The 848368-nt window shown below is 42.7% G+C and overlaps 1 protein-coding gene and 1 non-coding gene across 17 annotated transcripts; one reads left to right on the top strand and one right to left on the bottom strand.

The window, feature by feature from the left end:
- The first annotated feature begins 90275 nt into the window (after positions 1 to 90275).
- On the top strand, positions 90276 to 90348 carry TRNAK-UUU (transfer RNA lysine (anticodon UUU)). The gene has a single exon. It is a non-coding gene; the product is annotated as a tRNA-Lys (tRNA).
- A 24981-nt stretch (positions 90349 to 115329) lies between these two features.
- PCDH15 (protocadherin related 15) lies at positions 115330 to 714558 on the bottom strand. 16 transcript variants are annotated; one of them, XM_062580818.1, is made up of 43 exons: positions 714513 to 714552; positions 669041 to 669193; positions 612295 to 612524; positions 554170 to 554247; positions 496834 to 496943; positions 442405 to 442452; positions 420549 to 420611; positions 343227 to 343340; positions 322261 to 322326; positions 278490 to 278650; positions 274951 to 275106; positions 266304 to 266423; positions 262766 to 262876; positions 260473 to 260643; positions 251036 to 251144; positions 246712 to 246824; positions 232790 to 232996; positions 224345 to 224479; positions 223448 to 223597; positions 219647 to 219840; positions 218571 to 218703; positions 216489 to 216568; positions 214299 to 214392; positions 202282 to 202410; positions 193081 to 193386; positions 191573 to 191797; positions 182134 to 182250; positions 170007 to 170147; positions 169010 to 169122; positions 163977 to 164086; positions 162914 to 163057; positions 159644 to 159771; positions 148362 to 148577; positions 144636 to 144724; positions 140259 to 140435; positions 134671 to 134889; positions 131847 to 131957; positions 123683 to 123704; positions 122974 to 123012; positions 122485 to 122558; positions 121554 to 121686; positions 119306 to 120766; positions 115330 to 116207 (listed from the first exon to the last, which is right to left on the bottom strand). In XM_062580818.1, exons 8-43 carry the CDS (start codon positions 343309 to 343311, stop codon positions 115653 to 115655), a joined length of 6594 nt encoding a protein of 2197 aa, XP_062436802.1. In that variant the 5' UTR covers positions 343312 to 343340; positions 420549 to 420611; positions 442405 to 442452; positions 496834 to 496943; positions 554170 to 554247; positions 612295 to 612524; positions 669041 to 669193; positions 714513 to 714552; the 3' UTR covers positions 115330 to 115652. The 16 variants fall into 16 exon arrangements, with proteins under 16 accessions (XP_062436802.1, XP_062436794.1, XP_062436786.1 ...); XM_062580810.1 differs by lacking the exons at positions 119306 to 120766; positions 554170 to 554247 and adding an exon at positions 578060 to 578135; XM_062580802.1 differs by lacking the exon at positions 119306 to 120766.
- Positions 714559 to 848368: the final 133810 nt, after the last annotated feature.

Raw genomic sequence — 848368 nt, 5'->3', positions numbered from 1 at the left:
ATTACAAGAAATATTAAAATATTTTGTCCAGTCTCATGTGCTTCCAGCTTGCCCTTTGCAAACTGTGCATGGCAGATGTGGAAGCAGCTATTATTCCTTCTACCCCATGCAAGCTGACCATCCTCATTTGGGTGATCTCTACTGTAATTTCTACTTCTAGCAGAGCAATAGAGGGCTAATCCCATTCATGATTTGGATGCCTTTTGTCCCAGACGTCTAATAATATTTCCATTAGACAGCAAGGCAGCACGTGTCAGTAAAAGCTGCTGTCAGCCTGTTTTTCTGACCAACCGAAAAACAATAAGAGTGTGAAAGGGAAGCCCTTGCAACCTGACTTAATTGTGTGTTTTAATCCTTGTCATGGAATTTTTTATCATCTTTCTTTGTTATTCAAAGAGAGGAAGTCCTCTGGAGCTAGAAAGGTAACATGACAAATCCTCAATCAGTTGAAAAAATATTTTGTTTCTGCAGTGTTAAAGGCAGCTGAATACAGTGTTTGTAAGGAGACACCTGTCAAACAAAACAGATTTTGTTTTTTCTCCCCCTTCTTGTGGCCTCCAGAGAGGCCGTATTCACATTTGCCTTTCATCTCTGGGAGTGCAGGCTCCAGTTCGGGTGTGAGGCAGTTTGGAAGCGGAGAGCAGCGTGGGTTCAGCGGCAGCAATGGTCCTTCTACATGAAGCGGAGGGAACTGGTAAGGAAGGAAAGGTGCGACAGGTTCCCAGAGGAACCAAATTACTATTTCTGGGAGGGATGTATCTCTCAATCTTTGCTAAAACATTGTTTTGGGGAAAGAGAGCTCCAGCTATTGTCTAGCCTGCAAAGCTTGTTTGCATCTCCTTTTAAGAGCATCATGATTTCTGGACAACCTGAGACAAGGAATCCTCTCGGCACGTAACTCTTGTAGCACACTGCTGCTGACTGGCAGGTTCTTTATTATCCAGTAAAAGCTCCTGTCTTCTGGCTCTGCAGACTGACTTGTCTCAAGGGTGTTATAAATGCCTATTGCCACAGGAGTGCTAGTGGTACCACAGCTATTTTATAAATGCCTCAGCTGGCAGCAAGCAACCGGACAAAAGAATATTGTCTTTTTTTCCTCTGGCAGATGCTCCAGATTTCCTTTTTTCTTTCTTTTATTTTGAAAAGTTTAGTGACATGTTGAATTCTGAGTTGTGTGCTACCCTCTGGGCTGCTCCTTGACCTTTTATTCTTTAAGTTCATAAAAGAAAAGTTGGTAAACTAGCAGCAAACACTTCTAACAGTTTAAGGCTGTCTAGTTCCCAAATTTCTCGCTGTTGAGTAACCATAGCTATTAGCTGCCTCCCCAGGGTCTGTGTTTTTCCCATACCTGTCTGCTATTTAACAGATCATCTGTTTAAATTGCTAAACTTTGCTTCTGAATTTGGTGGAAGTCCAGGTTTTCTTATGTCAGAGTCCTGCCTGCAGGTCCCACAAGCGGTGCTCAGTTCCTGGGCTGAACCAACAACTGGAGCAGCTCGACTTTCTCCTGTCCTAAATCCACATTTGGAATTCAGCTAAGGGTGTTAATGTGCAGCAGTGCCCTGGGAAGTCCCCATCCCCTCTTCCTCTGGGATAGCTCTTCCCTTTGGGAAATCATCAGCTGGCCTATTTTAAGGCTGCTTCTTGGCGATGGTGGTAAAGGAAATGCATGACCCATGTCCATCTCCTTCAGCACCTACCTCTGTTGATCTCCCCCAAGGGTCTTGCTGTCCCCGCCCCCCCCACACACATACACTCATGGCGCATATCCCCAGGAGGACTCAGCTGGCACAGCTCAGTGGGGTTGGCTAATAATATCCCTAGCCTACCTGTGTTGAGGTGCTCCTAGCTGTAGCAACCCAAGCACCATCCTTAGGGAGGAGGAACCTTGTTCAGTGAGTATGTAAATACTCCCTGGGTTTGGGATTGGAGTGGAGGTCTTGTTCCTGCGGAAGCTTTTCAACTTTGTTTTAGCTAATTCTTCCATTGTGCTGGAGAGCAATAGTGGCTTAGGAAGTCTTTTGTTCTTTAGGTGTCTTGATCCCTTTTCTAAATCTGACTCTGCCTTAAGCTGTTCAAAGAGTGGGGAAACAGTACTTGTGGTTTTAAATAATGTTGCCCTATTCATTAGCAAGATGCTTTCAAAGCCAGAGGTTTTTTTTGTTGTCATAGCATCTTAGTCCTGAAAACTTTTCACTACTAAACAGCCTTTTACTATTAAATATCTTCACTGTTGTTGAAAGTTGAAGACCAGCCTCTGCCTGTTATAGAGGTAAGCGTAATCTCTAGAAGGGTTTGACCAGCTCCGCAACGTGTGTGCTTGCAAACGTGTGCTGCTCCACAGAGCTGTTGGGGCTCCAGGGTGCAGTGGGATTTGGGGTTTCCAACGCTGCGCACAAGCGAGGTGGGCTCGTTCACGCCAGCGGGGCAGAAGCAATGTTAGCTCCATACTCAGGGCAATAGGTCTGGGGTGTTATCTGATCTTCTCAGGGGTCTGGGCCACCCGCTTAGGCACAGAGAGTGACTTAAACTGAGTCTTTTTTTATGTGCTAGACTATTGCATTAAAAAGCAAAATGCCCAAGCATGCCGAGGCTGAGCCACGGATGATCTGGCCCAGCAGCCCAGCTCTGACAGCAGCCAGTTGCGACTGCCTGGGGACACATACAGCCACAAAGCAGGTACACAGCGGTGCGTTGCCAATCGTGCTTTCCTAGTTGTGAGTGGTCTGGGGCTTCTGGTCCAAAACAGCCCTGATGAGGTGAGCAAAAGTCCAGCCACTTCTCAAAGCACGCAACGGTTTGGAAACACAAGATCTGGTCTCTTTCTTTCCCCCCTGCAGTCACCCAAATGCAGCAGTGATGACCACGACCAGTCTATGACCATCAAGGACCTGGGCTGTGAGTGTTTCAGGTCAGGCAGCTGCAGGACTCCAGACACCAGAGGTTTCGAGGTACAAATGTGGGCTCCTGAGCTGGAGAATCACGCTTTTCCACCCCTCTCTTAAGCTACGTCTAGCCTGGATGACCTCCTTAAGGTCATCTAGGAAGAAAATTGAAGCCTCAGATTAGTTATGAGATCACCAGATTATCCTTGTTGGCTGCACAGCTCCTCCTTCGCAGTGACACACAGCTTCCTGGTGCAGGAAACAACCCCTCGAAACATTGGTTTGTACATATTAGGCGTTATTTTCTCCTTGTAAACATCTTTTTGATAACTTTTAAACTGGTTTATGGAAAAGATTCCATCTAAGGATTTAACGTTGTTCTAAAACAAGATAAGGAGAGAGGGCTTTTTCTTCTTGATTTAGGACAACGTTCTGGGACTTACCACTTAGCACTGTATTTTAGAAAGGGTGCTGGGCACTATTTAGCATTGGCTTTATATTTTGCAAAGCCACTGAGATGGGGTAATTGGATGTGGAGATTTTTTTGAAGAAAATGTACGTCTTCCTGCTGCAACAAACTGAAAGTCCTTTGTGGCAAGAAAGAGAAATATAGGCAAAATTTGCCCCCAAAACACTATTTTCCTCCCAGTATGTGTGACCTGGCAGACCCACGTTCAACAGGCATATATAAAATAGGCAGAGAGGAATAGGAAAAAGCAGATGTTACAGAGAATAATGCTGAATTTTGCTAAGGGGTTTTTGTTTACTTTCTTGGGGTGCTTTAAGGAAACAAGCTGATTAGGTCATGACCAGCAGCCACAGTACATGCAGTCTAATGAAATAGCTGTCTCATCTGATTTCCGAGCTTTGTAAGGCACGAGCTGGCCTCGCTATCTCTGTTCTTATCGTTCCTAAAGCTAAGATGACTGATGTGGTATTTCAGCAGATCCAGAGCTCCCATTGTAACCTCTGGCTAAAAAACTTCTTAAGGCTCTTAAGCTCTCCCTCCCTCGCCATTCAGTCTGTGCTTTGCTTTAGATTATGCTCATCTCTGCTCCAGTTTTCAGCATGGGTCCCGCATTGTTTTGTCTTATCCCCTGTTCTTCTTCTCTAGCTCTAGTTCAATGCTGGTTGTCTCATTCACAGTATGACTTCAAATGCCACATGTCTGTTGACCCTCTGATTTTCTTTGAGGTGTTTGACTCTCTTACCTTGAGCTGTTGCTGCTCAACACTTTACTTCCACTCCTGCTTATATCCACTTAAAAAGTTGCTGTGGCAATACTTTTCTTGTCCTGTTTTGGCTGGATTTGGTCCCCTTGCCCTTCTGTTTTCTTTTCTTTCCATCATCCCCAGATGATGGATTTCTTTCCATCTTTACTCATTGTATCAAGAGTAGACCAAACCATCGTCACTTTTGAGACAGCTGATTTGACATCGAGACCAGTTCCCCAGAGCCCCCGACCTTCTTTCACAGCCTAGAAATTGAAAACTTCCAGCAAATAACCATTTCCTATGCCTCTCCTTTTTGGAAGCTGCCCAGAAACTCCAACAAGATCACCTGGCTCTCATCCGCCAAATTACTCCTTCCTCACAGCTACCCAAAAATATCCTCAGCCCCCACCTCTGAAAGGGGAGACTGACTTGTGTGCTGTGACGACTGCTTGGGAGACTGAGCCCTACTGCCTTGTGGCCCCCTTTGGCTTATTAAGCTCTTTATTTTCCAAATCAGTTTGATAATAAGTGGTTCAACCCACCTATTTGCTATAACTCTACACAAGGGAATCAGGATTCTCTTGTTAGTGCTCCAAGGTAAATAGAAAAGGATCCGGAAACGACAGTAGTAGATGACCATAAAGGAACGGGGGAAAATGAGCTTTGCATTAAAGCACGCGTGTGCAGGTATTGCAGGCACATTCTTAAGTGATGAAGGCAGAAAGGATGTACGTTCAACACGATATGGCATAAAACAAGAGAAAAAGCAAATTCTAGACCCAAAGTGTGCCACCCGTCCATGTATATTTGGTAAAACCATTCTGCCTGCTGGATTTTATTTTTCTCACTGAGGTACACGTTGCTCTTAAATAAACATGATTATACCCTACGTGGAGCTAGAGCCCGGTCCAAATACTAAAAATAACACTCAGAATGTAGAGACTTCAATTAGATGCATACTGCTCAACAATTTAACTTCTAATTGGCTTGTGGTTATTCCACAACTAGGAACCAACCCTGTTGTGTTTAAAGGATTGACAGTCTAGCAAAACAGGGTCCCGAAACACTTTTTTTCTTTTTTTAAAAAAAAAGCAAAACAACCAAAAATGAGATCTGTTTGCTGCATGTCGAGGAATCCAACGGTTTGTGTCACACTCACCCTTAACTCAGAGCTCTCCTGCAGCTATTCTGAACAGGTTCAGCTCCTCATCTGCTCATTGGCTCTATTTCTACAGTCTCAGTAATTTTCCTAACCTAATTTGGGGCCTCAGAGTGGTGACTTGCTTCAGGTTCAGCTCATGTCACAGGCCTGGCAGACAGGTATATGAAAAGCATCTGTTTTTCTGCTCTCTGCTGCTGCAGAGGTCCATTTTCAGCCAGCAGCAATGGAGCTTGGATCATCTTTATTTCCTTTTTACTTCTATTTAATTCTTCTAATTCCCAGTATATGCAGTATTAGCCAACTACGCTGGTGGCAAAGTGGGGATGCTGTCTGCCCTGGAGAAGGCTGGGAGCTGTGCTATCTCTTAGTGACAAGCTGCCTTCATCTTAGCTCTGCTCCCAGTTTCCTCGCTCAGTTTGCGTCACGCTCTAAGGCTGCGGGGAATAGGATGGGACATGTCACGGCTCAGCCTAATGGCAGCCGTAAAGCTCGGACTGCAGGTTTGTCACAGCGTCAAGAAAAGTGAAAAAGCTCATGCCTGGTAGAACTTGGGCTGTGTTTCACCTGGGACGTAAAGCGACCTTCAGCATCCCAAGAATCATTCCTCAGGCACTGTCAGGAATGGTGATTCCTCAAAGACTGTCAAGCAGGAGCAAGATTAGTGGTGGGAGGCAGTAAGACTCAATATGATTTTGGACAGCAAGGCAAAATTATGTTGCTGTCCGCAACACAGTTTAGCAGAGATTTAAGCTTGAGTCAACCATGGCTTGCAGACAAATCTTTTCCAAGGCTCTGGTGTGACAGAAGGCTGTATTTCCAGATTAACTCTTCTGGATACACCAGGAAAATTTTGTGGAGTGGCCCATGTGCCTAGCAAGAATACGTGAGGCTGCAGAGCTTTGCATCTGACTGACCATGGTATCACTCTTTTTTTTTTCCCAGCACACGCAAGAGTAGTTCTTCCTTCATTTCCTTCCTCTCCTACATTTCCAAGCCACTTTTTCCCCCAACTGAACACCCAAAGAAAATTTGTTTACTCTAATCCTGTGGCCACCAAGTCCCTGTCTTGTATATGTGATTGTGACTTAACCAAAGGAAAGCATGAAAATTTAAGGAAAAAAAAACAACTCTGAGCAAAAGCAGCATGTGCATTACCATGTATATTCTATATGTAGTCAGAAAATAACTCTTGAGCTTATCTCCTTAGCATGTTGTTTGTGAAAGTGTGTCATTTGTGCTTTTCAGGCAGCTTTAAAGCCTGCAGCGCTTTGTGCAGCCAAGTGCAGCAGGTGCATTCAAACTTGGCAGGTCACCCACCCCAAACACACGGACGTATCGGTGCCCGTGGACGCTGAGCCGTGGACGCTGAATAAGATTTCCTGCAAGCTGCAGTCTTGAAGGGTTTAGAGAGCTTTATCCTTCAGGTCCTGAAGGCCCGACCACATTCTAGAAGATGCAATTACGCCTCGTGGTGTATCTAAGAAAGTGTTTACTCCGTTGTACCAGGGAAGAGAGCGCACAACTAGAGCTGTGTTTGGTCTGGTTAAGACGAAATTAAACTCAATGCTCTTGCCCAAAAGCATGTCACGGCGGGAGCAGCAGCCAGCCCTTTCTCATGTGAGTAGCTTTCACTCAAGCAAGAAGTAGCCCAGAAACCGCTGGAGCCTGAATGGTTTCAATTTTGCATTATTCGGTGTAATTCAGTCCTATAATTATCTGACTCTGTTCCAGCCTTGTCCAGCTACCCGACGATCTCACATAGGGCAGGATAACAAAGATGTTACGTTTCTTTTGGCCCTTTTCTTACACCGAAAGTAAAACTATACAGTGTGTCACCGTGGTTGATGGGAAGCAAAGGCAAGTGTCTAGCTGCCCTTCAATTGCTCCTGAATTAAGCCGTAATGTAAAACAAAGCTATTGTAAGAAGCCACATATAGCGCTGAGACAGTTCTTGCATGTAATGCAGGTAACCCTGCAGGGCAGCTCTGCATGTACAGCCAAAAGGCAGTGAAGTTAGTCAAGACAGCCTTTGGTCCTCATAAAGAGCTGTATCTTTCTGAAGTAGGACTTACTTCTTTTGCCGGTAGGCATTTCTCTTAAGTTGCTGGATCGGATGTTTCATTACAATTAAAAAAATAAAAAATAAAAAGGAAAAAGCCAAGATTATAAGATTTTTTTTTGCTTGTTTTTTTGGAAATAGTAGGGGATTAATATGTTCTGCAAGTGGTGGACTGAATTAAAGCACAAAATCAAAATGATGAGGCTATGTACAGCTTGATGAGTAGCCTAGGAATGCTTTTAGTTGTAGAAGATGAGACTGTCCCATATGAGCACTGTGCTGCTGTGACACTCCTGCTGTGTGCCAACCACCCTGGGAGGCTTTTCTGAGTTGCTTTCTTGCCAGGTGTTGCACATGGAGCTGCTGGTTTTGTCTTTTTCTTTTTTTTAAGCTCCAATAATTTAGGGAAGAAAATTGAATATGAGTAAGAATGCATGAAGGTCCACTCTCTGACCTCGTAAAGTGTCTGCATGAATTGCTTATGAAAATTGATATCACACCATCATGCACTCCGTCACTGTACAACTTTATTAACCGAAGTTATTCTGCAGCGTTACAGCAGAATAGTATCTAGACAGCTCATCCACTACTGAAATCTCATTGCACAAATTCCTCCCTGCATCAAAGTGTTTTGAGGCAAGCTGGAAAAAATGGAAATGATTTAGTGGTGCCTGATGTGCCAAGATTAAAGCCCAAATTTTAGGTGTTTAAACCGAGAACGTATATACTTTTTCAGGACCAAGGTCTTGTTAGACAAGGTTTTGGCTACCTCTAATAGGATTTATTTGCCTGAGGGCCTCCCAATGCAGAATCCAGCGCTATGAATCAGACTTAAAGAGCCTTCATCCCACTCATTGCCTTCATCACACTCGTCATCATCACCACGAACCCCTCTTCCTCTTGTGGTTTCAAGCAGCAACAGGGCTGATGATTGCCACAGTTCGCAGAAGGGTGGCATTACACTGCTCTCTTATAGATCTTCCTGCGTAAATAGCACAGGAGATGTCTGCTGCTAAAAGCCTACTACATTAGCTACAACAAATGTAGAAGTAGCTAAATAACAGGAACAGGAAATAACTACCCAAGGTTTGCCAGCTGTCAGCAAAATTCTAACCTGCTTGAATAATTTTCGAGCCCAATTTACTAAAAATTGTGATCTGGAGTTAAATATAGCAAGATGCAAATAACATAGGGTAAGAGTTGGCTCGGGTTGGATCCTTGCTTTGGTTTGCAGCTCTTGGAATAACTCTCCCTGTTTATTTGGGGCCTGATACTGCAAAGCGCTGAGTGACTTCTGGAAGCGCCTGAGCACCTTCAGTTCCCCGGGAGTTAAGGATACTCAGCACCTCCCAGAAATTGCTCAACGTTTTGCAGTACCAGGCCCTTGATAGTAGGTTACCAGTTCACCAAGGCGCACACAGTATACTTAGGAATGCATTGAAATGAGAGACTGCAGATGAACAGATTTGACCGAGGATCCTTTCATTAAACCCTGGACGTAAACACACACAAACTGAATTCCATCAACAGCCACCTTGGGACATGAAATAGCTGTTTCCAAACCATGCTATTGGAGCTACTAATGTATAAAGACTTGCTGGTATGCCATGCCTGTTTCGGTCTGGTCCAGATGGTCTTTCCTCATGGCCAAAGAACTGCTTAAAAGGTCTCCAATTTTAGGAGTTCCAAACTCCTTGCTTCTTGTTAGATCAAGTCAGAGCAATGAGGAAGAGCTACAGGGAGGAAGGCTTGGGTTCTTCTCTGCCTGCTATCAACCATGCTCCCTCTTGATCAATCACTCGCACTCAAAGCTCATCCCAAGGATAGGCAACCTTTCTTCTTCACCCAATATACAATTTGAAGGCACCTCTTCTGCCTCCCAACCCCACACGCTGACCAGCGGACCACTGCATGGCACGCTTTGATTTTCTTCAAGAGATGACATGCAAACTCGGTGCAGTTTGGGACCTCGGATGCGGGAAGGGGAGGACACATTCAGAGGCAGGGCACTGGGCATCTGGGGAAAGGGTATGGTAGCCGTATACCTAGGGAGTTCGTAGACTTTCAAAATCAAGGATCAGAGGAAAGGGCTTTAAAGGAAATAATATTGAATGTGGTAGTTAGAGAAGGTGATAGCTATGGGTATCCAAGCGTCCTGGGACAGTTAGCCCTCACTCTCATCAAACTGAAATATCGCAAGCGTGAGCCCCACAGGTTGCCTATCTCACATTCTTATAAAGGTAGAGAAATACGACCCATTTGGAGGAGAGAAATACTGTTCTAAAATGTTATCTGGACTAACACACAGATCATCATCTCTCCAGCAGGCCCTTCCTAATCAGTCGCAGGCAACTCTTATTTCTAAAAGCTGGGTTTTAGAAATAAGAAAAGAAATATTAAATGGTATTAAATGGTCTTTCCCAAGACATGGTGCAGCTACTGAACAGCTTCTTAGGGCAAAATCCAGGCCAGGCTGCCTGAGAAATGCAATTGAATTTCTGATGCAGAGAAGGCAGTAAAACCACATATCACTTCAAATTTCCTGTTATTTATAGTTAGGAATTTAAATGCCACACAACGAGCACTGAAGGCATCATACTCCACCAGACACCGAGGAGTTTTGCTGGACTACAGTGCTGTCTCTAGGTCAGCTGAGAGCTTTCATTTCTAGCCCACTTTGTCAGGTATAATATTTATTGCTTATTTTGAGGTGAAAAGAGTCAGTGTCAGTCTTTCATGGGCATCCAGTGCCTGCATCTCTCTCTCCTCCACTGAGCCCAAGAGAGTGCTGAATTGCATCTGCACGTACGTGAATGGCCAAGAAAGCCAGCTCGCTCAGCCAAGAAGACTCCCACCACACACTTGGGTAAATATTTTCTATGGAAATGCAAAGCAACTCATTTTCTCTTCTTCTACAGCCTTACTCAGACCAAACATCTTGCTGCCTTCACAGGCACCCTCCGGTTTCTTGGTAACTCTGTGGCACCCTGAAGCAAAGCACTGCACGTTGCTAGTTTAATTTCTAAAAGTAATCCATTCCTACCTAAGAACTTCATAAGCTTACTTACATCTTTCCTACCTGTCCCCTAGATTTCCCTAGGGGTGGCAACCCAGAAAGCTACGTTTGCTGTCAGAATGGGTAATTCATGGTCTTTTTTTGTCTCTCTCTCTTTTTTTTTTTTTTTTTTTTTTGGTGGGGGGGTAGAGGGTGAGTGCTAGAATAATAAAACGGGTCTGTTTGTAACTAATTGCTTCATGATACTTTTCAGCCTGGTGTCCTTAGCACAGGGCAGATATGATGGGGCAAATCAGGCCATCACAGCAATGTGACAGTTCCCAAAGCGAAACGACTTGGAGCAAGGAATTTTCTTTTCACTGTGACGAGGTAAGCCCTTAGATGTGCCAGCCTGTCTAATGTGCTGGTTATCAGCTGCCATTTCAATAGCTTGAGAAGCACCTGTGTCCAAGTAACAGGGGGAACAAGCAGAAGTTCCTCACTTAAGCACTGGAGTTTTCCATGCTGGCCGTTCCAACTTTTCTAACTCTTCTTATCAGCAGCACAAAGTCAGCCCAAGGAAAGATGACGGTGCAGAGTAATTCCCGAGGTAGATATGGTATCTACTAGATAGGGAATAGGGAAGCTTCAAGAGGCACAATAATACTAATGATGCTTCATCCTCTTTATAAGTGTGTATATATATATATATATATATATATATATGTAAATATATATATATCCTCATTCAGTCTCTTTCAGTGATATAGATTAGCCTGGGTATACCATGACTTAGAGGTGCCTCAGCAATAATAAAAGCTGGTTTTGCTGAGTACCACCTAACAGCAGCGGTGGCCAGTGCCTTTGGTCCCATGCCAGAGTACATGGAATTTTGGCACGGCTTATGGTCAAGCACATGCACTAGTTCAAAGACATCATTTCTCTCTTGGCGTTTGATGAGTTACCACAGGCTGCAGTGAAGGCAATCCACCTGGCCTGCCTCAGCGCGGGGCCGATGTGGTTTTAGAGGATGTGACACTCATGTGTTAAGCGCTGTGCTCTGTTGTCCCTCTCCTGAGCCCTCTTCCAGGACTAAGCGTGCCATCAGCTTGTTTTGGTAATGGAAAATAGACTGTCATAGCAGTGATGGTGCTGAACAGGTGCCAGCTAGACTTAGAACTCAGGATTGTTTCTTAAATTTGGATTTAACTGGACCTGATCCCTAGCAAACCAGCAGCAGGAAGCAGATCTCAAGGCCCTGACCCATATAGTTTTACCCAGTTCTTCTGCACCAACCCCCACCTCACTCTGGATATACCTGTGATACCTCCCCACTTCCCTGAAGGTCTGGCAGCTGCTGAATCTCCTTACAGTATTTTCGTAGTGTCCTTCGTCATTAAATGAAGTCTCTCCTTTCTTTGGACTCTCCTCAGTGCTTCTTCCAAGGCGAAACAGAAAAGGTAGCCTCAAAATGTGGTTGAGAAAGTAGTTCAGGGAGCATGCACACTTTCCAGGGGTAAAAGTCTATCTTTCAGCAAGAGGTAGGAAACAAGCTGGTGGGCTCGTATGGTAAGTAACAAAGAGCAAGCTCCATGACTATGTCTCATTTAAATCAACTGCAAAAAACAAGCAAACAAAAAAAAGCACTGAAGTATCTTGTGCAGCTCTAAACAAATCCTTGAGGATGTGGCCATGTGTGCTAGTAAAACTATGGTTTAGACACCATCAATAGTTACTCCAGGGAGCAAGTAGCCTAGGAAGACCAGCCCCAGTCAGCTCAATGCTGGCTGAAGCACACCCAGTGACAGTGAGGATGAGTACGCTTCAGTGTCTGTGCAGAAGCAAAATACTTCCCCCAAATCTGGTATTGCAGACTTTGCACCCTGATACCAATTTTGCACTGTTTTGCTCAAATGCAAATCAAAATGAGTAAACAAAAATAATATTTATAGGGGGATGGGAAAGCATAGGCTCAACATGAAGTTGTACCTGCCTGTCGAAGCTGACAGACTCGCTCTTCCCCTCCTCTCCACCAAACAGCTAGCAAAGCTAATACTGATGGAAAGCAGACCATCAGAGGTAAGAAGCAGTCTTCAGATTGCCAACGTGTTGGCCCACTGAGGAAAATTATAAACTTTTGCGCACATGTGAGTTCAGGAGTGCAAGGAAGCTCCCACAGCAGAACCTCCCACTTCCCCCAGGTCCATGGAGCAGAAAGACTAGATTTGCTTGCACTATGGTGTATCTACTCACCTAAAACTGCCTGGGTATCAGGAGAACAAATGGGATACAACCCTGGGGGAGGTGCTGGGAGAGGATTTTAGGGGTATGCAGCCAAGCCAAAGTACTAGAAAGTGGATTGCTACTGGAGATCAATCGGTCATTGTCATGCATAGTCCAGAAACTAGGAAGGGGCATCACACAGACGTGGAAGATTCAAACCATGAGCCAAGTCTGCCCACAAAGTGAAGGTAACCTATGGGCTGCATTGCTAAAGGAGGTTGTGGATGCTAAACATCTACATAAGGGTCAAAAAGTAATGGATACACTCATGGAAGTGCGTGTGGGGGAGGCGAGGGGGAAGCTAATCTAGGATCCAGGGCTATTCAAGGCCAAGAAAGATGATCTCTGGTTCAGGAAGTCTTAGCACTGCTGTTTGCTGCGAGGTGGTTGCAGATCTACCACAGCCCAGTTCCTGAACAAATGCCTTTGCTCTCCTAGGTCTTTCTGAGCCATTTTGGGCCAAAACTGGCCCTTTGGGCTGAGCCACTGCTGCCTTGCAAACTATCTGAAAAGACATCTTCTTAAAAGACCCTATGTTTCCCAGGACGTTTTCTACACCCCATCAGCTACAACAGGGGCCTCTGCAGTACCCAACATACTGTGACTTTGGTACCTTTGCACCTCTTTGCTTTCAATGTGAGCTCCACCTTAGAGACCATGCTACTGTCTACCCTTTCTGCCCTTCCTCTGCTCATATCTGAAGCCCTTTGGGCTTTGCCTGTTACCCGCTACGGTACTGAAAGCCCTGGAGACTCTCATTTAAATCCATTGCTCTCCCAATCCTTGTTTCAAGGAAGTCCTTCTGCTGTGCTTTTCGTTAAATATTGCAGATGATTTTCTTTTTAAGACCTCCAGATTGAGAGGTGGCATCAGCTTCTCAACAGAGGTTCAATCATGGCAGCCTGTGGTACTGGTGAGACCTCCATGAAGGCAGCGAGAGTGTGGGGCCCTTGGGAAAATAATAGCTGCAAGAAGAAAAGGGAGAAAGGGCAGATCAGTGCTGTCAGTGTTTGTCCATACTTTCCTAACCAGTCTGTAAAATTTGCATTTGAGCCTGAATTTGCATTGTAACTATTGCACTTTGTTTGTTCCCATGCAGCATGCAATTTAAATAAGTTCTGTGGAACGCAGCTGCAAATGTGCTGCATGGCTCATCTAAAGATAAAAAATAAAATAAAAAGTGCATGCAATTTGATCATTATAATGTAGTCATACATCAGCGACCAGCAAAAATAAAACAGTTATGTTGTTGGTAACTGAAATTGTACTTTGGCAGCCAAAGAATAATCGGCTTTAAGTGTTTGATCAAGTGGATCAGGATAGTGTGGGGTTCTGTATATATAAATAAAGTGGTACTTTTAATAGTAAACAGCTCCACTGCTCTTTTAAAAGGCCTATTTCTTCAACACATGAAGAAAGTTAAAGTTACAACTCTGTGAAATTTCAGTGTGCTCACTCATCTGTTTATCATTTACTCTTTGGATGCTTGTGCTAAGAATTTAGCCTTTCAGAATAATGTTTATGGTAGGTGGTCCCTTCAAAGCTGTTTTGTTTCATTGAAACATTTTGATTTGCTGGGGAAGACTCATGCAAACTTTTCCTTTAACTGCATCCAACCCCATTATGAGCCAGTGCAAGAAAAACTACTGTTACAGTGTTTCCTGTCTCAGTGCAATGAGATACTTTGAAGTATAATTTATCATCGAATTTTAGGGCCAAAGAACTTGTTTGGTTGTTTTTCTTTCCCCCTGCTTTGTTCCTAAGTGGAGGAAAAAAAACTGTTTGCATGCAAAATGCTATTCTATCTATAATCTAAATATCGTATCAATGGTTTTATCTACACACACAATAATATAGCAATAACTGTCATTTACAGGAGCATCAGGCTCACCAGCAGGCACCAGGTCGGGCTCTCCCAGCCAGCTGGAGCCAGCTCCATCTGATGCAGTGCAAAAGGGTGGTGACTTGTCAGAGATTCATAGCCCCTTTTCCCATTTCCCTTCACGTGACAACTGTTTTGGGGGTCACGTACTGCCCCACGCTGCTGGCCAGCAACCGAGGTAGAAAATCCCTCGTGCTCCTCTACCCCTGGAAGTGGTGCGTGGGCAGCCCTCATCCAAAGCTGCAATCTGGGCAATAGTCATCGCTGCCTTAAACCTATTATATCTGTTACAAGAGAAAATATCAAATAGAGTTTGCTCCATTTTTTTTTGTTTTTTGAACAGAGCTTGTGTTAGGAATCGTTAAAATCCAACCTGCTTGCACACCCTTCCATGTTGTAAAGCATTTCTGTGAAATTTGCAGACTTGCAAGATCACGATATGAATGTTGAGCAAGGTGCTGCGTGAATGCAGCTCTGTTGAACCACGTTATTTATTTAACAGAAAAAAAAAAAGACTTTTCAAGCTTAAAAATGTGTTGAGCTTTTGAGGAAATACATCTTTGCTGCTTTAAAGGAATATGCTATCTGATTTAAAACTTTACAGGAAAATTGTGCTTTCAAAAGAGAGTGCTACAAATTTTATTGTAAGAACAGGGGAAAGCAATACAAAAAATTAAAACGCTTTTTATCTGCCTGCCCATCTAAAGAAAAGGACATTATATTCTCTGTAACAAGCCTGGAAAGCACTTTCCATCAGGGTGTTTAAAATATATACGAAAAGGAGGCTGCAGAACAAGAACAGTCCTTACAAGGCACAAATATAATGGGAGTCCTGCTTCATGGGAGCCAGACTCTATATGTGAAGGGTAGCAGAGCACGAGCTGAACGTAGTCGCTGTGCAAGTGCTGAGTATAAACACAAAACATCAGCAAAACAAAACATGAGCTTCTTTTTGTGCCCCAGCCAAGTCAAAATTTCAAAAAGAGAGAGAGAGAAGAAAAAAGTGGGTTTGGTCAGATTAGCATTACGTTGCTCTCTAAGTTATGTGCTAACCCACAAGTAAAACCCCTCCCGGACACATGCACCAGCTGCTGCATTATTTAGCTTTTGCAAATCCCACAGGAGGTCGGGACTCAGACTTCAGACACGTGCAGCAAGCGGTCAAAAACCCAAGGCTCAAAATTGCAGGATGCTTGTCCCTTAACTCAGCTCCCACTGTCTTTAAAAGGACTGGTGCAACTTTCCGTTGACTCCGTTCTACGAGGACATATAGCCTCGCCACTGCGTAAACCACTTGTGGTGAAGGGTAGCAAAACACGTGGAGGAGAAGTAGGACCTGAAGATGGGTAGCAAACATGAAAAGCAGAAACTGAAAGCCCTCGCAGGCTGATCCTGGCTTCCCTGGCCCCAGAAAGCCCATAAATCACCCCGCTCACGCTGCGCGACCTTCTCGTGCGTCCAGCAGCCAGGCAGATCGGGAGCACGAATGACAACGCCGCTCAGCAGGCGGCTGCCGACCGTTCGGCCGTAATTTAAACAGCTGAAAAGGACACGTCGAAATGTCGCCCGCAGAAAATTATCGGCATTTAGCTCGCCCTGGTGCTCTGCCCTCGGCCGGCCGAGGAGGCGAGGAAGCACTGGCGGTGGGGTTTTTTTAATGGCAAAGGTTTTCGTGCTACGCAGCACCACACATGACGCTCCCTTCGTCGGGATGCCAGGTGTAGTTCCCATTCATTTCCTCGTCCTCTGACCATCAGGAGATGGGGAATCCTTATATAACTGAGAACGACCCCCCCCAAAAAGAGTAGGAATTTGGGTGGTCCTGCCCTCCTTCTGCATATTGCTGGCCTTGTTGCCTTAAACCTGTTATGTAAGGATTTATACAACTTCCCGGTGGGGAAGGGTAGGTTGCTTTCAGCTGAATCACATGCAGAGACTTTCATGTTCAAGCTGTTCAGAAAAAATAGACCTCAGTTTCTTATAGACGACTTGAATTTTCCCGATTATGCACTATTTCCTCTGGCAATCATGCGGAAAAGAGAAAGCTGCTTTGAAAAGCGAGAAAGGGCCCTGACTTTTGAAACTAGTTTTGACCTACACCTGGGAAGACGATCACTGCTGGTAGCTGCAGGGCTCAGATGAACTCCTTGGGATACATTCAGCTCCTATTTCCAGGAAAACCTCTGTGGGCGGATCACTTGTCCATTTTATCCAGGGGAAACTCTGCTGACTGAGGCCAGTTTCCACCTCTGAGATGGACCTCGGGGTATATGCAGTGATGGAGCCCAGCAGCCTGTGCTGGTGAGTGCTGTTGAAGCTCACAAGCAGGAGGATCAGACCAGTAGGACTTGCCTCACACTGGGGTTTCACCCCTCTGGCCTTGGGAGATATCACCCACAACCCTCCTTTCCTAGGGAAACTTAAAATGACCTAGCTGCAAACAACCTTTTGTGCCACCCTGGGTCTATTTATCTATCCAGGTCTAGTGCAGGTGAGAGGAGACCATGAAAGACTGGGGATGTAGCACTTGCTCTTCTTGCACTACTTAGCCAGCAGATTTGAGAGGAAAAGGAAGAAAACAAATCCAGCGAAAACAAATAGACCAATTTTAACAAGAAAATACTAGAACTTGCTCCTCTGTGTATGTTCTGAGGGCATAAGAGAGGACCTGAAGATGGAGGAGCAGGCTGAAGCTAATAAGGAAAAGATGGGACTAGATTTTGCAAAATGGGGAGTAGAATAGGACAGGTGGTGACTAGACTGACTTCCTGACCAGTAAGTGAGGAAGGCAGTGGTGAGTGTGTGTGTGTTGGATGCACCCAGAGAGCATGCCTGCACGTACCTAACTGGACGCGCACATGCTTGGCAGCTACCCCGGCAGCGTGCAAAGCACACAGTGCACCTGCACCATGCCACACACCACCAGCCTCTCCAGAAAGGTTAAAAATGAGGCATCTCCACTTTCTCCAAATGGGATCAAGCTGCAGATGAGGAAACATTTGCCAGAGCCCAGGCAGGTTGGGGGTGGGGGGTGAGGGCTGCCCGCAAAAGGCTTAGCACTACAACTTGAGAGAAGCTATGCAAAAAGCTAAGCAAAGGAAAAGATTGTCAAGAAGGAAGGAAATTTCAGAGGGTAAGGAGAAACTGGGGGAGGTGGGTTCTCCTTATGCCTTTGCCTCCATTGCAGAAGGACAAAGAAAGGCAGGGATCAAACTGGAGATGGGGCAGAGGGCTAAAAATGGCACAAAATCACTCAGGATTTGGGCTGTGATTGCAGCTCTTGGTTCCCCGGAAGTAGAGGCAGAGGCACCAGAGGTGATAGAAGGACAGGAGGATGCAAAGGATATCCTGGGCTGCATGAGGAAAAGCACCATGGCAGTTGAGGAAGGTGAACCTTCTTTTCTTGGAAGCATGAGTGCAGGAGGGGCCACATCCTGAGTGTTGGGTCCAGGTCTGGGCTCCCCAGCACAAGGGAGATATGGACCTGTTGGATTGCGTCCTGCAAAGGACCATAGAAATGATGAAGGGACTGTAGCATCTCTCGATGCGAAGAGAAGCTGGGACTGCTCAGCCTGGAGAAGAGAAGGCTCAGGAGGATCTTAGGAATGTATAAAACTATCTGACAGGAAGGTGTTAAGAAGATGGGGCCAGACTCTTCTCAGGGGTGTCCAGAGAAATGACGAGATGCAACAGACACTGAAATACAGGAAATTCCATTTAAACATAAGAAAAAGTGTTTTTTATGGTGAAAGTGGTCAAACACCGGAAGAGGCTGCTTGGAGAGATTGTGGGGTCTCCATTCTTGGAGATATTCACAACCCAACTGGATATGGTCTGGGCAACCTGCTGTAGCTGGAGTTGAACCAGATGTCTCTAGAGGTTCCTGACAATCCCACCTATGCTATGATTACGTGAAGGACAGTTGTGCTATCCCTTTCACAGGGCAAATAAGTAGGTTACTACTAGAGCCTCCTGACACATGCAGGCTGCTTAATAAAATTAAGACCCATGCAGATTGAGGCAATGCTCCGACAGAATCAGAAATCCTCAGCTCTGCTGAGGAGGTAGGACACAGAGTGGTTGAACGTAGTGTTGGCAGAAGCCAAGTACCTGCATATGAGGGAGCAATCCCCCATGTTTTCAGCCGCAGAAATGGCTTCCCTGAAGAGGCTAACTCTCTGGTGGGAGCAGAAGGCAAGCACAGCTGCCTGAATTAAAATAGCAGTGGGAGAAGTAATGTTCTTAGCAGCCTCGGTAGTGTGGCTGGAAATGTTAATCCCTGGAGATCCCCTTTCTCTCCTGCTGGATACAAGTGTTTGGCCCTACTAGTAAGAGGTCTTGGCCTGTGGCCTCTCTGCTAACAGGGCATGGGCTTCCTTTGAGGAAGCTGGGCTGTTGTGCAAGAAGAGCTATGAAGCCCACCAACGCTGACTTAGAGCACTTACTGGCAATCATTTTCCTGATCCTGGTCCCACCTGGCAGGACTCCCTGTCCAGACACATCACTATGGCTCACTGGGTTTCAAATCAAGCAGCTGTGTGTCCGGCCACCTTAGAATGTGGACAGAGTCCCCTCAAACATCTGGCTATGCCGTCCTGCTTTGCTCAGCCCTGTGATTCACTGGTCCAAGGCCACACAGTGTAACTTTGAAGGGCAGTGGTGCAGGGAACTGCTCCTTCTGGATCTGGCCCACACCAAGCACATGTGGTGGGAGCTCTCACTAGAAGGTTGAAAACAAATCAGAAAAGAAAAACATTCAAGCTGACCCCCAACACAAGAAGCTTTTGACACTGGAACAGGGCACCCGCTGTGTGAGTGGCAAGTTGGACTGTATCTTTGGCATGTCCAGCAATGCCTGAAGACTTTGGCAGCATCTGCCAAGGGAACTTTGCCATGGAAATCAAAGTGAACAATCACAAATCTGAAGTCTAAAGGAGAACCCAGCACTCTGAGAGGATCAAGGCTCTGTAAACTGCCTTGGCAGAGAAGCTGGGGCCACAGCTCCACAGCTCTAAAAGCAACAGCCAAGCCCAGAGCAGGGCCAGGGATCACTCTTCACGCTGGATGCAAGGAGCTCCTATGTGGTCTGGTCTCTCCTGCAGGTCCAGGTGTCTACTACAGGGACAGCAAAAATTATGCTTACAGGAGAAATAGAGAAACTTACTTTGTAGTCACTGAGTTTGGCTAGGTCAACGTCTTTGCCTAAATGTTCAGTCTTTCTTCTGTTCCCTTTTCTTGCAACCTCTTCTTAATCTACAGATTAAGAATCCATGTCCCCATCACAGCCTCCAGGCAATGCCTGAGGACCGCTGTCGGAGGCAGAGAGCCCTCTCCCCGAATCAGCGGTCATTGCTTACCTTTCTCACCCAAATGTTAATGGGATAATGTTAGGCAAGTGCTTTGAAGATGAAAAAGAAAGACTAGACAAACACTGGCAGATAAACAGAACACTTCATCTTCTAAGGGAGCAGCATCAACGTCACTTGGGAAAGAGTGGTTCCAATTATTTTTCTCAGTGTTTCCCTGTATTGCAGAAGACACAGGTCACAGCTGAACTCTCTTTCCCTAACAATTCAAAACATAACATTTGATCCAGGCCCGGCAGGATGCTGCTGCGAAGGATACACTGATGCATCGGCTAAGTTGTCAGTTAATTCAACAGCTATTAACCTAAGTAAAACTATAACCTGCTGAGTAAACATTTTCCTATTGTTTCTAGAGATTACTGTGCTGGGAAGTCATTAATAATCTAGAAGTACATTCAATTTGTCTTTGTTTATTAGCTGCTTTTGTCAGACACGAGTATCATCCTCCTGCTATTGAAGTATCACACTATGACATTAGCCCTGACTACAGCCTCTGTAAAGTCAACAATCTGATATGGTCATTAATCTTACACTTCAAAAGAGGAGGCAGGAGATTAAATAGGAAGATCTCACATCTGGTGTTCCACTTGCTGATCGCAATGGCCCGAAATCAGATAATGGATTGTTCTAGGATCATCCTCACATGCTAGACGCTGCAAAATGCCTCGGAAGCCCATTATGAACTTTTAACTTAATGATTTCTTAGGAACTTCAATCAACAATGTTTCTCTTAGCTTGATCCCACAGGGAACTATCTGTTTATCTTACATCTGGCCTGAATTGATTTTTTCTCTCTATCCACTCTAGTCTAACTTTTAAAGGTGGGGCTAATGTAAAGTACAGGAAATTCTGATAAGCTCATCAGGCCGAGATGCTCTTTAGCTTGGACAGATTCAGATTTCACACCTGGCAACACATAGAAATGTTCATCTAGTGTATACCTAGAGAAGGGTTCAGTTGCCTAATCTTAGACATCCGGTGCCATTTGGGATGTCCTGGGGTAGCCATCACAGCCAAAGCGGACTGGCAGTTGTGATACAGCACAAGCAATCCAAGTCCAAGCAATCTGTGTCTTTTGGAGGAAGAGCTGGAAAACCCCACAGCACCTAAAATGTCTGCGTTTAGGTGGCTGAATCCCATCACTAGTTTCTAAATTTAAAACTAGGCAGGTGCTCCCACAGATTCAATATGCAGCAGCTCATTTTTGAGATAAAGCAACCTGATAAACAGGTGCACTGCACCAAATTTGTTTGGTGAAATGGGCCCTGGTGTGTCCACAGCACATCATCACAGCTGCATGCTCAGAGAAAGCTGCAGCTCATGGCAAACCTCCCACCAGCTGCAGAACAGGGGAGATCTTCTGAGAAGCTCCGTGACCACAAAGGTGTAATTACACGTAAGCATTGACTCCTTGGACTTAATAAGAAGCCATTTCTCTTTCATTATCCAGCCTTTTGAACAAAATAGAGCTAGAAAATCAGTGAAATTGCGGTAGGTACAATCTGCCATACCAGAACTGGGTCAATGTAATATTTAACAGCCACAGATACCATCTGGACATCTTTCCACTCACTCTGATAACCTAATCTGCTGGGCAAGTGAAAAACACAGATGTCACCTGAAGAAAAGAGTTAAAAATCTTTAATCTCTGGCTACAATGAATATTGTGATTCCCTTGCCAACGGCATCACATGGCTATGTAAATGAAGGTACATACACACGTACATGCACATGACAACACAGATTAAATTCAAGCCTTATTTATTCTGGAAGGAATGACTTAAAAAACCTGTCGAAATAATATAGGCTTTACTAATAAGACTTTACATATACTAAGTGCTTTCACTGCTGCTAGTGCTGCCACATGCCCAGTGCAGTAGTTACTGGAATGCCTTGTTATGGAGCATGGGAAGGCGATGTATAAAGTATCCTCTGCGGTTAAAACAGTGGTACGTACAAGCCATCGCAGCCAAACCAAACTCAGCATCATTTTTCTGGCCAGTGCTTACTGAGTGTGCTATGAATGTTTGCTTTCTGAATAATTCCTTTCTTACCCTCCCATAACGAAGGAAACTGGCTTGTAGCACAAACCGCAGATGATAAAGCTTTGCCCGCCACACACAGAAACCGCTCTTCACTTCTGGAAAAATCACTGGTGGCTCTTTCAAGGGTAGAAAGAGTTATTTGCTGGCATAAATGAGAAACTTCATTCCAAATACTCAAACTTTGCTTCTCTTCCAGTTTCAATCATTTTGAGATATGGCACCTTACCACCACAACACTATCGTTGGTCATCAGATAATGGGAAACATGTCTCTTTTCTTTCTCTCTGCACCTACTTGAAAACAGTATTGGAAAGATTTGCCACTAGCGAAAATACAGCATCTCCCAGGCTTACTGCACTTGTTCGACACTATTGATTTATTTATTTTTTCCTTTTGGAATATTGCAGAGTGTATTCTTTTTTAAGCACTTTTCTCATTTGTCATGACATGGGTTGTAATAGAGCCAGAAAAGCAAGCCAGAGGATTCACAATTCCTAGAAGTCTCTAACATTCTTGAGTAGGAAATGTTGTAAGACTTCCAGCAGCCGTGTATCTTTCTGAGGTCATTTGTTAGCAAACGCAATGGCACTCCTTTTTCCCCCAAGACAGTATATTTTTTTCCAAAATCTACTTTATTCAGTATCTTCCTGGGCATTTCCATATTAACATTATTCTTAGTGTAAACTGTGCTGTGTTACTGCAGAAGATACAGCAACGCGAGAACTTTGTGTGTGTGTGTGTGTCTATGCACACGAACGTGTTCACACGCGAGCGTATATAACATACAGCCCATGTTTCTTCCTTTGTTAAGAGTATGTGACCTGCCTTTGGTGACGCTGTAAAGTGAAGTCTGTGTTTGATGTATCCGACCTATTGCTTCCGAAGCAACCTCACCTAATACTTCTCTTGAGTCTTTCTTTTGAGGTATGAAATGGTGTTAAGAGCCGCCGCTACTAATGCTGATTGAGGAAGGAATTAAAATCTCCGGACTGTTGCAGAGATGCTCTTGCCAAGATGCTGCTTTTACTAATATATAAGCAAATGTCGCTCCAAGATTTAGCCCAGGCCAACAGAAAACGTACACATTCCTAGGCCAAAGTCAACAGAAGCACAGTTTGGTTTTTCATCAGCATATCATTTTTCTGCATTATCTTTTTTAGCTCTGGATGGGAAAAAGAAAGATACCAACTCTCCCCTGACAAGTGCAACGTATTTGACCTACAGAATACTGATTTGCTGTTCTTTTTTCTTTTCTTTTTTTTTTTTAAGAAACAATGTTTTTTCTGTTCTACTTAAATTCTATTTAACCTTCTAAGAGCTAAGTTGCTGGGTTGGAAGAGGGCTGGCATGAGATCTCCCCTCCTCCCTCTCTGCAATAGCCTAGCCCTTTGGATACTTTCTAGTAACATAGGAGATTAGGTTCAAATCCCTCCAGGCAAGGAGGAACTTGAATGTGAATCTCTCACATCCTAAATGAATGCTTTAATCACTGAGATATTGCATAAAGAGAGGGAGGGGACCTTCTGCAAAAAAAGGACTTTTGGTGGAGGGGCAGTTGAAAACAAGTATTAGACCAAAAACCAGTGGAGACCTCAAGACATCCTGAAACCTCCTGAGTGATGAATCTTGCCTGAAATACCAAATTTTCTGAGGAGAACACAGCTTACCTAATCTTATCATTTTATCACTTTCCACTAGTTGGTTTATATGAATCTTAATCTGCTCTAGGTGAATCTTAATCCTCTCTAGGTGACCCAAATTCAGACCTGGTTGCCAGCTGAGGTGACTGCAAATGGAGTACGTAATCCCCCTCATCTACAGCTTGTGTGTGCAGCCCGTAATATCCCTCTTTTACTTTAAACATGCTGGCACTTTTTTGATTACAGACATCTCTATATAAAACACACTACCTACTACGTATGATTTGAACTGCGTGGTGAGAGCTGCAGCATGGGTGATCCGACTGGTGCCAGTATTTACTTTTACTGCAGGCTTTACCATGTGATGAACACATCGTATATAAGGTTAAAGACGGCAGTATTTATCCATACCTGCTACTTATGTGAATGCATGGTGTTCAAAAACAAGCCAAAGGACAGTCCTCTGATGAAAAACACCATATCTTCCACCGATCATTCCTTTGCAAGGTCTTCCTGCAGCAGGAAGAGCATCGTATTCAGAAAAAACACAAGTCCTCTGTTCCTTTTTTTAGAGGAAGGCTGTGTTGCTCTCTGCAATTTGTAATCATAAAGCTTGAGCAGTTATTTACCTCTTTCATCATGAGTTCACACAGAAAAAGTGAAAATTGCTGTGTCAGCTGCATCCTGTAAGACAAACCATTTCACCTCCCAGCTGGACCCTTCAGCATTGCAATCAGCCATGGCCATCCAGCCCTTCACTTACCCACGTGGAGGACACAAGGGCAAAGGACTTGGGGCTGGAAAAGCTGAAGTTAGGTCATGCTGTTTATCAGATGAAATCTGTTGAGCTAGGAGTACTAATTCAGAAATTAAAGGCTTTGGAAGACTGCCTGTCTGCATATAGTGATGCCACTGCCATTTGCGGAGACAGCAGAGATTTGTTATTAAGAGCAATTGCAGAACTTTTCATCCTGCTCGTGATTGAAATGGGAAGGAGGGAGGCTGACATTTAAGAGGGCTCCCTGGCGGTTTTTATGGAACATCTAGCAGAAAACCTTTGCATCCCTCCTTGCTGAACTGCGGATGCAACTTAACCGTTTGTTGTCTAAGTCATGGAAGGTAGGAGCAGGCCAGAGGGGTCTCATCCGCCCAGCCCTGCAAGTAGGTAAGCACCGAAAAGAAAGAAAAGCAAAATCTTTGATCTCAGCGAGGTGCTAATTTGTAAGATTTGGGGGTGGTTAGGGCCTTAGGAAGCAAGGGCCAGTACATAAACAATGGCACTTATCTGGCAGGCTATTAATGACACATTACTATCTCCACACTTACTCATTTACACAAGTGTTTGAAGACAAGACTACGTGTCAATAAAGGAATTAGACCAGACACCTTGAGTCCATCAGGTTTATCTCGGTTTGCTGACAGCAACAGTAGGTGACACCAAGCGAGGGGGAAAACTTCAAAGTTTCGTGGGCCTGGGTTTTCCACCAAAGACAAACAACCTTTACGGCTTTGGGAGCCACAAACAATGAGCGGGGGGAAGGCAGCTGGGAGATGAAAGGCTCGTCCAGCCAGCAAGCACAGCTCTTTCCCAGCCCTGCGCCTCTAGCTGCTCTTAATTCAGTTGTGGGGGTTTGATTCCCATTTCAGTGCTCCACAACTTCCATCTCGACCCTCCTGAAAGAAAAGAATCAGGAGAAAAGGGAGGATGGAAAGTGCAGAAGGCTGAAGGTTGTCACCTGCAGCATGGTTAGGCCAAGGGGGCCAGGGCTGGTCCTCCGCATGGGAACTCGCTAATGGCTCCAGCCAGCAACCATTCCCTCCAACCTCATTCCCTGCATGTGTTTTATACTGCCAGGATGAGGCAAAATAAACTGCATTTATGTGTGGTGGAGAGCCTGGATTTGTTTCTTATGATTGTGTAAATGTTCTTACCTTGAAATCTTCTGACCTTATCGGTTGCTCTATTGCCTCTGCTACAAACCTCACCTCTCTTATTTCTGCAGGTCTTCTTGGTTACAGTGACCACCATGAAACCTGGAAAGCCAGCAGAAAGTTTCACAGAATCTAAAAAAATTGTGTTAGCTTTCGAATTTTGCACTTTTGAACAAATGAAGAGCTGAGTATTATTCTCACAGTCAGGTAAACTGTTGACCCTTGGTGCTAAGGACGAATGATTTAATCAGCAGCTTTTACACCTTAGTTTTGTGTCTTTGATGTGTTTAAAAATAGGTGTTTTGAATGAAATGTTAAAAATGGATGCTTAAATGAAAAGAAAGTAAACAAAAAACCTTTAAAAATCATTATGAAACTTGTATTTCACCTTCGCCTATCTGTAGTGGACATTATTAAGGACAAATACACAAGGACCAATGGAGCTGCTCCTGGCTGCTCTGAATAATATCACTGAACAATATTGGTCTGAATAAATGAGGATTAAAACAGCACTGCTAACATCCCTAGCTGTAAGGTGGGGTTTCCTTTGAAACATCACCATTAAAGAGCTGCTTTGCACACTGCTGCCATCATTGTATTGCGACAGATTTGCATGGTGGCCCAGCCGTAAACTTCAGTGTTAAGCAATTCCTGTGATTTCTGCTGACGGCTTCTATTTTATTTTTTTTCCTCTCCCCAAAATGTCTTTCGTTCATGCCATTCACACCCGGAGAAAAGGAGAAGCACTGTGACAAATTTCCCACTTGCAAAAGCCATCAGAGAAGCGCAGTCGGGTGTGGGGTCTATGGACCAGGGCCGGCAGGTGCTGCAGGAGCTCCCTGAAGCTACCTCAACACCAAGCTAGTTTGGAAGGAGCACCTCTGCCCTCTTCTGGGACAGCCCCATTTGGCCTCCAGAGTAATTCAAGCTCCTTCGATATGGTTGGCCCAGCCCTTTCTGGCACCTGACTTCTTTTGGCCATGAGATAGCAGCTCTGCATTGGTGATTGCAACTCCCGCATGAAGTCCAAAGGGCTTAAGGACTTGGTGCCTTCCTGCCACGACTCGCCAAGAGGGTGAACGTGGACAACCGGCCCGTTGCAACTGGGAAGCAGCTCCAAATCAAACGCAGCAGTCTGCGTGGCTACAGGCGCGTACAAACCAGCTCCCTGCTTTGGTCTGTGCACCGGCATGTGCGCGGATCACACTCCACTTGTGGACCACGCTTTGCTTTGCTTTTTCTTTTTTTCTTTTTTTTTTTTTTTTCACTGCCTTTAATTTGTGGCCATTCAGTAACCACTAGTTGCAGGCCTGCTGGGATCAGTCCCCTTTACAGAAGCTGTTCTCTGCGACCACAACCATCTCAGAAAAATCAGGACGTAATGGAATATTTACTCTTTGATTGTTTAACAACATCAGAGAATTCGAGCAATTCTCGTAAGACCCCGAGGAATGCAAATCCAGAGAAGGCAAAGCCATGCCAGAGTCAACCTCTGAAAATAATGCGCGAGACACTGTTTTATTTGTTTTGGACTGTGCAAAGCAAAAGCCAAAGAATAGTTGGGATAACGATGTGTACAGTGAATTGTGTTTTTAATCAGTCATAAGCCAGTGCTTCTCTGGAATGTGGCGACTGATTGTATTTATTTAGTAATAAATGAATATGGAATGGGGGGTGTGCGTGTGTATCTATGTATATAAAATAGTAAATACTAGAAAATAATATGTAGTACTATAACATATATAAGAAATTGCTCATATGAGGTCACAAGGAGGGACTTAGTGACACCCTGACCTTCTGCTTGTCCTCTTGCCCAGGACATGAGATGCCAGGACAGAGGCTAAGGAGGAAACCTGTGGGTAGATCCTGGAAAGATTTGGGCAATAGCCCTGACTGGGGCCACCTGCGTTTCTTGGAGGAGAGATGGGAAGGCTGCTTCGTAGCAGATGGGAGCCAGGAGCATGCAAGCTCTGGTGAATTTGTCTGGCAAGCTTGGTGCTCTCACTCCAAAGTGCATTTACAAGGTGCACAGAATACAGCTCCTCTCCCACACGCCATGCTCATCCCTAGGGAAGTCTCTATGCAAAGGATTTGAGGTGGGCTTTTTGCTTTTATTTTAAATTTGCAAGTGAAGGAGCTTTTTATTTTGAAATTTAATATGCCTATTGCTGTGCATTTATACAAGAGAGAAAAGCAAGGGGCTGCAAATCACACTTGGAATAATAAGCAAGTGTTTTTTTGCTGCATTTCTATGGACACCAGCTAAATTCTCTCTTTTTCCAGAGTTACAACACATGGCCATGGATACTTATTTTCTACAACTGATGAAAAAAAAAAATCTGTAAAGTGAAATTGTGTGGTAGAGCTTGATAGTGGCTGCTTAAATTGGAAAGCAGAGTAGACCGTTTGGTGACTTTGACTAATAGGAAGGCCTATGTATTCACTGGCACAGGCACAGGAGCAGAGGAAAGTCCCTCCAGGAGAACTAGCCCTCATGATCCCAAGCAAAGGAATTGTCCAGATCCCTTTGTCCAGATAACATCCACCCCACATACCCTAAACACTTCCTGCTGTTCAGTAACGAATTTAAGGTTTTTAACACAAAAAACTAAAAGCCGCAAAAATTCAAGGGCATTTTCAAAGCTTGACTCTGCGCCCCAGCAAGAGAGAGACAATTTACCTGTTAATGGCATGTATCAGGTGACCTTAGGAAGGGGACTGTGCCCCATTTAACACCCAAACCCAGCCATCCCCACCAACATGGCCTGGGGAAATATGACCTGGATTCCCAAATTAATGATCGCTTAAATCCAGTACGTGTGAGCAGGACACAGCCGCCAGGTCAAACATCTTGCCAACAGCTCTTGTTGTCCTCCAGCACTTCAGAGGAGGGCAAAAAACCCCACCAAGCAAGCTGAGAAGTAAAGGATGGGAAAAAGTTCTTCCTGGGTTCTGCAGATGGCTGGCAGTCTTAGACATCTGGGACTAATACAGTGCACACACACATATATACGTATAGTGTAATAAACAATAATTAGATTTTTTTTTCCAGCTTTACTGGGGCTTATCGCAAATCACATCCCCAAAAAGACATGCTTTAATTTCTATGTCCATCCATGTGACACCTCTCATGGTAAGCACCATAACAGGTTACGTTCCTTGTCCCCAGCCTCCTTGCATGAAAAGCCATTGGAGAAGGCCAGCCTAAGGCCCCTGTAATTGCTTAACAAAGATGCCTTAGAGCTGTGATTATATTCTATCATATTTTTCAATTATACTGGCAACAACTGTTGCTTTCTCTGTGATTGCATTGCATTTAATATCCAACTTGATCAAGAAGAAAATACACCTGAGCCTGAATCTTGCACCCAAGGATTTCGATACAAGCACAAATGGGTGCTTTGCTGACTCGGCCTTCCTCTCTCCCATTGATTTTGTCTTGACATTACAGGTCTGGCTGAGCAATCTGGATGTACAAAGCTGAATGCATCTTCGGAGGCCTAATTTTGCACGCTTAGCTTGTGAGCCGCTTCTTAATATTCCTGCCATTTCTTGGTTTGCTGATGTGACTTCCGGCGTGATAATCACAACGCTGAAAGTGCAGCGCCGTGAAAGCAAGCCATGGTGAGATGCTGGAAAGCTGGTTATATTGGAGCAGAAATGCAAGAGCACATTGAGCTCTTGTTCAATGCACAGTATTCATACAATAGATGAAGTGGCCCTTCTCGCAGTTCATCTTCACCTCGAATTGAGGTCCCAGATCTCTCAAGGAATGTATCAGCCAGACTAGTACCTGAAGCATCATTCTCCTCTCTCTGTATCACTCATAGGAAGAAATTCCCAGCTCGCATTCCCGGCCGTGGTGAGATTTCCTTTATTATCCTTTTCCTTTCTGCCGCAACAGCCAAGAGCAAGGCAGGGTTTAGCCCAGGGTTACCAGTCTCCTGCGAAACTGCAGCATCTGGCTTTGCATCTTGTGGTCTCCTTTCAAGCAAGCAGCAGGCAGATGCAGAGCACATGTACGAAGGGAAAGCGCTGCGGATTACTTGAAGCGCCGCTATAATAAGGCCGTTCGCTCTCAACGGTGCTGGCGTCTACTTCCTGGCCTCGCCGAGCGGCGCGAATTGCTCTGTGGTTTCAATGCAACGTAAAGCGCCCACCACGCAAACGGTGAACTTTAGGTCGAGTGTGTGGGGACCGCTTTGCTCCTTGTACAAAGTCAGCGAGAAGTAAAGACTTCTCAGACTGGAGGGTTGTGCGTGACACAAACCTCAAAATTTTTTCACTATAGATTGATGCATCTCTTCTTGGGTCAGCTTAGGTAATGCATGCAGCGTAAGCAAAAGCTTGCTTTGCTCTCTCCTGTATTTTCTCCCTATGGCTTTGGACCTTTTTTAGTACCTGAATATTCCAGTTTGGGTCTCTGAAAATGATGTGCCATTTGGTGTTAGGATTTAAAATGTTGACCTCTTTGAATTTCCACGCAATCAGCTTGCTTTGGGGTTTTGTTCATCAGAGTTCAACAGAAAAGCAGCAAGAAGATGTTTTATCATCCTTCTCCATTTTACTTACATAAACAGAGAACTGCCATGAAATTTTGCACATTGCTCTGTAACTTTGGCTCTAGTGAAGTCCATGGCAAAACCCCTCATCTTCCTCTTTCCCTGCTTGATTTCCCCCCTGACAGAAAAGGGGAGAATACTGAGAAATCATTCCTACTGGAGGAGATCCTTCAGCCCGGCTGCAAGAGCACAGCACAAAAATCATCTCCTGTCGTTGCTGCTACGAGATCGGGCGTAAATATTAATCTTAAGAGACTGCAAACATGTTTGAGATTAGCAAGTTCTTGAATGGCAACGCTCTGACATAACAACGTGGTAGGTGTTGAAGATCTCTGCTTCCAGTTCAAGCAGAGCTTGACAGCAAGATCCTCTTTTGTAATGCCATATATTGTGCTAAGCCTCTTTAAAACAAATTAATGCATAATCACAAGCTCTTATCTGCCGGGTGGGTCCTTGCTCCAGCAGGGTTTTAGGAAACTTGGCAGTAATGCAAGGTGGGCTTCAGGATGAAGCTTATATTTGCTGAGACCTTGAGCTTTCTGGTGGCGTCTAGGTAGTCCGATGAGTTTCTAGCTGGGTTTCAGAGCTGCAAAAGAATGCAGTGCCCTCAGTCAGATTGCTGCGGGGCAAAGGAGAAAGCTTTGCCCTTGGCTATCAGTCCTGCAAAGGCTTGGACGTGCACATGTTACGCTACGGTGCAGCTGCCCATGTGATTTATGTCCCAAAACAGAACGTTTCACCTACAGAAGGACAAAACACGATAGCAGCTGAATGTTTTTCCTGTCCTTTTTGCTTTCTCCCGTGCAGGAAAAAAAAAAAAAAAAAAAAAAAAAGCTACTAGTTTGCAAACGTTTAGCCCTCCAACCCAGCGGAGTTTAGCATAAGTGCTAGAACTAATGTAAACAGAGAATTACACTATTACAGCTGCATGTGGTGTTATAATTACACAAGAATGCAGCTCAGCCACTGGTGCATCATATGCGCCACACTGTCGCCAAATTTGCAGATGTTCAGTCTTACTTCTATTAAGCATGACAATGCCCAGCAGGATCTATTTTCTCTGATTATACTCAAATGGAGAGGAATATTAAAAGGCAGGATAATTAAAAATATATGCCCAAACAAAGGATGTGTCTACAATTCTTTTCCTAGCGCTTTGAAATAGTTCAAATTTCTCGGCTGGCTCGTGTATATAGAGAACCAAAAGGATGTCTTAAATTCAGACATATGTCTTCATTCTGTTTAATGTGCCAGAACAAAAACATAGCTCGAGACCACCATGAACTGATTTTCTAACAATGGCTTGGTGGAGAATGCTCCTAATTCCACTGTGTGGATTCCAGGACAGATTTTGCAGATAGGCTTGATCTTTTTTCTGTAGAAAACCACTATATTCCACATATCTGCTAAATATTGCAGTGAGGGTGTTTCATAGCAGAGGTATTTTGTGCCTGAGTGTCTTAAAAACTAAGGCATTAACTCTGCATTATTAAGAATTATTATTTTTTTCAGTCTCAGAGGAATACACATGAAGGGATACTGAGCAGCAAAAAGTCTTTGTGAGTAGCAAATATTTCATTAAATTGTCTCAAACACTTATGACAGGCCCTGAAATAATCATCAGGCTTCAAGGTTTCAAAGGATAAGGACGTGAGGAAAGCAAACAGCTTTATTAGGACGACGGACAACCAGTGAAGGGCAGAAGGCAGGAAAACGCAGCCACTCGTTTAGCGTGGGACAACTGGAAACGATAATAATGACGGAAGAAGTCAAGGAGATGGCACCAAGGTGAGGGGAAAGCAGGCGTTACAAATTCAGGAACGGCGTGAGATGGGTTGGAAAGGGAAATTCAGCCCAGGATGGTGCAAGGGCTAGGGCAACTATAGCCTTGTTAAAAAAAAAAAAAAAAAAAAAAGGAAAAAAAAAAAAAAAAAAGGGGCACAAGTTTACTTTCCAAAACTGTATATTGCAGGAAGCAGTAATGAGAGAAGCAGGATTGAGAGGTAACGAGAGAGACAAGGCAGCTAGCAAGACTGTTGCTGCTGCCTCCAAACCAGAAGATAGTGGCACGCGTGGCTTGAAGGATCAGGAAAGACATGCAGAAGCCCCCAAATACACTATTTATGAAGAAGGGGATTTAAAATAGCTGTTGCGTAGTGGGTGGTGCCATTTGCTGCTTGCAGGGGAAGACGCAAGACTCTGGCTTGCAATTATTCCTCCCTGACTCCCACCCAAACAACACGCGAGCCAGCAACAAGTTCATCCTTTGCTCAACCTAGATGCATTTGCAAACATCTTAGCACCACGCGGGAAGGAAAGGGAAAGGTGAGCGGTCTGCGAGGTGGGAACTGGGCTACAGGGCCGAATTCCCATATATTTTGGATAATATAGCAGCTTGCACATCATGCAATATACGGGCTGTGCCTCAGCAGAGCGTCAGAGTTGCAAAAGGAGCGGCAGCGGGAGCAGTGTGAATTTTTTTTCTTCCAACCTGCCCTATAACAGTGTGCAAAACTGGCCCGATGTTTCCACATCCTTGCTCTTCTCCTTCAAGTTTTGGGCTCTCTTTTGACAAATCTCAGCAGCCTGCAAGCGAAGTCGGCTGCGGTCTCCCACCGCGAGAGAAGCTGGTGGGGCGCAGCATCCGCTGCGAGGCGAGAAAAAACATTGCAACCAGATCTAAAAAGCGCAGAATTTAAAATAAAAATTTGAAATAAAAAGTGGAACTTGGACAGAATTTATGCTCTTCAACCCAAACGGGTGATCTGGAAAATGCCCAGCCTCCTGTCTTATCTCAGGGGGCCTAAAATCTGTGAACACCTCGGTCTTGATCTTAAAGCTCCCCAGACACCTAATACTTGGTCAGAAGTGCTTTGAGAGCGACAGAGCTAAGTGGCAAGGTGTCTGCATTTTATCCAAAAAGTCTTTAGTGTCAAACATCTAAGGAGGCCTTGGAGCAGGACCTGGGACTTCCTTCTCCTCCATCCCCCTGCTCCCTGAGCACTGTACTGCCCAAGTTGCTGCTTCTCTGTGTTTTCTGTAGGGCCGAAATCAGAAAATGACTCCTCCCACCAAGTGGTTTCTGCCGTTTGGTTAAAACAAGAGTGATTTTTTTTATGTGGATGGTAAATGCAGTAGGATAGGGATAGTTTTTTTCTCTTGCTAATGCTTCTCCCAGCGCAGTGCTGATCATGCCCGAAGCTCCCAAATGCTCCTGCAGTGCATGCGGACGAGGGCATTTGTAAACCCTGTGCCTGTACTTTTCCATTCTTCCATCAAAAATGAAGGCAATGCAACCGAGTCGCAGCAAAAGCCTGGAAGAAATAGGTCTTCTTCACTCAAATTGCGCTGCTGTTTTGAATGTCCCGTCGTGCACACCTCCCGTCGTGAGCTCCAAATTCATGCTTTCTGCTTGAGGGAGAAAAACTGCAAGTGGACAGACACCAAGAGAGCAAGCCATGCTGGTGCACGCATCCCATCCTGGGGTGCCCTACCTACCCCACAAGCAAATTGCTTTAGAGATTTGAACAGAGCTATTCCACAGGGCTAAAGCTTTGCAAAGCAGTCGCCGTGCATTCAGCCCTTGCGTGCAAAATAAATTCCACGCAGTGCTGGCACAGAGCGGCCCAAGCCCCGGTGCACTGAGCAGGATGCAAACAGAGTGGAGCTGTCTGCTGCGCTACAGAGCTCACACCACCTGGGCGAAATTTTGGCGTAGGGCCCTCCAATTCAGGCTTCAAGGGGAGTCTCATGCTCTAAACAACTACTTTTGCCTTTTGGAAGTACTTAGAGCTATTGACACTGCAGATGGCCAGTTTGGGGGACCATATTTCCTGGTAGTTATTTAACACAGAATATTAGAGCATCTTCCATTGCTCCCTCCCGGAATTAGACCCCTCTGGGCTGAGAGCTGCAAAAACAATGTGGCATTCACAGACAACTTCCCCTGGCCTCCATATTAATCTAAGTTTGTGATTTTCAACATTTTCAATATTTAAACTCCTACAAGTATTCCAGGCCTCTCATTAATGACTCTACTAACGAGGCTGTGGCCTCACTTAATTACTTTTTGCAGAGTCTTTGGGCCATGGATCAGCAGAATTGAACTTCTGAATGGCATCTAGTATTTGCTCTGTCCCTTCTACCCATATAAAAATAATCATTGCTCAGCATTGCCTCCACTTTCAAGGAAGACTGTGTATTATGCAACTGAAGGATTAAATAATAACAGTAGCAGAGGTTTGGGGAAACTGTGAAACGTCCGGAAAGGTAAGTTGTTTTTTTTTTGGTTTTTTTTTTTTTGGTTTTTTTTGCCTTTTTTCAGATCTAGATCCAGAGAGGCTGGAAGCTGGTCTGATACACAGCAGCAACAGCTGGAACTACTCTTGCATCTCTGCTGGCGAAAGCTGTGTAGGAGACGGAGTGCTCCCCCCGTCCGAGCAACAAAGGAAGTGAGGAGAACAACGGCAAGCGAAAAATGGGTTATGCCAGGAGGAAGTCCGGATTAAGCAGCCTGATTTCCTCTACATAAATCTCGCTGTGAACTGACTCATTAAAACATAAGTTCTTCCCCCTCGCTTCTGAACATGTCTCTAAACTCACAGAGATTCCCCAAGATGATGCGCTCGGCCTGAATTTTCATGAGTTCTCCTGGATCTCGCTCTTGCAGTTTGCAAAATGACTCCGGCGAGTCGGTCCTTGCTGTTGCCCTCACCCTAGCATCTCTGGCACGCGGCGGGACAGGCTCAGCCTGGTGGCCAGACCAACAGTTGAAGCTGCAGACCAGAAAGTTGTTGTGGATCTTCTGGGACCTCTTTGGGGGACACCTTGATTTGAAAGGTAACAGCCCATTGGCTCCAGGAAAGGGCTGCCATGGAGAGCCAGTTGCAAGTCAAAGACATTTTCACCCTAATCTCTCTAAAGTTGTAAGATCTTTACTTCCCAGTCCTGAATTTTCAGATTTATTTTTAGGAGCTTTGACATCTCATTATAAAAGCTGGGTATATATATATATATATATATATATATTTAAACTTCTGCTTCTTGGAAGCAATTTGGAAATAATTTGGGCAAAACAAGCTCATTTCAGTCTTCCTGACATGAAGCAAAGTCATGTCTCCCATAGCACACAGCACACTTCTCACCAGGGTTAACAGTGGGGCTACCCCCATCCTTGAAGGATCAAGCTAACCTGAATACGTGCCAATAATTGTCTTGGCAAACACACGTAAATTCATATATGGATTTTCTATACTGTATTTAGGACATATTTGTTTGTACACACTAGATAGAAGAGATCAAGAGGAAAAAAAAAAAACCCCACAGCCCTTCATGCTTTGTTTTCTCCCACAATCGTTAAGTGTTAAATTAACATCTGGAGGCTCTATAAAAGTGTTATTTAAGGAGAGAGAGTTCCCCAGAAGTGTTTATTTGCAATGTCTTCGTCCCTGTGGCAGAGCGGCTTTTGGACGTGAAGCTCATTGGCAGCGCGTTGCATTGAAGTGCTTCTTTTGTAGTCTCGCTGTCTGTACAATTGCCAGAGCCAGAAGATTACCACATTAAAAATACACGTCAGTCTCATTAAGGAGCAGTGTCTAGCAACATCCGGTTGGGAGCTCTCGGGTGGAAAGCTGGATTTAACGGCAGAATTGAGTCAGTCAGACGGGAGGGAGCTGGTGGGATCCCGCTCCTTTTTTTTTTTTTTTTTTTAAGTGGTTCAGATATGGGTTTATTTGGGAAGGCGAGAGAAGGAGAGAGGGATGCTTAAGGCATCTTTAGCTTCACCATTAGCTTGTGTCTCTGTCCCCTGGCAAGACTTGCAAAGTTTATGCCGGTGCAGGGCCTGATTCAAGGAGTCCCTCCTGCCTCGCGCTGCCATCTTGTCCCATGAGATGATGGGTATGGTGGGTGGAATGCCAGGTGAGAAGGCCATGTCTGCCTCCAAAGCTTCTCGCATACCTCACATCGCAGTTTCAAGCTTTCTGTCACCTCTAGCGAGTGACCATGACAGCAGCTCAATACCCTTGGTGTGTTGGGGAGCTGGATGAATATCCCAGTGTGGGAGTGTGGCCCAGCAGGATGGCCATCACCTAATGGGGGGTGGCTGTGGGGTATGGAGGGAGGTGAGGCTCCCCACGGGCATGATATCGCACCTCAAGCAGAGACCAATGGGTGCTGCAACCTGCAGGGGTGCAGGAAACCTCTAGCACCATGGAAGGTGGAGGCCATCATCTGGAAAGCCAGATCCACAGAATCCCACAGAATGATTGAGATAGTAGGGACCTCAGGAGATCATCTAGTCCAACTCCCCTTATAAAGCAGGGTTACCTAGACCATGTTGCCCAGGATCCTGTGTAGAGCCTGCATCACTCAGGGAAGGTCCTGATGGCCCTAGATTGGGATGCAGGTAAATTTTAGCCACTTCTCTCCAGTAAAATGATCCAGAAAAATCTGTTCTCCAGCTCTGATTGGTGCCTAACATCTGTCAGACTTCTCAGCCCAATCTCAACATGACCAGGCACCCTTGGACGATCTCCAAAGCCAAAACTCAGTGACAGGCTCCAGTTGTGCATTGCAATAGTGTTACATGACACAAGGAGGAACCAGCCCTTCCATGTCCTCCTCCAGTTGTTTCACCATCTTATGGTAGAGGAGAGGAGAGGAGCAACACCTAGCCGGGAAATGTCAATGGTGCCTGCAATGAGCATGGAGGGAGATGAAGCACCGGGGACTTGCAAGACAATAATTGTTCTAGATATAGCATAAAACAGATCGACAAGCTAAAGAAAATACTGTAAATACGTTGCGTTCATCCTTGCCTGTTGAAGCAACACTGGAGTTCATGTAGTGGCAGGACAAATTGCTTGGAAAAAGTAAATGAATCACATGGAAAAAAAAATAAGCAAATCACATTGCTGTGAGCATGATTCCGGCTTGAATTTTACACTTAACTTGAAATATATGGCCATACTTTGCAATGCAGAGATTAACTGAAAACACGTCAGCTTCATTAAAGCTGAACAGCAAGGGAAAATATGACATGTTCAGTGGAAATACTGCTGCTTCTTTCTAGAGCATGAAACGTCATCGCTTTCATCTGTGGACAATATTTTTTCGCAAACAGCAGAAGCAAAGCATGGAACAAACTGCAAACCTTGACAAAGGAGTTTTAAAACAAGCTCAAGCACCCGATTTCCTGAGTGCTGAGATGTTAATGTTTTTTTTTTTTTTAGCATGTCCTTGCTGTGCACCATCATGGGGTGAGAGCTGCTCTGGGTTTGCCATGTTCCAGGCAAGATCTGCAACCTGCTGCTCGCTGGCTTGCTCGACGTTGTCGATAGAAGAGGAGGAAACAGCTCTTCCATCCGCTGTAGTTTTTCAGGAAAAGGTGCAGTTTGAACAACAGGCATGGCTTGTTTTGTAAATAATAATAATAAAAAATAACCCCTCTACAATCAGCCAAGCCGAGGGCAGAAGCTGAACAGCTTTGGAGCTCGTGCAGAATGTGCTTTTAATTATTGACCTTGCAGACCATCTCCAAGCTCCACTGAGAAACTAAAGGAGGGAGGAATTTTGTACGGTAGGATTTTTCTGTTTGTTTGCTTGCTTTTTATTTCAAAGCATATGGGAAAGCGCAACATTTTGCAATACCGCTATCGTATTTTATTAAGCAGTCTAGCTGCAACCAGATGTGCTGCGGGGAAAGGCTCCTGTCATCGTTTCTTCTTGGCATTGACTGTAGAGGGAATGGAGGAAGATTGGCCTTACTGAGCTAATGCCGACCTTTGTGAATACCCACCGCTATTTTTTGCTGAAGTCCTTCACCAAATTACTTTCCTATTAACTTTCCAGGACATGCTGACTTTGGATTACATTTGCATGCAGCACCCAACTGGAGGAGCTTTATAAAGTGGCCCTTCATATTTGGTTAACATATTTCTTCTGTTTCGAGATTTGGGCAAAGCCAGAAGACGATTAATACGCACTTTCACTTGTCTGGTTTTGTTCGGTTTTTAGTGGGATGCCGCTTAAGATCTGTCTGTGTTGTTCTGAAGGGAAAACCCTCAGCAAAATTTAGTAACTTTTTTTTCCATAGGGAACGGGCATTATTTCCCTTCTAGATTATAATGATGATCTAACAACCCTACTTCATGCATGTAAGTAGGTGTAGCAAGGAGAAATTCATTCCACCTTCCTAATGACTTATCCCTAAAACATCTCTAGTATAGTTATCAACCCAGAAACCATTAATTCACTGGATATCCTGGTATTTATTAAATCTGCATCAAGCCATTTATGGGAAATCAGTCCACTGTCTACCTTTCCTTCAAAGGCATCAGAAATATGTGTGTTCACTGTTTTGCCCTCATCTTCTGGAATTGACTCATTTCAATAGGATGATATGTGTATATCAAAATTGCAGTAAAAGATTCGGAAAAAAATAATACAGTCCCATACTTTGGCTGTGATATCACTACCTAATTTATATAAACGGCATGTTTTATTTTTCTCCTGGAAACAGTGATGCAAAAAGATTCAACTCAGGCCGTTGACTTGTCTTTACTAGTGGTGATAAAACAAGTCGGTGAGCCTGTAGCTATGGAGTAACCTATTTCACGGCTGCAAGAAGCAACTTACGTGAAAGTGGAGCCACGTTTATTAAATTCCTCCTATGCTCATTCACATTAACTGTTATATCACAGCTGGCGACTCTCCACTGCGGAGCCATTATTAATGTGAGCCATTATTTTGGCAACATACTCACTAAGATCTGGCAAGTTACACTAATTCATGGCGCTCTCCTTTTCTCCCCGCCTCCACCTTTCTCCTCCTGAGTGCAAAGTCCTCCAGGTGGTCCCTGATCCTCTGTGGCATCTCAAACTGCAGCATTTAAATAGTCTCACATCTTTGAAGACTGCATCTCCTAAGTGGATCCTACATATATATATATTTTTTTGCCTTATTGGCATAAAGATAAAACTTGCCAGGGTTTCGAGCGCTGTGATTTTGCAGCTCTGTAATCAAATGGCTTTGATGGGGACAACAGAAGCTGAACTACAGGTAAATTTGAATGCAACATGATTTGTGAGATGGGACAAAACATACAATGCTCAGAACAATATCAGCTTTTTTCATGGGTTTAATTTCCATTGCCTATCATGATTACACCCATTTTTAAGTGAACATAAAAAAATGTTAACTTTGGAGCAAATTTTTAACCATTCAGAGCCTACTATGGTTTGGAAAGAATTTGAAAGCAAACAGCAACTTCTTCTTGGCAGAATCACATTTAAATGCACAGGGAGTTGTTCAAGAAACTCTTGAAGGATTGGCTCAGCCCTTGCATGTCTTCAGGGAACCATGCCTCCAATTTCAAAGCTTGGCTGCGGCAATTTATTTATTACAAGTGCTATCTTTGATTGACTTTTAAATTGAAAAAAAAAAAAAAAAAACAACAACATAGATTAGCTTCTGCCAAACTGCCATAACTCTTTTACTAGCGATTCTCAGTTGACAAAAGCATAGTTTCTGCTTTGATTAACCTCAAATATAGCTTCAGTGGAGCCAAAGACATGAGATAGTGTCTTTATAAGATTTCTGAGCACTCCAAATGAAACTGTTAACCAGTAGTTTCTGTAATTGTCTCGATTAGCTTAGTGCACGGTTCGACTGATTTTGCAGGTGTACAGCTGCGATTTCCTTAAACAGGAGCTTTCTCATGTGCAGGGTCAGACTTAAACTCTGCCATATGCTCATACCTAAGGAGCTGCTAAGATTTCCGTGCTTCCAGAGCCCGCAAACTCTGCTGAAGCTCTCTTCTGTCACTGGGGCAGCGCTCAAGTAACATTTTGGGGGGATTTTTTTTTGGAAAAGTTCAAAGCTAAGTCACATCTAAGGGAGGACGCCAAATGCAAAGGTTTCACCGATTATTTCTCTTTTACCTACTCTGTAAACATTCCTGCTCCTAATACCCTGCCCAGATCCCTGGCTTGCCCTGCAGCATTCAAAGAGCCCCGTCACACGGTGCTAGAGTTCAAATTCGAGGCGGGCAAACTCTGCGGCGCTTGAGGTTTTGTGAATTTGGCCAACTGCGTTTTAGGTTCACAGGGTTTGCTTGCTAATTTAGGGTAGAAAAGTTTATTTCACCGCCGTTTCAAATCATATTGTTTGTGTCCAAGGTACTCGGTTTACAAAACAACAAGCGTATTTTTCTGCCTCGGGGAGAGCAGAACACCTCTCAAAGTGCACGGCAGCACAAATAGGTGCTCTATTTATTGACTTATGTATATATAGTTTCCCTCCACACTTTCTAAAGTATCTCTCTGCATGTTTTTCACTTCACCCATTCTCTAGGGGTTTTTTTTCCTCCTTTTTTTTTTTTACCCCTTGTTTTTCATCTTTTTTTTAAGCAAAACACAAAGCTGACACTATTTTTGTTTCGGTGAATAGAAATGACTGAGTGGATGGTAGCGATGGGGTACATCCACTATCCTGTCAATGCTTCATCCCCAAAATATTCCAAAAGAATTAAATGAAAATAAGCTAACGAACCTGAGAGTTACATCTCACAAAGACAAAAAAGTTGAAAACAAACATGTTTACTAAGCCTTTAGGGGAATATATTTTACTCAACCCATCTATTGGAAAAGGAAAAAACATCAAGCCTGGTTCAGTCAGGTCTGGCTCAATTAATAAGGATATGTGGTTTTTCCTTCAAGTATTTCTTCTGGTTTGAGAGTCACAAGCCCTGAAGGCAACTAGAGTGACCACAAAACCTATTACTAATCAGATCAACAAAAGAAGTCACTTTCGGCATCAACCATCAACCAAGGCGAATGTCACATGCAATTTCTTTTTTATTTCCCCCCTCAGAAAATTATCAGCCATTTCCAGATCTGGAAGGCATCAGAATTGGACCGAGGACCAAAACATACTTTCAGTATAACTAGGTTGTGGAGGTGGTCCCATCCGGCACCCCGTCCACCCCGATGGATTGGACTCACCTACACGCTGTCAAAAGAGTTGCCAGACTTGACATATTCCTTTGCGACGTTTGCAGTCAAAGGGATCGGCACATTTTTTTCATGAAGGAAAGCTACTCCAGTGGAAATACTTCAAGACAGTGGGATGATTCACAGCTTTATTTAGGCGCCGTAGTTTTTACAGTTCGTTCTGCATGCAATATATCATGTTCTGGCTGAGATGGGGCTACGTCTTCCAGCATGAAGCTTCTCACTTTGCCTCGCTTCGTGTTTTGCATGCCAAATGCAGGCCTGTTTGATGGGAGCAGAAAGTAATTAAAGCAGAGGATGGGAGCTTTTTGCTCCTTTTCCTCTTCAAGTCAATTTGTCTTTCCATACTGACCAGTTGCATCACGCACTGTGATCTCAGGGCTGATAGGAGTTGCTTGCCGAAACCTGTGCCCTTTCTTCAGACGATAATAAGTAACAGACCCCTAAGTGTTGGCTGAAAAGAGGTGAAAAGCGGCTGTCTGCCTCCCCGTGTGCACTGGGCATCCACCAGCGACCGGAGCCCCGACAGCCACGAGTGACTGCTGAGCACCTTGGGACCCACCACCCAGCGGAGGTGGAGCAGTGCCTACCCTTGCTGTTAGTGCTGCGGGAAATGAGTAAATGCCTCAGATTTGCCATCCAAGCATAACTGGCTAAACCGAGCACAGCTACGCTCTCTTTTATCATCTTAGTTGTTGTTCCATGGACGCAACTGGTATGTGCTGGCTCACATTCCCAGTGATTTCAGCATTGCTGCTGCAAATCAGCAAACAGCTCCTGTTTACTGTTAGGAGAAAAGAGAGAGAAAAAAAATCCGTGATTACCACTTGCCCTTGGAGCTGACAGCAGGGTTTTCCATTTCGTTGTGCAGGGGACACTGTGGAGAGACGCCGGACAACTGCTCTCTCCTGGTCCTTGCTATGGGCCTTCACCGTGGGCGACCACCAATACAGGCGCCGTGGGTTTCTTCGAGACACGGTGTCCACTTCTGCACGCATTCAAAACACACCCTGTGCAACCGCTCTCAACAGTTGTTAGCGTGCTAACGGCTTCCAAAAATGCTTAGCTTTAATTAAATGCTAATTTCATGCCAGGAGGAAAGGTTCCTTTGGAACAAGAAATGAAACATTTTTTTAAAAAGGTGAAAATTCTTACTATTCTGGCTTTTCATTTGCCATAAATTGTTTGGATGGACTGAAGAAAACATTCTGGGTGGAAAAACAGGTTCTGACTACAATAATTTTTTTAACTTTCTCATGATGCTTTCACAAATATCACACTACCCCAGCTTCTTAGGGGATGTTTCTGGCTGAGCCCTCAGCTCTGAAAACACCCGAAATGTTCTTCTTTCTTCCAGGGTTCAGAACAAGTGGGCTGAGCTAGAGCTGACGAATGGAAAAAGCACCTATTGCTTGATGTCTCCCCACTTCTTCCCCCACATGTCTTTTTTTTTCTGCTCTTTCCATTGGTCTTCACTTTCGCACGTCTTACCTATGTGTGAATTGGAGTTGAGGGACCTCTTACCAGGACATTCTCTCATCATTTCCCAAGATCTATGTTTCTGAAGATAGATTCTGTTTGTCCAGAAATACCTCTTGGGACAACAGCGTTAGGTCAGAGCTATTACTAATGCTGCAGCTGATAAAATCACACACGTGGAGGCTGGAGAAGACAGGAGGGAAATGAACTGCAGTCAAAGGCATGTAAAACTCTGACTTTAACAGAAGTAAAATCAGACATTGTTTTTTCCCGCTTCAGGACAATTTAAAGTTGGTTCATTAATGTCTGCCTGGTACATGATGCAATTAACATAATTACAGCTCAAGACCTTATCCCGTATCATTAGCAGGAACTTTTGCATTTAATGCTCAGAAAGATTCAAGTGAAGAATTGCTTTCTATGACCTGTCATGAACAAAGGACCCTTCTAATCAAAAACCTAGGCTTGATTTATACAAGCTGTTTTTTCAGACTGCCAGGATTGAGGCTTTTAATACCAATTGTTGCCGAGGGATTTTTTGTGGAAGTTGATGTAGTTTAATCACACATTTACTGCTTCTAGTAAGTATTAGAAAAGTAGCAGAAAACAAAAACTCCCATCTGAATAGATTTCTCCTACTCTTCATGTTTTCTCCAGTCTTGGATTATTAATTGCGATGACTATGATATGCTTTGATTTATTTAAATCAAAGCATGCCTCTTTGGCTTCAGTTGCTCTCAGTTGAACTTTAAATAGACATTGATCCAAGACATAGTGATATAAAGAACATCTGTTTTTGATAAACGACATCCGGAGATGCATGGGACTACTGAATGCAGAAAATCCCAAAATATCTGCAGGTTACTTTGCATTACAATACACACATTTGTTTTGCTTTGAACACTAATGACAAAACAAAATATTTTTTGAGGAGGTGCACATGAGCACCTGGACATCCTAAAAAATGGAAGAAAATCTGCTATAAAGGTTATTAAAGCAAAGGCCTGAGAGGCTGAGTTACACACAGATGAAAGGCCCCAGATACTGCTCTGAGCCTGTGAAGGTCCTTCAAGTATCTATAATTATGGCTATATTGACAACAGAATTGTTGATATGCAGCTACTTCCTCCTCACGGGGCTACTGCAAAATGCAAATTCCCAACCCCACAAAATAACCCGCAATACTTTGAAAAATGATTCGGATTAAGCAGGCACCCTGGGCAGGCAGCAATATTTTCCTTTGCTGGGTCTGCAGCAGGCAGCCAAGCCCTGGTGAAGTCAGGACACATTCCCCACCGTGTCTGCTGGTAATAGCAAACTGGGCTGCTTTGAGCAGTCGAGGGGGCACATTTTCCCTCTTCTAAATGTCCCTGAATGACATCCTATTTATTAAAATGTGAGAGTGGCTATGGACGGAGACAGAGGGCTCATGCCAAGGTGTCTCCTGGCCTTGAGTGATCCCCTACTTGTTCTTGGCTTCCTCAACACATGCTGACGGACTTCACTGCCCAGCTACACCTGAAAAGGCTCAGGATCTTATGTCAGCTCCAGAGCTTCAGCTAAAACTTCCAGGACTTTGAACCGTGATGGACAGTGGTAGCAGTGGTAGCAGGAGGCTGAAGTAAGCGTTTTGAAGCCAGAACTAGAGATAAGGTTTCACTTCTGCTGATGCCACTTAACCTGCAGTGTTGTAACAAGCTTCTTTCTTGATAATGATACAGGAGGGAAGGCTGGTATCATGGCAATGCAACTCTATTTTTGGTTCTGCTTTTAATATTTTTCTTATCCTTGCATGTTGCAAGCTGTTAACTGGACACACAAGCCTTTGGTGAAATAAAGAAGAAAAAGTGATGCTTAACACACGTGAAGTTCCTCTCAGTCCCATCAGTTCTTTGCTTTGCTTTATAACAGGCAACTGGCTCAGAAGAAAATCTATCCAAAGAGCCTAAATGGCCAGTGTTTCCTTGATTTTAAGAGAAGTCTGAGCACAAAGGGTCGGCTCACAAAAGGTTATCAGAGTGGAATTTCTAACCCATAGCGTTATTTCCTCGTTCTGGGATCTCATGGGTGCAGGCTAGTCACTGTGCATGACGTAATCCAAATGCCTTCCTGCTACCGAAGGCAGAGGAGAGGTGCAGAAAGTGGGACACTCTGCAGAAATGCTCCCATATGTCACTGACCAAGAATGACTTTTGTTTGCTAAACAGCAAAAAAAAAAAAAAAAAAAAAAAAAAAAAAAAAAAAAAAAACCCAACTCCTTTAATCTACAGGACACAATCAATAAATGATAAGGATTCCAGCAGCAGGACAGGAAAGTCCCGCAAGATAACGCCGGCACTTCACAAAGGCAAATACCTCAAGGAGAATTAAAACATGATGCAGGGTTTGCCACCAATCACCCAATCCTCTCCCAAGTCATGAAGCCTCCGTGTAATCAGAGAGGTTAAATTAGGAGCTGGAAAAGGTAGAATTAATTTTGCTGAAATGCATGGCAATACATCCTTCTTCATCCACATCTGGATAGGGTATCCTATTTGCAGACAATGTAAAATGCAACAGTGTGTTACACTTTCCAACAGCAGGTGGAAACTATGATGGTCCTTGTGGTGCTTTATTGGCCATGCTCTATAGCTTGCTCCAGCGCACTTTCTAATCCAGCAAATACTAATTCTTTTCAACAGGAAGGGGGAAAGGAGGATGAGACAGTGAAACCGTCTCGGAGAACACGTCTATTATGTAAAACTACTCTTCCTAAGAAATGGGGCCACATGTGATCTTCTGCTTACCAAAAGCAACTCTAATTTATTGGGAGTCTAGATTGCTTCAGATAGATGCAGTATAAACTCCAGGCAACATGGGACTGATCTAAACATAAGTCCTTACAGACACCTGATGTTGGTCCTGATCACATTTAGGTCTAAGACTGTCTTCTTTGGGCAGGTGGAGGAACAGGACATGAGGAACTTCCATATCCTAGGACACTGGCAGGAATTAGGCTCCTGCAGGCTCAAGCTGCGTCAGGGTTTTGGGGATAGCAGCTGGGAGGCTCTACACTCCAGCCACACTTCAGGGGTCTACATTCTAGGCACCAGATCCTTTAGCTATGGTCCAGCTGGTTTGCACAGTCTTATAGGATATTAATATTCATTTTTTCCCCAGGAAAATACAGTTAAAATACTGGAAGCAATCTATAGCCTTTTTGATACATCTCTAGTCTAAAGATAATTAAAAAAAAGGGTAGCTATATTGATATAATCAAAATGAACATGTAAATCCACTGTCTGACTGTTATTGCTACATATATATGACCAGAGGTCTTCAAAATCATTTCTTGAGAGAGGCAAGCCAAACCGACTCATGCATACTTTAATTCAGTTTATGTTCTCACATTTTAATTCTGAATAAACTCTCGGAGATGACAAGAAAGGCAACTTTGAATATTTGAGTCAAGTGTTCAGAATTAGAATCTATTTCTTATAAATGTGGATACTCTGTGTGTGTGTCTGTGTGTATATATGTCTAAATATTGTGTATACATAAAAATGTTAACACCAAGCTTTAGTTCTCTGGACCATCCTGTAAAGGACAGATCTGACACACTGCTGCCAGGCTCTTCCCGTAGCACAGTTGTTCTGTTCTTTTGGAACAGAAATTTCTATATTTATGCAAAAAACTTTTGCAACAATGAATTTATGCAGTTTTAGGAGCAAACATAAATCACAGCTTTTTACAGCCCGAGAGCAGGAAACAAGGGCTTAGAATGGATTTCTTCCTGAAGATGTTAATCTAAAGAAACAGAGGAAAAATAGGATTTTCTTAAGGTAGAACCTGCTAAAACATGTTGTTCCAGAACATGTGAGCATCATCTGGTGTCAGAGCAGGGGGAGAGGCAGCAGAGCGAGTTCGGTGGCTAGAGTGTCCCCATCTCCAGTGTCAACTGCAGCACAGTAATGACCTCGAACGAGAAGAACAGACCCGTGAAAAATATTTCCAGTACTATTGAAAATAAACAAACAAACAAAGGATCAGTCCTGGATTTGTGTGAGACAGAGGGGACTGATCCCTGAGAGCGTGGACCTAACTGAGAATCCTTGCAGCTCTCTGCATGGAGTGAGTGCCAGAGCCCCAAGAACATCCTCCTTCTTGGAGGTCGGGCTGCCCAGGCTCAGGGCCACCCTGGGACTAACGCTGTGGAGGGCTACCCCCTTCATTGGGTGACCTTGCAAGCGGCTCCCAGACCTGTGAGAAGGTCTCCACCAGGACCGAGCCCCCTTCCCTTGGGAGCTACTTTGAAGTTGTGGCTGCAGAGCTTGGCTTGTGCTTGGGCTCTAGCTCTATCACAGCTTATCCCACCATGGACACTTTGATCCCAACCCATTTAGTTTGTTCTACAAGTAAAGTTTAGCTGAGATGGGTGGACATCGACAGAGCATTTTGATGCTGCATTTTATTTGATCTTTTTCTTGATTTCCTTTTTGCATGACATTTTTCTTAAAAAAAAACCTAGGAGTTATTCCCCCTCCCTCACACACTGAACTTTAAGGATCTGGTCTATCACTCTGACCAGGTGTCAGGCAGGTGCTGTTCAAATTCATAACAGGTTTGCAGTCCTGGCACACCACAGCTCAATCTTAGTGTAGCGTATATATCCTATACAGATGCATACAGTTCACAGAGAAAGAAATTCAGGAAAAAGGTGGGGACTAGCACCTGTGTTTGTATTGATTAGCCTGAGGCATTGCTTGTTATTAGCCAGGCAAGTGTCTGAAAGATGCTAAGCGAGCTGAGATAGCTTGGCAGTGTCTGTAGCCTCATCTGCTCTTTTCAAGGCAATATGAAAGCCATGTGGTGGAAGACAAGTTGATGGGAGAGAAGATAGTTATGTATTTAAGTCAACTCCATCTCGCCCTTTGCTCTCAGTAATGCTGGCCTCAAGAGCTCAGATGCATGAAGCGTGCACAAGCACCATAAAATTGACGGTCACCCCTTCAGCCTGCAACCTAAGGCCACTGAGGCATGCATGCGTGCCTTGTCTTCTCCCATGCACATGTTTATAGGTTTGTCTCAGCTAAGCCAGATTTTATTTTGTTGCCTGGGACTGCCCGGGAGGGACCTTGTAACAGGAGAGATCATACCAAACAAATTCGGAACTCACATGTTCTGAAGAACATGAAAGGAACATGATCAAGAAAGGAAACAGTACCACAAGAAATATCCTGAAAAGGCTGTTCCAAAATCAGGAAGCCCAAAAGCAACATGGAAGCTGCTCAAAAATTACTGTTATAAGCCCAGCTAAAGCATGTGCTACACCACAAGAAAAGAAAGTGATCTAAGATGGCCCTGTATTGCGCAGCAGGGAAGGGAAGGAAATGTCATGGGGCAGATCAGCATCTAACCATGGGAAGCTCCCTGTGGAGGAGAATAGGAAAGCACTAACTGAATCAGGTCAGGGTGTAGAAAGAAATTGTGAAAAAAAATTGCAGAACACCTTGAAAAGGATGCTCAAGCTGATAGTAAGTATTCTTATATGCTTGAAAAGTAGAAAGGCACCTGGGGAATTGGTAGGACCACTCAATGCCAAAGATGTAAAAGGGCATTCAGGGACAATAAGGCCATAGTAGAGAAGATAACAACCTGTGTCAGCCGTTCCTGCTGAGAGTCCTGGAGAGATGACATGTGTTGCATATAGCAGACTGGTCAGAGGCCAGTCTGAAGTAAATATATGGGACCAAGTCCCCAGGACTCAATGGCATCACCCAGAAGTCCTGAAGGAATTTAACTGTGAACCTGCAAGCTGCCAGGCAAGATGGGCAACCTGTCATTGCGAGCTGCCGCTCTGCTGGAGAACTGGCAGATTAGCAATGCAATGCTCATCTCTCTAAAAAAGGGGGATCCTGGGAAACGCAAACTGGTGAACTCATCATAAAGACTACAGAGCCCTGAGGATGTGTGTATAAACCAGGTCTGCTGGGAAAGAGGACGTCCGCGCTCCAGGGGGCTGAGTTCCTGGTGTCACAGGGAATGTGAATAAGGTCATGGGAATATGATATTTTTGAAGAGCCTTTAAAAAGGCTTCACTCCAGAGGGAGAAGAAGCTAAGGTGCTGTAGGACTGGAGGAAAAAATGTCTTACGAACTGAAAGTTCATTGAAAATCAGGAAGAGAATGGTCACTTTGCAGACCCGAGAAGGCCTCCTGGAAGCTGCTGAGTAAGTGAAACCTCCAGGTTAGCAGATTACCCAGCTCTTCTGGGTAATCACGTGCCTTGCTGATGATGAGTAACTCCAGCAGGACCTCCCAAATCTGAGTGAGGAGAGAAAAGGTGGCAGATGTGAGTGAGTGTAGCTAAATATGAGCAATATATCGAAGGCAAAACAGTCCAGAGCCTATCATATGGTGCTGAGCTCTGAACTGGCAATTACAGCTCGGGAAAGATCCTGGGGTCATTGCTGACAGTTTCTGAAACTGCAGCTCTGTTTATAGTGCCAGCCGGGTACCAGATTTCCAGGTCTAGCTGCTTCAGGAGCTGGAGACAGTATCAGTAGGTTCAAAAAGGGATTAGACAGATCTCCGGACAATGAATGCATATTCCCTGTTTTTGTGGATGGTCCTCACATGTTTGCCATAAATAGGATCTCCAGTATCCATGGCATGGCCAATGACAGCAGATGTTCATAGACATCAGTTAAAATACAGAAATCTAATTGTGCTGTTACAAGAGCTGGGTGACTGGACCAAGATCTAATTTCAAACGGGGCAGCAGACTTAGAGAAGGGCTCCGGTGCCAGCATATACAGACCCAAAAGCATCACTGACTTGAATTGACGCTAAAAACGAGGAGCTTTCATTAAAGAGTTGTCACTGCTTGTCTGTTCTCTGGGATATGACCTCTACAGTGACTACAGTGACTATTATTTTTTCTTTTAGATAGCACTTCTAAACAAAAAGGATGGGGCTTGCTTATGTGCTGTGAAGTTCATGAGTTCTGGGGAATGATTTCCTTCCCCAGTCCTCCAGTTCCTTTTTGTTTATTTATAATATATGCATAATAACATGAGACCCATAATGTGCCATGGCATTTTAACGTAAAGTAACTCTCACATCACTTCTCAGCTATTTGCTTATATTAATAATAATAATGATAGTAATAGTGGCAGCTATAATTCATATAATTGCTTTAGCTGCTGTGGAATCAGCCCATGAATTATAACTATCGGTTCTCAGGACGGGACAGCCTTGAGGAACAAGGAGATAAAATACACAGCATATGAAATACTTGGACATGTCTTAACATTTCCTTGCAGATGTTATGGAACCTTTATGTTTCTTTAATGTTAATTTGCATACACATAACAATCATAACTTTTTTTTATTTAATATGAAAAGACTCCCTGGGCTTCAGCTGAGACAGATTTTCATTTCATTTCTTTTTGTATAAGTTTAACCTATTTTCAGTGAGATCATAGATCGTTATATGACCTTCCCGTGCTATTTTTGGCAACTGTACTGACACGTCACCGTAGAACTGTTATGCAATGTAATAGCCATGTCTTTGCCCTTTCCACTGATGCTCCTCAATTGGGTGTGATAGTGTGGAGCACAGTATGGGCTGACATGCTGCCAAAGGTCCCATGGGCAGATGGGACAGTCCTCTGTAGGTCTGCAAAGCCAGCTGCTGCTCATTCTGCACTTTTCATGGCCTTGGGTCCACTTCTAAGGCAGGCTCTTGGTGCTAGAGAAAGGACATCCTTAACCTAGACAATATCTAGGGACGCAGGTGTGCTCTGTAGTGACAGTTTCATTGATAATATCATGCTGCTTTTATCAATTAAAATAGTTTCATATCCACAATAAATGCAAGTGTACATATTACAGCAAGAAAAGGAGATGATCTCTGACAAACACAAGTAACATTAAAAAGTAAGTATAAAAAGTCTTCCCACTCTCTCTTTTCCTGTATTGCTAATCTTTATACTTCTGATATGTATTTTTTGCAACAGGCCCCCAAACTAAATTGAAGGACAGTCTTTTTGCAATAGGCGTAGACTGCTGGGTGAAACATCCATCATTCATTTGCAGGGTCCAAACTCTTTTTTAAATCAAAGTTGCATACGACAGCAATATCAGTTTCTTATTGTACATGGCCCTTAAACACATCCAACTCAAGATACTGCCTAGGGCTTGGAGTATGTTTTAACTTGCAGAGAACAAGTGAGGGATAATACTGAAAACATGCTAATATCAGAGTCAAACGATCATGCAACGCTCTGTATGTGTGTATATATATAAATAGCTGTGCAAGTCATTCACTTTGAGTGTAAGGTTTCTCAAATTTTATGGCTTGAGATTTATATGTTCACAAACAAATACTAAGGAGCAAATCAAACGCTTGGCACAAGAAGAACCTGTTCTTTTGTTTAGTAGCCGATCAGCAGCGGGTCATATGTTGTCTACTCAACAGAATCAACTCAGGCTCCAAAGACAAGTAAGGACGGATTTCTACTTCCATTTCGCATCAGGAGCAAAGAGTTCCCCAGTTTCAGAGGGAGCAAAGGTGGGCTTTGGAAATGGGTGCCTGCGATGGACATCAGGCCCCTGAAGCAGCATGTTCCTCCGAGGGCTTTACTGCTCAGGGCTGAGGGGGGAAGGATGCGAGGAGCACTGAATTTCCCCACTCTCCTCCCCATCTCCAAGTTAATTCAGAGCGGGCTTTTGCTGATCAAAGTTCCTACTCCACAGTATATTGTAATTTATGTGTGTTGGAAGCGTACGATAATGCTGAGCTAATGTGGTTTTGTACTTAAGTAAACATGTTTTCAGAGTTGCTAATGCATGACAGAGTGCTGAGTAGAAGTCTCCCCTGAATTGGGAGAAGAAAAGAAAACAGCTATATACAAGGAGCAATATGCTGGGCTACCACTGCAGCAGAAACCCTACAAATCCATATTTTAGTCTTTGATAAAGAATGATTTTTTCTAATTACAGGGCTGAGGATCAAGCATCCCATTGTATCTGGCCTATTCGGCAGAGCAGACACCTACTGCTTTGGAAATTTTTATCAAGTTTCTTGGGGCAGTAAAAAGGTATACTTTATTTTGAGTCTTAGGACTGTAAGACACAAATATTCCAAACAGGGTTTAAACGAAGAAAAATAACCTCAAAAAGATTACCTTAGTTGCCCATGAAAGAAAAGAGTGTTGCTGCCATTAGTGGGATGTAAATTAAATAATATTTTTTTTGATATAGTCTCTTTTTTTTTTTTAATCTGACTGCCACACATCTGAGATGAGTAAAACATCATTTAAACTAAAAAGCCATGCTCTTTCTTGTTATAAAAGACTCCTTTGGAAAGCTATTTGGGTTTGAGGGAGATTATTTGCATACATGGCAGCACAAACTCAAGGTTCATGTGCTTACCACTGGTGGTGAGCCCCTACTCTTCAAATGAGATAGTGAAATAAAATGCTGATCTTGTTTGATGTATTTTTAATGTATGTTCTAAAGGATCTCGTCTGATAAATTATCATGAGAAATGGACCTTCCATTGCATTTCCTAATGCAGCATATGGATTTGATTTATAAAGTAAACCACAATAAGAAAACCACGTGTTAACAGCGTGGGAACACTAAGAAGAGAGACCTTTCTTACAGTGTTTTGAACATGGTGAGATTTCTAGATAGCTTTGCACCACTGATGTCTCTTTCATTAGCGAGATAGATCCCAGAGCTTGGTCAGGATAACAAAAGCAATTTAAAATGGCAAAATTGGAAAACAGAGTGAAAGGAAGGGGGGAAATATGGAAACTCATCTGAGATAAGCCGGTAAGCTCTCTAGATATTTTGTGGTTTTATGTCAGAGGGCACTATAATGATGGAGCAGTCTGAGATTGAAATGCTTATCCCACAAGTCCCAGAGCAGAAACCCAAATGGCAGGACCTTTACCCTCTAGAGTTACAAAAACCACGAGGTTACATGCTAAGCATCCAAATAGCCAGAACCAGGCAGCAATGCTCGCTAGACACCGTATCAAAAGAAAGTATCACTCTTTGGTCATGAGTAAAGCTGTGGCCCTGCTGGGACTTACTCATCTTCCCTGGTGCCAGCAGAAACACCCAGGTGAGAAAGTTTCCCTTAGGAAGAAGGACTCTTGCTAACAAAAAGAAATAAGTGGGAGGGACAGGAGATATGACTCCTCTGTGACAGCCTGGGAAGCATGAAGAAGAGGAAAAGGGAACAGTAAGCTGCCGCCTCATGCCTCAAGAGCTGGGCAGTGTTGCACAGAACCAGCAGTCAGGAGGTCCAAAACAAGCCCAGGAGATGCTTCATCACACAGCATACAGCTGCACTGTGAAACTCCCCACTGCGGGACAACATGGGTGCTTGGACTTGGCATGCAAAAACATTTGACCATTTCAGTTACGAAAAGCTTATCCACTGCAAAAATAGCACCACTGGCTTAGGAAGTCCTCCAACTTCCATATTATGGGAGAGAGGGGTAGTATTGGGGAAAAATATCACTGTACACTTGGCCTGATTTTAAATGCTTCCCTAGGCATCCACTGTTGGCTGCAGGAGAAAAGGACTTGATAGACCTCCTGGATGATTTGGAAAGTCTGTTTTTATATTATATTCTCCCATAAATGTCATTGTGAAAACAAACAGAGCTCACAATTTGCAGATAGTAGAGAAAGAGGGATGTAAAGGAAATAAAGCAGAAGAACTGCCTTCTTAACTGCACTCCTGATGCCAGTTGACAGGTAAACAATCTTGCGTTAATCTAAAACCTCATCACCACAGGAAGGGTAAAAGCACTTCTTAAATACACATCCACTAAACATGATCACATTCTGCAAGTAGCTGAAAGGGCGACAGCATTTTTTGTTGCTGTTGAAGTGAATGAGTTCAGTAGGTAGTTTCACTACAAGAAATAAGAGCATCTCAGTTTAAACGTGTGCTTATGTTTATTAATGCACTTAAAGCTACGTGAGTGCTTAAGAGCTGTTGTCTTGAATGAGAAGCTAGTTTAAGCATTTTAGTGAGCTGGGATTTTGCTGCATTGATAGTCAGCTATGCAACTGGAGAAAAGAGGGATAAAACCTAAAATAGATACACGCACACACAAAAATGCAAAAAGAGTGTTTCTTTTTATGTCTGTCTGCTATGCTTAGTGGGCTTTCTTGGCTAAGTCTGAGCTAAATATTACTGAAAATAGCATAGTACTGTAGTTATTTCAAAGCACTGTCTGTATTTGTTCTGTGCACTGGGTGGGCAGGAAGCTTCATTTCATAAATCACTTTCCACGAGACAGTAGGCTATAAAAAGGGAGGGTTTTTTTCTTCCTTTTAGTGTTTTTAGTTCTGAAAGTTCTGAAGTGGCACAGCCTACATACTGGGAAAAGTTCAAAAAACACGCTCTTCGCTGCTCTGCAGCCCTTCGCTCGCACACAGGAACCCCGGGGAGGCATCGGCAGGCGCCCCGTGCTCGTAGGTCCCAGGTCCCGCTGCTCGGAGGCAGGACATTCGTCAGCAAAACCACCCAAGCATCTGCTCATTCCCTGCAAAGTTTGCTGCAAGCAGCACAGCAGCACGCTGGAGCAGTGAGCCCATCCGGTCAATTAGTTGCCCAGGAGAAGAAGACCAGCTGGTTTTCGGTAGAGTCTCCTCGCACAGTTTTGGGTACGATCGCGCAGGGATGTGGGGCAGGAATGAGGGAAAGGGGAGGAGTAAGCAGGCAGATGAGGCTACTTGATCCTGTGATTCTGTTTCAAAGCCATTTATTAAAACTTTATTGTCAGGTGGAGGTTTATACTCAAAAAGGAGCAGTTGCAGGTAAGGTTGCTGTCTGTGGCATGTACTGGGAATAGAGGGTCCTCTGCCCACAGCAAGGAGAAAGGTGCTGTCTTCAGCTAATTGAATCCTGACTTTCCCAGAAAGACTGGTAGTGCTCTGCCCACCAGCACCTAAAACGTGCTCTGGAATTTTGGCACTGGCTAGATATGGGCTTCTAAAATATTACAGAGAAGTAAATATTGTTGGGTGAGGGGATTTTATCCAGGTTTGCTATTTCTTCCAAGAACTTCCAAGAATGAGGTTTAGAAAGCTGAGGAAGCTCACTTCTGTTAAATGTCACACACTGAACGTAATATAGGGACATCTACTTTGAGTCAGCAGCCCAAATCATCCCCTCCTAGCTCTGTTTGACACTCCCCAGTACTGACAGCCTCAACAAAATAAAACCAGAATTTTAAAATCCCCTGTTTCCCTACCCTCCCAAGGTACTCCACAGTTTTGTAGTGTCCTGAGCTTAAATAACACATAACTCACATGTAGGCTCCAAACAAAATTCACACTCCCCTGTAGAAGAGCTCACATCTCATCCACTTGCAACGAATCTCTGTGATGGTCAGTCTGGTCCACAGTCTGGCATTGGATGCATGAGAACCACTGCAGATCTGCAGTGCACTGTCCACTGGACTCCAGGCTCCAAATAATAGTTTGGAAACATGTTCCTCAGCTACCTTATGCCACAACAGCTTCTTTCTCTGCTCTTGCAGTTCAGGGTGGGGAGATGGTTGCAAAGGCTGTCCTCTGATCAGTGTTAACCTCTTGTTCCATGTTCTCCAGCCTCAAGGTATCTTTATCTAACTTCCTTGAAAAATAATAGCTCTTTCTAGTTTTGGCAGAAAAAGGTGTGCTAAGAGATTCAGGAAAATAGCAGCAAATATTAAATGATTTGTATTAAAAGGAGATATTATTCTTTTTATGCTACAAAGACAACCTATGAAAGGGTAGAGTATGGTCACTTAAAATAGCTATAAACATGCAGCTGAGACCAACCAAATGGACTGCATATCTATGAAAAGTGCTAATTATGCTACCTGCATCTGAGAAGAAAAGCTAATTAAAATTCATATCTGAGGTTATTTCCAATTTACTCTGTGGATTACATTTAGGACTGCATTTTAAAAACCCTGTCAGGTTGAGAGATTTGTTTTAATCCAAATACCGCTTTTTAGAATAGTTTTGGAGCTTTTGAACTGACAAAGAAATAGAGACAATCTTATTGTTGTCCATGGAAAAATGTTTTCCTCTCTTGCATATGGGAACCGTCTGAATTTGAAGGTAGGTATTTGTATCTACCATTTTGTGGACATCGAAACAGGAGCAGTAGCCAAACTTTCGAACTAAACTATTTTCGGTGGGGCTGACGTAAGTATGCATTTTGCCAGCTGATGCTATTTGAACGAGCAAGATAACTTGCAGAGGGTTTATGATGAGGGCGTTCATGGCAGATCCACGTTTGGATGCACCAAGGGAATAATTAAAAACAACTCCCATCGATATCAGCAGCTCTCAAAGTCATAAGTCTTCCTCAGTATGACTGCAACGCGACTATAAAGTTTTTCCTGGTCCACAGCTGTATTCTGACCTGAGCCGGAGTTTCAGCAGTCCTCCACTGTGGCTGAGGTTTCACTCCGCTGTCCTAACGGATATTGCTTCAAAGGAGGGCATCAAATGCCGAGAAGGCGCCTTCTATAGCCAGACTAAATCTTTTAATTTTCCATGGGAATTATTAAGATGAATCATTAAACGGAGGCTGCCAGCTGCGTTCCGTTACCCTGCAGCCTCCCATGTTTGACGTTCTTGAGCGGGTTTGTCATTAGATTTCCATGAATCTACTGAGTGTTGAAGTTTGTTTTTAAATTCTCCTGCAATCATGCAAACCATACAATAAGGCTAACCATTGTAATGAGATTTACAGAAAATGAAAATGAGCTATCGGGAAACTAGTTTTAGTGCTGATATGTTGACTGAGTTCAGTGAGCCTCATTTTGTATCACTTTGATGAGAAAAATTAAAGCCAGAAAAAGCTTGCTTTAAACCGAGACTCTTAAATGTAGAAGTATTGGTTCAAACTGAGTGATAAATAGCAGAAGTTCTCTATTTTCCACAACGGTGCAAACAGTTAGGTCAAGAGCCGTGTTGCTATTGATACATATTTAAAGTTGAAATCCACTATATATCGCATTTCAAAAAAAAGAGCTCTGTATGCCAGACAGCAACACTTCAGCTCTTATATCTGTTGGATGTGGATCTCAGGCCCCAAAAGGATATACACAAGACTGTAGATGCTTCAGGTAATAAATAAATGGCATAATCTTGATGAGCTGGGTGTGAGCTATTTTTTTTCCACTAATCTCCCCAGCAGTCTAGAATAATGAATTTACGTCTTGAATTTTCATGCTTTCATAAAGTCAGAGATGCATGATACCGCACAAAACTGCCATAATTCAAGATATGGATATGCCACACAGTACATTCTCTTCTGAATTTAGCTTGGTGTTAACCCTTTTGCTAAAACAGAACTACCTGAGAAGTGTTGCAGTCTGGATCATGCATGTATTTTATTTTTGACACGTTTTATAGGACTTCATCAGAATTAGTTTGAATTGCACAAACCCCACTCAAAGGCTTTTAAAATAAGACTAGTGAAAGTCATCTGCGGAGCCAGTCACACGAGACAGGTTGACTGGTGGTGTTGTTTCACGGATGTCCTAGAGCAGTGACTTTTGCTGGCCAAATTATTTCCATTTCAAAAATAGAGCTGACCAAAGAGCTGAGGGAGCTGTAAATCCCCTCCTGTTCCTGGTTCACCAGCCACAGTAGTACCTATAACATGTATATTTTTAGTAGGAGAGCCTCTAGGCAAGGATGTTGTCTTGATCCACTGGGACACATTGATTAAGACTAAAGACAAACAAGCAAAGCAGCAGATCAAGCAAAGAACCTAGGCCAAAGTCTTGCAAAGACCTAGTGTGCCAGGCAAAGCTAGGGAAGTGACTGAGGGATGCGGTGGGATTGAGGAGTGGCAGGTGCCAGGAGAAACCAGTTGTGGATGCTGAGGTGGGTGGTGTAGGTGAATCCCTCTTTGGAAACACAACAGGAAAAAACATCTTCTGGCAGCCAAAGATCAAGAGGATTACAGCTTTTCTCACATGTTCTCCATCCAGGAAGGCCATAAGGAAGCACTGTTCCTTTTCCATGAAACACTGCTACAGAAGCAATTTAAGCAGAGAAGTTCCTGGGAAGTGACTTTAAGAAAAAAAAAGAGAGAAGAAATGTGTTAGTCTCCATAGTGCATTAAGGTTGGGCGGATTAGATGAGGTCAACCGTTTGTAGCTGACTAGGGTGTCTTGGTCACCTTTATATCAGTGTTTTACAACCAGTATTTCCAGTGCCGTAGGACTTTTTTTGAACTCTTTGTATGCTTGACACAATTTTCCCACAGAAAGTGCACATGTTGAAAAAAATGCAACAGAAAGAGTTATAACGTCTTATATCATCTAAATAATTCATCGTGCAAATGCAGGCCTCATCTATAAACTTTGTGTGTTGAAAGTCCATTACTCTTATTCCTTGATTTAGAGCCTCTGGAGCCAGCGTCTTGCTCCTGAGCCTTGGCCAAGCGTTTCATACATCTCAGGAAGATTTTGGCACTGTGCAATCTAAAATCACCCTGTTTTAATTTCAACTCAGTTTAAGCAACCAAATAGTTAGATAATATTAACTAAATCATGCCTTTCTCCTTAAAACGATGACATCCTTCAGCAGCTCCAATCAGACAGGTCTTCCTAACAAATGGGTCCTAGTCCCCAGTACGTATTTGCAAGTCAACACACATCTCTAGTCGGCTTCGCAAAACCTCTTCTGGGGCTTGGAGCTCAGTTCTAATTTCTGATATGACCCCGGAACCAAATCATTCAGATGATAATTAAAAAAAAAATTATCTTCACCTGAATGAAGGTGTTCGTTCCTCTTTCTTTTCTTTTTTCTTTTTTTATATATCCCGCTGAACTGAATAACCAGCAAGCTTAATGCATGCTTCATGACTTAGTGTGATGGTGGTGCTCATCTTCTGATGGGCTAGAGAAACACCACTTCTGCTCCTTCTTAGGTTCTTGGTAGGGCGAAGTGCTCACCAGGCTGAGCATATGATAACCTAGAGATCTGCTTACATTTTCTTGCAATGCCAAACAACCCGGTAGCAACCTATGTGCTGCATCTCCTGCTTAAACACGGGGACCCTTTTGGGGAAAGAGTTAACGTGAATTTTAAAGTCGCCAGTGCTCTGGGCCCTGACAGCTTATGAAAAGAGGACGATGGGGACGAGAACGGAAAAGAAAGGGAAAGGACGGGGAGGCAAGGGAGAGACGGAGGAGCTGTGAGGCAATTCGTTCTGCAAACTGCTTCCTTCGGCTCCTTGCGGGAAGGTATAATCAGTCATCTGCTGCTCGTTTTTGCCTGCATGGTGTGTGCATGTGTATGTGTGTGTGCGTGTTTTTAACTTCCATTGCAATCCCCAAAGCCCAGCCTCCTGGCTTGGCTTTTTTTGGTGGTGATAGTGTATGTTTGTGTAAGGGGTGTCAGGGGACTGAAATTGTGATACCAACTAGCAATTTGGGTGTGTGGGTGAAAATTAACTGTTGTAGTTGGTTATTTTATGGGCCCAAAATATGGCTGTTAAAAACCCCAACATTCACCATATGAGCTTTCTGTATCCAGACCGTAAAATGTCTGGGATACATAGACAGGATCCAAGCCGACTTCCTGCCATGAAATTGTGCTTCGCTAATGAACACTCCAGCCTGTTTTCTAAACTTGGAGACCTCTTGTTTTCCCCAGAGGATATTACATTGTTTGTCTTCGGGAAAATTGTTTGTGCGCTACAATTATGAAGTTTATAGAACCTAAAAATCCACCTGAAAAGGGACTACTGCTTTACACACAGTTCAGTTTAGGCACCAAAAGAAAAAAAAAAAAAAAAAAAAACAACAACCCCAAACCCCTACACTCAAAATCTGCAAAAAAATACAATTATTACAATTACAGTTATAATTGGTCATTCTAAAAGCTAGCAAACTTTCAGTAACTATACTTAAATTAAATGTTAGCAGTCTTTTTCTAGGTGGGGTTTTCTTTCACCCCCCCCACTCTATTCCTTTCTCGAGCACACTATTTCCATAGCATCACTCAATACCTTTTTCCTGACCACATTTTTAGATAGAAATATGTGCCGTATTTTCATATTAGGACAGGTCTGGATACTCCCCCTCCTGCGCTGGACAACATCTCTATTGCGAAGCTTCTCAAAGTGTCTCTCTCCCGTCTGACGACTTGCGACACCAACGTCCCCATGCAGAGTACTCCTGCAAGGTGTAAAAATACTGCACATAAAATAACACATTTGATTAGACTGGAAATGCACATTCTTCCCCTGGCATCTCAAAATGCAATAAGAACAGGGTCTTTAGGTCTGGCACTGGTTAAGATAAGTTTCTCTGAGCCACCTTTGAAGGAGCAGAGAGTCATTTTTTTTAAGCCTGGGTGACTCTGGAAGGCTAATAAAAATAGATACGAGCAAAGATAGATTAGCCTCATCACCAGAGACATAAACAGGTACATCAAAGTGTCATTATCAATGTTTTAGCAATATTACCTAAAACTTGCCAATGTTTTCATCAGATGCATTAGTCAGATCTAATTTCCTGACATAGAAGGAGAAGTAAACATGCCTCGCATTTGAATTTCAGCTGAGTTAAGGTTTCGAAGCTGAAAGCTGCGATTTTGCATTGCTTTTAAATGGAAAGGCAGCGCGATTAGTGCGACGCACGCTTGTACGCCGCGTACTGAATATTGCAACACAGTGCGAAGAGCGGGGGCGAAGGAGCAGCGGTGCATGGACCGCGGGAAGCAAAGCCAGCCCTTAATCCTGGCGCAGTGACACTGTCCGAATTGCGTTGCCTGCCACGTGGGACGGTGCCTGCCCATTTCACACACAAAAAATTACGTTATCCTATGTTAAACACAGTCCGGTTTAAGTTCCCAGGCTGCATATACTCAGGGAAGTAAAAATGCTTAGCAGCAGCAATACAATTCAAAGGTAGCGTAGATGGGATTTTTAATTTTTTCACTCCCTCTACTGGAGACTTTCTGCCTAGGCTTTATTTAGGTGGTAATAATATTGCCAATAAATCAGTCCTCGAAGAGGTTTTTTTAATATTTCCTTTTAAAAAGGGCTGAAACAAATGTGCATTAAACTTTTTTTTAGCTTATAGAGTGCGAGCTGTGCAGAGCTGGCAGAGCTGTGAGTACGTTCAGTGAAACACAGTGTAATTCTGTGCAGCCTGTCCGGACATTGTCCTAATATATAGTCACCCAGGGAGGCAGCGACCAATGGGAAGAGCAGTTTGATGGCATCTTTTTTTCTTATACAGGAGCCTTTAAAGCTGTGTCTTATTTTCACCTTCTTAGCTCCCTTTTCTGGGTCACGCACTGCCAGGATGCTAATCTAGTTTATTAACAGGCTATTTTAAAACTCCCATAGCTTTACACATACATTTTCTTAAGGATCACAAAACCAAGGAAAGGGTATTAGAGGATAGATTCCCAACAGAGTCCAGCTTAAGAAGTGGAGGTGATGGGATTGCAATGAGTTTCTGCAGCCTATTTAACTTTCATTGCATATACAAAGTGCCCATGTAATATTAAGCCTGGACACAGCTCTGTGTAAATGCTAAAAACCTAGACAAAGGGTAAGCAAATGTAATTCCAGCATATTTTTCCAAGGAAGATTAATAAAATGCTGCAATAACAGAAAAGCCTGATTAACGGCCAGTGTGTACCCTAGTAAATATGAAGAATTAATTCTTAAAATCACTAATGGTAATCTCAGAAGCAATGCTAGATCAGTGCAGGAACATTTGCTGCCTTAATCTACCATCAAAATGGAAAGGCAGAGTGTAAATCCTGAGAAGTCTTGATGGGAAATGTTTTATTTCTCTAAATTCAAATCCTTTTCAACAACAAAACTCCCCAGTCAAAACACGGCGTTACCGCTGTTGCGATGTATTTAAATGTTTGTTTGTTTGGTAGTTCTGACTACAACACTGGCCGTGCTTAGAAATTGCCTCTCTCGAGCACCACAAGCTTTTCTTAGCTAGATTTGCTGAAGCAAGGACTGTGTTTAAGGCAGAGGCCAGGCGCTGTTTAACACGGGCGTGCATTCCAGGCTCCCGCGTTTTAAAATTGCTGGTGGAAATTTTCATCTGGTCTATGTGAGGTTCTGCAGGTTTTCTTATTTACTTATTTTTTCTCCTGAGCTGCCTATCGCTGATGTTAGGGTCATGACATTATCCTAAGACAGACCAATTTTTGAGAGGCCTATGAAATTCTCTTTGGTTTTGCTCTACCTCTCTCTATTTTTTTTTTATTGTTACGCTGCCGTTCACTCTTTGATCTGGTGATGTCCTTACCTGGGAGAGGTTTGAACACCACCAACAAAAAAAACCCAGCTCATCTAACCAGATTGCAACACACACTGGCTCTGTTTAATCTCCTCTGGGCTCTGTGTGAAGGGACCGTTTCTCGGTGAAGATGCCCTGGGACCCACTGCTCTTTTGAGATGCTTGAGTTTAGCATCATTTTGGAATGCCACCTTCTCAGAGGGGCTGAAAGTCAGGGCATTAAGTGTCTCACATAAGAATCAGGATGTTAAATTTAATGCAGATAGTCTGAAAGTAACATTTCTAAGGTTGGAAACCAACAAGAATTAAAGAGCTAGCCTTAATTGTTCACTAACATCAGGGCAGGCTCCAGAAACCCACAGTCTGTGGAGCTTACATTGAGTCATAGGCTGAGAGGAGGCAGCAATAATCAAAGTTTCAGAAGAAATAGGGGTTTCTCACAAGCTCTTCACTTATTTAATGCAGTTCTTATCTTGGTAAGGAAAAACTGGGAGTAAAATGTAAATCTGAGCCCAGCTCCCATTATCTCCGAGAACAGAAAACTTCATAAAATAACATGGGATGAACACCTCTAAATCAACTAAGCAAGTACAGGAAATCTGATGTTCAAATGCAAACTTCCCAAGCTGAACATGGAGATGTTTGGAATACTCACAAAGAGAAGGCTGGGACAAAGAAAGACTGAAAGTGTTGAAAAATAAGCAACTAAACACGAAGGCAGCATTGCTGTTTTAAATAATGTCTAGTCAAAAGGTGATAGCTTTTAAAAAGTCGTAGTATCGAACAACCCAGAAGTTCTGAAAGTTTCTGAGCAAGAATTAGAGCCTGCTAAAGTCTTCTTGATAGCAAGGGGAAGCTTTGGCCCTGGCATGCTGTCCTTAGAGACAGTTGAAGATACAGGACTAGGTGGTTAAAGCTGATCAAACAGCAGAAGGTTTTCTACATACCTACCCTCTGATTTTAGGAACATTGCAGCCCAGTAGCCCCATGAAGAGTCAATATGAAAACCTCCAACATCGAGCCAGGTGAAGCCCGGCTGCCTGCTTACATCAAGCAGGAGCGTGGCTGCTTAACGGGCTGGTTTGCTGCACGTTGAATAGCTGCAAAATACATATGACTTTAATGCTGTGACACTTGAAAACTCCACCTGTATTATTTCACACTAACTACTGGAACTTTTTTTTTTTTTTTTTTTTTTTTAAAAAAAAGGCTTTGGATGAACAGAAGTCCCAGATAGCAATGTGAAAAAGCGCACAAGGCATAGTAGCATAGGAGTACCTCCAAACGAGGTTGATAACTAGCAGTCTGTGAGAACCTCAGGTGACCATCGGTCAAATCAAGGCGATCTACAGAAGTGGCATAAGGAGCCTGCAAACATCTCTTTGGAGCCAAACACTGACTCCTGCACCAGTATGGGTGTGAAATGCTATGAGGTTTCACTGCCAGGGTCAAAGAATATTTGTAGAGAGCCCGTGATGTGTTCAAACATACTTCTCCCCTTGCTCATCACTGAAATCATATCCTGTTTTAATATATAAATAAGCAACCCAAGGGCTCTGCCATGTTAATAAAAGGTCAAGAGCAAATTTTCTAGGATCTCCCAGCTTTTATGACCTAGCCCTACATGCTGTTAGCAAAAATTAAAGTAGAAGACAGCCCTTCTTAACGTGTTTCTGCCTCCAGGTCATCCACCCTCTCAGCTTACAGCCTCCAGATCAGACAGAGATATAAAGCACATCTCCTGACAATATTGCCAGTAACCTGCAATCTTTCAGAAGTCCAAACAGCAAAAGAATAAAGACATTTCAGGTCTTTATTCTCCAAATTGCTGAGAGCCTCCGAATGAAAATGTAGCCAAGAAGAGTCATCAAGCCTGAACTCATCTGTAAATCCTGGTGAAACGAATCACACAGACAGCTATTTCTCAGCGCATGGATCTCTGCAGCCTGCTACAGGTTTTCATATGTGCTTCCTCAATTATGAGAAATTTCAGGCTGCCTCATCTGTTCCCAGCGACATCCTGTAGCTGCCAGTCCTGCCTGCAGTACTCCCAATCTGGTCAGCACAACTTGCAAGCACTTATCAGTGACTCATCCCCGTATGCGGAGATCTTAAGAAGGAGTCACAGCTCCATGTTTGCCCAATTCCTTTCGCTGCCTGCAAAGGAAGGCTCACACCGCCGGCGGGCTGCGGAGCAGAGCTCAAGACGGGAGAAGCTTTGATGTTACAGGACCGTGTGGGCTCTCTCAAGGTGGATTTCAGTCGGTGCTTGCTTCGTCACCAAGCTCAGGTGGTCGCACCTTAACAAAGCTTTTTTTAATTTTTTTCTTCAGGCAATAACTGAATGCAAGATGCAATTTGAAAGTTCGTTTTTTAAAATCCAGCATTTAAACTGTGCTGCTGTTGGCATAGCTTGCTGCCGAACGAGTTCGGAGGAGGAAGCGTCAGTCTACGCATAGAAATTGTCTTAAAACTTCTCTTTTGAATGTCAGCGGACAAAGCAAGATGAGAATAGGTTATGCAGCCAAAATATCAGTTGTACATTAAAGACTTAACGTAGGGCTCCTGTCTGCTAAAGTCTGCGAGCTCCAAATGCAGAGAAGCCACACAGAGTTAATGATAATTGATATCATATGTCCTTTATCAAAGCTTCCTCAAGAAAAGCAGCTTAAGGGAAAATCCATAAATATGCGTGTTGACCACAGTCTGCCAATCTTCTTCCGCATTTGAGCCTTTAACTAATTTGTTGGTTTAATTAATGAGGCACAGGAAAGTTTGCAAGAGTGATAATTGCATATTCTTTGATTACTGATCATTACATCAAGCGGTCTTTATGGATTAAAAATAAACCCCGAGTGCAATATATGAACCTGGGAGATCAGCCTGTGCCTAAATCTGGAAGTATAAGTCTCCTGCTATTGGCTGACAAACCAAAGCAAAAACAAAAACAAAAACAACCCAGTAAAGCTGCAAAATCTATGACTGCTGTGGCAGATAGTTAACTACAGCTTAGGAAAATTTGAGATTAAAGGTGGCTGCAGCAAGATCAATGACATTGCAGGCTCTTAGTCGAGGGCAGTTTAGAGGCTTGTTAGGTAGCTCCTAAAGTGCCACTTACTTGCATCTCTAATTGGATAGGATAGGATAGACTACTGGGACGCTCCGCTCTGCTCCGAGCCAGCGCCGGAGGAATTGCCAGAAGGCCAAACGGAAGAGCAAAGCAGGGGGAGGAGGAAGTGGTAATTGCAGAGACGAGAGATGATTGCGAATGGCCTTGGAGGAGTCTGTGTGTCTGGCAAGACGCAACGGGCCAAGCAACAAACAGGAGGCGAGCGGCTCGCGCGACAACCTCCTTCCCGGCCTCGCTCCCGGCGTGGGGTGACGCCGTCCCGTCGGTAGCTGTCCCCGGCAGCTGCTGAAGGAACCAAGCACGGTAACAGCTCATTAATTGCAGCACCAACCCCAGCGTCACGGCCAGAAGTGATAGCTGTATGTATGCTCGAGCAGCAATCAAGCGGGTAACTACCGATGCCTCTGCTGAAACACCTCCTTTTTTGAGAGCTATTAGCTGAAATGGAAGGATGAAGGCAAAAAGACAGAGCTGATAACTGAACAGCCTTCTTTCTGTTGCACCTCTGCTTCAAGCAGATCTTCTCTCTCCTGCCCAGCGTTTATAAAAATGGAGCATCTTACAAATATATGCATGATTTTGCAGTCAAATTCAGTGTTCACATAGAGACCAGCCATTACACATCAGCCAAGCTTTCCAAGTCTGAGGAAAACCAAACGTGGCTTAAAAGGAGAAATTTGGAGGAAATACTCCAAGCAAATTTATCTACATTGTTTTTATCCTATGAAGAGGTTCAGAAGGTGACGGATGGCCCTGAAGGACCCTATGATATATTGGAGGTGTTTGAAGGAGCACCTGAAAAGTGTACGGGAAAGAGGGACTTGGAGCACATGAGCCAGGGCCTTATGCCACAGGCGACTGAAAGTGCAAAATCCTCAAAGGTTAGAAAAGATTTCCCTGGAAATCGGGGGCGGCAGCGGAAGAATTTGAGCAGTAATGCTACAGACACCAGCCACTGTTTACTAGCATTATGTTACAGCTGATTCTTTTCAAACACCCGCACCCCAAAGTCATATTTTTTAAATTATCGCCACCTCCAAGTCATGTTGTTAAAACCCTTGATTTACTCTTCACAATCTCTTCTCTAGCTTTTTCCTCAGACTGCCCACACACCACCTTGTCCTTACATATACACACACCTGAAGAGGCTGTTCTGATATTCAGCAGTAAATCTGAGGTGCAAAAGCTACAGAGGAAGAGGAATAATGCAGAGGGCCCCACAGGGCACACCAAAATTTGATCGGAATTCAGTTATTTGAAAGCACCAAGCATTTAACCGTATTACAGCTAGAGCCCCTATTCTCTTTTACTATTTGGATTTTTTTTCTATAGATATGGAAGATTAAATATGCAATCACAAAAGGGTTTATTACTCAGACTTTTTTGATAGGTGCTTTAAGAATAATTATTTCAGTTTTCAAGAAGAACATGCATTTAGAGTTACTACAACATCTGTTTTTTGATGAGCTTTTTTTCTTTATTCTTTTTTTTGTCTAACAGGTACCTTCAGCACAGCTATGGTGTACCTTTATAATGTGCACTATTTGCCAAGACAGACATTATAATAATAAAGAAAGTATCCTGAAGCACTTGTCTAGCATTTTTGGAGTGCTATTGGAAAATGCAAAGCCACAACAATATGATCATTCTAGTTGAAGTTTAAAGGCAAGAAAATTAAATATTAAGAATGTTCTTCTGTAACTACTCTGAGACTGCTACATTGACATTCTGCTACAGAGAAGTACAGACCGTTTCAGCTAATGAGTTTTTAAAGTATGCACTGAACAAGCTTACAAATATAACAGCTTTTTACCTGCGATCCATTCCGCTCTTTGCGGTGGTATCACTCACAGGCAAAAGATACTGGTGGAGTGAGGCCAAACTCAGTAGAGACCTTGGTCAGAACTTGGAAATCTCCTAATTACAAAGAAAAAAGATTACTTTAGGATAGAAGTGGCATTGAGCAGTTGGTCTGAGGTCAGCCTCTTCATGACGCTCCTTAATTCATAAAATTCCATCACATCCTCCCCTCAGTGTTATTTCCAGGATGGTGAGTCCTCGTCTCTTTAGTCGTTCCTCACATGGAAGTCATTCCAGATCTTTGATTAGCCCATCATCCTTCTCTGGACTTTTTCCAGTTGCCTACATCCTCTTGGGGATGAGGGATCAGAAGCGCCCAGGCTCTTCTACATGTTGGTCTGCAATGGATTTATAGGGCTGAAGTGACGTTCTCTGATTGATTTGTTCTCCCACCGACATTGGCTTTGCTCCTTCGACAGCTATTGTGCTCTGCCAATATTTTCATGGTTCTATTAGTTGAAACTAAAGTGGAAAAAGTGAGCTTAGCATCCAGCTTCATGTGGGTAAGGCAAAGCCCTCCCGGGTATCGTTGCTTGACCTGCTTTGTACATTTTGTCGCCCAAGTGTCAGTGTCCTTTCTCAGCCTTTCATAGTTCCTCAACCCTATTCCTTTTGTTCCTCAACCCTATTCCCCCAAACAGCTTATTATCATCACCTGATGGTCACCCCTTCATCCCACTCGTTTCTAAATATGCTGAAAATCACAAATCCCTGTGTAATGTGCTGGTGACCTCCCTTTTCTGAAAGCAGACCACTTACCAGCTTTTTTTCCTCTCTTTTCCTATGCAGCTGGAGGAAGATAAAGCTAAATACCTTTTCTTTTTTTTTTTTTTTTTTTTAATTCAGCTCTCTTTTTGAAATGGAGTGCAATACTGGCAGCTATGAGGGGACATTTGTTGCTCATGCTGGAAAACAGAATTAATTTACATTCTATTTGCTGCTCAGCAGTCTGGTACTTCCCTAATATCATTCAAAGCATCTAATTTTGGAAAGTTTCTCAAATTTCATAAAGCAGTACCCTTCCACTTTTCGAAAACTCTCCCGCTCTGCTGCCATCTGTGGGTATCCAGCTAGATGAGCTTTCCCGGTCGTCTTCTCACTGGTTCCAGGAGTCATGCAATTATAAAACGGCAAATACTATCTTCTCCCTTTTTTTTCTGTTCGCTTTAAAAGCACCATCTTTCTCTTTTCCCTCCCCTCCCACCCTCCCTTCCCCAGCAATTTGCTAAAGATCCTGGTTAGACCTTTGTTGTTTCACTGTGAAGCAGCCTATCAATACCATCTGTTGATAACAGGACATGGGCTGGAAGCACTTTGTTTTGTCATTTTTGATGTTCAAGTTGAGTCTCGCGGGCTCCTGGCAAAGAAAGATCTGGATGTCGGCTTCCCGTCTTGTCAATGCACAGCCCAGGAACATCTCAGAGAGACTGGTTCCCCCCAAAACCACCCGAGCCCATCGCTCTCAACACGATCGCAGCTCATGGAGACGGTTCATAAGGCCTTGCAGTTTCATGCTGCATCCATAACTCTTTCAAATATAATGTTGGGTAATAATCTCAGTAGTATTAAGGGAGCCAAACAGTACTTACATCAAGTAAGTACCAAACGGTACTTACGTAAACTTGCCCTGGTGATATTTGAATAGTTAAACATATTCAATACATTCATAAAATGGTCTGAGCAGAGAAATGAGAAAGTCTGCTAATAACGCTCAGTCGTTGAAGGTAATAAGGGCTGATGGAAGAGCTGTACAAGGACCTCATGAGACTGAAAGGTTGGGTAATAAAGCGGAAGATGAAGTTCAAGTTTGGTAAGGGTAAAACAACGCACAAGGTGGGGGGGGGAAGTACAGAAATTCTGCATATACAGAAATGCAATTTAAGCTGACCATTACCAAAATGTCATAGTCAAGAGGTCCATAAAAACAGCATCTCAGTATTCAGTGTTCATCTGAGGTAAAAAAGCAAATCAAATGTTAGGAATTATTAGGAAAGGAATATGGGGGAAAAAAAAAAAACAAAAACAGAACAACATTACACTGCTGTCTAAATCTATGGTTTACCTCCAGCCTGACTGCTCTGTGCAGTTCTGGTCTCTTCATCTCAAGAAAGGCTACAACAGAAGCGTGAGAGGAGAATTAGAGCAGCCTCATCAAATGGTACAAAACGGCCACCGGATGAGGAACTACAGCACTGGCTTCAGTTTGGAAAAGCAACTCTGAGAGGTAGGACAGAGGTCTATGGAATCATACACTGCAGGAAAATGTAAGTATGAGCTGAAAGTTCACTGTCTTTTCCAAGAGAAGGGCCAGGGGTCATGAAATAAAGCTGGGAGAATGGAGTTTAAAGCAAAAAAAAAAAAAAAAAAAAAAAAAAAGTTGTTCTTTACATGACTTGTGGAACTCCCAGCCAAAGGATGGAGCAGATGCTATGTTTACCCAAGATAAGATTTATCATACTAGATGAGTTTGTGGAAGAGAAATTAAACAAGGGCAACCACCTACGCGCAAGAGTACAGCCTGATTTAAGAAGTTTCCTGGCTGAAAATTAGGTGGTGTCTCATTGGCTACTCAGGAGAAGTATCATATATGTTTGATTTGTCCTTATCTTTCCTGAAATACTGAGCTAGCCCAAAGATGTGACTCAGTAAAGCAAATCTCATGTAACCTGGGCCAACTAAAAAAAAAAAAGTGTCTTGTGGTAGCTCAGTAAAGATTAGCCCTTCTTCTGGTATTGACAGAGCAAGAAGGAAAAAAGCCATGTCTTAGGGTTTAGGGAAAGTTTGCTTTGCAGGTAGTCAAGGCGAGGTAGCAGGGAGAAGCTGTGCAGTGACACGTTGTGGAGGATCCACTTAAGCTCAGCAAATACGCTGCTTCCGGACACAACTTTGCAGCCATGCAGGGGTAGGCGCCAGCGGTCCTGGAGGGACTCTGCTGTTCAGCCTGAAAGAGCCCATCAAAAGCACTATGGCAAGAGGAAGATGGGTTTGCAACAGTTAGATAGGATGCACTTAAGCCTTAATCCGTGCTGCAGCAAAGTATGCACAGTTATACATTGGTTTAAGCCAGCTGACATTTCCAGATTTTAATTTTTTTTAATATGCTGCTCAATTTCTTAGTGATTGACCCAGAGCAGATTAGACTTCACCCCTGCCATATTCACGCCTGTTAAGAGACAGACCAAAATCATGATAATCCACTAATTTAACCATCCAAAGAGCAAATGTTCTCCTAATACCGCCACCGTTTTCTGCAAGAGGCATGCGCTCTCCGTCACGGGTAGGAGGAATGCGATAGACTGGATTACAAGTACGTTCGGCTAGATAAAGGCTAAATAAATAAAAAATAATAAATTAAAAAATAGATAAAAGTTAGGTACCTTGCGGACAGTTAGAACTTGAACCCACAGAGGTGACCAAACTGAAACAATATATAGCAAGAAATTTTTTTTTCCTGAAGTGTTTAAAAAAAAAAGCCACAACAAATACGTGCATGTTTGAGTTTTATCTTGCTGCCCCTCAAAAAATCAAAAAATAGTCACCAAAATTCAGGGTCTCTCCCCACCACCACCTCCCAAACGTTTCATACTGAATCAAATATACGCTATAAACGCTATAAATGAACCCAAAAAGCTATATGACTTTATATCTGGAGAGAAACAGTCCCGTCTGTCTTCTCCATTAAGCTGATTAACTGTTTCTCCATTTGTATGCTTTATGATGTTCCTCCAAAACACTCCACAAATTATCTGCCCCTTAGAAAGCCAGAAGTCATTTGCCTTTTTTTTTTTTTTTTTTGGTTTGCTTTTTTTTTTTTCCACCTTCCTTTCTTCCTCCTCTCCGTCCTCTTTAAACTTAAATGCAGCTTGAGAGACTTAAGAGCTCGCGTTAGGTTTAAGGGCAGCGCTGTAGACCTGCTGGCACCACGGACAGAAGGGGAGGGCTGCGCCGCGGCGAAGATGCGCACCGTTTCCCCGGGCCTGCAGCGAGCCCAAGGCGACCCCCTATCATTAGCGCCGGCGCGACGAGATTTACCGTATGATTAATCGATCGCTCAAGGCGGCCTCAGCGCGCAGCCCGGCTTGCGCTCGCTCCACGGCACCAGGAGCTCGAGCACAGAGCTCATTAGCTGCATCGGGCTTCTCATTTCATCCCTTCTCAAAGAACCTTATTCTTCCCTAATTTTTTCTTTTCTTTTTTTTTTTTTTTTTTTGGGGGGGGGGGGAAATGAAATACAGGCAGTTTTTCCTCTCGCTTGCCAATGGAAACGGCAGGAGTGTTTTTGCTCCTCAGGGGGACAGCGAGGACCGCGGCAAGGAAGGACAGCGGGAACGTCTCCGCGCCGGCGTCACGCAGTCCCCCGGCAGCGCACGGGCAATTTAAATTATTACAAGGCAACTTTAGCGATACGAAGGCCGGCACAAAATAAAGTAATTACGTTTCATTAGGCAGCCAAAAGTTAATAAATAAATAAATAAATAAATAAATAAATAAAGCGATGGCCTGAGACTCACTGCCTTAGATGTAGCCTTTTGTTGTCTTAACACAGGACAGGTAATGAGTGCAACTTCAAAGCGCAAGCGGCTAAATTGCTGCTTAATTAGTGGAGCCCTAGCTGAAAACGCAGCGAAACAAAGCAAAACAACAACAACAAAAAATCCCCTCAATTTTCTTTCGCCCAAAGGAATGCAAAGATTTCACGACTCATGGGAGCCCTGAAATTAAGGAGCCTTCTTTTAAGCACCCGTTCGTGTTCAAAAGAGAGCTCCGGGTTTTGCTAACGTAGAGCCTGTGAGAGGTGGTAGATGGGCAGTGCTGGAGCCTGACGCTGCCCGAAAGGGGATTCAGGGCGAGCAAGTTACTGCCCTGCAAATCCCACTCGCCTGCTCAGCATCAACTATGGATATTTAATCTTTTGAGTGCTCTGATCTGATGGTGCTTTTGCACCAGGCAGCCGGCCACAGAGCCACAGATTTCAGGAGCTCAAAAATGATATATAGGAAAAAAAAAAGAGAGAGAGAGAGAAGCAGATATTATCATGCTGGGTTTTTCTGCACAATCTTGCTCAGTTTTACTATTTTATATCCATGATTGTATACTTTGTGAGAGCTCATCTCTGGAATCCTCTTAGGGGGGAGCACACATCTTGCTGTTTTATCATTCAATAGAAAAGTTAAAAAAAAAAGAGGGGAAAAAAAAGTGAGTCTGAATAATGAATTACGCTAGGCTTTCATCTTGGGGCCAGCATTTTAGCCAAACGTCAGTCAGAGATGGAAAAAAAATGCTATTTATTGTCCTCATCCCCTTCCTTACATGCTTATATCAAACAATTTGAAATCCGACTGCAAATTTCCGCTGCAGAGAGGTGCTCAGGATGGATCGACGGGAGCCTTAGCAGCTGAGGGAGCCTTTATTACCTCTGTCAGCCTGCAACCACTTTGGCTACTGAGAGCAGCTGAGGGGTAGAAGAAGCACCGCAGAAGTGCTGGAGTTTGCTCAGGAAGCTCGCTTTTATTTTGCAGGGACCAGCAGACAACCCCAATGCAGTAAAACTATTCCATGCATCATCACAAGTTGGGGGCTTTCCTGTTTTGCAAAGGGACTTGGGGGCTCAGGGCAAGCACTCGCTCTCTTTAGACAAAACTCAAGTCCCTCTGTTAGCTGGACACGCAAGAGAGCAGTGTTGCGCTGTGCAGAGGTGCCTGCGGTCAAGCGGGTCACTGCAATCCGAAAAAGCAGTGGTGTTTGGCTACCAATATCATCTCCAAGCACACGGCAGGACAGTCCCATCCACCCATAGATTAGCAATATGAGAAGCAATGGCAGACCAGCCAGGCAACCAGCATCCAGAAGGCAGGACCCAACCTTCAATTGATGGGATGCCAAGCAGTATTTTCTACTTGCAAGTGAGGCAGGCCTTTAGACTAGGAAGGCGAAAAATCTTGGACCCAGAGGACCAGAGCTGCTAAAGACTCAAGATTTCATGTCCCACCACCAGCAGGAGCAACCCAGGGTGCCTCTAGCCAATATTCAGTGGTCCCTGCTGTGGAAAGGGATGATGAAGTCCAGGAGGGATCCAAACCCCCAAGCAAGTTGAACCCCCATACCTCTATTCCCACGGCCACACTTGACTGATTAAGACTCTAGTATTAAGAATAGAGCTGCTGCTCTCAAATTCATGAGTTTTGGTGATTTTAATAGTTTTTTTAGAGAATTGTGGGCTCTGAATCCTGAGATGTCCAATGTGCAATCTCAGAAAAAATACCCAAAAGCACATGGGATGAGCCAGAGCTTATACACACTCTGCGTGGCCCATGGCGAACAACTGCCCGTACAGCACGCTGCAGTGGCCCACTCCCCACTGGCTGTACTGGGAGCTGAGACTTCATGTTTTTAACACCCCAAATCGCTATGTTGAGGCCCAGGGCCTAATTCTGAACAGGTAGAGGCCTCAGCGTTGTATGGGGGGAGGACAATCCATCACTGGGTTTGGGGTCCTGCAAATATGGTCCAGTCAAAGAGATCTGGACACCTGAACACATCTTTTATTCAGTTGCTTCATCAGCTGTTTATTGCCACGACCACAAGCCATTTGGATTTCCTCTCTGCAAACCAACTTTGCTTGCTTGGCAAACAGCTCCAGAGAGCTTTATTCCAATCACCCTTCAAGCAGGGACTACCAAAGAACACACAAGTTGTGGGACATCATCGTGATATAGCACAAAGCATGTGCACCACCCCTTGCATCAAATTTGCCTAGTGCTCTTTATCTCATGACTTAAGTTTAAACATAAGAAATACAGCCAGTGGCTGCACTGGATCTGTTTTACAAAGATATAAAGTGAATATCTACAGCAAACAGCAGTTATCTTCACCATTTTTCTTTTTTTTCAACCCCCTGTCACCAAGAACAGCAGTTCAGAGTATGTTGGATTAACAGCTTTATCTATTAGTATATCTTTTTGCCAATACAAGCTGGACTTCTAACATATGTAACTCAAGTGTTTTTTCATTCAAGTCTATAACTTGTAATAATATGTTGTTCCTTTTTATGATAGAGGCAGATTAAGACTCAAATGTAAAATAAAGAGAGAGGAAGAAAAGATGCAATTCATCGGAGTGTAACAGATAAGGCAAGCATGAGAGCTACATCAAAAGCAAGCATGGGCCAGCTGAAATCAGATTTAAATTAGATTCCATGTGTCTTTCACCAACATGTAGAAATGACTTTTTTTTTTTTTTTTTGAACATAAAGATAGATTCTGAAGTGCTGTTTGAATTCTTGTTTTCCAGATAGGAAGGAAATGCAAACGAGGTGGTGGTGGGGGAGAACACACATATGCTTCTGCTGCTACAAATCTGTGCTCACTGAGGAGCATTTTCCTTGCAAAAGAGATAGGAGATTGGAAAGACTGAGCCTTTTTCCCCCTGAGAAACCTAGACGACTGAGAACACTAGGGAAGCAATAAAAACTTGTCCGTTTGGAGAGCACACGTTAATGCACAGGCAGAGTTGCTCTGTGTTAAAGATTAAGAAAAATCCGAAGAATACAACAAAGAACGCCATAGATGACTTGTGCTTTTTAGCAGTCAGCTAGTGGGAAAACAAGTAAGGCTTTGGGAAATCTGTGTTTCACCACCTCACTGTCTTTCCAAGGGCACGCAGCCATATGCACTTCTTCAAGCTGTTGATTGACTGCATTTACAATTGCGTTCACAAATAATTGCAGATTGGCTGCCTAATTATAGCTTTAATTTGCAAAAAAAAAAAGAAAAAGAAAAAAAAGAAAAAAGAAAAAAAATGAAAAAAGAAAAAAACGAAAAAGAAATATTAATGGCAACGTATCAGGAATCTGTAGTAAAAGAAAGGAGACATGCATAAGTTAACAATTCTCTTCCAAATCCTCTGTCAAATCCATGTGTAGAGCTATGGAAGCATTTCCTATGTCTAATCAGTGATAAGTCACAGACACAGACTGTTGACTGGAAGACAGGCAGGCTCATTGAAATTGCTATCAGGACATGTATTTGATTAAACACAAAGTAGCAGCTAGAAATTGCTGAAAAGAAGTTCTTACTTCACTTTGCCTTCTAATCCAAGTTGCTATCTACCGTTGCTGGAACAGACTTCAAGAGGAAAATTCAGCAGAAAGGAAGGTCATACGGAGATGGAAAGAACAAGCATTATAAAATTGCTTATGGCACAGCTCATATTGAGTGACAGCCTGACATCTCATGGGCACTTTCACACAAAGGACTGCTTTATCATGGCCTCAGCCACACATTTGAGGCTTAGCTCATTCCTCCAGGACACTCCTTTTCCACAGGTAGGGTAATTTGCCAAAAGCCTTTCTTCGTGGCAGAACATAACAGTCAAAGCAATAGGTCCTGTTCACACAAATGCAAGTGATTCAGAGCTTTAACCATCGCTGCACCCTCTGGGGCTTGCTAAGTGAGTAGACACCTTGTAATCCAGCCTTATCGTTCTTCCAGAGAGTATCTCTCCTTAAGCTACTGTGAAGTCAAAGTATTTCTAATGGTGCACCCATTATAACTCTTGATAAAAATCCTGTTCTGCAGGACAACACTTTCTGGAGCTAGATCATACAAACATTATCCTCCTGGTTCTCCCCCAAGAGTCCTCCAGCTCCCATGCCATTCACCTGAAGATCTTCAGAGCTAGAAGAGCTCATTTGTCCCTCAGAACAGTAAATTTATCTAATAAAAAAGCAGGTATTTCTGGAGCCCTTTCAATAGAGCTGGTCCAGAGTTTTCTGATAATACGTGGGAAAACCTGACTTTTGCTGCCTCAGGAAGGAGCACCCAGGGACATGTTCCGCCTGCCCTGGGAAGGGCATCATGGAACAAAAAGTTGAGAGAGGACTGGAAAAATATGTGGGACTTTGCTTTGGCCTACTGTGAAGTCTTCAGATTCCTTTCATATTAATAAGTTTTCATCATGAGTCAGCCACTGAGGTTGAGAGTATAGTTTTACCTGCTTGGAGGCATCTATTACATTAGAGGAAATAGATGTCTAATTGCTCCTTGCTAAATAACATAAAGAAAACTAAGCTCAGGACAAGACCAAACTAATTCCCCTGTTCAGATATCCCAGTTTACACTTCCTCTTCACCCCATTGCATTCACGGGGCAGAGGATCCTTGTTTCTGTACAAGTCCAGCGTTCCTCTGCGTAGCTCATGGCTCGTCTTCTGAACAACTGTGATTTTACAGCTCAGCTTCCTCTTCCCATGGAGAAAAGGCTGCTCTCTCTTGCCCAAGCCTTTTTGACATTCATCTCAAACTTTTCACGCGGTTCCACATTTGATACTCATCATATCAGCCTCTTGACCTCTTTTTTTTTCCCCTCCCCTCCCAGAGGTATACATTACTGTACATTACTTCTTCTCTGCCAACAAGCCTGGTCCGACTGGTTTTCAGATTTGAGCTGGCTTGTCAAGGGGCTTACGCTTTGACAGCCTGCCACCACCAGCCTCTCTTCCTGGTGTACACAGGGCAGAAAACTTAACACAGTGGATACAAGTGCACAAAAGCCATTAAACACGCACAGCAATTTCATGCCTAGAACGTAGCATGCAGAAGTCATTTGCAATCTGATCCCCACTCAGTTGCAATCGAGAGCTATGTATTTTTAAACCGCAAGCTACCTTCCTTCCATAATACCAGGTCTTTGGCTTAAAGGAAGCTATGACTTACCAGAAAAATATTATAACATAAGTGAAATCATAGCTCCTGAAGGACATCATAAACAGTTATTCTAGAGCACAGCAAGTTATTCCATTCATTGTCCTGTAAAAACCATGATTAAGTGGTTAAGTTGAGCAATTATATGAGCATTTTTACAAGCAAGCAGCTGAGCATGCACACTTCCAGCAGCCAGGCAGTACATTTCTACCTTGCTGCTTACAAATATTTTGATAAAATAAGTTTGAAATCTTCATTTTTTAAGAGAGCGAATATTCTTGTTGGTTGCTATAGAAGAACATTAACAACAACATGCTTGCTCTTTGTTGTTTTATAAGAAAGAGTGTTATAGGTTGGGAATAACTCTAATATTAGTCTTTAATTGCCACTGTTATAAAAAGGCCTGCAGCTATAGTGTCTTGTGTAAAAAACACATGGTGCAGTTAGAAAAACTATTTTTGGAGTTTCCCTTTCAGCAAGAAGAGTTTACGTGCTACCAAGTGCCTTCACTTCATATCAGTAGGGTCTCTGCCAGAGCATTGTATCCTATATTGCACAACCTGCTTCCCAGAGGATAAGAATAAGCTGGAGAGTCCAGAGAGTTGCTCCTGCTGCATCTCTTAGGAATAACTAGACTAGTCCACTCAAGTGTACTCCGAGAAGGGCTAGGCAGAGAACACGCATATGATGATAACCATTTTGAAACAGGTCAAAATCTGCTGCAGGCCACAAAGGAACGGACTGCTCGTGCTTTGGGGCTGCTGGGGATAGGATAAGAAGGAAGGTTACAAAATTTCTCCAACGGAGATTTGTAACATGAACAACAGAAGAACCTCACAGGAATGGCTTAAATGCAGTCATTCTTGATCTTAGGCAAGAGGCTAGTCTTGCCCACCTCTGGAGCTCCCTTCCATCTCTGCTTCTTACATTTTCTATACTCCTAGTGCTTTAGATTTCTCAGGATGTAGGCACATGCTTACACATATGCAGAGTCCCACCTCAGCCAGAGACTCTCAGTGGGCACAGTATTAGCACAAAATGGAGTCACAGCCAACTTGTGAGGGTGCAGCATGGGGCAGTCAAGTGCTCAGAGCTGTACCATAGCAGCAGAGCCTGCTGAAGGCATCTCCGCCCCAGAGACATAGTTGGGTTTTGCCTTGGCAGCAGTAGAACATGTCCTCAAGGATGCAGAGCAGGTAAGGAGGAGGGCACTGGGGTTTAAGAAGAGAAGGAGGAAAACTGCCTTTTCCACCACTCATTCCCATCTGCATCCCCACGTGCTCGTATTCCCCCATACTCCCTCTGCAAAAACACATCTCTCCCTCCTGAGCACCCTTACGATCAAGGAGTGGGCAGAAAGAGGAGATGAAAGCCCTCCTCCTCCTCCTTGTGTAAAAAATCAAGCATAGAGGCTGGGAGGAGAAGACAGAAGAGGTCTCAGAGAGAAGCAACTCCTCCTTGTCTTCTCCTACCACTGCCGCTAAGGTAGGAAACAGAAACTGATGCTGTAGGGAGGGGCCTCCTTTGGCCGTGGGCTCTATCTCCCTTCTCACCTGAGCTCTAGCCAGACAAGCAGGATGGTCTTCTGCAGGGGCAGCCCAGGCAATACAAGCCACTGGCTCAGGAGAGAGCAGGCGTCCCCTTGGGCTTGGATTGCAAGCTCGAGGTATTTACACCTGGCTTTCTTCTTGTAGGCTGCGAATAGGAGAGTTGAAATGAGTGTTGTCAGGAGGTGCAACGGATGTGCTGCACTCCAGGCTTGCTGACAGTTTAGCAGTTTCATGCTATTACCATGTTTTCAAAGCAATTTAAAACCTTGGCTTGTAAAGCCTTGAGAATAAAAAGGGCGAATGTCCAAATTTAAAGGTACTTTCCTTCCTGAAACTGAGTCACCCAGTCTTATGCATGCAGCGTATGAGCAGTAAAAGGCATGCGTATGGGGACCTGGCCTCCAGTTATTTGACAGTCTGGTTTTGCTCTCCCTCTTCTGAATATTTCTACACATATAAAAGGAAATACAAGATCTAGTTGAAATAGTGAATGCCTTTGTAGGTTAAGAAAGCCAGCGCTACACCAGAGATGAGCAGATGTTTCCAAAATAATGTGGTCGCTTGCCAAGAGAGGTGCAGATATTGCACAGGAAAAGAAGCAGGGAGGTGCAGTGAACAACTTGCACGGCAGAAGTATTGACCGAAGAGTGCTGTGAAGCTATGCTAAAGCACATCTTCACAGAAGAATATGTCCCTGCTCTGGGAAAGGTTTGCTTCTCCAGTCCACCTAACACTGCCTTTACCTACCTCCTCAGTACATCCTAATCCAAACTGCTAAATGTGAGACACCCCCGAGGCAGGGCTGTTTGCAAAGCAAGAACATGAGATCAGTGGTTTCCAATGAATCAGTCCACCCCAGAGCCAGCCCAAGGCATCTTAGCATAGGCCTATGCAAGTAAGAGGCGGGGATTAGCAGCTCAGCCTACCCCCAGAGGAATGAGCTCATCCCTTCACCCGTAGGCAAAAGCAGCATCTTCCTACCTCTCTTTGCTGATGCCAGCCCTGAGCCTGCTCTCAAAAAATCAGATTTTGCCTTTGCAAGGAATATAAAAGGATATTTAACTCTGAAGCATAGCAAAAATTTGGTTTGCTGGGAAGGAGCCCTGTGCAGGGATAGAGGAAAGGGTGCTTGGGCAGGCAGCGTGACATTCCCATATAATTACTCATTATTTCCTTATTCTGAGGCAGGCACACAGACCACGCAGCAAGGCACCTTCTAGGTATGATTTCAGAAGGTGTTTCCCCAAGCTGCTTGTTCTAATCACATAAGCATCCTTCCAGTAATACCTGCTACAGTAAAGAAATGGTTTTGAATCCCTGACAGCTTAACCATTTTGCCACATTTCTCTCTCTCTTAGGGAGGAATATACCTCTGCCTAAAAGAATCAAGGTACTAATAACCCCCTCAGTGAAACTTAGAGATACTAATGCAGACTATCTCTTTGGTCACTACAACATGGAAAGCCTTGAAGACTAATTTAAAGAGGTGAATCTATAAATACTTCCTCATTCAGGAAAAAGCAAGAGGTATAAAACGGGTCTCAGGAAATATAAAGTATGTAGGAGACAATTATTTTCAAACTAGTGCGAGGGGAAGCAGTCCAAATTGTGCCCTTTCGAAGTGGCTTATTGCACTTATTGTGTGCCAAATTAGAACATTGCTTTAAAAGCAAAAAAAAAAAAAAAAAAAAAAAAAAAAAAAAAAAAAGCATAAGGTGTCAAAGAGGTATAGGAGAAAAGTGAGTAGTTAAGTAAGTGGAGGGCCAGACACCACAAACCCTTTTACATCGCAGACAGGCTATGAAAATCACTTAAATGCAATCCAGCATGGCAGAAGGTGGTACTGGTAAGAGAGAGAGAGAAAAGGAAGAGAGCTTTTTCCAAGCTACAAAATCCAGAATAGCTCCTGTTCTCTCCACCACAAAATTTAAAGCCATGCATGAAGATTCTTCATAGATGGAGGGCAATGAGGTCTTTACTTCAAATCAGGTGGCTCCTTTTTCGTGCGTTTTAATTTGACATTAGATTACATTAAGTGATAACTGCCTATCAAGCATTTCTGCAGATTATGTGGTTTTAGATGGCTTAAAAGAATGATTTGTTGAATTCTGAGTATTCCATAGCTTTCAGTGCACAGCTGGCCTACAGCTGCCAGCAAAAGTATTTTGAAATAACTAGCCTGAAACACACCTGGGACTTGCCAACTGAAATGCAAAATAGTTGTTACTGAGTTGAGCTGTACCTAGCTCTACTTCCCCATTCTTAATATCAACTTAAGAACTTGAGAGCTAACCTTTGTTCTTCAAAATATGCATAGTTTTATAGCTACTCAATATTCCTGTTAAGAAATAGCTCATATTGTAGTATTGCTACAATAGCCATGAAGACACAAGAAATGCTCGTGCTGTATCAGCACAAAGGGAGCTTGTCTGATCCTGACCAGAATTAGCCAAGTGAACAGTCTCCACTGAGAGAAGACTTTAATCAAGTTTCCACTTTATTATCCTAAAGACCTTCCGCAAGCGTCCATCAAGCAGCAAAGGTGCTCAGTTGTGTCAAAGATTGTTCTGAAGTCTACCAAAACAGGCAGCCTGCCTCAGCTACTTAGGAACAAAATCTCACCCACTGCATAGTATTCCTGGATGCTTGTAATGGTCGAAGGTGACAATAACAAAGAAACAAAACACCTGAAACATCAATACTTTTTTTTTTTCTATATAGACACTGCTACAGAAACTTCTGAAGCACGGATTTGGCTTTTACTAGCCAGCATTGTGCCATACACATTAAATATTCATTTTAATTTGTTTTACTTCTGTGTAAACAACTGCATGCAGGAAACATTAAGAACGAAAACCCTAAGGTCAAAATTCAGCTTCTCCAGCTGATATTTTTGCACTGTAAGGCAGCACTCACTTAAGCACAGAAAAGTGTCTGTCATACACTTCTCAATCAATCCTGCTCTCCAGCTTTCCTCAGACACAGCCTCGTTCTTCCAGATTAAATGAAGATGTTCTTGCCTGACCCACAAGTCATTTGGGCAGCTCAGGTGACTCTCACTACCACCCACACAAGTCCAAAGAGCCCAAGACAACCTGCAGGTTGACACGAGACAGGAGAGCAATGCAGGATAGCTGAACACCAGTAACTAATGTCCACAGGCCACTGACCTGAGATGTGCTGCTCTTGATAGAGAAATGCATGCTAGGCTCTTGGCAGCAACGTCACTGCAGGCCAAACACCCCAAACCAGAAAAGTCTCCTACTGCCCAGACCACTAAGAATTGAGGAGTCTAGAGGAAGCTGCTGAGGACTGACACAATCCGTTCTGTATAGGGCCATTTTGTTCCTTCAGCAACACCTTCCTCAGGACCTGGGAACCTTATTTTTCTAGTCAGCTGTGCTAGCTGTGGCTACCTGTGTTGCAGGTCTGATCTGAAATCCAACCTTTACTTGCAAAAAAAAAAAAAAAAAAAAAAAGAGTAGGCATTTAAGGACAAACAGTGACCCAACCATGGTGCTGGTTAGCACCACTGAAGATTGAGCACAGAGCATTCGAGTCAAGTTTGCATGAGGCTGGCACATCTAAGGAAGATACTGCTTCAAAGCAAAGACCTGCAGTTTAGGCAAGGTCTGGTGCAAGGATGTGTTACAGACTGCTAAAGTTGGCCTAATGTAATATTAGATCAATCTGCCTTAATAAAGGATCTCATTCACAGCCCCAAGCATTTTTGGCCTCATGACTGCCCCATAAGAGCTACAAAGACATTTCTGAAAGGCCGATGTTTCACTCTGATATGTTATAGCGCATTAAATCGGTGATTTATATTAAATTAGATCATCAAACCATGGCGCTTTTACTATGGCAGCTGGAAAGCATAAACATGCACACCTCTGGATCCTATTCCAACCACAGGACCTCAAGTAGCTGTTGAAACTCACAGTTCATCTGAAAAATAGCGGGGGAAAAATCAGACTGGAGATTTATATATTATAATAGATTATCAGAAACAGGGCTGGCATTTCTGTGTCAGCAGGAAACCCATTGCCATTGGTACCTGCTACTTGCATTTCTTCTGCCGAAGCTGCTGCCTCTTTGCACTCACTAGTGCTCTCCATGGAAAGCAAAGCATCACTGTGCATAGCAAAGCCACAGGGATTATTTTCCTCTCCACCAGTATGAGGGTCAAGCGCACAGTGAATACGGCACTCTTTTTTCTGAGTTCCCCTCCCTGTAGGTAACGTGAAGCAGGAGGCACAAGTGAGGGTGGCCTTCCTGGGCCTGGTGAGGTCGATGTAGCTCCATACCCTGGCTCTGCCCACAAGGCAGGGAAAGGTGACCATGTAATGAGAAGGAAACAGGTAGCCTTCTTCCAGGAGCACATTATGCTAGTGAAGATATGCTCTACCTCGTGACAAGCAAAAGCTGAACGAAACAAGTATGTATTTTAGCCTCACTTTTGTCAGCTCTGTAAGTTCCTCCGGAGAGGATATGACTTCTGCAAGTTACCTGAAATGCCTGCATGCACACACAGAGTGCTGAGCTCCATCTCATGTGTTTACAGCAACCAAAACACTTGTTTCTTTTCAACAGAGTTCCAGAGTCCATTATACCTAAGTCTCTTCTTTTAAAAGATTGTCTGAAGAAATAAAACTCAACTGAACTGAAGCAGTGGGTTGTTTTATCTAAAGTTTTATTTTCTGAGAGCTCTCTGTCCTGTACAACTCCCAGCGTAAGCAATGAAAGCTTTGCAGTTGCTCTCTGCACTCCCCCCTGAGCTCCACTTCAGGGAAACACAACTGCATCCTCAAGCTACCTAAAATGTCACATACTACAAGCTTACACATCATAGATCTTCCACCTTCAACATCATGCCTCAAAAGTTCTGTTTCACCTTTTGCTTTGGTAACACTAGTTGAAATCTTCTGAACAATATTTCTGTCCAGAAGGCTTCAAAGAGTTCACAGAGCTGGCGTGTGAATCTCAGTTCCTGGGACCTGGTTTTGGATTCTTCACAGACTCAGACATCTCTGTGCTGATTGGATTTGCCTTATGTTTTTCAAGGTTGCCTTAGACCAAAGCTTGTTTTCAAAAGAATGATAAAGAAAGAAAACCAGCTCTCTAGAGAGCACCATGCATTTATGAGGCTTGTGAACAAACCCTGGAGTCCTACTTATCCTTCCTGCAGCAGATCGCCTGTATCTTGAGGGACCATTGACCTACGTTCCACAGAAAACTAACTGAGAAGAATCACAGAATCACATTTAATTTAATGATAGGCTTATTGGATTTTTTTTTCTAAAAGAGGAAAACACCTTCTTTCTCATCTTGTGGTAAGGAACAAGGGATTTGCTCAAGACCCTTAAGCATAGCTGCGAAGACCACTTCATACAGCTTCATTGCTCCTGTCTTGTAGTTGAGTAAAGCAACTACAGGTATCCAGTCCGATGAGATGTCACCATTTTCACTGGGACATGGTTGCAAGTATTACATCAGATAAGTCTCTAGCATTGCTTCCTGGAAGAACCTTGCTGTTAAGAGCTGTAATATCATATATGATACTCTAACCACATCCTGCTATTGTGATTTCACGGAAAATACTGCAGTTGGAGGCAAATGGAACAAAATAACTTCCTTTTGGGAATACAGGGTAAAAGACTCTTACTATCTTGGCACTAGACAGAATTGGTAGGTGCTAACAGCTATGCTTTTTTAGAATTTAGATCAAATATTTTTAACAGCAGTTAAATTCATATCAAGCATTTATATGCAAGCTGACCAAAGTTATCCAAATGTGTCTTCACAGCCCAACTGCTCATCTCTTACCATAAAGCTATTTTTAGTAAGTCTATTAAACCTTCTATTTCTTTCTTGCCAGCTAAGACAGACAGACTCTACAAATCACTTTTAACTAAAATTGCAGTTTTAGCTTCCTATTATATTAGAGTGGGAGCAGGCCAGTCAAAAAGTCTCATTCCCTTCTTTGAAAGGTAGTACAGCAGAATGCTACAGCAAGTGACTTCTTTGCAGAACTGACTGCCAGCTCAAATTCAACCTCAGGATAAGTAAAGTATACAAAATTCAAGTCAGGCAATACAATGCAGTTACAGGCCTGCTTCTTGTGGTTTTTTTTTTTTCCTGTGCTGCTTTGATGCCATAGTTTTCTCTAAGAATATATATGTATATATATATTCTCAAAATATATATATATATTGAGAAATTTGTACTTCACAGATATAGTATTTTAAAGTGTTGCTACAGGATAATTGCAAGCAGCACAAATATTCTTTGTCAAGATGCCAAGACAAATCCAACTATCTCAATTCTAGTCCATCGTTCGGTCTTTTATATGTTCTTAATTTTTAGTTCTATGCTTGTTAAAATGGGCTTCCTAAATTGCTGTTCTCCCTGTGCTTCACATATCAAGGGCCAGCACAATGCAGGAACATTTTAGAACTCCTCTAAAACAAGAAATACATGGCTTAGTAACCAATGAAGTATGAGCTTCTGCATGTAGTGAAAGCAAGCAAGTGGTTGTTCAAGGAACATTTTAACCAGAACTGAACACAATTTTCAGCCTAAAATAATCAAACATGTAAACCTACTCATCTGCTAGAAGAAAAGAAAAAAAGAAGGAAAAAAAATCTAATTTAAACATTAATGTTGCCACTTGAGTGATAATCAAAGAGTTGGATCTTTGTCCAGTCCCTGCAGCGGGGGGCGTAGTGAGGGAAACCGCTGCAGAAGCAATTCCGATGCACAGGCACAAAAGCAACCAAAATGGGAGGAGGTGCTAAGTTTTACTCCTTATTTCATTGCAAATTAAATTCTTTTCAGTAATTCTGCATAAAGTAGCCTGATGGCTGAGAAACTCTACACTGGCGCTGGGAATCGTGGAAACTAATTAGGCAGCAATCCTTTAAAGCACCCTGGTATTATGCGCTGATCTGAGTAAAATCAAGAAAAACTATTCCCTTAAAATCTTAAATGAAGAGCTGAAGTTGCAAATACTGACTTCAAACTAGTTTGCAGGGATGCTCTCCAGTGACCAAGGTTTTTAAATTTCTATGCAGAAAAATAAAAAGACATAGCTGGCACTTTGAATTGTCCATCAGTGGATGGAGGTCTCATGAGTGACCAGTGTGGTGTCTCCTACTGCCCCCTCCAGCTGATAACTATGTGCTAACGAGAGCTAGGAGCATGACTTCCAGTGCTGCTTTCAGCTACAGTTTTGCCCTGCTTAAGATTTTACCTCTTTTTATTCTTCTGCTACTTCTCCAACACTCTCTGGAGCACGTTACCAGTTCCAATTTGTTATGCAACACTTACTTTGGCAAGCTAGATCTGAATTAGTCAGCTTAACCACATTGCCACGGTCACAGCTTTGATCTCTGGAAGTCTACTCTGTTTCAAAATATTCTTGAATTTTCTGCCCTGCCACAAGCCCACATTCCTAGTTGCACAGAAGTTTGGTATTGCTCCGAACACCTCTAGTTTAACCTGAAGTTCAACGCATGATTACTCCCAAATGCCTTGTGATATTGCCCAAATGAGGCATTGACTTTGTTCCTGTGATAAACAAGTTGGCTGCTCAAGACACTATCCTTAGATTTGCAGTATGTAACTGCACACATTTGTAAGTCCGGTCTGTTTTTGCACGAATCCACAAGACACCAAGTTCAGAGCAGCTGCAGGACCAGAGAAGGAACAGACTTTGTAGCAAGGGTAGATGGACTTTGGCCTTGCACTGCCCACACCATGCTCTGCCGCCAAAGCTACAATTACCCCTCTTAACAGCAGGTTCTCGAGTGTTCATAGCTGTTGGCTTTGCTGCCTAAGCTAGCTGGGGTACTGCTATGTAACACCACATTATGTGGTCCAGCCATATCCAGTGTATGCACTGGATCCTGGTGAAGAAAGGGGAAATTTGTTGTGGGGACTGAGACAGAGCCACTGCCAATGTTTCTCAACCTAAAGCAGCTGCATCAAGAACGTCCATGCACACAAAGGTTGCTGTTAACCTCACTGAGACTGTATAGGTGAAAATGCTTTAACATAAGGGTAGGTCCCAGCATTAGGCCCCAAGAAAATCAGTCATTTGCCTACCAAGTTATCTAGCAGAAGATAGACTTCCAATGCTCATTCAAAATTGCTTTACAAAATAAATAGGCTACAGGTTCATTCAAAGACAAACCTATTCTATGTTCACCAGGTTTGCTATCGGTTACCAGGAATAGAGGAAATGGAGGTTTGGCTTTCTAACAAAGAAATCTCCTTTGGGACCTGAAGAGAAAAAAAAAAAAGTTTCCTGTCTACCAGTTAAACTGATAATACAGAGTTGGTCTTGAAAAACAAACCATATCCTTTCCCTCAAAAAAAAGAAAATTACTCTGCTATACTTATTCAGTCTTCCTTGAAAAATTACGTCTTTCTTTATTCAATTTTCATAGTTTCTGACTGTAGACAGCTCTGCTGAAATTACTGTAATTGAAAACAATACAAAAGGAAACAGAGCAGAATTGCATGAAAATGGTGTTGTCAGTCAAAAATTCTTAAGATCTGTAAGTACCTCAGAGATGTGTATGAGCCTCATGGAAGCCATGTGAGTTAGATGCATCAGGACTCATTTTCCTTAACAATAGGGAACCCACCGAAGACAAAAAGAGCAACTGCAGCGATAAGCTGAACCTATTCCTATGCGCACTGAATTCAATAACCCTATCCCTTTTTCTTCACTGTCAGCAGAATGAAAATTCAGCACTGAACAAATTAAAATACAGTGCCAAAACACTGATTCCACTAAAGTCACTGAGAAGACTTCCGCAGTTTAAATGAGCAAGGATTTCATCGCATATCACCTATTCCTATTGTCCAGTTCTTATTATATTTGCCAATAGGGAGATTTTTGGTAAAAGCTGAAAGAGATCCTAAGGCCTGCTTTGGTAGGAGCAAAGAGGATTTTTGGCCCTGGCTTTTGTGGAAGAAAGATTATGCTCTTACAAAGAAAGAGCAGGGAGGTTGGACTAGATGATCTCCAGAGGTCCCTTCCAACCTTATAGATTCTATGCCCAAGCTTTGAGATCCACCAGAAATGTAGCAATAGTGGCTATTAAAAGAAAAAAATCTTTATTGCCAAGCATATCCTGCAACATTCAACATCCTGTGATTCTTCGGGAGGCATCATCTTTTCCAGTGGATGTCTGAGGACTTGAGATGTTCTGATAACCTTGAAGAAGAGCCACTAGAGCTAACCAGTGTCAGATGAGTCATCTGCACAGTTGTGTATGTCCCCACAGCACGTGTACTCACCTGCCATACAACATCCGCTGCCCACATGGTACACAGGCAGTCTGTGCCTCTAAACCCAGGACAGCCAGGATGAATCAGTTTTGCACATAAGGATTTTTGCCCAGCTGTGCAGCATACGGGCAATACGTCCAGCATGGCCCACAGGATCCAGGAGCCAGCACCAACTGACTGCTATACAGAGTTAACGTACGCGTGTGCACCTTTCTGCCTCGGAAATCTCAAGCAAACCTTTCAAAACTACCTCCACATGTAGACCCAGGCCTGCCTGGCAAACATTGAGCAGAAGCTTATCCAGGAGGGTCTGCTGGAATTTCTTTGGGACTGATTAAAAGCCAAGGAGGGTGAATAAGAGAATTAGCAAAATTAGTTAATTAATTAATTAAAAAGGAAAAAATCAAAGAAAGCAGGGCCAGTTGTCAGCAGCTCTCTGCCGAGAAACAGTGACAGGGTCTTCGTGTATGTATTCCCTGGAAAGGTGGGCCTGGAGGTTACAGGAAAGGGAACGAACAGCACACTGGATCCTGTAAGAGCAGCCCCTATCTCACTGCTCTTGATGAGATAGCAGACCTGAGGTAATGGCCAGAAGGTCCAAAGCCAACAATAATAGCCCAGTGAACGCACTCTCAACACAGTCACACATTTAAATCAGAATCAGTTGCATCACGCTTAGGCAATTACAGCTTTTCTAGGTCAAACCAACCAGTGGTGGTTGGTGGAAATCACTAGTCACATTGCAGTATATGTGGTATATGTTTGTGGAAAACAAATGGAAAAGGGGATAAAGAGTAGTCCAGAAAGTCCAATAATAGTAAGTTATTCAAGACAGTAAAGAGAAGGACAGATTGTGGAGAACTACAGAAGGACCTACAGAACTGGGTAATGGGATCTCAAAACGCCAGATTGATGAAGTGACACGTGAAAAAAACAACTATAACTTCACAGATAAAATGAGGGGCTCTATGCAGCCCATTTCAATCCAGGAATGAGATCTTAGGGTCAGGCTATATAGCTAATGACCACATCAGCTCAGTGCACGGTCACGATAAAATAGGAAATATTAAGTGTTCTTAAAAAGAAATAGAGATCATCATCATGCTGCTGCATAAATCTATGTTTTATCCAGTGCTTGGATACCACATGTGGTTCTGGTCCTTCTCACCCCCTCCACAAACAGGTAGGGTGATACTGGCACAAGTTCAAGGAAGGACAGCAAGGATGACTGGTGGTCTCAAAAGGTACATTCCTTCATGCACAGAATGGTTGCATATGTTAGGACTTTCTCATGCAGAAGAGATGATGCGGGAGAGCAGTAAATATCTCTAAAATCGTAAGTGGCAGGGAGAGGCTGAATAGGAGCTAAGTGCTCCCTGACTTTTCCTGCACAAGTGCTGGGGACTGTCAAATGAAACTGCCAAGTGACAGGTTCAAGAATAAATATGGAGATGTATTTTTTTTTTCCATATAGAGCTTATTTAAGCTTTGGAACTCCTTGCCAAAGGACATTGCAGCTACTAATAGCTCACATATATTCAAGGGGGACCCATGGAAGAGTTCACTAAGCTTCCAATCACTTAAACTGTACGAGACTTGAGATGTTCTTCAAGTTGAAAGGAACAACACTCTCCCAGCATCCAGTTATTGCTCTCTATTACCCCTCTTATATACCACTCTCAGGAAAGAAGCACCATGAGATCACAAAACTTCCTGTGAGAATCAGCATCCATGATGCATAAGTGAAGTCACTTCTTTATAGAGCACGTCCGTAGGTACTTCAGCTTCCAAGCTCTTCAGCAGATACCAAGCCAAAGCATGATTAATTAATGCAATAAATTCTTGAAGATTTGTATTGGAAATAATATTTTATTTTTGTCCTCTTCTGGGACCTCTGAGAATAAGCTATTATTTTTGTCCTTTCACCTAGAAAATTATTTCATGTGAAATCATAGCATATATCCAGCCACTAGATAATTAGTTCAGGATGGAAGATGTTATAGCAAGAAAAAAAAATTCTCATTGCAATACATTTCAGTCCTCTAATTTGCATTTTAAAGGTGTCATATGAGCACAAGACATCCTAGTATAGATCAGGAATTAAGCTGATATGCTGGAAAATCGTACCAAAGAAGAAACGTGAACCTATTTCAAAGCTCTGTTGCTTGGCTAGAGAGCAATATTGTAATATAGTTTTTATATTGTATGAAGTTAATAAACTGCTCCAGCAAGCAAAATTTATGACATTCACCAAAATAATAATTGAATCTCCTTTGAGGCAGGGCTTTTTCACCTTACTTATAAGGTTTTAAGCTGCTCATTTACAATTTTCAGGAATGGTAAACTTATTAAAGCTTAGCACATTAACCCTAGCCATCTATTGTGTTATTAGTCAACAAATAACTGCTATATACTTTAAAACTCTATATATCTTGCTAGCAGAATGTTTCCGTAGACAACAGGGGATGTCCAAATGTAACCCAGTGAGGAAGGGACACTCTTGCACCAGGTTCCTTTCAGGTGCATGCATTCACCTGGCATATTTTGCTGGATCAGCGCTCTGTACTATGGAGATTTTCAGCTCAGAAGCAGTTGCTTAAAACCAATCCACACCTGAATTTAAACTTCTCCCAAGGACCTTTATATATCCCTCACAAAATAACAACACTGGTGAAGAGAGACCAGCTTTTCACACAAGCACGTGGATTTTCTGTGCTCGCCTGAACGTATCTGATGATCTGAACATCCCTGTGCTCACACATCTGATGGGGATCCAGGTTTTTAATAAACTTAGTTCACATTGTGTTAACACAGCTAACTCTTTCCTGCATAGAGGGTAACAGGGAGGCACTGCTCAGGAAATTCAGTATCTCTTTCTTTGCAGAGTTTGAAGCAGTTGAGGGATTATCCACAGGAGCCTGGATAGCTCAGTTGGGAGAGCATCAGACTTTTAATCTGAGGGTCCAGGGTTCAAGCCCCTGTTCAGGCAACAGTCTTGTTCTTTAATTGATGTCTTTGCCTTTGTTTAGCAGGTGGCACCCCCAAACCTGGGCAATGGCAGGTGGATCCTTAGAGCCATAAAGAGACTCTTGTGTCAAGGAGATGTGGCTAAACTCTTTTCAGTTGTCCCATGCGAAAGGACTAGAGGCAATGGGCAAAAACTGAACCACAAGCAGTTCCACCTGAATATGAGGAGGAATTTCTTCACTGTGAGAGTGACAGAGCCCTGGACCAGGTTGCCCAGAGAGGTTGTGGAGTCTTCTTCTCTGGAGATATTCAAAACCTACCTGGATGCAACCCTGTCTAATGTGCTCTAGGTGACCCTGCTGAGCAGGGGTTTGGACTAGATGGTCTCCAGAGGTCCCTTCCAACCTTACCCATTCTGTGATTCTGTATTTTCAGTCTCACCCGCAAAGTAGGTTTTTGTGGAGCTGTTCTACTGCTCACTTGTAGATCATGCCCCGACCCATTTTCTCTTGTGCTCTCCACAGAGAACGCAATCAACTGTATTAAGGTGGACTCCTATTTTTAACTAAATAACTATTTACCACTAGAAATGCACATGTCCTCATATGGGAGCTGATGGCATAGCCCACTGGGACATCAGGCTTCTGGGGGAACCTCTTTACAGATTTGACTGGACGTTTCCCTTAAGTGAGCTTAAGTTCAGGGGCGCATGGGGAAAAAAAACTGTGTGTGTTTGGGCTGCTTATTTGCATTGCCTTCGTGGTTCTGCTTTCTTTTTAGCATAAAGGAGTCACGGTTTCTAGGACCAAACCCACACATGTCACACCCTGTATCATGAGAACATGGATCAGTGGTCAACAGAGAAGAGTGCTGGTGGTACAGGGTTTCATGAGATGCTTATCAGACACCTGCTGCCCATTTGGCTCTGGGAGATGCACGTATAGAAGCGTGTTCAGCAGCTGATGAGCAATTCTGATTAATGTTAGCTAAGGCCGTTTACCTACTGGAAAACAAGCAGCATTTGTTTTCCTAATAGGGGAAAAAACATAAAAACCCCTCAATATTTGCATTCCAGCATCTGACTGTAGGCCAGCCAGCTAAAATATTTGCGTATTATTATTTACACATTGAAGTTTGTGTCTGTTCCTTGCAGAGTTGTTTGTTTGATCAGTTTGGATGCTTTATTAATAACGATGTAAGCAGCCCCAGTGTTAACCTCGGAAAATGAGCTGTTCAGATACATGAAGATTAATTTCTACATAATTACGTACAGGGGACAGTTGCCAAGGACTTAGAAGGCTATTGCTGTACATAAGCCAGCAAAGATGAGGGGCAATTTGAGACAACTCCTGAAGGAATTTGTTGCAAAAGATGTACCACTAATGAGATATTCTTATTTGTAAGCACTGTAGTTCAGTACCCTTCTAGTGCATCTCCCTATTAATCATACCAAGCCGAGGTACAAAATTCAGATATTAGGTGACACATCTGGTATCTCTTGGCCCAACTGAAACTGGGAGTTGCCTGCTAGGACCTAAAATAGTGCACCCCAAAGTGTAAGACTGCTGTGATGATTGTAAAAATCTGGGTTGACCGCTAGAGGCCATGAGCTGGAGATGCTTTGGAGTAGTGTTCTGTACATATCAGATAAAAAAAATGACCGATAACAGTATTCATTTAAAAGTCAGGTAGACAAAAGCACAGTTCAAAACCTATGGCAAGATGGAGCAACAGCTCATTTTTTTTCCAGCTATAATCCCCATGCAGTTTTTGATTTTTTTTTAACTGTCTCTCCCCCTCATTAGATTTAATAGACTTTATAGACTTTAGACCTTTATAGACTGACCTCTACTCCGGCAGCCAGCATCTGTGGCTTGCAGCAGCTCAGTGACTGAAAAAGATTTGTGCTGGCTCCAACCCTCACATAAAACACCTGGCATAAGACAAAAGCTCAGGTTTTTGTGTAGAAAATACAGTGATTTGTAAAGTCGTTGCAACAAACATTGAAGAAATTCAGTGCTTTCCTCAAAGTTCTCTTCCAGTGGGAAAGCTTACGGTTTGCCATTAACACATTTGACTTTCATATCCCGTTTATTCAAGAAATACCGTAATACACTTCTTTTACTTTACTTCTTATTCCTCCATGCCCCAAAGCAAGAGAATTTGCAGCTTGCTTACACTTGACACAGATAGCTATATTGACAGGGTTAAATATCTGAGTTTGGGTTGAGTCCTTTTCTTTCACAGAAAGTGCTTAAATGCTGGCTTACTCCTTAAAAGGAGTAAAAGAGAAAAGAAAGAAAGAAGAGATGACATGATTTTGCCTTTGTTTGATATTTAAGATCTTGGAAGTCCTGGGAACTTAAAGAAAGTCTTTAAAATTTAGACTCACGTGTCGGATTCTGGCAGCTCTGTACTAGTCCAGATTTGGCTTTGCAAGTTCCTTGGGGAATTTTGCTGCCTGTAAAACACCTCAGCTGCTTCCCTCTTTAACATAGGCCACAAGATCAAAGCGAAGGGAACAAATGGAACAATCTCATGGCAACTTCAGGGTAAACCTAATTTGCAGAAAAGTTGGAAAAAAAAAAAAGCCAACAAGAACCTGTCCACTTGGTTTCTGCAGCAGGTAAAGCTCAGGAGATGCAAGGAATGCAAGGATATACTCTCAGGTCTGAGTGACTGCCCAGAGCAACAGAGGGCTGAGAGGAGGTGTACAGGAGCTCAGCAGCTTTCTACCAAACCTTGTGTCAGATCCAGCCTGCAAGCTAAGTCTCGATGCTTGGGTGTTTGCGCTTCTGGGCTTCCGCTAATCTCCAGCTGTTAGTGACAGGATGAAACTCAGTATGAAGTAACAAAACATCCCTAGTCCATCTAATTCCAGGTTTTCACTCGGAGCCAGCCACAGGAGCGGACAGATCTGAAGTCAGCCCCAATAATTGCAGTTCCTGTAGTCTGTTCCTGTACTGACACATTAAGGAAAGGTGCAAGCAGATTTCTTACATCTTTGGGACTTGGTGTTCCAGAAGGAAAGCAAAAGCCACAGGTGAGGCCCTGACTGGCAAGTATAAAAGATACACATGAGCTGAGCTGTGAAGAGACCGGATAAAGTGGAAAGAAAATGGAAAAACAGGTAATTAGGTAAGTTAATGAGTATGAAAGCCATTGGATGAGGAGGAGGCTGAAGTAAATGACAAGTGCCAGTGTTTGCTTTTCTTCAGCTGCCAATGCATGGTCAGGACCCCCCCCGGACTCTGCCCCTGCCCTCACATCCGTTGTTCATGTCACGTCCTTCTGCCAATAAAATACAACCCCCAAATCTCAACAGATCAATAAGGAACCAAAACACGCAGAACACCATGGCAGAAGATATTGCTGGACCATGAAAGAGAACGAGAAGGGGAACAGCCAGCAGTAAATAATATGCCTCAAAGCTCAATTAGTATTTGGGAATCTGTAGACTTCTCTTCATATATTTTAGGGGCATATACGGCCTGAAAGAGATGGTGTAGCTTTCTGGTGCGGTTGAGCCCTCCTATATACACATATTCCTACTCATTCTGCTATAAAAAGCTCTCTTACAATAGCGTAATCTTCCTGTCAAAGGTTTAGTGAAGTATATTTAATCTTACAGCACATGGCCAAGCAAAGAACTAAAGCTTTTTGTTTTGATTTATTTTTTACTGCTGTTTTAGCTACAGGTACTTTGGCTGACAGCGTATTCATTAGTTAACTGAATAAAATGCGTATTCTCAATCAGGTGCTTTTATTAACAGGCTAATTATGTCTTTTTAACACATTTTCACAGTGCCCACTCTGCTTCAGACGCACATACGCGGGGTGGGATCGTAGCCCTTTGCATGGAGAAAGTCACGCTCTTCAGTTGTTTTACTGGGAGAGTTTTGTACTCAGATATCAACTAAATATAGTTATCAGTCAGTGTTTGTAGGAGCCTTTTCAAGACAGAACATTTCAGCAAAGGCTCTATTCTGCAAAAGTCCATTTTCAATCCTTAAATTTATGGGGAGGTGGGGAGGTGTTCAGCACCTTGTATTTGAGGTTTACTAGAGGACATGAGGCCAAAACCCATATGAATTCAATTACCTGGGGAAAAGGGGAAAGAAGAAACCAAAATAAAGAAAACAAAAGACTCTCCAGCAGCGCTTTGGTTATTATGTCACTGCTATTATGAAACAGAAAAGAGGAACGAAATACATACGGCTTAGGACCACGTCTCTACGCGTGAGTACTGACCAAGGTTCAATATGATGCCAGTAATAGAAATCAAAGTTTGTTCTTGGCAGCAGTTAAGTCATTTAGAAGCTGGCATGCAGAATACCAAATAAGTCTCAATAAGAAAAAACTGAAAAAAAGAAAAAAAAACACACCCTGTTCACCTTTCTAATCAGTTCAACAGCACAGTAAACACAGCGATTAAGTACATATTTAGTCATTCTTGTATTACCTCCTACCGTTTGCAATACTTTGCAACGTCAGTAGTATTTTCCCTCTGTTCACATGCAACATGACAATCCTGTGATACCGCAGTGTCGTGGGCACACTAGGAGGCCATGCACTGGAATAGGGCAACTTGTAGCTTGTAAAGCATTTATTCTGGGTGTTGAAAGTGTAGATGGACAACGCTGCTTTACACATAACGCCCCCTCGGCTTACTATAGCAGGCTTACTCTTTTGACTCTAGTATTTGCAGTACGCTTTTATTACCAACAACAAAGACGTCGTGAAACATTTTCTGACACGTTAAGCACAGAAACGTGGAAGAAACAACCTGGAAACATTGCAAAATAATGAGTTGATTCCCTAAGATATATTAATACATATAATAATAATAATATATATATTATATAATATATATAATAATAGTTTCTCATTCAAAAAAGCTACATGCAAGCTCCACAGCAAATGACTGTATGAGTGTGTGTGTGTCACACTATACTATTCAACCTAAACACTAAACATAGCCCCAGAGTAGCTTGCTTGGGTGCCGTAGGTGACCCTCAGCTCGCGAGTCCGCGGACAGCGGTGCAGCATCTGCCTGGAGTGCAATTGCAGCATCTGCCTCTAACCCCAGCAGCTAAATCGTGGAGAAATCGAGTATTTTTCCTGGGAATACCAGCAAAACAACACGCATTTCACGAGCCCCCTCTACTGTCTTTTGGAGGGAAATACAACTGTGGTCAAAACAGCTTTCGAGGAAATATTACTGGGCAACTCTGGCTCCGCACACATGTTTTGACTCTTACACCTCCTGGAAATGGAAGCAGAGAGGTACCAGCAGAGCCTTTCTTACTTGTTTGGCACAGGGATTGTATCTGAGCGTTTTGCATCCGAGCCATTCGCTGATGCTTTTCCCTGCAGCCATTTCCCAGTGCACGTATCTGCTCCTTAACCCTGCCAGTTAAAAGGGAAGCTCAGCCCCCAACGAGATTTTATTCCCGCGTCCCAAGCCCTTTGCTCGCCTCCAGTGCGTTTCAGCTTAGCCTTTGCAAGTCACTTTGGGGACCAAAGCGCCGCAGCGGTATGCTGCTCCTGACCTAATTTCTCATGCAGGCTTCAAACTTGTCGTACTCCCGGGAGAAGGAGTTAGCGCTGAGCAAACCAGCACGAGAATTAAGCTTGAACCTTTAAGCTCTAGCTTTGCCCAGGACAGAGAGCTGTGTCCTCCTGTCTTCATAGGTAAGCTAGCTGTACATCCCAACTCCCAAAATAGCCTGAGCAGGTGGGAATTGAGATAGGCACCTCGCACCACAAGAGAGCCAAACTCACAATCAATACCTGACTCTGCTTGGGAGAAGGATTTTATTCTACTTTCTCTGCTTTTTCTTTTCCCCTTCTGCTCCAGACCTTCAATTTACTAGATGGCTTTAAGCTTGCCAACCACCTCCACTTTATTGAAGATACCAAAATCCTGCACAAGCACAAAAACATGTGCCAGCAATATTATTATCCTCAGCGATAGTATTTTTGTAATGAGAAACAACAGCAGGTCTCGAAAAGTATCCTTCCTTCATCTTAAAGAGTCATATAGGTACCTGTAACAGAGGTGACGCTTGAGCCCGTGAGTCTACGCGCGACCTTCCCGACCTCACACCGAGAGATTTTGCAGTTGCATTTGAATCACTGACTATCAATTCGATTCCCATGGTAGAATTTCACTTTTCTTAAAAAAAAGCTAATGTACTGTACAGATTCTCCCAGCATCCACTTCTAACTGAGGGCAATCCCCAGTGCCTCCGAAATACACTGTACAAAACACAGCCAGAAAGGGAGCGGCCGTCACTGGTACTCATTTTTGCTATAGTGTGGGTTAATCGACATTTCCAAGGCATCTCCCTCAGGGAGCCCTGCCTTTTCTGACCTTGCTAATTCCCGTTCAAACTCTTTCAATCCACTGCTGGATTGCAAGCAGCAGGGATGCTTTGAAACTCTGTAGATAAGTGCAAAGTTTTAAAATAGGGCCTTTCCTTCCCTTTTGGGGAAGGAATCAGAACCAGAAGATTTTTGTCTGTGATCCCACAGTTTGTTTTACCACACTAAGAATATATCTGAGTACAAAAAGGTGTGACATCCTGCTTTTTTGGGGGACATTTTATTGTAGATTCCAGCTGAAAATTTGAAATGGCATATGCAAACTGTAAGTTCACGTACATAAGCCACAAGCCAAAAATTATTCTCAGCTATAACACTATAGGGAAAAAGCAAGTCTCATGGAAAGCTTGGTTTTCAACAGAGATCTGCTTTTGTTACAGGATGACATTATACATATTATCAAAAGCTTAACTCAGAGCAAGGCTGCACAAACCCAGCTATAAGCCTGTGCTGTATTAGAGTACGTCGTCCGGGTGCGTAATCTTCCTACTGCATCCCGGGGTGCTGAACTGCATCACTGGAAATAGAGGCAAAATAGGGCATCTGATGTCACATCCCGAGCCTTTTCCATGCCCTCCTCCTGGGCCGCAGATCCAGCCCTGCGGTGGAGCCGGATCCAAACTCAACACTGATGCCAAGACCGTGCGAACAGCGGCCAGCCAACAATCCGGACATTTCTATCCTCGTTCACGTAACATTCGAAACGTATCACCAACCATATCAGCAACCATAACGTTCTTTATGGCAACTTCTTCCAAGCAGGAGATGAAATTTGCAGCATCAACCCGCAACAACCCCGCAGCTATCCAAGGTGCACGGAGGAGGCTTATCAAAACCAGCAGTATTTCTGGCTGCCAACTGCTCTCTCCGACGTCTTTCAAGTGCCAGCTTGCGAGTCCCTGTTAACATGCAGTTGCTGTCAGAGGGTCTCTCCAGCAGAGATGTCTTCAGCCGTTCAAGGTCAACTGCAAAAATATTTAGCCCCTGGAAGAGACTTTCTTCCTCTGGCACTGAAGTTATTATACTCCATAAATAATCATCAATCCCATTTGAGAGAGCACAAATTTACCTCATTTCAGTTTTAAATAACTTCCATGGGGAAAACGATGTCCTGATTATCTTCTGGGAAGAGAGAAGAAAAAAAAAGAAAGTAATTCTGGCTCGATTATGTTAGTTCCTTCAAAAATGCATTTTCAATATCAATTTACCAATACTGAGTACAATTTATACATGTTATTCTTCGTATGTACAAAAGAGAAGGAACAAGAGATTTAAAGCGTCCAAGAAATGCTCAGTTCTTTGCAGGATTAGCCGCTGTTTCAAAATAACCAAATCGTTTATCATATAAGTTAATATTGGACGTAACGATGGTTCGGCTAGGAGAAGAGCCAGAGAAATAACAACCTACAAAATACAGTTAGACCTTTCATTATCTTTGATGATTCCTTGTAAAAATAAATAAATAAAATTTCTTTGGCAAGACTTATTTCTCACAAAATGCCTTGACTGGTGTTAAATATGTTGTCCTCAGTCTCCTGCACTGATGGCATCGGTCTACATCTTTCCAACCAGCCTCAGACTCACTGTCTGGCCAGCTAATCAAAGTTGCTTTATATCCGCCTGCTCACCTTCTTAAATACTAGTTCTTCTTTAGTCCTCTGAAACTTCTCCAGCATGATAAAGTTTAGGAAAAAAGTAGTTTTTGTGATCTAAAGAGTTCCTTTAAGCTTGCAGGCAGCTTCATAGCCCTAACAGATACTGTTAAATCTGCCCCTTCTTTGAAATATTTCCTCCCCCTCCCAAAAAATACTAAAGTCTTCCTTCCAAAAAAATCTATTTAATCAATAAAGTGTTCTATGTAAATATGGAATGGATGAGTTTAAAATATAAGAAGAAGCTAGGTAAGCAGGGAAAAACCAAGAATATCTAGCTCACACTAGCTATTAACAGCAGCATGGCCAAGAACAGGTCAAATTATAACATCAGTGTTCACAGTGTAAACATAATTCTGTTTGCGTAGCTCTCGGTTCTATATATAATCTTCTGAATTCCCACATTAAGTAAACGAAGTACATTTCCTTAAGAAAACACAGACTTTAAGGGTAACTGAGAATGCTTTGGTAAGGTTTAAGACCGGTCCCCCAAAGCCAATAGAAAAAGTCTCAATAAAAAAAAAAATAGAAGTAAGTTAAGATCTTGACAAAAGTTAGCAAGATTTGGAGAGAAAAATCTGCTTCTTTTTTCTTCAAAACAGATGGCTAATTCTAGAATAGCTTGCAAAACACCTCTAACCTTGGGCAGATAAGCTGCCTAACCCGTGGGAATTTCATTTTTTTGCTGTAATGGGAGGACCAGGAAACCAGCAGTGTATCCACAGCATTTTCATTTCAGTGTTTGAAACTCAACTACTTTATCCACGAGGACATTCCTAAAAGGTTGATTTTGAGATTTAGAGGGGTGCAAGAGCCCCTCGCGTGTCCTTACCTTTGGAGGAGACAGCGCAGTGCAGCAGAGCCCCATGAGGGCTGGTCGCACTGGCGCGTTGCACAACCACAGACACCAGAGCCAGATACGCAGTTGCCATTAATGAGAAAAATAAACTCCTGAGCTTGGCATCCAGGTCTCGTGCTCACCAAGCTTTTTTTTGCATGGGACGTCATTGCTAACTTTAAGAACTGCTGGGGAAAAAAGCATGTGGCTTTTGGGAGACAGCCCACGCATTCAGTGAATGATGCGGGGACCAGGCCTTCAGAGAGCAGTCAAGATGATGAACCAAGAGGTGGAAGAGCATTCTGCAGTTTGTACACTACAATCTGCAGAAGTTGTTATACTATCCTGTGCATCCTTAGACTTTTTTTCTTTTACAAGGGCTGCACCTCAGTAGCCCATCAGAAGAGAAACCCACACAGTGCCGAGCGCTGGCACACACCCAAGCCCACTCGCCTTGTCCTTGGAGATACATCCAGCCATCCAAACCCCCAGGACACCAACAGCACAAACCGATGGAGGTTGATGCAGAAGAGAAGTCCAGGACTTGCATTCATTTCAAGTTCCTTTCCTTTTCACCCACACCCCAGCCGCAGCAAGCTCACTTTGGCCTTACAGAGAGGTCATTCAGCTTTTAAATAGAGGCCACCTGCAGCAAGGAAGTCTTCCCCCACTGTGCTCGAGCGGCATTTACTCTGTGCTCTCTATTTTCTCACAGCCAGCCCTCCTTAACGTGCTGCAGCAGGAGCGGCCAAGAGGAGCTTTCCCAGGCAGCGCCAGCTGGTATCTCCAGCTGCTGGTGCTCAAGGCTGATGTGCTGCAAGGGGAGCGAAAGGAGCCCGCCGTGCTCCCAAGAAGTGACACGCCGGGGCGGCAAAGCCGAGGGATGCCGGGGAGACGTCTCCAAACGTCTCTCCAGGATAAAGAACGAGAGAGGCATTTGGGCGTTGTGTGGGGGTCTGCTCTGGGGGAGAAGTGGAAGATGTTTTACAGATCTAACTAAAATCGATCTGTGGGCTAAAGTCGCCGTACTCACACACGCACATGACTATGAATATGATCACAAAGTCTGATCCATTTTCCACTGAGATCAACACATCGTGAAGTGCACAACATTTCCAAGCTTCACTTTTATGGTATTCCTTCCATTAAGGGCTGAACTAAGCAAGCGATTCGTAGACCTCTAACAGATAAAGACTTTTTTCTTTCTCCTTTTTCCTAAAATACTTATTTTTGGATTTGTATCTACATGGTTCAATTAGAAAACAAAATAAAGAATGAAGCCAGCACACATTCAAGGCAAGGCTCAAAGGGGAACTATGAAAACGATGCACCCAAAAGAAATAATATTGCAACTGCACTCTACCGCTGCAGTATTGGACACCACTATTCAATTTTTAAGGTAGCGTGTTCCATTGCTTCGCTAACAAAAATAAACTATTTAAAACCTTGGGCGAGCTCTTTTACATGAAACACTGTGACCTTATTTTTTTCAGCTCTGATTCCTGTAGCCAATATAATACGTATATATTTTTTAAAATAAAGGGGAGGGAGTCATACATCTCTGATAACATTCAGTTCTGTAGTCCTTGATGCTTTAGCCTGTCTTGCTTCTTCACAGACGTTGTTGCCATCTAGTGTGATGATGATGTGACTGCACTGATTTTCGATATGGGGGGGGGGAAATAGGAAGCAAATGCGGTATCAAAACCTATGAGGCAAGACTGCGGTAAAGCCGGACTGAACTTGGTAGCGAGCACAATTATCGGAGAAGCATTTCAAAAGTTAGGTGGGTCTAAGGACTGATTTGGTGGGCCTACATACAAGACGGGTTTTAATCACGTGGTTGTGTTACCATACTTTTACTCATTGCTTTAATACTCTCTGTGCTCTTCCTTTTTCCTTATTTCAGTTTGTGCTAGCAAAAGTCTAAAAAAAAACCCAAAAATGAAAAAAGACAAGCATTTGCAAAGATACGCTTGCTGCATTGATTCTGGTTTCAATGTAAATGTAAAAGGAAAATGTACATTCTTTAAAGCAATTAATCATATGGGAAAAATTTGAAGTACAATGCAACACATAACCTTTAAAAAATATGAACATTACTACATAATAACAAACATTTTTGCATCAAGAGCTGGATTATGGGGCATCAGTTCTCACGACTGTGTATTGAAGTGCCCAGATCAGTCATCTGAACCAAAGGTCAGTTAATTTGAGATATGGAAGGAAAAAAATGTCTGCAAATCCAGGTGTATTTATCCCATTCCTTAAGACCAGTTTGCAATTTAAAGGACCTACATCTCAATGACATCTCATTTCAGGGATTAAGGCTTGATTGGCATATTTTTGACTGTTTTTTTTTTCCACCAAGTAGTATGTTGGCCAGTCGTACTGGAAGAGGCCACAGGAGGCAGACACCATCCCAAGTACAGATGTGGTGGGACAGCCACGCATTTCTGGAGAGACGATGGGCCAATTCGGGCAGGGTAAATGTCTCAAGACGATAGATACCGATGTGCCCTTCATGGGAACATGGTGAGATCGGATAGCTGAGCCTGAAATTTCCCCTATTGCGGCAGAGTGAAGACTTCAGTCATCAGGGTATAAAGTGGGATAGAAATTGCCTTCTTCTAATCAACAACATACAGAAAAGTGGAGATGATAATCTCCAAAAGTTGGTTTATTTATATTCTTGCTGGCAACCAGATGGAGAGGAAAAAAATATATATATTTCTTCGAATCTTTGAGATACAGCATGCATTTTTTGGTATTTTCAGTGCATGAAAAGAAATTGGGTTGATTTCCTACGCATCGGTACACAGTTAACAGGAGAAAATAGTAACATAATATATTGGACTTCTGTGCAATGCATGTGAACAAGAATTATGGCTGAAGAGCTAAATTAAGCTCTGCAGCAATTTATCTCCTGAATCCTTGGCTTAACAGCATTCCTATTCTTTGAGCAGATTTTCTTCGCCCACCAGAATTATTTGGGTTGTCCTCTGAACTGGTTTCCATTTTGAGGTTTATATTTTAAGGAAACTTCCCTTTGCAGCCCAAGCTTTTCTTTGCTGGTGACTCTTAAAACTATTAGCTATAGGGAAAATTGCCAGCGATGAGCTATGGCTATCCATGGGAGAAGATTTTATTTGTAGAAGTTGGCCATTTTTAGCCTTTATTGACCTCTTTCACAGCCTTTTTTATCTGCTGAAAGTTTGTGTGCTGGCATACAACCCCGATGAATTAAAAATCAAGGAAATTATTATTTCTAGTGTTTGTGGGGGTAGGAATGCGCACGCGCATGCATGCACAGCTAGGACTGTGGCACACACACTTACCTCTCAGACTGTCACGATCCACTTTTCTAAACCCACGTGCACCACCAGACCGATACTGCGCCTCTCTGCTCCTTATTTGCCCTGTACGCATGGCGTTATTAGCCCCGGCGGGATGCTCCTGACGTTCCCACAGAGGCTGTGCACAGCCTGGGGCCACCAAGGTGGCTAATGAGGATGCCTGGTCCAAGTGTGGCCTCAGGCTTAAATTAGAGCGGCCACAGTCAGTCGTTACTTTGGCAGGCTCCCCAAACCCTGCTGACAATGCAAGCCACAAAACAGGAATAGCAGTTTTTCAGAGGCATGAGTCTCAAGCCTAAACACAGGAAGGGAAAAAGCTCTTCTTTCCCCTTGGGACTCTCTCCCTGCTGCATTTCTAAGGCTTGCTAGAAGAATAAATAAATAAATAAATAAATAAATAAAAGTGACTCTGATACTGCCTAAAAGTAAATAAACAAAGGACTTCTTTAAAATTTGAACTTAAAGCAAAAACTCTCAACTGTGCCCCTCTATAAATCTTATGTTCTTAAATAACTGCCCCTGCTGCTCATCAGTATGAACTGAAGCCTAGGGGACAATTTGTTTGACATACACAGATTTAGAAATTACCAAAAAAAGTATTTTTTTTTGGAGCTGTCCTATATTGAGCTACTTCTCTTGAGACATGTTCAAATAGCACAAGCAAAGGGAATACATTTCAGGATTCAGGCCGTGTTACAGTGTGACCTACAGGATTGGGGGGTGGCCCAGAGGAGTGAGCTGGAGAAGCAGGCAGCAGCCAGGAGAGCCCAACTCATCCAGGACACAAATGCATTGCTTCTCTGATGGCCTGCAAAGTGGGGATGTGTTATGCTGAAGGCAGCCTTTGAAGGCTAGCTTGCCTAGATCTAAATCTTTTCTGCTGTAACTGTAGTGTTGCTGTCCTGGTAACAAAATAGTGTTGTGATCTGCAAACTCAAAAAACCCCAAGAAGTTATATATGTAGCATTAAAAACAGTGGTGTGCAACGTACCCCTCTCTTTTAGCACCTGGCATAGCATATAGATCTCTTCCCTTCCTGTATTCAAAGCCATATTTCTCCTGGGACATAAGAATGCAACTGGCTTGGAAAATGTCATTGAGATGGAGCTTTTCTACAGAAACAAGCAGCCAATGCTGATCGAAACTACCACATATATACACGGCTTTGCAATTTTTTTGCAAAGCTCTGAGTTTTACACTCTGCTCTCCCAGCAGAACAGAACAGGGACTCAAGAGTTAAGTAAGTGCAAACAACTGAAATACATCTGATCTAAAAATTCATCATGCAGCTGCAGATCTTATAAAGCCTTTGTGGATTCCTCGGTCAGATCCAAGCTGGATGCTTTAATGCACCAGGGGACATAGTCATTTGCTGCATTTTTTTTTATATGCTGACTTTGCAAATGAAAAATGTTGCTTTATTTATTTGTACGGCATTATTAGGGTAACAAAAATTGACCCTTTAACTTCCTGGCAAAAACGAAAAACTTTTATACTTAAGGCCGGAAGGAGGAAATGCAGGGGAATAGCTCCAGAACAACGCAAAAACAAGAGTAGAATGCTGTTTGTTTTTAATAAGCCCACTCATTTGACCATCTGACCACTCCTTTTATGGACAAAAATGAGGTTTTTTCCCATGACTGCTTTTCTGACTGTGCAAAAATAATCTTCAGTTTTGCCTTGTAAGTCACTTAGAAATATCCACTCCAGAGTGCAAATAATCCCTGAAAAGCACTCCCAGAGGGCAAGTGTTCTGACTACTTCCACATTTTTTAGTTCTTCTCTTACCATAATTGCTTTGATGTTCATCTATCTACTATAAAATATGTTCTTCTAAATATAAATCTGACAAAGGAAGGCCTAGAGGTCACCTGGGCTGGTTTTTCCATGGATCCAGCGCTCTCCTCCTTATTTTAGCAGTCCTTGAGGCATTCGTCCGTGTTCCTGCTGTCCTGTGGTGACATCTTCTGGGCTCTACTCAAACTGCACAAAATCAGCTCCTGTAATATTGGTGGAAGGCAGCCCAAAACCCTCCAGATTCTGGGCATTAAGGGACTTGAGAGCTGAACCAAAACCTGTCTTTGTGGAGAAAGCTACTTTGCACAAAGGCTTCTTTAACTTCCAAAATGACCATGTCCCCAAATAATAAAGCTTTTGTTCAGGCAGAAGTGTAACGTCCTGGCTACGCATTTTCATCACGGAACTGTCCATAGGGGAACCTAAGGCAAAGACCACAAGCTTTCCTCTGTGCGGGGTTTTAACGCTGTCCATGTGGCATGGAGGTCTTCTGCTCCCAGTGCAGTCACTGCATATCTAGGAGGAAGAGGCTGACGCACCCGTATCACCTGATGTTTTGATGTGATCCAAAGATGTCCTTGGTCCTCACATGGACAAGTTGTTTTACAGCTAAGTACTGAACAATGACCTGGCAGCAGGAATGGACTTGGTGGTAGGGCGCGATTCACCACGGCACAAACCGGTGCCCCACAAGGAAAGTCTCTAGACATGCCAGGCCCCATTACTACTCCCTGAATGCCTAAGCCACGCTAGAAAAATAGCACTTCTCCACCTTCATCTTCAAAGACTCTAACACCCCAGAGGAAGGAGCTCAGACCTTTAAAGCAATCATCAAATAGGGTTTGCCTTTGGGCTCAGCCTCAAGGCACTCACTCCAGGGTAATCCTTGTGCTCATGCAAGGCTGTAGCCAAGGACCCTTGCTGAAGTACAAGGAAACTGTTTACTAATGCTAACCACCTCTGGGATCAAGCAGTCACAGAGTAGGAGGTTTTGCAATGTAATTTTAGAGTTAAGCCTCTCATTTTCACCGTTTTAGTTGAAAGAAACTCATAAAGAAAGAGCCTCAGCTTTAGGAGAGCTAATCAGTAACTATTCACCCAGCTCTAATCCATTGCAGCCTCATGGATAATAAACTGGAACAATGCAAACATTGAGGTGAAGAGGCCAGTGTATTTAACAAGCAAATACACACAACTCTTTCAGCACCTTCTCATTCAATTAAATAAACCTACAACACGGGAAATAATAGTCTTGGTACATAGAAAAGTCAATGATGATTTAAAAAGTGGTGCTAAGTAGTGCCAGTTTGAGTAAAAGTCTCACTGCGCATGAAAATGATGTTATGCAGCTGCATGGCAAATTAGATGTTTCCCAGAGAAGGGAGCATTAGCACAGATTGATCTGGTATTCTGTCTACTGTAGGTCACTAATTTAATCCCAATTTCTCCATATAAATCAAGCTGAAAAACTTGGGCTGAAAGAAGTTCTTGGTCATTTTGAGACTGAATTATGTCTCAAAGAAAGGAATAGAGTAATGGTCAAACAGGATTTGCCCAGGAATGCCTGCTGAAGCAAAATCACAGGGTATCAAGCTTGTAAGCTAATGAATTCCCCCTTTGCTGAGCTGAGATAACTCACGGAGAAAGGAGCAGCAGCAGCTGCTGCCATTGAAAATGGAAAGAAAAACAAAACAAAATGAAAAGTAAGGAGTGATCCCGCCAACGGGCAGGAAGTACTTCTCATCAGCAGGTAAGACAGCCTGAATTCTAACTCAGCGATCTGCCTTGTATGTACGTCAGTGAAAAACAAAAATTTTTTTTGAATATAGTAGAAACAAGAAGGAAAGTGGCAGAGGCCAAAAGAAGAGAAGATGCCACAACTTCTCCCAGATGCTGTCAGAAGACCAAAGCGTGCGTTAAATGCTATTATATTTGGCCCCAAGTGCTGCCGCGCTGATGAACTCCTGGCAAGGGGAATGTGGAAGCCTCTCCACCGTAGAAAGCCTGGTTTTGGTACTGTACAGTATGAGTCTAGAGGAGAGGAGGTGCAAGAGCCTCAGTGAACGGCTCTCGTCTTTTCCAGCATGCCCAGGACTTTTGGAAGTGCAGATTTGTATTCGCCCCTCTTCATAGCTTTCTCACCATCGCCACGTGCCCCTCCAGTATATTTTGCAGAAGCTGTGATGAAGCTCCTAGTTCACAAGCTATGAATTAAGAGCTGTGATGAGGGAACTTGACCGTAGTGCTTTTACTTGCTGGTGTTCTAATGCCAATTGCAAAATGCCCCGGGAGGAAGTTAGGGCACACTGTGATTTATTAAAGCTTCTGATTGAACAGAGAACTGTTCATTTAACTTACAGGCCAAGGGCGAAAAATTAGACCAGACGAAACCATGGTCAGTCCTGCCTGTAGCTTTACGGAATATATCACAAGAGGACCTCCTCTTCAGTTATATAGGGCAAAAAGAAGAGGGTGAAGGAAGGGATGAATCAATTGGTTCTGCAGCTGGGTATGCAGAGACCATTTTAGACCATGAGTTTTAAAACCTGCAGACACTGTTAATCTGAAAAATTTGTTAAACAAACAAATCTAGGCATTTATATTCATGTCCAACTGCTGTTCTGTTTTTATACTGTGATTAATTTTTACTAATGGACATTGATTTGAGAGACTTTGCTGAATCACAGATGGAAAACTGGACCATCTAGAGAAACCTCCAATTATGATCCAGTGCTGGGAGAGCCTGCTGCGGTGCCAAGGCTGAAAAATGCGGGGAGGTGTGCGCTGGGGAGTGAGGTTTGGGCCGTAGAGCAGGAGACCGGAGCTATGCACTGGAAGAGTGCCAGAAGGAGGACGTGCACGGCCTGGTGCTGATGCACTTGGGCCATTCCCGGAGTCTCCCCTGCCTTGGAGCAATGCATTATAACGTGGCAGAAGAAAATGAAAGTACAGTTTAAGGGGACTGCTACCATGAGCATGTATCACTGTGCTTTGCTGTACTGCTTGCTAACGTGCTGCTACAAGGAAAGCTCGATACTGCCCAGCTACGTACATCCCTTTCCACCCTTAGGTACAGCACACCCTGCAAGGCTTAGCAGCATCTAGAGTTCGCTCCGGATGATATCTCCTGAAAAAAAAAAAAAATCAACATTCAAGTGCACAAGCTGTGCTTCCTTTCACTTTTAGAAAGCGAACATAACCGAGATATTATCACACTAATTTGTCTGCACTGTGCCTTTCTAGCTACCATGCAGAAAAAAAAAAAAAAAAAACAACTCTTCAGTATCTTGTTAACTGAAATAATGTTATTGTGAAGCTACATTTAGCAGGAGGATGTGGGTTTATAGGCAAAAAGTCACAAAAGATAGTTGCTAAAATAAAATTGGGAATTAACTAGGTATTCAAACAAAGTTGTAGGTGACCTTGCAGTTGCTTTAAAAGCCTTCCCAAAGAAGAGACATTATCATTGTAATTAGAACTTCATTTTTGTGGAAAAATTTGTATTACATAGCTGCCACAATTCTCATTATAAGTGAGCAAATAACTGTCCTTACTCATCGCATTAAATTTCTATTATATCTTCAAAGCATCAATGAAAAGCGAGGGTCCTCACTTTCCAAGGCTGTGCTAGAGGACAACACTTGAAATAATAGTCTGTTAATCAAAATACAACTATGACCGCTCTGAGTGCATTCATATCTCATGGTAGACGTACCCATCTCCAGCCAATGACTGGCTCCTTAAAGGTTTCTAAGATCTCAGCCACGTACCTAAGTAGGGAAGAAAGTAATTAAAACCATGAGTGACAGAGCTGGAGACACCTCCTTCTATTTGGATTTCTCTTCTCCATCCCTCTGCTATCTATCTGCAGTGCTAGAGTCACATCAAGTCGCGAGTCCACCAGGACACCCTCAGCGGTTGTGAAACGGCCGTGTATATCCTGGCCGGCCATCTGGCTGCTGCCAAATGAATGGCTGGTGGCTGGATTTGTGTCTTCTTCTGGACTGGATGGAAGCCTTCACTTCATTCTCGCTTTCCTCTACCCACCTGTCAATTTTCATGACGCTTCCAGGAACTTAATTACCTTTGAGCCTGCCAACCCTCCATCAGATTTGGAGGAAATTAGTCAACAGGTTCAGAAATTCTCCAGAGCAGGAGTGACGAGTGTGTGAACAGTGCAGGAAATCCAACCCAAAACAAGCTGTTAACAACAACATGAGAAAAAAGCAGAGGCTCTCGAATCTTCAGAGAGCTAATTAGTACCTTGCACCTGCCGATGGACTAATTTTGACCAGGCATCTGTGAAGCACTGGGTTGCTATATGTGCCTTTGCATAGCGAAATGGAAGTGCTCGGATTTAGCACTTCCCACAAAATATGTGCGTGACTCTGGCCAACGGGGCTCTTTTTGCCAGGTATAAAGGCCACTGTCAAATCTGCAGATAAGACAGTAGCTTGGAAATGCACTTGAATTCCTGGAAATCGGGGCAATACACCAGCAATAAGCTAAAACACTGACCGACCTTAAGGTGCTTGTGCCATGTCAGAAATCCAGATTATTATTATTAATTTTTTTTCAATGCAGACAAACAAGTCTATGGACAAGGAAAACTTGATGTGCAATATAGTATAGGGTGATGGCACCTCAAAGGCCTGAGGTCCTTTGGGTCGACCTCTGGCATCCCTAGCAAAGAGCTTAGAAACAATGAAGCAGGAAGTCAGTAAATACAATCATCTTCCTTAAAATGAAAGTCTGAACTTATTTATCAGCAAAAATGATGATACAAAGAACAGCTTGGGTGCTGAAGGAGAAGTAGCCGTAGCGATGATGAGGATATAAGAAGTTTTTATTTATTTATTTGTTTTTGATCAGCCTTGGGAACTTAAGATGAATGAGAGATTCTTCCGTGAGGGATCATCTCTTTTTTCTTTGATTCTGGAGTTTTTTGGTGGTCTTTTCTTTTCTCTGGATTCAGCTAGAAGAACTCTGGAAACATATTACTAGGCAGATGTCTGTAAAACATGACAGACATCCCTCTTTTGTCCTTTTTTTAAAATGGTAAGTCAAGTCTGAAACATTTATTATAATGTAGAAAAGGCATCCACTCCCTCTGGGTTTCAAAGGCTAATTTAAAGGCTAAAAATTTAAAGGCTAAAACCTAATAACATTAAGACAACAGCCTATGCAAAAGCAGAAGAGTCATCAGTATTTCCCAGCCAGATTGCAGACTTTTAACGTAAACAAAACCTTCCTTAGAAGCTGGAGAGGGCTTAAAGACCAGCTAAGCTCTCAAATAATTGCTAGGCTGCTAGGAACATCCCATTCCTATTGCACTGTTCAAACATACAAATAAGCTCTACTGCCAGCAGCAGCAGCAACACAGAGTACATAACCACCAAATGCTATTTCACTCCATGTTATTGAACGTATTAAAAAAAAAAAAAAAAAGGCAAAGCAAATAAAACCATTGACCTGAAATCAGTGTGATGCTCAACATGCAGCTGTAGCCAAAAATAGCCAACACAACGTTGCGCACCACCCGGCAGAGGACTGAGCTCGTGACAGAGAGGTTTTTTTGGTTTTTGTTTTTTTTTTTTTTTTGCCTTCATGTTTGTATGAAATGAGAAAGTGACCAATAAAAAGCCAACCAATATTTGTGCATCCACATGTGCATGGGGGGAACTCGCAGCACCCACTGCCCCACCGGCAGTGTGCGCAGAGTGGGAGCTGCCGGTGGCACCAGAACACCCCAGGCAGTGGCCACCCACTTTGTGTGCAATGGCTGCACCCCCAAGCCTGCTGCCCCAGGCAGCCGTGCCCGGGAGCGTGGGGTTGGATCTGCAACTGCCACGCGAAGAAATAACCCAGGAACCAGAGAGCCATCATCTTGTGAGCATGGAGTTGACCATCAATGAACCTCAGTGGCATTACGATCACGTGACAAGGATGTTGAGCTCTCCAGGGAGGTAGACAGCATTGCAGGTGTCACTGACTCAGACTAGCTTGAGGAGGTGAAGGTGATGCTCCATCACACCTGATCCCAATCCTGGAGGTGTACACAGGGAGACCAAATAGCCCAACCAACTTGTGAGCAGACAGGAGTTCCCACTGTCCAGGAAGGAGATTCCTTATGGTCCACCCAGCAGCTAGGCAGTTCTAGGTCTACAGGGCATGCTCTGTGGGTGTATGGTCCAGCTAAACCCAAGCAGTCAGAAGGAGAAATCATTGCTGATGGGCCAGGAGACACCCAGCTGGTACTAATCAAAGGGTTTGCTTGGATGTCCCAATCTATGTCCCCGTTAGGCGACTTTTGCCCAGAGAACCGTGACCTGGCGGCTATGCCGAGTGAAGCGCATAGCTGCGGAGCGGAGCGGCTCTCCATCCTAACCCTGCACACTGATGGCGGCCGGGACACTGACGTAGCTACGGTGAGTACATCGGACTCGAAATCCACAAGATGACAGATAAAAAGTGTCTACGTCAAGGACTACCTGATGTAAAGTCCCAAGAGTCAGTGTGGGACAACCCCTGACACTGACTGTACTGTCATCATGGCTGTCAAATTCAGGACTTTGGGGAAAAATGCTTTATGCTCTTGCTCTTCTGTGCTGATGATCTGTGCATAAATGTTATAATTTACTACGTATTTATGTCTCTCTTTCTTTGCTGGCATCATCTGACCCTCTCTTGCCTGCCTTGCAGTCACATTTTGTGTAGTCGGCAGGATCCCGGTGAGGAGAAGCTTCTCTGGGGGCGAGAGGCCAAGGGGGAGGCAGGGAGCCACGTTCCTGGGTGGCTGCTGCAGGTTGGTGGGCACCCGTGGCTTGCACTCTGGTGGGGTGCCTCCCCACCCACCCCCCCACAGCACGGCCAGAGCTGGAGAGCAAGCCAGGGGGATGCCCAGAGGAACGGCTTGTGGAGCTGCTCTCCAAGCTCCAGCTGGAAAAGCCGGGCTGGCGGCACAAACACCAGCGGGGGATCTGGGGCGGTTCCTCCTTACCGCGCTCTGCATCTTGGATAAGAACCAGTCAGCAAACCGGGCAGTGGGAAAGCAACCCCAACAGCCACTACGGAGGCTCACCAGTTGACCCAGGAGGTTGCAACTGCAACCGCAGGTTGAGCTGCGAAGCTGCAGCACCAGCGTGAGGTTGTGGCCGCCCACCTTGCAAACTGCCCGCGGTCTCGCCCGCCTTGCGGTGGCCCTACAGATCTTCTCGAAGTCACTTTGGTGCATTCACGCAGATAGGCTCCTTTTATAACTCCATGCAGTGCTTCCTTGCTTGAATAAAGGGCAAGGAAAACATTCCTATCATCAGTAATAACTGCTGAGGTGACAATCATCTCATGCAATGGCCTCACACAGGCCATTTTGCTCTTACTACAACAACAAAGATTTGCTAAGGTTGCGCAAGCAAATGGTTTGTCACTGGCTGAGCTATTCTTCTGCTTTTCCAATTTCTCCTTTCTAATGCGATTATAAACCTGCCATTTCAGTAGCTGCACCAACAAAAAGACTCAGCAGAACACCCCTCTTCTTGGACGACGCCTTCCTGTAATGAGCTTGCCTTCGACCAAACGCCACGGTCCAGAAGTGCAGCAAGCTCTCCGATACGGAGGCACGGTCGGTGTAGTTGGCCATTGAGCGGCATTTGCTTTTAACGTAGTTGTGCTGAGAAACCGCAGTGTTAGGACCGCTACGCTCAAAGCGAACAGGGTGTTTGCAAGAGATGCCTCTGCTAGCAAGGTACTGCATCCCGCAGATGGGATCACTGAGAACATGCTGTGGGATGCAGGGCAAGAGCCTTTCGTGCTTGTGCAAAGCTTCTTATGGGCTGTTTTGGGGAGCAACGAAAGGTGGAGAAAGGGAGGGATATAGTTGACATATAGAGGAATAAATATAGCAAAACAGAGGCATATGGGGATCAAAAGGGCCTGGTCGGGTATAAACGGGGCTGGCCAGTATGCTTGTTGGGCCATATCCCACGCCTCACCAGCGCAGTCTGTTCCATCTTCTTACTAACTCCCTTCCAAAGTGGGTTCCTGGGTGAGGTGAGAAACGGAGGTGACACGTCCAGCAGCAGCGCCAGGTGCTGGCTGCCCTTGTAGCCTCTTACCTTGCTTCTAAGCCCCAGAAGCTTTGTCGCCTGCTCTTTCCACACTTCATTTTTGCTTTGGCAGTTGCATCTGGAGTAGCATGAGGACGTGCAGGTTACGAGGAAGGAGGGAAAGCAGCGTCGGGACCACGGCGCAGCAGCTGCTGCCGGCGGTGTGCCTTTGCTGGCTGCTGTTTCGGAGACTACAACTTAAGCCTTATGCACAGGGCAGGGCTGTGATGGGAAACCCAAGCTCACTCAGAAGGAGGGATTTAGGAGCTATTTAGCAATTTTTCTTAAGCTACGTTCAACCGAATTAACAGATGCTTTTCACTGGCAGTGGTCTTTCCTTAGCCGCTGATGTGTTTCAATAGGAAAACCTATTTTAGCTAATAGGCCACGTCTTAAGCTATGCATTTATGGATGTCAGTGGCCGGATGGCCGCGTGGGAGAAGACGTGTGTCCAGACGCCTACGCAAAGAGAACATGCACACGAAGGGAGAGCAAACGCCCTCGGAGCAAGCAAGGGCACGGCAACGCCGCGAGTCCAGCGAGAAGGGACGCCAAGTCGTCATCTCGGCAGGATGATTGGCAACGCGGCCGCAGGCTGGTCCTCGTATCCACACGCTGGGCAAAGTCCTGCCCATCCCATCCTTGCTCAACCTCCCCCCCCCTTTTTTTTAAGGGGATGAAAAAGCAGCCTGCTGCCGTGAGCCCCAGCTCCATTCGCTTCCCGTGCTTCTGATTCGCTTAAAAGCCTATCCAAAAAAGCAGTTACTGCCCCAAACTGTTTAACCCTGCTCTGCTGGGCTTAGCATGCCGTGGGAGCTTTTGGCAATCACGGCACACCCCGCTTTTAACATTTTATAAATTTAGAAAGCGCCTCTCTCATTAAAGCAGCCTCTTCCACGAGCATTTCTGGGATAACAAGTCAGAATGAAATAGCTCCCTGTGAATGCTGCTGGAGAGGTGCCATCTAGATCCAATTTCTAAGATGTAATGCATTAAAACCCGCTAATCTTCCTACCTGTGAAAAATTAATCAGATTCAATACCGAAGCTAATACAATTTCCCTCGGTGACCTTCAGCAAGAAAGGAAGAACTTCGTTGCACGCCAGAAGTGACAGGGCCAAAGCGCAGGTTTTCTGGACTCTCGTGTCGGCTTTGCAGCATTCAGGAGAATCAAAAGGGTTAAAGAGCAGCGGCTGAAGCGCAGTGGTGCTGAATGCCACCGTTTTGCTGTGTTCTTCCCCCCCCACCCCCCAAAAAAAAAAGCAATCACCACTGGGCAACCACAAAGCAATCGCGGAGGAGCGTGCGGATCGACCCGACGGCAGCAGCAACGGGCACGACCTCGGCTGCTCAGCTGCGAAGTAGCTTGCACGAGCGGTCAATGCCTTGCATGAGTTTTGCAAATTTTGCAAATTTTAGCGGTTAATTTGTATCCCAAGATCCAGCTACATTTTTTTTCCATTTACGGTCTCCACTAAAGCAAGGCTAACGCAGAGCTTTTCAAAGGCAAGGAGAAGCTGCAGTATCAGTCCCTACCACTATTGCACTCGTTTCTGATGCCCACTGCCTACTTACAAGCTCAATTCCATATTTATTTACAGCATTACATTCACAGAGAAAAAAAAAAAAAAAGAAAGAAAAAAAAAAATCATTCCCCACTCCCCACCCCACCCCTGGGTGCCAAACCTTCTGCACCAGTGAAACCAATTTCCCAAAGCCCTCCCTCCTGCAATGTTGCTCAGGTAAGTTTGGTTACCAGCTAGTTGACCTTATCAATGTATCTAGTAAGAACCCAACTGATAGATTTTGCAATAAAAATGGTGCAGCGAAATAATAACAGTACCTTGCACAGGATTAAAATATAACATTTTACTAGTTATTTCAAAGAATATTTTTTTCCTTCTTCCACCATTCTGATCTGCGTGTTCAGGCTCTATCTAATAGCTCCAAACAGCTATTTTTAGTTAGGTACCAAGTGCAAATATGCCAAGAGAGTTAGCGAAATAAATACCAAGTCTTTTTTTTTTTTTTTTTCCCCATAGTAGGCTACATTGCATTTCTCATATGCCTGAAGACGAGCACTGTCACTCAATGTATTTGCTCGGAAACCTCAGGTTGAAAGGCGGGGTGGGGGGGGGTGTCTGACCCAAACGTTGCAATTACATCAGCTTGTCTAACCGACAGCTCTTGGCATCCACACCTCGCCGTTAATCTTAGTTAAGGCATCAGGAAAAGAACGGTGATGCCTGTCGTTTACTGATAATCGCACGCGTTTCTCCGCTGCCTCTTCCTCCCTTAGCCTGATTTAATCTCATCCTGAGAAAAAGAACAACCTGCGTAACGCAACGGGACGCTCTTCTCACGTGAATATTTATGCAATCCTGGACTGGAATAAAAACTGGAGCTAAGGACCATGCAAGCAAGAAAACAGGACTGACGTGGGGAGAGACGAAAAATCGACTGGAGAAGAAAACGGGAACAAGACAACTTGCAAAGGAAAAAGCACGGCCAGGTAACTCTGAATAAGATTGATTGCTCCACATTTTCCTCCTCTTTGCAATTTCTCATCATCTGTAATGTTCTGCTCCACGTTACGTTCTCACGCACGCTCAGGTCACTCTTAGACATGTTTGCTCTCTTTGCATAAACTGGTACCTCGCTGTCGCCTGCGGCACTGTCGCTCAAATTTAAACCAGCCGAGGACTTGCTCCATTGACTTCCATGGATTTATTTTTAATTTATTACTCTTGAGTTCAGAATCAAGTGCTCTGGATATAAATCTAGAACATAAATAGACAATTTCCAAATCTGAACAGTAGAGCCACAAGTACCACACAGAAAACCGAGCTAGGCATGTAGAGAGCTGTCTGAAAAGTTAACCAAATGTTGCTGTGCGTTTATTAGTAGTTTGCTGTTTATTAAACGATAACCAAGATCCAAAAGAACTAATAAACTCAAAACGAAGGCTTATTTAGTGAAATGGGAGCCTGTCAAAATAGTTTTGGGGGAGGACAATTAATTGGTACAAATATGAGTGCAAATTTTTTTTCTTTTTCACCTTTAAAGCATGTTGTCTGTAGTATACAACGTAAGTGCACAATACAAATTTCATACATTTTCCTCGGTGACAATAAAAAGCGCAGTTTATTATAAACTGAAGTAAAAATTAAAATCGAAATTAAAAAAAAAAATCACAGTTTCGTCATTGGTATGTGAAGGTTATTCCAGGGGCCCATCCAGAGCTCCTCTTCGTCGGACTGCGTGTGTTCACTGTGCGACTCCAAGGGCTCTTTGACATCCTCGTTGTCAACGACCGACTCCTGCTCTTCTGTGCTTTTCATTTTGGTGCCCCCCGGCTTCGTTACCGCGTTTTCGGCCCCTATAGTAGAGGACGCAAACGAGACGCTACAAGGTCTTGTGTTCATTTTGTCGCTCGCAGCCGGTCCCATCGACAAGGTGTTCAGCGGGACGTTCTCCTCGTGTGTCACCGCGAGCTTGTCCAGTTTCTTGAAGTGTTTCCCCAGCCTCACTGGAGACGTGACTTTTAAATTATTAGCAAGGCAAACGCGGCGCGTTCTGACAACGGAGCCGTTCTGTGCAATGTAGATGTTACCGTTGATGTTGGTTTGGATATTGGGGTTATTCAGACGATTCCTTTGACTGGAGTCCGGAGCGCTGTCTTCTCCGGTGGAGCTGGTCTCGTATTCGGGGTCGACTATCAACTTGATCCTTTTCTTCCTGGCCCACTGTTTGACAATAAATAGAAAAGTCATTAAATGTATTTCTTACATTTTCTTGTCCTTCCTCCACCGTGTCCGTATCTACCATTTATCTAGGTGCTTCACCTGATTTTTCATAACTTTGTCTTTTTTCATCCTTTTAGATCATACACTATGTCCTAACCGTTCTAATTACGACTCGGAGACAACAGCATATATACTTAATGCCAGAACACACAAACTGAAAAGTTGTAAAATGGAAATGGCATCGTGTCATTTAGATGGAGTGTGTATGTATATATAAAAAAAAGATGTTTTTCCTTCATGCTTGGAACACAGTGACAAGTTTGAGGGTCCCCCCCCTTTTTTTTGTTTTTGTTGTTGTTGTTGTTGTTGCTAAAGATGCATTCAGTTGTGCTCCCGGTAAACCAAAGTGCATCTTACTGGAACAATTTCTGGAAACAGGGGCCTTACGTTTGGAAAGTAAACTTAATAAAAGTGGTCATCTGCAAATAGCATTAGTGGTGAAGTAGTCACGTTTTCACAATACAATGTCCCAGCCTGTCTTACAAAAAGACCTGCGCAAACCAGCTGGACTAATATCCCTTCTAACAGCAATTAGAACGCATTGATGGCAAGGAAATGGATATTTCGAAGATATTACTCTACTTTTGGGTAAATGCTTAGGCAAGCATTGGAAGATTTCTTCCGGAGTGCTACTAAACCGTAACGTCAGTGCAGAAACGGCATCGAGCAGATCTGTTTTACGTGCAGAACGCATCAAGGAGAAACTATCCCAGGATCCGCACAAGGGAAATTCTCAGGCACTGTGTCGGCAAAACCGAGCGGTGAAAAAATAAAGAAATGAATTCTTGCTAAAAAGCTTTGTGCCAGTTGAAATCTAGCGGAATTGCTGGAGATGCTTTGTTACTAAATGCAATTAAGACAATGGAGAAAGAATGACTTAGAGTTTTATAGAATTTGAATACATTTTCCAAAGAGTTAATGCGAACTTAATTTCTGCGTTGCTGTGACTTTGTACTACTAGTGATTACACAAAACTCATTTCTTTTTTTTAAGTTATAATTGATCTTTTTTAAAAAACCTGCTGTCTTGCAACACACTGCTACCAGCTCCCATCATTCTTCGATTAATAATGGAAACACCGTTATTTCACTAAGGCACTCAAGCATGCACATAAGAAAAGCTGATCATCAGAGAAAGAAAATCATGCAAGGTACAAACGAGTGATAGTAATTCTTACACTTTTGAAAAGTTACACTCTGTACAGCTTACTTACAGGCCTTATTCGACCTTTCGCTCTTGATAAAGGCATGAATTTTCTTCACGCTGATATATTTAGGTGGATGAATGAATAGTCTGACAATTTAAGATAGGCTCTACATTAAATGGCTGTGTGCAGCTGCACCGTAAGTGCTGCATGGGAATGCAAAAAAGTGGTTAACTAACCATAAACCTAGCTTACACTTCAGCCGGAATTAAAGTCAACGGTTGAAAATTTGTGATTGCCTGGGCACTTTGCAGCAAATTGGTGACAGAAACACAACCTCTGCAGGAACGCAAGCTGGGGGCAGCTTGCAAAATGCCGCGGTACTGTGTGTGTGCTGCTGTGCTTTCTGCATCTCCAGGATACACCAGAATTTGTACTACCTCTGGAGTCCTCAGCCACAAGAATAATCCATTACGGGCTCACCAAAATTTGTATTTTATTTAGGCTTTTTTTAATGTATCTGGAAAAAACCAATAGTGTTTGCCAAACAGCTCCGCGGCTTTTGAGACAAGGTAAATAAAGTGCAGCTTGTGCGCTCACAAAGCTTTAATGCCGCGAGTGCTGGCAGCACGGACAAAAGCTCTGTGAGGCCGTACATCATGCAGAGGTTGTTTCCCATATAGAAACACAAAGGCCACTTGAGTTATAAATAACAGAAACGCTCCCTACGCTGCCACGCTCATTTTGAGCAGAACCGTGCTAATGAAAATGCTGTACTATTCCCCTGCTGCCTGACACCAGCTATTCCAGGTCGCCGAATTTTGAAAGGCCAATAACCAAAATACAGACCACGGGGTGATGGTTCCCTTCAGCAACTCTTTTGCAGTTACGCCTCTCGAACTCTAAAATACCACTAATGTACGTGCGGGTGCGAAGGGGAGAGGTCGGAAGACGTAACCCATTTCTCTTCCGTGGGCTAGCTCACTTCGTACGCCCACCTCTGCATCTCTGCCTTGCTCTTCACCGCTATCGGAAACCGGAATCCCACGAGCAGGGAACGGTTTAATCCCAGCTCTGCTAGTAACACCCTGCAGTTTGAGGCGTGTTGCTTTAATGCTATTTCCATTTCCCTCCCTGTGAACAGGGCTAATATTTACTTCGGAGAACTCTTTGGAAGATTAGCAAATTATATGTGGTAGGGGAGCGTGCAGTGGAACAGCACATGACTGCTAAGGCTTTTCATCCTCCTCCTCCTCCTGAACTCTTCAGTGAACTCCGTACATTTTGCTCCTTTTCCTTCCTACAGCGTGCCACTTTGTGACAAGACACATGAACGTGAATGAGCCCGTGATGGATTTGTGCCCTCAAGTTCCTTAAGCCATCCACCACGGCTAATGCGAAACGCCACCTTACTGCGCACCGCGACTTCCAGAGTGCAAAAAGGCTTAAATCTAAGCATTAACACACTGCCTTTTCTTGTTAAAATTAGCAGAGGAAAAAATATGTGCTCCTTCCTGCCCCTGTGGGATGAAAATTAATCTTTCTACAGCCACCATTAAGTACACCTGAGCAGGACTTAACATTTGTTTGGTTTTCTCTAATACCTCCTTTCTTAAGACAGCTTTTGAGATTTAAAGGCTGACGCAACACACTTTGACCTTTTCTTTTTGGCCATCTCCAGGCAAGCGTGTACTGCTTAGGAAAGACCACACAGAAGGCACAGCAAACAAGACCACTCCTTACTGCGAAACCTCCACCTGCCGTTCTGCCTTTTCTAAAAGGCTGTGGAATCACCAGTGGTCTCGGACTCGGTAGCGGCAGTGTCCAGGGTCTCGTCTGACCGCGACTCACTGTTTTCCAGGGATGCTTTCTTTCTCGTTTTCCTTTTTTTCATGTTGGTGTCAGAACTCTGATTCTCAGTATCACGGGAGGCATCGGTTTTGCTAGAGGTGCCACTGGTTGTGCTTTTTGTCCCTTTGGTGCTTTTGGAAGTGGTGCTGATTTCGCTTTCCAGGCAACTAGATTCATTCTTACTGATGGTCTCCTCTCTGTCACTAGCATCCGTGCTTTCGTCCACACGATCGCCATCATTAACACCCAATTTTCCTGTCTTGTTTTCTTTAGCAGTATCAGTTCTTGCATTGGCAGAAGATGTTTCTGGAGCGGCCTTATCATCTACGTTGTCTGCTGTCTCATCGGGGCTTGCATCGACTTGCTCCCCGTCTGTTTGCTCATCTTCTTCTGACACCTCTTCTATCGTGTCTTCTATTTCAAGGCTGGCTGAGGACGTTTTGCTCTTATAGCTGGATCCTGAAGTCTTCCTGTGGCTGGTGTCCCTCTTACTCTCAGTAGCATCAGAACTAGCTGCTGACTTCTGGCTGGAGCGCCTCGCTCCTCCCCGAGAACTACCTCTCCTACTTTTTACACTTGACCTTTCAGAACTTCTTCTGCTGCTGGACTCGCTAGGCCCTGATCTGCTGAATGAACTTTGCGTTGAAGAGCTCCTTGATTGGCTATCTTCATCGCTTTCAGATTCCTCCTCATCATCTTCATCTTCAGATGAGTCCTCCTCAGAGTCACTGCTAGAGCTGGATCCAGAGTCGTCATCTTCAGAATCCCCAAAATCGTGCTCATCTTCTTCATCAGAGTCCACAGTGCTTTCAGTTGCTTCATCTTGGTCCAGTGTTACTTTCAAATAGTCTTTATCTTCTGACCCCGAGGCAGAGCTGCTACTCTTCATTGATGATTCATCGTCTGAAGCGTATTTTCTCTTCTTTTTCTTCTTCTCATGATCACTCTCCTCATGTTCGCTTTCTGCTGTGATATTTATTGAAACTCCTGGTTTTGTTTCATCTCCCTCATATTCTTCCTCCCCTTTTTGTCTTGCACGGACTGATTCTTTGCTAGTAGGCTCTTGGATTTTTTTAGTAACGCTAATACCTTTCAACACGTGATTTAGTTTTCTCATGGAAGGTCTGTCGTCTGTTGATTTCTGGAAGTAATTTCCCTTGATAATCATGCTGTCCTCACCATCCACTTGGCGAGCTGACATGAGTTTGGCGTAACTGGAATCCATCCTACTGCCTTTTACTTTCTGCAGAATCATTGGGAATATCTTTGCTTTCTTCCACGGAGAACGAGCAGACTCAGCTCTTCGTACTGGCTTGTGAGCGCTTACTGCTATGCGACTTAAATGCATTACTGCTTTTAGTTTCCTTTTTCCCTGGCTGGTCCTATATGCTCTTGCAGGACCAGGTCTTAGATCCATCCCACCACCTACAGGTCTACCTTCCATTTGAGCCCCTGCTCTCTGGCTTATACCTCTGCTTGGAAGACCTCTGCCTTGAATCATTCCCTGCAAATTATGAAAATGGAACTTCATTACGATTTGAAAGAGCACTATTAGGAAAGCTTGTACCTTAAAATAAGACAGAAGGAACAAATGCAACATTTTTTCCAGCACCAAAACTAACTTACCTGTTTCAGGGTAGCTTTATACCAAAGTTATGGGGAATATTTTACTTTTAGAATAGGCAGCTAGCGCACAACTCCCTTACTCTCCAACAGTGAAAAACACTGGCTCATAATAAACGTTATCTCTTCTCAATTAACATCTATGTGACGGATTAACAGTCTAGTATTTCTGAACATTAAATAAAAAATGAACTTTTACATCAACTGCTGTCACTGACATTTTAAAATTGCTTTACGTTCAGTTATGAGCTCTACGATAAATTAATTTAGGTGACTGCTTTTCTCACTGCAAGATCACCAGTTATAGGCTGAATATTAGTAATACTCCACTTGGTTGAGAATATAAAATGAAATTACCTAAGGCTATGTGCACTTTCCATTTAACTAGAAATCCCCGTTGAGAGAAAACCGGAGGTGCATATTAAAAGCAGCTTGGCAATTCCTTCTTATTTCTAGAAAAGGGAACAGAGGGGCTGACATATAGACTTTACCAGTCAGCAGAACAGCAGACTACGATTAGCATGGGAAGAGCTCCTGCTTTGATCTCTGCACAACCGAATATTCTCCTCAATTACAAACAAAAAAAAAAAAGGGAAAAAAATTTGGCAAGGTTTAACGATGCTTCACCTTGTTACAAAGACCGAATCAGGACGCCGAGGTGCACTTACGTCTTCCGCTGTCGACCCGTGAGGACTGTAGTAATAGCCGCCATCGTTCTCCACCACCACTTCCCCGTACTCGTCGTACATTCCCGAAGGAGACAGCAACCGGCGGCGACTCCCGTACTGAGGCAGCTCGTACCTGGCCGAAACAGGCACCGACGTACGCGTGGGTGTCTCCACGCATGGCAATAAATGCACATTCACGTCCCTAAAGGACAGCGATGGCTTTGCTCTTTCTCTCTACCTTTGAGAAGGTCTTCAGTGTTTTACATCAGCAATGTGTGTGTGTATATATACACACACACACACACGTATATACGTATGTACATATATATACATACACATGTGCATGTGTATGCATATACGTATACACACACGCACACAGAGGCATGCTTATTGCACTTAGTCCTCTGACAACTGGAAGGATGTAAGTGGGCCAGAGTTTCTTCTGAGATACCTGAAATCCTTCTCTGTTTTTCTTTTATACCATTATATATTTTTTTTTTATTATTATTATTATTATTAGGGAAGCCAGGAAGCCAAAGAACAGATTCCCTGGGATCAGTGCTGGAGGACCCCTGCAAACTTGTAAGAAAACCAATGATCCCTAAGCACTGGTACGCATAACAGACCTCATCAGATTTCCCAGTCAGCCAATAAAGGCAAATAAAAAGTGACTATAAAAGCAGCACGATAAAGGGGGCAACCTCTCCGCAATGTAATAATTAGATTCCTAAAGAAGCAAGGAGTTACGCATTAGCCCTTTCACTTTTAAAAAGAGTTTTGTTGTCAGCACATGCATTCATGGACCAAAAAATTAAAGTAACCAAAAAGCGAGGAAAAAGGGAAGTCTCCAGATCGGACGCTGTAATAACAAACATCACCAGTTTTGAAAAGCAGCATTTTCAGAAATACGTAGGAATAAATTAATATATACCCGTGCTCGTAACTGTAGTAGTCTTGCCCATAGTATTCCTGACCCGGGTCAATTCCAGACTCCATGCTTAATTCCTGCCAAAAGAGAAACGCTGATTGAACACGTGCCCACAGCAAGACTCATGTAAAAATGCAAAGAACAGTATCCTGAAGTGCAAACTAAGCAGAGAAAAATAAAAGGATCATCATTCAAGCAACGCTGATAACTGACAAGAACCATAATGGGACGTCGAGAGGAGCATTAAATGCCTGGAAACTTTTCAACCAATGTGACCAACTGAAAGATGCTCGAGGGGAAAACATCAAAATGCAGTAAGTTTCAGGTATTTAATGAGAATCAATTAAATGGGGGCAACAACACCATGAATTTCTTTTTTTTTTTAATAAAAGGGGAAAAAATCCCACTCGGGAAAAGTGAGTTTTCATTAGAAAATACTGTAAAGGTCATTTAAAAGTTACAGAATAATTAAGAAATAAAAAATAACAATACCTCTGGTCTGAGAAGAGAAGGTCTCAGCAACTGCTGTTGCTACCAAAAAAAAAATAGAGAAGGATTAATTAGGCAGGAACAATTAAAGCGCAGGTCGTTTTTGTCTGAGTTAAGATCAGAAGAAAATCCTTAAAGCACAGGTGGGTCCAAGCTCTTCACATGGCGACGACCCAGCACGCCACGATCCTTGGGGAAGCCCTAGATCTGACTACGCGAGACACGTAACCTCTGCAAAGGGAGAGAAGACCTCTCTCAACTCAAACTTTCCAATTATTAAATGAGCCTACGCAGGCTTCGGATGAAAACCCCGCGTTACGCGTGCCCGGAGAAAAAAGCGCTGGGAGAACAACGAGCTGCGCTGGGTTGGAGAAAAGGTCTCCGTAGCCCAGCAACAGGCCACCTTGACAGTGGTTAGATCTGCCATCGGAAAAGATACCAAGTGTGGAGGAAAGTCTTTGGGAAGCTACTTTTTGGCGGTCTATAACGCAGCCCTCTCCTAATCCAGAGGCTGCGTCTGCACCACTAGGCTTACTAGCCGCCCGTGAATCTGCACCTCGGGAACGCGCCTAACCTTTTGGAAACATTTTACATTTCTGGCCTCTAAAACATCCTGCAGCAATGAGTTTCATAATTTATCTACGGGTTGTCTGGAAAAAGTACGTCAGCGTAGTCGATATATTTTTACAGTGTAGTTGGAGAGCAGCCTTACCTCTTGCTGTGCATATCCTCGCCTAGAAGTCGGAAAAAGAAAAAGATAGCGTTAGTATACTCCTGTTAAGACTGTACAGAGATGCATACCTCCTCTAAGTCTGGAGAGAGGTGGAAAGATAACGCGATGAGAAATAATTCTAGCAAGAAAAGAAATACGTATCTACCACACAAAGCACGTGTTTCTCGGACAGCCACCGAGAGCGCCTACAACGAGCCTCGGGAGGCTCCCGAAGCAGGGAAATGCCTTCTCTTCTACTCCTGGGCTTCCTGAATCCGTGCAAGGTCTTGCTAGAAACTGGCCCGGGGCATCTATTAGTAATTTCTTCTAACAATATTATTATTATTCAAATCACCCGTTTCCTACTAATCGCTCAATGGGGCGGGGTGGGAAGGGAGTCGCATTATTTTTGCTTATTTGCGGTTATTTTGCCACAGGCTTTTGCGCTCCGGATCTCCCTGGAAATTTTTCTGCTGCCGTTTTAATTCATTTTGCTCGGCGTTGATCATACACACGACAAACGCACTTACGCCTATCGAGTTCTGCATTTTTCCCGTTTTGTGCCGAGAAATTAAAATGTGCCGCCAAACTAGCGAGCAGCAACTTAGGTCTTAGCGTTGCTATTAAGGATGAGCTTGGGAATTTATTTATTTAATTCTTTTTTCAAGAAGGAGAGGGCAAGTGCTCAAAATTGTGCTGTGCTTAGCCTAGCATATAAGAGAGTAGGCTAGGGAAATTCTTTAATTACACTTGAGAAAAATAATAAAGAACAGCGTAGAAGTTTTTTAATTCTTTAATATCACCACCATCTGCAAAGTTCTCATTTGCGATGCAGCACATGGAATTGATTACCAGCATTAAATTAATGCGGTTGCCCACATAATATGAAAGTAATGAATAACTGAAATGAAGCTGGATCCTCAAAAGATGATCCGTGACTTTGCAGAGCCCGCTGTATTGAGTTTCCCTGTCGCCTACAGCTTCGGAAACAGGAGGTCTTGTGTTGCACAGAGGGTAAGCGAGCCCACTAATCTTCATTGCTTTTGAGTAGACGCTACGCTGTGCATTAAGCTTTGTAACACAAGTAACTCTGAATTTAAATTTGGAATTGAACTTTATTAAAAAATAGCACCGCGCTGTGATTTAAGAGAGAGGCTCCTTTGGTTAGAAGGAAAAAAAATTAAACAAATAAAAGCAAAAAAGCCCCCCCCCCCCAAAAAAAAAAATTAATTCACTCAACACAGCACAAGGATCCCTTCTTATAAAAATAAAAATCAAGGCTCAAAAATAACAGGATTTGTTTCCAGGAGGGGATTTGAAAACTCTCCACCAAAGGGGGAATTGCTCCTGGATAAAAACGATCAGCCAAGGCTTCACGGCTGTCGATCAGAGGGAAACCTTCCCCTCCAAATTGGAAAGCAAGGACTCGGCGCCCGCGAGGACGGGGGTTAGGACGGCAGCTAGTATTCACCGTCGGTACGCAGCAACAAAAAAAAGGGCAGCAAGCGCGCATTTACACGCGCATCCTGCGCCGACCGTCCACAGGGCTGCACCGCTAACGCCAACGAAAGGAACTGCGACTTGCCCAGCGTGGCAGCTCTCCCAGCTAATGGCATATGATATATCCGGCTTTATATGTGGTTTCACATGAGAAGCCAAAGACTCAGAAACCCCAAGTTTAACCTCACCTGGGGAGCAAATACCTGCTTATCGGCATAGCTTCTTTCCCAGTCTAATGAAATGATTTTTTTTTTTAAATAAAGGCTATTAAAAAAAAAAAAAATCCAGCAGGAGAATAAAAGGTTGTATAAATTGCAGACAAAATTAAACTAGATTGCATAAACTTTCCCGCTTAATAAGGGTTTGGAGAAGGAGGTAGGTGTTCTCCATTAGAAAGAAAAAAAACGCCAAGCGCTGTGGAAATAATGATTATCTCTCGACAGACCGATAAATAATCCATTACCTTTTTGCTCAGAATCGTAACGTTCGATACTGAACTGTTTTTTTTTTTTTAGTTTTTTTTTTTTTTTTACTTATGGTTGCCCATAAGTAAATCCATATTACATGGATTCTTTTTTTTTTTCACAAGCTCTTGAGAAACCTCCACTTCTCGGCGACGCGAGTCAGAGGGACTTTATTACGTTTCAAGAGAAGCAAAAGGGTTGAGCCGTAAAGCTCGTGGCAAAGGAGCTGAAGAGGAACGTCAACAACGTGAACATGCAAAATAATGATGATAATAAAAAAAAAGACAAACGTATGGGTTTTGTGGGTTTTTTTTACATTAAATCATTTACAAAATAAAAACTCTTAACATGCAGTTACAATATATATAAATATATATATACAAAAAAAAATGCAATGGAAGGCATAACACAGGTAGGAGGAAGGAAGACAGCCGGGTTTGATAGCAAGATTCCTCCCGGGCAAAGCAAGGGGGTCCCAAAATCGCTCCCGAATGAGCACCGATGGCAAGGGCTGCTCAACGGGAAGCACTAGCGACCGCTCTGGTCCCCTCCGACGGAGCCTTGCCTCAAAACGGACGCTTTTCCCCTCAAAAAAAGGTGGGGCGGGCAGACTAAGAAGCCGCGGCGCGGCAGGAGGCGGCGCCCACAGCGCAGCTCGTAAAATGGCGCCGAGTTACGGACCTCTCGGGCGACAGCTAAAGGGGTTTTGGTACCGGGGGCGCCGCACGGCAGAGGGGGGTGGGGGGGAAGGGGAGAAGAAGTCCCGGTTTCTGGCTTGCCACCCGGCTCGACAGGTCGCGCGCCGCCAGCGCCCGGCGGCCCGCGTCACAGGGCCGTCGACTGGGACGGGAAGCGCTTCTCGAGCTCCTCGGCGGCGCGGCTCGGGCCGCCGTTCTGCCGGCCGCGCTCGGCCGCCGGCGGCTCCGGCGCGGCGCCCGCCCGGAGCTTCGCGATGGGCTCGGGCAGAACGTGGTTTTTGTCTATTTGACTGTACATGTTGGCCACGGACTTCTCGATGGCTGCTAAGTTCTGAATGTTTTTAAGGATCCCTTTGAGCTCCCTACGAGGCGCTGGCTCGGGCGCCGCGGCCGCTGGCGGCGCGGCCGGCTGTTTGGCAGGGGAGTTTGAGCGCTTTGCAGGGGAGAGGTGCTGGGCGCTAAGAGGACGCGGAGAAGAAGAAGAAGAAAGAGAAACCTTGGGAGGAGACGGAGGAGGTGGTGGCGGTGGTGGTGGCAGCAGAGGAGGGGATGGAGGTGGCGGTGGCAGGAGTGGCGGTGGGGGTGGGGGGATTTTAGGTGGGTCTGGAATGCTTTCTGTAGCTTCTCCTTGGGTCTGAGGAGCTAGGAAGCTTTGGCAAACTGATTTCTTTATCCTAAAAGACGGAGGAGTCGGTTTGCGAGTTGGCGGAGGAGAAAGTTCGTCAGGACAGCCGTGGAGAGTGACGATCACGGAGGGGACCGCGGATGGCTCCGGCTCAACTGCTCGAGGGCAAGGCGCTGGCGAGGCCAGAGGAGAGCGAAGGCAAGGAGAAGCCACCATGCTTTTAGGAGCCTGCTCTAGCACGTTCTCTCCTTCTTGGTAACAGCTACCGTGGCTTGGCGACCGGAAAGATTTTGCATCGGGAGATTTCACTTGCTTCATCTCCTGCAAAGCCTCAAACTGCCTTGCCTTCTCCTTTACCGTTAAGCTGGGGCTAATTATATCTTGGAAAACCGGGCTGCTAATGTCAGCCCTGCTAGGCTGATTCGCAGTCCCTGCGTTCTCCGCCTGGAGTCTTTCCTGTTGCCACTGAACGGGATCCATAATAACCGGCCTGCTTAGAGAACCGGGCACGTGTCTCTGGTTAACGTGAGTCGGTAAGGTCCACGCGCGGTGACCGCCTCCCAAAGAGGCATCTTTCAAGACTAATCTTCTAGGAGAAAGAGTATCTAGCATATCGCTTCTTCTCCGCAGCACCCCAGCAGCAGCGGGACTCGGCGCGACACCTTCGACGTACAACGGGTTCTGAGTAGTTAACGGGTTCTCATCGGATAAAAAAGTAATGTTACTTGAAGATTTGGGGAGATTATTGTTCAGTGATCCATTGATATTAGATTGCTTGTGAGCCTCAATAGCACGGGAAGCAAAGCTGCTTATAACTCTCTGACGGTCTCCTTCTTCTAAGACTGATTTTTTTCCCCTGCTTTGTTGGAAATGGTAGAGAAGAAAAAGACTTGAAAGAAAAGAAGATAATCACGTGTAAGGAAACATGCATGGACACAGATTTTTATGAGAGAGAGAGAGAAAAAAAAAGAAGAACTTATGGTATGAATCAGCGCCATAACATCACTTCTAGCAAGCTACTACTAGCCAACAGAAGACCACGTTTACTAGACTACTGGGCAAGACATTTACTTTCGTATCTTCTTTAGGGCAGAAGGACAGGAGGAGGATGAGAAGCTGAAGCGGGTTTTCGGCTACTCGGAAAGTTCAAAAATTTTTCCTCTCTCCTTAAAAACTAACCTTAAATTTCAGAAGCAGCAGTGAATCCTGTCTCTTGTCCCTCCGGCGGCACAGTTACGCTACGGAGTTTTTCGGTGAGCTAATGAGGACGTGTATAATCGCTTTTCCGCCATTCAAATGGCAGCGGCGCTATGCAATACTGCGCACAGCATATTCGCAAGGATTTTTAACTTAAGGAGTCTCTTGCATCTTAGAATAATTACGCATCGTTACGCAACCTTTAATTGCGCCTTGCCTTGCGTTTTAAGGACCAGCTCTAGGTCGCTCCCCAAATCAGAACTGCGATCCGAGCAGGCGAGGAGCCCGGTATCACGGCCCCGGGAGAAGCCCAAGGTGCTGCCAGGCACGATTTTTAAAGCGTTGCCAAGCAAGGCATTCCCCCCCCCCCTTTTTTTTTACATATACGATACTTATATTCATGCAAAATACGCAAGTATCAGTACATGTACGAATTCCGTCTGTGCACCGCATTACTCCAAACGGTAATTGGGTAATTGGGTAATTACCCAAGCCGAAGCAGCTGGGTTATGCTGAAATGCAACTCAAAAAGCAGGATGTCCCACTGTGAGCTGGAATTTCCCTCGCACCTTTGCGTGCCTTCCTAGCCTATCTTCCTCAAACCCTTTTAAATACCACAAACCTCTGAGCAGATTTTAAAATAAGCGCTATTTTAAAATCAACACCCCCACACTGCCTGCTAGAAAAGCGTGCCCTCGACCCTTATTCTAAGTAATGCTCCCCTGCAGCTGAAAATAAAATCATTACCTCCATCTGTGACAAGTTTAAGATGCTGGCCAAGTCTGGCCACACCTGATTGCATTGCCACTTTTGTGCAATTCACTTAAAATTATTCACTATCTGCACCTAATGCTGGCACACCGCATTTTGAATACCACACTTCAAACCTTCCTATCTATTTTCTACAGTTAAGCAACGGCAGCTAAAGCACCGGATGGGTAGTAACGACACCTATGCAAAAAACCAACAAAATGCCACTAAACCTACTTTGAGCAGCTTATAGCGGTCGAGGGGTTTCACGTATTTAAGTAGCTAGATACTAAAGAGGACTTCTCGATTTTAGAGCAGCATCCTTTGAGCTTGGTCAGGCTTCCTCAGGCTGTGGAAGGGTCGTATTTAGAGGCGAGAGAAATGAATGATACTGAACTTGAAGGAAACCCTCCAGTAGAAAGCTCATGCAAGACGACATAACCTTTGCGCTACTGGAACGGATTATTTCGAAAGCTTGGGCGGCAGGAAGCTAATTATTTCCTCGCTCTTCATGCGAGGGATGAAGTTATCCTGGCACATTTTTCCTCTGTTTACATACAGGCGTTTTAACCAAGGAAAAATAATCACTCATCAATCTGAAGCCGCGCATCTGCAAATCGAAAGACGACCACCTGCCTTATGAAGAGCAGACAAGGAGGTTTTGCTCGCACTAACTTTAGTTCAACGAACGGAAAGCAAACCTCAGCGTACGCAGGCACCGCTGAGCTGCTTTCTAGGCACTGGAGTTACGGGGCCTTAGAAATAATACCGTTCAAGTTCAGCAATCATACCGCATCTCTCCTTTCTGCCAAAGGGATAAAGAGGCGTACGAATATTGAAAACTTCACAGTAAATGTCTTTCCTGTACTGGATCAATGGAGAAATAAAAGATGAGTTTCAGATGGCAAGGTGTTGAACGGGACGTAAAGGAAGGAAAATTAGCTAGCGTTTCTATTAGCTACAGGTATTAAGACAATGAAATGAGCTTACTTACTGATGCCTATGTATCCAAAGACAGAGAGAAACGAAAATTATGAGACAAGGTAGATTTAAAACAAAGGAGCTTCGTTCCATTTCATTTGCTATAAACACCAAATTAAGAAAACAAGACACAAGGCAGCACTGCAAATGAAAGATGACCCTCTTTAGGACAACTCAAGACAGGTAACAGTCTACTAAAATTCACAACGTTAAAAAAAAGGCATTTCCCAAAGAATTATTTTGTCAGGTATACTAATGCCTTATAATCAAATAATTGTCAGAAAAACTTCGACAATTTGTAACTATTTTTAACGCAGCTATTGTTCTTCATTGTTCTCCTAAAGTATATTCATTTATTTTTAAAGGATTTTTACTGATAGGTGTTTGATCAGTGATGGGTAACAGCCATAAGCAACAACATCTGGGAGAACACATTCCAAGTATGGCATCTTTTTTGGTGGGTAAAAACTGTATCTCCAATCAAAATAGTCGCAGACCTAAGCGCTCATTCTTCAAAGTCAATGCTGAAAATATGTGAATTTGCACCTACAGCTTGCAGTACTAAAACAAAAGTATCTTTGCAGCTACAAACCCAGCAAAATGAAGCTTGTTCTGGGTTTAGTAGAAGGCATTCATCAGTGTAGAGAATGCAGATTCGTCCAACAGGATATCTGCTTCCCACTGATAATCAGCTTTATATAACTTCTAACAAAATTAGAAGTCATTCATTAACTTCAGTAGTAATTTAGTTCAATGCAAAAAAAATCAGAACTTTACCCAGCCAGATATTTCACTGTATTTGCAAGCGCACCCATGTGATCCCCTGCGGTTCACAACTAGAAGCGCTCGCATCCAAAACGCTACCATACATTCCTGGGAAACACGCCGTTTTCCTCCCTTGCCGCCCAACCAGTATCATTTCCAAAGGCACGGGAGGAAAACGAGGAGCTGGAAGGTATTCGTGCTCCAGCGATGAACGCAGAGCTTCCCCCGTGTAGGAAAACTCGAAGCAAATGATTGCAATGCAGAGACTGCGTTCAGAAGGCTCAGAGTTAGAGCGGCGGGCGCGGGCTTTGCCGTGCCTCCTGAACATCTTGGAAACTCAGTCTGCAAAACTTCAGCTCCCTGAGCAAAATAAATAATAACTGAGCAGAAGTCGGGCAATCCCCAGTAACACCAGGACATCTCTCTCTCTCCCTCACCTCCAAACCTATTACGAATGTTATGCTCCTCAGCGTTGCTTGGTTTTTAACATAAACATACACAAGTGTTGCGTGCTTATAAGCAAAAAAAAACTCAGCATGGTATAAATTAATTGGCTATTCTCCACTGCAATAGGCTCATACTGAGAGCTAGATTGCTGTCGGAGTCCGTAAACTTCAGATTCACAGAAGCATGAACAGGTAGGCAGCTTGGCAATATTCGTATTTTATGAGCGTGTAATAGGTAAAATATGTATTCATTGAACTACCAGTGCTTTTCCGGGTTTTTGAGTTCATGTTTAATTGCAATATTCAAACAATTTCAAATTTAGAATAAAACACCTCAACCCGGAGAGCGTTTCATACTATAGCAAATGGGGCTTTGAGAACAGCTCGTCCTGGCAGCAGCAGCCTGCTACAGGCTGCTGCTCTAGAGAAGGTATCAAAGCAGAGCATAACCCACCACATCCTGGTCATGCCAGGATTTTTCGGCCACCTGAAAACCCGCTAAAGATTTGCCTGTGCGCTAAGAGAAAACCCTGGTAGCAAGTTATTTCTTTTTCCACCCCGTTTGCTTTTGCTGCAACGGGGCTCAAGCCGGAGCGAGAAGCTCGAACGGCTGCCGAAACATCCCGCCACGAAGAAAAGCCTTTCCGAGTCGCACCGGACGGAGCGTCGCCGCCCCGGAAAGCGGACCGCGGCGCGGGCCGCGGACGTTTCGGCTCCGCTGGCGCGAAGCGTACTTACATGGTGCTGTCGCCGAGCTCTTCGTAGAGGTTGTTCGGGGCAGCGCTCGCCGGTTTGCCCGCTGGCAAGGCCATCTGGATCCGCGCCGTCTTCGCGCACTCGGCCTGGCGCCTTCGGGGAGGAGGAGGAGAAAGATGCGTTAGAAATGGTCTGTGGCCAGCAAACGCTTTATTTTTATTTATTCTTCTTTTATTCTTTCATGCAGTTTTCAAAACATTCCTGTCTTTTGCCTTCTTCAAGAGAAAAGTTAAGAACATGAGGATTTTTTTCTGGCTTTTCCTTCTTTGCTGACTCCCAGCACTCTACACCGGGCAGAAACCCCCTGGACCAGCCGTACACCGCTGCCACGGGCTGCATTTCCCAGGAAAAAACGCATGTGCTAGCAGCTAGGCTGCACTGATCAGCAGTTTGAGTTTCAGGGAAAATTTCCGCCTCAAAGAACAATTTTCCAACGGAAAGGAGTTTTCTTTCTTTCTTTTTTTTTTTTTTTTTTAACGGAAATCTTTTTTCTGCATGTGCAAATTCAGCATCACGAAAAAATTTCTCTTTTCTAGCTAGAAAACAAAACCGAGGCGACATGACAGCTCAGTCCACCTGCGTTCATTTGTGTTCGCGGTCAATACCATCCGCCCTAAACCATTCCTTTCCTTCCTCTGCGGGGAACGGGCTACATCCTGCGTCCCGAGACCCTTCTCGCGTGTTAGCGTACACTAATAAACCGCACAAAGCGGTCCTAAGAGTGACTTGGAAAAACCAAGCTGTACAAGGCTACAGGAAAAAGCTGGAGTGTTGGAAGTAACTTCTTATTGCATTTCAAGCACCCTTAAAAAGAAAAGACTGGTCAGCTGCCAGTATTGCCGTGCAAGAAATAAAGCTGGAAGTTCATACTTACTCTTTGAATCTGTTTTGTTATGCAAAAGAAAAAAAAAGAGAGATAAAAAGGAAGGTTAAACGCATTCCAGTTACAACAACGATCCTCAGCGCTGAACCTAATCGCAGTCATAAAGTAATAAACCAGAGGCTGCTTAATTATTGCGTACATAAAATTACAGAATTAATGGCATGCTTAAAGAGCCGTAATTTCCAGGACTGAACAGTATTTAGCTGCTGCTTGTGATACTCTCGCATCGATTTTGTAGCCGATATCAGCACGAATGACAGCGGGGAAAACTGCTCCGGCCTTGCAGAAAACCCCACCACCCCCTGCCACCCACATGCAATAGAATAAGGCATGAAAATGCAAATATGCCTAGAAATATTTAACAGGTAGAGTAGCAGGGGCGTACTTCTCTGTTTTCTCATTTTAACACACTCGGAGAACGCTATAGAAAATGTCTTTCGCAGCGAAGGTGAATTACGTTTGGTTCCTATTTAGAAGACGCCAGTTTTCTGTGCTTAACAAATCACATATTATTCACACTTAGCTTCTAGGGTTGCGGTGGACAGTGTATTTCAAAGGTGCTGTTTAGGGGAAAAGAATAACAAATGTTTCTGAGTTGTTTACGTGCCGTAAGTGTAGGCTCTGAGCTGCACTTGACAGTGATAATTTTATACTGAAAAGAAAGCTCATTTAATTTAACTACCATTTTTACAAAGAGTAATAAGTTAAATTAACTCACTGGATCTTAACCTGATCAGCGGTCTGGAAAGCCTTCAAAAAAAGGACCTTAGTCCACATAAAAAGTTTTAAGAGCGCGAAAATCGCAGCAGTTCCACTGCGAGTGCAGCGCGTGCGACAATTACATTTATTCGCCTATAATCTCTGCCACACAGGGCAAACTCGAGCACCTAGCTTGTCAAGCTTGGTGTGGGGGAAAAATACTGAAGCTCCTTGTGAAAAGGAGCACAAGACCGTAAGCAAAAGCAGACCAATTTCCCATCCGGCTCACGACAGCTTTTGGTGTTTATTAATGCTGAAATTCCTTTTGCTTTCTTTGGTCCATTTTGCCGAGATTTTTTTTTTTCCCCACGAAAGTGTGGTTTATACACAGTGGTCTGCTATAAACCCCACTCCAAGCGATACTTCTCGACAACGAAAACGTGACTTTTGCTGGAACGAAGCTGGGCAGATCCCTGAAAACTCTTAAAAGAGATGGGTGATACTTCTTGACCTAAGGGTGCGCCAACAGAGGTGAGGAGGTGTTTGGAGAAGTTGGAATTTGGAGTTTGAGTGAACCTCAAATGGCCTCCTTCAGAGGAGCTTGTTAGTGGTGTTGGTCCTTTAATTAGCCCATGAGCACCATTGCTTAAGCCTCTTGAGTCTATGTAAAGTGACCGGAAATATCAAGCAGGTTCGTTCTGCTTCATCTGCGTAGCCTGTTTTGGATAGACCTAAGCTGGCTAAATGGCCAAAATCTTTGTGAAATCCTTATGAAATGCTTAGAATCAAGAAGCGTACAGACGGGGAAGAAATGTAACTGAATATTTCAGGACTTCAACAACAACAACAAAAAAGTTGAGTCCTCTTACTCTGTCAGAGCTACGCAATGTGACTTCTGATTTTTCTACTGAACCAGCAAATCTTTTTTTTCTGCAGTGAACTTCATACCCAAATCTATACTTGCATTTCAAACATCTTGCTTTGGACCTTGCATTCTAGCATGTAACCCAGACCAGTCAATGCCTCGTAAATTTGGAAAATGCCAAAAGACGCCCCTCCTGTGCATTTTCATGTGCACAGCCCCAATAACTACTGACTATATATAGCAATGAGATGGACGTTAAAGGCATTTCCCTGCACGTAAACCGGCAATACAAGAACACTTTCCAATTATAGCATCTCTACAGCAATGTTGGTATCACGAAAATGAGCAGGGGTACTTACTGTCTGTAGCTGACCATAACTATTAAAATAGCTGGCATACAGCAAAGGATGATTATGACAGCCAGAGCAAGTAATGCACCTTCCGTGTAGCCTACGGCTTGCGCCTGCTTCTTGACATTTGCTACCACGTCTGGGGTGCGGATCTCCAGGATGCGGCCCCCTTGGCCCAGGTATGGCTGAAACTCTTTGTTGATATCGAGCAGTTTGCCGTCCAGGAACCTTCAATGTTGCAAAAAGAGAACGATTACAGCCAAGTTCATTAGCTCTGCTTGAATTACTGTACGGACGGTTAATAGCTATACTCTGATACCTCTTCTTCAAGTGCTTGAGAACATTAGAAATTCCTCATGCTCTCTATGTCAAGGATCACTCTCATTTATTTAATACTAGCACGTGGTTGAAACTCTAAAAAGGAGCGGTGAACTCAGGTTTATTCTCACTTCTGCAAAAAGCACTCCATACCATGGAAAATGCTGCGCTACGGGTAGGCCAGCCCACTTCCACGAGGAACACCAAAGGAAGAGCAGTGTGGCAAGCTGGCTTTTGCCGTGCGTTTGCCTTTGGTGCTCTGCTGCGGAGGATTGACCAACCCTCCCGCACACATTGCTAAATGCTGCTGTAACCTAAACACCAGCTGGATGCTAATCTAAAAAGGAGTAATTCTTAGAGGGCTTTTCTCAACTTCTTCTCAGCTGCAGAGGTGATCTACAGTTTGTCCCCTGATGACATTCCTTTCAACATTAGAAAGAAAGGGACTTGGGAAAATTATGCTTTTAATCCCCCACCCTCCAACTGCATCAATTCCAAACCTTGCTCTTGCTCCTGCTCCGTTTAGTTAGCCTCCCTGTCTCTACTGATTTAACAGATCGCAACGCTGGTACTACCTATTGAATTATTTAAATAAGACTTCTTTCTGCTGGGTAAGAGGAAAACACAGCGGGCCAGTGATCAGATGGAAAAAAAACTCCAAACTACCCTAACCAAATGATCTCATCTCCTATACAATCCAAGTGACTGAAAACTTTCTGTTGGACTACTTTTTGGTAAAAAGCAGTGTTTTTGAGAATATTTAATTTTCCTGACAAAATATTTTGGCCCAAGTTTTTATTTCCAAAGGAGGAAAAACGTTCCTGGATCAGTTTTAATGTGAGGGCTGTCCATGTTGTAGTGCCAAGTAACAGACTCTAGCTGCAAAGAGCAAAGGCAGAGGCACCGGTTGGGATGCAAAAGGGTCCTGCTGGTTCTTTGCTATAGCAGAAGATCCCCTCCCAGGTATTTTCTCTCCTGCATTACTATGCTCTACGAATACTCACAAGTTAGATTTTGGTTTCTTCCGCAGAACATTTTCCGGGTAATTGAGCAAAAATCTCTTTTTGCAACTTAAAGATCTGCAATGACGGCTTGCAGAACAGAAGTAGCGTACAAACAAAGCTCCGTTGCTTTTGTCGCACGCTAGATGTCACTGGTGCATGTTGGATGTCCTTTGAGTTGGCGTTAGAGCTTTCAGCTAGGACAGCATTCAATCTCTGCAAGACTTTAACACTCTCTCAGTTAAAATTCTGCTAGCATTTTCTTGACAAACCCTATTTTAACAGGTTCACAACTCAACTATGCACATTTCCTCCATGACGCAACATGACACATTGTGCAAAAGACTCAGACTGCATACGCATTTTTTTTTTTAATGGAAGAAGCTTTCCACTTAATATCTGCAAGAGAAATTTTCTGGATGCAACTGCTTTTTATGCTCCAATAAACCAAACCTTCTTTCACATAAAAGATAAAAAAAGGAAGGCTGATCTTTTTCGCCTATAATATTATCTAAGTAGCTTCAATATTTTTTATTTTATTTTTTAAATGTTTCTTAGAGATTGGAGTAGCAGGAGGAACTAACACAGTTACTATTTGGACACATTTGTTGTGTAATCAGATAGATCCTGTTTAATAAAGATGTCACATGAACAGTCATAAACGTGCTAAAGAAAAGTATGAGCCTCTGACCGCATATCAGTCTTAAAAAGAACAAGATCTCTTTCCAGTATGAGGACAATTGTTACTGGTGTCTCTTGTGACCGGGGCAGCAAGAGGATCGAGCCAGTCCTCTAAAGATCAAAACTCCAGGAAAGAAGGCTGCAGGAGGAATTTCTTTTTCTTTTCTTTTCTTTTTTCTTCTTGTTTTTTTTCTTTTTGATTTGGGTAAGCACCTGAGCAGAGCTGAGTCTCTTGAGGTTCACCCGCTCGCGAGCTTGAACTTGACAACTTCAGATTTCAAGTTACGAAAATCTGGCTGCGTTTCTCCCCTTTTAAGCTGACGCTTACCCACCTCTACCCCAAAGCCAGGAGAGCATTCCCCAGGATTCTGCTGATTTAAATATTTAAAAGCTCTTGAAGAAGGTGGTGGGGGGGGGGAAGCTGAGCATGCAGGCACATGGAGCATCCTAATGAGGTTGCTTCTATGCTAATATTACCTTGTACTTTTTCAGACCTGGAAAATGAATAACCTTCCCTTCACATTTGAAAAACAAACTGCTTTTTAACCAACTCTCTTCTTTCCTGTGTATTTTACAAACCCCCCTGAAAAGACATTCTTGCATTTGCAAAGGGTCGTGATATGAAGTGGGCCTCATCTTCTGCCCACAAAGAGAGTTTACATCAGAAAAAGATCCTTGTTGGGGGTCTAAAAGAGCTGATTGCCCCCCATGCACAGATACTAGCTCATTTTCATATCCTAAGGGTAATAGATTTGCAAAGTGCTTTCCAAAGCAAGGAGCAAAAGGGCATCGGGCTTTTCGACTGTAATCGTGGTCACTTGAGTTTCCTGAAGCTGGACGCCCCTCCTGATAACATCCTTTTGATCTTGCCAGCGCTAACAACTTCAAGACCAATCATAGTAGATGAAAAAAGCCACAGAAAGCAGAGGTGAATAATTCAGTGATATTTAAGGCTTCCCTGTCTTGGCCTGCATTTTCTCCGGGTAGATTACACAAGCATTTTCCGCACGCTGCTCGTGCAGTGAGCGTGGCAGATCCAGGATGCCTTAGATCCCACCGGTGCGCTCCACGCACTCATGCTACGAGGCTCCTCTCTCCCGGGCAGATCAGCTGTGTTGCACATACCGTAGAGTTGTACTTACAAAGACTATTTATCTTTCATTTCTGCTCCTCCAGCAACACCACTGGAATAGCAAAGCAGTCAAAACCTGTATTTTTTTTCCAGGTAGAAAGCTCACGTAGATGCCCACAAGCCAACAAGGATGTGCAGCTGTCCCTTCCTCGATAGCTGCAGTCTACCCTGAGTACAAACCCCTCGTGCTCTCTGATCCACAGGACAGTGCAGGAAGGGCAATTTTGCAGGACTATTTCTGTGGCTGTAACTGGACGTGGGGTTCTTCTAAAGAAAACTGAAATGCTGTAACTCAAACTTTCTGCGCTTCCCCAGCAGGCCTACATCAACTGCAGAAGAAGTACAGAGGGATGCAAAAACTTCCTATGTTGTCTTTTTAGATTGTTTGCCTCTGCCAGTATGCAGTGTTTGCACACACAATATATAATTTTTGAAATGAATTTTTCAGTCTTACCCAGTCACTATATGTAAACCAGCTGCTTCAAAGCTGTTCACTGCCTTCTACTTTCCTCTGACTACTTCGGCATCTATTAACTGGACCACAGAGCTAGCTCACTGCTAGGAGCTGCAAGTGGTGAACAAGATCTGAGCAGACTGTTTCTAATGGGATCCCACCTTGGCCGTACTCTCCGCTCCTACGCACGATGAAGAAAATGCAGACTTCAATGAATTTACAAGCTGCAGAAGTGGAAAAGTAACAGATAGGACAAATTGCTACCAAAAATCAAGAGGCGGTTCAGACTGAGAAAAACATAGGTGATTAAGAGACTTAAAATAACGTATCTCAGAAGTGAAAACCTGGGGCAGTTCTCAAGAAAAAATTTAAGAGGATGGTTTAAGCGCAAGTTTAGGCCTTGTTGGGAACCAGAAATTCAATGCATTAATTGAGTGCCCTTGAATCTTGCCCCCAAAATTACAGTAAGACTCAGTGATGGAATCTGGACAAATTGAAGAAAGTAAGGCTAATTTTCAACAGAAATAATAAATTACCACTGGAATAACTATGCAAAGATTGTAGTTTGTCTGTCGTTGGATTTTCTTGAACACTTATTTTGTTGAAAGACATGCTCGAAGCAGAATTAATTCGGGGAATCCCTGTGGTCTTTATTAGGCCAAGGCAGACTGACCACAGCGATCTCGTCCAACCCATAAACTCTCGATATATGCAGAGCCGTACTCTGCTATAATTCATCCGTACTGAATTAAGAGCTCTGGAGAACAAGCCCTTTTTCAATCACAGTCCAATGCGATGGCTCACAGCCATTTGCTTTTCAGGCTGTGGACCGACATGCTGCTTTCTGCCTTCGTTGAACAGCCTGGTCTAGCTTTCATAGAGACAAAAAGCAACCACGAAGGTGAGATACATGCAGAAAACCAACAGATAGCGACTGCCTTAGAAGAGTCTGATTAGCATTCTCCCTGTTTTGATACACACGCAGGACGTCAAAAGCCAGAAGTACAGTTTCTGACAAAATGATTCTACGATCGTGTTGACGCACTAACAGCCAAATGCGTTGAAATCCTAATTTTGTCTCACAACCTGCTCTCCACTAGTGATGACTAATTGCTAATTTGGAAGTAGACTGACAGGACTAAACAGTGTCATATTGTGAATGTAAGTGGTCCACCTACTACTGCTCCTCATCTCTAACAGCTGGTGGGATGTCCTTACACATAGTTGTCTCCTCAGCCCACTGAGGTTATGCCTAGACTATGGGACCTGTGAGCACGACTGATTTCCTGCGTGTGGTTGTACACCCTGGTCATGCCCAATGCCTGTGCTTCAGACCAAGAGCTAAGCTCCTCTTTGCTCTGATTTTCATCGGAAAAGGACAAAGACTTATGCCCCAAGCAGAAAGTGCAGAAAGTCTGAAGGTCCATGACTGGAGCACCAGAGCCAGCGCCCAGCACACTCCAACAGCTAAATACAGTCACAGAATTAGAGGTCTGTCTTTGCACTGCAAGACTCGCCTGCAAGGCCTCACATTTTCCACTTTAATAATGGTGTACTGAGGTGGGACAGTGGGTTATGAAGATAATCGAAGCAAAGCGAACAGTCCACGGTTACGTCTACAAAAGCATTCTGCTTGGAAGCAGAAATGTGGTTTTGAAACTAAGCCTGCTGTCAGCTCCCCTAACTGTGAGTTGATCACAAAGCCATCTTAGCATGCCGAAAATAAATTATTTCAGAGCAATCTCCAGCACGTGGAAAATGTATTGCAACCCTCTCAAAAGGGGACAAGGTCTGAACCACGTATGTACTGGGGCCATTCAGTTCAAGGGATGGGACCGAAACTAGGAAGGAGTAATGACCGCAACTGCACGTAACTAGACCTAGCGGTCACATGCCAACTGCTTCAATAGATCTATCTTTTCCTGTTGTCTCAAATCACTTGCTAACAGGAACAAACAAGCTTTCAAACATTCATTAGAAGCACAGAAAGAGTGGTAAATAAGATACTTACTTAAAAAGTTCATTCCTCATTATAGCTCTGTTTGTTTGAGGGTCAATGGCGTAGACCATCAAGTCAGACTTGGTATAATCCTCCTCAGAGTAGCCATCCCCGAACCTCCGCGCGCCAATCGATTCTACCACTACCGTTGCACCAGGAATCTGGTCTTGGACGTAGCGTTCCAAAATCCTAAAAATGAGACAGAGTTAGAGAGCTACAGTGATTTATTTCTACTAATCGAGACTGACAATGGTCTGAACTAGATGCTATTAGATAGAAACTCAGGTTTAGAAGGTAACCTTCAGAGCACTTTTTATGAAATTTCCAGCCTAATGTAATGTTTTAAACGCTCAGCTCTTGGGAAAAGCTTGGCAATGTTAGAGGAGGTCATCAGAAATGGTGTCCTTAAGTCTAACTCTTTGTATTTATGACATGAGTTGAGTTTTAAGTGGCTCTTGGGAAATACCAACTATATTTTACGAATAAAAACTGTCACCCTCTTATATAAGTTATACGACTTCAGAAAGCTTCAGTTCCAGCTTTACACAGGATGCATATAATAAATTCTCACATACAGAAACAACAACTTCAACCCTTTTCCACGGGCTATTTCATCTGGGCCTCTAATAAAGCTCAACATATCAGGTGCAGAACACCCGCTACTCCGAAAGGCACGAGCAAGTTTTACAGCCCTAAGAAAGCTGGAATATCGAACCGACAGGTTTACTCCAGAAAAAAAATATAATAAATTGCACAAGTTATACAAGCAGAAGAAAGATAGGTTAATAGAATTTACGGGAAGCTACGCTTGAGATAACAAGGGTGTAATAACAGTAGACCAAAACAAGTCTGTTCTTTTTCCAAAGAGAAGTGGGAACGCGCATGTGCAGAACAGCCCTCCAAACACAGAAGCGAAATACTTGCACCTATGCCAGGTTGAAATGTCTACAGCACGACTGCTTAAGCAACACATCAACAGGGGGAAGGTCTTCACTGGGCACCTGAGAAGTTCCTGCAGACTGCAAGCAGGCCTGACACTGAGGTATAGCGGATTTATGGAGAATTATAAGCATGACTCACTTTGCCAGTTGAGCAGCTTTAGAAAGGACAATAACTTGAGAGAGTTAAAAAATGTAGTATTATTATTCTTCCCTGCCTGATTTGCAACTGTAATGGTGCCCATTAAACTTGCTGATCTTCTGTAGCATGCTACAAACTCAAACCACTCGTAAGTCCTGACTACTTCTACGCATCTGCAGCACTGTGTAACCAAGGAGAAAGAGATTTAGAAGTACTATCGCTCAACTCTATGAACTTGAAGTCCTGTATGCAACAGGGAGAACTGCTGTTCCCATCAAGACCGCACCTGGGAGAGACAGCACAGATGGTTGGGGAGCAAATGCAGGTAAGAACAGTTGGAGTCAGAAGGAAAATGGAAAGATGTGTAGACATCAGAAGAGTGTCAACCACTGCTTTTGGGCAGGGGCAATAATACACCTCATAGGATACAAAAGGAAGAGAGTGAGAGGGAACGTGCTAATTGATGTATTAAGGATTTAAGCACGAGGTGCTGAGAAAGACAAAATCTCCTAAAAAAGAAGAGGAGCACAGATGACTTCAAGAACTCACTTGGTGTCTTTAACAAAATATTTTGCAGCTGCTGAGGTTACATTTTGCTGTTGCTTTCCCCTCCCCTCAATGTGTGATTTCCAAAGCAAAGCACTGCTGACAAAGCAGTATTGCCAACTTGTAATTTTTCAAGGCCACCGATGCCCATTTATCTACTCAGCTCCTCTTCTCTCTGCGTGAAAATCTAGTATGCCCTTAAAACAGAAGCATTCCCAAGAGTTTGAAAAATCCAGGTCTGTCAGAAATAGGTCCTAATCTAGCAGCAGATAGATACGCTCAGCACAGAGCGCTGTTTGTAATCAAAATAAAAAAAGTAGCGAGTAGCCTGGGCGATATGTCGCTGCCTCACCGGCCTTGTCTAAACAAGCGCTCCCGTTATTTGCCAAAACGGTAAACTCTGCTCATCTCTGCCTCGGATGCACAGGCATTCAGCGGGTGGATGCTACCCTGCCACCGATATCTGAAGAGCAATAAATCTGCCAAGCAGCGTCTGATAGAGCAACTCCAAGATATGCTGACTACTATAAAAAAAAAAATCCAAAACATCAAGAGCACTGCAGTTATTTTTCTCTTTTTTTTAACCTTTCCACTCCCTGGTGATTAGCGATGTTGGGTTTGGTTGGGAGTTTTGTTATTTTTCCAAATCCTGCAAGGCTGGAAGATTAAAACGTCACAGAACTTGGTAACAACAGGCTCTTTTCTCCAAAATTCAGGGCATGACTTCTGCTGGAAGCCACTGCTGTTGACCATATCTCTGTCTAAAACATCATTAAAACAGAAGAATAAATAACAGACTGGTTTCCGACCACAAGAAGTTGTGACCTTGCAAGCCATTGCCTTTGGCATTGCAACACATGCAACAAAGTAGGGTTGAATGACCACAGCGTTTCATCTGACCTATACAGATTGTATGTCTAGACTGAAGTAATATATAGCATGTGGGAAATGAAATACATATATATAATATTTAAAAAATTGCCCTGAAGACTGAAAAGTAGCAGTTAAAGAATTCACTTAATAACGGAGCAGTTCCCCACAGAGTTATTTTAAAAGCTACTCAATTGAACGTGCTAGTCACAAGAACCAAGTTTTAAACACTCTGAGTAACAACTCTGCAGGCAGTCCTGACATACTTATCAGCAGAAGTTAGCTTAAAATTCACCTGTCCCTTGTTAATGCAATCAGTGCAATTAGCACATTCCCAACACCGGTGTAACAGGAGGTGGACCTGGCCATTTATTGGGTAACGAGATGTACCTGCTGCTCTAACTCTCTTTTAGCTCTGCAGATGCCACATAACCAACACAAGTTCCTCCTGGGGGTATCTTCATCACTACTACTTTCCAAATCCCAAGCAGTAATACCAACTGAAACAGAGGACAAGAGCATTTTCATCATTGCTGAGGGCAGAATGTGGCCTTAAAAATGCCCTGGCAGCCCAGAGGCGATTTCTTTTCATCCTCAGATACTCTTGGAAGAGAACCAACGCAAGCGTCCGCACGAGCGACTTAATCCACCTCAAAATACGAGTTGCGGAGTCGGCGGCACGAGAGCCCGGCAGCAAAGGCACCCATCCAAGCATATACGGCTGATAACCGTTGTGCGAGACTTGGTAAGTCAGCAGCAAGGTCTAATGACCCTCTATCGTCCCTGGTGGAGATGATGCGTGGTGTGGCTCTAGAAAGCGCTGCCACCTACCCATAGTTTTAGGCCCTTGGGCAGAATTCCTATATTTTATGCATTCCTATATTTTACGCAAACAAAAGAAACTAGTCAAACCACTCGGTGTTTTGAGTCTTTCACCCAAACCCGAATGTAATTATTCCACAATTTTCACAGCGGGGAAATTCTACGGTGGGGAAAAAACGGTTCGGTTTTCTTGTGTTTTTTGACAGCCTGATGCGTTTCTGGAGTTTCCAGAGCACACACAAATTATTTAAGAGCAAATGAGCTGTTCTTTCTTGCAAGATGCTGAAATGATTGTTTATGCCTTGAGCTACAGGCATTGCAGACTTGGTATCCTGTGCAACTTTGGGCTCCTCTGCTGAAAACTCTAGCTCCCTAGAGTAACTCAGCAATAATAATTAGATGCTCAGATTCGAGTTATTTGAAAACGTAAGCTTATTTAGCAGCAATGCAGAGTAAAGAGCATGGAGCTTTGCTGGTATACCTCAATACAGATTTCTCAATTTTTTTTTTTTTTTGAGTATATGCTCCCAATTTCGCTCGACTTCAGCCAAGTTGTGCTGGGACATAATGGTTTTAATGGCTGACAACTGAACTGCCAGATTTTCAGTGGTACTTCCTTATGTAGGTAAGGATAAGTATATAAAAAAGGATAAATATAGCCATCTGTCTTTACAAAAAGAAACTAAAAATGAATAGGATGTTATTGGCATTAATTGGACCGGCACAAGTTTCCTAAATGCTGCTCTCGCTCGCGGCCACGACACCCAAAGAGGCCCATAATGAAGTGACACGCTGAACTGGGATGCACTGCCCCAACCTTCTAGACACTTTTTTTATCTCCTTTTTTTTTCTGTCTTTTTTGCATTCACATACATTCTTCTTACAATTTGATGGCTGCACGTTTGGTGCCTGGTTTTCCTCTGCTTCAAAATGCTTGCTTGCAAAAAAAAAAAAAGCAAACCAAAAAAAAAAAAACCCTACATAGTAGCATAAAGGATTCAGCACTCCTTGCTGAATCCAAACACAAGAGCAGCGAGTGTCTGACAGTCGTAGAGTAAATAAATTTATTACCCTATGAGCTGATCCTTGTTTTGCTCCACAAGGGTGGGAGGAACATTAGAGACGATGACTTGCATGTCCAACTGATTGACCACAGAGACCTGGAAACAAAAAGAGCAAAATTCAATCGGCGCGTCCGTGCGTGACGTCCTCCAGCCCCGTATCGAGCGCGCGGAGTAATTCCTTCCCCGCCTTTGCAGGCGGGCCCTCATGCACTGATTTCCCTTCTTAATTCAAAAATAAGAGCGCTGGGAAATCGCACTTTGCTTGGCAGCCAAAAGCAATAACCAGCAGGCAAAGATTTAACTAGAATTATAATTGTTGGATGGCATCAGAATACCTCTTTATTATTATTATTTTTCTTTGGGGGGGAGGGGAGGGTGGCTGTTTTCTGCTTTCCTTAGGTACTTCTGTAAGCAAAGGCTCAAACCATCTCCCTCATGCCTCACTCAAAACCATTTATTGGCAGTTCAGTCTTTTTGAGGACTCGACAGGAAAATCCAGCCCTGGCAATACGCCATTTGTGCTAATGCAAATGCTAGATTAATTCAACTAAGTTAACAATACCTTGTTAGAAAATTACAAAAACCCATATTATTTAACAATTTTCAATGAGATCATCAGTCCAAGTTCTTATTTTAGCCTGTAATTCTGTTTGGTACCTCCTTCTCCCTCTATAGGGCACAGAACTGTATGCAGCAGCACAATTTTTGACATCATTTTTTTTTTGCAAAACTTTTCTTTAAGCTCGGTTCGCTCCCATACGGGCATTGCAGGCTTATGTTACGCCCCACCCCATACCACCTCCCTACAGAGCAGCAGCTAAATTTAGAAAAGTAGCACAACTTTAAGCATGATAAAGCTTAAAAAAAATCAGACTTAGTAGTCAATTTAATTCTAAAAAGGGGGGAAAATAAAACCCAATCCTTGATATTCAAGAGAGAGGTCTGAGCCCTGTTCTTCAGCAGATGGGCCGTAATATTCTTTCACATCTGATTCACTGGCTCTGCAGCCTAATTCAACTTAAAATATTTAAATGTTCCTGAAATGTCATCAGATGCACCGATCAGCATCTGCGGACGCCTGCGCAAGAAAAACAGAATTACAGTGAGCTCAAAGTAAGTTTTAGATGATGCTCATCAAAGGGGACTCGAAAGCCAGGGACAGCTTATTAGAATTAACTACATTTAGTCAACTCAAGCACTTCACTGCTCACCTATTTACCAAGCACCGTGTAAGTGTGGTGCTTAAATTAAAAAAATACTTTTTTTAAAAAAAAAAAAAAAAGGGGGGGGGCAATCGTTCTCTCGATACTCAACGGATCACAAAATTAGGAGTGCTTGTTCATATACAGAAATATGAGCGAACAGCTCTGGTGAAATAAGGGTGTGAAGCCAAAGTAAAGCAAGCATGAAGGTTTCCATAGGAACATTAACATGCTTGCCATATGTGTTTGTAAAGGTTATTTTTTTTTTCCCTCCTTTTCAGTTATTAAAATTAGCGTTAAGCGGAAGTCCTAACTACAGTCTGACTACAGAGCTGTCAAAAAAGCCGGGGCCCTTCCCGCACCAGGGTCTTTTCTGGGGCACAGCCCAGGGCCCGTCCTACCACCACCTCCTTGGAAAGCTTTTGCTGTTGCCAGTCTACAGCATTAGCGTTATCCGTGTGGCACACGACTGGCTCAAGAACAGGGACCAGGGACGGAGCTATCGGCAATACTCACGTGAGTGAGGGAAAGGGTTTTTACTCCATGTCAAACGTGGGAAAAGAAGTACCGAATAAATAATCCTATCAACAGTCATCAGCTCCCAAGATGAAGACCTTACAGCTTGATTTTTCTTTTCCCCCAAAATACTTGGTGTTTTTGAAGTTTTCCCTTTCGGTAATGGCTTTTGGTTCTGTTTATGCACTCAACAATTCTGCAATCCAGCCTGCAGGCAGCTGAAGAATACGCTGCTGAAAATTAGCAAAACGTGGGGCTGAATTACTTAACGAGCACTACAAGTGAGAAGTTTGCAGCAGAAGCAGCCAGAGCGTACGGTCGCTCGTAACCGCGCGGTGACGAGTGACCAGCCTTTGATTGCCTGCTTCGTTCACTAAGAAGTGCTCCCCTTTCTGATTTTATTTTTTAAAAAAATCAGCAAGGCACAGCCCCCAACAGCAGCTTTGGCTCTTGGGGAAGGGAGAGAAAAAAAATAAACAAGAGTCCTACCCTTCGGAATCACTTGCTTAGAGATTATATCATAACACGTATTTACCATCAACCTTCGCTGCCAGGTGCCTGACACTGCAATGACTCGGCACCAGGATAATCTCTGTTCAGGCCACAAAGCCCGGGAGCAGCCTAGCCTGGTTAGGAAGGAGCGATGCGTGGATCGTGCTGGCTGCTAACCCAAGCTTTCACGTTCAGAGGGTGTCACTAGAGCTACAGCTACTCTGAGCTTTCACACCTTCTCGACAACTTGCTGCGTGAGAGCGTCTATGACTCATTAGAACAACCTACATATGCCTCTATAAATTAATCAGACATACCAACGCACTCTAATTTTAATGCTGATAACTTCTGGCTACATTTTAATATAGTACTACATCGTAAATGGCATGAGAACGCCCTATCGTTTTGGGAGGTCAAGCATGCAGACATCATATATTATGTTTACTTGCTGAATTCCTGCGTAACTCAATATACCAAGTACTATGGTTATCATCTGTATCATTGAGTGTTGGCATGAACAAGATAATGCACCCTATAACATTATGCTAATATTAATTCAATCCCTCAGGTTATATAGGCTTGAAAGCAATTAAGCACTGAGGCTGTCTGTGACCGCACTCAGTCAATGTCCTGCACCCAGCGCAAAAAAGGAGCTCGAGGCTGGAAGCTGGCGCCAAGACGACCGACTTCTCCGGAAACCTAAAGTATACTCTCAGCCCCCCAAATTCCTCCTGGGCTCTTCCCTTCCAGAGGCAAACAACCGCGACGTGGCGACCTTGGCCTTCCCCAAGCCCGATTTCTAATTTTCAGAGCCTGTTTGCTCAGCTATTCATACGCCCTGAAAAACTGCAGAACAAACTGGAGTATGTCTGCAGGGAAGAGCGCGGACAACCATGCCGCTGCTACGCCTGCCCTGCAAGCCAGGTGGACCAGATCCAGAAGCTTCATAGCCACATCAACACAGAGTAGAGCTCAAGTTGTCAAGCTTTCAACCTGAGTTATTAGCTTGGGGCTTCCTGCCACGCTAACCCTGCTTCACAGCTTCAAAATGGGAGCTGGCTGCACCTTGCTGGCTTAAAAAAATAGATGGAGTAGAACTGTAAATGGTTGCGTCCCACCACGGAGACGTGACCTGCTTTCTACTCGTAATGCACAAAAACAGCACATTTTTTTGCTACCAGTTGGGTTAAGAACACCCAGAATGTAATTTATGCAATGTTTAATGCAAACAATTAGACTCTAAATTGAACCATTAGCAATGGTTCATGGCGTAAATAAAATACTGAATGTCATGCCCAGAGTGGTAACTGAGATCAGATCAGATCTGCCATGAAACATGAATGCATTTTTCAGATATTCAGAGCGCCTTTGGGCTTGAAAAAGGCAACATTTCAGCGACTCAAAAAAGACCAAGTACACACAGTTTATGATCATGCTATACGTCTCCTCGGAATGAAACTTTATTTTGTGTATAAATTTCCTCAGAAATTATTCCAAAAAGGTAATGTCTGGCTCATACTCACAAGTATATCTGATTTGCTGCTCAGTCCTTTCCCATAATTGTCAGTTGCAATGACCTGAAACTTGAAATAGGATCTTCTCATATTTTTGAACAGCATAGCAGTTTTTATTAGCCCTGTATAAGCTTCAATCACAAAACCTTCTTTACCATCCTTGATTGGAGGAATGATGAGTCTGTATTGCATGGCACTGTAATTCCCAGTGTCTTTATCATCAGCCTAATAGGAAAAAAGAAAACAAGCAGAGGCAAATTGAGTAAATAGGCATGCAAAGAAGCATTAACCTTGTCCTTTAAATAAAGTTGCGCACTGGTCCACTGAAGTTCTTCCACGCCAAAGTTTAAAACATTAGATCCTGGAGAGAGATATCGCTATTACTTTAGACGGTTCATTTAACTTTGCTGCATGCAGGTTTTGCTTTTCCAACAGTTCCTTTCTCCTTTCTTTGCGTTAAACTGCTCCAAAAGGCGGGGAGCAGAAACTTTTACCTACTCCTTTTCTCTCTATTCTCAGTTAATTCCTGGGGAACGGTGGCGAGGAGCGAGAAGCAGCAGATCCCCGCAGCGCAGCGCCATCAGCAGACATCCGTGCCAGATGAAGGATCCAGGTACTCAAAGCTGTATGCACGCTCCAAACTACTCCAGCTACTATCAGACCAGATGGAATAGATATAACCATAGGCCGCTTAAATTGCAATGTCTGGGCCGGCCTAGCTGGAGGTAGCAGGGGTGTTTTCACACGGCGTGAACGTGGGCTGTAGAGCTGCCCAGCAGAGGAAGAGCTCCCACCACGGCGCCGGCTGCTGGGCCGCGGTTAAAGAGAGAAAAGCGTTTACAAAGGACGCGAGGACCATTTTAAATATTTTGTTTTCCTCTAAATTGACAAAGCTTTATCTAGTCTGGCTGGGAGAAGCACAAATGTAAAATGTGTTAAAGTGCTTTTGCTACTTAGTTCCCTTTCCTATTTCATGCTTTCTAAGAGCAAGATTACTACCTCAAGGGTGATCTCAACGCCCTTTATTAACGCTTTTCGAAAAAAGATGGGGAAGGGTCAAGGCTTTCTGGAATTCACCCCCTTTCTGGAATTACCCGCGTCAGCCAACAGGTAAAGATAACGGTGAGCTCCTTCCCTCTGGCTACCCAACCGGCACGGGTAAATATGACCCCAAAACACCAACGCTTGACCGCAGATCTTCAGAAGTAGGCTGATTTTTAGTTTCCTCTTGAGAACCTACTTGCTGACAAAACACCTACACGTGAAGTCGTGCCACAAGGCGCAAATAAGCTGGGAAGTGGCTGTATCAAAAAATCAGGTTCATACTCAAGTGCTAACAGTCCTCAGTATCCGCGAGCTGGATGTCCGAGCTCAGCACCGCGTTCGCTTTGGTGCTTTTAACGAGAAGTGCACAAGTGCCTGCACGACAAGTTAAATTAACTCCTCCAGAACCGTGATCTTACCAAACCTTTATTCCCACTAAACTGTGGGCGGTAGCAGGGCAAACTTAAATATTCGCAAAGTAACAGTCACTCCTAGAGAAGAGCATGTACGAGCGGTCCAAGAAGTAAAAAATACCTCTTTTGAAAAGATTCTGTGGCCATGCCGAGCAGCTAACTTTGTTAAAATAATCATCTAATTGCCTCACATTAAAAAAAAAAAAAAAAAATCACTTTGTGGATGTATCTAACACCAGCCAAGTACAGCTCGTACAACACAGCTCATTTTAAAGCAATGAGCACTATGCACAAGACCCGTTTGGCATAAAACGCTATCTGCACGTAACTTTGCATGATAGTTATAGAGCTTAAAAAAATAAAATAAAATAAAACACAACCACCTTAATTCTTCTCAACCCCTACAGCATGTATTTTGGCACCCGAGGCATGGTCATAGCTCTGCGCGCAGCAACGGGGAGCACGCTGCCATCTAATCCGAGCTCTCATTTGGCTCCTACGGGGTCTTCAACCCGGCGAGACCGGATTTACAGCGGCTCTCTTGCTAATGATGCCCTGGAGGTGCCCTGCGAGATGCGCATTACGCCCTTCCAATAAAAAGCCAATTTCTTTGTTCAAAGGGATTTATTGGCTTGGTTTAGTCGGGCCGAAAGCCTGCCATTTCTCCGTGCCAGCAAATTCCACCTTGCCCGACAGATAGGATTTTTAATAGCAGTTGGTTTTAATGACAACAGAAATCAATTCCATCTCAATTTTACGCTCAAAAGTATGCTAATTAGGGTCAAAAAGAAAAAGTCTGGATCCAAATTAGGGTGGCACACAAGACCTAAATTACCCAAACCAGGCAATTCTGAAAAAGCAAGGAAGAACACATGTACAGCACCAGCGTTACAGCCACAGACGTTAAATAACTTCAGTCTTTCCGAGCCAAATGTCACAGCACCAGTCTAATTGCTTAGCGGGAACTGTCTGATATGTCCTGCGGCTGAGTTTAATGAACGAAACTTCAGTGAAACAGGCGCTTTCAGATCTTGGGCGTACAACCTCTACAATCCTGCAGTTCAGATGTCCAAAGCTGGCCAATAGGTCACGAGTCGATTTTCAGAGGTTCAGAGACTTGCTGGTACCCCACAGAGACAGACGGTCCCAGCAGCGTTAAAATTCAGGCTAGTCTCATCTCAACCACCACCTGGACCCACATGAGCAAAGCCAAGTGCAAAAGCAAGACTTGGGCAATTCAGAGACCAATTTCAAATATTTTAGGTTTGCTGGTTCCGTTCTCCCCTTTTTTACCGCTACTTGTACTTTGATCAAACTCAACGATGCTCGATGCAACATTCGCCTTGACGGGGCCACCAGAGAGAGCTTGTGAGCTGTTGACACAAGGTGCCAACTTCCTTCAGCCCAGACTAAGGCTGTTTGCTATTCTTGCAATTTGTCCTGAAGGTAAATATTTTTGATGCTTCATTAGGAAGAGACAGACAGCGTCTCAAGAGTTGTGTTATGACTGTCAAAGAAGAGAAAGAGCTATACTTAATCTTGCGGCAGTATATCTTTCTTTTGTTGCGTGCAAAAAATACACAGGTGGATGTCTCCTAAATCCTTTTACGATTGAGTACTGATAAATATGTATGATTTTAAGAGTTGCCGGGCCAAATCCAGCCGACGTGCAGCTAAGCGGCTCTGCCGCCACGCGGATGGGGTTTCGCTGGAGCCACCCCTCACCCATTCGCTCTTCTTCCTCCCGCGGAGGAAGAGGAGGTGGTGGTGGGCTATCCCTTGCCTCTTCTCCAAAGGACACCAGCCAGACGTCAGCTGAAATATGCTGCTCCAGGCCCTCACATTAAGAGCTTTTAACAAAAAGTCATTACTGGAGATATATACATTACATATATATCCTTCAGCACAACAGCATATATATCTAATTAATGGCACATATATATATACACACACATACATACATATATATATATATATATATATACACACACACATACATACATATACATATATATATATATATATAAAACCACCAGCACAACTCACGATGACTCACTGGAAAAGTCCAGATATATGGCAGCCGAGGAGTTTTGAGGGGAGATGGCCGTAAAGCAGGGTAAGTTTGGGCAAGAAATGCCCGGAGACGCAGAGCTACAGATTTCCGCGGCAGCCCGCTGCAAAAATCAAGCCAATGAGCACAAGTTCAGAGGTGCTAGAGATGGGCAGCAAACGAGAAGAGTATTGCAGCAAAGAAATGAGGGGCGGGGGAATAAGAAAAGAGAAGAAAGCGGAAAGAGCTGCAACAAACCTGCTGCCCCGGCATGCGGTAAATCACAAAGTAGTTACGGTCTGGGCGACGTTTCTCGTGCTCATCGCATACAAGCCACCACCGGACCTCTCGTCCGACCGGTAATTTTACAAAGAATATTAAAAGAGCTATTGCCAGGTGGCCTTGCTTTTACAGATCGCTCCAGGTCAGGGGGGGTAAGTGCTGGGCGGCCACATCGTCGTGCCTCACGCTGCATTTCTCCTGGTGGAAATCTGGCTACTACGCTGAATTATTCCGCGGAATCCTCTAAAGAGCTAACGCATCTTCTCTTGCGGGCACAACCAACAACCATCTATGCACAAAGAACTGCACTGCAAGGAACAAGCACTGCTTCTCCTAGTAAAAAAGTTTAGCAAGCCAGGGTATTACCTAGAGATGTGTTCTTAAAAAGAAGTTACCCGCATGCTTGAAATTATTATAATATTACAGAGGCCAGATGTTATAGGAGATGTGCACGTTTGAGGGCATGTTGCTGTCACCGTGAGTATGCTTCAGAGTTGATTTTTACCTCTATTAGGCGTGCTTTCCCTCTACAGATTACCCTCTATGATTCATAAATCACATTTTGACGAATAAAAGATAGCGACTGGCAAAGCGGTTCCTCTGTGAGCGGAGTAAAGTTCTCCTGTGCACGGGCAAAAGGAACACTGGAAAAGAGAAATCTCTGTGTTTCACAGCAGAAAGCTCTTCTCTGGGTTCCTGCGGTTCAGTCGTACGATACTTCTACCGAGTTGGGCACTGCGAAGACTTAACGTGTCGTCCCGAGGAAAACGGGAACGCCAAAAAGCAATCCAGAGGCTACAGACACGAGTTGAAAATAACTGGAGGCTTCATATGGATAAACGTGTCTGGGCAAAAAAATAATCCCAGTATACTCTCTGTACGTAACGTTTGCGTATCTACACCCAGGAATTTTACGCATTTGTTTTCCAAATTGCTTTAGATACAGCATATTGTGCAACAGCTTGGATAAAGTCCTTCCAAGGGTTATGGTTAAGCAAACAGTAATTTGTGTTCTCTTACGTGTCATTAGGGAAAAGAAGCTATAGGATCAAATGACTGCGTTTTTTTGCTGGTGAATATTAAGAAATTCAAAGAATAAGCAAGGAACAGGTTGGATATCAGGACGCATATCAGGATGGGACACAAAATACAAAAAAAATAAAGGTCAGAAATGAAAAAAATGAGATGCCACCGCTTCTGTCACCTTCAACCTTAACTGGCTTCATACTAGAGTCACTTATATCAAATTCAGGTGAGTGACTGAGGGGCTTCAATTCACAGGCATTTATTCTGGGACCGGCTTCCTTTTCTGCAAACATGTTCAGTACAAAAACATCTCATAAACTCAGGAGCAATCCAGAGGGGGGAAAAAAAAGCCTCAACTGCTTTATGAGAATTAGGACCGCTGATATTTGGTTACTTAAATGCACTTCAGCAAACAAAAGCAGACAGATTAATACTGTAAAAGAATATGTTTAAAAAGAAAGGGCTAATAACACCATTAGAGTGAAAAGTGAATTCCCTCCAGTAATTTCCCTAAAGATAACGGGGACACTCACTTTAAAAGCCATCAGATTCATTTAGAGTAACTCGCATCGCTAACCAAAATTAATTGTAATCAAACGTGACTTTATTTAATACTGAGCTTCAGTAGTCTGCGTTCAAAAAAAACTTTATGACAGTTGTATTTATAGCAATTGTTCTGACAACCTACAGAGAACATCATTTTACCCTATTCTCCAAAAAAAGGTGTTATCTTCCAATGAATACATGTAAGAGAATGCTGTCTGCTCCCAACAGAATCACTGCAACCCGTAGAGCGGGGAGATCTACGGCATTTGCCTTGGTCTACATAAACACATCTCTCATCAGCCAGTTATCTGACGTTTGATTGGCCTTTTTATCTCCAAATTCAATTTTTTGTCAGATTACGTACTCAGTACTGGTTTTCTGCTTTCCTTGCAATTTTTTTGGTTGTGTTTGACCTAGGGCAGTTGGTTTATTTTTTATCCCTAGCGTTTCCCCCTAGGTTCTCTCTGTCAGAATTCCTGCCGAGACCATGGAGGGGAGTCATAAAATATTTCTGAGACAAAAAAAAAAAAAAAAAAAAAAAAAAAAAAAAAAAGTGCTTTGATGGAAAAGAAAGCAGAATTTTGTTCAAATGACTTACGCTACTGAACTTCAACACACAAACGTTCAATAATTGCACACTGGTGATAGATTTAATCTGAAAATGATTTGCATCAATTGCTACATTAAAAGTTAATGACTATGGCAAATCATTGAGCACTGTTAAAAAGGAACGAATTGTGTTGTTTTTTTCACTTGAGAGGTGGCACTGTTTGTGCGGGGCAATAAGGCTTGTCTTCTTAATTTTATATAAATTGCACACATGGAGAATGAGACATTCCTATGGGTTGGTAACATTGCGAATAATTAATTAAATGCCAAAACTAGACAGAAACCGGACCGCAATTATTTTTCTTCTTCAATTTTTGCAAAACTACAGACATTTTTAGAAAACACACAGCACTATTCCCCTCTTGCTTGGTGTAACCTGCGACACGTCTAAAATAAAGACCTCAAATTTCTATCATGACGGTAAAATACTTTTCGAAACTCCTCACTGACTGCACTGAAAACCACCTGCAAGTCCGTGTTTGCCAGCCATCCGTCAACATCTTCTTGCAGTCGTCTTCAGATGCAAAAGGCCAGAATATTTACAGGTATCCAGACTATAAGTTGGATACTACCTAAACTATGATGCAATTCAATCCTCCTCGCTTTCAGGATAAATAAACCAACAATTAGCATCATCTTGCGGTAAATCTGACCCTTATTTTCAAGGCAATGACGTGAACAGCAGCATTAAACACCTCTCTACAGCTGCCTACTCCAGCTATCACCCATTACTTTACAGCCCACTGCGGCTGTCAAAACTGTAGGGACTTCCAAAGAAACCTGGAAGATGCATAAAAATCAAAGTATTCTGAATTACTGAGGGGACGTTGGTGATGGCAATCACTGAACGCTCTCGAGTTCTCCAAAGTAACATACTTCCACGCAGATTTCTGGCACATGCTGGGCTGTAACAGAACTCCAGGAAGGTCCCCAAAATCGCAGATGACCTATGCAAAACCCGGCTGTGAGTGAGGACTACACTGAGGCATCATTTGCTGAATTCAGGCTTCATAAATTATACCATCCAGTTGATCCTCGGTACCTACCACATCATTACATATGCAGCAGGAGAAATTTAAGGGTCTGGAAACAACCATGTAGTAACAAATGTTCACAGAAGGACGAGTCATTCCATTTTCAATTGCTATTCTCCATCTTCCTGCTAACAAATTCACTGCGGATGACCCAACTCGCCTTTCCTCTTTCCCCTAGCCGAAGACAGGCTTGCTAGCCTGTTCCCATCCCTGCTCCACGTCCCGCTGTCGGGTCACAGGTGGCTGAGGTGTCTTAATACATCACTGACCAGCCAAAAAAGGAAGCAGAGGGAGCGGGAGCCCTGCTCGGAAACTGAGAACTTTTTTGGAGGAGGTCCAAGGGACATCTTCTGCCAGGCCAGAGAAAAGCCCTTCTCACTAAAGGAGCCAGGACTAGTGTTTTCAATATCAGGGCTTCTAAATCCTACACCAGCCTGCCAGAAGACCCTTCATCGTGACAAACATGGGACTTGTGCTGAAAATGGTATATTGCCCACCTGCATCACCGCTAATTTTCGACCTTTGGTTTCATTCAGTTAATGACTCCACTTTGGAAGAGCTCCTGAATTTCCAGTCATCCTTTCTCCACATTGATCCTTGCTTCTCAATGTCCTCCTCCGCTTTCTATGTCCGCAGCCATTGCATGTATGAAAATTGCATTTCATCCTCTCTTCCCCCCCCCCCCCATTCTACTTCTTCATTTCACATCAAAGACAAGCAGGCAAGCAAAAGCACTTCTCTGTGGCCTCAGTCTGTCGAAGAGTCAACTGCCCACAGAAAACCTCTGTCAGTTTTTCCAGGGCTCCCAGCAGAGGTTTTGGTTGCAACACCGCACTCGTTTCTTCTTGTCCCTTCCTATGGATGTAGTCACCAACAGTTTTACTATCGCTTTTAAAATCTCATCATCGCTGGATCAGATACGATGGGTACAGAATACTCTCAGATGCTTCCCCCGGGCTTTCACAAAGTGTTTTTCCTAGAAATCCAGAAATCCCTGGAACTTGGTTCCTTCACAAAAGGCCTCCTCCACTTTACCAGCTTTACTTTGTTGCCCTCTTCATCAGTCTCTTCCCACTTTTCACTCAGTGCTGCCGCCGTGATTCGGCATGCTTGGCAGTCCAAGAGCAGCCCAAGAGCTGGCTTGGCAGTACAAGAGTTTCCGGGACTCAGCTGGCTCCCCAAATCCCTTCCAGTGATAGTACAATGGATTTCACTCGTTCTGATTGATTTTTCAGGCCCCAAGGTCATCAGTTACGTTCATGTTTTCCCTCGTCTCTCCAGTAATTTCTAGCTTCCCCTGCTTTATGCGCTGTAAAAATCTGATCATTTAATTATTAATAGTGCTAGGTTTTACAGCTTCCTAATTTAGAGCATTTTGGAGCTACCTCCAGCTCCACGTGAGAAAAAACGCAAGTCTCCTTCCTCATCTTCATTTCTCCACCTAGGTGCCTCTGGCAGCATAACCGATTGTCCATTCCTTCTCGCGAGACGAAATCCGCACTTGGCAAAGCGTCCAGCGCCCACGTTGCGGATGAATTCCCGGAATCATGTGCCTTCGCTGTTTTATGAGGCGCATTATGTCAAACTTGCCACCTTTTTCCACTTGAGAAAATTACTGCTTCTTGCAAAACAAAATTTGCTTTTGGGCAAATAAGCTGAGAGCCGGTCTGAAGATAAGCAATGCTTTTACTGAGATTAAAGGAGAGCTTTCAGAGTTTGGCAGCAGCTCTGCTAAAACTAACTGCAGCTTTCACTAATGATTCGACAGAAACTTTTTCAAAGGCAGATCAAATGCTGTCAGATGATCCCAGAAAAAAATTCTATGATAAAAGCAACATTACTATTAGCTTCCTCTTAGACAGTTTCTTACCCACACTTAGCTGTACATTTATCTAAAGAGATATCGATGATTCAAATATAAAATTCAGAAGTCGCAGCTGTTATCAGGACACTGTTGTGTTTTACAACTCTTTTGGCTACTGCACGAACGCAACCAAATGCTAGAGTGCCAAGTGGCTGCCACCCTTGTTACAGTTTCCAACATTTGGACAAGTTGGTCACTTCAAAAAAAAAGAGAACTTTGTCCAAAGTTGTTATTTTTCACTCAATAAAGTAAATCTAGGTGTTCACTGAACGTGAAATATCTTCACTCGTCACTACAACGTTTCCTTCTGGGATCTACTGCATCTTCATGGTTGCCCAACTGAGGACACAACAGTCTTGACAAATATATCGCAGTTAACATGAATTGCCTTCTTATGGTATCAAAGCAGAAGATGGATCCACATCTCATCTGTGAAAAAGTGCAACTTTTCCCTTATTTTCTTTTCACTGAATTGAGTTGTCCTACTTCCTCTCTTAATACATCCTGCTCTTTTACAGACTTTGGTTTATCCCCTCTGCCTTGCCATTTCTGAAGCATCCCATCTCGCCTGGAGAACCAAGCCTCAAGAGTCACCTCTACAATACGGACAGCACAATAAATGCCTTTACTATGACCTACTACATAAATCCTCCTCCACTATGGAACTACTAGAAATAGCAGTCTTCACCTTTCAGGTTTTTGAACAGAATCTACCATTTAGTGATAAAAAGAAAAAAAAAAAAAGTAGTCAAGAGTTAATTAACAGAGTCATCGCCGTATCTCATGCATGCTTGGTTTTAACACAAAGAAAACACTGGCTCAAATCAGAGTCCTTTATTTTTTTTTTTCGATAAACACAATTTTAAACTTTAAAAGAAACACTCTCCCCTTCCTCACGGTACGCTGAGAACATGCAAAGAATCAGTGTTTTCTCAAACTTACTGAGATTTCATTTAAGAAATTTAGCAACTATTGATGAGTGCAGAAGGTGAAAGCAAGTGTTTACAACTCTTACTAAGACCCTAGTCTCCCCACTAGAATGGAAATTTAAATATTGCCTATAATGCAAGTTATGGGCAGACTCCATTAATGCTCTTAAAAATTTTAACTTGGAAAAAACTACTCATTAAATTCTTTTCACCTGAACTCTTCAAAAGACATTAATTTTATTAATTGAACACTAATTGAAATGGATATTGCATTTAACGGAAGAATTCCTTTTTATTCTGAAGGACAGTAAAAAACAACAAAGTTAGTAGCACTGCCGGTTGAAAAAGCTGGAACAATAAACTACAGTCTGATTTTCTGCAACAAGCACTTAAATGTTTCCTATTTTATTTATTTAAATGCACAGTATGCTTGATGAGCTGCATAAGAAACAACTTCTGTCTTGCACCTTGCTCTATTTTGGCTGCCAGCGAAGTCGGGGAGAAGGCTGGCCCAGGTTTTAACACGGGCAAGTTGGAGTCGTAACACTGTAATTTCTTTCGTGGCTTCCTCGGATACTCCTCATCTCTCCTCGGATCACCTTTTCTGAATCAAATGTTTCTGAAGGGTAACTGTGCATTCCCCCTAACTTCACCCCAAATATCCCTTACTTGTACGCTTGCTCTTCTCTTTAGACTTTTTTAGCAACTTGACTAAACACTCGTGAGCATCTGTGCTGAAAAAAAATCAGGTGTCCACAAAATACAGGAATGATTTCACAGCCGGTCCAATTTTTTTGTGACCAATTCATACCGTAATTTTGTATTTTCTTTTTTTGAACAGAAATATTATCTGTGCCTTCCAAACTCAGCTCATCTGATCTCAGATCATCTCAACATAAACAGTGCCACCATCTCACTAATTTGTGCATCTGCAATTTCCTTTTCATTCGATCAGGCGGATACGTGATCGTGCACGCTGATTGTAGGGGGAAGGACAACTTTGTGTTGCTGGTATAAAAATCCAGTGTCCCTTAAAAAAGAAAAGGATTAAAAACAGAAATTTGGCCAATGTTTTTCTGAAGGTATTACTTCCAACATACAACGCTACTTAAGAATTCACTTTGCAATTTCTTCATTTGCGCAGAAATAAATCTTTAGTATAAGCGCACAAGCACTGCACATTCTACGTGTGACCCTTTTGGGGGGCTTGGCTTACATTGAACTGAGTCTGCATAGTTCATACAGTGTTAGTAAGCAAACATGCCTTTTCAGTGAGCCTTCTGGGCTACTGTTACAACACCTCTTTCCAGCTACCAGTGCGTATCTTTTGTCCCTGAGCGTCTCTGGGCTTATTTTAGGAACGACTACCTAGCACAACAGACCACCTCATCGAGTACTTCATATAAAACAAAGAGCTTTTATTCTAATCCATAAAAAAAAAAAAAAAGGTATTTCCACAGCTTGCAAATGGTATTTCAAAAATGTCAGTCTCACCTTAACCTTAAGCACAGAAGAAAACATTTTCGCATCTTCAGACACTCCTCCAATGTACAGGTTTTTCGTAAAGACAGGGGCATGGTCATTCTCGTCCTGTACTTCAATGAACACCTTGGCTGTATTACCTGAAACGGAGAAATGAAAGTATGGGTGCATCACGGGGCCGGGAGTCTTCAGTGCCTACTGCGTATAGTTTGCCATGTTTTACACATAAACCATCACCTGAAACAAGTGCATTAGTAACGTCACAAAAAATACCTTCAAAATAATGGTACACCTGGCAAGAAAAGCAGGAACTTGATATAAATCAGTGGATTTTGTGTATATTTACTACGCCTCTGGGTTTTGCATTTCCCTTTTTTTGTTTTTTGTTTTTTTTTGACTGAACTCTGATTTAATTTTGAGCGCAAATTTGCTTTCCATAGGATATCCCCATCATCCGTACACAAGGAATTAGGGCCATCTCAACGGGCACGCAAGCAAACGGGCTGCCATTGCTTGCTTTAGGAAAAAAGCTCTTTGGGGGGAAATACAACGAAGACATGCAAGTTATTTTTCAAGCAAATAAAAAGGCACAGATAGGAACGGTGTGCTTCCGTAACACAGATTTTTGGCTGTACCAAGTTCTCACCGGTATTACAAAGAGATAACAAACAGGCGGGTGAATCCTAGTAGTTAAGCTGTGTACAGTAGCTTGCTTTTCCCACTGCACGTGCTTATTTTACATATTTTGATTACTCCCAGTCCCACACAAATGCTTCCCAGGCTCTGCCACAGAGCCTGTAAACTCATCTGAGCAGATACAACAGGGCAGCACAAAAATACCTTCTAGACAACGCAAAACTTTACATCGCAGACCCATGCAACCTTTGCTGTACCTGCTTGCTGCCCCAAGGCACAAGTATCGGATGAGTTGGCCGCGCACGCGCTAGGTGGTCTCAATGCTTCGGGATTAACTGCGTTAACCTAGCGCGAGGCTTGCCAAAGTCGCCAAAGATATTATGTCTACCTGGTGATCCAGCTCAAGGGAAACCAGTGAGGACCTCAGAAGTAAAGCAAATCTGGGGAAAACTATCATAGTTTACAGAGAAAAAAAAACATTCCAAATACCGTGCTTTTAAAATGTATGAGTACAAGAAAAGAAGGGAGGGGGGTGGAAAAAAAAAAGAAAAAGAGAAATGACATTTCCTCAAAGGAATAATCCATTATTTGCTTTTCACACTGATCTGTGCAGATAAACTGAACAACATGAAAAATTACCGAAAATTACTTTTACGCATGTGAGAAGCAGCTATAATCTGACAGAGCGACTTAAGCATCTGAATAACGTGAAACGTGGACATCTGCAGTTTCTGCAGTAGACTGTGCAGTCTTCTCCAGCTGCCTTACATATATTTTAAATGACCACCTCTTGTCTTGACTATGTAATTTAATACAGCAAAAGAAAATTTCAATCAAAGAGGAGGCTCTGCGAATAGTCACTTCTCTCTCTTGTTACACGAGATTCCTAATAGTTTTGGCTGCAATACTAAATACAGCGAGAAACCGCAGTCCCATTGAGAGAAAAAAAAAAACGTCTCCCAAGACCAGAAGACGAAGCTTTGGGATCTTTCAACCTCTGTTGAGAGCAGAAGCATCCAGCAAGCTGCTCCGTAGGAAACCTGAGGATCCTCCGAAACAGGTAAAACTACCGACTGCGAACGCAAGCATATTCCCACCTCAGATGTGTTAGATTACCCAAGAGATACATTTGCTTGCCGAATTGTATTTCTAAGTTGATTTAAATAAAAAAAAAAATCATGCTTGTTTCTTTTTTTAGCTCTGCAGTTCCCATAGCAAAGCCACCAAAACCGCTCCCCCTCTGGAGTACTGACTGGGAGAAGAAAAGCGAGACAGATCTATCATCGCAGGGCAGCTCCTTCTTTTTGGAGAACACACCCCATCTCCTACGGGTTTGTGAAGTTCCCTTTTTCCAGCGGTTTTTCATCTTAGCCAGTGAAAGAGAACTGAAAGAACTGGAAGCTGATCGTTACGATCCTGATTTGTCCTACAGCAGCCCAAAACACAGATTAGGGCTCCACTGTGCAAGACAACCCAAGACGCAAATAGAAGACACAAAAAAGGTCTGACTTGAACTGAATTAGAAAAAGCTGTTAAAACTTAAGGTCTTTCAGGGTTCAGCATTGCAAGGTGCTGATTCCTCTAGCCAGTATTCCAGCCCTTTAGACTCGGCATCATCAGAAAACCGAATGCACCTATCGCCAGTGCCGCAGAAAATAGAATTTCAGTGTCACCAAAGCCTACGGCAGGGCCTTAGTTCTGCCTCATTTGCTTCCACCACGGTTCATCCATTCAACGCTGCCAGGCTCTGAAGTAGTGGAGAAACTTAATTAAAACTCATCAAGGAAGGAAAAGGTGACGAGAAAATAAAAAAGCATACATCAAATGCAGGAATCATACCTAGACGTTTTCTTCCAGTTAAAGAGCTCTGCTTTGTAAATGGGAATCTCAAACCCAGAAGAAATTTAGGAGGAGCAGTCTGTAACTCTTGAAAAATCCCCATGTCTTACGTCACGCACACACAAACACACTTTTTTTCCCTTAAAGAATAGGAAATATCCATGATGATACACACTCAATTTCCTAAAATCTTCCCTGGATTACACAGGCAGCAGAGGAAAGCCTGAGGAATTCAGGTGGGCTGCAATCCATCGTACAGTCTCTCTAGTTATAGCCTATTCCCCAATTTCATGGTATGCTCCCCCATATATATATAGCTAGATAGACAGGTACAAAAATAAATAAATAAAAAGAGGAGATAAATACAGAGCAAAAACACAGGAGAAAATTCAAGACGGCAACACTGTGCAAAAAGCCTGTAATACGAAACTACCTTTCTTTCTGCACACAGTCTGTTTTTTTTTGCCCCCGCCCCAGTTAGGCTTGGATGGGGATTAAGTCAGAGGTCCTGCAAGATGGGTTGGGGCTTTAACTAAGCCAGAGAAGACCAGACTGCCCAGACCATCGTGATAAAATCAGCAAAAAAGCCTCCCAAAGCGAAGGCTAGATCTTACTAGGACGAAGACACCACTAAGACGGAGGAAAAATCCCTTACAATGAGACAGAACCAAAATAAAAGAATCTGTACACACAACTTTTCTGCCTGGAAGTCTTGCAAAAAAGGAAAAAAAAAAAAAAAAAAAAAAAAAAAAGAAAGGAAAAAGAAAGAAAGAAAAGAAAAAGAAAAAAGAAAGCTATTAAACTTACTTTTGGAAGGGACCCGCAGATTGGAGGACCGGACCACTTGTAACGAGTCTGCTTGAACTCGAAGCTCGTAACTGTTCACGCTTTCATAGTCCAGAGGCTTTTTAACAGAGATCACGCCCGTTCTGTTGTTAATAGCAAAGACATCTGAAATTCAGCAAAAACAGAAGTAACTTTCTAAAACCTGTAAATGTTCCCCCTCCCTTTCCCCCCCTTTTTTTTCATGCATCAAGTTCTTATTTTGGTGAGGGCACTAAGGATGCCTTCAGGAACTCGTGCCATTGCTCCCTGAGGACTCTAAAACCCATCTAACGCCTCTTTGATGTTGCCTTCAAGTGATCCCAGCAGCTGAGTCCGAGCCTGGCAGTGGAAAAAACAGCCTGGAGAGATCCCAGCGAGACGCGCAGCCCGCTGCCCCAGGGACACGCGTGGGCTGCCGCGTCCCACCTCCCTCCGAACCACCCAGCGCAGCTTCGTTGAGATGTTTCAAGGTGCGTCACGGCAAACGCCCGAGAAAGACGCCAACAGCAGGAGAGACGCTTCCTTTTTGAAGACATCCACACCTGAACCACCAGCCACTGCGATACAACACTCGTGGCCACCGTGCGGCAGGAGCCTCGAATGACTTGGACCAGGTTTCTCGGCGACTAGTCCGACGTCAAAGCCGTCTATAGACTCGTTTCAACACTTTAGCTTTTAACAGCCCTCAACCTTTCAACTTTAAGGACAGGAAGAGCAGGAGCTGGAGACCAACCAACACATCCGTGACCCCGCGCCAACAGAAAATCTCACAGGTTTTACCCCCCGCTGGAAGCGTAGCTATGGGAATCGCCGCCCCTTTCCAAGCAGCAAAGTCTTCCCGCGTCGCTCAGCTGTACGGGCTGCCTCCGCGGTTTTGCAGGGAGCTGATCTCTAAAGGCTTGGTAACGGCACGAAGAAAGTCCTCCCTGCCCCGGGCGCGGGACGGATCAGGCGGGATTTCATCTCGGAAGCTTTATTTCGCGTTGGCGCTTCTTGAAAAACTCCCGAACGCGCGCGTCGCGAAGGCCGAAACGCCGCTACTCACCCTCTTCGTTTCCCGAAACGATCGAGTAGACGATGGTCTGGTTCAGGGCCGCCGCAACGACCGCCGCGACCGCGGTCCCCCTGGGAGCGCTCTCGCTCACCGGCGGCGGTCTGCAGAAGCGAACAGAAGGGTCGGCGTTACCGCCCGCTCGCCCCCGCCGATCCGGAGAAGGACGGACGGACGGAAGGACGGAAGGATGAGGAAAAGCACGGCAGCACCGACGGATCTGTACCTCACGCTCTTTGTACCCTCCAAACCCCTAAAACGGAGCATCTCGTATTCAGGCATGATTTCCATCATGGTAAATAAATGATTTTTCTCCCGAAACACAGCAATGGGGTCGTTCAGCAGCCGAAGAAAGGGGATAAGCGGCACATGCCGTATTTTTAGTCAAGGAATCTGTCCTAATGTACTTAAAAGCGCAATCTTATTAAAACCAGCGTGATGGGGGGGGGGGGGAACCCACTTTTGCAAGCTAAGCCATGCAGGAAAGTTGCTTTTATTTGAACGGGATCCGGCTCGTAACGCGCTCTTCCGCTCACGTACCGCCAACCTCGCGGCCCCGAGCCCTTCGACCGCTTCGCGTCCCTAGTTCTTGTTTTTTAAATCGTAGCCAGGTAGATATGCTTCTACCCAAGCACTCATTTGCACCGGATTTTTCTACAGCAGTTGCGGCAACGAGGGATTTAAGCTAGGCGCCCTTTTCTTTAAGGCTTTCACCGAAATAGCACAGCTATTTTCACCTCACCAGCATCCAGGACTCAGGCCCTGGAAAGAAGCAGCTCTAAAAATCAGATTAGCTGCTCAACGTGTCTTCTCTCCTACTCTTCTGCCTTAGTTACCCATGAACAAGCTTAAGATGTGCCTGTATTTCTCCCTGTGATGCATCTATTTCACAGCGTAGCGCTGAAGAATTAAAAGATGCTGCTGTAAAACTAGAAGAAAAACAGCAGTAAAACAAAGTCAGCGACTCCATAAAGATAAGAGGCTGAAAAAGGAGCACAAATTGCAAAAGGTTATTATCTTTTAATTTGCCCTATCTGGATTATTCTTATCTCGATCAGAGGGGCCCACAGAGGCAGAACACGCATCAAATGCTCCGTAAGGCGTAACTATTTTTAATCGCCAAAGTCAAATTTTAACTTTTCCTTTTTTCTTTCCTGCCTTTTCCCCCCCGTGCTACAGTCTAAGGCTCTCATCCATTTTTCAAGTTGTCTTTTATCCAATTTGCTCTAAATTCACCATGAAATTTTTCTAATCGCCAAAAGTACGAACATGAGATTTAATCAAAAATTAAATTTGAAACCAGCAAAAGCAGTAATAAATTGGAAAACTGGTTTCATGATGTGATGTGTATGTATTACACATTCTAGTCTACTATAGAGTAATGAAAAATTTTTTTTTTGATTTGGGTGTTTTTTAATTACATTACTGAGATTCTTTAGCTAGACTTGGGTAAAATGTTATTTAAGCCCTCTCCTCGTAAAATCATCTCTTCTCTCACATTGCAGTTTCCTGAATTTTTTTGGCCTTAGCTACTTTTAACCCTTAACGGCACGCGACCTTAGGCTACTCCATCTTGACATGAAATAGGATTACGAGCACCATTTCTATTTCTGTACGTACTCTTTTCACCCTGCTCCTCACGGGAAGCAGTTTCTCCTGGCTAAAAAAAAAATTATGTAAATCACACACAAAAAAAAAAGGGGGGGGGGGGGAAATTTACGTATTTTCCTGGAAAAAGGTCAGGTCATAAACTGCACACTGGAGCTTCTCCGAGGAGTCAAGTAGAGCAAAGTGACACAGGAACCAAAGTTGCTAGAAGCTCTACAAACACAAACACTTAACCTGGCTTGACTCTCCAGCTGAGTTTTTGCGATCAGGAAAAGATGTCCAAGTTTCTAAAAGTTGTGGCAACACAAAAACTACAGAAACCAGAGAGTAAATATCATGACAACAGCTGTTGAACTTTTTTTCCTCTACATTTAGACTACCTTGGCTTCCTGTGCTTGCTCTCAACACTTTGTTCTAAATTAAACAGGTATTTTTCAAGCAGTTGGTCCACAAAGACAGATGAGAAGCATCATGTCTTCCTTCCTACACTTACACCTCTCTGGGCCTCTCTGGGCAACCTGTTCCAGTGCTCTGTTAACTCTCCCAAGAAAGATATTTTTCCTCACGTTCAGGTGGAACTGCCTGTGTTTCAGTTTGTGCCTGTTGCCTCTTGTCGTATCGCAGGGGACCACTGAAAAGAGTCCGGCCCCGTCCTCTTGACACCCTCCCTTCAGGTATTTGGAGGCATTGATAAGATCCCCTCTTGGTCCTCTCCTCTCCAGGCTAAACAGGCCCAAACAAATTATGAATTACATCTTTTCAAAGCATCATTTCAAATAAGTAAATCAGCAAGAGGATGGCTTTTGAAAATGTCACTGTCGCTCCAAATCCCCGAAAACGTTCCCTCTCCTCCAAATCCCCGGTGTGCATACCCTACTTGTGGCTTTTTCCCCTCTCTATCCTGTTTTTGATTTTAACAAGGAACGTTGGCTGCTGCTGTCCTCATTTCTGATGAAACCATCAATCCTGGTCTGTTAAAAGTGTGGAGAGACTAACTGGTTCCCCTACCAGGAATAACTCATCTTTCCTTAACAATTCTATTTTCCTCTCGCTCGTTTTAAAGGAGGGTAAATTATAGCAGGACACTCGCGACGAGAGTAAAACCATTCCCTTCTGCTGGGCCTCCTCCGGCCTGCGCAACGCTGCGGACGCCGTTCTCTGCCGAACGGCACTTTCTGACCGAAACACCGAATAAGGGCGATTTCCTAGGTGGAAAGCTTCCCCTGCCCCGAACGCCTCGGCGTCGGATATCCCGGTACCTCTGCCACATTTTGAATAACTGTTTGACTAAACAACAGATTGAAAAAAAAGCTGCTCGGAGTAACGCTTCCGATTGACTCCCGATACACCTCTGTAATTTTGCTTTGTGAAGCCTTACGATACACAGCAATTTGCTCGGGTGACAGCCGCCTACGGTGTTGAGAGATTTAATTAAGTGGAAAACATTCCAATGTTATCGCAATGGAGAGAGAGAGACTCACATGTCCCAAAATCTTTTACGTGGAACACAGCCACGTTGCAGAGCGTTGTCCCTACTATAGACATAAGCTGCCATACTACATTTATATCACGTATTATGTGAACTAAGAAAATTTGAGGCTATTTCCTCCTGAATTGGAACCAAACTTTAGATTACTGTACAAGTGGGCGCAGAATTTCTAACTGGACTAGGGACCTATAATGAAATGCTAACAGGAGCTATAAGTTTCCAGTATTCCTCCCCCCTTTTTTTTTCCACCATGAAATATCTGAACACCTGTTTAATGTGCCCACGGGCAATAATTAGGAAGCAACGATGCCGCTTTCAGTTAACATTTAATTTCCTGCTGCTGCAGCACATCGCTATTAGCAATGACCTTCTGGTTGCAAAGAGAATGTGATATTTATTAATTAACAAAACACAAAAAAAGTCCCAAGCCCCTTTGAACTTCTACTTTCTTTAAAAAAAGAGAGAAAGCACTCATACGAGGATAGGCTTGCTTAAAAAAAAAAAAAAAAAAAGTAGTAAGAAGAAAAATCTTCTTTTTATTCACCGGAGGTTCACTTCACGGTCTTCACTGTCCCATTGTGCTACTAATTGCGCTCTGTTAATTAAGAAATGACAGTGCTGCTGTTCCCTGCGTAGAAGGAGCAGAAACTTTTAGATCAATGACTTGATCTGGAGGTCGACGGAGAGGCGTTTTGAGGAGAACCGGCGGACAAGAAAAACAACAAGTTGGGAACAGAGCGCTCAAACCACGTAGCCGATTTGATTTTCCCCAGGAAGCGATTTATTGATTGTATTTATTTGATCCTTTGGGGTTTTTTTTTTTGTTTGTTTTTTGGGGGTGGTTTTTTTGCCTCGCTGTGCTTTGTGCTTTTGCAGGACAAGCGAACGACGCTCGGTTTAGAAAACGCTTAATTTTGCAAGCTCAGACTCCTCTGTAATATTCGAGACCCAGAGCCCCACAGAGGGCACCCACATCCTTAATGAAGTTAAACCCCATCTAGGAGCACAGGACCAACCTGCAGCACCCACTGATGGCCGCACCTAAAGACGCGTGCACTAGAGAGAGATTTGCGTGATAAGATGGGAATAAAAGAAACAAAGGAATTTGCCCCAAATTACGCAGCACTGCAGTGGGAGAGCCAAGGGATACCACGCAAATCTCCAATTTCTCCTTTGCTCGACTCTGTTGCCACCTGCAAGACTGCTCCACTACGACTTTTTTTTTTTTTTTTTTTTTTTTTTTTTAACATACAGGAATAAAGTTTGCAAAAGAGCATAAAAACACAACACTGGCACTATTCAAACCAGAAAAATTACGCAAGCCAAGATCACTACCAACCCACCACCGAGTCACTCATTCTGGATACTCCAGAAGGTCTGCGGCCCACATTCAAAGATTTACCATTTCGCAGGCAGCACCGCTGAGCTGAGCTTTACCCTCAAGACACACTGTGCCAACTAAAACAAAAAAGTAAAAGTCTGTATGAAACCTGGCAGTTTCAATTTGCAGCACTGCCTCCCAGCAGAGGCATCCTGTTTAACGTATTCTTTCCAAACATTAACACTCTGATCACGAGGAAGATCACATTTTCCTCTTACCACGAGCAGAAAGGGTCTACTTCACTGTGTCACGTCCAATTCCCATCTTTAATTTTCGCATTAAGATTTTTAAAACGTGACATTATAACGCGCACCTAATCCTTCTTGTAACCAAATGGCAACTGAGTAATCAAATTTAAAGGAAATAAGATACTGTTAGGTTCCCGTATCAGGAAAAATTACTGCAACGTAACAAATGCCTAAACATAACAATAATTCAGGACTCACTGACAGTATGGTAGCTTAATAACCAAAATACACCAGACTGGCATTCAAATGTATTTCGACTGATAAAAATAACAGTTGTAACCTGAAAGCAAAACCACTTTACCTGTATTCATCCTGGGTAAACCGGGGAATTACCGACGGTTGTAGCACAACGATTTCCACAGTAGTGGTGTCAAACTTCATGGGATCCCCATCATCATAGGCAATGACGACTAACTACAAACGACACAGAAAATCACTCTCTCAGTATAGGCAAGAGCATCTGTATGTTGACTTGCAACATACTTCTTCTACATTTGTCCTGATTTCGGGAGGTGACCAGACGGAGAAGGTCTGCGCCTCGTTCTAGCAAGGGGAATTCATCTCGTTGCTGCAAGAGTCCAAGCTGTTCTCAAACAGCCTAAAACAAGAGCAGGGGGGCAGTTTTCTCCACCAGTGCATGGTTTTTATTATGTATTAATTAAAACCTGAAAAAGGCTTAGACGAGCAATGTCTCAAGCTCCTAAAGCAACGACAGCATGCAATACTAGTCATGCTCAGAGTACGGCTTGATAGGACTCTCCGAAGTGGAAAATAGTGACGTGGACACTTCTCTATCTTTATAGATGCACAAGTAAGCCTCTCCTTAATTCTAATTTCAAAAATAAACCACTAAGAGGCAAGAAGAAACAAAACAGCTTAACAGCTATATAGAAGGTTGGTAGTTTCCAGATAAGAAAATCATACGTATACATACATATATATATATATACATATATATATATATACACAAATAAGATATTTTGCTTGCTAGCACTTCCCTTTTCAATTAACCTTCTTTGCACAGACTGAAAAAGGAAGAACTGTCCCAACAATTTTGATGAAAATCATAACAATCGTATCCATCAAAAGTCATTGTCTTGACTTCCCCCCCTTCAAGACCTTTCTAAATTTAAAGAGGCTGTGAAGACGTGTATTAGGAAGATAGAGTCTTGCTTTGCTGTCAAAACCAGCATCTCCCAGCTTTGCAATCTGTCCCGTCTCATCGCTGCTGCCACAGACACCAATAAAAAATAAGGGTGAAAAGAACAACGCGCAGCCGTGATAACGCTTATACATACCTTAAACACTGTACTTGGCTCTTCGTTGAGGTTCACCCGGGTCACTACGCGGCCCGAGTTTTCCTCCACATCAAAAATGCTGGCGCTGTAAGGGAATTGCACGACGTCCACTTTGTACCGGACTCGGCTCGCCGGTGTGCCCTGCAAGGCAAAAAAAAAACCCGTCGGCGCATGTCGTCTTTGCCTATCTCGCCAAGTCAACCACGGCTTAAAATGAAATGCTGATAACACCGGCCATCACGAAGAAAACTCGCCGCCTGCCCCCAAAAAGAAGGGTGCTTTTCGGGGAGCCTTCTCAAAAAGAAGTATCTCGTGGCGACCTCCGAGAGGTCCAGCAAGGAAAAGGATCAGAGATTTGGAAAGATTTCACTATGGAGATGACTGGGAAAAAGAAACGTTTAGGTTGTAGAAAACACATAAAAATTAAATAGACTGCTGCTTGCATTTTTAACTCCTGAACTTCTTAAACAGCAGAACAAGGACAGTGCTTAAGGTTGGCTAACCGAGCTTTGAACAGGATTTAACATGTAAGCCCAGTTACCTGCTTTACCTATTTCAACATTAACCTGCTAAACAAATAATGTTTCTTTTGAAGAAGTTAGTTTCTGCACGTATCCACCATATTCCTATCATCTCACGGCAGCAGTTACCAGCTAAGGTCCTTCAAAGGCTGTGAAGCAACTGTGCCTCCAACACAGTCCAAGAGGTAGCTGCTCCCGAATCAGAGTAACAGGCTAGTGAGCCAGCAAAGCTGGTATGAATTTAAATTACATGCTAAAGGACTATAAGAAAAAAAGGCAGCAAAAAAGAAGAGGGAGCACAGCATTAAAGCAAAGGGGTTTTACACACCCATACCTCACCGACTATTTTTCTGGGCACCGAAGCGTGCATCACCCACGTTTCACAAACTCAAAAGGTTATTTGCTAGATTCAAAGAAGCATGTAGTGAAATCAGTACATTTCTAGTTTCTAAACATCTCTGTGAGCCTGGACCCCAGATTCAGTTGTGATCTCTACCTTGTGTTTAAACAGGCAAAGCATCCAAAAAACCAAGTTTCATTAATAGGGAATTGGCAGCGTCCTCTTGTGTTCAATAACGTGGTACAAAACAGCTTTGCTGTTTCTGAGCATCTATCCAATGCGCGGCATCAACTCATCTAACTATAACGAAACGGGGAATTTGCAGCTTCCCACAGTACCTGAAACACTGCAAAAGTGGTTTAAACTCACTAAATCTCACGTGGTATTTGAGAACGCTCTCTCGATGCAATAAAACCGCACCAAAGTGCTTGTACAAAATATATAGACTGAATTAAGAGCTTTAATGAAATAGACTCAGGGTAGATATTTTATATCGTGGTAATGAATACGACCAAGACTGTAGGAACTCCATAAGAATTTCATCGGTGGTATCAGTTTTAGAGAGGTTAAAAAAGCAAAAATACTCAAGTCTCATTCCTGCATAGTCCTTATTAAGGGCACAGTAAGAGAAGGGGTAACTGGGCTGCAAACTCATCTGCTCAGCGTGCAAAAAGACCTCTCCCTTTAACCGTCCTTACTCTTCTTAAGCCGTACTAACAGAATAAGACAGGAAGAGGAAGAGGCAGCCCGGCCATGTCGGCCTTCCTCCCTCTCCAAAAAACCTATGCTAATACGTCGCGCGTAACGAAAAGCGAGACTGGGCTGGATGCAACCAAGGTATTCCTCGCCTTTCAGGGGAAGCCTTGCGCAGCTGCTCCTCCGTCGCATCCGCCGGGGCATCTGCAACGGGCAAGGCAGCACCTCTGATAATGCAGAACCGCGTCTGCCACGTACGCTTCCGTGTTTGGTGAAGCAATATATGAAAAACCACCGTAGGAGTTAAACTTACTTTGCTAGGATGTGCACATTAAAAATGTGCAAACGGTGATTATACAACTTTCCCCCATCGTTCTGTGATTTAGCTCTTCAACGTTGCAATTAAGAGGAAATTACCTGCTGAAATCCACTCTGTTTTGTTATCGAGACACGGCCCTAACATTTGCTGGGGAGACTAAAAGCTATCATCATTAAACATCCACACTCAAGGTAATTTGTTTTTAAAATAAACAAAAATCTCATCATGTTATTCTTCCTGATAGGGCCACCAAGTTTGCTTTCCTCCTGTCATTTCTGAAAATAACAAAACCGAGACTTATTTTTATTTACTGCATTTTGGCACCAGTGTAACCCTAACAGCTCCAGAGAGATTTACTAGGGAAATCTACTTACAAGTAAGTTTTAATTATCTCAAATATTAATAATCTTTTGCTTCTGTTTTGATTTAATTTAGATTCTATGTCTATGGCATTCGTATGTCAATAGCAAAACGCCAAAACACTAGGTAAAATTCTCAAATAAACCAACACAGCAAGAAGTTTTACGTGGCAGGACCCATGTCAAAAGCATCCTCCCCTGCCCCAGTTTTTCTCTCATTATTTGGACATTATGCTAGAATTCCCTAGTCACAATTTCTAAACATTTTGTTTGTTTAAAATGTGCACCACCATTTCTAACACGCATCTTGACTTGGAGGCAAAAGTCTTGCTATTTTAACAGGAATTTTATCCCAACGACGAGTTCAGGGATGAAATCAGCTGCACTGCATGCAAAATGCCCAAAGTGCAAATTTCAAAAATATCCAAACATATAATCATTAGCGATTTGAACCCAGAAACTCTCCTGCGAGTTCCAGACTAATAGGAGAACTTGTTCTAAAGCTCGTCCTCCTTCAGCCGTTTCTTCTACGGCTGCGTAATTCCTTAAGTTTCCATTTGGTCTGGGGAAAATGCTATTGGCTTGCATTGTATCCGATGGGTAGGAAAATGCCCCCAACCCTTAGGTTAGAAGATGCACATGGAGGCCAGGAGACTCCAAGCCACAAAAAACGGTGAGAACCGTAACACGACGACGCTTACATCATGCACGATAAAGCAGGTTTTCGCATACATTTCTGAAAGCACTTTTAAAAGCGAAGCTGAGAATCATTATTCCCGCTATCCAGACGCGCAGAGGTGCAACGACTTGGAATGATTTTGTCCGGGCATCACAGAGACAAAGTGCATCTCAACTTCATTTGGCTTCTACTCCTAGTCACAATCCCAGATGCACACCTATACAAATAGACTGGATTTTACACCTATGTGGTAGTATGAATAGTGAATGAATAGTGTATGTATATCATAATGAATAAAGATTTCTTTATTCTCCTTATAAAGATTTATAAATATATTCATTATAAACGTGCCTTTTGGGTGAATACCACTTTGTGGCTCAAGTCAGAAACCTCCTTAGGTGTACTACAGTAAAAATGTGAAACCTGTGAGAAGTTTATTAAATTATCGCCATCTATAGATTCCCACTGACATCAGTAGTGCTTTACGTCGGAAAACGTTCACCGAGGCCAACTTTGTCGAGTTATTTCAATGAAAAATACTGAGGAGGTGCTAAAAGCAAAAATTTACAGATGGCTGCATGTGCTCTTTATAACATGCTCAAAGTAAAGCAACCATTAGAAATGGTCAAAATTAACTAATGAATAGGTTATTGATTTTTTGTAAAACAGAACTCATCACTCCTTAAATGACAGCAAATATCCGTATTAAAAATGTGTTCCACAAGATTAGGGGAAAAAAACACCATACAAGTGCTGCGGCATCTAGCCGCCAGTTTGGGCAGAGGACAGAAGACCTTGCGGGGACTATGGGGAGGTACAACATTTCCCAAAGCTGCTGCTGCAGCACCAAGATTTCCACCCCTCTAGAGCAGCAGGACCCTCTCCTTGGTTTAGGCTACTTGGCTCTGCAGCAACAGAGGCAAGGAGGAGAAGAGGCATGAACTCCTCTTGGATCTGCTGCTTCTGGGTACTAGAGGTTCCCCAGTGTCCCCCAAGGCTTGGGCACACACATTTGGCTGGTTCAGCTGTGAAATGCCCACAGGAAAGATGCTGCGAGCAGGCTAGTTTTTGGATGAGGTCCTGCTGTCTCTTCTCAGAGGACGTCTGCCCTTTACAGGGCAGGAAAAGTCAGGTGCTCCCCAGGAAAGACTGAAGTTGGGACCTGGCTGCTAGTGCAATAGTTCGTCTAGCCTGTAGCTCAGTCCCACGTATGAGGAAGAAACTCCCAGCAAAGACAGCAGCGGACCACGGACTAGGTGAACGATTTTGGTGGGCTTCACACCAGCTGTGGGCTGGGAACTGAGCACTCTCTCTCTATATAAACCCTAAACTCATTTTTATGTAAACTCTAAAATTTGTATTAGTTTATTGTGCGCTATGCAACTCCATGAGTCTGATCCAGCAAACGCTGAATTAGTAATTATAACATGCCACACACAAAAATAACATAAACTTTTAAAACCGTAAGATGAAACGGCTTTAAGAGCTCGTTACGTTGACAGGATGCTTCCCTTAAACAAATCTGCAACGGGCACTAAGAAATCCATCAGGAACAGGTTTTAAAAGACGGAGCCCTGGCTGTCTGAAAACGCTTTTATCTCTACTCAAATATCTGCCAAATCCCTAATTAAATATCTTTGCGCATCCTAACTTTACGGGGCGTCTGCGAAACAGTAAGGACGACTGCTCTCAATTTCACAAAAGGGCTTCGCTGAACAACAACGTTACAAGATGTTACCAGACGAGAGAAACTATTAAATGAGATGTTCTGGAGCTCCGGAGGCAGGCTGCTCGTAAAAATCGGTGTTCTGCATCTGTTTCTATCGGCGTTTCAAATCAACAAAACAAGACTATGCAGGGGAACAGCCCATGGAAGAAACAGCCCAGCTTTTACAGGGACAACCCGTACCAAAAAAAAAAAAAAAAAAAAAAAAAAAAAAAGGCACGCATCAGTCCCAGGAATGTTGTCACAAGCAAACTAAGCATCTATCAAACAGCTTGAGTCCCTCTCCTTTCTTCCTTTCCGAGTGCTTGGAGGGTGAAGCACTCAGAGAAGATGGTCATAATTAGCTGGCACCTTTCATCACCCTGCCGCTTCAATAAGGCATAGGCTGATCGCAGCGAAGAAAACACTTCTTTTCCTCCAGGGATGATCACTGGCGTCCTTGAGTAGCTTGTCACATATGCACAGGCAGCAAATTTAAAAAAAAAGGGGGGGGGGGAGGAGGAAATGAGCTTAAGTCCGCAACTGTTCAAGTCCCTCCACACTTGACTCTCTCGTTTAAAACGCACACTTGGAAACTTTGGTATGTATTTTACATATTTAGTTTTGGTTTAAGTCAAATCAGCCTCCCCCTTGCCCAAAATTCAGAGGATTCATCCTGTTACGTCAAACCAAAACAACAGGGATAGAAGGGACAGAGGGCAGTCGTGAAGAGCCTCTCCGCGTCTGATGGACGTAGGATTGCGGGATCTGCGCACCTCTATCGACCCCTCTCATCAAGCACCGGCTAAAAAGGGTCAGTTGTTTGCCCAAGGAAGAGAGGTCTGCTACCTGCGGATGCGAAACACTGGGCTGACAGGACTCAGAACTGCTTGAGAGCTTCAGACAGTGACTTGTCCAAACACAGAGTCAAGGTGTCTCATGCTATGGGGACTAGAAGATAACCCTGGAAGAAGCCACAGCAGAGACTGTTTGCGTCAGCCAAAGCGAAGCAGCACACACTAACTAATCAACGCTCTACGTTTTAGTAAACGTAATTGCAGCTATGTGTGGGAAGCTAAGAAACACCAGTAGTCCAGCATCCTACACTCTCACCATCCCTCAACCCCAATGCGCTAACACGCCCAAAAGTAAACGCCTCATTTTCCTCTGAACGGGTATTCGCTTCCTCCCTTCTCTGCCTCTCTTGGCAGCGCTTTCCTTACTGGCCTGCAATCCTGTAATCTTTGACATTTCTTTCTCTGTTATCCCAGGCTTACGCCTACAACTCCAAGCTTCTTGTCTCGCTGTTCTCAGATCTTGCTTTTATTCTCATCCCTCATCTTAAAAGTAGGCATTTCTGTAGAGCATTTTCTCACACACCTACCTTGCCGGCTACAAACACTTCTTCAGCGTCCTCAGTAGAGATGCAACGTATCTGGGTTTTCCTAACGACGCCAAACTCGGGTACAGTCACGCACTTCACAGAACACCCTGCTTGCAACCCTTCCTCACTTTCGACTATGCCTTTTGGTTGGGTCACGCTCTGGAGCAAAAGGGAGTCCACGGGAACTCCAGGCAAACTCAACTAGAAGAGAGTCAACAGAGTTCTTCCAGCAAAATAAAGCAATTTAACAACGCAAAAATCAGGTCGCTCAGTTCCGGCCTATTTCCACCTGGGCTTGCTCAGGCACCTGGTACACCGTGTATACACCAAGCCCATCCTCCCCGGAGCCACTCACACGGGGGCTGCACAGATACAGCAAGTCCCGTTGCGTCAGCCTAAGCTTGGAGGCCACCAAGTGCTGGGCGCGCCCCCCACCCGCCCCGAGGCGCTGCTTCCCCGCCGCGAAGCAAGCGTCGGGCTTTTCTCGGTCGCTCTGAAAAAGGCTACTCGTCCTCCAGATCTCTATGCAACAAAATATTTCAAACGCTCGAGCGCGTACGCCTCCGAGGGATTATGCAAATACTTCACGCAGAACGTGCTTACCTCTCTCCTGGGATGGGATCAGGATGACTTATCTCTTCCTAAGATTAACCTCTCTTGCAATGCTTTTACAAGAAGTTGATGATTTCTACTTTAGTAAGATGTATCAGTTATTTAGCAAGAATTGAGGAGCTACTCAAGCTTTTCCTCAATAGCCATATAAATATGGTCAGAGTCTATTACCCTAATCCCCTTTGCTCTCCCCTCTTCCCTTTTCTGCTCCTTCTTTCTCAGTATTTTGTTATCCCTTACAGCAGTGTCTGGAATTAGATGTAAGCTCTTCTACAAAAGACAGGGTGAGCAACCATCACGTGAATGAAGTAATTAAAAAAAAAAAAAAGAGAGAGAGATAATAAACTTCTAAACTGTCGAAAAATAGAATATGGACAGTACCGATAAACCAAATACGTTAGTTCATATGACATATATTAGAATATGCAAATCTAATTTATTGCATTTCAATGACCAGAATGGTATTTCAGATTACAGTTTTTCTTAAAAAAAAAATTAAAAGTAACTTTGTAAAAATAGCTTGTTAACAGTAATTCCCAGTTACTGCAAAAGAAGTGAAATGAAACTGGAAAATAAAAGAAATAAAAAACTGGTAAGAATTAAAAGTGACATTTGCTCAAGACAAGCCTTCAAATCCTACTCTAGCCCTTAGCAAAAAGCACTGCTTTCTAACTTTTAATTGACATTTCACTAAGGAGTTGAAGGAGTAACTATCAGAGATCTCTCATGCCTTCAGGCCAAGATTTTATGACTGCTTTGAAATCCACAGGTTAAAATAAAAACATAATAAAATCCCCACTTGGGAGCATCTGAATTCAGCACAGATAATTTTTAACAATTACAAATCCACGGTTATTGCAACGGAAACAATCCTGTCTTCTACATTTGCATTCTGATGATGGTTTAACTTTTTAAGCATCAGGTTCATACGCTTCAATTAACAAAACCCACACATTCAGATCCCAGCTCGGATGTTCCTTCATTCACGCACGCACACATACACCCACATTCATAGCTGTACGATATACTGAGTAACAAATAATTTACTGCATGGAGGTTGTGGGGGAGAAGTTCTTAAAAAAATAAAATAAATAAATGAAGGTCATCCTCTAACCTATGTCTCCAATAAATTAATCAATGGTACTTCATATAAAAGTTCATCCTTACCTTCTGTGACCCACATACAGGAGCTCCTCTTCATACTCCCACCCCTATGAGCTGTAACTTTCTGGATCACTTAGGAAATGCTACGCTACCATAATCCACACAACTCTCTGCCCCAAGTCAGTCTCTTCCCACCTCTCATCTTTCACCTATGTTGTTGTTTGTAGGACATTGTCTGTGCTCTCCCCAGCGAACGCTTAATGCTCGCGCCGACGTACGCGACTTGTCCTTCAGAAGCCGTCGGCCACAGGTAAAACGGGATCGTTTCTCAGGAACGTCACCGAACGAGCGCTTCCGTAGTCAAGAGAGGAACAGAGCAGGTTACACAATCTGCGTGCTTTGCTCGAGGTGATGATTCATGAAGGTTGACTTTGGTGGCACGAACCTTTCTTCTACCACCTACGTGCCCGTCGCTGCTGCCGTCAAGGGACTAGGAGGAACTGTTGGGCTTAGGTAGGGGCTTCTGAAGAGCTGAAAGAGCTGCAGCCCTTCCATCCCCACGGCCGGAGGAGACCGAGGCCCTACTTTTGGGTCATCTTCTCCAGGTCTTCCTTTTGAACTCATCTTTCCCCACTGCAAGACACCAAACTCAACTGCAGCCCCACTCCGGCAGCCCCAGGGAGGAATGGGCTGAAGACGGTGTCCTCGGGAGGAAAGGGAGAGCCAAATCCAGCGACGCCAGCCAACCCCTCACGCCTGTCTCCAGACCTGCTCTTCTGCTGTTGGAAAATTCAACTTTGCCTTCTTTGCACCAAAATCTCCTGCAGGCTCTGAGCATTTCAGTTTGGATTTTCATACCGCGCACATTAATGCGACACCGCAGCGCAAAGCAAGGATTTGCTGAAGACAGCGGGCTGATTAGGTCTGCAAAGCTTTTACCATGGTGATGAAAAAAGATCTTCCTTACATTTACTCTGGGCTTAGTTTAAAGTTGACAGGGGCATACTCTACATTACTTGTAAAATGGCAACAGAAAATTTCAAGCTTAGATACTTCAGATTAGTTAGGCTTCTTTTAGAACTGTCCCAATAATCAAGCATATTTTAAAGCCAAACTGTTTTCAGAACAGAAGTATATTTTTTTCTCCTGAACTGATGAAACTGATGTATTAGCATGGTCTAAATAATATCCCACCAGGTTAAAAAAGCGCTCCAGTGCTGATGACGATAACTAATAACATTCCTTCCCTCAAGGCAAGTTTAAAGGAACGGATTCTTGCTGAACAGACAAAAGGTTATTTTTTTTCTAGGAATTTGTGGTGAATTCGTACCAAATCCCTTGTGACACCACTGAAATGTCAAAGCCGGCTTGAAATAAATACAGATTTGCCAGTAGCGCAAAACATCTAAACAGGCTTAATTCAGTCAAAAAAAGACATAAAACCACTTGATGTTTTTTTCTGTCCATCTCTCTCTCTCTATTTTTAAGCAACTTTTTAAAAACTATTCTATGTTTAAAACTACATAAAAAAAATCTTTTCCATAGCTAGCCTTTATGGCTACAGGATTTTATCCCTTTTATGCCTAACAATCTCATTCACGTCCAATCTCTACATTTATCCACCTACGTGATAGTGATAGCTGTTAGAAATGGAAAGAGTCCAGAAGGCAAAAGGGCATTACGCGCATCTAAATAAAAACTCTGCTGACAGCTTGATAGGCTATCATAATTGTTTTTTTTTAATGAAAAAGCAAAATAACTTTGCATTAAACACTGCTAATTGCAGAGGATTAAAACATTTTTACAAGCACATGCCAATTCAATTAATCGTCTAAGTACTTTGTTTCGTGCAGCGTTTCATTGATATCTTACTCTGCAAAGGGTTAGACCTAGTATTTTTAAAGTATTAACCCAAGGGTGACAAAAAGAGGGTTGATATCAGAATGGACAAATATTTTATCAAGGCCAAAATACTGCGTTACAACACAACCAAGAATATAAAATGAATATTGGTGTAAAAATCAAGCTAAAATGATTCTCTGGCATTGAAATTAAATATTCTGCTATACTTCATTAAAAAAAAAATCTCAATAACCTCCTTGTGCAGAAATTTCAATTATTTCTAGGGAATAGAAATTCAGCTTCTTGTCCAGTTTTATTGATCCTAAACATCCTTTTCTCCAGGTTTACTACCTACTATTGCAAGGAAGAAATGCAGGGCGAAACGAGTTAGCATCTCTGTGGAATAGACAGCGGGAACGTAACCCTGGCAGGCTTCTAACGCCCCCGAGAGACGCTGCCCTCTCTGCTCACGATACCCATTTTGTAGTCCCCAGGTTATTGCACCTGATATTTTAGAAGAATAAGATATTCAAGAAACACAGGGCAGTACAAAGCATTCAGACTGGAATCAAAAGTTTGATCTGACCGTATAGCTACCGGTTGTCGTGTTAAACTAATTTAAAATTTGTTTGTCAGCAAAACACTCCAAGATTGCAGCAAGCAAGGCTATTTTCCTCTGCAAATCACTGTGGGTTTTAAGCAGCGACGGTGGTGGGAACCCGGGCCAGGCATGCCCCAAGGAAGGGAGAGGGAATTCAGACAGTTATTAGATGTTCACAGAGCAAAAAGGCAGCGAGAGCACAAGCGTACGTGGGCTGCCAAAACGTGAACGCGTCCCGAGCCCTGTGAAAGGGGACTTCTCCACCGTAGCTCTCCACCATGCTACTAGAGATATTTCCTTTTGCTTAAGTGTAAATGTTAAACTCCAAAACAAAAAGACTAAGTGAAGGGGGTACAGCTGGTGCCTAAAAGCAAGACGAAGATCTTCAAAACCCCGGGTTAATCCTGCGTGTCCCTCATCTTCACAGGTGCTGCAGTTTGTTCCCTCAATAGCAGCATCGAAGCCTGGCAGCTCTCTCCTGCTGCATGCCAAAAGACACAAGCACACCCAGATTTCTCTTTGGAAGAGATCCAGGATGCAGGTCTGCCACAAAGAAAGCGTTCGAGGTTATGAAACTATTTCTGAAGTGGCCCCTTCTACCCTGAAAAAAGGTGCCGGAAACTCCCGCTCGCAGACTAGCCTGATCCATACGCGCCTGATGACTACTCTGCTTTAACTTAAGTAGCTTTGGGGTGAACACGTTGGCTGGTTGGGAGCCTCTTCCAGCACGCCCATGCTCTACGGAGCAGACCTCGGGATCCGTTCTGTGAGCACAGCACCGGAAAACCAGGCACCTAGGTCTAGTCCTTGCCTGAAACTGTCCCAGACCAGTTGCGCAGACACAGCGCTCGGTGTCCGTGTCCTCTGTCACATTCCTCAAATACTTGTAACACTGTTAAACTACCGCTACCCATTACCTATATGTTGAGGTCGCTCTTTTTTTTTTTTTAATATGCATTTTCAGCTGATGATTGTTACCCTAATGCCTCCAAGTCCAGCAATGCCGCGCTGATGCCCACCGTGCGCAGGGAGCTTGCTTACCTTTGTGCAGTTGGGACTTTGCACAAGAGGGTAGAAGGACTGCATTTACACAAGCCCTTCTTTATCATTTCAGTCCTTCGGGGGTAAATAAACCAGCAGGTAGCACGTTCAGCTAAGCTGCTGCCTGTTTGTGTCCTTCAGCGTGCACGGCACACGCCCTCTGAACACTCTCCATGAGATTATTTTCCTTAATACACCAAATGTTAACAACTAAAAATTAAGCCTGCCTGGCAGAACACCTTTGGCTTTTACCGTCCTCCGCGTAGCATCGGGCCACCAGCGTTCATCAACCTCTGATCACAAAAAATTGATGTTACCCTTCAGAACAGCTACCAAGGCAAAACCACATGCTCAGCTCTGCCAGTCAGGTGCCCCACTAGGAACTGGCGATCAAAGCCAGTGGCAAAAATTAACTTTATCCCTAAGTCAACCACGCTCGGCTCATATGCCGCGCGCCCACGAAGGCCCACCGATGACCTGCTCGGTTCCAGACGCCCCTGCGACGTCTCCGACTACAAACCATGACTGCAAATGACCAAAAACAACAACAACAACAAAACGCAAATCAAGAAAACGATCTTGTAAAGTTGCCTTTTGCTTCCTTTCTTAAGCTGAGGGAAGGCACGGCTTCTCGGCCAGCTCTCCGCCTGCGCTGCCGAGTCCAGGAAGGAGCTTTCCAAAAAGTTTCCTGGCAAAAAAAGGAGCCGTGTCATTGATTTGCCAGCTGCAGGAGCCATCATTTTAAATGCAGCCTACGTCCGCAACGGCAGAGGACGGGTTGGCATAAGAAATTCATGAGACGCCACTCTGTGAGACTCATGATAATCACCTTTGGTGTTGAGAGAGTTAGGTCACATATGAGGGTTAAAGATTTTTTTTTTTCCCCTCTGGGGTGCAGAGTATTAATACAGCTTTTTTGCTTACCGGAGGATCTTGATCCTCAGCTGAAACGGTGGCGATAACAGTGCCCTTGACTGCATCAGGAGCAACCATTCCCCTGTAGAGCTTTTTGCTGAACACTGGAGAGTAATCATTCATATCCTGCAAAACACAATTAAGAGTTTAGTTCTCAAGGTCCAACAAAATAATACATGTATTTGCAATTGCAGGGGATTTTTTTTTAATTACCTTTTTTTCCAAACTCTACCCAATCACTCCTTCCTATTTGCCAGCTGCAATCTCTCCCTGCTCTCTCGCTGCCACACTAAGCCAGCGCACGCAAGGGTAAGGGACGAGAAGAAAATGCGATGGCAGATGGCTGCCAACACTATATGAGAGTCCAAGATTGCGTTCTTTGGTCAAAGGGGGTTTTTTAAAGGCTCGGGTTAAGCCCAGTCTCATTGAGGAACTCACGTGTGCACACATACACATACACGCATATACTTCTATATGCAAAAAAGTCACTCTCACAAATCTACGTATTGTAGGCCTGAATAATTAATACATTAATTAATTATTAATTAATTATTAATTAATACATTATCCTGCACAAAAAAGGTCTGCAATTCAAATCTTCAGGGCACCGGAATTGCTTTCTCTCCGCTTTTCAGGTTTTAAAAAGAGACAATCAGATCATCAAATTAAAATAAACCAAGCTCAGCAATTCAAATCAGAATAGCATTCAAACAAATATCGTTCAGAAAAAAAAATCAAATAGATTAGCATTTCTGCACAGAATTACAGGCGTTGAATGCTCTCTATTCCCTATTTCTTGACCTGTTAGCGAGAAGTTAATTTACTTCATCTGACAATTTAAAATCAAGGACTGTTTTACATAAACCAGCTTGTTTCTTGCAACGCTTCAAAGCGACGTGGTGCGTTTGAAATAAGTCACCCTCCATCCCTCTTTGCCCCCCCAGAAACTCCACTCGGGAGCAACGCAGCCCCGTGCGTCAGAGCACCTGACTTAATCAATTATTTTTTTGAGGAGGGATTCGTGAATCCCTGGAAGATATTCAGAGATGCAGAACCTTTTTAGGAACAACGCGCGTGCGCAGACAAGACACCTTCGGCTCCCTCCACGGGCAGCCTCCGCGTAGGGTAGGGACCCGACAGCGCAGTTGCAACACTTAAGCATGAAGGAAAAACAATATTGGAGGGATGCTCAAATATTATCATTCCTCAGAATCCATATTAGCATCCTTAAAAGCAAATAAAGACACGGTTAAGAGATTTCTTGATGCCAACTTGTTTGCTAACTCAGACATCACCCTTAGCCCGTGAACGATCCGATGGCTGCCACCTCCCCTACGCTCCGGACAATACACATCCCATTTACTGGATTTAAAGGGGTGTTGTTTAGCAAAAGATTTGTAGGAAACTGATATTGATTTGCCTGCACAGACTATGAAGATGCCGAACAAAAATGCTGGTGAACCAACACACTCATCTAGGAATGCCAATGAGGAGAAACAAAGCACGGGGGAGGAAAGGCATTAAGAAGCAAATCAATATGTAATTTAAAAATCATTAAGATAGTCGCTAGTGGTAATGCACTAATGCTGAACTAGGTGCTTCCAGACAGGTGGTGACCACGGAGTGGGAGGCAAATACATGACAAGCGCAGAAGAAAAATAGCTGCGGTGCTGCATTCCCAGCAGAAAATGAACCTGTAAACTTCAACGGACTATGGAGACGAATATCTTTTTGATTTATGGGGACACCAAGAGACCTTTAACGTTTTTGCTTCACGCAGAGTTAGAAACATCAGCATTTAACGCTTGGGTGAAACGATCTGTTCTTCCTCCTCATTCTCTAATAACAGGAAATTCTCTAATTGGGAAATACGCAATTTGAGTCCAAATGATGACCTCGTTCCCTGCACTGTCACCACCTCTTAACTTCATGTTAAGTGTGTTCAGCCCGGGGTGTCCTTTCTGCCCGGCACAGCACAGATCCACACCTCCGCTCCAGCTCGCAGTGGGGGATGCAGAGGAGGACGGTTGGCGTCCATCAGCTACTCGGGCAGCTCCTGCCGAAAGTTAACGTTTCCCTCGGCTATCTCCATGCGAACGGAATCAACTCCAGATGATGCTAATATTTATCTCTCTATAGATACTGCGCACGCAATCATGTGGGCAAACCCCAAATTTATCCTGCAAAGCATTTGCTGCACCAAGACAAATCGCTGCCCTTCCACTACAGGGTCGGAGAGGGCAGCTCTGCCAAACGGGAGCGAGCCACCTCCTCCTCCAACAAGCCACAAGGCCCCAACATCTCCTACCCTCTCCCAATTTCCTTCTCAATAAAATAAAATAAATTTATATATTTTTTCTTGAAAATTTCCATATATATATATATATATACATATATATATATATATATATTTTTTTTTTTTTCCATCTAGCAGTCATCTAGTTCTGTGTACCTTACAAGCGCCTCCTGATCTTCTAATTCCTGGGTTTTGTAGTATGCAACCTGAACAACCAAGTACTTGTTAAAATAGCTGTGATTCTGTGACAGTAACAGCTCATCGTTAACCTGGTGAACAGCTCCAAGGGGACAAATTCCTGGAAAATGCACACAAGCATCGCTTATTCTCTTGATCTATCTAAAAGAGCCACGACATTTAGAAGATTTTTTTTTACCATTTACTAGAAGAGCATCTCTCTTTCTTTCTTTTTCCTTTTTCACTTAAACATCTCCTGGGCCATGTACGCAGCTATAGCAAAATGCAACTTCAGAGCTTTACTTTGAGCCAAACCCTTGACCCACACGCATCATACCACCTTAACTTAATTAGCAGAAGTCTCATGTATGATGGAAAACCCACTGCGATTATTTCCACTTCAAATTCCATCTCTAAAAGAGTTCCTTCAAAGTTTGCAGACTCATGACAAAACGCACCTTTCAGGAAAAAAGTGAAATCGTTACATGGCATAATCTAAAAAAAAAAACGACTTAAAATCATCACATCCTGAAATATTAAAAGCTCTTACATCCCTTCCCATTCTTTAGGGGCACATTTCTGTCCTTTGATGAAACGCATGCCTTCAAGGTTACACATACCCCTTAAAGGTTCACGTCTCACCTGTCCCTTCGTCCCCCAAGAGGCATACCAACGTACGTGAGCAAACCGCTCTCCGCGCTCCTACGTTTCGGTTGGCCAACGTGTTATTTCCATTTTATACCTCTATTCAGTCCATTAAAGTAAGCCAGGAGTAGAACATTACTGCTAGCTCCGACACAAGTATTTGCGATCTCTTCTTAACGCATGTATCGAGCACACCAACTCATTTACACGGACCGAGATTGGAAAATCAAACTACAGCGAGTCACTTGGGGCGGTAAGTTCAGGATCTTTGGGACGATGCTAACGGACAACCCAACAGCAGAACCGACACATTGAAATTTGTCTACAGTTGGATCCAGTGCTGCCTTGCACACGGTTTTTCCTTGAAGTTTTACAAAACCCAGAGGCTTGTTCATGTGGTGTCACTGCCACTTTTTCATATTTAATGCTCCGCGAGCCCTCAGATAGTTCATGATTTGAATCAAGCGATGCAGTTCATGGTGGAAGATACAGGGCAATAAATGACTCCAGCACACGGTTGAACAGAGAGGCTGAGTTTTATAAAAGATAAATCTGTTCATTGGCACCACAGTCTAACACCATACCCACTATCCCAGCAATGTCACTAGAGAAGAGAAGAAGAAGCAGTTGCATTTTGGAGGCAATGCAGAAGATGACTGAGCTCTTCCAACAAAGGGAAGATGTAGCATGCTGATGGGGACAGATTCAAACTTGCTCTCACAAAAAGATCAATCAGTGCATATAATCCATATTCTAGTGCATTTAATGACTTGTAATTTTTCATTTGACCTACTATTCAGCACAATTCAGGCAAGATCTGATGAACCAGCAGGTAACTTCAACAGGACTTCCTGATTCAAGTCCTACTCAATACTTAGTCCTATTAAATGAGGGGCAGGGCCAGTTTCTTTTTCTTTTTTCTTTTCTTAAATTGGGCAATTTTAAGCCACCTACCTGCTTCCAGAACCAGGCCTGGCAAATATTTCCTTAAGAGTACTAGCATGAGTCATTTTTGTTTCCAGTTTATGCCCACTGCAGAAGTCACTGAGAAATCACTGCAATTTGTAAGACTTTGTTGTTTCATGAGGCTATGTTTTTATCTGAACATAAAAACACTGTGCCCTTGCTAACAGGAAGACCTTGGTCAGTTAAAAAAAAAAAAAAAGAACAAAAAGAAAGGAAAAAAGATTATATATAATCCCAGATAACACACTTGGTGTAGTCATGTTGTTAGGACAGCACTGAGAGCAACAAAAATGTCCCCATCAAGCATCAATACAAAAGTTGCTGTATCATCTGACAGCAGTCTAAAAAAATTCGCCCATCAGTAAAGCAGCAGAAGTATTTCAGCTGGTGTATCTTTCCGGTGTCACACTTGTCATGGAAAATTAATTTAACCACCACGGTTTGGGTACTCTCCATACCTTTGGACAGATTGGTGATAGCAATATGTTTACTGACGTTCATTGGACCAGTCAGTTTTTACTAAACCTGGAAATTCGTTCGAATTCAAGTTTACAACAGTCCCACTACTGCAATTAAGGCATGGTAAAGAGTTTCAGTAAACATTTGGTTGTCAGACTTGCAACATGGCATTGCTAGAAATGTATAGATTTGTCAGGCATCTTTTTTTAATATTATTTTTGTTGCTCTATCACTTCAAATCATCAGCTACAGATAACAGTCCCATTACGCTCTACACTCTAGTTTAAAAACTAAACAGTAATCCAATCCCAGGCTATAAAAAAAAAGGGAAAAAAGCAATTATAACAAAAAAAGGAAGAGACAAAGGAATACAAAATAACGCCGGTAATAATAATAATAGAAGGTCACAGCATAAAATATGGTGCAGGTCTCACAGCACAGAGATTTTATAATATGTATTTAGGAATATATTCTGCATTTAACAGTATTAGAAACTGGAAAAAGGTTTAAGTCTTGTTTCTCTTAGGAAGCTCTATTACCACGGTAATTGCTTCCAAATGCTAAATCCTAAAACGGAGGCGTACCAGTCGAAGGGCAACGACTTCACTCCTTCCAGTGCAAGGAAACCTTTATACTGCGAGAGGATACTTAAATTTGCGACGCGCACTACAGATGCTTGTACGAAACAACTCACCCCTCCCAAGCATTTATAAATTTGTATTTATAAATAAATAAAAGTCCGAACTGTTTCCTGGAGTTGGTAAGATTTTCATCCCTTAAACTGCCTGTTGAAGATGGATAAAGCCTGCTGTGCATAATTAGATGTACGACGGATAAAATAAAAAAGTCCGTGTTCTTGATTACCAAGATCGCGGTGGCCGGTTCACCTGGAAGGCAACCTGTGCAATCTCCCCTGCCGTCCCAAGGAAAGAGGGCTCGTTAGGGCTCTTTAATTCAGGTGAAAAGCCATGAAAGCAGTGAGGGGAATCTGAAAAACTGAAGGAGCAGAAGAAGAAAACTCAGTCTGTTTGAGGCTACGGACAAAATTTTCTTCGCATCTCAAGGAGAACTTGCTGCTGCTGCTTCTATTTCCTCCATGGTAATGCCAGCAAGGAGGCAACAGCATCTCATTTACGAAACAGGAAAGCAGAGAAAGAAAGTAAGATGAAATTTTGTTTTAAGGAAGCTAAAAACCAATATTACCTCCTGGTTAAATAAAACTTCTTTTTTTTTTTAAGGCACATGTAGATGCAAGATGCATTTCCTTATTAAATATAGCATTAATTCATTAATTTATCTTTCAGTTTCCTCCCAAGAAGGGCTCTTAAGTCATCTACACAATAGAAAAAAGAAAAACGTGAGCTGTTTGCTTGCGGCAGCAGCCAAGGACGTATTTCAACACCGACACAACGGTAAGAGCTGAAGTTGTTTTTTCTGCCATAGCGAGTATTCTGCTATATTCTACATTTTCATCAAATTAATACAAACTCTTTGCAGCCCGTCATGCCAAAGGCTGAAAGCAACTGCCCAAAGAAAGCCGCCGCGTGCACCCACCCTCCGCCCGGCCGCAAAGAGCGATCCGACTACGCGCAGACTGCGCTACTGCTCTTTCAATTCGATATCCCATAAATGATACATGGCACCATCAGACCTTGCCCGCATTTGGTTCACGGGCTCGCATTATCAAGTAAAACTTGCAACGCTTTCAGTTAAGAGTGAAAAAAACACCAAACGTTAACGAAGAAGCGCAAGACCAGGAGCGGAGACCTCTATAATATAAATAACACTCTGAGGTTATAGGACCTGAATCCCTAATGGTTACATAAATTCCCTGCTGGGTCCTAGGAACATTATTGCCTTGATGCTTGCTTTTGTTTTTGCTAGCTCGGCTTTGAGTTATTCCAGCCTGCCGGCTTTACGCTGGTTACATTAGGCACGTCAGTGCGCTCGGGCTTGCTGTATTTCCTTTTTGCAACCTTGTATTAAAATAATTGCTCTAAAACCATCTCCTAAGCAAAGGGAAAATACAGTTACTAAGAGGAAAAAGTCACATCTGCTTCCAGCCTACGGCGGTGCTTCTCCAGAGTCGCGGTAGAGCACGGGCACTGCGGGACGATGCACGAACGGGCGCGCGGGGACGTATGGATGCTGCAAGGACGCGTCTACACGCAGAACCGCTTTCTGAATCGGTAGAAAGTCTGGCAGAAATTGCCCCCCCTCCTTTTTTAAAAACAACAGATTTGTTTCCTTGGGATGCTGCAGATGTGAAGCTGCTCCGCAGCAGCTGCGAGTGGTGCCCTTACGCAGGATATCCTTGGCTGCGGGCAGCTTTGGTCGCGCTTCAAAGCTTACACACCAACGCAGGGTGACAGAAGCCTGGAAAATTCCCCGCGAGAAGGTTACAAATTCTGTATTCAAACGTACTTCCACTTTTCTGTGGCACTGGAAGGAGCTCCCAAGGTGGTTACGTACACCGACGGGGAAGGGGCTGTGCAAGCCATCCTCTACTTTATCTGTAGAGCTTCACCTCCAGAACAACAGATATTAGTCTTGTCCACTAAGAATAAACACAAACTGCCTTGCCACGTGCTTTGCCACCTCTCTATCCCTTTCCACCCCAGAGGTCTGCACCTCTCCTGGCTCTTCCCTCCTCTTGCTGCTCTCTTCCTTTCTCCATCTCTCGCATCCCCCTTTCGGGACGTCTGCTGGTGGATCCCTTCTCACCTCACATAGAGGAAGCGCAAGGCTCGGATTTTGGTCTTCGCCCTTTCTTCCCCCTCTAAGTTTTATCTCTAGAAAGCTCAGCTGTAAGCTCAAATTTAACCGTTACTTCTACTCTAGACCTGATGACCAAAACGCTAAATCAGTACCATCTCCTTCGTGCATACCCACGATGGACATCCACCTAAGAAAACAAAATTTGTACCTTCACGCATGTTCTCCCTTGGCCGTCGCTGATAATGCCATCTCATTTGTGGATGGAAACCGTCATCTTAACCTCAGCCTTTATTTAATTATATCCACTGATGCTGCAAAAAGATCAGCCTGCCACTGAGTCTGACCACACTCACTTTCAATCCTTTCTTTGGTTTTCTTTTCTTCCTCGCACAAAGTATAGCCCGCTTATCTTCAGTTTCTGGCCCTGTTCTGCACCTCACTTACCCATTTTTTACTGTTGAAACTGTGATTCCTGGCTTCAGCCCCATGTCCCAGCCTCTCACTTGCTGCCTTTTCAAACAGGCATCATCATGATCCCCTTCTGTTGCTCATGTGTGGGAAGAGTTTCGGGGGGGGGGGGGGAACAAAACAAAAAACAATCAAAAACCCCCAAACCGACCCAAAACCTCCTCTTTTTTCATCCCATTAATTCCTTCTTGAACTCCCTTCTCCCACAGTGCTTCCTTGACAGTGAAAACTCTACAAATTCACAGTCACACAACTGGGTCATCTGTACAATACCACTAGGCCTTTTCTACGAATACATTCCTATTTGAAGACAAATGCCTTTAAAAAAATTATTTCAGAAATCCACTGCATTAGGAGTAAGTTGCTTTTCCAGAAAAAGCAAGCTTGAGCAACTACTTCCTTAAGAGTATAAACAGAAGAGGCTCAAGGAATGATGTCAAAAGTTATTTTTCTCTTGCATTGGCTTCAAAACTGCTGGGGAAGACAACAGGCTAGTAGGAAATCTTGGTGTCGTATCTCAATCCGAGAAATTTTGCTGAGACAGAAAAGCATCGCAGAAACCTTCTTGCACCTTTGTGGTCAGAGCTAATAAGCCGAGATGCTTCCTCTCCCTGGGATAATTCGGGGCTGAGCAGAAGCTGAGGAACAGGATTACTCAAAATCCGGTCGCAATCCACAGCGCCTGCAGATGCACGCTAAGCCGAACCCAAACGACCGATTCATTTATGCAAAATGATTGCAGCGGACTCGCGTTTAAGCTGAAGCTGCCGGATCCCAGGCTCACATTTGGGAGCTGCGCCTTTGCTCACGTTACAGCTTTTGCTTCTCAGCTCAAATGCTGATAACTAAAGTCTCTTCTCTCCCGCTGCTCTGTTCTTCACTGACAAAGACAACAAAAATGAAGCAACCAGGCAAAAGTATTTCACTGACTGGCTCAAGAACTGCACCTTTGGAAACGCACCGAAGCATGCCTTGAAACAGCTAAAATACCTTCCCCTCTTGAGCAAGAACTACATCAGCCCAACTAAGACAGGTAGTACAAGGGCTAACGTTACAGCTACAAATGCTTGCATTCGTGGATGCCTACAAAAACAGAATACCATCTTCCCAACGTTATCGGCACGATAACTGAAAGACGGAAGCGGCGCTGTAACTCAGTGTATGGAAATACTTCGCTGTGCAAAAAGCACTAAATAAGCACTTCTCTTTTGCCGCTCTGCATTTTCATGCAGCGGAACCCGAAATCTAAGATGCAGGATGCCACATCAGCACTCAATACACCCGAACGGTTCATAAAATTACAATTTATGAGAGCTTTAACTGAAACATGATGGCATCACTTTGGCAAACAATCCCATCAGGCACTTACTCCAGTCTTCCAGAGATGCTAAAGGGCTAAATGTTTATGTCTGTCAGGTATTCACAAATCTATCCCTGCGCTTCATAAATCCACGAACCAGGATTTAACTACGTAATTCCATATAGCAGAATAATTACAGCTGCTATAAACTGTACAATTAACTGCGCAAGTCACTGTCAGGGAGCGGCGGTAGCTTCTTCTTCTTCGTACAAATGCAAAAGGAAGAAAGCAGACGCAGCGCTGTCACTGTCACGTTGCCGGGTTTCATCAGGACACCTGTAAGGGCTGCCGAGATATTTTGTGTTGGACAGGAGAGTTTCTGACAAGTTTCTGAAAAACTGACAAGTTTTTCCGCTTACCTTTACTCTCACGGTGACAGTAGCAAGACCCGGAGGCATGGTGCCCCTGCTGTCGAAGGCTTCCACCAGAAAGGTGAAGGTTGCTTCCGTATCAGAGAATGATTCATAATCCAAGGACTTCAAAAGCGATAGCTCTCCTGTATACTTGTTCAGTGCAAAATACTGTAGCGCTTCCTGCGTTCGTATCCGATAGGTAATGTTAGAACCAAGATCCACATCTTTAGCCTGGAGAAGGCAATATAGAGGAAAAAAATATTTGCTTAAAAGCTAACAAAATCCATTTTCACGCAGACACAAAAACATCCCCCGTAATTTCTTTAAAGAACACAAAAAAGCATATAACCGGAAATACATGCAATTTCATCGTATTATTCTAATAGTACTGGATATACTTACTACTCTGCATAAACAGAAGGAAGAAAAACTTGCCTGAGGTTATTAAATCCAGAGTTACTGATTCCAGAAGCCACCTAGCATGTGATGCCAGCACTATATGCTGAGCAAGAGTCAGCAGAAACTCATTCTCGTTTCGTATTCTTCCCCAGAGGGGAGGACGCTGGGCTAAACACAGCCTGGGTCTCATCCAGGATGGCAGCACGGACATTTTTACTTGATATCTATATAAACCAACCTATTTTCATCAGCATGATGAGCATTCTACTGATGATTACTTTAACTGTTAATTTGTCCTAAGATTTATCTGCCGCCAGCTTCAGAGAAAACCGTTCTTCTCGAAACTATCTCAGGATGGATTCTGCTTATCAGAGGACGCTGACCGAAACATCAGCACAATACACAGACTCCTTGCAGGAAGAGAATCTCAGCTGTCTACCTTAGTCTTGAGCAATTAGCTCTCTAATGTCTGAATATCTTTAATAGTCGACGAAGAGAAGATGACATTCCCAGGAACCTACTTCATTTCAACTACCTTAAACGATGATCTAAGCATGGGATGAATTGCTTCCAGAGGCAACTTATCTCCATTGACTATAACGTGAGTGAAGACATTTCAGTTGTCTAAATTAGTTGAGTAAAGTCATATCATGAGTAAAGTCACATCAGAGAATGGTTGAGTTTGGAAGGGACCTCTGGAGATCATCTAGTCCAACCTCCCTGCTCAAGCAGGGTCACCTAGAGCATGTTAGACAGGATTGCTACAAATGTAAATCGGTAAGAGTAACACGATGAGCTCCTATGAATGGAAAAAAAAAAGCATTCTGGAAAATAAAACACTTTTCCAAGAAACTGCAACAGTAGCGTGGTTCAATTTTTCAAAAGAAAAGAAATTGCATAAGTAGCTCCCTCCGAATAGTAGCTCACTTCACCATCTCACTATTTTTATGTAGCTGTCTAAAGACCAAGCATTTCCCAGGCTGTTAGGTATGATAACCACCCCCCCTCCCCCCCAGCTCCAATTTACAATCTTTTACTTTGGTCTCACTGAAAAGTTAAATAAGAATGTGCTTAGTGCCCCAAGATACTTCCTTTGCTCCGTGACATTTTCTTACCTCTATTTGTAGGAAGACGGTACCAGGCGGTAGGTTTTCCGGCACGCAGACCGTGTAGGAAGAATTAGTGAAAACAGGGCTGTTGTCATCAATATCCAGCACCTTGATTGCTACTGTTAAGGTTGAACGGCGGGGGTCCACAGCTCCATCTGTTGCTTCCACAATAAGTTCATAATAGTCCCTTACTTCCCTGTTCAGTTTAACCGCTGTATAAATGCTGCCGTTTGACGTGATACGGAAAAGATTGTTGAAGTTTACCAGGCTGTAATGAACTTGACCGTTTACTCCGGCGTCTGGGTCCGTTGCCTGAAAAAACAGAAGAAAACACCTTAGTTTAAGGCTTATTTTAAATGCAAGGGTCGTACCTACATGGAAGTAACAAGATAAGCGGAGGAAATACCCTACAGTGCAGGCTTGGCCCAAGCCAAGAGGGCCTTGGTGGCTACTCAGCAGTCCTGGGTTAGAGCAGCTTGCTTCTCACTGATACACAGCAAAGATAAAATAGCCCAGAAGGAAGAAAAAAAATATATTGGCAGTGACAGAAATATCTGTTTTCTGGATCCCAAGCAGACTTCAGGGGAAAACGCACATTTAGTTGCTCAGCCTTGGACATCTGAGCACAAAAGCAGAAGCCAGACTAGATGCTTGTAAAGTCAAAACACTTAGATGCACATGATGCTGAGGTATCACCAGGGCTAGGTGGCATCCGAGGTGATTTTTTTTTTATGCTGTTTGATTTAGGTGTTTCATCGCTCTCCAAGTCATTACTGAATCTATGCTTAGATGGATGTGGTCAGCAAACAGTAAGGAAGGAGATACTAGTTGGAAATTTTCATTTCTTTTCACTTGTGCTGGGGTTTTAATCATCGCTCTCTGAAGAGCTACTGAACTTCTTATATTTCTTGTTTATCATGTTCTTCAAAACCAAACGCTGTCATGTTTGGTTTCGTGACTGTTCCTCAAGTCTCAGAAAAGGAAAAACGCATTCAAACCGGAAAAGATAAATGCTACTCAATTTTTGAAGCTTTTGGGGAGAGACGGTCGCGATTTTGTTTGGTTGGTATCTTTGTACTCACATACTGAACTAAGACTCGCGTTCAAGCAGCAGTAAATAGATCTTAATATTGCATACCTGCCTTTCTAGGGATGGACAAAATTCAGATTATTTTTCTTCCTAGAGCTAGTAGGACCTCAACATAATTTGCATGCCCATCCATTATTTTTTCCTCCTCCTTAATTAAATCAGGGCATGATTAATTAGGTCGCGTGAATTAAACAAAGGGCACTGCGTGAGCAAGGCATTTGCTTCACTTTATAAGTGAGGCTACAAACCTCTGGGAAGATCGTAAGAGATCTTTACATTTTGTTATCAGAGCGGCTGTCAGGAAATTTCCCTGAATGTTTAATACCAGCAAAGGTGTTCATTATGAGACTTTATAATGAAACCATTTATCTTCCTAGAAATCAATTAAAAGTTAATTAAGATTGTTAATAGGAAAATTTTCACTCTTCTTTCCTCCTGCCCTGCATCAATACAATAAGCAGTAATAGCTACAACTTCATAATGACCAGTCTATAGATAACACATCTTTTTAATCAACGTATGGCTGATTTACTTAGTTTCCAACTGATCCTACTTGTCCCATGGAAACAACCAATTTTGTACACAGAGACCTTGTAGATGACATGCTGGAAAACCATGAGAAAGCTAGTCACCAAAATTTTAGAATTATTTTAGAATAGAGACATTTACATTTTAGGGAATTAAATTAAAACAACTTCCAAATAAACGGAAGGCTTTGCAATCTGCTCCCTAAAAAGGGGCCGATGTATATTTTAAACTCACGCATGTACCATCCCTGGGCATAAAACCATTTTCCATGTTATGCTGGACTAATTTCGATCCCACTTACAGTAGCAGGCAGTAAAATTTCTACCGCATGGAGTCTTTAATTATCTGTCGGATATAAAAATCAGTGTCACCGCTTGACTGACACTGGAAAAAGGGACCGGCACTGCCCCACCGTATACTAATAACTAGCAGAAGCGCAATTTCCAAATAAACATCTACTTCTAGTTGAAGCGTTTATTTTCAAAAAATCAAAACCTATTCTAATACGATAAAGCTTTATGAAAACACTATTATTTTACCAAACCAGATAGTTTCTTCCAGTTTAAGACCTTCATTAGTGAACACTTTATCTCTACAAACTTTAAAAGAGATAATGTGCCCTTTCTAGAGACGAAAGAAAAAAAAAGTTTAATCCACTTTCCAAGGGAATCATCTATCTGCCGGGTATATAAAACGAAATGAACTCTTCTTATGTGGAAATTATTCCACGGGGTCTAAGAACAGTTTGGGGAATCGGAACTTCTCGTGCAGCAGCTCTCCAGAGATGCCTACGAAGGACTTGCAGACAACACGGGGCTAGTAGGCTGCTCCTGCTTGCAGTTACTACGCTACATTCAAATGGGTGACTTAATCAAATCACCCTGATTTCATACCCACGACTGACCCCAGGGAAAAGTTCTCTGACACGTAAAAACCGATGTATGTATCAAATCTAGATCAAAAGAGAAGAGAGGAGGAGGTCTGCATGCCAAGGAGCTGGGCTTTCAGAAAGTCTGAGAAGTTTGGTTTTATGAACCAGCCCTGCTTGAACTTGCCGTTACCCTTAAAAGCAAAAGCTAGCAACACCCCAATAGCTCGAATTTCTTCCCTGAGCTGAATTACCGCAATGAATACCCCAAAGACTGAAATCAAGGAGACTATCTGAGGACTGAGGAGGAGATGAGAGGACATTCCTACATCCAGTGCATCAAGCAAGGCTTTTATAGTAGCTTTCACCGACAAGCGATCCTCGGCACATAAAAAGAATGGCAAAAGTCTTAAAGTTTTAGCTCGGTAAGACCCACAGTAATATGATGGCCAGCTAAGAGGAGCTACAGCTGTATTCCACCAACAGAAATCTGCCCAAAGCCCTCCCCATGTTGCTCATAGCAGAAACACAAGCTTCTCAGAGGCAGCAGATGCTGGGCTACCGCTAAACTCTCGATGGCTGCAACGCCCCAGGTACGTCCTTTCTATCGGACACCGTAAGGGAAGTTGGAGCCGAGCTCCCCGTGCCGCACTGGCCTAAGAAGGTCTCGAAGACCCATTTAAACTCATCAATCTTTACAAGCTTGGGGCCAGCTACGTGTAGGAAACATTTTCTCCCCGTGCTAAACTAAAGCAGTCAGCGTTGCAGGCAGCTAAAATAGACACAGTGGTGATTCATTAATACAAATGAGAGTAAGCAGCTAGACAGGACTAGGTGCCATCTCTCACAGGGTTAGCTTATAAAGTGCCAGAGGACAAAGCAAACCTGCAGACTTAGGAATACAACTGAATCATTACTTCATTCCCCAGAAAATACATCCTGCATTTACTGGAGACAGCATGGTCTACAAGATTATAGCCTTTATCTATTGCAGGAAGTCTCAATTTGCATCATCAACTATACTTCAGTATTAAGGAAATCTCATGAATACAAACAAACAGTGTTCCCAAGTAATATGTTATGTTCTCAAACAGCTTAAAAATACAATTCTGGCAGACAAAAATTACCAAAGTCTCTCTTAAAGGATCATTAATTCTGAAATTTAATGACAAGTTCTAAAATGTCAACAATATTAATTATATCATTATCATTTGTTTTAGAAAAAACCTCCCACTAATATCCACAACTCTTGCTCACAGTGGCTAACAACAGGATGTAAGCAGGTTAATTGAGTTTGTTTTCAGCCTGCTGGAGCTGGAAAACTGCAGTATAATGCAATACCTTGTTCTCCATACTTGCCTGTACAGGAGAAGTAAGCACAACAGGTAGCCCTTCATCAAGGCCAAAAGCTGAAATGCTCTGCCTCCAGCTGCACCTCCCTATAATTAAATTTTCCCTCCGGCCTTCTTTGGGGACTAAAGTTTTCCGTGTCCATTACTTACCCAACCAACACCTTCTGCTCTCCAAGAGCTTCCATGGTACGCCACCAGCAAATGCTGCAGCTCAGGGCAAGGACAGAAATCATGCTGAAGGCTGCGAAGCATCCTCCTGGATGGGACTGCATTATTGTTTCCATGGATGACAAGAGGATTTATTATTATTATTATGGCATGAGAAGATTTGCAAGCCCCTCACCCATGTCAAGGCCAAAGCATTTGGGTGGTGTGGCTCTGACAGCAGACACAGGAGCAGTCATCCAGAAAAACAGGCATTTTCCTTCTCCTTTTCTTTCAGAATAAGGCTTTTCCTCATCTCTGTTTCTTTTTGCCTGAGGTTACACTTTCATTTCCCCAATCCCTTCATTCAGTGTTCTGAGCCAAGGAAAATTTGGGAAGGTACCAGCAAGTTTGAAAGACTACCCTTCGCTGAACTCAAAATAACATCAGAAATGGTACAGAAACAAGGAAACACTTTTGCCCTTCCAGTGTCATCAGTAATTCTCATACTTTTTTTTTTCTTGCATCAGGCAATTAGGCTAATAAAACATGTTCCTAAACCGACATGGCTCCACTGTATGCCCATTAAAAGGCAACTGTGATACTCCTTTGCAGTCCAAAAACCTACCAAAGTTCCCATCTGTAGAACTTTCTATAAAACCAACAATTACATTATTTTTATATAAATCAGAAAAAAAAATCATCTTACTTTTTACAGAATTGTAGGATTAGAGGACTGCAGCTTTTGTACAAGTCTGGGATAAGAAATAAAACGTCTTTATTGTCTGTTCACACTCAACCAAAAACACACACAAGGGTTTTTAATGGATTTGATTCTGCTCTATAATTCCTGACATGTCTCAAAACTTAGCGCTGTATTGCAAGGACGGGCAGTGGCTTTGTTACAGCATGCAATAAGTTTTAACTGCACTGAATTATTGCACAAAATAATTCTGCAGAATAGACAATAAAAGCGGATGTTGTAATAACAGGGATGCAGGCAGTGATATATCGCTGGCTGCGGCAGTCCGGTTCACGTAGCCGGTCTAAATAATCCAGGGAGGCAAGTTGGAAATTAAAGGCAATATCCTCAATATTTTGGCTACTTGGAAATTTCAAAGCGACTCCTACTTCTTGAATGGTATAATGCCTTACACTAAAAAGTCATATATAATCTCCACGAACATTTTAACAGATGATAAAATTGCCTTATCGAACAACAATTATTATTATTATTATTATTTTTAAGTAATTTGTTGGGGAAATGTGGCACATGGTACATGTTCAAATACTGCAATATTTTGGCAGTTACACGAGCTGGGACTTCACTGAATGCTTTACTATTCAATGCTAATTCTCGTGCATCTTGAGGGTTAGTTCTGAAACCAATTAAACGCGACTCTAAATAAATCTGACTAAATGAAACCGCACCGAAACGACAGTTGAACGCTACAGGCAAATATAAATTAAAGCAAATGAAAATCCGGAAGCCCGTGGCTGTGAAAACATGATTTAACGGACTCGTGAGCCTCCTGCCAAAGTTAATCACATTGCAACACTTAAAAATAGTCAAGCTTTCTTTAGTTGGGTATGCAACCAACTCCTAAAGTCAGACTCGTGCTGGCTGTTTTCATGTGAAAAACAATTAGAAATTTTGCCTGCATGATGTTTTGGGGCAATCTAGAGGTTAAACCAATGAATAAACACACACACACAAAAATAAAACACACAAACACAAAAATAAAAACAAACAGCTTTCTAGCGAGCAGACAAAACACATTATTTTAAAATTCCCACATTTAGCCAGGGCCTAAAAAGAGTTCTTCAATACGTTGATTCGTTTTTAAAATTATTTTTTTCATTCTCAACACTGCTGAGTCTTTTTTTTTTTTTTTGAGATCGCCTTAACTAAAGAGCACTGGACCTGAGCTGGAAAGGTGGTAGCCAACATCTCCCTGGGAAGCTACTTATCTCAGTAGGCAAACTCTGAAGATGCTTCCAGTTGTGTTTTGTTGTCTTCTGTAGTTCAGAACTTTAAAGAGAGCAATTTTCCTACGCAGCAATAGCAACACCACAAAGTTTGATTATTTAAAAATGAAAATAAACCTCCCCTCTGAAAGCGAGACACCTAAAATATTCTGCAAGAAAACTCCCTAATGTTATCTTTTCACCAGCAAGTCTTCAAGAGTGGAAACGCTGATCTAGACAACCGTCCAAGCCACAAAAAACCCCCCATAATTAGACATTATGGTCAAAAGTCAGCAGGTATAATTTAAACCCTTCTAACCTGTGAGCTCAGGAAAACCTTCATTTCTTATTTCAGTGGCAGAAATCTCACCAGCCAAATTCAAAATAGACAGAATTGTCCATCAAAATCTGAACGTTACCTATAATAAGGAGAAAGGTGGGGGAGAAGGAGGGTATGGATTTGATCGGTTGCTTGTTTAGAAGCCCAGGTGAACAGACAAGAAACATGAAATTTTGTAGCCTCAGGAAAGTAAAGAAATAGAAAGTCTCATGCAGAAAACCAAGGATGGAAGAAAACAAAATTCCAACAGCCTCATGCACACTGTCAAGCCGTCAAGACTGTTATTAATGTTTTAATCTAGATGCTGGTAAATTTTCTACAGCTTTACCCTTCTGCTGATTGACATCATAGAGTATGTTCCTAAATGTATCAGAATTACTATGATAATGTCACTTTTGAAGCCCAGTGACAGTGTCCTGAGGGCACCAATAGGTTTCAGTGGTCCTGCCCAGACCCCCTGCACCCCCCAATCCTGCCCTAGGGCCCAGGACCCCAGTGCAGCTCAGCCCAGGGCCAACAGGTCCTGCCCTGCAATGCCTTAGCGGTGCCCAGTCTCCAGCCTTGTCTCTGGCATCATCCCTTTTTGCTCCTGGTTGGACCGCTAGGATGGATCCCAAATCTGGTTCATCCCCTCATCGGGCCTGGGAGAGTTGATGGAGCCCGTTATCTGCACCCACCTCTGCCCGATCGGCTCAGACGCTGCGGGGCTGCGCGTCGTCAGTGAGGGCACTGCCCGCGCTGTGGTCACTCGTGGCTCCCAGCTCGTCCTCCCTCGTGGAGCAGTCCTGCTCATGTTGCTCCTGACCCCAGCACGGCCACTCAACTTTCCATCCCCGCTGCACTCCACCTGGCCAGTCCTTATCTCGCCAAGGCGGCAGTAAGGATGCTATGTGAGATAAACAACATCTACTGCTCTCCCATCATCCCCAGAGCCAGTCATCTCACCCCAGAAAGCTATCAGGCATGATTTGCCCATGGTAAATCCACCTTGACTCATCCCAATCACTTTCTTACCCTTTATGTGCTTGGAAATGGCTTCTGGGAACATTTGATCTCTCCCTGGAGACCAAGGTCTAGCTGACCAGCTTGTAGTCACCTGAATCCTCCTTCCTGCCATTGTTGGGGACGAGTGCAACAGTTGCCTTTTTCCAGTCAGGAGGAACCACTCCTGATCACCAGGAACTTTCAAAGACAACGGAGAGCATCCTCGCAGCGGTATCAGCCCCGTGATGCACCTCATTGCCTCCCATGGCCATCTGCAGGTTCAACTTCTTTAAGAGGTCCCTAACTCGATCTTTCCCTACCGCGAGTAATGCTTCCCTCCAGACTCTGACGCTAGGCTCAGGCCACTGAGAGTCCAGACAGCAGATCTTGCCAGTTAAAATTAAATTAAATCAAATTTAGAAAGGACTATCTTCTTTACCAGGTCGTTTTTATTTAAAAGAGACCTTTAACTGTATTACAGCGTCTCTCCGCAACGTACTACTCCAGAAAAATCTCCCACACCTACTGTGGTTTACATGTGCTGAGGAGCAAATGAAAGTAACACAAGTTTATTCTGGTTTTCAAGAGGAACAGTCTCCCCAAACAACGTAAGTACACCTAAATGCTAATGAGCCTTATTGCAATACCCTCTCTGAAGCCAGAAAATAATTTCAAATGCCCAAGTCACTCTTTTCTACGCTATCTATTTGCATTTGTGAATATGAAATGTTGGAAAGTATAACCAAACATTTGCACTATAAAGAGAAAGCTTTTTTCCATCCAGAGACTGAGAATTAGGACTGGTGATAAACATGACGATCAACGATATAACCAGTTTCTATCATTCCACACCTGGGCACGAACTATCAAAAGGCTTTATTAAATGCTTTCAACACAACACAACTTAGAAAATATGCTAATTTTTAAGATACAGAGGATCTGTTGCAATGATGTATTTCATTTTATAGTTTTATCTAAGCTAAAAATAGACGCGATCTAGTGTTTTGAGAACATTATTGTATCTTGAGGGCACCCAGCAGAACACAAAACGGATTCTGAAAATACTTAGTACTGATTTGAAATACCGCGTCCATATATTTTAAGATGTATAACGAAAAACGGCCACATAAAATCAACAGCGTGACAGGAATTTATAAATTTATGATAGTAGAGCTAATTGCAGGAATCCTAATTTCTGCATGCGCAGGGGTCCAAACAAACAAACAAACAAAAAAAAAAGGGCACCCACCTTTACTGATACCAGGTTATACAACAAGCACAGTATAGACATAGACAGCACCACTTGAGTGAGTGGAGGCTTTAAGTGACTCAGATCGTGACCTTTAAGTGACTCAGACCCAAGTATGTTGTGAAAATTCACACAGCTTCAAATCACTCACATTAACAGCGCCCAATCCAATTTTATGGCACCAAATCCATTATCTCTGTGTTTAACCAGTTTTGCCCCTTGGTAATTTTAAAATTTAAATTTGTGACTGTTCTAACGTACGTAAACGTGCATCGCTTGCTTGGTGTGTTAGGAAAATATGTAAAAAGGAAGCAGTAAGAGCATAAAGATCTGGTGGCAACATCGTAACAACGTCAATCTGTCACGAACAGCTCTTATGGGGTTGTGTGCATTAAAAAAAAAAAAAAAAAAAAGCTTTTTTACTACGCTATTTCTAAATGAAAACCTCTTTTCAGCTACTAGGCATCAAGAAGAAAATCTCAAGTATTTCAGAGCCCAAAGACAGAGTTGAAAGACTGCTTCAATAATTGCTAACGTAAACACAACTGAAAAAAAGACGGCTTAAATGCCAAACGACTCAAAGTCCGTTTGTCCAAGGTACAATTATTTTGTGCTCTCCCCCAACAGCCTGGGCTGCCCGCGTAATAAAATTAACAGTTTAATCCTGCAGAGCGAATAACTTACCCTCACTTGACCGACAAAGGCGTTGGCTTCCTCCTCCTGCACAGACAGGTTTTTAGGTAGAAACATGTCAAAAACTGGTCCGTTATCATTTACGTCAGTCACCACGATATTGACGGTGGCTGTTGAGGTCTGCCGAGAAAGACAAAATTATGAATAAACACCCCTTGTTTTACAGTTTTCCAGGTGGCAACTCAGCAGCAGCTTTACTACTCCCTATGATTAGATCCATCCGGTATAAAAATCACAGCTAAACATTTCACAAATGTTTTTGTGAAAAAAAGCAAGTGTTATTAGCATTATTAAAAATGCTGGGTTTTTTGGTTTTTTTTTTTTGCCCCACTTTCTTTTCTCGTAAGGGAAAGAGGGTTTCAGCCTGAAAATCTGTTAGAGTTGCAAATAAAGCAAAACTTTCTTGAACACGGCCTTGCTTCAAACAGCTCTTTTCCTAGACGGAGAGCGAAGCCGGTCGGCAGCCGAAGTCCCTAGGAGAGACACAACCGTTTCCACGGTCTTTGCAGGAACCCTGACGGCCGTAAAGCTTAACGGCCGCCTCGGGAACCTGCTTTTTCCGCAGCCTCTTCTGGTTCGCAGCGCCTCCCACGCGCCCAACCTCGAGGACATTTGCAGGGAGGTCCTCTGCACTAACAGCCCGGGCCAAACGCAGTTGCGTTGAGGGGCAAGCTCCTCGCGCTTGCCGTGCAGGGAAAGCGTGGACGTCGGAGCTCGGAAAAAGTCATGTACTCTAGACCCGCTCCCTACCTTACTTAACGGTATTTCGTCGTGCCGCCGCTGCCGCGTCAGCCAGTTCGATCTGATAATTTACTCGCCGCAGGACAGACCCTGCGGCAGGTCAAGCTCCCTCGCCTTCTAGTCCTCCGGTTTGGCAAGCAGCCCAGGCGCTCGCACCGGAGTCGGCTACCGCTTTTCACGGCTATAAATCCGGCGAGCGCGCTTGCGCGGCGCCCTGCGTGCTTCGCTAAGCTGCTACCTGCGCCGGCAGGCTCCCTTAGCAATGCCTCTCCGTTACAGGGCAAAGAGCGTGGCACGGCAAATACGTCCGTGCATCCCACCACTCCTCGAGAGCGAGAGTTTTCCCACGAGTTCTCGTAGAGAGGCAAATGCAGAAAGCTTTGAGAGACCTGTTCCCCGATAAGCACCATCCAACAGCCACTTAATCCTTAAAAAGTAACTAATGGAGGAAAAATTTTAAACAACAACAACAACAAGATGCTTTTAGGCTAGCTTGTTACATCCGATTACGCTCCGTTGCTGGCTAATCGTTTCTGAAGCCATCATCCCCATGTCCAATTTATATAAAGAAAACCTACTTTACAATTCATACATCATTGTCAACACAAAACACACTCCAAAACGTTCATTTCTGACGATGTGCAACACATGCGGAATTTAAATCAATCTCCCTAAGCTAACTTGATTCCGCAGAATATGGAGTAATAAAAACTCACTTAGTAAAACTGAGAGGAAACATGGCATGGCAAATAGCGGCTAAAAAAGCGAGCACTTGCCGTTTCGAAAAAGGTTTCTGTGCCATTCAAGGGAACCTTAATGGAACGTTTCCATCGACGCTGCATCAACCTACAGCAGCTCCTAAAACAGCAACCAAAACATGCGTTTGTCTACGGACTTCCAAATCAAGGCTGAAAGTAAAGCGCTGTGATTCTGCTTATAGCTCTACTTCTGTACATAAGCGCGTTGCAATAGGCCTGTGTGGGCTCACATGCCTATTTTGGATATAAAGTTCAAAATAAGTCAGGAGGAACTCAAGCGTCATAAGCGCTTCTTCTAAAGGACGACGTTTGTCTAAATCCACTCTGGAAGCATGCTAGTAGCAACATGACCCTAGCAGGATTATTTTGTGCTTTGAATGAAAAAGAAGAGATGACCCCAAATTAGTGGGAGCAGTCCGTACGCTGGAGGTCAAAGCTGCTGTTCAGAAGGACCTCAACGGGCTGGAGGAATGGGCCGGCAGGAACCCCGCGCCACTCTGCAAGGAGCAATAGCAATTCCCACCGAGGGGAAGGAAAAGCCCCTTGCAGTGATACGGGATGGGGTCTGACCGCGTGGGGACAGCTCTGCAGAAGAGGCCCTGGGGGGCCTTAGTAGGCAGAGGGACACCACCAGCCAGTGGTGTGCCCTGACGACAGCCAGGGCCAGCAGCGTTGTAGGCTGTACGAACTGGCACAGGCAGGAGATGGAGGGAAGGGATTATTCCCCTCTACTCAGCACTCATCAGACCGCATTGAGATACTGGGTCCAGTTTTGTTCCCCCAGCACATATAGGAAAGATATGGACAAACTGGAACCAGTTCAGCAGAGGCCACCAAGATGGCCAGGGCTGGAGCACTTGCCCTTTGAGGAGAGGCCGAGGGAGCTGGGCTTGTTCAGTCTGAAGAGGACATCTTTGTCCTTTGCAGGGTGGAGGAGGGGGGCAAAACAGCTGTTCCCCAGTATTATGAGAAGGTTGTTGAGAAGACGGAGCCAGGAGTTTCACAGTGGTGCGTGGTGGGAGGAGGAGAGACAGCGGGCATAAGCTGCAACAAGACAGGTTCAGACTGGGTATAAGGAATAACGTTTTCCCTGTGAGGACAGGCAGGGAGCGGGGCAGGATGCCCAGAGAGGTTGTGGCGCAAGCATTTCTGAGACAACACGTAACAACCTCTTGGTAAGAAGTGCAAAGAAGAGGTACGAAGGATTCTGAATGAAAAGAAGTTAAAGGAGAAATTGTTGAGAAAGCAGTGAAATGCTCTCCAAAATACACCAGGATGGAGAAAAAACATTTTCTATATGGCAGTGTGAGAGCGGAAGCAAACGCTTTGCTCTTTCAAAACACAGACAGATACTGAGAACTCGGCCTCGACATTCCCCAGTCCAAAAAAAAAAATTAAAAATGAAGATTCTGAAGCCTTCATAGTCTAAATAGGGTTTACCCAAGAAACGAAAGGAATCAATTTCCAGCCTGACTTTTGCGTACGAAGGATGAAAGCTTTCCTGAGGTATTCTGCAAGTTACTCTATACCGCAGGGTATGACATCTCTTTGGAACGGAGGGATACCAGGTCACAGAAGAGCCCCCGACTAACGAAGAGTGGGAAGACTAAAGGCTTTTGCTTAGCCTAGTTGCACAAAAAAGAAAATCTGCAGTCGCGGGTTCGTCGCAGTAACAGTGGCGTAGCGCCTCCTTCCTTTGCATCCGGAACAAAGCGCTCCGGCGTATTTATACTTCTCAACTTCAGAAACCTTCTTGCTATTAAATCCGAATCCAGGCACCATTTCTCATCCTACTGAAGAAAAAATGCCGTTTCCACGAAGTGCTGGCCAGTTAGCTCCCCATTTCTCCAAGATGCATGGACCGGCAGTTCTGCCGTTAACATAGGAAGCTCCTATAATCAAAGATCAACCTTAAAAAAAAAAAAAATTCTTTTTTTTAAATGTCCAACAGAGGGCTCCAAACATTTCCTTAAGCTCTCTGCAAGTCGCGGCGTAGGACTGACACGCTCTCCTAAAATAGCCTTTATTAACCGACCAGAATAAATGACGGAGGCTCACTCAGAACTGCAGCACAGAGCACTATTGGTAACGTGACCATCGTCCGTCCTGCAGGTAACGTAAAAAGTCAGCAGCGCCGCTAAAATCACATTGACGAAATAATCGCTGCTTGCGAGCGATGAGCCGGGCTAGCTGTAACCTCTTTCCAGGCTCGTGCTGGGATGCAACATAAGCAAGCAAGCCGACCGTGGGTCCTACCTCTCTTGCACGCCGAAAAACCGTGCAAGGAGCTGAGCTCGGCTCCTTGCGAAGTTAGAGGAGCTTAGTGTTTCTTCTTATTCCCTGCTTCTCATATGTCAGGTTCCAGATACGGGGCCAGAACCTTTTTTCCGCCTCCCTATAACGTTACTATCCGTCCTCATCTTTTGCCTCTAGTCTCCTACCATCACAAGGTGACCTGCATAGGGCAGACTAAAACCAAGGTAAAGCTTAGAAGAGCACCAGCAGCACGAAGCAGATTTTTCCTTGAGACATTTGGGGTGTGTGGGTTTTTTTTGGGCGGGGGGGTGGAAGGGAGGGAGGGGGAAACCTAGCAGAAAATCTGAAGGACAACGTGAACAATTTTTACAGATGAGCCGAACGGCTCGTCGTCGTGCTCTTCGTCGTGCGTACGCCAAGATAGAGCAGGAAGAATCCCCAACCAGCTGCCTCGACTGCTTTCCAAGCTCGGCGCTCCTGCCGAAGACCGGTCAAGCGCGGCTCCGAAGGCAGCGTTGAAACCGTTACCGGAGGCTCGCGTGGGAAAACGTAGTACAGCCACGGAGCACGCACCTCCCTGTTTATTGCTGGAGCAAGCCATGGTTACTTCTCTTTTATAATACACAGAAGTCAAACAAGAGACCAGCAACTACAATTTATAGCTTTCTCAGGGCCACTGAAGTAGTTCTTATATATATAATTCTTCCCTAAGCAATAAACGTAACATTAACATAGACTCTACAAATATCTTTTGCCCCAAGCGCGCCAGGCCCTGATAAATGTTACAGAAGGTAAATTGGAAGGAAATTTTGCTTGTGACTTATTTTATTTGAAGCCTGCCATTTACATCGAAGCAGGAAATTGATGGAAGCATTCCTCGCTGTGGAGAGGAAACTTCCTTAGCTCGGACGTCAAACAAGTTTATTAGTTTAGACAAACTATATAGAAAACGCTATCAGCTCCAGATATAACTAGTTTGCAAATAATGAGATCTGAGGCAAAGCTCAGGGTCCTACTGCATCAAAAAAGAAACCGTAAATAACGCTTCTGTTCTACATATCAGAACTTATCTATATTAAATCCAAAAAAAACAAGGCTTAAGTTGTGATAGCCAAAAGAATAGCTATTCTTTACCAAACAGAGAAACAGCTGCTCAAACACCAAGATAATGGCAGTGCTAAGGACCGGAATAAAATATGTATGAATCGTATAATAGGAAAAATAAATTGCCGTGCTGAGTTAGGAGCTCCAGGGGAGCGAGAGCCTGAAGAGCGGCACTGCTAATGAGAACCTAATAACGATCGGCAACGGAGGGTGAAACCGGAGCGTCCAAGTCGGAAAAAGCAACGGGAAAATACGCACAACCGGGGACGGACTTGTTCGCTGCCCTCCTCCTGTGCCCAGGAGCTGCATAACCACAACAAGCAACGTCCACCGGACCACAGGGAAGGGGGAGCACGTTACTCTTTTGCCCGCGTGATGCTACCAGCAAGGCTGCGAGCCTCGGGGATTTTGCGACCTGGCTTCCTTCCAGTGTAGGGTATGGGAACTTTAAGAGCAGCATCTACCAACCCTCTACACCTCTCCAAGAAGTAAAGCAGAAATGGCCAGCTGGACTGCAAAGAAATTCAGGAGAGAGAAGAGATTGAGCCTGAAGGGAAAGACAAGGCTGGAGCTTGTCAATAATTACGCTAATGAAAACAGACCAGGAGAAGTCTGGGGAGCAGACGCAGAGAAATGCTGTCAAACGCACAGAAATGAATCGCTAGCGCGACCCTTCCCCCTGCACCCCCAAAAAGAAAACACGGAAGATGAGAATTTCGGAGGGCGAGGAAGAGAAAACGGCACGTGTTCCAGAGCCCTTGACAAGCGCGTGGGATTGATGGGACAGGTCTCTCCCGTTACGCCAGTCCCCGGCCGTGTAACAGCCACCGCCCGTCTACTTGGGAAACAGGGAGAGTGTTGACCTGCTGTCCAAGAAGCTAAAAAGCATCTCAATATCACAGGAATGAAACATTGCCACCGGATGAGCCAGCTGCAGCCGGGCGCTTCCACCCCAAACTATACGTATTCAGGCTAAACAACCCAAATCTAGAGGACACCGTGCGCTACACGTCACCTAACCTAGCAGGAGGCTAACATGCAAAGCTGGCTACGTTTGCAATAGAGCCTGGAAGCGACAAAGCCTTGGACAACCGGGGCCGCACCAGAACTAAAAGCTCGGGATGTTGCATCTCGATCGCAAACGGATAAAACCGCGGCGGCTTTACCGAGAGCTTTACGTGCCGAGGCACAACCCAAGAGCTTCCAAGCAGGCTAGGAAAGCGGGCTGCCCTAGCTTGCAGCTGCAATGCTCCCAAAACCCTCGCACGGGGCTCATTTTTAACTTGGAACTGGAGACTTCACCGCTGTTATAAAAAGAATGGAAGAGGTTTGCGTGCCGCCGGCAGAAAAATAGAGCGCCCAACTTATTCTTTCCCATCTTAAGCAGTACTCCTGACCGGGGTAGAATACATTACTGCCTCTGTGAACTCTGCTGCAGGTTCTACTTTACTGTAGTCCTACTCAGACATATTCTATTTTGAGTCACACAACACATCGATAACCCTCGGTGCAAAACTGTTTCTCACCGCAAAACAATTAAAAGCATCTTTCAGAACGGAGTTACAAGCTGTATAAAATCTTTGGTGGAAACCACTGCTCCATCTCTTTAAGAGGAGTGCTTAAACCGTCTTTTCCCTGCTAACGTTCAGAACGAAAGCTTTTATGAAGGGTGTTACATGCATAACGCCAGCAGACAAGTTGCACAGACACGGGAGACTGCTACGGGCTTCCGCGAAGCCTCCTGAAGACATAGCTGTTGCTCTATCAAACCAAGCAGCTGCTCAGAGAAGACCTGCCCTCATAGGATGAAATCTGAGCCCACAAAAGCTTCACTTACTGATCTGCAGGAATTTGTGTGGCTTCCTCATATCCAGCCCGTAACTTGATGGGAAAATAATAAGAGAGCTTGCTTTTCTTTAGTTACGGTTTGTATTGCTAAGAATAAAATCGTTTGAGGAGGAGTTCTTTATAGGAGGAAATACAGAATCATTTTTTTCTGTTTACACTGTTCCTTTTCACGCATTTAATGACTACTCAGTTCCACAGCACCAACAGATCAAAATAAATGTGCTGTATTAACGTAGTATTAAATGCTGTATTAATGCATAACTTCCACAGTATGAACCGAGTCCATCGACTTTTCTTTTTAAAACCTCGTTTAACCGATTGCACAAAGGTAAGCTGACGCCTTTTTAAGCAGAAGCCCTTGCGTACGCAAAATCTTTATTTGTCGAGTGTTTACCGAAAGCCCCGCTTGTTCTTTCATCTTAACAGAACTTTACTTTTAATGGAACTTAATGGAACCGCTACAAAGCAGATGTAGATAATACCTACAGCAGCAACAGAAAATTTACTGTAAGTAATTAACTCTCTGCACACTATTCGAGAAGTAAATCTTTGACTGAATTGATGTAGCTCTACCTGCTTGTTCTAAGGAGCGCAGTTAATCCCAGTGCCACGAGAGAAGGATGCTCTCAATTATTAACGCTCTTCTAAGATGACCGAAGCACCCGGGTAGCACCTTGTATCGCGAGGTGAGCAAACGCTAGCTCTCGCTGCTGGGGCAAAAAGACTGTCGTGACCTTCTACGCACACTGCAGCCTCCCATGCTCCAGCCAGGAATATGTTTCTCAGGGTTTCTAAATTTTAAACCTCTCTCTTTTACGCTCCTGCACCGAGCGCAAACCCATGAATGTTTTTGCCCCACTTAGAAGTTGAATATTGCAGCAGCAAATTCTGATGCATCAGACATCCAAGTGGAATCTGGAAACCGGTTCAAGATTCCTAGGAACATACAGAAAGCACAAAAAGGCTTAAAAGCGTCTTCTAAAGTGCCAGCCGGGTGGTATTTTCTGGGCATCACAAAGCGATAGTGTGACAAGAGGCACCAATGCTATCACCTTCCTTCACCTGCATTGAAGAGGCAGGCAGGGATGCGTGGGATGTTGGCAACACCGTTAGGATGACTGCCAATTTTTAAGGAAACCCAATTACTAGCTGCTGACCAGCTTTGCAAATTAGCTACTAGGATGCTTGACTTCTCCAAAACGTGGGCAGTTCCTCGTGCGAACGAAACAGCAACTACGGGCACATTTAAAATTGAGCAGAAAGGTTTTTCCAAAGCGTAGGGGGCTGTTAAGTGACTATTTTCAGAACCGGACAATCATATTCGGTGGTCTTAAATCTTAAATTCTGCTCCGAACACTGCAGGAACCTAGGTCGACCTCTAAATTATCTAAAGGGGCCACTTGAAATTCCTCTTCCTCCCTGCATTCTTCAGGTATGAAGTTAATACCATGGAGCTTCTTGGTTTTTTTTATATAAATGAGCAGACATATACACACTTGTGAAATTAAAGAATAAATAGCAGAGAATGCTTTTCTTCCTTGTAACAAAAGACTCGAGTATTTTTTTTATTCCCAATCTCTACCTCCGAAATGAGAAATCTGGCACTGAAATCCCATCTGAAAGCACCAGAATCTGTGAAAATGATTTGAGCTTGCCATATCTTTTCATTTGCCTGTCATCCTTCCTGTTCATCTACAGCGAAGCCTTGTTACTAGGGAAATAATGATATTTTCCTGAATGCTTAATGAGCGTGTGCTTAATTGTTTATTGTATTGCCTTGTTGACAGGCAGAGGTGGTAGGTCCACCACTATTTCAAGGTCAGATTAAAAAAAAAAAAAAAAAAAGAAAAGAAAAGAAAAGAAATGTGGGCCATTAATGCCCTAGGTCATAAATCAGAACAACTGTATCTTAGGAAGCACAGTCAAGCATTTTAAACAGTCACAAGCTTTTTAAGGCACGTGAAAGGGATAAAACAGTGTCAGCCAGGCCACGCGGCTAAATGGGGGAGTTGTGTTGCTTGGTGGAAGCCTAGAGTAGCTCTGCATTAATTTTGATGGAATAAGCAGTCCCCAAAGGTCAGAAGACATTAACATGACTGTCACCACACAGCATCAAGTAGCTAAATAAGCTTTGGGGCTTAGAATACAGAAACCTCAGCTCCTCAGTGCCACTGCAACACGGTTCAAAAAAAAATCTTTTAGACTTCTTTTATTAAAAAGGAGGAAAAATATCATTAAAACCCTGCAAATCTAAGGTGTAGAGAGCAGGGACATTTCAAATGCAAAACACACTGTTCAGCAGACGTTACAGATGATGGGAACGGCTAGTTTGGCCTAAAGAACATGGTGGGGGAAAAGAAAAGGAGGTCCAATGCTACGCTACAGACTGGTCAGCTATCCCACGGAGTTTAGTCCGGTGTATCTACACCATCTCCTTCTAGAGCCGCAAGGGCAGGGCACACAGTGCTAGCCTGGGTTGCTTGTAGCTGCAGAGAAAGAGTTTGGGGCCTGAGAAGATTAAGGAACCAGTAACTTCTGGCTTTGAAAAGCTCATGTTTCCTACCACCATGACCACAGGAATAACCACATCTTCTGAGAGAAAGGCACCTGGAGCTGCTCTCACAGCTCTGCGGCATTAAGGGTAGCGTTGAGTGACCGGCGCTGGGGCTGCTGAGTCCAAGGAGAAGCGTGATCCTGTATGTGAAGTGTCCTAGTGCCTGACCGGACCGACCTCAAAGCCTCTGGAGATACCAGGAGCGGCAACAAAGATCCACCTTGGCAGATCTCTCAGTGCCAAAGACTACCCTGGAGAGGGCTGGAGAGGAAAACAAACATCAGACTGGTGTTCAAGTTAGGAAAGATGAATCACTCTGGTGCTCCTTCCCCCTTGCTTCATTGGGTGAGCTCATCCCAGAGATGGCTGGTCGAAGAGTGAAATATGAGCTTCGTAACAAAAAAACAAAGTAGAAAAGGTTGTATAAAACACAAAAGCTTGCTTTCTGGGCATGTCTGAAAGCATTTAATTTATAGTTTCAAGCAGCCTACTTGGTGGATGAGGAAAAAAACAACTTTGGATCTCAGTTTTTGGAACAGTTTAACTTAGCTAAAATACGTAAATGTCATTTAAAGGAAGCTGAATCTGCCTTCTGAATTACCTTTGTGATTTTAGAGAAATGGAAACACGTTCTTCAATCAGATAACCATTTCTCCCCAGGCCTTAAAAGGCATTTTTCAGTAAAGAACATCTTGAAACCATGCAGTAGGCGAATTATTTGGGGAAGAGTAGCTTTGTAATTGCAGTACCAGTTCTCCATCCTAAAGAGACCACTGCCTTCCAATTTAAGCTATTTACAATGAACAGGTCTCCCACAAAATTTTACTGACTTGTTGAAACGAGGCATCCATGTCCTCGATGAGAAGATTTCGCCATATTATCAGCTGGAGACTAAATGAGCCCATGCCTAGAGAAGAAGCCTGCTAAATAGCAGGAAACATATCAGAAGGAGCTGGAAACTGAAAGGTCATCCGAAGGAACCTTTGCAAATTAGTTGAAAACGCTATTGCCTGACACGGAGAGGACAGGAAGATTTAACGAGGACTTAATGACCATCGAAATGATTCTTATTTATACAATAAAAGCCAAAAGATTTTCACAACGTCATCTGCGATACTCATCATCCTGCCCTCGCAGGATGGCAAGGCCAGCCAACTCCCCACCCACTTGGGAGAGATTCTTTCCTTTAAAGTATACGCTGATATTAAAACAACTGACTCCATCCACCAAAACATTTCAGTTATCTTTCAGTATCTATTTACCTGTCCACTGACTGTTCTACCAGTAAAAATTTTTAAGCCTATTGATAAATGATAGTTTTTATCCCAGCGTTGAGAAACCACAAATACCTGTTACAACAGTTCCTTCAGCTCTAGTTATTTGATTCCCTTGTAGGACTCTCTTGATATTTTCTCTTAAAAACACTAAACCCCCAAACTCTTAAAATGTGCATATCATATCGTTACAGTTACTTTGGGGAACTCTACCATTATGCATTATTTGTATTGCCACATTCCTAGGTGCTCTAGTCCTTCATTGTGCTAGGAGATTTCTAATTCATTTATAACATCCTTCAGAGTGTTATAATGGGACAGACATACAGTTAAGTCCTAAGACAAAGGGAATGAATCTCTAGGTGAAAGAGAGCACAGTATCTTTTCAGTAACCTACGTGCCAGATAGTATTTCAGCAGTGCAATATACTGGAAGACACGTTTTACTTTAATATCCAAATTTCACAGCTGAAAGTTAGAGAGGAAAGCAACCACATGGCTGCAAGAATGCACAGTAGTTCACGAGTGACCAAAATAAAACATTAGAAATGAGGAGCCCCAATAATGCAAAAATAGTATGCGAGGACAGATGCAGAACGTTATTTTAAGCTCATATACCTACGAGACTTCTCCACCCAGACTATTATTCCATGACAGAGCACTGCTGCGTTCCCAGGTGTCTTGCACAACCCAACTACAGCATGCTCCTCTCTCTTGGCATTGCTGCAGGCTTTTGGAAAATCCCATTTCCGCTGCCTCTGCTTGATAACTAAATATGTATCTTTATATTAGCTGTCCACTGTTTAATCTGAACCTTGGAAATGATGGTTTTGCCATATTAAACACAAACGGGAGCATTAGTTTCGTGATTCAGCTCTGGGGTCACTACATGCCTGATCAACGCCAGCAGAACACAGAGGGGGGAAAAGAGCGGGGGGTAGAGGGGAAGAATCGTACAGCATATCTTCAAAAAATTTAACTAAATTTCTTAAAAGAAAAAAAAAAGCAAGCTTTTACTTTTAACAAAAGCCTTTTCTTGAGCGCTTAAGAAAACTGAATCTGGACAAAGCTTTCATGGGCAAATTCTGAAAGAGGTTTAACGCGCTTGACTAGATAAAGCGCAAATCCAGGACATGGCTGCCCATCTAACCGATCTTCAGGAGCAGGTAAGTGGGAAGACTGGCTATCAGCAGCAGAGAAACGAAAGGCTAAGAAGATGCACGTATTTGCGTATCACAAACCCTTGGCTGCACTGGTTCTTGCTGAAAAGCAACAAAAGGGCAGGCGTAGCGGCAAGGTCGTTCAGCTTCAGGATCAACGGACTTCATCCAGTGGTGCATAGGAAGCACTTAGAAAAAGCTTTCTGAGATAAAGCAAAACTGTTGCAGATTATAAATGTACCAAGACTTCTAGACTATCTCGGGTCTGCATACCGTAAAAGCACATTTTCTTAAAACTTTTGCAGGAAACTCACCCCATCCGGTCTGCCATCCGAAGCTGTAACGATGAGAATATAGCGGTCAGTGCTCTCTCTGTCCAAAGGCTTTCCTAGGGCTAGCAGTCCAGAACTAATAATAAAACAAAAACAGAATGTGTTATCGCAACAGTAGTTTTAAAATATCCAAAAGCACTTTTGTCCCACTGCTTTGCCTTACGTGGACATTTCCCTTTTCTACAAGTTAATAAGCTCTGAGGCTTTATTACAACTCAAAGAATGCTTTGCACAGGTATAAGCTATTAAAAACGACGAGCCAATTTCTAATGCTTTCTGGCTCAATACACATGTAATTTAGGAACAAAATAAAGACCTGGCGATATATACAGAATTACTGAACGCAAGGCAATAGTAAGTGACAAGAGTCACAAGCAGGCCACGAGCCACGGAGTAGTCCCGATAGCCCTGAAAAGCTAGATTTTGTCTCGAAGATGATCTACTTTCCTCATGTAGAGGTCTGAAAGCCATGTGGAGGTGGTGGTTTCGGAGCAACACCAAAATAAGATCCCACAGCACGCTGTTACGTGAGGAATCATCAGGAAGGGATCATCGGCTAACGCTAGTGTCTAAGCAAGCTAACCCCTGCTTAACCGGCCCAACAGGTCCTTCTGCAAACAGCTCTAAAGCTCTACATTTCCGGATGGTTTCACCACGTTTCTGGTGTCTCCTAGACGTCATAGTCAAGCTTGCAATAAAATGACACGTCTCTTAAATGCCACCCAGGCCACAGCCTATTCAACAGAGATGTGCCAGCTTCTAAATACGGATCCAGGATTAGACGCCTCCTCTTGTCATCTGGCTACACAGCTTCTGCCATGAAACACCACCAGATGTGGTGGTCTAACAACAGGCAGCTTGCAACATGTTAAGAAAACTGCAACACGTGATTCTGCAGTGAAAAATCCACACTGGCTGGGACCTTGGCATGCCGCAATTCCCCCTTTTTAGTGAGTTTATCAACCAGACACAAGCATTTGCCAGGCATGGGGATCTTTTAGTGGTTGAACTCGTATGTATAAGCTAAAACAACCTAAATGGCTAATTGCTCAGATAGAGGTTTTATTCAAACAAAAATAGTGAAACCCAAACCAAGCAAAAAAATGAAAAAAAACCCAAAAGCGTGTTGTCATTAGCTATCCTGCTTCAGAAGCCTTGGGTGTATGTGCTCCGTACTTGCTGGTGTTTTTCCCTTGAGATCATCAATTCCTCCAGAATTTCAGATGCAACTTCTTACTCTCAGAGAAGACCTCGAATTTTTCTACTTCCAAAATACCGATGCCCAGCCAAGACTTTTACAGACATTGCTCTCAGCAAAAACAGATAACCAACACTTGCCGGGCAAGCTGCTCCAGCAAGCAGTCTCTTTAAATAAATACTACAAAAGCAAGGGGAACCAGGATGGGGGAATGCGACCCTTCCCTAGGATTAAAAGCTTGGAAGTATTTTTAAACATTTGTTCAAGAACCACTGTGCTAAAATAAAAACAGAAAAAATGATAGGGAGAGGAACAGAGCTGCTTTAACAATTGCAATAAACTGTCTCCACTTAAATAGATGGATATCAAGCAAGAAACAGGCTAATTTAAGTGCTGTGTTTTACTCAAGGATTTAGACGTGCTTTCATTCATTTAGCCCCCTGGTTTTTAATCTTTGCTCTCCCTGGGGAACATAATGAGGCACCTAACTACTGCAGACTGAGCTCAGGCTGTGTCTACCAAAGGAGAACCATCAAAACCATCTCACCACTCTCGGCTGGCGAGCGCTAGCCAAAATAGACCTAGGAGATGGATCTGAAGCAGGCAGTATGTCCCACCCTGTCTGGGAATTATGCAGGGATTAACTGGCATGCTCCAAGATGCAAGCAAATAGCTCAGGTGGGAAAGATGGTCCATCTGAGATATTTAAAACCTACCCAAGAGCAGCAGCACACAAGTCTCGGGGTACTTGTGTCCCATCCTCCACCCTCACTTTTCCTACCTACTAAAATACTTAAAATAAACAAAGAGGCCCCCGCAAAAAACACGGTGGCCTCCACAGGCTTGTTAATGCCTAAAAGGCAATCTGAGGAAGCGCTGAATCTGCCCGCCTCGGAGCCTTTTGCTTTGCTCACGAGCCACAAATCCACTCGGCTGAAAAGTTTCCAGGCTTTTTCTAGGTGTTTTCCACTTACCTTTGAGAGAGGTTAAAAACTTGCTGAGGATCTCCATTCTGAATGAGGTATCTTATAGGGTCTCCCTCCCTATCAATAGCCTTTAAAGGGGGAAACAAAAAAAAAAAAAAAAAAAAAGGGATAAGATGATGTCGGTCACAAAGCTTTTTGGTTTCTTTTTTGTTTCTTTCTTTCTTACAATTTACATATTGGAAAATTACCCACAGAAGTACCATTAAAGTTAAAATCCAAAGCGATTAAGTGTTTTGCCCCAGGATAAAAGCAATAAAACACGCGAACACATAGAGCGCCAGGTAGGATCCGGTGGGAGATGAGTCTCAATGAAGAAAAGAGCTACGGAGATAGACGGCCATACATGTGCCACCCAAATTCCAGCAACCATCCCGTTTCTTATCCCCTTGCCTTAGGCATTTCTTGGAGATGGGTAACAGCAAGGCTAAGCTGCTCGAAATGCCAAGCCAATCTGATTTCCTTTCATAGGAGGACAACGGGTCCCGTTAAGGAGGGGAAAACCGGGGAGGTTGAGGACATCCTGCAGAGGTGTCTACCCCGGTCCTTGTGCGGGAAGCATCAGCGCCGCAATAAATACTCTATTTTTGCTTCTCAGGCTCCCGGAAAAAAATCAGACTCTTTGCATGCTTTAATTAACGATGGCTGGCGGAAGGCAAAGCAAGGAACGCCTCCCAGGCATGCAATAAACTTGGAGGCTTATTTACAAATGAATACAGTGGAGATCATTAAATATTGCATTACTTAAGCTCAGATGCAGCTGGGCATGTTTTAAAATGCGTAATATTATAAAAATAATAACCATCTTTTTTAAAAAGACCTAACAGAAAAGGAGACGGTCAATTTATTTGACTGGAGTCAGTTATTTTGGGGGCAACGTGTTTTGAAGTGCCCTAGCCAGATTTTAAACGCCTGCATCTGCATCGCTATTTACACCGACGAAAAGTGTCCCAGCGCTTTGCAGATCTTTCGACTTGCTAACTCAGGACTATTGAGGTAACTTGCTTCATCTCTCACAGGTTTTGTAACCCTTATACTGCATGCAGCACTTAAAAAAAATAATTTTTTTAAAGGGAGGAATAAAATTGTAACCTCTTAACCCTACTGCACAAAGCAAAATTTAATTCATAATTCTTATTATATTGATAAGACTATTCCAGAAAGCAAAGGTCAGCATGAAAATATACATGTGAAACTAGCTGTAAAATATTTGAGGGCTGCTATTTTCCAGATTACCTACTTGCAGGCATTATCTTAAACTACTACTGAAATTACAGACGCTCCCCTGAAAAAAAAAGAAAAAATCCAAGATGACTAACAGATAACTTTGTTTTTGCACAGAAAAGACAGCGCAAAATTTAACAAGCTCCAACACCCATCAGGTTATGAATGTTTAAAACGTCCTGGCCAATTTTATGTGGGGAATTAAAAAAAAAAAAAAAGGAAGACAGAAATATAGTGAAATATAGTGCGCACAGTAAAAGCCCTTTAATACAGATGGGCTATTAATGCAGAATGAGGCAGCTGAACCAGGGCTGTGAAGGCGATGCCTCTGCACCTTACGTTGAGAACCGCCAGCCTTTCGCGAGAAGCAGCCTTCGACTAAGCCGTGGCAGACGAAGCCGCGCGTATTTGCGATTCGAGAACTACACATTTCTCACGGGCAGCGCTTAGGTATCTGAATTCAGCTCGTACATAACGTATCGGTAATGCAAGGCAGATCTCCGCTGCGGTAGTAATAACTAGAAGGCAGTGTTTTCTAAGCGTTTCCAAGGCCCTCAGAAGTAACGGACGCTCGGTGTCCTGCGGCAGGGCCGTCTGAACAGGGAAGCAGAACCCAGGCTGCCGAGAGAGGCGGCGCGGCGCCGAAAACGCGCCGGCGCAGCGCTGTTTACGGGCTGCGCCGTCCTAACGCGCTCTCGCCGCTTCCCCTCGCGGGGCTGCCTCGGGTGGCCGCTTAGTTCGGACACTACAGAACGGGCTGTTTGACTTACAAACCGCTTTTAAACCCTAGAAGCGGCCGCACGCCCCTTCCTGGGGCTCTGCGAAGGCTTACAGGGAAGCTCGCCGTACCTGCAGGTTTAACAGAACGGCTCCGACCCTCATGGCCTCACTGACTTCCAGGCTGTACATCAGCTGGGGGAAGCGCGGAGGGCTCTGGTTGTTCGGCGGAAGGACCTCGATGTAAACGGTGGTAATGGAGCTCCTGCAAGGAGAGGGAAAAAAATATGAATTAAAAAAAAAAAAAAAAATCAAAGCCCATCGAAATCAATAGAGCGTATGGCAAAGCAACCAGCAATATCTGTTTTATATGTTCTCCAGGTCTACTAATCTCTCTTTGCTCTCTTAAAAGCTTCAGGACATATTTTTTTGCCCTGCACCAAAAATGCACCATGTTCACAGAGCAGGAAGCTCTTCTATTTATTTATTTATTAATAAAAAGTAGCCCAAGCATCCTTTGAAAACAAAACATATATACACACACACACTAATATATAATGCGTAACAAACGTATTTACGCGTGCAGGGCCTGACATGTATCAGACCAAACACTATCGCTGCGCCTGCAAGCCACAGAGCAAGGATGTCTATTTGCACTCTGCGTTTCAAGAATATAATTTTTTTTTTTTTAATTGGACTCGAGCTGGCTCATCACCGTCCTCCCCAACTGCAGCGATTCCCCCACATAGGCAGCGTCCAAGGAAGCTGCTGAAAAGACCGACGTCTGAATTAAAGCAGCCTACACAAATGCTTTTATTTCCCCCTTTTCTCAATAATAGGAATTGCTCATCGTTACATGCTTAACCGTAACTTCTGAAAAAAAAAAAATGAACTTCAAATTTAAACTTTTATACTCCGTGTAAACTTAAATGTACCTAAGTGCTTAAACGTGCCTAAACATAGCTCAATAACTTACGACATATTAATGACATTTGTTACAGAAACTTTAATAACACTCAGCAAAATACCTTGGCTCACGCACACTTAGTCACCTGCCCAGAACTGAATGTGCCGTGCTATGTGGAACGCATTTCCATTTAAATTTGCCGTCGCAAATGCTACAAATCTACCGCTCCTGAGCTGTAGGAAGAAGCGCGCCCGGGCGACGCGCCCGTTACGGAGACGACGGTCGCTTGAAGACAAATTACCTTCTCTGCGCAGGAGGAGCGTTATCGGCCGCCTTGACGGTGAGAGCGTAGGAGCGTCCCACCGACAAGGCGACTCCCGGAGCAACGGCGATAAGGCCTGTTCGGTCGTCGATGACGAAGTCTCCCTGAGCCCCGGCCAAAATTTCATACGCTATCTGTCCGTTGGGTCCCTCGTCGGCGTCTACGGCGGTGAGCTGCAACGCAAAACCGGAGCGTCAGCGGGCACGGTTCAACGTCGCGGTTTAATCGCTTTTAACAGGGCAGCTTGGGAAGGGGGAGGGAAAGCGGAGACGGGGGGGGGGGGGACCGGAGCACGCTTGTCACGTGGCGATTTCTGGACGCTGCACGACGAGGGCGCGCGGGAGGCGTGATAGGTGGGGCAAAACCACGGAGCAGAGCGGAAAACCGACTACTGAAGCTCGCAAGCAAACTATTTTAAGGTACGAGTTGCAAAAGCGAAGACCAACTTTGCTCTCCTTTGATTGCAATTTACAACACTTCAGAAACAAAAATGCAAATAAATTACTTTGTTGCAAGTTGAACCACCGGGATCGCATTTAGTCACTGAAACTTCCCATCCCTCTCTACCTTCTTTGCAGGGACCACGCTGCTGCTGCCGTAAATTCCAACGTCTCGCGTTACAAGCTCTCCTGGCGCGCTGGGCACGCGTAGGCAACGTAGGAAACGCAACCCTGCACGTCACCAACGCGCGCGACCCGGGCCAAGGGGACCCCCCCTTACACCCCATCCCGCTACGTCACTCTACTAACTTTAACCCTCAAGCGTCCCGATCGATCGAGAGCTTCTACGCGCAACGGCGCTGAACAACATTTTGAGGGCAAAAACGGGAATAAAAAGATAACAGAATTAAAGTTTAAGAGCTGCCGTAATTGCTGATCCTAAAAACTTAGTCTCCGGATGTCCCAGAGCTTCACAGTTAATGAGATTTTAGAAATACAGCATGTGTAAAATACACAAAGTACCAAACAGGATTTATTTTACTTTCTTAAGATACTTTTTTATATCCAGCAGCCTCTAGTCCATTACCTTAAAATTTGACATATCGAATAGGCACGTATCTTACGGCAGCAAGAAGCTGTTTTCTCGGATGGCAGTGAGAACGCACAAAAAATGCCTATTTTTGCCCTTCTAGCTTTTCGCGTTATATTCTTGGCGATGGCAGCGGCTCTGCTCAAACTCACTCGCTTTATAGTTGGAGGAAAATGGACTTCAGCGCTTGACCTGCAACCTTTTTGCAGCAAAAGCGAAGTTTTAGTGAACTCGTTCTGAACTGATGTAGCAATTTGCAACCTTTCCAGGCACCCTACGTTTTTCTCCCATTTGCTTTGTCCCTAATCATGTCCCCCAACAGTCGTCCTCGAAATGAGCCTCTCAGTCAAGCAAGTGCCCAATTTGGGCTAGAAACATATGATACGAGCGCCGAGTTCTTGCTTCGGCCACTTTATTAAATCTCTGCCCATTATATTTTTACTTGGGTATATCGCTGCATTTACTGAGAAATGCAAAGATAACCTGATTTTATTTTACATTGCTTTTAATAACATTTACTTTGCAGGTGGAATTTAATGTGGCGATGGACTGAAGACAAAAGGTTCCAAATAACCGTGCAAATAAATCCTTCGAGGTGGTTTGGAGATGACCTTTACAAAACATTTCCTCCAAACTGTTTGCTGGGCTTCTACCAAGCTGCACGCAAAGAGCTGGAAACTAGGAACGTATCCCAAGCCGCAAGCGCACCAACACATCCCTAACACGTAAGGCGGTACACGGCGGCACGCGAGGATGGATCGATTGGTGTCGGCGTACGTGGGGGGAATGAAACTGTTTAAATGAGATGGATCTAATAGCAAGGTCACATTTGAGGTAGACCCAGTGTGGGCATTTATTTCAAGGCTGTAAATAAAATTAGTCCCAACGTACCAGTGAAATTGGTATTACCGCTCAGGACTAATCCTGCCATGAGCAAGAGGTAAGTGATAGAAAAGGCCAGCAAAGACACGTTTTTTTTCTTTTCTTTATTTTTCTTTTCCCCTTCTTTTTCTTTCTTTCTTTTTTGGCCTATGGCACAACGGCGGTGGGTGCCAAGACACGTGAAGTTAAGTGCTCTGCACAACAGACCTCGGGGCAGCGCCTCCAAATCAAACTGCCGGCATCACCCCGGGCCCAATTATTTCAACGCTCGCAAGCTGAACAGCTTATGCTCTAATTCACCCCGTAACTTGCTGTTCCCCTGGCAGCCAAAGAGTCACTGGTTTTCCTAAGATCTAGGTGGATTATGGTTCTTGCTACCCTCTGCCCCTTCTCAGCTTTTTCACGCTCTTGCTTAATATTCTCTGGGCCCTGCCTCCTTTAGGTTGCCTACAGAAACGAGAGGTGTCTAAAGAAAATTTTAAAAAAAGATGGTAATAGAGTGAATTTAAAAGACCTGTGTGAAAGGTATTATCGCATTATAGCTACATCCTCCACTTAAATTTTGATACTGATTTAAATAGCTGAAACACCAGGAGCACAAACTGCTAATAGCAAACCGAAAAACAGGACAGCTAAGAATGTAAAAAAGCTGGAATTAAGCATTTTAACGGGTTTAGCGTTACGCCGTCTTTCTAGTGGTAACGGTCAAAACGCTTTCCACATGCTTAACTGCTCCGAACGCCAGATTTCTCCAGCAGCTATTGTCCATTCTGTGAAATGCAATAAAATACCTATAAAAGCAGAAGGGAAAAATTGCCTACGAAATTCTCCAGCTGAAGAGGACGGTACGCACAGGCATTTAAACCATCACCGATAAAATATTTGCCTTGGCTAAGGCCTCAAACCCTCTCACGAGGGCTCCAAGAAGGCAATTTAAATACAAACTATCCAAACCAACACCATCTGCAACAGCCCAACCGCACAGCCAGTGCTCGTGTGAAAATTATTATCTGATTATACAGATTCACTGAGGTCACTGTTCATTTTCTAACCTACTTTCTGTGATTACAAGAAGCGGTTTTATGGACTAATCGTATCCGCCCCGGGCCATTTTCCCTTTAGAATGACCCTAGCTGTCATCTCACAGGACATAAACTGAAATATTTCTTAAACCTATGATGAGGTAGGGTTCTGGACTGAAAGAGTTTGTGCCATGTATAGAGAACAAGCCAATTTAATTTTAGTTCAGGCAAGGCTGAGGCCTTAATGCCCCCCCAAAATTTCCAACTGCAAACCCTCGCTTTAGAAGGCAGCTCTCGCAGGTGTCATCCAGTGTCCCACCACGTGGGAACAGACCCCACACTCTCTCCTAACGTTGTTAAATCACTGCTGCCCTCAAACACTTGGCTGCTGATTAGAGAGGAAGAAAGTTTTTAATTACTGAGGGCAGCTGATGAATTCTTCCTGACTATTCCTACAGACCCCACTTCTCCTCAAAAGCTGCCCTCCACTAACATCTTCGTGTCTTCTCATCCATCTACCTGCAAATGGTCAGGAGATCTTACACCCTGGGATCTTAGGACAATTACTCCCATATAGAAGCATTTTTGTATTAACTTCAGTGCAACCACGGTTCACCTTCCACATGCAACTCACTGCATGCAAACATTTCTCCCCCACCACCACATTTTTTTTTTTTTTTTGGAGGGGGGCTAGTGTTGATCTTTTTTGGCTGCTCAGTGGCTCTACAAACAAACGGCTTGGGCTTCTATAAAAACCTGAAAGGTTTGATCACACGATGAAACATTTCTGCGTATGTTCTACTGAACTGTTTACACAATCTCACGCTCTACTTTAAATTAATATTACCTTTATAACGCCTTCTCCGGGCCCCATGTCTGTATAGATCTTGACACTGTATGATATATTGGAGAAAGTTGGGGTATTATCATTTGCATCAATCACCACGATGTTGACTGTCACTGGGGCGCTCTCCTGTACGCCATCAGAAGCGGTCATCTTCCGGAAAAGAAAGCAGAACAGGAACACATTTCAACAACGTGTCCTTAAGGCAATTACAACCATGAGAAAATACAGTTTAACAAAAAAAAAAAATATATTTATTTGTTCTCTTTTTGTTTACATTTGCTAGTAAATTCCATCCCCAGAAAGGTGCAGTGAGGTCTGAATTAAAAAATTAGCTGCTAAACGATGAGCATAAAATTAGATACCGTAAGCGACTACTATTACATGAACAAAATACGCTCAATAAAACGTAACTGTAAATCATTGCAAAAATAATAATCATATGCAACTGCTTTGCCTGTGAGGTTTGTATTTCAGAGGGACTATTCCCCTTATAAAAAGGTCTGCAACCGGCAGCTTGGAAGAAACCCTCGGTTATCATTGCAGAAGAAATACATCTCGGACAGCAAAACCGCAAAGCCGGTCGTACTGCACCGGTGTCGGATTCCTTCGCCAAACGTGGCCACAACTTCTTGTGCTAAAAAAGAGCTGAGACAGCGTTCAATAAGCCAGGAAAAAAAAGAAAAGAAAAGAAAAGGTGGTTAGCAGAGAGCAGGGTCAGCCCGTGTCGCTGCAGAACGGCTCAGGGCAGGGGGCCAAGACTGGGACCCCGGAGACTACGCCGAAAACGCCGCTGTCAAACCGGGCCGTTTCAGCGAGCTGCAGCGCTGCCCTGTTCGGGATTTTGTCCGCGCTGGCGGCGAGCAAAGCCGCCCACGGCTCCGAGCGCCGCTCGCTTACCGAGAACGTGTACAGCTGCTGGGCTTCCCTGTCCACGGGCTGCAGCAGGGTGAGGTAGCGGGTTACGCCGGCCTGAGTCACAGTGAAAAACGCGGTGTAATCGTTGAGGAAGAGATGGAGCTGAGGATCCTTCGTCTTCGAAGGACGGAAAGAAAAAATAAAAGGAGCGTATTTTATTATAAATTCGTTTTTTTAAAAAATTAGTTACACATGCCTTTAAATATATATACACAGTTCATGCAAGTATTTGTTTTAGCTGCAAACTAAATTAGCAGAAAGTTCAATGACGTGACTGATGGCCAGGAAAGGAGGGAAAATCCAAAAAAAAAACCCACCACCTGATTTTCTAACGGAGAGAGAAAAAGGCACCAAAAATATTCTTTCCAGGTTAAAGAAACTCAAACAGTAAGTAAATACTTATATCTGCCAGGGTAACAAGGTGGTTTTGTTTAGTTCTGTTTTTTGTGTTAAAAAGATACCTTAAAGCCAAGGGTCAGTTATCCCTAAGTAGGAAGTAGATACAACCATTTATCATAAAGCATATTAAAAACAATTTAAAAAAGTAACCTATCTGGGCGAATGCAGCAATAAAGCAGTTGAGCCGACGCAACGAAGCTAACTGCACACGTTGCAGCACGTGGCTAAACAGACACTTCTCAGAGATTTCGTTTATGTCTACGCGGAAAGCAACTTTGCAGAAAGACTTTCAAAGTAACTAGACCAATGAAGCGTTCACAAATCCTGGTGACACGGCAGGCATAAACACTCGAACTACCTGAACGCGCTAAGTGCAAAAAACAAACAGCTCTGAGGCTAGATAAGGCCAATAAAAGGAGAGACAGAAATTCATTTTAGCAATCCAAAATACTCTCAAAAGCAGGTTTGGGAAGCCCAAGATTACACTATTTAAATGAGAAAGCATTTTAGTTGCTCAAAGCTACGTGAAAAAAATATCGAAGTATTCCAAAGGCAAGGTTTCCCGCTGCCTAAAGCTGCGCTGCATCTAGGCCAACTCCCAGCAAAATTAAAATGCAGTTTACAACTAGCAATGCAAAAGGTAATCTTTTCTTCCCATAAAAAATTATGGCTGGGAACTGCCAGTAACTGTTCGCTTTGCAGATGTTACAAAGCTGGTCTAAAATTCTAGTTTACAAAAGCCCAGTTCTGCTTGTTATGCCAGTCTGAACACAAAGAAACACTACTTTTTTCCTAGTAATTTGACCAACGATGGAAACGCCAGGCCCTGCTCCAGGCAATTTGCCCTATTGCCTCGCGATCCCTCTATTCGACACTTTATCCCAATGTTTTAGCTAAGTGGCCTTTGCTGCAATCGATGCCCGTTTCCACTTCTTCTGTGCATCCTGGCTCCGCAAAACAATTTTTTCCCCTTAACCTTTGCGTTGCCATGTTTTTACGTTGCAATTACAGTTGCTGCTGAAAACGCTGCGATTCCTGACTGCTCTGCCGGGCAGTCGAGCTCATCGCTGGTAAATTGCTAAGCAGATTTGAAGCACAGAAGTATCCAAATCCACACGACAGAGGAGCACACATGCAACCTGCAAGGACTGTTTCAAGCACAAAAAAGCCTCACCACCTAATTTCGGGGAAAAAAAAAAAAAAAAAGAAAGAAAGAAAGAAAGAAAGAAACCACACACACACACACAGAGAGAGAGAGAAACCCACACTTCTAAAGAAAAATAAAACATTCTGCAAGCGTAATACCCAATACCTACAGGAACAGCACCTGGTGCAAGCTACAAAGCAAAAATACATGACACAAAACGATTACAAGTAAAGAAACGTAAAGCTATCGTAAATGGATATTATAAAGCAGTACATTTGAAGAAAACGTTAAAAACAAAAATACAATAACCTGAGATGCAGAAAGTGTTCCAAAACCCTGGTAAAAATAATAACAATAATAAAATAATAAAAAAAAACACACACAAAGCCTGGGACTGAGTTTGTTCTGCTTGAAACAATCTCTAGAAAAGTTCCTGAAAGTTTGCAAACCTATTGCCGTCTTGGCTTAGGCATCTAAGCCACTTGGCTTAGTCATCTCCCAACCTGGAGAGGGATGAAGCACAGGCCAACATTAGCCGGACTGACCAAAACGTCCCGACATCCAACCTGATAAACCCACAGACCCCGAGGAAATCAGAGACTCCCGGCGGGTGGCCAGACAGATACGGAAAAAGAGAGAAGCCACAAACGAGAAGCTCATGGTTTAGTTCAGATGTAACAAAGAACAAATATTTTTTTTTCTGGGATTTTGAGCTTTCTCATCTTGGAATAGAGCGTGAAGTTAGCAAGCCAACCAGCAGGCAGCGGTCGTGTTCCCGTAAGGATGTCAGACTTCCTGGGCTAAACGATGTCAGCACCAAGCCCAGGTCTTTTCTCTTAACTCGCGCAAGGTTAGTTTTGCAGAGCCTGATGGAGAAGCCGCAGAGGGTCCTCCAGGTTCACAATACCTCGGACGGATGAGTCAAGGCACACATAGCAATCTCCCACCTGGGGTCATTTTTCTACAACTGTGCTATTACCATTAATATTGCAAAAATAATCCGAAGCACAGCCTCCCGATCTTCGCTGGGCCTTAGCCGTAAAACTCCTTAAATCAACAGAGCCCAAGAAGAAGAAGTAGAAATCAGAATGAAAAGCTGGGGGAGGCAAGCCAGTCTGAGATGATGTCGTCCATGGTACACTATGAATAAGCCTTCCTCCTTAAACATTTTTATTTAGTCATTTAAATAATATTTAGTTATTTAGTTAATAATAAAGATAAAAGGAAGAGCGGAGATACAAGTGTTGCTATAAAGAAAAGTTGCATCGCTTTTCAGACTTTTTCAAGTTCGGGGGCAAAGGGACGTGACCCTCCCTGAGAGAAGAGCCAAAGGAAAAGTTTTGAAAGATCATCTTCTGTTCCTCATCCAAGTGAGCTGCTCCTGGGAGAGGGCAAGGGAAAAAAATGCCAGTATCTTCTGTGTTCCCTCTAATTAGCACAGCATTTCTGTAAAACAGGGCAGATGCACAAAGGACAAATTCCTTGAGGCCTCCAAGGATCTCTGAAAGACTGGAAGAATAGCTTCAGAAGTGAAAAATATTAGATGTTCACCCTATGTGAATCAGGGAAGGAATAAAATGTTACAATGGTAAGAAAAAAAAAGATGACCTGTCTTTATAAATCCTAGAGAAAGCATTTATCTACTATAAATCCTAGAGAAAGCTGACCGTTTGCCTTTCCTCTTCTGTTTGTTTTAGTATGATATTAATGGATTGTTACATTTAGAAAGAATGATTCTTCAATTAAAATTTTGTAACGTGACTATTAGAGTGCCAACAAAGTGCTATACTGGGATATTCTTATTTTAAGAGCTCTCCTCTTAAGAGGATACCTGCCTCGAAACAAGTTCGAACAGTAACAGCGAAAGATACGAGCAAGTAGGTAAACAGCGAACGATAAAATATACTAGTTTTTCTGAATACACAATTCATTGTTATTCCTTATCTGGATATTTCATTGAAAATCCACGGATCGAATTCGTAGTTACAGCCTAAACTTACTTTATCCGTTCATCCATTCTTTGCTCTGTCCTCTCGGTTTGCAGTCAAGATACCTTTACGGAAAGCAATTGCTCCTTTAAAGTTCTCCTAAGCTCTTCAGACATCTGGATATTGAGCAGCCATCCAGTTTGACTTATCTTTTCCAGACAACTGAAGTACAGAACAAGAAAAGAGCCTAGCGGGAAAGTACGTACAGGGGAAACCCGAAGCAGTAACCGAACCGGGGCATATTCTGCCGCGCTGGGATCGTTGCGTTGGTCTGCAGGCATCTGCAGAAGCATCGGGGTTAGCGCACGGATGCTTTTACGAGCACTTCAATGCTTTATGAGCCTGTGTGTGTGCATATATACACATACATATATATATATTTAATATATATTTTAAAGAGCCCCAGCAAACCAGAGCATCAGACATCAGCATTCTCCCGCGGAAACACAAGACGAAGCAAGCGAGTAGTTTGGGGAGCTCTCCGTGAGCGGCTATCAGATCGTACCCTTTAAATTCCTCATCTCAGCTTCAGTTTACTCAGGTCTTAAGGCACTCCTGTGGCTTAATTTAATTTATGCCATTTAAGCAGACTACTTAATTATATCAGCACTTGGCAGCGCGGCTCTAGTTAAAGGTCTGTTTGCAATGTCACTTCTGTAAATTAATTTTTGGAAGGCTGATAATAGGACCGTATTAAAATTCTCACAGGGCTTAAACTGAGAATGTGAGGGCTTTTTTAAGCGTACAGTTAAGATGACCACTTTCTCCATCCACTTATCAGACAACAGGGAGTTATTTTCACAGGAAATATAAATCTAAATCGATTTGTCGATCAGAAGGCTGGATACAATTGCATTATTTGGCCACTGTCGTGGCATCGCTATTGGAAAACCACGTTCAGAAGCATCGACAAGCTAGAGTTTTTTTTTTTTTTTTTTTTTTTTTAATCAGTGATCTGTATTTAGTGAATGCCTTAGTTCACCAAGCTACAAAGGAACAACGGAGCCACCAGAACTTCCAGAGCCACGGTTATCGGCGCTCACCAACCCGCCGCGAGCTGCTCTTTGGCTTGCTCGGGCCATTGGTGCTCTCGCAGCCTCCTGTGCCACGCCAGTGCCCAGCTCATGCCGCCGGGCTCCCGGGGGCGGTAGGAGTAGGTCAGCTTGCCATTGAGCATCAACGAAAAGTGCAGTTATGAAGGACAGAAGATCAATAAACTTGCTGAACGAGGCACCAAACTCCTCGAGGGGTCCGGGCTGCTGAGAGAGAGCAAACCCTTTCCTATATCTTCCAAGCTTAGTGATGTGCAGTTGTGGCCCTGCCTTTATCCCCGACTCACGGGAAGAGGTCTTGCAGGTATAGAGCCCCTCCTAGCAGCAAGGAGAAGGACAAAACTCCACTTCATGCCATCTCCCCTGGTGCATTTCATCCTCATTTTGGGGTGTCACAATTCAATTTTGCACACGGTGCTGAGAGGTCTTGACTTGAACACGGGACCGAGCCTGAGCAATGCGCGCTCCCGTGCTTCTGACCGTGTTTCTACGTAGGAAGATGTTTCTACAACCAGGCTGAGCAGGCACCAGAACAAGAACAGTCCCATAGGACTGCCTGAAGCTCCAGCAGAGGAGCTAAAGGTAGGAAAAAAACCACCCTGTCATACAGATAAATCTCAGCTTCGCCGGCTTGGTCAGACCTCCTTTTAAAAGGTACATGTATCCTAAACGCTGCCAAGTCATGAGGATAACACACGGGATATTGAGCGAGGATGTCTTCCAGCTTCAAACGATTCTGTGACGGGGCTGGGGAACTGCACGACTATTAATCGCCAGCTGAAGACCATCCTCTAAGTTCTTCTGTGAGATATAAATCAACTTGCCACATCTCTGCAAGCCGTTGCAAGGATAATTGGCAGAGAGTCCACTTTCTTATCTCCCACTCTGAAATGAATGAAGGTATCTTGTCACGGTTTCGAGAAATGTATTTTTTATGACTGCAGATTTCCTCTTTTGAGGCTTTCACTGTACTTCAGAACTTATATCAAGTTGGCCTTTCATTTATCGTAATTTATTTTATTTTATTCTATTTAAAGCGATGTATATTTTTTTTTCTTTTAAAATAAGTAAGAGGTTGGGGAAAATCAACCAGAATGTAGTACTGGTTAACTAACTAATATTTTGCTTTGTGATATTGAAACCTTCCCAAATAATTCCAGTGGCAAATCAGACTACGAGTCCACCACAGCCAACAAAGCGGTTTCTTCTCCCGGTCAGCATCCCTCAAATCTTCCCCAACAAAAATCTGCTTTCCTTAGGGCGTTTTTTGTGTTTTGTTTTTAGTTCTCTGCTACTCAAAAACCATAAACTGAGAAAAATTTCATTTTTGAGGAAAACAGAAAATCTTTCAGTTTGAAAGGGGACGGAACAGGGAACTAAACCAGGCGAATAAACAGAAGCAAGAGATCTGGCGAACTTTGGGTCTTGCCACTTACATCTCCCAGTGTTACTTTTGCCATGCTACGGGAAAGCGCACAGGCTGAACGGAAGCCCTTGCTCCACTTCAAATTGGGTCTGTAATCCAAATTTCACTTGAAATACTCCAGTAGATTATTCCAGTTGTAGTGAACCCGGAAGAACCAGCAATTTATTATGCAATACACCTTGAAAATTGTTCCCAACGTCCACTGCGCTGAAGGAAACCGGAATAAGCACTTCACGCCAGTTCATTTCCCAGGCCAAAAACCCTTGTTAGTTATGCATGCTACAAACATTAAGCATCTGATTTAATACATGAAATATGGAACCTTTTCAATAATAAACAAAAATGTTCAGCGAAATACTTCTGGCTGTATCCCAATCTTGTGCAGTGCAAATGAACCAGATTTTCAGTGATTCAGTTCAAACTACAGTTATTTATTACCTAATCAAAATATTCAAAAAAAGCGAAACAAGTTAAGTTCATTGAGAGCAATTTTTTTAGGCCCCCAAATGGTTGCTTCCTATAGATTACAAATTTAAGGCCTATTTGTATTGACCTGTGGAAATATTTGGGGTGCTTATGTTGAAATTTAAAATGCTTGCAAAAATAAGCTTATTAACGAACTGCCTTACCCAATATCCAAATACTGACATAACTGTGTGGGAACACACTGATGTGCTCTGGAGAGGGCATGCCCTCTCCAAAAAACCAGTGAGCTTTAAAGTAATCTTAGCTTTCAGTCTTGCGCCCGGTGTAATATGTAGTTACACCACCAAAGGGCCTTATAAGACTTCAAAGTATCAAATCTGCCTTTGACATCTGGTGTTAGAGCTGTGCAGCTGCCAGAGAAAGGTTAATCAGAGTGCTGTTAACTATTAGCCTGAAAAAGCACAGAAGGTTAATGCAGTCTCAAGCATTTCTCCCATTCCTTCGAAATTATTAGGCTATTAGGAAACTAGGAAAGAGGGGAAGAGTCCAAAAAAAAAAAAAGGGGGGGGGGGGGAATGGTTAAAACAGTTGTTCTGAATCACTTAAGCACGACTGACCCAGCTCCTCCACCCCAGCCACGCTGCACAACTTCACTTACACCGCTGCAGACATCCCACAAGCAACAGGACTTTCTTTCCTAGGCCTCTGCTGCCGGAGAGCCTTGGGCGTACGCAGCTCACAGCACCTCAAGCAGCAGTGGCCTTGCAGCTACAGAAACGCCATTTTTTTTGCATTTTCTTTGTTGATCTGACATGGGATCACGGCTCTAAGAAAAGCCTTCAGAGAATAGTTATTGACCTAGTGGCTCAGAGGGACTCAAGAGTTGCGATCAAGGACGCTACCTCCTGAGTTGCGATTTCTGTTGGGTTCAGGGAAACTGGACTTCGCACACGACACAAATAATGTGCCTTACGCAAATCTAAATCACACAGCACACGCTGCAAAAATAAACACGCACCTGATGCCAGCACCTTTCTTCTTCTCAGTTCAGCAGCCTACAGGGTCCCCTTACAACTAATTAGGTCAAGCAAGACAACTGCTTTAACACAGGCAATGCTGAGGAAGAGCATTCGGCTTGTGAATGAGAAGTACGGTTGCTGATGCCTGTCACCTGCATTTGTTCCATATCTGTTACCTAGGCCCTAAGCAAGCTGTCTCCAACTATTTCCAAGCATCTATCCAACTCTTTATTTTGAATGCCAGCAAGTTGCCTGAGATTTTTTAATGACTAGGTGAGAGAAATACTAGATGAGCTCGGGCTTTAGAAGAGCTCCTTGGGACATTAAATCACTCTACCGCAGGCAAGGCTGTAGGAAGCGTCGTTCAGTGCCAACGGTCCCTCACGTTTCTCTAAAGCAAGAAAATTGCAATGGCGGAAACGAAGCTCGTACAAACAGAAGATGGTTTTCAGAGTATCAGGACACCAGCTTTATCAGAAAATATCGTTGTACGCTATAGATGTTGGTGCAAAACATATGCCTACAGCTTCCTCAGGTACCCAAAGACAACAAGAGAAAAGAAAAAGAACCAGTGAGAACAGACACAAGAAAGAAGAGCAAAGGGACAACCTGGAGAGATGATGGTAATTAGAGGAGAGAAACCTCAACAGAAACACAGCGAAACCAGCCTCAGGGAAAACAGAAGACTTAATCTGAGAGGCTTGCTGTGGTTTAGGCTACTGCTCTTTTAAAGATGTTCAGTAAGAGATGTTAATACCAAAATCTGGGCAGAGCAAAGAATGGACTAAGCTTTTTTGCCTCTAGCTCTCCTGTTCCTCTTCCTCCAGGTGTGTCCAGATTTCCTTCCTCTTTGACCTCTTCCTTCCCATCTTCCCCACCCCCCATCAGAGACTCATCCTTCCCACAAAATCCCATTTTCTTCCCCATCATGCTAAGCATTCACCAACGACGCGAAGAGAGAGAAACGTACCTCCTCTACATCATTGTCCAACACTACAATTTGCAATGGCGAGGTCAAGTTGCGGTTCTCGGAGACGGTGGTACCCACCGGGGAGGATTCGAGGATAAAGCCCTCGTACGTCGGTCTCGTGAAGTAAGGCTTCTGATTATTCTCATCGAGGACTTCAATGTGTAAATTGGCAAAGGCAGGAAGAGGATGGCCGTTGTCCTGTTCAGCCTGAAAAAGAAAATGAAGGAAAAAAAAATAATTTACCTAAGGCTTTCAGACACTGCAATAGCTATGCAGCAGAAATCCTGCCTTAACGTATCAAGATCATGAGTTTGGAAAAATCTCTTGTACCTGAAAAGATAAAAGAAAACTGGAAACCCCTGTATGTACAACGTAACCACCACCTACGCTGATACCACCACCCACAGAGAGTTGGTCAAAAGATGATTACAGTGGCTATGGACAGAGGGCACTTGCTACAGATTACTGGGATACTTTGGTTCTACTGAAAATGATACTTTTTCTTTTTTTTTTTTTTTAATCCCACGTGTTCATCCTTCTAATGTTGGAGGAATAGAATTTGAATTTTATTTTGCCTACTTTGGAATTTTAAGCAAAATTCTTTATTTCAATGAACAACCCTCACTCTGCCATGGCAGTGCCTCATCCTACCGAGTTCTGCTTGCTCATACAGCTTCACCCGATCGCTTCTTTGCAAAACTGCAAAACATAAAAACACTAATTGCTCATTAGATGACAGGCTGATTCGCTCCAAATCTACGATTTTGCCTTTTTTTTTTTTTAATGATTGCTTAAATGCTAATTAAAATGAATTTTAAAAAAGGAAAATAAGGTACAACAAGCAGTTTGCTTTTTAATTTATAAAGGGTAACCAGCTTTAATTGTAATACAGCTCGGGTTCTGGCAGCAAGGCAATAGTATGGAGCCGTCAGATGGTCTCTGATACTTTGGCTCCGTTGCCAAAACCTGGAAGCACAGCGATCCCGAGGCTGCCTGCGGGTCCCGCACTACTACCTCTCTGCGGAGACGGGGGCAGTGCTGTGTGCAACACAATTCCCAGGAGTAAAAATATTTCAGCGGAAAGAGGGAACGGTACGAAAACTACTGCTAACGGTACTTTTTTAACTCCCGAGGATAAAGTCAGCTCTTCCTGCAGATGTTAATGGCAAAGCACTTCAAAACCAACAGAGAAGTAGCTGGTGATGTTATGAGAGATTAGATAGGGGACTCCTAAGCCTGAACATATCCCATAATTAACAGACGTGAGATTTGTTTTGAAATTTTTACATTTGAAATTTATTTTCATTCAGCAGAGCACCAACAGTTTAACAGGGAAACCGCACCAAAATTAATCGAAGATGCTCTAGTTACCAACCTGCTAGAGCATAAACCTTGAAGTATGTCCTGATATACCCAGTTTTTGGCCCAAAATAATACACTTAATGTATACATGGAAATAAACCCAGCAAACGTTTCCTTTAGTAGATGAGCCAAAGATGAATACTGATCCGATTCTATTCCATAAGCAGCTATATTGCTGAGCATCAAATACTCTCTACCACTTCAAGAAAAGTCTCTTCACAATAAAAAGTCTTAACTGCCACATGTTCCCTTAAAACAGATCTGCATGTCCCTTGCAACTGCTGCTTTCCTTTTTTTAGTTGTCTTTTTGCAAAGAACAGATGATCCAAAAATTACAATAAAAATATTTTTTTCGTTCCTCTGTTGGCACCGCAACTCCAAAGCCCTTGATTTTTTTTTTCTTTTTTCTAATTAATTTATTTTTAAATCGCTCGAAATGCAGGAGGACAGTGCAAACCGCCCGAGGGTCACGGTGCTTCTCACAGGCTCAGCACCTCTTGCAGCACCGGGACGTGGCGTCAACGCAAAGTCCCGCCTGCCCCGGTCCTGGATAAAAGCCTGGAAATATCGTTTTAATAGAAATTAGTAAAATGCAAGTACAGATATTTACTTTTTAGTACAGACTTAAAGAAATCTTTGCCTCAAAGTCTCTTCATTTTCTTTTCTTCAATACAAAGGACTTTTTAATAAAAAAACATGAAAAACTGCCCTGCCCTCGTATGTTATGTAAACATATTCAAAGGAGCAATACTGGGAACAGTTTGTGCATCTTTGATGCATGCTGTTTATAATTTTCCAAAAAATATGACAGTCATAAATTGTACTTCTCTTTTTTTTTCCTGATTTGTTTTTATGAGATGCATACCTATGTAGGGCAATTTGTTTCAGATATTCGGTGCTGGAAGTGAAAGCAGTTATTTCTCGCTCCCCGTTAATGCTCTTGCTTGGCTTCCTGGCCTCACGTTGAGCACCTCTGCTTCTTAAAATCCGTTTTCCTGGACAATTTACATTTCTTTCAAAAAGAAAGCCACTGATACTTAAGACAGCCTAATTTATTTACTTTTTTAAAAATTAACAACAATAGAAAATCTTCACTGTTAGCTCTATTCAACCTTGCCACATGTAACGTCAATGAAAATGGTTAAGATATAAGTGACCACTGGACTTGGGCAGAAGACCTGGGTGGTTCTTAAGATGAACGAATGCACCTCACTGGCAACCTGCAAACCTACCAGAGGTTGCTGATATTATATGGACTTGGACAACCTCCACAGTTCCTCCGTGGAGGGAGCAGGCTGCCACGAACCTGGCTAGGCTGCTTAGTACAGAGAAAAATAAAGATATACAGCCAAGAGGAAGCTTTAATAAAAAACCAAGCAAAAAAAAATGCTACTAATAATAAGCGTACATTGAAGACTTCTTTAATGGTGAGACACATACCAAGATGGAAACATTAGATTTCTCACACGGTTATGAAAGCTATTATACAAAACCAGCAGGTCCCTTCACGCTACCCACACGACGCACAAAGAGCGGAGCAGAACATTGTGGACATCTGCTACTTTAGATGAGTGAACCTGAGAAAGGAAGGAAGGGCAAAACAATGTGAAAATCGCTAAATAATTCTCAAATCAAGTACATTCAGCTACATTTAAGAATATGCCGCGAAGCAGTGTATGCAATCTGCCGGTTGAGCGCTTTGAATGCAGGGTTGAACTTGGGAGAAGAATTCTGCAAACTGCAGGTATCTGTGGCAGCCAACACGTAATTTTATCCTTAAGGAAGGCAACTAGAGATGAGATGAAATGAAAGCAGTCTCGCCAAAGAGACTCTACAAGGAGTAAAAGAGCAACTCAGTGGGTTAACAGCTTCAAAAAATGTTCAATATGAAAAACATCATTAAACTCACATAATCAAAGCATAAGATGGAACAGTTTCCAAGAAGAAAGGCGCAATGAAAGTGAGGTGAAAAACTCCCCGTATCCACAGGAAAAAGAAAAAAAAAAAAGAAAAAACCCACCAAGCGTTCTCTTCTCATAAGCTGGCAGGGGTCTGTTGGGTGAAGAAAACCAGCTCCAGATGGACACCTTGAGATCGGCAAGCTTCCCCAGTGCTCCAGGTGCACCCTCTCCATTCCCCATACCCGTTCCCATGGGAGGAGGGAGAAGCGCTGGAAGCCCAGCGAGCTTCTGGGGACGCGAGCAATCCTCATTTTGCAGAGCTCCAGCTACCTGTCCTACCTAAAAAAGTGGCAGCAGCAGAGAGGAAATCCTATCCCATCTCTCCATCCCAGGCTTTGTTCTTCTAACTCTTCTGACTTTGAAGAGTTATATTCACTGTAGGATTCTCTAAATCGGGACTCCATCAAACTAAGATTACTTTAACACTGGGGTCAACACATACTCGATATTCAGTCGCTGCTGAACATATAGAACATGTTTGCTATATTGCTGCAGTGCAATAAAAGGGCTGGTTGCATGCACAGACTCAAAAAGCCTGGTAAGTCCATGCATGGCAACCAAATATTACTTTCACAAACTTAGATTATAGGAAGATGTAATTAGATTTGCTATCTGGCAGTCAAATAATGAAATAGCTTTGCTTCCTTTCCTGATTTTTATGATCCTGGTATTTGTACAGGCATCTCGCTCCACAGAGCCGGTAAAGGGGAACGGATGTCAGGTAGACCTCCAGAAATAACTCTGGGGTAAAGAGTTGTCTGCAGCTGAAATACTCTAACTTGAAGAAAAAATACACCGGCAAAAGAGAAGACACCCATATTATAAGCATCAACACCAAACCTTCTCATATCCCTTTGCTGTTCTGTGTTTTTCCTCTCCTCGGTTTGCTAAGGGAATCTAGCACCACACAACAGCACGTTTCTGGCAGTTCTTCAAAGTCACAAAGCGCTTTCCTGATATCCCGTTGAAAAGGACCCGCTCCGTTCGCTGCCACGATGAAGGGTTAAATGAAGGAAGGCACGTTATCATCATCCAATACAAAACTGAACACAAAGCTAATACTGTCTGAAATAAGAAAGTGCAAAAATAAACGAATGAATATGAATAGAAATCAAAAGTGTAAACCAGACTCTTTTTATGTGGCTGTTTTTTTCTTTAACACAGCATCATCGAAACATCAACCCTGAGAGCTTTTCTCAGAAAAACCAACCTGCTCCATCAAAATAAGCTTCTTCCACGCACTCTAAGACCAAAAGGTTTGCTGAAATTAGTGCAGCCGCAGTCATCTTTTCCGCCTCAAAACCAAAGCTTTGTTGATGGCAGTCAGGTCTCAAAGTCATTTGTTCTGTGCTATCAAAATCCTCTTAATTCCCTGCACAACTTCACTCTTTTATTCAACTAAATAGCTTTTAGACATTGCTCTCCTTGGGCTTCTGAACAGTCATTAGCCTAAACCTATTACATCTACGCCTACCAGGTTAGCTTCTGGACAGCGTTTCTTTTAAAATGTGACCAGATCACTGCTGCTGTTCCCTGCAGGGCCCGGCATGGGAAACAACTAAATAATTCACAGCCAGCAACATCCTTGCCCTTTGTTTTGTTCCCGCTCACGAAATACCCACAAGTAGATTGAAAATTATTATTATACATCAAAGAACATTTTAATTATTTTTTATTCTTAAGGCTAGACCAGTTCATCGACGTTCAAAAGACCGATTCATCGACAGGCAAAAAATATAGCTTTCCTAGAAAGAGATGCACGCAATAACGCTGTGTTTTTTATTTCTTCAAATACAGCGATAATAACTGTACCCCAGCAAAGAACTGTTTTAAGACAGGCTGCACTATCGAGTCTACAATTCCATGTAAAAAATCGGGCAAAGACTCCTAGGTACTTCGGTGTCCATGTAAAGCAGTCACAGAAGACAGAAGGGTATCTGAAGAAGATTCACAATATATCTGTAATTTAATGTAATTTGATCACCGGCTTTTTGGAAAAGTAACTTTTTTTTTTTTTTTTTTTGCCATTGGAAGTTTTGCTATTGGAGTTGATGCACCTGTTTCAGTACCGCTGAAAAAGAAACACAGTAAAACTATACCACTAGACAAGCTAGACGATAAAGGGAGCCTCTAATAGACTATAACAACGGTCCGGTCAGGTTAGGTCGTTTTTGTGCTCCCGTTACGTGCCTTTTTTTCCGCAAGCATCCCAGAGAGAACCATTAACGCCGTCAATTCAGCTGCTGCTATCGCTTCCAGTCTGCGCGCTCCTCTCCTTTCGCTACGACCACCGATATCCCCTGTGCTCCCTGCCACCGATTACAGCCTAGCGTTTCAAGATCCACAGCAAAAGAAGGCAGGAAAAGCCTCTGGCAACTACGTTTGAGAGCTCACTAAAAAAGCGCAGGACTAGAGACTCGCAGCCAGGCTGGTCCAGGTCTTCTACCTAACACAAGAACAAAGTGCAGGAGCTTCAGACGCTCCAGCTTGACTTCAGCCGTGAAGGACATGGGAACATCATATAGCATTTATACCCACGCAATTCAAAAAGAGGGAGCAGCCAGCACAGATCGAGAAAGGGAAGGTCAGGCCTGGCGACGCCGCTCCTGTTTGCCGAGCTCGTGGCTGAATTGGGAGACGAAGGTGAAAGTAGGGACGTAACTCATCTAGACTTAGGGAAAGCGCCTAGGGTCGGGTATCACACACTGGATTAATTTACAAGGTCAGAAAGTACAGTATAAGGCAAGAACTATGGAAACGGATTAAAAATTGGCTTAAGGACAAGCAGGAGAGAGTATCTTTAGACGGAGAAGAAATCTGACTCTACGCTCAGCGGAGCCTGTGATGTGGCACTGAAATGATATTGGCACATAATTCATCTAGACAGCAGGCTGAAAAGAAAAAACCCCAAAACATGTACTTTTCCTTCACGTGTCAAGGATAAGTGACTTCGGTCTCGCTAAGGCGTGATGCTGTAGTGCAACGAACAGTAATCCTTATGAGCGACCACCTTTTTAAATAATAAAACTCCCCTTCCTTCTTCCCTTCGGTTAAAGAAGATGCCAACTCTGAAGTCATTATATGCCATCTTAAGTGAGGAACAGAACAAAAAAAAAACCGTCTGTTTTACTGCGGAAAGAAAATGCAGATATTTCTGCAAATATAAATTGTTATGGAGCTTACCATCTATGGATTTTAATCTTTCTGTGGCTCTGTGACTAATAACACAATTTAGGGCCAGTCTTAACTCATATTTGCTAGTCTTATTTAATGCATAGCTGTGATTTAACGTTCTAAATGCAAGGAAAACATTTGCCATTCCGAGATGCTGTCAAACACGGGGGAAAAAAATTGGTATTTTCAATATGTACTGGGAAAAGAGCGACTTTTTAGTGATAAGAGTAGCATTTGATGTATGCATCAGAAAGGTTTTTAAATAGCGTCTTCCTGCACCGTTTTTTCCCCTGTTCTCGTACACTAAACCTCACTCTGCACTCAGATTTTCATTTCTGCCTCGGAGCTCACCACCACATTATGCTTAACAAAGATAAAAAGGCTACCTCGAAGGGAACAGAAATTTCTGGACTACTTGGATTGGCTATGCTTTTTTTTTTTTTTTTTTTTGATAGCGATAAGTCAAAGGAAGTAACTGAATATAACTGAGTTCACGTACAGGGAGACCGTGTGAAAAGCCAAGTTAAAATGCAGTTATCGTACTTACACCTACTGCAGTTCCGCCAAGCTAACGATTCTGAAGATTTCTTCATCGGCAGAAAGCGGACCGAGCGACTGCTCGATGAAAATAAGTTTCATCTTCTCTCGGTTCTACTCTTCTGCCGCGAGCACAACAGCGCTCTCGTCGGCTCAGCTCGCGATCTGTTCGAAGGCGCAGCGACCGCCCGATGCTTCCCGTTCGCATCCGTACCCTTGCACCAGAACCTCAAAGGAGACCACCTCCATGGATATCTCTAGGAAGCCTTGACACTGCAGTCCGCACACGTAGCTCAGGTAAATGTTTTGATATTTGCATTATATACTCCAACGACAACAGATTTGTCACGTTGATTACACCAAAGCAAAAGAGGCATTACTCTTCTTGCTGAAATCCTTACTTGTAACCACTGAAAAACTTAGAAGACCAAAGAATAGGCATAAATCCTCTTAAATGGAGGAAAATATATTTTTTTGAGAAACATTGGAAGATGGAGGAAAATCACAGCTAACCTGAACAAAAGTGACAAATAAGGGTCAATGGTACATGGAGGCCAAGAGACAGAAATGGCATGAAAGGAGCTGGAGGGTGACACATAAAACTTTTTAAAAACCCTGCATATATGAAGTTTCTGATGTGATGAAAAAAGGCAGATAATTAAGGACTTTTTCAGTTACAAAATCATGGACTTGGCACAATTTCTGTAGCAGCAGTGCATGGCTCTCTAGTCTAGTGAGCCTCAACTCCTGCATGTCTTCTCCCAGGCTGCTACCATACCAAACCCGTAAGAAAAGAGGATCACACGAACAACTAAACAAGGTCAAACCAATAATCCGGCTAGTGCAAAATCCTGTTTACAACTGCAGCCCAAGATAGCAGCCAGAGAAGAAGGTAAGTACAGAGGCAGCTTACAGCAATGCTTCTTGGGACAACCTCCTGGCTGCTGACAACTTGCAGCTCCGAGATTTCCTGAGCCACAGGTACTCTGGATTTCTCCTTATACCAAGGACTTTTCTATGATGAACTTGCCCAGCCTCCCCTTTGTCACATGAGAGCTTTCAGCACCTCCACCAGTGCCTGTCAAAGCACCCCACAGATAAACTACACTAGAAGAACAACCCTCTGCTGTTTGCTTTGAACTTGCCACCTGCCTGCTGCATTTGGTAACTCCTATTTCAAGCATCGTAAGAGACAGTGAACTACCGACTCCTCTTCACTCTCATAATCATGTCATTCTATCATATATTCATCCTTCCTTCCCTGATCTGAACCTACTTTCATCCTCTACCTTTTTTGAGATAGAGCTAGCAATGCACCCCTGGGGCAAAGGCAGCCAACAGCATCCAAGAGACACATGGACAGACTGGAGTGAGACTGCAGTAGGGCCATAAAAATGATCAAGGGATTGGAGCAGCTCACATGAAAAGCTGACAGAGCTGAGACTGCTCACCATGGAGAAGAGAAGGCTTGGGAGATCTTATTGAGGTGTATAAACACCTGACGGGAAGGTGTAAAGAAGAGAGAACCAGACTCTTCTCAGGAGTGCCCAGTCACAGGGCAAGAGGCAATGGGCACAAAATGAAATACATGAAATCCTATTTAAACATAAGAAAAAGCTTTCTCACAATGCTGGTGGTCAAACAGTGGAGCAGGGCTGCCCAGAGAAGTTCTGCAATTTCCAACTCTGGAGTTGCTCAAAACCCAACCAGGCATAGCCCTGAGCAACCTGCTCCAGCTGACCTTGCTTTGAGCAGGGTGGTGGAACTAGGATCTCCAGAGGTGCCTTCCAATCTCAGGCATTCTGTGATTCTGTAAGAAGTCAGGATCAAACTTTGCTATTTCAGCATTTCAACTCCCTTTGAAATCACTCCCAAGTTCAGAAAAGCACAGGGTCCCCACAGAGCGCTGTGCTTGATGATCTACCTCCGTTGTAGAAAAATAAAAAATAAAAAAGTGCCCTCTGCACTTGCCATTGACTGCTAAAACATGCTCAATGCTCTGTCTCCCTGTATCTCCACTCAGAACAGGAAAAAAAAAGCTTTGTTCAATGAACGTAGCATAAAAAAAACCTATGGCATACATCCAATTTACTTTTTGCCTCTCAAGGGGACATTTATCCACATTTTCATCTTACGACAGTTGCTGAAACTATGCCCAGTTCTTTCCATGTCATTCAGGAAAGTTCTCAATAGCCCAGAGAGCAAGGGCCAGAACAGATCAATGAAATTCCCAACAAGAACAGAGAAACCAATTAACCTCCAGGGAGTGCGATAGCAGAGTATCGCTTTCTGTCTTCTCCGCTGAGATCCATCACCAGTGAAAATCATGCACGTTGCAAACTCTGACGGCTCAACTACAGCCGGGGACATCTCCCTCTGATCCATCAGAGCGTTCTCCATCAGAACGGAGTAGTGGCCAGCTCTCGGGGTGGGCAAGTAACAGGCGTACAAGATCAGGCTCACCCAAAATTGTTCAGGTATACTTTCGCCAGGCGCATCCTATAGCAATGCCACAACTAACTGGGGGGAAAAAAAGATAAAAAAAAAAAAAGATAAAAAAAAAAAAAAAGGCCGTCTAAAAATTGAAAGTCCCACTCCATTCAAAGCTGCAAGGCAGGAGAGTAAACAAAGTAGATGGTGCTGCTGGGAAGTTCAACATCACTTCTTGCAGAATTGGACCCCAAACCAATTTTCTTGCAGTGCTGGGATTTCTAAGAGTTTTTTGAACTCCTGACACCATGCGTTGACCTTCTGCTACCACCTACACAACATGGAAGTGGAACACCGCTATAGGACTGTTTCTGCGCTGTCGCCTGCCAGGAGGTTAATGCCAGTCTGACTATCACCTGGGGGTAACAGACTCTTGAGAAAAACAATTTGTAACCACATTTTTGAAAATATTCAGCAATACTACTGCCCAGCGTTGAAGCATGCTTCTGCTACCAACAGTGTTAAGAAGACACCAAAAAACCTAAGTGACCGTGACACAAAGCAATTCTATTCTGTAAGAAGCTATTCCACGAGAGTTGCAAAACGCTCAGATGCAAGGAAAATTCTTATTACAACTCAGGCTACAAATGTCATTTGAGGCTAGGAAGCCTATTTCCCCCTCTTTTTTTTCTTTAATATAATTGGAGATTTTAATGAGTTTATATGAATCCGGCACAACTGCAAATGTAACAGTGCTTTAAGAATTAACTGAAGAGACCGTACAAAAACATACTTTAAAACTAAGTTATTAATTGATTTTTCCCAGTATGTATGTGTCTACCTGAGACTAAAAACTTCCCTCTGTTTTTCCAATCTCAGGTTACACTACTCAACAAGTTTTTTTAACCATTAATGCAAGTAACCCCATGCCGTTAAATCTGGAAGATGAATTCTTGCAAGAGAAATAAAATTCCTACTCTGATTTTCAACCTGATATGCATACATTTTCCTCATGCTGCAGAAATTTGGGAGCACTGTTTTTTCCAGGTAGCGCAGAGAGATATCACTGAAAAGTGAAAAGCTATACTTGTATTTCTGTCGCCTCAAAATATTTCCAGTCTTTTTTTTTTCTCCGTTAAAACTTCTATAGCTTCTGTAACAACATTGAATGCACATAAACCTGGATTCTTTCTTAATTTTTGGATGCCAACCCACCGCAACATTTGCGTGCTGGAGAACCAGAGGTGACATGCGGCGTGTATTACGAGGTTGCTATGTAACAGCTGCTAAGAAAACAGCTGCTGTAGGATCTCCAGCCTACCACGACACAGAGTTCCTCGACCACGCAATTACAGATTATTCCGGTTTAAGCTTCTTTCGTTCTTACCGTGGCGCGATCGAGGGACAAACCCGTATCGCTTTTCCATCACGGTCCCTGGCTCAAAGACTAATCAATTTGCTCTCAGCACGTAAAATCAGAAGGGGAGAGATTTTAGTCCAGAGAATTCGATGGAATTAAAATGCCACTTAAAACACGGACAAGCTCCAAAAGTTGTATGTTTTTTAATAGACCTTGCTTGCAACATACCTGTTACAAACCTGTTCGTAACAGATCCAATGCCATTTTCTCACAGCATCTTAGTTAATCCCTCTTCTCCATGTCTTAATTTGTTTTGTTGTTAGAGAGAAAACATCTACCTGACATACAGAATTACAACGATTCATAAAATCTTTAAGTACTTGCATAAACACGCACACAGAAGTACGTGCTCGGTCTTTATGGGAAGACCTGTGTTTAATGTACTCTTTTTTGCAGCAGTTTGACAGAAATAGTCTAAGCACTTCTCTAGTTAGTCCTTTAAAAAAAATGATTTGACTCAGCCTTAGTCTTTGCTTATCCCCTGAGCCCCTGTATATCCATTTCCAGAGGCAGTAATGTTTACAGCACCAAAAGCTTGTGTGATTAATTCTCTACCAAGAAATAAAATATCCCAACACTACGCTACGAATTTTACTCTGCATTACTGTCAGTGTCTTTAGTAGGACCTTTTGGGGTCTTAACAGTGATGCAGAAATTCCTATGCTTGCAGTAGACAACATTATTTACATACACACATACTCGCTTTTTGGTCTACAAGACACTGAAATAATCTAAGAAACCAGGATGGTTTTAAATTAAGTGGTGTTTTTTTTTTTTTTTTTGGTAATTGAGCAAAAATTATGCACGATTTCCTAGCGATAATTTCCCCCCCAACTCTCTGCATGCAACAGAGCAACATGCAGTCTTTGGGCTGGACTAGCAGTCCTCGTGGCGAGGTCTAATCCCTTTGCCACAGACCCTTCGGAAAGCACGTGAGCACCTAGGGAATGAATTAACGCTCAGTACGAGTAATTTTCTCGCAATCTGGCCTTTTACAGATGTGTCGAATCCTCTGTAGCGCAGTGTTTCCAGTCATTAATACTTTGTTGGCTCTCTAAGCACATTTAGTCTTCGGCATAATGCAACTGGTATTAGACAGAATATGATTACCTACAGAAAGCACTTCTTACCCGCAGGAATATTAACGCAAATTATAACTAACACTCAGCATGCAAATACCAATGAAAAGTTTGACGTTGTCCCTCTTTGCTTCCTGCTCGTTGACTTTGCCCCTTTTTTTGCTGTTCAACCCCATTAAAATGCAAAAGCTCCTTTTTTCTTCTTCCACTGCCAACTATTGCATGTGGCTTTGCTTTGCTCTGCTCTGCTCTCCCCTCGGCACGCTTTTGCCCGCAGAAGCGGCATTTCGCAGGCCAAAGCGGCAGTTGTGGAAGCAGCCCGCACCCAAGTCTTGTTTGCATTCCCCTTCTTATCCCTCCTCATCCCAAGACCCAAAAGGCAGGTCATCACTCCCCCCACCCCCTCCAGATGATTGAAAGAAATACTTTTGGCTTCCACATTGAAGGAGGAAGGATAAACCCCTAATCAGATTATTTCTGAGAGATGATGGCAAGCCTCTTGCTGCCCAAGCATATCGCTTCAGGCAAGCCTTAACCTTTTCCCAGCTGTATGCACAGTTATTGCATGTACTGCAGGAGACTAGAAAAAAAAGCTCGTGCCCAGGTTTATGATAGCGTGTGATGATATAAATACAAATATATAAATAGATACAGATACATACACACACAGAGAGAGCCATTCCTTTGTTAAAGTACACTGCAGCTAGGAATATCCACTTTTCAGTCTGGTTAAAACGTGCTGGAAAACGCACAAGTGATTCACTACTTTGGACTATTGCATTCCTTACTCTCCTCCTTGCTCCTCTGCCTACCAATAAATATGTCAAACCCTATACAATCTTCTGTGGCATTAGAAAACAGCTGTAGGGACAACTCCAGACAGCCTCCAAAAGGTGCAAATGTAATTCTACCCTAGTGTCATTAGAAATCCATCTTTGCTGAACTGATTTTTGCAGTCCCTTCACGCAAATTCCACCTGCAGCAAACCTAACCTCTTCAAAGGATTTTACTCCAAGTAAAATTAATAGCTTACTAGACTGAACATGCTCAACATGTTTAGTAATTACGCATGGATATTATCACCCATTCTTAATCCTCAAATTGGCAAAGAACACAGCGAACACTGAAATTATTTCAAGCTTGCAAAACTGCGACTCAGTAACGAGATGAAGATATGTTTTGAGATTTTGCTATAAAGACACTCTTCAAAACTGACTGATACATGCTTTGATTGCATGGCTCAGTTAAGAGCTGCAGATTGGTATCAAGTTACAACTGCGGAATTAAGGGGAGAATAGTATTTATGAAACAGAAAGGAAATTAGACTCTTTATCGATAGGAGATTTAGGGAAGGCCAACTCCACAGCGCTGGTTTACGCCTCTTCCCATCAATAGGAGCTGAAGGCGCCAAGCGCTCTGCATTTTTCAGGAGGGTTTTTTTTTTATTATTTATTTGGAAGCAGAGTTCTGGAGCCAGCTGCTCCGTTTTGAATCAACCTTCAATCAAAGAATTACTACGAGGTGTGGGATGAGCTTTTATTTCCCGTCTCCTCCTTGCTCCCATACTCAGGGCTCCGGTAATTATCCGCATCCCTGTGATTCTTCAGCATGGGAAGCGAACTGGAGGAAACACATGAAATATAAAACAAGTGCTTTCTCAAGTCAACAGAATTAATAAAAAGCAAACGCACAAGCGGCACCATACAGTTTGTTTGTATGATATTAATACAATCTGAAATGTAACAAATCATGCTTCATTCCCTTTTCAGAAACACTTCAACATCCTTCTCCCACAGGACTACATTTTTCTGTTAATTGATGCCTGACAGTTAAAAAAACAAACAAACAAAAAACCCCCAAATGGGCCCATCCCCCCTTTTCTGTAGAGTTTTTTGTTGTTGTTGTTGTTACTAAACGGTTTGCACAAGTATGTGGAAAGGAAAACTCCGTCAAAATTACCTTAATCACCAGGTCAAACTTCTGGTGCAGATCCCTGTTGATTGGCTTCAGGAGCGTTAGCACAGCCGTGGTAAGATTCATGTGGAAGTACCGGGGATAGTCTTCAGGAGTACCTGCAAAAAGGCATCGAGGTTTCAACCGAAAGAAAGGTAACATTTCCAAAAGATTCAGGTAAACAGTCTACCAATTTCATTCAGTAGTCATCGCAAACCTAATCCTATTATCTTGGAGATACTACGCAATGCATACACGTAACGTAGTATTATTACAAATATTATGTGCTTACTATCATCGTTATTACCTTACTCCCTCCAAACCTGAAGATTCTTCTCAGCTGGGAACACCCAGCTAACAACAGAAGCCCAAACACACTGACAAACGGTTGCAGTTCTGCCTCCCAGGTTCCAGGAGGTGATGCGGTAAGTGATGAGGACACGTGGAGAAAAGATCTTCCGCTTCTGGCCTCCCTATTCGTGAAACCCAACTTCCTAAATGTATACCACTGAGATTTTTTTCTCTTTAGCTTCTCAAAATATTTCACCTGAAGAATCACTGGACGTACGTGGAAGCATCAGTCAAAGCAAAGAACACTAAGAACAATTTTTTTCTTTTTTGCATCCATATACTTAAACAAAGAAAATAAAGTGAGGTGACGTGATATAAATTTTTACCATCGGGTTCAACAGAGCCATACCATTGCTCATAGGTGGCGAGACACATAGTTTACAAACATTGCTTTAAAGTGCTGGAAAAAAACAGCCAGTTGAGCTTTTTAGATTGTACATTCCTCCTCTGAAAAATATTTTAAATTGCAAATGTCTGGGCAGTTAGAAATACGCAGATAAAATACGTTCTATCTTGCTACCACTATGGGCAAGCTCTTGAATACATTTTTAATAATGTATCTGGTAAAAGCATACATTGTCTTAGAAAAGTCTCCAAGAAGTTCCTCATCGAGGAGGAGGCACCAGATGAAACGAGTATTTGTCTAACGGCTTCCATGTACTGTCAGCAGTCAACAGTGCCTTCATGGCACTGTGTTTCCAGGATACTCTCCAAACCGGTTAAAACAGAAGCGACCAGAGGCAAAGGCCATGTGTAAACTCAACGAGATCCAGGTGGACCACAGGAGGATGGGGGTGGCAGTGTCCTTGCTCAAGCTGACAGGCTCTAGCATCACAAATACAGGAGGAGAGAGCTAAGCTACAGTGATTTAAAGCCAGCTGATGCTCAAAGAAAGCATACAAAAGCATAGCAACGGTGGAGCATGAATTGCCAAGGCTGGATGAAGCCATAAGCATGGGGGATACCACTCAGCAACACGATCTCTCGCCTACCAGGGACAGAGACCACATCATAGTTCTCTAAAAATCATAGTACGTCCTCTCTTCATTTGTGCATCAGGTTGCTCTAGCAGAAAACTGCCTCAGCCTTGTTTAGGCTAATCGCCACGTCTCACCCCAAGTCATTTCAGTCTACCTGCCTGACTTTTCCTGAGCTAGGCTGCTCCTCAGCTAGGGAGGTGTGAGAGCACAAATCTGAGCAGAGCTCAGAAAGCAGAAGTGTTTAGAAACAGCGTGAACTCTGACATCTCGCAGCTTATCAGTATTATTAAAAGCATCAGAAAACCCAAAATACGGATTCAAGGTCTAAGATCTCGGAGTCATTTTGGGTCTAGGCGTCATCCCATGCAGCAGCTGAGAGGCAGAAAACACTCTTTCTGGATGGTATAAAAGCCCCAGCAAGTCCTCTGAGCCCACGAGTTTCTAGATCTTAAAGCTGCCGTGAGAGCAAGACAAATATTGCTGTGCCAAATCCTCAATCCAATATAAACAGGGCAGAAAGCCCCACGCTTTTCTGGTAAACAGTGCTGTGGTTGTTCGTCTTTGAAGAGGAATGATTAGAAACTACTTTTAGAAACTCATGAGCTCTCTCAGAGTTACTGCCCAAACTTACGTGCAGTAATTAAAACCGAAACATACTTATGTTCCTCAAAAGTCAATGAGTGGAAAACAAAGAGCATGAGGGAGGAAGAAAAATTCCAAACATCAAGCTTGTGAACATGAAAATGCCCCAACTCCAGTTGCTCCTGAACTCTTCCCTGGTGACATACTTGACTGTACTTTGCAAGGTACTTCTTTTGGAGGGTGACTGAGCAGGTTGTCTGAGCAGGTTGCCCAGGGTGGTTGTGGAGTCTCCATCCCTGAAGATGTTTAAAACCCACCCGGATACGATCCTGTGCAATGTGCTCTAAGTGACCCTGCTTGAGCAGGGGGGTTGAACTAGATGATCTCCAGAGGTCCCTTCCAACCTCAACCACTCTGTGAAAAGAACTTTCATCCGGTCCATTAACTAATACTTCAAGCAGAAGACAACAATCTTAGGAGTACTCTAGTCTCTAATCTTTAGGATGACCCTCAAGAATGTGCAGGCCTAATCTTCCATCATTTTATCCATGCCAGTGCATTAATACCTGAACAGGCACGTTTAGGCACCTTGATACACCGCCTCTCAGATTTGAGAAGACCGCACTCAGAAGCAGCGAGCAAGCAGAAAACAACGCACCGGTAACGTGCTTCAGCAACTTCTTCTTTTCTGGAGCGCCCTACCCTCAAGTCGCTTCTGCCTTCAGCAGTGCCACGCTCACGCCAATGCGCAACGAGACTTCCACGGGTGTCCTGCTTCGTCACGCGGAGCCAGTCCAATTCCTTGTCAACAAATTGCTGGAGAACCAGGGTCGTTCTTGCAACTCAAGAGGGTCCCTGTAGCCTCCTCCCTGGAAAGGCCACTAGCTCGGGTGAAAGCCGCGCCGAAGCACGTGCCTGAACGCTTCAAGGGCTAGTTAGCTCGAAAGCTTGCCAAGCAGAGACCTTACTCTGCAGTTAAGGGTTAGGTTAGCAAGCCACATCAAGAAGTGCGGGTTATCACCGCAGCGATGCCGGGCTTTGTTAAAAGGAAGGCTTCTCTACTGCAGATTTTGAAGACGCTGAGAAAGACATGCCAACTTATCATCACAGGAGGCATTCACAGGGCCCTAGACATACGCCAGCTCTTGCCTTGGTGCAGAGATGTGAAGGTGAAAGAAAGGTGAGCAGAGAGGAAGAACCACCAAATTAACACTCAGTCAAGGCAAATAAAATTCAAAATCAATCTCTCATTCAGTTAAGCAGCTTATTCTCTCTTAGTTCAGACCTTCCAGCATTTTTTTTTTTTTTTAAAAAAGGACATATATGAAGGTATAAGGAAGAACTACGTTCAGATCTAAAGTAAAGGAAAATCCCTATAGCAAGAAATATCTGCAAAGGCTATTTCCTGTGAAACTATTTAACATATTCCGTGATAAAGACTCTAATATAAATAGTATCGTGTGCTGGCAAAAATGAAGATGGATTTTAAATCTAAAAAGGAATCCTTTGGAAGACCATGGCAAAAATGGCCTTTCTAATGAACAATTCAAGAAATAAAAAATAAAACTGCTCCTATAATAAAACTTTCTGAATTATTTCCCTCAAGACAATGATGTAAACATTAAAAATAACAAAGATTTACGAAACACTTTTTTTTTTTTTATACAAAGTTAACTCATAATGAACATTGCAAGTCACACAAAGAACTTAAAAAAAAAAAGGGGGGGGGGCGACTACATGCTGTACTTGGGGCGCATAGCTGAAGAGCTGCACTTATAAATAACCATCAAACCTAATAAAAACATTGCTTAAGGCCTTTCCACTATTGAATCACACAAGTTCGTCAACCGGAAATAAATGCAAAAGGGGGGGAAATAAATAGCTGAATGTCAGACATCCCACTGCAAGGCGGATACCTTCAAACTTTTTCCAGAACTGCATTCCTCAGTGGCCAGAAAATGCTGCAGACAGCGACACAAATGCTAAAATACAAGGGGAAAGCATGCAAGATCACAGGCAGCAAAGTGAAAGGCAGATGCGGTGAGACGCTTGAAATTGCTCTGTGCCAAAAGGAGGAAATTTGCTCTAATTGCCTTTCTATGGCATCTCTCAGGGCGCCTTTGCACCTGCGAGTGAAAAAGGCATCACAGTAAAGCCAGGAGCACAGAGAGGCATCTCGTTTTACTTGCTGTGCCGCTCCCTTGGCCATAGCAGGTAATTCTGAATCTAACCTGAATAAATAATAATAAATAATGCAGCCATCTGAAAATTGCAATTAAGCGTAAACAGGTAGAACAATGATTTCAAACATCCCACTAACCCCAGTGTGAATTTTTATTAGGTTTCCACTCTCCCAGTTAATCTTTCTCGGGCCGGTCATAATAAAGTGAGTGATAGCAAGAGGAGCAGACACCAACCAACTAGGATGGAATAGAGGATGCCCGGTCGGTCCGAAGGAGGCTGGATGTTTCGGTCCTGATCTATGGCTTGTATCGGTGGAGTGACATTGATAGGATTCACACGTGCCTGAAATGGGAGGGGAAAAAAATAATAATAAATTAAAAAAAAAAGAATTAGACTCGAAACACAGATTTACAAAGCCGCTACATGCAGGTCTTCAGATTTAATAAAAAAACATCCTGCCGAAAAGGGTATTCACTGAAATTGCTGGAGAAAAAGCACTCGTAAGTGTGTAATTACCATACACGTCCCTTTTGAAATCAAGTAGGCAACACGCTTGCTTCTGCTGCGATCTTTTTCTTTTAGATACATTTTATATTAAAATGGCAGCTCCACGGGAAGGTCCTAAGCTTGAAAACGTTTAAGCAAGTGCTCAACCATGCTACTGTGAAAAAAAACACGAATGTAAATTCCACGTGAAAAATCATCAGAACCTAAAATGGCAGAAATACCAGAAATACCTACCGCAAGAGAAAGCAAGCCCAAGCACAGGTACCGCAAAGGCCACTACCTTTGAAAACCCCCCAGGGCCGTCGCAAACGTTCGGGTTATCAGCTGGAAGCGGAGCGATCTCGCCCACTGACCAGGCAACCGGAAAGCGAGACCAGAATTTCCGTGCCAACCCACAGATTTCCACGTCGTACCGTTTGTACGCCGGCTCCTTCACCTCGCACGTCAACGGCGTTTAGCCCTCGCCGTTGCTTTGAGCGCTTTCGGAAAGTCTCCTAGTTCAGTAACCTTGGCCGCGTCATCAGCCAGAGACACTGCGTGGATGCTCTTCCTCCTCCTCCTCCTCCTCCTCCCACGGCTTCAACCCGCACGGCCGAAGCGTTCAGCCCTCTCGCCGAAGCACGACTGCCTTTCCGCCGGTTCACCCGCTCCCTCGCACTGGGTTCGGGACCCGCGCGCAGCTCCTCCCTGCTCCGGGTCTTTTCTCACGGCTCCCGATAACCCACCCAGGTCCTTTATCACCCGCCCGTCGCTGCTTCTGAGTCTTTAAAAAAAAAATTAAGCTCTTAAAATCGTAATGAGGAAGAAGAGCTCAAAATAGGCATACAGAGAGAGAAAAAGATATATTTGACATAGAGTTGAATTTTTAAAATGCTGTAGGAGTGCATACAAGTTCCATGCTGAGAGCTAAGATTATGCATAAAAGTGTCCAAGGGGTGAGATGGGAGGGGGGGGAAAAAAGGCAATTTTAAATTGACTGTAACAGTTGAAGCAGTCGCAGACAAACCCAGACGACAGTTCAAAACATACCCCCGAACAAACGCTGTCATTGGAAAAGGCAGCCTAAATCCTCAACTTCGACAGAAGCAAGGAAAAAGAGAGAATGAAGAGCGAAATCCGTTAGATTTTTATCCCATAACTTTTCCCACGTGCTGTACGCGCCCAGAAACGGGACGATCGGAAACCGGAAGGTACCAGGCAACAAGATTAACTGCAATTGCGCAAGTAACTTTTGCATTTAAAGCTTAAATTGGAACTACAAAAGCATCACCACACCCACGAGGTGGCCGTTATATTCATTAATATGGAAGAGCCTAAGCTCTTTCCAGCCAGGGAATAGATGATTTTTAATAATCATTTTAAAACTCTGCCGTCAAAACACGCTTTGAGACTAACAGAAATCACTGTGAAGATGACTGCATAGGGAAGTAGCGATATCCTTTTCTCAGGGGTTACGTGGCTTTGCAGTAGAAATATTTCATGTCCGACCAAACGACCGTTTTCACACGAGCGTGCAAACAATCTGGCGCTACAAGTGCAAAATGAGGTTCCGTATTACTTTATTTTTGCGGGCTTCACCGAAGCGTTCTGCTCTACCGCGTCGCCAGCGTTCGCTCGTTGTTTCAAGCCATCCCTTGCAGACCAAGGCGGGTGCGTCCTTGCAGAAAGGCAAAGGAATCGATCGACAAAAAATAAAATACTTTTGTTTTGTTTGTTCCCCCCCCCCCCCCCCCCCATTTTGCGAGAGGTCTCTCAATTGCTGGTTTTGGTCTTAATAGGCTTTGAGGTGTTTAAACACAGCAGAACACACAGGACACCCAAAAGAACTGAAAACCCAAGTTGCAAACGATATCCCAAGTAATAAAGAAAAGAAATCCTTCTGCGAACAGAGCTGTCACGGGGAACCTGCTAGAGAGTCCGCAGGGCCAAGGGATTAAAAAAAAAAATAAAAAAAAAAAAATAAAAGAGAGAGAGAGAGCTCAGTAGTAGCTGTAGTATTTTGAAAGAATAGCAAGGACATTATAAGGAGTCTCCGAGCAAAGGGGAAAACAGCAGCTCTGTTTTTATCAACGACGCCCAGCATTTTACCAACGATTCCAGCAACAGCGGGGCCAAAACGGAACCGAATTTCGTTGGTATCTGATCGCAGCGCTTGCTAAATTGCTTTTCCCGTATCATCTGACAAGCTCTACGAGAGACGTCTCCAGACCAAGCCAAACGCACCGCGCTGGGGGGCCCTGGGCTCAGCGGGCAGCTATCACCTCGGGCGCACCCCAGGCGGAAGCGGCAGTGCAATCGGAGGCCTCTGTTTGCTGCGATTTGGTGATTAAGGAACAATAAACGCTTCCTTTTTGACATTTTGCTTCCACCCTCGCGCACAGCTACGAAGTCTGCTTCCCTGATTATCTTGCAAATTCTGCACAGGAGTTTTTATTTTTTTTTTAATTATTATTTATTAGGATCGTTACTGTTGTTCAACAAGCAGGAGGCAGCAACGGGCTGTTTGCAGGGAAAAAAAGTTATAAAATCCATCTACTTCCGCTTGGAAGGCACGGATTCACATAATAATGGAAGGCATTTTTTTAAAAAAAAACAAAAACAATCCAATACAATTAATTTTTTTTTTTTTTTTAGTCATTATGGTCAAGTAAGAGTAACTTGGTGCCAATAAAAATAACGATGAAACATTTGCCCCATTCATTTTTCCTTTGCAATGCGTGTTTATCTCAAATGGGAAAAGGGAAAACAGTTTCCAGTGGCACCAACAGCTGCTAATTTCAGAGTTTGCAAACGCTTAATCTTGCTTGCTAGTATCAAGCAGAAGCAGCTGATGGCTTCCCTTTTTCTTCGGGGAAATTAGCCGTAATACAATAAATGAGAAAAGCCATAAAGAGGGAGGTTTGGAGGCATGATCCGCTTTCCTTATTGACTTTTTTTTCCGCCGCGCTCGCGGCTAACAGGCGTTGCTGTAGTTCAGGCACGGGAAGGCCAGGCGAAACCCCCGGGCTTCGTTCAAACTGCGCCCGCCGCGCTCCTCCTCTCATTAGCGCTTCTCATCCGAGACGCGGCGCCCAGATCCGGTTACAAATTCTCTATCGCTCTTGTTACAACCGCTTTTCTCCACCGCGCGTCTCTGCGTCGCCCTCCTGGGCTTCCAGCGGAGACGACGACGTTCACCCTCGCTTCAAGGTTCAGCGAAGCTTCGCTCTTACGTCCAAATGCTGCTTTCCTCAAACCCAGGTAACTCTTGCTGAAGGAAAACCAGGGATTTGTTTCAAAAGCCCTTAGCCGCGTAGCTCGAGCCGCCGTCGAACCGGCCGGCACGCAGGCCGCCGCCTTCCTGGTGGCGCCGAGGCGGAGGCAGCCTCGCCGCGAGGTTTCCTCCCTCGGGGCGCCAGGGTCCCGGCGACTCCCTCACGCTCTTGAGGATAGCGCACCTCCGCGGCAAGCAAGAGCCGTACGGTAACGTGTTCACTGAAAAATTAATACCGCCGACCGCTCTCCTCCACTCCAGAGGAGTCTTCTTCACCGCCCTTAACGAACAGCTAGTTTGCAGTTTAATAGGGCAACCCAGCACTACTGAACTTGTAATTACCTCCACGAGGAGCCGCGTTACGGCACGGGCGAGAGCTTTTCTGAAGCGATAAGGCGCCGCTGCAGGGGCGGTTTGTCTAAACGTCAGCCTTCGAACCCTTTAAACGCTCCCGAACGACATCTGAGGATCAAAGGAAGCAATACGTGTGCGTCGCCTCGGACGAGAGCTCCGCTTCGCGCCCTAACAAGCCCGCTTTCTCAGAAACAACAACAAAAAAACCCCCCCGAAGCGCACGGTACAAAAGCGGCCTTGACACCCAAGACGGCAATTAAACCCCGCAAGCGGCTGACCGCGTCTGCCGGGCACGGGGCCGCGCTCCGACCGAGGCCGAGAGGAGACTTCTCGGGCACCCCTTCCCTTCCCCGAGCTCCGGTTCTCGAGGTGAGAAAACGCTCGGTTACGTCGTGTCTGAAATCTCCTGGTGGCTTCACAGGAATCGGGACGGCTTCAAACCCTCTGTAAGCTTTCCTGTTCTGTCGTACAGTGAAAATAGTTCCTGGCAGTCTCACCAACAATTCTTTTTGGTTAGCCGTGCCATCTTAGCATAGTCCCAAATACATAAAAATTAATTACCTGTAACAGCACATCTTTATAATTTTAACCTTTCCTCGCTTCACTGCTTTTCAGTGACGTTTCCTTGAAAGAAAAAAAAAAACACTATTTATCAAACGATTGCACGTGCGAGACGGACGATCCATCGCAAAAAAGGAAAGAATCGGGGATGAGGAGAAAAATAATCACAGCAGAAGACTTAAAATTCCTTTTATGAACCCTTATCACGCACTAGCAGATAATCAATAGCTTATCAAAGCCTTTCGTTTTGACATTGCTGGCAAGAGGCATTTCCACAGAGTTAATTTAAAACCACTGGTATCAAGTTATAAAAAACCCACCCTAGAAAGTCTACTGTGAACGCCACTGCCTATTAACCCTGTCCATTACCTTGAACTTAATATCAGTCGGGTAACCCATTTATGGCTGAAATTAGAGTGAAAAGAGCCAAAGAGGTAAATGAAAAGTTTATCTATAACCCTTTAAAGGGAAACTGCAGCCAAGCTAGGATTTTATCATTGCTTTTCAATTGCTTTCCAACTTCCAAAGCAATTCAAGATCGCCTATCAGTTCATCGTGCATCTATGCTTAAATTTAATTAGAAAATTTGCTGTCTGCTGCCCAACTAGACTGCAAGTAACAATTTACCATTTTCTATCAAAAAGATAATTGACAAATGCACACCTATCACTGAAATCAATCTTCACGTTCCCTTTTCTGATCTTATAGTCTCAGGTTTTACCTAAATTGCTGATGCAAAATTAATACCTGAAAAAATGGGTCAATTTGCTCATCTTTCAGCCAGCGGCAATGGGACTGCTCACAAAGCCTGAAGATGTAAGACAGATTCTTCCCTAATTTACCGCACAAGAAACAACCCAAGAACGCAGAGCTGCATGTCCGTTCTTAATACACTTTCTCTCGTCGGTTCACGCAGCGTGGCCCAAGCGACACCACGGACCTCGCCTACAAAACAGTTTTTGGCTTGTAAATACATGGGAACTGCATCATCTTACGGTTCAACATTTCCCGCGCTACCTCTCATGAGGCATTCCAGTCGATACCAAGAATTGCTATTAAAATATATATATATATATATATATATATATATATATATATTTTCCTAAGAATATGCAATAAGTATGCATACAAGCATACGATTTTTGGGGGGTAGAAAATAATTTTTCTGATGCTTAAAAAAAAAACAAAAAAAACAAATTTTTGCTCAGAAACAGAAGTATTTACAAAACAAAGGCAAAATGATCACTGTATTGAATATGAGCTTGGGTTCATACGGCAGCCTGGACAGCACGCAAATGTGATAAAACCAGAAAGTTAAAAGTCTATCCAGTAATTTTCCATGTTCTGGAGCTATAAAACGTATTAAGAGAATGGCTGCAGAACTGTTAATCGAAACATAAGCTTTTGTCTTTAATCATTTGCCGTCAAACCGATCGCAAAAAAGAACTCTGAAGTAACAGGTTGCAGAAGTTGCTCTTCTCAACTAAATATTTATTAAAAACCTAAGCACGCTTGTGCTTATTTCTCATTCCCAAAAGCCGGAGACGCACGGACTCCTTAATGGTAAACGTGAAGTAGATCTTCAGGCAACCTCAAGGCAGCAAAAGTTAAGGACGAACGTGGTACGTTTATTACAGACTTTGCTGCGTGCAAGTGAGCTCACTGCTGGGAAACGCACATCAGAAATCAGAGCTGAGATTATAATGTAGAAAAAGATAAATAAATGGACAGGGAAAGGCAAGCACCCAACAATTTCTAAGCAAGGGCGCATATTTACCGCGTTAGGCGGCAAGGCCCGAACAGGTAAAACTGCTTTTCTAGGGCGCCCCAGCATCCCCGCGACTCCAGCCCGCATCTCCGATGCCATGTAGGGCTGCAGAGCTGCGTGCTGCCGGTTCAAACTGCAAAGTCATTTCTTCCCCTGGCAAAAACATCACGAGACACCTGCAGTTCTCCACTGGTGGTGGAAGCGCCGTTATCTCTGGAAGCCACCAGCCCCAGCCGTCCTTTGCGCATCTCTTTATATCAGCGGGCATAATTGCGCTCCACCATAGTTTATTTTCAAGATGAAATGCAAATATTGCGCCCTATGACAGCACGCGTACTACCAAACACCGCGAGCGCGTGTTTCGACACAGCCCTCTGCTTAGGCACCTAAATGCACCAAGACAGATAGTCTCAAAAACATCTCCCCATCTCAGTTAAAGCAGCAACCACCAGTCAAAGAACAAAGTTCATCAAAAAAACCACAGGTTTATATTACAAGCTACATTTTATGCTTGCAAAACTATGATGGAGAAATAGCGGGTTGCATGGAGCTGTAGCCTTAGTCCGATGGTCTCCACAAATCCCACGAGAGGTGCGTACTCAGGACTACGACTCCATTTGAAGAGGTAACACAACAGATTTGCATGAGAACAATCACAGGCTCAAAATGAAATAAAAAATGGAAGAGCAAACGTGAAGGGTTTCCTTCGCAGAAAAACAATTTTCTAATGTCTCAAGTGAAAAACCCCTACCAACTTCAGACACCCAAACTGCTCCTAACCCTTCAGGGAATGAACTCGTCGTGTGATTCTGAATGCCAAAACCTTCCACCCAGATACCTTGAGGATTTACTTAATTTACTGTATAGCTGTAAATCTTTATGTTAGAAATCAAGAGAGCATGCTTTGTCATGCTTTGCACACGTGAGAGTCAAGAAACTTGTCTGTCCCTTGCATAAAGGATTCATTATGCTTCTCTTCTTGGAGGGGGGAGGGAAAAAGAAAGAAAAAAGAAAATGCTTGTTGATGTGATCACAAAAGACTCTGCTCAGTTTTAAATACAGAACATATAATGACCTCTTTCTGCAGCGCAATAGATAACGTGTGACTCTTGATTTCTGCGACAGCAGAGCTAAACTGTTCATTTTGCCTTGGCATCAGAAGTCTGCAGTTTCCATAGTTTCAAAACCAAGGCTTCCCGGGCACGCGCCACGCTCTCCGGAGGGGACTCGCGAGCCAGCTGATCGAGCAAGGCTTTCACCCTGCGCGGGTTACAATCCTGCGCCTGAAAACCTTCCGTTTTCCTCCTCTGAATCCAAACAGTTCAAGCACCTTTGGACCAGCTATAGGACACAGCGGGTTCATACATGCCTCCTTTCATCCACACGCAGAGAATTACATGTATCTGCATGCAAATATCTACATCATTTTCACTGGGTAGATGAAAGGATGCATTTAGATATATACAATAAATACGTGTGTGTATATATATGTATGTGTGTGTATATATATATACACATACACACACACACACATTTTTTTTTTAAGACAATATATTCAGCTTGTGGAACTTAAAACACTGAAAAGATGCCTGCTAGCTCGTTGAAGCTGTATTTTCCATTCCCTGAAGAGAAAGTCAAAGGATCTGCCTGCATGTTTTGAGGCAAAACTTTAAACACTGATGTGGAGCAGCCTTTGCTGTCCATTTTTGTACCGATTACTAGAGGACTCAAAGCTCAGTGGATGTTTTTTTCCCCCCTCCTGCTGCTCACTCACCGCAGGGCGAAGCGCTCCAAGCGGCTAACATGCTATAAGCACACCTCCAGTTTTGACCATGCTTTTCTTACGCTTAAGTTGCATTAAGTTATGCTAGTTGCATTAAATTCTGCATTTATAAACGCTTGACTTTACAGGTCAGCTTAGCTGGCGTCTTTCCTTTTAATGCAGGACTTCTTTTCCAGCTTACTGCTTCTGAATAATTTGTGCTTCAAAAACTCTTTGTTCTAGATTCGTTAATAATCCTTCTAACGTTCACTGCAAAATAAATAAATAAATGACGATACTAGACTAAAAATAGTCCTTTAGTCTATGTAATGGCTACTATTAAACCCCACCATCAATTATCATTCCGTCCTGTTTGTTACACTAGCTGGAAGACTCGAACATTACAGTGTGTTAAATTACGATTTTCTAAAAAAACCAAAATAATAATAAAAAAAGTATTAGCGTTTAAGAGTCAAGTAAATATCTGAGGTACTGTGTTCAAATTTAGAGTTCAAATAATCTTATGTTCATCAAAACTGTTGCGACACTACACAAACGGATAACATCAAGTCGCAGGTAGTTTATCAACAGAGCTGTTTTCTTGTCTCATCTATCAGGCTAGCTAAAGTGCTGTCTGACACAAAAAAAACCCTGCCAAAAAGCAACTAAAACATGCTGGCAGCTTATCAGATGGCAGCTTGCAAAGTTCAGCGACGCCGTTTTGCAGCTCGGCACCCGGTCACGGGTCAGGCTGCTCCGTATCAGCACCGACGGATCGATAAAAGCCGCATCGAACGAGCTGCTCGAGGGCACGCCGTTTCACCGAGCGGCACCTGCGGGGAGGCAGCGGAGCGAGCGAGCACCTTCTCGCATCCAGGAGGGATGAAGCTCGCTCTCCCCGCCTCCTTTTGCGATTCGCGTGGAACGTCGCTGACCGTCAACCCCTGTGCTAAGGGGCATCTTAACCAGCATACTCAGCACAAGCATCTCCGTGCGATAAACGCGTGTTGCCCTCTTGCCTCTTGACCGAAACCAGGCAAAACGGCATCTCATCTTTTCCGAGACGAGCCGCTAGCTCCTCAACCCCCAGAAATCCTTCTCTGAGGTCTGTGGCAATCCTGACGGAAGCAACATGGGAAGTCTCTTCTCAACATCTCTTAAGGATATCTCAAGAGCAGAAGGCGGAGAAGATCAGGAAAAGCAATTCTGCTTTTCCTCGATGTCGTAAGCGGGTAGTTTGCCATCGCAGCAACAAAGCTGCAATTTCACCGCCTATTCCTACATATATCTTACTGTGGTTTTGTTTTATTTAGAGCAAATCCTTGCAGAAAGCCCATGAGACCGTGCTAGCTATAGCTCTCAATCACGTCCGCACAAAAAGACGAGACACCAGCTTGGAAACAAGTGAGAGAGGGAAAAAAAAACAAATAAACAAAACAAAAAACACACCACTGGGACAACTTACAGGCTCAGTCAGTTCTGGCAAGCTCGCTTGATAGGTGAGTGGTCTGCAGTCCCGGGTATTATTCACCAAGACGCAAGGCAGAAACATCGGGCCCAAGTCGTCCCCGTCGAGCACGTCCACCGTGAGCGTGGTGGTACTTGTTCTTCGCTCGTGAAGGTTCTGGGCTCGGTCCTGTGGGGAGAATGAGATGCTTGGACGTAGCCGCAGGAATTCAGGACATACAAACAAATCTGAAGTTAAAGCTACGGGCAAAATGTATAGCCAACAATCATGAAAATTATGGGGGAAAAAAACTAATACACTTGGGAAATTAGCTTTCAGGAAATATGCCAAATGAAGATAAAATTTATAAAAATTTTAAAGATGCAGCAGATTCACACAAAAGAAAAAGCCTCTTGTACCTTGTTTACGATCCGGAATACACTTCTACGCTATCTCCTAAAGGTCTAGCGACTCCTGCTCCAGGGCAGCAGGATGCCAGGGGTCCAGAGCACCATTCAGTAAGATTTAAAGGGAGAGATATTACAGGACTTCCACTTCCTTAAAAAACTACGTAGTAATCTTTTATAATATCAATCCAGCTCTTTGCACCACAATTTAAGAAGGATTTAGCCCAAACTGAAAAATTCAAGAGGACAGCAGCGAGAGATCCAAAATCTCCAATTATGATTTGTCTAGAGGAGGAGTTATATTGTTTGTGTATTAAAAAGTGAAAAATGCTTCGATCCCCAGGAAAGCAGCTAAGATGCTCCAACCCAGAAAAATCTTCATGCTGCATCACAGGCTTCCCCCTCCCCTGCTTCCTTTTCAGTGTATTATGCTTTGGTTTTTTTTTTCTGTTTTCTTTCTTTTTTCTTTTTGGGGGAGGCAGGGAGGTCTTTTTTTTCTTTTTCTTTTTTTTTTTTTTTAAAAAAAAAAAAAAAAACTTTGGCTAAAAGACATACTACTGAATACTGCAACTTCTGTTTCCCCTTCTTCTTTCCAGACATTAGAGAATAAAGCTCCTCTATGCAAATCCTGTGGATACGGATCATCCTTACGCACTGACCAGCGAACACACCAGCAACAAGTTTATCTTCTCTTTCTTCTTTTGTTATTCGAGTGAAATAACAGCGGGAGTCTCCAACATTTATTTCAAAACAGTCAAAAATATTTCAACAGCAGAACCGACTGCTATACATTACAAAAACAAAACCCTCTGGAAGGAATATGGGAAATCAGCAGAAGTCTTGTTCCTACAGGATAACATTTTAAAAAAATCATTTTTTCTTTTCTATCAATTTTCTAAATCAGATTTTTTTTTCTTTCTTTCTTTTCTTTTTTCTTTTTCTTTCTTTCTTTTTTTTTAAGGAACTGTATTTTTTCCCCCTATTTTGCATTCCACTTGGAATGTATTTACAGTCAGTAAACAGGGCACTTTCTGAATTTGGCTTTCTTCACGGTCACTGATAAGGAGGAAACGACGGCAGCTCCTACGAGAAGCGAAGCAGCTTGCATCACCAGCGACTCTGGTCCGATCGGTGTTCACCCACGAGGGGCCTCTGAGTAACACTGGGTCAAAGCCCCGATGCGGGATAATTAATCTCAGGTAATATCTTCAGGATGCAAGAACAGTAAACGATCCCCACAACCGAAGCAGTGCCACAACAGCCGTAAACAACAGAAAAATTATTTTCATCTCACCTATCGTTAGCAACACCAAGAAAGAAAAAAGCTTTCACGGCTTTTCAAGGGAGCCAAAAAAACTTCCCTGGTGACAGATATATTAGATAGAGTTTAAACATCGCTTTTATCCTTGGCATGCATTACGCACTGCTACCCGCTCTGTAAAAGCCTTTAAACGCACGTACAGCGGGACTTGAAAGAAAAATCACCTTGTTACAGAAAACCGCGTTTCCGACCTGAAGGATACGAACAAATTGTATCCATTAAACTCATCTGAGGACAAATTAGCATCACTAGATGCGTTTGAAAATGAACACTTGGTGACACCAAAATGCACTTTTCCGCATGGGTTATACTTAAAACATACAACTCATTTCTTGCGCTGAAAAGATTGTCCTGTTACACACCCCGGGCAAGCGTTTTTAGCCAGCAATAGTATGTCTAAGCTTTCAAAGAGAGTAAGTACGTGGAGAGATCTTAATAAGACTTTGACGGCGGCAACTTCAGGAGAGGAGCGTATCAGACCTGGTGCTTGAGCGAGGCTTTTCTTTTCCCTGGGTAAAAGCTCAGGGACCAAAGCTGCGAGGGACGAACGGCGTAAACGGCCCCTTATTCCACCTATACTTACGTTTGCTTGAACGATCACAAAGTAACGAGTCTTTTCTTCGTAATTGAGCCTTTCCCGTAAAACCACCGCTCCGGACAAAGTCAGAGGAATGTCAAAGGTCCTGTTGGAGGTCTGCAAAAGTTAACATGGTAAGAAGAGACTGAACACAGTCAAAACCACGGGGCTCACAACCCAACACCTAACTACCCCGGACATCTTCCGTACTGCCACCCTGACTCAGCAGCGGCCCGTACGGAAAAGCTGCTCCTGTTCGCCAACGGGCAGTTCAGGTCTTCGGTTCCTACGGCTCCCCTTGCCTTCCCTCTTCTTTTCCAAACTACAGTAGAAAATATCAAGTATTAGAGGCCATGACATCCACGTCGTTGCACTTATTACCGCCTCTCTGAAATGATTTGCTTCGATTAATAACCTGTTAATAACCTCTACCAAGGAGGGTGAGATCTGGTTCCAGTTCTAGCAAACAGTTAATCACATTGGACATCTTTCCCTGCTTCAGTTTATCACCATAAAGCAAAGCTAACTTAAAAGTATATTGTAAGGGTGGCAGCTATCAAATATTCTAAATTTCTCAACATAAACCACAGTAAAGATGCAAGGTACTATTCTTTCCTTAAAAACATATCAAAAGATTTTTTTTTCCTCCAACGATTTGAAGTTGAAATAATCTGCTTCAGTTGCAATTTGCTTTTCAGGATATGAGTGATAAGAGGCGTTAAATTAGCCGTGTTGCACTACGCAGGAAAATAGCGTTGGAAAAGACATCGCAAACTCCCGTGCCAATTAGCCGGAGGTGCTGTTTGCTGGTGTCTGAATTTGGTGCTCACATCTTTTAAGATAAAAGTTAATATATAAATAATGTGGTAAAAGCTGAAAAAAAAATAATCTATGCAAACTATTTCTACTGAGACAAAACGGGAAATTAAGGTAGAGCTTGCTGTTGAAGGAAGATAGTAGAAGCCAAGCAGGGGAACTTAAAGTACCCCTGAGGCAAGAAACATTTTAGTGTTGTCCCAAAAAAGTTACATTTTGCTTGCGTAACCTCGGTGTGCCCTACTAGACAGAAGGCAACAACAGGCATCAAATAAGAGGAGCGGAGGAGTTTCTGTGCGGTGAGAATGAGTGCATTACATGTTTCAGCCCTCTTCTATCCTACGAAAAGGGGGTTTCATACCCCCATTTTGCTTCGCCGGGGCAAAGCGAGCCCTGAAAACCCGGACTCTCGAGGGCTCCTTCACGCTCACCGGCAGGAAGGCGATGCTGCGTAGGCCAGGAGAAGGAAAGCGTGTATATACATACACACACACACACACACAAATGCCCTAAGCGTATATTAGGTTTACCACTGTTTTTTTTTTTTTTTTTTTAACGTCCAACTTGTTCTCCAGTGAAACTTATGAGCAATAACTCATCCACCTTTTCTAGGGCAGCAAATTAAGCCATTGCTGCAAAACATCATTTCGAAGTCAGGTTTAATTGTTTACCAGATCAAGGAAGAAATATTCCCCAACAGCAGATACTACACAGTATCCTTCTGGCAAGGTGCCTACTATGGCGAAGCAGCTTGCAACGGTGAGAAGTCTCTGTCACATGCACACGCGATATGCGTTGCAAGGTAAAGCAGTATCATATGCATAAAGGTTATCTGGACTCAAAGCTATGGGGCTTGTGGGAGATGCTTACACCGAGTTCCTGAGATACCTTGCAGCGTTACAATGTTCTGACTCAGTAGGAAACTACGTACAAATCAGGTCTTCTCTGTCCCTGTGGTGCAGTGTATTGTAACAGCAGTGTTTAATAAATTGGTTTTGCTTGTATCACTTGTTGGGATGCGTGCATCTTCATGCATCCACACCCATCTTCAATATAACAGTTTTTTTTTTTAAAAAAAAACATTTTAAGAGTGATTTTCTGGAGTTATCTTTAAGACATACCCTCTTAAACTTCAGCATCAAACACTTTTCAGTTTTTATTGCCAAAAAAATGACGACCAGAAAACCACAACTATTTGAGCTGCTGCTCTTAAGTACTGTAAGCAAAGATAAGACTGGAAAAAGAAAAACCTGAAGGTTTTTGTCCTTTTTTTTTTCCTTTTCTCCAAACTTGTGTCACTTACTCTAATCCTTACCACTTTCCTAGAAAGCACTTGCCTGTGTTTAGGAGGTTTAGAAGACGATCTTCAGCAATACTGAAGAGGATCTGCAAACATGACATGATGAATTCTCAGATCCCGCGCTAGTAATTTATCCTTTTAAGTCGTCCCACCGAAGGCAACGGCAGAACTCAAGCTACTGTTGAAGTCTGCACGTCAGCTTCATTGCTAAGGAACGACATCCTATGTTGGGTATATTTGGCATCACGTCCTTTTTAAATTATTACTTTAAATTGTTACCGATACCAGTATCCCAATTCCACCTTTGGCAAAAAGGAGTTACCTGTTTGCTAAACAGCGCTTTCCAGAAAAGATGTTGGCTTAGCGCTTTGCAAAACCTCTCAAGCAACCATCTTTGGCCTCCAGACATGCAGAAATATGTATTTGGGTAAATATTATTCCTCCGTGTGTAATCGTACAAGATTAAAAATTACCCTGTTGAACAGTAAACAAGGTGAGCTTTTCAACCATTAATGCACATCAACGTATTCCCTAACACTGTCACTGTTATATACAGTTCTACTTGCTAACAAATATAAGCATTAAGTCTAATTCAGAAGCTGCTTAAACTCTTGTTGACCTCAGCAGAGATAGGACTAAACCATTTATGTGGTGTACAGCTCAAACAACGTAAATTAAATAAGTGGTACCTCTATACTTCAAACAGAAAACGGATTCCCTGCCCCACAAAACTATTTCTTCTCAAGTAAGGAATTTTAGTGAAAGACTGCTAATCATACGCTGCTTTTTTTTTCTCCATTTGAGCTCACACATCTTTTTTTAGGATGACTACATAATACATAACTCTTTTAACATATTATTACACCTGCTGATCCACACTAAGTATCTGTGCGCTTTTAGCCCATGGCAAAAGATAGCTCAGTTTAAAAAAAACAGGATGGCTAAAATTGAATTTGCTAAGAAAATGCACATGGCCACTTAACACACATCCTCTACGTGCAATAACTTGTTATAACAGAAAAAAATCATGCATTTGAACCTAATGAGCATTTAGTTCACTACTTCAAGCTATCTTTCTCTAAAGGTATGTGTCGGCTTGCACAGATAGTACCTACGCATCACTGCTGTTTCACTAAAATACTACATATCCCTCTACAAAGGGCTGGTTTTTAAGACGGAAGCGGTACTACCCAAAAGGAAAAGTCATGTCCTTTTAGAGAGTACTTTGCTATGACTATGAATAATAAACGCGTAAGAGTAAACACAGCTTCTTATCACGGATGGCAAACGCGTGCCCAAACCAAAGCAGCGCGTGAATAACGCTGGAGAAGGCGGTGGGTTATTAACGACCGAACATCCTACGCTGGGCGGGCAGGGAGCCGTCACGGTCCGAAATCCTCGATGAGGCCCGCGCGAGCCCGCACTTGCCTTGTCGCCGGGGTTGTACTGGATGACGTACTCGATCTGCCCGTTGGGACCGTCGTCGATGTCCGTGGCGCCGCTGGGTCCGGAGAACCCCGTGAAGATGGTCGTTCCCACCGGAGTTAGCTGCGAGAACGGGGAAAGGTTAAATAGCCTTGAAAACGCGACGGGTCCGCAGGAATCGAGAAAAGCAGCATCCGCAAATCTCTAAAGCAAGGCTGGTAGCCTCGGCTCCCCTTTACCTGGCCTGCAAACTCCGGAAAAAACAAGTATTTAGACACAAAATGCTCATCGCCTCCATCAGCTGACACTATGGGTCATATTATAACGCACGAGGGAAATTCCCAGTTCAACTTCAAGGCTTCTCTGTACCGGGACGGCATCTCATTTGATTGTTTTAAAAAAAGGGGTGACGACGAGAAAAGCCTTTGAACTCAAAGTATTTAAGCAACAAATAACACAAAAGGTAAACTACAAATAAATGAAAGCTATTTTTTCAGACTAAGGCAGGAGGAATAAAGATGATCTGCAAAAGTAAACTGAACTTATTCAACAACGTCTTCGTGAGGATGTCAATGCGGCCAGATAAATATTATTACGTGCAAATGCAGGCGCGCAGAGAGTTTTTCTTTTTTTAACTTTAAATACAGACAAGAAAGAGGTGGTTTTCCCAGTATCTTCTTGTCAGCAATTGGACACTTAGGAAATTACACTTGGAAACGGTGTTAATTCACAGTTTAGGTGAACAGCATGAAATCCAGGGCTGCTGAGACCAAGCACAGAAGTCCAGCAGACTTCTCGGCAGACCTGATTACAAAATTTTGATATTTAAGCCTGAAAAACAAGCGGAGAGAGCGCGCCGTGTACTCAGGGCGGGCGTTGGCAGCACACGCGGGCAATGCCGCCCCGCTGCCCTTCCCTCCTGTTAATACCCTTCCGTCCTCTCCTCCCAATTTCACAACAACCTACTGCGCCTAGACGGTCCAACAAGACCTGGAGTTGGTTAACAGCCTCGCTGGATTAAGCTAGCTGCAACGTAATACTCATTTCTTACTGCTTACGCTACAGGAGTGCCCTTTGCTGCGCACCTGGAGCTGGCGGCAAGAGCAGCGCGCTCGTCGGAAAGGAGTAAGGAGGTCATCAGATGAGAATAAATGACACATCTCCGCTTAAACTAACAAACAAAAAAAAAAAAAAGAAGAAGAAAATCCTCGTGGTGTTTGGCCAGCTGCCGTTGTAGGAGGAGAGTACAACGCAGAGGAGCGGGACGCTGGGGGAAGAGCGTGGGCAGCCCAGCACCCAGAGCGCCGTCCGGGCGCCTTCTCCGAAGCGCGCGCGCGCTCGCTTTCCACCGGGTTCAGCCGATACAGCTGACCGCGGATGCACCCACCTGCCTGAATCTAACGTACAGGCTTCTAGCCACGGCCAAGATTTTCTTTGATGCAACACAAATGATATCAAGAACAAGACCGAATCAATCCCCTACGACTAACTGCTCCTGAAAGGCAGGAGAAACGAACGCTCAATTTTCCAGGCTGCCCGAGATCTCTCTTTAGAGATTGCTGCAGCTTTCGGAAAAATCCCGTTGAGATCTTAACTAAATGCCTCAGACTCCATTTATAATCGTTAGCGAGAGGCACTTGGCATACCAAGCTAAGCAATATTTTCACACGGAGATCTCGCATCGGGATAATTTACCCTTAGCCAGCAACATCACTCTTACCCATATTTGCGAGGGGTTTCTGGCAGAGTGCTGCCAGCGCCCGCTTTATTTTTGGAACAATAAGGAGGAACGGTGCAGAGTAAAGCAATTTCCAGCCGGCTACGAGGACCGGGGGCAGTTTCCCCCGCTGTTAATGAAAGCGAGGTCTGAGCCGGAGTGAGGCAGCTTTGCCAGGCAGCCCCGCCGGGAGGCCTGGAAGTATGGAGACGTTTTCTGCAGTCAGTGAAACGCTCTTTTTCTTCTTTAATCCCCCCAAAAAGAAAAGCCCGCATCGCAGCCACCCAGATGATGCAGGAGCCAGCCTCGTTATCTGCACCTAACCTGCAAGCCACGCATTTGAGAAATATGCTTTCTTGAACCTCTCATCATCTGAGTATCTAGCTGTCAGCCTGCCAAGTAAGACCACAAAAATAAACATATTTAAAATTTAATGCCCAAACTGTGCTAGAGCAAAAAGCAGAAAACAAGTTGCAAGTATCGTTTCACCAAGAAGCTGTTTCACGCCACACACCATGACATTCAAAATCCAAAACCAAATGCAAACAAATTCTGTAAGGTGGCTGACCAGCAATTTGATGCAGCTTTGAGAAAGTATGCTCTGCGCTGGATATGTACTACGTTGGGAAAGCTAGAGGGGAAATCTTCCCAGAATCACACAGATTACTACTATTTATCCAAAAAAAAAAAAAAAAAAAAAAAAAAAAAAGGGTATTTTAGACATAAAAGTACCAGTACATCAATTATTTCACACTTCACTGTGGGTTACAAGGAACAATTAATATGCAGGTTATATATAGGAAGTTCTTAGATTTCTATCAGATAAATTCCCCTCCTGCCACTAGTTTTCTTTGGATGCAACACAGCTTATGAACTACCAATTTTGCCCCGATTGCAAGTATTAAGCAAGCTGCAAACTTTCTCTACTTTTCCACTTTTGCTCTGGAGGGGAGAAGGGGGAACTCAGTTCAGCTTATAAAATGTGATTTAATATTTACACGCCAAACATTTATTCATTCTTTAGAAGACGGATGCACGCTCTCTAGATAGTGAAGACTTCTGTAGGGCTCAGACCAGTCCGTGCCATCGCTACATCAACTTGCAGCAGAGAACCTTTATCGCTCCCCTTTTACTCCGCTTCAGCTTCCACCTCAGTTCATTCTCCAAACTTCAACCTTCACATAGACTTTTCTCTAAATAGGGATTCTTACCCCAACCCTTCTCTTCTATTTGGGTGAGAAATTCCCTCCTTGACCCAAGAAACCTTCCTAACTATACCACTTGGTTTGTATGAACAAACACAGTCTACGTTAGCTTCCATGAACCACTAACCTCTAGTGAAGACTGCTTCAGCCAAATGGCTCCATTGACATTATCTTAATATAAAAATCCTGGTAGATATAAGGTCTCACGTAGTTATTCAAAGATCCTACTTGAACCAAGGCTCATTTGATGTACCTCAACTAACTACCCTGAGGTGAAGAAGGTGAAGTTCTCCACAAGTTAAAGACACCAAGATTGGGTGGAAAAGTCTTCCAACATCAAATCTTCTGGAGACTGGGAACGTGGAAATATTTCTACAGAGGAGTTTCCAGCTTTTCTGCCTTGCTGCCTTTGAGAAAGCTCCAAAACTGGCTCCAGAAAGCGTCGCTTAGCCATCCCCGGAGCCCCAGCGGTCTCCTTCCTCTTAGACGCGTCTACCTTCAAGACTACCTTGGAGAGAAGCTTTGTTTCTCGCAATTCAACTTTTGTATCTCCTACCAGGAGAGGCTGAAGTTACACCACAAACTAACCTTGGACCAGCCTGAGCACCTGACCTCACGGAGGACACGCTCCAAGGGTTTGTGACAGTCTGCGGACAACGCCTGCGTGAACTCAGGGCAGTGAAAAAGCACTGCAGCGCCAAGGAGCAAGGAAGACTTCAAAGGAAGGTAACGAAACAATTAGAGAGGAAATGCATGCAATAAATCTTACTCTTCCACAGTGAACTGCTTTAAGGCTTAAAAATTTTCTCCAATGTGATTTATGTCTGTTAGAAATCGAGATACAGACAGGCATGCTCAACACGCTCATAAAAACATTTTGGAGAATAAATTTTCCCATTATTGCCTATTTACAAAGTTAAAAAAGAGTGATTTTTCACAGTGGCCCTAAACAGCAAAGTAAGATTTACAGTTAATCACTCTGAACTAATATACTTTTGATGATGTCTACCTGCAGAGATTAATTATTTCAATACCATAAGGAAAAAGACATGAATAATTACACTAGAAGCAATAAAAATTCAGCACAGGTTACAATTTTCAGCAGTGTAAAGCCGAAGTTTTAGGACAGCTGAACTTCAATAGAAAATTAACCCTACAATTTTGGTTTATAAGCGAAAATTCTTGCCATGTATAAAGGCGTGCCTGTTCAATAATGCAGCACCGACTTCAAATGGTCTTCTAGTACCTTCTCAAATTATTTCCAAACAAAAGCTTCCATAAAACGCTACCAAGTTTATCAAAAAAATTTGTAATATTCAGGTAAGGTCCACGTGAGAAGCGACTACGAAAAGGCTTATAACACCCACCCAGGGCAAAGTTCAGATTGCATTTACAAGAGACCAGATTCGTTAACATAAGTTACGCTTAATTAAAACACCCAAGCCACCACAACTGGGTCTAACAGCCATTACCTGCTGTATACCAGTACAAGATTGCTGTTTCTCAGCCTCTAGTAGGTTTAACGTTTCCAAAACGCGCTTCCCTTTGGTCAACACCGCATCGCGCGTCTCTCTCGAGCTGAAGCTTCACTGTACGTTTTGCAGACTTTCAGGACTTTAACAAAGTTCAGGACAAAACGCGTGCCAACAGGCAGCCGGGGCGCTTGCGAAGCCTTCGCCCGGGTGGCTCTGCGGCAGCCTGCGGGCGCAGATGAGCTTCGGTCTTGAGGTGTCAAGAGAGCGCTCCTGAAGAGCTATCTCCCACGCCTGCCTTACAACCCGGGCAATTATAAATAGTCAAAAGTTTAATTGAAAGCTCATTTTCTCGACCACAGCTTATGCACAAAATGTCAATTAATTTTAAGCACATGAGTATTTTGAGTCTGCAGTAGCCACCTGCTGAGACTACTTGCGACCAGAGAGGACTGGTATGTGTAATACATATGAATATATACATATACGGAGCGTGTATATAAAATACAGTGTGCGTGTGTATGTATATGTATATATATGCATAAACACACGTTTCTTTCTCCTATTAACGCATACTAACCGATCGGTAAATTGTACTAGCCAAATTTGTAAATGCTCATATAATCACGCTTTGCTCAAAAAGAAGGTAAAATTATTTTGAGGAGGAGACATTTGACTCGAAACAAATCAGTTGAACGGGAAAAATGATTTTAATTGTAATTTAATTACAAATACCAGCACTGCCACTCAAAGCTCCTCCAAGTCAAGCAAAGTCCATCAGCCTTGACCAGTACATTAGAAGAGCAATTGTGCTGAAACTACATATGGAGAGTCTGCACTTTTAATAGAATATTTAAGAGCCTCTTGAAAAAGAAATATCCTCAATAAACACGTAACGATCATTTTTAAATTAGATGCAAAAGCCATTTTCGAACCAAGCATGCACTGGAAGGGAACATTAACTTCTCTACACATATTAATTCTTTGTTTTCTTTCGCAAAGGTCCTGTATACATGCAAGCATCTAAATGAGGGAAGAAAGTTTCCTAAGGGTGATTTGACAACTTGTAGAATAGACCCAAATCCCACCACAGACCGTTATTTTAGATTCCCCTAAAAGCACAGTCTTTTTCCTCGTCTATCACACAGAAAAATCTTTTCTTTACATCTAAACAAGACAGTGGAAGCAACTCCTATTCTACATAGCAGAACATAGTATAGCAAGCTATGAAGAATCTTGTGTAAGGAAGGAAGGGATCGTGAGTTTTTCATAGAAGATATTACACAATTAAAGCATTAGTAAATGCATTTTCCCAAGGATTTGGGATATTTGCCCTACAGTTTTACCAGGAAAGCACCGCTTCACGTCTCCTCATCTTCAGGCTCCTCCTTGAGCATCTGCAGCAGGCCACTAAGAAACCCAGAGGGACACCATCTACCAAGCCAACATCATCAAGGCTTTCTAGAAAAGTATGAGCTTAATTTTAAAGCTGTGTTATAATGTGAAAATGGAGAAGAGATTAGTGAAACTGAAATTTATATTGATATCACAATTATCCTCTGCTTCGCCTACAAATTAGTTTTAATACGTTGTGAACAATTCAACTACAGAAAGATTTTACATAAAAAGCGTTCTACTTCTTTAAACTATAATTTCCCCCTTAACATATGTGATATTGAAGAACTGTCTAATCAAATCAAGTCCCACTGCAATTATTTTGCTTGTAGCACAGGCTGCCGATAATTATAGAATAGATTTGGCTATTGGAAACATCTTTGTCCTAGACTTTATTCCCTGCAAAATCAACTGCAAAGCTGACGTGGTTTTTGTCCGGGATTTCCCGAGACGAGCCGGGCCGTACGGGCATACGGCACACGTCCGGGAAGGCCGATGCTTTCGGCAAAGCCCGCGCTGGCAGGAGACGCTGCCGAGCAGAACACGGCAAAACATCTCGGCACGAAGCAGCCCTCACAAATGCGCGCGGGCAAAAGACCCCAGCTAGAAAAAAACAGAGGTTTTTGTGATGCTCAGTTGCACGGCAGCTGTAAATAATAAAATTTTTTTTTTTATATTATGTACATACAAGTTTGTGTACTTTTTTGTTTACAAGGAGACTAAAAGCAGAAGACTAGAGGCAATCAAAAAACTGAGAACTCGTTTCAGTACATTCCTCCCGTTAAATTCACTGGAGGCACTGCCAATTAGGAGCAAAATAAGCTATCGTTAACCCACCGGGTCCTGCTGAAGGGCACAGTGGCGCCCTGTCAGAAGTTGTAAGTGTAACAACGATAAAACGAAACAAAGGAGCTAATTAAATCAGGATTGCAGCTGGTGGGAAGAACAACATCGCATCTTTGCCCAGCAGTAATGCAAATAAATGACCGCAAACACAGGACTCATTTTGCTAAAATTCTCGATGCAAATTTTTTTAAATGGTGCATTTTTCCCTCTGCCTTTTTTGGACTCCTTGCTAAGTAGGGCAGCTTCTCGTGGAGCAGCCTCATCGAGACAGCATTTTGTGACCTCCAAGTTCAAACACCGGTGGAGACGGTTGAAAACGCTGGCCTGTAGAAGCGATTAAAAAGCTCTGGGCAGATGAAACCAGCTGTGAGCCCAGGTATCGGTGGTACACTCTGCTCCCGTTTGTCCCCTGGCACCTGGTTAGAAGCAGTACTTCAAAAAAAGCTCCAGCGCTGCGGTCGCCGCCAACTGCGAGAGCTGTCTGAAACGCGAGAGAGGTTCAACCAGCTCCTACCTTCTGCCACCCTTCAGACATGGCACAAACCCAAGACTTTTGTCTTCCCTCCCCACGCACAAAGCTTCAGTGTCAGAAAATAAGTATGCTTAATTACTCTTGCTTTCTGACATAAGCTAGTAGAGTTTACATTTATTTTAACAATGAAAGTGTTTTTTTTTTTTCAGGTGCCAAACACCTTAGGTAAAACCACATGTCTTGACTGATAAGTCAAATTTACAGGCAAGGGGAACCTGAAAGTTTTTTTTTTTTTCTTCTTTGAAAGTTCAGTGTTCATGTCCCTTAAAACAGTGAAAGTCATCACTGGATAATGACGACCCTCAAACAATAACATTTTTTTGTAAAAATGAAATTGTTTTTAAATTTACTCTGAAATGGGAGTTGCAGAAAAAGCTTAGCATCTGGGTTACTTAAAGCATTGCAGTAACAGATCGCAGACAGGTTAAAAAGTTACCCCTCCTGAAGGCATACAGCTGTGATACATTTTCCAAAACAACAACTCAATTCTACTAAAACTAAATGCCAAACTGACCATGATCTTTGACTACCCAAAGAAAGAAAAAAGGGGACTCAACACATACAGCAGATACAGCAGCTTTGATTTCTTAAATTCACTGATCATTCTCCCCATCTTTATCTGAGGGCAAAAAAAAAAAAAAGGATCCATCTGCGCATCCTCCTCTCAGTTGCGGTCTTGACGCTTCCACTTCTGCACCTAAGTTCTCATTTTCACTTCTTATTACTAAAACTCAAACAACTTAAACATACTAGCTAGAAACACAGATCATTTCTACTGGTTATTAGTAGATTATTAAATTCTCAGCAGAATCAAAAAAAATAACTATCAAGAAAAGGGATGCTATACCACCTCAAGAGAGAAAGAAATTTTTTCCATCAGATACTATCAAGTCCAATCCACAGCTTCTCCAGCCTCAGGACTTGCTCCTGCCGAGCTGAGTTCGCCCCTCCAACCATTCTATCCCACAAAGAGAGAGAACAAAAGACGTTGCCACAGTTTAACATTGTTAACAAAAAACCTCTTAGCTATTTGCTCTGAATTTCTTTTCATAAATGCATTTGTTTTACTTTCAGTTTTGTTGCTACAACTGCCTAATGCAGGAAAACATCCTGTAAACTAACACAAATCAATGCTTTACTTGCTGGGACACAGCTTCAGGGTCTAGTTTCTTCCGTGATAATGACAATTACATGCTGGGACACAGCTTCAGGGTCTAGTTTCTTCCGTGATAATGACAAGCATCCTGAAGAAAAGTGTGTTTGTCTTCATATTTGTTAAGAAAAAGAATGATTTACGTGCTAAAACTGTAAGGTGTGTTGACTGCTCTGTGCATCTCCAGGGCAGCACCAATGGAAGGGTGCTTGAAAGGAATGAATTTGCTTGGATTTAAAATAAAAAGCGAACCAAAAATAAAAAGCATTTGGCAATGAATCTATGCTACAGAAACAGAGAAAAAGGAACTAAAACTCAGGCGCTTCTCACCTCATTTACTGCCGCATAGTATTGCTGCTGCTGGAACCGAGGCGAGTTATCGTTCCTGTCTCTCACCACGATCCGCACTTCGTGGTTGATGATGGTGCCAACTTTTTTGTTCACGCACTGCACTTGTACCACAATGGACTGGATGGACATGGGCGGCTGCAAGCGAAAACACATTTATTCGTATTATTCGTAGCCAAAATTTTAGTCACGTGCTTCAACCTTTGTTTTGTGAATTTTTGGATTGAAAGGTCAAGGCGGAGACGAACTCAATAAGCTACCGTTTACGTTCACCAAGTCATTCAGAAACAGCTTGGTCACCTTCCAGGGTAGGTCAAGTCTAGTCCTGTAGACCATGACAGCATCATTCAGGTACAAATATATCCCACATATGATAAACAAGTACGGAAGATACAAATTTTTACCATATCCAATACGCACAACGTAATCTCTCACTAGCACAGACTCATTTCTTCTGTATAAAAAACCCTAGAGAATAAGGACATTTGTATAAGGTCCTAGAGAACCTAAAAGACCTAAATATTAGCAGAAAGACAGCCAGACAGATTGGTGAGGGTTTAGTGGCTCCAAAACACTCGCAAATGGACTTCACTAAAGGGCAAGACTGAAGCTGCAGGTCTGTAAATTAACTGCCTTATGTCCTTGATGACATTTAATTTTGCTAATAAGCTGGAAGAAATAATTACTGTGGTTGCGTTACAAGGCTAAATTTACATCTCTGACAAGAATCAGTACCGGACCTCACGCAGAGAGGCCAACAGGTTTGTTTTTGGTTTTTATTTATTTATTTATTTTTTATTTTCTCTGCAATTAAGTACAGCACAAGCTTTTAACTAAAAGCCCCCCCCCCCTTCCGCTGTACGAGCCACAGCTGACTGATGCTGGTCTACTTCTATCAGTAGAACTTCTAACATATGTAGCAATATATCAAATAATTTCTTTAAGTTAAGGTTACAATGTTATAATCTTTGTTTATGTTTCAAGCCGGCATTCTTTGCAAGCAACTTTCAGCAGTTTGGTACCTACAGTTCTGATTTATTTCTACTCATCCTTCCCACCTTCCGCAGTTTTGGAGGAGAACATTGGAATTTTGTCTCATCTGGTTTTACTTGGAAAAACATACTGCCATTCTTGGGGGGGGGGGGGGGGAGGAGGGAGGAATATCAATGGAATCAAAAGAGATTTTCATCCAGAAATCTAACAAAAAAGAGCAAGATTAGGGTAGCTGGATCAGGGGAGTTGATAGGAAAGCACATCAGAGAGAAGACTCACGCAGTATTCTGAGAAGGACTATACAGACATTTTATGTGATCATATTTATACCATTTGCAAATCAGAGTCTCCAATTTCAGCTTCATAATCAAAAATTGGATTTTAAATTTCAAGTTGAAAGAAACCCCCAAGCCCGAATTCTATTGGTGCTAGTAAGCTTCACATAGCTTTAGCTTGAAGCATGAGAAAAATGATTTATTTTCTTGCTTAAAAAAAAAAACAAGCAAACAAAAAAAAATCCTCAATGATTTTGAGCATGAAGGGTTTGCACAGGTCTGGCTCTGAAGGCTAGAAGCAGCCTTTAGGTAAGACTGTATTAATACAGGCCGTGACACAAGCTTCACATTTTCACTTGGTCTGCGGGTCAAGTTTCGCCAGGATGTTTTCATCTTCTTTGGATGCCAACTAATTGCAACCACGCGCAGCATTTGCCCATATATAAAATCAGCAGAATATAGGTGCAGCTGGGCTCACACTCAACTTTCTCAACTACTTTGAATCTCTATTTTGCTCTTCATATTCCAGTAAATATAAAAAAAAAAAAAAAAAGGAAGAAAAATAGGCAATTCTACCCAGCTCTGTAGTCACAGAGATAAAAAATGTATTTAATACATCTGCGGCAAACATTAATCTTTTTTCCAGTCCTACAATTCATAGTAAAAACAAGATGATAATCCCTTCATCACCAGTGTAAACACATCGATAATATTACCTATAAGTAATAAAGAAAATGCATACCATCCGCTCATTTCCTTGTGACTTGAGTCTACTTCTTGCAAAGAACACTTACACAGCAATACACACTCATAATTAAGTGATGTATTTGGGAGTTTAATTAGTTACTAATTTGGGAAATCAAATCACCTGACAAGGTTGCTTCAGTAAAGCACCTAGGTCACTTCAAGCAAAAATGGACGATCCTGAACAGAGAGCGGTGTCGCTGAAAGAGGCTTTGAAAAAGAATTAACTCCGATCTAAGAGGGATTTCTTGTTTTCTAAAGACAAGTGGATGCACAGACGCGGGGAGCGAGGGTGATGGAAATTTTGCTGTGCACTGCTTAGGGTGGTCCTGAAACCTCACCTCCTCTTGTAGCCTCTTCCTTTTCGCTCCAAGTTAAAATAAATAAATAAAATAAATCAAACCAAAAAGCCACCACGGGGCTGCTCCAGCACCTGCCTGTCTTCTCCATGGTGGTTGGGCACCTAGCCCTTGGGGCAAGGCCCTCTCTTTGCTGCGGCACCAAGGTCTCCCTTGCAACCACGTCCATCCTGCTCTGGTTTGTGCTGCATAGCTTTGCTCTACAGATGAAAACACTTTGCAAATACAAACTAAATTAAGAACAGCTGAATTCAATTAGCTGATTTTCTGTACTGAAAAATGGAAATGGGGATACATTTGCATGTTGCTGCTGCTATTAATGAATACATCTCAAAACACAGAGAAGACAAACTCATCCATAAAGAGCAGCTAGGAAGCTTCCCCCCACCCCAAGGAGGACTCCTGGCCCTAATGTCACTCTTCTCCATGTTGCTTATGGGTGATTTTGAGTCAACTTTCTTTTCAGAATCAGTTGTACCAGAGCAACTGTGCAATGTTGTGAGAAATTCCCTCCTGAAGGAAATTAGCACAGATGAGAAGACTCATATTTGTTTTCTATTTCTTAACCTTTTAACAAAAAAACTTGACAATACTTCTCATGAGCCTACCACACAAATGTTAAGTTGCTTTATAAAAGTAATTAAAAAAACCTGGAATACCACATTATCCTTCGACCAGTTTTATAGGCTAATTTAAAGTGTAGATTTTTTTTTTGTTTTAATCTCTTATGTCTCATAAACCAATACATAAAGCCAGAGCAAGCTCTCCGGTAGCAAGTGTCACAGGACACGAGCTAAGCAGCACTTCTCCTTTGAGATAAAGGCAGAAAAACATAATACAGAAGCACTGAATTCAATAAACAAGTCAAGTTTGGTTCAATATATTTTTCTGCCAGTCCACGCATCTATTTGTTTGGTCTTTATCGTTGTGTTTATCCACATAGAATTGTTGTGTGCAACTGCACATTAACAAGTTACTGCATGCTCCCAGTAAGCCCAAACACAGGATTAAATTAACTCTGCCAGCATTCATCTAGGGATAGAAGATAGATGCAGCTATTACATTCCAGCAGTCCCCGTGCTCACAATCGCTCTGCGAGTGCCCATAAGTTCAGAAAAGAAGCCTATGGATGGGGAAACCCCAAACTCACATCTCTGTCCAGAATTCGGCCAGTGCTATTTAGGTATAGCCTCTGGCTGATGGGATCCAGGATCACCCAGTAGTCTACGTTGTCTTTCAAAGAGAGTTCGATGGTGGGGTCAGGGCCTCCTGCCGTCCCTTTAATCAGCATACTGTCAACCAGGATCGTGCCTGCAAAACAATAAATGTAAAACAGAGACGTTCATATGGCTGTGTGCGTTTTTATGCAATTTGACAAGAAGCTTAACACTTGAACACCATTTTCAAACTAGGGTTTCCAGTGTTTTGTTGGAGTTATTTTTAAGAAGGCTGAACGAGGCTGAACCTTTGACGCCGAAGCTATTTCCAACAGTATGAGAGGAAGTGCTTACAATACACAATGCTTTCAACACTGAAGATCATACGTATAAAAATATCTATTTATATTGTGAGTAACCCTATCATACCTCCAAGAAAGGCAAGTGCTGAAAGAACAACCAAAACTGAAATAAATATTCCAGATAAAGAGCGACTCATCAAGGTGAGGAGAAAAAAAGAACAGTCAGAGAGGTTTCTCCAAAAAGAAATGGGGCATGTACGGTATTAATAAACACTATATATATGTATTTATATATGTGTGTGTATATATATATATATATATATATATATATATATATATATATATATATATCAATCAAATAATCATGACAGAGTGCATTAACTTAAAAACTTGAGGGGATGAGGCATTTTGTGCATTTCTAGCAAACCACTGCTACTTAACTAACCTCACTGGTTTGAATTCTGCACCAGATCGGACTTCCCTCCACTGCAGCCTAGAACAGCACTCTGCTTGTTTTAAAAAAGCACTTCTGTTTGGTTTATTTTGATACAGCAGCTCCTTTGTGCTTAAAAGCAGCCCTGGTTTTCTTCAGATATTCATGAGGCACTGCTCTCCCAGCAAGAGACAGCAGTTTGCAGAGAAGCCTTTTAATAGCTGTTCATACAGTGTTATTTCTGTATTTCATACTGTACTTCATATACAGTCTAACAGTGGGGCTTTTGGTTTTTTTTTTCTCCTTTCCACATTAGATATCAGATCATTCGGATGCCTCCATCCTACCTCTGCCCTTAGCCTCAAACGCCAGGAAGGTCACCTAGTAAATGCACCTGAACACGCACAAGAGTTGGAAGCCACCGCACGGACCTTTTGTGCACTAACTCGCCATACCTTCGAGTGCAAAGGTAAACGTATTCCTCAATGTTTGCAGCGCGCTAATACAACACCCCAGATGATTTGCTTTTAGAATTGATGCTGTACAAAGTAGAAAAACGCCCTAGCTGAAATGAAGTCTTTACCCTTGTTACGGGAAGTTACATACCATCTCGTACAAGCGTACTGGAAGGTCAAGTGTTAGTACCTGAATTTTAGCAACACATTGCTAATTTGATTAAGTATCTCATTATGACTAAAGAAAAAAAAATGTAAAATTCAAAACCTGTTTCACACTCTCAGGGGGAAACTTGCTTGTTTCTAATCGAAGTCCACAGCTGAAGTGCACTTGCTTGGAAACATCTGACTTGCACCACTGAGGCTCATCTTCCCACTCCCAACTCCAGCAGTTGATCCAACAACTCCTAGCTACTCCCCAGCACCTATGCAACCTCTGGAGAAGTTCCCCCTTCTCCACCAATTTTATTGGTTATCTAGACCTACAAGGCAAATGCCTCAAGCAAGGCAAACGTAAACCCTTCCACAGCTCTCAAGAACTGCAAAAACATCTTGTGCAAGGCAGCATAGTTCCCGTATGCTTGCACCGAGGGCCAAGGGTTTCCGCACAGAATGCTGAAAGCCACAGGGAGGAGGGTGGGGAACGTCCTTCCCTGCAGACACGTGCTTCACGTGTCTGATTGCAGCTTCCCAGAAACCAAATACGCACAGGACATGCCGTGCTTTCAACAGACCTTCAGACAGACACCTGGGATATAATTAGTGATATTTTTCCCAGCTATTTTTGCTGGTAGAGAAAGGGAGAGAAAGAAGCCTTACCCTCACTGAGGTCTTCATATCAATTCAAGCAGAATATAAGTAGAGCTATTTTTAGAAGAGTCTTTCATCTCGTATGAAGCCAAAATCTGGCCACTCCTGCACCTCCGCTAAAGCCTAATGATGACTGAGATGCCAGATAAAAAGATCTTAAATTCTCAAAGGATTAGCATAGACTAGACAGGCTGGAAGGGCAGCCTTAAGGAAAGAAAGTCAAGATGGGTGTTAAATAAAAACCAATTAAAAAAATAGGGACTAAGGGAACATATATATTTATGAAAGAGAAAGAGCAGTATTTCTAGGTGAAATACTTTTCTGAATGTAATAGTGTACATCTACTCATTTATTTTATCTGAGCTTGTTAGGAATTATTCAACAGGTAGCTACAAAACAAGAAAACAAAAACAGCAGTGCTGTTGTAAATATTATAGTGCTGGTTTCACATTACACTATTCCTTTGAGAGGAAACCAAAAGCTGAAAATCTTCATTAGACTGAAATATGGAAATGTTTTTATGTATGAGTCGGAGTAAGCGTTCTCTCTATGTGAAGGGCATTACAAGGGGCTCAATCAGCTGTAAAAGCCAAGAAAGATGGAATTTGCAGTCCATGCTCTGCTTAAGACAGCAGACCACTAGTGCTCAACAAGGAGTCACTTATTAAATGATTTAGACGTATTTTTGGATTATTTTAGTTCAATGTTTCAGCACAACCCTTTCTAAGGAGTCAGTGAGTTATGATTGCTCTGGGAATTATCTTGGTGTCGGTATATGAATCAGAAAATGGGACGTAATAAAACGAAAGCTGCAGCCCGTCTATTTTTAGCAGTGAAAAGGCCTTGGCATCAATTTCCCAAATTCAGAAATTGTGAAAAAAAAAAAAAGGCTTGTATACACTCGACAGGACTAAAAATAGAGACATTTGCAGCTCTGGCAGAGCATCATATTCCTTCTACTTGAGGTAAGCAGAAGGAGGAAGCATGAAGCCGGGAGCAGGTCGCTCTTCTCGCTCTTCCCAGGCTCAGGGCTGCAGAGTCCAAGCTTCACGTCTCTGCCCTCCAAGGGCACGTGCACGCCCAAAAAGGGGCTGTAACTTCTGAGACATCTGAAAAGGTACCTGAGAATTCACAAACTGCAGAAATATCAAGAGAAGGGTATCCAAAGCCAAGGCCGAGATGCAACCAAGCCCCATCCTGAGCGGGGTTTCACAGCCTTTGCTCCGGATGCACTCTCAAAAGCCGCAGTAGTGTATAGCAAAGGGGTGGGTGGGGTTGTCTTTCCCGCATTTATATTTTTCCCCCAAATTTCTACCATCTAAACATACTTATCCTCGCACCTAGGACAATCTAAAACTTGTCAGTCTCTGCCAACAGGTGAACTACGCTCCTGTATACCTTTCCTACTTGCACCTTCTGATGGCCACGTTAGAGTGCGCAAAACAGGCAAGAGGAGATCGGAGACGTGCAGGAAGGTCTCCAGGTGCCACCTCCTCCTCTTCATGCCCTTAAAACCCCTGCTGCCAAAGCCACCCGTGGCGGCTTTGTCACATCTGGCACGCGACGAGCGGCTTCTTCTCCTGTCAGTCCTGAGCAATGGTTTTCTCTTAGACAGAGCAAGTATGTGTTGAAGAGGAAACAAAAAAAAAGAAGGAAAAAAGAAAAAAAACCCAACCCACAAACCTGTACTGCTTTTTCACAAGTCCTGCTGCTTATAAATCTATTTGAAAATGAGGATTACTTTCTTACAGAAAGGAGTTAGATGGATCAGTTGAAACGTTAGTTCCTTGCTTTGCTATTCTGTAGAGTTTTCATGGCTAAACCTGGACCACATACTGATTCGTCCAAATTTGAAGGTATATATGTCTGCACTATAGGATGGATTAAATAGCAATAAATCGGAAGGCAACGGAGAATGAAAATCTTACTGCTGCAGTAAATTCTGACCGTGATCCTGATTCACGCCCAAAGAGGGTAATTTGATAAAGCCAGCCCCGAGATTACGCCCTGCGGCCTCACGCCACCCGTGCGGATCCCGGAGAGGGCTCCAAGTTTGCTTCCAGGTGGTCTCCCTGCCGACCTCCCTTCTCGTTCTCAGTGCGACCACAGCCTCCGAGCTATTGCCCAGCGTAGCTAAAAAGCAGCCCGCTCCTTTGGCCACGCTAAATCAAGGAGTCGCACAAATTCAGATTTAAGGCTTCTATTTTTATTCCTCCCCCAGGGCCCTTAATGCCTTCCCAGACTATTAAATTCACTAACCATCCAGCACTCGTCATTCTAGGTGTGCCATTTTACTTCAGCAAATTTTTGCTGTGTTTTTCCCATCTCCTTTTTGGTAAGAGGCCAACGGGTATAAAGTGACAGTGCTGAAAGACATCAGAGCCCAGGAGAGAGCAGAGAGGAAAAAGTTCAGCAGAGAGTTAGGGTCATATAGCAGCCCTGGGGGGAGCAGAGATTAAGGAAATTGGAGAGTAGAGTGGGCTAGAGAGAAAAAGAAGAAGCTGTAGAAGCCATCCTGCACCGGCATAAATCGGCTAAGGGCCGTGGAGCCCGGGCATCTGGCCGGGGACAAAGTCACCAAGCTGCAAGCTCACCCAAAGCCCCAAGATATAGGTACTCTGCACAAAACTGCAGCCTGCAAAATTATGTCAGCAAAGGAGGATCTTATTTATCTGGTAGAAAAAACAAGCATCTACTCTATCCAGCACAGTTACATCTGACAGCCCTCTCTCTCCAGGCTGAGGAACTGAAGTTAGGTAGGTAAAGCATGCCAAAATCCAAGGGAACGCCTATTTTTTTTTATTTTTTGTTTAGCAAACGAGACCAAAACCAGATTACTACAGGTTGACAGGAGATTCTCCGTTATCTACGGAAAGGCTGGCAACTCTTGAAAAAATATATACATATTCCCACGGCAAGGCTCTCATCCGAGATGGCAAGCACGAGCACAAAGAAAATTACCATTAACAAAAATGTTACCTTATAAAATTCTCGCAGATACAACAGAAAAGCTATCATAAAAAAAAAAAAAAAAATCGAAAAACAACAAAAAACCACCCCCACAGGCTGAAATGTCTGGGAACATTACGAAAAAAAAAAAAAAACATCCTTCTTCTTACCAGATAGCCAAGAAATAACGCAAATGCACACACTACAGTCAGCAGCAAGATAAAAAGTCTTCGGGCTATTCCCGCAAACACTTTGTTGCTTGTCTCACTTCCCCGAAGGCCCCGGCAGCAGCAGATCTTGAAGGTGATTTAGATCGTAAGACAGAGCACAGGACGACGACAGGGAGACGTCCGCGCGGGCACGAGGCAGTCGCGTCGGGTCAGGCCGTGCAGGGCTTCGACGGGGAGACGCCGGAGGAGTCTGCCAGCGACCGCTTCTCGCGATAGCGGAAGCTGCGTTAGCCCCACGCGTTTCCCCAAAGTTTCTACCGTATGCAAAAAAAAAAAAAAAAAACAGAAAAACAACAAAAAAAACCCCATGCATTTTGTCGCAGTCCGGAGATGAGGGAAAGCTCTTTATGAAATGACTAAAGGCAACGTAAATAGGGAAAATAATACAACGTAGATGTTCGTGCCCTCCTGGTTGAAAGGAAACTTCTCTTTCTTCAACATCACGCCCCCAGGGGTGGTGGCTAAGCCTCCTGCACCATCGTTCGGCTGCTGAGTCCCTCGAAGGCTTTCATTTCTCCTGCTGGAGAGGGAAAGTCTCCCCGCACCGGAGACTCTGTGCTGGGAAGGCTGTTTTGCACAGAGGAGTTGGATCTCCGGGGTCACCACCCCACTCCAGTGGACGTAATCGCGGAGAGAGGTCACCAGACATCAGAGGGGTTCACCTCTCTGGGTCAAAAACCTCCATTTTAATTTTTGCTCTTTTGAGGGAAAAAAAAACACGCACGCTAACAAAGTTTAAGTGTATCCTAGCCAGACCTGAGCCTGCGGGAACATATATTGTCTGATTACATGCATAGATTATGATGTTAGATACCTGCAAACAAAATGATTTGCATTTAAAACGGGAGCAATGTTCCCAGGGATATCCACGACTTCACATTTAAATATATTATCACAAAACCAATCTCATTCCTATTTCAGACCTGCCTCATTTTGTTTAGTCTCTATTAATGAACATTAATCCAGGACGCACATGCGAGCTCTTCTGCAGCACGACACGTCTCGGATTGAGAACTGTGTCTGTGCAACGCGGGCACTTCCCTGTGATTAAAGACGACCCGTGCATCTCAGACACGGCAAAGTCACCGATGCACACGACAGTCCTTACTCCGTGCCACTTGTCTGGGAAGTCCCAGCATCTAGCAGTCCAGTCACAGGTCCTACCAGGACAATCTTTCTGGTTGGAAATAGAAGTTTTGGGCATGCCTCTTGGCCTCTTTTGCTGTACAAACACCAGAAAGACGCTGTTTTCTGATAACCATTGATTAGGGCTGCAAAGACGACCTGCTAACCACTCCTCTTGGGCACCTTCCTTCTCAAAAGCTACGAAGAACAGACACCACCACCTCAAAAGGACACTTTGCAGTTTCCAGGACCCAGTTTCTATCTTATCTACCCCAAATCTGAGATGTACGCATGTACAGACTAAGGAAAAAAAAATATATATATATATATATAAAAACTTCCAAAAAATATTCCTGCTGAAAACTAAGAGCGGTCCTGAATTAACTTAGCGCAATCTGCAATTACAACATTTTTAGGCAACTGTAGAACATGCCTCATGCCGTTTACATTCGTGGCTCTTTCAGTTCTCTCTCAAGAAATGTGATTGATAATTTGCTGATATTCTTAAGTTTCTGGAAATATTCTGTAACTGTCAGTTTTGACAAATGCTGCTGAACTACAAACAGGTTTTCATCAGCGACGTGTCTCATTTTTCCTTGCCTTTCCCGGGGGCCTGCTGGGAGCAGAGGGCAAAGCCCCTGGGGCCCACATGCACCAGGTACGCTTGGAACGCAGAGGAGCGTGAGCTCCCAAAGGCTGCGAGCTCCCCTGCTATCCGCACTGCTTCGGAGCTGGCACGTACGGCCACAGCCTCCGAGGACCAGCCCCAACGCAGCACTTGGGCCAGAAACTGCTCCGGGAGCGGGGAGACCTCCGGAGAGAGCTGTGCTCCCTTAGATGCTCCAGCTTCACGGTAGGACGGACTATGGCCAGGGCTCTCTCCATAGAGGTAAGTGTTGCTCAAGGCTTGTGAAGCAAGGGTCCACCAGGTCTTCCTACTCGGCCAATACCCGCCTGCTGGCCATCAGCTCCCTCGCATGGTGCACAGGAACCAGAGGGACTGCCTGTTCTGTTTCACTTACCTTGTCCTGCAATGATGCCATGTTTCTGTTTCCAGTCTATGGAAAACAAACGTCTCATTTTCATTCTGATTCTAGGAAAAAAACAATACCTATCTGGAAACAGAGACCTTGCATCCAAGCTTCGACTAGGTGTGCCTCTCAAAACACAAGCCCGTATTTCAAAACTACAAAATATATTTCCGGGATTGTGCAACTAGGGGGAAACTTGAGCTTTCAAAACAGATAAGCAAGACTGCTAAAAACAGAGGCAGTGGAGAGGTGTGGGGAGGTGTCTTTGACCAGTGAAATTCTATTGCAAACTATTTTATCAAAACGAACGTTTCAGCACGCAGCCAACAGAGATGGAGCGCAGGGCAACTACCCGTTCATCACGTTTCCTCGGGAAAACTGCATATTCAGGCAATCTTTTTCAGAGTTCTCAGGCACATTTCAGAGTATGTCAGACTGCGACCATATATTAAAAACAGATTTCGTAAATCTTGTTTGCTTTCCAATTCCTTCAGCCATTACTCAAGCAAATTAACATCAGGGCTTATTGGTTCTCTGTTTAGAGCAAGTCTAATTTACACTTTAAACACTCAAGAACTTCTAAATAATGAAGGAGACCAAGCATTCATTTGGGAACACTGTGATCAAGCAGTGGCCACTGAAGGTGTGAATTAAATGACTAGAATGTTTTTTGCTTAATTGGGAACCATCTTACTGCCTGTTTGCATACCATTTGGAGAGGAGCAGCATGAGGCTGTATCGCCGGGTCCTGAAGTTGAATTATTAACATTGTAAAAAAGCCTACCTAAACATTGCTCGTGGCTATTTGCAGAATTTGTTATTCAATATTTTATAGGCATCTACTGTGCACTGTAATAACCCCGCATATTGGTTTACACCTTACAAGGAAGGGAAAAAAGGGCAATTCGCTGAGGCTTACAGAACTTCTCCATCTGCCCATGCTATTTTGTGCGAAGAAACAACCTGGAAGAGAAATGAACATTGCGGGAAAGCTTAGATCTTCTTGGTGCACCATTTCAGTAATGGAGGCAGAGCAATTAATGCCGTGTTCTCAAAAATCCTGCCCCAACTTAACTGTTTTGCCTGGGTTTTTATTCCAGCCAAGCTCTTCCCTGCTGCAAAGTTTGGAAATCCAACGACACAACACCCTCATCCTGGAGAAAAAGGAAGATGGGGGATGCAGGAAAGATCCACAGTTGAATGTCATGTGGATAGCAGACCTACACGTGTGTATCCACAGCTAGCTTTGGATACAATTCTTGTTAAACAGTAATTCAGTCTCTTCGCACGCTCTTGCTACGACGTCTCTCCTACTTCCAGGGGTAAAAAGAACCCTCAAGTGTGAGTGGAGCACTGAAAATCAAGGGCACGCTGGACTTGAGTAAGGAGGAAAACCCAAAACCTGCTGAAAAATCCTACTTATTTAGATTTACAAACCTAGGAGATGCAATTTTCCAACAAACTGACTTTATTTGAGGAAGAGACTTCTTGCAATGCCTCCATTGAGGTTGCTCCAGATGAGGAGCAACCACCAACTGACAGGAGAACTCGACACCAGAAAAGGGACTTCTGCCTCTGAAATGCATTCGTTGCTGGTCTGTAAGAGCCTGCTTTTGGAAGAGGGGTGCACAGTTCTGTTGCTTACATCACTGCCTAACATTCCCTTTCTGGGGAGCAGGGAATGCTTTGCTCTCTTTCATGGGAGAAGAGAAATCCCCCTCTTTCTCTACTGATTTCTTTGTGACAAAAACCAAAAGCATAGGAAAAATGCTTTATTATTCATTTGTGACTTAAAATTTTGCATAAACTGAACCGAGCTTATGTCGAGTAATAAGGATTCCAAAGAACCAACAACAGTGTGTAGGGGGGAGAAACATTAAAGTAAGTAAAAATAATCGTAACGTCTGTTCTTTAGATTGTGCTGTTCATTGCATCAATCGCATTTCAATCTTTAATCCGTAATGCTGCCCACTACAGCACTGACAGAGTTAAAATTCAAGTCTTGATCATTGAACGACTTACTGGCGTAGCCTGGTAAGCAGTCAAATTTTAAGAAAAAAACAGTTTAAAAGGGTCTCTTACTACTTATTTAAGATTTTTAGCAAGTCCTATTTTTGTGGAAGAACACAGAGCCAGGCAAATTGGCTAGTAAGCATAGAAGATGATCAGTTATAACAAGGTAGAAGATGTAAACATTGCTCTAACCTCCTTTGGTACTCTTCTGCTCTTGTTGCATTAAAACACACAAACTAGCTGACTTGGGTCATTGCTACCAAAATGCAAGCGTGTTTGCAAGCACACCAGCAGAACAACTGAGAAGAAAGCCAAAAAAAAATATATATTAAAAAAAGTATAATATCCATCTCAGATTTTTTTCCCTGAGGACACTGAGGAAATAAGCTGTTTGTCACCTCTACAACCTCAAGACTCGAGTCCTTCAAGTCACTAAAGTGTTCTATCCCATAAACATTTTTAAGCACCCCTAGTGCAGTCTTAAAAAAAAAAAATGGTAAAGCCACATTAATCTTCAAAAACCATTAACTACTTCAGACTTCCCGGAAGAATGAGATGGGATTTCCCTAGGAATAAAAACCAGACAGAAGTGGGATGCAGTTTAGTAGACCAAGTCCAGCAGGAGAAATCTAGACTTATTCGCATGCAATAGCCTCGTCCCAGCACAATAACCCGTGTCTCGCTGTTTCTCTGCTGCCAGGATGTTCCTGTGAAACCCACCTAAGAAAACCTTCACCTCAAGCCTTCCACTGAAGGGCTGTCAACTACTTCCACACTACAGCTGGTGGTTGCCCGTTCAGTAGATCTATGTCCTACCTGGATAAAGAGCCATCGCAGCTATGGTGACAATGCCGCAAGATGCAGATGCAAGTATTTTTCCAGCACAAAAGAGAAATTATGAAATACTCTCACACAATAGAAACCTTTTTCCACAGAATTTTTTTTTTTGGTAATTAACATCTGAGGCACTTGCATGCTCTCCTGAGGGATTCGGTTAACACAACTGCTGAAGCTGAGCCTGACACTCGGACAAACAACTGCGCAAGGTCGCGGCGTTATTAAAGCTTTTGTCGCAACTTAAACTTTGTGCAATGGAAGTCAAAAATCGAGTTTTGGGAAGAAGATGCTTTAATTTTTTTTTGAAAGAAAGCAAGCACAACGTGATCCAGACTTTTTCCCACCGGAACGCCGTTTTAGCGCCAGCCTGGACGCTCGCTCAGCCAGAAAGTACTGTTTGGTAGACGAGGGGGAGAAGGATTTAACTGCTTTCTTTATGTGAGTTCAAAACACAGAAAGCTACGCAAGTACAAAATGTTTAAGTTGACTTCAGATTCTTTCCATTTTACTATGGAAAAGCCACGGCCTCACTGCAGCTACCTCGCAGGAGCAGCTTGCGGTCTCTTTTATAAAAACTCCCGGCCACGCCACCGCGAGAGCGCAAACCGCTCCTTTGACGGGTAAGGGTGAACGCTATCGGTACTAACCCCGCAACGCTCATCGTGCACAGCTACTTGATAATTGCTATAGTTTCATTCCACTTCTCTTTGCGTGTCTTTCTCTAGGGTCCAAAGTCATGGTGGACAAGTGGTTCTGGACTATCTCATTTGGCAACTATTAAAATTTCCCCAAAGTATGCCTTTTACAAAATCTGGGCATTTAATACCAGAAAATAGCTTTTTTTGTTTTTTTGGTTTTTGTTTTTTTGGCATGCAATTATTAGCCAGAGGAGCATTTTATGCCTCTGGATGAGAAGGAAAAGGTGCTATGTGATGGTCTTTCTAAAAGATGAACTTTTTAGAAGGAAGCTGCACATCTCCTTAAGAGTCATGGTACCACGAAAAGAGCCCGTTCCAAAATAAGGCATTTTAGCCTTTAAGAAATAAGCAACAGCAGAGCAAAAGCACTGAAACACCGCCAACTGCACAAAGCAAAGGAAAGGTTTCAATTCCCAGAAAATATTTCCCATTGCTCCCGGCCATTCCCCAACCCTGCACGGGACCCTCTGGGAAAGAACCAGCACAAGGGACCTCAGCTGGCAGACTGGCTCAAGAAGCACCTAAAGCAAGTGCAGCATTATGAATAAGCAACTTGATATATTCTTTTATAGAAGTGCATGTATATATGTGTATATATAAATATAATAATAAAGCAAAAGAAAAAAAACACACTAGTCTGCATTAGCTGAGCACATACATGCTGCAAAGCCCTTGCAAAGCACTCAGCTCAGGGACAGTAATTGCCAGATGGGAGGGCTAACTGCTTAAAATAAACTAACAGCATTCCCTTATCCTGCGTAGGGCCAGCACGACTTGGGGGCTTGGAGACCCTGCAGCAATTTTTTAAATTACATCACGGGGCGGGTGGCAAGAAGAAAGGGCCTTTTGTGCATCCCAAGCCCTCCGAGCATCTCTTTTCTCCAGTAAATCCACAAGGGCTGCATAATCCAGGATTACACGCGTGTTGTAATTAAACGTACGTTAACCGCAACGACGTTCGCCCACGCGGATGCCGGCTTTACGAAACCCTCGCAGTGAGCAAAGCGGTCCTCCGATGCTGCTACTTCTCCCGCCCCTCCGAGACTGCCTTTGATACGCTCTTACGGTTACTTCTAACCTCTCTTCTCCGGAGGAAGATGATTGCAGCTCTCAAGGCTCCTCGCTTTACCCAGACAACGCGGCACACCGCAGCGCCGGTGGGCGAAGCTTGGCCACGGGGTCAACCATGCCGCTTGGCTCACATTCAGGAGAAACCCCTCATCGAGAACATCACCCGCACGTTAACAACCAGGACCGGCTTTGTAGACTGTTTGACCAGAGTGACACTCACCTTACAGCTCACACAACCTCACAGCAGTACGAGAAAATATTTAGAGTGACATCCCACATGCAGTGAAGGATTCTCACCCAAAATAGGAGCATTTTTCCCTCTTCTTGCAAAACTTCCTAAAATTTAATAGTCCAGAATAAGTGCTTCTATGACTATCTGTATAGTTGCGATACCATTTTGAAGGAAAACACGTGCTTCAGAGCAAGCCAAACATCGCTCGTGCTTTGAGTGCAAATACTGCTAGGGCTGCCAAAAATACAGGTTTCTGAGACGCTAGCAAATCGTATGCGGAAGGTTTAGCTTGACTTCCGAGATTGATATTCTCAGATTGTAGCCTTATTTATGAACAGAACAGAACCAAAGCAGTATTTTGCCCAAAGAACAATTCACCTTAGGTTCCCGTGCTCAGGTTTTTCCCAGCCCTTACCGTTACGTGTCCTTCCCCAGGGTCCCCCTCGGGCATACGCACTTCCGACAGAATAAATAGAGCAAAAGGCGAAGATCTGGAAAGCATCCCACTTTTCCATATGCTAACCTGCAGTTGGGTTCTTGGCCAGCTCTTCAGTGGAAATCAGACACACGAAAACTGCTCATTCTGCGATCAGATCCCCCATAATAATTTTGGAATTTATGGGTCTTTTCCAACCGGATGGAAAACACAACTGAAAAAAAAATGCTATAAAAAGGTGGGGTTTGGGTCAAGAAAGCTTGGAGCTCGCCCACTGCGCCCCTCTGTCGCAAGCAGCGCAGAAAAAAGACAGATTAATGACAAAAAGCAAGGGTGCGCAGTCCTGTCTCATGCGGGTAATAATCTGTCAAAAAAGGAGGAATATGGCTTAAGTGGCTAACACAAACTTAATAACTGTTTTTGTTGTTTTAGAAAGCCTACATAAAAAAAAAGACAGTGGTTTTTAACGTTTCCTTAAAGTAAAAACAAACTTAAGTGTGAAAAGCCAATACCCACAGAGGCCATCAAAATTACAGTGTTTTAATAGCAATTGGCCCCTGTTAAGGATTTTATGCAATTGTCATTTTTTAATCCAATCTAATTACAATCACAGTTTCCTGGCTACACTTGCTAAGAGTGTTACCCCCCATCTCTGTGATAACTGGGGGGTTGGCGTCCTTCAAGATCTCCAACCGCCCCCGCCTCCCCAACAAGTTTAGCAGCGGATTGTTTGCATCTCTTTTTGATGCTCAAGTTCTCTGTTTGCGCGGGAAAAGCTGAATGGATGCTAACATAGTAAACGGCTGGGACCCAATACGGATGAAAAGAAACATCTCAAACGCTAATTAAGAGGCATCGATACTTATTGTTAAGCAAATAATTTATGTAAGTTAGACCGCTCCTGAAAAGCAACCCAGTCTAACAGCAGCAAGAGGGAGCGACACCAGCTGACCCACCATCCCACCTTCTCCTACAAGCTTTTTTTGCTATGCATCTATCTATCTATACCTACATACCTATACAGGAGTGCCATAGCACAGACCGGAGCACGGGAGACCAAGAGTCAGCACGAGCACAAGGTTACTGCGGCCCGTGGCCGGACACAGCCTGGGAGGTAGCGCTACCCACATGCGGACGTGGGCACCTCCTGGGGCCAAGAGCGGATAGATACGGTCAGACCCTGTCAGCTGCCTTTGGGGCCACAAAAAAAGGCCCCGGCGTTGTCTCGTTCTGTAGCGTGGATGTACCCACAGGGGCTCGAAACGACTCTCGCTCCAAGTGCGAGCAGCTAATTCAAACCTTGGCATCTTTACTCCCATTGCTTCCAGACCACATCACTCCCCATCGCTGGTGACCAAAGCAAACACCCAGCACTGGGCAGTAGAATCGGTGTCAATGTGATTCTCCTTTCCCTTTTCTCCAGCTTTGAAAGGTAAGATTTGGAGCAACACATGAGAGAGGAATTCAAGGTTACGTTAAGCTCCGGTGTGGCTTTACTCCCACTCTGACCCAACCATACCCACATCGGCATATAGAGTTCCAGCCCAAGGGAGCCCCAGAGATGGCGTCAAGTAGGCACGGAATGGACTTTTCCGTCCCACCCATCTGGAACAGCATTTTTGCTGTTCCAACAAACCCAGCAAACTCCTAACTAGGGCAGGAACTGCTCCAAAATCAGATTTTCCTGCAAGCGAGAGCCCAGGAGCCCGAATCCCGTGCTTGCCTAGGAACTTCACTGCAATTGCAGCGCACTTCAACATGAAGTTTCCTACTCAACTCCCTTTATAATTGCTGCTATTTTATGCATGACATTAATATTTCTTAAATTGCTTTCTTTACCTCCTTGAGTCAGAAAAATCGCGCACCAGGCAACTTGGCCACACTGCTAACCTCTGAGTTTTAGTTTGGACAGCTCTGCCCATTTCACCACCGTTTTACCCTTTCATTACAGTAGCAGAGTCACTGCCCTACCAGTGTTTGGTTTCCCCTTTTGTCCTCAAGATTTAAGTAAGACGGACGTGGCTGCGCCTGCTTAAAGAAGCCAAACAAAACAAATTCCTTCGCCCCCTTGTTCAGCTCCAGCTCAAGCCACGGTTATAAATACGGAGGGATACTCATCAGTCTGGTCACCGGGACCACCGGAATTATTTGCAATTCACTGCCGCGCTGTAAAAGCAAACTTTGATGCAAATTGTAATTAATAAGCCCTTTGAAACAAGGTCAGTTCGGGTGACAATAAACCCACTGTTCCTGCAAGAAAGCTTCTGCTCATCCATAAAGGAGAACACCAGAACCTATTAAACATCTAGCCTGCTGGGCCACACACAGATTCAGTCCGACACTTTTATATTATCTTCACATACACGATGAAGATAACTTGATAAACTCAACCAGCACTTCTAAAGCGTGAGCCATCTAAGCATCCAAGAAACAACGTGTGGTTACTCCCACGTATTAGACTTCCAGTTTTTTTTCCACTAGCAGCACAGCAGAAGCACTCAGAGACTGTTTTTAACACAGCCAAAAAGTCACGCCGCTGACCACAAGCGATTTGGTCCACAGGTGCAAAATGAGATGCTCTTTCGGAAGCAGAAGTAGTACTGCACAAAAACGTATTGCAAGTGTGCGCAGGACGACCACGTGGACGTGCGCTGGGCACGCGGGCGGCGTACCTGAAGCCAATCTACACGTTTACTCCCCCTGAGCCGTAAACATCGCATTTTGAGTTCCTCCTTTTGGGGCGCACGGGGAGTTTTCGCCAGGCGCAGGCGGCCTCCGCGGCAGTCACGCCGCGACGGTAAAGTCGCCCCAAATTCAACTGCAGGAAGCGCAGAGAACTTGGGAGATTTGCCCCCCCCCCAAAACAAACAAACAAACAAAAAAACGGTGCAGCGAAGAGGTAGTAGCAACCTGGACTGGTTTCCAATTAAAAATGATATGCTGGCCGAGCATGGCACTGAGGACATTTACTACAGTAACAGTATCATAAATCTCCAGTCCTTTCTCTCAACCAGCTCCACGGGGTACACCACACGCTCCATAAATTACACTCCTCCCCCTCTTGCTCACCTCCCAAGTGCATAAAATAACGCAAACATCTACCAACAGAAATAACTTAGGAAACAAAGCACTCCACCTGTTCTGACCGAGAGGAAAAAGACAGTAATATATTTGAGCATAAAGTTATTTTATCTTATTTATTTCACAAGACTGCCCCCGCCAGCCCCGTTTTCCTTTCCTGCGGGATCATCAGCACGTACGTGGGGGCAAACTCGCCTCTCCCCGAGCGGCCAGCCTCGAACGGGCACCCGCGGGTTTTTACCGCAACGCGGCGTTACCAAAGCAGCAACGCTATCGCTTCCCCCGCTCCCTCTTCCCTCCCTCGCTTTGCAGGTGGCTCTCCTTGAAGAGGTCAGAGCATCCCGAGGGAAAGCCAGGGCCGTTCGGCAAGCACGGCAGCAGAGGAACGCCGAGGCAAATAAACCACGTCAGTGGTGATTCTTCACGGACAGTCAAGCTTCCTCCCACCTTTAATTTTACAGGCTATTGTCTTTTTTAGCACATCATTGTACAATCTAACTGGCATTGCGTTCAGATGAATAGCAGCTGGGTTTTCTACACTCAAATATAGGAAATTAAGAACTGTGCAAACCTTTCAAGCCATTCGGTTGCGTGCATTCAATTAAGACTTTTTAATAGCGTTTCCAGTTCAGATCATAAGGGACCAACAGGATAGCAGCAGCTGCAAGTAAAGACAGCGTTCCCGTTTAATTCCTCGTGACGGGCACTTGCCGCATCCAAACCGGGCTACGAATTTCTTCCCAAACTGGGGACAAATTTCATTCCACAGAAGTTGCCTCAACACATGGACTTCAATGCATTTTAGCACTGGTGGAAGGCAATCGTGCCTCCAGCTTGGGAGGACGTGAAATCGTTCCAAACAATACGCTCGGCTTTATCTTCGGGAAAGAAAGAGAGCAACGGGAGGTGATAAAAACTTGTCAAAAACACCCCAGCAGATTTCTCAGCGCAGAATACACTAGATGAAACACGTCAAGAAAAAAAAATCAAGTAAATAATGAAAATATCCTAGCAGTTGGGTAGAACTTGCACTGCGTGCGAAAAGCTATTCACCCAATGGGCAAAGGCTGCCATCGGTGGGGACGAGCGGGCACGAGGCCAGATGATTCCTCCAAGGGGAAGTTCAGCTTTTGCAAGCACTACGAGATCTTGCAAAGATGATAAAGAAAAAAAGATTAATGAAATTTCAAGCTGTGTACATAGACTGTCATTCTTCAAGCCCCGACAGGGCTCAGTTCAAAATACGAGTCACTGGTGCTTAGCAGCTACGTAAGGGTCATTTGCAGCATCAATATACTGAAAACAAATGAAGGTATCTTTAGATACCGAGACACTGAAAAAAATGCATAGCACGACGACACGATGTATGACAGCACCACCGTCGCTTGGGCTGTGGCTGCCGTACCAGTGCCAAAAACCCAAGCGGCCACGAAATGGCAACTCTGAACTTTAAGATTAGTTTTTAACCAAACAACCCCAAACCCTACCCTACAGGGAATCCAGTGAGAAGCACCTCTGCTGCTGTTACGATTATTCGCTGTTGACAGCTATTTTCACCTGAAGCTCAGGGGGAGAGTTTATAGATCTTTTAGCAGGCTCTTACAAGACCGTAAAAGAAGGTCTTCCCACGGGAACTGTCCCGGGCACTTAGCCGAAGCCCGCGAGGAGCTCAGAGATGCCTCACGACACCACAACCCATCTCTTCCAACCCACTGCGCCTGTGTCTTGTTTTCAAGTAACACATCTAAAAATTAATCCCAAAGAATTACCCGAAGGGACAGACACAAGAATTTTAGTTAACTATTCACCAACAAGTCAAGCCAGCAACTGGTACTGCAACCCCACTTCTAAGGGCGCTGCTATAAGCACCTTATTATAAATAAATTGTCTCTAGGACTGTTTCTTTCACTGAAATAGAGTGGAACCGTTTTGCATTTAAGCATTACCTTGCTCAATTTTATATAATTAAAGAAATCATAAGAATACATTAAACCAATGTAATTCTTGTCCCCTGAGGACATGAGTTGAAGCTGCAGCTCTATGAGCTCTAGCCTTAAGAACACATACCCACCCCAAGGATACATACTTGAAATGGTTAACAGTAAAGCTCAGAGTTAAAAATAAAATAAAATAAAAATCCACACTTAAAACTATGAAGTTATTTTCCAAACCTTATTTTTGTTCATGTGTAAAAGTACTCATCTTGCAAGAGGCAAAATATCTATTGGTAGGAATTCTCTTAGGGCTTGCGTAGTCCTAGCACAACATTGTTGAACAAAATCAACCACACCAAGAGTTCATTCTCCTCATATTTAGCAGGGATGTCAGCTAGTCCACTCGGTTCCCTGTCCAGCTGCTTGTTATTATTTCTCTTCAACTTCAAATCTTTTCCCTTTTACTACTGTTCCCCTTTAAAAATATCAAAAAAAAAAAAAAAAAAAAAAAAAAAAACTCAGAAGTGTCCAACTTCCACATCTCCTCCTTCCTCCCATCAGGGCAGAGTCCCTTCTGTTTCTTCCCAGCTTCCTGCTTCTCCACCTCTTTCTAAAGCGGAGTATTTTGGGCCTTTTCAATGGAAATAACTGAGCAGTCAGCTTCTACGCAGACTCCAGGACTGCTTGGATTCTCCTCGACGGTTCTTGCTGGTGGCAACAAGGACCGCACGCTACTCTGCTGCCTAAAACATGCGCCTTCAAGTTTTCTGCCTCGATGGGACGGTCTCTAAGTTGGCACAGGTCAAGGGTGGACATCCAGGCCACCAGTCCCTGAATCAGATTAAGGCCAGGTCAAAAGCTAAAACCTTTGCTGCCACTCGTTACCTAACAAACCTAAACGACTATTTGCTTTTATGAGGATGCCACGCTTGGTTTCACTGAAGTCACCATTCTCATGGGCTTTACTGACGGTCACCTCCCAAGCCAGGTCCATGCCCCGCTCGGGTGGCGCACAAGGACCGCTTCTGCGGGATGCCGGCCCGCACGGTGCCCACGACTTAACTCCCCGTATCGTGCCACACCTGGACACTTACCCACTCAACACGGTGGCATTTCTTTCTCCGTAACCTTCCTACAATCGCAACATTTTTTGCCTCCTCAGCCTCCCCTGTCACACAGCTGGCAGTTATGGCATAAATATTAAACTTGTCTTACTCAGGCACAACACTGTAGTCTATGGAGATGCTATTGTATTTGTTGCCTTATAAATTACCTTTAATAAATCTACGCTTTCTTTAGAGCTCCAGTGGAAACAACCCACCTTGTTACTCCTGTGTCATTTGTTCTCGCTGTAAGAATCCCATCAATTCTCTGCCTTCCAGCAAGCTTCTGACATGCCTATTACAACAGTAATTTTAGATGGCCATAGCACATAGATTTTTGGTACACTGCTGTAGTTTTTAAGACTTCAAGCAACAGCATAAAAGATTTCATGCATTCAGTCTGGTCTGGTCGCTGGGCTTCTCTAATTAGAATAAAACCTGAACTTCTTAAGGCACGTCTTTCATTGTTTTCCACCTAAAGTTAATCAAATCTATCGTCTCTTTTTTATAAGGATGGAGAGTTTGCATAATTTCCTCCACAAAAAAAAAAAAAAAAAAAAAAAAAAATCCCTTAAACTGCTTGTTTCTCAAAACTATTCATTTCCCTTGAACTGTCTCACAACTTCTAACTCCAAGTGGCATTTTGGCACTATGCAGAGGTGCCATGAAATGCCACGAAAAGCTGAAGGTATTACTAAGCGTATTGTTTGCCTATGGTCACTTACCTTATTCTATTTATGAAAATGGACTTAAAACAGAAGCGTAGCACATAGTCTTTACCCTGTATCAACCCAGCAAGCAGTACACCACAGTAAACGCATAAAATTGCAGTGGACATTCATCTGAAAAGGAAAGGTGGGGTTTCACCCAGCCGCCCACCCTCCAGCAGCTTGCAACTTCTGAAAGGAACCACCACGCGTCTGCTCAGTTTGGTCACCTCCTTTTCAGGCATTTTCCACTAGAGCAGAGGAATGCAGAGCCTGGAGCCCTTCGTATTGCCTCAGGCCCTTCATCCTCCCCTACGAGGATAATACTTGGATAGGGTTGCTCCAGGACAGCGCACAAAGGAGTACTGGAGCTGGCTTCTCCTTTCACTGCTGTCCTCTGCTAGAAGAGTATTTAGCTGATGGATCTTGGACGATGCGCTACGGCTTCAAAGAAAGTAAGTCATAGTTCTCCTCCCGCCTACAACGATGTGTAGGTCACACAGGAGACTAATGCTTCTCAGGCTTGAACCTAAATCCTCCGCGCGGCAACTAGCCCCCTCCATTTTCTTTAACAACAGGAGGTGAGCAAAGCAGCTTATAAATCAAAAACTAATCATGAAACGGGGCCAGCTTTTGGAGCAACATTAAAGGGCGAGCATTCTCCCACACGGCGCGAAACCCGAGCTCCGGGTGCCCTTTCGCCTTGCAACTCTATAATGCCTCTAAGCTAAATACAGCCACTTAAGGGAGAAGTTTGGCTGCCGCCCTAAGCGGTGCAGACAGGAACTCGGAAGATATCCTTCTCGACCACAACTTTAAATGATACGCCACAGATGGAGAACATTCTCAATCTTTCCTTTTAACACTCCCATGCTCCAGCTGAGGAAAAAAAAAAAAAAATATTTCGTAATGGATGCAATTGAGATGCAATCAATTTTAACTAGATATGTTCTGAGGAGGCATAAATATTTCTCATAAAGGAAATTAGCAAATTTGATAGCTATAGATTAATACAGAGAAGCTGAATTATATTATGAACAGCTGGAAAATTAACTTGATCCTTGCAAGCATGAGATATTAGAAAAGGTCTCCTTGCTTTCAAACGCATATAAATCAAAGAGGAGAAGGACATTCTAAAAGTGGGGAGAAGTTCCACTTAGCATAGTAGGAATTTAAATGCTGGGATGCTAACAGTTTGCTATATTTCCATACTAATGACCTGTCAACTTTAAGTTTCAAAATACAGCACTTGATTTAAGCTGAAAAATGTCCTGCTCACTATTTAAATTCTTCTTTCACTCTTCAGTCCGAGTCTACTAATCATTTTAGTCCCCCATTACTTTTTAAAAAAGTTAAAAAAAAAAAATTTTTTTGTGATGCATTTTTTTCTTTCTTCAGCAGTATTTTTTCCTCTGCTTTGAAGTTCTCTCTCTGTTTGTTCTGGCTACTGGCAACAGCCGTGCGCCTGGCCAGTGAGCGAGACCTCAATGAAGCCATTGCTAACCCAGATCAGGGGTTCTTACTCCGCTCAAGCTGGAAATTACTGAATGAACAGGAGAAAGCAGAGTTTCATCCCGCTAAGGGATGACTCAATATCTAGGCCGCAGACTTTTGGAAAGGAGCAGCGCCCTGAGCTGTTTCTAGAGTCCGGCGGGCTCCAGTAGAAACGTGCTCTAGCCATCACCGGGGTTTGCCTTCGTCATTCCCCGACAAGTTTTGGCAGAGCTGGAAGAAAGAAACTCGTCTCTTCTGACGCTTCAGTTGACACCGCGCCGAAGAGGAACTTCGCTTCCATCAGCAACGGAACGAGGCAGCAAAAGAAAAGGCAGGAGAGTCCCCTGCAGAATACAGCAGAGTCAGCTGTCTAGTCAGCAAAGGCAAATACAGAGTGATATATATATTAGAAAAAGAAATATATATTATATATATTACATAGATCCTAACTTAATAGAAAAATGCTGGCTCCAAGCAAGTCAGTTCCACTCAGGCATCAAACCTGGGACCTGCAATCAAATTCCCTGAAAGCATCGCTTCAGCATTCAACCGGGGTCCAACAAAAAGCAGAAATCATACGGAAATAAAAAAGCCCAAGCATTTTGTCATTATTCTACCTGCAACGGGCGTTCAACACTAACATAACTGCAGAGGCAAACCTTTCCGCGTTCATCCTCTGGACGGAACAGTTTTCGTCCGCTCCTGGAGACGGGATGTCCTGCCGGATGGACCTGTGGCACGATCCACCGCGGCCGTCACGGTCTCTCCTTGCCCTTAACGATAAAGGCGCTACAGATTCTTGGTTTCAATTAGTTCTTTATGTAGATATCGATAAGCAAGATGGAGCAAGGCTTCACAACAGCTGGACGAGGAAAGCCCAGCTGTACCTTGCTCCTGCCAACAGGGCAGCCCGAGCCACCCCCCTCTCGACCCTGCACTCATGCCTTTACCTCAGGGAAGAAGCATCTTGCCTGATTTTTTACGGGCAGCAACGATGTAGATATCTACACTCGAGCAGGATGCCCCGAGCTGCTTTCACAGTCATTGGACATCTAACCACGGTCAGCGGTGTCCATGGCCCCATGCAGCTATTTACCTTTCCCGTTAGCTTTTCACATTACTATTGATCTTATCTCCTGTTTCCAACAATTTCCATCAGTCTTTTCTATTTCTGCTGTGTCTTCCACTGACACCGGGTGACCAGGAAGACTAGAGGCTTGCTGCTATTACTCAGTGATGGTTTTTTCTTCTCTGGCTGCCTCCCTTTTGGTGTCTCATGGGATGCTTTCAGCTCCCTGGAAGAACAGCCCAATTCTCCAAACTGTCAAACTCCCGCTAGCTTTCTGCTGTATCAGTCGTGATACAGCTCACAAAAAAGTGCAAGGAGGGCAAATTTAAGTTACTTAAAAAGATAAGACTGGTCTAATAGGCAGCGTACATTCACTGACACAAAATTCTGAGGCTGAACTTCTCTAAGGGACCATAATTTTTAAGTACATGCCACCTTAATCCAAGCGTAAATGTCGTAGCGATGGGAAAGTATCTGCCCTGACCATGCACCTCAGCAGCTGCCTCCAACAAAGGAGCAGTTGGATATTTGGAGAATATTCGGGGAAGAACCCCTTGCCCCTTTTGGGCAGCACGCGAGCCCTAACGCGCTGCCACGCTCTTGCTAGCGAGATAAGACACGTTTGATCACAGTGAGCTTTGACTTGCAAACTTGTGCCAACGCACGTGGACCAGCCTTTAATAACTTCCACTACGAAAGCGGCAGCAGCCTTCCCCCAGATATCTGCAAGCAGCAGAGAACAAGAACCAGACGCTTCTCATCAAAACAATACGTTGGATTTTCAACCTAAAATTAAGGGGTTGCCTAGGCACCTAACCCTTTAGCTCAATACGCTCACCTAACAACCACCCTAAACTTGATCTGAACAGAAAAAGCAAAGGAAAGACACTACAGCAACAGGAAGTCACTGAAAGCTAATGGAAATCAAGAAACTGATGCAAAACTAAGTGACCACTTCAGAAAGCACAAGACCCTGGAGCACAGTATGACTAACCAAGCCTAGAGAGGGTGCAAAATCCCAACATCAAGGTTGCTTATTCTTCATCTACTAGACCAAAAAAAGATGTCAGAAGCACTCGCTAAATATACATCCTCTTTTCAGGGAGAAAAGAAAAACAAACAAACAAAAAAAAAAAGATGACACAGTCAGGTACAGAATGCTGGAAAAACACGTACTATTCACACTGTAAGAAAGGATGAAGTTAAACGGAAGCCTTAAGTAGTAGGTATTTTTCCATCTCCGGTCCCGGAGCTAGCCTGGAGTCCACCTCCGCTGGCAAACAGGCACAGGGACAGCAAACGCCACAGCACTCTCCAAAACCAGTAAAATCTTGGTCCCATTGAATCTGAATCCCAGGAAAAATAGAGGCGGCAGAGACACACCACTCACTACGTGCTACAGGCGTATAACACGATCCCACCTATTATTAGAGCTTCGGCGCCCTTCAGAGGAGCGTTCATTTTGATGAAACCAGTCGGAAACGAGGAGCGTGCTCAGGGTAAGCATCACGCAGGCTGGTCCCGTGCTCCCTTCTCCTGGGACACCCATGCCCACAGCCGCTGCCGGAGACGGGGCGCTGTCTCTCGGGGCTAGTGCCACGCACCGTTCGGCAGCCAAGGCGACACCGAGGAAGAGGAGCCGAGGTCCCGCTACTTATTTTGTATGCCCCCCAGCAGCAATATGGGGCCCGTAGTCCCCACGGTGCCCAGCTCGCAGAACGAGGGCCCACAGAGAAGACGAGACCAAAGACAACACTGGAAAACATTTCTTATTGCAAGAGATGCTTTCAATTCCTTCTATTTATTGCATCCAACAGATTGAAGGACAACTTGATCAGTCTCTGCACTGCCTTTAAGCACCAGGAGAGAATTTTATTGACGAGCTTTATGCCGCACAGAAAGGCAGTTTGGCAAGACTGCGCTTCGACAACAGGAAGAAGGAAGGAATATATTTTTAGAAGCAGCACAATTAACCTTTCAGCTATTTATCAGGAATAGCAAAAGGACTGTTCCTCAAGGAGTGTTCATCACCAGGAATTGGCTTAAAGGCTGTTTGGAAAAATAAAAGCAAACAAGCTCTCTGTTAGGGTATTCATATACTCTGACAGACTAGAAGGCTACAACAGCTTTATAATCTGTTTGGTCAGCCAGATTTAGAAATTTCTGATTTTTTCTGTTCTCAGTCTCATCTTCACACTCATCTAAAAGCAAGGTTTCTATTTTGCCATGAGCTGGGCGAACGTTCACCCTGCCTAATACCCCCAGGTCTTTGACGGGATGAAGCGGGAGAGGCAGAGAGGCTTATCTCGACTCATAGCTTTTCCTTCCTTCCTTTGCGCTCCTGTGGATTTGACCTAACCAAAGTCATTTACAAAAAAACAAAACAAAAGAACAAACCACCAAACCTGGACTGACACGCAGAATTCATAAAACTCCAAGCGATGCCACAGTTGTCACGGTGCTCACCTTGCTTAAACGCTCGCGAGGATGAGCTCAAACGGTGCACAAGTGAGAAGCGCCAGGGTTACGTCCGGCAGCCGAATGGAGAGGACAGTCAAAGCCGACCCTGAAGTGAAAGTTAAGCCTGTGCTTTCAGTCCAATGTAGCGTTTACCAATCCAGCCTGTTCTGGATAGGAGAAATAACTAGAGCTTCACAAGGGAGAGGACAACCACAGCCTTTTTTTTATTATTATTATTTTTATTTATTTTTTTTAATAAAGGAAAGCACCAAACCACATTAGGAAGTCAAATGCGCAAGGGAAGCATCATTGCAGTTACGTCAACCCAGGTAGCCGGCGTCTTTCCTTCGTACCACTGGGCACCAGCAAGGATACCAGCTCTGCTCACTGCCATGCACAACGTGCAACCCTCTTCTCCTTATGCAATACCAGCACACGAGCCTGAATCTTACTTGGAAAATTCCTGACTGTTACAGTCCCTCTATCAAATAAAAACCGTGGTATTTTGAGCGAGTCTTCGTGCACTCTAAGGACACCGAGACAAACTATACCCACATGTCGGCATACCCTGCTTAAGCAGCTCAAACAGAGCTTACTTACTTTTTGGTTCACTTGCTTGTTATACAGATACTTGTTGAAGGACTGACAACGATTTCAGCATTTCCCTCCGCCCCCGACGGCTCAAAACCACAACAGGACATATCACGATTTTTTCTTAACTGCAGCTGTTTGAGTTGAATGCCATTTAATTTTCAGGCTGTAATCTCAAGTAGCTATTTCCCCGCAATAAAATCCGACAGGAACAAGCTCTTTGAAGAAGCTGCCTCAGGAGACGGGCTCGCAAGCGTGAGATAGCGGAAGCGATCGCCACGCTGCTGAGCGGGGCGCTGACGCCCAGGTTTCGGCAGGCGACGAAGCTCGGCCCGGTCGCAGCTATTTCACAGCTCGCCTCGATTGCTTCTGCAGCCCTGCCTTTATTTAAATGATTCTCAGCTCTTCAACTGCAATATACATTTATTAACTGCTATTAAAAAAATACATATTGAAGCGTTATATCCAATTCCACACGGTCACACGTGATGCCCGTTCCCTTTAACGGGACTGCCCACCTTCCAGAGGGCAACTACGGCCAGTCGTAAGTGTATCAGAACCGAGAAACTTGCCTCAAGTTTTGCTTTAAAATCTCCAACTGGCTGGATTTTCAGAAGGAAATAAACCTCAGACATAACTGTGTGGGCTTCTCCCCCCCTTAATTATACAGTATTTTCCAAGAAAATACATCAGTGAACAATACACCAATGATTTCCTCTGTGCAGCTGAGTTGAATACTATTTAATTTCCAAGCTGACAAAGCATGATCTTAAACAACAGTTCTCATTAAAAAAAAGAAAATCTGACTGAATCAGATGGAACTATCCTGTATTTTGAACACAAATGCAGAGTATTTCCTGAGTAAGATATCAAGAAAAATTTAAGCAAGTATTGCAGAGAGTAAACCTAATACAGCTTTACAAACTTGGTATTTTGACCGCGAACCTAATCATCTTCAATTCCTGCATTTGGAAAGGCACCTGCCAAGTTTTTAAACCTATACTACACAATATTTCAGTGTTAAAAAAAAAAAATCACTGTACTACCAAGTTGGATAAAATTTCCTTTGAGCAAAACACTAAGCCTGTGTCAGGTCCGTGGGTGGCCAAGGAAGGCCTCTGCACGAAGATGCCGGCTACCAAGCCCACCAGCCGCACCAAAAAGGTTGCAAAGCCCGCAGAAGGCATCCTCAACCCTGCTAGCTCATACCCAAAGCCTTACATTCAGTGTGGTTCAAACAAGGATGGTTAAAAAAAATCTAAGCAGGCAAAACCTTGGGCGATGCCATTCATGCGCAATTGTGTTATCTCCGTTTCCTCTCTATCACTCAGCGTGGACTGACTGCAGCTCGATAAAGCATATGTATTTTGAATTAACTGCGAAAGCCACGGGAACGTGCCACCTCCCATGCTGGCATTTACTGATGCTCGGGAATCATTTGCAATCTTGTATCCTCACTGTTACCAATTACCATACAAAGAGCCAAAATCTTCACCTACTGTTTTATAAATAATGCATGAAAGCCTTCAACACAAGGATTTATCCTTTGAAGATCCTCGACACTAAACGTATCACCAGCAGCAGCCTGCAGGGAGCGGAACAAGACACCCTCCACGGTCTGCAGAGGCCAGTCCAAGGAAAGTGTTCTTTAAAGGCCTTCTGCAGACTTCACTGCTAGCCTAGTTGATAAAAAAAAAGTTTTAAAAACATTAAAGGAACTACTGGAATGACTTTAGACTTAGTATTGCGATATTCTAAAGAAAAAAAAAACAACGCATCAACATGCTGAAAGCAGAGTACGGCTAGCTACTCAGTACTGCTTAAATGAAAACCTGGAGAGTCTTCTCCAAGCTCATCTGATAAACTCAAAAATAAGATCTTAAACATGCTATGTAGGGAATTCTCCATAACTCTCTTGCGGAAGGGACTGCAAAGGGCACTCTCCACGGACAGACAGAGGCAAGGAAGCGATGGCTACAGAGTCTCTTCCCACGACATGCACGACCAGTGTCATCCTACTCAGCTGTAAGGTCTTAGTGAGCAACACAGCCTTGCAATTTCGCAAACAGTCTTAAGAAACCTAAATAGGCCAAGGAAAAAAAAAACAAAAACAGAACTCCTGCCAAATGGATTTCCGCTCCCCCCTACACGTTTTTTCCATTCTTGCAGGAAAGAGGCTTAAGTGGGAGCCCATACTGCGTGCAACGCTACACCCTAAACATCAGCTATTTTGCCATATGTTTTTTTTATTCTCTCAGTGGACAATTTCTTACTATTTGACAAGATATAATTAACAGAAGGCTCAGTCAAGCCTAACTCTGAAAAACAGCCAGTACCGAGGCTGAGAAAGGGAGGGAGCCTTATATACACATTTCTGATTTTGCCTCAAGTGCATTGATAAAAAGGTCTGGAAACAGGGTCTGGATTCTTGGTGTCCGCATAGAGTTGTGGAAGGTCTGATACCGCTCAACTACGGCTCTTGTAGCAACGACAAATGCCATTTTACTTAGAGGATTCCTGGAGCCAAAACTGAAGACGGATACATCAGTTTTCCCGATCACAGGATCCAAATCGCCCAACACCGGTGCTGGAGAACGACAAGCTCTGGAGGAGGAGATCTATGCTTCTTGGAGCCCATTCAATCAAACCCTGGTTATTCCCAGGCTGGAAATACGTTCCTAACACAATCATACTCTACTCAATCTAGAAAGCGAAGTTACTTGAACCATCCAACAAAGCGGTCAAAAAACCTGCAGAGCGCGCTGCCAGAGGACGAACCTGCTCTCAATGATCGCTCTTCTGCGTAGACAGGACTTTACACCTATTTGCTCACAGCTGTAAAATACGTTTGCTGTTGCCCAAATTCTTTGCCCTCCAGTACAGAGAAGAAACACATACCAAGCATAATTCACTGTCTTTGGTAGAAATACATTGATACAATGGCTACACGCTTCTAGAGATAACGGAGCTTTGGCTTCCAAATCTCAAAATAGGGAAAACTACCTGGAATGAGGTAAAACAACAGTGTGAACACCTGAAACGGAATCCCTAACAACATTGTCCAGATCCCAGGCATAGACAAAGAGGTGAAGAGAGGCCAAAGTGCAGACAATATAATTCACAGAGGTAAGGAAAATAAATCCAGCAGAGGTAAGTCTTCCTCTTGTTCTTGTGTAAGATCTTACGACACCACATGGCCAAACAAGCCCAACGTCTTACCGCCACAGTACACTGAACTGTTAGCTCCACTGAGAGGTCCACCCTGACACATTTGCCTGTCGCACAGAAATGCTTTGACCACGACAGCACAAAAGCCCTCCTATGAACTTCAGTTCTTACGTAGACTCTGGAGAAGGCTTCTGCCAGTTCATTTTAAGGGCTAAAAAATTTAAAGCATTTAGAGCAAGACTGATCAAGTCCCCAAGGGACAAAATCTTTCAGAAATAATTGTTTTGACATTATATGGCCCTTTCTTCCAATATAAGTAATGATCTGGGATGATGTTTATATTTATATACATCTCAGATACAGTGAAACCCCAAAAGGGCAAGAATCTAAGTACACGTAGTTTTGATCTGCCACATAGCAAGGACACTTCAGACACTTCCACGTCTTGATGAGATCTGAGCATGTCTTGCAAATCACAAGATACGATCCTTCCCACATCACTGAAGCTCCAGGCAAGAAGGTCCAAACCGTAGACACGGATTACTGGATAAAGGCATGCGGATCCTTACGATCAAATACCAGTTTCTGACTTTCTCCTTTTCATAACTGACAAACAAGGCTGTGAAAATCTCTTCCAGGGGTAAACTTGAACCAACCCATTGCTCTTGGACACTGCAACACCGCTTTTCTGTTCAAACAGTCTCTGGGCACAGTCAAACTCATTTATCAGCTATCACAGACTGGCTCGAAATACGTTAAAACATTATTTTCCCAAAGGCATGTAGAGCTGGGTAACTGTGGACAAAAGCAAGACAGACAGGGCCGCTTCCTCCCTTCTCGGGTGCCCTGCAAACCTGAGGGCTGCCAGGCCAATCCAGACTGGCACCTTCTAACAAGAAAATTGCATGCTGAAGTATCAGCAAAAGGAGGGAGATGATACTGCTCGAAGGAACCTCTCTAACGCCCAAGGATGCAAAAGTCTCTACTAGAAAGAAATATGCTCTCCAGAGAAGTCCTCTCCCAGATTATTATCCTTCCTGCCAAAACTAGCTGTTCTCTTCCAAAAACTAACCAAAAAGGCCTCGAAATCAGCAACAGTGCAGTAAGCGATGTAGCCACCGCATTGGATGGATGAAGCGAGGCTTGTCCAGAGACAGATGATTTCTGGCCGCCAGGACATCAGAATCTCTTAAAATGCCGTGGTTAAAAAAAGCTGAAGAATGATTCAGTTCTGCAGTTTATAAATATGTCCTATAAATAAAGCCACGCTGTCTGATACTCTAATTGCAAAGTAGCAGAAGAGTGAACTGGCACACCCAGGGATTTCCCGCAGGTGCATGGCTGGTGTAAAGGGAATGCTCTATTTCAACCAGTAACCTGGTTTTGGTTTGTTTTCTTTTTCCTCCAGAAACAAATCAGACGAAATTTCGTCTTTGCACTAAAGCAGGAAAAGAGCAGACTAGACGAACACAATTCTCACTGCAAGACTCTCTGACACCAATAGCGATCCACTATGGATAAATTACATCGTATTAGAAAAAAAAAATAAAAAACCCAGCAACAATGCACTGAAAAACATGCTAATCTTCCTAGCACAGACAGAAACTCTCAGGATCACACTTAAGCATCTGTCTCCTCATCCCCATTTCATCTGTGAGGCGGCTTTCCCACAGTGGGGCCAAAATACATTAGTAAATAGATTCATACTTATGTGCTCTTCCATCACTACATATTTAAAAAGGAGCAGGAGGCAGTTTATTTCCTATGAAGGTAATGGACAGTGTTACTAAATAAGACTAGCCCCGAAACAGATCGCTAAAAAAAAAAAAAAAAAAATTCTTTGGTCTGATACTTTCCTCTTAAACGTTAACTGCAGGTGCCAATTCTTAACACGTTTCTGACTCACTTGCAATTGTGCACAATTTCTTTTTTCTCCAGATTAAGTAATTTCCAATCAATTTCCCCATAGTAACTTGCCTTTTTTTTTCTTTTTTTTAATGTCAGTTTTAGTATACCATGATATGTTCATTTTTACCTGTTTTGTGTTGCACACCTTTACTTTTTCCTCCCAGGCTCCCAGATAAGTAGCATATTGTCAGTCTTCAGACAATACGTGTGTTAATACATTTTTTTCAACCACATATTACGGCCTTTCCAAGCTCGAAAGACTTGCAGAAATCCTCACCGCGTCATCCGTGATGTCCTGCGCCCTGCTCCTTCAATACGGAGGGATGAGAGTTACCTGCTTCCCCTCCCGCTTCTCCGCGTTCGGGCAGAGCGCGCTCACGGCTTTTCACGTGCATTCGTTCCCGCATCAGCTTCCGCAGCACCACTCCTGCCTTTGCCCTCAATTTCAACGTGATCCTCTCCCGAAGGAGTGCCCAGAAACAGTGTTTATTCAGGTCCGAGGCAATACACAGACCATCTTTAGCCTTCGCTCCTTCCCCAACGCACAGCTGCCCCACCTCGGCGCTCCCTTTTCTTCTCTAGGCTGAAAATTACTTTTATTTTCAATATAATTTTTCTACATCTAGATCTTGGATTTCGATGGTTTTGACTTCCTGACATCTTCGACAAAGCCTTCTTTCTTGACTTTTTCTGTTTCCTGCCTATATCCCACATCTCATTCAAGAATCCCATTTACTTCGCTGACCCACTATTAGCATCTTGACTCCTTCTAAGAGAGCATCTACTGAAAAACATCCAAGATACCTTAACAATTAAATTTCAATCTCTGAATTCAAATGCGGGTGAAGATACATACTGACACTGCTAACTCAGACCCTCGCGAATACCAGATCTCCACTGCGACGAAGGCCGTTCCGCCCGCTAAACTCTGCTTGTCCCATCTCCTCCGACACTGCAGTTTACTCTCCGTTGTAAATAAGAGTCCTGAATTTATGAGGATATTTGCCTTCAGTCTACTGGTCCCAGTTACATATAGAACATATTGTTCCATATCTGGTATAAATGCACTGCATTAGCATCGCAACACCTGGAAAAGCATTTGGAAAGATATGCGTATACTGCTCAAGTTCTTGACTGATTCCCCGTAGCTGTTCGGAGCAGCATCGAATGCATAAATAAGAACACGTAGAAGGTGTTGCAATGCTACAGAAAATGGTTTCTCAGGGGAGTTAAGATTAAAGAGACTGACATCTTTATTAGCCAACCTGGGGAACGGCGAGGCTTCCCACCTTCTGCAGCACTCGCCTGGAGAGCGGCCATCAGTCCTAGCTCTGCAACTGTCTTTAACACAAATTCTTTCAGCGCCAACGATCTTCCTCCTCCTCTTTTCCATTCGCTGCTGCTTCGATTCTCTCCCACCCCAGGAGTGAAAAACGATGCACTCTGATTCCTAACGCTGAGCAAAGGACCACCATTTCTTCCATGTGTCCTCTGCAATCAAGAGCGCAAAAATCTGTGGGGGATCCAGAAAAGCGTAACGGCCACAAAGCGATTAATACTCACAAAAATACCACGGAAAAGCTTCCCTGCGCATTGAACCCACCAGAGCTTGTCTCGCCAAATATGATCTCGATCCACAGATTGCAAAACCAGCTCAACTAAAACAAGAGCTACCCTGTTCAGAGGTATTTCCAGAAATTAAATTTTAATATTTCACAGCATTACATCATTTTCAACCTTAACAAATCAGGGAAGATGATGCAGAAGATGAGGGGGGAAAAAAAGGTATCTGACTGCTTTACAGCCACCTCTACCGCTCACAGAAAGTAAACAGCGAGCAGACAACAAGCACACTCTTATTTCATTCATTTTTCTTTTCCTTAATGGTCAAAACAGCAGGCTGCAGAATATTATACCTCTGAAACATATAAACACCACAAATAATCTCGCATTACAAACAAACCATCTCGTGTGCTAAAGGAGGTTTTTAATGTACACAGAGAGTAAGCGGAAGGGACTGCTGGAAATCACCTAGTCCAATCCCCCGGTCAAAACAGGGCCAGCTTCAGCAAGTAAGGACAACTTCAACACTTTCAGCTTCCGAATTTCATAGCTTTCTCCAGGTTTTCCTTCAGCTTCTCTCTCAGTCTAACACAACTATGGTTAAGGGCTTTTATTTTTTTGTTTTGTTTTAATCCTGGTCTGGAGAGCTAATCCCTAGAAGCACATCCATAAGGTTCATATTCTACCAAGAGCCACTACTACTAAACAAAGTTTCCAAGCCTCACACTCCAAAAGAGGTCCCGTGAGAACAGGGTAACAAGTATTCTTAATAATGCCGGGCATAAGAACACTGCTCATCTCCTAAAATGCTGCAGCCACAGAAGTCCCTAAGGAAAGGGATGAAACGTTCTTGGGTGCTTCCTCTCACAGGGATGAGCCATTCTGGGAAAGGGCAGAAAAGCAGCGTTCTAGAAAGTAGGATTTAATGACCCACTCAATCTTTAAATAATAAATGCTGCTCTTGTATCAATTACATAGCCACATCATTATATGTTCACCAACATCTTGGCTCCATAAAGACATTTCTCAGAAAGCCTACGCAGTTGGGGCACAGCTTTGGTTCATGTTGGCTAGGAATGTGTTATCAATATCCCAGAATCACAGAGTGGCTGAGGTCAGAAGGGACCTCTGGAGATCAGCTAGTCCAACCCCCCTGCTCAAGCATGGTCACCTAGAGCATGTTAGACAGGGTTGCATCCAGGCGGGCCTTGAAGATCTCCAGAGAAGGAGACTCCGCAACCTCTCTGGGCAGCCTCTTCCAGTGTTCAGTCACCCTCACAGGGAACAGGTTTTTCATAAAGTTTTTATCAGAAGTATTTTTCATAGCCTGAAGGTAACTCTATAAAATGACAACCCTCTCTCTGGCTTATGTGCCTAGGACTCTTGAAAAGAAGACGGCACCCAAGCGGCCAGATCCTCGCAGCACACCCAGCTGCGTTCAACCGCTGATCTCCCACGACTTTCCATGCTTTCCCACTCTTAAGGGGAATGCAGAGTTGTGGCATGAACAGGGTGTTGTACAAGGCTGCACTCACAACTCACTACGGAAAGGTATCTAAGTAATTATGAAAAATAACAGAATACTTAGAGAAACCAAAATACTATGCAGTCTAATTTTTCTTTTAATCTATACATTTAAACATATATTTAAACTTTTTTGCAGAAATTGTGTACTTATTGAGTAAGAATCAGAAATTTCCAATTCCGTAACATCAATATTACACACAACTGTATCTAAATTACCAGAACGACGTGCTTCACAAACCCAAGATTTCAGCTTTTCTGCTCTACAATCCTCCTGTTTTAACACACAGGAAAGCAACAAAGAATCACTGAAGTCGCATAGCACCCACTAAAAGGTTCATAAAAAACATAGCATGCTTCATCTATGAAGCGATATAATTAGAACAACCAAAAAACAAAAAACTGGGAGCTACTTTTCCAGGAATCAACAAATGGAAGAAGAGAATCAAAGCAGTAGATTGCCATCTCTGGTAAATCAAATGAGGACGAGAATGATTAAATAAAGCTAGAACCAAGTCCTCCGGAGTGGTCGGGTTTGTGTGCTTAAGCAGTTCTGGCGCAGAAGTTGACCTTTGATGATGAATGATTAAAAAAAATAATGCTACAAAGACAGATACAGAGAGCAACCTCCAAGTTGCAAGGTTCAGAAACTAGGAAACCCCACAGCTGGTTGCACAGAGCACACAGTCTGCTGAGGGATCTTAGGGAGAGGGAGCTAATAAGATTTGTTTTTAATTGGAAATAGATACAAGAGTCATCAGTAGAAAGGAAAAAAAAAAAAAAAAAAAAAAGGTAAACAGCAATCAGTCAGCCTAGGATTAGGATATGGGAAACAAATGGAAATCTGTGTCCAGAAAGCGAGAAGTCTCAACAAAATTCAAGGCAGCGAATAAAAAGAGATATCTGAAGCTATGGCACACAGAGCCGTGGAAAAATAAACGGGGAAAGATACTCGCCTCGGGACATCACGAGGCACGCGCTAACCATCTCGAGCGTTTCCGACGCGTTTTCTCCTGCAACGCGCCAGCTTTGAGCCACGACGGCGATGCAGTAGCGAGCAACCTACCTCGCAGCCCGCTGCGTCTGCCGGCGCTGCGGAGACGAGCCCGGCTTGGGAGCTCGACACGGGACCCGGCCTCTGCGCCGAGGCGCGAGAGGGGACCCGCGTCCCCGGGGGGAAGGCACGGAAAGACTCGACCGCGTGAATTTGAGGGCGGGGAGCCGAACGCAAAGGGTGACAGCGCGAGTAATCAAAGAAGAAAAAGCAGCACAGCAACGCAGAAGAGCTGTCGAAACACCCAGGCGCACGCTCGATGAGCTGGGCGTCCCTCCCGGGATGCCCCTTTGGGCAGGGTGCCCTTTTCAAAGCTCTGAATTCACGGCACGGAAGATCGTTTATCATGGATTTACTCTTCCACGCATCCCCTCGTTATGACGGGGACAAAATAACGGGCCCGACAAACGCTCTGCAGTGCCTTTCGGAAGCGGTATTTGCCAGATTCTTCGCTGATCTCAAACCACCCTGAAAAACAAAACTTAACGCTAATTATTCTCTTCAAAAGAACTAATACGCATTTGGGCTGATTTAGAACTTGGCATAAAATAATTAAGCCAAGAGAAGAATTGATGTTTAACCGCCCTTGTACCGTGTACCAGCTTGGAGCTGTTTGCATTGCAAACGTATCCAGCGGCACGCTTCGTCCTGCACCACGCTTCCTGCGCCACCGCTACCTTAGGATAAAGGGAAATAAAACACCTGGTTTTATACCCAAGCGAGCTCTGTCCCAAGGGACAGCAAAGCAAGCCAGGTCTTCCAAGCTTGCGCTGAAAACCAGCATAAAACCATCAGCGTTAACTACCGAGGGCAGCCTCCCTCTCCCAGCAAGGACTTCATAAAAACCTTGCCCGTGCAGACCGCACTGTCGACCAACGCTCCTCAAAACAGCTGCAGAAGGAGGGATGGACATCACAAGATCATCAGTAGGACAGTACTAATGGCATAGATTAGAGGCAGGCAGCAGAAAGTTGGGACCTGATTATTCATCTTTATTGGGCTAACATGGAACACCGCACTAACGATGCAAAAAGGCAAGGGGTGGGGAGGCAAGAGCTGCGGAAGATAACATTTGGCTTGATTAACGTGACTTTGAAAAACTAAAAGAGTGCAGCGAGTTTGCACATGGGAGTCTATAACAAAATAAGCCAACAAATGCAATTTACGTCTGAGCCACGCAACACTTTGAAATCCATCATTTATTCAATCATTTTACTGTTACAAGCATTCTGCTGTTCAAAACAAGCAATAACTCCAGCGTTATCCTTATGAGTGTTTCAAAGTGGAAATAAAGCTAAAACCTCCTGATGCTTTCAGAGCAGCCTGCTTAAAAACACAGGGAACCTGGGGGGGCAAAAATTAACCCCGAGTTCTTATACAGTGACCTGCTTTTTCAACATCAAAGCAAAACAAATGTAATTAAAGGAACCTGGGACCTGACTGTAGCATTGCACTTTTTTTTTTTAAGCTACTAATGCTTATGAAGGCACTGAGGACAGTTCATTACTCACATGGTCCACAGCTTCATGCTAGCAGTAGCTCTTTCAGGCATGTGTTGAAGAATGAGCGATGCAAAGCATATCTTCTTGCTCAAGCGTGAAACCCCCCCTCCTTTTTTTTTTTTTTTTTTTAATTAAAATCTACTTGAGGTTTCCTAGGAGCAGGAAAATTTTCAAAAGCCTGTCTGGTTCACAGATCTCTCAGAAAATTGACGGGATTCTGGTTCTAGGGCAATGGGCATTCAAAGGTCATTACGCACCTTGTGATGGTGACAGAGCAGCTCAGTTTCTCACTTACTGTTTTTTTTTTTTTTTTCCTATAGATTCAGTATATTCTGCTCTGCTGAAGAGCAAGCAAGCCAAGAAGGGTACAGCTACCCTGCCCCGGACCCCGTCCTCTGGATCACACTGTATCTTTCAGAGAGGATGCAGAAAGCGGACTATGACCACAACCGAACCGGCACAGCTTTACAGAGCTTTCCACAGAGCAGGCAGCAAGACAAAATCATGCAGACTGGGGGCCCCTGCAAGAAGCAAGAGCACCATGCCGGCAAGCTCTCCAGCAGGAAGCCCTACGGGCAATTATGAGATCTCTGGATGACTCAGAAGGGCCTGGGGGCAACCTGCTTTTATCCGGGATGCCAGCTGAAGATGAACACCGCTGGAAAGGCCAAACCACACTCACTGGAAGGCGATTTGCTTGTAAACCTTTCTTCTTCTCTTTCAGTACCTCCACTGTCCCGCTTAATAAGCCACCATTTTTATTTTTGTGCATTTTAATATATTAAAAAGCTTTGTTTTCCAATAGAGGTCAAGCAAGGAATTTGTTTGACACAAAAGAGAAAGAGGGGAGACCTCAGCTGATCTGGGATCCCATCGCTCTATTAAGTAGATCAACAGGTGTCTAATAGCACTTTGAAAAGTAGTAGAGTGGCTCATCAGAACACCAGCTGCCACTGAGCCCAAGCGGACTTAACCTAAGGCGCTTAATCTGTCAGAAAAGCTCCTCAGATACCTACCCACAAATGTCGTTTCCACTAGACAGCCTTGGCTATCTGCATCTAGGTATTCTGGGATACGTCCAAGTTACACGTGGTAACGAGATATCCTCGAGCTAAGATTAAACTGCAAATCCACCTGCGCAGATGCACCGCTTCAGCCCAGGAGCGTTGCCAGCTTGGCTTTGCAGGCCTTATTAGAGCCTTTCAGCTGCAGCTTTTGAGTCTGAACACGACACTCGCACATGGCAACACTACCTCCAAACCTGTGCTGTAGACAGTATTTCCTGGTATCTGGCTCCACAGCGGTTCCTGGACCAGACCAGAGCCAGCCTCTAGGAAGACGTATAGCAGAAGCTCCTAAAAAATAAGAGTTAGCCAAAGAGCGTAAAAAACAAGCTGCTGAACATCTCAGTGTTATCTTTACAATCATGGAAACAGGATTTAAGAGCAACTATTAGGATTTTTTTAAGCATACTTTCTCTTACACACTACCAAAATACATATTTTCACAGATTACAGAGGGACCTTGGATCTGCTTCATCACCTCACCGGGCCTGGGGCCAACGACTGACCCCTGGTACCGTCATCCCTGCTCAGGTCAACGGGGACACTGCCCTCAGCTCCCAGCTCACCCCCCGACACACACACACAGAGCAGCCCCGCGTCACGAACATTAACAGCCAACACTTATTAACGAGCTTTTGAAGAGGACGCTCCTTCAGACCCAACAGAGCCAAAATTACAGTTTTAGAGAGTTAATCAGCTTAGACTGAAATGCCTGTAACCTAGTAACAGCAGCAAAGACGCACTTGAAGGATGGGGGGCACTCAGAGCTACGAGGAGCAGAGCACTTGTACAACTGCCGGCAGCGCACAGTGCCGGTTAGCGAGGCACAAACCAAGGACAACAGGATGCAGTAAAATCCTGCCACCGCCGAGACACACGATTCTTTCTCGAGGTTTTCCTCTGGCCACTACCGCTCTCCGGTATTCGCGATCAAACGCCATGTCACGAACCACAAAAATTCGAGCATGTCAATCATTCCATATCCCGCAAACCCATAAACACTTTGAATGGAGTGGAAAATATCCTGACATTATTAGTGAAAAGATAACACGGCAGCTGCAGCGCCTTTGGTGAGTCCAAATTCATCTTAGTTTACACTGATAGAAAAATAAACAAACAAAATTATGCTTTACCCTAGACTAGCTTTAAATATCACAAACTGAAAGCACACAGAAATTCTTAACATGTCACTACCCTACAGAGAACTGTGTTGACCAAAGAACCTTGAGATATGAATCCAGTGTGAGCTGCTGAGTTGGTCCAATTCAACAGCCAAGAACAGGTAATTCTGGGACCGGACCGCTCAAGAACATGGGGATCTGTAAACCTAAGGCTTTTAAAGGTCTGCTAAGAGCTAAATGAAGAAGAACAGATCCTGCTTTGATCCTTCCTAGAAGGTGGCCGAGACGGGCTCACCCGCACCCTACGAACCCTGCATTCCCGCACTGGACTCCGTTTCACACTTCTTTGGTAGAACTGAGCCAAAAAAAATATTCCCTCCCTCCCTTTGCTACCAGATGCTTAGATCTGTTCTTGGCTCTGTCACTCACTTGTCCTGGCAGTCACCTAAGGGCCACCAATTCCCCCATCGGTGCCAGAGAGATGCTTATAGGAACAGGCAGCAGAGCACAGAAAACAAGGACGGCTGACTTGTTGGCGGGCAGCGTAACAGCAATAGATACCCGTTACAGCGGCATGCTCCGGGGAGGAGATTTTATTCCAGATGAACACTGCAAATGTTAATCACAGTTCCACAAGAGGAAAGTTTTCACAAAAGGAGAACTCGTCAAGAATTAATTTTTAAGTCGTGCCAGTAAAGCCAGTATCGCTCAGTGATAAATATTTAAATATTTATCTGCCTTATTATCACCTGATTTCTTGGGTTGACTTATACATGCTTCTCTTGCTTCTAAGAAATGTTTACAGTGCTCACTTTTCGCAATGACAAATCCTATGAGTAGTTTGGGGGAAACTCTACTCTTTAGTCAAAAACTTGCTTTGGAAAGCAATTTTCCCTGTTTTTTTCTTTTCTTTTTTGAATGCACTGTAAACAGATTTTGAAACAGATTTCTCATGAAGATCACCAAGATGCATGGCCCCTTATTAGGGATAGAAAAATAAAGCACTGTATGTTAACCCCCCCCCAAGTGGATATACGTTAATATATAGTTAATAAACAACTACTCTAAAAATAAAAAGATACCAAAAAACTTATAAACCATGACAGTAAATGGTTCTGGCAGTTACTACTGGAGGATTGATCACAACTTCTTTCTCCTCCCCAGAGTAAAGTTGATTTTAAGCAGGCATAAAAGGTATTAAACACTCCTATCTTTGCACAGCTTTGCTGGAACGGTAAAGTAAATAATCAAAGAATATTGCTGCTAACTTTACATTCAGTGTTTCAAAACGGTATGAAAGAAAAACAAAACTTTTGAACCGTACATTTCCTTTGCAGAAGAACCACCCGAGAATATGAGTGTATCGAGTATCAGCGTTTAATACAAATCATGTATTCTGAACGTTCAGATTGTCAAAGATGAGCTGCTCAGAAACGCTCAGCCATTCTAAGGAGAATTTCCACCTTAAAAAAAACAAAATAAAACAAAACAAATCTCTAACGCATTTTGAAAAGGATTTTGCATTAGAAAGCATAAACATCATTCACAAAAATATATAAAAAAATATACACACACACACACACACACTCCAAAATGACAAATTCCTGACTTTTGTTATTTTATATTTCAAGGCTAGAAAAGATATGTGGTCTTGCCCGATCTCCTAATTATTTTTTATTCAGTATTTAGTGAGCATAGCTCAATAGCTTGCCACTGAATTAGGGCCTGCAGGGATGCCGAGACAGCTGCAGGTAGTCAGCACGAGAAAAGTGCACCCGGCTGCGACCGGGGCCAAGATATAACAGCTGACTGCGTGCAGAGGCAATTGCAAAAAGACCTAGTTCATGATGAAGACGAGAGGGCAAAAATAAAAGAACACTGCTCTGAAGGTAGCTTAAGGTAATCTCCTTCGCTTCATCTAAGAGCGCCCGGGCCAAGTTCGGGTATTTTCTAGAGAGCACAAAAACCATTCTAACTATTTCCAACTCTATCACTTATTAACTAACTGCATTTCCTATCCTTAAGGATGACTTAAAAGTCAAAGAGCTTATAAAAGACTTTTCCCTAAAAATACCCTCTGCTTTTCCATATTTTCATTTGACTTAGAAGACATCAAAAAATCCAAACCTCTAGCGGGGAAAAAGAAAAAAGAGTTATTATCTAAATGGACAATCCTAGAGACCTTTAATAAAAGTTGTGCTCCAAGCCTGGCAATTACTGATGTCCGTGCTCGTGAATAAGAGTGGAGTAATAAGCTCATTCATTTCACAGCTCCTTCGGTCTTCGCCCATTTGTCCTCTACGAAGAAACCATACTGCAAACTGCAATCTGTGGTGCAAGAACGGCATTAAACACTGAAGCGCTTCAGGACTTTTCAATCAAATTGTTACAACCAAAAACCCTAAGAAGGTGTTGTTTTGGAATGAAAATGGAGAAACGGGCCTGAAGGAAACAAAAAAAAAAAAAAAATAAAATAAACCTCTGAGGTTCAGGCCTCCAACTGAAGCATCTGACTGCTCCGAGTATTTTGCCATCTGCAGTGGGCTCAGAAACACTTGCCCTCCTTGGTCGGATTTACTGAACCCTGAGCTCCTGCTTAGATGAGAGTAACAGCAGACCTCAGGCACATGCCGAGCTGAAGAAGAACGTGGTTTTTTCAAAGGACTCACGTAGAAGGACGAGAAGAACGAAGACTGCAAGGTGGAGTTAGTCACACGTTCTCCAAAAACGTCAAAAAGCCAGTTCAAATCGCTACCTAAAGAGCCCGCCGCTGATTTTCACTTGCCTCTTGCCCACCTTGCCGTCGCTCAAGACCTCGCGGAGGCCCGACTGCAAATGCTGACAGGAGCCCAAAGCCAAGAGCGCCACCTTCCCCCACGGATGAAGGCACGTCGGAGCGATTCCAACAGCTTTCCCCGTCGCCCTACTGAAGTCGCGCAGAGGAGCGCCGCTGCCAAGCATCTCCGCCGCTTTCCGCCTGCGATCCCGCGGTCCCGGGCCGGACCGTGCTCGCTTACCGCTTCCCCCCACCCCACAACTCGGCGATGGTTTCTCGGTGTGAATTCTTAGCTCAGTTTTAGCTTTAGAGACGTTCAAAGGGTTGCGCGTTTCATTTGCGCTACGATAGCGAAATCACAGGCATGGATGTTCAACTTTTTATAAACAAACTCCTAAAAGGAAAAAAAAAAAAAAAAAAGTATCTTAAACAACTCAGTGCAGCTTTTCTCTGCAACACTAGGGAGACTTCATGGCTACTTTAAGCTTGGTGCATAATACACCTTAAAAATAAAAAAATAAAATAAAACGAAAGGCCATGCAGTAGTTGGCAGTTTCTAAAACAAAAGTTAAGTTCAAATTTCAGAAATTCAGAGCAGGGGAGAAAAAAGATGGAAGCGATTTAAGAAATCTCTGTGCATAAGAAATCCACAGGGCATCACAGAAGAAATTAAGTTGTGCTGTTAATGCTATCATCACAGATTCATTTTTTTAAAAGAGAGAGGGAAGAAAAGCAAGAAAGAACTCGTTCACCACTTAGGAAACTCATCACTCGTAGGACTCTTACGCCACTATAATCTAATTCAGGAATAAATGAAACTTCAAGGTCTTCTTTTTTGAGTGGTTCTTTAAAAAAAGCCGCTTCAGATTGTTCACAGAGCGTCTGAAGTTGGACAAGCAACTTCAAAGTAGAATTTAATGCATTTATTCATATCAGAGATAACAGCAGACAACTGTCTGCAGAATTTCCAATTGCTGTAGTGACAGTGCCAGCAGCCTTGTATCTGGAAGCAGCATCCAGGTAGCCACAATCTTTCCAGAAGAGGGAAAAAGCTAACGAGCTGGTCCAAAAGAATTTGTTATCTTGTATTGCTTGCTTTTAAGCTATTCTTGCAAGAAAAAAAAAAAAAAGCTGCTGTTGCATTACTCGACGTAAATATATACTAACTCAACAGCGGGAAACTGTTAAAACAAAAACTTCCTGCTGCAGTGAATTCGCGTGAACGTTAAACGCGCTCACCACCCTGCAGCTCCTGACACTAAAATCCACGATTTTTGCTTTCTAGCCGTGTGCCTTATTATAAGGCAACAGCAAATCCTTGTACCGAAACCCCCAACGTAGCCAAAATTTCCCTTAAATCGCTTCCCTGTCGGGGCGCGCGGCTTCGATCGACGGTCCTGGAAGGAAGCACACGGAGGCAGAAAGCAAAACCGCCACGGGGTCGCGGGCGCCTCGGCTCCAGCGCCGCCTCCCCACCGGACCCGTCCGCTTAACGCGCGCTGCCGCTCCTCCCCTTCGCTGCAACGCGAGCTCCCTTTCTACTTGCGATTTGACCTGTTTAATGAGGAATAAAGGTTCACAAGAACGCATGGTTAAATAGACAAATCGCTGCAGGCACGTGCAAAGGTTTTAGGGAAAAAAAAAAAAAAAACAACAAAGAGCAAAAAAATCCCCCGCACCTTTCCCCATTATATTCAATTTAACCGTCTCTCTACTGGGACCAGTTAATACGAACGTAACTTAATTTTCTAATTAGCAGCTAACACTGAATCAAACGTTACAGAGCTGAGAAAGTTCACTACACCGCTCAGCCAGCAGGACGCAGGCTTTTTATTCCTCTTCGATTCTTTTTTGTATGTATTTCATGCAATTCTGTACACTCAGCGTCTTGGCTCTTTTGGGGCTATTCTTCCCCCCACATTCCCTGGAGAGGTAACTCAAGTGCTTCTAACGTGCGAGAAAAGGCCGATACGTCCCGCCAACACCTGCTACGTGTATCTAGGCTGCCTGGCAAGGTGATGTAGATGCGGCAGTCGCACGCATCATGCACGCTGTGGTCACACGTCACCCAATGCTGCCAAACAGGAAAAAAAACAAACAAAAAAGATTACGGGCTTTTCTCTTTTGATACAAGCATGATATGACATGATACAGCCATCTGCTCCAAAACTAATGCTGCACTGCAAAAATGCATTTATTGGCATTCAGATATCATTAAAAATATACACTCACACACATATATATAAATGCCCCCCCTTCTGTCGCAGCTGCTATAGTAAATAGATGTACTAACAAGGTTGACATCAGTTTTCTCTGCTCTCTCACCAGTAAAACCTGCAAACTTCTCCATCCGACCTCGAGCAACCGTGCTTGCCAGCGCCTCTCCCGGAGGGTTATGAAGGGAAGCAGGGAGGCGCCCCCAGACCAAGACTCTGCTCTGCGCCTCCTTGCCCCAACGGACGATGAAACACAACCCCAGGCAGCGCGCTGAGCTGCGCCGAGCTGAACGGGCGAAAAAGACTTGCAGAATGACCCCTAAATAAAAATCGGAAAAGAGCAGAAATCCGTTCGGGCCAGCGGTAACCATCCCGTGCGCAGCACGTGCAATTCAACCGGGGCAGCCAGCCCTTCACCGCGTGCCATCACGCTGCGGCAATCCAATGCCAAAGCTAAAGAGCAACAAGTTGGCAGTTGTTATGGCTCAGCAAGAGGATAAAAAAACTCAAATCAATCAAATTCCTTCTTCTTTTAAAATTCCCACAACATACACGCAAGCAAGCTCTGCCGTTTCCGAGGTACCCGCACGCTCGTGTATTTTTTTCACAAAGTAAGGCGATCTTTCCGAGCTTTGGATCGTTTTCGTCTTTCCAGCCGACACGAGCAGCGTTTGCCGAGACCGCTCCTCGGCGGCGGAGCGCGAGGGGGCACCCGCCGCTGCCGAGTGGGCCGCCCCGCTCGCGCGGGAGCTCCTGACCGCGGGGCGCCTCGCGGCCGTCGTTTCAAACAGAGGTTTTCCAACTCACCGTTCGGACTTTCTTCGTCGATAGGGACTATTGTGGCTGGAGGACCTGTCCTGGCCAACTTGCAATCTACAAAGATGAAAACAGAAGTTATTCCTCGTTCCAGGGAAGGGCTTTGCATGTTTTTCTTTTTAAACAAGGACATACTGAGGACAAGCGTCACTTAAATACGCTGCAGGTACAGGCTGCGACCCTTAGCTACTCTGCACTCGCAGAGGGTCAACGTCTGAGCTGCTCCCTTACCCTCTGCTCGGCTAAAACTTCCTAAAGCCGCCGAGAACGCGATCCGGAAGGGCTGCAGGTCTCGGGTGCCGATCCGTATTTTAAATAAACGCTCTAACAGCGTGATCTAAATACGGTGCGCTGCGTGCTCTCTTAGGCGAGCTTTGCTTCCCGTGCCGCGAACGCACGGCCCGGGAGCGCTCGGTGCCTCCGCTGTCACCCTCCTCACGCCTGGCTCTAGAGATGCCACCAGAGACCGCAGCGAAGCAGGAGTCCTTCAGGGCAGAGGTAACGTGATGGTAATTTAACCCAAAGAAATAAGGGAGGGATGACTAAAAGGTGCAACTCAATTAAAAGCGTCACAACAGAAACGAACGTGGCTCAAAGCTAATTGCAACAGAAGGGTCTAACTCAAGAGCGCGAACAGAATTTTAACAGTGATCTAGGGCAAAATAAAATAAAAAAAATTAAAACCAGACGAGCAATGTTCAGGAAGTTACGTTTTGCCATCTTACCCTCATATTGCCAGTCTGCAGCCAAATGTTTAGAGTCATCAATGGAAGCAGAGCAGAATAACGAAAGAAAATAAGAAAGTTTTTTGTTGTTTAGCTTAAAAGATAGCTTCAAAGACATAAAAAAAAAGCAGTACAGGCAGAGCTAGCACAATCCTAAGCCTAGTCTTGAGAAGCACGTATAGCAGGCGTGCTGTTTGGTGAACGATTTGGCTTTCTCCCGCTTTTAAAGCCATCCGGATGCCCCTGCTCCCCCTTAGAGGGCAGGAGTGCCTGGGGATGGGGGCACACCTCATTTATAAGGAGCAACCCTGGGTTTAATTGGTTTTGATAACACTCCAGACTGTGGCTGTGTTTCCTTAGAGGTCTAAGGCTCGCCGCAAGATCCCCGGAGCAATAACTGCATCCCCCAGCAGCTCGCCAGCTTCCATCCGCAGGACTGCTTGCGCCGCTTCACGCTCCTGCTGGGTTTGCCGCCCTCAGGACGTTCAGAATTATAATGAAAACAACATTTTTTTAAAAAAATATATGAATGTTGAGCATTGAAGTCTGGATGAGGACAGTCCTAGAGGAAAAGAAACCACGCAGCCTATTTCAGCAGTTTGCAGAGGATCGGCTGCAAGAGCGAGGGGAGAAGCAATGGAATTTATCCGGAGATAAATTCCCAACCAAAGCAAATATCAGAGCAATAACAATGATTTCTACAGTGGGGGGAGAAAGGAGGCAAATAGGACCTGCAGTAGCAGTCTAGCCTAAAGATTAGCCCCACGGCACCAAACAAATTAAGAAAAACAACCCTCCCCACCCTGCCCCTAAATCCTGCCCATAGATAAACAGATTTTCCAGCCTAAATTCCTTTACTTTTTAAAGTGGTGGAGAAGTTAAATTTTGGAACAGCCTTCCAGCGGAAACAGAGAAGCGCAACACTTCTGCTACTTACCTTTCTTTGCTTACGAAGGGGATTACGTAAAAGCCTTCTCTGCAACCCTTGGAGACAGAGCTCAGTTTTGCTTTCGGCTTGTATCCGTACCGCTCCTCAGCGGAAATCCCGGCAGCGCTTACGGATTTATTCGAGGGAAGCAAGCACAGCAAAACGCGGCACCAAAGCCGGCTCGCAAAGGAAACGCTCGTAGAAGACTTCACCGAGGGCCAACGCGCGAGGCCTCCCCCCGGCGCCCGAAGGACCCGCTGCGGAGCGTCGTCCGTTCGGGACAACAACGAAACCGAGCGGCCCCTCGAAAGCCCCGGGCGCAGCCGCCCGAGGCGAGTCATGCAGAAGTCAAACGCGGCGCTAAGGAGGGCAGAAAATGCCCTGCGTAAACGGAGGAAAAGCAAACGAAAAAAGAACAACCACACCAAAACTCTACCAAAAGTAGAATCTACTCTAGTGACAGCCTCCTCCTTTTCGCGCCGCGTAGCCATCTGTGTCCCGGAGACCCACGTTTTTCACAGCCTCCTCTTCTGCTTCAGCGTGCGCTAAAGGACCTACCCCCAACGGCTGGACCTGCAGCACCAGCACAAGAGAGCGAGGATGGAAGTAACAGCCTACGAGCTGCTCGGGTTGTCCGAGGCTTTTCAGACAGACTAAGCGTTGGCTGCATAACTCTAGGAGGTTCAATCTTGGACGCTGTGAAGGAGAACAGATTTCCACAAAGCTGAACGTCTACTTAAACACCGTGCGAGGTAGACCGAGGGAAGCAGGAGCTACCAGTTAACCCGAAGCATCATTAAAGGTCTTGTCTTCTCGGGAGCAAAGTGAAATATCTAGCAAACATGGAAGGGTTACTTGGCTCAGATCCGCTTGTTTTCTGATGGCTAGTTTCCATTATTTTCATTTCTAGTTATTTTCAATGAGATGGCTCAGAGGAAATCCTCCGCTGTGTTCCAGGTAAGATACTCATCAGCAAGGGCTCAATATAGCCTGAGTAATACTGCATTTTGCAAATAGCTAGCTGCCTAACAAGTCATTGCTTGCTTTCTCTCCTTGCCCTTTCAGACTGCCTTCCCACCCTCTGGTTGCACTAACTTAGAGGATTTCTACCTATTTCAACCATCTCAGAGCTAAAGGAAAGGTCTTTAAAAATGAAGACGTGCATTTTCCAGACTAGTAAATAAGAAACGCCAATTCTGGAAGCCAGTAGCCAAATCACTGGAGATGCACCTCTTGTCCACTAGCTATACCTGAAGCTTACCGGGCTACAAGAACCCTTGCAAATACCTCCTGAATGATGCTCCCTACAAACCCTCGCGCATCTGCAAAGGCAACTGCAGGCTCGCCCGCGCTCGGAAACCGTCCTGCAGTGAAGACGTGAAAGCCTGCAGCTGAAATAAGAATCAGTTGCAGTGGTCAGGAACTGCCTTATACATTTTAACAGCCCTCTAGTGAAACCCCAAATACCCATTCATACATCTCTAAATTCCAAAAAGTAAAATGTAAAAAGCCCCACAGAACCTTTCTGTGGCCATATCCTGCAGAAAACCTGCCATCTCCTTTTAACTGCATTTCAAATTGAAACAGAAGAGCCCCGATGTGCTGACCACCAACTTTTCCCAGCTGCTTCAGACCCCATTATTAGTCTACACTAAGTGATTTTACATTTTACCCTGTTTTTTGTTTTTGTTTTTGTTTTTGTTTTTTATCATGCAGTTACAAGTAGATTAACTGATCCTTTATAAACAAAGGCAGTTATTCAGAATACAACAATTGGTAAGCCCCAGAAATTCGGTCCATACCAGATACACAGCCCGGTCTGAAAGGGTTTTTGTTGAATAAAATTCTACTCTAACTATTCACTGGAAGTTTTTTTTTTTTTGGTGGTAAAATAAAAGGTTGTATTTTTTTTTTTTTTATTCTTCAGTCTTGTCAGAAAACGAACACATGCTGAACATCAGTAACTCTACAAGGCTATGTTACTCTTTAGCATCAATCCATTAGGTACCTAAGACTCCTGTCCCAGGCAGGAAATTGCTCTATCCAATTACTATTACTATTTCATTGACTTTTATGGTACTAATGAAGTTCAGAATGTTAAACTAATTGTTCAGCATCAGCACGCACATTTAATCCAAGTGGAAAATCCTTTGAAAGGTGACGTGCATCACGCTACTAGGAGCTCCCCCGTAAAGCTGCGACTCAGAGGACGGGATTCAGGCCTGACAGCAGCGATGCATCCAACGCGGGCGTATTCTTTCACGAGGAAAGACTCAAACCTACCTTCAAGTGCAGCCTGTAGGCAGTATTTCAAAATATGGTATTAACTCCTGATGGTTCTGAACGTGAGGGGGAATTTCTTCCCTGTGAGAGGGACGGAGCACTGGGACAGGTTGCCCAGAGAGGTTGTGGAGTCTCCTTCCATGGAGATCTTCAAGGCCCGCCTGGACGCAGCCCTGTCTAACATGCTCTAGGTGACCCTGCTGAGCAAGGGGGTTGGACTAGATGATCTCCAGAGGTCCCTTCCAGCCTTACTGATTCTGTGACCCTCCCCCCAGCTAATTTGTCCAAACTGATCCTGATTGCATGCAAATGTTTAGCATCCACATTACCCTAGAGCAAGCCTGCTTTGAACCTAGTCGCCGCTGGTTCACACGACACCACCTTGCGTAGGAAGCCCCGGCAGCCAACCATCCCCTATCAGCCCTCCTCACTCCACCCGCAACTTGGACACACCATTTCGCCCCTGAACATTACCACAGACATCGTAATTTTAATTGACTTCAACATTCTGAGCCAGTCCAGTGGCCATGTGCTATGAATCCAAAAAATAGAACATTTAAGCTATAATATTAGAGTTGGCTCCCATCTTTGAAGACAAAGTCATTGACAACCATGAATCTTGCAAATACTAGACCTATCTCACATACATTCTGTATAACGCATCGCCATCCTTCCTCCCCCAGGACTTGCCAGCAACGGCCCAGGTGGAAAAGAGAGAAAACACAAACACTGCACCTTCGCACTCTGGCCTGGCAGCGGGGAACACGCCGACGCTTCCGCTCCGCCGGCTCCTCCTGCGCTGACACCCAGGAGGCGACCGCGCGCGGTCTCCTCCTTCGGCTTTGCCGTTGAGTAACAACGGCTGAGAGAGAAACGATAACAAGCTGCTGCCAAGGGGGACGGGAGGCTTTGGTGTCTTAATCCACTGCAGCAGTTTCTGAAGTAACCGTCTGACCTTCACCTACTCCACAGAGCTCGCCGAATGCGGGAATTACAGGCCCAGCTGTCTACCTGTACTCTGCACACGAGGAGACACCAAAGCCACTTCATCTGGTGTAAATATACGTGTATATATATGGGATTATGGGAAAAATCTCAGTGCTGAACCACCCAAGGAACAGCCTCGCAGCTTTATAAAACTCCCTTTATCTCAATGAGTCTCCTACAAGTCAAGGATAGAGCTAAAGCTTTTTGGTAGCTACTACTAGCTTCAAGTTAGCAGGCATCTGCCCAGGCATCATACTAGCTACTAAGCTTCCTGTCCCAGGTCAAGGCAGGCTGCCACAGATATCAAAAACTGGCTTCTTTCTCTTTTCCCCCTCCAGTTGCCACGACCGGAGCCAGGCAGCTGCAGCCCTGATGAACCCCAGACGGCCCGGCTTCGTTCTGGGCACAGAAGGACGAGAAGACTAAGTTACAGTTGCTCAGGCCCTTCTCCCCTATGGATCGCCTTAATCCAGGATGAGCCATCTAAAAATCCACGCAATTTATTTACGCAAATACAAAGAACAAAACCAGAGAAGATGGTTAAGGCCAGAAAAGGCTGGCTTGTCTCTAAGTTTTCCATGGCCTACTACTTCTCTTCAAACACAGCTGAACTTAGTCACGGCAAGACCGGTTTAGGAGACGGTAACTCACGCGTGCTCTGTTGACATCTAGGACAAGGAGGACAAATCATCCTAGGACCGCCAAGAGTCACCAGGATCTTGCCACAAGTTTCAGACAGCTAAAGGCAAGGACAGCAGCAGCCCGGCAGGAGCTGCCTAAAAGCTCCCTCAACCGTTTTGAGGAAGTATGGAGTCCTGGATCCTGCTCCAACACCTAACCACCTGAGCAACTGTGTCACTGCAATCCCATAGCTGCCTCTTGACGTACCTACAGCCCAGAAGCCTCCCTTGAGCTGCTGATGAGCTCGAGGCTTGGCGGACCGCGGCCTTCCCCGCCCTGCTCTGGGCACCGTGGGTACGAAAGCCGCTTCTCATTTTGCCGGCGCCGTTCCCACGTGGAATCCTTCCATCCCTCCTTCGCTTCCCCTCCCACATCAAGTTTCTCACTTTCGGTTCAAACATCATTGTACTTCTACCACTTTGAAATGCGTCGGCCTTCTCTCCCTCATTTCCTTCTCGACTACAAAGCTGTGCAAAGCTGTCGCGTGCTTTCATCACGCCCCACGTTAGAGTCCTGCAGCTACCCGATGACAACGGTTCAAAAGAACTGCAGCTTAAGATTGGTATTTATCGCCCAAAAGCTTCTGAACCCGCTACTCCTCCCTACGGGTAATACCTGTCATTTTGAAATCACGATTGAAGGAGATGCTGTCTCGCTTTCACCTCCACAGACGTTGAACTTTTCAGATAGGCTGCCTTAGACAGAATCGGCCTGGTATTTCACCTGCAACAGCAAAACCTAAAAAGTGATGAAAATAGCGACGCCAATGCTTTAGGGTTCAAAAAGCATCTTTTGCACCACCTAACTCAGGATTTTTCCTTACACTTTATTGCACTGTTAGAGATGATTGCTAACATACAGAAGTTCAAAAAAGTTAAGGAAAAAAAAAAAACGCTCCTAACATTATTTTTTCTTTGAAAAAAAAAAGATTAACATCCCTTTGAAATATCGTATCTTTACCTCCCTGCGTTGTACTTCCACAATTTATGCAAAAAGTGCTCAAAGAAACCTCCTGTGAAAGAGTCTCTCTAAACGTGGTCCTTTACAGAACAGGGCTCCTAATAGAGAGCTACATAGAGAGCTACATAGAGCCATACATTTAAGCTATCTGAGTAACTAAGCAACCCAGTTTAAGGGAAAAATGTCCTATCCTGTTTCCTGTGCTAGTTAAATTCAGAGCTACAGCTGTGCAACCTAGGATAAGCTTGGCATAACCTTTACATTAGTCAACTTGTACTAAACAATTGCTCTGCACTGAAAAAAAAAAAAAAAAGCATAAAAAGGGCTTTCATAGGCTATTTTGAGCTCTTCCCGACAGACTTCTCCACTTACAGAAACCAGGCAGGAACGACAGCAAACTCGGGCGCGATTCAGACGCGTTTGCGCTGCTTTTAAAACTAAGCAGGATCGCTGTGCTCGCATTCAGCCTGCAGGTTCAGCGCACAGCTCGGCGCCGCTCTAAAATCCACAGCCTCGGGAGTCGGGCTGAAGGACTCCCTTTGACCTAACGGCAAAACAACAAAATAAAACTAAATATCCCGACTTCCACTAGTTTGAATTCGGTTTTGTTTTTAAACTGCACTAGGAAAAAAAAAAAAAAAAAGAAAAGAAAAAAGGAGGCTGATGGACAATCAGGCACAAACTAAATACTTGTATTTTTATAAACTCTTCTTCACATAGCTGCAGAAAACGTAAGCTCAGACAGAGCATGCAACCTAAACAACAGATTTACTCCAACCTTTTATTTCTCCTTTAACTTTTCTGGACAGATATAATACCTATCAAGGGCTTGGCACGGGAAAATTGCTCTGCAAGTGCTACGCAATGCTATTTTACTTTTACTGCTTTACAAAAACGCAGTCCCATCTGTCTTGCGGGCAATATTCTTTTAGATTGAAACAACCTCCCATTTTACCAGCAGTTTTGGAGTTGACAAGGTCTTTTTAAAATCATACTTGTGCCTGAAAACACTGTAAAATGTATGAAAATATGACACAATGCCAAATAGCACCTAAAAATGCTATTACCAGAAGTAATTTTTAAGACTATGAAAATGTATTGGCTGAATCAGGAAGAGCCATAATATCTTCAGAAGTGCTTATATTTTTTAAAGTTGACTATACCCAATTTTAACAATTGCTATGCATTAAGCATTGAAATTTCATAGTGCTTTTAATAGCTCTAAAATTCCACTTTCCCTGCTCTACCCGCATGACATGTTTAAGACAAAAAGATCTCAGTCAACAGGGCGAATAAGTATTTACCATTTGGAACTAAACCGAATCCAGATACAACAAGCAAATAAGAAATTCACAGCTGTTTTAACTATATAAAGGCAGATATTTATATCAAAGAATGAGCAACTCAGAAAAGGCAGCTAGAAATACCTATAACATTGCTGATCTTCTCTCTGTGCAAATGAAATAGTAGTTAACACTTACTAACCAAAACGTGGGAGAGGGGATCGCCGAGTTGCTTCGAGATGAACCACGAGTATTTAGCCTTCCCATCTTCCCAATGGGAAAATTTGTGGCTTTTAGACTCTGCACCATCTCAAGCGCTGAGCCTAAAGACTGCGAGTTGTCTTCCTCCTCTTAAGTCACTTCTGCTGCTTTAAATACTTAAATAGCCCAAGACGTTTCCACCTGTGGGCCAGCAGCGTAGAGCCTACCGCAAGCGCCCGGCGCTCATCGCCCCCAAAAGCGCGAGGCACCGACTCACCCGCCGGGCCGAGGCTCGTTTGCGTTGCAGGTAATTAACTGGCAATTTTGCAAACATTTACGTACTGCGCCTATAAATACCTTTCCTCGTGACATCTAAAATGAGGTCAATGTTGATCAACACCTTCCTGTAATTTAATCAAGACGTCAAGCAGCAGCGACAGTTGCTTGCAAAACTCTGCTGTGCCCTTCCCAGGAAGGAAGGAAAAGCAAGACCTTGCCTTACCCTGCAAGACATCCTTCTCTTTCAGTTCCTCGAGCTCTTGCTACTGCTAAGATTAGCCAGGAGCAGAGACTCCTGTAATTGCATTTAAAATAGAGATAGCGCGATACATATTTTCTGCTTTTTTTCCCCCCCTCTCTGTTAAATCACAGCAAATGCAACCCTCCTTTGGGCAGATGAGCTGCCGCTCCCCAGAGTCACAGGAGGCTGCGGGGCTGCCAAGCGTGCGGCATCACCGGGGCAGAAATGGCTTCTGAACGCCCGAGGACCGACCTGGAGGCTCCCGCGTTCAAAACACGGGCCCTGAAGATGCGTCCCAGCTCAGCTGTAGTTGAGCACTGTTTTGAGATGAGATGGCTGCTGCTGGGGTTTTGAAAACAGAGAAATTCCAGACATTTTGAGCAGAATGCACCATTTCCAGCATCACTGGCAAAAAAAAAAAAAAAAAAAAAAAAAAGCCATAAAAAGGGACAAGAATGCTTTTTAAGAGCATTTCCAAGCAGCTCTGCGACAGCAAAACCACCAGCACGAAATGAACTTAGGATGTACAACCACATTCCCACGGCTTCCCGAAGCCTGCCTGCGTTGCGCACCGAGTGCCGAGGCGACGCAGAGATTTATTAGCGCCCGAGGCGCCGGGAAAGGCTGCCCGGGCGGCTCCGGCGGCGCAGGGAGGATACATCCCTCGCGCGATACAAAAATAGGGCCCCGAAGACACCGGGCAACGCTCACGGGCCAACCGACAGCACGTCCGAGTCCATGAAAAAGGCAGAGCGATGAGACTTTGCGGAAAGCGTCGTCCTCTGACGCAGCTGTTTAATAACTTACGGTCCAATGAATCCCAGTTATTGCAGTACGAGCTGCTTCCTGCCCATCATAGACATAGCCCGGGTCCAAACAGCCTGAACCTGAGTCAATTATAAAAGGAAAAAAGGCTTAAATGTTGAATAGATAATCTTACTTGTTTTGCTTTCAGTTAGATGCAGACCTTTGATACCATTTTTGCTAAGCAAAACATGATGCAATCTTATTTTGTAATTAAAATTCTCCCTATCTGCAGCGACAGCAGTAATCATACTTGGTCTTATGGAAGTTGTGCTTCATCCTTCCGGTGCGGCAGTTTTTTCGTGCATTTCCAGGTAAATTAAAAAAAAAAAAAAAAAAAGAAAATCACATTTCAAAATTGTTTGTCTAAAGAAAAAACAGGGGTGGTGGGAAGAGATATAAAGCCTATAGGCAAAGTTAGCTGTTCCTTCAATAGTTGGTGGCATATTAGCTTTAAGCATTTGGCAGAAATTCATCATTTTTTTTAATCCATCAAATTGATCAAAACTGATCTAAAGTTTAATTTGCCATTTATTACCATGCATCTCCATTAATTTCCATTTAACTCTACCATATCGCTAAAACTGATAGATATTTTAGAAAATGATTTATAAAAAGTAACAGTTTAAGTCTCTTTCCCAAAACATCCGTTTCATAAGCAAACTACAACCCAAGAGCTAAAAACCTGCTACCAGCATCATCATCCGTCCCTTCTGCTAGATTTTTCCTTGTCTTTATGTTTAGGAAGCTTGGGCCCTGATTAACTATAGAACGGGTCCTGTAATTCAGCACAGTTCCACCAGGTGAGAGCAGACGTTGGGGCTGAGACTCTCTGACCCAAGTACCCTTAAAGAAAAAAAAAAAGAAAGAAAAAGAAAAAGAAAGAAAAAAGTTACAAAATAAACACTTTATAGGATGTACCAGTGACCACCAAAAAATGTAACTTCCATCAGTCACTGGGGAGGTGAAGGGGGGGGGGGGGCAGAAGAAAAAGAGGTCTCAAAGCAAACGTCAGTAACTTTGTGCTTTCCAAGATACCAAATACCAAAGAAATGCCATAAAACCAGATAGCAAGTGACAGCCGCCACTGCTGCTAATAACGTGTAGGTAAATTAACTAACCGTAAAACATGCAAATTAAGCTCATTTCAAAGGTGATTAAAATTAAAAAAAAAAAAAAGGAACAAAATAGGATTTTTTGATTGCCGCACGGAAACTAAGATTGATCTTACGTTCCTGTACAAATGCAGCTTGTCTCAGTGTTTCTGCTCCTGTGACGAACTCCAAGCACCAAAGGAATATCAGCCTGCTCAGTTATTCCTCTTTCCTCTGCCAAATACATAAATACCCACCTACCAACACAAGCACACGCAGGTTTTGACTAAAAGGACAAATAATATTTGAATGTGACGTACAACTGGCTTAACAAGTACTGCATATTTGGAGTAGTTCTACATCAGCAGAGAAGGGCAAGGAAGAGAAAATGGCTTTCCCTAAATTATTAATAATAATAAATGATAATAATTTGAATATATAGGCCACAGCAAAGCCACCAGCTGGAAGATAGAAGTGATATTAGTGTTATTAGCCAAGCAGAGACCCTCACTGCCCATTAATCAGTATCTCATTAGCAGAATAAACTCAAGTCTTACAAACAAACCAAATAAAAACGTGAAGCCCCTGGAGCTGTAAAAATCACTGGCGCATGCTACTAAACCCACTGGTGTTAGTAATTAAACAGATAAAATTGCAGATACAGGGAGTAACTGCCTGCAACAGGACCCCCAAGACAAGCTTCTGGGCCTTCCCGATTAGCTCCGTTCAATTACGCCTTCCTAATTGCTTGTGTGCTAAAGCTCGTTAAATGAAAAAATATTACTGCTTTCCGGCAGGACAAGCACTTGAGGTTGGAAGGACGGGCACCGCCAGCGCACCTCCGAGGCGCTGCCCGACGGACGCGGAGGAGCTGCCAGAGCGGATCCAAGCCACAGCAGCCTGCTCTGCTTGGTGGCTGCAGGATCCTCACTCTCCTCGTGAGCTCAGCGGTTCTGGTTTTCAAACCTGCGGCTAACGCAGCCCCGAAAGCCCATCAACCGCAGTAAGAGTGGGGCAAATCTTGCCCCAAATTTGAAGACAGCCGTCCTAACAACCCAGAGCGATTCTCACCACCTTCTAAGTGTCATTAGCAGCTCTTCTACATGGAGGAAAAACACTCTGCTCTTCCCTGATGCGTTTCCGAACTTCTTTTAAACCTTCAAAACAGCTGTTCCAGACGCTCTGTTTAGAAGTAAGGCGTGCAAGTAAGTCTCACGCAAGAGCCGCACAGAGGCGACAGGATTACCTCCTGCCCCCTTCGTGTTACCTAGAAATCAGGAAACCGTTTGGCATTAACCAAACAATATGTAGCTGCTAAAACCAAGGACTTGCAAAAATGATACCAATACTACCGCTAAAAAACCCTTTTTTTTTTTGTCAGTGCAACAGTAAATGCAAACGGCTTACTGACTTGCAAAAGTGATACCAACACTACCAATAAAAACCCTTTTTTGTTGGTGTAACAGTACATGCAAACAGCTTATTCCAACAGCTGAACATGATAAGCAATGATTTCAGGGATATTTTGCTTTCTCTCAGCAAATTATAGGACTCAATCTAACTTTAAAAGACCAATAAGTATCTAATATAGCACAAGTATTGCAGGCAAAATAATCAGTAGTTGAAAAAGGTCAATAACTATAAACTACGGCACTACGCTACAGGATCAAGCGAACCACAAGCTAACTGAAGTATCTACTGCTCTGCAGGAACATATTTTAAAGGGCTCGAGTCTGTAATGCTTCAGATAGAAACCATATGCAGGTGTTTCTAAAATGAAAAGTGATAACCTCCACTGCTATTTTATTTGGAAAAAGGAAACTGAAATGGCTTTGCGGTAATAACCACTCGGAGTATTTTTCCTTTCAACCGCCGTCTTCCTAAGACGACGGGTTACTGAGGATAACGGGGATTAGGCCTGTTTAGCCTCCAATTGCAGAGAAGCCCCATTCATCTACAAATTCACTTCTAGAACACAATTTCTCGCCCTTAATTCCCTTTTCAACTCTCCAGCCCATCACTCCGCAATCAGGTTTAACCAGGTGCATCACGATAATCTGCTGCTCTTCAACTATTTGATTTCTGTTCATTGCAGCCTACGTAAAGAAACTGTTCATCCCAGTACCGACGCGAGGCTCCCTGTGCCTCAATACTCTAATAAATGCTGCAGAAAAGCATGAACTTTGATTTAGGAAGAAAGAAAAAAAAAGGGGAAGGAAAAACAGTAAGACATTAAGAGTTTTTTTTTTAAATCTACCTATTGTTTTCTTCAGTCTTCCCAGTAGTTCTCCTTCTGAACAGATTAGTTGCCCTAATCTGAAAATGATCACTCTGAAACAAATGCATTAGGAGGAGCTTTAAAAAAAAAAAAAAAAAAAAAAAAAAAATTCATTCTTCGCAATTACTGCCCAGACTTATCTGCTCCACGCTCTGCACTGGCAACACTCTCAACCGGAGCCTGAAGAAGGCTGAAGGTGGCTACGGGGGATGTAGCCTTCTTCTGGTAGGGCTGAAGCATCTGAACTCCTACACAATGCATGCTTCAATGTGAATTAAAATACGTATGTTAAGTAATCAGCAAAAGAAAGTCAATGCCTCCTCTGGCAAAAAAGGTTTCACACCTAAATGCCCCGCTGCATCGCTCTGCGACTCTGCAGCCCTCGCTGCACAGGCACGCCCTGCAACGCGCACCATGCCGACCCAGCTCGAGCAAAGAAACCAAAGCTGCCTTCACCATCTCCTCCTCCCAGGTCAACCCATGTCTTCTCCTGCTCCTTTTCAGCAGCATTTGGCAACTTAAAGCCTTGGAGTTCCAGGTTTTAGTTGCTCGTTGTGTTTTTTCTCTGAGGCCGGTAGGACACCCTAGCCAAGGGCAACACAGAGCTGGCAAGATTGGTCTTCCAAAGACTAGCTCCACGCTCACGTTACAGAAACGATGTTTTGGGAGTTCCTTCTTCCCCCACTTGCAGACCCGCGCTCTGGCTCGGGACAGAGCGGATCGCGAATCGGGCAGCTCGGCACAGAGCCGGCGGGGAGTTCCACTGGCCACGCTGGCGCTTGGGGCAATTGCATTATTCGACTGCAACTTTTTAAGAACCCAAAGCTGATCCCAGGTAAAACCTAGCCAAGCTCTTAACAAAGCACTTCTCTTGTTACACTGTCGCTGTTTTAACTAATTTAGACAACAGAAGGCCATATGGTCAGATCCTAAATGAAAGACAACAGACACTTCCACAACGGCTGGAAGACCTCTTCCTTGCTCCGAAGCTCTCCTGATTAATATTAAGCATGAAAATAGCCTCCGTTTAAGAAAACTGCAGAGCAAACGTGAGTGATCTCCACTTCCAGCTTGAATGAGGAATGCATTCACCCCTTACTTGAAAGGGTAGTTTGTGTATCTTGCAGAAGTAATCTTTAAGCAACACCAGTTTCAGTGTTCCACCTCCCCCATGTATTTATTTCTAGACTGTCAACTATTAGATTCCTGAAACTAAATGGGGAGCTAAGGCTGTAGTTCAGAACATCTTTCTGCTACTTAGGAGGTGCAGAATTTGCATGGTTACACACACTTTACATTTTAATGCATGCATGTTTACATTAGGTTTGCAACATTCTTGACTGAAGAGCTTTACTAGAAAGCAAATATACTAAGAGCAGTTACAATATAAACCCCGCATCCCCACGCACCAGTCCTATCCCTACCCCCAAAATTAGGGGCAAGCCTATCGCACGCGAGAAAGCAGCGGCTTAGTCACGCTGTACCGCTGCGCTGTCTCTAATACTTACAGTGAAGTTGGTAAATTTGTTCTGGGAAGTTTGGGCACGAGACGGAAATCACAAAAGTATTCGGTAATACTCAAGAAAACTCTACTCTTCCTCGCTCCGATTTGGAGGTGCCGGAACGCAAGTTAAATAGTGTCATAAATAAAGTCACACAGCTGATTAAGAAGAGGTGAAGGCACCTCAGTAACTTTCAAACGTTAGCACTAAAGCACAAAGACCAACGCACCACCGAGAGCAGGCACAGGGCCAGCTCCGCTCAGCTTACGCTCTTCGAGGCCATAAACCAACCTCCGAGTTGCGACTCTCACGTTGTCGGGAAGGGGCCCTGGGTCCTCAGAGGATTAAAGGTGATTCACGTTTCCCCTACCACGTGATGGCTCAGCTTGGCCACGTGCCAGGAGACTTTCAGGACACCAATGCTTGCTACTGTACAATCTAGGAACTAAAAACACAGTATTGCGCATTGCAAAGAACAAGGCTGAGAAAAGGCACGAACCTGGTAGGCCGGGGGCTGGAAGAGGCTCCTTCCCAGCTAGAAACGAGGCATGACGCTACCGCTTACCAAAGGGTAGGGAATTTTCTTGTCCTGGCAAGCAGCTTCCTCCTCCTGGCATCGGCAGAGGGAGCACACAGGGGCCTCATCCCTTCTCTCAGGGGACCAAGGGCTGAACCTTGGAGGTTTTAAGAGCAAACCTGTCTCACGTGACCACGTTTCAGCAGTTTAACTCACCTCTCGCCTGCGGAAAATCCAACCGCTGCAGACCCAAAAGGTTGCCAGCGGCACCCCAAGACGCCCCATCGCTTATGTTCTGAAGAACAAAGCCCATCAGATAACTAACAGCTGGAGTCCAAATACCAGGAGAGCAGCTTCTTTCCGAAACCCTTCCCGCGAAAGGGATCATCGCTACGCTGCGGAGCAAAGCGGCAGAGCTCTCAGCCAAATACGGAGACCGCATAACCAAACCACCCACCGCTTTCCTGAGTTCTCCTCCTTTCCCAGGCAGCGCTTGGGCAAGCGCCCGTCTGCATTCCTCCTCTCCCCCCGTACGAGCGACGTACAGAGCTCGGGGAACGACAGACTGGCTGCACAGATTCAAATGTGCGTTTTCCCAAGGTAATTCCCTGCCCAACAGTAACGCATCAAGTTTTGGAACTTGATTCATTGTTGAAATCATAAAAATGATTTCATTTTTAAAGTAGCTCTTAAAGTGATTTGTGAAACCTTTAGTTATTCAGTTTTTGTACTGTAAGACTATACTACACTGAATTAAAGACAGTAGCTAATGGAAGGGGGCCCCGTACAAACAGCTGAAGGTGCTTACGTCCATATAATCCTGGTAGCACAAGCTACAGCTAAGATACAGCTGTAAATTAGGCCCAGCTTTGAAGCTGCTGCTAAGGCCTTCCAGGCTTCGGAGCACCCTCCCTTGCTTCAGATCTGGCAGCAGTGCAGCTACTGGGCCAGTACCGAACCAACGAAAAGCCACCCCCAAAAGCTCCTAGCGCCAAGCATTCCGCGTGCAGGAGGAGCCAGGGGTGCCGAGCGAGGAGCTGGAGGAGCACGGCCACCCCTTTGGGCACCCAGCCAGGACCCAGAGCAGCTAAGTGCTACGCGAAGTCACAGCCTGGAGTCGCAGCACTGGGCTGTCCCGCGCCACAGTCCCATTTATCCCTACGATATATCCTTCGACTCCTAATAAGCCATCCAGCAAAGTAAGGATTTAGAGATTCATATGGGGTGCGCTTTTTTTCCTCTCTCTTTTTTTTTTTTTTTTTTTTTTTTTTGTTTTAATAACTCTTTCTCTAAACAGAACACGAAGTATATAGCTAGGTTTGGCTCAGTCACAGCTCCTAAGCACTTGGCTCCCTTGGGAGCCTTTGGAAATTGATGCTCAAATAAATCACTTGCCTTCCTGACACAGCCCACCTATGAAAATGTTCTTTCAAGACATTCAGTTGCTATATTCTGTTTAATTTGCTCAGCCAGGCTAATACATGCGATTCCATGAATAAGTACATGAATCCCTTCAAGTTTCTGAAGGGCTGTTTTGACATCTTGCTCACCAGGAAAACCTGGATCCCTACCACTCATGCTTCAATCACAAAAAACGTATGTATTTACGGCAGTTTCCTCTCTGCGACTCCTGTTACAGTTCTGACAGCATTAAGAGTCTGATCAAAAAAGCAGCAAAGTCGCTCGTTCCACCAGCTCCACTTTTCAATGACGTTTCCAAGCACGTGGGAAAAGCCACCCCCTAGTCTGGCCAGTGCTGCAGCATCTCCGCCGGTGGTGGACCATCATTTGCTTTCAGCTGGATTGCAGGACCGACTTACCGACAGCAGGATGAGCTCAAGGAAATCTCTTAATTACAATCGAAGGATCCTGTAAGGGTTTCTGTGCTTTTGACATAAAGGCCAAAGACCTTCACGTTGAGGCAAGCGAGGTCTGCCTTTAGCTTCAGTCTGCTTTCAAGCAAGCCTCCTCCTTAGACCGAGTCTTCTCTCGGTGGCAGCAGCTTTAACAGAAAAACATTCAAAACTCAAAGCTTACCAGAAGGTACCATCACGCTGTTTTGGTGTCTAGCCCAATTTCACCCATATCTTCGAGAAACACTTAAAAATAAAATCAGGTAATTCCTACTTTAGCATATATGACAATGTAAGCCTTGGTCGTATACCAAAAGCAGCTGCAATTCAAATATTAACATTTTCTAGAGAAGAGGTAACCGAGTTGTATAATAATCGCCTGGCAAATGCACAGCCTTTACACGTCCAGCTTTCTTCTCCCTCCCTTCCAGAACCCCATGAAGTACAGTCTAAGTCTGGACCCCTATTGCAGATAGCACAGGGACCAAGACAGTCTTATCTGCAAGCGTATGCCAGTTCAAGACTTCTTCGTTTGGCCTGAAAACTTGTATACATAAAGCAAGAATAGTGACAGCTTTTATTCTTGCATAGAGCAGCCTTCTCTACTGACCAAAAACATCGCTGCTAAGACACTCCTTCTACACGCGTCCCTTGGATTTTCAACAAGGCACGGCACCCGGCCTCCCTCCTCGCTTCTTTAACTTGAAGTTTGCTTTTGAATTTACTGAAGTAGCACTCAAGAAATAACAGAAGTTGTGGCTGACCTAATTTCACACGTTGCACGGCTATAACTGACATTTCTACTTTTATGTAAGCTAAAATATTAGCGAGGAAAGCGTGTGTGACATTTATCCTACTTGGAAAAGCAAACCAGAGGCAGTCACACTGGAAGAGAAAACAGTTGTGCGGGTGTGTGTTTTTTAAACACATTACCCATCCATGCACAGCCTTATATTTGTTCTGGCATACCATATGATTGAGGGAAAGAATAATGCAGGCAAGCAAATTGAGAGAGGAAAACGCTGTATGGGTTTATCAATAGCGCATTGAGACTGCAATGCAATTTAATGCATCTCTAACAAGAAAACTATTATTTATTTATGGCAGGAGGACTGCAGCAGATGTAAAGTAGCTGCATTTCATTAATAGACTTCGTATCTGCCCCACTGGAAATTAAGTTGCAAAAGATAAATGAGCACGGTAAGCGTACGCAGTACCTGGGACAGGCATTTCGTCCCGAAACGGGGCAGCATTCCCCCCAAAAAACAATAGTAACACATCACCGAAATCGCGTCCAGGCGAAACCTCGGAGCGAGGAATGCGGCACAGGTCCTTCGCCGGCACACGTCAAACCCAAGACGCCAACAGGCCAAAGTCGAGATCCTTTTGCGGGGCACTTGGGCACCACCGGCACGTTAACTAGCTGTGAATACACTGAGACTAGATGTAGTCAAAGATGTTGGGCCAAAAGCGTAAGAGCCAGACAACCTTTCCAGTAGGAAAGGAAGAAAGTGGGAAGAGAGAAGCCTGAAAGCTTTCAGCATAGTCCCTGATAACATTTTCAAGACTGCTTTGTAGCGCCGGCAGTTGCTGGGGCTGCGGGCGGGTTCGATGACGTCGGAGGACAAGTAAAACATCCGAGACGGAGAAAGGACGAGCAAAAGGCAGTAATGCACACGTGCAACTCGTGAAAGCCCAGACACAAGCGTGAAACCAGATCCTCTACGCACCAGGCATCAAGACACAGATCCTCACCCCTGCAGGAACTGATTTCTTGTGTTTGGCTTCAGGACTGTCTCGCTGTTAAAAGAGCAACACTGGTTGTGGTTGTTACTGCTGGAAGATTATATCTTCTGCGTGTTCATTTATGATTTTTCTAACTGCAAATTAAAGCAACTCGCCTGGTCCTAGGTGTAATGAAGTCATTTTCTGCAGTGACAAGCATGGAGTGTGGCTTTACGCTTAGCTAGGAGAAATATATCTCAAATTTATACACGTTGACTCATTACGTGGGTGACGTGTGCTGAGTAACCAGATCCATGACACCGTTCAAAATAATTTCCACTTAATTTTCCTCTATTATAACATTATGACATTTATACTCATTACTTGGAAGATATTAAACATTTTGTTTTGGCTAATTTTACACATTCCTGAGCGGGCAAAACTCGATCCCTTCTCGAGTTCGTGTCAAGGGAGGCTCACTGCAGGACATTACTCGAGCGAGCACATTCCTGAACTTCTTCCCCAGCAAACAACCAACCCTCTCGGCTATCCAAGTCCAACTTGTATTAACTGAAAAGCAACACTCCCTTGATGCAACTTATTTAACAACAGGCGCAGTAAAGTAGCGCACCTTCAAGAGTAAAAACACGTTCTAGCTTGCGCCATTTCCTCTAGCCAGGTCCAGAAAAAGAGCCCGGTACGAGCATCTCAATGCAGCCACACTAGCATGGGCTACAGCAAACTTCAAGCTAAATGCTAAACCGCAGGAGTAAGTTAATGGACTAAAAGGAAGTGTGGAAAACATGGACCCGAGTCTGGAGACTGTCCTGGAATAGGTTGATATTTGGATTAGACAGACATAACTTACTGAGAGTGTCAACCACATCAATAGATTCCACGTTTTTAAGATCTCCTACGTTTCATAGTGACACGAGTGAAAGTTTTCTTGGCAAGCTCTCATACGATTGTTCTAAACTTTCAATAAAAGCAGCTGAGGAAGAAGTCAAAACAGTGCAAGGCAATCTTTTATAGGAATTAAAAGAATACTAGTCAGCTGAGCTTCGGCTGTGACTGCTACCCGTCAAGGTGACGCCACGTTCGCTCGTTCCGTTAACATCTGGAATGCAGCAAAAAGCTGCCCCGGTGCTCTCTTGCCCCATCAGGCAAATGGCTAGAGGAGCAACAGGCCACCAGCTCCTCAGGTATCTCCTTTACCGGCTTTCAAATAAGCAAGCCAGTAAACCAGTGTGGATTAACGAATAATAGCTTTACCTGTCACTAAAAGCAAGTCCTTTCCTCTTCTTCTGCAGCAAATATGATGAAAAGGTATAGCGTGCATTTGTTTTAGACAGGGTCATTAACAAACACGGAGAACTCATGTAATAAATAGGAAGGAACACCAAATTAAAAGCCAGAAGAATCTGTTTTCCTACTTTAAAATGCCAGATTTTCTGGTGCCTGCGCAAACGTTCTGCACCAAGGTCCGGCACATCCGTGCCACGCGTTTTGCGTGCGCTATCCCCCTGCACGCTGTCAACATCACGTTGATTAGCATTGGCTACACCTTGAGGGTTAAAACCCAGACTACCAGAAGACACATGGCTTTGCATTTCCAGCCACCCTCCTCCCCCGGGAGCCCGGAGCAGATACGGCGCGGCACTATCCCATCGTCCTGCCCTCCTCCCCTTCACCTTCCTCCCGTTGCTCTCCGGCACCCAGCTCCTCGCGCCACCAGGTAATAGAGCGGGGAGGAACACTGTCTACTGGACACAGGAAAAAGAACAACTCCAGTATGCCGACGTGTTTCTCATAAAAGCAAAACCATTCTAATGCATAACCGTTCTAACGCATCTGCCAACACATACCTGTGAGAAAACTACGTTGCAAGAACAAACCATAAAAGTCAATGTATTATTACAACTTACCTATGTGAAACACACCCCACAAATAACGTACAATTTCACTACAGATATTACAAACCCGTATTCAAACCTTTTTCTTCACCCTTTCATTATCCTTGAGATTATTTAAAAATCAGCATCTGTCAAACTCGAGGTCTTCAATTTAGACTTGTTCCAAAAACATCAAGTATCTGCATCCGTATTTTTTAAAAAGTTATCATAGGTAATTAGCAGAATGCATTGCTGACTTCTTAATTAAATTCAAAGACACTGTGAGGATGAACACGGGGCTATCGCCACCACATCATTTTAGGACTTCTTAACAATTATTTTCCTAAAGGACCCTCATTCGGGGTCTTAAGTTTCCGGCCAGTCAGATGTGCAGCTCGCTCAATTTTCTCTCCAGCGACCGCTCCAAGGGCTCCAACTCTATCTCCAAACAGAACAAGGTGAGGGACATTTTTTTGAAGAACAACAAAGCAAGTTGTAATGCTGGATTTCAATATTGCATAATTACAGCTTATACTTTTCTTCATCTTGTCTGCTAAGTTCACAGCTTTGTAAACAGAGTCAAAGTGGTGACAAGGTGCCCAGACCTGTCTTTGATGCTCAGTAGGAAGAGAGGCAACAATAAGTCACTTCTCCAAGCGGTAAGTCCGGGGAAAATCCAGCCCTCCCTCCCCGCCAAACTGCGCCCCCGCTCCGAAGCCCTTACCTTCGTCATTCTGGGCCAAACAAGCCGCTAAGACGGCGGCGATCCCTACAGCTAGCCGCTTCCAGAGACAAAACCGCTGTGACATCTTCTCGTCAGACTTCACTCAAGGCAGTCCTGAAATGAAAAAGCAGAATCTGATAAATGTATTGGTCAAAAATCCTGCACAGAATGGCTGGTTACAAATTATTTCATAGGTAACTATGCATCTCGCATGTCCATAGTAGCACACCACTTAAAACAAGCAATATTAAACACCATTAATACATACATACGCACATATTAACTCAATTATCGCGTACGTACGGCCTCCAAAACAACCAACCTGCGTTTGCTTCGTTAAGCCAGCCAGCACTTTCAGCAAATAAATATTTCATTATTACTGCTCAAAGCACTTTGAAGAACTGACTATATCCGAGAAGTTCTGCTTATTAAAACCGATCTCAAATGCAAGTCAGCAGGTGCCCCGGATTCAAAGATATCGCCCAACAGAGCCTCTCCCAGCAAAAGCACGAGCGAACTAAGCAGATAACCTTGTCCAGTAACACAGACTGCTGGTCCACCTCCAGCAAAGGAAAAAAAATAAATAAATAACAAATAAAAATCAGCAGAGTAAACTTGCCAAGACAGGCCTGGGTGAACTCCAAAGCACGTTTAGAGCAAGTAAAATTACAAAGTTGCACAAAGCTCTATTTTATCGCTCCAGTAAAGAGAATTAACATACTTCTGTGGCCCAGAACTGATTTAAAATATTTCTTCACATAAAAAAAAAAAAAAGAAAACCACACCCACCCACATTGTGGCAAATGCTCTGGAAGTTCATTGTAACACAAGCACGCAGCTGAGAGAGACTTAGAGCACTGCAGAAAGAAAACACAACCCAATCCCCCCTCGGTGGGGCAAAACTGAAGGCGCGCCATCCTTTTCCTTCCGTAAACTCAGTCTGCAAATCGACTGCATAGTACTGTTCAAAGGGAGTGGGGGGGAAACAGATTTTACAAAAGGATAAGAAAAGCAAGGCGTAGAGTTCAATAGACCAGACTGGAGAGCATTTCAACTCACAGGGAGGCAGGGAGAAAGGAGTTTTTACCAAGATCACATTTGACTTTTTGCATGCCGGTGGATTTTAATACCGAAGCTGTTACTATCATGGCAGGCAGCGCTGACTGTCCACAAGTTTTCACACGTCTGGAGAATGAAACAAGCCATTTAAGAGATCGTATTAGTTTCTCCGGATCAATCTCAGCAAGATCACATCTACACACAACTACACACACAAGTCTTAGAAAAACCAAACGCGCTTATTCCCTTCAGAGGCCCCAGAGACTTCATCTTGCAACTCCAAAAACTTTTATTTCAAGTGGTGCAACCTTGTTTTAGAAAGCTATTCCGAGCTCAGCTGACATCCTCGAGCTGAGCCCGCTCCAGAGAGTTTTTAGGACAAAGTCAACCACAAGGAGAGCAGTGCTGCTGCTCCAAGAAGCATCTCTATACACAACTGGATTAGAGTAGGGTAAAAACTGACCCCCTTTTCTCCCCATCCACATCATACCAGAAAAAAAATGGCATGAAATGTAGAAAGCAAGAATATCCTTACCAAAGTTAAGCGAACTCTGTTAAATAAGCATAGCACAAAACCATCCCGAAGCTGTTACAAAGTACCGGAGAGCAGAACAGTCCTAGAGGAAACACAACGCTGAGCTTCACATGCCCAATCTGACATGATGGACCGAGGGTGCTTACAGACCCCCCAAAACCTTTTAAAAATTCTATTAAAAAAGTCACTCAGACCCCTCAAATACAAGCTCTCATATCCAAATGCCACGAACACTGAAGGCCCAACGATATTACAACACCCTTGGACATGTTTACTCTACTATCCAGCATTTCAGATGCCACAGTCAGTGCAGAATTGACCTATGTGCACCTAAAATTTAATTTTAGGCGCAGCCTATAGTAGCATCATACTACATAAACCTAAATGTAAACAAGCATTTGGTACGTAATAAATATAACCATCAAAATACAATAGCTCCTGAGAAACCGCCGTGGTTGGATGAATAATACAGGGGTTTTAAAAACGGTTAAATACCTGTTTACATGGACACTGCTTACTTGCACAGCCAGCCAGAACACCTCTGAGGAGGAAGTTAAATGCTTTTTCTAGTGCTGATGTTTACATGGGCCGACTGACTCCGTACAACCAAGAATTGATAACATCGCGGCTTGCATCCGCACTAGCTCAAAATTAATGTAAATTATCAGTGAGGGCACTTCAAGCTCACCGAGAGCCAGCCTGACCGGTTACACTGCTCCTAGGCTTGAAGGGCAATTTAAAAATAAAGAATTAAAGGGCGGCGGGTTATTTCAAGGAGGAAATTCCTCCGTTCGCTTCAAGAGTCCACGTCCCAAACCAAAGCGGCTGCTCCATCTCTACTAGAAGGGCTCCGTTTCCCTCCTAGATGGTGGCAGTAGCTAACGTGCACACGGCCCGATTCGCAGGAGGTGACATCTTGAAAGCACTTTAAAAAATCCCCGTGCCAGCAGAAGGTAATAAAAATGGGACTATATTAACACATCACGTAGCAATTTCCACAGCAGAGAGAGATTGCTAAGTATATGCAGGTTTGCTCAGAAAAATACCAACCAGGCTACCAAAACCAGGAAGAAAAGAAATAATAGTAAAATAAAGCTTTTATGAATAATTGAGGTAGAGGTGGAGAAGGATTTTGTTTTCCACTTCCATCATTAGTTGCAATTGCTGGACTTGTTTTCTGCATTTTTGAAGCACAACCCAGCTGCGAGGGGGATTAGCGGTATTACATCCTCTTAATCACGGGTGGACAAGCAGCGTAGCCGATTTATCCTGCAAAAAAAATTTTTTTTAATGCAGACGTATTATATTGAGGCTCTCAACCCTCTGCATGTCCTTAACATGTAAAACTTTGTTTTCACAGGAGGCTTCAACCACTTAACTCGCAGAAGTTTAAGGTCTGCATCATGCTGTACTGCCGCTTTGGGGAGAGCGGGCTGTAGGAAGAGAACGGGGGGGGGGGGGGGGAGGAAACATCCTAAAACATGCTTGTACTACTCCTAGAAGGAAAAAGAAATAAAAATAGAAAAAGAAGAGTACAGGATGATATGCCTGAAACCTCTCCCTGCTTCCCCTCGATCAGGGCTGGTTCCCCCCAAGGCTCGCTCTCGGGGCTTGCTTCGGAGACAGGAGTACATCCGCGGTTTCCTCAAAGCGGTAACTAGGCAGGACTGTCCTATCAACCCAACGGGCAGGGCGCAGTATTTCCCAAGCCTCAGGACGTTTAACATGCAGCTTTCCCCCAGCTCCCAGCCAAGCTCTCACCAGCTAAGAGATTCTCACAGGAGTGAGACGCATTAATTGCGAGCTGGAAAAGAAAAAAGTCCCAAACTAACATGCACGCACACGCAATTTTTTTGCTTCGGAGCCCCACAAGCTAAGCGCATTTTATTCCTGCCCAAAACCGTATCCCTTACCCAGGGCTGTTGCTATTTGCGACACCAGCAATAGCAGAAGTGGCAAAGCGGGCAGCCAGCTCAGGGCTCCCGCCTCAGCCGGCAGGAATATCCGTAGTTTCTCTTCTCTCAGCAAATTTGTATAAAGATCTTGCAAAATAAATACATCCATCTCGTCTCTGCCAACTCTGCCTTTCCAGGAAAGGCCTGTTTCTACTCGCCTGTTAGCTAGCACGTGTCAAAAGCAGCGCTGAATACATCTTGGAGGAGTAAGAGCTTTTTGCTAGCTCCGGTAAAATAGTCCAAAATAAAGTAGTTTCAGAATTAAGATGCATATGTAGAGATGTATGCGTAGCAGAAATCACATTCAACTACTTGAACACAAAGTTGAAGATTACACTGTTGCATGTTACTGAGTTAGAAGCTTAAAAATATTCCTAGCTTTTGATGCTACTTAATTATATATACAAACAGTAAGGCTCATAAAAATCAAACAGTTATCAGAATTTTTGCACGTTCGCGCTCCAAGTTACAGACTAAGTAAACACAAAGAAAGTCTAAAAGCTTCAGAGCTGACTGCTTTCACATTTAGTTTCTCTAGCAACGGTTTTTCATTTACCCTGTAAAGCAGACTTTTTTTCTACGCTACCTGGAAGCGCTATTCATAATGAATCCTCACGAAGAATCCCACCAAGACGCAAAAAACGGTTATTTTAACCGCACACCCGTCCAAACCCCAAGCCCCCTCTCCAGCCCTGCGGAGCGCTGCTTTAGCCCATGGTGGCCACAGCTGCCCTTCACCTTCTTCCTGCTCCCGTTTAACTGCGGTCCAAGGCCAAGGGAGTCCCGTCTTTCTCTGCCCCGGTCCTTCCGACCGCTGGGGCCGGCGCAGCACGAACCTGGTTTTCGTCGTCAGTCCTACACGACCTTTCCCAAGCCTCCAGCGCTCCTCTATTCTTCACACTTCTCCTTATTTGAGATCACATCTACTACTCTTTGAGTCTGCCTCTCTCTTCCCCTCCCTAATCTCCCCCCAATATTTTTTTCTAGGATCTTATATCTGAAATGCCCTCTTACTACTCATTAATATGCAATGAGAATGTAATTAGACACGATTACGTGTTTTGATTACAGTTTGATCACTTTCTCAGCTTGTTGGCCATGACGGAAAGGAGAGAGTTAACGGTTTGCTCAGGTTTTCACACATTTATTGCTTTCTTTTCAACACACTTCACAGAAGGTGCCTTCACTCGCCTCTTACACGTCTCTCTCAAACTGCTTTTTAAACCACCCCATCACTCATCTTTTATCCCTTTCGAAGCATGAAGCTGCTGCGGGAAAACGGAAGAGCCCTGCGCTTCTGCGGAAGAAACCCGACCCAGTCCATCGGCGGCTCCGCTTCACCGCGGCGTTTCGAGCGACTCCAGGAGCACCCAGGTCGGGAGCACACGGCACTGCACCGAACAAGAGGCTCCAGCAGTTCATTCAGAAACTCAGCTCATAGTTGCTGCGGGAATTATTTCCAAAAGTTAATCAGATTTAGCCAGTACATGTTTCCAAGCACACTTAACCAACCACCAAAATCATTAAGCCAAAGTAAGATCTAAAAAATAAAATAAAAACCCCAAAGCACTAGGCCAGCTTTCACAGTCTCTATTTTAATGCCCAGCCAGTCATGCGCCACACAGGCCAACGCTTAAAAGTGCAAAACTTTGTTATTCTAAAGTTTCTCAGCATGTCAAAGTTCAGTAAATAAGATTGATTCAACAGCTTCTGGTAATCTCTTTCAAAGGAGAAAACAACATTGTTGCCTGACAGTCTTTAAAGTAACATTATCCTAACACCCACCCAGGGCCATGGAGCCCGGCAGCTCCTCTCTGCCCGTAGCCAGCTGGGGGAAAGCAAACAAGCACGTCCGTTCCGGGATGCGGACGCCGTTCGAGACGGGGACACCCCACGCGTTTCAACCGGGCCACGGTAACGTTCCGCCCCTCTCCTACTCGGTCCTAACATCCCACTGGGAATTCTGATTCTCGGCGAGCCGACATTTCTGCAAATCCCATTAAAAAAGGGGGGGGAGGGTTGAAGTCATTCAACTGAGCTGCTGAACGCATCTCACTCGACTCCAACACTAACTGACAACCAACAGAGGCAAATGAATGAGCCAGCAAGCACCTAGCAAGAAACAATCATGGATTCACTAACGAGATAAGACAGTAGAGTAAGCTACAGAAAGCAGGATTGAAAGCACTCGCTTTACCTGGAATGATTTACTCTGACAAGACTCTGCAGCAGCTGATCTAAGAACCGCTTGATGCAAAGACATGCGAGCAGACCGGTGCTAAATCGTTCCAGCGGAAGAAAATAAAACGTGCAGACTTGTGATGGACAGCTCTTCAACGGCTCATTCATTTAAGGAAGAGCAAGTAACATCTCTTCAACTTGGAAGCTGACCTGAGCACAACAGCTACTAAAGAAAATCTCACTATTTAGGAAGCTGGCAAAGGTGAACTAGAAGGTAGCAACCCAACCACTGAAGTTGCCAAGTAGCAGATGGCTTAGAGCTGGTAATGCAAAGCATGGAGTCCTCCTTCCTACCCAAATCAGCTGATGAGAAAGGTGTGCTTGAAGAAAAGGGAAATGGAATTAGAAGTCATGATTCTCGGTACAGTCAGGAGAGGCAGGGTTCTGGACGTGGTCCTGAGACCAGTTACTCCGGAGCAGCAGGACCAGGTACGTGCAGAGTCTGCGCTGAAAGCGTGACCTGTACCAGAAACAGAGCTGAAAAGGGACAAAGTAGAGGATATGGGTCTTGCTCCTCCATGCACAGCACCTCGAGGCAGTCAGGATAGTAAGGCACAAAAAAAGGCCAGGGCAGCGAGAACGTCAACGAAGCATTTCAGAAAATACTCAGCTTTAAGATAAGAGGACAGTCTTCACAAAGTCCTAGGAAATACATACATTCCAGTGCTGGCGTAATGCCGACATCTGAAGGGATCAGGTGCTGCTGACAGCACTCCTGAGATTGAGGGATACTTCCAGGCTATTCCCTCGCCTTCTTCGGGTGATTCTGCATCAAGCACGTAAAGAATCAAGACTCGGGGACATCACACAGGAAAGCAGCCATGGCATAACAGATCACCTGTCAAAGCTGAAAGTTAAACCGTAGGAAACAAGGTATTAATCAGATAACTTGAGTGGCAAAGACAGAAGGAAATTGAAGGACAACAGACCTGATGAACTGGCCCACCTGCTTTCCCAACACACTAACATTGGCAGGAGGAGGCAGAGATGTCAGCGCTGGGGTCGGCGTGGCGGCACGCCAGCGCCAACCGCGAAAGCGTCCTGCCACCAGAGAAGCGTGCTCTAGTCACCAAGGTCTCCAGAGGATCGCAAGAAGCTCCAGGAGGATTTAAACGCACTTTGTACCTGAGCAATAGCTTGGGAGATGAATTTTGGTCTGGATAAAAACGCACATTAGGACAAACAGCATATGGAAATAGGAATTTTGAATTTGTCAGCTTTTTAGGCATTTTCCACTCAGAGGGGGTGGTGTAGATAGCTGCCAGAGCGTAACGGGTACTGAGCTAAAGTAAACAAAATGCTCGAGACCATTAGAAGAGATAAAAAAGGACCTAAATTATAATGACATTATAAAGCACAATAAACAAACCCTAGAGCATTATATGCTGTTTCTGCTGCCGTAATTTCAGAGAAACATTAGTGATTATAAAGGTCTTCAGAAGGACAGTTGAACTGCTTTTAAGATGTGGTGGGACCAAAGCCTGTTCTCAAATTGCAGAGGAAACCCCCCCCAAAATCCTCACCTTTAAGAAAACAAGCCTAAGGATTGTTTACCATGCCAAGGCAGTTACAGAAAATGACTGAAATCCCGGTTAGAAGGAAATGCTGTAGCACCTACCATTTCCGTTGCTCATGCCAAATTTCTGTATTTAAAAAATGTGAAGCTTTTTTTCATACAAACTAAACATTTAGGTTTCTTCCCAAGGTCATCAGGACAGGGCAGGCGGCTCATTGCACGCTCAGTTCACTTCAGTCACCTCTCTGAACGGGAACGTTTTTGACTGCGCAAGTCAAACCAAGGATATCATGTGCTTCAGGGCTTTTGCAAACCGCCTGCAGGAGCCAGGAGAGAATATCTGCCTGGTATTACACAGCTCACCGCAGGCCACGGTGCAGGCTTAGTTCTGTAGCTCATTCTTACGTTTGACCGCTTTATATGTTTTAGCAAATTCGTACCAGCTCATGAATTTGCTCATGCTTTGCTGCACTTGTTGCAATGTAAAGGAAGTGCCTGGAGTAAGGAAATTTCTGTACTCTGTTCCCCCGTTTTGCTTTCCCCGCCTGCTATTTAAACGGGCATTTGACATTATTGACGCAAATTAGCAGACACGTACAAATGTAGTAAAGCAGCAATTATTTCACCAGTTGCACTGCTCGTTCGCGTTCTCCCCTCTGCCCGAGGCTAAATAAAGGAGCAACGGGCTGCTGCAACGCAGCGGGACTAAGGAGCTGAGCTTTGCAGGCTTTCTGCATGGGCGACCAGGCAAGGGAGCATCGCTTGGGCCTTCAGGAGCCACCCCGAGCATACGGGCAGCTGTTTGCAGGGCCGGGGTGGTGGGGTGGCGGTGGGGATTTGGTTTAGACCAGCTTTAGGCATCAGTACGACTAGAAGCGAGAACGCGTCCCAGAGAGCGGCTCTTGGAGGCCTCCTCCTCCCTTGCACATTCCTTCAGGGTAGCACAGTCCCAAAGCACAGCTTTTATTCACTAAAATTTAGTGAAATTCGGATCCGACTAGCCTGCTCTGTTTCCATTCAAAGAAACAACTTCCATTTTTGAGTCTGTTGCTGTAATGCAATACCGCAAAGCTGGAGGACGAATGAGCTTCCAGTCAAAGAAAGGAGGAGTTTAAAACCACTAAATAAAGGCAGAGTAAGTTAACAGAAACAATCTATGCTTTCACTTATTCAGTTCTTAACCAGTGAAGGCACTACTATAAGCAACAAGGCTATATATTTTTTTTTTGAAGTTATGATTCAATTGTAAGCCATTTCCCATTGGCAAGTAACCCATGTTTCGCAGTCCACGCTGATGACAGAAATCCAATACCTCTAGACGTTAAAATGAGAGCTTATGTCACGTTCCCGTGACAAATCTGTCTCTCCTAAAAAAGAGACCTCTAAACCTGCACAAGTCACAAGCATCAAAGGAGAATGAAAGATTATAGAGATGGAAGGTCCCAGGTAACAGAGCTGAGGGACAAAAGTCTGCGGTCCAGGCACAAACCACTCTCCCGCACGGACACGTATCAACCCTCAAGGCACTTTTTCAGTGGGAGGCTCCAACTCCACGACGAGCACAAGGTCATTTTTCTCGCCCAGACGCCTTGGATCAGGCAGGTAAAGTTTTCGTCTGCTCTTGTCCTTCGAGGTAGATTTTCTTTTCCGTTCTATCACCACCGCAAATCCTCCTCTAGCAGCCTCCGGCACCGAGTCTAACTACTTCTACCAAGGAAGACCACACTATAACAGCAACGCCTCTGCGGTTCTGAGCTGTTGCATTTAAAAAAGTTGTATGTATCTTTAAGATCAACCCAAAGTCAAGAGTAGCTACGGAGCTATTTGTAGCACAGAGGCTAGCACTTCAACACATATTCAAGGATAGCCTTGAAAAATCATCGGGAAGCCCTTTCTTGGCTAACAAATAGCTATGCAGATTAGCGACAACATTAGTTCCAAGACCCAGACTGCCTTCCACCAAATCTGACATTCCTGCTTCGGTACCGGCACTCGTTTGACTAGAAAGCCATGTGTTTTGCTCAGAAAACACACGTGCGTTACTGCAGAGACATGAACTTTTTCCCAAAGCGAGCTCCTAATTCGCACAACTGCGATGGGAGGCGTTCCTCACGTACGGGAAATAGCTCCTCCAAGACAAGATGCTGCTACGACACTAAGTTCTGTCTAAGAGGCGAGTCATCAAACGCAAGGCAAAAACCTGTATGATGTACTATCAGTACAGGCCTTTGAGAAATTAGACACACTAGGATCCATGGCAGAAGCACAGCAAAATATCCTGAGGATACAGTCAATCTTAGGTGGCACAGCTAAGTACAGGACCTCACAGTCATGACATGAATGCTGCTTTACAGCCTTATCCCATCTTTGAAGTTATCAGTACTCTCTCAAATTCCCTCTCAAAGGCATCGGATGGTTTTAAACTTGCTGAGATTTTTTTTTAAATAAAGAAATGGTTTCAATAATGTAATTGGATCGACTTTGATAAATCACTGTGCCACTACATGCCTAGACTCCCTCTTTGCAGTTCTCCTTTGAAACGCAGAGGGGGGAAGAAACAAAAAACAAACCTAAGAGCAATAATGATTTGAACTTTACTCTGAAAAAAAGAACTCGCAAAGATCCAGCTTTTGGCTAACCTGCTCACAGGCCATTTACATGGGGAACCTGCTCAGAAGAGATTGCAGCAACTACTCCAGAATACCCACTGGTTCCAGCCGGCTTATCCCAAAACAACTCACGTGCTTCCACGTACGCAGCCAGCATAGCTGGCTGTGACCCATTCCAGAAGTGGCCGTCACGAGTGCAGAAAATACTAACCTTTAATGGAAAAGTATCTCTCAGGCGCTCCTTATGGAGAGCCTTCTACAGTTCTGAAGCTTTCAGATGTTTTCACAGTTCTGTCAAATACCTCCTCAACTTTTTCTATGCTTGTGTCATTCAACCAGAACCGGTTCTATTGCCATTGACAGTTTTCTTACAGACAGACCAAACTAGATAGAGGCAGAAATTCAAAAGATATTTTCAGGTTTCATTTAGCATGTAATCACAAACACCACACGCCCCTGAAGATGTGTCTGACTGGTGCACACAGATGTTCCCATCAGGATGGCTTCCTAGGCTTGAAGACTTGCACAAGTCTAAGCCGATACTTCATTAGTTGGACACCATTTTTTCCATCCTTTGTATGTAAGCCTTCAATCACCAAGTTCAGAACTGACCTTACCTGAGGAACTACGAGCATCGTCCCACAAGCACATCGGGTGACTCGTAGCCCCCGCTCCTACGTGTCGCTCCCATCCGTTCTTCATTTTTAAGGGAGAGGGAGGCAGGTCTTTCCTAAATTGCACTAGCCGCTCCACAAGAGTGCCTTGAAGCCCTGCATCTTCAACTTCAGCATCTAAACCGGTCAATTCCAAGAGGCAAAGATATTTCCTTTAAAACACCAGGTATTTTACTTCTATACTTTACTACTATAAGTCTTCCAAAGATGTTGAAAGAACCACAGATGGACAGTTCTCAACTCCGCGACACCTCAGCTTCAGGAAAAGGTGATGGCTGCAAACATCATGTCTTTTTTTCCCCTCCTCTCTCTCAAGCATATTCAATTTTGCATGGATATTTGAGCTGACTCAACCAACCGCAGAAAACTCACGGGCGCCTAGTATTACCCGGAGAAATTTAAACCAGTTCGTTTGCACAGAGAATAAAGTCTTCAGCAACAAGCAGCACCACATGCAATTGTGAGTGATGGACAACTGTACACCACATCAGGAAAAACGCAGCATCACTAAAACAACTCATATTCAGAAGTTAGGAAAATATTGTTAAATATTGTATTTTAACGCTTTAACTACAAGCTTCATTTTACAGATAGAATCTTTTACATTAAAAAAGTTTCTAATGAAAAATTACTGGTTCTACAGCTTTTTGAATATTGTTGACCTTACAAATGTTTGAATCCTCAGTCCCCGACGCTCCAACAGCGTGATCCTATAAACCTCTCCATACATCTTCATCTTGTCCACCTGCAAGTCCACTGAGGTCCGAAGAGACCTTGGAATAAGCAGTTAGCTGAGATCAGGCTCCACCAAAAACTCCACAGAAATGGACCAATTGCCACCAGTGCACCCAAGGCAATGAACTCCAAAGATGCTCATTACTGGCTCTTCAGAGTTGCTTTTGAACTGTGGGCACCATGTAAAGCATCTGCAGGCAGAGATGCACCACGCACCCAAAGGCGCAATACACCCCGCAGAGCGCACGCTGCAAGGATCCTGTGCCACCTTCTACTCTAGTTTAAGAGCATGCTACCAGAGACCCCAGAGCAGGTCCTTTTGGGTTAGGTTCTCAATCAAGGTCTTTCACCAAGGATTTAAAGTCGCCCACTTTATAACAGTGGTCAAAAATCCAGTGAGAGTTACTCTCCCTTTCAAGCTTCTTCTCGCTTGTTTGTTGGGAAGAAAGACAGCCCCATCCAATATCTTGCTCTCACCCCAAATAAAAAAAAAATAATAAAAAAAAATAAACAAAGGCAGAGAATCCTGAGCACAAGGCAGTCAGGCCAAACACTATGAAGAATCATGCAGACAACCATCATTCATTTTGTTTTTAAAGAAAACTTTACAGTACAAATCACACACTAGGATATTTATTTTCTTCCATTCCCAACAGAATGAGCTTTGATCCTCGTGACATAAACAAACACAAGAAGAACAAAAAAAAAAAAAAAAAAAAAAAAAAAGCCTCTTCAATAAGCAGGAATTAAAAGTACCCACCAGAAGGGCTTATGCTGTTATAAAGAGAGAGCATCATTTAGCCAAAGCTCTGATCTCTGGCATTGCTGTGTTTTCTTCAAAGAAAAAGACCAGAAAAAGATGCTTCAGGAAGGCAAGAAAAAAAAAAATAAATCAGGAGAAAGGAAAACCCTTAACAACTACTTGCATTTCCCGTCTCCATCAGGAGGATGTAGGAGCAATTGGCCCTCGCTTGCACCCACGTCCCAACGTCTCTCTTCCATGCTGGAGGTTACTCCTGACAAAGAAGTCGGTCATTTATGCGGCCAAAATTACATCTTTGCTTGATTTTCCACTGAACCCTCCCTGGTCTGGATTTCATGGATCCAGGGGGAGGGGAAAAGGATGGAGGAGGCCACTAATTTCAAGGGAAAATGAGCAAAGTGTTTTTCTACCTCCTTAGTTTCAGTACAGAAAAAGCTTTTTTTCTTATAAAAAAAAAAAAAAGACCCTTTAGGTAGACATTCAAAAAGGAAAAAAAAAAAAAAAAAAACAAAAAAAAACAAGAAACACTCTGAAAACACACAGAGGAAAACTATCATCATGCCTCCGAGGAAAAAACCACCTCATTTCCAGGAGCTGCTCTAGCCGTTGAACGTTTGTATTTTAACTACGGCCACTTCTCAGTCTTGCCTACTGCACCGATGTGCCAAGCGCTAATCGGGAGACCCCTTCCAAGGGCTCTACCCAGGCGTGGAAAACACGCCAGGATTTTTTGCTCCTTGTAGGCTTCCTGCGCTTAGGCCAGCGCGGGCTCCGCTCGCGGCGGCCGCCGGATCCAACCTTTGCAAGCGGAAAGCCTCTCGCAGCTTCGCACGCCCCATCTGCTGACGGCTTCTTCCTCCAGGCCGGCGTGCAGCGGACAGCAGGCAGGGAGCCCCTCGCCAAAAATTAGAGGGGTTTTCAAGGCTTCCCTCGCCGCCGCAAAGCGGCACGAGATTATAGGTATATTGCTGGAGGTGCAAAAAAATAGGAAAAAGTTTTCCGTAGAAAAAAAATTACAACTTTTAGCGTGCCTTGTAATAGGAAGAGGCCATCGGGGCGTTACTAAGCAGCTACTAGCCACCACTCTCTCAGCAAACGCCGAACCGTAACGCTCGCACGCCCAAAGCGCCGGCAGGAAAGCACCAGGACTAGGACTGCACGCAAGCACCCCCGAGACTGGCTTTGGGAGCACTAAAAACCAGGCAAAACGCAGAGGAAAAAAAAAAGCAGAAAACCAAACCTGCGCCTCCTCAGTCGGGCTGCGGTTTAGCTTCTGTCCCTAGCGTTAGTCCTGCTTCTGGCAACAGCTCGTTCTCAGGGACCGGCGTACGCGAAAGCGGCGCCTCTCCTCTTTTACCTTGTACCGCCTCTTCAGAGGTCTTTTGCTTTTGTGAGAGACGACGGCCGCAAGCACCACGCGGAAGGTCTGGGAGAGAGCGATGCTCTCGAGACAGAAGTGTATTTATACTCACTGAACAACAACAACAAAAAAAAAAACACTTAAAGAAAAGCACAAATAAATCATCATTTATTAAATGAGAACAGCTGCATTTCATAAAACAAATTAAAGTTTGGCTCTACAGGCATACGGCACATAACAAAATGGAAAGTGGTCAGAGCTGCTGAAATATCATAGCATAAATGAAATTATTCTCCAACAGCACAGTTACCGGCTGGGAACATTTCCTGCCTTTATACACCAATTACTGGTTAATCACTGTCAGGCCGCCCCGCTTCCCACCCCTGCACCAGGAGGTGATTTACAGCACGGGCAAGCGAAGCGCCCATTACGGCAACGGGCAGCCGCGTCAGCCTTCGTTAGAAACGCGCTCTTAATTCAATAGATGCGCCCGGGAAGAGGACGCGACTGATACCGTTAGTTACTGAACTGATCGATCATCTGGCATGATCTAGTAATAGTTAACAGCAACAGGATGATTTAATTCGTATGGGTGAGTAGAGGACTAGGAGAAAAATGCCTCTCGTCGAGTACAGAGCTCCAGGAGAGCGGCGGGTTATAGCACCAGTAGCTGCTTCGCTGCGTATTTGCTGCCAGGCAGACGAACGGTCAACAGGCAGAGGCTTTAAAAGCACAGGCATCCCAAGAACTCTTTTTTTTTTTTTTTTTCCCTTCTTCCCTGGCTCATTTAACTGCAATCACAGCGATGTGCAGAAGAACAGTGTTGCTACAACCCAGCGCTTTTCAACGATTTGACTCCCCCTTCTCCCCAAACAGGCTGAAGTTCCCCCATAAATCAGGATTTGCATCAGTTTCTGTTTCAGAATAATTTTGCAACGTGGAAATATCTCATTCCCTAGGGACAACTAAAGCTAATAAACTTTAGAATTCCAGCATTTCTATAAGCACGCTTGCTTTCCAAATACATTTTGAATACTTAAGTAGCTCAAAAATTGATCCCAAAATGCTTTTCAGAACTATTTGCTCTGGTTCTGCTACTCTCTCTTCCCCCTCATAGCAGGATATGCCCCATTTCCCATCTGAACCAAAAGAAAATTAGAATTTGCTGGAAGTTATTGCAGATATCGAGATCAACTCCTCATCTATGTCTCCTCAGAGAGCAGCCCACCTACGGCAAAACCCCAGGCTTCAAGGACACTTTACCATTTAAGGAGAGAATATCTTCATTGTGGTCCTCAGAGGATTTTAAACATGTGAAAGAAATCTGGAGAGCAGTTTGGCACTTACATATACTCAGAAGGGAGAAAAAGCACGGCACAAGAGGAACAAGCTTAAATAAAAAGAGGAATTACTTTCAAATCAGAGCTTCTGTGACAAGAGCCAAAGGAGAGAGTCCTCTCCCTGCAGCCCGGTCCCAAGAGCCAAAACCCCATCCCTGTGAGAGCACCTTGATGCAAAGCTCTTCATACGTTAGTATTTCACCCAAATCCTGTAATGAGACAGAATAAACCCCAAAATAACAGTACAAAAAAGAAAAAAGAAAAACCCTAAAGCACGAGCCTGCTGCCGTCGGTGAGAACGCGGTCAGCTCTGACGCATGCACACGACCTTCTCACGCGTACAGAGCTCCCCAAAGTTTGCATCACGGGCACCTACCGTGCATCGCTACGTTCCTTCGCAGTATCCTGAGAACTGTTTCAAAGGTCTCACTCGATGGTGTGGTCTACATTTCAAAAAGATATCCAAACCTATAACATGATACCGACCTGCTCAAAAGTGTTTCGGCTCTTCGGACCTATTAAGTCGAAGTGACAATAAAGTATTACAGCACTGTGCAAACTCCAATTCTCTAAGGACAAGTATAAGCGTTTCCAAAACATCTTTTATGATATAATTTTACTGGCTTAGTTGTCAGAATTCCTTCAAATTCCCCATTCAGGAGGCTTTGCTACTTCAAAAGTTTAAAATTATTTTAATGCTAGTGGAAAACAGGGTATTTATTATAGCCTGTGCCTCCTGAAATTTTAATAGGCCAGTACCTAAACCTCACTATTTTATTTTCAACGTGCGTGTACATGTGCTTGATAAAAATCATTTCACTCAAAACAGTTTAAGCCTTGCAGTTTTGCCCGGCTATACAAGACAGCACTGAAATACCCAAAGTGGAAGGTGTTGGGCAATCGAGCTTTCAATTAATCTAAATTGGGAACTAAAATTATGACATGCAGTCTAATTTAATGTTTTAATGAGTCTATTCATACAGCACTGCCATCTCCAGCAGCGTGCCCTTGCATTTGCAGGAGTGCAACATGGGGCTCATCTAAGCCCCAAAATTATGTGAAACAAAACCAGAAATTAAACCCTTGGTCATGGTGAACACTTCTTAACCCTAAGCAATGAACAAGGGGGGACGGAGGGAGGGAAGAATGAAATAAGAGTTGCAGCCTCCTGGGATGTCTGTTTCCCATGAGAAATTCCACGTCAGCAGTAAGTCCTAATGAATTATCTTCAGTTGTCACAAGCCAGTATCTAATCTAAAAGAGAAAAATCGGATGCAAACATGCATACAGTTATAAGGAATAAAAATAGTGAGAACCGGGGAGCGCAATACTCCGGCCTTGTTATCGGGCTGCCCGTGCTCTCTACTTTCCCTGTGCAAGACTTCTGCTGCTGAGCACATCCGCTCCTCTCGCGCAGCCGACTGTCACGACTGACGTGCTGGGGGTGGGGGGTAGGTTGCTGGCCAAGACGCTAAAAATACAGTCTTTATTCAAAATCGTAGAAAAGCAAAGTTGACTTACTTGCATTCCCACCCAACAAGAACCCAACTTTTGCCACCAGCAGTACCTTCTGTCTCCCATTAAAGCACGTGCTTGGGCTGAATGCTTTGAGAGCTTTACTGCGCTGCATCAAACACGTTTCTACTTCAGGAGAGCTTTTAAACGCGGAAAACAAGTTTTTCTACTTAGGTCGTCGGCAGAAAATAAAAGTCTCTTTCAAGTTCTAGTCAAGATGATTTTTTAAAAAGTTTTATTTCAGAGTTAATTTGCCAGGATTCCCAACTGCTGGCCACAGAGCAATACAAACACTACCTCTAATACTGCACTGTGGGCCACAACGCACCAAAGCTCCTCTCTTCAAAAACCTCAAGGCAAGTTCAGATCTACACTATTTGTTAGTAATCAACTTGCAGGAGAGAAAACCCAGCAGGGCCTTTTCATTTAGCAAATCCAAATGCAAATGGTCTTCGCATGCATACGTTCGTACAGAGCGGTATCTTTGGCAAGACGCAAAAGTGGTCGACAGCGGCAGACAGTTTGGGCACAGAGTAAATAAAACATCAAAATAAGAAAAATGAATAGTGATAATGCTCCTTTTTCTTCCTCTCCTCTCCAGCTGAACTTGACTTGTGTATCAACTCAGCCTCCAGGGCAGGCTAAAATTACTCGGTTTTTATAATCCCAGAACATACAAATCGCTGCACTCTGGTCCATTTACTGCAACGATGCCGCTTCGAATCTTTGCGGACACAACGGAGGAGGACAAGAGCACCGTTCAGCCGGGGCCCCCAGCGGCCGCCCGGCTCTCTCCTCGTCTTCCAAACGAGGCGGAGATAAAGGCTCTCAACTCCATCTCAGGTCCCGCATGCCACTGAGGCGCTGACACACTGCAAACAAGGCAGAAGAGGTTTGCCTTGCCCAACAAGGGGGTAGGGGAACTGAAAAGAGGGTCTATTAGATCCAGCAATTCAAGTTTACAATCCCGGCAATAATTAAGGGAACAACTGCCCCTTTCGGGAAGACCCTCTCAAAACTGAGCTGCGGATCAGCAGAACGGAAAGGATGAAGAGAAGCATCTATTTCAGCTGAGCAGAAATCCAGGAATCTCGGAAAGAGCTTTACGTCCCACCATCCCACCAATTGCTCTTGCCCCCTGATGCCGCTTACAAGTTTTCAAACTGACACGCATCCATTTGAAAAGTAGAAGAAAACAGTAACAGTCCAGAGTAGCAACAGTAAATAATTCAGAGAAATATTACTTAGTCTAAACTAGAAACATGCATTTCTACAGTTTGAAACTGCTAGGAACTTCTCAGGTGACTTTCAGGCTCAAGCAATAACGCTGGAGCAGGCAAGATGCACGGCTGGAAGATAAAGACAGCTCAATTTTTTCACTTGCAAATCCATCTCTGAAATACTGAAATAAGTAGATGACGAATAATGGAAGTTAGAGAAAATGTGAAATCTAAATATGGACAGATATTTCCCTCTGGACATTTACCAGTAATTTCTCCAATTTAGTCATGAGCAATAAAGTATTCACAGCTTCCTTCAGTCAACAGGGATGAATTTTAATAATCCCATAGGCAGTGGTTCTTAAATTAAAGCACAATCTTGCCCTTATGCAAGTTCTATTTCTAATGCAGTGCCTCTCAAGATCAAGAGACCCTTCACCTTCCCCATACAACTCTCGTTCCATATCTGTAGTCACCATTTCACCCAGCTAAGAGAGTTTAATTTTGCCATTTTTCATCCTCCCTTCCGGTCTCTCTACCATCCACCAGAAATGTCAGCACTCAACACAACGCTAACTTTCAGTGCACTGAATTTTACTCCATCTCTAACTCATTCAACAAAACATTGAAAACTACTCAAAGAATTAAAAATCAAGCCTTTGTGCTGCAAGTCACAGATTCAGTATTACTTCAACAAACAATAAATACAGTCTTAGGGAACAGCCACCACAAAGGTATTTATAAAATCTTAACCATGGAACATCTTGGGGGGTGGGGGGGGGGGAGATTGGACAGATGGATTTTCAATGAAATATAGCTGTATTACAGCTGCAAAAAGATCTGTTAACATCATAAAAAAAGAGAAATCGTCTAAATTTAAAGCCAGTTCCACTGATGAATAGGTGGGGAAGGAGGTGTCCTCTCAGCGTGGAACAAGAACGTACGAAAGAACCGTATAGGTAAACATTCGGATGACGCCTCAAGCATCTAATGCCCGAGCAGCAACAGCCGGATCCAAATACATGGTACAGGCTGCTCATACCTCTTCCCAAGGAGTCACCAGCAGGCTCAAAACCAGGAAGCTGTCCAAAATATTACTACTCTGAAAAAGGACTTGGAAAACTAATGCCCCGCTTCTAACCCTCTCTCCTTGGGATCAGTACGTGGTCAGAGTTCAAATTCAGCATGGGGGTGGGGTGGGGAAGAGGGTTAGTAGTTCAGGCCCATCTCTATCAAACCTCAAAGATATGGCAATACAAGTGACAACTGTCACACTTACAGATGATTAACTGCAAGAGTTGGGAATTTGCACAACTCTTACTACTGCTTTTAGAAGGTGATGATTCAGAAAGAACTGGCGTGAAAAAGCGGACGCTCGGCAAATGTGGCTTTGCTTATTTTCATCACAAAGATTGCTGGCAATCATATTTATAATATACGACCAGCTCCTTTCCCAGCAATGGGCCATATTGCCCTCCTCAGCCATGCTCTGTAACATTCAATATTTACTCAACTGCTCGGCACAGAATTGTGGAACAGTACAACGGTACAGTCAGCTCCACTCACTTCCCTTGTCACCCTGGTTGAACTAGACACATAGCTTGTCGCACGTACTTATGTAAAGCTCAAGCAAATGAAGTGTGGACAATGGAGAACCACCTGAGTAACTTCACCTGAGGAATCGCCTGCCCTGTTCTCCTTCTTTCAGTTATTAAAACTCCAGCCAGAAGTTAATCCAGGCCATGAAGCTGTGGTCACAGTGACCTGCACGGCCTTCAAACTTGATTCCTACAGCAAACTGCAGTTGTGAATTAAGATGAAGACCACGAAGCCCAGCAATCTTCAGGTGAGCCACGAATAGGACAGCAACAACCTAATGCCATGCTCATTTAATGTTGATTGCCACAACCTTCAGTGACCAGAGCAGGTCGCACTCAGCCTCTCTCCACTCAGACCATCTACCAAAAAAAAAAACAGCAAAGAAGTGCCAGGACTCCAGGAGACTGCGTGGCAGCTGGAGCTACTGGATTAGGCTTTCTTGGAAGGTTTCTCCTATTTGGAGTATCCCTTCGGTGGAGAGAGAAGGGCAGAGGAAGGGCTGTAGCCCTTCCAGTGAAGCACAGGTCTCCTCTCCGCCCTCCACCAGGAGCACTAATCCTGTAACACTCCAAAGCTTTTCCTTACAGGGAACTACCGTTAGGCCAGGCGACCCCTTTGCTCTTCACCACAAATAGTTACTTCTTAGGTTCTGCAGCGATTTTAAGAGTACAGAGCTGAGGGCTGGCAACATGACATACAGCCAGCCAGTCTTTTAACAACCCGTAAGAACTTGAGAGAGGCTTCTACTTTATTTAATGCACTCATGGGGAACCTCCTTAGTATTAAGGGACTCCACATTACAGATGTCGTGGTTTGTTACGAATGTTTATCTGCAGATGTCAAAGAGTAAGATGAGCGTGTCGTGTCTCTGCGTTAAAACGTAAGCGTAACGAGCCTGGCATTGGTTTGCCTGTAGACACGTAGGGGAAGAGTCCACCTGTAGTCGGCAACTATCTGAAAAGCATGACAAGTAGCCTAAAAATAATTTAGTCCAACAAAATCCTCCCATTTAAGATATTTTGGGGAAATTATGGAAAAAATACTGAGTTAATATGTTTGCAACCTTGTCATAATTTACGTCTAAACATACATAAGATAACTGAACAAAAAAGAAAGCTTAGCTAACCAACATTTACAAGTGAAAACGCTGTTTGTGACACAGTATCATCAAAACTGGGTGTTACTTTACTCTTCTAAATCAAAAGATTCATTTTGCACTTCCATCTGGATTCAGATTTATCGCTTCCCTAGCATCCCAGGTGAAGAACAAAGCAGGAGCAGATCATCGCTGACAACATAAATATCCAAACCGCATCACCTTTTAAAACTCGCATACTCTGCGCTCTTCTACGTGCGAAAAAGAGGACCCCTCTCGAAAGGAAAGGCGGGGAGAAGTCGTTCGCAGGCACGGCTACGGGGTCAGCAACGATCCTCCTGAACGACCGTCCAGATCTTCGACGCATGGGTTGTGTGCAAGGGTACTGCTGTAGAAACTAAATCCTCCTACAAATCGCTGCGGAGAACCAAGCTAGCAGCTTTAGTTAACCGAACAGTGCCCGCAGCACGTCCAATAAGCTGCGGCTCAAGAAAGTCATGTTTTAAAAGACTCCTAATTACGAATAAAGGTTCAAAGTGACAGGAAATTTACAGCCCTTGTTAATTAATTTCAACGGTTAATTACTCTGTGAAATATTTACAGCTTGTTTACAATTTGAACTTTACCAAGTTCGACTTCCAGCCCTGGTATTTTGGTACACGTTAGACTGCTATAATAAAGCCCCTCTAGCATTAAAAAGCCTTTCCAAATTAAAAAAAATAATAATTTTTAACCACCACCTTTACTGGAAGTATTAGCATCAGAAGGGAATTTATTCCAGTGTAGGAGATAACGTTTGCATTTTTTTTTAGTGTGCCAGTTACTCTTCTGTTACAGAAGCTGCCTCTGTATTTTTCCCCTCTCACAGTTTCTGTATTTCTGCATGCAGAATCAGCAACTTGTCCCCGATGACGTAAAAGCCCCCTCAAAGCACAGCGGTGAGAGGGTGCCTTCGACACCGGGCGCTCCGCTCCGCTCGGCCCTACCGAGCGCGGCAGGGAGGGACCCTGAGCTGCCCAGGCTGGACAACACATTACTCTCCCTATTACTGATTTTCTCTTTCCACGTGCAAAGCATGCTGGTGCCCCACAACATTTATTTTACAAACTTAAGTATTATTATTTTTTAATCTCACTTTTAAACTAAAGATGCTCTGTGGATGGACAGCTCCGCTGTGCAAGTTGATTGAGCTGGAAAGATGGAATTTGCCCATTCTGCCTGCTTCCTCACCCTTTTTCATGTACGCAGGCCGTGCAATTTAAGTGGCCAAATTACCACTGTCTCCTCATCGCGGGAGATGGAGGATGATTTTGGCAAACAAGGGTTGCAGCAAAATCAATCGTTTTCAAAATTACTTGGATTTTACAATATATTGGCCTGGAGGACATTTAACACATCCTGAATTAGTTCAGCCATTGCCACTAGCACCACTTGAAGCTAGGTCCAATTAAATAATATAACCTAATCCACTGGTGGTGGATTATATACAAAGAACAGCATGAACACATTCAAAGCAATTTGAAGCGTGCATCTTGAAGCACGATACTAGAGAAAAAAAAACAAGGGGAAAGCTAAGCCTCCTCGGTCATATTTAGTGTAAATCCAAAAGCTGGATTCCTGATGGACGGAAGGACCAAAACAACTTTTGTTTCAGGAAACAAAGACAATTCTGAGCATCCAGGGGCCTGCAGTAGAAGCGGACCGCTTGCTGTGTCTCCTCGAAAAGCCACAACGCGAAGAAACCCCAAGCGAGAGGTGCAAGGAGGCAGGGGCGAGGCTCAGGCACGTCCCAAGGCCGCATTTTCTCCGTTCGCGTTTCGCAGTTCTGCAACCCAGCCCATAGCTCTCGGCGTTCGCCTCGCTACGGGCCCCGGTGAAGCTCGGCGAATCTGGACCGAATGAACCCCTGCGCCGATATCCCGCGCTCCTCGTCACAGGGCGACGTCCCCGCCGAGGGCAGGAGCCTGTTGGGAAAGGTGGGACAGAGGGGAAAAAGGGAAAGCAACTTCCCCCGGCAGGAATTAACCCAGGCAGACAGCCAAAGAGAGGGGTTATAACTCTGGAGAAACCATCACGCTATGCACAGGGCCTTGTAGATAGGCTTAGATGGCCTGTCTCATAGCTAAGCAACCTACTAACACAAAGTGTTGTCCTAAAACTCCCAAACCGAGCCCAAAGGCTGCAAGAAGAGTGACACAAACAGCTGAAATGAATATTCTTGTTTCCAGGAGTCTCTCCCTCAAAATAGTCATACATATTAAGAATCATACAGTATATTTTGCACTTCAAAGACGCAAAAATGACATGATTTTCCAGACCAGAAGTGTTCTTATGCTTTCATCAGGCAAACTACTCAGTAACTTTTTCCCCCCTTGATTTCTTGACACAAGGTGAGTGAACATCTGCACGTATCACACCCAGGCCCAGAGACACAACACCCACCGGAGGGCAATCCCTTCCGCTTCCAGAGCTCACGCTTCGTCTACGTTCAACGCCTCTCTCCCCCTCTGCTCGTCCTCTGCATTTCCCCACGCTTTGCGGTCACGAGAACAGGAGTAGCTGAGGGGGAACTCCCCGAAAACACATCACCCCAAGAGGTTACTCACGTTGCATCTCAGACCTGGGGCAAAACACACCCTTGTGAAATGGTGGCAAACACCTGTGTATTTTGGTATTTCAGGTGAAAGCCTGCATCTGAAGAGCTCTCCTAAGTAAACCAAGACTACTGAACCTCGTTGTTGGTCATGTTTTCCCCGTCTTCGACAAGAATCATTTCAGAAGCATGAATTCCTCCTCGCCTTTTTTTTGTGAGCGACACCGCACGCAACACGTAACGCATTACGAGGACATGCGGTCAGAAAATCGACTCGTGCTTTACATTTTCGAGTTAACCTCAAGGTACACACTTGTATCAGTCGCTCGCAACAAGTCACGAACGGAGAGGTAAAATGGGAAAGCAGAGACCGTACCCCTTCGCACAAGCAGCTGCCCGTTCCCTGTGCAAACTGCTGTCCTGGAGAACACCATCGCTGCTCCCGGCCTTCCTCCTGGCCGAGGTTTAGCACATTGCAACGAGCACACTGTGCACACGCTTCGCTTCAAGCATCATCGCTAACTGCTCTTCCACCTGCAGACGCAAGCAAGCAAACCCCCAGGACCACCTCTGAGCAGTGTGAGTTATGTACTTATTCTCATAAAGGAAAATGCAGCAACAGCTTGGATTTCTTCAGCTACCTGTGCTCTTTGCTTTGCTCAGTGAGCAAAACTAGATAGGCACGCTCAAGAATACACTTGGTCTTCTTGTTGTGTATACGTTGTCACCTATGATAAATGGAAGTGTTTAGGTTAATGCACACAGTGCAGCGACGGACAGATGCTTCTCCAGGGGAAGGGATGTCTCCCAAAAGCTGTCTCCCAAAATGTTTTCTTCTCTTCCTCTACTCCCCCCAAGACACCCTGGTGGGAGAGTTCAGCCAAAAACCTTCCAGGAGAGGGGTAAGCTCTCTGCACCAGGGAAGAAAGCTTCACATGACCAAGGACAAAACCAATCTTATTCCCATAGGAAAGATGATTTGACCAACAAATCCTAACTGGCAACAACCCTCCCCAGTTTCCAGTATGGCTCTCATTACTTCAGCAGAGTTGCATGAGATTTAAGTTAGCAGATCCAACGAGGGTTGTGGAAAATAAAATTCAAGGCAACTATCATACGGGTATTTCCTATTCATAATGTGTTACACTGAGTAAAACAGGAATCACGCCCAGCCTGCTCGGAGAGAGCAACGACTAGCAGAGCCTGGAAGCCGCACGCCAAAGGCTCGAGGTGCGTCTCGGCTCGAGAGAAGCAGCAGAGGATTTCTACCTTTGGGGAGGCTTTTGCACCCAGAAACGAGTCCTGGACGCTGGGTTATAAAAGCACTGGAGCAATTTTCAGGCTCTCTACACAGCTTACACAACTTACTCCATGATGTTCCACATGCAGGAAGCGAGAACAGCAGCCGGCAGAGCCGCCTGCTTTTCCTCCAGCCCTCTGGGGCAAAAAGCCACCCGAGCTGCAAAGGAAGGAGCCTCGCGATGACCAAGAGCCAACCATGCCTCCCCTCCCTTCCGCCAGTGCAGGGCTAGGGAAAGAGATAAAACTGGTCTCGGCCCCTGTTCCAACCCCCGCTTAGAGGCAATGGTGCAAACAGGAGTGGGGAAAAGCCCAGACACCTACAGAGGTATTAGGCAACGGGGGGAAAAAGAAAAAGGAAAAACAATACTGAAAAAATGCAAGAGCCAAATGTCCACATGTGTGTCCACAGAGTGATCAACACAATGATTCCTCAGCTCCAGCTGCTCTGACTTTATGCAAAGGTTGCCCTTCAGCAGTCAGAAATTGCGCTCACCTGCAGCTCCATGAGGGGATGAAAGAACACTTTCCAGAACATTTTTTAAATACATGCGTGTATTACAGAATCAGTAAGGTTGGAAGGGACCTCTGGAGATCATCTAGTCCAACCTCCCTGCTCAGCAGGGTCACTTAGAGCATGTTAGACAGGGCTGCATCCAGGCGAACCTTGAGTATCTCCAGAAGAGGAGACTCCACAACCTCTCTGGGCAACCTCTTCCAGTGCTCTGTCGCTCTCAAATCTATAAAATTAACAACACTACCCAACCTACCTACCACATCTCAGTAAGCTATTTAAAAACAATGCTCCGAAGGAAAGGACCAGAGGGTTTGAGGTTTATTCCTTAACATTCAGCATACGAGGAAGCTCAGATAGCCAAAGCCTCATCTATCTGAAGCCAAAGATTAAGTACATCAGGATACCGGTCCGCTGACATTTGCAATACTGACCCTAATGAATAAATATTAAATAAAAGGAAAACTAATAAAAATGCATGGAAGACAATACCTTTAGAATATAACTAAAGAAAACAGGAAAAACAGCTCAATAAATTTCATGTCCTTCTCAAAACCTTTTGCTTATTAAGGTGACTAATACAGCTTGGCTAGAATACAGAAATAGTTGGTGCATGAAAAATGAAAAGAATAAACACAGTTATTGTTCGGGGAAATAAGGGTGAACACACATTATTATGAAGCCCAAGAGAGCAAAATAAAGCCCCGCTCACAGCAAGAATATTAATTCTGAATTGATTTTTCCATATGCATGGCAACTTTAGGCTAACACTCACGGCATGCTTGGTTTTATCTTCAGGTACCAACCGCTCAAGACTGCGTATTCACAGTCTGCGTCGTACACAAATTAGCCCTTTGGTAAGTGAGGATAAACCAGCAAAGAGCAGTGTGGAGCAGCAGTGAAGTCAAACCCCGTCCAGCTGCCTCTGTGCGCGCAGGTAGGCAGGCGTGCACACACATGCGTGCCGGCATTCGCGCTACATTTCATCCACAAAAAGCTGGGCCTTCCGAAGGTTTAACGTGCATTCAGTTGATTTTTGTGTCTGCAACAGTGTTAAATGCACTAACAGAGATTTTAAACACAGAAGCCAGTAACTTTTTTCACTGCATACTGTTACCATGTCTAGTTAACTAGAGAAAAAATTCATTCTTCCAGCTTATTCTCCCCTTTTCTATCGATGCCAAAAAACCCAATCACCCTCCCAACCTCTAAGGGCAACACCTTGAAAAAAGAAAATATCCAAGGCTAAGTGTGAAAACAGTGCTAAGCACAGCTGAATCTTTTCCACCTTAAGAAAAGGCTGCTACTTACCCTAGTCTATCCTTAGCAATTGCTCTTTTTGCTTGGAGAAAGGAGATGAGTTAGTTTTAACCACTGCTGGTACGACAAACCTCCACCACGCACCAGCATTATCACCGCGTTCCCGTTACCGGGGCACCGAGGAACCCTAAGCAACATTCACTTACACGCAAGAGGCCAAACACCGGCTATTCGCAGGTAACTGCGGCTACGAGCAACATCCAAGCAGACACTGCAGTCGAGAAGGTCTCCGCTACTGATCCAGGCCTGAGCGATCACAAACCCAAAACAAGCTACTTTTTCTCGGGAACACCTCAAGGCCAGGCACAAACCCCAAGGATTACGTTTTCAAGAAGCCAGTGGCTTCATTCAACTATGTCGCAACTTGATCTATGTTTTTCCTTATCCAGAAGAGCTTGATGAATTTGTCTGGTCTTACACACCCAAGAACCCAGCTCTACCTAGATAGATCAAGATTTACATAGGAGAAAAGATAATACTGCTCTGGAGGAGTATTTTCCAAGTACATATTTCAGTTCATCTACACTGCTAGCCAACACCACGTGGTGCCTCAGAGAAAAATGATAGATCTGATGCACCTGCTCCCGAGACAGTTCAAATCCTCAAATATTATTTTACAAACTGTATCTTGACAGGGGCATTTACCAAAACTGAATAAAAACACGACATGGACTTTGCTGTCACAGCAACTTGTTTTTCCCCAAGAACAATACGTGTTTTCCAAGAAAGCAAAGAAACTCTACCCAGGTGTAACTGCACAGCAAGAAAAACAGTGTTTTAATGCCTATAAAATTACAACCGAGTGCTTCGCTAGTAGCAACGCGAGTCTTAGGTTAGGGCTTTAGCGTTCCTACGAAGATGAGGACCACAACGCACGTTGAAAGCGGCAAAAACCACGACCAAGCCAACCTGAACGGCACTGTTCCCAGCAGGCACTGAATTAGGGCTTCAAAAACACGCACGTTAAGGAACGAAGAAAAGGCATCTTTAAACATTCTTCCTTGTGCTGGAGAACTACAGGAATAATGAAAACAGGAACGCACGTAGAAGAAAAAAAAAACCCCACAAGCGCTCAGATGCTATTTTGTTTTTGCTTAATAAAAGCTGAATTCATAGTATTTTAAAATCTAAGATTTATGAAATAGCATGACAGCTTGGGAGGGGAGGGGGAGTTGAAAAGCATTTGCTGTTTCACTTTTAAGTTGCCAAAGCCACGTTTTGAACTTGTAACAGCCTAGCTGAATTTAGTTAAATCTTCCATGGGTTTCCACACAGAAGGCAGCCCACCAGAGACCACAATAACCATGAACACAGGAAATCTCCGGAAAGAAAAAAAAATTAGTTTGCACGCAGCTTGCAAGTAGCCTGCGGCCAGAAATCTTAGTCTTCTGCTTACGACAAGCCAACCAAGCATCCCAAATCTCTTTTTGAAGGCTACCAGATCTTCCTCTGCTGCAGCCACCAGCACCCGCGCTAGCAGAAACCACATCCATTAGAGCCATAGGGATCCTTACCTTTCCCAGAGCAGCCAAAACCACCAGCTTTCGTGCCCGGCTTCAGCACCTCCTCTGGGGTGAGCCCCCACCTCCACAGCCCCGTTTACTCTTACGGGCCGCACATGGAAGTCATTTGTTTTAGCTGTCACAGGTGCTGGGAAGTAACAAGCTCTAAGGCTTGCAAAATGAAACAAGGATTTTGATAAATCATGCAAGCTTTAAAAAAAAAAAAAAAAAGTTAAAAGCCTGTAGCAAGCGAGCAAAGAAGTTTGAGTAGAAGCTGGAAGAAGCAGCTCTCAGACTAAAGCACATAGACAACTCTGCAGTCTGAAAAAGGAGGCAGCTCTGTGAAATGCCGAGCAGAGGAGCAGCACGGGCAGAGCACCACTTCACCAGCGTTAGCGGGCAACGTTTAAATATTCCAGAGTTGATTTGCTCACAAGCCTGTCACCTCTCCACCACTTCAGGTCCTAAGGAGCTGCATTTTCCACACACACCTACGTAACATCCAGGCAGCATCTATTTTATTGATTTTATTTTTTTCTGCCTGGGACCAAAGCTTTCATGTAAATGAGGCCCTTTCTCTGAAAGCAACAAGTCTGGGAATTTTTAAACTCGCATGAAAACTCTGGTATTTGCTTTCAGGGTATTTCTAAGCGACCGAGCGTTAGAAATGCTCAGAAGCAGCTGGTGGACCTTGGGAGCTCCGAAACCAAAAGCAACAGCGAAAGAGTCCTTACCAGGGCACGACTTGCAATCATTCAGTTTCCTGAAGGTTAAAACTTCTGCAAAAAATACAGTCATACAGAGCAGGACGCACACCGATTTTAAATGCCAAAATTATACATCTTTAAAATCCTCAGTTTATTTCTTCCTCGCATTTGACACTTAGCGGGACAATTAAGCGTGGCGTATCATGAAGGAGCGCTCTAATTCCAAGCTTTATCACCAGAACGGAGATTATAAAATCCGGTATCCCAGGGTAAGTGCAGGCGTTATCACCACCTCCTTGGCAATGGCCAACGGGGGCCAATGAAAAAACTCAAAGGTGGCATTTGTGACGCAGAACCTGGCAAGCTCGGAGTTAAGATGATGGATCACCGTGAGCAACTTACACCACTACCATCAACCAAAAGCCATACAGGAGCACGGTCTGAAACACAGGGTATTTTGAACAGGTCGTGTCAGAGGAGTGAAACCAAGGGCAGTCCCGTGATCTGGCTCGTTACCAGCTCCAAAGCACCTTGCAGCAGCCAAAGCAATGATGCGACTGGAAGCACCTGGAGCTGCGTGCTGCCCCCCCCCCCCCAGACCGCATCTCGCCCAGCTGGGGAAGTCTGAAGAGTCACCTTTTCTCAGGAGCCACCCCATGGCGTCAGTAATTTCTTTCCAGAAAGAACATACACAATCACAAAATAGCCCTGGCCAAGGAAAACTTTACGGAGACATCCCCCGGGTACTGCGGCTGCCTTCGCTATCAACAGCGAGAAAGGACTGAAACAAGAAGGGAACCAACCTCCTCGCCTGTAGCGCATTAGTGAAGCGCTAAAAAGCTCTGAAGGACCCTGTGGACAAGGAAAATCAAGGATTTACAAGTCATCTATTAAAAACACTAATGGGAATGGGCAGTGATCCCTCAGAGCATGTTCATCGCTCATGACAAGAGAGAGATCTTTGAGTGCCTTTGAAAATATTCTGTCCAAAAATAGGAGGCGTTCAGCTGAGCAGTGATCTGAGAAACCCCCAAATAAATGCAGATCTTTCACAAAAATTACTGACTGACTTAACAGGCTTTATTAGAAAACCTGTTACTTATGAGGCATCAGCACCTGACAAAAATCAAACCAGTGACAGAAGCTCAGGAAAAAAAAAGTCCCATTTGCTGGCAATAGGTTGGGTGAAATATGTGCAAGTTTCCTTGATTTAAAAATAAGAATGTCTACAAAGAGTTTTCTGTCTTTTTTTTTCCTCCTCGTTTGCTTTTAAACGCAAAGCAAGCTGCCTTTCGTGACCTCGGTGGGCAGAGCGGGGGGGATCCCGGCTTCTCGTGGCTCTGTTTGAATACTAATCCCAATTAGGGGAAGATGAGTGCATCTTCACCCAGCGGGAGGACTCGCAACATCTGCAGGCAGGGTATGTGATTAGCAACCGTGATGTACCGCGCTCACCACAGCGCTCGTTTTGGGAAATAAAAGGTAGAATTGTGTTGGATGCAAATTTGAATTAGAGTAAGCAAAGGAAGGAGCTGCCAAGCTGCAATTTAAGCATTGGCGAAACTCGGAGGTAAGACGGCAGCTGCACCGCGTGAAAATTCAACGGCAGTCTCGGAGCGCAGGAACAGAGACTACAGAACATCCCATTTCTTTATTACGGCAGGAGAATAAAACCGTATTTGAAAGGAACCACAGAGCTGTAAGACAAAGTGATTTCTGATCTAATTTACAGGATTATCTAAAAATCCAATGATCTCCTATTGTAATTAGATAAATGGCATACTCGGATCAATTAAGCATGTCGTTTACAACGAGAGTATATATTCCTGCCCTCCCTAAGAAAGCTGGAAGAAAAGTGCTCTATGGGAACATTCTGCCATTAGGAACTACCAGCTAGGCTGAAAATCCTCCGACAAAATCTCCGTACAAACATCGCAGATACACAAAAACTGTCACCCCTCTAGTTGAAAATTCACACGCAGAACTCAAGCTCGAGAAATGTTGAGCACCAAAGAGTTCCAGTTCCTTAAGTATGGGATATATAGTTGCATCTCAGAAGCCTTAAAGAATCTTAAAAAAGGGGAGGGGGGAGCGGGTATCGCACAGAAAATGCTAAGATGCAAGAAGAAGAAGAATCCCTGAGCTGTATTAGCGCTAATCCAAATTTGGATGGGACAAGAGAGTGCACTAGTACTTAGGCCAGGAAGACTGAAAACCTGTGCTAGCGTTTGCAGAGCGCAAGACGCCTTACTCCCACTGATAGGGGAGAGGCTCTATGAAACGCTGGGATCGGGCATCTGTGCTCAGCTGCCTCTCGGCAAATTTTCGATTTACTGATGCGGAAAACAACTGTCCGGGACTCTTTACAAACCAAAGGACGCTTCCACTCACCTGTGCCCTGGATGAGCATAATTCTTCACTTTACTTGTCCATGTTGGACAATAGCTGCAATAATAACAAAAAGTTGCTTTGGGAGCGATGCCTCGTCTTTCGGGTACCGTCAGTGCAGTGATTCACACTAGCCTAATAGCTTGGAAACGCTCACGGGGCCAGTCGCTTATCCCAGGCTTACCCTTTAAACCGAAAAAAAGCCAGGACCCCCCAGCCTCTCCCCCTGCAAAGACAAACAAGATGGAAAAAAGAAAGCCCCTACACCGACGTGTAGGTGTGAAGTTGTCAGCTCTTAAGCATAGTGTATTGCTAAAAAATGCAGTAATCAGCGTGCAAGAGTGCTTAACACACAACAAACTACGTTTCAAGGTAAATATTAAAATATGTTGATTACTTTTCATTCACAATTATTAAAATATGTGGATAATCTCTGTGAAAATTGTAAAACATCAGAGCAAAATATTCTGCATCCCTTTTCCTCCGACATTAATTAGGAAATTCTACTACTATCCTCATCATGGGAAGAGAGCTTTTTTTGTTGTTGTTCTTATTTAGCCTCTCCAAAACGTGCTGAAGCAGATTTCCTACATTTGTTTTATAAAATATTAATCAATGAATATGATTAATAACTGTGAACAATAAATTTATACCAAGTGTTTGGCCACGTAACAAAACATCTCCAACTCTCTTGGCTTTTCCTTTCCATATAGCTCACACTTACTGCTAGGTGTTCTCCAACCTGTAGTATCCTTATGTTTTATTCACAAAAATCATTGTGTTTTATTTCACAGAATTTATGCCTACTTAATGGTTAATTCAAAAATAATAACTGAGCAGAACAGGAATCATTCTTAAGAAATAGCATGACTAGCTTCAAAATCCTATTCTGGAGAGTAAAGGATGCTATTTTGCTTCTTGTAACCCACATTTTGGAAGAAACACCCTTCTTCTGGAACTTTATTAGACTTACCAGTACCATAAGAGAGAGTAGGTAGGGCAGAAGCTCCATGCATCACATGAAGAAATAGTTGTATGGACTAAGAAAAATTGTACCTTTTTTAAATTCCCTGGAGAAGCTATTCTCACTTTATGTCAGGAAGGAACTCAAATGTTTTGTGTAGCTTCTTACATATTTTAGCCAGTGTATACATAAGGGAAAACGTACAATATTCATCCATACTTCGCAAAAGTTTCGCTATTTCCAAAAAATTGTGCCTAATATTTTAACTGTAATACCTAGATGTCACTAGAATACTCAAGAAAATTGTGTGATTTGGGTCAACAGCATAGATGTATTTCAAATCTCTTTAAGCATAAAAAACGGTCTTTTAGTTATCCATAAACACGTATTATGCATATTAGAAACCAAACATTGAATTCTTCCCCCAATTTCTCATATTAATACAATCAATACATTCAAAAAAACCTGCATAAAAAAAAGAGAACCTATTGCTCAGACGGGTGATGGCGAGCACGGAGTGCAAAAGAATTGTAACCAAAAAAAAAAAAAAAAAATCCACACAATCCCTGGTGAGAAATATCTATTTTCAGGGCAAACCAGGCAAACAACTTTATTCCTTCACTGCTGAAGAGAACAAACCCATTGCACTCAGTGCAGCGACAGTCTGCGTATCCAAGTGCACTTCAACGCTCTGAAAACTCTTATTAACTCCTTAGAAGTAAAAAGACACACATGCATCCCATAGTAGTCTGAACAGCATGACAACGTGCTGGGGGAATATTCTTGTAACAGCTACTGCCCAGCTCTATGAACAGGGAGTTAATAGAGATTACCGAGGTTTTGGCAGGCCGACGTGCATCGTGCAAGTCTTAACTAGTTCAGAAACTCCTCCTATTACACAAATCACTGCCTTTTTAAAAGTGTTATTGGAAATAGTATTACACTGCTTTGAAAAAATCTTCTTTGGACTTCTCCTGAGTTGAAACAGAAACGTTTTCGTAAAGACACTTTCTTTCTACTGATAGCTCAGAGGACGTACTCTTAGCCTGCTTGGAATCCAAGGATGTCCTGCTATACAGCCCAACTATAAAATCCAAGTATAAAATATAGGGTATGGCATAAAATTTCCCTCCAAATATTAAAACAAAAGGAAGCTGCTCTCACAGAATTTCCGCTTCCATATGGATTCAGTGATCCCGAATCAGAAGAGCGTCGCTCAGCCACCTCTCTAAACTAACAGGGAGAGCATTCATTAGCCAGACTTACCAGTAGACCAACGCGGTTCATTAAGTATGCTGCTCTCTCGGTGCGTACAGGAAACTGTTTATAATTCTGCTGGACGTGCTCAAGCTTCCCTTTCACTAGGGCTGGAAATGAAAGAAACTTCCAGATAATGAAAGCTAAACATCTGGCACATTCAGAGAACACTGGCATCCTAACGGCGGTGGGAGAAGTAATATCGCTCCTCAGCTCATTTCATAAGAAGCACGTAGGTTGTGCGGTGAGACAGTAAGCACACCAATCTTTACTCTTTCTCCTCCATCAGGCACTCACAGTTGTCTTGGTTTCTGCAAATATCTGCTGGCAGCCTGGATGTTCCTGAGTTAGAAACCAAAGACTACATCGACACTGCGCTGCTACGACCAACTAATTTTATATTCCTGCAAGAGTCTGCTCAAGTTTAAGTCACATTTTTCAGGGGATGTATGTAAAGTTTTGGCTTAAAACGGAAACCAAGAGTCTGATTCCCCATTCCAGGAGCCATTTCCAGCCATGCAAAGCAAGCATTAGGTACTTGCTTGTGCTACCGACGATGCTAAAGCTTCACACACACACACACACACACACACACACACACACACACACACACACACACACACACACACACACACCAACCAACCAACCAACCAACCAACCAACCAACCAAACAAACAAACAAACAAACAAACAAACAACCTCCGAGTCTGGACACCCGCACAACCCCTGGCAGAGATTTTTGCACTACCTGGCCCTCAAAAAGCACTCTGTGACCTTCTAGGTGCAGCCGGTAATGCTGTGAAAGCTGTTTAAGGGTCGGTACCTGTTGTTTGGGAGAAGCACGACAGAGAAATGAGGCAGAAACAAGGGCTGGAGCTGTCCTGTCCCTCTGTGCTCTCCGTGACTGTCCCCAGGGCTTTGGAAGGCAGCCAAAGGCAGACAGGTTCTCCTTCAGCTCTGCTAAAAGCTGCATGGCCAAGCCAGGGCTTGTGACAACACAGCCTGGGCTAGGCAAGCTTGCTCTTTGGGGCTGAAGGTCCTCATGGTCATCCCATATCAAGGAGCCAAGGTCTAAAATAGGGAAAACAAGCTGCCCCAAGCATCTCTCAGTCTAAGGAGCAGCAACAGACACCGCAGTTCCCAAACTAACCCAAACTAACTTTGGTGTGAGCTTGTGTATGTGCTGATAGAAAGCCAAAGTCAAAAGCCTTCTCCTCCACGAGGAGAAAGGAATGTGAGGACCTGTCCTCATTTCCGGCCTTGCAGAGAGGAGGAAGAGCTCCAGCGACTGGACCTGGCATGGTTCACCTGAACTCATGCATGTCCCTCTGAGGCCCCATTACTGCCTTCTTGCACACGTGGTAGTGCTTGGAAATAGCCATAGCTGACCCAGCTCCCATGGCAGTGCGATGTGACTCTTGTGAAGGCCTGTAGTTCTTCTCGTGACATGGCCTAGATGCTGAACTGGAGGAAAATTCAGGCTTAACAGTGGCTGGGATGACTATTCAACAAACAAGCTAGACAAAATTCGCGTTTGCAGAGAGCCTCAGTGACTGCTGTTGTGCAAACCCCAGGTAAGAGTGGTCTTCTAACAGCAAAAAATCCACACAGCCAGCACTTCAGGTTATTGCAGCACAGCTCTAACTGGCTGTATAAGATACTTCACAGTGGGTCTATACACCGCCTGCTAGTAACAGCAGAACAGCTTCATGTAGGATGACGGGGGGAAACTCAGCCTTGATATGGTGGATGGGAAAAAAAAAGTGAGACCAAGGATATAAAAGCAGCAATGCCACAACAAGCAAGGAACAAGAACATGGACAAGAACTACAACTCCAATTCAACTATCTGAACAGAGACAGCTCCAAGGAATACCACATGGGCATGTTTTACCTACTCATACTGACTTAGCTTATGCAAAAGTAAGATGTTATACCAAAAGATAAGCAATGGTCCATCTGCAGGATTGCCCATGCTGCACTCTCAAGTCTCTGGCGCTGAGCTGAGGCCTAAAAAAAAAAGCTAGGCAAACAAAGGTCAGTGAATCATCTGTCCTCTGGACAGCTCTGTGAACAACAGCACCAGCCTTCAGCTATGCCTAGTGTGCAACTCATCAGCTGAAGCAAGTGTAGTAATAACCGGAGCCTACCACGGCTCATAAATTGCAATGCGGATTCCACTTTCCAGTTGATGCTGGGAAACCAGGGAGAATTTAAGCTATTAAATTTTAAATTATAGAGACAGAATTTCTTGCCCTGCTCCCCACCTCCAAGGAAAGCAACGGTCTGTTCTGTAACCTATTCAACAGTCGGGTAATTCAGAACCATATTGCCTGAAATAACAGGAGTCAAGTTTAACAGAGAAAACACATTTTCTCTGCTTGTTTGCAGGTATGCTTAGGTCAAGTGAGTATACTAGACTTTTGGCTATATTTCAAGCAGTGTGTGTAGCACTAAAATTCACTTGCAGAGGCAAAACCAGTGCCATCTTAGCTATTCAGAAATCAAACTGGACACTGTGCGGGGTTGATGCGGTCACGTTAGTACGAGTTAAATGAGGCTCTAAGTTTCCAGAGGTAGACCGAGGCATTTATATCTCACTTCCACCAAGCTCCATCAGGCAGTTCATATCAAGCTAGCAAAAACTCCACAAGGGCTGAAAAAAGAGTGTTGGTCAATGCCAGCAACCCCATCCCTTCATTGGCACACCACCTCACACACTGTAGCGTGAAGTGTATTATTACACCAAGCACCTGACTTGCAACGCTCACCGTTCGGGCAAGCAGCAGCTCTTAGACTTTGTCAAGATAGACGAATCTTCCGGATCCATGCACAGATATTCTGGCAAGGATCAATCAAGTCAGCATGGCACAGGAGGTCTATTAGCTCTACTCCAGACCCAGAAGGGTCTCTACCACAGTTCCTGGTTTACGATAAGCCATCCGACATGCTGTTTATTCAGCAAGAATAACCCTAAACAGTTTTCTACCTGATTTCAAAAGAATTTAGGCCAACATGGTGTGGTGAGCTGATCTGATTGGCAATGATTACAAAGGAGTAACACTACACTTTCTGGTAAGGAGGCACCAAAGCATGCAGAAACCTGAATGTAAGACACAAAAGTAGTGGTAGCTATAGATTTTTTCTCAATACACACTACTATTATTACAAATTCTCTGTAAGCAGAGCAGGTAACTTACAGAAAAGCGTCCCTAAAGGACAAAGTTTGTTGGAATCCCGTTACAGAACTGTTATGGGCGGGATGCAGGGTGAAACTACATCATCACAGCAAAATAAATATCATTTATTTATGAATCAAGGTTGAAAATTTATGGACCAAGACCAGCTCTGTATCTCATTTTCAGCTTCTGACCTGTTGTGACAAGCAGCATCTGTTTTATTTGGCTATTCCTGGTCTGTAGAGTTGCTATTAGAAAGGGAAACTGTGTGAGGTAGCATCCTCCAGCAGGTGAGGGGGATTGCTCCTTGCCTGCGGGAGCAGGTGAGCCATGAGGAGAAGGTGGCTTTGGATGGTAGAGTAGGATGAGAGAGAGGGACAGTAAGAAGCCAAGAACCAGCCAAAGCTGGGAACCTGGGGATCTGCTGAAAGGGAAGCAGTGCACAGACGCAATCTGGCACAAGCCAGATCATCATTTTTAAGGAAAGAGAAATTTCCTTGGGTCCTGAGGGAACCTCAGTTTGCCACAGCCTAGAAAGCCACTGAAGGGATTGAAAATATCCTAGACACAAGGGTAGTAGGAGAGTTGCATATATACCCCTTTATTTCTCCCCCTCCTCCCCTGTTCTTACATAGCTTTACTTAAAAAGCCGAATGTTCCAGTTTAGATTCCAATAAAACCCGGCTTTAAAAGTCTTTCTGGTCTTTTAGGGATTTTCATGATTAAAAGAAACCGCATCTGCTTTACTCTTCTGTGAACAAGGCTTGCTCCTTAGCCCATCTTCAAGCGAACACTGCACACTCACTTGAGTCCTTGCACACCGCAACCCAATTCAAACCGGCGCCGAGCATTTCACAGAATCACAAAATAGCTGAGGTTGGAAGGGACCCCTGGAGGTCATGCAGTCCTACCCCTCTGCTCAGAGCAAGGTCAGCTACAGCAGGTTGTTGAGCATCGTGTTCACTTGGGTTTTAAATACCTCCACACACCCACGGAAATGTAGAGTCTTCTACGAGAACGCAGAAGAAATCATACAGCCGAGCTTCTGCAGATAGACGCAGTCTAGGGACTTTATCTAGGTCAGGAACTGTCATTCAAGGAACCCAAATTGTCCTTGCATGACTTAGAAACATCCTGACACAGTATGTCCAGAGATAAATTGTAACGAACCATACTTGTCCCAGTGAATCATCAGAAATTACATCTCAGGATCCTGATGTGGGGTTTAATTGTCACAACTCTGCTCTACTCCTCCTCCATTCATTTAACGTAAAACAGTGTAGAAGGCTTGAAAACAACAATATTTACCTGATTTGTAATCTAATGGGTGTTGGTATGCTGGGAAGAAAAGGAACATTACCAAGCAACTGTAATTTTTCGGAAATGCAAAAGGTGTTTTTAGCAACTGAAAAGTCACATGGTAAGTAGATTCAACTTACACTACAAGCTTCCTACCAGCTCCAAAGCTAAAGCATCAGTGACATTCAAATGTGCAAACAATTTTAGGAAAAAGGCATATCAGAACATCACTTTACAGAAGGTATGTGATACTAAAAACTGCCACAAAACCTTAGAGGCATTTAGTGTGGTAATAGAGCTTAAAATTCCTTCTGTATATTGTGATACAAAGGTTTTTTTCCTGAATTTCATTCTGGATTTCAGCATTAAAACCTTGCAGCTATATCTTTTGTTAAACCAACAGTTAATATCTATCCATGCGTGATCTTGCTGGCAATTTAGCTGAAGGCTACTGCTTGGGGAAGACAAGGTCTATTCAGCTGAGCAGAACTTGCATTGAAACGAATGAGGTGCCGTCAAAACGAGGACGGGTACACGGACACAGAAATACGTACACCAATAACCTGAAGATTTTACAATAGTTGCCATACATATACACACACAAATATTCACACACAATTATATATATATAGAAAGAGAGAGAGAGGGGGAAAGAGAGAGAGAGAGAGATTTTGAGAGAAACACTCAATTAGTTGCAAGCACAACAACATGGATGCAAAACTGTGCTATCTGAGAGCACCAAAACAAAATCTGAACATCAGCATACTGTCTTCAATAGACTTCAGATCAGGTTCTGAATTAGTACAAGAAACAAGCTTCAGATGTGGTTATGTCTGCTATTTTTCTGTCATCACCTCACCAGAGCTGCAAATGCCCCTGCTGCGTATCCAGGTTGTGACCGGCATACGTTGGGGCAAAGCCAGAGAAATCTAAAATACCTTCTCTGCGGATACAGACGAGAGCATCAGCAGCATCTGGAGACACGCGTTACGGGGCATGCTTCTGCACCATCAGGATACAGCTAGCAGCTTCCAAATTCACGGTGGTCTCTTTCTGGATGCAGATACCCTTTAGTTATGGAGCCTGTTGCAACAAGGCGAGAACATGGGAGGCACCGGTAACGGCAGGGTTGAAACGCTGATGTTGTTACCATGCTTCTTTGTAGACAGTTCTTCCATTAACTGTGGCTGCTTCTTTGGGGTGCCAAGAACTGCCAGCAGAAAATAATGGTTTGCATGCACATGCCAGCAGCCTGAGGGACAGAAGAGAGGAACCACCGGTGCAACCAGCTGACCTGACCTTATTACTTTTCCCGACATGACTGGTGAAGACAGTCGCTAAAGGATTTGCTATCTGAGAATGATATAAAGCCAAAAGAGTACCACGCGTTAAACTTCAGTGCTGGTTTTGATCAAAATCACTTTGGGCAGAGATGATCTAGTCAAATTGCATTTGACTGCAGTAATGCCATAAAACCCTTGGAGCAACATGTAGATTGCTGTCGTGCTCTTTGGGGAGTAAGGACTACTAAGAACTCGGCAACTATTGGGGAATGTAATTTCCACATACAAAGAGTAAGGAATACTAACAGCAATGTAATTTGTATACTCTCATGTGATGGATTCAGTGGATAACCTTCATATCTGCAAGAAATTAGCTTAATTTATACTTGCTTTTGAGAGAGTTTGCTCACAGAAGGTAAACTTGCTCTGAATGGCAATAAGCTGATTAAATAAGATGGAAGAACAAAAGAAAACAGATTTGTAATGAAGGGTTATCAGCATTTGTTTTGGAAAAAAGAAAATGAATTAAGGTAACTAACCAAAAAAAAAAATACCAATTGAAGTGAGGAGCTCAGTTATCTGAATATGAAGGAAATCTGGAAATCATCAAATTAAAGGTACCAAAACCCTTAGTATTGCAAGGGAGAAAAGAGGAGAGAAAGACTTTCAGGAGGAAGGAGACTCGTCATTTTTTCTGGATGAATACATAAGCTCTAATAACTACCTCTGTAGGAGAAGGCTAGAAATGAAAACATAAGGAAACGGGGAAGGGAAGAAAGAAAAGCCTAACGATATAGACAACTGAGAGGTCAAGAAGAAAACCGAGAGAGAGAGAGAACTGTGATAAGACAACCGGAGGAAGCCAAAAGTCCAAGTACAGTATTTTGCTGCTTTTGATATCTTCATAAAGATTTTTTGGTGCTGCAAGTAGGGAAGGAGCAGGAAAACAACTAATTGAGTTGCCTTGCAGTGAGAAGGGTTAACCATGAAGGATAATCTAGGTACCAAAACGTGTTCGACTTTATTTTTGGTAGGTGCATCAAAGCTGACTTGGGTATGAGAGGCAGCGGATGAACGGTGAAGGGGAAACCCGTGAGATATACAAGGGTGCAAAAGTGGAAATCACCTTGAAGTGAAATAAAACCTTTAGGTGACATTGAACAGTCAAACCCACAGCTCTGAAATGAAGGGCATACAAAAGCCAACACTGTCAAGGCATTTATTTATTTATTTATTTTTAAACGGGGATGATGGCAGGCAATTAAAGAGTAGGAAATAAACTATTTAAAGAAAAGAGAATAATTTCCTACAGGCCTATGAAACTTACTTCCGCAGCAGGCAGACCAAGCTTTATTCTGTTCCGATTTCTTTCTGAAGGTAGGAAGGCACCAGAAAATACCAAACTGCCTGCGGGCGTAACGAAAGGCGGGCTGCGACAGGCTAACCTCAGGGATTACCTCTTCGGATCGCGTTCGCCAAACGCCGTACATCTCCCCAGGGTGGATTTTAGCCGAGCGTTCAGCGCCACGTCACGTGGGGAGGCGCTCGCCAAGCTGCGCCCCCGGCCCGGCGATCCGGCGACGGGCGAGCGTCTGCTTCGAGGGGAGCCCGTGGCGCAGGTCCCGAAACCGTGAGCGAGGGAGCGTTAGGCGTTCCTACGAGTCAGCCTGGGACTGATCTTACCAAACGTTTCCCTTAATAGCTCCGTCGCAAATATCCGGCACAGGCTGAGGGCACTTAATACAGAGTCGGAAGAAATTACACCGAAATAACTAGATGTGCTCAACAGCTGAACTAACAGAAACGGCAAAATTCAGGCCCACGGACCCAGGCTTAATTACACCACAATTATGAACCTTGACTGTGTTGCTGGCACAACAAGGCAAGCGTGAACCTGGGATGTGGAACAGACATATTCCCAGTCGAAGCGCGAAAGCAATGGTGTCGCTGGACAAAATACTGGGAAGCTGTAAAAACGAATGCCACGTACGCTTTTGATCCCCCCGCGCTGAAAGGAAGACGAAGCTGAGATGAAAGCGGAACTCAAAAAGACAGCGAGGGCCCTGGAGAGAAAGGCAAGTTTTTTAAAAGCAAAGGACCATTTTGGCACAACATGGTCAAGACTGTATTTCTTTGAGGAAATCAGGAGAGGGCTGCAACTCTAAGGAGCTCCTGATTTCTATGGGAGTACCAGGGAGGAGCGAACAAAATCTACTCGTACGTTTATTTTTCAGGAAGTACGCCGAAGATGGTACGACATTACGGCCGCAGTAGCAAGACCCACGGGTAGAGACATGGATGGTCCTTTCCCACCTTAAGCTCCCAATACGTTTTCTAAATACTGAACTTGGATCAAACTGTTTCAAACATGGCTACAAATGCCAGTATTACCGCATTTCAGCACTGACAGTTTAATATCAGTATTGAACTACCCAAATGGCCTTCACATGCCCCCCTCTTTTTTAAAGTTACTGCTTGTAGCTAATGCATGAAAAATTGTGATAAAAATACACATTTTAGAAAGCATAAACGGTGAAACTTAAAACTTGACACATCCAAGCAAAGCATGCAGTGCACAAGAATCAATTCTCACTTAACTCCTTTAACCCTTACAGCAATCTAGCTACAGAATCAAGCCACTAGCTGCTGCCACTTCATCGCGGTTTTAAGCTTAACAGCTTCAAGTGCACTCCTACTGTCATTTAAAAGTATCAGCGAGTAACTACTTGCTCAGCCTAAGGGACGGGCTACTCTTCCCAGCAAAGATAGTTTCCTCAGAGAATCCTATACACCAGCAAATCAATAAGCTCGTACCAAGAAAAAAAAAAAAAAACCAAAGGTAAAGAGCAAAACAAAACACTCTCCAATAACCCTCCACCTCTTTCCAAAGGATATTAGAAACTTTGAACCACAATTTTACAGGCGACTGCCTTTCTGGCAAAGCTATTACACCCGAGCAAATATGACACAGGGTGACAATACAATTATTCCAACCAGTGATTTAGCACGAGCAGGTAACTATAAAGAAGATAGCGAGCTCCCAAACATCTTTACAGCCTGCATACTCACGGTCCAAGGGTAAGGTGCGAAACGCAGCGGTTGGGGCTAGCATCCTTGCCTCGGCAGCTCATTACAGCAGCTGGCAGAGGGGCACTTCATCCTTAAGCGGAACAGCACTCTCATTAAACTGCGGTCTCATTTCATGGGGCTGTAACCGCAAAGCCATGCGGATTACGTTCCCGAAACCCGAGCACCAGCACAGAGAGATAAAATGCATCAAATAACCGCTTGCGAGCCATCCTTCAGCCTCCCCAGGAAGCGAAACCCAAAAGCAGTAGTTGCATTTGGACAAGAGCAACTCAGACTCCTACATACACAAACTCTCAAACTCCCTAATACAGTCCTGTAAAAGTCCCCGATACACTAACGTTAACAATATATCATTAATTATTTAGTCTCTCCTCTATCCTATTAGCTTACCAGCTCCAAGAGCTGGCCGCCTTTAAGAGAAGCAGTGAGATGTGGACCTAGAGTTAACCTTACACGGGAACGTGTTATTCCCTTGCAATAATAAGGCACTTGGAATACAGGCTTCGCTCTGGGATGTGCCTGTATTTACACACACATTCATCCACTTCGCCTTGGAATGAGATCTAAAGCACTGGAAAACTATTTATCATTTTCTGTATTAAATAGGATGCCACAATCAATAAAATTCACCAGTTTCTTAAACTAAAAGATCGTCCTTAGACTGAGAGGCAGATTGCAGTGAGGACTGCAAGGAGAACAGAGAAATTCAAGAGAAGTAATTACTTCGGCTATTTACTATTACTTCAATAGCACTATTACTTTAAGAGCACTCAGAAAAAAAAGCGAGGCAGTAGAATCATGGACTGGTAAGGTTGGAAGGGACCTCTGGAGATCATCTAGTCCAGCCCTCAGCATAGCCCCGTACGGGGACCGAACCCGCGACCTTGGCATTAGCAGCACCACGCTCTAACCAGCTGAGCTCATAAGAAGGGTTAAATATGAAGGATAACCTAAGCATAACCAAAAACATCTGAACCCTCCCTTAAAAAAAAAAATAAGGTTGCTTATGTTGGTACGAAAAACAGGATGAACAAGAGAAAGAGTAACAAAGTACAAACAAAAAAAAAGAGGAAAAAATAGCCAAAAAAAAGAAAAAAAAAAGGAGTGTGGGGGGGAAGCTAGTTGGTGGCATGTTAGCATCCTGAAAACAAATCCCTGGGAGGACGAGAACCGCTGCGAAATCCATCCTTTGCACCAAACGGGAAAATCCCTGAGAAACAAATGCAGAGGGAACCAGTGCGGAGCAACAAGCCGGAGCTGCCGCGGCCCCGCCGCCGCCGCCGGGCGAGCCGCGCCGCGCCGCAGCCGTGCCGCCCCGGCGAGCCCCCCGCGCCGCCCCCTGCCCTCTCCCGCGCCGCTCGCCAGCCCGCCGGCCCGGAGCGAGGCAGGCGGCTGCTCGCGCTGCCCCTCGGCGGGGAAGCAGCGAGCTTGCCGCAGCCCTTCCCGGCGCGCCGGTGCCGCCGGCCGAGCCTCCGCTCGCCCGGCTGCGCCTGCCCGCTCCTCTTGGGCGCAGCGGGGAACGGGAGCGGCTTCGGAGAAACCGTGCGCTCCTGCATTCACCCTTTATCAAAAGCTCTCAGCAAAACTCCCGTTTGCAAAAAGCAGGCGCGCTATGGGAATGCAAACGGTGGGAGACGGCGCGGAAACCTCACCCAGTTCAAAGTCGCATGCTGAGCAAGAGGCGGGATGCTCCAAGAGCAGCTCCGGCGCGCACGTGTGCGAGGAGGCCGGCGAGCCCCGCGCGGGCTCCTGCTCGCCTCTGAACGGCAGCGGCTCCGGCTGCCCGTGAAGGCTCAGAGTTGCAATTCTCAGCCCGGCGAATCGGCATTACCGGAGGGGCTGCGGAAGGGATGAACTGCGGCGCCCGGCTGGGGAGCGGGCTGCTCCGCGACGGCGCCTCCCGAAGGCGATCAGCCTGCCAACGCCAGCGGCTGGGCGCCTGCCAGAAGGCTCCTGGGCCAAAACTCAGGAGGTTCGGGGCCCATTCCTCACCGTGCTGCCGCCCCCAGCACAAACAAGCGCCAGATTTTCGGACTGGAAGTAATTTTTCTTAGGGTATGGGGAGAGACTAAATAAGGACTCACAGCAAAACAGATTTATACGGAGAAGAAGTAACTTGTATGAAATAATAACACAGCACAGCAGCTATTTAAAGATCTCTGCTGGGACTAAAAGTTTGCACGAGCTCTTTAGAAGAAAACTCAGAATCCTCTTGCAAAACTGCCAAGTCCTATCAGTTCTCATACATAAACCCTGCTAAAAGAATATTATGCAACAAAACTTAAGATCTTAATTTCCTTCAGAAGATGCTCAGAAAACTTTATAAATGAGATGCAGCAGGATGAGCATTTTCTTTGTCCTGTGAGGCCAAGATTACTTTTGGTACCTATGCACTGAAAGCTTTTAAAAATCATTTAGAATATATAGAGAGAGTGTCTTAGTATCTGAAGATGCTAAGAACAGCTCCCCTTAAATCACACTACAAGATCTTCAAGGCAGGATTTCGCTTTACTCAACAGCAAAATAAGTCCTAGGAATACTGAAGAGAAACTGCCACAGAAGGAGAGCAAAGAATCCTTGCTTCAGCACGGATGTCTACGTTAAATACTGAATGCACTACAACAACGCTGTTGTCCCCCCATTTCACACGTTCTTGGAACGTTATCCGAAGTTCCCAAGTCACCTTATGGTCCGTAACACTTAAGTGCTTTTCATAAGCAAGTTTTTTGGAAGTGTGAAAATCTGACAGAAGTAATGATGGTTTATTTAAGAGGTACTTCTTAATTTCTTTACCTTCTGGAGAGCCGTATCTATCATCAATGAAGATATTCAAAACAAGCCCAGGGACGCCATTTTCAGAGGATTTCCCGGTAATCGATCGGTCCGCATGCCAACGTCTTCTTGAAATGTATTCACACAGTTATACTGCGGCATGGAGAAGACAAAAAATACATCGTTGTCATACTCAGAAGTATATTCTGTTTGCACTCAGGGATAAGCTGTCTGAGAAATAAACTCTGCTTTGGAAAAATTAAAAAAGCAGGAACTAAGGTCCCATCCATTAGAGCCCGAGAGGCTTCTTTGCTCCTCACTGACTGTCACCCATCACCTATCGTTTCCAACAGACTGTACTTGGCCTAGGAAAGAAAGCTTAATTCCAGAGGATGACAGATCTTCTGACAGTACAGTACTGTTTTACGGCTTGGTATCTGTTCACACTTGGATGTGGAGATAATGCATGTCCATAACCTAACAAGTTTTTCAGTTTAGCATTTTAAAATACTTATAAAGTTACTTTCTTTCTCCTCTCAAAAATATTTTATATGACCTTAAGTTCATCAGAACACATGGAGTGAGTTCTTTCAGAACACATTTCTGGATGTTAGAAGAAGGTGATTGGGAACAGTCTGCACCGACTCACCGAAGATAAATCATGCCTGACCAGCCTGATTGCTTTCCGTAATAAACTGACTGGAGCTGTGGATGAAGGCAGAGAGTGATGACAATATTCTGGGATCTGTCCAGTTTATCAGTGACCTGTGGGAGGTGACAGAGGGCTTGATCATAAAGTCTTTAGGTGACACTGAACTGGGGGAGACCTGTCGAAACGCTCGAGGGCAGAGCTGCCACTCAGGCAGAGGGGTGGCTTGACAGGCTGGAAGAACGGGCTGACAGAGCAAAGAGCAACGCCAAGTCCTGCCCAGGGAAGGAAGAGCCCCTTGGAGCAATATAGGACCTGACCATCTGGGAAGCAGCTCTGTGGAGAAGGCTCAGGGGGTCTTGGTAGGCAGCGAGCCAAACAGGAGCTAGTGGTGTGTCCCGGCGGCAACCAGGGCCAGCAGCGTCCTAGGCTGCATGAAGTGACAGAGCCCGAAGATGGACGGAAGGGGTTATCCCCCTCTACTCAACACCCATCAGACCACTCTGAAATACTTCCAGTGGAGGAAGGACACGGACAAAGTGGAGCCGGTTCAGTGGAGGCCACCAAGACAGCCCAGGCTGGAGCATCTGCCCTGTGAAGAGGCTGAGGGAGCTGGGCTTGTTCAGTCTGAAGAGGAGACAGCTTTTGGGGGGACCTAACAGTAGCCCCTCCAATGCCTACAGGGGGGTCATGGAGAAAACGGAGCCAGGCTTTTCACAGTGGTGCATGGTGGGAGGAGAGGAGAGTGGGCGTAAGTGGAAACAAGTGAGGTTCAAATTGGGTACAAGAAATAATTTTCCCTGTAAGAAGAGGCAGGGAGTGGAGCACGATGCCTGGAGAGGCTGTGCGGTCTCTGTCCTTGGAGGTTTTCAGGACTCAGCCAGCTAAAGCCCAGCGCAACCTGGTCTGACTCCAGAGCTGGCTCTGCTTTGAGCAGGAGGTCGGACTAGAGACCTCCTGAGGTCCCCTTCGACCTAAATTTTCAGTAATTCCTAACATTAAGTTACATACTCGTATTATATAAGCAAGAACTAACGTTTGTCATTACTGAACTGAGTAGTTACCAGACGCAATTCGGGAAATAGCAGCTACAACCTAAGAAAAGAAAGAAGTGTAATGTTGGATCAAGTCCTAAAGAGACCAGCATGTGTACTTCCAGTTAAAAGTAAGACCACACAACCACACAAACTAGTTTAAAATACTCATGAGTTCAAGTATTTGAGTAGTTTAGTCGAGGCAAGTGAAACTACTTGCAGCTTTCCACCATATAGACGTCCATATGTTGCGCAAGACAGCAGCTTAGGGAGGCTGTTGTAATTACACTAGACAAAACACAGAATCATTTTATCTAGAACCTGTTGCAACATTTTCACTATCTTCTGGAAATGATGTAAACTTGCTGCTCCAGAAGGCAAAAAAAAAAAAAAAAAAAAAAAAAATGCAGTCAGAAACTCAGTAACTGACTAAACTGACTTTTGGGAAGGGAAAAGAAATTAAAAATTGCTCTTGGCTTCATTCTTGATTTTCAATTTAGCTGGTTTGAACTTGAAGTAAAAAATTCAGCTGAGTTATAAATCCCTGCAAATCCCTCCTGTTTATAATAAAACGCTGACAGACTTTAAACACCGTAATATTAGTAGGGCCATTATAATACACCACTGGGCATCCAAAAAAAACCTAATCCCCCTTTGTGACCAATTCCATGCGAAGAGGTTTTAAGTACCAAACTGCAAAAACCAAACAGAATTTGCACAGAGGCAGGTCACAAAGACACACATCTGAACTGGTTCTGCTCGGGATTGGTCGTGTCCCCCCACCCCGTTATTTTTGTTGCCAACAGGCAAGGTGTAAAGAAACACGATTACAGTGCACTCTGGAAGGAATTGGGAACACTGGAACGTATTCTGCAGAGACCTGCAATCTGCCCATCTGTTCACAGCGAGGGATTAAATTAAATCCCATTGAGCTTTCATATTCACAAGTCCAGCAGGAGCAGTAATTGGTTTATTAAAGTTTGTTAGACTCATAATTTTACCACAAATTCCTCTCAAGGCAAGTTCATTCACAGCATTAATTTTTCTTCCCTTTCAACGGCCCATTTGCTGCGTAGTTCTATAAATATTATGTGAATGAAAATCACAGGAAATGACTATCCTGTACTCCAGTGCTTTATTAAAAAATATCTGTTTCTCAGGAAAATCATAAAGCTAACTGTATCGCATTTACATAGCTCCTTTCAGAAAATGCATCCGAGACTCTTTATAGAGCACCAAATCACGAATCCACAGCATTAACCATATGCAAACAATCCGATACATTCCACGTGCAGCTGTGAAGACTGCCATAAACATTTATATTCGTGCCGGCTCATCTGTGCTAGGATTAACTGAGTGAGGAAAGCTGGCCAAGGACACCTATTTAAAGAACCAGCAGGTTTAAGTACATGGAACCAGCGCAGTAACTTCTCATCTAAAATGCAGCACAGCTAACGACTACGTAACCTGCAATTCCTACAGCAAAGGCGATGTTTTAAGCGCAGTCCCACCTTGACGTGTCAAGGAAACTGCATTTGAGGTACAAGGAGCCCTTTCGGTACAGGTCCTCAGAATACCTTACCAGGGAAAACAGGTGAGGCTTTGCATAGACTGGGGTTTGGCCAACGTACACGTGCGTAGAGCCTGTAGATGAGACACCTTCTCAGCAGATGTGACTCGCTGCTTGCTCAGGCACAGCAGAAGGAAGAGTCCCCAGTGCAGCACATCAGAGCGCGGCCAAGCTGGCATGCCCGAACTGAAATGAGATTCCAGCAAAATAGGCGGCATTTTCAATGCCTAAATGAAAAACATAGAATTGAAATCCTAGTCTTGCACGTAAAACTCTAGGTTGTCTAAAGGCAAAAGGTGCTTCTACACTTTGACTTTAAAATCTCCTAGATATTTAGAGCTCCGTCTTCGTGCAGATTCCAAACTGTCTTGGTCCTGTCATGACCGAGAAAGTTGACGTTCTCCACCTTAAGCCGAATGAAATCCGGAGAATAAGGCCCAGATGTATGGGCTTTCCTATACATTGCCTCCCGCGTCCCTAATCGGATTGAGCCCTTCACAAAGAGCCGCAGCTTGCTTTGAAAACTCAGCCAAAGGAGGGATGGAAGAGCTATCATTCTCCAAAGTCCTTCAGGCCCAGAAGAAAAGTAAGAACATATAACCTCTGGTTTGCAAAAAAATGATTTTAGCACCAGAATATCAACTATCCCGGCAGAGATGCTCCCCCCTCTGCTGCTGCACCCCTGCCAGCAGGGCAGGTTTTACTGGGCTACAAAGGCAGATTAAGAGCTAACAGCGCTGTAGCCTGGGGATCAGGCTGGTTAATGGAAAACACAGAGAAAGTGCTGGCACTCTGCTGGCGTGTGTTAGACAGCACGGGAGCTCTTCTTACCCTGGAAGAAAGAGGGCACGTCTCCACGGGCAAGGTGCCAGGCCAGGTGTGGGTCCGAAGGTCCCTTCCAGCAGCCCTGATGGAGGGCAGGCAGATGCCAGGCAGCCGGGTGGTAGCACCTGATGCCACGCTTGCGTCTCGCATAGCAGAGACATCTCTGCACCGGTGGCAAGCACGGCTGTGCGGTGTATGAAACCAGCGCCACACAGCGCAGCCATGTATTTTTAGGAGTGGCTTTTTGCATAAAACTCTTCTGCATAGGTACTGTCCTAGTCACTGGTGCATCCTCAAGCACGTTGTAACCAGCCTGGCTGCTCACGTAGGATTCGGATTAGGTTCTGGGGACTGAGAAGGGAGTTGTGAGGGCCCCACCTCTTCTATGCTCAAGAGCTTTTCCAAGTCTAGTCAGAAGGAGCTGGTGGGTTGTTAAAATTCACTTAGTATTTGAAAGGGGCAGAGGAATGTAGCAGCTATAGCCAAAATATGTATTATATATGGATACATACGTATGGATGCACATATATAATACTGCCTAGTAAATGTGTACATTTTACTCAGAGGTTTAACAACTTAACAGCTGTTGTTCATAAGTCTTCTCTAAGCTTAGAAACATTGTTTTTGAGCATCTTAAGCCTACCAAAGTTCAGGACACCGCATAATGTCCAAGTAGTTAAACCACAAGAAGGAGCAAAATTACTGAAATCATACTCAAAAAATATGTAAGAATTATAATTCTCTCTCTTTCTGAGTTTAAAGCCTGTGACAGGTTCTGAAGAGCTCTCCTTGGTAACACAACAGTGACAACCCACCGTAACATCCAGTTGCCGCGGTCTTGCCTAAGAGGAAACATTTCAGCAGTTAAGAGCAGAGTTTAGTGCAGACGCCTATGACCTTCAGTTACTTCGCCAACGAGAAGGCGAAAAAGTACCGCTTGTGGCAGCAGTCTTCTTGCGCGCCCAACTGCTGGCCAGCATCAAAGCCTGGACCCGCCACCTTCACACACGGCGACGGCCTGCTTTCTGCTCACGGCCACCGCTAGCAGGGCGCGAGCCGCTGAGGTACAGCCAAAGGCGGTTTCGCTCGGGCCCCGCTCAGAGCCCCTTGCTCGGGGCTGCGTCCCGCTTTCCTCTCGCTACGTGGGCTGACGGCGGACGGCCGCGGAAACAAGGAAACGCCTACACGAGCCGGTCGTCCTTGAGCAACAAATAGGGAAAAGCGTAACGCAAAATGAAATGCCCCTTGCAGTGCGAAGGGGTAGTTTGTATCTAAATGCTACTTTTTGTAAAAGATCCATCTCCTTAGCCAGCAATTTTTGAAAAACTGTAATCCTGCCCAAAAGGTTTCCCTGGGTAATTCCTCCAACATTAACAAAAAGATCCCGTTCGAGCTCCTGGCACATCGGTTTATCCCTCTGGTGTCTTCTCCTATACTCTGCTCACTATTTCCAACTGCCACGCTCGAGGCATTTCGTTAATCCGTTGCTTTTCACTGCCTGAAAATTCATTTTCAAAAACATTCTTCTACATATTTATTCTTTATATATCATCACCCAGCCAAAATTTTTGCATCGTGACAGAGTCTCTTTGCAGAGACCGCTTTACAACCTTATTAGAACATCGCAGTGCACTATTACATAACGGACTATATCGTAGGGTATTATACAGTAAAAGATCCAGTGAATTTCAGTGAACTACTACAGAAAGAATTTCTTATATTATTCTTGTTTTCACAGTTCACCACATACAATCACCCAATCAATAATTACTACCAAAAAAAAAAGAAAAAAAAAAAAGTAATACGTTTTGCTCTCCAACCTGGATTATTTTTCCCGCAGGAAACAGTGGCAACCGCAGTCCAGGCATTGACACTTCTGGGTGGATCCTCCTACGAATTCCACTTCCAGCAAGAAGAGCTTTAACGTGGCAGTCCTATATACCATATACACGCAACTTAACTGAGGACTGCAAGTCAACTGCACATTAGCTACTTTCCGCTCAAGCTAATTCCCACAGATTAGAGAAGGAAATCCTTATGTTCTCCTGGGTCCTAAACCCTGCCGCTAGAGAAAAGCGCTGTGTCCTCTTAAATAACCTTTTATAGAAATCCAGAAGAGGTCATTCGTTATTATCATCACCACCGAAAGTATCAGAAGAGAGAAACTAAAGCAACCAGTCTCAGAGCACCTACCACGAAGGCCACCTACGTTGGCCTCGATTAACCTGCTGATTATGTGGGTAGTGGTTAGCAGTGACAAACCTACAAATTCCAATTTCCCCCCTCCGTTTTTCTGCTGTCAATATGCAACTGCTTTCCCAGGCATTGTATCTCCTCACTTTCTTCCTAAAAAAAAAATGGCCAGAGACATAAAATCCAGATGATTCTTTTATTCTTCACTCCTACACAAAGACTTTCCCTAAATTCAGCAGAGTATTCCCCTCCTTGATGTCTCTAGATGAAGGTTTGCTCCCAAAGTCTGTGGATACCACTGGCAGCAGTGCCCACTTGGAGATTCAGAGAGAAGCCTGAGCTCCCCCTCTCCATCCCTTCCCCAGCTCTTTAACCACTTCAGTCTCTTCCCTCTTTCCCTTCCTCCCTGAGAGCTTCCAAGAGGAAGATGTCAAAGGAAGATGTCACACATACCCAAACTGCAAGCAACCCAGCAAACACACGTCAGCAAAGCAGAGGCGGAAGTGAATGATCTGCCTTGCTCCAATACAACCGGGAGTTCACAGCTGTATAATTATTAATACTAGATCTCTGAGGAAAGATAAAACGACTGAAGAGGAAAGTTCCCCTTGAGTTCAACACAGTGGCGGCACTGCCACCTTCTACCACGCCGAGGCCTCCGCACTAAATAAGCAGAGAACAGGTTAACTGCTGAGTGCCCACGGCGGACGCGGAGCGACTGGAGCTAAGCTAGGCAGAAAGGATACAGGCATCCTGGCTCAGCCACGCCGCCCGTGGTGGCACATCGCAGGACGCTCGATTTCCAATTCTTCTTATTCTTTTCTAATGTTGTCAGCACTATCTGCTTCTTAAAATGTTCTGCATAGCCAGTATTTATTGTGTGTTGAAAGTTTTTGATTGTTTGGACATGTTTCATGCAGGAGAAAAAATACAGAAGTGCATATAAAATATTTCTCTTCATTTTTCTTACCCAATTGAGGAAGGAAGATTGTAGCCACTTAATGCTTTCTCTTCATCTCTTGGAATCATTTCTATGTTAATGTACTAACACATGATAGACTTTGGGCAAGGGTCAAGTCACTCTTAGAAGAAGGGACATTGTGCAGGATTGTGAAAGTTAATGGAAATATCTTTAAAGTATATTGAAAAGAACAAAGATTAGATTAAGAATACCTTTAAGTATTCCCCAAATTCCTTTTTATGTTGATTCAAGTCTTACAGGAATTAAGGCAAAAGATTTCAGCTAGCACAGGAGGCAGTCTGGGAACTTTCTCCTTTTTTTCTACAGAGAAGACAGTCATGATTACCATACCGGTATAAAATCTTTTGTGGATGCCTCTCCAGCCCGCTCTTCCGTTCCCTTCCATGAACTGCTCTCCTCTTCATTCCTACTTTTTATTCCTAATTATTTCTGAGCTGGACAAAGCAGTCCCAGACAAAGAGCACGGCAGGAAGCAACATCAGTGTTAGACTGGAACAGCCCCCTACTACATTTAAGATAAATTCACCTCCAGGTATACGCTGAGCCTAGTAAAGGTATTCAGTTTCTCCTTACACTTTAGTGCTTTTCTGACCAAGACCCCCCCCCATAACTACCACCATTACACAGGTTCTCCTAACCAAGAGTAACAGCAGTTCAGAAACACCCTTGTCAGGTCCTCTCGGATGAGATGATAATACAGAAGAACGTGCGACGATGCTCTACCAGTAGTGCTAGTTTCCAGCATCCACTTGCCCATTTTTTTGCTTTCTCTCATTTCACCGTATGTATGAAATGACTTCTACAAATTGACTTGCAGAATGGCTGTGCTGTCCCCCTCAAAGCTCTCCTTCACACTTGCTATAATTGCCAAATGCAACCCGTTGGATGGACAGTCCTGAGTCCTTCCCCTCACTGCCTCCTTTGAGGCCTCCTGAGACCCTTCTTTCAGCTGCTAAGGAAAAACAAAAACCACAGCACTGAGCAATGCTAGGTGTATCCGTCAGGGTTCGATGGTATCCAGCTTTTTCACTGCCTGAGATCTGATCGTGCCGCTTGAATGGTGCAAAGAAAGGAGGAGACTGGATGCTTCATGCCTGCAGCTGGTTCATGAAACCCTCTGTCCCACCTTCTTTCTCTCCAACTGAAAAATTAATGGGAAGGGTGAGGAACAACCTGGAGACAGGCTGAGCCCTGAACAGAACATGACTCAAGGCTGAAAACAACATTGCTGAGCTGCGGAAACCAAGAATTTTGCTTGTGAAGGCATGGGCATAGGAAGACGACGTCGGGAAGGCTCATGGCGCCAGAACCTCCCACTCAGCCAATCTGAGTATATGCCCCCAATAAATCCAGCGAACATCTTGGAACTGAGTGAGCCCAAGGCACTATGGCAATCATTTTAATCCCCTACCATGCTGCAATGTGCAGCTCTCAACCACAAGAAAGGAATTTATCTAAAGAACGTGCTTGCTAGACTTGGTTCTATCTATGTTGTCTACGGTATCAACAGTTCAACATCAAACACATAACAGTAAAACGAGCTCAGATACAAAAGAATACAGACAAAGCTGTGAATTTCCTGCTGTACTGCTCATCTAGTACATGCTGTGTCTGATAGAAGATTAAGAATAATGACAAATCATATTTGATAAAATGCGAAACACTTGAATTAGTTTGCATTCCTGTTAATAATTATAACTGAGTATCAGAATGTTACTAATCTTCATATAATGAGACAGCAGCTAACTAACACAGAAAAACTGAAATTTTGTTTGCATTCTATCAAAATGTAATTACCTAGAAACAAGCACTTTGACTACTGTTATACATTCAGAAGCAAATCATAATTTGGATGCAAAGTCGACATCTTAAACCCCATTTCACACTTCTTGCCTTTTTCGCTAGAAATGACACATCTTTTGAATCATAGAGCTATATTTAATTGTCAGATAGAATCACTGGTATCCATGTCCATTTTTTCAAATGAGAACATTCTGTAAACCTACATCAAACCAGCATCTTCGAGGGAGAACAGCACTTCTTTTTAGGATTTAAGCAAGCTGTATATAAAAGATTTAGAGCGAGTATGACTAAACATTATCATTTTTAAACCACAATACTACTAGAAAATTAAGAATTTGCTGAGTGTAGCCCAATACAAATAAGGAGTCCTACAATCTGTATGGGTAAGTATGGACATCAGTCTGCTCAGGATCAGAGCGCTCTTCTCTGAATATTGATCCACCTTTTGTTAGGTAGAGAGAAGGAATACTTTCCTTTCTTCAAAACCAACAAGAACACACACGACTCTAAATGGCATACGACCATTTTCTTTGCTAAGAAGCAGTATGTTCAAGTTCAACTGTTTTTTCACAGGGGGATTTATTTATACGAGGAATATAAACCAATAAAATACTTGGGTAATTCAGAAAAAAAAAATCTCTCTAACCAAACTCACTTTTGGGTTAAGGTAAATAATGAGAAACTTCAGCCAAAGGTGAGAAGGTGAATTAGCAGAATCATAAGCACCGAAACACTACATTGCACTGAAGCTTCCCGCATGATTTTGACCATAGCAGAACTCGCTTTACGTCAGCTGAGATTTTGAGCTGTTATAGGTAATCAAATGCCGTTTTTTTTTTTCTATTAAGTGCCATGTTCCCATTCCAGAATACGACGTGGCACGATTGACAGGGTTTTTCTCCGCTGTTCCGTTCTCCATGTAGAAGTTGACGTTGTAATACTGGCACCATATTGTAAACTTTCTCCTTTCACAGACGAGGAAGTGCATCTGCAACATTTGCTGTCATTACAGGTAGCTAATTTTTATTCAGCACAGAAGAAGGAAAGAGGAAGTGTTTTCTTTCCCTCGCAAGAGCAATCAGCCTCGCCAGGTGGTTGTTCTGGCTGCATGATTTATATTACCTATTGCAGGTTAACTTGCTCATTGCTTCGTTGTCCATTACTCGGAACCCATCAAATTTTCTTCCACAGTGAACAGCAGTGAGAATATTGTATAATATTTATGTTGTTTTCTTCCTTTTTTCAACTTTCAGTATACCATCTATAAGAGGAGAGCTGGTGTCACTCTCCTGTCTTGGCTTGAGAGCCTGGGTATGGACACTTTTAACTCTGATCTAGCAGGAACACATGCTTTTCCGATTTACAATTGCTGCTCCTCACTTGAAAACTTGTGGTTTTGAAGGCTTTGCAAAGGCGCACACAAAGGAAATAGGAGAAAAACAGTGTATCGTTATTTACGCTATTTGTTTACTCACAGAAGTAATAAATTCTGTCTACCTTGAGTAGAAGAGCCAAAAAAAGCACAGTGACACTTCTGTGCGAACAAAAACCCAATTACAGTGTTTTTCTATTCATCTCTAAGCTAAAACCAACTCGCCACCCACCCCATTGCTTTTAGGGCATCATCCTCTGTACAAGAGCTCTCTCTCCATCCCAGATTGCCCGGCTCCTCCAGCATCGTCCAGAAGCAGACAGAACGGCTTGGGGACCTAATCGCCCGATGCCACCACAGAGCCAATTACAATTAATTGACAGCTCTAGAGGAGATGCTTCTAAATCACACCATGTGTTTCGTGAGCCACTTAGCCCAAAGATAACATTAGAACAAAGATACATTTTAATAAATCTAAGCATCAATTTGGAATATTTTGGAGGTGTTTAAGATCACTGAGTTCTTTACACTAAGACATTTTTTCTGATTTTTTTCCCCAAAATTTCAGAATCTCTTTCTTTGAAAAATACAGTCCTGAAGAGCACACCACAGCCACCAAACCCCTCTACATGGACCTTCTGCCCCAACTCATTTGCTAATGTCTCCCATTAACTGATCTAAACCTGGCCTCAATCTTCTTTTAATGAAAGAGAAGGAAGAGGATACTTTAACAGCTATTATTAGCTCTTAGTACCTGTCCAGAGAATAAAAACAACAAAAAAAAAAAAAAAAAAAAAGAAAAAAAAGAAAAAGAAAAAAGAAAGAAAGAAAGAAAGGAAAAAAGACTTTCAATTCCCCAGGCTTTCTTATAGCTCTAGCTCCCACGAGACATTTTTCAAGAAAAGTAGCTTATGAACAAATGCCTAACAATGTTTGCAAAATTATGTGGTGTATGGCCACTTCTTCAGTTCAGTATCTGCATTTGGGATGAGCCTTAGACCAATACAAAAAGGAAAAAAAAAACTTAATTAGTCTTTTACAGTTAGAAAAGAGAATTTTAATTCCTATACCTTTCTAGGGGGCTCTGGGACCGCTACCTGTTTTTTTGCCACTGCAGGGTTTTTTTTGCAACAGCTTGACACGCAACGTGAACAAATCCCATGTTTTGTCCCCACTTCCCTCAGCCACAGCACGAGGCCACTTGGAAGATTCCCCCCCCCCCCCCCTCCAGCCCCCCCCCCCGGTCCACAACAGCCCAGAGATCCCACCGGCGCTCTCCCGCGCCCGGCTCAAACGCTGCGCTCCCCTCCCGAGGCCGAGCTTCCCAGCGACGAAGCCCCGCGAGGCAGATCCGATGTTGATGCTGGCAGCCTGTGCCCTATCGCAGTCGTTTTTTTAGTTCAACTATAAGCTAAAAGCTGTGCTAAAATACTTGATTCCTGAGAAAAACAATGACATATGTGATTGCTTCCTTAGCTGGATAGCTTTATAATTAACTGTTATACTGTAAGTGATAGACATATAAATGGATTATGCACTTAAAAGTTCAAGTTGTGCCGGTTAGATAAGCTAGTTACACATACTTCGAGAGCAGCACAGATTGTGGTTTCGTTCTCATATTTATAATGCAGCCTCCATAAGCAATCCGGAATGATTCACAGCTAAATTCACAAAGAATTCTGAAAGACGCAGCAACACATTTTAAGATCTGAAGACCGAGAAGGAAAAAAAAATATCTGCAGCACTTTTGCACATTTTTCATTTAATTTTACTTTTCTCCGCTTCACCTGAAAAAAGGTACAAACTCCCTTTCTTTCACATTTGCCTTATTAAGTACAGGCAAATGAGAAACAGGAAATGAGTTTTCCACAAGCAATCCTTTCTAAAGGGATTTTTTTTTTCTAGAAAGTAATTAACTCCTGGCAGGAAAGCAAGTTTTCTTAATACAGAAATACCTGCTGATTAACTTAATAAACACATCGTAAATTGTAAACCTCAACAATTTTCACCTAGCTGGTTTTTAGCAAAATACTAATTAAACCCAGAATTTGGATATTGTTGTCCTGAGCCTCGAGTCAGGGGGGAAGGCCTCACAGTTTTCAAGGTTTGTTATATTTTAGTTCATCCAAATCACTGGGGGGAGGACTGTAATCATTTTCTACAAGAAAATTAAAAAAAAAAAAAAGTTTTAGGAACAAATATCGAAACCTTACTTCAAGCAAGTCATCTCAACTTTCCTCATTTCCACATCCAAAACCACGGAGGAAGCAGTCCACGCCGTTAAAGACGTACATACTGGGATTTTTGCCTCATATTTGTTTTCTAAATTCCCCTCCTGATACAGCACTGCATACGCATTCATATGTGTTTCTCAGTAATACAATATAAATGCTAAAGGTTTTTGTTACTGACAATAAATTATAAGAAACTTACTTCTCACTTTTTTACTAGAGTAATTACAGATATTTTTTCTACTGGCGCTGTCAATACCATTAATTCTGAATGTTCAGCAGTTAATTTGCTTAATTAAAATCGGTCAAAGCAGCCCAACATGCACAGCAGATAACTTCATTTCACTGCCTTGGATATTTAGAATCACTTGTTTCATGTGTTGATTCACAGTCAGAGTTATGTTTGCAGCTGAAGTTGCTTTAAAACCAATTCAAAATGCAAAAACTTGGAAAAACACAAGATAAAATCCGAGGTGTATTCAGTTTGCACATTTTCCTTGACGTCAAATAAAACGATTTTTAAAGCAAACCCCCATCTACCCAAGCAAAGTTGCATACAGGCTCTCCCTCTGCTATCTGGGAGGGACGACAAACTTTGCAGCGTGGCGAGAAAGTCAAAAAGCCTCATTCTGCCTGAGGAGGAAACGCTTCTCGAATTCAGAGAAACACTGCAAAATGCCGTGTCTGTAGGCCTGGTTGTTTAAAGAACACGAACTTTTACTTGCCTGGGTCTCCGCGAACCGCAGCGCCCCCGGGGTGTGGGCAGGCCTCTGCGCAGGCGGGTGCTTGCCTTCGTGGGTACGTGGCTGCACCCTGCAACATTGGGATTAGGAGCACGGGGTAACGTGCAAACATTAAGAGCTGCTTCGGGGCCCATTTAGCCCAACACCATCAGCTACCTTACAGGGAAAAATTTTAAAGCGTTCCTTAAATGCATGTAATATGCATACTTGTATTTTCAGATATTTATGAAGGTTAATTTAACTACAGGTTTACATGGCACATGCTGGCCAAAAAAGACAACTGAGCATCTGTAATGAACTGAGTTAAAACCTGAACGTTTTCTGTGACTCGTAAGTTATTTATGGGCGACGGCGTCTGCTGCCGGCGAGTTAAATGTAAAGCGCTCGGTAACACGCGCCTGCGACCTGCAGAACTGAAGAGGTGACAAGCAACAGCTGTAAGCTCGAGAAAGGCGGAAAGCAAATACATAAAGCAAACGTCAGGCAATTAGGCAACAGGATAAACCCCAGGTAACAGGCGGCAAATTGCCTCGAACGCTTCCTTACTCGAGCCAAAGCAGAGCTCTCTGCCACCTATTTAAGGATGCGGGGTGTGCAGCACGCATCCCCGGAGAATCCCTTCCGCACGGGAGCGCCTCGACCAACCGCTCTAAATAAAACGTGTCCTGCCCTCTCTGTGCGCCGTTTACTTTCATAGACTCCGGGGAACAGGACACGAGCAGAGTCACCCTGCCAGGTGGCAGCCTGGCGGCGACAATAACCGGCGCGGGGCGCTGAGGTCCGCGGCGCTGCGTGCTGCCCTGGAAGGGGAGCCGAGCCGCCCAGCCCGCCCAGCGCTGTCACACCTCCAGGTTAAAACGCTACCGCTGCCACTGACCCAGTGCACCCGGAGCGCGACGCCAAGCAACACGTTCATGGTGACAAAATGTGTTTGTATTGTCACTGCTGGCATGCACCAAACAGGCTCACGCTCGGTGCGAGCTTTCAGGCTTAAGTCATGCAGAGGGCTCACAAACGGAGTAAAAAGATTTAACTCTTTAAATAAGAGGGTTTGCGTTTTTTCCCAAACATGCAGCAGTTCACACTTTATTCTTCTTATATTCTGCAGGGAGCAATTTCAGACGCAAGGGTGGAAGAGCTGTAATAAGAGCCACCAGCGGCGTGGGGCTAGACTGTTCACGTGGCAGCAAGACACGCCACCTCGTGCACAATACTTCCGAATTTCCGCTTGTCGACAGCTTCACGGAACAGCAGTGCATCTGCAAGGAATGACTTTCCTTCCAAACCGGCTGAGCGGGGGGACCGCCTCAAGCATTGATACGGCGGCACTGTGCTCATTTAGGCTTCCGGTCCTGGCCTCACCTGCTGGGATTGCTCCTTCATACCTCTATCAATAACCGGTCCTACAAACTCTGCGGCCATCCATCACATCTGAAAAAGAATCTGTTACTTCTCATGGCTTCTTCAAATTGTTCTTCCTTTCCCCCTCCACTTTTTTTTCCTAGCATGGCTCACTGTTTTAATCTGCCAGATATTGATCTTCTGTACTTTCTTCACTTGGCAGCAACCCTTGCTTTCTGAAGGACCTCCTCTACTTGAAGCAACTCCTTCTTCCCTGCATTTAGCCATGAAAGCTAAGCTTTCCTTCTGATTTTCTCAATCCTTTTTTGCTAGTATGCATTTCTTCAGAACGTCTCATATGACGCCTTCAAATCGGCTCCATGTCATCTGCAAGAATTTAACTTCAGGCTTGCTTTTAACAAGGTTCATTGTAAAGTAAGCAAAACAGTAACAGATACACAGATTTTTTTTGGCTTTGTTTTTTCCATGAGCAACTTTTCTTGTTTCATCTATGCATGCACCCCTGCATTTTTCTGTTACTACACGTACTTAGTCAAGCTGTTGTTTCTTCTCAAAAATAGATAGTTCAGCTTTTATTTCTTCTAAGTATCTGTCTGAAAGAAACAACCTTCATCAATGAATCACTGCATTTATGCATTCTGCTACTGATTTGAAAGACTTCTAAGATGACTGAGATCTTGGAAAAAACCATTGATATTTTAAATGCTATGTAAGAAAAAAAAAAGCATTCAGAGTATCTAGAGTATTTCTAGTGAACTGTACTAGTCCTGTTGAAGATGCCTTTTTTCAAAGTCCAGACTCCGCAGTCTAGCATTTGCAATGAAAAAATGTTACGGAGAAAGTAAAAATAATGCATTTAGGTCGCTATCTTAGTAAGTGAGAAATAAGAAAACTATGTTTGTCTTACGTTTTCTTTTAGTAATGAATTTACATTTGCTGACCTTGGTTCTTTTGACGGACTATTATGTACGAACACAAATAGAAGATAAGTAAGAGCTAAGAAAGCTGCTTTTTAGCCTGCTATCAGTAATTGGAGTTTAAATAACCAGATTCAAATAGCAAAGATTAACATCTCCTTCAACAGGTAGATTTTATAAGATCTTGGATTTTATCAATCTTACAATTCTTGGGAAATCCCATTAATACTTCATTTCAGACCTACTGCATAATCCCATTTCTATTTACCCACACCTCTCTTGCTCTTGTGCACACCAGCTGGGTAAGAGAAACGATCGTGCTCTCCCCGTCTATTTAACTCTTGGCCTCACAGCTGCTCTCATCTGCACGACTGCCCGCTACGATGCAGGCAGGATCCCAGGTAGGAACAAGAGAAATGCATCTCATTTTTCATAATTATCTGAATTGCTAAACAAAGATAATACCTTCTCACCATCGTAAAGATCTGAATGACTCCAAGCAGCAAAGTAGAAATTCCACATCCATTTATTAAGAAAATATTTTCTGCTCGTTAAAAAGTATTTTCTGCTCTTTGTGAAGCAAAATTAATATTGTATAACCATTTAGACAGAGATATCTCATTAATGAACTATGAGGGTTTTTTTGTAGTGAAAGTTATGAAATTAAAGTCAATGCACAACGCAAAGGCAAGGAATTAGCTAAAATAACCTCAGCTCTTCATTGAGAAGTTAAAAGAAGTGTTATTTGGTCAAAGACAACATTAAATAACAGAGCCATCTTGCACCTTATTCTCAATGATCAGCACCATCCACGAGAGACAAATCTCGGTATCATTAACTACTTCTGTAGAAATGAATGAAAACGCTTGAAATGCGAGAAGGCAACGGATTCTGCCTTTACAGGATTACTGAACTTAGTAAAAGTCCCGGGTCAAGTGGCAAGGAACAGTTTTGAGGCTACTGATGCAGACCCTTCCCTAGAAAATTGCTCTGCTCTTTCTCCACAGAACAGCACTGCAATGGTCCATCTACACCGAGCTGCTTTCCACTCTGAGTCTTTTACTGGTCTGGGGGATTTTTTTTTTCTTTTCCCATTCAGTGAAGCAATGTTGTATTCTCTGTAAGGCCTGATTAAGCGTCCTGCTGAGAGAATGACTATTATTTCAATCAACTGGTATTTAAATTGAGCCAAGCAGTCCCTCCGCAGCACACCAGCGGTGCGATGGAAGACACAGGGAGCCCTGGCCAGAGGGGGTGGAAGGGCAGCACTGTGCCAGCGGTGCATATTGAAATGCTCAGAGCACTAATATACACATATATATATATATATGTATGTATATATACACACTTTTTTTTTTTGAAACTACCTTGCACAACTTCACTCTTCCTGTGAGCAAATTTGACACTTAGTTCCATCACTACTGTACTTACAAAGGATTTATTCTGCAACTACTCAGAAAGATTTTTTTTTGTGTGTGTGTGTGCTTATGTATTTTTAAGTCCCCTTAAAACAGGATGGTGCAATGCTGTAAACACAGACGCTCAGATTAGTCGAAGAAAGCAAGGAAATATGGCGCTCGGCTGCCACGGGGTGTTTTGGCTCTCTTGTCGTCCTGCACTTTCTTAGCAGGGCTTAAGGAATGGGCTAACCCTGCTCCTTGTACTTTTATAACCCTTTTCCTATTTGTAACCGCTTAGTCTAAATTAAGAGCACGGCTGACTAAACGGAGTATTTTAACACAAAGACTAGGTAGGTTCTCAGCCGTTCGTGTCACACCAGACCAGCCCCTCTCAGGCAGTACGTTAGCCGACGAAGAGCGAGACTTCCTGGATGATCTGCTCATCATGCCCTCATCAACGCCCTCCAGACGAGCAGAGGTATTTCTTAACCACAGCAAGTGCCGCAGGGGCCGAAGATCAGACTCTACACCTGCGTGACACAGGCACGTTAGAAAGGACAGGCCCAGAAAATTCCATAAAATCGGCAAAGAGGTGTCAAGCAATACGACTCACCTACCACCCGGCGCATTAATCCCCATCTCCTACTACAGTCTTTCGCTTCACGCTTGAAGGTCTTTCAATAATAAAGGTTCGCCTCCCACGCTGACTGCACGTATTACTTACTTCAGGCCCCAACTCCAGCGGCTTATCTCACCGCTCCCATCGCCAAACTGGTTTCCACGCTTAAAACACAAGCCCACACAGGGCTGCTCCTCCTCAGCTTAGCCCAGCGCTTGTCACCTTCCTTGCTCCGAGTGCTAAGGCAACTAGCGTGCATCAACCCACCTCTCTCTTCCCAGGAGCTTCCTTTCTGGAGCAGGTCTGATCCCCCGCAGCGCGTTTTAAGAAGATTTAGGCCAGCCGGGGCCAAGTTTCTCACAATCGGTGTTCCCCCAAACCTGGACCAATTTATTCACGGTGCAGTGCCCTGGGGAGCCGCATGGACCCCACCGGTGGTCCCGCAACATGTTCTCCACTGCCAGAGGAGCGCTCCATCACCTTCTGCCTTATCTCGCGGTGTACATCTCGTTTTATCCCTGCTGAAGAACACCGCACGGATAGCTCTAGCTGGGTTCTTCCGTTATCCCAAGTGGATTTTTATCTTTTGAGCCGCAGCATTCTCTCCTGTCCTGCAGGATTTTTGATGATTAAACCCCCCTAGACAGACCAGTAAAAACTTGGCCTGATTATCTGAATCATTCTAAACTTGCTAGTTCTGCTACTTTCTATTTTGTACCACTGTCAATTAAGTATCAGCAGAAAGTTTATGGTACTTTGCAACAAGGCATGGTAAGAAGTCCGTCAGCAGAGTCATCCCTGGTGAGAGGGTGTTCTACCATGGTTAAGCATGTCCCAGTTCAACCAAAAGCAGTCCTTCGTTTCAGTCTTGTACTTTCTATCTTGCACTGCTTCATACTGACCAGCCCTTGATACTTTCCCGAACGTACCTCTCATCACTGTCACAGCTTTCTCTCCTATCCCACCAAACTGTTTTCAAGTTTTGAGTTACTGTATTGAACCGTTCCTTATTTTAATCCTGAACATCCATGGAATAAATCCTTTTGCTCTTTTCAAATTACAGTTATCTCATAAATTTTACTGCTAGCAACGTATCAACAAGAAAAAAGGTAGATGAAAGCTATAAATTAGAGGCTTAGTAAAGATTTTGAACTTGTATATACTGTATTTACCTCAATTGTTTTATTAGGCCATAAACTTAGGAATGGCCATACCAGCTTTATCTTCACCCTGCCATCTTCCAGGTTCTTCGGACGCTCCTTAGTTCTTGCATTCAGGATTTTACGCACATCTATCGTACATCATTCCGTTTTCACTTTTCTGGACTCAGGGATGCCAAGGCTACGCTCTCGTTCTTTATAAAGCCTTCTGCACCTTTCATCATCCATATTGCCCTGCTCTCTGTCTTCAGCAGGGCTTCAGCAACTCCCTTTGAGTTCAGTGATCACAACGGTGCAGAATACACAGTTTATCATCATTTTACTTTCTGTTTTGCTTTCTGTTCCTATCCAACATCAGATTTTTTCCTTGAATGCTGAAGGACACTTAGCTTGTATTTTCCATTAAAAAATACCTGCCTTAATCCTAGTTTAGTATTTCAGAACAGCAGCAGTTCGTTGTTTTATCTGCACAGAATACCATGGTATTCAGCACTTCAGCGTATTCGTTATTCACATCTACTAACTTAAAAGATTTAGCATCAACGGCAAACTTCTGAAGAGCACAAGGTGCCACTGGAACCCACTGATAATCATCCTCCGCACAGAAAACTATTATTCCTACCTTCCCTTTCTGTTTTAACAACCTATTTGTCCACTCAAGAGCCTCCCGCCTTTACCCCATGGCAGCTTACTACACTGCAGGAAATCCCAAATTCTGGTCTCCTTTTTCTAGTTGTGGTCCTACTTCCTGAGGCTCTCCTCTCTACATTGTAAACAATTTCTCTTACACTTTAGGCTAAAAAAACAACCATTATTCAATTAAATCACTCATGTGCAACCATGCATTCCTGACAGGCTCCATTCCCCATCATTCCTCTAGCTCCCATTTTCTCCTGCAATGTTTTCATCTCTAGCTTAATCAGTTGCATGTTCTTTGTATAACACTTTAATCATCTTTCAACATACTGCAGCGTTTTTTCCTTTCAGAATAAAAATTCTTTTTCATGGAAAATCCTGCTTAATCTCCTTTACTCACCTCTTTTCTCCAGGACCCGGCACTTCTTTGGTGGCAAGAGCCAAGCTCACACTTTGGAGGGCAGCAGGACCAGTCAGTATTAATGGGTAGGGATGCCACTGCTCACCATAATGAGCTTCATGAGCTGTTACCATTGCCTTTTACTGCCTTCTAGCTAGATTTTAATTAACTGTTGCAAAATGTATTTTCATCTTATGCTGCCTCCTGTTTCCTTTGCTAAACTTTTTCCATTTGTACAGGAATCTGACTGCCCCTCATTTATCTTTTTGTCTTCCTTCCAAATTAATATTCATAAATCAGAAATCAAATCTGTAATAACTCATTTCCATTACAATGGATACAGCGCTTTCAAATTTGTCCTTCTCATCCTCATGCCTACATATCTTACTTTCTCTTTTCTTTGTATACTTGATTTTGTCCCTTGAAACACAATTTTAAAACTTCCTTGGAAGACTGCTTGCCCTCTGACATGTTCTTTCAAATGTAATCCAACTCACTGTGGTGCAGGTCTTCCCTTCAAATCCGTCCCAGGCTCCCAGGAAGGCAGCCCTCTCCTCCTGCCGCACGCTGCCTCCCAGATGAGCATTACCCTTCACAGCCTGTTTTCCTCCTCTCCCCTCTCCCTTTTCCCCCGGAGGAGCACCGGTCTTCTAGCACCACTTCACTTCCTCCTGCTCTGAAACCAGCTGGTAGCAAAAACCCCTCTGGCAAATTTAAGCTAGAGTGCACAGAGAGCACCAGGCAGCTGAACAGAGGCGGAAAATCAGGTGATTTCCTCTATAGCCGATGGCAAGCCCAGGTTTCATTTGCTGGATATGCCCTCCGTCTGCAGCGAGCTCCTAAGCGGACACTGGTTTTCTTTCCCTATGAGGATGCAAGGGTCTCCTACTAGGAAGACCGTAGAACAAAAAACAAACAACTGACTGTGTAGCCCTCAGTAAGTCTATTGGAAAACTATAGGTATTCGGCAAATAAATAAATAAAAATCATATAAATAAGATGAACAAAATGTTTTTTAAAAATGCAACAACCTCCTAAAAATAGAAGTTCTTCTGTGACTCTTCTTAAAGACTCACAGAACATATATTACTCCTGCTATTATTTTACCGCTAAGTGTTTCCATCACATTCCTATCAAGACATCCTCTCCCGAGGAAACAGCTACCTCCAAAGCTTCAAGAAAAGGACAAATACATTTGAGAAAAAAAATCCAAGGTCACCTGTCTGAAATACTCCTCTAGTATATGCATCCCTTCACCTTCTACCAAAGCATAAGATGTGTAAGGACTATTTGCCTCTCTAGCCAAAGTGAAAGTGTGTATAGCTCTAATGGGTCTATCACCAGCACTACATAATGGTCTTAAAAGGCCTGTCCAGAATGTTTTTGCTTTACCAAATAGCAAAGATTCAACAAAGAAGAAATCAAGGGTTCTACTGAAATAAAAATTAGGTCTCCTTTATAAGATGCATCAGCTGGGTAAGAGTTTGTCATCAAACATCTTCCTATGAACCGACACAGTACAAGAGTGCACCCTATTCTGCAGATAATTGTGCCTCTGCTGTTAAATCATGATTTACTGAAGTGATGCATTTTCTGTTAATTATAACAAAATTACAAAAATGAACCCTTCTCTCTGATATCCCAAGTGATTTAATCACCCAAAAAAAGAAACTCGAATACTGTAATTAGTTGCTCTTGGTGGGGTCACAAGTCCAAAAATGGATGTAGAAGCGAGGAAAAACCTGAGAGAACAGCTGTGAGATTCGAAGTTGTATTTGTCAGGCTTCATCGAGCCTTCAGCAGAGCACCAGGAAAGCAGGGCGGCAGTAGTGGTAAACGCTATACTTGGGCCAAACGCAACGCCTTCTAATGCTAGGGAGCTCTAGCCGGCTATCAGCAAGCCTCCAGTCGTGTCTGTGCTTTGATTCCAGCAACCGAGAACCTCAGGTGCAGCAGAACTATAAAGTCTAAGGCAAAAATTCCAGCATAAAACCCATCCAGGCAGTAAGTAACACGCAGTAAGACACCTAAAATCCACCGGGACCCTAAAGCAACAGGAATCCAGTGCAGTCTCAGAGTAAACAGCCAACTGAAAAATATGGCTGAGTTCACAATTCCCCCTAGGCTTTCACATCTGGAAAATCACACAGCGTATGTATTGCTGAAGTAAATATTTCTACAAGTCTTAAATTCTGTTACTCACTCTTTTTTTTGCATTTGTTTGTTAAGGAAGATGTGTTAGAATGGATTCTATCTTTATTTAATCTACTTGAATTTCCTTTGCAAGATAAGCACAGAAATCCATTAATTGAGGAAATCTGACCTGTCAGGAACTGGTTTTAAAAAAAGGTTTTTAAACAGATGAAAATCTCAAGAAATGAAAGTAAGTGTTTATAAATATGTACATGTTAATGCCAAAATTCAGATTTTAATTAAGTGCAGAATACCTGTCTTTCCTGTTTCTCAAATGAGTTGCAGGATCTCTACCTTTGATTACAGCTTCAAAGAGAAATTTGGTATTTATTCTCTTAGAAAGCAAAAGTGTATCACACCTCTGATGTCTTAGTGCATAACTAAAAATCCCAACTTTATGGGAGTAAAATTAAGTAACGTTAGTAGCAAAAATCTCCTTTACAGAAAGAAATGATTTCGTTAGCAGCCAGTGACGCTTGAGCTGTGCTGAATATGAAAGAGGTAAGCCCTGTTAAAGTGTTTTGCATATAAAATTAAAACACCAAAGAACTCGGTTACCGTTTTTCCTCTGAGAAACGGTTTAGCAGGAATGACCTCCCCCACAATTTCTTTTAGCAATACTGAGTTCCGTAACGCGGATCCTTCTTACTGTAGGCCCAAACTTTTGTCTTAGATGGCTGTCTTAGGTGCTCAAAAAGATTGCTGGAAAAGCTACACATATGTAAAACGGAGAAATGACATAAATGATGTCTTGGCATGTTAGAATGTGAAAAAAAAGTACCAAATACTGAGCTCTTCTTGTGGACTGTGTAAGGTTAGTGGTTAAGTGATGACAGCTTATGCTTCCTCAGGTATTTTACAAACATAACTAACAAGGTTGATAGGTGAGCAAGAAGGTGGCTGAAGGGTTGCCCACTAGAAAATAAATGAATAATTCAAAAATGAAAAATTCAGATAGAAATTTTTGGCTTTTACTGAACTGCAACAAGAAGGAGCATCTAAGAAAGAAATCCCTAAATCTAACCTTCATTTTAACAGAGTAGTTGCTGCACGGTCTCTCTTGGAACTGAAAGGTTTGTACCTGTAGCCCTACAGAAGGGTAGTTGCTGGCACCAGTATTCAAAATAAAAACTGTAAATAAGGAAGATATGCATATGAAATACATTATGGTTATCAATTCTAGCTAGACCTTTAATATATCCCAGGAGGAGGCAGCTTGCTTTCTCAGAGACAACACAGGTTAACGCATTGGATCTAGTAACGGCCGAGGTTTCAAACACAAAACACGCAAGCAGATCAGACCCGTGAGAACATTCCCCGCCGTTCGATGGAGCTCACTGCAGCATGGGGCGGCGGTGCAGAAACAGCATCATCATTGCAGGAGCACACAGCGAACGTGACGGTAAGAGATGGTCATTGGGAGCTACCCAGGAAATCGGATACGGTTTGGGTCTAGGCCCCTAAAGAAGGATCGTAACTTCTCCTGAGATCTACAGGGTTGTTTTCGACAGTCTTTCAGAGGCAAAGTTAGGAGCAGCAGCACACCGTCTAGGGCAGTGGACAGCCCGAGCAGCCAACAGGCATCTGTAGGGCAAGGGCGAAGCACTTTATGTTCACATAAACAAAAACTTTCCACACAGCTCTGCAACATGTGCTTCCTTACTCAGCTGCTGGCAAGGCACAGGGAGAGGGAAAACACAGCCTGGAAAAGGCCTGCAAAGTCTCCACCGCATCCCATATCCCCAAGCTCTGGAGTCCTCTTCCCAGTAGAGGGGAAGACTGGAGAAGAGACCTGTATTCTGATCTCTGCTCAGAGCTGTGGGAACACTGTCCTTCCAGGAGGGACTTGGCAAAATACAGAATTAGACATTTAATGACATATACCAAGCCTAAACCCAAAGTGGATGTCTTTTAGGTTACATAATCTTTATACAGCCTTTTGATTTCTCTTCCTTTACACCAAATCTTTAGTTCTGGATCTTGAGAAGATTGTTCCATCAATGGGGTAAACTGGTGATCACGGCAAGAGAGGCAGAGCGAAGTACTTCAAGCCCAGAAGGGAAGAGTGCGCTGGCTGAGTGCCATAAAAGGTAGCAGCACTCCCCTTGAGCAGTCCTTCAAAAGGTGGCAACTGCTGCTGGAAGGGAGCATGAGGCTATAAATCCCCATTACACGTGCTCAAGACCAGAAACAACTGCTCATGAGAGAACTGTGGATGAAGGACACCTAATTTGGGGATCTGGTATCAGTCCAGCATCACACTACATTTTCTTCTGTCGAGAAGGAAATGCTTTTAGGAATGTGCAGTGATGGCCTTCAGCATCCTGGAGAGCTGCAGGCTTGAAGAGTTTCCAATAAATGCTGAAAGCTGACAGCCAAGCACGACTGCAATTTGGAGCTCTCTACCTAGCCTGTCTCATTCCCAGCATCAGACACCCAGAGGTCTCTGCCCATCCCATGGACATTGTCAGTTCACTAATCTCTTCTGCGTCTGGATGAGCAGCAGCCCATGCGCAGGCACGCAGGAGGGTACCGCTTTTCAGGGCTTGTGCCGTACCTTCCTCTGTAACACCAGTCGAGAGGGGAATCACTGGACAGGGCAGTGATCAGCGTCTGAGGGACAAGCCTGGCGCGTTTTGCTCTCTAGGGTATTGTCAAATACACTCACCTCTCCACACTACCTTGGTTTCATGACTTTTATTACCTTATGCATGGCAGAACCGCATGCTAATCCCATCTGGTTCCCCCAGCATCACAAGCACAGGGTAGTTACTGCACGCAGAAAAAGCACTTCGTTATTTTAAAAGCAACCCCCTGCCTTTCTCCTGCTTGAGACTGCTCGGCGTGGCTTGTCTTTTAAACAAAGCAGGCCTCCCAGTTGTCTCTTGATTTCCCGAAGACGGTAACAATCCTTAAAGTTTGGACAGATTCAGCCTGAATGAAACAGAAACTTCAAGACAGGCAGGAGAGGAACCTTCTGTAATTTAATTCTTATTCTAATCTGGTCTCAGGCACTCAATGTGAAAAATTAGAATAAAATACTCACCAACAACACTAAATTAGAGAAGTTAATGTTACCCTACAGGAAACTGTTCCTTGTAATTTCTACTAAAGAATTACTAGGTAAACTAAATGTTAACATCGAGAAACAATTTTCTTGATTTACAGAAACCATAAAGTTGTCTACATGTAGTTCAAAGTGTTTCTGCCTTCCACCATCACCCCCTTTCCTTAACCTGCAGAGTAAAATAATGGTTCATTAGTAGGTCTTTATGGATTAGAGCAGCAAATAGTGGGTCTGAAACAGTTTTATGAATTAAAACTCAGCTTTTTGTTTGAGACTTTAAATTTTCATTTCATCTTGGAGTTCCTAGACAGAATTACATGCAATGAACTTAACAAACATTGGGGGAAGAGAATACAGTAGTGAGGGAAGCAATGAAGAAAAGAGGGGCTTATATAATCCAGTCCTCTTGTTGCATTAACAAAGCTGGGGACTAAGTTAAATATTTATCTGCAGGACAGGTGTATGAAGAGCAAAATTACACTGTGCTTGTGTCTTAAGCCACAGAGCAAAAGACAAGTTCATTTCCGTGCTTATTTAGATACTGGCCTTACGGCTAAGACTTGCAGCAAAGATACTACTTGCAACAGGAATACCTGGTAAGCAGGACATAGTTTTCATGTAAACACTAAAATCTTAAAACATCTGGATTTTAGTGAGCTGTCAAGACACAAATGTTGCGACCATTGTTAGTAATGCTTTATCTTTACATAGCATTTTTCAAACAACAGCAATATAATTTGACTCTGCAGAAACCGAGGTCCAGAGAAATGAAGCTGTTTGTACCCACTGCCTGCAGCGGGCCAGTGCTGGCTGAGCTGGGAACCGAGAGCAGTCCAAAGCCCTGTCTAGCAGCTCCTGCTGCGCCATCCATTAATAATCACCTGCAATAATTCATTCGCTTGGCACTTCTTAAGGCCTCGCGGTCTAAAGCAACAATGGCTTTGTAATTCAAGATGCAACTTGATAAGAAGAAGGTTCTCCCCTACTCCCAAAATAAATATTCACCCTCAAGAAAGAATGTTTAAAGAATACAGCTCCTGAACCATATTTTACAGTATAGACAGTTGGAATGAGAAAAACACTCAGAAAAGGAATAAAACAGGCATAAGACATTTCATTACATCTCCCATAACTGATCAGGCAGCATCCAGCTGCTTTTCGTAACTAATTGAGATTATTTTTGCATTATTTTAAAACTAAAAAAAAACTAAAAAAAAAAAAATAGAATCTGGCACTCTAAAAACAAGACATCCTTGCAGAATGCCTCCGGAACTGCTGAAATGCATGTTCTGCTGTGAAGGAACACAGATTTTCTTCCATATCCATCAAAGAACATACTTTGTTGTTCACAGGTGCAAAAACTAAGTAGACTGAATACATGTTAAATTCTAATGCCAATGAATTGTGCAGTACAGAATAAGAGTCACAGTGTTCTGAACCTTTCATCAGGTCAAAGGAGTCGGAAGCTTCGCTCCAAAGACTGCGTTGCATGTGTTTGCCGTTTGTCGGCAGCACTACAAGCTCCTTCCCCCCTGCTCATGCACAAAGCAAGTCAAGCAACTTACTTAAAATCGTTACTCTGTTCAAACCGCTGCGATCGCTCTGGGGCTGGAAGTCAGGCTGCTGCTTCTCCTAGTTTATTGGCATGGTATGTATCTGCACAAGTAAGGAGGAAGACAAAGCAATGGCGTGGAGATTTTAACGGCCCAAAATGCTCAAGCAAACCAACCAGAACAGGAGGATGCTGCGTGTGAGGTAAGTGGGGTGGGCTGAAATACCCCCAACTGCCCGCAATCAACCCCAAGGGCTTGTTAAGACGTGGTCATAGCAGTCCACAAGAGGATCAGACTCCCCAACACACCTTCCCCCCTCGATTTCCTGCTGGTACGTACGTGCCTAATTGCGATGCTGCTGCCTCATTCCATTATGAGCTCTGCCAAAGACTGTTTCATAATCAACAGGAATAGCAACAATGTTATAAGCTCCATAACACTGCAAATCTGACCTGTAATTTTGTAAGCCCCTCCTTAAAAAACAGGTTTTGCTATTTCTCTGCTCATACCAGAGAATCCAAAATTCTTTAAAAAGTAATGAAAAAAAACCCAGCTTAATTCCATTTCTCTCCTCCTCCGATCCTTGCAATCTGTCACTGCCCTAAGTCACCTGATTCTTCACTGCATAACTATCGATAAAACAATATTTGAGAAATGTCTTACCCTTTTGTGCAGTCTTCTCTTTGCCATACCATGGCAAACTGAATCTGTGATAACTTTAAAATGCGTAGCAGCACCACCAAACACGTGTCACTGAACTTCAGTGAAGACATGATGACATCTTTCCTTTTCCATTCAATACCGAATGGTTTTAAACAGTGGCTGTTTAGCACTGCAAATGCTTTCCCTGTTATCTAAGTAAACAATTACACATCTGATTTACACCTTGAAACTATGTGCTTTCATAAATTCATGAGTACTTCACATTGCCTCTGTGATACATTTTTTTTTTTTTATGTAGCTATTACTAAAAACACTTGAACTGACCAGGTTCCACTGCACTGTACTAGCAAAATACCCTTTGTGGCTATATTACACTCAGCGTTTTCAAATTCACGCTGCCTGAGGACAAGCAGGTGTTACTATTGTTTCCTGCAGTTAATTTTCTTGCTGCAAGAGACCTTAAAACTAAGACAAAGGAAGAAAGGCGGTAGCAGATGGCTGCATCCTTTCCGAGCTACTTCCTTCGCCTAACAGTCAGTTAGTGTGAGAAATAACTTTGAGGAGTTACAAAAAGATCTGGGCCAAAGCTATTAGACCATGAAGAAATAATCTGTCCAACTTCATGATTCGGTAAATTAAAGACAGTAACATGCACGCAAAAGGAGAGCTCCCGTAACAGGTCTGCGGAAATGATGAGCATCTGCAGCTCCGGGCAACGTGGGATTTCCGAGCACTTCCACACTGAAGCAAAGTTACGGAGTGAATTGTCCAAGTAAATTATGAATCTGGAAATATCTGTCTTATTTTCATCGTAAAGATATTGCTAGCTCTGTTGGATTCAGAATCTGAAAAGACCGCAGAGGTTTCTGACAGCTCTCCCTCGCTCTCCCTGAGCCTGTGGCCCGGAGAGTCCCCGTGGCCGGGGCTGCTGAGAACGCACAGGAGCAAGGCGAGCGTGCAGCTGGACCCAAGCCTCAAAAGCTTGCGGTGCTTCGACCGGCCAAGCTCCAGGATTTGTTCCTGAACTTAGCAGGAGCGAGGACCTCTCTCCTTGCTGCCTCTGCTACAAGCAGCTTGCCTCTCTGCGGAGAACAACTCTTCCCTTCAGGTCCTGACGGCGACAGGGCCACTGCCAAGTTCAGCTGGGGGCCAGCGAGTTGGTAACAGGCCCCCAAAGCTACCAGCGTTGCTACGTGGTGATTTCACTGGCAATTACAGGGCAGGCTTCGAACATAGGAGAGAGAAACCATCGACTGCTGCACTGCGAATACACCGGAGTGACACAAAAAGCAGGACTAAATCAGGGAGTAGAAAAGCTGACTTGCAAGAAAATCAACCTTGCTCGAATGCTGCACCCATTTAAGTGAAAAATTAAGCCCTATTTGATTCCAGACAAATCAATTCAGCCAATACTCAGCTCTGAGAAGTTGCTTCCAAAATACTCGAGTCATTCAAGTAGTCTAAAGATTATCTCAGTCTCCATCAAGGTAAACAACCCAGTAGCCTTTTTAAATACCAATCATAGAGGAGAACCGATAGAAAGCTAGACACTTAAAAATGGCAGGGAGAGAGAACGGAGTCACTCGGGTATAATCCCGTTAGATTTGCACTCCAGCGCTGGGAGAATTCCTGTTTCTGGCTCTACGGCGGCTGTGAATAAACACAAGCGACTTTACGGACGCCCGCAGTGGCTCTGCAGCCCACATCACTGTGGGCTACATGGGTATATCATGGGCACGTGCGTACTTCCTAGATCTAGGCGCTTGATCTCCTACTTCGGTAAAAATTATTCCTGTGCTCCAGCTTCGAATGGTGCTACCTAGTGTATTTGTGAATTAAGACTGTTAGGGTAACGGAGTTTGCCCTTCTAGTATGTCTTCATTTGTTTCAGCCATCTTTGGGAGGGTAAAGAGCACGTATCACTAATTTTCACAGAATAAAGTTAAGCTGAATTTCCCCATGTGAGAATTGATGAATCCCTGCATACTTACAGGGAAAAACAACAACAATAACAAAAAACAATCAAATACTTTTGAAAATTAGTAACAAAGAAATTCCCGATTACTCTCTTGACAGCGCTACTATACTTTTAAAGTAATTGAAAAGCCTTCTTTTATAAAGTCCTGGAAGTCAAGAAGCCCTTAAGCAGAGACATACACATGGTGCATAATTCTGAGATACCTACTTCCCTAGGACAAGGCACAGAGCACTAACTTTTCCTCTACTACATGCACTTGCATAGGAGCATCTCTGCGCGCGTGCGATGCTGTGACAATACCGACGAGACGCCTGTCTGTTCCAGCTACAGCGACAGTGTTGTAACGCGCCCACCCGCTTAGAGACAGCGGGCCACGAACAGCCGCTCAACTCCTCTGCAGTTGCGCGGTGAAGATGCTCTTCACGTTCTGCACGCTCAACAGGCAAGTGCTTTCAGGCTACAGCAGTTCAATCTTCTCATGAAAACATTAGGTGTTATACTGCCCTATTACTACACACAGGCACACAGAGATACAGCTGTAATGGAATGCTGTTCGTGGGTATAAATTAATGTTAAGACCAATATTTCTATGGGACAAGTATCTCCACTGCGAGAATTACCGGGGGAAGACAAAAATGAGATTAGAGCTTGGACTGCTGACTGCAAAAAGAAGTTCTGATCCAAGAATCAAAATAGGCTACAACTAGCAGATACTACTTGTTTTGTCTTGCCATGGCTTCAAGTTGATGCACTAGGGGTAGACCTTCTCAGGCCGATGCTAACACGTAACAAAACACAGAGGAGCAAGCGAGAAGCTGAGAAGTCTGTACAACACTAATGTCTCTTCCAAGAGCAGCTGCTAAAGGAGTGAGCTGGCATACAGGAGTACACTGAAAAAAGGAAGGAAAATTCTTTTCCCAGCTCTCCCAAAGAGCCTACGTCTTCCTGAGCACTAACCCCTCCCCTGCATTTACCTACACCCCAAATAAAACCATCTGGCCTTTGTATCTTTTGATGCTATTATTACATACAGTTCTTTGGAGTAATTCTTCCTAGGTATGTTATACTTTCTTTACAGTAACTTTTGTGACCATAAGCACCTGTAAGAAGGCAAAAGTTTCATAGCTCCTCCCTTGTTTAAATCTCAAACACCAGTAATAAAACATTCTGATACAAGTGAAAGTTTGCAGTGACTTACTTGCACTTCAAGATTTGATGCCAAGTAATAGAAATTATTCTATGATACGTCAAATCCCCTCTCAACCAAAAAATTAAGAAGAGTAATACAAAGCTGCAGATCTGGGTAAATTCATTTTCCATATCCCTCATTTATAGCTAAGTTTCAAAAAGTGCCAGCTGATCCAGGTGCCCACTCAGGCGGCAAACGCTTGTGAGCAGAGCCCGCCCTGGTTCCCTGTGCCGTTACCCGTGCCACCATACAGCTGTGAAAGCTGCAAGAGTTCTCTCCTCCAGGGAATATAATTTAGGAACAAATTCACTTTGGGGTGGAAACGCGCAGCGCCGAGATACAGCTCAACCAGAGCTTAAGCTGCAGTGCCGCGGGCGGCGTCCCAGCTGCCCTTTGCGGGAGCTGCCCGAAACGCCCCAGGAGGCGCTGGGCCTGCGTCGGGCCCCTGCACATCAAAGTAATCAGGATGCTGCAACATCACGAAAGCAGGCAGCCAGACAGGGGAGAGCGATCGCCCCGGAGGACGACGGGCTGTCGGTCCCGCTTCGTGTTTCCTCAAGGTGAGGAGGCTGCCTCGGAGGCGGCCCCGGCTCGCCAGGAGCAGAGGGAGGCACCGCAGCTGGCGCCAGGTGACCCAGAGCCCAGCCGGGAGACACGAGGCCGTAAGGAAACGGGGCCTCGCTCCTTCCGCTACCGGAGCGCCATCGAAAGGTCCAGCCGCGTTTCTGCAGTTCGGCTATAAAGTCGATCTTGCCTCCGGAAAGCATCTTTAACTCGACCATATTAACAAGCGATAAACAGACAAACATCTGACGCGCTGATAACTCTATGCCATAAATCTCACCTGTACTAAAACAGGCAGGATTTTAGAGAGAAAAGTCACACAGTTGGTTTTGCGCTCAAACTGACATTTACATTGCCACTACATTAACACTCACAGAGTAAATGCTTTTTCCCCTCCCTGGTGAGTGTGGGAAGCAGCATCTAGCTCCAGGAGCACCTATGGAACTATTTTAAAACGTGTTGCACAAGCTAGTGCATAGCAGCACCAGCCACTCATTCCCACAGTCATATCTTCCCTTCTTCTGATTTCATTTGCAAGACCTCTAGAGGGCACTGAATAAAAGAAAACAAAGTAAAGAAACAGATATAAATGTTAAATAGAGTTTAAAAACGGGGATCTCCTCTATTTATTTTTTCATATTGAAAACCTTTGAGGTAATCGTATAGATTAATGCAATGGGATTTTTCTTACCCCAAATCCCACGCTTTCTTGCGGACCCTTTTTGTTAGAAATACGAAATGCATTACCAGACCTCTCCTCCCTCCCCCAGCAGAAACCACTTTCTTGCATATCTGCTAAAATATGCTGCAGGTCATCTTATTTCCAAGGCGCTCACAGGCAAACAAAAGCCCCCCACGCCAGCAGAAAGTCCCACTAAGCTAAGAAGAAAGGAAAATACAGTTGAGTAAAGTTGACCTTTCTACCAATACATGATGGCATTATATGAATGTGGAAGTTAATGTCAAAACAGACGGGAACCGTTGCAGAAACCAGCCACTCAGACAATCCCTTTTTTGATTTTTTATGCATTTACTGAACATGGGATCAGGCATACTGCTAGTAACTTCATTACACATTTGATCAAGACATATGCAACTAACCCATTACCAATGGAATATGCAAAATCCAGGATAAGACTTGTATTAGGCCCAGCTCCCGAACAGGCAGAAGATAAAATACATTACAGTAGATACAGCATACTTTGTTTTATCTTGTGTCATAAGAATGTCAATCAATAGGGCATAAGCCCGTTATGTAAAATTTCAGCTATGGTTTAGTAACTTTTTATGGCTTTCTAAACCCCGTGCAACTCTGAAATTGGCTATGCGATTACCAGGGCACAGCTGTCCTCACTTTAGCTTAATGCCCTGTTTATCTCTGGAGTGCAGAGTAGATCTGTAAGTGTAACTAAAACATTAAGAACTGAATACAACTAAGTAATGCACGAAAATTTCTCTGTTCAACTTGATGTCAGGGCACCAAGTGCACCTGAGGGCACCAAGAGACCTCTCGATGGCCCTGACCAGCCTCCCCTGGAGCCTCCCCTGCTCAGGGACTCTGCTCAGCTCAGCCCAGGGCCGTGAGCCCCTGCCCTGAGCGCCGTTGTAAGCACACACGCAGCAGAGCCCCTGCCCTGCCACGTGCCCCTTGGTCTGGGCTCCTTTTTTTTTTCTTAACCTTGTTTGCAAATCCTTACCTTTTCCTGCCCCTGCAATCGTGCGTGCGTAAGCCCCTTTCCATCAGTTTTTCCTAGTATATGAATTTCCTTATATTTTAAGCAGCTAGACAACCAACAGCTGCTTTTGTGACTCATACGTTCGAAGATACAGACTTACATGAACTTCTGAGGCTTTCTTCATACTCCAGTAGAGCTTGCCGCAATGCCACGAAGCGTCACCCTACAGGAATGGAAAATCGGGAAGACGTTATTCTTGCTCATGCAGAACACAACTGTATGATTTTTTGATTCATTCCCTACTGTCCTGTTCTGAATGCCATCCCCGCTGGGTCTGTTTACATATACTCCCTCACCTTCTTTTCAGGCTACAGACAAGGTGTGCCAGCCTGTTCACTTAATTTCATTTGTGTGATGGGAGAAAAAAAGAGTATTGGCAGCCCAGAGCTTAAGCTCAGAAAAAGCGCACAAGGGGCAAAAGATAGAGACTCTGCAAGAAGACTTTCATCACGGACTTCTCATCAGACAGGCCCTGCAAAACCCAAACTCTCAACCTCGGATCACATCAATTTTTGAAGATCAGTGCTTTTTGTCTTCCTAATCTTCTAAAAATGTCAGATATGAAAAGCAGCAGCAACTTAGGCTATTTTCTCTTGTCACAGAACTTTCTTGCATATAATAAGTTCAGGTGTCATTATCTGATGCATATAATCAAGATGCTTTTTCAGAAATGTCATTAATTTAGTGATATAAAACAGACAATAAAAGAAAAATATGCACTGGAGGAGCACCACACGAGGGAAACAACTGTTTTGGTTGATTATGTTACTTTCCAAAATTTCAGGTATTCAGGTCAAGGATCTGCTTAAAAAGCAGAGAAAATTGGATTCCACCATTTTAGTTTCAAAACCATCTAAATTATGTTTTTCCTCAAGCTTCCTAGTAATAAAACCTGCAGACCTGCACACATCCTCAAAAGCAGAGGATATGCGTAAGCCCCGTTAGCAACTGTCTGGGAAAAAATTTGAGGCCTAAAGCTGAATGTCAGTTTAAGGTAATTGAAAAAGTGGCTAGGAAATAATACATTTGTGCAACCCTAGAGCAGAAATTAAGTGTATCACAACTAAAGCAATAAAACAGTCACGCGTAAGTGTAACTTCTCAAATCAAGTGCTTTGAGACATACCCTTATTGATTATTTTAACTGATGATCCTCTAGAAGGGATTCTGCAACTTACCGATGGCACTATTAGAAAGTGCCAAGCATCAGGCTGAATGGGAGAAGTTTGGCAACATTTTCACCATCAAAAATGATCATCATGGGCCACAATGAGAAGCACACAGTTAAGTTTATAAAGATGGACCATTGTAGCTACTCGGACCCAGAAGGAACTGTTGTTCCTGTAGTTTACGTCAAGTAGAGTACAAAAAACCCCCAAACTGCCAGCAACAAAACCGCAGCAGTGCTCTGCTTCAGTGTATCAATCCCTACAGCCCAAGAACAGAATCTCTGAACTTTGCTTGGATTCTCATCTCATCTGATACATAACAAATATAAACAACTTGCACACAAACAGCTATCATTCGCCAGCACATATCACGTATGTGATGAGTATGATACACATTTGCAATTATAGATGGCATACAGTGTTACATAGATTATTTAGGTTTTTTTCCCCTTTTTTCCCTCTCAAGTACAAGGCTCTGGCCAGGAAGGCCATGCTGCCCAGGAGCAGGAAGGGGGAATTTAATGGATTGCCTAAACATTCAGAGCACTATTTCTGTTCTTTAAAGAGTCGCAAGAACCTTTCTCCAAGGAGAAAGTCACTTTTGGTGACTGCGCTCTACTTGGAGACTTCTTTCTGTTCAAGGAAATGGGTAAGTCAGAGTACAAAAGGGTCGAAAAGACCCCAGGCAGATCACAAGCACTACTACAGCTTCCTCAGTCAGTAAAGCCGTCTACAGCTGAACCCACCTGCAGAACGACGTGGCGTACACACTCACTCATAATTAAGGAGTGTACCTCAGGTGTTTTGAGGATGAAAGTGCTGCTAGTTCAGGACCTTTCAGCAGCTGCATTTTGCTCTTGAAAGCTACAATAGGTTGCATGGCACTCTTCACAGGAGTGGAATTACACTTCCATCCTGCAGGAGGTTGCTCCTGTTTTACTAGGCAGCCTTTATACTCACTTCTCAGTTGCAGGTAGGTGTTCTTCAAAAAGATTAAATCGAAGTCCATCTTTCAAACAGCTTGAGAAATTCTTCCCTCCCACCCACAAAGAATAAAAAAAAAGGGATGAGAAGCCAAATTCCCCATTTAAGCCGGAAGACCAACGCAGTCCTGGTTAATGAATCATGATCAGGTTTCCCCACTGCAGACATAGTCGGTATCAAACGCAATCTAAATCACATATGGGTTGAGTTCTTAAAACAAGCGCAGCGCTGTGAGTGAGATGAAAGAGGAGATCTAAACTTGAAATCAGGAAGAGGTGCCGGGGTAGCACCCAGCAATGAAGACGCAGGGTTACTGCAAAAAGCAAGAGCAGAGGGAAGTATTAGAGGGGCAATTAAAGAGTGCTTCTGCTGGTGCATAATCTAAATTACCTCCTTGCTTACAAAAACCTTTTGCTACTACCTCCCTTGGGCTTTCAGGCTGCTGCAAGGTGTCTAGGTGGTATCAAAGCGCCCCCTGCAAGCACACTGAAGGAAGCAGCCCTAAAAGCAGCAGAGAGAACTGCCCGACTGTCCTCCTTTCCCAGTGGAAACCAGCTATGTAATTGGATGCAAACTAAGAGAAGCTGAAATCTTTAAAGAAATGTTCTGCTTTGGGGTTGCTCCTCTGAGAATAATCCAAGTGCTGGGCTGAAATTCATGCCGGAATTAATGTTACAAAGACTTTCATTGCAACAAAACAAGTAAATATAAAAGGCCATGTCTCAAACAAAGACGTAATTCTGCACAAGAACACAAACAGACTAAATTATGGCTCATTACAAAACATTATTACTGTAAGTGCTTCCAGCTGAAAGCACTGGGAGCTCACAAGTTTTGCTTCATCTGCCTTCCACCTCTCAGCCATTCTTATTAGACTATTTATCTTGTGAATGCAGAATTTGGAAAGAGAAGAAGGGAAAAGGTCTGTTAGCAAGAGTGAATATATAAGCAGCTATACATCTGCATAGAAATAAGTATCGAAAATCTTTCATATCATTCAAAATAAAAACGTTCATACAATTCAAGATTAAAGTATTTAACCCAAAACTTTCCCAAAACAATCCCAAATCTATTGTCCATTTTCCTCTCATTCATTAGCAAGCTCTTTTAGAAACTCCTGGCTAGAGGACCGCAGCTATGCTCACTAAAAATAAAAAATTCTGGAAAATATGACCCAATTTTATAGTAAGAGGGTAAAGCATAATTCGCTCCCTACTACCAGTGCTACTGTCTTAAAAGTTTAATTAGAGCGAGCTGAATGTCTGTCTTCAAACACTATGGTTTATGGCCAAAAGCAAAAACCTGGTACACTATCCTTCAAAATTCTGCAGGCCACTGCATACTACTGAGCAACTTGGTGATGGCTCCTACGTCATCACTGGGATAAAGCAGTAAGAATATCTGAACTTATCTACGTTTTGGCCTACTGGCCTCCCTTTGTCAGTCCACCTTCCACTTCAGCCGTTCTTCTGGGCAGCATCGGCCTGGAAGCATCTCTGCCACTCAGATACTCTTCCACTTCTTATGCTCAGTGCTAGTTTGGATACCTTAAGATAAATGCAAGGTCAGAACTTCTGTTCAATGAGCTCAAAGCAGAGGAACCACCAGGTTGCCAGGGACTTCAAGAGGTCACCACGAGCACTTCCTCTCCTGAGACACAACCATCCCATAGATGTCTGCCTAACATCTCCAGAGAGACCCTTAACTTGGGCTGTTTTGCAATGGTCCCCAGCAACCTGTTTGTCACCCCAACTGTTGATCCCTCCCTACATTGACGCCTTGTGAGACCATTTCTTGTTGCAGTTTACACCCATGAATTCCACACTATCCATTTTGGACAAGAAGAATGATTTCTCCTCGCCTTTGAAACAGTTTTCCAATCCCCACTCTTGTTTTCTTCACAATAACTAATCTCACTTTGACTTGCTTCTAGACCTCTGGCTGTTTTTACTGCTCTCTTTTGACTCCCTCCCAGCTGGCTCAGGGCTTTCTTGAAATGCTCTGCCTACATGAGGATGCGGTCTCCAGCTAAGCTCCTACTGCCTCTGCATAAAGAAGAACAATCACGTTGTACTTCTTGCAGGTTATGCTTGGTACATATATCAGATGCCTGTGTTTGCTTTTATATTTGGCCCCCCATCACACTGGCACTGTTGATTCATATTCAACTTTTTTCCTTCAGTAACCCCTCGTTTCTCTTCCAGCATAATTCTTACCTGCACTTCAACTTGCATTCCTCTAAGGGTAGGGTTTTTACTGAACAACACGCACCTCAACCATTCTCGCAATTAGTAGACATAGTTTCTGAAGGAGAAAGTGGAATAGAAAGCACCTCTCTCTCTCATCACAAGTGCTACAAATATACAGAACCGGCATTGTTACAGTCAGCCCTACTTTGTTTTTGGAAAAGTTTTCTCATATCAATCCCAGAAGAGAAGCAAGGTAACACGATCGCTGCCTGACTGTAGATTTCCCCTGGCCCTGGCTACACACACACACTGCCCTTGGACAGAAATGATTTCCTCTCCCCAAACCAGCACCTGGCATGGCCCAATGCCTTTCCTAAGCTACTCAGGCTTTAACAAGGCAGAGAGGCATTAAAGCACTGCTGCTCAAGGAGATGGGCTTTTTAGAATGAGCTTCTATCCTTCCCCTGTTTTTCTTCAACAAGGGAAGAGGGAATAATTAAAATAAAACATTATTGTAAAGCAACAGAAAGGAAGAGAACAGATCTGGCACCCAATTTAAGGCATTTCACATTTTTAAAATACATGAATTGAAATCAGTCACATTCAGCTTTCTGTTCTTATTTTGTCCTAAGTTAGATATTGTTTCTGCACCAGAAACCACGTGGGAGAGCCTGTGGGCCAGATGGTAAGCAGAGAAGAACAAGCATGAAGTACTGCATGTAGGAACAAGAAGTCAAACGTACAGCTACAGTACGAGGACTAGCTTGCTAAGCACTCTACAGAAAGACTGGGGTGGTGGCGGGAGACTACCTTGGATCACAACTAAATACTGCAACGTGATCCACAAACAGCTGGGAAGAATACCATTGACACAGCAGGGGAGGAAAGTCTGGCTTGGCTCAGGACTGGTGTCTCCCAGCTAGACAGCCTGTCCACTTTGGACACTGCACTTCCGTACACAGGCCAAGGGGAGCATGGAGTAACAAGAACAGGAAGAACGTTGAGATTTCTAAAATACAATCTGTAAGTAAAGCCTGCAAGAATAGCAAGTAAAGATGAAATGACAACCATCACATTCATTAAAATGTGCTATAAAGAATTACTTGTAAGGGAGTTCAGTGCTACTAGCACAATATCCAGGATGTCAACCTTCTAAATACAGGAGAACCTGCAAGCATGTTAAGCAAGTAAAGATGAATTTATCTATCAGAATTACCAAAAACCACAGCCTATCTACAGTGTGCTATAAAACTCTAATACCCACTTCAAATGAAATACTCATTTCTGTCAAAATCACAGAATGGTGAGGTTGGAAGGGACCTCTGGAGATCACCTAGTCCAACCCTCAGTGAGCCCACACGGGGACTGAACTCACGATCTTGGCATTAGCAGCACCATGCTCTACCCAACTGAGCTAAACCTGCCCCCTAATCAAGATGAATACACAGAACAACTTTCCTGTTCCATCCATTCCTGCTCTATCTATCCAAGCAGGTATCCTGTATAGATAAACTCATTTTAGCTCCTAGTTACGGTCTGATTTTTTTTTTATTGGTCCAACAGAGCTCGGTTGCCACTTCCCCTGCCTTTACAAGAGAAAGTCAACTCCTAGGGGCCTTTCTTGGCCCAAGACATGTAGATAACCATGCACCTGGCTCTCAAACCTCTCCTAAGAAGGGGGACCTTCACCTGAAACAAACTGGCTGAGGGCAAGAAAGCCCAACCCTGCTGTTGCAGCTTTCTAGATAAGCCTGTGACGCCTACAAAAATATGCATAAATCTGTGAAGAAAGAAGCAGGAAATATAAATTGAACTCAAACTGGAATTATGATTAGCACAGTTCTGCTACGTAGCTTTAACTCAATATGTACAGTACTCCTTGATTTAGGTGAAATGAAGATATAGGTATACAGATACATATAAAATATATACACACACATAAACATACACCAGTAAAAACACAAGAGTAAACTAACACATTTTTAACTCTATTTCAAGCAAGCTAATTTCCTCCCTTTTTCAACAGTCTTCATGTAAACTTTGGCTTATTTGGTGCTCTCAGCGGTCCTGCTGAAGCTGATGGCAGACGAGTAAGGGAGAACCAGGAACCTGGCAGAGTGGCAGGAAGCCAGCAGGGGCATTGGGATGATGGCAGCCACGTTGCTGGCCCTAAAATATAGTTAGGAAAAAACACGCAAGAGCCTGATGTGTGAGATAATCTTTATGCATTTGAGTTTGGGTCGTGTCTTATTGAGCAGTAGTGAGATTCTGCTTTTCTTTATCCCAAGTGTGTAAGAAAACTGATGAATATAATTGATGCAGATTTTAATGCTTTGTTCAGCTATATTTGTAAAATTACTGTCTATCATAAAAATCAGTGTTATGTATCACAGCCTTCCAATAAGGCTAGCACAAATATGGAAAACAGCGTTTTCTAACTGCTTTTTGTCTTCAATGGCAACGATACCTTTACTTTTTAAAAAAGTTATTTTGTGCAAGAAACGCCTCTTTAACAGAGTCTTTCATAGGCCTATACTAATATCTTTTACCATTTCAAAAGCTTCTCGGAAATCTGAAAGGGAAAAGAAAGGGCGGGGGGAACAGGGATATGCTGCATGAGATGTTAAATCAAGAATGGACATATTCGGTGCAGCTCCGCACCGGAATGCTCGCTAACGTGTGCCTACTTAGAAAGGACCTGATGTTGGGGCCTGCATCATCATGGGGATTTTTATTCTCGTGTAAATTGCTTGTAATGACTTCCTTCCCTTTAAAGCTCGGCCTCCCAAGGCTAACAGCCTAGCTGAATCCTAGTTCCAGGCCTACTGGAATACATGCAGCATAGCTTTAGAAGCTGTGGACAGCAGCAAGCAGTTACACGTTTTAAATTGGTGTTTTAAGTTCTTTGGTACCATTTTTTTATTGACAATAATTTAGAAGGTGAGGACACTTGTACAACCGTTAGATGCAGAAAGCCTTGAGAGATGATCTGAAATCATGAGTGCAGTTTTTGTTCACAGACAGTAACACTGAATGTTTTCATAGCCTGAGTAGTTTTTGAGCTAATGTCAATGCAGAAGAAAGCGGAACTTGTAGAGTGGAGCCCCTCCATGGCTTTATATTCAGGGAATATTATATTAATATTCAGAGAATATTATACTACCAGTATATATTTTTATTATATATATACATACACATACTATATATACATATATATATATATATATATACACGCACACATTATTATACTAGCTAGAAACCTCTAGCTCTGTTAACTTAGTTTCATATTGCTACTGATTGATGTCTGATAGATCCATAACACAGCTGTAAGAAGGAACTTGACGATCTATTTAGTATAGATCCACAGGGAAACAATAAAATACATTTTTTTAAAAAAAGAAAATTTAGCATTGCTATAATTATTAGTCTTTTTCTTCCCTTCTGTGTTATCTGCCTGTATATGAATCTTCCTAGTTTCGAGGTCATTCCATAAACACATTATCTATTTAGCAAATGAGAATCGTCTACTTACCATTCTGTGAATGCTAAATTTGCTTCTCTCCTGTTTTACACCTTGTGCCATTACTCACACCAGGGCAAAGCGAGCAAACGCTCTGACGCGCATTCATCGCCTCCCAGGAACAGCCTCTCCTCCCAGCAAGGCTCCCACACCTCACCGCGAGGTCTGTTTCAAATCCCCTTCGTTCTCACGACTTTCACAGCTGAGTTTCCCAGTAAGTCACTCACCTCGAGCCCTCAATTCCTGATTTTTCTCTTGAATACTCAGCAACCTCTGCTTCCCTGCAGCTAGAGCAACCCAGCAGACACTCACCAAGCTGGAAGGCGCAGGGGGGAGCAGAACAACCTCCCCCTTCTCTTCTCAGCTGCTCCCAGGCCATAGACATTTATAGCCCTGCCCCTGTTAGTCAATGCTTAAAATATTTCCATTGCTGCATTTTACCCTCTAGTTATATTCATTTATTTATTTATTCAAAGGCAGAAGATAAGCTATTTTTTACTTGGATATACTGAAAGACTGCCAGCAGACTTTAATGTCCTTTGAGAGGTGTTGCTTTGATCCTGAAAGTCACTGTAAACTACCAAAAAGGAGAGTGGAAATTATAACTTCCTAAAATCAATTGCATACTCCTAGCATGTTTGAACTCCAAACTCTCCATATAGCTGACACTAAAATTCAAATTTAAAGCTTTTCTCAGATGTTCAAAATCTTTTTTCTTCAAATTTTTCCTTACAGGAAAAACAAGTAGTAGTATATGGAAATTATCACCAGGAGAACAATTCCTGATGCAATGCATCTCACACATTTGCAGCTCAAAGGATATCTGTACTCTCAGATTCACCTCTGGATGCTGGCTGGACCACAATAAGGATGCACTATTGAAAGTGCTCCGATTAGGAAGCCTCATGCCACAATCTGATCACTGAAGGTTGATCTGAGCTTAGAACTTGAAGGCAATGTAGTCCCGCGTACACCAGCTTATTCTTGCAAAATGTATGTTGGTAGAGCAGAACTGTTTCTACGCAGAAAACACGGAGGCAGCAGCTCCAGGGGTCTCAATACAGTTTACCTAGCAAAAGCTAAATTAAGACACATTTTTATCTGATTTCCCCCCCAAAATTCAGCTGCTAAAGCAGGTCTTTGATAGCTGCTTTCCTCTAATCTCTATGTAATTCTTTGAGCTTTACTTGCTTTTAAAGGGCTACACGTTAGTCCAGCCTCCATGCAGCACAGGAGAGTAAGATACTCACTCCACAGCACTGTCTCTGTACCCAGAATGTAAGTGGTTTCCCCAGATCACTAAGTGCTGGAAGGACGGAGGTGGAGAACGCGGGCACGCACTGCCCCTATACACCAGCGTGGAATGCGGGGCGGTGGTGGGGAGGGGCGACTGCTCACACTTTAAGGTAATTAATGGCTGCTCATACTGAGGACTGCTTAAATAAAACGGGGGGAGGGAACAAGTGCTTAAGGCAGCAAATCTTAGAACCACAGTGAAGTAATTAGGTATATTTTACTTGCTTTGACGCAAACTTTCCCACCAAAAGTTGCACGAAAATGTCTGCTTTAAAATCAGTCTTCCCTTCAATTTTTGATGAGATGTCTTTATCATAACACACACGGCAACCTCACATCAGGGTGTGGGGACAGTACGGATACGGACCCTCATTTTCTTCCCATTTCCTAAGCCATATTGTTGAAGACTCTGGAAAATCAGAGAAAAAAATCAGAGATAGAGTGGTATGGGACCCCAAAACTGCCCCATGACCCTGAAGAACCAGTGAGATCCCAAGAAAGGACCTTCGGCTTGAAGATGCAGCAGCGAGGACAGGAACGACTCATTCGGTGGAAGCTCCGCCTGACCGTGAGGGGGAATTTCTTCACTGTGAGACTGGAACAGGTTGCCCAGAGAGGTTGTGGAGCCTCCTTCTCTGGAGATATTTAAGGCCCGCCTAGATGCAACCCTGGCTAACATGCTCTAGGTGACCCTGCTTGAGCATGGGGGGTTGGACTAGATGATCTCCAGAGGTCCCTTCCAACCTAACTGATTCTATGATTCTATTACCTGATCAAGAAATGAATTCCTGCTCTCCTGAACTCGGCATTTGACTTCGCTGTCATGTCAAGTGCACGGCATTTATTAAAAGCCAGTGGGCTGTTTCACTGTGCTGACTTGCAGGTCTCAGACTGAAGGATATGATTTTGGCTTTGCCTTGATATTTAGGATAAAGGCTTGCCAATCATTTTAAAGTAGATGAATCTATTATTCTATTTATTTAGTAAAAAGTTTTGAGATGGAGGTGTGGGGACAGAGACCGGATATATAAAAGCAGAGGATGTCCCAGGAAGACCTATCACATATCTAGCAGACGTACTAAGTTTCTTCTTTTCTGTCATTAAAAGCTGTTCGAAGACAATGGTCTATAAAGAAGGGACAAGTTCCAGTGAAAGTTCAGGGCTACCTTTGGAATTAATTTGGGGTGCGATCTCCTCAACACCTGCCCTTATGGAAAGATCTACAAGGTGGCTTTGCCACCAGAGCCTGGAGTCACTCACTGTGTGAAGAGACAGGACCCAGGACACAGCATTTCTGGTACCAAAAGGGCTGTACACGTTTCGAGCGCATGTAATGCTAACAACAAAATATTTTGTCAGAGCTCTATCCATGTAAGTATTAAACTTCTGCCAAATAGTCCAATGAAGGCAAACTCTGGTTGAAAAAATAAGGTTTGCAGCGACCATAAAAAACTCAGAAGCAGTGAATTTTATATGGTAAGTATGACTTTGCTCAGTGACATTTAATGAAATACCCCCTGTGAGTGTCAGAAGCATGGGATAAGCTGGGAAGCCTCTAAATAAGTGTTATCTGCCCAGAATAGCAGTAGTGGGCACAGCAATTTGTCCAGTAATACCAAAATGAGATCCGATAATGGCAAGATGAGGAGTAAGACAGTACCCAGCTTGTTCAGCAGGGTCATACTGCCACAAAACGTGAATCTTGTGAGATGAATCCAGGTCAGAAGTGTCGCTCCCTGAAGGCATTTTAAGTCTTGGTGCTGAAGGCTCTCATGTGACTGTGAAGCTTTAAGTGTCATTCTTATGCATGCACATTTTCAATAGTGATGGCTATGCAAGTGCTGTTGGAGGTCTCAGTACAAAGGATGGATCTGTTCCTCAGGGACCCAGCAGTGTCAGGAAGGTCAGGATCTTGCATTTCTCTCCTCATCTCCATGTCATGCCAGACACTGAAACTTTCCTCTAGGGCTTCTGCTGCGTCTGCCTGCACAGAAGAACACAGAGCTCCTCACAAATCTCTCTCTCCTCTGGATCCGCTGCTGCCACACTGCTTTGTTAAAAATACCATTAAATTGAAGCCATGATCAGTGTGTGCCAGAGCACTCAGCAAGCCTGGTTATGCCAGTAATAAAATTCTAAAGATTGGTGGAAGATTGGAAACAGGCTAAACTAGGAACAGGGAGGGCAGGCAGCTGGCTTGCTGCTGCGGCTGGCACAGGGAACCGCTTACCCTTCCGGCTGTCAGAAGAAGGTGTGAAAGACACAAGGTCTTCAAAGGACAGTACCAATAAAGAAAAAAAAATACCTTCATTTTTCTCAATTTTATGTATCAAATACTGGCACATCTTCATTAGAATTCATCATGACTCATGTTCAAAGAGCTATTTCTAACCTCTAAAACACTATCAGTGTAGATAGTTGGTTGCAAAGATGTTTTAAATCATAGTTGGCAAACTCACTGATAGACATTTTTTCTCTTATTAAATAGAGCAGATTTTTCAATGTTTTAACAACCTCTTTCTTTTCACACCTCCACACTGCTACTTAATAGCACCCATCATTTAAATTATGCATTAATGATGAATTTATGTGGTATATTATCTATCACTTAAACAGAAAATAGGTAGACTGTGCTATCATGATTGGTGAGATGACAGTATTTTCCTTCCACGATGATTTACATCCAAATAAGCAACTTATCAACCTTGCAAATGTCAGCCTGCATTGAGGCAAGAAGCTGTGAGGATCTTAAGTAGACACTCTCCTTGGGACTGAAAGGTCAATGTTTGTGTTATTTATTTTTCCTGTGGAAATATTTTACTTTATGAAGGACTTTCTAACTGTCCATGAAAACAAACATTCAAGAATGCAATAAGAGAAGTCAGTGCCCCAGACTAAATCGAATAAAAATAATCAAAAGAATTATTTTGTTAAAATATATCAATCTATAAACAGGAAACAGGCTTAATAACACAATAATATCAAAATGAAAGGAGGAGTGCCTACTTATTCAGGCAGCCAGCAGCTCAGGCAGGAAGGCCAAATTTGATTACGCACTCCACTCAGAAAAGTCAAAACTTCAAAATCCACTAAGGCAGATCCTAACTTCTACGTAGGAATTATCTTATTGGTATCTAGTTTGCACTAACTTTAAATATCCTTAAAAACACACTTTCCTTAATCCTTCTCTGTCTCACTTCTCTGCTTGGAAGCCCCCAATAATTACTGTCCTGTCTCATACAGATATCTTATAAATACAAGACATTACGGTAGAGGCAACCATAAAAGCAGAGGTTGAGGCTAACCGACTGCAGCAGCTACCTAGCAGAACTGGCAGGAATGGTCCGGGTTACGTGGAAGGGCCTTACATCTCTTTAGGCTCCGAACAGAATCTGAGCGATGCTGATGGGATGCTACCCAAAGCGTGAGACTTGCACTTCGACTATTCAAACTAGACCTCCAGTTCTTAACTGAATACAGCTGTAGATGAGATTAGCTCCAAATAACAATCCCATTTATGTGACCAAAAGCATTGGTTTGTAGCGTAACTACTGGTGTGCAGGAGTGTGGAACTTTTCAGTACGATATGGGGTCTACCAGCAAACTCATGGTATCATGTAAAAGAATATATACGGGCTGGCTCCCATTGTGTTGCTATTTGATCAACAATGTAACCAGCATTTTGCTCCTTAGAGCATAGTTTTAGTAAAGAAAACACGGCAGATGCTGTGGAAATGAGTAAATTTGTGGCTGGAGATGTCAAGGTCCCTGGCTATTTGGAGAGACAAAAACCAACAGTAAGATGACAGCACTTCAAGAACACACCACTTCCGCTGTGCAAGAAGAGCTGCCTTGAATGAAGGGCCAGTAGCAATCCAGCTACTAATGCCAACTTAACAAAACATTCCTAGTTACCTCCTGAGCACTAAAGCCTCTGTCGCGGGAGCAAAGGACAGTCTTGCCCTTCAGCTTTCTCGGGCTTACCAGCCTGGCTAACATTATTGAAACGGATGGATGGTATAAAGGCAGACCTGGACATACTGCCCTACTCATGCAAGCAAGCTGTGTTGCCTAGGATTTGCCATGACTAACAGGGCAATTGTGATGATGAGCATCATATTAAAAACAACTCCCCCCCCCAAAAAAAAACTAGCAGTGCGATAAGCACTCCTAGTCTGAACTTTGTTTGCTAAAGGAATAGTATTATCTTAACAAGAATGTTAAAGTTTTGGGGAGAACCTTACAGCACAGGATACGCTATTATCACCCAAACAAATCGTCAGGAACCAGAAATCAAGAGGAGAGGCTCTTTTATGAAATCAAATTAGTCTAATTATGCATGGTATTTCTATTCACAGTAATATGGAAACCTTTTTAAAACATTTCCTTCAAACTAACTCACTAGATACCAAGCTTTACAAACAAGCTGCATGTTTTCTAAAATAATTTCTTCATTTCACACTGGTTTTCAGCTGGTATACTGACATCCTTGTTTGCATACAGAAACAAGTCAACCTTTGAAAAATCCGTATGGAAATGCTAAGTCTGCTCTCTGTTAATTAATATGAATGCTTTGGTTTATGATATACTTTTGCCAGCAACTTCCCTCTTATGTCAAAAACCTATCAGAGTGTTAACCAGTATACACTTATTTAATAACAAGGGTTTTTAAATTAGTTTCTCTAATTTCAGTACTTTACCCTTGGAATAATATGTGAGAGCTGAAAAGTAACAAATATAGACATCTTCTCAGTAACACAGAACTGCAGAGCTGTGGAGCAAGAAGCAAACTAGGTATTAAGGGAATGGAGAGTAGTACAGAAATATCACAGTGCTATTACATAAATCACTTTTATGCCCTCCTGCTGCAACACTGCTCAGGGTAACTGGAAAGATTTTGATCAAGGAAGGACTCCTTTATGAAGGTAGCCTTTCTGACCATGTCTAGGTGGAGAGGCGAGAGAAGTCACCAAGTTATACTGTGATTAGCGTTGAAGGTTTTGTCAAGCCTCACCACCTGGCTACATCTGAAGAATCTGGTAGGGCCTAAGTTCTCACATGCTCAAAAAAGCAAAGTTCTGGACCCACCACAGCATTACTGGGCCTCCAAAGGCCACAGGGACTGCTGTAGGGCTACCGCTTCCACAGTGAAACACAAGACCTAGGGTTCAGGTTGAATTCAGTCCAGACAAGGAAAAGAAATTAGGTTTACTACTGAACCCCAAAGTTGCTTCTGGGTTAGGGTTAAGCTGATTAATTAAGCTGGGGTTATCAGGTTTTGCTAATGGAGAACGTTACTACCTTGAGTATGAGCTGAAGAATTCACGTTGTTACAGGACTAGATTTTCAGCTAGTGGTGGCAGTAGAGATGTCCCTGGCCCAAGATAAAGAGACTGTTTTTCTGCTATTGAAATAGTCTATAATTTCACCATAAAAACCATTATCTTTTTTTGTGTGTGTGCAAAAATATTACATAAAACTGAGAATTTGCATTAATGTCCAAAAAAGTTGCATCACATTGAAAAAATGTCATATTTGCTGGGGAAAAACACAATTATTTTTTGTGCTCACAAAGGCTTCCAGTCCTTGGTGTCCAATGCTAAATTGTTTCACTTCATAAAACAGAACAGCAGAAACAATTTTGATACACTAAGCTTCTGCTAATGAGTTTACAGTTTTCTATCTCATAATCAGCCCAATTAAATCAACTCTAGTCGCTAGTGTGTGCCTGCTTTCTAAGGGAAAACTGAAGCGGTTGCTGCCTTGATACTAATATTCTCCTGAGCTTCGGTGTTTGCTTCTCAGAATCCTCCAAACTATTTGATACGTGTGACTTCCCTCGGCAAAGCACTCACCCTGTTTTCCGTGGCCGACGCCGTTATCTGTGAGTGAGCGGCCTGTTGTTCGGGCCACACTTGGAAGGAGACGGTTCTGTCTTTGCTCATATTCCTCAGCCCAAGAAACTTGGTAAGAAACATGTCATGGCTGAAAGTAGTGGGCAGCCAGGCTAGCGTTGCATGTGCCTGGTGTGCTTGGCACTAAGCTGATAACAGAATGTACAAAACCCTTCTTAAAAAGTGCATCTTCAGGATGATTCTGTGCTATTCCCTCGCTGCGGCTGCTTCTGGATGACTCTTTTTACTTTTACCCTTATCACTTCACATAAGCCCTCATACATGCAAATGTTCTCTCACATCCTCTCTCTCTCCCTCTTCTGTATTTATCTGCAAAATTAGCTGAAGGTTTCATCTAGGATGAAACATCCCCAAATTAGTTCATGCTGCAGTACCTGAGAAGAATACAGCGTCTCTCCGAAAAAAGAACTCTGCAAATTAAAGTCTGTACTCTTCACTGGAGTCCTAATGTAACTTTTGCAAGCACCCAGGAGGCTGGCTGGCTCTAATTCCTTGTCTGCAAACTGCATTGCAAAGCCACTCCATCAGCTGCAAATTGCTCATAATGCAGCAGCATGTTTGTTTTCTGGTTTCAACAATCACAAACATATTATGCATTCCCTGCATTATTTATATCCGTTACTCATAAGCTGATTTTTATTTATTTATTTAAAGTTTCCATCTGTAGGTTCTGGCTACATTTCAAACTCTCCCCCTTCAATCACATACTAATGGATATCCGTTCTTCCATAACATCTGTCCTTTAGGGTCCTATCATGATATGCAAGCTAAATGTGCCAGGACATTAGCAGTTCATCCATCTCTCACAATTTTTCATCTTATCACGTGCACATGTTCTGATTTTTTTTAAATCCCCCAAATCAACTCATAATACTAGAGCTTCTTTCCATCAAAAACAGAAGAAATTAGTTTTTAGCCCTCACAACTTTCCAGTTCTGATAAAAACGTAACACTATTTGCACTGACAGATCACAGGAGAGAAAAATATTTTCTAGTCTTTTAAATCTCATAAAGAAAACAAGCCTACGAAAATATGTTTGTTCACATGACTAGGGCTTTCATATTCATAACTGCTTTTTAATTTACCTTTCCATTCTTTCACCTGACACTCCTACTCTTGATCCCCACAAAATTATTTAATCATACTCAAAATGCTTTAAAATGGCGCAATAAAATATACTTTTAGACTTCTAGCATCTATGCTGCCAACGGCTCCAAATGGTGTAGATCCTAACGTATCTAACATTACCTGAATTCAGCCTCAGTCCCGCTTTACCAAAACGTCATGAGCCACCTTCCTGTTGGAAGGATTCCTCCACCTGGGGGAAGATTTCGGCAGATCGTGGCTGAGCGATGGTACCCAGCTCTACCTTCTGCAGCTTGCAAGTCAGCGTAAAAACGGCAACAGGAGTTCCCGCAAAACCAAGCCCGAAGACTGGCAGCCCAAAGCCGAAACGCACACTACTATGTACTTAGCACTGCTGTACTCCGTATTAGGCAAAAGCAAGCACAGTTATGGCTCAAGCGTCTCTTACGCTCCACTTGCTTTCAAGTTCTGTAGTTTAACAGTAGCTACAGAGACACTGTCATCTGTACACCACGCATGAATACACACACGGAACTGCCTGAATTATTCTCTTGTCCTTATTAAGGTGGCATCAGCTTCACTGCTGGCGTTACAGTTCAGCTTCTGCATTGCCATCTCATGTAGCATGTGCCCGGGAGCTCCACAACCAGTTGTGTGCTTCCCGAGTTCGCAGGAGTGAAAGCACAGTGGCAAGAGATTTTATCCTCTGAGAGAAGACAACTCTTCAGATACTTTCAGATTAATGCTAAGCACGTAGGCTGCGAATCCAGCTAGTGAATTCAGCGGGTGCACCAGAGCAGAGGCCTGCAAAGGACCAGTTGGGTCACCAATCCCCACTAACAACAAACAACCACATAGGAAATGCTAAGAGCCAAGTGGCCTGAAGAAGGTCACAGTCTGCCCTCCCCATTTACTGTGTGTCATATAGTACCAGCTTTTTAAAAACCACACACCTTTTAGCAAATTATTATCATTAGTAGATGAATTCCAAAGTCTCAAAAACTACAGTATGTGACAGGAAAAGTGGAGGAGGTAAGGAGATGCTTGACTGACTCCCTGGTAGTCTGAGGTGGCTGAGTATTTGTTACTTGAAAACACCAGAAGATCCTAGGAGAACAGTCAAACATGGGAGGAAGGGAAAGACTTCCCAGGCATAAAGTAAGCATCACGGTAAAAAAGGTCCTCCTGGACTCCTGCACAGCCAGGGGACATCAGCAAATGGAGCACCCAGCTGCTGGTGAATCCAAGCTGTAAGTGAGACCTGCAGGTGAACTCCCATCCAGAAAAGCAATTCCTCCCATAAACTTTACCCTGCAAAAGCAAAGTGCTATTCTGTCCCAGCTAACTGTTTGGAAAACTGTTCTAGATTTCCATTCATCTACTCTGTTACATGTCTTCTGCTTTCCAGTCCAAATGTACTCAAGACAGTTACGTTCACATGATTTTTAATCACCCTCACTCATATTTGCCCCTGAATGAATTTTTACATACCTTCATTTTGTTAGAAAAGCACGTCGATCTAAATCAGTCCTGTAATACTGTGGAATAAAGACACCCCATCCCTTTGCTCAGCCTTTCCCACAGCTCTTCAAGTTCAAATGCCTTTTTTTCTGATGGCAGGTGCCTTGTGCTGCTGTGCGAGCACCTCCCTGCTCCCACTTGCCAATGCAGCCTGAAGTCACTTTCAGCCTTTTTTATTTATTTTTTTTAATAGTTACATCACTGGTGGCTCTTCGGTCCTCTCTTCTGCAACTTGTGTATCAGCGTATGAGCAGCACTTCAAACAAAGCTCTGTCAAGCCGCTCACTGCCTCCGGGATGGCAGCAGACCTCCAGGGAAGAACAGAGCTATCACAGAGTGGTGTTTCCCAGAACTCTATCCCAGCTTTCAAGCACTTGCAGCTCAGTTCCCTCCTGAGTAAAAAGTAAAGCCTTCAGACTTACCAGGCCCTGTTACATTTTGCTTTCATAAATGTATCTCGTTGCTGCTTGCCCCTATGCAAAAAAAAAATAGCTCTGTCCCCATGCCGCAGCTTGGAAATGGCAATGAGCAGTGCCTGGTGCAAAGAGCCCTCCCGTGTATGAGTCCTGCACCCGCCGCCCTCTAATATTATTTGACACCTCCTTCCTTTTGCATTGGAAATAAAATTGATCAGTGTGTCCCTAGTCACTCTTGGCAGTTCTCAGACTGTCTTTTTTCCACATCAATAAATGCTACGTTGTTTAACTGTTCCTTGGAAGAAATCTGCTCATCGCTTTCCACACTACTCAGGCTATAGTAAGAAATAGAGGCTTATAAAGCAGCAGGGTGACATTTTCAGGGTATTTTGGCTCCTCTCCTGATATACTATTTGCCTTTTTCACTGCTACTGAGCATAAAGTTAACATTTTCATAGAAATATCTTTTTAGTTTTCCATCTACATTTATGTCCAACATTTTATTAGGGCACTGAAGGGCAATGGTCAGCTCAGCATCCATTACCGTATCTGTGGGATATTTTTCCTCCCCATATGCTTTGCTTTCCGTTCATCTACATTGAATCCCCCCTGCCGTTGCCTTACTCAGGCGCTTAGTTTTGCAAAACTCCTCTATTGTTTCTCACAGTCAGCACTCATCTTTACTGCTCTGAATAACAGCATCATCAGCAAACTCTGTCATCTTTTCCAGATCATTTATCAGTTGAATATCACAGGTTCAAGCACAGATTCTTTTGAGACACCGCCAGTGTTGCCCTCTCACTCTGCAAATTGATCAGTTATTCCTGCCCTCTGTTTCTTGTCTTCTGGCCAGGTATTTATTCATGTGAAGAGTTTTCCTTTCATCTGGGGAAAGCATAGATTCTTAAGTGCATGATAATAAAGTACAGTTTTCTCATCCTTTCCCTTTAAACTCTAATTCCTGTTCATCTCTCACTGGAAAGGGCCTATTACTAGGCTCGTCTCCCCTTTCATCAGCCTGGTATCATTTTGGCATGAAAGCAGGGTGGCTAATTTGGAGGTGGGATCGCTCTAAGATGTCCCTCTCCTCTGCAATTTTAGGGTCATTCAGCTGGAGGCAGGATTGTTCAGAGATGACCCTGAAGGCAGTGTGCCAGTGAACCTTTCCGTGTTCCTCCAAGAAACTTCACCCTTGAGGACACAGAGCTTATCCACATAGTCAGCACACATCTCTACCAGCGGTGTGTGAGGCAAGCACTCAACGTACAGGAGACCCAACACAATAATCTGGACCCGCACACATACCCTGGGCTGGCTTTATCTGCAATTCTTCCATAAATCAGGGCTCGCAGGCTTTTGAATTTGCTTCCCGTTGTATTGGGTTGCTCTGACCTCTCCTGAACGTGTGTCCTGCTACAGTCCTCCCATCTGCAGCCAGAATCGTTAAAATCTGAACAGCTAACAGCTTCCTAGGTCTCTCCTGGCTGCTTTAAGGTTCTTGCTCTGCTTCCAGTTTTGTATTTGTGGCTGCTCTTCCACTACAGTTACATCCATGCTAGATGAGGGTTGTTGCCTTGAAGACACGTGACTGCTCACCTAGTGCCTGCGATCTGCACTGGTTCGTCTCCTAGTTTTTGGGGCTGTCTGCAGGTTATCACAAGGGAGGGGGCAGATGGGTAGGATATGTGAAGGTCAGGTCCTCAGCTGCCAACGAAGCTACTTCTCGTAGCCTTGCAACCTCCTGCTTGAACATCATGGGGCAAGGTCAGGATTCGTACCTGCAGCCCCTTCAAGCTTTACAGCATCAGGTTTGGAACCTGATATTCTAAATCCAAGGCTTTATTTCATTATAATTTAGAAAATTTAAGTATCTAGGCTCTAATTATTTATATTAAAATTGCCATTCTTTAGTAACCAGGTCTTAAAGACAACTATCTAGATTATAAAAGCCTTTTTTTTTCCTGTTTAGCTATGTGCTGCAACCAAACACATTTTTCACAAAAAAAGCTAAACTTGCATATACTGAGTATCTTGCTTGTAGTAAAATATACTGTTATTAGTCCCTAAGGGAATGACAGTCTACTTATTAACATTAAATTTTATTCTGTCTTCATTACACTAATCCACAAAGTCATAATAATTCTGTCTTCCATGGTACTACAGTAGCTTAAAAAAAAATGGTATGAAGACCTTGTACCAAGGATACTGAAGGAAATACTGAACAGGACTGGTCACAAGACCCATCCCTAATGAATACTTCTACTAACTCCTGCAGTCTGGTAACTTGCCTCTCAGCACATCCCGTCATAGTCCCCTCTTTACCCAGCTCCTTATCTGCCTAAGCCAGCTTCTTATAATTCCTGTATTAATCTATACCATCTCCGCTTTAAATAATACATTCCTCTCAGAACGGCACTTGAATGCTTCCTTTAAATCTAGATAGCTTAAGCCCATCACATAACTGTAGTCCAACATGTTCTCAGCAGAAAGAAACATTAAGTTGGTCTGACAAAATCTACAGATGAAACTTCTCTGCATTTTCTCAGTTATGATAATGCTCTCGATTACTCTTTGTTCAAAATCTGTCCTAAGACATTACACAGCATTAAAACAACCTAACCTACGTGTTCTTTTCAGAATTTCCTTGTTGCGCCTTTTGCATGCATGTTTATATCCGCCAGTCAGAGGGCATTATCCCTCTTCTGAAATATCTATTAAGAATTTTGCAGCTCCAGGACTTGGGGTGGTCAGAGGCAAAATCAAAAAGTAATGTATTCAGTTCCTACAAAGGAAGTAACTAACAAAAATGAGAGTTTGCCTATCCTTACTCTTTCTCAAATAAATTACACAGCCGCAACGATTCTGTTTGTTGGATGCAACAACTTAACTGGTCATTCGGTATTTCAGCATGCTTTTACAGTTTACTACTTCAATGGCAATATCAAACCGATAGTGAAGCATTTAGAAGTGGAACAGGAATACTGCCAAGCTAAATACACTGGCAAGAATTAGCTGAAGTCATTTTAGGAAAACAATGTTCAATGCTGTTCAGTAGCTTTTTAATTTGATGGCACTGCTGTGCTACTTTGTTCATTCGTGTTTATTTTCCATGGGAAAGCAAATGTTCTTTTCACTGAAGCTTACAGTGCCACCAAAGTTCAGTACAACTTGTCAGGGAAAAGGAACCTGAAATAACTCCACATTCTCCTATCTGGCTACTCTTCATCTGAAATTGCAGCTAGAAATTTGCAAGTGAGAACATGCCTTGAAGAGAGATAGCTCGGGTCACGATACACAGTTCCAGCAAAAACAACCATCTTTTCCCTGCGGTATAGCAGTGTTGCTGAGCCGATTTCCATCTTGTGATTCAAATCAACAATTAAATTCGCAGTGCTATGAAGCATGCAGCAGACATCATTCCAAAAGCCTCCCCTGGATAGATTTTCGAGCATTGCCCCACAACATTTTCTGAGTTAATCTTTAAAGGACACGACCTTCAGGCACAAGTATTATTCTCAACATATAACTCTGTACATACATCTTAAGATATTCTTACTAACACTAAAAACAGAGAACTAAAAGATACGGATTACCTATAGAATAGATTTAATAGAGACAAGACAGACATCTTTACCCCGCTAATGCTAGTGCTCAACCTGAGAAGAGGGGAGTGAAAGGAAAAAATTAACTAGCTTTCACAAGAGGCAGCGGACCAAGTGGTAAATGAATAAATAAATCAGCCAGTCCAGATGTGAACTGAACTTCAAGGAATGCAGGTTATTAAATGGCTTATTAGAGAGCATATTTTGGAGAACGTTTTTGCCAAAGGCATGCCCAGACTAAAAGGGAAGTTACGGTACCTTAATCGTACTTCTCAGCCATGGCTGATGAGATCATAGGTTGATTACCTGGAAAACAGGAAACTGAAGGTTAATAATATTGTTCCTATTTCGATCACTAATTAAGAACAGTGTCTAATATCATATGATTATAAGCCTTCCAAACAATTAAAGCAGAATACATACTTCTGATATTTGTTATTTTATTTCGCATAGAGGCAGCTTCAAATTAGAAAAACAACAAGAAAAGAATGCCTGAGGTTTTCATTAAATTAGTTTATATATTTTCAAGTCTGTCCACACAGAAGCTAAGCAAAAATTCACAACGACCTTCATTCTTCTAGAAAATCTACCATAAAATATATCTATCAGGCATTTATCTGTTATTTTTTTCTACTGCTAGATACAGTCTCTGCCCTTTCCCAATCTAAAACATTTCCCAGTAAAATCTCCTACTAGAGTTTCAGAGTTCTTCGCTATGTATGCGGGAAGGGGCACATTACCTGAGCTGTTCTGTTCAGTGAGTACTTCCCTGGGGTGGAGGATATAACTGATGGGGAGGAGAGTATTTTGGGGGCCGTTCCTCCAGTCTCAGGTGAGACTGGGCCGAAGGGAAATTTGGTCTGTCCAGAAAAGTGTAAGAGATTAAAGAAGCATTTGGGCCTCAAAGCACGGACTCTCACAGCTGAGGTTTCTTCTTTTCCCACCACTCCAAGGCAGAATGTTCAAGGACCTCTAGGAAGGGTTGCCTTTTGGTGGGCAGTGGGCAGAGACTCTCCAGTGTGAGACCCGGGACACGGGGTCCTCCTGGTTTTGTGCTGGTTTGGGCAGTGCAGGCAGGCAGTCGTCACTGGGCCTGCCTGTTTTTCCCCCGAGCAATGCCAATGGGCAAACTGGGTAGATGAATAGGCCTCAGTAGATCTGTAGACCCTCTCTTGCCTCAGGTTGTCCTGAGCCTCTTGAACCAGGCTTCTGCAACTGTGCATGCTTACTAGCTAGTAGCATATTGCTACCTATTTTGAGGAACAAAAGTTTTTGGACAGCACATTGAGTCATGTAGAAAATGTGACTGTTAGCCATTTTTGGTAGAATTAAACCTAAATTGAGTCTGCAGCTCTGAATGTTTCCATACTCCAAGGGTATACACAGGCTGAAAAAGTAATCTGAAGCCAAAAATTGTACAAGGTCTTATTTTCAGACTAGGCATGCAGAACATGTCGAACCCAAACTTACTTCAGACAATTCCAAACCCGTCAGGCTCACCACGCGTGCTGCAAAACTGCCTTTTGCAGCTCGAGCTGAGTTCTGCTCGCTGTACACAACAGGAATCTCCAGAGAGGAGACTGACTCATGGCATCTGAACAGGATCTTTATTTGGGGGAGGTTGTAAATAGTTACTGGTTGGCTTTAAAAACGAGTTGTAAAGTTACTGGGCTCATTTCACCTCCCTTATTCTGCAAAACGCAGATCTTTCCTGAGAGAGCATTTGTCAGCATTATCGTTGGACAATTTCACACGAAGCAAAGATGTTTTGCAGGCTGCAGACTTCTCTTTTACTCCAGTGCTTGTTATCTAAGTAACAGTACTCAGTTGTCTGGAACACACTAAGAGCTATGGCTCTTCCACACACCAATAAAACAGCAAAACTCATTCTAAAGGCTATTAATTGACAGCACAGAAGCTATTCACCGTTGAGTGTATTTTAGTCAGTCCTCCATGCTCCTGAAGCAGAAATCAGGCACATTGAGGGATACACGGTTTGCTTTGCATTAACTGAAACTGCTGTTTTGTTCTGAAGTGGAATAAGCACATGGCAGGTTGGGCTGTCAGATTTACACAACAACCCAAGGCTTTTATGGTTGATGGAAGTTTGCGAAGATGCATTTGAAAACATGTTATGCTGACTTCACACAAAGTACCACCTGAGGGGAAATAGAATGGTATTTGATTAACCTTCAAAATACGTATTTCAATAAATACTGGTAAGCTATGTTAAGAAGGAACCTTATGAGTTTGGAAATACACAGCCTTTTTTCTCAGAACAGGTCAGCTTGACCAAATCCTTTCTCTCACCATACACACACAAAAACAGAACCTCAACCAGCGTATCAGGACAAAAATAAGTGTATCGGGACAAAAATAAACAACATGCAGTTAATTTCTGAGGCCGCAGAACTAACAGCAAATGGCTGCTTGTACGCCCGAAAAAATCAGACAATTTGACATTTTTTTTCATGAAAAAAACCAGCTTTCAGTAGATAAATGTATTTACTGCAGAGAGAATTCATACTCTGTCATATAAATGGATTTAGTATATAATAATGGGGAGGGGAGGATAAGTTGTTCCTCCAGTGTGTGCACTGGTCTGTAGCAAATACAGGCACATCTCATCACTGTCAAAGCTGCTGCTAACTTGATATTCTACCAGGATAATTATGTATTTCACCCACCAAAATCTACAGCATTAAGTCTCCAATTAGTCCCAGAGACTGTCCAATCTTCCATGCCTGTAGCTGAGGCAGAGGAACAGAACGAACTGTATTGCCATGGGAACGATGTTTACTACTTGCTTTACTAAGAGATTAATGCCTATTGTTGGTAATCTTATGATAAATGATCATCACTTTGCATTTTTGTAATGAAGACGCATCATTCTGCGTGTTGCTCACACACTATAGAACGCTCTTCCTCGCAATCATCAACGGCTTTTAGTTATGCATATTAGTTTCCAAAAAATAATCTGTTCAGATTGTGAATGCTTTGGATTTTAATATTAAAAAAAAAAAAAAAGACACTCCATCTCTGCATTTTCCACTGCGCTAGAGGATAACGCCACAGCTCCAGACTGTGGCTGTTAGATCAGTGAGTGATCTGGTGCAAGGGCAGTGCATCAGAAGATGAAAGCAGGCAGCACTGCACCCATTTCATCTCTATGTAATTTGGGTTTTACTTTGGGCTTTATAACCCTGCCATACGTGTGGTTCAAAGCTGCCTGAAGGACCAGTTATTCATTTGGACTCTCATATTGCCCCCGGACTGAAGCTTCTAGTTTAGTTTCCTCTGAAGGGAACCTAACTTACAAGGGCCAAGACACATTCATATGCCCCAAAATGTGGTGAGCAGGAATAGCTGGAAGACTCACTTGCAAACCACACCACTCCTCCAAACAAATTATTACCTGTTTTCAGTCCCAGGGGAAACCAGTCCCAGGGGAACCCAGAGAAAGCACGGAGAAAAGAACTCTAGCATGGCAGAGTAAAATGAGACTGCGCCTTTAGAGATTTTCTCTGTTTGGAGGCATCACGGATCACCTGAAGTCATCCTTCACCGGCGAGAGCTGGGGATCCTTCAGATAAGCAGTAAACAGCCTTCCAGCCCAGATGCCAAATTCACTACTGTAGACTGTACGTTTGGCTGTTCACATGCTCTGCTATCCTCTCGGCGACGGAAGAGTCAACGGAAGACCTTACGAAACGCTGCTGCCATGCTTCCTTGCAACAGTAAATGTATACATTTCTTTTAATTACATAGGAAGCGCAAGTGGCATGTTTGTATAATTATTTCATAAAGCTTTGCTGACTAAATACATTTTTGAGGCAGTAATTCTGGATGAGTTTAATTTCTACAAGTGATGACTGGCTGAAAAACAACTCCTGCCATTAAATCTGAGACATAGCTTTTCAGTATATTTCAAAGACCATGTTTTCTTTGAAGGACAGCATTTTTATTCTTGCTTAGTACTACAGAAAAAAGAAGTGTAAAATATTTCACCTAAAGGAGAGGAAAAGGACAAGCGTGAGAAAGAGAAAGGTGAAGAGAACGCTGATCCTGGGAACACCCCCAAGCAATGTCAAAATCCTGAGGGACAGGTTCGAACCACAGTTGCACGCAGGCACTTGTTTTTCATTTTTCTGAAGACTGAGAGAGTAGATGGGAAAGTATAAATGGTCCTAGCATATGAAGGAGTTGTTTCTCAGGTTTCCTGAAATGGGCTCCTGACCTTTTGTAACAGACACAGGGGACATTTACAGCCTCTTTTGGTACGCTGACATTATGAGTTTGGCACGGTCAAGACCTGGGACTTTGACCTAGGAAAGCTGCAGTTATATTGTAGCTCGTGTCTGAAGACTGACTGCCTCTGTGTGAGCGTCTATGTTCGCTCGGTTTTAACCGTCACATCTGGCAAGTGCTGATGTAGGTTCTGCACAAAAGCTGGTAATTCTTTTCCAGACTTTGTTTACCGAACGCGGACAAGGCGCAGACAGAAGTAGCTGCTGGTTAAGACCGAGCTGGGACCAGGTTTGGGGGTGGGAAGTATCCTAAATCTCTCAGGCATCTTGGAAAATTTCCATCCTCATTTTCATTAAGCAATCACTGGCGAGAATGATTCCTACAGTACGTACATTGCCCAGCATCGTTCTCTCGCCACTGCTCTCAGGGTGCATCGGATCTTGGCTTCTTTGGCAGCTGAGATTCCTACTCATGTTGACGCTCAGTAAGGCAACAAAACCTAAGAAATGGTAAGTGTTTTACAACTCTGCCTGAAGAGCACATTTAAGTTTTTACCAGAAAAACACAAAATTAATTATGTATAATTATGTCCACTACAAATACTAATATTGATCTAATCCAAGCCTGTAAATCATTATTTACTACACAAAACTCAGAGTTAAGTCTTCTTCCTAAAATCTTTTAAAAACTGCCACCTTCTCAAAGTCTCAATCATCCACCAATAACATAATAAAATTGGCATTAAAATTATAGGTTTGGTTGTTGAACTTGATTATCCTCTTCTGGAAAATAACTCAGGAATATCTTTCTTGACAATATAAAGTAAACTCGAATCAAGTGGTTTGTTTTGGTGTTACGTCTTGCTCTCTGGAATACACTTTGTATCACATATTTGTTTGCTGCCTCTGCTGAAAGTGCCTTAAGTGAGTGAGGGTTGCAGATAGCTGCTGGAATCGGGGTGATTGAACGCAGCAGGAAATCTCAAAGTTAAAAGCTCGCCTCTGATATTTTTTTTTTTTTTTTTTTTTTTGTCTCAAAACTCACTATATAACTCAAACCGCATCCAAACTACATCTGGTGAATTCACTGGTGGTAATAAAATACAACCCCCTGAAATATATATTTTTAAATTCTGACGGTCTCCATGGACTTTTTTCCTATATCCAGACCTCTGAAAATTTCACAGCGCATCAGAAAAAAGTTCACTTACGGATCAACAAGCACATGTTTGACCCATCTATGGAATAAATGAACAAAACTCCTCCGTGTTTGCTCTGCGTTTTTCCTATGTCATTGTACCATTTTACACTACCTCACATTTAAATTGCTTTGGCAATGCTTTGGCTGATCAGCTGCCTCACTGTATAACGTAACACATTTTACAAGATCATGCAAATAAAATAACTTTGAAAACCAACGGCAATACTCCACCATACCTAGCACTGTGGTAGAAACTGCTAGGGACGCCACTACAAATAATAATACAGGATGGAAAGACAGAGACTGTCAAACAGCTCTTCTTTCCCTGAAAGACAAGGCATTTCCACGCATGCTCAATCTTAAAATTGGCTGGCGATACAAAGCTGGCAATGGGAAAAGATAGCCAATGTGGCAGCGCTGAGCTCGGGCTGTCTTCCTGCTAACACAAGGCAGGGACACAGCCTTGCTCCTCCGGTTTCATCAGGGCTCAAAGAAATCTTGTTCTATCCAGAGGATGCATGAAAAAGATGGATCTTTCAAAATGTGAGCCAATCCCACTAATCTGATCTGACCTGAAAGAGGAGAAATGCGGAAAAGCTGGAAAATACCTTGCACTACTCTGCCTTATTCACAGTTGTCCTGCCAGGACCCACTCCCACAGCAGCACAGGGCACCTGCTGGCTCTCGGTCTGCTTCAGGCAAAGAGGAACCTGGACGAGCTGAAGCGGTAGGTGCTGCTTCACCTGGCATTAAATGGTTTCCAAAAACCTCCTAGCAGCAGCCGAGACATGAGGGCTGCTGAGGTGGGGGCGGTGGGGGCCAGCAGGGCAGCCTTCCCAGCAAGCATGGCCAAGCAGTCCAGCCATTCCCGCTCGGTGAAGACTCTGGGTCCACTTTGGAAAGTCTTAGTCCAAAAGTTAAATATGCACCGGAGTCCAAATGGATCCATGTACATCATATTTACAATTGTCTAACTAGGAACCAACAGCAAGAGATGCCAAGTGCAAATTCTGCATGAGATGGGAAAGGATTTAAGGTTTTGTTTAAGCACACACAGAACAAAACTCACTGCTGCAGCTGCTCCTCGGCTGTAAAGTAACACTGTGCTTCCAACTACTTGCTCCACACAATCACAGAATCAGTAAGGTTGGAAGGGACCTCTGGAGATCATCGAGTCCAACCTCCCTGCTCAGCACGGTCACCTACAGCACGTTAGACAGGGCTGCATGCAGGCGGGCCTTGAAGATCTCCAGAGAAGGGGACTCCACAACTTCTCTGGGCAACCTGCGCCAGTGCTCCGTCCCTCTCACGGGGAAGAAATTCCCCCTCACGTCCAGGCTGAACTTCCTGTGCTTCAATTTCTGCCCGTTGCCTCTTGTCCACTCTCCTGAGGTCCAGGGTTGCAATCCTGCTTCTTACCTTACTTCTTTCCTACAGGATCCTGAACTCTACTGTTTTATGGTCACTGCAGTCAAGGCTGCCCCCAACCTTCACATCTCTAACCAGTCCCTCTTTGTTGGTTAGGACAAAGTCCAGCAGGACACCCTTCCTTGTAGGCTCCTCCACCACCTGTGACAAGAAGTTATCATTGATGCACTGCAGGAGCCTCCAGGACTGTTTGATTCCAGAGCTTGAACTTCAGCAGAACCAGACATTCTCCATTGTAGTCCCTGACATGATCCCTCGCTCAGGCTCTGTGCCATCTCCCAGCATCACCACTGCTGTTCATCAATGACAGAAACCTGTGTGACACAATTAGACTGAGCTTCAAACAAGTGATTGCTCTCCGTATTTATGTATCCTCATCACTCTCCTGAATTGCCCTTCTTGATCTTCAAGAGGTTCAGGAAGGTTTGGACAGGCTATTCTGAAATAAATGCTTCCACAATTTTTCATTCCTCAGACTGCAAAGTACTTTCATTCACCCATTTTAGGCTCTGTCTGGTTAACATTTATTCAATCTACATGGACGTATACAAGGAAACCTGCAGCAATGTATTTCAAAGGAGTCACAGATTTATGGTCCCAGAAACCTGTAGTCTTAGCTCAATTCCCTCCATCATCCCTTTGTCTAATAATAAATGCAATTAAAAACCAAACCATAAACTGATGTCCTCTATAGTTCAGAGCAACATACACCTGCAAAAAGTTTAGTACCTGGAAGCAAACGGCATCTACAAGCATATTAAGAATCACAAACTCATACTCTCGTTATGAGTATGAATTTCCACAAGGACCTGTGTATGCTCTGCAGCAATGTGTCTGCACATTCCCACTTACACACTCTGAGTTTACATAGCAGGAAACAGAAACCGTAGCACATCACAGATTTGTCAAGCCGCTCTGTTAAAACTCATAAAAAGGACAACATTTTGTCCCAATCATTGAAAGCAGAAGGCTACTATGTTTTGTTGTTCGTAACAAATGTTTCTAGTAGTCTGCTGACTTATACTTACAGAAGATCTGTTTATATCATCTTAGCACTTGAAGTGTCATTCAATACCAAGTTACAGATAGAATCACTTTAGGCGTTAGAGTAAATTCACATAATTTATTTCTGAAAAACTCCAGGTTTTAGTACCTTTTTAGAGCTTCTGTTTGTGAGAAAATGGAAAAATTATTTTAATTTTCATAGATTCCAAAGCGAAATGTTTTTGAAAATTCCAGTAAATATTAAAAACGATGTATTTGCAGAAGTATGAACATTGCCTCATATAGAACAAAATCACCCTCCCAGAGGAGTATTTTAAACTTAGCAATCTTGCCGCTAGGTGTTCTCAGACACTTCTAAAACTTGATTTCAGATTACTGTTACACATTTGGTCTTAATTAGAATCGACCCCAGGTTTCAAGAAATTCAAACTTTTTTTTTCATCTCGTACTGCCACTGGCCCTGAGCCCTGCATTTTATTAACACTTGTTTTCTATTTCTCTACTTAATGTACAATGACGAATGAACACCTGCAGGATTTCCAGAACTTGTGAACCATTGATTCCAGCAAACCATTTAAGCATGCAAACTCGCGCTTCGTGACAGCCAAGACCCTCCAAATGAGGACAGTCTGAGCTGCAGTATTAATACATCACAGCCAAATTAAAGGTTAGCAGTGCATGAATTGTTCGGATTTGTATTCTAGAAAAACAAACAAGTGTCAAAAACAGATCAAGCCTCAAGAAGACATTAAGCTTATTTGTCAGATTCTTCCCTGAAAACTCTAAGTTTGCGCTTGAGAATCTTGCTTCAATGCTCATTTAAGAACACCTGGCTGCGTATTGGTCTTTCAAATGGAAAAATTATAAGGAATGTTCTTCTTGCCCCACTTCCACTTTTACAATCATCTTACTATATAAGCATTGGTTTCTGCAAATTCTTTAAAAAATGTTTTATATATATTTTTTTTGCAGTGCACTATTTTTTTTAAAAACATGTGGCTTGTTTTTGTCGCTTTGTTCATTTTATTGTAATTTAGCATTAATTAATAGCTCCACAGTTATAAACTGTTTATTTACTTATAACTCTTAATTCTGCCATAGCATTGCTTAATAAAACAATACATTAATGGGATTGAACCGCATTAATTAAATCAGTATGCTAACCTTCTTTTTGGGTTAATTTATTGCATGGATAAAAGTAGTCATTAATTTATTTTCATGGCAACTAGCCAAAAAAGGTATGTAATTACTCTACATGCATTCTGTCTTGCTTTAAACATATAGAAAAACTGACACTGATGGACACTGACTGACACTTAGGCCAAGCCACTCCATCCCGTTGCCCTTCTTGAGGCCTTTCTTAGTCCTATTAGCTATGCAGAGCCAGTAATTTTCTGTTCGGTACTGCCTAGCACTTGTCATGACTAAATTAAATCTTAATTACTTCAAATCATTACTTCACGTGTCAACATCATTTGAAATTACAATTCTGTCCTTGTCAAAGTGCTTTCAAACCGTTCCGAAGCTGGTATCATCTACAACTTTGCAATTCTAGTCTTTAGCATACTGCCTAAGCCAATGAAGAAAAAAATTAAACATGACAGGCTCATGTTTAATACTTGTCATGGGCTCACGACAAATGACTTGAAGACGCTTCCCTGTCTGACAGCACATACGTAAGATAACGTCTTACCGCTTCAGCCATGACCTGCAGGGATGTAGCTTCACTGAGTAGTGAAATTGCCACCAACCATGCACTTTCAAACTAGGTGTTGCAAAGCTTTTCTCCTCTTTGTCCCAGTACAGACTGGTCAGTAGTTTTTGGATTTGTTATCCCCTCCTGTCATCCGGCAGTCTCAAGCACAGGTTCTGGATAAGGGTTCAGGGATTGCTCTGGCCAGTTCTGTAAGGCTTCTGGATGGATTTCATTAGGACTGATGATTTGAATATACATCATCTCTGTAATTATTTTTCTAACTTTATCTATTCCTCCTTGCACCCTTGCATTATACTCCTTAAATTAGCGAAGAAACTCTGATTATATTCCCAACGCTTCTTATGATGGGAAGAAGCATTTAATTAACTATTTGTAAAATAAAATACTCAGTATTTCACTTCTGAAAAAGAGTGGAGTGTGTTTTTTCTTCCCAGGAAGAAAACTAAACTTAAAAATACCTTAAGACAGATATTTTACCCCATGGAGTGTGAAAATATTCACACTCCAAATCCCAAAGGTTGGCTCAACTCTTCTAGCTCAGATCTTTTCATGCTAGATGGATGGGTATCTTCACATATCAGAGCCCTCTGACAGACTGGCAGAGATGGTGCAAAACTACTGCATTTTTGGAGAAAAAATATTAGAAAAAGGAACAGTTCAGCTATAATGCCCAGGAAAAGAATTTGAGATGGTTGAGCTGGTATGACTTCTCAGCACTATCGCACATGTTTTATTTAATAGTTGGCAATGTCATACCTTTGTCCTAATCGTAATTTTAAACTATTCTACTTTTATAAAATATTTGTACAGATGAAGCTTTATGCATAAATATAACCACCTCTATACAATTTTTCCCTTTACTAATTTAAATTCACTGCAGTGACACCTTATAAGAATTTGCACACTTCTGAAAAATTAAAAGTTGAAGATCGCTCAACAAAAACAAGGTTGTGACTGGCTTTATATACAAATACACACACACACACACACACACACACACACACACACACACACACACACACTTTTTCTGGACTCTTCCTCCTCCTAAACCTGTTTTTTTTTTTAGAAAGTTTTGTTTCTGCTTAAGCAATAGGCTGGCACCTGAGAGGGCAGGAAGGGTAGCACTGAAGAAGTAGTGATGCAATTGTACCAATGTACCAGAATTTCTGCAGGTCTTCTGCAGCAACAAAGTTATATGCTTCCTTAATCTCTTTTTGAATAAATGAAAGGTCCGTGCAGACTGAGAGGGAGCTGGCTGCTCCTCCTCGATTCTCATTGCTCCTCAGCTCAGGTTGGGTTTCCTCCTAACTCCTCCATCTATGCCTTCAGAGACCACCCAATATACTTGCTGGGGATTTTCAAAGGTGAGTATGTTCCAGCCGTTCTGTGCTTTCCATATCATAGCATGGGTCAACACACAAGTGAATATATGCCTCAACTGCAGAACTAGTGCAGATGCCACAAGGATGCTGTGTGGTCGCTAGTTTAGAGGGAGGAACGCAGATGGGAACCGGGCTGGTTCCCACTGCCTTGGAAGCACAAGAGACGGAGGAATGCCCACTTCTGCAGAAAAGCAAAGACAGCAGACTTGAGTGTCAAAGGGGACCTCCCTGGTGACTCTCAGCAGCGTAGAAAGAAATTCCCTAAATGCCTCAGGCGAGCAGGTACCTGCTTTTCCACCAAAGTTCCTGAAAAGAGTATGCTCTTCAAACAGCAGCTCTACCTAGTGCCTGCGGGGCAGTTCGGGGCAGACACACACACACTTGTACCGTTCAGGCGCGAACTCCCATCTTGCTCCAGGACATCTTCCGGGGCTTTAAGCACAGGCTCAGTCTGGATTTTACAAACTCATAGTATCAAAAAAACATAATGCAAGCACTCCACTGTCCACTACAATTTTTCTACTATTACACTGCTCATGAATACACACGCTGGCATGACATTCTAACCTCCTAAGTACCAAAGCTGTAAGACTTTTAACTATGGCTCTAAGAGATTTTAACTTATTTACTAAATACTAAAAATACTAAAATACTAAAGATTTATGCACACTTTGACAAAAAGCCCATCTTTTCTGTTTGGGGAATACATGCAAATCGCAATAGCTTGCTTGTGAAGCTGTTCAGCCTAGGTGCTCCCCATCATCACAAGCATGCCCACAAAGCGCTGTCTTCAGCACAGGCATGCACTGGTGGCCAAAGTGCTGATGAGGACATGGCTATTAGCCTGTCCTCCCTTCCTTCCCAGGCAGGTCAGGAGTGGCATGACCCTCCTCCTCCTCGCACTAGGTAGAGCTCATGGGGTTAAGGCTCACCTCCTTTCCTCTTTGCGGGAAAAGGGCAAGCCAGGAGCCATGCAGCTCAGCCAAGGGGGCGAAAGGTGCTCCAATGCCTCCCTCAGAGTGGACCCAGATGGATAGATACATCAAAAAAAAACAATTAAAAGAGTACACAGAGGTAACATGTAAAGGCAGAGGGAGGCAAAAGAGAAAAAGTTCAAACAGAAGAACAGAAGTGCAGTAAGGAGAAAAGACAAGAAAAATGAGAACAAGGCAGATAGCAGGGAGGAGAACTCCATGCAATGTGTTGTTTCCAAAGAACAGTTTGACACTACATTCAAACGGGGTCACCCATTAATAGACCATTTATCTCCATCATGGCAGTGATTCAGGAGCATTTCAGACCTTGGCACCACCAGGAACAGCTACTCAAACTTGGGATGTGCAGCAGAACGTGCCCTGTCGCTCAGCTGACCAGTGCAGCACCGTAAAAGGACAAATAAAGCAGAGGGTGGTTTAGGCTTCATTTTCTAGAGCTGTATTGTTATGCTGAAGTATTTACGCCTATTATAGGTCCACAACCACCCACACCTCCTCCGATACAGGCAACGTGTCACACTGTCTTTCAGAGACGGTTGCGTAAAGGCTGTCAAAACACAGAAAGGATAATTGCAAGGGTAATTTCCAGAAAACTGTATTCAAAAAGCTTTAAGGCATTCTTACACCAAAAAAAGGAGGCCCCAAGAGGCTGGGAAATGTCCCTCCTGTACCCTGAGCAGGAAGCAGCTGAAACGCCTCTGCCAGTGCAAACTGTCACCAGAGCCGCAACCAGCCCTTGCCCCAAAGCTTCCTCCCTAAGCCAGCCCCAGGGGCCGGCTGCGTACCCCTCGACCACATTCACGAACTAAACATCTCTCAGCCTGCAGCAACAACATGGACTTGAAGCAGCTGTAGAGCGAGAGGATGGCTAGGTGGAAGCCAATAAGAATTTAACACTTAACAGATACTATCTGACCGCTGCCAAAAGGCAGCTCAGACTAACAACCTACTTTACACCTTGTACGCGTAAACAGCTTGCATGTTCCTCTCGCCATTTCCAGCAGGTCAGCAGCCGCTTGTGCTTGCAGCCTATCAGTCTGAAACGTTACCTACCTAGCCAAATGCTTCCGACAAAACCAGTTTTATCTTACAGTCCTCAAAAGTGCCAACCTGATCCAACGAGTTTATTTATTTATTTAAACCCAGCTAATAAGGAAGGGGACATCTCACAGGGTCGCACTCAGGACAGAGTTACCGGGAGCATCAGCAGAGACCCCGCATCTAGCACACAGTTTTAGAGAACGAGTGAATCGATCGTGTTATATCAGCTCTGAAACCGCCTTCTGAGGATGCCACAGAGAGCTTGCCCTTCAGGCAGGTTTCCATGGGCTCTCACAGCTTTACTTTGATTGCTGTTGTAGCCAAAATACATAGCTTTAGTCTGAAGGGATTATCTACTATCCTACCCTTTGGGAGAACCTCATACTGTTACAAAGACTCTTCTCTGCTTAATCCCTTAAATTTCAAAAAGTTAAGAAAGGTAGAGTGCATTTAGCATCAAAAACTCTTTTCTAGCATCTCTTCAGCTAGCAGGGTGCCAGCCAACCAGTGAATGGCATTTGAAATCACACACGCAATTCTTCATGTACCGATGAACTGAAATTTGATGACTTTTTGGATTCATAATCTGAACTGTCTAGCATCGCACTGCTTGACGCGGCTTTTCTACTGCATTTAATTTCAGGGTAAAGAACAAAGTTAGAAAGCGTTAGATCATGACCTGGGAAATAAAGAACATTCTGTGCTTGAGGATCAATTGATTCTGGTATCCTCTTTCAAGCCTTATCCACACGGATTACCCTTTGGTGTCACCACAACTTTTTAATCCCTCACTGTGATTCTCTATACTCTCCTCTGCCTCACACAAATCTTCACCAGCAGCAACTCCTTCCTGAGAGAATCCGACAGTGAAACGGCAGTGGTTCGTTTGCACGCAGATTATACAAAGTAGAGTTCATTACAGAAGGGGAGCAGTAAGGAAGGCAGAGGATGTCCTGGACAGTCCAATGCATTTAAGAGATAGGGGCTTAGGGGTGTTCTGCTTGCACCTAAGAAGCAGCAACTGCTGCCATCGAGAATTTATTTACTTTAAAGACGAGGACAACTGAAGACTTCAAGGTCACAATATTGCATAATTTTGGCAGGATACATTAAATACATTTCCAGAAGTAAAAGCAGACAGACAGACCTCTTCTCCTTCAGTTCCCTTGTTCTTGGATTCAAATATGTATACAAAGACACATACAGGAGATTATATCATTTATCTATCTGTGTCCTCTGACTACACGAATATGCTAAAATTCATGAGAATCACTCATTCTGAGCAGTCACCGCTAAGTCTTCCCTTCCACGGCAGCACTCCCGGAAAGAGAAGTATGACTGCATGAACAGAAGGCAACTTCTTCATATGCTCTCAGCAAGGCTAGCTCCCACGGAAGCAACCATATGCGCTAATAACAACTCGAGGGAGTGGAATTCACTCCTAAGGACACGTAACATTTTGTGCCATGTGTTTTCTTCTGAACACAATGTTTCTGCAAGTGCAAAGGTGATATAAAAATCTGCTTTAAAACTGAGAAGCGAGGCGAGCGAGCCAATACAATATTATATAACGTAACATCTGTAAGATCACTTTACTGTGTTAATTGACTCATTAAGTAACAGATTTCTACTGAACAAAACTTGTAAGGTCCACGAAGGACTTGGTGAAATTCTACAGCCAGGGTTAAACAAAAGGAAAAGCAATGTCACAGCAGTCCCAGCTACCCGTAAAATCCTCAAATGTAACCATCCTAAAGGCATAAATTCCATGCACACAAGGTATAAATTCTCACATGCACATAACTCTACACCAAAGACAGAATTCAGATCAACAGAAAATACTGGGCAGCGTGCAAGAAGAGCAGCAAAGATCAGCTTTATCTTCTATGCATGCTTTGACTCACATCCATACATATTCACCTTCTGACTTTTATTTTGCTTTTATTTCTAGTGGATAAAAAGACCAAAGAACAGTATCTTGCCAATATCCCTTCTAACCCAGCACACTCTTCAGATGAAACAAAACCTGCTGGTGCCACTGCAGAAGGACGAAAGCTCATGTTGCCGCATCTGCAAAGATTGTTAAAATCAAAGAGGTGGCAGCCGACCACCCAGAGGACATGGCATAAACCAGGAGCCTGAACGCACCCGGAGCTCTTGACAGCACAAAGAAGGACGGGCTGTTGTGCTGGAGGAGTCAGAGCTCCTGCGTCCGCTACCAAGCCGATGAGGATCCTGTTTAATCGTGCTGTGACTCAGATCTCAGCCCTTGATCTCAGCAGAGCTCCCCTCCGGCACAGCTCGCGCTTCCTTTCCTCTGATCAGGCCCTCCACAAGAATAGTGAACCGGGAGCTGTGAATCAGAAGAGCTTCCAGATAAACTGGGAAAGATTTAGATCCACTCAGCTAGTACCCCAGTGCGCTGAAGGACAGAGGGACAATTCATAGAAACTGTATGTTGACTTGGAAAGACAGGATTTAAGAAAGTTATTATGCTTTTTCCGCTTCTTTTGTTGTATACTACAAGGTTAGTTGAACATTTAAAGGAAACGTTTTTGTTTCAAGGCATTTTCTAATTAATTTCCAGTATTTGCATGCCAAGCAGAGAAGCATTATAAACCACTAGGCAAAAGAGGTCCAGTGGCTACTCATCTCCCATGCTGGAGAAACAGACTGATGCAGCCAGCCAGATAGCAAAGTCTAGCATACGACAAATACTTCTTTGGAGGTTTAGTTCAGAGTAATAGTAACGGGGGAGAGACTTTTAAAAAAAGTTCCTTTCTTCCCATTGTTATTATTCCGGTGGGTACGTCATCTGACCATTAAGGGCTCTGAGCTTCCCCACTATCAGAATGCTAAAAATTAAGATTTTTGTCTTGGCACTAGATAACCGGGAGGAGAAATAACTTTTCCACTGATTAGCTGGTGGGCATCACTTTAACGCTGCTGAATTTTGTCCTTCTTGTTGATGCCAGTAGCATCCTCAAAATCTTAAAGCACTCATAAAGGCCAGTATTGCAGTTCATCCATAAGAGGAGAAACATGCTTCAATGTATGGCGAAGGACTAAGGAAGTCTACAAGAAAGTTGTAGGATACATTTTTCTCCCTTCTTTCTCCCCAATTGTTACACAATGTCATGGAGAAAAAGTAACTCTGTTCATTGCTAATAAGCCTGTTACTTTATTCTGTAAATAACAGAAGCAGGAATACTTGTAAGGAAGAAAATGGGACCTCCTCGTGGAGAAAACGATGAACAAAGAGGAATTTTAATGAGAAAACTCTATGGGGAAATTTTGATTTTTTTAAAAAAATCAGAGTGATATACATTTGAGGCATAATAGAAACCGAATGTTTGCCTGATTGCAAAGCAAAAACAATCATGGAAAGCAATCATGTAGAAAACAGTGCATTGCAATGGTAATATAACACTATTCCAAACATGCAGCCAATGCATGTTAGACTTGTGCAAGTTAAGAGTTTGTCTCAACGTTATCATTTGCTCTCATCCAAAAAGACAACTGCTGCTGCAATGAAATAACCAAATTGCATACGCCTCCATCTTGGAAACCTAACTGAACAAGGAGGTGGGAATTATTTCATAAAAATGAGACTGGAGAAAATAAAAATATCTGTGAAAAACATAGGGAGAGTTTGGTGAGAGAATGGAGATGGGGGCTGCAGTTTTTGCCTCCGTGACCAGCACACGCGTCCAGAGCCTGTGTCTGGCTTCAGAACAGCCTGTGCGAACAGAAGGTTCTTGCTCTTTCGGTACGTGCGAGTCAGACGGTCAGCACAGCATAGTCTTCTACCGAGTCCTTTCCTTTCATGCTTCTGCCTTTAATTATCGCAGTTGTTCTGAGCTCTGCACGGCGTAACCTTTTTGGTATCCACAAGACATGCAATTTCTTCTTATGCCACAGTGGGGAAATTGTTTTATGACCCAAGTGTGCTAAGTAATTTTCTTACAGTGAATTCTTTCTTGTTAGCAAACACAATGCTTGCAGTATTTGAAAGATAAATAATGCCCCATTTGAATAGCACAGTTTTCATATTTATCTCAAAACAAAGATCCTCTGATACAATACCAATCTAAATTAGAAAATGGAATACCGTGCCCCTTGTGCAGACCTTCTTCTTCTGCTCAAAACTAAAAAAATTAATAATTGAATTATATGCAGAGAAATATATTTCATTAGATGCACCAGAGATTGTTTCCAGAGAAAGACTAGATGTTGGTAATAAAAAGGCTAAGCTTCCTCTTGTTTAAATCACTCATTAAGTTTGGCAATAGCCTTTCAAAACTCATTATCCTTTGCAAGATAAGTAGCAGCAGTAAGACAAAATAAGAAATACACACCTTTTGCTAGCTACACATGCATGCCTACTTGCCTACCTTGGCCAAAAACAACCAAACATCCAGAATCCCTAGTACGTTAGAAATGAGATTTTCAAGAATGCCCAACTCAGATGGCCAGTCTCAAATGTTTCTATTAGTTTCATTTTTTCCTTCCTTATTACAACACTAAACTATGAAATACTGCTCTTCAGAAGGTTAAAACACAATAATTTAGGAAATTCTCTATCATTTAAAAAAACATGGCTTTGACTGATGTAACAAAAAGCAGCATAGTCACCAAGGAGGACTTTTTTTCTGTGAAGTTTCTTGTTTTTTCTTGTTTCTTTTTTTTTTTTTTAACCCAATCACAGTCTAACTCTAAGCCTTTGCTATTGGCAAAGAATAATTAGCTGCTGAGGTTTTGTAACAGTATTAATTTTCATGGACACTTGAGTGTCATGTAGACACATTTAATTAAAAAATTATAATGGAAATTACTTAAACTTTAGATAATTTCAGTGTTCTCATTCTAGAGACCACAGTTAAACTTTCTTACTCACTTCAGAATGGGGAAATGCATTTTTCTCCCTTAACTTGGTATTTCTGGAGGGCCCCCAAGGAGTTCAGCTCCATCTTCGGTCCCTGCAACGCTCCTGTCTCGAAGCCTTACCCAAGCCATTTGCAGCTACTGCTTTCCAAGCTCTTCTCCCCAAAAGTTTCCAAAAGACCCAAACTGTGCTTCGCGCCAGCAGAACAAGTAGTTCTTCTGGCATTTGCAAGTGGGTCTCACTGGTGCAAGCACAGATCCTTGTGGGACTTCACTGCTTCCCTGCTGCGCTGTGCAAACTGACCACGTTCCCTTCTCCACGCTGCGGATGTACCTCGCTGGCGCGACTCACAGCGGTCTCTTACGATCACCAAGTGATCTTCGTTCCATCTATCCGCAGGCTGCTCAAACTGGCAATTTGAAATCATGTTAATTAATAGTTTTAATTAAACCATGCAAAAATACAACCCCATTAGTACGCTGATACACCAAAGCTGGAAACAGAGACGGATCCATACCTAAAATGCTGCAAGGTATGATTACTTACTATGGTGATTAAAATTACAAATCAGTTACAACTATAAAACCACCTCAGAGAATAATTACTACTATCTCTGTATTTCATGCTTAAAACAAACAAGTCGTTTCATTCTCACATCATGAAAGCTTCTATATCAACCTGTGCTTTTTATTACGACAAACTTAAGTTAAAGAGATCACAGCCCCTAAAAATCTAAAAATACAGGTTTTCTTTTAAAACCCAAACCCAAAAGGACCTAAACATATCTTCAACAGCACTGAAGGTCTACCTCTCTTTTTTCAAGCAGTAACAGGATGGAGAAAAGGTGCAACGGAAAACCCTTCAGAACCACAAATGCAAACCATGAAAATCCCGAACAAGTGGAAGCGTCACTGTAGCTGTAAGGCCAAACGCTGGGAGAACAAATCCTAACAGTCCACAGCCGATAGCGCAGCTATCAAATCATGAAAATGGGTAACCTTTGACACTGAAAAATATTATTCCTACAAGTGCCTTTTATGGACAAAAATGTATGTTATTAAATTGTTCCCTCTCTGGCCACTGCATTCATTTTAGCACAAGCCCACCCAGCTATCAAACTCCGACGCGCTCACTTGCGCTTTCCGTGGCAGACAGGAAAATGGTGTCCCATGCTCATCCCCGCCAGACAGCGACTGTTTCGTGCACACAGCGCTGAGCATTTTTCCATATCTCTTCAAATGATGAGCTGGTTTGAAACATAGGTTCCGCGCTGCATCTGAAGATGCTACTTGTTCTTAAGGTGGAGATGCGGAGCAAAAGCCCTCAAATGACAATCAAAGCATAGGAGTGGAATAAAAACAAACTCCTCGCACCAAATTACAACTTTCAAGTACCTTCACGCATGAACAGCATGAGCCTTGAAAAGGGAAAAATTGCCGTGCAAATTATACTAGCTGGCAGGATGTGCTCTTTCTAAAGGTGTAACCCTGTGATATACAAATATCGCAATGTTCTCATGGAAAAAAAATCATTATTCTACAGCAGTGTAAGCCTGATCAGTCAAATTAGATTTCAGTTTTAAAACATTTGACATAGGTATAACACAAACAACAGTGTCATCATAAACTTACAGATGCAATTTCATATCCCTCTTCCTCTGCACAATCACACAGGATTAGATTTAATATCATTGACTCGTAGTGATGCAGGGCAGCTTGCGTGGGAGAATATTACAGAGGTAAAAAGAAAAAAGTAATTCGCATTCAGGCAAATGGAACAAATTTACACTTCTGACTGCTGCTGTCTTTTATGCTTTACATGGTGCTGTCTGAAGTACCAGAGTACCAGGTACTACCTACTACCACTGCTCTCATTGCTGTTTTTGAGACAAGTATTAGATGGGGGCAGGTTCCCGTCCTCTGGAGCTGCTCCTGCCCTTAGGTCCAGCTCACGGTGCTGCCACCACCGCCAGCAGCACCGCTGCGACCACGCTGCTCGCATTTCCAGGGAAAACCTGAAACCGCGCTTCAGCACAGGTCTTCTGTTGCACCCCCTCCATGCAAAGAGACTGCTTCCTGCAAATGCAATACAACTTCTGTTGGAAAGATGCAGCTTCTAATAAATTTTCCTTCCCAATTGGGGAAATTTTCCTGCACTTGTTTTTAAGCTGACATGCTGTATTTGAGCCTGTTGAAATGCAATAGCATTCTATACTCCAAATACAGACTTATTTTAAAGGCTCAGTAGTTCAAAAAAACCATCTTTGCTTCTGACTGAATTCACAAGTATGTTTTCAAAGGAACACGTGGGAGGTAAGCACACCAAATGGTTAATACCACATCATTTCTCTATGGGTGTAACATGGTTTGGGCAGGAAGAAATTTCACCTGACCTCCAGGGCTGATAGTGTGGAAATAATAATAACGTGATTTAAACTTAAATAATTCCTATACAATTACATATTTACAGAACACAATCATTTGCCCAGGGAAATGATCGACAACACACAAACACATTACAAAAAAAACAAAACCTGTGAAACACTATTTTGCAGTGGTGCTATGTAGTTAGTTCATTTTTAAAAATACGTGAGACTAATACATTGACCAAAGTATCCATGACTAGTAAAAAAAAATGTGAAAGAGGTTATTAGTTTAAGGATTCAGCTTAGCACCAGTATTTTTGTATATTTTAATGAAGGATACTGGTGCATAAAGAATGCTTTATAAGCAAGAGTCTTTATCAACCTGAACTGAAAATCAGATATCCTAAGAGCTAAGGTAAAAACATGAGGAAGATAAAAGGCGAGGACACCAAGATGCAAAGTAAGTATACTAGTTGCTTATCACTATGTCAGGAGAGAGATACATTTACAGACATTCGTTTTCACAAAGGTAGATTATAAAATGCCATTTGAATAGTTTCTCATCTGCTTCAAAGATTTGTACAGAAGAAACTTCAAAAAGATAAGGACACATCATCATTCTGAAAATGAAACTGCTATCCAAAGTCACATTAATGCTGTTCATTCTCCTCTGCAGAAATGAGCACATAACTCACCCACAGTGGTTGACTCTTAGAGAGGAAACACCATAAAATTTTCGATATCCTCCAGGGCTCCAGGGCAAATGTCTGCATGGGCAAGACAGTGAAGAACTGTGCTATACATGAACCTTCAGCAACTTTCCCACTGATGATATTTAATTACCTGCCACATAACTATGGCAGTCCCAGCCATAAAAATTCACTGATCCACCGAACTTCGAGTGGGCAGAGGTCAGTTAAGATCTTTGCCGAGGTATGAAGGACAAGCCTCTTCAGACAGCAAATGTTTTACAGCCAGCAAAAACATTAAATATATTTAATGATTACAACTGAATAGTTATGAACCAATGGGTTTTCAACCAGTTCATGCATTCAATCATTCCTCCTTCAATGATCCCAGCTTTGGACAGCAACTATTATTAGGTACTGTTTCAGCAAGGATGAATGCATATGCACAAAAATCTTAACACTGAAAACAGGATTTCACAGCTGACTCTTCATACGGCAGTCAGGAGGTAATTACTTTGAAAAGACGATGTCTTCGATAATATTTGCTTGTACATTTTCAGCCTTATTGTTTTATAGCAAGGCCAGTGCCAGGAAGGATGTGAGGTGAATGAAAACCAGGGCTGATGCTGAGCCCCCTTCACCCTTTGGCCTTCCCTGGCTGAAGATTCAAGGGCGGGCGGAAGAGGTGACTGCTGTGCTCCCAAGCTCTCGGCACAGCTCTGCTGACACAGTCCCTAAGCCCTTCGGGGATCTTTACTATAAACTCTTTTATCGAAAAAGAAAAGAAGGAATTGCTGCAGTTATGATCTACTGCATCATTCCAGCCAAACTGAGGAGAAACCAGGTGGCACGGATGATTAAATGAGTGCCTGCTGCATCAGCTGGGAGGAATCTCTACTTCTGATTTTAAAGAAAAACAGAAAAGTCAGTATTAAGGTCATAAGACCATTCTTAACCAACTCTATCATGCTGAGCTGCTGCAACCACCTCTAGAGAAGAGAGATAATCTGATGGGGATTATTAAAAGGGTTTACATTTTACTGTATCTCTCAAGGCAAGTTTTTCCAAGAGCCTAAAGGCAAAGCTTTTGAAGTGTAAAAGTTTTTTTGTTGTTGTTGGTTTTTTTTTGTTTTTTTCTATGGGGGGGAGGAGTGTTGAGGAAGGAAGAGGAAAGAGAAAAAGGGAAGCTTGGCCTACAAAGAGTAATAAAGTGGAGAACATGTTTTTATTTTTATCCAGGGAACATCAAAATTACTCTAAGTTACAAATAAATGCAAAGTAAGCAGAGAACATTGATAGAAATTCTTGTTCAAAAACCCACAGGAGATCACAAGATCGCTGCAAATTTGTTTTTGAAAAAAGAACGTCCTTAGGTGCATTGTTCTAGAAGCTGCATATGGGAAAAGACTACACTTAAATGGAAGACAACTTTGTGAAGGAGTAGAAGAAATGGTAAATTTGATATGGAAAGAAAAACATTGACTCTCAGAAAGAAACAGGGAGCCCTCAGTTAAAAAAAAAAAAAAAAAAAAAAAACTAAAAAGAAAGAGGAAATTCCAGAGGCTACAAATACACACATGATGCACTAGAGGGAGAAGTGTCCTTAACTTTATAGTGCTATCTGTTTAGTGTTCTTAAAATGCTAGAGAACTTAAGAATACATCCATAAAGAAATCAAAGGACCAAAAGAGCGTTTACGTACAGTGATACAGAGGGGCTATAGCTACTCTGGAAACAACCCGCACTGAGCAGAAGGCGTGGGTAATTACCAGTTAATGCAATGCTGTCACACATTTTTTGGCTGGCAGTAAGGAAGAGCCACTGGACACCAGCATTACATCCTAAAGCCCTTCCTCTGCCACCTCAGTCACTGCAGCAGCATGTTCCTTTGCCTTAGGTCAGAAAAAGAGAAAGCAGAAGATTGATAATGGCGTTCATCACCTTGCTGTGATTAGGAATCTTCTTCTTCGACCTCAGTAGAGGACAGCAGGCAGCTCTGAGTCAAGGACTTACTCAGACAGGTTACCTTTGTGATTCTTCTCAGTTCATGAAAATAAATGAGTCTGTATTTTATTTTCTTCTCCAGCAGACACAGGAATTTCTTGAAATTCTGATATCATCCTTGTCATCTCTAACAGACAAGCATTTCTCTGAGCTTGTGCAAGCCAAAAACATCAAATGTTCAAGCCTCTTTGTGTTTCAACCAACTGTCCAGTAGTTTAACTAACTTCTAAGGTTATGACATAGCATACAAAATGTATGGAATTAGCTGCAAGGCATGCTAACTGCTACCTGGGCATACTCCCATTTTCTCGTGGTTGGAGTAAGGAAGTTAGAGAAGTGATCAGCAGAGTACATGACCAAGCGAACGGTCTCTCTGACACGTGTTCCCCTGCGTACTGCCACAGACTCGTTGGAGAGGCTGAGGGACCATCGCTACCTCGCTGCCGCAGCTCTGATGCGGTTCCTCTGGCTCCACTGCTTCGTGAAGGCATGGCTCTTCCCAGCGTGCAAAGCATACGGGCCACTATGCATTACCAGTGCCAATTCTGCTCCCCTACGGGACCATAAGAATGACGGGGCCAGTTATCTTACCCTGTGGTTCGAAAGTTAGTAGTAAACCGCTTTTTTTCCACCTTTAAATTGACCTGGATTATACTCCTTAGAGAAATGCAGAAGTATGGCGCTTTTTTTCCCAAAGCAGGATTTGCTAGTAATCTGCCATCTGCATCTAGAAAGAGCCTGAAATCTTAACATGTCATTTGGGAGAAAGAAGAATCACCTCCCTGTTCCCCCTTGCTCTCCAGCTTATTTTCCGTTTCCAAGCACGTTAAGCTTGTATCTCCACAGTAAGCCCATCGAGTCAGCAGGGGAGTTCTGGCAGCAGCAACTGCAGTGAAGCCGGCTGACAACGCTGCTACTTTCCTCGGACTAAGCAGTCCATATTGCCTCCCTAGCCATGACAGTCCATCAGCTTTTGCTAACCATCTCAGCCTGTTCAGTTCTGTGGATGTTCCAACGAGACATTTGCAATGTGAACCTCTCCCTGCTATTCCTTGTTGCAGTCCCTGCATTGTTTTTAAGTGTTCTCGGAACTCACTGGCACCGCTGTGCTTCCCGGCAGCTGCTCCAGGAAGGTTGCAAGGGCACCAAGCTGCCAGCTTCTCCAGTTACTCCCCGCACCGTCACGTGGGGTAGCAACGAGCATCAGCAATAGGACAGCACTGGGGAGCTTTATGGGGTTACCTGTGCACGGAAGGGTTCAAAAGTAGGTTCTTCTGCATTTTGGGTTCCTCACTGAACAGGCAGAAGATCAGAAGGTAACTATCAAACAGATGCAAAATTACACAGAAATACAAATTTGGAAAACATCTGAATGAGGACACTCCATGTAAGGCTGAGAAACACAAGTGTGTGGTCAGGTGATGAAGATACTGATATTGTTCATAGATACTGTTCAATCATAGTTGTTTGATTTTTAAATCTAAACTCTGCTATTCTTAAATATAGAGATACCATTACTGCCAAATGGAAGTGCTTAGTCTTTGACCATCATTAATCTTGGTCTTATTTAATAGTATTAATACAGCACATTAAAATGATTGACTAGGCTATACTGAAAGAAATGGCAAATAGGCACTAATGTTCCCAGCTGACCTATAATGCTGCAGGGTCACAGTTCCAACATAATTGAACACGGAGCCACACCACCTATTTAAATACATCAATGATTACTATGAAAGTAGGATTAATCATACAAACTATTAATTTCTAACATTGTAAAATCATGCTCTTAAAATACAGTCTTAATTTTGGAGGGAATGTAGTAATCTTGTGAGAGTCGCTTAGTGAACAATATGTTCAATCAAGATCATATTTTTACAACGTACAGAACCACAGGTCAAGCTAGGTTTGAGACTCTGATAAATGCCAGTGCTTTGGGGGATAGTCTAGTCACAGTGAACACAGTTCTACAGGAACTTTTAACTTCTCACATTTTATTAAAAAAAATACCTAGCACAGAACTTTCCACTGAAGGCTATAATAAAAGTGGTACAATAATAAGTAAAAGCACTTATATAAAAAGACTACGTGATTCATTTTTATTGAGGTCCACTTAGCCAGAAGTAGTTCTCTGGCTCTACCTCCGAAAGACCAGCCAGATACCACGTGCTGTCTTCAGAGCTGCAAAGAAACACTGAGTTTCCGATGGTACTGGTGTACACCAACATCTCTCTAGACCCTGGGTGATAATTGCACAAAGTTTGTTCGCAGCCCAGATCCTGACCAGAAGTTACCGTTTCGACAGCCCCGCTCCATAACATCAGGACTGGCACCTCAGTGACAAGGAAACCCAGGGGATTTTGCTTACAGCGTTGGTTCAGGCATTGCTGCATGTATTGTATACAAAGAAGAAATTCTAGCAGGTCCAACACAGATGAAGAGAATAGATCGCCAGAGAAGCAGCCTGCCATTACATCCCTTGGCCATAAACATTGAAGTGTCACAGACATTTAACATGGTGCAGACTTCCGCTAAGGTCAGGATACTCACTGCACGTGTTCATGACACGACAGCGGCTCTTCAGGCCTTAAGGCAGGCTGGTCACACCTTCTAAAGCTGCTGCGGCCGCATGAACGGGCAGAGCAAAGGGATTTACGGAATAGCACAGGCCCTCAGTGTTGGAATTGTTTTACAGTGTAGCGAAGTAACACCAGACATCCTCATTGGAGATCTAAGTACGCCCTGAGAGAGGAGATGGTTTCTTCTGGCCCCACAGCACTTCTGTACTACAGTGCCCACAAGCCAGACAGCACCTTTTAACTCAACGGTGCCTCAGCAGGCGCCAATCTCCTGAATGTACGTATGAAAGACATTCCATAACCTAGTGGTGCCAAAGAGCTTTCTGAATTTGACTGTTTGGCTTTCTTCAACATGTATTTAACAGTTCTGACACTTTCCAAAGAACCATTAGATTGCAAATATCCTGGCTGCTATATAATGTGTCTAAAATTACACTCTTCAGCAAAACACACACTAAACTGTCTTATTATGTGTCATTACCATAGTCAGTACGCCATCTCCAGCTGTACAGATGTTATCTGAGAGATCACATGTAAACTGGTCACATTCCACAGTACCATTATTTCTGGATAGTTCAAATAATAACCAAGAAACTGTACTTAATTTTTTTATAGTATACACAGACCTACACCAAGCACAGATTGTTCATGTAACATTGCTGGAATTCGAACCACAGACGGTTTTGTTTGTCAGTCTCAGAATGTTTTACGTGTATTTGCTGAAGAAAACATCAAACGACGTTTATTTAAGTTGCTGTCCATGCAAAATACTATCTTTCTCAAGCACTGAATGTGGGGAGCCAAAAGGCGTTCCCCAGCTCCCAAGCGCACACTCAGTCTGTTTTCAGGCTACATGACACGATTCAGTTCTCTTCACAATCTTGCTCCCTTTAGAAGGGAAATAAAGACCATGCAGGGAGCTACAAGGTGCTCAGATATGTTAGGTTGTCTGCACCAGCTCATTAAGGGACCAGGAGAGTGCAGCATACCATGAAGTTTAGACTGTCTCACCATCAACAAGTACTCCTTGTCTGAAAAGATCTTACTACTGTCTTACTCTTGCTCACTAGATGCAACATAAATATAAATCCTCTGAAGCAGCAGTATGAAAAATAAGGAGTTACTTTCTGCACTTGGTCCTTCCTGCCAGTCCCATCTACCTTCCCAAAGGGACAAAACTGTCACCTACAGCTTTCCAAATGCTTGTCTCTCCATACACTTCTGCAGTGCTCTAGGTGTAAAACAGTCCCTAGTTCCCTGCCCCATATCCCTCCTTCCTACTCCATCTCTGTTCACACTTCTGCTGTTTATTCTGCTGGTCCTGGTCTCATGCAGTGTACTCGTGGCGACCTTCAACAACTCAAAACTGGGAGCAGATACACAAAACCCCGATCTGATAAGTGAGGGCAGTGGGTCTGAATTCTCCCTTAAGTGGGATGACAAATGCCAAAAGCCAACTGGATTATAATCTCAGCTCAGCAGCACAGCTTAAGTGCTGCAGCACTGAAGAACAGCTTCATGCTTCTGCTGCAGTAAGTGCTGAGAAGGGCAGGAAGGGCAACCGCTGTTGCAACGACAGTGGTTTCTGCCACAACCCATCCATCTTCCCCCTTTGTCAGCCAAGTGCTTCAAGATGTGTTCCCATGCTCCATTAAGCCAGATGGAATCAGCCTGGAATTGACCCACTAATACAAAGAAATCGTATTACTCTAAAAGAGACAATTCGTTACAGGACGGTGCGTAGGCCTGCAAACTGTCCGATATGAGAAGACTCATAGCCCAGCTAATCAACTGTGCCCGCCTGCTGAACGAGCTGCACCTAGGATGCGCAACAGAGAGCACAGGAGAATAAAATGCTGCCGCAAGACACCAGCACCTCTTGGTGACATTTATATACGCAGTAATTTGAGGGCCTATGGTGGGCAAAGAATAGTGGCAATTGTGAACACCAACAAGCGTCAGATAACTGCATATGTGCGTAGGGGAGGCGGCTAACGTGCAAAACTGAGCTTTCAAACACTGAAGCACAAGCCTGCTATGTGTTAGCCACAACCAGTTTGGGCTGTCTGTAAGTTCTGAAAACACCTGGACAGAACAAAAGTGATGTGTCCTGAATCCTCTAGTTAACAGAGAGACGTGAGACCAAACCATGAATTAGGGTGCTGACCACGTGCTGGGCTTCTGCACATGGGGACAGGGGAAGAAAAGGGGGGTCTGGGGCAGCAATCTCCCTGATGGGACTGGAAGTCGAGACTTGTCGACCCTGACCTTGGGATGGGGGAGGGGTGGGGGACAGGGGCAAGTCAGTGCTTGGAACAGGGCAAAACCTCTAATCTTGGTTTTTAAATAAACCCCAGCAGAGAGGTACGCTACAGGGTGTTGTTCACCCCTGACACATCCAAACGAGGATTTGTTCCTCCTGCAACTGCAGCTCCACACTACTACTGCATCACAAGCCTGACTACTCTCCCAGATGCTAGAGAAGGGATTATTGAGCCCTGGGCAGCACGGAGGAACCATCCGCTCAGATCGACCCTCATTCCAGCCCTGGCTACAAGCAATGCCTCTCCTGGGGACACACGGGGGGTGGCCACGCTCCCGACGAACATGACTTCAGTGTGCGGAGATGACGTACTAAAAGCAAGAGCACTGAGTACCAACATCACTGTTCAGGAGCCAGGAGCAAGGAGTGGTCCTTTCTAAAATAACTTTTAAGGAGCAACGGCAGCTTTGCTTTGCTTCTAAGAGCAATGGCGACTGCAGCAGCTCTGTGAACCTGCTGCTCGGTGCCTGCTGCGACAACGTGAGGCTATGTGCACCACCTCTGGCTTCTTCAGACATCCCAGCGCAGCCAAAAATGCTGTCCTTCACGCAGCTGTGACTATGCTGCCTCTCAGGAACGGAGCAGCATCGCCAGAGCAAAGAGCAGCTACTAGTGCGAGTCAGCTAGGTTGACACAGTGTAGGACATACTAGGTCTCTATTGCACTTACATGCTTTGCTATTTGCATGCTGTTAAACACAGTCACTGCTCTCTCTCGCTTTTGTCTACCTTTAGGTTTCCATTAGTTTTCTCCCTACAGCATGGAAATGAGTCTGAAGCAAAGACTGCCCATGGATGCTGCAGCTCAACGCTGTCCGAAACACCTACTCATTTGACCAACTCTGCGTCATTAGAAAAAAACCTCCCCAGCAACTACAGTATTTAGCTACTGGATAGGGAGACAGATACACTTGCACGTAGGTTTTTGCCCGAGTAACTACAAAGGAGGACGCTGCTGGGCAACTGATCAAGAATGCAGGTCATGGCTGTAGTCACTTCTACATAAAACTTTAAAACTAATTATTACACATTACCGGGGAAAGAGACAAATTGAGAGTTGCTTCATAAAAAATTGAAGACACGCAAAAAAATTTTATTGAACACAAGATGATGACCGACTATTATAATTTGCCGCCGGTTCAGCACTACAGAAAACCAAACATCATTATTTATAAACTAATGCTTTGCTTAGCAAAGATATATATGATGCAGTAAATGATTATAATCTTTCTTAAACTATGATTTCCCCTCTTACTTAAGAGGGGAAATTATACCTAAGAGTACATTGTAGTAAGAAATAATTACACTGTCCAGATAATGCTTATCTAGCTTTTAAAGAACAATTAAAACAGACCAAAGAAACACATGAGTTTAATTCAAAGTTAACTGTTACAGCTTCTACCAAGACTTGTCGGAATCAGCAGCTCTTCCAAATGAAGGACAAGTAATAACTGAGCTTAGCAATCAAAGAAAAAATGCACTGGCAATGCCCATTTCAACTTGAAGGCAGCAAAGTTTAAACTGAAGTGGCAGAAAAGATCAATAAACAAATTCATAACCGTAAGTTACAGCCATTTCAGCCTCACTACTCATTTAGAGAACATTCATCTTCAGCAAGCCATACCAGACAGACTCTATTTCCCACTCCACTCCACACTAATTCTCACAGCTTATCTTTCCTTGGATGTACTGGGATAGACAGATGTAAATATGGAAAGGCTGATCTATAGGAACATGAGCATTTTTTCTATCTATGAAGTTCAGTACTGGCTATTAGTTTCAAAAAATAGCATCTCTATAGAAAGCACTAGCCACAGGAAAAATAAACATTTACATAAACTGTCTAAAATGCAGATTTGTCTTTTACTATCCCCACTTTACATTTGCCTACTTTATTTATCACTTGTGATTTTCCATAGTCCACTGGCAGGTTGTTGTTTTCCTTGTTCAGGAAGCTGGCTGGCTTTTTTTTTTTTTTTTTTTGGGGGGGGGGTGGATAGAGGAAGCACAGGGACACTAACAAGATTCACGTCTGTCTAGTATAAGGTATTACTTCACAAAAGACTGAGACAAAGCCACCTGCTGCAAGAGGAACACAAAAACATGAGTGCTTTTGTGAAATATGTATATGTATGCAAACAAAATGTGAAGTGCTCCAAAAGCTCTCCTGATCCCTGATAACACTGTAAAGTGGTATTCAACAGGATCTTCGGGAATGTAGTTTTACACCTGATCCCATTTTACCTGGGCTGATAAGGTTGGAATATTTTATATTTGGCTAATGACAACCTAAGAAATAAGTGGGCAGAAGACTAAAAGCATTACTGCCCAACCTTAAAAATAACATGAAGGATAAGTTTCTCTTAAACTGATTATAGATGCTAAATAAACATCAAAGCTAGAAATAAACTCTCCTCCTTTATTCGTTTTGTAGACTTTACCATTCAAATCTAGCCTTCCTTGGAAAGATGCTTACTGCCTCACTTACAGCATTCTATTGCAATCTGACATTTTTTTTCTTTTATTTGAATTGCTCTACATTCAAAAAACCCTATTTTTTCTTACAGTGGTGCATACTTTTCATTAAATAAGGTGGTAAGCAGTTTTGATATGTGGAACAAACACAGGCATCGCTTTATTTCCTCCCCTCAGAAGGCCACGTGAACTTTTACCGCTCTACGCAAGGGCCCAAAATCCTGTTGTTCATTCGTGCTGCTTGCAGCGAGCCCTATTCAGACTCCGAGCAGGAGCAGCAGCTTCTGCATTTCTGCGTGCAGAATGGGGCACAACAGGAGCCCGGGCTGACGGCGCCCACAGCCCCCCACCTTCAGGGCACGCGAGAAATCCCACAGCCCTCCTCCGCGTTGCCACTTGGGAACGAGTTACCATCCGTACGGAGTTCCCAGCTCCGCTGTTGCTCCACAGGCCAAGCTCTTTCTCTCCTCGGACCTCGCTAGCACGTTTTCCTATCCGAAGGCTCTGTGCGACCTCGCTCGCAGCCGTGCCGGGGCAGCGAACGGCTCCTGTCAGGATGAGCGATGTGCTCCCTGCAGGATTTCATCGCCTGCTGAGAACGGGGCAGAAGCAAAACCCAGCCACACATTCCTAATACCACCAGCTGCTGCTTAAGAAAAGGTTGGAAGTATTTGCTGCCCTCGCAGCCCACAGGAACAGCAAGTATATCCCCCTTAGCATGGCCCAAGTCCAAGGGTAAAGAGTCATCCCTTAATAGCACACAGCTATTTGCTGGAAAGGGTGTCAGCAGCAGATCTCTGATGAAAACACTGAGAATTACAGGTGCTGCATTTGCATTTATAAGGATGAGCTCCAAAAGAGGTTTTCTCCAAAATGAAAGAGAAACAAGTTATTAGCTCCAAATCCATTCCAATACGAAGTATAGAAGCAAATGGGATTGCACAGGCCTAGATTTCCAGAAACACCTGATCCAGTATTTCATTGCCCATCTATCACAGCAGTAAGGTGACCAGGGAGCAAACTAAGCAAGGACCGCACTAACAACTGCATTCAAATATAACCATTAAGGAACTGCGGGCAGAAAGGACCGAGAGGTAAAACTGGACTTTCAGAACGAGTAACAAAATCAAATTTTATACAGCCTTTAAAGGTAATGTTAGTGCTATTTTACAATGCTACACAGCACTTCAGAACCAATCGCGATAGTTGCAGTGTCTGTCAGCAGCTGTATTCACATGCCTGTGGGCCCCCCAAATGCAGTGCTGAGGCCAAAGTGATTAAAAATGATAAAGGTCAATAAAACAGCACTTAAAAAAAAAAGTTCTCTGGAATTAGAACACAGATATGCATCTTTGCATTAGGAATGGTGTTTTGGGGGTGCAGCTGTTTTTCATTTTAATTTCTATTTGGATGGTACTTTCTGAGCATTGCTATTATCACTGTTGCTATGAAACACCAATTCCATATGAGAAAACGTCCAAAGAGACTGATACTCCTCTTTAGCAAGCACTTTGTTAACTGGGAGCTACGTCTGCCTTTGGCACATGTGCCTCTACCGCGAACCAAATACTGAACAAGGCATCTATCTGGAAATCTGGAAAGAAGTGTGACACTTCTGTACTGATGTGACAGTAAAAGGAATACATCTCTAAATACAAACTCACAGATCAAGTTTTCACACATCACATACAAACATATCTCTAAATTCAGAATCTGAAATGTGCTACTGCTTGGGACCAGACACTTGCCAAAGTACATTCCAAAATTAAGCTACGGTGAAAAAAATCTTTTTAAGGCTGGTGGGAAGAGATGGACAGGAAACAACTGCACCTGTAAATCTGGGTTCCTGGCCAACTCTGAAACGTTCTGCTTGCCCACACGATGAAACCAAGCTGCTGAAGCTCCAGCAAGCTTCCAAAAGCAGCATCACACCTATCAGTGACATTTCCTTTCCTCTCTACAAAATTATTTGATGTGCTTACTTAATCTCACATGAACATATTGAAAGTACGTCACTAATTTGATCTCTCTAGAGAAGCAAACATTTTGTTTATTAAAGAAAAAGCCCTGTGTAAACTTGTGACACCAGGTTAACTTGTATAATTATGAAGTAATACATGGCAGTATTATCAGCATTGCACGACCAGCTCATTCTTATATGTGAAAGCGAGTGAGATGAAGACTAAGGAACAATAAACAAACCCAGTCCAAGGGGGACTCCCGCGTAGGGTCTAAACGGGCGCTCAGTTATATCAGCTAAGGAAAACAGACTGAATCAAATGCTGTCACTTTTACAGCCCTAAAATACCTACACCAGAATGCACCAGCAAATTCTTCAAATGGTTTGAGATCCTTCATTTTTACGCAGCCTTTTCAAAGCTTCCTTAGAGCTTCCCCCCCACCCCCCAAACACATCAGATATGCTAGTCACGGATAAAAACTTCTTCCTCAAATAATTTCTGTTATAAGGAAGTATCGAAGGTCAATTGCAACTAAAGCTGTTTCTTCTAACAAAAACGACTTAAAGCTCAACTGATGATTGATCATGTAATCCCAGAACTCAGGGACAGGTTAGGAATAGAATTAATTGCATTTAATCAAGTCCTTCTCCAAGAAAGCAGATCACAGCAGCTAATGCTAGTGTAGACATGTATGAGGCACGATCTAGTGTCTGCATCCGGTGACCGTTCCTACTGGCCGCTGTAACTTCTGAATCACCTTCAGCAAACCTGCTATGAAAATCTCTGAGAATTTATAGCTGGGTTTCGTTGGTACTTCTACAAAAGTAGTCACTATATTAAAAGGCCATAAAGGTGACACTCTGCAGAACATAAGCCTTCATCACGAGGCTGCTTTTGAAAGATAGGTTGGTAACTCAGCATAAACACATAATATAATCAACTTTGCAGAGCAGAAGAAGAGTAAAATGCACAAATAGAACAAGATTTTTTTCTCTGTAAGCTTCTCTTCCCTTCCCCCAAGCATCTCAGTATAACTAAGGCAATACGTTCATAGGGCAAATACTACCTGAGAAAGGTGAAAAGTAATTTCAAATCAGCAACTCCGCAATCCTCCTTAGAGTAGCTGTGATATCTAGTTAGTTCAATGGGTCTGGTTTTCAACACGCAGTATTAGGTTCAGAGAATCCAACAGCTGGGGTCTGGTCTGCATTAATAGGAACAGCCTGTACCACAGACTGCCATCATAGCCCACCTGATTGATTCATTCCCCAGGAGACAAAATTAGAGATGATAGACAGAATAAAAAACAAAAGACAAGAAATAAATTGGCCCTGTGTTTTTTGAAATGTTTTTTTTTTTTCTTCCAAATGCATCACATATAGATCAGTTATGGAGAACTTCATCTCCAAGTAATTTACATGTTAAGAGAGCCATTGTTTACAGATGTAATTTGTGTTTTAAGAAAGGTCAGAGCAAGTTTCTTGCAGCAGTACAGCTTGGAACAGCACAGATTCAGGGATCCACAGACTTCATATTAACTCAGAAATCCTAGAATCAGATTATCCTTTTGCTCATACCGATACCAAAGCCTCTATTACAGGCTTAAAGTTGCGTGACCTGGATATTATCCCTTTTCATTATAAAGCTTTTGCTCTCCAGGAGAATACTCACACAGGGAGATCTTTGCCCTGTGCGATATTCTCCACTTGGAATTCATTCCAGTAGTGCAGGTGGGAGATGTGAAAGGAAAAAACAAAACAAAACCAAAAAACAGAACTTTCCCAGCCAGAGGAGATTAGGAAAATACCCCCAACGAACTCCAAATTTTATCACATCTAAGAGTTAGTCACTGAAAAAGGGCTAGAAACTTAACTATTCTCCAAATATCGCTAAGGATTGTTGAGTCTACACGGTGTGGCCGCTCATGTGGCTTTCCCTCCTGCTTCATGGAGGACAGAGTCAGAAAATGTCAAGGACAGCGAGCAAAACTATTAGATCCTCTGCCTCGTGCTTGTCTTTCAAAATACACTGTCCTTTGAATTTCCAGCCTTGAGCAGCCAGATAAAAGGAAAGGACGATTCTGGTCATGCTCTTCAAGGCTGCTGCCAGACATCTTGGCTAGTCCAGCAACATAGGAACTTAAAAACCCTAAGTCTAACTGCAAGGTCTGTATTTTATAGCTACCACCAAGCTAGCTAGAAGCAAGAGGGGACTTTCCATGCCTTTATCAGGTTGTGCATAAAGGTTTGCGTGGAGAACTCTGAAAATTTTATTATTTATAGCAGAGTTTTAATTCCTGATCTATTAATGAAATAAGTGGTAATTAAAAGTGTATATCAAATATTTTTATATTTCTAATATTGGCATACTTCCCATGAACAACGGAATACCATAAAAAAGAAAATGACAAAAATACACAAATCTATTCTATCTTTCTCAGCTAGGTGAACGATATTATTGTTCTGTAGCCAACAAAGTAATATGCAATTTTATTTAATCATATGGGAATTATTTAACACTCTATAGCACAATTCAGATAATTACTTCTGTTAATGTATCATCAGCTATTTAAGAAAACTATTCTCAGTCCTTCTACCTCAAGCATGCCTCAAATCAGTTTATGGGACTTCACCACCTTCCTCTCATATCCTGTTATAAGCTCTTCTGGAAATGGCTTGTTCTCCTGCCGTCCTACAGGACCCAGCCTCCTCCCTGAGCGAGGTTCTCCGTGGGATACGTTTACCCAAGCCCACTTTCTATCAGCAGTCCGATGGAGTAAGATCCTGCCCCGACGACGTCCATTCACTAAGCTGCAATAACTTGGACCGCATCCTTCTGCTGGAACTGACCCGCCTGGTGCAAGGAAGGTGACTTACCTGCCTCACCTTCAACAGCGAGGTGTTCAGCGGCTCAGCAAGCACGTCTCCCCAGTTAAAACACAAAACCAGTATAATGGCTGCAGCAGGATGGAACTTGAGGTCGTGGTTTTAAATGGAGGGCTGAGAGGATAGAGAAATGCCTATTTAATATGGGAAAGGACTCTAACGTTAAAGAGAGTAGTGAGCTTCTCCCCCTGTTTTCTTCAGACAAAGTCCATCCTGTGCAGTTTCTGGGTTTTAATTTTCAAAGAGAAAAACAGTTCTTTTATTAGCATAGGGCATTTACACTCCCTTCTTTCAGACGAGCACACGTTACAGAGACAAATAAAAATACATGCTGATGACCGTAGTACAACTAATTTGTTTTCTACAGAGTCCTACCACAAACCTAAGAAATCAAAGAGAAACTGGGGGAGGACATGATTAATTACAACTATAAAATCATTTTACTACAGAAATATAAAAAATGTGTATGTTCTAATTAAAATGATAAACTCTTACCCCGAGCTAACCACTAAATATACTATGAAACCAGTGAATCAGCATTTACTTCTGGCAAATTCTCCAACAAATCTAATGAGGTGAGAACTTAAAATACAATTAAATTCCCCTTATTTTCATAAAGGCTCTTAGCTCAGCATATTATCATTCTGCAGCTGCTGAATTCAGTATTTGCTGAAATCAAGAACTGAGTTTACTGAGACTTAACTAGGCTTGTGGCTAAGTGCGCTCACCAGGAGCTGAAAGGGAAAACAAATTTCATCTCATCAGCAACTAAGAAATGCTTCAAATTTAATTTATCAGAAAATAAACTTCTAGCTTTAAAAACCGCCATGGGGAAACTCATATATTTCAAGGAAAGTAAACAAGTATGTCGAAAACATCGCAAGACATTGCACTGCCTCTGACCTCTTAAAATTTCAGTTCTTCTTTTTACTTCTTATTCATCTTCAAGCCTTGATACATCTAACAGGCTGTGCCCATCTGCTTTTTAGCGGATAACACCAAACCTAACCCCCATGCAAGTCAGGCTCCCACTCTGCAGAAGGCTCTACAAGATCTTACTCCCTCCACTGGAAACACAGGAAGCGTGGGAGGACCGGGCCCCTGCCTCGCGACCGAGGGGGAGCGCCTGCAGTTCAGGGTGTGCAGCCCGACCCCCCCCGCGCAGAGCAAGCCCCGGCGTGCCCTAGGCAAAGAAAGACTGAGGGATTTACTTGGTGTATGCAAAGCATCTAGCCACAGATTTCTCCAGTCATTAAAAATTATAAGCCTGTGCTCAATTATGAAATTATTATATAAATGATGTTTATTCTACATCTTTATTCTTTTGTGTTCTTGCTTCTAAACACTTAGGGCTTGTGTTTTCATGGGTTTAATTTCTAGTTTTTCAAAAAAAATACATTTTATTGACAATTTAAAGTGAAAATATGTTGTTATACATTATATTTTGTATAACTGTAGTGTATGTGTTTTCAATGATGTAAACAAAGATGAATTTAATTTTTAGTTTAAGCACATGCCAATTAGATAAGAAGAAAAGGCAGCCTGTAAGATAAACGAGTGGGACAACTCACTGAAAAGTGCATCCATTACTTTTTAGAAATATTTAAATCCAGACAAAAAGGATTCTGAGATTGCTTGAAGTAATCCTATGGTCAGCTGAAGCAAAACTGGCTTTATTACAGCTTTGGAAACATGCTGGAAATAATCATAGGGCTGTTGAACGACAGTAGAAATGAAGTTCGACTCCAAGTAAGGAATCATCACTCCATGGCTATGTGGCTGGATCCAAGCCTATTCAGAGACCAAGAGTTAGGGTCCAGTCTTACTGTTATTCTAGGATGTCTGCACTAAAATCTGTAATGCATGGAGACACTGAACTGGGTGTAAATTTGCTACCGTTGACCCTAAGGCCAATGCAGCGGTAACAGGAGTCTTGAGGTTCAGCCTGCCTGAACTTCTCACTGCTGCAGGTTATTCTGCAACTAGCGAAGCGTATGGCTGAGCAAGCTGTATGTAATCACGCATCTCGGCAACATAATCTAGAGGTACGCTCAGTGAGGATCAGAAACGATTTCACGAGATTACGGCGTGGTAAAGCCAGCTTAATGAACTTCAGAACAGGGAGCTCTGGGAACTATCTGATCATACATGTGGCTTTTTGCTCTTCTTTCAAACAAGCTATTTCCTTGACAGTAAGGAAGTCATATGGGATAACAGACTTTCAGACTTTAACGATCTCTTGGGGTTTTTTTTGTATTTGCTAGAAGAGCTTAAGCTAATCACATATGCAAGTATGACACACCCAAACAAAACACCTTTTCCTGCGTGGAGGGAAGAGTGCCACGCTCGCTGAGCGCCTGCACGAGCGAAACAATACACTCTTCGTTGAAGTCTGCGCCGCCAAGGAAACCACAGAAGGCAAGAAACACCCAAGGATCTGACTAACAAAAGTGCAGGGCAACATTTACACGTTACACAAGGCCATTCACTCTCAGGGCTGAACACTGCCTAAAGCTGCTTCCATTGCTAGAGGTCTCTACGGAGAGTGCATTTGTTTTGCTGCTGCTGTTGTGAGACTGGCTTCATACCAAGGTTTTCCTGAATAAAGTGGCATCATCTATTTCTGCAGAGATGTAAATATTGAAAGTATTATCTACCAAAGATGAATATTGTCTCTGAGAAGCAGAAAGTTATTCCCTAAGCTGTCTCTCTGCCTAACACGTGCCATAAGTCAAATTATGGAAACTAAAGATCTTTATCATTCTTTATCATAAAGTACGTGAAGTATTAGTACGGACTTAACAGTACCAAAGCAGAAACAATGATTTTAAATGAACTCAAGTTTTATGAAAGCTTCTGACTGGCAGATCTTAAAACTGAAGAGCTCTCTAACTGACAAATAAATACATATCTGAACAATTTGGCAATATAAGCTTGTTCACAGTGACATTTAGTATAGACTCTGCAAGGGTGTTTGAGCACTGAAAGCTGAAACTGTAATATTTTTAATTGCACAGAACAAGTCTAAAAACGAGGAACTTCTGAAACTTAATGTTTCCCAACGTTGCTTAAGGAATTAGTGACTCTGCTCTGCACCTCAACAGCCATGACCAAAACCAGGCACGGAGACCTGGCATAAGGGGACAGTTAAACCGCAAGGAGAAAACTCTGCCGCGCTGAAAGTCACTGCAGGAATTCTGCACAGCCTTCTCTAAAGCATGTCGGCCTAAAAAGTGTTATTTTAGGAATGAGATCAGTTTAGTGCCCTCTGGGGCTAATTCCATTTTCTACAAACTATAGAGAACTTGCCTATCTGTATTTTAGTGCATATGCTTCCTATACAAATTAAGTCTCAGTGCTGCAGTTCAGACATTTTAATAAACAGCTTCGTTGTCTCAAACTAATGTAATTTCAAAATATATTATGTACCAGTGAATACTAATTTCCAAAATTCAGGGAGGTGCAAAAAAGAGATATACTTATTTTCCTACAGTTTGTAGAGCAAAACCCTCTTAAAATTTTTCATCATCAGGGAGTCTACCAATATCCCGAGGCACGTGTCCACTGCCAAGACCACCGGCTGTCGCAGCAATGAGCATCATCTGGTGATTTCTTGACTCGTTTCTTGCCTCTAGACTTAGAATAAAGCCTCGTGAGCCTCTCAGCCCTGTGCACCAGTGATCCTAGTCTGAGGAGTGGTGATGGATAACAAACAGTAGAAAACAGCAGATAACCTCTCTTGCTCTGTGCCACAGTAGGTTAACCCTACTCTAATACAGTACCTTTTAAGCAAGTTAGCTAATACAGTAGCTTTACAGCCACTGATTATAGCCTACCTCGTGTATTTAAAACACAGCATTGCTTCAGAAACAGATTACTATAAAAAGAAGAGTCACAACCAGTATCTGAAGAAAGATCAACAAAGCTGGACTGAGCTCAGGGCCTTTTAGGTGACAGCAAGCAGCTGAACACGCAGCTACTCCATTTCAAATTCAAAGCACTTTGAAATCTGACAAATTTGGAGCAGAGGGATCAGTGTTTTCCCAAATACACAGTCCAGACACACTCAAGATCTCAAGATTTCTGCCCCTCGCCTTTTTTTTTTGACAGCAAGAACCAGTTGATCTTGCTATCTGCAGACATTTAGCATTCCTGCTTTTTTTTTTTTTTTTTCCCCCCCAAATGTAATCAGAGATGCTTCTCCTGGAGAACTCAGCCATGCTATGTAAACCATCACCTTCAGTTTAAAGAAGTGAAGCAGCATTTCAAAATCCTTCTTCCACTGGCAGCTGTAATATCTTCAACAACCACCCCTATACAGGTAAGCTTTCTAAGCAGGCTATTCAACAATCTTCTTAACTTGCTATAGCATCAAAGATTTGCAGTTCACTTCTTTGCATGTAAGCTCAAGAGACTCTCACTTAATCATTTGGATTTTTTTTTTTTTTTTTTTTAACAGAAAACTGGATGAAAATTGGAATTCATGCTGAAGAGCATGCTTGCTTGTTTTTAAACAATTAAGCCAAGGTATGCCTCACTGACCAGCAGCTCACTCCCACTGTGATGCCTCCTAACCAAAAGTTTGTAAGGAGGAAAGCTGTGTTGTTAGTAAATGTCTAAGTCTGAAAAGCACAGGCAACACTGACCAGCTTCATCCCTCCGTCTGAATTACATACGCTATTTAGACATAAAAATGCTGTGCCTCAGTAGTCAGATTCAACCAAGAGGTAAGAAAGAAAATGTACACGCTGGCTTGGGGTATGGGGAGACAAGACTCCCCCACCTTGTTTTTTATTCTTTCTTGCTGCATGTTTCTCTAAATTAACAAAGAACTAATGGCAAAAGCTTTCCCCTCTGCCAATAAAATGAAAGAATAAGACTTGTTCTCAAAATCGCTATTGGCTTTCTAGAAGTATAAAAATTTAATGAAATGATAGAGTATGCATGATGGAAAATTTTGGAAAGCACTGCAAGGATGTAAACCGTTCAAGCAAATTTTGGACTGCACTGTCAATAATTCAAGTATTTTGGCAAATTCTAAGGCCAATTAGCATTTATACAGTTTGTACATGCAAGCCTCTACAACAACAACAAAAAAATGATTTACCCTGATCTGGCGCTTATAAAATAAAGGAAAACGAAACAATTCCTAAATTTGGTTACGTGGCAAGAGAATCAGTTTGAGAACTCTCATACAGCCCCCTGATTGAGCTCACAAGCTTCCAACTCAACTGACGGACAACACTGACTTGTCCCGACTAACTATGTGCACCTCACATCCTCCTCCTGTTACGTCCTTGAATGTTGTGTTAACTCAGTTAGGTTTTGAGTTTTGTTAAAACCAACAGAAAACAGCTAGCCAGAGACTGCTTTATTAGATAGCACAGACTACCTTATTTTTCTCTTCTTGTCCAAAAGCTATCTTATTTGCTCTTTCTAGTTTGGAAATTTGCCACAGCTCTTTCTGCGTTTCTACTTTCTTCATCTTCCAACAGAGTGCTCTTTGCATCACAAACTGCCTTTCCTCCCTGCTTTTACACAACTTACTGATTTTTATCCCTGAACAGTTATACTGAGAGTTTGGTTGAGCCCTTGTATATGCTCAAATTTCCTCCAAAGTACCTATTATGAAAATGGATATTCCCTGTTTTATAAATTAACCCTGCAATCATGTAAGTTGTGCAAAGAATGTAAAATTGTGTCTCAGCATGGAATACATATATAAGCAGCACTGCATACAGCTTTGCACTGGTACAAAGGCACAGATATTTAATCACAGCTGTGCATTTGCACTTCCTCTGGAATTCTTATTTTCTCTGTACTTCCTAATTTTGTGAGAAATTTCATGCGTACACGTACACATCCATGCTTGACTGTAAATACGGCTTTCTTAAAAACAGCGACTGCCAAGATGCATTGGTAGTTGCACCCTTTGCTTGCATTCATACTCCACCACAATCTATCATACATAGGCAAACCTTTCTCTTTTTCTTTCTTTTTTTAAAGCAATTTGATAGAAATGTCATGTTCAGAACTTCGGGGTAACAGTCACTGGCTGTTCTTGAGAAGTCTCTCTGAGACAAGAAAACACCTGCAGATTTCAATTTTTGTTATTATGGCTACATATGTATGGAATAAAAAAGCCCCCAAAAATGTGAAACATAATTGTAAGTCATAAAATGTAATGAGGTATTAAAAATGCAAATGTTGGAGCATTTTACAAATTCGCCCTCTGCAGAACTCAGTATTAGGAATATCAGGATGATCAAATGTCACAGATTTTTTTTTTTTCTTAAAGAAAACACATGCCATTAATTTTAGTGGAAGTGATAGTGACTGCAGGTTGCCTGTACGTTTCTAATCCAACCTCTCAGAGCGTTTCTCAGAGCATTACCGAGCTAATACTTTGTTATCGCTGCCTATGGCTTTCTCCTCACCTACATCACCTTGAAACTGGTTCAGGCATTTTTTTATGAAGGTAGAAACCCATACGCATCCCGCCCCGAATGCAAGTGCACGGGCACACCAGTTGCGCCTTCGGCCCTGCCCTAGGTCAGGTCTGTATTTTGCCCCTCTCCCCCTGGAATTGGTTCACTGTCCACAACCACAGGCACTCAGGAAGGAAGCCTGGCTTTCGGGTATCTGCAACACCAGGTCGTCCCACCAGCGCTGCCCGCTCCGCAGGCAGGGAATCCTGAGGAGGCTTTGGGGCATGCTTTGCTGGCCGATGCCTTCCAACCGACGACAGCAGGGGCTCAGCCGGCTGCAGAGGCCTGCTTTTTCCTGGCCATGGAATCTGTCTGTCTAAAAAGGTACCTAAAATATTTACTCAAGCAAAAGTACACCCTTCTATTACAAGGCTGTTCCCAGCCATTCTGGTTGCTGTAAAGGACGGGCACGGCCTTCCGACCGACATGCATGCCGGTGACACCGAGGGCTGATCCGCAGAGGTGCCGAGCGTCCAAACCTCCTTACAAGATGACTGGGAGCTCTGCATGACCACCAACTCCGAAACAGAAATCCCGTGCACCTCAGCAGAGTTAAACAAGTATTAGGACACCCCAATTACTGACTACTTCGGAAAAGCAGATCCTCAGGGTGTTGCTGACCACAGACAGATTCAGACATCTGCAGCTAGGTACTAGTGGTTATAAGAAACTCTTCTCTAACTTTGGCATAAAAACTAGTATTAGGGAAAAGGAAGCTCAGAATGAATGTACTTTTACCATTAAGTGTCGCAATTAGGAAGCAATCAACGCTCAGCAGACGGTGGCGAGGGCACTCCTCTGACAGAGCACTGGCACTTATTTAGGAATACGCTATGTATAAACCACGTTCTAGTTGATGTAAGGGATGCTTTGGACAGCAATAAAACAGTTAAACACGTGTAGTAGACTCGCTCGCCAGTGCTCTCGGTTATTGTGACTCAGGCCTTATCTTTTCAGCCGGACAGATCATTAATTTTCCTAGGTGTTTATTATCCACATGAAGTGTCCTATTCCTCTGGTATCGAGTGTTTTATATCTGTAGCTTCGCCTGTGTGAAATCAGTAAGATGACCAAAGACCTTGATATTATCCTGATGTTATTATTCAATATGACATCTCTATGCCTTGGTCTCCTGAGCATAGTAAAAGTAGTTTTATAGTCAATTTTGTTGCCAAATAAATCAAGTCATAATCCTTTCATCCCTCCAAAATCCTAATTTTTTCCCCCACTCCTAAGAAAGTCTAGGTACCAAAAGACATACTATACAACTCCCTACTAAACTTCAGGCTTCCAAGGTAGATGATGAATAGCTACAGTTTATTAGATAACTCAACTTGCTATATATGCCAAATCACATAAAATCTTGGGATTTTATTCTTAGATGGCCTGCAATTCGTGAGAGTATGCTCTTTTTCTGAAGATTGTGCTTTTAATGTTAAAAGCCAAGGATGACAGTTCTATCCGTTAACTAAAATGTAAATTTTCAGAGAAGTGGCAGGTGGCCATATGGCATGTTAAATCAGTAGTAAATCTCGCTTTTTTCCTGGTGCACTCTGTAAGCTTTGTTAGATACATGTAACTTTGGAAGAGCAAGTGTAACAGAAAAGCAGTTGTATACTTCATCCATACAGTGCAGTTTTTCTTTTTCTTTTTTTTTTTTAAACACATACTCATAACTTCTTCTTTCCCTGCAGTGACATGTCAATCTCTGTCACTTCAAATAGTTTGGCTTCAGTTACAGCTTAATTTCACACTCTTCCTCCACGTTACTCTTAGCGTAACTGGGACCTACCTTTGTTAGTACCTTGCTTTTAGCCTTCTATCAGTTGCAACTATTTCAAGGACAATTAAGACTTTTACAACATACAGGACATTCACACTTAGTTTCTTTCTCCCCTCTTCTATTTGCATTAACTATAAAGACCGGCCTCAGTTTGGAGGCGCTGTTCAAAGAGAAATAAACGAAAGCATCCAGTCAGTTTGGGAGCAAACCTTTGCTCTTCTCTGTGCTGATGACATTTTTCATCTCTTGGGTGATCCTTGTAAATTGAACAACTTTGTAAGAAGGCTCAGGGTCTGCCTCTAACACAAAGATGGAGAACAAGGCTCTGTTTACGAACTAAACGGCCTCTTATCTCCTCCCAGAATACAGCATCTGGGAAGCAAATGCCATCTGAACGTAGTATGAGAATGATTTAAGCCCCACAATCAGATACACGTTCAATGCTCCAGATCTGGGGGGAGAGTAACAGTACTTGTGTTCATCACTGAACCTGTGTACCTGCTCAGTCTCCTCTGGGAATCAGCCTGTGCCCATTTCCTCACCTCTTAACAGCCTCACTCTGCAGGGCCTATGGCCTCTTCCCCGACCTTTCCCGCACGGTGCAGTATGGCAAGGCCAAGCAGATTCCTTTCTCCTGCACCCAAGACAGGATCTGCGCTGCCTTCAAAGAAAAAGTCCATTTTCCTTCGGAAAGACCATCCAAAATTGCTTATAGCTTAACCAAATGAAGAGAAGAGAAAGGATGTAGAATAAAACACCAGAGATATATAGTGTGCAGAAACACACTTAAAACTATTAATTGACAGGATATGTCAATTAATAATTAATATGCCAGGCTTCTTTCCCATTGCTAAACTTTCTCCAATAGAACATCCTAATAGGACATCAAAAACATCACTATTTCCGTGAATTCACTCAGCAGCTACACATCGCTATCATCTCTACGTGCACTACTGCACGGAACAGCGCTACAGCTGGCAGAAGCAGCTCAAATCCAGCCCATTTCATCCTCAGACACAGTAGCATCTCTAGTGAAAACCAACATTGTAACTGCAACTGTTAAACAGCTATTCCATCCCCCCCCCCCCCCCCCTTTGGAGGCGCTGTTCAAAGAGAAATAAACGAAAGCATCCGGTCAAGTTTGGGAGCAAACCTTTGCTCTTCTCTGTGCTAATGACATTTTTCATCTCTTGGGCGATCCTTGTAAACTGAGCAACTTTGTAAGCTTTTCTTTTTCTACAAAAATGCTTCAAAAAGCCAAAGGCAAATAACTTAGCTGATACTGAAGTAGTGCTGCACTTATTCTCAGATCAAACTTTTGAAAACAAGGGAACTAAAAGGAAAGAAATATGCAAATTGAGCCTTATCTCTACACCCATATGCTTACGAGGCACACGCTCATTTGCCTTACCATTATCTGCAGATGTCCTCAAGTAAAGCTTTAAGCTGATGCCACACAATTAAAATCACATCTGTTAAATTTTATAAACTTTGTCCTTGATAACATCTTCACGTCTTCATCTTCTCTGCACTTTTTTTTCTTTTACCATTTTTAAGTTCAGAGACCCAATCTATCTGCCACTTAACTACCATCAGTCGGGAGAAGATCCATAGTCCTAAAAATACCCAGTTTGCGCTGTGAGGAGTTCAAGAGAGGTGTATTGGGTTTCTCTAAGCTTGTATTCTGATCATACAGATAGAAGTGACGCCGGAAAGTCCTTATCTGACCCTTCTCTTACAGCCCTCCAATATCTCCCAAATATAAGATATCTCTGTCAAGATATCATAGCTAATCCCAGGGTAATTCAACACACCTAGTATCAAGAGTGTAGCTGGAAGATCCAAAGATAAAAAAGTTGTTTTCGGTCAACAGTATATAGAACCACAATTGTAGTGTTTTACTGAGAAGAAATTAAGTTAAACGAGTCTAAATTAAAAACAATTGCAACACAGAAAAATGCAGCTGTGTGTGATAAGAACGAGGCGACAGCTAAGCTTGTTCACAAACCCAGTATTAATGACTGTTAATTGAAAGTATCATATATTCTACACATCATCTAAAAATTAACTATTTCTGATGATGCATTAGAAAATCATGAGATTAATCGATCTTTTTTTAAAATCTCCTATTTTGTGATGGAGAGATAAAATGTCTAGGAAAAAAAATGCTCATTTCGGAAAAATTACAGGACTTCATTTAATGTGATAATTGCTGAAGCTCATAGCAAAACCGCCTTCTTCACAGAGCACTTGCTTTTTGTAAAAAGAGTGATTTTCTGAAATCCACCTAAATATGTTTGTCCTTGATTTATTATACATCTTTACATGAATACTTGCACACAAGAGTCTTCAATGAGGATTCACAAGCTTCAATGTCAACCAATACAACACAGGCTTTCATGTACCTCAGCCTTATCCTAATGAGCCAGTTCAAATATCTTTTCTAAAATGAATTTCCTATTTGTTTCCCTCTCCTACAACAGTGAATCACAATGCTGGAAACTGCTTACCTGCCTCTTCTTAAAAAGTAAAACACCAAATAACCTTAGCCACATGAAAACATTCACTGCAGATAAGGAAGAAGAGAAGATGGCTTTGGTCTAGCCATTTTCCAACAGCATCCTGGAAGGGAATACTCACAGAAGGCATGCAAAGTGAATGCCGGCAGGACGAAGTTGTTTATTTAACTAGCTCTAAAAATATCAAGCATGGGGGTAAAAGAAAGGTCCCAAGAGGAGGCAAAGAATAAACAGCAGTTAAGATTATTTTTCAGTTGTCATTTTCTCAATATGTATGTTTTAAATTATTTGATGTATTTCATAGCCTCTATAATCTTTAGACATGTGAAATTTAAAAAACCAGCTTTTCGGATTTTGTAAAGATATGTTACTGTTTGAGCAATTGATCAAAGTCAGTCACTCATACAGATGCAGATAGATGAAGGCATAGCAACCCTTACCTAGCTTGCAGTGCTTTTAACTAAACATAGCATATGTTCTTCAAAAATTGTATCACGTAAGGACCATTTCTGACTGTCTTCAGGAATTTTTGAGTTATATTTCCTGACACATAAAACTTACTGACTAGCCATAAGTGTACAACAAATGTATGAGGGCATAAAGGCAACTCGCGCGGTTTAGTCAGTCCGCCCGTTAACAGCCTGCCAGGGACACCTCAGTGTTAGCTCACACTGCTCCTCCCTCGCTTGACTCCTCGTTGGAGATTTACCAGCAACACGTGTCCCTCCAAAAGTAGTATTCAATTATATCAAACCCTGCTAATCTGTAACAACCTTGGCAGAAGACACTAAAAACTGAGTGTCCTGACCCACGAACACAAGTCTCAGTTGTCCATTCTGGTTTTAATTGTAGACATTCAACAAGAAAAGGACATAACTCCCATGGATGAGGAAAGCAAGCTGAGTAGAGCTGTTGTACCCATCACTTCCAAGGACACTGATTTTGGAAAGTAATTTTCACTTCTTGCAAGAAGTATGTGATTAAAGGAGACAATCATAAAAAAAAAAAAAATCAGAGGGAGTTCTGTTAACTTAACTGATCTCTAACATAAATAAAAAAGCATACCAAATAACCAGAACTCAAAAACTTTATAAACTGACCAAAATCTAGACCAAATATTTCTTCCTTAAGGTAAAAGACTGTCATTGCTCGTGTAAATAATGAAGAAATAAAAGGCACAATACAACACGTTAAAGCTTTTCCCTTCAGAGAAAATCACCATTGTATTACAGTGCTTCTCCAACTCCTATAAATCCAGAAAAAGATGACTTTTTAACGTATGAAAGTAAGTACATATAAACATACTCTTGATATATACTATTTTAAATTATATAGTGTGAAAGTTAGTGAACACGGCAGCCTAAGCCAGTCAGCTAATCCTCTATGTTGGGAACCTATGCCTTACTGAATATATCCATCTTTCACACGCGAAATGAAAAAATCATCTGAAAGCCTAGTGTCACAAGAATTTCAGAAGTTTAAATACATATAAAGCAAGGTTATAACACTTGGTGACCTGCAAAAACCATTCCTCACAAGAAGATCTACCGAGGAGCATAAGTACCTAACCCCCGAAGCACAGGAAGGGGTAAAGGTTATGACCAGAAAACAAGACCACTTACACAAACAGGACCTCTCTAAGAATCTCAGCAACAATAAAAGCAAGTGATCTTTGCAGGCAGTAGGAAAATGATCACCCCAAAGAATAAATAAAAGACACAGACTGGAAAACCACAGCAACGATAACATAAGGCATGAATGAGAGCAACTGAGCAAGGGAAAAGTGCCTTTTAAATCTTCTCAGAGCCGTTAGCAACGGAGAGACGAGAGAAAATCCTTCTCCAATTTAACTTTACAGCAGAAGCAGGAACAAAATCTCCATTATAAATTTAGTGTCAAGTGGCAAAGGAAAACAAAGGAAAAACACTGTCTCAGTGCATATACCTAACCAGCTGCAGTCACTAGCTTACCCAAACAAGCAGCACGTTTGACTTCTCCCAGCAGGAGCACACACACCAGTAACACGTTCTAGGCTGCTAAAAACTCTCATGAACAGATGAACCTCACGAAGACTCTAGAGGTGCAGCAAAGGCAACCAAAAGCGTTCAGAGGCTTGTCAAGAGTCATATAACGAAGATTCAGAGATGGCTCCCAGAAAGGCAAAACACAGAGATGATGTGGAAATCTTATTTACATGAACTAAATCCTAAAGGAGGAGGGTCAGATTCATGCTAATGCTTTCAGAAAAAGCAACTGACTAAAAAGCAAGAGGTCATGTCTTGAGGTTTTGAAAGGAACTAGCCTACAAGCAATTACATATTTTTCACCGAATGGATGGTTGAAAACAGGAACATTTTTCCCAGCTGCAGAAGAAAGCCATGCCCAGCCCTTCTGTGCCTCAATGTGCATCTTCACAGAGAACATCAGCAGAAGGGACAGACCGTAGCTCACCGTTTTCTGAGCAGGACAAAAGACAAATAGAAGACAAAGCTTCTCAGTCCTCCCTGCCCTAAGCTCCAGCTCTCACCTCGGTGCATGACGAACGACCTTTTGATGTGAAGAGATACTGGTATGCAGTGCCTATACTGACCGAAAAATGTTAGTGAGAAAATACGTATGTCCTCTGATGACACCTATCTGTCACACACAGGGAGCATGCAACATAATTCCGCTATCGCAGCCTGACAAAATGTTTCAGTACATAGGCAAAATATTTGAATATGTCACTTCTCTATTCCCTGTGTTTGTAGAGAGGGAAAGAATAACCCATGAGTCATTTTTCTTAAAATGGAATACATATGCATTTTCTGAACCACACCAATAGCTGCAGGAAGCTCTTGATCTTCCCCAGTAGCCCAATATGAGGATGATATTTGACTATTATGTATGACACCAAGAGAGAAGTATGCAGTGCATTTCATAAAACAAATATAACTGAAAAGGAGTGCACTTGTCTTTACAGAGATGATGATCTTTCTCCAGTGGGGTTGTTGAGTCATGTTGTTTTACCATTTCTATTTTTCTAGGCTCTGAAAAAACATTCCTTTATTTTTTTTTCATTAATTTCCACAGAAAATGAGTTGAGTACATTGCCTTATTTGGAAGTTGTGTTTTCTTTGAATCCAATTATCTCCAAGGTGAACAAAGGCCTATCTGGATACAGAAAAAGCTGTATTCTGAAGGTAACAGCTTTTTTCTTCTTTTTTAACAAAAGACTTGTCATCTTCTGTATTCTATATTGTTCACCATATCAAGAATATCATCTTTGCTCTCTGCACCTAAATTTTCACTTAGCTTTAATATTGAACCAATCAGCAGTATTCCAGTAGCCCAATCTAACTATTAGCAGAGATAAAGCACACGTTCCCCATTTTTTCCTGTTGGTTGCAGGCTAAGGTAGTGTACACGACAGAGAAGACTGCCAAGTACCTACAACAGGGACAGCCAGTGAATCCTGTCAGTGGCTGGGTAAGGAATATTGGATTGAACTCCCGATACAGTCCTCTCAGGACCTTATTCAGTAAGAGTTCCCCGCCACTACTCCCCATTCATCTCTTAAACACTATCTAATTTTACCAAGTCACATATTAAAAATAATGATAATTAAAAAAAAAGTACGTTTTTTATTCTCATGCTTCTCCCTCAGTCCCTCCTGGAAGGCTGCTTGTAAAATGGGATTTCTGTGATTATCAGAAACAGGTACAAAGTTAACACCCTAAATGGACTATTTTCTCCCAGTAATTCTCGTGCCAGCCTTGGTCTTTGGATCAAATAATCTTTCACCTCTGAAGTTTGCTCCCCAGCATGCCTATCTGTTGTCACTGCTTCAGCCGGTTTCCTACTCACTCACTCTTTACTTAATCGTTATCTTTTCTAACTTTATCAGTAATTCCTCATGGGAGAACATATCAAATGCTTTACTGGAGTCCAGCCAGATTAGATCTACAGATACCTACAGATCTCAAATCCTTCACACTGCTGAAGTCAAAACCAAGCATCTGTTGTCTAAGTTGTTTAATTTCTTATCCCCAAACAGCCATACCAAATTTACACTTCTCCAGTAAGACGATACTAATTCTGACTTCAGAGAGCTATTATTATTTTTTTAATACTAGAAGGCAAAAAGCTGTAAACTTCCAGAATTCCAAGATCAAAATTATATGACCACTCTGTATGAAATAGTTGAGCTTTGGGCATTTCCAGTTATATTCACTTCCACCCTGCTCTGGCTTCCCCAACTGTCCCCTTGTTCTCTTTGAATTTACAGGGCTGAAGTTTGATTCTATTTCATTTGCTTTGGAGAGTAACATCTCTGAACACCAAAATACCACTTTTCTAAAAAAAAGAAAAAAAAATAGATCTCCTCTTCAATTCCTTGAAGGCTTTCCTTGCACACAGTATGTTTCTGAGACGGTGGTTTACACAGATGCCAGGAATCTTTCTTTCCTGAGCTTTGAATGCAAGTTACAAACACATTTTCTTTTTTTTATCGCTGACCTAAAGAAATTACAGCCCTCTCCACTTATTCAATTTAATTTGACCCCTTCAGCAGACGTCCAAATTAACTGAGGTTCTCAGTTTCTCTGGGTACAAACCACAGGAGAGAAGGATACTCTATTTCTATCTTCTATATATTTGTAGATGAAAGTAATACAAAACAAAGAGAGAAGAAACATGAAAGCCAGGAACTGTGTGTTTTCTCTCCACCAATCTTCTTCCTTTATTTTGCTTTCTCTAGTCTAACAGAAGCAATAGAAGAGCTATTATGTTACTTCCATTCTTCTCACGCAAAGTGGCTAAGAATATACACTGACAAAGAAATTTACCCAAAATAATGATCTCAACAGTAAAAAAAGGAAAGATATCATCAATGATTATTTAAAGAGAAAATATAAAGCATGCTCATAGCAGATACAGAGCTAAAGAGCAAATCATTTCTGTCAAAAAAAAATTTTTTTTTTGAGAGACCTTGCTGGCAAACCAGACTGTCATTTGGTTCAGAATCAAAATCCTCAGAGAAAAGTAACTGGACAATGGAGGAAAAAAACCCAACTCTGGTTAAGTTTATTAGCCAAAAAGAAAGGCACACAGCTCTCAAACTCATGGAGAGTGCTCAAACATGCTTACTGAAGAGAACTCAAAATCGTAGGATGGAAAGGCAAAAGACCTGAAGCAGTACAGCAGGTAGAGATCCACATGAGCCTCCATGAGAAAACAGAACTGGTAGCTACACACAGAAGAGAAAGCATCACAAATATGCTCAATACCTGGGATGTGTCCAGGCAGGCAAGAGGTGTGCAGCTTCGTTTAAAGAAAGTCACTTTTCAAAGACACACATTTTATTGCTGTTGGTCCATCCCATATCAAATACTGTTCTCCTCCATCACGGCTAACGCAAACCCAGGAAACAACAGACGCTCTAGGTACGACGAAGGCTCACCACGTTACTTAGGAACTAAAAAAAGTGTAGAGAGGGGCACGGAAGGCCTGACATGGGGCCCCCGGGGACTTCCCGGCTGGCACCGCACACATTTGCAAAACACCACTTGCAAGCTGCTGCAGCAGTACTAGGCAGGGTCCCACCATCCCACCATTACCAACTGGAGTCATATTGCAGAAAATAAGAACTGTAACATAAAAGTTCCAGATAAGAGGGAATAGAGTAGCACCAATTTGAGCATCTCATATCAAAAGGCAGGTATGATCCACAGCACACTATGATAGCTAAGTCCCAAGACACATCACACCACAAATTACTGTTGTAAAAGCAACTGCAGTGCCCGGAGGAAACCTGCTGGTCCACACAACAGCTGATTACACCTCAGAAGCTAGCTACACACTGCTTGTTGTCAGGCCATTTATTTGACATTTATATTCTGTTCTGTGTTTGAGGCGCAAGATGTCTCAGAACAAAGACTTTTTGTTTTTAATCTGTTTTTTTCCCAAAGTCAAAGTGAGTATTTGCAAGGATTATGCTAGCATTAACAGCTGGCTCTTCTCTGCTGTCTGTTTTGTTTTGATACGCAAGCTGATTATTTAGAGTAGTCTGTTTGGAGCCTTTGCTGGAGTTACTTATATGCTATGGATAGAAAACCTGAGAGCATGTGGAGGTAAAGTTGATTAAAGATTTGAGATAAGGTATCTGTAACCTGTCAGGGAGCAGCAAGGCCCAGATGCTACTTGATGGAAGTTGAGCCGGAGCAAGGGGTGACCCCAGCACAGGCAGTGGCCTCACCGATGGCGCGCAGTCTCGCAACGTCCAAGCCGGGCAGGCAGAGCCGGGTGCAAGTAACGGGCTCCATCGACTGTCCCAGACGCTGCAAGGAGATGAACCAGATCTGGGGTCTGTCCAGTGAGCCCAACCAGGAGCAAAAGAGATAGGGCCAGAGACAAGCTACAATGTAGGTCTGCAAGGTCCATCTAGGAGACCAGCTACCCGCAGCGCAGGTCCAGGGTCCACCCAGGAGATGGGGCGGGGGGCTCCCAGCTGAGCTGAAATGCAGCCCTGGGCAGTGGTGGGGGGTTCAAGGAAAGTCTGCTCAGGCCCTTTAATGACTATTGGGGGCCTTTGAAGAGATAAACAAGTTGCTTTTGAGAAAAAGGCCTAAGCTAAGGTCCATCATGTACTGTCATCCACGGAGGGTGCACGTACACATAGCTCCCTGGAAGGCTTGCCAATGCCAACGGATTCTAACAGTGCTGCACTATAGTCCTGGAACACAGCGGGCTACAGTGCTGGGCACATTTCTCAAGAAATGCATGATGGAGGCTCCAGGCTTAAGATGCTTCTTATGAACACTAAATACAGAACCACAGTTCATTATGACTTTCATAGTAATTATTATGAACAGTGGTACGCTCCCCCCTGCAATCTTTTCTTGAAATCACTTCGATATATTTTTCCCCATTTCCAGGTTGTGTTTCCCATTCATTCACTTTTTATCTTCTGTTTCAATATAGATATTCCTCGTTTATTCATATGAAATCAAGGTTCTGAAGTTATTCAGAAATGTTTATTGGACATTTTTATTGGAAAAAAATTTATCTGGCCTTAAACACAGGTGGAGTGTTTATGTCTTCTGCTAACCATAAATGAAATACTGAAAGAAAGAAAATGGGAAAGGAAACTCCTTGCTGAGCTCCACATGTTTATTTGCATTCATACAAAAATCAGTGATATCTTCAGTCTCAATAACTTGAATATCCTAAATATCAATTTTCAACTTCTTTTTACCATTTAAATAAAGTACAGTTACTGCAAGTATTATCTCTGAACAAGTGCAACATGATGAATTACACATAAAATGAGTACTGAGTAGGGTCTGAAATAGTAAGTTTACTTCACCAGTTTGAAGTCTACCTTCATTCATTTTGAATTATGAGAATTCAAGATATTTTTAATCTACTTTGTATGGAAGAAAAGAGTGTGTCTGAGACACTTGATTCACAAGAATTGATTCACAAGAAAAATTACCTTAGGTGTTCTTCTCGCAATTGATGAGTATACTTTCTTTCTCAATCCTTGCCTTCCACACTATTTCCCTTAACATAATAAAAGGTTTGGGAATTCATGATATTTTTGTTAAGTATCTGACCTAAAATTGTTTTGCTACAACAGCTGCTTGCAACCATTTTTGTCTTCACAAGTTTTCAGGGCAGATCTGGGTTACAGACTATGCACTGGTAACAGTGCATCAATTCTATATAGCAGAGTTATAAATAAGTCTTAGAATTAAATTGAAAATTATAGTATTGTTAAAAGGATCATTTTTCCCCCCTCTGTACACTAGACTAAAGAAGTTACTACCAGTTTAAAGGAGGTCTTCGAAGCAGTTTCCTTTTAAAATATACAAACAACCAAACTTAAATACAGAAAAATGTAATAGAGCAACTTTGTAACATTATAGGGTAGGAAATGCTATAGCACATGAAACTTTCTTTTTGCTACAGCTAAAGAAAAACCAGCAATGTCTCTGTTCTCTCTGGCTATAAACTCAGACTGCAGGAAAAGTACTGCTGTGAAAAGTATGTCTACTTGTAAGAAGTAAACTGTCTATGTATTTGAACAGATACTATTTTAAAAAAGCTTCATGACAAGACACATTACATTCACTGAAAATAATGAAGTGACACAGAATCATAGCAATGTTGGTTGGAGGGACATCTCCAGCCCAGATTCCTGCTTAAAACAGCACTATTCCGCCACCAGCAAGCCAGCTCAACCAAGGCTTTTGTCTAGAGAAGCCTTGAAAACCTCTAAGAACAACGATGCCACGACCCTTCTGAGCAACTTGAACCAGTGCTGCACCACCCTTGGAGTGAAATTTTTAAAGTTCAACCTGAATATCCCAAGCTGCAATTTGTCTCTTTTCATTTTGCCCGATGCTCCCAAAACCAGTTTGCTCCTACCATCTTTTTTTTCATCATCCAGTACTTGAAGGCTGCCACTGGATCCACCCTAAGAGCCCTCCTTGCCAGCATTAACATGCCCAGCTCCCTCAAGCTCTCTTCACAGGACATGTGTTCTAGGCCCTTGACTATTTTGACAGCTGAGCCCTCTCCAGTTTCTCCACAGCCCTCTTGAAGTGGGGGCCCCAAACTGTAATCTGTACTGCTGCTGCAGCCTCATCAGTGTCCAGCAGAACAGAATAATAAGGTCCCTTCGCCTGCTGGGCCCCATCTCTCCTAATGCACCCTACTATTGGGGTTAACTTACTCATGATACGAGCGTGCCGTGCCAGCTGGAGGCTGCACCATGGATCACTACCCACCGAGGACAGCAGTCCAGTCAAGTTCCAGCCCACTCAACAGTCCATTCGTGAAGTCCTGCAAAAAAAGAGAGGCATGAAGTACTTCAGCTTCTTCCATGAGCTCTCTCACTGCATTGCCTCCCCAACCAACAGCAGACCCACATCTTCCCTTTCCGCTCCACTCCTACAGCTTCCTCAGAGGTTTAAGCTTCATGAACATTTCTCTTTTTTAAAGGAAATGAAAAATCAGTTCCTTCAGATTAAATTATAGGGCTTGATCACAGAAAAGGTATGCATCTTGCCATAAAGGGATATGAAATCTGATCACACTGTTTTTCCCCCGAACTAATCACACTACTGAGTATTTCTATATATCTTATCTTGGCAGAAGAGGCCAGGCCTGAAAGCTTCTCAAAAATTCACAACAGGTTCATACAAAATGCTATGTAGTTCATGTTAGATATAAGAAGAGTATGCAGTCTCAGCATATACGATTAGGATACTCGTAAAAACATGGGGCTTGAAGAAAAACCTACTTAATGAAAATAGCTTAGAAGACTAACTTCTTTTACTCCCTGTGATTTTTCCTCCTGTAAACATCTCCTCTCAGGCTGTGTCTGTTCCACTCTAGGAACACCTGAGCTAATAGATCCAAGCTAAATCCAAACATGTTTTCTCCTGACTAATTCAAGCACAGTGCAGACCTAATGTAGCTGGATTATATTCAGATTCACAGCACCAGAGTCTATGGCAGTGCACGGGGGTACATAAGCTTAGAGATCAAGGATCCCTTAACTCTAAACTACACCTCCTTTCGCAGCACGAACAAACTACAACAGTAATGAGGAAAACACAGTGCTGTGCTGTTCAGATTTCTATTTTATTGTGTATTCTGAATTCATACCCCTCTACGTTCCCTTGTGGTATATTTTCCCCATCAAATCAGTTATTTCTTTGGGTTCAACTACCAGTCCTAAAACCAATAGTAGTCTATCGTATTACAGAATGGAAGAGGCACTGGGACATCATCCAGTTCATCCCTCTGCTGAGAGAAGATGCATCTAAACCACATGAAGTTTGTGCAAGATGGTACAAAACACAAGTCAACAGTAATTGAGTCTCTTCAAAGCAGCAACTCTACATTTACAGCACATTCAATGAATCTTATCTGAAATATGACTAGTATTTCTTCCTAATAATGGAAATCAGAGTTCTTTCCTCTGATCCCCCCACCTCTTCTCATGCTCTTTCCAGCTGTTAACTGCAATCCCTTTTTTCGTAGTTGCACATGTACAAAGATCTCACCGAAAGGAACAAGCATGAAAAACAAACACTATCTATTACATTGCTATGTTTCTGCAAGCTCAGAGTTTAGTTTCTAGAGTCACAATATCTAAAACTTCCACCAGATTTCTTGTATCAGTTCTACAAAGGGATCTAAAAAATAAACCTGCTACTTTTCTAAAGATTTTTGAGGGGCTTCCTTGGTGAAACTCACTGGATTTTCTAATTAGTGCACCACTTGCTCTGTCATGCTCATCTGAAAAGCCAATCACCTCTTCTTAGAGTATCCTGGCTTTCGATTTAGTACACTTCAACCTAAATTTGAACTCTGCAAGCAATAGCAGTAATAAGGTTACAAAAAGACACAGAATGGTTAAGGCATTTCGAGCATCTGGTGGCAACCGTTGATGGAACGGAACAATACTTGCCTAGACATGTTTCACAACAGATTGGATCTGGACATTTTCACTTATTTTCTGCAGTGCATAGAGTTATTCATGTAATTCTGACTACTTAAATCTATTATTCCAATTTCATCCCATCATGCTCAAAATCTGCCTTATTAGCTAAAAACCATGCACATATTTTGTACACCTTTCTCTCTGCATCAGCCTAACAAAGCTTCTATTTCGTACTCCTCTGGAGTAGTTGTCCATGCATTGTCAAACTGAATTGTAAGTTTAAATATGATTTAACTTCTTCTGAGGCTGCTTTTTTGTTTGTTTGTTTGCTTTTGTCAGTCAGATACCTCTCTATTTCCCACATAGTTCTTCTGTCACCATGTAACACACAGCCAGCTTCTAGAAGAAAAACCTGAAGGTTGAATCTAACTATCACAAAACAAGATGCTAACACCACTGCAGGATTGTTAGCTTTTTTGTTTGTTTGTTTTGTTTTCTCTAGTACCTTGAAGGTAATCTTTCTTCAAAACTGAGCACGTGACATTTGATAGGACTAAAGCTGCCAAAATTCCTCTTTTTTGTGATTCCATGTAATTTTTAGAGATTTATATATATATATATATACACACATACATATAACATACACGCAGAGGAGCCTGAAACAAACACTGACCACTTCATAAACTAAAAAGCAAAGGCAGAAATAACAGTACAGTCCCCCGAGCACTTTCAGCAGAATCTCACTGTAACAAACTGTAAATTTCTCTCTTCTTCAAGAATTCAATGCCAATCTGATTTTTAAAGTATTACTAGTTTCTCCTTAAAGGAAGGAAAAAAATGTGTCGTTGAGTTCCCCATCAGATAAAATCCACATATGCATGTGTACACACACAGAGCCCTTTCCAGAACCCCCCGATTATTAGACAGAACGTAAACAGTTATGCCCCACTCTTGTTTACACGGATTTTGCAACCTCCTATTCCTCCAGTTTTTCAGGTCTGTAAGAAATGAAATTGTATTCAAGTAATTAAAATTGTACTTTTTTTCAAGTTTCAAACTTACAAACTCCTGCTATGAAATGGAGGGTAGAAAAACAACAGCCTGTGAAATATTAGCATAAAAAAAATCTTATCAAAAAGACTACTGAGCAACTCTGTCTTGCATAACCCCACTACTGGGATTCGCCCTGTGTCTCTTTGCCCTGCTGACACCTCCCAACCCCTTTCACTCCCAGCATCTTTTCTCCTGGCTCTGCCCTTCCTGCAGAGATGGAGACTGTGGAAAACAGAGGCAGGCAGTAACGTTTCATATCGACTACAGCAGCGTTCTGAACGTCCCCGGTCAGTGATCGTATGTAAGAAAAACGTTCAGTCGACAAAATACGAAAGTCTAGGCAGGACAGGTTTCCACTTCCAGAAAGGTTGACAGGGCAGCAGCAAAGGCAGCGGCGGCAAACGCAAATGTAACTTGCCCTTACGGATCCAACGCAGGCTGCGCTGGAGACCATTCAGAGTCACTTTTAGTATTTCTCACCTAGGCTCCACGCTTCAGTGCGGCAATACCGCATAAATATCACGTTCATTACAATCAGTACAAATCTGATGACCTGTTTTATAATTTTAGACACAAACTTACTTAAAAACATAATACTTGGAAGATGCTCTGCATTTGTCAGGCAAACATACAAACGTGTTCCAATTGCCACATTTTCCTCATGAAGTAGGTACATACAATGCTACCTCAATGGCACACATTGAACCTGAAATCTCCCGAGTCTGAATGCATTAAAGGAAGAAATTCAAGGAATTAAACATATCTTTGTATTAATCAGATTCTGAAAATCAGTCACCATGTTTTCTAAATAATTTTGTTTTCCAAGTGCAGTAATGAAAACACCTCAGAAAGACAACCAAGGGAGTGGAGTAGCCACAAGCATCCAGCAAACCCACAAAATTACACATGCAAGAAGTATTTTTCATTCATTTCCAAACAATACACAGTCTAATTTTAAGATACGTTTACAGAGATAAGATAGAGAAGCTTTTTTTTTTTTTTTAAGTAATGTTGCCCCACTAAATAAATGACACACACATTCTGATATCAATCTACTTCTAAAATCCCAGTCCACAGTCACTTTTTTCTCCCAAGCTGGTTATAATTAGACATATTCTATTTCTTCCAAGTTCCTGTACATTTGGTGATTTAGCTTTGCCTTGCCAAATTTCAGTAATGACCTGCTGAACCTTTAAGTTCTGAAGCCAGGAAATGTGCTCTTAACATCAGCTGCTCATCTGATCGATGCTCTGATCAGTAGTGTCGGTTCTGTCTTGTCACCTCAACAGGTTGCAGGATTTTTTTCAGTGAGGATCGGTTTAACACCTGGTTTCAGCTGTGCTTTCAAATCATCAATAAAATTTATATGGATACCTGCCAGTGCAGGAAGCTGTACTTGCACGCACTTGGGGAAAGTTTTTATTTTGTAGTTTATTTGTCCTTAACAAAAACAAACACACAAACCAAGAACCTGAATGGCTGTCACTGAGTATCGCCAGGGATCTGAACAAGGAAGGCTAAATAATTCAACTCTGGAAACTCTTCTCCCCCTAGTTTTTAGATACATCACTTACAAGGTTATTCCCTCTGTTCTTATGATACAGCTGTAAATTTACAATGACTTTCTCCATAAAGCTTATGATCATGAAGGCTTCATCTGATCATGGAAAAAAATTCTGTTGAAGTAGTTCATTGTTCATTTATTCTTGTAATACTAGACCAGCTTATTTCCTTATTTCAGGTAAATATGTTTTCATGGTCAGTCAAAATGAGGTGGCTGCATTTCTTTTCTACTTACAGTAACCAGGGTGTCACTTTCCAAATTTATGTTAACTGCAGCTTTATGTTTCTGTGCATACACAGCAAGGCATATGAAATATAACTTTTCTGCTATGGATGATGATCAGAAGTTTAGGGGCTGCTACTTGAGGCAAAAAAACAAAAACAGAACACCTTATTATAGGAAAGCAACTGGAAAATGACTGACCTCAGCCATGTAAAATACATTCTTTTTCCCCCTAACTTCATAACATTTACAATTTTTTTCCTGGGATACTACTGGTAATTAAAGCTATAAAAAATTAACCACGTTCATTAGGGCACACTGAGAAGGTGGTTTCACATGACAGGCCAACAGGTAGGCAGGACTGAAGGTTCACCTTTCAAAGGCAGCAGCTGCTCTGCGCTCCAGCAACTTATCCGCGAGTAGATTTCACACTGGGGAAACAGCTGGCAGAAATTCCCTGTTTGCAATCTTTCCTGTAAAAAGCCTGTCTACAAACAGACCAGAAATGCATCTAAAGCTACCTATATTGCAAGTGTTAATTGTTTACATACAGCAAAAAAGACCTTCAAACAGATGCACACATTTGAAGGAAAAATAAACAGAAATCAATGCTTAGTACTACCACTTAAAAGCCTCTCTTCATTTCAGAGCAAACCAAATCAAGTTGTGTTATGATCAAAAGATTAAGGCCGGGGAGGGCACTCTGAAGAATACTATTTTCAACAAGTACCATTATACAGCTAACACGACCATGGAAGTTAAATAACAGTGTAACAGTAAACCGATAAAACCAAAATTCAAAATAGCCTTTAAATTATGGTAAATTATACACGCAATTTTTCCCCTCCTTCACTAGGAGAGGAGGAGGGCTTGTTAAGAGAACCAATTGCCTGAACATACCAGTATACACTAGCAGTCACTACTACATTAGAGGGACCTACAGTATTCCCCTGGACTGAAAACAGTAGGTGTTATGACTGTGTCAGATTTTGTGGTATGTAACTTGTTTAATCTTTAACAGAGTTTCCATAAATTACAAAATTTCTAAAGTACCTTAAGCTGTGGACTAGGCATCCAGGTTTTGGGTAGATTTTTATGTTCAGTAATGACACCCAGACTCATATGATTATATTTAGGAATAGGATATGGAATAGGAATTCCAATAGGAATTGGAAATATTCGTTCTTATAAAGGTTTTATTCTATATTGGAATGAAAAAACAAAGTTCAATGAAGTGTTTAATTTACCATACAAGTAAATTAAAAGACTACGTAGTTAAAGAAGCGACCAGTGGCCCGGACTGAAAAGCAAGATCCCTGGAGTCTGTTCCTAACTCAGCAGAGGTAAGGCTTCAAAAGCACATCTGTTATTTCACCTCTGATGGGTGTCAAAATGTCCCACTGTCAAATTTAGGGAATTTTATTTATATTTGGTAACACAATGGTGCTATCTACGCTAGAAAAGTGTAAGCAGAGCAGACCAAAGGCCTGCCCGGAAGGTGCTGTAGAGGTACGGTGTTTCGAGGTACGCTAGAGGCGAGGCAGACAAAAGCCCCGACAAGCAGCGCATCCGAACACACTTCAGGACGGGTCAGGTTCACAGAAGTACTCAGGCAGTTAAACCCACAACCAGCTTCCTGCAGACTCCTGACGAGTGCTGGCAAGAGCCACACATGCCTGTACTTCACAAGCACATTACTGTATTTTAAGCTTCCTTCAAGTTCCTTCCTCAAACATCGATGCCACTTCACGTGTGTTGGGATGCGCCAGCAGTGACTGAGCTAGACAGTTCGCACTCAACTTGCATATAAACCCTAGTGGGAGCAAAAACTGAAATACCTGTGTGTGTGTTTCCATTTGAGAGGATCAGGCTAGTCTTCAGCAAGTTTACTGTGCACCAGTCGAATCAAGATCTGCAGAAAATGCACTAGTATCTGACCCTTTCTTTTACAACACTGCTGCTCCTGGGCTTTGTGGTAGTGCAGAAGTCAAAAGATTAGAGCGCTCACCCAGCAAGTGGAAGACTTGGGTTTAGCTCCCTGTTTTTCCTGATGGGACTCAAAGGCATCTCACTCATATTCCCTTTGTCTGTAAAATTGCCTCAGATGTTTCAGCTTGAAGTACTTTGAATTTAAAACAAACAAAATGCACTCTTGAACTTTAAAAATTACACTTAAAAAAAAAAAAAAAAAAAAAAACCCAGTAACTAAGCAGCTCAATTAATTATAAAAAGTTGAAACAAAGCTTTTCTCTTTCATAATATTTTAGGGATTTTCCAACGTAGAAAAAAATAACAGCTTCATTGGTAATAACTTGTTAAATGCTTTAGATTCAAGAGATCTGCACACTTAAAAAAAAAAAAAAACAACAGGTTTTGACAGAAAATACAACTTTGCTTTAGTTGTAATCACATCCCCTTTGGTTATATTACAGCTTGGAGATGCTTCAAGTCTAAGACAAACAGTGATTTGGCTTAGAATTTGCCTCTAGTAAAAAAGCTGCCTCCTAATAATAACTCCAATCCTTTTAAGAGCCATTTCATTCCCCAAGCGATGTGTTAGCCTTTTAGAGAAGCACAGGAACGTTGTTGCCAACGCCCGCTTTCCTCAGTCTTCGTGGCACCTTTTAATCTTTTTTAATCTAACCTATTTTCAACACTGCCCAAGGAGAAGTTATGCTTTTTTGGCTATGGAATTCACGACGTCTGTGCCAACTATAAAGCGAAATCACTTCCTCTGGAGAGAGCAAGGGAATGGGAGAGGGAATACAGGTTTGAAGTAAATGTACAAAACCAGCTCGCCCTCATTTTGGCTGAAGGCAGGTTTCAGGATCCAAGTATTTGGTTACCACAGTTGCTGCTTCAAAAGCGATCTTTTTTACTGCTCTATATGGGCAAACCCACTGGAAAACAGATGAGTGCTCAATCTTAAAGAAAGATCGGAAATTTTAAGACAGTGATTCAAATAGTCAAAGCTGGATTGTCCTTCAGATGTCTGTTCCAAATTTTCCCAAAGGCTCTTTCCTCACAATATTTAAGATGAATTAAATGAAACAAATTATTCTTATAATGACAGGGAAAGAAAAAGCATCCTGAGAAAAAGCATCCCTCAATAATGAAGTAGGGGCTCCCTGATCTCCTGGTATTTTCCATTTCTTGCAATATAGCTACATGGGGAGGTGGAGGGAGAGAGAGCCTTCTTTCTTGGCTAGAAAGATGTTTTATGGCAGAACAGTATCCAAAACAAAAACAGGAAGAGGGATGGAATATCATGCCATAGTCCATTTCTTCTAAGCTAACCACCAAAAATATCTGCAAGCTCAATGTGAAAACTGCATGCTTTACAGAGATTACGGCTTTCCGAATACAGATATGCTAATAAATGCAGGTATTCCAAAGAGAATCAAGCAAGGACAGCAATTAGAAGTCACCAGCGGACAACAGATCCAAGATTCCCTAAAACGGTTTTGCAGACCTGTTTTAAGGACAGCCCATATCTAATTTGCAGAAGGAAAGAAATACAACTCCATAGAAATACCAACTATTTACTAAGCGTTATTACGGCAACATTCCAGTAATGTACCTCAATATCATTTTTACTGGCTACTCAATAGAAACCCAATTCAAAGAACTTAAAATATATATATATATATATACATATATATATATAGTAAATTGTATTGCGGGTCCTGACACAAGTCTGCATAGAGGAATTCCTCCTAAACACATCATCTTTTTTTTTTTTTTTTTTTTTCCCTCATCAGTCTCCCATATATTCCTATTTATTTCCCAGGTCAATTTTTAAGACTCTGACATTCATCTGAATGCAGCAGTCCCGCACTGTAAAGATTTAGCTGTGCGTGAAATATTATGCTACTTTTTCCAGCAACAACTGCAGGCCTGAACACTGCACGATTTTATCAGACACCGTCAGCTTTTATCTAATTTTACCCTGGACAAAGCTTGTTACTCAACAGATTTAAAATAACATACATGTTAAAGATGAAATCCTCACTGGACTTCAAGTTTGCTGCTTGTGTGAGTGGAAGCTTCTAGGGTTATGGAACTGAAGTGGCTGATCACAGGCGCATAAGAAACCAACCTCCCCCCATTCTGTGGATATTCATAAAAGGGTATTCAAGATCTCCCTGAAGTATTTAAGTATCCTTATGTTGCACAATGCTATTGCAAGGCAACTACTTAGTTCTCTCTCTTATCTACAGAAAAATCAATGAAGGTGTCCTTTAGGGAAATGCTGCAAGGAAACGGCTTATTTTTTATTTTTTTTTTTATGAACCATTCTTAAAGCTAGCTGTGTTTCTACTGGAAATTTCTTATGAGTAAAAGGGAGAAAAGTATTATTTCTCCCTAACTGAAAAGGCAACAATTATGTCTTAAGAAGGTGTTCCGTGAAGGAGCAGCACTGAGCACGGGCCCTGCAGAGCACCCCCGTGCCTCTACGTGCCAACTCCAGACTGCCACTGCACATCCTGCTTCAAACCCTACTAAAAAATCCTTGATGACTGTTGAGGGGCTACACTGTAAATAAAAATGAAAGATAGCATGGTAATAAGAGCTACGTCACCATGTAGACAAGAAAATGCTGTCTCCAACACAACTGTCTACTCACAGTCAGAGAAAGGATGGTACCCTCTATCCACTAAGAATGACCATCTTTGATTAAAAAAAAAAGAAAGAAAGAAAGAAAGAAAGAAAAAAAGGTAACTTTCATAGTTCTGCAGGTAGCTTCCACTATGCTATTCTTTAGCACAAGTACTAGCGCATTTTTCTTCATTTTCTCCTTCACTTACGATGTCCCTCTTCTGATCCTTTGGGAATACAGGTCTACTAGTACATTTTCCTTTACTGAGCTGAGGTCAAAGACTGCCAAAACAAATGTATTTTGTCCGAGAGCATTACTCCATTTGCCAGTGCTGAAAGGTCAAGCACACAGAACATACACACGTTTAGCTTTTGAAGGGACCCCAGCTTCCTGAACATCAATATTACTGTCTGAGAAAGCTACACTTGCTGCAATCCCAAGAACCAACACTGAAAGATGCAGTATTTTTCCCTCACGAGTATAACTTGCACTTTTGACAGCACACTACCTAGAATTGGCATTAGGATTACCCTGTACAGTCCGTTAGGCTCTGATCGCACAATTACAGCCATGCGTGGGCTCTGCTACACCCCAGCTGAGCCCTCTAGGAAAAGGAAAACCCTCTGAGGCTCTTCCCTGCTCTAGTAAAGCCAGCTCCAATTTATCGTCGTCAGGCTGTGCTGAGAGAGGAGAGGTGACAGCTCGCACCGGTTGTTGGTTGAGCTGCAGCCACTGCCGTGCCCCAAGCCCCCGCTACGAAACCTTCACCTTCTTGTGTCGCATCCTGAGAAGCGCGAAAAGCGACGCAGGGCTGACAGATGATGCTGGACCCTTCAGGCCCAGCTCTCTGTTGGTCTTCACCCTACTGAGCACAAAGAGAGAGAGAGAGGATTGCTCTTTCACAGAGGGATTTCTACCAGCGCTCCCCAGGCTAGTGTTTCAGTTCACAGCTACGGAAGCACTGTCTGCAAGAGAGCCTTGAAAGCCAGAAAACGCCTGCAGTTCAGAGGAACCTACTGCCATCCTGGACCACACATGACAGAAGACACTCCTGAGCAGGCCAACATACCTCAGGATCCATGGGGAAGCCTTCTGCAGTTCATCTGATGCCCACCAACCACGGAAGCAACAGACTCCTGCTACAAGCAGGCCAAGCCACCATCTCTACCACCTACTCTCCGTAGCAGCTACCCTGTAAACCAGTGTGTCGTTTCTTCATCTAAATCTTTTTATCTTCTTATGCATTCAACGAAAAACAGGCCTCAGAGGCGCCTGAGCAACTTCAGACAAAACATTCTGGGGACAGCAGGAGGGTAGGAGATTTTTATTAGTAATGTTTGTAACCTGGGGGAGAGGGGGGGAAAAAAAGGAAAAAAAAAAAAAAAAAAAAGGGCCTTTTTTCCAGTTGCGGTGTCAGTCTGCTCATTCCCCAGTGCAAAGATTCACACACAAAGAAAACGCACAGAATGAGACAAACATTAAAAACGGAGTGGCAGGGCATATTTCCCTCCTCCTCAGCCCTAATTAACAAGATTAGTCTGGCCTCCTGCATGTGCACGCTACTCCCATCCCCAATGAGTGTGTGATCAAACTTTTATGTTTGTACAGCCATCGCTTCTGCTGGCCACAAATTCTGAAAACAGAACTCAGCCCACTGCCAAATTAATTGCACAACAGTGAGGCAGTGTGTCAAAACAAACGGACAAGCAAGCAAAAACACAGATCTAATTAAAAACAATGCAGAGAACTTCAAAGTCACATGGACTCCATCCAAAATACATGAAGAAATTAGCTATTAGATACACACAGAAAATACAGAAAAGTTTTACCTAAGCACTATTAAGGGAACTCGAGTTCAGCTTTATTAGCATGTCTAATGATCATACAATAATATATCTGTGTTAATTACATTATTGTCAAAACTCTTACTCGTATTTTCTTTATGCAGTACTTTGCTAGTCAATCCTCAAATTCTTAACATACAGAAATACAGCTTAGATGACATTTTTGTGTTATGGGGCTTTTTAAAAAAAATAATAATTTTTCCTTTATAACAACAAAAAGACAGCAGGACAGAGAAAGCAACAAATCCCCTCAAGGGCATTCAAAAGTACCAGGTGAGAGTAGGGGGAAAAAAATGACATATTGTCATTACTAATTGGGGTCAGCTCTGAATGAAGACCAACTCTCACATTTTAGAGTGCTGTTCTTCCCTGATCCAGCTGTACTGCTTCAAAGTCAAGATTACATAGCCAAGACTCTTCACATTCGTTAAATCATAGTGTCAGGATGCTGGGGGAAGACTGCACCCCACATGGTGAAATACTAAAATTAATGTATGCAGCGGTTCTTGACATTATCCTCAGTTAAAACCCATCACTGATGTCAAACCAGAAGATGCTTCAAACATCCTTGATTGACTTTCAAAAAGTCATCATGCTGGTATCTTATGAGCCACTTACTGTGATACCCAGCTAAAAGTCTAGCTCTGCAGTGCCTTGCAGACCTGGCCTGTTTAGTACGGAATATTTGCTGTGCTTCACATAAAAGTGGTGCGGGCTTTCCAGCTCATTAGCAAACTGGATTTTTGTAAATATCTTTAATTGTAAGCATTTCTCTATCCCCTGTGAATTACATATTCCCTCACAACCAACTCAGTCACGCTTGTCAGGCCTGCTGACATAAATGAGAACGCGTAACTATTAATGTCTACGATTATCTGTTATAGGCACTGTACCAAGACAGCAGCAATCGTAAGTCTCTAAAAGGTTATGAAAAAAACAAGCAGATAAAAAAAAAAAAAAACCACCACCACCAACAACAAAACAAACCAAGAATGACAGATTCTTAGCAGAGGAAAAGGAGAATCAACAATTGTCCTTTTTGGCTTCAACTGCAGAAAAGAGAAGAGCACTCAAAGTCTCGGAGCTGTATGGAACGTGCTCTAAATGTCCAGACGATCAAAACGTCATTGTTACCAGGTGTCTCACCACAGCCCATTTTAGCCAACCTGTCCATCTAGAAACATCAAGAGGTGAGGACCATGATGGTGCTATGCCCAGGGGACAACAGGGAAGTAGTTGCCTTGTATAATTACGAAGGCTTGGTAGAAAATAGAGCACTGTGGAGGACTCTGCACAGGCTACGAGAACAAGCAGGGTGTGAGTATACAAACTCTGCACCCTCTGAGAGCTTAAAGCAAAATCCTCCAGCCAACTATACGGTTTGTCTTTAAAGAAAGAGACAAATTTGAACGGGTCATTTCAGGATGCATTCAAACAGGGGAGGGAAGTCACACTCAGGACAGGTTCCTTTTCATTTCTCACATAAACGCTGCATCATCCTCTTCCCCAATGGAGCAAGCCAGCCAAATCCTTAGCAGGCTGATTCCCTGGGACTCTGCAGCCCTGGGATGCCAACAAGCCTTCACAGCAGAGCTGTCACTTTCTCTGTATAATGTGGAGACCAAAAGAGGGTGAAATCAAAAAAACTACCGGCTAAAGTCATCCACGTATGCTAAAAGTGTCCTTTCAACAAGTTTTCCAAGAGTAAGTGAAGGGAGCTATGGAAGTATGCTCATGCATACGATCTTCTCATCCAAAATGTTTTCCTATCAAAAAAATGAAGAAAAAAATCTTAAAGGGAAATCTCAATTCTGATGTGGGAAACAGGTTTTTGCAAGAAATCTGAATAATACTTTAGGTCAAAAGCAAACAAGTTAATGGATAAACGAGGGGAAAAATAAAGGAGCTGCTCTTCCTTCCACGTGGCACGCAGGGCTCTTTAGCCGGGCTCTGCCAGCAGTCCCGACAAAGAGCAGTAACTAGCACCCACAGATTCCTTTGTGTACTACCAAAAAAACATTTTGCTGTTTTGCATTGGTTTTGTGGTGAGTAGCTTTTTGCCCAGTCTTCCCAAAAAGCATTTGTTATTGACAGTGACAACAAAACGCTGGAAGTCCACAATTAGTTTTCATGAGAAACTGTCATCAGAGGGAATTTAATTTCTTTGTATAATGGACCCTCGCTTAAGAGCGGTCAAAGAACCATCTCCAAACTCTCAAACTCTTCCTGATGCAAGAGAGTGGATGCAGGTTGTTTCACTTGCATTGGTGAAACCTGAAAAGCTGCTGCAAATGTGTATTCTGCTTTTGTACAAGGAACAAAGGAGGGAAGCAATCTAAAGAGACAAGTATAAAAATATTGCCGAATTGAATGTGACTTATTTCAAGGTTCAGTCAAATCTCTTTTCACTTAGGTGTAAAAAAAAAAAGAACATAGAGAAATTCTCATAATCTCAGAAGGAAAAAGTCAGTGTTAATCATGTCCTAGATCATCCGTGACATTCAAAATCGCTGTGCATTTGAGATCCCATCAAAAGTTCCCTTAGTCCACACTCTTTGTAAAGTGTTTTAGCATTTAGTGGCAGCTTTATGTATCTGAAGGTTTTATCTGTTTTACTAAGCCAGGCATTTTAAAATACAAATTCCAAGCACACTTAGGGGATAAATTCAAATATGGATAATGAGCTTAATTTTATGAAGCAAACCTTATTTATTTTTCCCCTTAGGAAATTGTAATTTACCAAAACCCTACTTTAACCAGAATCATACGAGTTAGTATTTACAAAGATGGTCATTAATTTTTTATATTGTGTGCCAACAGATTGTGCACTGATCACTGACGAATTTGAGAGTAAATTTAACAGGCTTTCAGTTGGAGCAGAGAACCGCATTCATTAACACCCAACACTGCCATAGTTACAATCCTTATTTTCTGTAGTTTAAAATGAATGCACCGCTCAGAACGGCACAAGGAAACATCATTACTCAGCACCTCATCCATGATTCGTGTCTGCCACGGAGCGCGCTCTCACATAACACCCTAATAAATCAAGTTTCTTCAGGAAGGATTTTTCCATGATTCACCTCTGGGAAGAACTGGGGCAGACTCGTATTTTTGTGGAAATGGAAATGCCAAGGCCACGCAAAAACAAACACAAGCATTTCACAGTCATGCTGAATATGAGAGGCTGAAATCCACAATACCTCTTCATCTGACAGTTTGGAGCTTTTCTACACAAAGGTCAACTCCAAATGAACCAATTTTATTATGCTGGCACAAAATGTGCCTCTGTAATTCAACAAACTTTTGGGGGTTTTTTTAACTAGGAAACAGTCCCTTATTACTTTTGGATTTTTTTTTTTTTTTATATAAACACTTTCTGAAGGAATGAAAATGTAATAAATACCCTAAACTGTGGAATTTTAAATGTAATTGCCTTTGGTATTTGGAAAGAGAAATACTTTATTTTAAAAAACATATTATTCTCTTAAATAGAGAAGACCTAAGACACAATTTGGAGATTGAGAAACTTTCACCTAGAGATACAGCAATATTCAGTGATGCCTGTGGCAAGAAATACACACGAAGGCTCTTACTCACGTATTTTTAACCTGAAATAAACTACCTTACAGTGCCCTTAACAGACAGTATGGTGTTTCAGAAGGAATGGCCATCACATTGAAGTGGCAGCCTCAGCTTTAAGGCAGTGTGTACAAGTGAGACCAACCAAACTCTGTCTCCTATAAAACCACTGTATCTTGCCATGAATACAGGGGATATACTGGACTATTGAGGACAATATAATGGAAAGACTGTTAAGAGAAAAGGAGGTTGAAAAGCAGAAATAGAGAATATATCTTCAGCCTCAGAGTGAGTATCTTAGGTCTTTCAAAGGAGGTTTCTCCTCCTTTGCATTTTATCATTGCTTTAAGAAGCAGTGCTCAACTTTCTTGGCAAAGAAAACCCTATCAGTCTCCAGTAGTAAATACACCACAGGTTTAACTGTTTCTGGAAGTTCATCCAAGTGAGGTCTTCAGGAATAAAATACTTCAGTTGAAGTTTAGCAGTTTTAAAAGAGCAATGTCACTATACACAAGACATTGTGCATGTGTTGATGTATCAGGTTTTGCTCCCAAACCTTACTCCACTTAGTTTATCTTCTGTAAGGGGAAGTATTTTTGCACCCGCAGGAAGTTAATATCTAAGATTCAAACATAGTGTTAAACTAGCACAAAAATTTGCAGAAAAAAAGATGCCTTCCAATAACTCATTTTTTAGTTATTGGTACCGCTTCTTAAAAGTGCTGATAAACTCACACTTTTCCAAAACAAGGGCTGCATTAGCATGCACCAGAATGCTACAGCACAGCTCTGTATTTACATATTTAAGCTACTGAATTTAAAATTCAAGTATCAAACAGCTCATAACACACAAAAAATCCCTCTTTATTGACACACATACACAATGTCAAGTGATCGAAGCACCTACTTGAAAATGCTCCTTTAAGAAAAAAGCAACTGTAAAAAAAAAGTTACATCTGTGCTTCAGCCAACTGTAAGTCACAGGTATCTTCAGAAAACAGCTGTGATGCACAATTATTTCTCCATCTTACTTAGGGTTCCTACACAAGCCAATTAAATGCCTTTGAATCCTGTTAATCTAGGAGAGGATTAAAGCCCTCCAGCAGCCAAACACAGGACCAGGAATGCTGCTATTACCCCTAATGGGAACTGCCTTACTGCACCAAGGCAGCTGCGACTGTCCCCAGCTGCTCAGGACCAAATCTGTGCTGCCTCTGCAGCAGCGCAAGGTCACTCTTCCACAGTACTGCACTGCACTTCGTTACAAGAATAACTGAAATGAGTGACTTTTAAGCAATACTGTTTTTTTAAAATCTAATTGGCTTCAGAAAAGTAGTGTGCATTTCCAATTAAACTGAAAGGCCTCCACATTTTTAACTTCAACATCGCAAGTTTGCTCTTGTTTCCATTTAAAGTCAATTTTACAACTCCCATTGACTTCAGCAAGAATGAAATTAGATCCTAACATATTTGCATGACAAATCTTTTTTCTTGCGGTTACAGTGTTTTCATCCATGACATCTGCAATTTAATGGCACATTTTCTATGAAAAAGCAATGCTACATTTCTTCAAAATGCAGTAGCAACGTAGTAACATTGGTCAAAACAGGGGAGATTTATATATAAAAAATGCTTGCAATACAGAAACTCTCCAAGGCTTTCACTGATAAGTAAAAAGGGGGGAGGGGGGGAGGTCTCCATACGCCTTTTTTCACAATTTCAAATAAATAAGAGACTCCAAAGCCCACTGGAGAAAGGTTTGGAACAGGATGCAGGCAAAAAAACGTAGACATATGTACACAAAGGAAAACTCATGAGTGGCTTTCAGCTTTAAACTTGCATTATAATCCCAAAGCAAGCCAACCATAGAGAAAATACTGCTATTGTTACAGTTCAACAGACTATGAAATATCCAGCAGCTAACCAGGTTCACTGCAAGAAGCAAGCAGGTAGATGCCATTGAATTTGATGGTATCACCAAGACAGAAATTTATAGGACGTTGCAAGCAAATATGAAGTTAATTTGGTCACTTCATCCACAGGTTGAAAAAAAACAAAAACAAAATAAACACCCCCCCCAACACACACACACACACAGTACTACTAAAAACATGTGTAGCCAACAAGGAGATAGAAGCAGCCTTCCTTCCTCAAAGACAGAGAAATCAAAACACTTGGTACTAAACTGGATTTCATAACACTCCTGCCCTATCTGTTTTGTTGTCAGAAACTTGGTCTGATCATATAAATTCACACTTATCGTACAAGGAGCCCTTGAGGCATGCCTGAAGGTGGATAAAAACAGCAGATCAAATGAGAGCAAAGGGTCACTATCACTGCCAGTGCATTGGAAGATGTAATTTATTTAAGACTAGTAATAAAAATGTATCATCTGTTGTTTAAATGTCTCTAAAAAGAACATTTAAAAAGTTATGCTTTCTTATTAAATGCCAGTGCATTCATTACTAGAAATCAAACCTTTGAATGGCCTCTGTTTATACACCAAATCCACCTCCCCATATTCCAGAATTTAAGACTGAATTTAATTCAGTCAGGTGTGGGATTACCTGAAAATTTTTTTTAATTTTACCCATAATTTTCTTCTGTCATTGAAAAGCAGATTTGTCTGTGTTTCTCTCCTCTGCCTTTCCTGCTTTGCCCAGTCACCGTCGATTCCCTCCTGGGTTGCCAGACTCTAGGCTGGAATTGTAGAGGCACCACAGAATGTCTCCCGAACCAATCCTGCTGTGCAGCTACATTCATATCAACCATTTGCAAAATTAAAAATAAAGTATGAGGCATTTCTGGATCAAATATTGATCATTTAATTACTTTCCATTTTAACTGCATGCTTTTTTTGGCAGAGAATATTTGTGCTGGCTGAACATCACAATTCATCTTCTGAAATAGCTGTATGTATAAAGTCAATTATTCAGGTGACAGCATTAATGTTTAGATTCTTTGTTAACAATGATTAACTTTTGAGGTTCTGGTTTTAAAAGATATCTGAAAGCAATAATATAGTCTTATTCAGTAGAGCAATTTCCATCTTAATGTCTACAGGCTGTGTTTTAAACCACTTCAAGGTAATAAATGAACATTGCCATGCTGTTTATGAAGTTACAGTCATAATATGCAGAGAGTTTCACACCATCAGTGCTGATATACCAAGCGCACTTTAAAAGATTTGAAATGTTCTTCTATTATTTTCTTCCAAATTTTTCTTCTCTTTTTTTCTCCTGACCTTATTGTACAGGGTAGGGTGTCTCACAAGCAGTTAAAACATCACTCTGGGTCATTCTGCTCATTTCTACAAGATTCACATCTTTGCAATGGAAGAGCCTCAGAAAAACAATCTATTTTTTTTTCTTTCATTAATTTTCCAGAAGATGCAGATGCATTTACCTAATTTTTAGATATGCATAATGTGTTATCTAAACTACACTACCTTTCCTCTGAATTCTGGAAACTTATCACTCTATTATCACTATTCAATAATTCCTTTAATTCCAATCAATCCACGGTGATTTGTTTTCCCTACGATTATGGCACGAAAACATCTCCACACATTGTGTGAACTACCTGAAATAAACTATAATTACTTTCCCAGGCAGAGCGAGCTACTGTGCCCGATCAACTTGCTTTGCACAACATCGAAAGCATAAAGGCAGTTTGTGCTATCAGTTAGTTTGTTCAGCTGGCAAGGGTATGAGCAGACGGCGCGCAGGGCGCAGCGGGCGAAAAAGGATCCTGCTGCGGCACTACCAGGCTCTAACAGCTGCTGGATCTCTGACAGCCAGTAGGTGATACCACATCCGGGTGCTTAAGAGGACTTCGGAGGCACAGGAATGCCTGAGCAACCTCAGGAAAAGCAATAATTCATAGCAGCATCTCTGCTGAATCCCAACCCAAGCTCTCCAGCTGCAAGTAGCCCGGTCATACCGTGAGGCTCGTGTCCGGGCTGCAAAGCTCATGCTCACGCGATACCAATGCCTTTATGGGAAAAAGGAGCAGACCTGCCACCTTTTGTCAAAGTAGCCTTTCTTTCATATACTCATAAACAAAATAGTACTAGAAATGCAACAGAAATTACGTGAGACAGTGGAATTTTTGAAAGCCAAATAATTTGATGCAAAAGGAGAAAAGTGAAGAATTAGTGTCAAGAGAAAGTGGTTTCTTTCATTTTTCTTCCAAAACAAAAGGATAGATCAAGGAGAGAACGCAGGGAGAGTCACTGCCTGAACATGATCAGCTAAATCTTAGAGACAACATTGAGAAATTACAAAAATCCTATGTAGATTTTGAATTCCCTAATATTAGGATACCATACTATCATCTTCTTGTCTCACTATACTTTAAACAACCAACTATAGAAGCCTGATTCAGACTCTGAGCTCTGACAATCCTCTAAGAACAGAAAAAATGAGTTCTTATTCTACAAGAATTTAGCAAATAAATATATCAAACCATCAGTGTGTATGGTTTGTTTTGTTTCTTTCATTACGGTTTAAAATATTTGTGCCATTACAGCTAATTGACATGTTTTCTTAGCACAGCAAATAGATGTCTGGAAAACTCATCAATCAGAGTAGCAGTGTTTGTAAGCAACATTTCTGCATCAGACATTTTCTACTTTTACACAGAAAATCATGTTGGTGAAATATCCAAACTACAACTGCATACCACCATGGTGAGACACTGCTCAGGATAAAAAAAATGGTATCACTTTTCCAAAATAGAAGCTGAGTAATAGCTAAACACATCTCAAATTCAGCTGTGTAACTAAAAATCAAGGGGAACATTTTATAAGGTAGAAAGGGCAGTCAGACCTAAAAAATCATTTCTCTGTGAGCATTCTGTTTCTCCATCCATTTTGAGTATTTCCTTGAAGTCAAAAAACAACACAGCATTTACTGGGGGAAAGTCTAACAAAGTGTTCGTTATAAACATACACCAATAAGGTTAACCATAGTGCAGGACCTAGGTAAGGAAGGACAGCCCTCTGCCAGGGAGGAGGGGCTCAGACAGCAGCCACCAGAGGAGAGCAGCAAAACAGGTTAATCTTCTCTAAGACTGAGCTGTGGACAGTGCAAGGATAGTAGAGATGAAAGCAGAGAAAACGTGACTTTGAATTCCCCAGTAGGGATGGATATGGCACCATCTCAGCCTTTGAGACTTAATTCTCACCTGTAAAACGCTTCGGTTTCTTAGTGAAATCTAGCGGATACTGACGGCAACTACTCCTAGTGTGTCTAAAGAAGAGTTTGGGCCTTTTTTTTTTTTCTCATTTTGAGATATCAGCGCCAACCTAATGGGGAGAGTGTTCCAAACAGAGAATCAGGCACAGAAATGAGGCACACATCTCTATTCTAGACCATTCTGCCCCTTGATTTTGTTTGACTGTGTATTTCAGTAAATTTCATGGTGAATACGGCTGCTAAATACCTTCCTTTCTTACCTATACAAATATATGCTCTCTAGCAACAACTGACCCACAATAACATATGGGATTTTACCTGCTGTATAATGACAGAAGTTGGAATTCTTAGTAGAATATTAATGAAAATATTTTTTTAAAGTTTTAGTTTCAGTAACTACCCACGCCTGCAAAAACAAAAGGTAATTTCTAAGCTCAAGCCTGGAAACACCAGGTTACATCCACAACTGAGCAAGAGGATTCTCCTATGCACACAGGATAGCAGCTGACTTCTGTGTTTGCAAGTTTGCCCACGCGGAGGCTGCCAGGGCTGGAAATCTGGCTTTACAGTCTCAGTGCTGTGCCTAGATACTGCAGCTCAGTGTGCTGCATTTATCACATACTTTCTACGTGCAGTCTAGGAAAAACAGTACTGAAGCCCAATGCTACAGTGACCAAAGTAATAGGCATAGACACAAAATGAAATGAAAATAAACATTATAAAGTTGATTCCTATTTGGTTCCGGTTCTCCACTGATGTGGATGAGGCTATAATTCAATACCAACGACACATTTAATCAAGAACTGTTTACATTAACAAAAAATTCAAATAGGTGATGTGCCTGTTAAAACGTCACAATACTGTGAATTCTCACCATATTAGCTTAGAAAATGCAATGTCACTGATAACATACTAAAAAAAACCCTTCTCCTTAAGGAGTCCAACGAAAAATATTTGCAAAAATAAAAGGATCGTTCATTCCATTGAAAATCTGCATTTTATTTTCCTTGTGTTCCTTAGAAAGATACTTTGTGTGTTTCTCAGTATCTAGATCAACTGAATTCCAATATTAATATTCAAAACTGCATTCTTTCCTTGAAATAGTCATTTAGACACTGACGTAGTGAATTAGTTTCTCTTCCTCAGTCTTAAGAGATGAAGGCATACCTGCATTAAAATGAAGAGTGCATTGGAAGCTGAGACCTAATGCTGAGCCCTGCAGGTCAAGGGTACTTGGAGATAAGATTCTGGCTTGCAGCTCTCTAATACACACATATGGGAAATACAATGAGCATTCATTCCCATTTAATAGATTAATAGCTTTTGTGCCAGAAGGTTATACTTGGATCCTTTAATCCTCTGTTATGCATTAAATTCGCCAATAATTCCTAGCATCAAATTCAATAGGTTGTAATCAAATTTAAAAGTAAATAGTCACCTGTTTCTAGAACAAAAGTCATAGGTATATTTAGCGAGATTCATACGTCCTAATAAATAAGACTCCCAGCTTCCATATCATATCCATATTCAATATAGTTACCAACTGCAACACCTATCTATTAAATGCTACTTTACAGAATCTGGCTCTAGTTATCAAAATTTCAGCCTAGCCAAGTTTAACTCTTTTTCTTAAGGACAAGTAGTGAAAACACTTGAAGAAACAAAGATACATAGAACAATAGCAAGTACTACAGCAGTTAAAGCATTCATACTTCTCAAATTTTATCTACACAGATGGGTCATACATATATATTTTTTTTTTACATATATACACACACATACACAAATTTATGTAACATACATATATACATATACATATATACACACACACACACACAAAAGAACATTACTTGAAATTTAGGAAACACTTCCCTGCCCTATCTATCAGTCATCAGGGTACTCTAGGTGAGGGCATTTTCTACCACGTGTACTGAAGTTACCCCAAGTGAGATTACACAGCCTAGTGTTGGAGTGCTTCTCTGGATCGGTAAAATCTGGGGGCTGGAAGACCTATTGCTTTATCTGACAACTGAGTGGCTTTGGGAATTTTGATACTGTACTATCATTGCAAGGCAATTAGGAAGTTGAAATCATTTATTATACTACATCTGCAGAGTACAAGGACAGATTGTTTGTCTAAGAAAGGAAACATCCTTCCTTCCATCTCTGCATGCAAAATGTTACCCATTACGTAGAGTGACTGTATGTCTTGATAATTACAGTAGTCCTGGATACACATAAGCCACACAAATCTAAAGCATGTCTACACTAAAACATTACCTTGTTAACCACCATTAATGATTGAAGTACAGATCTCTTCTATTCCAGTATGCCACAACTCCTTCCAATGGGAGGGGGAGGATGGGGGGGGGGGGGGGGAAGAGGAGGGGAAGAGAAGAGAGAGGAAGAGAGAAAAGCTGCAAGTCTAGCTGAGCTCCACGAGGAAGAGGCATCTGACCACCAGGGGACACTGTCACGTCATTTCAAACGCATGAAGAACCAGAAAGTTTTGCTTGAATATCAGTAAGTCAAATTCAGATGAATAAATGAAGTCTTAATGTATTAGCTGTATGCTCTCTTACAGCAGAACCAGTAAACACTACAAACGCTTGGCCAAAACAGTATCTGAGGATTGTCTTGGAGGCCACACATCACACACACCTGCGCATCTCCTGGCCTCAACAGTAATGTAAATAAGGACTTCACTACCTTCCTCCGTAAAGCACTACCATAGCATACACAGTTCTGCATACATAAGCCAACACTGCTCCAGCCCTGTTGCTGCCAAAGTACCGGACTTCCTAAAATCTAAATTGCAGCACCCCCAGAGGAACAAACCCCGCAGCTCTTCTCAAACTGGGCCGCACGACATGTCTCAGGTCATCGCACTACACTCAACGGAACTTACTGAAAAGACAACACTGAACTCGAGCACAGGCAGTAAAATCTAACTAATTCTGTACGCTGAGCGTTGGCAAGAGCCTGTCCACACTTCCTCCATTCACTGGATGTGACAGGACAATGAGCGCACCTTTACTAGGCTAATAAAAAATTAATGCAAAAGTAGGTATCATATAACCAGAGACAGCTGTCACCCAGCCTCTGGAACATCAGGGTTCATTCAAACCTGTTACAATCAAGATAGTCAAAGAAATCAATTAACACTGGTTTTATCCGTTGCTGCTAGTAGTCCTTGAAAATATCCAGATTGAGATTTAATAGATTACTATTTTAGATACATTTACTTTTATATTAATTCATACTGTGTGACTACGACTGTCAAGAACAAACAATTGCAACAGCGAACGCAACGAAAACTGCATATCCAATACAATACTATAAAACAGGAAGTATAGTTTCAAATGTTAAAAATGCAGAAAAAGATGAGACAGAAAAGATGAAAACATAAGCGTAGGGAATGGGGATTTTTGAGTTTGTTTCACCTGAATCATCTTGCTTCATAAATTAACACATTGATTCTATAGGCACTAAAAAGGGTAAACACCACTTAAATGTTGTCTTGAAACCTATACACTAGTACAACATCCAAGATGTGGACATCTTTATTTAGTGAGATGAAAACCCCTCTGACAGGTAGAGGGCTCCATGTTTTAGTCAGTGATTTAGTTTATTGTAGTGACTTATCCTTCCGCAGAAGACCCTCTAAGACAGAAGGTTATTTAATTCTTCATTCTTCTTTGTAATTCTGGTTTACATTACTTGTTTCAATGTAGTGAGGGCATATGTTAATTAAATGATCCAGACTATATGAAATCATTAAGTGAAAACTCTGAGCAACATTTTACTCATCATCTTGAGTGGCCCAGGTGGCAGATTGAAAATTTCTCTTTTGTCAGGCTTAAAAGGGCGCTTCAGTTGTTGAATACAAATGAAACTGTACTTAGGTTCCACTACAAAATCCAGGGTTACTGTTCTCTAGCCCCGAACAATCCATGTTGGAGAATTTCACTGAAAAATACATACTAGTTCTGTAGAATTTCAGTATCTGAGCTGTCAATATAGACTGAATCACTCCTCACAACAGGTTAAAACCCATTGTTTTCCTCAGCTTATCCTGTATCTCTGCCTAAATGTAGAATCACCTTCCTAAATTCCACCAGGAACCATGACCTACACTGTGCCTAATTCAGCCGTCAGTCTCCCCAGGAAAAGTGATCAGTCAGAGCTTCCTTTACCAGATCTTTTCCCCCAACATTCCTCTCACTTTAACCTCAACAGAAATTCTACCAAAGGCAAATGCAGCAATCATCCCAAAACATAAGCAAAGATTAAGGGTGGAAACTTTCAAGATAAAAGACTGGAAAGCAGAGATTTCAGCAGGAAATTGTTGCGAGACAGCAAGTCACATGGATCGGTGTTGGTCGACAGTTGTTGCTGTGCAGGCGCCGAAGCCTTTCCAGAGCTCATAAAGCACGTCCTCTCCCAGGGCAGCTGCAGTGAGGGGACCCACCGCCATCCCCAGGTGCGCCCCAGCACTTCTCAGCTGTGAGCTAGAACTCCTACACTTCTGCCCATAGAAATTTGGGCATTTCCATACTCGCTGCAAGAAAAACCAGCTTAGCTCAAGCCCTCTTGGAAGTATTTAAGACTCAGCTGGGCAAGCCCCGAAGCAAGCTGATCTAATTAGACCTAGACTGAGCAGGAGGCTGGGCTAGGTGACTCCTGAGGTCCCTTCCAAGCTCAGCTATGCTCAGAGTCTGTGACCGATCACTAATTGTGCAAGAGACCTGAGTGGCCAGAAGAAATTTGTGAGTGTGCTCTTGAAGACGGTACCTCCAGCAGACACACGTAAATGTCTTAAATTGACATAACTGCTGAAGAAGGGAAGGTCTGTGCATAGCCTTGGCTATTCTTTTCCCATGTAATGAGAATCCCATTTATAAAATGTTTCTATAATGTTATCATACCATTTACATGACACTTCCATCTAAAATTCTCTACTTAACGTGAACACAGACACAAAAAATAATATACATTAAGATGTTACCTAAACAGAGGAGAAAAATACTGTAGGCATAGATGTGTCCTTTGCCCTGAGAGCTCCAAACACTCAGGTGAATACCACGGTTTTACTTTACTAATAATCTACTGGTAACAGCTGCTGCTGTTAATTTTGGTCAGATAAGTTTCTGTGGAACTGGAAAACAGAAAATCATTCCCCGTAAGATTTGAAAGTAATTTTGCTTTACTAATGTACAAATATTAGAGGATTATTGTTTTCTTTTGAAGCGTATGTAGAGATCAGACAAGCCTACTTAACTTTTTTATATTCTTAAGACTAGAGGACAGAGAAAATGGATTTCTGACCCATGTCTTTTCTTTCTGCAGGCCGTGAGCACTAAAAATTGGATCTCTTGCCTTGCAACCCCGATACTAACAAATATTTTCACTTTTGACATTTTTGTGACACTTCATGCAACTGTCAGTGAGCCTTATTCAACATTTCAAATACCTTCACAAGCTGATGAATCCATGAGATGACATTGAACAGTTACAGACTTCTTTCATATAAATCAGCAACAGTGCCTTTTTCAGCCCCTTTTCTGTGTGCATTTTACTGAAAGGGGTTGATTAAACGTTAAAGACTGATTAGCCCATTTTGCAATTATAAAGAATTGCACTTGACAAGATACGACAGTATCTTAAGTTAATCTCAGACTTCCACAATGTTTGTGAAGCTCAACACACTCCTCAAAAATTTGTTATTTGAAATTCATTCAAATTAACAATTTTGTTAAAGCGTAAGGAATAGAAGCTGAAATTCGGGCTTATATCAGAGAAGTCACCGTTTAATACACATCCTGCATAAGTGGATGAGTGCCCAATATCCTTCAGAGTGCCCAGAATGCCTAATGTCTACATTAAAAAGAATGAGGGAAAAAAAAATCCCCTAATGCATCCATGTGATTATGAAAGGCATTCACAAAGCAGGAAATTTGTTCTTTCCTTGAGGAAGGAACAAATCCTATAGGATTTGTTCTGTCCTACAGATGATCAGATGTGTCCAAACAAACACAAACAGTATATTGCACTCACCTTAAGAATATGTGCATGTATATACAGTGATTAAATGACAGAAGACAGATATCTCTTTATGTTTATTACATTTATCATTTAAGCAATTAATGCCATTGTTACATTCGTAAAATGCTGTTGTATAGCGCTAAACATGTTTAAAAGCAGGCTGGGTAGAGAATATCAGGGAAAGAACAAAAATTGTGCTCTTAGATCTTCCACCTGAAGTCACTAATGGGTTTAATGCAGTAAACAGGCTTACAGAGCCCTTTGATTATAAGCAGTACAATACTACACCCAAGTTGTTCTCCCTATAATTTGAAATGGTTTGGAACAGTGTTATCAGCAAAGAGAAACAAAAGAAATCTTAGCAAATTAAAATCTTTCTCATTGTTACATTACTACGAATTTCAGAGTTGAGAGCATTTCAAATTTCTGTACCTCTAAACGTACTTAATGTAATTGTTCTTATGCATCTTAACAAAATACCTTGTTATGCAAGAACAAGAGGCAATGGGCACAAACTGAAATACAGGAAAGTTCATACAAGCCTAAGGTGCCGGGGAACCCTAACGTAAGGGTGACTGAACATCAGAACAGGTCTCCCAGTTGTGGCGACTCCATCCTTGGAGATGCTCAAAACCCAACATGATGTAGCCCTGGGCAACCTGTTCTAGTTGACTTTGAGCAGGGGCTCAGATAATCTCCAAATCTCCCTTCTAACCTGAACGACTGTGATTCTGCAAGTAAATCCGTTGTATTAACATCAACGTTTGTCAGAGCAACTCTATTAAGTAATCACGGGAGGAACTCTAGTTAAACGCAGCAACTGCAGGAACTCATGCTCTGTGATAAAGGCTATCATAGAGCAATCCTTTTCTTTCATGCACCTATGAAATCTCCCCTTTATTTTGGGAAGTATCACTGGTTGCTTGGTAGCTGCAGCATCATGTGCCCAGTCAGCTCCATGCAAGCAAGAGCACGTGTGAGAGCAGTACATACTCCCCAAGGTAGGCAGACTCCCACTTTAGAACCGTAAGCAGTGGCTATCTACATTGCTAACATAAATTTGGTCTGATACAACAAAAAACGCATCCAAAAGCAGGCCCAGAACAAACATCAGTACATTTTTTATTATTTAAGTATGCAGATAGTCTCAAGGGGACCCATTACATCCTACAATTTTAACACCTCTAAGCTTTTTGTTGAAACACGACTATGGAAGATACTCTGCTGAAAGTTTTCTTCAGAAGACCAAATACTTCAGAATTCTACATCAAACAGAGACATCTAATAAACTCAGCAAAACATTTCTAACTTTTCATATAACAGTTTTAGGTTTGTACAGTGACACTAAATCCTTTATTCTTCTAGAACGACTAGAACAGCCCAGACATATTTCCTCTGTATTCACTGAATTTCGAACAAATCAGATCAGAATAAGAACAAAATTCAAAGTAAAATCTCTCATCTAAAGTCAGAATCTATGCTTGAGATGGTCCAGGTTTTCTTAGGTGAATCAGCGTACGCCAGAAAAAAAGCCCTGCAGATACTATCATCTATACAAAAGCCTGACTTTTTCACATATTAAGTCACTAAAACGAGAACTGACAGAACATACTTGTCAGCCTCGTTTAACCAGATGCTACCTGACAATTTCCACGTGGAATTGGGGATCTGCATCTCAAAGGGGAGGTACAACCACAAAAAACGAGGAGGAACTTGTCAAGTCAGATAATACAGGCACAGACCTCATAAAGGAAAATGGGTAAACACATTAAATCAACTTTAACTTCCACAGTAACCGAGTCAATCACTCCAGCCACTGACCCTGTCAGTTTTACAGCAGTGCCATATCCATATGGGAAAATATGCCTCAGTGCTTTTTGAAATACTTACTAATGTTGGGTACTGTTTATATATGTATGTATATATATATATATATATATATATATACACATATATATATACATACACACACACACACACATCAAACCTTTTCCTTAAAATCTTCTCCTTCCACATAGTTTGGGCATTAAGAAAAGGAAATATCTTTCAAAAGTATGAAAGATGAAATCAATATTTTCAGTTGAGATATATCCTCTTGAAGTATATCCGGGTCTGTTCCTCATTTGAACTTGGAGAAAAAAGGGGGGAATATCAATAATTTCTCAAAAGCCTAGGAGAAAAAAAGTATAGCTTCAATAGGAATAATTTAAATTTAATCTCTCTCTCTCTATATATATATAGATAGATAGATATAGATACAAATATTAGAACTAGAATTTTCCCCTACTCCTAGCATAAAAGGCTTCAGATTTTCTCACAGAAAAAGCAAAGTAGTGAGAGATTTCCAAGAAAAAATAATCTCTATCGCTCACTAGTCCTCTCCAGGCATCAATTTCTTGCCTAACCACCACTTAATCATATGAAGACACACCTTGTTGATACAGAAAGAAGAGATCTCAAGAGATTATCTACTACATCCTCTTTTCCAGAGTTCAATTACCTTTCATGAAAGATGAGTAACTAAACCTGTTCTAATAGAGTCCCAAACTATCAGCAGAAATCCACTCTGATTTTTTTTTTCCTGTTTCTCCTGTTAAAAGTTTCATCACTCCATCTGACATGAATCTTTCTTCCTGCAGTTCCATTTTTCGTCCTATTTCGTCCTTTTCCCCAAGGACATGGGGAAGAAATTTCTGTTTGTAACAATATTTTATGTATTTGTAGATTATGTTACCCCCCAGCCCTCCATCCTCTCTGGTTTATAGATGTCCTGAAAAGTGAGATTCGGCTTACATACATAAGAAAATCTGCAATCAGCATTGCAAATATGTCTAAAAATTGCCCTGAGAGCCATTATGCAGTTAGTTACCTGGACCCAAGGACAAAAACACAGACACCTGTGATGTGTCCCAGCAGGTATCTCCTGCCCCAACACAGCTGATGAATCCAAGGGGCTTTCTCCAGCTTCTCCTAACATGACCTTTCTCTGATAAGCTTCAGTTGGCTCCACACACAAGCAGCAGCTAGAGAGAACCTAGAGAAGCCTCCTACTAATGCAAACTTCCCCCACATGATCAAAGCCTGCTGCTGAGCACATCCAGCCATATTTCCTTTAAGTGTGCCTGGACTTTGCGAGTAAATACACTGCTTTAAAAAAGTCCCTCCTCCAAACACATACACTGCTTTTCTCTGATTTAAACTCAAAAATAAACTCAAACTGCTGCAATATCAGTATAAGTATTACACCGGAACCTGCTAAAGACATCTGGCACCAACCAGTCGTGGTAATCTGTGTGTGAGCCAGTTTTTTAACTTTTCTCAGCACATTTGGCATTGCAGCTCTGTTACTGTGAATCACTGCTGCATTCTAGTGCTCCACAGATTGATCCTACTGTATTTTCCAAAGCACTAGCTGGAAAACCAAGCCAAAATTCTTATGACCTTCATGTTCAGGGGAGTTTTCTGCATGTTTGAAATGTATGTGCCAAATGAATGGCATTCGCACAAAAACAAATGACGGATGAAAAGGTATCTTTCTACGTCAAATACATAAGCCACCAAAATAGGACTGGAAGATGAAAAATAGCAGCTCAATCTTCCTTTTAGTATGCTTCAAAGGCCTCCAAACCGCAACCTCCCGCTCCAAGCGCTGTCCAATATTGTTTACTTGGTGCTAGCTTGGCACCATGCTTACTGAAGACAAAGCAATACAACAGAAAACATCCAGGTATAGACCAACTAGGTCCAAGACAGAAAGAATATTAACAGTAATGAGATTGTGATGTAGTCTCTTTCTCTTGCTCAAAACCAACAATCAAATCTGCTGATAAAATAAAATAGTAAGAATATTGCTGCTTGCTGTTAAATAGATAACAGATCATAACTAGCCTTCCCAAGAAATATCTGCTGTAAGATAACATATACTACAAAGTACACTGTTTTTTAAATATACGCTATATACACACACGTGTGTGTAGGTGTGTGTCTATCTATCTATGCGTGTGTATATATATATGTGAACATAGAGCCTGTTTAGTATTAGAGGCTATGGTTACAAGTATGAAATTCTAGGAATTCATCAGGAAATGCATTTTCCTAAATTTTTTCCCCCTTTTTTCTTCTAAGAAGATGGCTCCTGACATTCTCACAGACAGACTTCATTGCTTCTGCCCATTTTCCGCTCACTTTCCCTAACTCTGCTCTCATCTTCTACTTGGTATCCCAGAATTTTTAGCTTGTGTTACACCCTGGAACATAGCTCACCTTCCCTTTGGGATCAGCTCCACCACACCAACAGGGAACTAAGGCTCTCTGGTACTTCTGAATCTACAGTTACCAAAATGTTAACATAGTCCATGCTTTTCTATTTAGAAAAGGATATAAATCCTGGTTTCTTAATCATTTTATTGTATTAAGATATGTGCCAATCTCTGGCCTTGAAACCGACCTGTTCATCTTTATAAATTCTACTAGTTTTCTTTATATATATATATTTTTTTAAAAAAAAAAAAAAAGAAAGAAAGAAAAAGGATAATGCAACTGTGAACACTTCACTTCTTACTTTGGAATTGCAAAAGATCTGTGATACTATACTAATATTTGATCATCATTTTCACATTCTCAGTAACTCCTTTAAAACTCAGTTCTTCACAATTGGCCCTTGATACTATTTTGTTAACGTAACTGTATTCAAATTAAATGTTTAATAATCTTGTTTAAACCTGCAAAGTTTTAAGAAAAATCTGATAAAATGAAGCTATCTTAGGCTAGCATCAATCTCAAAACATTATGAGCTTTGTTTTGCATTTTATTTTGACACCTTAAACGCTATTTGCATGGACTAAGCAATTAAACAACCTTTTGAGGTTCAAAGCTTACAGCGCAGGGGTCTGTAAGGATCCCAGAGTATCAAAGTCAGAGCAGTATCTGCTCTTGAGTTAGTTTATTGAGGACCAGATGACTCCCACTGATTTCATCATTTCTTCTGCATTAAATACATCTGGACTTTGTACAAGATAATCAGCAGAAAGATGACAATAAAACCTCTTTTTCCCCCCTACTGAGGTTGTAGGAATAAACTGCATAATATTTTTAAAAAATCCTAACTATCTAGCTGTCTGTGAAGTCTCGCGAATTAACACACTGGCCCAGTTGTCAACAAATACAGATGGTTTCTAAAGGAAGGTCTTTCATTTCATTTTAAAGGTGATGAAAAATAAACTGATATCATACTGTATGTAGCCACAAATGATATCACACAAATCACATAATATTGTTAGCACTGTCATCATGCTCCCTGATTATTCACAAATTACCAAATTGCTTTGTTGCTGAACTTTTTCTACTACCTTTTTTTAAAATCTTATACCCAAGGACCAGACAGCTGTACACACAAAACACCTACTAAATTAAAGTGAAATCCACACTGAACAGGAAGGCCATTCCTAGCTGTAAGCTCCATCCCAGGTCTGGAAAAAGATCTGAGGGTAAACTAGCCACCAGTTTATAAGTTCATTTCCTACATATTGTGGAATCACACTAAGTTTTGGTGCCATTAAAAATTATTACTGAATATATTTATTTGCAAAGACAATTAAAAACAGACCTTTATTCATCAGAGTAACAAGTCTGTGGAACAGTGTCTCAAAAAAACAGGCAGCTAAAAATACTAACTGCTTCTCAGATGGAGCTTGATTTTCTGAAGGGAAATACAGAGCATGCTTACAGTGAAGGTGGATGGAAATTCATGGTCTTGGAGACTCCTGAGGTTCCCACATTCTTTTCAAAGGAACAATACACAACCTGTGATAATTACTCAAGTACTTCTGAATACCAGTACCATTAAAATGAAGATATCTGCAGCATAAATGGGAGCTTCAATTCAACAGCAGAGGGGGAAAAAAAATCACTTTGAAGGATAAATCCAACTCAAGTTAAAGAATACTTGAAATAGCTGAAAAAAAAAATGTAACATAAAGCGGTGTTAACTTTATACAAAGTACAGGATTTTTTTGAAGCCTTGAAAGTCCTAACTATTCACAAGTAGCCAAAGAACATGTTTCAATTGTAAGCTACAGACTGCTCCTAGGTGACTACACAATTCTGCTACTTCACTGCCTCTTCCCTGTTACTACATTGCTCTTTCAAGTCCCACAAAGTCCTTGCCTCATAAATCAGCAATATGCTTCCAATATATTATATCCATCATAATTTGCTTATAAATCTTTATGATCCATGCTCATTAATAAACAGTTTTCCTACTTGCTCATATAGGCAAGGAACAAATTTTGCTGCAGCTTCTTTACCGCAGGTTTATTCAGCACTCGGTCTCATTGGGAACCTCACGCTACTATCCAACATTATTATTCATAATGAACATTTGAATTTGCTTGAAGAGTTTCTGTTCCATTCATTTAAATCTTAAAATTACATAGATTGCCTTTCTTGTGCATATGGTCTTAAAACTCTGTAGAACTACACAGACAAAACAGACCTCAGAGAATACTTGAAAAGTCAACTCATTTTTCTCTTACTTTAGAAACACTTAATGCCCCTCAACAGAGCATTTTAGAGCTAATCATTCAGCTTTTTCTTCAGCAGACATTATTCTCTTACTTCTCCTTACACATTCAAATACCAACCTATGCAGACATTTCATTGCAAAGAAGCATCTTCTGACATCATTGTGAAAACTTACAGCAATGCATTACATTTTTCTTCCTGTTCCTCTTTTGCTCATATTAAGGGAAGAAAAAAAAAGTTCTCTTGATTTTTCATGATTCAGTTCAATAAATATTTCTTGGTTCATAGTGCTAAAAAAATTGCCAAAGAACAGTAAATTTGCTGATAATACAAGTGGACAAACCAAAACTACTTCCTAAAAGTCAGGCCCAATTTAGGTTTAAAAAAAATTTATGAAATGTTTTATGAAATAATCGAATTCATTTTGTTTCATATCTGTTAAAGGAAACTGTTTTGTATTAACTAAAAAGTACTGATATGAAAAGTATTGCTTTTCATTTCCAAATGGACCTACATATTTAGACTAGACAATGATTCTCAGAAGATTTGAAATACTTAATTTTGGAATCAAAAACATGTTTGGTTTGAGCCACCATGAAAGTTTCCCGGGATCTCACTTTGTGGAAACAAATCTCCTCTATTCAGTTGAAGCTGAAAAGGTTTCATCCTGATTTTTCATACTGCTAGCAAACAGAAACTTTACTTATGTGCCCATGTTTGGCCTATCAGAGAAAATTTACAAGTCTAAGCTTTTACTGAAACAACCTTTGAGAATGCATGTATTTTACACTCTGCTTTGTACGTGATCTTGCATAACGATCTTTAATACTGGGCATCGTACAACTAAACGCCTCGAACAAACCGAGGTCTTTAACGTTCTTCCTGCTTCCACAGCAAAGGGCAATATAAGCCAGACACGGCAAGGTAGAGTGAGCGAAAGCACGGCCTAGCAGGATGCTTTATCCAGCCTTTTTCTCCTGTGAGCAAAAGCCCTTTTTAGGTACACCATTAATTTGCCTTCTAAAAAAAAGGGAAAGGAATATTCAGCCACTCTCCAGACTTCTACTTTCCTGGGCCTTTAGTAGTTATTATTTATTCTTTCCTTTGCACATGATCTGAGACATACACCACGTGTTTGTGCAGAAATACCTGCAGCAGTGTGACTTTTCAGAAAGGCATGCACCAAGAAATCAAAGTTACAAAGGAAGGGGGGGAAAAAAAGTATCACAAATCATTTCCCTTGAGAGAAGAACATAATAGAAAGTCTACAAATATTTATGGTGGGCGCTATCATTAAACGAGGGGGAATCATGTACCAAAAAGGTAGATATTTCAGTTTCCTGTTGAGTATGTTAAAATACACAATTGCGATAATTTTCTTTTCTGGAATAGCAATCTGCTCTGTCTTCCTAATTGCTCTTTAAACAAAAGAAATAAAATTTGCAATGTATGGAAGAACAAAACTGAATAGATGGAGAATGCCATTATCAAACATATGAACTAGATGAATTAGCCTTAATTAACAGTAAAACAAGAGGGGAAAAAAGGAAAAAACTGTTAGGATAATTACAGAAGAAGTTAACCTGCAGCACACCAGACCCTTCTCCCGAGAGCTATTAAATGCCAATCCTGAGAATTTCCAATGACAAGAAACAATTTCTGCAGTGGCTTCACTGAAAAGGAAAGCACTGTCCAGCAACCTCCAACCCCCTTAAAGAGCCTATTACTAATTCATTACACACAAACACCTTTAGACTTAGAATCAGCTGCAAAATTTTCAGGTATTGCTATTACTAGCTAACTGCAGATTACTGAACTTCTACTCCCTTTCCCTCAAAGAATAAAGAAAATAATACTGTCTGAACTTGGAAAATCATCTGCTTCAAAACAGGATCTGGGTATGTTCACCTCATCTTGCAAAATTAGGAAGCTGTCAAATAGTAGATTTCCTAGAGGAAATTAGGAATTACACAAAGGTCTAGATTTATTATCTGCTCCTCCAAGACTAATTCAAATAAAGAGTTAACCCAAAAGCTGTCACAGAAACACTTTTTCGGACTCATCTCTCTATCTTTCTCACTTTGTTACCTGTCACTACATTTACAGGTGTTGCTTCATTTTGTTTAATTACAGAAGACTGCGTTATGCAATTTCAATGGGAGTTTCTACTTCTCTTGCAACCACTACAGCATGCACCTGCTTACAGTACTACCCACCTTCAAAACATTCCGGGAATGCAACTCAAATCCTCAGCAGGACTGATTTGCTGGCTTATCTACCATCTTTAAGAATGTTTCTCACAATTTCTCCTAAATTGCCTAGACTGTGCAGTAGAAGAATAATGACTTTCTGCTCAACTTAAAATACTTAGGCATAATGAAACCTCAGCATGCCTGTCAGCAGACAGTTTAATGGAAGATAGAAAGAATAATGATGGAGAGGGCCCCTGGGATGCAGCACTGGAGCATGGAATATATATCAGCTACAAAACAAGAAACAGGGAGCAAGAACAAGAAACAGGGAGCAAGAAATCCTGGTGAAATCCACAGAAAGGGACAAGTACTCAAAAAAAAAAAGATGGAAAGAAACAGCTAGTTAAACTGGGAGGCAAATGGAAAACAGCAACACGTAAAGAGAGGAGAGAGAGAGGAATGATTTTGTAATCCTTCTATCTGCCTTTCTAAAATGGCATGTACTTACAGATTTAGGAGCTTTTTACTAAAGGAAAGAGAAAAGACACAAATTCTCCCCAAGACAAGAACACGATCTTTCAGTTCACTGGAATGTGTCACAGCACATGAAGATATGAGAAGTGCTAGCACTCACTATTCTAATGCAGAACATCTTTTTTTTCCTGCTGTTACATTCAGAGGCATGCAACTACAAGGTAAATTTTCACACTTAACAGAAACTACAGGTGCAAAGAGAGAAAGAGAGGTGCAGATATTACCAGGGAAGTGGACCTGAACAAAAAGTAGGCAGAAGAACCTGAGCTGGAGACACTAGTCTTTTTTCAAGGACTGGGTAGGATGCCTAATGCTAAGATTCAGAGGTGCTTTTCTACCTTCTGACACCTGGATTCTCTTCTGGGTAAATTTTGCAGGATGGAGAAATGGCACAGAGCAGAGAGACATTCAGTTACCTGAGTTCATTGTACCATGAAGAAATGCAATTTTGTATTTATCTTTTATTCATGTTACTCAAATAGAAAGGAGAATTAATAAACACAGCACGATTTTTAATTTCCTATTCTAAGCTGGAATGATTATCCATTATCCCTGGATATAGGTGGGTAAAGGAGCCTACTAGTCTTCATACAAGATGACAACCTCCCTGGTATTCCCACACAACCACAGAAGCCACATACACACAGAACAGACAGTATTATCTGAAATACCAAAGAATACAACCACAAAACTCATAGCTAAAGCCTAGTTCCACTTCCATGTGGAAAGTGGTATGTTGGAATAGCTGTTAAATATTTTTATATCAGTAAATATTTATATACCAGTGTTGAGGTTCAGTAGCTGCTGCTCTTTCCTTACTTCAGGATAATAGTTTTTAAAGAGACACACACCCTGCTGCAAGGGGCACTTGCAGCTGAAACACCAGACCGGAACCTGACTAGCAATCCCTCCAGAAAAGTAGGGACAGTACGTTTTTTACCCCATAGTACACAGAATAGTAAGGAAACTGGCTCCTGGACAGTATTATTTAAGGATCAGAAAGCCTCAGCTTCTGAAATCATCTGGACGTTCTTGTACAAGTATTAGAATACAATTTGCCCTGTAGTCTCCTCAGGAATAACAGTTAATGACATTTCAGAAACACAGAATAATGCAGGCTGGAAGGGACCTCAGGAGCTCTCTGATCCTATGCCACCCACCCACCCCTAAATCAGAGATGACTTCAGCTGCTCAGGGCCTTGCCACTCAAGGTCTGGAACCTGAGATGGAGACTCCCCAAGCCTCTGAACAACCTGGTATCAGTGTCCGACCACCTTCGTTACGATCTTTTCCCTCAATATCTAATCAGAATTTCCCTTGATACAATTTGCAGTTTCTGCAAATATCGTGAACAAACATAAGGATTTAGACTGTTTCCTCCTTATTTAAAACAAAGTAAAACAAATAGGTGTTCCTTCTATATTAGTGGCTAAAAGCACTATGATGATTTCAAACTCCAGCATCCCTAAAGTAACGCTAATTTCAAAGAATCTAACTACAGTCAGACTGAATATAGCCTTGGTTATGACAGGACATTTCTCAAGTTAACTATCGGTTTAAATTTTTTATGCCTAGCTATGCATTTGTATTACATAATGCTTACTAAAAAAAGGCAAAAAAGTGAAAAGAATAAGAAATTAGTGCACATTGGAGGAAATGGAAAGGATTGTAAACTCCACTGGTTACAAGTAAAAATACAGTAACGCAAGACAAACAAAAGTTTAAAAAAGTATTTGCAGAGAAGTGTAGTTAAATCTTTTTCAAACATATCAGGAGCAAAAAGCCTGCTGAGCCCATAGGCAACCAAAACATAGAACAGAAATGGTTTTTTTTTTTTGTTTTTGTTTTGTTTTTTTTTTTTTTTTTTTTTTGGGGGGGGGGGGAAGTAACATACATTTGACATGGAGAAGTTTTGGAAAGTTAAAATCCTTTTTTTATGGGAGATTTCCTCAGAGGATCTGTCAGCCACCGCTGGCAGAAGAGGCTGTGGGATAAATACAAAACATTTAGACGATAACAAGTCACCAGAACTAGACAGTATGCAGTATTTTTCTGAAAGGTCTCACCAGTGAAACAACAGCTAACCACAGTTTTTTATTTCTTGCTTTAAAATGCTTCTGCATTAAAGAACTGAAAGATGGCAGATACATTAACTCCTTTTTAAAGGCTCCAAGGGAGAGCAAGAGAACTACAGAACAGTAAGTTCACCCAACTGTTGCAGGTGAACGGGTAGGAGTAAGAGTGGGGAACAGAATCAGTGAACACAGGGACAGAGATGCAGGGAAGGCCGGCAGACGTTGCTCAAAAGCGAGCATGGGCCACGGCTCTGCTACCTGGAAAAGGAGCAACTTGAGGGGAAAACCAGGAGAGGTCTATAAATAAGGAGGCCCCCACAAAAATGATTAGGGCACGATTGTTGCCTGCCTTCTCCAACTGACATCAACTGCTGTGAAATAGGACCCTTTTCTTCTGTTTGGACAGACATACACAGAACACACGTTTTGGTAGTATTTTAGGATTTTCAGTTATTAAAAAAAATCCACATGCCATCAAATGAAATTACGTAGTAGGAGGTTCAGAATAAGCAGAAATCGACAGTTCTTCACCCACTTGGTCATTAAGTTGTAGCTTTTTTTTGATGTAGATTTTTGTGGATACTAGATAGTTCATGCAGTTCAAGAAATAATTTGTCAAATTTATGGCAATTAGTCTTTTTGGTCTCCTAATAAGCTGGCTCTGCCTCTGAATCAGAAAGTCCCCAAGTCAAAAATTGCTGAAGGCCTGGAGAAGGATCCTTCTGGAGAAGGATCATAATACATTTCCTTGGTACTGTCTCAAGGCAATTAGTATTGGCTGCTGTTGGAGATGGAATTCAAGTATTACACAAACATTTGCTCTGACCTGGTAGTTTGTATGCTGCAGGTAATTAATACCTTGTCTTTCCTGACAATTATAGCCAAGGTAATGATACAAAAGTTAAGGATTACTTTTGTGGTAAAATTGGTCCCGCTATAAATCATGAAGGCACCAAGTCTGCTGATTTCCAAGTTTTAGATGAGTGCATATAGAATGACAGAATTTAGAATAGAATATAGAATTTAGATGAGTGCATATAGAATGACAAAAACCAGTAGAACTCCACAGTTCCACAGTCTGAAATGAACATTTTCATTTTTTGAATAAAAGGTAAAAATCAGAGTTTTCTAAGAGTTTCTTGACCTTGAAATTTGTGAACGAGGGCTAAGAGAAGTTAAAGTACACAGAAAGGCCCTTAAACCCTATTACAACAGATTCACATCAGATGTGTAAATAATGCTTGCCTAATTATGCACCAAATTCCTAGTTCAAAACTCAGGATGGAGCTTACACAACCTGGTGTTTTCTTTCTTTCTATTTTTTCATAATAATCCTTCAATTCAACTTGATTTCTGAATCACCTAAGAGAAAAAAGTTCTTGCAGTATTTCAGGCTTTCACTTAGAAAATCCAAGGCCTACATGGACTAACAATAATAATAATAATTTAAAAAAAAAAAAAAAAAAAAAAAACAGAAACAGAGTTTGTGGGTTTCATGATTGCACATCTGATTTGTTTTAGTTTTTCTGGAACTTGTTCTTTGAGCTTCTGTTTTGCAAATTTTAATACAAACTTTTAATTTTAATACAAACTTTATCTTTTAAGAAAAGTTTGAATAAACTGAGGGCGGGGGGGAAGACACTGGGCGTAAATGTAACCAACTCCAACAGAATAAAAAGGCTTTTTCACTCAGAAGATCACAAGAAAAAGCGTTATCAGAAGAACTAACAAAGAATAAGAGCTGTAGCAATAAAAAAAAACTATCTGCATTCCTCTTCCTCGGAGCTTTGAGAAAAGAGAGTTAACAGTTCATAAGAATAATAAAAACCTGGCCAAGAGCCCAGGCTTTACTGCTACAGGCCACGAGAGCTACCTAAGGCTACATAAAACAATAGCAGGAATTACAGATTAGGAAACTTTAGACTGACCAGTCATGACCTCCAACACCAAACAGACACTAAGGAACAGCTGAGAAATATCTGTAGCACTACCCGAGACGCAAATCATGCCAGTTCAGTAGGTGCCTCACAGAGTAAGCCCACATAAAGAGTGGTTCTCCACAGTTTTTTTCTCAGATGTCCAATAAGAAGGCTAAAAACACCAAATACTGATTGACAACACAACCGCTAGGACAGCGTACAACTTTCAATCCAGTTTATTCTTTTCAGGATTTAACTTAGATTACATATTTATTGATTGTCGAAACATCATGACATCCTTATCTCCAATAATGACAAAGTCATTCTTTGATGCTAATAGAAAAGAGGATTCTTGACAGACCTCCATTACGGACCCTGACGCATAAAAGCGGCATGGAATTAACTACACAATGGATGGGGTGGTGGGTCGATTCACCATGCAGCCTCAGACTAACTGAGCTCCCTTCTGATGTAATTGGGTAAACCAGGACATCAATGCCAGAGCACACACATTACAGCATTGTATGAGACCCTGAGGAAACTATCACAGCTTTGCCAATAGGTTATTAAGTTCAGGGAGGAGAAGGTCCCAAGCACAGACTGGCACCAGAAAAGCTTTAAAGCTCTTGTAGCCAGGCCAGTACTGGACAGACTATTGCTGTGTAGTTATTTGCATAATAGTCTGTCACTACACCATCACACTTGCCTTGGGGCTGGGAAGTTGCCCCTTCCCTACACGAAGGCCATGTGGATGATTTCTCTCCCTTTGTTTTGTCATTTGTTTAATAATTAAAATTCAACTACTCCTATTAACTAATTTATTATAAGTCTTACTTGAGGAATTCCCTCAACGTGAAGTCCCTGGAGAACAGGGCTATGCTCCACAGATGTACATCAGAATAAGACCAAATCCCTCTGAGAGCATCTGTTTGTTGAAGCCTCCTGTTCCAAATCCGTGTGACTTTGACAACTTCCTTGAATGCCAAATGGAAGAGGATTAGTCTTAGTTTGGAAGAGGTCCTGGTAATGAAACAAAAATAAGGGCATTCAAACCGTACGTGTCCAATTAGAACAAGAAGAGGACAACTGGCAGCAGAGAAATGGCATGGAGTGACCCATCACTCATGCGTTCTGTGGGTTCGACTCTTGGCATGCTTTGATTTTTCTCCTGTTGCTTGTATTGCTTTCTACCTAGCTAAGAAGCAGGAAAGCACACTGTGAGGAGCAATATTTTTTTAATCTGATAAAGACCTTCTGACACAGGCAAACAAATCTAGCAGCAAACAACACTCCGTTGAACAAAAACGCTCTCAGAGAACACTTAATCTGCTTTCTCAGTTTCTCTAGTGATTAAGGATTGAGGTTTGTGTGGCCTCTCTTTAATACACACCATTGCCAGTCACGTGAGTAAACAGTGAGCTCCCAAGCTGGACCTCTTGAGAAAGCCGCTTTGGGTTTTAATAACATCAGCACAGCTTTTTGCAGTGATAGAAGCCTTGATATGACTTTCCAGCCCATCTTTATGCCACGTGAATGACAGAAACATCTAAAGGTTAGTTATCTCACATTATGAATTTATCACAGGAGATTATGAAAGTCTACCTCTCAGGGTTAACATTCAACTGTAATTTGTAATGTAGTTTGTGCTATCAAATTTCACTGACCCGCAGGAGCAAGGAATTGAATAAGAAGAGAGAATCCCTTAAGATGAGATTGGGATGTGTTAAATACTAACCTAAGCATTCTAATTGCAATTTAGGTAGCACCTGCTTCACCAGATTCAATGAATACAAGGTGTTTATAGCTTGTTACCTAACCACCAAAGAGAAGTGGACAAAGGTTACAACAGGATATATTTGACCTATGGTTTAAAATAGCTACCATTTAAATAATAAAGTGACAAAGAATTTAAACATATTTATAGTTCTCTAGTATTTTCTCTCTTTATGAAGGGGTGGTAAAAGTACACATGTAGGGGGTGAGCAATTAAAATATTATTGGAAAAACTTTTAAAATGTCTTTACAAATAAGTCTTCATGCTACATTCTGATCTTCCTACAAATTAATGATGTCGCACAAATAACAATGTCCTAATACTGCTCAAAACTTTCATTCACTGCTAGCATGAATGGATCCTCCCACTCGTGAGAGGATATTACTAGGTCCTGCTGCAGTTTAGTGTCTGCTCTGAATGAAAGGGAACACCAAGCACTGATTCCATTATTTACAACCTCTTCATGTTAACATCTTCTACGCTCACTCGAGGGCCTACCAAAGATAACATTGCTGAGAAAGAGTAAAGTGCTAGTTTCTATTTACCGAGCCACAGACTTGAAACAATTCTTTGAGACTAATAAAATGATTTGGGGAAAAACACTAACTGATGATTCCAACAAATACCAGCACAAAATCATGCTATTTAACAAGGTAATAAGTTCACTGGAGAAAACTATCCCAGTCTTTTATTCATCCCTGCCACCAACTTATCAAGAAGGCACTAGGAAACAAAATAACTTAATCCTTAAATGACCTTTCTCCCAGAGATCATATTAGCAGTGTGGTCAGCGTTGCAAAAAACAACCTTCAAAAGTCCTGTTGGACTATCAACAGTTCTATAAACTTTTTATGAGCATCATGCTGTTCAGTATTCAGAAAAATGCTCATTGTTTAAGAGGTCATTAACGAAGATCACACAAGCAAGTTTCTCCTAAAAGACACCACTTAACTGTGTGGGGGAGGCGCAGAGGTGGAGGAGCAAACTAAACACAACAGAACAGTTTCATGTTTTACCTGAAGATAATTATCCAAGCGCAGATTTCTTTCTCCTGTCTAAGTGCCAATAGTTTCCATACAGTGACATGACCAAGATGAAATGAAAGCCAGAAAGGGCCTTTTTTGGTTGGGACCATCACACTGGTTTCCTGGCAGGCCGGAGACCGATTCAAACATGAGACCAACTGCTTACAGAGCATTCCTCCCCTTGCCAGCTCAATCAGTATTTACACATCCAGAGCCAAAAGTACATTGCATAAGGACATCTGACAGCACAGCATTCACGTACTTTCAGTGAGAAATGGTTCGTAACTTCTCGGCCGGAAAGTAGCCAAAACCTTGGTCTGATATACCCTTGGTGAGAGCCCAAGTCACTATGTTGTCGGACAAAAAAAAAACAAGTGAGAAGAAAAGAAGGACGGAAAGTCAGAAAAACTCTGGGTCCAGGAACTAGTCAGTACTTTTTGGACTATATCTTAGAGTCATTTGAAATTCCTCATACCCAGCATTAACACATACAAAGACAACATATCCAAACTGTGCACTCTGCAGTTGTATCATAGCACAATTTTATGTGTAAAATTCAGCATAAAGTTTAAGCGAGGATTATTGAGATGAGACTCCTGAACTAATCAAGGGTTACAATAAGCAAAAAAACAAGAGCAGTCTTAAAAGCGCATGCTCACTTTAAGTGCTCCTAACTTTAGAACTACTGAATTATTTTTTCTCACATTTTACTTTTACAGATCCCACCAAGTTTTACAGAATATGAACAGGATTAGATACATCTATATTCAAGTCTGACATTGCCAACAATTTTAAGTTATATTCCCATCAGATGAACGTAACGCTTAGAACATGCAATCCATCTGAGTTGCTAGGATACTCTAAAAGGTATTAACCTATCAGATTCATAAAATGTTTGGAAGAGTAATGGATCAAAACTGTATTTAAAGCTGAAAAAAATCATACTAATCCATATTTCAGAAAATATATACTCTGGTCAGCATTTCCATTAATCTCCTATTATTCACACACAATTGGCAGTTTATCTTCCTAATGTGTGACCAAGTAATCTCATCTATGGCACCACTAAATAATACCAAGACCTTAACACCACCGACACATAAAATCAGCTCTCTTTGCACCACATGCTGAAGTAGCACATTGTGAGGATTTGAGAGTTTAAACTAGCATCTTCACAAATGGATTCCCTGGGAAAGAGAACATTTAATATAAACCCTGATGGTAAGAAATAAGGTTATGACACGACTCTCAACTGCCAAGAAACTCTGAGTATGGTTCACACACCAGCTGATCCTCAGCAAATCAGCCCGGCTTCAAGGGAATTATTTGAATTTACATTAGCTGAAAATGTCGTCCCTCTAACCTTAACTCCAGCGTGCAAAATAAGAGAACAGAGCTCTAACTTAAGAATTAAGTGGCCGTTTTAATGCTGAATTTCCTATCTTCTCAATGGGTCGAAATCTTAATATAATTGAAACTACTGTCCTTTACCTAATTCACTGGAGTCCTTCTGAAGTGTTAGTCTGTATATAGCGACAGCCCACTTCTGAAGTGAGCAGTTCAGACTCATACTGCTGATTTACGTCACACAAACACTTTTCATCATACACTCTAGAGTGCTTCTCAACGTAAGAGGCTGTCAGCTGCTGCTATTGTAACCTTAACCTTACAAGTTTCTCTTGCCTGCAGAAGCACTGCTTTCCCTAAGACACTTGTATTTGATCTCATTCTGGTGCCTGCCACTGGCTCCTTGCATCTAAAAGTTCAAAAGAGCTTCACCAAATTAAGCGCTGTCTTTAAGAGGTCTCGAAAGTGCTTTCCTGGAAAAAGATGTTCTTTCTTCTCAGGCTTTCATTCATCATACAGGAACTGCTCAAGCATTTATACCCTTGAACTGGGTGTCCAGACCACCACAATGACATGTATCAGTGCTTCAGTGGATATGCAATCAACACATGGAAGTCTCTGAATGCGGTTATCTGTTCTTAACACCTCAGGGAGAGTCAAGCAAGGAAGCGGTAAAAGCAATTCTCCAGCAGAGAAACATACCTGTGCGTGACAGGCAAATCCCACCACCATCTAGCAGCATCAAAAGCACAGTAGCTTTATACCCCTAATAGTACCCCTGCCAGATGCTATGGTAACTTTCCAGAACCACCAGACTATTTCTTTATTCGTATTGGTTCGATCACTCAAAACACTTCCAAAGAAAAGGACAGCACGTTCTCTTCCAAAGTTCACCTGACAGAGAACTCTGACTGTCCTCAGAGTCGCTCGAGCGGCGGTTCCCAAAGCAGCAAAGTGTAAGGACAGGTAAGGACAAGTTAGATTGGAAAAAGTACTCACGGAGTCACCAGCCTACAGGTGTCCTTCTACGGTCTACCTGACATCAGGCCCTGCACACAGTATAACCTCTCCAGACAGCCTTCTGGAAATCTGAAAATAAATTACAGTACCTCCTTTAAAAGCCACCTGCCTTGTCCAAGAGTGCTGTATAAAACTGTTCATGTGCCTTCAGATGCTTGCTACTTTGATACTACTTGTCACAGCAAATGCCACTTTAATGCTACCTGTCACAATAAATTGCTTGATTAAAAAACAGTATGAGTAGGATTCTAAACTTATTTTTTCTTTTATTTATTTATTTATTTATTTTTACTGATCACTACTTCTACTTTGTACTTTGCAGTGCAGAGATTCCTTAAACCCAGAGACTAATTGTGTAGCAAAGTCTTTTTCTAATGGATCACATTAGGATCCATTTGGCGCACTTCTGGTGCTGGAACGCTTATCAGAGGAGTTAAACATTTCCCAAGGCATATAAACGCCTAAGCCAAAGAAATTCATAGGTCTAATAACTCTAATATTAATTCAGGTATAGTTCAGCAGTATACATACTATTGTTATTTTTTGGGGGGAGGGGGGGTTATACCTCTGATCTAAGATCAAAATTTACTGCTTAAACAAGTCCCATAGTCTTGATTGCAAGCTTTACACTGTCTTTACAAATTATTTTTTTCAGTATTACACTCATTTCTGTTCCTCTATCTATTCTGCTATTTATCTACTGGTTTTTCTTATTTACCAAATTGTTTCATGTGTAAACCTTCTCTTAGTGTAGCCATAAGTGAAAGACTAGGTCCGTTTTTCAGTTAGTATTTTTCCTACTATTCATGTGAGCCACAATCTGACCCCAGCTCAGAGAAGAGTCAGAGGAGAGTTCTTTCAATGAAACATTATTCTGTTAGAAAATTCTACTTCTCTTAAACAGCCTCAAGAGTTTGCAGCTCAGGGAGTTCTTAGGCCAGGGACAGGTTCTGTGTATGTAACTTCTAATAATCTTCTTCCTCCATAAACACATTCCATTTTCCCCCACACCCCCATAAAGACAAGCCAGCAACACCACAGTTCAAGAATCACCCCCAAGGGCTGCTTATAATTTCTGACCTCCACACCACGCACAATGCCCACCAAATCATCGCTTGTCCAGACTAAAGAGCCCAAATCTTACTCATTCTGTACACAAGAGCCACTCAGCGGTTTTTATTATCCCCACTGCCATTCTCTGAACCTTTTCTAATCCTATTGTCTCTGAAGAAAAACCTGGATTTCAACCATTATTCAAAACACAGGCACAATGCAGATGGATACAGTGGCATAAAGATGCACTCTGATTTTGTTCTCCATCCTCCCAAATAATTCCTGACATTCTTTACATTTTTGATAGCCACTCAACACTGAGCTGACATTTTTTATCTACCATCTACAATAATCCCAAGATCTTCCATTTCCTTCTAACACTGGTCTCAAAAAGCTTTGTCTAACCTGCTTAACACTTATTAAAATGTATGCCTCCACCACTACTTTTACTGTTCTTTTGCGTAAGGAGGCATGCTTGAACACTTTTTTGTTCTTGTTCCCAGAAACAACTTGGGTCATAAATCTGAGCCCTCAGTGATGACATCTGATAACATTTCAAACTTAAAGGAGACAATTTTTAATTACAAGGTTCCATCTGACAAACCTATTACATTGCTTCCATTTACCTCCCCCCTCCAAAATGTTTGTTTTAAAGAAAGTTTAAATAAACCTATAAAAACACATTTTGCTTATCACTTCAAACTATTTCTGTATATTGTCACCTTTTCAAAAAAACTAATCTGCAGTTTGTGATTCAAAACACGGTGCCAATAACTGCAGTTCTCTGTTCCATTTCTGATTTTGACGACTGCTACACTTTAAATGACTACATGAAGTCTTTCCAGCTCTGCTCAGAAGTCTCTGCATGTTTCAGGATCACTGGTATCCGAAACAGTCGGTTGGTTGTGCATCAACCGTTCGTATTTTTAACTTTTTCCTGATTGTAACCAGTATTATTTTTTAATCATATATTCTGATTTTACCTCCTCCCTTGCTTTTGCATATTCCCCATATGCATATTCTATTTTAGAAGGCCTGAAATAATCTTGACCTTCTAATCATCAAAGCAGCCCCCCAGTCAGCCTCCCAGATTAGTGTTTATTGTATTTCATGATGCCCAAAATTGCTTTCCGAATAATACTGTCTCTTACGAACAATATTATACAGACCTTAAAGGTCACCCCATAACTGAGCATGCATTATCAAAATACAAGTATTTTGAACAAAGTTATGGATATGTATTTATATATATATATATATATATACATATATATGTATATATGGATATGCATGCTCATCTTGTATGGTCATTGCTTAGCACAAATTATTTTAGTTACTGAAGAAACAGCAAAAGTGATACTTAAAGGTTTGGAAGGCTTTCAGTATAACCACCCATCTTCTCCTGTTCACTACTTTCTAAAGATTTTCTTTGTGCATGGAATTTCCTAATCTTGCTTCCAGTCATTGTATCAGTATTTAAAAATCTGAAAATCCTGCTCATTCATATCACAAAGCTAGTTTATCAGAAACATTTTTTGTGGGTTCAGGAAACCTATGGGAAATTAGCTTACAGTTGGAAGTCAGCTTTAGCCTAAACATTTTTAAATGCTTTAGTAGAGATGGAGATGTACAAAACATCTCCGATTACTTGTAATGAGTAATTTGTGATATCCTGAAACTTTCAAACAATCTCTCCCAGTGAAGAGATCAGCAGAAAAACACACATCTTGGTTCATGCCACTGTGCACTGCTCTGGAGATACCAGGTTGTCCTTTTATTTTCCTGAACAGTAAACTAAGAGTTTCTCAGATTTGGGCAATGCCTGGTATGACACAGAGCAGCCACATCTAGACCTACCCCTCACTCATCTGACATCGAGACACTGAGTTGTCATGACTGCATTATATAGTAGAGCAGAGCTTCCTTCATCGGAGGAGAAAGGACATGTTTCTGTAGGCTTAAGGTTCAGAACAGAGCTAGAATTAGAACATCACTTTCTCTCGTTCAGAATATAACATTCCTGTTTTAAAGATGTATTTTTTGTAGAAATGATTTTGTTTTACTGGCATACGTATACAAACCTTAACACGTGGCTTTGTATGTATGCATTAAATACCTGTGTAGGATTTAATAAAATAATGATCTTGTTAACAATACTAAATACCAAATGAATTCTATAATTAAGCCTGCCTTCTTATTTAGAACATTTTTTCTATCAGTGAGCGCAGTTTATGCTCTCTGCAAGGGGAAAAAATAGCAGCAACTTAGAAGTCATCCAAGGAAATGAGACAATCAGATAAGAAAGATTAAACGTGGAGAAGAAGAATCCAATTGGCAAAGAATTATAGGCTCAGAATAAGACATTAGAATTACAATGTAACAGGATATAAGTTTTGAAAAAAATAAAGCAAGACTAAGCAGTCAACTAATAAAATAAATAATTTGTTTACATGGTACAGCTGTATACTACCCACAGTCCTTCTTGATGCTGAAATAATAAAATTCAGAAATCAAAAGTCAGATAACCAAACCAAGAGCCCTAACGAAGTCCCAGAGAAAAACATCATATGATAAAAAGAAATACAAGGAAAAAGAAGGGAAGGGAGAGAGAATGCATGCCTGAGCAGAAACTAGACTTGTAAGTATTGTATTTTTAAATTACCAAACCAACCTCTTATTTTTTCAGACAGTATCTTTAAAACAACATCTCCAAGATTTGCAAGTTTTGATGTTGTTTTACTACGTTTATCATGCAAGACAAAATTCAAAATGGATATATACTCACACATTGATACTGTAAAAATATGGAGAAAAATATATTCCTCAGCCCCTTTTCTGTACGTGTTTTTACAAAGCTCTTACCCTCTGCCCCTACCCCCCTAAAGAAAAGACCACGGTTTAATGATGCTGTGTATCTGCAATCTACAGTAAAGGACTAATTTTAAAATGTTGGCAGAATAACCATAATATCTGCATTGCAGATCTAAAAATACAGCAAATATTTTACTAGCAACAAATTAAATATTTAAATATCAAATAGTTATGTTTGAAAGGAAGCAGCAAATTCAAAGATATTACTGCTGTAAATTGTTCTATAAGCTCCATTTACTCCTTTGTACACAAATTAGGTGGAAAATGATACATTTATGCTGGTTTTTGACTTAGTTTTGTGTCTGTGATACAACACAAGTAAATAAATGCAAACAGAAAACATGACCAATGCAAAATTACATAAAGTACAATCATACTCACATGCAGTTTAGCCATAAATATGAAACAAGTTGCTCAGATAGAAACAAAATTTATTTAGGGACCAAATTAAAAAAAAAAAAAAGTATGACTTACTGGCATAAAAAGCTCAAGCACCATATTATCATTGAATGTACTGACAACCAGATCTCTGAAAACATTATCTAATTTTAAATACATAACACTAATTCATAAATAAGTGGTTTTAGTATTACAGCCTATATCCTTTCTTGCTCACGATACAGCATAGAGTAACTAGAGCCTTCATGAAATGATGCTTCTAAAAGCATAGCTTTGATAGGCACATTAGTTGATAACACCAGTAACTACAGCAAATGCTTGTTCACAAAATGAACAATTCCAGTAGCTTGCTCACTAGCAATCACTTGGGAGTTGTACAGATTGAGTATCCGTTAAAATTTAGCCCACTACTTATAATTTATGCTTCTTGAACTATGACAATGTACTCCTAGCAGAAATCCATTTTGTAGTGGAACAGCGCAGTCATCCCAACCACTTGTGATTGCCCTCATCACAGCTTCTCTCTTTACAGGAGAGGTGGCGCACAGCAGAGCCCTCACACATGCCCCCAGTCCTCCCAAGAGCCCACTGCCATGGGGCTTTACACTAGCTATGAGGATGAAATTAAGATGCCAGAGGATGAATTAGAACAGCTTGTGTGCACGCAGTTCGTTTCAGCAAAGGATAGCCATGGGTGACAACATTTTACACCCTCACAGCCAAATGTGAGACTTCTTAATACATTTTTAAAACAGATTTTATATATATATATATATATGTATATGTATGTGTATATATATATATTCTAAATATCTATTTATTTTTAACATTCGATCTTAGATGCATAAAAGGAGACAAAGAAGTTTACCTACTACACTGGGCAGCCAGTCTACAATCACGCTAACAATGCTGCATACGAAGGAAGGCCCCAAAAAATCCAAGCAAGCTAGGGACCCTGCTCATACCACTGGGGATGTGTAAAGGAGAGAGCAAGTCATTTTACAGAGAGATGGAGTTGTGAGAAACTAAAAGAACATTCCTGGGCATGTTTTAAGGGCAAATCATTACAGAATGCCATACTGAACGTTTGCCAATGTGTAAATCCAGTTGTGAGCCAATCTTTGTTCCACCTGCCTTTCCCTGGCAAGACTGAACACCAATTTAAGGAAAACTTGAGCAAAATTAAGATATGACTGACATATAAAGCTGACAAGACCCCAAAAGCTGGGTGTCTTCTTATTTTAAAGGAACTGGAAAAAACCCTTTAGGATTTTACTATTCGTTACATGTATGAAACCTTTTTTTGCAGAAAAAATTAGATGTTTTCAGTTCTGAATACCAAAGTTACCATCATCATTAGTCGTTGCTGCTAACGCACATTGTTTCTCCAATCCGCTGTCATACTCAAATTTGCATTGAGACCAGGCTAATAACTCTGTGAGGCTTTTGGATGGTAATAGGCATCAATCCTTTCTGTCCTGAAACACAACTGATGGAAACGGAAAATACTCCCTCCCCAGCTCTATTTTTCCTTGGAAACCTAAGCAGCCACGTGGAACCAAAACCATTCCATGAGCACAGATCTAAGAGGATTATGGCAGTACTGTCGCAAAAACATTGTTCTGAGTAAGGCAATCAAACTAAAAGATAGTGGCTGGCAACAGTCGGGCAGATCATTCCACCCTGTCTGCAACTGACTGCAAAATCCAAGGCAGAGCTGCAAGGGTGCAGTGCTGGCCCACACAATCAGCGTACTACTCTCCTACCTGAACTTCAAGGAGGAAGCAGCATCACCCTAGAACTAACAACTGGTCTACACTACACATTTCTGCCAGCCAATCTATGTCAATACAAGATGTGAAAACATCCTCTATTCGCACTCCTCAAGGCACACAGGCACATACATTGACAGAAGAATATCTCTTGCTTATGCTTCTGTTTCCAAAGAGCTGGTATAATCACACTGACACCATATATTATGTTTTTCGGTTTGTCACAGTATGCTCAGTAGTAACATGAAAACAAATTTGGTTTCATTAACAAAGTTGAACACACATGAATAATGAAATTAAATGAGTAAGAATAATCAAAGTAATTTTAACAAAGATAAAAAGGTTTTGGATTTGTTCCTAAAGAGTGATTATAGGCATACTTAGGAAGGGAGGGGTAGAGGTTATCATTTTGAAGAGAAAAATAGCATAAATGTTATTTTTAGTTTATATCCTGCGTATAACTAATAGGATTGAGGCACTGGGGAAGAGCAAATGCACACTGATGGATTCACCTATAGGTCTGTCCTCTAAACTAGAAAGCTTACCACGAAGGTAAGTGCTAATCAATAAGTCAATTTGAGGACCACCCCTGGTTACTTCCACATGAAAGAAACTTGATAAGCAAATCTCTCTGATGCCACCCTGCTTACACTCCATGAAGGAATACAAATTCTGCTCCACTGAACATAAAACAAGTAGAGAGGAGCTGTCAGCTTGCTCACAATTTCCAAGGCTGCTTCCCAGGAAGCACCTGAGAACTCTCACGGACTTCTGCCAACCTCACCATCATCCTCTGCCAGAATTTTCTGGATCTATTTCTGACACGCTCTTAAATCTGCAACTAAACAATGTCCTAGTTCCTACTGGCAATAAACCCTCAGAGGAAAGCCGCATTATTATTAATATGGCAGTTGTTCTCAGTCTACTGCATTGGTTGGATGTTTCTATTACTCAGCCAGCTTGTTGCTGAAACCGTTCTATTCTTGTCTCCATTCAGCAAGAATACATGTATGCATCAAGCTAGCTGGCATTGAAGTCTGCCCTGTCATCAAAGTGCTCTCACTTAGAGCTATTAGTACCTTCCAACTTAAAATAATTACATTCTACTAGTTTAAGAAATGACCAGGAGGGCGGCATTCCTGAAACATTAACATTTCGTGTTCAATTGAGTAAATTCAAAATGAGTAACATTGAACTAATGATAAAAAATCTCAACTCCCTTTCCCTAGCAAAGCAACACAGAAACCAAATAGGGAAAATAACAGCACACTCCATGTTTTTTCTCTTTCTTATCCAAGATAAGGGTTTGAGGACCACAGATTCAGCACACAGGCAAAAGTATTTGTTACTGACAGTGGTTCTACCTGCTTTAACTACTACTGCTTCCTGGTTTGAGACTAACATTTCTTCTTCAAACCAAGAGGTATGATCACAAACTCAAAATACTGCAAGCATTAAATCCCACAATGCACAGTCTCCTAAACTTTTCCAAAAGGAAAAGTGATGTTCAAACCATTACTCTTAGTTTACTAATGCAAACAAAAGCTGAAATTGACTTTCAGCATCATTATTTTAGTTTTGGTGTCAAAATGAATAGCAGATATGGAATAGGTTTACACATTTACTCATGTGCATGTTAAATACACATTCTTAATAGCAGCCTCTTTTGAGCTTGATAATTACGATGTAGTAATTTGAGCAGAGGTTTCATGGTGTAGACTGCAGTCAGGGACCTTTAGTTTTGCAATAACTATACAAATGACACATTGGACTGATGTGGAACGCAAACGTGAGTAAAACATGAAAGCGTGACCAGCTACTGCTCTTAAAAGCAAGAGCATTTCTTCATGCATCAACACGGAACAAGGCTTTAACGGAATTAGTCACTGCAAGAGATTTCTGTAGGATTAGGTGTAAACTCATTTACACTGGGGTTCGAGGTGGAACAGCAGACCTGGCTAAATAGACAGATTGGGAAAAAGTACACTTGATTATCAATTCTCTAGTCAGCCCTACTGCTTGCTCTTAAAGGATGCAGCATCTGGAAAGCATGTTTCCTGTGTCGCCTAGTCTTTACTCCTGTTTTCATCTGTGATGGACAGTAACTGTGTTTTTTCTGGCACTGTTTCACTTTTGCTCGCTTCCTTGTTCATAGTTGCATAATGTCTCTTTAAAACATTCATATTGGGTGGAAGCCACTACAGAACACAGAACTAATCTTATCTTGGGAAAAACTGTGGTGCTGAGGGAGACAAGTTACAGGCCAAGGAGCTGAGAACCTGTTGCTTAGAGACAACAGGAAGTTGCCAAGGGGAGCAAAGGGCAGACAGGCTGGCCTTGAAGGCAACGGCACAGAACTTCCCAGCAACCTGTTCCCCTCAGAACACAGCTGCTCTATCTCCCGCAAGTCACTGTACTGGCTGAAACAAAGGACAGACCTGAAGATCACACTCAGTAGGATTACAGGCATTTAGAAACCCTTTGTATTTCTGTTCTATCACTTTGAATCTTTTTTAAGGAGAAAAGTCAAGTATTTTAGACTTTTTTCTACTAAAACATGGCTTCATTTGGTCTTTAAAAGCCTTTCAGGCATGCTTGAGGAACTCGCAATAAAGTCCCAAGCAGATCCCTTCAAAGGTCTGGTTGACTTGGGATCTCATCCTAGCAGTACATAGCATCTCAAGTGCATTACATAACCAGGCAACCACAGCACCCAAGTCCACCTCTCTCAGTACCAAGAAGGCTGAAGCATCAGAGACCACACAAAAGGTATGAATATCAATAATTCTGATGTTGGCCTTGCAATACGTGAAGACTAGTTCTGACTTCAACACCCAGGCAAACTATACGATTTCAACAGGCAGTACTTTTGTCTCAAAACATGCCTCGGTCTAACAGCTGACCTGGGCTTATGTGCGCAGCAGGTAGCCATTGCCTCTCCTGATAAAAAGGTTCTTCATGCCCCTCTCTGAAGACAATCCGTGTGTGCTGGAGGGCGACCCCTTCTCCCAGCCTGGCTCCTGGCTGTACCAGCCACGGCCCCTGCAGAGCAGCAGAAGTTCCTCTCAAACCTGGATACCTCTAAACACATCTCTAATGCCAACGAGTACCCAAACCTTCCTTGAAAAGATCACTTCATATTGATTAGACACGCATAAAGAAACCAAATATTTTAATGACTTAAGCTTCATCCAGACTTGCCATCATTCTCATACAAGCGTAAGGGTTAAATGATATTTAAGATCCTTCTAACCCAAAACAAGATCAAGATTGTAACTCACAAGATTACAATAAAGAGCAAAGGTCCTTCTCAATTATACTTAACAATGAAACACTGCAGTTGGTGGAGCTCAGTAACATAAATTAATTTTCTAAGCAAATAAGTACCTTGACAAGAGTAATTATCATATAATTACATAAGCAAATCAGAAGTATATTTATAAGTATTTTATAGGTAAGCTGGTGTCAGTTGTACTTTAGAAACAAATAATTCATCTACAAGTTATTTTTTGTCCAATGTAGTCTGCCAAATTGAGTCTGAAGCTTGAAAAAACAAAGTTCTGCAGGAAGAAGCTAGGCCTCTAATTTCCTGCATGACTGGAAACACAAAATTAAGACAAAATTTCATTTTATTAAGGCTCAGAAGACATGCTTTTAAAACTAAGGTTTTAAACTAACTTCAGCTTCCAAACACAGCTTTTGGAATCAAACACTTGTTTAAAAATATCTCAGTAACAAGGCTTAATGGGTTGAAGGCAATCTACGTTAATGGTGTCTATTCTGGAACGTACTTCTTGCTCTCAGTGAGTTCAGCCCAGAAATGTATAGTATCTATTTTTCTCCACTTCTTTTTATTATTAGCTATAGGGACAGGAAATTATCACTCCTAATTAGACATCATCTTATTTAAACCTAAGATTATCTGAAGTGCCGTAGGGAGTTTCGCTGTTGTCCTAAATGAAACAATTTTCATAAATGTTAAGGTAAAAAAAAAAAAATCCTCCTCTCATTACGCATTTCACACATTACTAAACTCATTAACAAAAATGGAGTCACTATTCTGTGGCTGACACATTATCATTTGTGTGGAAAATTAGTGCTAGTGTATTCTAGTGACTAAAATGAAAAAGTTACGAGGCTGGAAGCTTCTCAACAGGTAATGATACCAGATAACGTACAACAGAAGGCACCCAAAGGACTTCCTAAGCTGCTAAAAAAAAAAAAAAAAAACACAAAGAAAAACCTCACAAGCAAAACAGCTAAACATAAAACTTCTATTACTTTCTATCCTTCCTCAGTACAACACATTTCAATAAAGATATCTTTTAGCATGTCCAATTATCTTGAACTGATCCTTCAGAACATTTAAATAAAACCTCCCTAGCTTTGTGAGCTCTGGAAGCAGGCAAAAGTGTATTGCTCCACATAAAATTAGTATAGCTATACGGCAACAAGTTTATAAAAAAGTTTTGACATTTGACACAAATGAAGCACTTTGTGAGAATGACTGTCTCACTCAGGGAGGACGAAAAAAACGACTGTTGCAAATTTAGAACAGCACATTTATATCTGTCTCTCCCTGATGTTGGTTGCCTGTTTTAGGTATTCATATCAAAGTTATTTATGTAAATTTCAGCACCCCTTAACTTTCTGTGATATTTTCAATTCAATGCTATTTAACACAGATTTTACTTTATTATTAAAAACTATAATAAATGGAGAAGATTCTCTCAATTCATGCCTGTAACTATCACTGATTACAGTAAATCTGAACTTGGCCTCTGATTTTTACTTTCTATCACTTTGTCTGCCATTCTTACAACTGTTCTTGACCATCCTAATATTCTTCTAATTTTGTGTTCTGTTCGTATCCGTACTACGTGATACTTGATGGGAACGGTCCGTGTTATAACTTTTGTATCTGTACTACCTGATACTTGGTGAGAATAGTCTAGTGTTGTAACTTTTTAGTGCCTAGAACAACACTGCTGTGATAAGTGGGATACGAATAAGTAACTGACAAGGTCTTGGAAATCTGTGAGAAAGAACAGCGGTTGGTCACATACAGATTCTGTGGCTTCCAGCCACAGAATCACCATGAGAAGCAGTCAACATGAAGGTCAGAAGCTGAAGAGTAGTGAAATAGCGACCCCCAAAGTCAAATGTGGCCCCCGAAATAAGTCTGCATGCGTGCGCAGCCTCATAGCCCGGTTATGCAACCGGGGCGGAGTTGGGCTAGACTCCTTGCTGCACTTGTTGGCCCCAGGTGCCGGGACTCCCGCCTACCGCAAGTAATCATAAATGCCGGAGATTTCCGAAGGAGGGAGAGGCTGCTACACAACAGAGGACCACGTTGCCTCCTCGGGGATACCCAAAAAGATTGTGCCTGCCGACTCTCTCTCTCTCTCTCACCATGCAGACGATCGGGACAAGCATTGAGGTGGTCCTCCTCGAGATTACCATCGGGTCGGTCTGTTTGTAAGTATCTACTAATAAACTGCTTGCTACTGAGGAGTGTGTGTGTGTGTGTGTGTGTGTGTGCGCGCGCGCGCACGCGTGCGTGTGTTTGTTTGTTTGTGCTGGCTTGCCAAACCGGATGTTTGGCCCCTAGGAATCTAACTAGAACACTGTAACAAATGAAATATTCTACCAAAATCAAGAGAGCTAACAACCTTCAATAAAATACCTAAATACAGAAGGTTCTTCATCCCACACAGTTACACTCTAGAATAAAAATGGCTAATATTTTCTTGTCTGCTTCTCTTTAGAAGAGGAAAGCTAAGAACTGAAACAGACATTTATTTGAAGCAGTCTTAGGGAGCTTTGTGCATATAGGATGGAGGTTTGTTTTTGTTGGTTTTGGTGGGAGTTTTTTTACATTTTTGGTTTTAGTTTTTGAGGAGTATCATTTTGTTGTTATTGCTTTTATGAGGAATATATTCCTGAACAGGAATAGTAATAGAAAATATTTTTTTCTTTGTAGCAAAGAAAGCCAACGGTATCCTGGAGTGCATTAGGAAGAGTGAGGTGATCCTCCCCCTTTACTCAGCCCTGGTGAGCCCACATCCGGAGTACTCTGTCCATTTCTGGGCTTCCCAGATACGGAATTACTGGAGAGAGTCCAGCATAGGGCTATAAAGATGACTAGAGGACTGGACTCCCCTCCTCTACGCTTCGGAAATTTCACTGTTTATCACACTTTTAGCAATAAATTTTGTTTATTAATAGTTATTATCCGCTCCTCTTCCCTACTAAGTATGATATACTAGTTTGCCATGTGGTGTTTAAATTTGATCTTGTTATTCTTTGACTTTAAAAAGAAATATAAACTCGTTCATATTTGTGACAGCAGAAGATCAAGGTTTGTCATGTGCTTTATCTCTGAGCACTTCTTATATCATTGTTTCTTCAACTTAAACTACAGCTAGAGTATTCATCAAACTGTTTCCTAAATTATTCTGTTCATGCTGTACTCGCAAACATCTTAAACTATTACTTGTGCAATCACAGCACAAGTCTTGTTTGAGAAACACCACATAAAAGGAGATTGATTTTCATCTTGAAAATGTCAAACTTCTGCCTATAATGCTCAGCTACATTTTTCTGAAACAGCAAAGTTCAAAAAGAGACGCAGTCCTGACGGATCCCTGACGCATTGTGATAGATGTGACAGCTCTACTACTTTACTGCCAGAAATGTCCTCCAACAGAATGAGGCAATCGATGAAGAATAATAAATCTAACCTGAGTAGTAGAACTCTTTCTTGTTCATGCATATGAGCAGAAACAACACATTCGCTACTTTTCTGGAGACTCTTATGTTTATAAACTATTATCCCAACTTTCTTTATTATTACATAATACTAGTTATTTAAATTGTATCTGCTTAATAGTTCTCCACCTAAAGTCGTAACACATTATTTCTGTATTTGTTCGCCAGAGGAGGAAAAAAAAAAATAGATACAATTTAACACGCATTTTCTTTTGAAAAGAACAAGTTCTTCTTACCCCTTTGCGTAGTCCTTCTGCGAACCAGCAGAACGACAGCTGCTCCAAACGTATCTTCCAAATCATGTCCCCATCTTCCTAGGGGACATTGTTATTGATTAATACTATATCAAAATTTCACCTCGAGTGCAGAATGTGAATGCATTTCATTTTCTTTTTTTGGAGACTCCCGTATTTGAATTAAATTATAGCAAGTTTGGAAAAGTAAATCTGCAATTCATAAATCAAAGCTTTTCAGATGAAGAATCAGCTTGTTTTGTAACTAATGCCTTTGACTGTATCCTACGATCTATGCTTCAGGCTGTTACATATGGGAAGGTACTCCCATAAATTTATTTTCGTACATCAGTTGACCACAAGACTAACAAAGCAAGCTTAGCTAAGTCAGCTCTAACACAAAGACTTAAAATACCTTTTTTATGATGGCATGAAGTACCTTTAACATTTTCAGTAAGCAGGCTCAATAAATCTAAGAAGTACTGTGGGAATAGAGAGATGGTTACTTGTGATTGTATACAATTTCAAAAATACATCAATATAACAATGCTATAATTCTTTTTCTTCCATTATTTCATACATCCATACAAGGAAAGAAACAGTATTTAGTATTAGACTAATGAAAATGGTTTGAATTAAACAACAGGACATGTTCGCACAGAATGAATAGATAGATTACTCCAACTCAGTTTTGAAACTGGGCACTTAAGTGTGTAATATGAGGATTTCTAGGACTGGAGAAGGTCTATTTAATCTCACACACACCCCTACACATTCTACGTATTTATTTTTTCCTGCTCTGCTGCTCCTAATGAAGGAGCAACATAGTATTCTTAGAGTCTCCCCTCCTGAAACGTAACGTCTGCATTTACAGAGAGACTGAGAAGTAGCTGCCTTAAAAAAAAGGTTTTGTTTCTTTTGCTTTTACATAAGCACTTTTTAAGCAAATTTATGAACAGGACCTGTATGCCAAATGAATAAACAGCATGGCACATGCACACCTACGGTACACAGAAAGCATATGCATTCACACAGATAATATAAAGCTCCTACATTTAAGCTGATATTCTATCCTCACCTGTCAAGCGCGATGCAGACATAGTACAAGTGCGGAATTTCAATTCCTGTCTTTGAATTGTACTATGCCCCTTGTAACCCACAGGCACAGACACTACACAAGGGCCTGATGGGGCAGGTCACCTGGGCTTGAGCCCAGCTAAAACAGCGGCCTCAGCTGCTTCTTCCAGAGCGGCCCTGCCCTTACCCTCATCTTACGCTTCTCTTCAGCCACCCAGTGGCCTCAGTCTCTCAGAGCTCCTCGAGCTCTCCCTACAGCCTGCAGGGACACACAGGGCCGAACTTATCCTCAGCACTGCCTGCTGCTCCCTCGCCCAGGGGGGATGCTTACGCCTGCCATCCTGCCCCTCCCAGCCAGGCGCCCTCCTCACAGGCTTCGCCAAGCAACATGGCGCCTGTCTCCAGGGCGCTCACAAACAGGTGGCAGGCGGAAGCTTCCCATTGGTCCAGCTCCCCGGTAAGACGCGCTCTGACTGGCTGCCACCAAGGACACCCACCCTCCAGTCCCTCCCCCTTCCTTCTGGTAAATTCCGGTTCATTCCGGTCCTAACCGGCCACAGCTGGTCGGTGGCGCCGCCCCTCGCAGCGCTTGGCAACATGCCCCCCCCTCCCCGGACACAGCAGAGATGCCCACTGTATTTCTCCTTTAAGAAGTAAAATTATAAACAGGCAATCAGCCTGTATGTAAAAAAAAACTTAAATTTTGCTCTCCAGATTTTCAGCTTATGAATTATTGCTTAGCAAAAACTCTCTCTCCCAGCTATCTTCTGGCCAGCTTCCAAAGAGCTGTCTGAAACAGCTTAGCCCGAAAAACCAAATAAAAAAAATATCTGCCTCAACGTATATCTATCTACTAAAGAAAAAACACAGCAAAGTCCACCACCACTGACAGGTAAGTGCCATACCAGAGGTTTTTAAAACCAACAGCTTTTAAAACCACCACCTCCCATGCATCCCCACTAGTTTAACAGTAGTGGTAACATTTGCATCATCTTGGATTTCTTCTATTTTGTCTTGCATTCAAAAACAATAGAGCTGCATTTCTGTTATGCTCTGATAGTAGTAGCTCACTATATTAGCACTCTGACTTAACAAATATATGAAAGTACAAGTTTTGACTGCAAATGAGTGGCACGCTACTTTATGGGATAAATTGACCCTTGGCAGAGGGCTGGTTTTGCACTTTTTCCTTAGATTGTTGCAACTCTGAATTGCTACTTTTTTTTCTTTCAAACACTTGCATTTAATTACAGATAAATTAAGTATGTTTCTCTACAGATGTTATCTCTAATCACACTTAGTTACTTAGGTTTATAACCTGCCCATAACTCTAGGGGAAAAACAAAACAGAACAAAACAAATAATTGACAACCCAGCCTGTATATCTGGCCAACTTTCTTGCTAGCAATTTTCTAAGCACAGTGCTACAAGCTGCTAGTTAGGGCGTTATACAAAAAAAAAATCTCAATCCATTAACGCCAACCTCCATGCGCTATGTACTAATAATGAAAATATAAGATGGGAGCAAGTGGTGATCACCTAGGCTTCAGGACTTACAGGAAACTTTACAATTTCTCATGTAGGTGCCTAAACACATGCTCCAAAGAAAGAAGTCAGATCTTCCCTGCACAGCTCATCCTATCTTTCCGATAAAGAGGAGCAATATAGGAGTTGAAACAGCAGAGACTCAGGCCAGCTTGCCCTGTTGTTTCCCGGTGGGGGTATTAGGGGGTGGAAGAGATTGCCCTTAAGAACTGTGAAGGAAATGTCAGGATTTTAACAAAGTTTAACTGAAACAGGGAAGTGCCCTTGGCTTTGTAGATACCTGTCCTCACCATTAGGGCTGTACTGTTGTAAAATTAGACCTACTTGATTTATTCTACCCAGAAGCATAATGATGACAATACCAAGGGCAGGCTGAATTATTTCACTGGAGATCAAAGCATTAAAGAGGGAAAGAATCATTTTAAAAATCTGCACAAATTAGTGCGAGTGATTTCTAATACTGGTCCTACAAGTGCATTATGTTTCAACAAATGCTGCCATGTTTTCCCAATTCCCTTTGGACGCTCCTCGCTTTCAAGACTGCAAGCAGACAGCTAAGCCCAGCCTTGGAAATTCTTAAGAACTGAAGACCACGCATGTGAAAACCACCAGCGAGCAGCTGAGCCAAAGGAAACCAAGTAATATTTGGAAACACATGATCTATGCAACTTACTGAGCCTGCCGAAAGGGCAGATACTCTGAGATGTACCTGGCATCACGTAGGTCGTCTAGATTTTTCCTTCTCCCACCTGTCCCTGGCCTTCAAGATATAACCACTTGCTCATCCTGACACACTTAATCTGCAGCTCCTCTTCTGAGGCAAAGACAGGAGAAGGTAAATGGAGGCTAATTTTCCCCCAAACCACTGTATCTCATTCTCACAAGAGCAGCAGAGGGAATGCCTATCTCATGCTGCCCTCACACATCTGCCCAATGTGCTACCCAAGGCTGCACGAAGCCAGGAAGAAGTGTTTTTCATTTGAGGTCCAAGGGACTTTAAGCCTGTACAGATGAAATACAATGCACTCACCCTCTTTATAAGAAATATTGAGATAAAATTGCTGACCTATAAAGGTAAGGGTATAGAGATCTATATAGATAATCTATGAAGATTATACAGTCAAACTTTTTTAATGCTTTCAAATTTCTTATATAAATACGGATTATAAAAATAGATTATATTCACAAAAATACTTCAAAATTGTTGCTTTGTTTTCTGTTTTGAAACAAAATGTTCAAATTACATCCATAATGGCAGTACAGACAAGTCTCTAGGTAGTGACCTTTCAGAGAAGAAAAAAATGTAGTATTTAGAACTGCAAGCACCAGCTTACAATGTCTCAGTTTCAGTTTACTCTTCCTCCAGGTCATGATATTAATACAAGTTTAAAAAGCAACTCAGATGAGAAAAGGATGCCAAAGGCTAATCCCAATTGCAAGGTCTCTCATACTCACAGACCTTTGAGGTAAACTGCCTACATGCTGATGAATGGACAGCAGTGTCAACACTCATTCATCCCAATGCAAGAGCTGCCCTATGATGAAGAAATGGGAGAAAAGTGACTGTCTGCAACATGCTGTTACCCTAGACCAGCCAGCAGTGCAGCAGTAGACCCTGAGCAGCAGGAGACCCTGGATCTGGAGCCAGGGAAATAGGATTGGGAAAGCAGAACATCTCAGATACGAAGACTCATCTTGCGTGGGAAGTACTCTGTTCTGGGCATCAGCGCTCATCTCAGTACACACAGCTGAAGCCAGGAACAGAAGCAATGGCACTGATGCAGCCAAGATGGTAGTGAGACTACACAATGCCACTACACACTATGCCCCTAAACCAAAAAGCAGCAACAACACTGTTCAGAAAAAGCCCAGGCAGCAGTTTCAAAAAAGTGGCTGAGATTAAATAAAACAGCATTAAGTATGCTGTGTCTTCTATACCATGCACTGTGGAAGGAGAATGGACATACCAAAGCATATATTATAATATGTGTACACAAGGAAAAAAAAATCCACTGTAATGTGACAGGACACGAACACACTGTCAAAATGTTCACATACGTTCAAAATGTTCACTTAAAGAACCACCCTCTGTTCTCTTTCATTATGCAAATGGTCCATATTTTCCCTTTAAACAACCAAAAGCTCTCCTAGGGAATGTACTTTTAAATATTTTAAGCTCAGATACTGCCAGTTCTGTCTCCTGCTGGCTAACCTCCATAGCATTTCACTACATTAAGCATGTGCACTAAGATATTTGCATATGCTAAGTTTCCTTCTGAATTAAAGAAACTTTAAAATGCACCTCATGTTGTATAGTAAAATAATAGTGTATCTGCCCCTATGGTACCTAACATTATGTATTGCTTTTCAGTTTAATCATTTGTGATTTATTAGATTGCAATGGAATTAAAATAAGTCTACCGTCACCCCAGGACATAAGCAGGTTGATGATTTGCAAACTGGGGCACAAAATATATTCACTATGCAGACTTTTATTGAGAAAAAAATAGACTATGGAAGAAAAGAAACTGTACTGAAACACACTGTAATACAGAATGATTCATTTTGAATTGCCATCCTTGTTCCAAAAATTATTAAAGGCCCACCTATCTAGCTATCAGTAGTACACCTGACTACAACTATCTTTATTAGTCAAAGTTCCTTAGAAATATTTCTATTAATTATTAATACAACTCAGATTTTCAAGTTGTTCACAGTCACAAATTTTCTTAACAGAGGGAAGAGGAAAGAGTAGTTTTTGCAGACAAAAAGGAGCAGGGCAGTTAAGCCATGGGCCTTGAGAAGTGAAACAGAGAAAGCAGAATACCAAAGGAAAAGAAATACAGAGCAATTATCCTAAATTAAGTACATTTTCTCCATGCAGTGCTTAACGTACAGTAGGCTGCTGACAAATAACAACAGTAATTACATACTAAGCTGTAAAGACGACCTTACGCTATAATTTAGTCAATGCACAAGCATCCTAGTCCCATCAGTCACATCCCATCCACATCTGCTGCCACCTTGACCTCTAAGTCTGGACTAGGGACCTTAACCACCAAAGAGGGGATTTATTGCTTCTTATAGAACAAGTCTGACATTGGGACAGCAGGCAATCCTGTACGTCCACTTCTGTTTTCTGCTAGTCTCACCACATAAAACTAAAATTATCATGGCTTATCACACACCTGACCTGTATTTTCTGGCTTCCTTAGTCCTCAGTTCCTGCTGGGTGAAGAGAAAAAACCTGTCTCCGGATGACTGAGTGTCACAGATCTCCTGCATGGTTTCTCTTTCTTGCTGCACTTCAGAAAAATCAATACTTTAGCTTATACATTTCTATTTTTAACCCCTGTTGTGTAACAGATGCATGAGCTAATATCTTCCAGCCATCTACCTGCTCATCTACTGACCTTAATTTTTATACTTGTTAAATACACTACTATGCATAAGCTGTAGCAATTGAATCACAAAACCAAAGCAACAGAAAACACGCTTATGCTCCAGTATCCAATTTCACGCACTAATAAAGACAACACATCCTTTCTCCATGTTACAGATGAGTAATTGTTCTTCAGGGGGTTTTTGTTTGTTTGTTTGTTTTTAATATCAGAGAGTCAGATGATCAAAGCAAACGTTTATGATAGTATGGGAAAGGTTTGGTTCCACACAGACTGCTAGACATACTGAAATACCTAAGAAAGTCTGGAGTTTGAACAATATAGTGCAGCCCTCCCCTCTACCCTTCAACACTTAATACAGCTTTGCGTTGCCTGGATATGGCCTTCACAAGCAAGGGAAATAAACCTCCTGCCCTGATACCACTCCCTTTGAAATGATGCATTCTCTGCCTCACTATCTTACATGTTTTAGTTCTTAATCTACTCTGATTTAAATACAGAAACAACAACAAAAAACATGCTGAAGTGAATCTAAAATGAATGCTTACTGTTTGGCAATAGTTGTATTTCCTCTATCGCGTCTTGACTTACCTCTTCTCACTACATTTTGCCTATTGCGAGTCTAGATGCTGGTGAGATTCAGTTCTTAAAATGTGTCACAACAACTCCAGCAGAACTGACACTCCGACCTTCAACTCTAATTTGCTTGCAACAGATAGGACTATGTTTTGATAAACTCAAAAAAAGAGTACTGATGTTTTCTAAAACAAATAAAAAGTATTCAGTTCTACTGAATATACAAAATCAGATTCAACAAAAAAGGAATGCTATTTAAATGGCTTGTCCTCTAAACAAGTTAAGAAATGTTTCTTTCACAGGGACAAAACCAGTACTGCAGTAACGCAGACGAAATAAGTTCTGCACTGACTCCAGAAAAAATGCCACCATTTCAATGTGTGGTTTCCTGAAAAGTATAAAGTGAAAATCGGTTTTAATTTAAAAGCATAACATTTCTTAATAAACTGGGGCAAACAAGACTCAAAACAGATTCACATCGTTTTCAGAAATGCAGTTAATTTTCACTACAAACTAAAATTAACATTTTCTACTACAAATTTTGAGAACCTAAATTACAGGTAGTACAATGAGGAACCTAGGGATATTCCTTTTTTTCCTCCCTTTTAGTTATTGCCACCATTAATCAATTTAATGCTAACTGAGTCCTCGGAAGTATTCTGTGCATTAATACTTAAGAGTAAATTAATCATCAAATGAATCCAAGACTATCAATATTGTAATTTTTTTTCCTGATGGGATTAAAAATACAGCACCTCAACCATGTTTTAAAGAACACACATTTGTTGTAATTACGTATACTATGTAGACATAAGGACATTAAAGAGTTGTATTGATAAAACAATATAGGAATTAACACTTCTCTCCCCAGATCAATGTTGCTTTTACGAACAGAACATTTTTAATGGTCTTTTTTTTTCTTTTTCTGCTATTAAAGTGTCTACTTATAGACAGCTGTGATGCTAAAAGCATTATATCACACAAATATAAATACTGAAAGATGACTACAGCTACAAACAGACTAATATATGTATTTCCCCCATCACCGTGCTCACAGATTTTTTAAAAAATGTTACTCGTGATAGCGTCAAAAATGGATTTATGAGAAAGGATAAGGCTCTTCTGGGTAAAAAAAATTTTTAACTGCACATTAGATCAGAAAAATCAGAAACTGAATCATCTTTTACATTCTTTAAGCACAAAGCAGCTAATACGGCTTCCTCTCCATCAGCAAAGGTAATCTACTACTTGAACAGAAGAAACAAATCTTGGCAGAGCTGGGGCAGCGATTGAACAAGTCTCTCAAAACTCCACAAATCCATCTATCCACATGTGAAATGACAGCTCATGCGGCAGCAAATAAAATTCATTTCTTACAGCAATGCAAACAAGTGGCCAAAATATTGAGCAATTGGGTATCTTACACAACATGGAAATGGATGAACACCATAAACTTACTTAAAAGGCTAAACGAGCAGAATTATTTGAAATAGTTACTAATGACTCTTCCAAACAAAACTGAGTTTGAACAGAGAGAAGCTTGTCTGCCATCTGACAACTGCCTTTCTTTTTCTTTCACCCTTTTTTCCTCAGTGCAGTAAGTATGAAATACAGAAGACTCTTTAAGTAACTTCACTTCAGAACAGTGATTACACAATAACCTTAAACATGGGATCTGCCAAAACCCTGATGGTCCAGAGATGATGCCAGGAGACTGATGCTTTCGCTTGCTGCCCTGTGCCCTTGAGAACTAGCACCTCCTTCAAATTAAGTGAAACGTGTCTCCCTGATAATATGGTGGCTTAATGTATAATTTCCAGTGTCCCGAGACTGCAATGGTTGCAAGCCAAGATACTTCCCAGAGTATACTAAAATCACCTAGAGAATTTTTCTCCTGCTCCTGCTTGCCTTGCTCAGGCTAGAATTAATTCTCTGCTCCTGGTAGGTCAGAGTCACCTGGAAAAGGGATCCTCAAGCTGTACCAGTCAGCACAGCATTAGACAAATACACACCGGATCTACATTAGACACAGCCCAGCACCAGGCCAGGAGCTGGCACTGTAAACATAGACAGCTCCCACCGTTGTCACTGCTGATGCTGGTACCCAGCAAAAACACTTGGCAACACTAAAGAATACACACATATGGGAGATTCAGGGTTTGCAAAAAGAGCACAGCACAGCTGTTTACAGCAACCTTATCCTGCACCAGGCCAGATTCTTTTACCAGAAATCCTAAGTTTCTTTCTGATCTTTCAACCACTCTTGCACCTCAGTGCTGCACTAACGGGTCTACGATACAGTCAGTGGCGAAAGGATCGCTTTCTTTTCCTCTTCCTTTCTTTTTCTAGCATTATGTTTCCATGCAATCTGTGGAGTTCACTGTGGCAACATTTGGTTGGCCTGGTGGCATGGAGGGTGACATTTAGTGCTGCCATCTGGCAAGGCTGAGAATCTGTGCCACGATGGGGAGGGGGGCACAAGAGGAGCGCTGCAGAGGCCCTCTCCCCGATGGCCCGGCCCGGCCCTCGGGGCAGCGAACCCTGCCTCCCGCCCCTCTCTCCAGGGCACGTCTGCAGGTCACATGGCCACGGCCCCCCCCCTGGATCTCGCAGGCTCTGCCCTGGGCAGGAAAGCGGATGTCTTGACAGTGTATTCCAGGAAAGAAATATCTTAAAAGTTCCCTTATTTTCCATTAACTCCCTTTAAGTACTAGATCCAGAGGTTTCTTAAATCTGGACACTATTATCTTTTGTCTTTGCTCTTCTTAGTGGCCTCTATTTCTCTCTCTCCTTCTCTCTGGTCACACAGAATATGATCAAAAAGAAAACTATGATGTACCTAACCATCATAAAAAAATAAGCACAGCTATTGCTACGTATACACACCTAAAAAAGGACTAGCAGCATGTCTGTGTTGACTACCTCAGAAGTGTTACAATCAAGTCTGTGATGAGGTTGACTGAAGGTATTTTTAAAACTCACCGTTATACATCCTAATTTTACAAAATGTATTGTAATGCAAGGCCAAGCAACTAATCCAGTCTTTCCGAAGACACTCTTCTTTCCTTCAGAACCTTTCATGCCTAGCCCCTATAAAGGATATGTATTCCTTTAAGTGGGAATGATTTCTGAATGAAGCATTTCAAACTCATTTATGTTTTAAGTAGCATATATAAAACTTGACTGAAAGCTATAATTGATGGGCATTCCTAGCTTGCCTTTGCATCGCTTTAAAAAGAAAAATAACCCTTAAAAGGCAACTATTTATCTGAATTCTTAAAACAGAGGGTCCAAATTTTAAGAGTTTGTGAGGACTGACAAATGCTATTGATAATGTCCTACAGAGACCTTAGTATAAAGCAAATAACATCATTGGTAATCATATAGTGGAATAAAAACATGAGCGGAGAGACTTCTCTGAATGACCAACATCACCTCTGAAATCAGTATGTTTCACTGTTAGCAAACAAATAATACCAATAACTAGCACTTCCATTCTGAGAACACATAAAGAGAAGACTGTTTAGCCATGACTGCTAAAAGAGACAATTTTGATGTTCAGAGGTATATTAAAACACTTTAATATTAATATCAGGAAATAAAACAATTAATGCATTTTTTTTAATGGAAAGTCACTCCATGAAAATTTTCCACAACAGACTTTTTTCAGCATTAGCAGCACCAGCAGTCAAAGTCAGTAGTACCTTGACTGAGTGCCATACTCAGTCAAAGCACCTTGCAATGACTCAGACACAGCAACTTATCTTTTCTAAGCTAATTAAAGGGTTTTTCCTCTGTGCCTGAAGCTATCTAATCATGCAAGAAGTATTCCCCTATCATTAGAGATGACTCTCTGGAATTAATTTTCGGTATGATGCAGACTGAATTTAGTACCTGACTTTTTAATTATAATAGTTAGATGCAAATCTTCCTAAGTTTTCAGTGTAAGGCTTTTTCTAAGTCATGATAAAAGGAAGAGGTTAGCACGATAATAGATACTGTCCTGAAAGCAAATCCATAGGCATGAACATTCAAGGATTTCTGAAGGTCCAGATAATGTTTGGGGCATATCTATAAAGCATTTAAAAAGATAGCTATAAGTTGATACATATAAATAGCATGTCTGCTTTTTGTGTCTGGTCAAATAACTCTCCAGGAAATGCTGGAATATCCACTTTTTCTGTTGTTTTTTTTTTCTTCTTTACCACAACTCCCCCAAAACTAGGGGAAAAAAAGTACCCTGAACTTGCAGTCTGCTTCCCTGGGAAGTTATACATGCTCACTTGTACCCAAACATTCAGAAGCATGCCCTTATGCTTCCTCTTGTCATGCTTGCTCTAGCAATGTCAGGGTTCATAGCTTTGCTATGAAACTCCTGCTGCTTTGGGGGACTTCTTATCCAACAATTTAGGGCCCAAATCAGCTTTTCGGGATTTGGGGTTTTTTTTCTCCTACTAAAAAAAAAATCGATGTCCCACTGTTTACTTATGATGCATGCATTCATCAATTCATCAAGTTGAAGTCCCAGCTTGGTATTTCTCAAACTGTGCATCACAACTGGGTTCAAACAGTTCGTAACAAATCATTTCCTCCAGCAGGGTGAGTGGATAATGAACAGTAATCGCAGCTACAGAAGTGAATACTGCAGCTCCCCAGAAACTTCACTCTTATTCCCCATAAAAAGTTCCTGGCTTATGTAATTCCCAGCTGTTCCCATTGCTACCACCTGGGTCAAAACCAAACTAGTTGCAAGGAAGAAGATCACTCAAGGCAAACAAGCCAAAGAGAGAAGACCTGGGGTGTATCAAGGAGGAGGTCTGATTAGCCAAAAGGTTGAGAAAGCCTTGTTGCCTGACCTACTTCCATTTTTCCATGTACATAGTCACCTAGCTAAGCAAATAATGAAGAAATTGCGGAACAAGGATAAAGACAACAGTTTTTTTAAGTCCATCACAGACTTCTGGTATGATTTTCAATAACTCCTTTTCCCTTAGTTTTTCTGAGCTATTGAATCATGTGTTTTCTCCCAATTCTGGCCTCAGGCTTTGCTCAGCAAGATTAGGAAAGCCTTCCAGGATTCCCTAATGAACTGCACCCCAAACTGGCTTCTGGATGGGGTATGTGGCTCTTTCCCTATGTAACTTGATGAGAGCCTAAATCTGCTCTCTTCAGGCCTGCAAATAAAGTAGCTGTTTGACCTCAAGAACAAACTAAGTCCCTCTCCTTCAGATCCTGGTAATGCACTTGCCAGGACACCCACCTCCTGGCGAAACCATCTGCTGCTTCTTGTCTGGAACAGTCTAAGGCTTACCCTTTTATCATCTAATAAATAAGGCACACACGCACCAAAAAAAGAAAAAGAAAAAGCAAATGTCATGTAGGACTCGCGGGAGATGCATGTTCAGAAGAACGCAGGCTTGCTGTATTTCTGTGCTACACTATTAATAAAGTATGCTTTTGTACTGGAAAACTACAACCTAAATCACCAAGGGAAAGCATTTCCCTTTGTACTGCACACTATTTGCCCTATTTGCCAGTAGTGGAACATGTTAGCTGCTGAAGCCCTTCTAAGTGATCATCCCACAGCCTCAGCTTTATTTTCTGCCAGGATTTTCTTTTAGATGCTCAATAACAAGTCCTCTGGTTAATGCCATTATGCTCTTCTCCTTAAGCTCCACTTTCCGTTGCAAAGTAATCAAAGTATTCACATTGCCGTGAGGTCTGCTAAATAAAGATTTATGAATGCACTGAATACTGTGTAGCAGTACACTTCTTCAATGTTTTATCGTCTGTGCAATTATTCTGAAGCTAATAGCAGGATCTTATTCTAACCAGTGCACCAGGCATTTTAAAAATGACTGAGATTTCACCCTCTTTTGTTATTTATACTGGACTTAAACTGAGCAATTTTGTCTTCACAAAAGGCAAGTATAAGCCAAATGATTAAACAGCCAGAAGTCCACACATATCTAACACTGCTAAGTAAACAGACTCTAATAGTCATGCCTGAGATAAATACATGCCTGTATTTCATTTTGGCAACTTATCCTTGTATTTTTTTGCTTTTTACAGAAACAGGAGCAATTGGAAAGGGCAAAAATCTTCCAAGACAACTTTTAATTTCCTTCTAATTCTTCACAATAAACAGAAATAACATGCTTCCTTTTGATATGCTAAATTAGATAAAAAGTTTTAAAACATAACGTTGATTGATAACAGCATGAAGATAGCAACATACCGTCAATCAGTTTCAAAGTCCTTTACACGTTTTTCCGGAGACTTAAGTCTGGAGTTTTCAGTTATTTCAGGAAAAACTTGTCACAGTCAGTATTTAGGTTGCAGAGTACATTCCAGTATATAAGTTTCTATTTTCTGTTTTGTTGATCTGGAGATGCTCTGAGAGAGGAATTGCTATTAATTTCCCTGTGCCTTTGAAAGTCAAAAGAGACAATGCTGTGGGAGCTGAAATAATAATTTGCTCTGGTATTCCACAATCCAGCTGCAAAGAACTGCCATCTCCTGTCCATTCTTTGTGTAGGTGGGGATTTTTTCTTTTTTTTTGGTGTCATTGTGAATAGAAGCTGAATGGGGTCATTCTTCTTTAAAGGTGTGATCATCCTGTCCCCAGCAATACCATGCTGTGTTATCTGTAGGACCTTCCAGGACAAGCAGACAAGGCCAGGATCCCCTTTCACCCCAGCATTTCCAAAACGTTGTAAGTGGCCTCCTAGGACCTTCCCCACCACAGTCAAGGTGTTCTCCCTCAGCCCTTCCCAGCGCAACAGGAGAGACCAAAGGAAACACCTTTCCAGGGCTGAACTTGTTATCCATCTCTTCTTTTCAGGAAGGAGATGACGAGCACCAGGCTGTTCCTGACCATTTCAAGCCATCCGGCTTCAGAGCTGCTCTCCTCTGCGGCTGCAACGCTCCTCTGCCCCCAGCTGAAGTGGCTCCTGATGAAATGCAAATGCAGCACGGGTGAACTCAAGGCTAAAACTCTGACGATGACCGTAACGCTCCTTTTTACTTGGTACTGCAACTAAATAAGTAAGTACAAAATGCTGAGTACACAAAACGTCCTTTAGTGCAGCCGTATCGCCTCAGCAAATAACTGAAAGCCTCTTGGCATGCAATGCACTGTGTTTTCCATTGTTGAAAATTAGCTGCTGTTTTGAATAGGTGAGGTCAGCAGGAAAGCACTCGTGACAAAACATCTTTGCCGTTGCATAGGTCGTGGCATCTGTGGACTAATTTTATTCCTCTGTTTGTCAGCAATGCCAGTGGGGCACCAAAAGTAGGAAATTTATGGAAATACCAAGTTAGTAAATGATACTGAAATAACAGCTGAAAGAAAGTGATTTGGGCACTCTGATAGAGGTCAGAGCACCTTGTGCTTAAAATTTTCATCATCAGCAGGGTGACAAATGTAACAGCTTTTTGAAGCAAAGGGGATAGCAACAACAAAAGCAGATGCTGCCATCATTTTTGTTTGAACAAATGCTTTATCAGTCAGGCAAAGACAGAGAATATAATTCAGACTCAAGTACTAGAAAATTTAGAAATTTTTTCAGAAGTGACATTGGATCTTAAGTGAGCCGAGAAGTCAGGAGAGGAAGACGTAAGTGGCTGGGAATATTCAGTTATAAAATAGAGATGATGTTCTAGCAGCTGTTTGGTGGTCTGGATTTATACTAATACAAAGGGAGAAGAAGAGAGAAAAAGGCGTAGCTGTAACTGGGATGTTAAGGAGACACAAATGAGAAAAAGGAGCTAATGCCAGGATCCAAATATGGGGTGCTGAGTTGATCCCACAAGAAATGTCAAGAATTTTGCCTGTAGGTCCTAGGGAGGAGAGGGGAGTGGGAGAGTTAAGAGATATGTCACCCATTGGGATAACCGCAGCAGGGAAACTGGCACCACTCCCACCAGCATCATCCTTCTACGCTGTTCACCCATTCTCGTGCATTGAATCCGATCAGGATTTTCTTTCCACTTCTTTTGCCAACAAAATGCCACTTTAGCCACGCTCAACATCAGTAGTTTCCACCACATACAAAGCTTCTCTCTTTCTCAGATATCTTTTAAAGCGTCATTTTAAAATGTCAAGGCACCTGAACATTCATGCTATTATCAAAATTGCCTTACCTGAAGTAGATTTTGTTTAACTCCATGTCTCAGACCAAATGTCTCACCACAAAAGTCAGGACATGCATCCTTCAGCAAAAAGGGGTTTGGTACGCCTCTATACACAGCAGAGAGTCAGCGCTGAGAAAAGCTGTGGGTCAACACGTTTGCCACGAGAAGATCTGCAGAAGCAGACTCAGATCCTATAGAAGATCCAGCTGCAGGCAGGCAGATTATTTTAGATTACGTCTAAAGATCCATTCCAGCCTTGTGATTACACTTTTAGTACTAACCCATTAGTCCTAATGTACAAAAAAACCCATTATTTCTTCAGAACATACATAATGCATGGGAAAGAAGAACTGCTTGAGTAGCCAGGTTTCAGCACTACTTTCAAGTCAGACACCACAGATCTGAAATTGCAGCACAAAAATTCTTGAAAGACTGCCTATTTTTCTTTGAATCTTTGTAGACTACTACAGAATTTAAACAAATAGAAATAAATCTTTATCTGGGATTGTTTTCATCGTAGTTGTTCAGTCTAGTATATTCCAGTATTTCAGGGCAGGATTCAGGCGCGCTGACAGTCTCGCTTTCCTGGCCTACTAGCACTGCTTCCTGCATGACACATTTTCCAATTTCTAGATAAAATGGCCAACTGTCCTACACACAAAGCAATCTGAATTTGGCGTCCAAGCCGTATTCTTGTACTGAGTGACATACATACCCCATGGAAAAACAAGGTATTACCTTTACAGTTACACATCATATATTAAGTAACCTTCACACAGTTAACACTTTTAAGAGCTCAACACTTCCACCTCAAAAAATACCTAATTCACAACATGTTTTCAGGTGCAACATAGGATCTATAACACAGGTACCGAAGAAAGGACATGCATTTGCATCAGCAAACATCGCATTTTCAGAGGTTGCACCAAATGGTGCAACAAGCATCCAGAACAATGTCACTGCGTGTAAGAGCGGCCGCATCAGACAAGCGATCCTTGTCCTCTTCTGAGTGACACAGGATTTGTTTCAGAAATATGTTTACACATCAAACATACATACCACTAAATATACTGTAAGAGGGTGCATTGGATACAAAGCATCCCTGACGAGAGCCAAGTGTTAAGCTGATTTCCCCTGCGGGATGTGCACGAGGTGAGCCCAGCTGAGCTCCTGAGCCCTCTCCACTGCCTGCAGGGATGAGCAAGTCCCTGCACCAAAAACCATGAGCTGCAGGAACATCCACAGCGTCAGATGCACGTATTCCCAAAGCAGATTCAAATGCTCTTTGCGCCAGAGTAAAGCTGAGAATTTTATGAGAACAGCAGTTTATGAAAGCTTGTCTTCTTTTGACACATGATTAAAAAAGATATAGAGATTATTATAGTGTACTGAATATTCTGACTTCTGCTCTTCAGTTATTTTTCAATTTGCCTTTCACAGACATGGGACTAGCTAGCCTAGAAACATCTCCCTAGTGCTCTGGGAGGGCTCTGTTCTTGGCTAATGACAGGCGAGAAAGAGACAAAAATGGCCAGAACAAAAAGTTTACCAAGAATGAAAAATTTACCAACTTTCTGAGTCAGGCTAGTAGAGGATCAAGCCAACATATTTTGCAGCAATGTTAAACATCAGATCAGAAAGAGAAATGCTGATCACATTTGCATCACAGACAAAATACTCTCATTCAGAATTCCTTAAATCAATTATTTCTCCCCGGAGAGCAAAGGGATGGGCCCAGGGGCAGCAAGAAGGGGCAAACATTTCTGCATGACCACGCTGGCCTAACGCCTAACGTTAGCAGGCATTTTTGGCTAAGCAAAATAGCTCACAGAAAAATTCACCTGAATTCACCACCGAAGGGCAAGATCTATCAAACTCTATGACTGGTAAAGTAACAACCAGAGCAGAATGGCTTCAGCTGTTTCTACCTGCCTTGCAGAGTACAGTTAAATAAAACACGTGCTTTACATTTCTATTCATTGAAAATATTAAATCAAATCTCAAGTGCCATAAATTTATACGTTACTTTACATAGTGAGATATGCTGACTGCCTAAGTGATTTTGCAACCTGATGCCTCAATTTCACAAAGTGCTTGTAGATGTGAGCAGTTTTGAAATGCTTTAATGCTTTTTAACCATGAGCTTTTCTTCTTCGTTTTGCGAAGCGGGTTTTGGGGGGGGTTTGATTTTCTTTTCCTTTTTCGGCCTGGTTTCAGGTGGAGCTAGATGACTACTGCAATTCTGCAGAGTAACATAGGTGGTCTCATCTCAAGTATGATACCTGTCCCACGTATGTACTTCAAATTAAGGAGAGAGGAATACTCACAACCTATTTAACAGGACAACACAGGACGGGTTTCATCTAGCAAAAGCAAGGCCAAGACAAGACAGCGTTACTCTCTAAACACAGGATGTGTGGGCAGGGCAAACATTAACTGAATTCAGCAAAGGGAAGCTCTTGCTGGCAGGAGAAAAATAAGGAAGCACAGGTAATTTAAAGCAGTACCTTCGGCACAGCCTCACTGCAGGAAGCTTAGGAACAAATTGAGTTACTCACTGTTGAACCCATATATGATTCAGACACAAGCGTTTTGGAAGCTGTCGCCCCAGGCAGCAAAGCCTGCCACTCTGCCTTCTCCGTCCGTGTAAAATCAGATGCAAACGAGCACAGCTGCAAGGGCGCCGGTGCAAGCGCCGAGAGCATTAGTCCTCAAGAAACCAGTAAGGTCCATCTCTTTCCACATGCTGACACAACCCGTGTTTTAAGTGTGTTGAGGCTGACTGAGGGAAGAAGTGCTGGAGCTTTATCCGTACGTATATATATTTTATACTTGCTACGCTACTGCGTTTCTGTCATTCAAACTTAGAAGGCATTTCTTTACAGCAGCATCTTGTAGATTATAAATGATGAATCTCACTCAGGTACTAGAGCTCACTGATCTGTCGTAAGTGAAAGCCCAATTGTGAGTGACCAGCAAAACAAGCCTCCTAAAGGTCTTTCCCAAGTATGAAAAGAATCAACTACAAAATTGGATTTGCACCCAATTCTCCCATTTGACAGTGGCCTGCCCTCTCAGAGAAGCAATCTGTTTATACTCTGACTCCTTTTCAAAGATATGATGTTATTCCTGACACCTACCAAAGTTACACATTCACGGTCAAACCACCAGACTTGAGTATTCTCCAAACAGAGCTGTCAAGCCTCAGACAAAAGGGAAAGCATCCTGCTCAGCTCCCTGTGCATCACCTTCACTCACAGGGGAAAAAAAAAAAAAAAAAAAAAAAAAAAAAAAAAAAAAAGAGAGAGAGAGAGAAAGAAAGAAAAAGAAAAGAAAAAAGAAAAAAAGAAAAAAAAAGGAAGGAATCTCTCAACTGCTCTTTGACAGACTAGTAAACGCAGAACATTTTATTATACATAAAATATGGGGTGTTTGCCCCAAGAGCTTTCTGCCTTACCCAGTGCAGTCCAAATAACAAGATAACAGAAACGCAGAGCAGAGTTACCGCTGTAAATTCAGAGAAAGCACTTACATTTACATGGGAATTGTGTCAGCTCTGTGGAGCTGAATTTGGCCTGCAGTTTGCTTCCTGACTGAGAATTTAAAATTTAGAAGAAAAAAGAGAGCGCATACTTGCTAGATGGAATGTGCACAGTTAGCTACTGGCCCCAAGAAGACATAAAAGCACATAGAAAGCAAAGATTGCAAAGAGCTGGAGGTCCATTTTCTATGAGGCATAAATCCAAGTTCCCTTCAGGGAACTACCATCTCACTAGGCACAACCCTGTTAACAGCAGCACAACGGTATTCGTTTGCACGACGACCCCAGAATGGCTCAGAACACTTTGTTCTGGTCCACACATACAAAAGCAAATGCAGGATCTGGCGCAATTAATTTAGCAGTGTAAAGACTGCAGATGACTCCTCGGAGCACTAACTGTGATCAAAGAGCAAAGCAGAAAGGAAACCCACTGCAGCACGAAATAAAGATGGAAATAGAAACATGTCTAGTCCTTTCATACACAAATAAAAATTGTCCTATGACAACTGTCCTTTGACAAATTCTGAAAATTTCATTTTCAGAAATTAATTTCAGGACTTCCCTCTTGCAGCATCTCCACTCTCCTGTTCCTCTGCCCATTTTCGATCCCTTCTTTTTCTTCTCTACACCGTTGATTTTTTTTCTTGAATTAGCTTTAGCAATCAGTAATTCCTTCCCTGCTCATTTGCTGTGCCGACTCTTCTAAAGGTCCTGTGCTGCATACCAACGCTGGTAAGGATGCTTTATGCTTATGACTATACGTACCTTCCATGCCAAAATCCTGTTCATTAGAAAACCCACCTGTGTCTAGACAGCATTTTGGCAGAGACACAAAGCACAGTTAAGATCCCAGTGCAAAAGTATCTTGCGCCCATCCTATTTCTATCAAGGTAGCAACACTAGCACAGTTTTTTGCAGTAAAGAGGAAAAGCTCCACTTTTTCTTCTGTTTCTTGGGGGCGGGTTTGTTTGTTTTGGTGGGGTGGGTTATTAGAGATATTTTCTTGCTTTATTGGATGATTTAGTGTAATGCACTTCATCAGGATACAGTTCAAGGAGAAGAGGAAATAAGTATTGACTCAGCTCCTGACTTCCAGTTATTGCAAGCAAATTTAAGAGGCAGCGCAGGCAGAGGTGGCCAAAGCACCAACAGCCTCCTTTCGTGTATGTCCTGACAAGACTTCATCAGCAGAAAATACTATCGGTATACAGTAAAGAAAGGCATTTAATACTACCCTGAATACTCAAGGGAGCAAAATGAGTCAGCATGGCTTGTTCGAGGTAGCTGCAGCTCTAAACCCATGTGCCCTTTCCAAAGAAAAGCAGGATTATGTCCCCAGACCTATTCCTGGAGCCTCCACAAAACATAACATGGGCAAATCCAAAGTACACAAAGCTTGGCGGGACGAGGGTTGTTTTTCTTTGGCTTGCTTCTAAAGAAGTTTTACTTCTGTTTAGGGGAAGGCTCTATTACAAGAGCAAACAGTCTATGCTTAGAATAACAGCAAAGAGTAGGAAACACCAATATTACATGCTCTTATGGAGTCTAGAAAACAGTTGTGAACTGATGCTTCTCTCTCCTTTAGGATTTTCAGAGTCTGTAATATTGCACTGAAACACTAAGAAAGAAATGAAATATCTGGCAACAGCTCTAGGCCACCAGCCAGAATGCTGTTTGGGGGGAAACGTGCTGCAAGGTCTTGCAGGATGTATTGTCCAGTGGCCTCCTTTCCTTTTTTCTTGCCAGAAAGAGTTAAGCGACATCTTATTTCTTTTTTAAGAATCAGTTAGAGCTTCCACAACAATTACACCACTCTGAGTGGCACAATATTGAAATAACCACTTCCAACTGCTCCCCGAAAAGGCATGGGGATTCGTGACTGTCTGTAAAGGGCAGGTGAAAAATGACTACAGAAAGCAAATATACAGTTATCCATGTATATGAATAGAAAATATAGATTTACATTCCACTAGAAAATATTTCTAACTCCACAAAGCTGGTGATTTATTAATATGTAATTTCTCAAGACTTTATAGTATTAAATGAAAGAATTAAGTACCACAAAACAGACATACTCTGCTGTTACTTTTAAGTTTACAAATATAGACTTTAAAATTCAGAATCTTTATTCTTAACTCCGGACTGAGAAATTTACTAATGTGGCACTGCATGAGAAAAGGAAAAAATTGGGACAAAAAGCTAGAGAAAAAGTGTTTCATTAAAAGAGCCTGTCTGCATTAACAGTAAAAAGAGTAGCAAGAATTACTGTGTGAAGAAAGGCTGGCTGGGAGATAGCCATTTCAATCAGGTATTTCTACCCTGAGCTCACAGCTTAGGTTTTATTCTGAAAAGCGAAGCAAGGAGCTAACTCCACCCCAGCAGCCCTTGGGTTCCCATGCCATTTCCTGTGCGTAAGAACGGCTGCAGTGGACCACACGCAAGTTAAGTCTTCCTTAGGGGCTTGTCTTTAACCACCGCTACTGAAGGGCAATTCAGGAAAAAGAAGGTAAGAAAGGGGCACGCACAGAGCGATTTTGTCCTAATCCTCCTCCTAAGCGTTTGACAAACTTAACATAAAGCCTCAAGATTCCTACTTCAGACAGATGTTTTATATCATTTTTTAATGAAAAGGTGAAGTTTCTCTTTCTCAAAAAAAATAATTAAAAAAAAGTTTAAGATCCCCAACACTTACAGCCAATTTCCAGCCTTCGTATGGCATAACTTGGCAAACACAGTAGGCAGATGCAGCATTTTGGAATGAGTTTTTCTGCCAGATGTTTCTGGGTCGTTATAGGTCTCTTCAGCGAGTTTCTTGGGCAGCTTTACTGCTCTGTATTTTGGCAATGTAGTTATCAACCTGGGACCCTACCTGAGAATCAGCTTTAGGCACAGGAATTCTTGCTCCACATTAAAAATGATTTTCTCTACAAGACCAAGACTCTGTATTTTCCTACATTTTGTCTGAGAACAGCATCAGACATAATTTTCTAAATATTATACATACTTGCATCTTTATATCATATTTTTATACATGCATACAATATAAAAGGCAAAGACCCTTAACATGACTGATTGACCGGTCAAAAATAACTGTGCATGTGAAATACCCAATGTTACAGATAGGCAGTAAAATCCATAATCTCAGAATCAAATCAACATGCCCAGGTTTCATTTGTTGGCGACTCCATTTGATATTTATGGCCTCCCTGCAAACTTCCACAGCATGAAAAGCAAGGAAAAATTAAACCACATTTCTTAAGTATAAATTCTATGTTCTAAAAAGTAATTGAGACTATGTGATTTCTCACTTGGTCACTGTGATAAATTAAAAGTAGACTGTATGTTCTACTAATCTGTTGAGCAAAATACAACACACATGAAAATAAACATGTATGCAACAGTCATCATCTTAAATATTTCCTATTTTCTTTAAAAAAAAACCTAATTAAATAATCTCTGCAAGCTCTGCTCGTTTTTCTTTCCGAACAAGTGGATTTCTTCAGGGCAGGCAGAATGCTGCTCAGCAGTACAGCCAAAATTGAATTTTCCTGCCCTAAGGATATTAAGAAAATAACCATTTCCCCCCCCCCCCCCCCCCCCATCCTCAGAGCAATAGCATTAAGTTTTGCGCTGCCAGTGGACCCCCTCAGCTCCGTGCTCTTCCGGCAGCATAGGGTTATCTCCTCTCACACGGAGGTTTCATGGCAGCTGGCAAATCCAGAGAAGTACAAAAGTTGCATGTACAGGCACCACTCAGCCCTACTAATGTGAAACAAAACGATGCAGAATGCCCAGTTCAGCAGTTACTAAGAATAAAGCAAAATACCAGGATAAAGCAGAGGTGCACAAAGTCAGCTGGTCCCACGCATGCTTTTGGAGCTGCGGAGAGGACAACTGCTTAGTACATAGGCTGTCATTTCGGGACTCCGGAAAACATCCATTATTTATATAGCCACGAAAAATAATGTCAAAGAAAATCTCTCTTCTCTTAGCGCCAAAATGCCCCATTTCCTATAAAATTTTCTGGTCTTTATGTCCTGCGATTGTTCAGGCTGCCAGCAACATCCGGCTTGCCTGGCATGCACTGTGCAAAAGGAAAGATGGTTTATGTATAATTAACACATGCAAACTTCTTAGTTTCTGGCACTCGCACGAGATTAATTATGTATAATATTTAGAGTGCTCAGATTTAAATTCTGGGCAGCTTCTGATTCTCATACTTGAGAGCACTAATGAATCATACTTTTACCCTGTTCGGCTTCTCAGCAGATGCAAGCGCAGAAATTATGCCGGAATTAAACTGACCCACAACATTAAATCACACACAGCAAAAGGTGGGAAAAAGATTTAAGTTATCACAACCTACTTAGCGCCCAAGAAAACGCCAGCAGCTCCAGCAAAGATACCGAGTTTGTTTTCAAGTGCAGCTATACAAAACTTCTTCCTTAACCACTACGCTAGGATATTTTACTGAAGTGCTACCTTGAAACGTAGAAAATGGGTATTTTCATATTGTAGATTTGTGACTACGGACAGTATTTTACAGTTTTATATTTCCACATTCAAAGGTAATACAATATATTTTAAGTTCATTATACACCTATAGGGTTGGGCGGTCCTGCAAAAAGCTCACCATTGACAGAGAAATTAGAAATATCTTCTCCAATTCGATACCTTTCTCTTTCCTACTTAAATTTGCAAAGGTCTTTCCCAAGAGAAGAAATTAAGCACAAGAATAACAGTAATTCTTAAATGAAGCATCTTAAAATGCTCCTGTCTTACTGTACATTTTTCTTCAATATACCTACTTCTGTTGCTTTGCCTATCCTACCTAAAGCTATCAAAATCCCCTTCCTCTGTCAGATGACAATTTCTTAAATCCTAACCTGGAAAGCTAATTTTACGACCAAAACATTTGACTTTTGATGCAACAATTCACAGCACAGAAACGTGTCTCACTCAGAAATTCCAGCTCACGTTAATGCTGCCATTCGTGGTATCCAGCTAGCATTACAAAAAAACAGCAGTATAATGGATAATGTTTTGTGTATTAGTAAACCATTTCAAGTGATTAAAAGCTGTATGCTTAATTTCACTGCAATATGTTCTTAACTAGGTTGTCTAGATCCTTTTAAAATACTGCATTAATACAAGAATCAAACTGACACTATGTATTTACCCTCACATTTATTAACCCAAATTCTTATCATTAATTCATAATAAAAAGTGAACCCTACCAAATGAGAAAAAGACTCAGTAATTAATCTTAGGAAAAAAAAACTGTAGAGTGACGGATTTTTTTTATTATTATTATTCCTTTGGACAAGCCCCTTCTCAGAAGTTAGGCTACTACAATCACAAAAGTCATTTTCAACATACTTCCTCCAAGTTCTACATCTGCTCCATAAAATTCTTTCAAGAAATAAATTTAAAAATAAACTATAATTAAAATAGGTATGTATCGCTGCATCTCTCTAACAGTTACTTCTCTACGGTGCTTAGATTTGACACAGCCAGGTTTCTCTTGTCACACACACTTCACCTTTTACATTAAAAGCTACCAATAAATATCGGAGTTCTTATGGTAAGGAAACAGAAGCTTTAACTTACTACTTACCCCATGAATATACGTGTATTTTTTCAATTAATAAGGATGCTGGAAGACATCAGTACAACAGTACACTTGTGAAAGGCTGAAAGGAATATAGACAAGAAAAAGATTCTGAGGAAAAAAAAAAAACATGAAGCTAGTAAATGGACACTACTCTTTAATAATCACTTTAAAGGTGCCCTGCTCCAGTTTGAGATCTTCCTTCCCTCTGGCAAGGAATGAAAGAGGAGGAAATAATGCAAGCTAATGAATAATTGTTCCCATCTTTTTTATATTTGTATTGGTCCCTACAGTCTGTCAATTCAAATGATCATAAAGAGCAATATGTAAGGAATATTTTGAAAAAACAAAGTGTAATCTCTGTATTTTTACTTACAAATTCCCTGCACAGACAGCTAATCTAAGTCAGAAACTACTTCCAAAATGAAAGGTTTTCTGTTTACAGTTGAGTGAAGTGTTGCCACAAACATAAAAGAAAATCAAAAAATAAACTGAAAGATCTCCACTTAAACTTTGTCAATATTGGCACAGACCTGCCTATCAGCACTCACTGTTTTTTATGAATAAATCTATATTAAGTAGCAAAACTTACGGTAACTATAGGATTCATGCAAATGCATCAATTCATCTGTTCAGCAAAACTTAACCCCTCAGTCAGTATCAAAGTGCTGACCCAACAACATTTGCACACCAGTATAGAAGAATTATTTTCATCTTGAAATAGTTCTTCCCTTCCAATTATCTTTCCATTACTAAAACCTTGAAGCATATCATCCTACATAAAGGAATTCTGGCTGGGGTAGAAATTCAATACACTGGAGAAAAAAAAGAAGAAAAAAGAAAGTTTCACTGCTCCTGGTTCACAACTTAAGTGCAACTCTCTCTTATTTCTGCTAACCGCCCGCCCCCCCATGTCACTTGGTTAATTTTCGTTACACCTAACTGCAGTTTCTCATGTGGTCCCCTGCAATTCCTGTAAAACATGCTCACTTTCCCAGTTTCCTTGAAAAAAAAAAAGAATTCTTATTCACTGTCCTGAGAGGGGGGACGACACCCAGAAGATTGCAGTGGAATACAACAACGAAATTGTCTAAGCGTCATTCATATTCCAATGTCATCTGTTGTTTTTTCTTAGTGTTTATGTTCCTCTGTCTTCTTTGGAGGGCAGTGCCTCTGTTCATTTGACACTGAAGAAGAATGAAGAATCACTCTTTAAAATGACTTTTACATTGACAAAAGAGGAAAAAAATCAAATAAAATGCAAAGGGGATTATAAAAATCAATCACTAGTTAAATAATTCATTTACTGAAATGTCACAAGGTTTGCATCTCGCAGCTTTATTCACTTGGGTACCACAGACTGGAATTTCAATACAGACCTCCACTTCCATAAGGGTTCTCCTTACACACAGTTCCTGCATCCTAGATTGCAGTTTCATTTATTTTAATACATTCCCTCACTCTACACAGTCAAAAATATTTTATAGAAATAATACCAGTCTTTGAAAGAAACACAGCAGTATCTACTGACACGCAATCTTTTCAAAACTACCATACAGGTGACTGTCAGAGCAACAAAGTAACAGCTGCTCTGTACCACGAAAGGAATGGCAAGGGAAGTGTCATACGTCCCCTGGAAGGTTATCAAGTCTAGCCCTGATTAACCATGAAAGCAACTGGGACAGTCCCGGGGATGTACCTGGCTGCTCAAGTCCCAGTGCTTATGTCTGCCAGGGGCAAATGAAGTCCCATCACACAGAGAAAAAGACTCTAACATTAAATGCCAATACGTATCAGTGTGAGTATAAACCAGACAGAAAATAAGCGTAAAACTCCTGTATTACGTCTAAAGCAATACGGGACTCCTGGAAAGCGCACTTTTCTGATCACACACACAAAAGCAATTTTCAGGACCAGCAGAGAAAGACGACCTGGAAGTTGGGACCGCTCGGGGCCCACGACCTACCCTTTGCTTAGCCCTTCAGCCGTAACAAGGCTCTTCTGCTCGACGCCTCTCCTCTCACTGCAGTCGCCACGGCTGGGCACTGAGGACGAGCCCGCTGCCCGGGCTGAGTCCGGCCACCTCCGGCTGCGGAGGTCAGCCTGCCCAGATGACCCAACGCACAAAAGATCACCCGTTACCATCGGAGATGCTGCATCCTTCAGTATCTTCTAAAAGTTCACTTAAACGACTGAAAGTCAAGGGAACAAAACCATATATCAAATAATTGCAGTTCCAGGCATCTCCTACATACTCAACAACAGCAATAGCCTAATAAGATTTTATTTTCTTTTGTTCTATGTTATATTAGTCTATTAACCTGCCTTAGGTGTTGAAATGAAACACATCTTTTTTTTTCCTATAATCATGGAAAAAATCAGAATTATTTCCACATGTTATTTGTATTTGTAAATAACATTCTCAAAAAAAATAGATTTTCTAGAGATGAGAAGAACATCAATGTAAAACATACAGCATTTCAGAGAAGTAGTAGAGAGTAGTAAGGAAAGTTGGTATTTTTCTCCAAAAAAAAAAGAGCTATTATTTATTATAACAATGTATCCTGACAGCTGAAAGAAAATTCCTAATCCATTCCCAACATTTGCATGTCCAAGTGTTTCCTGGAACAGTGGAAGTTTTATTTAAATGTGATGAAATCTAGATACAGAAAATGGATATAGCGGATATGGACAACCCTGTCAATATTTACAATATAATCCACATTTATCACGGCAGTTTCCTTATGATTTTTTCAGAGTAATGGTAAAAGGGAAAAAATGCATCTTTTATTGACCTGCAGTTCCTACATAACTGCATTTGTGCTCAGTTATCTTCTGTTAGACTTCATTTCAAACTATATTGTCCAAGGGACCATGACCAATAGTCACAAAATTAAAATGTCATCAGTTAAGAACATAAATTACTTGCTTTGGGAGCAAGTAATAGCAGAAAAGGTAAATTTAACTATTGACTCTGAGCTTCTCTTTTGCTTTATGCCTTAAAATCAGACACTGCAGAGTCATTTAAAAAACATTAAAATCATCATCATCATCTTTAACTAGATAACATGCATATTGGAAAACTGCATTTCACTAGTATACGCCATGTTTAAAAAGTAATTTTCATCAAATGCCAATTTTTCTTCAAGTAACTTAACTCAACATACCTAAAAGAAACTTTACTCAAATACAATGTTAAAAACATATTCAAAAATAAAGCTACAGCCCACCAACATACCTCACCAACTCTTGTCAAGCCCAGTCCCCCGAGGGCTTATGGTCTCCTGAATGTAGACAAGTCTTCAGTTTTTGTTTTGACTGATTGCTTGTTCCAACTAATCTAGTGAAGATTTAATTGTGCTCCTATGACTCCCTGGTTTAAAAGAACTTTTAGATTAAGAAATTTTCATGATACCAAGAGGAGGGAGAAAAAATGTGATGTTCAGCTGACAGCTTTCAAGATTTTAACACAGAATCCACCATGTTAACCCATCTAACATACTCCACACTACAGAGCAAGGTGTTTTTAAACATTTGCACTGACTATGCTGGCTAACAAAGGCAAGTTTCTTCCCCTAAGTCACCCAGGACCTCCAGAAAAGCCTCCCTTTGGTAGCTGTACTCCTCAGGCCCTGCTGTCGCTCTATCAGTACGGAGGAAGGCCAGTCAGCAACTGAGAAGGGAAGGAAACAACGCACGCATTGCAAAGAGGGCAGTGAGGCCAAGCAACTGGCAGAAAAAAAAAAGGAGCTTTTTGCATCAAAATGACCACAGATGCTAGAACCAGGGCAAGCAGCCCCCAAACTCGACACAGGAAACTCTCCGCTTTCCTCACCTCGCTGTGGCGCTGCAGAACCCTCTTTCTTCTGACATTTTGCCCTACTGAATATGAGCTGCCTTTTTTTTACTATATGCAAATGATTTTAAAAAATAATGCCTGACCTTAACTGCAAAACTGAAATAGGAAAAATAACCCCAAAGGGCGGTTGAGTTTTCTTCTGGCCAGGAGAACAGTCAGCAGACACCCACACGCTCCCTGTTTCTATCCAATTGAGCCTCTGTCAAAATACACAAGCAAGGATCATGATTTGAAAGCCGTGCATGGAAATTAAAAAGCATTTTCAAGTCGTGGAGAAACTTTGGAGCACTTGTTATTTTAGATGAGATTAGTTCAGCCATCCTGATCCAGCAAATGAGTACAGTCAGCCTGTTCCTCCTCAGTGTTACATGAAGCACAATGCTGCAAGGAAACGCATCTTGTCTGGCCCAAATGACTGTTCTGCAGTTATTTTCTATTGCATATGATTTTGGAGCAAGTTTCTGATTCCATAGGGATGTGATATTACTAGAAAATCTATTAAGTCCATAAACTGGAGGGACAGAAATGCATTTCCACAGGGAACAGATTTTCTTTGTAGGTTATTTAAATAGCCCCGATAAAATACCATGCCTGCTCTGAGATCAAGTCCTGACAGGATATTTACTTCAGTAACTCAGTAACTGTATTTCTTACACATTTCACATCAATTGCTGTTTTACCATTACTATTTTTTGCATAGAAAGTTGGGCATCCACTAAATATTACAGAGGTTTTAAATGAACTTCTCCCAAAGATCATAAGCACCCACTTGAGCCTGTGTTCTGCTTTACCAGGATGGGGCAATGCGCTCCATTTCCCAAAGCAAGGAATAGCAACGCTTTGGCTGCTGACGAGCAGCAGCAAGGTTATACTGAGCATCAGCGAGGTTAGGAAAATATCACGTGCTTTGCTTTAACTACCGCTTAAACACGGATGGAGGCACGCACATCTGCCCGGGCACCACGCCGTGGTGCACCTAACACACTGAATCCAGCAAAAAGCCGGTGAGCAAATTAAAAGTTTGATTTGCAATCTCATTTCCCATTTCCACCCTAACAATGCAACTCATGCTCTTGTCAAATACCTAACATGATCACCCTTGATTTGCCTCCCTTTCAGTTTTCATTTGCCTAACATGAAAAAGTCACAAAAAGCCCGTTGGAAAGTAAATTTCCTTTCCAACTAGAAAGGTTGATTTTAAGCCTAATGTCTCTCAAAGTGCCAAATACTGTGCACAGCCCATTTTGTTAGGCTCTCCAAAAAGGCATTTTGAGAAAAAAACAAAACAAAAACAAAAAAAACAAATCTTTCTTCCATTAAATCAACCAGTCACCTGCAGAGGAAAACAACCCTGCACAAATGCTCTGTGTACATATGGTATAATAAATATTAACTAGAGAGTAGTGATTAGCATGCGCACATTTTAAAACAATAATACAGTCCTTTACTATCCTCCGTTCCCCTTGCAAATTCTCACAATATAAAGATCTAAACAAATAAGATCTCCTCTAATACGCACAAAAAGAAATTCTTTCTTAAATCACATTTAACCGATTCTTTTAAATTTGGCCAAAAGTACACAATCTTACGGACAAACCCACCCAAGCAGCTTTGGCCACTCGGACTCCAGAACGGTGACCCAGCAGAAGGGCAGCGAGGCCCCTACGAGAGCATGATGTAAACACCGCTAGCTGTTTCCGAGACAAGCAGGTACCATGTTACTCGGCATTCTGAATTCAAAGAAAGGCACCGACAGATCCTGAAGCAAGACCTCACAGGACTGCAGACAACTGCTGACAGCTGTAAGACTAATCGGATATAGACACTTGGGCAGTCTGCTTGCGAAGATCAAGGATGACGTTTCACAAATGCATGTTGGTTATCCAAATGATAACAATGGCTCATAATGAAATTTCACAGAACACTAGTAAATTTTTGGCAGCAATCTTCTTACCAAATGAACTGTTAGTCAACTGTACGTCTCCAGAGCTCTTCCACCAAACACCTTTAGAGAAGGAACGGTATTTTCTGCGTGCCACAGTAATACGTTTTAGTAAACCTTCTAGAAATACTGGCTGAACACGGGTCAGCAGTCATGTGCCCACAACCTTTATACGTACCATAAAACTTTATTTAGAACAATTTTAAATGGATGGCTGTGATATTTCATAGAATAAGTCCTGGACTATGTCACTACAGGCATATCGAGGTTAAAGTGTTGATGACCTAGTTAGTTTATCATTTTGTTTACCATAAAGAAACTGTTCCTTTCCACGCTTGCAGCTGATTTTAAAAACAAGCAGCAGCATTCAGGCTCGAATGATGCACAGTTACAATTATGAAAGACATTAAGTGAGCAGAATTGAATTCAGCAGCCCATTTGTTGGTGACAGGATGATCTACAGTAATGGAGAGAGCAGAATTAGACTATTCAGATCAATTAATCTAGACTTCTCGAAGAGGCAGCTAAATAAAGAACTATTTGACCAAATGCCTGGTAAGGCCTATCAGACACTTTAGCTATAATACAAAAGACTTCTCTTTCCTTCCTCATTACAGATTCTCTGAGTCCTTACTGAACACAGGAGACTTTTTTCCTGGCTTTTAAAACTTGAGGCTGCAGCTCATTCTTCGAAGGAAGAGCAAGGTGACCTTCAGCGCTTGCCTCTGCTGATATTTAATTAACTGCAGGGAGCAGATCTGAGCATCACTGCGTCCGTCTCAGTGCTCATCCCAGCGCTGAACAGACTGCTCTACAGACCTCGGTCTGCCTTTACGTGAGATGTGTGGTAGACACAAAGAAGGGATGTTCACAGGCTTCACTGTTGTGAGACCTACCCAGAACATCAGGCTTAGGACAATCTCCTCACATCTTATGGGAATTCTGTCAATAATTTGTCATTACGCATAGCAACGAAAGCAGTCCGACCAGGCAAGTAAAGCCACGCTCAGTCATTTCAAAAGAAAATCTGCTGTGCAGTTGGGCAGAAGGAGAAACTGAACTGAAATGATTCAAGATAGTGCAGGACTGTTCAATTATTCAAGTTCTTCAAAACATGTGCTGAAGGGTTGCAGGTATACAATCCTCACCTTTTTAAGGATTACTTTTATATGCTTCTTTCTCTATTATTTTGAAGCCTTTTCTCTTCAACCCCTTTCACTTCCGGCCTAGCAAGTCCTCCAGGTTTTCTGCAGTATCATTAGGGATTCCAGCTGTCCCAGTATCACTCAGTATCATTTAGGATCCCAGGTGTAGGGAGACTCCTGGAGTTGAAGTTTGCACCTCTAAGTCACTCAGAGGTAGTTGCCACTATCTAATTAAGACTGTGCTTCTATTCTGAAAGGAAAAGAGGCCCAAGCTTTTGTTTTCAATATCACTTAACTGTTTGCTAAAAAGCATTTTATGACACTGAGTTGTTTCCAAGCTACCCAGATCATTCTGCCTAAATGCAAAGTGGCAAAAATATCAAAAAGTTTAATATTAAAGAATAATCTCACACACCCCGAGATTTCACAGTCATTCATTCTCCAGCTCCTCTGAATGCACATACCTAGTGATGACATGCATATCATTAAAGACATGTCCAGGTGGGTTTCACCTCCTCCCTTATTCTCTACCGAGTAATCCACGTCTTGAAATACTGTTCTAACATTGCAGACACTGAGCAGGTCTAAAGGCTGACTTTGAAATAAACTCAACACATTATTCAGCTCCAAAACCATTTGTATGCCCTCAATGCAAATGGAGATTTTCTTAACAAAAACACTCCAGGATACAAAAGATTCAATCCTAGTTTACAAAGAACATTTTGAAAAAGAGAACGCCACTTCTTCAAGGTCTGAGGCGTAGGACTCCCTATCGCCAGATGCAGGCTTTTATTTTTCATGTCATGGAAAAAGGACAGATTCATGCAGGCTGGAGGAAAGGCCCGACAGCAATCCGTCGACCTTTCTCCCCAGGAGGACGGACAAGCAGAGGAGCAGATTGCCCTGTGAGGTTGCGCAGTCTCCGGCCTTGGAGGTTTTCAGGACCCGACTGGATCAAGCCCCGAGCAGCCTGGTCTGTCCCCAGAGTTGGTCCTGCTTTGAGGAAGAGGTTGGACTAGACATCTCCTGAGGTCCCTTCTGGCCTGAATTATTCTGACTCTTATCCTGAGTTTCTCATGACTACAGCGCTAATACTAGAAGCTGTAAAGAAAATGAACTCTGTGTTGTGAAGGTCTATCTTAAAATCGCTTTCTGCGGAGTCCACTCAAAATGTTGATAAGTAAAGAAAATGCTTGCATAGGAAGAAAAGCAGAAAAGAAGTGTCCAAATATTATTTTTAAAATGCCTGAAATATTTGCAAAAAGGGATATAAGAACGCGCAGGACTTGACTATGCCAAGTGACTGGCCAATTTTCCTTTGCAGGAAAGGCTCGTGACTCGGTCAGCTGCAATGAAATTAAATTTTGCTTGCAGGTATGAACAGATCATAGCACATTATTGTTATCTAAGACTAAAACAGATCTAAGTCAGTAACTTAGCACCTCTAGCTGGGTCTCTGAAGCAAAGTGATAACCCTGTGCTTATTATCACACCGTTACAATACAATTAAAAGCAGGGAAATGAATAATTAAACACTTCATCAATTCAATATATCCCATACAATAAACAAACGCTGGCCAAGTATTTGCAGCAAGCACAAAACAACACATCTTATCACAGCAACTTGATCCTAAATAAACTATTACTTTTAACTTGTGTGATCTCCAACCATTAGCACAATATTGTACTAAAAACTCAGCAGAAACAGTGCTTAAGATTCGACTTCCCTTTTCATTCGCTATTCTCAGACCCTTAGGAACAGTAACGACGACAGCGCAGCGCTGCCTTTTGCACCAGGAAGAACTAAGGTTAGAATCAAAAACGATGTCTTAACTTCCCAAAATGAGGAAATTAAAGAGACAGAGTTGTGCAGCCAGAGATGTCATTCATTTTGAGGAATAACTGAAAAGAAAAAAAAGAAAAAAAAAGATTCAGGGAAAGCTACTGGGCACCTTTTGGTCTCATTTTTAGTTTTAGTCTCTGCAGCAAGATAACTGGCATAGAAGAGCACACCAGTGGGGGGTACGTTACCTATCACACCTTTCCGCTACTCACATAGCAACATTTGTAGTTTCAAGAATCTCTAAAGGTTTTCTATATCCGCGTGGGATTTCATCTAATTTTTGGCAACTGAAGTGTAAGACAACACGTCTGTTGGCAGTTGTGTAACATCGTGGTTTACTCCTACTTATTGTGTGAGAGTTGCATTTATTTCACTCAAACACCACTTTTGTACCACGGGGTCAGCTACAGCTGTGGGTTAATGAAACCTGTATACCTCTATTTGGGGGGAGCACAAGTTTGAATTTATAAACTATCAAAAGGTATACTGAATTATACACAAATATCCAATGCAGTAAAATACTAAATCCTTAAAGCATACTATTATTAGGACAGTTTGTGGTAAATCCCTGAAACATGTATACAGCTCAAAGTATACAGCTTAGTCAGCAATGTACATAAAATCGAACTACCAAAGTGCACGGACTGATAAATAAAGTTTGTGGTCACACTTGTCAAGTGTAGAAAAAATATACCAGCAGAGCATGCAGCTCAGGTGCATCACTAAGGAAAACCTCTGCAGCATAGTACAAGGCTGAATGCACAATCAGTAACAAATGTGCAAAAATAAAGGATCAGCTAGTGTTTGATCTCCAAGAAATGCAAAAGTGGAACGATTGAATTGCTATATATGAGCAGTCTTTAAATAAGGTTAACACAGCTAGGGGACCTCCTGTTCAGAACAATCTTCCTAGCCAAACAAAAGTGAAAAACGAAACCTCCTAAGTTTAAAAACAACCTAGATTTAATAGTAGATAAACACACTACACCAGCGATACTGAAACTTCTCAAATCTTCCTTAAAGTATGGCATCATCAGAATTTGTTAGTTATCCATCTAGCCTGTTTTAAACAATACTGAACTGACAGTATCATTTAAAAAAAAAAGATCAAATTAAACTCAAAAAGCATAAGTATTTAGACATCAAAAGAAAACAGGGAACTGAGATCCCCAATCTGTATTATTGTGAAATGCTGTACTGCACATTCACTCTATCCTAGAAGAAAAGAAGGACTAAACACTGAAACAGGTGGAAGGTAGTAAAAGATTTGAAAAATGCCGTAGTTCGACTCAAGGAAACAATGAAAAATCTACTGGCAAAGACCAGCATTATCACATTTGTTGTGTCCTCTCCCTTTTAAACTTCCTCTGTTTCCAGTTGGTATTTATTTATTTTTAAACCAATACGGAAGCCTCACGTTTAACTTGGTTACCAACTTTGAATTCTTTTGCAGCAAAGGGAGCAAAGAGAAATACTTCTGCAAAGACTAAAGGTATTTATCAAACTGACCACTGAGAAGTTATAAATCTCTCGAAGTCTTGGCATTTTCCTCCTTCTTCCTCCACCAAAAATTCAAAAACATTTCAAACATTTAAAATATTATCAACATTTGCATGCTTTTCAGATGTGCTTATAAAAATAAACTGAGAGTGGTTAAGTCTCATTTTGTGGCCGTATCAGTAAAGGGAACATACCGAATATATAATTGCTCAAATTATTCTGCGAGCCCACTGAAAAGCGCTCGACCGCTCGGCACGGATCCACGATCACGGTGAGATGACTCCCCACTCCGCAGAGCCCAATAGCTCCGGTTCACAGCTGTATTGACCCTTCTTAGCTCACTCGGGAGTGTAAAGCGTGTCCTTCCCAAATACGCCCTGAAGCCCCATCCAGACCCACCTTTACAGTCTAAACACACAACAGGAGTGTTACACGCATGTATGTGTGTTTGAGATTTAGATTGTTCTCAACTACTCATATTTCTCGCTTTTAAAATGCTTTTGTTTTGAGAGTACTTCCTTCATTACCTACAGAACTTTTTTTTTATGACGAGCACGAACGGCAACGATGCTGTCAGCACACCAGGGTCTCTGCTTACAATATTGCCATTTAAAGGAAATAAGAGAGAAAACTTTACGCAGAAAATAGAACAAAAAAACAAATGGCTTCAAGGCCACCGCTGTGCCAGAGTTGTTTGATTTAGAACAAGACAACGATCCCATGCTACTTAAAACTAACTGCAGCTGTTAATAACTTCAAGGGTAACACAGATGCAGATTTGGTGCTTTGCATTATATGGGGACCGATGGCAAACCACAAATCTCTCAACCATACTTATAGGATGGCGAAGGGGACTCAAAGGCAGTGCTTGCGCCCACGTCCCGTCACGGACGTAAAGCGTGTTCCCGCGGGGCGTCTGACGCTCCCGTCTCCCGCTGCTCGCCGGGCCGGGTCGGGGCTCCTTCTCTGCGCTTGCTGGCCCTCGTGCTCCTGGCAAAGCAGGACGGCTACTGATTTCGCATCTGTCTTGCCTTAGGTTCAAAACCTGAGGCACAGTGACCAAACTCACCTCCTCTCGCGGTCACTCTCTCGTGTTATCACGTATCACTGAATCTTAACTCCATTCTCCTCATTTCATTCAAAGACTTCTTTGGCTGCTGAAATAACAGTCAAGAGTGGAGGAAGAAAAAAAAAAAAAAAAAAAACAGGATGGAAACTTGCATTACACAAGCAATTTGCTTTCCCTGCAGGCTGCAGCCAGCCCAGGTCAGAGCATGCTGGTGGGTCGACATGATACTGAAGCAGCCTCGCAATGGCACAAAATAGCTGCCCTTGCTCCCTCATTAATATATTGGAATGCCATGACTGATGCTTTCCAACATAATCCCTATCTCTTACACTGAACAGAAAGCAGAATTTTATACTTGAAGCGTTCAGGATGGCTGACAGACCTTCCCTGCCCAGACTCAGTGACAAACCTGGCATTTTCTCCTAAAACGAAAAAAACTCAAAACCAAGGAAAACAAAAACCCCAAGCCTGACTGCTCTTATCTCCCTCCAGCAGGTCACATCGCAAAACCTTCTCCCTGCTTGTAGGGAGCTTGCTGTGTTTGGCAAAACCAGAACTCGCCTCTTTGAGGAGCTTTTTTATCCTTTAGGGAGAGTAGATAATCCCTGCTAACCAACCCCAGCCCAGGACACCTCACTGAATATCTACAGTAAAATTATTAAATAGTCCATAAAGTTGAAACCCCATCCTTGAAGGGCTTGTTCACAAACTTTAGCTTCAAATCCAGCATAAAAAAAAAAAGTTAAATGACAAAATAACAACAATTCCAGCTTTCAATATCTACTTTCAAAGCTGGGGTTGAATGGTTAAACAACTAGCAAACATGTTGGACCAATCTCAGAGAAGACTCCATGTAGTAGAATAAGAAAGCAAACGAAGCCACCTTGTTGCCCAGACAAGCTAAGAGCACAAGACATCGCAGTATGAGACTGATGGAAAGAGATATTGAGCATCTGACAACATCGCACAAAAATTACATCAAGCTCATGGGCCAACACTCTGTGGGCACGGATGCTGCCTAGCATCCTGCAACACAGAGGTCTTCCAATGAACGGGATGCTTAAGGCATCCAACTCTATTCTTAAACTAACATTATGCATGCTTATTTAATGGGATCTATATCAACTGTTCAAGATCTAAGGTATTCTAGTGTATAAATGGAATAGAAAAAGTGGAGTAAAACGAACTATATTGTGTTCTGTCAAAAGGGAGGAAGGGACCATTTTACTTACACGATGCCTTACAAAGCTCTCATGGCCAATTTCACCACATTCTGGAAGGAGTATATACAATCTTGTAGGTAAAATTCAATATTTAGAAATTTATGCCACCTTTTGACAGATTCACATTTCTTTGGCTCCAAAGTGGCTTTCCAACATGAGCTGTAACTGTATTAACTGCTACTGGAATTAAAGTCCTAAAATATCATCAACCTTTCAATTATTAAATCCTACAAAACAACCCAGGAGGATCCACATGATTTTATTTATAATTATATATGTGTATACACACACACACACATTATATATAGTTGATTATCTATTTTTATGCATCATTCTAAATCTATTGTAATAACAAAAGTACAGCTAAGGTAATTTAATTTCATATTCTACCAAGAATGTACCATTGCAGTTCTATTTAACAGACAATTATTCTTTTGAAGAATCTGCCAGAGAGGTTGGTAGAGTTTAGAGTAATTCTTTACCCAAGTGGGATTTCCAAGGAAGTTTTTAGAAGGCAAATCAATACATGTTTGCAGATTGAAAATCTGATCACACTCAAGCCAGTCCCAAGAGGGAGCTGTGAAACTGCCATTTCGGTGAAAGGATCGCAGCAGAATTAGCCATCTGTCCCCGAAAATTGGAAAAGGCTAGCGGACAGCGGTGGGTGTAGTAAAGGCCGGCAGAATCGATACAACAATACTTGGAGTTGTTTATCCTAGCAAGACTTTGTCTTCTTCGGGTATAGGAGGGAAAGTTAAAATTTCCTTTATGTCGCAATAAAATATTTCACCAAGACTAGATGACTATCTGGGGACAGGCTGAGGAGAAGCTATCGATAGCTATGATATTGTGGCACGAAGAATTGTATTTCTAGTTCATTCAATCAAACCCAACTTTAGAGGACCAACATTCTCTGAAAGCTCTAAAGCTCCTGAATTTGTTTTGCATCAGCCTTACAACCGTTACAACAGCAGCCGTATCACAGAGTAACTGCTCACAAACATCACTATTTGCTACTTCTGTAAGTGGACAACATATAGGGGTGACCTTGCACCAACCTACTATAAAATCGAAAGACAATCTATTAACAAAACAAAACAAAAAAATAAACCCAAAATGCACATTTGGCAGAGGCGGAAGAGGTGGAAATGCTGGGATGGATGAAGCTTTTTTTCAAATCTCTTCTCTCCTTGCTACTGCCATTATTTCTCTGGACCTCTTCTGAACACTCTCATCTCTCCTTTTAATATATAAGCACTTGAGTTTCATGTAAAATAGGAGCAAAACATTAGCTACAACCAAAAACCGTAATTCAAGGATTTACTTGCTCTGAGTTGAATCTATTCAGTAGCCAATAATACTGGACATCAGGTGTTTATAGTGGAGGAGCACTTCATTCTTTTATTCATATTGCTTTTCACATTGCAATGTTTTTGTCTCCTCTTGTGGCACCAATATCAGCTCTTTAGGAAGTGGCAGTAGATGTCAAAGTTTTACAGGCCAGCTTAACAGTGCAAGCAGAGGGCAAGAACACCTGTATTGTTCTCAGGCAACACTGGAGTACAATGTTCCCCAAAGGCGAACAAAACTAAACAACCTCTCCATTCAGGAGTTTCAGCTTCTCTGAGAGCAATCCCACCTCTTTCCTCACTGCACGTAACTACCCTTTACGGAGAAATTCACACAACCAGAAATGTCTCCCAAGTATTTTTTTACTGGGACTTAAATCTCAGTCTTGAAGAAAAAGCTCTCAGGGAACAGAGGCGACAACTACTGCTAGGTAACAACTTCATGACAATTAGCACAGCAATTTCAAGATAATAATGAAAATAAACATGAAGATATTTTCTTTTCAATCCTTTACTCAGAAGAACAAAAAAATATGTATTTTCTTTTTGTGGTCTCTGGAACAGATCATCATTTGGATTCATACAAATAAACAATTTCTGCACTGAACAGCACACTGAGAACAATTCAGTCCAAGACGCACACAGGAAGCGGTATAAAGGAAAGCAAAGGGAGAGGAAGGAGCCGTAAGGAGACAGTAACAAGCATTAACGGGAAGCCTGCCACCTCGTTAAAGCACGGGGACGGCACGCAGGGCTCCAGGCAGCCAGCGGAAAGCCCACTTGAGGTTCACCTGCCACCTCCCTCAAGTTACCTGACCTGTATCACACAGTGTCCCAAGTGAAAACAGGCATTCCCAGTTAGAAACTAAACTGCTTGTTCCAAAATACAGCTCACAGAAGTCATAAAAACAGGCCAACCAACGCAAAAATCCCCTCCGTAACCTTTTCAAACACTTTCACTCCAATCAATGCACTTGATGTGATCTCAGATCTTACTGACACCTGCTGGGTTTTGGGTCCGCCATGCTTATGATATTCCCAGGAATCACTCTGTCATTCAGAAAATGTTTATATACAGTCTGTCTGCTGTTGGAAGATCTCTTATTTAGGAAGTTTTTATAGGCCTTTACGTGCTACTGCAAAAAAATTATGTTTTCAAAGCAAATAAATACCATAAGAGACAATGATTTAAGTAGCTATTTGGCCAAACTCCAGTAAGAATTGTAAGCCATATAGATGTGTGTGTGTGTGTGCCTGCAACCACACATAAATACATATAAAAAACCACACAGATATGCCTCTACATGGCTTAACTCTAGTGAAGGTAACAGGAAACAGAACAACAGGAAGAACATGGGAGGTGAGAAGAAACATGTGAAATCATACTTTTCGACTTGGAAAGATGAACAATCCAATTGCACATATGTATGTGTGTGTATATATATATATATATATGTGTGTGTGTGTGTGTGTGTGTGTGTGTTACCTCACATAGAATAAGGTAAATACATCGCCATCAAATGCACATATTTTGCCTTACACAGATAAAGATTACATATTAAAATGGCTTCATACTACTGATAGAAGTTCTGCTGGACCAGAGTTCATGACTAAGTATCAATTTGCAAATGCCTTTAAACCATCTCTAAAATGTATTCTCTGAACTTAGGTGAGTTATGTAAGAGGCAATCTCTGATATACTTCAGACTTTCCAGAAAAGTCTTCCCTGAAAATAAACCTTAAGTCATAAAAAGAAACATCTTCCATTTTCTTTTACATTTACTTTCTTTCTCATTTACCGTACCTTTCAGTATGCCATCTTATTGTAATAAACAAAGTTACCTGTGCCACAGTTGTACTGCACTGTTTGTTTTACTCACTTAAAACAAACTTTAACATGCTATGATAAAACTATTTTATATAGTACAGGATGGCCTGGTTTCTCTGGTCTTTTTTTTTTTTTTTTTTTTTTTTCTTGGCTCCCAGCTTCCCAGCTTATGCTTAGGTAAAAACAGGCTTGTTTTTACTACCTGTATCCTTATCTCCATTAAGTTTCCGCTACTAAAACACAATGAGCTAAGTCTATAGAAAGGTTTGGTAATTCCTTCTTCATGAAAAGTTCATTATTATACATCTTAACGTGTTTTTAACACTTTCCTAATTCCCCCAGGATTCTGTATCCTACTTGTTCCCCACTGTCATTACAGCTCCTTAAGTCAGGAAACAACTGTATATGCACATTGCTGGGGACATTGATTCAATTTCTTTTTATCATTTAATGTTGTTCTACTAAGTGGAGAAAAAGCAATACTAGTCAAAGAGTCTTAAGTTGTGGGCATAAGAAAAAAAAACAATTTGTTGAGCCTTTTTTTTTTTTTTTTTTTTTTTTTTACCCCTGGTGAAACCTAGCTGGCAGGTTCTTCTGATCAACAAGGAAAAACCATCTGTTAAGTCTGGAGATAAAGAGAGTCTTTAACAGCGTACTGAGGAGGCCTCAAAGGATCACTCTTAAATGCACTCCCCCTCTCAGGAAAAAGACAGAAACGCTCTAACTCCTTTCCGTATTTCTGAGATCTCCAAATCCCCTACTGCCTTAGAAAACCTGCAACAACCCCGTCTCCATCCTCCATCCTACTCCATTTCCCACTCTGCTTAAACCTCCACTCTGAAAGTCCAACTCAAGCCTGTTGTGGAATTTGTGGGAGCTCAGTTAGAGACATCTGCTGTCAATCTGGAGCTTTGCGTAACCACCTCCAGCAATAAATCTTTCCAAAGCCACAGAGCATGGCCAATAAAACTGAAGTTAATTATAGCGCTGTTTAACACAAGTACGTAGGCTACACAACAGGCTCATGCACTTGGAAGAATAGCTCCGTAACTATTTTAATGGAGGTCATCACTATTCAGCAAGGTGTTTGAGGGGCTGCGCTACGTGGTTTCATCATTTAAAAGGAAAGAAAAGCTTCACAAACTGCAAAAATGATTTTTATGCTTGCTATAGAAAAAAAAAGTGGTTCTGTGTTACCAAGAAATAGAGAAGACAACAGAAAATATCAGAAAGGAAAAAGTAAAGCTCCTTTTATTGGCCTTCAGTTCCTGCTGTGCATTGGGTATTTAAGCAGAATTGTCCTCCTTTCCCAAAGAGGATTTTAAATGCTCTTAACTGAGCATGCATTAGAATTAATCAACAGGCAGCTAGGCATCAAACCTTCAAAACCAGGCAGCCCCCAGCAGCTCTCATTGTGACCTGAATGTCCAGTTTATTAGATGTTCAGGCAACTGGAACAGTGGTCTGACTTGAGATTGACCCATTTCATAGACAAAAGACAAAGTATTTTGTAGAAGCATAATTTTGGTGCCCCTCTACCATTCTTCTATGCAAAAAAAGCAGTCTTGGTTCCTCGATGCTAAAAAGAGATTTGTAAAACTTTTGTGGTGGTTGTTTCAAATCAGGTACCATATTCTAAATTCAGAATGGCAAGAAACACTTTTTCATTGAGAGGTTCTTCTATTCCCACTCTTCAAAGCACAGGCATTGAAAACAGCATTTCCTGTCGAGGACATGTTTCCCACCTCATGAAAATCTGGTTTTGCACGTTACACATCTTCGTAAAAATCTCCATTCACCGGTGCTTAGAAATGACATCATAAAACTCGTCTAAAATCCCCAAGGATTAGGGCCGTATGGATACATTTCCGTATGGGTTTTTCCAGGACTTCTGAAATTTCACAGCAGACCCCAAGTAGAAATGAAAACAAAGACATCATCTTTCCTGTGGGCTCAGACAGCTCCTTCACTGGCAACCCCACCACACAGAGAAGGAAGTCATCTGAAATGGGTGCAGGAAACAAAAGGTTATACCTTTAAAGGGAAGAGGTGGACACGACTGGAGCCAGGAGTCTCATGCTGGATGAGAAGCGAAGAAGAGTTAGAGCTAGGAGCAGAAGGCACCAGCCTGGCAGGCACGGGGCAGCAACCCCCCCAAAACTGGCATAAGAAGATCCAAGAGGGTCCCATCATGGAAACTAAGGTCAGCCACAGCGGTTGTCAGACAAGTCCGGTCCTAGGTCAAGTTGGGAAGTCAGGTCAGTGGGGATCAGCAAGGCACGTGGGCAGGTCCCACCTTGTACTTTCCCAAGACCTGGTACATCTGGTCACGATTTACGGAAGTGCTGAGAGTTCATTGCTCTCAAAACAAAGCCAATGAGAGAAGCGCAGTAAGACTATAACTATCATAAAGCATTGGTTACTCTTAACCACTACATCCTAGGAGCTTCACCTTGAGTCTGCAGAACTATTGTAATCTTTTAAACTCAACTTAAGGTCCCCCTCTATAAACTGTCAATGTTATATTTGCTATTTACAAGGATGTTAAAAAAAAAAAAGTCAGTCTCTGAAACGTAAGATAACAAAGAGATAAACAACACAGAAAAGTCCATAAGAAAGTAAATAATTTAATTTCCCAAGCAATATTCAAACAGCATATAGTAAATAAGGCACGGGTCCACAAACTGACTACAAATGGAAGCGCAATAGGGAGATAAAACCACCCACCCTGTGCTAGGAGAGGTAGAGGTGCTGCAGAAAAGGAAAACAAGGGACTTTCTTTTATATATTTGGCGCTTATAGGGAACCCAGACTGGAGTGTACCACCTCATTAAAAACAAGACTGAAATTTGTCTCCTTAACCCCACTGTGTCAATGCAGTTTAAAAATTCACTGAGATTAGCGAGGAGACAGGATGGCCTGTAGCTATGAATAGCTGATCGACCATTTAGCTTTCAAGAGGAATTCAATCAACAAATGGGATTTTATGCTGGTTTACAGATCCCATCAGTGGTCTTCTTCAGTAGAATTTCTAAGCTGATCTAGCTGCTAACAAAATAGTAACTTCTGACTTCTGCAACTGGTTGCATAAATAAATATAGATAGATAGATAGATAGAAAATACAATGAAGATAGACATGCCTCTGTCCTAGGTTTAAGAAATTTAGTCAAATCTATCACTTGAGGAAGAGAGAAATTTTGTAGAACCTTTTTACACTACACTTTCCATGTGTTAGGGATTCCCCACTATGTTAGGCACAGAAATCTCAATCAAACAAAAAGTTTGAGAATGCCTGTTCCTAAACTGGAAGTTTAAGCTTCTAAGGTGTATCTTACCCTGTTTAGATTCCAAGAGTATATTATGCAAAAGCCCTTCATTTTCTGAAGAGCAGTTCTCTATTGCAAAGTTACTCTCCAGAAATGTCTCCATGGAAGTTCAAGCTTGTGGTATTCAGTAGCCTTGAATTTTTGATTATCATACAGCACCATTACTGGTTTAAACAACCAAACTATGGCCTCACTGACACATGTAGGAAACTCTGCTGAACAGGAGTTACTGGCTGCAGTTTGGGATACTGTTCTGTAATAGGCACAGGAACGGGGTAAAAAGCAGGTTACAGAACAGAGGGCCAAAGGGGAGAGTTTTGTCAAGAAAAATTATCCTGACTTATGCTTAGAAAGGAAAAAAATACCACAGCTTTATGAATGCTTTTGAGGGTTTTCAGCTCCATTTGTTTTCATACATACTTCTACAAAGAAGTACGCTAAAAGTTCTTTCAACTAATAAACTGAATGGTCTCGCTTCAATACATTACTTCATGTATTTAATTGCTAATTTGATTCAAGCACTTAAAGCTCTGTAAAGTTGTGGGGGGAAAAAAAGAATCAAAGATTAAACCCTGCAAAACTCTTTTACAGCTTTAGACTTAAGAGAAGAACATAAACTTTGCGCATTAAATAATTTAATCTCTGCAAGCAGTTAGAAACTTATACACGCAGCTCAGAGCTTTAGAGAGGCCTTTCCTGTAATTCCACATGCTTCAATAAGCATAACTAGGACTTTAAGTTACCAGCACATTTTTAAAAGAGGGAATTACAGCCATCCATTCCAGGTCATTACTCATGGAAGCCAAAGAGATTTCCCACTGCTAGGAAAGAGGTAGAGAAAAAACAATCCTTCCACACTGGGAGGCTTATAACCCCTCTGCTACTGCCTCTGCATTATCAAAGAAAATTCTTTACAACTGAAAAATAAACCTGATAAATCAACACATCCTTTTAGATGGCAGCGTGCATTTCTGCAATATTTTTTTATTGCATTTGAAGGTTCAGGGGATCCAATGTCCATGGGCTTGAAATCTGTTCCCCTCCCACCCTGCCTAGCAGAAGCGCAGAGCTGCTTGTTCACGCGGCTGTTTATTATTAGAGTGACTACAGGAAAAAGAAAACCATCTCCCAGCTACGATTCTACCCGAAGTCACAGTGATAGCAGATAGCAGTTAACACATCTCAATATCACTGAGCTAATTTGCAATAGAATAAACAGGAGGAAAAGGCAGGAGAGATGTATTCTGCAACATGGATGCCCCTGCCCAAACAACTACCAAGGACTAACGAAAACTAATAAGAACCCCATACCCAAAGACATTCGGGACTGTTTTCACAGTTGTTAAAATAATAAATGAAATGATTTCTTAACCTAGTAAATAAGGAATAATATTTCAAAGGTCATGATAGGAAGCACTGACATAACCGAATCCTATTGCTTCTAGTCAGTAAGCTCATTTCCAGTAGTCAAAGCACTCGTTTGACTCCAGGACTTGCGGCAATGCTTTTTCCAAGTTTTGCCAGAACCTCTTCTTTCCTCCCCAAAGAAAGCAGCTTCTCTATTGTTCCAAAGCTAAAGATCCTGATTTTAATTCAACCAAAGAAAAAAGCAGAAAATACTTTATAGATGGTATCTGCAGTAGACCATAGAAAATTACACCATGAATTCAAAGCTTTTATGAGAGTATTTCACACCTTTTCTGGATACTGCTTTAATCCGACAGGGAGATTCCTCCACACAGGCTATTCCCTCCACCATTTATTGCCGGATGAAGCACAGTTCAGCGTCTGTCATGTGGCACTGCCAGTGTTGGCCAAGAGGAGAGGAGAGCGCTCTGTTGTCAAGACAAGGTACCGGGGACGTTTCCAAGCTAATAATCAGGGCAAAGAGTTAAGCTGCTGCTGGATGAAGATATGAAAAGGAGGCAAGACAAACTGCAAAACAGAATTTGAGAGCCTTTAGTTAACTTGCTTGCATTGGTGTCTCCGGGGTTAGTAAGGAATTCATCATTTGGGGCTCTAGTTCACCAGCAATTCGGTTCATCATATCCACTGCAAGCAAGAAATTTCAAGAGCAAACCAAGTTTTGAGGGACTGCATGGTGTTCATTCTGAGCCCTGCCTACACAACCAACCACCAAACAAAAACACCCAGAAAAACAAAGCACATCAAGACACTTCCAGAATATATTTAAGATATTATTTTTCAAAACAATATTGTGAATAGGAATCATGCCCCGTTCATCTCTTTTAAAACACATTTCAGTTTCCAAAACTAAGTAAGGAATAAGGAGAAACAGACTTCTTCCTCTAAAAAATGGACACTGTTTCATCACTGTAATTTTGAGTCAAAAAAAAATCACAAGATAACACACTATGAACAGAACATAAAAAACTCCTTCAAAAAACTAAACCTCCCATCTTAGGAAGGAAAGCCAACAAAGTTGCTCGAGGTATCAAAGTACAACAGAAAGAGTGTTTGGCTACGTGCTAACCAACCTGGCATATCCATTAGCTACAGCTTTAGCGTCACAGACCACGGGATCGTGTTGCTAGAAGTAAAACGGGCATGCTGGGGCCCTTCTCCAGCACTGGCCCAGCACGGCCCCAGCCCATCGCGGCAGACTTGGGGCTGGTCTCCAGCAGGCGCATCAGGCTCCATCCGCATCGGGACCGGCACAGCAACGCCCAGCCCGCGGGGCAGCAACATATTTGCCATATATATTTTAGATAACCCACATTTGCCCGTCTGGCAATACTGCCCCATTGCCAGTTTGGCTTGTGAATACGACGTCGTCATTTCAGCATCAGTACCTTATTCAAGGCATCTCTTTAACCGCATCTCCTCTAGGAGCAGCGAAGGAGCATTTCTTTATGCCAAACAATTAAATCTCCCTTCCCAAACGTACCTATGAGTTAACATTCTGTAGCTGCCTGTCATCACTGAGGAGGCTTGAAACATTTTGTCCTGGCAGTCACGCTGCGCAGGATCAGAGACTCCCGAGATTACAGGCAAGTCATTTAAAGTCATTTTTTGTGATCCAAGGCTAGTCTGAAAAAATTGAATCAAATCTGTCTCCCCTCTCAGTAATGTGCAAGCTCTGGTTTACTATTTTATAAATCAGGCTTTTCCATGAATTTAATTGACTTACGTCTACATTTGTATCATAAAATCAAAGTCAACATAATAAAAAGCAAACGCAAGTGGTTGGATACCAAAAGAAATTTGGCACAGTTACACACTGTCCCTTCAACCCTTCCAACTGTTCACTGAAAAATTAATGTGCCCATTACTGCTTTCGATGATTATAAAGATGTCATTTACTTTGTCCAAAGTGGATATAGGAATGTACATTGTCTTGATGACAGCAATAAAGAAATCAAAAAAATCACCTTAGGAAAAAAAAAGTGATGAAAATTGCTATCAAATTCCCATTACATCTGGATTTCTGATAAAAATCATGACCTTGGCAATCAGCAAAGCTGAACTAGAAGCAAGCAAGTGAAGTATTAACTCAGGCGCTAGGAGGAGGAAATTGAGGCTAATACAAGAAGAAATCACCAAGAAAAGAACTAACGACTGGATTTGATTGACAGAGCAACCCCATGAAAATAGCACGTGACATGACCCAGATCTTCCTAAAACTCACGGGTTAAAGAAATTTGGCCGGGACAATCCAACATTGGTCTTTCTAACAGTGCCACGTTCACCGCGCAGTGCGATGCAGTGTAACTTCAGGAAGGGAGTCCTGTTTGACCTGGAGATGAGAGCTTCAGCGTCACCTTCGGCACGGGTCTGACGCCGGTCACACCTTCTTCCCTGCCTTTCTTCAGCAGCGACACTGGCTCTGTGTCACCTGCGGACAGCGCCGTAGCCTTAGTGCTGCAGGGCACGGCGGGCGCGTAGGTGCCTGCCCAATCCACCTTCTACAGCTTCTTTTCAGGAAAATCACTGCAAAGTTTTGTTTTCATTCAAATACAAAAAGAAATTTCAAAAAATTTTATTCGCCTTCTCTGCAAAGATGACAAATGCATGCAGATTGGTCCATGCGTAGCAATTAATGACTAGTCTCAACAACATCGACACGTTGCCCCAGAAATGTTTTTCCCTATTCCTACCACAACATCCTCCTCCTCAAAAAAAAATAAATAAATAAATAAAGTGGCATTCCTGCAGGTTCCTATTTTCAGTACATGCTTTTAGGGTAGTTTGGTCGTACATATAGAAGATCATTTCTTCCAACAAAATACAATCTTTGCACCTACCTCTCCGGGGAGCAGCAACTAGTGGGAGGAAAGCACTGCAGGTTTGCACTTAGAAAAGCTTTACACAAACGTGACAGTACATGCTTTCCTCGAAGACAGGTTCCAGACAGGAGGAAAAAAAAAACAAACAACAAAAGCCAGAAACAGTAAATTATTACAAAATCCCTTTTGAACTGCAAACTATAAAGCAAACATTGCATAGGAAACTCTCTTTACCTGCATCTTTTTGCCTTTGCATTTTAATAAGTAATACACAACCACACAGATACCATGACAGAGCAACAGCTCTGGGGTCGCTGCAAAGACAACAAGCCACAACAGATTTCCGAGAGGCCAGTCTTAACTGTTTATATAGCACTCTTAACCATGCTTTATTTCAACTTCTGCACGATACTGGGAAATGCTGACATTAGCACAATTGTGTCTTCTCCTGCACTGACAATATACATAATAGAAAGCACTTTTTGTACTGCCTGCTTGCCAACAACATTAGTACTGAACTATGCAGCCTGACAGATCATCACATGCCAACTTGTTTTGGATAAAAGACCTCTAAAAAGCAAGACAAAGATAAACAAGACATAAATCTCACCTAATATAAAGTATACACAGGTTTTCACAAATTGAAATGCAATATAATAGCACAAGATACATAAAATGAGGAATATATCATCTTGCATCTTTTGTGCACTCCTGGAATGTCACATATTGATTAAATTACAATTTTCTTATTCAACTCTATCATTACAAGAAAAGCATATATTGCACATTTTCATGACCTCTACACAATCCTACAAAACAAGTAAGTATTCTTCCCATTTTACAGAGGGAACAGAGGCACGGAGCAGACTGAGAATACTGCTCACTAGGACAGGTATTGGTAGCTGATAGGGAAGCTGGGTGCATCTAATCTTACTTCAACTATCTCCCACGTTTAGGGGGCATGGGCTGAGAAATAAGCAGAGCATCATTTTTGTGTTTCTGATCAGTTATGCACAGGCAATTGAAGAACAAGATCCTTGATATTTTTTGAAACAGCTGAATCGATGACTTCTACCCATTTGTCAGACTTTCACACCCGCATTCAGCTTATGTCTGACAAGTGGGTAGAAGTTATCAGCGGGCACAAACGAGCATTGTGTCTGGCCCGCAGGAAATCAATCCATTTTTTGCTCTTGTATGTTCGAAATACAGACAGTTTGGGACTGTTCTGTTCTAGCCCCTTCATGCATTGCCTCTTTTCCCCAAACTTCCTCCTAGAGTGCACAGATGGTTTGCAAACTCCTGAGTCAACCCCAAGGCTCAAGCAGCTGGGGAACATCTCCTCCTACGCACCTAACCCAGCACATTTCTGACCTTCATTAGAAAAATCCAGCGTCTGTGTACTGCGCCTGGTTAGGTTCATAAAGTTTGCAACTAACCAAAAATTCAAGACCAAAAAGAGCAACAGAAGGACAAAAAAAATCCACCTATTGGAAGATGCTTGAAATCTCAGTGTCCCTACTCTTAGGATTGTACAAGAGCACTCTTCTAAAACTGTTGGAATTGTGGGGGTCTTTTGTTTGCTTTTTAAACAAGTTTTAAACCCTAGGCTAGATGCTAGACCTGGTTACAAGCTGTTTATCAGAAAATAAAGGCCACGTGCAGTAGACTCAGCCCCTTTTCCCTCTCTTCTCTCCCCGAAGACAAGAGATAAAGAGCTTTAGGTTGATATTCTCAAAGTTAGAAGTTTTCTGGGAAGAGAAACTTATTGTACACAGAGGAAGACCCATTACGCATACAGTCCTTATCCAGTCAGACAAGCAGTCTTAGAAAAAGCCTTAAATGTTTTTCACAGTAACAACCTTCCCAAGTTGCTTGTGAGAACATTGCTGCTCTGAAACCGAGCCACACGCAGACAGGTGCGAGTGCTTAGATTTTTTTTTTTTTTTTTTAATGGATAACTTGTCTTTGGAAAGTACTAACACAATGTTTGGCGATGCAATCATTCCCGAAGAAAAATCCGTTTTTAACAGCCCAATAGTATATCAACAGAGACAAAGACAGCATTCAGAGCCTGTATTGGTATACACACAACAGCATTTCCTAGATTATTAGAGCTCAAAGGAAAACACCTTCCTCGACAGGAGTCCCAGGAAAACACACCGGATTCGCAGCTCCAGCCTGGTCATACGGAAAAGCAATTTCTGCCTTTGTGAAAGGAGTTGAAAAATAACCTACTTTAGGTTAAAGCAATCTGCAGCATAATACCTTCTCTCAATGTTTTCCCCTGGGAAATTTTTGATTTCTATGTTAAGTTTCTCTCTTAAAATGCCTAGAAAGACAAGATACATTAGCTCATCTACAAGCGGAAAATACAGCAGGCAACAACGTCTAAAACCTCTGCCATAAGGAACGTTCATTCTCCAGCACCTTTGCCAAGAAAACCAGCTTTTTGCAGAGTTTATGGGGAATGTATATAGTCGAACAGCCCCCGGTAAGACATCGGGTCTCTTAAGGAGCAGAGTGCTCAGTCCACAGACCCAGAGCCTGGCAGAAGATAAATGCTTCCCCCACTTCACTGCAAAATACTTTGAATCAACTACATTCAAAACATGATTCGAGACCACCAGATACTAACAACAGTGATGGATTCATTGTTTCACATGTCCAGAAAGTTCCCAAATCGCATCGAAACGACTGTATAAAGCCATCAACAAGATTAACTCACCCAGCAATATCGACGCTTAACCTTCACAGTAAGCAATGCTGTTTCTTGCAAGGTCAAACAACAGAGCATAATCACGATTTCACATGTCTAAACAAGACGAATGACATTTCCTAAATGAAAGCGACTCCTGTGTTGTTCAGAAGAATCTGTCTGCCTAAGTAAGCCCACTTCAGCTTACCTTCAGGTGCATGTCACATCGCAAACGCCAGCCTGACGTTTGGGATAAACACCGGAACGCTAGCACTCCTGCTAGAGGTGCGGCTGTGGCGAATAAGCGCAGAGGCAGACCCATGCCAGTCAAAGCCTTTCCTGAAAACCCTAGCCAGATAGGCAGGAGAGATAATTATCTGTCACTTAGGTCTTCATCCGCAGAGCCTGAACCCCCCGGTTAGCTCATCCTATTTATCAGTCATGCAGCAGAACCCTACAGGCCCACCCATCCCAATATCCAGCTTGTTTCTTTTGAAGAACTTTACAAAAAGAATATGCCATGAAAATGCCCTTCCTGCTGAGATTGCTAATGGCCCTGTTCCTGCTCAGACAGATCCTATCACGATACCTAGTGTAACACCCAGACATTAAAAAAGGGCATATTAGACTAACCCGAAGGTCTAGGCCATGCCTTATCTCTGAGCATGTCCAAAGCAGAAGCCAAGTGAGAAGAATAAGAAAATAGAGGGAAAAAAAAAAAAGTTTCTCCAATGTTCAACCATTTCCAGACCAATTCTATTTTCAGGCAGTCCTCATGCTGTGTGCAGTTAAGTGTCTTAGAAACCCACGATGGATTTCTTCTCTAAAAACGAGCTGGTCTTTCCTTTAGCCTGCATAAGCACCTGCAGTATCTCCTGGAAGCATCCCACAGTTCCACTGCCAGCAGTGCGATGAACCACTTCTCCTGCTTGTTCCTGACCCATCGCCTGCGAGCTTCATCTGCGGTCACCTAGCACTTACCCCAAAAGAAGCAGTGAGCAACAGACCCATACCTACCCTTTTAAAATTATTTCTTTTTTCTTATTGATAGATTTTTATTAGACCACCACACAAATCTTCTCCTCATTTGCCTTTTCCAGTCTGCAGAGTCCTCCCCTGCTTTGACATTCCTCCAAAGAGAGTTCTTGCGCACTTTCAATCTTCCTCATCGCCGTTCTCTGAGCTGTTTCTAATTCTGCTAGACATGTTTCAAGATGGCAGGACAAGCACTGCACACAGCATCCAATGCGAGGATGAAGCATGGCTCTATAAAGTGGCACAGCGCTGTTCTCCGTCCCATCTCTATTCCCTTCTGAATAATTCCTAACATTTACGCTGATGTTTTGACTGCCGATAAACATTGACTAGACATCTTCATGGAAATATCTGTCATAACTTCAAATTTCTGTTCCCAAACAGTAACGGTCTGCTCAGAGATGATGTTACAATTATTTTTCCCCAGGTGCATCTTTTGACATTTATTTACGCTGAATGTCATCTGATATTTTAACGACAGTCACTCTCACAAGATCTTCTGCAAATTTTCGAGCCAGCTCACATGTTTACTGTCCCCTAAACAACTTTGTAGCATCAACAAATTTTCCTATCTCCCCAGTAATCCTATGTCCCAGGTCATCTGCGAGCGTGATGAACACCACAGGCCCTGGTGGTACTTGCCTGGTGAACTCTTTCGTCTTGAGAGCTGACCATAGACTCGTAACCTCCCTTTCCTAACCATTTTTTTTTTCAATCATGATTACATTTGCTATCCAACAAACCAAGACCCTTTTAAGCAAGAAGATATACACAAGGTCAACAGTTCTAACTGCAGTATAGAGCAGACAGGAATACTGTTAGAAGGTCTGGCAAAGCAACGTTATTATGCTCTGCAGTAGCAAAAAATAATGATTTTTAGTTACTGAAAGTCTTTTCTGAGGCAAGTTTTTTGTACAAAAAAAACACAATCATCTTTGCTCCTCAAATCATGGAAGAAAACAAGGTTACTGTTTTCCTGAGACGTTTGCTAAGCGATGTCCCAGGAGAATGCTTCGGTTATGCCAAAGGGAGACCACATTCAGTTGAGAGTTTAGACGTAATAGTTATTTCACAGATTTCACATTTTGAATTTTTAAAAAAACTTTTAAAGCCTACTGACTTTGAATTAGAAAAAAGGACCACAAAGAATAACCTATTGTATCACAGACAGACATAAAAGTGCAGCCACCGGCCTTACAAGGTTTCTTGGGGACCAAGAAGAAACTTTAACTCTGAGCTGTTTAGGCAACTTCAAATATTCACACACAAAGATTTTCAGCATGGATTTTTCAGGAAAAAAAAAAAAGGGAAAGGAAAAAGAAAAAGAAGAAAAGGCAGTCATGTTGCCTCCTCCTTCCACAAGGAACAGCAGATAAACAAACAAGAATAACCATGAGGGTTTTATTATTATTATATTTTCATGTTATCTTTCTGGTTATATATGGTATTCACAGGGAAGAAATGCATACAGTATTGCTTAGAGCTCTTATGCTATACTGATTTCCTTGCAGTGAGCTGATGATTATCATGGCCTTAACGCCCTGCTTGACAGAAGGCATTAAGTTTCAGCTATTTTCAGTCTCTGAGCTGTGTATCTCCAGAATTAGTTGGACCACATATATACGAAAAGATTCCTAGATGTTTATACTCTATTTAAATATACAGCACAAATGAAAATAATTAAAATGCTTATGCGCACACACACAGGGACATATCGAGAGAGAAAAAGCATGCAGGTGCACATGATCACATCAACAGGAAAAGACAGCTAATTAACACCAAATCTCTAATTAGTTCTGGGTGGAAAAAATATACTTGGACCAAGCAGGTTCCTGACCAGAGACTATAGCTTCCTAGCATGGTGTTTTCTCATGTCTCTGCATATCCCATCAAAGCTGACTTTTTAATTACCTAATCTCTTGAGATGGCCTCAGCTTTGCATTTCATGTTTTAGGTCCTGGCAATGAGAAGCATCATTCAAAGAGAAACCAGAAAGTCTATCCGTGGTAAGGCCAGGTCACAGTGGGCGCAATTACTGTCAGTTAATACACACTTGGCACCTCGGGTACCACAACAATCTTCTTATGCTAAGTGCAACATCTCTTCTGCTGGCAAGAAAGACAGTGAAAAAAAAAATCACCCTTCCTAAACATTCGTCCTAAAGCCTGAGTCTCATTACAAAGTGACAAAAGCAACAATTGTCCTTGATAATTTAGATAGCATCACAGGAGACTAAAACGAGGGAGCTATCAGCATCCAATCTCCTTCCACGCAGTCTGACGTGCTAAATCCATTATTTAAGCACCCCAACTGCGTAAATAAAAGCAAGTTTTTGAATGTTCCCTGCTGATGATGATTATTTTACATATGTAAAAGGAGCATGTTGTCAAACCAACTCAGCTTCACACACACACCTTTTTGTCAACTGAAACAGAAACAACAGAAACAACTCCAGAAAACCTGTGGACTTGGAAACAAAAGTAAAAACAAGAAACAGTACGACTGAGTTACTGTGATTTAGCCAAAATCTGTCAGCTTCAGACTGGATAGCAGTTTTCAACTGTCTAAAAGAGAATACAATGAAATATCTGAAAGTCCTTATAATGTTATTTTTCCTGATGATACCTGACTCTTCTCTGCCGATGCACCAAGTTTCCTTAGAGAAAAGATGCAGCAGCTTATTCTCTGTAGACTGAAGAGACAAAAGACTGAAAAAGTGCTCCCCTCCCCAAAAGTATGTTCACTAAACAAATGTTTTCTTTCTAAACGAAGCACATGAGGAACACAGGAAAGCTGGCAGCATTTTGCTGATGCCAGGACTTTGGGTCACACTGCTCACATGCTCCTTCACCAGCGCTCCGATTTTTTCTGTAACGCGTTTTCGTTGTATTCCCGTGTTGTCTGGGGAAGCCATAAATGGGGTCCACCAAGTAGATTTAGTTGAGATATTTATATGCGATTTGAAAGTTTAGCGCTGCCAAAAGCTTCTGGAGTGCTGGCAGAATTTATCTCACTACTCATTACATTTATTGATTCAAGTTCGGCTTCCAGATGTCAGCATAGGTGTCATCGCTAAGAAATAAGAAGTTTCCAGGAAATCTGTACGTAAATCTAGAGTGATTGCCAGGTTTGGGCGGGGGGAAGGATGTGATCTGTATGCCAGCAAAGCTAGTACTACTTGGTAATCATCCACGCTTTGGGATGCCTTCTCTAGTTTTATACCTACCACACTACGGATGGAACAACATTGCTCAAACTTGTAAAAGGGCCGTAACAATTTTTTTCTTTTTAAATACTTCCAGATGAAACCTAGGGATAAAGAAGTCCTAAGAACAAAACAAAATAACAGGACATTTCCGCATCAAGAGAGAGCTCACAATAAATGTGTTTAGTATAATAACCCTCTTCCTTTTAGGTATAATTGCTTTTCACCCCAAGTTTTTTTTTTTTTTTTTTTTTTTTTTTTATTAGCTGTATCACCGTATGTTGCCAGTTAAATTACACAAAAAGAATTACTCTAGTAGCATGCTACAGCTCTCAATTTTTGAAGTATCATTTTTACCTACACTGGTGTGCTAATAAGTAACAGTAATACCAACAATAATTTCACTTGACAGACCTTTCTGGAACACCGATCTTGCAACCTACAGATATTCTTATGACTGGTGCAAAAACCATCATCACAAAATGCCTGAAAGCCAAAAAAAAGTTCAAAAATTTCTTCCATGCATTCTATAAAAAAATGCTCAGGAGAAGGAAAAGAGAAAGTTCAAAGAGACTTCATATGGATCTGGACTTGCCGTGACATCTTAAACCATCTGTCTGCATGGTAATGTGGCAAGGAAGAAATAAACGTAGGTATTAATCATGTCAAAATAGAAACACCAGGAAAAGTGCTAGGAAGACCATCACTCAAAAAACTCCTTTGCTTTCGCTACTAAGCGCAATCCTTTACACAGATAAGCTTTATATTTTCACTCCACTTCAACAGCAACAATTTCAAGCGATTACCGATCAAAATAACGGCAGGAATTCTTTCAAGGAGGTTCCTGAAAAGGGACTTTCTCCTTTCCGACAGGCCAGGGCCATTTCCCCCCCCCATCACGTAACCGCACCGGAGAGCGAGCGGCGCCCCGAGAGACCTGGCAACTCGTCACCTGCACGGGTTGACGTCTTCGCATCCCGCGGGCACCACTGACACCTGATCCCACGACAACGCCCCAAAGGTGTCTCAAAACCTGCTTGAGCACAGGACACCCCTGAGCAGCCCTGCGTGCGGGCCGAGCACAGGGCTCACCAGCCCCTCTTCATTTCTATGGCCAGAAAAACCTGTAGTCTAGGCCTCATATCTGCCTCCAAAAACCTCAAAATGAGATAAAGCAAATTCCACTTACAACACAAGGCATTTTTCACTCCATTCTTAAGCAAGGGATGAAAACAAGATATGCTTTAAATACAGAAAAATTCAACTCAAAGCAGCCTGACAACACAGCTAGCTGAAATGACTTAAAACTCACAGAAACACCCCTGGATAGCCAAGTAGTAAGCTGGGCTAACAAGCCAGGGTGGGTTCTTTTAACTTTTTTTTTTTAGCTGGAACAAGACTGAGAAGGTAACCTCAGATGATAAAACCAGGAGACTGCCAAACTCTTCATCAAACGGGTCAGGCCAGTGTTGGCTTTGGAGATGCTGCTTATAAAAAAAATTCCTGAAAACTGAGTCCCAGCTCCTAAATAACGCTTCCGAAGATGCAGTCGCTTCCTCCTTGGCTTCTGGGCTTTGACCGTCTGAGCAGATGAGCTACTAGTGAGCTACAGGTGGAGGCAGGAGATCGCTACCCATTTACTAATGAACGAGCAGCAGCTGAGAAAATACTTGCCCACAGAGTGCAATTTTTATTTATTTAATCTTAAGAGTCCTGTTAACCAATATATCCAAGCTAACAATTGGGAAAACCAACTCCAGTCTACAAATACAGGGAGCAAAAGCCTACGAGAACAGCCTTTTCCTTGTGAAAGATTATAGCGTAACTTGACAAAGCCTTTGGGACGGTTCATTTTTTAGGGTTGGTCAATATTTCATTTTGAAAAAAAATAAGTATTTTTTAAGCCTCTCCTCTTCCAAGTATTTTGCTTTAAGGTTTATACTTTCATTTCACTCATTAGCTCTTTTTTTTTTCCTCTGGGGTTGTTTGTTTTATAATCATTTCCGCTGACACTTAACTGGAGTTTGGTTGATGCTACAACATAAACCGCAAACAAATGAGTCACAGCTTCCAAATTTCTCATTTTTTGCATTTTAGTGATGTAACCTTACTGTGACAATTAAAACGAAAACCTTGGTAACTTCTCAGAATTTTTTCATGTCTGTAATTCAGCCACTTTGCCCAACAAATATAGTCTTGATATAGTTTAATATGGCTAGCCTTCACACAGTTTAACAAAGATCAGCTCTGCAGTTCGGATTTTCTGTTTCCTGTGTCATCAGGTGCTGCAAACTGAGTATTTGTTAACTTAATGCTGTTAAAAATGTGCCATTAAAAGTAGCATAAAACTTTCTAGCTACGCTTCTCTAGTAGACTACATTTTTAGGGGAAAAACAATTGTCTAAATAATACCTGCCACGTTATCCTATCAGATAACACAATCAACTGGTTAAATTTTAGATATAAGCCCTCCTTAATTCAGGGCACTGAAAAGGTGTTGCTGCTCTTCTCCCGGCACAGAACAGTAGCAGTTCACCACTAATACATTATTATACTGCCCTTCGCAACTGAAAGAGAAAGTACAACCGTAAAACACACACAGTATTTTTCTTATATGTACAGCTAGGCCTTACAGGTTCATCAGGCAAATCTCAGCAGAAGAAATGTCAACTAGGAGAGAGTACGCTAAAAGATTACTCTTATTATTTTTTAATCTGTTTTGTCAATCGCAGATAAGAATAAATTGTCAATCTCAGCTATATTTATAAATCCCGGAGAGAACCAATAGCGTGAAAGTTAATTAATCACATTGACTGATATGGGAAATAAGTGTGAATACAGTAACCTCATTCACCAGAATTAATTGCATCAAATTTTAGATAACACACAAAGAAAGCTCAGGATGTACTACCCAGAGTATCAAGAGCACCGACGGTAAATCCTGTACAACAGTTACTAACGTGCATTCCCCACACAGCAACGTCAGCACCCTTTCAGGCAACCCACCCTATGAGCAAATATCTAAATGTCACACTTAAAAGATTACTTATTCCTCCAACAAAAAACACCTAACTTTTGACAGTCAGGGAAGAAGGCTGTTTGACCAATAAATGCAGAGCTGGATCACGATTTCTGACTGGCGCCGCTCCTAACGCGTCGTTTCCTCCGGCATCTTTTCCCTTGCCCTTGCGCGCGCTGTGCCTTCCACCAGCACAGATCTCCCCGGTTCAAGCACCACAAGGGGAACGTGGTTTTTAAGATAATCCATACTACACTGCTATTTCTGTATCTTTGAATACAGCTTTTACCAGGTCCATCTTCAGTGCTAGTTACCAGCTCTAATTTTATACCGCAGGATTTAAGCCATGTAAATCATATTTTCTATTGGCTTCGGACCAACAGCAAAAGACCAGAAGGGAATGATATCCTCACCTGCTTGGACATCCCCTGCAAAACACAGCTTAAAAAAAATCTTGCCTAGCCCCATGTCAGTATTTTTTGAGTTATATACAATTTTCATTTAAAACGAACAAGTAACAGGGTAACTGATGCCACTTCCAAGCTCGTTCTTCTAATAATTAATTCTTATTCATTGTGTCTCTTCTGTCTTTGTCTGATTTCAGCCTCCTACCCAGGATCCTGTTATACTCTTGTTCTGTCACTTCACTCTGCTTTTTGTTTTGAAGCATTTTCTTCCATCTCCACACTTCTGGTGTTTTCACTAACCTGTCAGTTAAGAGTCAGTCTCCTGGGAAAGTGCTATTTAAAGGACACTCCATTACAGGAACTGCCTTAAAACCAAATTCTAAATAAATTGACCAAACAAAAGCAAATTAACGTGTGCGATTTTTCTGATAACCTGAGGAACATACACAACAAAAGTCATCGATTTAAAGAAGTGTCTTGAATATCTCCAGCAGCTCAATTAACAGGTAAATCAAAAATTCAACAAACGCGTAAAAATATCTCACCTTTCAGTCCCGGATAGATACGGGCTCCAAAAAAACCACTCCAACTCAACGTACAGTATCCCTTCTCTGATCCTTTGAATTCCGCAGTTCTGGTTTGCTAGCTGGACTTTCTTCTACAGGCACCCAGGGGCAGACACCACGGTATCCATGGGGCAGCTCACTTGTACACCCTCGTCACCTGGCTCGTCGTGTCGCAGGGCTGAAGCAAATAAGCAGCCAACGCACCAGCTCTGTAAAGGAGAAAGTCGGAGTAAGGCAGGGCAGGGAAACGGTCCCCGGTGCTGAGCTCCAGAGACGCCCATCCCTCCATCCACGCGAGAACAAAACAGCAAAAGCAGAACTACAGTCAGGCGGTCTAGAGGCGCTAATGAAGAAATGAGACAACCCCTGAATTCAGGTCACTGCTGAAAGAGCGTTTCAAAAGCACAAAAATCTTTTGAAAAGGGAAGAAAAACCAGAAGAAAAAGCAAGATCTGGCATCAAATAAGCAACTGTGTAGGACAGGTTGGATACAGAGCAGATCCTCAGCACAGAAACTGTTAGTCTGAATGATCCCAAGCGACTTGTCTTGTAAAGGGACTGTTACTATAATGATCATTTTAAGGGCATATTTTTTTCCCTCCTTCTTTAAAAAAAAAAAAAAAAAAAGAAAGAAAAGAAAAAAAAAAATCTGACTGGCAGTAAACTCTTATGAAAATTCCTACAATTTTCCTAGAAACAAAGAGCTGTGGTAACTGGCGCTGTTTTTCAGATGTCAACAAAAACAAGCTCTCACAATATGTTTCACTAATTGCAGCTTAAGAACCCATGTTTCTTTAATAAACCCTCATTGATATTAAACAGCATGCAGCAGAAGACAAAAAACACAACGGGAAAATTTCTTGTAAACTTCTGGTCAGAATATGAGTGTGCTTTAGGCAGAGTAGAAGTGTAGAGACTGAAAGTACTAGGGAAAACGCAGTGTAAATACAAGACTGGTTCTGTTCAAGTGTTTTTCCTTTCCCTGAATGAGGCCAATAGCAAGCATATAAAAACTACGAGCTACAATTTCTGAAAACTATGTGAAAAATGCGTATCTTGAAATAATGCTAAGTTTCATCCAGGGAAAACTTAAGTGAAACATAATTTAATGCATTCTTAACACCCAACTGACGCACATCTGGCAACTTCTGCTAAACCCTCACGCTTCCCCCATGTACCACAGGCGAAAGGCACGGCAGCGCACATCTGTGAGCTTAGCAGACACGCGCAGATGAACTTCATTGACGTTCTGAAACCCCTGGAAGCAATTTCAGCAAAGCCAAGGATGAATGAGCAGACTCGGCCTATAAAGTAAAGCTCTTCATGGCAACACATTTGCAGGTCTGCAAATGAAGAACACATACGGAGCGTGCTGAACAGTTAGCAGCACTTGTTGCGCTCTCTTTTATAAAAAAAAATACTACTGCTTTAGCACTATTTCCAGGAGAGCTCCTTTAACCACTCAGGAAATCCATGCCTGAGACAAGCATTCAGCTTTTGGGATATTTTAGATCCGGAGATACGCTAAAAGTGCTATAAAGCTTCAGTAGGTACTTGGCAATTATGTCTTCAACACTTTGACATAGAGATGAGTTGGGACACTTGTTTAAAGAGCCCCCATTCAACTGCTGCGGAGAAGACTGGAGTCACCTGCATAATGCACACAATTTCCCTCAACCGTTGTTTAAACATCGGAATCCTAAGAATCACGACGCTGAACAGAAGTTTGCATACAGCTTGATCCTACTCCTAAATATATTCAGCAATAGGCAAGATAACTCTTTTGTGCATAGTATTTTGGAGAAGCTTGGAAAAGGTACATCAGAAGAGCACTCGGGCAGCCAAGTCGCACAGTCGACGTGCTGGAAATGCTGCATTTACAGTGTCTGGTGCAACCTGGGTTCACCTCCGCTGCACGCAGTCAGCACGAAGCAACCCGGAAGCCCATGCTGTTCCTCCTGAAGGCTCCCGCCTCGTTCAGGGCACGGGTTCAATACCAAAGGGAGAAGAATAAAAAACAGTCACGGTACATCCAGCACTCGCTAACTTCTGAGCGTTTGAATGCCTCACTTAAAAAAATTTTCTTTTGATTATTGCTTCTGTATGAAACGCACGCGTACATACACAGGCACATATCCCCTAAGTGTCAAAAGTTTTACAGTTCAAAGATCCTCTCCCCAAAAAGCTGACAGTCCAAGACTCACTTTCGAGCAAAAAAATGTTCACCAATATCCTCCGCCTGTTATAAGTGCTTTGATAAAGAAAAGCCATAGCAAACTGTACGGAGCCTTTTCTCCAGACAAGTGACATTTAGCCTGCTGTTCCTTTGCATCGCTGGCAATCTTCCACCGCTCAAGTGTGCTAACATTAATAAAGAGTTGAGGGTGAATAAGAACTCTTAAAAATATGTCAAGGACTGGGAGAGAAAAGCAGTATTAGAGAGGAAAATCCATTAAATAAATGAAGAACAAGATCAAGTCAATCACGATTTTAAAATTGCAGGGCTACTGAACTGCTTTATTAAATTGGCCTGTAAGAAGAAAACCAAACAAAAGGGAAAGAATTAGGTGAAATAGAGACCTTGACAACATTTTTCCTGACACACAATTTTTCAACGGACATGAAAATTTGAGTTTTTTCTTTTTTAATCAGGTACACCAAATTTAAGGCTTTTTCTCTATTTCAGTCCATACACAGGAGTATTATTCTTCTCCTTTCCAAACGTGTAACTGCTCATGCAGGTGTGCGAGGGAAGAAAGAGAGACTATAATACTTCAAGATTTTTGCTGGAAATTTTTCACCTTCCCTATTGTCACCCACCAGATTTCCCTTTGTAATCCGTCCTTTCTTCTTCCCCTGTAGTCGCAAAGCTTTTGGCAAGGCAAAGAAGTGGCCAAGCAACTCCTCGCTCCAGAGCGAGCAGCGCAAATTGCGCAGGAGGGAAGAGAATGAGAGCAGCCTTTAAGCCCAAAGGTCCAGAAGTCGGCAGGACAGCAGCTGCTGAGGCAGGGGACACACCACGAAACGGGACGGCTGTGCTGGACATCCAGCCTTGCACAGTGAAAGGGGTGACACTGGCACAGCGTGACGGCAACTACAAAAGAGTCGGAAATCTCGGCTTCTCGCCTGACACAAGCATGATGGTTATCTGCGTATCTGACAAGTATTTACCATCTCGTTTTCTTTATTTAATAGCAGTAATGCATTGGCTTATTTCTTTATCACAGTAGTAGGTGCTCTATTACTGCAATAATCCATAAAAGACAGAAACCCTAAAAACACCTATACCCCTTGGAATCCTAGAAAAAGTTAAAACAGGAAAGACTGGCTTTCATTTAAAGTTTTTTTTTTTTTTTTTTTTTTTTTTTTTTTTTTTTTAACTGAACCTAAGGACCTTCAGCAACAACAGAAAGTAAAAACAGCAGCAGGTTAAGAGACAGAGAAGAAATGGCATTTTCTCAGCTAAAGCAGGGAATTGCCGCCTTGGAGTGCCAAAGCCCCAGGCAGGGGCACCTGGAGGCACCTAGCTCCTGTTTCTTCGGGGGAAGCACCGCGAATTTCCCAGTCTTACAGGGTGCTTTAGATCCACCTGCCCAACTTTCCTGAGTGTCTCACGTAATCAGCTGACTCTAGGAGCTGTGGTTTTCAGAAAAACTCCAAATTAAAAAAAAATAATAATAAAAAAACGGAGACCATCCTATCACTATACAAGTAAGATACAAATCACAATCTGACAGATCCTTCCAAATTTCTATCAAATACACATCCCAGGGCGTGAAGGGCATCGGTTAATCAATAAGCAATTGCTCATATCTCATTCCCAAGCAGTGAGGTATCTGAAAAGCAAATGTCATGTCACTCTTTCAAAAAGTAAGAATAAAAAGATAAAAAATTAATTAGTAGCTCTCATTCAAGAGAAAAAAATTTACGTCAAAAAAATACTTAAAACACTTGGCACCTCTTTCTGCAAAAACACATACCTGTGTGCAACTTAAATGTCATCATGGTACATAATTTTGTAGATTCCGGTTCCTAAAACATAAATAACGTGAAGGGAATGTAAGCAGAGTACGCGGTTCCAGATATATTTGAACCCCAGTAAATAAAGTCGAGAATGTTTCATTACACATATTAACTAACATTCCACATAGTAATTAAATCCATTTTTAATTAATGCTCATATGACAGCACTATTACATAGATGAGAATTGTTTTAAATCCATTTAACTCTAAAATTTAAGGCTGGGAATTGTCAAGGGTGGTCAAAGAGCACACTTCTAATGACTGGGAAAAAAATACAAAATACAATATAGCCTGAACATCGGATTTTATTTTTCTTCTATGACATTAACTACTTTAATGAAGATGCTTCCTATGGGAAGCATTTTTAAGTAATATGTTCATTAATATAAATTACAAGGAAAAACCCCAATCTGGTAGAGACAAATCATCTCATTAGAGCCTGGTGACACTCCTGGATTCAGTTATAAGAAACAAAACTGTACACTTCAGTAACCTTTAACTGATTTATTTTCTAAGGCATTCTCAACTGTAAAGAGAACTGAGAGTTTCATTATGAGAATTTGTGAACCTCATTTGAGGAGAAACCCAAGATCATTTCCAATTCAGGAAAATAAAACTTCATGGAATGATTTACCGAGGACCGAACAAACAACCGCACAACTGCTCTCCTGCTCGAAGATACAAAGCTCTTAAACCTTAAGTCTGCCTACGCAAGCAACTTAGCTAAGTGAAAAGCAGGAGAAGCCAGAGCATCTCCTGAAGCCAAGAAGCTACTTTCAGCTAGGATTCAATATGGTCATAGGAAACATCGTGGACAGTAGCTTGATTTGAGAAAGGCATAGAGAGATTTGCCCCGGGCGCTCTGAAGAGGCCTTCAGCGCGTGGTCAAGCATGAAGCTCTGAAGCCCAAGCACCCGATCAGACCTCACCTAAGGCTCTGAAGACCATCCCGGCCCTCTCTGAGGATGCATGGAGAAAGCAGGTTTGAAGACGCAACAAAGCTACAGAGATGGCCACAAGATCAGGAGGAGGAAGTGGGCGATAGCATCAAAATCCAAACAAACAACAGCTACAGGAAAGGAAAAGCTTTCAGGGAGCAGCTTTCCAACTCCACGGCTATATCTCGGATTTGTTTTCCTCTTCAAGTGTATGTTCTGGCCAGAAACCGTCCTCCCAGAATGCTGCTTGACCTCGTCACTAATGCACCTCCTTTACTGCAAGTCTTTCCTCCTCCTAATATAAAATTGTCCATTAATAGAAAAATGCCAAATGATCCATTTTTCTCTAGAGGTGAGCCAAATCTGCATACTTGATTTCTTACCTTACATTAAGCATTTATAGCAGCCAGAGCTTCCAATTTCTCCCCGTCATAAAACAGGTTGCTACATCGACACTGCATCGTGGACATTTAGTTCCACAGAGAATATAAAAAGGAAAAGACACGTTTGATTTACATTTACAATAGCCTTCAGTGCAACTACAGCAATACTGTACCCATCGCTGTAAAATGGATAGTTTTTACAACTCCCCAGCCACAGACAGAGTTTCAGTCCATGTCGCTAACACATTCAGACAGGATTTGCACGTTTTGAAATAATCAGGCTCGTAACTGCCCAGAGATGAGCCTGGCCTGTGGCTCCAGCGAGGGAACGGCTAACGCAGCCGGAGACGGGGACAGCCGGCAGGGCCACTAAATCGCTTCTGCCGTTCGAAGCCCAGTACTAGTGCTCAGTTTATTCCCTGCCTTTCCAACCTAGTCCTTCCAGCAGGGTACGTGCCCATGGGCCTGTTGGACCTGGGAACAGCCTTGCCACCACTGCCACGCTTTGGGCAAAAGGCTGAAACGGCAAGGTTATCAGCAGGAAAAGTTTGAAGCTCCTCAAAGAACAGGTTATATTCTGTAGGAAGAAACGGTTCAAATTCTGGCCTTAACAGATTTGAAAACTAGGCCCATAGTTGTAACCTTTTAAAGATATCTGCAAAATACGGGGGGTTTTAACTGCACAGCCAAAAATTGGTTAGTATCTGAAGACTAGCACCAACACTGAAAAAGCAATCTAGAAGGAGAACAGTAGCTGATGTCAGCAAAGCTCTGTAACATCAGCCTGACCATTTAGTTTGAAATACAGGATGCAAATAACAGGTAGACACTCACTTTATTCTCTTTCTTAGCAACAATTTTCTCCCGTCCTACCACTAGGTATTTATGAATATGCTATATTGAAATTTACAGATCTGTAGCAATACTAAAAACATCCTGTGTTTTTATGTTGCCTTGAGGCAGATATTCAATCACACGATGATAATCCTCATGAGCTAATGTATTTTAAAGTCTTCAAAGCTACGAGGGAAGTATTCGGTAGTTCGCTGTCTTTGGGATCTGCAGCTCTGGTGCCGTTGTTCTCTGTAGGATGGGAGATATCAGAAAAAAAAAAAAGTTCCGTGCCTCTACACCTACCCAAAGTGATCTCTGCCACACATGTGCCCTTCAGATACAGCTGATGGTGGCACTGCCACTTAGTGCCTAAACTGATCCAGGTCTTTGTGGTCTTTAAATGTGTAAGCACACAGGATTCTGCTCTAGACCAGAGGGGTACAGATTAAAATCCAACTCCTGCAGTGTTAAATTAACCATAAAATTATTAGACTAGTTAATACTAATTCATAATCAGTTAATAAGTTAAATCAAGTACTAAATTGCTTAAGGCTGGGTAAAAGATGTACAGATTTAGCAGAGTTTTTCAACACAGTCTATGTCTGAAGAGCAGCTCGTATTTTTATCCGAGTCTACTGCATGTCATCTGTGTCATTTTTTAAATTTTTGGACATTTCTTTGAAGATTTACAGCTTCAAAACACTGATGAGGTAGATGAGTCTTATTATATCCATTTTACAGACGGATCCAAGAGCTAATCCAAGAGCTGTGAAGCCATATCCATTTCAGAGGGATACTGCCAATTAGTTTCTCTTGCTATCGCTAAACAGGCTTGCTTTCCGAGAATCACACGCCAGAGGTGCCACAGATTTTCTGCTTCACAAATTGCTGTGAATTACAGGATTTCCAAAGACCACGCACACAGGCGCAGGGTGGCTTACAAAGACACGGCTGTGCTTACACTATGTAAGCGTCTGAAAAACATCAGGACAAATAAAAATTACCTTTTCAAAACCAGCAAGAAATGTGTCGCAAATCTATTCGGTATTTTTTCTGGTTTCCTTGTTAAATGTATTGGCCAAGACTTTTTTATTTTATTTTTTTTCCCCTCCAAACACAAAATACCAAACCAACTATGCTGGTTAACATTTCTGCAGAAATCTAGAAGTTGCACTCCTCTATTTCTATTGTATTCTACTTGAATTTCAACTTAATCATTGTCAGTATGTTTTCTGCTTCTAATTTAGTTCAGAAAACCTTGAGCCAGGTTAAAAAGCCACAGATCAAAACAAATCCTAGAATATTTCCCCTCTTAGAAGCCAAAACAACACATTATGATGTCAATAATCCTATGCAATATTGAAACTTTTCCCCTCTTACACGCCAAAATAAGGCACAATGATGTCTATAATACTTTCAGATATTGAAACTTTTCATCCGAGTTACAATGAAACAAAATTATGAAATATTGGAATTTCCTGCAGGAAAAAGCTTATTTTTTGTTTATCCAGCGGATGCCAAGCAAGGAAACTTGAGGATGTTGCACTTCTATACAAGCTTGTTTCCTTTAATCTAGCAATTCTTGGATCTCCACACTTTTTATCCGGAGGAATAACGTAGGTGGAGGCTCTTTGAAGAGCCAACCCTTTCTGCTATTCCAAGAATCTGGTTTATCATGTACATTTTTGGCAACACTTGGGTTTAGCCAGATCGTGAGCACTCCACAGTCAATCGCATACAACGAAACAGAGAGTTTACCTCTGATGTGAGTATAATTCAATTTTTACTGAAAAAAATAAAATTTCTGAAAACAATAAGCGAAAAAAAGATTTCCAAGTCACTCTTCATCAGGGGTCAAAATCTTCCATTTCCCAGTAGTTCTGGTCTGATCGCACCACCAGTTAATATATTCCATACTGGGTCTATTCACCAGGTCGAACGTATCCAGAAACACGTCCGTGCTCAGAACGACGATTTCTCCCTTTGCTGCGCAGACGGCTTTTCCTGCTCCCTGTCTTCAGGGAACCCTGCGCCGGCTGCACGCTCCGTTTCAGATTTAGAAAGAGATTTCAGATCATTTTCTGGCATTTCTCCAGTATTAACTACGACGAAGTCAGTTGAGAAATGCCAGATTTTATATAGTTTCTGAGTGGGTGGGATTGACAGCACTTCACTTCCCCCTTCCTTTTATTACAAATAATTTTTATACATATTTTCCTAATGCAATATGATTTTGTCAACATACGCAGTGGGCTCACAATACAGCTATTGTTGCTGGAAATGTCACTACTTCAGAACTGATTCTTGATGTAGCTCTCACAGGGTATCGAGAAATAGCCCGAGCAAATTTATTCTTTGTATCTAAATGTCAGTTTAGGTATAACAAAAATTAAATATTATGAATAGAAGAAGTATGTGCACAGTATATCTAATGTGACAACTTGGATAAGAAACAAAATTAGATCTCTTTCATATGAGACTACTGTACCTGAGAATAACAGAGGATGTCAACAGTCCCTTTATAAAAGCAACTGCATATTGCAAATAAAAATAATTCTACAAGTCCCTTTAGTGTAATCATAAAGCCTAAAAACGCGATGAAATAAGAGATGGTAGAGTTTGAAATACAATATATTGGAAGCCATTATGCCCCTAATGCTCTAGGTATTTTAGAGAGACATAATCATTAGCTAGAATTTTATCTTTCATCAATAGCTAAAACCTGCCTTCTCATGGACCACAAGGTTTTCAGCAATCTTCCATCCAAGTCCCTCCACAGAGGTCAGCAATGCCTACGCTAATAAAAACCAAAAAATTCCCAGGAAAATAAAGCACCTTTGCTCAGCTAAGTAACTGGTGAAGACAGCAAACAGGAGACGGGCGTAAACGGCCAGGTTTCCGCAGCAGCGTTGTCTCACCGGGGGGCCTGCAGGGAAGGGAGCTCGGGGCTCAGTGTTCAACACGCTCCTAAGTAACGTGGGAAACCAGCGACTCGGAAGGTGACACTTTGTGGACGATGCCGAGGTGTTTAAGACAGTGAAGATGAGGACCACCCGCGAAGATCTGCAGATGGTCCTTCCATGTTTCAGCGACGGCGCCATCACAGTGATAGATTGAATGTGGCACGAATAAACGGAGAGCAACAGCCCTGCCTTCCCACACCGAACGACAGCCTGCATACTAACGCCTGCTAACATCGCCGCGGGGATCCCGCGAGCTGGTGCCGACTCCTGCGGGCTCCAGCGCTGCTTTCCGATCTTCGTGGCCCCCGAAAAGCTGCCCAGCCTTGCCACGGCCTTCGCGCAGATGCAGCGCGCGCTCCGGTAGGGCTGCCAGAGCCCCTGGCCCTGTTCCCGGCGCTTCCCTGCTCACTTCCGCCTGGGCTCAGTCATCTCCACCCAAGCCGGGGGCAACAAGTTGGCGTACAGGCGAAGGTAGACGCGGGCAGGCACGCAGGGAGGAGTAAATAGCAGGTACGCGCGAAACGCGGCCGGGTTCTCGGAGGAGGCAGGTTCCTCGCTTTCAGGACACCCAGCTCCCGCAGAGCTGGGCTTCTAAATTCTAGGCTGGACGGAAAATAGAGGTCGAATGAATTTGCGCAAGGTTATGCATACAGCGTTGGCAGAGATCAGGATCAGACTCCAGCCTCGTCTAGGGCTCTAATTGCAAAGTATCAGCTCTATGACCAGATTTATTTCCTTGGTTCTACTCTACTGTAAATAATGAACTGTCCTCTCTGATGCCTGAAGGTTCATTATGTGCTCCAGTCAAGCCGTTCGTAATTATTAACTTACCTGATTACGTTTGCCCTTTTGTGTATTGGAGCGCCTCCGTGTCAGGAAGTGTTTTAAAGCATTTACAAAACAGGTAAATAATTTATTTTCACATCCAAGCGCGTTCACTCTGGGCATTTACGGTTTCATATTGCGTATGATTATACGCAATCAGTCACCTAAATTACATGATGTTACTGCTTTCTGGATGAATATCTGAACAGGCAAAGACGTCAAGCTTGCTAGGATTTCCTTTTAACAGCAAGCATTCTTGTCGGGACACGAGTACCCCGTACACGTGTGAATACAGACACTCACAGATTGAAAACTCGTCCCCTGAATGCTCGCTAAAACAAAAACACATCATAGCTGTTTGCAAGGAATCTGAGCATGACTGATAAGAAAGCAATATAAATTGCCGGCACACATTTGCAAATGCAATTCCAAAACATTCCGCTGATTCTTGCCGCAGATCACTGATTTCCCCCAAGCATCCGCATTTTCATCTCCTGCTAAAAAATATCCATTTATGTAGACCAGCAAAGAAGCAATTCAGGAACCCCAGACTTTAATAAATCACAGGCATCGATTTAATCTCACGTAAATGAAGCTTCCCATTGTCCTTTTAAAATAAACACGGAGGACAGAGGCCTGCCCATCATCAGTAAATTACAAGGAACAGATGTGAAACATTAACATGGAAATGTTCATGCTGGCAAGGAGAAAACACTATAAAACAGCACGCACTGTACCAAGCCAGATTGGCTTTTAAATGACTCATACTTATGAGATTACAAACAACAAGTAACGAAAATAAAATAGTTCATTTGACTGGGCCTAATACACTTTAGTTACTTTAAATTAACTGCTAATTGTGCCATTTCTTTCCCGCATACTTTGCCTTTTGACATCTTGGTTGAAATGTCTCCATGGAAGGGAATTCACTACAAAAACCACACTGTTTAAACCTAGGGATTTACCTGCTGCAAGCTAATTACTGGAGGCAGCTTTCCCTTCCAAACGTGCATTCAGTCCTCTGGAAGGCAAGTATTTCTGCTGCTGGCCTGTCCAGCGCATCGCTACCTCCAGTACGTACATGACGGGTCGGGTTTTTTCTCCATTTTTTGAAGCAGTTCTCGAAAATCTCTATTCGATTTGTCCCTCTGCAGGCCCCATCCCGGGCCACCCGCTGCACCCACGGATGGCCAAGCGATGCCCAACGGCTCAGGGCAGCAGCGACGAAGAGGAGCCGCGAAGAACTGCACGGCAGTTCAAAGGCAAAAAATGTCAAAGGCAGCCGACACTCAGCGCACCGCAATTAAATTCCGGCGGTTACGGCAATTATTTGGAAACAAGCTTATTAACTATAAAATTGGTGCAGACGCTGCCTGCGTGTTTTGTATTAATGTGCCCACCATTTCTCCTCCAAACACTCCTTCGTGCTTCAAGCAGCCTGATGGGTTATTGCCTGGGGTCAATAAAAATGGCTCATCCACTATTACATACTGAAAAATGCCATCTTCACTTGCAACTCCAATCCACGTAAATACCCCGAGCCCAGAGGTGCTACGGCTATTACACTTCGTGTTCATATATGAGACCAGTCAAGGAAATATTTTCCTTTCCTCTTCTCCTTAAACGAGCATCTCATTCAATCTCATACTTCCAGAAGCCACTAAGACGCCCATGCCACCAGCCACTGCTCCTCCAGCATTTAACGTTGAACCAGACAAATAGGGCATCAGGCCCAAACTGCTCACGCACTTTCAGCTTCTCTTGCTTAATAACAAAAAAAACTCGTGGAGTCTCGCCTATCCTAAGGCAACTCTTACCAGCATTGATAACCAGAGGGAAAAAAAAAAAAAAAGTCAAGCAAGCAGCGCTGGTGGCTCCCTCGCTTAGCTGTCCTTCTCCCACTCCCACCCATGAACATCATCATCAGAAGCTCAGGAATAACACCAGCTGCAAAGTAAGTCTCTTCCATATTTCAAATCTTGCTATCTGTGTCTAAGAAAAAAGGTTCACTCAAAGCATGTTTTGTGCACAGGGCAGGATCAGAGCAACAGCAAGCCAAAAAACATTTATCTGTACTAAAACACTCAAATAGTACCAAGTCCCAGCGTCGCACGCCTCAAGTGGGCACGGACTTCGTCAGCGCCTTGGCTTCAAAGTTACAGATGCATCTTAGGCTTCCAAATCTGGATTCTTCAACACCCCTTGAATAGTGAGAGCTTGCAAACAGCGCTTAGTCTGAAAAAGGAGGAAAACGGACAAAAACGCTAGGAGCTTGCTGACGAGAGATGCAGACGCAGCAAGCTCCGGGGAACAAGGCAGAGCACGAGGCAAACCGCGCTTCCTGCGGCGCGCTCCACCGGGCAGCGGCGGCCGCAGAGACGCGTGCCACGAGGCCGCGCGCAGCCCAGCACTTCGCCCGCCCGGCGGCCGCGGCGCTACTTCTGCTGCTAGCTTGAGTCAACGCGAACCGGCACGGCAGGCGGAGGGGCAGGCTCGGAAGGAGGAAAGCAAAGCGAAGAAGGGACTCCCAAGCGCCTCATACACACTGCGACCTTCCCGCTCGGCAATGCCCGACGTTACAAGCGCTTTAACATACAAATAGCATGGCGTGGTTTTTGTTGTTATTCAGACTGCACCAAAATTAATACCTTGGCTAGTTGGTGGAAAGGACACAGCTGAGACCAATGCATAGTCTACGTAACGATAATTCTGACAAAAAAAACAAGAGTATGTTGGGAAATTGCTACTGCGCCAACCACTGAACCAGCACATATCTTTGGCTGGAGGGAGGCGGGATCTTTTCCTTCCTTAAATTTCCACTAACGGAGAGAGTAACACATCCTCTGGTTAGCTGTGCCAGTGATTGTTGAAACCTGCTAGAAGTAGGGGCTTCGTTTGCAATCTGAGTCCCTCTAGCAATAGATTTCATTTACAAGGACTTCTTACGCCTTTGTCTAGCAGATTAAAGAGCCCTTTAATACCGCATAACTTCTCTCCCCACAAGCACTTATAGACTGCATTAAAATACTTCTTAATCTTCATTTTCTTTAAACTAAATGGACGCTTTTTTTTTTTTTTTTTTGAAGTCTCTTGCAGCACATCAAGCATCCTCCAATTATTTCTGTGGCTCCTTTCTGCACCAACTCTATTATCTTTTTAAAATGTCACTAATCAAAGCAGATTCTCTAGCCCAGAAATGACTTCACCAGCACTTCACATGGAAATAACACCACTTCTGCATCCGAGCCGATACTGCCCTATTCCTATTGTTCGACGTATCCACGTCAATCGGTCCTTAAGACCACTAGAGAAACTACAGATCAGCCTTGTACATTCCGGAAAATAAAGCCATGACCATATTATTTTATTATGTTACTTGGTCTTTATAAGAGCGAGCCTTGAACCAGTCGATCCTGCAGAAAACAGTATAAAAGTGCTTCCTTTAAGAGTCTGAGGAAGCAGGAAATAGAAGAGACGGGATTCATTAGGTGACCAAAAGAAAAGAGCATCTTCCAAGAGCTGAAGCTCTGTAAAAAAAGAAAAAAAAGAAAAAAAAAAGCCCTATTCTGTTTAATGTTTTGATTACATTTCTATTGAAGAATAAGAATGACCACCTCGGATTTGATGAGAAGATTATGGTCTGATCATGGCAACTGGGAGAATGCCCAACGCCCTGCGCTGTGAACGCACTCCCTTATTGCTCCTGATCTAAATATTTTATTTCTTGTAAGACAGAGCTGTTAAAATCTGCTTGTCCTGCTCACATTTCTGAGAAACTTCAAGTAAAAGAGCAAAAAAGAATCTGAACTTTCCATAACAATCATCAACTTCAAAGCTTAATTTCAGTGCCAAGACTTTCATTTTGTTCAAGGTTAAGGGAGCCTTAAACTTCATATTTCAGTGCTGCCGTCTCTGCTTTCATTCCCAGTTTGAAACAAAATGCAGAGGATCGTGGCAGCACCTAGATTATCTGAGGCAAGTTTCCGCTGTTAGCAGAAATGCACTGTGGCATCGAGATTAAAACTTTATACCAGGCACATATATACCAGCACACTGCCAGAGAACTCTTTTATTTCTGCCAGCTACTTCACAGAAAATTTTTTAAAATTACTGTAAGAACAGTAGTAGAAGAATATGTTATTTGTATGCTAAGAAAAAAAATACACAATGACCAGAAAGTAATTTTAAAAAAATTTTAAATTTTAAATTGAAACTTTTACATAAAGTGCTCTGCAAATGAAAAGGTTTATTTAAAAAGGTCTATAGGGTGCTAATTTCATGGGATCAGAATATTTATTTTCCCAGAGAAGCAGCACAACAGTTTATTATATAGTTGCTGGGATTCTTCAGCACATTGCGTTCATTATGGATCCAGCCCAGGAGAACAAAGGAGGTACAGTGTCCATCAAGGCTATGTGTAAGTGCTTACACGCGTCACTCAGAAGGCACAAGAAAGGCAGCAACCAAGATCCTGATCCGTACGTAAATGCTCCTTTTTATTATTAGACATCAAGGAGAATTACAGTCACTCCTGAGACACCCAACACTACCGCCTTAGAGGTCTCAAGTGACTGTTTCTGAGGCAGACAAGAGATGCAAATGTGGTTTTGCTGGAATCCACAAAGACAGACCTTCACCTTTGGGCAGATCACAAATCACTGCAAGGAAGAGGGGAACCAGCCAAACTGGTCTGGTTCTGGTAAGCCAGTAGAAGAAAATGCCCTACATGTCCACTTTATCCATGCTTTCTTGCTCCAGGGTCTAGAACGGTCCCAGAAAAAGACGATTATCCGGCTGATCCCATGTACTTGGAAAGAAATAACCGTTAACCCCATTCCAGGCTGGAGCAGTACATGATCCAAGTTCTTCACACTAGTGGCAGAGTTAAGGTCTTGGAGTTTATAGAAACCAGCCTCTAGAAGCATTACGCAGCCAACCGACAACACCCAGCTTATCAAACGCGGGCCGAAAGACTGACCTTGCCTCTAGGATATTACCTCCAGAGAGCCCAAGGAGTGTCTGATGTATGCCCGGCACAGACACGTAGCATGTCTGATAGATGATACTGCTTCAGACATTAGGAAAACCACCGTCTCATCCCTTCCGGACTTTATCAAAGCAGGGATGGGCAAGGCCCCTGAGAAAATCAGGAGAGAGCGGCATATACCTATCAGCCCATGGTCAGGTCTCCCTGGCACAGAGATCCATGCATCCTTCTTCGTGACCAGCTAGGAGGTCTATGATAAAAATGTTTTAGCAAATACTCTTCCTTCATCCCTGCAGCTACAAAGTGAAGAAAAAGTTTGCTGCCATCGCTGGAATATGTGGAATGATCAGAGTTACCCTTTGCTGAAGGCAATTCTCAGAGTCTGAAACACAGCCTTCCTGTGAACTAGCTGGCAATTACATTCTTCTTTGCTTATTTATGTTCTTCCCTATTTATTTATGTTACAATATTACCAGCATGAGTAATTCGTCAGGGTTTGAATGGTGGAGTCAGACAGAATGAGAACTAATACGTAAGAATATTACCTAGAATGGACTGCCGCTTTACAGCTCCGGGACACGGCTATTCTTAGGTCGAGTCCATGCACCCATGAACAATATTTCATCAGGCCAGCATTTGGGACAAGCTTCATACTTTGGGCAAGGAAGAGAACGTGAAGCTTGCATTTGACTAGTTGTAATATTATTTCTTGTAGTATCAGGGATAAAAGAACCCTTTTACCAACACAGAGGCCACATTAGGTAAGGCCTGTAGGAAACATTTCGCACGGTGGCCTTAGAGCTCTGAGAAAGAGCTGCTCCTTCTCACTCTTTTTGTTGTCAAACATAACGGAGGAGACCAAGATCTCTCCTTGCCCAAGGCAGGCTTTGGCCTACTGGCCTACAAGTCAACAACATCTCCATGAAGTCCACCACCTGCGATAACAGCAAGTGCTATTTCTCTTCCATCAAAAGGAGGCCTACAGGAGGAAAGAGGAAAGGGATGTACGCTAACTGTGCTACTGCCTTCTGCACAGCCCTCCTCTGAGCAGCACGGCACCCAGACACAGAGACGAGATTGCCCACATCCGCTCCTCTGCCCTGCTACGCCCTTGCGATTTTGTGGCTAGTTTCAGCATAGCAGCATGTCTGAAGTTACGTGCTTTTCAAGGCATCTTCTCTAAGGAAGATCTTTGCAGCTGGACAGAAGGCGCGAAGCCAAAAATGGAACTTGACAGTGTAACACCGGACAGCTACTTACAATATGCCCATGATCGATACTGTAATAAATTCTGCTCAGCCGAACCTGTCTGTCTGCCTGACCATAAGTGGATCCCAATCACAGCACTGAGTTTGTTTACACACCACAGAGATCATATTTAAGATGGAAAATGCTCCATGTTCTCTGTATCCTGGTCATTTCAGTCCTGATAGGTAGGATGCTCACGTTAGATACTGATAAAGACAGCTTCAACACTCCTGAAAAACGTCAAGAGTTAACTCAGACTTCAACCCAAAGTAAGAAACAGCAGAATTAACACCGAGGCGGAGAAGCTCATGAACACACTTCCCTCTGCTCCTGTGAACGGGAGCACAAAGACGCACACAGCTCAGAGGAGGTCCCGGCACCTGCAGGCTGGCCGAGACCCACGTGCTGGCGGGCGCGTGTCGGTGCGTGCGTCAGGAGTCTGCGCCAGCAGACGAAGGGGCCGCGGGGCTCTCGTGCCAAGGTGCCGGCAACTGGAGACGCAGGGGCAGCTACAGGATAGACGGGGGAAAACCCAGCCTGTTGTGCAGGAAGGTAAGGGCGCATTTTGACGTGCCTATCACTCAAGTGCAAAATAAAGCTACATAACAGCAAAGTTTCAATAGTTTCTCATGCCCATCTGCTATTTCTTTTCTTGCTTTGTTGTTACGCATTTTCCTTTTTGGGTGAGGAAGGTAATAGCACTGCCACATAAAATGTTTTTACTGGAAACCTTACAGCTGCTAACATTAAAGGTTATTTTAAACTATCTTAATGGCATAGTGCCTCCATTATTTCAATTAAAAACATTATTTCAATTAAAAAGTTTTTTTGGTAAGCTATTTACAGCTCCAACTACATCTGGACTGATTCCCAGGTTCCAGGACAAAGCTGCAGACTGACCTTCACGGCTTGGCAAGGCTAAGCAAATCTCCGCCTATAAATACTATAAACCAATGAGAAGTTATTTCCAAGACTTCATATTTGCTGCAGGAAAAAAAAAATAAAGCACCCAAAGTTCATTAACTAAATATAGTAACTATGATCACCACATAATGCTTTGCAATGTCAGCTGTTAATAAAAATAAATCGTTATGTTTACGTCTAGAATTCATCAAAAGGATTAGCTTCAGTATAATGTTCCAAAAATGCATATGCAACTCCCACTTACTTATAGCACAAAATTTAACTACAATTTTTTTAAGTTAAAAACGAGCTCCCAGATATCTACCTCTCTGGAAAGCAAAGACTCCATCTGATGGATTCTGTAATTTTAAGGCTAATAGAAACGCTTTGTTCCCAGGAATTTTCACAGACTGATCTGAATTTAGTTAGGATAGCAAAAACAGAAACTCTTTGTTTTTAGAATGAAATCCAAGGTGCCCTCATGATCTATTTTTCAGGAGAAGTTATGATCCAAACCCATTCCACGCCTCAGTGTTACGCATGTACGATTTTCAGTCTTCTCTAGCGTTATTCTCCTTTGCCAAAGTGAACACATATTTGAAAACTTTAAAAAAACATTTAAAAGACTATTAAAAAAAACTAATTAGTGCTGGCCAGTGTTCATTCCCTAACTCATCAAAATGTTTCAAGAATTTCCATTTTTAAGCGGCTTTTAGAGAGAGATCTTTACCCCCACCATCTCACTAGCTGGCCAATTAAAATACGCGTTTGTAACACATTCTTGTTACTAGGAGGAAAGACTTTTTTGGCTGAGGATCTGCAAACTCAACTGAATTTCGCCACTTCTCAGTGGTCAAAGTTGGACCAGATAGTCGCAACTGCGCACGCTGATGACATTGGAGGGGGGGGGACTCAAATGATTAATAGGCTTAAATTTACCTCTAATTTTTGAAGTCGCTTAAAACAGCCGTAGGTTTGCTGGCACTTCAGAGCAAAGAGGCGAGAGGCAGCCTCCGCGCCGTGGCGGTAACGGCTCACGAGGGACCTGCAGGCGCGCGAGCCAGCCGCAGGTTTACCTGCCTTACCTGCTCCCGACTCCAAGCCCTTCTCCTCCTCGCACACCAGCCGGGCAGCAGCAATCCTCGCCGGACACACCGTCCCGTTTAGCCCCCCGGTTAGGGGGGTCCTTCCCTCCCGCACCGGCCCAACGGAGCTTTTAGCGACAAGCAGCTCCCGCCAGGAAAGCTAACAGGATGAACGCGAGGCTGTGGGCACTAAAAACAGACCCTGCAGCCTTGGACTGGACCAAGACTGAGAGCAAGCGGGAGAAGGGGACAGAGCGGCACTGTCTCGAACCGCAGCAACACCGCACCGCTGTTATAGTCGAGAAATAAAATGTGTAACTTAATATACGGTGGCGTGACCCTACAAGATTCCTTTTCAGAAAATAATGATGAAGGACACTTCGGCAGCGGAGCCGTCAGTTACTGCATCCCACTCTCCAAAATTCGTGCCCGCTCAAAGTTCCTCCAAAAACGACCTGGCAAAATTTCTTTGTCACTTATCATTACAACAAAATAACAACATTTTGCAGATACGCTAGAACAATATTCCCCAACTTTGTTGCAACATGCAGGGATTCAATAAATGCAAATTTTTAGAAGCGCTCATTCAGTATTGAAAGCAAAATCATCCTCTAAAGGCAGACCTCTAACGATGTAAATTGTGCTTTACTAATTCTTCTGGGTAAAGGTGTGAAAGAGACTTTTTGCCAATAAAAGGAAATGCCTAAAACCGGACATGAAGCAATCAAAATTTTGTGGACTAACAGATGTTTGGCAGATCATAAAAAGCAGGGACGTAACCCATTTCCCCTGAAACTGCCAATGCTTGCAAAGACACGATGCCTTCCCAAGAAGGAAACCTTCCGAGATGTACTCATGAAATGTGTGCTTAGGTAACGGTGGATTGTAAAAGCCCAACTCCCTCGCTCCTATCCAAACCGCCAGGCAGCGGGCACAGGTAAGCAGTCTGGAAGAAGTACGAGGTTTTCTCCTCCTCGAGTGGATTACCCCGGTACAGGCCGAAGCAGTAAAGGCTCCCACGGCTGTACATTTACGACCTGTGAGGCTGGAATTAACTTGACGTCCTACGGAAACATTTACATGAACCTCCCAGGCTTAACACCGTAGTTAAAACAGAGAACTCACACCAGCCAACAGAATAAATCAGAGCTGTTAAGCTGTCCTTTGGGATCCGTAAGATCCAGGATGCATCCTGACCCCGCTTCCTCCCCGGTGAAGAACAGTCCCTGCAGCAGCAAGTCTCTTCAGAGAGAGCGAGCGAGACGTCCATAATCCAGGACTAAGTTAATTAAGCTTGAGATCCACAGCCAGGGAAAAAAAACAGCATAAATATTTTATTTCCCTGTCTGTACTTACGAGCAACAGTACCTAGAGCAAGCTACAGAGCAGCGTTAGGCCGTCGCAACTCCCCACTGTACAACAGCAGTCCTGACGCAGCGGTCACAGCGGGACCATTGCCCCCCTCCCCTCCCCTGCTTCCTGGCCAAACCGAGCCCCAGCGCGGTATTTCTGCTTACCGAAACCCCGCACAATCTGACTCCGAATGTCTCGGCGCTTCCTTCTATACAGGCGTTGGGCACATAAAGATTTTGGTCCACTGAAAACGGGAGATTTTCTTGCTCCCTGTGAACAACTGTATTAGGCATCATGGTGCCTAAAAACAAGCAAAAAAAAAGGTCTCTCTCTCTTTTTTTTTTTTTTAATCCATCAAAGCCCGATGCTTTTTTTTCTCCTGTTCATGCAGAAAAATATAGCCCTGGCTTGATCCTCTGCTTCCTGCAAAGTGACTCTGATTTCTCATTTATGAATAGATTACACTGAAGAAAGGACATTAAACTTGTGCTGCAACCTGCCAGAACCTGGAAGGCGTAACCCAAGAAATATGCTTTTGCCAGTGCTGCTAGAGATCCCAAACTTACTGACCTAACAGTGTTTTTTTCAGGGCTTGCAATCACAAGTGAGAGATTCGCACTGATAAAAGATATTTTTCACAGAGTGCTCAGCATCGAATGTGACAATGAAATACATGACAGCAACCTGGCCGCACATGCCAAATTAAACAGTCAAGGATTGAACTGAAGTTCAGCAGAGGTTCTCATTAAGATCCTTCTTTATACAGATGCCTTTTGCCATAAAACTCCAAAAAAACATTTTTTAAAAAAATTTCTACTATCCTGGGAAATCTCACTGGAACTGACCGATGTATTCAAAACCCGTTGGCACGAGGGGGAGAGATGAAACACAGACAGAGGCTGTGTGATCACTTAAGCCGTGTTTGCCCAGATAAATCAAACTGAGAAGGTGCCAAAGAAGAAAAGCAGAAAGACCACAGGGCAAAGAAACTGCTCAGAAAACAGTCTCTTCAGCTCTGCTCTGAACCGAGGGAACACGAGTCCTGCTGAAGTCCGAGATGTACGCCGTGCATTTAGCTGAAATTGAGTCTATACATCTTAAAAAGGAATCTGCATGCTATGTTTCACTACGGTGCACCTTCAACCACAATTATTGCCATAATCGGGGAAGTAAGATGCTCTACTTAGCGTTTCAGGGTTCAGAATCCTATGAACCGTCAAATTATGTCAGTCGTTTAAAAAAAAAATACATCACAAATTTGACAAGCTTGGATAAGATTTTTGTGCTTCAAAAATTACTTACACACTCAAATGAAGGTTTTCCTCATTGTTTTTGTACAAATCTTCATGTCAAGAAAGTTAAGACACGAAACTGAGGATTCAGGAGAAAACCGCGAATAATTGCAAGCCTTAGCATAAGCTAAGCAGGTAAGTACAGCAAGCCATAGCCAGACTGCCGCTCTCCAGCCATGACAAATTCTCATTTTCAGCTCTCAAATGGATGACAAACTCCTCTTTCAGAGCAAAAGGCACTTCCTGCTGCGACACATGCACTTATTTGGCGGGTGATCTTCAACCTGTTATGGCTTAACAATATGCTGAGCCCACAAAGGCAGGAGTGTCCACCAAATTCAGAAATGAGACTTCAAACCAGAAGCACTGATTCCCGAGACTGTGGCCTCTGTGGAGAACCTACACAAAGATATGTATTTTTATATATATACACCCAAACAAAAGCAAGGAGGTTCTAAAGCCTGCTTTAAAAATGCTCCATGAAACAATAAATAATTGGGATCTACCTATATACCAAAACACTATTAAAATATTTAACGAACAGCAAACAAAAAAAGGACACCTATTTCTCCACCCAACAAAAAGCAGCGCAGTAGTATGGACAATAAAAATTACAGAAGGTGGTGTATAAGCTTAAATTAATAAATGGAGAAGCTAATCTTAAAGACGACTGCAGACGGAACAGTGCAGACCACCACTGAAAACAACGGCCACATTACCCTCAGTTTATTTAAAGTCTTCCAGATGGCTGGAAAGTCAACACCAAAATGCCAGCACTGACCAGGCAAATGCCACGAAGGGATCTGTAAGGATGAGCCTTCTTCCCGTGCTCATCCCTCGCAGAACCATTAAGGCTTCACGGGAAAGGAGAGGGGTTTTTTCAATCTCAATAGCAGAGCTGACGATGAGCGTTTCATCAGGTTTTGCATCCTCCTTCAAAGTCAGATTTTAAACTCCCTGGACTCTTCTCTCCCTTTACCACGTTCTGTTGCTGAAATCTGGATGATTCAACATATTCTTCCAATACAGAAGGCAGATTTTGAAAACTGCAAACTGAGATTTATTCTGAAAAGAGTTATTCCCAAGTGCTTCAGCAGCTCAAGTTACAGTACTCCAAAAAATGTATACATTCTTCCAAATCAGAGATCTGCCAAACAACCTTTAAGCCTAATTAAAGGTACCCTAGCACGCCAAGAAGTTCTCTGTCCCTCGTGAGACTAAAATATCAACCAGTCCTCTATGCAACCTCTCCTGCATTTTATTACACTGTATTCTGCAAGGGAACCGAAAATCCTGGCTCTTCTCTTTGCTAATATGAATTCACTTCATTCGCCCTACAGCCGAGGACAACCACTGCGATGACTCACTGGCCTTTCCAAAACCGCAGCTCACCAGGTCTCTGCTGCAGGACACTTCTCCTAACGGCAGGAGACAAACACTACTACATAGGGTACACAAGTGACTCATGCTGTATGTTCCCTCACCAATCTGAAATTATTAGAGTTCAAACTGCACAGTAACGCTTTATAATCAAGATTTATCATGCAACATGTTCTTTTTTTCTTAATTTCAAGGGTCTGAGGGGCAGAAGAACGTACTTAAATGAAGCATTCCTGAGGGATACGTAGCAATGTTGGGTACTTTGTGCCTAAGGATTAGCATGCTGTGGTCACCTACCTCTCCCTCAGAAAAAATCTCTTTCTGCAGGTCAAGTTAAACAGCAGATTAAGCACAGAGGGCAGAAAAAAGTACCACAAATCGCCTTTTCCACAGTTTTGCAAAAAGTCTCAAATACTGGTATCAGAGCTTCAGATCCAACACAAAGAACTGAAAACTAATAAAGCAGTCTGATCTTGTCCATAGGAACTGGAGAGCAGTTTCTCTAATCTAATTAGAAACTAAGTTTTAGGAGTAGTTTAAGCCACTTAGGATACGCTATCTGAAAGATATCCGAATAACGTTTTTTTGCTCATAATTATGACCTTTTTATTTCCATTTTCAAAACACCATCTAAGACGGTTCTCAGATGATCTTAGTGCTCATCCTCCCCCTTTAAGAATAAGGCTTTCTTTGGTTCTGTGACCTTTTTAACTTTCTAAATTAAAATATCCTTTTTCTCTATACTGCTACTTAGACTTTCAAATTAAAGAAAAGATAAATATGTATGTGATAAATACATAAATGATTTTTTGTAGGTCACTTCTCTTAGAGGCAATTTTTCATTTTAAAATGCTAAGCATTTATGTCAGTATTAGGTACCAGCTCAATAAAAAAATAATACATGTCAGAAAAGTAATTTTCAGTAAATAATCAAGAGTCTAAAACATTCAGGTTCAGCCAGAAACTGATCTTGAAGGACAGCTAGTTGAAGAAGTGCTCCTTCAAATCTGGTAGTAAGCATAGTCCAAAGACTCCTAGCTCTCCTACCTCATCTACTCCTTGTCCACAATCCCTTTCCATTTCAGGAAATGTTTAGGTAACATTTAAAATTGAGAAAAGAAGAAAAATTTTTAGAAAATGAAGAGAGAAAGAAAAATACAGGAATGGCTTTCAGTTCTTCCTGGAAGGCAGATGCTTCCATGAAACAACCACTCAGGTCACAAAAGTGAAAACGGACACTGAATGCATCAAGTCTAGAGCTCCTTGGTATCCTAATAAGGATCCACCTGCAAAAAGTAGCTGGTTAAAAATTAAAATTCAAACCAAGAGTGCTGGAGGGAAGACATTCTTCCGTATCTCTCTGCACTCACAGACAGATTAGATTTCATAGGACCACTGAAACGTAGCAGGCCAAAAGGAGAAGAACTATGATCAGAGGCAAAGCAGACTTGTCCAGTAAACGCAAGCGGAGGAAACAATCAGAATACAGAGAAGAGTGAGCAGACACAAGATCTGTTTGTCAAGGTGTCCTCAGACACGGTTGAAACCCAGGGCCGTATACACCCTCAGCAGCCCCAGGCATTACGGTCTTCTGAGCTACAGAATTGCCTAACACTTCTTCCCTTATATTCCCTACTGGTACAGAACGGTATCTCTCCTCTTTTCACGGTCTACTGCTGAAAAGGAGGAAAATCAGTATTTCATTGCTCCTCAAAGGTTTTCTCTCTTCTAAAGAGCACAGTGTTTGTTCTCCGGGTTAGGTTTACGGGAAGGAATAGGGAAAGCTTTGCAGAAAGCTGTCTACAGGACAACCTGTGACTCCTCGAACAGAAAAATCCTTCACGGTTCCTTCCAGCACAAAAACACCATGGCATCGTCTCCCCTTCACATCTTGCCTAAGGCTTGAACAAACAACAGCAAGGGAATACCTTGGGCCTCCAGTCCTGTTCTCCTGCTCTGCACTGAAATCAGAAGGAGGAACACAACCTTGACAGGCCATCCCAAGCCAAGGAAAAGCATGTCAAGGAGGCTCTGGAAGCCAGAAGAGAGAGAAAAGGAGCCCTACCACAGAAACATTGAGGGAGCTTTCCAAATTAGCTTGAGGGAAAAAAGAAAAATAGAGATACGGTGTTGGACAAGTTCCGCCTGTCACAAAGCAAGCACAAGGAGGAGAACCAACAGCACACGCCGTCTATGGACTCTGCAAGGAAAACCCCTCTCTTCTCTCCTGCAGCAAAGGGGGAGGTCACCCACTGTCCACACATGTGCATGGATTCACTCAAACAAGAGTCCTGGTAATCGTTCTGAACAGGTAAACGCAGAGCAACGGCCAGAGCAAAGACTGCCACGGCACCTTAGCGAACTTGGCGTGCAGACGTCCACGGAGCACGTGCCATCTCCGGAACTCGAGAGCTGTCCACGGTAGCGCCATTCCAGTCCTCCTTTCAAGCATGCCCAAGTCCCCCTCCTTACACAAAAACATTCGCAGGCACCCGTGGAGTTTTCAAGTTTAAAAGGAACTTTAGGCAACACCACGAGCAGCCCACGTTTAAGCCTTGCTTCCAAACTTGACAAGGATTCAACCCTGAAGATCTCCCCCTCTTCTCTAACAGCTCTCTAACCTTGTAGAGACAAGCTTCTGGACCAGTACCGAGCCAGCGACACTCATTTATTTTCACCCTGCTTCAGTAAAAGCTTTTTGATACACGCCCTTAAAACCTGTTTCTTGACACGTATTGCAGCCAGGTCCTAACACGCATTACACCCACGATTCCTCATCACCTCCATTCCATTTGAAATAAATTACAAGGCGCACAGAACGAGGGGACGTACAAGTTCTTACTATTAACGGGGCGGGAGGGTACGGGGACAAAGATTTTTTTTAAATTAAGGGGATGTTTCCTTTCCGCTGGGAAGTTTTACAACTCTAGAGATGCATAAAATTTGCTTCTAATTTCAGTTATGGTATAAACCTCAGGAAAGATGCCTGTTTTTCAACCTATTTACAACCTATTTTTCTTTTTTTTTTTTTTCCTTAAGTTGATAAAGAATTATTTTGTGGCCACTTACCAGACAAAAACATTTCCAGTAATGTTTCCATTCATTTTGCTGTTAGTTTTCTTTTTAAAAACTTTCTTCTGCATGACAATCCTTTTTAATTCACATTTTCTTCCAAGATCATCATCATCAATATACATATAGCTGGAAATATTCCATACAGATTTCTAATATGGTTTAAAAACAAAAAGAGGGTGGGAAGGAACAAATGTACACTTTTTTAGCTGTTTTGCATTACAGGCCTGGAGGTGGGATTTGTCAATCAAAACCAGATTGTGTTGTGCCTGAGAAGTGTAATCCAAACTAAGCAAAGCAAGTGTTTTTTTCTTTAAGGCAAGGGTTTACGTACCAATTATTCCTTTCCTCAGCAACAAGTCTCTTGTAAAGCAATATGGGGAAGTTCTTGAAAGAAGGGAAAGATCAGGACAACCTATTAGCATTATTCTTTAGTTCAAAGAGTGTTGGTAAGCTTTCTTTTATGGCAACCAACACACAAAAAAAATAGTAAAACATTTGACTCAGAGCAATGCTATCAAAGCTCTGTTTTCATCAAACTCATACTTTTTTGGTTCTCTGAAAAAAAAGAATAAAATAAAACTCAGCCTCCTTCCCACAAAATTTCTACGTATATATTTAGAACATTACCACAACTTCTGACAGTCTTCTACTACTTTAAAAATAATGCAGTTACTTGATAGTCCTGAGATATTTACCTTGAAACAGTCCATCAGAAATGCTTCCCATATCCATTTGAAGTTCAGAACAACACAGTACAAATGTCTTTTCACATAGCACATAAAGCTGCATCTTTAAGCGAAGGTATTTCTTAATCAAAGCTATTCAAATTACCAACGTAAGCTCTACCCACCACAAATATCCAAAATGCCCTATGGAGCAGAAGTGCATTTTCATAGTTTTATACTTGAAAGACAAGAAGCTCTGTGATTGATTTTTTGCTAGAATCTTTTTATATGTACATATTACTTACATACATACACGTATATGTGTATAGTCTATGCTACTAAATAAAGCACGTAGCAGAGAAAATAATTTGATTGTGAAAGACATCTCTGCATTTCAATACTGCTGTAATAGTGTAAAAAAGCAAAAGCATCAGATTGCAGATAACACCTCTGTGTTTAAATAATTTATTTTATATTGCCATGTACCTTTTTAAGCCCATGTCAAACACACAAAAATGCAAAAGACATTGGTGTAGCAGCTGATCATACTACTCATGCATCAATGCCACTGTTAGGCGAACACTTAGTTATCAACTAAACTATTAGTTAGCAATTACAACTCCTTAAATTCAGGCCAAAATTTTCACCCAGACCAATACCCACTAGTAAACCTCAGAGCAGCCAAACACATCTTCCTTCAAATATTCAACACATGCTGCTCCCCCTGAATTAAATTTCTCTACTTTCAAACAACCCTTTCTCCTTTCCTTTCCTTTCTGTGCTGAAAAAGGTTGGACTTGTCCCGCTGCTGTACCTAACTGCAAACTTGGGGTTATACCTTCAAAATATGAAATGCCAGGAGTCATTACTCTCCTTTAAAAAAAAAAGGAATTCAAAGTATTCCAAAAGAGTTATATCCTCAGAGTTAGTCAGTCAAATAACACTGGAAAGACCAATTATCATAAACTGTTATCATAACCTCATGTGTCTTTGATAGCTCTTCCAAAATACAGGTAAATCTACACAAGGTTTGAAAAAGCTGCTACTATCAGACTCTTTTTTTGGGAAAAGGAGGGGGGAAAGGAGGAGCAGATGTGAAAATCCATTAATTAATTAAAAAAAGACACTACAGATAAAAATTTATGAAGCAAATAGACAAAATGAGTAACAAGTCAGCAAGGGCAGATGCCATTCACTTGACAACTCAAAAACAGCTGGGAGATATAAAAGCTGAATTACTAACGGAGTGCAACCGTTCACCTAAAACCTCCCTCTGGGTGCAGCAACTGCAAGGTGACTAACAAGAGGCCAATCTTCCCTTTAAAAAAAAGTATTTGGAGGAGAGCACAGGAACAGTGAGTGTCTACAAAAGCAAGGGAGCGGCGGTAGATGTAACCTCCTCGGGTTTTTGTAAAGGCATTTAGCTAGGTTCTCCACCAGTCTCCTGCAAAACCTGTGATGAGAAGTAAAAGGCAGGAATAAGCAGCCAGTGGATATATCTCAGGACATGTCAGGAAACAATCTGTTCTGTGCAACACGTTCCTAAAATAACCTGGAAAGGGACTGGAATAATGAGAGGACAAAGTTTTGCGTAAAGTTTCCATGTGCTTGGGACAGTAGCACAGACAAGACCCGCTGGCCCTCTGCTTTCAGCTGAGATCTTCAAGAATGCCAGGGAAGCAGGGGGAGATATCAGAAATGGGATGGCCATGGCAGCAGCAAGCCTTCCTTGCAAGCCGTGTAAGATTTCACGGAAATACTTTGGATCTCAAAATGGAGAGCCACATTAATAGCCTCTACCCCCAGGGGCTTTAAAACATGAACGTGTTTCAGATGAAGTCTCAGTATCTACCACCAAACAGAATAATTCTTGGGCTTCAACTGCCTGTTTGAAGGAGAATGTAAAAATTGCTTTCACTTAAAACATCCCTTTCTCCCTCTGTCAATGGTGAGAACGTCTCAATTTGTAAGTCAATACAGGCAAAAACCACTGTGCTCTTGATACGATATGTGTTCTGTGTTGTTTCTAGAATGCAAAAATCCTGTACTCACTTTTACAGATGGGAATTCCTCATTTTATCCTCCTCGCAGAATGAACTCAAAGTGAAGTGCTTTTTTCCACATAGGATTATCCATTGCATCTGTGCAAAGCTGGAGTTTTGCTACTATAATTTGAGACCTAACATCAGTATAAAAAGATACCTGCCTCTGGCTTTATTTTGGAGTTTTTATTTACTACAGCCCTTAAAAATACTAAAAATCAAGAAACAAAAGACTGTTTACCAGTAAAGCAGAGTTGTTCAAGATTCGCACTTTCTAAGGCAATCCTGTAACAATTTAAAATGTTACATACTGTTGTCACAATTCCTGTAAAAATCGTGCTTTGCACGATAACACAGCCTGAAAAACACAAAAACAAAAAATCCACCTCTTCCAGGCTGAAAGGGTAATACGAAGAAAATCCACTATCCAATGCTGGAAACATCATGAAGAACACCATGAAGATATGATAGGTGCTGGAATAAAACTAGCATATTTTACAGAGCTACACATACATGCAACCCCTGTTACGAAATAAAAAAGCTGAGCCTTACTCGCACCTTTCACAGAGGCCTACACTCCATCACAAGGAGGCTCCCATCATTTTTTTCGGTTGTGCATCGAGAAGCCTGTTCTGTCGCTACTACTTTGCTTTCGGAGAGAGGCAGTTCCGGCAGGTCTGAGACGGGAAGCACCATCTCCATCAAAGTCAGCATACCACAGCATTCATCCCCAATCACGTCACAAATGATGCAGTTGCAAGGAAGTAAATTCAATTATAATATATTTTGGGTTTGGCATTCCAGTAATACAGGCACTTACTCATCACATTCTTCAGCTGTCTTTTATCTTAAAGTATATATTAGTATTTTTAACTTAAAGTATGTATTTTATATTATAATTTTTAAAAAATCCATACCTCTTTGCACTTAATTAAAAGTTACCGCTGCTACTAGCCAGTCAGGGCTGACTGAGAAAATAAGAATTTCTATGCAAGTGAAACACATTACGCCGCAAATGAAATTCTCAAGAGCTGCACTTTTGGTTCATTATACGTTATTCAGCGTGCAAAACTTTGTCTATCCTTTCCTTCTTCAGCGAATTCTGGATTACATGATATAAGGAGTGTAAAATCAAGATGTACTAAGAGAATACTACAGTGCATTTAACTCCTGTTTCAGCAATTATCATACAGTAAAAAAAAAAAAAAAAAAAAAATCCAAGAGTCAGTTATGTTTCTCATTACAAATCATTATGACAAGTCACTTGCCACACACTCATTTCTCCAGGCTTTTTTCCCCTTTCTCTTTCCAATTTTGCCTATATAATACGGCAGCACAAAATTCTATTATTTACTTTTGTTCTACTGCCCTATAAAAATGGTACAGAGTATTCTGGCAGGACTTATTTTACTTTTTAGGGTTGTGTAAGTTCAATGAAAGCCTAATGGGGAAGGAAAGAAAAAACACTCAAAGCGAAAAGACGGAGCGCGCAGGTACGGGGAGAACGAAGAGAGAACGAGAAATCGCACGGCGGTCCAGAAGGGAGGGGGATGAAAAGAGCCGACGACAAGAACGGAACAGCCGTCTCGCCTCCTATCTGGCACGGCAACGCACAAATGATGCGAGACCAGCAAAAATGAGAACCACAGCTCTTAATGCACAAGTAACACTAAAGCTGATGAAACAAAACCAAGGACCATAGGTGGCCAGAGCATTGCCCAGCTCACAGATTTTCTGGATTTCTATTATTTTCTGCTGACATTTGCTTTTGGTAACAGCTTGACTGTTGACTCACGTTTAGTTTGCATTCACTACATCTTCAAATGTCTTCTCTTTAACACTGATACCTAGCAGCTATTCCCCAAGTATATTTATGTGGATTATGCTGGCCCAAGTTCAGTATATTGCATGTATCCCCTCTTTAATTGCATCCTATTTATTTCAGGTTACTCTTACCAAGCGGAAAACCTCCTCTAGTGTAAACTACTCCTTCAAAACAGTTCCAGTAAAGGAAGGCAGAGTGACTGGCAGTTCCTGGAGGAGACGACACCGAAGGAAAGCCAAGCGCTCCCAGCCCAAGAAAGGCATCCTAAGACAGACATAGTGGCTGCTTCGCAAGGACCTGAAAAAATTTTCTTTCTTAAGATGACAAAACCAAAAAGCAGCAGCACATGACTAGGAACAGTTTCCCAGTGCATTTGCTCTAAGTGGGGGCTGCCGCCGAACAGAGCCATCTGTTCTTCCCTCCACCACGCACCACGAGCTCCTGCTCCCTTCCCCGGTTGGATCTAGCCATCGTGCAGCTGCAGCATGCATCAATCAGCTTATCAATCTGATGGAAAAGTAACCTGCCAAAAGAGGGGGAGAAAAAAGTCACCCCAAACTGGTTAGTCTTATTTAATGAGCTCATGAGACTCAGCATGGCAACAGGGAGGGATGCCCAGGGGCAGGGCAGGACAGAGCAGGACAGCTCCTTCTGGAGCGGTCTGCCGACCGGTTGATGAAACACAACCTGGAACTGCATCCTGCAAAGGCCTATAAAAGAACAGCACAAGCACCGAGGCATAAAACTGAAAGTCTAAGGAACAAAATAAATTACAACTAGCATAGGATGTAAAATACAAAAATGACAATATCTTAAGTACTTTACAAGAAGAGACAGAGGAATGTGCACCTTAATGGGAAAAGATAAATAATCCTGAACAAGAGGCTGAAATGCTTATACCTTTTAGCTTTGCTCTTCACAAATATTAGGCATTACCACATATTTAGAGCAATAAACCACAGTTTCGAAGCTCAAGAATGATTAAAGAATATTTTGATTATTTAGAATTGTTCAAGTCGGCAGGGCCACGTGAAGTTTACCTTCGATTACTTCAGGAACAAGCTGAAGCAAACAGAAAACTATTGCTACGCCTGAGAACTCGCAGAGCCCCGAGGAAGTCCCTGAGGACTAAAGGAGGACAAATGCAGAGCTATCCTGAAAATGGCATAGAGAAGGGCTCGAGAAATCAGAGATCAGTCAGCTTAGCTTTGCTACCAGAGAAATACCAGATCGTATTATTAATCAATTTGGAGGCACCTAGGGGATATAAACTGACAGGGAAGAGCCAACATGAATTTATCAAGTAGAAATCAGACCAAAGCAACCTACCTTCCTTCTCTGACAAAGTAGCTTAGTGCATAAGTACAAAACGTCTTCACTATGGCTTCTACCAGTGACAAACGTTTTTTCCTTTTTAAGGAAAAAAAAAAAGTGAGCTAAGTTTTGCAATTAAGTAAAAAGGCATAAGAGTAGTTTTTAAAACGCTCTCTTTCAACCTGGAGGACATTTCAAGTACAGTTCTGAAGAGATGCATCCTGTGTTCTTCAATATCTTCACTAATGATTTAGAAGATGAATTATAGAGCAGACTTAAAAAATATGCAGAAGAAGAAGATAAAAAGGGTAAAAATAACTCTGGAGAACAAGATCAAAATTGGAAGCTATCTTGAGAAATTGGACGAACGGTCCAAAATCAAATTAAAACAAAGAGGCCGCGCGGGAGACATTACATCAGACACAAAAATGCCTCTTAGGAAATACCTGGCAAGGGGACAATACTGCGTACTGATATTCAGGAACTGTAAGAGCTCACGGAGAGCAGAGCGATCTACCAGGCTCCCCCTGGAAGGCACGGAAAGGAAGCGGCTCCGTTTTCGACGGGCAGTATTTAGGCTGGAGCCCAGGAAACAGCCTTGGGCACACGAGGCCAAGGCAGCGCCCCACGAGGCACCCAGGCGGCTGCGAATCTCCTCCCGAGGAAGAGGCAAACATCTGTCAGCATCCTTGCTCCCGCTCCTGAGTGGGGAGACGAACCAAAAGTGAACTCCCAAAGAGCTTTCCTGTCCTAAATTAAGATAATTCCCCATGTTATGAGTTTCAAGAAAGAGGATACATCTAAATTAATATTTTCAGGTGTCTTCCTTGGTTTCACAGGATGAAGCAGTTAAGCCCCAGTTTGCCAAGCACCGCTATCCACAAGCTGATACGCAAAATCAACATTTCTGCCTTTAAGCTATAGGACTACAAACCCGCATTTTTATATAAATGCACAGAAAATACACGAAGTGATAACCATCGTGACAACATCTGTTGCCTTCTCATTTCGTAACTATGCTAAAACCTCCAGCTCCGGAGGGGAGCAGAAGTTACCTCCTTGCTCTGCTGCAATAAGCTTGATAAGGCAAGCTCAATTTCCTGGGCATTTATTAGCACCCGCATTCAGGCTGACTGATGGCTTTTGTTATCTTCAGAGAAGAACACAAACGTCATAATTTGATTTGGATCAAAACAGATAAATTGGGGCTTTCAAAGCTAGACTCTTTATTCACACATGTTTATTAGGCAGCCTCTTTCCCCTCTGAATAAAGACATCCTATTCCTTTGGCAATATATGAATACAATCCAGAATAACAACTTTCTCTGCGCTATTTTCTTGGCCCCTAAACCGAACTTTCCTCTTTCCCCCCTTTTTAAACACTGAAGGACTGCAGCCTCAGCAGAACTCCCTTTTAGGGAGTGAAAGAACGCTCCGAGGTGAAGAAGAAAACCAAGAAACACACCACACCAAGAGCTCTCTCTCCTTGCACAAATTCTGTGCAACGCAATGCCACTTAAAAAGGAAAAGAACCAAAGCACCAGCCTAAAGATTCAGAAAAACAAGTTAATGTATTCCATTTAATTTAGCATGTTAATTATCAAATTACAGGCAGATACAAAGTTAGTGACTGTATTTAAAGGAGACAAACTATTTGCACCGATGCTATTTGCGCCGATGCAGTGATAATGGAATGGTTTCCCTCTACTCATTCATTAGTTGTCACGGTTTTAAACATTTGCTTTGTTATCTTCAATTTGTTAGCCCTGCTAGCTGTTGCCTAATTTCCCTCTCTGCTTCAAACAGTTGCAATTTTAACCTTCAGAAAGATGATCGCAATGTAGAACACAGACCTGCTTTTTATTGACGCTTGAGACTGTTCTGGAACAATGTTTTAAGCTTAAATTAGTGAAAACTTTCTGCCTGCAGTTCTTAAGATTACGGAGGTGCAGGCTTCATAGCATCTCAGGATCTCTTTTAACTAAAGCAAACGCAATACACGGTAGAAAGCCCCTACCTCGGTTGTTACTTATGCTCAGATTTAGGAGGTGGCTGCGGACCACGCTTTGGATCAGCCCGCCTGTGCGGCAGCCAAGCCGGTGGGAGGACGCTTCGCCTTAGCCCATCTGCTCGCTTCCGCGCCCCGAGTGGGCTGCCACTCCTGCGCCAGCCCCGAGCGGTCTCAGCCCGGGCACCTCCGGGGAGGGAAGGCAGCAGCTAAAGCCCCGTCCTCCTTGTTGAACCTGGGTTCCCGACGTTCGCCACACGTTAGCCCAGGGGTCTATTTTTCAGGCTGTAACTTGAATGGCTCTCATTATGTTCCACAGATGCATCATTTATCAATACATATTGACCAATTTTCAGGGGGGAAATAATAAAAAATGAATGTAAACTCCAAACAAACAAGATAAAAATGTTATCACAGAAACGCACTCCAGGCAGAATGACGTAGGTTAACCTCGCTGGAACGAGCCCCTTCTTGTTTTCTATATAGGGAATAGAGAACATCACTCGTTTCTCCTTTCTCTTGATTCCTGTCTAGCTCTGGGAGCTACATCACATAAATAAAGCATCAGTTAGCCAATATCACAGGAAGCAAAAGTTAAAGAAATGCTAGCTCCAAAAACCAGGACTGTGCTTGCTGCCTCACTTCAAAGAGGGTGAGAACTCCCTAATTCGCACATTAATGATTTCATCCAGTCCTTAAATACAACTTCAGGTGACAACCATGAGGGCAGAGGGGAATATTTCCTTGCTCATACCAAGAAAAGGCAATAAAGACAGCAAATCAGAAGATGTCCTGCGGGGAGGAGAAAAACAGAAGTCCTCTTTACAGTTTCGCACCACGCAATTAAAAAACAAAAAACAACAAAAACCCACCCTGAGCCACAGTGCCGTGGCAGTTCCCATACGCGTCTCGCAGCGCGGATCATGAGAAGAAGAGACAACGTTTGCAAGCCTGTGTCCGTCGTCCAGGCTCGGCAGGGTGACGTCAGCAAAGCGACGCTTTCACCAGAGCAGATGTGGGGACACTGAACAGGACACAAGGACACGTACAATTCTCTCGGAAGACACACAGTATTCCCTAAAAGCAGCTGAGACCCTCAGTGGGTGAAATCTCACAACACAACATTAAGTCTGAAAACATCTGCAAGAAGTTAACTTTCATCTGTACCAAATCTTTACGCGTAGTTCGCCCCATATCTGAAAAGAAACAGCACATAAGTGACAAGAAAAATGCTTCATGGTCTGCAGTCTATTCCAAATAAAATTTCAAGCCCAACGCTTAAGGAAACCCACCTGCTTTGGACAAGACACAAAATCAAAACAGGTGAAGCTTTAAAGTAGCAAAGCAATGGCAAGAGAAGCAAGAACGCTGAATCACAATAAGCTGCATATTTATAAACATATCTTTGAACCCCTCAGCACTCCCAAACTCTAAAAGCACAGTACGCATTGAAAAAGAGCTACGAAAGTTCATCAGCAGTACGATCAAATGCATCTGTGTAAAGATGGCAACACAAACAGTGATTCTATAAAGCAAAAAGTGTTAAGAATTTGCTGAAGGACAGATTTTCTTCTTGTCGCTCTACCAGAGTCTCAGATGGTGGCAAAGAGACATGTAACAAATATTCCAGGAGGTACAGCAGAAACAAGCAACTTTCCAAAAGATTAAAGCAAAATGTGTATTAAAAATAAATAAATAAAGACCTGACACACTGCTGGTTTTCCAACAGTAAGCTTGCAGCAGACTGCCATGCTTTTTGGCAGAAATCTGGCTGAGCACTGACAATAAAGTACTGGAAAGCAAATACATTCTTCTCAGTCTAAATTACTGCGAGATGATTGAGCAGAGAATAAGGAATACATGGAGAAAAGAGCATAAAGGAATAAACACTGATAAAAATATCCTGGGATCTAGGAACTACTCTTCTGAACGTGATCTGGATAAAAAGATTAAGGAAAAAGTTTCTGTAGAAAAATGCAAGTGATGTGCTCACGCAGGTATCGTAGGAAAAAAAGCTGCTGAAGTTTGGGTTTTAATCCTACAGTAAGTTAACCAAAGAGTGGCACAAGGGTGTAACAACGCCACTCCGTTGCGTGCTGACACACCACTTGGACCTACCACCACAAAGAGGTACTCCTGGCAAGTCCAAGGGTTTCGTCCTCACAGCAGAGGCCATGTAATGCATTCAGAATGGCTTATATTTGCGCTTTTTGCATGTCGCACACCTCCAAGCCCCTCCACCAAGAACGCTGGCCCTGAAGTCTTCAAGGGTCCTCTTCACCTTCCGTCTGTCTTCCATAGAGGATACTGCCCTACTGAATCTTTTGGCCTCATCTCATCCTTTGCACCTTACTCGTAACACCATTTTCCTATCCCGATCACCCAAGCGAGTCATCTATGATGACCAAACCGGTTTTGTTTTAAGCACACCGCTGATAAGCATAACAATGTAATCTTCTTACCACCAGCTTCACCACCATAAATTACTTTCTTGCATCAGATGGAAAGTTCGTTGTGGCTACATTTACACCATCGTCTTTTCAGCTGAACTTCTAGTACACCAGAGGGTCCTGCAATTGCAACATGCATAGCTTTCATATATAGCAAATCCAAAGGGGAAAGGCGTAGCTACCGTGCGCAGCATATATAATGTCTAACCAGAAAGCTGAACACACACATTAGTTATCAACCCAAAGACATTTAGCAGGCTTCCTTGGCATATTACTTTTGACAGGATGGCATTAGTGGCAATGGACAGATGGGGGGCTGCTACACAACCTTCCTTGAAGAGTTATCTCTCTCCCTGTCACTTAATAAATTAATGCTGTTATGAATATGCATGGAGTCATGCTGTCCTACTGCCAAAGAACCGAACAATATTAAAGGCAGAGCATAAATCAATGACTGTAAAGGAACAGCGAGATCAGCATCCCTGTCGGTGAATCAACTAAGTGTAATTGAAACAAGACGACTGGAGACATGAGTGGCACCTTGGCTTTCATGCCTGGTCTCTGCCACCAAAGGGGCTTTTCAAAGAGAAAGCCCTCCTCGCCGGCACGACTCGACTCGTGTTACAGGACTGATCCCTGAGGCTTCCCCGTTTAAGGCGTCCTTCCCCTCACTTGGCACCCGCAGGTAGACACTCTCAGGGCTACAGCAAACTCCATGTGACCCATCACGCTGCCCGTCTCCAAGCTCCGCAGGCAAGAATGGTTCTTAGTGGCTTTCAGTGCTTACAACACCCAGTTTAAAAATACATACTTAGAAATACATATATTTTTCAACCTTGCAATGTAAAATAAGAGAGCAGGAAAGAGATTACGGTCCCTTTCATCCTCTGCAGTCTAGCATATGTGGAGCAAAGACCTCAGCACCTCCTACCAAGTAGGAGGTTCATTACTTCTCAGGCTTCTTGGAAAATATTATTTAGAATGTAAACAACATTGCTGCCAAAATGTCTGCAAAATCTTTAAGACTGCAAGAGTTCTACCCTTCCTTCAGCTCTCACATGTTTAGCTGAGCTACAGATGAATTTATTTATTGCATAGCTGAGGAAGGCTTTGCAAATGCACACCGTTTTATCAAACTCTACTAAAACGCCAGTTTTAATTAGCCCTCAAATAACTGACATGAGAAAGCAAACAGTCTTAGATGCTATACAATTTTACCTATAGAAAGCTGATGAAAAATGCTCCTTTTAACTGAAATGCAAGAACATTCAGCAGACTGGAAATTGTTTATTATTATTCTTTAGAGAAAAAAAAAATGATCTCATCTTGCTTATAGCTGCAGTTTTCATTCATGTTCTTCATAATATAATAATAGTGCATAATGCTAGAATTGTAAACACAGGCTTGACAGTATGCTATCTGTATGTCTCATCTGCCACTATTCTCTGAGCTGCATACACAGGTTTGCAAAGAAATCCAGATTAATGATGGGTCTGCTGTCAAAAGAGTTTCTCATCTCTTCATTTAAAACAGACAGTTGTTCATTTGAGAGCTGAAGTAATTAGGGGTTTGGGATTTTTTGTTTTTGTTTCCATTTTTCATCTTTGCTGCTTCAGGAACCCAGGGCTGGCTCGTTCACCGCTCTCTTCTCCCAGTTACGCATGCACGAATTACCTGTGCTTGCTCCCGTTCCCAGCGGTACGCTCCGACGGGGGCGACGGATTCACAGCTCTTTACCGCAACATCACAACATTGCCTGAAAGAACGGGTCTCTCACTGGCAAATGAATAATTTCTTTGCAAATGCATTATGCTACCTGAACAACGACGTACGGCGAAAAGAAAAAGATGTGCTTTGACTTTCTTTTGTTTTAATTAGGCTGCATCCATGTACAGAGTTATTACTGCCTTGCTCTGAAGATGGTATTTCAAAACACTCGATTAAAACACCAGAGAGTAGCCTGCTACAAAAAACCGTACAACTTTCCTGATTAACTCACCGTTACCTCTTTCGCAGGTTCTGTCATCGTTTCTCATCAAACAGCATTTTATTCCACGGCTGTCCTATTGACCTCTGAAGTGCTGCAGCGAGAAGGGATGTAAGAAGCTGCCACAGCATGGCTTTCCCAGACCAAAAACCAACGACAGCAACAAAAATCCAACTGCTGGAATCCAACCTTTTAATTTTAAACTCTTTTAGTAGGCGAAGTGCATTATCTAGCAAAAGGATGACACAGGAAACAGGATCCCATGACCATTAGAGAGAGCCGATGGCAACGGCGTGACTCGGGCGGGTTCGCAGCCCTCCGACACCACGGCAGGCAGCAGAGGCTTCGCTCGGCTTTCGCCGGGCTGTTAGGAAACGAGATGATGGGAAAATGTCAGGGGGGATATTCTGGAGAGGGAAACGAGCCAGTGCCTTCCACCAGGAAAAGGCTCGAGAAGTCGCTTCATTACAGCCCAGGCAACACAGGTAATTTCTACCTTATCAGGATGATTTGAATTCTATTCAGTTACTTTATACAGATCAAGATAATTTTACACTGGCAAGAAAGAAGAGTTAATAAAAGGAGGATTTGGCATCAAAATAGTGATCCTGTGGCACTAATGCAGATATTTGGAGTTGAAAATGCTGAGAGTTAAGTCTTATTTTAAACAGGGAAAATATTCTCTCCTCAAATGTTAATTCCCCGTTAACATTCCTTAGTAAGCGTTTCATGCAAAAAAAAAGTAGGTTCTGCTGTTCCATACTCATTTCTATTCTCATTTAGCATCAACGTTATCTGCAATCATATATACTGGACATGACTGTACTACACAAGCTTCTCATGTCTGCATTGCATATTTTCTTTTCTGTTTTCTCGGACTGTAGCGACAGGCAGTTTTGTCTACTACTGAGAGAGCTGCTCTTTGGCACAGGCTGTCTGAACATCTTTAGTTTCCACCACGTTTGGAGGTCAGCCCTCAGCACAGCGCAGCATCCCAACCAAAGCCAAACAAATAAATGCAGTTTTCCTTCTCCTATGGAAAACGCCAAGGGTTTTTATAAAAGGAAGCACCATTTTGATGCTGAGATCTACACGACAAGTTCATGGGCGAGAACCATGACCAAGCACAGAGGGAGCTAAAAGCAGCTAATAATTTAGATACAGAAGAAATACAAGGTGTTCAGCCTTCCACTCAACCCGCATCTTCCTAGGAGAGCTTCTAGGACAAGTTTCAAGCAAAAAAAATAAAACCACCAGGCTGAGTAGAAAAGCCCTCATCTCCAGAAAGCCCTTCTCGGAAGCAGAGCGTGCAGTCGTGGCCGGCGAGCGCTGCAGAGGAGAGGTACGGTTACCGGCCTATTAATGCTTTTTGGACAGCAAAGAAAAACCGAGTTTCATCATTCATCCCTAATCCCAATACTTGCACAGTATTAACCTTCACCAAAAGGCATACAAAATCGAGACTTAAATGGACGGTCCTAAAAGACTGTGTCTTTCACTTGAAAATTCATCCAATTACTGCTACCTTTTCCAAAAATTGAGATTTTGCTCTCAGTGACCAGGAAGGTTACCTCTCTGCCAAGAAATACTTTCCAAAGGGGCAGGTTACACAGCAATTAATCAGACTTTGTAAATGCTGATGTTCAATTTGCTTTGAAGCAAGTTTTAAGTAAATAAATGTCATCTTTCTGTAAATTACAGTTGTGTGCTACTGGACACAGCTGCTTTTGTGGGGTTTTCTGGGCAGACTGCACGTGAAAAAACTTAAAAAGAATACATTTGGCAGGTTCCACACTTAAAGAATAACACGATTTATTTTGGTTATGTGCTTCAAAGTGACATTCACAGACTGTCCCCATCGCAGGCATCTGGCACGCCAGCAAAAGCAGGCTGATGCATGCTGGCAGCCAAAACACGTTGCTGATGCCCACGCTAGCCGTGATTTTCTAAGCGAAAGGATCTGCTCCCTGCTTCGGGACCGGTTAGCGGGGAGCCGCTCACACGACCCCCCAGTTCCCCTACCGTGCACACGCGTACCCCTTTCTGTACGGGTACAACTAAGCAAACTCTTGCTTTAGCCACCGGCCAGCTCTCGGCGGCACGGCGCGGAAGCAGCGCTCAGGGCCGCGTCCCCGAAGGCGCAGCGCAGGCGAGCCCGGCTCTGCCGCCGACACGGCTCCCAGGCAGCGGCCTGGCTCCTCCCAGCCCTAAGCAAATTGCTCAGCTGCTAACTGCGCTTACGCAAAAGCCTACTTCATCCAGCATCTCCTCCTCCTCCAAACACTCTTCACGCTTCCCAGGCTTGTCTTCAAACGGAGAGGAAGATATGTTCCTGTACTCAGTGACATGTTTGATGGTGGGAAAGAAGTGCACATGCAACCACCCATCCACGGCTTCTCTTTAGTTTGTTTTTGCCTTTTTTTAATCACTTTCCATCCCCTTTTGGTGTGACTGAACCAAGAAGCTACACAAACAGACTCCATTCCCTTTGCACAGAGCAGAAATAACCCTGTTACTACCCAGCGACATTTGGGAACCCAGCGCTCGCGCAAACCAGCCACTGACTTGAGCTAAGGCAGTTTCCCGCACGTGTCCAGGAGATTAAAAGAACTAGAAAAAGGGAAAATATGAGGAACAATTTCTTCTGGGTGCATCTGAGACCTCATCAAAAGCCTGTATAACACTAAACGAATGTTACGTTAGTATCTAAAACTATCAGCACAGCCTGCCAATCTGAAAAGTAAAATTTCCTCTTTCTTTTAGATGGTTCTGAGTGCCTTTTACAATGTTGGCTGAAATAAAATCAAGGCGGGGAAACCAATGCAAACAGCTTATCCAAGCAGCTCAAATACCATTCTGGGAAGCACTGGGACCCCTGAAAGGCTGAGTTTAACTCTCAACACAAGTAGAGAAACAAGGCTGAAAAAAGTTAAGTTAAAACACAGCGACGTAGGAATGTATAAGTATACAAAGAAAATACTTAATTTTTAGCTCTTTTTCAGGTAACTCAGGAAAGATTTCCCAAGTTAAATATCCATGTATAACACCAAACAGTTATACCTTCTCCTAGCAAGCGCGTAACAGTGGCGGCTTTCAGGTTGGCAAACGTGTGATACACAGCACATAGCTTTTAACTTGCAATGGGGCCCATTTTCTTTAGAGCAGCCGCTGTTTCAGGCTTGCAGTTCACCATCTCGGAGCCTAACTCCACGCAGGTTTGAGGAACTGCGCCCGGATCACGTTCAACACGAGCCACGCGAGAAAATAACTTCCAGTGGTTGACGTTAGCTTCTAGTTCAGAATCAAAAGCTTCTATACTACTGTTTCTTCTAAAGTTGAGACCACTGGGGTTTTAAAACATGCTGGGAGTGTGCAAAAGCCAATGAGCAGAAGCCCGCCTACCCACAGAAGCCCACCTAATGAAGCCACCCACAAGTCCCGCTCCCACTACGCAGCAAGATACATTTACCTCTGCTTTTCATTCGTGATTTAAACCAATCCGCGCACACGGTTTCCCCCAGCGCCGTATTTGTGCTGTTGGCCTGATCCAATACGATGCCAAAAACGCCGGCCGCGATACAGCAAAACAGCTTGGCATGAGCTGGACTACAGAGCTAATAGGATTTGAACGGGACTTACGCGCTTCAAATTAAACTGCTCCTGCTTAGACGCTTGCCTGGATCAGAGCCAGAATATTCAGCACCGTAGAGCAAGCACAGCCTTTATTTACAGTTTTACAGATGCAATTTGTAGTAGCTTTCGGAAGTTAGATATACTTCACATAGACACATACAGTTATTTTTCATTACCACCCTCCTTTTGCAAACAGACTTACAAAGTAAAAGTCGCTGCAGAAGTCGCGCGCCCAGCCTTCCCGTGCAGTCACGGCGGCAGCAGCACGCAGCCAGCACGGCACGGCAGCGCTTCGGTAAGCAAAAGGAGCAAAATGTCTGAATGTTGGATTTAACAGATTAGCTGGGCTCCTTCGCAGTACGCTCTCTGAGAAATAAGGAGCCAGGAGGCTGGGAATCTCTACCCGTAGCAAAGAGTTACCACGCTGTACTCCTAGAACCAAACCCACATTAACTACAGCCTTGTTTAGGGCTTGAGTTCACGTAATACGAATCATTCTGCAGAATTAGCACAAGTGACAGGCTCATCATTACATTCCCAACCCAGAGTTGCTATCTCCCTTGGTAACTAAACAGGGCTTGCAGTAACGGGATATTTAGGGGAATGTTTTCCTTTTTGGCAAGGAAACAACACTCCTTGCCTTTTGCTCAACCTATCGCCAGCCAGAGACCAGTCACTTCTTAATACGCTTGGGATGCTGTAAATATCTAGATTATGTCAAAACCTGGCTGCATTTAAAATAAGTCGTGTGCAAGCTTTCCAGCTGCCCTGGCTTCAATGGGACAACGTTCCTTGGTGTCTAACCAGAGCGCTTCACAAGCGGGCCCATAAATATGCCAGATTAGCGATGCGTATTAGTCGCAATGATAATAGCAATGTATTATTGCCTGGCAGTTTGTATCACTATTATAACCCTTCACTCAGCTAATTCCAATCAGAGCTGCCCAGTTCCCACAGGAATGTAATGCTTAGATGCCACATAATACCCATTAATGCACTCCTTTCGGAATATAACGTAACGTCTGTTTTCCTTCCTGCATTTTTATTGCATGGCCTTTTCACTAATCCAGGACTTAATAACGAGAGCTGGCAGCTGCTATTTTTGCAGCGTTCTGGACAAAAGCATAAATTTCATTTTGTATTGACTTCTGCCTGTTACTTAATATTATGTCAATGCTACTTGGCAAATACTCAAAAGTGAATTGCCACTGCATTTTTATTCTTGAAACTGAATCGATCCATAGTCATCAAACAAGTATCAATAAGAGTTTTTAACCAACCTTTTGTTAAGACCACGTACTTGCTAATCACCGTTTTCCCACTGTAATGGAATCAAATCGACCCATCAAGCGGCATCCCAAAACACCTCCCCCGAGACCCTTCTACAAGCCGCTTTTCACAACGAATCGAGGCCGTGACGCATCCCATCCATTTTTCCTGGCCCCTGCGTTGCTCATCCTTGGGCAGTACCGCGGCAGGCAGCTGGGGGACCAGGGAGCGGCGCTTAGCGCTACCAAGACGGAAGGAGGGACGGGAGGGCGTCCGCTCGGCGCGTCGCCACGACCTGGGCCGCCCTCGGGGCCGGCTGCAGCCGCCAGCTCCGCGGCGCGCGCGAGGGAGAAGTTGTGCTGTACCGATCGCGTAGGGCAGACGTTGCCAGATTCCAGATTTTATGGGGAGGAAAAGGGAGCCACTAAATTCAATATGATGCCAAAAACGCCTATGTGAAGACAAAGTAGCCACGTTACTTTGCATTTCTGCATAAAAGTAAGCAGCTGGTTCAAATTTTGGGGCAGCTTCTTGGGGAAGAGGTTACGATGCCATCGCTCTAACGCAACGTGGATGTTTTGACCAAAAGGGATGAACTGGGCAGTACCACTGCCTGTGACCAGCAGATGCAAAAACAGGGATCAGCTCGCTATGCTGATCACCTATTAATGCCCTGCCAAAGTAATTCAGATAGCTCAGCTAGATTTGAGGAAGCTGTAAGTACAAGACATTCATAGCCCAGGAAAAAATATACATATATGTATGCCTATATATGAAATATATACACAAACAAAATCATATGTGTTCGTAAGCAGAGATAGCTCTTATGCCCAGGTAAAAAACACAGTCCACAAAAACATGCGTATTTTCCTCAGTATTTTCTCAGGGTCCAAGATCTAGATTATTGTGAGCAACAGTACTGAAATCAGTAAACTGAAAATGAAAGATCAAATAGACTGCTAATCCTTCTCTTCCTTGTGCTCTCAAGTTTCTGGACTCTATTAAATAGTCTCGCTTATTAAAGTTGCACTAAATTGTAATGAAGATTCTTTTTTCCTGCCATTAGACACTAAAAGGACACAGCGGCGCCAACGGATGCTCTCAAACCTGAACCCTCGGGCTGGCGCCGGCGCGGCGCGGCGGGAGAAGCTCGCCTCTCGCGCCCGCGCCGCCGGGACGGGCCGCGCACGTCAGGCCCTCCCGCCGCGCCAGCCTGCTCGCGGGGCCTGACCGGCGCGCCCGCGGGAGAGTCGCCGAGCCTCGCGCTGCCTCGCGCCCGGGCGCACGCGCGGCCCGCGAGCCGCAGCGACGTCCTGCGAAGCCGCAGCAGCGTGCGCCAAGCCCGCGTACGGCAGGAGCCCGCCCGGCTCCTCCGCAAGCACTCGCAGCGGTGGAAAACCACCCTCAACCCGAATTTAAGGGCTAGTGGAGCACATTTACATACTGTATCAATGCAGCAATGAGTATTGGCCATCGTGCTTTGTGATACTGCATTTTATTTAAAAAATACTCAACCTCACTTTAAAAAAAAATCAAGTATGTATTATTTGGCACATTAGTAAACCTGAGAGAAACAGCATCCCCTTAATATTCATAAAGGGATCTTCTTCCTTCTACAAATAACATGGGAAAACCTAACACCTTTTCGCTATTTAAGAATAACGGCACTACTTTGTGCTACACATCTCAGAATAAAAGTAGTTATGATCAGTTTTACATAATGGAAACGCAACTGTGTGACATTTCATAGGTTTCACATTCACTCCAGGAGATTACCCAAACATTCCTTTTCTTAGCAAATTTTTAGTGCCTCTGCTATGGCCAGAAACCCCCCAATCACCCACGGACACCTGGAGGACTTGTTGATTAGTGACAACAAGAACCAAAGCAGAATCTCAGATTTCAGTGTAATGAACATTTATACGTGTCCTTTTACTTGTAAGGAAAATCCTCAGAAGCCTTCTCTGACATGACCTGAAGTGGTTAATCTTAGAAGAAACATCAGGATTAGGAAACTTAGCTTCCTCTTTCACTTAAGATCTTACAGCACCCGCTACGTAAAGTGAACAGCCATCGCACCGTGCTCCAAAGAGCCTTCTTGAGAAACGCTTCCCAAATCATCTCGCAAGGCTGGTGCCACATTTTGTACCGATGGATAAAACACATCTTACTGCCGGCGTGACGAGATTAACCAAAGAGCAGCAGCATCTGCAGGCGCTTTAGGATCTCTGAGGTGTTGAGCTCTAGGACTGGGAAAGCACTCGTGGGACGGCATCCGTCTCTGTGCCTGAGAAGCCTGTACCTAGTGCGGTGGTGAAACTGCCGTTCTTACACGCTTAAAAACAAAACACAACTACTTCAAGTGCACAAGGCTGCCAAGTCTTTTCTATAAACAAATAATACTTCTTGCTGACTAGTTGCACAGCAAACGCCAGTTGTCCTCAAACGCTCGTGGCCGAGGCAGGTGTACTTAAATGCACAAACTTCCATGCAAAACTTCAGCAAGAGATTTGGCAGTAGCGAAGTGCAAAATGAATAGCAATCAAGTAGTTCACACAATCAGTTTTCTAATTCACCACAACTGCTATAAATACTACCCATTACTGCCAAATGCAGCTTTTGCAAGAGGATGTGTGTGTGTGGGGGGGGGGGGAATGTGGAAACTTGCTGCAATATCCAATCTATGCAAAAATTATACAGAACATTACATTAAAACCTAAGTAAGCACTTCAGCATACTCCTAATGCATGTGCATAGATTACTTGGGTGTACTTCTAGGATAAGTGCCATTTGGTGTTCAGATTATTGGTGGATATTTAAAGTTGATTACCCTAGAGGAAAGATATAATTGATAAACAAGGAACATACACAGAACAACAACATAATAACTACAAGTCGCAGCTATTTCACAGCTTATTCTTACACTCGGGGCCAGAGTTTGCTAAAGGTGCTAATTATCCCTTTAATCTAAGGAAACGAGATCAAAAGGTAGGACAAGCATCACTGCACCTAGCAGCACATTGCAATCTCAACGGAAGACCTTACCAGACTTCACTTTCAGAGTACAACTACTGACACAGTGTTAGTTTGAAATTCAGTTGCGTTCAAGACACCGAGGCAGAACGTACGTCTCGAGACGGAGTTTTCTATAGGCTCTGACGTACTCTGCGAGCCCCACGAGCTGCGCATCCTCCTGGCGTTGCTCCTGGAGGAGGAGTCAGGGATCCCAACAGTAAATCTCAGGGATCCACCAGAGACACCTTTTAGTTTATAGTGCTATCACCACGTTAAAATGTCATCAGTCATGGCAATGGCAGGTGTTTATTTCAGCAGCGATGTACTAGAGATGGAAGAATAAACAGATAGCAACAGATAATAGCGGAGAAGCTAAATAGATGTGGGCAATAAAAGAACAAACAGCAAGGAGACACATCTGCATGCCCTGCATCTCTGAAGAGATCAGTCACCTCACAGATGCAATGGTGGGAAAACAGTCACTTGCCGAACACAACATTTATTTAATTATCTGTATTTCATTTTCCCTTTTCAGTGTTGTCACCTTGTCTAGACTGTTTGCTTATACTGAGCTGCAAGTTTCTTCTCGCTTCTCTTCTTTCTCTTTCCTGTGTCGTCTTCTTTGTAGGATTGCTTTCACTGCACAATGTCATGCAGTGCAGGTCTTCTCCTTCCAGATTTCTGCCTCCTTATTATCACAAGGAGTTGACAAGTGTGGGGTTTTCCACCAAAGACCTGGACACAGCCATGTCGGGCTATCAACGTTCCCAATTGTTGACGTTACACTGCTTCTCAAGACAGAAGACGCCTCCATCTTCCACAAGGGCAGAGCACTGAATTAGAAGTTCCTCTTACGCCCCTCACCACCTTGTTTTACAGGCGGCAGAGAGATCAGCTGAAAGCAAAGAGCTGCCTCCATGTTGAGGACACGGTGGAATAAGCTGGCTGGAAAGGATCCCACAGCACTGGCTGCCTACAGCTCGTGTGTTATGGCCAAGAGTCCTGCCTTGCTGGCAGCTATTCACATCTGTGAAGAAACAAGTTAAGTAGACGCGTGCATCAGGCAAGGAATAAGCATGCTGACTAGATTTGCACATGGAGATCCACTGGAGACCACGTGCACGTCCAAATGCACATGCACCCAACACCAGCACATCCTGAACATGCTCTGAGCACAAAACAATGATCTTCAGGATGCAGCTCAACGTTTTCAGCTGCCGCTGAAAGATAAGGTGGGACTCTCACGTACCCTTCTCTGATAACAGATGCACAGAAATATCCTGGAGTACCAGTCTGAGCCTTCCTCACATAAAGACGAGATGCTGGCAGTCAGATAGATGAGGCTATAAAACACTCGAAGAGAGTGAACAGGCTCTGGTTAAATCTTGCCCAGGGCAGCCATAAAAGGAAAGTCAAGCTAAAAACTACTTCAGCACTAACACAAGCTGAGGGAACATCCAGCGGATGATCACGGAAAGATCCATAAACCGGAAGAGCATGAAAAAACAATAGCAAAAACCTACAGTCACGTGGCTCAAGGACATATTGTCAAGAATAAAGCAGTTATCAACACATTAAAAAAAACGTAACATATTCAGAACTCCTCTATCCTTTAAAGTTCCGGCCCCAGTTTTTAGGGCATTTGCTTCCGGCAGGCGCACTCGGGAGAACAACCCTATTAGCAGTACCCTACCTGGGTGCCAACTTTGGTGCTATCCCATTGCTTCCGTATTTCTCCGTAGAATCGATGCAGGCTGTGAAATAATTGCTCCTTCCATGGAGCAGCTTTCGCTTTGGAAAAAATCTTGTCCGTGTAGTTTGTAAAGTGCTTTAGCATAAAGTCACTGCAAAAGGTCATATCTGAGGAAGCCGGCAGGATAAGAGTCCCTCGCGGCGCAAATGCAGTCCTTGCAGATGAAAAACACCCCTGCGAGCTGCACTGCCGTATCTCCAGGGCAGAAGGAACCAGTTCTCAAGAAATATAAACCTCATGCTTTCATATGCAAAGCAAGGAATACAAATGTAACCTTATCAAACAAAAATTGAATATACAGCCTGAGAAAGAAAATGGAAAAAACTTACTTGAGCCACTTTGCATAACACAGGATATAAAATCTGAACAACTACGTTTTACTGATGACCTAAATATTAATTTTAACAACTTCAGGAACCTCACACATGCTTTAGTCTCCTCATTATCTTGATTTCACAGGGTATTTTATAGAAACCTTAGGTGCTTCTGCCAGGAAAGAAACATTTCTAACAAGCAGTAATTCTTTTCTTGCATTTTATTGGTAAGAAGTTTCTCAGACATCTGTCTTAAAATAATAGAATGTAGTAGTGCTAACCTAATGCAGCATTAAAAATGTAGGCACTGTGTTTTCATCGTTACCTGCTTTTCAAGGCCCTCCAAAGAGCAGTGTTTCAGGCAATCCTAAAATCCTGAAAATCCTGTATACATTTCAAGAAAGAGCCAGTTGGAATTGAGACATGAAAATCCTAAAAACACTTTGTGCAACAGGAGCTTAGCTTGGCCAGGCGCAATTTCTAAATTATTCCACAGAAGAGGCAGAAAAATCCCACTGCAGCACAGCTTTGCCAATAGCCCATTCCTTCACATTACTTGAAATCATACCGTATAAGAAGAGCCTGCAAGAAATACGGAGAGGCTCTCCAATACTTCCTGGTAAGTACATGACATACTAAACAGAAACGGATGTAGTCCAGCAAATCCAGTTTTTTACCAGGAAGTAAGTGCGTTATCTTCCTGGAAGGATAAAAATAGACAGCTAAAGAGATGGGGGGTGGGAGGGGAACACAGACCTTATAAAAAAAAAGAACGCTTTTCTGGGCTCTTTTATGGTACTGCACATCTAGGATTTATTTAACAACTCTGTTGACAAATCCGAGAGTCACCTGGACTCAAAGAGATTAGACACGTGCGCCAAGTCATGTTTTGCTCACACCTCTTTGCCCATGACTGCCCTTGGGAAAGGCACGCTGCCAGCCACTACATTGAACACAAACAGAGGCAGCCACAACCCTCCTTCTTACCACAGTATTAAACTGGGGAGCACCGCTTCCATTCCAGTTCAGTTCTTCACTGGCTGGGAGATGACGAGGAACATCAGCCGCTGAAACAGATCCCATAACACCACTAGAAGTTTTTCTTAACGTTAAATAGCTTTACAGAGTAAACTGTGGTTTGCAAGGCGCCACAACAAATGCGGATATTAAATGCTCAAGTAACTGTTCAGGTTTTGGAGAGAATTAGTCTGAGTAACTGACTTTGCAACGCATCAAAGCATCACGCTATGTGTCAGCTCTCCCACATTTTTTAGCTCTTCCTTTTTAATAGGTTATTGAATCATCACAATTAAGAAAACCACATTCTTTTTGTAACACGCAGTTCTCTCAACAATTTAGTTCTCTAAATTCTCTAAATTGTTCTCTACAATTTAGTTTCTTATCTGAAACACTCAAGTGTTCTCCTCAAAGCAAACGTTTTAGATTGGCATTGCAAGGTTCTTCAGCTCTTCGCCTGCAAAGGTTGGGAGTCCGCTGGCAAAAATACTGATCCGAGAGGCCAGCGAGCAGCAGCTTCCCTGCACAGCGGGTACCAAATGCGTTCCCCTTCCCTCCTCCCCGCCAGCTCAGGAGCTCCCTGAGAACCAACTTCTTGTCTCTTCTTAGCTAAGAGACCTTCCAGGACACTACTGCTTCCACTTAGCACAGAGGCTCTGTATACTCTCCTTAATATCCATGGACTAAGTGCAGTCTGCTCGCTGCTCCCCATCCCTCTTTTATCACAGTCAAGATTCATGGTGGCTCCTATGATTCCTCCCCAACTTGGTCACAAAGGAGAGGCTCTCCACCTCATCCTCTTTCCGTATTACTGCTCCCTAGATCTTCAGGGCAATAAAAACTCCAGATTTGTTTTTCCCCTCCCCTCTCCTTGCTCTCTGGTAGACAAGTTACTCCTGAAGTCAGCATTTGAAAAGGTACACCCAGAAGGTGATGCACCAAGAGGATATTGGCTTCCATCAGCCAGCGTTTCCATCATTAAGTCTTACCACGTTGACTGAAACTGTTCTGTGTGCAGCTGGTACATAGGGCACCGCAACGCTCACAGAAATCCTCCCTCCAGCTTCCCAGCATGCACAACATGATGTGGTTCTGTCAACACCTCAAATTTTGGAGAAAATTAGCTATGCAATCCTAATAAATGTTACTGCAATTGATTTAGCTAAGAATCATTAAATGCAGCTCACCAAAAACTCAGTAAGAGGCCTAAGCTCTGTAGCTATCAGTAAGATCCTACAGGGGAAAATCAAGGTGATCAAGAGAAAACTTCCCAAAGTTTTAGCAGCAGATCAGTGAAACGCACCAGTACTCCTTGCCTCCTCTCAGCGGACAATTTTCAGCCTTGTAGAAAATGATATTAGACACAACTCATAAGAAAACCTGCCAAAAGCAAAGTACCATCGCAACTCCAGATTCATAGCAAATTGAGAATTCTGACCCATAGCACAGATTTCTAATCTGGAAAGATTTAAAAGTTGTTCACTCAATCACTCTGAAGTTTGCATTTCTTCTACAAGCAAATACATAAGGCCTACCATCTCATTCATGTTTGATTAACACATGAGAACCATGCATAAATACATTAATTATAATCTGGCTTTGTTTACATGACATTGCTCTTTAGCCTAATTAATATTAAAGGTGAAATTAATTTTGAATGTCCAGTGACACACATCACAAGCTCATCACAGATACCAGAGATTTTAGAAAAAATGTGTGACACAGCCACATGCAATTATAGAAGTTTGTCCTGGAACAAACACATACCCTGTTCCAAATGGGCCCATTTCATCACATTCCTGGGGAAGGCAACACATGAGATACAAAACTGCATCTCGCTCTCTGGAGGCAGTGAGGGAGGCCCCGTTCCCATGCAGCAGGCTAAGTGAAAAAGCCAATGAACCGTAAGCAGGCGTTAGGAACTCAAGATGACCAAAAACCTCCTTTACAGTTGCTCACGCATCTTACCGGGAACCCTATCGCATCATGCGCCACTAGACTGTACAACTATGACATCCCAGCACGGCTGCCTGGTAGAAGAGGGCGCCTGTAATGGGAGATAAGCTTCGTGGCAAGGAAAAGGGGTGCTCACCTTACAAGCAGGGTCCCCTCTGTCCTGTAAGGAAATACTGAAAGAAGCATGGCCTTAAAAAGGGCACGTCTATTTTCACGAACATGGGTCAGCAGCATGCCCTTGCGCAAATGAGGCCAACTGCATCCAGGGCTGCATGAGGATGAGTGTGTCCAGCACGTCGAGGGAGGTGACTCTCCCCTCTCTGTTCAGCCCTGAGGAGGCCTCATTTGCTGGTCCAGGTCTCAGCACCCCAGGACAAGAGAGACATGGACCTGCTGCAGCCAGTCCGGCGAAGGGTCACGAAGATGAGGAGCATCTCTCATATGAGGAGAACCTGGGACTGTTCAGCCTGGAGAAGGTGATGCACGGGGCATTACTAATGAGAATAAATATGTAGTGGGAAGGTGTAAAGAGGACGGGGCCAGACTCTTCTCAATGGTGCCCAGTGCCAGGACAAAAGGCAACAGGCACAAACTGAAACACCAACTAACGGCTCCACTTGAATACACCTTCAAAACACACCCCACTTCATTATTACTGGTAAAAAGGGAATTCTTCCCGTTCTAGATGAAAGTGGCAGGTGTTCAGAATCACGGGGTTCTCCCCACCCCATTCACTCCTGCTTTCAACCCAGCAGTAACACATTTTGTCTTCTGTTTCACACTAATTATCAGCAAAAAGACAGCCATTTTAAACACAAGTCCACTTTTTACGTAAATGGATATAAGTAGTCACAAGCAACATAATTTACTGAAAGGATGCTTTCTTTTCAGGATCCTCTATCCTTTCTGAAAGGTTTTATATCACAGCCACTACTTAAAATAACAAAATACCAGAGAGATAAGAAAATAGCAGGTCAGAGCAGCATATCAAGCTCCTCAGCTTTCTCTCCAAGACAAGATTTTCCCCAAATTAGGCATTTCGGTAACAGCCTCCGTCGCTTTAGACCAGCAGGTAGCACGCAGAAGCTACCACAGCCTGCTTGTAGGCCCCCAGAAGACCCAAACTTTGGCCGCTGCAGGGTCAGTGGTCGCTGCACCTTCTCAAACATTAACATGCACTACAAAATTTCACATGCTTTCTCCACTCACAGAGATGCACAACTACAAGTGCTCCAGTGCTATGAAGACTCACTTTTATGGGACCTTTCTAGCAAACTGGACTTGGTTTTCCTTTAGTAGAGCAAACACCAACTAATCTTTTCTATTAACTTCCTAAATCCTACTAGTTTGGGATGGCTGGCTTTTCCCAGAGCTTGGCTGCTCTGTAGTAGCAAAAAGCAAGCTGGTCTGGCAGGGGAAAACAAAAAGACATCACTGCCTTTGCAGTAAGGATACAGCAAGCTCCTTTAGAAGTTTAGGGTTCTCTAATCTCTGGGTCTCAACTCCAGACTTCAAAGAACACTAGATCGTAAGTCAGTCTTCTGTTTCAAGCAGGCATGAGAGATGCCCACTGCCAAAGTACAACAATTTTTCTGCCTTTAAATCTTTAAGCCTCAGCTTGCAAAATTAAAGATGAAAATTGCAAATGTAAGAGTGTAAGAATGAATTCAAAGTGAAGATTTATGCAAGTTTTCCACAATTTTACAGATCATACATCCATTGACAGATAAGCTCTCAACCTTCACACCTGCAAAAAAGTGAAAGGAAAATTCAATAAAAACCCTTCAAGTAAGAGGAAAAAAAATACTAGCAATACAAATCCATTCATTAATTCTTCAAATGCATCTCTGTTCACATTAGCATCCAAAAGCAGTTTGTCAGACTGGAGCCACAGAGCTTAGCGCACATGTAAGAGTAGCTAAAGCATTCACCCATACACTATTATCAGTCTATATCCACTGGTGTTCATGATGCCAAGCAGGCTGCTTAAGTGACCGTTCATCACAAATAATTCAGAAAATGAGGAAAAGCGCCATTGTAAAGATAAACAGTATTTATTGCTCCGGTTTAAAGGTTATGTTATTCCGGCGCTGCTGCTTGGGAAGGTAGCTTTACATGCTACAGCACAAAGCTAATAGCTATGAAAACAGACATGCCGTTCAATCAAGAGTCTATTTCCCTTCACGTTCATTAACTGAAAAAGAAGTTAATGTTTTGCAAGCAATGAAAAATCAGGAGCGCAGGCTCCGGAGACCTGCCCCAGCCTTCCCCTGCGCTTCCCACACGACAGCCCCAGCCACCCTTAGGACCCCCGCGTGTTCATCCGACGCAACGTTCTCAGCTCCCCCACACACCTCCTCAACGCCCTCGATGTAACCTGCGCTCTCGGCTTCCTCTCTCTGACATCCACTAATTACCACCAGCTAAGAGGTGGCATAAAACACGGCTGGTCCGTCATAGCCAAATAAAGCAGGTGACTACAGAGCCCGCACCGCAGTGCTTCTCTCCCTGGAGGAGCTCACTTGAGTATGGTTTATATGGTTTACAGCCAGCTGCTGCTTTCCTTGAAAGTAGCAAAATGAGCTTCAAGAGCTCTACTCCTGGATTCAACCTTATCAGAAACGCATGATGGGACCAAAAGTACTAGAGACATCCTGACAAAATGATAAAGAAGAAAGGCGCCTAAAAGCGCAGTCAGATGTAAAGCTTGAAGTGCTGCCGGTGCCACGATCAACAGCTTTGTCTGCGATGCCGTACAGCAGCAAAGTATCACCTGAGTTTCCAAAGACTGACAATCTCTCCAAGACAGACGTCTTCTGTGCTCTTCCTTATACACTATCCACTGACAGAAACAAGCTGAGGACCCTCAGACTGTAGGAGGTGTTGCACAGTACCGCACAGCACCAGCATGTTTTGTGCTCGCTGCCAATGAGCAAAATTAGAAACTAGGAGATGCCAGAGATGTTTTTATTTGTTATAATCAGAGAGAGCCAGGAAAATTCATAGAGGGTCCCTAACTTTAAAAGTGGCAACAAGCCAGCTGGATGCATTGAATGCAGAGGTCGCGGTTCTCAGGACGGCTTACCGTAGACCCAGGAACCAAAGAGACTGTTCCTACAAACGGGAGTGGGACTTTTTCCTGACCACGTACACTTTCCCAAGCCCCTTGCTCCACTCCACCGTGGCACGGCACAAACAGCCAGATGGCTCGGTAAGACATTTGTACTGGAAGAGTGGAGAAAGACAGTATTAGAGGAAACCAGCCTTCTGTGCGTTAGCTTTTTTGGCATGCATGTACCTGAGTTACACTGGCAAAATTGCTTACAAAAACACAGTTAAAGCTGTGAAGGCAACCAGAGAACTTGCTCATCTTCTGGGTTTTACGGACTGCTGACAAGTTCCAAAACCAACTGATTTATATGAACTGAAACTACAAACCAACTGTAGCTCAGACCCATTCTAACCTAGCACCAGTGTGTCAGGGAACGACTTCAGGAAACCGTATCTTTCTACGCACCATTTATAGTGTTTCAAGCAGTAGCTCACTACATGAGCATGAACTTTGGCTTGAAAGGCTGAAAGAAATCCATGTGCTTAGGACACCACGCAACAACACCTTGCGTTCAGTCAACGATGACTCACACGGCCAACTGATTTAACACGAGAACCGTAGCTGAACCGCTTTTCATACAAGATGCTCTATCAACCCTGATTGTTCATTCAGCGTATGAATGAATTATATATCAAACGAGCTTTGCAGCTGGCACGCACCAACAGCTGCTTTTCTTTTCGGAGCAGCTGGCAGCCTGTCACAATTCACATCCACACTACACGCCACCAGCGCCAGTGCATGCTCAAATCTGCATCTGTGTTCATCAGTAGCTGTTTTAGCAGCTCTTGTGACAAAAGAGCTGTCCTCTTCACCGTCATTATAAGACCAATTATTTGAGGAGGTAACTTACTTCTACAAAAAAATAAAGGATTTTAACTGTCTGCCCCTGCAGCAGTGCTCCTAAGTGGACCTCCATTTGGTTGTACCTTCAAGGCTCTGCAGTCTGGTGGAAAGAACTTCCAAAATTGAAGACCAAGTGTGCCCTGGGGTCCTGAGCCCAGGCAACCTTTCTGTTTTTTCCTTCATTTACAAAAGGAGGATAATAGTAAAACTGCACAGCAGTGTCGTAAGGATTAATTAGCTAATATCTGTACAGTCTTACGCATGCAGAACATCACAGATGCACCACGTAATTACCATTATTAGGGGGGTAATTTCTTTGACTCATGGGGACAGCACATGTTTTATCTGTCGTTTTTTCAAGGCACAGAAGTCAACTGTCAACTATTCTCACTCAGTTAAAAAGAAGTTTTTATAACGTGGCATAAACTATCCACAGTAGTGCTCTGCCATTTTTAAAAACATCTACTATTTCTCATTGTTAGTATTTACAGATTGAAATTTGTGGACCGCAGATACTCACAAACCTTTAAAGGTTGCCAGAAAGGAGAGCCAATCTACCGATTTACTTGGCAAGTGGAGTGTCATCCTAAAAGTCACTCTTAAAACTAAATTATGTTTGGTCATCTGCCCCGGCTGTTAGCAGTGTCAGCAAAGGTTTCAACTGCAGGACAAAGCTGTACAATCCCAGAACAGCTCCAGCCCTATTAATCTGATCAAGAGTCCTCCTCTTTTGACTATACTGATGTGGTTGAGACGAGCAGAGGCACTTGAGCATTAATCAGACACAGTATGTTGGTCAAACATTGTGAAAGAGTATTATACAACTTAGGATTTTTCCTCCTCAGGCCTTAGTACATAGTGACTATAAACTAAGGGCCTTTGGGACTTACCACAGGGCTCAACTGCTTTCCTAAAATACACAAGAGAATAGAGCACAGTTACCATGCAGAGATGGAGACTAAGATCACTGCAGAGTCAAAACTATGATAAGCTAAACTAGGGGGAAAAAAAATCCTGCATAATAACTGGGTTTGGGTGCAATTTTTGTTCTAGAAGAAATACTTGGTGGAACAGGAGCTCTGGCGATCTATCTCCAAGGAACACCACCTGGGCACTTGCCTGACAAAGCGGCGCCGAACTCCTGCCATGGCTAGCTTGCAGACTGACGTCTCCGGCAACAGTCGGCGGGGACCACTTAAACCAGCTTTAATGGCAACACTGCCGTGCAAAGTAAGAAAGCACAGTGTGGCTCTCCCACTGTCTCGCTTCCACCACTGCCACCCACAGAAAGCTGCTCCCACAGCAGATCAGGCACAGCTGAAATGCCAGCCCGGCATGATTAGCTAGCATTAGCAAAAACCAAATCAATGGCTTGATTGCAGATTTGCCTAACAGGATTGCAGTGTGCATGCATTATAATGATTAGGCAATTTGCAAATTCATTATGTCTTCCAGAGCCACATAAAGTATTATCCAAAAGCAGCACGCATACTTTAAATGCCATCAAGAGAAGCACAACGTATCACTGCCCTTTTCTCCTTTTTTTCCTCAGAAGACTATACTATGATTAAGAGCTGACACGCTGAGGCAATGCCCGTCATGACACCCCCTCCGATGGCCCTGACCACACCATTACTAACCTACTTTTAGAGTCGGAATTCAGCGGAATTGTGAAAGCCCTTTAAATAGCACTGTCAGATCTAGTTTTATTAGCACTTCATCTTTTGCACCTCCTAGGAACAGCAGAGAGGTAATTAGCACTTGACACATTATCCCTCTCGCTGGGCCAAACGGCAGCGGGGCCACTAACAGCACGGACGGGGCGACTAATGGGATGTGCCGACAGATCCCACTTGATCGCTCGTGAACAAGCGGGCGCAGGAGGAGACAGGCAGCATGAGAAACAGCGTATTACAGATCTTGTCTTTAATAGTAGCTGAATGCCTGCACGGACACAAACAGCATGGCTAGAGAAAGAACGGTATTTTCAGCTAGAGCACTGAACTTTTTTGAAACTAAAATCAGTTTTTGCAGATGGAAAATTGTTGTTTTTACTCACTCCTTGCCAGGTGAAAATTAGCAGGTACATGCAACTCTAACCGCCACACAGTTGTTCAGATGAAACCTCTGGCTTTTACTTTATGTAAAATCCATGTCGGAAGCGAGACCGAAATTGTTGAACCAGCCTGCAGCCTGAACATTAACCTGCATTTTACTAAACCACTATACTTACACATTTTTAATGGCAGTTCTTGCGTGTATCCTCCTCAAAGCGATGCTCCACAGCAGCAGGGGCGCTTCCAGGCATGCCGCGTAACGGGCATTCAACGGTACAGGCAACCCCTGCCTGCCAGGCACGACCTTGAAACTCCAGCGCAGTTCTATGCTGTAGCAACAATTAAAATTACAGCTTTAGAGCTTAAATGCAGAAGTAAAGACATTCATCTAGTTTAAATAATTTAACAGGTCCACCGGAGAAAAATCAAGCTCTCTCCCAACCTCTAAAACAACTTGGAAATACCAGAGCAGGCAAACAAACCGCAATCCCTGCATTGCCTCATCCACCCAACACCGAGATGTACAGCAAACTAAGATCCCAAAGCATACCAGCGAGGTCAAGGGAACGCCCCGCTCCAACACACCTAAGTATGCATTGCCAAAAGTTTCTATTTTTTGAACAAGAAGACCCACTCAAAACCCCAAAGATTGTGCATTATCAAAGTTGTACTCCTACTGCTCATTTACACCTACCTGTAAATAAGAGATTGCAATCTAGCTCATGGCAATTAGGTATCATTATGCTGCTATATTTTATGATTTTATTCATTACTGTTAATGAACTAAAGCAATTTCAGGTATCAGTAATCACGAACGGCGTATGCACAATTTTAACAAAAAACTTCCCCGATAGAAACAATTATACAAGCTAATAAATCCTGACCGAACTCCCTCCTTCAAACACAAAATTGCCAATTAAGTGCCATTAAGAAGATGTAAATCAGAAGCCTTGTGAAGTCTCTATTAATATTTACAAGCAAGAACGTCGCTAACCTGATAGAGTACAGAGAGATGTTCACAGCCTGGGTACCCCAGAGCAGCGTTGGTGGTTTGCCCTGGCTGCTGACGCCATGCAATACCGAAAAAGCACCTGTAGACTACTATAAAAAACACACCTTCCTTAGACATTTGCATGATCATACGTCATTAAGTTCATGTAATCGGACCACAGAACCCGTGTGATGAAAAGCCCTAACTTGACCCCCAAACACTTCCACTTGTCTGAAAAAAAGGGAAGAAACCAGCAACGAAAACTCATCCTCTCCATCTGTCCGAACAGCTTCACAGTAAAACTTTGAGAGCACTAAATGCACATCAAGGGTCTGTGACTTGCAGCAGCACTTAATTCTGGTGCAGAAGTGTCACGCTGAACACGCACGCACAACCTCTCTGCTAACCAGCATTAACCTCATCAAGGTATTGATGATTCAAGGTCCGTTCACATTACGCGCTCCGTTAAAGCCTGCTCCTCTTACGCTCCCCGTGCGGCGGCATTGACGTAGGTACCACCAACATCTCCGTGTCGCCCCCATCTTCCTAAAAGCCCAGGCCTGCAGCTCCTGCCTATGCTACCTGAGAAGCGCTAAGGCAAAGCAGATGTTACCATCAGAGACAACGGAAGCTCTGCTTATTTGTTACTGCGGTGAGGAATGCACTTAAAATGCGCCCGCATCCATGCGAGCTCCTGGAAGAAATGGGCAGCTCATCAGCTGCCATCGCACGTGGGAAAGAGAGGCCAAGCAAATGCTCCGGAAAGAGCCCATCCGGCACCTAGCAAGCACCGCAATCCTGCGGCGACGGGTCGCAGCTCTGCGGCTGCCGCAAACCTGCTCCATCAGCCATTGCTCTGCTTCCTCCACACCTGCAAGATGTCTCTCTTCTGAATGTTGCTAATTCCGAGGGGGAAAATCCCTCCCTCCTGCCTCGCGCTGCTGATCTGGCATCCGATGTTGAGACGTGCGTGGAGATTTCCATTTTCAAATCCACGGCTCCCAGTCATTCCGCTTCTGCCTGTCGGTGACTTCTAAAAACACACGTGCTGACTGATCTCCCCAGCTGGGTCACCAAAAGGTGCAACCCAAACATAGACAAAATCTTGCTTCGCTTTATGGCTTCTTCCACACGGCTTCTAAGCCCAGAGGGCTTTTTTTGCAAGAAAAACAGCGAGTCACCTTTCCCGTGTCTGCTTCTTCCCGCATCCTACTTGTGGAGGACAGGGCAGTCCAACACTTGCAGTTTTTAAGTAAGAACAGAGACACGCTCGCAAGATGCTTCTTTCATGATGTCTGGCAAAGAAGTTGCACTAAACAGAGGATACCAGAAAGCAAAGATACCAAATCCACATGGTTGAAGTCATACCTCGTATTTGTTACAGATGCATCTACGCATCTCTCTCTATAGATACACACATTCTTATATATAAGAAACCAGACCTTGTCTAGACTTGCGGTAACTGAAGACCAGCAACAACAAGAAGCTGGACCGAGGCTTTTCTCAGGCCTGAGGACAAGAACAGGGACCAGTTGTTAAAAGGCCCAGCTGCCAGTGATTAAACCGGCTAATTTTGCTCATGACAGTGGTGCCATACCAGTGACATCAAACACACAAAATTTGAAACTGGCAGGCACGTAGTACCCCCAGCTGGAATCAAAACTGAAGCACCCAACGCGCTGCCAGGGAGAATGGTGGATCCTCTTTTAGGTGGATCCTTGCAGTCAAGACTGGAAGACCTAGTAGTTTCCTTTCGCCATATTATCTATCAATAAAGTTTTTAGAAATTAGGTTTTCCTCTTGTGGAATAACATTCTATCAATTTCCTAACACTAATTTTTTGGTTTCATGGGGTCACAGAAGCATTGGTTGGGAAGGATGTCTTCATTCCACCCAATTCCAGATGTCTGTGGTTTTGTCTGGAAGAGTTTTGAACACCTCCAAGGGCAGAGATGCCGTGACTGCTCAGAGCATCTTATTCTAGTGCTATAGCATGCCCTGAGTTAGTCTTTTATCCATAATTCATTTTTAAGCAATTACAGCAACCATTTGATACTTTGTTGTTCATATGTGAATAGAGAGAGCAAATTTTCTTTGCTGAAAGTCTGAAGGTTGATTTTAAGGTCTGTATTTAAATATGGCTTCAGCCTTCTGCTGGGAACGCTGGCAAATCTCTTTTCTCTCCCCAATCCTCAACTTCTTACTGTATAAATAACATCTCTTTTTCCCTTCCCTCTGTCATAACTAGACAGGTTTGCACTGGGAGACTCTCTTGCTTTGCATCTCCTGGCACAAACACGTAGATCAAAGCACCAAACATGTTTTGGTACTGGTGGCTGTACTAGACTTTTCCAATTTAGATATGAATTTGACATTTTACCTTAGGTATGAAAATTCTGAAGAAATTGCAACTGTCACATGTTTGAACAAAAGTACCTGTTTCTAAAAATATCACTTTTATCTGATATTTAGGGCTTGCCTTATTATGTATACTTCAGCAACAGATCTGTGATCCTCCATCAGTTCTTTTTGATGTTTCTGAGTAGAACTTAGAGTAGATGCTGATCAGCCTTCAATATTCACTACGGCAAAGGGGAAGTTTTTTTGGTTTTCCTCTTTTTTTGGAAAAACAACCGGTGACAGTACCGACAATGAATTTACTGTAGCTGAATCTTTCATTTTTTCACAGGTCAAAATACTTGTATGCTAGGAAAGTTTCTGATAAGATCTTATATGTATGCTTGAAAATTTTAAGTAAGATGTTATTAGTGCTGACCTCTGGAAAATAAAGCCCTCTTTTCCCCTTTCCAGAGTCCTACAGCTGTTTTTAGTTCTACATATGGAAAGAACCAGAATAGTATAGACAGCTGGATAACACAAAAATGGGGGGGGGGGGGGGGGAGAAAGAAAGAAAACTTCTTAGTTATTAAGATTTTATACTCCCTGCAGATAACTAGTCATCTAAGGTAATTTGTACCTTATGGTGCCTAGGGAAGCCTGAAGGATCTCTGTCTTTAAAAAGTGGTAGTCAATGGCTTATTAAAGAAACAGATCCATCTAGTGGTAACACTCGTTTCATGCCAATGCCTCCGTGCCCAGCACTTGCAGGGAGGACTGGGGGCTGGACGATGGGGCTACGTTACTCCACCAGGAAAGCGCATTAAGTGCTCACAGTTTTGCTTTAAGTCAAGCATGAGGAACCTCTGGCAAGGGCTACCTGTTAGCACTGGCCCATAGTTATTCATAGTATACCAGGAAAAACTGACTGTCCTTGGGCTGCAAATGGGTTTCCTGAACCAGGGATTGCAGGGTCCTCACCCCCAGTTTGCTTCACCCGCACTCAAGCGGGCTTTGCGCAGGAGAGACCTGTTCATGCTTCCTACAACAGGAATATTTACAACCTCTTAATGTATCAGGAGAAAAACTGGTAGAGCATGAGTGTAAGCTAGCAACAAGATTATGGCTGATGTTCAAAAACATGTCTTCTCCATCACTACAGGTCCCTGTGAAAGTGCTAGAGGTTCTGCTTTTATTCTTCAGGCATCCTGCATCTTCCTGTTTTTCCACTCGGGAAAAAGTTTTTTTTATCCATACGAATGCTTTGCACAGCTCTACAGCAATCAGTGCTTCATATCACCAGTGTTATCTTCACAGCTGCATTTAAAAAAATAGTACTTTTTGTAACTATTGAGCAGCTCAAGAATTTTGTCCTTTGCTATTATTTCTCTTCTTAAAGCTTTAAAAAGGAAGAAATCATCAATATCATAGTATCAGGTAACTCAGATACATTCCAGTTACATCATACTTACCTGCTACATATTTCCTACGCTGTTTTGCCCTTCACGAAGTCTTTACAAGGGTATTTTGATCTGACCTCCTCCCTGACGAAGATGCTGAAATCAACTGTCTTAAAGACAAAAAATACTTTGCCTACACAAGGGAGAAAAACAGATGCAGATTTTCACTAGTCTGAAGAGCTGCAACGCTTTTTCTCATGGTTATTAGCCTCCAAGGGCTTTCCAGAAAACCTTCTACAGGCCTGATGACAAGAAAGGTTTACTGTCATGGTTATTCTTCTGTAGAGTTTGTTTGTGTTTAGGAAGCTTTGGAGATCAAGGAACTCCATTTTCACATGGAACGAAGGTCCATGCAGTGCAGGTACAAGAGCTGCTTGGAGATGACATCTCTGTTCACCTTTTTCCCATCCCTGTAATCACCGACTCCCTTATCATTTAGCAGCATCTGGAGAGCACGCTCTGAGAGGGATCACATTTCTCTGCTTTTATTATACCCTCTCCCAGTCTAGCAAGAAGTCCTCTACTTCTTAGTGGCACAGCATGCTGCTCTGCTCCCACGTAGCCCCAAGGACTATAACCTCAACTCTGAGAAGCTTCATTTATATCACAATCCAGCACAAACTCACAAGCACTGCAAAAGCAGAAGACAGCACCATAAGGATCTCTCTTCTGCACTGTACAGAAGGTATGCCATGCACCGAGGGTAGATTATGTAGATTAAAGGAAAAAGAAACAAACAAAAAAAAGTGGAATTTTTGTTTCACCTGAACGTGGTCACATATACAATACCAACAAAAGCCTGTCACAGAGCTGCAAACCTTTTGCTACCTCTCCTGACACAGGCCACACGCTGAGGCTCAACCACATCACTCACAGGTTAGGCAGTGGTCCTTCTGGGCCTAAAAAAAGTCAATACATCTGTAAGCGTCGTGGTACAACCAAGTCCAAAATTGGGGCAAAGAACCTCAATTAACATTTACAGGAATCTGCGCTACTCAACTAGATCACTCAATTTGCAGGGCTGTATGTGCCATATAATGCCATCAATTAGGCAATTACACTATTTTTTCCATCACCTATCAAATCTTCTGAACAAAGAATGTCCAGACAATCTACAAAAAAAGAAAAAATATTAAGAAAAAAACAAACACCGAAGCCACACTACTCAAACCTGTTTTTAGATTGTTGCAGAAAAGGCTCACGTACAGGAGGGCTGCACTGCCCAGTAAAGATCAGCTGCAACGCTCTTCAGAAACTAATCTGAGTTCAAAACATCCCAAACCACTTCAAAAAGTAGATTTCTATAAAATAATGAGTCTAAATATATCTGTGCCTAAGTAGTTTTCAGCTCCTAGGAACTGTACGCTTTATTCACTTAGTCCAGCGTTGTTCCATATGACAACTGTGAGCATGAATGGTCCCAGGAGATAAGGGAGGACAGGGAGAAGATGGGAAAAAAATGAATGTGCCAAAAATGAAAGACACACAATTTTAGGCCTGTCAGATCCTTCCCGGTAAAAAGCATTAGAATAGCTAACAGGGGCTCTTCCAACGCTCTATTGGAAATGACAGTAAAATTAGCATCACTGGTCATGATTTCATGGTAAATAGATCTTGTCAAAATAAATCATTATGCAGTTTTTCACTGGGAAGCTCAGACTGGGTTTATTACCTAGCACCTCAAGCCATCTTGATTAGAAAAAAACCCACAATGCAAAACAAAAAATCAGCATGACATGTACAAAATGGATTAAAAACCGTGACAGTGCACAAAATGCAGCTACAAAGGAGGACAAAGAATCCACTTCCCACTTTGCCCTGCCTAATTCTTCCTCCATCTCCACCAAAGCAGGAAAGAAAATATGAAATTATCAATGATGGGGTTTACAGATTTTAAAAAGACTCTAGAAAAACAGTAAGAAGTAAAAGGAGCATCCTGAATTGCTACTTCTGCTGGGCTCAAGCAAACGTGATATATTTTGCTGAAAAAACGGCTGAGCAGCGATCTAGCACAGGCTCTCACCAAAAGCGACCTGACAAATGAGTTGTCCGCTATAGGAATGTTCCAGTAGCATCCTGAAAATAATTTAAGTACTCAAATGATGCCCAAAGGAAAGCAAAAATGAAACTGAGAAACTGCAGGTGCAACAAGGATCACAGTCACACTTTGTAGCAGGGACCGTCACTCTCCGAGTTCAGCGGGCACATCCATTGCCAAAGCGGTTATTGCTGTTCCTTCTGCGCTCCATTAAACCGGTGCAAGGCACCAACACTGGGGCCAGCGGAGCAGCGTTATTTATTGATGCACGGCAACGCTGACTGGGCAAAAGAAGAACTAGAATCCCAGTGATGTATCAATTCTTGAAGTAAAAGACTAGACACTGAAATTGCTTATTTATACCACAGTATCCGTGGTGTCAGGCCTAGATTTGATGACTTCCTCACTGTCATTTTTATTAGGTATTGCTCTGACTTTAATCTTTTATAACAACTGATACATGGTCAACCAAATGTTTCAACTCATGCCTCCTCTGAGCTAAGGGAGCACAACCGAAGAAGTGCATTGGACTATTACACACACAAGTAAGTATTTAATAATCAAATTCTTAACTCCACAAAATGGAAAGGAAGCAAAGGTCTCTAGCACAGCATTAGAAGTTTTTCACATGCCCTGGTACGTCTTCAATCACATAACTATCAAGGATCGAACCAGCTAGATGCTGTAGCAGGAAAAATTAAGAAAATAGAAGATACGGGACAGCACAGATATGACATTAGTGGATGACACTAATGCAAACGTTCTCATACCTACGATTACGCATGATGGAATTCGATGAAGTGGGGATTTAATGCACCTGTCCACACGGCTCCACTGAGACTGCTGCTCAGCTTTGGAAACGAGCTGACGGGCCTTAGTAAACCAAAATCAAAAGTTGAAGAAATCAAACGATAATAAAGGAAAAAATATACATAATTCAGCATGAGCTTTCTGAAGCTAGAAAACCAAGTTGCTACTGTATAAACAATACACACCCGCACACGTATGTTCACGTACGTGTTATCGGCAGTGAAGTCAGGGGCACTGTGAGCACTGGAAGAAGCTGCTTTCCGTTGCCGCTCTATTATCTTCTTGCCTATACAGCAACTGCTGCTGCACTTTAGGTATTCAAGAATTGTGCTCTGATTCATTTTGACGAGTATGGAAGGCCCTTTCCCGAGATCTGAGGACTCTAGTCACAAGGCTGACAAGACAGCAGATGGAAATGAGGGGGAAAAAAATTCTAAACACTGATAAATTGTTATAAAGCAATTACTGATGTATAGCAACTTTATAAATGTTGCTATATCTGTTACTCTGGCAAGTGACACGAGCAGATCCAATCAGAAGAAATTTGACAACGATGGTGCTCTCTTCAGATGAGCAAAGGGATCGCTTTTATTATCCTTTGTGTTTAGGCATAGTGAGACGGTAAAGAGCTGGTACTGGCGTGCAGAGAGCAGCTTCTTTCCTCTGCTACTGAGTGCACAGGCATATTCAGTGTGAAATCTGGAAAAGCAAACGCCGGTGCAGCAAGACATAGCTGCATCCAAAAGGAATCCTGATGCCAAAGCTATTGCTGTCCTTGCAGAGACAAGCCAAGAGCAAGTGTTGCTTCGCCACTGTCTTTATTTTGCCCTTCAACTTGTCACCTTCACTAGGAGAGCCACTGCCTGCCCGTCTGTAGGTCACCCCCACTAAGAGCCGTTTGAAACCGTCAGCCGGAGATGGCGCAGAACCACAACCCATACGCTAAAGCACATGCGCCATCCCCTACGCTGGTGCTCCGCAAGCTCTGCCGGGTCCGTTACAGTAGTTCTTATTTATCACTGTTCGAGCTCTCAAGGAGTGAGTGAACAGGGTGGTGTTTAATAGCCTTCCTAAGGGATGTAATGATGCTCAGCAGAAGCGCGCCAGGGACTGAAAAGGTGCTTGGGAACGTCAAGACAATATTTTGCTCAATTCTGTTATTTTTGTTCTTCCAACTTTGCTCGAGCGCCAGACAGATTCCACGTTTCCTTCAAGAACCACAGACGCGCAGAACGTGGTACGTGCGGAGCCTCAATATTCATCACTTAATTATTCTTCATCACTTTTTACAGGGATTCCCATGCGTTCTTAGGAGAGCACAAATTTAGTGTTCCTAGAAAACTGCGTTAGTAGCACACAGCCCAGTAAGCAGAGCCTGTATGACCCTGGATGACTTCCCAGCAAGACCGCTGCGCGTTCCTCCCAGAGAAAGGCTGCTACTGCAGCTGCTGCTGCTTCTCCTTTCTGTAAGATAGGTGGCAAAAATAGCGCGTGACCTCGCACGTTGCTTGTTCTCGTCTCTAGTCGCTTTTTGAGAGACGGAAGCACGGTTCAAAGCGGTTCAGCTAACTCGCAGCTCCCCCGGTTGGGCAGCTCCGCGGGGGCCAGCTGCTTCCCCGTCGGCTCTCCACCAGGCTTCGACGCTCGCCCGGCAAAGGGATCAAGCCCTGGCCTAGCAAAGGAAGATGTTATTCTAAGCGAAACCGGAACAGTAATCCCTTGCATCAGAAGAACGTTGCATCCGCCTTCCCTTGCATCCGCCGCTCCGTTCGGACGGGAGGGAGGGAAGGAAGGAGGGAGAGAGGGAGAAATGAAGTATTTCTTTAATGCCACTAACAGAAGATGTGGACATTCAGCATCTCGGGCTAAGCAACAGAGCAACCTGTCTCTGAATGCCTGAACATAAGTAACGTGGCTAAAAAGTACCATCCTTAAACCTTAAGGAAAGTAGCAAAAAACAAGTACATGAACTTACAGTAGCAGTATATTCTGAACCAGTATTTTCCTCTGCTTGGACTTTGCTTTGACAAATTAAAAGGCCTGAACAAACTCCTGCACACTAAATGCAAGAAGAGAAGCAATAAAACGCAAGCTCTAATTCTGTCATTTCCCCGAGAACAACCCGGGCTCTCCCTGGGATAATAAGGCTCCATCAGACGGAGAGCAGCCTGAAGGAACCTGACCTAGATGCAAACGTACCAACTCTGGAAACCGTGCACAGGTATTTCTCGAGTTCTAGTCAAAATTTTTTGATTTCTCAATTATCATATAGAACAACTGTCAAGTGAGGCAAGAAGAACAAAAAATCCAAACTTCAGTGTTCCTAAAAATAACCAAAAGTAAATTCAGGGAAAAAAAATGTTTTTGTGCGCTAGTTCAGCGCACACATACTATTTGTTGAGGCTCAGAGGACATTGCCCGTTCTGAGCTCAGGGACCCTATCAATGACGGTATCGTTACCCCCCAAAAACACGTTAACAGAAGAAACCCATGTCATTGCTATGAAAAAGTAAGTAACAGAAGTAAGGAAATGGGAGGACATCAGAAATTACAAAAAAAGCTAGAGCTGGCACTGCTGCTTTACCATACGCTACTCGTTCGTTTGTCCTGATTGAAGGCCATTTTAATCTCTCTTCAACTACTGCAATTTGTTTAATTCATCCCACGAGTAAGTGGAAGAAAATGATTATCAAATACTCAAGCTTTTAAGAGGCCAAATGTTTTCTTTTTTAAAAAGAAAAAAAAGAGAGACGAAGAAAAAAGGGGAATGACATTTTTAAGGAGTGACTATAAACACACTATGGTTGTATTCATATAGCTGGCCATAGCAATTACATGGAAGAAAATAGTACTGAGATGAACTCACAGAATGTAAAGCGCTACTTTTTTTTTTTTTTCCTTCATTTCCTTCCCATAACAGTAGTTCAAAACAACAAGTTTTGTGCTTCATTATCCATTTTTGGCTTCAGAAAGAGAGAACAGTTTATTTTGGCAACACAGCAGACAATTCAAGCAGCACAGCACAGAGGTCGCACTACCAGTCATGGAAAAAGCAGTTGCCATGTCTGCAATGTGAAAGAAGAAACTTGATTTCTTTACAGGATTTTTAAGATTCTTTAGAAAGGACAAAAAAGGAGACAGGTTTTCTACATTCTGCTCACATTTGTCAGTTCGTCAATATACAAAAGATTTTACAAAAATAACTTCTTAAAAATAAGCAATTCATTTGGCAGAGGAGCATAAAGCACCTCTTGAGCTAGTTCCTGGGACTATGACCACAGGCAAAAATCCTACCATCAGCTGAGGAACGCAGTAATTTGATTGTTCACTTGACAAACTCCTAATGGTGTTATTTCCAAGTATTTTTCAGACAATTTTGTTTTTTAAACAAAATTAAAGCTTTTAGCTTCGGCAGTCAATGCTGGGTTTAGGACATGCAGTTCCAAACCTCCACTCGAAAATGGGCTTATTTTTTGTATTTATTTAATGATATTTAACCCTAGGTCTTAGAATCCGCTTCCACTTCTCTTCTTGAGAGCTCACATCAGATAATACCTGACAAACAGGTCGCCTACACGAAGCTCAACAGAAGAAAAATGGTTTTTCAATGGGAGGCAAAGTACACAGCACCCTGAAACGGCGGAGACGAACGTTTTATCACGAGTGCCAAAAATTTCAGGCTCAGGTTTTTTCCCAGCTTGGTTTCAAACGACCACGGGTAAGAGAAATTGGTTCTGGGAATGCCTGAGACGGAACTTGTTTTAAACGTTTCAGATTGCACCTGCATCAAAACACCGCTCTAATCCAATTCGAGATTTCTTTTCTCCTACTGAAATTAAACACACACAGAGAAACGGACCCTGGAAATAGACACGCAGCAACGAGTTTAAAAACGTCAAAGAAAAAAAAACGTGCTCGGAGAAGTGGGAGAAACGTTTGAGTGAAGAAACACCAGTTTTGACAGTAAAGAACTCACCGGCGGCCGAGCAGCCGTCAAGCCTTCCTGCGGCTAGCAGCAAAGGAGAACTCTCCAAAAGAGGAATTTAGCGGGCAGGAGGCTCTTCGCGGGTATTTACAGGAAGGTTTTCCAAAGAACGACGGGCACCAGTGTCTCTGCCAGGCAAGGAAGACCAGCGCCACAAAGCAAGAGGCCCAAGCCGCCATCCGCAGGACAGGCAGGGGCTATGAAAGATTCCCCTCGGCTTAGTGTCCGCAAGCGGCTCCAGCTCTGAGAGAATTGATACGTTACCAGTCAAAACACGTAGGAGTGCTGGTTATTTACAACGCAGGCCCTGAACGAAGCAGCCCCAGTCCGTAGGCACGAGATGTCCCACAAAGGACCGGTGCTTGTTGATTAGGCAGACATTAGAAAAAGGTTTTTTTAAAAAATATATATATTTTTTTTAAAAAAAAAAAAAACACACTATCTTACCACAAAAGTGGAATGTAAAAGGCAAGTTCCTCACATCTTGGTGCTCTGTTACCCATGCAGGTACAGATGCTCGCTCCCGTTCTGAGAAAAGGCTTGTCTCGTATTTGTCATATATTTTTGGATTTCCAACATAAAGAGCCTTCTGACAAGTACTGCAGTAGGAACACTGAAAACATTAGTTAGAATTTATGGTGGCTCAGTTCTGTGGTAAAATAAGCAACAGACTGCTCATTCTCATAGAAAGTCAATTTCTTCCCTCTAGCCATCAACATCTTTCACATCCTCGGCTTTGAGAAGATCAATGGTTGCAGCTAAATGAACAGAAAGTTGATTTCTAGTCTAAAGTCCTTTAAATATTCCCAACTTTTTGTACACAAGCATCTTGGTTTGTCTTAGAAAATTCAAACCATTAATGCAGAGCAAACAGCCCCTCAGGATCGGCAAGGCAGAAGCATCACTGATATCTTATTTTTTGTAACAGTAATAATAACAATAACAAGTAATATAGTCAGCAATAAAAAGTAAGTTCAAAGGTAATTCATAACGTTTGCAGACTGCAACTATACTGTCAAATACTTTCCAAATTGCACTACAGATTTTGCTGGAATTTTTAGAGACCCCAAACCAATAAATATTTTAATTAAAAAATAATAATAAACGGAACTGGTAAGAGACATGCATTAGGTCAACTCGTATCTGCAGGGAACTCTGCATCGGCGTTACAGGCGTGTACAATTCTCTGCTATTAAATTTCCCCCAGGCTTCACTGACAGTGAAGGCAGTGCATCATGTTTTAATTACACCCTGAAAGTCATTCCTCGTAAGACTGCAGACATGTTTCCCTCATTTGGGAGGTCTCATGTCACCTCCCACCACGCTTAAAACACACGCAGCGCACGTGGCCTTTCCAGCCGCTGGATTACATAGGCTTTAGGAGAAAACACTTGCTAGTAAGCCTGGGAAAGATTCAGGAATCTCGCCTAGTAACAAAGAGACAAAAAGGGAAGCTTCAGTACAAGACTAGGAATAACTCTCACGAGCTCTGCAATGTCAGGAGGGGACATCTTTCTTCCAGCCAATACCAATATTGCACCACGGCCGCGTTTGATGTGGCAGTGCCATAAATTCCTCCTTGACATTTCCCCCCCCCCCACCAGACTCATCTTTACCTTTCATCTGTTTACTACGGTGGAGATGATAACCACAAGGACAAATAATTAATGGCTTTGGATTTGCTTAAACAATTCTCCACACAGGAGGGCACCTAAATAAATCTATCAGTGGCTTAACTCAGACACCAACCTGAAAGGACTTTGAGAACCAGAAGCCCTAAATTTCGACTCTGCCCTCACAGCAGGCTTAAGTAACCACCAGTAAGCCACTCCACCTGGGGGACATAAACAGTTTAAAACCCCATTTGTGCTTACAGTGGCCTAAGACATCAAGTAGCATGGCCCAAATCGTACTCTCTTCAGCATCAAAATAAAAATCCATTCCAAAAAATGTTTATGTTCTCCCTGCTATAATGAAGTAATTGACCGTTTCAGGAGACCAACTAACACCAACAAGGAGCAAGAATTTCCCCCTTGTATTCCCTGTGCCAAATACTATTGAAAGTTTCCGTTCAGACTGATGACAAATGTCAGTCCCAATCACCTACTCTTGAACGTACCTTGCATGTATACTCCTGGGGATACTCTGGGAGCAGTACTCATTTCATTAAGCTCTCGCACAGCCTCTTACACCGGTAGATCGCAAAGCACTCTGCAAGAGAATCCTGCCTCACCTGCCCAGCGTTAGCATCCAGTGGACCATGGCAGAACCAAGTTTCTCAAATCCTGTCTACACTCAAGGGCAGTGGTGGGGAGGAAAGAAAAGAGCAATTTTTTGTTAAATAGTTTAAAATGAATTTGAATTTAGGCTATTTGGCATAGACATCATAAAAAATGAGCTTTACCAACAGTAGACAGCTTTCTGAGCTAGAAAGGCCTTTTACTTCATTCAGATAAGAAGGAATATCTTGGTGGGATGTGCTAAACGCACCCAGGCAAGCTCTCAAAGCACTAGCTGGTTAGAACAAGTTAGCAGAGAACAGCTAATCCTCTGACTTACCATCTGCTCCCCAAAATTACAGGGGAGGAAAGAGGGATAGCATCACCTGTAAGCAGAGTTAATGGGCAAATAAAGTATCTGAGAAGCCTTGGGTCAGGAGGAAGATCCACGCTGTCATCCTGAATCAAGATGCAAGCTGGGACGAAAACTCTCTAGCCTATGTTAGCTTGACTAAAAGCAAGTCTACTAGTACATGATACAAATCGGCAAGGATACCATCAGCATCAGCCCATTTCTCTGAACTAAAGTCCGCTCAAGTCTGATGCTCCCAAGACCTTGCAAAATCAATAATCAAACTTCTCTAATTTAATATGACTCTTTTCCCCTCATCTGTGTTTTGTTATAGAAAGTATACCTGTACTACAGTCTTCTTTTAACACTTCAAGGGCTCATGACAAACACATGCTAACTAGCCGTGTACACGCATTTAAATACCTAACCAGTAAGGTCTTAAATCACCTTATACAGATAGAGGCTGAGAAAATGTACCTATGTAAAAGCAAGCACAGTAAATACAATAGATGTAAAAACATCAAAAAGATAGATGTAAACCAAAAAACTATGTAAACAAGGGAACAGATGTAAATCTTTCTGTATCAGAATAGAGTCTTCAGGCAGAGTAACGGTCAACTGTGAAGTACATTCAATACATTAAACTACAAAACTGAAGGATACCTGTAAGGTATCCAAGAACCTGTAAGGCAGGTTCTCCTCCCTCAGTTTCCAGGACTAGCCATCTATAAGACCGATCTCTTATTTAATTTCACAGTACTAATTCTTACTTTTTTCTAACTGAAACCTTAATTGTAATGACTGTGATGCTCAATTTCAGTTTGGACACAAGTTTCAGCTGTTATTTTGATGAATTTGTGTGTGTTAACTGGTAACAAAACCACACATGCAAAAAAACCCCACGCATTTTTCTTGAGCAAATGTGCCCAAATCTACAAGAGACCAGGGGAAACCTCAGCTTTTAAACCATTAAGCTCCTTGAGTCTGCTAGCGAGTGCTAACTATTCATAGTACCCTCAGACTCCAAACCCGTGAAAATTCTAGAAACAGTTCAATACAAAAAAGCAGAGAAAAGCTACACATGAAAATAAATGCAAAGGGACCGAGTCAGACACCTCAGAGTACCATAAAGGTATGAGGGAAGAAAGTATTTCGCTAACAGAGTCCATAAAACTAGCTGTCATTTTATCCAGCTGCAAGATTATTTTCAAAATAAACAAACCTCATTGTCCATGCCGCGAGACATTCAGATATTGCAGGTGGCATTCTGCTCCTGAGGGAGTCAGTGAACGTCCGTATCTAAAGACGGCTTGGGAGGATCTGTCAGTCCGAGAGCTGGCCAGAAGAGGAGCAGTTCCAAAGTTCAACTACGAAACGCTCCAAGTCAACGGAACCACATAGCCACATAGGAGACACCTTCATTAATCTAGCTGAGCTTCTCCTGAGATTATGGCATCGGTAACGCCTCGGTGTCTCGTTCTGTTGTGGTCTGCAATTTCTGGCATTTCCTCTTCACTGTGATGGCAGAGACGATTATGCCCGCATCTCTTAGGTCTCTGTCCTTTACCGACTGACCGTAGCTTAGGAGCTGCTCTAGAAGGGAGACGGGTCAGCACACTTCACAATCCCAAGAAACCTTCTGTTGTTGGATACGGGTGTTCTGCGAGCACCCAGCGCTCCCACAGAGGGTTCAACTCCTCTGACTGTATCCATCAGGATGATTAGTGCTTGACTTTGACAAGACTCACCCTTAAACAATAAAAACAAACCAACAAAACCAAAAAGGAGTGGAGCTGTGTACGCCCTTAACAGATAGCGCTGGCTCCCCAATACTCATGCAAAGGTCTTCAGATGTCTACCCGCTATCCACCCAATAGCTGTCCTCAAACCCCCCTTCCCCCTCCCACAAAAGGCAACCTGACGCCAGCAGTAGTGACAGAGAGGACAATCTCTCTGGAGAGCTTTCAGAGGGTCTTTTCAGCGTCAATAATCATGACAGAGGACTCCTAGAAGGAGATGTACTGATGCCCCTGTGTAGCTGAGACAAGAGTCCACAACTTATTGCACACCTTTAATTCCAAATAAAAGATGCCGATAAGTTATTTTGTGTGTTGACTCTTCATCTTCAGAAGGGAGGAAAAAAGTCAAGGGAGTCACGGATTAGTTGTCTTTTTTTTGTTGTTCGTTTGTTTGGTTTTTGTAATCTTCTGTTTGTCAGAAGTGAGGCTGTCATCTCAACAGCAATTTACATAAAATAACGCGGACTTCAGTTTTATCCACGCTAAACACTGAACCTTTCACGAAGATCCTTAGCGTCAGGAAAAGGCCAAATGAGGGTAGCAGAAAATTGCAGGAGGAACCTCCTATTTCAAATTCCAAATACCTTCTATATGAAAAGAGAGAAAGAGCCCAGAAGATAGAGACCATTTACGAGCTACAAAGATCTAGTTCTCAGTTATAAAGGTCAAATCAACCTCTTCTTCTTGTAAATGAAAGCATTCAATTGTTGCATTTCCAAAGAAAGCCTCTACTTTCTTTTATAATTTTTCCCCCAAAGTATTCTTCTGACTTCTGTAATGTTGAAGCATCACCAGCATTTAACACAGCACACAGCAGATTGAAAAGGGATGGAGAAATGGTAATGCGTGTCCGCCTTTATAATATTCAGGTCCTAGGCACAGATCCTTCAGTCCCAAATATAAGCCTATAAATGCACACACATAAAGCGCTCCAGATGAAGATATTAAGTACTTTTTTGATCTTCCACAACAAGAAATCTAGAAAGGCTACCCTGATTACAAAGAGGATTAGTGAGGAGTCATGGTAAATACAGATGAACTCCTTTTGAAATTTTTGACTCTTTTTAAGGTGGTTCAAATTTACTTACATTAAGTACATTAAGTATATGTTGCTCGTCTTGGCTGTGCTCAAAATTTAAAGCCAATTCTGCTTTAAAATTGCTTTACAGGACTACCGAATGCTTGCTTGAAGTCCTCAGAATGCATTCGGTAGCAATCATCTGCTGGTTGCGATGCAGATGCCAAAAAAAAAAAAAGATAAAAAATACTCCCCCCAAAACAACAAAAAAGCATTGAGAGAATAAATTAGCTGGCTTTGAAATTCCTTCATAGTACAACATGTCTAGGAGCTTGTACGCATCATTAGAAGCTCCAGCAGGTTAATTACTGTTCCCAAGCAAGTCTTGCCTCAACCCCAAATGAGATAGAAACCAGAGCCCTCTCAGAGGATGACAACGGATGTGCCTTGGCAAAGGGCGACACTTTTTATTTAGCAAAACTAGCTTTAAAGCTTTCACAATGGGAACATTAAAAAAAAGTACAGTCCTCAATTGGGATACAGGCTGCGCTGCCATAGCAGAGCCCCTGCACTGCCAAATAAAAGCAAGGGTGCAGGCACACAGATGCACACGGGCAGATGTTCAAAGCAATCTTAAAGTTTCTTTGAGGAGACAATTAAAGGACGACGGATACAGTCTCTACTCCGCACAAAACACACAGATTCAAGATTACCTTGTAGAGTGCACTCAGACAAGCACTCCAACAACTCCATTACAGTCTGTCACGGAACAACCTAACTCTCCCATCTTCGCTTAAAAAAATAAAATAAAATTTTGTGCTTTGGTTTTAATCTTAAGACATATTTCTAGAGTTTTGTTTTGCAATGGCAGACTCTTTCTAGTCTCTTTTCCAGCAGTCTCAAGAGGAACAGCCAGCTTACTAGAACTGCATTAAAACTGCCTGCTTTCATGATGGCGATGGAATTGCTTCTTCTCTGAAGACAACTTGGCTTCTACATAAGCAGCACAATTCCAAAATTTCCAACAGTTTGGTTATTTTCCCTTGAGCAAACTGCTTTTCTTCATTCCCCGCAACAGCTAAACTTTCATTTAAGAGTAATTGCTCTCCATTACCAGGAGTATCACTTGCTCGGTGCTACCCCCGTCCAGTGGCAGCACGAGGGGACTACCACTACCAGCACAAGTCAGTGATGAACCATTCAGTCAGTTTTGTTACTTCATATGAAAATAAAGAACAACTTCTTAGAAATAATCACAATTTCCACCTGTAAAGATATTTATTGCCTTAAATTCCTCAGGCAGTCGAAATTTCCAAGGCTTCCATATTTTTGGTGCGCGAAGATTATAAAATCAGGCTGCGTGATTCGAACACACTCATCCAGAAATGAAAATAATAGTTTCAGCATGTACCTGCTTCCTTCCAATTAACAATGCTATTTCCCATCATTTTATACTTTGGCTCAAAAGGTCGCATGCTGATCAGTTCTACCATCCTTTCTTAATTCTCTCACAGGTTATTTTCTTTCCAGCGCATCATCAAAGCAAGGAAGACAACCTATTTAAATACTCCTGCATCCCACCTTCTGACGAGTTTTCTGAACATTGCTTGGTATCTTTTTCTGCACATCAGCTCACTTCTGTGCTTTGGCGGTGGCAGAATCTAGCTACGCTCGTCAATTTAAACACAATTTTCAAGTAGCTGCAGATACTATAATGCACAGCACCCATCACTCGACACTGGCTCAACAGCTTCAGCCAGACTGTGGTTACTGCTGTGTTTTACTTTCTCTCCTTCATGCTGAAGGTGTTTCACACATGCTGATTCTTTTTTTTTTTTGGTGGGGGAGATAAAAAAAAATTCGAGCAGTATTCTTCCTTCCCCCTAAAGCATATGATGCTGATTGGAAAACATAAGAGAATAATTCTGGTTAACTTTTTGTAACTTCATCCCTCTTCTAACGATCGTAGGATTATAAATGCATTTTTTAAAAGACAACTATTGTTGCGCTTACATCACCTAACTGTTTTTCTTTTCATATGTGCAGCTCTGGCATGGTTCTTTCCTGGGAAAAATCACACATTTGCTTAGACTTTAAATTGAAGATATGTGCATTTATTTCCCTTAGTTTCTTTTATTTTTTTTCAGTCTGGGTTGGCTTTGTGTTCCAGTAATTCAGCATTTGAAATCTAAGCCCCTGAATGCTGACACACACACACCCAAAAAAAGAACAAAAGTAGTATTTCAACAGGCAATTTGAAAAACACGATTCTTCCAGTTTCTACCACCTTGCATCCTATCCAGGCATATAACGTCCCATTCCCTATTTCTATACTGTTAGCTATTTCTGCAAAGTCCAAAAGCAAGCAAAAATAAACAGTAAACTCCTACACAGACAGCTCAAGAACCCTAACACTATTTTTCGTGCTTTGAGTTTATTCAGTATTTAATTAGAAAATAGTCCCAGTCATTAGCTATTTTTAATTATTGATTCATTATACATGAATCAGGTCACACAGGCCAAAGTGTATCAGCACTTATTTTCCTGTAATTTCACATAACGGGCATTTCTTGCAAGCTCTTCCTTGTAGCAAAAATATCACTCCCAAAAGAGTAACTTCAAATGAAGGCTTCAAAGAACAGGTATCAAACTACTGTAGGACTATAAAGAGAATTCAGATTCCTCATAACGGGCGTCCTTAGGAGCAGGCACCAAATAAACCAAGATTTATTCACCTGATGCGTATTATCTATTAACAGCAGCTACAAATACCTCCCCTGCTCCGAACGACCTGGCAGTTCATACGCAGCTAAGAGTTGCAGGTAGGCACTTAGAAAAGCATCAGCAAGACAATTCTGTATTCATTACGGCTGTTACGGTGAATGCATTTTAGCATTTTAATTATTATACGTGTTACACAGAAGTAACACAATGTGACAATGTCTCAGGCAGAATTTTCCGACGTGCTCACTACTTCTGCGGCTCCACTTTAATAACATCGTTTGGAGTTTCTGCCTTGAGCTGAGCGGCCGTCCAATATTTCACTGCAAAGCAGTCTGCCGTTTTAAGCTTCTTGCCCATACAGGACACAGGTAACGGGAAAACAAACCCGCCAGCCCACCTCTGGGCTACTGACTTGGATTTTTTGAGAGTTTATGCCATCTTCGAGAGGCGTGAGGTAGAAAACAAGGTCTACCAGCTGGCACCCGTTCGACTTCGAAGGCCTTCGGATCGCCCCAAACGCTTACCGCCCCCGCGGCTGTTCACACGGAGACACCGGCTGGCAAAAGACAGGGAACGTATCCGTCTCCGCTCTCTGCATGCCTCCCCTACTCGCACCGACTCCTCCGGAGCACTCCTAAGGGGTTTTTTTGGTTTGTTTGCAAGGTTCTCCAGCAAAACTGCAAGCCATCCAAAATCAGATCCCTGCGAGACACCCGTCGGACAGAGCCGACCGCTCGCAGGCCAGCGAGGCTGTCTGCCTTCTGCAAAACGGCTAGTTCGTTACGACGTTGCTCGGCTCTAACTGAGGACGAAGCTAACTTCCCAACCCACCTCACTAACTTGGCCTGGGGCACCTTCACGGCTTCTGCTTTAGCGTGGGGGAGCTGGGCAGTCTCACATTTCCGGGATTCGACAGCGGCACAGTGCCTCCAGCACCGAGCCGGGGAGGCAGAGCGTCGGCCGAGCGAGGAAGGCGCAGAGCGGAGATTGCGGAGCAGCCGCCTCGGCTGTACTGCACAAAACAGAGAGAAAAAAACCCACCAGAGCGCAAGCGTGCCCGGGATTGCACGCTGAAGGGAAAAGGTTAATTTTCTCTACCTCTGGGGAGTCAGGCAGCATAAAGGCTCAGGGTCCCTTATACCATCCCGTCGCTCTCCATTACTTTATCTGCCTCATCTAATTTGGACCCCACGCACAGCGGTTTTCTAAGAGAACAGAAAGAGGTGATAAAAGAAATTCAAAGCCTTGTGGAAGTTATTAAACCTGTGGCAGGTCATTTCAGCCATTTAGATTAATCCGGATGCACAATAAAAAAAAAAATCCTTTTTAGAAAGGACTCTTATGTCACAAAATCCCAAGCAACTAGTCTTTATTTTTATCTACAAGAAGTTGCTGTGGACGGAAAGGTCTCCACAGACATCTGAACTAATTCATAGAAAGGGAATTTTTGTTGTTTGCTTTTAAGAATGTTGAATATCGGCATAAAGATTCTAGGGAGAAAAGCATTTCCAGCTTGGAAATGAACAGATTTCACTTCTACTAAATTTGAAGGAACCAAAATACATGCAAGTGTTTTTCTGAGTATCAGCAAAGAGATTCATAAAACATTTGAGCAGAAAAAACAAAATAAGACTTCTCTTCACACATACACCGCTAAAATATGTGTGTTCTTCCCATGTCTCCCCACGTACTTGGTATGTAACTAATACGGTCAGAAATTTGTCTGTGCTGCTGACAAACAGGTGCCCACAAAAGGTTTGGCAGGCAGTAGCACGAGTCTAAAGGACGCGTTCCTCAGCAGCGCTGCTACCTTGGAGGAACAGTTAGTAAGGTCTGGTGGGGAAAAAAAAAACGGAGAGAGAGGGAGATTTGTCTACACAAATCTACCTAGTTAAAAGCAGAAATAAAACATCAAGGGAAAATTTAAGAGCCATCTCCAACACCATCTGTTGAGATCAGCATCAACAATTTTGTTACTGTCTACCAAAATCTGTGTCTGTAGTAAGGGCAAAGACTTGCTTCCCGTTTTCCACCAGGTGAAGTGAATTTGATGGGATGATGATCCTTCATACAAGCTGCCAGGCTGCGACTAAGAACGGCTCAACTGAGCGAGAAAGATATCCCAAATCCAGGACACGCGTTACTGCATTGCTCTAAATTAAAGTTTTTTTTAACCCACGAATAACCACCCCTTACTGTGTACCACACATAAAAGAAAGATATGAAACTCATAACCTGAAAATAGGATAAAAAAATAAATTATTTTTTTGTTTTTCACAGCCGCAGGCTGCAGATGGGTCTCCTCTCCCACCTCTCTCTCGGGCACAGCTAACGTTAACTCCGGCGGCCGTAGCGGTGTCCGCGTGCTCAAGCGCTCGTGGCTGGCGTGCTGCTCTCTCTGAGCAAACAATTTAGATCAAGCTCCCAATGCGGTGTAAGGCAGCGGAGATCTCTAGCCAGGAGCAAGCTCCAGTCAGCCAAAACAATTCACAAACGGAGAGAGAACGAGTTCTGCACAGTCTCCCCCGGTTCTTCCAGGAGCAGGCTAATTCCAGACACACACGCACCAATCCGAAAGGGGGTGGAGGGGAAGGAAGGGTCTAATTGTACTTGTTTCACATAGGCTTCGTCTATCTTGTTTTCGACAAGTTAATTATTTTACCCAGTCCAAGATAAGAAGGTTGTGGGCAACTGCTACAGGTAAGTGGACACACACCTTCCGGGCCCATCACACGCAAGGAAATCAGTTATGCATTTTTATTGCAGACTCTTGTTTCAGCCTGTGATTGCTACCACGGAAAGTCCTCACATCAGGCCTAAAACTGGAGTTTTCTTTTTAAATAGTTAATTACTTCCCTGCCAACCTACAGGCAGCTGAAACTAGTCACCAAAATCAGGCCGTACGCAAGTTTTTGTTCTCCCCGTGTATTTGCTCAAAGACTTACACCAGCAGCTGCAACTTGGTGGAGATGGTCCGAGCTGTCCCCGCGGAGCTGGTCCTCTGGCAGGCAGCACCGCACGGCTCTGGCCCGAACGAGAAGGCCGAAGACGGCCCTCGCTCCTCCGCGATGGCAAGCGGCATCACGCGGTGGATGTTTCAGCGGCAGCAGATGCATTTTTATGCCAAATCAGTACAACTTGCTCAAGGGGAAGTGAGCAGCAACACAGAGTAAAAGGGTGCTTCAGGGGAAGAAAACACGGCACAATTGTACCTTTCCTGCCCAAGAGCAATAAAATATTAATTTAAGGTTGTTTTTTTTTTGAACCATTCCAAATATAGAAGGTAATTTACACAACCAAAATTTTTATAGAATTTCATGAGTTCCCCTGCTGGTTTAATTAGGAGCAGTTGAAATAAAATTTCAAAACCTGCTACTGTTACTATGGCATTAAGTATCCCTCGAGGCGCTCCCACAGTCATTTTGTTAAATTAGCCAAGCTAATAGCACTCACAATTTCAAGGTTCTCCAGGAAGCAAAGCTCCCGCTTGCTACCAGCTTGAGCGGTCTTCCCTTACATTGCCTTACCGAGATTAACCACACCAAAATTCACCCAGAAGGATGCTTTTCCTGGGAGAATATTCTCAAGAATTACTGCTGACTGGGTGAGTAACATACTCAGGGTGCTTCCCATGTTTTTAGGGTTTTTTCTTTGCCTAAAACTTTTCTTCTTTCCTTAACTTTGCATATAAGCAGCGCTTACTTAACAGTAATTAAGTAGGCAAAACTAGGTGTTGCTTTGCATCAAGGAAGTCCTTCCCATCCACAAGACCAACATTTTTCCACCACAATTTACAGCACTGTACTCCCATACGTAAAGCACGTGCAAAATCAAAACTCCTGCTGATTTCTTTTTTCAATGGCCTGCAAAGACTAGAAACTCATTTTAAACTTACAGCTAAAAAAAAATCAGCACAGCTCTCATTCGACCAAGTGAATGAAGCACGTACACGCTGCAGCAAGAAACACAAGCCTGTTCACATAGCTCAGTGAACGCTGCAGACCAGCTGAGCGCAACTGTGCCAAAACACTCAGCGCAGCTTTCAAACAAAAGGGGTCTATCATAGGATGACAGAAAATTAACTTCCAGCAGGAGATCAAGATGCAAAATTCCAGAGAAGAAACCTACTGTGTCAAAAGAGATTTTTTTTTAATTAAATGCTTGATATTTTCATTGAATCCAATTTAAGTTGAGAAATGCTTGTTGACTTAAAAGATGATGTAGAGTAAATTCCTCCTTTCAAAAGGACGGTATCACTCACTCATATTTTTCTTTTCATTACGTTGCTTGAAAAAATATGTCAGGGCAAAATTATTAACCAAATCCAGTGGAGGGTGCTAAGGCAAACAACTTCATGTTTGCATTTTAGTTTTATTGAATAATAATAATAATAATAATAATGTTTGTGACTCACCAAGATGAAGGTGTGCCTAAGATGATGTGGAACGGGCTGCGGCCGCCTCACCGCCGGTATCGGATGGCGGTCACACGTGCCTGTGCCTACCGTGCAGCTCTCATTACCCCGGGGCAAACGGCAGCGACGCCGGCCGAGGCTGGCTGGCCAGCGAGGAACGGGCAAAGCCTCTGAGTGCAGCAGCAAGTCCCCCAAGGCCACTCGGGCGCCACAGAAAGCCTTTATGAACCGCTTCACCCAACAGAGGCAATTCTGGAAAAGCACAGCTGGTACAAAATCTCCAAGAGAGGAATTACTGCAGCGACACTGAACCTTGTACCGTATAATCCATCGCCCAGGAAAGGGAAAAACTTCACTGAACTTCTACTACTGAGGTCACTGTTTCTAAGAGAGGAAAGCAGAGCTGAAATGCCATGCAAACCTGCCCAAGTGAGCATGATGCAAGCAGACCCAAAGAAAGATTTTCCACTGTCGTGATTCTGGAGACTGAAATTCATTATTTTTAATACTCCTTCCCCTTTGCTGCATCCTTTCTTGTTAATACCTGTAAGACATTTTCCAAGTGCAAACACATAATTCTTCTCTGTCTTTATTTCATTAACTCACAAGGCTCTGTTACAGTATTTCCTGTGCTCAAAACGTATGTTCCTCTTTCTGTTTTCACAAGGCACAAAAAAAAATTTTCAGTACGTCGTGTTTAAAAGCCAAAACTTCTTTTTCTTGCCCAGAGCAGTGAATTCGCTCAGATTTTAGCCCGAGCAAGGAAAGGGCCATGTCAGCCCCCTCCCAGCAGCCGGCCGTGAGCCCTCTACACATTCTTCTTCCTCTACTTCCCAGGAGTTAAACATCTTCCTCATCTGAAATTAAGATTTTCGACCAAGTACAAAAAGGAGGAGGCTAGTCAGGGAAGTTTATAAAAAGCAAGTGGGAAAAGTTGAGCAAGTCTTTCCATTTTTCTTTCTAAGGACCCCTATAGTTTGGGGCTTCTTGTTCAGTTTGGATATGCTGAGTCGTACTTTTTTTTTCTTTGTTTTAAGACAGATTAGCCAATTAATCCTTATTCTCAACAAGGACAGAGGTACTTCTTTGCTTGTTGTTAAAGTTGGCATTTAGACCTTTCAGAAATAATGTCAGAGATGCTCTCATGTATGACCTGCCAAAATTACGCACAACACCAAAAAGAGAGTAATTTCTCAGAAGGAACACTTGACTAAAATTGATTTACACATGGAAACGTCAGACACCTAAGGAAGCGAGGAAGACCAAGGCAAGCAGGTACTACTGTTTTCCTGATATTCCCCAGCCTTCAAAACTCTGCAGCCCCTTGCAACGAGGGATGGGGTCAGGCGCTACCCGCTGTGCGCCAGCCTGCACTGCGCGAGTCGGCTGTCTACATTGGCCTTTCATTTCTTTTATTTAACGACCTTCTTCGCAGTGCAAGAACTTCTGTTCTTATCCCCCTTAGTTCTTTAACAGCTGTAGCCGACCCTTTCAAAGGCCTCGTTCCACTAGGAACGACTGCCCACTCCAAAAGCCACATCAAGTCTTCCTTATTTTACTATGTTTCCAAGCATTGGCCAATTCTGGACTTCACCGTAGTTCTAACTAACCTGCTAGTATTGACAGAGGACCCAGTGACTTGTAATTTCCTCAGATACCCTTGAATTACTTCTGAGAAGAGTCATGGCATTTGTCACTTTTTTTGGTCTCATTTTCCTCTTGCTTTTGTTCCTCAAGCCTAAATATAGTGGATTCTTGGCTCTTCTAATTCCCACAAATAAGTGCTTTATAGTCACTGCAAGAACGGCTCTGACAGCGCCTTTACGAATCACATCCTGGGCACTGCTCAGCGCCAAGTGAGGACTGCTTATCTGGTGGGGTTCCCCGAGGAGCTACTGCTAACAGCTACTCCAGCATTAGCCATGGTGTCTTCTACTCGGTATAAAGTCTTAACAGAGTCCTCGAAGAGGACGCTTCACCCCAAACTGCAAGTACTTTCACGCCCATCAGCTCTCCACCACTTTTCTGTTCAAGTTACCCCTCGCTCTCAGTGCCTTTCTGGTTCCACTGCTGTTTCTACAAAACCACCCAAACCTTCTATACCAATCTCCCCCACTTCACACATTTGCCCATTTCCGAATGATGACAAAACTCCTTACGCCATTTCTCCGCCGCTGCTTTCCATCTCTCTGGTCTTGCGCACGATACAAACAGCATTTCTGAGGATGTTACCACCGAGCTCTCGGTCTCACACTTCTGCCTCAGCAGTCCGAGTCCCGTATCACTGCTACACCCAGGACCATGACAGCCGGCTCACCACCAGCCCAAGGGTCCGTCTATACACCCAGTGAGTTCTACTTTTTTTTTTTTTTTTTTGCATATGCTAGACAAGTCACCTGGTGACCTCCAGCATCAAAAAGTAGCCGTGCTGATAACCACAGTCCTGTACTACCATCCTACCCCATCCTCTCAGATGGCATCCCTGCCACTGAAGGAGAATTCCTGCTGCAAACGAACACGCAGTCATCACTTGATTGGCCGGGGGGGGGGGGGGGGGGAACCTATTTACAGGACCATTTTTGTCTTCATTGCGATGCCGACGTCTTGCACGGAGCTTCTCCCCGCCTCAGCAGGTCTGCGGGCACTAGCCTAGAGATGAGATTGCTCTGCGACTCGTATATTAGAAGAAGTTAACAGTGCATTGCAGCAGCAAGATTGAAGTCCTGAACCAATTTCCTGCATGTCAAGCTGGTCAGTTATTTTAACTAAAGCTCACAATTACTAAATAAAACATCAGAAAGAAATGAAATGAACAGACTTAAGACCTTTATACTGTTAATTTCAGTGTCTATCACACTATAATTTAAAATCAACAGCTGCGTTAAAGGTAGAGCTGCAGCTATCAACTTATCACTGGAGATCAAAGATGGAGAGGGGGGATCATCGCTTAGATATGCCCAAACCAGCAAGCCGTAAGCTCCCTTGATATACACACAAATACACATTTCGTTTTTCATGCTATGAATGGCTGCGTACACAGATTTTACCCACATCCGCATGTCCTAAAGCGGATAAGGCAGCTTCACTGTATCGCCTACTTCTATAAAAGGTAAAACTGCTCCTCATGGTCAAGCAAGGATTCTTTTGCAGCACAGCATACTCATCTCAGAAACCCAGTAAAACATGATTGTTTCCCTAACATCAGTTTGGCACGGAAGATCCAGTTCTATTTATGGACACAGTGAAGAAAAGGCAGCATGTTGAAAGAATAACAAGAAACAGTAAGAAAGGGAGCTTTAAGATTGGAGCCAAGCAAAATTTAGCTCTTGCTAATCATTTGTAGATAGATACAGAAATATATACACAGATGCACACACACAAGAAACCACCAGATTTTAAGCCTGCCTTTTGCATATTAACATGCACACAGAATATTGTTTTGAAGGAGGATCTTTTGTTTTAAAGCAAGAAGAACATCCTAAGCACCACGGAAGCTATGTGAAATTATAAGTTACCAGCTCCAGAATTACATCTGCTAAACAACTCTTTGCTACCTGAACCAAACCTGCCTCACACAAACTGCACTTGCTACCGGCAGTGCCGAAAGCAAGGTTGTAAAGTTCCCGTCTGCCGCTTACCGGATTATAGTGCTGTAATAGAAAATTTCCTAACCAACTCAGGAAGATTAACAGTAGAACAGAGAAGTCTCATTGAGAAAGAAAAATGAGAACAAAACATCTGCAACTTGCAAGTTAGTATACTAGATAGTAGTAATACAGTATCATATATATATAAGCATATATATCAAATATACATTAGACAGACAGATAGATGGGGACTCACAGCAGGATTTGGCAGCAGCTTTTAAGAAGAGAATTCTGAAGACCAAAGCTTGTAAAATAGAGAAAACAGAGCAAGAAGAGAACAGATACTCATCCTTGGAGGACAGAAGGAATGAGGTGTGGGGGGAGAGCAATCAAACTGCTGCACAGAGTTATTGGTATGACGTCCCCAGACCCTCTTGCTTCGTAGAGTTTACTTTATTGTCTCTGACAATTCTTTCCCTCAGACGCGCAATATATCATGTCTTTCCACCCAGCAAACACAACTCAACAGTGCGGCCACGTGATTTTCCTTCTAATATGCTGTAAAGAAGAGGAGTTTTTTAATGCTGTGTTTCCTCCAGAGAAAAACTTAAACGATGTTCCTTCGGAACATATTTCACAAACAAAAATGCTATGGATAAAAAACGGTGACAGATCGTTTTTGTTCCAACCAGCTGGCCTCGTGCAGAGCACTTGAGATACCGGTGCGCACAGTGACAGATACAATCATTCCTATACATCACTTCTGCTCTTCTTTCGCAAGCGGCCACATACAAGCAACTCGTACCTAAATGTTCAACCCAGGTTCTAGAAAGACTCCGCAACCAACTCGCACGTTCTGGGTCAAGCTGCCAGAGAGGAAGACGCTCGGCCTTTTCAGAAACACTCGCCACCACCTCGAGCTCGCAGCCTGCCCAGCAGTTACACCCCTAATGACTGAGATTCTTTTATCAAAACTTGTAAAGCCCCAGGCACTTCCAACAGCTGTTCCTCCCTTCCGCTTGGGACACGGATTCCTCCCCTAGAAAGCGGCTGCTCCCGCTCCCTGCCCGTGGCTGCCTGTCCCGGCCCCGCGACGCGCTCTTAGTAAGTGCTAATCCCACAGTAAACGGTTAAACCGGTTATGGAACTGGTGCTCACAATTCACCTAACTCTTAATGGAGTTACGCACCGTGCTGCTTCTCACGGCAGCAGCAAGCTTCTTCCTCTCCCCAAAAGCGGCCGGGGGCTCTCTAATCGCTCGCTGCTCCACACGAGCCTCTCGCGCTCACCTCCGACAGGCTGCGCGCGGGTGAGCGCCCGTCCCCTTCTCCGGCCGGCGGGTATTTCGGTCTGGTTCGCTTGCTACGGCTCCGTCGCCAAGCTGTTCTGCAGCTCCAAACCCCGAGCCTGTACTGCAGCAGGTCAAAGCAAATTCAAAGCGTTTTATTTCAAAAGGCCTAGATATCTATTTCATAAAAACCACCAGCCCATTACATTTGAACCTGGCAACAGTTTCATTTGCTTCAGCTTTAATAAGAAATGACTCAGCATATCCTTTAAAGAGAGAAAATTTTGCTAAAGAAAATAGCTTTCAGCTGTCTTACAGCACTTTTTCACCCCCAAAGGCAGGCTGCAGTATTAGCCGCAGCTGCCGCAAAACGGGAAAAAGAGGAAGAACCAAACCTCAGGCCTGAGACTTCGGCGGGGGCCAAGCGGGTCCCCTCGCGCTGCCCGCTGGCACCCGGGATCACCCGGGCGCCCGCGCGGCGGGGACGAGCGAGCCAGGCTCCGCGTCTCGGCGTGCGCGGCTCAGAACGTCGCTCCCGAAATCCGCCTGCGTCTCTACCGCAGCAGTTTACGCCATTTTCCCCAGGAGCGAGGTATCTCTTCAGACACAATACTCAATGCCACCGTTCTCCAAAGCGCGTACTCATCTCTGCCCAGCCTGAACAGGCTATGTGACCTTCGGAAGCGGTGCTGAACATCTCCGGCCCCGGCCCGCTCTCCCTGAGCTCTCGTCTCCGCCAACCTTCCCGAGCGCAAGCACCGGTTTTCGCTCTCCCGTAAGCGTGCAAGAAGGGCGAAACGCTCTGCGTCCAGCACGCGATTTCCCAAGGAGCACAACAGTTTCCAGTCCTCTCGGAAAGGAAAATCCTGAAGCGTGGAGGAACGTAGGAAAAAATCACTTGCAAATAACAAAACAATACTTGAAAATATATATATATATATATATATATTCCATTTAAAGCAGTTCTGGCCAGCTCCCAATTCTTTCACAGCTAAGCACCATTAAAAAAAAAATAAAATAAAGATAGGATAAATGTTCTGAGACTACAACTGCAGCCTACCTACTTCCTCCAAAGTTTACAAAACACTGCAATCTGCCAGCACCCTCACATTTTTATTTAAGCCAAGCCAGCTAATCTTGGAAAACAAGAACTACAAACATTAGGATTATTTCATTATTTCAAAATGAGGGAAAAAAAAAAAAAAAAAAAAAAAAGCCCACTCAGGCTACATCTGAGCAACACCTGTAAGTAAGAAACTGCACAAAGTATCACAACTGAGAAGCAAAAATTCATGTCTCTACTACAGACCAATACAATAGAGGTTTTTGCAACACACTTAGGTGGAAAGGAGACGCTCGAAGAGAGTTTGGGTTTCATTTGCAGTGAACAGTGTGAGAAACAGTCCAGCAAGGAAACCGGGAGAGGGACGCCAAGGCGGAGGTTGGTCACGCTTTGGCACAAACATCATAAAATCATTATCCTCCAGCTCATACTTCATAAAACTCTCAAGGCGGCAGCAGCAGGTTTAAGCAGTGGAGAATCAGCTTAAGGTTATTTTTCTGTATTTCACTAAAAAGTATTTTAGTCACGAGAGATTTTACACAGTGAAGTTATATTCTGTAAAGATAAACGAAGCTGAAATTGCATTCGTGGAATAAATATTTGTTTGAGCTCAGAAAATGCAATGCATCAAAAATAAAAAGGCAACCAGCATATTGCTGGGCATTTTACTAATACATTTAGTATGGTTCAGCTTCTTCCATTTCACCCTTCATTCTAGATGTTACTATTGACTGTTACTGTTAATTTATATCCTTCTGGTTTTAAATGCCACATGAATACACCAGATAAAACGAAGGTCAGAACAAATGCATGATTTTTTTTGAAAAGAGGAAATCCAGATGAAGTACCTATACTAAAAAACTTGACCAAAAATAAAAAGAACTGGTCCGTGGGGACCATGAATTTGTCCATATGGGACAAACTAACTGCTTTCTCATCATGGAAGTGGAACAGACTGCAACAGTACCTCAATTAATAGGGGAACTTAAGGGAAAGAAGCAACTTCAGAGAGCTGCGGAAAGAAAAGAGGAAACAACTACCTGCAGAACTTCACCCATCCATGAAGAACACGAAGAGCAAAGAGATGAAAGATGTATCCAAGGAGAGGACTGGATTTCTGACAGGCCAAAAGTGAGCAAAGACGTCTACATGACAACACCGGAGCGGCAGCCGCTTAAAAGGAGCAATAACTGTCTACTACACGTAAGGGAGAGTGTCGTGATTAACGAGAACATCATCACAGCCAGGATTTTACTTATTTTCAGGACCTGCCTTATCCTCGCTTGGGTGCATCATGTGACAACCGCCACAACTGCGGGCAGTGTTGGGGGAAGGACTCTAACGGGAGAAATACCGCGGGAACGGAGGCAAATCGCCATCTCAGGCACGGAGGCTGTGCTCCTCATCAGTCCATAGCTGAGGTGTTAGTGGTCCTTTTGATTGTTGCTTCTTGAAGATTTTAACAATATGCAGAAACTTAAAAGACTGTAAAAATGTTTGGCTCTCCAAAGCAAGAAATACAGAAAAGCAGAGAAATGCTTCAGTAACCCTGCAGCTAACTGGTAATGCAAGCTAAACTTTGCAGTTGCATTAAAGACTTTGCAGGTCTTGTATTGCTCAATCTCTCCCTTTTGCCAGGCTGTAATTGCCATCCTGAAGCAGCAGTAAGCCCGAGGAAAGCATACACCTGGCTACAGCAGTCAAGGAAGAGCTTTTTAAGCTCAGATTATCACCAAAGTTTTGGGGTAAGCAGCAGTGCTCTCAGTATATGTCTCCCAGTACAACGGCTGAATCAAAAGCAATTTTGATTGTACACTGCTTTTTAAGTTTCAATTACCACTTCTTTTATTCGATGCAATTTCCCCAAACAAAATTAAAATTGTTTACAATGGCCACATAATAGTCTAGATGATTGGTAAGATACCAAAATTCTCCTACACTTCTGTGGCATATCACCTTTGGACACACACTTGTGCCTTTTCCCTTGTCCCTCCCTCCTCGCAGAAAACAAAACATATCATTGTAGTTTTGCATGGCAGAAACCCAAACTTAGAGGAAAGGGAACTCTTAAACCTGATGCAGGAAGAACAGCGAATAGAGCTGAGAAGTCTTCTTTTGCTCGTTCCAAAACCAAAGCTGGAACAATTAAATGGCAACGCACGTTTTATAAGAGTGTTTTCTTCCGTTTCTGCATACTGAAACGACTCTGGGAACTTGACTGCAGGCTCCCTAATGAAACAGGGCTCTGGAGTCGCTTGTTAATGCGCTGAAGGACCTCGGGGCTTGGCATAACCCCATGCTGCTTATTATCAAACTCATTCCCTTACTCCTGGGACAAACGAAGACCAAGGTCAGAAGCGCATTAAATAAGCGGCTCACACTGAAAGAGTTCGGTCAAGAACCAGCCGCAGCCTCCACACATCCCCAGAACGCTGGGCACGTACAACTCTCGGTTTCTCAGAGATTGAGAAAGCATATGAACTGCCAGCGTTCAAGCTAAGCTGGACATTAGGCAGATCACCATAATAAAGAGCAAAAGTGTCTCCTGGCATACACTAGAACCAGGAAAGAAAAGGAGGCACATTACCCAAAGGAAACAAAATCTAGGTAATCAAAGCACAGAGCCCACCAAAAACTGACGGAAAGATTTCAGAAAAAGGACACACAGGTAAAGCAGAAATCAAGTACCAACCAGGGCATGCAGATATATATTAGTACAATTAATTAGAAAAACAGGAATCTCATGAAGTTTAGCACGTTCAAACCTGGAGAGTCTGCCTATCTCTGGCTTCAAATTGTTCCACGGTATGAATTGCAGATCTTGCTGCAGGAGTTTCAAACTTTTCAAAACAAGAATGGTATCACAGATCAGAGAATAGCAAACAGATTTTTTTAAGTTAAGAAAAATGGTAAAAAACAAACAAAAATCTGAGCAACTCTAGGTTTCTAAGCGTACACACAATACTAGGCTCCAGTACGTACAGAGCTTCAGAAAGCAAGACTACAATAAAAGGCTACGAAGGATGGGTAAACGCAAGATGAGTTCACGCCTCCAAACCCATGAGCGTCAAGCTAACACAACAGCTTTCGCAAGATTTTCCGCCAAGGTAGTAAGAAACAAAACAAACGCAACGCTTCCCATCTATCAGAATTATGGTGATGTATTTGGTACAACGTCATCGGGGAAGCTATCTGGGAAAAAATGAGAGCTAGAAGAAGCGGTTGAGGGAAGACGGAAACAGAACCGCAAGGGAGCGAAGCCAGAGGGCTACAGCAGAGCTCCCCGGCCACCCCAGGAGACCCCCTCAAGTACCAGGGAGCGCAGAGCGGCCCCAGGGGTGGCCGTCCACCCAAGACGGCAAGTCACGTCCACCTGGCTGGGCACGCCGGCTCGGCCTCTGCGCGGCACAGAAACATCTGGAGCCATCTGAACCTGACCCAGACTTCAAAACCGTAACACAACTGTTGCAACACAACTAGCTCTGGCTCTCCCTTGTCCAAGGTGGCGGCAAAAAAGGATGGGGTTAGTGGGGGAAAGGAGTTGCTCAGCTTTTCCGCAGAGCAGTCTACACTTTGCAAGCGGACTGGGGAGGGAGAGCAGAGGGAGTATCAACAATTCTCCCCGCTTTGCTAAAAACCCACGGCCCTCCCTCTTGCAACCGTTAGAAGGTGTATTTCTCTACTCCAAAGGTTTAGAAAAAAAGACTTTTTTACATCCTTGGGAACAACAAGAGTGAGCGCTGCCTACACTAGTCGAAAACTCACAAAATGAGCTTTTGATCTATTTTTAAAAGTTCTGAAAATGCAGAAATTCTCTCAAACTCCCAAAATTAAAACCGACCATCTCGTATGACCACCTTAGGGAAGGGGCAGATCTCACCGGAGGAGCCTGGCTTACTCACCCTGGAAGGGCACCGCCACAAGGCAAGCGCTCTCTCCGTACAACCCGCCGCAGCAGCGGGGGACCCCGTGGAGAGCAGAAAGCTATTTAAGCGAAAGGACGAGGCAGGCCCAAGAGCAAATATGAATATAGGGGCCCTCGATAAGCACAGACTGTACGTGAGAAAGGCACGGAGCAATGGGCCTCACGCGGAGAGGAGGGCAGGCACATGACACGCTTCGTTCTGCGACACGGAGTTTTCAGCGCGGCAGCTGCAGACGCAGGGAAACGGATTCAGTGACCCCAAAGGCCTCTTAAAGCATTATATTCCTATGAGACTTTTAGCAACAAATACGCTGTTTATTTGAGCACTTGGGCCAACCAATTTTCTAAATGACCACTCAAGAGAGATGGAAAGCAAGCAGAGCCTAGCAAGGAGCGCGGCGCAGGTGAACGGAGCAGAGCCAGCAGCAGAGCGCTCTGAGAGCCTACAACGGGAGGCTGAAGGAACCTGAACCTTAGGTTACCTCGAAAGGCAACGAAACTCTTACACAACGGAGTGTTAAAAAAAAGAAAAGCACAAAATGATACAACATAAGGTTATCAAAAAGAGAAACCGCACAGCGCATGGAAAATAAGACTGTTGTCCACTACCTAACGAACAGGAAATCTGCAGAGAGAAGACGGGTTGTTCTTGTTCAGGCTTTTTTCCTCCCACTGGGCGGAAGGGACCACTAGGTCCCAAATCCTACCCACCCCAAAAGGAGCCAGGGCTGCACCAGAACCTCAAGTAGATTTTCATGTGAGGAACAATGTTTTGCCATTAGATCTAACTTCTAACCACGTCTATCTAACTTCAAGAGGCAGCATTCAATCTACGGTTTAGAAGTGTTGTTTTTGTTTCTAACAGCTTTCAAATATGATTTCCCAGACTTGGGGTTATTATAAATGATTTCAGAGGCCAAAATTCATTAGTTTTGGTTCATCGGCTTCCAACCGATACCATTCCACAATGCAACCAACTTCTTAGGGCTCAGACAGTTTTCACCTAAGTGCAGAACATGAAACTTCCCCCCCCCCCCCTTTTCCTTTCTGAATAACATGACACTAGGGGAACACCGCACAAGCCATGGCTTGCAATAGGGTTGAAAAAAACCGTCAAAACTTACAAAATCTTCCAATCACCAAAGCTTACTTCCAACGTGTTGACAAAAACTCAAGTACATGCAGCAATTAAAGCACGCGCAGGACAAACAGGCGGCGACACTCCCTGCACCCCGGAACGCCCACCGCCACCCTGCGCTGCACGTTTTTCTCACAGTCTGCTACCAGCGTTGTAACTTTGTACGTCATTTCCACGACATTAAACGGTGTTTCAACTTCTTTCAGCAAGTTACTACCAATATGTGCATCTGGTACAGGTGTTTGGGGGGTCTTTTGCACGCGGTTCTGCGGTACTGCTCCGACACCTCAGTAAAGGCCACCGCAGGCAGGCGCCACTTCCCCGCTACGCGCAGAGCGCTCAGCACCCTCCACAGACCGTGAAGAGGGCTACGAACATCTCTCTGGTGTTCGCAGCTCTGCCCTTTCAAACTACACCCAGTAACACAACACGCTCTGTACCCTGGCGCTGCAACCCTGGCCCGCTGCACGTGCCCGCCGGACCCCCGGGGCTCCCCGCGGCACCAGACGGTGCTGTGAACCGAGCGCGCCGGCTCCGTTGGCGGTTCGCCTCAGCGGCCTTACTGCATTCGAGCACCCGACGACACGTTTTCTTCTGCAGCGTAGCTCTCGGTGCACAAGTAGAAAAGCAGCCTCTCGCCAGGGCTCGAGGGCAGCTTTGCAAGGCTACTGCCAGGAAACGACGTGGCGCCGCTCGCAGCGCGTCCCCAGCGCCTCTGCCAGCAACAAGGAGCACGCCGCCGTCGACCTCCTCGCAGCACGCCTCATGCTAAAACGGCAAGAGGACAGAGAACTGGTAATCTGCTGGTAGCAGAGATTTGGTAGCCGATAGTCTGTGCCATAGAAGAGGCAAAACCAGCTGTGGCCAGGCCTGAGAACATGACCAGCGCTACAATCAACATTTCTCACCAACTATACAGCTTTGAGCGAAGCCCTAGTTCAAAAAAACCCAAACCAAAACAAAAACTGAGCAATGGGAAAACAGCGTTCCTACAAACACGGATGTCGTGTAAATGTCCTATCTCACATTAAAATGTGATTACAAGGCAAAACAAAAGGGAAACAGTCTTGCTATAAATAAACCTCTACGCTAACAATCATTGCAGCCTACATTTCCTTGCAAAATACCCTTAGTGATGGACTTCATTATTCTTAATTTTCCGCATAATATTCAGCCATAATTGATTCTTGCTAACAGATCACATACAGCAGCACAAAAACTGCAAACAAATGTTTAAAAAAATACTGCTCATCAGCGAGATAGATCTAAATGGACAGTCTTTAAAATAAATTCCTTGCACACTATAGCCTACAATTACACTTAAGTTATTTTGAAACAAAATCCAGCTCTTCTACATCACAAATAAATGCCAGTCCATGCAGAACGACCAGGAGTGTACGTACCCACTTAACTACATGTGTGCCCGAGTCAGGGAAAACAGAGGTGATCTCATGTTACAGCTGAATTCCAGGAGACACTAAATGCATTCAGATAAGCTTTAGATACTGACCACAATTTTGCCTCAAAAGACAGTCATTTTCTGAGACTGCACAACCCCCTTTGCCAAGTTGCTTGATGCAACCTCAGTAGTAAAAGCAGTTTGTCTCGAGAACTTTGTTACAAGGGAGCAGCGCCTCAGGGCTGCTGGTTTCAAGAGGCCGGACATCTCCGACAGCCACAGTTCTTCAGCAGCTCCAACAACGCGAAGGTAACGCTTGTACAGTGACTCTTCATGCTACTGATGCACAGGGGTGGTAAGAGCTTTGTGGACAGAGGCAGGGAAGAGCTGTTAAAACCAATAGCTCTGATTTATCTGATACCACAAACTCAACAGATGGTTCCATCTACCAGTATTTTTAGAGCAGAAAATTCTGCTGTAACGTTGTTATCAGCAGACATGAAGTTAGGATGAGAAAACAATCTTTAAGCCACTTGACACCTCTTTTATCTGCTTTACGTGCTTTGGTGAAACACTTCTGGACACCACAGAGTGACTAACTTTGGCACAAGTAATGCCAGCCTCAATTCAGAAAGTTTCTCAGCAAGTCCAGTGATTACCCTAAACTGATTGCTTCCTACTCAAAATGCAAATTCTCAGCCCCAAGTTGCCTTATGCAAAGCGCGCCCTATATAAAGTCATGTGATAGGCTTAATTTTGCACTAGCCCTGACACTTTAGTAACCTGCTGTGCCATCAAAAGAAATTGCTAAGTTCTTCCCCAAAAGTTGTACAAGGACATCTTCAGAAAGAACTTGGATTTTCACACCTGCGACGACATGCTCTGCAGTTGGCAGTCCAAGTCATAAACTTGTCACAGGCTTGGTAACCGGTGGCAGGGCGAGAGGACATAACGTCCGTATCGCTGATGGATGGTTCCTTCAGCTGCAGCCTCCCTTAACAGTTATGAGATTTTTTTTTTTTTTTTTGGTAATCTGCCTTCAAAGATAATAGAACAGGAACATTATCAGAGACTTCAAGGGAGAACACTGCCCCCAAAAAGAGTTTTTAAGGCCTTTCAATAATCCTTTGTCCTCCACCTTCAGTGAGGCAAACCTAGGTACTATCTTTCACTGCTTCGTTGCTTTTTGAAGTTATAATCAGCAAGAAATAGAGCAAAAAAGCGAAGCAGATTACAGCATCAGTAGACAAAGCTTCAACCAATTGTGAATTTTGTGAACAGGCCAATTCATCTATTCAGTAGTTTGAGCCCCACTGCTGTACTTTAGACTACTTTGCTAGACTAATCAGAGAACCTATGCCAGTAGGTCGGCTACAACGACTCTCCAACACCTACGCTGCCGAGCTTCCCAAAGCCTGCAGGTAAATTCAGACTAACTGCTAACAAAGAAAAGGAGAAACACAACTCCCCACCAGCCTTGCCCCTGTGTTTCTTCTGGAGCTGGCTGCCAAAAGGAGAAACCCCATGCCGAGACACAGGCGGCCGCACAGCTCCTGGAGGTCCTTCACGCCTGCTGCAAGTGCAGGGGCTCCTACATTTCCCACAGGAGTAACAGTACCTTTTCCTCTAGCAAGATTTGGAGTTTTTCAAAACACACAGAGATCTTCACCAACCCAAATCCTCTTCCCAGGGTTCACCACATAAAAAGCCCATTCGATTAAAGTGTTTATGGTTTTAAAATAACACAAAACTCTGAAATATCCACCATTTAAAATTCACCAGATGTATTTATCCAGATCTTGTTCAGCTATAAATACTTACCTAAATAACCTTGTTTCTCCTTAAATGGGGGGGGGGGGGAGGAATAGAAGTTTTATTGCCATATGAAATGCAGTGCTCTCAGAACAGAAGAGAAGAGATCACAAAGGAGAAGTAAAGGAAGGCTGGAAGACTTATCCACTGCTTATGGTTTGGAGATTTACAGGAAAATATCACTGCTTTGAGTCAGAACTAGACAGTTGCTTGCCTACCAGGATATCACCTACCCTTGGTTCATTATAACACGACTGGAATGCGGCTCTTTTCATCTAAAAATAGGACATTGCAACAGTCTCGTTACTGCAAACGGTTTTTTTCTAGTGGACATATGAATAACTGAGATTTCAAACCGTTCTTAAGAGATAGAAACATCCTATTTGTGTTAAATTCCTTCCAGCTCTCATCAGCTTAAACAGCTGCAGAAGCCGCTTGGTGCTTCTCCCAGGGCCGGGTGGGCTCTGCCCACCCAGCCCAGCCCTCGCAGAGCACCAAGCCTGCGACACTTTGAATATCACAAACTCATTAAAGCCTTAAAACAAGGTTAACTTGCTTCATACCACTGAATTCTACTTCATTAGGTATTTTAGGAAGAGGTCACATGATTACTTGGGGGATCCCATCTCTGGGCTTACGTTATAGACTCCAACCTACTTTATCAAAGACACGACTTCTGCTACTGTCGTTGAGAAGGCTTCAGGTCCACCTGCACCTATTCCTGAAGTGTTCGTGGATCATCACGATCTTCTCACAGCTCCTCCTATTCAGCACAGGGGTTTTCTTAGCAGAATTTTAATAATAATAATAATCTTATAGGCCCAAAGGGCTGTTTTAATGCAAGGGAGGAAGAAACAGTCATTGCCTTAAAGGACTGCAGATTGTAACATTCAGCAATCACAAGAACGGGTATAAGTATTTCATTACTTCATAAACCATGCCACTAATGTGTAAAAGAGACTACAAACAGTATTTCATGCTTTTACAATGTGGCAATCAAAAAACATTTCTTTATTAATCCTTTAATACTATGTAGGTTTTAATGAATACATCTAACTCCTGCTTATTCATCTACTAGGTTTCTTAAACACAGGCCAAAAATTAAAAAATAATAATGTTCAAAGGCAATGTTGTATTTCTGCCTCAAGTTTTCATTTTTCCTTGTCACATACATGACACTTAAGCTGTCATTAGGTAATTCCATTAGAGTGTGGGTCGCACTTCCAAGCTTGTGTTATACTCATTTTAGATGTGACAATAAAAATAAAACATACCACACTAACTACTTTCATTGTGCTGTCTCACGGATGTTTTCTTCCCTCAGACTTGGACTCTCTGCTTGCGGACAGTTCGTAAGCCAAAGGAAAACTCTGCAAGGATACACCGTGGAGAACAGACACAAGTTACTTCAAGTAGTAGGAAACATCACCAGATGCAAGAGAGAGTTAACCAGAAATAACTATTGTTATTTCAAGTTTTAATGTAAAAAAACAAACAAACAAACAAAACAGTGAAGTCAGTTTGCTAAACTAACCACAGGTCTGCTCAGTGGAAACTGTTAAGCAAGTATCTAACATCACGTTCAAGGACTGAAACACCATCCTAGTTGATCAGTCCGTATCTATACGTACTTAGCTAAGTAACCCAGATACTGCTGAGTAAAGTGAGGACTTGCATCCAACTAGGATGCAATACTCTTCCCAACAGTCAGGCAGAAACAGCTGGCCTAACACGTGCAAGGCCTTTTTCAGCTCCAGCTGGAAGAATCCCCAGCATATCCCATCGTCATCATTTAGCCCTCCCAAAAGTCTGTCCTTGCTTCTATTGCCTTTCAATAAAACAGAGGTTGTTGAAGGATTTTCTGGCAGACCTGAGCCCAGAGCAGGAGCCTCCATCACTGACCCAGACGTACCCAGGAGCACCTATGAGGTCTGACGTATCATCACGTGCCTGGTATGGAATGACCGCGGGCAAAGTTTACGTTACCACATCTATCCTGTTTACACTAAATGCACAAAATACAGTTAAAAGAAAGATGAATCAAGCCTACCAAAAACATGTTGTCTGAATATTCAATATTTTTTCACCACATTTCCCTTCTACTTCTGACAGGGCATAATTAATTTGTTTAGAAGAGATTTATTTTGTCTGCAAAAAAATAGTAACGAAGGTCCTCACCAAAAATGTTCAGCCCATTATCCTAGAGCAGCTCTCCATCTGAAATTTTAGATAGCTCTTGTGGCAAGCAACATCCAGTGACCTGCTCAAGTTACACTTGCAGGGATGGGGAAAATACCCCATAAGCTGCTTGACTATACTCACTGCCAGGCCTCCGTCACTCACTCCCAAGTATCTCTTGCAAAAAAATGGAAATCAGAAAGTTCATATTGAGGGCTGCAAGGAGAGGAGAGCACGGTCCCTCCTGTTCGCGTCCCTGTATGGATGCCTATCAGGCAGCAAAGTTTGGAGATGCACCTACGTATTTGAATAGAACTATTCTGTTAAAAACAAGGCGGCTCCTCTGTTTGCGTTCTAGCAGGGATATTAATTTGGTTGAAAGTTATATTCCTCACCCAGGAATAACTCCCTCTTAGGGAGTGAGCAAACACGCACTGGATGGAAGATGGCAACTGCTCAGAGGGAAGCACTGCTTTTCAAACTACACCAAGGTGAAAACCGCAGTAAACAACAACAAAAAAAAGTTTTTAACATTTAAACAAAAAAAAAGTTTGAATTGTACTGGCATGCTGAATTTAATATTTTTGTTATCGTAAAAAGCATCAGGTAAAATTTAACAAAACAGTGATAGACATTACAGTCTTGCATCTCATCCAAAAGATTAAATCATTAAAACCACTCCAGTAATCGTGCATTGAGCCCTAACTTGAATGGGAACCGAAAAGGAGCATCTTTACTCTGTTCAACGCAGGTTAAAAGGGAGCACACGGAAGAAACGAGACAGCCTGGCTTTGCAGCAAGGCTCCCGAGTTACCGCAGTAGAGTCTGTAAGAGGGACACAGCAGCAACCACAGCCCTCCCGGTTTTAAACAAACCGCCTTTCTGGAGGAAGACGTATGCTAAGTACAAACGCGTGCTAATGCACATTTCAGGGAAACCGGGCAACTTTACCCACGAATTCATAACCAAACCTGACTGCCTCGCAATAAAAGCATTGCTCAGTCCTGATAAAAGCAGCATTAGAGAAATAAAACAGAAATGAAACATCTGAGCTAAATAAAAACCACACTAGCACTTTGCCAGTGATGGAAAATAACTGCAGTCTTTGTGGCAGTCTACTCGGAGCTCTCCTCCGTTTCACCCACCTCCGCCCATCAAACTGTTTCAGGGGATTCATTCCCCCAAGGCTGTGTCCTTCTGCGTCGCGGGGCGCTCCCGATGCCACGCAACACGGGCTGCGAAAAGACAGCCGGCCGCGGCCCTTCCTCCGGCAAACATCCCCTATGGTCAGATTTGCTTGTTTGACGAAAAATTAGCAAGAGGCCCCAAATTTGTATTTCTCTGTCCAACTTGAGGCTGAGAGTTCAGTCTCGAAGCTGCTAACACAAACCCCCGGTAACAGCACCGCTTCGGGGCAGTCGTTCCCGGGACGAGCCAGCCTAGCTAGAGAACGCGTACAACCACGGCCAGGAGGTTTTACCAGCTGCCCAGACTGCCGCCACACAAATCCAGTCCCTCCCGAGCAGTACGATTCTGCTCAGTGTTCACTGAAAAGTCTCCCGCGCCCGCTCGGGCGGCTGCAGGAGCAGCTCTGCGCCTGGAAGGCAGCTCTGGTGCACTTCTAACAAGCTTTTAGGCGCTTAAAAAATTCCTTCTCCAAAAGGCATCACGTCAACAGGTGCACAAAACAGAATCTTCTACTAGCAGCCAAACAAACAACATATACCTGCGAGGTCTGCTTCTATTCGCTTTCACCAATCATCTGATTAGTTATTTTTAATTAAAACAAGAAGCTCTGAGTGCAGGTTTTTAAGTACTATGCCTTTCCACTTTAACTACTGCTTCCTACAGTTCACGTGCTGAATTTACGAGCTATTTGTAGGAGAGACCAGATCCAGATCTCCAGCTTGAACTAGCCAAGAGTTACAGGCATACCTGTACGCTTTAAGTACTGAGATGCACACACTAGCTAGCTACCAGCTCAGCTTTCAACTATGTGCTCCAAATTCAGGGGAAAACTAGCTGGTTCACCTAAAAATACTGTCTCCTTTCTCTATATTTGTGTCCAGTTTACTTGGGAGTTTTCACAAAGACCCAAAAGCTATCTTACAGGGTAAAAAGGCTTCATTCACCCAGGCAATTTTACTTCAACTATAGCAGTACACTGGGCATAAGATCAGAAAGTTCCATTTTCCTTTTTTGGATCTTGATGCTTAAGCCAAATAGAGGCACTGATGCAAGGACAAACACAAAAGTCAACATTTGGGCTATTTTCCAGCTTAAAAACATTCTAACTAAGGCCTCAAAGCTTATTAAACCCAGAAAAGGAGGAGTCTAAAACTACCACGTTTGCTTGTTTCGTCCCTTTTCCAGCAACAAACACAATTTCAAGAACAAAACACCCACGACGGCTGAAGTTACTCACATACAGCGTAAATCTCAGAGTTCAGTAGCAAGTCTCCCTGCTTATCAGGCTGATAAAGGCAAGGGGAAAGGAGCAACAAGGGAGGGAGACCTGAACTATCTCGTTCAGATCCTCAAAAGCTGTATTTATTCCCAAAAGGAGAAGCCATGTAACTCAGATCAGTTCCATTCTGCCTTCTGCCAGCATTCACACCAGCCTTAGGGTTTTTTTTTTTTTTTTTTTTTTTAAAAAAGAGTTTTCCAATCCTTAATCAACTGTGAACCATCACAGACCTTAAATTTCTTTTAAAATCTAAAGCTGAATTGCACTTGCCTTAACATAAACTGACTATGGGAGAAAAAGACTAACGGGCATGGGGGAAGACAGGAGGGAATCAACGAAACAGCTTGCATTAACCGCTTCTGGGTCTTAAATCAGATCTTAAATTTGACTGTAAGGCTGCAAAAACTCCAAAAGAGGTGGGAGGAGTAAACAGATTGAGTTTTGCCAGTACAATGGATGTCACCCCACTGAAGTGGCACCAGCTCCTGCTTTGTCAGAACGTGACCCACTGAAGTTAAGAGTTTTTAAGTCCCTAATCACAATAATAATACTTACAAAGCCTACCAAAGATTGACTTTTCAAGTTGACGGAGAAAAGAGCTCATGCCAACTTCCAACGCCTGCCTAAAATCCATGCTAGTAAATCAACCCTAATAAACATGTACGATGCTCAGTTGGCGGACACGTAAACAGTAGCTACATTCACAGAACGCCTACTGAAATACTTCACCCGCAAAACAAGACCACATTAGTACTCACCTTTAAAGATGTTTAGGGTGTTGCTTTAGTTACTTAGTTCATTTATTCCCATTCTAACACAGAGATTGGTCTCTCACACCTTCCCGAACACGTACACACTCGTCATTTAGGAAAAGCGGCCAAAGAAATTATTTATCATAGCAGGATGTACGATCCCTTCAAAGCTCCCTTCAAAACTTGAACCCGACCCGGCTCCCTAAGTGCCTAGCTATGGGTCTCTGTTCTTTCTCTCGAAAATTAAGCATCTGTGAACTACAGTCACCGTACCTTCCAGAGGGTGGCATAAGGGGGCTTGCTAGAGCAACAGCAGTCGAAGAAAAAGGGTAAAGACAGTAGTCCCCAACAAAGAAGCAACATGCCTCCAATTTTGTAAAAGCGTTCTCACGTGCCAAAAAGTTTAGGGCAGAATGGGACCAGACTCTCGCTGCGGCTGCAGCACCGACACGTTTCCACAGCCTCTGTGGGAGCCGAGGAAAACGCACCTCATTTCCATTACATGATTGACTAGCCATGCAGATTGTGCTTTGCTGGGAAGCAAAGACAGACAACATTTTTTCAGAGCAAACTGAATTTGGAAGACGTACAGAGCAGGAACAGTTTGCATTTGCTTCCAGCTTGCTACGTGGGATCCTGAGAACATTTCCTTTACCACTTCAAACGTACAGTCTGATTTTATTTTTAAAACCTTTTTTTTCCCTCCCCCTCCCTCTGGTTTCCAACCATCCGAAGGGAAAAGGCAAAAACCATACTTCGCTTAACCTAGACTCCCCAAAGAGCACAAGTCACCAACCTTTTCCCATCATCCACAAAAAATGAAAATCATGATGATAATCAAGGTGTTTCCGCGTTTCCACCATAACTTCAGGCGCCGATGAAGGATGCAGTGAGAAGGGGCTCCGTGCACCTCCCCCCCCCTCCCCCGGCCGCCCAGGCCGGCAGGAGGCCGCCGGCGCGCCGGGCAGCGGAGCGGCGCAGCCGCCGAGCTCCGCGGGGGCGCAGCGCCCGCCGCTCGTGGGGCTTTCCCGGCCGCAGCTGCCACAGCCGGGACAGCGTCAAGCCCCGGCCCGCTTAACCCGCCGCGGAAGGCGGCGCGACCGCGCCAGGGGTCCCCGCCTCCCCCGCCTCAGCCCGCGACTTACCGCGTCCCGCCGGGCGCCGGCCGGCTTCCCGCGGAGCCCCGCGCCGCCCTCCCGCAGCCGCGCGGGGAGCTCGCAGGCGCCGAGGCGGCGGCGGCCCCGGGCAGCGCAGCGCGGAGCCGCGGCCGCCGGGCTGCTCACCCGCGCTCCGCGGTTTATAAATCGGCAGAAAATATAAAAATAAAACAAATAAAAATAAAACAAATAAAAATAAAGGTGCAGGAGAGGGTTGGAAACGAATACTGAAGGGCCTGCCGAGGGCTCGGGGCCGCCCGCGCCGCGCTCCGCGCCGCCCCCTGCCGGCCGCGCTGCCAGCGCGCAAAGTTGCAGGCGGCGGCTCCGCCCCGGCCCGCGGGGACCTGTTGGCTCTCGGCGCCCGGCGGCGGCTCCACCGCGCTCCGCGGCCAAGGCCCGGCCACCCGCGCAGGAGGCGCTGCCGCCGCTCGCCCCGCGCAGCTTCGGCACGGCGCCTCCCAGGGCGCCCGCTCCGTGCGCCGCTGCGCTGCCGAGCGCGAGCCGAGCGTCCCGGCGCGGCGGCGGCGGCGGCCGGGTCCCCGGGAGCGCGCGCGGCGCTGGGTCCGCGCAGCGCCCGGCGCCTCAGCGAGGCGCGCGCCCCCCCGCTGCCCCCGGGCGCCCGCGCGGCGCCTTCCGACACCCTCAAACTTCGGCCGCCGCCAGCCCCGGCCGTGCCCAGCCCGGGCTCGCCGGCCCGTCCCGCACCTCCCCGCACTGCCCCGCGGCGCCGCTCACCTCCGCCCCGCTGCCCTCCGCGGCCGGGCGCCGCCGCCGCGGTCCCGAGCCGCCCCCGCCGCGGCCCCGGCCGGCCCGTCCTCCCGCTCCTGCTGCTGCGCCGCCGCTCGGCGCCGGGCCGCGGAGAGCCGGGCGGGCAGGCGGGCGGGGGGAGCCGCGGCGGCCGGGCTGCCAAACGCGGGCGGATTGTGCCCCCCTCTCGGCTCGGAGGGCCGCTGAACTGCAGCCGCAGACAGCGGGCGGCGGCCGCCTCCCCCCGCAGGGAGCGACCTGCGCGGCCGCGGGCAGGGAGCCCGGCGGCGGCGGGGGCGCCGCGGAGCGGGGCGGAGCGGGGGGGGGCCGGACCCCCCCCCCCGGCGGGCTGCCCCGGCCGGGGGCCGCTGCAGGGGAGGGCCGGCCCCGGCCGGCGGTGCCCTGCACCGGGGGTAAGCAGCGCCCGAAAGCGGCAGCAGAGCTGTTGTGCGGATGCCTTCGCTTCTGCAAACCAAAAGGTGATTTTTAAGATCCCCGTACACTTCAGCAGAGGCCCACGACTTCCCCTAGAGCAGAGCGCGCTTGCTTTAAATATGAGCATTGCCCGTTTAATACGTGAGCTTTAGAGGCTTAAATATGAGATTTTCTGTGAACTATCTTAAGAAAATCTCAAGCAGGCTGGATTATTAGCCAGTGGAAAATCTGCCTTAGCCCTTATTAATTTTTTACTTCAAGCTTCAGGAGCTAAGCCACACACACGGGAGTGAAAAGCCCCCCGCCTCTGGGGGATGTTAGCATGAGCCCATAATCAGCTCAATAGGCCAAGGCACAGCCCCCTTAGTAAGGGATGCAGAGAAGGCCAGTTTTACAGTAAAATCCCAGGGAGGACAGTCCTAGAACTGGCCAGAGACCCCAGCGACCAGCCGCAGCTTGGTTTTTGTTCCCACCGCACTTGCTCGCATGAAGTCACGAGCAGGCGCAGCCCAAAGAACAGCTCTGGCACTTGACTGTTCCCAAGGCTGGCTTCGACCAGTTCCCCGCGCCACCGCAGGAGCCGAGCCAGCTTAAAAACATCCCCTGTTTCCTGGATGGAGTTTAGCACGGATCAGTTCCCTGACCTTGCTTCCCGGAGCGGCCCCGCAGGCAGACCGCTGCTGAGCCACAACCGCGGAGAGCAGGGGCCGCCGGCGGGGAGCTGCACCAGCAGCTGCGTCAAGCGGCTCCGCTGCCAGAGGGAAGCTCCGCGAGCCGAAGGGGCTCCCCGCGGGGCCAGAGGAGCAGCAGAGCTGCTGCTGGGTGCGCGGGGCCGGGAGGGGGGAGAGCTGGGGCAGGAGCAGCCCCTGCAGCAGCCAGGAGTGAGGAATTGGCTCAGCCCCCCGGGGCCCCCTTCTTCTCGCTCCCAGCTGTGCAAATCCAGCCTGAGTGCCCCAGCTGCAGCGGAGCCCAGAACTTCATCCCAAACGTTCACCAAGTCGAAAGCAAAACTTCTATCAAGTCAGATGAGGCTTTCTTACGTTCCTCTTCCCTACGAAGGCCGTAACAGCGTGAATTTTAACTTCTGTCCTTACATTATACAGAAATAACCTTAAATATTTATCTGGGCATACGCACTAAAGAAATAAGTCCATAGTTCATCCTCAGTTACCATGGTTTGTAAGCATACAGGTGAATAAAATCCTGTGTAATTACTTCTATTCTCTCTCCCTTCATGCCATACCTCCCTTCCTCCATCTTAAACATTCAAATTGTAATTTCTGCAAACTGGAGTAAAAAAGGAAAGCATAAGGATGTAACTTGACTATGAAGAAACTACACAGCAAAATTGGAGCCGACTGTGGCAGTTACCAGATATTTCTCACCAGCACTATCAGATGAGTCAGAGATTTTAGCAGAGAATCTTGTTTGCTTATAGAGGTCTACAAATTTGAGGGCTTGAAAGGCTTTTGTATTAACGCAGAATTCAGAAGTTCTTGTCACAGAACACTCTCTTATTTGAAAACTAATACTTTTAATTAGAGAAAGATTTAATTTCTACTTAAAAAATTCGGTGGGTGATCTTAATAAGAGAATAGGAATTACAAGCTAAAGTGTCAAGACTCCATTAATTAAATATTTGCATGCGGTTACATATCATTTAAATGACTCTGCCATTTATTTAATCTTAGAATTTGGAGTGAAAGAGTAGATTCACCACTGTTTGTTTAGATATAGCTAAATTCACTCAGCTCATGCCTTAAGCCTCTGCTTAATCTGATTCACAAGTCAAAATAGCTGCAAACATGGCAATACCTACTATTATATCCCTAGGTTCTCTCTTCTTTTAAACATATGAAGAACGTGCAAACGCATTTGAGGTGTTTCTGATTTTTTTCAATGGCCAATGGTACCGAGAATTTGTTCAAGGATCAATGTGTATTTTATATAAATACAATTAAAGTTGTGAATATAATTCCCCAAAGCCCCACATTAAACTCTCCTAATCCACCTTAGTGTTAGTGAAACAAATGGAAATTTTGATACTGACTTCACTGGCAACAGGAGCGGCTCCTTTACGCACTAGTGCATTTTAGGCTGTTTTCTTGTCTGACTTTTACAGGTATAAATCCAGAGAAACCCTACTGACACAATTCAATTTTCCAGCAGGACGATGCATTATCTTCCAAGACCCCAACCTTCACCCTAAATTACGCATTCCTGAAACTATTTTTTTTCTTTAATACCGTCTGGGTCCCATCCTGTCTTCCCAAAATTAAAACCATTTGAAAATATTCCCAGGTGTAATCTGAGGAGCGGCTGAAGCAGCCTTCACCGCTTAGTCTGATAGCTTCGCAGAGAGCCGGACAAAGGGCAATGAATCTACCTGTTTGCTAATATACGTTCTCCACCTTAACCCTTGAGTTACGAGTGGCATCTACCCAAGAAAAATAGATACTATGCAGCTTCTATTTGGGGATCAAATTTAAAAATATGTTTTCAAATACAAATATAAATAGCTAAAAAGCAAAGCATTACACTGTGTACTCAGCTGACAACTGGGAGCCATTAGGTGTGCTGAGTAAGAAGAGATCACAAAAAAAAAAAAATAGTACGTGACACGACTTCTGGAAGTTTGTAAAGGCAAGTACCAAATACAATAACAACCATGTCCAAGTAGTTGCTATTCTGAATTGTTCTAGCATCACTGGAAAGGTATTCCAGAAAGGTATAAAGACTTCTAGTCTTTATATATATATATATATATATATGTGTGTATATATATGTGTATATATAAATACACACACACACACACACATATATATGTATGTATGTATGTACATCCCTAAATCTATCTACTGATGTGTGAAAGATCTGGCGTGAGAGTTAAGTGCTATAGCTGAAGACCATCTCACAATGAACATGTGCAAAGAGGTTGAATTAAAGTTACTCTGATGACTGTCATTCTGGCTTTGCCTAATTTTTGAGTGCTTAACCACAACTGAAACAGCATTCTTTTAATGCAAGAAATTTGACATAAAAAGGATACTGCTTCTTCTGTTTTGTTTTAAAGTGAGAACAAGGCAGAGGTAGAACTGCAGCAGTTCCCATCACCTGCTGTGTCCAAACCCTGCACAACTGGAGTAACTTCATCAGTCGCCAAAGATATGAGATTTTGTCCTAACTGAAAGCAGGCTATCAAAGCTATTTGCGGGTTTTTAAAGTGTAGTCTAACCATCACCCATCCTTCCTGCTCCCTGAAGAGACTGCGTCCCTGCCAGCGCGAGATGTCGGCATTCCCGGCAGCACCGAGTGCCAGCTTACACCGTTCGTGCGCTGACAAACCGCCAGCGTTTTGCTACAAAATCAAGTACTAAAAGGGAAATTACAAACTTCATCCCTCAGCCAGAACTGAACAGAACATCACCAAATCATAATAATAAATGCTCTCCTCTGGTTCTGGAGATTTTCCTTCCTGCCAAGTTTCAAAGGATTGTGGAAAATGGCATAGGTGCTTTGGCCTCTAAAATACTGTTGTCAGAGACTCTTAGAAGGGGAAATTCTAATAGTCTGAAATAAAATCCCTGCACTCAGAAAGCACCTCGGTTTAAGCCAGAAAACAGAACTGGATAACAGTAAATAGGAAGTCTTTTCTACAAGGTCAAACACATTTATGAATCTTAACAAGCACAGAAAATAGTGCCGCTTTTCCGAAATGTGACACTGCGGAGGAAGGAGGACATGGAGGAAGGTTTTGGAAAGCTCATCTCGCAGCAGATGCTCTTTCCCCCAAGGCTTCCAATTCCTCTCAGAGGAAAGGGCTGATTTCCATCAGTGACCACTAATTCCCTCCTCCTCTGTAGTGCCTAGTGGAAGCTGTCCAAATCAGGTGCACTCTTTAAGAAGTCAACATTAACAAGGTTTCTCATCTTACATCTAGGAAATACTGAGCATGAAGAGTTGAACACCTTTGACCAGTACTGAAACCAGTAACAGCTGAAGATAATTAGCACCTTCCAGAACACATCCAGCAGGTTTTAGGGCTTAGCTGTTAGCACATCTATCAAGGACAATGAAACCAAACCAGTAACTCAATCACACAGTTAACACACAAATGCAGGATGAATGCAGTAACAGGGACAAAAATGTTTCAGCCTACACACTATTTAAAGTCAATAGGTGCTCAGTGCTGGGAACTTTTCTGTATCTGTTATGCATAAACACCTTTAAATAGCTCTTTTAAATTACTTCCGCAAACAGAAGTTAAAAATTCTGAAAAATATTACCCCTTGCTTATTTTATACTTAGAAATTTGTATTCAGTATCTTTAAACAATGCCTGGAGGCATTCATGAACAGCTACTGAAATAATAATTTCCATCATTATCTAATCATCTGCTCAGTTCTGCCAAACCTTCTGGGAAGCCTGGAGACACACAACTCTTTTCACCCTCCATATGTAATGATAATGATAAGGGGTTCACGTATTCCTATCCATCACACTCGAAGTTGGACCTCCTCCTCGCTAGCCACCCGAACTGGTCTTTCAGGCTGTTTAGAGAACTGTGCCTCTTTAGGTATTTCCATACTACCACCCTCAACTGCTTCCAAGGTTGTTCTTACATTTCAGACTGGTTTTAGAATATTTCAAGATTACAGGAAACAAATTCTTCTCTCCTCTCTCTGAAACCTTCTTTGTGCATCTGTATGGTGTTTGACCTTTGCAGTTTGCTGCATAAATTACAGCTAGACTTGCTGGCTTATTAAATGTTCCATACATTACTTTTTGCAAAATAGGTTGAATGTTATTTTGTCTTGACAGGCTGCTGGGGCATGTCTGGGATAGTTTATGCTTTCAGTGGTTGACAAAGATAGGTTTAGCTTCCACTGTCTGAGGCGTATGAACTAACCCTGAGTTAAGCAGATGGGAACAGAGGAGTCCTAGGAGGAAACCCAGGCAGAGCCACGGTGGAAAATTCAACATAATCACTATCATATTTCTGCCCATTTCTTTGTTAGCAAAGCCACATTGCAGGAAAGGTGGACTTAACTATACCAATAGGGTAGATTCAGGTTGGAGAAGACACCTACACGCAGGTCTCTCTCACCTAAATGCAGCAAAACTTTTCCGAGTTGTGACACATGAACAATTAATGCAATTTAAAAAGCATATATCCACTTACGCAAGGAATTTGCTCCCATGTAATCCAAACATCATTCCTTCTAGAAATCCAAAGAGTACAGCCTGGCCTACAAAAACGGGAAAAAAGAGGTTAAGTCATCATAATCTACTCCAAAATACTCAGAAATCTTGATCTGAGGTCCATCACAATATTTAGAGATGATCAGCTGCAACCAGAATGCCACTATTTTCAACTGGGGAAAGTAGGAGAAATTAAAACTTTACTGTAATTCATAAGATTGAAAAGGTTATATTTGTATTCTCTATTTTTTTCCCCATTTAGAATCGTACAAACCATTTAATGGCAATATGGGATGATGAGTTCTAATACAGAATTTATTCCAACACAACAGGTCTTTGTCCACACAGGCCTAAGTAAGGGCCCCTGGAGAAACCTGGGAGAGATGCACTGTAGCACGCACCCTGTAAACACCTCTCTTTATTTTAAGATTATTTTTGGAGGGAATTCTTCCTGTTCAAACACCCTCTTTGGGAGCACTCCCTTGGATCCCACATGGAGACTTTCAAACCTGCCAATACCTGTAGCAAAGCATTAGCAGCACCACTGGTCTTAAATGAGGCGGAAAAGCAAAGCCATGCCGCTGGGAGTCTGGGGGAACGGTGTTTTAGTCTCTGTTGCAGACTGCAATCCATGTCTCAAACACCACTGCGCACAGAGATCCTTGGGTTGGGGACTCAGAGGCATTAGGGCATGAGCCCTCCCTCCTGTGCCATGAACTGTAAGCACTGGCATGCCCCATTTGTAGCAACTGAAAGGACCGGCCAGGCATGCTCGTCCTTTTGAACCTTTTCTAATATGCCTGTCAACATTTCACATTGCTTATTCACCTTTCCAAATCGCCCAAGTCAGGGACAGAGCTGACTCAGTTTTGCAGATTTTTCACTCCACTACTGATCTGCATTTTGAAATTAGCAAATACATCAAACAAGAGAACCCAAGCACTTAAACTTTCTCATACTGAGAACTAACCAAAAATATACCTTTACTATTCATCTCCTACACAGTTGCTGCTCCCCCAAAGTACTGTGCGCCTTGCACAGTGATTAGCTAGTTTCTCCAGTAGCCTTCTGCAGGGCCTGTTAAGGGCCCTTTGCATATTTAGGTTAACTAGGTCGGGTGTTGCTTCTGCATCCACTGCTTCACTGACATGGCTAGAGACACAAAGCCAACAGTTATTCCTTTGCTGAATCTACGCCGGCTAGACCTTTCACAACACTATTAGCTATTCTGCTCCGAGTTAACAGTTTATCCAGCTTTCCCAGTCCAGATGTAAATCTTGCAGGTCTGTAATTCCCCAAATCAGTTATACAACTTTATAAAAAATGTGTGTATTTGCTCCCTTTCAATCAGCTGGAACAGTTGCGGTTTTTAATGGACACCACTCCATCACCCTGTATCTTTTAAAATCAGCCCATCTACTTCATACTTCAGCTCTTTCAAAACACTTAGATGGCACCATCTGGGCCTGGCAACTTACTGCATTTTGAAATGAGCCATTTTCTGTAGTGTTTTCTTATCTAACACCTTAGTTTCTGGAAAGGGGCAGGTCTGCTGTACGACCTTCCCACTCTTATTGCTAGTGGAAAGTGACAATCCAAACCACTTAGCTGCTCGACAATGTCATCAAGCATTTCCTCTGCATTTCACATTCTTTTCACTATGATCCCGTAAGTATTCGCAAAATTAAGTTCCATTTTTTGGCCTTCTAACTCCTTCTTTTTGTCTGCTCCTAATCAGATACAATATACCAATGCTGAGTAATTTGGAATGATTACTTTACACATATTGCAAACTCTACTACTTTTTATACATCCCAGTATGATTCCTTTTTGTGGATCAGCATGACATTGTTCATTCGTGCAGCTTAAGATTGACTGTTGCCTTCCACTCCTTTTCTACAGACCTGCTACTTGGCCAGTTGTTCCCCATCCTCTTTGTGCGCAGTTATTCCTGCTTGAGTGTTTTATCATGCTCTTTTAATTAATTTTATCCCATTTTTCATTAGACCACTCAATTCATATAATTTTTTTTTTATCCTAGTCTTGTCTTTCAACAAGCAGTCTTACAGTCCCTCCCAGCAAAGGTAAGTAAATTGCTTATGAGGTTGTCCAGGTCCATAATGGACCTTTCTTCTTTGCTAGTGAACTGGGGATAACTACTCTCTAGCACAGTTCTCTAGCGTGGTTTGTATCTATCTGATGGTAGCTGCACTTACAGTACATTTCCCTATGAGACAGAAAAGAACATCTACTACATTTGCACTATCCACAAGAAACATTTCCCTGTTTCAGCAAAAAATTAGGTAAATGAGATGTGATTTTTTTTCCCTCATGATAAATCTCTTCTGGATGTTATAATTACCTCTCTTGGAATCTAGGAGCTTACAAAGATGGATGATTTGCTCCAGAGTTTTTCTGTGAATTGAAATAAAGCTTGAAAATCTTGAAAAAACCTGAGGCATGGACTTCACAAGAGCAATGCTAGAACCATGACAAGTTAGACTAGATACGTTTTGCAGCCCCACTCCCTCATTCCTAACAGAACATGCATGAACAGCTGTGCTGCACTGGCTTCACCGAGACACCAAAGGTCAGGCATTTGCAATTTGCTAATAAGCTGCTCCTGGCATAAGCAAATGCAATCTCATTGCTGCACTGCTTTGTAGAAAACTCCAGGCAGTTTCAACACAGTGACTCATTAGACACGGCCATTCTGGCACACATGGGAAGCTGTTAGGGGAAATAATCTTCTATCTCCTCCCAGAAGAAAAAGTATCTGAGTGTTTCAAAATCATACTCTAAGAGTGGACAATGCCTTCCTGTGCTGTTGAAGGAAGCTAGGAAAAGGCACAGTAAAAATAAATCACGGCCACGGTACAACTTGCTAAAGGATATAGTAGAATCTCTGTTACTTGATAGCTTGATATCTCAATATAAAGCTATAAAGGAAATCACACTGGCTAATGATCTTTATATATCTATGGGGTAGGGCTAGACTACATTCATGCATCTACACAAAAGGGTTCATTCACTGCTGCCAGTTCCAGATGAAGTCATTTATACTCAGTGCCAACTGAGTTACAAAATATCTAATAAAATTATACAGTGTCAAGGTGGTAGAAATCTTCATTCCCACTGTATTTATGGACATTTTTGCACAAGGTGCAAGGCCTTATCCTGGAGAAACATAGAAGAATATCTGATCCTCTGTCTGCCCTAGCAGGATTATAATTTTTCTGGAACCGTATTTTGTTCAAACTGCCCAGCGGTTCGTGAGAGGAAAGCCTTGTGTCCTAAGCATCCTGTCGCGGAGCACGCAGCTGGAGCAGCCCAGCACTGGGACCTGAACACTGAAGGAAGGAGAAAGCACAGCTGGGAACAAAGTCAGGTTTCTACTTTAGTGGCGTGGTCTGATTTAACAGAGGGGCAAAAGTCAAATACATGGTTTTCACAGACAAGAAACACGTTGCGTGGCTATAAATGGTAAAACAGATATAGTACAAATTCTTTTAGGTGGATGACTGGGTATTCTGTTAAAGTGAAACGTTTTCCAAAAATATTCAATTGAATACTTTGTCACTGCTAGTGTTTTACTGGTAGTAAATGTCACAGTAGTTTCTACCTAGCAGCTTAGGACAGGAAGTGGAGCCTACAGAAGCAACCACCTCCAGAAGCAACGGAGGAGCTAGAATACAATTATGTAAAATGGACTTCAGCCAAGACCCTGAAGTTAATGACATTTACTCTAAGAAACGTGCCATGCTTAATGGCCAAAGAGGTTGTTGTAGCTGCTTTGGTGGCTTCTTCACATTAGCCTGAAGGAGTAGAGCTGTCTTTGCTATTTAGCATGTCAAACTCAATCATTGTAGCTCACGTGTTCTTTAATAGCACTCACTTACTGTCTTTCCTCCTAATTGCTATTACTCTGTTACTAAATGCTGAACACCCTTGATATAAACCTTTGAAACATAACCCATGGTATTCTCCCTTCATAGATTAATGGCCAGATTAATACTAATCTTTGTTTACATCTGCTTAAATCCACACAAACAGTCTCACTGAAGTTACTCTTGATTTATATAGGCACAACAGTGGTAAGATCGCAGCCAAATATCTAAGCAGTAAGGAAGAAATCTTTTCTCAGTAAGGAAAAATAGAGAGAGGGTTTCAAGTGGATAAAACAAATTAAATAATGAATTCACTTCTGAAACTTATTTTTTTGCAACCTTTAAGAATCTTTTGTCACTATTATTCACAACAGACGGCGCTCCTGAGAAACACTTACCTAAAGAACCTTCTGAAAGTAATTGTTCCACTGTCCTTAGTGCCCACTGGGCTAGTGCATGTATTGCTGTTCCATATGTATTAGCCACTTGAGAAGAAAGATTTTCAGTGTTATTGGACTGACTTTTAAAAACTTACATTATGTATTGATGAATTACAAGGAAGTTGGATGTCAAGAATTGGTTAAATCATGACTGACTGAAGCATTCAGTGTCTGACCAATGTAGAAAGGTATTTGAAGAAGCTCAGTAAAAATAATCAGCTCACCCTGTCTCAGGTAATTCTAGACTTGGATAAATTGTTATGGAATAGCTGTTTCTATGCAGTAGGACCAAATAGGAAATATTTGTTTCCATCTAGGAATGAACAAGAGATAAGACAATAGCAAATGCAACTGTAAGCAAAACTTGAAGAGAAATTTGAGGTTAAGACAAAAACATTACTGTTAACTGCATTTGTTTTACAGCTGCATTATATGGAAGATCACCCACTGTTTAGCATGGATAGAAAAATACTTACACACACCATGTGGCAAGCTTTCTTTGCATTATAGTGCCTAGGAGCCTTCTCAAAATGCAATGCAGGTCGTTCTCCCTCCCTCTGAAAAAATGCTGACTCTTTTCTTGGCGTGAGGTACCATACAGCTCCCAGACCCTCGTAGCAGTACACAGATGTAGAGGAGAACATGCAGGTGTAGGCACTATAGCAGCTTTATTTTTCCACTGAATATTTGTTCTCCTTCACTGTCCTTGAACTTTCATGCCTTGATCCTCACTATTTTAGTCTGCATTATCAGCTCACCTGCAGAAAGGGAAAAGTAGTTATATAGTCTCTGAACACTTCATTTGCTTTACCAAAAAGGCATCCACTCATATCGCTGCCTCTTCATTAACCTTTTCTGGACAAATCAAATTTTGCAGTAGTAGTAAACTCTTTAAAAATTAAAACAGGATGCTGGTTCCAAGAGGGGGAAAGGAGTTTTCACAGTTAATCACAAGGCTTGAGTTCAAGGTGTTTGGTATTAGAGACTTCACGTTCCGCTATTGCACATACCCAGAACTGCCTCCACCTCCACCTCAGCAAGGCTAAGTAATTGAGCGCCCAAGAAAGTCCAACTGGTCAGACTAGGCGTTTTCTGCAAGCCATATTCTGAACCTACTCATCAGGCTGATGACACAGAAGTGTCGGTGGTGACGGTATCCTCTTTTTTATGAAACAGGCTACAATACTCAAAGAGCCTGTGGGAGGCCATAGCTCTCTGCCCACCTTATCCCGAAAGGGTCCAAAATGTATCTTCCACCTCCCACTGAGGTTATACAGCTGTCCTCGGGGACAGGAACATCTTCTAGCTCTTCATGTTGAAGTCCTGCCACTTAATGTGATGCCAGAAAAAGATGAACTTTGTGAGGGTAGACAGGGGAAGAGGAATTTAAGATTAATTGATCCAGAGAAGAGGAGAACGCGTACAGAAGGGGGCTCTAAACCAGGGGAAGAACCCGGTGCTCCAGTCCCCCCCAACAGAAGCAGTTCTTATCATTTCTGTTCAGTGTAAAGTACTAAAAATAGATCATTAAAACAATAATCTAGGAAGCCTAAATCACAGTTCTCGTTTCTCATAGCTGTTTCCGCATTGTCCAAACACATTGTCTGAAGATACTGGTTGGTTAATGTATTTTAAATGAAATAAAGCTGGGAGTCTCCAAGCATTCCAGCCTTAGGTAGGCACTAGGTCACTGGTTAGACATCAACATGGCACAGTTATCATCATCATTTCTGGTCATTCGTTCTCAAGAAAGAAATCATGGAACTGATACAGCACAAACATTTTTCAGAGACATAATGGAGGAAAAATGACAGATTAGAAATACTTAGCTAAAAAAATAGAGACAAATAAAGGGAAAATAATGAATGACATTGAAACTTAAATTGGTCATAGCAAGATACCTTTCTCATGAGAGAGAGCAAGGGACCACTGGAAGCAATACATTTGTAAGTAGTATAAGAAAACATGATTTTATATAACAAAATTAATCCAAAGATTTCAATGTTGCAAGAAATTCTTGAAAATAGTGTTAGCCATTTTTTAATTACAGTCATTTATGTGAAAATAAAGTTACATGAGATCATAATAAAATTACAAAAATGAAGATATAAAACTTTATGCTCTGGGAAGTAAACCAAGTACCACCAGGTGCAGGCTTGCAGAAATTTCTCAGATGGACAAATTAGGGAAGAAGATATTTCTGCACCTCTCTTTAATGCTTGTGGTTCAGGAAACTGCCTAAGACAGAATTCTGGACTAGATGGACCATTAGTCTGATATAATATGACAATTTCTAGATTCTTATGTTTACTAATTTGAGCCTAAAACCCAAAGAGCCCTAATTATGAAATACAAGCAATAACATTCACTCGATAACATTTTCCTCAATGTTATTACACTTGATGGATAAAGTATGCAATTCTATTTATTTTTTAAATTAAGGAAGAAATTTACAGTAATATAATGCCAATGACATGGCTCTTACTGCAACACTAACTTGCTGAATAATGAGTGCGGCAGTAGCCCAAAACTAAGTAGGATACATGAGGCGGCCTAGAAGTTGGGTAATTGAGAAGAACCACTCAAAACGAGGAAATTTAATTGAAAAGTCAATTAAAAATAAAAAAAAAAACGTACTGAGGATGCAAAATGCAGAGTAACACATTTTCATAAGAACCTTTGCTCTAATCAGGTGGTAAGCTCTTTGTTAATTGGCGGGGTTGTTAAGGTTCATTACAGAGCTGCGTTCTCGCCAGTAAATCTGGGCAGACAGCTAGAAGGTTTAGGTTCGCCGCCTCTCCGGAGGCGGCTGTTTCAGCCCAGACCGTATGCCTTTTTTCAGCCTGCGATGCAGGAAGTGGTACTTATTGCTAACAGTCATCATTTCTGCTTGGTTTTATTATTTTAGCTGTCTCAGTCACTAGAAACCATAGTTGCATAGTTGCACTGCACACATCTGAAATGACCATACAACTTTCATACGCCGTGTGGGGTCCACTAATCACAGATTCTAGCTACATTTTATCTATTTTGAGAGCGTAACTTCGCTCACTGTAGTTCAACATTGTATTTTTTTCATGTCTTCATTCAAGCTTAGTAGCTGTGTCTCCAGAACCTCAGGTACTTTAAAGAATCAGTACTTCCGATCTATGTGAAAATGTGAAGTTCTAATCTATTTAGAAATGTGTTATTTTATTATCTAGGAGGAATAAATCCTGTTAATGTTTAAGAAAATAGGTTTCAATAAAATCAGGCACATAAATACTGTGGTAAGGTAATTTTTCTGTGTTCACGTATAAGCATTAAATAAGCACTAAAAATGCCATAGAAAAAATAGAAAGATGGTATCATACTACATACAGAATAGAAAATTCAAATAAAAGAGCTGCTAGCAGGATATGATCAATAAGACTTACATTAAAACAATCCTTCCTCATCCAAATAATCCAACAAAATTGCTTTTGATTATTTGGCTACTAATAACATTATTAGTTTGATGATGTTTCCACCAGAAATTTGGTATTCTTTTCAGCAAGCATAGGGATGGATATACTGGTTTCTGAAAAGGGCTGAGCCCAATGCTGTCCCCAGTCCATTAGCTGGATCCCACAACAGGGAAACACCAGCACAGCTCTACACACAATGCATCCACACAGCATCCCACTGCTTCACACTGTTTATTTAATGCAATCATCATTTCTAACTCTCAGACAGGTGGCCCAGCTTCCAAGGAAGCTTTTAGCAATCTCTGCACTCTTGGAGACCTCTAGCTAGGTGGTCCTGTTCATCTATCTTGCTCTTCTGGGGAAGAACTTAACATTTTATTCCTTCATAGCATCTGTAAGTTCAGTCAATATGTCAACCAAAAACCCATCTGTTCAGTTAGGTAGATCAATAGAGGTATTTATTATCCACTGAAAACATGCATAGACAATTCTGAGTCAAGATGAATAAACGGAATAGAACAAAACAATCATCAATGCCCCGAAGTCCCTGGAGACAGAATAATCCAAATTTGGGCAGGAAATACATTCCAGATTGCAAAGCCCTTTTAAAGCTGTCCGTTACAGGTTTGGTCCACCTAACTCTTGGAGGCATCATTCACTGCAGAGAAGGACTAGCTGGCAGTACCAACTCTTGGTGGCATGTTTAGGGCACACCTAAGCTGTCGCATGATGCGGCCAGCCTGCTAAGGCCCACTTACCCACTTACCAACTGGTCTGAGATCTTCTGAAGAAGAAACCTCTCTCCACCTGGCCACGTAACACTTTTAATAACCACTCACGTTCTTACCTGGACCGCACGCTAAGGTATTTTGATGCTACCATTGCAGCGAGGCCCCTCTGCCTTCCAGGTGAGATACGTTTTTGCTTACCACGCCCCGCAGAAGGCTGGCTGAATGATCGATCCGATGCACCGAGCGAGATCTGCCGGACTGAAGGCGTATCTTGGGCCACGCGCTGTTATCTGTTACCGTTATCAAACCTCAGTGCGCAAACGAGCTGAACTGACGCCCTGAACCTAATCTGCAAGCCAGGAGGGGGACGAGCAGCACGCCGGCCCTCCAGGGCTTGCCGCCAGCCGGGACAGAGGCTAACTTCACCTCCCGCCAGCCTCGGCACGGCCGTGCCATCGCGGGGCTGCCGCCCGCGCTGCGAGGAGCTGCAATCACCGTGGCGCAGCCCGTGCTAAAGGGGATTCAAGTGCAGCTAAGGGGGAAAGCGTCAGCCGGCCCGAGCTTGGCCCAGCTGCGGTGGCGCAGGACAGCTCAGGACACAGCCGGCACCACTGCAAACAAATGAGGAACGTGGAAGAAGCTATTTCACTGCTCGCGCTGGGCACTTGGCTGCGCAAATCCTCCTGTGCATCTCCTCACGCCCCTGCTCCTTCACGATACACCAGCTGCAGCGTGTACTGACCGGAGAAAGAACAGCTGAAGGAGCAGTCACGACGTTTCAACCCACGCAGCCAGAAATGGAAGTTCCCTCTAAAAAACCAAAAAGGAGCCCTGGGCTCTGGCAGCCCCGGAGCTGCCCTTACAGGCAAAACATCCTGGTCTCAGGAAGATGCTATCATAAAGTGTCAGCACAGAAGGGCTCCTACTTCACAGCACAGTGCTGCTGCGTATTACACAGAAGATTACAACAGCCCTTCCATTTTCATTAATTCAATGGCATCCCGTGATTTCCCTTCCCTTCCAGCTTCAGAGTCTTCCAGTAATTTGTGTGGAAGAAGGGAGATTAGGGGTAGTATTCACTCAGCCTGGAAGCTTCCCTGAAGGGAAAATTAGAGGAAATTTTTCTTTCCCCCTAAGGAAATGAAGCTGTAACATGTTCTGAATAAAATCTGTATTTTCAAATTAGCCAGGATGATAATCAACTCAATACTGAGCAATGATGCTAAGGAGCAATTTAGAGGGACATTCAGATAGGTCATCATCTGCATTAACTTAGGTGTAGAAAGGAAATGTCAGAAATGCTGTGGCCTTCACTAAAAACGCTAATAGTTCTAATTTAAAACATAATTGGGATCCACGCTATCTGAGCCGTACAGTCCTAAGCCTGCTCTGCAGTTTGGCACCTACAGAGACAACTAGAGACAATGAAACAGTTTTCTTAAATAACACAAATGTCATTACCGTAAGTGTACTTTCCATGTGCTATTAAAACAGCATTGAAACAGCGAAGGTAGTCTTACAAAAAAGAGAAAACAAAACAAACCAGGCCAGTTCTTGCACTTTGTTCATGCAACTAAGCTCGTGGCTGGTGTGGGTGAGACCGACCCAGGGCGAGCGGAAGGTGCCTGCAACGCAGAGGGCGGGCGAGCCGAGCAGCGGGCGTTTCGACGGACCGATGCTCGGGCGAGCGCGAAGCGCGGCAAGCCCTGCCTCTGCCGGGGCAGCCACCGAGGCGCCCGGGCTCTGCGAGGCCTGGGGACCACGAAGAGCGCGCTGCCCGCGCCAAGGAAGGGATGAAATGCCCGTCCTGGAAGGCACAGGGCCCCTTCTCTCGGGCAGCCCCTCCGCAGCTTACTTCACCTTCAGGCTTCCTAGAGGCCAGCAGAGCCCTGCAGGAGTTGTTTCTATACCGACACGTTAAGTGAGGAAGACAAAATGAGCTGAGAGTCAAGGTGGGCAAGTTTTAGGCTGACTCATTCAGAACTAATTGCCTGCTGTCTAATAAACAGTTCTGCGCCAAAGAGGCAATTGATTTTTTAAATTAAAATATACCTTTCTTTTTAATATTTTGCATCCATAGGCAACAAAAAATGGGATGAAGTGCAGTTCAAAAGAGGAAGAGAGACAAAAATAGATCAAAGAAAAAGGACTAGCATGGCCTGGGAACATGAAAAATAAGAATTAAGACTTAAATTTCATTCATATAGGACATTAGACATTGTCTTTTTAAGAGATTGACAGTTCAGAAGGCAAATACTTACTTACAAACTTTTTAACATTTGTCTACGCAAACAGGTATTTCACTAAGCTACTACACTTAAAAAAAAGAAAATCTATATGCATGTGTGATTATTGATAACATTTTGGATACAAAACCAAAATGTATTTAGCAAATTTTAGTAGGCTATAAATATCAGAGTTTTTAAATTTTGAAATTACTTAAATTACATTTCTAAAAAAAGAAGGATTCAAGATACGTGCTATGGCATGGTAACATTTAAAAACAGGAAGGCTATAGCAGTGCGTGTTTCTGGCAAAATAAGATAGGAGTGTGTAGATAGGGAAATCAGATGATTTCATTTACTATTAGTGCTCTCCCGTCTTCATTGAATATCATCAGGACGTTAGCATCACTCAAGAAATGACATGCTGTGAGAAAATCACGATAATCCAGTCAATAATTTGTGTTCCAAAATCAGTAATATTTTTTTTCATGTGTTCATAGATTCTTTTTCCCCTCTCAATAGAAATTTTATGGATTATTTAGAAGGAGAAGAATGTAAGTAAATTCAAACTGAATGAATAATTTTACATTTATGCAGTATCCTCCGACACACTCAAGAGCTTTCCAAATGCACTTTCCAAATTGATTTGCTAACTACATGGATTACAGGCATCATTTTCAGTCCCTCATGGGAGAAAAATAGCTACAGTTTACTATAGCAGTAGTGATAAGCAAAAGTTTAGTAAGTAGTGAGAGAAAGATGAATCATTTGGAATTGCCAAGGGACTTCTTAAGAGTACACTGTAACTATCAAAACTGGAACTGGGCCAAAATAATAAAGTTAATACTCTTGGCTTACTACATTAGGTAACCACCAAGACATACATCCTTTCCCCATCTTTTAAGTACAATACATGGAAGTGAGAGCAGGGACACACACACAGCGAAACGTCACCCCCCGAGCAAAGCAGAAGAACATCTTGTGGAGAACAAGCAAGAAATGGCCACATCAACCCCTACGTTACTATCCCAAAAGACCTTGCATTGCTAAGCCATGACCACTCGGAGGACATGAGCAGGAAAGTCCACTTACTGGAGCTCCTTGCTTGGTAGGTGGACAGTGTCTTCCGTTCCAGTAAGTTTGGTGGACAATGAGGTCAAAAATAAAGCTTCAAGTGCGATATCACAGTTCTCCCACTGCTTGTGTCCCGATTTCCAGAAAATTTGCAGCAAACGGTCATTTACTGTTCCATACAACAAAAGGAACCTAAGATATGAATCATTTGAGTCATCTCTTTAGGAAATAAGAAATATCAACAGCTCCTTTGATGCTAGAGAACTCAGAATTGCCTACACCTTGTTGGCCTCAAATCATCAGTTAGGCAGGTCCTTTCACAGAGGTGAAAATGTGCTCATAAGCATACAATTAGTGAGAAATAATCTATATTCTTTATGAGCATTTCTATTCAGGTACTTAAGCACCAGAGCTCTCGAGTTTAAGTAACGGTTGGAGAAAACTAGGCCTTGCACCCTCATACCCCAGCAAGGCCCTCGGCACGCCGGTCGGAGCTCCTCTGCCAGCACACTAGCGCAGTCCCCTCAGGGGACCCTTAAAAAAGGCGTAACTTTTTAAACTTCAAGGTACAAAGTCCTCTCCACAGCTATTTTGCTTTCCTTCCATCAACGGAGAGCGCCAAGCGTCTCCGTCTGCGAGCTTGGAGAGGCGGACGTGCCCGTTACGTGGCCACCAAGGGAGCGGTTCCCCTGGCAACAACCATCACGTGGAAGCCCGCTGGATATCTGCCTACTCCTCCGACTTTTCCGACCTGAACTACGTGGTGAGCCGAACTGGGTACTAAGTACCCAAATCAAATCAACCGCAGCAGAAAGAGGCGGCCCGCGCGCAGAGACACCACAGGTGTTAAGGTTCTTCTCCGGGCTGTTTCGTTAACCCCAGCCAGCCTTGGCAGATGTGTACTATTCCGAAGCAACGTATCCGATTTATTTAGTTTTTTTCTTCAAACGGTAGCAGGATCTATCTTTCTTCTACAAGTACAGTTTCATGGGAGAGCTTTATTTTGAATGTGGTTTTAAAATGTATAAAATTTTAAGTAGTACTGTACAATTTTTCCATCTCCCAGGGGTAGTTTATATGTTGTTTTATATTTTTAGAAGGCTCATTTTAACAAGGCTTTTAAAATGAACAATTCAAATTCTTATTATCTTTTTCCCCAGTGGGTTTTGCTAATACAAAAGTAGCAGATACTGTTTTAATATGTTGAGCCTATTACACTACCTGATAGGAAATACGAAAAAAAACCATGAAATTCAAATATTGCATTAATCTAATGAAAGCTTTCCTGATATTTGCTAGGTATTTTGCTATTTGCTAGAAAAGTGGTCTTTACTCTCCTCAGTGCAATAGTGATCTTATTGAGCTATGTACTAGGAAGTCTTTTCACATCCTTTTGGGGTGGTTTATAACAAAAGAACAGTGAATTGCAAATAACACAATAAAGATCCTTTATCACGTATGTATTGCATTTTAAAACAGTTCTGATCCTCTGCTACATTTTCTGTCTACAGAAAAATGAACATTTTTATCACACAGTTCCCACCGTTCAGTCTTAGCTTTGACCAAACGCAGAGACGCTGAGACGCGCCACTGCTTTGCGTGCGGTAAAGGTCTGCCCCGCGGAGGTTTTGACGTGGCCCGTCGTACAGCCGGGAACGTGGGCACGCTCAGTTAACGCGGAGAAGATCACACGCGTAGCTGGGAAACGTAAGCAAGAACACAAGCCTGCTGGCACAGGGGAGAAAAAATGGTGCTTCAGAGCACTGACCTTAGCACTACGACAGAGAAAGAGAACACAGCAAAGAATTGCCTTTACCTTCATGCTGCTGTTTTCAGCACAAATTCTCTGAAGTCTTTTTAAGCAAATCAGAGGGAAGAGCACTCTCCCCCAAGCAGGTCTGCACTGGCAGTACAGCCGCCATCCAGGACCGCGGCGCACGATGCCTCCCACGGGCACGGCAAAGCCACGGCCAGCGCGATGCTGCTATACCGCTCGGACTTTCCGCTTCAAGAGATCGCAGCGTAACGTTAGAAATTTAAACCTTGTTTTTAATGTAAAGACTTTCAATAGCTTTAGGGTGTAAGTGGAATAAAGTAGGAAAAAGACAACATTCCTGTTGCAGAACACAACCTGTACGTCCACCAGACCTCAGTGAGTCGTGTATTTATGCTGTTCCCCCCCACCTAAAGTAAGTCTGTTCAATTTGCTTTTCGAAGGGGGAGCCCTCCAGCATTGCCTTTACTTCTGCAATTCTAACGGAGTACACACATGTACTGCTCCTACAACATACAAATATTGATTCCAAGGGAATATAAAACCAAAACAGTTCAATAAAGTCTTTTTTAGCATCAATAATAAGCCATTTCCAATATAAATACTATAATTTTAACATCACTTACTAAACATATGCTTGCTTTTTTGAGGTCAGTTTGCCAATTTGTTTCCCAAACAATGGAATTAGACAAAGTGAATTTTTATTAGTGTAACGTCAAACAGTATTAGAAAACTTAGTTCAAGTGGGTTTTTTGGCAGTCAAAATCCTCCTTTGAGAAATTATAAAGAACATATATTTTGGCAGCCTGGATTATAACATCTCCCACGGGTAGAATTTTGGTGCTTTTGTGATTTGAAACACGCAGCGCTTCACTGAAGAATACTTCAACAGATGAGCTTAGCAATACCGGCACGGAGAAAGAGGTTTCTTCATTATTTTAATGCACATTCCTTTTGCCTGCCACCCACCCACGCGCTTCACTAGAAGCGACGGAAACACGCAGAGGTGGCGGAGCGGAGGCAGCTCCCACCGGCGCTGCCCGCGACGGTCGGCGGGCCGGAGGCACCGCGCGCCGGGGGCTTCCTGGGATGGATGCAGTGGGTCCCTCCACGGCAGGGATTTTCCTTTTGCTTGACAACACCCGGGAGAATCACTGGGACACAGGGGAGCTCCTGAAGCAAAGCAAAACCAGGAGCGCGTGGGGGAAAGCTCGAGAGAGGGGCCGCGGGAGGAGCGGCGCGGGGCCGAGGCAGAGCGCCGAGCGCGGGCGGGCTCGCGGTGCTTCAGCGGCCTAAGCAAATACACCGCTTCAGGGTCTGGCACCAAACTAATCCCAGAAGGGGTCTGTAATTCCACCGTGCCAGCCACCTGTGCCATTTGCTGTATGCAAGGCATCAGCACTATGATCCCTCTTCTTAGGCTTCTAAGCGTGCAAATTGCTTCCCTAGGAACGACTGTGGGGCTCATGGGCCCCCAACCCACAAAAAGTTTGCATGTCTTTGGCTGCATGTTAGCATGCAACTACATGTGTACCTGCATGCAAAAAATAAGCGGGTTTCTCCTCTCTATGCCGCAACATACAGGCTGCAGCCTAAACGCTGAAAACCGCTCCTCGCCACAACCATTTTCTCCCTGTTCCAGAGACAGCACCTGTCACACAGTCATTTCTTTTAAAAATGTAAAAGGTTTAATAAAAGCAAATACTGGCTACTTCCTCCAACACACACAGTTAAGATGTCCTGAAATTTTCACACCTAATAAAAATAAATATCTTCCCTGTGAATACCTACAAGCATCCCAAAAGCTGAAAATGCCTAAGGGAATTTTCAAAGTTCATTTGTTCAGCGTGTTATAATTCTGTTTCCACAAAATCGTACATACTTCATGAGCAGAAACTTCAACACAAATATTTTTCCTGGAGGTGGTAATCTCATGCTCACGTTATTTGGAAGTTTTCAAGCATGTAACACACTGTTAGTACGGAAAGTTCATATATGTCACTGTGGAGCATGTCCCTGAATCCAGAAGAATTCATGTCTTTTAGTGGGAACCATCTGTAATTGAGCTATCTGCCAAAAAACCCACAAACTAGAGATAAAATACTTTACAAGGAACAACAGTAAACCTGTAATCCAACTACCTTTGATGGGAAACTGCTCTAAAGAGCAAACTGTTTCGGGGAATTGCAAGAACATTCAAGAGGTCTGTCTTTTACAGGTGCCTCCAATGATCCCCGTTGTCTCAGAGCACCATGATTTATCATTTAATCATCTGAGACTGGCAGCACCTGGAGGGTAATAACATTAAAGAGCACAGGTCAGCTTGTAGACCATCGCCACACACTTTCTACACTGCTAAAACTTTTGTTAAAAGTGTAAATCATTCTGAGCTTGTAAATGTCAAGACTCCTGTCCTATAGCGCAAGCAGCAGCTGGTGAAAGCATCGGTGGCACCCCTGGATGGCAAAGCTGACGCCCTCTAATTCACTAAGCTGTAGTGAAAATGGATCAAGTATGAAATTTATGATACACAACAACTCGGGCTCCTGTTTTATTTCTCTTAAAATTTGAACCCTGGCAATTTTCAGAAGAATAAGTCTGTACTAGAGAGCTTTCAAGCTTCCTGAAGTTTATTGGTGTTTCACCAAGCTGGATGCAATGAGAAACACACTGGCAGCCTTGAAAATTGGTCAGGAATCTCTTCCTAGAAATTAAGGTCACGCACAAAATTTAAAGAGAATGATGTTAGTAAGCAAAGAAGAAGATATACTATATTTTAAAAACTTTGCATTCTCAGTGCACAAGCAGCCATGGTGTACACATACGGCTAGAAACGTAGGATCTGCCGTATCACACATAGGAACCCACCATCACTGTACTGGAAGTAACTTTTGAAAAAAGTGCACATCAGTGCACTAAGTTTGTAGGGGAAGGCAGAAAAAAAAAAAACATCTTGTTGTTGCTAAGGCACTTCCAGGGAAAAGTAAACCTATATTTATCAAAAGATGAGCGGTCAACACAGTTTTGTACTTTTTATTTATAACAAGCTAACCCAAACTCCCTGTTACTGCCAAAACTGGAAATGTGCTTCTGCTGCACAGTTTAAATATGACTTCTCAACTGTTCCCATGACATAACACTTCTACGTGGTAACTGTGTTTTCGTTGATCTAGTTTTGATCTCACCATAGGATCGTGACTCATGAGCAAGCCAAGCAGGAGCTTTCACTTTGAGTTAGCTCAGAAACGAGCAGCAGCAGAGCTTCAGCAACAGCATAGAGACCACTCGAGCAATCGGCACACGTTCGAAGGCAGCAGACCAACTAAGCAGTTCATCTCTAGCAAAGGTATTTAGACATCTTAATATTCCAGAAGTGCAATCAGAGAGTGAAAGCTTTACTCTCATATTCAAAAACCCAGAACTGATCATCTCCATGAACTTAATACAGAAACGCTGTGCTAAAGAGCTCTAAACTACCTTCTACTGCCTTAACTACAAGCAACATGCTTTCTGAAGAAACGGTCAAGGTATTTTTGGTTACATTAGAAAACCTCAGTTACCTAAGTTTAAGTACCTTTACTCAAAATAAGTAATAGGCCATAATCAAGTCTTTGGTTAAGTAATATAAAACACTTTGTTCATTTGTTTCCTTTCTATTTAATGAGTTGCTCGTGACTTTATTTCTACTAACGGTCTTATGAATCGCAGAACAGCAGCAGCAGCACTAGTTCAAACGGTGAATTCCGTTCCTTTCCCCTTCTCCAGGGCTGAACACTCAATATGTTTAGACCGAGCTATAGCCACTAAGCAGCAAGACTGGCTGCTGCAGAAATGTGCTCCCCCTTGACTGCCCCAGGGCTGCCCAGTGCAGATGGAGCAACCCTACTGCTTCTTGTGCAAAGACCCTCCTACCTTGCTGGCTGTCTTACGACACACTTGACACACTGCTCTGCCCGCATAGGAGAACATCTGATGGAGAGAACCGTTCATCAAGAAGCAGAGAAAATGATGCAACTAGTTGAAGTGAGTCTGTATAAATCTGGCTGCAAAGAAATGTACTGCATGAGCAAATATCTAAATAGCTGAAGCAAAGCCAAATCACTGTGCTTAATTAATTTGAAAAAGAGAATGCATAGCAGTAATCTGGGATATGGGCAGCAGTAAAAAGCACCTCCCCCCCCCCCCCCAAAAAAAGGAAGTTTCAACAAACAACACAGAAAAGTGGACAGCAGTCTGGCTTGCGGACAGCGGTAAAGAACTGCTTAGGAAGAGTAGCGGATTTCCATACTCAATAAAAAAGATGAGGTCCTAGCAGGAGCATGCAGTTTAGCATTAAGACCGCTTTCTCTTTTGAGACTACTCTGAGTTAGAGACCTAAAAATATCAACACTTAACCAACGGAAACTCTTCCATGCTTTTACTGGAGAAAAAGATTTGAAATCAGTTCATCTGAGGTCGTACTAGAATCACGGAATAGAACCAATTTGTATTTCTTCATGCTTTTGCTAGAGGTCAGCACTCTACATCAGCAAGTCTATACTCTACACTTGAAGAAATTTCAAAAAAATGTTAACAATGGCACTTCTATGTTCTTCGGAGCTTCTTCTGCAGGGCAATGTACATATACATACGTAGATCTACGACATATCCAACCTATATGAAGAGTTGAGAATTTTGATGCTATATGTATTTAGTATTTAAGAATAAGAGAGTAGTGACTGAGCTGAAGAAGCAAACTTCTTGAATGGAAAACAGGGAGATCTGTTCCTTTGCTTTCCAATTTGCTTTTTTTCCCCACTAGTTTCCAGCGTCTTGCTCTGCTCCATCAACAGCGTTCCAGCATCTCCTCCTTCCCTGTAACCACTGCAGCTTGGCTACTTCCCTGCCTTCCTAGTCTCAACTGTTAATTTACTCAGCAATAAGAACTTCAGCACATCAGCCTGTGTGGTTTATGATAAAGATATGGTAGAAGAGAGGCAGGCAAAGGTCTACTAGAGATCTACTCTAACACCTCATTTCTTCCACATCAAACATTTGGTTTTAATATCATGAAGATTACTTATATTGCTCAAGTGTTATTCCATACACTATGTGAGAAGCTTCAGCGCACAGGAGGGCATCAAGGTAACAGAAAGAAGGGTAACCGTCCCTTGAATAATTTGAAATGTTACCAACCCACTCACCTAGCTGGGAGAAGGGAACATTAAAGGTTGCAGCATGTCTGAGCAACATAAGGGCCCCAGGACTCCCATTTTCCTTACAAGCTCTTTCTTGCAGCAGGAGATAATCTACCTGTTTGACTATTCAAGACTCAGCATCCCAATAATTAGGAAGTCTGACTCAGACTTCTCATTAATAACCAAAGACTGCAACAGAAGGTGCTGTAAAAACAAATAAAAAGAAATAGACTGGGAGCTTTTGGAATCAAAATCCATAATTATGACAAGTAGATAAACAAATTAAAGGAGAAGAAAGGCGTACATAGCAAAATGGCAACAAGTATGAACACTTTTAATACTCAGCATGCTCAAACTGGCCACAATTTACTATCAGTCCAATATCAAGGCTGATTAGCAGTAATGTGCAGCCATCAGACAGACGTAGGTCTTAAGGAGAGACTACAAAATAGAGAGAGAATATCAGAGATAATAGTGATGTAGGCCAGAAGTTCACGCTCAGGAAGAAACTGGCTCGAAGCAAAGCCCAGAAGTGTCGGTGCCAGAAGTGGCAGGAGGGGGACTGGATGACCGAGACAGTGTGGGCACAACAAGAGCCACCGCATCGACCTCAGGATGGGCCCCTGCAGGACTCCTCCATCACCATCACCCATAGGGATGAAGGCAGGACGGCCGCACTCGCACACGGGCAGAGAGCTGCAAAACCAGGCAAGGGGCTGACGCGAGCGGCAGCTGACGCTGGCGAGCCTCGCTGGAAGACGACTGACAATCTAGTACCGACAATTTACATTTCTGAGGCAATTCCCTCCTAAGAGAACAAAATGTTCCAGAAGCAGGATAAATATAGCGTGCCATTCATTAATGACACAAACTCAAACAGATGTCTTCTTCCTAATTAACACAAAGCTTTTAAAATTACTTGCACGTACCACTTCCTGGGATTGTATTCAAAGGGGAACAGGTGAATGAAGTCTCAAGTTAAACAGTTTCACAAACCATCCTCTTAGTCGCTCTACTCGCCGGCCTACTCACCAGCCCGTCTTAGTCCAGCTCCTCTGTACACTGGCAAATCAATTAAGATCAATTCAACTGCCTATAGAGCCTTCACAGTGCCACAAAACTACTGAAGTCCTCACTAGGGAGCATCACTTACAGAATTTTCTTAATAGAAACAATCAGTTGCTAACAGCGTAGAGTAGTTAACTTCCCAGTACCGGCAGAAAAACTTGCAATTACACCCACTAAAAACTTTCCACTGTTAAAATATTTAATCCGTGCTTATAAAATAATCCCCAAGTCTGACAAATTTCAGTAAGTACCAAAAAGATAAATTAATGGTAGTGTTTTAGGATAGCTCTCTTATCATTAAACTATGAAATGGAGCTCAGGATTCTGTCCCTAGATCATAAACCACGACAACCAATTAAAAGATATGTACTGAATCCCTGATATAATTTAAACTTTGGTGAGCTTAGAATACCATACCCCGTACTAATTGAAAAGATGCTGCATGGAGAAGAGGCTTCATTACGAGCCTCAGATCGATACATTTCTTTCAGCTCCTAACAGCGCTTCCTAATGCAGCTATCACTTTGCGATCTGATAATAAGTATTTTGTTATGTGGGCAAGAGGAGAAATCTATTCCAGTTGTCCAGGTGCCCAATTAAAGCCGTTTCTCTCGTGCTCACTGATGAGCTGTGGGAAAAGAGGCTCCACTTGCCTTCGCGCCAGGTGAAGGGAAACCGCCAGTCCCCGGCGCTGGCATCTCCCCAGAGCCGACAGCCTCGGAGCGGTACACGGGGCCAGCGCAGGGCTGCGTGCTGCCGGGCTAGGCGCAAGGTTAGAGGAGCATCAGATCTGGCTTACGCGTGCGCTCGAGGGCAGGACCCGAGCACAGCTCCCGCCGCGTGGTGGCCCCGCTGCGGTTCGAGCACCGCCGCTTGAGATCCGCGTGCAGTCCCACTGCCGGGACCGGGCGGACACCCGGCTAGAAAGCTGGCAGCTGGCATGTTTGCACAATGTACTAGGCCTAAATTGGGTGACTTAAGGCTGAACCCAGCTGCATTTAAACAGTCCAGGTGGAGAGAGGACACATACAATTTCCTCCCTTTGAATTCCAAAACCTGCTGCTTCCAGAGGAGCAGCAGCACCTCCCGACGAGCTCAGTCCTGCTTTATGTTATTCAGCTGGAATGGGTTAGTCTAATACCTATTAAAAGCACCTTTCTCAGGTTTCTTCACATTACTCTAGCTGTCAATTTTCTTCCTTCCTATTTATAAATAATGCTTTCTATTTATCTTAAAAAGCAGCTCATTCTCCTCTCCAGCTTCACAAGCTGCCACTTGCAAACACTAGTATAAACCTGGGCTCTTTAGAGTTTTAAAATAAGCATAAGAGATAGCTGCAAATTAGCCATAATGCACCTAACAACAGTTCTGCAGAATATGTCAGCGAAGATTTAACGCTTCCATGGCGGGGAAGGCTTGGTTGAAAACCCAACCCAGCCGCGCCAGCTCCTGGCACGCTGCTCCTCCGCTGCAAAGGGCCAACGCACGGCCACAGACTGCCAGGCCTCTGCGGCTCGCACTGACCAAGGCAGGCGGGCTAAGATAGTGGGGTTTTTTTGTTTTTGTTTTTTGGGGTTTTTTTGGCAAGCCACAGACATGACGGTGACAGACCTATAGGAAGCAACGGCGGGGAGAAGCTGGAGCCCCAGGAGCTGTTTCAGGCTGCTTTTCCCCCCATGGTGCTGGGCACAGGCGGTGGCCGTGGTTTGGCCAAGTTTCTCATGCACTAAAATGCAGTTTCAGTATTTCTGAAGTATTTGGGAATACTGGTAGATTTGGAAAACAGAACTTGTGAAAGTCTGAAGCAAGCAAAACATTACTTAGCTTTTCAATTTTGAGCATCTTGGCTCAACAAACTGCTGTTTCACTTTGGAATTTAAATTTTTAAAAATTTTTTGAAGGTTAAATGCCAGTCATAATAAGTCCTACTAAAACACGTTTTTTCTTTGGGAGAAGGTGGGAGAGAGGAAAAACAATGGGGTGGGGGAAGAATACAAATTGTGGAGTTTGTTCTTCTGATTCAGCTGGAAGACTGAAAAAGAGCTCAATTCACATTTGGTTTTTGATCCCATGATGATCTGAGAGCAGAATCTGGATAGCCATTAGGAGAGTAAAACTTATAAACCAATAGTAGACAAGACAGCCATTTAGGATAAACATAAAATGATTAAAATTTGAAAATTGTTACAGGAATGGGTTAAGTGGGTTTTTTTTCTTTCCCATCTCATTTGCAATATTTGTCCTGAGAAAGGCTTTTCTTTCCTTGTTTCAATTTTTGCTGTAGCACAGGGTACCAAAACGTTAATATCTGCAGCATGCATCACAGTGCTGTATAGAATTGTTTTGACCTTTTAATCATTCTTTGTTTTGAAGGACTCACCTTTCAGTAACGCATAAGCTTCCCCATTTGCAACCTCACCCAACAGTGAGGAAAGCAAGGGAATGTCCAGTCAAATCAAAACATCCTAAAAAAGCCTCTGAAAACACATTCCAAGAGAGAAAAACTACTGAAAAATAAATATTCAATCTGTTCCTGTGACAAAGATGGAAAAAAGAGTGTAAAGTGTCACACAACTAATTCATTCTCATGACTAAGTCAGTAAGGAAAAGCATGTCTTGTTCGCCTCCTCAGCTTGTGATCTCCTAGACCCAGCTTGGGTGCTGCAACAAAAGCAGCAGAATTTACAGCCTCTTTTGTCTAAACTACTTGTAAATCAGCCAGGCTAATGATAACTTCCAAGGGTTTTAACATATTGCTAAAGAAAAACAAATACGACAAAAGAACCCTGAAATATTCTTGATTTGTGTTGATTTTAACACTACACGTTAGAGGCAGGCATCAAAGACGCGTAGCCAAGTCCCCAGCAGCACAGGAACTAACTGCAAGAGGCAATCCAGCCGGGCAGCGCAGATGCCATCGTGACCCATTACATTTAAACGCAAAGGCCCAATTAGTATTTTAGAAATAACAAAACATTAAGAACACTTTCCCTGCTCCATCTTCCCCACTCACCCAGATACAGAGCAAAATATTCCTTAGTACAATGGGTGAGAAAGAGTTTCAGGCTGTATCTCAGAGCCCCATGAAGGCAACAAGCACAGTTCATATCTAATTCACGGTACTTCATGTTCAGAAGCACGTGATGCAGATTAGAATCACTCTCAGCACCGCTAAAAATGGCATTAAATACAAAAGAACATACAGGCAGCAAGAAAGATGCTTATTTGTAAAGGCTGGCAACCCGTTTCTACTACACATGCAGCAGTCTGCCTCTAACAAGGGAAGTGTGGGGAAGAGTGACCTAAATTACTCACTTCTCTCCTTTCCCTGGCAGGTGTCTGGGTTGCAGAACCCTTTTCTCACTGTTTTATGTTTATCAGTGAATTTTAAATTTTCTTCTCCACAGTGGCACAGTTTCAAAGTCAACGAGTCCCCGTTCCAACTATTTCTTATCATTGTCAGCAAAGCCAACATACAGTGCCCCCATGCTGAAAAGTGAATTAAGTTCTCCTGAAGGAATAACAACTTGCAGGTCTAAAGTACATATTCATTTATATCTTATATTCTTTGTTTCTTGGGATTAAAGACAGGTGGCACTGCAGGCATGATATATTTTTATACAGGGGAAATATTGACTGCTGGCTTGAGCTCCCATTTTGGGTGAAAGAAACTGGCAAAAAAACATTTAAAACCATGCAAGGAAAACATCTTTGCACTGGAAAGTGAGTCCAAGGAGTAACCTACAAATCAGTGCAGATTTCACAAAATCAATTCACAAGATAATGAAAGGTATGAATTTGAGCTCAGCTCAATCTTACAGTTTTTCATCTATTACACCTAGCAGAATCACTCACAGGTGATGGGATGGTCGTGGGATTTTACGGTGGAGAAGCTGGTTAAGTCTGAAACCGTAAGGAGATGCGAGCTTACTTCATTCTTCTCGTACGCCGTTCAGCGCCTGACGGACGGGCGTCCTTCTCTGAAGCGATCACTGCCTTGGACAGAGCAGCCACCAAGGCTTTTGAAACTCCAGGCTGAGATCATCTCAGATTCGACAACTTGAAGAAAGTTACTTGGCTGCTACCGCGTTAGAGCAACGCGACGAAGAGCTCTCACGGGCTGCGGCCGTTCCCCTCAGAGCCGACGCGCGGCCCACCTTCCTAGGACAGGTCTTCAAGTCAGCACGTGACCATGTTCAGGGAGGCCGGAGCTCCTGCGCGTGCCCGGGAGGACACCTAATACCTGCTTGTGCTGGGGCCGAACGAGCCAGCCGGATACGCGCCACGAGCTGGCAGGCAGATAATGAACCTTCAAGGCCTGCATCCTGTTTAAGCACAGATTTGCAACAGCGAATGTCCTAATGAAAGCCCTGAATGACAGCAAATCAGAACATGAAGGAAAAGTAACAGGATCATCCATCTCTCATCCCTCTTTTTGCTTTGTGAAAGAAAAGGGTTAGATTACCCTCCCTTCTGGCACTATTGCTCATCTCTTTGCAGTCCTTTCTTTTTAATACGCCCAGCTGAGCCCCTATTTGGGATTAAGCTCTCTTTAGCAGGGCCTGTGACTTTTTCCTGCTGAGGCAGTCATTTTAATTATCTGCTTTTCCTCACTTATTTGCAAGGTCTGTGACCATCACAGAGTCATTAATGCAAGTATGCACAGGTAAGCGTCAAACAAGATACTGTTTCACAGCTTACGTTTTCTCTGTGAATACTTCTGCTCTGAAAGAAAATCTAGTTCTTTTATAATCACATCACCTGCATTACGATGATGCAACTGAGACTGCTCTGTTTTTCAGTCAGTCAATACAAGAAAAAATCAATATAAATGTGACACTATGGCAGAATGAGTCACATAGAATATAAAAATGGACTGAGTATCAGATTTTTTTCGTTCCTGAACGCAGTGATTTATAAATCCTGTAATGAACCTAACATTGCAGATTTACAAAGGAAAAGGTATTTTGATACCTCCTTACGCTTCATACCATTCCAGATATGCTTTGTGGCTCCAGCCCATTAAATAAAAACAGAAGAAATGTAATTTAAGAATTGACTGTTAATACAGAACTGATCTGATTAGAAACAGTGTTCTCCTGGAAGAAATGCGCTTTCCATGTACAAAAATACATGTCATGAAACACAGCCCTCTTTGCAAGCTTAGGAAACAAGTAGAAAGCAGACATAACAAGGTATAAGAACTGTATTTCAAAAAAAAAAAAAAAAATCAAATTACTGTGGCCCACACATACCATTCCCTTTCTACAACTCTCTCTCCAAGCAGAGATCTACAGGTTCCTTCTCCCCCTCCATGGAAGGGAGCTCCTGCTGCCGGAGGGGAAACACAACAGAAAGAGCGTATTTCCTTAGCTGAAAAAATCTGGACTGGACCTCTTTGGTGCTCACTTGTGGAAGAGGAACAACTCAAGCCAAAGTGATGAAACAAGTATTTGGGGAATTTAGCAGTTCCTGGACTCCTAGCTGCTGCTTCCATTAGAAGTGCAGCTCAAATACTGTCTCTACATTCCTACCTTCTCAAAAATTTCATTCCTTCAACTTTTGCTTAAGACTAAAATTTCAACTCATTTTGATTCTCATTATTTTTTCACACCATTTGGAAAGAAAATCGCAGGGCAGATGCAATTATCCTGACTGAAGAAAAGATCTGGTTAGTGTAAACATGGCAGCTTCAAAAAGAGATTGATTAGAAAGGAAAAAGACCACAGTCCCCGCCCCCCCCAAAAATCACTATTTTCCTCCTTAAATTGGAATCAATTAATGCAAGTGGTTATAAAGTGTGTTTAATTAGCTGAATATTTGTCTTTTTCTGTTAAAAAAATTCTAATTCCAAAAATGACCAATAGGAGACCACCGTAGCCTAATGAATCTTCATTTCTGTATGCAGATGAAGACATCACAAAACATAATGAGTGCATTGCTAGTGTTTGTTCTAGCCTCCCTTGCTCCACTGGACTAACGGCAGAAAATTCTAATTAGGTCTGGGCAATTTTAACTTTCCAAAAAGTCAGCTTCAGGGAGTTCAGACAGCTTCAGCGTATGCTTTCCATACACTAGCATGTGTAGTTGTTAACATCATCCCGTATAAATGAAATGATCAAGATATCCAGATAAACAACAGAGACTCTAAAGATACATTAGAGTTTTTCAAAAAGTGCATTTTTCACTAACTCAGCAAGCACAATTGACTTTTCCCAATCAGTTCATTCTTTGTTATAAATTTTACACCATGCTGGGTATAACAACTTGTTCAAAAAAATAAATTGAGATATCAACGTATTTTCCAATTTTGAGAGTGTAAATTGTAAATATTTAAAGTGTAGACTTAGAAACTTGAATTCTACATTTGTGTCTGATTCATTTGCTCATGTTGTTGGTATCTTTCCTTATACTTTATATTAAAGTATTCAGCACTCTCTTCCTTGCCCTTTTGCCTTCCCAAATTTATTTTGCATGCAAACACTAGGACTAAGATGCTTCATCTGTAACAGGCAACAGTGAAGGAAATTAGTACCTGTTCTCCATTTCTTTACACATGTTATGCCAGGAGATATCTCAGGCTAATTAGAATATACATCTATAAACTAGTTTTGCAAAGCATCCATATTAAACTTGAAAGTAAATCCTCCTTAGATATTTTTAAGGGGAAGAAAGAGTTATGTAAAGGTCTTTTACTTTTTAGACTGGTCTGGATACTGCTTTATAATATATTACAGTAAATGATCACTCCTCTTGACATTACATTGGCGGGGGCGGGGGGGAGGGGAGAAGAACACCACCACCACCACCTGCAGCTAACCCCGGGCTGGATTTCACACGGGAAGGCAATCTTTACGAAACCTACGGCCTCTGGTCGTGCTACTGCGCACCCGCTTTGGTGTGGTGTTATGGCCAGCAGGACCATAACATGAGGCTGCTCAAACATAAGAGTCTACTTAAGTCTTGGAAGCCTAAAGAGTGACCCAGGATGAGCTGGACTATCACAGCTGTGATGTACACGGCTGTAATAAAATAGAACTTACCAGACGCGGTAAAGGATAAAGAGAAGGACACCTTCCCCATTTCCTTTCAGCACTGGCACAATTAGATCACACTCACCTCAAGGACAGCTTACCAGTGCATCACCAAATCTGCCATTTTACCTTTCTTATTTAAAGAAGCTTCACAGGTCATAAAACAGAACTGAACACTGTTTTTAAAATTTTGGTTGTGTGTGATTTTACCTGTTGGAACTACTGGAAATAGGATCCATGTTTGCTATTCTGATCAGTTTGTTAATGGAAGCTATCCAAGATTTTTTTGTTTCACTACACAAAATATTTAAACTGTTGCGCAAGCAACATCTGCTAAAGGAACAACACAACAGCCTTTTGCTCTCTAAAATACAAGGAGAAGGCTATCGAAGCAAGCTCATCATCAACTACTGGCTCAGAATGATTTTAGAAAGAATTTGTTCTAATCTCCAGCAGTATCTTTTACATATAATGCATTTAAACTTTTACAAAGATGATTGAGTAGCACACAGACAACTCTTCCTTCCAATAATTCAGCTCACAAGATAGACGAACACCTCTGCTGGTACACTGAAGGCTGAACAATTTAAGCATTTGGCTACCTTGGATGTGCCTACATATGAAGAGCACCTCTACGGGAAATATATTCTTTTAATAAATGATGGGCATATAACAAGACTAATCCTCAAGCCTAAAGCAAGGCAGTGCACTGAAAAATACTGATGGTGCAAAGCACATTGTTTGCGTTAGCTATCAGCGCTGAGGAGAAACGCTAGGCACAATGGATTTTCATACAAGTAATCCTAAAAGTCATTGCCCAAGTCTTCACATTCATATTCAGTTTCAATTTAATTCTGAGAGTGGAATTCTGACATTAAAAGGTCAGTGGAAAGACTACCCTTGGCTTCAGCGGCACTAAAACTTAATCCGGAACATCGCTCATTGTCGTGGTATTTCCTGGTATTTCAACCTGCCAAGGGACAGGAACAAATCCTGCAAACAGCTCCCATAAACTATGCATATGTCCATCTTCTTCACAGCAGCAACAGATTAAAGATCCATGTTATAAGAGAACAGTATGAACAAAGTGGAGGGAAAAAAGAAATTATTATCAACAGGCATCACCATGAGACCTCACTGACTTGGGACAAAAAAAAAACAAAATAATGAGTGAGAAGTTTATACTGGACACAAACATTGGTGGAACAGCAAGCATCAGAGGATAAGTCTCTGCTAGACAGCATTCTGGACAGTTTGGTAAGCTGAGGACAGGCAAAGAGCATGCTTTATCATATGGCCAAATATTAAGTCCAACAAAGATCAAAAAAATGTATGTCAGACTTCCAAAGTGAAGGATCCTATGCTGAAAAGCAATAGCTTTGAAAAGAGCTTGCTAAAAGTGTTTCGAGAGCACAAGGTTTCTCTTATCTGTAGATGACAGCCAATCCAAAAAATTAAAATAAATTCTGTTCAGATGGGCTTATGATACTCGTTTAAAAACAAATATTCTGCTTTTAGATTCTTCAGTTTGTTTGTTTTATCTCTTTTCTAGTGTTAAATCAATGTCAAAATGCAAATGACATTATAAAAAGATCCCCTCCCTCCTGTCTCATCCCAACATTTTTCTGAACTATGCACCAAATTCATCCTGGATCTGCAAATAATTTTAGTACCCTAAACTTTTGCTCTTCAATTAATAAACTACATATAGAAAATACTGTTCTTAGTCTAGCAAAGGGATGGTGAGCATATGGGAACAAAAATATGGGTCTAAGTTGGGGGGGAAGAAAAGTTTTGGGAATTGGCTCTTCAGTCTAGAGAAGAAGCTGATGCTCTCTCATGAAAATGTCAGGGGAAAGCAGAGAACAACATTAATGTAATAGAATTACAGAAAACGGCTTTTCTCCTCTGTAGCACCCATCTGTTTGAGAACACAGCAATCACTTCACTTGTACTTGAGTTCTCCAGCACAAAAGCTGCGGGTGACTTGAGCTTTCTCTCTGCCTGTTCCTTTGTTTTGTTCTTTGTGGTGCTCTTCTGTTTTTTGTCCCAGGTTTCCTACGAGAACAGCAGCATTTCTTCTTCTCATTCCTTATTGCTTTCACATGCTGTTCAGCCTATTACTTTAACGTATACTTCCCGTGACCTCTGTAGTACTCTTGTATTCCTAGTATCCAGGATCCTCTGCATTCCTCTTCCTTTTTACAGATTTAATTTCTCCTCCTCTCCTAAGACCTCTTTGTACAACTTTCTTCTTCCCTATTCATCGTCCCCTCCTTTCTAAGGGCTGCTGCTCTCAGTGGAACGATTGCATCAGTTCTGCTGGACCAAGGGTGGTCGGTCTTCCCTCTTCTTCCAGCTCTCCTCCCTTTGGCTGCCTCCCGCCACGCTCCACCTTCACCTTTACTCCTCTCGCTCACTGCAGAGGCCAAAAAGTGAACTACTTCTAATGCCTCCAGAACCAGGCACCTTGGCACATCACACAACATTACCGTTTAGACCCAGACTCTGTACTGCTTAATTTGCTCTTCTGCTTCACCTTCTTGCCTGCCTCATAGGCCTTCAAAATGCTAGCTTCTTGCGTTAGGTCTCATTTGAACAGATAGCAAATAAAACAAGACTCTCCACAGGTCCCCCTTCTCACTATCCTTTCCTCATGTTCTTTTACTGTTACATTATTACACAAAAAACTTATAAAAATAAACCATTTTTATTAGCGATTATTTATTCATCCAGTTCAGTTTAGGTATCATTGCCTTTGTGCTGCAGGAGGACAGGTCCTTTTCCATCAGGGCAAACAAAAAATAAGATTCCTAAAGTATGTGCTCCCCAGAGAGCTGACAAGGTATCCACTGAATTTCGAATGTCCTTGTATTCAGGCAATTGCTTTGATATTACCGAGATTTGAGTTTCAGAGACGCTGAGAGCCCTTTCATCCCCTAAGTGAGCACTCAATTTCTTGTTCATATAAGAAGAGGAAAAAAGGAAAAAAAAAAAACATTTATTTTTATGAGTGAAACAATGACTTGTGTATAAATTATAGCTGTAGTAACGTGCTTTTCCTCCTGCATTTATGAACTGACACTTGTTCACAGCTAAGGACATATATTATCTCAACAAAAAGATGAGGCATTCTAAGCATCAGGCCCGACTTCATACTCACGGGTTGGCAGCAAAACAGGAGCAAGGGTGCCCGCGTGGACAAGGAGGCAACTGCCGTCAGAGCCACCTCCCGCGAGCCAGCAGGCACAGCGGGCTTTCACAGGGTCTCCTTCAGCTCCCTTCACCGCTTCCCTTGAGGAGGATTACCATGCGCACATTGCCGAAGGCAAAAGGAGGGCAAAGCAAAAGCAAGGCAGTGTTTTGAGCAGCAAAGCTGTCGAGGAAGACTCTAGAGAAGATACGAATCAGACTGAGGCAGATCTCATTAGAAGGCAGAACAATTTCGGAACGCTACATTCCAGCCAATCCTGCCTAAGAGCGGGATTAATACAGAAGTGGCTCTGACAGAACATAATTACAGTGGAAGGAGGACAACAAGCTCAATGTGATCTGCAATGTGGAGTATATATAGGAATTTAGATTGAGCAGGTTGGGTATAAAAACCCTTTCTATTTCTTCTCCATTCCAGCTGTACTGCAGAGGAAAGGTTCAGAGGTTTCATGGTATCGTATCTATGGCAGATAGAGCTAGCGACAGCAATGCTTTAAGTGCCTAAGAGTCACAATCTGTATCAAATCAAAATAAAGACATTTTCAACTTGTTTCTGCTTAGGCAGGGTTGTTGTCACCTGTGCTGTTTTAGATTCCAGAGACTTTAATTGAGATGAAATCCTTTTATAGATAGGCATGTAAAAGCACAGAGTCTCTAACTCGTGCTTAGAAATCTGAAACAGTCAAAGGGCTGGAAGCAAACACAGTACGTTCTCTGCTGTGGTTTTGCTGGTTTCAAGGTACAGACCTCAGAACAGAAAATTTTTTAAGTGTTTCATAATTAAACTTCAATTAAACAATAATTAAACTATTTACTCTGTGTTCTCCAACAGCATATTTGCACATAGTTGAAAACAATCAATCTGGTTTGAGGGCTGTGAGAACATGAGAAATGTGCAAAGAAACTTTAAAGCTGCCCGCCCGCACTGGGCCTATTTTCAAATATAATTAGTCGGTTGTATTCGAAAGTCCCAAGTTCCCATACTGTATTAACCCTCTTCCTAGCCATTGACACACACAAACAAAAAAAACTCTAACTTATAAGCAGCAAATCTCCTGGAAAGGATGCAAAACCGGAACATTCGAAAAATCAACTAAGAACCAGCTCAGCATCTCAAGGGAAATGGTAGCTCAGCTTAATAGGCTTTATTAATGATTTCTTTAGGAATCTGGAATTATGCTTTAAATTTTTAAATACAAGAAATACTGAAAAGTCAGAGCTGCAGGTAATAAGAACTCACAGTTAGAAAATATCCATTTCGCAACTGATTTAATAGTTTGTCCGAAATCTCTACAAACTACTCGGCCTGTCCGTTGCAACATACCGCTCTGGGAGAATGGTATGATATTGTCACCTGAAAATCCTGCTGATAACACAAGATGTCCACTGAGAAACAGTAAATAAAAAATCTGCAAGACAGTTCTGGGCATTTTCTGCACATCCTAAATGTGTTCGAAATGCTCCCTTGAAGGTTTTACTTTTGGATCATTATGCTAAAAGCACCCTGATCTGAAGCATCACAGGACAGCAAAGCACGTGTATTTGCCATTAAGACAACCCCAGCAACACCACCGTAGGTGCTGGAGAAGCTATGGCATCGCAGACTTGTAGGATCAGTAGCGACTTTGCTACACCATCTAGCCCATTTTTCTACCTAGTAGCAGCTATTTTGCATCATTTCTGACAAAAGTCCTGAAAGATCTCAAATACTGACTCAGCAGCAAACTGGAGAATCTACCTCTACACAAACTACTGCAATATTTAGTTTTCCTCACCATTAAATACTGCACTTGCTCAAGACTTCAATTTCCAGCTGAATTAGGGATCCAGCTACAATTAAATTTCCTTCCTATTACATGTGACTTGGCTGTTTATGATTAACTAAGAAAATAAAGTTCTCCCCCTTTCACTTTATGACAGTTCAGTCTCCCAATTTTCTTCTGTTTTGCCAGCACCTGCAGATACAGTAACTGGACAGGATATCCCCTAATGTGATCTAACTTCAGCTAGCATGGCATAAAATTATCTAGAGCTGTCTGCAAAAGCTGATCTAGAAGTCCACCACTTTGTTACCTCTACATTTATTAGCAACAACTTCATGCTTTACAGAAAAAAATTAATACAGATAACACAAAGCGTTAAGAACAGCTCTCCTAAGGGTATGTCATGCATGATCCTATCGTACACTTTGGAGCGGTCAAAATATACTGTTAGCAGGATTACTTTTATCAGCTAAACTTATAATCACCTGTAAGTTACATCAAGTTTGTGAGACAATATTTCTTTCCTATAGAACTTTCGATTGGCATTAATTATGCTCTCCCGCTGTTTCAAAGGAGAATTTCTGTATTAAAACACTGGCACTTTCTATTTTAGATGTATATTTCAGCCAGTTTCACAGCAGTGATCTGCAGCCCTATTATGCCAATGCAGCTTGGGATGCAAAACCAACATTCATTACACATAAATGGCAATATTCACTGAGATTTAACAGTAGGGGCCAACCGATCATAACGACACATTATCTAAACCTATTCTATAGACTCGTTCTTCCAGATTTCCCTAACCAATGCTGGAAAGTCTTTTAAAATGCACCCATCGACAAAAGATGCTGTGAAATTCCCTGCCACACCAACTCCTCTGCAGGAAAACATGAAGACTGCCACAACTCTCCTTCAACAAGGTGAATAGTAATGGCTGGAGAAGAGGTCTCCAGCAGAAACTGCTGCTAGAACACCAGCGTACTTCAACACTCTGCCAGTTACTATCACAAGTCCATTTACTTTACGACACAGCTGTCGCAGACGCTTGAGAACACTACAAGGTGCTGATTCAGCTTTCATCTGTCTGACATTGGCCTGGGGCGGCCTTCGGATAGCTACGACTTCTCAAAAAGAAAACATCAGGTAACGTTTTAGAGGTTACTTAATCTACAGTTTGAAGCAGCTTTTAAAGATGGTTCAAGTTCTCCAGTTTTGACCTTATTTATTTCTGAAATAGAAGCCTACAAAAGCAGTGATTTGAAACTACTCTACCTTGAAACAAGTCCCAGGGTGGAGCTGCTGAAGTCATGGCAGTGGAGGAAGCCTAGAGGAGAAGTGAAAGCCTACTGGGGCCAAGGGAGCAGCAGCTTTTTGGTGATCACTGCACAGTGCAGCACAGAGCACAGCCAACCAGACAGATCAGCTCAGCTTGGCCCCTCTCACCAAAACCAGATTAAGTAAAGAACCACCCATACCTTTGCCCAACTTCTACACAGCATCGAAACACTCCAGTCCCTTGCTATCACAGGTACCACACCAAACCATCTTTTTAACAAACCGCTTATCCCTTCAAAGCGATGAGGTTTTCACACTCATTACTTCCTCAGGAAGGCAGTGTCAGAACCTAGCTGCTCTCCTGATTACAAAACTCCTTCTAAAGGTTTTGCTTGTTTGGTTGGTTGGTTTTACCCATTTGTTCTGTTGTTCTGGTACCAAGTGCATACATCCTGAACAGTCACCTCACCTCCCTCACCCTGAAGGCAAAACAAAAAACAGGAAAAAAAAAAAAAAAAAAAAAAAAAAAAAAAGCGGACAGCAACAGTTCTGGAGTCACTAAGTAGACTTCTGAACCTTTCCATCTTCCCTGAAAATTCATTCAGTGGGAAAGTATCTGACCATCCACTTCTTTGAGTATCTTCTGCATTTTGGAAGGAATCTCGTGACATGATTTGCCCCCACATAAAAGAGACTGAACAAATTCCTCCCACTTCCTTTCAAGCTCCTTTTCAACCTCACTCTCAAGCATCATATCTATGCTCTCGGCAGCAAAGATGTCACTGTATTTTCTGGATCCATAGCCTCTGTCTCAAGACCAAGATTATGTTCGGTTACATCTAAAAAGTCTTTGGACTTTTTCTTCTGTGCTCCCTATCAGGCAATATTTCACTTATACTGCACCAGTCAGGAACCCTCTAAGAGCAGCATGTGTCCAACAGCCCCTTCTTCCAGTCATATTCCTTCTCCCTCACATTCCTCAGATCCCTGCTAGTCTCATCACAGTCAGAACCATTTTTTTCTCTGTCCTCACCAGAAAACACTAAAACATACCACTCCTTCCTTTCCAAAACATATAACAAAACTTTTTGGTTCTCCCATCAAAACACACTGTCACAGTGGTCAGTGACTGCTTGGCTTTACTTAGACCCATCATTTAATTAGATGGAATTGTAATACAAAAAAGCAGAGTTTATTCATTAATCTTACCATCTCGTAGACAAGTGAAAAATCTGAAATCAATACTAAAGGTGGAAAAGCTTTGTATAGAATAGTAAAAATACCAGTGCACGTAGATAGTTTTCAATCAACCTATACAAACCAGAAAAGAAAAGGTTGGATGCAGCCAGTATTTGTGTGTGGCCAGTCAGTTCATGTTTAGCAAAGTAAGAGACTTCACCATTCTAGTTCTATCTTATTAAAATGTAGATTTTAAGTATTTCTCTGTAGTACAAACTAGAATCTTTGTTACAGTCTTTTTGCAAGGTACCTATGATAATTGGAATGTACAAATGGCCAGGTCCATACAAATCATATACATACCCTGTCTTCAGAATAGGTGTATTTGGGATACACTGGACTCAGCAGATCAGAATAGAATAAAATGTCTCTAAGTTCTTCTTCCAAACAAGCCTGAGAAGCATTATCTAGATGAATCAACTACAAGGCAAGTGCAACACCAGTGGGATAACCATGCCTACAGCATAGTTAGTTCATATCAAAACAAAAACTACCTAAGACATGAACCTGGTTCTGATGAATGGCTTTAATAACCAGAACAACCAGCAGACTACACTACAATAAATGAGATTAGAGTTCAAAATCTTGAGAAACAGTCTGAAAAGTAGGTGGAAAAATAACTGCAAAATTCTACACCTGAACAAGAATAATCATCGGGAGAAATATGCAGTGAGGTACAACTGGCAAGGAAGCAGTTTTGCAGAAGGTAATCTGCCAGTAGTCTTAAGGCATTGAACAGGAAAGAACATCTTTACTCACTTGCAAAAAGTAAAATATATACAAAGAAATATAACCCACATTATGTTAGCTAACACTCACACTGTATTTAGGATCAACAAAGCCTCAGCTAGTATGATGTGTCTTGTTCTAGAATCTGCACGTCCAAAAAATATGTGAACCAACTGAGCAGAATTTCCTTTACAGAACAACTTTTTACAACTCTATCTAAAAATTGAAATGCCTTTGGTCTTGTGTACACCAATGTCTTTTATAATGCTGTCTCTGTGGTTCTGGTTTCCAGAGACGCAGTAATTTTTCAGAGGAGTACTTAAAATACATAAACGAACACTTTTTTTTTTTTTAATGGCAAAGATGCATTCTCACATTTATACATTAAAACATGAAAAAGACAGCTACATATGGCATCCATGAGAACCGAATAGATTAAGTTTATTGTTTTGACATATTGTTGGTATGAAAAGAAGGAACGCAGTATCTTCACAGGAAATAATCTGAAGCCAGGAGCTACCCACCAGTAATAACTCAGTCCTGCTGGCCTTGCATTCCCAGTGCCTCTTTTGAAGCTTCCATCCACCCTTAAAGCGTCCACATCAAAGCAAAGTTTACATCTTAGAAGACCTTTTTCAATTACTCTGAAACTTAGTTAATAGAATCATACCCCCTTCTTCCATCAACTCATAACAGCAGAGACTGGCAATACTAGCACAGCTTGAGTTTAAGGGTTGCTGAAACAAAATTACTATTCTAATGATGATTACTTTGCTGTTATGTCTGTTAACGAAATGAACGTTGGAGGGGCTGATGATCCTTGAAATTTGTTGTTTTACTGTTATCAGAGTTACCAGAATGATTTCTGAGTGCAAGGTCATTTTTCACTATTGCTTATACACAAAACATATGCTTGAAGTTAAACACACAGGGTAAGAAAAAGGCCCCTTGGGAATTTAAATATGCTACGACATTTTGTACGGGAGAAGAGAGGAGGCCGAGAGGCATGGATATTCAGAATCAAGTGCTTCTCAAATCTTTCACCTTCAAAACAAAAATAAAGTAGCATCAGAGACTTTGAAGTAAGTTAGAAGAAAAAAGCTAAGTGTCCTCCCACATAGCCTAGTGATGATACACAGCTTGTCTACTAGGAGGCCACCACTGACCTCTGGGACAAGGCTTCAGCCTGCTCTGGCTGCCCCACGCACACTTCCCCACCTCTCTACAGTACCCACTTCTGCCTGAGATCTCACTGTTCCCCCGTTTCTTTTCCGCCACAGCGCTGATACTCCAGGCTATGCATCTGCACACTCCAAGCCTTGCTATGCTTGTGCTTGGTGATAGCTCGTTCACAACCACCATTCATCGCAGCCACCCCCTTACCCAAATCCTTGGGCTTCCTGCTTCTTGCACTCATTCTACTCATGCTCAGGACTTTAATTACTGAGGGTTTTTTTGTTTTTGTTTTTCCTTTTTCCTTTCTGTAAGTGTTAGATCCTAGGTTATTCTTTCAAGCTGTCTCAGCTCCTGTTCTCAGACAAACCTGAGAAAGGCCACAGGACCGCGCACACAATGTGAAACTGAGATAGCTGCTATTCCAGAATCTGGCAGTCACTGCTCCTGCCCTGAAGCACGCTTTCCAGTTGACCTGACGCTTCGGACATAACAAGAGCGTGATGTTCACAATTCAGTACTTCTGGTGAGCTACGTACGTCGCTCCCCAAGGAGATGTCTCAGATGGCAAGCATGGTCTGGAGAAAGATGAAGGCATTGCCTTTCCCATCTCAGCAGAAAGTGAACTGGGCTTCTGTCTTCAGCATGAACAGGCATGGGATATTCCTCTCCATACATGCTCTGCAACGCAACTGTTTGTTCCACATGCCTTTCACAGGCAAGGCCTGGAGATGTTTGCAGTGGTCTGGCAGGAAGGAGTTACTGCAGACAAAGTTGTTCTTAAGTAGGGCTGCAGGAAGAGGGTGTAGGGGATACAGAGCCTACGACAGCCATCAGCTCGTCCCAACACTTGAGCTATATCAAAATACAGAAAGGAAAGAAAGAAGACTTGCCTGGGTTGCCTAGAGTTCTGAGCATGATCTAGAGGAAGCAGGAAGGTGTGTATCACAAGCAAATTGCTGACGGATTAGCCTTAGCGCAATAACTAGAGACATCTTCTAACACTTCACCATCTACTTGGTGCTCCCCAGGATGCTTCACACACTGACACCCTATGCACGTATTATGTTTTTGTGCAGAAAACATCAGGACAGATTATCACCTACCAAGAATTGTCACATACCAATTTCTGGTGTCAGTGACAAATAAACTTTGAAAAATTCTGCCTCACTGAATTTATAAGAACAGATACAAATTAAAGGTGTATATACAGTCGACAGAGAAATTACAAACAAAAACAGGAAAAAAATTAATGCTGACAAAGGCATAAAATGAAGATCTGATCATGGGGGAAAATACATACATGGAGCCCACTGTATTAGAAGAGACTCTAGCCTTCATGTTTAAGTATTAAGCAAAAGTGTAAGCGTGAATCTTGGAGCACATCATGTGGCAAGGCTTAATCTTAATGCTGTACAAATGATAGAAATAAAGGAAGATGTCCAGAGCGCAGTGAAAAACCTTGGCTGTAAAACAGTGTGTTTTTTTTTTCCTGAAGCTTAAAAGACACAAAAGAATTAACACACAGTTGTGAAAGATATACAGTGCACTTCAAAAACTGCCTCTTCTCCTCAACGCCGACATCAGCTGACTTCCTGGAGTGCTCTAATTGCCTTTAAGTGTACTCTCAGAGAATCCTGCTGAAGACTTAAGAGCCCTCAGGACCATCTTTTCATCTTCTTATCCTGCTGTCTCGTTTCATGCATCTGCAGCAGTGTCACATGCTTGAACTGAAAAGCCATCTTTCTGCTCCTCCTGCTTCGTGAGCTATACCCTCCTCAGCTCACAGGAGTCTACTCATTTTTCATGCACTACACCACCTTGGATTTTTCTGATTTAAAAATCTAAGTGCTCTTCCTTTACTCTACCATTACATAATTCAACAAACACGATATGTGAAGTATTAAACATGACTACTTCCACCTACCTACTCTGAAACCCCCCAGAGTGTCACCCTAAAGCATGCTTGGAACATTAAACCATGTTGTCCCAGAAGTGGTAGAGTGGCCAAGCTCACTGATTAGCTGTAGGCTGTTTTACACCCCATTTACTCCTTTTTACACCCCATTTACACTGCCATGGCCTCTTCATCTCCTTTTTCCCTCATTTCTGAACCATTCACGCTTTCTTCTCATTCCTTCCAGCCTCTCTAAAAAGTGTTTATGTCTCCTCTCCCTTGCTCTCATGTAATATTCCTCACTGATACCTTGCATACGTGCTCACAACAAAGAGGAAAGCAAAAATAGAGAGAAAGAAGGAAGAGACAGAGACAGGTACCAAGGTGGTGAGTGATCAAAGAGTGCCTGGATACTTTAGCCAACATGCACTAATGGCACAAGAAGCAGCTGAAGGCCAAGGCTTCCCAGGCTCACTTCCATCCATTGAAGACTGACAGTCCTGCAGAAGAGGCCACAGCAGAAGCTACCCACATAGAGAAGACCCTGTATGTTCCCTGTTTAGGGAGCATTATTTATTGCTCTGGCCTAACAGGAACCATTACACTATCCAGTCTCTGATTGCAGAAATATCCACAGGTGCTCAAGGCAAGGCTGGGCCATATGAAGGTCAACACAATAGAAGGACGTGTGATTTTTTTCAGACTTTGACTGTTACACTTACAATACTGATTGGCTATTAATCTTAAAGGCAACTCATCTTTCTCATTCTCATTGATTAAAAAAATGTAGAGCACCAGAGGGTGACATTGTTATTGACCTTGGAAATTTTGTTGTGGTTGCCAAGAGTGCCACATGTCTTAGTCACCTATAGTTTTCTTGTCATGAGCCTAATTTAACTCTCGTGCTTCTCTTCTATATTTTGATTTTCCATGAGAACAGAGAAGAAGTGGTGTGGTTGGCACAGCACAATCAGAACCGCAAATGCTCAGCTACAATCCCTACTTGCCCTATTTCCAGGTGAGTATTCCTATAAACTTACACTACTTTGAAATAAGTGGAATTGCCTACTGTGTCAGAGATCTTCATCTCTAAGGAATATTGCTTTTATTGGAAGAGCTGAGTGAAAAAAGAGCTCTCTCTCATGAATCTGAAAGCAGAGATTAGGCCTGTTGCCTATAGATTAAACCTTTCCTAATTAACCTTCCAATTAACCCCACATCACTCCTTTGAAAAAGACCATAAATACAAATGATACTACATTCCTTTTTAATCAAAGAAACAGCTTTCGAAAGATAAAATTATGATATATGACCATAAACTACAGAGAATTCTATTAGTAGGAGTTATAAACTCTGCCATTAGTCACCAGGATGGACAGATAAGGCACAGCAGCTATGACAAGCTCAAAAAGCAAAACATGAAATTAAATCAACAATGAGATATTTGGCAAAGAAGTGAACTCTAAGACACCAGGTCACCTGAAAGCATCAGTCGCAATACTTGAGTTCAAAGAAATCTTGAGTTGAAACTATGCCACTGAGAAATTAAGAAAACAAAACAAAGTGACTAACCCCTCTCACCCATCCCCTGCAAAAGAAATCAGGAATAAGAGCAAATGGAGCTGCAACACCTAGGCATTTCTCCAAATAAAGTCTTCCTCTCACTGCTCAGAGCAGAAGTTCTGCGCCAGAGGATTTTTGTATGTTTTCTATTGTGCTGAAACGTTATCTTCTCCCATCTCGTTCATCAGTCACAACAGCACCCATCTTTTTGGCTTCTCAAATATTGTTCATTTTTTCATGTGAGACAAGTTCTTTCGGTTAGACACAATGTTCCACTGAATGCATAGGCTGTGAAAAGCATGAGATAGCTTAAGAGCTGGAAAAACCTCTATAGAAAAATTTCTGTTTATGAACTACAACTTTTAGTACTAATTTTCATTTCTTAGCTTTATTTAAAGCTGTATCTGCATCTTTATTTGAAGGATTTGACTGCTACAAGGTCTTACTGAGCAGTTCAAATTTTTCTCACGTAACTGGTTTCCACAGGCAACAGGGGTTGCCAGAGATGTAGACAAACTGGGGTAGGTTAAATAGGAGCTGAAGGCACCATCCTCTGCTCAGGACCTACAACCAACAAGCAGGTCCAGCCCCACGCACTCCCTGATGGGCAAGCAGGACACTGATGAGGAAGTCCCCAGACACGCCATAAATATCCTGTCATGCTTTCATCTGTACTGAATTGTTTTATCCTTTGATGCTTTCTCTCCCTCCCACTAGAAGGCTTGACGGAAGCACAGGAAGACCTTTCATGCCAGGTTCTCGTTAAGGTAACATACGCTTCCTAAGTTTAAGCCAACCAAAGAGCATCCACCCCAGCTCACTCTCTCATCCAAGAGTCTTCTAGTTCTGCTGACTGCAGCTGTTCTTCAGAGTGCAACAAGCTGATCAGCATGCTTCCTCAGTGCCTCGTTGGAGCTATCCTTTCTCGGTTTGGTATAAACTTCTCCCTGAGGAGCTGCCTTTCTTCAACCACCACCTTACCAATTTCATTGATAGCTCTCCCTTAGGCTCAAATGAGCTGGGAAGTGTCCATTTCATTTAAATGGCTACTAGTGGCAAACGAGGCCCACTGGGAAACGCATCTCCCATGCATCAGAGCAGCCTTTTCTCAAAAAAAAAAAATATATATATATATATATTTCAAATATGTGTTTCTATATATACAGGTTTCACTCCACTTCCAGAACTAGAACTAGAAATGCCAAACTGTCACCAAGGTAAGAGACATGTCTCATTAAAATCCATTCCACTGAAATGCTCAACCTACTTTCTAAAGAAAAGGTAACAATTTCTGAAGACTATCTCACCAATTTTTGGACAGCACTCTAATAAAATAGCTACATCTCCTTTTTCCAGTCAATAAGTCATTCAGAATGAAGATAACTACTTTTTTATAACGGCTTTTTTTAACCCTATCTTGCAACTCAAACCAGGATTGTTGCATTCTGAGTGAGCAGTGATGCTATCACACATTATTGTATGTATTGCCACATTATCACACCAAAAACACAGCTATATGTGCATAGAAATAGCACTCATGTGCTATGTACAGCAAGTTGAATTTCAGAGTTTTGGATAGCCAGAAGGAGTATTTGAGTGCCATGCATTCATAGCAGTGACTTAAGACACAGTAGGCAGAAGCTAAAGAGCAGCAACTTGGAAATCTTCAGACTGGCAAAGAGACCAGGAGAGAGCTGAACAAGAGTATACCAGTCTTCAAGCACACTTCTCTTCTGATGTGTACTAGCTCAAGGCACGAAGTGGTGCAAATCAGATTTCAGGTTTGGCCTACATTCCTGTTCCCTTCCGACCTGCTGGGTGTGAACAGCATTCTCGCACAACTGGCAGAGTCAGGTACATGTACATAGAACCTTTGAAAAGGGAGAGGTGAACTCATATTACCATACATCTCAGTGAATCTCTCCGCAGATGAAACTGTATGGGGTTTTTGTTGGGTTTTTTTGTTTGTATTTTTTCCCTCTAATTTACACTACCAGATAGAATCATAGAACAGTTAAGGTTGGAAGGGACCTTTAGGGCCAGCGGGGCCAGCTTGTATCAGGTTGCTCAGGGCTGTACCCCATCAAGTTGGAGTATCTCCAAGGATGGAGAGAGCACAAGTTGTCTGGGCAACCTGTCCACATGCTTATCCAACCTTGCACAGATGCTGTGATTTTGGAATACTACTATAAAGTTGAGAATGTCAAACAAGAAAAAGGAAGAAGAAAGTATCTATCTTGCTTCATATCATTTTCCTTTTCTATTTTCCCTTCGGTAGAAGTTTTACACTCACAGCAGGCTCAGGTTCTCTGATAAACGTCTGTCTCAGGACTGAATTCTGAACAATAGGACTACATTTAACAACAACATAGTGCTATTAAAACTGTCGCAACAGCTTGAAATTCAGGCATTTCTAAGAACATGTGCAGTTCATCTGACAAAAAAATAGCTATCATGAGGGAGCTAAAATATTTGAGAAATGAAAGAATAATATCTGCAGTTAAACAAGTTTCTCTAGTCCTGTGCTCAGCACTATAGGCGAATGCAAACAGCTATGAAAAGACAATTCTTCTCCCATAGTATGTACTGTGCCATTAGTCACTGGGGGTTCTCCTCATTTCATCCTGCGTGTCCTCATCTATCAGCTACCGCTGGAAACCAAATTCCCCCATAAAGAGACGAACACAGAAATTTCTGTACTAAGGTATTTGTCATTTTTCGGATGTTTACACAGCCTCTAACTTTCTGAAAACATTCTGAGAATTTTCTGATAAACTCTCCATAACAAATTGTCTTTTAACATACAAAGCATAGCCTTGTGTCTGTAAATACTTGCAGAACGCAATCCCACTCACAGAGCAGAGCATTTAGATAAAGCAGATTCACACACTAAGCTTCACCCACACCTGTGTGTTCGGTTTGCAGGCAGAGCTCAGAAAGAGGGCCTGTGGATGATGCTGAGCAGGAGTCAGCCAACAGGAAGTGCTAGGAACAAGGATGAAGAGGGAATTCAAGGGCCATTTTTTCAAAGTATGTCCATAAATATGTACACTTGCTCTTTCAAGTTCTGACCAATTTTTTTCCCCAGAAATCAGATATTTGCAAGAAGCTCCAAATCTACCTGCTGCTGAAGCAGACATGCAATGTAGCACTTGCAGAGTGTCAAGCAAGAGGGCTGACTGTTCTCTGATATTAGAAGTAAATGTATCACTTTCAGCCATGGCGGGGGTGGGGGGGAGTAGCACTTTTAATTGTCATAAGTAAAGAAATTGAGCAATCATTTAAGTATATGCATCCCATCAGTTAGCAAATCTTCCACAGGGGAAGATTTTTTCACCAATTAGAATTCAGTTCACATGGGGTATTTTAAATACTCACAAAAACATGTAGAGGAAAAAGTAAGGTTAGAGTGGAGTCCTGTCCTTCAGGATGCCACTGTAACCAAGCCCAGGATTCAGTGTCACCCCAAGGACAGAGTAAGCCCCAGCTCCTGCTTCTCAGAATCACCATGGAAAAAGGGCTCCACTACTCAGCTCTGCAGTTCTGGCCCTGCGAAACTCGTGACGTACTTCTGTAGGCAGACAAAAACACGCAGCCAAGCTGTGTGAGACTGTGCACAATGTCACCTCGTATCAGTAGTTCAGCTGAACTCAGAGCATTTCCACCTCAACCTTGGAAGTCCTCTTGGAAGGCAATTGCCTATGTTGCATTCTCCACTCTTCCTTACTACTCCCCGTGATTCGTGCTGACCTTTCAATTCCTCCATGCCAGCTGCTCTCTCTCACTCCTGAAAACCTATCTACCTTTGACAGGTGTACAAATGTTAGCTTGCCTACATTACACTGCTTCACAATTTCCACAGCCTCTGCAGAGGATCCTTTACTTTCTAGCAATCATTACCGTGTTAGATGAGACGCTCAATTATTTTTGAGTTTCTTGTAGGTGCTCTCTGTAAAGCCCCATTTCATTGGTACACAGATGAATACGTTATTTGCATTCAACAGATGCAGGATGATCATAGATAGTTATTTATCCAAACTAAGTGAGCAAAGATCCCACTGAAAATGCAAAACACTGTAGGCAAATTTAGGTTGGATTAAGAACATCACAAACAAAACAGTTTTCATTCACTGTACACATTACTTTCATAGCTATTCACAATCTGGATTTAGTTTTGCTTAATATTTGTACAGAAAAAGATCTCTAAACTAGTACTATTATAAACAGAAGTCCTGTGATCAAGGTCAACTAGAGATTAAATAGTTTCAGCTAAAAAAAAAAATGGGGGCAACTGCGATATGTACTACTGTAAATGTGATACTCAGGAAAAAAGCAGAAGAATTTGCCTTAATTACAAACAAATAAGAAAAATGAGAATTCTACCTTTGTTTCCTACACAAATACGAGATGAAACAAAAGGGAAAAGAGAAGGTCATCAGTATTTCCAGGGCTTGTCTTTCCACACTGCATTACTCATTGGTCCTTACACCTTATAATTCTTGACACTTTCCTTTAAACCCTTTAATGGCTTTAAATCAGTTGCTTCTGAAACAGGATTTTTCTAAAAGATGGAATTATATAAAAACCCCAAAACAAAAAAACACAGTTCCCCCCCACACACAAAGACACTGCTGCCCTCTGCTCCCCAGCAAGACAATCAATACTCTAGCTTCCAAAGCTAAAATACAGTAGAAATTAAAGAGTATAAGGCAGTTTTCTGTGTTCTTATCTTCAGAAGATCTACTAGTTTATTGATTAGGATACAAAGGAATATTTCTTCACTGAACAAAATCTGAGTTGATTTATATTTTATCACCTTTGATCTTCTTTTAAGTTTTTATCATCAGTCTCCATGTTCTTCCACCCTGTGGTTCAAATCCATATCCACCTTGCAAAGCAGCTACCAGGATATTCACAAGAAGTGAATCAGTGCATTGCCCCTGCTCATTCATAGTGGCATTTAAATGCCTTTATTTTTAACTGCATTACCAGCAACGAATCGCAATATTACTTGATCCAACATGGCCTTTTCACACTGTGACAGAGAACTGAAACCAGCACTGCTGTATCCCAACTCAGTGCTTTAACCCAAAGACTACCTACACTTTCTGCCTTTGGTGAGCAGAAGATACCTCATCACCGGGTACTTGACAGTACATTAAGAAGGAGGGAAGGAAAAGTCTCCCATTTCCCTAGCAGTGGCTTGGTGTGTGAGCTACATCAGTAATAGGACTCAATCTTTATTACCTCCTACTGCCTTTGGAGTTGAGTCAGGAATCCCAGGAGTAAGAGGCACACAGCCATCTGCAAACTCACACAGCCAACAGCTCTGGACATTCCTCAGTCTTGTTCCACATATTGGTCCTTTCTGTGATGAACTGTTTGGAGAGAGAAGCATAGAAGAAATTATAAAAGAAGCCAGAGCTGGTTGCATAGAGAGAGCAACGATGGTGGGCAGAGGACATGGAGGAGGGGAACTGAGATGTATTAAATTGTGTGAATACTACTCTAATGAACCATAAAGGAAATATGAAATGTGCAGAATAGGCCAGGCTGAACCATTACAGTCATGAATGAAGAAGTCAAGGAGAGGATTTAGGTAATGAATGAAGATCTACAGTCCCTGCAGACAGCAGACAACATGATCATCTAATTGCAATGAACCTTCTTGGAAGAGGAAAGGGGAAAAAAAAAAAGAGTTACTTTTTGATCTACCAGTGCTCACTTCAGCAAATCACATCTTGTCAGGTTAAAATACAATTCATTCTACACTGGGTATAGATACAGAACAGATTGAGGATGAAAACTGCAAGAAATTCACATTATATACACAGAAATATTGATAAAAATATTGGGAGCACTGTTATACCTTTCTCCTCTCATTCTCTGTCCCCTCACTTTCTCCTCTACCAAGCTTCATTACTATCCTACTCTAATTTCAGTTGGCAAAAAAACAAAAATCAACCCAAAACTTGAGCACGGAACTCTAAACATGAATATACTTGGTATTCAGGACCATTTAGCATACACACATATTACCACTGTGGGGGAAGCAGCATGCCCAAACCTTCCAGTGAGCTACCTTAGTTTTTTTTAAAACAGACAGAGTTAAAGAAAGTATAAAAATTTCATAAAGTAGTTCAGTTTTTTTGCAAATGTTCCTTTACCAAAATGCCACAGTAAAATAAACAAAATCAAGCAATGAGAACATCTGAGGGAGAATCTGGAAATAAAATCTAGTGAATAAGGTTAGATTACTATTTCACATAAATACATGGCATAGCACCCAACAGTCTCTCATCTCTTGCTATAATACTTTGCAATTACCCGTTTTGTCTTTCATTTGATGCTTTGACAATACCATATTAAATGTGCAATGTGTATGGCTTTACTAGAGCTGACATCTGCTCGAGAAGAACTAACTCTTTTGGTATACGCAGCATCGTGCCAGGTCAGACCAAAAACCACCCCCCCCCCCCCCGTCCAACTTAGTATCTTATTTCTAAGAGCAATCAATGGCAGACATTCAGGAAAATGATACAGGAAGCAGGAAGCAGGACAAGATGAATGCAATTCTTCCCAGCATATACCATTCGCAGCTTCTGCTGCAAAGGATTTAGAGACTATCTGAACCATTCTGTTTCCCAGCCCTTGATGGACCTATTCTCTATGAATTTTCTTTAACCTTGTTTTGTTTTTACTCTATTTAGACTTCTGGCATCCACAATGCTCTCTGGCAATATAGTTACTTAATGATAATTTGAAGGAAGAACATTTGTTTTGTACATTTTAAATGTGCTGTTCCATCATGTGCTCCTTCCACTCCATATTCACCAGCTACAGACAAGTCTTTTCCCTCATTGTCGTTGTCTGTTTCCAAGTGAAGAGGCCAGCTTTACTTAGCTTTTCCTCATACAGAATTCATCCAATATCTCCATTACCTCTCCTCTGTGGCTATCAGTTTTCAGATGAAGGGAGCAAGGGAGGGAAATGCATGCAACATTCAATACATTGCTCTCTCAATTCAATATGATCATTTCTGTTTGGTCCTCTCAACCACTCTTTCCAAAGAAAGGGTTTAGCATGGTCTGTGGACTCAGAGATCCTTGGTTTATAACACCCCAAGTTTGAATACTGAGGCACTCGTCCAGCCTGTATTCTTGCCATGTTAGAATTGAGTATAGTACTCAAGGGATGATCTAATTTTTGAATCTAGCTATGGCCTATTGCCGTGGGAGAGCTCTTCAGGAGAGCAGCACCACAGCCAGAAGCAGGCGACCGGACACACCGGGCTCACGTGCAGCTGGAGGCACCACGAGCAGAGGGGGGAAGCTGCACCCCCCGGCCCAGGCACGTTTCAAACGCCTCTGCTGCACAAACTGAACGTGCCAGGCTCTCTGGCTGCTCAGCCCCGCTACACACCAGGACTTACACAGTGTACTCTGGCACATGCTATGCATTTATTAATATTTCATCCTAATATGTATTTTTAATCAAAAGATCTTAAAGGCCAGTAGAACTTCCGGATTATATATGCTAGTCCTTAGATGCTTTCATTACTGAATAGCTTGTAGGATACAGACCTTACACAACAGAGTCAAGATTTTAATGTTTTACATGGATTTCTGTGAATGATGCAGATTCACAAAGATAAGTTTTCTATTCTCTCACTCAGTACCCATATACAATTCACCATTTTAGAGTCAATCAGAAGTAACAGTCTCCACAAACAGGAGACAGAATGCCATTTTAATAACTGCTACATTGACGGGACAATTCCAGAATTCCCTATTTGCATCCAGACTGAAACAGGGAAGAGAAACGGAAAAGCAAGACACTCAGGGTCTCTGTGACGCACAGATACTTTCAGAGGGACCTTTCCCAGGCTTTCACTAGACAGGAGCCTTGATTTTCAGCTTGCCAAGCTGGCTCGAGGAGTGTCTTGGGGGACAGAGGTCACGCTATCAGCTTGACACACTGACAGTAAGAGACTCGGCTCTAATATATTTTTATGTCTATTCACCTGTTGATTCAGTCTGAGTACTTGACAAATTGTAACTCCAGTCTACAGGATAATCACAAGTACCAAGTAAATTAAAAGAGAATGCCACATGATGCAATGCTGTTATAAATCTTCAAATAGGTTAAAAAAAAAACATGGACAGTCCAAGTAGAGACAAAGGAATCTAAATTCTAGCATGGAAGGAGGAATGGATTCCAAAATGAAAAATTAAATGCTGAAGCCAGTATCATCGATAAAAGTTAGGAATGGGTCTTTGCTTGAGGTTTTGGTTGGTGGTGGTGGCTGTTGTTGTTGTTGTTGTTTTTAACCATTTTGATCAATTTTTAAAACAACCATACAATCAGTAAGGTTGGAAGGGACCTCTGGATATCATCTAGTCCAACCCCCAGTGTCTATTGCCATGTTGGGAATCAAATGGCAAATCCTCCAACTTGGCCATTTTTTGTATGTATTTAAGAGACATTTAATAACAAACATCTACAGCAAATTAAACTGGCTGGAAGATTACTTTGGGAGAAAACATATTTTGAATTTCATAAAGGTCCCTTCATTGTTGTCAGATCTCTCTTCTCTGAACGTCAAATAATTTAGATGAAGTGAAAATGCAGAGAAAATTCTGGAAACTTATGGTTAGGGGCTTGGGAAAAATTAAAAAATACATATATAACACATCGTATACATGCACTCACTGTAGAGACCGCAGTGCCTCCGTCGCCTTGTTTAGGAGGGAAGGGATTTGAGCACAGATTACAGAAGCTCTGCCACCAGTCTCCAAGTGACCATTCAATATTTTTCATAGAAGGCAAAGGCAGGATCCTATACATGATACCATACCTGAAAGTAGGTATATTTTGAAAGGCAGGTATTTAATATCACATGAGTTACTGTATTCAGCCTATCTGGATTAAATATTTCACTGAATAATATTCACATTGAAAATTAAATTGCCCCATAGCAGTCTATGCATGTGTGACCAGCCACCATACTGGTAGTTAATTTTTGTCCTAGACTGAATATGACAGCTGTTTCCATCCTGCCTACCAGCTTATACTACATTTATGGAAGGTAATAATTCAATTTAATTTAGAAAGTTTATAGAACCATGTGAACTCGGACTCTGAAGTATTCTTCTACTTCATATATTGGGTTACTTTGCAATTTTTTTTAATCACTTGAAAATTTGGGCATTATAAAATATAATTCTTACTTAATTGCCATGTACTACATGCTGTAATGAAAGGAGTAGGACAATTTCTGTAGAAAAACTACAGCCTCTAGTAAGTTGCATTAAGGTACTTAAAGATTGATAGAAGAAGTTGCATAGCAGTTCTATTATTCGTGGCTTGTAAAAAACACCCCAAAGTGAGCCCCAATTAATCGTTTCCAAAAGCAATTGATATATCAGAGTTGACAGCAAAGTAAAAACGGACACTTGGGAAGCTGGACGCTAGACTAGGAAGAACATAACAGTTCCAAATTTGGGCTTTTGCAAATACGTATGTAATCAATATAATATAAACAAACAAATATAAACAACTCAAAAGCACTTCTGAAGCACACTGTTAAATAATAAACACGAATTTGTCTTCCAAGAGCATCTTTGAAGCCTATCTGGACTTAAAGAACTGAAACCGCACTATTACAAATCCATCCCACTAACACATTGCTGCAGTGCTGCCAGGTTCCCTTCTGGGAGTGCTGCAGCTGGGATAGTCTGATTTACCATCCAGGAACCTACAGTGTCAGTACTGAAGATAAAAGCAAACTCATCCCTTCTATTACATAAACAGAAAACACTTTAGTTCAACTTCTGCGATTCTTTTCCAGGCAGCTAGAGTTTTTTCTTCCTTTAGTAGTTTTCTCTCATGTGATAAAAGCCACCTGTACTCCTGAGCCTTCACAGCACGTTCTAACGCAAAGAACGGATTAAGCAGCTAACTATTGTTACGTGTGTTTTTCTGAGAAAATGAGAACACACATCTCAGGCATCTCAGTATCCCTCTGCAAGAAAAATTCCAGTCCAGAATATTCATCTCTGGTGACGATGAATCGCTCTTTCAGATTACACCTACTTGAAACCTATCTTCAATTCACTCCAGTGGAGCCTGGAGAGGACTTTTGTTACATCTGGAGCAGCCACTGCACAACAACAGAAGGAGATCTTACTGGTTTTAAGAATGTAATAAATAAAAGTCAGAATCTGCAAGCTCCTTTCTAAGTGAAGACCAATTCCCCCAGCAAAGAAGGTGGACTTGCCTAAGGGCCACTTTCACTCAATAGAGGATGGATGATTGATGATGAGCAGCCATTTCCCATGGTTTTCCTGTAAAAAGACAAATTATTTGGAAAACCAATTAACAATGAGTAAACAATCTAACAAGTCTCTCCTTTATTTTTTTAAACCAATCCCAGACACTGCAACCTATTCCAATAGAACCTAGGTTTTAAGCTGCAGATTTGAGTACCAGTATCAATTTTAGCAATGATTTGCATGGCAGACACTGTTCTTCTTGCTCTCCACAAGTGTTTATTGCCTCTTTTTGGGACAGACAGGCCCTCTTTTGCTCACTGCAGGTTTCCAAAGTCTTAATCTCAGCACATTTTCCTGTCTAGCTTTTCCTACATCCCCTCCATAGAAAGCACACAGCTGAAAATAAACAACGAGGCTGAACCAGAGCATTATTTGCAGACAGAAATGCCTACATGCTAGCTGGAGAACATGACGACAAAAATCACAAACCTCGTCCGCCCACTCAGGTCTTATCTTTAAAGGAGATCAACGAAACATCAACAGAAGCTTAGGAACTACAACCAGATTTTAGAAATGAATAAATAAATAAATTTGTGGAATCAATAGTATTATCAGTTCTACAATATTACAAGCTTCATTCTTTATACTACAAGTTTCTTTCTTTAGCCTTTAATAACTCCTTTCTATTCCACAGATACTAATTAGAGGGACAACCCATCATCTCTTCCACTGTTAACAGTTTGTTTCTTTTGCAGGAACTAAGGAGCTGCCTTCTACCTCTCTTTTCTCTGCTAGCATTCAGTGTGAAGTTTGCTGGTGCTTTCTCTGATGAGAAGGCAGTGCGACCCGAGTTTGGCCACTTCTTCCAGATATGTTCAGCTGGTCTAATAAAGACAGTACTTCTTCCTATAAATCTTGAGTCTTTCAGAGCTCTGGACTAACACACTTACAAGCTCACTTTCAACAGTTCCTTGCTGAGCCATACCCATATCAAATACAACTACTTTATTCAGTCTCTTTTGAGGTTTGCTGCAATCATCTGGATGAAAACTTCACAGAGCTATTTAGCAAATGGTCAGAATTTAGTACCCAAGTCATATTTTCTAGTTTTTCTTTACTTGTCAAACAATGCCTCAGTGTTGAGACTGCTCTGATTTGGGGTGGCTTATGATTTGGTACACACTTTTCTACTAAACACAGAATTCCCCTAAGGCTCTTTGAAAAATCCAGAAAGAATGAAAATAAGGTTTGCTGTATGCATCAGCCTCATGGCCTGGGAGGAGATTTTACCTCTCAGCTGGTGTCTTATTCACACACACAATTTCGTCGCTCTAGATGTGATGACTGCTTTTTATGCAGTGATTTGTGTTAAAAAAAAAAATCTAAACCCAGGTATGCCAGGAACGAACCCCTAGCAAATATGGCAAAGTAACTATTTCTTTAAAGATAGCAGTCTTTCTGAAGCCATTTGACTGAAGTATCTGCCTTCTTGTTTGGAGGCAAATGTTATACAGGCAACTTGCTCTTCTGGAGTTCTACTCACCTGGTATTCAAGCTCTCCAAATCTTTTGGACATTTTTCCTGACACATCTCAGGGTGTGTGGGACTAATCAGCTTGAATACTGCACAGTACTGCCATGGCTACACGGCTGTTGGACAGAGAAAACACTTATCTGTCTGTACTCATCCCCATTGATGAACTCCATCACGCTCACCTCAGGAATTCAGAGTCTCCTTTATCTCTGTCCTTTCCCTCACGAGCATTTCAGCATCTTCTAAAATCCATCCATCTACTGAGACATTCTTTTATCTTTAAATACTCTCTGAACCCAGGCACAGAAAGCTACGCAGGGTATCCGACCCACCAGTGGTTGTCACAGAAATGTTTACTGCAATTGCACTGAAAGAACTCCTGAATTCTGAAAAGAGCAGTTTCCATCCAACCCCTGCAGTGTGAGGTGTCCACACACACATCTCAAAAGAAGCAGCTGGCCATTAATGGGAAAAAATACACATGTATAATATGTTTGTGAAGAATCATAGACAACGCAAGGCTGTATTACCAATCTTTTTTCAGCATCTTGGGAAATTTTCTTCTTGCATAACTAAAGGCAGAAAGCCCAAAACCCAAGTGAACTTCCCCAAAGGCCCAGTTCCAACCACTAAATGAAGAAGAGCTGTTGGGAGGAGTGAAGCAGTGAGAGCAGGTAACTCCCCGCTCCACTGCCCCCTGGTAAGTTACACTAAGAGAGATGAAATTTTCAGCTACCATCAAAGACTCTTCCATTGAACAGCAGGTTCAGGCATACCTGAGGAAATCCCCTGACTCAAAAAGCATTTAAATACTAGGAAGGTACTCAAGGTATCCCAGGCCTGTTTAATCTTGAGCGTTGTAGGAGGCAGGGCTGGATAGCTTGTTGGTCTGAACTGCATGGCAGTCTGTATGTTTATGGGAGTATTTTTAATGTGATAACTGTAAGTACTGTATACACAGTATTGTATCACTGAAGTCTGCAAGCTTGGCAGCTGAGAAGGCTTTTTGTCAGTGTAGTGGAGCTCTTGCAGCATGAAAGGAGCCAAGATTGGATGGAGAGCTCTCGTGAGGGTCCTAACGCAGTACAATGCGGAGAACAGAAAATGAGCTTGCTAGAGAAGAGCCACTTGAGCAAAATATCTGCATGCTCCTTGAGAAAGGCTTAAGTTTAGGCCTGGAAAAGTTATTTATCCACCAGGGTGGGGTGTGGTAGTTCCGCCATGCGACCCTAAGGATCACATCCTCTCTTTGCAACTGTTGAGCAATTTGACTCTACATCTCTCTAAAGGTATCACTCTGTCATAAATCATACTAAAAATCCCCCAGATGGTAAACTCAAATGCTAAGCAGTTATCATTACCACTCGGTGAAGTAGCATGCCATCAACTTAGTGTGTCACGCGCAGCATTTGCTACTTACCAATAATCAGTAAAACAACCCTTATCAACACTGGGACATGTAATGGATCAGCTATATCCAGTTTTTTCTTTCTGCCTTTTGCCTTTATTTTGAAAGAAGAAAGTGTGTCCTCTCCTTTCTGCCATGATTTTACCTGCCCATCAGTAGCAATCTTAGTTTTATAACATCTGTAATTAAGTTGGGTGTTAACGCACACACAAAAAAGCAGCCAAAAAACAAGTCTCTCAGCATTACATACTTTCAAGACATTTTGTAGCTTAGAAAATACCATAGGCCACTTTTCTCTAGAGGCATAAGAGGAAACAAGGCCATCAGTTTGAAAAGCAAGCCAAGACACCTCAGTCAGCAATAAAAAAAAAAGCTAAGAAAAACCCAACAACAACAACAAAAAAACTCCAGCCTAAAATGAAATACTTAGTACAACAAATCTAGATTAGCAAAATCTTCAAACATATGAATGAGGGCAGGAAAGAGACCAGATGTTTTCAGCATCATAACATCCTTTTTTGTGCGAGAACATTATCCATAGAATTCTCCAAAGAATACCTGTAATCTACACACTTTTTCCCCAAATAAATTCTATTATTTAGGATTTTTTTTTAACAAAAATGTGGCATGGATGTAAGCCATCTAAATATGAATGCAGTCAAAGATCCTTTCAGCATACTTTAGAACAGTTCAGACCGTAACAGAAAACTTGGGTTATGCATCTAATTTTTAGCCATACTGGATACATGATTGCTTTCTTGAGTGGCAATCACGAATTATTATCAAAGGGCAACATAAATGGCATTCAGAGCTCAATGACTGAGCTCATTATGACATTTAGAGCACTTAGAGCTTATTGTGAGTTTTACTGATTGCTGCTTATCCACAGATTACAAATATTGCAGAGTATCTTAGACAACCAGGGCCATTTTTTTCCACCTCTGCTTATCTCAGCTGACACCTTGCTTCATAGGTAATTCTATTACAGTTGGCAGACTACAGAGAAAAGTCTGGAGAAAAGTGGAAGCTGGTGTGAACCAGCATAGGTGTGTTAAAATGAGGGGTGACACTAACGGGCCTAGAAGTTGAGATTAATTTGTACAGAAGGAGATGCTGAAAAGCTAACAAATTCTTGGAGGACTGGAAATCCAAAACATCCCATATTGTCACAACCAGAATCCAGCAAGTCATTTCAAACTTATTCACCACAGAAGTGCCAAGGAGAATTCAGCTGAACTACATTTCCTCATAACAATAACTCTGGAAGAGGAAAGGGCTGAATCTAAGGCAGGCTGCAGTCCCATTGCAAGGTAGTTTTGAAAATGTTTATCCTTTCCATTTCCAAGTGACAATTAAATCTTCTAAATGTCATCTCAAAGAGGTAGAATTATCAAGAAATTATTCTTTCCAGACCTAGCAAAAGCCTAACCCATTAGAATCTGTTAACTCTTGGGGATTAAAAAAAAGTGACTGTCCAGGCTAGTTAGTTGGGTGTGGGCTGACATCATGGAACGCTACAATCAAACCCTTCCTTGGTGATTCGGCATCTGAGTTAGGTCAAATGCTGGGATCAGTACTCATCAGCTACAAAACTGGCCAGCTGGAGTCCTAGGAACAGCTTTTTTTTCATGAGATTGGTTTTGTTCAAGTCCTTGCCAGTACTGGTTTGTAAACGGTGTGCCAGAAATGGGTGAACATTTTGGCTGAGGAGAAAGGACCTGTTAAATCAGAAATGGATTTGGTTAGGCCTTGGAGCTCCTGGAAGGAGTTCCCAGGTGTGCAGAAGCGCGGTATCACCTGTATGTGACTTGCACAGGACTTCTTATGACACTGTTGTAAGCTACTTTGTTTCATTTGCTAAAATTTTTCCTGTAACAGGTTTGGGTGAAGTAAGCCCTTTCATTTCCCTAGCCCATTAGGGCTTCTTCCTGCCAGCCTAACCAAGGGTAGGAGCTCTCTGGATACAGTGTATTGTTTTACCTGTGCTGCTCACTCCAGTTTTAGTCCAATTCCCTCGCACTAACGGACAAAGCCCCCATCTTAGCATTAGCTAACACTTTTCAGTGATAGCCCTTCTCAGACAGAGAAATTTTGTTTAATGTTTAATGTTTCAATGCCAATGATTACTAGTTTCCCCAAGCAGAAAGGCACTTGAAATCATGTTTACATTCCAAGGACTACAGCATTTCTAAAACACATACTAGCACGTTAATATGTGAATCAAACATTCAATAAGATAGAAGAAATATTAAGATTAAAAGCAAAGCTTTCTTCCATTAATTCATCTACATCTCCCACAACGGTCTGAAACCTCAAGAATCCATTTAATCCATCACTTGCTCTAAAACATCACCTATACTTATATCTCAAATTACTATAGTTTTAAAGAGCTCCAGAGATGAAGATTTCAACCTGTCCCCAGGAAAGCTATTACAATACCTCTCAATCCTTCCCTACATACCCCAGGTCTTCCCTGCTTAAAATTCACAACTGCAGAAATGAAGACAGAACTGTTCACTCCCTTCTTCAGTCTTTTATATATCTTCATTAAATACACGTTATCACTGAAATAATGTCCTGTTCTTCAGTGACATTTTTAATCTACTGGTGTCAGAGTGGTTCGCAAAGCAGATGACAGCCTTTATCCACTTTTAACAGACATGCAAAGCAAAATAAGGAGAAGCAAAATGCTCTTCCGTGGTCATTCAGCAGGCCACACGCTCAGCTGAGGCCAGAACCGGACTCCCAGCCCAGCGCCTTCTCTCTTACAGTTACATCTGAGTCTTCAGCACGCCACGAGTAATCAAGAGCTACCAACTCGAGTTCAAATTTAACTCACACACCAGAATGATTTAGCTCAGCTTTCTTCTTGCCTGCACAGACAGAAACTTACCTGTTCTTTCCAGATCTCTGCTCTCAGTGACAGGTTGTATTTTGAGACGTGTAAGTCTCCCACTTTGTTTTTTTGGTCAATGTTTGGAGGTTATATGTGTTGAACGAAGCAGCTGGCTGGAACGCAGTCTAGCAGATCTTCCACAGCAAAAGCAAACAACAACAGTAAAAGATTTGTTGCTAATGTTCTTCAAGGCTTTTTCTCCCATTTGCTCTGCTGTATCCTCTGCCGAACAACCTCACTTCAGGCTGCACAGCTGGCCAGAGCCCGGTACCTAAACATGTCTGTCTTACGTCCCTATACAGCCACAAGAAGGGACAGAGGCCCCCAGTGGCGATGCCAAGATGGCACAGAGCAGAAAGCTTGGCTCACACCACCTTCTCTCGGTCTGCTTGTACTCTGGCAGGCAGGCGGGATAGGTGCGCGAGGCTGACGAACCTGAGTCAGCCAGCCGCCAGGGAGCTGCGAGGGCCGGCCGCCCCTCAGGGCCGGGCAACCGCAAGCTGAGGGCGGCAGCGTGGCTGGGGGCAGGATGGCGCAGCCAGGGCCCATCCTGCCACCCTCGGAGGGAGCAGAGCAGGTGGCTGTGAGCCAAGGCAGCTCCAGGTACCTCCGACGGGGATGGCTCCAGGCCAGCAAGGCCCAGAATCGGGCAGGGCAGAGCCAGGGAGCAGCACAGCTGCAGCGATGCTAAACAAGAACTAGTGCCCTTGGGCTGGGCCTGAACGGGTTGCTGGTCCTGGAGGCCTCAGGTGAGGCCAGCAGGGCCATGAGGGCCCCTTCATGCCCTGGGGGTGCTGCCAGCTGCCTCTCCTCCCAGCCAGGGGTGTCTCACAGCCCCAGGCCTGGACCAGGCCCAGAAGGGACTTGCTGTGGGGTGGGGCTCAGGGGCGCAGAGCCACGGCAGCCGCGGGGAGCTGCGAGAGGAATGTAGAGGAGAGGTGGAGGGCTCGGGGGGGGGGGGGGTTCGGGGAGCTGCGAGAGGAATGTAGAGGAGAGGTGGAGGGCTCGGGGGGGGGGGGGGTCGGGCTGCCTTGGAGGGGCCCCGGAGGCCGGGCGGGCTGGAGGGGGGAAGGGGCCCGGCTGCCCCTCAGGGGCCCTGCAGCCAGCAGCTCTGGGACCGGAACGGCCCCCCCTCAGGAGCCCGGGCTGGGCAGGGGTCGGTGCCGCGGGGGAGCTGAGGCCAGGGCCAGGTGCCGTGGCGCTCGGCTCAGGGCGTGAGATGGCCCAAGCGCCGCGGGGGCTCCCCATGCCGCGGGGCAGGGCCTGGCCTGCCCCCCACCCCGTGAGCGAGCAGGGCAGGCGGGGGCAGCCGCGGGTGTCAGGCGCCTCCGCAGGGAGGTGCCAAGGCCGGGCCTCCTGAGGGTGGCCCCTCCTCCTATCTGGAGGCGAGCTGAAACGGCTTCTTGGCCCTGGCCGGGGGAAGTGGGGACACAGGGGAGGCTGGTCAGGGCCATTAAGGCCCATCAGTGCCCTCAAGAAGCTTTGCCTGGGCACCTGGACACCTTCCTGTTCCCCACCTGGATAAGCAGAATTCTGGAAATCAAGTTTTCCTAGGAGCGCCCTGGATCACCATTCAGAATTTCGTTTTCCATTATTAATTCCTGACCTGCCGCCGCGTACGACCTTCTGCGGCAGCCCCCATACTGGCCAGCTCGTTTGCTCGGCTATTCGAGGGAAGGGCACATGCAAGAAGCACAATCTCACTCACAGGAAATGCAGTTAGTCAAACACCTTTTTGCATTTCTAGACATACTCAAGGAATCCCAAAAGGGTTTTTTTCCCGTCTTTATCAGTTCCTGTACAGCTATTCTTCCAGCCTGTAACGATGGTTCTCATTTACTGCTTGGAATGTCTCTAGCTCCACCTTTGAACCACTGCCTTTCTCTGCTATGAAGGTATTTTACACAACCCTTATTTGCCATGTATTCCAACAGTTATTAGCAAGTTATCCCCAAAACTGCTTCTTCACAGACAGTCACTGCTCCATCTCTCACTCCAGGACATCTTCTCCAGCTCTAGTATAATCCATGTTTCTTATCATTCTAGACCAACTCTGATTTTTTTCACATCCTTTTAAGAGTCTGAGTATAAAAACCTTTACCCAGTACTGTGGCCTCACCATTGTTGCAGGCAGAGATTGGCATCATCTCCCTGCTCCCTACCAACTTTTTATATCTGGGAATCTTTTTTTTTTTTTTTTTTTTTTTTGCCAAAGGCTCACGTTGGATTGCGTGCTCGCTATGACCCTTAGATCTTACAGAGAACTCCAGTTCACTGTCCCATATTCCTTATCACAGGCTGGGTGTACTATATTGTATCAAACTGCAACCCCTACGGCACGAGCACGGGGTGCAGCGGGGAGGGAAAGACGGCTCTTTGTCCGGGTCCACAAGCATCGCACATTTTCTGCCCCTGAAGCTTCTGCCTTTTCATGCGGGGGCTCTGAGGAGCCTCAAAATAGCAAGTTCTCAGAGTGGGCCACAGTGTTTCCCCACAGACAGAGCAAAACTACTCCCAAAAGAATGAAGCAAAAATTTCTGATTAGCTCTCTCACAAACCTTTTCCCTTCCCAAGACAAGGAAGAAACACCGTATTTTGCCTGTGAGTGGGAAACCCTTCCGCATATCTTAACCGACCAGCTGCTACCTGAACATATATTCTGAGACAAGTTCAGCAGTGAACTCCCTGGGATCCTTTCTGTCTTCAGAAATCTCCCTGCATTTGTTCGTCAGTGGATACAGCGGTTTGTGTTTCAGGTTACTCCTGAAGGTATGGGCAGTTACAGCGAAAACCTTATTATAAACTGCCCCTACCATGTTGTCTGCTCTCACTATCACACGACATAATGATTTACATTAATAACAGCAGAGTGCAGAGAAGACCCGCTGAGCCTTTAATAAACTTCCTTTTTCCAATCACTTAAAATGTTCTTTAAAGTTGCAACTGAGATAATACAAAGCCTGCATAACAGTATACTTGACATTTATGATCTTGGCAATAAATCTAATTTTTGTTTTTACAATGTCTGCTTTTGATTAATTGTAAAAGTTTACTATAAATACTTTTAGAGAAATAGTGGAACCGTTGATAAACTAGGTTCTGCATGTTAACACCTTACAGTATAATGTGAGTAAATGCCTTAAACTATGATCATTAAATTCATATTATTACAAAAAGTCAAATGCTTACAAGTTCAACTTTCATTACTATTCTCATTAGGGGATAATTGTGAGGCACCCTAAACTTCTTTTAGTCTATTGGTTTCTATTAATGTAGTGAAAAATTCTGTACAGGTTTCAAGTTAAAAGTTCCACTGTTTAGAAGTAAACAACATTTGTAATGCATCTTAAAAATCTTTGTATTATTTTATTTTCCGTGGTGCAGTGCGGTTGAGTTAGAATAGCAAGAGATTGCAATCTACACCTGCAAGTATAAGGAAAAACCCAATTATTACTATTTTTTAACATGACACAAGTGGAACCCAAGGAATGCAATTATGCCAGAATTCTGCAGCAGGAACGACCTGGCTGTGAGCTGTGTGGGGTGCATTTTTATCACTTTAGAAAACTGTCTAACCTACTACTCATGAATCCTCTTCTGGGAGGGTGCCAAAACTGAAGGGTAATAGAACTATAATGAACAGCTCCAAATTAAATTATGCTGTTGTAATGTGGCATTAGTTGGCATAAATGATTTCATTGCAATTAAGAAAACAGATACATGGCCCACAGCAGGTGGTTGGCGATGTGCTAGCACCAGACAAGTTGGCCTGCCAACAGAAAAAAACAGCAAGAGAAAAGATTCTGCATACAAAAGCAGGTCCACTATCCACTATAATAAACATAAAGCTGCATGATTAAAGGAGCAACTGATATCTCAGAGGATTAAAATAGCAACTGTATAAATGTTTTAGAAGTGTTTGTCTTGCTGAGTTGCAGAGGCCAGAACCAGACCTGTTTACTGCTCAAATCCTATTAGTACACCAGCAAATAGGTGTGAAATGATGGATGTCCCAAGATCTGTTATCTGCCCAAGAGTTCACTGTGCTCCTAATTACTGTGTGTATTTAAAATCAGTGTTCTTATAAGTTAATTTTGCTTGTGATTCTGCCACACAGAGAAAGTCCTATCACCCTTGACAGTTGAAATAAATCAGACTTTGCATTAGTTTTGAAGAACAACCAGCAAAAATCACGTTCTCAAAGCTTTCAGTTCTCTTTGGTGGCTTTTGTTTGGAATTGTAATTGTAATCTGTAACAAAATACAAAACACCCCGCTTGTCTTGATTGCTTTTTGCCCTATTTGCCTATGAACTTTCAGCATTTAAAAATCTGCTGCTCTCCTCAATGTGGGACAGATAAAGGGCTAAACAAGACAAGAATCACAGAATTGTCTGCTGCAGCTAAATATACAATAAGTAAAGCTGTGCATCACAGCACAACACCAATGTCCTTGACAACTCTTGCAAGATGCAACTGAAAGGTCCAGCTAGACAGGGAGCTCCGTTTACACAAATGCATGCTCCGAGCGCCATGCAGACAGACAGCTGCACAGCACAAGAGCTTGTGGAAAGCAAGTCTTCCAGGTGACACAAATTACACAGAAATCTATACAGTCATAGTGGACCATTGGTCTGCCTACGCTAAAAGCAATGCAACCAGTAAGGATGAACATGCATCTTAAAGGAGCCCACTCAATGAGAAGTCTCCGCAAGTCATGAAAAAGACTGTTTTTAAGTCCATACATCTGGACACAGAGTGTTTATGGTGACTCAAAACAACGAAGAAAACTTGTTCAAGCCTTGGGAAATATTTTCCTGCTCCATATTTTCCATTAAAATGCTAAATTATACAAGAATACTTTTCATATTGCTAATCATAACCAAGATATGTTGCTCCGTTACTAAAGCAGTACGAGATTATATTTCCTGTCTTCTTTTTCCTTCTCTTCAGCATGTTTATATAGGCAAAACACTTATATCAACTATTTACAAGTTCACTGATTTCTCTCTGTTTTAGTCTGCTTGAAAATTCATCTTCTATTTCAGACCAGAAGTAAAAAGCCTCCATATATACGTTTTCCCAGCACTGTTGCGTAACAGGTTTTCCCAGTAGTCCTCTCCAGAGCCTGGTATCAACTACCATTTGAGGCACGTTAGAGCAGCTCCGGCCCAGGCCAATTTGCAATTTCTATGTCTCAAGAAGCATCCACTGGAGAGCAATAAAATAAAAACGTGATAAATATCAGGGATTCACCTAAGTGAAAGTTCTATTACTGCCAAAGATCACGGGGCTCATGTTTACAGTTCAAAACTGACGCGGTGCAGCTTTTCCCTCACCTTGAAGAATATATTTCACAAGGAATTTAAAAAAGAAATTAACAGCTGAGATCCTGACACTCTGCTGTATCTCTGTTACTACCAGACATCAACATCACCATCCAGTTCTTAATTCCAGAAAATATCAAAGACATTGTATAAAAAAAAAAGAACAGAAAATAGCAGAGAACTGCAGGATAAGTTAGAACAGCCGAATCTTAATTAGGAAAGCTTATTAAAAAAACAGAGAAGTGATTAAAATAAAGAGCAGAATCATAAAAGTTGCCAGTTTCATACTCCGCAGTTTCCGATCTCTTAGGTAAAATAAACCATAAATACATCTTTATCTTTCAAGCATTGATGCGCTGAGGCTGGTTCTCACTCTTTCTGCTCTCTCGGCTCTGCCTCTGCTCAGCCCATTAGGAAATCCTTAAGAGCATAGCTGCGATAATTTTCTCTAAACCTCTTCACATTCTTGTATCATGACAACTCTGGGGTTAGGGGACACTGCAGCCATCAGCAGCTACACATCCCAGAGGGTGCGAGGCAGAAACTTCTCTAAAAGAAGCCCCTGATTCTGGGAACAGGAGCCTGGACTAAATAAAAAATACAGCCGTACCCATGCCAGCTTCAGACGAGACTGTGAAACCTACTCGTCAAGGCTGTTCCGCTTCAGCCGGTCTCCTGGGGAGCGTACCTTTCTGAACGCTATGCTTTAGCTTTCCGTGTTAGACAAGCAAAGCCTTTCAGTACTGCTACTTTACAAATGATTTCTGTCTTCAGCACCTCAGGTCTGGAGCTCCAAGTGTCTTACAAGAGCTTCGTGCCACAAGAAAACAGTAGAAATTTGGAGTGGCACAGAACAGCCTTTCTAAAAAGGCAGCAGGAGCACTGTACTTGGAGATGCACAGGATCACAGGGTAATTCAGGTCAGAGAGGACCTCAAGAGGTCTCTACTCCAACCTCCTGCTCAAAGCAGGGCCAGCTCTGGGATCAGACTAGGTTGCTCAGGTCTTGATCCAGCTAAGTCCGGAAAACCTCCAAGGATGGAGACTCCACAATCTCTCTGAGCATCCTGCTCCACTCCCTGCATGTCCTCACAGGTAAAAAGTTATTCCTTATACCCAATCTGAACTCCTCTTGTTTCAACTTATGCCCGCTGTCTCTCCTCCCCCCACCACGCACCACTGTGAAACTCCTGGCTCCGTCTTCTCAACAACCTTCTCATAATACTGGGGAACGTCTGTTAGCCCCCCCCCCCCCCCCCCAAGCTGTCTCCTCTTCAGACTGAACAAGCCCTGATCCCTCGGCCTCTCCTCAAATGGCAAGTGCTCCAGCCCTGCCCGGAGCTGGTTCCAGTTTGTCCATGTCTTTCCTATACATGGTGGGGGACCAAAACTGGAGCCAGTATCTCGATGTGGTCTGATGAGTGCTGAGTAGCGGGAGATAATCCCTTCCCTCCATCTCCTGCCTGTGCCAGTTCATACACCCAGCATGCTTGCTGGGCCTGCTTGCTGCTGAGGCACACCACTGGCTCATGCTGGGCTCGCTGCCTACCAAGACCTGCCTGGCCTTTACTGGAGAGCTGCTCCCAGGCAGCCAGACCCCCTGCCCGTATCACTGCAAGGGGCTCTTCCTGCTCCGGGGCAGCAGTTGCCACTGCTCTTCGCTGACTTTGCACAAGGTTCCTGTCGGCCTGTTCCCACAGCCTGTTTAGCTCCTTCTGAACGGCAGTCCTGCCCCCCAGCGTATCAACTGTCCCCTCACCCCATCTGATGTCATCTGCAACCTTGATCAAATCGTACTCTGCTACCTCCTCCAGGTCACTGATAAAAATGTTAAACAGCATGGATCCCAGTACAGACCTCCTCTAGCAGTCCACTTGCGCTCAGCATCCATTAAGTTAAAACATAGATTAGAAAGAAAAGCTCAAAGCAGATAGAAATACTTGTGGCATAATTCTCCGATGGTGCCCTAGGATTGTGGTTTCACCAGTCTCACCCTGACACATCAAACTAGTTCACCTACATCCTTTTTTGTTTCAAGATCCAATCAAGCTACATCCAGTTATCCTGCCCCTCCTCGCCCAATGCTCAGTAAAAACCTGTAATGATTAACTGTCAGTCTTTAACTGCTCCTCCACAGCAGTCTTATTCATATACAACAGCTCATGACAGATCATTCCTAACCCTCTATTTCCTCCAACAAAGAAGAGATGAATCTTTTCAAAGTTACTGAAAAGATATCATGTATGTGTTACATACGAATGCTATTTATATATTTACCTTTCATTAAAAAAACATGTTTTTTCATCTTCTCTTCTACACAGACTCATGTAACAGATTGCTTAGTAGTAAGAATCCCACCAATACAAGTAGGAGAAATCAGAAGGAGCCAGGATCATGCTCACAGAAAGGTCCATATCGCACCCTGACTGACGCAGTGTTGTTCACAAGCGCTTCCCGGACGCTTAAGGCTTTGCTCCAAACACAGTTCTTCCAGCAGCAGTACTGGCCCAGTCATCACTAGTCCACGTTAAAACTAACCTTAAAAAGAGAGGATTATTTGAGATTCTCCCCAGCTCCCCTATCTGCCCCCAGCCGCTCTGGTGCAGCTTTAGGAGTGGCAGTGAGAACAGGAGCACATGGACAGATACAAGAGCTGCCTCAGCTGGCACTGGTGTCTGCGGGTACTGAACCGCGTGTAGGATCATGGCTTAGTTTATGACAAGAAGCTATTACACAGATGAATTTTGCAACAAATACCAATAACAACTCCTTTGATGTTAATCTCCTTTGATATTAATGAGATAAAATGTTCCTTTTATGCAGCTTATATTCCAACTTCAAACTGAGTTTTAGGTATTAATATCAAGATTATATTTAAATATCTATACACACATATATGCATACAAATATAGATATACACACACACATGTATCTATATGGGGGATAACTGCTCGCTAAAACAGAAAGCAATGAGCAGACAGGTCTGTGCACCCTTGACATACCCTCTGTGACTGCTGGGTGGTTAACCAGCAAAAGGAATTTCATTTTCCTCGTGGAGTCAGAATCCTGCTGAGTGAAGAAATAAAATACAGAGGAAAAAGGGAGACAACTTCTGCTGCATTTTAAAACAACCTCTTCCAGACACAGAAAAATTAATGGCATTGCATATGGGGAAAAAAAGCTTTACTAATGATAGCTTTAGTGCTTCCATCACTTCCATTAGGGCACTACTGGAAAGTTAAGTACTTTTCAGCTCTAACAGATTTTGCCCTGGTCTCTTACTCCAGACTTACATTTTTTCCCTTTCCCAAGAAAGATGAACCAGGGAGCTGCCAGGAGCAGAATGAGACAGTTAGCCTAGCACCATATGCACGCTACAGAGGTGGACTAATACTCTTAACTAGTGCCATTAGCCACTTGCAATTAGTCCACTGGGTACTTTTCCAAGTCAGTTTGATCGGCGTATTTTCTACTCTCTGCTCCTGTGGCTAAGGCTGTCAGACCCCTAGGATTTGGTATGTCTGCTTCCTTGCGATACAGGACTAGCCCACCTAACGCTCCACATCCCACAACAAGTGATCTGACCTTTCAAGCCTTCTCAGTCCTGTACCTTGTCCTGTTCCAACCCAACAAGTCAACCTCAGTGACTCAAAATCTGCCCTTGTTTTTCGATTTTACTCTTTGGGGGGGGTCTACAGAGTGACTGAAGTAGTACCTACAAGCTTTGGAAAGGAGTTTCCAAACAGAGTTACTTTCAGTCTGTAAAGCCTGTGCCTTTTCATCCGTTTGTGGAGTAATAATAACTCCACATTCTGCCCTCAGTGAAAGGTTTGATATCTTACATAAATGATACTGGCCTTCCCAGTATGTCAGGACGGTAGTGGAGAAACACCTTAAGAGCAAGTGGCTTTTAGGGAGTACTCAGGCTGCCTTTTATGTGATGATAATTTATAACCATTCATTTTGCCCTTAAACATTATCAGTTTGAGGCACCACAGATCTATGGTTATGCCCTTGGGATTTGCTGGTATAGTGACGCTTCTGTGACACCTATAAACTCAAGAGTAGACATCAGTGGAATAAAGCCGGTAAAATCTGAACCTCAGTAATTTCTTAAGGGTGTAACTGCCTCTCATCCAACTACTACGTTTTTGTTCATCCTCCAGTATGTAATTCCTAGAGCCTAGTTAGCCTCAGATATGCCACATGTTTTTAAGATTCTACAGTGCTTATAATTACTAAAGCAAGAGAATAAGTAAATATATTCCTTCCCTTTATTATAACCAAACTGACTTTTGCTGCTGCCTTTGCAATGTTCCTGGCATATGCTTCATAAATAACCACTGTAAACAGAAAGATTAGCTTGTTGGATGGAAAGCTGGCTTAGTCCCAAAAACTCTCTCCCATCCCAACTTCCTTTCCTCAGAAAGTGTTACTTATTAAGAAAGCCTGCACATGAAAAGGAAGAAGCATTTTACAGTGCTTCTTTCTCAAGCTCGGGAAAATCAATTTGTCCAGGTTTGCAGAAGGCTTGCATCTCTCCATCTGCTGTAGCTAGCAGCAACGTCACACCACGCCGACAGCAGCGACCTGCCAATCGCTATGACTTGCTACTTTCTGTTTTTGTAACAAACAAACCTGGAGAACACATTATTTTTACAGTGATGTCACAAATTTAAAAACCAGTGGGTTGTACAGTGCTCCTTCCCATTCCCTTTGCAAAAACATACCTCTTCCTACAAAACAGAAGTTAGCAAAGAGAATAGAGGAGTACCAGTTGCTGGTTGCTCTAAGCAGCTGGGAGTATTGCCTTAGGCCCAGCCAAACTGCTCATCCTGAAGCCCGTCACCGTGCAAGTCTTGCGACTGCCCGGACAGCCCCTGGGAGGGAATGCCGGGAGACACTCGCTCTGCCACCTCCCTCCTGGGTGCAGAGCTACCAGCTCAGGGGCAGCTAATGCTGCACCCAACTGCGTGAGCACCCCTTTGCCGTTCCAGAGCAAAGCCATGAGCACCTGCAGGCTGAAGAAAAGCTTAATGCACTGCTCCTTGTGCTCTTCGAGCTGCCGGTAGCAACCTCCTAGCCAGCACAGCTACCTCCCTGCAGAGCAGCCGGGATATTGCACAGCAAGTCACGAAGCTGGATGGGAAAAGGCCTCAGTTAGTCAGATGAGGAAAAAATACACAAAATAAATTCTGAATGTGATAAGAAGCAGAAGTATTTTCAGCTGATGTAAGCACTAAAATACAGTTAATCTGGTCTTTTCCGAAAATGTACTTTATCCTAACTAGCAAAATTGCTCTACATTTTGTCCTCACTGAAAACAATCAAAACAGCAGTGTAATTGGAGGTTGGATAGATGAGCTGCCACACACTAGATGTGCATACACACTACCTTCCCTGGTATAATGTCAACTGCACTTTTCATTTTGTGGAAAAAAACACAACAGCCATCACGTTTAAAAACTGGGAAGCAGCCTTTCTGTCACTACTCTGCAGTAGTAAGGTGTCTAAACATCCAGTCACAAAACCCAGCTAAGAAGGCTTGGTCCCAGGACCAAGATTATGGAACGTAACAGCTGTTCAGGGTGGCTAACAGCCTCGGGGATGGGAGCCTCTTTGGAGGCGGCTGATAGCGCGCCCTGAAGAGCAGGAATCGCAATACACCCAGCGCAAGCATGCAATCGCCACGCTGACAGAGGAAGTGACTCCAGGCTCGAGGACCCGATGGCTGAGGCAGCAATGTCTTCCAGGAGAGATGCCGGCGCAAAAAAGGCTGGTAATAATGTCACACTGGAAATCTGCTCTCTGCTTTGTCAACAAAACGCAGAAGTGGAAAAGAGGAGATGCTCAGTGCTTCCACTTTTCACCTGTGAACCTTCCTCCTTTGCTTTCAGGGCCCGTTTTTACAGCAATCTTCCTTGCAAACCATTTGCTTTGGTACGTCCCGGCACCGCCTTGCGCAGCAGGACCGAGAGGCAATGTTGTAATAGTCACGCACAGACTGAACAACACGTGTTGTACTAATTGCTTAAAGGCACAACCATCAGACACAAAAAGTATTGACTTACAAAGTTAAGCGGTATAAGAAGTCTGACTGTGGCAGGGATCGTCTTCTCATTTTGGGCTGTAAAATGACTAGCCCACCAAGAACTCAAGGGGCTTGACAAGAAACAGTGCCATGGAGTACACTACGCAGTGAGTTGAAGCCCGTTTTGAGTAAATAAATGGAGAAGATAAAGCTGAATGTTAACAAATGCCTAATTCAACCGAGACATCACAAAGGGGAAGGAGAGTAATTTTTAACTCTAACGATAAGAGTGGATGAGACACACTTTTATAGAGTTTGGAATTTTGTATTTACTACAGGCAAGTCTTGGTAAAAGCAATTTTCCATCTCTGTCCCACTAAGTCACATTTATCCCTGTTGCTCCTATACTGATTTTAACAGAGTGCCATCAGGAAAGACTCTAATAACAGCTAGTTTAGCATTATGATTCCCCCAGTAACAAACTGCAGCATGCTGTGTTGCAAGTGAATGTGGTGAAACACTAGAAAACAGCAATTAGTAAAATGGTAAATATCACATCTCCTCCCATTCTAACACTGGCAATTTGTAAATCCAAATTTTATGCTGTCTGATCACCGAATAACTCAGTTCCTGTCTCAATTACTTAATTTGGTATCCAGAGAAATACTTTGAAAATAATGGTTCTTCAAACTTGAATGAAAAGGTCAGTATCTTTGATAATACTTTGCTTGTAGAGGATAAATAAACTTGGCAGCTGAAGGCTGCTGTCTTCAATGTTTTAAGACATGCTAAGGAAGAAATAGGATCAATATTTGAAAATTTCCCCAAATTTGAAACCTCCTCAAAATAGGAAATATTTTATTTCTAAACAATCCAGTATTTAGAAAGTGTAGATAAAAGAATGTAGAAAAAGAGCTATCTAGTTGGTGTGAATTAAATTCTAATACAATCAGAACCAAAAAAAAAAAAAAAAAAAAAAGAATTAATAGAAGGCAAAATACTTTGAAGATACCCAGGAACAGTATGTCTTTCTCTTTTGTTGCTTTCAATGAAATAAATTAAACCACATCTGTTTACTGTAATACTTAATGAACACTGGAGAGCCAGGGTAATCCCAGCTCAGGTATTTGCACAAAGCACTTCATCTTACTGTAGTTCTTGCAAGCCCTGAGATTTGCAAGTCTGGGAAATCAGTCATGTGCAGCGCTCGTGCGGTCTCTTGGCCACCTGCCTCCTGCACGAGGTTTGCTGAGCTTTTGCAGAACATACTGTCCCAGAAAATAAGCAGGGAGCAAAGCAAACAGGGGAAGTGAAGATGCCAGGCTAAAGAGAGCTATGGAAACTAATGACTGGGTAGTAATATGAGACAGGAACAGGACGGAGGACATTACGGCAGCCCGAAGGGAAATTAAGGCCTTTCCAGGCTAATGTGAGTTATAAGGGGGCTCCTTATGGCATATGTAGACAGTTTATCTTCTTGTAAGAAAAATAAAACAAACCTGGGCAAGTAATTTAGTTTATTATGCAATGACTTTACAGACACCGCCTAAACACAAGGTTGTATTTCTATGGGTTGCTTCATTTTCTGCCTCTTTCCACATGCAAGAACACACAGTCCAAAATCTTCTCTTGGACTGCACTGCATTAAAGTGACAGAGAATAATTTGGTACCAACATTATAATCTTGGTGAAAAAAAGCATATTTCTACCTCTCATCCTCAAATGCTAATTCTCTACCATTCCTCTTACATCCTTGATTAGTGCCCGTGACAAGGGACTGTACTAGAGAAACTCTACTTAGCAGTACCAGAAATGCCACTACCATCCAGTTTCATCTTTCACAATTTGTGTTAGCCAATCTGCAGACAACTGCCAGTCACTAAATTCAGAAATATAATGAATTTGAATTTTTGAGTAATTTGAACAGAAATTAAAATACTATAAACTTCATAGGTGAAAACCTCAGAGAAGGGGCACAACAAAGGATGCTCCGTACGGTGGGAGACTGGACAAGTGAGAGAGCAGGGACTGCTGGCTTTCCCGAGCAAACCCAAGGACCAGAACAGCTCTTGCTTAACCAGTTTAGGAGGGCTTTTTTTTTTTTTTTTTTTTTTTTTTCCTTTTTTTCTTTCTTTCTTTTTTTATTTTTTTTTAAGTTATATACTGTGTTAGGTAAGAAAAGCCACATTTTGGCCCTTCTGGAAGAAGGAAAGAGAAAGCTGTGACAGGGGAAGGATTGAAGTCAATAGGGTTATGAGGTGGTAATCAAGATGCCACTCAAATCCATGAGCACACAGGGCACTGCAGATATGAAAGGCAGTCCTAATCTTCAAAGGGAAAAAGAGTTGTATTAGAGCCTCCAGCAACAGCCTGAGAGGTGAAAGTTTAAGAAGATCTCATGCTACCACCACTCTGTATTAAACACTTTCTCTCTTTCCTCTTTTTTATCTGTGATCTGCACTACATCTATCTGATGATGAGTCAGAAATGTCATGTAATTACAGTTCAGAAAGGATGGTGTAATTGATGATCATTGAAAGCTGGCTTTCCTGTAATTTACTAAAAGGAATGAAGCTACTTGCACGTTTGGGGGCACCACTAGAACAGAGATGTCTAATTACTAGAAAGTTCAATTCAACAGATGTCAACATACCAGCTCTTAATAGCTATTTCATAAGGACAAAGACATAATATGGACTGAAGGAGTTCTTCCAATCTTGTGAAATCTCAGCCACTCTCCCTAGGATTTGGTAAGAGCTACTAAAAGAGAATTGTGTAGCTGTAGCTTCAGCAGCATTGAACTAAACGATGCTTTAGCCAGAGCATTACTGGTGGCAGGTTGGAAGGGCAGGAGAGCCTGTTTTATGGCTAGAAAGAGAAACTGTCTGTGTGAAATATCTTCTTGGCAGAAAAGGGGTATCGCGAGGTGGAGGAAAATGGGGATGTTCTCAAGGTGTTGTTATTACCGCAGTTTCTATACGGAAAATCATCCCTGCGACACTGGTTAAGGAGTTTGTCCCTGTGAAGAGGCCCATCCTCAATGCAGGCTAGACAACCGAGGAAAAGGAATGAGAGCTATCTCGGGGCTGACCAGACTCCCGCCTCTTAGGGGCAACACAGGCCTATCCACAGCCTTTCAACACAGAAACCTACCAGCACCATTTATTCTCGTTATTACCTCATTTTTCCCAATTATCTCTTGAAAAAGATATTAATAATACAGACAGGAAACTCTGTTAGATGGTAGCTATGAGGGAAATGAGATCTGTGCCTGTGATAGTCGAGTCACTGTGCAGATGAAGTACTGCATAAAATAGAAAAAAACCCCAAGCTTGTGCTGCGAAGCAAAGCATGCCCCTCGCCAGAAGTTGTTTCCCTGCCCGGGCACACAGCACTGAGCTCTTTTTAGCCACCATCATGTTAAAGTTCAACTGAAGTAAGCACAGGGCTGGGCGGATTTCCCAAGGAACTGAGTAGTCACTAGGGTTTTGAGACCCTCTTCCCTTACCTCTGGGCTTACTCCAAGGAGAAACAGATCATTAAATCACACTTACCCGCTTATGCCTATCAATTCTGAATGCTCTGCCATATATAGAAGCTCTGCACTGATTTTGTATGCAAAGTAAATAAAGACATGTTCCTATTATGTTCCTCTTTTCTCTTGTTAGTAGACTCCTAAATCATGAGAAAAATATCTTTCTAGCATAGGAACATGCCCTTCATTAACATTCATCTGCCTCATTTTCTAGCTAGGACATCATGCCAAGGAGAATTTAGCATCACACATGGCATTTGGCAGCACGGTCCAACGGTGGTTACTGGGATGAACTGGGAGATTGTGTAATGTAGCACTGTTCCTCTGTTGTTTTTTGTTTTTGTGGATTTATATTACTGTTCTATCCTTTTTCTAATAAGGAGATAATGTGGTGTATTTTAAAAGTATCCAGTGGCTACTCATAAATTATGGAAAAGGTAGGTGTTAAAGATGAAAGGCAATGAGAGTTACACACAGAATCTGATTCTAATTTCTCATTTCTCTCTCTCTGTTCTCCTCCTCAGCTACCCCCTGCCACATGCACACACATTTCTCATCTGGCCACTCTGTGTTTTCACTCAGATCATGGAAAATAATCTTATTGTTTCCGTTTATTTCCTGGGCATTTCTCTATTCAATAAGAATTTATGCTTTTCTAATCTGTTTATTACACCCTGCCAGCTTTGTTTCCTAATCCTCTTTTGTTCCATCTTTGATGTTTTTTAAAGTGGGAAAGCTGCCTCCTTCTTTCCTGAGAGCTTTCAATGAGCTCTTTAATCATACCAGCAACTTGTATTCCTGCACAGGGCACTCACTTTCTGAGCTGCCCACTCTGACAAAGTATCTCCTCCCGATCTCTCTTTTCAAGTCTTGCTTACAGAGGACTAAAAACTTTAGAAGTAGCTAATTAAGAGCCAGGATTAAATCCCAGCTGTTATGTAAGATTCACAGACACCAGAGAAAGGCTCACACACATACTCTTAGAATAAGTGATTTTGCAGTAGCTAACTGTCAAGAGCCCGCTCCAAGTTCCCGGGCACAGGAGATGCCGCCGTGAGCGCGGGGTACACCCACCGGTCCCCGGCCCCCTCCCGCGCAGAGCCTCCCGCTCAGCCTTACAGCCCTCCTTGCACAGCGGGATCACAGCCATTTACTTGTCCCACCACCCTACCATGCATGCTTAGTGGCAGCCTCCTGTTCTTATCCTATTAAATTGTAAAAGCATGCCCGTAACATCAATCATGTGAAAGTAAGAGCTCACAGGTAAAGTCTAACATGGTAACATTTTAGTCTCACTTCGCGAAAGTAAAAAATGGTTATGCCAGCCCATGAAGATGCAGGCCCCGCATACCTAACAAAATATAACATTTTAATGACTTTGTTTAATATAGCTTTTCTTTATTATACTGGTTCATGAATCTGGTATTGGTGTCTCACAGACATTACTCACATGGTATCTACCTTGTAACGCTGCAAGCCTAAATAAATCAAGCAGTACTGAATACTGAGCTAAAGTAATTTCAAGGACAGACCAAACGACAATATTCCTTCTTCTCAAAATATAGACGTGTGAGTATCACATTTTTGTATGTTCGGTGTGCCAAATTCACAGGACTACACTCTTCTTGCTTTCCTTCCCAGTTTAATGCACACAACTGTAAAGAAACAGAGGCGGTTTCTTTGTGCAATAAAATCCTGCCCCACCAATGGCCAAAAATAATCAAGCGGTATTGATACAGTTTCTCCTTCATCTCCATAGAGATTAGGACTATAAGAGAGGGGAACACAGCTTTAATTAGTCTGGCCACACAAAAGGAAAAGGCATGACAACTGTTGCAGCTCAATCAAGGGAAAGAGATAATTCACATCTCAGAGGGCGAACAGTAATTTTCTTCTGGATCTCAAACTAGGTAAAATCCATTATACTTCTTAAGTCCTGTAGCAAAATAGCTACACGCTTGTGACTTAACACTCTGAGACTATTTCTAAAATGCGTGTACTGATTTCTCGGTTTGGTGAACATCAATATTTAAGCCAAATAGTCACTGAGGCAAACATCAGGCTGCCATTTTCTGTGAAGGACAATAAATCTTCAAAATTTACCTTAATGTAGTAAACATCATATGATTCCTAAATTATTAAAATATGCTCCAAGCACTAGAGATTTCTCTACCTCCGAGAAGGCTCTCGAGCGCTCAGCACTTTAGGACCTTGTCCCCACCCTGCCATTTCACTGGCCGCCTTCTTTTTTTACCCCTGCATTTGTTTAGCAAAGCCAGAGTTTACAAGGGGGTATTCCAGAAACCGCTTTTCTAGAAGAGACAGTTCAACCTCCTCTTCACAGCTTAGTGTTTGAAACTGATACACCACTGCTGCTTTCTAATGCAAATCCGAATTCCCAGCTGTGGAATGCGATTAGCCTGGGCCACCCTCATCGGGCCCAGACTTTTCAGCCTGAAACGTTATGGAGCAGGTACAGATGGCATTTGACAGAGATCAGGATGAATTTGTTAAAATGGAAAGTAAAGCATAATTAACGACGGGATTCAAAATGTAAGCCACACAGCCAGAGCTGTGTAAGATAGAGAAGGGTAGAGAAAGACCCTGAAGAAGACGCAGCTGTGGCTGAACTTGCGGTGAACCACACTGGCACAGCCGGGGAGGGAGCGTACGGAGCCTTCCCTTTGCAGCTCCACCTCCGGAGCGTGCTTGGAGCCGACACATACCAACCTTCTCCTGGGGCCGGGACGCCGGCAGCGCAGGGTGCTCTGCTCTCAGCTTGGTAGCATGTCTGCGGGGAGCAAGAGCAGATGCTGCGAGAGGCACGTAGCGAGCAGGAAGGGGCTTTCCTCTGCAGCTGCCCTGCTCTAGCTGGAGGCGCAGCTGGCTAGCACACCGCACCGGCACGCTGCTCCACAGCTTGCATTTCACCCTTAATTACGTTGCTTAAGTCTATGGAGACATGCGCAATCAGCTGTGAAACTATGACAGTTAAAAAGCACTGAAAAATGATCACTAGAGATGACTGCAGGACAGACAGAACAAGCCCAATTACAACTCTGCATACAAATGGTATGCAAATAGTACCAAAGTACCCTTATTCACTACGTAAATATATTTATGAGCATTGGTCCACCAGGGCTTGCAGGAGAGCGAATGGCTTTGTCATGTGGTTACAGCAAAACTACATTACGGGAATGGAAAAACGCTAAGAGAACCAAACTCACCGACGCTACTTATGAACTGCAATAAAATAGCATTATTAAAGCTGCAAATAGAAGCTCTGAAAGTTTTAGAAAATGGCAGAATTCAGGTTGTTTGTGCGACAACAATTTGCCTGTTTCCAGCATATATGTGATCTAAGAGAGTCTTCCTTCTGTGAATGTTCTTCTCGTACAGGATCCTTTGCTTAGCTGTCCCTCTAATGGACTATGCTCCCCAAATAAGTAGCAATTCAATATTTTTATCTCCTCCTAGAGGTTCAGTGTGCAGCCCTATGTCTTATTTACTGCCTGCTGCTCAATCCTGCTCTGAAGACAGAATTATTCATTTTTTTCAAAGAGTTTTCTCTGGCACTCACCACGTAGTATCTGAGAGCTTCTCAAATATTAATGGTATCCGTTTGCACAACATGCCTGTGAGATGATGCGGTGGGTGAGGCGGTAGGCAGCCTGTTTGGGACCGAGGAGCGAGCAGCCCTTTATCAATTTTACCAGCTCCAGCCAGGAAACCATCATTTGTCTCTACAAAGGGCTGAGATGGTACCAAAAAGATGAGAGAACATGCTTCAGCTGGGGGAATGAGGAGAAGAAGCTTCTGTAAAAGGGCAGGAGGCTGCAGTAAGGAGGCTGTTTTGCTTGAGATTTGGCTTGAGTTTTGGGAGCAACTAAAACTCAACTAAAAGAAACAAGTCTGTGACTCCTACCGGGCTGAAAAACAACCCAGCTTGCTTTACAAGCAGGCAGACAGCTTGTTGCAGGGTGCCCAGTTTGGCACCTGGGTCTTGACTTCAGGCAACACCTGCTGCTTCAGAAACCATTGCAATATTCAAAGCATCTAGCAGCTCACCTTCAGTGGTGAGAAAGTGGTGATTTTGCTAATCAGGCCCCAGGGGTTCAGGACAGGTGCCGGATGAGCAGCGACTACTGAGTACTGACCACAGCCCAAACGGCTGCTCTCGGTGGAAGACGCTCTAGAGCGTGCATTAAGTATTTAGCAAACTGAAAGTAAGCAGAGCGTTCGCCCCTGGCCGCAGACCTCCCCTTCATAGGGAGCAGGGCTCTCCTTCAGCCCCGGCGCCGCGAGCAGTACTGCAGCCGCCTTCGACGCCTCTCACGGGCGGACAGCACCGTGCCCGTGCTGAGAGACGTGAGCCACAGCACCTAGCCGTTCTCCCAGGTCCTGCTAAGTAAACAAACCAAGATGGCAAAGCCTTTCCAAGAGATACAGATTTCAACTGCTGCTGCAGGACAGAAGGGGCCCCATCCTGTGACGCAGAGGTGATGGTCAATAACCCGCCGTATCTGGGATTTGACAGGTCTTAAAAGGATAGATTTAAGCTCTGCCTCCTTATGCAAGCCAATAGACTGAGTATATGCAGAAGAAAAGGTTTAGGGTGAGAGAGAAGTTCACGGCAATTATAGCATCCCACTCTTTCCTCCGGCTCTCTGAAAGGGACAAAGCTATTTTCATTCCTCCTGGATTCACGCTGCTTCTCCAGCAAAGACAGGGGAGCACTTCTCTCTGCTGTCTGGGTAACACATCCAGGCTCATCACACATTCACAGCAGCTCTTCACTGAAATTTGGGAAACAGTTTCTCAGTGTAAGGAAAGCATAATTAATTAGAAGACCATGTACTGTATCAGAAGAAGTAGATTTTTTGAAAGGAATATTGTATTCATATCAGCACTTAAATACTTGTATGTCTGTAATGGGTGTGTGTGTTTTTTTTTTTTAAAATAAGACGGTTGGCCACAAAAGCTGATGTATCCAATTTCTCTCATACAGAGAATACCAACTGTGATTAATGGATGAGTGACCACCACTTAATTGTCAAAATTATTTTTTTATGTAGAGGGTAATTTGTCAATAAGAATTTCATTGTAGGGAAAGGAAATTGGGTGAATGAAATAATTTAGGGCATTATATATTTTTTTTCTTTTTTTAAAAAACTGAAATCTTCCTCTTGGGATTTGCTCAATGTGTTTGTATTTCATTTAAATTCAGAGTGCTTATGTTATGCACTCTAGTCCTCGTACTCTGACAGGCTGTTAACTAGTTGATGCATACATACATGTAGACAGAGAGAATATGCACATACATACACTTTATATATACATACACACACACTGGTGTTCCTATAGACACATATAGCATATACAGTGCAGTGTATACGTATGCATAGTGATAAGTCTTGCATAGGATAAGAGATGAAGAATAGTCACCCAAGGAAAAATCTGAAACTCGGGGGAAAAAAACACAAAATACAGCAAAACTCAGACTTTCTTTTTGTAAAGAGTCTGTACAAACAGCTGAAGAGCTTTTTGCAGAGCAATGTTGGAAGCACTCCCTGTAAAATTTATTCTGGATGATCGAGCACCAACGAAGAGCTGCGGAGGCAGGTTTGAGCAAGACATCACTGTTCAGCTCTCCTGTTAAGCAGACTACCTGGCCTGAAGTCTTCAGCTTCAGTGACAAAAATCCTGAGAACAGCCAAAGCCCACCCAGTTGGAATAATCAGGCAAGAGGACCCAGAGGAGAAGAAAGCATGCCAGGCTGGATGAACAGCAGCCTCGGAAAATTCCACGCAGGGAGCAGTTAAGCGAGGGCGAGAAGCAGTGGTGCAGTGTGAATTATCGGAGCTGGCCCGAACACCTCCATAAAGGCACTCCAGGCATGGCCTGTTCTATTAATGAAGCTTCTTAATGACAGTCTCCCCATTGTTTTTCTTCTCCCTGTGTGAAGGTCACTCTATTAAGCAGTTGTGAGTGGAATGCACACAGATCTATTCCCTTTTGGAAGGCAGTAATGCCTGTGCTTTTCTCTCCTTGCTCCAGCGCAGCAGCTGGGTGACTCGTCAAATGGAAACGGATGAGAGCAGCCCAGCACAGAACAGTTTCTCCTCCAAAAGGTAAAGCTGGAAGAGCCACTTAAATGCAGTGACAAGAGTAGCCGGGCTGCAGACTGAACCATCAGATACCAGTTGTGACTTCCTCAAAAAATACTCAACTTTTCCTCGGTGAGTAAACAAGCAAAGCGGAAAAGAAGCAGCCCTGCCTCCCACCCCAGCCCGCACACCAAAATCCTCCAAAGCCTGGGTGCACCAGGGAAAGGTAACGTGCTCACTGAAACCCTTCCTTTTGGTTTTGGGGGAGGTTTATTTTGGTTTTGGAAGGGAATAGTACAAGTGAAAGTTGGCCTAATATATTAAAATTTAAAGCAAGTGATTGCTATTTATGCGGGTAAAGAACTTTTTGTTCACGCGGAAGCTATTAATCAAGAATATTTCTTCTTCCCCGGGAAGACAAGGGAAATAAAAGGATTATTATTTTGTAGCCCACAGATATCTGGCGAGGAACACATACCTTGCGGAAGGAACCTGCGGCGCTTGGCTGCGTGCAGCGTTTGTTTACACAACGTCGTGCCCAGCAGGCTGAGAAACGGCTAATTGTCCTGGGCATACGCCTTGCGTACGACCCGTTTGCAAAAGGAGACGCAGCCAGAAGCACGTACCACATGCAGTCCTGGAAACCATGCCACGAGCTCCAACCTCAAGGTTAAAGCACCTGCAGTAGCTAAGATTTTGGGTACGTAATGTAGTAATAATATGATTATTGTATGACAGGAATTATTGCTTAGGCTTTAAGAAAAACAAGATTTTATATATATATATATATATATATATATATACACATATACACATACATATGCACATATATATATACATATGTATATTTGTAACAATAGAGGAAGAATAGTTTCCAGTTTTCTCAGAAGCGTCAAAATACTTTGTTTTCTCTTGTTGCAGAAAGTCAAAGGTGTGGAATTATGAACATTTCCCTAGGAAGAAATGTTCAGTAGAAGAGCTAAAAGAGTCTTTCCTCACACGTAATTTCGTCTACTACGCATAATACAAGGCAGCGAGTACTTTAGGAATAACTTCTATTTACAAGCTCTAATAGCTGAGTACCCCGCGGCTGCCTACACGAGGCAGCCCCACCACGTATTATTCATTCTTACTTTTTCAAACACCAAGCAAATGCAGTGACACACGCTGCAAAGGGCCCAAGGAGAGAGCCATCTCCCCACGATGCAGTCACTGTAGTTCCCATTAGATAGTTCTGCTCAGCTGGGTTTTTGAAGGAGGAATGTAAGATTAGTGGGGGAGGAAAAGCTTCTTATTAAAGTGATGCATTGTTAATTGCAAGGGTGATCAAATATTGGCTCACTCTGCTGCTGCTTGCGTTTAATAGGTACAAGTATATCTGCTAAAGACGACAGGACTGGCCAGCAGGGCAGAGGCCGTGTACAACACCCCGGCCTCACTGCAACCTAGCTGAAGATCAGAAACGTGCACACCGACGAGACAAGGATTTATGATGAAACTAGTGCAAAAAGACCAAGGTATCAAACATGATAAAAGATGTGTTCATTACTTGAATAAAAATGTAACAAGGCAGTTTATAAGCAGTACACTTATTTATTGTAAATGTAGCAGCTAAGCTAATGATTTTTGTTTTAGCTGGAATGCAGATTCCCACTTCCATCAGCATTATCTTGCCAAATAGGCTCCCAAGCTTATTTTAATTTTAGTATTTGACAACAACGATTGCCTTTTTTTCCTCAAAGGATGAATTAGTTCACAATAAAAGATGCATATTAGGCAATTTATTATGCTAATGACTTGCAGAAAAAAGCCAAATTACCTTGATGGTGGATTATATTGAACAATAAAGAAATACACTCACTGCAATCCTGTGTGAATGCATGGTCTAGCTATAGTTAGCTACAGGAAGTTCCCTGGTAATATTATCCAAATTAAAGACAGACAGACATGCACTATCAGCAACCATGTTCTTAGTGAAGCACTGCAGACAGATCTCAGATTCCGCATCCCTTTTAGCTCAGCCTCCTAAGGAAACAAAGCTTGCGTGATCATGACATACGGCGCACGCGCTGCCATTTCCTACCTGTTGACTTTAGAATATAGCATCTCATTTCAAGCTCGCTGAAAGAGAAGTTGAGATTCAAGGACATGAGGGTTTGTACAAATTTTATGGAAACAGGGAGTCAGAAGAAAAAGATGACATTAAAGCTCCTCATTAACAGAAGGCTGTTGCATGGGTTCTCCCCTCCGTTAAACCTTCGACAACCTTTATAGACCCTTGGCCTGAAAATACAAATTCACAGGAAATGGGTTTCCGACACTGCTCCAGGAATTATCTGTTATTTACTTTTAGAGGTGAAACGTATCATCCGCTGAGTGCCCTGCGCTTGCACTGACCTCCCTCGGACTGGGAACGTACACCCTGCAGGACATCAGGGCTTGAGCCAACTCGGGGAAAGTAGGAGAGAAGGTTGCTGCCATCTACACATCTTACATGGCTTTTGTAAGGATAAGGACAGAAAAAAAGAGAGAATAATCTTCAACGCAATCTTGAAATGCTGAATAGACCAACGTTTCCAGCTCAATAAAAGCAAGATTATACACAAAATTTAGATGAGACTATCAATTTTTTTCTTTAACTTGGATCAATAACAAGATTCAATCAACGGGTCCAGAAAAAGCTGTTCTGTGATAATGGGAGGAGATAAAATTGTCAGTCTTAAGTGGGCAATAAAATAAAGAAATTAATGCAACTGAAAGAAAAATGGAAAGTGGCCTGAACACTTCTCCTGCACCAATTCTACCAGACAACATCTGAACAACCCGAAGCGGGGAGGGGAGCAGATCAAACACAGCGACTCCTCCAGATTCGACAGCAGTTAGGAACTGCCAGCAGCCGTGTCACAACGTCACAGTGAAATGAATGTTGACAACACACACTTACAAAATGACAGCAAGTCCTTTCTAGCAGATGATTAGAAGGATTATTAACAGAAGGGATAGAACAAAGACAACTTTGGAATATCATCGGCTGAGATTTCTCAAATCACAGAATGTTTTTTTTCCCTCAAGTCATTGCTACTGTTATGTAGTGCCTCTGAATTCACGTCCCTGCCATAACCATTGTGCCTATTTTAACGTGGCTAATTACAGCGAACTTTGTCTTTGCAGTTATGTCATCTGCACTGCTGAAATTAGACTTTTAGGTATGTAATTGGTATTCCTGTCCCTGGCTAGGTAAAATTTACAGCTGGTCAGAGCCTGCACCTTGCCCCACTGGCTCGCAGGTGCTGCAGATGTCAGCGGCTCTGCGGCACGGGGAGGCAGGGCCACTGCACCGAGCGCGGCAGCGAGCTGCGGCGGGGCAGTGACAAGCTTTGTGGAGCAGGAAAAGCTCGGCACCGCTGCAGCGGCATCGAGCGGAGGTGCTGCAGCTCACTGCCTCTGCGCTCTCCTGGTATGATGAAAAATGAGCATTTTCAAAATATTTTATCTGCTATAAAAACTGCTTTTGGAAATGATTAAACTCCAAAGCTTCTTTTCAGTGTTTAATAAACCGCGAAAGTTGTTTACAGTGTTGGATGTACAGCTGCCTGGCTTTTATCCTCTAATATAGTTAACAAGGAGCAACAAAAATAAAACATAAACGAAAGGCCGTTTTGCTTTCCCCTCTCTCACTGCTCTGTCCTTCATTAAGTGTGTTGCACCAAAACCTCAGTTATATAAATGATTAACTAGGACCAATTTAAAGTTCAGCATCAGTTTGTGGGAAGAACTGGCTACTTTTTTCATGCCTATCATTCACAGAAGAGCTGAAAACACTTATAACAGAGGCTGCACCATTGAAGTGATGGGGAACTGGGGGAAATCATTCCGAAATGGAAGCTGTGAGGAAGCGAAGGGCACATTTCCCAAAGCAGACTGGCAGGTAGGCAGCTGCCCTCTTCACTGACCGAACGCGTGTAAAAGCCTCTGCCATAAACCCAGCAGTGCCGACAGGGCAGTGACCTGCCGGGGCGCGCACGGACTCTGTCTTGGCAAAGAAATGCCCTCACCAAGGTGCTGCGGCTGTGGGCAGCAGGCCGAGCCCAGAGGCCTCGGCGTGCTGCCGCCGGTGCCGCCCGACGCCGAGGGCGCGCTCCAGCACGCTGCGCCTCGTGTCCCAGCTTCAAAACAAACGCCATCGGCAGTAAGATGCTGCTAGTGTACGGGGAGAGATTATTTTGAAACCTGCCTCCTTTTTTTCACTGGTTTCCATGGAAAATTAGCATCTCCCTCTGCTAACGGTGCTCTCTGGTTGCAAGACCAGCAAGCTCAGTGCGTAACGCAAGAAGGTGTAGGCAAGCACCGTTCCTCGGTGCTTGCAGACGGGAGGCTGGGTGGAGCAGAGGGAAAACGCAGCGAGCGCGCCGGCTGGGGGAACGGCCTTCGCCGTGCCGGCCGGCACCTGAGCCGCCTGCAGAGCCCCTCTTGCCCGTGCCCTGCCGCCGCGTTCTCCCAGGCCACCGGCGCCCGCTCCTCTGCCTCCGCTCGGGTGCCCAGAGAGCTAACCCAGGCTGTACGCTTCACGCAGGCGATGCTGGACACGGGGACGATTTCCTGCCCATGTTTATTGCCCTTTTGTGCCAGCAGTGCTGTTTATTTACTTTCAGGCAACCAGGGACTAGACGATTCAATTAAACACAGAAAAGCAGGTAAGCTGCAAAGTTAAAATGCAGGGCCACACCACGGCAGCAACACGGGGGTATCGGGAACACCTGTCTCGACTTCCAGGAAAAGCACCCGGAAGGTGGGCTTAAGCGTGTATGCAAGGGGACAGGGACAGAACTACAGCCGTTAGCCCGGGCACGGCCCCCGTGGGAGGCAAGGACAGCGGCAGAGCTGCAGCCGGGAGGCTGGCGGCCTCCGAGCCCAGCGGGCTCGGCGGCACGTTCACCCTGACTTCGGCATGTCTTTGTACGTAGCCCATTTTAGGGGAATTTGCGCTCGTCTTGGCTCGAGCAGCCCAGGCCATGCTGCAGCTGCTAGGCCCACGGTGGCAGATGCCTGCTGCCACCTAGGCCTGGGAAAGGCCATCTCCTCCCAGCTTGCTTCCTCACTCGGTATTTAAATGCACACTGAGGTTTAAGCAGACAAATAACCCCATCGATGTGCAAGCCACGCTCAGGAACACTGGACGCGTTCAGAGCAGTAAGTTGGTATTTTCCTGAACACGTTGTGTAACTACGCGGGCTCCAGCAGCAGCACCGAGATCACCATAGAAACAGGCTGACACCTCCATGCGCAGTAGGGCGAAGCCCAGACCGCGGCGCGGAGAAGATACGTCCCAGGCAGACGCCACGCGCACGTCCGTCCCTCCCGCCCGCCCGGCTTTCCAGTCCCGCAGAGCCGCGGCACGGCTGCGGGGAGCCACCGCCGCGCACGCAGCACTGCCGGGCGCTCGGCCGCCCTCCAGCCAGCAAAGGGACAAATACCTCCATTCCTTATTGCAAACTAAAGCTCACAAACCAAAAGGCCTAGTTTGCTGTTTCTGGGGGAGAAAGACTGCGAGAACTGTCCGAGTTGCCAAGGGAGGTGGGGGTCCTGTGCCTTCGCCGGCGCAGCACACCCGTAGAACGACACTGAATTCTCCGCTGCGCCTCCTGCCAGGGACCGCTTCTGCCGGCGCTGCCTGGCCACAGGAATAGAGAGAACTTTGACACCACGAGGGGCCTGAGGCGAGAGGACTCTGCTGGCGGCACAAAAAAGGCAGAGGAAAGGCGCAGCGTGATGCCGGGCAGAGGTCTACTCACTGGGTGCTTCCTCCAGCCCCTCCATAGCTTCGGTGTTGGTGGTTCCGCACGTTTCGGTCGTTGCTGAAGCACCAGTGAAGTAAAGAATGTGTGTTTGCACCAAATTCTTCAAATTATCATAGGATAAATGTCTTCTTTGATTGAATTCATAATCTATAAATACTAACTGTAGTAGCATGGGGAATGCATCCTATCATTACCCTGTTTATTGAATTGAAAATGTATTCCGAGGTTTAAAGTATTTCTCTAAATCTTGATTTGATGGTAACAAAGCTTTTAATCACTCCCTGTCACGTGACTCCACCTTAAAACTGTTCCAATCCCTCAAAAAGAATTGATGTTTAGTCAAACAAAATGATGAATTTGCTTGCACTGCAGTAAGCACTCACATGCTCAATTCATCTCAAGCATAAAGACATACCATTTCTTAGCCAAAGCTTGCCACAAAGTGAATTAAGTTTAAATATGAATGTACATAGTAATTATAGCTCAGTACAATTTAAACTCTAGTGAAATACACTTAAAGATATTAATGAGTAGTACTAAATGTTAAAATACTGTGAATTTCATTTTGTTTAATGTTTTCTCATGTTTCAGAGGGCAGTCAAAAGATCATTTTAACTAACTGCACATTGCTACCCCGATATATTTATTTTCAGGATGTTTAATTTTTTGTCCCAAAGTAAAGTATGTTTTAGAATAGTTATTAATACAAGATGTTAACTATGGCAGGGATCCACAGAATTCTTCAGCTCTCAGGTCACATCATTCGATTATAACATGATACTTCATTGCATGACAATGATATATTAATGTTATAATGCAAACACAGTGATGTATTTTGTTTAATTATTTTGCTGTGTTTCACTTCTTTTAGTGAATTAAAATCATCCAGTGGCCTAGGATTGAAATTTTTTTCTGTGGAAATGTTTACCTAACTCAAATCCATGGCTTTAGCCAGCAGAACATTTGGAGATGTCACAGCATAAGCAGATGACTTTCAATATTTGTATAATAATTCATTGTTAAAAAATGGTAATTCTGGTTCTTTCTCAGTGAAGCGATATTGTGTCCAGTTCTCACAGCCACTGAATTTCCTATTTTCATTGAAAAGAAACCAGCTGAGTCAGTAGACTCATGCATGGTCCCATCCATGTTGTTATTTAGCAAGCGTTCCTTTATTCAGGTGACTGCTTTGCTCCGTTAGCCCCCAGGAAACTGGGACCTTCACAAGATCTGGTAAGTGACTGAATGCTCTACAAATCAGTGCAGTTCTACTGTGGAGCAGTGTTGAGTATAATAGCTGAGATTTAGGGTTTGCGTACACTGTTTCGATGCATTCAAGTTAATCCCGTCATGCCTCATATAACTCATATAACTAGGACTACATGTCTTTCGCAGTTTACTGATCGTCTGAAGAAAAGTCTACTGTTCATCTAAATCAGGCCTTTTTGTTTTGTCTCTCTGTTAGGATTTACTATTGATACATAATACAGAGGCAAGGTTAAGTTTGCAAATGAATTCACTTCTCATTATTCCTAACTAATCTGGAAACATGAAGTGAGCTGAAATAAAGAGGAATCATCTGATTTCCCCCATTCCAACCCTTCTTTAATATAGTCATCTTTAGCAACAGTTAATACTTCTCTTAGCTCTTCATTTCATACAGAGAGAATTATTTCCAAGGTGACAGGGTATTAGGGACTGCTATAGCCCCTGGCTCTCTGAGCAAGCCGGTGTAGCGCTCCACATAGCACATGGGAGAGCAAACGAGTACAAGGCCATAGCTGCAGGTCTACAAACACGGTGGGGTGGAGAGACATTATTTCTGTAAACTACCGGTTCTTCACTCATCTAAAACCTGTGCAAGCCCAAAGTTCAGCAATTTAGAACTATCAAGATTAATAATCAAACATTCACGTTTCATTGCTAATAAAAGTATTCCTTAAGAATGTGCAGGAGTTACTCTATATTCAGGTAACTTATAATACATTGTCATGAGAACTGTATTAGTAAAACCCAGAGAAGCGCACACATCTCACCGGGACAGAAGCCAAACCTCTGTAAACATGTTCAGGAAGATGGTTTTGCCTTTTGCCTTTGAATTTTTTTTAATGTGAGACAAAACAGAACCACCACATCCCATGGAGCTATCTTTGTCATCCCCTCGCAGCCCAGCCAGCCTGCTGATACTGGGGGTCTGGGTTTAAGAGCTCATTGCAGCAGTGAGGACACAACCACATGGTGTAGCTTACCTGGATCTGATGCAGCAGATCAGGTATATTATATGTTCGATGAATTCTTTCAGACTCTTTCACACGACCACATCTGCAGACACCCCCTTGCCATGCACTGAAGAGCCCCCTCATGCGTTTGGCCACCCATCGGAGCACCTTCCGTGTCCTGTGACATGTCCAGGTGCAACAGATTCGTGCAGCTTGGCCAACTGAAGGGCAATCGCAGCAACAAAGCTGTCCTTACTCATACAACCGAACGCGCATGTAACACCTGGCAGTGAACATCTGCATTTTTGCTAGGACCAAAACACTTGCAATCATGTGACACAGGAAAAACTTGCAGCTTCGTTGAAATATAGTCTCCTTTTTAGGGAGTACAGTAAAGTGGAAAATAATGGTAAGAACAGGAGAAGAAGGGGGAATAGTTCAGTCGTATGACAACTTGCATCATGTTTCATATAGAGAGGTGGAAAAATATTTGCTGATACTCATTAAAAGCAACTTATAGTCTGCTCTATTCAATTTGATTCTCCATCTGTCTTAATATATATAACTATGAATATTATTACTGTCCATAAAAAATTAACTAGTCTTATCTCAAACACAGCAATAACATTCAACTCTGACCCTATCTGGCTGTGAATTTCACAAGCTGACTTCATGTAATGTCAAGAAATATACCTTTAATTCCTCCTATTTTACATGCCATCAATTACACTGAACTACAACTGATTCCTTTAATGAAGTGGCTTTTTTTTCCTTTCTTTTATTTTAAGACCACACTAGCAAAGAGTGGCCATAACCAGTTCAAAACATGCAGTAGCCCTCTTCTTTGCTGTCCTCTGCATCTTTTCAGAGTTACTTTTGCATTTTTTTAAATACAGAATTCAAATTACAAACAAGAGCTCACGACTGTCAGTGACTATAAAACCACAGCTTTCTCTGTATTCCTTTCCACCTCTCTAAAAACTAATGAGATTTTTGCTTTCACTACTGCTGATGCACTTTGGAGAGATTTTCACTTTCTAGTTTACCAGTGACACTGAGCACTTCTTTTTCTCAAAGGATCAGGAAAAGTTTAAAGCTCAGCAGCCCGAGAGGCTGAGATCATTTTTGTCGGTGTATATATTACCTTTAAATTTAATCAAGTTGAATTTCACTTGCCAAGGCTTTTACTTTAAACTAGAGTCTATCATCACAATCACATACGGTTTTTACAAACTGAAAACTATACGGGCCGAACTGTTGAAAAATGCCTCCAGATTTGTTTCTGTTTTGGCCCTTGAGCAAAGAGCCTCCGCAGATGGCAATCATTTTGTTTCAAAACCAGCGTGTCCCTTTGCGTGTCACCCACCTCTGTGCGCAGGAACCGTGAGCAGCCACCAAGCTTTGGGGGGTCCATTTGTCAGACGCGGGGAAGCTATTCCTGACCCTCAAACACACCCCCACTCTCCCAAGCAGCAGTATGCCACAGGGCTCAGGATGAGCCACAACAGCAAAGTACCTTTTTCATTGACATGAAAACTCACTCTTTCTGGTTTTTGTTTTTTTTTTTGAAAAATTCTGTGAAATTCTTTTCACTTCAGACTAAAACTAGAATTGCATAACTCAAGAAAGTGTATTCTGACATTTATGAAAACATTGAACATTTATCTCTTGATACATTTTAAAAATATTTGCATTCCTGAAAACAAAGGTTAAGTCTATTATTTACAGTCTGTTTTGTCTTTTATACATAAGAAAGTTGTAGTTCTGCATAAACTAAGGTGTTCTAATTCCTCGATGAGAAGACTAAAAATTGCTTAAGTGACTTAAAACATCATAAAAGTGTTGCCAGTTTTCGATGAAGGTTCAGGGTAAATATTATTTTCCCCAATAAATTCGCCAAAGCATGCAATTTACACAGCTCACTCTCCATCAGTAAGTCCAGCAAACTGCACTAGCCTCCTTGCCATTGCTGCTTGGGAAAACGCTTGGGAAAATACTCCTAGTATGGTCCAGCTTCTCAAACAACTGAAGACCGCAAAATATAAAGGACGATGAAGGGCCAGCACTGAAAGGGATATGTTTTGCTAAATTGTTCAAGCAAAGAAGGCAATTTTCAGTACAAAAAAGCCTCATGATAAGTTGTTTAGAACCTGACATCTGAATAAAAATCTGAATAAAAGACAGAAATCATGGTTACGGTTTTTGTTCCGACGTTACGGGTTTCTGCTTCTTTTTCTTTCATTAGTTTCTTGCAATGCGGTGTTTATAGCTCACTTCAGAAAAGGTTCAGTGTTGACTTGAGCGATACTTTAATTGTGCCCATTTTTCTGTCCAATTTGGATACTGAAATTGAGTTTAGCGGGACTGGCGTTGGCAAGCTGGCGGTCGGTGCTGCTTGACATTCATTGCTCGCGAGTTGCAAGTCCCTAAGACCTCCCCCTGTTCAAAGCCTCTAGCCCCTCGGGAGACCTCTCTACATGGCTTTGCTTTGCATGTGCATTTGCTGTCGTCTCTGCTGCTTTTGATGATGGAGATAATTTCTTAAATAAATCTAACAGCGAATTCATAATTTGAATAATGCAAGAATAACACTCTCTGCAGGGTAGGATTTGCATGGTTTTTATGCAAATATCTTTGAGCGTTTAAGCCTTCAAAACACTCGCACATTACAGGTTACTAGTTTTCCACTTAATGAAAATTCTCTGCTGGACTATTTAGAGGTCAGCTACAAGCATTTTTATTTACAGAGTAAGTTAATTAATACAGTTAATACAGCAGGGTATAGGAGTAAAACTTTTTTTTTAACTTGCTCCAAAGACACACGAGAGTTATGTGATGCGATGTGGCTGAAAATCAAGGCATGTTTTTTTGATAAAACTGCTAAGGTTCCCGAACCATTCAGGTGAACCTCAGCCAGATTTTCCATGAACTTGGCCTGATACTGTATTTCACTTTAAGCAACGTGAGAACAGCCACTTTCAATCCCTTCAGACTAGAATGATGTGAATAATTCATTATTACAGTTCACCAGCAGTTAAGAGCATCTCTGGTTAACATGAGACAACATCGGAATGAGAAGATTAGTGCCTCCCACTGCTCCCCCCCCATCCAAAAAAACCCAGCCCTAAGCCCTGTCCTTTTTCAATTCCATGCTTTTCAATAAAAGCAATAAACATTTGGAAAGAAAAGGTTTAACTAACATGGGAACCTCAGTGCTATCCATGGGACTAATGGCCCAATGGGCCCAGGGGACAAGGTCCCTGGCCATACAAGCCCCTGGTTCAAACGCCCTCTTAAGGATTTGGGGTAAGGATTTAAACTCTGGTTCCTGCTTCCCAGGGGAGTGCCTTAACTCCTTGATCACAGTTTACTCTAGGGAAGGACTCTCAATCCCATCCAAATTGCTCTGCTTTGTACTACAGATTAATCTCGGACAAATAGGTGGTGCAATGCCGGTACCATGACAGTCAGCATACCCAGGCAGGAGACTGATTACCTTGAGTACAGCCCCTGATGCACTGACTGGTCCCTTACAGGTAAGTACAGCCCCTGCTAAGCAAACAAACAAAACAATGATACTAAGGGAATTCACACCGAGTGTGTACAGCCCAGTCGGCTACACCAGAGAAAATCAGAGCAAACAGTACTGATCGCTCATTCAGGGCCCTTCTCCGCACACCAACACAAAGCCACTGCCAGTCACCTCACCATGAGCTCACTGCTCCTGGAGCCCTTTGCCATTTTCTGCAGTCTCATCTCTGCTTATCGTCTGCAACGTGCAGGAACACGTAACTGATATGCTCTTAGTTATTTAACACAACTTGGAAATGCAGTTTCCCACTTACTCCTCCCCTGACTCCCCGAACGTTGCTGGGGAGTAACCTTTGGGGAACAGGGTGATGGAGTGCCAAAAAATGCCCTACTCCAAGGCAGAGGATCGTGAGAGACCCTTCACATCCAGCACTGTTCCTCCACAGGGCAGCAACACCCCTAACAATTTCAGTCCAAACAATCCCACTAGCTTCTCTGACTGAAGCCATCGGGGGTGACCTTGCTCTTGACTTCACCATATGAGTAAGGTGGAAGAAGACCTCCAGAACAGTCCAAGGCACTCTCCCTTCAAACGGGCACAGGCAAAGATCTCGCAGGAGCAGGGCTGGCTCTAAGAGCTTCCTTAACGTGCCAAGAGGAGAAATCCTTCCGTAACGCTGCAGGGCACACCAGTGTTCCCGGTTAAGTGAAATCCACTTAGCAGAACAGGGCTGCAGGCAGCCATCCAAAGCCACATACAGAGACATTCGCTTTAAGCCTGGACTGCAAGTTCCAATCCTTGTTTAGACTAAGAAACCTCAAGACTGCTTTAGCTGAGTGTGAAAAAAAAGCAAGATAAATTAGGCGCTGATACTGAAAACTCAATAAATACCCGTATTTATTTATTTATAAAAGAAAATGACACCTAAAGGACAGCTCCATTACCATTTGCTGAGGAGGTGGAATAGAGAACATTTCTTCAGTGCTCTTCCCTGTCTCAAGAAAGCTTTACTTGCCTCCATCCCTCCCTGTTACAAGGGCTTTCATCTGCCGCGTGGGCCATACAAGCAACTGCTCGCTTGCCATTTGTGGTATTTGCTATCACAGGAACATCTCACGGGAGTCCTTTATAAAGCTGAAAAGTGAGCCAAGGGAGCTCTAAGAAATATAGAATAGCAAAGCCTTCATGAATGAATAAATGAATAAGTGAATGACTTGTTATGGTAAATAAAAAAATATTTGAATACTGATTGCTTACCCTGAAAGCAATTCCAAAAGAAGCACTTTATTTTACTGCTGCAGTTCATACTTACCTCAGAAAATCAGGAGGAGGCCAGCATTGCTGGAAACTAGAACCGCTTCTTACAGAATCTCACAGATGTCTAAATGCATAACCTAATGACAAATGTAAAACCAAGTTTTTGGGGGTTTGGCTTTTTTTTTTTTTTTTTTTTGGGGGGGGGGAGGGGGGGCTGATGCCTTTTCAAGGTGAATGCCACAAGCAGGCTAGTCTTTATTAGCCCCAGGCTGATTTTGCAGATAGTCACATGCCAGTTAGAATCCCGCTTGTCTGAAGTCTCTGAGTTCAGTGCACTAAAATGCCAAACGTCGGGGCTTTTAGTCGGACAGGAAATGGCTAGTCAGCCTCCCCACTACCTGAGCGACAGCGTCCTATTTGTCTAGAAAGAAACAACACGGGTACAGACTCGTAACCCTGCAGTGTCATTTCACTGTTAAAAATAAATGAATAAATAAATAAAGTTAAATTAAGTGAAATAATTTCCTTGAAGTAAAACCCATTTAAATCAAATGTTATCCATGTTTGCAGCCCTTCAGCAGCAGCCTTCTCACCGGTGTGCTGGCAGCACACATAGGCCCAAAGATCACGAGATGGGAACAGCCCCCTCAGATGAAAAAAAAGACTTACATGTCCATTGTCAGAGCAATATCCTTTTATGTCCTCACTGAGTGTCTCAGACTGTTTTTTTCATAAAAAGAGCATTTCCTTTGCCTAAGTGCCGTTGTTAAAATGCTTCAGACTAGCTAAGCACGTTACGATCGATCTGAAATCCGTTCAGCGCAGCGGGCCAGGGCACCTCACCTGCCTCCAGGGCCCCGGAAGGCCAAGAGCCCTAAAAGCTAGCAGCACTACAAGCTAATTTTGTTGTATTAGACCCCACAAGCAGTTAGCTTTCCCAGGGAAATAATGTGACTTTTCTTACATTTAATATTTAAAATATGATTTAAATGTTAATAATTAATGCTATACTGCATTTAATTTCTACCAGTGAAAGCCTGCACCGCAGTCTGTTTCATTTCCAGTGGGAAGAAAACTGGGGGCATTGTAGTGTTTTGTTATTAAAGCATTAGAGTAACAGTATGAGCCTGTATAAATGTTAAGTTGTCATAATTTTATTCTACGATAATATTTACAGTATTTCAGAGCATATGTATGTGATCAGCTTTTTGTACCAGCTTGGCAGCTGCATCTGAACATCTGCTTTCATGGTTTATGTTCACAGAGGACTAGTTCTCTTAGTGCTGATGCAGTATGCAGACTAATACAGCTGTACTACACCCCCAGCGTTACGGATCTCTTGCATTTACTGTTCAAAGCCCTACTAGCACTTCCAGCCTGTTTGCTCTTTATGACAGACACACTGTTGCAACCCCGAGCATGCCAAAGCCTTTGGGCAAACTGAGAGAGTCAAGATCTTTAGTTAATGAAGGTCAATACTGTTCTTAAAAAGCATTTTTAGACATATCAGAGCAACATCCTGGAAAAGTAGCATGGAGAGGCGGTAGGGAGATGAAGGAAGAGAAACTGTTAGAATAAAGCTGCACAGAGCCAGGGGCAAAGGCTTGTACTACCAACCTCACGGGCTGGCTTCCTCTCTGTTCCCTCCCGTTTCTTAAATACAGTAGAGACAAAAGCAATATGCATATCCACTAGAAGAACAGGAAAGCTGACATAGGAAATCATAAAAACAAAAACAAGAATAACAAAAAAGCCCCAGCCTGCATAAAGCTACCAGAGAAAAATGAAAAAAAAGAGCTTTTAGAAACAGTTAGCATTTTTAATATAGCTTAAAAAACCCTCGCAAAATACATTTCAAAGAGCACAAAAGCAAAACAAGAATAATTCATCTAGCATTCTCTTAAAAAGTGAAACAAAAATGTTCACTCTAAAAGACAAATTTTTACTTTTACAAAAGAAAGATGAAAGGAAGCAGTCACCTGGGTTTTAGAACAACCTACTTCAGTGTACACATCATGTATTTGAAAATGAGTGTCTCCATGTGACTAAAAAGGATGGAAGAGAGAAGGCACTTGAAAAAGCCACTTGCCTTATTTCTCTGCGTTGAGCCTGGACCAATGCTAATGCAAAGGATCCCTGGGTAATGTTTGTCCAGCCTGTTCTTAAAAGTCTTGATGAAGATTTTTTTTCTCAGTGAAGAAGTAATGAAGAGCTCACACACTCTTTTACAAGCTTACTAGTGTTACATTACTCTTTGAAATTTTCCTGATGTCGCTTGCTGTATTAAACCCACTGTTTAATATACTGAGTGCTGAGAAGAGATTAGTGCACCTAGAGCAAGCCAGGACACCTCTGATGGCTCAGAGCGCCGTTTGCCAGCCCTCCCTCTTGCGACCAAACAAGCGGTTCTTCCGAACCTGGTGCCATCCCGCTCAGTCTCCTCTGGTCTTTCCAAACATCCCTTTTCCTCGGCGTGCCATGCCCGAAAGTGAGCGCTGTGTGCCAGCTGATGTTTTATGAATGCGGTGAGCAGAACAAAAAAGATTCCTGCTTGCAGTATATGCCTTCCTGCCTGCACACCTCTTGTAATGGTTGCCTCTCTCGCGAAAGTATGACATTGCAGAGTTTATGATTCATTATACCCTCCAAATCCCTCCGTGTTTGCAGCTTACTGTTTTTCCCCCAGCCTGAATGTGAGCACATGCTCACTCCTGCCTAAGGGTAACAGCTTACCCTTCCTATCGAATTTTGTCCTCATTTCATCCCCCAGGCAGTTTTTCAAACTTGTCTGGATTTTAAACTTGCAGTCCCTCAAACTGGTGCCACCTGCAACTGCAGAAACGTGCTACTCACTCCAGCCAGGCCACAGGACAGTCATGAAAACGCTGCTCCAAGACAAGAGCCTGAAGGAGCCATGCTTGCATTTCAACAGAGAACCACTGATAGCTGCTCCTCAAGGACACACACTGCATTCAACTTATATTTATCTATCTATCTAAGTTCTTGTAATTTCCTTATGAAAATGTCATCTGCAGCATGGTCAAAAGTTTCAGTTTTGCTGGAATCAAAGTATGTGATTTTTTTTTTTTTATTTTTTTTTTTTTTTTGCTTTTTTTGCCTTTTCCGTTATCACTGAAATAAATTCCTTTGATGCTATTGCTCTTGACAAAACTTTGCTGGCTCTCATTGATCATCTACTTGAGGTTAATTGTCTCCTCAGAGGCGCTCACAAATAGTTTATTTATTCCGGTATTTATTCCTGTATTTGAAGTTAAGTTGACTGAGTTGAACTTTCTCTTGTTCATCCATTCCTCCCTCCCTTTTTAAGATGGTCACTAGATTAGCAATGCTTTTGGTGACTGAATGCCATTCACTCTCTGCAGGAGATCTCAGATAAACTTATTAATGGATCTGGATCACTTGAGTCATTTATTGGAGAAATGCCCCCTTTTTGCTACGGAGTCCGTAGGTAGTCTTCTCTTTCAGTAACTTCTTCTGTGTCCTGGACCTGAGAATAAAGCTCTACATCCATGAGACAGAAGATATTACCTCTCTTTTTTTCCCACTTCTGAACAGGCTTCAAAACAGCCTCCAGACTAGATAGCCTCCTACATAAACCAACCTAGCAGAAGGCGAGAAAATCAGCATAATCTTAAAAAAAAAAAAAAAAAAAAAAAAAAAAAAAAAAAAAAGAAAAAAAAACACTTTATTTTAATCAAACAGAAGGCTATATACATTCTAGCCACGACATTACTGAAGAATTTTTCAGTTTGGAACCAAATCAATTTCTGAATTTGCCTTCAAAATATTTGACTTTATATAACCACATTGAGCTGAGATATCAGAGATGTATATGTTAAAAAACCCTTCTACATCAGACAGTATGAGAATAACAAATAATCAGGTTATTGACTATTTCTAGAAAACTCTTATGCTATCTAGGCCTCTTAATAAAAACTTAACCTGTACCACTTACAAGAAAACACCAAAATATTTGCAAAATTTCCAGGTTGCTCCATCTCTGAAAAAAGCTTGGGAAATTGGAGGAGTTATACAAGAATATGTGAAAAGTTAGAATTAATATGAGGTATGGGAGTAATTTCCCACACCAATATTCTTCTGAGACAGCAAACTGAAGTTTTTGGAAATGAGTGGAAGGAGTAGCAGGAGGAGATATGCTCGGGGCTGAGGCATGCCTTCCTGATGCTGCATTCATCAAACAGGTGAAACGATGCTCAACGGCACGAACCAGACCAAAAGCCTGACCAATTTTCCAAAGTTATGATAAGATTACTGACTTGCTGTGAAACAGGTTCACATGCACCATTTGAGCCTGTAGGCTGCTAAAAGGGATTTATTTATTTGAAATTATTTGAAAGGACCACCTCTAGATCCTGAAAGACTTCCTTATTCTATATTGTAGACAACTATCAACACAGCATCTGACATGAACCTGAATGCAATCTGGTTTTGGCTAACTGATTACCTTATTGCTAGAAGTGACATGCAGACTGATGGCTGGTTTATCTCCTGTCATTTGTATTTCATAATACAGCCTTTAAACAAATCACCTTTCTCACACATCCAGCAGGGCACACGGAGTGCCAAAATGAGGAGTGGGAAAGCAGTTTCAGCACACTATTGCACAGATCATGTAACTTTTTGCAACTGCTTTGTATGCAACAACATCACATGCCATACAAACCAGTAATTCCTATCTCTAAAACGAAATGTATCACTAATCCAATGTTTACCCTAATATGCAACACAATAATACTGCAACATGCACAACTGCAAAACCAACACACCATAAATCACTGTCACATCTTTCCCTTTACAAAGAGAGAGAATAATTTTTCTCTATGAATTCACTTAAGAGAAACATTGATTCAGTGGATGAATTGTACTTATCTGTTGACTTAGGATAATTCAAGTATGTGAAGGTTCCTTGAAAACCCACAGTAAGGTAAAATTTGACATCATGTGCTATACAGACACATCTCATATTGACAGAAGGTTTAAAATACTTATGTTTGAATTGCAGACGAGTAAAAGGTAAGCACATTATCTGAAGTATCTGAATTCAGATGTGAAAAAGAAAAGTTATGGACTCTGAAGTTCTCTTCGTGTTGAGGAACACACTTCCCATGTAGCTTCTTGTTCAGCTGAAGTAACTACAAGCAAGCCAGAATAATTACCACAGATGAGCTTTGCTCTCTGCTCCATGGCTAGTGTTATGCCATCTCCACCACTGACTGTATGTTACGCTTCACTTCGTGCTCTAAACCAGATGCCTTTCTTTGGATGACAGACTGCCAAAGCCACAGGGAAATTCGCACTTCTGTATTGCTGTGGGCTACAGTAAAAAGCTTTCCCACCAGAATAATAGAAGTAGCCTTCTAGTCAACACCATTTAACAGCAAAATCCGCAAAGCTTATCCATGCAGTCTCCAGCATGTGAAAATTCAGTATATAAATGGTTATAAAATACCACCTGCTTCTTGCCTGGCAAGCTGATATGGCCATGTAGACTAGAAAGGAGAACTCACAGTCAGGTCCATCCCTCGTGTGAGCTTCCTGACATCTGTTGTGGCACTTGAGGAAGTAGCCTGGCTCCCAGCTTTCACGGCAGCACACCAGACCTGAGACATGCATGGGGAGCATAAAGGATGGAAATATCAAGACGAAATGCCCATTCTCTGCTTCGCAAAGAAAGCCACTGCCATGAGGAACATACTAAGGGTGAGTTTCCTTCTAAAGTAACAATTCATAGTACATGACACTAAAAGGAATAAGAAAGATGTGTCCCTGAAACATTTCAGCATGATGCAGCTGTCCTAGTCCACGAGGGTGCAGAACTAATATATTCTCATTTCTCCTTTCCCAACATAATGCAATTGGGAGCATGATAATAGACTTTATTCTTGTGACAATTATAAAGCATCAAACCTGTGTATCCGAATCAGGCCAATTTCAGCACTAAAACATTGCCTAGGGCAACATTCTTACATTAGGTGAGGAAAAAGTTGATCTACTTCTGGCTTTTATTGCCAGTGCAATGAAACTATAAACAGGGGCAGGAGGAAAGAACAAATTTTCACCCTGTGCTGTTCAGGGATACTGTAGGTCAAAAGAGGTCTGTGGCCCCAAACAAGTTATCTGTAAAGACATACATAAGAACTACCTGTACAATCCAGGGGAAAAATAGAGCAAGAAATGTGGCCTTTAAAGCATGAATAAATACCTTCTCTAAATGCCACCCTAGATAGTACAAATTTCTGCAGTAATTTCATTATGACAAAAAAGGATCTAAAAGCTGCGTGTAAAGATGCTCTGTGGTGTCCTCACAGTAAATAAATGCAGACTACATCCAAAATACCTAGTGCCCGGGGGATGACCTCTCAGGTCAGATGCCACGTTGGTGACTCAACCTTCTCTTTAGGGAAGAAAGGTGCATTTGGAGGACGTGACACAGACTCACACCACAGCAGTTCTCTTGACTCAGCAGTTCTGCACGTTGGCACGGTGTTTCAGACAGCGCATCCCAGCTCCCAAGGCCAAAGGGGTGGGGAGAGTTATTGCTCAGAGATTTTTCTGGATGCAAGTCCTCTGTGTTTGCATAAGAAATGTCTCCTTCCTGCCTCTGGCACGACCTTGTAACTACAATCTATGCATTAACTTATTCTTGTCATTTTACTGTTTTCTTTTCTATTTCCTACTTTGACACACAGTCATTTCTAAGAAACAGTACTATCAACAGAACAAGTTGGCCTTAGTGGCATCCACAAAATCAACATACAGACATTTTAGAGAATTATGTAGTGTGCACAACGGTGCATGGAACTAATTGGTAATTTATGCTAACTGCACGTCACGTGTGATGAATATGGGTTCTGATTTTTTACCCAATTCTATCATCATATTCTTTCAGAATACAATAAACATATTTGCAGCTAAACTTCCTTTCGAGGGTGCTCATCACAAACAACAGCTTCACCAAGCATTTTTCAAATTACCTGACCTGAAAGACATTATTTTTATATTCTGCCACGATCATACCACTGGAGAACCTCAGCCTTTATTTTGCAGACATACATTCCAGTTACAGAGAGAGAGGTTAAGGGTGGATTTAATTTCACTGAGCCCTAGTTATATAAGGGCTGGGCACCCACCCTACGCTAATCATCAAAGCTCCTTCCAAAGTTAATGCAGGGAGGCCACTTCATCGCATTTCAAAGCGCCTAACAGCAGTAGGATGAACTACCCTCTTCAGGACAGTCAGTGTCTCCATCCTCTCATTGCAGAGGAGGCCTCAGGGCCGGCTTGGGCTTCCTGTCTGACTTCCACATACTGAACGTTAGGCTACAGCCCCTGTAGACTATTCACACTACTTCAGGACACCTGAGCGGAGTGCTACGTGCTTGAACCACAAGGTTGCGCCTCCTCCTGGGAAGCCTTCAGTCCTATCAGTAGGCATCTCAAAGGGAGCCTGCTGGCGAGCTCAATCCAGTCTCTGAAATATTCTGTTAAAGCATTTAGGATGAAAAATTGTAGGCGATAAAGAAAATTATGGAGCACAGCATGACTTGTAATTTTAAAGAATTCCACTTGTTCCACTGGAAAAAACAGAGGACTTGGCTAGTTAGCAAACGTGCAGATGTCAGCCTGACTACTACCCAGATATTTTGTGGTATGTCAGCAGCAGGCAGGACGCCAGCATGCTTAATGTTGACATTATCTACATGTGACAGCTTCAACAATGAGATGTTAGCTGGGGAGGGAGACACAATGTGCATCTGTTCATCAGCCCTGCCGAACAACAGGAAGCCTCAGAAATTGTGATGGAACTCATGAATAATCGGAGAGCACAACACAAACCCATCCTGCATTTCCAAACCCTAATCAGGCCCACCAGATTTGGCACATGGTCCAGTTCAAACGAATGCAGAGCACAGAACAGCACAGGCATAGGTATTTCATCAACAGTTGGAGCTTTCTCTGATACCTTCCACTCGAGCAGTACAACACCCATCCTCGGCTGGAGTTTGTTGATGAGTCAAGTGCACCACTAGAGAGTTTGCCAGAGCTATTTTCTTCTTGTTAAACCAGATTTTTCCCTGCCTTTCCTTTCTCCCTCTATTATTTTTGTTCCTCATCCTTTTTTTAGTGTTTTAACACTCCACATTTACATAATAAATTTTACCTCACTCCTACTCTTTTTCCAGAAACTTTCCTGCCCTTATTAATACCATGTAATAATGAAATAATGACATGCCTCAACCTTTGGAAAGTAAATTTGAAATATTCAGTAGGACTCAAAAAATTTGGTTCTCTTGTGCACCTAAGTGCGAACTTAAAGAAAAGAAGTCTGAACATATATAGCCCCTCCGTGCGAAAGGCAGACGTACTAGTTAAATACAGTTTCTCAGTAACTGTAAGCTTACTGTCACATCAGGCAGGGTTAAAACTTTGCTGAGCGAGTTATTTGCCCATTTATTTGTGCATCCAAAGGCAATGGGGGGTGTGGGAACACACCAGCCAGCTGCGAGTGCTCTGAAGGAGAGCATATGTTTTTCCCTTATTATGTCCTATCTGCTGCACCTCTCTATTGCCTTTTTCTTTGGAGTGAGTGTGCAGCAGTAAGTAGAAGGATAAATTTGGCACTGCTTTCATGACAAATTTTCAGAGGCTCTAATCCATTCTGGTAGCACACATGAAAACTTTCTCTCTGTTCCCTCACTCCTCTTCCTTAAAGTACTGTGCCTAAACACCTGGGCATCATCTCTCCAACCTACCTCGGTTGCTGAAGGGGAGGTGAGGAAGGGGACCAGGGATACGGTCACACTGGACGCTGCTGTGGAGTTCAGCGATACCTGAGCTGAGGAGGGCTTATACATGTGCATTAGCTAACTGGAGATGAGTGAAGCTGTCATTAACTGAGCGCTACCCTAGATTCATGCTGCTCCCCCTGATTGCTCCATCTCTCACAGACAAGAAAGGCCCCTGAAAAACACATGAGGAGGCTTTGTGCAGTCTCTGATTAGGAATCAAATGGAAGACTGTGTTCACACCTTCTGTGGTATGGGCTCCTGTAAAGCGTGACTCAAGTCATTTAGTCTTGTTACTGTAAAAGTCAGCAATCCGTTGACTGTGTAGATAATTAGAGCAGACCATATTAAATATAGGCACTGGAAAACTATATTTGAAGTCTTCTATAAAAAGACCTTTTCTTTTTTTTCTTTTCTTTTCTTTTCTTTTTTTTTTTTAACTTTCCCTCCTCCCTTATGGGTTGAATTTGGTATGTGCTCAAGCAAGTAACATGTAGCTGAGTAAAATTAGTGTGCTGCTCATGAAGAGGATCTAACCTGAAACAGCTTTCCAGAAAGCTCAAGCAATGTCTTGACATTAATTGATTTAAATACACACTCATAAACTCTTAGACTGATTTTTTTTTTCTTCTCTCCAGCTACGCTGCACAAGCTACAAACATCTTCAGACACACTGGCATTTTTAGTTAAAGCCAAGTGACAGACCTTCTGCTCCACAAAGGAACAACTACAATGGCAGCACTCCTCTTCCATTTCTCAGGCTTTCAAACTCCAAGTTAGGGGGAAAAATAGGCATCTGCAACACTCTTAAAAAGCTCCAGTCTGTGCTTTTGCCTGAGCTGTGAGGCGAGGTGAATCCCAAAGACAAGTACCTGCCACAGAAATGGCTCTGTCACTACGGCCAGCGCTAAAAGGGTATCTTTGCTTTACCAGCTGATTTCAGCTATTCTAACAGGATACCAGGAGAGAGACAATGTTTGAGGTACCCACACCAAAGCTGCGCAGAGCTTTAAAAAGCAAGGACAGGTAAAATTACACCCTGAAGTGATTAGGAAGCTAATGTGTCCTGTGGCCTTCACTCTGTACCAGGATTAAACTATTAATCTAGCTCTGGGGTGGCTGGCTGGGATACGAGCGACTTGGAAATCTCAGGCTTAGGATAGATTCCTGATGAGGTCTGCAACCTACCTGTAGCAAACCACACTCGGTTAGTACACAATTTATTCTTCATAGCTGGCTGTCATGCCACTGCAATCATGACTGGATGGAGATACATTTAGTAAAAGCGGGATGTGATAGAAGGAGTACGTATGTACACAGATAATGTGAGTTTTAAGGGTGACGTCAGCATACTGATAGTTTCACAGCCCCAGAGGCATATGAACAGTATTTGCCGAAAGAGAATCATATATATGCTGCATTTTCTCTCTACTTTCTTATATAAACCCAATTTGTAGGAAAAAGCAAAATCAAATGCTTTACAATACTTGGTGTACCTCAGTACACAAAGCTGTCCAAAAAGAAGATAAAGCAATAAATAAGGAGTAAGACCTTCAGCAGAAAGCTCGTGCACCAAATTGAAGGAGGATGGGTACACCGATGGCTCTTAAATCTAGTAGTCTAAGTGCAGCCACCAGCTCCAGAGACTGCTACAGTTCTGATGGCCGGAAGGTGGAAAGAGACATTAGAAAAGGACCACTCCATACTTGCCCCATCTTTTATATTCTTTATAAAGACTCTTCAGAGGAGACAGCTCCTCAGTTACAGCCATCCTTGTATAACTTGGAAGAAACAAAAACCTCATTCCATGCTGGTCCTTTCCCTCAGTGTATACCACATTCACTTCAAAATTGCAAGGAGGAAAAAAAAATCATAAGAGTGGATGATATGAATTAAAATCCCACTGTATAAAACCAAAAAGTCTAATTCTTTTTCAGACCAACTCCATCATGTACACACAGAAAAGGCACTTGTGGCACATACTGGGACATATTCCAGATTTTCAGAAGTATTTTGTCTGACTTATACATTACAATTAGGTCAGTCAGAATATGTTGCAGGGCCCTTAAGTAGTAAGAAACCTAAGTTCTACAGAGCAGTCACAGTTTTTCAAAGCATTTTCAAACTACTTGTACAAGCTGGGCTTCGCATACTTTCTGTGTGATAGCACAGGCATGGTGGAAGTAGATACTCTTTTGTGTCCAGCCTGAAGTGCAATGTACACATACGTGGGTTTATTTCCCCCACAGATAAAGTCTATGAAATTGATACAGATTTTGAGTGTTTTTTTTTTTTTTTTTTTTTTTTGTTTTGGGGGAGGGTTTTTTTTTTTTGCCTTAAACGGTCAAGATAAACTGTATTCTTTCACAGCTAGTAGCTGAATCCCAGCAGATCTCTATCTGCATGTAGTGCAACTATTTTTAAGCCAGCAATGAATCACCAGCAGGAGGACAAGACAAAATGCTGAAGCACACATTCTAGGTAGGTGAACTATAGAACAAACTCTATTCAGTAATTCGGTTATTTCTAGAAGAACTGAACCATATGAGCAGCAGGTATGTATGCTAATAGAATGACTTTGTGTTTTAATTAAGCAGTATTTCCCTACAGAGTAATTACATATGTAGAGTAAACAACTTTGTTAAAGACCATTAAAAAAACTCTACTCCCTTTCTTTCGTAGGCTACAAATAAAGGTTCTTAAGAACCTCGAAAAAAAACTGCAAGGAATACACTCAGCAGATCCTATACATAGGTAATAAACACTTGCTAGGTACAATTCCATAAAAGAACTTCTCTCACAGATGGTGTTATCTGCATTCCCATCAAAAAGTATTTTGTCTCAAATAATGCTACTGATTCTAGTAGTGAATGTAACATCCAAGGAGAAATTTCACATTGGCTGTCATGATTGTAAGAAAAAATGTAACCCAGTGGATACTGTGAAGTGACATTTGTAATAGAGACTACGAAGCCTAAAGAAGAAAAGAGGAAGGATTTAATGAGATATCTACTTCCTAAGCTGAAGAAACAAATACAAGTCTTCTCCACCCAAGACCTTTAGTCTGTAGACCCTCTGACTACCACGCATCACACCAAAGCTGGTCTAGTGACGGGTGAGATCTGCCGCCGCCGAGCTGGCGTAGCTTCCAGCCTGGGAGCCCACAGCCCCAAGCACTGCTGCTCTTCTCCAGCAGTTATTCTGCACTATTCAGAGGAAACAAGGATATCCAAGCCTTCTTTTGTATCTATTTATACTGTGAAAAAGCATTACTATGTTAGCAATATTAAATTAATACTACAGAACTGAAAACTATAACTCAGTCGAAATACACCAGCTATAGTCACAGATTTATCATTGGGCTTTCCCTCTTCACTCTGGTTGATGAGGAAGAATTGCACGGCAAATGAGTCAATTCAAAGCCAGGAGAAACCCTTAGACCTGAAGGTGATTTGGTTAAACTTAATGTCGACATCTGGAAATACGGACACAGAAATAACTAGCCAGATTCAGAAATGCTGGGTGAGAATGTAACTCCATTAAGTCCTCTTCTCAAAATCATGTTCAGACAGCACTTCCGAGCTTCCTCCAGAGAGCACAATACATTTGCTACCCGAAAGACTGGTACAAATTCCATCCTTGAAAAAGAAACTCATTTTGTGTTCAAAGAGAATAATGTACATTGAGTGATGTTTACAAGAAGGAATTTTATGTGGCTTTTTTTGTTCTTTCCTCATGCAAAATTATACAAACCTAGATTCCCTTGTATCTATCTTAAATGTAATTCTGCTAGAGAGACACATTCCTCAGGAAATAAAGATGGGAAATCATTCTGTATTACAGGGGATATACATCAAGTACGTGTCACACAGCTATTAAATTGAAAAATAGAATTCTCAGGAAAATCTGAGGATGTTTTCAAGAGATAAAAGCCTTGTTTTCACTTGCTTCTCTTGCATAGGCATAACTTTCTTATAATATTTCAATAAGGATTTTATATTTTTAAGACTCTCTATCCATTGTCCATGTGAGATTTGTGATTTTCTGTCGGTGTAGCATTTCTACTGCCTCTCAGAAGAGCCACTTCAGCAGCTTTCTCAGAAATGAGGACTATGTATAAGATTTGTAAAGAGCAGCTAGCAAATACAGCTTATAGTCCAGATGCCACTCTGTCTCTAATTTTACAAATAAATAGATAAATAATATATTCAAAGCACCTGATTTGTCTTGAAACAGCCAGAGATTAGGAAAGCAGACCAAGCTTTTTCTTTAAAGCAAAGATTTCATTTTAGAAGCAAGCTTTTAAAAGACACCAAGTCTGAATCTGCCTTACCAAATGTATTTCCCATTTCCCCACACTAGCAAAGTAGCCAATAAGGAAATCTACTACGAGAGAGAATAGTTATATATGGGCAGGAACTGGCACAATGGGTAATTTTGCCAGAATTAATCAGAACCAGGACAGAGTCATTCTGTGTCTAGTCCAATGTCAACAAATTCAAAGTTTGTATTTGCTTTATCGCTTAACACGTATTACTATCGCTTGCGATACACTGCTCTGTGTATTTGGATCTCAAACCTGAACACTCAAGTCACTGGGGACCTTAATATCAAATTTACTGAAACCACAACAAACCTAACAGGATGCTTTCAGTTCAAGGAGTCCATAAACAAACAGCAGGGAAGAAAAATGGTCACTTTTGGAAATGATACTTCCTAGAGAGGCTCTAAAAATCTTAATATACCATTCAAAATTTTGACTAAACAGAAGATACACTACTCAAAGACAGTAACCGCTATCAAGTATCTTTGGTCCAGCTGAGTGAAAGATGGAATATGAGCTGATGAAAAGAATATTACTTTGGGGAGTATCATGTTTTGTTAGTACATCTCATGCAAAATTGATAACTCTCTCTTTTCTTCTGTTTGCCATTCACATATTTTTACAGTTAACTCTCCTACCAAATCTCCTCAAAATTTCAGGTTTGGACCCAAAAATTGTTCATTTGGAATTTTCTGAATCAAGTCAGTCATTCTCATTTTCTGACTCCACTACTGACGTTATGAATTATTAGCTACTGCTGCAAAGACACAGGATAGTAATCAATAGGAAGTCAGGCACAGTTTACCACCTCTGATCACACAGGGGTTCTCATGAGACATACTCAGCCCAGTAACGAATTTTGCCTACCATCAATCACTGTTCTGCATTAGTATCCCTAAGCTACCAATTTGTGTATTTTCAGAAGACCAAAAAACACTGCCAGATTCAGTAGAGACATTGAAAACAATGCACTACTTCAAACGTATTTCTTCATCTCTCTGTGCGACTCTTCCCTTTTCTATAGAAACTAGTTTTTGCTTTAGGATACACCTCCACATTTTTCAAGTATCAGCCTTTATCACAAAAATAAAAATTCTTCTGTTCAGTCAAGATGTCCCCAGGACAAAAAACATCAACTACTTAAAAATAGAAAGGTTTATCACAGAGGAGGTACCGGGTGGTTTAAGACTCTAATTTTCTGGTGCCTAATGAACAAACACAGATCTTGTTCCCAGTATTTAGAGGTACTACCTTTGTGGGAGGAGACATGAGAGCAGTTTTTTAATTATATAAGCTGAAGTCTATTTTGTTTTCTACTTCTTCCTTTATTTCAAGGAAAATAACAAACAACAGAGCAAAGCGTATGATCTGCTGCTAGAGTACTGAATTATTTTATCCTTTGGCTCTCCACTTTTCTCAAAAAGCACAGCAGTCTGGTCTCACCCACACAGGCAGATAGAGACACTGCTGCTGAAACAGATAGTCTGTTACAGAGACTTATTCTGAATAAATGAAAGGGAAATATGGAAGTCCAATTAGTATGATTAAAAAAAAAAAAAAAAAAAAAAAAAACTAACATTGATCAACAGTGTGCAACATCCCAGATTTCTCAAAGGCAGCCCTGATGCTGCTAGCCACCTCCAACAGAATAACCCGCCCCTCAGCTCCTTCCCAGGCACCTAAAGTAGAGGCTTACAAACTGCACATTGCAAGTCCACCTGTGTGCTGTTCTGTGCAGAAAAGGCCAGCTGCTTTACCAGACACTTTAAAGTATCCCAGACACGCTTCCACAAAGCTAGGGAAATAACAGGAAAAATCCAGTGACCCTGGTATCCCAGACACGCTTCCACAAAGCTAGGGAAATAACAGGGAAAAGTCCAGCGACCCTGGTCAACTGGAATCACCTCGGAGTCTGGTACCTTCCACACTCCACATTTCAATCTGGGAAAATAGAAGATCGTAGCTCTAGGGACAAGGAACACAGACCATACCCATACAGGGAGTCTTTATCCTTGGAAGGGCTAAAAGGTTCAGTTTTACTGAACATAACTTCCCAGTGCAATAGCCTGCCAAACAGATGAACGCAGGTCCTTGGAGAACTAAGCAGGGATCTTGCACAGGCACGGCGACGTTATACTGCTCCTCTGGCAGACTGCTGTTGAAGTACCAGCCTAGCATCAGGATGTTAGAGATTACGCCAGCAGAAGGTGATTTTAACCTCTACTATAGGAGAACTCTCAATTTACCACTGTCTTAACATGCACACACGTGCACAATGAGACACGTGAAATATACGGTGTCTATCATCACACAAAAATTTAAGGAAGAAGGAACAGAACACTGCAGTATGTCACCGAACGTGCTTCCAAAGTGCTAGCTGCACGGAAGATGCTTGTATGCGCAGGCTACTTAATATCCAGCTTTTGTAAGATTAACAAGTTCACTTCCATATAAAAGAGAAAGTTTACCTGGCAGGGGCAGGTTTAGCTCAGTTGGTTAGAGCACGGTGCTGCTAATGCCAGGCTCGTGGGTTCAATCCCTGTACGGGCTATGCTGAGGGTTGGACTAGGTGACCTCCAGAGGTTCCTTCCAACCTTACCATTCTATGATTCATTTCTGAAAAGCTTAGTAGCTAATCTTCTGCCTCTTATTTTTTTCTCTACCATGCCACTTAAACATTACAAAAATATTATTACACGTATTGATGAAAATATTCCAAATTCAAATGCTGCACTGCTCAGAAGATAATTTACTCTACAGGGACTGGAGTTTTATGATGCGCAAGTCCAAATTTACAAAGCCCACTGATGCAACTAAGAAATATATTAACACGCTGACGGTAGATTTTTACTCAGTGAAACCTAATTCCTTCCTCTTGCCATTTGGATGATATGTACTATACTGTGTATTTGTTTTTGCCTCAAAAATTTCTTGAAGTACACACAGTTTGTCACACCAGACTTATGGATTTTCTTGCAATCTTATTTTGAGAGTATTATCTTATCTGTGGTAAAATAACTTTCAGAATTTATTGGGGGGAAAAGGGTTTGAAAACCTTTCTAGCAGAAATACATTTATTCCAGCTGAAGACCTTTAGTAGTGCCAGATTTCTGGAATCACACAGATGCAATTTCACTTATTGGGTGTTTTCTCTATGCTTTGAAGCAGGATAACATCAAGGACAAAATGAAACTGATTTATAATGTGATGCACACGGAAGCAGAATGCATTTAGAAATCTGATTTTATGATTTCAGCCCAGGTAAATTCAGAAACATCACAACATGCCAGCAAGAACTGATTACTGTGGTACATAGTAATATTTGATGATAAAAATCTGCCACAGAGACACTTGTTTTGGCTGACTTTTATTGGCACGTCCGATTTTTAAAATCTGTAAGAAAACCTAGAGCAAGGAAAATCTCTTTCAAGTACATTTTGTTCCTCACAGAAGTTGAAAATGTATTGACTGAGCCAAACATTTGAAATACGGCCTTGCGCACACAAAACTGATGTTTCCTTTTTGGCAATGCTGCTTTGGCTTGCTACATTTATAGTGGGTCATAGAAAACAAATACTGATGTCCTCCTTGACAACCCACTGTAGGCAGAAAAAACACCCTTCCAATGTAACTCTCATGAATACAGAAACATCAAGGCTAGGCTCTTTGGGAACTGCATCAAAGAGAAGGAGAACAGAAAGCGTGCGTGAGATATAGGGAGCAAAAGTCCCTTTCATCTCTCTCTCTCTCTCTTACTGGCCCCCAGTAAACTTCAGCATGTACGTCAGGGAACATTAGTGGCCACTCCAATTTGCAGTAGCCTCCCCACAGTTACTTGTGGTGTCTCTGCGATTAGGAGAAATCAAGAAAAAAGAAACTCTCCTCAAAAAACTTCTCAGTTCTCTCCTCTTCACTTAGCATGTCCTCATAAGAGGGATTTATCAATGGTCTGGTATGGCACCCTTCAGTCCTGAGGGATCGGAATATAGGACACAACACTGCCAACTAAATAGCCATCCAAAAGACACTCAGCCAAAGCCTAGGACCCCTCTACAGAAAAAGGTGGTAGGCCAGCATGCCCAGCTGGAGAGTCAGACCATGACTTAGGCAGGTTGAACATCCTCCAGTGACAGCTCCCTCTTCTCTGATTATCAGAGAATGCAAACTTCTGGTTCAGAACAGGCATCAAACTTGCAAAAGGCTGAAGTGAAGTGAGGTGACTTCACCTACGGCATTAGGGGAAAGGGTCAGAGTTTGATCCAAAAGTTGTGCGAGTAGATGACTGCCTGGTACAACCCAGGGGAAGGTAAGAGAGAATTCAAGAGAAGGAATACTGAAACCAGTTAGACCACCAGAGGCAGTGGAGGAGTGGCTGAGCGTTGCCATGAGGTACATGTGACGTTACCCTGTAATTTCTCACCATGCAGAAGAAACATTTATTAAAGCATTTGGCATGAATGAAGTGGAAGCAGATACGACTGCAGAGCCTCATGGTGTAACTTATTTTCTATCCCTACCTCAAGTATCTCAGGATTGAAGTTAAACTCTGTATCCCCCTTTTTGTAGTATTTTCACCACCATGAAAGTCTTGGGAGCCACTGTAACGATATGGGGCACCAATCACAGAGCTCCAGTGGACACCAGCTCACAGAGTGCTAAAAGGAACAAGCAGAAACTGGTAATATCCAGAGCTGGGAGTGGAGAACTGCATCTGAGAGAGGCTTTTACCAGAGGCTATTGTAACCTACTGCTGAACTACAGGAAAAATGATTTTCCACAATGCTGAGAAGCTAGACAATGTAGGAAACAGACCTCTTGTAACATTACTTGAGAGCCAGATTCATCTCTTTAATCACTTGCTTTAACTCAGTCATCCAGACTCTTGCTAGAATTGACGGAAAGCGATAAATACCCCCAGAAGTGATTCAGCTCACCAATTTTAGCTAATTACCTTAGGATGATATAAGCCATCCTCTGAAGGAGCTTATTCTTTTCTATTGACTATAGAGCAAGCCCAGAGCACTTGCCAAGGCCAGCTGTTAGATGGTAATTAGGTTAGGGGAGTCGCACAGAAAACAAACTGGAGGCTTGTCTAGTGCAGGAATTGTTCCCATAGCCTTTTCACAGATGTAGGAGATATCGACAAAGATATCGGTCACAGGGACATCTTCCCACTGAAATAGCTTCCACATTTTATTTTTCATTGCAGAAAAGTAAAATCAAGGTCATGGCAAAGACATACCTAGATACTTCTTTTAAAGATACAGAGACAACAACTGATGGAAGAGAAATTGCCGATTATGTGTCTGCATCAACACATGACTACAGCATGCCATTGGAAAACCTCTGCGGTGCCCGTGTGTCAAACAGCTGGGTCTATTTTCAGAACCTGCAGTTACAATCTCTAATATTTGTTTTTTTGGAAAGGGCACTGAGGAGAGCAGAATACTGGACTCAAGGCTGATAAACAAACTGTTCCTGATGTGTTTTAGTCATGGACATATGCAACTAGCGATCAAACATGCAGATCTTGGCATTTCTAAAGCTTCAAGTGGTATTTAAGTTCAGGTAGAAACTTAATACTCTTGAGAGGGCAGTCTTCTGGAGAAGGGGAGACTCCTCCATTTATAGTGACTACAAACATAGGCAAATTGTAAAACCATGAAAATCTGAGTCCATAAACTCATAATAAAGCAAAAACAAGTAATTTCATTTCTAAAATTCCACATATGTTTACATTCATAGACACATATACACACTCACAAGCTCTCTGCACGGGTCCTACAGCAGTTACAGGAACTCAATCACAGAACTGCCACTGAGAGGTCTGAAATATCTTCAGGGGTCACCTAGTCTAGTCCCTGCCTCAAGGCAAGAGCATAGTCCATCTTCTGTGACTTCCCCAGCCAGTCTGCTCTATGTGCCCACAGAAATCACTAGGAAGTATTTTCTAATGCAAAGCTCTCCTGTTGCAGTTTCAACTCACAGCTTCCTATCATGTCTGCAGTGAGCAAGCAGAAGTTTGTTACCTGTGCTCCGTAGCACTGTTTCATTTATTTTCTTCCTCCCCCCCTCCCATCAGTCCTTCTTTGCATGGACAACAACCAGTTCTTTCTATCTGTCCTTTTGAGTCCAAAATGTCTGATCATTCCCGTTGCTGTCCTCCAAACTCTCTTTTCCTTACAAGGCAGGCTCCAAAATGGAAGACAGCTGCACATCTGAGCAGTGCCGAGCGCAGCACAAGGAGCAGTTCCCACGTGGTGCATGTGATATTCCTGTTCATACCTAAGATTGCGACACGGGTCCTCTCTGCGACAACGTGACATTTTTTACTCACATTCATCTTCTGATCAGATGGAATCAGAGAATTCTTTCCTATCTGACCACTGCCTACCACTGAATTTCCACCTACGTATTGGTGTAAGAGTCTTAAATACAGTTCTTTGGTAGATAATGCATGAAATAGTTTTTAAAGGACTTGTATCCAGTAAATATAAATTATTCAGGCATTAGTTAAATTTCTTTTGGCTACATAATTGATAAATGGTAATCACACACAGTCTGTAAATGAAGGCCAGTGTAAATTTTTAGGTTGTTTGATGCAAGTTTAAACTAATTATATTCTTACTCTCCATAGCTCTGCTACAGTACTAATACAGCCAGCAATTATCTGCAATAAAGTCAACGGTGAGATGGTCAGTTTTTGATGCAGAGAAAAGTAATTTCCAGCTACAAACAATTCCTCAAACCGAATATGTGACAGACTTACCAAGCTCAGTCAACAGTGTTTTCCTATATTCTCCACTCAAGGCTTGTACTGGAATTAGGGATATGTCTCTATGTATGTGTGTTCGGCTTCATTAATAAACTGGTCATCTTCAGCTATGAAGGCTAGCTCGTGAGGTGAACTTTCCTAAAGCTTAATCTAGAAATATCATATAGAGGCATTAAAAGCAATCTGTTTGCTCTTTCATCTCTTTTTCGCTTTGCACTAAATGTAATCACTTACTGTTTTTTCGTCAGACAGCCATGCCCTGATATTCTGACATTTACCTGTTGCTGTAAATTTTTCTTCCACATACTTGCATCTAGTATATGAGCAACGTAAAATGTGTTCAAAGTTTTCCTAAACCCTGTCAGAAACATATGAGCAGAGGCATGATCTCAGGAAGCCAAAAAATTAAAAAAGCAAGTAGAATTGGTGTACTAGAGGCAAAAGAATGAAAAGCAAGACGAAAAGGCAAAACTAAACAGCAGATCATGCATTAAAGACCTACTCAACCAAGTACGGCAGCAGTCCAGCATCACACAGCAGTTTGAGCAGATCCTTAAATACATGAGTTGTCAAACTGAAGTCAGGAGCCTAAGTGATTTGCTGGACAAGGAATTAAATAAACCAGATGTATTATTTCATTTAGAAACATATTTTTTCCAAAAGACCTTTTGGTGAAATATTCTAGACCACTTTAGGCCTTAGAAGTCTGTGTTGACATGCCTCTCAATGAAATTTTCTCAAGTGAGAAAATTTAAAGAGAAATGAGAGGGCTGATCCTAATGATTCATGTGTAATGCAGTGAATTATTATATTTATAAAATATTTCACTATTTTTCTGGAACCACTTCATTCCAAATCCTTACTGCAGGCCACCCTGCTGGTATAAACACCATAAAAAACGATTTCTGCCTAAATCACTGCTAAACTGACAGAATCCGTGCCTGAGAACATACAGCATCATCAGTTCATCAACAAATTTCTTCCCAGAGCTTAATGATATCCTTCTTTAATATTCCTCCATTTCCACAGAGTGTATACTTCTAATTCCTCTGTGTTGTGCAGAGGAGACAGGGGGCTGGCAATGTTCACCCTCTGAAAACTCCATTAAAAGAACATTAGGATCGTGACACAGAACTGTAACAGCGATGGAGAGCTCTGTGCCTGGTGAAATGTGCCATATGTCCCCTCATCACACAGCCCTTTATGTGGCTGGGGTGCTTAGTTATGCCGAGGTGTTGAAAAATGTGGATGCATATGGACAGACTGGGAAGCCCAGAGGTTAAAATATACACTATTCATATATTCTTTTACTACTACGCATCAGATGTAGGAATAAAACAGCATAATATGCAAACTACTTAAAAAAATACAAAGCATGCCTTAATTGCAGTATTTAAACACACGCATCGTGAAACAACGGATTTTCTAGGTGTTTAACCATATTCTTTCACTGAGGAACAGGGTTTTTTTCTTGTTCGTTTTACTTTCCACTTCCCTGCTCTTTATTCGTCTCCCTAAGATGACTACGCACCCAACCAGGTGCGCCGCGGCCAGCGCAGGCTTTGGTGAAGGTGAGAGCTGCCTCTCCCTCTGCACATGCTGCCTGACCTCTCCGAGCAATTGCATCACCCTGGCAAACGCAAACAGCACCGCTGTTAGTAACCTAAATCTTTCATCGAAACTTTGATTCTTCTTGGCCTGCTTTCTCAGAATATCAACTTGTGCCCGTGTTTACAGCAAGCTTTGAGAGCAACTAATCACAAATATGGGCTCTGTCATTTACAAGCTGAATTTCTCCTCCTCTTAGAATAGTTAGAAAAGTTGGAAAAATATTTACTGTAAATTAATTTTACAATGAAGACAGCCCATGTTTTGCTCTGATGGCTGATTTTAATCAGCTTTGCGGGGGCCTCTGAGCCGGCCGGCAGCAGGAGAGAGGCCGGGTCAGCTGGAGAGAGCAGCAAGGAGAACTGGTGAGCTAGAAGGCAGCAGCTCCAAGAAAAGGCTGGAGGATCCAGGATTTTTTGATTTCAAATGATACAAAACAATAGTTTTCAATTACGCAAAAGGCTGCTGTCAAGGGGACGCGACCAGACTATTCTTCGCAGCACAGGACAAGAAGGGTTAAGCTGCAGCCAGGGAAAAGTCCCCTCCACACACCGCTGGGCAGGTTCTCGGGCTGTGAGGACAGCTCGGCCCTGAATCAACTGCCCGGGAGCCGGCCGTGGGACCGCGCCACCCGCGGGAGGGCTGCCCGAGCGCAAGCACGGTTCAGGTGTACTTGCCCTGCACGTCGGGGTGAGCCACCCGGCCTCCCGAGGCCGCATCCCGCCCCGCCGGCCTCGACCAGCGCATCCGCAGAGTACCAGAGTGATCTACGTCCCCTGTAAATCATATGAGGACAGAACAGAAAAAAACAAACAAGCCTAAAAGCTAATTACAGATGCGATGTTGCTGCTGTCTTAATATTTCTAGAATTTAATCCTTAATATTACCTCAGTAATAATAATATATTACCCGAGTCTTAAACTTACACAGCTATGAATATTTGAGCCTTAGATTTTAATGTGTGTCACACGTTTATAGGATTTAAATCTTTCAGTCATAAAATAGCGATCATATTTTTGCTGAAATTCTAGCAAGACCCGAGTGCTCTACCTGCCCAATATACACCTACATGGAGGTAACAGTGTCAAAATGCACTGGGAGAAAAGAGACGGTGAGAGACAGTTCTTTACAACTCTCCATTCTGTTAATCCCATATTAATGACCTTTAGCAATACTGTGGGGTATCTCAGCTACATGAATTCTGATCCAAATGCTCCTGAAGAGCTACAGTTTGGTTTCCTGGTGTCAGGCTGGAAGGAATATTCTTCCAGGATACTCCTTCCACTACTATAACATTCTACATAAATGAAAAATTCAAATTCATGCAATTGAGACTAATTTGACAGAAGGCCCTTTGCTAGCCGATCAGTAATTAGCATTGCCGTCACGCTGCTACGTTCCACTGTTCTTGTTTTCCTGCAGAAAACTGCTCAAACTTCTATTTCTTTCATTCCTCATAGCTAAATGGTTAGGAAGCACAAAGACATTATCTCCTCTGCTTTAGGAAACCCCAGTCTATTTTTTAATTAGATGTGCAAAAGAAAGAACAATTTAAAAAACGATTTTTACAAAATTGAGATTAAAATGCAGACAAAAGTCCATCTTTCTATGAGAAAATGGACAGTATTTCTAAGAATTCTGCACAGAATTCTGTCCCTATTTCAATGACCAGTGCTGCAGCACCTGCAAGCTTGGCAGCAATCAGTTTAAGCGATATTATTGGAAGAATAGTCTATACTCATTTTAAAATTATAAACCATTCAATTTAAGCAGCAAGATTGCATGACAGTTGCTTAAATATTTGGAAATAATGAGTGAACTGTGAACTGATGCCATAATTCAGGCTATGGAAATGATGCTGGAGTACTTTCATGGAAAGCAGAAAACACCTTTAGTCCTACCTACTTTCACAGAAGAAGGAAAGCTGACCTCATTGCGAGATTATGGACAGATTACGGAGATCAGATATTTGAACCCCCTCAGAAGGCCTGTGATACTGTGTTCTCTGTATCTCAGGATACTGGATCTGTGTTACAGATCCACTCAGACAGCCACAAGGTTTCCCATAAAACAACTGCTCTTTGCGATCCCTCTCTTGCATTACCGAGGAGTGCTCTGCCCGATTTGTCTCTGTTAGCACGTACCATGGCCATCGGGGAAGACAGGCAAGTAGTACAAAGGTAATTTACCAGGATTTATGGGAAAGTCAATAATTATGCACAGAATGTAAAGGCTCTCTGAGAGCAGTCATGTAATTATTTATTCTATGTATCTGTCTTCCAGGAGTCCACCACTAACAGGCAGTGCAGACAGTCAGAAGCAATGTCAACCTCAAGCAGAGTCAATGGGTTCTATTGCTATACTGGATATTAGCAATCCATATTTGTGCACATAGTTTCCATTTAGTCCTTTAACATCATAGTCATAGTGCTGTTTCCAAATTGTTTCTTTCCTCCCAACTTATTTGTAAATGGAAGATACTAGTTGCAGAATAAATTAGCCATTTGAGCCAAGTAAAGTTTTGTTTTTTAAAAATAAAATGTTGCAGAAAAGAATATATAGACACATACACACTGTAAAATATTTGAGCTAGTTATTGAAACTCATAGAAAAAATACTAATAATATTAATTTACCTTCATGCCTGAGAATTCAATAAAGTAACATGGGAAAACTGGAATCAAATTTTCCTGAATCTCACATAACTGATATCTTTACTATCTGCATTGCTAACTGGGGCTCTCTCTTTCTTATGCTCTCTTTTCCACTTGAAACTCTGAGTACTAAAACAAATTATATTACAAGCCCTGGGCCCTGCTTTCCTCTTCATTGTGCCCCCTGTTTTAAGTTTTTAAACTGTTAAGATAAAACTAAGTTATTTTTTTGCTTGCATTACAACAGCAATTCTTCCATAGGTTACCGATCCCTCAGTAAATACCAAACATGAAAGAGGCGACAGTGCAACATTCGTCAGTGAAATCCCCATAGTTTTTCTTTATCTAAGTCTTTTTGTAAAAAGAACAAGTAATGAAGACATCTTAAACACGGACTCCTTCTGCTGTAAACAACAGATAGTTTTATTTGAAAGCAAATATTTGTTTTATGAATTAAATAAAGAACGTTCAAAGTTGTCTATTTTTCCCCTAAGTTGTTTTCAGAAAAAAATTATGATGAGTTCATAACCTCTAGCATTTCACTTCAGACTTGTTGCAAAAACAGTAGTATAAATTAAATACGTAGCTAATAGCTTCCATGTCCCCATTTGGAAGTATAGTAGCTGCCGATTAAACATATGATTATTTCAGGAGTTCTGCGGCATTAAAATCAAGGAAGATATAAAACCATTTGTTTGGAGTTGCAGGTTTCCAAGGCCACCACGAAACTATTTCATATTGCGCACCTCTACCAGATAACAGGTATGATGAAAGGACCACGAGGGCTCATCGCTTTCTTGTTAACAAAGGGGGGGGGGGAGGAAAAACGCCAGTTGTTAAATGTAAGCAAGCGCTTTTTCACTTGTTATTGTACTGTACGCTGCTACAGCAAACCTCGCGGTGGCTGTACGCTCGGGACACGCTACCTGAGGCTCCGCTGTCCCGTCCCTGTGACTCCTGCCCGTGACAAACATTAGTCAGCTTGACACCAAGAGACTCACTCTGCAAGAACCTGTTTTTAAGCTTCAGGTATCTTTATCTACGTGCTGCAAAGGTAAGTCACTAGAAGAAGGGAACGTCATATTAAAAAAAAAAAAAAGTATAAGCTGTATTTCTTCTAGGGACCATGAAGATGGTCTGGATTAAACAACAAATCGCTGCCTTCACAGTGACACTGATCCTAACCGGTCCAGAATCTGCCTGGACTTCATATTTTGTTAGCTCTCTCGGACACGGCTAGGTTATACATGAAAGAGAAACACAACACCCCCAGAAAGGCCATTATGCCTCCTTGCCTTCACCAGGAGTACTGGAAGTACCGAGAGGAAATTCTGTCCTCTCACACGCATTCTTATACTACATTGTGACCAAAAGAGGTCATTTACTGAAAAACTTATAAGCTTATAAATGTTAAAGGCAGACTTTTAGTAGCACTAGTTACATGAAATATATTTGGCCCATTTTAATGAATATCAATGAGAACAACAGAATGATATTTCTTAACTGCAGCAGTTTATCACATTCTAAATAATCATAAAAATTTAAATAATCTGTTGGTCCCTTTGCTTCTCTGTGAAGAAATGCTGCTGAATTTACTTAAATTAAATTAAATTCAGATACAGTGGAGCATGAAGAGTCATTTATCCCACCATCTTTGTTTGACTTCAGTCTACACTTTTTTATTCCAAAGGTCTCGTGTTTAAAAAACTCCTTCCTCAGTTGATCTGTAGTGACTGTAGTCATGGTATGCTTCCCATCATCAATCTATGGCCCTATGTCTCCAGTGGGAATCTGTCCTGGTGAGTGCTCCCTTAAAAACTAAGCCTTAAAAAAATCCACAAGCGCTTTTCTTACGGAGTCTGCAAAGATCCCACCTAGCACAGGCTTTTTAAGCTCATACTCTCACAAAGGGATTTTAGTCATTCTTTGCATTGCAGGTAAGCAAGCAATTCTTTATCTCTTCCTAGATTCGTAACATTCAAAGCCTGGTCATTTAGTCAGACCTCCTGGCATGACTGTGCGTGTTCTGCAATCTCCACTTAGCTCTACCAGTATTTATTTCCCTGTTCTTGCTGTGCCATCAAGGCTAACTGCAGTCTATTAGTGTTTCTGTTAAGAGAAAACACAAAGCTTGGTGTTTAGCTTGTTAATCCAGCACTAAATAAACACACATCAACAGCAATGCTTCACCAGTGGCTAAAATGACTCTCCTTGAGGAAAGAGGACTGAAGGATGCTGCTGTGGTACGTTCTTTGCCTCTGCCCTAGCTCTGGCTTACACAGGAGAGATCTGAAATGTTGCTGTTCACTGAGTAACTGCATCGATTCACTCCCTTGAGCTTTTTCCTTTTGCTCAACTAGTGTCACTAACTGAAGCTGAATTATAAAAGATGAAGCTTTGGTTTTGGGTGACTTGAAATATTATCTGTGTGTCTAGGACTTCCACAGACAAGACAAGTTATTCAACTCTACGCTCATATCTCACTTCTCTTGTAAGAAACTGCTCTGCAAGACCTGTGCCATCCGCTGTGTTTGGCACAGACAAAACCTTCACGGCAGAAGAACAAACCTTGCGCACATGTGTAATACACTTTGCTTGGTTTGGTGATCACTGGAGACAATTTATGGGAAACGTTGCTAGAGAAACTGCAATATTATCAAGACAGTGATTTAATGTCTGAAGTTGAAGGTTGAGGATTTACATGAAAATGAAATTAGCATCTTATGCAGCTCTCAGTTAACAAAATATTAAAATTAATAAAAATAATGAAAACATCAATACACTAGAGTTAGCCACAATGACAGTCTTTGACCTAACTGCTTCTTAATAGCTTATAGACCAGCAGTTGCTGTAGTTGCAGCATGTTTGATTAAAATATAGAACACAGTTTACATTAATTACATGAAATAAAAAGAGTTGGAAGAATTTGCTGAGATATATTATAAAGCGAGCAATTAAGTTGGTGTTCTGTTATAGAATCAAAATCAAAAAAGGGTTAAAACCAAACAAAGCCAAAGAAATGCTAAACTGAACTCAGACCTTCATTTTGTCCAAACACTTGCCAGATGTGGGCTCCAATGAGCTGTAGGAGAACTCATTAATGAGTAAAGATACGGGTTTCTTGTTATACAGGGCATCATTCTCCAGGCAAATCTGGTTTTCAAAGTCCCTGCCTTCCACACTCACATCAGCTTTTGATCTGCAGTTCACCATACCACACGACAGGTAACTTATGGGTGTGTGTTATAATTCAGATAAAGCATAATTAAATTCATGGGACCGTGCGCTGTATTCTGCACGGATTGAGAGTTGGTGGGTGGGTAAGTTTAAACTGAATATATGAAGGTAGTTATCTGAGAGCTGGTGAACGCAAACAATTATACCTCACATTGCATAACACTGTAGATCAGCCGCATAACGTACAAAGAAACTACAGGTTTCTGTCACTATTGGACAAGCCAGGCACATCTCTGAGACCCAAAGACTGTGAACCACATCAGTGAAACATGTAAAGAAAACACTAGACGGACAGGTAGTCGTGTCTTACATTGTTGTGAGTTGAGCTTACTGCAGAGACAAAAAGGAGTCTGCGTATTACATAGAGAAATTATCAATTTTAGCACATATTAGCTGCATAATGTCTTTTCTATACGAGTAAAGAATAGCTGTGAAATCACAAATCAATATACACGTAACTTGCATAGATCATATCAGAAGAAATATTGCTGCAGTTTAAGATAAACTGAATGATTATGACTGCAAACGCTTGCAAGTGTTTTTTTGTTTGTTTTTTTTTAACAAGATGATGATGATGAAGATGTTTTTCTGGAATCGCTTTTTTTCTGTATGTTTGGTGGGTTCAGTTCATAGCATGTGCATATTTTTTTAAAGTCTTACCATTCTGAGAACTCCCCAGAGTTTAGGCATGCAGGGCTGCATGGGACTGTCAGGGTTATCAACCCCAGGATGCTGTATCTACTTCCAACTATTTAACAGACATTCAGTCTGCTCAGAAGAGTTTGTAGCATGTGCCTCTAACACCTACATGCAACAGGTCACAAAATGCTTTCCAACTCCCAGTTGAAAGACACATTTGAGACCTACACAAAAAAAGACCAAGTGCTGCAAAAGCTGTCATGTGCCACAGTCAGAGAACAGGAGAGATCACAGGCATGGTCAGGTCCCCAGGCCCTGACATAACAGAAAAGTTTTCAGATTCAGTTTCCAGCTGCTCCTAGGAAACGGACCATTCCCTAGACTACAGAGCAAGGGAAAACCCCAAGTGGTCCTTGCCAAAGATGATGTGAGAGAAAAATAGCAGCGAGTGAAAAAACATAGCTACTGTGTGGAGATGGACCTATGGGGAATTGTGTAATAGCAATGCAACTACATATAAGAATATTGTTTCAGATGCAGCAGAGATCCGGAGAGCCTGAAAGTTACTGCTATCTGACTGCTGTCTTCATCTTTGGGAAGTTACTAACCTCACTCCATTCCCTATGAAACAGCAACCCCCATCCTACCAGTTAAAGACTGGCTATCAAACCACAGTTTCAAGCTCACCTCACACAGATTTTTAAATAACACTACCTGTTTTAGTTCTGCTGCTTACATTTGCTTATGCACAGGAAAATCACACCCAGTTCTAAATTTCTTTTTGCAGGACTTCTTCCCTACCTTTGGCAGATGAGCTCTGTTCCTCCTTTCCTTCTTCCTCCACTGTTGCATCAGCTTCCCACTTCTGCGTTGTCTGTATCATCCACTCTCTGCAGCTGAGGAAATAATATTTATATCTCTGTCATTAATTGATTGCCATACATATTTGCATTCAGATTTAACTCCTGAGCCATATTATTATGACAAGTTCCAGTTTCCAATTTTAGACTGAGAACATAAGAAATCTTGGCTCAGTCGGTCTGAATCATCATCTGGCAAATCTTTTGATTCCTAACCTGTATGATACTGTTGCAAAGGATCACGGCACTATTGATGTTTGTTTAGCAAATTTAGATTCTCATATTTTTAGCTTAATGTTCTGCACATGATGCAATTCCCTTTGCCCACCTTAGATTTCAGTGTGCACAATCAAAGTGAAAACCCACATTACAGGCACACTCGCTCAGTACAGATGTACTCTTATCACTCAAATCTATAGTTATTTCACACCATTAGACACCAAATCATTTACATTCATTTCCTAAACATCAGCAGTCACTGGTGTTTGAAGGCACTCAAAAAAGGTATTAATAACCTCCATCCTACTTCTCCAAAGCTGTGGGGTTTTTCTCCCTTTTAAACAGGACACTTTCTTTAAGCAGGATGTGGTCCAAAAACATTACACAATATAATTTAAAAGATATTTTTTCAATTTCGGTTTATCTTACATGTCTTTTAGATGCATCCAAAATATGTTATGAGATGTAGAGGAAATTTAAATGGAAAGGACTTGGTCTAATGAAGTGTTTAGCAACTCTTGTAACTCCTGTACAAGACTGAGATCCAGCAATTGCAATGATGACATGCAAAAGGGTCAGGGCTGTTGTTCAGTTCATTTTCAGACTGAACCGAACCCCCCCACACACACTTATACCAGCTAAAATGCAGATCAGATAAATGCAATTAGCAGGAGTATCTAGAAAATGACAATTATTTGGAAAAAAATATTATTTCAAAACTATACATCATCAACACATTTTATGAGCTTTTCACTTTTAACTAGAACTCTTTTGTACAAAAAAAAAAAAAACACAAAGATTTGTTGCTTATGGTATGCTTTTAAGTATTTCCTCATTATTTCACAGGTGTCTCTAAGCATGTTATCAGAGTTGATGTTCTCATCTGCGCGTAGTATCTCCACGCTCTCTATTTTGTGATATGATACCAACAAAGTCACTCTGCTTTGATAATACAAATTAATAATGGCAAATTATGTGATGCAGTAGAGAAAATCAACAGTGCTCTAGGCTTAACAGCGACTTCTGTTCCAGGTTAACTCATTCTCTCTTCCACCCTTTTGCAGTTGTGGCAGTTTCTCTCCATGCAAGAAATGCTCCAACCAACCAGCCAAAGTGGGATGAGGAAAAACACTGTCATAAATGTTGATGGTATTTTCCCCTCCTGTTCACACAAATATTTACATGCTTTCGAATGCGCTCTGAATGAGTAGGTTTTAACTTGTAATTAGCTGTCACTGATTGTCACCGATTATGACACTGATTTTCTCCTTACATCAGGAGATTAAAATTAATCCCCACATTTACCATTGCTGATGACATGGTAATGTCATGTAGGTCTCAATTCAATCAACAAAAGCACTTGCTTAACTGGAAACACAGCAGTAACCTCTCTGAAGGTACACACGTGAGGTGCTTGCTCAGATTAGCTGTTGTACGTGCTCCGAAGCAGTTCTACGTAGGGTCCCTGAGCGCTCGTTCCATTCCAGAGTGACCACAACATGACACCCTGGGATTTATTACCGCTTGAACATAATGCCAAAGTTTAGCATTCATCTTTTATCTAGCAAAAACTAAAAACTTTCCATCTCTAGGAACAAAGCGACAACAAGATACTTTGGTGGTACTGCAGGCACAAGCTCTTAGATGTATGAGCACTGGGACATGACCCTCAACTGGCAGAGCTTTGAAGTGAAGTATGCATTATCCTTAAAGTAAGATCATCCAAATACCATCAAAACTTTAACTCTAGTGCTACGTTTCATTACACTACAACTAAACAATTGTGTTTCTTAAAACAATTGTGTTTCTTAAAAAGTAGAGAAAATTCAGGCTAAAATCAAACAGAAATGAAAGAAGTTTGCTAGGAAATTTCCCCCCATGTCCTTACAGTGCTGCATTTTCCTTCCAGACCTGCTCTCACTTTGCTAGGGAAGGCTGCTCGAGGGCTGGCAGGGAAGATGTGCTCCCGTCCCAGCCCCTCTGCCTGCAGCAGCCGCGGCAGGATGCAGCGAACGAGCAGCTCAGGTCTTTTTCTTTCCCCCCACCTTCTCCTACAGGCACAACTTCAGCAGCAGACAGTAATTCTGAATACAGCAGGTAATATCCACAGCACTCTCCTCCTTATCACTGAAGACCTGCAGCTCTTCAGAGAAATCATGGTGACAGAGCAGCTGTCAACTCCTGCTACAGTGCTACAGGGCGCTGCTGGGTGCTGCTGATGTCGCTCAGCTGGGCCAAGCTGAGCTTGCAGACAGGAAGATCTCATACTGTTATTTCAAACACCGTTTGTAAGCCAGAAGAGCTCCAAATACGGCCAAATGCGTGTCAGGCTGTTCAGTGGCGGGTGTGCGTGTGTGTGTGTGCCAGGTATGTATTTTGTAGCTCCATAACGATATCCTGCACAAGGTGCTGAAGTGCACCTCACACGTGACAAAGCCTCAGCTGAGGAAGAGCAGAGTCTCGCTGGTGATCAGGTAGCTGCTGTTTGGCCAGCAATATGCTTGCCGTTAAGCTGTCCTGCTGTTTATGTTTTTGCCTATATTAAAGAAATGACAGCTCTGAGAGAAGCAGATATTGGAGAAGAGCCAATAAAACCTTCTTGGATGGCAAGAGCTTTCAGGGCCTAGGCACATCTCCCCTGATCTGCAGCTGGTGCCCTCGGCTCGCCCTGGGTAGGAGGATGGAGCAGGCAGGCAGCGAGGGACCCACCAACACAGCAAGTAGCATAAACCCTGCCATCGCCAACCACACTGACTCCTCCGGGAAAGGGTGAAACCACCCAGGTTAGTCTAGAAAGGGAGGAGTTGGGGAGCAAGAGATCTGGCGGTCTTCGCCTGGGAGAGGACCCGAGAGCGGCAAGAAGCAAGGAGACACAGGAGACGGCAGAGAGGGCTCCGCTCAGGAAGGCGCCAGCAGCCCGCCGTTCTGCATGCTTTTGGGGTGATGACATCAGCCTCACTTGAAGGACAATACATCAACCGATGATAAAAAAATCCTAACTGAACTACAAGGATAATGAAGTCCTAGAATAGGTTACCAAGGAGGTTCTGGAGTTTCCTTCCACAGGAGGAACAAATTACACAAAATTAAGCAAACATCTGTTGCTGCTGACAGGAGTAGATCATTTCCTGAGCTCCTTTTCTATTATTTCAAGGCTTTTCTTTACATGCACTATGCATAACCAAAGTTAACCAAATATCAGGTTCTAAAATGCAAATTTTATCTTCACTTGGAAGAGTTTTCATCTATCTCAAACTCAATGAAAGTGGTAGGTAGAGCCACTTAGAACGTGCAGTTTAAGGAAGAAAGCTGTGTGCTTAAGTAACTTTTTTCTAAACTGCATAGCCAAGGATATAACATATACAAGAATTAAATAATTAACTGTTCTAAGACAATTTTCTTGCTAAATTAGCATGCATTATATATAACAATGTTCTGTGGAGGAAAAATAAATCTAACAGAAAACACATCTTTAAAAAACACAATGACATAATTAGCACCGTCTGCATGGATCTTGTAACCTCGTAAAGGGTTTTACTGAAATGGAAAAGTAATGAAATGTTATTCGAGGACTGCATTTTTTAAAGACAAATTCAACTGGCAATATCCTCAGCTTCTATAGATCAGTGTCAGCTTACAGACATCAGTGCAAACATACTTAATCTATTCTTAAAGCAAAAGAATTTAGAACAAATTTTTATTTGTAATGAATGTTAACTTCCCCACTGGATTCACATAATGCCTTTAAAAGTCAATTCAAATGTAAAGGGATTATACAATGAATGTATACATTCAGGGTTAAATAAGAAAACTTCAAGAACAGTATTAGTGATATAGACAGCTTATATTTAATTTCATACTTGGTCAACTTAGTTAAAAAAAAAAATGGAGTTGAGAGTCAGCTCCGCAGAAGTTTCAGATATTTTCTAAACTCATTCTTCCCAAATATAGTCTATAAAAATATAAAGCCACTTAGTTTTAAAAACCGCTGGAGAAAAATCACTTTAGTGTTAATCATCTTTAAATAAAATTCAATTCCTCCAAACTCAGGTCCAAAGATCTGAGACAGAAACAGTCACGGAAAATCCAAATGCATAGCCTACGACAGAGAACATGCCAAATTAGCTGTAGCCTAGTTAACCTCTCCTTTTCTTATTCTTATTTCACTCTAAACAATTATTCTGAAGTTATTACATTCTCAGCTTACGTAAACAGAAATCAAGCAGCAGAGTTCACATTCTTTGATCCTAACCAGAAGTTTACCAGAAAAAAGCAACGTGAGATGATCTCCCAAAATAATGGCACGATATCCCAAAATATGATCCTGAGTGAAGTTCCACAGGATAACTTCCTTAAATGTGCTTTTTACAAGTCATTCTGTCTGCTTTGCGTTTTCAGATTATAAGCATTGCTTAACCTCACTGGCTAGGATGCTATGGAACAATTTTTATTTCTCTATCACCATAGTTGTATTATAATTACAAATTAACCTGCCACATTACTAGCACTGAACATTCCAGTGCAAGAAAATTATCCTGTCTTTATTCTTTCCGTCTTTTAATCAACAAACAAGGTCAGCCCAGCCTTCTGGGATAACCAGAGACCTTATGAATATTAACCAACCCAAAACGCAATTCACTTATATCAAGCAGCATTAGGTCTAAATTTTCCTTTCTGCAAATCTAAAACACCTCCGCAGGGTCACAGAACTGATTACTGTACTCAATGTGACATATATAACATGTGGCAGCTTTATAGTTGGTTTTGTTTCCAGCAACATTCCTTCATTAAATGAAAGGCCTCCTATGTTCGCTAGAGCAGATGATACAGTTCTGCTTCTTACATTATAATTTCTGCTGGATTTCAGGGCTGTTTTTCTCCTCTGTGTTTTGGAAGGGAGAGGAAGGATTTTGCTTCCTCCAGCACTATAGAGCATTTTGCATCATCAAGCAACCAGTCTTGACAAGGAATAAAAACGGATATTTTGGGACATGCTCAGAATCATTGTTTTACTACCAAATGATAAGGATTACATGCCTGTCTAAACTTCATGTCATGCTAATATTTTTCAGCTATGCAAGCAAATGAAGGTGATACCGCTGCACAAGAACATCTGCATGCAAGTGCACCAAGACAGACAAACTGGCCTTTGCATCTTTTTCTATTAAAAGTAGATGTTTGTAAAACCGAAGTTACTAAGGATGGATTTTCTGAAGACAAGAACCCGAACTGCTGAAGTTCTTAAAGAAGTTTCTCTCCTAAAAATAATAATCAGTAAAATAAAGTATATTTGAAGTTTAGGCAAAATAATGTTTCTTCAACATGGAAAGCATTCAAATTACTATATGCAATTACAAGGTTACCTGGGTTACATTTTATGCACTTTGATGTAGTTCTATGCCCTGGTCTTACTGTCATAAATAGTTGCGTGCTGCAAGCCAACATTTCAAAGAGATCAGGAAGGAGCCCTAGGCTCTGGGTGGACTGGACCACAACGGGAGAAAGAGCAACAGTGTCCCTGCAGAATAACCCGGCACTCGACGGAAATGTGGGATATTCCAATACAAAACCCAGATCCAAGCATTAGGGATATAGACCTGCAAAGGATTCCTCCCTGGCTTATTAAGGTATCTTGCTGGAAGATCACATCATCTCATTGCTTCTGTAGACTGAGCCACTTCACCCAACAACGTAATTATTACTTCTGTTCTGCCTTTTCTGGTTAGAAGGTAGCTCAGGGTTCTCAATACTCCAAGGTACAGAAATGGTCACAAAACTTACTCTAACATCTGGCGTTAACGTAGCCATAACCATATTTTAGCCTTTTGTTCTAGCTTCCAGTTTAAGAGGCTCTCTTCTGACCCGGCAGTCATATCACTTCTCAGGCTAATGAGGACTATCCAGGATAATGCACATTATCCCATCCTTGGTCATGTCTGACAGGGCTCCTAGGATTCATTTGCCTTTTTTTGTCTTTGCATCTCATTCTTGACTCATAGTCATCATGCAGTAGGATTTGTTCATTGAAATTCTGTTCTTCCGCCTCCACTACTTCCAAATTCCACCTGAAATTATTTCTGCTCCCTTCAATTGCATGCTCCTGAACTTACTACTTCAAAAATTCCAGTCCTCAGATTATCCTGTTTTACTAATTTCTTTCTCAGAAAAATTTATCACCACAATCTTACTTCCTCGTCAGTCATGACACAAGATTGGTCCACTAGAAGTTAAACCTATGTTGAATTCTGTCTCAGTTTCTGTTTACCTCTGAGTTTTTGACTTTTTCCACAATTTCCATTTGTATATTTAGACACCAAGATTATTATCCTTGATAATAAATCAGATCATCCCTCCAAGAAAAGACTGTGTCAGTGATCTCAGTCCCAATCAAATATATTTGAAAATTCCTGTAGGTTAAAAATGTTTTTTAATCACATATAGAAATGGCAGAATAACCTGTGAAATTTTAAACCTGAAGTAAGACTTTAGAAGAATGAAAACAGAGGTTCAAAATTAAAGTGCCAACTCAATCTTAATTATAACACCATTACTTTGATGGTACACTTGGTTGGGTACTGTCACAATGCTATGTTTCAAGTCTAGGGAGCAGCAATGCGAGATTCAGGCTGTTATTCAGGGTAATTTTACACCTGAAGTACGCAGCAGTTTTATGACTTTTGCTTTGCTTTCTGTACTTGAAGAAAAATAAAAAGGTCATCTTTTTAGCTTTTCTGGGGAAGGACTGATCACATTAGGAGCTGAGGGATCCTAGAGCAAAACAGGAGCAGCTGAATGCTGACAAGTTCAAATATCTTTTGATAAATTCTATAAATGCTAATAATACTGGTGACTGCTCATCGAAGGAAAAGTCTTCTTATTTTGATTTTCAGCCCCTGTCAGGATATATTTGGTTCATATCCAGTGACACTAAAGAATTTAAATGCCAGCTGAAGTATCCATTTTTAGAACACTTTGGAATTTGAAAATACCATTTCTTCCTTTGGCTGCTGTGTTTGGAAAGAAAACAAAGTACCCTGGCCAAGTTTATTGGAAAAGCCGAGATATACTAGTTTTATGATTGACATCACTGATGGATGCATTCGTGAAGCCAAACGGTTTTGTGATCTGAAGTTATTTGGTCAATTCCTGCTCACTTTTCTGCTTTATTTGCTCTGTCCTATGAAGTATTGTTATTCCAGGGTTAGGTAAGAAGAATGATTTTTCTTAAGTCTTAACATAACAGCATTTTCTAAACAATTAGCTGGATGTATTGCTAAGAAGATTCATGACCATAATCTCCAAATGTTTATCACTAATAAAAACAATAAAATAATAAATTAAGCCAATATGAAATCACAAGATACATTCCCAGGTTACAGTAATTGCTTTTTGTCCTTAAACTACCTACAAAAGATCTGTAAATCTTGTAAGAAAATCTTTAATAATCTCTAAAAATCTTTAAAATGCCTGTGTAAATAATTCAGTGTGAGCTAGTCTTGTGCATTTTTCTTTTTAATTGTACTTACTGCTCATTTCTGATGCATGTATGAGTTTGTCTCCAAAATGAATGCCTGTCACGAAGAACATAAATACTAAGCAGGCTTAGAACTACTCAGAAAAAGCTTGCATTACTAGAAAAAAAAATATCCATTTCATTGGCAAGTAAAGCTTTCTGAAGGAACTGGAATATCAAGCTGTCTGACTAGCAGAAAGGAAGACAGATGGCTCTTCTGGAATTAGGTGCTTGAAACTCTTTTCTGCTCAAAAGAGAATATAATCAATTTAGGAGGGAGCTGAGTCTAACATTGGGAATGTTTTATTGTAAGTAGTAGATTGCATTTGAACTTTATTTGAGTGTTTTAAAGGTATTATTACTGCTTAACTTTCAAAATGAATAACAGTTTATTTGTGCAGTTACTCACTGAAATGGGTTGAGATATCCAGCTTAAGAAATATTCTGCCCTGTCCTTTACGTCCTGCTTTTTGTATTTATTATTAGCTCAGTTTATTATACTTTTTCTGTTCCCCTTCTGGTTCAGAGAAAGCAGATTTACTGCGTTGCATCGGTATCCGAAGGGCATACAAGCAAACATCGGCTCAGGCTGTCCCCCGTCAGCAAGAAACCCCAGACGGACTCTCCCAGGCAAGCACCTGGTTTAGCTTCTGCCCTTGCCCGCTTTCTTTCACGGCCTTCTTGGAGCAGGGAAGCGTGGTGCTGCAGCAAGGGTCTTTAAAGGGCACAGCCGGGGAGAAGGGGCTTCATACTGCAATGGGATGATCCGGTGATGACTCCTGAGAGCTCCGAACCATCCCACTCCTCCTAGGTTAAATTAATTAAGATCTGGCACCAGGCCTCTTCAGCCAGGAAAACTGTATCCAGGAAACCAGATGTGTAAGCAGCTACAACAAGTAGTCCATCATACACTGCATCAGAGTATAACCGTTTTGGTTTTATGCTAAGGTCAGCACATAATATATATGAATCAAAGTAACCAATTTTACTCTTAAAGTGTTTTTTTTAGAACTTCATTTCTCCTGCATGCAATCGATCTGAAAAATTCTATACAATTTGTATGCAGTATTCATATGGAAATATGTCTTTAATGCTGCTTTTTTTAAGAGAAGAAAAGTTACCTAATTATTTCATTGGGGGGGGGGGAACATTCTAAATCTTAGCATCATTTTACTGACTCTGCCAATAATGCAGCTACCAAATAGGGGTCAGACTTAATTCAGATAAAGTCTACATGTGATCTGCCATTAATGTTACTGGAAATAAATTTGGATAGTTTTCCTTAAAAGAAATATAGACAGCTGCTTCCTTTTGAATCCGGCATGTATGCACGTACCTACTTCAAAAACCTCTGCCTCATTTCTTTATTTCATAACAGATATCTAGATCAGAAGCAGCTACTTCCTTATACAGCAATAAAAATTAAGTTACTAAAAATTATGGGCTTTTTTACTTTTTCCATTATATTTAACTATCTTTATGCTTAGTATAAAGCAAAACTAAACTGCATTCCGTTACATACATTTATGTTTAATATTATGAAACTTGCACTGGTGTTGTAAAAACATATAAATGACTAAGGAATATATACAGGACAAAAATGAATGGAGAAGTTAAGCCAGACAAGCTTCCAAGACCCCTTTTTCACTAAAAGAACCAATATACCTTTTTAAATAATGCAGTGCAGAATTAATTCTTGTAATAGTAAAAATGAGGTGGAATTTTTGTAAGACTACAAGAAGTTAAAGTACTATTCCTTATTTCAAATATAATCAATTTGCCAAGCAAAAGTAATGCTTTAATTTAGCTATAGACATGATTCATTAGAATTCATGTGAAGGAAGCAAAGTCACATAAAAATCCATTTTGAGGATATGTTTCTTATTATGAAATGTATCAGCAGATAAAGGAGACGCATTCCCCTCAAGG

Source organism: Rhea pennata, chromosome 7, assembly GCF_028389875.1.
Source record: "Rhea pennata isolate bPtePen1 chromosome 7, bPtePen1.pri, whole genome shotgun sequence".
Classification (NCBI taxonomy): Eukaryota; Metazoa; Chordata; class Aves; order Rheiformes; family Rheidae; genus Rhea; species Rhea pennata.
This window is presented reverse-complemented; position numbering and strand designations above follow the sequence as displayed.

Bases quoted from the DNA above. Each gene is read 5' to 3' on its own strand.
- PCDH15 (XM_062580818.1), bottom strand. From the start codon at position 343,311: ATGTCACAGCGGTTTTGTCTCTGGAAGCGGCTAGCTGTAGGGATCGCC. The intron at 216,569-218,570 runs GTACGGCGAGCT...CCCCCTTTAAAG, and splicing joins CCGTTCTGTTAAACCTGCAG to GCTATTGATAGGGAGGGAGA. The intron at 122,559-122,973 runs GTATTGTTATTT...CTCTTTTGGCAG, and splicing joins CTTCTCTTCTCAGACCAGAG to GAATTAAGCATGGAGTCTGG.